This window comes from Podarcis cretensis (genome assembly GCF_951804945.1).
Source record: "Podarcis cretensis genome assembly, chromosome: 2".
NCBI lineage: Eukaryota > Metazoa > Chordata > Lepidosauria > Squamata > Lacertidae > Podarcis > Podarcis cretensis.
Genome location: NC_137171.1, coordinates 82,536,771 through 83,349,715, shown reverse-complemented (window position 1 = coordinate 83,349,715; position 812,945 = coordinate 82,536,771). Strand labels below are relative to the sequence as shown.

General features: G+C 41.8%; 3 protein-coding genes and 2 long non-coding RNA genes across 9 annotated transcripts; 4 read left to right on the top strand and 1 right to left on the bottom strand.

Annotated features, from left to right (window-relative positions):
* The first annotated feature begins 27,135 nt into the window (after nucleotides 1–27,135).
* On the top strand, nucleotides 27,136–48,422 carry WNT5A (Wnt family member 5A). Of its 3 annotated transcripts, none has more exons than XM_079965238.1 (5): nucleotides 27,136–27,162; nucleotides 33,957–34,084; nucleotides 35,235–35,500; nucleotides 39,820–40,112; nucleotides 44,988–48,422. In XM_079965238.1, the coding sequence occupies exons 2-5, from the start codon at nucleotides 33,963–33,965 to the stop codon at nucleotides 45,444–45,446; spliced, it is 1,140 nt and encodes a 379-aa protein (XP_079821364.1). In that variant the 5' UTR covers nucleotides 27,136–27,162; nucleotides 33,957–33,962; the 3' UTR covers nucleotides 45,447–48,422. The 3 variants fall into 3 exon arrangements, 2 of the variants coding, with proteins under 2 accessions (XP_079821364.1, XP_079821363.1); XM_079965237.1 differs by lacking the exon at nucleotides 27,136–27,162 and adding an exon at nucleotides 28,338–28,555; XR_013835778.1 differs by lacking the exon at nucleotides 27,136–27,162 and having other exon boundaries at nucleotides 44,988–47,942; nucleotides 47,976–48,422.
* Nucleotides 48,423–176,497: 128,075 nt separating this feature from the next.
* LOC307209738 lies at nucleotides 176,498–215,161 on the top strand. The gene is made up of 4 exons (XR_013835736.1): nucleotides 176,498–176,525; nucleotides 184,509–184,581; nucleotides 212,088–212,135; nucleotides 215,116–215,161. It is a non-coding gene; the product is annotated as an uncharacterized lncRNA (long non-coding RNA).
* A 17,832-nt stretch (nucleotides 215,162–232,993) lies between these two features.
* CACNA2D3 (calcium voltage-gated channel auxiliary subunit alpha2delta 3) lies at nucleotides 232,994–727,623 on the bottom strand. 2 transcript variants are annotated; one of them, XM_079964982.1, is made up of 38 exons: nucleotides 727,326–727,623; nucleotides 726,582–726,663; nucleotides 613,208–613,324; nucleotides 565,101–565,160; nucleotides 522,281–522,443; nucleotides 509,216–509,347; nucleotides 504,282–504,342; nucleotides 504,036–504,186; nucleotides 496,768–496,842; nucleotides 485,985–486,074; nucleotides 482,948–483,061; nucleotides 417,785–417,863; nucleotides 411,012–411,145; nucleotides 386,140–386,157; nucleotides 374,204–374,275; nucleotides 372,970–373,050; nucleotides 367,817–367,891; nucleotides 351,761–351,844; nucleotides 344,980–345,051; nucleotides 344,630–344,691; nucleotides 341,050–341,117; nucleotides 339,411–339,456; nucleotides 339,168–339,265; nucleotides 338,092–338,185; nucleotides 335,543–335,638; nucleotides 333,748–333,869; nucleotides 333,073–333,153; nucleotides 293,831–293,892; nucleotides 292,023–292,067; nucleotides 290,570–290,632; nucleotides 287,268–287,338; nucleotides 274,215–274,290; nucleotides 272,445–272,497; nucleotides 270,743–270,798; nucleotides 266,640–266,751; nucleotides 234,854–234,966; nucleotides 234,012–234,094; nucleotides 232,994–233,437 (listed from the first exon to the last, which is right to left on the bottom strand). In XM_079964982.1, exons 1-38 carry the CDS (start codon nucleotides 727,433–727,435, stop codon nucleotides 233,345–233,347), a joined length of 3,264 nt encoding a protein of 1,087 aa, XP_079821108.1. In that variant the 5' UTR covers nucleotides 727,436–727,623; the 3' UTR covers nucleotides 232,994–233,344. The 2 variants fall into 2 exon arrangements, with proteins under 2 accessions (XP_079821108.1, XP_079821109.1); XM_079964983.1 differs by lacking the exon at nucleotides 386,140–386,157.
* LOC307209728 lies at nucleotides 246,490–250,909 on the top strand. The gene is made up of 2 exons (XR_013835727.1): nucleotides 246,490–246,620; nucleotides 249,785–250,909. It is a non-coding gene; the product is annotated as an uncharacterized lncRNA (long non-coding RNA).
* Nucleotides 315,052–330,423, top strand: LRTM1 (leucine rich repeats and transmembrane domains 1). Of its 2 annotated transcripts, none has more exons than XM_079965080.1 (3): nucleotides 315,052–315,701; nucleotides 317,753–318,349; nucleotides 323,445–330,423. In XM_079965080.1, exons 1-3 carry the CDS (start codon nucleotides 315,695–315,697, stop codon nucleotides 323,879–323,881), a joined length of 1,041 nt encoding a protein of 346 aa, XP_079821206.1. In that variant the 5' UTR covers nucleotides 315,052–315,694; the 3' UTR covers nucleotides 323,882–330,423. The 2 variants fall into 2 exon arrangements, with proteins under 2 accessions (XP_079821206.1, XP_079821205.1); XM_079965079.1 differs by lacking the exon at nucleotides 315,052–315,701 and adding an exon at nucleotides 316,728–316,991.
* Nucleotides 727,624–812,945: the final 85,322 nt, after the last annotated feature.

Here is an 812,945-nt window from a genome sequence, read left to right as displayed (position 1 = left end):
TTTGCCCTCCTCTGTTTCTTTACTGTTACTCAAGCCATTTTGATAATGCAACCAATATTAAGCTCTGGGCCAGGTTGGAAATGAAATCAATTTTTACTACTACTATCTGTTGGCGTATGAAAATATGGTGTGTGTCTCTGACAATGCATGGGGCATCTAACAGTGCGATCCTATACATATCTAGTCAGAAGTAAGTCCCATAGAGCTCAGTGGGACTTACTCCCAGGTAACTGTGTAGGACTGCAGCCTAAAATGATTAGCAATTATTTGTATACAGTGGTTGATGTATGTCTGGAAGATAAAAGCTTGACGCAAGAACCTATACTTGTATACGAGCGTCTGTGAAGATGCATCAAACTTTTATCATCCAGATGCACAACAGTATTTAATATAAAAGCTGGGACTCTTGATTTTTTTTCTAATTCAAAAGAATGTCGTGATTATTAAATATATGCATCGGGTCTCCTTTACGGGAAGGGACCCTTCCTTATTGTTTTCTGAACAGGGAAACAATACGTACCATGGTTTATAATGTATTTTAGATGTTAAACAAAGAAGTATCGATGAATGAGTAGATAATTGAAAATTATCTCTGTCATCCAGCAAATTATAATAAATGTGAACATGTTAAAAACACATGCCAGGGGAATAGACAGGTGGGGGAGAGAGCCCTGGAGCTATTATGTGTAGTGACGGACTATTATTGATGTTGAACTATCTGCTGTTTCCCCAAAGTAAGGGTCTTCCCTTAGTGAGCATTTTCGTTCCATCTGGCATCCGTGCTCATAACAAGAGCTCAGTCCTGTGACTAGCATATCTTTTTGTCAGTGAGAGGGGCACTTACAGGCTTGTAAGTGGATATTGACTTATCTGCACTTCTTAGAAGCAAACAACATGTGCAATCCACCAGACACCTTCTGTTATGAAACCTCCATTCGTTTTAATAAGATGTGAGCTGGGCTTTGTTGAAATGAATGGATGTCGTGGAGCAGAAACGCTAGGTGGATTGGCCCTCCCCCATAAAATTAAACATGTGTGGCCTTAATTCTTGGTACTTTCTTTCTTTCTTTCTTTCTTTCTTTCTTTCTTTCTTTGCTGCTGTGGAAAAAAACAGTTTTTGAACAGGATATCCATAAAATCTTGCACTTAATTTAGAAATATGTCATTATTTTTGAATGGTTGGTGCAATTAATCTTGATCATCCAGTATGAGCCATACATATGAACCCCCTGGAAATTATTATTTGCCTAGAAAAGAGTAATTTATTAGTTGGTTGCACCATCGTTCTCGATGAAATTGAAGAGCCAGTGAATGCAAGCAGAATTTCTGGTCAATGTTAATTCAATTCAATACATGGAATAATAAATCTGTATAAAATATGTATAGCATAGATTATCCATATTCATTTATATTTCAAAAGTTTGTCCTTTGACTTTCAATGGGGTTTTGAACCTTGGGTTTGTTTGTTTGTTCATTTTAAAATGGAAAGCTCCTGGGAGTTTCTTTAGCACATATGACAAATGTTGCACTTGTGAACTTGGACAACAAAACGTGTTACTTTTGACAAAGTTGTTGTCCTAGTAAGGGATGGCTGTCTGGGCACAGTCCACTGGGATGTTCTTTTGCACAATCTCCATTGAACTGAAAGGAGGAAAACTAGGATATGAGCTGTTGCAGAGCCTCCCATTCTTTCCAATGGGGCTTGTGCAAGAGAGCTTTGCGGAAGATTGTGCCTTCTGTGTCTCTTACAGTCAGGTCTTTACCTTAATTCTGCAACTGAATACTTGAAGTAGGAAATAAACTAGGGAAACATAGGGTCCTTAAAAACAAAACTGTATAGTTAGATATTTATATGTATGTGCCAATTTTGTCACAGATATTATTTTGGGGGCATTTTTGTTTTATTTTTGCTCCTTTCATGTTGGTAAGAGCATTGAACCTAACTTTTATCAAAGCCTAAGACTTAGCCTCTACAGAAGAAATTTTTTGTCTAACATTGCTTTTCCCCATTTCACATGATATATACTATGATGTTTGGCGGGGGAATCTTTTCATACACTAAAATAGAATCTCGGGGTTTACAATAAACACTGTGATGTTGGGCAAACATTTTATTCGAGCAATGTTTGGTAGATTTCTTCCCCCTTGAAATGTAAAAAAGTCAAACAAGCCTTTTGGTTAACATTTAAGATGAGTATTATTTTACTGTGGGATCAAACTTGTACTGCACATTCTTTCATTTAAATGTACAGAATGAATTTTGTATTTAAATGAATTTTGTGTATCCAGTATGCACGTAAATGCACATTGACTTTCATTTGAAAGTGGGTTTCAATTTCCTTTTTAAACAGTGTTTATGAGAAGATTTCAGATGTGTCACAACCTATACCTGCATTTTCCTTTGGTGTAGAGTGATTGTTTGAATGTGATGTTCTGCAACAATGGGTCAGCATTCCCTATTTACCTTTGACCCTCATTTGATAGTGCTTCTTGTAATAATTTTCTCCAAGTGAGTGGCATGTTCTGGATTGTGATCTTGACATGTGATTAAGGACATTGATATGAAACTAAGGAATCCTTAGAAATTACCAGTGGGCATGTTTTAGAACAGTCATTGTAATTTTAATGTCTCGTAGAAGTGTAAAGTACCAAGGTATTTAGAATTCATAACATTGTTATCATGTGTATGAGAAGTGCTTGGTGTTGATCAGCTCGTTTATATTCATCAAATAAATCTGGTTTCTTTCTGAACAATGTGTTGTATCCTTCAATTTAAGAACTGAGTATGATGCAGCAATAGGGACCTGTGAGTGAAGTCTGATTTTGTGCATGGAAATGCTATTGTGGAGCATCCAGTCCTACAAGGAGACAAAGCAAACATCTGTGTCCAATAATGGATCTGCATGCCTGGCATAGATCACAAGCATGACTGCAATGAACCTCAAATAGAAGGTGAGGTTCTTCAGTTTTGGAATACAGCACTGTAGCTATATTCCCATCCACACTGTACTTTTAAAGCACTATCACACCACTTTAAATAGTCATGGTTGTCCCACCCCACCCCCAAATCCTAGGAACTATGCTCTGCTCAGGGTGTTGAGAATTGTTACAAAATCCCCATTGCACTTACATTGCTACAAGTCCCAACACGGTTTAACAATCAATTGCTCTTCATGGGGAACTCTGGGAATTATATCTCTCTGAGGAGAGAGACTTTCTCTTTTAGTAACAGTCAATAATTTATATGGTTTTGCAGCTCTTTTTAAATTGGATTGTAAAGAGCTTTCTGCATGGTTATCATACAGAGGGCCTTTTCGGTAGTCGTGCCCACCCTGTGGAAAGCTGTCCTGTCGGATGTCAAGGAAATAAACAACTATCTGACTTTTAGAAGATATCTGAAGTCAGCCCTGTATAGGGAAGTTTTTAATGTTTGATGTTTGATGTTACCGTGCTTAATTTGTTGGAAGCCGCCAAGAGTGACTGGAGCAACCCAGTCAGATGGGCAGAATAATAATAATAATAATAATAATAATAATAATAATAATAATAATTCCCAAAATCTGGCTTCTGGTGTGGAATCAGTTCCTCCCACAAATTATTGAGACGTTCTCTCTCTCTCTCTCTCTCTCTCTCTCTGTGTGTGTGTGTGTGTGTGTAATGCTTGTTACCCTTATATTATAAAGAAAGTCCAGCTAATGCATGGCTAACTTTTGCTAATGGTGTAGAAACCACTTTAGCTCTTCTCTAGCTGTTGGAGAATGGGGCATCCTACCTCCTATTTATGCACTGCCTCTTACTTACCTGAACCCTTAGAACCTCCATGTTTAGAAACGGTCTACTCTGAATAGCAGGTGATTGAGGGGGATGAATGAAGACCGCTGGCTCCATGTCCTTCTTGTGTACTTCCCAGAAGCATCTGGATAGCCACTTCTGGAAACAGGATGCTGGGTTAAATGGACTCTTGGTCTGATGCAGCAAAGCTGCTCTTATGTGAAATCGCTTTCACTTGTTCTCCCACAATTCCTGGCAAAGAAAGAAGAATTTACAAGTCTTCCAAGAGGCAAATTGTGTAATGAGAATCAGCATATGTAGAAAATATATTGGTAGACTGCCATAGAATGCTCCTTTGGGCTGAAAAAAAGGCTAACGCAAAATAAATAAACAAACACATGAAGTACAGAACAAAAAGGGAGTACATTTCATGGGTGGATAAATGGTTGGATAAATTAGTACCTCAGAGACACTGAGACAAGTGATAGAAATTAGTTCAATAGTAAGACAGCTTTCTGGTTTCAGGAACTGCAGCATTTTTAGTGCGAAATTGCAGCCATCCAACCATTTGTTAAGAAATGTGTTTATATGCTATCCATGAAGGTGATCTAAGGTCAATGTCTGTGATGTGTCAGTTTGGAACCTAGAAGCACTCGCTCCTCTGTCAGCTGTATCAAAGGGTCTTGTGAGAGAAATCTAACAACTTTGGATAAACACAATGCTGGGCAAAGAAGCCGTATGTCCAGCTGTTTAAAAAACTGCTCCAGGTCCCCACCCCAAAGAACTAAGTGCGCTCCAGATGTTCTGGCAGCTAACGGCCACAGCAGGTCTTCAGCCTCATGACACAATGATGAACAATCATCCAACTCCAGATGGTGCCTCAGCCAATTAGGGGAAACAAGTATATGGAGATCATGAGGCTAGAGGCCTTTGGAATGCCCCAGGTTCACTCTGGATGGCCCCAAATTGTGCCTCTTGTAAATGTTTATAAACTTGTACAACAGCCTCTTGGACCAGGGCTCATGAAGTAGGTGATAGATCTGGACCTCATGGGAGAGAAAGTGGTTCCACCCACCACTGCCTCTGCCATCACTGCTGCCTCCTCCTCTTCCCTCTCCCCTTTCATCCCCTGTTTAGTCAGGGATGGGGTACCCAGTGCTCTCCAGGTGTTGTTTGACTCCATGTCCCATCAGCCACAGCCAGCATGACCCAGTGTTCAAGGATGATGGAAATGGAAGTCCAGCAATAGCTCTCTCTGTGTGGTCTGTCATTGGTGGTGGTGGGGACCTCAAATTCCTATAGGCCACATATTTTTAATAAGAAAAATAAAATGACTGTGTTGTGTAGGAGAAATGATTGTCTACTACTGATTATCCATTAAGAGCAATGAGATCTGGTTTCACATCTCTTCTTAGCCTGGAAACTCATTGGGTGGCAGCAACACATTTTGCTGCATGTGACAAAGCAGCAAATGGCACCGTCCTCACCTGCAGTTCAAGGTTTAGCGTACCCAAGGCCTGTCAAGCTATTTTGGTATCTGAAGCCCCACCATTGCCTTACCTCTCAGGCCATAAAAAATGCAACAGTAATAAAATAACCAACCATTTGCTACCCTGCCATGTGGCTCAGCAGAAATGGCTTCAGGCAGGCTCCCCACTCTGCCCAGTGTTAGGGCTGGTTCCTGTAAGGAGTTTTCAGATCTGAGAGTGGGAGGCTGGGAATCTGAGGGTGAATGTTGGAAAATGGAAGGGCTGGATCAGCCTATATTAAGCCTCACTCCAAAGTATGGGAGGGACATTTTATTTCATATTTATTTCATAAAACATATGTACTACTTGATTGTAAATAGCTTCAAATCATCAGACTTGTGTTATTTGTCCTCACTCTTCTGAACTGAAGATTGCAAACAACAAAGGGATCAAGTCTATCATCATCATCATCATCATCATCAATGATTCACTTCCCATGAGGCGTTCCAAAGTGACACACAAATACAATGAAAACATGTAAGAAACAGCTGCATATATGAAAACAGTTAAAGCAATTGGAGTTCTTGTGGCAGCAATTAGTTTTACTAAATAAAATAATTCATACCCATTTGTTCCACTGTTCACTTCTGGTCCAAGTGCCATATTGTTTCCATATCTCCTGCCCCACTAATTCCAGGTCAAAAGTCAGCGAGCTGAGCCTCAGCATCAGTTCAAAATCAGGGTGTCACTAGCCAATTATGCCATGGAAATACAAAGAAGACAGCGTGATTGTTAAATCGCAGGCCTTTCCAGATGACTGGCTCCTGGAGGATCTGTTTAAATTCTGACAGTGTTTCCCATGTCAGAATTATTCTCAGTCAAGTTAAACAACCAATTCCTCTATATCTGAAAGGTGAAGGCTGTAAATCTCCCCGGCGAACGTTGCCAAGGCAGAGAAGGAAAGACTTGCGTAACTACCACTTGTACTTCCTCAGAGAACACGAGCTCAAGTCTAAAGCAAGGAAGCTGCTCAATAAAACACTGTTGAGCTTTGAGGAGGGGGAGAGTGGAAATACAGGGGAAAGCCCTGCCCAGCTCATGTGATAAGAAACATGTTCCTGGTTAGAAAAACACAACGTGACGAATAGGCCTCCATTGGAGGCTCCATCGCAGGGCCAGTGAATTAAAGAAGGATGACTGCTCTTCCTTTAAAGACTGGGAAAGGTCAGAGTAATTTGTACCAATGTGACACGAGATCCTCCGCTGTCTTTTTACTGTCTGCTTTATGGAACTAATTATGAATACACTATAGATTGGCATTGGCGTAAAACGCGTGGGTGTTACAAATTCATAACGGGTGTGCGTATTCGCAACCTTATGTGGAAGTGGTATTGCTTATTAACATTAATATTATACCACCCGATACAGTCATTAATTTAGAGTTAGCTGCTGAACTCTGTTCCTTCATAAGCAGCAGTCTGTCATGTTTATAACTAACAGCTGTAAAATTTGATGCTCCTCCTCTTTTTTTATTATTATTATTTGACCTTTAAAAATAAGAGCGGAATGTACCAGGATATTTATGAGAAAATGTTGGCCCGCATCTTGCCTCAGTCCAAGCACTTCAGTAGAGGCAGAGAACCTTTCTCAGTCTGAAGGTTGCCTTCCCTCAGGGGTCTACGTGCCAGTGGTGGCCGTAAGCAACTATTCTCTTAGCGCAATAAGCTACATTCAAACCATGCACAATTCACAGCTTTCTGCACACACATCCAGGCAGATAAGAAGTGGTCAGTAAGGGGTGTGACATGGGAAGAATCCTAGACCATGCAGAGGGGTCCAGAGGGCCATATTTACCTTCCAGATCTGTAGTTCCCCATCCTGGCCTAACAAGCCTAACAAGCACACTATGCCTGAAGCACACTATGCCTGTTAGTTACTAGCAAAGGGAGGCAAACTACTTGCAAATAATTTACTATTTGCATGGCCCTGGTGATATCTGTTCTCTTCTCCACAATGTGATGTCAGCAAGGAGCCTTCTATCCAATCCCTGGTACAGTGTTGCTCTTTTTGAAAGTTTATTTTGCAAAAACAGCTTGAGATTCAAGCTTGGGAAACACTGATGTAGCACAAGTTTTTCATTCTCAGCTTCCTGAGTAACTTAGCCAGCTGTGGCTGTAATAGCTTATAGTACTGTCCATTCTCTCTCTCTCTCTCTCTCTCTCTCTCTCTCTCTCTCTCGGACTACAACTTCCATCATTCCTAGCTAGCAGGACCTGTGGTCAGGGAGGATAGGAACTGTTGTCCAAAAACAGTTAGAGACCCTGGGGAAACACTGTATACCCCACTCAGATCCTTGCCATATTCAGAATTTCCAAATGTCTGATGTAGTTGATCACAATGAACATACTTTGTTGGATTTTATATCTACAAAGAGTGAGCAAAGCTTATTCATGGCAAACATTCAGAAGATGAAAACAGTTCAGTCTATTGAAATGGGCACTGGCTGTCCTGAGTGCAGCCTTCTTTTAGGACTAATCAGTGAATATTATAATGCTTAGAAGATTAATTCATGCTCATCCTATCTTTTTTTTAAAAAAAACAAAAAGCTTGTCTGTCTATTCTGTCCTGCCGTAGAAACAGGGCATAGAACTAGCTTCATGCCTACTGCAACACAAACATTTTTATAGTATTATCCAAGGCACTATTTTTTATTATTAATAAAGTAAAAGCTTGCCAGGGTGGGGGAATAACGTGAATACAAAGTAATAAAAAAGGTCATTTTATTTCCTTATACATCTTTCCCCGTGTTTCATAATGAGATATGACTTCCCTAGCACAGTGTGTGCTTGTGATGGAAGCCTTCTTTTGCAACCTGATGCCCTGATCTTCTGCTGTCAAGCTCTCTGCATTGCTTTTTAGTGAAGTTTTCCCTCAAAGCATAGCTTGTTAATAAACCATTGGTAGGTGCTGCCACAAAATATTGCAGTGTGGAATGATCACCCTTCAGGATCTCAATCGCTTGGTTCCATAATCCGTCCTCCCAGTTTTCTGCCATCCTCGCCTTCTTATTGGTTCCTGCAACTATTTGGCTTTTATGGAATGATATAGTTTCCATATAATAAGCAATGATCAAAACAACGTCAGTAAGACACCCTAAGGTGCAACTGGAACCTTCACAATAATCAATAATCAGTTCAGTTTCATCAATCAACACTACGAAAAGAGAGCCAAGCTGATATAATACTGATTTCACTTCAAAATTCTAAAATATCAGTAGCAAGATTCTGTTGATGGTTTTCTTTCCAAAAATTGCCAAATAAAAGCAACTTTAAAATAAAACCCTTATGCTAGAAATCCTTTCCCTGTCTTCTCTAAGCTACAGCGTTAAGGCATTTCCAGTGCTCAATAAGTAATCTCAACAACCAATAACTTCAATGCCCATAAATTTAATAGCAGCAGCAGTAGGAACAGCAATAATCGCTGTTATTTGCACAGCACTTTCTCGGGGACTAAAGCATCTATGGGGACCTAACAACAACCCTGCGAAGCAGACAGATATTATTACTCTGTTCAGGTAGGTAGCCATGTTGGTCTAACACAGAGGAAATAAATAAATAATAATAATTGTCCAGTTGCAGATACTATCTGAAGAAGTGTGCATGCACACAAAAGCTTATACCCAGAACAAACTTATTTGGTCTCTAAGGTGCTACTGGACAATTATTTTATTTTATTTATTGTTTATTATTACTCTGTGTTGCAGATGCATATCAAGGGATGCTGAACGATTCTTATTATATAATGTGTCTATGGCAGAGGTGAGATATAAAACAGGGTTCTGAGGTCACTCTTAGTCTCAAGCCAACACTAATTCTAATTAAGGCCATTAATGAAAGTGATGTGGTCCAAAAGGTAGACAAATATGCACATTTTTACTCAATTTACAAATATGGAGCACAATCCAGCCTTCAAGTCCAAAGGGGTGAAAGCCTCTATTTTGGCATGTTGCTTACGTATTGGCATTGGAGAGTCTGGCAGGAAAAGTGGAAAGAGGCAGCCAAACCACATGGGGTCTATCTGGTGCAGGACTGGATCACAAGATCAACAGATCTGCTTGTGCAGCTCCCTCATCCTCTTTCCAGAATCCTGCACCCCACCAGCAGGCATTTAGGTGGCTCCTATGGAGCTGTATGGAGATAGCACAGCATACATATTTGAACCCCACTGGACCTGTGTGCACATGATGATGCTCTCCATGTACAGAATAGCAGGGGCTAGTTCTGGTGAAATGATCTAGCCACTTTTGTGGCATGTGCTTTAGGGACTGTTTGAGGAAGACATGTGTTTCAAGGGCCAAATTGCAACACCAGGGGGTGGGGTCTTACATTCAACCCATGCTTCCTATCCAGCCTTTGGACAAGCAGCTGTAAAGTAGAGCTGTACTCTGCTGTTTGCCCATGTCCCAGTTTAACTGCGCTGCCATTTGTGGTGATGAAACCAGTGGGCAGGTGGGTGGGATGTTCCGATGACCACTTTGCCATGCTTCAAAAATGAGCTGACAAGGTTAAGCCCGCAGAAACCAAATACAAGTCTGACATACAGCCTTGTGAATTGATCTTGAGGTTGGTTTTAGGGAGCACCTAGATACAAACAAGAAATTGTGTTGTCTAATTTGAGTATATTTATAGCGACCACCATAGCAGTAATCCAGGAATCTTTGAGAAATCCACTTATGCAATGATGTTAAGCTAGTGTTTGCTATTGCACTAAAATTTCTCATACATACACATTCAGATCACTTCACTTTCTCCCCCCCCCCCCCGATGCAAGCACATTCTGCTCCCACTGTCGGGAATAGCAGGCAAGGGCGCTCAGCACCTCCCAAGGCTGGTCTCTAAGTACCATGCCCGTTTGATGTTCTGGACAAAGGGATTATGTTCTATTTGTTAAGGTGTCTAAGATGATTGAAGCACATCACAGAATTCAAAGAAGATTATTCTGAATGAGCCATTCTTCAAAGGATTCCATTTTCTAATCAGTTGGTTCTGAGGATTACATCCCCCACCCCACCCTCTTGCTTCTTACTTCTTCTAAATGCTCCCTGTGACACACATGACCTCGCCTGTTTGTTAAACTACAAATTCCTAAAGAGGAATTATGTAGAAACTGGCTGTTCTGAAAAAGCATCAACCCCAACCCCCCAACCCCCCAATAGCAACTTGTCAGATTGAAGATTGCATCCCAGTTCTGGTTAAGTAAGAGCACAATTCATTTCCAAGCCCAAGACACTGAAAATAGAGACAGGGAGAATAAGATAAATAACTGCTTATTCGATTTGGGTAAAACAGATGAAACCAATCAAGCATGATGCCTTGATGCAATGATAAAAGCCTTGTGCTTTTATGCAGCTCAGCCATGTGTAGAGTTAGGAAGTTTTTCAAGAAGGAGAGAAAAAAGAAGTCAGATCTATGTTTTGGTAACTTTCGTCCTATCTGCATAGCCCCAACTTTTGGAAGCAGCTTACATGACCCACATGTTGCAAGGGAGTCAGTGGTCGGAGAGATAGTTTTGATGTTATGAATACTTTTATTTGCAACACAGGAATTGAGATGCAAAGGGGACACTTGCCTTTTCCCCCAGTGCAGATTCTTAGTACAATTTTGCAATTACACTACAAAGGCGAGTTTAACAGTTATGATTAAATACAGGAGATCGAGCCTAAATGAGTACCACATTGGTAGGAAGAGGCTTTGACCAATATTTCGAGCAATCTGATTTCACTTTGGGCTTAGATTCCAGCCTAAAGAGAGAGAGGGAGAAATGCAACACAACACTGCAGATTGTATATCATTTTTTTAGTAGTGGTGCAATGGGAGAAAATGATAAATTATTGGCTGCTTTCATAAGCAACTCAAGCGGTCTCATCTTTTAGTGGATTTTATTCTCGTCTTTTTCTTTTCAAAGATGTATTGCCCCCAAAGGCAAATATGTGATCATTTACAGATTTGGTCATGTTCTGCTCTGTCTTCTACCACATTTGGCTGTGAAGTATTTGGCTCCTCGCATTCACAGTACAGGCACTCGCTTATTAGGGATGCAATCCGAAATCACTTCTGAAAGAGTACAGATGGGCATATGGAATTTGGGTTGGGCATACTCCAAGAGTAAGCGCTGTGTGGAGTGTAGTTTACTGTCATGGTGATAGCAATTCTCATACCCACCACCCACCAGGTGCCTCATTCATTCCTATAGAGAGAGTAAATCAAGCACACACAAAGAAATAGGCACATGAAGCTGTTCTCTCAGCTGAAGTAAATGAGGCAGCAGTACCCAAACACACACACATGTGATATGCAAATACCTCTGAGTGGTCTCAAGACTAGAGTGTGCATGCTGCTTATAGAGAATATCCTCCCTTTAAAAAAAAATTGAGTTATAAAGTTGGTGTGGTGTAGTGGTTAAGAGCGATAGACTCGTAATCTGGGGAACCTGGTTCGATTCCCTGCTCCTCCACATGCAGCTGCTGGGTGACCTTGGGCCAGTCACACTTCTCTGAAGTCTCTCAGCCCCACTCACCTCACAGAGTGTTTGTTGTGGGGGAGGAAGGGAAAAGCCGCTTTGAGACTCCTTCGGGTAGTGATAAAGCGGGATATCAAATCCAAACTACTACTACTACTACTACTACTACTCTTCTTCTTCTTCTTCTTCTTCTTCTTCTTCTTCTTCTTCTTCTTCTGGAACAACTTTAGGAGATGGTCTATCTAATCTTTGTGTTCATGTCCCCAGACAATCAGCCTCCCAGAGTTGGGAGTCATCTCACACTACAAGACCCTTCCCTCCATCAATAGCCATTCTGTCAGCCTACAGCAAAGAGAGAGAAAGGATGCAGAGGAATGAACATCTCTGCTGAGAAGCCAGCTCCATCAGCTGTCACCTGCTCCAGTGAAAGCAGGAATAGAAGGAAAATGGAGCACCTCACTCAGCAGGTTATGGCTGCTCCTCTCACTGAACTGTTTTCCATTCTTGGTGTTTGTTAAAAGAACTTTGTGACTAAGCATCTGTGTGTGAGTTTGCTTTTTTTCTTCTTCCTCCCTCCTAATCCCCTTTTCCTTTTGCATCATGTCTTTGATCCAGCACCGGGCCACAGGCCAAGAAATGGCTGCCTTTGGAACCACCGTGTGAGGAGGTACTGGCAATTGACTCATGCCTCCGTGAGTATGTGCAGGAAGCTTCTCCAGCAAAAACCAGCGTCAGGCTGGAGGGCGGCACAGCTTCTCTTTCAGTGTACAGGAAAAAAGCAGAAACGCTGAGAGGGAGGTGTGGGCTTGTGTGAGAGAGGGAAGGAAGTGCAGGGAGGCAGAGGTGGCTGCAGGAAAAAGCCCCACAGCATTTGATGCTGACTACTAGAACACAGACATGCAAGGAAGGAGCGGCTTCCTCTACCTCAACGCTGCAGATGACCAAAACACTGATAGGTGAAGATGGCAACCTCATTTCCTAAAAGCCAAAGGGAGGGTGGTATTGAGGGAAGGAGCACTAGTACTGTGTGTGGTAATTCTGTACAGGGACAAGCCTCGGAGAAGGAAAGGAAGGAACTTAAGCACAGGAATCTAGGCAAAGCCTCTAGAGGTGTCCTATGATGAACCAGGCTCCAACGTTCTGAGAACAAAGGGCTCACCAAGGCTTACTCTAAGCAAGAGTGGCCTGGCATTCTGAGGAACCTCAAGCAAGGCGGGTTAGAGGCATGGCCACCCTGCTGTGCCGTGTACCACAGAGATTTGGTCCAGGCTCTATTTGCATATGTGGATGTCTTTACAATCTGCCCACCATGTCAGGGCCCCACAGCCTGCATTTTCTCCTGAGCTATAACGCTGATATTAAAGTCCTGGAGATTCTGGTTTTGATGTTTGCAGTTCCGCTGGGAAATAAATCCTATTATGCCTTCTTCCAAAGTCTTCTAGTGACCTGAGTTTTCTGGATTTTCTCTCATGTCTCTCTATATAATAGGATTGTTCATTTACATTATGTTACACAGTTTTAATAAGTAGGTTTCTTTTTTTTTCTTTATGTCCGTTTCTGTGATGACTTCCAGTTCTTGGCTATAATATAATCATCTCGCAGCAGCAATCATATATTTTACCAAATCCATATGAGCCAGAGACACTGATTCTTTTAACAAACTCAAGTGACAGATAAAAAGCAACTGGGCCAATCTTTATGTAATAACATGTACAATATCTTAACACCAGTTCCCAAAAATTCTGTAACTTTAGTATAGGACCACCACATATGATAAATCCATAGAGACCTGCCCACATATCCACTCATATTTCTACATAATCTTCATTCTGAGAGGTGTGAGGTAGATGACGCCCATCTAAAATCTTTGAACAGGTTGATTGCTTTGGCTCTTGCATATTAAATGCTTCTCTGTTCATCCGCAAACAAATCTGGGTATGTTCTTGGCAAAGTTAAGCTTTTATGTCCCATCAATTTTACACAGAGGGTCAAATTTTCTCATTGAAATCTGTGAAACTTACACTCGCTTAACTTTGGCTGGACCATGTCCTTTAGTTTGGACCTGTTCCCATTTATGTTTAATGGGTTTGTGCTCAGTTCACAACCAACTCAAGCTCCACAGGTTTCATTTGGACTTAAACACATCTAAAGTTCTCTGGGCTCAGTAAAAACTTAGCTGACATAATGACTTCTAATTAATTTTCCCATATATTGCTTTTTAGTTGGGGGTGGTACTTGCATCTTTTGTTGTATTTATTTATGTTTCTTGGTTGGTTTTAAATTGTATTTGTATTTTGCATTAGTAGGGGCAATCATATCACACACTTCTGCAATCTTTTGCTGAATGGCCGTTAACATTATGGTGGGAAAATAAGATCCTCTACCCCACAATGTTTAGCAAATGCTGTCAAGGGAACATCTCCAGGAAAACTTCATCATAGAAGTAAGTGGGATGTAAGAATTGCAAAGTACAGATTTGGTGACTTTTTAAAAATAGAAAAGGACAACCATTACAGAATTTGTAAGCAACAAAGAGAGCTGTGTGAATGGCATTAAGCACCTTGAAAAAGTGAGATGGTAGATAAAACGGCAGCTTGCCATAGTTGATTTTGTAAAGAAAAAAAAAGGAAACTTCTATCGTTTATGGTGGGAATATCCTAAGGCATAAGGATTCTGGAGTATGATGGTTGAAGTTACAAATGAAAATTTCCAAACTGGAGCAATAATTACTGTATTTTTTTGCTCTATAAGACTCACTCTTTCCCTCCTAAAAAGTAAGGGGAAATGTGTGTGCATCCTATGTGGTGAATGCAGGCTGCGCAGCTATCCAAGAAGCCAGAACAGCAAGAGGGATTGCTGCTTTCACTGCGCAGCAATCTCTCTTGCTGTTCTGGCTTCTGAGATTCAGAATTTTTTTTCCCTTGTTTTCCTCCTCCAAAAATTAGGTGCATCTTGTGGTCTGGTGCGTCTTATAGAGCGAAAAATACGGTAACTCGCCAACCTGCATGTTAAATGACGCTGGTGTATGGTAGACCCACCAAATACAAGACATACCGTATTGGCCCGAATATAAGCCACATCCAAATATAAGCCACACCTTTAAAATTGATTGGGGGGGGGATACTTGAATATAAGCCACTCCATTCCTCGCAGCTCCTGGCTGCATACTGAGGGAGGGGGGAGCTGTGCTGTGTTGCCGGCGGCCTTTCCCCTTCCTCACTCTCTCCCTTCCTGACCTTGGGGGGAGAAGATGGGGGACTATGCACGGGGTGGGCGCTGCTTTGCCGAGCTCCTGGCACTGTTTGGCCCACCTTCCTGGCTGCATAGCATAAGGTCGTGAATATAAGCCGCACCTTAACTTTTCATGGTCAGAATTTGGGGGGAAAGTGACGCTTATATTCAGGCCAATACGGTAGGTGTGTTGTATACATACCTTCAGGAATGGTGGAAGGGTTAGGGCAGTGCTGCAGAGGTGCCACCTTCCTGAATGATGTGGCAGGATGGCAGGAAGGGACCTCGGCCCCTAGGAGTTGGATCCTATGCATTTTACTATCAAATTACCCATTTTGCATGTTATAATATCTGGGGGGTTTCCCCCATAATTATCTCTACTGATGTTTGAAATCTATATCTGTCCCTATGCATCTCACACAACTTTTGTTCAAAGACATATTACCAAATGGTAAACCGTCTTTTAAAAAAAATCTGCCACCTGTAGTAAAACCTTAGGTTTCATTTCAGTTTAGTTTGTAATTGGAAAATGTCCTATACCCTTACTGCTACCACTGTAGCAAATAGAGGTTATTGTGATAGGTAACTAACAATGCAATCCTAGGCAATTTTACTCAGAAGGCTACTTAAACGATTTCATGGATAAGCCAAATATGAACCCGATTATTAGCAGCTAGAATGTTTGCTGCTGCCAAACAGAAGACAGATAATAAATTATCCTCAATGATGGAGTGGCTATATAAAATGTGGAGTGTAGCCAAAATTGTTTATAAAAGAGATAATTTTTTATATGACATAGAGTCCTTTCATACAATATTGGTTGGTATACAATAAATCAATGAAGCTAGAGTTATTTTTACCATATAGATGGCATGATTTTTTAAAATTATTTTGTATGCTACTATATGTTTTGTAGGTCTTTGTATTATTACATTTATTTATTGTTATTGTATGAGGGCATCACTCACGTTTAGGAGATTTTGTTTGTATTTTATTAAATATTAATAGATTTTCATTTAATTTTTATTGTTGCTGTCAGGGGCTCAGGAGCAGAGGCACAGGGGAGAGAGGAAGAGGAGAGCGAAGGGGAACAATCCAAGGGCAGCGTAGGAGAGTATGACAGTGAGACGAGAGATTCCATGAGCTTCTCCAGCAATTCGGAAGATTCCCAGAAGGGGGCACCGATGGCCAGGGCAAGGGGGGTCCCGGGAGGGACGCACCAGAAGCTAGGGGCCAGCAGCGACTCCCAAAGCAGCAGCTGGAGATCGGGACCAGTTTCCCCACCAGAGCGTAGCGGGGGGGAAGAGTCCCATGTGTCAGGGCAGGCTTCCCCTCCAGTGGGGAGGGAAGATGAGTCAGGGCTGACCACGCCCCTATCGCTGAGTGAGGGAACGGAGGGGAAGTCAGATCCAGCTAGCCCCCCCCCCGAAGGGGGAAGCAGTGACAGGAGCAGTGTAACGGTCAGGAGGAAGGTGGCCGGGTGGGCGCGCGTGCCAAGTTCAAATGTACAGGCGCGCGGGACAGCAGGGGGCTCGGATTGGGAGCCAGGTCCTAAAGCACGCCGGAGGCAGGGGGAAGAATCCGGGGACTCTTCAGCATCAGAAGAGTCCAGAAAGGGCAACACCCCGGCGGGCAGACGGACCCAGAGGAGGAAAGAACAACGGAAGAGGTGGAGTAAGGCTAGAGTCTTAAACTGGTGTCTAGGGGGCGGAGACTCAGACGGAGCTTCGGCGGTCTAGGGTCTAAGACGTAGAGCTGCGCGCTACGGCTTTGAAATGGAAACTGAACTTTAATAAAGACTTTTGCAAATAACGACGACCTGGCGTTGGTCCTCTGTGAGCTGGGACCTTGGGGCAGCTCTGACAGTTGCTAATTAAAGTATGGGGAGACTGTGTGCCCCGATTTAGGCCTCTTGTCAAGCAAAGTTGCAATTCTAACTCCACTTACCTGGGAGTAAGCCCCATTGGATTCAATTGGACTTACTTTGGAGTAGTCATGGTTAGGATTGCAGTCTAATATTCCAGTTTACTGAGGGCCCTCTATAAACGAGTGACTTGAAACACCTGGAGGTTGTTTCCCCCTGTTGTGTTTCATGTTGCATTATTATGTTGCGGTGCAAATCAGTTGATCAGATCAAATTGAAGGAGGCTTGTCAGTCTGGTCCTGTTGGATTCAAGAAACCAAGAGTCGGAGGATTCCATTATCATACTAAAAAAGGACCCCTGGCCATTAGGTCCAGTCCTGGACGACTCTGGGGTTGTGGCGCTCATCTCGCTTTATTGGCCGAGGGAGCCGGTGTACAGTTTCCGGGTCATGCGGCCAGCATGACTAAGCTGCTTCTGGCGAACCGGAGCGGTACCTATTTATCTACTTGCGCTTTGACATGCTTTCAAACTGCTAGGTTGGCAGGAGCAGGGACCGAGCGACGAGAGCTCACCCTGTCGTGGAGATTCGAACCACCGACCTTCTGATCGGCAAGTCCTAGGCTCAGTGGTTTAACCCACAGCACATTTAACAGAGAATCTTGCTGACAACTGAACTGATCCATCAATCGCAGGCGCAGTTTGTGATGCCACAAGCCACTTGCTGCTCAACTCATATGAGGAAGCACCAGTACACAAAGTCAAGGTTTTGGTTTGCTATCAAGGATCCACATTTCTCATCCACCATGCGCATAGATTCCTCAGTCTACTTTGTGTTGCTTTGCATTCCCCGTGAACATCCTATTGGTGGGTGGGATTTCAAATCCATTTGATGTTTGGGCAATTGGACAAAGCAATTCTCAATGCCAATTCTGCAGGCTGCTTGCTGTTCCCTTTGTTCTGCCCACGTGACCCGTAATGTGAGCCTTCCCCAATTGAGTGCCCTCCAAGCTTTTTGGACTGCTTGAGGTTGATGGGAGTTGGAGTCCAACAACACCTGGAGGGCTCCACGTTGCTTACTCTGGCAGCTCTCCAGAGTTTCATGCAGATGTTTTTCCCATTTCTCCCTGGAGATTGCAGGGATTGAACCAGGGACCTTTTGAATGCAAGGGATGTGCTTTGCTCCTGAGTCAAGGCCGGTCCTATCATTAGACCAACTTGGCAACTGCCTCGGGTGCAGACTTCAGAGTGGCACATCACTGACCTTGGGGGGGGGGCAGAGTTTTATATAGTTTTTGTTATAGCTTATAAATTTCTGACAGACGGATGCCAACGGCCTTGTATGTCTGATATTTTACTTTTATATTTTGAAGAATTTTATCATGTTTGAAAGAATTAACACAATAGAATTGCTAGCAATTTTTGCAGGGGCGTGCAAGAAGTTGGCCTTGCGTAGGGAGCAAAATAACCTGGCAGAGCCCAGGCTCGAATTGCAAGGTGTCTTCCCACTCATAAAAATAAGTAACATTTAAAAACCAAAGATAGCACACACACAGGCAATATGTCTTCCTGCTGCAGGGTATTTTAATCAGCATTGCCTTTCCGCTGGTGCAAACATTCAGATTGCTTGTAGTTAAACCCAGGAAAATCAGTCCTCTGTCAGGCCAGATCTCAGTTTCCCCTCTTTAATAAAAACCAGTGGAAAACAAAAGCAGCAGAAACCTGAGCGCCTTGCAGCCTGGTTTTTTTTTACCCTTTCTCCTCCGCCCTCTTTTGCCTCCCCAGCTGTTTTAATGGCTAGGGAACAGGAGAGAGGGAAACTTTCCAAACATTGCAGGAGGAGGGCACCTTGAATTGCTTCTTTTTTTTGGGGGGGGGGTGGTTATTAGATGCATTTTCCTCTGCGTCCTCGTGCTTTCGAAAGACATCTCTCGTTCACAGCAACCATCCTTTCTTCCAGTGTTTGTTTTTAACCCTAAAAGAGGAACTCCAGAGGCCCAGAGGATGCAGCCTGCGCTTTGATTTCCTTAATACCTGCGCCTGCCTGCCTGCCTGTTGATGACCTCGCCCTCTGGAGGCGGTTCCCTTTGCCCAACGACATTGGTCAATTACACCCTGAGAAACATCCAGGCAAACAACTTGAGGGACCCTTCCTAGGTTTCTTTCAGGAGGGCTGGCGTGTTTTACTGCGCTGCCCCCTCCCCCGCTTTACAGTTTTCTGCTATTCTTTCCTAATGCCAGTGATTCGAGAAATGACCTTTAACCTGCGCAGTTTGCAGACTCCTAAAAGGGGATCATTGAAATGCCACAGTAAACCAAAGGCAATAAAATATTTACTAGGCATAAAACCCAGTTGCTCTTCCTTTAAAAGAAAGAAAGAAACAAAGAAAGGAAGACTATTCTGTCTCTCTCCTTTTTTTTTTTTGGAACCGGGCGTCTGCAGAGAGCTGTAATTTATCCATTCTTGATCATGATTTCTGCTGAATGAATCAAAGTCCAGGTTAATATGGGGCCTGATTTATTTACCATGTAACGCGTACCGAGGGGAATCTTTCCATCCAGTAATAGAAGATTCATAGAGACAGGGCGAGTCTCTGCAAATGTTTCTGCTCCCCCAGAATTACACACTGGGATTCAATATTTCTCAAACGCAAGTGTCTGCATGTGCCAGGCACACCATTCATTGCAAGGTGTGTGTGTGTGTTGTGTTGTGTTTCAGATCAAAGCTTCTGATTCTTCAGGAACCATTCACATCTGCTTATTTTTATTTATTGATTTACTTGTGGCATTTATAGCCCATCTTTTTTGGCCAAGCAGCTCAAGGTGGCATATATGGTTCTCGCCCTCCTCATTTAATCCCCACAACAACCCCTTGTGAGGTAGGTTAAAATGAGACACAGTGACTGGCCCAAGGTTACCCAGTGAGTTTCATGGCCAAGCAGGGATTTCAACCTTGGTCCTATTCTAACACTCCAGCTGCAATTGTTTGTAGAATGTTTTTCTGAATGGTGCCCACCCAGACTGGTAGGGTGAATAAAGGCAAGGAGGACAACAGTAGGTAGCAGCAGAGTCAATAAAAGACAAAGCCTACTACTGTATTTTTCTGTGTGTAAGACTAATTTTTTGCTACATTTTTAAAGGCAAAAATGGGGGGTCATCTTATACATGGAAAGAGAATGCAGAGGCGGTCAGGCGAGCGGTGATGGTGAGTGATTTGCTGTGGTGGTGAGTAGTCAGGGGGACAATTTGATTCAGCGGTGAGCGGGCAGGTGGGCGATTTGGTGCTGCGGTGAGTGGCCGGGGGGGTGATTTGCTGTGGCGTCGGGCAGGCAATTTGCCGCAGCTGCGAGTGGACGGGTGGACGGCAACCTCCCCCAAGAGAGCTCAACAACTCAAGAAATACTGATTTCTTAATTCTGGGATTGTCTTATACATGCAAAATATGGTAATGATAGTTTTGTCCCCATCCACTTCTCTAAGGCAACACTGAGACTAATGAGGAGGAGGAAGAGGAGGAGGATAGCAAGGAGGCAAGCAGCTGGGGGCTGTCTGAGGGCAGGTTGAGGCTGGTGGGACAATGCCCCATTTGCCCTGAGCAGCCACTGGTTCAGATATGGGACTGCTTCCATCTGTACCCATGGAAAACAGAAGATGACGTGAAGCCCTCAGTGGATGCCTTAATCTTGCTTTGGCTCTGTGTGTTTTACATCAGATCTATATGTATTTACATCAGGTTGGCAACACTGTCAGCACCCTTTTTTCCTCAAACTGGTGCCCTTCAGATGCCATGCTGTCTGGGGCCGATGGGAACTCAAGTCCAATATCTGGATAGGAAAAGGCTGATCTACTCTGACTGGCAGTTTTCCAGGGTCTCAGGTAGAGGCCTTTCCCATCTACCTTTTAACAGGAGGTTCCAAGGAATGAACCTGGACTCTTCTGCCTGTGAAAGAGGTGGCCTACTCATGAGCAAGTGGCAAATTTCTGCTGAGCCAAATGGCTTTAGATTAAATCAAGTTCCACATTCATTCATTTTCATGGCAGAAGTAAGTGAGCACTTTTCGCTCTCCCACTGAATTTGGTGGGACTTGGGTAGTTCATTCATGCCACTGGATCATGCACTAGTGGTTCGTGTACACATGGCCATCGCTACTTGATTTCTCATCTCTGGGTGATGGGTGGCTGGATCTGTGTGACCTGCCTCCACCTGACACTCGTCCTTGTGTTTTCTGCTGACGGGAAGGTGATACATTCTGTGTGGGGTGTTTGATCCTTGAGGACTCACACGAGGGTAATCCCTCGCCCGTGTGTGAACCAGGCCTCAGAAACACCCTCCCATAAATCCAAGGTAACTCAGTTGGTAGAGTATGAGACTTAATCTCAGGGTCTTGGGCACCAGCCCACGTTGGGCATCAAGATTCCTGCCATGCAGTGGGTTGGAGTGGGATGCATGACCCTTGTGGTTCCTTCCAACTCTACTATTCTATGATTCTATGAAGACTGAGAAGACGAGAAACTCAGAGAAGCCAACATTGACAGGGCTATGATTTAGAAGGAGGCCACTGGCGCCTCTGGCAAAGGGTCCATTCTTTCATGGGTGTAGTCAGGATTGGGGAGGGGCGGGGTTTTTTTAGGAAATCAAAGTTGTTGAGCTTTTCTTGGGAAATCACTGGTAAAAACACCATTGCTGGGTGTGTGGGTGTGTGTCAGGTTTCTGCTGGGGGGGGGGGGACAGAACCTCAGATAACTGAATACTTTCAATGCTTTTCAGTAATATTTGTGGATCTGGGGGGACTGCCCCCGTACAGTGGTGAAGCTGCGTGTTCCGCTACTGGGGGAGGGGAGCAGGCGGGGGCATGACACGCATCCCGGGGGCGTGGTATGCGTTTTGGGGATGTGACACACCACCTGTTGGGGCATGGCGCCTGGCGCGCGTGGGGGGTGCGCAGTGCGTGTCGGGGGGCCACCGCGATGGCACCCTACTGGAATAGTGGTGCTGGGGGCAGTCCACTCCCTCCGCACTCCCCTTCCTCTGCCAGTGCCCCCCTGCTCTCCCTTGGCTAGGTCCATGCGCTCTTCACTTGCGCGTTATTTTCTACTTCCCACGTACCCATTGGGCTGTATCTTCCGGGTGTCGCAGTGCGTGGGATTGACTGAACCTTGTTTGGCCGGGCTCTCGCTCTGTTTTCCTGCCCCGCCTTCGCTTCCTTCCCCGGTGCCGGCTGGCCAGCTTCCCTCTCTCGGTTGTCTCCCCACCCCACCCCCGAGATCTCGCAGATCCACCTCCAAAGTGCCGGGAGAGTTTCTAAACCACACACCCCAGCAACCACGAGGAGCCATAAAAGGCCCCGCGAGCAGGCCGCTCTGGTGGTGCGGAGATCAGAGTCAAGGCGGGGAAGGGCTTCATTGCGTCGGGAGCCTTGTCCGGAGAGGAGCAGGCTCCCGGCAGGCTGGCTGCGTCGGATCCTGCACTTGCGAGGGGGCGCAAACAGACGAGGAAGCTGTGGGGCTTCGTCGCAGACAGGCCCTTCTCCGGCAGCTTCGGTCGCCTGATCAGCATCTCCTTATGCAGCCTGTTCCTTTAAAAATCGTCTTGACTGAGTTTCCAGGAATGTATTGCAGGATCGCTAGACGGGGCAGAGGGTCTATTTTGCAGGCACATGCTGCCCGCTTCAATCCCCAGCATCTTCCAGTTGGGCTGGGTGTGGGGAACTCTGGTGGAGAGTCATATATAAATTTAATTAATAAACAACAACAACAACAACAACAACAACTCTGATCAGAAGCCTTGCTACAACTTAAGAAAAGTAGTCATATACAATAAAGAAAACACTAAAACTACACAACCAAACTGAACAATTTCCACTTAAATCACAAGTTCTAAAATAAAGATAAAAAGCCAACAGCAACACCCCTAAACAACGCCCCAGCCCCTTTTCACCTTTGTACCCCTGGCTAGTTAGTTACTCTCTGCACACATTCACACAACCCTCTCTATCCTCTATCCAGGGAAGCAAGAGGCATGATAGGACACGTTCCAGTTAGGCAAAAGCATTCAAGGAGGGTGCGAAGCAAGGCTGGCTAAGGGGCGGTGGTCTGAGGAAGAGGGTATGGCCTGGAAGAGTCCCAAGGGCCAAACAGAGAGGCTTGGAGGGTCTGATGTTTCCAATTCCTGCCTTCAACTTCTTTCTTGCAGCCAGGTCTTAGCTAACCCCACTTGTCACAGTCAGGTGTCAGTCACAGAAAACAATGTTTTGGGTGATGAACAGAGTGTGTGTTTCCCACTACAAGGGAACAGAGCCCCCCATGGCAACCTGAAGTAGAGCTTACTCTTCATGCCTCCCCACCATTAAGGCAATCTGGTCCACATTGAAGAGACAGCAGCTGATCCTCTGGAGCACATTTCCCAGAATTGTCCCATTGTATATCTTATCTCCCAGGGGCACGAATATCCTAAACATGTTTGCTTGGAAGTAAGCCCTGCTGATACGAATGGCCCCCGCAGACAGGGAAATGTGGTTTTGCAGGATTGTGCCTTTGTTCTGCATATATAGTTGCCGGAGGCTGAAAGCCAAGAGGGCCACAGGTAAGTCTCAGTAAATCAACAGTTCCATAAGGTGAATCAATATTTTTAAATCTCCTTATCGAAGGTTGGGCTGGGCAAAGTGGGGTTGAGGTCGAGAAAGTGTAGTATGCCTAAGTAAGTTTGTGGGTGGATGAGACAAAATTTAGCCACGTTCCTATCCACACTTCCCTGAGAGTTGGACTAATTGAAATCAGGGCTTGCTTCTAAGTACTGTTCATCCAGGTACTTTGCAAAATATAAACATACAAGAGCCTTGCTGGATCAGGCCAAAGGCCCATCTAGCCCAACATCCTGTTCTCACAGTGGCCAACCAGATGTCTACAGGAAGTCCACAAGCAGGGAAAGAGTACAACAGTGCTCTCCCTGCTTATGATTCTCAGTATCTCATGTTTAGAGGCATAAAATAAATCCATGGTGGCTAGTAACCATTGATAACTGTTTCCTCCATTGATTTATCACAGAGCTCAAACTCAGTGCTACCATTACTCTCTGTAAATGTGTTTACAAGATACGGGCCTCAATCTCCTTGGCTTTAGTGGAAATGAACTACAGTGGCACCTCGGGTTACATACGCTTCAGGTTACATACGCTTCAGGTTACAGACTCTGTTAACCCAGAAATAGTGCTTCAGGTTAAGCACTTTGCTTCAGGATGAGAACAGAAATCGTGCTCCGGCGGCACGGCAGCAGCAGGAGGCCCCATTAGCTAAAGTGGTGCTTCAGGTTAAGAACAGTTTCAGGTCAAGTACAGACCTCCGGAACGAATTAAGTACTTAACCTGAGGTACCACTGTATTGTGGAACAACTGAAGATGAGCAAAGGGCTTAAATAACTGAAGAATCTTGTTGGTGTCCTTGCCCACCCCACTTTTGGGGGGCAAATTGAGACAGGGGATGAGGGGATGGGATGTTTATGAAGCTTCATGATGATGTCAAGAAGCTTCAATGAAGAATTGAGCTGGAACTGGAAGCATCTGCAAAACCAGATCAAACCACCTAAGGCTGCAGTCCTCAACGCACTTTCTGGGGAACAAGCCTCCATCACTTCCAAGTATATAGAGCTGTAGTTTGACGCACCTCCTATTCCCACCCGAGTCATAACTGAGAGCAGGCTAGGGTGGGGAGAGGTTGGACTGGATCACCTCAGGCAAACAGGGAGAAGGGCTCTTGTGCGGACTGCAGAGACGGCTACCCTTCTCACCACTGTCCATTTGGTCTCCCTTTGCCAGAGATCCTCTCCCAGGGCGCGCGGGAAGGGGAGGCGAAGGCGCGCTCCAGGCCTCCTGCTCCTCTTTGCTCTTGGATGGCTGAGCCAGGGCCGGAGATGTGGGTGGGGGAGAGAGGGAGAGAGGGAGGGGAGCGGGGGGAGAGGCAGCCGCCAGCCCGAGCGACGGCTTTGGCGGAGCCCTACAAAGGCCAAGAAGGACAAAGGCTCCAGCAAGCCTTTCATTCAGATCCTGCCTGATTTAACCGACCGTGGCTTGTCAACAACCTGCCAAATTGACAACGGAAACACACACCGCTGAAGGAGGAAACCGACCTGCCAGGGCTTAGTCATCCTTCAAGGGGGCTGGGGGGGAAGTGTCATCCCACCACTACACGTGTAATCGCTGTGTGTGTTTGTATGCGTGTTCCCCGACGGCGCCGACCTGCAACCCAGTCCTAATCCGGTTTAGTAGGAAGTAAGATCGAGTAAGATTGGCTCGCAAACCATAGAGGGGGCTTAGCCTAAGAGGGCGGGGCGAGAGGTGTGCAGCTCAGGATCCTAAGGACTTCTGCTCAGAAATAAATCCCATTGGATTTCAGTGAGACTTCTACGATCATAAAGCTTCTTGGTTAACCTGCTTAGGGTTGCAACCTAGTATGCGTGCTTAGAATTGCAGCCTTTAAAAAGGTCGTCGTCGCCATCAACATATAATCTATCATCTATCGTTGTATCTGTTTATATATCGTATATTTCTGCGAGGTAGATGTGTGTAAATGATTTGTGTGAGAAATAAAGTTATTCAAAACGTCATGATTTATACAGTAATGTGTTTGGACTGTAATACTATCTTTACTGAATTTCAACCACGGATTGCATATGCTGTAATACTACTTACCTCAAGTATCGATCCTATGAATCGTTTTGCTTGGTTTGTTTTTTTAACTTGCAGATGTACCTGGCGAATACCATGTATACTCAGATGGCGAGACTAAGGCTTTGTCTAGCGAATGAAATGGGGGCTATCTCTGTCGTCTACAGGGCCCCTATCCGGCAGAGACTCAGGCACGCTTCAGCCCACTGAAATTGTCAGTGTGGTTGACGTTGCATTGGACAGCGATATAGAATTAACCACGTTGATAACAGAAGCTTTATGGTTATTATGATTTCGATGGGACATACTACTATGTAAACGTACTTAAGATAGAGGTGAATAGATTATATGATGATCCTTATGGGCTGATCACCATTAATAGGGGCTTGAAGGACTGGAAATTGCCCCCACCATATTTAAGTAGGAAATTCTTCGGGGGGGGGGGGGGCTTTTCTGCAGGCAAAGAGAGTTTCTGGTGCCATTTCTTTAAATTGCCCCTTTGAAGGACATGTTCAAGATCGCTTCCTGTAGGTTACTCTTCGCCCCCTCACACTTTTTTTATTTTATAATAGTTACCTTGTACGGGTTTAGATGCCTTTCAGCAGAGATCAGATAAATAGCATTTGCTGACAGCAGCAACAGGAGCGGGGCAGCGCCCCCAGGTTTTGATCCTGGGTTGCCCAGGGGCCTCTGCTTCGCCACTGAGGTCACAGGATGCAGTAAATTGGTATAGATGGGCCTTTGGTCTGATCTGTGTTAACTGCTAGCAGCGCTCCTGTTCCGCTCACGGCAAAGTAGGGCTTTATACCAACCTTTCAAGACATGGACGTGGGTGACGTAGGGGTTCCGATTTGCACCACTATCCTTCCAAGGCAGTCACGTGAAACTTCTTCCCCTGCCCCTCGGATTTGGTGCAGGTCAAAGTTTTGTGAGTACTGTCTACCATTCGGCACTACCTTGTTCTTGAAGCCACCTTGGTCATCATAGCCGTTCCTTGGGGAGGAGAGAGCACTTCGCTCATGGCCAGAGGACCACTCTCCTTTTATTATTCCTTGATTTAGACGCGTCAAAGAAGCGATTCAGTTAAACTAGTTGCAAACTCATACAGGGAAATGCGGCAGGGAAAGACGGGACTCCACAGCGCCATCTGGTGTCACAGTGTTATATCGCATATACAACGCATATAAAACGATTTTTCTTTACCAAAGTGGCTGAGGACTTTCAGAGCTTCGTTGCCCAGTTGGCTAAACTTTAGAGCTGAGCCGACCAATTAAAACAAAACAAAAAACCCTCATAGCAAAGCCTTAGACCGGCCATACTCAGCCTGGTGCTCCGGCAAGATGTTGTTGCACTATAGTTTCCATCATCCCTACCTATTGGATCTTTTGCCGGGGGTTGGTGGCAATTGTAGAACAAAACATCTGGAGGGCTTTGGGTACAGTTGCCTTAGTCTGCAGCCACCCGCTCCTACATACCTACTTGGAAGTAAGGCCCCTTTTATTCCAATGAGACTAACTAAATATGCAGAAGTTCGCACCTGAGCTAAAGTGGGTGGTGCCCACATACGTCACCACGCAAAATAAATAAATAAATCAAAAGTTGTCTCCATGTTGTAGACTAGGATTAAGGGCGAGTCCTGGATCTGAAAACAGTAAGTGCTGGGTTCTTTATTTATTTACTACTAGTAGTAGCTATCTAATCCTTGGACCTCAAAACGTTGCAAAAACAAATCTAAAATCAAACACGGAATGATCAGAAAACTCGTAACCGCGATTAAAAAAAACGATTAAAAAATAAAAACCAGAAAATTAACAACAAGGGCAAGGGCAGGAGGGGATTTGTGCCACTGAGCCGAGTTTTCTAAATCGGCGGAGTCACTGCTGCTCGTGGGAGTGGTAACTATTCCTGTGTCAGTCTCGTGAATCTGAATTCCCAACTGATTTAGAAATAGAGAGAAAATTAACAAACGCTTTTCGGGGGTGGGGGGGGGGGCAAAGCAGCCACTCCGGATTCACTGCTGCGGATGGCGTCCGTGTCCCAATGGCGCCTTTTGCAAAAGCCTGGCGGCGGAGAAAACACGCTCGCCCGCGGCGCCGGGCACCCTCCTTTCCTCGCGCGGAGCATCCCCGCGTCCCTCCCGAGGCTGCCGCCTGAGGTGCTCCTTAGAACCTCGCTCTGGGCTGCCATAGGCCGGCGCGGGGCGCATGCGCGCCTCTCTCCAAGGGCTCCCTCTCGCCCGCTCTCTGCGCCTCCCCTCCCCTCCCGTTCTCTTCCCCCTTCGGACGCCGCCGCCGTCGCCGCCGCCGCAACTTTTCTTGCACTTCGGAGGAGCGGCGAGGGCAGAAGCGCGCCAGACGCCGGAGGGAAGGCGAACGCCGGGAGCGACTCTGCGCCGCGCGGCGGAGCATGTAGCCGCGGGGAGAAGGAAGGAAGGAAGTCGGTCGAGGGGAAGAGGCACCTTCGCGCCACCGCGGGCCATGGATTGGGGCAGCCGCCGCCGCCTCCCGCTTTGAAGCCCGGAGGAGCTCGCCTTGCGCCCCCCCCCGCCCCCCCGTCTTGTCTGGCTTGCAATGGAGGGACGCAGCCTGGGCACGGCTCGACAGCCCCGGGCGCCCCGTGGCAGCGGGTAGGCAGCAGGCGAGCGCCGGAGGGAGCCTGCAGGCGCGCTCCGGAGGCACCCAACCCGCTGCTGCAGCACCACCAGCACCACTACCTGGGCCGGTCTGAGTCCCAGAGCCGAGCGAGGAGCTGCCAGCCTGGGAGCCGGTCCCGTCCCCTCGCGACCGCGGATGGACCTTGCGAAGGAGGCGCCTCTGCTCCGTCGCTGGAGCGGCCCGGCCCGGCCCGGCGGAGATCCCTTGCCAGCCTTTCTCAGCCCCGGAGCGTACGGCGACGATTTGGGCTTCGCACCGCCTCGCTTGTGGATTACTTGGCTTCTAAGCTAGGCTCGCTTTGGCGGGTCTCTCTCTCCTCCTCGCCCGTCCGCCCCCGACCACCCCCCCATCCATCTTCGACGCTTTCTCCCTCCCGCAACAACAATGGAGGTGAGTAACACAACTTAGGAATGGGAAAGCGGGGCGGGGGCTCGAAATCCGCTGGGCTGCGGGAAGGAGGGGAGCGGGGTCCGAAGCGATGGCTGGATTTGCTCCAAATTTGCGATCGGGGGGAAATCGTCGAAAAAGAGAGAGAGAGCGCGCTTGAAAATTAGCTCCTTGGAGAGGGAGGGCGCGAGAAGGAGGCTGTGGCTTCGGATTTCTTACAAATATTTGGCTTAAGGTGAAACTGACGAGAGCAAAAGAATGAGAACATAGGCTTCCCTCTCTCTCTTCACCGCGTTCATTCAGGAGCCCCTCTTTGCGCGCGCTCCCCCGCCGGTCAGAACTCTCCAGTCTCGCAACAAACCTGTTGCTGCAAAATGCTCCGATTCTGCCCCACCCTTTCCATAACGCCCCCCCCCCCTGTCTTATTATTGCTTATTTCCTTGGAAAGCCCTTATCTGTTCTTTTCAGAACTTATTCCCAGCGCCTAAAGCTTCTCAGTCTAACCCACCCCCCGGGCCATCCGCCACCTCCAAGGCGGATCGAGGTTTATAGGACATCTCTTGCAGCTTTCTCCCGTGCGGACTTGTGTTGAAGAACCCGGGCATGGCAGACATGGAGGCCTGTACCTTTAAGAGAACTTGGCTCGTGGCCAGGGAAAAACCTGGCCGCGTTTCTTCTCCTCCTCCTCCACCTCAGTCCCTCAAATTTTGCTCTGTTTCTGCATATTGTCACTTTGCATCTGTAAAGCGTTCCGCTTGTGTTGGAAGGGGAGGACGGAAGGGGCTTTGCTTTGTCCCCCCTCCTTGCTCCCCCCTCCAAGCCTCGCTGTCCCTTTGATGCTCCACATTGAGGAGGTTGTGTGTGTTTGTTTTTAATTGTCAGTTGTATGCTAAATTAGTTACAGTCACGAGGTCACCGGGAGTTCAGTTTCACCCAGAAACTAATCTTTTTGAGGGATGGCGGGGGGGCGGAGGAGAGGAGAAGGAGAGATCCAGGGAGATCTTGAACGAAAGTCCCGGGATATCATTTAATATGGAAGAACAGGGGTGCGAGGAGAAAAGGCAACCTTTTCCCTCCCCTCTTCCACCTCCCGGAGTTTTAGTATATGAGTAGCTTTCCTTGTTTAAAAACTGCAGCCCATAAAACCTTGGAATGCTTCGCCCGCTTTTCTTAGACAGCCCCCCTTCTTTTCCAAAGCCCCCTCCCCTCCAGGGCAAGGTGGTGGGCTCGCTCTTGGCCCTGCAAAGCCGTCCAGCCGGCCCGCCTCGGCAATTGTTCCTGCGTTTTACAACCCACCCGAGCCCAGGGGGCTCGCAGTCTGCATGCCTACTTACTCAAGGTAGAGCTAGCATTAAAACAGCGGCCATAAAACCAGATGCCCTAACAGGCTTTCCAGACCTCCTGTGCTCTTTTTTTCTTTTTTAATGGGGGGGGGTGGAGAGAGAGAGACAAGCAAGTTAGGATCGCAGGCGGGCGAGCCCTTCTGGCTGCTCTTGGGGAGGGATGATTGCACCCCCGAAAAATAAAACGTTTTGAAATAGCTAATTTCCCCCACCAAAAACAATGGGCTGCTCTGTCCGGGGGCTGCCTTCGAACGCGAAGTTTAAATGGCCCGGTCCTAATGGACTCTTCGGCGGCTTGTTTCCAGTGTTCGCCGGGCACTTCAAAAAACGGTTCCGGGAGACTTGGTGGCGCTGCACACCACCGGGCCTTTCTTTTTGGCGCCCTCCGAAGGGGGTCTCCGCCTCCGAGCTCTTTCTCCGTTCTGGATCAGGCTGAACGGAATAACCCCAAGAAATGGTGAAGTATTACTTCTAACAAAAAGAGAGGGCGAAACGCGGAGAGAGGCACCATCCCTCTTTCTCTGGCCCCCTAGTGTAGCGTCCCGGGGCTTCGTTTGACGGCTTCGGCTGCCCTCTATTGGGGGCGGCGGAGAACGGCTTCCGCGTCCAACTAGGCTCTCTCGCCTTTAAAACAAAGCCGGCTCCGCCATAAACCAGTTTTTAAATATTAGATCTATAGCTGGATCTGTGCGCAGAAGATCGCTCAGATGCAGCTATACTTGCGTTAATCCTCCGAGCCTAATATTTGGACTCGGCGCGCGGAGTTTGAATGGAAACTCCTCGCGAAGAATCTCCTTGCGCCCCAGGATTCCGAAGTCAAGGCCTGCCAGTGTCACGATCACAGCCGAAGATGGGTTTGTGTGTGGCAGAGATGGGTATTCTCATTCGGATATACTGTATATATTTTCTTTAAGTCCCCATCTGTGGATGACTTTTGGAGAGTCTGCCCCTGCTATCCCGCGCGCCCACACCCCCTTGGCAATCCCCCCTAGCACTGCGCGTCCTTGGACCCCCCCCGTCGTGACTCCTCCAGCATCTTTGCGTGAGGCGTTCCCTTGCGACGGACAGGCTTGCATCTCCGGCGGCGCGCTGCCCTCGTCGGGAAGAAAGTGGTAGAGCTCCGAGGCTGGGACCGCGAAGTTGCCGTCTTGTTCGCACAGCGCTTTGAGAGAGGCGCAAGGCGCCCGACGGGCGGTGCCGACTTAGTCCATCGCTCATTCAACAGTCCCATAAGACAGGCGGAAAAACCGAGGGGATCGGGCCACACAGGGAGCCAGTGGCAAAAAGGCGGGGCGGGGACGTCGAACCTCTTATGTGCACATCGGCCGAAACACACACATTGGCTTCTCCCTATAGCTGGGGATTTATTCCCTTCTGTTATTTGCACACGCACATGAGCTTTGCATCCCCCCGACGGCTGCGGGGGCTTTCTGTTCCTCTCCAGCCTCGCCTTCTCTGCTCCCTCCCCGTCCCCAATTTGCTGGAGCGTGGCCGGCTTTATGGGGCATGAACTCTCCACATTCCTTCAAGGCGCTTCAGACTGCCGGGGAAATAAATCGGGCGCCGTCAGCGGCCCGTCACTAGACGCGCAACCCCCTCCGGCCTGTTCCCCCAAATTCCTGTAGCCTTGTGTCATGCTTTGCTGGGGAGGAAGGCCGCTCCGCGGGGCTACGTTGGCCCTTGGCTTTCTCCCGAGGTACGGTAGGAGCTCCTTGGTTGATAAGGTGATTTATATATGTAGATCTGTAGTAAGGGGAATCGGGCTGTGGGTGGACGAGGCCCTCTGGACGCAGCAAGTCCAGGCCTGCCTCGGCGCGAGACGGCAAGCGCGGGGACCCGGCGATAGGCCGGGCAGGGCCAAGTTTCCTCGCTCGGGCCCTTCCGGCGCCAGAGCCGCCTTCCTCGTGGCGCGATCGCTTGGCTCTAAGGCGCAAGGGAGTCCACCGGTGGCAACGCACCGGCCTTGGAGCCTGGGGGAGCCGCTCCGCCACCGGCGAGCCTCCGAAAAGCCCCCTCGTTTCCGCGATCCGATGTACTCTACAAGGCCCTTCTTGGAACCCAGCCCACTGAAGCGAGAGGCGCCCACCGCTCTCCGCACCGATATCCGTCGAGCCCGCGAAGCGCTCTGACCAATATTAAGCCCCCTGGAATAACGGCGTCCGACGTACTAAGGCAAGACCGGAGTTAGAGGGGAACGGCGACGCGGTCTGGACGGGTTTGTCAATCGGATTAGGTGGAATGCGCCTACTTGAAAGGCCAAACTAGCGCGTGAGCCTGGAGCGGAGACCAAGTAGCTTCTCTTTGCTCGCATTATTAGGGCGTCATCCTGTCCCTTATCGGATTCTTGTAATCGGGCCAATAAAAATCCAGCCATGGGAGCCTTATGCGCGCGTTATTTACTTGGGAGTAAACTCCACCGAAGCCGCCGGGGCTTCATTTCTCTGTTGTTATACGCTTGGACGGCTACTGCTTTTCTGGAATGAGCTGTCCCTGGCTCTACGCTTCTTTTTACACCGACTTGAATGGCACACTTCACGCGGATCGAGTCCTTTATATCTTGCGTGCAAAAGTCCCGGTTGCTGTCCAAAGTGGCGCTTGGAGCGCTGAGGGCCACAGATCTACACCCCACCCGCCGCATTTTTTGCTCTTGTGACACTCACTCTCGAGTAGCCCCGTTCAGTTCACACACACACACACACAAACTCGGATCGGTTGGCTCCAGAGGACGATTTCGAGGTGCGACATTCCAGACTCTGGAATGCCTCACGTAACATTAAACGGGCGGGGCGGGACAGGTTACCAGAGTGCGGCCGCCAGATAGAACTTCGGGCTGCAAATTCTTCTCCGTAGTCCTTTTTAAAGCAAGAACAAGGGTTTGCTCCCAGTTCATCAAAGGGAGCAATCATTCTTCTTCCCCTGTGAAAAAGAGCTGGTTTCCTTTTACTCCATTTGCCCGGATAATTGGGAAGGGAACAAGCAGCCCCCTATCGCCATTTGGCAGTACATGGAAGGGTTTCCTATACCCTTTCGCCTTCGTTCCCCCACTGTAACCAGAAATCGGCTGCGCGGAGGAGGGGGTGGGAAGAGAGGAGTCGAACTGCGGGGGGGGGGCTAACTCTCCCCAGGTCCCTGCCCGAGGCTGGAGGAGCTTCCAATATGGATGGTCCCAGGGGTCCAGGTCACTGTCCTCTTATTGCCCCCTCGCCCAGAAGAGAGAGATCTGCGCTCCTCGGCTGCTTCCAACTGCGGCGCGCTTCGGCGGACGCGTTTCCCCGCCGCGCGCCTTGTTGCCCCTCCCTCCATACGGCTCTGTCTTAACTTATCCAGATAGCCCAGTGAGGAGCGGGATGGGGGGTGGGGGGCACTGTCGGTCTCTGCGGGGTTTTGGTTCGTGTCAGAGCCCTAGGTCTTGCTGTCTGTGATCGGGGGGGAGGAGGCGGGACGGGATGAGACGGGGGATTTTATGCGCGGACGTTGGGGAGGAGCGATGGCCGGCGGCGAAAAACGTGCTTTGCAAACACCTTCCTGAGCAAGATCCGTTTTGACGATTCTCGTCTGGAAGCGGCTCCTATAATTAAAAAGGAGGAGGCGCGCGTCGTTCTAATCCGAAGCCGAGCGCCGCGGCTGGGACGTGGGTGCTGTTGTCCTCCCTCCCCGTCGACTGACCGTCGCTCTCCACTTGTTGCGCGCTCCGCGTCTGAGCAGCAAAGCGCGGAAGGGGCTGGCAACGGCCTGCTTTTTCTTTCCGGAGGTGGATGGTGTGTGTGTATGTATGTACTTGTGTGTGTCCATAAAACTGGGGGCTGGGCGCCGCTGCTACTCAGCTTTTTCCTCCTCCTTATCGAGACTGCTTTGGGATTCACTCAAAAGCCGAGCCTTCGCGGCGAGGCGGGTGAATGAACTTGGAGCAGACACTGGCTTGGCCACTGCACAAGTCCCTGGCTGAGGCGCAGAAGGACCGCCGCCTCTCCCAGACCCCCGGGGGGCTGCGCTTTGTTCCCTGTGAGATGGTCTGGTCCAGGCCATAAAAGCTTCTTGCTCTCTTCTTCCCTCCCCTGCAGAAGTCCATGGGAACCTTAGTCCAAGGTGGAGCTCTGTGGACAGAGGCAATGACTTCTAAGTACCTCTTTCTGAGTCTGGCCATCTTCTCTTCACTTATCCAAGTTGTGATAGAAGCCAGCTCTTGGTGGTAAGCTTTTTAATATTTTCATCATCTGTACAAATTAATTAATCCCCCTCCCTTTAAAAAAAAACCCATCCAATAAGGTGGAGGAGGCCTAGTTTGCTCCTGGGAAAATAAAAACTATGAACACCCTGAATCGATTTTTCCTATTCTTTTAGGAGGGATGGAGGGGAAAGGATAGGCAGTCTGCATTTATGTAGTCATTCAAATCCTGGTTTGGAATAAGTAGTACTCTAGAAACTAAATTAAATGTAAAATTGTAATCGGGAATGTCCTCCTGGCTTTCTAGACATTTCTGTGCAGAAGTGAGCCGCATATTTTTGAGTCCTGTGTGTTTAGGGTCTTGCTGGTTTCAGCTCAAAAGAATTGTGCAAATGAGGCTGTGAAACCCTAGGCACACTTACTGGGGAGTAAGCTCCATTTTTCTGAATAGAATTTGCTTCTGAGTAAATATTCACGCAGAGAGCTGAGATTAAATTTATCCCTTTGAAAACAGGCACTCATGTTGAGGTCTTTAAGACATTGGGTGAATAAGGCATTTGGTGACAGGATTCACTTGTGTGCCAATTCTTGATTGTGAATTTTTAAATAATGGCATGAGGGGAGGGAGGGCCTCGAAATCCCATTTAATTTATCTGGCCTGCATTACATACTTTATGGATCATGAGACCGAACTTTTGGATGGTAACAATTCTCTTGCTACAGAAGATTCTCTAGTGTCTGATAGTTATTTTTCTTTTTTAAAAAAGATTGACATGGCATGTTAGAGAATGAAGCGTGTTCTGGGAGCATCTTGGATTTTGTTTCCAGGTTTGAAAAAAGAAAAAAAATCCATAGGGATGGATAGTGTGAAATTTGAAGCCTAGGAGGGGAGACAGCCTAAGAGGGGGGCAACCATCATATTTAGATAGCTGCATAATTCAGTGTCTGTCTCAATAAATTCATGCATGTGGTTTACTTTAGCTTTCCAACCATTGAACGAAGCTGAAGACACAAACCCAGCACCTTTCCCACATTTTGGCCGGCGTCCCCAGCAGACCAAATGGAACAAGCAAATTTGTTTCAGGGCTGGGTTCCATGTCTGTGGAATCCACGCAGCATGTGCATTCAGCTGCTGTTCTTGAGCTTATTGCTGCAACCCTTTGTCTTTTCACAGGTCTCTGGGTATGAACCACATGAACCCCATGAACCCCGTTCAGATGCCGGAGGTGTACATCATTGGAGCCCAGCCCCTTTGCAGCCAACTGGCCGGGCTCTCCCAAGGACAAAAGAAACTCTGCCACTTGTACCAGGACCACATGCAGTACATCGGAGAGGGTGCCAAGACGGGGATCAAGGAATGCCAGTATCAGTTCCGCCACAGAAGATGGAATTGTAGCACTGTGGATAACAACTCTGTTTTTGGCAGAGTCATGCAGATAGGTAGGAAGGGCCTGGGAGTTGTGTGTGCTGGATTCACGTCATGGTGTGTGTGTGCTAGGAAAACCTGCCAGGTTCTTTATGCGCCATTGAAACCTGTCAAGAAGGAGAAAGCTAAATGGCCTTTAGCCAAGAGATCCTTCCTGTGAAGCTAGAAGCACATGGGGACCACTGGTGGTATGGAACAGGAAGAGTAGCATTGCCATTCTCACCTTGTCCTGATGCAGATTAAAATTAAGCCAGATCTAAATTTAAAGGAGGAAGCATGAAAACAAGTCGTTTCCAGCCAGAACAGGGTCATTTCTATGTCTGGGATTCCAAAGCTGTGTGACAATTGAATTGGACTCCGGATTAACCACACGCCAGCTTTTTGTCATGCCATAATTTTTATGTTTAGTCCATTTCCCCTTCACAGCCCAATTCTGTGTGTGTTTGGAAGCAAGCCCCCAAAGTGCTCAGTGTGGCTTACTCCCTAGTTAAGTGTGCTTTAAGACTGCAGCCTTTCCCCCCCCCCCAGCAAAATAATTTTTGTTTCAAGGGGATTTCAATTTAGAAATGAAAGATGTTGGCACTCACAGTCAACGTGCTTTCATTGAGGCTAAGAACATAGGTAGGTGTTGCATGTGTTTAACCATAATTATTATGGTTAATTAAAAATGCTGTCTTGGAGCAATCTCCCGATCCCTGTATGCTGAGAGTGTAGCTTCTGCTAGTTGCTTTTGACAGGGCCCTTCTGCTGTAGAGCTCACATCAGCATAAATACTGCCCCTGCTTAAATTACAAGGGTTAAAAGGCAGCATCACTCTAATGACTGATGGGTTGCTCCCCCTCCCCAACTAGAATAATGGCATTTGTAGTATACATTCAAATCTATACATCTCTCTCCATGTCCCCTCCCCAGCCTCAAACGCACAACTTGTGTATACCAGCATCTCAGAATGCAGAGATCTAAATCTAATTTTAAATCCCGCTTTTTGAAATCGGATAGGGAAGGATTGGAATGACTTTAAAATTAGATTAAAGGTAACTTCATTTATGCATTGAGTAGGCTTCTGCATTGCTTGCAGGGATGCTGTTAAGTCACATTTACCCTAGAAGTTAATTTTATGTAAAAATAAGCTTTACAAAATCTCAGATTAAACATTTTCCATGCCTCCCCCCCTCCAAAAAAAGGAACTAAGTGGAAACACTTGTTTATTGAAGACTTAAGTTTTCTCCTGCAGCTTTGCATTACAGATGCTGTAGAACTGAGAGCTTTAGAATAACTGGTCAGATTATCACTGCCCCATACCGAAAAACAAATAAAAACAGTACAGCAAAAGCCTGAAAGTACTGAAACCTTAAGCGTTTGTATACCTGGTCAGGTATGTTCCAGCCTTGAAGACTCATGTCTAAGTTGCCATGGTCTCTTTTTGCAGACTTTGCATCTACAAGTCCTGGAATGGGTCCCCATTGCTTCCAGGTCTGTTTCTTCTCCACAAGACATCTGCATGTATTTATTTTTATTTAGTAGGGTAATTGGCCACTTAGATTAACTGAAAATAGAAGTGAGTGTAATGTGTGCATTGAGCTGTTAAAGATCCTGAAAAGTGTATTCATTGAGAACAAGTATGTGCTCTCATTGCATAGTTGGGTCTAGTTTCCTCGAATAAACTATTGGATTGGTTGCTGTTTCTCTTGAATGGGGGACAAGATCTCAGCTTCGGTGCCCTGCTTCTTGCATAGACATGGCTCAGCCTTACAGGGCTATAAATCCACTTACAGTGTGCAGTTAGGACAAAAGATTGTGCCAGTTTGGGCTCTCTGCCTGGATCTGTATGTTTCTCTATGATGTCTTTGCTGATTGACCTGAAAGAATTATGAGCTGATAGTGGTTTGATGTAGCACACTAAAAATCCTGGAAGTTTATATAACATTTCAGACTGCTGTTGGACCAAATTTAAGTCAATAGCAAAACTCTAGCTAAATTCAATATATCCTGCAATATGTTCAGATTGCAAATGAGCCATCACTATGGTACCAAAATGTTGACTTGCTCTCTGTGTAACTGCTCCCAAGGGTTGATCATCTAAACCTGATTCGCAAAAGCCTTGGCGTTCACTTCAGTGTGATGTGAATCAGATCACCACAATATTGCTGGCTCAAATAAAATATGCTGTTTCCTTGCTTCTGAAAGAGCCTGGAAAATTGGTTGCATAATATTGGGAAAATGTCTCTCTGTGTTGTTATTGTTTTCCTCCCTGGAAGGAGAAAGTAATAAACTGCAACAAATTCAATTAATAACTTTTTAAAAAATGTCTATGACTAGACATTTAACTGCGCTGGCAATAGTAGTGGAATCTCGGCTTCAAGTTGAGAATGCTGTTCAAAGGAAATATAGCTTTGCGCCTTATCATATGTTTGTATAAGTTCTTGCAGCTTGATGCAAAAAACCCAAAACCAAAACCCCAAGGCAGTGTCCTCCCTTGCACAGTTGGGCAGCTTAAATCCCATTGACGGCGATGGCATTTCAACCATCAAACTGAGCCGGATTACAGCCTAAATTCCCTTTCGAGATGTGTAAGCGAATCACTTGTTTTCTCTGCAGCCCCTTTCTGTCAAAATAGTATAAAAGTAGGGAGGGCTTTTTTCTTTTTCTTCTTCTTTTTTTAAATAGACATCAGCAGTTTACATGGGAGAATGCAAGAAAGCTTTAGATAATAATAATAAAGGAATCGTGTTCGTGCCTAGCAGAGAGCGAGGAGCTTCTAAACAAACCAGCCCTCTGCTGGCAACAGGACTTCGAATACTGTCAAAGTTGATGAGACTTGCTTTAAACAGGCTCCTACCGTCTGAAGCTGAAGCCTACAGAAAACAGTTTCATGGCACAGGGCTGCTTGCTCAAACTGCTTCCCCCTCCCCTGCAAATTTCTTCCATCTGTTTTCTTTCTCTCTTCGGCGTATTTCGATCTCTACCTTTTTGCCCCTGTCCAGACTTGAAAGGGTTCTTTTCAAAACATGGTTGTGGAGAAGAACCTAGGCGTGGCATATCCCCCAAAATGATAGTGAGATGTGAGCTCTATCTGTGGAAGGGGACCAATTAGGCAGAGCTCCTATGAGCTTTGCTGTGAATGACACTAGAATAAATACTACAGGGTGCTTTCAGTGTTCTGCTATGTCTGTTAAAATCGAGTCCAGCTTATAAAATTGCGACCAAGTTATCCAAAAGCAGGAAGGTGCCCTCAAACAGAAAATGCCTCAGTTACAATGGTTGGGTGCTTTGGTGTGTGCCTTCATCAGTCTGTTCCGTTTGTTTAAAATGTTTGATTTTCCAGTGATTCCGAACTTCCTCAAATAGAAAAAATATATATCTGCGAAAGTGCCTAAATAGCTAAAGGCTCCATTGAAGAATGGGCCTTTGAAATTTGGGTCCCATTCTTTGAGCTAGTGAAGTTCTTGAAATTGTTTTTGTGTAAAACAACAACAAACCCCAGACCTCTGGTTTCTTAGAAACATCAGCAGCACACAAGGCGAGCTTTACCACAGCTTTAAACTTTTTGGAGCTGTTACTGTGAGGACAGTGTTTGTTGCGAAGTATCTGCTGGGGAGGGGGGTACCCTTTTACCTTTCGTAGAGACCCTTAGCTACTCTTTTTGAAAGACTACAGAGAGCATGGTCTGGCTAAAATTGGGAGGAACTGAAAGGTGTGGCTTGTGGGCTTCATCAAGCTCCTACGTAGTGAGATATTTATAAATGAATTCTTTTCGGGGGGAAATTGGATTCAGGTAATATACCAACTAATGAATTTCCCCTCAGGATAATCAGTAATTAGCCGACTTGAGTGGAGCTTTCCATCACAGAAAACTTTCTCTCTTATGCTGCAATCCTGTGCACATTTGCTAGGGATAAAGTCCCATTTAACCAAATAGGACAAGCTCTGAACTTCAAGCCTTTAAACTTTGGCAATGAAGAAGAAAAATCCTAAGAAGACTTCTGACATTTTTTCTTTTACTTTACCAGAGCTGATGGCCAGACCTCAGGCTTCTCCAATATGTTTCCTTCTTTGTAGATAAATGAATAGATAATTCAAGATGCCTGAATTTCTTTCTAACCAGCATAGCAGACTCTAGGATTTTTATGCCACTATCCTGATATCTAATACCACCAGCCACAGTGGGAACACTTCATTCGTGTGCTGTTGTTTCCCTTTTCAAATGAACATCTGTCACGTCGGGAGTGGGGGAAGCTCAGAATTGAATGGCAGTTGATCTTCACCTGTATTAAATAAAATAAATGTATGTGATCCTGGTGTGTAACTCCGAGCCTCCTCTTTTTCCTTGCAGGCAGCCGGGAGACAGCCTTCACGTACGCAGTCAGTGCTGCCGGTGTGGTCAATGCCATGAGCCGGGCCTGCCGGGAGGGGGAGCTCTCTTCCTGTGGCTGCAGCCGGGCTGCTAGGCCGAAAGATTTACCTCGGGACTGGCTGTGGGGTGGCTGTGGGGACAACATTGACTATGGCTACCGCTTTGCCAAAGAGTTTGTGGATGCCCGCGAGCGAGAGAGGATCTACCAGAGAGGAACTTACGAAAGCTCCAGGATCTTGATGAATCTTCATAACAACGAAGCAGGGAGGAGAGTAAGTCTCACCCCCCTCAAACCGCCACCCCCTCCCCCAAAAATAATGTTTGTTCTTGCCTTTTCTTACTGTGATGCCAAACCGTTTGCGTTCCCAAGGCCCGTTTCAAATCTGTAACAATACCTGTTCCCAAACCTCTGTGTGTGGTGGGGTTTTTTTGGGTTAAAAGCAATTTTCTTTTGAATGAGTTTGAACAATGGGTGATCTCTGGAATATGTCTTGTTTAAATAAGAGAGATCTGTTATTTCCCTTTAGATCTGGAGGGGGAAAGGTTCCATTTAAATGCAACGAATGAGAGTGGGAGAAGGAAGCCTATCAGTAACTACTAGCTAGAATGGCTGTGCTCTGCCACCACAGTTGTGCTCGAATCCTGCTTGCTGATTTCCCCACAGGCTTCCAGTTGGCCACTGTGTGAACAGGATGCTGGACTAGATGGGCCACTGGCCTGATCCAGCAGGCTCTTCTCATATTCTTATGTATAAGCTCAGTGGCAATGACAAGGGCATGGGTTGATAGCCTTCCTTCAAATGGGCTAAATACGTACCCCCTTTCCACCTCCCTTCCAAGTTGTTCTAGTAAAATAGTGCAAGTCACAGTGAATTTTATGCAGAATAGAACTTTATTAGTTTATATTTCCAACCAATCCAGTTTTCTTTGGAGCGGGTGACCGAAGCGCCGTATTTTGCCGGAGTGAAATATTCTTGCAAGGGGGCTATTTTCACTCTTCCTTGTGAGGTTGTGAAAAAAAACACACCCACCCAACAACCAGCTTCTCTGTATTATTAGAAAACATGCTCTTCTGTGGTGGAAGTCAGTTTTTATGGCTTTTTTAATCTTTAAAATCTTTTAAACGAATGAGTGTAAACTTCATTTTTATTGCCCTGGAGTGGAAGGAGCCAAAGTCATTATTTTCCTAGAAGTGACGGTGCCAGGACTCGTCGGCTGGAGACTTTACACTTGTGTTTCAAGGTGAATTAGGATGAAGGATAATTGAAAATTAATAGCATTTAAATGTGAGAAGAAGGCATCTGAAAGCAATGGAAAGGCCAATTTGCTGCTAGGCAGGAGAAAAATGGCTTTTCACAGTTGCCCCTGTCGGCTTCGAGTGGTTCCCTGCTACCACCCCCTTTGAGCTGCCTCCCTGCGATGGCATTTGGCAGAGGTTGAACTCTCCCTCCTCCATCTCCCGCCCCCCCAAAAAACTTTCTTTTAATGCTGGGTGGAAGTGGCATTCAGCATCCACCTAATGTGTCAGACCCCAGGATTTTTGGGGCTGTGTCAACACTGACTCATGTCTATTTATACAGGGTAAATTATCGAGGTCTCCTTGCCAAGGCTTTACAAAGAGGATATTGCGGTGTAGGCCTGTCCCCCACCCAGAGGTGTTTTGGGGTTTTCTCTCTTGGACGGAGCGGCTCAGCTGCATGCGGAGAGATTGGTGTAGGAGGGAGCTGCCGAATCAGGAGTGGAAAATCTGCAGTGCGGGTGGTGTGCAGGGAGAGAGAAAATCTGATGCAAGTCTAGCAGCGGCAAGCCAGTCCACTGACTGGTCAGGTGGCATTGATTTTAGTTCTGCCGTCTTGTGTGTGGCTGAGGATTGGCGGCAGAGCATCTGTTTTGTGTGCAGAAGATCTTGGGTTCAATCCTCGGCATCTCCAGCTTGGGCTGGGAATGCCTCTGTCTGAAATGTCCAGCTAGTATGGACCTTGGATGGGGGACCTGTAGCCCTCTAGACATTAATGGACTCACAGCCAGCAGAGCTCAATGGCCAAGGATAATAGGAGCTGTAGTCCAGTAACATACACTAGAAGGAGCAACAAACTGACTTGGTAGGCAGCTTCCTGTGTTCAAGGGAAGAAGACCATAGCTTAGTGACATAAACCTGGCCCAACTGTTTCCCTCTCGGAATCTCCCCTCTCTAGCTGATCTCAGCCTGATGTAGCTCTTTAGCCAGGGAAACGACCACCAGTGAATGCACAGTATCTCCCATGCTTCTGCCTAATCCCACAAGCTAGGTGGCCATATTGGGTGCTTTTCGCTATCCATTTGAACAAATTTTGAAATGGACTTCTGATTATGGTTTGAAGCAGTGCCTGCTCCCATCTGACATGACATGGTTCTTGCGTTTTTAAGATGTGCTAGGGTGTTTGCAAGTGCATGGTTGCTAACTGGATGGCTGCTTCAGTAATGGCAGTGGGATGTGTTCGTGGGAGTCACTTGGCATTTGCCCCTTGAACATGACAGCCAGCAGTTCACCTCGATAGTTTTGAGGCAAACTAATAATTTGCAATACACACAGTTTGCTTGGTTTTCAATTTGGAACAAGCCATGGTTATTCTTATAAGTGAATATGTGTTTGAAAGAATTGGCTAGATGAGGTTAACAGGGAATGTGCGAACACCCAGCGAGTTCCAGTGGCCAAACCATTTCCCCTACTTTCTTTACAGTAATTGTAGATTTCAGTGGTTCTTGGAGTGGTCCATAACAATGGTGATGCTGCTGCTGATAATGATGATTTTATAATGACAACAGTTAAAATAATGTCAGTTAAGACAACAGTGCTTTTAAAGTGAGTAATTACAAAAACAAGGAAAACTAGCTTAAACAATAGAATGCTGTCAAAGCTCCATAATTTGGTGAAACAGAAAAGGCACAGTGAATAAATATGCTTTGATTCTTCTTCTTCTAAAGGAAGGGGAAGCAGTGTGCCAACTTGACCTCAAGGGGAAAAGAATTTGACAGCCATGGGGCCACCACTGAAAAGGCAAAACTATTTGAACTAGGCCTGTGTAGTATGCCGTAATAAATGACCTGATTTTTAGAAATAAAATCTTTATACTTGATACTGGCAGAAATGAGAGCAAGAACTTTCCGGCAAGAGAAGAATGCTCTGGTGCTGCATGGGCACAGGAGCTCTTATGTGTTCATGTGGTTTTCCTGCCCATTTGTTTTAGTCTGGGGAGAAGATTTGCATATGGACCAGGCAAGAATCCCCAATGCACACTGGAGAGGATATGAGATTTCGGTTCAGGGCATTATTCTTATTGCTCTGGCATTTGGAAATTTTCTTTAGCCAGGAAGGCCTAGGAGTCAAAAGGTCTATTCTCAGATTTGGTTGGGAGTTACAGATCGCAGCATTTTTGAATGGCCAGAAACTCACTCCTATTCCAGCCACCATTGCCTGCGCATGGCTTCCTTGCGCAGTTGTCACGGCCTGCTGCTACTGCTGCCTACCCTGGGTTGCCTTAACTGTTTTCCTTCCTGGTCCTGTATTCCGGAAAGCACCAGGTGGCTGGATCTAGGCATCCTTTTGGTTTCTGAGGTGTCTCTGATCTAGTGTAGCTCTGGAGCAATGGTGGGGGAACCCTTCTCTTCAGTCCTAGGGCCACATTCCCTTCTAGGCCACCCTCTGGGGGCCATATGCTAGGAGTGGGCAGGACCAGAGGCAAAAGGAAGTGGAGCAAGGAATGTAAATTGTACCTTTGTGCAGGCTAGATCCTACACACGCCCGCCTTCCACTGTCTATCCTCCATCGTCATCAGAGTTCAAGGACACATTCCAGCCAGGCAGAAACACTGCCAAGGGGGCATGACTTGGAGAGAGGGGTGTAGCCTGAGGAGAGTCCCAAGAACAAAAGAGAAATGGTGTGTGTGTGTGTGTGTGTGTGTGTGAGAGAGAGAGAGAGAGAGAGAGAGAGAGTGTCTCATTTGGCCCCAGGCCTGAGGTTCCCTACCCCTGCTCTGGGGCATTGTGAGAATTTAAAAGGGTGTCTAGATCCAGCCATGCAGTGCTTCACACAGGGCCCAGCGGCAGAAGAGAGCTCCCAGTTCCTTGCCATACTTGGCGCCAACCCTGCCAGGCAGTATAGATGCTTTAGGCACCACATGGAAATACTCCTCATAGCATCATTAGGGGACCAGTGCCAGGTGACGAGCTGCTCGCATGCATATCAGGGGTGATGTGAGGAGTTGCCCAAGAGACCCCTGATCCATGTAATTCAATGCTATTTGACTCCTGAGACCTTTTAATTTCCCGCCAGCATAGCGTGTGGCCTGCCACTGAGCTATTGTCCCCTCTCATCTCAGTGCCTGTCCAAGGGGCCAAGACAAAAACATCTGTAGAGATGTGGAGAAAATGACCCAATTCATGTGGTGAGCCACGGTATGCCAAACAGCTTTCCATGGAGTAATTTCAGCCTCCGTGTGGTGGCCACACCATTCCCCGGGAGCGTTAGGAAGACTGCAATATAATCAAGAGTCTTATATGACAACTGGTGCTTAATTTTTTTTGTTGTTGGCAATTTATTGTCCACTTTTCATTCTTGCCCCCATGGTTGGTGAAAGGCTTTCGGGAAATGACATGCTGCAAGTTGCACAGAGGGATGCGAGCCAGACTTGTTCCTGTCTGTTATGCACGTATGTGTGCTATGTATATATAAATATAATCTCCCCTTGGGTTATTTTTATTAGAAAGGTGAATAATAAGCCTATTAAACAAAGGAGGAGGCAGACAAACAAATTGACAGGGAAACGTGCCAGAAGTTCCTCTTTGTGTGTTGGACGCCCCCCACTTGCCACGCTGTGCCAGTTGACAGTTAAGAACAGGTGGGGCTTTTTGTGAAGGGAATGAATGAAAGTAAAGCCGTTTTTAATCATCCTTCACAATAAGGGCGGTGTGGTGTGTGTTTTTTTGAAGGATCCCAACAGGGCAGTTCAGAGGTGTGTCCTGGAAGAGTGACAGCGCAGTGAATGCAGTGCTGTCAAGGGGGAATGGATTCCCTGTTGCGAAGGCCATGCCTCCTGCGTGTTTGTGGCGGAGGGATATTTTGCCCCAGACTTGCACTGACCTTCTTCCTTCTTTCCAACTCCCACCCAGACGGTGTACAGCTTGGCGGATGTGGCCTGCAAGTGCCACGGGGTGTCCGGATCGTGCAGCTTGAAGACCTGCTGGCTGCAGCTGGCTGACTTCCGCAAGGTTGGCGACGCCTTGAAGGAGAAATACGACAGCGCGGCAGCCATGAAGCTCAACCCCCGGGGCAAGCTGGTGCAAGTGAACAGCCGCTTTAACGCGCCCACCATCCACGACCTGGTGTACATAGACCCCAGCCCCGATTACTGTGTGCGCAACGAGAGCACCGGCTCCTTGGGCACCCAGGGGCGCCTCTGCAACAAGACTTCGGAAGGCATGGACGGCTGCGAACTCATGTGCTGTGGCCGGGGCTACGACCAGTTCAAGACGGTGCAGACGGAGCGCTGCCACTGCAAGTTCCACTGGTGCTGCTACGTGAAATGCAAGAAGTGCACAGAGATTGTGGACCAGTTTGTCTGCAAATAGATGGGGATGGGTGGGAAGAGCTTTTTTCCGGTCTACCAGCAGAGGGCAGTAGGGAGGGGGGAGGTTGCCCCAAGAAGGTCTCCACTCTTATTTATAGAGTCCAGCGGGTGCTTTCCTTGTTTAGAGATTTTCTAAAAAATCTTCTTCAGCAAGAAGTGATTGGAAAGCTTGCTGCATCCAGCTCAGACTGTGCCTAGTTTTTTAAATGTTTTGTTTTGTTTTGTTTTGCAATAATGGGTGGGAGAACCTGAGAGAATATTTATTTTACAGGATTTGGAATTAAGAAAAGAAAAGATAGAGTAGTTCAAAGGGAAATCCAACCCATCCCCATATAGCCTCGTGGGACATAGTAACAAGTGCAGTAGATGAGGTATTCGCCTTACATGCTTTGGATCGGAGCATGACGGCTTGGTGACATACACATCTGTGCAAGGTATTTCTTCTGAGCTTTAGCAACCCAAAAGAAGCGAGACAGTCAGATACAGCATTGATCCGTATATCTGTAACCTGTAGCGTGAGCTCTCCTCAACGTGGCAACTTGAAGGTGTGGGTGGAAGCAGAATTTCCCAAAAGCCACAGTTGTGCTGCTAGGTAATATCTAAAGACCCATTGGCGCGACATGGCGTCCCCCCATTTAGGCGTGGGAATTCTGTGCAAATGCATTGTGGGGAATGACGCTAACCAGTAGTAGCCAGTGGGGTGGGGCCTCCTGACACCAGTATTGCTCAAGTTTGCCTGGATGGCACTGGAGTAGGGTGGTAGTGAGTTCAAAGCTGTAACAACCCATATCGGGAGCGTGGCTCTGTAGCTCTGCCCGCCTGCAGCAGCCATGATGGATGCCAGTTTTAGGGCAGGTGGACGTTGCAGTTCTCTCATCAGCACTGTTCCACAATGTACCGTCTTGCAGGTCTCCATTAGAAGGAAGAGGTATTCTGAATGGGCCAAGGAAAAAGAACCAACCAACCAATTCCTTCAAACAGCTAGCAAACCAGGAGGAAGAATATCTGACTTTGACTGCACAGCGCAGATCAAAGCAGAATTTGGAACGTTGCCACGTCAAGTAAAACATGCCTATCTCACATTATGCACATTTAGAAAAGCCTTTCTGCCTTACTTTATAAGAATATTGAAGAGCTATCTGTGGGATTTCCTAAGCACTGTGTGTGCCGGTTTGACTGTGCTGAAACTGCAGCTGCATTGTTTGTGCAGTCTGCAAAGTCCTTAAAAACAACAATAATAAATTCAAAACTAATTACGTATTTCTTTTTAAAGTGTTGTGCGTAGTCAGTTCCCTTTTTAAAAAATCAGTTGACTGATAGCATTGCGGAATTTGGGGAAATGCTGAGTTGATGATACGCCGCGTGGTACTTCTTTTTCTAAAGTGCTGTTACAATTCAAAGTGCTGTGTGGCAGCAACGCCTAAGTGATCATCCTGTGTCTTTTTCATTTTAATGCACAATGCTTTAGAAATATATTGCAGCTATGCACAAACTGCTCAAACTGTACTTGAGCAATTATATATGGGAAAACTATGGTCTGCTGGTGTCTGGTATCTCAAACCTTTTTTAAAAAATACAATCATATTATCAGGACAAACTACAAACTTATGATTTCTTTTTTTAAAAAGAAAAAAAGGAAAAAACCAATAGCAGAACAGTACAAAAGGCTTTCAATTTGCCAGGTCAGGTCAGTTTCTTCGTTTAGACTGAACATGTTATCTGCCCCCATCCTGATCCACATTTAAAATAGCACACACTAACAAAGTTGGGTTTTTTAAAAACAAAAGTCAGCTTGGGTGTTTTTGTTTTTTGCAGGCTTTCACAACACATGGGTGTTGAAGGGTAAGTCAATCACAAATTAATCAACACTTTTTCAAATTCCTCCCAGAACATAGTATCTTTCTGCTCAATTCAGTGAATGCTCCTGTATACCCTCTACTGTTGGTTATGTTTGGGGACTGTACATGCTTGATGCGTGAGTTTGCAATGATTTGGAGCAGACTTCCACAACCTACTGCCCTCCAAATGTTTGGGATGGCAACTCCCATCAGCCCCAGGGCCATTGGCAGTTGAAATTCCAAGCTTTTAGACTGTTGGTGCCAACACAGAGCTCCAATGCTTAAAAGTTTGCACTGGTTACCCCTATGCAACTGAGCTGAGTTCAAGGCCATTTAACTACTTGGGCTCAAGATACCCAGAGGACCACCTCATATTGTATATCCCTGTTTGATCACTAACCTATTAGTGGTCCCCCGTGGCTCAGGTGCTGAGAATGTGTCTTCTAGGAGACATGCTTTCAAAGTTGTACGTCCAACTGTGGAGTTTCCTCCCAGCTGAGATCAGACCTGTTGACCTCCTGGTCCCTTGGTGAAGACTTTTTCGAATTGCAGCAGGTGTTTTAAGTGAGGTGTTTGTGATCTTACTGTCAGTTGCAACTGATTTTGAGATGCGTGCTGTATCCCTCTTGTACACCGCTTAGAAATGAGGGTACTAAGCGGTATATAAATGGCTAAAAACCGGAGGGCAACAGGCTGGGGGAAGCTTGCTTAGAAGCGTTCTCTTTCTGCAACTGCGTCATTGCAAATAATGGAAATGAGAGACACAAATGCATCTTAACACAAACGGCCCATGTCAATTTTTTTAAAAAGGCAGCCTTAGCTCTTGCCTTTGCCACAACCCCAGTGCTGCCTTTTCATTCCTTGAAAGACCTCTGCTCTTCCCCTAAATCATCCTGTCCAATACATATAAGCAGATTGCAATGAATTCCAGGCTTCCATATTAGCATTACCATTTTAGAAGCTTTACTTTTTCAAAATTCTGTGAGCTGTCTCATTAATGCTATCAGGATTATCAGCTTTCCAAATGATGATTGCTCTTAATTTATTGTGCAAGGGTATATTTATCTTCCCTGGTTCCTGGTGTCTGCAAACCAATGTCAACTTAAAAATAAAATGAAATAAAGCACTAGTTCACTGAATATGTCACTTTTGGTTTTTATTATACAAAAACCATAATCCTTTTTCTAAAAAAAATATGTTGAATCACTTATTCTTTATAGCGACTCCTGTCTGCGAGAGCAGACAGGAGTCTAATGATCCTAGCTATTAAAATGCTATTTAATGTAAAATATTTCACTTGTGTTCTTCAGATATTATGTAAATCTACTATGTCCTCTTCTTTGTTCTGTACATTTAATGTACATATTTTCGTCTCGTGTGATTTGTATATTTCACTGGTTTTTTAAAAAAGGCTTATGCCGTAACGGAAAATAAAAAGGCTTATGCCGTAACTATAAAAATAAAATGTTGATTATATATTGGGAGATAGCTTTAATTCTTTTGGAAAGAGGGTTTTTATTTAAACAAGGTACAAAGCTGCTTTAAAGAAATACTTTGTGGTAAGATAGGCAAATGACAAACAAACTGAAGTTTAGAAAATGTGTAAAAAGGGTGTGGGGAACTAAAACTCCCATCAGCTCTAGAAAGCGTGGCCAGTGGCCAGGGGGAATGGGAGTTGTAGTTCCACAACATATGGTGAGCCAAAGGTTACTTGGTACGATATGATACAAATGCTTTAAAGTACTAGGTAGAAGTAAGCTCCATTGAGTTCATTGGGGTCCAATCCCAGGTGCATCGATACAGCAAGTAAGAATGGAGACTTGGTAGAACCTTGAGGCTGCTGCTAAATTCCTCAAGCAGAATGAGAATCCTGAAAACTTTCAGTAGATAGTTTTTCCCTGATCTAGCTTGCACTATCTAGGTAGATGAGAAACCATATGCACAAATGAATCTTGCCTATTCAGTTCCCCTCCCTCAGCCAACAGCCAGTGGATCCTTTTTGGGAAAGTTAAAACGGGACTGATCGGCTGTTCAGAAGGCAGAGCTGGATTCATCTCCCTTTTCTCTACCCAGACAACTAGTTGTTGAAGCGTTTGTGTACACCCAGGCTCAACTGCTTTGTGCATGCTGTGCTGGACTTTACTCTTCAATTTTGATTTTGGGTTGGCTAGAAGATCTGTGGAGGTTGGACTCCACAATTCTATAAGATGCCTTTCTAGTTTTCACGAGCTCTTTCCTCCTTTGCATCCATGCTTTTATTCATGTTTGCCAAAGCTTTGGGGGGGTGAGGGTGCGTTAATAAAACAAGAACCCTAAATGATTTTAATTTCTTGCACACTGCATTAACGTTTTAGTAACTCAGGGTGATGAATTCAGAGATCTTGTATGAATCGGTCATTCAAACGGATAACTCACACAGCTGAGGACGACTTGCACAGAGGAGCATCTGAACCTGCCTTTGTTTTCTGGAAATGGGGAGTTTGTGACAAAGTTAAAGGAGCCTTAGTTGAAAAAACCATGATGATTACCAGCAGCTGGACAAAAAAGGAAATTATATAGATAGATTTCAAGTTCACCAGGAGAAACTTGGTCCACTCCACATTTGATTTCTTGAAATCTCTGCCACCTCAGCAAATCTTGATAGATTAGCTTTATTTTTTCAAAAAAAAAAGAGGCTAGCCTAACGTACTGAACCTCTCTTTGGGTGCCAAGAATGTGTTACACCACAAAAACAGAAGATCAACATGTAGCGTGCTTTAAAATAGCACTTCTGGGTAAATGCAATTTCTGTGGTCCGATTACTCACATCTGGTTCCATTTTTCTTCCCTTGTATATTGACCAGCATTCTTTATTGCGAAAGCACCGACCTCCAGTTCTCTCGGTCAGCATTTCTGGGGGGACTGGAGTGTGTTCAAATTCTTTCTAATAACAGGGAAATTAACAAATTTATATCTTGGAAGCAGCAGCAGCATAGTTGTGCTACGGACAGAACAGAGATGATTTTAGATTTCAACCAAGTTTATCCATTTTGGTTCTTTGTAGCTTTCCTACCTTGACAGTAGGTCTAAAATATTTGGAATATTTCTTTAAAACTGCAGCCTTGGAGCAACAACAACAAAATCTGTCTTGATGTCAGAGCAAGGGTTTTATATATAAAACAAACCGGCTATCAGATACACTCCCATTTAAAAAATTGTGGCATGCGAGTGAGTGCTAGAAATGGTGCAAAGTTGGGATATGGTAGAAAAGTTAGCAAATAGTTGCCTGCCCTGAACTATTTGGATGAAATGGACCGTAAATCCATTTCTTTTAATTAAAAAAAAAAAAGTCCAAATGGGAAGTTGCAATGCAGAAGAACACTGCTAGATTTTGGGGAAAGATTACTGATTACAATATGAGGTCATCATATAATATAGAGGCAAATAAAAATCACAATGCAGTGCATGCAATGTGAAGGTCTGGTAGGAAAAAGCCAAAAGCAGCAGTAGGCTTTTTCAAAGTTCTTAAACATTTTAAAAAATCACCTGTGTGCTTTCCCACAATAAAATCTTAGCTTTAATGCAGAAATATTTCCTACATTTTAAAAATTCCTCTGGGCTGTTATTATTAATAATAATATTAATAATTTCTGGATTTTTTAAAAAACTCAACCTGCAACTTGTACCCTTTCAAACACCCCCTCAATTTTTGGCCACAATTACCCTAATTTTTACAGAACATAAAATGTTTATTACTGATTCCTTCCCACCCCCACTACAGTGGTACCTTACGAACTTAATTCATTCCGGAGGTCTGTTCTTAACCTGAGGTACCACTTTAGCTAATGGGGCCTCCCACTGCCACTGTGCCGCCACCGCACGATTTCTGTTCTCATCCTGAGGTAAAGTTCTTAACCTGAGGTACTACCTCCGGGTTTGGAGAGTCTGTAACGCTAAGTGTTTGTAACCCGAGGTACCACTGTATTCGGGAACTCTTATTAGCTTTGTTTTTAATTGGACATTCGATATCTATCAGAAACTAAGATACTATTAAAATATTTTCAATTTAAATTATAAAGTGAAATAAACAACGCTTCTCCACTGTGAATTGCAGAACATTCATAAATGATATTTTCACAATAAACCCAAAGCAGTTCTAGTCATCTCTCTCAAAGGTATCCTCAAGATACCAGCCGCAGTTCTGAAATTTGTACCCAAAGTGGTGAGTGGTGGAGGTGATGTGGCCTGTGTGCATCTGCCTGCCAGATCATGTCATCATTGCTGCCTTACTATTCTAATTGCTTCCTTTGGCATGAACTTAGTATTACAGAATCAAAGAATTGCAAGTTGGAAAGAGCTCCGGGGGTCATCTAGTCCAATCCCCTTCTTACCCCCCCCCCATTGCTGAAGATATCAAAGCTGACAACAGCGAACTCCTGGAAGCATATGGTTCCAGGATCTCTAATGGGTGCCATCGCTATATGTGCTGGATTAGGCCATTAGATGCCAGGAGTTACACGTAGGCCACTCATGTTTGTTACACGTAGACAAACTCATGTTTGTAGCTTCGAGAACACTGTCCAACCATCTCGTCCTCTGTCGTCCCCTTCTCCTTGTGCCCTCAATCTTTCCCAACATCAGGGTCTTTTCCAGGGAGTCTTCTCTTCTCATGAGGTGGCCAAAGTATTCCTTCATGGATCACTGCCTTGCCGTGGCAAAAGGGCTTGAATAACTCAGAGAAGCTATGAGCTATGCCGTGCAGGGCCACCCAAGACGGACAGGTCATAGTGCAGAGTTTTGACTAAACGTGATCTACCTGGAGCAGGAACCGTCAAGCCACTCCAGTATCCCTGCCAAGAAAACTCCAGACATGATTCACACTGGTGGCACCAACAAACTGGGGGAGGGGGGTTTGCACAAAAGGCGCAAAGTATATTTCTAAGTGGTTGAGTTGTGTCCCACATGTTAAGAACTCTGAAAGAAAAAGAACACTATATATTAATGGCAGGAGTCCAACTATGGGGGGAAGCTCCTTGTTTTGGGGGCACCCCCCCCCTCTCTGGTGCAATCCATGCTGATTCTGACACTTTTAAAAAAACCATGATGCAGGTTACTTCTGGAGAGAATAACACCATTTGCTTTGTTTTTTAAATGATCAGTATTGGGTGCAGTGATAGTGTTTGGGCTGCTCTGACACATCTTCACAGCTGCCTTCTGAAGGATGTGGCAAGTGATTTGCTCAACCACAAGCCTTGTTCACCATGCCAAAATCTCCTGGGAAACTCTGCTTAATGTTGATTTCATCAGACAACCACCGTCTTAAAATAGGTATGGGAATTACCCCTAAACCGTCTTAAATCCAAGTTCTGTGGTCCAGTTAAACCAAATGCAGTATCCCCTGGGAATCATATTCGGAGGAGCAAGTCCATAATACTTGCCTGTGGTTCTCCCTCGCTGGTTTAGCATAAGTATGTGTGTTTGGGTGGGTGCATAATCCTATAGGTTGCAATCCAAAAAAGGGTGCTATGCAGGTTTAGCCAGACCTATATGCAGAAAAAAATCCACGTAGGTATGATTCAGGGGTTGACCAATGCTAAACTTTTAATAAATATAATTGCACTGATGATCTGTTTATATATCTGTGCAACATTACTGGGCCAAGTTCAGGTTGTTAGTACTAAGACACAGGCCCTATACAGCTCAGGGCCAGCTTACTTGAGAGACTGCCTTGCCTATTATATACCCAGTAGATCACTGCAGTCTGCAGAAAAGTTCCAAGTTTCAAAGATCTCAGAAGGCCACTCCATAGCAACACAGACCAGGGTTGTTGTTGTTCTTAGTGTGGCTGGCTCTGCTCTGTGGAATAGCATTCTTGTTGCGATACAATGGGCGTCCACTATCTGTACTTTTTATAAATGACTGAATACATTTTAAAAAGTGTCTTGGGTTTGCATGTGTTTTAAACTGATATTTTTATGTTTTTGATGTGCATTCCCTTGAGACAATTGCATAGAAGACTATTAATAAAAATAATAATAGCATTATATAAGCTCACAAAATTATTCAAGTCTATCTCAATGCTGTGAGTTTTAATGTGGCCACTGAAGACAAAAGTAACACCAAGTCATCTATTTAAGTCACTAAGAAACAGCTATAAATGGTTGAATAGAAAGAGATGCAAATAAACAAGATTGCTAACAAATACAGTGGTACCTCGGGTTACATACGCTTCAGGTTACATACGCTTCAGGTTACAGACTCCACTAACCAAGAAATAGTACTTCGGGTTAAGAACTTTGTTTCAGGATGAGAACAGAAATTGTGCTCCGGCGGTGCGGCAGCAGCAGGAGGCCCCATTAGCTAAAGTGGTGCTTCAGGTTAAGAATGGTTTCAGGTTAAGAACAGACCTCCAGAACGAATTAAGTACTTAACCTGAGGTACCCCTGTACCTGCATTGCCATTTCATGTGGAATAGAAAAGCATCTGTCTGATCTAATCCTTAGGAAGAGCTAGAGAAGAAGAGAAGGGGAAGACAGTCCCAGAGTTGAGGATTGTTCCCAGTGGGACATTGCCCCACCAACTTAATTCAGTTCCTACAAGCTCACCTGCCTGCCATCATCCTTAAAACCTGTCGGGGGGGGGGGAGGGGTAATCCTTGCTGTTAGCTGCCTCCTTCTGAAGTTCAGAGTTGTTTCTGTAAAACCTGGCAAGGAGGAGGATAGGGACAAAAGCAGAAATAGTTTGTTCAGCCTGTCATTGGCTCTAGCTCCCCCTACTGTCAGCTTCCCTGCTTTCCGCCCTACCAGTCCTAATCAGCACCAGCCACCATTGGTTGTTTCCGGTGCTTGGGTACGCAGTACCAGTACCACTTTTTTTGGGCTGATAAAAAGTGTGGCACTTACTGTAACAATTTCATGGTGAGTATCGGCACATATTTTTCTAGAGGAGGGGAGCACTGGTTGTTTCCCTGCGCTGAGTTGACTCCAGGCACAAATGCTTTTCTCAGATAAGGAAAGATAAAAAGCTTAGCCTCCTATAACCAAACCCGGGGGCTAACTTTAATTTAAATAAGAAGACAATAAACGATTGGCCACAGAAAGACCTACAAATATATTGGCTACTTCCTCAATTATCTTATCCAGTGCTTTTTTTCTTAAAAAAATATTGTTTTGGAGTACTCTCATTTTTGACTCAAGAAAACCACATTTTATAGTTCAAATCAGGAAAAATAAATACAGTAAATGGACAGCAGTACAAAGATTCACAAAATGTTTAGGGGTATGCGTACCCCTGCGTACCCCCCAGGAAAAAAAGCATTGATCTTATCACTTAGAGAAGTGATGGCCAAACTTGGGACTACAACTCCCATCATCCCTAGCTAAGAGGACCGGTGGCCAGGGGTGATGGGGTTTGTAGTCCCAAAACAGCTGGAGGGCCAAGTTTGGGCCCTGGACTGGATGGGATAAAATTTGCACCGCTGGCAAATGCATGAATTACGCTGCATCCTCTCTCCAGAGGCTCATTTCAATCAAGTTGTCCCTATTCATTAAGGGACACATTTCCCTGAGCAAAAACAGACTTTGCTGCACACAAACAATGTGAAGGCAGGTATGCTTCCATGCTGACATTGCGTTGCTCCTGCAACTTTTGATAGGGGAGGAGAATCATACCCCAATCCAAAGCTACTAATTCTTGCAAACAACTAAAGTTGGACCAGGTCTTAACCCCTTCCTTCACCTGATATTTTGAGACAGTTCTTTGTGTCTGGCAATGCTGAAGATCTGGCCATTTTACAATGGGTGCAGCTTTTGCAGCTCACATTGATGACTGGGGAGTGCTCTGCCTACCTTTCTCCTTTCCATTGAAAATTGCTTAAGTCTCTGTTTCCTATCTGCAGGTTTTGCTTTCGGTGCATACTGATCCCTGCAAAGATATGGCTTTCTAAACAAACAGTACTTGGAATTCCCCCTTTGCTTAAGGTGAACTGGCAGGATGGAAATAAATCCTTGAGCAAATGTGAACTGACCACTAGCAAGGCAGGAGTTCAAAGGCCCACCAGTTAACTGCCCAAGAACATTTTTTGTGTCATACATTCGTTCCACAAGTTATAAAAACACATGAAAGTTCAAGAGAGGTTTATTATTTCATAATGACTGGAAGTGGCCAAGACCCTCAATGAAATGGGAGTGTGTAGATGATTTATAGAAAATAGAAAGGAAAGGTAAACAACCACCACCACCACTGACTAGTGCAAAATCCCTTTCTTGTCCAAGAACCTCATTAGTTTGTTAGTTATTTAATTTATTCTTTATTTAAATTGTTAGGGTGATCGTCCACTAAGACTCTAGAGTAAGCCCATTGAAATGAATTGTTTTAAGAAGGCTATGGATTTTGACGGGTCTACTCGGAGAATGACTAACATTGGAGATCACCTTTTGTTACTTATTTTATTATTATTGTATTTTTACTGTCAAGCAGGTGGGGAGAGAGTCGCTTGTGGAGTTTTCTGCCTCAGGTATCAGAATTGCTATAGGAGACTTGAGTGATAAGCCCCATGATTGCAAGTTTTAAGGCAGGGAGGAATTTGCTGCTCTGCCTCAGGCAGCAAATTATTTTGGACTGCCCCTGGACAAAATAACCTGGGCTGTAGTTCTGTCAGTCTAGGTTAGACTGGTCATCTGTACCAACTTGCCATGAGAATTTTCTCACCACCCATCAGTTAGTGTAATGAAATGTGTAGTAAAAATGCCTGGCTATATTAAGGCTATATTGTGATATTACTCCTTGAGTCGCAGTTGAACTCTGGTTCAGGAATGGCATGTAGATCAGCTGCAGGTAGGAGGACACGGTGAAAATTGGGTGGCTTGCCTTGACGTAGTCAAAGTATTTTCTGCTGGTGCAGAGCCTCCATTGAATACAGCCATGTATATTTGTAAGCCTGTCAGAAAACCTTTCCAATCAAATTTCTTTGACTGAAAAGACAAAAATAATCCCTCTGCTGTGGACTTGCTCTTTTCTAAACAGGGGTGCCAACTTGAATAAAAAATGGGGGGGCAGGTAAGCTCTGCCCCACATGACGTGGCACACACACCTTTTGAATGGCAATGCCCATCATCTTTGGGGCCCCTCGCCCCCTAGGAGTTGGCTCCTATGCTTCCAAATTCTCACACACTACTCTGGTAGGTTGTTGTTGTTTAGTCGTTTAGTCGTGTCTGACTCTTCGTCACCCCATGGACCAGAGCACGCCAGGCACTCCTGTCTTCCACTGCCTCCCGCAGTTTGGTCAAACTCATGCTGGTAGCTTTGAGAACACTGTCCAACCATCTTGTCCTCTGTCGTCCCCTTCTCCTTGTGCCCTCCATCTTTTCCAACATCAGGGTCTTTTCCAGGGAGTCTTCTCTTCTCATGAGGTGGCCAAAGTATTGGAGCCTCAGCTTCAGGATCTGTCCTTCCAGTGAGCATTCAGGGCTGATTTCCTTAAGAATGGATAGGTTTGATCTTCTTGCAGTCCATGGGACTCTCAAGAGTCTCCTCCAGCACCATAATTCAAAAGCATCAATTCTTCGGCGATCAGCCTTCTTTATGGTCCAGCTCTCGCTTCCATACATCACTACTGGGAAAACCATAGCTTTAACTATTCTCTTTAACTGTACTCTGGTAGGTAAGGAACCTTAAAATGAGAACTTAACAAGCTGGCAGTGCAACCAAAATGAAACCAAAGCGAGTGGGGTTGGGGGCGGGGAGAGGCTTCTATGAACGAGATAAATGTGGACTGTGGTAGACAAATACCTTTTTCATCAACAGCTGCATCCTGGTTACTGTTTCCAAAGGCAGTACATTCAGAAGGAGCAGGACTGTTTGTCTATTTTCATGGGTATAAATCAAAAGCAAATGATAAATGGCTGGGAGTGGTTGCTTAATAGTTATCCACTGAGAAGAGCACAATTATTTGCTAGTTAGGAATTCATGAAAATCTGTCTGCACCGGCACCTGGAAGCAGGGTGAGGTTAATTTTGGCTTTGCTTTTGTGTGTGTGTAAAGGTAACACACTGGAGCTTGCCTCGCCTTCTGAAAAGTGCCTTCATCCCTAAACAAAGCTTACTGGGTTGAATGGAAATCTATGTTTAGTTTTATTCACAGTTTTTATTATTATTTGAAATTTAACAATAAAAAAAAAAAGCCACCAGGAAAACCAGTTATGCTACAAGCATGGGTAAGATGTAATTAACCCATTCACCAGAGGCCTTGGAAAAGGGAACGTGTGGTGCAACCTCAAGTTATGGACGTGATACTAGCAATGGGGGCCCTTATACGGCCGAGTTGATGTTTTATCGTGATTTGACAGGTTAATAAGTAGCCAGGTATAAAGAACAAATCCGTGGTGACGATAAATATATCAGTAATGTCTGAATGTAATATTATGAAGGGTAGCAATGATTGGATAGTCATGTATATTAACAGTAACGCTCTATAAAGCTCGAACTTTCTTAAACCAGATGTCTGTTTCAGTTTCTATTCATTTCTCATTTTTCAAGTGCTCAGTTCTCCACATTTCCACATGTTTGAGTTTATTTTTTTTTTTAAGTCCTAAAGAAAGTTCATCAGCACTTTTGTGCAAATTTCTCCTAATAATAAACATTTTTGCAAAGCAGGTAACCCAGGTGGCCACCTAGGTTGCTGGACTTGGAGAGGCTGCCGTCACTTTTGAAATGTCTATCTACCGTACTCATCGACAGCTGGAACAACCTATTCAAACAGTTCATCTATAGCAGGCATGGCCAAATTTGGTCCTCCAGCTGTTTTGGGACTACAACTCCCATCATCCCTAGCTAACAGGACCAGTGGTCAGGGATGATGGGAGTTGTAATCCCAAAACAGCTGGAGGGCCAATTTTGGCCATGCCTGATCTACAGCATGAACCGATTTACAGAGTTGTGCATGCAAATGTATCACCTGCCTACAGTTTCTGCACTGAAGTTATGAAACGGGCACAGATGCAATAAAAAGCGAAGTATTCAGATGTTAAACAAATTGAAGGCGCACTACACACACTCTTTGCCTGAGGTTCCATTTAATCTAGGCTCCGTCTTGACAATTGTATGGAACGATTGGGGAGAAATGTTGTTGTTTTTGCAGGCAGTGTTATAAGAATGATCTAGTTGCTTCATCCAGAGTTTAATATACCAAAGAAAGAAAGTTCTCATATTCTTGATGTGAGAAAATACTGAATAAAGTCTTTTCCCTCCCCCGATCACAACTTTCCCATAGGAAATCTCATCTGCTTTCAGACCACACCCATCTATTCCAGTAGCTTTTCCTCCTTGGTGAATCTACCTGGAAGGAGCTTCTTTAAAGAAGCTGGAACGTTTGTGAGCTGCTTTCTGCTTAGCTTTAGATGGTTTAAAATTGCCTTGGGCCCGGAGAAACACATTTTTGGACAGCTTTTAAAGAACAGTTTAAGCTTTGAACTTTTGTTCTACAGGCAAATACTAAATTAACATACACCAGTAATGATAGTCTTCAAGAACTGGTATATTTTGTTTTGACAAATGTATTTCCTGAGTAGGTCTATTAGTATTAATCACATGTAGTCATTTAGGATTGTAATATGATACCTGTACTTAGCTTGGGAGTAAGCCCTACTGAATACAGTTGAACTTGCTTCTGAGTAAGCATGCAAGTCATTGGCAGCGGGAGCTCACTGTGGGTGCAATGTCAGGACTGTTGGATTGGCTCTGCTGCTGCATTTGCACTGCACTGAGTTCCCACTCCCTGCCTCCCTCTGAGTAAGTGACGGTAAAGTGTAGCATTGGAAAGGTAGGTCAGCAATGCAGCCTCACCTGTCCCACCACCTGCTACTGCCTGTCTCCCTTCCCCTTCACAATATGTCCTGAGTCCCTGCCCCATGCCTTCTGAAATAATCCAGGTAAGTTTCCTAAGGGCGAATGCTATTTTTATAATAAAATCAGTGTCCAGAAAACCACAGGGAAGGAAACCAATCTCCTTTAGCTCACTCCCCAAGAAATCAATTTTAAAGGCACCTAGTATAACCCTAGTCCCCCCTGACTGATTTGTCTGTAAATGGGCAGGTTTCTTACCTAGGGGGCACTTCTCTCATGTATGCTACTTTTAAACAAATTGCACACAAAATAGTAAGAGAGATAAAGTAAATCCTTTCCTCCCCCAGGCTGCCATTGTCACTGCTGCTATCCTTGAGAGTCATTCTCTCAGAATGGGCTAGCAAGCCTGCAAATTTCATCCAGTTCTGCCAAACCAATAAAGCTGAATATATTCTAAAGGCACCTGGTAAGCAAACAAACAAACAGACAGACAGACAGACAGACAGACAGACAAACAAACTAGATCCATTTGACTGTAATCTGGTAGGCTTTGTCCACTCAGCAGCATCTTCCATGCCTGCAGATATCATCTTGTTCTGCCAAAAGAGTGGGTGGGTGTGGACTCATCAGGTTTTTTTTTGTGTTTTTTTGGGGGTAATACTGAATGAGGAAGGCATAATGCTTTGCTTTTCCCAACTGGAATGCAGAATCAGACTCAAACCAGGCAGCCTCAAAGTGCTTTGCACCTAATCAGACAGTAATGTAAGGGGAGTCATTGGGAAAGACTTTTCATTGTAGGCAAAATATGATTTTTCACTGATTTTGCATGACTGTCACCCAAGAGCAGGTGTTTCTGTTGCTTGCAGCTGAAGGGAAGATGACATGATTTCACACTTTTTTTTCCTTGTTTGAATGTCCCTACAGAGCAGGGATGGGGAACTTGTGGCCTTCCAGCTGTTGCTGGATTCTAGCTCCCACCATCCTTGAATATTGGTCATGCTGGTTGAGGCTGATGGAAGTTGGAGTTCTTCAATAACTGGGGGAACATACCGGTAGGTCCTATCCCTGCTATGGATAGAGAGGAGCTGAAAATACAAAATACACATCATTTGGGTGAGAAATCCCCAAGGCTTCCCCTTAAAGAATTCCCAGGCTTGCATCCTCACCATGTTGCCAGCTTTCAAACTGTGTGGCATCCAGATTCGCAGTTATTCCTGGATACAAGTGTAGGCTGAAGAAAATCTGATGCCCAAAGCGAGTAAGTTGCATGCCTGACCTTGGTTATTTGACCTTCCATCTGCAGTGCTCAAATGGACTTACGGAACACGTTTGTCAACTAATGATGGTTGTAATCTAATGACACCTATGATCACGTATAAACATTTCTGTGTGTGTGCCCCAGTTTCTTTTCCAATAAAAGCTCTTTGTGCCATATTGGAGGTCACCGCTGAAAATCCCTTGAGGTTTTGGAACTGTTTGTCAGATGGTATGGGGGCAGGGATAGAGAACCTGTGGCCTTCCAGATGTTGCAGGATTTCTACTCCCATCACCCCTGATCATTGGCCATGTTCAGTTGGGGGCTGATGGGAACTGGAGTCATCTGGAGGGCCACTAGTTTACTCCCTCTGATATGGGGAAACTGCAGTCAGGAAGGAGGCCTTCAACACTCCCTGTACATGTAAAAGTTCTGTACAACTTGGTCTTCTGGCCCAAGCTTAAAAAAGAGAAAAGTGTCTGTCTTTAGGGTAAGTTTATATTGCAGTATGAAAATATTTAATTAGCAAAGGAAATATTTTGAATAGCTTCATGTCTTAGTGTCAGCTCAGGCTGTAATTTACCCACATAGACACATTAATTTTGCCATTAATCATTTTTAGTGAAAGTCTGTCAGGCTTCTCAATTTGCCTCAGTTCCTGCTGTGTTTCTCGTATCTCGATATGTTTGGGGCTCTTAGGACCATGTGAGGGGGAAAAAATCAATCTGTTTTGGATTTTATTTTCATTACAAGAAGTAAGTGGTTTGTAATGCTAGAAAATTGAATTAGCAGCCCGTTTTTCACTGGAAGGTTGAAATAACACATTGGATAAGATATTAATGATGATGCTGTATCCTACTACAACTTAGAAAAGAGAGGACATACCATTAGCTACTATTTTAGCCATAATCCACATGCTTTACTATTTCCTGCGAGTTCATTTACGTGACAGAAAATCCTGATTGGGCCAGATATAACCTCTATGGGAGCATCAGGGCCCACATATATCTCTTTCCCGCACTGACCACATGAAGGTAAAAGGTAAAGATAAAGGACCCCTGGATGGTTAAGTCCAGTCATACACATGTACTGGGTAAGTGTGACCACACCTTGTGTCAGTGGTTGGAGGCAGAGTTGGTGCCCATATTCTTTCAGAGGGAAGACCCAGTATGAACTGTCTCAGGCAAACATTTGACTCATCAGTACTTATTTATTTATTTATTCTACTGGGAGTTAAAAATGGAAGCATCAGCAGTAAAGAAAGTAAAAATAATTTCACATATAAAAACCAATTAAATCCATTTCATGTGTTAAAACCAAAATAGTTTCATATAGGGAAGCAATTTCAAATTCAATACATCTACAGACTGGGATTAAAACATCCACTTAAAAGGCTTGTGGAAAAGGAAAAGCCATCCATAGGCGCCAGAAAGAGAGACAACACCTGTCTGATATGTAATGGACAGGTGTAACTTGGAAGGTTTTGAAGCATGTGCTCACCTGATCATCTGGTTCTACAGCCTGTTGCTTTAAAATTGTTAAAGCTAAGCAATATTTGGATGGTGGATGCTCCACCCCCGCTCCACTCTCACCACCACTGGAGCTTCCTCTGAGCAATTCTGAATTACCTAAAGCAAGAGAAGAATGAAAAGGAGATGGGGGGGGGGGGAGGAGGAAGGAAGGAAGGAAGGAAGGAAGGAAGGAAGGAAGGAAGGAAGGAAGAGAGAGAGAAACTTTTTTTAAAAATTGTTACATCTTCCGGTAACTGTATTTAGAGGTTAGAATGAGAGAAGTAGCTGTAAGATGATTTCTACGAGAGACGGGTGGCCTAACAACATAGGAAAGAGGAATATCACTTCTCTTCTGCCAATATTGCGCATACGTATTTATTTATTGAGAAGATGGTGGCTTCTTGCACTCTTTAGAAGAAATGATGGGAGTCAGGCTGTGATAATTGCTTCACTCCCCTTCTCTTGAATGCTGCTGTTTCTTATAGACGTCATCATCACAACCTCACTTAGAAATGTGTGCACCATCTGCATCTTCCCTCTGCTGGCCCTGGCATCCAGGGAATTTTAAAACTCAAGACCATCATCTGTGTAAGCTGTGTAGGAAAGAATCCAAAAGACGTTAAAAGATAGTTTGAGATGCTGTAAAACCATTTTAAGATCTACGTTGACATCCTCAGTTACGAGGTGTAGAACGACCATGTAGCCATTGTCTGGTTCCCAAAGGAACAGGGCTGATCATCCAAATATGCTCTCAATAATTTTTATTGGAGTGCAATGGTGGTGGTGGTGTGTGTGTGTTTGTGTGCGTTTGTGTGCATTTTTCCAAGCCAAAGATGTATAGAAATTATTGCATCCTCCTGACTTATGTCTCATGATAGGTTTCCTGTCAGATGATGCCCAGATTGCACACACAGGGCTATAGCAAAACGTCACGTGCAGCTGTTAATGCACCACTTCAAGAGACTTGATCTTTGTGTTGAACATGTTCATATGGAGACTTGGAACACAGAAGTTAAATGATTACAGTGCAGGAAATAACAGTTTAACAGAGGAAAGAGTTTCCTAGGTTGTGCATTAGATTCCTAATGCAGCATATAGTGATGGACAAACTCTGCTCAGCTAAATTTGGAAATGGGCTAGAGTTGAAATGGGCTAGAGTTTTGACATCATTGTGATTGCGACAAGGCCCAGGTGCCTTACCTTGCCCTCCAGAATACCTCAGCAGTCTCCCTTCAAGTCACCAAGCCCTCATAAATCCTGCATGTTTGCACAGACAGCTCTTTACTTGAAACTTACTAGGTGGCATAGATGGTGACCAAGAAAAGAGATCTCAGTTGCTTGGAATGCTGATATTAAATTGTGGTATTTCAGGGATTCAGGACCCTCAAACATGCAATTTCCCTGAGCACTGATGTACTTGATAGGGATTTCAGGGCTTGGAAACAACCTGTCCCTGGTGAGTGAGCATGCTCATAACATAACAGCATCACAGGTGCAAGGAGTTCTGCGACATGTACTTCCCAGAATGTTTGACATCTCTGCTGAGGCCTGAGGTGCCCTGGGAAACCACATGTTTCAGTGTTTACAGCTGACATGCGTATTTTCTTATAAACATTTTTATCCCGCCTTTCATTAAGAATCTCAAGGCAGTGTATAACAATATAAAATTCATTAAAAATACAACCCGAAGGAGAGCAATAAATATAGCAGACACTGCAGAAGCCTGGGCAATATTGAAACTAAAGAAATATAACAGCAAGCTGGTATTAATAAGCAGGACATGCACGGTCAATGGAAGATGGACCTTAGCAGGTACAGTTGGAAGAGTCTCAGTTAGCTGTATGCTAATGTTGCTTTGCATTCTGAGACAGAGAAGAACTTTGTGGGGAAATGGCGTTCCGTTTGTAATGTATCCAAGCATTACAAGATGGAGTCTAAAACAGGCAGTTATGAATTCTGAGGACATCACTATTGATAGGCATAAATTAACAGACTTTGTAGGAGGCAAAGTAGATGGAACTTGTGGAAGTGTGGATGGGCTACTAGGCTTCATTTATAACAACAACAACCAAAAACATAAACATAAACATTTTTATTATTTGTACCCTGCCCATCTGACTGGGTTGCCCCAGCCACTCTGACTGGCTTCCAGCATATACAAAGACATATTTCAATGGCAAGACCAGCCACAACACATCTTGTGCTGTAGGCTATATTCCAGTGGTGGGGAAACTCAGGCTTGGGGACCACATGTAGACCTCCTGGCCCTGGGACTCTCCCCAGGCTATACTTTCTCAGCCACCCCCTCTGTCCCCTGGTTGCACCCCTCACTAGCTCTACCTTATACCCTTCTTTGGTATTTTAGCCTGGCTTGAATGTGTCCTTCAACTCTGATAGTGACTTTTGCCTTGATAACGAAGTATATGGGGGTGGTGAGGAGATGAAACTAGCTTACAGTACAATGGTAAAATTTGCATTCATTGCTCCACCCACTTTTGCTTCTGTCCCAGCCCACCACTGGAATGTAGCCCCTATAACAGAGCTTTCCAAACATTTCAAGTTGGCGACGCACTTTTTGGACAGGCATCATTTCGCGACATAGTGATTCAGTTTCCCTAGCAAACCAGAGGTTAAACTAACCCTTTCCAGCCCCAGGAGGAGCGCAGGGAGCGTTCGTGCGACATATCTACAACTGCAGCCAACAGACTAACGTGTCATGACACACAGTTTGGAAAGCTCTGCCCTATAACATTGCCCAGAAGAGAAGGTGGCCAACTGTCTGAAGGAGGTTCCCTACTCCTGCTATATTTTGTAACGTCCAGCTAGGATTGTCAAGTCAAATGCTACTGCCTGGACAGACTTAGGCAGAGTGACTTTAAAAGCTCCCAGTTTCTCCAACTGTAAAGGGAACAGTGAAAATCCTTTTTAATGCTCCCTATTGCCCTTTCAAATATTTTGACTTCGATTTAAACCTTTTCAGATTGATATAGACTTAGAATAGTAGAGCCAAAGATCCTGGACTTTTGTGCTGTGATATGATTCCCATCTGACCACATTTTATAGGTGTTTCTATCTATCATAGCAGTTAATAGTCCTTGGGGTGCTCTGCACAGCAATCTGGTGCTTTGTCATGGAAGTTTAAACTTCCTTTACCGCGCACGTTAAAAATAATTTTTCATACTTGATGTGGTTTGGGGCATGCCAAAAGTTTGTTTCTAGCATGAAGGGAATGTAAAACCTGTATCAGTTTTATTATGAGGTGCAATAGCAGCAGATGTGTTTGTTTGAATCTGGGCCTCCCCCAATCGTGTATAGAAGGGTTATATAGAGGCCCAGGGCAGTATTTGACTACATTTGCTGCAGCAGCATAAGGGGATTCCCCCTCCTCTCTCCACTGACCCAGCGCCATTTCCAAATCTGCTCTGGAGGGTTGGGGGAATAACAGCGCTTGCTTCCTCAAAAGCAGATCCCATCCATCAGGGTGGGGATCAGTCCCATCCTGCCAATATGTGCAGAGGCATATAGTATTATGCTAAAGAGGTAAAGTGAAAGCTGCCCAGATAATATGCCTTTCTACATTAAATCAATTTTGTAATTTGCTTTGAAACCTTTGTCAAAAATGGTATAAAAGCTGGACTTAACAGAGCCCACTTCTTGTTCCATTTGGTTGTTACCCCTCTCGCTGCTGAAAATTGTCACGCTACCAGCCAGAAACCAAGATCTGACTCTGTTGTTGTCCCCTGAATTCACTTCATTGTCCCAGATTCCTGCTGTTCTCGGTCACTACTTGTTCTGGCTACTTTAAAAGTCCTTTTCAGGCCTCTTGGTTCCTGATTCTCTGCCTCTCTGCATGCTGACCTAGAGAATACTGTACTCCACTGTAGTACAGTGGTACCTCGAAGTACTTAATTTGTTCCGGAGGTCCGTTCTTAACCTGAAACTGTTCTTAACCTGAAGCACCACTTTAGCTAATGGGGCCACCTGCTGCCGCCGTGCCGCCGGAGCATGATTTCTGTTCTCATCCTGAAGCAAAGTTCTTAACCTGAAGCACTATTTCTGGATTAGCGGAGTCTGTAACCTGAAGCGTATGTAACCTGAAGCGTATGTAACCCGAGGTACCACTGTATTACTAAATAATGAAATATACAGAACTAATGGAAAATGCTGAAGAGTGGGAGCCATTTGCTAAGATACAATACCTTAATGCCATTTTGATTTAGTAGCGTTTTACATCTTTTCATCTTCAACATTTCTTTAATGCTCCATGTCACAAATGTTATTATTACCAATGGCTTTTCTTAAAATCAAAAAGAACTTGAATCCTGGGTTTCACAGTAGGTTTGCTGTGTTGGCCTAGCAAAGCATGTTTATTTTTCACAGTTATTTGTAGGTTAGATATGGAGGAGAAAAATATACAGTTTTAAAAATAGTATTTGTCCACCCCTGCTGCTCTTTAAAATACTGTCAATTTGGAGACATCTCTGTATTTCTAAGGTATGAGATCACATTATTTCTTAATGCCTTTTTTGGCTTTGTTAGGTGCTATCTCTGTGCCCTCTCCCACATCTTATTTGCTTTTCCTGAAAGGGAGCAGAGAGCTTTACTATATTTATAGCTGTTTGAATTGCAGTGAATGATCTGTATAACATTTTCAGATTTGGTATGTCTGCTGGAAAACTTTTCATAGGATATATATGTTTTGGTTTTATGCTAACCATCCACCGTTTTCAACAGGATTCTAATTTCCCCTGTATCCTTCCATTCCTATCCCTTCCTGCCTCAGAAATGAAGGGTATTACAGGTTCCATCTCCGGTTCCAAACCTTCCTTTATTATTTAAGATTTGAAGTTTTATGTTCAGTGTTTTAAGGTAGGTGCTTAGTTATTAGGTGAAAGAATCAATGATCCCTGCCAGTCCACCTGGAATTTTCTTAGATGTTTTGTCCTTCCAGGAGGTTTTCCAAAGTCCATGTCTATGTTGGGAATCGCCAAGTGCAATTATTACATCTCTCCTGTAGGCTTGTTTTCCTAAAAAGTAAAATTATTACTGAAGCAGTGATACGCAATGTATTTATTTAACTTCCTGAAACCAATTTTTGGTGACACCAGACTTCTCAAGCTTCAGTGACAGCCACAGAAGCTTCACTGATGATCACAGTATACAGAGGTTTGCACATAACATTTTCTAATGTTAACAAACCTCAAGGAAAAATCTCAAAGTTAGGTGATCATAGTTTGAGGACGTCAGCCCTAGCCAGGAAAAAGGCATATTCAGTAACTGAAAGTAGCTCATCTTGTGTGACTAAATGGAACAGCCAAATATGTCAAACCCATCACATTTTCCCATTGTCAAAAATGCAGGAAAAAGCCTTCCAATTTGTTCATTATGTCCAAAACACCCACATATTTCCTTGTCTTCATGTTTATGTCAAGTAGTTCTTCTTTCTGCTCTATGTTCAAGGAGCCAGGTGGGCTTTGACCATATTCCCCATGAAGGGGCTGGGTACCCACAAATTTCAGCACCAGGGGCATGCACTCTGCATGGCACCCATGGCCCCAGGCACGCACGGTCACAGGGCCAAGATGGCACTCCTGAGTCCTCTATTGTCCCACCAAAATATTATTGAGAGAGCGGGACATATGTGGATCATCTGGATATCTTCCAGGTGCTGTCATGGGTAGATCCTTAGACAGGCATAAGAAGATCCCATAGGGCTCCAGCCCTTGTTTCTTTTCTAATTGCCCTCCATACGTTGATTATAGTTTAATGTGATGTGCAGACCAGTCCACTGTTAGGTGTATCAGCATGCTGCTCATTTAACTGCAGTTAAACATACCCTATAGTTCAGTATGACGTACAAACACCGTCAATGAGTTTTAACAGATTTATTTTAATGACCAAATATGGAGCAAAAGTGGTCACCGAGTCAGGCCAGGGCTATGTAATAACTTACAAACAAGGAGAGCAATTTCAAAATCTGTCTGGTATTTGACTAGCAGCCAAAACTGTCCCCTCCCCTTTCCAAATACATACATTCCCATCATCTCCTCTTCATAAGAAACCCAGCAGTCAGATCTTGTTCAAACTGGAGATTATGTAAAGGCCATAGTTTGGTGAATTTAACACAAATCCAGCCCCTGCTTCAACTAGTTTCATTGTAGATCTTTTGAAAAATCTCATTTTTGCATCCTCCAAGCTTGCTGGCTGACTCGTGTATCTGCTTCATAAGGAGTTTATGGGGTGAACTCATGGTGCGAAAATAATAAAAAACAATTTATTTACAGGGACAGCATTGGGGAAAAGTAACATCCACCTCATCCACATTTCTGCAGTATGATCCTCAGAGTTGTTGCTGAGAAGCAAGCCCCACTGAGTGATTAAGGGCCCCTCTGGAAGTTATTTTTGTTGCACATTCATAATGATTTGTGCTCATGATGGTTTTAGGGTGGCCACACACAATCCCACTTTCAATACTGTTTGTACCTGCAAATGTTTTGGGGTAATCACCCGGCTTCGTTTCCAATCAGTGCATATCCTGTAACTTCCGGATGAAATCCTATATCCTTCTATGCCACAAAATGTTGCACTTTATAGTTGTCTCACTTTGTCTGCAGTATAGCCCCTCTGGACAGAAATAATATGGCAGCATTGGGGAAGAACAAACCTCAGCAGAATAAATCCACCAATAATGCAGTATTTTTGTGTCCAGAACATGTAGCAGCATACACCCACAATAAGTCTGTAGTGGCCCCAAGCAAGCAACGTTCAGCACAGACTGACAGCTTTAAAATACAGGCAGAAAGAACCTAATCCCAAAAATGGGGAAGAGAGGGCAGAAGCTGTCAGGTAGCCAAGTGCTACTGTCTAGACAAATGAGGCTAGAAAGAGAATGCAAAGCAGGGTACCTGATTAAAGGGGAGAGAGAGAGAGAGAGAGAGAGAGAGAGAGAGAGATTAAAGTACAGATTTTGCCAATTCTGAGGCACTGGAGTGGGAAGAAACTCTTCCTAAGGGGCTTGCAGTGAATCAGGAGATCCTCATTAGCATTTGGACCACAGGGATCCCTTCGGATGCTCCTTGTGAATTCTTGGGGGTTAGGAAACCTTGGCTCATGGATAAAAAGGTGCCTTTGGCTTCCAGCAAATAAGAGAAGGAAATGGTGGGAAGCCAGCTGGGCCGAGGATAGGGAAGAGGAGCTGCTGTTTCCTTTACCTATAACTCTATTGGGGATGTTACTGTTGAATGGTCTCTTTAAATTTGAAGGTTCATTACTGTTCCACAAGATGTGTATTTCTTTAAAGGCCAGAGCAAATAACGTGACCTTGTTTAACAGCTGTGAAGCAGTATAGCAGGTGCTGTTAAGCTGTGGTAATTAAGCTGTTGGGTATGGTATATAAAGAGCAGCATGTAGCTCTCTCAGTACCCTGGTGGATGGGTCATGCTTATTGATATATTGCAATTTAGTGTAAAAGGAGTTTTTGTTTTCGTTATTAAAACCTAGCAAAAGTTATTTTGCATTTCTTGAATGTGTGGTCTCCCCAGCATGCCTTCTGCAGTGCAACAGTTACATACACAATCCCTGGTTGGTAGGTCCTAGCCTTTACTAATGTTAATGGCCATTGATTACCTTCCCTGATTATTATATGAGAGAAGAGGGGAAGGTATGTACTACGTTTTGTTAGCTTGCAGTTATGGCAGGCTTGACTTCTGATGAGTGCTTTCTCTAGGGCAGGGATGAGGAAACCTCCAGAGGCTGTTAGACTCCATCTCCTATCATCTCCAACTGTTGGCCATGGGGCTGATCAGAGTTGGAGTCCAATATCTTCTGGAAGGCCACAGGTACCTTATCACTGCACTAAGAGAATTGCATTATATGTTGCTATTGGTGGAGACCTGGGTAGCCGCAGTAGCCCATGGGAGTGGCTGTCTCAGCACCTGAGTTAATTATTATAAAATTGTTCTTTTCTGAGTTGCTGGTAAATAAGTATCAGTTTCTGATTTACCAAGTAGCAATGCAATGGTAGTCGTCTTGCCGCAGGCTTCCTCTGCCCAGCTCTGTTAATTGTAATAAATCTAATCTGAAGAACCTTTTCCTCCAACCTCTAAGGCACCTTTTCAAGCAGCCTGCAGTAGCTTCGCAGTGAGAAACACCATGGGCCGATTTTTCATATAAAATGTTCCTTAATAGCTTTCATATGAATTCAATAGAAATATTTCTTGCAGACATGCGGTTTATGCAGTGCATCTTCCCATAACTTTGGGCAGTAATTCTTTTTTTTTTTTGGCGTCTGCCTGCAACTCACCCTGCAGTAGAGCCTGAGAATTCTGTTGGAGCTGAAACATGTCAGTATCTCATTTATCTGTCCGTTAAGTATGGCAACATTATGAATGATATGAAAAGAGCGTTTAGAATATGCTTTTGTAATTAAAAAACTAACGCAAAACTGTGACTCATGGTGCACTTGTTGCAACATGCAGAGCTTCAATCACTATTAAGAGGAAGGCTGTGGATTTTCCTTTCAAAAGTTGAATAAAACCTTCTCATGGTAAGGGCCCTTATACCTACATCAAAACCACAGGTAAGAACATTTTGACTCTAGAGCAGAGGCAGCAGAAGGTAGCCTGGGGTCCTACAGTGGACCACTGGCCAATTTATGGAGGACTAGGTAGCACGTGTTGGTGACATTCTTGCAAAGCGTTGAACTCAGTGGACATTGGTTTGGTCCTGGAAAGCATTGATTCAGTCCTTAGGCAACAGGGTACACTCAGGATAATTTAACAGATTAGTTATGCACCTGATACTGCAATTCTGTATCCACTTGCCTGGGAATAAATCTCATTGAACTCAAAATAGCTGACTTCCGAGTAGACCCACATAGGCTTGAAACACGAATCTGTTAAAAGTTCTTGAGTATGCACTGTGTTAACATGCAATGTGTTGAATTTAAAACACATTGGTGGACTATGGGACTTCTAGTAAAAATAAGGCAGACCACACAAGGCTGAATGAAGTCAAGCCACTTCTCTTCTAGAGTTCTTGACTGTGAAGGTGCTGGATTCCAGAAACTTAGTTATGATTTATAGCCAGAGCATCATTTAATGCATGGTTTTGTGGTATGCTGAAATGCTTGGTTAGAGAGGTGTGAGAAATTCTAATCCATGTATCTGTGGAACTGCAAGGGACACCTTCTTGGTCAAAGGCTAAAACCTGTTTGTAAAATAAATTTTCAGTGCAGTTCAAATATCCATGAAATGTAAACAAAAGCAACAGCAAAGGGAAACCACATCTATATAATCTGTGTGTGATTCATTAGTCATTCTAATAATTGAATTAGATTTGCAGAATACTGATAAATCAGTACAGTCTGCTTGCTTGATTCCTTACATCTGATTCTGCTGAAGTTCATGCTCATGCTTGTAACTGTTTACAGAAACCAGAAGAGTTGAACAGTCTTCAGGACCAGATGGCAGAGGCGGATTTAGGGGAGTGCAACTGGTTCATTTGCACTGGACACGGAGTCTTGGGGGTGCTGCAGATATGATATAGAATGGAAGGCGAGAGGCAGGGGGCCTGAATTTTGGCGTCACACAGAGCACCGCTGAAATTTGAGACCCACCCCCCAGGTCTGCCACAGCACATGTGTTAAAGAACCCGCTTAGAATTAGCATCGCTCTCTTGGCTCTCATTTGCTGTCTCTGCTGGCCAGAAATCTGAGACTCTATCTCAGGCCAGGCAGGGTACATCCACATCCAAGGCAATGTACAGTGTTTCCAGCCTTGCAGGTACCTTCTCAAAGGAAGGTTGTATCCAGATCCCCTTAGAAAGATGACTCTGGGATTGTCTCTCATACCCCACTCCCCTCCATCTCTCACTAGGCATATCTCTGCTGCTCCCACTGGACAGTTACAAACCTTATTTTGAGATACCTTGTTCTGGCTCCAAGGCAAAACATTCCAGTTCTTGGTCCCATGTCTTAGCCCCTGGGCCAATAAAATGAGATACGGCATCCTTATTAAGGGTTTGTTGTGGCCCCTGCCCACATCCTGAAAAAGTTTCTTGCATTGTGCTACACGCAGGAAACCATACTAGCACTACTTGTTATTTTGTCCCCACTTAGTTGCTTCCACCATTCTGGCAAATGATCTGTAACCTCCTTCCTATATGAATGTTACATCCCATAAAATATCATGAGTGTGCTGTGAATACTGATGCATCTGTCTTACAGAGCAACCCTATAACATGTCTGCTCAGAAGTAAGACCTGTTGAATTCAATGAATGATATTCCCAGGTATAGCCATAGTGGGAAACATGTGGCTCTCAAGAGGGTATTGGACTACAAATCCCATCAGCCCCAGTCAGTGTGGCCTAATGATCATGTATTATGGGAAGTGTAGTCCAGCACTATCTAGAGGGCCATAGGTTTCTCATCCCTAGATTACAGCTTCAGCCAGTGAAGGAAGAGCAATTGTTTCAGCAGAAAGTTATACATACTAGCTACCACGTGGCCTTAAAAGAAAATCATTTTCTTTGAACAAGGATTTTTACCTATGTCAACCAGAAGGTCAGTGGGTGGAACTGGAAACTGCTGGTTTATTTTTACTACCAGTTTATGTTTATTTTGACCAAGCCATGAAGGCTGTTGACTTTTCCCTTCTGCTCCCCACAGGGATATCATCTTTCCTCCTCCTGCTTAATGTTTTACAGTTTAATTAAGCTCATTCCATAATTTGGAAACCACAAATAGGTGGTCTTTCGTACTAAAATAAGGCGCTTGCTTAGGATCAAATAAGACATGGTCGTTGCCACCCACTAGTTCACAGCACGCAGAGGGACATATGAGAGAATTGCTACCCACACACCTGTAGACTGAGCACTGAAGAGTGACGCCTGTGTCAACAATGCCTGCCCAAGCCACAACTGAAAGCACAGTAGCAAAGGCAATCCTATTTTTGAACTGTGGGACTGAGAATGACGATTAGAAAGAGGGAAATAAGATGTCGGCCAAATCTTTTAGCAGGACCATTTTCCTATTTTTTTTGTAAAGAACATATTCCTAATTTCATCCGGATAACTGGCCAGCTTCTCCTCTCTAGGCAGACACTGTTCAGACAGCTAAAATGAGATACTTGCTGTCTATGTCAGCAGTCATATTAAGGAGACGATGTTCTAAGAAAGATGAGGCATCCTTTAAAGAGTACAAACAGGAGCAGTTTTTCCTCCCATACCTCAGACTGACTAGAAAGGGTCCTGTAGACTATCTACTTCATCCCTTCAAGGACACTTTTGATGCTGGAAGCAGGAGAAGAGAGCAAACTGGGTTTTTGTTTCTTCCCAAAATGAGCCAAGACTGAACGTCTCGTGCCTCCAGCTCTGATTTCAAGTTGGCCCACTTTATCTGCAAAATGGGCAGCAAACTCAACAGGGAAAGGATAGCTTGATCTTGGGGTGGAGACACCCAGCTGGTGCTCAGGTGGATGATTCTTCGTAGACACAGGGAGAGTCTATGGCATTGTTTTGTTTCCATTCGGGTCAAATGCCTCATGCAATCTAGTCATCTCCCCTCATGCTTCACTTGGCTCCAGTCTCCACACACCACATGGTCCATGCTAGTGAAGTGGAGCCAGAGACTCCTAGGACCAACTATGTAGTAAGTCTGTTATTAGTATGGTGAACCAGGAAATCAACAGAGTGGTCAGCAGTGTAAGTGCAAATATTGTTCTGTGTTCAACCTCCATTGTCAGAGGAAGTATGCCTTTGAACACCCAGTTGCTGGGAATCACAGGTGGAGACTGCACTGTTGTGCTTGGGTTCTGCTTGTAGGCTTCCCATAGGCATCTGGGTGGCCACTCTGAGAACACGATGCTGGACTAGGTCGGCCTTTGGCCTGATCCAGCAGGGTTCTTCTTATGCTCCTCATCCTGTAAACATTTTGGAATCCCAAAGGCTCCATGAGCCTTTAGAGGCTAAGCAACCTAAACAATTCACCATCCCCAACCGAGATCTTGAGGTGCAGAAATATGACCATCATAAATTAACAGCACATCGAAAATGATTATTTCTGTTTAAGCAACAATGAGTTCTACAAAAGGAACCTTTCTGCTGCAAGTACTCTTGTATTTATCCTAATATATTTGTTCTTGTATTTTGGCCAAAATTCTATAAATAAATATCTATCTGTCAACATTAATAGAGATGTAATATAATCCTCTCTTCCTCTTTCCACCACATAGAATTAATTTAAAAGCCAAATAAATAAGCAGGCCTAGCTGTAACACTTACTGACTACTGAGGGAAAGGATTATTTAAAAATCTTAGCAATGAGATAAGCTGAACATGCTTGGTGAAGAACAGACCACAGAAGTCCTTACTCACTTGGCTTACTGCCTGTCATTTCCTTCTTGAATCTACTTTCTTGGAAACAAGCTCCACAAGGTATGATGCAGACAAAGTTAAGCTGTTTTAGGTCCAGTTTATCTGTCTCCAGTTGAAATTAATGGCACAGGAACATGTACAAATTTGGTGGCATTGTGACCAAAACTGGGATGCTCACTCACAGATAGCCTCCCCCACTCCCTTCAAATATTCAGAATGCACCATAATTCTGAACCAGTGATAGGCAACATGGTGCCCTCTAAATGTTTTTGGAATATGGCTCCCATCATCCCAGACCACTGGGTATGGCAGCTGGGGCTGATGGGAACTGAAGTCCAACAACACCTAGGTTGCTGTTTTTTGGCCAGGTTACTTACCCTGTCCTAAACTATGTGAAGACAAGCAAGTATGTGTCATAGCTCCCATTCATCATCCTTTCATTTAGCAAAGGAGTAGACACATATCTCTTGTGACCTTCAGCAAACACTTCAGTTAGTGTGTGAGACACCCAGAGGCCCATATACGAGCACAATTCAGGCTCAAACATGTAATCAAGCTGGCAGGGGAGGTTGCATGAATCGGGCTGTTGTGTGCATGGCTCCCCACATACAGGGCCCACACCACACATTCCTTTATGAACATGTTGGAAGACACTGGCATGTTCCCACTCCTCTGAATTGCAAAAGGATTGGCCCACAGGGTAACTGACTAAACCAGATCTGCCTCAAGATTTGATTAGGTCTGGGAGGTCCTTGGTAAAAGGCTGCCAGGTGGCTCCCCTCCACCTGGCAGGTCCACCTATTGGTGATGCAATGATTTCCATTTGTGCAACAAAGCTGTGACAACCAGTGAGAGGTAGTCCTTATGAACAACAAGGGGGATTTACGGTGCTGTTGTTGTTTTTTTAGAAAAAGAGGTGCTGGAACTTCTACCCTTTTCACTTAGAATGGCAATTGCGCCCACCTGAGAAGTGCCAGAGCTGAGCTCCAGTGAGCTCCAGCTAAAAAAAAGCCTTGGCAATATATCATTTTTGCTCCCTTACTTCATACTGCAGTACACCTCCATTCGCACCATCAGCCACACTGCCTCCAGTTCTTGCACTTTCACTTGCTTGGTAGAAACATACCAAAGCATGTGATGTGGAAAAAATGGAGCTGGGATGAGACCGCAAAGCAATTTTTCACTCAAGACTCAAGCTGGGCTTCAATTTATGGAACTGACAGCCCTGATGGGCAGGGCTATAATGATAGAGCATTTGTTAGTGATCTGGTTGAACATACTGTTATCTTTCAAAACCAAAAGGGGTTTGGATCTGGCTCACATTTAATCATTTGCACCTGGTCCACAGCCCAATTAAAAACCGGCATATATCAGTTTATGATGATGTGTGTTTTAATGAGTTATGAACGACATGTTAATATTTTTTCATTCTAGTTACTGCTCTTCTTGATGTCAGTGCTAATGCAGTTTACAACTTCCTGTATATCACCCCGAGCTCCCTGGAGGAGGCGTGATGTATAAATATTTTAAATAAACAAACATGCTCCACAGTGTTGGCTTAAAACCTGCGGAGGCCCCTAGGCAGTCGAAATCTCAGGGGACCCTTTGCAAATGATCTCCTAATACCTTTTTGTAATTTTCTTTCAAGATAAAACCAATATTATTTGATCCATTGTTGTGAGGCCCCTAAAAGGCATGGGGCCCATAGGCCTATTCCACTATTTTCGCCTATTTGGTAATCCGGCACTGATGCTCCACCTCATAACACCATGGGATTTCCATTCCGTCAGTCATTCCCATTCTCCTAATGGGGGCAACAGGCATGTAGACACAAGTTTCTGTATGTACTGTCCATGAGGAACACTGACAAACATTCTCCATACAATGGTTTATTTATCACAGATCAGCATACACGAGGCAATCCCATTTTACCCTACAACAACCGTTGGAAGTAGCCTAGTAGCTTAGGTTATGGAATTCTGTGGCTCGTTCCAGCTTTATAGCTTATGTGAGGAGGAAATGAACCCAGGTTTTGTTAAGGAATGCAGTTAATGGGTTAATTCCCCATGAGTCAGCACTAGATATGACTCGTTCCCCACAATGCACCTGTGGGCATCTTGCGACTCTCTTATTTGTGTTACTGGGCAGATTTGGCAAGTTACTTTGTGTATAAAAGGTCACACGACAATTTTTGTGTGGAAAATATGCTCTGGCGCCATGATTTAGGGTTTTTGGTAGGCATGCACAGAAAAGCTACTTCACACAAATGATTTGTGTGGAAGAGCAATGAAACAGCAGTGAGGGTGTGGTTTGATGACAATCATGGTTTGTTTGCTTTTTAGAAATAGTTCGGGTGCTTTAACGTGTGCCTTCAGTACTGAGCTGGAGAAGATATTTGGGAACGTTCCAGTCCTATGATTTTGTGATTCATGTATTTGGCAAGGTGACAGTTGCTCAATGAGGCCTGGATGTTGCAGAAATGACACAGTGAGTCAGACACACAGGTTTGTTGTGTTGGGCTCTGTGAGATTGCAAAAGGACAGGAAAAGTCTATCAAGGAAGAAGGCAATCCCAGTACAAAGCATTGTCTGCAGTGGTAGTGGAAGGGTTAAATTGCTACTTTTGATACCATTTCTGCATTCACTGTGGTGATTCGCTGATGCCTCTTTCAAGATGGAGTTTGCATTCCAATTTGCTCTGCTTCAGCTGTTCTTGAGGAAGCTACTTCTGATGTTTTTGGAGAAATGCCAGCGGCTAAACGCACAGCCTTTTCTGATTCAGCTCTGGGTACTCCATGTAATATTTTGAAGGAACCCCTTGCACAACCAATTTGTGTAGTATATAAGGCAGGAAGGAGTAGTCAAGTATGACATAGTGAATTGAGAACAGAAGGCCGAGAGGTGGGGGGTGCCAAATTTTGGCCTTGGGCAGGACACCACTGAAATTTGAAAGACCAAAGTCTGCCCCTGCCTCCGGATGTTGTTGGAATACAACTCCCATCACCCCTGACCAGTAGCCATGTTGGCTGGAGCTGATGGAGTTGAAGTCCAGAAATATTTGGATAGTGCTGACATATTTCAAAACGTGAAAATCCGGACAGAAAAGCTGTTGAGCTTTTTTGGCTAGCTAAGCTCAACATATTTTCTGTCCAGATAAACAAATATACAGAAAGATAGATAGACAGGCAGACAGGCAGACAGACAGACAGACAGACAGACAGGTGATAGATAGATGATAGATAGATAGATAGATAGATAGATAGATAGATAGATAGATAGATAGATAGATAGATACAGTAGATAGATGATGATAGACATAGATGATAGATAGATAGATAGATAGATAGATGGATAGATAGATAGATAGATAGATAGATAGATAGATAGATAGATACAGTAGATAGATGATGATAGACATAGATGATAGATAGATAGATAGATAGATAGATAGATAGATATAGATGATAGAGGTTTTTGAGCTACTTTTAAGGAAAATCACCAGGAAACAACACTGCCAACATGGGTTGCCATATGTCCAGATTTTCTCAAACATTTTAGCAATTTCCGCCCGGACACCGCTCCTGACTGCTGTATTCCAGATTCCGGACATATGGCAACCTTAATTTGGAGAGCACCATCTCAGCAACTTTGGTAATAAGGCCTCACAGGAACTACTGTTGCAAAAAGTAACAGCTTTGTAGCAGTCATTAGCTACTCCTTTCTCCCCCACCCATTTCTTCACATATGATGTATCTGGTTATGGTATCTGTCAGCACTTCTTTTTAAAGTAAGCAAAACCCATCTAGAATCTCCCATACTATGAAAAATGAATTTTGATAAAAGTATGATAAATAAGGCTTCCTCTCAACTCAGTCAATGACCATGTATAAAACATTCCAAAAGACATTTTCATTTCATTTCATTTCATTTTCTTTTTTATTTATATTTTTTATTTATAAGTTTTCAGTTATATACTCATATCATTCTGCTTTATACAGTGATTCTTTTTAGACTTTCCACCCAACATTCCATGACAGTTCTTTGTACACCAGCTGTTGTCGCATATTGGAATAAGTTATGGGCCTTTTTGGGTAGCTCATTCCCAATTATGCCAAGAAGGAATGCTTCCGGTTTCTCGGGAAATGTGTATTTTGTTTTGTTTTGTTTTTACAAAAAAAATTAGCTCATTATACACCATTTCTCCAAAAGACGTTTTCATTTTCAAAACCATTTTGCAAATTAAACCCAAGTCTTGGTAGGGAAGGTAGCCAGAGATTTGCTGGGACTTGTGTCTGTCAGATCAAACTCTGCTGGAAACGGTGAGAAAGAGGGGATGTGGTATTTTGTGGCACAATGTTAAAGGCTGGATGCTGTTGCTGCAGTTTATATTCTGTAGGGCTTTAGTGTGCTGAGAAAATCTTACAATTCCATTTCTTTACGAAACTGCTCTCTCTCTCTCTCTCTCTCATCACCACCATCATCATCCCTTTCCCTTTAGAAGGGGATGTGAAGGAAACTGCTCACTTTTACATCAAAATCCCTTGCAGATGTATGTTCCAGGGAGGGAGAAAAAACAACCTAAAGTACAAAAACTCTGAACCAGAAGAGAAAATTAGTCAATGTGGTGAATTCCACTGAACATTACACAGCCATGTAGGGTCCAAACATGAAAGGGAACTCCCCATCCATGAATGAACGAAGATGTTCTTCAAGCCAGAGTCAGATTGCATTACTGACAGCCAAATGCCTTGAAACGAACCCTTGAATCAATAGCTTTCCAGTTGCCATCATGAAAGAGCAACTTATTTTGACAGGCTTTGGCAAGAGCCAGCTATCCTGCAGCTTAGGGTTGAGGCAAGTTTCATCTTTAACACTATAAGACATGATTCAAGAGATACTGAGCCATCCCGTCGAGTGTAGGAAATGTTTAGTGTTTTACTCTCCTCAGAAGTTGATTTAAATCAGCCTGCCACAAGTTGATTCATCAAGCTGGACACAGCCACAGACTTGCCTGATAGCTAACCAACCCTACCATACCACATGAAGATGGAACTTGAGTTTCTGAAGAAACTTCTCCCACAGCTGCATGACATCTGTAGTAGTGTTTATTATTTAACAGGTGTCATGGAGCTGAGTTCAGTATTTGACTGTAAGTAGATTGATAGTAGATGATTGGGAAATGATTCCACAGGTAGTCTTCAAACTGCAGATGTGTTTGTGAAGGAAAGAACCGTTGTCTTTTCAGAGTTTCTGTTCAGTGCTTAAACGATTAGGGAAAACGAAGGGAGGTCTATTATTATTATTATTATTCTTAATTATTTTATTATTATTATTCCACAAGCCTTCGGCAAAGGGTGGTTAAAGGGAGCCCTCACAAAAGGTAAGGGAGTTGGGTCCCTTCTGGTCTCTCCTGAAATTCAGGCACCATTTCTGTTTAGAGTTTTGGCAGTCTGCATCGATAGGCAGGTGTGTGCTCCCACTTAAAGACAGCCTCAAATCTATCTGCAGATGCATCCTGCTAACATGATCTGCCATGTCGCCAAGCCAGCTGTCAACAATCTAGTTATTTGTCAGTTCTGCCCTGCAGCTTGTCCTGTTCCGTTCACTTTACTTTAAAAAAAAAATTGCTTTAGCTCCCATACTTTCCTTCTTGCTCCTCATATCCTTTCTTTGGCCAGATTCATGTTCTTCCTCTGTTGGAAGCAGGATTCAGAAGTGGGATTTGGGTGTGCAAACTGCGTCAAGGGTTAGCACAGCACTGCGGAGTGTAGCTTTAACTAATTTATTTGAAGGTGCTTCCCACATAAGAGAACATCATAATCCCATAAGATATAAGGGAAATATCATATAATGTCTAGAATGAGAGAGGCCTCCAAATATTTTTTTGAAGGGGGGGGGGATGTTCCTCTGCAGAAAAGAATGTTTCAATAATGACATAAGAAAACTGGAGACATTTTGCATTGGTTCCTAAGAGCCTGATACAGGGAGTCTCTATGGGAGCCCATCCAATATTACTTATGCAGAGATGAGAATAACTACAATGTGTGTCCTCTATGCAAATTTCTCTGTTATTGGGGAGCCATTTGAATAACATATTCTGCAGTGTTTCTCATGCCATAAGGTAGGGTGAGGAATCTATCGATCTCCAGTTGTTGGACTACAACTCAGCATCACTGTTCATCAACCATGCTGGCTGAGGCTAATGGGAGTTGAGAGTCCAATAACATCAGGAGGGCCACTGGTTCCCTTGCACTGCCTTGTGGCATGAGACCCACTACAGTCGATGCCATTCCAGTGGCCCTCCAGTATCAGTGGAAGTTGCAAGCCAACAGAAAGGCAACAGGAGAAACTTCTGATGGTTTGGAGATGCAGGGATGGGCTGGTACTGCTGTTTGCTTTCTACCCATCACACAGCAGTTAAAGATGCAGGAGTCCTGGCACAAAAATAGTAAGAGCATACAAACATCAAGAGAGCTTGCTGGATAAGGACAAAGACCTGTCTAGTTCAGCACTCTATTCTCTCAGCGGCCAACCATATGTCACAGGGAGACTTGTGAGCAGCACCTGAGCACCACATCACTTTCCCTACCTGAAATTCCCAGCAACTGGCATTCAGAAGCATCCTGTCTTCCACAGGGGAGTTAGAACAGAGCCATTGTGGTGAGCAATTGATAGCCTCATCCTTCATGAATTTATCTAAGCCTCTTTTAAAGCCATCCAGGTTGGTGATGCTACCACTTGTGGGAAAGAAATCCTAACTGAACTGTGTGCTGGGTGAAAAAGTACATTCTTTCGTCTGTCCCGAATCTTCCAACCTCATTGGATGCCCCCAAATTCTAGGGTTATGAGAGAGAAAGGAAAGCTTTTCTCCCCCCACTTTTCCCATGCATAATTTTATACACTGTGTGGGATTTCCTTCCCCACCCCACTAGCCAAATCTCCATCAGCCATAACAGCTCATTTAAAGGCAGTAAAATCCCTCTAGCTTGCCAACCCTATCGAGAAAAAACTCTGCGCTGTGTTGGGGAATAAAGGGCTCTAGATCATTGCTGTTTAAAAGACTCTAATAGGGTAGCAAGTTAAAGTAAGAAGTGGGGAATCTGCAGCCGCAGTGGGGTGAGTTGCTAGATAGTATTTGGGATGTTACTTTGGCAGCTGATTCTACTGAGATATAAATGTGCACATCACTACATTATTACATTATTTTTAAACTTCTTATTCTTCTTCATCTACCCTTCACCCTAAGGTCCTAGGGCAGGTTACAACAATTTCAAATACAGTACAACATTAAAAACTGTTTGAAACAACTTGCAATCACAAAAGGAGGGTGGGTCAGGTGAAAGAGGCCAGTTAGATATGTATTTGGGATTACCAAAATAAAGGATAAATATGACAGGTTCCCATGGGGAACAGTGATGATGAACAGATTTTTGCAAATCACTTCTGCACTGAATCTTATTGCTTCTTCAAAGTAAATTGAGTAGCAAATGACTTACGCATTTCTCTAGAGGGCAAGTATATTCATTAAATGTTGAACACTTTAATTTTCATAAACTGTGCTTCGATAAATGAAACCAGTTGCAACTGCAAATAATGAGTATAAACATCTTTCTTATTTTGCCAGATACAAAAATCTTTTGCTTTGCAGAAAAATCCTAAGAAAAAGGGGAACAAACATTTAGCTTAACACGTTGAATAACTTATTACACATGCCTTTCCCACCAAAATGTTAGTACTTAATTTATTTTAGCTGTGTCCTCCTGTTTCTTTTGGTGTTTCATGCCAAGCTTCTGTCCTGGGGTAAAAAAATTCCAGTACAGTTTTTTAAAAAAGGTTTTAATTAAAAATATTAGGCAGAAAAGTATTAGTGTACCCTTGACTTATTAATAACAGATTGTTGGCCTTTGAAAAGGCAGAATTATATATTCTGAACACACACATGTTATTTTACTGAAATAATTCTCAGAGTAGCACATTGCATTTGATAAGTGTGATTATGTTGGCAGATGTTTTCTTTTTTCTTTATTAATCCACTGCTGCTTTGTAAAGTGTTTGGGGGGAGAACATCATCCAGTCTAAACCGGCTGCAGTCCTTGACTGAAACATATAGTTACCTAAGACCATAGTTACTGTTGAATTCAATAGGATGTAATTCTGAGTAGACATGGTTAGGATTGTGCTGTAAATCGCACGGAACATTGAGTTTACTTTTGAGTAGACACGGTTAGGACTGCACTTTCAATTGAATGCAAACTTACTTCTGAGTAATCTTGCATGGAATTGGAATGCACATCTATAAACAACTTAAATGGAAATTTGTGCATTCAAAACTGTTTCAGGGTCTGATCTCAAATTCTGCTTTTCACTTGAATTGGAGAGGACTTATGATAAGATGTGACAGCTCAGAACCAGACCCCAAGACGTTTCAGGTTTATAGTAGGGGACTCTATGGAGATTTAAGTGAGAGAGATTGTGGTATGGTGAGGAGATCCGCACCATGGTTCAGAGGCCTACCACTGGATTGTTCAATTTACTGAATTTGAATTTATATTGTGCCCTATACCCAGAGGTCTCAGGGTGGCTCACAGAAAATATCAACATAAAAACCACAATATATATATAATCAAAATAAAAACAACCACCAAATAACACCCCCCCCCCAAAAAAAGAGTCACATTTTAAAAGGGCATAGGATGTCAATCAGATCAACCACTTTTGCCTGGCACCTAATGAAGGTGCCAGCCAAACTTCCCTGAGAAGAGCATTCCACAGACGGGGAGCCACTGCAGAGAAGGCCCGTTCTTGTGTTGCCACCCTCTGGACCTCTTTAGGAGGAGGCACATGAAGAAGGGCCTCAGAAGATAATCCCAGGGTCTGGGCAGGTTCATATGGGAAGAGGCAGTCCTTGAGGTATTGCGGTCCTGAGCTGTTTAAGGCTTTATAGGTCAAAACCAGCTCTTTGAATTGGGCCCGGAAACTCATTGCTACATGGCAAACAAACAAATGTATTTTAAGAACAGTTTTTTAGGGATACGCGTTGTAATAGGTGGATTATAGCCAGTCCTGAGGAAAAATCCATATGGCCTGAAACACAAAGGGAAGTAGTGAAGAAAGCAACAGAGAGACCTGATGAGGACATACGGATGAGCAAACCATATAAATCTGGCCTGAAATAAAAGTACTAAGATGTGAAATGTGATGCCCAAAAGTAAAATAGAATAATAATAAATACGAGAAAAGATTAAAGACTGCAAAAAGCACTTTTGCTGTAGAAACAGAAATGAAAGAAGCCTTAGCAATATTTAAAAGGAAAACATAACAAGATCTGGCAACGGAATCTGTTTCATGGGGAAGCTATAAGATAAGAAAGATAGTACAATGTACAAGATCAAAGGAGTGCTACAGAAAATCAGCAATGGAAAGATTAAAAGCCTGTGTGCGTATTATATGGGCCACAGAGCAGCCACTGAAAGCGGGTGTGCTCACTCCTATTCTTCCATGCAGCAACATCCATCACAAGGGTGGGGAAGCTGTAGCCCACCAGATGTTGATGGTCTCCAGCTCCCATCAGTCCCACCCAGAATGACCCGCGGTCAGGGATGATAGGAGATGCAGTCCAAAACATCTGGAGGGTCACAGGTTCTCCATCCTTGATCAAGAAGTGCTGATCACGTGATGCCGAAATGCCACATTGTGAGTTTCCTCACCCATATCAGCAAGAATCAAAGAAGTCTGGTCAGGGGAGTCAGGTGGGTAGGACACACAGGAAAAAGTTGCCATATGATGCTGATGCATAACATCATAACCACTTACAGATGTAAAGAGGAGATCTTTCTCGGGTTTGCTACTTGTCCCCCACAACAGGTTTGCTACTTGTCCCCCACAACAGGCAATCTAGTTCTTCAATCTAGTTCCTTTCCCCCTAAAACAGGCATAGGCAAACTCGGCCTTCCAGATGTTTTGGGACTACAACTCCCATCATCCCTAGCTAACAGGACCAGTGGTCAGGGATGATGGGAATTGTAGCCTCAAAACATCTGGATGGCCGAGTTTGCCTATGCCTTCCCTAAAAGGTTCCCTGACAGCAGCTGAAATGTGTGTGTGGCAGCAGAGGGGGGGCATATATGGGGTGGCTACCACTGGGGAACTTCATTGGCCCCAAAGCAATGCCAGCAGGAAATTCTCTTTTGGGAACTGTAGTTTGCCAAGGCTTTTAGCTTGTTTCCAATGGCCTAAAAGACCAGGTGGACTACAGTTCCTCACAGGTCTCTGCAGTGGGAATGCCTTGTAGGAAAGGCTTTTAGGCCTACACCCAATGAAAGCCTGAGAATTAGTACTCACTCAGCCCCCTTTCCTTGTTTCTTCCACTGGCAGGTAATGTTTTGGGATAATAGAAAGGGGTGGAATGGGCCCAGCTTATTTATGAGCCTAGCTAGAATTCAAAGGGATTTTAGCTCAGATTGTTAAAAGCTCATTATTTCCAACCCGGGAACTGATTTCTGATTCCCTGCCCCCCACCTCAATTCCAAAACTTGGCAACAACATGAGAAAAAATATCCAGATGGAAGTGATTTTGTTGGGTGGGGGGAACCATGAATCAAAAGTGTGAGAAGTTAGAGTAAAAAGGAAGAAGAGGGATAGTAGAATAGGAAAAACGGAAAGTAGAAAAAAGGTGGTGGTGGTGTGGGGGAGGCAGAAGAAAAACAATTGTGTTTAGAAAAAAAAGCAAGAAGAAAAACTAGAAACGATGCATTTATAATGCTGGGGTGGGGGGAATTACAAGATATGGAATACATATGAGCAAGCCTTCGCTTCCTTAAAGCCAAGCCTGTATTTTTTCCCACATTTAGTGCAAACCTTAATACAACTGTAGCACCCTGCTTGTGGTTAACGCTTAGCTGGAATGAAATATTCAACGCAGCAATAGAGAAATTAAAATAATAATTTATTTGTCAGACAAATAAATGAGAGGCACAGTGGTATATGGTTACCAAGCTCTGGCCTGGCCTCCTGCCAATCTGGCCAGCACTTATATTTCCTTAATCCAGCCCCCTTGCTCCTCCTGTGGCTGCCTCTGTCCAATCAGCCTGGTTGAAATTCCTATTGGCTGTTTGCTAGAACCAATCACAAAAGATACACCCATTTCCTTTTGCCCTTTTATGGGAAACAAAAAGCTATATATTCTTCTATCTATAAATAACAAATAAGTAGTAGTCTCAACAAGGAACCTTAATTACCAGCTCACCTCTTGCCCTCCTTGCCCTATTGCCCTCCAAAACAAATGGTTAATCTTAAATTTTTATCTTAAACAGATGTCAAGGATCTTGAGTTCACATCATCATTGAAAGATCTCCTTCTTTTGGAGGTCTCTAAACAAAGGCCTGACAACCATATGTGTGCTCTAATGATGTTTCCTGCTTGGCAGGGGGGCTGGGCTGATGGCCCCTGTGATCTCTTTCAACTATATGAAATAAGAATCTAGCATAAGGATTTAACATTTCTTAGTTTCTAAATCCTTTGCATAATTACATTTAAGCCAATATATTTAATACATAACATAAATAACCTTTTAAAAGAATAAACCTTCTCAAAGTAAAAAAGGAAGGAACAGTTTCCAGCCTCAAAATAAGATAGGAAGAAACCTATCTTCTCCAGCCAAGCCAGTTGCCTTTTTCACTGCTCTTGACCTTTCAACCTTAGGAAAATATGGCTCAAGTTTAATGGGAGGCACATGGTTTTATTTTACTATTTACCAACTCTTAATTTAACCACTCTTACAGCTTAATTGTACTTTGCAACATGCAAGGTCAGTGTCCTCGCTCTCAGCCTGTAATTCCCTTTTTACGACTTTGAGAATTGTTTTCTGCTATAAATCAGGGGGCTCCCTTGTCCAGGAGAATAAACATTGCCAAGGTTCTTAGGCAGCTGGTCTTCTGCCTGGCATGAAACATTTGAAAATCTTTAAGCTCATCTTAATATACAGGCCCTGATCAAAAATATAAGCTTTGATAAAAATGCAGGCTTATGATTAGATGCCTCACAACAACAACAACAATAACCCCACCCATCTTTCTGGATTGCCCCAGCCACTCTGGGCAGCTTCCAGCACATATAAAAACATAATACAACATCAAACATTGGTACGGTAATTCTCATTAAGTCCGTACATTCTAAAGCAAATTGCTCAAACCAATATTGTCACTCTGTAAAAGTTAGGTTTTTCCTAAACGTACTGTACTGTCTTGCATTGACTTTTCCATCTCATTCTTCTACTTTCACCAAAGTGTATTAAGACAAGTAAAATAATGAGATGAGATGAAATTGTTCCACGGGTTATTATAATAAAAACTGTGTTGCTGAACTATTGTGCAATTTTTATCATTTTCTTCCCTTACTTTTCATTTTTATCGGGGTAGTTTATGTAAACCTGACACATTTGTGTATGCAAAGCATTTGTCTGTTGTGAACACATTTTTTTCAGTCATAGATAAGATTAATGGAAATGTTCTTTGCTGTGAAAGGTTTGTTAAATTAAAAAATAACACCACATTAATTATACACCTAACTCACATTTTCTCTTGGGATTTCTGAAAGCTAGGAAATATAGAAAGAATGTGAAAAAATAGTGTCTCTATCAAACCAATGCTTATTCTATTGGTATGAACAATAACATGTGTTATCCAATAAAATCATGTAGATTTTTTGCTGGGGCTTAGAAATCAGATCCTTTAAAATAATAATGTTTATTAATATCGTCTACATTTTGTGTAAACAACACATGATAATTAGATACCAAATGTTCACTAAGATTGCCATCTATGAGCCACTCATATGAAGGAAATATTTCTCTGGGACACTTCAGAATCCAACAGCTCATAATTAGTTGATTTCACATATATAACTATCCATTCTGCCCTCACAGACCCAGGCATTCTTGCACAGATTAAATGCACCACAAATATTTTTATTCATTTATTCAATAAACTTACTGGCCCTTCGACAACAAAAATCCCCCTTTAAAGAAAAATGATTATAAAGTATGATTATAAAGTATGAAATGTTGGCTTCGCATTAGCAGAAAATGCTTACACTCTCACAAGGCAGGGAATCCAATTTCCACCAATCCATCCACCCTTTTCAGGGAGTGCAGGCAAGTAGGAGGGGGGAGGTGGGGACAGGACGGGGCAGAAGTGCTCTAATGGTTGCTGGGAGCTCCCAAGCAGTGGTGTAGCGTGGGGGGTGCAGGGGGGGCCGGCCGCACCGGGTGCAACATCTGGGGTTAGGGCAAATCCACGGGTTAGGGGGCGCAAATCCACGGGTTAGGGGGCACAAATTACTTGCCTTGCCCCGGGTGCTGACAACCCACGCTACGCCACTGCTCCCAAGCTCTTGGGGAATCTGATGCCTCTCTGAGGCAATATGATAAATTAAAATGGAGGTTTGCAGTCTAAGACCAAGCTACTAACCATGGGGAACCCAGAGCAGGTATAAGCAATGTTGAGAACTAGATCAGTGAAGTCCTGGCAGCTGTCCTAGGATGCTGGGCTTGTGCAAGCATCTCCTCTCTGCCTCACATAAACCTTCACAGCTGTTTCTCCTATAATCCTAACCTCTGGAAAACCAAAAGATGTTGCCCACAATACATGAATTAAAACAAACTTTCTCACCAGAGTCTGCAATATAAATATTGAGACGATGAATTTCTCCTCTGCCTCATGGGGTTTATTGAACGAAATTTGCTAAAATATATTAAAATATATCACAGGGGATGTGTGGGTTGCTGGAATGGGTCAGATACCTGTTGATAGACTTGCATTAGGAGGTGAAGAACTTTGATGTGTTCAGCTTTGAGTAACATGATTATAAGGTTTCAAGTTTATGTACATTCTGCAAGTTGAATATGCTCCTAGAGCAAAGCACCAGCAATAATAGTAAAAATATTAGAATTTCACACAGAAGTCAAGGAGAGATACTTTGTGAAGAGCACTCAAACAAGGCGGAAAGGGTGAAATGGCTGCTGCGTGATACTGGTAACTTCATAACTTATAAAGTAGCACTATATGCGTTGGCAGCCAAGAAGATCAGGAGAAAAGAACTAGATAAAACAGCGGTCAATTGCAAAGGTGATTCAGACATTTAAGCTGGCACGTTCTATCTGAGAACCCCCTTCTACTCTATTGTGTGCAACAAATAATTTCTAGGAGACGTGACCGTGGTTTATTGTATTTGCAGTGCCTGATGTTTTTATGGTTTTTATGGTTATTGTTGGTTTTCTTTTTGTTTCCTTTGTGAATGACGCCATGGCCTTTGGCTAGTGCAATAAAGTTTATGACTGATGATGACTTTGTGAAGAGAGAGGCTTGCGGCTGCTTCCAGTATTACTTCTAAAAGAGCTGAGAGCACTCCTTTATGAACAGATATCTCTAGCAGAGTGTTGGTGATGGTGGTGAAACTGCTAATTGTGTAGTGTTAGTATTATTAGCCGGCATTAGCTGTTAATGCATGTTATATAATACATAAGAGAATGTACCGGTAAGTATTGTAATATTGTGTGAATTGATGATGAAGCCCCTGACAATGGTTGGCCTGTCAGGAGAGCCCTGGCTGCTGTTGGTTTAGCTGCCTGAGAAAGTCAGAGAAGCGAGGTGTGGAAGGGACTCCATTTGGGCTGTGCTGCAGGGAGCACTGAAGCTGCAAAGTGGTATATGGTGGTAATGTGCAGCATTCATGCTAAACATTTTAAGATGGTGACTGTTTTGAAATGACTGTAATTGTGATATTAGGGGAGGAAATAATACTTCCATCTGGTTCTGAGTAAAAACTGCACAAACTCTCTCCTTACTTTCTCTTCCCTTCCTTTTCTTACATACCTGTATATTGTTGCCTGGGAATCTGGAAACAATATTTTTTACAATAACAAAAACTGTTCTTAATAAAGAGAAGCCTTCTTCTTCTTTTTAAAGGAGAAGAAATGTACTAAGCCTAGAACAGCATATGGAAGCTTTTCTCAAAACAAATACACAAGAAATTAGGCATCACATTTTCTTATGTCCTAATTTAAGACCACAGCTATAAATAAATGCCATCCGGAAAGGTAAAGCACCTCCATTGCCCTTGCACACCATCACAAACAACCAGTCTCTGGCAAACCCCACACATACCTGAGAGGTAGGATATAATGTGCTTCTGTAACCACCTCCAACTGTGCCTGTTCCTTGGCAGAATTTGTCATGCAACTGGCCAGAGATGACAGGCTTAAAAAAAACGCTGTTCTATAGCAGATATAGCCTCATGCTGCAGTGGGATGGAAACATTTCTGGATTCTGGATTTTCTGCCTCTTAGTTCTTCCATATGTGTGACATTACAAAAATTAGAAGGGCTGAAAGAGTTCACTTAATTTACCAGGTATTGCTTTCTCTAACTCTAGCAGACCCTTTGAGTATCAGAGAAGTCTCTTGTGTCACACAGAGAAATTTTGAAATTATGCTGATAGTGTGCAGAAGTTATAGTGCAGAAGATTTCTTTACCTCTCTGTTGTTTAGTAATTCACAACCTCTTTCCACTATTTTAAATCAAACTGATGTTTAAAAATGTTTGTGCCTTGTATTGTTAGTAGAAGAGAAGAGGGCAAGAAGGTCAGAGAAAATAAGTTCTGGACATCACCATTTAAGAAGGATATTGACAAGCTGGAATGTGTGTAGAACAGGGTGACCAAGGTGATAAAAGGTCAAGCCTTATGAGGAACGGTTCAGGGAGTTGGGTATGTTTAGCTTGCAGAAGACTGAGAGGTGATAGGATAGCCATCTTCAAATATCTAAACATGGAAGATGGAGGAAGCTTGTTTTCCGCTGCTCCAATGCATTCAAATACAAGAAAGGAGATTCTGTCTAAGCATTAGGAAGGCCTTCCGGGTGGTTAAAGCTGTCCAACAGTGGAATGGACTATTTGGAAGGTGGTGGACTCGTCCTCATTGGAAATTTTTTTAAAAGGGTTTGATCAATTTCCCCACCAAAATGATAGCATAAGAGTAGTTGTCTATACACTAGAAGTCAATAGGGGGGATTGCATCAAAGCAAAGTATTTCTGGAGAAACTACAGAATCAATGTGGATTGTGGCTAATATGTATATTCACAGCTTCCCAAACCAGTAGTGGGAATGCACGGGATGCAGAGTAGAGATGCAGTTGGAGCATGCCTTCGCTGCTCAGCTACAAAAGCTCTTGTCTTTCACGTAGTGGTTTCTGCACACTCTTTGATATACACTCATTACATTTTGGCCTGAGAGGAATGTTTGTGCCATAATTAAATTGTAATCTCTGTAGCCTAAAGAGTATTCATGTGATAATAATTTATAGGTTTTAAATGGTAATTAAATTTTTCACTCTTTCAATCTAAAGGCAGGATTTATTGCCTGGCAAATGTTTCTTGTTGTACTCCCCACATATAGTTCATTGCACCTTTTTTGTTTTGTTTTGTTTTGAGAAGAAATCTATAAGCAAGTTTCTAATACGGATCATTTTTCTGAACAATCTTTTTGGCAACTGAAGCACATGGGAAATTCCCATGAAATTGGACTGGGGGGCTGTGCATATTTATTTAACAACTTTTGCCTAGAAAGCTTAAGAGGTTTCCTATTCCTGCTAGTCTAGTTAGCTGTGGCTGTAATGCAGAGGAGCTTGTGCTTAAAGGACTAGTGAGATCCTAAATGAGATGAGATTGATTCAAGACCCATCCTATTATTTATTTCACAGAAATATTCATATACTGCTGTATCATTTTTTAAAAATCCAACCAGTTTACAAGAATGCATATATACAATTAAAAAAATTATAAATTTAAAATAGGAGATGATCAACTAACTATCATGGAAAATTGTTCTCTCCATTGCTTGCATAAGCTTGGTGGCATAGAAGTTTTCAGCTGGTATTTTAAGGTAAAAACAGAAGGCACCTGCTAAATCTCTACTGGCAGAGCATTTCACAGGACTGGGCCGAGGACACGAAAGGCTCAGTTTCGTCTTGCTGTCAGATGAGCTTCACAAACCAATATGACTGCATGTCAACTGAAAATGTATGCTACCCATTATATCCAGTTACAATTAAAGCCACTTCAGTGTCATGTGTTAGCTCCATATTATGTCAAACCCCTACTCAGATGCCACCCCCCAAAATGTATCCACAGAGTGCAGGATGCTAATAATACTCATTTGATTTTCAGTAGTGGAGAGTCCTCAAGCGACAATTTACAATTCTAAAGAGAGTTACGGGGAAATGGCCAGGAACAGATGAGATAATCATGAATGGTGAACAGGATTCAATAGAAACAGAGGTGGTGGGACAGGGCAGGGGGAGCGAATTAAGAAAAACAAAAGCTGTGAATAGATCCATCGAGTGTTGGCACGGAAAATTATTTTTGCTCAGGTAGGAGGAAGGTTTGGAAGGCACAATGGGGAGTTGCAGTGGTGCATCATCATAAACTTTATTGCACTAGCCAAAGGCCATGGCATCATTCACAAAGGAAACAAAAAGAAAAACAACAATAACCATAAAAACCATAAAAACATCAGGCACTGCAAATACAATGAACCACAGTCATGTCTCCTAGAAATTATTTGTTGCATGCGATAGAATAGCAGGGGGTTCTCAAATAGAATGTGCCAGCTTAAATGTCCGAATCACCTAGTGGTGCATATAATGGCTAAGAGGACTAAACCTGGACCCTGAAAAGGCTTGGATGGGGGCTGGGGAAAGGATTTGTAGCTTTCCAAATGTTGCTGCACTACAGCTTCCATCATGTCTGACCACTGGCAGTGCTGGCTGGGGCTTAGACTGGAGATGGGAGTTTAACAGCACCTGGAGGGCCACACTTTTCCACTCCTGGCTTAGACGGAAAAGTTGTTCCAGCTGTAGTTCCCCCCTCCAAATTACATTTAATGGGAAAACAGTATTAACTACAAGTACATTGGCAGCTCTTTGCCAGGGATCATTTTTAATCCTTTGTTTCTACACAGTTCACATACCTGGAACTGCCAGTGTTTGCTCATTGTTAGTTGCATGCCAGATATATGTTTGTATATCTGAAAAGGGTGGTGTAATTCACCCGGTACTCATTTTAAGATGTCACAGAAGCCATGTTAAAGTCATGGGGAGAGGCTCAAAATGATCTCATGGAAGAAAACAAAGACTAGGGATGAGCTTTGAACTTGAAATTTTCCCATCCTTCAGATTGGGTTGGTTGCCAGAGAAACGACAGGTGGACAACACATGTACAGGTTAGAATGTAGTCCTGAGTGGCATGATGACAGTTGTGTGTTTAATGTATATAATCCAGGGTGCGCTTGTGCAACTGTTATAAATCCAGATGCTCCTGTTCTTTGCCATATAGAGGTACAGAGAAATTTTGCAGGAAGATGTTTTCTTTATGTGTTCTCAAAGACTAATTATACACTACACTGCCTACCTCCAATGATTAGTTACAGGTCTGAAGGTGGCTTGATAAGAATGATTAAATATCATTCATTGAGCTGTGACTAAAAGATTTCTCAAATGGGGTATGAATTGACTAGGAAGCTGTTATAAACTGGTGGAATCTCCTACCCTGAAGAGATAGGATGCATTTAGGATGCATTTCAGGTTAAGAGTGTCTGTAAGGTGACAATTATCTTACTCATTCCATTACAGATGCTAGGGTTGCTGCATTTAAATAAAAGCTTTATGGGACAACGGTGCCGCAGAACCAGAATTTGTTAACAAATCTTATTGTGCCTCCCAGGCTTTAAATAAATTTCCATTGTATTCATAGGGGATCAGTGCTCCACTTATCAGTTTGCAGTGAATTCTTGTTATCTGTACTACTCACTTTATTAACTTCATTTATCTTGCTGTCTACTTTGAAACCTGTCTTTTCAGTTGTGTTAATTCACGTGGTGAAGAAGGCAGCTGCATGCTAAGTCTCATTGTACAATAAAGAAGCTGGTGCTTGTCAATTCAAAACTCATGTGGGCCAATTCTGTGATTTAGCTAAGATGGTCCTGCTACACCAGGCCATACGTCCAGATTTTCCCAGATATTACCAGGATTTCAAAAGTGGTGCTTTGTCCTGGATCTTGGGCATTTGTAAAAAAAAAAAAAGCTCAACAACTTTTGGGTGTCCTGGTTATTAGTTGGCATCCTATCTTCTTCCAGCAGCAGCAAAAACCCTAACATTCCCTTAGTTGGAAGCCATCCACAATAAAGTTATTTTAGTACATTTAATTAATTTATTTATTTCCTATTTTTGTTCTTTAAATTTCCCCAAAGACCCCCCTACAATTTAGCACATTAAAAACAACAACAACAACAACACATGCTTCTTTCATTATTTAAAAGTATCGATGCTCAATTGAGCCACCAGGATTTCAGAAAAATGATGCATTAGCAACCCAGAACTGCAGCATGGATAAGTAATAGCACTGCCCATATTTTCATGTTGTCCAGCTTATGGGCTTAAGAAAACAACACAAGCCTAGATGAAAGTTTACGTAGAGTGTTACCACATAGCAAATGTCAAGAGGCAAACACGAGGTGGAGATATGTTAGCTTTGCTAAGACAGTAGGCAAATTTAAATACTTTAGGTATAGCTTACAATGTGATACCTAGTGGTAAAAATGGGATCACTAGCTAATGGAGCGTTAAGAGAAAACTTGAGGAAAATATTTTCCACATCCTGAATCACTTAACTTCTTTATACTCCATGACAATATGACAACGTCTATCAACTCAAATAAGCAACCTTTGGCATCACACACACTTATTCAGAACATGTGGTGGTGAGTCAAAACCAAGTAACAAAGGCGTTTATTTTCCTACAAGGTCTGAGGGATTCATAAAATGTTACTCACATATTTGTGGCATCCCTACATGTTATTCTCACAAGCTGAAGAGAGTGCCACATCTTCCATAACAGTGCAATTGAGCTGGACATCAAGATTCCTGAATTTCACCTCTTCACTTCAAGTACATAATGTGAACCCTTGAAGATTGTGATAATTCTGCTTATTCATTGCTGGACGGATAATATATACAGAGTTCAATGTGACAGATGTCAGCCCTGGTGGATTGATGTAGTAGAAGGTTGCTGATTTTTAAGAAATTTGATATGATCACCTGTCTGAATTGAGGTGTGACCTCATTTCACTCAACTGTTCATGAATATCATAATAACCCTGAGCTCATGACAATACAGTGGTACCTCGTGTTAAGAATTTAATTTGTTCCGGAGGTCCGTTCTTAACCTGAAACTGTTCTTAACCTGAGGTACCACTTTAGCTAATGGGGCCTCCTGCTGCTGCCGTGCCACCACCACTCGATTTCTGTTCTTATCCTGAAGCAAAGTTCTTAACCTGAGGTACTATTTCTGGGTTAGTGGAGTCTGTAACCTGAAGTGTCTATAACCCGAGGTACCACTGTAAATACAATTTTAGATTAGTTTTAAATCAAAGTCTCCTCTCTTGCACACACATACACACCCCACATGAATCATATTATCCTTCACCGTGTCCATAACTGAATCATGCAAAGTTTAAAAGTGGATTGCATGAAGTAAACATAAAACAGTTAAGGATGACAAGAAGAAAAGTTTTACTAGAAGCTTAAATATTTGAAATTTCTTAGCAAAGCTGCTTTCTGAAAACTTGTTTTCGCAATTGTACATGTACAAGACAACTGTAGGTTGAGAGGAATGGAGGTAAATGGGGAGGGGAGGCTGAAACGTGAGAGACTGGATGGCGTGCTAAAAAGCATTTAGATAATTTTTGAATCCAAGCCTTTCTTCAGTATTTATGCACACCTGCTGCCGGTGCCCACTTTTTCTCTTATGAAACATTCCAGCGCTTATCATTTCATCTGACTTCTGTTCCATGGAAGGGCCAGACCCTGCAGCTGCTTCACACACCAAACTGAAACAAGTAAATTATCCAAGGTTCTGTAGTAAAGGTATATCCAGGGCCTTTAATGCAGCTGAGCTCAGTGTAGATTGGTTCAATTGTTTGTGTGATAGGTGTTTTTTTTTAAAAGTTCTCTACACCGAGATTATTTCAAGGGAGGAATAATGCTGGATGTGAAACAGCCCTTTGAATGCTGTGCGTTGTGTGATAATATGCTACCCTTTTTTCTAGCATGCACCTTTGGGGGAAATAAAGGTAAAGGTAAAGGTACCCCTGCCCATACGGGCCAGTCGTGTCCGACTTTAGGGTTGTGCGCCCATCTCACTTAAGAGGCTGGGGGCCAGCGCTGTCTGGAGACACTTCCGGGTCACGTGGCCAGCGTGACGAAGCTGCTCTGGCGAGCCAGCACCAATGCAGCACACGGAAACGCCGGGGAAATATATATGTTTAAATTCCATGTTGAAATTGTATATGCAACCAATCTGCTTTATTGTACTCAAGGTATTTTACAAGCCATAGAAATGCCAGAGCAGGCAACAAAAATCATCCGGGGATCCTCTAACAATTCAAAACAGAACAGATTTCTGATTTTTACCAGACCTTCCTGACGGTCCTGCTTCTTCCCTTTGCTGGAAAGCTTCTCAAATAGTCATATGATTGGCCAGACATAGTGCTGGTCATGATGGACTTCCAAGCAGAGACTTGGCAGCCCAATTGCTCTCCATGCTGGCCTAGGCAGTCATCTTCCACACGCTGGCCAGCTCACTCGAAATCCAGGATCCCATCTCGGAACCATGGTCTTGATTTGATGGAAGAGGGGTGGAGGGTTTAAGCAGATTTAAGCATTGAGGGGGCAGGAGAGAGAGAGAAAGGGGGTGGAATGAAGTGAGCATGGGGAGCTCGAGGAGCTTCTGCACCCACAAGGGAGATGATTATTTAACCCCCTTTCATTTTTAACTACAAAGAGTCCTGTGGCACCTTGAAGAGTAACAAATTTATTATGGCATAAGCTTTGGTGGATTACAAACTGCTTCATCAAATGCACAATGAGTTGCAGGTATATTCATAGGTCACTGTGGAGAAGATTGTTAAAAAGTTAAAGGTAAAGGCAAAGGTACCCCTGCCCGTACGGGCCAGTCTTGACAGACTCTGGGGTTGTGCGCCCATCTCACTTAAGAGGCCAGGGGCCAGCGCTGTCCGGAGACACTTCCGGGTCACGTGGCCAGCGTGACATCGCTGCTCTGGCCAGAGCCAGAGCCAGAGCCAGAGCCAGAGCCACACACGGAAACGCCATTTACCTTCCCGCTGGTAAGCGGTCCCTATTTATCTACTTGCACCCGGAGGTGCTTTCGAACTGCTAGGTTGGCAGGCGCTGGGACCGAGCAGCGGGAGCGCACCCCGCCGCAGGGATTTGAACCGCCAACCTTTCGATCGGCAAGCCCTAGGCGCTGAGGCTTTAACCCACAGCGCCACCTGCGTCCCTTATTAAAAAGTTAGGTTAGATGAAATGAAATGAAATGCAGAAAGGTACAGGCAGTGATAATTATAAACTTTAACAGCGGTAATTCACAAAACAGTCCAACTGATTGCTTCCTATGCTCCATTGGAACTTGTAAAACTGCTCTAAAATTGGAACTTTTGGATTTTGGTGGGTTGCAATCCTAACTAGTTCTGTGCCATTTGATAGTCTGCTAATTGTTCATGAAAACACTTAGCTTTCGTTCTTTTGTTCATACACTTCTCCTCAGCCCAAGAATAGAAACACTCTTGGGCACAAAATGTCATGGAGGGTGGGAATGGCAGATAGAAAGCAAAACAATTTCCTCTTTCCCTTCCCCCAAGGATCCTTTCAACATTTCCCCTCCTTCCTACATTCTCCATGACTTATTGTGTGCCCCTTGTGCAAAAGTATTTCAGACCCATTATTGACTGCATCATTGTAGATGAGAAAATAGGGGTGTTGGAGATCTTCCTTCTTCCTTCAATTACTGGAATCCAATCCAACCAAAAGATGTCTTCCAAATCCAGGGATGTCCATCTCAGATCAGATGAGCAAAATCATGTATTTTAAACAAGTGCTTTTTCAGTACTCTCTCTCAGTGGCGTAGCGTGGGTTGTCAGCACCCGGGGCAAGGCAAGTAATTTGCGCCCCCTAACCCGTGGATTTTAGTAGGGGCAAAGAGCTGCGAGTGTGAGCGCGCCCCCCCATGTTGCGCCCGGTGTGGCCAGCCCCCCCTGCACCCCCACGCTACGCCACTGCGCTCTCTCTCTCTCTGTGTCAAAACAAAATAATAAAAAAATTCCTTCCAGTAGCACCTTAAAGACCAACTAAGTTAGTTCTTGGTATGAGCTTTCGTGTGCATGCACACTTCTTCAGATACACTGAAACAGAAGTCACCAGACCCTTCTATATAGTGAGAAGGTGGGGAGGGGTATTACTCAGAAGGGTGGTGGGAATGGGTGATTGGCAGATAGCTGTGATGAGCCTGTTGACGACTCTTAACGACTGCAATAGGTCTTACAGGAAAAAGCAAGGGGTGAGAAGGTGAAAAATGGCTTTGTCATGTATAATGAGATAAGAATCCAATGTCTTTGTTCAGACCAGGTCTCTCCATGGTTTTAAGTTTGGTAATAAGTTGCAATTCAGCAGCTTCTCTTTCCAGTCTATTTCTGAAATTCCTTTGTAATAGAACAGCTACTTTGAGATCTTGTATAGAATGTCCTGGGAGATTGAAGTGTTCTCCTACTGGTTTCTCTGTCTTGTGATTCCTGATGTCAGATTTATGTCCGTTTATTCTTTGGCGTAAGGTTTGGCCTGTTTGTTGGCATTTGATGGCATACACAATGTTAGACGATGAGCAATTAAATAGTCCCGAGATGGTATGTGTGATGTTGTTGGGGCCAGTAATGGTGTTGTCCGGGTGTATGTGGCAGCAAAGTGGGCATCTGGGTTTATTGCAGGCCCTGGTGCCAGTGTCCATGTTAAGTCTGGTTGTAGTATTATTGTGGGTTAGGAGTTGTTTAAGATTGGGAGGCTGTCTGTAGGCAATGAAAGGTCTTCCTCCCAGAGCTTGAGAAAGAGAACTGTCATTGTCCAGGAGAGGTTGTAGATCTCTGATGAGATTTTTTTTTTACTATGGCAGACCAACACGGCTACCTATCTGTAACTCTCTCTCTCTGTGTGTGTGTGCAAACTTACACCACAACATGATCTAACATGACTACTTTATATGTAGGGCTATGACTATGGAATTACCTTACTGCCTAAGTTGAGGAGGAGCCCCAATCCTGTCACCCTCAGGACATAGTGCAAAACACATCTTTCTCAGCAAGTTCCCTCCATTTTGAGTTATGCAATGGCTACATATGCTTGGAAGTCAACCAACTGGAGAAAAGGATCCCAACATGGTAAATGGATTTAATCAGCAGGGAACAGATGATTATTTTCCTTAAGTAATTCCAAAGTATGTAATGGTACTCAGGAAAAAAGACCTTCCACTACTTGGTTCATAGACAAGCGCTTCTAGTAGAATGAAGGGGAGGCATAAAGGTTTTCCTTTTCTCCCCCAGAGTTTTAGCTTATGGCAAATTGCCTCAGCAAGCTGATATATTCCCCATCTGCATTTCACCCAGACACGTTGCCCTTCATTAGTGTTTCATATAATTGCCCCTCTGGGTGTTTGGTAGGCGAAATGTTACTTATGCCTGTGCTTTTCAGAAGATCTGCCCACACTAAGCTGAGCCTGAGAGAAAGATGAGTAAATTAAGATGAACAGATACTACTTCAAGGAACATAGTTTGCTTATCTATATTATTTTCTTATCCCATGGGTTTATCGCCTGCTCTTTAATTTTTTTTTTAAAGATCTGCCAACAAATTTGTTTTCTTTATTAAAAACTTTGGAAACCAACAAAGTATTGCCCTAGGGTTATCGCATGTGACTATTGACTTTGAAGATTACCAGCCTGGGGCTGCAAGGCCCACTGAACTCACTGAAGCTTTCTTCTGAGTAAACATGCATAGGATAGTGCTGAAAGTAAAACTGTACCATTGTGGAACGAGAGATTTGCTCATATGTGGAATAATGCCACCCACATGCATTGGAGAGCCTCCAGTCTGTATGAATGTTACACAAGCGCATCCATTGTCGTGCCAGCAGAAGCCTTGAGGGGATGGTGCTTTACTGGGATACTTTTCCACATCTCTAAAACTCTTCTTCTTCTAGTTGGGGACTTAATATTATAAGTGGTTTGTTCAGAAATTGCAGCTTGGTAATTAGAAGCAGGGCTCCTTTTACATTGGATTTTGTTTTGGGATTCAATGGGGGAAAACAGGCTGATTTTTTGAGACCAAGGGAAGATCCACACCATACATTTAAAGCACATCCAATGCACATGACTTCCCAGGGGTATTTTGGCGGAGGCATGTGCCATAAATGTACGGTGTGGATCTGTGAACACTGCAAAACAACAACAAAAACCACACCTGCATGCATGATGAGCCCTTACCCTACAGAAAATACCTGCCTGGAAGCACTTTTTGTTTGCCTCATCAAAATACCCTTCCTGGGATTCATTACAGCAGATGTTATTGAACTGCACTTCCACCAGCCCCATCCAGCGTGGAACAATAGTCAGGGATGAGGGGAATTGTAGTTCAGCAAATCTGGAGAGCCATAGCATGAGCAGAGCAAATTTCATCTCTGAAACAACTAAATTACAGCCCAGGCAAGACAGATGGCTATCATGGCAGCACATCTCAGAATACATGGGACGTTTGGTCTCTATCCTCCCTGGCTAACCAGGGCTAAGAGCCTCCAAGGGTACAGGGACAGCCAGATTGAAGAAGGTCCATAAACTTAGTATTGCTGGCTGCAAAGGAGAGAAGCTTCTGATTATAAAACAGAATACATGTTTAATCTGATGACTGCCTCTGTGCCTTCTCAGTGGCAATGCCAGAGCCAGGTGGACAATATGCTCCTCTGCCCCAGCCAAACATCGTCAGTTTACACAGAAGCGCTTTCAGATCATCATGGGCTCCAATTTTGGCCGGGACCGTCCAGATTATTTTGTGTAATAGTTAATCCAGTCCTGAAAGTGATGTGTTTTACCAAGCCACAAAAGAAAACCAATCAGACTAGCAAGGGCAGCAGTTGTCTTAAAACTTCTCATTATACAGAAGGGGAGGCTGTGGAGCGGGTGGGAAGGAAATGTAGCTTTCTGATGAGGAACGTTGGAAAATCATATTGCATGCCAACTGCTCTACATATGACAAGTGTCAAGTTTTAAAGAAGGAAGCTTTTGAATTATACATGAAATATCAAAACGACAGGACAATTGCTTTAAGCGCTGGAGAAGTGTGCCTCGTGTTTGCGCAACAAATTGCTTCAAGTTTAAACTTTCAGACAGCTGCTCAAATGCTTTTGGATAGAGTGCCTTCATGGGAAATGTAAGTCCAGAAGGAACATTTTAAATAGAATATCCAAACTATGTCATATCTAACTTCTCAATCTTACTGAGCTTACTGCCATGAATCCAGCGTGCATTTCCAGATGGGGCCTGTAGAAATTAACAATGGCTGAGGCGACGTCTGCTCATAACGCAGCAGCTGCTAGCAGAAGGGAAGGAGCCGGCTAATATTTTAATATCTACATATCTACATCTATGTATACTGTATATCCCGGCATTTAACGCTTTCATCAGCCAGACTATACAGTGGATATTTCAAAATACACCACTCCTTTTCTCCAGGTAAATCAACAGAGCTTAAAACAAGAGAATGTTGTTATTCAAAGCACCCCTGGAGGAAGGGGGGGGGGAGAGGGGAGTGGGGTTAAGAGAGAGAGACTGGTGTTAAAACATTTATGTCTTGCTGCTGTAAAAATTACTCATCTTTAATAAAATGTCTACAGACTGTACAATTCACATTTGCACAACAGGAGTCTGGTTCTCCCTCCCTCCCCTTTACTGAAAATATACAAAAACAGGTGGCTGGGCTGCCCAAGAAATTCCATTTTAAATGTTTACTTGTTTTCAGGTGCACTTAGGAATGTCGAATGGCCTTCTAAGGACTGTACAGTATTGCAGGCTACCACAGTAGAGCTTTGTTTTCTGCAGACGAAAAACCAATACAGCTTTCTTTTTAGCACGTTTGACAGTTCAGTCCTAAGGATCTTTACTCAGAAATACGTTCCACTGAGTTCAATGGAGGTAAGGGTGTATAAGATTACAGCCATCATATTGGGTTTTTTTCCTTCATATTTGAGCTTTCAAAAAATATATGTAATGCTTGATTTGAGTTCAGTGCTTTTTAGTGACGTAAATCCTACTTCAGTGTAACATTTGTTTAAAACAATAGCCCTCAGAACTAGAAGCTATTTACCTCTCCTCCTCTTTTTTATTATTAAAAAAACCATTTCATTCTCAGCTATGTAAATGTGATTTCATATAAGCTCTATGGTCCCAGTCCAGAGTCCTCTTTTGTGAGCTACGATGGAGGTATTGCCAAATCTGTGCCATTCATTTTAGTGGAAAGAGCCCATCCACATGGCAAAGGGATTTCAGTGGCTGGGATTCCTCTCTGCATCTATCAGAACTCCCAAGCTCAGACCAGAGCAATCAGGTCTAGGAGTCTATGGTTGTAATCTGGACACACTTTCCTGGGAATAAGCACCATTAAACTCTTCTGAGAAGACACTATAGCAATGCAGTATTTAGAGAAATCCTAGAAACATTTACAAAATCTTCTTAAAACGTACAGCTGTCTATCATACATTTTTATTTAATTTTTTGCTTTTCAGCTTTAATGAAAAGCCTTGGTTTTGTTGCATGTCACTCCATAAAATAATAATTTAACATAATGCAATGAAATATTTTTCCTTCAAAAAACTTGGTGTATCTGTTTTCCAAACCTTAACAATATCAAGGTTCTCCATCTGTCCCACGGAGGTCCTTCCTGCACTCCCAATGAATTGCTCTAATTAGATTTAATGTGTGGTTATGCTGGCATTCTTTGGCAGGCTAGACTTCTGTGAGGTTTTTTTGGCTGGGATTCTGTGAGTCGCTTGAATGGTTTTGCCACCACAATTGACATCATTGCCTGTGACACTGCGATGACACGAAGTATGAGCAAAGCAAATTCCATCTCTGAAACAGTTAAATCACATAACCTTACAAGTGATAGGATCAAATGCTTGCAGTATGAGGATTTGTGGGATGAGAGGGAGCATAATGGTTGGTATGTTGAACATATGATCCCAAACACTGAAAGCTCTCTACATGTGATCTGGCTGGGGTGTGTGTGGGGGTGTAGGGAGGAATCTTGCGTGACAGAACTGGGAAGTTCTTTCTCCTGTAGGGTCTCAAAAATATACTGTATGGTGTTTTTGCTTATTTCAGTTATGCATGCATCCAGTAAATACACAGATAAGAATTTTGAAACAAGTATCTGGTTCCAATGGAATGTAATCTACTGTGCTTTCCCCCTTTGCAAAATGTATATCTAAATGAAAACTCAACATCTTTCCAAGCAATATGCGTCTCTCCTTCTGCTAATATTTTTTCCAGATATGAGCTCCAGCTTCAGATACAAATGAGGAACCACAGGGCAGTGGAGACATATGGCTTTTAGAATATGTGCCAGATCCATCTGACATCATAATGGAGATTTGAAAGTTGGGGCAATTGGCTCAAATAAATAATTGGGTAACCTAAGGAAGGTTGCTGGAAGGGCATACTTCTTTCCAAGACCAGGGCTGTGCAAAACTGGTATATACTTTTTTTTAAAGACACACCCTACCACAACCATCAATATCATGGACAGATGTATCTTTGGCTCCACAAGAAGCATAATGTTGCTGCAGTGAGCACCTGCAGGTACGTTCCTTCTCATAGATGGCAGTTGCCTTTCCCCCCTCTTTTTTTCAGTTTGCATGTGTAAAATTAATTGGGCCTGCTGAATCCCACAGCGGGAATAACCAGAGCACAGTAGACGACAAATTGCATGAAACTGTTACTCTGTCAAACATGCAGATAGCCCCATGCTCTGTAGGACGGGTAAACAATACAGTGCCCACCCAATGTGGTTGGACTGCAATTCCCATTGGGTCCATCAGGATTGATGGGAGTTACAGTCCAGCAAAATCTGATGTTGAACTCGAAGTGGCTACCACTGTTTTATGGAATTGTATCTGATCAAGATACAATGGGGACGTGAGTGGCGCTGTGGGTTAAACCACAGAGCCTAGGACTTGCCGATCAGAAGGTCGGCAGTTTGAATCCCCGTGACGGGGTGAGCTCCTGTTGCTCAGTCCCTGCTCCTGCCAACCTAGCAGTTCAAAAGCACGTCAAAGTGCAAGTAGATAAATAGGTACTGCCCCGCCGGGAAGGTAAACGGCGTTTCCGTGCGCTGCTCTGGTTCATGCTGGCCACATGACCCGGAAGCTGTGTGCCGGCTCCCCTGGCCAATAAAGCAAGATGAGTGCCGCAACCCCAGAGTCGGTCATGACTGGACCTAATGGTCAGGGGTCCCTTTACCTTTACCTTTATCTGATCAAGAAAAAATGCTGGACAGGTTCTCAACAATCCCAGGAGGATTCGTCCCATACCATCACCCCATGTGCAATCACAGCAGCATCCCATCTGCCCAGCAGGATTTCTGCCCTGTTACTTAATCACCTCCCACTAGCCACAAATAGCTACAGGACACAGAGACCAGTCATGTTACATATACAAAAAAAATTATATCATACCTTCAGGCATCTATTTACTTTGCAATGTAACTTCTGGTGTGCACATGATCCCCCTTCCTCTTGTTCAAGCTGTCCATGTGAAATGTAACCATTTTGGTTCAGAACACAGGAAGCATATGAACCATTCATCCTCCTAGCTCAGCATTGTTTACATTGATCGGCAGTGACTCTCCGGGGTTTTAGAGAGGATGCTGGCAATTGGACCTGGGACCTTTTCCAGGCAAAGCAGATGCTCTGCCACCAAGCTTTGGCCTTGCCCACATGCTTCTCTCCACACACCTGAGTCATTTAAATATAAATCAGAGAGAGGGAGGGAGGGAGAGTCTGAAAAGTTATGTATGTGCAGAGTTCTCTCCTTCCCATAGGTAACAACATGACTTCACATATAGCCAGGTCTCACATGATGCCTCCCTCTCTTGTATCCATTCTCACAATGCAAGATACATTACTGTGGTGCAGAACCGACAGACTATAGTTCAGCTCATGTTCAAAGCAGTAATTGAAATGTATGGTGTTTATTAAGCCCCCAGATGTTTGCAATCGGAGGTACAACTGTAGTGGATGAGAAGGGGTGGGGGTGGGGGAGCTATAATTTGCTGCCTACCATCTGAGCTGTAGCACATTCATTTCAATAGCTTTATTTATCTTCTTCCTCATAAAAAGCCTTCATACTGTAAATTTATTGAATGCTTAATGGCCTTAAAAATATGGGGTTCATTAGGGAATGAAATATTTATTGCAGTGTTAATTAAATAAAAGCATTGTAATCTCTCCAAATTGAACAATTATGCTCATTCAAACATTTTTTAAACAGAAAATTTTTTATGCACTAATTGAGTTGCGTAATGAAAAGCACGTGTAATAGAAACTTTAATCAAAACAAACACTGGAATTATTTGTACCTTTTTTTTTAACAATATAAAATGCCTACCTTACTTTTTTAAAAAAAGAAAAGAAAAGAAAAGTGAGAGACAACAGCCAGATTAGTTTCAAGACTCGTGACCTTTGAGTGTGGTATATTATTTCTAAGCTGATAGGCCACCCTCACATACCAGTTGGCTAACCCTTTAAACATCAAAGTTACTGCTTGGCTACCAGCCTCAGACCATGACAGCCTGGCGGAAAGCCCAAAACCTGACAGCCTGGCTCTAGGCCCTACAGCTCGAGCTGACAGGCTTTTCTGCAAAGGTCTGATGAATGGTTTCTGGCAGCTTGTGCTGCATTCTGACTGACTGTGCGAATCGTATTCAGTCACAAATATGTGCATGGAACCTCCACAGGTCTTCAGTGAGTATGGCTCTCTGCCTAATACTCGGATGAACTGCATATTCACACCCAGGTTTATTTTATATGGTTTCGTTTGATTTTTGTGTCTTGCTGCTTCACCACACTGTAGCTCCCTCCACCATAGTTCATTTTCGTTTGACAGAGGCCAGGGATTGTTCGTATGCAAAGGTACTGTGAAAGGGCTGCACTTTTGCCACCCCACCCCCACCTACCCACCCAAATATCATCCTTTGAGCTCCTGCCTGTGAATATATTCTTCACACAGAGATAGCTGTTGCTAAGCAATTATTAGACAAGGTAATTTACAGTCATGCATGCTTCAAATTATTACAGTTTTGCTCCTTGGCAGCACGGTCTGAAATTAGCTAGGTACATCCATCCATAAAATAGTTTCACTCCAAGGTCTGAATACAACGTTGATAAAATGAGACAGGATTGCAAAATATTTTGGCTGTGTTCCTGTCAGCGTTCTGAAGGCAGCATGTAGCCCAAACACTTCTCCTTTTGCAAACCTCTGTCTATTATTTGCTATTGCTTCAGCATTTAAGATGGGACTTCCGGGTTGGCGCCATCGCCGAATGGCGGACTCCCTCCGAGCTCCGGAGGGAGCCTGCTCGGCAGGGGCTGGGTCCTACCGCGCTGGCGACGCGGGGACCCTCAAAAACCATGGGCGCTGAAACCCATGGACATGGTGACTCGGCTGGCACCTTTTGCGCCCCCCCGACCCGCGAAGGAGCCTTTTTAAAGGCTGCGGAGCGGGTGACGGGGGGGTGCTTTGAGTCCTCCGCTTCCCCTGCCGAGCGAAGCCGCATGCCATTCGACGGAGAGCGCTGACTTCTTCTATTGAAAATCTGGACTTAAAAGAATAACCCGTGAGTAATCGGAACCTGGACTAAAAAGGGGGATAATTTTTTTAAAAAAATTCGGAGCGAGCGGGGGAGGCGCAAAAAGGAAGTCACCCCCCCCCTGTTGTAGAAGAGTTAAAGCAAAGGATTTGACAACTAAGATCGAGTGCAACCCTACTTTGACAAAGTTATTAACTTCGCGAGGGAAAATTATAAGACTGAGCTGGAGGAGAAAAGTGGAATTGAATTGAATTAAAAAGCAACCCCCCCCCCGGAACCCTGGGAGCGATTTGTGAGAGCGCCGGGAGAAGAGAAATAGAGGTTTTGACAGCTGTCAAAGAGCTGTCAAAGCGGAAGAATAAAATAGAGAACTTTGTTACGAGGACTTTGCCGGTTACATTTGTTACAAATTGGATACAAATTGTTTTAAACAAGGAATAACAAGTTATTTTGACTGGTGGACGTGATCTGGAAGGGAATTCAGTTATTGCAAACCACCTAGAGGAGCTGAGGGATATTACAAGTATTGTTGGCGTGGAATTTGAGCAGAACTTTCTATCTCCTGGGAAACTGCAGAAATGGAACATTATTTTGTCTACAGAGGTCTACACACTAAAGGAGACAATAGATTTATCTATTGAAGAATGAAAGGGACTTGACGTAATGTTTTGTTCCTGAATAACAAGCCTCTGCAGAGGAATTAGAAGCTTTTGGAATTAGAACATTTGTGCAGGAGAGCAGTAAAAAAAAAAAAAAAAAAAAAGGAGGAGTGAGATCAATAAGAATAACAAAAATAATAAGAACTGGACAAAGCTGGAAGTGGGAACATTTGGGACATCCAGATTTGACAGGCTTAAAGAAATAAAATTGGAGTTTTTACTCCTAGATATAAAAATCTGGATGGAAGAAATGGGCCTTTTTTGAGACAGATTCCTTCCAAGATTGGACATTCGAAATTAAAGATGATTGGTAAAGGACTATGGCTTAGAGAGATGTGGGAACTCCAGGAAGACATCAGACGTTGAGGAACATTGGGAACGCAACCGGGAAAGGGGGGAGGGAAATTTGGAATCCAAAGGGTGTAAAATTTTTTTTTTTTACCTTTTTCTATTTTAATCTGTATTGCATATTAAAGGGGGGAACTCGCGGAAGGGAACAGGTCGATTTTAGGGGATGGGAAAATATTTTTAAAATTAGGTCTATGATAATAAGTTTAAATTTGGGATAAGAACTTGTTGAATTTATTTGTTTATTTGTAAGAATTGGAATACAAGAGGGGGAGGGGAGAGGAAGTCCCGGAAAGATGTTATTGGGCAAAAGATTTTAAAATTGGATGTTTTTTTTTTCTTTTTTATTTTGTTGTAATTGGAAAACCTTAATAAATATCATTTAAAAAAAAATAAGATGGTTACGAAAGGGAGAAAGGGAAGGAATATTTTTTTAAAGATCTGTTTCCTTGACGAGAGGATATAATTGTGTTGTAAAGGGAGTGGTTGTTATTTGACATCTGAAAATTTCCAGGGATTATTAAGAGATTTGATTATGAATAATATCCACAAAAGCTGGTATTTTTCTGGTCATATAAACCGTAGTTAAAATGCATATTGTCGGTGCATTCATGAATGTGCTTCGGAAGCAAATTCCTGCTTGCATTATCTTAAAAATGAGCAATTATTTATAGGAATATTTCCAGGAATCTCACAGAATGACTAAACATATATAGATCTATTAATAAGAATAGACTTACCTGAATGCAAGTTTGGGGTGAGGGGCATATAATGTTGTTAGGCACAGCAGACATGTTTTGCTCTTGAAATGCAGTAAAAACTTGAATCAAGTTCTATAGGGTTTGATCTTTGTGGATACAGGAAAGCAGGAGGGAGTTGAATTCTTAAATGCAGACACTAGAAATTTGGAGCGCAATATTTGGCTGGCTATTTTTACTCAGTGTTTTACACACACCACACTCCTGATTTTTACTTTACACAGTTCTCCTTGTTCAGAGATTCCATGAAAATTTTTATTTCCAGCAAAAGTGACCTTGGTGGAAACTACACACGTTAAAAACATTGTTTTTTGAAAAAGGTTTTTTAAAAAATTGTTTTGAAAAATGCATTGAATATGCTATAGCTCACAGTCACCGTCTAGTGTCACAATTGTATATTGCATTTCACAACACATTCAAAATGTTTATTTGCAACTGCACAGCTGAGTCCCTTGTTTCACAACAGTAGTGCTGCTTATCTACATTCCACGACCTTTGGTGCAATCTTACTCAGTTCAGTAGATAAAATTAGGTTTAGGCTTAAGCCTAGCATCTAGTACTGAATCTTCTCAGTGACCATTTTCACACATTTATCCTCCCTTGTATACTCTTTATGTTGATCACCCAAAGAGCACAGTGTTGTTGCTATAAGATAGCTGAATCAGTCATGTGATTTGTAGCTCAGCTAACTCCCTGTCTCCTCCATTGACAAATCAGGAGTCGGGGTTTCAAAGGATAAAATTTGTGAATCTCCACCTTGTGCATTTCATCAGAAGAAAGCCTTTCCAAAAGCAACAACAGAGCTCTCAAATGTCTTCAAGTCTCAATATCGGATGAGACTGCCAGGACTCAGCCAGTAGTTAAGAGAAGGTCACAAGGAGTGTACAAAATTTTGTTTTGTTTTGCTCCGAGGGTCTTCTGGCGGTTCCCTCACTGCAAGAAGTGAGGTTACAGGGAACCAGGCAGAGGCCTTCTTGGGAGTGGCACCTGCCCTGTGGAATGCCCTTCCATCAGATGTCAAGGAAATAAACAACTGACGTTTAGAAAACATCTGAAGGCAGCCCTGTTGAGGGAAGTTTTTTATGTTTGATGTTTTATCGTATTTTTAATATTTTGTTGGAAGCCGCCCAGAGTGGCTGGGGAAACCCAGCCAGATGGGCAGGGTATTATTATTATTATTATTATTATTATTATTATTATTACTACTACTACTACTACAGGCCATGCATTTTTCAAAGATCACACATTTATTGCATTATTCATTTGGTAAGATACCAGTTGTTTTGTTACCTATTCATTTTGATGGCTGCTGTTGGCAACAGCCATAATTACCCTAAATGCCCCAGATGTTCTGTTATTCTGGGACAGTGTCACAAACAAAATGGAGTCTGCCATTCAAAAAACTGCTTCTTTTTTGTTTGCAGCTTGGAATGGCACAACGTGTCATTTGCAGGGGCGGGGAGGCAGTCACACAAGTAGTCACCCATCTCAAGCCTGCCAGTCTCCTTGAGTAAGTATACTTGGGAGTACCATAAATGTACCCTTTGAACCAATTTGTACATCTAGAAGAGGGACTGGATAATGCCATTCAGTCCAATTTTTCATTCACTCCAAATTGAAAGCACACCCCAGAGGACACCAATGGCAGTTTTTAAGACTCTTGGGTATTTGAAAGATAGGAGTACAGTGGTACCCCGGGTTACAAACACCTCGGGTTACAAACACTTCAGGTTACAGACTCCGCTAAGTTCGTAACCAGAGGTACCACTGTATAAGTATAAGTAGTATAAGTAGTATAAGTAGTATAAGTAGTATAAGTAGTATAAGTAGTATAAGTATAAGTATAAGTATAAGTATAAGTATAAGTATAAGTATAAGTATAAATATAAATATAAGTATAAGTATGCAATTTTCCTGTGGGTGTGGAAAGAAACGACTGCTAGCTCAAAGAAAAAGGAGGGGTGCTAGTCCCTTAACAATACAGTGGTACCTTGGGTTAAGTACTTAATTCATTCTAGAGGTCCGTTCTTAACATGAAACTGTTCTTAACCTGAAGCACCACTTTAGCTAATGGGACCTCCTGCTGCTGCCACGCAGCCGGAGCACAATTTCTGTTCTCATCCTGAAGCAAAGTTCGTAACCTGAAGCACTATTTCTGGGTTAGCGGAGTGTGTAAAATGAAGCGTATGTAACCTGAAGCATATGTAACCCAAGGTACCACTGTACAAAGACAGCATGAAAGTCTAAGAGTATTAGCAGGTTTTTTCCCATTACATGCTGTTCATTTTTAGCTCTTCAATTTGCAAGTTCTATGCTAATCAAACTTGACATTCATATGGTCCAAGTAAAGATAAACGCCTTGCCAACGCGCCATGACACCAACAAATAAGTAGATAACAGCTAATGCAATTGGGTAGACCCCTGAGAAGACTCTGCTGTAGCATTTTTGTGGCGTTACAAAAGATTGCTTCATCTCCACTCACTCAGAAACTGTGAAGAAGAAGAAATAGCCAAGGAAGTTTTTACTTTGAAGGATTGTTCTTATTCTTCTCATATTATCCCAACTTTCTGCACAACACAGATCTGCTTGTTTTTCTGTCGAACCTTCTATATATATTAGTCACCATTCAACCTAGTCCTCTGGGTGACGCAACACAAATAAGATAATACACTAAAATATCAAATCAAAAAAGTACTCCCCCTCTCTTTCTGTCTCCATCTGTGGGCCGTCTTCATTGTGCTCTCTCCACAAGATGTCTGGAGGGTGGCAACATGAGAACAGGCCTTTTCTGTGGTGTCTCCTCATTTGTCGAATTCTGTTTCCAGGGGGTCTCATGTAGTGGTTTCATTGTATAGCTTTAGATCCCAGGCATTATCATTGGACACTCTTGTGCACTTGTGAAACTCCCATCTGTATTCTCTAGTGATGGGGTGAAGATTGACAATGTGGGTGGAGGGATTGGATATTGATATTTCATTGGTGTGTCTCCTTGTGTGGGCTAATGGATTTGTTCCAGAGTCCTTTCCGCTTTCTTCTTCATTTTGCCTAAACTACTTTGGGGGAGTGGGAGAAGGAAAACCACCACTAAACCCTAATATCATGGCTCGATCACAGATCATCCATAGAAGCATTGTTGGTCATCCCCCAAGTTCACAAGGCTTATCTGATCAATAACAAAACTGAACCTATAACATCATTGGCCCCGTCCAATAGAGATACAGCAGGTGCCTTCTGTTTTACCTTTAAAAGCCTGTTGAAAAGTTTTCTATGCCACCAAGCCGATGCAGGCAATTAAGAAAACATATTTCTGTAATGGTTAGTTTATTATCTCTGATTTTAAATGTTTTATATGCTTTTTATTGTTTGTAGATATTGTTGTAGTAAACTGCTTTGACATGTGTTATGATGTAGCAGTATATACATTAAAAAAAGAAGTCCATGTCATTAGGCTATTACCGGCATTTCTTGGATAAGTCCTCCTACATTTGGCCTTTGGATATGTTGCATGCATGCATGAATCTTTATTTGCGTCAGGCATCGGCCATAGCAATAAAACAACAATACGATATACAAAGAATAGAAATAAAAAGTCAATTATATTTAGATATGTCAAGCTGCCCTGAGTTAAAAGTTGAGGAACCAAAGGTTGTGTGGAAGGCAAATGGCTAAAGGGGGTTCATTGAAGCAGCAGGAGGAAGGATTGACTGGCAAGGACAATGGGACAGTTTCTAGAATCTTATATTCTTGGAATATTATATTTATTACCTTGTGAACTCGTTCCATCTCTCTGTCAGAAAGCCATCCAAGCTTCCTTTGCCAATCTCAGGCAGAATACTAAACACGAGATGTGAATTTTGGCCGATTCCTTTTCAATCTTTTTCGGGTGGGTGGTGGCAAAATGAAACCACCTGAAAGATTGGTGGGGTGGGGTGGGGTGGGGAGAAAAGAAATCCCCACACAGTTATCAGGGCAGGGTGCTGCTTATCTTACTTAAATTTACAAGGTGGTCAAAGGCTTTCTACTTGTTCCTTTTAAAACTTTTCTTTTTAAGCCATCCGCTTATCAAAGTGGTGCAAGGCATCCCACCACCCAAACTTCCTGGAATGCCTTGCTAGCAACATTATGCCACATCACATCGCATTGCATTGCTCTTGAGCCAACAGGAAGGCTGTATGAAGCAATCTGCATGGCCTTCATGTAAAATTTCTACAGTTTCTAATGATATATGAAATAACTTACATAAATACTTGAATAAAGTCATGTGTGTGTTCATTTTTATGGTGACTCAAGGCTCCATCCCTGCTATTTATGCCATGTAAGGTTGTATTGGGAGTTAGATTGGCACCAGTGCATCTGAACCCATTTCCATGTACATTTATAGCATTCAGGATATGCCAATCGTGATTTACTGTCAGATCATAGTGACTACATTGCAGAATTTTCTGAAAACAGGAAATGAAGCAACTTGCCCAAGACTACAAAGCAACTCCATGGCATAGAGTATTCTGTGTTTTTCTTTTTAAGAAAACAACAATATTCAGAGCTTGATGCACAAATCCAACAGCTGTTTTTGTTCCATGAATGGATGTGCAGCACTCATGTACAATTCTCAGCAATTTTAAGTACTCCAGAGCCACAGCCATTTACAGAATATGGAATTACAGCAGTGTTTATATTTCCATGTGAAAACCATTGATATGATGACTTAGTCATTTATGTAACATTAGAGGATAGATGAAGATGGGGATCCTGGCTCTTTTCCATCTTCAAACATGCCTAATGTTTGTAACATTACACTGCTTTTTCCTCTTGCATTGATGAATTTGTGATTAATGAGGTTTTATCATAAAATACTGTACACAACTATAAATCACATGCAATTATGTGTGCAGAAACAAACTAAAAGATATTTACTTTGGAGCACAAAACGTTGATTTGGCCACTGTTGCTGGTTACACAACTGAATTTGGTAGATTTTTCAAGAAAAACAAAGTAATTAAATAATCGTAAGGAAACTTTTGTATCCAAAGTGAAAAGCCCCCAAGTTACTTATTACTCATCTCTGTAAAATATAAATCAAATAAATTCGTGCATTTTGTTGCTCTACCACTAAATATGTAAACCTTCATCCCCATGCAATTTTTTTAAGGAATCACAATAATTGGGTTCATTTTTTTAAAAAAAGTGTTCCATTTTACCAATTTCTGTGGAAATACACAGATCATAGCTATCAACTTTTCCCTTTTCTTGCGAGGAATCCTATTCGGAATAAGGGAATTTCCCTTAAAAAAAATGGGAAACGTTGACAGCTATGTCACAAATAGCAAATAAGAGCATAATTTAGCTCCAATATGTAAACAGGAATTGAATATATCCTGTTGAGGCTTGGGCGGGGGGAGGTGGCAGAGAATGAATCTTACCAGATTTCAATGACTTTGGAAAAAAAACAAAAAACAGATCCATAATATAGCAGTGCATGTAACTGATCTTAAATGTTTTGTTGTTACATACTACATGTGAATAAATGTGTGTGCAAGGGCCTAAGCTACAAATAACACTAACTGTGTTACATTATTACAATATTTATTTTTGTTCATGGATTGCTTCCTATAATGAATCTCAGTGATTTGCAATTCACTTTCAATTACATCACCCCCACCCCACTTTATTTAATCACAGGTGATGTTCCTTGGGAACACAGTGTGGCAATGGGACCTTTTATTTTCCTAAGCCTCACTGCAGTGTGGGAGGTGGTTTTTGTTGCAATTCATCCAGAATTGGCCTCCACAGTCACTTACGGACTCATTGTTAAAACCGTGTTTATGGAAGACAATCTTACTCGGTTACATCGCCATTAAATAATACAGAATGACAATATGATTGCAAGCAACTCAGTTAGGCCCTAACTTTGCTGCTTTCGCATTACAGCACTGAACGGTATCATCGCCAATTTGCAATCACACACAGGGACCTTCCTTGCTGGATCAGAGCAAAAATGTTGATCGAACTTTATTGGAAAGTAATAATAATAAATAGATATTCCTTTTCTTCTAAACAGATTAATCTCTATTTCAATCGTCTTCAAATATTTACCCCCCCCCCAATCTTATATGCACTTTTCATCCTGCACGTTAACATTTGCTGGAAGTGGGGTTACTTATGGAATAAAACCATTATCCCGCAAGTTGATTTATGAGGGGGAAGTCATGTCCTGTATAAGAAAGACACGGGAATTATAAATGACCTGTGAGAAAACTCAATGGCCACGGTCCAACTCAGAATTAAGTGAGTTTAAATCCACTGAAATAATTGGCTTAAACCAGTGTCAGGATGTAGCCTTTTTAGCTAAATACTCTAGACTCCATTCTCTATATTGCTTGGGGGTGATGTTCAAAACCATACATCAGTCAGAAATGACAGTAAACTGGAGTACGTTTGGTAAAGGATCATGTAAGGGACACACACTAGTTTTATTCAGGATTCAATGTACACATAATTAATATTGGGTGGGGAGGAGAGGAGAGCCTTTCTTGGTGGCCCTCCCTCCCTCTGCCATGTCCTGCTGCACTCCTCACATTTTGGGGGGGGGAGGTAACATGTGGGGAGCTTGCTCTACGTGTGCAGGCTCCCCAGGCAATTTGGAACCCAGAACGCAAAGGTGCAGATGGGTGAGTGAGTGTGGCCCCACTCTTCCCCTTGGGACATAGGGCATAATGCTTGAATAGGATTACTCACTTCAGATATTATGGAAAATTGATGTTCAAGGGTTGTACTCAATTAAAATAAACTATAACAGGAGGCATTAATCTCATCACCTACCTACCTACACACACACACACAAAATCAGTTGTGTAACAACAGCAATGGAACCAGATTCTTCAGTTGCCTGGCGAGGATTATGTTTACAGAAGACACATGTAAAGGTTTGTCTGTAGTTTGGCAGGCAGGCGCACAATTTGTCTGTCTATTTGTTGAGCAGGAAGAGTGAGCCAACTAGGGGCTGTTGCTAGGAAGAGTGATTAGCAGATACTTGAGTGCCTGCACATAAGGCTTGCATGCAGCATTTGAGCTTGCAGCAAACACTCCCAAGAAAAGCCCTCTCTGTATATAATAAAACAAGAGGAATGTTCAAAAAGGCAATTCCTCCTTGCTTGGGGTCAGAAGTGTTACAGCCCAGGAAGGCCTCTACCCTGTGATCTTACTGAACATGTGTTCAAGCTCTGCTGTAAGACACAGCTACAAGGCATTCAGCTTGGGGTTCATAATATTCACGCTATCTATCGAAGTCCACATGAATGGATGGTGGCAGTGGCTGAACCTTATGTAGTTCATCTCATTTAAAAGGTTGGCTGTAAAAGTAGACAAGATCGGAAGCCTGCATTCTCCCTCCCCTGGTGATTTCCTGTGTAGGGGCAACACATTTTTTTAAAAAAATTATATTTATTACTTTTAAACCTTACAAAAGAAGAAAAAGAAAAGAAAAGAAAGAAAAAGCAAAAGAAAGAAAGAAACAATACATTATAATATACACAACGCAACATTAACACATTAAACTAAACAAAACAGAACAAAAACAGTTTAAAAACATACATCATACCATTTCAATGTCTTATCCTTCATTCCCTTGTTTCCTCGACCTCCTCTCATCTTCCTTTTTGTATTCCAATTCTATTACCGTAATTGTTTCAGCAATTCCTTTCCATCTTTCTCTATTTTCTGTCTTATAATTATCTTAACTTATTTTAACCTTATTTTCCATTAATACTATAATACTTATTTATGCTTAACTCCTTATAACAGTTCTACTAAAGCCATATAATTTCATTCCAACATTTTTCAAACACTCATTAATTTTACAATATTTCTATAAATAAACTTTAAACTTTTTCCAATCTTCTTCCACCGTCTCTTCTCCCTGGTCTCGGATTCTGCCAGTTATTTCCGTCAATTCCATATAGTCCATCAACCTGGTGATCTTCTGTCCGAGGCTCTTAACTCTTTTCCAAGTCCCTTCTGTGTGTCTTCTTCATATTTATACATGCACTTTACTTTGTCTTCTGCTGATCTTGTTCTTAATTTCCTTCCTTTAATGCTGAAGAATAGATCCCGGGGAAGCTCCGACCTAGCAATGTTTTTATTCCTTCTCGACAGGTCAGCCAAATCTCCGTAGTTAAAACTAAAATCCAAAATATATTTCAGGACGTGTTTCAAAATTCCTCCAAATCTGAAGATCCCCACAACTCCAATCTCCTCCTGACCCAGGTCCAGGTCCCAAAGGTCAGTAAATCCCTGCATGAGGGGATCTATCCAACTTTCCTTCACCAGTCCAAGCAGGGCTCCAATCCTCAAAATCTGACTTTCTCTGAATTCACTCATAGAAGGCAACAACTTATAGTCACCAAATTGCCTCTGTAAGACTGGGGCTCTCTCCCTCTCCACTTGTATTACTTTAGGTTCAACAACAACTTTCTCCCTCGCGTTCTCCACAGTTTGCCATATCAAAATAGATTCCTGTGTCGATTCCTGAATAGTTTCTATATAGATATTCACTTTTTGTCCAAAATTAGTCACTTTTTGACCCAAATTGTCAATTTTAATAGTCATCACATCCATCTTCTTGTGGAGTTGATCCAATGAATCACTTATCTTACAAAATGCAGTCACTAAGGCTTCTTCTGTCGGCATTCTTAAACAATCCAAGGTCAATCCCTGGTTCTCACAATTTTTTATCTTGCAGCTGGGAATCCCCCCCAGATCAACTCCTGTAACAGCTTCAAAGGCTCCCTCTAGAGGGAAACAATTTCTATTTATATCAGTCCTTTTAGGCACAGTTCAAGCAATAAAATTAGTTTCAATTTTCAGTTACTCTTACTCCTTTTTAAACGCAGAAGAAGACAATGGAAACAATGTATTTCTCTTATTTAACTAGCTGTCAACAACAATGAACTTTCCCAAAACGTCGGTCTTGCTAGCAGCCCGTTTCCAGGTTCAGAGCAGTGGTAATTTGACTTCCTTCCCTCTCTCCTGCAGGCTTACGCGACCCAAAATTTCCCCCCTCTTCTCCTGCTTCCAAGGGGGGTTTAATGATTTTAGCCGATGGAAGTTTAATCCTTTACAGAGGACTTTCCAAGACTTTAGCTTACAAGCTCTTTGCTTCAATCTATTTACAAAAGGGGAAGGTGGACTTCCTGTTTAGAGCCTCCCCGTTTCGGTGCCAAATTAAGACGTTTAAGAACCCAATTTTCCATTCTACTCACGGGTAGTTGTTTAGAATCAAATCGTCCACAGGAAAACGTCAGCGCTCTCCGGCAACAGCAATGCAGCTTCACTCCGTGAAAAAAGCAATCAATTTGAAGCACCGCGCTGCTCACCCCACGTCGCTCTGGATCCCCGAAACCGGGTCTCCCCGCGAGTAGGGGAGGCGCAAAAGGTGCCAGCCGAATCCCACGTTCACAGGCTTCTCCCGCCTGTGATTTTAATGGGTCTCCGCCTTCGCCGTGGCGGCCAGACCCTAATTTCCACGGAGCGAGTTCCTCCCGGTCAGAGGAATTCCGCCATTGCCGGAGGTGCCAACCCGGAAATCCGTGTAGAGGCAACACATTAGCACCCCACTTTTTTTTTTCTTGTACTGTCCAACAGTGTTTCTCAAACTTAGGTCCTCTGCTGTTGATGGACCACAACTCCCATCATCCCTGACCACTGGTCCTGCTAGCTAGGGATTCTAGTGCATCAAATGGAGTTTGGGGATTTGGGGACAATGGCATCCACCTCCCTGTGAGCTTGCCCACACATAGCATTATGATATTGGCAGTTTTATCTACCAGCACTGTCTGCCAAGCTATCCAGATGAAACATGATCTCTGCAATCTTTGTGCCAGACAGGCAAGTCACCTTGCAGTCTGCAAGCTCACCATACCCCCGGAAATCTAGATCCTTAATCACAGAATCACCTACTACCAAGATCCCCTACATCTCCCCATAGGATTATTCTTGGCATGAGATGACAACTCCTCACCGTCCCCCCTCCAAGGAATGAGTCCCTTCTAAGGGATCATTCCCCACTTCCTCAGAGTGATCCACCCTTTTCCTGAGATCCTCCTTCTCCTCAACAGCAGGGGAGTTCCCACCCAGCAGCAGAATGAAGCTATCAGGTCCCTGAAGATCTCTTCAAAGAACAGTAGGAGCTTAAGCTCGCACACATAATATTTTGAAGCAAACACTTTCCATTTCACTCAGTCTCTTAAAAATATATGCATTCTACTGATCAATCATAAAAAGCTGCTTTGAGATCTGGGAAATGGAGCATAATAACACCCCAATGTAATATTAGAATATAACGTTTGGCACTCTGATTTGTGCAAAGAATAGCATGTTATTTTTGGACAGTGGGATTTTGTTTCTGTTCTTAGCCATGTTACAATTCCTCCTGGCATTCAACCTTTAGAAGCAAACATTTATCTAATCAAATCATTAACACCTTACAAACCCAATTTATAAAGGCTCTCCCCCTTTCCCCTGGCCCATCTGCTGAATAAACTTACCCAAGATTTTGGGAATTACTTAATATTTTCTCTGCAGACTTCCTCTAACTCTTATTACAGTTCCCAGCTATGTAGTTATTTCATTTTAGTGTTTTTCCATAACAGTCTACTTTGGTGGAATACTAGAATGCTTACAAGTACAGTAATTTCCTACATAGGGAAAAGAAGCAGAAATTTCAGTGTGCTTCAGATTTAATATATATCTTTGCAACAATTCTTTGTGATTAAGAAACAGGAATGCTTTTCTTGTTCAACTGTACTTTCATCCTAAAAGAACAGGGCCTCGACACACACGCCATGGATGCAGAGATTTAAACAACTTAAACTTTAAACAGGGATTTTGTTCCCACCCGCCAAGTTTCTTTTGAGTGAAATCTGACCTGAGCTCTTAAAAGAACAATGTGGACAATATCATCTCCATGCAAAAGTCTCACACTAGGCTGATATTCTGCAGAATGCTGCCTTCATTGTAATGGAGGCATAAGATTCCTCCACCCCTTTAAATGTAACCATCATTGGATGTGTATGGAAATGGTGCTTGGGGGGCATTTTTTTAAATGGAAAATTAATTGTTACATATGAGAGACAGGTCATCGTCCCACAACATCAGAATTTATGAGAGGGAAGGACCACTTGTGGTTCCCTCAGGAGAGTCTCAATGACAAAGAGAAATGAGATGTTTAAGCTTCATTGGAAATGTTTTCTTTGGTCCAATTCAACTCTTATTCAGGGCCGTCGGATTAATATATGCTAAAAATATAACACTAAGGCAGCATAGAAGACTGTTTGACACCCAAATTATGGAACTGCCTTCGGAAAGAGGTTCATCTGGACCTTCACTTCACACCCACACCCACACCCACACCCACACCCACACACACACACACAGAGAGAGAGAGAGAGAGAGAGAGAACCTCATACCCTTTGCTCTGAAATTCTAAGAAATGAAAAAATCAGGGCAGTTCTGAAAGGTTGAGTCTGCCATCTTGATTTGCCTGGTCCTTGATCTCAGGAGCCACCTTGCAAAATTTGGTCATGATATCTTGAAATCCCTGATTGCTCTCAGGTTGCGTCAAAGGTCAGCCTGAATGAATGGTACCTTCAGGCCTCCTCCCCAGAAGAAACCATGCCCACATTTGCTTGCAGAAGCCATGTGTTAAATGTTACAAAAGAAATAAGACCCAAGTTAGAGCAGTGATCCTTGTCTTCAGTCGTAATTTTGTTTTTTCAGCCTCTCTGCCGCAGGATCAGGTAACATGCCAATGCCACTGTAAGTCGTTGTTGCTGGGGCCCTCTTGTTATTTCAGCTTTTGAAAAACTGTTGTTGTTGTTATTGTTTCCCACTGTAGTTTCTTAAGCTGCTTGATCTTTAAAGCCCCACACAGCTCATGATCTAGATATTTGTTGGACTGTTTCTCCCGTATCAATTGTCCATTCACTGAGATCTTCATCTGAGTGTTTCCGCCATCTGAAGTGCTGCTCGGGGTGACAGGAGAACGAGGTTTTCCACTGAAGGTTTGGCTACAACCACATCATTGTCATTTAGGTGCTAGGCAACAACATTCTTATTTTTCCAGGGATTATTTATGTGTGTGTGTATGTGAGTTTTGTGGTTACTGTTTTGTTGTAAATAAAACTATTGTTGCTGGATATATTTTCTAATATTTATTATTATTATTATTGTTCATTGAATTTATATATCGGCCTATACCCAGACGTCTCAAGGCGGTTCACAGAACAATTATTTTAATTGTTTTAATTATTATTGTAATTGCTTTAATTATTTTAATTATTTTAATTATTTTAATTATTATTTTAAGTTTTTAATTATTATTTTAATTGCTTTAATTATTATATTTATTATATTGTATCTTTGTTTTTATTACATTTCTGTTAGCCAAACTGGAACATGATTGTATTGAAGATGCAGGCTATCTAAATAAATAAGGATAGCAGGGAATCATCAACTGGCCACACACTTCTCTTTGTTCTTCTCCTAAAAAAGAAGAAGGGAAATAATATAGAGAATCATTTGTGTCTCCATGTAGAGATCTACCAGGGAAGGAAAATGATGTAATTATATGTCATCAAAGTCTGGTCTACACATGCAGCAGAAGGGGACGTCAGAAAAAAGGGGGGCACATACAGGGGTCATGGCACCCCCACCCTCTATATGTTCAGGCAGTGAGTGAAGGGGTTCTGCATGTGTGTGTGTTATTTATTTCATAAAATAATCTCAAAGTTTTAAAAAAATCTCAAAGCAGTTTACACAAGGCTTTTTTTTCCAGCCAGAACTCACCGGAACTCAGTTCTGGCACCTCTCAGGTGGGCGCCATTGCCATAATAAGAGAACAAAGGAGGCGTTAATGGTGAGTTGTGCCACATCTTTCCCCAGAAAAATAGCACTGAGTTTACAAACAATAAAACAGTAAAATCGGGGGGGGGGGGGTGTTACAAGCCTTCTTTAAGAGATTGTTGTTGTTGTTGTTGTTGTTGTTTAGTTGTTTAGTCGTGTCCGACTCTTCATGACCCCATGGACCAGAGCACGCCAGGCACCTCTGTCCTCCACTGCCTCCCGCGGTTTGGTCAAACTCATGCTGGTAGCTTCGAGAACACTGTCCAACCATCTCGTCCTCTGTTGTCCCCTTCTCCTTGTGCCCTCCATCTTTCCCAACATCAGGGTCTTTTCCAGGGAGTCTTCTCTTCTCACGAGGTGGCCAAAATATTGGAGTCTCAGCTTCAGGATCTGTCCTTCCAGTGAGCACTCAGGGCTGATTTCCTTAAGAATGGATAGGTTTGATCTTCTTGCAGTCCATGGGACTCTCAAGAGTCTCCTCCAGCACCATAATTCAAAGAGATACAAAAGTTAAAATACAAAAAGAGATTAAAATTACCTGATGTATGCACAAGACAGCCCCTTTCATATGACAGCCAAACATACACATGCTGGCCAAGTGTCAGAGATCAGCAACCCTTCCATGGCTTCTCATTCTTGCAGGTGGTCATCTGAACTTCCGGAAGAGTGAAGAGTGAATGGGGCAGTAAGTATCAGTTCAAATTGCTGGTGTTAAAAATGCTAGGAACGTTTCATTTTTTTTGCTGTATGCTTTGGAACCCCACCCCTGTCCGAAGTGGTGTAGTCCAGTTAGGATCCCACCACCTCATTCTAAACCTAAGGCTGAAATTGCATACCTACAAGGGAGTAACTTCTAGCACAATCATGGGGACTGATTTACTTTCAGATCATTGCATGTAGGTTTGGGATGCAAGGCAAACTGGAGTACTTGCCTGCATGCTGGAACCATATTCTTGGGGATTCAGCAGCCCACTTACCTTTAAACATCTGTTCAGTTGAGCCAAAAAGCCATCCAAGCGGCTTTTAGAGTTTGTGGTTATATATGGAACACAGAATGCGCTTTCAGTTCCAGAGTGCTTTTGAGTTTTGCTTTGCTGAAACACTATCTTGTTGGTAATTATCTGTCTGGTGAAGTCTTGTTTTTCCTTTTTTGCCTTCCTTTTTTTTTTTTTTTTTTTTTGCAGCGAGAAAATGTATCCGTTTTATCTAACCAGGACTAGTCATAATAACTATCCCTTTCTTACATATAAATTTGCTATCATTCTTTCGCATGCTTGAATGTTCTCCCACCTGTCCTCAATTTAATCCACAAATGTAAAGCCATAAATCTTCATGACGTTTTGGCAGAAATCGCCCTCTTTTTTTTCCTTTAGACGACTCCTTTAGGAAACGTTGAATCCAGGTGTTTGGTTTTTGCATAAGCTGCTGCAAAATGAGAATTTCAACATGACTATGTGCAAATAAAGGTAGAAGGAATGATGTTTGAATGATCGGAAAAGCAGGACAAAGTTTGTCCTCAGGTTTTATACAGGCCATCCACACCTTAAGTTAAGTTCAGGCAGTGAAAATTATAATTACAGCACCATCTGTTAAGAGGAAAATTTAACGTTAAGTTGCTTCTTTTTGAATAATAAAAAAAGGATACTCGGTTTTGGCCATGTGTACTTTATTTATAAGAAGCACACATTGCACTTGAAAGTCTCTTATTTCGACAAAAAAGGAATGAAAAATGGGATGCAAACTTCTCAAAACAAAGAGAGTTTGGACAAAGAGAGTAAAGAGAAGGGGGGAAGATGAAACAACTTGGTATTTTTTCTCTCTCCACCAGATGGTTTCCAAACCACTTGAAAACCCTATCACACGTCTTTTGAACAAAGCGAACACAGTGTAACCCCCTGTTTCCAAGTGCCAGGAGAAGGGTGAAGGGGTCTTGCAAGCACTCAAAGCCCGTGAACACCTTCTGAATCTTACTGCTTTCAAGGCCAGCAAAAGCAACATATGTGCCACCATTTGCCAGTTTACGGCAGGGCTTTGGGAGACGTCTTATGTTCCCTCTAGTGGGGAATCTAGCCCTATTTGATTGATTGATTGATTGATTGATTGATTGATTATTGATTATTGATTGATTATTGCATTTCAATGCCACCTTTTCCTCCGAGGAATCATAGAATTGTAGCATTGTAGAGTTGGAAGGGATCCCGAGGATCATCTACTTCAACCTCCTACAATGCGGGAATCTCAACTAAAGCATCCACGGCACATGGTCATCCTACCTCTGCTTTAAAAACTCCAAGGAAGGAGAGTTCACCACCTCTCGTGAGAGTCTGTTCCACTGTCAAAAATGAATCTCCTTTCTTGCAACTTGAATCCATTGGTTTCGGTCCTATCTTCCAGAGCAGGAGAAAACAATCATGCTCCATCTTCCATGTGGCAGCCCTTGAGATATTTGAAGATGGCTATCATATCTCCTCTCAGTCTCCTCCCTCAACTGTACCTCATAAGGCTTGGTTTCCAGACCCTTGGTCACCTTGGCTGCCCTCCTCTGCACATGTTCCAGCTTGCCAGTATATTTCTTAAATTGTGACAACAGTATTCCAGGTGTGGTCTGACCAAGGCAGAATAGAGTGGTGCTATTACTTCCTTTGACCTGGATACTAGACTTCTGTTGATGTAGCCTTGAGTAGCACTAGCTTTTTTTGCTGCTGCATCACACTGTCAATTCCAGTATAGGGCAGTTTCCTACAATCCTATTCCTTTAGGGGAGAGACACTTGTGCGATTTTCTACCACAGGTGTCAAATAACGTAAGGCGACACTATGCACTATGTCTTAGGTTGGCCCTGCCTGGGTAGGGGACAACCTCCAGGCTGATACAGCCACCTGCACATAAGCAGTGATGGCATGACTCCTAAGCAGCTGCTGTGCATGAGACCCACCCAATAAATCATGAACATTGTGTTGTGGTGGCTCCCAGTAGTGCAACCACAAATGGCTAATACTGGCCTGAATACAGGAGGCTGTAATGCAGGGATGGGATGGTAAACCTTTTCTTACTTCCCTCCCACCCAAAATGCTGTTGGACTGAAACTCCCATCAGTCCCAGCCAGCATGATCCAGCCAGGGGTGGTGGGAGTTGTAGTCAGTCTTACAATGTCTGGAGGATTACAGGTTCCTCACATTGTTGCAACGTTCTTCCACCAACTCTGTGAACTGACTGAACTGCAGGTGTGGGTGTGTGCTTTTGTGTGTGGTCAGACCACACCACTGTCAAAGAACCTATCTGGAATGCTGAATTCACTGTGTGTTTGCATTTTCAGCTTTGAAGCATCAAACGTCAGGGACTGTGGTTTATTCCACAATAAATGTCCTTAGAAAAAGCTTTCTTTCTTTCTTTCTTTCTTTCTTTCTTTCTTTCTTTCTTTCTTTCAGCCAGTCTGCAGGGGACATTCTGATATTTGGCCCTCAAAATGTTCCCATAGAGCTCTGGGCTACAATTGCTTTTTTGGCATCATCAAGACAATTTAAAATCCTAATTTCCCACGAGCTGACTTATTCAAGGAGTATTTCTGGTGGCAAGGAAGCCTGCTGATTGTCCTAATCTCCTGATGATGTGAAACAAAAATTCCCCTTCTGCTCCTTGCTTACAGCATAATAGACTTCATTGTCTGTTTCTCACAACACATACAAACGAATCAACCCCCTGCTTTGCAAATAGGAGGGAAGTTTTTATTCTTCACTATTAAGTTCTTCCTTTTAAATAGGCAGGCTTCCCCAAGGTTGAAAGTGATAGGGGTTTTGTGTTGCCAAAAATAGACTCATATTCTACTATTGAAGGGGAGGAATAGCGTTACTGTTTAGCAGTAACACATTTACAGTTCACTGCAAGAGCTCAGAATGGTATAGAGATTAAAATGGCTTTTTATTGAGAAAACATTTATGCAGGCTTGGTGCTCCTTGTGATGAGCTCATACCATGTGTATACTGTAAGGGACAAAGCCCAGCTAATACAGACTCTCTCTCTCTCTCTCTCTCTCTCTCTCTCTCTCTCTCTGTGTGTGTGTGTGTGTGTGTGTGTGTGTGTGTAACACATCTAAACATAAGTCCAACTGAATGTGGAGCTTAGTTTTAGGCAGATATTTATAAGAATGCCCTGCAATCCTATGTCCAGCACCCACTAACCTGGGACTAATTTCCATTGTAGATTACTTCTGAGTAGACATATATAGGATTGCACTCTTTAGTTCACATTTCAGTAATGCTGGAAGGGAATATGGCAATGGCAGAGGTCCTCCATAATAGCAGTGGAGTCTATGGTGGAGGCAGTGTCAGATTTATGTATAAGCTAAACAAGCTATAGCTTAGGGCCGCCTCTCTTGGGGGCCCCAAAAAAATTTAAAGGAAAAAACCCTGGATGTACATTTCCAAAATATAAGATAAAAAACAAATAAAATAAAAGGCCACCCAAATGTACCTTCCAATTGTAGGCCAATTAGCCTGCTCTCAATAATTGGGAAGCTGTATGCCCGTTTCCTCAGTAGCAAACTGACAACTTTTCTAAATGAACATAATATACTATCTGAAGCCCAGGCAGCTTTTCGTGAGAACCATTCAACAACAGACCACTGCCTAATGCTGTCCTTCCTAGCTGAGAAGTATACCAGGCCTCTACAGGGTAAACTCTTCGTGGCCTTTATGGATCTGAAATCAGCATTTGACTCCTTCCCCAGATCCCAGCTATAGTCCAAATTAAGTCTGATTTTGCAGGACAAACGACTTCTCTTTCTCATAAAAGCCCTGTACAATGGAACCAAACTGCAGGTCCGATGCGGTCGACAGGGACAGCTATCGAACAGCATCGAGGGGGGTGAGACAGGGTTGTATTTTGGCCCGCACATTGTTTTGTCTATTCTTAAATGACCTAGAAGAGAACTTAATGGACCCAGATGGACACATTCCAAAAATAGGAATGAGAAGGACCCCTTTGTTGTTATATGCTGATGACGTGGCCATCATCTCACGTTCCAGACCGGGTTTGAATTATCTGTTGAGGAAATTTTCTGATTACTGTTCTGGAAATGGTTTATCCATTAATTATGAAAAATCTAAAATTTTAGTCTTCAAAAGAAGATTCTCCTGGTCTAAATGGGTGCTGGATGGCCATAACCTTGAACAGGTAAAATACTTCAGTTACCTAGGGCTCACATTCTATCATACAGGATCTTGGAAGCACCATTGGCAAACCTCCCTTCAAAAGGTAGAGATTACAAAGCTAGCCATACATAGATTCTTCTTCACAAAGGGCGGCAAATACGTTCCAGCAGCCTTAAGGGTTTTCAACGCAAAGCCCGTTTCCCAACTCCTGTATGCAGCAAATGTCTGGCATAACGGGGACCTGCCAAAGTTAGATGGCTTTCAGGCAAAATTTTTACGATCTCTGCTGCAGGTACCTAACTGCATCCCCAACTCCGTACTTCTGTTAGAAGCTGGTGAATGCCCAATTTCAGCTAGAGCGTGGTGGGCTGCCCTAAAACATTGGCTCAGGATTTCAGTGTTTAATCTAGGGAAGGGTCTGTACCAACACCTGACCAATGAGGAATTTGTCAACAAATGGCAGAAAACCATGGCTAAAAAAGCCACCTCTATTGGTCTGTCTCTCCCCCCCCCCCCAACTGTATTACCTGGGTTATAAAGGCGCCCAAAAGATTTTAAAGCAAAGATTATGGGACAATGCACACAGTGACTTGTGATCTCGATCACACGCAGTCTGTAGTCCGCTGGCAGTAGGAGTTCAATATGGGTATGTCTTTAAGTTAACATCTTACATAAAAAAGCTGACAGTACCTAACTACCGAAGGCTTTTCACCAAAGCCAGACTAAATGTCTTTCCCTTTGCAGTGTTGGATGGTAGGTTGAGAGGAGTTCCCTACTAGGACAGACTTTGCTCGTGTGCTCAAGACATCGATTCCATAAATCATATTTTGTTGCATTGTGCAAAATATGAGCAGGCCAGGGCTGAACTGATACTACCCTTGCTGGTGCCTTTCCCGGGAAAATCAGAGGCTCACTATGTCAGGTTCCTACTGGAAGACCGGACAAATGCTTAGCAGTGGCAAAGTTTTTATCGGTGGTTGCAAGAACAAATGAGCCCTATATTCTAAACAAAGTGCTTGATTAACCTGGAGGTAGGCTGTATGAATTGTGTATTGATTTTTAATGATTTGTTGGGTCTCTGGACCGTAATAAAGATTGATTGATTGATTGATTAATAAAATAAAAACTACATACAGCATCAGTGTTTTGTGTTGTGTAGACTCCTATGATGTAAGTAATGGGCCCCATCTGCTGGCCTGCTCCCCAAAATATCACTGGTTTGCTCATTTCTATATCAATTCCTATGATAAAATACATATTTTGTTATGTGCAAATGGCTTTAAATACCTATTAGGTCCATAAATTACCATATAGCATATATTCAGCACAAAAAACAGTGGCAATTTGTTGTTGACAAAGGACAGCTGGACATATAAAGGGCCCCATTACCTTCAGTAGTTTAGGGCCTCATCAAACCTTAATCCAGCCCTGGGTGGAGGCTACCCAGGCTGCCCCAGAGGAGAAGGAGGTGGTGAGGAGGCAGAACTGGAACATCATACACTTCAAACAGAAGCCAGGGCAGCTTCTGTGAATTCATGGTATCCCAATTAATTTGGGGGAATTGAGTGATCAGGCATTATGATAACCACTTCAACCACTTCAACCAATCATGGCTTCCCCCAAAGCATTATGAGAGCTCTGGTTTGTTAAGGATGCTGTAAGCTACAATTCTCAGAGTGCTTTAATAATCAATCCCTCTTCACTGGGAACTCTGGGAACTGTAGCTCTGGGAGGAGAATAGAGTAAGGTTACCAGATTTTTTTTCAATGAATCTGGGGACACATTAATTAATTAAATTGCCACGTGTTTGGGATGTTCGTGCTGCAGCTATGGCGGTGGCAGAGGGGCGGCCACCGCCTTGACCTCAACCACCACATTTCCCCTTCCTCCGAGGCTTCTATCTAATTTCTCCTGGGCAGCCCCTGAGTTGTTGATTCTTCAGTGGTGGGGGGGAAGTGGTGCGCGGTGGGTCAGGCATGGAAGGCGGAGAAGGAGGGCTGAGAGCGGAGGTGGCGGTGAGGCTCGGGCAGCGCGATGCCTCCCTTCCCATAAGAACAGCCCAAATCCCATTCCTACTTGCGTGTAAGCAGGAGGGGGCGGGGATCCCTCAGCTGGGAAGGGAGGCTTACCGTTGCCTAACAGAGAGATCCCTGCCCCCTCCTGTGAAGCCTCCCTTACCAGCTGAGAGCTCCCCGCCCCGCTCCTGCTTACACGCAAGTAGGAGTTGGGAGGCTGGTCCGATAGGCAGCATGATGCCTCCCTTCACAGCTGAGTTGCTGGGGTCAGGGAAGGTGGAGGCAGCCCGGAAGCTGCATCTTAGAGCCCCTGCACCACCATCTCATGGGGACTTCCGAGCAGCTCCTAAAGCCAGCCAGAGCCAACTGCTCCGGCCTGCTGAGACTGCCACTGCTGCGTTTCCCAGGGACATTAGATGAAATCCAGGGACATTCCGGGGATGGAATTTGTCCGGCGACTTATTCGCAAATCCGGGGACTGTTGCCGGGAAACGGGGACATCTGGTAACCCTAGAATAGAGGTGTCCTAACAACTCACAGCATCTTTAATAAACTATAGCTCCTTTAATTCTTTGGGGGAAGCCATGACTGCTTAGAATGATACCATATTCCTTTAAATGTCTGATCTCTACTAGGACTGCCATACGTGCAAAATTGCCCAGACACAGCTGGGATTCGGCTCTCAGAAATAGCGTGCAGGCAGAAATCACTTAAATGCCTATGTCAGAAGTGTACATTTTGGGGAATTTCCTTAAAAATAGCTCAGAACTTATTTTTTTCTGAGACTGCAAAAAAAAAAAAAGCTCAACTTTTGTGTTCGAAACATGGCAACCCAAATTAAGCATTCTTGATGAACATTCATCCTGATTTACTTGCAGGGTGTTTTTATGTCTTCCCGTCAATCATTTGTTCCTCCCACACTTCTGTGAATTTTCTCATTGCTTTCTTAACTGCAAAACGTCTTTTTAAAAACAAACAAACAAGTACAGTGGTATCTCGGGTTACATACGCTTCAGGTTACATACGCTTCAGGTTACAGACTCCGCTAACCCAGAAATAGTGCTTCAGGTTAAGAACTTTGCTTCAGGATAAGAACAGAAATCGTGCTCTGGCGGTGCAGTGGCAGCAGGAGGCCCCATTAGCTAAAGTGGTGCTTCAGGTTAAGAACGGACCTCAGAAACGAATTAAGTACTTAACCCGAGGTACCACTGTATATTTGTTGTGCCAAGGCGACAGAATCCTTTAATGCATGTTAACTGCACAAACCTAAATTTCTGATAGGAGCTTGAATTCATCCCACAAAGTCTGGAGGCAATATTGTGGCTCAGGCAAATCCACAAAGGAAAAAACCAGACAAATGTTTAAGCAGGAATGAGCCTGTTAAAGGATTTTTTCTTTTTAAGGAAAAATTGTATTGGGTTTATTTATAAAAATGCATAATTTAAAGCCAGTTTTGTGTGTGGGCCTCACTCATTATTTTTGAGCATTTGTGTTAGTATCCATGGGATTTGGCATATGAGAAATCTTCACTAGGAAATTTATAATCACATGCCACTCACTTTAATGACTCTGTTTCAAAAATATACATAGAATGTGCCTTTTATCTGACAAATGCTTTTAAAACTCTCATTAAGAGCAATATTTGTAAAACCTGATGTGTATAATGAATAATTATATGACTAGAGCAAGTATTTCCCAATCCAAAAGAAAATTAGTAACATAATAAACTCTATGCCTATGTAGTCCAATAAAATTGATGGAATAACTAATTCTCCTCTAAAGTGCATCTGCTACATAAGTGCCAAAGAAAGCACAATTCATGTCTGTTTTATTGGAGTCCCTGGGTCGACAGAGTCATTTATGCTGGTGTAAAATAGGAGAACATCTGCCAGCACTGTAAATAAGTGGAAAATTCTCACTCGGTAGCATTTAACCGCTGCTATTTCACACTCGCTCTTAGCCCAGTGGGAAGACCAGACACACCCACACAACAATGAAGGGGGAAAGCAGGACCGTTTGCTTCTTAAGGACCTAAAAAAAAATGATGTGCTCCCACTTTCTGACCTCATGGAGAATTCTCAAGAGAGTTTTGACTGAATTAAATACAGCCGGATCTTACGTAGCAAGTGTTGCATCATGCTTAGAGCATCAGTTCAGGATTAGGGATGGGCAAATCTGTCCATTTTGGTTTCTGTCAGTTTCTCATTTTTCTACTCTAAGTTCGGCTCTCCACATTAGTTTGCAATTATAATGATTATTATTTTTTAAAGGCCTCAACGAAAATGCACCAGTATTTTAGCGAGAATTTATCCTAATATTGATGCCTCATACACACTTGGGGGGGAGGGGAGTTGCTCTAAAATAAGCCATTTATATGCATTTTTATGGATGCTTCACCCGAGTATATTCACTTTTGTACACTTTACTTGACTGGAGAAGCTGCATGACAAAATTCGGAGAAGTGCAAATTTCAAAGGAGAGCTTTGCTGCAGCTCCCATATTGTTTGGAGAAGTGCAAATCAGATGAGATTGTCTTTAAATGTGAACTAAATCAAATTTCTACCCTATTCCTTGTTAGGACTAGGAAGGCTATAGTTCAGGAGTGGTTAACCTGTGGCCCATACAGGGATGCTTTTATTAGATTTAAAACACAGCTCCGGCACCCTTCAGCAGAAGTATTGCCACTTTTTCTGAGCAAGTTCCTGCAGTCCCCAGAAACCTATTTACTTTGCATTCAGATGCCACTCTAGCCATTGCCACACAAACTGCAGATTGTCCCATAGCAACCAAACAGGCAGCATGTTTTCAACAACTGCCCATCATATTTTGTGACGATTACACTTCCTATATTTTTATAAGATGATCAAATTATAAAGTTACTGGGGGGGGGAGGGGTGTCTTTTGGTTACATGGGCCTAACAAGGGTCAGCAGGGGGCCGGTCCACTGTCCCGCAGACTTTGTGGGGGGCCGGACTATATTTTTTGGGGGGAAATGAACGAATTCCTATGCCCCACAAATAACCCAGAGACACATTTTAAATAAAAGCACACATTCTACTCATGTAAAAACACCAGGCAGGCCCCACAAATAATCCAGAGATGCATTTTAAATAAAAGGACACATTCTACTAATGTAAAAACACGCTAATTCCTGGACCGTCCGTGGGCCGGATTTAGAAGGCGATTGGGCCAGCTCTGGCTCCCGGGCCTTAGTTTGTCTACCCATGGCCTATAACAATTCCAGTGTGCTCCAATGGTTTGCTTTTTGCTCCTTAAACTACAGGGAAATGGTTTGATCCAGGTTGTAGTGAACTGCAACCCCAAGCGTTCGCATAATTGCTTCAGCATTCCAAAATTGCCATCACCAGCCCAGCAACGAGCATATCCACCATGGTTAAAAATGCTCATGTGAGAAGGCATTTTTTTCTTAACCGCAAGGGACGAATCCCGAACTCCAACCTGTTGGAGAGTGCTGTCAAGTGAAATAATATGTTGACGTGAGTGTCTCTGAGAATATGATGCCATAGCTGCAGGAAGGCATGTACGATCCTTGATTTGTTGACAGAATAAGGCCAACACCCTTGGCTTTGAGAAATTTCATTCTCTCCGGGAGATATTTTGCTCTGTAGCATATTAATATTAGATCTCTTGGAATATATATTCCTCGGCTTAGCGTGCTTAGGTTAACTCTGGCACGCAGCAAGTTCAGCTCTGGATCTGCTCCAAGTTGCACCCTCCCCCAGAGGGCAAAGATTTTGCTGCCACCGCCCAGGCCTTGGGAGTCTCCTGGATCAGTTACAGCAAGGGACTCTACCCAGTGATTCCCTTGAAAAATATCTTTGGGTAGCTCCACTGCAGTAGACCACAGAAAGTATATTATACAAGTCCTAGGTGTACCTGAAGCTGTCCTAGGTGACAGATCCAGAATGAAAAAAGAAAGGGGTGGAAGAGCCTTAGCAGTAGGTAGGGAGTTTCGTCGTATTCCTTACATTGCACATAACATGCATTTTTTTTTTAGTAGTAATAATAGCAACAACAACTTTTGTTCTAATTGTCCTTCTTCATTCAAACATTTTAGAGTTCCACATGCCACAGCCTAAATTCACTATTGGCTCAAATACTCATTTACCAAGGAAATGGCTGGAAGGGAAGCAAACTGAGACTATAAACCATCTCTATTTTTGTTAATTAAAATTTAATCCAGGCCCCCTAATAAATGAATAGAATTCAACATCCTGGTGTAAATCTAAAATTACCTTCCTGAAATGCATTATATGGATGCAAACTAAACCAATGTGACCTATTTTCCTGTAATTTATGCAACATTTAACCAAAGATTCTGCTCCTTTCTCCCCTTGAATCAGATTGGAAAAAGAAAACTTAAATATCTGTCTGCTCACATGCAGTTTGAGAATTAGGGCCTCCATCACCACATTATGGAATGTTTTCCTAATTCAGACTGTATAAATAAATATTACAAAATGCTTTTTGGACTCTGCCTTGTCTGTTATGGAGACCAAAAGCCTTCCTGCTTCCACAGAGAGCCACTGGAGCTTGCTTTACATTCACAGCGCTTGTCAGGCTAGCAGCCAGCCAACGGACAACTTATTGAAAATCATCTCAGAATATTCTATACCCCATAATACAAGAAAATTCAATTTATGGATAGTGAAAGGGAGAACCTACCCAGTGGAAATGTGGCAACAGCAAAAACTGTAATGCAAAAACAACAACTGAGGTAAGGTAAAAGTAAAGGTACCCCTGCCCGTACGGACCAGTCGTGTCCGACTCTGGGGTTGCGCGCTCATCTCGCTCAAGAGGCCGGGAGCCGGCGCCGTCTGAAGACACTTCCGGGTCACGTGGCCAGCGTGACAAGCTGCATCTGGCGAGCCGGCACCAGCGCCGCACACGGAAACGCCGTTTACCTTCCCACTATAAAGTGGTACCTATTTATCGACTTGCACTTAGGGGTGCTTACGAACTGCTAGGTGGGCAGGAGCTGGGACCGAATGACGGGAGCTCACCCCGCCGCGGGGATTCGAACCGCTGACCTTACGATCAGCAAGTCCTAGGCACTGAGGTTTTACCCACAGCGCCACCCGCGTCCCCCAACTGAGGTAGTTTATCGCAAAATAAATAAATTTCTCCCACAGTCCTAATGATAACTTACTTACTTAAACAAATATATCCTACCACTTAATTCCCCTCACAAAGCTATTCTAGATAAGCTACACTGCCTGTTTAAAAAGCTAAGAAATACACAAATGCAAGAGAGTAGCATGCTGAGATGAAATGCTAGATTTAAAGGTTTCCCTACTGATTTGAATTACACATTCTGACAGGCCATCATTTTATTTCAAGAATTATTGTATAATGCTCAACTCCATAGATGACAATACTCAACCATTATTTCAATATGCTAAAGACAGGCATTATTATTTTGTTCCCTGGAGCTGGCAGGTTTATTTTCCCTCTCATTGAAACCAATGGGGTTGGCAGTGACCAAGAACGGAAAAAGGTATGGAGAAGTGCTGGGGAAAGTGTTCCTTTCACCTTCTCTCCTGGCCAGTATGAGGTCTGCAGAGGTTAGGAAGTGGTGATTCCTTGCCATAGGCTCTCCTCCCTCAGCCTCCTTCTGCAGGCAAACCTCTTCCCACAGAAATCCAGAATGAGATCAGCAGATGACCAGACTCTGACTTAAATGTAGCTTCTAAAACAAGGCGTCAAAGTAATGCCAATAAAGCATATGGAATATGTCTCTTGGCCACTGGATGTCACTGATGACCCCAGAAATACAATGGGGAATAAGCTCCACTCCTAAGCTCTGCACAGGTGAAGAAAACAGGAGAAGGAATTGCCAGCTTTTTTATTTTAACACGTTACTCTTCTCCTAAACTTTTTGGAAAGGCCCCAGGTGGCCCCAAGAAGGAGAATCTTTCAGTGCTATCATTAGTTCTTATCTATGCACTTATTTCTCTTGGTGTGGAACAAATGACATTTCTGCAGGTGATTAGGAAAACTCAAGAATATGAAGACAGAACAGGGCTCATCTGTTTTCGTTGCATGAATTGCTGGGGCAAGCTGTAATTAAACTGTGTTTAGTTTCATTAGGACCAGGGGGCTCTTTTAAAAAAATGCCTGTGTTACAAGCAGATTAGCATGGCTCCCTGCTCACACGCTTTCAGTAATACAGTGGTACCTTGGGTTACATACGCTTCAGGTTACACACTCCGCTAACCCAGAAATAGTGCTTCAGGTTAAGAACTTTGCTTCAGGATAAGAACAGAAATCGGGCTCCGGCGGCGCGGCGGCAGCAGGAGGCCCCATTAGCTAAAGTGGTGCTTCAGGTTAAGAACAGTTTCAGGTTAAGAATAGACCTCCGGAACGAATTAAGTACTTAACCCAAGGTACCACTGTACTGGCCTTAAAAAATAAATAAACCATCCAGCCCATTATATACTTGTATAGCATTATCATAGTATCTGGCATTTTACAGAGTAACAAAGAAGACAGGCCGCTTGTGAAATGTACAAACTAAACCTTGACACAGGAGTGGAGATGTAAGAGGAGGAAAGAGAGATGGGGGGGGGGAGGGCAAGGGTGAAAGGAGAACAATAGGCATTGTTGCAATATGCATTAGTGGTAGAACACCTGTTTCACTTGCAGAAGGCCCTTGTTTCAAACCCTGGCATGCCCACATTAAAGGAACAGGGAGCAGATAATGGGAAAGACCTTAGCTTGAATTTAGAGAGAACAAATGGATAAATGGACCCAGGCTAAGGCAACTGCTAATGTGCCTAGGCTTAGGACCAAAGCTACCCTCTCAGCCATTCCTGAAGTTGCAGGCCCAGGTGCAATGGAGCCATGGATGGTGGGGGCTGGGCATGTTATAGTTGCAATAAATACAGGACAACCAACTGGGATTTAAACAGGCCACAACTTTATTGATTACAGATGTCAGCAGGTTTTGGTGCAGGCATTGGGTTAGTATCATGAATCGACAAGCCTGGCTGCTGGTTGACTTGGCAGGGTTAGCCAAGGTTAATGTTAACCCTATGATATACATCAAATCAGGGCGATCCCCCATGATTATTATTGTGGGGATACTGTGGCCCATCAGCCCCTGTTTGGGCATCTGGACAGACACCCCCCCCAAAAAAAATCCCTTTTAGGGGATACCTTGATCCCTTTGAGCTGGGAGAGGGGCACTCTCATCCAATTAGACCCCCCCTCCAATCCAACCCAATGCCTTATCTGAAACAAAGTTGTGACAATTGCTATGAAGGAGGCAAAACTGTCAGATAGGTCCAGTTATTCTGAAGGCAAATTCCTGCCTGGCCCCTAATACAGCCATTGAGGAGGAAGTGACTGGGTGTTTTCTTGAATATCCAATCATTTTAATGAGTGTTTTGTACTGCTTGTAATATTTTTTCTTGTTTTATATTACTGTGCATTGCCCTGATTTCATAAGAGGGCAGTACTGTATATCAATAATTTTATACATAAACAAATTAAATTAATAATAAAGAAAGGCAAACAGATATCAAACTGATAGGAGACAAATGCTTAACAGCACTATCCTAACCATGTCTTCCCATAATAAATTCCTTATGAATTCAATAGGATTACTACCAGATCAGTGGGATTAAGAGAGAAGCCTTTCATTAATGATGTTAGTCATCAGAGCATGCTTGTTCTGAAGACTGGTCCTCATCTTTGTGTAACACAGTGCAGTGCAGGAAGTCCCTCATTCCCTGCAGCTTTGGGCTGGACCTCTTGAGATGGCATTATCAAAAACTTCCAGGCCTTGCTTTTGTCACCATGTGCCTAGTGGCAGGAGGCCACAGTTACAACAGCTAGAGGTTTTTGCCAACTCTCAGCACTTTATAAGACTTGATCCATAATAAGAAGCAATAATGACAGCTGTTCTGCATGGTTCCTAAATGTGTTCAAGGCAAGCATCAGGCTGAAGCTTTTAGAAATTGCTACAAGATGGAGACTTCGGTCAGCATAAATTTAGTAATTAGGAGCTCTCCTCCCTGCAATATGCTGGCACCCCATTAAAAAAGATGAGCACAAGCTTGTACAAGTTGCTGGAGGATCCCCATTAATTTCACATGGAAGCTGATCCACATAAACAAAAGATCCATGTCCTCTGCTCAGTTAAATCAGGAAGCTATTGCATGTAGAGGACTTACTGCCTCTAGAACAGGGTAGCCAATGTGGCATCTTCCAGATGTGGTTGGACTCCAACTCCCATCAGCCCCAGGCAACATAACCAATGGTCAGGGATTATGGGAGTTCTTGTCCAACAACATCTGGAGGGCCACAGGCTCCCAACCCCCTGCTCTAAAAGTTAGGTTGCTTGATTTGGGAAAATATTTCTAGGGTGCTTTAAGCCACAGCTCAGAATGGCTGATAGGGAATGGAATAGGAACAAAGAACACCATACAGGTTGCCTCCAGACTGTAAATATTTTTCAGGAGGGATTCACGCACCTACCGTAACTTTGCACAATTGAAGTGGGTTAAGTGCTCTGTCACCCTAGCACAGCAAATCCACTTAAAAAGCACACAACACAGACATTTTGCTGTTAGGAAAGTGGTGGGGAATGCATTGTATAGCATGGATGAATGATATGCATAGCTCACAAACAAATCAGAATGAATGTTCACTAAAGACTGGACATAGTCAAACCTGCTCATAAGCTTTGTGCAAGCAAATCAGGATGAATGTCTGATGAACAGGTCTGAAGGAGACCACAGTCTACATGGCTGACTTCCCAAAGAAAGTGCAGGGGGTCCTTGGAGAAAAGGCGCAGGCTATCTTTGGGATTGCTTCTTACTCTTCTTCCCACTTGAAGGGGAGTGCAGAAAACTGACTTTTGAGCATGCTTAGGGAAGAAGCTATCAATGGTCTCAGGATCTGATAGCTCTTTTCTCTGGCATTACATTCCACCTCTCCCTCTTCCCCAAGTAAGCCTCACCTGCCCATAAACATCTAGAAGAGTCTGCATGGGACGTCTATTGCGGCTGTGCGACAGCAATGAAATAGAGCGGTCTAACAAGTGATCTGGATTGGGCTAAAAAGCCCTGCACATTTTGAACATTCAAGGGTTAATGTTAATCACACTAAGTGTGCATTTAGAGAAACATAAAACAGATGTTCATATCAAAATATGATGTTTTTCCTCTTAAGAGCTAAACATGAAAAAGATGTTAAGCTGAAACATGCATGCTAATAGTTCTCTTCAAACAATTTAGTATTTTTCAGATGCGAAGATATTCTGAAATGTATGGTCTGAGCAAGAGTGGGTAGCTTTTAGAAAGGCACCGTTATCTGGAACTAATGGACCTGCTGCTTTCTATCAGTGGGGAAGGTTTTCCCTAGAGGGTTATGTCTCACCATTGAATTTTCCTTATGCATTCACTTATTAATCACTCTGAAGATTACTGCAACACACACACACACACACACACACACATCTATATCATGTGGCAAACAGACTATGTCCTTGGGGTATGTAAGTATCTACATAATATGGAAAATGCAAATGTTATTTAGAGGACAGAGCTTGCATGGGAGCAACCAAATCACATTTCAGTCACAGTTTAAGATGTTGGGTTTCATCTTTCAATGACTTGAGCAAAATGTACCTATAGAGTGCACTTATTTACCCCTTTTCCTTTCTTTTTCTCTTTTGCTGTAGCAAGTATATCTCTCAAGAGCCAATCATTCCATCCACAGTGTTTTAAAAGGCAGGTCCCAAAAGCAGGGTGCTTTCACTGAACAATACTGTATTCATCTGCTTCATGTTAATAGCAATGTCAGATTTGAAGTCAAATGAATTTTCATGTGGAGAAGCATTCAGATATGCTCTCTTCACAAGCATGAAGTCTTATCCATTAAAATATGCTAGAAGTTAGGACTGCTTTTTTAGTCTGCCCAGGTACTAACTACTGATGGGCAACTTCAAGCCCCCTGTTCATCCTTCTTATGGTTCATAAATCTAGATGTGGACCAGACAGTCTTGCAAATAGAGGACTGTCCACTGTAAAGTAGGACACATCACCACCCTTACTGAGGCTCAGGCAGGCTTAAATCTAGCTGTTTCAATATAAACTCAAAAACATGTGCTTCCTGTTTTATCCAGGAACAACCCGAGGCCTTCCCTGTTCTTCCCTCTGATTTGCCTCCACGGCACGGCAACATTTTCCTGAATTTGCAAATGGCACTTGATAGAGTTCTCTTTGCAATTGTCTGGTGGGAAACTGGAATGAGCAACTGGCTTGCTCCTTATCTTGCAAAGAGCTTATGGCAGCTGACAAGATCCGCCCAGCAGAAGGAATAATTAAAAACTTGGCAAGAGCAGCCACCGAAGCAGGCAGACAAATAAAACAGAATGGGTTTTTGCAAGCAATAAGCACGGCAAGAGCAGTGCTGAGAAGCAAATGTAAACAGAGAAGCAGATAGTGAAATTGCTGGACTGTGCAAGAGTTTTCTTTTGCTGGTTGTGTGTGTGTGTGTTTAAACTTCATGCAAGCGGCAAAATGGCAACTGGTTCTGCATGTGTGAAAAGATATTGCACAAACCTCCCATGTTTAATAACATGCACATGGCATTTTAATAGCAAAAACAATGTTGGTCTGCAATGCCCACATACATAGTATTTTTTTAAAAAAATAGTGCTGTGAGAACTTAGGAAAACTTAGCAGGCGAAATAAAGGGTAGGTTGTGCATTATGGAAAGGGCACCTAAATGCATTAGCGCAAAGGAGGAAAAGCAAAGGCAAAAATACAAGTAGATGAGGAGTAGGGGAAAGAAACCAAGATCTCACAATGAAAGACAAATTCTCATTACTCCAAAGCATTTGGGCTTGTGTGGAGCTACTTACACTTCAAAAGTAAACTAGTGTGGGAAAAGAAACAATTACAGAGCAGATGGAAGATAGGCATAACGATCTGCCTCCAATATGGGAGACAGTATGCCTTTGGATTCATGACTGTGGAGAGGGCTGTTGCTCTCAGGTCCTGGTTGTGGGCTTCCCCCAGGCATCTGGTTGGCCACTGTGAGAACAAGATGCTGGATTGGGTGGGCCATTGGTCTCATCCAGCAGGGCTCTTGTTACATGCGGTCTTGACTATGCTACCACTCAGTGGATTTGTAACTGGCTGACTGACCGAACCCAAAGGGTGCTCATCAATGGTTCCTCTTCATCCTGGAGAAGAGTGACTAGGGGGGTGCCACAGGGTTCTGTCTTGGGCCCGGTCTTATTCAACATCTTTATCAACGACTTGGATGATGGACTCAAGGGAATCCTGATCAAATTTGCAGATGACACCAAACTGGAAGGGGTGCCTACAACCCCAGAGGACAGGATCACACTTCAAAACGACCTTGACAGATTAGAGAACTGGGCCAAAACAAACAAGATGAATTTTAATAGGGAGAAATGTAAAGTATTGCACTTGGGCAAAAAAAATGAGAGGCACAAATACAAGATGGGTGACACCTGGCTTGAGAGCAGTACATGTGAAAAGGATCTAGGAGTCTTGGTTGACCACAAACTTGACATGAGCCAACAGTGTGACGCGGCAACTAAAAAAGCCAATGCAATTCTGGGCTGCATCAATAGGAGTATTGCATCTAGATCAAGGGAAGTAATAGTGCCACTGTATTCTGCTCTGGTCAGACCTCACCTGGAGTACTGTGTCCAGTTCTGGGCACCACAGTTCAAGAAGGACACTGACAAACTGGAACGTGTCCAGAGGAGGGCAACCAAAATGGTCAAAGGCCTGGAAACGATGCCTTATGAAGAACGGCTAAGGGAGCTGGGCATGTTTAGCCTGGAGAAGAGGAGGTTAAGGGGTGATATGATAGCCATGTTCAAATATATAAAAGGATGTCACATAGAGGAGGGAGAAAGGTTGTTTTCTGCTGCTCCAGAGAAGCGGACACGGAGCAATGGTTCCAAACTACAAGAAAAAAGATTCCACCTAAACATTAGGAAGAACTTCCTGACAGTAAGAGCTGTTCGACAGTGGAATTTGCTGCCAAGGAGTGTGGTGGAGTCTCCTTCTTTGGAGGTCTTTAAGCAGAGGCTTGACAACCATATGTCAGGAGTGCTCTGATGGTGTTTCCTGCTTGGCAGGGGGTTGGACTCAATGGCCCTTGTGGTCTCTTCCAACTCTATGATTCTATGATTCTATGATTCTACATTCTTAGATGCACAGGATGCACCTAATGGAAGTGGACTCGGCCCTCTAGCCCATGAGACTATGCTGCAATAAATGTACTAGTCTTTCTGGTGTCACAGAGCTCTTTGTTCATTTAACTGGACAAGACACCATTCATACAATTAGCAAATCTGTCAGTGCTTTTTAAAAGAGTTGAGGGTTCCTGTCTTCCAGGAAACAAATCCATCTAAAGTAGCTTGAAAATAACATCAAAATACATTCATAAAATCACAACAAGTAAAATTGGAATACCTTAAGTCATCATGATCCTTACCACAAGCCATCTGGTGAAAGATTTATTTGCCAAGTGCCTTCTTGGTAGTGGCGCCTGCCCTGTGGAACGCCCTCCCATCAGATGTCAAGGAAATCAACTATCTGACTTTTAGAAGACATCTGAAGGCAGCCCTCTATAGGGAAGTTTTTAATGTGTGGTGTTTTAATTTCTTGGAAGCCACCCAAAGCAGCTAATGCTAAATTTATAAATTGAATTTCTAGTAACAGATGTACTTTGATTAAATCTCAGCGGTTGTATTTTGATACATTGTAGACCAACCTGTGACAATGCAGTGAAGGGCAGGATAACAATGCCTAAATAAAGTAAGATAAAATAAATAATCTTCACTGGCTAGCTGTACCTAGATGTCTTGGGACCAGGTCACCTGAAATATCACCTACTCTCACTTCATAACCAGACCCTGAGATCTTCCTGGGATACCTTTTCCCTCATTCCTCTGCTTAATGAATGAGAGGTGTACCCAGAGAGAGGTGCATTTTGGATACCCTTTTTTATGAGCTGTCCTCCCCAGAGGGACTCTCCTGTCACCTACACTATGGTCTAAAACTTTAAGGCACCAGGCAAAGACCTTTCTGTTCCCTTAATTACAATCCTTCTTTAAGTCAACCCTTCCTGGGTTTCATATGCTGATTTTAATTTGTTTTAGCTGCTTGGTTTTCTAGCTGAGGTTTGTTGGTGGGGTTTCTGCTGTTTCAATTTCAGTTCTTTGGGTTTTGTTTTATTTTTAATGTTTCTGTTGTGAACTGTACAGTGGTACCTCGGGTTACAGACGCTTCAGGTTACAAATGCTTCAGGTTACAGACTCCGCTAACCCAGAAACAGTACCTCAGGTTAAGAACTTTGCTTCAGGATGAGAACAGAAATCGCGCAGCGGCAGCACGGCAGCAGCAGGAGGCCCCATTAGCTAAAGTGGTGCTTCAGGTTAAGAACAGTTTCAGGTTAAGAATGGACCTCCGGAACGAATTAAGTTCTTAACCCGAGGAACCACTGTAGTTTGCATTTTATTATTTATGTTAGCTGGCCAGAGAACTTGGTTGGATGGGTGGTATACAAATGTAATAAATAAAATATAACAAATTACACGTAAAAGCTTGCTTCCTCCTTTGCATTCCTCCTACCATGGAGGCTGTGGATTACTCACAAGTTAACACAACACGCTTCAAAGGAAAATACTTACTGAAAACCTAAGAGCAGAGACCAAAACACAGACAACCTGGCTTGCTCTGGTTGCTGTGTCAACCTTTTTCAAGGACAACAGAGATCTTGAGAATGTTTTGCTAATATGGAAAACCTGGTAAAAAGAAATGGGTGGTTGTGCGTGCATGTGTTTGTTTGGTGGTGGTGGTGGGGAGGAGTCTGGAATGCGATGCATCATTTAACATCTTTGCTTTTAGCATCTTCTCCATTAGAACGAGTTCACTAGGCGGTTCTGGTTTGGATTATCCTTTGTGTGCAGTGGGAACAACTTAGTGGAGGTTTCCTGAGTTCCCTAGTTCAATTCCCATGTGTTCAGAGGCATCAGATCAAGTGCTTAAAAAGTCAAGTGTTCCCATGGCAAATATCCACCACTGATCCTTTCATCTCATACAATGGCAAACAGCCCATTCTTTTGCTTCACCGTTCTCCTTGGTAAATTCGAGTTATGAGTGAGCTTCTTCACCAGTGTGACTCATAATTAGATTATTCTCCCACCCTACAAAAAAAGCTTTCTTGAGAAAATCCAGGCCCAACTCAGGATTTTCCTGAGAGTTCTCAAAAATGTTTCTCACATCAGGAATTGCTTTCCTAAAACTTAAGTTCTCAAAGTGGGGCAATGGTAGTGTGAAGAACTTGGGAGTACAGCCCCTGACCACAACCTAAACTTGTTTATTTGGGAATAAGCCCTCTTGAACTCAATGGTCCTTACTTTGGAGTGAAGATATTTGGCATCATAAAAATAACTTTTTAAAAGAAGTATTCAGCACAAATTAAAAGATTTGGGGAAACCCCTTCTTCTAAAATGCAATCAGCTAAAAACATTGCATACTTAAAATCATTTTGAAAAATTGTGCAAAATTGTTTTTCATTTAAGCAATATTGTGTAAATATTCATTTTTTAAAGTAGGTGAGAAGGGTTGTTGTTGTTTTTTTTTTAAGCAATTAACACCCTGGTCAAATGGAGTTAATGGGAAAAAGTTATAGTGCAGGTGTGGTGAGGTACAGATACAGGTGTTAGGCTCACCTGCCCAGTCAATATATTGCTGAAGACATCAAAACTGAACCTCTTTAAAAAGATGGAAAAGTAGCACTAAGGTGATTTACATTTGGGGAGATTTCACTCCTGTTCCACCCTTTCTGAGATTTTATTTTATTTTATTTTGTAATCTGTAAGAAGAACCAGAGGGAGAACAATGGTTTGCCAATGACATCATGCAGGTGCCCTGTAAAAAAAGTGAGCAGAAAAATCATGGCTATTCCAGAGGAAAGATGTAAGTCCTTTTTTCACTCGATGCATATACCGGAAATTTAGGTTTGTGCTGTGGATAAAAGCATTCTGGTGCCTTGGCAGAATCAATAAACAATTAAAAGAAACAGACCTTTTAGCAGTTAGGAAAGTGATGGGGAAATGCTCAAAGTATGGGATGGGTGGATGTTTAATAGGACAGTATGCAGCACTGCACAAGCAAGTCAGGATGAATACTGATTGTCACATAACCCCCCTACAGACAAAGCAAAACTCATGCACAGTGAAGACCAGACATAGTCTAACCTCTGCGTAATCTTTGTGCAAGGATGAATGCTCAATAAACAGGTAATCTGGAGGAGGCCTTAGTGTGAAAACATCCCAGATGGCCTTATTTCTTACAAACTCCAAAAGGGTGAGATAATCAAGTCCAGTTCTATCACCATACTTCACAAGAAGAAGCATGTCATTCAGAAATCTCCAGCTGACTCAATATGTTAAAGTGTATGGTCCAAAATAGATGTGTGTATTGATTTTCCAAAATGCGCTGCCTATAGAAGAAGCAAATAACTCTTCGCAACACCTTAACTGCTTCTTTTCACGAGCCCTAGGGTTTACGCTTTCGTCCTTTTTTGTCTCTACACTAGAGCAATTTGATGGGATTTAATACCACTGGGGGGCATTTTAACACAAAACATGACGACGTTCATATGGATTTCCAGTAACTATTCAGACATTCCAATGCTAATAAACTTCTTTTACCACAAGCGCTAATGTGCAGGTGTGCATTTTTCAACAATGAAATGTCAATTTAAAAGAGGGCTCAACCAAAGGCTGCAAAAAAGAAAGATTAGTCTTCCATGCTGTGGCCTTTTGTTTTGCTCCTCCGTATTGTCGGACAGACCTATAAAAAGAGTGGGCAGCATTTTGTTCCTATTTTTAATGCAAATAAAAGCATCAATAAAAAGGGTCTGATTTTACTCTGGTAGGAGGGGTGATGCTTACAGATCACTACGGATCAACCTATGCAGATAAGAGTTTTAAAAATAGCCCTGAACTATTTCATTTTAGTTCTTCTTCTTTGTTCCATATTTATTACTATAACAGATTGGTTATGGTTTCAAACCATCTTTATGCTGCTAAAATTCTTTGAGGTTGCTCTGGATTATCAGGCTCAATATCTTCCCAGGGAGTTGGAATAGGCTTGCTTACAGGAGCATTGCTTGATGTTTATAACATTTAAAGCCCGAAGTCTCAAATGTCTGAAAGATCTTCTTCTTTGGTGATCACTTGTAGCAGAATAAGATTGTCTTCCATGAACCTGATCTTAACAGTGAGTCCATAAGTGACTGGGGAGGCCAATTCTGGATCCACATGCGCTTCTACAGTAGGGACATAGGTTTCAGGGCGGGAATTGATCACGGTGAAGGTTTGCCAAATGTGCCTTCCTCTTAGATTGTTTCTCCCTTTTGTCCTGAGTTGGAGTGTCTTCAAAGTCCATGACACCTTTGATAAAGGCTGTTCTCCAATTGGTGTGCTTCCAGGCCTGTGTCTTCCAGTTGTCAGTACTATATACTACAATACTACATTTTTAAAGATTTGCCTTGAGAGAGTCTTTGAACCTCTTTTGTTGACCACCAGCATTGTGCTTTCCATTTTTAAGTTCGGAATAGAGTAGTTGTTTTGGAAGACAATAACCAGGCATCTGAACAACATGACCAGTCCAACGAAGTTGATGTTGAAGAATCATTGCTTTGACACAGGTGATCTTTACTTCTTCCAGTACACTGATATTAGTTTGCCTGCCTTCCCAAGTGATGTGTAAAAAATTTTGGAGACACCATCAATGGAATATTTCGAGGAGTTGGAGATGGCATTTTTAAATGGTCCATGTTTCACAAGGATACAGTAAGGTTGGTAGTACAATAGTTTTGTAAACAAGCATTTTGGTTTTCCTGAGAATGTCCTGGTCCTCAAACACTCTGCACTTCAATCAGGAGAAAGCTGCACTCACAGAGCTCAGGTGATGCTGGATTTCGGCATCAATGTCGGCTATTGTAGAAAGATAACTGCCCAGGTAGGAAAAGTGATTGACACTTTCCAATGTTACACCACTGAGTTGGATTTGTGGTGCTGCAGAGGGGTTATTTTGTACTTGTTGGTGAAGCACTTTGGTTTTTTGAATGTTGAGCGACAGGCCAAGCTTTTCGTAAGCTTCTGTGAAGGTATTTAGGATGGTTTGGAGGTCATCCTCTCAGCGTGCACACACTACATTGTAATCATCATACTGAAGCTCTATGACAGAAACTATGGTAACCTTATTCTTTGCTTTCAGCCTACTCAGATTAAAGAGCTTTCCATCTGTTCAATATATGATTTCTGCCCTGGTGGGGAGCTCTTCAGTGTTCCTCCACCCTCATGAGTATGGAGAATGGCAGCCTGGGAGAGTTCATCAGGGCATGGTGTCTACAATAGTGGATGGATATTGCTAACATTTATAAGTTCCCATGGATGGTCACAAGTAACAAACAGTTGTCTCAGTGTTAGGAACCAAATCCCAAAGAGAAGTTGTATGTTGCCCTCTTACTTTTAACTGACTGCAAACAATGTGTTTTTGACTGACTGTAATGGTAATTCTAGGGCTGCCAAACATCCAGGATTTCAGAGTTGTCAGCAATGTCTGCACTGCAGCCCATGTTGAGAACTCAACAACTATAATAAAAAAATTATATATATAACAAAAAACAACTTTCATCCCGCTCAAAAAAACTCAACAACTTTGCCTCCCCCCCCCTTAACTATTGCACTAGTGATGTGCTCTGTCTTACAGTACTCAGAATTCAGTTCAGAGGGGCTTCCTGTTAGGTTAGTGGTATAGGATTGTTTCATAGTTAAGCCATTTAACTCATGGAGGATGGAGACCAATGGCAGAAGGACATGATACAAAGGGCATGTGACTGTTGCGTAAAATGACAGCACCATGCCAAGGTCTCCACTTTCCATAGTAATGCTTAAGGCAGCATATCCCACATCTGGACATCATTACACTGTTTGTTTCCTTGCCACTTCTCCACATAATTGACTGCTGATGGCAGGGACAAAATAAAACACAATGTAATGTTGTCAGAATGCTGCACTTGACATCACAGAAGGGGAGGGTTTTCCCGACACATGGCTTCCCTTCTCAGTGGCAGCCTTGTGTTCATTCTAATGTTTAGTTTTACCCTGTCATACTGATCTCCTAAGATTGCCTATGTTCTTTGTGTGCTTTGTTCACTACTTAACATGTTGTTGTTGTTGTTGTTTTATACCCCACCCATCTGGCTGGGTTGCCCCAGTGGGTTGTTTAGGACTGCGTCCAATTCACACCTGTGGAGCTGGAAATCATGTCCTAAAACCTAAAACCTGTATGTAGGAATGGGTGTAACTTTCAGGTTTGGTTTTTCTCATTTTCCCACTTTCCCACTTTTAAGTTCCCCATGTTTCCACATCAGTTTTAAATAGGTTATTTTTAAGTCCTCAAAATTCAGCAGCATTTTAGCTGCCCAGAATGACTAGGGCACTCAGTCAGATGGGTAGGGTACAATTAAAAAATGATTCTTATAAATAGTTATAGTGTCAACTTCTAATGTATACTTTTTGTGTGCGATAGTGCCTTTTTTATTATGCATTTTTGTATGTCATTTTCATCGTGCATTTTTATGCATGTTTTGCCGTGTGTGTGTGTGTGTGTGTGTGTGTGCACATTATTTCGCTGAAGAACTGCATTGCAAAATTCAGAGAAGTGCAAATTTTGAAGGGTGGCTGTATTTCAGCATATTGTTTCAGAATATGCAGATTGGGTGGGTTCACCCTTAAGTGAATCAGATTGCTCCTCATCCTTACCCACATGTCTGTGTATGGATATTGGCGTGAAGGAAGGGTACTCAGCATGTGCTCAGAAGTACCCTATTTGAGATGTTTTGGAGCCCTTGCATGCTAACGAGATCTGAGGCTGAGCTCTAATTCAGTTTGTTTGTTTTCTTGTTTGTTTTAAGGCACTGGCCTTCATAACAATGAAACCCAGGGCACTTTGCAACTTAATTTAAAACAAAACAACAATAAAATGTACAATAAACCAATTAAAGGCAAAGGATGTCTTAACCATGACCATAACCCCCTTAAATTGTGCCAATGCCATAAACAAATCCAGGTTGTTCTTTTAGGAGGGTATGCAAGTGCTTTACACGTTTTTGGATTTTTAAAAAAGGTTTTCAATATGGTTTTTATTTTATTTTTAATTGTATTGTTTTACCACTTAGGTGTTTGCCACCCTGGGTTCCTTTGGGAGGAAGATCAAAACAGAAAATGGAGAAATAACTGGTTAGCATGATGAGAGGATGGATCATCTACTTGATGCTATGACAAATTCTCAAAGAACATGAAGTAAGTGGAAGAAAGGAATGAGAAAAGGGGGATCAGCTAAAGGCTTGATCCAGTTGTTTTGGGTCAAGGTTACAAACCTGGCATACAGCAATAAACAGAAAGCCTTAGTGTTGACCAAGAGTATAAATAGGAAGGATCTGCCTCACTTGCCACAGGACACATGTTGTTGTACATTGTAATATAATAGCTCTCATAGTGTAACGGTGGAATGCAGCCATCTACCAGCTGAACAAAGACTTCTGGCAAAAAGAAACCTATGAAGTCGATGGAATCCTACTGGTTTCAGCAAACTTTGAATTGATTCCTGCTGGGATAGCAGAACTTTGTCACACAAAGTAAAGCAGTTAGACTATTAATAATGTTTCTCTAACTTTACTTATTCTGCACCTTGCTTTCTTTGACTGCATTTTGAGGAAAAAACAATTTCATTCAACAGAAGTGTGTGGCACTGTTTATGCACGGAGCAGAGTTTGCATATTTTAGAGTGCAATCATTAGTTTAATCTCTGAGAGTCATGGGTAGTAAATATATGCACACTAAATATTTTTGAAAGGAGTTAGACTGTAGGCTCAGTATTTCAACCTCAGTCCTTAAAAATCTTATGAATTTACATTTTGAAAATATACCCAAAGGCATATAAGATCACATTAAAGTCTAATAGGCTGCCAGTCCCCCCCCCCCACAAAATATTTGAGCATAAGGGGGGTGGGGAGCCAAGCATCTGAAACAACAAAATTAGATAAAGAAAATATAGACCCCAGGCAGAGACACAGTGTGCCAAAAATATACACAAAACTTTATACCACCCCTAGCAGCTATGTTCCATTTAATATATGCTGTACATGTTAATATATATTTCATTCTGCAAGTAGAGAGCGCTTCCTGGCTGCCAATGAAGCTCTCCCTCCTCTAATATGAGGAGTATGTGAGGGGAAATTCTGATGCGTCTGTAGCTCTGCTGCATTTGTGATTTATGCTTTCAGACTTATATTTTCAGTAGCCAAAGCAAATCTGATCTCTCACTTTATCTGAGCCTTACTCAGATACAGTGTATGAAAGGACCACTAGAAATGACTCCATTCCACCCTTCCCAAACATAGGAGTGTCTTGTGGGAGCTAGAATGGGCTCCAGAATCCACTCTATGCCTGAACTTAAACAGTGGTAGTGTGCATCACTCCCAACTATTGGCCAAGTTGGCTAGGGTTGGTTGGAGTTTAACAACATCTGGAAGACACAACATTGGCTGTCTTCACACTAAGAGACTTTGCATGTTTTTCCTCTTTGTCCATTTCTAATTGCTTCAAACACAGTGTTGCCACACACATCTGAAAGCTAATTTTGTGTGGCCAAGGAATACACCCTCAAAACAGTATTGTGGAACTGTGGGTGGGCATGGGGAGGATATTTCAGAGATAGAAAAGGCTTAGAAAAGGGCAATGAAAATGATCAAAGGGTTGGAGCAATGATTTAGTTGGGGGGGGAGGAGATAAGTAAAAGCCAACAAGATAGAGGACAGTTAAATATAGAATTTACTCATATAGTGATGGTTATCAACTAGGGTTCAAAGAAGGCTGGAAAAATTTGGGCTCTTAATAGCAACTAACCCTGCTAGATATGTTCAACTTCCACTCTCAGAGGCAGTACACCCCTGAAAAGCAGTTTCTGAGAATCACAAATGGGGATAGTGCTGTCCTGCTTGCAATTTTCCATATGCATCTGATTGGCCTCTGTGAGAATAGGATGATGAATGATATGGGCCTTTCTTCTGATGTTAGAATATTCTGTTCCACCTTAAGGGACAGGCATGACTGTTGTATGTCACATGCCTGTTTACACTCCAGCACAGCTTGCTGGGAACTTCCGTTTGTGTATAGCTTTCGTTTTTAGCTGCTTGCTTTTGGACACGAAAGGGAAAAGACATGTTTTCCTTTTGTCCTGATGTATGCTGAATAAACTGCTTGTAAATATGCTCATCACAGCCTCTCCCTGCCACTTCTGTTGCTCGCGTTATTTACTCTGCTGAGTTGTGTGCTCCAGCTTCTGAAGGCTTCTGAAGCTCAGGTCGCAGCTTCATGCTGATCCAAGGACTGGAGATCGCCTGGCACACCGGCCGGTGGGCTAGGGCCAGCTGGGGGCCTGCCAATTGCTCCTGATTCCTTGGCTACATCCCAACAACAATAGGGCTCTTTTACAACCCTGTCTTTCTGGAACATAAGTGACTGGTGAGAAGAGACTGGTTCTAGAGGAACCTCCTCGCCGCCCCGCCCCTGTGTGTGGATTGCCTCCCCACCCCCATGGGTGGCTCTCCCCGCCCCTGCCACTCCGGGTGCCGGAGCAGCTAGCTATGCCCCCGCTGAAAAGACAGCACAAAGAGCAGGTGTTCTTCAGTCTTAGAAAGGCTGTGCAGGGCAAGGAACACTGGGGGCAGAGACAGGCACACAAAGCAACCAAGCTGAGGCAACCAAGCTGAGTTAATGCTAGCAGGCTTCTCTCCTGAAATCACACTGAGTTCAAGGCTCCAAGACCAGTTATAGTCTTAGGAGAGCAAAACTAACACAAGGTGTGGAAACTAGTGTGGAAACTGGAAAGATCTCCAGGTGTACCAAGGTGGAGAGTAATTAACTCAAGATGACTCTTATGAATTTTTGCACCTGGAAGGAACATACCTCCCAGGACATCCTGTTACCTCCACACACTGCTGCCTCTTTCACCCTCACCTACCACCACCACATGTCTCTTCTTCCTCTGGGAAGTGGCAGGAATCATTCTGTACACTGCACCTTCCACAACTACCTCAGTGTATTCTGAGATCTGCGACTGATGTCCTTGCTCCTCTGGCCCAGAGTTGGTGTCTGAGGTGAGGGCATGGAATCAATTTTGTACCTCCAGTGACATGGTGTGTACTTTATTGCTTTAGTGTTTTTGTGAGTCATTATGAGTGTATTACTTTAGAAAGGCAGGGTTGAAATCCTTGCAGTAAACAAGCAAACAATACAGAACAAGATGCTGGAGAAATGTTTGTTATATGAGGAACATTCGGCCCTCTGTGCTTTAACTGATGACATATAATTGTTCAGTTTTCATATTCTCTCCTCCTGCCCCCAAGTAACTGGAGTGGCTTGGATTTCAATCTGGCATGGGAGTACGTACTTTAATAATTTGGATATCTCTATGAATGAGTCAGTTGGGGCCAGAGGTAAACAAATTCCTTTGCACTGAAGAGCCAGTTGCAACATCCCATTCAAAGCCCTTTATTTGACCTTGAAAGATCAGCCAATCTAGGTGAGAAATAATTCTGTTTTCCTGCTTCTCCAGTCTTGGTTTTTCCTTGACAGAGATTTAGGAAAGGAAAGCAAACAGTTGATGGAATAATAAACCCTCTTATTAAAAATATGTAGAGAACTTTTATTTATAGTGGAACCCACTCAAATAAATATGCCGTTAACAAACTTGTGTAAAGAATTATAGTATTACATAGTGTACCTAGTGATGAAATAAAATGCCACAAGACAAGTGGTGAAACCTGATGATTGATTATCAGGCCTCTTAAGCAAATAAACCAGCACCAACTAATGATAATCCTTTTTGATGAACGCCTTATTACATTAATGCTCAATAAGGAAATAAAGCAGTTTTAAGAAATCAATTGCTTATATTCAAAGTTGGATATTCTTAGCTCTGGAAAATGGTATGGAAAAACACAGTTGCATGAGTGTATCTTTTACCTCAGTGTTTATCAATGATCACTTTGGATGGAGTACTGAACTGGGATTTAAAATACTTGGGTCCAAATCATTTCTCAGTGATTAAGATGGTCTTGGAGAAATCAATTTCTTTTAGTTAAAGAACAGAAATGTTATGAGAATGAGTACTGTAAAGATATTTACAATTTTAAAATCTACTTTAAAATAGAGTTAAATGACTGCTTAACTTCACAACACTTTTATGGTCTGTAAAGCACAGGTGATTTTCTGGAGTATATGCATAAACCCCAATTAGGTGCTCTGGGAACTGTCTGTCTTAGACTAAGACACTTAATAGGCTTTCTAATTCAGCTCAGAGCCGTCCAAGTTCATTTTGACACACACACACACACACACACACACACACACACACTTCATTATTGGGAAATTTTAAAATGGCTACAGCTATTTTTCCTTTTGACAGAAGTGGGTGAAATTTGCTGGCATAGCAGTCCCTCCAGACATCAGCAGTCAGTGTGTACCATATTGTCTCCATTGGTGCATCTGCAGCACACCAACCTCACGGCTGCATCCCTTCCCCCCTTCTGGTAAAATATGGTAGGTGCCATGTGTCCCTCCCTTCACCGCTGAAGGCCTGGAACAGTGCTGGTTAATAATATGCCAGCTTTAAATAATATGGCAAAAACAAACAAACTCAACAACCCATAAAACAAAGAAGTCTTCCACTGACCCATAAAGAATTCTATCCACCCTGTACAGGGACCTGAGTTCCCTCCCCAACCCCACATACACACTCCCACATGAAGATTGCACAGTCCTTAAGTTCTGTCCTTCTCCCATATCTAATAAATATACAGTGGTACCTCGGGTTACATACGCTTCAGGTTACAGACTCCGCTAACCCAGAAATATTACCTTGGGTTAAGAACTTTGCTTCAGGATGAGAACAGAAATTGTGCTCCAGCGGTGCGGCGGCAGCAGGAGGCCCCATTAGCTAAAGTGGTGCCTCAGGTTAAGAACAGTTTCAGGTTAAGAACGGACCTCCAGAACGAATTAAGTTCTTACCCCGAGGTACCACTGTAAATGGAGGTTCTTGGATTTAACCAGCTGGGATTGTATTGAAGTAAATATGACTGAGAAGTGTACTAAATCCTAGTACTTCAACTTAACTGGATTGCAGATTGGGCAATGTAACCTGTGGACTGCTGACCTATTTGGTGTAGCTTGAGTAAGAGAACATAGCATGCTAAGTTACATTATAGGCATTACAATCGGTTTAATTTAGCAAAAGGGGGCTAGAGAAGAGCAGCATGTCAACACCACATGCAAAGCAAGGACAATCCTATCCCAATGATTAAAGAGTGACTAAAAAGGCCACAGCTTGACTGTTTGTTTTTGTTTACCTAATTAGCCACACAGGCCAAGACACTTGGCAGCTAATGAAAGGGGGGAAAGAGGACAGCTCTTTTTCCATGATTAGTTCCATTACTTTCGGGAAGAGTGTACCAATAGGAGGGGTTATGAATACCCTTGGAGTGTGGGAAATACTGCACTGGTTTTCCAATGCTAGTGCTTCTGCCCAGTTTTCTGATGCTCCTTTCACACTGTAGCATCTCGTGTGTTGTGGAACTGTGGCTTTTTGGTTGATATACTGAGAGGCCCGAACACAACATCCTGACATCAACGTGTGGGCCTCTGAATATTGAGGAGCCCTGCCCCCCTAAAAAATGGTTGCAGGCCCATAGTGCTTCGGCCCCCAGGAGCTGGCACCCTTGGACACAACAGTGAACACTGCCTACCCTTTCTGCACATGTGTGCTTCTCTTCCTTCATTATCGTGAACTGGCTCAGGTTGATTCAGGCTGATCTGATTTAGTTCAGACCAGTCAGTGGTGCCCCAATCAGACTCAGTCCAAATTGGCCCAATTTGGTTTGGAATCTGGCTGAACTGGTTGCATAGCCCTGCTACAGACATACCAAGTTGCAATATCTTTCATATTAATCTTTATATCCTTTCTCTGTGTTTGTGTGTGTGTGTGTGTGTGCGCACGCAAAATCACCTAAGTAAGTTTTGGAGCTTTTTTTTTGGGGGGGGGGGAATTTCACCAAAAATAAATTGATGATAAACTTGCTGTAGCACCCTCTTTGCTCCACAGCTCCCCAGAGCCTCCAGATGTTTGGGGTTCAGGGAGACAGGGGGCACAATTTCCAGCCAATCACAGGCCTCTTCAGGTTGCCTCGCTGCACTTCCCACCAGGCACAAGGCTGAGTCTTCCCTGGCCAGGTGCATTTTGCAGTACACTGGGTGCAGGAAGGGTGGCCAGGGAGATCTTGACCCCTCAGGCTCCCTGCCAGGGTGAGGCTGTCCTAGGCCAGTGAGGCAGCCAGCAAGGAGGGCCCATCCATCCCAGCTTGGTGGGTGAAGCGAAGCATGGCGCTGCGGCTGGACTCCTTTTTCCCTGAAGGGCGGCGCGCACACATGGGGTCTCCTGGTTCCCCATGGCGAAGCTTCCTGGTGCCAGTCCCTCTTGAAAACCCTCACTTGAGGCAACCCTTCCAGGAGCCGTGGGGACCCTGAGCCCCACTCAAGAGCACCCTGCCCATGGCCCCGTCCGCCTCCAGCGCCCATCAAGGGGGAGGGGAGGGCTGGGTTGGAGGCATGGGCCTCCTCAAGGTGTTGCTCTGTCTGCCCCAACAGAAGTGGGGGGGGGTGTGTCTTCTGAGCCAGGCTTTAGCCAGGTGTCTCCCCCATCCCAAAAATCCCACTAACTTAGGCATTTGCTTACTTTTTACTGCTGCATCTGGGACTGGAGCTGTTGGGGAGGTTGCACTGGGTTGCCATACATGCGGGTTTCCCCGGGCATTTTACTGCTTGCTGGAAATTCCCCTCAGATGCAATTTCCGAGGGCCCAATCCCAGATATGTCTGGGGAAAATCTGGACATGTGGTAGCTCTGCACTTTACTGCCATGCTAATATCTATAAGCATGTGTTTTCTGAAGGATTGCTCCTATTCCAATATAGCATTCCAATATATGACTTTTCCAATCATCCACAAAATAGAACATAGTCATAACCATTGATTTTACACATAATAATTGTGTTCTGTATATTTTTGTGCAACTCCTCAGCAGATGACTTCCTATAGAGTTGCAATTTTGCTCACAAAGCTTTTGTTATGCACTAGGTAATAAATTATCAGCCAACATCCTGTGCTTTCTTTTTGCACAGCTTCAGAAACCATTCAACTGGACTACTTGTGGTGTAAGTTCTAAATACATTTCCTGTTCTTGGTTTGATAACTTTGAAGATCTTTCTGACATTTTTCCACAGTTTCTAGGATATTTAGCATGATATGTGTGCATGCTTAACCCCCCTTCATTCTTTAATTCTTGAATAAAACTATAACATGATTTGCCACATTCATTGAAATTGAAGAACAACCCAAGCAAATGTGATCTTACTGTGGAACAAGTTTCTTGTTCAGTAAGGCTGAAGTTCTATTCAGACTTAGCAAATGAGATCTGAGTATCCACATTCAGGCTTGTGCCTCAATGTCTCTTCCATTGCTCTTGATACTTAGCATCCTAAAGTTGCATAGCACCCATTTATTATAGCAAGGACTATAAGCCTTTCCTTCTCACCACTGGCATAGCTCTGCCAATATTGCCATGTACAGTTGTACCTCCGTTTACGTAACCCTCTGGTTATGTAAACTTTGGGATGCATGCACAGCAAACCCAGAAGTATTTTACTGGGTTTCACCGCGCGCGCATATGCAGAAGCGGTCCTCAGGTTGCGGAAACCTCGGGATCCGACTGGACCTCTGGAACAGATTCCATCCACAACTGGAGGTACCACTGTACTGGTATTTTTTAATGTTTGGAAGCGCCAATGCACCCTATTTCATATTTAGATGCATTATATTTTATTTGTACTCTTTGAGCTTTAACATTCCATATTAAGTGGTTTACTGTAGGTTGAATTAAATCATGGTTTTCTTCTACTATCCTTCCTGCCACCTAGGCATGATATTATTTTCCTCTATCACAGTTCTCCCAAGTCATGATATTTTTAGCTTAGTCCGTTTGATCCCCTTTTTCTTTGAAAATTTATTTACAAGCAATTATGAACTGCTTGATCAAAAAACAAAAACCCAGCCTCTTAGTGCTGTACATACAGATACATATACTGATCAGTGTCATATTGAACTAAAGCTTGAAAAACATCCTTAGTTAATTTGTCAGCCGCAGATAGATGATTTTTCTATATTTCAATCTTGTCCTAAACTTATTTACAGGCTGCCTTCTTCTTCATAGTCTGGGATAGGTCAGTTGGTAGAGCATAAGACTCTTAATCTCAAGGTTGTGGGTTCAAGTCCCATGTTGGGCAAAAGATTCCTGCATTGCCGTGGGTTGGACTAGATGACATTCGTGGTCACTTCCAACTCAACAAATCTCTGATTATATTATTTGATTTTTTACACTCTTGATCCATAGGCATACCTGATAATTCTTATTTGCCTTCATGAACCTTACATCCTGCTATGGCTCTAAAGTCTGACAATAAGCCACTAAGCTTTTCAAACACAAGTGAGGGTTTATGAAACACCCACAAATTATACTTCTCCTCCCTGAATATTTATATCAGATCTGAATATTCATGTTTTTGTTAGAAATTCAGCCCACAGAGCTGATACGGCTCACCTTGACTTGGAGTGACGAGTCTATTTTTTCTTTCCCATCTGCCATAACACTCAGAAAATCCAAGGTCAATCCCACAGTCAAGCAGTTTTATCTTTCTAATGGAAAATTCCCCTGATCCAACTCTTATAACAGTTTCCAAAACTTCCTCTAGGGGGAAACAGTTACAATCTGTACTTATATTGATCCAAAATAACTCCTTTTAAAGCTTAACTTAAGCAAGAAATTTAGTTTCAATTTTTAGTTACTTTCTTTCTCCCTTTAAAGTCAGAGGGGGACAGTTAGAAACGGTTAAATACAATGTATCTCTCTTTGGCAGCTAACAGTCAGAGCGCGTTTCAGATACAGCAGCCTTATTGTCCTATTTGCAGCCTGTTCCCAGGTTCTGAGCAATGGAATTTTAGCTTCCTTCCCTCTCTCTCGCAGGTATAAATAGTCCGAAACTCCCCCCCCTCTTCTCCTGCTTCCAGGGGGGGATTTACTATTTTTGGAGGTTGAAATTAATCCTTTCCAATCGGCTTTCCAAGACTCTAGCTTGCAGCCTCTTTGCTTTATTCTATTTACAAAAGTGGAAGGCGGACTTCCTGTTTATGCCTCCCCGCTACAATTCCGAATTGAGTCTTTCTTCTTTTAAAAGTTTCCAATTTGTTCTACTCACGGGTAGTGTCTTTTAGAATCCAATTGTTCACAGGAAAAAGTCAGCGCTCTCTGGCAACGGCTGCGCAGCTTCACTCCGTGGAAAAAGCAGCAGCGCTGCTCACCCCACTTTGCTCCGGAGACCCGAAAATGAGTTTCCCGCGAGTAGGGGAGGCGCAAAGGGTGCCCGCCGAATCCCACGTTCACAGGCTTCACCCTCCTGTGATTTCTGAAGGGTCTCCGCCTTCCCAGTGACGGCTAGACCCGATTTTCACGGAGTAAATTCCTCCTAGTCAGAGGAATTCCGCCATTACCGATGGCGCTAACCCAGAAGTGGCTCACCTTGACTTGAGCCCAGCAGAGTATACATCCAGTGTCCGCAACAAAAGGATGAGGCAGGTATGGCTACATTGCGAAAGCTTTATTCCTAAGCTATGCAGAGAGCATACAAATATACATCTTGTCTCTGTGAGAATCATAGAATCATGGAATCATAGAGTTGGAAGAGACCACAAGGGCCATCGAGTCCAACCCCCTGCCAAGCAGGAAGCAACACCAACAAAGAAACGACAGAACAAACAGGAAACAGGAAACCAGTAAACGTCACATCCCATCTCCCTTTCCCGTGGGAATCCAACAGTAACTGAACTGTGGAATGAAAATATAGTCTTGTGACTACCAGCTGCTGCTCAGTGAGGGAAACATAAACCAACAGTTTTGTTCCTTATAAATTTAGAGATAAGGACTTTTCGTTCTGATTCTACTGACCACACAAGCTGACATACCAGTTCAAATGGAAAAAGCAGAAGGGGGGGGGGGTAAGAAAGTGTTGATGTGGTTGGATTCCTCTCCCACCCCTGGGCCCTGAATTGCTTTCACACAGATGCAGAAACTTATTCATAGCTCTCTAGCACGGCATGTTCAGCTCTAGGTGTCTCCAAGTAGGACTAGAAAAGGCTTCTATCTGAAATCCAGGAAGCCATTGCTCAACAATACTGAGCTGGAAAGACTAATGGTCTGTATTGGTAGAAGGCAGTTTATTGTGTTCTAATGTACTTGCTGAGATTTTTCACCAGGTTAAATATTGTTATGTTCTCCAATATTGTTCATTCGTTTATATATTCCTCACTCCACTCAGTGGCGGAGCAAGCCGATCCGGTGCCTGGGGAGGTGCGTGTGCCCTGTGCCTGGGGGCGGGGCCATCTGGGGCAGGACACTCCGTGGGGCCTTGGAGGAGTCTGCCTGCCTCCTCCCACTCAGCCGCCCTGCAGCTGAGGGGGATGCGGTGTGCGGACCATTTGGGGCAGCATGGAGCCTGCAGGCACCACAGCCACTGTCTCACTCCCAGGAGAGAGGTGTGGCTTGGGCGTGCTGCAGGCCCCGCGGTGAGTGCCACCCACCATTTGGTCACCCCCCTCAGTGGTGACACCTAGGGTGCCCAGCCCCCACCACACCCCCTTTCTCTGCCAGTGACTCCACTTTAATACTGGTAATGGGTATCTGAGGAAGCTAACAGCAGTTATGTGAAAACACTGAAAGAAAAAAGAAAAAAATCAAATCAAATCTGAAGGATGTCTAACTTTGTACAAGATAGCTGATTCTAATGCACATATCAAACTCATTCTCCAAGTGTCTGTACTTAAGTAGCCGAAAGAGCACCACCTATGCTGAAGAGGAACTAATAATAATGTTGTTAGAATTACAAAAGCACTTGGGGCAGTGAGGGGAGAAAAAAACCACCAAAGGTGGTGGTGGGGAACAGAACAGTCGAGTGAACATGTTCCATGGATGTTAGGAGCCAGGGGAGAACAGAAAACTACAGGGAGAGTTGTATAGTCTAATGAGGACTCCATAGCTAAAGTGAGTCTATTAAAACAACAATAAGGGGTGAATGGAATGGTCAGGGCTTTTCCAAAGCTTGCAGAAGTAGAAAAAACATTTTGGACAGGAGTGGGAGGCAAATGACCCAGAGAGGACTGAGCATGCACAGCGGCCATAGAGTGTCGGAAGGGAGATGAAACAGGTGGAGGAGAATGACACACAGTATCCTGAAAGACAAAATGGCTGGCTGGAAGGAACCTACCTAGAAGTTTGTTTTAGCTAGAACTCGGACATGTTTATTTTGGCTTTGCTCTGAACTGTGAGTGAAGAGCCAGGGCAAGAAATTGGAGGAAGCCATGGAAGCTTGAGCCAAGTCTCAGGGAAAGTCTCAGGAGGTCTGTGAACAATCCTCCCCATAGGAGCTACTGTACAAGAGAATTTCCCTGTCCTTGAAGGTATATACAATGGCTTGATTGGTCCCCAGAATGTATCCCATCTCAGACACTGTTGTTTAGCATTCATTAATTCAAAAATGCCAAAGGTTTTATAAACCACATCTTTCCAGTCAGGTGTATACAATACATGATCTGGAATTATCATGTGTGAATCTTTCAATAAACTGTGGCTTGAGCTTCAGTTCCTGGTCTGATTTAAAATGCAATGAATCAGTTTGCCCATCTTTCTTACAAAGGTGACCTAAAATACAGTACTCCATGTTCACATATTTTAAACAGATTTGTGCTTGAGTCCTACAGCTATGAATGTGACAAAGGTATGAGTGATTGGCCTGCTGTGTTGCTCATGTTGCATCAGTAAAACTATATATAACACATCTGTATGTGTGTGTTGAGTAATCCAAGCTATTCCTCAGTACAGTGAAGCCTTTGATGCCCTAAATCCAACACCATTAATGAAGGATCTAAATCCTGGAATTGAAAAACTGGTGGTTTGACTGCTGACCTGTCAAAACCTGCATAACATAAACAGGAACGTATCAAAGATATCTTCCAATAATCTCAAACACAGAGCACTTTGCTTAGGCAGAACTCAGTGCAGCACCTTAACCTACCCAGTGCAGTTTCTGTTCATCTTCTTTGTAATGTCAAGTGTATGGTTATATTTGTTTTATAAACAGGTGATCAGACTCTGACAATGTATTGTTATGCCACGGAAGATTTGCTAAGTGGTCCTGTTTTAATGAGTGCTTAAAGAAAGCAGACTGGGTTTACTGCCATCCGGCGTCCTACCACCCCCAGCCCCGCCCCGTCCTACATTAGGACAATCATTCTGGCCAGGACAATAGTTTAACTCTGAAAACCCAGATAACTCCAAGTTCCTTTAAAAAGAAAGAAAAATATCTGCCTCGTTGGAAAAATGAAACATCAAAACCATAGAGCTGCATGGTCTTGTTCTTTCATGCCAAGTATGGTGCTGCACTGAGCTCCTGAAGGTATATATTAACTTTCCAAGCTGTGTGGCAACAGTCCAGTTTGCTGGCAAATTTACAGAATAGCTGCCATTGCAGCCCATTCACCTATTAGGCCAAAGCCGCAAATATCAAATGTCGTGCATGTATTTATAAAACACAAATGCAAACCATGGACTCTGTGACATCTGAGCCAGAAGTGTAGCTACAATAACAGTTGTGCGCAAGAAACTTCAAATGCCTGACAGCTGATTAAAAAACATTAGCTTGCCCTTCTTGATCCAGCTGTAAAATATTTCAAAAGTACTTTGTAATGTAGGGATGATGCTCCTTTGATATAAGAATCCTTGTTAAGGTTAACTTTAAACAGGCATGCTGCAGTTTTTTGGGAAGAGACAATTAAATCAGTGCTTTGCTAATCTTTGTTTGCGACTTGCCCCAAGGGACTAGGAGAAGCCTGCATCTTATTGTACATCATAAACCAAAAGAAGTGAACAGTAACATTCTTCCTTTGCTCTTTAATTCCCCTTCCTGGAAGAGATAGGGCCTTCGTACTTGTAAATGTTAAATGGGTTGCATCAAGACACTCCAAGGCTACGATCCTCATACTACCTCCTCTGGAGTCAGAGCACAGGGAACAGTAGGATAACTCTGATGAAAGCAGCACGAGTCTACATTAAAATGCAGGGATCGGAGGGAGACCCTGACATTTCTCGATCCAGAACATATGCCAGTTACTGCTTCCACTCAGCAATTCTTCAGCAAGCATGGCAATGTGCTGTAAATAATATATACAAAAACATATACAACCCAACTACTTTGCATATTCATAAATATACTGGTTTGGATTTATTGATGGCAGGAATTCTAACAGGGAACCAGCCCACACTGGCCAAAAGCAGCCTTTATTCCATATTCTTTTTAATATGAAACATTTAGAGCCAATCATACAACACAAACAAAATTATTCTCTGTAGGCTGTACTGCTATGCCCTTAATGTGTTTTGCATTTGTTTAGGTCCCAGACTCAGCTGGTATATACACAGGTAGTCTACCAAATCGGAGAGCTGTAACTATTGATATTGGCTCTTTTAATGTAATGTTTCAGCATTGCTCTTTGCAACAAAAGGTATTGTCAATTATCTTTTAGCTGGAGGAGCAGACAGGCCCATATTCGCAATTCCTGTCACTTCTGAAACATCGAAACATAGAGCTGCTTCTGTCACTTTTGAAATTTTGGGTGCTTCCAGAATGCCACTGTTTTCAGATTCAATCACATACTTCATATGCCCTTCTTTATTTGCCTCCTCCATGAGAGGTCCAGAGTGTGGCAACATGAGAACAGGCCTTTTCTGCAGTGGGAAAGTGTGGGATGACAGATGTTTGATGCAATTTCATCTAATCTCCCTGCAAATAATTCAGAATAAACAGCCAATCAATAGCCAATGTTATCTAAGCTCCCACCAACCAAATAATGAATACACAATATACAGGTTATCTGGATATGACCTTTCTCCCCAAGCTCTGGTCCTGAAGGCATAAATAGCCTTTATTCATTCTTCAAGCTATAGCTCCACTCGCTTGGACCGGATCTGCTAGTTGGGAATCATAGGAAGCTGCCTAATACCAGGTCAGACTATTTGTTCATCTGGTCCTGTTTTGTCTTCTTTGACTGGCAAAAGTTCTCTAGAATCTGAGTTCTTTCGTGTCACCTCCTATCTGAGCCTTTTAATGGATATGCCAGCGATCAAACCTGACACTTACTATGCATATGCCAAGCATATCCATTACCACTGAGCTATGGTCCTTCCCACAAGTCTCTTTTCAGTTAACCACCATGTTGGGAATAGCCTGGGTTGTCTCACCTTTCTCAGTCTCTGTCCAAGTGGTTGTCTACTTACAAAGAGTTAATGTTGTGCATTGCATTTGGCAGGATCCCAGTCCCACCTTCTCTAGGAACTGGGAAAGAAGACAGGGAGTATCGGGGGCAAAAGAATGCCACCTGGACACAAAGAAGACTGTGTGCTCTGCAGATGATTGGTTTGCGTGCTTGAGAGTATTGGAAAGGCAACTAACCTTTGCATACGACCATCAATCTGATGCCTTTAGGCGATGGTTTAATCTCCTATCTTTATTAGTTTCTGAGCAAGAGCTTCATTGAGTCAACTAACAACTGCCGTAATAACATTCTTGTCAGCTTTACTAGTTTGCCAAAATGCCAGATTATGTCATAGGCAGTGGAAAGATCAAGGGGCACTGCCTCCATCATGTGATAGACAGTTTCAAAGTTAACAGACTGAGCAGCTGATTGACTGGGCCATACCTAGGCAGGTATTCACCTTTGTCTAATGAAACTACATAGACGAAAAGCTTCATATAGTGTGACAGAATAGATTTCCGTGCCTTGGAAAGAGCACCAAGTTGGGAAACCCATCAATGGGGACAGTGGTCTGGCTTTAACAATGCAGTGCTTATCAAAAGGGTGTACACTGTTGCAAATTATTCCTTACTGAGCACCCCTGAAATGAAATGGTGAATCTATTATGGTGCTTGCAAATGTTAGGCTAGATGTTGTCATAGGCCAGAGTAGTATCTTATTTTCACCTGGAGGTCACCAGTGTGGTGCCTGCTACCTGCTCCTTTCATCATGAGGAGGCAAGGATAGTTACCTTTTCTCTGTCCCTTCAGGAGACACTCTTCCCCACTTTCTCTTTCAAATTTTCAGGGTTCCAAACTGCCGGTCTGAACCTTGAAAAGCACGTAAGGCTGAATGAGGAAGTGGGAAGGGCTGCACTCTTTCCCACTTCTTTCTACTCAATGCACACTTCATGGCTCAGATCAGAGCAGGAGGGGAAAGGAAGCAATCTGGGACACTGCAGAAAGAAAAACTGAATGGACAGGGGAGATTGGACTGCAGAAAGAAAAACTGAATGGACAGGGGAGATGTGGAGGGCGGGAGAGGTCATAGAGGTCAGGAAAGAGAGAGAAAAAATTGTGTACCAGAAAGGGAGAAGGTTTACACCCACACACCCACACACATTCATTCAATGGATCAATTCTATGGTGGTCCTTATTAGCACCAGATCTGTAATTTTTACTGTACAGTCTAACAGTGTACCAATGTACCATTAGATGGTACTTTGGGGGGGCACCATGAAAAAACCATACAAATTCAAGTGGATTTGTTTGAATTCTGATGGTTCTGACTTATAATTGGACTCCATGGAAAAGCAAAGTCTGTGTTTGTGAGAGAGAGAGGGGGGGGGTGATCAGCCTCACCTCTCCCTTCCTAGAAAGTGTCTGACCACAAAATTACCCTAAACTTCTATAGATACCAAAATGTATTCAATTCAGTTTGCATTTCAAGACAAACCCACACTTTCTGAAACAATATGAAAACTAAAACACAGCCATCTCTCTAAATTCATACTACTCTGAATTTTGCAAAGCTGTTCTGCAGCCAAACACTAGCGAACCTGTCTCCACTCATGTCAGACTAGCTCAGAAATGAGCTACAGTGGTACCTCGGGTTACGTACTTAATTCATTCCGGAGGTCCATTCTTAACCTGAAACTGTTCTTAACCTGAAGCACCACTTTAGCTAATGGGGCCTCCCGCTGCCGCCGCGTCACCGGAGCACGATTTCTGTTCTCATCCTGAAGCAAAGTTCTTAACCCGAGGTACTACTTCCGGGTTAGCGGAGTCTGTAACCTGAAGTGTATGTAACCTGAAGCGTATGTAACCCGAGGTACCACTGTATTTCAAAAAAGTCAACCCAAAGTTTGTGAAAGAAGGCCATCTTCTCCATCTTTCTTTACCAACCTCCAAAAACCTAAGCAAATGGCATCAAGAGCTGGAGCAGTGCATGGGGAGAGTTGTAGTTGTCCTTTGGACATCTACCCACTGGGGCATCAGAGAGGGAAGGAGAAGAACATACCTCCACCATTCCATCTCCCTGATTGCCACCACTGGTGCCATCAGCCTTGTGGGAAGTTGGAGAACAAAGGTTCTGGTGGGGAGGTAAGGAAGGGAAGCCAGGCATTATTCTTCAGCTCAGATTTCATTCCATGTTTGGGGGCTCATAAAACCTGCCTCTTCTTCTTTAAGGTTTGATTTGAAGCGGAGCTCATCGGATGACATCCCTTCTAATATCCTAATGTCCTCAGCCTTCTAATTACCCAATAAAACAGCTGAAAGGGATATATAAGGGACAGTCTGCAGACTCTGGCTATCACCATCGTGTTCTTCTTTGGAATTTCCTCCTGGCACCTGAAAGGCTGCTGTCAGGAGAGGGGAGGGATTTAATAGAGAGACAGAACTGAGCTCCAGGGCCACCAATCTGACCCAGCAGGGAAATTCTGACAGGGCCAGGGTAGCAGCTCAGCCCTGTCAGATGGATCATGCACGTAGCTTCCAGAATGTGAGGACAGGAATCAGCAAACAGAGAGAGAGAGAGAGAGATACGCCATCTCTTTAAAGACTAGTGAGAGCTGGCATTGAAGACCCTCCTCCGGGCCCCTTGATAATGTGCAGAGTGTCTCTCTCCACACCGGATGCTTCCCTGTGGGCATGTTGTATCCCAAATGTCTGGTGCACAGATGACATGGGGAAATCTAGTATCCAGAATGCACAGGTAAACCTAAAAGGGGTCTAGGCATGACAGATGTTCGACATCAATCAACAGTTCATTTTATTAGACTAGTTAATAAAGCTTTAGCAGAAGTCTTTGATTCAGACACTTCTGAAGCACATTGTCATGTGTGCACACGGAAGGTCACAGCTTAGTGTCCTCTTCGCAATCTGCTCTTCCATAATAAATGTGTATGTTTATGAGGTGGGCCACTGCGAGCAAAGTGTGTGTGTGTTTTAAGGTACTCTACCATTTTGCATAAAATACTGGATGTGCCAGACTCTTCCAATAAGCTTTCCTGGGCATTAAACACCACACACACAAACTAAACATCTGTTTCATATCTGAATGCCAAGCTTTTAAGAATGTTAGCCTGTAAAAAGCCCAGTTCCTTATTTTAACCAAATCACCAGGTGCTTATGAAATATCATACCCTTGTGAAACAAGAGAGAAGTGGAGATAAAAAGGCTGCTAGGACAGAAGAGAAAATTTCAACATGTCAGGAAGATGGACTATGGGTATAGCAACAATTACATCAAGTGCAGGGGAGAGAATTAGGGTAGTTAGTTTTTAAAAAACAAAAAACAGGATCAAAATATTTGGCAATGACATATATAGCAAAAAATCCCACTGAGAATACTTTAAAAAAAAATCAGACTTCAGCCAAAAAAAGAAAAAAGATCCCCAGATCACTAAAAGAGGAGAAAGAAATTCCCTCCCTTCAGAATTATAGTCTATAAAGACATGACACAAAAGGAAAATGGACTGAGAGGGAGGAGGAAATAAGCAGGTTCAGGTTCTAAATTACACGTTATTCTAATGACATGCTGGCTTCAAAAGGCCAAGACAACACAAGCTGCTGGGCCTTTCAGCTTGCACCAGCAGAGCAGCCCTATATCCTCTTTCCCCCCAGCTCTGCTACTATCATAAAAAATAGCAGATGAAGCCTATCAAAATACATGAAATATGAATGGAATTTTATGAGATTCAAAGCAGCCAGTTACACCTGTGTGGTTTTTTTAAATGCATTTGTTTTTAGATAACAATAATATACAGAGTAAGATCCAAAAAAGTCAATGTGCAGCATCTGACACACATACTGGGAATTTCTGATCTGCTCTTCCCACAATGGTTCTGTGCTCACGCTTCCCTCAAGTCACTTCAGGGTGTTGAAGAACCTGCCAGAGTAACGACCAATTCAGCTCAAGGGACTGGCGTTGGAAGCAACAAATTAGGAGAATTTGTGTGCACAAAGGAAAGCACATGAGTTCATTCATTGGATCCCAGATGACAGCATTCCGCCTAACAACATAGATTTATTAAAAGTAAATATTGCGAGACCAGTGCAATTCACATCTTTCTGAAAGTAATCTGGTAATAGACAAAATGAGCACAATCTATCTAAAACTGGGGTAGAATCCAAGAAAGCTTTCAAATCATTTCATATCACATCTGCAAGACAAATTGGGAGAAGCACGAAATACGGGAAATTAGCGATGGGCAAGCTCCCATCAGCTCGATTCAGAACTTGCTTGGTGTGTTTATGAGCTTTGTCCGTAGGCGCTCAGAAAAAGCTAATCTGTATTCTGAAAGTGGTGTCCCCACTGATGGTACCATGTGCACATAGCTCTTCCTGTTGCCTCCCTCCTACCAGCTATTCAAGCAAACGGGAATAAAGTATTTAATAAGATAGTAGATGAAAAGCAGAACTCATTATAAAAGTATGAACAAGAAGGAAACCAGTGGAGGATGGCCCAGGACAAACTGTCACAGGCCTAAGCAAGGGGAAATAGAAGCAAATTTAAAGTTTTCCCCAAAATTCACAAAAATGTCACAAAAATCTTTCCTGCCTCCCATACACTCATTCACCTAACGCTTGAATTCTGAGAGACATTTCTGTCAATCTTCCATTGATTGGCCAATCAGCACTCTTGCCTTGGTTAGCCAATCTGTTGCTATGGGTCCCTCCCATCCATCTCAGGCAGAAGAGTATGAGTAAATCCAGAGCCAACCAGATAATGTAATATTATAGATATAGACATACAAACACAACATTTTCAGGATTTTCTTTCCCCCCAGGGGTGATGGGGGGTGTTTATTTTGAATTCCCCCAAAGCCAACTAGTGATATATGTGCAGCATGGATTTCAGAGTGCTTCCCTCTTCTTTCACGTATGTGTTACTCTGGTTATTTTGCACAAACCCTGCTGAGCTGAGGTGACCCAGGTCAGCCATTCCCTTACTCTGTGTATCCTGGAAGGGGCAACAGATGGCCCAGCCTCCGAGGGCTGTGCATGCAGACATCTCCAAGGGCACACAAGAAGCTGATTGCTCTCAATTGTTCACCTGTTGTGCCGTCATGACTGGGCAAGCTATAATTTGAAAGTAATTTGGGGGTAATTGCTGTAACTACAATCCCCCCCCTTCAAGCACTAGCTTCATTTTACGTTCATAACGCCACCTCACTAATGGTGGCATTCATCATTTTCTGTCAAAACGGTATCAGGTGCTAATCTAAATCCAAGAATGTATGCTTGGTACTATTGCACACTGGGGTGAGGGGATGTCAAAAGAAAAGAAAACCAACTGTCAACTCTTATTGTTACATAAAATTAACTTCTAGTATTACTTGGGTAATTAAACTTAACCGAAGACTAGGCAAAGTCATTTGCCCCCTTTTCCACAGTCAAGATTACTATAATTAACATACTCTCCCACTCAGCCATGCCCTTGGGTTGCTGAGCCTCAGACTGTGAACTTAGACTGTGTCCCACTGCCCCAAATACATGTAAAAACAGATTGAGTTTGGTGCCTACAGGTCAGCATGGGAAACAATCTGCTCAGACAGACTCAGAGCCCCAGTTAGGATACAGACCCACTTTACACAGGGGGGATGGATTCCAAGAACGTTTGCACCACAAATTATGCACATCCAAGACTTGTTTGTCAAAAGGAAGCCCCCCAGGGCACAAGACCACTTCTGAAATTGAGGAGATGTTCAAAAACATGAATAAAATGGCACGTGGGCTGAAGGAGAAGAGAAAATACACACGCAAATGAATGTTTTGTGTTCTGCCCAAATGGTTTGGATTTCCGTCCAGATAGTCAGAGACAACATATATAAATGAGATCACCTGTAAAGATGCATGCAAGTGGAGACGGATATAATAACTCAGCTTTCCCCTTTCAGAGGAGAAATATGATCAGTGATCAGGCAAGGTTTGATCCTGATGGCTATGTATCTCCAGGATCAGAGGCAGTGTGACTTTTCATCCTCCACCATCAGGGCTGGCAGCTGTGCCAATGGCAGCAGCATCACCTGTTCCATTTGGCACAGTCACCCATGAATAGTTTCCACTGCTATCTGAACAGGGTCAGACCCTGCCTTCCCTGGATTGCATCCCAACGCCAGATGGAATGGCCACCAGCTCCACAAAAATGACCAGGGAGACCATCCCAAGCTCCACATTCATCACTGTTTTCATTATCTCCTCTTCCTCTACTTCCCAAGACCCTACATTGTGGCCCCAATACAATTTGTGGCACTAACCACTCACCCTGCCGAAGTTCACTGTGAGGAGCTGGCACAGCAGGAAGACATCCACCAGCTCCAACCCAACAATGACCTACTCTGGCCCACAGTGCATTGCTGCATTACCAAAAAAGCCAGCAAGACACCCAGTGAATCAGACACCAATAATTGTGTGGCCTGGCTAGGGCAAGTGCTAAACTCCCCTGAAAACACCCAACAAGCCCCCTGCCTTTTCAAATCTGCCAATCCACGAGTGACACCTTTTCAGAAAACGTGTGGCCCTTCTGTTGGTCCTGTCTGGCCTCTTCAATCTCGCAAAGCACCCTTCCCCCAGCCTGGAAACAAATAATAATAATAATAATAATAATAATAATAATAATAATAATAATTTATTTATACCCCGCCCATCTGGCTGGGTCCCCCCAGCCACTCTGGGCGGCTTCCAACAAAACACTCAAATACAATAACCTATTAAACATTAAAAGCTTCCCATGAAGGGCCCTTCTGACCACTCCTTGGACCAAGAACATGCTTGATGCTAATATGCCCTACCCTGGCCTATTGCCGTTTGCTGCCAAAATAGTCTTCACCGCTGAAAGTAGTACCACATTATATCACAGCACTCGTCTAGGCCCAGAAGTGGTTAAGTTGTGGTCCTCCAGATGCTGCTGGACTTCAGAACTCCAGCCAGCATGGTCAGTGGTCAGGGCTGATGGCCCTGATCTAGGTGATGGCATAAACAGATGTTCTTCAAGACAAAGGGCAAACTCCTCACAGAAGCATCAGGCTAGGGTGTTTTTTTCTCTTACAGAGTATGTGAATCACCTCATTCATAAACCTCCCTGTATGTTTATTTGGCTGTAAGCACACACTTCTATATAAACATGTCCTTTCCATGTAGAATGATGTGCCTATAATTAGGTTTTGGAAAGAGTGTGGAGGGTTCCAAAAGGAAATGCCATATGCTTCAGTGAGAGACAGCAGTATAAAGGCAAACATATTTTCTGCAATTAGTGCCTACTTGTTCTTCATGATGCCTTTGCTCCTTTTATTGTCCAAGGCAGGCTTCCAGTCGTGGACACCAAAGAGCCGCTTTGAGTGTGACCACAGACCAGGATTCTGCTTCTTCTTTCCCCCTCTTGTAGGTCATACACATCGGCATATTATTTAGAGAAGAACATCTGGGCTGGGTATAGGCTGCAAAGTCAGCCGCACGCATTATCTTTTGTTCCAGCTGGCTGAAAAGAAGGCTGATATTCCTGTCTGGAGCAGCTGAGTAATGGGAGCAAAACACGTCAATACGTGCTCAGGTTGGAGTCTGAGAACCTGATGGCACATTTTGTCTTAGTGACACATCTATGAAGACAGCCCTACAGAGACCGGCTAGTAACATGACATCTATCACACAGGGACCTAAAACAGGACCCTAAAACTGAATTTATTTAGGGGGGGAAATACCAACTCCTTAATCTAAGCAGAGCCTCCAAGCGCTGTAGGTAAAACAATATATAACAATGATCAATAACACACCGAGCAAAACCAGCAATTTAAAAAACAACAACAACCAAACAAGCACACCCAACCAAATTATATATCTGGATAGACCTGCTAAAATGAAAATGTTTCGGGCAGGCGCTTGAAACAGTATAGTTAGGGTGCCTGCTTTATATCACTAGGCAGGGAGTTCCAAAGCATAGCTGGTGCCACACTAAAAAGTCAGTGAACAGATGCAGAGCAAACATGATATGGCATTTGTAAAAGTGCAAGTTCCACAGATCAAAACGGTCACTTGGGGACATATTCTCATCCTCAGCAATTTATTATTCACCTTCTAAATGATAATCCCAAGGCAATCTATGCATAAGATCGTTAAAAACAGTTAAATACATGAAAATGTAAAAACAATTTAAGACTAAAGCTATAACAAGAAAGGCACACGTGATGAAGACCCATTTATCCCGTTGAGAAAGCTTGTGGGAATGTGGCAAGGCTTGTTCAGTGGGTCCCAAGCTGGCTGGGGCTTTATATAACAACAGCAAACCTTGAGCTTTGCCTGATCATTTAAGCAAAATCAGGTCACTGCATTAGAGTAATGATTTTAAAATAACTAAGGCTGCCATTTTCCACCCACTTACCTGGGTATAAACCCTGCTGATTGCAGTGGGACCTACTTCTGAGTTGACGTGCATTGGGTTGCACTGAATGATGACTAAGAAATGATCAGTACACCTTAGTGCATTTAATCCACTGCGCAACAATGCAAGTTAATATATATATATATATATATATATATATATATATATATATATATATATAATGTGATAAGGAACCATTAGCGCATGGGAACAAAAGACCTGCATTGCATTATATGTCTGTACATTTGATTAACCTGCCTGCAGCAGATCGAGCTCATGTGGCCCACCCAGAATCATAGTAAAACAAGTTGGAAGAGATCCAGCAGGCTGTTGAGTGCAAGATCCCTGCACTGAGGCAATGTGCCCACTAAAACATCTCAGAAAGATGTTTTGCTAACCTTGCTTGGAATGTTTCAAAGGAAGGACAACTTCCCATGGTAGCTTACATGTCCTCTGATTTGATGGCAGGGAAGGTTCTCGTCATGTTTGGATTTCAGTGACAGCAGCTGTTATTGTTGCTCCTGTCCTGGCATTCCAGCTGCCCAGCCTAAGGGTCCAGGCTTTGCTGGAGGAGATACAAGATGACCACCCCAGCTCCCATGGACAGATGGGATGCCTTATAGTGATTTAATAGTGATAGGGAAATGGGAGGATTTCATTTCTAATGAGGACTCCTTTGTCTCATTGGGGGAAGAGTTGAAGCTCAGTGGTACAGCTGGTCCCTGGCTCCTCCTCTTGCCTTTTCTGAGCACCAAATGCCAAGCACACTAAGCCACCCCCTCTGCCATTTCTTCCCCGCTACTCAGGATGTTCAGCATCAGTCAATGCTGGGCATGGGAGCCACTGCTGTCTGCCATGTGGATCCCCCTCCTCTGCTCCAACAAACCAAGAAAAGCAAGATGCATTAAAAATAATGGACAAAACAGAGAAATACTGTATAACTGTTACCAAACAAAACTTGCAGGAAATTCTCCTTCAAGGGTTTGGGTTTCATTTTCTGTAACAGAACGTTCTGTGATTAGTTTGCTAAGATATGAGAAAACAAGCCCTTGAGGTCCAGCGCCGAGCGCCTTCTGGCGGTTCCCTCATTGCGAGAAGCAAAGCTACAGGGAACCAGGCAGAGGGCCTTCTCGGTAGTGGCGCCCACCCTGTGGAACGCCCTTCCAGCAGATGTCAAAGCGATAAACAACTACCTGACATTCAGAAGACATCTTAAGGCAGCCCTGTTCAGGGAAGTTTTTAACGTGTGATTTTACTGTATTTTTGGTTTTTATGGAAGCCGCCCAGAGAAGGCCCAGCCAGATGGGCGGGATATAAATAATAAATAATAAATTATTATTATAAAGGAACTTTTGCCAGAACATGCCAGGCATTCCGAACAATAAAATACTCTTTCTTCTTGGCAACTTTGAGATACCTTTCTCCTTTCTGTCTGCCTCTCCATTGCCATGTGGACCCCCTACTCTGCTCTGCTACCCACTGCCAGCACAGGGATGGCAGTACCAAGAGCTGAATTTAAATTTATCGGCATGTGTTTTTCAGGTAAAATCTCTGATATTTTTCTTTTGATCGCACCCCTTGAAGAAAATGAAGGCCACAATGACAGACGAGGGGGCAGCTTCATGCTCAAAGAAGGACCTGGCCTCCCCATTGTCATGGGTAGGTGGACCCATGCACCTAAAAACTTGCCCAGGGACTAGCAGTTCTTTTTAGACCTCCTGTAGGTGATAAAACTTGGGACATGGGTGGCGCTGTGGGTTAAACCACAGAGCCTAGGACTTGCTGATCAGAAAGTCGGCAGTTCGAGTCCCCATGACGGGGTGAGCTCCCGTTGCTCGGTCCCTGCTCCTGCCAACCTAGCAGTTCAAAAGCACGTCAAAGTGCAAGTAGATAAATAGGTACCGCTCCGGTGGGAAGGTAAACGGCGTTTCTGTGCACTGCTCTGGTTCGCCAGAAGCAGCTTAGTCATGCTGGCCACATGACCCAGAAGCTGTACACCGGCTCCCTCGGCCAATAAAGCGAAATGAGCGCCGCAACCCCAGAGTCGGTCACGACTGGACCTAATGGTCAGGGGTCCCTTTACCATTACCTTTAAGTGATAAAACTAGCAATTGCCTGCTACTGGTCAATTCACATGACCCCCTGAGTTTGCGGCAATAGAGTTTTCATCAGCCCATGTTAGCTTTATGCTAAGATGCCACGGGCTAAGCTGTCTGGGTGAATGCTGTCTCTACGGATATGTTTTTGACACTCAACTATCCCACTGTAATCAAGCAAGCCTTACATTTTGGAATATGCCCACTTTAGGGGCGGTCCTAATTTAAGGGGACAGTCCTCTGTTCGAAAAACAACCCTGCTCCAAAAATCAACATCAAAACCGGGAATCATTTACCGTATGTCCTGTGGGGCAGATAAACAAATATTAAAACCTGGTCATTCCCAAAGAGGAAAGTGAAGAAACAGAAATGGCAATTGTGAGGAATATTGCTGCAGGAAATACAGCTACTTGAAATACTTTAAAGAAATATGTACCTGGGTTATATATCTCATCAAATCTTCTGCAGGCATTGTGGATCTTGCCTTCATGGTGCTGACTGATCATTATTGATGAAACAATGAGTTCAGACCTCTTCCAAATAAGTCTGTTTTCCATTCCTTCGTTATTTAAATTCTTTCTCCCTCCCCGCTCCCAGTCTTGTAAAAAGCCAAACCACATCTTTCTTTAATAAGAGGTAGAGTATAAAATATTTTAATGGTACCTGAGGTTTTGAAATCAGGAGAAGCAAAGAGAAGATACCTATTCTGCTTTTAAAGAAAAATAGCAAAGAGACTATGTTTAAATCCCCCCAAAGCGCCCAAGTGTCAGCAAACTGATAAAAGGCAAGGAAATGTAAAAGATCATGTCTGCTGTGGGAAAAAGAAATATAAGAACAGAACTATGAGCAAACAAAAGGTTAGTGTGGTTTTCCAAACATACTGCCATGGTGACAAACCTTTGCCATGTCAAAGCTAAAAGGGGATTTACTGTTGACATAACTACTAGCGGAATTTCATTCTTCCTCCTTGCTTTTCTTTCACACACACAGATTTATCTGAATATCAGAAAAAGCAGGACCTTTTCTCTGCTTTCCTTAATACATTTTATTTTGAATGCTATACATATTTTGTTTTTAATTCTCAGAGGCTAAATTTATTTTTTCCAATATTTACTTAGTTTACTTTTATTTGTTTTAGCCATAGGCCGTAACAAAGTTCAAAATATAAAAATGCTGCAATCAACATAAGCATAAAACAAGAATCAAACTGACAGAAATCATGAGGCTGTAACAATAAGACATCAGAAATCCAACTTCCAGTCTACAGCAAGAGTATCACAAGAGCTTCTACAGCAAAATTAGCTCATTACTACCAGAGATCCATGCAGTGATCTGATTTTTCACAACTTGACATTGAGTTTGATCCACCATGGCAAGCTGTCCAAGGAAGAAGCAGTAAAACATATAATGAGAGATCCCTTTGATTACTTTTTTTGGGAATACTACAGCAGATATTTATTTAATTTAAACATTTTAGCTGCTTTTCTGTTGTTGTTTTGTTATTTTTAAATGCTTGAGGCAATTTACAGCACAACTTTTAAGATAGGCAGCAAAATGAATAATTTTTTTAAGAATCAAAAGAGAGTTTAAAGCCATGTTCAGGCTCTAATCAGGGTTTCTTATTGGCAGAGAGGTTTCTAAGTGTCTTCAGCAGAGTGCACTTTTAAACCTTTTAAACACCCTCTTCTATCCTGACAACATCTAACATGTGATTGGCTGACATGTGTTATCTATGTGCAATTTTGTATGTTTGATACCTCAGAGGAGGAGCAGGAAGCCTGCACAGTCCAAGCCAATGAAAACACCGAAGTTACAAGCAGCAGAGGACTGAGTAGAGTTTCCATTGAAATAACTTGCAAAAGAAAACAAATGCAAGTTACAGAAGAAAAACAATGTCCAAATTAGTAATGCAATGAATATAATCATCATGAATAAGGAATAAAACAAATGAAACTTTTAAGGATAAAAAGGATAACTAAATGGATTTTTTTTGGGGGGGGGGAGGATGTAGAAACTGATAAATATGCTTCAGCTGAAGGGTTACATTTAATCATGGCATAAAAATCATCTGAAAATTCCTTAATGAGAAATTTCATTGAATAAAACTGTTTTGCATTCTCATCTCAAACTGTTTTTTAAATGTAAAAATTGTCTCACATGTCAAGCTTTGTGAACAGCAGACATTTCTTCTTTATCATCCTAGAATCTGAAGTAGCAAACCTGTCTCAATATCTGGCAGGGATATAGCTTGCAAACTCCACCTTAGACTTAATTAGTAAGCAGAGTTCGTGGCTACTGTATAACATCCAGCTTATTTTTTCTACTTTCAAAAATTATTTTCCCTCAACCAACACACCCTAAGTTCTGTAACGTTTTGCTTGATGAGATGAGAGATGGAGAACTTGCCTGATGAGATGGAGAACTTGACAGCTTGCCACATTTTTGTGAATTTTTGGTTGGTCCTAATAAAGTCCAACTGTGGACTTTGGAGTCTTCTTCTTTTTTGGAGACATCCAGATTGATTCCACTAAATTATCCAACGGGGGGGGGACCCCATAGTCAGTTTGTGATGACTCATCCAGCTTATTTTGTTTACCTACGTAGCCTGATTAGAAAAGTTTACTTGCAGTTGTTCTGCCAGGCAAATTTTAGGAAGCCAATCCTTAGATAGAAAGTAAGTGAAGTTTAATCCAATAATTAAAAAGGCTCAGAGGAACCTTCATCACAACAGGCAAGAGTCCAGTTTCAGTTCAGGCGGAGCAGTGTGTGGGTGTGGGTGTGTAGAACCCATAGTGAATCATCAACTGTACCCAAAACCCTGCTGGCTAGCTGTGACCAGGGTGGGAGGATGGAGGTGGATTTTCCTATATTTTTCCATCCTCTTCTTTCTGCTCCCCCCAGCCTGACTGCAATGGGAGGCAATTGTGTATTTCGGGGCTGATGTGGTTTTGGGGTCTGTTAGGGGACATGTCAGAGGAACGAGGGGTCCTTGGAGGTATATAGTCTTGCTTAAACAAGCCCCTGAACATCTAGTTTTAGTCCCTGCTGTGGGTGTTCTAGGGGCCTTCTGGCATTGCCATCTTGGACAGTGGGCCTCCATCTCTGCCAGTGGAGCAACATTTATGTAGGATTCCAACAGTAGGATTACAGGCCTTTAGAGAACTGGAGCAATGTCCTCTTAGAGTTCCCAATATGGATGTAAAGCAGCCTTCCTCAGCCTGGTACCCTCCAGATGCTTAGGACTACTGCTCCCATCAGCCAAGGGCCAGCATGACTAGTGGTCAAGGATGATGAGAGTCTTTTTAAATATATTTTTATTAGTTTTACAATATACCCCCAATAATAGCCAAATCATAACAATAGTAATTAATTCAGATGATGAGAGTCTTAGTCCAAGACATCTTGAGGACATCAGGGAAGGGAAGGTTGATCATAAAACTCAAATTGGCCAAGTTTCCAGATCCAATATACCATAAGTCCTATCTTTCCAAGTCATAGATTATTTGAGGACAGCATTTAGAGTCCATAATTTTGAAGACAGGTAAAATTTACATCCCTCCCCCATGTAATCCAAAATCCCAACCAATCTAGCCTGATTAATGTACCTTTAACTTTGTTGGATCAAGGCAGGGTTTCTAAATTCTTGATCTGGTAAACAAATTCTACCATAAGGTTCTGACTGCATTTGGTCGAGCTGTTCGAGTTAGGATGCTAATATATAAATCTTCAAATATCTAAAAGGCAGTCACATGGAAGATGGAGCAAGTTCGTTTTCTCCTGCTCTAAAGGCTATGACCTGAATCAATTGCTTCAAGTTACAAGAAGGAGCTTCCAACTAAACATCCAGAATAACTTTCTGATGATAGGAGTTATTTGACAGTGGAACAGACTCCCTTGGGAGGTGGTGGACTCTCCTTCCTTGGAGGTTTTTATGCAGAGGTTGGATGGCCATCTGTGATGTATGATCTAGTTGAGATTCCTGCCTTGCAAGGGGTTGGAGTACATTGACACTCGGGGTCCCTTCCAACTCTACAATTTTATGATTCTATGATTCTAAATTGCTATGCATTGCTTACACTGTCAGTTTCACCACTGCTCTTTGCAGGATTCATGTATAATTCTCTGAGCTTGCACATCTAACTTCATGCACTTTCCGCCTCTCTGAGCAGCATGCAAAAAGGAATACACCGCCAGCCACCAACAAATACATTTTTTCCCCTTATGAAAATTAAATCAGATAAAATCTGGCATAAAGAGGGTGTGAAGTACTTGTCCACACCAGTGGAACAACAATATCTGTCTCAGAAATTGAAACTGGCAGATTATCACAGCACTCCTCGCCAGAGCATTAATTAAATTGATGGTTTGAGGGTGAATTATAATTTATAAAGATTGGCGCCACTCTGCAAATATTCCACCTACAGGGGATACAGCCAGTTGCATTTTAAAAAGTCAGGCAGCTTGGTTATATCAGAAATCTGGCTGGGTAGTATTGGTTTCTCATAAGCAACTTCCTAAACTATCTCAGTCTCAGAATGAGAGTTTGGTGACCAAAGATCAAGACAAGCAAAGTCAGTGGCATAGTGGGGGTAGGGGGCCCTGGGGGGCCCTTGCCCCGGGCACATTTTTTGAGAGGGCACAACCAGGCGCCCCCACTATACTTCATTCATTGAGTGAGGCTGTGCCTGGGCTGGCCTTTGGGGCTGGGACATGGGCAGCAGCAGCTGCTGCTCCACTCAGGTCTGGCCGAGGGGCGGAAGTGTTGGAGAGGCGGCAGCGCTCCCCTCTCCCATGCTGTGATTGCCCATCAGAGAAGGAATGGGCAGTGGCGCCGCCTCTCTCTGAGGTGGTGGGTTATTTCTTCCTCTGGGTGCCCGGCATGGAGAGGGAGGAATGAGTTTCCTTGGCCACATTGCTTCACGGCAGCAGAGGAATGAACTCCATCAGGGCTGACCCCACGAGTCACCATAGGCTAGCTCTAGTCAAATTTAATAATAATAGTCTTCATTACCCGATCTAACAAACAAACCCTAAAATTAGGGGAATGCATCAACTCCAAAAGTTGGTTAGGACACCAGTTTGAAGTTTCATGAAACAGTCCACTTTGGTCTGAAGTGCTTCAGGGGCTACCCAATTTAGCTTGGGTTCTGAATACACTTTGGAAAAAATGAGACTTGGTTTCCACTTTTTATGCTTGGGAAATCAAAATATTCCTATGAATCTTTTTGCTTTTGAGAGAATTACATGAAGAAGGCATAGTAATCCCTCCAGCGTAGATAAAGTCATCCAAATTACAGGCAAACAGATTTCAGGGCTTTTGCAGTAGCCACCTTTAAATTTTCATATAGATAGATGACAGATACATAGATACATAGATAGATTTAAACTATAACTTTTTATTTCTTGGCAGAATGTAATGAAATTTGCAGGCAAGATTGCTCTTACTGAAGGCACGAATCCTGCCAATTTTCAGAAGAATAGCTGTAGCAATTTTCCCATAAAGCAGCCGTTACTGTTTCACGAAGAGTCGGACACGACTAAACAACAACAACAACAAAAAGGTATGATGATTTCATCCCTCCTAGCATTTTGCAGGCAATTGGTCTAAAACAGAAGACATAAAAAGGGGCCTTTTTATGCCAAATTTCCAACCAATTTTTGTGTGCCTTTAATGTTGATTTGGAGGCAAGAATGAAAGGGGTTTGCTTTCCTTCATATGACTTTTTTTTTTCTTTCTTTTTGGCGTGGGCACTGATTCAGTGGTATTAGGTAGGTGTCCCATGGTACTACACACAGAGCCCCAGGGAATATGTGCTGGTTTGAGAAGCAGGCTGGGCTTGGTGTTGGAAAGTTCCTTCTTGTATACTCATACATCTCCCAGCCCTGTGTAGGAACAAAGCAATGAGTTTTGAGCTCTATAGCTATAAAAGGTCTAAGTATCAGATTTAGCACTCCTGAGATTCAAAATAATATTATGCTACTGTAACATAGGCTCAGAATGAAGTAATATCTTAATATGATCTGTCATGTAGTCGTTCCGCTTTAGTCATGCAAACTACTTCTAAGTCAATCATCCCTGGCATGCTGTTAATAGTAAATTGTTCCTTTCCAATAGGGATTTCCAAATTGGCCTTAACAGGCTGATGATCATAGACACCAAATGGTAGCTATTCAAAATTAAAGAAGCTGCCAAATGTCTTAGCTGGAAGACAAATGTAATCTACCCTATTCACAATAAGGACAATTTGTAAGTTGAGACGCCTTTTTGTAATGTGCTTATGTATTATTAGATATAATTTGAAAAGGACTTTCATTAAGAAAGATACCTGCAAACATAGTTTTTCCATCTTTTAATTCACAATGTGGGTAGCAGAAGGAATTTCCAAGTTCCATGTGATGGGCCAAAACATTATTTTTAATAACACTTTGCATGAGTATCACAGTCATTTGGCAGTGTAAAATTTGTACAGTTATTATTCAGAAGTTCTACGGCAGAGCTCAGTTCCTGCCAAATGATGCCTGAGCATTCTTGAACAGAATGTAAATATTAGTTGTAATTAGGGAGATGGATTCTTCATGCCAAACACTTAGAATCAGTAAAAGTGGAATTAAGAAGGTCTATTAATTCACAGCACATTATCCTTTTGAAATTGACAAAAATAGTAAGTGTTCCAACCAGCTCGCATCTGTCAAATGCTCACGAGGCCCCCAACCCCATTGAACTTCATGATGAAAATCTTCCCCAAACAGGAACAGTAATTCACATATCAGGAAGACAAATGATAACAAACTCTTCTCAAAATGAAAAAAGAAATCTTTTTAAACCACATCTCAGCTTGCAATATTATAAGATAAAGTAACAAGACTATAGCTATCCACCAAATTTTGGAGTACGGGAATAAATAGGTTTTTGCTCAAGTCTGTGTAAATTGCTCACCACATGGTCTATTCACCCCAGATATCAAGTGTCTGGGATGTTCTTTCCTAGTGTTCTTTTCTCTGTATATCCATGTAAAAGAATATAACTGAATCATCGATACAGGGATCAAGATGTGTTTTCATGCTAAAACTCTATTCTGCAGGCAGATTGGCAGGGTGTATGTCTAACATTAGTTTTTCAATTGGTATTCTGTCCCCCCAAGTTTCTTTTTCTTTTTCTTGAAGGCTCTATTCCTGGAATATTGCATGAGCCTCTGTGACACAAATCTATGTTTAAGAGCTGCCCTTCTGCTCCAAGAAAAACAATCCCAATTTCTGCGAGGGCCATGTCCTTTAGAAGAACTCTCAGAAAGAGACTGGGGCTCCATAAAGCCAAGCTTTATTGTAACACTCGTTCTTGGAGCCTGGTTTCTTGTTCCAAATACATCTTGCTAGGCTGGATACTCAAACCTCAGTCACTACCTCTGCTACTGGATGAGGGGAAAATTGTAACACAGATTATCTTACTTAAAGGGAATTGTAACTTAAATGTTTTCTTAATTGTGGCATAAATGACAAAATGGATGCTTCAGAAAGATGCTATGAAATATAAGATATTCACAATACCCATTAAAGTTGTTTCTTTTTCTTCATTTTCCAGGCTGAGATTCTTCCCAGCAATTGCCCCCAAATCTCAAAAGTGGGATCCCAAACCTCACAATGATTCTACCATTGGCATATCCGGAAAGAGTCCTCAGATGATAGAGGTCTCTTGTGAGAGAGATTTGAGCAGACTGTTGTTGGGAAAGAATTCTTTTTTAATGTTGTGCCTTTCTCAGCAGTTGTAGTGTCCTCCACTTCCTTGGGTTTGGTTAGTAGGTCACCTTCCTTGGGTCCCACCTGAGCAAAATGACTGGTAATTCTGCTTTTTAGTTTAGCTGCTGAGGTGGAAGGAGTTGTGGAACCTTCTGGAGCAGCTTTGGGGGGGGGGGCACAGCAAGGTACAAGAAAGAAAAGAGAAGCCTGTGGGTGTGACATTGATCTCACCTGCTTTCTCTGCCTTGTAATCAAATGCCCCAGGGTACATTGTTTTCAAACTGTTTCCACCACTCTTTTGTCCATTTTGTCATCCAATTTTTCAAATGTTATTTTGGCAACAGTGTATAGAATTGGTAGTTTCAGACTGCCCCCAAGGAGAGACTATGAGACTATGTTCTAAACACATTCAGCTCAATGATTCCCCTCTCCCATGCTCCTGAAGTAGGGATGGACCAGCCAACAATTATAAGTTCTCTCAATTCTTCCTTTTCCCAATATTAAATTCAGTTTGCAATTCTTTAGCCATTTGCGATTTTTTTAAAGGAAAATCCTTGCGAAAATTATTTAGCATTTTAATTTCTCCTAATATACACATTTTTGCACGTAGTTTTGACAAATATACATTGTTGTAGGTTACTTTCACTAATATGTACATTCATATGCACACATACCGGTATATGCATGTTTATACACATTGCTTAGCTTGAGAACTGCCTCACAAAATTCATAAAAGTGTGAATTTCAAAGGATGGCTGTGTTTCCGTTCACATATTGTTTCGGAAATTGCTAATTTAGTAAGTTCATATTTAAAAGATAACTGAATCATCCCCCCCCCACTTCTTACCACCCCCATCCTGAAAGTATCTTTCCTTCCTTCCTTTTTCCTGCAATCAGTGCCTTCCTGCTTTTTCAATACCCATTCCTTCTTCATACTGTGTACTCAACTCAATGTCTTCACCTCTTAGGATCAAAGGAACTATTACCATCAAAGGATATATCATGATAAATCTCTTAGTTTTGGAGTGCAAGAACTCTTGAAGACTAGGCCGCCTAAGAGTAAGAGGGAAAAGCCTCAACCATTTAAACTGCCTAGTTCTCAATGTTGCCTATGTTAAGGACCACCATTTTGAATATAGTGGTAAGTGAGGAAAAGCTTGATAAGAACAAAATATTAAAAAGTATAAAATCACATAGTATAAAGTATAAAACCTTGCCAACAAAGGTCCGTATTGTAAAAGCCATGGTTTTCCCAGTAGTGATGTATGGAAGTGAGAGCTGGACCATAAAGAAGGCTGATTGCCAAAGAATTGATGCTTTTGAATTATGGTGCTGGAGGAGGCTCTTGAGAGTCCCATGGACTGCAAGAAGATCAAACGTATCCATTCTTAAGAAAATCAGCCCTGAGTGCTCACTGGAAGGACAGATCGTGAAGCTGAGGCGCCAATACTTTGGCCACCTCATGAGAAGAGTAGACTCCCTGGAAAAGACCCTGATGTTGGGAAAGATGGAGGGCACAAGGAGAAGGGGACGACAGAGGATGAGATGGTTAGACAGTGTTCTCGAAGCTACAAACATGAGTCTGACCAAACTGCGGGAGGCAGTGGAAGACAGAAGTGCCTGGAGTGCTCTGGTCCATGGGGTCACGAAGAGTCAGACATAACTAAACGACTAAACAACAACAACAAATAAAATCACAAGTCAGCTTAAATAAATGAGATTCACTTTTGGCTCATCCAGAATTGCCCTTGCCTCGCTGCTTCCCCCCAGGGATACCTGATCTTTACAGCTGAATCGGCACAAACATCAATCGAGTTTTCTCCAGATTGACGTTTGTGCCTATTTATCGCTAAAGAGTGGGATTTCTGAGGGAAAGTGATGCGACAAGAGCAAAACCACTCAGATTCGTCACAAAACAAGAGCAAGCCTGGGTGAGCCCTTAAACTCACCACGGATACTAAAAACATAAAAATCTTGGAGGCAAGGATAAAGAACAAAGTCTCAAAAACTAAGAGAGCTAGAACATTTCATAATAATCTCTGAATTACACTGAAGACCAGTATTTATTTAAAATAGTGGTGTACTGCACAGCTAAGTTATCAGCATATGTAATTGTATGTGCGTGTGCATAATTATGTACAGATGCAAAGATCTCATGTAAAAAACAGCCTCTATTCCCTCCAGCTGAAAAGATAACATTCCAAATATATATTCATTTGGTAATTAGTTTAACTTGGATACATAACTTATTATTGTATAGACTTGTCTGAGGCATGTGCTCTATGTTGTGTATTATGTGGATTATATTTGATGTGAATGAACAAAATGTGGACTCTGATTGTTGCACAGAGTTGTGTATATTTGAAATATAGAATCATTGAATTGTGAATATTTTGTCAAATTTTCCCATGCATTTTCATTATTTAGGACCTTTGTGAATGATTTTGTTTTATTAAATAGCTTTACAGACTAATCCACTGCAAATGTAAGTCTCCCTTGGTTCAATGGCATCTATTTTCAAATAAATATACATAGTGGTGCATTCACAGTCATTTTTGGGTTTTGTCACATTGCATAGATGTCAATAGTGTTTCTAAAATGCATTTCTTTTATATGCAGACTTTGCTATACCTTGAAGTACCATATTAATACTCTTATATTTTAATGTGGGAAATCCTTATATTTTTTCACACTGATTTTTTAAATAATGGTTTGGACATGATTTCATGACTTTTTAAATAAGTAAAACTAGACAATGACCATGTCATGAATTCACTGCTGCAAAGGACAGAATTGAATCAAAATTGTACAAATATTAGAGAAGTATGCAGCCCTGTGCTATCACTGATTTTAGAATGAGATAATGACTCCTTGAGGCAGAAGATTAGTTTAGGGATGTAAAGGGCAGATTTGTTCACCAACAGAAGAGAATAACTGGAGGCCCCCAGAAGGAACAGCAGAGGGGGCTTCTGCGCAAGCAGCAAAATATCCCAGCTGACCTTGTCAACGGCATATAAGAGTTTAGTGTTAAATGGATTGTACCCCTAATATTTCTATTAAGATCTTAACAAAGCATCTCATGTAAATCTCTGTATCACCTACCACTAAAAAGCAATGCTAATTGAATGTAGCAAATTGTTTTTGCTCTTCACTCAATCATTATTTTTGACATACTTTTTTTAAAAAAAATTCCCCATCCACCTTCTCCTCACTAATTACCAGACTGATAGGAAGCCTAGCCTAGGAACATAACAGATGTGTGATTCTCCCATTTGCTCTAAGGCAGAATAGATAGGCACAATTTATTTCTGTTATACTTTAATATGTGCAGAGGGGAGCGCTATAATTTTCCAGTAATGTAATATAAGCAGGACATGTGTAAAGAAAGTTGTGTCTGTATGTTTTCCTGGACTAGGTGTGCAGCACACAAATGGTTAATTTAAACGAACAATGCAATTTTCCTAAGCTGGGTGTTTAGTTTTCTTTATGGAAGGAAATGGAAATTGTTGATTTAGCTCCCATCTGCACGCAGCAACAATTGCCAACATTTGTTCTTTTGCATGAACACTTAAACACACACTGATGTATCAAGCAATAAAGATCTCCCACAGAAAGAAAACAAAATACAGACTCCCTGCAGCAATCGACAGTGTGTGGCTAGGCACACTCAAGGGACCAATACACTCAATCACTGTGAAGATATAGATCCCCTTCTCTCTTTCACTCCTTTTGCAAAGATGTCTGATGTCCCTCCAGGTTCCACAATCTGGATTTGATCAAATAATTATAAACCCTGAGCAGCAGATCTATCATTCATGCTCCTGAACATGCCAACATGCGCCATTTGTGGCGATGCCAACCAATGGTGAAGCTTCTCTCATTATTGTCATTGAAAATATAGTGGTTTGGTGTTTGTGCTATTTCCTGGATTTTGGTGATATAAGATTGCCCAGCAGTTTGCTTCTTTTGCCAACAACACTAAAGAATTTTATAATAAATCCCTTCTATATTTACTCAGTCCACCGCTCTGTCACTGAAATTAGCCATTTATGAACATATGTTCTGTAATACCTGTTTTCTTTTTCAGTTTGACTCTTCTTTGAATCCTAGCAGAAAATCAATCAAAATATGGTTTGCTACTCCTTTCCCTCCACTTTGAAGATTGTTTTCGTGTGTGTGTGTGTTTATGGTTTTAAATGGATATAGTACAATTTCACAATATATGACAGCAAAGCTAAATGGACCACACTTGAGATCTGGTGCATTTTGCTTAGAAATCCTGTAAAGCAATTGATATGAAATATTAACTACAACTACATTCAATGTAACCAGGGGACAGAAAAATTAATTCAAAAGAAGTAAAATATCTAAATCAGCTTGTATTGCCAAGTCTATGATTCTGCTGTTTGTTTTTTAAACTTTGTCTCAGGAAAGGCGTAATTTCTATATCAGCTGCATATAGAGCAGCATACCATAAACGATCAGATTTACTCAGAATATAAGCATTACTTTGGTGAGTGACAATCCAAATCAATGTGCATGTAGCCTTGGTGAGATACTCTGAATATGACCAACCAGCTGTTTGGTAACAAGAAGAAAACAAGGAGAAATAAAAGCATCTCCATAACCTTCCACTCTGAAAAGTTTAAGAGTGTTTACTGGGGCTACATTTGTGTAGCCCAGCTACTTAATAAGGTAGGGAAATAGCACAGATGCAAAATTCCCCACGCAAACAAAGAAATGCTTGCTGCCACAAAAGTATGGCCCCTAGCTAGATATAAGATATCGTGAACATTTTCACTGGCATCACAATATTCCAGATATACAGCCTTTTCCATTGCAACCTCACAAATATGAAATGAACTCCTGAGAAGACGGAATAGATCTCTGGAGGTAGGTAGATCCCAGTTTCAATCCCTGGCGTTTCCAGGTGGAATGCGGTGGGGAAAACCTCTGCCGTTGATCCTGGACAATCACAGTGAGTCACAGCAGACAACATAGAACTTGATGGACAAATAATCTGACATGGTATAAGAACATTTCCTGTACAGTGGTACCTCAGGTTAAGTACCTAATTCGTTCCAGAGGTCCATTCTTAACCTGAAACTGTTCTTAACCTGAAGCACCACTTTAGCTAATGGGGCCTCCTGCTGCTGCCGTGCCGCCGGAACATGATTTCTGTTCTTATCCTGAAGCAAAGTTCTTAACCTGAAGCACTATTTCTGGGTTAGCGGAGTCTGTAACCTGAAGCGTATGTAACCTGAAGCGTATGTAACCCGAGGTACCACTGTATTCATTTCTAGGGTGCATTAATGTACAACCTGACTTTCTCTTCCCCCCCTTTTTAACCCCCCCCTGCAAATTCTACCTTACCACTCTACTTGAGGAGTGGGATAGCACTACTTTTATTGTCGGGGGGGGGGGAATCTTGGTCCTGTAATAATTTTGGTGCTTTTTTTTAATTGTATGTCGGGAGTTAGCTTATGGGTGTGTGTTTTCGTTTGTTTTGTTTGTTTTGCATTGGCTTCTATGTATTTCACAAACTGTCTTGAGCTTTGAAAGAAGCAGGGTATAAATGCATACATAATACTTAATGACCATAAACCAAGGGGAGAGAGAGCGAGAGAGAAGGTCTTACATACATTGAATTATATCCGTTCCACAGCATCAAAGCAGAGGACAGACTTTCTTCCACGTAGGCAATTGGACTCATTAGTTCATATGAAAGAGTAGAACTGACATGTGTTGAACTGACCACAAGAGGTCACTCTTATTTTTTTATGGCATGTACTGGAAGTGTATTAACAATTTCAGCGGCTCTAAAGTGTTCTATTACTGTATCTATTTCAAAGCAGAATTCCATATAGATATCTACACATAAGTAACTCCAACTGATTTCAGTGAGACTTACTCCCAGGTAAGTACAGATAGGATTGCAGCCATATCATAACCCTCATCATCATTTACCTGCCCTTCACCCTAAGGTAGCAGTCTAAAGCAACTTAGAATAAATTTAGTTCTAAAAATATACACCTAAGGGGACAAAAGCCTGGGTAAAGAGGTATGTCTGCAGCCCGTGAGCTTTTGAGGGCAGTGCAACAACCAAGAGGGCCCCCTCTGCTGATCTCAGCACCTGAGAGGGTATGTAGGGGAGGAGGAGACCTCTCAGGTATTTGGGGTCTGAGTCCTTTGGGGCTTTAACACCTGCACAGTGAACCAACTAGAGATTCCGAGTCGTTTTGAAGCGCAGCCCCATGGAAAGAGGACGTTAACAGAGCATGGAATACAGTGGCCAAGTTATTTCTGTTCAAAATGGAGCTATAGCAGTAGCTGGGAAAAGGCACTCCTAGCTGCCAAAGTCATCACGGTTGTGACTCTCTTAGTTTTCTTCAAGGAATGCTCAGTATTAGGTCACAGGAAAGGCACAAGGAATGTTTGAATGTCACCAGGCACTGCTGCTGCATAGCCCCCAATTCCTTTTAATAGGCCTCTATAAAAGCACTCGATAGATTATTGCTTTCAAAGATATTGACTTGGCTGGTCTACGAATCCTTGCCAGTAAAATGGATATTTCTGATCTATTTCCATCGCTGTATTGACTTACAGTGCACTGCTGACGTATGATTTCTGCAGCGAGAGAATAATGGATTTCTCCCATTTTCCTTCCTCTTCATTCAGTTGGTTCACTCTGTCCTGCATTCCACTCTGCTTGAATTCTGCTTCAACAAGGAGAAGGTCTAAAATTAATTCGGGAATTGGAGCATACTGTTTATGATTCCTTCATCTCATTTGTATCCTCCCTGCCAGAAACAGCGGTGGATAGGATAAGATGTATTCCACACTGTTTCTCTCCCTGCTCTTTTTTTTTCTCTTTTTTTTACCTACTGGTGAAATCTTCCGTCCCCTGCAATTCCCCTGTTGATTGACACCATGCCATTGTTAAGCTTTTCCTTTCGTAACAGTGCAGGAGTGGGAAATTTTCATCAGAAGTGTAAGAAGAGAAGGAAGGTTTTACATTTTCTTCTGCCTGCAAATCCCACTTCTGCTGCTGAGCTGACTAGGGAACAGCAGAGTGATGAAAAGGAGCTGGACTGCTGAAAAGAATGAATCGTTTTGTGTAGCCCCACACCATTCTTCCCACTGCTGATCAGTGGGAGGGTATGTTGTGGGCCATGTAAGATTTGTCAGTTGACCAGAAGCAGCCTAGGGGGTGCAGATTGTACACATCTGAACAAGAGAGGCATGTTTCTCAGAGACTATGCATACTGACTGGAAAATGTGCACATTGCCTGGAGAATGTATACATACTACGTTTGAGATATGCATATTACCTAAGGCCTGCTGAGAATTATGCATAATAGCCAAAGAATGTACCAAATTAAAAATCAGATCAAGAACTACCGCCCTATATCATTACTTAATGTGGATTACAAAATATTTGCTGACATTTTAGCAAAAAGATTGAAGAGGGTGTTGGTGGAGGAGATTCATAAGGACCAGGCAGGCTTTCTCCCAGGAAGACATTTATCAGATAATGTAAGGAATATAATTGACATAATGGAACTGCTGACTGTAAATATTAATACAAAGGCAGTCTTAATTTTTGTGGACGCGGAGAAAGCCTTTGATAACATTTCTTGGAATTTCATGAAGAAGAATCTCCATGGGATGGGGGTAGGTCAAAGGTTTGAAAATGGTATAGGTGCAATATACTCTGAACAAAAGGCAAAGTTAATTGTAAATAACATGGTTACTGAGGAACTTTCTATAGAAAAAGGGACACGGCAGGGGTGCCCAATATCCCCATTACTTTTTATATCAGTCCTGGAGGTTTTGTTGAATATGATCAGGGGGGATCAGCTGGTAAAAGGAGTTCAGGTCGGAGCCAAACATTATAAATTGAAGGCATTTGCAGACGACTTAGTATTGACTTTACAAGAGCCAGACACTAGTACAAAAAGAGTTTTAGAGTTAATTCAAGTTTTTGGTTGGGTGGCAGGATTTAAGCTGAACAAACAAAAAACTAGAATTTTGGAAAAAAATTTAACAAACTCTGAAAGAGAGAGCTTTCAAAATGAAACTGGGTTAATGGTGGCAAAGAAAGTAAAATATTTGGGGATTAATATGACATCTAAAAATGTGAATTTATTTAAAGACAATTATGACAAATGTTGGACAGAGGTAAAGAAAGATCTAGAAATATGGTCGAATTTGAAGCTTTCCTTGTTAGGCCGAATTGCAGTGATCAAGATGAATGTATTGCCTAGAATGTTATTTTTGTTTCAGACATTACAAATTGTGGATAAACTAGACTGTTTCAAGAAGTGGCAGGAAGATATATCTAAATTTGTCTGGCAGGGCAAAAAGCCCAGAATAAAATTTAAGATACTTACTGATGCAAAAGAAAGAGGGGGGGTTGCCCTGCCGGACTTAAGACTGTACTATGAATCAGCAGCTTTCTGCTGGTTGAAAGATTGGCTACTTCTTGAGAATACAGACATTTTGGACTTGGAAGGATTTGACAATAGGTTTGGCTGGCATGCATATATATGGTATGACAAGGTTAAAGTTCACAAGGGTTTTAAAAACCATATTGTCAGGAAAGCATTATACAATGTTTGGATTCGATATAAGGATTTGCTGGAAAATAAAACTCCTAGGTGGTTATCACCAATGGAGGCTAAGGAGGTGAAGAAACTTAATATGGAATCTAAATGGCCAAAATATTCTGAAATTTTAGAGCAAGAAAGTGGCAAATTTAAATTACAGAGTTTTGAGAAAATAAAGTCCAAGGTACGAGACTGGCTCCATTACTATCAAATAATGGAGACTTTTAAACAAGACAGGAAAATTGGCTTCCAGGTGGAGAAATCGAAATTAGAAACAGAGCTGTTAGAACCCAATACTAAGAATTTATCAAGAATGTATAATCTGTTGCTGAGGTGGATTACAATAGATGAGACAGTTAAGTCAGCTATGATTAAATGGGCACAGGACATAGGCCATGACATTATGTTCGCTGACTGGGAACAGTTATGGACCACCGGTATTAAATTTACGGCATGTAATGCCCTAAGAGAAAATATTATGAAAATGATTTATAGGTGGTACATGACTCCAGTTAAGCTTGCGAAGATTTATCATTTGCCCAATAATAAATGTTGGAAATGTAATGAGACTGAAGGGACCTTCTTTCACCTTTGGTGGACCTGCCCAAAGATTAAGGCCTTCTGGGAAATGATTTATAATGAAATTAAGAAGGTACTTAAATGTACTTTTTATAAGAAACCAGAGGCATTTCTCTTGGGCATGGTCGGCCAATTGGTGTCAAAGAAGGATAAGATCTTTTTTATGTACGCCACTACAGCAGCAAGGATCCTTCTAGCAAAGTATTGGAAGACACAAGAACTACCCACACTGGAAGAATGGCAGACGAAAGTGATTGACTTTATGGGACTGGCGGAAATGACTGGCAGAATCCGTGACCAAGAGAAAGAGACGGTGGAGGAGGACTGGAAGAAGTTTAAAGTATACCTTAAGGACTGTTACAAAATTGAGGAGTGCTAAAATGTCATTGGGAAGGAAGATGCAGAATTGCGGCTGAAATGGTTTAGATTAGATTAGATAAATTTATTGTCATTGTCCGTATATACACAGTATACACAACAACGAAAATCAAACACCCAAGACCGGATTCACATACACATTTGCACGTATCTCCAACACTCTCATCCTATTCAGACATAATCTATTAAAACATACATAATCCAGAATATAACACAACCTATTAGAAACATAGCATAACCTAAAACCTATCTCATTCCTTACTACTCACTGCTTGCTATTTCTTACAACTGGCCCTGAGATCATTGTTTAGTGCAATCAGAGCTCTTGGATAGAAACTATTCAGAAGGCGTGTGGTTCGTGTTTTCATTGTCCTATATCTTCTGCCCGAAGGCAACAGTTCAAAGAGGTTGTGAGCAGGATGACTTAAGGAGAAATTGAGAAAAGTAATAAGCTTAAATTTAACTAAAGGGTTGCTGAAAAACTTTAAAATAAGGATGCAAAAAAGGTGAGGTATGGGGAAGTTCGAGAAAGGAGGCTTATGAAAATGAGGTTAAGAAATTACATTTGTGTGTTTGTTTGCATTTGTTGAAGTTTTTATGTTGCTATTGTTTTGTATTAAAATTGGAAAATTAATAAAAATTATTTTTTTTTTTAAAAAAAAAAGAATGTACCAAATTAAGCCAAATGTCACATTCTCCAAGTCCCAATTATGTATAATGGCTGGAGGATCTAGAAAATTCAGTTGAGATATGCACACTTCCCAGGGTAGGTTGGGGATTATGTACTGTATATTGACCAGGAAATGTTTACGATTCCCTATTCATGGAAGGTTAATGTGCACATTCTCCACGAGGCCTGGTGAATATACACAATGGCTACTTATTATGGACATTAACCATTCAACTTATATTCCTCTTAACATATACACACAGTTTTGTTCTTTCTGGGTCAACTTTTCTGTTTGTGCATGTGTGCACAGATACAACTTTGCAAACATGTGAGTTCTGTTTCAATCAGAAAAACAAAAGAGTGAGTTCTGCTTAAAGTTGATGAGTACCACAGATATTTGCAAAGAAGAGGTGGCTATGAAGGTTTTATTATCATGTGTTGCTTTTACACTCCGATGCACAGGTGTAAATCATAGCCTATGAAATGTCATTTATAAGCATGCCTGGGAATTTTCTTTTTAATCCAGATGAATATTTGCCTCTGTTTAAACCTTGCCTCTCTCACTGAAGGTACCAGATCTTATCTTGTATATGGTCCTGAATTTTCATGCACATTTAAAGCCATTTACAGTTGTTCTATTGTCCCAGGTGCAATAATTTATCTGTGTTCAGTTTCCTTTGGAATGAGTCACTGGAAGCTTATGATATTTGAGTTTATTACAAATATACAGGTTGAACAAACTGCTTAAAAACTGCAGAAGCCAAATCCACTACCCTATATCGAACCTCCAGAGACAGCCCAGAGCTCAAAGCAAACACTCTTCCACTGTATCTCATTCAAAACTGCAGTGTCTGCCGAAGTGCTTCTGTTGTTTTCCAGTCACACCTAGCCTGCTCTCTTCCTCTGTCTTGGGACAGGGAAGAAAGCAGATGAGACATCTCCTTCTCTCCTTGGACCATTTATCCCTGATCTCCCTAATAGAAGTCATCCCTGGCATCTTTGCCACTGACTATCTATTTCTTTAAAAGCACTTCTAAACCACTTAATAGTTTTAAAACTTCTAAATGCACAAACATCATCATCATCATCATTATTAACTTGTACCCCACCCATCTGATTGGGTTGCTCCAACCACTCTGGGTGTCTTGCAACAGAATGTAAAAGAACACATGCTACATGAGACATTTAAAGCCTCCTGATACCGGGCTGCCTTCAGATGTCTACAGAAGCTCATATAATTGGCTATTGCTTTGACATCTCACAGGAGGATGTTCCACCAGAAAGCCCTCAGAGGTGGACCTCAGCGTCCAGGGCTGAACAATGTGAGTGGAGGCACTCCTTCAAGTATACAGGGCTGAAACCATTTAGGCCTTTAAAGGCCAGCAGCAGTACTTTGAATTGTGCTTGGAAGCATACTGGGAGTCAGCATCTTGCCCTCAGGATTGTGAATGCCCACCAACAGCACGCAGACGTGCAACATCACACACACACCTGTACATAGTGCAGGTGACGTCACACGCACTACATGCAGGCGTGTGCATGTGACGTTGCATGTCTGCATTATGGTGGCTGGCAGTGACTCCTCTTCCTCTTCAGCCAGCAAGGCACCCTTTTCCGTGGGAAGGGGCTCGGACTTAGAGGCAGAGAGACTCTGTCTCCACATCCGAGCTCCACCCCCCAGAAAAGGATGCTTTGCTTGCTGGCTGAGGAAGATGGAGCTGAACTGCTTCTCTCCCTGCTGGCTTTTTTTCATTGACTTTGTGGGTGCCCCAATTATATTATTGCGGGTGCCCAAGCACTCACAGCTGCCTGGAGTTGGCTTCTATGCTGGAAGCCAATGTAAGTCTTTTAGGGCCAGTGTTATATGTTCCCATATAGCAGCCTCTCCCAGTCACCAGTCTGGCAGCCGCAATCTGGATTAATTGTAGTTTCCAAGTCACCTTCAAAGGCAGCGCCCTTAGTCATCTAATCTTTATAGGTAAAATTATCCACCCCTGAGCATTTTTAGGATTTTCTCATTCTCCGAAAGTTACCAAATATGCCCCTCCACTTTCCCCTTCCCACAAAAGGTGGGCAAGAGCTATTTGGCTCAGGTTTAGTTTTAAAATAGGCTATTATTAAATATTTGGAATGGAGCATCTGTAATGAAAAACAAAACCACAACATTTCAGAAACATGCTGTGGAATACAGAAGATATCCATATTGGTTGGATTTATTTTGCCTGCATCCATCTGTGCATTCTGTCCCATTTTCCTGGTGAAATATTTGATTTCTTATTTATGCTAGTATCTATGAATGCCACAAGCTCTGTTTATGTTTTCACTTATAAGAGTTAGCTTATTTTCCCAACCACTTACTGGAAGGAAAATGAGAGAAAAGTCAAGATATTTAATCCTGATGATGCAAAGGTGGCAGTGATTACTCTCACACTGTGTCTATTGGGAGAGAGAAAAGATATCTTTTGGTTGAGGTTTGGACAACTTGCAACAGTTGCCCAATATTTATAATGTCATTAGTACAGGAGCTCTCAGCAGACACAAACCCAAATCTGACAGCTGATCCTTTTCACATATAATTATTAAAAGCTCAATTTTCAAGTTACAATTGCAGCTACATTTCCTTGCCAATATTCAAAACCTGAACTGGGAATAGTTCTTGACCCCACAAGCTCTGTATTATCTTCAACAAAGTAAAATAGTCAAAAGTCAGGTGCTAGCTTAAGCCAGTATCAGTTGGCATGAATGTCAATGGTTGCATTTTTACACAATGTTAAGCCAAATTACAGCTTAGTGTGAGCTTGCAGACTTCCAGAGAGGAGACTGAAGCTCCGTTGCTCTTCCCATATCCTTTAAGCTCCATGTTGTGAGGCAGCTAAGCCAATGTTTGGCTTAGTAGGTCATCTGAACCCAGGCTCATGCTTAAGCCCTCTCCTCCTTAACAATGACAGGTAGCCAACAGGAAACCTTGGCTACAGAGCTCTCCAAAATCCAGTTCTGCTAAGCCATAATTTGGCTTACCATGTAGTGTGAACCAGATCAATGTTTCATCTTTTCATAATTTTTCATAAAATTTTCATAAAATTGAACCCTGCTGACTACTTCAGATGTTCTACATCATTTAAGGTCAAGCGGCCATCACACCGCACATACCACGTCTCCCACCACCCACAAGTTCACACACAAATGCACCTTTCCACTGGATGAAGCCACATCAGGCGTGCAGACCAGGGACTAGCACTGTTGCCTAGCACTATTTTTCTCTCCTCTGCCAGGCCTTGCTCCACTAGAGTGACTGATGAGGTTAAAATTCCTGTCAGCAGCTTTGAGTTTACCTCAGGATTGTTCCGAGTTCCCAACACTGCTGTTTCTGTGGCTATTGGTGGACAGACCTTTCCCAGCTGCGGTACCAGAAATGTCACAGGGAAACCTGGTCCATCTCTTTCCCAGTAAAAGCTGAATTGCAGAGAAGTTTATGAACTTGAAGAGTAGGAAAGCCTTTCATATTAAAGGAAAGAAAGAGACTAGAGAGCCTGTCCTCCCACTTGGTTTTTGCCTGCTCTCACAGCTCTAATAAAAACATATGGAGAAGGTAAATTAGGACAGCCGACTGCTTCTGTCAACGCTGAACAAACAGCATCTTTAAACTTTATGTGTGACTTAGAATCCAAGAATGCAGACTTTGTTTTACTTGATGGGCTTGTTAAAGAAAATACTTTGATAGCAAGGAGGGAAAGGGGGGGGGGGAGAGAAAAGAGGAGAATTATATAGAAATGAGAGCAGATTAAAGTACAAAAAGAACCCCTGACATCAGACAGAAGCCTGTTTGATTAGGTCACCCTATAGACTAGAAATAATTAAAAATAAAGAAGATAGATGGAATATGTCAGGTGCTTAAAACAACATCACGAATCCTACTCAGAGAAGCACATGTTTGTGCAAGCCGAGGAAGTGAGGTTGTGGCAGATGTGGAATATTTCTGCTGGCTGAAGGCCTCGAGTGGACAAGGAGGAGGATTTTGAATACTGTGCAAGTAAACGTGATGCAAGGTATATTAAAAAGCCAAAGCAAATTGGAGTGGAGTTAAAAAGGAAGAAGAATGCTTGAAACATTGTAGTGGTGCTGAGGACCAGGCAGATACTTCTGCTAAAAAGAATGCCTCAGTTATCCAGCGTATGCTCCTCAGTCCTGCACTCCTCTCTCCCCTTGGCCCCCATTCCCCCCCCCCAAATGTTGTGGCTCTTTGGTTAATAGCCACCCAGCTCTCCTGCCTCCTGCCCACCCAGCTTTCAAAATAATGAAGGAAGCATTTGCTTTCAGAAGAGCATTATTAAAGCCCCAGGTGAGCGTCTCCCTCTTGTTTCCCCCTGACAGGGATTCCTGCAACAGAAAGCCTCAGCAGGCTGGCAGGTGCTGTTAGGATCAAAGCTGAACCTCCCACAGAGCTTTATGGGGATTTCCACACTAATATGCTGATACACACGTTGGCCAGATAACTGACATTGCCTAAATATTTGCCCTTGACTGCTATGCTTGGCCTCGCGCTTGTAGCAACAAGGGTGGTTTGCAAGTTAGTCTCTTCAGCCTGCGTACCTCTCTCTGCTATATTATCTGATTCCCATTTGCCAAATGATGGTTGGGGGGGGGGGATTAGGAGAGCAAGCATCAGCATTTCCACAGATCTGCTTCCTGCTCATCCACAGATAATATTCTACTCAGTTAGGAGCAAACTGAGGAATCTGCCTTCTACAAAGTCAGACTGTTGGTCCATCTAGTTTAGCATGGTCTACACCAGTGTTTCCCAAACTTGGGTCTCCAGCTATTTTGGACTTCAGTTCCCATCATCCCTGACCACTGGTCTTGCTAGCTAGGGATGATGGGAGTTGTAGTCCAAAGACAGCTGGAGACCCAAGTTTGGGAAACACTGGTCTACACTGATGGGCAGAATCTAAGACAGAGAGTCTTCTGCAGCCCTGGTCTTGAAGATGCTGTGGGGTTGAACCCGAGACCTCCTGAATGCAAAGCAAATGCTCTAATAAAGTTGGCACTTTTCTCAGCCCAGCATCAGTAAATACTTACTTCAGAGGGATATGCTTCTGCAGAAAGTTTATCGTCATTGGTAGCTGGATTAATGTTGCTGAGTTTTCGTTGTTGCTTTGGGCTGGGAATCGTGGAGAGAGACATAGTGACTATAGTAATTACACACACTTCTTAAGCAGGGAACATAGGGATGGGAGTTTAGCGATGACCCCCTGGAATCCAGAATAGACAAAGAGAGGAACCCCAACCGATACTGCTTCCGCTTGCACAATGGGGCATTTCCCCTCTCTTCTGCCATGCCTCCCCAAATTGTATTGGCTTGAGAGAACCCCAAAAACAGTATGGAGAGGGGAATTCTTCTATCTAACCATGCTGCTATGCTTGTGCAGTTAGAATATTCATCTTTGTGTGACACTGAACTCCATCCATAATGTGTATATAACAAACTATGAACCTGAGAAACTTCAATACAGTGGTACCTCTGGATGCAAACGGGATCTGTTCCGGAGCCCCGTTCGCATCCTGAAGCAAACGCAACCCGCGTCTGCATCTGCACAGGTCTCGATTTGCCACTTTCACGCATGCGTGTGACGTTATTTTAAGCGTCTGCACATGCGCGAGCGGCGAAACCCAGAAGTAACACGCTCCTTTACTTCCAGGTTGCCATGGAGCGCAACCCGAAAATGCTCAACCCGAAGCTACTTCAACCCAAGGTATGACTGTATAATACAATGCCACACTCTAAAACAATAAAATCTCCAAAACAATAACATAGTAGCACATTTTGAAACATCTTAAGAGTCAGGAGTCCCTTTTGTCTTCAGCCTCCCCCTTGCCAGGGCACACCCTGACTCACAAAATAAAACAATCGCTCCACTAACACATAGACATCATATCTAAACTCTGCCTTAAGATCATTGATATAAGGCATATATCAGTGACAGCCCAACCAGTTAACTATGGACAAAGTTTTGCTGTAGGAAAATGGTTCTAATTATGTAATTAATCTACTAAATGTTACAGCCTTTCTCAAGAATCAATTCTGTTTTAGCCTTGTAAATGGAGTGACTACAAATGTCGGACTACAACTCCCATCATGTTGGATGTAGCTGAAGAGAATTGGAGTCCAATAACATCTGGCAGGGCATGGGTTTTCTCTGCTCTGTTTTAAAATATTGTGCCTATGAATATTCTGGCAAAATCATCAGAATGTTTTTTTTAAAAAAATCACCAAGATTCACTTTTAACATTTGGATTATTGTTTATTTTCTCCCCCTACCTGAAACATATGGAAAGTTTGATTATCGCTAAGGAGCTGCTGAGCCTACATTTATGGACAATTCACTGGCCATGTTAGTAGAAACTATGTACATGTCACAGAACATAAAGTTTGAATTCAGACCAAGCTCCACATAAAGTATTCCAAAATTTAACAAATGACCATTCAAGGAGAATATTGCCTAAGCATTTCCCCACAGCTCAGATTGGGTTATCTGTCATCCATTGACTTTTTCTTTTTCTGGGATGCTTTTTGTAAGCTTCAGGAAGCAATCCCTGTGGAAAATTGGAAGCATTCAATTATTTTAACCTGAATTACCTATAATAGATCTGCTACAAACATGAGAAGCTGTGTATTACAGTACAGGCTACATGTGTATTTAATTGCATTGACTGACATAGAGTGAAAGAGAATATATGGTATATATGGAATATATATGGTATTCAGGCAAACTGAAGTTTCTACCCATCTTGGCACATGGAGGTGAGCAGGAAGAGAGTAATCAACCAGCTCTAAGACTGCAGATGCACCATTACATGATTAAAAAATGCATTTGTTTTCATGGACATTAATGATTATTACACCAAAAGCCAATCTGATTTATTGGTCACCAGGATTTTTTTTTTTTGGGGGGGGGGGTGTATAATCTATAGTATGGGACGCGGGTGGTGCTGTGGGTAAAACCTCAGCACCTAGGACTTGCCGATTGCTTGGTCGGCGGTTCGAATCCCCGCGGCGGGGTGCGCTCCCGTCGTTCGGTCCCAGCGCCTGCCAACCTAGCAGTTCGAAAGCACCCCTGGGTGCAAGTAGATAAATAGGGACCGCTTACCAGCGGGAAGGTAAACGGCGTTCCGTGTGCTGCACTGGCTCGCCAGATGCAGCTTGTCACGCTGACCACGTGACCCGGCAGTGTCTGCGGACAGCGCTGGCTCCCGGCCTATAGAGTGAGATGAGCGCACAACGCTAGAGTCTGTCAAGACTGGCCCGTATGGGCAGGGGTACCTTTACCTTTACCTTTATAATCTATAGCAGTTGCCTATGACATCATAGACAAAAAATGTGAAACTTTCAGCCCTTCAGTTGTACTAGCTGAACTACAACTCCCACCATCCCTGTTCATTGGACATGCTTGCTGGAAATGATGAGGTTGTATAGTTCAGCAATACCCAGAGGGCCAAAGGCTTCAAACTCTTGGGCTATGATGTTAGGGTTGGTGCAGCTGATGGGCCATGCTGCATTGCAGAGTCTACCTCCAATACTTTCTGCATCTCCAGAAAACACTTTTGCCATCAGCCAAGGGCAAGTTGTGTTATCGGTGGACAAACTTGATATGCAGTGTGTGTGTGTGTGTGTGTTTATTTCTTACAGATGCCCACAGTTTTGAATGGATATATGCAGTGAGGTGGTGTTTACCCCTTTCTCTGAAGATGATTTATCTGCTGAAAAAATAAAATAAAAATCCAAACTATATTTTCCTTCTCTCTCCAAGAAAACAAAATGTATGTGGGCAGAAGAAATAGTTGGGGTAGAATTCCAGCTAGATTTCCCCCCTAATAAACTTCATTTGCACAAGAGGAGCGTCATTATCTTTGGCTCAGATTCAGTTACTTACTAGGAAAATTAAGTTGTGCTGTTAAATGTGATTTATTTATCACATTTCATAAGCTCAATGTGGAGGACATGGCTCCCTGTTGCCAAATTTAATCCACATAACAACCCCATGAGGTTAAGTTGAGAGTCAGTGGCTGGCCCAAAGTCACCCAGTGAACTCTATGGCTAAGTAAGTATTTGAATACCGCTGCATTTAGACTGGGGCAGGTGGTATCCCTGCACATCACACTGAGCCCAAGAAGGTGTAAAACCAAAAAGTTCCGTTTGTAGGCACTAAATTTTGGGCTTGTTCAGGGTGCCATATTACCAAAGATTACCAATGTTTGCCCCTGATTTGAACCCTGGTCTCCAGGTCCTAGTCCAATACTCTAACCTAGGGTTGCCACATGGCTGGGAAATCATGGACATGTCCTCTTTTGCCATCCAGGTTTTTTTGTTTGTTTGCTTGCTTTTTCAATTTTAAGCATATGCCTGGTTTTTTTGGGTGGGGTAAAAAATCATGTGTGCGCGCAGGCAGCTCGGTTTTGGGCATCGGCTCAAGTGACCCAGGCCCTGTCTTGGGTTCTAGAGTGGGTGGTTCAGGCTGTTTTTGGCTCTGGTGTGGACGATTTGGGCTCGGGGGTGGTAGACAGCTGGCGGAGCGAGCAAGCAATTGCCCAAAAACTTTTTTAGCCCTGGAAATATGGCAATCCTACTCTAACCACTAAAGCAGTGGCTTTCAACCAGTATGCCGTGGCACCCTGGGGTGCCTTAAATGATGGTCAGGGGTGCCGCGGGCAACACTACCCTCTGTCCCTCTTTCCTTCCTTCCCTCCTCTGATGCCCTCTCATGTCTCTGCCTCCCAAAGGCTTGCACAGCTGTTTGTTGCAAGCTCCACAGGCAAATGATGCCTCTGGGGTTGGCCAGGGGGTGTTGGTTGCCAGGAGCTGAAACGGCCTCAAAGTGAGCAAGCAAACAGTCCACCAACCCTTGCTGTTGGGAATGGACAGACAAGTCTCATGCCCCTGTGGGGTGTGTGAGGAGGCACCTCTCTTTGGGGCAGGGGGAGCAGATTAGGGACCAGGGGAGGCAGCAGTGGCTGCCCAGAGGACTCCCAAGGAGAGGGGAGGAGGCTGATGGCACACTCTACAAGGGAAGGTGTTTGAAAAAGGGTGAGGGATTTCCAGCTCTGCAGGCAAGGGGTGACATAACTGGGCTCCTGAGCCCACTGGGGTGCAGCAGAAAGAAGGTAGCCATGGACTCAAAAAGATGGAAAACCTCTGCACTAAAGCATATTAGTTCTGGACTTGGAGCTCTTATTCAGCCCCCCTCTCTCTCTCTCTCTCTCTCTCTCTCTCTCTCTCACACACACACACACACAGTCGTCGTCCCCCCCCCCCCCAATAAGGGAAGTAGCTGGAAAATTCATTGGAAAGTGTGGGACAACTACAGTGGTACCTCAGGTTAAGAACTTAATTTGTTCTGGAGGTCTGTTCTTAACCTGAAACTGTTCTTAACCTGAGGTACCACTTTAGCTAATGGGGCCTCCCGCTGCCGCCACGCAATTTCTGTTCTCATCTTGAAGCAGAGTTCTTAACCCAAGGTACTATTTCTGGGTTAGCAGAGTCTGTACCCTGAAGCGTCTGTAACCCGAGGTACCACTGTATTGCTTGATGATACATCATCTAACCTCCCTGCCAACAATTCAGAATGAATGTTCAATAAACCATGGACCTCCCCACAAATTTTGTGCAGGCAAATTAGGATGGTGCTCAATAAAGAGGTCTTCTGGAAACAACAACGAAAAGTTGGGGAAGGGGTCAAAGCTGTCAACTTTTCCCTTTTCTTGCAAGGAATCCTATTCGGAATAAGGGAATTTCCCTTAAAAAAAGGAAAACGTTGACAGCTATGGAAGGGGTGCTTAAAATGTGTGACCAACTCTTGGGCCTTCTGATGAGATTTGCATTGTCTCTCAATCTCACGTAAATGTTGCCAGGGTTAGAAGTGGTCGGTGCTCAGAACTAACCTACATAATAAATAGTGTGGGAGATCTCAGAGCTAATAAAAGTCAATATGCTTGTAGTCCCATGCTCTTTCTCCAAAGTCTGGCTAATCCATATTTGCTGTAAACCAGAGGTTAGAGGGTGGTTAAGGGCATGGCAGAGAGTGTGAGCCTATGTATGACTGCTCTAATCTGAAGTGCACAAATGCATTGGTTAATATTAAAGGCACATTCCTAGAGGTCACTAGGACCTGCACCACGTTCCCCTGATTCATTCAGCAGAGTAGGTAGCTGTGGCTGCCGCTTCTTCTTTGTTAATCTTCCTGACATAATTGTGCTTGGTTTCTTATAGCAATGATAAAAAGCATATGGTAAAGGAAATCAATTATATGGACCCCCTATAATAATGAAAAGACAGCTGGCTGCCAGATCTATAGGTTTCTCCAGAGCATCCAACTTTTTTTAAAAAAGAAACAAAATCCCCCTTGACCCTGTCAAGAAGGCCAGTGTTTCTCCTGGCAGCCTACTAGCTTTTAAAAAAAAAACCCTTGATTTTTGTTTTACTGCGGTGTAATGCAATTTTACTCATTATCACTACAGATGTGGAACCAAATCTAGCAAGATCATAGCAGTAGCTGGAGCATATGGTTCAGCTATATGAATAATAATCATAAATCCTTGTTGACAGTGGCTCATTATTATATCCTCTTCATGTCCCCTTGGAATCTCTTGTTTGGGATAGTGTTTAAGTCGTTAAAAGTTTTTTTGGGTTTTTCCCCCATGATGTTCTAAATGGATAGTGAGCTGTATGGGAATAACCACGTGTAAGGAGAAATATTTTCATTCTGATGATTACTGTGAATAGTGCATTTTTATTTATCCATATAAAACAAACTATATTTATCTATAAACTACACTTTCATGAATATATATTATACATTGCTGCGCAACATAAAAACATAATGCTGTATTAACATTTCTATTAACATATAACACTGGTCCTGAGAGATCTGCAGTGGCTCCCAGTACGTTTCCGAGCACAATTCAAAGTGTTGGTGCTGACCTTTAAAGCCCTAAACAGCCTTGGCCCAGTATACCTGAAGGAGCATCTCCACCCCCATCATTCAGCCTGGATGCTGAGGTCCAGCTCCGAGGGCCTTCTAGCGGTTCCCTCACTGTGAGAAGTGAGGTTACAGGGAACCAGGCAGAGGGCCTTCTCAGTAGTGGCACCTGCCCTGTGGAATGCCCTCCCATCAGATGTCAAGGAAATAAACAACTATCTGACTTTTAGAAGACATCTGAAGGCAGCCCTATTTAGGGAAGTTTTTAATGTTTGGTGTTTTATCATATTTTTAATATTCTATTGTGAGCTGCCCAGAGTGGCTAGGGAAACCCAGCCAGCTGGGACGGGGTATAACTATTATTATTATTATTATTATTATTATTATTATTATTATTATTTAGAAAACAACAATTCCCTTACCCTATGCCTGCCTCTCCATCTTCCTGTTCCCTCCAAGCCATCCAAATACCCCACGACCCGCTCTGACCTTGATAAAATTGTAGATGGGTTAGGGGGTAAAGGGCAGTTAATAAATTTAATAACAACAGTACTAGTAATAATATAGTATGAAGCAATTCGCATACCTTGGATGAGTCTTCACAAAACTATGTCCTCATAGAGAAGGCAGTAATGTGAATCTACCTACAGGGTAAATTAAATCAAACCATCCAACTGTAAGAAATATATTAATGTTTTATTCCAATCTTCTTACTTTTGTCCTAGAATAAATCAGCTTGCGTCAAGTAGCCAGAACAAGGTTTGCCTTAAGGTCCAATTCACAGAAACTTTAGAAAAATTAGTTACTTTCCCCAGGCACTGCATCCAATCCTCCTTTCTTTACTTTTTGAGTTGAAGAGTTCTTGTGGGCATGTGTGGTGTTCCATCACCAGCATAAACTGCAATCTAGCACACTCTGATTCAACCTGTGATTCATCTCATATGGGTTGCACTGTATTGTGGTTTTTTGATCACCAGATTACTGCTTTCCCACAAGATTTGCATAGGAAGCTTTGTGGTCATTCAAAACCACTATAATACAAGTTCAGGGGCAAAAAATGTACACCACAGATTATGAAAGTTACACCACACAAGTCGAAAAAGGATGCCAGCAAGGTTAATGAATAGAATAGAAGGCAGTTTTAAAAGGTAATTCCGCTTCTTTTTTAAAAGTAGAAGATTATCCCAAATGAGGGATATAAAAAGAGATCCAGACTCTGAGGGAGGAAATGTGACTTGACAATAAGCCAATCATAAATACAAAAGACAAAACAAATGATATGTTGCCCACTAAAATAAAAATAACAGATGCCTAATGGATCAAAGTCAAGGAAGGAATTCAATATTGTGCCATTAGGGCAAGCATTCTAGCCTACTAGACAAAATGATTCCCCCTTGCACTGGTCCATGGGCCATCCAGAGCCAATTTCGGGGTGTAGCGAGGAGAGGAAGGGAGGGGGAAAGCTTCACTGCACAAGCAGAAGCCCTTGTGCTTCTGCTTGTGCAAGAATCTGTCAAGAAACGTTCTCTTGTTTTTAGAGATTCTTGTTTTTATCTGTAAGCTGCCTTGATTTCCAGGAGGAAAAAGTGGGGTATAAATTAATCTTTAATTATAACAATTTATACATAACACTTTATCCACTGCACAGGGTAGATATAGTACATAAGGATTTCAATATTCTACCCTTTTTTTTTTTTTTGCAGAAACATTCATTTATCATGAAGGTACAGCATTTATGAGGGACGCGGGTGGCACTGTGGGTTAAACCACAGAGCCTAGGATTTGCCCATCAGAAGGTTGGCGGTTTGAATCCCCGCGACGGGGTGAGCTCCCGTTGCTCGGTCCCTGCTCCTGCCAACCTAGCAGTTCAAAAGCACGTCAAAGTGCAAGTAGATAAATAGGTACCGCTCTGGCAGGAAGGTAAACGGCGTTTCCATGTGCTGCTCTGGTTCGCCAGAAGTGGCTTAGTCCTGCTGGCCACATGACCCAGAAGCTGTCTGCAGACAACACCGTCTCCCTCGGCCTATAGAGCGAGATGAGCACGCAACCCCAGAGTCAGTCACGACTGGACCTAATGGTCAGGGGTCCCTTCAACTTGACCTTTTTACAGCATTCATAGAAAAAATTAAAAATTTATATTTTTGTATTTTAACAACCAAGGCAAACTGCTCTGAAAATATTGATTGAAAATAGGCATTCAAGTACTTATTATGCAATCATAGTTCTCTACTGAAGTCACATAACTACACTGTCCATTGAAATATTTATGGTTCATCAAGCATAGACTTGACTTTGTACTGATGGCATGACAGAAGCCCCACTTTGTTGCTATCCATTGTATGAGGGACTTTGACCTACATCCAGAAGTCATTTTTGCTAAGTATGAAATATAACACAATCATATATTTCATAGTTAGTATTCCTTTGATGTCAAAGCATACAGGCTGACAAATGTACAACTGTACATGAGAAGGAATGTTGCTTAGAATTTTGAAAAAAAATGCAATAATTTGCTTTAACTGGCTTTTTTACTCTTTCATCTTACTTGACTAAGAACCTGAATGTCTCAGTTCAAATTTGGCAGCCCCATCCTGAAAACATCCACTGACAAGTATAGCACATCTATTGCAATGTTAAGCCACCTCCTCTCTTCTCTGCTGCATTCCAGTGGTGTTCATCCCCAGTAAACTGTCCTGACTCCTGACCCATTGGCTTTTTCAATAGCTTCCTACAGAACAGCACTGAGGACAGGGTGAAAATATACCACATGCAACCATGTAAAGGCCAACCCTGTAGGTTGGTAACACAGGGCTCCCTACTCTGAAATGGGCATGGGGAGGACACCTGTATTTTGGTGTGCATCTTCCCATTTTCAGGTAAAAGGGTAAAAGTAAAAGACCCCTGGACAGTTAAGTCCAGTCAAAGGCGGCTATGGGGTTGCAGCACTCATCTTGCTTTACTGGCCGAGGGAGCCGTTTGTCCACAGACTGTTTTTCCTGGTCATGTGGCCAGCATGACTAAGCTGCTTCTGGCGAACCAGAGCAGCGCACGGAAACGCCGTTTACCTTCCTGCCAGAGCGGTACCTATTTATCTACTTGCACTAGTGTGCTTTCGAACTGCTAGGTTGGCAGGAGCTGGGACAGAGCAACGGGAGCTCACCCCGTTGCAGGGATTCAAACCACCAACCTTCTGATCGGTAAGCCCAAGTGGCTCAGTGGTTTAGACCACAGTGCCACCTTAGTCCCCTTCCCATTTTACACACACACACACACACACACACACACACACACACACACTGACCCTTATACAGATCAGAAATTTAATCAGTAGATTAAGCCACATAAATGACAGACTGAACCATGCATTGCATCTCTGCTGTATTTATGAGGCGGTTCATGGTCCATATACCGGTAGTTCTTTTAAAAAAACATTAAATACATTTTAAGCTCCACGCTGCATAGTAAAATATCTCAGGAAGTGACTGTATGTCATCATGTGCAGTACCTTCCTGGGAAATTATTATTACTATAATTATATCATTATAATAATTACCCACCATTCACCCTAAGGTCACAGAGTTACAACAATGAAAACACAATATTAAAAACTGTTTAAAACAACTAAATGATCATAGGAATAAGATGGGTCCCAAAATTTGGCAAAATATGGGGCAGAACTGTATGAGGAAAGATGGCTTGATCCCATGTGCCTATAACTAAAAAAGAGAAATCTTAACTTTGTGCCAAAAATATAATGTGAACACCAGATGCCACCACAGAAAGGTCCTGCCTTTTGTGACTTACTGATATTAAAGAAGGTACTTGGAGAAAGGCCTCTGCAGAAGATCTCCCCCCACTTTAACTTTTTTATTTTTCAGTTTCTAAAAATACATATCACAAATGTCCCCCATATGCTGCCACCCCCCAGGAAACATTCCATGTATAAACCATGTAAATAGTCAAACTTTACATTTATAAGTAGGTTTCTTCTAATCTCTACCTTAACAGACTGTCCCAAAGTGAGCCATGGGTAACTGGTGGTGAGAGGGCAACCATGCCCTTTCTGCCATATTGAATAAACATGCACCACACAGTTTCAAAATTGAATTGTTTTCCTGAGTGCTCTAAGATACTCATTACTTTCTCCAGCCACTATTCTGCTCCACCATGCCTCTAGCATTAAGTTAGTAGCTGTTTTCCAATATTGTATTATATTTCTAGCTGCAGGCATGAAAAAGATTTGTAGGTCCTTATACAATAAATTCTTATTGTCATCTATAAAGGTAAAGGTAAAGGGACCCCTGACCATTAGGTCCAGTCGTGATCGACTCTGGGGTTGCGGCACTCACCTCGCTCTATAGGCCGAGGGAGCCGGCGTACAGCTTCCGGGTCATGTGGCCAGCATGACTAAGCTGCTTCTGGCGAACCAGAGGAGCGCACGGAAACGCCATTTACCTTCCCGCCAGAGCGGTACCTATTTATCTACTTGCACTTTGACATGCTTTCAAACTGCTAGGTGGGCAGGAGCAGGGACCAAACAACAGGAACTCACCCCGTCGCGGGGATTCGAACCGCTGACCTTGTGATCAGCAAGTCCTAGGCTCTGTGGTTTAACCCACAGCGCCACCTGCATCCCTATTGTCATCTATAGACAAATTTAATAAAGCCATCCTTGGAGCAGGTTGCATCAGAAGATCGTAAGACACAGGCAGGCTGAGATGGGAAGAAGCACCTCTTAAGGGTTTGGTTCCCAAGTCATTTAGGACACCAGAGGAAAGCATCAGTGCTGGGCTTGAGGAGGCAGGCACCATCATTCTTTCAAAATAAGTGTAATATAGGCCACCCTCGCTGCGCCAGTCAGGGTTCTGCACTGGCTTCTGCAGTAACTGAACCGCCCGGGTCATTGTTAAGGGCAGCCTCACATCTGTGCATATTTGCTTCATACCAGCAAATTGCAAGGTTGCAACTTACCTTGGCGCATGTCTCTGTGCAAACACAACCAGTCGTTTCTTGTAAGAAGTAGAATAGGAGACACAGGAAATGGAATTACCTCCAAGCCAAAGTGATTCTATCAGCATGATTTCAACTCAAAGCAGCCAAAGCAAGCAAGTCCAAAAGGAAAATAGAAAAGCATATACAGTACGGGGTGGGGTGGGGGAGAGAAACTACCACTACCACCCACAGTATGCGCTCTCCCCACAGATTGCGGCCCCTGTGTTTTCAGGCTTCCTGCCTTATCCTTGGAAATGCAACTGAGGCTCCAAACAGTTTGCGGCTGTTACAGTGCCAAGATTTAACATGCCATTTTACATGACTTTGCAGCCCTCCCAATCCTGCAGTCACTTCAGCAAACAGTGTCTGCGATTAAAATCTTAAAATTTATCTATTGTAACTGGCAGGTTTCCTTCAGAAAAAAAAAGGAAGACTCATTCCACATATATCCAGAGAGTTACACTGCTATGGAACTGGTGCTTAACTTCTGATATTAATGTCCATTTTATCTAGAACAAATAGCGAAATGGATCTCAATGTGCTGTGCTTTATGAACATGTTGAATTGTAGCTCGTGTAAGTTTTGGTGAAATTTGGTGACATTAATACTTACTTTCTTACTGAAAGAAGGATTTATATCTAGATGTTAGGATAGAGAGGATAAAGAAAACAGGAAAACAGGAAGACAGAATGAGAGATAAAGGAGGTGCTGTGGGATTGGTGGAAGTCAATGTCTTGTTGTTGTTGTTTTAGTGTTTATAACATTAACTTGTAAGATATGGATTTGTTTGTTTTTTTGTTTTGTTTTGTTTTTTATCTTTTTTAGTTTTCGAATGTTGTTTTTTGTGTGTTGTGTATTGTTATCTTTTGATACCTTTCGTGTTGTTGGTGTTGTGTGGAAAATACTAATAAAGTTCTTTAAAAAATAATAATACTTTCTTTCTTTCACTGAGATTATGCGTTACGTATTTACCAAACTAGAGTACATCAATGTTAGGGAGATAATTCGGTACAACATCAGTATCTCAAATTATAGATTCTATCAGCATGTTCAATTGTTTCGTTGAGAAGGAGGAGCTCTACTTCTTAAGAACCAAAGCAAAGTATGAAGAAATACCAGTGATAATAATAAAAAAGAGGCTTTCCTGGCATCGCCCAAATAATCCAAGGATCCAGAGCTGTCTATTTCAATCCAAGAAGCCTCTTCAGGCATTGCAAACGTGATGAAGAAAATACACGGAGATAAGCCAGGATGGTCAAACTAATTGCACTCTTGCTGTCATTGCTTCCATCATGGAGGGTAACTGTAAGAAGCTGTAAGAAGCTGGGAGTCTCCTGTATCCATAGTGTTCTGAAATGTATGGACAGAGGGGCTCCCGGCATCATACAGCTGTCTTCCACAAGTTGGAAGGCTACAAAAACAGGGATGGGAAGGTGAAGATAGCATGTTCATCCCACTCCTCCATATCCTCACATGCTTCCTTCTCTACACATGATGTAACACTGAAGAGGACTAAGGTCTTCACTGATGAATTCTTTTTCATTGCTTTTCATCCCTTTCTGCTCCTATCACCCCCAGCCCAAGAACAAGCACAAAATATTACAACCCTTTGTTAGACTTAACCCTTCATCAGAACCAAGGGTTTGGGGGAGCTCTCTTAGTCTGGGCTCAGATGCATTGCATAAAAGTCCAACCCAGGTTAGGTTTTTACTACCAGGGGAGAGAAATGGTATTTCTACAGGCAAAACATGTTGCTTAGGCTGAAAATCTTGTCATAATTTCTCTCCTTGCAGCACATTATATATGCCATTTTCTCAGCTTGGGAGCTTTGAATTTTAGCCAGTACTGAACTGAAAGATGGCAAACACTCCTAATAAAACTTTTTTTAAAAAAGATTTCATTCATATTCCAAGTAACTATACAAGTCCCAAGAAAAGCCACAGAGCGCCTGACAAATCACCCCAAACTCATACCACGGTGGAAAAAAGAAACCATAGTGGTGTGCAAACTATGTGGATAGTTAACCTTAAGCCTGAATGGTCTCGCTTTTGCGGTTTGATATCCTTAACGTTATTCACAAGCAAGATTTCTCTTGCCATGTTAAGAAAAAACTTTCACAAGCTACAACACGTCTGGCTGGCTACAGTATGAAGAGCTTTCCAGTACACACATCCCCCACTCTTGCACACAGAGTACGGACTTAAATTTAGCAAAATTGTTACACAAACATTTTGATTTACTTTCCCATGTGTTTTGGTGTGCGCTTTCTGCGTGCTTGGTGGCTCAAGGAAAAGAACAGAAACATGGCAGGCACCATCCAGGAACATAAGATGATTCCTTGAGGTCTGAAGCAAAATTGGACCTGGTTCCTGAAAGGTGGCAAGTGTGGGAAATACCAGGGCCCCCAGACCAGCAAAAGGAACACCACCCTAACAGAGCAAGCAATCTACAGAATATCCCAGTAGATTACAAGAAGCCTCATAGAATTATCACTTTGCATATCCTGCCTCTTTCATGTGGAAAGAGTGGCATTGAGGAAAGAATGGCCAAAGGTCCCCCAAACCCTGGTTCTAGTCTGGAGTAAAAGAAGCAAAAATTGAAGTCACGTATCTGTAGAATGTAGAGCAGCAGACTTGGAACAATTGAAAGGATAGAGACAAATCACCTTCCCTGGCCTCTTAAGTTTGATATGCTGGATAAATATAGATGAATTGGGGGGTGGGTAAAAATGCTTACGATCAAATTTGATGGGGCAGGGGGGCAGATAAACAAGATGCCCTCAACTAGCCAGAGCAGAAAGAGCTTTTGAGTTCTCTGCCTAGCTTACTAGGCTCGGAGAGACTCTTGCATGGGTTCTGGAGGCCTTTGTGACATCTCAGACAGCCCCACAAGATCTCCTGAATCTCCCCAGAGCCCGTGAGATACCTTCTCAGAGCCTGGTAGGCAAATCTGAGAGCTTTAAAGCTCTTTCCACACCAGGAAAGCCCAGTGCAGAAAGAGCTTTTAAGCTCTCTGCTATGCGTGTGTTCAATTTGTGTGATTGTGGACTGGCTGGCTGCCAAGTATGCAAAGCTGCGATTGCGCATGTTAAGTGTGTGCAAGTTGAGAGTCGTCTGTACTTCCTTTTGTCTATCACAAATCTTCCAAGAAATAACTTCATCGGATGTCCTTGACTTCTAGTATTTTGAGATAGTGACAAAAATATCTCTCCATCCGCTTTCTCAGCACTATGTATACCCCTCTCTGTACCTTTGCCATTTCATTTTTAAGTTTAAATAAGGCTGTGATCCACTGCCCAGCTACTGTGAATGGGATATGCCTCTCTTCTGTCCAAACCTATGCTCAAGAAATAAACAACTGTATTTCTTATGCAGAAAACTGATTATGCAGAAAATGGCCTAAATATATGTACCTAACCACATTGCAATTCAGTGATTCAAATTCACCATGATGGCCGTCTAAGTACAGCAAATCTTAGCAACCAGATAATCCAGGAAATGTTTGGGGGCCCCCTCCCTAAAAAAAATGGATATGCGAAACAATGGCATTGTTATTTCCCACTCAGCACATCAGTAGCATCAAAATGCTCATTTATTATATTTGTACCCTGTTCTTCATGGAGCTCAGCTCAGAATAGATGGCTCCCAGGTGATCTCCTATTCTGGCATTGCTGAGGAACAGACCTCCTTTAGCAAAGGCATTTGAAAATGATGGTGTGTCTGAAAACCATCCATGGGCATAGGTGTCTAAGGGTCAAAAATAGCGGAAATAAAATATTTGTCTTGCATGGTGTATGGATGTCTTCTAGTGTGGCTTCAGTTCCATCATCAGGAAAGGCTCCAACACAATTACTACTATGCCATACTTACTTTATTTACCAGCGGAAAATGATCCTGTGGAACAATTTCTGCCTTCGGCTTCTTCTGGGAAATGGGTGCAGTTGTAAGCAAACTACCTTTTAAAGAATTTAAATGTGACTGGGCAAAACCTCCAATTAATGTTGTAATAATGAGTATACAGGTTGAGGAAAACATATCCTTTAAAGCAATCATGAAAATGAGTAGAAAACTGAGATTCCTTAACATTCTTAAGGTTTGCCATTTGTTTTCATAACCATTCATAGAAAGTGACCACGAAAAAAGCCTTTTTTAAAAAAGAGGCAACCTGATGCTACTATTTAAAATATAATCATAGATTAATACCAGAAAACTATCATCCACACTATTTAATCGTATGCTAAGAAATCTTTGAAAACTATATTAAGCCACTCCAACTTTATATTTATAGAAAGGGGTTAGATGTTGCCACAGAAAGCAAGATTTCCAATAAGGCCAAATCTCAAGAGGTAGTAGTAAATAATGAGCAAAAATCATGTAGTGAGTCCATTCAACAAACCCTTGCTTCCTACTGGATAGGAAGGAAGCACAGTGAATTGCAGTCCTTTACCTAAAATAAACCAATAAGCCAATGTCGTCCATAACAATTCTTTTTATGCTGTCTGGAGTACAATCTTTATTTTTATTTTTTAAAAAGATTGTCTTTCACTAGGGCCTTCTATCCCCTTCCACCCCAGCCTTGAATCTCATCCATCACCCTGCAGGCAAAGTGGGTTTTGGGGGTGGGTGGGAGCAGGGTCATTTTACTGACACCCAATTGCTAATTCAGAGTGTTGGTGAACAGGAGTACAACAGACTTTGATCTTCTTAGCCAGTATTGATCACACTGTGGGCTATTTTATGGATGGAGTCGGGAGTTGAAAACAACAATACAAGCGGAAAATAAATACGCAAATAAAAGTGGCTGGATGTGACTGACTCTTCTGGGTTAGGGATTTCTGGGCTAGGGAGGGGAGTGTTGGCATTCCAAGTTTTTAATTTTTCTCTGCTGGTTTGTGCATGGGCGTATCATTTTATTGTTACTATGCTACCACTGTTATGGGAGAGGGGTATTTTCTATATGTATGCTGTACGGAATGATAAATATTTAAGTTGTTTTTATTAAAGGATTTTCATAGTTAACGTCTTATTTTTTATTTATCTTATTTTTTATTATTTATCAAGAGCATTTGTACCCCCCTCTTCAGCCAAAAAGGCTCCCAGAGTGGCTTATATAAAATCAATCTGCAGACTTGCAATCTAAAATAAAATAAAATGGGTACCAATGTACATATTTATGGGTGTGTATGTGTTTGTGTGTTCCCCTTTATTACAGTTAAACTCTTTGTTTCAGAGTATCCACACAGAAGCCAAAGGATTGCTGCCAAGTAAGCACAGGAAGGCAGTTCCCCCAAAGTTTGATCCTCTTGAAGCATACAGAGTGATCAACACACTCCAGTCCTCTGCATTCATTAATCCATCCACCCACCCACCTTCTATGGTAAATGCATCCGTCAAACCCATCTGCTGAACTCCATATGCAGGCTCCCCATCTGATTATGCCAAAATGCATTCCTTTGGGGTGATGTGAATGGAACAGTCCTTGAGCATGGGAGAACTCTCTCTCCCCCCTCTCTCTGTGTGGGTGGGTGGGTGTATATGCCCATAGCATCCCATAATCCTAAATCTTTGCATCACTGAATCTGCTGGCAATACCTGATGCAAATATTTTAAATTTAGCACCTCATTTAGGCCTTCATGGCCTTCCATTCAGCTGCTGTACTTTTATTTGGATATATGAGCCATAAGAAGTTAGTGTTTTTTAAAATCATGTAGATAGTTTGTGATTAGATATTGCTTTTTGGGGGGGGGGAGCTGCAACTGATGCTTTGTCCCTAGTGCCTGCCATTTGCAAAAATGAAAATGAAATGGAAGTGGTACACATAAGGGACCCTCCAGCTCATAAATCAAAAGAGGAGGCTAATCTGTGCATGCGCGGCAGCTTACAGTTGAGTCCTCCCTTTCCTTGGAAAGCCAGTGTTCTGAAGATATCCAGATGTGCATCTGAGTTCACATGGATTTCTGCATAGGGATGAAGTCCCTTCACTTTGTTATCACACAGTGTGAAATATTTGTTTGGGGGGAACAAAACTGGATGTGGTGCTTGTTCATTTTAGCAAGCTGAATTACCCTGTTAGCAATAACAGTAAAACTAAATTGCGTTTTTGAGGAGCATAGATTATTTCAAGTCAAACATGTTACCGGCACTGCTGTAGTCTTTTTTTTTTTTTTTTTTGCTCTTTGTAGATTAGTTTGCTCTTTGTAGATGCTGATGATGTTTGGCTGCCAGGTACATAGAATTATGGCCATACAAGTGAGTATTCAAGAATGGAAACAAAGGAAGGTTTTGAACGCATCCTTGGCCTCTATCAATGTCTAGTATGTATAACCATTTAGCTTCCAGCAGCCTTTGCAACACATCTAAGATCCAGGGAGGAAAACAATTTCTTGTCACAGTTACTAATAAATAATAATAATAATAATAATAATAATAATAATAATAATAATTAATTATTATTATTATTATTATTTATGATTTTTACCTCGCACATCTGGCTGAGTTCCCCCAGCCACTCAAATGTTAAAAACAATACAGCATTAAATATTAAAAACTTCCCTAAACAGGCTGCCTTCAGATGTCTTTTTTTTTTTTTAAGTAATTTTTATTGGGTTTTCACATTTTAAAAACACACACAGATGAAAACAAAAACAAAACATGTATAATTTCATAACCTTACTTTCTTAACCCCACTCCCTGACTTCCCCCCACCCCCCCTTCATACATCCCAAATCCAATAATTAGCTCAGCAGGTTCTTATCTCTCTTCTTTAACATATTATTGTTTTTTTTTTTTAAATTAATTCTTATTACTTGGCCAAATTTTACTTGTCCAATTTTCTTATAAATATTAAGTTCTTTTCTAAGGTCGACCCAAATTCCCTTCCACGAATTTCCCCCTTTTTATATTGAATGTAGGTCATAATAGCCAAACACAAAAGTCATAAAAGTTTTAAAATTCTGTTCTCCCCTCCCTCCCTACCCCGGTTTCTGTCCCTTCCCAAATAGATGTCCACAAAACAGTTCTTAGCCTGGATTCCTCACATCAGAGGCCTTCAAATCTCTGTCAGTCTCTCTCTGCCGGTTTTGTTGGTAGCCCTCTTTGTTGGTCCTCAGTTCTCGAAGGAGCTCTGGCACAGTCTCATCAAATTTTCTTCCATCCAAAATACTTGGTAACAGCTGCTGCAACAAGCCAACTGATCTCCCATACTCAAAGAGGAAGCCCCAATCATATTTCTTGTTTCTTTTAAGTTCCAGTATTCCAAGTGTTCCATGGGCTTCCTCTTTCCACTTTCGCATCTTTCGCAGATTGGTAATCCCAAGATCTTCTTCTTTATGTTCTAGCAGTGTAGGCTTCAGATTGGTACTCTCCTGTAGTTTCTTAACTCCTTCTTCCCTCTCCTCCAGTTCCAAAAAAGTCTCCTCTGGTTCAGCTGCAGATTTTGTTTCAGTCAGATCCTTTATGCATTCAGCAGGGTTGCTTGTTTTAGAGTTCAAGGTTATAAGTTGTTTGTTCATAGCCATGCTTTGCTCTTGCAGTATTCCCACGAGAAGAAACATTCTTTCTATCTCTGCCTGTAATTTTCCATCTGTAGCCATTGTAATGTTTCAAAGTTTCCCCTAGGGGGATTCTAGTTACTTAATAGTCCTTTCCCAACAATCTGTTGCTTTGTTATTTGTAACTACTTTGTTCCCAAGCACTTTAATTCAAATATAGCAAATTTAGTCCAGAGAGATGTTAAACAATAAAAATTTTTAACTTTAACTGCCCGTTTGACAGCTCCTTTGACAGCTGTCAAACTCCTTGTTCCTTTTCCTCCAGCTCACACACAGGGGCACTCCCGGGTCAGGGGGGGGGGGTTAGACAAAAGCTTCTAAAGTTCGACTCTTACTCTCCAGCACAAATCTTCTTCTGTCAAATTCATGGAATTAATGTCTTTTAACTCGTACCGAAAAAAAAAAGATCTCTCCACCTTAGTTCTCCGATCCTTGCTTTAAATCTTTTGTAAATAGAGGGGGTGCGGACTTCCCTTTAGCACATCCCCCGGTCGTACCGAATTTAAAGGTAAAAATTTTAAAGTCCAAATTCCATTCTACTCACGGGTTATTTCAAGTCCAAATTTCAGGGAAAAAAGTCAGCGCTCTCCGGCCATGGCTCGCGGCTTCGCTCCACTGCAGTAGTGGTCTACTCACAGCACCACGCCACTCTCCGTACCCTCTCCGTAGCCTTTAAAAAGGCTCTTCGTGGGTCGGGGGGGCGCTTGAGGTGCCCACCGAGTCACCAAGTCCGCAGGCTTCCGCGCCTGCGGTTTCTAAGGGTCCCCGCGTCGCCGTCGCGGTGAGACCCATCTGCAGCAGAGCCGATTCCCTCCGGAGCTCGGAGGGAATCCGCCATTAGCCGATCGCGCTAACCCGGAAGTCCTGCCTTCAGATGTCTTTTAAAAAGAAGATATCTGTTTATTTCCTTCACATCTGAAGGGAGGGCGTTCCACAGTGCAGGTGCCACTACCGAGAAGGCCCTCTGTCTGGTTCCCTGTAACCTCACTTCTCCCAATGAGGGAACCGCCAGAAGGCCCTTGGAGCTGGACCTCAGTGTCCGGGCAGAATGATGGGGGTGGAGATGCTCCTTCAGGTATACTGGACCGAGGCCGTTTAGGGCTTTAAAGGTCAGCACCAACACTTTGAATTGTGCTCGGAAACGTACTGGGAGCCACTCCAGATCTCTCAGGACCGGTGTTATGTGGTCCTGGTGCAAAATAAGTAATTTTGAAGTGCTGTAGTAAGTAAGTGGTTTAAAAGTTAAGCTAGACATTGAGAAATATGGATATTCTCCCTGTATATCATTTTGGAAAGTCTGAAAATAAAAACTGCAGGCCAGAACCTTTTGCCTTTGATCTAAATTTCAAGGTGATATTTTTCTCCTGGGACCTAACTGTGAATGCAATCAAGAAAGCACCCACTGCCATCCTCCCTTGTTTTAAAAGAAGTAGCATTTGAGACTCAAACCAGCTGCTTTGAAATTAATGGCAAATATCCAGAACTGCCCGCTGCCTACAGCTCTTTCACTTTCTCTTGACTGAACTGATTTTGCCAGCTTTAGTGAGGACTCTTTATAATACATTCAATATGTGAACTTCCCTTTGGATGGGAAACAGTAGTTTTATGTTCAAATTTTTATTCTGCGCCTAATTTCTTAGGTTGTACATCATACCATCTTGGTTTTGTGTTTTTGCCAGTGGGGAAAGTTTGCCTTGATCCATGGTATCAGTCCTCTTCACGAACTGCAAGACATGAGTTAGATCACTGTAAATCCTCCTCTTTACTGGTGAGGACAACCCTAAGCTCCTCAGCCAATGCTTGTTATTTAAAAATCCTCAACCTTTGCAAATGTCATGGTTTTGTCATTTGACACATTGGTTTAGCTCCCCTTTATGAGGGACATGGTGAAGTTGGTTTTCTATATAGGGCGTTTCAATATAGCATATTGACACATTAAAACTAGTGCATTAAAACAACTTCGTGCAGCTCTCCCACTGCTTGCCGAGAGCTTCCTGAAGCCTGGAGAGCGAGAAGGGTCGGTGCGCACCGACCCCTCTCGCTCTCCAGGCTTCAGCGAAAGCCTGCATTCGCCCCATAGGACGCACACACATTTCCCCTTCGTTTTTGGAGGGGGGAAAGTGTGTCCTATAGGGCGAAAAATACGGTAATCCAATTCCACTTAAAAGCAGATGGAGACTGTCTATGCTCCTATACATAAACACACATTAAAATATCATACCTTACTGAAATAAATTTATATTTTTCTACTTTGACCTCTAAGGACACTTAATTTGAACATTAGCTTTTCAAGAAATGCCATGCTTCATACCTTCCATACCAATAATTGAGATTAGCTCCCGCCAAGTTTCTCCAGAATTTTGCTATACATGCCATCATCTTTAAATAAATTAACTAATGCTAGTTGTGGAGAAGGTGCCACCTGGCATTTTATAATAGTTCCAGTTACATGGAATAAAGCAGCCCAAAAGCATTTAACCTTGGGGCATTCCCATCATAGATACAAGTATACCCCAAGGGCACTTTTTAATTAATGTGGAATGGGCGTTTTGCTTTGATTTTAAAGAAAAATGACTATGTATGCACTAATCAACAGAGTACTGCATACATAGTCATTATGAAGAGTAATGCAGTAATCAGAATGTCCTTTTATTCTTTTTGTTTCTGATACCAACCTTTTAAAATCAAACCAGAAATAAAAACAAAGCCATCCTCAGAGTAGCCCCATTGAAATTAATGGGCACAGCTAACTTAAGTCAAGGAATTTCAGTGGTCTACTCTGAGTACAGTGGTACCTCTGGTTACAAACTGAATTCATTCTGGAGGTCCGTTCTTAACCTGAAACCATTCTTAACCTGAGGTACCACTTCAGCTAATGGGGCCTCCCGCTGCCTCCGCACTGCCAACATGTGATTTCTGTTCTCATCCTGAGGTAAAGTTCTTAACCCGAGATACTACTTTTGGGTTAGCGGAGTCTGTAACCCGAAGTGTTTGTAACCCGAGGTACCACTGTATCACATAGTTGGATACAATCCATGCAGAATAACAAAATACATTCTGCACCCAGTATCCCAGAAGGGAAAAAGTTCTTTGATCATCTTACTCTCCACTCCCATAACTGGCTGTCCTTCTCTTTGAATCACTTATTTGTTGATCCGTTAACTTGATCTTCTCATGACTTTTTAGGAAGTTGTGTCCCACATCTGCTGTCATTTCCTATCCAGAGTGGATTTTGTCTATTTCCGCTGTTTAGCCATGCTCAGAGCTGGTTCATCCATGGCCATCTAAGAGGGACATTTGACATGGACACTGTTTCTGTGTCTCTACTGCTCCTAGGGCAGGAGAGGGGAGACTGTGGCACACAGCACACCCAATGACCTCTTCCTCATTTGTTGTTCTAGGAACAAAGTCAGCCTGCTGAAGTTTCCAGAGTTTGTCTCGACAATACCGCTTCTCAACATGGAGGAATGGTGCTAATGTGGCCACAGTTCTCCTGCCTTGGCTCACTGCCGCTCTGTGGTCCAGCTGAGGGCTAGGAAGGAGAAGGTAATGGTCATCTCCCATTTTAAGAACTCTGCAGAAGCTGCTGCATCCTCTCTAGAAATCCCTGTGATTAGCTCCTAAAGCAGCTGCATTGAAAGCAACTCCCCTCAGTAAGGGAGCAAGGTAGTGTGAAATTCAGAATTAAACAGAGTTGTGATTCATTTAAAGGGAATACAGCCTCCTATTATGCGATTTGTATAGGAAAGAAATGTTTAGATTTGACCCAGCATTTAGCATCTTTAACACTTTGGCCAGAATCCAGGGGAGAATTAGGCATGCTTAAATACATTGATTTCAATGAGCTTCAGCATGCCTAACTCTTTGCTGGATTCTGGCCATTGACTTAAAAGCCTTCTTGAAATATCGTCTTTCACCCAAAATTTTTTTCATTTTGCATTTCGGGTAAATAGACCTGAACATAATACAGAACGAAATGAAAATATTTTGGATTCCCGGCAAACCAGGGCATTTTCTGGTTTCCTGATAGCCGTAATATTTTATCGTTTTGGCTGCTTTTATCCCCTGCTATAAATTTAGAGTGGATACTTATCAGTTCTATTATCTCCATCATCCCAACCACTAAAAAGTTACAAATGTAAGGGAGGAAGTATGAGAGCTTTTATGCGTTTATTTTCATTGGGGGAAACCGCTTGTTGGTATTCATATGTTTGAGAGAGGTAACACTGTGGTCTGAGAAGAAATGAGGGGTGGAGTAGCCTACACAGAAATGAAATGAATATTTAAAAAAAAATAATTCTTTTTTCAGTCATGAAATCATCATAAGGGAAATTGTCTGATGAAATGCATACAGTCTATCAGAAATAGCAAATAATAGGTGGCGAATGATAAGCTCCCCAGCAACACAGTTAAAATATTGGGCTTTCAATAAGAATGATCTTCTGGTCCAGCCTAAAATGGACATTCTTATCCTAGAGTTATCACTATCCCAGAGTAATTAATCAACTTCCTCTTCCTCTTGAAACTTGCACAGTTCAGGTAGAGAGCTTTTTCTGTATTGCTTCTGAGTTTCTTGATGATGAATATTACAAATATTTCCATTCTCATCCTCCAAAAGACTTGGTTGTGCTTGTTTTAAAAATACGTTCATCTACTTAATTGTTTTTTTGACCAGGGGATATTGCAAACTAAAAGTTGCATGAATTGATCCTCATTTTCTTAAGATTCAGAAGAGCGATAGGCATGCAAGAAAGTTTCATGAGCTTAATATTTTTAAAAAAGCTTAGCACACTTAATTAATTGTACTTTTTTTAGGTCACTTAATCATAAAAGAATCAAAGGGTTAAACAAAAAGAAATATAAGTACATAAAGCACCCAATGAGTTCCTACAGTGCTCGTGAGCAGATTATCAGGGATACACGTCCGAAGCCATCATTCTTGATGTAGAACATCACCATCACTGCTTCAAATTAGAACCAGGAAGGATGAGGGTAAATATGAAACACAATTGCTTTAGAATAAAGGGGCTACTCTGTAGTTTCTTGACCCTTCCATTTATTGCCAATATTTTATTTGCCTTGCAGTATGTTGTTTTGTTTTGTTTGGAAAGCCTGTAATTAATAACATGGTTCATTAGCTACAGGGAAGTTAATGCAGTAATTCAGTAGTAGTTCACATGACTGTGGGAGGTAACTCATTCCACATGTTCAAGCATTGTATTTCCAAAATATTATTCTAATAGTTCTAAGACGATATTTATAGGCATTCACAGGAAGGGGGTAAACCAATTTGGCCTCCTTCAAAGTAGCATGAACAGGGATGGCCCCATACACTTCCCTGCTTGAAGCAGAATAGGAACACACTACTGGGGTGGCTTCAACTGAGGCATTCTGGGGAACATGTGATGTTTCTAGCAGCAAACCTATTACAAGAGGAGGGGTAAGGCACTGCTGCTTGTTCCAGAATGTCCCCAGCCCTGAATATTTTTATACTTTCTCCTGCCTCCCTGGAAGAAATTGAGGAAATTCTTCCCCACTTTCCTGGACTTCATGTTACCTCGTGTAAGTCAGGTGGCATAGTCTATGGATGCTTAGGAGATATCCGTTTCGAATGAAGGATCTGCGAATGTTTAGAAAACGTTGGCAACAATCCAGGTGAAAGGAGGGGGCAGATAGCAACAACAAAAAAGAGATTGGTACATAGCTGTCAACCTTCCCTTTTTTTTACAGGAAATTCCCTTATTCCAGCGCCGTTTCCCGCTGCTTCGCACTGCTATCCTGGATTGTTAGATATCCCATAGGCTGTCCCAGGGACAGGTGAGGCGCTGATGCCTTATTTTCGAGGCTGCTGATCCCTTATTTTCAAATCTGAAAGTTGACAGCTATGGATTGGTAGAACAAATATAAATACATGTGAGCTGGCTGAAGATGAATCTCAAAGCGGGGGGGAGAGGCTTTTTCTTAGGATCTGTGGCTACAGCCCCTATTGTGCTATTTGTGCTGTGTTTGGATATGTTAGAGGTGTGCACTGGCAAAGTATTTGCCTGACATCAGTGTCAGCAGTACTGAGAAGCAACTTGATCTGCTTTGGATCTGCTATATGTGTTCCTGATTTGATTTATTAATGAAATGATGGAGGGTATGGTAGGATGTCCCTATTTTCATTGGATTAATTTTGGAGGGTATGGAATAGGACATCGCCAGGGCTTTTAATCAGCAGGAACTCACCAGTACTTAGTTCCAACACCTCTCAGGTAGGCACCATTGCCATTTTAAGAGAAAGAAGGATCTGTTCATGGTGAGTTCCAGTACCTCTTTTTCTAGAGAAATGTTGAAGGGTATGTTATTATTGCCAAACTTTGTACAGAATGCTATGCCTCTGCAATTTACCACAGCATGTGCAGGTCACTTGTGCACAGCACGTTATTGACGTATTGAAAAAATGCTGTGGAAGGAAGGAAGGAAGGAAGGAAGGAAGGAAGGAAGGAAGGTCCTGATGTGACTCGTGCATAGTTGGGTCAAGATACTTTTTTGTGGATCTGATGCGAGTACTAGGATTACTCTGTTTCGGGACTTTCTGCTGAGTGGGGTCCTACCAGTGGGCTACCTGCATATGGCAACTGGTACCCGCCAGAGTGAAACATGCATGCCTCCGCTGGTGGCAGCTGGTTGGAGGCAGCTCACCTGGCAGAGTCAAGTGGAGGGATGCCTCCATTGAATCCAGCCCAGCCACAATCTGGCATAAAGGTAGCTTGGATCACACTGCCCAGTCTCAAAATGTTCATAATTAAAATTGGAATTCAAAGTGAGTACAGAGAACAATGAAGAATGGAGCAGGGACATAACATAATGTCCCACATATAAACTGAGTACCATATGCCAAAAAAGTATTATTTTTTGTCCTTTCATAATTGATATCCCATACAATGCCTATTTTTACTTTACTTTGTCTTTTTATACTATTATTTTGTTTTAGAAAGATGGTGAATTTTAAATTATAACAGTCCCATTTATTTTCCCACTGACAAGGTACACATAACATTTCAATCACCCTTATGTGCCGCATGATAAGATTGTATCAGCATAATTGTTCCAGCATAGCTGTCAGGATACACACACACACAAACACACACACACACACAAGCAAGCTTCCCAGATAACAGAATTACATTAAAAGCACAGCTCTTCATTCATAAGATTCTTTATACCAAATCAAAACAAACAACAAACAAAACCCCAGCAACTTGACCCTGAAGGAAAACACAAGGAAACAAACATTTACAAAGCCAGGAACTTATCTCTTCATATCATCAATTAGGCTGCCATCCAGCAAAGCTCTTAGGCCTCAATCCTGTGCACGCTTTCCTGGATGCAAGTCCCATGAAACGCAGTGAAACTTACAAGTGAGTAAAGATGCATGGGCTTGCACACCTCTCCTCTTTACCCTTGGGCCCTTGCTACTGGTGGGAGTCCCACCCTCAGGATTTAAGATGCACCAGGTAACTAGTTTCAACTAGTTTCTAGGGGTAGGAGAATGCAAGCTGGGGACTGCAGGAGGAGAGGGTGCTTTTGCAGTCAGGTCCTCCTTATGCTTCCCATAAGCATCGCTCATCCCGGACACTGAGGTCCAGCTCCGAGGGCCTTCTGTTGGTTCCCTCACTGCAAGAAGTGAGTTACAGGGAACCAGGCAAAGGGCCTTCTCGGTAGTGGCGCCCAGCCTGTGGAACGCCCTCCCATCAGATGTCAAGGAGCTAAACAACTATCTGACTTTTAGAAGACATCTGAAGGCAGCCCTGTTTAGGGAAGCTTTTAATGTTGGATGCTTTATTGTGTTTTTAATATTGTGTTGGGAGCTGCCCAGAGTGGCTGGGGAGGCCCAGCCAGATGGGCAGGGTATAAGTAATAAATGTTGTTGTTGTTTAGTCGTTTAGTCATGTCTGACTCTTCGTGACCCCATGGACCAGAGCACGCCAGGCACTTCTGTCTTCCACTGCTTCCCACAGTTTGGTCAAACTCATGCTGGTAGCTTCAAGAACACTGTCCAACCATCTCATCCTCTGTCGTCCCCTTCTTCTTGTGCCCTCAATCTTTCCCAACATCAGGGTCTTCCAGGGAGTCTTCTCTTCTCATGAGGTGGCCAAAGTATTGGAGCCTCAGATTCACGATCTGTCCTTCCAGTGAGCACTCAGGGCTGATTTCCTTAAGAATGGATAGGTTTGATCTTCTTGCAACCATGGGACTCTCAAGAGTCTCCTCCAGCACCATAATTCAAAAGCATCAATTCTTCGGTGATCAGCCTTCTCTATGGTCCAGCTCTCACTTCCATACATCACTACTGGGAAAACCATAGCTTTAACTATACGGACCTTGTTGGCAAGGTGATGTCTCTACTTTTTAAGATGCTGTCTAGGTTTGTCATTGAAGTATTATTATTATTTATTTAAGTAATTAAAAACAATAACAACAACAACAACAACAACAATAATCTGGTTGGCTACTGTGAGAGCAGGATGCTGGGCTGGATGGGCCACTGTCCTGTTTCAGCAGGCTCTTCTTATGTTCATCCAAGGAGTTCAAGTTGGCACACATGATTCTCCTCCTCCCTGTTTTTAAACTCACAACAACCCTGTGAGGTAGGCAGAGAGACAAGGCCACCCAGTGAGCTTCATGACTGAGTGAGGATTTGAACTCTGGTCTCCCAAGTTCTAGACCAGCACTCTAACCAGTACACCACACTCACTCTCCACACTTTAGCCCCTCATGCCCTGTTCTTTGATTCATTAAACTTCTTCATGCTCTAGGAAGGAATATGTGAAAAGCAGCCATCAGTTTGCCCTGTGGGAAATCAGCTCTCACTACTCAGCTGTGATTGCCTGTTAGTATAAATCTCTAATGACAGTCCAACTCCACCCATCTTTTGATGGGAGCATCCTTAGAAACTGGAAGCTTAATGGCTTCCGTTTGCTTACAAAAGTGAACATGTATAAACGTTTTGCAAACCTTTCATGATGATTTAATCTGGACCTCCTACACAGTTTGTGGAAGGGGGAGGGGAAGCTTTTAAAAACTCATTTAAAGTCTATCCTACCTACCCACAAAGAAGATAGATAATGTAATACTAATAATAGTAATAATCCAAAAAGCCGTTAAAAAGCCTCCATATGTAGGGATGGGAAACAATGAAGTAGGGAGTGCCTGTTAAAAGTACAGTTATCCGTTTGGGTAGCTGCAAAAGTATTACAGGAGCTAAAAAAGGAATGCCTTCAGGGCTGTGATTTCATCACCCTCGTGCCTGTTGAAATCACATGTGCGTAAGTGGTACCACTTTAGACTTTTGCATTGGGGGGCTTCCTTTTTAATCTAACTTTCTTATGCAGACATAGTTCCCATCCCAATAGGACAGTCTTCTCCAACCTGGTGCCCTCTAGAAACCTTTGGACTACAACTCCCACGAGTTCTAACCATTGGCCATGCTGGCTGGGGCTGATGGGAGTTGAAGTCCAGCATCATCTAGCAGACACCATGTTAGACAACCCCCCCCTTTTTTTCCTGTTGTTGTGTTCTGCATTCCCAGGAACCAGCAAGATCAGGTTTATCAAGCACTTGATTTGCCCTTATATGTAACTGGTAGGCAGGCAGTTTGGTGGCTTGCTAATAGTGTAGGTCTCCTTTAAAATGGTTGGGTTCTCTCTCTCTCTCTCTCTCTCTCTGTGTGTGTGTGTGTGTGTGTGTGTGTATACACACTTCAGATCTAAAAATATTGATGGCTTCTTACATGTTTTTCACAGTATTACTCCACCCACCCATTACTAAAAAAAAAAAATCACCAACTCATCATTTCCCCTGCTTTCCAGAAAAAACGGTTATTGGTTAATGCCTCAGCTGCTGATAAACTCTGCCCTAACGTAATGAGACCATCTAAGCCCAGTAATGCATAGAATTCACTGAGCCTGGAAACTGAAGCACGATAAACCCGCACCATATAATTTTCTAGTCCTAAACCGTGATTGAAATAGAACTGGTCAGACAATTGTCCAATGCAGTTCGAGCAACGGTTTCAAGCTTTTTTAAAAAAATAAATAAAAAAATACAGTTTTTGGCAATTAAATTTTCCATAGATGTTGTGCTTGTTTAGTTTGTCTCTTCTGGCAAAGTAAGTTGTTATTAGTATATGCTTTAAAATGTGTTGAGAGATTAGAGAGGAGTCAGCACAAGTATAGTAACAGTGTGTGACTTTCTGCTTCTGACACAAAATAGCCTACCTTTGGCAAGCTCAAGTAGGGAAGCGGACTAAAATTACTATTATATGCTCTTCATATTAATTTGTTGAAGGCATCTTGGGGCTCGCATTTTTCTATATGCGGTACATTTGCACAGCTAATTTCTACAAAGCCCTACTGGATTTGAAAATGTGGCTCTAAACATAGAAACAAGTTCTTTCCACATCAGCAATGATTTTATTAGCTAGTTAAAACACTAGATTATTGGTTTGTTTTTTGCAGTGCTTTTTTCTGGGGGGGGGGGACGCAGGGGGAAGCATACCTTTAACCATTGAGAATCTAAGTTTGGCCTCATTGAGGGGCAGTATTTCAATATGAGTAGGAAAATGAGAGTACCCCTAAACATTTTTTTAAAGAAAAAAAAGGACTGGTTTTATGAATTTTGAGTTTTTATATACAGTATATAGTATTTTTATGTTGTGAACTGCCCTGAGAAGAGCAGGGCAGGAGCTACAGCTTTGTGCTTGTTTCATTTGTACATGAGCTTTGGTTGGTTTCTTTCTCTCCTCCCCCCCCCCCCCGTCCCAACCCTGTCATGATCTTTCTAAGGATTCTCAGGAATCTCAGGAAACCAACTACCACATTTATTTGCATCTTGCTGGTGGGACACACTGAGAGGAGAAATCCCTCCTTGGATGCCATCTTCCAAACTCTAGATGAGGAATGGCTATGTATGTTGTTTTCATCCTTTTAAATGTGCTTCAGTCTGATCTGAGCAGCTGTCCAAGTGAGATTTATTCTTCTGCTTGTCCACTGATGTTCCCATCTATGCTAATCAGTCTTTCTTTGTATATCTTGATCATTATCTCCCTTGGGCTTAATTTGAAATCTATTTTCTGGCTTTCATGGTTTTGTTCCTCCATTTACTCTCATAGATCATTTGAGTGACTTAGCAACGAGGCTAATAAATCTGATTTATTTTGTTTTCTTTTTATTATTTTCTTTTCGGTCCTAACCCAATTATCCTGAAATGGGCCCAACTCTCCTCAAATCACATGATGGTTCATGATGGTTCACTTCTCCATATAAAAATGAAATAAATTTCTACATATCGAAAATAATTTTTTTAAAATTCCTCTATATGAGAAAGCAGCATGTCACCCTGCCCTGAGGCCATGTCATCAATGATATGATATTGTGAGATGGGAGAGTAGAACGTCAGACCATTTCATAGTAAGGTTTGGATTGATGGTATCAAGTTCTGCCTATAAGGTGGGGGATAGATGATCTGCCGCTGGAGACTTAACAGAATCTAAAGGATTTCTGAATGTTCTGTGGGATTTTCCAGTTAGTACATCTGATGCTCCTGTTGGCATTTTTGGTTGAAACACGTTGGGCACATTGAATAAAAAAAGAACTTGTCTGTCTATTTGTCTGTCAGTTAGTTTTTATTATTATTTGCATTGGCATTTGCGAGATTCATTTCTCTTTTTTGTACATCATCCCTGGATGATTCCTGTCATTCAATTGTTGTTCAGTTGCAGCAAATGAACAACAGGAAGCAACCTGGCAGTCTTGAGCACCTTCCTTGAAGGAGAGGCCACCATCTCCTAAGGCAGTCAGCTTCACTGCCAAGACTGCCTCCTAATGTTTGTTTCCTGGCCGTTTCCACCCATTGATGTTTCAGAGCAGGTTTCTGTCTCACTGCAAGTAAGACAGAAATGGCTGCAGGCTTAACATGGATCTTTTGCTTAATATTATCATAAATTTCTTATTATAAAAAACAGCACATGTGAAAGAGAAACTGAAAGAGAGAACTTGAGAAGGCCACCCAGCCCCTTCCACTCCTCTGGTTGCTCCCAGATGCATTAACCCCTCAGTGGCTCTTACTCTCTCTCAGTACACTGGGTATTCATTTATTTATTCCAACCACTGGTTCTAGTCCTGTCCTCCGAGCAAAAGGGAACAGCATTATTCTTTGGCTGTGTCAACACTCATTGGTCAGAAAGCTGCCAAGTCAAAAGCTTTTTTAGCATCAATTGACCAAGAATGCTGTGATATTTACATGACAAAATTAACATGATAAAGAATTCTGAGTTGTATCCATGTTAGTATTATGTAGAGTAGACCCATTGAAAATAATGGAGAGGACTAATTTGGACATACTATTTTTTAATGGGTCTACTCTGACGATAACTTAGTGGGATACAACCCATTGTCCTAAAAATACAGAATGAAGTTCTCACAGAAGGTAAAAATCAGACCAAGATTGTGTGAACTGGATTATGAAAAATAAACTAAGCTTGTGAAACTTTCATTATATCTTGATTAAATTTAATGTCAACTTGTTTTTCAAGTTTGTTTTTATCTGTATTTTCTAACGTGTGTGTGTATGTGTATACAGCTCCTCTAAAGGGGCCTAAAACGCCTTAGTATGGTTTCATTACTGATGATGTTAAACCAACAGTAGCTCATCATCATTGACCATTAGCCATGCTGGCTGGGACTAGAGCTGTAGTCCAGCAACATCTGGAGGGGACCATGTTGTTTATTTCGGAGTTTAATCTACCTTAATAATCAGAGCGCCTTCTTGAAAACTGTAGAGAAAATTATTATTTGAAGCTGTTATCAAGCATGTCCTTGGAGTTTCATTAAACCTAGACTCTAGAGGAATGATAAGAGCAACAGACTCTCCCAGGATATTAGGAACTCTTTTGACTCTCTTTCCATTATAGAAAGAATGTTCTTCTGACTATCCAGCCCACATTTTGTAAGCAGAGAAAACCTTTGCTGATGTCTATAGGAAGATGCTCTACATTAAAAGATTTTTTTTTAAAAAAAAAAAGCAAGAGGAGGAGCCTATAAGCTTTAAGATGAAAACTGATCCAGAAGATTGAAAGTGATTTATAGTGACATCTAAGAGGCTTGTGTGAAAAATGTTGCCCGTGGTATGCTTTAAGTTATTGCACCCAAGTGCATCTGCAGTGACTGGGGTTGAGAGGTGTAATTAGAACCAGAAAGTAAGATGATTTTCTGCTTACCATTAACAAAAAATGACTAAGTGTGGAATCCTACTCTCCACCATCCATTTCCAGGACTAAATATATTCCCCCTAGAATAACAAAACTGATCTCTTCATTTCTAAGGGCAGTAAACCTTGCAGAAAAAATGCTGGACAAAAGGAAAAATATTCAGGTCACTATTTCTGAGTTCTGGTGTCAGTTATCTATAAGAAAAGTTATTCACTGTAACCAAAGAGAGAGAAAACAAAACAAAAAAGGGAGATAATTGTGCAATTCTGGCTGAATATACCTATGTACAGTCTAGCATCTACTAGAATCCAATTTAGGAATGCCCAATGGGCTCCTACTTTGAACAGTAGATCCTCTTGCTATATATACGACCAAAGCTGGGATGAAACATTTTGAGAATGTCTCCTTCAGTCCTACACAATGCCACAACTTTTCAGGAATTTTACATCCAGGATGTAAAACTATTCACAAGTGAGTGGATGATTTGGTCCTGATGGGGAATTCTCACTGAGACAACTGGCTTGCAAAATCAAAGATTTGGAAGACCCAAGAGGTAATCTAGTGCAACTTGTGCTAAGTTCAGGAATCCTGCAGATTGGTGGACTTCATTTACATTTCCAGACTGTTGCTATTGGGTGGGTTTCAATTGCTAACCAAAAAATATGCACATCACATAATTATAGTGGCTTGGTTCTCTTGCGCAGCAAACTTGCTTCAACAGAAACCTATGGCCTTTTTGCTGTAACAAACGTTATGAGAAAATGCACTGGGATAACTATTTGATACAGTCTTGTATAACTCCCCCCCCCCAACAAATCAGAACAAGCAGCTAGTGATGTATAACTTCCACACAAACTTTGTGCCAACAAACTGGGATAAATGCTCAAAAATCAGGTCATCTGGAAGCAACCTTAGTAAGGTAATCCTCATGTTCTTATGAGGATCCCAGTGAGAACTGTATCACATCACTTGCTAACTCCAACAAAAAACAAACAAACCCTGCCCTCCTAGAGAATTTTTAATCCTTGGAATAATTTACCAGATCAAGGTTTCTGTACAGTTTACTTTAGAATGCAGAACATGGAAATGTGACAGCACTGCAGGAACACAAATGATCTCATCTAATCGCAGTACTGCTACTATTTACATCCTTGTATAAATACTTCCACACTAGCATCATAGACTAGGTCCTTCCAAAGCTCAGCCAGAGTCTCTGTCTTGCAGCTTCCAATTCCTACTACTGAACTCAGCATGGGTTTGCAATCCTGTTGTCAATTTTCCTACATTGTTGAAGAAAAGTGCTTGCTGGACCTCCAGTAGTCAACGCAGTGGCCGTTTAAACAAAAGCAGCACCAGTGTCCTCCGATTATGAGAATCATGCAGATACCATGGGGCTGGAGTGTCTCCTGCTTGCTCTGATTCATCAAGGTAGGACCAGGGAGTGAGAGGAATATAACAGCACTGCAGGAAAGGAGCCATCCTATGATATACCCCAGTTGTGAGCATAGTAAAGGTAAAGGGACCTCTGACCGTTAGGTCCAGTCACAGACGATTCTGGCGTTGCGGTGCTCATCTCGCTTTACTGGCCGAGGGAGCCGGTGTACAGCTTCTGGGTCATGTGGCCAGCGTGACTAAGCCGCTTCTGGCGAACGAGAGCAGTGCACGTTTACCTTCCCGCCGGAGCGGTACCTATTTATCTACTTGCACTTTGACGTGCTTTCGAACTGCGAGGTTGGCAGGAGCATAGTAGAGGGGGACAAAGTTCCATATATTATTAGTAAACTCAGCTGCCTTCCTTCTTTTAGTTACAGCTGTTGTACCCAGGCTTCTTTACAGACAAGAACATAAGAATATGGAACCTTGTAAGGAGAGCCTGCTACATCAGGCCAGTAACCTAGGATCCTCTTTTCACGGCGGCCAACCAGATTCCCATGGGAAACCTGCAAGCAAGTAGCATGCTATTTTATTATACAAATACACGAGGCTATTTCCCCCCATTTTCAAAATCATGTTGATAGATAATACAATTAAAATGATGACTACAAAATAAAAGCTTCGCATGGGGGGGGGGGATGTTTGTGGATAAGGCCACACACTTTTGCCAGCATTTGTGGAGGAGCTTTGCTGGAGACGCCTACAGTATCAAAGATTGCTTGTGGGAGGATATTTCCATAAATCTGGCATGCCTGCCACGAGCAACTGTTACCAAAGGAGAAAAAGGAACCCACCTAATATTTCTAAGAAGTCCGCATGCTCCTTGGCCTCCCTACTGGGTTGCAAGGTCTTCTGCCACCATATAACATATCAAGCACGCGACATGAGGGTAGTAGTGGTTTCTCTCTGTGTGTGTGTTGATCTTTTTCCTTCTGGAGGCTATTAATGTTTCCTCAGGGTATCCTGTCTATACTAATCTTAAATCTGCCAGATCCTTACGAAGAAAGGGGGTGCTGTATTCGGAAAAGAGTGAATGGGACAAATTTCTAACTTCACAGCTAAGAATTATCAGCCCTTCCCCTCTCCAGCGAAATGCAGTCTTGGAAATTCATGCTTTGTTCTAATATGAAACAGAATTGCCTAAAGGCCTCAAAGGCTGAGCTGGAAGTAAGGTGCATGAACTGTAGATCATTTACATCCTTCATAAGGCTATTTAAGATCATTGTTTACTGTTAGGGAGACCATAAGTGATTAGTGCTAAATATGTTCAGCATAAGCCTTTCCTTTCAAAGACAGACAGACACAAAGATGTAATAACTGCCATATGTAAAAAAAGAATTAAATTAAGATTTTTTTTTTTAAAAAAAGATTCAATGGTGGGGGGGGGGAACCAGACGAGCAATGCTGTTTTCATTTCCCACAAATTCAACACTCTCATAAGATATTGTGACTATTCTGCTATAATAGGCTTTAACAGAGGAGTGAAGGGGGGGCGCTGTCTGCTGGCTTTTATATATGCAATCTCCATAACCCTTTGACTGAACCAAAATTATGTAGGCTGAAGATCTTTGGGTTGGAAGCAGTATATGTAGAAAAGCATTCTCAGATCTATGAGGAACACAAATCTGTTACCCATTCTTCCAAAACACGGAATTATTGTGCGTTCCTAAAATGTTTTAGTTTTAAGCCTTGAAAAGTGTCATGAACTGGCAGGACAACTGGGAGGTGGAAGAGGATTCCAGCAAGGGGTGTAGGCAGGACTGGGACACACCAAGGCAAGCAGGGGATGGGAAAAGAAGTACTCACAGGGTGACAGAGGATGGCAAGAGGATGAGGGTCAGTGCACAGGAACCAGAGCAGCAGGATCCATCACCAGAGCCACAAGCCCCCACCGTCTTCACAAAGACGACAGGCTCTGAGGCATACGGAGCAGGAGGGACCTTCTAGGAGGCTGAGGCAAGCAGAGGCCCACAGCCCAGCTCCCTAGCTGGCCAGGTGGGGCTCGCTAGCTCTTGGAGGAAGTGTGTGATTCCTCAGCTGGTGTATGCTTGGGACAGGTGAGGGTCACATGTCTCATGAAGCCCAGATGCTGCAATCAGCAGGCAAATTATAAAAGGGAGGTGCTGTTTCTGCTCAACTGCCTATGTTGATGAACTGCAGCTTAGATGCTCCAGGGTCTCTGTGGGACTTTTTGGACATATGTAGTTTGACCCTGGACTGGGGACTTGACATTCTGATTTGCTGCCAGGTAGGCCAGGGCTTCAGGACCAAATGGCGCTGAACAACAGCAGTGATTGTTCCTTAAATACAGAATATTACAGAATAGTAGAAAAGGCAGCTTAATGAAGGGATAATAGAGGAGCAACACTCTCGCCCCACAAAATACTCTTTTCCATCCTTGCTTAGCTAAGCCTAGCTGGCTCTATTCTCTTCCTTTAGTCTTCCATATATTTGCTCTGGTCTGTGTTGCATTGCACTTCTCCTGAAATCCAGTTTGTCTGGGATATTTTCTAAAATTATTTTAGAAATTGAATTTCTGTACTACCCTTCATGCAAGGATCACGGGGTGGTTTACAATATAAGAACTCAAAAATACATAACATATTAACAAACAAAAACAATACCCCCTCCCCAGTTCAAAAGGCCATAGGTGGTTTAATGAGCCAAAGGCCTCGGAGAAGAATGTTTTTGCTTGGCACCTAAATATATATAATGAAGGTGCCAGGTGAGTCTCTTTGGGAAAAGGAGGAGCTGCTGCTTAAGTATTTGCTCTTGCTCTCTCACACACATTATTGTGGGGAATGCTCTTTGCCTTTTTGGCTGGAACACAAGTGTATTGTGTTTTTAATACTTTTGATATGTTTTGAATTTTTTTATTTGCATTGTTTCTATTTGCATCTGTGTTTATTCTTTGTAATCTGCCTTTTTGGCCAACAGCGAGAGAGTATGGGAGTTGCAGTACAGCAGTGTCTGACGGGCACCATGTTGACTATCCCTCATATAGGCCATATGTGCTCAGGGCCCTTTTTGTTCAACTTGTGAATTGTGTGAGCAAATAAAATAAGAGACAGAAGAAGTTAAATGGTTGCTATCCTAAAAGTAAGTTCATATCAAACCGCAGTGCTTTTTTCTGGGGGGACGCAGGGGTACACATACCCCTAAGCATTTTGTGAATCTAAGTTTGGACTCACTGAGGGCCAGTATTTCAATGTGAGAAGGAAAATGAGAGTACCCATAAACATTTTTTTAAATAGAAAAAGCACTGTCAAACCCTATAATATACTGTATGCAGACCTATAAAATACGTTTGTTTCACTTAGATGCAGTGTGTGGTTATAGTTCTATTTCCCAATCCATCCTTGATGCTGAACCTTTTTTTGCAGTAAATAAATAAATACGTATGTTGTATTTCTGCAGTTGGCAAAGATAATCCAAAGATGTTTCTGCTAGAAACTAGAAAAAGCCAAATATAACAAGGGTGAATGGGGGTGGGGGACATGTTGTGTTACTCCCTTGAGCAAAGATAAGTTTTGTGGCATGTTAAAGCCTTAATAAATGCCGTCCATACTCCTATGTATACTTGCTTGGGAAAGCAAATCTCATTTGAAGTCAGTGGGGCTTACGTCTGAGTAAGTATGCACAGGAACAAGCTGCATAACAAAGAATCATGAGCAAAGGCACAAAGAGTTCCTTTAGGAGAGATATAAGCAAAACAACTACAAATGCTCGGTCTTCCACCTTGATCTCCAAACCAGAAGGGGGTAAAAATGCCCACGGCCTGCAGGATTTCAGTTCTGAGGGGGAAATGGTCCTTTATAGTTGCTTACACAATGAAACAGTTACTGCTTCCTTTGAATCAATCTGCCTCAGGCAGCCACCTGTTCAGGACACATTGGCAGAACTGAAAGAAGGCCATGGATTGAGAGTTCTAAGTGACACAGATGCAAAAAAAAAGAGAAAAAGAAAAGAGAGACAGAAGACAGCACAGCTGTAAACTCGAGGGCTGGCAGGAGTCTCTAAAGACTTCTTTGCAGCACAAGCAGATGCATCTAGCACACTTTATTAGATTTTGGGTCTGGCCTTAAGCCTCATTTACTTGTGCCGGATTGTAACAGCCCTAGTTTTTGCTATTCAGATATGAGGAATAACTGTGAATAAATACAAAAATCTTGCGGTTGAATGTGATTCCCTAACCATGTTTTGTTAAGCACATGTCAAGAGAAATGACTGAATCACACATATAGATTTAAGCAATGATAGTCTTGTGACATTTCTAAATAATATGGTTTCCAGCAGGGCTTAATTTAAATGAAGAACTCTGATCAGATAGCTCTACCCGTGAGAGTTTGCATCATTTATCATAAATTGCAAACAGTTTTATCTACAACACATCAGCGAAGACACAGTGTTGATGAAAATGACAAGAAAATGACAGTGTGGCATATTACATTTAATCAAAGTGGCAGGAAGGCTGATCATTCCCCCAATACCTGTATTCTAAAGCTCAATATTTTTACATTTGCTGCTGTACTGTGTCAAAATCAGACACACTGTCAAATTAAAAATGGGCAAACATTCACTAGTCTGATTTAGAATTAAGAAAAAAAGAAATCAGCATTAACTCTCTCTCTCTCTCTCTCTCTCTGTGTGTGTGTGTGTGTGTGTGTGTGTATAAAGGTTAGTCTGTTTCCCCCAATTAGTTCTGAATCAGGCTGAAAGGAGTCTTCACACATTCAGGGTTACCAGTAAGCTTATAGGTTCACTGTGTCTCCCTGTTTTCACCCGTGTAAAATGTTTTGGAGGCGTAAAATGCATTCTTTTGCACAGGGGCTTGCTTCATGGCTAGGTTAAATCAAACACCTGCTAGGAAATTGTGATTTTAATATACTTTATTTAAAAAGTACACAGTTTTAAACCGTTTTCCATGGAACAAAGCAGAAAATAATGACCATCTGTTTCTATCTACTGAAGTCCTGTTCTTGATGAATTGTGACTATTGTATGGCAAATCCATCTTTGCATGATGCACCAAAAAAAGATAAATCTCTCTCTCTCTCTTTTTTTTTTTACATAATTTGGAGAGTTTATATCATCCCACCATTTAAAATCATGAAATGCTGATGTTTTGACTATAGTTTCATGTCTTCTAAGTTGCACCTTTTCTCAGTTCACAGTTTATCCATGTATTGTTTAGCATGCCAAGTGATTGCTTCTCAGTCAGTGTCACCTTGAGAAAATGGCCAGAAGCAGAGGAAGCACAAGAAGAGCAGGCCTAGCACTCAGGCCTAAAACACCACCACATTCTCTGGCATTCTCCTGAAAAACAAACCCACAATAAGTGAAGCGGGAGAAAAGCAGAGTGTTACAATCGTTCAAGCCAATATTTACCAACACACACATTTTAATAACACATTATTAACGTTCTAAGCTAAGTGGAATGTGACCCTTACAGCTTTCCTTAACCCTTTCTTAATGCTGGAAACCATGAGTGTAGATCTGTCCACAGGCAAAGACAGGAAGCACACGGTCCCCTCTTTGCTCACCAAATGACTGATTTGGTAACAGGGAGGAAGCAATGTGAATAACCACCAAGGCATTAGGCTCTGCACACCCCAGCACACACACTCTTTTCTTTTTGGACCCCTGCCACCAAAATCATTGGATGGGGTGAGAAAAATTTGCTTGGGGAGCCAGATCAGGCCCCTAAATGGGGGCTTAGCCACCCCTGTTTAAGAAAGAAATGTGGGAAAGTCCTTCTTGTGTATACCGAGTCTGCGATAATGATGAAGCACCCTAGTAGAAAACAAAGGCAGTGGAAGATGCAGAAAAGGAACAAATACACGCTCATTCATTCTTAACACACCTTTTCAGTGTAAACTAAAACACATACCTCAGGATGAAATCCATGGCAAGACTCTGGACGTCTTCTAATCTTGTGGGATTTTAAGCGTTCACATTTTAGGGATTCATTATGTTCTCAGAAGTTAAGGATATGCCTTAAAAATCAGGATTTATCAAGCTCAAAGAAACTCCCAAACCCCTCTAGTCCAATGCCTGTCACAAAAACAGGAGCATCTACCTGCAGTACCACCTCCCCACAGGTGCCAACTCCCTGGGGCCCTGGCACCCACATATTTCAGTCCCAGGGCCATGCATGTTGCATGGCACCCACGGCCCCGGGTACCCACAGTCTTGGGGCCAAGCTGGCACTCCTATTTGGTGCAGAGGTGTGTCCTGAAATCCACAAAACAAAAACCAGATAAAGTTAAACCAATTGGAATATTAGATTTGCCACCCTTCCCAGTACCCTACCATTAAAATAGATTATCTATCAAATGAAACCTCATCACTTCTGCTACATAGAAAATATAAAATAAATTCATCAAATAAAGGTACTGTATAGTTTTATAATCTCTCTCATTTACTTTTTTTTTGCATTCTGGACTTGCTTGTCTTACCAAGAGCATCACTGAGGCAAGTGCTGACCAAGAGCACTGGCCACAGCCCCAAGCTTGCCACTGCTGCAGAGAGACTATGGCTGTGGCAAACCTGCTATTGTTGAATTCACAAGTGCTCAAGATTTGGCTTTCTTGGTGATGGAATTGCATTTGCGTGGGGGCAGGGAGGTTATATGCAATCAGTTAGCAAACCAATTTACTTTGAACACTTTACTAAAAAGTTCATATTTGCATTGCTTGTCTGAGGTCGTGCCTGCGTCAAGTAAAAGGATATACCTTATTTCTATTGGTTCCATGGTAATTGGCAAAACAGACTCGCAGTCACATTCATTACTTACTACTACCATGAAGAGATTGCTGTTTTGAATTTGCTGGATAACGAAGGACCTGTGAAAATAGAGTCAATTCAAATATCAGCCAAAGAATCACAGAGGAAACAATCCTGCATATGTATGTTTACTCAGAAGTAAGCCCTACTGTGTTAAAAAACGCTTACTACCCATTGTGTGTACAGTGGTACCTCGGGTTAAGTACTTAATTCGTTCCAGAGGTCCATTCTTAACCTGAAACTGTTCTTAACCTGAAGCACCACTTTAGCTAATGGGGCCTCCCACTGCTGCTGCGCGATTTCTGTTCTCATCCTGAGGTAAAGTTCTTAACCTGAGGTACTATTTCTGGGTTAGCGGAGTCTGTAACCTGAAGCGTATGTAACCTGAGGTGCCACTGTACACAGAATTCCAGCCTTGATTTCTAAGGTTCCAATAAAGATTAAGGCTTTCTTCACTACTGGAAGCTCAGTGGCAGAGCATCTGCTTTGCCTGCAAAAGGTCACAGGTTCAATCCCTGGCATCTCCAGGTAAATTGCCCCCTGTCTGCAACTCTGGACAGCCATTGCCAGTCAGTGTAAATAATACTGAGGTACATGGAATGTGTCACTTATGACCATTATTAACAGAAGATAGCAGAAAGTATATTTTTTTAAAAAGTCAGATCAGAGGAATCTTTATTTGCAGCAGCCACTAGCCATGGCAATAAAATAAAATAAAATGTACTGAAGATAGAGGTAAAAACTTAACTATACAAAATACATTTTGGAGGTTTACATGAATAATCAAATAACAGATCTTATTCTAATTGCCTCTGCTAAAATTGTTGCAGTTTTTGCTGTCACCTGATTATCTTGATCTGCTAGAAGAAAGGACACAGTGGCAATGGTTGAGTGACCCGACATGGGCAGTATAAAGAGTACAGCCGATGGTAATGGCGCCTGCCCTGTGGAACGCCCTCCCATCAGAAGTCAAGGAAATAAACAACTATCTGACTTTAAGAAGACATCTGAAGGCAGCCCTGTTTAGGGAAGTTTTTAATGTTTGATGTTCTATTGTGCTTTTAATTCTGTGGGGAGCCACCCAGAGTGGCTGGGGAAACACAGCCAGATGGGCAGGGTGTGTGTGTGTGTGTGTGTGTAATATTCAATCCTGCATATGTGAAAGCACATCTGTATTCTGGAATTGTTAAATTTTGCAAATATTGCAAATAGGGCGCCAATGTGTCAAAATGGAAAATAATCATATCATGGACAAAATTTCCTAATCGTGGCCAAATTATTCTGTCACTCAATATCATATAGGCACGGTCAAATTAAATTATTTGTTTTACTGAAGCAAAGTGTTAATAACTGTTGTGATAAACCAGACCCAAGGTGAGCGCCTGTCCAAATCTGAGCCCCATATACTAACACTGCTAGGGGTTTAGCTTTAAACACTTCAAGTGCTGAGGGTATGTGCTTGCCACCTTTTGTACGAAAAAAGCTGTCAAAATTTTGGCTATTTGAGATGCTTTTTCCTTTGCATATTTCTGATGTGCTCCCCATGACCCTAATGACTGAAAAATAAGGCTGAGGTATTTAAAGACTTGTTTTATCAACTGATTATCCATATACCATCTATGGGCCCTATAGTTTCTTGAAAATACCATGACTTTAGTTTTCTTGTATTTCACAGCCAGCTGTTCTCTTTGGGAGTATCCTGAGAATGCCTTCATCAATCTTTTTAGGCCCACGTTTGTTTGAGATAGAAGTACTGCATCACCTGTGTATAATAATGTAGAGATGGCTTTTGTGGCCAATTTAGGGGTGTAATACTTCGGAGATGTTAAACTCTGGATGGTATCATTTATATATAAATTAAACAGTGCGGGAGCTAGGATACAACCTTGTTTAACTCCCTTTGTGGCTGGTACGGATCCTGTGAGTTGCCCATTTGTAGAGCAATGCACTTTCAGCACAGTGTTTTTATATAGACATTTAATCAAGAACAATAATCTTTTATCTATACTTGAAGAGTTGAATTTATCGCACAGTCTTACTCGAGAGATTGAATCTAATGCACTTACATTTTAAAAATGTAAGTCAACAAAGTATTTTAAATTAATCCATAGATAACAGTATGTAGGGGGGGGAGAGAAATTAAGCATTGAAAGAACTGCTCATGCATGATGTAGAAATACCAGGAGCTTAGAAATTACATCTGATTTCAAAAGGCTCCTATAAAAGTCTATCCTTGCCCTGTCAAGAGAGGCGCATCCCAGTGTTCTCCTATCTCCCCGCAGTGGTAACTGTGGTCAACCTCTATGCTAATCTTTACATCAGTTCAGTATAACATGCTGTGACATGTATTGCCACCAAATCCAGAATAGATGTTTTCAGTTTGGTGGTCTGGCAGGGAATGTCTGAAGTTAAGTGAGGACTTGACCATGTGTAGATGTGGACAAAAGCATATTTCCACTCAGACGTCTCTACTTAAAATACATATTGTCTTACTAAGAAAATGATCTGCTTTTTCCAAAAATCACAGATGATGGGGGGGAGGGGGCAGACGTGAAAGGGAGGACGGCGTCTTTGAACCAATTCTGGGAATGAAACAACTGGGAAGTCTGCAATTAAAGTATCGTCAACAGAAAGATGAAATGCTGCTTGGTATTCTTCTAACCTACGGAACCGCCATTAAAGTTACACTTACTCCTATCTGTAGTATGAGAGCTTTGTGATGATAAACACAATGTGCATTTTACAGTATCTCTCTCACACAAAGGGTTTGAACTTTCTACAGAAACCTCCAAGCAGCTGGACCATGTAGGGAGGCTGACATCACTGCAGCGGAGCATCTGTGGCTTTGTGTGTGGGAGAGAAGAGGCCAATAAAAAGGAAAAAGGAGGAAAATTCTTTCACAGAAAATAGCAGCTACATTTTTATGTACGGTGCTATTTCAGAAAGTTATAAATATATCGGGTCTCGAGGGGAATAAAATGCAATTCTCGTTTATCCATTTCAAGAACTGAAACAACCCAAATCCTACATGTTGCACAATATTATATAGGGATTGTATGTGTAAAATTAGCTTAGGAGAAGCCTGAAAGGAGATACTCTGTAGTGTTGACACAATTGCTGTTTGCCTTGAATCGCTCATGGGATTCTTTTAAAAAGAGGGCTTGGTGTGGGGAGGGCTGCCATGTTGAGGTCTGACTACAGTACGGAATTGTGCAGACTGCCCCACGCATGGACATGCTGCCAGAGGACATTCAAAGCATGGGAGGAAATGTAACATGACAGACACTGGTGGGCTGAAACACAGTCTCACATCGTGCATGCTGAAGATGTACTGTAGTAGCTTTCGTGCTAGAAAACATTAAAGCCTTCCCTAGAGCTTCACCTACCTCACGGAGCCAGCATAAAAAAGAACCAGGCTTTAAGGTGGCAGTTAAGTGTGCATTAGATGGATTTCTGGCAATTGTAGCAAGGAACCCACTTTCAGCAAGTTCTTGGTTTTCAAAGAGAGCTCACAAATATTTGAATCGGCACCTATGTGTGCAAGTTTTAACTGCAGGCGAAAACAACACAAAAACCAGCAGGAAGACGGGGCACCTTGCTACTAAACATCTTGCCAGATCATGTATTTCCCCAGCCAGATACCCAACAGCCAAAGAATTAATGGCTTCTTCCCTATTTGGAACAATACAGCATTTAATGCAAAGACCCACATGAACGCCTCCCCCCTCCCTAATCCACCAAGAACTGATTGAGGTAACACATTCATGTACTGACTCCTCGCATTCACAGCAAGTTTCAATTCAGCTGGCAACACACTATGAAGAAGAAACCATCCCAGAGAGAGCCAAAGAAACCAGTCCAGCTTCAAGGTACATTTAGAAACAGATAATAAGCATTATCATCACAAAAACATCTCACCTCTTCCGACCTCTCGTATGTTTCACTAAAATAAATCTTCCCATACTGCTATTCAAGCTTCAAACATTATACCTCTGGAGATCAGGTAACCTTCATTGGCTCCAGCTGACCCCAGTTAGCACTCCATGGACTAGAATGGATCGGATTTCTAGAACTGGGCTGGCAGGTCATTAGCATCCGAGCTGAACCATTTTCAAGTCCTTTCAGGGCTACCCCATCCTACTATGACAAAGCTCTCTGTGTACAATAAATAGACCACACACAGACCACGTGCTGTCTGTAGAAACTGCAGATAAAACTTTTTGGATTTCCTCAAGTCGCTCTTATCACAAAGTTTTCATGTGTGCATAATTTAACAAAGTATTGGCTGCTTCCCCATTCCCAGAGCCTAATCTCGACACAAAGCTGCAATGGTGAATTTGTATAAACGCCCAGGCAGTTCCACACTGGGTCATAAGCAAAGGATTAGGTTGTCACTGTCAGATGAGGATGAAAGACGTGGCTGGAGTAGTGCTCTGTCTGTAATCTCTGATGTGCAATTCATCAGAGGAATTTATGCTGCCTTTCTGCTCGGTAGAACAGCAGGTCACATTATTCACAAATATGCAGTGGGTTTCCCATTCAGTAGATTGACTTCAAACAGTTATGATGCCTGGGAAAAAATTACTGAGATATGCCACATGGTATGCTTTCTGATGCAATTCAGGCAAGCTCTCAAATGCATGTTTTTACTATAAAGGGTGAAACCCACGGACTGGAACTGGGAGTTCTAGCTTCTGGACATGACTGGAATCCTCAATGACAACACTCATGGCAACCAAGGCTGGGTCCTTAAAAGAGTCCAGAGCCATGTGAAATGAAATAGTTTTTTCTAGTGTGGCTTTCTGCATCGCTGCACCATTGCGGTGGAATTGTAGTAGTAGCAGCTAGTTGGTTATTACCCAAATGTCTCCAAGTGACTTACAACACACACATCATTAATGCAAGCTCTGAAGCCTGCCAGATGGAATGATCCTCTCTTCTCCTCCCCTCGGCACTGCTGTGGGGGTTATTCTAACACCCCTAGTCAATTTTGGGAGTGTGGGGAGGGTGCAGGGGGAAGAGAGGGGGGAAAGCCCCATTGCTTGTGCTGACAGGACACATTAAGTGAATCTCACCCATTATGCCATAAAAACCAAAGTGAAACAACTCCTACAACAGCCATAGCGAGCTTAGCAGCACACTAATAACAAAACAACATCGCCTTTGTCTATCAAAAGTCTGGGTGGGGAGGAGCTGGCACCAAAACAAAGGCACTGAATGGGCCAGGCAGACCTTGCAGGGGAAAGCATTCCACATAACATGAGCCGCCACTAAAAAGGCCCTTGTCACTGTTAAGTTGTGGGTTGACATAGCAGACGACACAGCAATTTCTCCAAGTAGCTCTTTATTTTGTAAGCTGGAATAGAACTGACTGCAAACAGCTCAGCCGGCCTGCTTTTATAGGCAGCCGGCTGTCAACATTGTAGCAACAACAGCCCAGAGTTCCCGCCTAAAATAACTGACGTGGACCTGAGTGAAAACTATCTACAGACCTGAGTGAAAACTATATACAGTATCCCCCTGCTGGCCCAGGGTGAAACTTCACTACATAACACCCCTCCCCACCGAGATAAGGCGTTAGTTACAATCGAAATGGTTTCCTTATATACAGCACTACGCGTAATGGTTCAATTAGGCACAAAAGCATATCGGTTACATTTCCCATACTTAGACCAACAGTGATACATGTCCAACAACATAGTCCTTTAAATAAGTTGGGCGCTTGGGAACTCTGCCAGACCGCCGGGGACTGGTAGCCAAGTCCGGAGGGCCACACAGTTCTTACTGAGGCTGTGGTGCGACCCTAGGCGGCGTTGGAACCAACTCCCCTGGATCCGCTGCTGTGGGTGGAGCCTCCGCAAGTGGAGTGGTCTGAGTCTGTGGTAAGTCTGGCAGACCCTCTGAAGCAGCTTGGTTCGGCTCCACGCTGGCAGTTTGCGAGGGAGGTGTAGGTGGGGCCTCGCCATCTGTACGTGTCTCTTCTGGAGCCGCAAGCGCAGTTGGAGGCACCTCGGTAGTGTCCAAGTCCCCAACCCTGCGCCTAAGCTGGTCTATGTGCCGTCGCCACAAGCGTCCGTCTTCGAGTGCCACCTGGTACGAGCGAGGTCCAGTGACTCCCACTACTGTGGCTGGCACCCAAGGAATGTCCCCCACATAGTTCCGGGCAAAGACCTGGTTTCCTGGGACAAATGACCGTGGCGCGTTGGCACAGCTGGGGGTTCAGCCACGGCAAAGTCCGGGTGTAGCCGGTCGAGCGGTGACCTGAGGCGGCGGCCCATAAGCAGTTCAGCAGGACTCCTCCCTGTGGCCGCATGAGGGGTGATGTGTTGCACGAACAAGTATTCGGCGACCCGCTCATGCCAGTCTCCCCGGTCCAGGCGCGCCAGTGCCTCTTTTGCCGAGCGCACCATTCTTTCCGCTTGCCCGTTGCTGGATGGATGAAAGGGTGCCGTTAGGGCATGGCGGATGCCCAGTCCCAAAAGATACCGCTCAAACGTGCCTGACGTGAACTGCGGTCCGTTGTCAGAGACAAGGACATCAGGACACCTATGCGTTGCAAACAGGCCTCGCAGCACCCGGATGACAGCTTCGGTAGTGGTGGAGGGCATCAGGGCGACCTCCAGCCATTTGGAATAGGCGTCCACCACTACCATAAAGGTCCGGCCGTGAAAGGGGCCAGCCAGATCGATGTGCACCCTCGACCAGGGTGTCTTTCGCGTCTCCCAGGTGTGTCCCTTAGCTGCCGGTGGTGCAGGCCTCGACTCTTGGCACGCTTGACAGGCGGACACCCAGGCAGTGATGGCATCGTCCATATTAGGCCACCAGACGTAACACCGAGCCAACGCCTTCATTTTGACAATTCCCGGGTGGCCAACATGCAGAGCCTTCAGGACGCGCTGACGGAGTCCCTGGGGAATCACGACGCGGTCTCCCCACAGCAGACAGCCGCGATGAGCTGAGAGTTCATGTTGTCTGGTTGCGAAGGGCTGGAACTCCGATGCAAAAGGCCCTTGTGGCCACCCCCTCCACACCCAGTTGAGCACCCGGCTGATGGTGCGATCCTGGGCAGACGCGGAGGCCACAGTGGCAGCCGATACAGGCGCTGCCGGAAGATCCTCAATCAGAAGGAGCGATGAAGCTGGAGCCGGGTCTTCCACAAATGCTGGAAGAGGGCAACGGCTGAGGGCGTCGGCATGGCCCATCGATTTCCCCGGGCGATGGATGAGCCGGTAGTGGTAGGCAGCCAGGAAAACAGTCCATCGCAGCATGCGTGGCGAGAGGACCGGTGGAGTTGGACGATCACCGGCGAGGAGGCCCAGGAGTGGCTTGTGGTCAGTGATGAGGTCAAAAGTCCTGCCATAGAGGTATTCATGGAACCTCTTCACTCCAGCCACAAGTGCCAGTGCCTCCTTGTCGAGCTGGCTGTAATTCCGTTCCGTCGGAGATAGCGTCCTGGAAAAGTAGGTGAGCGGTGCTTCTCTTCCGTCTGGAAAACGGTGACTAAGGACAGCACCGATGCCAAAAGGTGAGGCGTCGCAGGCAATGACCAGCGGCCTGGATTCACTGTACTGTACCAGCACACTGTCTGATGAAAGGAGAGCCTTGACCGCTTTGAAGGCCGCCGTCTCCCGATGACCCCAGGCCCAAGGCGTCTTAGTGCTAAGGAGTCGGTGAAGAGGCTCAGCCACTGTGGCTTTGTGGGGCAGGAACATGTTATAAAAGTTCAGCAGCCCCAGGAACGCCTGCAACTCCGTCTTGTTCTTTGGGGTGGGGGCCTGCTGGATAGCGTGGATCTTGGATGTGGTCGGGTGAAGGCCGGAGGCATCGATCAGATAGCCCAGGAACTCTACCTGTGGAACGGCGATCTGGCACTTCTCCCTCTTTACCTTGAGCCCGGCCTCTTGGAACCTGGTCAGCACGGCACGGAGGCGCTCGAACAGCTGCTGGTGTGAGTCTGCAGACACCAAGACGTCATCAAAATATGGTACCACGCCCGGAAACCCTTGCAGGAGACGCTCCATAAGGCTTTGGAAGATGCCAGGAGCCACACTCACCCCAAACTGCAACCGGCGGCAACGGAATGCCCCCCGGTGGGTGACGATCGTCTGGGCTTCAGCAGTGGCATCATCGACTGGCAGTTGTTGATAGGCTTGGGCAAGGTCCAGCTTAGCGAAGACCTTACCCTCACCCAGGGAATGCAGCAGGTGTTGGACAACAGGAACCAGATAAGCGTGCTGCTGAAGTGCCTTGTTGATCGTGCACTTGTAGTCAGCGCAGATTCTCACCGACCCATCTGGCTTGACAGGCGTGACGATGGGGGTTTCCCACTTGGCATGGTCAACCGGCTCCAAAACTCCTTGGGTGATCAGTTTGTCCAGTTGTTCGTCCACCTTAGCCTTGAGAGCAAAGGGAACCCAGCGTGGCTTTAGCTTGATGGGGGCGACTTGTGGATCAAGGCTAAAGGAGATGGGCGTACCTGTATATTGCCCCAAGGTGCCATCAAAAACCTCGGCAAAGTCTTTGACCAGACCCTCAGTCTCTGCGTTAGAGATGCAGTTGATGCCGGTGACTTCCAGGCCGAGGGCATCAAACCAGTCTAGCCCTAGGAGGCTTGGCCGCTGACCTTCGACCACCACCAACCGGAGCAGGCCCGGAAAATCCTTGAAGGCGATCCGGAACCGGCCAACGCCTACCACGGGAATGTCGTTTCCCTGGTAGTCTCTCAGGTGTACGCGGTGAGAGTCGAGTTGCCTTTTGGACACTCTGGGTACCAGTCTTTTGATGGTGCTCCATGACACGATGGACAGGGCAGACCCGGTGTCGATTTCCATGTCACATGGAGCTCCTTCAATGAGCACCGTGACGTTCAGCTTGCGTCGCGTAGGCGAGTCGGTTTGGCCAATCGTGGTTCCAGACGGGCAGCGGCAGTTGGTGAGAGTGAAACAACTTTCCTTGGCAGACTGGAGTGAAGACTTGGACTTGCGAGTCGATGAAGGGGGGGTGTCAGACGGAGCCGATCGGCAGACCTTAGCGATGTGGCCCCTTCTGGAACACTTCCTACAGATGGCGTCTCTGAATCGACACTTGGCACGGGAATGGTTGCCTCCGCAGCCGGCACATTCCGGTTGGCCCTTGGACTTCTGTTGGAACTTCCTGCGCTCCCGCTTTGTCTGGTGCATGTCATCGTCTTCACTGGAGGATGCCTCATCACTGCTGGCCTCTTCATGATGCACCGGAACTGGCTCCCTAGCAAGACGCGGGCTGCTGGACTTGCGGATCTCCTGGGCGGAGCGTTCAGCAGCTTCTGAGGCCACAGCCTCCTCAATGGCTTTCTGTAGCGTGAGGTCTGGCTTGGCAAGGAGACGCCATTGCAGATGGATGTCCCGGACCCCGCAGACGATTCGATCCATCAGGGCATCGTCTAAGTCTCGGAACTCGCAGTGCATTGCAGCCTGTCGCAGGGCGGTGGTGTAGTTGTTGATTGACTCCCCCTCTGCCTGGTTCCGGTGGTAGAACGCATGGCGGGCAGCAATCTTGGACGGCTTTGGTGCGTAGTGGTTGCGGAGCTTCTCTTGGATCGTGTCCCATGGTGTTGCCTGGACTGCTTCAGGCGCAACCAATGCTCGGGCCGTCTCAAACACCTCAGGCCCTCAGAGGCTGAGGAATAGGCCCCGCTTCCGATCCTTTGATACTGCTGTCAGCTCGTTGGCTTGGAGGTAGCAGTCGAACCGAGCGAGGTAGGAATCCCATGATTCAGAGGCTGGCGCAAACGGTGGTAGAGGCACAAGTGAAGCCATGATTCCGATGCCGGTGTGAAGGGCGATGGATGGAACACAGTGCTCTAGCCAGAACAGTCAGCTCTGAATTGGTTCTGTCCAGTGATTTCGCTCAGTGATTTCGCTCTGTGATTCAGCTCAGTGATTCAGCTCAGTTCAGAGGCTGGCCGCATCTGGCTGTGCTCTGATGTCCATCGATCCCATCCTCGTCGCCAGTGTTAAGTTGTGGGTTGACATAGCAGACGACACAGCGATTTCTCCAAGTAGTTCTTTATTTTGTAAGCTGGAATAGAAATGACTGCAAACAGCTCAGCTGGGCCTGCTTTTATAGACAGCCGGCTGTCAACATTGTAGCAACAACAGCCCAGAGTTCCCGCCTAAAATAACTGACGTGGACCTGAGTGAAAACTATCTACAGACCTGAGTGAAAACTATATACAGTATCCCCCTGCTGGCCCAGGGTGAAACTTCACTACATAACAGTCACTACCCTCCGAGATTGCCTCAGAGGTGGAACTTGGAGACAGGCCTCAGAAGAAGAGCTAAGAGGCATTCCAGAAGGTACCGGGGTCCTGAGCCATAAACAGCTTTAAAGGTCAAAACCAGCACTTTGAATTGGGCTAGTAAAGTTGTAATAGAATTGGTGTTATACGATTGCTTAACTTTAACCTGTTGACCATCAGGCAGCTGCATTCTGCATTAATTGAAGCCTCTAAATCATTTTCAAAGGCAGCCCCATGTACAGTGCATCACAAGAGTCCAGTCCAGTCATTAGGTTACCAGAAGATAGATTACTGTCTATCTAGATAGTGCCTAAGCTGATGGAAGGCACTCTGAGCTATCAAGCTGCACCTGATAAAATTCTACTTTCTATGCAGCACTTAAAAGGTATATGAGCCTTCTTATGGCTTGTAAATTACACTCAGTGCATGAGTAGTGCCTTCTCACTGTGCCCTCGTAACAGCACTCCTTAGGCGACAAAACAGAGGCAAAAGGAAGAGAAACACAGGCCACAATCATTCTTCTTAATGCCCTACCTGCATAGTGGTTTTGGCTAACACCTGGAAGGTGCTCTGAGCAATCTACAGATGCCTACAAAGAAACCTACTATTAAGGGAAAGGGATTGGAGAAGCGATGGCGCCTGGTGGTCTCCCAAAGCCATAACCCTTGTTCAAGCTGGTTTAAAAAGAAAAATGCATTTTTGTGGCTGCAGCATGAACTAAATTAGACTAAAACTAGGTTGTGGGGAAACCAGTCTTTTCAAATCATTTAGAAAGGTTTATACTTATGGCCTATCCTGAAGTCTTTGATTTTTAGGGCAGGTAAAGTTATTCTCTAATCTTTTGTTTTCATTTTCAGGTGGAAGCGAAGATGAGACAGTGGCACCCAAATCCACTGACAGTAAGCTCTAATTTGAACCTAAGGCAAGCAACCTAACTATGGATTACATTGGCTCTACGCAGTCAACAAATACAGTTGCAACTTTGGTGAAGCTTGAAAAAATACAGGAGAAAAATGAAAAGCAGAAGGGATCTCATTGCAATGGCTGCAAGGGAACTTTTTTTATATATAAACACACACACACACCGAAAAACAAAACCCTGCATTAAAAAGTGCTCTGCTTTCAAAGGATTCTTTGAATCTTGGATTTTGATTTCAAGGGAGAGTGTGTTCTGAATCACCTGCTGAGCTAAGGTGACATTTATGTCACTAGCGATATGGGAGCTGCAGCTCAGGGGAAGATAAAGGTTTCTTTTTTTTAGCTCAACAACTGGTCTAAAAATCAAATGAAGGTCTAATGTTGAAATATTTATGGTGAATGTTTCATGTTTGAACAAGAGAGCTCTTTTGAAGTGAAGTGACGTAAATCAAGAATTTGAGCCGTTGCCTTTTACAACACTGTCGTCGTCAGCATCATCACCAACTGCCATTTGAGGTAAGGTAATGCCACAATAGATAGCAGCAGCATGCGAGGGAACCTTTTCTTTTGAAGCCATAAATTCAAGACCCTTCTTAATTATCTCCACTTGTTTGAGACTACTGCTGAATTTAAACCAAAGTATTTCCTGTGCAGAAAACTTCCTGAAAACAAAAAAAGGCCTCAAAGACTTCAATTTTCTTCATAAAAAGCAATGTGGAAAGAAGGGGGAGATAAATCACTCAAAAGAAAGAAAAAACAAATACTAGATTGCTAGCAGCCCATCCATTAGCACAGGGGTATGTTCAGGACCCTAATCTTCCCTCTCCCAGTGGAGAACCACTCCAAGAGGCCACTGATTTTGGTGGTAGTGGTGGCAAAAAGAAAACAAATTTAAAGTTTAGGGAAGTTTAAAGTTTTAATGTTTGATGTTTTATCGTGTTTTTAATATTCTCTTGGGAGCCGCCCAGAGTGCCTGGGGAAACCCAGCCAGATGGGCATTGTATTAACAACAACAACAACAACAACAACAACACATTGCTGGGGCATATGGAGCCCAGCACCCTGATCAGGAGGCAAAGCCTCCCCTTGATGTGCAGAGAGGTGATGAGGGAGGGCATAAAGAGAACCATACTTTTAAAGCATAAAAAAAACCTGGCCAACAACTGGTTTTGCTGAAAAGTTTATTTTGGAAATAGTTGAATAGCTGTGCATTTTGATACGCCCTTGGTCATGTGAGCCTTTTCTCTGATTGGACAATCCCCCCCCCCCCCCTTTTGGACACACATACTCACAGACCACAAATGCAGCCTTTATATTTAGAAGTGAATTTGTGCGGGTGCCTTTCACTATGGCAGGCTGAGGGAGATGGAGGGCCCTTGGACTGCAGAGAGCCAATGGAGGGGTATACCCAAAGCAGAAGCCTTGACAAAAGAGAAGCACCAGAGCCAAGGTAGGCTGCCCAGAGGGAAAGAGAGAGCCTCTGATTCTTGACATTCATGGTGCCACTGCTTCTACAGCACAAGCAAGGGAAGAAACCTTCTCTCGCGTGCCATGACAAGGTCATATTTGACGAAGACCCTTCTTGGCAGTAACAGTCACTCCTGCCACAGCTAAAGATGGCAAAGCAAGGCCTTCCCTGGTCTTGCAAAGCACCGGAATCATATCCAGGGGTCAGCAAACTTTTTCAGCAGGGGGGCGGTCTACTGTCCCTGAGACTTTGTGAGGGGCCGGACTATATTTTTTGGGGGGAAATGAACGAATTCCTATGCCCCACAAATAACCCAGAGACACATTTTAAATAAAAGCACACATTCTTCTCATGTAAAAACACAAGGCAGGCCCCACAAATAACCTAGAGATGCATTTTAAATAAAAGGACACATTCTACACATGTAAAAACAAGCTGATTTCTGGACCATCCACGGGCCAGATTTAAAGGCAAATGCGCCGGATCCGGCCCCCGGGCCTTAGTTTGCCTACCCATGATATGTACCCTTTAGGCCAGGATGACATATCACACTGGAAATACAGTACAATCAAGCAACAGCAGTCAGAAAACATTTTAGGTTTATGATTATCAATAAGCCAGGCATTATGACCAAACAGGTGTGGATGTGTGAAGGTCCTGTTTATTTTAGGGACACCTGAAGGCCTCCTGCTATGTATGCCAAGTCAGTTAAACAGATTTCTGGATTGTGACTTCAGTTGGAAAAAATGGCAGGGGCATCAAGAATCTAACTTCAATCCCGATTAAACAATTTAAACCTGCAAAATCAACAATGAAGCTACCCCCCCCCCCAGGACATGAGTTCATTTTCAGAGGATCAGGATCCAAAGAACCAGTCAGCCAATATCATGAACCCAAGGGATAAGTGTGTTTCAAAATGTGTGCGATCACACTGCAGTGGGGACAGGAAGGCCTAGTCTGCTATTAAAAAAACAAAAGCCCAATAGAGACTGTAGGCCTTGTGGGTAGCCCAAAGCAGGCTTCTAGATGGCCACAGTGGCTGAGAAACTGCAGGGCTCATTGACTTCCTTAGGTGCTATAGGTGCTGGGCACCTGTTAAAACAAAGGCCTTTTCCTACGGGGGCCAAGATAGGCAGCTAACTTTCAGGCATTCTATTTTAGCTTGCATTCTTTAGTGGTTACTATGGGATCTCATTTCATAGCTGTCACATTTTGATTTTTCCTATTGTTGGTTTAAGTTTAAAAAAACACACACACATGCGCACACACACATACACACACACATCAGGATGTTGTAAATGGAAAATGATGTACAGCCTATACTCAAATATCTGTTACTCACATAATTGTCAGTTGCATAAACCAAACCCTAATGGAGTGGAACAAACTTCAACTGTTCAACATGCAGATATCTGTTGTTCTGGTTTCCAAGTCTTGTAATGTGTTTTCCAGGCTGCTGGCTATACTTCTAACTCATATTTCTCTCATATCCATTTTTTAAGAAGAAGAGAAACCATGAATGAGTGTAACATCTATATTGCCGTCATAAATTAGGCTGCTTAGGATTTTGAACAGTAGATGAAATAGTGAATGGAACATTTTGGGACAATTTAAAATAATAATATGTATTCCAGTAGCTATGGCTCAGTGAACCTTAGATTAAGATACATGAAAAGATAAATCTTTAGGTCAGACTTTGTCTGAAGCATTTGTGCATCTAGGTCCATTCAGTCATCCCCGCCATGTGCAAGTTGTGTGAACTATGTTTGGCCCTGCTTCTGAAGTCCACCCTGCTCGCAGCACATCCAATGAAACATCTGCAATGTATGCTGTAGATGCATAGGTATTCTATTGGATTGGGCACCCTATGTGATTGGGTTTCCTGACTGTGCAGTGTGCCAACAAGCGTAAGCTATGCGTGGTGTGCCACTGAACACATGGATGTGAGAAGGCAGGCCACCAAGGTGTGGCAATCTAAGGGTGCAGCCACTGAGTGCAGTTCCATGTCATTCTTCCCTGCAGAGCCTACACATAGAGAGAGCAACTGAACACACCCCCTCCAGTGATATGGGGCCCATTGTTTCTCTTGAAAAATGATTGCTAAACTGTCTGAAGTTTTATATTATAGTGTGCAGAGAGCAGGACTGAAGCATTTCAGATTATAACAGGAATTGCTCCTATAAGATCCCACACTTTGCCTTTCCTTTTCCAGGATAATACAGGAAAGCAGATCTTCACATGCATCCCTCCAATGCAGCACCTAAAGGAGGACGACTGGAGATGGGAAAGTTGGCAGAGTAGGAGAGGTTCTTTGCCGTTGTGCAAATGCTCAGTTTCTGACCCAAAATAACTGGTGATCAGAAACATCTCCTGCTGCACTCTTCCCCTCCCCGTCAACAGCAGCAGCAGCAACAACAACAACAGACACAACAAACCGACATGGGCTGAACATTTTCCATGTGCTCTACTGACAGGGGCTCAAGGTTTGTGTGGGAAGCCCCCACCCCCAACAATATGTTCATGGTCAAAGAGTAATAAGCTTGCTTCTATACCGCCCTTCAGTTCTAAATCACACATGGACGGTGGGGAAAGAACCTTGGACTCAGGGAATTAGTTTTAATCTCCCTATATAATTTAGTGTAACAACTCCTATTCTACGCAGGAAATAAGAGTTATCATTTGTTTATTATTCATTAAATTTATATCCCTTAGTCTTTCAAACTGAATCTCCTGTTTCAACAGCAGTAATGCTTCAATAGGATTGTTGTATTGTGCATTTTAATAGTGGATGTTTATATTTTAATGTTTCTGAAACTGGTGTTTTACTTTGTAAACTGCTTAAAAGCCTATCTGGGCATTAAGCAGTATGTAAATAACAGTAGCAGCAGCAGCAGCAGCAACAACAACAACAATAGCCACCCATCTTCTCCAAAGGGTGCCTAAGGCAACTAACAACATAAAATCCAGTCAACCACATCCAATAATTAAAATGGAAGTTATAAAACCTATAGTACAAAAATATACCTAACCACTTGCAAAGGCCTGGAGGAACAAGAATGCTACCTCATTCTCCCTGATCTCCCCAGGAGGGAGTTCCAGGAATGGGGGGCCACAACTAAGAAAGCTTCCTCTTGCATTCACAATCTCCTTTACCATCCACACTGGTGTTTCTATGAGAAGGGCCTCTGTCTCTGTCATAAACTATGGGAAAGGCACTTCTTCAAGTAAGTTGGAACACTAATAAAACAGTAGAACAAAACAGTGAATAAATTTTATTTTCCACAGCCACATTAATATATTGTTTGGTGCTGTGTATGCAATAAAAACATTTCCTCTGGCTTGTGAACCACTTTTGAGTTTTTCCCAGTGCTGAAGGTATATTCTACGATTACTTAAACCTCACATTCTCTGACATGCAGCACCAAGATCACTGCAGATGGCAGAGAATGCTGCATTCTTGCTTTTCATCAATCAAACATTGCTAATCAACTGCAAAGATTTATTATTCACTAAAACAAATCCTTACCTAAATAAGGGCTGATTCACAGGAATATCTAACTTTTTAAAGTTGGCTGAAATGTATTTCTATTCCAGTTTTAATCAATTTTCTTAATACAAACAATTCCTCCCATATATTTCTAGTGACTTAGCTGAAAATATTATGACAATAAAAGTCTCCTTGTGTTTAAAATGATCCCCTCCCTATGTAAACTATAATCATTAGGTTTAACTTTTTCTGCGGTATGTTACAAATGGAAAGTCATTCCTTGGACTTTTCAGCAATGCCTTGTTATTAGTATTTTACAAGAAGAAATATAGTCAGTCCCAGATTGTGGATGGGGGAAGAAAAGGTCTAGTCATGGGTGAGCTCCCCTCTGCTAGCTTCAGAAAGCATTCAGTTTTTCCAAGCTTTTTCATAATCTCCTTGGAAAAACTTTGGGTCTTTCCAAGCCATTTCTGCGAAAGCTCGGAAAAACTAAACATGGAAAATTGTCTCCAGTACTCCCTTGACTTTCATTCAAAGAGCACCTTGTGAAGACTTGGGGGGACTGGTTGTGGGAAGGGCTCCCTGCAGCCAAGAGAAGCCATCCAGGTTTCTTCTTCACTGGGCCAGATGTTACTGAGCATGCTCTAGGTCAGCACAGCCATTTCCTGCGATTTGTAGTTTCTCAGGCTTCCCTGATTCATAACCCTGGCCCAGAGTAAGGACTGTCCTGGCTCCACCAGAGAACCACACTTGCCACTGGTCACCCTGCCCCTTTCATAAATAAAAGTTGCTTAGGGAAGGCAGGAGGAAGTGGGGGGCTGGTGTTGGTCAAGTCCAAGTACAAGCTGGGTCCAAATTCATTTGGGCTTGGATGCAATTCAATCTGGGTGCATCTAGGAACTCTGCACACAGCCCTTCCTGTCACTACACTTATGGTCCTAGAAGTTCACAAATGACAAGGTTGGAGAAGGCAGAGATGATAACGTCTCCTAGGTAAAGGTCTGCCTTTGCACAGTCTATCAAGGCACAAAATCACCAGAAAGAAACTAGCATTGCAGAGTTAAAAACAACAACCCTGTTTGATAGAAGAAACACGCCCTGCCAAAGCAAATCTTTGCAATGCACATGCAGCGGTTCCCTCGCTGTGAGAAGCCAAGTTACAGGGAACCAGGCAAGGGGCCTTCTCAGTAGTGGCAACCGCCCTGTGGAACGCGCTCCTACCAGATGTCAAAGAGAACAACAACTACCAGACTTTTAGAAGACATCTGAAGGCAGCCCTGTTTAGGGAAGCTTTTAATGTTTAATAGGTTATTGTATTTAGTGTTCTGTTGGAAGACGCCCAGAGTGGCTGGAGAAACCCAGCCAGATGGGTGGTGTATAAATAATAATTTCTTCTTCTTCGTTTTCTTATTCTTATTATTATTATACACAGATTCCTCCCCACAGAAAGGAAACTGTGGAAATGTTGACACAGTTTATACCTTCAACAGGTTCTCTCTTCCACTGTAAACATTAAATTGGCAAGCCAATCCTACTCAAAAATACTGACATAATGTTCATGCAATGGAATCTAAGATGTTGGAATGGTCTAGCGGTTGGTGATCAACTCCTCATAAGTATTTGGCTGCAATCCTAAGGATGCTTATTTACTAAGTTCTCATAAAATCAGTATGGCTTAGGGCTCATTCACCCTTACCTTTTGCCCCATGCTATCTAGGAACAGCTCGTTTTCCTGGTCCATGTCTGAGTGCTTCTCTTTCTCCCCCTGCTGGTTTCCCCAGGAAAACCTTATCTTTACTGCTGAATTGGAGCAAACAGCAATTCAGGTTTTCTGCAGGTTGCTGTTTGCTCTGATTTAACGGTAAAGATTCAAATTAAGGTGCCAAAGTTAGTCATATGCAGTAACTTCAATGGGTCTAGTCGGAGTAGGACTAACGTTGGCTCCCACTCATAGACATTGGATCCCATTTTACCTGTCATGCTTAGAGCAGGCTCATTGAAAGTGATGACACCTGTGCTGACTCTGAACATAGCTATGTCTGCAATCAACCCACATTGACTAATCTGCATGAAAAAGAATTGGCTTGAATGGAAAAGCACAGTGATCATTCATTTTCTCTTTTATTTTAGGTGGGTGGGGCATGTAGCTTTCCAGTTTAAATAACCAGCAAGAAGGTGATGTGAAAGACAGAAACCCTGTCACTCAGAATGGACAATAATGGGTGAGATGAACAGAAAGTCAGACCAGGCATGAAACAGGTTCCTAAACTGTAATAACAAATATTTGCCTTTATATCACTGTATGAGCATTTCAAACTAGACATTGCTGTTGTTATAAGTCTGGGGGTGGGTGGGTTGTAAAGGTAAGCGCCCAGGATCCCTGGAATCTCACGCCGCCCAGAGATTGGGGTGGCATGCAACACTATGTTATGCTGAGAGGTGGCTGGCTGAAAGGACTTGAAATGGTTTTTAATACAAAGAGTTATAGCTATTAAGAAAAACTTTCATTTCCCCACCCCAAAACAAATTAGAAAAGGATTTTTTTTGTAAGTTTACAAAACGCTCCTTTAAAGAATCTGTCATGTTTCAAATTCTTATTTATATATTAAGTACAAATGCATTCAAGAGTTTTTTTGGGCCTCCTTTGATCTGCAAAGCTCATTTAAGTCTCTAGCATTGATGAAACCTTTCCAAAGTAAACAGATAAAAGGAGGATCAGAGCCAACACATATAGATTTGTACAGTTTTGACAACTCATCAGGCAATCTCAGATGAAAAAGTGACAAGCAGATGTCTTCTTGACATTGAGATGTTCTGTTGCACACTTGAAATTGAAGATCATAAATATGCTTTAAGATAAGAGAGATACTGTATAGAATGCTTTCAAAGTGCCCAAATCAAACAAGTTTAAAAGATGATGGGAAACATGTTTCATTTCACCTATATTAAAGCTGTGCATTTTTATAAGGTGCAAAATATTTATTAATTCCCATCCTTGGTGAGTGTTAAAATATCCAGAGAAAACCCTTTGCTATCACACATTTCTAGCATCTTGCAGAAACTCCTTGGATATGCTATTCAGTGATTGCAACTTATACATTATGAGATCAACATTCTAAAATATTTTTTTTCCTGATGGGGAATATGAATCTCCCCCTCTGTCATAGCTTCCAAACAACTGTTCTCTGAACTAAAAATGAGTTAATAACAAAGTACAATGATGATATCCAGTTACACCCATCTGCCAGGGAAGCAGATACCGCAGCAGAATTGGACTTCCTATTCCTAGTGATAGGAGATTAATTTTTATGCTGTGAACCTTGAGATCTTTGTATGAAAGGTGGTGTGCAAATTTTATAGATAGATAAATAAATAAATAAATAAATAAAATGGGAGTGAATTTTGATTTAGATCACATTTTAACATGAACCCAGCAAATTTGCACTTTCTGAAACAATGCACAAACTGAAATGCAGCTACCCTCCAAAATTCACACTTCTCCAAATTTTGCAATACAATTCTTCAACTAAAAATAGTGTACAAAGTTGCATATTTTAGGGGAAACTGTCACAAAAGTGCATACATTAGCAAAAATAACATTAAAATGCATTGCATTAGGTGAAACGGCTTCTAATAAATGAGGTAAAATTGCATTGAAATGTATATATTAGGGAAAATGCTCACTAAAATGCTGATGATTTTTGTGAGGGCATTAAAAAAAATAGCAAAGTGATGCGGAAAAGTAGTGAACTGAACTTAAGAACAGAAAACAGACAGATTTGCCCATCCCTACCCTTTATTTTTCTTTCCCACTGACAGCCTCACTCACACACATCAAATCTGCTTTAGAAGAAGGCTGGGGGAGGAGGAGAAGGAAAAAGAGGAAGAGGAAATATACCCATATAACGTTGGGTATCACCCAAAGTTCCTACTGGAAAATAGTGGGCCAACAGAGCCATTCCAAGCACCAAAAATCACTGTCATGCCACACCAGGCTCTCAAGGTCTGGACACAGAACCAGTTCTGGCCAGGAGATGTTTTGCAGAGTTGGACTGTTACTTAGAGCTGTAAACAACTAGATGTACCCTGTCTATGCTGGTGGCCTGTATAAAAAGCAAGTTCTTAACTTATCATCTGAATATAGTCAGGGCTTAGAATAGCTTACAAAAATTATGTTTCTTACATATAACAGTGTAACGATTATTATTGGCCAGTATCACTCAGTATCACATTGCTCAGTTATAGACACTAGGCTGACAACAAGGGGAAGCAATCGTGTTGTGGCAATTTGGCTGAAGGGAGAAGGGAGGAGTGTGGTTTCCTCAATCCCCTCTCTCCCTTCCAGTGGCTCCTAGGCTATATGTGGGCTCCCACAATACTGGCAGAGATGACTGGCAGAATCCGAGACCAGGACAAAGAGACAGTGGAAGAAGATTGGAAGAAGTTTAAAGACTACCTTAACAAACATTATAAAATTAATGAAGGCTAAAAAGATATGGGTTTAAAAATTAGCGGTTTGCAGGGGTGTTGATTAAGGAAAAAGAATAGAATTATTAAAAATTATGGGAATTATGGGAATGGATTTGCTGACAAGAAAAATGAGATTAGAATACAGAAGGGGGAGGTGCGAGGAGGTCGGTGAAAGTTGGTTTTGAAAATAAGATCTGAATTTATACTTGTTTTGTTTTTGTTTTGTATGTTGGTTTTTGTATGTTTTTATTGTTGTTTGTATTTGTGTTTTTATGTGTTAATTTGAAACTTAATAAATATTATTATAATATATATATATATATATATATATATATATATATGTGGGCTCCCACAATCATGGCAATCAAACATGAGCTGGAAGATGCTGCACATCTGTAGAGCTCAAAAGTGAACACTGTGCTTCAAATTAGTTCTCCCTGTCAAGGAGAGCTATTATTCACATCATGTACTGTGTGCATTGTAAACTATGAAACACAACCCAGAATCAGAATAATAGAATTATAACAATTTATAAATTGTTTTCTCCACGTAACACATACAGAGAATGAAAACCCCAATTTCCACTTGAAGAGGGTTTCTTCCCCACCCAACCCATACGGTGTTATAGCATTATACTGTGTGATACCTGTCAAGATCCGACTTTGTATATGAAGAAAATCAAATAGAACCTAAATGGGTGCTAATTTTAACACATTTTAATGTGGTTAGCTGATCTGTTTACAAGTAAACAGTATATGCAAAGGGTATATAATTTTCCTCTCCCATAGGGAACTGAAGTGAAAGTTAACATTTTTTACAGCAATTTGGCAGAGCAACAGAAGTTAATATCCTTTAGCAGCTTATGGTATTTCTCAGCTTTAAGTGGTTTATTATTATTTTTAAAGGCATTTTAATGCTTACAAGTAATTCTATTCACAGCACTAACTGATGCTGCTTGCTTCCGGTATAGGTCTTTATTTATTTAATAGTTGCTGGGTTCTGCAGAAATTCATTCCAAATTAGGCATGAAAAACTCTTACACAAATTTTTCAGTGGTAGCTACTGCTTCCCTATGCCCTGGATAAGCATATATACCAGCTTTGCTGAAATTTCAATATAATCTGCCTTCTTTTCATGCCAAATGATGCAGAACAATGTCACCCTTCAGTAAAGTTATAATTGTACCTGATACGCTGCAGTAACTTTAGTACAAAAAGTTTATCACTGATGCAAATCAGAGGCACTGACTGTGCTCACACCTTTAAGGTGTACAATATCCCATCTTAAAGTTCTGGGCTGGGTTTCTTTCTGGGTGTTGTCTTACAATAAATGTCAGCAACCCATGGCCAAGGTATACATTATAATAGGCACATGTAACTCTACTCTTGTAACTCTACTTTTGTAACTCTATTCTTTCACTTTATGCTGTTGAATGGAAATTGTAATGACATCACAGAACGTGTTTCCCTGTTCTTGTGAACCAATGATATAACATGGGGCCAGGAAAACATGCAACATAATTATATAGGCTGTTTGTTTTAGACATTACACAGAAGAGAGAAGAGAAAGCGATGGAGAGCTTTCAGTTTTGTTCCTCTTATAACATCTTGTTTGGCCATTAGGCTTGCTAAGAGCCCATCCACACTTCCTTTTATCCAGTGATTTCAAGTGATTTTAAGTCATGGGTCTGAGAGGTGGGGTTTTTGTTTTGTCCAACCATGTCCCTGGGAAAACCAGCTGTTTACTGCTAAATTAGAACAAGCATCAATCTGCAAAAACCAGATTGATTCAACATTAAACAGCAGGTTTTCCCAGAGAAAGCGGTGGGACAAAATAAAAACCACTCAGACCCATGGCTTGAAATCATGGGACAAACAGAAGTTTAGATGGGCCCTTAGTTAATTATTTATTCCCAATATTTATTCCATTTATTCCCAAGACTCATAGAATGTATATAGAGTTTCTACACTCTCGGAGCTACAAACTGCAAACAGCTGGGGCTGAAATCTATTCATAGAACAGTTCCATGACTGTTTACTCAGAAGTAAGTCTCCCTGTGTTCAGTGGGGCTTACTTCCTAGTAAGTGTGTTTAGGATTGCAGTCATAGTCCAGGAAAACAGCTAATGGCATTTGGAAAGAAGTAGCTTGTAATTTGCTCCAAGTATAGCTGGTTTGAATTTTTGAGTGGTGAACTTGTATTTCTGTGAAATACGCATTTGCTGCTTTGCTCCTATAATCGCACCAACACAAAAAAAGTGTAAGGATGTCAAATGCCACCACACAGATTCCTCCTAAGACTGGTGCTCTATCATATTAAAGCCAAATCATTTTAAGGACCCTGCTATTTAGATATAAAAAAAGCACAGGCAAACAGAGTCCTCAGATGAACTTCACAAATTCAAATCTCAGCTCCCAAAGCAGCTGATCAACAGCAATCTCCTTCAGTACAATCTGATAGCACAGTACAATCTTTGGTCAACAGACCACAGACCTTGTGCGACTCCTGGATGCCAGGAGAAACATCTTCTTCCCTTTGCATACCAAACAGTTTACAATCAACCTCTAACCAATCCCAGATCTCAACTCTTTGATAATTCCTTCAAGCTCTTTCTTTCTCCGCCTAAATCCAGCAGGATTGTAAAACTACCAAATCACTCTTCCTCTCCACATCTTCCCCTGGTTTGATGTTACATTTATTTATTAATTGAAAGTTATATACCAGTGTTCACCAAAAATGTCATGATGCTCTTTTCCTACTCCATCATATGAATTGGGTAACTGGGACCCCCAATCCCTTTTCTGCCTCATCCTATGTAGATAACTTTAGGAAAACTATAACAAAGCTTCCACCTCAGCTCAACACCTTATACTACCTTTTCTTCCACTATCCAGTGAATATTACTTATTCATATGTTAACAAATAGCACAGGAGGCTATTGCTACATTCCATGCCAAATACATTCTTCAAATACCTGCAGGGCACTCAGAGAGAAGAAGGCAAAGAGGTGTGTTCTCTGCTCCCTCAGAAGGCAAGGCTAGATCCAATGGACTCAAATTACAGGGAGAGGGTAGATTTCAGCTGAATGTCTTGATGGTAAGAGCAGTGCAACAATGGGACTGGTTACTTTGATAGGAGGTCTGCTCTTTCTCTCTGGAGGTTTTCTAGCTGGACAACTGTCTGTTGAGGATGCTCAAGGTATGGATTTCCTGCACAAAACAGGAAGTTGGACTGGATGCTCAACTCCATTCCAGAAAATAGTTGAGGGACCCCCTGGTTCAGATTATCTTCTGCATGTGGTAAGGGGAGGCTGAAAAGATGGATGGAGGTCTGGGAGCAAGTCCAAGGACTACGCCTAACCTCACCATGAATGTATTTGGGAATAACAATATCCTAATCGTCCCCCTCTCTGTCCAAAACTACCATAAAGATGAGTTAGTGGCCCTGCTTTATTTCCATTGTGTGCAATCTTTAATATGTCATTGTTAAAATTTAACTAATGCTACAGGGACATGGGTGGCGCTGTGGGTTAAACCACAGAGCCTAGGACTTGCCAATCAGAAGGTCGGTGGTTCGAATCCCCACAACGGGGTGAGCTCCTGTTGCTTGGTCCCTGCTCCTGCCAACCTAGCAGTTCGAAAGCACATCAAAGTGCAAGTAGATAAATAGTTACCACTCCAGCGGGAAGGTAAACGGTGTTTCCCTGCGCTGCTCTGGTTCGCCAGAAGTGGCTTTGTCATGCTGGCCACATAACCTGGAAGCTGTACACCGGCTCCCTCGGCCAGTAAAGTGAGATGAGCGCCACAACCCCAGAGTCAGTCACGACTGGACCTAATGGTCAGGGGTCCCTTTACCTTTACCTTTACAGATTTCAAAAATACTACAACAAACAAGAGGATAAATCATTTGCACCCTGATAGGCAAATAAAGAGGCAGACATATAAGATGGGGTTGCAGTGGGCCACTTTTATTTAGACCTTAAATTGAAATCAGCAGAGGAGGATGACTATGGGGTGGAAACTAACTTAACTGTATAACTGTAGACATTGGGCGACTCGTCCTTGCCTAAGAAACTAGAGCACGGCATGAACAACCATGCTTAGAGTTGAACAATCAGTTCATTTTTGCTTAATTGGGACCGCCACCTTATTCTGTCGATAGTGTGTTACTTTCTTGGGCTCCATGATCACTGCAGATGGTGACAGCAGTCACGAAATTAAAAGACGCCTGCTCCTTGGGAGAAAGGCGATGGCAAACCTAGACAGCATCTTAAAAAGCAGAGACATCACCTTGCCAACAAAGGTCTGTATAGTTAAAGCCATGGTTTTCCCAGTAGTGATGTATGGAACTGAGAGCTGGACCATAAAGAAGGCTGATCGCCGAAGAATTGATGCTTTTGAATTATGGTGCTGGAGGAGACTCTTGAGAGTCCCATGGACTGCAAGAAGATCAAACGCATCCATTCTTAAGGAAATTAGCCCTGAGTGCTCACTGGAAGGACAGATCGTGAAGCTGAGGCTCCAATACTTTGGCCACCTCATGAGAAGAGAGGACTCCCTGGAAAAGACCCTGATGGAGGACACAAGGAGAAGGGGACGACAGAGGACGAGATGGTTGGACAGTGTTCTCGAAGCTACAAACATGAGTCTGACCAAACTGCGGGAGACAGTGGAAGACAGAAGTGCCTGGCGTGCTCTGGTCCATGGGGTCACGAAGAGTCGGACACGACTAAACAACAACTTTTTAAAACTGCACTTTAAATGAACAAGAATAACTTACTGAAAAATACTAAAAGCAATCCAGTTTTGTGTTCTTGTTGACAGCCCCAGATGCTTAAAAAAATATGGGCTAGCTTGTTTTCAATTGCTTTTTAAGTAGAAGATTTAAAAGATTCATAATCAGTGGGATATAGGATGACAAAAATTATCGATTGGGGCAGCCAAACCATAACCATAATGGCATTCTTATATAATCCTTATTTTCTTTCAGGCTCCTACATTCTCTTAAGGCGTCTATATTTTGGAAAATAATTTAAACATTGCACATCATGAAGTGCGAGTTATTTCTTCATATCAAGTGGAAAGAAAGAAAAGTAACCCACACCCATGTATAGGATGTCGAGGACTGGATTAATTATTTCCAGGTTTTGATCCTGGGTTTTCTTTTTCCAAGCCTAAGAAACTAGCAACTGCATTACACTTGGTTGAGATGAGGCCACTCACTATATTGCAGTTTTCTGAAGGGCGACTGGACCCATGAGAGTACAGCTGTTCACACAACATTAATTACGGTGGATGAAGCTTTGGTTGGAAAGACAACACCCATGAACATTTAGTTCAATATGTGCAAGTCTGTGCATGCTAGTAGGCCTCTTTTCAATCAGTTGGGGCTCCTAGTCATAGGGAGAAGTCCTCTTACCAACACTGGGGTGAATGCATGTAAAGAGCATACAACAACCGCAACCCCAATACATTCAAGTTCTTGTCTGATGTATATGCCTTGAGAATGAAGGTCTGCTTGCAGCTGAATGCAATTAGGAATCAGGAATCCTGATTTCTGACCAGAGAGGACTCTAACAGTGTCATGGTTAGACTCACCCTTTGGACCTTTAGGGTGAGGAGAGGAGAGGGCAGGCCTGGTACTCACAGGGTCACTGGAAGCAAGGCCAGTGCATACCCCCTGCGCCAGTTTGAGTCTTCACGCGGGCACCCCAAAACATGAAGAAGGCTAGAAAGTTCCACACCTGTATAGACTCAATGGGTTCAACTGAATGCTGGGGTAGGGCCTGTCACTACGATGCCCCTCCATCACCTTATTCACACAGTACCATTAAGTATCATTTTTTTATTTCTTTATAAAACTATTTATATAGTGTACATCTAAGCAGTGTCCAGCAAAACGAAATGGGCAAACACTTGGACGTTTTACTTACAGCAAAGCACTATACAAATTTCATTAAATAAGTAAAACTATAAAGGCAGAAAATATCATAAGAAACTGGCCCATCACATAAAATCCATCCAACTGAATACGGCTGTTGTTGCACGAGTAGGACTTGGGACAGGATCAGAAAGTGTGTCTGCAAAGGCTTTCAAGCCAGATTATTAAAACATTTAGAAAGAGGTGGTATCAGGGGGGCAATTTAAATTTACTCTTCCAGATGTGGTACCTCACTGGACCTAGGGGCACCACCTCAGAATTCATGTGCCAATATGTCAGCAACAATATTAGGCTTCACATTTCATCATTATAGATTAGGGAGAAGTGCTTAGCCCGGTTGTAGGATGCAGTTTTAATGCAGGGAATCTTTATATAAGAAATCTCCCTTTCCTATGAATTCTGAACTAAGAAAGTCATGTGAAAGCACTGTGCTGTCAGAAACAGAACATTTGAATCTGCCCAAAGTCATAATTTGTTGATTGTTAATGACAGTAATTGAATAAATTACACAGTGAACGAAAGTGTTCCCATGAGCCTCTAACACTTACTCAAAATTATTTCTTTTTGGTTTACCATTGCTTCCAGAGAAAAATAATGAGTGTCTTGAGATTAGAGTATTACTAACATAGGGAGGTTTTCTTTCCACTATGGAATACAAAATGATTTTCTATGAAAATTATCTTAGTTTATTATTTTTTAAAATACTATAATTTTCAGTAAACTCAGTTTCCAACTCACTTCATCCAAGTACTGCTGAATTATATTATTCCGTTTGACCTGAAATTATCTTTAAAAGAGTCGGCTGGATCTCTGTCTTTCATCTGGGGAGAAAACTAGCCCTGTTAAATTAAACCTTTTCTTCATTTAACTGAAGCCTTTTTGAATATTGAAATAATAACAAAAGGCTGCCATCCTAAACACACTTACAAGTGAGCAGGACTCATTCAGTTCAGTGGAATTTGTTTCAGAGTATGCATGCTTAGGGCTGCATTGCAAATGCTTTTCAGAGTTTTCAGCTCTATGAGAAGCCTGGAAGCCTATGGCCTTTGCAAGGGCATTCTGGAGACCACAGGAAGTTCTGTATCTCCCCCTCTGAAAGAAGAGAGGCCTTATGTTGGCAGTGGAGAACCAACCTCACTGGGCCCCTCCCTACCACCAAAGAAAAGTCTGTGACTTGCCATCATTTGAGGGTGAAAGAAAGTATTTACATATACTTCAGGCATAAAGATATAATGGTATAGGGGAAATACTTTCCCACAAAAAAGCAAACACAAAGCAGACATTAACCCAGAGGTTATTGGGATATATTGAACATTATTTTGTGAGGAAATCCTATGCCTATGTCTTGGACAACACAAAGATGCATGCCTTCGTATTGTTCACAAGGACCCAAATCAAGAAAACATTGGGATTGGAATATAAAAGAAAACTCTAGGAAATGACAGAGGAGTACAAAGAATGCCACTCCACTCACACATCTGTCCCGCTATCACAAACTAAGGGAAATGGTAGTTCATCTAACTTTGCTTTTCCTTCCTCATGCATCCACAGTGTGGAAAATATCACACTGATTGTTTTGAATTAAAATACAGGCTGCGACCAGTTTGGGAATGTCTAATATGTGAGCAACTGCACACACGCACATCACACCGAAGCTGAAAGTGACCTACAAATGTAACAAAAAGGGCCAGAACAGGGCAGGGGCGGAATGGGATGTTCACAGGCTTTTTCAGCGTTGTTCCAAACATGCACGATTTCACTTAAATGCACGGTACCTTGGAACATAATCCCTGTGTAAATTGGGAGTTGCCTGTATCTCCCCAATTCTCTTTTAAAGAAGGCCAGTCCACTTAACCTGTTCTCATTCCAGGGGCTGATTTAGGGCAGTGTGACCAGTTCCACTGTACTGGGTGCTGAGCCTAAGGAGTGCTGCAACTATGATGTAGTGAACTGAGGCAGAAGAGAAGGTAAGGGGGGGGGGGCGGCGGCTAAATTTTGGCCTCACACAGGGGCACCATTGAAAGACCAAAATCCGCCACTGCTCATTCCTAGGTTGGTATATTTAGGCATAAAGCTGTAATGGCACAGTGGAAATTCTTCTTAGGACTGACTTTGCTGGAAACTCAAACAATTGACGCAGATGTTATTGGGTAACATTTGTCATTCTCTTGTGAAGATATCTTACGCCTGTGGGTAGAACTTCACAAAGCCGCATGTGTCCATATAGTTCCATTTAGCAATGAGGTCTACATATCCTAGAAATATGTCTTAAGATACAAAACTTTAAAACTATGAATCTTCACTTGTTTAGTTGATTCTTGGTAGATGAAAATAAATGGTCACATAGGAGAACAAAGTGTAACTTGATGAGTAATGTGTGGTTTGACAGATGACAGCCATTAGCTTCAAACAGTGAGAGTGCATTCCAAGGACACTGGACCTTCTGAGTGTGGTCCCATTTTTGGATCCAAGTAACTTTCCCCTTAGATCAACATGAAATATTACATTCTGAAGCCACAATCCTTGAACTTGCCAGCTCTGGGTTTGTCCCCTCATGACCTCAGAAGTAGAGCAACACAACAGAAAGTCATCTGGTGACCTTCAGATTGCAATGCCACTCTCAAAAAGCTTTAAAAATGTAGTAGTTGTGCCATATGAAAATTTAGTATTCAGGCACATTTCTGATGTTCTCAACAAGAGAAATACAAAAGCCACCGACAAGTCCTTCACTAGAATTAAGATAAACGACATGTTTTAAGGCTTGCCTCATCATTATTACTCAGCACAGTAGGGCTACATGCTAGCAACAAGACAGATTTGCCAGCATCAGAAAATTAACCATTACAACTATCCATACACAGCACAATCCTTGTTTTCAAAAAATGCTTTCATGCTGAATTTATATGCCTCCCATGTCAAATGTCTGGTTTCAAAATGCAACACTCGGTGCAACTTGGATTCATTTTTAGTTGTGGACAATGCCACAAACAATGAATTATCTCTTGAGGGAGGCCCTCTTGGCCCAGTGTCTTTGATAAGCAACACACACACACACACACACACACACACACTGTAATGTTTTTATTACAGCACTGCTATTTTTATGCAGTCTTATGAACCTTATTCTTTGCTGCTTTTATTTGCAAGCAGCTCCAGGGGTCCTTAGTGTAGGGTATGAAGTATAGAATCATAGAATTGTAGAGCTGGAAGGGACCACAAGGATAATCTAGTCTAACTCTCTGCAGTGCAGGAATATTTTGCCCAGTATGGCGCTCAAACCCGCAACCCTGAGATTAAGAAGTTCTTGATCTACTGACTGAGCTATCCCTCATAAGATAGGCACTATGACAGACAAACATTTTTTGTGATAATCCTTGGACTGAAATATGCCTGATGAAAATCCTGGCCTTCAGCACCTGATATTACTACTACTACTAGGACTATTATACTGACTATTATATTATTATACTGTTCACATAGATGGTTCACATTCTATTTTTTGTGATGGCATTTTTTAATTGCAAGTTTTAAAACTCTTTTAAACTGTACTTTAAACTGTTGTAACCTGCCCCAGGACCTTAAGGTGAAGAGTGGATAAACAACAACAACAATGGGCAATCTTTCTGTCTTGCAAAGAAAATGTCTCATCTAGCATTTCACACTTCTCCCTAACCCCTACAAGCAAACATTCCACTTGATTCTGGTAAACCAACCAGTAGTTTTGAATACATAAAACTTGCAATCCATAATGTATACTGGAATCATGTGTATGCTTACTTGGAAGTCTGTCCCAGTGATTTCAAGGCATATTAATCCCAGGTAAGGGTGGGGGTGAAATTTTATGTAGTTCACATTTTAATACAAATCCACTAATTTTCACTTCCTGAGCCAATATACAAAAAAACCCTATCTTTTGAGATACACGCATCTCCAAATTTTATTATGCAGCTATCCAACCAAAAATGCAAATAAAAGTGTATTCTTGGGTAAGTGTGGAAGAAAAAGATATTACTAAAAGTAACATTCAAAATGTTGTGCAGGAAAATTGATTGCAAAAATGCATATATTAGGCAAAAGTCTATACAAAAAGTATATTGGGAGAACTTTCATGTGGATGTAGTTGCTGAGTATTGTGTTCTAAGGCATGATAAAGTAGTTTGGGATGTGTAGAAAAACTAAGCAAACATAGGATCATAGAATTGTAGAGTTGGAAGGGACTCCGAAAGTCATCTAGTCCAACCTTGTGATGTAGTTGCCTAAGTTATTTAAAAGAGTGTGTCCCTATCTTCTTATGACTGTAGCTCCTCTATAGCTGAAAATACAGCTAAAACTAACAGAAAGAAGGTTTAAAAATGGATTTTTAATTCCTTTATGCTTGGTACAATTTGAGGCTACAGAGCCAGACTCCAGAAAAGTTATCCTGCACTTAGAAAATCTTATCTCATGCACACATATAAATAATATACAGTAAATTGTACATTTTATTTAGCAACGTTTGCCCTTGGCTAGGAATACTGAAATGGATACAAATTCTTAACAGTAAACTGAGGAGGCTTTGATCAACAAACTTCATTAAGGGACCAACAGAAACTGCTCAATAAAGCTGACATTGTCAATTCAGAAGACACAAGGACTCAGCACTCTATCCAACTTTAAACTCTGCACCCTGAAATCAGAAGAAAGGTTGCCTGTGCAGCTGTTCCCCAGGTTGTGAGGCACCTGCAATGGGACTAGCCATCTGTGATAAGAGCTTCAGTACAGTTTTAGAAACAATGTGGACACCTAGTTTGTTGATAGATTGCAAAGTTAGCCACTAGGAGAGCTGCAATTTATAACTAGCTAATAAGGTAATAAATCAGATGGAGATACGGTGATTTGAATATGGGATCAGACCCAGATCATGTGATGCAACTAGTTGCTATTGTTGACTCTTTTGACCAGCAGAGTCCTGGTGGCTAAGACCACACATAAGTCTCTTCCAATAAGCTAGAGTAACTCATATTTTTATATATAGCTAACACATTTCCCGGTCTCCTTGACAGCTTTATGAACATCAAACTTTAACCGTTATCCATTCTCCCAGGATTAGACTAGACTAATTGCAGCAGTTTGTAGCACAGATTTTGGTGTGAAGTTTAGAATTTCACAACCAGTAAGAATGAAGTACTTACTTGAAACAATCATCGCAATCAATATTGCCTGTGGTCTCCTTGATTGTGCGTTCAGAAACAAAAGCTGGGTATTCGGTGTCACAAGGCTCTAGGGTTTGTTTCAATCTCTGAGCTAAAGCAAATAAAAGAGATTGATGGAATTTGGTAATAACTTCACTCAGAATTGTACAGTGTAAGATACTATATCAAACGCCTTACAGTGGATGAAAACGTTACTCTGCTTCTGCCACCCTGTGATTTATATAGGTAATGCATAAATGTTATTTTACAATTAACAAATCCACTTATGAAGAGGATGTTATTTTTCTAGGGGATGTTATTAAACTAGATATTCACGATTTGTTCTTAGCTAACCCAGGGTGCACAAACATTTCTGACACAAGCTAAGCTGTGTGCATGAACAAATGTGACTTTAGTATCTAGTATACAAAACAACAGGACTGAAGGTGCTGTAAACACTCTCTGACCAACAAACCCGTTACCTGGCTTACGCTTGTTGCTGTGCTCATTCCGACAGCATCACAGAGGCTGAGGAGAGCAGTGTGAACAGACATGGTAAGGCTGAAGGCTGCATCACAGAGGTGGTTAACCTGCAGTCCGCAGACTGCATATGTCCCCCAAGGGGTTTTTGGTGGCCCCCAAGACCCAGCAAAATTTGTCAATTTTAAATTTGTTTTCAAAGTTATTAGGTTTTTTTTTCTTTTTGCTGCTCCCCAATGGGTCCCCTAATGTGATGCAAACATTTTTGTAACCCCTCCCAAGATCTCTAAAATGTGCATTTTCAAAAATAAAAATTGCATTTTTTGCATGCTTGCTTTGATATGCAGCTCCCAGACTGCTGACCATGGATCAATATGTCCCTCTGCCCCAAAAAGGTTAGGCACCCATGCCATATAACAGTATTTTTGTACAGTTTGCCAAGAGTGTCTAACCAATAGTATTTTATTATAATTGCTGGAGCACCTACAATTAGCTCTCATCTGAAAAACTCAATTGAAGGCAAAATCTTCTAAGTTGATGAACGTATCCAAAATAAAAGTGAACTTGCAGGGGTCCCCCACATTCTTTTCATGTATACTTGACAATGGATGTGAACACACATATACTCATTTCTGCCCAGTTATCTCCATTCTTTATGGCCTATACCGGCTACCCATTAGTTGGTCTGGGAGTACCTGATGCCATATGATTCTTGCAGTTGTGAGCCCTGATTGGAGACTGGATATGTGACCAATAGGAGCCACCTAAGTCACCATCAATTTTACAGTTTAAAAGTGGATTGCAATCATAATAAAGGAATAATTCCAGGAATATTTCTCACAACCACAAAAAAAAAAAAGATTGGGCTACTTTGAGTGCTTTGTTCAGGAAAACAGACCCAGTTGATTTAATTCTCAATAGAATAGACAGAGAGGAAGTCTAGCTCAGGGATAGGGACTCGGTGCTCCCAGACTTTGTTGGGCTCCAACTCCCATCATTCACGGTGACAGGGACTGATAGGAGTTGGAGTCCAGAATCATCTGGAAGGCCGCAGGTTCCCCATCTCTGTTCTAGTTTCTGAACCTGCTCTCTTTAATGCCTGCTCACCACCTTCCATATCACTGCCAGCTCATCCACTTCTAAACTATAAACACAAGCTGCATTAAAATGATACCTTTCTAGTGATCAGGATGAGGGGGTACTTTCCAGTCTCCTGGTAATTAAAGAATATAATTACATGCTCTGCTTCCAGCTATAATGTGAATGAATACCCCGCAGGCTCAGTATCTTTATCTAGTGAGGTAATGGCAAACCTTTGCCCTTAAGGAAGGAAGGTTGCAAGGTAATAACACTGTTACAGTGGTAACACACATTTATTTCTATTTGTTTTGAGGGAGAGAGTCACGGGCCGAAAGGACATTTCATTGGGTAGCGTAACGTATGACATTGGGGGGGGGGGGCAGGGCAGGGGTTGCATAAGGACACTGCATGATTACATCAGTACTGCCCCAATCCAGCAGACCAGAGGACTACATTTGGCTGCTGTGTGCTACCCACACATTCTCCTAGCAGACTGCCAATGCTGGAAATGCTAGCAAAATGACCAAGATCACAACCCAGATGGTGGTCTGCTGCACCTTGCATTTCCCTGTAGGATTCCCCCAGGTAGGAGGAGCTGCACCAGCTGTGTCAGGGGTAGGGGGCAGATCTTTCCCCCTTTGTCTACTGTAATGCAGTGCTTTGCCCCAAAGACATGTTAGCCCCATTCAATCACGTGGGAGAAACTAAAAAAAGTACCCTCAGGGATCACTAGAATAGGAGCTAAAACTATCCCTGGTCCAGGAGATTCATAGAATTGAGGAGTTGGAAGAGAGTCTGGGTTCATCTAGTCCAATGCATGGATATCAACTAAAGCATCTATGACAGATGGCCATCTAACCTCTAATTCCTCCACTTGGGGAGGGAACTTGGGGGCAGTGCTATTTTTCTAGAAAAAGAGGTGCCGGAGCTCACCAAAAACACCTCCCTTGTTTTCTTAAGAGTAGCAATGGCGCCTGCATGAGAGGTGCCGAACTGAGTTCCTGTGAGTTCCCCCCTGAGAAAAAGCCCTGCTTGGGTGCATGATTTCACTCAATTTCTCCGTTGGGAGAAGAAATTCTCCAACAGCTTTTCAGGCGTGGGGTCACCATGAACAATTTATTTGTTTTGTTTTGTCTAAAGGTTTTTGCTTTTTTTAAGCGGCAGCAGCAGCAATAGCTTTGGCAGTCTATCTACATCCCTGGACTTAGTGTTGTTCTAGGGGGGAAATATTCAGGTAAAGTTTTGCAAAGTGGCCTTTGTTGGGCCGGGGGGCCCTGGGATGAGAAAAAGAAAAGTCTTTGCAATTTTATCAGCGGGGAAAAAGACTTCTGGGAAATTTCTGCTTTGATCTCAGTTCAGGGTCTGGGAGAAGGGACAAATAAGGAGCTCTTCCCAGATTGCTCAGCTGGGAATACCGTTTCCAGCACTGGAATGGGAAGATCAGCAATTTTCACTGGTTTCCCTCTCTCTTTGCCCCCCACAACCCTCTGGAGAAGATTTAGGGGGTGTGCAGAAGCGTTGCAAGAAGGAGGTGGAACTGCTGAAAACTGCTTCCCTCTCCCTTCTGCCGACAGAACCGGACACTGAGATCCAGCGCCGAGGGCCTTCTGGCGGTTCCCCCATTGCGAAAAGTGAGGTTACAGGGAACCAGACAGAGGGCCTTCTCGGTAGTGGCGCCCACTCTGTGGAACACCCTCCCTTCAGATGTGAAGGAAATAAGCAGCTATCCTATCTTTAAAAGACATCTGAAGGCAGCCCTGTTCAGGGAAGTTTTTAATATTTAATGCTGTACTGTTTTTAACACTTGATTGGGAGCCGCCCAGAGTGCCTGGGGAGACTCAGCCAGATGGGTGGGGTATAAATAATAAATTATTATTATTATTATTATTATTATTATTATTATTATTACTACTACTACCCCTTGAGTCTAATGAATGAAATAACTATAATAAATCAACAAGTAAGAAAGCTATAAAGCTCACCGTGGCTACAATCCTATACACAATTACCTGGGAACAGGTCCTACTGAACTCAATAGGATTTCCTTTTGAGTACCCATGCATAGGATTGTGCTATAAGATGAAAATGGTTTGCAATCTAGAGAATCACATTGGACCAAAGGAGGAAATAAGTTTGGCTCTACAATATTCTCTTTTGCCTTTGCTGAAAAATGAAAGTGTTATTCCAAATGGTTAAACAGTTTGCTTTATGCCCTGTAATCTCACTGCAGTTTTAAAGCAAGGCTGCCATAAGATAATGTAATGGGCTTTGGCTGCAGTCTTCAAACCACTTACCCTTAAGTAGTCTCCATCATCTTACTATGCTTGACCCACAGGTTTCAGGACTGTAGCCAATGCCTGTCATCAGAAGCCCGCATGTGCAATGGAAAATGTCCCTGTGCATGGCAGGCTTCCCTTCTCATAGCAGAAAACTGGAAGGGCCTGCACACATGGAGTTCCATGGATCTTTTGGAATGCTGCCTTGTGTTTATAAAAGCAAAGAACATATTTGTTAATGTCGCCATGAATACAAAGTGTGCTTACCCTTTGTTGTTAGATCTGAATGCCACCAATTGCATAGATTAAATTCCACCAGAAACCTAAACCACAAAAGATCAAATATATCAAATGATTACATCTGGCATGTTCATACCATTAGCTGTCAGTAACAGGATTCCTTTCATTCTATTCAAAATAAAGATAAATGTAGCTTAAGATGAACTCTTTTCTAACTGTTGTTAATTTTAACCCAGTTGACTTGATCCTGCCACTCCAAATTCTGCTAAAATTGGTATTCCATTGTATAATCAAGAGATTCCATAGGTAAAACTTCTCATAGTTTCTAGTGTTTGGCAGTCTTCAGCTATCTTAATTTTCAGATAAGCTGCAGAGTTATTTTTCAGTACGGTCTATTTTGATTCTCTAATTAAAAATAATATGTAGATTGAACTTTCATTGCTACTGTATTAAAATTCCATTGCTATGGTACAAACCTTCATTAGTAAGGTAAAGGGACCATTAGGTCCAGTCGTGGCCGACTCTGGGGTTGTGGCGCTCATCTCGCTTTATTGGCCGAGGGAGCCGGCGTACAGCTTCTGGATCATGTGGCCAGCATGACTAAGCTGCTTCTGGCGAACCAGAGCAGCACACGGAAATGCTGTTTATCCTCCCGCCGGAGCGGTACCTATTTATCTACTTGCACTTTGATGTGCTTTCAAACTGCTAGGTTGGCAGGAGCAGGGACCAAGCAACGGGAGCTCACCCTGTCACGGGGATTCGAACCGCCAACCTTCTGATCGGCAAGTCCTAGGCTCTGTGGTTTAACCCACAGCACCACCCGCGTCCCTTTAAAAACCTTCATTGCTATGGTATAAAAGAAGAAATGATGACATTATTCCAATTCTAGCCTTCATTCTATGCTATGGTATGACACTGGCATCCTAGATGTTACTGGACTTCAACTCCCATCAGCCCCAACCAATTTGATCTATGGTCAGGGATGATGGAAGTTGTAGTCCAGCATCCATCCTTGCTATAAAAAACAATATGTTTTTGATCATAACTATGTAGGGTGCAGATTGCTTTGTTCAACTTGATCTTAGTGATCACCAAGTTTTGATTTTGAATTTTACAAAGAGTTTCATTGGCAATTAGCAAACACACCCACACATTTTTTTCATTGCTCCTTTCAAGAAATTCAGCTTTAAAACTGCATGCTGGGAGTCTGCAAAACCAGGTCAATCATATATTCCTTGGTCTGCAGATGAGATTATAATAAAAATGTTAAAAGTGTTTTGTACAATCTTAGTGTGGTTGAACTGCTTAGGAGCACTGCCTACTCAAGCGTTCGTCCATTTTCATTTTAAATATTATTAGATAATGACAATAATTTATTATAATGCAAGAAACACAGAGCTTGCATAAGCTTCACGTGTGACAGCCTATGTGTTTGAATCCCTTATGAAACTGAAGAACAGAAGATCCTCTGAAAAAGGATACTTGGTTGGGAACAGCCCACCCAAGCAGCACTGGAAACAGCCAAATATTCATATTAGATTTAACTGCAACCACAATAATAAATTTAGTTTGCATGTTGGAAATGACTACATCACAAAAACAGGTCTTAAGCATGTTCTGAAATTACGCACAGGAGATTTGAAAATCGATGCAAATTGCTGTATACATGAAAAAACATGCAAGATGGAAAGGTACAAATAATCTTCAAATCTTAGTAAGTGTTACTTACAAGACAAGTTCAGTCACAATCCACTTTATTGCAGCAAAGAAAGCTTTATAAGGCTGGAGAGAAGCAATTTGTTTAATCAAAAGACTAGAATATATAATATTTAAGTGCACCAAGTGATGGATTTATGTAATATTTCAAGAACATATAGTCTTTTGGTGGTAAATACCACCCCTTCAAGATTTTGTGGTTCAGTTAGTTTTGTAATACATTTTTTAACAAATGATGATCAATATAATCAGTGGCCCAGAAGGGAAATGAATAAAAGGGTTGTTGTTGTTTTCTAATCGTTCAGTGGCTACTATTTCCCAGGCTTGAGCTCAGGAGCAGATTCTGGGAAGTGCAAAGATCTGCAGGAAGGATGAGGAATCTACTAGTGGATACATTTTGTCAGAGGAAAAGACACCACCAGACATCTCCCAGTGATGACGTCTACCTGAAATGATTAACTCTGAAACCTAATGTACAGCAGTAAGTGAAATGAAAAAGTAGAAAACAAAACCTTGTATATTTCTTTACCTTACTTTTTCCATTCTAAAAAGAACATGATGGATCATAAAACAATGAAGCTAAGGATTTCTAATGAAGGTTAGGCAGAGGTAAAAAACAAATTTTTTTCCATTGCGACTTTTTTTCCTTTTTATTTTGCTTCTGAAGAAAAATCACCCAAAACTGAAGAAAATACTTAAGTCTATTTCTCAGTTCTTTCAAAACATTCAATCATAAGCCAAAAAATATTCCATTTCATTGTATATAATAAACGGTGAAGGTTTGGTTTGCTTCCATCACTTTGTGTTTTCAAATTTAAGAAATGGTAGGTACAAAACTAAGCTTCCTTTTCTACAGAGCTTCATAATTTTACAGAATTCTACTCATATTCTGTTTACAATTTCAGCAACCATCACACTGAAGACTAATAAATAGGCAAGGATTCTATTGCAAGTGAATTAAAAATATTCATGCTATATAACTGCCATTTTGCGGTGAGATCTAGTTGTGGCGGTCGGCTTTCACGATGAAAATATGCTTGTGCAATGGGGCTACCAGTTTTTCTCCCCCCCCTCCAGTCTTCCCTGAACCCAAACAATCTGCTCCCCTTCCATTCATTAACCATACTCACAAATCTTGCAGAAAATCCTGAGGCTCAAAACACACTAGGCCTCTCTCTTTATAATTTTAATAAAGGTGCATCTGGAGGAAGAACCCTTTTTGTAGGTCTACAAGTTAGATGCTTAGAAAATGAATCTATTGTTCATTAATGGCTGACGTGTTGTTGGTTTTAATGTTAAGCTGTGGGCTATTGAAATTCCCCTCATAATTAAAAATATAGCAAATGTTTATAGGCAATTCACAAACTCCAGAAAGCAGGTGTTCATAACAGACAAAGACAGCGACAAAGCTTTAGTGCTAGTCAGGGAGAAAATGCTACTGTAGAGTGTTCTGAAATGGTAAATGTGGATCACACTGGGTGGTATGCAACACTAGTCCTACTCAGAGTAGTCCCATTGAAGTTAAACTTAGGTTCATTATTTTCACTGGGTCTACTCTGAGGAGGGCTAAGATGAATACAACCCATTTGCCTTGATTTATTCCAAACCATTTTTCTCGTGATATGGAATAGCGCTGAAAGGCAATCTGAGAAGACTTCTGAGGTTTCTGAGAAGACTTGTAACATAAAGATGACACACATATACTGCATTTCCTCTCTCTCTCTCTCTCTCTCTCTCTCTCTCTCTGCAACAATGCAGGGATGTTCATGTTAACTGTACTTACATCCAGTAGGCTATGGGCGCTGTCGCTACTTTCTTTGGTTGTTTTGCACATGGCTTGGTAGTCATAAAGAGTAATTCTAGAGAGAAGAATAGAAAAAAAAGGTTTGAGTAGAAGAAAGAAAACACATCTGGGGAAAACCGGGTGAAATACAACAGGACTTGCCCACAAGGCAAGTAGAACAAATAAACATTTAAAAGGGAGTAATGGGGTTAGAAAGGATCATTAATACATATTCCAGATAAAGAAGAATAAAAGGCAAAGGGGAAGAAAATAGTGTAAAGTCTGTAAGTATTCAATAAAGCTGTGAGACTTTTTTAAAATAGGTATAATTAGAAACACTACAGACACAGAAAACAAAATGGGGGGGGGAGACAAAGAAGGCAAGGAAATGGGTAGAATGCACTCCATGTGATGCTAAGACAGCTAACCATTGGTCCAAAATTAAGGGCCAAAGCTCATTAAGATTCAGTTAGTTTCAAAGGGAAAGAGAAATGTGTGCTTAAATCTCTACCATTATAAATCAATGGGACTCAAAAGTGTTTAACTTTGAGTTTGTCACAGTCCTGTGGTTGAATTTTGGCTTTAGAAATCATTTCCAAAGCAAGGAGGCTGAAATATTCTTGCACTTCCATTTTTTGTGGCCTCCTAAGGTGTAGGTGGTTGAGTTTCAGCCAGAGGAGTTTTCATTACTTCAACCTAAAGTATATAGACAGTTCTACCAAATAAGCCATATTTACACTTATAAATGAGCCTTGATCAGCACAAGGTGGACTGGCACATGACTTCTGCAAAATACAGAGGAAGGTAGCAACCGAGTGATGAAGGAAAGTTTTCAACTATTTGTCCATTTCGTCTATTCATTTTACATTTCATAAAAGCGGTTCAAGCACAGACCTCGTCTGCGGTAGTTTTATGATGCTGTTTTATGGTGAAGTAAGAAGAGTGGTGGTTTGGAACATGGGAGAGTCAGATTTAAATGTCCATAAAGATTATACATTGAGGTGCTACATTTAAAAAATGGTTTGAAATGTGACTTTCTTCATACTTAAACATATTTTTTTAAAAAAAATAGGACCCACAATATGACAATATTTGCAGAACTATCTTCATGAAGCTCAATGCTGACTACATTCAGCTACAAGACCTACAGTTTTAGAATTGCCATTCTAACACAAGTAGTTTCTCTTCTTCCCCACAATATGTTGCAGAGGCTGAATATGTCACAGTGGACAATTTGCCACAGGTCTCTGTGACCTAGAGGGGAAAGAAAGAAAGCCATTCCGAGTTGGATTAGCCCTTTGGCTAAGAACAGATGTATGAATGGAAATATGACACAATTTTCTTATAGAATGAACAAGTTTGTTTGGGGTGTGTGTGTGGAGCTGGATATCATACAAATGGTTCTGCTGTGCCTCTGAAACAAGTGAAAGAAACACAAAGTATGCCTTTTTTTAGCCAAAGATGCTCAATGTACATTATAGAAGAGGCAGAAATGTACAATGGGTGAAGTGCTCCTTAGCCAACACTACCTGCAGAAATTGTGTTTAGAAAGGGGTATGTTAATACCTAAAACTGTAGAGTTGGAAGGGACCACAAGGGTCATCTAGTCCAACCCCCTGCAACGCAGGAATCTTTTGCCCAACATGGGGCTCGAACCCACAATCCTAAGGTTAAGAATATCATGTTCTACCATCTGAACTACCTGCTACCTGTAACATTACATAACATTGGTAGGGATAGGTAGTACAGTAAAGGAAAGGCACTCAGTACAGTTAAAGCAGTAGCTCCCAGTAGGTGGTCTATTGGCTAAGGAAAAACAGTGTTATGACCTTGGCTCTCTTCCCCTCTCCATTTCTCATTGCCAAAACTGGAACAGGATACCATACGGGACTTAAAAGTAACATAATTCATGGGTTACAGTTGAAGGCCCGGTGTCCAAATAATCATTATAGAAGAGGCTGTACTGAACATTTGTCCACATTAGAGCGGCAAATTGCAATAACATATTTAGAAACCTTTTCCCATGGTATACAATACTGCTGTCTGACTTTCCTGTTTCTTATCCAATTGTTGTCTCTGGCACAATGCCCCTTGGCCTTTTCCAATCTCTCCATGCAATGCATCACAATATGAAGATATACGTGGCTTTACTGTTATTCTATATGACTAACACATTAATATTATAGGGATATCTTTGTACAAGAAGGTGATGGATCTCGTATCAGTGCAAGTGGCCTTCTAGTTGTTGTTTTCTCTCTGGGCCAAAGGCAGATAAGAGAGTACGGGAATGTTTATTTTTGCTATCCTCTCAAAATCTTCTAATATGTTCATATACCTGAAGAAATGTCTCCACCCCCATCGGACACTAAGGCCATCCTCTGAGGGTCTTCTGCTAGTTCCCTCACTGCAAGAAGTTACGTTACAGGGAACCAGGCAGAGGGCCTTCTTGGTAGTGGCACCCTCCCTGTGGAATGCCCTCCCTTCAGATGCCAAGGAGATAACTCTTGCCCAGGAGGACTCTCCTGTTGCCCAGGAGGACTCTCCTGAGTGTCTGGGGGCCCTGCTCTTGCCGCTCACCACCTGGCCCAGGGTGGGGCCTGAAGCCTCACAGGGACTGCTGCGCTCTGCTGCCCAGGAGGACTCTCCTGAGTGTCTGGGGGCCCTGCTCTTGCCGCTCACCACCTGGCCCAGGGTGGGGCCTGAAGCCTCACAAGGACTGCTGCGCTCTGCTGCCCAGGAGGACTCTCCTGAGTGTCTGGGGGCCCTGCTCTTGCCGCTCACCACCTGGCCCAGGGTGGGGCCTGAAGCCTCACAAGGACTGCTGCGCTCTGCTGCCCAGGAGGACTCTCCTGAGTGTCTGGGGGCCCTGCTCTTGCCGCTCACCACCTGGCCCAGGGTGGGGCCTGAAGCCTCACAAGGACTGCTGCGCTCTGCTGCCCAGGAGGACTCTCCTGAGTGTCTGGGGGCCCTGCTCTTGCCGCTCACCACCTGGCCCAGGGTGGGGCCTGAAGCCTCACAAGGACTGCTGTGCTCTGCTGCCCAGGAGGACTCTCCTGTGTGAGTGTCTGAGGGCCCTGCTCTTGCCGCTCACCACCTGGCCCAGGGTGGGGCCTGAAGCCTCACAGGAACTGCTGCGCTCTGCTGCCCAGGAGGACTCTCCTGTGTGAGTGTCTGGGGGCCCTGCTCCTTCCTGCCACTTACCACCTGGCCCAGGGCAGGGCCTGACGGGCCTCACTAGGACAGTTGCTGTTACTGCTGGAGGGGTGCAGAGTGCTTTTAAAATGTTTTTAAAAATATTCTTTTGAAATTTTTGTAAGCGGGGGGTGGGGGTAGGATGGATGTTTATTGGGCCTGGGAATTTGTTTGATTTTATGTTTTTGTAATTTTTACTGTTTTTAGTTTGTATTGTTTTATTGGTTGTTTTTTTTAGGTGTTATTTTGTTCTTAAGGGGAGGGGTCAGGGCTGCTGGGGAGTGGGTCCCAGCCAACAAAATGGCTGGGGCATGTTCCACAGGGGGGGGGTGCACTTGGACAACCGATCTCCATGCCGACACGACCTTACAAGGGGCCGCTCGGGAGTTCGTGGAAAGCATGGCCTCCATGGGGCTGTCCCTGAATAAGTCTGGCCCAACCCATAGCCTTGGACCTGGTGTTTACCTCTATGGATGTTGGTAATCTGACACTAAGTAAAAGTGAAACGAAAGAAGTGTCATGGTCAGATCACTTCCTGGTGCAACTGGACTTCTCTGCAACCCATCCCCTCTGCAGGGAGGTGGGAACAATTCGGATGGTCCGCCCCCACCACTTAATGGATCCAAATGGTTTCCAGAGAGTGGTAGGGGATGCTTTATCCCATGTTGATGGCCTTTCAGCCGATTCCCTGGTGGCTGGCTGGAATGCGGAGTTAACCAGGGCTATTGACTGTTTGGCTCCGAAGCGCCCTCTCCGATTGCATGGAGCCCGGACAGCCCCGTGGTTTTCCACGGATCTGAGGGCAATGAAACAATCGTTGAGACAGCTAGGGCACCGGTGGTGGATAACTCATTCCAAATCTGACCGGACACAGGTTAGAGCTCAACGTCGAGCCTACCAAGTGGCGATAGCGACGGCGAAGAAGACTTTCTTCGCTGCCTCTATTGCATCTGCAGAAAACAGCAGCAGGAGACTTTTTCAGGTGGTTCACAATTTAGCGGAACCACCTGCGACATCGGGGCCCAGTACAGGCCACATGATCTCCTGCCATGATTTTGCAAAGTTTTTTGCAGATAAAATCGCTCAGATTCGGGAAGAAGTAGACTCCACCGTGGGAGCAGGGCCAGGGCGGGAGAGTGCTAGAGTCCTGTCTAGTCAAGTTGCGTGGGATCAATTCCAACCTGTTACCTCCGAGGATGTGGACAGGCTGCTTGGACGAGTGAAGCCAACCACCTGTCTCCTGGATCCTTGCCCATCCTGGCTTATAAAAGCTAGCCGGGAAGGACTGGGCGATGGGCTTCGTGGGGTGGTGAATGCTTCCCTCCGTGACGGAGCCTTCCTAGACCCGCTGAAAGAGGCGGTTATTAAACCGCTTCTTAAAAAACCATCTTTAGATGCGGCCACGATGGCCAATTATCGCCCAGTCTCAAATCTTCTATTCTTGGGCAAGGTGATTGAGCGAGTGGTTGCTGAACAACTCCAGGCACGCCTGGAAGAAACGGACCATTTGGATCCCTTCCAGTCGGGATTCAGGCCTCATCATGGGACTGAAACTGCCTTGGTCGCACTGGTTGATGATCTCCGGCGGGCTAGGGACAAAGGTGAGAGCTGTTTCCTAGTTCTGCTGGATCTCTCAGTGGCGTTTGATACCATCAACCATAACATCCTTCTGGACCGGGCTGGTAGCTGGGGGCACTGTCATACAGTGGTTCCGCTCCTTTCTCCTGGGCCGTGTTCAGAAAGTGGTGGTGGGGGATGAGTGTTCAGACCCTGGGCTCTCACTTGTGGGGTGCCTCAGGGTTCTGTCCTCTCCCCCATGCTTTTCAACATTTACATGCAGCCACTGGGAGAGATCATCAGGAGGTTTGGGCTGGGTGTTCATCAGTATGCGGATGATACCCAGCTCTACCTCTCTTTAAAATCAGAACCAGTGAAGGTGGTGAAGGTCCTGTGTGAGTGTCTGGAGGCGGTTGGGGGATGGATGGCGGCTAACAGATTGAGGTTGAATCCTGACAAGACAGAAGTACTGTTTTGGGGGGAGAGGAGGCGGGCAGGTGTGGAGGATTCCCTGGTCCTGAATGGGGTAACTGTGCCCCTGAAGGACCAGGTGCGCAGCCTGGGAGTCATTTTGGACTCACAGCTGTCCATGGAGGCACAGGTCAAATCTGTATCCAGGGCAGCTGCTTACCAGCTCCATCTGGTACGTAGGCTGAGACCCTATCTGCCTGCGGACTGTCTCGCCAGAGTGGTGCATGCTCTGGTTATTTCCTGCTTGGACTACTGCAATGCGCTCTATGTGGAGCTACCTTTGAAGGTGACCCGGAAACTACAACTAATCCAGAATGCGGCAGCTAGACTGGTGACTGGGAGCGGCCGCCGAGACCATATAACACCGGTCTTGTAAGACCTACATTGGCTCCCAGTACGTTTCTGAGCACAATTCAAAGTGCTGGTGCTGACCTTTAAAGCCCTAAACGGCCTCGGTCCAGTATATCTGAAGGAGCGTCTCCACCCCCATCGTTCTGCCCGGACACTGAGGTCCAGCTCCGAGGGCCTTCTGGCGGTTCCCTCACTGCGAGAGGCCAAGTTACAGGGAACCAGGCAGAGTGCCTTCTCGGTAGCGGCGCCCGCCCTGTGGAACGCCCTCCCATCAGATGTCAAAGCGATAAACAACTACCTGACATTCAGAAGACATCTGAAGGCAGCCCTGTTCAGGGAAGTTTTTAATATGTGACATTTTAGTGTATTTTTCATCTTTTTTGGAAGCTGCCCAGAGTGGCTGGAGAAACCCAGCCAGATGGGCGGGGTACAAATAATAAATTATTATTATTATTATTATTATTATTATTATTATTATTATTAAGAATTACACAACTTTTAGAAGACATCTGTAGGCAGCCCTGTATTGGGAGGTTTTTAATGCTTGGTGTTTTTATTATATTTTTAGATATGTCATAAACTGCCCAGAGTGGCTGGGGAAACCCTGCCAGAAGAGCAGGGTATAAACAATAAAATTATTATTATTATCATCATCATCATCATCATCATATTACAGAGGAGTTCAAAAAAGCTGGTGGTGGGGAGATTCCATCACAGAGGAGCCACTACTTCCTAAGTCCTGCTGGCTCACTGCAGCCAGGGAGAAAGAGGAGTGCATGCACGAGAGTGGCCTTTTCCATTCCCAGTTCCCATTCATACCAATGGAATGGGAAACAGCCATAACAGCTCCAGAGCTGGCAGAAGATGCCAGGGTAAGAAGGGGACTTTGGATCCATTCCAAAGTGTCTCCTGATCCATTCCTGACACACCCCATTTGTGGACAAATTGTTTGTGGAGCACTCACCATGGAAGATCAATGGCTCCAGAGCTCTCCACCACCATACCAGGGAAGCCTCTGCCTGCCGATCTCCCTCTTCACCCACAGAATAGGGTGCCCACAGCATCCTGCAGCCCCTCAGTCACCCTCCCAGAGAGCACAGGATTGTTTATTACTTTTCCAGTGCAGTCCTGTACATATCTATTCCAGAGGGAGTATCCACTAGTTCATTGTCAGCTAAGTGGCTACAGACTGCAGCCTTAATTGTATATTTTATTATTGTTTGTTTAAAATTACATAGCAAATGACCCTGAGTAAATATTATGAAGGGGGTGGGGACATAAATATATTATATAAATAAGCAGTCATCATTCTTGGTGAAATTAAACTCTGCTATAATTGGGGAAATGTGCTTCTTTTCACCCCTTTCTTTAAAAACTAATACACCTGAAATCCATTTCATAAGACCCCAAAAAGATCCTACTAGATCAGGCCAATGGCCCATCTTGTCCAGCATCCTATTCTCACATTGGCCAAATAGATGCCTGTGGGAAGCCCACAAGTACTTGTAAACTAAATGTTGCAACACAGGCTTCACTAGCCTGGTGCCCTCCAGATTTTGGTGGCATGGCTGTGCTGGTTGGGGCTGATGGGAGCTGAAGTCCAAAATTTATGGAGGGCACCAAGTTGGGGAAGGCTGCTGCAGAAGAATAACTTCCAGATTATTACCCCTTCTTGTAATGATCGTGTATCTTTTGAGTATCTACATTTTACAGATAGCCGTTTCCTCTTTTGCTGATTATAGCTAAAGAACACACTAACTATCTGCTTTCCCTCTGAACTAAATTTAAATCCATAAAACTGGCCCAGCCCAAGCCTTGGGCTGTGCACCACTGCACTTAGCTTCTGTGCTTTATTTTAGCAACTGATAATAATATGTCTGAGTGTTTCTGACATCACTGTGCTAACTGCCTGCAACCTTGTCATTATCAATGACCATGGGATAGTTTCTCTGTGTATCAGGCAAAAAGTCAGGTAAAACACATTCATGAGAAACTTGTTCCTGGAAGTAATGCCATAGAACTTTTTTTAGCGATTTAACATGCATCCTTTTAGAGCAAACACCTTGAGACAAAACCTACTCTTTTATAGACAATTTCCTGATATAGTAAAAATCAAGGTTTGAACCCTGCAATGGATTACAAGAAGAAAAGAAAAGCTGTCTGAAGTCAATTTAACTTCAAAGGATTACCAGCAGCTCAGGTTATGCCAGCAAATTATAACAATGTTCGCCCTGGGATGCTCTGTAGGCATCTCACATTTCAATGCGAAGTGTTCAGTTACATTCTCAAAGAGATATTCATGTGACTTACATGAATGGAAGGTCTTTACTTTGAGGAAAGTATGATATTTACCCTTGGACAGTTATTCCAAATATTCAATACATTTGAAAAACTCAAACTGGCAGTACAAAAATAGATTTATCAATATAACATTATGGTCCAATTCTAGAGAACTACTGTCCATTGATTTTTAGGTTAGCATCATGTCTGGAAGTATATTGTGCCACATCTTTCTCAGAAGAACGTAAAATGCCCCAATAAAAAAATGACAGATCAAAGCAACTGCATGGAAAGGGAATTCTGTTCCTAGAAACAGGAAGAACATTTGGTTTCCACACCATATAAACCTGCTCAAATGCACGTGATTCAGTTTTAAGGATAGCAAGCCTATGTAGTCACTTCATGCCTTTAAAGATTCATTCCAATTTGCTCACAATACATGAAACACGGTGGTTGTGTTTTGGAAGAATATATGCACTGTGTACATTTCACAAGAGGGAGAAACATTTGCTGTTCTTTTCCACCAGAGACTAGTTAGCATCTTGGCTTTATTGAAATGGAAAGAACTAACATTTGACAATATGTATACTTTACACTGTCCAGTTGAAACTCCTCCAATGTTTTATAAATGTTCACATTTACACCTGCCGTGGATTTTAGTAGTAATGGGTGAAATCACAGGCTTGGGTCCATAAGTCTGACAGAATTCTACTAAAGAAATGCTCCTGCCCAGGGAAGAGGGGATAGTCCATTTTCATCTGTTCCTCATACCCTCCCTTCTCAAAATCCTGAAAAATGAGAGTTGGAAGTACCTGTAGAAAAGTGTGGGGCATGGCACAAAGGAGGGAAACTACCACCCTCCTTCCAGCAGGATCCTCCACTAGATCTCAGCCCCTTCCATTCATGTAAGAGACACTCATGAGGATTATCACCAAATGCTGCAGATGTGCATTAAGTGCATTAAGTGATGGATAGGTGTCATTGTGACCCATGAGTTTTCCCCTTCCAGATCTCAGGTGTTTGGGATTATGCATATGTTAAAATAGGTGTGTGTGTGTGTGGGGGGTTAATCCCTTCCAGCTCTTCATTTTTATTAGTCAGTTAAAAAATGTTGAATGTAGAGTAGATGTAGTCATATCCATTTTCCACAGTAACTGGGGAAATAGTTCAATTGGAAGCTTCCTGCAAAACATGATTGCAATGGTAAAAAAAAAACAATCAACAACAACAAACAAACCAAAACAGACCCTCTATTGATGTCTTCTAACTATCCATTTTGTAATGTATTAAGGCTTAGTCATCTGCCTATATGGAAACCCAGACAACAGATAGCACTATAAACTGAATGCAAATTCCAGCAGCAATACTGGTGCAGTAAATAAAAAAAAAGGAGAAAAAAAGAAAAATGCTCGTAAAAAGAACATTTTGCATAAGCAACATGATTTGAGACTGGTCTTGTAATATGACAATTCTGTAACATTTTGATACAAACTAAGTTTATCTGAACACACCACTGCAACACCTTAAGCACCAGGGTGCCCATTAGTTATTATATTGTTAAGCTCTCTGAAAGGGGAGCTTTCAAAATGCATCCATCCCAGGTGAAAATATTCCTTAATCCAAAATGTGTAGGAGATGGTTGTGGCTACTCAGTGTCACGCCGTATACATGCTCAGAGGCACTCTCAACTTTCTAGACTTTGCAACTTCCAGCCTTAGGTGCCGTTCATTGCAACCAAGCCTGAAAAGAAGGGAAATCAGAGCCAAACCACAAGTTCAAACTAAACCACAAACCTCCTGCGCCATTTTGGCTGCTTCTACTTGACTAGGTTGCCCTGTGTCCACAATAATAGCCCCTGTTAATTGGAAGCCATGTGAGCCAAGCCGGTGATGTTGTTTATTCTCTTCATTACTATGGGGCCTTTCTTTTTGGGGAGGGGTGAGCAGCACAGGTGTGGGAAATAACCACACTGTGTACTTGACATCTCTCACATGGTTCCTGTTTAGAGCAGTTACTGCTGCAGCATGTGGAACCGCCAGCCAGGTTGTTGCAGCCATTTAGATGAATAGGCCCTAAGTGACTATTCATAGCTTTGACAAAGGAAGGGGGGACTGCAGAAAAGTCTATGTTGCAGCTGGGCTATTTTAAAGACCTCTGCTGTTTGCCTGCTTTCTCCCAGTCTACAGCAAAAATTATCTGCTTTGCAGAGAGGGAAGAGGCAGGTGGGTTACTTAGGAAAATTACCCTATTTGGGATTTATCTCCTTTTTAATTGCCAGCTCCTGTTGTTTAAATAACCACCTCATTTTCTTTGTGTGCTGTCTTCAGGATGGAACTTGGTTGTTCTCAGTGTATTAACTTTTCAATCAATGAGCCGTCTCAAATTAGATACCAAGGCTATAAAAGGGGCTACACCCACTTTAGCTTTAGTCAGTCTTTCCCTAACTCAGTATAATGCTCTACATCATATTACATGACAAAAATATAAGCCATGTGTGCATGAAGGTCTGTTTGTTTGCTTTTTAAAAACGCTAACACATTAGTTATACATTAAAGGTAAAGGGTAAAGGGACCCCTGACCATTAGGTCCAGTTGTGGCCGACTCTGTGGTTGCAGCACTCATCTTGCTTTACTGGCCGAGGGAGCCGGCGTACAGCTTCCGGGTCATGTGGCCAGCATGACTAAGCTGCTTTAAAAGGTAAAGGTAAAGGTACCCCTGCCCGTACGGGCCAGTCTTGACAGACTCTGGGGTTGTGCGCCCATCTCACTTAAGAGGCCAGGGGCCAGCGCTGTCCGGAGACACTTCCGGGTCACGTGGCCAGCGTGACATCGCTGCTCTGGCGAGCCAGAGCCGCACACGGAAACGCCGTTTACCTTCCCGCTGGTAAGCGGTCCCTATTTATCTACTTGCACCCGGAGGTGCTTTCGAACTGCTAGGTTGGCAGGCGCTGGGACCGAGCAGCGGGAGCGCACCCCGCCGCAGGGATTCGAACCGCCGACCTTTCGATCGGCAAGCCCTAGGCGCTGAGGCTTTAACCCACAGCGCCACCAGCCGGCGTACAGCTTCCGGGTCATGTGGCCAGCATGACTAAGCTGCTTTACTTGCAATAAAATATGGTTGTGGGATGGGATTAGCTTTTCAATATAACTTGGAACTGGATTTCTTAATTTCTGCAGGTATTTTATTTGTTAACTTTTAAAAACATTTCTGTTTCACCTGAACAACAAAGTCTATCTTGGTTTAGCAATGATTTGACAGTTGTTAGATATTACAGTTCAGGAATATCTGTGTGTAATACAAAGGCAAATTTCCCCTGAGTACACCTCTAAGGAAGTAACTACTTACATCAGAAAGTTAGCTGATGTAAATAAATTGTCCAGCCTCACTGAAGAAACTTTTTTTAGAGAGCTTCCATGCCTCTCCCAACCACTGATCACTGATCAAAAACCCAATTCTTCCAGAGAATATGTATATGGATTTTTCTATGAATGGCCCACAGAGCAGGAATACAACTAAAGATGGAGGAGAAATTTATTCCGTTTGCATTTAAAGGAGCATCTACGTAATTCAAACAGTATGTGAACCAAAACAGGTATTTTTCAAAATTTACACTTTACCATTTGTGATATATTCTGTCAACAGAATAATATGTACAAAAAGGCAACAATTACAATATGAGCTGTAGATATTGGTTAAAACATAGAATTGTCTGCATGGGAAAAATTATGGGGGCGAACCATGAATTTCTCTGCCTGCTATCTTATTAAGGAAAACCTACAAAAGATGATGTACCAGTGCTCCTTGACACCCAGCAAACGAGTGAAAATGTACAAAAGGGGGTTTAATTTATGCTGGAAGGTGGAGGGAACCCTGATTCATATGTGGTGGGCGTGTAAGTGCGCTAGAGTGTATTGGGAAATGATTCACGTGGAATTTAAAACGATTGTAAAACTCACATTTCCCAAAAGACCAGAGGGAATAATAGGTGATGACATTCCAAAAAAGGCACTCAATATATTTTTATACACAACCGCTGCAGCTAGAATAGTATTTGCGAAAAAACTGAAAGAAGAAGAGCTTTGGCAGAACAAACTGATAGAATGCATATAATTAGTAACCATAACCGCGAAACTAAGGAATAAGGATGAGTGAAAGAGAAGAGAAGAGTGGAGGTGTTTTGGAGATTAACTTAAGGGTACAATATACAATTTAACCTACAAGTAGGAGTTAACATATAAGCAGCAGATAACATCAAAAAAGAAGACTTGAGAAGATAATGGGTGAAATATCAGGATATGCAGCAAATGAAGATTTCCATAGAATGCCATTGAGAGATGAACTGAGAAAAGAGTTCAGTGATTGATATTGTATGGTGTGTGTATAAAAACTGTCAAAATTTCATAAATAAAAGCTAAAAAATAAAAACAAATAATGTGTACAAAAAATTCATATACTATTGGAAAGTGTGCTTAATTCATATATTAGCAAAGGTATACTAATACAGAGTGTAATAAGTTCCATCAGCAGAAGTATTTGCAAGGGTGGGGAAAGCCCGGAAAAGTGCACTGGCGGCGGGGGGGGGTTCCCATCCATTAAGCCAAAATGGAATGATTGTCTTAGTGTGAATTCCTTCTACTACATTAGTGGAAAGATCCAGTCTGGATTTCTCAAAAAACAAGTCATGCCAGATGAACCTCATTGTTTTTTTTTACAAACTGAGTGGATCAGGGGAATGCTGTGGGCATAGTGTAAGACTTTTGACAGAGTCCTCCATGATATTCTTGTGGAGAAGATGGTAAAATATGGGCTAAATGAGGTAACTGTTAAGCGGATTTATAGCTGGTTGACTGACTGAATCCAAAGAGTGTTCACTAATGGTAACTCCTCCTCATGGAAAAAAGTGACAAGTGTGGTGCTTCAGGGTTCTGTGATTGCAACAGCCACAGTTAATGAAAACTCTTCCGGGGGTGTGGGTGGGTTGGTGGAAGAAATACCAACCCAGAGCACTGTGATGCCCACAGGGGAAAGAACCAGGCCCAATGTGATTGTATTTTCACATAAGCCGCCTCAGACAGAAAATCAGGATAGAAATAAAGGAAGCCATTACACAGAAACAAGCAAAATAATTTTTGAACTTGTCTTCCTATGTATTATCATTTTTGTTTGATGACTGCAAAAAGTAGTGGAGAGTTGATTTCTTACCTTTTAAAAGAACCCATTATGAGCAATTTGTTCATCACTGCACCCTCAACCTCACCAAAGAAGTTTCCAGTCTGCAAGAGAAAACATAACCGTGTCCGGAGATTTAAATAAATGCCAATCTGTGCTGGCTGCAATGTACCATGGCAGCTCCTATGAAACCACTGGCGGAGTTTTGACAGCTACGTAATGAAGTTTTAAGGGGTACTTCTCTTTCATAAAAATTGAAAAAGGATTTAACTGTCAGGACACGTTACAGGGATTACAAAATAATCCCTTGAGCAGATGTGAGAGTTTACAGAATAGACTGGGGTTCATTGCATAACATCTGATGTTGGAAATAAAATAAAAAATACACTCAAACACTAAAGCTTGTAAAGAAAATACTCTAATCTGAGCATAAACCCATGTGATTAAAAAGCTGCTCCATAAAGATATAAACAGGGTTTGAAAGGATTTCCTAAACAAATCATAAAAAAGTATTTTTTTTTTGTAATTCCTATATGACCTGCTTAAACTGTTTGAAACTACATTTTATCAGTCATATAAATGTTTATATTCTGTTTCTGTATGAATAGCTTCATACTGGGGAGTGCTGCATTATGGTCCTGTTCAGTAAATTAAAGAGGCCTGGGATAATGAAGATAAATCTTGGACAAGAAAATAACCGTTTGGGTTATAGGTTTTCTGGGCAATCCCAAAGAGACCCGTTATCTCCCAGGCAGGCCTCTTTCCTGACATACAGTTTCGAAAGCCCCATACATATGTACTGAAGTGTCATTTTGTAGCACAGAAACAACTTGTTCGTTAAAAACCCTCGAGTACATTGCTTCATACAACCGCCCCACCCCCCACGAAATTCCTGCATGCATTCTATCTACTCCTTAAAGGAGTAATCCCAAAATTTCTGTGGGAAGAAAAGGGATGGTGTGGATTCCATGGGTTTTGTTTTAATGAAACCCTGATACCATGGCAAATGATAGACATGGCCTCAAATATGCACCTGGGAGTTTGTTGGCAAAGAAATTACAGGCTAAGCCAAAAACGGAAGCATTCCTCTGCTTAAAGAACAAGCATTGCCTTCTCTACCCGAAAGTATTTGGGTGTGTAAATCTTGCTAGGAGCAAGGAGTTCATTTGTACTTTATTGCTTTAATACATCAGGTTCACTGGGGCCCTGCGAGCAATGAATATCAAGAGGCTAAGGGTGTCAGGCGTCAAACAGGCCCCAACAACTACACTTTCCTCAGATTCACAAAAATGACAACAACCTATATCATTTCACAAAAAGAAGGAAATCTGATTCTACAACTATGCATCAGTTGCAGTTCAGCTTTAAAGGTTAGCTTTCATCGCATAATAATAAGCTTTGAATAATTTGAAACAATAGTAGAATGATGCAACCAAGCATGTTTAATTTCTGTTGGTTTATATGGGGGGGGGGGTATTTAAGCATGTATTGAGACCATGCAGGTTTAGCTGGATAATGTTTCTAGAATTTTCTGCTTTACTGAACTTAGTATGGAATTTTCAATGGAAAGGTCAAATTAAGAGTTTTCTAGAAAACACAATGCGAGTGCTTCTCTAGTTACCGATAAATGAGGAGTTTTCACAATACCCATAGTATGAAAAATGGAAGAATCCTTGTTTATCTTAAAAGTTACTGTAATTTCAAATATTTTGTGTACCCAATATCCTTTGCCTCTGAGTTGCTAGGACCATTTCCAATGTCCTTACAGACCTCAAAAAACTATGCTTGCATTTCTAGGATATCCAGGAGGGGAAATACACATCAAGACAGTGTAACTGTGGCCATTCAACAATATGCTGTCCTCCTGGGTCCTGCACAACTCTAAGGAGATACCTGCCCAATCCTCCTCTGTTCTTTCACATACATTCTCTCTGGTTTGAGTAGTTAACTCAATCTGTTTTAACTTTGCTATGCCAGGGAGTGTATCATAAAGGGGAAATAGGTAGGGTTGCCATATGTCCTCTTTTTCCAGGACCTGTCCTCATTTCTATGGGTATGTAAAATGAGAGTTGTCATAGAGATCCATAGTGAAAAGTAGAAATTGGCAAATATGCCCTCTTTTTTGCTCTTCAAAATATGGCAACCCTAGAAATAAGTGTAGCACTGATCAAGGAAGTCACAGTTAAGGACAAGGATTTTGGGACAGACAAAAGTACAAAACAACTTGTGGAATTCAGTGACTTGAGCTGTGATGGTGCCCATGGCCAAAAAAGAGGAAACACATCACCAAGAGAAAGGATGCTGATCTGCATAAAATTGCATATGCTAATTTATGTGTATAGATGCAAATTTAGAAATGATTACTATAATGTAAACAGAAATATAATACATCCCTGCACAGTGGGGGAAACTATGACCAGGGACCTGTTGTTGGGCAATGTCAAGGCTCCAGCTCTCCCTTCTTACGGTTCTTTATCTTTAAACAGGACTTTGACCAAGCAGAAGACTGCTCTTTGTAAAGTAGGGCTCATGGTTCCCCTAGAAGGCCACTAGTCTAAGTGGCTTTAAAAGGAGATTAGACAAATTTGTGGTGGATAAGTTAAAAAATAAATATCTCCCAAATATCTCAAAAATATTCCAAAAATATGCAATCAATCATGCAATCATAGAGTTGTTATCAGTGGGTGCTTTTCAATTTAAATATTAAAATTGGATATGTTTTGCAGAATTATATATGGTCATTGTTTTCATACAATGTTTGATCCAAATTAATTTAGGTCTACGAAGTTACTTCAGCATAGCCATGTATTGCCAGAGGCTGCTATATTGGGCCACTGCTAATCCATATTTTCTGAAGTCATGCATAACAAACCACATTCTACTTGTTCCTAATTCTTCCTGTATATTCATTAAATAACTTGATTTTCTATCCAAAGCCATGGGCAAACTTTAACACTCTATATTAACAGCCATAATTGTATCGCTCATACAGAATTGCTTTATCTTCAAAATGTTAGAACAAACCTTTCTAATTTTTTTTTTGGGGGGGGGGCAGACTTTCAGAGAAACCTCCCTCTCAAGGTAAAAATTCCTCAAGAGTGACAGACATGTCTGCAGAAAGGGGTTCTATAAATTAAAAATTTTATGAGCTTTAGAGCAGACCCAACCTGCTGTGAGGCAGAAATTATTTCAGACCCCCAGAAAGATAGACTACGTGCTTTTGGGCAGGGAGGTTGCATTTATTTTTTAATCTTATGCTACTTATTTCCTCAACACAGATCAGACAGAAAACCTAATTTGTATGAAACTGATTTTAAAAAGAGATTTACACTTACCTGTGTGTAATCTTCTGAAACTAATATAAATCCATTATTATCAATGAGGTAACAGTTAATATTCTGTAACATAACACAAGTTATGATCAAATGCTTGATTTCAAGAATTAAAGAAGTTCACTGATGCGCTATATAAAGGGGAAATGCTTTATTCATATGCATTGGTAAATGTTCACTGTGGAAATTCTGTCTTTATGTTTCTCATCCAAGCACATAATCGTGATGTTTTCCATCTCTCACAAAAGGCACACTCTGTGCAGGCCTGGAGGCCAAACAGCACTGATAAAGTTCAATGTCTCTGAGACAGCACAGTGGTGCAGTTAGTTAATATTAATCTCTAATATGTCCCTTGTTTAGAGGACTTTGTGCATTACTTCACTTCCTTCAAAATGTAGTAAGCCAGCCCTGACCATCTGCTAAATGGGACCTGAGACCTTTGTCCCAAAGTCCTGTTGTGATGACATCATGGACAGTGAGAGAGGATAAATGCATTGCTATATCCAACAGCAGAACGTGTATGGGTGACATAGGCTTGAGGATTTTGCTCTGTGGTTTGTAAGAGTTTCCATTCAGGGAAGGAGATGTGCACTCATGGAAGGATTCAAAAACTTTGGGTCCAATTCATGTTGTGGAGCTCTAGATGTTAGAAGAGACCTATTTTGCCACAGTGTTTGCACATGACAGAAGGTGTGTGCATGTGTTTGTGGCAATTTGTTAGGGGTGCAAAGTCCCCCACCCTGCAGATGCTGTGAGCAGTAGGCCTCACCACTCCACAAAGCCCGACCAGCGGAAGGTGGAAGTTTGGATGACAATCTCAGATAAGGATGCAGTTAAGCACATACCTTGAAATGAACTCATTCTTCTTTTAGTCAACAGCACGGAAGGGGAATCTGTAGCCCTCAATATGCTGTTTGACTCCAAATCCCATAATCTGGCCATTTTGGTTGGGGCTGATGGGAGTTGGAGTCCAGCAACACCTGCAGGTTTTCTATCCCTATCTCTGGTCAAGAGCCTTAGCACAATATAAAAGGTATAACCCATTGCTGGGCAGCTTTGGGTAGGAAAAAAAGTTTCAAGGAAATGTTGCTTTATATAAGTAATACCAGGCCAAAACAATGGAAGACTCCACCTTTCTGTACATTTAAAATAATGGCAAAGAGAAGAACAGACCACATACTTCTTAGTAATATGTTTGCTTTTTACATAATCATCCCCCCAGCATTCAAGCATACAACCACCACTGGTATGTTCATATGTCCAGGAAAAGCTTTATCATTGGATCTTGTAGATTAGATAAATTGGCTCTTAGTCCTTGGGTGGGGTTGGTTGAAGGTTGTGTTGCGTATTCATTTGTAAATACATGCTTTAAGAAAATAAAATGTCTCCAGTTTTTACTTGTGTTCACTTTGCAACCCTGCAGGTATTAAATGTTAAGAAAATATCTGCTGCTTACCTCGTCATCACAGCTGATAGAGCATCTCCCATCCAAAGATGTACACTGTAGGAGAATATATTTATCCCATGAGAATACAGTTTTATTTTTTCTGCTATTGAACTTAACAAAGATGCTTGATTTATAAATAATATTAAGAGAGTAAAATGAAACCTGTGTGATTCCTACTTGATATCGGGGTCTAGTTCTACAACAGACTAAGAGCTGTACCAAGTACTTATTTTACTTTAATAGATTTCTAATCTACTCTTCATTGCCAGTCCCAGAGCAGGTTACAGTGAGACACAATCACGACACAAAGTCATAATATTCAACAAATTCAATTACATCAGACCCGAGCAGCAAAAAACCACATCATTAAAACCTATTAAACATACGCTTTTACCATAGATGTGATTCAACTCACATCTCCCACATGTATTAGGGAGGGAGGGTTGTTTGCAAAGAAACGCTCAGACACACTCACACAAGTTCACTTGGTCAGGAAAGGACTGGTGGTGGATGGAGAGGCAGGCTAGAGGTGGGCAAAGAGGAAGAGAGCAAGCCAATCAAAAAAGATTGTGCCTGCAAGTATGGTCAGGAGAAATGTCTGTCCAAGTATGATGAAAGCATAAGGCAATCAGGTTTGGACTATAAGGGGATAATTAAAATAAGAAAAATGTGGATTTCTTTGGTAGCAATTTTAAGCAATGGTATGGAAGAGACCTTAAAGGTGAATGAGACCTAAGCCACAGGTGGGGAACCTCAGACTCCAGGGCCAAACGCCACCCTTCAGGCATTTCTAAATGGCCTTTGGGACTCTCCCCTGCTCTGTGCCCTCCTCAAGTGCTTTTGTCTGGCTGGATCATGTCCTTGGACTGTGACCATTCATCTTGCTTGTTTGGATGGGAAACGGAGAGATACTTCTGCATGTAAGAGCCTCAAGGTTTCCATGGTTGGAATGCAGCCTAAGAGCAGCTGCTCCACCCACTTTTACGTCTGAGCACCCACACTTCAGTACCTGGTCCCAGTGGCATAGCGTGTGCTACCACTGCCCAGGACAGGCAGGCGTGCACCGGAGGGGGGAGGGTGCAGAGGGAGCCCGCTGTGGCCACACCAACACTACTGCATCAAATCAGTCTTGGTTGGACTAATCTGAAGGGTACACTCACACCACCCTGGCAGCCCTGCGTGGCTTTGCGAGGCTGCGATCAGACTGTCTGACCCAGCCTCGCAAAGTGGCACGGGGGATGCACTCACAGGAGAGAAGAGAGGTGGTGAGGCTGCCGATGCCTCTCCTTCTCTGCTGCTTACGCTTGACCTAGGAGTGGAGCTGCGGCTGGCTGGTGGCATTGGGCCACTGCACAAGGAAGCGGCCTCCCCACGGTTCCTCGCGTGCCAGAGCCCAGTGGAGGAGAGGGGCAGTGATGCTGCCGCAGCATCTCTACCACTTCCACCCCTCTTCCTCCCTCCTGGTGGGCAGTGGCAGTAGCTGCGCCTTCCCCTCCCTCTTGGCTTTCAGTTGGTCAGAAATATTGATGTGGAAGATATACCTTGCATTTTGTTCAATCGCCTTCTTAAAAGTGCCTATAGACAGGCTCTGTTTTGCATGTAGTCCTGGTATAGCAGTACCACTTTGGACTTTAATGGATGGGGTGACTAAACTGATGGGCTTTATCTAGCAGGGAGTCTTTAGATTCTCTATTTAACCATAATTCACTGGAAACCATTGTTTCATTGGGGAGAAAATGCAGCACAGGTTCTGCCAAGATCTTTACCTCTTCTTCTCTTCGTGGGATAAAGCTATCCAATACCCAACTGTAACATACCTGTCTACTAGCAGTCCAAAATTTCCTCTGGAAAAACTCAAGTTTCATCTGGATACCAACAGCTGGTGAAATAATAAAGAACAGGGGTTTGTTTTGTAGGCTTTTTATGCTTTCATTTAATAATTTACAATTCAATGCTTTTTAAAACTGGAAACAATTGTAAAAAGAAAGAAAGAAAATCTCTCAGGGTTAACACCTCAGAAGGAACGTGGACAACAAATAGAAATCAACAGGCCACTCTACAAATAAGGTAAGCCCAACATGAGGATACAAACTGACTTCTGCTTTCAATTCTAAATGCATTTATGTAGAATTAACATTTTTTTCAGTGGAACTGACTTCTATGCAAATTTACTTAGTTTTTGCAGCCACTTCTTGTGGCTGTCTCCACTGTGGGCTTACTCTCAAGTAAAAGGCTGTTATTGGTGCCATAGTTAAGGCTAAGGGGACCGTAAAGCATTGAAAGAGCTACTAGTGCATCTTGCATGACCTGCTTCCTTTCCAAGCTAAATTCCTACACTAGTCTTTCCCAGTTTGGCGAGGTCCTCTCCCCAGCAGGCTATTTATTCAGGGCCCTTTTCTGAGCCTGCTGGCCTTATGCTGTTGACCCTTGTTTTTCCAGTCTGAATAATTCATTTTAACAGATGATAAAAAACAGCAACCACGAGAATGCATCTAGTTTGGTGATAGAATTCTGACATCAAATTCTAAATTGTTTTATTACATTGGTTCTCCACAAGTTTGATTCCATGTCTTCCTCATTTTTATTTAATTTATCTCCCCCCCCCCCACGTAAGAAATTTACTTTAACTGGGCAAGATAAAGCTAGCCTTACGCGACACAGCAGAAGCCAATTGCCCTCAGTGCAACTTGCCTTCCACAAACTGGCCAGGGAAAACAAAAATACTGCAACCATTCATTTTCCGGAACAAGAGGTTTAAAGGCAGGGTCCAGGAATAGTTTCTGAGTAATACTGTGCCAACATATGGGAACTAGATAGAGACGGCTACTTTCCAATTGGCTTGAAAATGTCTCTTGTGGTGGCTGGAAAGTGTGAAGAGCCAGTAATCTGTTGGCTTCATCCATGTGGGGAACTGTTATCATGCTCCTTCAGCCACTTGGAAATGCAGAGATGAAAAAGCATGACGATGTTGGATTCCACACGTAGCTGGAACCTCTCGTTGAATGGCTCTCCTCGTGGATGAAATCCCAACACCAGGTGATATCTGCATGCTAAGGAAGAGGGAGGCAGGTTCCTAGTCCTCCAGACTTCAGCTTCAAGGACTGATAATGTGATATCTGAACTGGGTCTAAATCTCGAATGCAAGCATGTGTTGGAGGGCTGTGTAGTATCCACATCAAGGCACAAAAAACAAACAAACATCTTTTAACAACCAGCCTACACCCAGCTTATAATGGTAACATTCACAGGCCTTCCCAATGTAAGGACAAACACTATTTAATCCTGTCTGTTCTGCTGACAGAAAGCTCTTTGATCCAGCAAAGCCTTCCATGCATAGAGAGGGGAGGGGAAGGTGAATATTCTCCTTCCTCATGCAGCCCCTCCCACACCCTACCAAAAGAGCAAGATCAAAGGGGAAATGAGAAAGCAAGACCAGATCACAAGCTAAGAGTCAGGCCCAAAAAACAAGTCAAAATGCACTGGAGAGAGAATACCAAGAGAGAGAATACCACGAAAAAGACCACTGAGTCAGGAAGTGCTCTTGCTCCATTTCCTGCTCAGGCAGAGTTAATGGTCAGCCTGGGTGAAGTCAGTTCAGAAGGTTATTCCCTGAGAAGCTTTAGTGATGCTACTGTACATGGGGTGATTTAGTGATGCTACATGGGACAGTGGTCAGCTCTTCTTAACAAGATTACAGAAATCCACATTGTGAGCAGGTAACAATCTTTTCCCAGTAGTGATGTATGGAAGTGAGAGCTGGACCATCAAGAAGGCTGATCGGCGAAGAATTGATGCTTTTGAATTGTGGTGCTGGAGGAGACTCTAGAGAGTCCCACGGACTGCAAGAAGATCAAACCTATCCATTCTGAAGGAAATCAGCCCTGAGTGCTCACTGGAAGGACAGATCCTGAATCTGAGGCTCCAATACTTTGGCCACCTCATGAGAAGAGAAGACTCCCTGGAAAAGACCCTGATGTTGGGAAAGATTGAGAGCACAAGGAGAAGGGGACGACAGAGGATGAGATGGTTGGACAGTGTTCTTGAAGCTATCAGCATGAGTCTGACCAAACTGTGGGAGGCAGTGGAAGACAGGAGTGCCTGGTGTGCTCTGGTCCATGGGGTCACGAAGAGTCGGACACAACTAAACGACTAAACAACAACAACAACAACAATCTTAGAATTACTCAGGGCTTTTTTCAGCTGGAACTCACAGGAACTCAGTTCTGGCCCCTCTCAGGTGGGTGCCATTGCCATTGTAAGAGAACAAGGCAGCTGTTCATGGTGAGTTCCGGCACTTTCCCCCCCTAGAAAAATAGCACTGGAATTACTGGCCTTGGAATAAGATGGGGAAAACTTCCCTTACTAATGCACAGCAATGTAATACTTTTGAGATCGCATTTTGATGACAGGCTTCACATTAAATATGCAGAAGAGTGGTAAGTTTATAGTGGATAAATCAAAGAGACTTTATGTTTCTTATAACATCCACACTGCATGGGAAGAAATTAAAATCTGTGATGAAACAATTATACAATGGATCATCTAGAAAACATTCCATGTGCAGATTATTTTTCTACTGAATGGTACTGTGCAATGTTTGATTCCAAAGGACAATTCAAATCCTGGGACTGATTTCTGCAAAGCTTAAATTATTCTCATTTCAAAGTAATGAGGAAAAGCAAGAAATTGCTATTTTGTGTGGTGTCACTCTTAAGTGTTTTAAAGATTTTTTTTTTTTTTAAACTGGATTAAATAGGAAATAGAAGATCAGGCAGAATCAGTGGACCTGCTCCTGCTTGTCTGCATTGAGGCAGAACACCTACCATTTTAATGGAATTTTTTCTTGTTTAAAAATGGCAGGACTGGATTTATTACTATTTTCCCAGGTGTTCCTTTCTTTTTGATATCTTAAGCTTTTGGCTCATAATACAGCTGCAGCATTAACTTGCAAGGTACAGCTTAGCTATAATATTTCAGATGTGTAGCTGAGGCCATAGACTCAAACTGCATCATGATAAAATCAACAAATGTCCCATGTGATTCTTTGATGGGAGAGAACAGAAGAAAATGCTCCCACACACACTTCATGGGAGTAGTGGCTGGACCAAGAGTTTGCTTTGAAGAAACAGAACATAGCCTATCCTCTTACTCAAGCCTCTTTTATTGTTTATATGTTGTATTTTACAACCTTTTTAGGAAGACTGCATAGGGTTTTATGTGCCTTTGGAATGTCTCCCCAGAATTCATTTCCCCCAACACACTACGCTTTGAAAAGTCATTGCCATATGAAACATAATAAACGGCAATTATGAATGTTTCCTGCTTTTCAGGTCATAGTGATTTAATTGAACTGATTTTCAGAAGAATTAGCAGCACTAGTGAATGGAATACTAATTTTCTTTTGAACCTCAGTGGCAAAAACAAAGCAATGCTGCAGGATTTAGTGTGAGAAAATATATGTATATTTCTTGTGCTTCTCAAGGGCAATGAAACAAACATAGGTTTGTTTGTTTTTTAAATGTTTGGATCATCTAATGCTCTGAGAACCATTCCAGTACACACACACACACACACACACACACACACACATACACAACCCTTCTGGAGCCAGCACATTCTTCTTCTGCACATTCTACAATCCAATCCGTCAATATACCAGAGCTTCAGAGTTCAATAGCTAAACCCCAAACTGGTTAATATTTGTCAGTGTCCTACAAATCAGTTGCACTTTTAAAAGGCAGTGACTCAAACTTACAGCTCCCATGCCGTTAATTTCCTGTGCAGCCAGGTTCATGAATATAGTTGTTGCTTTTAATGGATGAGTCAGGAAACATTTCATTGATGCTGACAACATGGTAGGGGCATTAAATGGCACTGTGCTGAGCCATCTCTATTGACCAATAATAAGTGTGGGGTGGTTTCCTACCACTGTGTTTTGGGACATATGTGTTGTCATTTCCTAGCAACTAGTAGCCGACTCATTGGCCACACTGGCAGAACGCAAAAGGAAGGAGCTTATGGCAGTGCCAGCGGGTGTGCCCAGCAGCTGGCAACCTCATGCAGAGCTGGCATCCTAGGCAAACATCCCCTTTCTGCTAGAGCTCTGCTGCCCCGGGGTTCATCACTGACTATCTGGAAATAACTTACAGACTAAATGCAGATGCTTGGGAACCTAGGAAGCTGCCTTATTCTGGGTCAGACCATTGATCTGTCTAGCTCATTGACATTCACTGGCAGCAGCCCTGCAGGGTTTCTTTCCTTCTCTGATCTGAAGCCATCATGGCCTGAACCTTGGGACCTTTTGCATTTAAAGCATGTTCTCTACGACTGAGCTATGGCTCTTCCTGGTTAACTCCCTCAATTTATTTCTTTTCTTCTTCTTTTTACACCTTTGACACCAACTACCTGTTTGGACCATTTCTTACTGCATTAAAGGATGCTCTGTTGTTAGTTTCTAAGAACACAGGATGCAATCCAAACACGTCCAGCTCTCATCAGTGCTTGGATGGGAGGCCACCTAAGAGCTCTCATTGACATTGCCTCGAGGTGGGACACAAACATATTAGATAAATACAACAATAACTCTAAGAAAGGGTTGAATCCAGGAGTCTACTTTCCATTTGCAGAACAGGCTCTGATCCAGCAGAAGCTACTGTTGGAGAATGGCTAGGGGACGGGAGAGGCAATTTTTGGCCAATCTCTCCCTTCCTCTCCCTCTTCCACCCAAATTGGATTGGATTTCAATGTCTAGAATTAATAGTACATAAATAATATAAATACTAGGGCTCCAATGAAATCTGCCACCCTATTCTTGGTTAGGTGGGGTAGGGTGGGGGCACTTGCCATAGTGGTCAGAAGTAGCTCATCAGCAGCAATCTCTCCCCAGTGGCTACAACCTGCTATTCTCCCCACCACAGCTAGAATACCCCTAGAATGATGTGGCATTTTGAGGGAAGCTGAATGGATTACTGCAGGGAATTAACTGAAGAGTTCTAAGTACATTTTAACAGTTTAGACTTAATATAAAGTGGGGGGTGGGGGTGGAGAGAGGAAATTGTCACAGTTTGGCTCATTTCCTTTCCAGTCCTTTCCAAACCATCCAACCCACTGTGAAGCAGAGGGAAAACCTCCCCCAACTCTTATTTCATTTTGGCGATATGCACAGCGGAGTTCACAAGGAGGTTTGTCTTGGGTTTTGTCAGTATGCCTGTCCTTTCGGCAAAGGAAGAGGAGACATGAGCTGGAAACTTATTCATTAAAGCCTCTAGATCTTGCCCTCCTGGTGCAAAAGCATCACCCAGGGTGGCTTACAACATTCAAAACAGCAATTTCATGAAACATGATAATATAATAAAACAATCAGCCAAGGAGGTGAAACTAGCTGTCAAGACCAAGCATAAATGCAGTATTTGCCACATACTACAAAAGCCTGCGGGACGCAGGTGGCGCTGTGGGTTAAAGCCTCAGCGCCTAGGGCTTGCTGATCGAAAGGTCGGCGGTTCGAATCCCTGCGGCGGGGTGCGCTCCCGCTGCTCGGTCCCAGCGCCTGCCAACCTAGCAGTTCGAAAGCACCTCCGGGTGCAAGTAGATAAATAGGGACCGCTTACCAGCGGGAAGGTAAACGGCGTTTCCGTGTGCGGCTCTGGCTCTGGCTCTGGCTCTGGCCAGAGCAGCGATGTCACGCTGGCCACGTGACCCGGAAGTGTCTCCGGACAGCGCTGGCCCCTGGCCTCTTAAGTGAGATGGGCGCACAACCCCAGAGTCTGTCAAGACTGGCCCGTACGGGCAGGGGTACCTTTACCTTTACCTTTACCTTACAAAAGCCTGCTGGAATAAAATGGTCTAATAAATGATGAATAACAGTGACCTGGGAATGATCGGAGTTCTAGTCCATTATCTTTTGGGCACCCAAGTATGGAGAAGGTTGCATTACATGAACACAGGGAAGATGGGAAGCAGGACCTACAACCTTTCATGCATCTATATCTCTAAAAGATATATTGTATATATTCATACCAGTAGATATATTAATATGTTCTAAATCAATATTTTATTTTTAAAAGTTTCACCTATCTGCATAAAGATGCTTTAGAATCACTCACTCACTCACTCATTCAGAGACTTATTTGCTGGGCTACCAAAATTGTTAGCTACTTCAACATGATATAAAAAGCAAGTTTCGGTATGTCCTGATTCCTAGAAAAAAATCTGACAATGTACTTATCTTCCTAAAAATGGTACCTATGAAATTCAGTCCAAAATAATTGAGGTAATTTACCACTCTAAAAGCTGAACTATGATACAAGCATAGTCCGAGTAAACTTGGTTGTTGAGAAAGTCACCACCCTCTAAAGTGAAAAAAGTTAATGTGCAGATCTGTCTGAAAAAGAGCCACAAATCAATGCTAGATATATTTGTATGGGCAGCATACAACAAGAACAACAACCTCATAAAAAGCACTACTCAACACATGTTGAGAAAAAGTTTCTTCAAGGACTAATGTTACATGTTCTGTATAAAAATATGGGCAGTTCGGTGCTGGCAAATGCCAGCTGTCCCATGACAAAAGCACAGATTTTGGAGGTACTGGGGAAACAAATGTGCATTTATTACACATATACCAGCAATTACGTACAAAGATCCCACATAGTTTGTATGAAAATGCATGTTCCTGTATTTTTATAATAAGGATGCTGGCATTTATAGAGATTAGCTGTTAAGAGTAAATTCCTTTAAAGCAGCTTACTCGTTTGTTGTCATTATCTACTGCTAGTCATTCATTCATTTAATATTTGTTTTTAAAAATGCAGCAGTTTCTAATCTGTGCAGAAGATAGCACCACACTAAATTGTTCAGTGATACTCAATGTTCAATATAAACATAAAGTACTTACTGGGTTGGCTAAGAGCCATCTATCCTGAAGTACCCTGATCTTTAGTTCTAAGCCATGTTGAAACAAGAAGTCATTAATTCAATCGCAGCAAGATTTTAATGTAAACTGCAATGCTGAGATTTCCCTTTTTCTAATCTACCTTCATCCTGTAGCCTCTCAAAGCAGGGCAGGGTTGTGCATATCTTTCTTTTTAAAGGACAGAGCAGTTGTGTTTATACAGCTTCTCAGAAAGATAATTGTAGGTGTGCCTGGTAAGATTCTATTGAAATCAATTTTCAATGGTGCACTTATAATAACTACATACTGGGAGGATCATTGTAAAAACCTGCAGTTTAAAAATATATATATGAGATATATATCAGAATAGATGAATAAAAGAATAAGTTAAGACAATTTGGAGTATGCAGGGAAGGACAAAAATAAATGTAAGGAACTGCAGAAAGAGGGAGAAGGGGGTTGAAACTGAAAATTGTAAAACTTGGCAAAATAATTGTAATGTATATGTATAAATGAAAATCACACACACACACTACATACTGATAGCCTCTTGGTTTAAAATAATTTATCATTTCATTGGTACATGGTAAAATGGGGAAGCAGAAGACATGATCCCCAGAACTGATCCACTGATCCTCTAATCTACTGAAATCTATAAGCTGCGACATGATTTACACCCTATGCCCTTTTAAAACGTGTTGGGGAGTTATTGGGTTGTTGTTTTTATTTTGATTATGTATTCTGTGGTTTTATATTCTGATTTTATTCTGTGAATGACCCTGAGACCTGCAGGCATAGGGTGGTATATAAATAATAATAATAAATAATAATAATAATAATAATGTGCAGTGAAAATATGGAACACATTAGCCAGGCTGAAATAGGTCACAACTAATACACCATACTCTTTGTAACTTGCCAAAATTGCAAACAACCAACTTAAGTCCATAATGGTGGAGAAGCAATGTTTTCCCTATACCCTTTTGGTGTGATGCTAGAGCAGGCATAGGCAAACTCGGCCCTCCAGATTTTTTGGGACTATAACTCCCATCATCCCTAGCTAACAGAACCAGTGGTCAGGGATGATGGGAATTGTAGTCTCAAAACATCTGGAGGGCCGAGTTTGCCTATGCCTGGGCTAGAGCATGAAAGAAGCCTAGGAACTGACATACAGTAGATTACATTCTATGATTCATCAGTTGTTACACTGAGAAACCCATCACATTTACAAAAAGAAAAACACACACCAATAAACAAATTTTAGAAAGGGGCAAGATTAGATGTAGACACACAAAGCATTTTTTTAAAAAAACAAACAAACACCAAGACTCCTTGTGCTCCGCTCCCCCTTTCTTACCACCCAGGATGGCCCTGCCTTCTGCCTGCCCCTCAGAGTCAGCACATCACACAGGGCTGGGTTTCCTCCTCCTCACCCACTCACCAGCAGCCACTGCAAGCTGCCCAAGGGAGGAGGCCAGCAGCGGAGACCATAGAGATGTCTTGGAGAGGCGACAGGATGCTTCCTCACAGCTGCTACCACTGCTCAGGACAAGCGGTAGCAGTACTGGCAGGGGGAATAGGGACACTCTAGGGTCAAATCAGACGGCTTTCATAATTCCAGCACTGTTCCTGGAAAATCGGGATACTTGAAACATATGGTAAACACTGTAAATAATTATTCAATGGGGTGGCGTGAGCAGACACCTCTCTTTGGGGCAGCTCAGAGACCAGCGGAGGTGGCAGCTGCTGCCTGGAGGATTCCCAAGGAGAAGGAAGAGAAGGCTGAGGGAACACATCACAAGGGAGGGTGTTTGAAAAGGGGTGAGGGGCCGCCAACTCTGCAGGCAAGACATAACGGTCCTGAGGCTTGAAGCATGTTTCCCCAAAGGGAAGCCTCAGAAAGAATGTAGTTGGAGCTGTGGACTCAAAAAGGCTGAAAACCTCTGCCCTAGGGAGAGCATTCTTCCTAAAATATCTAGATTTTTCACTACTCACATCTTAGCATCCCTTGGTTCAGTTATTAGAAATAACATGTTCCAGAATTGCTCAACTTCTCTGTCACCATGTGTGCAATACAGACAACTGCACTTATTAGGGACATTAAGGTAAAGGTAAAGGTATCCCTGCCCGTACGGGCCAGTCTTGACAGACTCTGGGGTTGTGCGCCCATCTCACTTAAGAGGCCAGGGGCCAGCGCTGTCCAGAGACACTTCCGGGTCACGTGGCCAGCGTGACATCGCTGCTCTGGCCAGAGCCAGAGCCGCACACGGAAACGCCGTTTACCTTCCCGCTTGTAAGCGGTCCCTATTTATCTACTTGCACCCGGAGGTGCTTTCGAACTGCTAGGTTGGCAGGCGCTGGGACCGAACGACGGGAGCGCACCCCGCCGCAGGGATTCGAACCACCGACCTTTCGATCGGCAAGCCCTAGGCACTGAGGCTTTTACCCACAGCGCCACCTGCGTCCCTATTAGGGACATTAGAGTAGCCTTTATGTTCGTGTCCATTGACACTCCCTTTTGAATATACTTTTTGATGCAGCACCCATTCATTCTTTTCCCAAATGTGACTGAATTCAACTGTGCTTCCCTGATAGCAGAAGAGGCTGAGAGTGCCTGATGATTTTACCTGCCAAATTACTAAAATATATCTAGGCATTTCTACTGGTGAAACACTATACACCGTCCCTGGGCTTAAACGAAAGCAGATTCCACAGCATTCTTGCTGTTTTCGTAAACGTGTGCTTTGCAATAGATTTTCTTTATAAAACAAACCCCATAGTGGCCTGCTTTGGAAGTGTTCGACAGCAAAATCAGTATAATTCATCCTCAATTGAGTGTTCCAAGGATTTATTATTTCTGACAACAGCACAATTGTGGTACATGTGGTGAAGAATGAGAAGTTCACCCATATACCTTGCTTTCCTCTCCGCCTTCATATATTTATATACATATATATATAAGTTTTCTGTGGGTGGAAAAGAATTTTTAAAACATGGTGGGCACAGGCTAAAAAAATCTGCTTGTAGTTAAGAAATATGCCAAAAGCTCTCTAGGATGTTGTGGCAGATATAAAACTCACTGCGCTGTCTGCTACATCAGTTGAAACAGAAGGTTAAAAAAAAAAATTGCTGGAGGAAGAGGAATGGAGACACAGGAACAGCAGCCTGCTGTATATTGCCTTGTAAAACATACCTGTCATTGAAATGAAGAACAGCAGCAGCAAGCAGAGGTATCCCATGTCGTTCATGCTTGATAGCATCATATGGAAAGTGTTTGCCCCCTCTGTGCACCATTTGGGAAATGTCATAGAGAGCAGTAACACGGATATTCCTGTTTCTGCCTGGCTATTATACTCACATACACTACGTGGCTACGACAGCTACTGATCACTAAAGAGGACCACTAGGTAGCATTCACCATTAAAGGGTATAGAGAGCATAGGGAGTGTGTGACATTGAACAAGTGGGACTCTCTCCCTCTGGTTTCCTACCCACCTTCAACTGTCAGTCAACATTCTGCGGCCATGGGAATGCTCAGACCACAATGGGTTACTTTGCTTCTCCTTGCCCCTCAGGTTCTTACCCAACCTTTCTGTACTTCTGCAAATGTTGGGGTCTCCTCAAGCTTGCTGATACTTGCCTCCTATGTAGAGGGTCTCAATTTGGCAATGTAAGTAAGCCAGACTTGGAGAGTTTAGTTCAGTGTTAGCGCGCGCGCACACACACACACACAATGAAATGTTTGGGCTTTGGTACATCTTTCAAGCACTTATTTCAAAGGAATGTCATCTCATGGGGAAACTGCGACATCCATCTAAGCAGATCTCAAATAGTCTATTCAATAAAAATCTGTAGGGAAAGATGTCTTGATGCTCTCCACTATATGGCCATTTCCCACTCATGTGCTTGTTTATATTTTTATGTAGGCCTACTACTGATCAACGTATGTGAAATTCTTTTTGTGTATGCAAGAATAAAACAAATCACAGAAGCCAGTATTTTGAATCTGAAGGTTTTTTGTTTTTTTAAAAAAGGCTAAAAAAAACCCTATTATAAAGGCTTTGCATCCTTTCCCCCTTTTTTTTAGATTGATACTTTGCTTAAAAAAGATTGGGCACCCAACCCTCTCAAAACAACTCCATAGCCACTCTAAGATAGAATGTATACATTATTTCATTATCATTGTATGAGATTGACAAATGTAATGCCATAATTTAGAACAACCGCATAGCTACCAACTTGCAAAAAAGAAAAGCACCAAGACCAAGACAACATTGGAATCTTCTTTGATGTAGCCATGGATAATGTGGGCTATCCATCATAAGTGAAAATGAAATTGAGTAAAATGTATAGCCTTTGAGAAGAAATGATCTAAAATATCTAAATAAAACAACATGTAAACCCTGCGCTTAATCTCAGACATGCTTTTCTAATTCTTCCTTTTTCTTGATCCCTTTTGTTTCTATTACTTTTATTTAAAGTGTCATCTGCTTCTATTTACTGCAACAATATGAAGTCACTAATTAACTTTAATCATGCTTATCTGCCCGACATTTTCTCTGTATCTGCAAAAGGATGCACAGCACACACAACTCTGTATGTAAGCGGAGAGTTGATTGAAAAATTGAAACCTGTTTTTGCTGCCATCGCTAAATAGGCAGATACATGAAATTTGATTTAAAGTCTCTGGCTACTACTTTATTTAACTTGCAATTAAATGTAAGCTAACCCAGTCTCTCATTTCCCTGGGGTAGTACCAGACTCACAAGGCCCCCTTTCCCGCAAACCAAAATGCTGGTGCGTAGGGGAGCCTAGCTAGTGTAGGAAAGGATTCTTGTATCTGGGCCAGATCACCGAAAAGCATGCCCTATGTATTTATATCCCACCTTCAAATGCTTATGGCTCTCCTTGCGCCACAAAGAGACCCAAATTTTGGGACTATCATACCAAGTTGCTCTTAATGAGTCATGGTTTTTAAAAACAAGTGAATGGATTCAAGCTGATTCTCCCAATGGAATTCGAAGTATAACCTCAAGCTAAGTAGCAGCAGAGCCAGTAAATAAACTTTGTTGCATCCAGTATAGAATAGAATATATAAGACTTCTTTGCATAATATTGGAAAGATCTCATCATCAAACCCCCAATTTGCTTCCCAGGATCTAATGGCTTAAATTTTAAAGGGATTGGGGGGTGGGGTGGGGAGAACCAAATTATTTTACCTACCGGTAGCAGTCGAAGAAACCCGATCCAAGTCCATTGAAGCCCAAAGACTAAAATTATTCAAAGTTTTGGACTGAGTCCAGCAGTAATATAATATGATCTCCTATTAACCCACTGGAAGCAGTTGGTATGTCTCTCACTAATCACCAAGCCACTTAACAAGGAGGAAGCAGAAACCCTGTATTTTAAACTCTCTCTGACATATAGTTCAACATTCTCTTTGAATAAGGGATCTTGGAACATTAATACAAAGTTCATTTAGAAAGCTCTGAGAAATAGAAGCTTTAGAGATCTTTGTTTCATGACACAATACATGCAAATACATATTACGGATGTCCTTGTTTTATGTCCGGAAAAGCCACTTAAGCAGCAGACGGTTGGGATTGAAGAGTCAGTTTGGGAAAGTGTTTAACCCATTTGGGGACTGATTTCATAGCTCCAAATCATCCCCAAACTTCTTTCCCCCAAAATTCAAATGTGCATTTTGGAATCGACAAGGGGAATTGCTTGGAAGGGTGTGTTTAGTATGGAGAAATGATTGTGCAGAAAAGATTAAGCACTACTCCAAACATCTTGTCACTAAGTGGCTTTTTCAGGGTGGGTGGGGACAGTGTTATCCAGTGCTTTATTTGAAAAAAAGGAGGTGCCAGTACGCACCCCTCCCCCTACCCGCTTTGCCTATCTCCTCCTCCACCACTGCTTCCTGCCCCCACCCCCTGAGACATTTTGGCACGACCCACCAAAGCGGGTTTACCACGAAGTGGTGCGGCTAGAGCAGCCTGTGCAGCAAGGAAAGGAGGGAAAGAAGTGTTGGCTGTTCTAACCCTGCCACGTTGTGATCGAGCAAAGCAGACCTCCTCTACCACAAAGTGGCATGGCTAGAGCAGCCCGGCTAAACAAAGGAAGAAGGGGAAAATGTCAGCTGCTCTAGCCACACCACTTTCTGGTAGGCCCACTTTGTCATGTTGCACCAAAATGGCTCCAGGGAAGCCACGGGGGAGTAGGCGAAAAGAAACTCCTGGTGTTATCAAGGTTTGGCTACACATGTTTACTCTTAGCTCCTACTTTCTAAACACAATGCATCTCCAGGAAAGCATTTGTTAGGCAAGTGTTCACATAACGAGCTGATGATTTCCATCATTTCCTATAGAAAAATAAAAAAAAATGTCCAGTAGCACAATTTTTAATTTTTATTTATTTAAAAAACATATATATTTCGACTGCGTCAGACCAACATGGCTACCTACCTGAATCTAATTCCTATAGGAACACTTCTAATCCATCCTTTCCCCCCTCTATGCTTTCTGCCTGAAACTACTGCAGCCAATCAGCAAAAGCCGAACAAAAATTGATTTGTCTGATCTCTCCTGTTCCCTGATTTCTCCAATCTCTTTCACTCCCTCCATGGTTTCTGCCTTAAATGTTTGCCGCCCACCAAACAAGTAAGGAAAGGAGCAAACATTGGCTATTCAGATATGCGATTCAACCACTGGTGTAGCGAGGTTTGGGTATAACTTTGTGTTTGGCTGAGATTTCAGATGATGAGTGTTCTGATAGCAGGACCTGCATGCACTTTTCCCGGACTTCAGAAGCTTCAGATAGTGTCTTCTGTATTAATTTTTGAACATTTGCTGAAACCTTTTTATGCGGTTAGGCTTAAGGGGGGGGGGAGGGAATCTATTTCTGTAATAGTCAGTGAGCTGTGATTTAAGGGGGGGGGTTGTGTGTGGTTTTTATTGTATATATAATTGTTGTAAACCGTTCTGATACTATTTATGAAATTGTGGTATATAAGTATTTTTAAAAACAAATAAATCAAACAGTGCAAAGGCAGCAGCTTGTGGTTGCTGACCAGTTTGAATCTTGAAGATCGTATTACAACAGTCCTCAAAGGGACGCACTGGCTGCCAAGGTGCTACTAAGCCAAATAAGTAATCACTTATAATGTCCTACACAACTTAGGACCTAGATATTGGAAGGAACATATTCTAACACACTAGCCTGATAGTGCACTAAGATCAGGTCTGCCGGGTTTTTCTACATCCTAGGGACAACCATTATGGTCTATGCACCTGTTACTTCTAGATATGCTTAGTGCTTTTTTTCTGGGGGGATGCAGACCCCTAAATATTTTGTGAATCTAACGGGAGAAGAAACTAATTTTTAAAAACTTTTTAGTTTCTTCTCTAGCATGATGAATCATCAGTTCTGTTGCTACCCCCAATGGCGGCCTCATTTCCTGTCACTGTGTTTTCTGAGTCTCATTTCTTTTTCATTTTTCTTTGTTTGTATGCTCGTTCCTTTTTTCTATTTTTTTGTATATTTGATGTGTGTATGTATATGCAATATCAAAATAAAATTAAAAAAGAGAGTACCCCTAAACATTTTTAAAGAAAAAACAAACACTGTGCTTACTGTAATTTGCTTTTTGTGGGGGTCACCCTTGAATTTGGTCCGGAAGCAGCAGCAATTGCAAAATGCTGCTTCATAACTGCTCTCTGGAGCAACTTATCAGCAACATATGATACCTTTGTTTAAAGCATTGTGATGACTGCCAATCTGATCCTATTTTAAGTATTATTGTCGTGAAATGTTTTACTGGTGACTGGATTTTCAAATAGTTGTACAAACATCAAAATTTGTGTAAAAGGTTGCAAAGAGCAGCCACAGAGATGATATGCTCCATCTCTGTAGCTAATCAATGGGGTGCCTTCAATAGAGAGGTAAAACTGAAACAGAGTTTTAAGCCTATTGCCAATTTTACCTGCGCTGTGAAGTGGCTTCTCCCTACTTGCTGCAGATACAAGGCTAGTACTTGTCAGTTTCACTGCTGCTCTCTGCAGCCTGTCCACACAACTTCTCTGAATTTATGACATTCTATTCAACCCACAAAGGCTGCAAAGAATGACTCTGAAACTGACAGGCTCAATTCAGAATAATTCCCCATAGACGTAAAACTGACAAGGGGTTTCATATATATTGTCAATTACTTTTCTACTATTAAGGAACCGCTCAGTTCCACTGCTGCTCTTTGTGGCCCTTGAATTGGGACTACTTAATATGGAATTAACTCCTAACTTTCCAGAACTGGCAGCTGGTTGGTGAGGGGGGGGGGATGCACACCTGCACTGAACTTGTTTGGAAATGTTGAAGATATCGGAGACAGCACTCCTCTGGATATCTGACACCCAAGGTTGGACCAACAGAAAACTCTCAACAACATATAAGGGACAATTCTGTACATGCCTAGTTTAAGCAGTTAAATAACAGTTGCCAGACTACATTAGAATACCAAAAGGAAGCTTGCTATTTTTTAAGTGACCAGCTTAAAAGAGTAGTTTTCAAGATTATTCTTTTTTGTGCTCACAAGTTTACATTAGAGTTTTATCACAAAGGATAGGTAGGGTGGGGGAGGGAGGGGAAAAAAAGGAAAATTAAAGAGCACAGGAACATCTGTGTACCCATTTTTATTGCCAATACCCTCAACAGGAAGACAGAAATAGCCACATAGGAATAAAAGGTAACTTGACAGCTCTAATCATATGTTGCCAGAAGATGGACCAAGTAGGAAGGTTTGACTAAAGAGGAAAAAACAACAACAACAACCAAAGGGTAATAATTTCTTCTACCACAACTCAAGAGTGCATCAAACAAGGCCTGTATTATTGTTGGAAAGGAACCTCACACAGTGCTGTAACTTTTCACTGACCCTGCTCTGTGAACATCTTTTCAATTTGTTAGTGCTAAAAATAACACAATTGTAGTTGCAAAGGATTACCCAAACTAAGAGAGGCAGTTGAGAGGCGTTCTTTAAAGCTTCCATTCTGTAGCACAGAGAGCTGCAGGATCTTGGGAAAAACACCTGGCTTGGAAGACTCGTCTTCAAGACAATGGTTATAAAAACAATTTGCCATCAAATAGATATGCAAGCCAAAGGAAATGTTTACTAAGCCTATAGAGAATTGTGAGCCGAGAAAAACCATAAAAGCCACAGCAGGAAGCAATAATATCTATATTACTGTTCTGTATCATACATCCCGTTCAAGACTCATGGGTGGAGCCTGGTGACAGTCATCATAATGAGAAGAGATGGGCTATGTCAAGAGTGGAGGGAATTTTATTTGTAGAAATTAATACAATGAAGCAGCACATCAGAACTTTTAGGTTGCCACAGATACTAGCAGCAAAATATTTTGACCCAACATTCACGTCTAGGTTAAATGCAGAAAATGTGGGTTGAAGAGTTTTGTTGAGTTTTGTTGTTCACCAGCTCACACTTCAGATCACATTAATCACACTTCCGTCAAAAATAGGGCAAAGCAAATGCAGGTAATGGCTATTATTGTCTACTTCATTATGTGCCAGCCTTCTAGAGATCCATTCAGCCTACAACTTCAATACAAGATGTCATCTTGTATGAGACATCTTGTATTGAAGTTGTAGGTTTTGGAATAAACCCCCTCCTGAGATCTGCAATCTCACTTCTTTATTGGCCTTCCAGGGGTGTGCAAAACACTTACCCCCCCCCCCATTTGGCCTTTGGTTTAGCTGGCTAGAGTTACTTGGTTCTACTAGCTTTTCTGTTTTTGTTGGCTGTTGGGATAATTCATTTGTGGTATACCAGCTTGAGTGTGGAAGCATCATCCTAATCCACACAGAATATTCAAATAGACTCATCTATTCATGGTCTTGCGTTTACATCTGACTTTTTTCGATCATGGGACTAAGGTGGCCTGATGCCATGAGCCCCACAGCACTGTGGGATTGAGTTTGGGTTGGCAGACCCTGATGAAGAAGCAGAAAGAAACAGAGGGGGAGCTTAGCTGAACTGGAAGAACCTGGGTTGGAGGAGGGGGGGGGTTCCTCTATTTCTATCCCAACTTCAATTGCTTTAGAAGGGGAAGCAGAGATGCCAGCTCTCCCCTCCAAACTTTCTGCAGAGAGGGACATCTCAGCGGAGGCTGGGGAGTGCTCTGATCAGCCAAGGAGGTGAGCTGAATAGGCAGCAGCAGTAACTGAACTCCTGAGCAGGAGAGGATACCCTTTTGGCCTAGAACCAGGCACTGCCTTCACAGATGGCAGCAGAGCTGCCCTGATGGATTGTGCACGTGCAATCCCACCAGGTGAGGTAGTCTCGCAAGGGTGCATGCCACTCATCTTTAAAACCTTGACAGGAGAGGTGTGGAAACACCCATCACTTGTGTCCCGTTCTGAACTTTTTGCCCTGCCCTTGAACTCCTGAACCATAACTCCTGAGAATTCTGTCTGTTGTCAAGCATGTACCATTGCTTGCTCGATTACTTCCAAATAAGAGCCTCTGTCTGTGTACTTTGCGCAGGAGTCAAGAAGAAGAAGAGGAGGAGTTTGGATTTGATATCCAGCTTTATCATTACCCTAAGGAGTCTCAAAGCTGCTAACAATATCCTTTCCCTTCCTCCTCCACAACAAACACTCTGTGAGGTGAGTGAGGCTGAGAGACTTCAGAGATGTGTGACTAGCCCAAGGTCACCCAGCAGCTGCATGTGGAGGAGTGGGGAAGCGAATCCAGTTCACCAGATTATGAATCCACTGCTCTTAATCACTACACCACACTGGCTCAAGACACATACATGTCACTGTCTATCCAAGGACTACCTAGACTCAAGCCTACTGAAGTTCAAAAGTGGTGGCCCCATGTCCCTTCAGACCACACCCTGTGACAATAAGGCATGCCCCAGTTAACACTTCCCTATTATATACCTCGAAGCTACAAACATGAGTCTGACCAAACTGCGGGAGGCAGTGGAAGACAGGAGTGCCTGGCGTGCTCTGGTCCATGGGGTCACGAAGAGTCGGACACGACTAAACGACTAAACAACAACATTATATACCTGCATCTGAAGAAGACAAGTAAGGTTCCAATAGGACAGTAGGAATCCACACAGTACAATGCCAGCGATGTATTGACCTTCAAGTGCATACCCATTTTAGGAAACAGGGAGTTTGAAGCCCAGCTTGAGTGCTGCACAATCTACATTCACAGGATTCCAGTAGAGTCATTTGCCCTTCAGTGTCCGCAACATATCACTCATCAAGAGCATTATGAGCTAAACTCTAGCAGATGCTACAATAGCAGAACAAACATTTGGATGAGAAATCATATTGAGTGAATGCAATGTCCCAGCCCATGTTCAGCTTGGCCCACTTTCCCTTAGCGTCATCAGATCTGGTACCAGATGCAGCACCTCAGAGAAAAGAGGAGGGACAACAGAAAAGGTGCCAGGAAATTTTTCTGATGGAAGTGCATGCAGTATTGGTGACTAGCCTTTCTATCAGCTCTGAAATACAGTGGTGCCCCGCAAGACGAACGCCTCGCAAGACGGAAAACCCGCTAGACGAAAGGGTTTTCCGTTTTGGAGGCGCTTCGCAAAACGAATTTCCCTATGGGCTTGCTTCGCAAGATGAAAATGTCTTACGAGTTCCTGCGGGGTTTTTTCCCCTTCCCCCCCCCTTTTCCTAAGCCCTAAGCTGTTTATCAGCTGATCCGCTGATAAGCCGCTTATCAGCTGATCCGCTAAAAGCCGCTAAACCGCTAATAGCGCTAATCCGCTAAGCTGTCAATGGGCTTGCTTCGCAAGACGAAAAAACCGCTATACGAAGAGCCTCACGGAACGGATTAATTTCGTCTTGCGAGGCACCACTGTACTAAAATATAAACTATATCTTAATTAGCTACCAAAAGTTTCTAATTGTGTTTTGCGATAATCCAGACTAGAACAGTTATAGATTCATAGAATTGTAGAGTTGGAAGCGATCCTGAGGGTCATCTAGTCCAACCCCCTGCAGTGCAAGAATCTCAACACACAGTCCCCCATCCAACTTGAAACCATACCAGACCCTGCTTAGCTCTGCAAATGTAGTAGCAGTTTTATTGCTGCTCCATTCCGCAGACAACAGAATAAATGGGAGACCTGCAAAGGGTGTGTTTGATAGATTCCCTGCTGAGACCACTCAGTCCATTTCAGTAGAGTAAAGCAGTTTCCCAACTTTTTTTTTTTTTACTGTGGCCCTCTTCTGATCTTCTCTCCTTCCGGTGCCCCCCATGGGCGTAGCCAAGGGGGGCAGACAGCTACCACCCATAAGTAAAATCAATACAAATCAAATCAATACATATTTGAGGTTCTGCCCCCCTAACAAAAGCCTGCCCCCTAACAAAAATCATGACTATGCCCATGCTCCCCCCATCCTACCATTAGAAAAGCTATTTAAATGTTTTGTTTGTAAACAGAAGATGTTTTATTTATAATTATTATAATTTATACAAAATACAATGGCATAAAATGATAGGAACAGAATGAAATATTGTTGAAGCACAAAAACAGAATCATGGAGCTGGAAGGGACCCCAAGAGTCACCTCCCTGCAATGTAGGAAACTCTGCTAAAACATGCATGACAGATGGCCATCCAACGTCTGATTATAAACCTCCAAGGAGAGTCCAGAGCCTCCCGAGGGAGATCCATCTTCCATGTGTTATAAAAAGTAAACCACACTTATTTGACCCCAGTTATTTGACACAGAGGGAGAAACCTACAGATACAGCCCAAAAGCTGCACAGGGAGTTTTATATATATGGGAGAATTTTAAAAAGCCATTGTTCCTCACTTAACCTGGTGCAAAAAGATCTTGTTATCCGGAGCAGGCCTGGTTGCCTAGATAAAACACTATAGCTCCACACACCCTTACCTGGGAGTAAGGCCCACTGAACTCAGTGCGGCTTTCTTCTGAGTAGACAGTTATTTACTAGATGCAAGTCAGCAGCACCAGACGATCCTGCTTGGCTAGGCACTGGGGTAGATTTCATCCTGCACCTTGCAGAGTTGCGCCAACACTGCCAATGGGCCCTGCTCCACTCAGCAACATCTGAAGGCCCTGATGGATTGCACCCTGCACCTTGCAAAGTCAGGCCCAGGCTGCCACTGGACCCAGCAATGGCGGCAGCAACAAGCAGCTCCGGCTTGCTCAGCCCTACCCATTGCTACCCCACCACTGAACTTACCTAACCTAGGGGCTCTAGATTGCGGGCTCTACTGGTCAAAATGGGAGCCTCAACGATCACCCTCTCCCACCAGAAACACACCAGGACTGCTCCATGGAAATGCAAAAATGACTGCTAGGCCCTGGTGGGCCGCCCCCTTACCCACTTCTGATTCGCCAAGCAGATAGCCAGCCAATCAGGATTTTTTAAAAAAATGGATTTCCCCCTTTCACTTCTCATTTCCCTGGAATAGAGTATGGCGGGCTGTGAATTTTACATCTGGTGAATTAGGGAAGACTAATGGACCTGGGAGGCCCAGGTAAATCTCCTATAAAACACACCCGTTATGTAAATATCAGTTTCATTTTAGCACTCTGCTGAATCTTCTGTGAAAATGGCAGCCAGATTTCACTGGAAACGTGAAGTTGTGGGACTGTAGAAGGAAGTATTATATTAAGAATTAAGAGAAATGACTGGATCCATTGGGCCACAATTCTTCCCAGCCCACACCTTGAGAGCCCTCTGGGCACCCAACCCCACCCCATTCACCAGTGGAGAAACTGTTTCTAGCATTTTTGTATTAGGGGCTGGTCCTGTTCTTTATGTGACCCAAGCACTTATTCAGAGGTTTGGTAGGGAATTAGGAGGAAGAAGTTGGGTGTTTTCCTCCTGTTCCCTCAATGGCAACCTAACCGCATAAGTGAAAGTGATGATGAGTTATGTCAGGCATGTTCAGCAGCAGTGGCACAAGTCACTGTACCCACAACTGCAGCATAAAGCTAATCCATATATCAGTTAAGGCTGTTCATTCTTGTTTGGGGAAAAAGAGAGGACTCATATTTTGAATGTCTGAAGTTCTTGGGCATTTTTTTTTTTCAAAAAGAGAAACACAAAAAATTGGTTTTCCCCTTTACAATAAAATCCTGTCAGCACGGCTAATCCCTAGGGAAATCTAAAGTATAAGCCCCAGAACAGTAAACAAGTGCACGGTCAAAACCATGTAATCAAGATGAAGGCCTCCTCGTACTGAGATTACACACCCCATTGCCTCCAATCACAGCCAAGGACGGCGGGAACGCAAGTTCAGAGTCATCTGATTTTGAACGGATTGACAAAGCATGGCTAACAATCCAACAGAAATCAAGAACTACATGGGATTTAAAAAGTCAGCTTTATTTTTGTGCCTTGGATTTGAGGTAGATTAAATAATTGAAAAGGCTAGGCTATTAGGTCATGATTTCTGTGTTGCAGCTGTCTAGCCCAAGTTGACAGACACTCTGCAAGGCCTGTTGATTTAATAAGAGAGGCATAGGAAATCTCTGTGGGTAGCAAACGAGCAGTCAATGAATCTGAAAAGAAACATGATTGAATGGGGTGGGGGAACTAACCAGCATTTATAAAGCTGTGATTAGCTGGAGGTCCTATGGCAGCTACAGTTGTGTTTTCTGAATAAGTGCAATAATGCATATGCAGCAGTGAAGCAACTTTGCTACAGAGAGTTATTGCTTCATATAAAACTTGAACTGAGACCTGCAAGCTCGACAAGTGAACAACCATGAAAGGTAAGATATACTTTTATGCAGATGTATTGTGAAGGGATATTACTTTTGCAAATAAACTATGCTTTAAAATCCAGACAAATCAATAAACCACAATTTTTTTGTGTGGACTCAAGGAAATTGTTGCATGCTAAGCATGCTGATTCAAAATGCATCTCCTTATCTTCCTTATATGAATGCAACATTCAGAAACCGTAATCAGACATTTGAAGGGTCAGTTCAAATATTTGTAGGGGGACTTCAAACACTATTCTTGGCAATGAAGTTTGAGAAATTATGTACAAGATAAACTGTAATCTCAGAAAGTGAATGGCTTCATATGAAGGCTGACATGCTTGGTTATGAAATCAAAGGCTCTTAAATATCTGTATCTTTTAGGAAATTTAAGTTCTACATTCAGTGACTTTTCCTGAATATTTCAATACTATTTGACTTGAAGCTACACCTTGTGCATGTTTGCCAAGTGGAAAGTCCCTCTGATTTCATTGGGATTTACCCCAAAATAAATGTACACAAGACTCAAGCCCTTAAGACTCCTGCTTAGAAATAAGAGATACTACTGATCTGCCTCAGGGACCATTCATAAAAGGAGACGGAAAGCTTTTATCAATCTGGACATATGGCTCTTAGCTATCATTGCCTGGTATATGATTGCTTTTACTGTGTGCATACATACAAAGAATGCTGTCTGAGAAATATTTATAAAAAATAGTACTCATTATATTGTTTGTGCCATTGCAAGGAACTGTGTGAACTTCATTCACTGTTTCAAAGAAGGGAGACATTTAAGATACCAGAGAATGCTTATGGATTATAGACGCGAACAAGTGAACCCTAATATGAAATATTGGTAATAGAATTAATAGAACTATATATAATAATAGCAATAGAGATGTTTAAGAACATTTGTTCAAATAAGAGTTACTAGTTATCGTATGGTGTACAGTACAAAAAAGGAACAGACTCACTGAAATTGATGAAACTTAGTCGGGTCTATTCACTTGCATGGATCTGTTGAGAATAGGATACAACCCTCTGGTTTTATTTTTTTGATGTTTGATCCAGAAAAGCATCCCAGACACTTGCTCAACACACCAGACTCAGTTCACTCAAATGTGCATATTGTCTAGATCTCTAATGCATGTTGGCTATCTCATTCATTTCAATGTGCAAGCTGGTGAGCCACTGGAAAGGAATTCATAGAACTTAACAAGGAAGCTCTAGAAGGCTGGAAAGTTTCTAAACAGTTAAGAATGCTGTAGATCGGGGTGACTACAGATCACATGACAAAATGTAAGGAGATGAGAAAGACTTGCTGAAGTAAACGAAGCCACTCATAGTCTTAAAGTTAACCACTGGTTTAAGTGTTTTTCATAACCATGGTCTTAGTGTCTCCCAGGTAGCAGCCAATGTGAGGCTCATCAGTGAATAAGTAACATGGATGAAAAATTCCTTAAGCAGCAGTTGGACCTGCTGTTTTATTATGAGGCTTGACCAAACCATTAATACTGATAAAAATTACGCTCCACTGAAAATAGTCTGTTGAATGTTTTCTAGCTCCCTCCATGCTGTCAGTGGAATTCATTTACTATGCTGGGTATAAAATTCATAGGGCATATTTGCATTTCTGACAAAGTTTTAGGATTCTCCCCAACAAAGCTTTGCGTTAACCCTTTGAATTTAATGGATCTAAACGCTGTACTGTTTTTAACACCTGAGTGGGAGCTGCCCAGAGTGGCTGGGGAAATTCAGCCAGATGGACGGGGTATAAATAATAAATTATTATTATTATTATTATCATCCGTGGTCATTAATTTCAATTGGTCTACTTTGAGTAGGACTAGCATTGGCAACAACCCATGGAAACTTGGTTCATTTAGATACTGTATATTTGAGAAAATTGCTGATATGCATGACATGAGGGTTTTATGACTATAACTACAGTTCATCCTGCTATTCAAATATGCAAACTTACTCTGTACATATCTTCAATATACTAACTGCCATCACAAGATGCAGAATGTAACACTGATACTTCTTTTCTTATTGCATAGGTCCATTGCTTTTGATTTCAAGTGTCATCTTGCTAACAGATGTGCTGAGTGGCTGTCCTCCAAAATGTCTGTGTAATCGCTTTTTAAAGACAGTGGACTGCAGGAATCGAGGGCTTGTTGAAGTTCCTTCACACTTACCTGCTGAAACTCAAATATTGCTGTTGTCAAATAATCGCATTCAGAAAATCAGTCAAAGTGCTTTTGTTGACACTCTGGCCCTCAAAATCCTGGATTTATCTAATAACTCTATCACGGGTCTGTTGCCTGGCACATTCAAAGAACTGCAACATCTACAGATACTAAACCTAACGAAGAACTTCATTGAATATGTAGACAACAAAACTTTTAGTTCACTTTCACGCCTAAAAGAGCTGGATTTATCCTCCAACAATATATTAAGTATGCCTGGAACTCTGGGAAAAAATACAGGGAACATAACTTTATTGTCTATGAAACATAATAAACTTCAGAAAGTAGACAGACTTCTGTTGGAATCGCTCCCAAACCTGAAAGTTGTTCTGTTTAAGGGTAACTTCTGGCAATGCAATTGTCAAGTCTTTGGCCTTAAGTTGTGGCTGGAAAGTTTTTTATATAGAGGTAAGTAATTTTTCTCTGTTACATATATACTGTACATCCAGCAAATGTCATTAAGACATATCTCACCTTCGCTATTTATTGAAGTTTTAATTCAAGGGAGCATCTAATAACATGGAAAGTGGATTTGGTGGGGGGAGTCGCTGAGTATGGATGACTTCCTGATGTAGAATTTACTGTATAGCCTATACACTTCCTGCACTTGATACTGTGTAACAAGGTTTAAATATAGCAATAAGTGATGATGGTTAGGGTTGCCGATATCATACATTACAACATTCTTAACTATACAGCAGTTTCTATGACTTCTGCTTATTGAGAGGGTTCATATTACATTTAGTAGTACATACATGGCTTTAACAAATTGTTGACAAGGCAGCTACTTGCACACTATAAGAGCATGTTGGGAAGTCTGGACCATTCACTTATGTTATATATACTGAAGCCACAATGTAAGAGCCTTGCTGGATCAGGCGAAAGATCTGTTGACCCTGATTTTTTGTTGGTAATGGTGACCTGCTAGATGCTTTCTTGATGTTTCTGAACAGTTGTTTGTCCCTCCAGCAGCTAGTATTGGGACCTTTTCTGTAAACTATACCTTTCCTGTAAACATGGAGCCAGGGGCCATCATGGCAGCAATTTATTTATTTATTTGTCATTTCATATCAGTGTCTTTAGGTGACCCTAAGTTTTAGAATCTTGAGAGAGAGCTTTGTATCTACATTAATCAACAACTAACATCAATTCATTGGTTTTTATCCCAATCTGTACTGAATTAAATGAATTCATGGATGATAAGGCTATCAATGGATACTAGTCATTAAGGCTATGCTGTGCCCCATTGGTCATAGACAGTAATGCTTCTGAATGCCAGTTGCTGGAAACCACAGTTCTTGCGCTCATGCTATGCTTGCAGGTTTCTCAGAGGCATCTGGTTGGCCACTGTGAGAACAGGATGCTGAACTAGATGGGCCTTGCCCTGATCCAGCAGGCTCTTATGTTCTTGAAATGTTATAAATGTGTGTCTTTATTGTTGATGTTTTTATTGTTGAATCACTTCAGGATGTTTTATGTGAAGGAATTCATATAGCTGCAATTCAATACACATGTTTCAACTCAATCAATTCAACCACTTCTAACACAAATAAGAGCATACCCGTTACAAAGGAAACAAGTGGAGACACTGCTGTCATCTTTCCAAAATTCAGCATGGTTTCAAACTAGTAGTAGTAAGAGCAGATATATTGATCATGGAGCAATACATCATGCAGTTCTGTACTCAAAATATTTATTCAGAAGTAAACTTCCTAGTTAGCAGGCTGAGGAATGAAACTAGAGGAGTCCAGCCTTCTTACCTTATGTGATGGACACCTTAGCTACTGACTACATGAGATCACGATTAAGCTAAAATGTAGAAGAGAGAATTGGGGGGTTGAGCTTGTGGGTTTCTTTACACCTCCTGCTTTTCCTGGAGGAACCCAGCCTGATGGGTGGGGTATAAATAATAAAAATATTATTATTATTTCAGAATTTGAGTACTGGATAAAATATACTCCCAAGGTGGTCATCACTTTCCAAGAGCCTTGAACGGTTAAAATATCACTAAGTAATTTCTTTCCATCCTAGGATATATTGCTGGAGTCATGCTCCATACAGACATCTTCTTATAAGCAAAAGAACATAATGAATGAATATAACTTAACTGTTAAGTTTGAAGAATAACTTCATAAATTTATCTCAGGGAAAGAAGCTTTCCAAGACAAATTAAGAACCCTTTTTGCTTTTCCCATCTTTGCACCGTTCTAATCTGCACACATTTGTAACATGAATAGAAATCAAGTTACTATCAATGCTATCTGGGAAAAGCACATGTTGTATATTCCACCAGCAATTTTTCATTTCACTAGCAGTTTTCTTGTAAGACTTGCATAAAGCAAACTGATATATCCTGTGTTAATGATGCCCAATCCTCTCCCAGATCCACTAAATAATCTGCCCTACCTTTATATCCCCCAAATGGATGGATGGGCACATACACACACACACACACAAACAAAAATAAGAAGAATGAAATGTCCACCTTAAAAAAACCCACACACACAAGTAAAACAGCATAACAATCTGAATACAGTGGTGCCCCGCAAGACGAACGCCTCGCAAGACGGAAAACCCGCTAGACGAAAGGGTTTTCCGTTTTGGAGGCGCTTCGCAAAATGAATTTCCCTATGGGCTTGCTTTGCAAGATGAAAATGTCTTGTGAGTTCCTGCAGGTTTCCCCCCTTCCCCCCCCTTTTCCTAAGGCGCTAAGCCGCTTTTCAGCTGATCTGCTGATAAGCCGCTTAACAGCTGATCGCTAAAAGCCGCTAAACCGCTAATAGCGCTAATCCGCTAAGCTGTCAATGGGCTTGCTTCGCAAGACGAAAAAACCGCTATACGAAGAGCCTCACGGAACGGATTAATTTCGTCTTGTGAGGCACCACTGTATTACCCATGCTAAAGGTACACTAGAACAAAAAGTTTTAGCCTGGTGTGCAAATGTCCAGTTGTGCAGTTAGATAATTGCTGAGGATGGATGCAATGGAGGACAGTGGGGATGGGGGGGAGTTAGATAATAATATGTAGTCTTCACTTACTACAAAATGTGGTAAGCGGTGTTTCAAAGGAGGAACCTTTCTGCTTGTGGGAGAAGCTATATTTTTGTCCCAGGAAATACAATTTAATCACATGGCATCTTTCTGGCAACATTAACACCCATTGTCAGAATACAAAACAGCCATACTGCCCACCTGTCAAATTTGCCCCATGAGGCAGAACCTGATAAGGATCTCACCCATGGAGTGAAAAAGTGTTAGGATATAGTTCCTTTCGACCTTAAAAGGTTCCCTTGACTATTGTATGCCACATGCCTGTTTACTTCCAGCACTTGCTGGGAACTTCCGTTTGTATATAGCTTTTGTGTTACTGCTGTTTTGCTGGAGACGAAGGGAAGCAGACATGTTTTCCTCTGTTCCTAAACTATGCTGAATAAAATGCTGTACATTATGCTTACACATTTCTCTGTCTGCCTCTTTGGCTGTGAGAAGATTTACGCATTCTGCTAATAGAGCGTGCACAGGTCTCTAAGCGTATCTGAGGCTCGTGTTGCTAATTGATGCTGTTCCAAGGGAGACTGGCTGCCAGCTGGTGGCTGGAGCCAGCTGGGGGCCTGCCTGATGCCTGCCTGATGCCCCCATCTTCCCGGCAGTATCCCAACAAAAAGATCCTCCCCACCACTGTTGTGCATGTTCTACTCAGATGCACATTACAGTGAGTCCAATTGGGCTTATTTCCAGGCTACTGTGCATGGAATTACAGCCTTATATGATTCTTCTATTGTTTTTTCCAAGCCATTCATCAGCAGTTGTGGTGGACAATCCCATTGTAATTATTTGCTGGACAACGGAATAATCTTCTTACAAGATTATGACTGAATTTTGAGTCTCCATTATTCTTTCCTACCTAATCCCATCAACATGCAGTAAATTGCAGCCCAATCGTATCCATTTTAATGCACAAGTAATTTCCACTAAGTTCAACTCCTACATAATGCGTTTAGGGCTGCAGTTGTACAGAACAATCCTAAGCAATCAAAATTAAATCCCATTCAGCTCTATGGTGTTTACTCTCTGGTAAGAGTCTTGGGGTGCAATCCTATGCACAGTGAGTTCCACTGAACTTAGTGTGCCTTCTTCCTGAAAAAAAAACATGCATAGGAGTGAGCTCTGAGAATATTTATATTACACTGAAGGGCATCATAGCATTTTTTAAAACAAAAATCACATAAAATCTTACAGTCATGGCAGCATGAATTCTACATACAAAATACTGCAGATCTGACTAAATTCCAAGTCTGAGAGAATGGGAGCGAACATTGTTTGAATATGCAAGGAGGGCCTTTTATATACAAGTTAAAGAAGGCAGACAGAAAGCAGATTTGTTGAAAAATGGCTTGCATTCAATAACTCTTGGGATAGCAAAAAGCAACAGACATATTACATCAATTTTACTACTATATAACTTTTATATCTGTAACTTCTGTGTCCATACTTTTTGCTCACTTCATTTTATAACCTATATGTATACTTATAAACAGAAACAATAAAATGGAAAAAAATAGGAGATTCTTCCCACCCACCCCTTTGCATGCTCAGACTGAAATTCACTCCTCAAGTGATTGAAGACATGTGTGATAACATTTTTGTCCCTGGAAAAAGAAACCAGAACCCTAGAAACCAATGTAAAGTCAATCCAAAACTAATTTCTCTGCGATCTTATACATACAGTTGTTTAAATATAAAGTGCAGTCAAAGAAAGTGTAGTATTTCCTACCCGTTAACTATCTCCTACCCTCAGTCCATCTCTGTTTCTTCTCTCCTCTTTAGCCATTGTGTATTCTGGGCCCCTACATCCTGGTCCTATCTCCTGGCTCGTCTTGCTACTGAAACTTCCCTCAGCCTCTTTGCTTCCTGAGCTCTTTGTCTCTGCTCTCAGTTTCCACCAAAAGCACATAGACCCTCTTGGTCCCAGACCTTTCACTTCCTTCACAACAACTGTTGTTTTGTGGCATGCCATCACTCAGATCAGGCCAACTCTCTGACACTGAATGGAAAACACCTGATCATTCTCACATTAAAATAGGACCTAATTTGCTTTTGTCTCTGCTCAGCATCTATTTAACCATGGTTTCCAAAACACTATATGGTGGCTATTTTAAACTTCCTCCATGTTGGCTTTAATCACGGTAATGTTGGGCTTCAAGCCAATGGTGTATTCCCCCCCATTTGCAACCTTATTATGACCATTTGTTTTCCTTGGTTGGACTGTTTTCCAATAGCATCTATGAATGAAAGGAAAGCTTAAGTTTCACAAATGACTAACAAAACTACACACTAATATGAGGTTTTTCCATTGTTGTAATTTAACTGTAAACCAACTAGCATAGAAGATGGTTGTCATTTCTATACAGGAGAAAAATCGGTTTCTTCATTACTTTAGTTAGTGGGTGTTTGGTTGGTTCTTCTGAGTGAGCAAGAGCTTGATAAATGCTGCTTCTTTTCAGGAGGAATTAGTGACAGTATCATCTGCTCAGCGCCTGATCATCGGAAGGGAAAAGACCTCCTGAGAATTCCTTATGAATTGTATGGAATCTGCCCTCCTACAGCTTCCGATGTCCACCAGGCCAATGCTCTTCACTATACTTCTGAGCACAAAAGTTCTCCAAAGCTTGCCCATCACAATGAACACGGAGGAGACAGCAGCCGGTCACACTGTGAACCGAAACCAAAGCCACGGCCCGTTAGCTTGCGTCATGCAATTGCCACTGTAGTAATAACTGGAGTGGTCTGTGGGATTGTATGTCTCATGATGTTGGCTGCCGCTGTGTATGGCTGTGCTTATGCTGCAATCACTGCAAAGTACCACCGTGAAAAGAACCCCTCTGGCAAGGAGAAGAGGAGTCTTGAGGAAAAAGAGTCATTTGAGAGGTCATTGGCTTGAGTTACTGATTGCTATGGGCTTTCAGAAACATATACTACTCCCCTTGCCCAACAAGCTGAGTAGAGTCAGAATATGGCTGATTTATTAGTTACTCTTACATTTTGATTTTCCACATTCAAAACTGTTTGCATATAACTACAGAGGTGCCAACAAGATTTTTCTGGCCACTGGTATACCATATGTAGATTGGGCAATCGGCTGCACTTGCCAAAGACACACATTTGCATAACAAAGTATATTCAAATGTCATGTGCAGATTTGTACCCTCTTTTTCAGGTGGAGGTGGAGTGCCAAAAATAAAGCCAGTAATAAGTTGTCCAACAGATGGAATGTCAACCAGTGAAGCTTTCCCCCTAATTGTAGTTCTATACTCCACATTCTACCTGCCACATACCTGTTAAAGGTACAATAGCCCTACAGTCCTCCAATGCCAGGGAGACTTTCAAATTTCAGCAGCACCATGTGCCAAGCCAAAATTTGGTACTCCCCCACCTCTCATCTTCCTTTCTGCTCAATTCAATATGTCATAGGTCTGATGCCCTGGGGTGCCCCCTAGTCTAGATGCCCAGTGCAGCAGAACCAGTCGTGCTGCCCCAAATCCACCTCTGCCAATGGCAATACTAAACTACACAAAGAACTCAAGTTTCACGAGTTGCAAACAAGGTGTGTTACTGTAGGTCATGGGTAGCCAAACTAAGGCCCAGGGCTGGGGCTGGCCCAATCGCCTTCTAAATCCAGCCTGAAGACGGTCCAGGAATCAGCGTGTTTTTACATGAATAGAATGTGTGTTTCTATTTAAAATGCATATCTGGGTTATTTGTGGGGCATAGGAATCGTTCATTCTCCCCCCAATAAAAATATAGTCCAACCCCCCCCCCCCCCAAGTCTGAGGGACAGTGGTCTGGCCCCTGCTGAAAAAGTTTGCTGACCCCTGCTGTAGGTCTCTCGTGTGCTGATCTTAGGGCTCCAATACTATGTTAAGTGGAGGGAGTAAAACAAAAGGAAGGAGAACCATGTACACTGCAAAAACCCGTTTAAGTTTTTATACCAGCAGCACCACTCCTCCCTGGAGGAGGCCCTAAAGGGTGGTGTAGGAAAGCAGAGTTCGGCGTGAGGCTGTTATCTCTCTCAAGGCTGGTCTTACCAGCATAAGCACTGAGTTGCATCTCACCTCACTTGGTTGCAGTCTTGGAGTTGCCAAATTGGCTAGATGTCTGTACAATAGCAATGAAGGCGCAGCCTACTGCATCCCAGCTCTGGAGTACCTGTGACTCATTTTGTGTGTCCCCTGTCTCAGTATTCCCACTCTGAGCATCAGTATGCTCTTTTTTGACTTGATACATTTAAAATCATCTGCACATTACATTATATAGAAATATTTAATGTGTTCCGATCAAAAGGTTGCGGTTCGAATCCCCGCGTTGAGGTGAGCTCCCATTGTTCGGTCCCTGCTCCTGCCAATTAGCAGTTTGAAAGCACTTCAAAGTGCAAGTAGATATATAGGTACCGCTCCGGCGGGAAGCTAAATGGCATTTCTGTGCACTGCTCTGGTTCGCCACAAGCAGCTTAGGCATGCTGGCCACATGACCCAGAAGCTGTACACTGGCTCCCTCGGCCAGTAAAGCGAGATGAGCGCCGCAACCCCAGACTCGGTCACAACTGGACCTAACTGTCGGGGTCCCTTTACCTTTAAGCTTATGTGTAGCATTTTAGTCCACAAACAACTAGTTGCAGCAACATGCTTACTAACACTGCAGATGCCGGCAGACATTTCAGACGTGGAAAAATATAGATCTAATCATTTAAATTAACAAATGCAAAGCTAGCATTTTGCAACTTGGGGCATTTTATGCCTAATGTAGTTAGATAAAAGGCACCATTTGCTATATATTCTGTGAGAACCACAAATTATTTTCCACAAATGCTTGCAAGTAATTTTCAAATGCATTGCAGGTTATTTTTAGATACTCATTGGGTACCAAATAGCAGGAATCCCTACTGGAATGCCCTTAATTTGCAAAGCACTGGTGTGAACATCTGCTCCTAAATACTGAAATTATCTGCATGGGCTCATTTAATTTTATGTCTCAAATAAAAATATCAAAAGCAGTTTTCTAGAATCTGAAACTTAGAATGGAAATACATTTTATTTTATATCCAATTTAGAAACATTTTATGATTGTTATTCCTTTAACATCTTCCCAAGAGAAGTTGCCTATGCCATTTTTGTTCCAGAAGCTATATATTATGAACAGACTTCTTGTTCATTTGTAATTTTTAACTGTGATAAGATAAAGATTATGTTCTCATGCCATTTATATACCAGAGATCACCAACTTTTTTATACTAGTGGGCACATTTTGAGGGCACTGGGAATGCCAGTTACAAAATAGCTGCCAAGGGCATAGCATAAAATGGCTGCCATGAGGAGTGTGGTATAACACAATATTAAAGAGACATCCACCATTCCCCAGGGAGAAAACAGAGATTCAGGAGCAAACCAGATGTGATACTGATTGTGAATGCAATTGATGTGCACATATTTGCTATGCAAATAGCAGTCATGGGGAAGCCTGATCAGCCTTGTTTAACTCTCTTTCAGACACAACCGAAGTCCTGACCAAAAATCACCTCTTGGAAGATATATTTTTTCCAAGTGAAGTCTCCAATTTGATTTTCCCTTGAAATCCAAAAAGCAGTCTCACTGAGGAGATTTCTGTCAGGATTGTGTGAAGGAAAGAGTTGAACCCCTCCACAACTGCTATTTACATAACAAAAAAGTAGCACATTAATTGTGATAATCATGTCTATGTTTCAGCTAGGTTGGCCATTCAGACAACCCAGACAAACAGAGACTAGGATATTACCCCTAAGCTCTATCTTTAAGGACTGGGGATGTGGGGAGTGGGGAGGAAAAAGAATAGCTATAGTTCTTGACAGACACCTCTAGCTTCCAACCAGTGAATAGCTTTACCAGGGCTCTTTTTTAAAAACTTTCAATCTCAGTGCTTCTGGAAGGGATGTAGAAAGAACTCAGCTTTTCAGCTGGTGCCAACCGAGCAGAAAACACACGTCTCAAACAGTTTATCATCCAGCATACTTCCTAATTCTTGCATCTATCCTATGTAGAAGGTTATTTATTTTCAGGTACCTCTATGAAGTATGCTATTTTCATTCAAATTGCTCCAGAAAACATGGGAGAGCTGCACCATGCCCAGCTCCACATTCACCCTCTGAACAGTGAGGGCTCTGGCTCCCTCAAAAAATACACTGGGGGGTGGGTCACAGTGCCTTGGGTCCTAGGAGTCTGTGCACAAGCCCTGTTGCACTAATCTGTGTGAAATTTTGGCAGACTTCACCCCCTCATTTGCAAAGAAAATAAGCTATAGGTATACCCTAAAATGGAAAAGTAAAGGTGACTACACAAAATATTCTTTAACCTATTTGTCTGAAATATTGCAAGAGTCACCTGCGCACAAGCAGCTAATACACCTGCAAATTTCATCATTTTCAAAAAAGTTATGGTTATTTTACTATGCGGTCAATGGGGCTCCATTGAATTTTCTGATCTATGGCTCACTTCTTCTGCTTCTACAGAAAGTTCCAACACTGGAGTGGAATGGGCAACATGTTTCTGACACTTTCCCCATTTCCCATTACAGATTACAATGTTTAATATAACGATTATAATGTTGAGTGGGTTGCATTCTGAAGTAACAAGTAAATATATTTCTTGATTGAAAAAGGTAGCATAGACTCCATTTTGTTTGTGATGCACTGCATTTCCCCTTACACTTCCCTTGAAGCCATAGCATTCAAAGAAAATCTCTAATAGAGTCGATATTGTTGCAAAGGATTATTCATGCTTGTAAATAAAATTGTTTTCCATGTTTCTGTTGGAAACATCAAAATAGATTTTAGACTGGAAGAAATAGATTATCTAAACTAGTGTCACAGTTGATAATAAATCAATAATGCAAGAAGGCCTTCAAGAAAAAAGAGATTTGAGAGTAAAGAATATGGTGTGTTTTTTTTTTTTTTTAAAAAAAGCTCTAGTCCGGCTTCTCAGTTTTAGGATCCTGTTTTCAGTATTTCTTGGAGAATGAGGTGGGCACATATAGAATCCTGAGGCTACTAAGCAGGTTACAGTGCTTTAAAACTGTATGTTGGGCATCCCTAGAATATTTTCCTTTGTGTTAAGAGGACACCAGCAACAGTGAACGAAAAGACACCTGTTAAATGCAGCTGATACTTCTTTGTGGTACAAACCTCACTGCTATATTTAAATCTCAAATAGCCATAGAAAGAGGATACGCCCTCAGAAAGATAATGAGCATGATAGCAAAAGATAGACGGCATCTGACTTTCTCTTCTTCATATTTTCTCTATTGAAATGAAAAACCAGCAACAGCATATAAAACCAGGAGTAGTCAGACTTCAGAACTAGGTGTTAAAGACATGCTATTAGAACAGCATGGCTCTGAACAGGGTGGCTCTGAACGCATTCTAAGCATATATCTTCAGTAGAAAGTGATTTCATAGACCTTTCCCACAAAAGTCCAGCCCTGATTAGCTTTCTTCATTTGCTGTTTTGTTGTTGCTATTGTTAAACAGCTAAGCTCCTTTGGGAGGAAGGGTGGGGTATAAATTTAATAAATAAAACATCTGGGAGTCTACTAGCACATCCTGATCTACCTTCTGATCACCCCTAATCCATATACGACTTGGGAAAGAATCAACATTGGTGTTCTCAAATTCTTTTGGAATGCCAGTAAAAATGTTGATAGTGGCAATCTGATTTATTCACCTTCATTTTGTTTGTTTTGCTAAAGTTTTCTACAAACTCTCTCACAAAAGGTTCCTAAGTAAACTTAACCACTTGGTTGTGAGCCTGAGTTTTAGCTTCTGTGCAGCCAATGAGTTAGAAAGATTTCAGAGAACTCAGAGGACAGTTCCAAGTACCGGTAACTAATATTGTGGTGAAGAGCACCTGTTCTTCTCACTAGCCAGTTTATCTAATAATAAACTATTTTCTGCTGTAACCTTTCCCATTATGAAAGGAAAGTGTTTGATGACATTCAGACCACATGGTCAGCATCCTATCTCCAGTGAAAGATAACCAGAGCATCTGCTAATGTGCAATTAATGCTCAGTGGCATCTCCTGCTCTTCAAAATGCTTCTCATTCAAAAAGTCTAATGTTACTTTAGCACATCCTGAAACATTAAACATGTATTATATGCAGGTGTTCCTTCATTGGTTGAAAGTTGAATAATCTTATTAGAAGCACATTAGAGTTTTTCTGACTTACAAAGACATTCATTGCTGCATTTCCCTGTGGGCAGGGCTCTCTAAAACAACAAAATTTTGTAAAAATGCATTGAAGCAAAAATAAAAGTTATCCTTTCAGTGTGTACTGGAAGTGTATCAGGACTGCATTGATCCTCAAGCTGTGTGGTTGGGCTAGGGATGTCAGAGAATTCCAGCAAAAATGGAAAGTGGAACAGAAATTACCAACATTAACAGACTCATCCCATTCCCGGAATAAAATTCAGTCTAGGGAATACGATCAGTATTCACTGTTGTGATTGTTTTCAACCCACAAAGGATACATAATGATATGTAATTGATTGTTCTCCCCACCACTCTGCAATCTGCCCTCTGTTTCCTTTGCACTGAAATGAATTGTGTGGAACAATTCAATGGTAACATATGATAACATAATAATAAGCTGACCTGAGTCCCTGTCAGGGAAAAAGATGAGATATTACTTAATAATGGTTAATTATGTAATTAATTTCAAAAACATTTGCTCTAGTAGACAGTGAGACAAATAACAGCAGAACTGTGACAGATCATAAACAGTGCTGATTGAAACAATTATGTGGGAGTGGACATTCCTAGTTTGGGCATACTTAATATGTGATAAGAGCATGCAATAAAGTTATTTAACAACAAGTGTGCCTTGATAAATTAAGCCACATGTTGGGTGTATTCACCACTGTATGCCGAGAGTGGGAAAGTTCCATGCAGCCAAAATCCCCACCTCAGTGCCATGAGGGGTCAAGAATAAGGATGTACCAGGAGTCCTTAACACACCTGACAGCTGCAAGGAATCTCTAAACCAGCATTGCTTCCCCAGAAAGCAAGCTCCCAACTACAGAAGTTGTAAACATTTGAACATGTAAGGGGGACTCTAGCAAAGGCAAGTACCCCTAATCAAATGTTTATGAGCAGAACTTAGGCAAAGGCAGCCTTGCTGGCATGGAGGAGTGTGTAAAGCTTATTGGCCTTGGGATGCTCTGCCAACATTCATATCAAATGCCCAAATGACTTACAGCAGCTGGGTTTCACATGCCATTTCTTAACATTTTGGATCTCATTATCATCGATGGTACCTTGTACTCAAATATTATTCACCAGTAAAGCTAGGGGAAAGTTCTGTTCATTTTGTATTTTAATGCAAACTAATTCACACTTCCTTGAACAGCTATCTTTAAAATTCACACTACTCTGAATTTTGCAATGCAGTTCTTCACCCCCCCCCCCAAAAAAAGCATTCATGTATGAAAACAAAACACAAATGCATTACAGCGGTACCTCGGGTTAAGAACTTAATTCATTCCGGAGGTCCGTTCTTAAACAGAAACTGATCTTAACCTGAGGTACCACTTTAGCTAATAGGGCCTCCTGCTGCTCCCGTGCCGCCGGAGCACGATTTCTGTTCTCATCCTGAAGCAAAGTTCTTAACCTGAGATACTATTTCTGGGTTAGCAGAGTCTGTAACCTGAAGCGAATGTAACCTGAAGCGTATGTAACCCGAGGTACCACTGTATGTTAGGAGAAACGGCTTGCAAAAATGTTTATATCAGGCAAAACTGCTTGAAAAAAGCTGTACATTATGATTAGAATGTTCACTAATCTTTTTTATGATTTTAAAGTGTTGTGGGAATGCAGTGAACTGAACGTAAGAATCAACAGCAACAAAACAGCAGGGAAAGGCACACAGGGAAGAGCGTGGCTATATTGGATATAAATAAAATGCAGCATTACTGATCTGGCACTATTCATTACAAAATGAAAACATTGCTACAATTTATATCGTAGTTTTATGTGAACAAAGTTCTAATTTGGTTATTCAACTATTGGCTCCGCCCCCAGTAACATTTCAGCCTCAGGCCCTCTTTCTATGCACACACCAGCTCATATACGAAGTCTGTACTTTTTGTGTACCCAAAACGCCTACTTTGCCTTGAACAGCAACCAGGAAATCCAGTATTCTGGAAGTTGGGTGGGAGGGTGGATTGTTGTACCTGACTGACGCAGGCCAACTTAAAGACGCGCACCCACACCAGGATAATATGCCAGCCCAGTCCCACTCTTGAAAGGTCAAGTTCTCTTTCTTTAAGCAGCCCAGATAATTCATCTCAACCTGTATATGGGAAAGGATTCTTTCATATTTGCATGGATTCCACTACACAGTGACTGATAATTTATAATGTGGAGGGGAGAACAACCTAAGAAGCAAAGAATAAAAGACTGCTGTCAGGGAGTGAAAGGTTTGTGAATAGCAAAGATGTATTTCAGAATGGTTGGACTCAAAATACTGCTATTCACACCACAATTTAAAGATACTTTTTCACTAATCACATTTGTATCATTACATAAGGAGTATCCCAGATCCAGCCAGCTTGGTGCTCTTCAGATATGGCTGGACTCGCCTCCTTCCACCAACTTCGGCTGCTGGCTCAGCTGCGCAGCTACCTGTGCAATGATAGCCTAACGTCTGTTTTCTGTGCTCTGGTAATCTCTAGGTTAGATTACTGCAACATACAGGGCTGCCTCTGAAGACAATTTGGAAACTTCAGCTGGTGCAGAATTCAGCAGCCAAGCTGTTCGCCGGGTCAAGATGGTTTGAGCATATTAAACCCAACCTGGCCTGCCTGCACTGGCTGCCAATCAGTTTCTGAGCCAAATTCAAACCTTAAATATGCAAATACTGTAATACCTCAAGAACTGCCTCGCCCCGTATGAACCAACCCAGACTCTGCAACAGTAATAGTAATAGTAGTAGTTATACTAATAATATATTTATATGCCACCCATCTGGCTGGGTTGCCCCAATCACTCTGGGCGGCTTTCAACAAATTACAACACAGTAAGGCATCAAACATTAAAAACTTCCTTGTACAGGGCTGCCTTCAGACGTCTTCTAAAAGTCAGATAGTGGTTTATTTCCTTGACATCTGATGGGAAGGTGTTTCACAGGGTGGGTGTGACTACTATCATCATCTGAGGCCCTTCTTTGTGTGCCCCCTCCATGGGAGGTAAGAGGATGGCAACATGAGAATGGATCTTTTCCGCAGTAGCTCTCCGCTGTGCAGTGTTCTCCTCAGAGATGCTCACCTGGTGACTTCATGACATATCTTTAGGCACCAGGCAAAAACATTTCTCTTCTCCCAGGCCTTTGGCTAACTAAACCATCTATGGCCTTATAAACTGTGTGTTGGGGGGAAGCATTGTTTTGTTTGTTATTATGTGCTTTTGTTTTTCGAAACTGTAAAACACCCTTTGATCCTTGGATGAAGGGTGGTCGATAAATTAAGGGAATAAAACAAACAAACATTAGAAATAAGCTCCCATCAACTCTGACTCTTGGCCATGCTGGCTGGGGCTCATGGCAACAACATCAGGAAGTTAGCACATTGGGTATGAAATAGCTTGTAGAAAACACTAGTGAACTCCAGTGCTGCTTCAGAAGTACTGTTGTCCATTGATGTTCCTGTTAAGCCAGTTGTATATATTGTTATTCTCAATATATACATTTGCAGCTAACTCCATACACAAGTATGACTAATAAGGGTCCACCTATGTTAATTAAAATTTATAATAAGAAAGGTTTGTGATTTCAGATTTGCCATACTGAAATTTCGGTAAATACTGCCTTGTTAATGCAAATTAAACCCCTTCCAACTTATAATGAAGGATTTTCGTGTCTTCAGGGCATTCAGAATCAAGCATTTTAAAGTGAGGAGGCCTGTGATGGTCCAGACATTAGGTCATTAAGTTGCACTTCATTGAACTTACTTCCAAAACAGTCTTTAAGTGAGAATTTTTATAGGAAGTCTAAGTAGCATAAGAAAGCAAAGCCTGTTTACAATATTGATATAGAAAAGGAGCAATAATTTTTACCTGCTACCACTGGAGATTTTCTGTCATCTAGAAGCTGAATGGCAGTACTTGCTGTTACCACATTGCTTTTGTTTGCTGTTTCTACAATAAAAAAAGAAGCAGTTATTCAAATTAAGATTCTAACTATGTATTTTTAAACAACTGGTGGTATGTTTTCACAGTAGCAGATTAAAATAAGCTTTGCATGTCATCTGAACTGGAGATTGCAGTCAAGCTCTATCCTGCTAAACCATAATCTGTAACCAAGAACAAACCTTGGTTAAGGAGGGGAGAGATTAACCATGACCCCACATTCAAATGACATGCTCAACCACACATTTGTTTAGTTGCTAGGTCGTGCTGAGCTCAAAGGACTGGGGAGGGGCTCAAAGGACTGTGGCTGCCTCCCTGGAAGCCAGTACGTTTGTGTGTTCATGCTAAACAACAGTTCTTTGTGTGCACAGTACAATTAGAAACTGTGAAATTACAGCATAATATTAAATTAAATCCTGCAAATCTTAACTGCCTGTAGTTTTAAGTAAGCAGAAATACTGGGTACCAATCTGGATTGATGGGTGCAATTCCTTCCTTCTTTTTATTTACTTTAAGATTTTATACCACACATTTCACATGTTCCTCCAAGTGGTTTTGAGTGTATGAATTAGCTATGAATCGAAGCACAATTAAATGACAAACCTGTGCTGAAAGGGATTGAGTAGACAAAGCTTCCTGGTATCTGTTCTGCAGCTCTTCTGTACCAAAGCGGGAAATGATCAGCATTGAAAATATTCTCCTTGTCTCCAGCTGTCAAGAAGTCTCTTGAAACAGAAGAAAACATAATATGTTTGCTTGTTTTGATTTTTACATCTTAAGCTCCTTAAAAAACAAAAGTTATCTTTCTTTCCTTCCTTCTTTCTTTAGTTCTCCTGAAAGTAACTCTAGAATAATGTAAGATACCCTCTCGATAGCAGAGTCACTGGTGTCAGGATGGCAGCCCCACATGTGCCTGGTTACAACTGCACTTACAATGCCTTCCCAGGTAGAATGCACCTAAAATAAACATGCTGCAGTGAATAAGCATGGCTGCTGCTAAGACACAGGAGCTGGAAAACCGGTCTCCTCCTCAGCTTGTAGGTAGCCCCAGTAACTAAGCAATGAACATCTTCCAGGAAGTGTAACAGAAAAGCACATTAGGCCTTACTTTATTGATGTTTCAATATTTGGTTTCAGTATTTGTATTTTTGTTATTTCAGTTTTGATTGTGTAGGTTGCTTTGAGACCCTTTGGTGTAAGAAGCGACAAATAAATACAGTACCAAATAATAATAGTAAAGTAGCATGCATGTTGAGAAAAACAAAACAAAAAAAAGGAGTGAATGAAACAATGATGAGCCATTGCTTTTTAGGGCTTTTTTGGGGGGCGCGTGATTTTATTTTACGAAACATTTTGTCCGAAGAAATGGATGTGCGCAGAAGGGCTTTGGGCTTGTGTTTTTTCAAAAAGCAGTCCTCCAAGCAAAAAGGAAATAGAGTTGCTTTCAAAAACATGAGACTTCAATGTGTAATGGGGGTGGTGAGGTTTCTTCTTCTTAGGTATGCTTTAAAGTAAGTCTTGAGATTCTGGGCATTCTCACTTAAAATGTTATTTTGTAGCTAGCAATGCATGATGAATTGGGTGCAAATGGGGAACCATTTTTCTTGGGAGATTTAAAGTGTGTGGGGGGGATCAAGGGGACAGATATCCATTGCCTTTTAGGGCTATATGAGCTGTATTAAACCTGCTAAAATCAGATCTGCATTCTTTGTGTGATGAGACAGGATGAAATCGTTTGAAAACTGAATGAACAATCTGTTATGTACAAGCTTTCCAAATTTATTTTCTTTTTAAATATTTATACACCATCTTCCAAATGAAATCCCAAGAAGGCTAAAAGACTATGCAATAGACAAAACACATTGCAATAAATGAAAATGAAATCATATATTCAGTAACTGGTACATTTCTCAAAGCTGGGCCTTTTACCTCCATGCCCCTGCCCAAAGAAACCCAGCTGAGGTGAGCAAGTGCACATTCAAGATTTGCCAAAAACTCAACGAGGTTGACACCCACCTTATTTCCAGGGAGACATGGCTCCAGAAATTGGGCATTGGAACAGAGAAGGCCTTCTTCCCTGGTTGCTACCTGATGCATTTCTGCAGACTGTAGTGCAACCAAGAGGACCTCATTCTGAAATCACACTGGCCAGTCTGGTCTAAAGAGGTGAAGGTATCTCCTCATATAGCCAGGCTCCAAGTTGTTCAGGGCTTCCTAAATCAACAACTGAAGCTCACACTTTGCCCAGAAGAGTGTTAAGTGTCCTTTGTTTTGACACATGGAATCTGAACTAGAATGCAGAGAACTAGTGGGAAAGGGAAAGAAGGGACTATATAAAATTATGTGCATGGTTCTTTACTTCCGGTACTGCTTTCTTACACTGCCATATACTACTTACTGATTAGTTAGCTGTTCCGGTCCCACAAACAAATTGACACGAGAAAGACCCGTCCGAGTTCCAAGGAAGGCAACTTCTACTCCCTTGTCTGAATTTCTGAAGGAGAGCAACACACAAGGAAGAATTACATTTCCAGACAGTAAATGGTATGCAGATATTCTGAGGTCACAAGAAGTGCAAGCACAAACCAGGACTGCAATTTTAATCAGTTTTAATAAATACAATAATCAACTTAAGCTTTAACTGAAATTAAAATATTTCCCCAATTAATCAGTGGGAGTTGGACTGAAAGGATAAACTGTTAAGCAGTCAACACAGATGCACAATCTCCCTAACCTATAGTTGTGTGCAAATGGCCGCTTGAAATTATCCAAATTATCCTATACATCTGAAGGCAGCTCTGTATAAGGAAGCTTTTTAAAGTTGAATGTTTTGCTATGTTTTTATATATGCTGGAACCTGCCCAGAGTGGCTGGAGCAACCAAGTCAGATGGGTGGGGTACAAAATAACAACAACAACAACACCACCCCCTACTTTTTGATTGGTGGGAGCACCATTTCTCTCAATTTTTCAAGGTGGGGAATAAGAAATTACCTAGCAGGTTTTTTCAGGGGGTGGTTGTGGGGCTCACCATTACCAGTGGCTGTAGCACAGCCTCTTCTGTTTTCACCTAAATTTCTAATATATATATGGCACTGGACGTGATGGCAGAAGCAACTATGTTGACATTGTGGCCACCATTTTGCATTCTGGACCCAGAATTGTTCTGAGCTCTAGTGGCAGAGAAAAATTTAATTTAATTTAATTTAATGGTGGAGAATATTCTTGGGAAATTATGTGAGGTGAACTTTTTGTAGTGGGTAATGGGGGGGGGGGATCTCAGAAATTTCCCCAGCTCTAATCTGATGCTCTATGCACAAGGCTGCAACCCTGTGCATTCTTAGGAGTAAGGACTAGCAAAGTCATGCCAGGATATTGTTTTTCATTGTTCCACTTACCCTTCAAAAAGAAAAAAGAAAAAAAATGACACTCCACCATTCTTCATGTGCTTTTAGACAATGCCCAATTTGTCCCTTAAGTGAATCTTCTATATTCCCTTCCTAGTTTTCTTTTTCAAAATTGGTTTTTAATGGTCTCAAATGTGGCTTTAATGCAGTGATTTTATGCAAAACACTCTGAGAGCAAGTCAGCAGGGGCACTGCATGTCAATCTTGGTTTTTTAAAATTATTATTAAATTAAATGCTGTCTATGCAATTTCATTTTGCCGCTCCAGAACAAATGACGCCGTGAGGGTTGTCAGGTGGCTGCCTAGAGATTCCCCCCACGGCCCTTTAATGGGCTGCTGACTTGGAAGACAAGAGAGTCCTCATTTCTCTCATCCATTATGCTGCAGGCTCTGTCGTCAGCCTCCCTCCTCAGCTGATGTACAGCTCACTTGCTCATTACAGTGGGTAGTGGATGATTGCAGGGGAATGACAGGACTGAGGATAGCTACACAGCTGCCCAATCTTTTGTTTTAGTAATGGGTTTAATGGAAAAGAGAAATAGCTGGGTTTCAGCTTAGCAACTCTACATGCCAACTCTACATGCAACTCTACAAGCGAAGTCGCATCACAGCCCCAGTTTTAGAAAACGCCAGCGGTTGGTAGCAGCACCTGAGAAGAGAGAGTAGTGGCACTCTCAGGATGCCAGCACAGCAAAGCCTGTACCAGGAGGACAGTCTAGATTAGGGGAAGCCAGCGTGGCCATTGGCTTTGGGTTGATAGCTCCTGGATTTCAACAGTACCTGGATCATGTTGGAATTCTGCCTCGGTCAGAGGAATGTGCCTACCTTTTCAGGCACCGGCTGAATTCCTTTGACCTCCCCCTGCGACTCCCGGCAGGTAAACATGCGAGGTCTGTATCGGTGATTTTTCCCAGACTGTGAGAAAAACACACCACTGCTTCTCCCTCTCCCTGCTCCCCAGGGAGGGGAATCAGACTTAGACAGAAACGTATTTACATGTCTTTATTTCTGTCTTTAGCAGCCATACAGATAAACATGTCTGCACTCTTCACAAACAACAGAGAGAATCATTAAACTCCACCCATGTACATCCTGTACAGGTCATATGACACACACTGAGCTCACATCCGGTGCTCAATACGGAGAATGGACTGCCCCTTTATTGCCATGGTAACAGTCACAAACATCCTGTCTGGCTTTCCAGCCACCAGCAGCTGGTTTAGCTGCTGCTTCTTTCTTCTGCATTGCTTCTTTATAGTAACAGATCACACCACATTGGAAATCTATGATTTAGGTCATTATTATGGAAGTAGTATTTTAATAATATATAACACCCATTACTCTAGTACAGAAGAGGTTCTAAAGAATGTAGACACGAATCAAATCTTTCCACTGTTACAAATGGAAGAGTCTATAAGGGCAGGTGAATTATTTCTGTGCATCATATATTTAAAACAATGAATGAATTGGTGAAAAATAAATGTATGTAACTGAGTGAAGACATTATTAAAAGAATCATAAGCAATGCTTTGTTCACTTACTCTGATTTGTTCAGTGCAAGGCTGGTCCAATAAGCTTCTATTGGTGCGCTGACCACTGCATCAAACAGGACTTCCTGTATTAATTCTTTATCACCTATAAAGTTTTAAAAGCATTAATAAGGAGCATGTGTGCAGCCTTCTTACGACAGTAAACTTGGAGTCAGTAGATATTGGCAGGAATGCTACATGTCTGTTGTTAGAGACTGTATACTTCACTGCGGACTCTGGCCCCAGAAGAAATTGTAGGTACGTATGTGGTGGAAATCTCACCTATTTGAGATGAGACGGGGAGGAGGAAAATCTCACATACCATGGCTAGCATCTTTCTCTTGAACATGAAAATCTAAATTTCCTGGATTCCTTGCACTAATCCTTATACGAGTTCCATATGTCCATGCTATATTTCATCCAGGTACTATCATGCTTGGTAGCATCATTCCACAATACTGGTTGCGATCCACCAGCACCCATATTCTGTCCCAGTACCAACTTATAGAAGACACTATTAAATGAACACATGGAACATTTGCTTTCTGTGGCCAGCAATGGAAAATTCCCAGTTTCATGTGTAAGGTTGTGCTGCAGACAGTACTGTCTCACATCCCAACCACAGCTCAGTTAAGTTTTTGTTACCAAAGCACATACAGGTATGATCATCAAACAGTCTGAACGTCAAAATCCATCTTGCTTTTCTCAGTAATACATGCCAATGTATTTCTAGTGACGCAAGCAAAGGTTTCACCCAGCAGTTTGTTGTATAACATCCAGTACAAATGGAACTTTCTTAAGTAAGGATACTTAATGTTTATGTAGTGTTCAAAGAGCTTCCAAATCTTTATTGTGTTATAATCCATTCAGTGGTAGGTCAGTATTATAACCCCAATATCACAGATGGGGGAACTGAGGCTGAGAAAAAAAAGCTTGCCTAGACCAGCTACTGATTTGATGGTTCAAGCAAGCTCAGGCCCCCACCAATGATGTACGCTGCCCATTTCCTGTGTATTGCATTAAAAATGAAGCTGTAAAAGGCAAATACAGTTTGGAGGAATACTTATCAAAATTAATCAACAACTCACAAGGAAGCAATGGCTCTTTCCCCATGAGGTAGTTTTGAATAGCCTTCAGCTGAGTCATTTGGCGGTGCTCAGGATGCAAGTCTGTGTTGCAATATGACCTGAGAACATAGCATGGTTAAAAATAATTTCAACAAATATTTGTAAGTGTGATCTCCCATTGTCATTCTGCAGAAGGAGTCAGACACACCACACATGAACAAAAAGAGCAACACAAATCAACTGCATGCTTTATTGAAGACTTACCATTCATCTGCCAAAGAGACATCAGGCTGTTCTAAATCATTCAATCCTGAAATCGGAAAATGTGACAAGGGTCATTTTCTGAAAGCTATCAGAATCAGTTCAGTGTCTGTATACAGTTCAAGACAGTCATTCTTCCTTCTTTGGGGTAGGGAGTGGACTGCTAGGTTATATACCATAACTAATCTAAATTAAGTGTATTTCTATCAGTACTGAAATATGCAAGAACCAAGGGAATGCATTTGATTAAACCTTGGGAACTGAATATCATTATATATACAGGACCACATAGGTTAGACAGCTGGAAGACACCTGTACAAACTTCAAGCTGGTCTTCAAGCATGTTAAGACAACAGGCACTTTTACCCTAGTTGTCCCACAAGCATGATATCCTAAGGATTGTAATCAGTGGGTTGTATCCAATGCTGAGTGAGTGGAATTCCATGCATGTGGCAGGACTTCCTTTTCCTCTCCTCTCCTAGTACACCACCCAAATATACTTTTGTGAGTGTGCAGGGAACTGGAGGGGATGGGAAAGGAAAAGGAAGTTCCATCGCATGCACGGAAGCCGGTTGCACCAGTGAAGTTGCAGTGTTGGGAAATAGCCCAGTGTGTTCTCTATTCCTTTAGTGATCTTGTGGTACTGTTACATAATGCTCTTTTGTTATTGCTGTCTGTATTTTAAAAAAGCTTTTTTAAAAACAAAACTCATGAAGACGCACAAAAGGCAAGTAGCTGAGGATAGGAATGAAAAAGGACACTGAGATTATGAGTCTCAAGCTCTACTAAGATGACAAAATGGAATTTTTAATACAAACTAAAATGAAGATGACCAATGTAGGTTTGGGTAATTGTTTATACTGGAACATAGGAAGCTGCCTTATAGAAGACCCCATGCTGTCCACTCTGGCAGGCAGTTTCAGACAGAGGTCCTTCACATTACCTGCATCCAGATCCTCTTAAATGGAGATGCCAGGGACTGAACCAAGGCAATTCTGCATGCAAAATGTGTGGTTTAGGCTGGAACTACTTATCAAGAGTAACTACAGGGGAATGAAAACTCTATCTCAACCTCAGCTACCATTGTCTGAACAGCAGGACCCAGGTTCTCTCGTATGTTTTGGCTCGTAAAACATTCAAGAGTCCCACAACTGTGGTTAGCAGGCATACGGGTATAATTCAAATAGTAAAAGTAGGGGATCTGCTACTCTGATGATGACGCTTTGACCATGAAAAACACAAATTGGCACGGATAGGGTGGGGGTTGCCCTGCTGGGCAAGCAAGGTGGCTGCATAGCTCTGTGGTCCGATCCACCTAATAGGCCTAATCAATTAAAACCACAAATCTAGCACAAAGATGCCCACAAAGTGAGGGATAAAATGATGCAGCCATGTTGCTGCTTTCTATGTTACAATGAATCTTTGTTGTGGCACTGTCCCCATAAATCTCCCACATATATCTTTCATCCAATTAGATATGTGTGCATGCACACACACACGCACACACACATCCAAAACATGCACAAGGTCACTGGGCAATAAAGCAGAAAAACTGCTTGAGAGACCTCCATGCCTTAAGCCCTATTATCATGCAACAGTTGAACAAATGCCTAGGAAATCTGATTTGCTGTGCAAATGCTACCTTCTTCTATAGTCACGTTTCCTCTGAAGAAATATTTGCCATGTCCTCTAGAGAGAGCCACACCTAAACTGTGCAGATAAACAAAAAGCAGGCCATGAAATCTGTCCCACACACAAAGTTAGGAAAGTGCAAGAGAAAATATATACCATTCTCCCAGCATTTTTAGTCCGTCCTCTAGAAACAATTCAGTGTTGTTTCCAAAACCTTGGTGGTTGCATTTATTGCTCAACCAGCCACTTCAGTGCCATTTCATTTTTACTGTGCCAGGAGCAATGGACTGTATCTATTTGTGTGTTTAGGGGTGCAGTAACCCGTGCATTCTCTGGCAAGCTCAAATGCAAGCCCCACCAAGGTCAGAGTGGTTCTTCCAGCTGCTTCATTTTCCAGCCAAGATCTGAACATGCCCATGGGCTCACTAGAAGGAGGCTCAAAAATGAAAGTCATCTGTGTGCATGGGGGGGAAGGGGACGGACTGCCCTTACTTATAGTTTGGGCGCCAGTAGAGCTGCTGAGTGCAAGGAAATACAAGAATGTGTTAATGGGGGTCATAATGACCCACTTGGCATAATTCTTTGTTGCATATTTTGGCATGTTCATATTTTATGTGATGGAAATAATACCGCATTGGGCTTATCTTCTCCATATAACACGGTCACACACGGAGGACTACTACTATATAATGTATAGCATGGATGAAGGGCTGGAAGACATTTCCTCTGTTTTCTAAAGCATTCATGAAACTGCAGTACAGGTGACTTGGAGGCCTGGCAAGAGATCAATAGGATAAAGCCCACATGGTTCCCACTCGGAGATGCAATCTATTCTCTGTGGTCAGGTATCTAATTTGTTTGAGAATCTACAAGCCTTTGGAGAGGAAATTCCAAAGACCTTTTTTTGGTACAACAGAAATGCATGCTATAAAAGTACGTTTCCTTTTCTGCCCTTTAAACCATCTGCACTACTATCTCTTATCAATATAAGACCCACAATAGAAAGGCAAGGATCTGGAAAACAATGTTCTACAAAATAGCTTTTGCACTGCACTTCTGTTTTGCTTATACTGCTCTCTCATAGGTAGATGGGCATCCAGATCCACAGCAGAGTTAAGACAAGGGGCCAACCTGAGGCACGGATGCCACAAATGCCAAGAGCCAAGACCAGAATCCGCTAATCTTCAGGCTTCTGTGCCAGTTACTGGTGCAGTGAGCTACCAGAACTATGGTTTACAACAGCTTTTGCCAAATTATTATTATTATTTCCATACCATCCTTCATCAGAGGGTCACAGGGTGGTTTACAGTATAAAAGCACAAAATATACAGCGCAATACATATTAACAAACAAAAACAATCCTCCCCCATCTAAAAGGCCATAGGTGGTTTGATTAGCCAAAGGCCTGGGAGAAGAAGAATGCTTTTGTCTAGCACCTAAAAATATATAACAAAGGCATCAGATGAACCTCCCTGGGGAGAAACTTCCACAGGCAAGGAACCATCACAGAAAAGGCCTGCTCTCATGTTGTTGCCCTGTGGACCTCTCGTGGAGGAGGCACATGAAGGGCCTCTGATGATGATCACAGGGTCCAGGTCAGTTCATATGGGGAGAGGCCACTCTTGAGGTATTGCACTTTCCATATGTTTTTACTCCAACTCCCATCAGCCCAAGACTGAATGGGATGATGGGAGTTGTAGTAGTAATAATAATAATAATAATAATAATAATAATAATTTATTATTTATACCCCACCCATCTGGCTGGGCCTCCCCAGCCACTCTGGGCGGCTTCCATACAAACCAAAAATACAGTAAAATATCACACGTTAAAAACTTCCCTGAACAGGGCTGCCTTAAGATGTCTTCTGAATGTCAGGTAGTTGTTTATCGCTTTGACATCTGCTGGAAGGGTGTTCCACAGGGCGGGCGCCACTACTGAGAAGGCCCTCTGCCTGGTTCCCTGTAGCTTTGCTTCTCGCAATGAGGGAACCGCCAGAAGGCCCTCGGCGCTGGACCTCAGTGTCCAGGCAGAATGATGGGGGTGGAGACGCTCCTTCAGTTATGCTGGATCGAGGCCATTTAGGGCTTTAAAGGTCAACACCAACACTTTGAATTGTGCTCGGAAATGTACTGGGAGCCAATGTAGGTCTTTCAAGACCGGTGTTATATGGTCTCGGCGGCCGCCCCCAGTCACCAGTCTAGCTGCCGCATTCTGGATTAGTTGTAGTTTCCGAGTCACCTTCAAAGGTAGCCCCACGTAGAGTGCATTGCAGTAGTCCAAGCGGGAGATAACCAGAGCATGCACCTCTCTGGCGAGACAGTCCGCAGGCAGATAGGGTCTCAGCCTACGTACCAGATGGAGCTGGTAAACAGCTGCCCTGGACACAGATTTGACCTGTGCCTCCATGGACAGCTGTGAGTCCAAAATGACTCCCAGGCTGCGCACCTGGTCCTTCAGGGGCACAGTTACCCCATTCAGGACCATGGAATCCTCCACACCTGCCCGCCTCCTGTCCCCCAAAAACAGTACTTCTGTCTTGTAGTCCAAAACATCTGGGCAGCAATGCATTTTCAGGCTCCGGACTACCTACCCTGATTGGCTATTGGATCTTCCTGGACAGGAAGGACTCCAGAAGGCTTCTGATTTGGGATGAGACTTTGCCTGAGCTACAACAGGCTTCTTGGCTCTGGTATATTTTGGAGTGTATCTCTCTCAGCTCCCTTGCCACTTGGCTCTCCTTTGTCTGATGCCTATGGCTCAGAGCTGATATGCAGGCAGTAGGGGCTTATTGCACAATTGGGCAGGAAGAAGAAGAACTGGGGGTCCATTGGTGCCACAGCCAGGACTGAGGTCTTGCCTGCTTACTTGAGGCAGCCCAGAGCCTTTTACAGGTGTTACTGGCATGAAGGCCTGTCCCTGGAGCCACACAAATTCTATCAACCTCTCATGCAATGAGCTTCTGGAGTGGGGAGTCTTTCGTATTCATAGAAACAATAGAGAACTTTTATCTTCCTGGGTTCTCCATGAGGGGCTCAGAGAGTGTTTGGGAATTTGGGGAAGAGCTAAACACACAGCTCTGGAGTCCTGCTGTACCCTTGTTGTCTCTTCAGTCTAGTTAACACCAGGTCAGGAGAGGCTGCATACACACAATATCATACTTTGAATGGCTTGTGGCTCAACAAGCCTCCTCTGTGCACACAGAGATGCATTTGTTAGTGTAATCCTTTAAATGGTACTATTCCTTTCCCAGAGCTCTGTGCAAGCAGAGCTGCCTTCTTCTCTGGTGTGGTAGGGGCAGTTCAGTAGAGACAGGAACACACACATGCTGCTCTCCCCAAGCACTGAAGAGAGCAGAGGACTTCCTGAATGGCAGGTCCGGATCACAGCCAAAGAATTTACCTTTCACAAACTACCCATCCCTGAATGAAACCTAAAAAGGCACGTTCGGAAACCTTTTCCCTCGCTCTTTGCAGCATTGTCCAGGAGTATTTTATTGTCAGCCCTCCTGATGAGCTTTTAATGAGCTCGCAAGGCTTGCAACTGCAATGAGCCTGATGAAATGTTCCATTTATTATGGCCAGCCCTACCTGAAAGGAGTCCCCTTGATGTCTGTATAATAGTAGTCATTTGTCATCACCAACACCCGCTTCTAGATTTAGAAAAGGAAAGAGAAACAACAACATGCCTGTTAGGAAAGGTTTGCAGGGTTAAATGCAAAAGCAAACTTAAAATCTGTGACAAGATTAATAACAGCAATGTGCACACATACATGCAAATGTTTATATCTGACCCACAATTAATAAACACTGTGGGCATCATGTCTCAGGGAAAGTTTTCCACTCCAAACATACACTTTAAACCAATGGTTTGTGGGTGTTTTTTAAAAAAGCAATTATTTGTTTTACTACTAGCTGAAAAAGTATTTTCTATACGATACCCCTTTGTCCACGGTTTTCTTCACTTCCATAGAGAATTTTCCTGTTTTCTGATTCACCATTGCATTTCGAAGCTGAAAGTAAAATACAGTCATATAGTTAGACAAGGAATGAGAAAAAAAATTATCTTCTTTGTAGTTCGCGTATTTGGGCAAAATGAAGATATTTCGCATAGCTGCTGAAGCCATGTGCACACAGTAACCTTCCATCTTCGTGTAATTTAACTACCAAGGATGAGAAGTTTTCAACTCATGTTAATGGATTATAGATTAGAACCTGATAGGATAGATAAAAATGCATATTTGGATCCATAGGGTTCTGCTTAGACAGCTTCAGGCAAAGTCCTCTCAGCAAAAACATTTTCCGGAAGTCTTCTTGGTCATGGGTTAAGTGTGCAGACACAATTAATATGAGGTTTGTTTGTTTTTCATGCAGTAGCCATGTGTGGTGAGCATCGAAATTAAAATTTTTCTCTTCCTGCCATGCCATCATTCTGACAAAAAGAAAATCACTTTTCTGAAGCTGCTACTTTCAATGGACGCTTCTGCTTACAAGGAGAGAAGGATTAGTATGGAAACAAGACACAACCTACTTTTTTAAAAAATACACATTTTAAAATATAATGGCTGCCAGGAACCAGAGTCAGGAGCAGGTCAGCAATAAAACACCCAGTGTCAGTGAAGTTAACTCTTTATTGAAAAGAACCCAAACAGCACAGGCCTAATGATCACAGCAACTCTTCCCAGTAGGTCTTGCCCCAATGAGCCAGTTGTGAGGACTGATGGTTCCCGTCTTCCCACTACTCTCTAAGCCTCCTCCCCCAGTTCTTCCTCCAGCAGCCTAAGGCTCTCTCAGTGTTCCACCCTCTTCATTTCTCTGCATGCTCTGGGAGATCAGAGCTACTCACAGCAGGAGGGAGATCAGAGCTACTCACAGCAGGAGGGGGAGACTCCCTGGCCTCTTCAGCAGCCTGCCTCTACTTCACCTCTTGACCCCCCCCCTCTGCTTCTGCTGCTGATTCTGGGCTGCTTTCTGCCACAGCCCCTTCCTGCTCACTAAATCCTGTTACCTCTTCAGTTTCTGACATGTCCTCCTCCCAGTCAGTTCCACCTTCTCCCTCCCTTCTACTAAACTACATGGGCATGTTCAATGTTGGGGTTTCTGGGTTGGATAGAACATGCAAGAAATTCTGAGAAACCCTAAAAGAGTTCCATTCAAATTTGCAAAAAAATATGCATGTGGCGATGGGTACCCTCTATATCTCCAACTGGGATCCTTCTACACAGTGATATTACTTGTTTCTCACCAGACTAGATGACCTTTCAGAACCAAGGTCTGCAAAGAAACACTCCACACAGTGAGAAAGAGTCATAAGACCAGAATTGCTTCCAATTTTTTAACCAATATGCAGATTTGGGGTGAAGGTTTCTGCTCAGGAGAAATATCTGAAGAGTTTCAGAGAAAGCTAAAGGAATTTATATAAAACTGGTGGGACTTCTAAATGGGTTCCACACATTCTTAATTTAAATTTCTTTCTAGAGATTACAGGATGTAGTCCAAAGTTGGAAGCGCCCTGTAAGCATGATCCAGTGCCTGACAATGAAGTAATATTTGTGGGATGGTCATGTGAGCACCAGAGTTTTGCATCTGAATTATGGACTGGGAGTTCAACTCACAATTTTAGTGCCAGGACATTTATTTGCCCAAGCATTTTAATGTTTTTACTTTATAGTCAATTTAAACTGGTTTTATACAGTGTTTCTTCCCTCCTCCCCCTAGCTTTCTATATTTACATTGCTATAAATGATGTCATTTTCTTGGTTTTGGTATATTGTCATTTTGGTATGTTCTGTTTCCCATGCGTCAACCTCCCTGGTATTTATATAGATGAAGAATGTGCTCAATGCATGTCAGACTCAGAAGGAAGTTCCACTAAGTTCAGTGGGGCTTAAACCTGAGAAAATGGATGCAGGATGGCAGCCTGGATAATATTTTCAAGAAATAAAAAAATAATTTCTGCTTTTCTTTTTTCATTTTACCTTGAACTAGCCTAACAGAGCACACACAATATAGCATTTGAATGTGTAAATAATGCATACAGCCCTGGAGAAAGAACATTTCAGAATACCTTAAGACACTGCTGCATTCCAGGATTTGAAACCAGTGAGCTTATTCTGCTACGACTGCACCTATTTATTCTTCTCCAATTCACTTGCATGCATCATGGATGATTGATTGGACAATAGGGACAGGCTTTTTTCATTGTCGATTTGCTATCAATGTCCTCCTGAAGGAGGACTGTGCTGTTGGTGTGAGAGTGTGTGTGTGGAATTGTTGCCAAAGCTTGTCAGGGAAAGAGCTGTTTTTGTTTTTGTGAAGAATTTGAGCATGGCTGACAAACTGAAAACTGCAATGTTTGCAGCTCTTTAAATTTAATTCTGGGCCATCTAGATCGGAGCTAACAATCTTACTCTTCAGTCAGCGAGTGTAAAAGAATAATTTTGCACTGGAGGCATATATAAAATAAAACATATATTTTACTGTAGGTTTTTTTTGTACACACACACACACACACATATATATATAAACACAATGCGTAATAGGCAATTCTGGAAATATTTTGCCTTTTTAACTTTTGTGGTTTTGGACTAGGAGAGCTGGTCTTAATTAACAATCTACTTTCTAACGTTTAAAGAACTGTTCCATTTATCTTTAACATGTTTCTCATTTTTCTCCATTTCAGAGCCTGTAGTCTTCCAGCGCCCACTCCCCACACAACCCTCGGGCAAGTCACAGACTTTACAAAAAGGGCCCCCGAAACCCTCATAGCTTTTAAGATCAAGTATGCATGTGGGAATTAGATTTTTTATTTTTATTTTTTTACCCTCTGAATGGAGTTCTTGGCTTTGTAGCTCAGTTTTTCATCTATTCTGTAGAATTTTGTTCTGCTACCTCTGGGGTTGAAACTGGTGACCAGTGATATGGATGCAGAACATCTTTCATCCAAAAGCAGGCCAGATACTTCTAAGTAACACAATGTGCACTCCCAAATATAAAGCTTCGTTTTCACTACAGAAGACATTTTAAACACAAAATAAAACTGTACCTCCTTTAATCTAATTAAAACTGCGTGTTTTCTAGTCTTGTTAATGGACACAATGCCACAAAGCAATCTATAGAAAACGGGTAAAGAGGCAGGCAGACATATTGACAAATGTATCACAATATAAGCTTGCATCCTCTACACCAGGCCTGCCAACTGGCAATGCACTCCCTGACTTGTACACAACCAGGTATTGCAGCTTCAGGTTTTGGGTGGCCCTGAGCAAGGTGTTGTTAATGCCCCCCCTCCGGGCAAAATAAGGTCCCTCCGGAACTCACCGCCACTCCTCCCCACCCCAGTGAGGTTGGTGCTGCAACCACCAGCAGTCTCTCTGTTCTCTGAGTGTGGAAGCCAAATAGGCTTTTTCGTTTGTGGCAGTAGCACCATAATAGGCTGGAAGCCACACAGCTGTTCAGCTCTGATGGGTACTTGGCAGGTTCTACATATCTCTATCAACACTAAGGAAGCCTTTTTGGGTTGGACTGTTTGTTGGCTGCAGTATTGCCATGGCATTGCAGCATTTGAACCAACAGAGGGCCAGAGCAGGGGCATCGACTTGCCCCCCCCCCATTGAGGGTGCACGGTCATATGATGTGATGCGTCACGTGATGCCACCTGGAGTGCGCCAGGCAGGGGCAGGACGCACCGAGAGCGATCTCTGTTTGCTCATCCCAGCCACAGTCCAGGAGCCAGGCAGAGGTTGGGATGAGTGAATCAAAGATTGTCCACGCTCCTCCCAGCCGTGCAGAGTTTGGGACGAGTATGGGTGATCTTTGCTTCATTCATCCCAGTTGCAGCCCGGCTCCTGGGCTGCTTGGTGGAGGCTGGGGTGCACAGAGGACACCCAGTGGTGGCTCCCTCAATATTGGGGGGCACTGCCCCCTGCCCAAAAAATATTGGTGGAGCTGAAGCCCCTCTGCCCTTTATACCTGGCGCCGCTGGGCCAGAGTGGTGGCTGAAGTCACAGTAATGCTGAGATGAGGATGTGGTTCCAAACAAAACGCCGACCCCAGCAGATGTCTAAGTAATTGGAAGCTGACACTGGATATGTTTGTGTCCAGAGTCAACCCAAGATATTGCGTTGGTGCACTTTTGCTGCCACTGCTATAGCAGCAACGGTTGGATGCCATTTTGAATCAAGATAGTGGATTGAAACATCCAGAGTTGCATCAAATAGCTTCTATGCCTCTGAGATGTACTGAGTCAGCAACCACACTCTCAAATATTCTATTGACTGGCAGGGAATAAGAAAAATAAATCTCCCCACCCCAGCTCCAGCTCCAACCACGGAGACAACAGGATCTGAGGTGTACTAACTGCTTCCTACTACCCTTGGTCCCTTTCTTGATGAGAGCAGCATTATAACAGCAGGCCCCTCCCTCGGCCACTGCAAACTAGTCTAAGGACAACATGCATATCGCGGTTTCAATTTGAAGGGGGGGGGGTCAGTCTTTTCCCTTCTTCTAGAAAGCTTGATAGTGCAGATGCTCTCCAGTGAGTGCTAATGAACAGATTAAACAGAAGTTTCTGAGTCTCTGGTGAGATGTTCAATGGACTTCAGCAATTGCAGAATCTGGGTATTTTGATTTGAATTGCACAAGTGGGGAATTTCACTTGCAAATCTCATTTTGAAATGAATTAAGCCCAAGTTCAGGTTGAAAATGCAGAAAAGAATGTAGGAAACATCACAAAATCTAGTGGAAATGTTTAGGAGCAGAAATCACAAGAGCTGAAGGGAAGAGGTGAAAAGTCCCTGAAAAGATGAGCTGATTTAATCAGCAAAATAAAGAAAGACTGGCACTGCTAAACCCATGAAATGTTTCATTATTTATAAACTGAGTAGGGGTGGGCTGACAGAATCAGACATATATTTTGCAAGGGAGAAGAAAAACATAAACTTGAGTTGGAGAAAAAGGATAAGAAATGCCTACATCTGAATGCTGATAATGCTCCAGAGGCAGACATACGTGATGAATCCCAGATTTCAGAAAGACGTGACACTGTAAATATGGGAACCTTCCGTTGATATATTCAAAACCTCTCCAAAATGAGTGGGTTTTGGAAGGATATAGGGGATGCTAATGTACTGCTGATATTTGAGAAGAGTGCTAGGAAATATCTATGAAAATGCAGACATGCAAGCATGACTTTAGTCGGCGCAGACATTATGGGAAAAGCTCAATAACAGGAACCGAAAGGAGAACACCTGGAAAGTTATGATTTAATTAAGGACAGTCAGCATGGATTTGCACAAAACAAATCATGCCTAACAAATCAGATTTATGGTGGAAGTAACAGAAAGACCAGGCAAAGGTTAAGCCATGGACATAAGGAAAACTTTTGATACAGTACAGCTCAAGGAATTGACATGTAAATAAAGAATGACACAGAAGGGAGATACAAACTGACTGGACAACAGAGAGACGAACAAGGGAGGAGCATGATCTTGGAACAGAAAGAACTTAACTGAAAAGATTAGCACATACCTAAAAGAAGGTGTTAGATGGACAGCACTAACATGATCCTGCAGTTCTGGATTCTGGGGTTTGGACAGAGACCAAAAATGTGGTTCTTTTTAAAATATTGGTTGGTTTCTGGCATTTTAAACTGCTTCATAAGCAACAGGGAAACTTCTTCAGAGATATAGAGGAAATCCTGGCAAAATTTGGCACAGGATTTGTTCTTGTTGTGTAATCTAACATCTAAATGTTATTTACTCGGCAGGATCCAGAGGTGACTCCTGGCTTTCAAAAGTTTAAAATTCTGCCCCTATGGAGATGGTGGGGTTTGGCACCTCCTCCTCATTCATCTTACCAAGCTCTATGGCTGGTAGAGCTTGTAACAGGACTAGTGTCCCTCTGCCAATCCTTATAGCTGTATGTATCATCCATCCTGTGATTATTTATCACCTTTATTTCCCATCTTACCACTAAGCACATTCGGGTTATTTATTTATTTATTGCAATATTTATACCCTGGTTTTTCACCTTTCAGGCTTCGCAAGGTGGCCAAGTGTGTTTGTTTCGTTTGAACTATACAGCTATGAGAAGCATTAGGCTGAGAGAGTAGGCCTGAGCATGGGATTGAATATGAGTCTCCCTAGAATTATATATTATGCCAATCCTCTCCACATGACATACAGATTCTGGCTTCCTGAAACCTTGCTGCCCCTTCCGACTGTGGCTGGTATATCAGCTGGGTTTCCACTAGTGGGGCACAATAGTTGAATCCCACCCAGGCTCCATATAACACTGGGATCTCTTCTATTCTCTCTCCCCCCCCCCCCCGGTCACTGAGCAGCAGACTAAATGAACCAAATGAACCAAAGCAGTATAGGGATTTATACACACAGCCTCTTATTAAGTGCTTTCCTGGACCACCACCCAATATGGCCTGATCTTGGTACCTGCCATGGTAACCAACGGAATGCAAGATGTTGTGCAGGGCAAATGGCAATATATCCTTGGTACATCTATACATGGGGATACGTATGTACAAAGCAGAAGGAGAGTGAGAAAGTCAAAACGAGAAGAAAAAATATAAAACTTGAATGGAGAAGGGGAAGAACATGGACCATTATCTTTCGCTTCTCTTTTCTTCTTGCTGCTTAATACTTGAAAGTGGTATATTAGTGAATGCAATTACCTTTCTGACAAGCTCTGACAGAACAAATCACTCACCACATCATCCCCGTCTTCCCACTCCACCTCGGAAAGGTCGACGCTGCTATAGTTGGGCTTCCTTCGCTTTTTCACTTCTTCATACTAGAGTTTAAAAAAGATATGTGTTGTTTTTTTAAAAAAAGACATTGGTCAAAATGATTTGCCATTTCTTTACAACCTCATGCAATGGGTGGTTTCAGCAATGTCTTTGGTTAACCCTGAGGTAAGCACACACAGCTTTACACAAACAAATGTTTTGTTTTAACACAACTCTTTGGGGCTCCAGAATGGATTTCCTTTCATCAGAACGTGCCCTTTTCACAGATTGTAAGCACAGCAATTGTCAGTGTACCCTTGACACCGAGGAATCGGGGACAAATAAACTTGGACACCTAATAAAAGAAAATTGCTTTGTATGAACACCACAGATACATTAGACTACCAGCTACTACACCATATGGAAAGTATGCAAGTCGTACTCTCAAAGTTTATAAAATACATCCTGAAATAATTCTTGCAGCCATGCAGGAAGTGATATTTCCTAAAGTGTTATCAACAAAACGTTTATATATTTCTCTTTAAACAAGATAAGGCCCTATTCCTAGGAAGTTTGGTGTTAATATCTGCTGATACTGTAGTTTATCAACCCTTTCACGGGGGCAGATGGGTGGGAGAACACAAGAGGCACACTAATAGAGACATGCTATTTGTTTTTATCACTAATATGGTAACACTGTAAATCTCACATTTTAAAATAAGCACCACATGATGACAAATGTGTTCCTGTAATGTGGGAAAATCCTGCCCCCTGCTGCACATCACAACTGAGAGACCCTGAAAAAACACCTTGTTATGGGTTAAAGCTAATACCTACAATGAAATGTTGTGAGCTCACCCAAGAAAATAAATCAATGCATTCTGTTATGAGTACATCTCAAGTGCACACAGTTAGTTATTCTGTATTACTCGGTGTTAAAACTAAGGCTGTACAAAATCCACAGAAAGACATCCATCTGAAAAACTCTTTTCTGGCACCAAGCTATGAATTCTGCCAAAAATCTAACTGCCTATACAAATTCTGCCAGCATTACTCTGAGGAATTGTTTGCTTCAGGAAAATGTGTTAAATTCTTTTAAGCACACACGCTTTGTTCACAGCTGCATTGCACAATGGATTCTATAACCTCAGTGTGGCAATCTATAAACATTTTTACCTTTTTTCACACAGACGTGAGAGAGGGCTAAATTTCTGAGGATTGTAGGATCTTCTGAACATTTTTATTTTGGCCGGCATGTTTCAGAACATTTCCACATTTAGGGCAAAATACAGCCTCCCCACTCCACACCAGCAGGGTTCTGCAGAGTGGCGGAAATATTTACTACAGCTACAGCTCCACTGCAATGGAAGAGGGGGAAGACCATTCAGACCTGCTCCTTCACAAGCTCCAGGCTAGCATAGTGATTGGGTTTGAATCAGGCTTCAGGCCATCACCCAACAGCAGTGAAACTTGCTTAAGAGACAGCAAACTGCCACCTCCTTCACTCTCAGAACAGCACATTTTGGGGCCTTTTCTCTGGGCTCTGCAGACATTGGTATAACCAGTACTCTTGCCTACCCTCATATATGGCAGCAGGCCTGCTCAGACAGCAGAGCTGCGTAGGGGGAGACTTCCACTCAATCCAACCTCTTCCACAGCCTGGCATAAGGAAAACTTGGATTGTCCTCTGAATCTCACTCTAATCCTCTTGAGGTATTACATACCCTCCAACATTCCTCAGAAGAAAATAGGGACATTTCTTTCTCCCTCCCGCAACTGACCCTCCTCAACCCCCCCCCCATTTTTGTCATCTCCCCCCTCCCCCGAGCATTTCCTCCACCACTACACACCCTCCACTGTCCTGAGATTTTGTTTTATTCTTTGGTAGATTTACAAAAATAAAAACATACAAATAAATAAATTTTAGAAAGGAGCAAGATTAAATGCAGACGCACAAAGCATTTTTTAAAATAAAAAAATCAAGACTCCTTGTGATCCGCTCCCCCTTTCTTCCTCTGTCTGCCCCTCAGAGCTGGCATGGGACGTAGGGCTGGGCCTCAGTGGTGGCACCCTTCCCTCCTCCTTGCCCACTTTCTAGCAGCCACTATGAGCTGCCCAAGGGAGGAGGCTGACAGCATTGGCATGCTTATAGCAGTACCAGCCTAATGGAACACGTATGAAACCCATAACAAACATGGGAAAGCACTGAAACTCCTTGTTTTTGGAAGGCTTTTGGGTAACTGTTACAGGTTTAATCTGGCACGTTGCCGATACGTTAATATTGCTTTTCTTATTGTTAACATGCTTTTATAATTAATTCTATCTCAGTTTTTCTCTTTCTTTTATCTTGCATTGTTGCTCTGATGATTTACTCAAGTTGTTATAAGTAATGCAGGGTGTAAATCAAGTTAATATAAATAAAACAGATTGGCTTGAATCCAGATAGTTGATGTCCAGGCACTGGGGAACAACCGTGGGAGAGGGCTATTATTGCCTGCATGTCCTGATCGTTGACTTCCCAAAGTCATCTGCCTTGCCACAGAGAGAGACATAGGATCTTGGACGTGATAGGCCTGTGGTTTGATTTCAGCAGTGCTCTACTTCTGCTTCAAACTTCACTCACAGAATAATCCCATTGCGGGGAAAGGAGAGGGGATTTTCACCATTTCCCCCCTCTTTTTGGAAAGCTTCCCCAGAGAGTTGGGAACCCTTCCTGAAGAAAGCGGGCTACAGTGGGAAGGTACCCCCCATCTTCCTGCAGCAGGAACCTCTGCTGGATCTTGTTCCCCTGCATCGATGGAAGAAGCAGAAGTTAAAAAGGGCACGCAACACTGCCAGGTGTTGCCAGTGGGATAAGGAATTTGTTTAGTTCAAATATCCAAATGACTCAAGCATGTAATAGGGAGATGGGGAGGGGGAGGGGGAGAGTAACATTTTAAAAGCAACATGCAAATCCAGTTTGCTAATATCCTTGGCTCTAGACAACATACTTTCTTAGCGAGTGAGCACTTAACAAGGTAAGGCAGAAATATCACGTGACAAGTCTAGCCTAGGGAACCCCACCCAGTGTTGGGTTTCATTATTAGAATGGAAGTTAGGCTTCAGCCTTTGGAGTTTACAAAACTACCTCTCTGCTCCATTTATCAGAGTTAAATTCCCAGAGGAAGAATTAAGTTGGCATACGTACAACTCTCCCCCTGGGGATGTATCTGGGAGCAGCACGGGCTCTCAGTTTAAATCTCCACTGGCAGGCTTTTAAGCTTTTTTTATTTAATTTGCTTAAAAAAAAACCCTGGTTTCCTGCAATCCTAGTATCATGTGAGCTGCATTTATTTTGTAGCTGAGCATGATCCTTTACTGAGCCCTGCTGGGCCCTGAATTTGTAAAGCATTTGAAATGTGTTCACTCATAAAAGGGTCCTTGTAAAAGCAAACTCCCAAGATTAAGATTAAACAAAAGTGTGACTTTCTTTGCTTTCTTATAAGAGAATAAGAGCTAACCTTTTCTCTCCCTTTCCAAAGAAAGAGCTGCAGACCAAAGCTATAATTTAAGATTTTAATCCAGAAATTCTTAGATTATGGTTGGCAATGAAGACCAGTTATTTTGGATTGGATGTCCATGCCAGCTGGCAGTAGCAATCTGCCATGCAGTAAAATTTCCAACCCATAATGCAATGAAAAAAAACCAACCCTTAACTATGTCACATAAAAGGAGGGGCAGTGGGTGGGGGAATAAACCTCAGCTTTCACACAGGGGGAAAAAGGGAAGCAAATAAAGATGTACAGCCCTGAAAGAATCCCCTAGCAATGTAACGTATGAGAAAATTTTGATTTCTCATCCGCCCTCCCCCCGTACATGCTTATGTTACAAATAACACAGAACACATCTAAAGCTCTGGTTCTCAAAGTGAAAAAGTCTTCTAAAAAGATATAAACAGCTGTTGGTACCACAGAATTATAGAATTGTAGAGTTGGAAGGGAACCTGAGAGTAATCTAGTCCAACCACCTGCAAAGGAGGAGTGCATGAATATATGAATGTATGAAAAGAAGCTGACTAATCCCTCCTCAGGCAAGTCTTTGTCCTAATACATCAAACCTACCTAATCATAACAATGCAAGTATTGTAAGGAATCCACCAATGCAACTGATAATGGGAGCTACTGGACAGTGGCGTAGCATGGGGGGTGCAGGGGGGGGCCGGTCGCACCAGGCGCAACATCTGGGGGTTAGGGTTAGGGGGCGCAAATCCACGGTTAGGGGGTGCAAATCCATGGGTTAGGGGGCGCAAATTACTTGCCTTGCCCCGGGTGCTGACAACCCACGCTACGCCACTGCTATTGGAACTTCACCCACCTCTCCCGTAGATATTTTCAGCTTTGGATAACTTTGAAGCAGAAGGTAGATCAGAATGCCCTGGCTAGACAGAAGATAGATCAGCTTCCACTAGATCTCAGACTGATTTACAGCATATCAACAAGGATTCTGACTGTCAGCAACAACACTGATAATAACAATAACGACACCCTTCTAAATTAGGCTGCTGAGATAAAGTTTGTTGGGGTAGGATTTGTGTGTGACAGGACTATGAGAATACGCTCAGAGGCACTCTGTTACTTAATTCTAAGAATATGTTGACACCCCCATTACTGTTCTGACTCCCATTGGTGGATCTTGGGGTTCTAGTAAAAAAACTAACTAAAAGCAGAGCAGATCCCACAAGCCTGGAGTCTAAAGGCCCTCAAAGCCCCATTCTTTCTGAGAACCTTTGCTATAGACAGATTATACAGCTGAGGTATCTGTATTTTTACCTTGGCTGTCCTCTCATGCTACTTCTGAGGAGATAAAGTCAGTCCTCAGTACAGCTGGAACTTGCTGCTTTTCAAAAGTCCCCCCCCCCAAACGTGGTAAATACTACTTTCACAACGTGAAAAGGCAGCTGTATGGAATAGCTTGAAGCACTTGGATCTTGTGGTAAAATGCCTTGTGGTATTTTTGTCATATGAAATAGAGAATCTGCCCTCTGCTTTGTATTTCTGGAGAGCCAAATGGATCAAGCATGACTAAAAGGGGCTTCCTTACTACAAGGCTTTAAGAAGTATTGATCAAAATAAGGGGTAGACAACATGGTGCCATCCAGCTACCATTGGACTCCAATGCCCAACAGCCTCGGCCAGCATAACCAGGGATGATAGGAGCTAAATAAAATTTGGAGGGTACCACACTGGCTACCCCTGGTCTAAATTAATGACAGAGAAAATAGTGCACAGATCTTTATGTACCTATAAAGACTGGGTAAACAATACCTTCAGATCAGATCAACCACATACAAGCAGATTAGTAGTGTGACATGTACTTGATTCTTTCCACGGCAAACCCTCTTAATTTAGGATTTAATTTGCATTCTTAAGACCTTATCATTCAGGATTATGTAAAACTGACAGCTGCTTATAATTATATCTTCTTAGAGTGGAAATAATTTAAACCATCTGCCATCATTTCAACATTACCAGACTTAAAACTCGGTGAGCTTGTTTCTACCTAACGTCAAAGTTGAAAGTAAAGAAGCAAAGTAAACTGCAAGTATCTTACTACCAAATTTCTTGCATTTCATTTGTATGTGCAACTGGTTTTTCCAGCAAGGCATTCAAACTGTTAATTATCTTTTTAATATATGTAATTTAGGATTGCTAATTAGATAGCAATTTAATGCCCTCACAGGGATTCAGATGCTCTTTCTTTTTTAACATGTAAACTCTGACAGGAATAATTGTTGACATTCAAGTAATTGAACTCTTCAGTTATTTAAATGAACACAAGGCATTTACACTGTTCAAATCATTTAAATATTCCACTGTCAGCTACAGCTGTAGAGTTTTATGGAGTCTCTGAAAAAGCAAGGGTAAGTGTAGGTTATCTTAGTTTTCAGGCAGGACTCCCCAGAGAGAAATGAGATTTGCTGCTTATGAAAGGCTAACACCGTTTAAGTGGGGCATTAATGTTTCCTCTGAGAATTGGATTTCTCTGTTTTTCTATATTAGGAGAAACAAATTTTCCCAGAATTTACAGCTATGAAAGTCTTAATACTGGTTTAGCAATCTTTAAATACACCGGGTCTTTTTTGCTACATACAATGCATTGTGGCTGTTAACATTTACCGGTAACTTAAACTCAGCAACTTGCTTTGGGTACAAAACTGCCATCGTATTTAGGGGAAAGTTTTTATCTTTCGTTCATATATATATATATATATATATATATATATACACACACACACAACTTCCTTTATCAAGGCCAATGATGAAAACAATTGTATAAGGGCAGTTATGATTTTGTGAATATTTTTCATGTTAACTTCCTTTTGAAAGAAGAACAAATAGGATTTTGTAGAATATAGGATTACTACAAAAATGAAACCAACACTGTCATCAAATCTGAACTAATATTGGGAATTTGTGTTCTTATTATGTACATGAGTTGTAGTTTGCCTGTAAGTAAAGGAAAGTTTCATTTGCACTGAGCTATCCTACGTGACTAGAAATAAGTGTGAGATCATGTGGCTTGCAAAGAAACAGCTGAGTTAAACTGTCCATGCTTGTGGTCGTAAGAATAAGCAATTGAAGAGGAGTGGGACTAGAAGCAAACTGCATGATTATTTTCATGCAGGGCAAATGCAGAGAGCTCAGTGCAAATGGTACCTGACCTGGCTAAACTGTTAATATGGAGATCTTCCTTGATGGAAAATACATATTGTTAAAAGAGATAATATACTGGTGTTAATGGCCTGTATGCAGTGCTAGTGTGGAGTAAGTGGGCCTAATGCTTGAAAAAGTAAGAAACTAGCTATGGCGATGAGCTGATATCCTTTCATCAATTATATGCTTCTGGGTTAGAGTGCTCCTAGTAGCAGATTTGCTCATTGAAATCACAGGGTTTTGGCATGCAGGTGTGAAGGTTGGTGGGCATCATGAAATGTTTTGATAAATTGATGAAAGAGGGTACTGACCAGGAGTCAGTGTTCTTAGCATATGTGGGCACCAATGTCAATGGGAAAAAGAGTATACCCCAGATTCTGGAGCCAAGTGGCAGCAGGGGGCTATTTTCCTCTTATAGAAGCTCTTAACAACGCATGGAAAACCTGGTGTGTGGTTTGAATCTCTATTTCAATTTTTAAAAATACCATTTTTTGGGAGGGGGGGAATCAAACCCTGTGGTAGATTCTCAATGTCTTTATCTCGCTTATGTTTTGATAATATAATGCTAACATTACATTCCTAAATTAAATTGTGTCTGATCCATGATGTTTCTCAATCCAGCACTGGTGCCTATAAACAAAACAAAGTACAACAGCTGATGAGATTCTTTTCAGAAAATGAAAGTTCAACAGCCTGCTGTAAAATAATAACAAATAACATTTATTATTATTATTATTTATTATTTATACCCCACCCATCTGGCTGGGTTTCCCCAGCCACCTTGGGTGGCTTTAAGCATATCTAAAAACATAATAAAAACACCAAGCGTTAAAAACCTCCCAATACATGGCTGCCTTCAGATGTCTTCTAAAATTATCTCTTTGACATCTGAAGGGAGGGTGTCACTACTGAGAAGGCCCTCTGCCTGGTTCCCTGTTACTTTGCTTCTCGCAGTGAGGGAACCAGCAGAAGACCCTTGGAGGAGGACCTCTGTGTCCAGGCTGAGTGATGGGGGTGGAGACACTCCATCAGGTATGCTGGGCCAAAGTCATTTAGGGCTTTGAAGATCAGCACCAACACTTTGAATTGTGCTCAGAAACATACTGGCAGTCAGTGAAGATCTTTTAGGGCCAGTGTTATATGGTCCCGATGGCCACTCCCAGTCACCAGTCTAGCTGCTGCATTCAAGATTAGTTGTAGTTTCTGAGTCACTTTCAAAGGCAGCCCCATTGCAGTAGTCCAAGCAGGAGATAACCAGGGCATGCACCACTTGGGTGAGACAGTCTGCAGGCAGGTAGGGTCTCAGCCTGCATATCAGATGGAGCTGATAAACAGCTGCCCTGGACACAGAACTGACAGCTGTGAGTCCAAAATGACTCCCAGGCCGTGCACCTGGTCTTTCAGGGGAACAGTTATCCTGTTCAGGACCAAGGAGTCTCCCCCTCACTTTGCATCCCCCCGGCAAACTAAATTATTAAGCTGAAATGTGTTACTTTATTATCCCCAAGACCTTTGATACATTTAAGTAGGCAGGGAGAACACACACCACTTTGCTCTTGGACAATCATAGTACTGGAGTCATGGATTGGAGTTAACATTTATATACGACTTGATTTTAGTAAAGCTTCAAGCAGTTTACAGAAATAGTTCAAAATCCTAAAAGCTCAACAATAATCACATTTACTCGGAAGCAAGTTCAAATGATTTCCAAAGAATGACTGGTGAATTTTCCTTGCTACACTCTTGTGGAACAACTTTCTTACAAATATACTCTTGGAGCAGTTTTCGCCTGCACAAACTTATGTAAAATGGCTTCCCTCTCTTCCGCTGCACAACCAAAATTGGGTCTGGAGGGGTCAGGAGAACCCTCAGAGCAGTGTGTAGGGGAAAGAAAGGGCTGATGATTGTACCTGGCAAGCTGAAATGCTTGCACAGATGGAGTGTCTGTAATAGCACAATATTGAGATCTATCCTATACAACAAGATTACATTTAACGCATTCCAAGGAAGGTTCATATTTTATTGTCTCTCAAATTGTGTTTATGTCAAACCTTGGAGTATGCTCATATTTACTATTCTGTTCCATTTGGAACCATTTTACTAGCCACACTAGGAGGGCAACAGGTCCCTCAACCCGAAAGTAGCGGATCAACTGCTTTTTCAAGACCAACGTCTTAATGCGGTATCAACATGAAATTGGCTACGACTCAGAACTGGAAGCATTTACACATGCTATTAAACTTTATTAGAGCGAATAGTCCCATAGAAATAAGTTTAAAGCTGTATAACTCCAATAAGCAAACTGAGAAACTTACACCTCAACTGAAACCAGATTTTACTGAAAAGGCGCACTGATTTCAATAGTTATGAGAGCCAAAATTCCATATTCAGAGGCGGTAAACTTTTAATTGCCCCTGATTTATACTAGCACACTATTTGGATCAGAATGCATCTGAATTAAGTCCCATTTGTTTCAGCTGGATTTATTTCTCAGTCCATTGAAAAATTTTGACAGTATGAGGAGAAATATCCTGAACATAGTTGGCATTTTAATTTAAAACACTTCCAATGTTATTTATACAGTATGGGCTTAATTTTGTCCCACTTGCAATGTCCATGCTGATACATGGTGGCTGAAACATCTATAACCAAGGGAGAAAGATCGTGTACACAAACTTGGCTATAGAGCTGGCATCATTGCATCTACCACAACAAGGCACTTTACATGGAACAAATGTTAAAGAATGGTTAGAAGGTTCCTATGGATGAGAACAAGGCAGCTCATTTCTTGATGAGGAGTTTTGGATGGTCCAAGCACAGAACACCACTGCTGGTCCACAGGACAGCTTGCCAGGTAGCTTGTGAAAACCACTGAAAATCTGAGTGTATATGTGCTCACACTGAAAGCCCAAATAGTGTAGGCTTTTAAGGGGGCAGTTCTAACAGGAGCAAGGGTGTGCAGTGGCAGATTCATTGCTGTTGGCTCCTGCTGGCTAAGGCAGAAGGTGAGGGAAGAGATGCTGTACCTATTTTGCTGTGCCAGCTTCAGGCTGCTGCAGCTCAGGGGTCCAAAATTAGACTCCTCTCCAGGAACTGTGTTTGCTTTGATCCATTGCCAGCCCAGCTCTGACCTCTCCCTCAAATCACTCTGAGGACCTACTGCTGGTTACTGCTGCTTGAAATACCACCTTTGGCAAGGGCCTCTGCAGTGGTGCAGCCCACTGCTGTTGAGGCCTGTCAGGAGAACACCTCCTAACCATAGCGAGCAGCACAAACTGGGATTATTCTGCCCAAATTCTAAATTGATTGGGTCTCTCAGAGCAGTTACTCCCTTATAAGCCTTCATTCAGCCCAATTTCTTTTTCATCACTTGGGGGAGAGGAACTAGGGGATGGCAATGCTCTTCAAAGTTTTAGGAAGAGTCTCGACAATTTTAGAGGTGTCAATTAAATTACTGAGTGACTTTCACTCACTAAAAAGAAAAACTAAGTTACTGACTGAAGTGGCTGGACTCAGCAGCCCAGCTGACATTCAGCATGTGAGAATGTCTCTGTGAATGATACTATATCATGATGTAGGGTAACAAAACACAGTCTGTCTGTGTGTGTGTGTGTGTGTGTGTGTGTGTGTGTATGTGTATGCACACACCTAAGAATGTATTTTCTTTTTTACAAATAATATATATATGTGTGTGTGTATTAAGATCAGAATTTTATGTTTTTAAGACACACAATGAGAACAAATGGAATTAATTTGAGGATGTTTCCTGTGCTCTGTATTACACAGTATTACTATATATTCTAATCTGTAATACAAGAGGAGTCATTAGTATTGTGTTTTGAATTGTGGCTGGTGTTTTTCCTTTTTTGTCTCTCTGACGCCTACTAGCTTTCCCGTTGTGGAATATATATATATATATATATATATATATATATATATATATAAAACTCTGTGCGTTTTAAGTATATGCATTTTTTCAAGGCTGCTTCTTTGGACCGTGGAAACATTTCCTGTTAATATTTCCATGCTGCAGCCAAACAGAGCTTTCAAATGTAGCAGAAAGTGAAACATATAGAGTTTCTGTTTCCTTGTTGCCATATATGATTTTATGCCAGTGGGGCTTTGTTTCTGCATTTTAATAATACTGTGTTTTGCAGTAAAGAGAAACACATTCAATACAAGTCTTAACTTTCACTTTTTACATAAACACAACATATTCAAAACATGCATATACGTGTGTGTGTGTGTGTGTGTGTGTGTGTGTTTTGAATAATGGCTCTGCCTGCTCAGATTCCAGTGAAGGCTATGTCAATGGTTGATTATACATGGCAGTGCTATGCTGCCATCTAATGTCTGATCTTACATAGTTCATCACCAGCACAAGTATCTATAAGGAAAGCTGCTCAGATGATTTGAGCTGCACTCACCTTTGTTTATCCATAGGGTTTGGAAGATTCTGTGGCTAATTTAAACTTACTGCACTCCTCTGAAGGTCAACACTAGCTTTCTTCTTGAAGACTTGATCAAGAGAATGTCAACTTAATTGACAATGATCACAATTCAAAGTGTTATTGATGTCAGGAATGCTGAACCCTCCAGATTGATGTTAGGCTCCAACTCCTATCAGCCCCAAGTGGCACAAGTGATGGGAGTTGTAGTCCAACAACCTGTGCAAGGTCACAGGTCCCCCCTTTCTAATTTGTGTAAACCTGGCAGGGAACAGAATCTCAACAAGATGATTCAGTTATAAAGTTCAAGTCAGCAAATATATCAATCAAAATATGGCTGAAATGAAGAATTGTTAGAGAGCTTTAACTTGACTTTTTGTATAATACACTTACTACACATGTTAGCCAGTTTTTCTAGTTCCCTCCAAAGGGGAATGTATTTCACAATACCTCCTCCTATTGCATGGCTAACACATCATTTTTAAAAATCTTCATAGTCCCAGTATGATCTGAGAGCAAATTTCCTTCATACACATAGTGACTTCTGGCCCATTCACATTTACAATTTTCCCACCGTAACAAACCATTCCAGTAATCACTGCACCACTAAAGATAAATAAATCATTAAATGGGAATTTTATATCATTATTTACTACTGGTTATTAGTTTATCATTTGAGTTCATTGCAATTAAGTTGCTCTTCATCCCACAAGCACCTCTGACCTGCACAGCATACACAAGCTAATCAGGATATATGTTCATATCCTTCAAATAAATGAGAAAATGGAGATAGCTTTTAAGTTCCTTCTATTGCTGTGCTGATATGAAACCATGCTGAAGGATCCAGATTAAAATAAAAATAAAAATCAGGACCCTAAAAACCCACGGAATGCATATAATGTAGTGAGCTCCCTGGCCTCACAGTTTTATTTATCTGTGCACTTACCATTGGAATGATTGTGTATGGTAATGAGCCAGAGATGTGCAGTGATGTGAGGAAGGGAAACATCCACTTTTTCCCATTTAAAAAACTGCTGTCATGAACAAAAACAAGGAAGGAAGATTACATCATTTGCCAATCTGTCTTGTATCATTTATTGTTGCTGGAATTCATTCCACATTTCCCTCCTAAACAAGGAATGCATGAGATCTAGTAATTAAAGAGAGGCAGAAGACAAGGTAAGTAACACAGAGCCATGTAGGAAGATATCTGCCTTGCAGGACCTACTTTGTACTAGAATCCTGAGATCCACCAACTGGATTAAAGGATTCTGAAAGCCCAGGAACTTGTTTTGAATACTATCTGAACAGATCTCACAGTCTTTACACAGTCCTTTAGCTAGGAATATCAACGCATATCCTCCTGGATCCCTGTTCTACAATTAGTATGTACATTTTGTGTGGTCATAGATTCCTTGCAGAAACAGGATACCCATTCATTTAAATGGAACAGAAAGGTATGTACCGCTGAGCAAAATAAGGGGGGTGCTGCACATAAAGGAGTTTATGTGTTTACTAATGGTCCACACAAGGCTTTAGTTCAAATGCTCTTTTTGAATGAGATACGTATCACTGCAGCATATACATGTTTACACAAATGAATCCTTCTGTGTCCTTTTGAATCATTATAAAAACAGGCCATGAAAGAAAATGGGATCTAGTAAACACATAGGATGAAATCCAATGTCTCATGAGTGGACTTCCCTGAATACCACAGGGCTGCCCTTCCTCCCTCTCTCTCTCTCTCTCTCTCTCTCTCTCTCTCTCTCCCCTCTCCCTCTCCCTCTCCCTCTCCCTCTCCCTCTCATGGAGCTCCCAATAGCCCCCAAAATCTGCTCCAAAGGGTCTCCCATAACAGAGCATACAAGGGCCTGCAGGGGGAGCAGAAGGGGAAATCCAGTTGTATGAGTGGAAATCTGTGGGGTTTTTTTGTTCTGTTTTTGGGTGGATGGGCACAATAGGCTCACAGCCATCTATGTAATGCTCATTGAGGGAGGTGAAAGACTTTAGGACCACTCTAAACAGCTCGTGTGACTTTGTTCAGTACATCAAATAATGTCAGTAAAATAGGATGTGGGAGTTCTAGGAAACTGGGGAGGACAAGAGGTTTCTAAAAGAATCCATGAATATTATAAATGGTCTCTTTTGACATTTTGTTCCTACGTATGCAGAAATTAAATAGCATCTAACAATGTTATTAGCAAAGCTTTCTGAGGACTTTTGATTTACTTCCTTTCTTGATCTAGTCCAACCAGAAAACAACATTCTTCTTATAATTCTCTTAAAGTGCAAAACTGGTTTCAAAGAGTGTGTATTTTCCTATAATACATTACAAAGCATCACATATATCTACAAAGGAATATATAGAGTTGAACAAAAGCTGAATACTCACAGAAAACTATATTTAAGTGAAACAACATTTGCTGAGTTTGTGTGTGTTCCACCTAGCAATAATAAACTAGAATTAAACTCTCCAGGAGTTTTTCTTTTAAATTTCACTGCTGAGAACAAGGCATGGTGAGATATTTGTCCATATTTTCTATAACTTGTTAATGTAGAAAAGGTGGGGAAGGATACTATACAGGTTGTAAGAAATCCTGTTTACCCAAATGACATTTTAAAGAGTTATTCACAAACTCTTTTTTAAAAGCTGTACTAATGACAAAACTAAGTGTACTGATTATATCTTGGCCACATATTAGTGGTACATGGTAACTTTTTTTTGTTTTGTTTCTGAGGGGTGGGGGGACACACCAGACAATATGTATGCACACAAACAGGTTTGTCTCTTGTACCCTCCCCCCACCCGGAACCAGGGTTACATATACGACTGAACATAACATTTACACTCTGCATACAATTCTGAACAAGGGTGCCCAGCTGAAAAGGACAGTTACTCAGCAGCTAATCTAAGAACTGAAGAGCATCCACTGCTGTTGCTCTGCTAGCACCACACTTCTCTTCCTTGCAGCCCCTTCCATGCATAAGGGGAAATCTCATTATGTGAGTGGAACTTCACACATGGGGCGCTGGATTCAACCCACCACTTCCAGATTAGCTTTGTACAATATCCATTGCAGCCACTGTGTTGGATCTGGGAGATTCTGGGTTTCTTATTCCCTTTTACAGATTCCCTGACAGCAACGAACCCACTGCCTCCTGGAATTTGTTCCCCATTTTTAAAATGAAAACCCACACTGATCTACCTCATGGGTTGGTATTTGGGGGGGCGGGGGAGGGATGGGAGAGAGAATTAAATAGAAAATGCATAAGACTGTTTCAGCCATTCTTCTCTTGAACGATTGTAATCACACCAGGAGAGAACAAGGTTATGCTTGCTGGTTCTGACCCCCCCCCCCGCCATCTACATGTTGGGGGAGGGGAGTCTGAAGCAAAGCCCCACCCCATTAGAAGACTGAATGATAAACTAAGGAAGGCTCCATTCAAGCAATTAGCAAATGAGTGTTTTGAAATCTAAAAGCAAATTGCAGGTGCTGGGAGTGACTACAGCCCCGGCACAGGAGGCAGACACAAGAGGCAGACTGTGTCCTGTTGCAGTTCTGATTTGGGATCACAACACCTGCTATTTGCAATTAAAACAAAAGGGAGTTTCCCTCACATTGCAATCAGCCGGTGCAGGGGGCCTGATCTAGACGGAGACCACAGCAGGGACACCCCACACCAGGATCCTGCTCCCGATTTGCTCTGCTCATGCCTGCAGTTCACTTTGAGAAGCAATTCACATAATTGCTAATAGCATGACTAACATCACATCTGCTGCTACCCCCAGCTTTACACTGCTGCTCCCATCCCAAAATACTAAGCAGTTTTTATAGGTAGGATAATTTGTCTAAATTTAGAATGAATCAGTTTATACCCAAAAAGTAATTCCACTGCCTTTTTGCACTGTTCTATTTTTTTTAAAAAAAAAACTTCTTGGGGGTGGAAGGAGGAACAGCCAGGAAAACGTTGGTGTTCTGACAATTTCATTTCATCTTCTCATCAAAACCACTCAAATGTAAATATTAACCAAGTGTAATGCCTAATCCAAACGTTAGAGGGATAAATGTTTGTGAAAGCTCCAATTATGACTCCATCAATCCTTATGTACAATAATCCTGATTTTTTAAATATGCAAATACCCCTCTGAGATATATTGCTGCTTTCTGCTTATATATTGTTGAATTCTGATAATTACATTAAGTGCCTACCTGAGAAATGGCATCCATATTATATTATATTATAGTGAATTCACTAATGCCACTCCTTTAGTTAGATTCAATGGTGATGAAACTCTTAAAGTGTTCCTATAAAACCAAAAAAATGAAGCTACAGCCTATGCTATCATTCAATAAACTTTTATATAACAGGCACATCAAACTTCTTTCTGACTTTGGTTAATTAAAAGAAGGCAAAAAGGGTAATGGAAATGAATTTTCACTTTTTTAAAAAAGAGTAATTGGGGGAATAATCCTTCAAGTGAAGATAAAGAAGAGAAGGAGCTTGCATACAATATCCACACAGTTTTAGAAATTTTAGTCCACTTAAACATGACAAATAGGGGCTATTACTTAGGAACACAGAATTCCACTTTAATGTAAGTGTACATAATTGCAGCAATTTATGGCTTTGCCTTGCACTTACAGGGGTTTGGGTCTCTCACCATACAACCTGTGCATTTCTGTATCACCAAAAGGCTTATGTTATTATTTGCATTGGAGCTTCTAGAGGGAAAAATGTCTGCAGTATTTAAGTTTAAATAGTAGTCTTTTTAGTAGTCGTCCTTGTGAACCATTACACTCTGCTCTTTAATTCTGTATATCTTAAGAAGAAGAAGAAAATGTAAACATATCTATCTCGGCATGTATAAAATCAGTCAACATATTTTTTATCTTACCAGAGGCCTGAGTTCTGGATGAGTCAGAATGTATCCATTGTTCGTGACTGCGAATGCATATCCATGAATACCTAACTGTAAGGATATAGGAAAGAAAAGAACCTGAATAAATAGGGCCTACAGAGCAGGTAAACTTTTGGAACACAAACCGTCAGGAAGTCTTCTGGCACAAGACCCATCTAAAAAATGTGAACCGCACAGAAATACATTTCAGTAGTGGGTTTTCAGGAAAATTTCCTGGTGCATTGTGCACCTCAAACTTGGCAGTTATAAGCCTTTAGCAATAAAGCATTTTGCTCAAATTCAAGTGAAGTCCCTTTTCTTTAACATCTAGTAAAAAAAATCCCTATAGCTGTGGGGACTTCAGTATATTAGGGGTGGGGAGCTCTGGGCAACCTTCTTGGGGTGTCACGTAACAATGATGGGCAGGCTAGAAGCAAAAGATAAAAGGCAAATTCTACTACTACTACAGTGGAACCTCGGAAGTTGAACAGAATCCGTTCCGGAAGTCCGTTCGACTTCCAAAATGTTCGGAAACCAAGCCACAGCTTCCGATTGGCTGCAGGAAGCTCCTGCAGCCAATCAGAAGCCGTGGAAGTCGCATCGGACTTTCGGGTTCCAAACAGTGTTCGCAAACCAGAACACTCACTTCCGGGTTGGTGGTGTTCAGGAGCCAAAACGTTTTACATGCAAGGCCTTCGGGATCCAAGGTACGACTGTCCTACTACTATTTTTATTATTGAATTTGTATACTGCCCTTAATCCACAGATCTCAGGATGGTTTTTTCTAGACACATTTTCACAGCCTGCTCTATCTGCCGTCCAGGCAGCAAGAGCATTACCAGAATTCAAGGACACTCAGGGAGGATGCAAAGAGGGGCTGGTGAGGTGTGTGGCATGGGGACAAACTGAAGGGCCAGACAGAGAGGCTTGGAGAACTGAATTTGGCTCCCGGGCCTGAGGTTCCACATCCCTGCAGGAAACAACAGAGCTACAATATCCACCTCATTGCATGCATGCATCTTTTCTCACTCTCTTCTGTATTTTAGGGGAAATAAACAGATATATACACATTAACCTAACACATTTAGTGCTGCCAGTAGTGGCTGTGGGATGGCTTCCAGGGCTCCTTAGGCACAGTGGGGCTCTTGGCCCCTTCTTTTCCTCCTCTAGCCACACCTCTCTCTCTTGGTCCCATCCCTTTAAACTAAAACACATATTGATCAGTATGGCAACCCACTATTGTCAAATGTTAGTATTTCACTCGTTGCCTTTTTATTTATTTATTTATTTATTAAGCCAGCAGTATAACTTGGACTTCACCTAATCCACTACCCTATACACACTCATCTGGGAGTAAGTCCTACTGAACTCATTGGGGCTTACTCCTGAATAGACACATATGTTGGAATAGGTAAAAGTAAAATTATTATATGATGGATTTCCCTGTTACAAGTAGACACCTATCACTTATAGAATCCCATGCCAGGAAAAACTGCAAGAAGATGCTTAAGAAGGCTCTAGTTGCCCCCCAATCTCCACGACCATCCTTAGAATATATGGAAGCAAGTCTTGTTTATTTTAGTTTCTGTGGTTCCTTTGGACGAGAAAGCCCCCCAAATACAGTCTTCCCAGAAACTGGCACAGCTGTCACTGACAGAGCTTATGACTGAGCTCAATGTGAAATCTCAATTGTTGTGCTTTGCGAGAAATCCAGCTGTCTTACTAAATTAAAATGAGGGAAGGAGTTTCAAATATGCCTGCTCAGGGCTCCTCAGATTTTTAAATTAAAATATCCTGGATTTGGGCTATGATGCTTACCATTTACACCCCAGGGTTTTGGCAGGGCAAACGTTACCCCTTCTCCAGTTCTACTGGCAGCAGAACTTTGGCTTTACAGAAGGGAAGAGAAAAATGAAGCATCCCTGCTTCCTTTACTCCAAGTTAGCTGAGCAATATGATCTATCAGAAAGGAGGAACCTAAAACATAATTAGCAAGTGCAGAAGATGTGCTGCTCTTTATTTTCCATGGAAAATGGAAGTTGTTGTTTTAAACTTATTCAAGATAAGGAAAAACCTTGATTTGGTTTAAACCACTTCAGTACTGAAAGGCAATAGGAGACTCTGGTAATTGGACCTAGGCACCTTACTGTCTGTGATCAAGAGAGTAAAAAAATAATAATAGATGGACATAATACTATATGCATAAAAAAGGACTATTTCTAATTCAGAGGCTCATACAATTTCCACTTTCAAACCTCAGAGATATATTGGAAGTAATCTGAGAGCAATGTAGTGTTGTATTAGGCCTGAAAGTACATGCATAATCAAATTTAGAACTGCACTTATTTCAATAGCAATCCTACCCCTTTTGACAATGCTTCTGTTACACAGCTGACTGCCCTCATTGATTGCAATAAATGTATCTTCAAATCACTGATGTCTAGTCATTAAAATGTCCCCTAGTGAAAAAACCCCGCTGCTGATAGCTTTGGCAGATGTTCTGTACAACACAGCTTTACCGCTGGGAAGGCAGATCAAATACGGAAATAGTTTTAAACCTGCTGGGTTGGGTGTGTGTGTGTTTTGCAGTGCATAATACAACTTATTTCTAAAATTGCCCAAATCATCTCTTAATCAATTGTGACTGTTCTCAAGACATTCTCTAGCTTAAAGGTCACATTACTTTATATGAAAGGCCACTCTCTTCAGATAAGGTTCATTCTAAAGTAAGGATCAATCTTATATACCACCAGGGAAATGGTGGGATGGATCCAGCGAAGCATAAACAGGTTTCTGCTTACAAAATAGGGCTTTTCTCTCCTCTCCATCCCCTCGCTTTCCCATTTCTCCCATGGCTCTGAAAAGCTGCTCTTGAAGGTCAGGGAAATGGTGTGCTATGGGGCATGAGGGACTATAGTTGAAGAGGGAATCAGCATAATTCAAGAGCCACAGCTTTGATGGTACAAAGAGGTTGACGGCTGACCTGCCCTTGAACAGCCCTCATCGCGTGTGTGCACTTGTACTTGCACACACACACAGACACACACACACACACAGAAAATTATCAACTGAGGTCATTTCTAATACAATGTGGTGCATAATCAGGTACAGATTGCTTTGAAGGAAATGGCTAAGGACAATGAAAAGGGACTCCAGTCCAGTGCACTTGAAACTGGTACTGTACTTTTTGGCACATATATTATCAACTATATTGCACAAGGTACATTGGTAGACTTAAAATTGTGATGCAAGAATTTACTATTACTGCCAAAGCCCTGTCCTTATTTAGCTACAGTTTGAACCCAAACTAGTAATGTGCTGCCTTAGATCTTACTATTCACCTCAGCAAACCTTGAAGATACCAAATCACATATGAGAATTTCTCCTCAAGACTGCTTTGTAGCTAATTCAGAACCTTGGGCAATAATTGTAATTGCATACCCAAATTCTAACTCCAGTAAGATAGATAGCCACAAATCTTACAGAAGATAAAAAATGTGTTTGAGAAACTCAAGCTTTTTTTGGAATCTATGAAGAACTGCTTAAATCAACAATTAATATCTCTCTCTCTCTCTCTCTCTCTCTCTCTCTCTCTCTCTGTGTGTGTGTGTGTGTGTGTGTGCGCATGTGGGTGTTGCTGTATTGTCCTCTTGTATATTTGCTTATAGTTTTACAAGCAAAGGAGTGCATTAGTTGCATAGCAACCACTTGAATCTAAAATTCTCATTTGCCCAATATCTTATGTCATTCTTGAAGCTTGGCTAAGCAAGAGGAAGTCAGTGATATATTGTGCAGCCTGTAGTGTGGAATGTGGGACAGGAAAAGCCACACATAGGCTTGTGTGGGTTATATTAGGCCACAACTTTATTGGCTACAGCTCACTGAGTTTTGGTGTGGCATGGGATGGCATCTAGTTATCAGGCAGCTGTTGGTGGAAGTTGCATGACTTGCAGGCCAACCACTGTGTGCACTAATACCATGATCCTATCATACAGCCTGGAATGCAGTATGTGTGCTACCTCCCTGAGGCCTTGAAGCACCACCCAGGATCCCTTAAGGGGATCTCCCAGAGGGAAGAGAGGTGCTCATCCCTGCTCTGGATTCAACCCAATGCCTCTCCACCTGCAATAATGAGTTGTGGTGAAATATAAAATAATGAACAACAACCATCAGAACACAAATGTTGCTACGAGGAAGGTCAAAGACCCACACCAGTTGTGAATGTGTGCGAAATTCCTTCCCAGCCCTGTCAACTAACCTTCCTTCATAGCAAACTTAAGTATCTTTCCTAAGAGTTTTCCCTACAGTCTGCTGCCTGGTTTTGCTTCCTAAGCTCCACTGGCAGCACTGGTTGTTCCTGAGCAGTGGTAGCCACACAACTGGGCAGTGCCCTACAGCGGAAGCAGCACTAAAAGGATTTGGTTCTGTTTCGCTCTTACATCCACGTGGTGCAGCAAATTGATGTTTCCAGAAAGCGAGGTCTGGGGCTTGTAAGTTATTATTATGATCATGCAGGAGCTTGAGGAATATGCTTAGCAAAGTTTTGAAGGGTTTCTTAAAAACAACAACACACTTCTTTTTAAAGGATTTGGAAAATGTAGCCATTTCTGAAAAAGGGATAGTACATTACTGAGTAATATCTAAGGTATTAAGAGATCTGGGATTCCATTTTGGGGGGAATGATCTGTGAAGAAAGCTTACCTAGACTGGCTTTATTATACATAAGAAGCACACCCAATAAATAATTTGTTTGAATAATATGGGTTGGATCCCCCTCTAGAGCTACACCCATTGAAGAAATGATAGCACTGACAATATTCTGCAAATAACAGAAGGCTCAGTACCATGATTTATAGCATGAACACATCTTGGAATGGTGTGCAACACTTGGAGCAATGCCTGTCAAATGTTGTACAAGGCCTTGTGAAAGAGATTGCACAAGAACTTGCGCTACAGAACCACACAGTTGGATTTCACTTCTCTTTGCTTGCACAATGGTTGTGTGTTACATTAAGAAAAGACCCTTCCCTTGCAGAAGACGCTGCTCATTTGCCAAAAAGCATATCCAGATTCAATAGATATTTTGTAGCATATAAATGTAATTTACTTCTAATTCAATACAATGAACTGGTAATCAAAATGTTATTTACCTTGTATTTTGGAATAGTCTTTAGAAGTTCTTTCACTGGAACATCTGTGCCCACAACTCCCAAAAGAATGCCTTTCGATCTCTATTTTAAAAGATTGTTTGGAAAAAATGCAGATTAGTTGGAACAAACAATTACAGTTAGAGCACAGTAATTCAGTCAATAAGTATTTCCCATATGGATTAAAACTGCACTGAGCACTGCCGATAACTAGCTAATTCTTCCAACTATTTGACAAGGTATTATGGGTGGCTGCAGCTAATCTGGCTGAATACGCACACAAACAAAATCAATAGATGTCTTCTTTCCCCTACCCTAGAAATAAAATCAAAGGTTGTGTGCAAAGTTGCAGCTGATAAGGATGCTTTCAATTAAACATTCTGACTCAGGAAGCCCCATCCAGACAAAATATGGCATAGAAAAATGCAATTTATCTTCTGTTTCAAATAGTTTGCGAAGCCCAGGAGGCAAGAATTAAATATGAAGGGCAAGGTAAATGCAAATATAAAATGGAAATAGATTTTTAAAACCCCAGATCCCTATTATAGAAATATAGTAGAAATATTTATGGATATATACACTAGCACTAGTCTAAGAAAAGAATAATTACAGACATTTGCTCCAATCAGAAAAACCACAGTGACAGCAAAAGCACACATGTTTGTGTCTGTGTGCACAGATGTACAGTATCTTATGCACAAACATGTGCACATGTTGTTTCAGGGAATTTCTATGGTAATATTGGTTACAGGTGCACACGTGTTACCTTTTTCCTACCTGTGATCTATTCCACCTTGAACAGTAGGCTGCGGTGCGCCCAATACAATAGCATGGCAAATCTGAACAATTCAGGGAAAGATTGGGGTGCTTAGATCCTATTGAAACCAATAGCTTCCAAGCATAAATAAATAAAATTTAGCTTTACCTGGATTGCATCCTATTTGATGTCCAAAACACCCCACTATGCTAAACAGTATTTAAAACCTTGATATTTGTATTTTTAATGTGTGCTTCTTCTTAAAAAGGGACAAGGCGTTTTATTTCAAGAACCACTGAAAGTTTACTTTTCAGTTCTTTGCTGCTAAGTATGTTGTATGGCATTTATTTTAACACCAAGTACACATTTATGGGGAGAAGGTAGAGGATACCAACAGTCGAGAAATGCATAGCTTCATCAAGACGTTCACATTTGTGCTGATTTTGTAGCACATGGCTGGTGTATGGCGTGAGTACTTACAGTCTCATTTTGCTTACTAAATACTGGCATGGCAACAGTGGTCATCAAAACCAATCCCTGATCGTCTGCAAGCTACATTTAAAAAATAAGAAGAGATATTAATACAGAGCAATATGAGATGGGACCATTATCAAATCATAGCTATGAAAGCATCCAAAGAAGTTATCTTCTGATTAATGGAAATGATGTTTAAGAGCCCATTGCAACCTGCATTGCATTGCTTTTTAGTGCATCTGAGTGAGGCTCAGTCCAAATCATGTGCCTATCGGAAGGTGTGGTTGAAATCATCTTTCATTTAAAGAAAGAGAAATCTATTACTGTAATCTTTTACTCATCTGTTGGATATGTATTGAATATTTTTGTATTCAGACAAATCTCCCTTAATTTTCTTTACATTTCCACTTCTCGTGGGATCCAATTTACTGCATTGTCCACAACTTTTTGCAGGACGAACACTCTGATGGTAGTAGATGACGGTAGCCTTTGGGCTAATACCTACACTCCACTGGGCTGCTTCTTACATGGCTTTCATGCCAGCTTGGTAAGAAGTGAGTTGAGAGCTTATGGCTCTCAGCCATAGTCATTTCCACAATCTCCAATGCATTGCAGCTATGTTAAAGATCATGTACGACAATGCTGCTGACCTCCGTGAACTCCTGGCTCACAGACTGCATATAGCTCATGCAAACACAGATGACAGGCAAATTCCCTGTTAGCGAAAAAACAGTGCTATTCGGTGGCTGAGCCAGTCTTCTACCTCCTGCTTTCCCATGGCCAAATTCAGCCCCAGCATTGGGAAACAATCAAATTCTATGTTGTCACCAAACATATGGCAACCACATATTAAGATTGTGACTAGAAAAACGGGGACATATTTTCCCCCACCCCCGGTAGATTTGTGATGGACAATTTTGACTGTTTGCGAAACTGTTCCTGGAAGAATATAAAACTAAGTCTTTATATGATTCCTCATATCTCAAAGTTCATATCTCCAAGTTTTTTACCTGTAAAGCTGGTATCATGTGGTTTTGCCAGTCAGTGGGAGTTGAGGCATTAATAGTTAATATACGATAGCCTTTCATGTATTCTTATGAACAAAGTACACATATAAAGAATTGCTTTATATGGATTACTACTCAATATACTATTTATTTAGAAAGCACATTAAGTGGCAGATTAACACGGTGACAGGATATACAGAATTAAGTCACACACACACACACATGCACTAAATTGTGGTTGGGGGCAAGCATATGTTTGGAATTAAAAAAAAAAATTCTCTCTGGATCTTCCCTCCCACACAATTCCCACACATCCCTCAATCCCCTCTAGCCAGGGGATGTTGAAATGTTCCCTCCCAGCCACAGAGACATCACTTGTAGGAGCACAACAATGGGTCCAGACAGTATGGCTGAGGTTTCCAGGGTGTAATGCCAGGAAGCATGTGGGTTATGCACTCAGGTGTGTGCCCACAGTGTCCTGGAGCACAGCACTTTTGGTGGATGCAGAGTTTTGCCATCTTACAAATGTATATTGGCATGGATAGTTTACAGATACAAAGAGCTTTCAAAACACGCTGCCATTCCCCCAGGGAGAAACAATTGTTCAAGCAGTCCACTGCCACTGAGAGAACGCCACACCTCAAAGTATTTTAGAAAGTCAAGAGCAAAACACCAAACATTTAGCAGAATGCATATTTAGCTAAAGCACCTGATTGACAGGTAGGGATTGAATAGAAATTATTGGCTGACTCCAGAATTAAGCATCTATAATGGGGCTGGTGGAACTGATTTCTCCACACCTCCTCCCTGTGAAATAGGGTGAACTGTGGCATGGGGAGGGCTGAGGGTGAAGGAAGGATCCTGAAAAACTGGGCAAAAGTGTATTTCACAAGCAGAGCTCCCACTCTCTGGGGTTGCCTTTGCCTGATTGGGGGGGGGGGAATCACCCATCTGCCCATGCTGCAGCCTATCCATTCAGCAGGGTCCCCCAAACCTTGATGGACCATTTTTGAGGAGGCTGCAATGCAGAGGAGAAAGCAGGCACGTCTGCTGCCGCCAGCATTGTTATGTACGCTTAATTCTGAATCCAACTATTCACTTTTGAAATTCTTTCATAGCCATTTTATTAAATGGCTCTTTGATATAATTAGGCAAAAAACAAGGCCAAGACATGATGGAAGCTGGAGGGTGTTGTTTTCTCTTTGAAGGTGGTGAACCACCCAAGAAATGTTGTTCCTGGACAGTCAACAAATGCCTAAACAAACAAATGCTTTAATTGGTATGTTCCACTGGAATCCATAGGAATTCTGTTATCGTGAAATAATGTAATCATAAGCACGTGTAAGTTTAAATCTAAAATAAAATACTTTTAAAAGGTAATAAACCAAGTGGAAATTAGCTAGCTTCTGAAGACAAGAGTCTTAACGTAGTTAGTAAAGGAGTCCCATGGGTTCAAACAACATATTTATTAATAATTTGTATAAACAGAGAAGTAGGACAAAATGTTAAATGGTTAATGCATCAGATTGAATGTTTTTACAGCTGCCAAATATCACTATTTTTTGAACTGGAAAGCACATTGTGAAAGGAATGTCCAACATGAACGAAACTGTTCAGACATTATGCATTTGCTTTTTAAGTTATAAAATGGTTACTTTCTGTTTAAAGGTTGTTCTTGCCAGGGATGCAAAATATCATGGAAAATACAAACTCAAGAAACTGAAACTTAAGAGTGGGAAGGAAGAAGAAACCTAGTTAATATAGGAAACAGAAATGTAGTGAACTATATTGCCTTTCCGGCTGGCTTATAGTGTTGGAAGGTAGTTTGAGATTAGTGTATAGAAATGAAGCTGGCAAACATACAAAAAGAGTGAAGAAGAGCAAGAAATCAGAAGTAGCAGCCAGGACAGATAATACTGCAGAGAAGGTTATGGGAACTGTCATCCAACAACATCTGGAGGGCACCAGATTGGCGGAGGCGGGTGTCAGGGCCGGATTTAGGTTTGATGAGGACCTAAGCTACTGAAGGTAATGGGGCCCTTTATATGTCCAGCTGTCCTTTGTCAACAACAAATTGTCGCTGTTTTTTGTTGAATATATGCTATAGGGTAATTTATGGACCTAATAGGTATCTAAAGCCATTTGCACCTAACAAAATATGTATTTCCTCAAAGTAATTGTTGAACTGAAATACAATTAAGAAGTATATTAATAGTGAAATACTTTTAACTCCACTGCCCCAAGAGAGTGGGGCCCTAAGCTATAGCTTGTTTAGCTTATACATAAATCCAGCACTGGCTGGTGTAGATTATTTATGTTGCAAACAGAATCCCCCTTGCATCAGGCAGGGTGTCCCTCCACCTAGCTGTGCCAGCCTCTGCTTGGGGAGTGCTGCCTATACAGAATTCTCCATTCCACCAGCCCAATGTGTAAGTGGGCAGAAGTGTTACTGGCAGTTTTCAGGTTAGCGAAGTGATATACCTGCCTCCTTCCAGTCTTCCACCTCAGCCAGCATGAGCTGAAGGACTGCCGCTCCATTAAGACACACTGTTCTCCAGCCCCAGAGGTTGGCTGCAGCCTTAGATGCCCTTGAGTTATCTCAGACAAAGATAACTTAGGCCTTTAAGGACAGGAACTGAGACGTGCTTCTCCATGTCAACTATGAATACGATGGCTTCCAGGGAAGCAGAAAAACTTTCAGAAAATCAGTGAGGTAATATGTCCATCTTCCACAACACTTTGCTACTGATTTCAAGAGGCATTCCATTCCTATCCTTTATACCTGGTCAACAGAAGATGCTTCAAGCATCTGAAAAAAGTGGTCTCTAGTCCACAGTAAGTTATCTATTGCACCATAAATCTGTTAGTCTTTAAGATACCATAAGGTTAACGTGGTTGCCTTCCTGAAACGTTCCAGTTTAAGTCTAATTGTTATGTTAGGGAAAACATTAACATATTATGTAAGAAGTGGAAGCCACAAAGCAGAAGCAATTGAAATTTAAAAAAACAGAGCAAGTCTTCCAGACATTGCATCAAGCTTTCTGAATGTTTCTCTTTACATAAATGGGTGAGCAGAGCTGAGTCACTTTTCCTAATGGAACTTGTTAACTATGAGTTGGTGACCAAATCAGAGAATTTCTTCCCAAAGATTAATGTAATATAAAATTTAGCCATCCTTGACATTGCTATATATTCCTGGCTTATTAATTCTATTATTCCTAGGAGTTATTGTACAACATAGCTGAAGGTGTTTAATAAGCTAGTTCTAGACAGGATTATAATAAAGTAGAAGAGCAAACCAAGTGCAAAGTTTTATAAAGTAAGGGTCCAGAATTCTAGGCATGCATAAGAGAACTGTGGGAAGGTGGGATCAAGTCTTCTTCCTGAACCTCACACTTGGTACATAGATGGATATGTATGGCAACACAGAAAAGGAAGGCAGAGGTGAGACAGGAGGCTAGTGGAGAGTGCAAACTAATCCATCAAAAAAACCTCCCTTTGTTCCATGGATGTCTCTTACCCTTCCATTTACCACTGGAGGAAGGGCTGTTTCCCCCCAGCTGAGACAACAGTGGTAGCTGGTGAGGTGAAAAGCAAGAAGCCCAACAGTAGGAAGAGTGAGAACCAGTGTCAGGTGGAATCAGCTAATTCTAGTCTGATCTTCATCATCCACCCAACAGTAAGCAAGCACCAGTGCTCAAAACTCCAAAAAGTGGGAGTGCAGTTTCTGGGGAAACCCTTTTCCTGGATGGGCTGAGAAAGCAAATGGTTCCCCCAGATAAGCGATTTGAAGCAAGCAAGAAGCAGAAAGAAAGAAAGAAAGAGAGAGAGAGAGAGAGAGAGAGAGAGAGAGAAGAAAACCAAGGCAAGGGAAATCTGAATACCTTTGGCCTGGATATTACAAATTCTACACAAGATAGAATTATTATTATTATTATTATTATTATTATTATTATTATTAGTTTCTATTTCTTGGACAGAGGGCACAGTTCACAGCAGAAGCAGGGATTGACGAAAGGCAGATGGAGGGACAATCCCCAAACCTCATTCATAAAGGATTGTGTTCTTGGTTTTATTTGTAAAGAATGGTTTCGAATGCTCCCCTTCTAACACGACCAACTCTAGAAACATTTCACACTACGCTTGGAAGACATGCTCTCCACACAGGGTGACAGCCTCCTGCTTTGGCTTGCCCAAAGACTTCCAAGCACTGTGCTCAGGCAGTATGTGATGTATTGTGTGGGAAGGGAGCTCCCCAGCCCCTGGCCAACATGTCGGTGCAGCTCTCAGGGATATGGCCAGAGATCATTTACAAGATTTGTGCCTGCAAATCATGTTGTGCGAACTGGCCCAAAAGTTCTGCCTTTTACAACAAGTGTATATCACGAGGTTAGTGCACGTTGTCTTGCCTGAAATTCTAATACGAAAAGTCCCCAACCCACCGTTTGTTTCTGTCAATGTTAATACCAACTCCTCCTTTGTGTGTGTGTATATAATAGAATTTATTTTTAAGATCTGCAGCATTCCTACTCCAAATAGAAGGGTGTGTGTTTGTCCTTTGAAATGCAAGAATAATTAGATTAAACCCAGTAACGAAGTCCAGATTCTCCCACTCCCATTTGCTTTATTTTTTAAAGGTAAACACATTGCCATTTCTTTTTAAGTGCTATTGCAAAGGGGTATTTTTACATTTCATGAGACATCTACATTTCCTAATTGTAAATGATATGCACAGAATTTAAATGGAAGGAAACTTCTTAAGAGATAATGATTTTGGGAGGGAGGGGGAGGAAGTGTGGGTTTTTTGTTGAGAAATAGAACTTTGGGTTTTATATTCTGACTCTCCTTTTGAGGTTATTATAACACCAGATTTTTTTTAAAAAAAAAATTATTCAAAGGACCAGTTCAGCATTTAACATAGTAGAATAGTCAAATTCTACAGGCTCACAAGAGACCAGGCACTCCAGCATGGGGGGCTTCAGGATGCTGTGCATGTAATATAATAAGAACTGAAAAATAAAAAGCTGCTCTCCCCCCCCCCGAAAATAAATAAATCAGATTTACTTTTAGTTACAGCCTGCCTACATGTGTAGAACCCAGTCTTCATAGGCATGAATAATGTGATCCAGTATGATTCAGTTTTGCGATATACAGATCAGTGATTAGAGTCTACATGTATTGGGATCTACCTATGCTGATGTTATGCTCAACATCTGGAAATTAGGTGTGGGTCATGTGTGATCATGATGCTCCTCCAGGCACACAGGCATTAGCTTTAAAAAGAGTTTAAATGCACTGCAAAGAAAATAAGCAGCACTCCAGAAAAACAACAACCCATAAATAGCTACTGTACCATTATATTGTTCTTTTGTACTTCATTTGGTTCAATTTAACTTTTTAGATAACTTTAATAAAAATGCTAAAAAAAATTGCTGATGCATTTCCACGGCAATATCAGGGTTGCAAATTTTCCAATTTTTCCTTGTAATTCAGCACCTTGAAGTAGGAAAAAGTAAATGAAGCAGCGAATGATAAATGATGTGTCTAGCTTTTTGGAAACAGAATAGTGTCAAGATAAAAGGACAGCAAGCCTTGCCCAAATAAGTTAAGACTCAAAGAGAAAAGAAGCTGCTGGAAACTTAGAGGGAGTAAGATTATATGACAGAGGCATATTCTAAAAACATTTCGGGCAGGGGGGAACAATGTTTTCAATTTAGCAAAATTATTTTTTCAAGGCTGACTCTCTTTCATTACTATGGCTAATATATAGTCCCTCCTGTTTCATACAGGCTCAGTACTAAATACCTCGCAACAGGAATAAGATAACACAGCTTGAAGCCTGCTGTTTCAACAAAGCAAGTAAAACAATGCCCCAGTGGGCTATTACACAGGAGTAGCTTATGCTTGAGGAACAGAATAGGTTAGGAATCAGGAGGGCTAAATACACAGATTCAAAGCCCAGAGTAAACTAATTGCTTCTCTGAATTAAATATTTGGGGTTTTATTGATGGCATCATAAGCCTGGAAGGCTCATCCAAAAACCAAATTATTTGGACATCTTATTACAGCATGTCTCTTCTTACATAGTGATCTAAAACTCATATTCAATTCTTATGTTTCAGAAGTGCCACAGTAACCCCTTCAAAGGATCAGTGCCATTCCACATAGGAAGCTGTGTGAAACAGCACACCGGACATTCGCTCTGTTTACAAACTCCCCATGCAATATTTAACTCTTATGTCCTTGTGTTCATTTCAAGTAGTACAGTTAATCATATGCATTTGTAGATATGAGGTCTGTCTTGCATCTTACGCTGCACCAAATGTTAACTGTTTATATAGCCTGACCAAAGCATCACACAGAACTTCACAAAATAACAGATGGTTACAAGTTGAAAGATTGCCCCATACTGTTAAGCCTGTGTAAAATTTGTGAGCAAGTTGCTGTCCTAGCTACATCTCTTCTCTTTTTATGGTAGTCATAATTTTTAAAAGTAACACATCCACCTGTTGCTGTAGTTCTGCTGTTTTTCTCTTTAACCTTTAGATGACTCTAGAATGCTTCCAGCCATTACTATAAGAAATGCCACAGAAAGTTTGGTAACAAATACCAACAGAGAGATTGTTCTAGTGAAGATATGTTTGATAAATGTTGACAATTACTGATAAATCATGGAAATGGATTATACTGAAGGCACTTGGTTATTCTTCAGATGTTCTGTTGAATGACAGAAATAATTGAGTCGCTGGGGCATGACAAATGTTCCCTTTACCAATAAATTATAGAAATGTGAATGAAATGTGGTCATTTGGGTTTTAACCTTATATACATTTGCCTAGAAGTCCCATTAACTCAATGGTGCTTACTTCTGAGCTTTCCTGTATAAGAGGACATTGTTACTGTAGGAACTTTTGAGTTGCATCCAATGTTCCATTCAGAGAAGACTCACTGAAATTAATGGGCATTAGTTACTTATGTTCATTAATTTCATTGAGTTTACTCTTAGCAGTACTAACACTGAATGCAACATTGTTAATTTTCTTACATTTCTTGCTGGCAGCCTAAAAACGTATACTGGCAAATGTCAATTTGTCCTCAATTTCTATCAATGTCCATTGCATATAGGCATCCATATTTTAAAGAACATGCACACTGCTTTGTATCTGGTAGGAATTTATAGTAGTTAGCTTACTTAAAACCATTTTCAGAATTATTATTATTTTTGCAATAAATACTTCGAAGTTAATAGTAGCATAAGAGAGAATCTGCCACTTGTCGCCAAAGTGGTTGTTTATATCCACAAAGAATAACCACACACAATCCCTAAAAGTTGATATGAGATTTCAGGCAGATAGAAGTTTTAAAAAGTAAAGTTGGATGGCAACATTATTATTCTAGAAGCATCTGAAGATTAAAGTGAGCATGTTTATAGAGACATGACCATTTAAAATGTTTATACAGAAAACATTTGTAGATGATACACAGATTCCAACAAAAACACAGTACAAGTTTACACACCATATGGCAAAGCATACACTAGCATTGATTCAAGTCATTCACAAAGACAAGCATCAGTCCTGCACTGGTCTTCCTCAAACAAACAAATGCCAAATGGATTTGAAAACTTCTCATCATGCTTCAGTTAGTTGGGGGGAAAGTCTCAATGTTAAACATCTCCGTGTTATTCAGAATGGGGGGAACTAATTAGTACACTCAACAAAACTCCATTTCCACTCAGAATTTTATACCAAGTTCATGTTAGCTATCAAACAACTCCCTGTTGCTTGATACAGATCTGAAGATGATGTAGCTCTGTAAATATTTCTGTTTGAGGACTGCCTTATGACTTCATGAGCCAAATAAGCCATTAGATAGGCACACATACACTGTGCATCCAATTTACGCTGCATGTCCTTAGCACTGCAACTGCTTATATATCACCAATGACCATTTACAGACAAGTTGCAAGGAATGGGGCTACTGCATATGCAAGCAACCTCTTTTATTGAGCAAAAAGGGATTTCTACTAATGAGTGAAGGTAGATGCTACTAGTGCCTTGAAAAAACGTATGCAAATTAAGGTGGGAGTGCTAAAAATACCATGACTGCATCCAACATCTGCTAACCATAGAAGAGGCTGGAGCTAAGCCTAGGAATAAGCAGCAGCGATATTACATTTTAAACCAAACCTGTGGGATGAAAACTAACTATGAGATTTGCAACAATAACTGAAAGACAATTATGATGCTATTCAAGAGAATGAAGTAGAACTGAGACAATAAACTTGACTGATGAGAAAAGAATAACTATTACAATATGGAATCCCTTAACAGTTTTGTAATATCACAAGGGAGACTGGCTTCTGAAGGCTGTTCCAAGTCAACTATAGAGAAACACGGATAAATTGCAGCAAGATATCTCCAACACCTATTATGGTTTCATACTTTTCACTTTTTATATCCCTCTTTCATTTCCCTGTTTATTTCCCAGCACAGGGCCCAAGGCTGCCTGGAAATTGCACCTAGTGACTTGCAGGTCATTTTCCTAACAACGTCTGGGGGAGCGGATTGTGGTTACCCAATGTTTTAGAAATGGGACTGTGCATATGCTTAACGATGAGTTCATACTTAACAGGGCTGTTCCTGGCATTAAAAAGAGGTTCAAAGAATGAACAACAGTGATACCTAAAGGAAATGATTTTATTCCTTGGCGTTTGAGATGCTAAGAAAGCAACAATTCTGCCTTTAGAACCTAGCTTGAGAATATATGGAAGTCTTGTAGATCTGTAACAATGAACAACAGCATATACTCCAGAGCTGGGAACTCGTGGCATGATATTGGCATACTCTTAATAGGAATCATATCCGCCGTTACTTTAAACTGGTAAACATATGCCCATAACTGACATAGTGCTTCTACCTTGGTTGCCTTTGCCTTAACTCTAGTAATAGTCCTAACAGATCACTGACACTGTACACAAAAGCCCCTTTCATCTGTTCATTCCACACTGAATAAGCACACCAAAGTGACAGGCTCCGTCCCCTCAAAAGCCGTACAGATGTTCCAATTCAAGTATTCTCTCCGCACCCCCCTCCTATGGATGGTTATTCTGAACTGAATGAACAACTAAAAAGGGGGCTCGAGCATTTTGGTAGAAGAGTTTAACCAAAAATTGTATTTACTAAATAATGAAGCCACATTTTTGCTAAGTGTAAAAAGGCTATTAACCTTTACAAATGGGTTTCAGGAGTTTAAAAAGATTATGGTCAGCACAATCCTACAAAGTTGAGGCAGAAGTAAGTCCCACTGTGTTCATTAGTTCTTGTTCTCTCGTATGAGCATTTAGAATTGCAGCTGCAAGCATCTTCATAATGATTTTGCTTGCTCTGGAAACTAGAAACCAAAGGACCGTAGTTATTTTAGCACCGATAATTGGGTTGGAATAGATTTGGCATTTAAAAGTTCTCGGTCCTCAATGTATTATTTATTTATTTACTAACTACATTTTGATATGACCCCAAAGCTAAAGTTCCTTGGGTGGTCCATAAAACAGTTAAAGCCATTTACACCTCAGTGACATTTTGAGTACTCAGTGACCATTATCTTGCATCTCCTCACAGAAAACAAAATGGAGGCCTCCACGTATGTGTGACCCTGTGTTTATAATTGGACCATCTAAACTACAGCCATTGGCTTTGACCTGGAGCCAAGCTACACGTGAGGAAGAAAGATTTTTCTTTTTGTGTTTTACTACTCCAAATGATCAAAGTAACAGCTCTGAGGAAAAGAGCTTAAACCTGTCCCTGTAAGCTCCCCCCCCTCCCCAAATTATAATTGCTTGCCCCTGCAGAAGAAAATATAGTGGGTGCATGTGTATTTTTCTCTTCAAGGAGAGAAGCAGTTGGGGCAAGGAAAAGCTTAAAGATCGCCTCTCCCATGCCAAAGGTTTTCTGCCACTCCAGCTTCTTTTATCCACACCATGCTACTTTATTCTCTCTGCGTCGATAAAGCAAGTTGTGCTGCTTCATGAAACAAAAGTGAAAAACAGCAGTGGCGAGGGAGGCTTTCCTGCTCAATAATGGCAGGAAAAATCCAGCTGAGCACACAAAGAAAGGGGCACTTGGACTTTTCCATTCAAGTCTGCTGATCTAGTAATAATTACGATAAAACAAACGGGTGAGGGACAAAGCTATTTTGTTGTAATCACACAAGAATTCTGGGAGGCTAAATGCCGCACATCTAATAACACAATGACATTCTAAACTGTAGCAGTGCGTGTGTGTATATATACACATGTGTCTTTCAATTATATTTGTGAATTATACAAGAATGATGCAACAGGCATCAAGTGATATGTTGTGCTGGCCACAATTGTTGTTTGTGATATCATGAAATGCAATGGGGTAGCTCTGGATCATACCATATCAAAGCAGAAGCTGTACAACAACAAGAGCATGTTGCATGGAAACCTCCTTGGACAAACCATATGCTAGATGTACTGAGAGGCTTTTGATAAGACAATACAATAGGGACCAGTGAAAGGATATAGCCATGCCATGAAACCCATTGTTCCTCTGGTGGGGAATGTAACGGCCTAGGGATGGCTTCTTCGTAACTGCCATGTCCATTTGATGGTTGTCTATTATTTTCAAAGTGATAACAAAATGGATCCTGTATTGTGCAACTCAGCAGTCCACTCCATGTCCATTTTGTTCAAATAGCTCTCACATTGTGTCTGAGTTGTAACTCTCAGTGGGTGACTTGACTGCTTACAATGCCTGGCTTTGATTTAAGCAATGTTATGCTCTCCAGTTCATTACAGCTGTGACATTGTAAAGCATTTCACTGATCACCATTGTACCATATTCATGACACTGTGGAAACATGAAGAGTTGGTGATTTCTTTTGAATAAGTATTGATTGAAAATAGTTTACCTTTTGAGCCTGAGGAAGCTGGAAAAAAACAAGAACAAAATAGAACAAGCCATCATTATATAATTGATGTGATATATTAACGTGAGTTTAGCTGATTCATTAATTTAAAAAAATCACCAAGCTAATAAAAATAGAGGAAGTAACAGGAGAAATATTTCCAATTAATTCAATCTGCTGCATAAACATGGGACTATCGGAGGAACGAAAGGACAGCTTCTCTGCTAAATATCACTAGCACTATGCAATTTGTTAAAACACTGCAGTGCTAGAGGAAAGGGATGGTTTCCCCAAAAGATATGGTATCGCACTTGAATTGTGAAGTTCCATCTTCCTGTACACAAATATAATTCAACGTAGAGGTAACTGCATCATTTAAAAGGCCTTTCTTGGATCTTTTAGGCCCCTCTTACAGTTAAGATCCATTCCAATTAATGGACCATTCAAAATACACATTCATAATTGTGTGTGCACATATTTAAACACAAGTATGAGCTGCACTTGAGTGCCTGTGCATAAGACGCAATTCTGATTTTGTAAACAAAAGCTTCATGCTACTAAATGGCAGAATGCTACTGTTACTACTGAAACTGTCACAATTATTTGCAAGAACTGTAAAATCTGTGCCATTTGTCTTACGTACGTCCAAACCGATCAAAGTTGCTGTTGATATCTAAATAAAGGCATATTGCAGTGTAAAGCTACACACTGATTTATGTCACTGAAATCAGTGTGAGAGATGATTTAGAGATTTCGGTATGAGCGCTGAGAAAATATTTGACCCTTCTGTAGAAATCACTACGCCACTGAAATGCTAAACTTTGCCTACATTACTCCCAAAGAAGACATGCTGATTCAGTCCACATAGATGTACTCATCAGGTATACCATGAGCTACGACTCAAATGAACAATCCAAAATAGGGCTCTACAACTGTATATCATACATTATAGGGATGAGGGAGAAAATGGCTTGCATTTTAACTTGCCCTTCCCAAACCGTTATATGACTTGAAACACAGCTATCCTTCAAACTTTGCACTACTCTCGTTTTTGCAATGTAGTTCCACAGTGCACCAAAGTATACAAAAGGGTGTATTTTAAGGGAAAGTGTGCACACACACACACAAAGTATATTAATGAAAACAATGTGCAAAAGTGCATTATATTGGTGAAAACTTCCTGAAAAAAATGCATACAGAAATGCGCAATGTGCATGAAAATACATACAGGTTTTTGTGAGAACTTTTAAGTAAGCATTGCAAAGTGATGTGGAAATGGAGTGAACTGAACTTCAGACAGGAAAAGTGAGAAATCCAAAGGGACAGATTTGTCCATCCCTACACACACATTACCAGCTAGGCAAAATAACTACATTACATAGTCCCAACTCCAGGGGTGGGAGGGTAGCCACTATGTCTGGTATTTTGTCAATAAAACTGAGCATTAACCAGTAGAGTCAATTACAAGCCCCCCTCCAACAACACACCCACACACCAATCCTTTAGTATTTTCATTCAAACTCAATTAACTTCCAACCATGAAGTGCCTGTCTTGATCTGATCCCCTAAGAAAGAGTGTCAGCAGCAAGTGCTTTCATTAGAAGCATCAGATGAAGACAGAAAACAACAACAAATTTAGAAAATGCATTGCATGCAATGTAAAAACACAGATCAGTATTAGCCAAAGAGAACAGCTGATAAAATACTTCCCAGCTGGAATCTACGAGTTGCTGACCTCTTCCTTAAATATTCTACTTCCAATTTATTAGGGAGATGCTGAAAGTTTCCAACAGACAAGTGCTAACATTACAGGAAGAACCCATGTTCCAATTTGACTTCCATCCAGTCTTGCTTGCACTGACTGCCATGCCTTCAGTATCATGAATTGCTTGTTTCAATTACAGGTTTCCACACATGCTTCTTCAACAGGGATTCTTTCCCATTTTGCTCATGGGAATAAGAATGGCTTGGCTGGGATGGGTTAAAAAGAGAGAATTATCCTCGGAATTGAAATGGTTCTGGATTAGAACCTTGAGAAGTGCTGCTGTGACATCAGTGTCATGCTCTAGAATTTGGAGGACGAATCTTACCAGCACTGCAGCTGAGGCCTCTAGGCTAAAGCATATTGGGTGGTATCCAACTAAACAGCTCTGCTGGTGCAAGCAATTTTGGCTACTCAATGGCACTTCCTCTCCCTCTCCTTTCCACTTCCTCCTAAATATATTCTGGGGTTTCCCCCTAACCCTGTGGAGCAGATTTATGGTAAGGTTACCAGGCGTCCCTGTTTCCCAGGAACAGTCCCCGGATTTACAAATCACTCCCCACACAAAATCAATTGAAGTTGAAAAGTGTCCCTGGATTCATTGAAAAAAAATCTGGTAACCTTGGGGCATGAGGTAGTTGGAAGAGAGGGAAAGGAAGTGTCACTGTACATCCAAAGCTGTTTGTAGAAAACCAATGGAGCTATGTTCAGAATGCATTTTAAGTCATATGAATAAAACTAAAGGAAGAAGGAAGGGCTAGTTAGACGGGAGTGACTGACTTGATGGGGGTAGAGTTGCTTTACTTGCTTCCTGGATAGGTGAGTTGCTGTTGTTTACTGGGAGGGGAAAGGGCTGGGTTGAGGTGGTGGGGAGGTTGGTGCAGTGGTACTGAACAGCAGAAGCACTGGATTGACTCCACCAGTGCCTTTCGATAGACTGACCTCTGCACTACTTCATCTGTCCTGGTAAGTAGGAGAGGCACGATTGAAAAGCTAGCGTAGCATCTCAGTCCCTCAGCTGCTTCTGCATTTAGGATAGTCTCTTCCTAAAATCTACTGGATCCACATGGTTTCCATAATTTTTCAGGGAAGTGTTTGACTGGCTCTATCTGGTTTGGCATTGTTCTAGGCACACAGGCAACTGACTTAGTAACTCCCAGTCTCCTCTCCTCCTCCTTGCCAGAAGAGTTCAAGCATCTTCCTGGTTTACTGAGGGAAACTGAGGGCAGTGGGGCAGCATGGATAATGGCTAAAGCATAGTCAGAGAAAAACTGAACCTGACCATGCATGAGACACAGAGAGCATCTGTTACCATATTTATGGTCAAGATGTCGTTGAATCTGTGTGGTCTCATCCAGTGGAGATATTCCGCGTGGTGAAAAGATTGTGAACCCCTGTTCAATTATGGCTTTGAAATAAACTATAACAAATTTGAAAATAAAACCCTATATACATCCCCTGTCACTTTCCATAGGGATGTAGGGTGCACACCCAGTTCTTAGGTTTCATTGGTGATGTAATAAACACTCCAAAAAAGGGATGCAATTCTATATGGAAAGCTGTATGAAGCACCTTCTCACATTTAGCACCAGGCATTCCTTCTATTTGCAACCCTGCTATGCAATATTTAATATACTATATACTCTCACCCATTTCAAGCAGTACAGCTAATCATATGCATCTGTAGGCATGGGGGTCTGCATTTTATCTTATACTGTAGAAAATGTTAATTGTTTATATAGCCTGACCAAAACATCACACAGAACTTCACAGAGTAACAGATGGTTACAAGTTGAAAGATTGCCCCATACTGTTAAGCTCATGTAAAAGCTGTCAGCAAACTGATGTCCTAGGTATACCTCTGCTCTGTTAATGGCAGCCATAATTTTTTAAAAAAGTAATACTTTTGGAAACAATTTCAAATTCACTGGATTGACTTCAGATGCAAATAATCTGTAGGATTTAAGGCTCCTCTGTAAAAAAGAAAATATTTTAATTGTCTTAAACAACTTTTAAAATGACTGATATAAGAAGCTGATATAAAACATCCTTTTCACATTCAGTATTAGTGCAAGTCATCATTATCAGCGTCAGGCTTTTGACTACCACCTCAGAATTCCAGTACAAGAAGGAAGTAAGCAGCAGCTCCCAAAGGCTGGCTTTTGGAACAGTGTAGTCCCTGTAATAGCTCATTCATCAGACTTGAGAATGAGGAACCTTAGCAGTCCCCAAGTGTTGCTTGCCTTGCAACTCCAAGGAAGATTCAAATTCCCGCAGTCAGGGAGAGGGGAAGGAACCCTCAGCACCCCTTCTACACACACATGGCCTGAGGACTTCACACTCGCTTGTGCTTCTCCTGGTCCACAGAGTCAGCGATGGCCTTTAATTTATTCCTATCCCATCTTTCTTTCATCATGGATCCCCAAAGCAGTGTGCATGTGTTCTGGTATCCTCATGTCCAGGCAACTGACCAAACCAAGCTACTGACATTGCAACTGAATCTCAAAGAGATTGAGAAAGTGATCATAATAAGGGCAGAAGAAGGCTGATAAGGGAAAGGCAAGGCAAACAACGCAGATCATACACTCTCATACAAATGGACAAAATGTTTTCAAAGCACAAATCACAAGCCTGAGGAGTAGACAGCTAGAGAGTACACACGAGAGAGAGAGAGAGAGAGAGAGAGAGAGAGAGAGACTGCTCTGGCTCAAAATGAGAAACAACCTGGTCAAGAGGAAGAGAGGAGCCAGTAATGGACAAAGACTTGTGATTCCTGTATTCAGGCACAAGAGGGCAGCATAACTTATTGATGCCACGCGTTTACCACCTCTGGAGAAATGCCTATTTTTAGGGGGGTGGGGAAAATAGTTAACATATAAATATTTCTGCAAATTCTTGGAAAATCAGCAAATTCCTATGGAAAGGGACTGAAAATAACTCATAGGAATGAACAGATCAGGTTAAAGTGACATGGGTTAGAAATTTGACCATCCCTACCTCTAAACCAAATAAAATAAAGATAAAGCTAAGGCACTTTCTGTTCTTGGTAATCCTTGCTCTGTCACATGTGCCCAGCCTAACCCTGTGCCTGTTGACAAGCACATGAGCCAGGGTGGACAGCTTACGAAGAGGATATAAAATGACCCTGACTAAGCTGTAGCTTGGTTGAGTTGGGGAAATGTTTCTAAAACTTTATTCAAACAGTTACCCAAAATTTATGAAATCTCCCATTTGCACAGCATTACTGATCCCAAGACTTGGGAGTGTTCCTAAACTGTGCCCTGCTTTAAGGGGGAAACACATTGTCCAATGTCCGCGTAGGTTCTCATTCCTCAAAACATGCTAATTTCAACACAAAATTCAAAACTCATTAAACTTTGGCTCAGCTCTTGTATTTTGACAACATGAATTCACCTATTATGATATGCAACGATTCTTAAGGAAATTCTAGCTGTTTGGTGAACTTTAGCAAGAGTATAGGAAGAGTTTTAGCTCCCGTGGAGCCAAAAGAAAGATTGGTTAAGTTTGGTATGTTGCAGAACACCTCTCTCAATTAATCCTTTTGATCCACAAAGATTAATAAATATATCGGGCAGGGTTCGACTAGGGTGCTGCATGCATGGAACGAGGTCCACTTGTGCAATGGGATTTTCACCCCACTCCTCCAACTTTGTGCCCCCACACTTTCCTCCCCACTGTGTGCAGGCAGAAGAGAGGAGGGGAAGTTTTATTGTGTGAGCAGACTCCATCCAACAGACGCATAGCCCACTAAATACTAAAGTACTTTTCTTTTCTTTTCTTTTTCTTTTCTTTTTTTTTTTGCACAATGTAGCTAAATTATTTTCTTTGTATAGTTGGAAAAAGGAAAAAGTTGGCTTGTATATCTCTGTTGTAGTGACCCCTTTTTTGTAATCTTTTCTATATATATATATATATATATATATATATATATATTTCTTTTTTATATGTCTGTTTTGTGTATAACTTTAATAAAAATGTATTCGGGGGAAAAAAAAAATACTAAAGTACTATGTTGCATTCCACCCAACACTTTGGGTCATTTTGGCCCCTTTCAGAAAGTGGTGTATATATTATATTGAACTGGCCTGACTTTTGGTGCTCCTACCTCTCATCTAAAAGGCTTCTTTAAACCATCACATTCCTAATAATTACAAGAAAGTATAATAAGAGTACTAAAACATGACTATTTGTTGACTGTTTGCCTTCAAATTTAGTCCTAAAATGCTGTCATAGTAAATATAAAATTGAAAAAAAGTCTACTAACTGCAGCACAGATCAAGAAATATCCAGTTCAACAATGGATGCTTTCACATCTTTTTTAAAAAGGCTGATTAGCCATTATTAACGAAGGGTTAGTTAACTACTAAGGGTCTGACTTGCTGGACACTTAGTGTGACAACCAACTAAGTCTTAACCAGAGGAGATCAATGCGCTTAATTCTATTTATCTGAATGGGTGTGCTCTGCATATGACTAACACTAGGTATCACCACCTAGCTCAAGATCTAAGGAACCATTGTGTGATAAATCTTCATTCTGTTGCTAGATTGTTTAGAAGTTAGTTGTATGAAGCATAAGCAACTCACATTAGACCTGGTTAGGATTTTCTTTGAAATTACTTGTGCTGCTTTGACTGACACTTTCCCTCCTGAGAGGCCACAGGAAACAAACAATTTTCATAACAGTAGAAGCAAGAGTTCTTGGCTGACCCTTTACAGCAGAGCATACAAATGACTTATCTCTGCAAAACCCGGTGGGTACTATTGACTCCAGTGGTTTCTTCAGGCTCTGCCAAGACAAGTGTTGAGCAAAAGAAAAGGCTCCTCAAGCTTTCTAATCCTCAAAAGCAGAGCGTAACAGTTCTTTTTCTTGCATCTAATGGAAATGGTTTTCCCCCCTTCCTCATACCTTTGCCCAAGTCTTAGAGTATTATATGTCATCTGTTTGTCTTTTCAATGCCAGCATTTTTAATTCAGCTTTTTAATTCAGCAATTTTAATTCAGGTTCACATTAGTATCTTACTTAAATAAAGTGCAAATAATCATGATTCATTTTCAATCCCTTTCTATGTCTTGCACATGTTTATCATTTTTATTATATATGTTTTGCTAATGTTTAAAAGGCAGACTTAAAGGCCAGTCAAAAACAATGTCCACTTGGAGTTCCCACTGAGTTCAATGAGACTTACTAGGAAGGATGCTTAGGACTGTGGTCCAAGTAAATTACAAGACAAATATTTAAGGAAGAAAAGACAAAGCTGGCTGTTTTGAGCACTGGGGAATATCAAAACAGCTCAGATGAGAAATCACCAAAGCTCACTTTTCGTTATTGGAGGATATTCAATAATTACAACACAGGAAGGGCCTCAATCTGGCTCTGGCCCTGCACTTTAGTGGCTAATTTATTCATGGTTCCTCTTTTCTATTGCATTTGTGGCATTAAACTATGCTATGAAATTGCATTACAAACAATTAGCATGATAATAAACAGCTTTCCAACACACCTAGCACACCTAGCTTTCCCTTTTTACTGTCATTTGTTGAAATCTGAGAAAAAATATTTTTTACGTTTACAGAATGTTTTTAAATTATCTACCACTCTATACCTATAGGAAGTAGGGTGTGTGCATGTGTGATATGCCCACTGATATGTGGATTTCACATAGCCCTGTTCTATGCATGTATGCTTGGAAGCAAACCCTATTATGTACAAAGAGGCTCGCTTTCTTGTAAGTCTGCACAGAATGATCGCCATAAGCAGGCAAGTTGCCCATTCATTTAGTGGAGGGGGAGCTGTAGACACTGACCCCTCTGAACACACTGAGCTATTAACTCAACTAAAACAAACCATGGAACTCTAGTGCTGAGCAGAACTCTCATGCCTCAAACAAATGATTAGAAGGTCATCCAAACAAGGACCACTGAGATTCTTTCTGAAAAGAAAGAAATCAAATAACGAAAAGGTGCCAGGCCGAAAACTGTGCTGCTATATGTATCATGCCATTTGACTAAAGAGAGAATGTTATCCCAAAGTCCCTAGTTTGGTTATGACGTACTGTTAGATGATGTGCTATGGAACACCTAATAAGACATGTAGATAAAGAGGCCTCATTCTCCAATGAGATCTGTGAAAGGTAACCGGACACCATTTTTCAACTTTTTGGTTGTAATGATTTTGGAACTGAAACTATGATACTAGCAGCCTTTGATCCTCCAGGGTTTGTCTAATCCCATGTTGAAACCATCCAAGTTGGTGGTCATCACTAAATGGCAGCATTTTCCCTGCTTTATAGTTCCCTCCCACTTCACCTATTAGTCCTGCACATCCTCATACCCTACGGGTTGAGAGGGATACCTTCCAAGGCCTAGGCCAAGTTTCCTACATCTGAAATTCAATAAAGTTGTGGCTTAATTTGAACCCATAAGCTGGTGTCATTCTCCTTCTTGGGGGCTCCAGGGACAGGGGTTCGGCGTGTGTGCTCACAATTTCCCTTAGTTTAGCTGTGAAGCACAGTTCAGTTTGTCTTGAATCTTCCACCTCTGAGCTTCCTTGAATGACCTCCAGTTCCAGTGGTATAAGATAATCTTTTGCAGGAGGTATCCCATTTTACAACACTGCTTTCTATGCCCTGAAAAACAGAATCTCGGTTTCACTTGGATTGCAAACTTATGTTTGATCTTGTTGTGCACAAGTTTTTAAAACTTTCTTTTAAGACCTATGTCTCATTTGAACTGATGGGTTTTTATTATTGGCTTATCTTTTATTTGCTTTTTCATCACTGCATAAATGTAATTATAGTTGTTTCATATAGTTAATGGGTTGTCTCCAATGATTCTTGAGGAAAAGTTTGGAACGGGAGACTGAAGAGGGGAGGAACTGGTGAAAGCAGCCTCCCCCAAACTCCTCTCCTATTCAGGAATCGTTGAATATTCATATGTATGTAAGATTTTATTAGCACTGTGAAACATATGCCTTGTTGAATGGAGCCAGGCAATGCCAAACCACTTCTGCAATTGGGAATGGGGGAGACATTCCATTTTGTTGGCATTTAAGAGTGAACTTTGTAGCTTGCACTTTCCAAAACATGATGTGAACTGAAGCATGGCCATGCAGCAGAATTTGCATTTCATAGGGTTTTGTAGGTTTAGATTGCTACTGTCCCAGTCTACTACTTCTGCTTTTGGCAGAGCAAAGAAGAGGCTGTGCCTTATCAAGCCATACTAGGCTGACTTTGTTATTAGCCCTCCTCCACAACTTGACAGCAAAGGGGGAGTCATTTCCTGCCTGTCTACCTACTGGGTAGATAGGACAGAAAATGGCCACAATAACAAGAGTGGGGAAACTCAGGCCCAAAGCCAGCAGTGGCCCGCCAGGCATCTCTACCCCCAACTCTCTCTGGCCCTTGGAACTGTTTTCAGGCCACATCCCTCACTGGACCAAACTTTTTTTTGTCTGGCTGGACTGTGTCTTGCAACTCTGATAATGCCTCTTGCTTGTAAGGAATGAACTGCACTGAAGTGAAATATCATTGGGTGGAAGACTGTTTCTAAACTGTTTTAACTGCTTCTTGAATGTTTTTAACTGTAACTGATTTTAGATGTTTTAAATTGTAATCATTTTTGGGGGAGGGGAGAACGTCATACTCTGTGTAGAATATTTTTGTTTTGCTTTTGTTTCATCTGTCTGCTGAGCTCCTGGGGGAGGAAGCGTGGGATGTAAATTAAGTAAATAAATAGTAAGATTTAAAGTAATTCCTCCGCTCACTGTGGTCTCTGGTTCTTGTCCGTCACTGGCATGTGACCTTCAGAAGATGCCCCAGAACGTCTATAGTAATAAATAAAACTAATTAAGAATTCTGAAATGGGGAAATGGCTCCTGAATTTGGAAACAATGCAGGCCACCAGTGCATTTTCACAAGATTTTGCAGCGAGTATGGTAGACCACCTTCAGTGAGCATGCATTTGGAAGAAGATTTTGTATTTTCCACAAGTGGAAATGTATCCCTTGAATGGGTGGCTGAAGGAATGTTACTATTCCTCTCAAACTCACATGAAAGCAGAAAATTAAATTTTTATATTTATAAATCTGTAAGAAAAGGTTAAGATACCCAAAATGGGAGCTACTCCCCTCCCCTAGCTTAATATAATTGATTTAAACTCATATGGTGGAAGTATTTCACATCCCATATGAATATCCAAGAATAAATGAATGGGAAAGAATAAGAAAAAAGAAGACATGCATATATGCATATACATATATATACACACGCACATTGCAGATGGCATGTATTGCTAATTGATGTCACTTTCCAGTCATTTTGGTTAAATTCACCATTATATCCCACCTTCAATAAGCTTCCGGTACAAATTACAGGGCATAGCTGTGGCTTTACAAAGATGCTTGCAAAGCAGAAAGCATAATTTTAATTATTGCCAAGCCTAATCATTTTTAAATGAGGTATTTATGAAAATTGATGGGAAGGTGAAACACAACAGCAGGACTATCATTTCTCACACAGGAGTACTCTGGCACGAAAGGGAAAGGGGCATCGACGGATCACATAAGTGTATGGAGCACACACACACATTTATTTATTTTCTAGTTTTTGACAAATTAGAAAAAGGAATGACAGGTATAACAACTCGTGTAAAAAGGCAGGAAAATAAATGGCCCTGTATATAAATGCTTCAGCATATGTAACTCTGGGTGTGTATGGCCCTTTAATTATAGAATTATAGAAGGTGGTGGAACAAGTTCATGTCTTGAGTGTTTATGTTAAGAGGGCTTCTGAGTGTCTTCTTTGCAGTTATTGGCCAATCAGGGGAGATTAGGCCTAGTTGGGAAGGGATTAATCTTAAACCCTGAACAGCTTGGCTTAGGTAAATTAGAATATTTATAAATTATGAGAAAATTCATAAAATATTTCATAAAATATTCATCCTAATTTCTGCGTTGTTAAGTGGATACATTCTATCAGGCGATGGTATGCTTTTGTTAATTGTCTCAAAGTTTTTGCTTTTGCATGTAACTCTTTTTCCGTCACTGCTTTGGGAAACGGGAGGCTGTGGTTTTCACTTAAAACATGGACAAGAAGTTCCTCTGGAAAGTAACAGCAGGAAACATACCTTGGTGCTGATATTGAAAGAGGAGTAATAACTGGGACTGTGGGAAATTTTAATAATGGAGCTTTTTTGTCATTCTCATTGTATACAGTGGTACCTCAGGTTACATACACTTCAGGGTACAGACGCTTCAGGTTACAGACTCCGCTAACCCAGAAATAGCACCTTGGGTTAAGAACTTTGCTTCAGGATGAGAACAGAAATCGTGCAGCGGCGGCACAGCGGCAGCGGGAGGCCCCATTAGCTAAAGTGGTGCTTCAGGTTAAGAACAGTTTCAGGTTAAGGACGGACCTCTGGAACGAATTAAGTATGTAACCCGAGGTACCACTGTACTCCTTCTGTTAGGCCGTCTGTCAAACTGTTATATTGATGGATAATATAAATGTATTAATTTGGTTTATTCACCTTAGAGTATGCTTCCATGGTAGATCTTCTACAGTGAATCCTGAAGAAAGTAAGAGAAGATTACAACACTGGAGGAAGAGGGAGGTGGGGGGAGCGCACCGCCCCGGCACCACAATCCCAGTGGGGTGCCATCGCGGCTGCCCCCCTGCACTGGCGCCATGTCCCCGCAGGCAGTGCGCCACGCCCCCAGGACGTGTGCCATGCCCCTGTGATGCGCGCCACACCCCTGCGGGTAGCTTGCCACAACCCTGGGATGCACACCAGCCAAGCCCCCACCTGCTCTCCACCCCCAGTGCCAGAGCATGAAGCTCTGCCACGGGATTACACACATTCCCCCCACACCACCCTCATGTTCCAAAAATTGTTTGCCTCCCCCCACCTGCAGCTAGAATCTCAGAATGGATAGTCAAGGGACAGACCTCTAGCCCTATTTGGGTGTTATTTATCTCCAGAGTGGACTATTTGTAGTGATGGTGAGGGGTGGGGGAATAAATAAATATCAATTGTTGCTTTTTAAAAATAACTTTTAAGATTTTATGAGCATATATTCTCTGGTAAAGATAGCAACACACAGCATGTACCCAGTGTAACCTTCCCCAGCCTGGTCCCCTCCAGATCTAGTATTTTATGGTTTATGGAATATTGTGCAAACAAATGCTTTACATAGTAATGCACCATGGGAGTATTGTGACAATAATTGAAAGGGAAGAGATTTGCACATGGCACCCCAGAACAGCAACATTTCACTCCATTAATACAAACCTAGTAAAGTATCATCCAGTTCAATCCTATGCATATTCACTTAGATGTAAGTCCCATTGTTTCTATTTGAGACTACGTCTAGGTAAGTTTGCACAGGATTGCAGTCTGGCACAACTAAAACAAAAGGATGCATCTGATAAAGGAGAATGTAACCTACCAAAGCTCATGACACAATCCTTTCATTAACTTTTATGATGCCACAGACAGGATCCGTGTTTGAGTTTACTTTAAAAGACTATGGCTATTCTTCTGGAATGTTGCATCTGCCTCAATCATAGTTTTTTTATCTGTATTTTCCAATACTTTTCCAATTCGTTTGTGAAAAGTTCATTTACGTCTAGTGTCGCCCACAGGAACTGATGACAGTACAATCAGTTTCTTGTTCAATAGCTTTACTCTGAGCAATGGACGGTGCACACCATCTGTTAATAAGTCTGAAGTTAACACACTTCACTACTAGTTTTTAAAGCTGTAGCTCATGAATTAACTGCTCTGGGCCATTTCAGGGAGCTGCTATGTAAAATGCGTATAGTTTTGCAAAGGGATACATACTTTGCTTTTTTTCCATACTACAAGCAACTCTGTAAAAGATATGTAGAAACTGTAGGCTGACTGGAAACTACAGAAATCAGCCCAAGGGAATAATTGGAATGTTGCCACCTTCCTCCAGTAGTGCATTTTCAAAAATGAGAATTTTGCAAAAAGTTTATTATTATTCTTATTTAAAAAAACACATTAGTGTGTTTATTCCTCGTTTGATCTAATACATGAGAAATGCAGAAATAAATTCTTCCTTCATTTAATAATTTGTTGCCTTTTGATTTTCAGGTTTGGGTCCTGACAGGCGCAACTAAATTTCCAGTGAAAACAGGTCTGAAAAATCTAAAAGCATTCTTTGTCCTCTCAGAGAAAGGGGTTGTACAACAATGGCAAGTTGAAAAATTCCTTGCCCTGCTATATCTCCAGAACACAGGTGTGGAAGACATGTGTAGAGAAGAGTTCCCATTGGGATATCCTGGTAAATCAAAACTGAACACCAAGCCTGCTGCCTGTAATTTATACAGATAATATTCCATAGCAGAAGACTGTGAGTTAAAGAGACAAACCTCTGAGCACTATGAAGAACATCCTCAAAGATGCAGCACAAGATTCTCTTATAAGCAGTTATCCTGTAAATTCTAAAGTCACTAGGGTGCAATCCACACTCGAGGTTCTTTCGTTTACGAGGTACTGCTGTACTGGTATGTTTTACTAATGAAAATGCAGATCAGGGGTTACACTGTAAAGAATACATGTTTGCACAACATGGTAATAGCGACTATGCCTTCCTAGGATCATACTACCCTGCTGGCTCCCTGTGACTGCTTTGCTCCTTCCTGGTCTTTTCAGCAGAGCAGCTAAGCCAGTGATGGCCAAACGTGGCCCTCCAGCTGATTTGGGACTACAATTCCCATCATCACTAACCACTGGTCCTGTTAGCTAGGGATGATGGGAGTTGTAGTCCAAAAACAGCTGGAGGGCCAAGTTTGGCCATCACTGAGCTAAGCCCAGGATTGGTTTACTGCGTGATCCAAACCCAGGCTTGTTATAAAGCTCTTTCCTCCTTAGCGATGAGCTGTAGTCAAGAACAAACCATGGCTACAGCTTGTGATTAAAGGGGACAGAGAATGATATAGAGCCAGGGTTCAGGTGCCACACTAAGTCAAACCTTGGCTTAGCTGCCATGCTGCACTGAGCTAAAAGGACCAGGATGAACAAAGCGGCTATGGTCACCTCCCTGGATGCCTGAATGCTCACACTAGACCATGGTTTGGTTTAGTATTATATGTGAATGCAACCCCTTTATCTCCCTTGGGATGTGAAATAAAAAAGTGGATGATTCTTAAGTCGCATATAGTGTATTATATTTCTTTGTGACACCACACTGCACCACACCTTTGTGATTTCTGATCACAGAGAATGACTGCACACACAGGGTGCATTGAAAAGAAGTCTTGCAAAAGGAGGAGGGAGATGGAGAACAATCACAGTACTTCTCCCTCACCTCTGTGAAAAGTGAAAGTTTGGGGGAAAGGGCTTTCAAATGAAATGCATCTGTGCAGGTGCTTATTGAGACTTCGCACCACCACCCAAAAATATGATAATCAGTCATGGAGGCTCAAACTTCCTTCCCATAGATTCATTCCCAAACACCGAAGGTTAAATGCTAAAGAAAGGGGCTGGGGATGTAGTTCTGGAGGATGGAAGGCACTCCCACCAATAACAGTTCTAATATAACATGTTTGTTGCACATAAAATAAATCTGAAAAATCCCAGAATAAAGTAGCAGAAGTAGTGGGGTAACTGCAAGTTGGTGAATGAGTCATGATTCATGAGAAAGCAAGAAGCAAACTACCACCAAAATTCCCCACACTCCTAATGTGGACTGGGTCTAGGTTAGAGGGCAATTAGAATGTACAGTAGGTTGACTACATGGACTAATCCAGCAATTTCTCATTTTTGGCACTGTTTTATGGATTTGATGTCATTAGACCCTTCAACACCTCCAGCAACAGTAGAACACATTCACTTAGCCATTTGAAAGGTCTGGATTTCTTTAGCTCTTTTTTAATCAAAGATGGAGTTTGAAATGTCAGCTCATGCCAGGGCTTAGATATAATGAAACTAAGCCACACTGGAGCTGCCAAAATACATTTTAAAAGAATGTGCTAATCACACAAGAACAACTTCAACATCCCTCCCTTTCGTAGCGTGGGAAGAAGGGGGAAACGTGACTGCAGGGATTTGTAAGTTGATGACCAGAGCAGACCAGGTCTCAAAAGTTTTGAAGAAAGAACCACAGATACAGTAGGTAAAAGAAGAAGGGGGGGGTGAACCTGGGGTAGGTGATGAGGAAATTGAAGAAATGATTGAAAGTGAAAGAGCACACTGCCAAGGGTTGTATAGATAAGAAATACTTTCCTCTCTCATTAAAATTTGAGAACTTGGGTTTATGTTTGGCCTGTTCACTGCATTGATGTCTTGATACATGTGCAAAAGACAAGTAATTGCCGATGAATTCTCCAATCCAATTATGATTTTGTTATAAAAATCCTGCTCAATGAACTACGTAAGAGAAAATGACAAGCAATGCCAATTGGAGGACTGTTTCTGAAGTTGGCTAACACGTTAGCCTTACTAGATACCAGTAATAGATTAAAATGCAAGACCTGAATTATCTTTGTGCACCATTGCTGAAAATCCATGCTATACTCTATGAAAGGGCAGGCAAGAACCAACAGAAAAATCTCTACGTGCTTCAGATACAGTTTTCTAGATAAAACTTAGCTCTTTTGTTGGTTTCCTCACCACCACAGGAGGGAAAATGGCTTATTTTCTTAACCCACATGATTGCCTTTTAGTTTCTGATGTTGCATGCAAGTCAAATAACAAATTAGAAGTGAATCTAATATGGGAGATGGAGCTAAAGTTCAGCAAAAATGTCCTTAAACAAAAAGTGGGATGCTGCAGGAAAACTGAAACAATGGCAGCCTTCGACACTTCTGAAGTTACTGTACATGAACAAAAATAATTAGAGTAGTCATTTGTTTCAATTGAAATAAAGTACTTTAATATTTATAGTCTGTGCCAGAATTATAATGACTCTGGGGCTAGAAGTGAAGTGTCACAGCATGTTCCACATGTTTTTAACACTGTTTCTAAAAGCTCTAGAGGCTATTAAATTTAATGAACCCATCTGCTACGAAATAGAGGTCCAACATAATCAGTTTTCTCAGTGCCATATAATGCAGATGGCATTCCACAATCCACGTGCCCTGATAGTTTTGTTTTTTATGGTCTTCTTTAGGTGTGTGGGTATTTTTATTTTACTTTGTTTTGATGGTCTGAACATCTTTTATTGTCTGTGCTATTTTATTTTACAAATACAGTGTACATGATGCCTGCAATGCAAAGTTTAACTAATTAAAATAAATACTGCCATTTAATAACACCCTTTCCCCTCCGTAGCAGTTTTGACAACCAGCAATTAGCTCAATGATATAATACTCTGCAGCTAATATAATCATTGAAAATTGCCCTAAGAACTTCCAGGTCTAGCACTAAGACAAAAGCAAACATGTAATTTATCAAATACAAAGGAGTTTGTTTCAAGAATCAAAGATTCTAGGTAAAAGACTAGATGTGCATAATGCAGTTTATTCATGATATTGTAAAAGGTCTTAGAAATCAGGTGTCAGTGTGGAAATGGAACCATTAAATGGCCATCTTTACAATAGCTTGTCCATCTCCTCATGTGCTCTCTTTTCAAGTGCTTTTATTTTATAAGAAGTGCTTTTGTTGAGCCGAGCAACTCGACAGCTTCCTTAACCATTTGGAAGTCATCACAGCCCCTAGACTTTCACTGAAGCAGCATGTACATGCTTGTTCTTATTAACATCCAGCTGCTGAGGACAGGTCATCTTGGCTGTGCATCTACTGATTAAAAAAACATACCACTGCTCACTGCACTTTGAGCTCAAGTTCAGTCAAGATTGGAAGGGTTCATTATGTTTCTGCCAATTGCTACTTTAGTTTTCGTGTGTGTGTGTCATGTAATGCAATGGGTGCCATGAGCAGTTCTTTAGTTCACCTTTAACAAAATAGTCAGTAATGAAGCAAATATGGTACACTTGTTGAGAAAGCCGGATGTTTGGCTGCAACAGCTAGAACTCTGGAGCTAGGTCAGTCCTGAAAAATGTACATGGATATTTTTGGAAGTTTTTACAAAGGCTTATTCTGAACTTCAGAAGTGTGCCTTTCCCCATATTTGACTAGTTTGTCAGCAGCTACACTAGATGCTTCAGAGTCACCAGTTGGTACAGAATGCACGAATAAGAACTCTGATAGAAATCAGACTATCAGGGCATATTATACATATTCTGTTTCTGGGCCCAATTTGAAGTGCTAGTTTTGGTTTTAAATGCTTTGGACCAGATTGTCTGAATGCCCAGCTGCACGAGCCTGCCTAAACTCTAAAATCAGCTTCAATTCAGCAGCAGGACCATAAAAATATGCATTGCCAATAGAAAAAAAAATGAGTAGGGAGCACGCCTAAGTTTCTTATTAAATAATGTTTAAGCACCAGGTAAAACTTTTCTTTTTACCCATGCATTTGCCCTTAATTTAAAGGGTTTCAGGTATCTGTGGCAAGATATATAAGACCTGTCATTTATCTGTATAGCTGTATTTATTGGGCTTTTATTGGTTTTGTTTGCTATAATTTGTTTTTATACTATGTTTGTACGTCGCTTTGGGTCACTTTTGTGAAGAAAGTGAAACATTCCACCTCTACAGTTCTATGGTTCTATAATTAAAAAAACATTAAATAAAAGTAGCACTCATAAAAATCTGGAGAAATGGTTTCTACAATGATGGACATGTCATGACAGAGTTTTCATTTTTAGCAAGTAAGGTATCCACAGAGGTTACGTATATGGAGAACTATCCAGTGTTTGAGAGTCAACTAGTCTTTTGTCATTCTACCTACAGCAAAAAATGTAAGGGGGAAATAGTAGAAGTTCAAGTAAGAAATCTATGTCTGAAAAGAAAAGTACAAAAGACTGATAGCAGATGCTACCACGAAGTATGATGTTTAAAGCTATTTTGATTTTGTGAGATACTTGTAGAACAGGCACAAAATAAATTTCATTATTCCCTGCATAAATAACTGCCTCACAAATACACTTCCTCCTCTCACCTTCTTATAAATGTTTTTTACTGTAATTTGCATTCACAGTAATTGCTAATATTTACTTGCCGTAGTCTTGTAAGAGCATTTCAAACTAACTGTGAAATATTGCAATGGGCTTTCAGAGCAGCAATCCATAATGCGCACTAGAAATAAGAGACCCTGGGCTCCTTTTACTGTGCTGAAAATGCTAATTATATTCACTTATGATAATAGCTCAATTAACAAAATGCCGTCTTTGGGAATATCATCTGGAGGAAAGAGAGTGCAAAATTACTTTGATTTCTTCCTAAAACCTGTTAAGACATGGCTCTTTTATATATAATGCTGAGGAAAGGTGATATGACATAAGCTCATAAAATCTCTGCCTAAGTCTAAAAGGAGGAACACCTGTCCTACTAGATGCGGTTCATCCATGGGGGCAAGCTGTGAGCCACTCTTACCAACACCATGATCTGAACTGAGCCAGAAACTGTTCTTCTCCTTGGTATAAAGCGGATCTATGGATGAAGTAGCAGGGGTGGCAAGACATCAGTGGCAATGAAGTGGCAGAAAATTCCCAACGAGCTTCACCAAATATGGGTGAATATGGACTAGAGCTCATTTGAAGGTCTACCCAGGAGTAGCCAACACACTGCCTCCCACTGTTGCTGTTCTCCAACCCCCATCAGTCTCAGTCATCATGGCAGGTGGCTAGAGATGATGGAAGCTATATTTCAACAACATCTGGAGCATTCGGTACCTCTACTGCAAGTCATGATCCCAGAATATAGTGTGCTGAAAACCCCACACTGGGCTACCCTCTAACATATTTCAAAGCGCTACCTACATTTATCAAGTGTGCATTCATTGAACCCGACAAGGAGACTTAGGACACAGGTGTACCTTACATTTAAAGAAGAGCTAACACACATTTAAAGCCCAGAGCTTCCTCCCCCCCAAAAAACCCCAACATTATATGAATTGTAGTTTCTTAAGGATAGTGAGGGATAAGCTAAAGTTCCCAGGATTCTGTTGTGGAAGCCATGTGCTTTGAATGTATATCATGGATGTTTCCAAAAAGCACAAAAATGGCAAGAGTTGTATATGCTATTCCTTGGCTACTTCTGGGCTCTTCTGCTGTAGTGGTGAATCATTTCCCCTAAAGCTGAGTGAACAATTGTGCAAGGAGAACTTTCAACCAGATTTGTAAAGGGAGAGCTAGAGCAAAAGGGGAAGAAGGGTGGTTTGATGGGGATAAGGAAAAGACATAGAAGCTGCCCATTCCCTCAAAACAGCCCACACATGTTGAGGAGTGAAAAGGCAAGACGGGTTTGTACTGAGTTCAATGGCTAGTTCTCCACCTATGGGTGAATGGATTGTGTTCTTACCATAAAAATCCCTAATGCTAATCATTCCCAGTGCTGAACTTTTCTTCTTTTTATTCCCCCCCCCCCCCCCCACTGCCTACTTTTTGGTGTGTTCCACAGAGACTCCAATATCTCTTTCCAGGGTACAGTCAATTTAAACCTCATCAATGTTTATGTGTACTTGGGATTTTATGTGTGTGGCACTTTGCAATTACTTACAATGGATCTTATCAGCCATTCTGTTGCCCAGTCACCCAGTTTAAAGGGATCCTTACGGAGCGGTTCAAAATCTGATTGGGATTTTATTATCCAGAACAATTTGTGTCATCTGCAAACTAGGGAACCTCCTTGTTCACTCTGACTCCAGGTCATCCCCGCCCCCAGCTGGAAATTGCAACTTTAGGTTTCCTGAGTCTTCCCTTTGCTGAAATTAATCTTAGCCTTCAGGCTTGCAAACAGCTTTTGTAAATAATGGAAATATAGCTAATTCCACAATAATCCACTTGAAAACACATTGAAGCTGTATTACAGTGATAATATGTTGATGTCAAGGTAGAGCAATTTGGAGTCTTGGTCACAATCCAGTGATCTTGAATTTGTAGATTTTTTAAAAAATATATATGAATACAAATATGCAGGAAATAAAGTGTAGCCTGGATTCAACCAGCCAGGTGCCCACACAGAAGCCAGCTCAAGGGCTCTCTCTAGCAATGGAACTTCCCTTCCTCCTCCTTCTGTGTCCCACCCCCAAATATGCCTTGAGGTTTGGGAGAACCCCCAGAATAGTGTGGAGGGGACAAGAGGAGGACCATGCCATCTGGCAAGCAGAAATGCTTGTGCTGACAGAATGATTAGAAGAGAATGACATTGAACTCCTCCCAGTAAATGGAGTTTGCCAATGAAAGCAGTTTAATTGCACTGCAGTGCAATGTTTATCCAACAAATGTAGGGCTGCCTCTGAAGATGGTTTGGAAACTTCAGCTGGTGCAGAATTTGGTGCCCAGGTTGCTCACTGGGGCAAGACGGTTTGAGCATATTACACCAATCCTGGCCTGACTGCACTGGCTGCCAATTAGCTTCTAGGCCCAATTCAAAGAGCTGGTTTTGACCTAGAAAGCCTTGAACAGCTCAGGACCACAATGCCTCAAGGACCACCTCTCCCTATATAAACCGATCTGGACTCTTCGTTCATCATCTGAGGCCCTTCTTTGTGTGCCTCCTCCGTGAGAAGTCCAGAGGGTGGCAACACCAGAACACGCCTTTTCTGTAGTGGCTCCCCGCCTGTAGAATGCTCTCCCCAGGGAGGTTCTTCCGGTGCCTTCATTATACACCAGGCAAAAACATTCCACTTCAACCAGGCCTTAATATTCTATGGGCTTTTAAATGTGTTTGTGGGAGGGGGCATTATTATTTTATTTTTAACTATTTATTTTGTGCTTTTATCCTGTATTTTTATTTTGTGAACCACCCTGAGATCTTTGGATGAAGGGCTGTATATTAAATACATACACATACAGGCATATAGAATTAACAAACGGGAAAGCAAGCATGACAAAAACTGATTCTAACATAGGAAGCTGTCTTTTAACAAGTCCGATCAGCAGTCCACCAACCTCAGCATTGTCTACAATGACTGGGAGAATTTGCAGTCCTACCTGCAAGGACTAAACCTGGCTAGGGCTTTCAGCATATAGCATACAGCTGAGCCTCTACCACTGAGGTACAGCCCTATCAGCAGTTTTGTGGGCAGTTACTAAGTGCTTCAGTTATAATGTTCCAGTTAGCCTTCAACTGACAGATACTGCATCCATATGATAAGACAGAAGAATCCAGGACAGTTGATGCGCACAGCAATTTCACACAACTAACCATTTGGCTCCCAGACACAAAATAACACTCTCAGGGCCTTAACTCAAGTGAGAGGTGCAATCAAAAGAACATTATCAGCTCTTTTCCTGCCCACACGAAGGCAAGCACTTATAGATGACCACACCAAATGTTGCTGTGAAAGACAGATGATAAGCGAGGTCATCATAATTCCAATGTTACTTGAAGAAATCAGGTTTAAAGGTAGCTCAAGAGAGTATGAAAAATGGTATTGCAATTGGAGATGCTCAGATGTGACTAACATTACAAAAGAGGGAGACTTGCACAAAGACAAGACTGTATATATCACAAAGCTACTGTCCTATATTGTGTAAGACCAGTTTGCATAAGTTGCACAAACAGCCCCTAATAGTATAGTTGATATAGTTGATTGATATGTTGGACTCACAGAAGGTAATGCTTCTATCATCAAAAATTCTCTTTATACCCAGGGAATGCAGCCAGTAAATATCAGTTGAATCTATACAGAAGCCAAAATGATAACCAGCTTAGAGTTCCCCACCAACCCACAACACCCTACCCACTTCTCTTTGCTTGCTGCCAAGCTGGGAAGGGCAGTGGCAGAAAGTGAAAAGTGTGGAGGGCAGTATTTTCCCTCCCTCCCTCCCTCCCTCCTTCCCACACGTGGTGTCACCACAGGGGGCTGCCTTGACAGGGCCTTCTTGGTGATGGCTCCCTGTTTGTGGAATGCTCTTCCTGGAGCGATGTGCTTGTCTCCCTCATTATTAACATTCAGGAGGAATATGAAAAGATCCCTTTTCACCCAGGGATTTGTTGGCTGAAAGATACTGTTTCCAGCAACCATTAACCATTATTAACCGTGAGAATACCTGAATGGTTTTAATGTATTAGATGTTCTAGGTGTGGAGAGGTTATCCTGTGAGAAGGAGGAAGGGCTTTCAGGAAGTCTTTTGAGGATAGAGCAGAAGTAAAACAGGGATTCTTCCTTTGCTTGGATTATGATCCACAGCAGAGAAAGTGGAAGGTAGTGGACTTATGCTTTAAGGTGACTCATTAAGAAATTCTGAAATTTGTCTCCAAGCCAAGGTAAAGAAAAACTTGACTGGCAACACTAAGAAGAAGCTGCTTTTATAGTAGTTGAACTATTTGTCCACCTAGCCCAGTCTCATCTGCTTCAATGGGCAGAAGCCTGCTGGAGTTTCAGGTAGAGATCTTTCACGTTACCTGCTGCCTGTCGCGTTTAGCTTGAGGTGCCAGGTAGTCTATGCATACAAAAACCAAAATACAATTGTACTCCTGCACAATGCAAGTAGGTGGAATTTATTAATGCTTCTCCCTACTCTTGAGGAACTGTAAGATTCTCCTTTCTGCATCACCCACTTTAAAACTCTCTTATTAAGACAGAGGAAAGAAAATGGGCCTGTAGGGAAAGATTCCTTCTTATCAGGTCCTCACCATATGCCAGACAGATGATCACGTGAGACTCAATAATAGACTTTACATAATGGGCCTAATTATCCTGTTATAATGTCTGAACAAATATCAACTAAAGATTTCTGCCAGGAAACTGCAATTAGCAATAGGGAACCAGAGCTATCAATTATTATCCCTTTAATATCCAAAAAGACAACACAAAAACCAGAGCCCACAAAAAAGAGGACTAGAGAATATGAGATCAAGATTGGAAATCCACAATTTAACACTGATTCAAACCAAGAAGCATATTAAAATCTATCCATTGTCATAGATTTGTTAGAATAACACAGTTTAAAGTTGTACAGTTCCTTTAGCACAGCAATGAACGTGGATTGGTTTCCAGATAGAGGTAATATTAGTTCTCATATAAATTTGCACAAAGCTAATGAATCTCAAATTTATTTATATGTTTAACATTTTCAAAAAGTGAGATTGAGCTCACCTGGTGAGATTTCTGAGATTTGTCTAGTTCTGGTGGAGGTTAAAAAACAGAAAAGAACTATAGAAAATCTGTACAGGCAATTAGAACAAATGTTAGATTCTACTCACACTAAGCTACAAGTGTGTGTGATAGCTATGTTTATATAAAGAGATCCCACATATGTTATCCCTGTTAAGAAATGTATTGTTTCTAAAATAATTGCAAGTAAGTTCTACAAACAATCAAAATGATCTACTACTTACCATAAAAAACACGTGAAAACGAAACAAACACAAAATAAAAGGTTATATTGTCATTGGAAAACAATACCAGTTCTAATATTTTCTACCAATCATGCTTATAGGCATACACTAAAAGGAGAAAGGGTATTTACTCAACTTCAACATGAAAGGCATCTCCCTTTTAAAAATGTAATAGTACATTCTTAAACATATTGTTCACATACTAAAAACTCCCAAGGCATTTCTGCAAGGTTTCCTGTTGGAATCCTGAGCATACCAGCTTCTATGTACACATATCTTCAGAATATGATTTCCAAACTCACCTTGAAGTTGTTTCCTCCTTTTTTGGGTTGGGATTTAACTGGAGATGCCCCCTCTCCATTCCACCCACCCCAACCTCAAATTAGGAGTGCACAATTTTGGATTAGATCTATCACATATCCACCAGATTCACCTTAACATCTGCCACATTCATGAAAATGGTATGCAGAATTAGTTTATTGCGTGTAGGGTAAAATATGTAGATTAGGAGCCATTCACATACCTGGTATCCTTGTTAGTAATTAACAAGTTACCCACCTCTGCTTTATAGCATTGGAACTATAACCTTGTGACTTGACCTACTGGTATTGACTAGGGGTATGTGTCAGCAAAGTGTGCACCCCAAATAACAAGAGGAATTGGAGTGATTCGGGTCCTGATCTCACATTCCTCAGGCCAGATTGCATCATTAACAATGTCTCTCAAGGTGGATCAAGGAACCCATAACTTCCAAGTTGCTCTGTGGTCTCATTCCCCCCAAAAAACATTAAATGTGCAACCTATTTGTTTGAGCTTTATCTAGGGGCACTTCCCTTGTGTCCAGTTTTCAATCTGATTGTCCACAAATAAAATTGGGGAGGGAACATGATTTCTATTTTCTATCACGCTAAAGTCCTCCTTTGCAGAACCACTAGATTTTTGAAAATTGGTAGGCTTCATCCCCTCCAAAAGCATGACCAAGCATGCAATTTGCATTCAAATCTATCAGGAAATCAAAACATTGCAGGTCTTTTCTTTGTTAAAAAAAATAATTTTTAAAGGTTCCTTGCACAAAACCCCCTGGATGGGTCTGCATGAAATTTGACATGGGAGGGCTCATTTGCCTGCAAATTCTATCTACTTATGTGAAAATAAAAAATGTTATAGCTATTTTGAACTCCTGAATTTTGGATGTAACAGATCAGATTCAGACCCAAAACAACTAATCAATAGAATGACCAGAGCAGGTCCAAAGCAGACTGGGCTGCTTCCAAATGCTACAAATACAGATATAAAGCAAGTCTTGTGGTTGTTGCACATACAAATTTAATAAATTAAATTTTTAAAATCCCTAGTATTGACTGCAGTTGTATGAGTTTTATATGCATTAGCTGATTTATACTTATGCCATACATTTGTACTTTATGTGCTTGACAAGCAAAATGGCAGCTTTGTTTACTGGGCTTTAATACACGAAGCCTTACATTCTCTACAAATGAAAGACTTCCCAGTAACTGCTGCAGGTGAAATTAGTCAATTCAATGTAATGTAATGTAAATTGAACTCCATCTTAGCAGCTCATGCACAATCCAGTGTCAAGGAAGCAAAAGCTCAGGACATTCTATGTAGTGTCAAATGCAATATGAGAACAATACCAAATTCCTTTGGGTGTTCTGCAAGTAAACACGATGTATTAAACGTTGCCTCTTGAAGACTTACAGTGCTGTCAACATAGGCTTCAGTCCATACCACGTCGTGCTCTTGATCGATCACTTTGGGTCGACTAAGCACATGGAGATATTCCATAACGTTTTCCTGAACATCGGCTAGAGTAGATATCTGAGTGAAAAACCCTGCGGAAGTTGAAAAAACACAGAGAGAGAGAGAAACATGAGGCCATGCAGACAGAGGGGAGCGTAGAATATGCATAATAATTACACTCATCTTGTCTTCTGTTTGCGCAGAAAGGAATAGGGGAAAGGGGGGGAGGGGGGACTTGAAGAAAAAAAATTTCTGAAGAAGCCTTGTCACACATTAATTTGTGAAAGCACAAGTCTGTGAAATGATATGTCAGTCCTGAAAGGTTCCATTCCTCAGAGTGTTATACACCATTGCACAGCCTGTCCTAATTTGTTTGGTTCCAAGTCAATTTTTCAGCTTCAGGATAAAGTAAAAGTGGAAGAAGCTTGTTCTTAAAGGTAAATGCTTTTTAAAAATACTAGGGATCTATTAACTTTTTAGAGCCTTCCCCTACCCCCACCCCATTCTAAGTACCCAGCATCAAAAATGTAAGGCTGGTATTGTAAAAAATGTCTGGTTGTATCCAATTCTTGCTCTTCACCAGAATACAGAATTCCAAGCACCATAATTTCTTCTTCTGCCCATTGCAGTGGCCAGATGCTACATACAGTGCAGTCCATAGTTATCCGCTGAGCCAACTAAATAACTCTTATGTACTGAGAGTACTATGTGGACTGCATCACTAGGCTTAGGAAGTGATCCTAACTCAAAGTTTATTGTATGTTAGGAGTAATCCTAAATCCCAATCTATAATGGGAGTTGGAACTTGTATCCCTTCTCTGGCAGAGGGACTCGATCATGATGAAAATCCCTGCTGTGACAACTGCAGATGTGAGCTATTGTGAAGCCAGCACAGCAGTGGTAGTTAGAGTAAGGTCCCAAATGGGGTTTTCCAGGGTCAAGGCAGAGCCTACAAGTCTATTTGCTGGAGAAGAGCCTGATCTCAGCCTCTCTGCTGTGCCAGCCAGAAGTTGGCAAGGGTTTGAAAGTGTTGGGTAGCTCCACTGCTCTGAGTAGCCCAGTCCTCTGTTAGGAGTGCTCATGCTGATATTTTAAAGACTTTTTTTGGTTTATGTGCATTTGTTGATATCTGGCACTGTGTGTGTGTGTGTGTTTGTAAATTTCATGTTCTGAGATTTTGTTAATTTTGAGCATCACATCAGTCTCTGCACAGAAAAGGACAGCTGTGAAAAAGGACACCACACAGTACTTGCAGACATTATTACAGCAAGGAAGCTTAAGGGCTAACCACACATATTGCAAGCAAGGCACAGACTTGTAAAAAAAAAAAATAGCCCAATGGTTGTTTTTCTTAGGTGAAGTAGCTTCAGGAGCAGGATCTGGAGTAGAGAACTAATACAGAGGCAAGGGTACTTCAAACGCTGAATGAGGTCATCCACTGGTTTGAGCAAAATTTATTTGTTTTGTTTATTAAACCATTTACATACCCCCACATACCCCCTTTCATTTTAAAAGCACCAAAGCAGGGAAATGTGTGGATGGCACCCAACTCCACTACTTATTTCCATCAGCCACAGGTGGAGCAGTGGGAGTGCAAAGTCAGTGCCAGGATGCAGCAAAGGTCGGGAGGAGAGCCAGCAAACTGAAGCTCAATCCATACAAGGCAGAGGCAATGCAAGTGGGTGGTTCACCTGCCAGGTAAGTGGTGTTCAACCTGTTCCAGAGGGGGTTTCACTCCTGCTAAAGAGAACTTCAGGCCCCGAGGCTAAACACAGCCCTCTAGGCCTCTTTTTCTGCCCCATGGGCCTCTTCCCCAGGTCACAGCCCCTCCCCAGCCACATTCCCCTCTCCCCAGGACACACCACTCACCAGCCTTGCTTCACACCCTCCTTGAGTGTTTTTGCCTGGCTGGAATGTGTCCTTGAACTCTGATAATGATTTTTGCTTGCCTGGATGGAAGATAGAGAGGGGTGTGTGAGAGTGTAAGTAGAAACTAGTCTGGTGCTCAAAGGTCAAATAAACACCTGTTGTTATGCCCACTTTTGCCTCTAGCCCTGCTACCCACCATAGGCATGTGGTCCTTAGGAGTTTTCTCCAGCCCTGGACTACATATTCAGGTTGATAGCCTGGGGGTGCACATTGATCCATCTTTGTCATTGGGGAGACAAACTGCCTGGATTGCCATTGGGTCCGCTTGAGCTGGTATGCCTGTTACAGCCTTACCTGGGAAGGAATAGCCTAGTTTCAGTCACCTATGTACTAGTAATCCCCTACTTGGTTTATTGTACTGTGCTGTAAGTGGGGAAACTGATAGAGGTCCAGAAACCTTTATCAGTTCAAAATACAACTGTGAGATTGATAACTGGGGAGGGGGAAATATGAGTAAATCACTTCATCATCTTCACTGGCATGCAGTCCATTTCCAAACCCAGCTTGAAGTGTAAGGATCATTTCTTCACATCTGTATCTATCTGGACCTTAAGATCCTCAGAGGTCCTTAGCCGAGTTTCCCACCTGGTGGGTTTAGCAGATTGCTACAAGTGAAAGGGTCTTTTCAGTGGTGACATGCCAGGTGTTGAATGCGCTCCCTAGAGCTCACATGGCACCTTTTCCATGCTAGACAAAGACTGTCTGATTTTTTATGCTGTATTACTTTTTCTTGTTATTTGGGTTTTTTTCTACCATTAATTAAATTTAACTTTTGTAATCTCTTTTAGGTTGCCTGGACATCTAGAGCTGCCAATAAATACAGTAAATAAATAAGTAAGATGGACAGTAAACTGGCAAGTGACAGTTTGGAGCAGAAAAGCAGTGAGAAAAAGAACTAAGTGCTCCCATAACCACTTTTCCCTAGAAAAAAGTCAGTGCCTGCTTTGTTACACTTATGCAGGTAGCATGCCATTTCATCTTCATTGAAATGTGTGAGCCATTCTCTGCAGAACATCACAATTTAGGATACTACAGCAGTGGGTCTAAATAGCCAATCTTTTAGTGATATAATAGCTTAATAATAACTCCACAGCTTCAACTGCCTCTTGTCACCATTTTGTCCCCACACAGGCTGATGTATTGATGAATTTTCTCAACCTCTTTCATCAGTGTTATGTAAAGTGTGAGGCACATGGTGTACAATTAATATTTAAATAAACTAACATTAAAGGGAAGGGACTGTCAAATTACTATAGTGAGGTAGACTATTTTCTTAAAGACTCGCCTAATACTGGCTCTTTTGTTTGTGGCTAACTAAAACATTGAAGTACGCCTTTGTTTTCACAGCTGGCAAGCTTTCAGTTGTAATTGACTGTTGAGGGAGAGGCATGGCCGAATCCCTTAAAATTTGGCAAGCCAAACCTTTGGAAAATGTTACTTGTGCATCAGAAGATCTTGGTAACAATTTGCCCCTTCTCCTACAGACTGCTGGGGAGATAGTTGAAAACTTTCATACACTATTCTGTCGCGGTTTTGGGGTCTTGACTGTTTTAATGTATTTAAAATGGGCTGCCGCTCTGCCTCATTAAGCCCACGCTCCCTCAAGGTATGGCCTACTTATGTAAGGGAGAAACATGCTGCGGTAGGAGCGGGAGCTGGTGGTGGTCTCCTTCAGTGTGTGAAATTCCACCGTGATCCAGTTCCAGAGAAAGGATTTCACTATCCACAATCAAGTCGGCTGGAAATCTTTCAAACACCCTCCATCTCTGCTGTGTGCTTCCAAGGAGAAAATCACCACGAGGAAAATTGATTCTAGGGGCAATGACCTCTATGACAGCTACACGGTTTGGCTTACCCATCCATGCAAGAATTAGACTGCAGTGCAGTCCTTCTGAGACTCTGCAGAGAGGCACTGCCAGGTCTCAGTCCTCTCTTGCTGATATTATCTTTCATTCTCCCACCCCACAAAAAAAAGAACCCAGCAGTGCTTCAGCTAATAAGGACACCCTCCTACTATTCCATAAGTGAAAGAATCTTTTGCTAGTGACGCTGCTGCAGCATCTATAGGGATAGGATTCAATTAACATGACATGGAGTAGCAGATAAATTCATGTTGCTCTTGACACTCTAAGCAAAGGTTTATGGAGATGTTAATGAAACCGACAATAAAAGGTTCTGCTGACTTACACTAATTCCTTTTTTCTTTTTAGCTTTGGAATAAATTTCCGAGATTTATGCAGGTACAGAAAGAGGATTATTGGAAGATTTTGTTGAAAGATTTCTACCTTGCCTTTTGACCTCATTATGGCTCTCTACCATAAAATAACTACAAAAGACAATGACAACGTAACAATCAAGATCAATAAAACAATTAAAGGCATCAAGAGAATCTGGTGAAATCTAATCTAACAGTAGAGCAGAAATCAAACACTAGTTTTGTTGAGACCAAATGTGTTGCATCATTAGAATCAGTGGAGTATCTGCTGTCAAATTGCCCTAAACCTTACTGGTTTAACCAGTGAAGCAAAGGAAATGTAGACAATCTAAATGAATAGTGGTTTGTTTCTGCTTTAGTTCCACTCACATGGCTCCTCTATCTAGTTGTTACCAGAGTGGTGTGAGATTGGAAGAAGTCAAAAAGCAGCACCGTGTACACCTTTCTGCTAATATATCAAATGCCCAAAATGCATCCCAGAATATTCTAAGGCATGGGTAGTTTATGTGATGTGCCCCATAAGTTGTTGGCATCCAGCTCCTCTCAGCATGGCCAACAGCATCTTCAGGAAACCTCTTTGGCTGTCCCTGCTCTAGGGCATTGTCTCATAAGACATTGTATTGGAAACCTTAGACAGGACTACTTCACTCCATCTCAAGATTAAATACTGAAACATTTGCTTAGCAACCTTCTAACATATTTCCAAGTGCTTCCTACAGTCATTAAGTGTTTACACACTAAACTGGCAGGGAGACTTATCTGGGGGCTTTTAGCATGGATAAGGTCAAAAAGGAAGTGATAAAGAAACCATTAGGATAACAAGAGCGTTCTTTCAAAGACCACAAAAATATGGTGTAGAGCCATATATGCTATTTGTTCTTGGCAACCAACAAAATTCTTTATTTTTCCATTTATTGGAGATTGGGCTAGTACATGCCAAATTAGAAGAGAGGAAGGAAGCCACCTCCTCATGGCCCTACTTTCAGAATGGCTGCGGTTAGATCTTTATGAAGCATGGGTAATGTACTGTCTGAAAAGCTAACATACTTTGTTGTTGACGAAACTGTCTTTTAAAAACTTGCTTCAAAGGATTCTTATCCTAGCGCAATATTAGCTGATTAAGACAAGTCTTTAAATTGAGTAATTTCCTTCAGATGGGCACAGACAGCGGTTACAACAATAATCCATGACTAAATGGATGTACTTCAAGTGAATCATTAGAATGCCATGTGCTGCGCACACACGCAAGAGTGGGAAAACTTCAGTACATGAAGCGATGACAGAAAGAATCGTAGCTTCACCAGAGCTTTCTATCACTGCGCTGTGATTAGGCCACGGCCAACCTGACATGTCTGCTTCAGTGCCTGCACATAGCATAAAATGAAGCTCTATTCCTGAGTAATACAGAAAGTAGCTCATTCCTCTAACACCCTCAGGGGCAAAATCCACGAGTGGGAAAAGGGCACTGTGGTCCAACTATCTGTGCCCCAAACCCTGTCTACAAACTGAACAGAAGAAAGCTCACATCCTGTTACAGGGTGTTTGGCGTTTTCTCATGGTAATAGAACACAATACAGGAGATGTCATTCATCTTTGCCGTAAGACATTCATTGCTACATTATTTTATTCTACCCTACAGAACTGCTAGATTTCATTTATTTCCAATTTCCCCAGTGTTCAAGGTAGATTAACATAAACATTTATTAAAACAGCACCAGTTTAAAACAAACAAAATACAAATTATGTTCTGAGGACTAAGAGAAACAGATCAGGCACACACCTTTTAAATAGCCATCCTAAAAGATGTATCAAAAGGGGAAAGATTTTGCCAGCCTTCCAAAAACTGCAAGAATATTTTGTTAGGGTATGATATCCCACAGAGCTGGAACCTCAACAGAAAAGGTCCCATTTCTCCCTGACAATCTTGCTTCATAAAAGGAAGCATTAGCCAGATATACTGGGCAGATTCAAACAATTCTTTGCATGTTTATTTAGTCCCACTGACTGTGCTCACACATACATATGCACAGGATTGTAATCTTAATGAGGGTCTCCTGCAGGGAGAGGTGCTCTTAAACCTCAGTACCCAAGCCATGCTTAACTTTGAGAAAAATCCAGCACCCTGAATTATTCCTAGGGGCCAGTTCTCTGTATCGCAGAGTAGATTGATAAAGTTTCTGCTTTCTCACTACAACTAGAAAGAGCTTCTGCCATCTGTACTAGTCTTACACAGAATGCATTACAGTAGGTATGAAGGGTGGTGACCAAATGAATTTGTTTCCTCTAAAAGCACTTCTAGTTCACTTTACAAGGTTACAAGTTAATTCTGCAGAAATAGTCTGAAAGTACCACCTTCTTGCACCCACCTGTGGGGTAGTGAAATACAGGTTTGTGCATAGATTGTGAGACCATAGAGTTAACTGAACCATACTGGGATGTGCTCCTTTAGCATGCCATAATTGGGATCACAGTTCAGTCTTCCTTCAAACAAAGCGTTAAAATGAGAACAGAGAGGATTTTACAGGGAGAAAGAACAGCCACCACGGAAGGAGGAAATAAACATATTTTGCAAGGAAAATTAACAAACCTTTGTTGGCACAAGCCATCCACTTGAGGTTATCAGCAAAGGCAGCTTCTCTTCCTATCAAGTAGGTGAATATGCGAACCTGAAAATACAATGCTAAATTAATGTCTCTCTGCTACAGAAGTGTATTTAAAGGAAACACCTTAACCAAACTGATAAATGAGTATTAAACTGGTTATACAACACAGCAACATTAAATACAATCTAATATCCTAATCATATTCTACCGGAAATGCTCCACTGGTTTCAAGGGAACTTTATTTTGAGGATCAAACTACATGTCACAATGCATAAAGGGTGACTTTGCCTCTAGTTTTTCTTCAATTATACCTCCCCTTCCTGTGAACAAAGAAGAAAATTGTGGTCCCTGCAGAGCTAAGAGGACTGGAAAGAAAAGTTCCCATTGATGTCAATGAGTGAGTTTAGGGTATCAGCCAAATAAGATATTTATGCTCCAATCAGGCATTGTTTAACCAAATTATATCTCTGTTTATTTTTGTAATAACACACACACACTATTCGGCATTTTCCACAAACTAAGAGTAAGTGCAAATGAGATCTTTACACTACTGAGGTATAGCCTGAAGTCACATGATAGAGAAGTCTGTTCTATGGTTCAAAATATAGTAGACTGTTCTGGTCTAAAGCTTACATTTAATTACTACACAAATTATTACTACAGATGTGAAACATGAGATGACCTACTGGCAATGCCTCTGCCTCTCTTACACGTGATCTTATATATATTAATATGAATCTTCCCACAGTATAGAAGCATGGATACATTCTTTCAAAGAAATTTCCTCACCCACACTACCTTGGAAAGAAAAACCTCAGAACAATCCAACACAGTCTTTGTTCATGAGGTGGACAATTAATTTAAAATATCTTGGAACTCCATACCAGACACAGTTATATGAGAAAACCTGACACAGTTAAGGCTGCGAAGGTCACATCACATTTAAGAAAGGCATACTCTCCATATTGCTAGAGACAGCCCTATTTTAGTTGCTGTTGTTAGGTGTCCCTGGTAAATCACTGTCCCTGTTTCTGCACTTTGTGAAGACTTCATGCACTAAACTCCAGTCAAAAAGGCCTTGTCGCAGGCCTTACACTGGGTCAGGGTGGCCACTTACACAGCACCAAAAAAAAGAACAGGACATGAATCATTTAAAAGAGAGAGAGAGAGAGAGAGATCTTAAAAGAGGGCACAGATTTACAAAAATTATATAAACTAATTTATGTATAAAGGTGCAAAATTAGAAATAATTACTATAATTTTAATAGAAGTACATTTCACCACAGTGCAAAATACTGTGACCAGATGACCTGTGGATTGCTCACTCTGCTGTCCCCCTTCCTATCATTAAACTGGACTTAAACTGGACAGCCCTTCAGATAGAGGACCAGTTCATATGACTGTCCTATGACAGCCCTTCCAATAGAGATTTATCCACTGTGAAGTAGGACACATGGCCACCTTGCTCTTGGTGACCTGAAGAATGACTTCTGGAAAACATTTTAATGCCTGAACAGGTTCGTGTGCGCGAAAGTGTCCTTTGAAGAATGCTTGTCCCAAGTCATTTACAGCTTTGACATACTTTGAAATGTATGAGAAACAGGCTGGGAACTACAAGCCAATGTATTCTGTTCTAGCATTAGTCTTTCTTCTACCATGGAACCCAAGCCAGCATACACGTGGTTCCATTTAGGCATTGGCCAGATCCAGATCTCCTCACCTTCCACAAGTTATTGTGGCCTCATATACTTTCAGAACACACCTTAGGTTCGCTCAGTAATCAGCTGCTGTAATTAGCATTGACAGAAACTTCAAAGTCAGCCTCTTTATCTAACACACTGCAGTAAGACATATGGGATGTTACCAGTGCTTGGATAACTGAGGCCAGGCCATCTCTTTACAGGAGAAGGATTCAGCATCAATGAAAAACTAAAATGAAACTGTAAAGAAGGATATGAATTCATTCACTGTACTCACACACCACCAGTCAATATAGGTTCAGATCATTCATCCTCCTCTACCAAGTTTATTGTTATCAAACTTGACAACATCCCTACTTCCTCCCCAAACCAGTTTTTGAAATCCAGTTTGAAATGAGAAGGATTGCTTTCATTTATTTATTTTGCATGCCCAGCTCTCAGTACAGTGCCTTTATTTATCCCTCTCTCCACTTTTCCCTGGCCAAAGGTCAAGGTGTTTGGCTATGGAACTCAAGTGTCCAAATGGAACTTTAATAAGAGAAATGGCAAGAAGAACTTCATTTTACACATTCAGCATAAGCCAATAATGTTTGGGCATACCACCAGACACCACCCTCCCCCCCAAAAAAGGAAAGGAAAGGAAAGGAAAAAGCATGGTACATAAATTGTTGTCAGTGTTTATCTCTGGGAAGACTGAGCTAAAATACACTCGAAGCAGAGAATGAATCCATCAGATAGATTTATGTCTGATGGTTTCCTTTAATCTACACATAATCAAAAAGCAACAATGTTCTTAATAAAAGGAGAACAGAAAGAAGGATAGACAAGTGTGGCAACAGGCCAGAGCAGCATACTTAATTAGATGCAAGTAATCAACTTTCAACAACTGTGTATTGAAGACTGCTACAAGAAAAGGACAGGATTTTATCAGTTCTGTGTGGAGGATGCTAAATCTTATCTTCCCATCTCCAACCACCACTGCAGAATGTAGACAAATACAAGTCCTAATATTTAGTACCTGAGAAAATTTAATACTTTGTATTATTCACTGCTACTGAACTGCAAGGTACATCATGAATTTGTGAAGCTCATCTTGCATATTGTTTGTGATGCAGCTAGTGACAAGAGTCACAATTCTCCAGTCTTCATGCTGCACCATATTATATATATATATTTTTAAAATATACATTATTTGGAGGCAGTACACTCTCCTTCTGTATAATCACAAAATTTACAGCGTTCACATTGCTGCACCTATTTAAAGTATAAAGCAGCAGCAAGGCCCCACTCTTTTGTAATCCTGGTTTGTTTTTTGCTCTTTGGGTACCTTGCCCTTTCTATATTTGAGTATGCATTTTTGCCAGACTTCTTCCTATAGAGGCACATGCCAATAGGGCTTTTAACTGTGTTTCATAGTTATCCCCTCTCTCCAGATGTGTTACCTCAAGAAGGGATATTTCAACAACAACAACAATGGGTTACTTCCAACAAAATATAAAAACACAGCAAAACATAAGACATTAAGGAAAGGCTTTCAAGGCCACTAGCCAAACTGACCTGAAGGAGGGGAAATGTTTCCAACTCCAATGTTTGCATAAATATGCATTCATATTTCATTTTGTTTTATCAGAATAGTTACTGCACTGAAAATTCACCTTTAACTGTGAATAGATTATGATGAGGGTGGTGCTGTGGTCTAAACCACAGAGTCTAGGGCTTGCCGATCAGAAGGTCGGCAGTTTGAATCCCCGTGACGGGGTGAGCTCCTGTTGCTCGGTCCCAGCTCCTGCCCACCTAGCAGTTCGAAAGTACGTCAAAGTGCAAGTAGATAAATAGGTACCGCTCTGGCGGGAAGTTAAACGGCGTTTCCGTGCACTGCTCTGGTTCGCCAAAAGCGACTTAGTCATGCTGGCCACATGACCCAGAAGCTGTACGCCGGCTCCCTTGGCCAATAAGGCAAGATGAGCACCGCAACCCCAGAGTCGTTCACGACTGGACCTAAGGTCAGGGGTCCCTTTACCTTTACCTAGATTATGATTATTTAAATGTTTATCGGACTGCAACGGAAAATAAAAACAACACTCTTTTGCAGTGTGATCACCACATTTTATGGGAAATGCCTGCTGTACTGATTTTCAGTGAGCATACCACTACATGGAAATAGTAGGTAGATTATGTGGGAAATATGCACAAGTGTCACAGTATCCCTAATACAAAGTTAATGAGCAATCAGTCACACATGTTCTCCATTGATTTTTTGTTGAGCCAAAGAAGCAGAGTTGTACTCTTAACCTGATTGTATAAAATTGCCATCTACCCAGGCTGCTCCCCATGTGTTGCACATGACCCCGCATTACACAGATATGGAACTCAGGTGCTTGGGAGAGCAGCCAAAAATGAAATATTTTAATTTTCAGCCTTAAGCCTATGAGGCCTAAACGACCTACTATGCCTCGTAGAGATTATCCTCTGTGGGAGAGGAAGTATGCTTCGGCAGAAACATTAGTTTTCAGTTGTGAGCACTGCTTTATGTAACTTTGAAATATTGGACCACAAGCATATATTGCCTAAAAAGAAAAAGAAAATAACAATAATCCTGGCTTTGTTACAGCTCTGCATTTGCTATGTTTGCAACTTTGATATGGATGCCCTACAACCCCTACTGGCTTGTAGTGCTTTGGTGTTTTGAGAAGTACAAATAATTAACAGTTGTCTTACTTTTTCCACTTAGCATTTTCTCTTGGCCAAGTCATTTTTATTACTGCAGCTTGCCTTGAGTTAGACGACAGATTTATTTACACAGCCTTCTGTCCAAATCCCATCTATGTGGTTTTCTCCCCAGTTAACTTGCTACTCTTACAGGTCTGAAGGGTTCAAAGATTATAAATCACATTTATAAATGAGGTGTCTGGCTCCTACCTTTGGGAATATTTTGTGAGAAGGGAGAACAGCATCTTAGAAAGACAAATTATTCATTATTTAAATTTAATCCCACTCTTCATCCAATGAGCTTGGGTTGGTGCACAAGTTGTCATGACCCCAGACCATGACTCTTCAGAGTCCTCTTACAACTGCAGTTCTACAGAAGAGATGCATCCATGCCCTAGTATGTCCTGTGTCTATCAACAGGCACCAAAGCTCCCCTGCCCTCCCCAGAGCACTGCTCAAAGACATCTCTGCTGTAAGACTCTGATGGCTGGCCATAGGCTTCCTGGAGAATCATGAGAGATTCTCACAGCTGAGAACCCATTACCTGCTTCTGCAGTCAATGGCTAAAGAAGAAATGGCCTTTAAATGGCCAGGAAGCAGCACTCAGGGGATGAGTCTTTCAGTCAATGACTTCCTAGGCCCTCTATAAAACTCATCCAGTTGCTGAGACAACTTGGATGTTTGTTCAGCTGCAGGAGCACTATCCATGGTCCTGAACCCACACCTTGATCTTCTGAAGTGCTGACTGTTGCCTTTAATTGTTGTGCCTTGCCCTGTTGACCTTCCCTTGCTTAGGACATCATCACTCCCCTGTGGTAAATATTTTGCAGATAATGACTGCCCCTGCACACACATTTGATTTTCATACAAACACTGTGATAGGTTGAAAAATAGTGTTTGAGGATTTGAACTCATGTCTCCCCAGACTAATTCAAGTGTTCTAATAATTCTTTTTTAAAAAAGCAGTCCAGTAAAATGTTCTTGTGTGAGTGATCTTTCAGATTAGAATATGACTATTGGTGCTTACAGAGCATATCCCTCTCAAGCTCACATTCAGAATGAGGGTAGTGCTTAATGCCCTCTTTCTGAACTGGCTGCATGAGAAATTATTGTCCTTTATTGTTGGGATCACTGTCCAATGAACAGCAAAAGGACAGCAGAGTGGGGTTGCACTGTAGCAGTAGTCAAGAGGGACTGACAATACTATTTATAATTTATTCAGTATTTATTTATGTGAAATATTTGTAAACTGACTTTCAGGGTACAATCTCCCAATGCAGCTTCCAGAAGTATAACAATATATAAAACATAATTAATTTAAAATGAGGGAGAAAAACCACAATAATTAGTGAAGAGGTACCATGAAGGAGAGGAGATTGAGAAACATTTTGCACATGAATATATGCAAGTGCTTAATAATATCCACCACCACCACCCCCCGTCTGGCAAAAAAACAGCAGGTCTGTTTGGACAAGGGTGAGCAATGCTGGCAAGCTGCTTTTGGCTTTGTGAGCAACAAGTTGTGGACATCCACTCTAGAAAGCATGTGATTTTCCTTTGTCAAGTGTCCTTCTCTATGTGTTGCTTTTAAAAAATGGAACGAAGCCTTTTGCCTTGCTGCTTCAGATGCAGCAATCCAGCAGTGGGCATTGGCTTGGAGGTAGCACAATCCTAAGCATATTTACTCAGAAGAAAGCCCCCCCCCCAATTCTCACTCCCTAAAAAGCATGCCTAGGATTGCAGCCTCAGTTAAAAGATACATCCTCCTGCAGCTGACAGTGGAAGGCTCATTATTCCCTGCTGAATGTTTCTGGAGGCCTGAAGTCTCTGTGTGATGCGCAACAGCTGGCCAAATAATGATCTTAACTACTTAAATTTACTAGAGGGAAAGGAGGGGACTTTGGCTTATAGCCGCCAGGGAAACAGAGACCTTTGCCTACAGCTGCAAGCCATCTCCATGGACAGTACTGTCTGAATAGATTTCCTTACTCACTTTTCTCCCAAGAAATGACAGCTGTCTTTATTGCAAATAAAAAACAAGAGAGCCATGTTAGACTTTATTTAGTCAATAGCTAAAAAGACAACCAAGCAGAAGGAGTTCTTTACAAACTCCTTTTAGAGATCCTCAAAGCACTTAAAAACAATTCACAAGTCTATAGAGTAGCCCTGAGTACCATGAAAGGGCTCAGCAGACTTTTGATGCACTTGTGCCTTTGAGCACATATTTTGCTGTGTACTTAAGAACATGAGAGCCAGCGTGGTCTAGCAAGCACTGAAAGGAATTGTTAGATCTCCTGCATCTATCTCTGTATCTGTGGGCAAAGATACACCAAAGATAGATACAGCCTATATCGTATAGGTAATTGGCAGATCCTTGGTCCTGTCTCAGTATCCACTCAGATTGGTGTGTCAAAGGAATGGAACTACAGTTACATACGCTTCAGGTTACACACTCCGCTAACCCAGAAATAGTGCTTCAGGTTAAGAACTTTGCTTCAGGATAAGAACAGAAATCGTGCTCCGGCGGCGCGGCAGCAACAGGAGGCCCCATTAGCTAAAGTGGTGCTTCAGGTTAAGAACAGTTTCAGGTTAAGAACGGACCTCCGGAACGAATTAAGTACTTAACCTGAGGTACCACTGTATGGGTGGAATGGTGCAAATCAAAGGCAATTCAGTTGTCAGTGGCTCCAAATGAGTTTCAAAGGACAAAATATCAAGAGCTGCATACTTGAAGGGGGGGGGGGAATCTTCTCTGTGGGTCGGGGACATTTTAGCTTTCAACCTGGTGGGTGTTTGACTGTCATCTAAAATAAGTGAATGACTACCAACTGGTCTTATATAGGAGCTCTGCAGCTGGGAACAAAATCACAGTGCACCCAGAACTTGCCCATCCTCTGGGATGGTTTCTATTAAGAAGGATTAGTTTGCACCCACCCACCCACCCCACGAATCCATCTAATATACTGGCCCACCCTTCCCACACACCCTGTCTTTCAAACGCATAACCATTTGGCACATGCTTAAACAAAAGGAATTGGCTGCAGTCCATCTCTTTGTCATAGTCTTTACTGTCTGCCCAGTTGTTGGTGGCGAATAGCTGTTGGGGTGCTGTCTGTAAGCGAGCACAGGCCTGCCACCCAAGGCCTGTCAGAGGGAAGTGTCAGTGTCTAGGTTGGGATTTAAATAACTGGGGATACGTCTGTGCAATTTTAACTTGTCACTTAGAGCTCCCAGTTCAAAATAATTTGTACGTATCAGCAATGATCTACAGCCTCTAGTCCTGGCCAAGCCCAGCTAAAGAAGGCACATGTCTGATAGCTAAGTCTTTATTGACAAAGGAAGCACTTACAGCAACTTCCATGGTGCTGCAGATGCACATGTCCCTCAGATCTGTGCCCTACAGAGCAGTTGCACCAATGGTGAGACCTTTCCCCCTCTTCCAGCTTACATACCCTCCCCTGACGGGCTGCACGCCCATAAGCCGATTCTTCTCCTGTGCTGAAGTTGCCATGGCTCTTCTCACTTTAAGCCCCTCCTGGTTATAGAAGACAGCAGGGCAGGCAAAGGTGGGTAGTCTACTGACTCATCTCACACCAGAATAGCCTCTTCTTCTACCAAATCCTGCACACTTTCTCGGATGGCCTGACTCTTCCTCCTCCACCTGCCCTGGCTAGTCCCCTCTCCTGGGTCACTCCCCTGGTCCCCTGCCTCCACCCTACACACTTTGGAGCCCTGACAGTCCCTGACACCCATCCTAGATAAAGGGGTTGAATTCAACACAAAGGTAAGGATATCATTCCATCAGCACAAGCATTTCTGCTTTCCTGGCACAGCCATTTCCTTAAGACTTAAAAATTATCTGATAGTCAGTACCCACCCACCGCACTCAAAAAAAACCTTTTCTTTCCCCTCAACAATGGTTTCATAACACCTAGAGGAAGAATAAACAAAATAATCAGTGGAGACACATGCCTAGAAGTTTAGTACAACAGGTAAAGGTAGAAGACAGATCCAGTAGGGAATAATAGAACCAACAAGAATTCCAGGCTGGTCTCACCCAAAATAAACATGTTTTAGAAAACAGTGAACTTACAGTAATAGATGAAGCTACCTTATGGTGACCCAGTTTGCACATAACACTAAGCCAAACTATGACTTAGCATGAATAAGTAAAAATGTGAGCTCCTAGAGCAGAGATCACAGCCAGTTTGGTTCTTTTCTGAGCTCAGTCATAGTTTGACTTAGCCTGGTGCCCAAACTGGGGCTAATGGTTTACCTATCTCCAGACAAACTGCAAGTTCCTGGTATCACACAGCAGTAGAAGAATCAGGAAGGAGCAAAGCATGCTTGCTAGTTTGTGCTAAGCCACAGTTGGTTTAGTTTTACATGAAAACAAGCCTAATGGGTTACACCACTGGCCTAATCATCTTCTGTCTGCTTGGATCAGTAGAGGTCTCCAAGTAAATCAGGCAGAGACCTTACAAAACCTTCCACCTGGGATCCTTCAATCATATATGCCAGGATTTGAATCAGAAAGCTCCTGCATGCTTAACATAGTTCTACTGAGAGCTATAGTCACTCCACACATTCTCTCAAGTGCAGGCTTGATTTCCCTTGGCCAGCCAGACAAGAACAGCTTTCTGGGATTGAATTTCAGGGAACTTGCAACCTAAGTCAGAAAAATGGTGCTTGACAAGCAAACTTCACTTTTCAAGCCAATCCTTCTGACCAGACTGCTTGATTTCTTAAGCAAAACTAGTACAAATACTAAACTTTGCAATGTAGTGAATGTAGCCTGGAAGGAACTGCCTTATTTTTTCATATATGGTTACCCAGCATTGAGTATACATTTGTTGGCCTCCAGGATTCCCAAAATAGTTTTTCAGTACCCACAACACCAATGTGGAAAAGCATTATCATGCATATTCAACTTGAGCACCCTCAAGAGATGAGGAAGCAAGAAAAAGAATAAGGTGCTGAAGAATGTTTATATGACTTTAATCATGGGTGTTTATAGGCCACTCTTTACCATGCAGTCCCAGGGTGTGGTTACATAAAGCTTAACACATGTAGCATCTTCCAGTCCCTGTGCCAAAAAGTATGCCTTGACCTGATGTCAAAATATGTACAATGCTGAGGCCAGATGCACCTCAGAGATGGTATTCCATAGCCTGGGGACCACACCACTGCCCTACAAACTTCACATGGCAATGGAATCACTAGCAGGACCTCTCCTGAAGATTTCAACATCTGAGCACATCTGTATTGGAGGATGTACCCCTTCAGCTTTTGAAGCCCAGGTCATTTAGTACTTTGTATGTCAACATAAGCACCTCAAACTTGGCTTGGGAACCCACTAGCAACCAGTGTAGATCTTTAAGAAATGGTATTATATGCGACTAGCCAGTAGTACCATCCAACACCCTGTCTGCTGCATTCTGCACCAGTTGCATCTTCCATACCAGTTGATTTTCAGAATGTGTCATTTCTGTCCAGGTTTAATTAGACTGTAACTAATTACAATCTCTGTAACTACAGAGTGTAGCTAATGCCACAGTGCCATAATACACTTCCTCCTTTCCCCTCCCCTATAACAGTTAGATTTCATCACATTCCAAGTGTCCACACTGCCTTCCTACTTGCAGCGGGCGGGGAAGAAATGAGTTGTCAGCCACAGGTTTGAGTCTAATGTGTATTTCAGCCAAATGGTTTGCTTCCAAGGGTTTGCATTGATATACAAAGTGGTTTATTGAAAAGGGTATTTCAGCAGCATGTGATGTGGAAGTGGGGGGAATATATCTTAAGTTCAAGCTTGGCATGACAAAACTAATCGTGTTTTAACACACAGGTGACCAAACAATTTAGACACAAAAGAACTTTGTCATTAACCCAAATGAAGCATGTAGAAGTTACAGGAGCGACAGTAGTGCAGGTGAACTAAGCAGCCAAAGGTACAATGGTCTTGTTTTATGTCTGTCAAGCAAGATAGAGCTCAGTCAGCCTGATTTTTCCCCCCAAGCCAAAGTTATAAACTCCCCTATTTACTCCAGATACTCCAGATAGCTGCAGGATGTTGCAGGGAATCAGGGAGAGACATTCACAATATATTGCACTCTCCACACAGCAGACAGAGATTAGTGGGATGACATAATGGATAAAGTGCTGACCTTTTACCCCTGGGATTCTGTCCAGGCTGCAATCCTATCAGATAATGAGTTTGGCAATTGCTGCGATTTTCTTTGGACACTAATCCCCATCATAGAATCTCTATAATTCATAATATAATTTAATACACCTGGCAGCCTTACTCCAGTTCATTCTTTTGTTTTGTAATAGCCCAATGTGAAGTCAAAGGTGATAAACACTCTGATAACAAGCTCTTATCTCTCATAACAACTGGTTTGGAGGGGATTATTGCAGCTATAAACCATTTTGTAAAAATTGTCAACCAAGACAGCGAGGTAACAAAATAAGGTGACATTTGAAAGGTTTGCCACTAATTGTCTACCTACCTGCCAGAGATCCGATAGCATCAGAAATGCTGGAGAGAAAATCTCAGATTAAAGATACAGATTCTGAAGCCAAAAGCAGAACACAAAGTTTCCTAAAATTCTAAAATGAGTGATGGGGTTTCAGCCTTGAGGTTAATAGCTTCCCTGCCTTCCTTCCTGAATTTAGCAATATTTGTAACTGAGTAATGTATTCGGCCTGAAATATATTACTTACATTAACTGTTAAGTAACTATCAGGGCAAGGACCACAGCTCAGTGGTACAGTGCATGCTTTGCATACAAAAAATTCCAAGCTCAGTCACTGGCATGTTCAGGTGCAGCTGGGAAAGACTCCCGTCTGAAACTCTGGAAAGCTGCTGCTAGTGAGGACAATACTGTAGTGAAGACAATACTGTGCTAGATGGTTTGCCCAGCAAAATACAGCTGTTGGCGTGCTGTGTTCCTCTTGCATTTTCTAAGGATCTCAGGACAACTGCATACATAGTTCTATCCTACAGTTTGTAGGTCCCCTATGAGATTTTGTCTCAGCCCTCCTTGGTTTCCCTACTCTTTCGGATGCCCATGTTTTCCTTGGATGCCTGTTTTCACTGCCCACAGTCCACTTTGGAGACCTCTGGATGCCCTCTTTATTGTGCATTCATGATGATTTGCACTCATGATTGTATCAGGATGGTTGTAATACACAATCCCACTTTCAATACTGTTTGCACATGCAAAAGTTTTGGGGTGGACATACTGCTTGGCTTCCAATTGGTGCATGTCCTGTAGCATCCTGCTGACTTACTGGAACTTTTCATACTACAAATGTCCTGGGGGGAGGGGAGTTTGCTCTTGATCCTGCTTTTACTGTACCATCACACATGAGTGACTCCAGCAATGTTGGGAAAGCATCACTGAACGACTAATAAATTCAAATTATGTGCGGACAGCCCAGTATAAACCCACCACTAATTCACTATTACTGCATCAATGACATGTTGCACAATACACCTGCAGAAATCACCAGTTTGAAGGGGCCTTTGTTCCATTTCTTTTAGTCAGTACCTTCTGCTAAAGCGCCATGAGTTTCTTCAGTGCACTTTCTTGCCTTGTTTCTCCATCTCTGTTGCAAACATTCTGACTATCCCGCCCCCCACTTCCCGGACAGCTTGAATTGTTCACAAATTGAACTATTCACAGCAGCTCATGCAATCAGTGCCAGTGGCTTCATCACACAAGCAGAATACAAAATAAATATTGAAAATCTGTGTTAATTAGACAGCTGCGAAGTATTTCAGGCTTCAAAATGCAGGAGTGATGAAATTAAGTCAACTCCCTTTATCTTGATGTTTCAGCAGACTACGAGGCAATTGCTTCTTAGGCTATCAGCATACCGTACTCAAAACTAAAATCAGTACATTGTCTTTATCTTTGATTAAAAATTAAAATTTAACTCCCCTTTATCATATTTTGTAGCTTCACAGAATCCATGCGCTCCTAGAGTCAAATCAAGATGGACTGAATATTTAATACACTATTCTAATTAGCTACAAACTGTTACCTGATTTCTATCTGTAACTGAATGTGAAAAGCCTCTGGAGGCCTAACGTTAACCTTCATCCACTCCAGTTATATTACAGGCACTAATTAGACTCTTTAAATGGCAAAGAAATAGAATTTTCATAACTAGCTTATTAAAAGTCTAAGGTACCCTTGGGACAGGGCAAATTGCTTCTACCATGATCCGCTTATCCTTGTACGACACCATACAGAAGACTCATGTTGTCTGACTTACACAGCTCATATTTCTCTCAAATTAATGAGCAGTCAAATTATTCCCACTGCCCCCTTGGCACAAGGAAAAAATTGAAAATCCATGGCTACCAAGTGACGTGTACAACCCAGATGCTAAATAAAAAACTGCTTAAGGGGACACAGCTGCTGGGGTGCCTGTTTGCATTAAACTAAGGAAGGCCATGAATATGGAACAAATTCCTAAAGACAGCAAAAAACTGCTTGACACTGTGGTTAAACCTTTCATTAGACAGGTCATTGAAGGCTACAGCTTCATTTTCAGTCTGAAGAGATCGAAGCTTTCGCATTCAGAAGAATTCTGTTGAAGAAAGCGACCGCAATTTGTCACTTGCCTAATTCTTCCTGGAAGCTATTGGATTAATTTGTACCAATGCAAACTTGTTGAAATCATAATGGATGTTTCAAATTCAGAAGAAATTCAGTTTGCAAAATTTCACATATTGCTTTCAAGGCCAATTTGGTTGTGAAAGAAAAGCAGGGGTGGGGTGGGGAAACAACTGTTCTGAACATAAAAATAATTTATTAAAAAATTTTAATTAATTGTGGAACATGGAGTTGGGAAGGCATTAAACAATTCCTTTAAACTTAAAAGAAAGAAAATAACTTAGGGCATTTTGCACAGAAGATTGTCCTACATAATTGCTAGCACTGGAATAATCACCCTCCAAGAAGATCTCTTGTGGCTCAGAAACTCTGTGAATCATTAGGGTGTGGATTATGCTCAGTTTGAATAATGGAGGCGTATCTAAGAAACACAGAGCTGGGAATAAGGTTCATCTAGGGAAAGAGAAACACAGCACTGTGTGTTTGGAGTTTAGGTTGCACAATGGGACTCTGCCTTCCTTTCCTCTCCCAATGTGCCCCCCGAAATCTGCTCAGAATGGTTCCCTAATTCTTTGCAGCAGATTTTGAGGTGCACAGGGGAGGGCCTACAGTGGAGAAGAGGCAGAAGTTCCACTGCACAAACATAAGTTTGTTGTACAAGTGGAATGGGCAGCATTGTACAAAAATGTCTCCATCAAATGGGATGAGGTATGACATGAAGAAAAGTACCTAGAGATACTTGTTAGCAGCCTGCTAAATGCTGCAAATGTTTTTCAGGGTAGAAACTGAATACACAGACAGCTAACAGGGGAGCTGTTATTATTTTTTCTATGCAAAATTTGAACATGTGTGTGTGTGTCCCTCCACACTGATAAAACTACATTTGCCTCGCAGTTGTTGGGCTTTACAGAATGTTGTTGTTGTTAATATCCTGCCTTTCCCCCTGACAGTAACCCAAGGCAGCTTATAGCTATAATACTAACAGCTAAAAACAGGGGGGAGACAATCATTTAAAAACAATTTATCATTAATATGATAAACAACTGTAAACCATTAGGCGGTCTCCATTCTTCCATTGTCCATGCCCTTCTCTGTCTAATTCAGTATCTTTTGTTATACCAGACACCATTTCTAAATGTACATCAAAGCAACCCTTGACCCAATGTATTCTTAACAATCAGCCAGAAGAAGCAAACCATAATTCATTTTCCTCCAACTCACATTTCTTTGAAAGCATTTTAATGTAAAAGTAGAAACGGCTGAAACCTGCTGGTTTACTTTTAAAGTGTGTTCCAATTCAATTTACCCCTCTGTGAATTCCAGGAGTCAAAGATCCTCTAGTGGGTACTTAAACTTCTTCCTTGCATCAAAGAGCTCTAACCATTTTTTCCACTAGCTGCAACATCTTGCAACTGATGGTGCTTTAGAGGCTTTCCCTACCTTAAGAAGCTGGGTGGTTTTGTTTTGTTTTGTTTGTTTGTTTAATGAGGCTAATGAGAAAAAGAGAAGGGAGGATCACGGGAAGGGAATGCAGAAGGCTTGGTGTCGACTATGAGATGTCCATTTCATCACAGCCATTCTTGCCCAGCTAAATTACTTCTTATGGTGGGAGTGGAATAGAGACTGATATGTGCAGGTGTGAAATAAAATCTAGTGAATGTTTCGTTCTGTTCTCTTCAGCAACTAGTTTTAGAGGGTCACTCTGAGGAGTGATTGGCAGGTAGCAAACCAGGCCATCAGTCCCTGAAATGGGCTGCTGACAACAAGTCCTAGATCCTATCTGCCACTCCTTCTCTACTCTCTCTTTGGGAAGGCAACTGATGACACTTTTCCAGACCCAAATTTGCTCATCCCTTTCACCTGCCTTGGATTAGCAGTATGATTACAATTGCAATGTTCGAGAAATCAATTAATCTGCAAATGATGTAAATTAAACTTCATGTGATGCCTTTTAAACTGGGGGAGGGATATTGTTTCTGTTTGTTATTACAGTATGCATTTTCGTGTTTTTATATTGTACACCGCCCTGTGATCTTTGGATGAAGGGCAATACAGAAATTTAATAAATAATAAAATAGTAATACTAATACCATTAAAGAAACGACAATAGAATCTCCCAGTTCTTAAACCTAATCTCTCAGTCCTTAACAAAGAAACTCATTTGGCAAATTATTCTTTGGGTTTAGAATTGTTACTACCTTTTTGCTTTAGTGGGGTTTAATAAAATATATTTGAAATTCTGTGTTTTTAACTGTAAAAACAACCTGTTTGCTATCCCTTTCATTTACATTCTCTTCTGTCCAAACCATTAAAGAGAGAGAGAGAAATGTCATTAATGCATTATACACAGGGGAAAACAGATGAGTATTATGTAAACATGGTTTTACCCTAAAACACATAGCCTAAACAGAGGAATTCCATCTCTCTTCGTAATAAGTGAAGAAAAATGAGCAGTGGAGAAAATACAAAACAAAATGAAGACATGAGGACTTCCGCATTTGATAACAATTAGGGGGATTTCCATATGTAGCAGCCGCAACCTGATTCGAGCCGATTCATCCAGGAAGTCCAAGGTTCAGATCCCAGGATTTTCAGTTAATGCAGGAACCTGTGACCTTCCAGATGTTCTTGGGCTCCAACGTCCATCAGCTCTAGCCATTTTGGCCAATGGTCAGGGATGCTGGGAGACCAACATCTGGAGAACCACAATTTCCCAACCCCTGAGTTAAACGATCTCAAGTTGAAAGTTTTTGGAAATCTTCTGGAGAGGTGTTGCTGGTCAGAATATGTAATACTAGATGGGTCAATTGTCTGACTCAGCATGTCAGCTTCATATGCCCCATAGCATTTAGTCGTATTTTAGTTACACAACAAACCCAGGTTGTCCTTGCCCCAGGGTTTCCAAACACTGCAAGAAAAAGAAGGAACTCTAGCTCGGACTTTATATAACTTACTTTCCTCTTCCAATAAATTTATCAGGGAAGGGCCACAATCTTTTTGGTGACTATATTTTTATTGAAAAGAAAAGTAATCATGGATGGAGCATGATAAGAACGCATCACAATAGTATGTTGTCTACACAGAAATAAATTTGGTGGGTTCACCAAATTTTACCGGCAATCCTATGCACAACTTGTCTGGGAGTAAGCTTCAATGAGTAAACGAGAGTAGCCATGCACAGAAAGAGGAGGAGAGGGGAGATGAGAGCAGGTGAACCCAAGGCCCATCCTTGTAACCCTAAACCATGGTATGGCTTCCAGTGCAGTTGCAGCCTATAAGGAAATCTCGTCAGAATGGCATGCATCAGGAAAAGACGAATTCAGAACAATGACAAATGGATACCAATCACCTAGATTTAAAGCAGGAAGAGTCATTTTCTATGTTTAATTCCGCCAACCCTCTTGCACAGCTGGGCTTAGAGGCTCAGCTTTTGTTGTTTCTGCAGGGTTTTTTTTTTAAAAAAAAAACTTCACAACTTTCTCAAACTCTTTTTCAGGGGTGAAATTTCTGTCTGGGTGGATTTTTAAAAAATTTGCCAAAATGTCTCTGGCTATACTTGCTGGATGAGACATAGACATAACTGGAGGTTGAAGACTGGCTTCCCTCTTCTCTTCTCCTGCCCCCCCCCCCAGCAATATATCACCGTTTCTACAGCCTACATATAGCAGGGGTATTTAAAATGAGAGTCATCATAGAGTCCTCTTTTTTGCTCTTCAGAATATTGCAACCCTATGTGAACAGATACAGAAATAATCAACATGCCTTATTAGGAGGGAGACTTAAGAAGTTATTAGCGCTACACGTGTCCTGCTCACTTCCTCAGTGTGTGCTGAAGACTTGAGTTAGCTTGATCACAGTTGTAGCAGCCTGATGTCTAAATATCAGGGCAAGCAATGTCAGGGAAAAAATAAGCTTCAAGTCCCAAGTTTTTGGGGTTGTTGTTTTTTAAAGAAAAGAAATAAAGCATTTTGCCCAAAGAGCTATGGTTTAGAAGAGGCCTTATTTCTTTGAAATGTTCTTGACACACTATATCACTGTACACATTTTCTTTGTGGCAAAGGTTTGAAGAAAATAATTGAGTCTATTCAAAGAACATCTTTCCTGACTTTTTACTGCCTGCATGACTACCCTAGTTACAAAGTTTAAAATAATGGCAATGAATCAGAGCTCTAGGGCATTTTAATAGGTAGCAATGTTCTTAACATCTTAACACTCCTGATCTATCCAGAGTTTTATCGCAAATGACTAGTGCTCATTTCTACCTTCAGGGCAAAGAGAGAGAGATAAAAGTAAGGAACAGATGGATTCACAACTAGAATGACAAAGGGATATGTAGTGTTCAAAATGCTTTCTGAAAACCACAGCTCCCTTCATGAGGTTCAATAATGTATGTGGTATAGTTTCGATAAAAAGGATATAATTCAGTTTATAAAACTCATAATTGAAAACTGACCAATGAAGAGACAAGCCTACAATGTATAATGTAGGATTTATTATTAACAGTAGCAGTAATACGTTATCTTGCTCTTATTAGCCATCCTATAGCAAATTTTAATCTGCTTCACAAACCTTTAACTTGTTTTTCCAATATGATGTGATAATATCCCCACAGTTGGAGAGGGACTTGGGCCTTGGAAAGCCACATGATCATTCTTCATGACTGAACAGGAATTTCAACTCAAGTTTCCCTCAGCCAAAGTTCAACATGTCTATCCCCTTCTTCATCTATTTAGGAATAGGTGTCGCTTCCAGAAGGGTTTGATCTCTAGCATTTGATCACCAGCTCCCATGGGTCATTTTAATGTGACGTTCATGATATTGCCTTCCATCAAAATGCTGCCCTTTCATGACACCCAAAACCAGACGTCTGTGGCAGCTGTCTAACTGTGCCTAAGGGTAGAACCAGTCCTGCTCAGCACAAGTACAGGTGTAGTTATCCACAGGGGGCAGTTCCTGAGGAAGAAGCATGCCCACATATTGGGGCTGCAATGAACATAGATACCTGCAGTCCCAGCCTGTCAGAGCCTTCAGGAAGTGTCCCATCCTTACCTCCCACAACCTCATTCTGACCCCTGAGAGCTAGGCTTGGAAGAAGAGCAAGGCAAAGTGTGCTAGCCAAGTATCCAAGGTAAGGAAGCTTGTACAACACCTGGCCACATTTATGCTTGGCTCAGAGGTATTCCCTTTGTGGCTTTTCCAAGTGCACAAATGCCAAACTCATCCCAAATAATAAATTTCTATTTGGAGAACGAAAAAGGAGGTGGCGGGGAGAGCTTCCCACTTTAAACTGCAGCTGCTCTGATTCTTTAGGCAATAACAGGAAACTGTAATTACACTACAAAGCAATTTTATGAATGACAATAGAGGAAAAATGCACCCCGGGGCCTGAATTATTATATAATAATTTATGTTGAAATGCTGTCAGCCAGCAACAGCTCTAAAAAGTAAATTATTAGAACATACTTCCATCTTTGCCTGTCATTCCTTAACCATTTAATGCGAAGCTGACAGTTAATGGAGTAGAGGGCAAATTTTTTATCTCTTCTAAAGCTTGACTCTGGCAAAATTTTGGTCACCAATTCATACTCAATATATTCGTATAACATATTGGTGTCTGGGGAGGGAGGATTCAAATCTGGATAGTATTCATTTACAGAATACCTCTTCTCCACCTCTCTTGGCTTTTTGAGCTCCTGGTGTTGCAGGGACAGCCAAGGTGAAGCCCTCCAGATTTTGTTTAACTCCAGTTCCCAGCATTTCTGAATACTGGTTATGCTTGCCATGGTTTGGGAGATGTAAACCAGCAACATCTGGAGGGCCACACACTATTCCTGTGTTAAAGGAAGAGCTGTAGCTCAGTGGTAGAACATCTGCTTTGATGCAAAAGGTCCGAAATTCAATCCCTGACATTTCCAGATGGGGCTAGGAATGTTTCCGATCTGAAACCTTAAGAGTCACTGACCGTCAGTGCAGTCCATACTGAGCTATATGGACCAACAGTCTGACTTGGTATAAGGCAGCTTCCTTTGTTTGTTTTTTGTTTTGTTTGTTTATGGCATTTATATACCAATTTTTATGCAAAAGAATTTCAAAAATGATCAATAAAAGGAAAAGACTACAGTTTATTAATATAAAGTTAAATTGCTGCTTCTCATCTCCTCTCAGGACAAAATGGTCCTTCAGAAACCCCTCACCAGCTTGTTTCTGGCTTGCTTCTCAGGGCAGGGATTGGAAGCCACTGTGTTTATAAGCCTCTGAAGAATTGAAAACTCATGCTTTTACAGGATTCCCAATTGCACAGAAGTGACCAGAGGAGGAATGACCGCTGGGAGTAACACAAAAAGAAGAAATGCCATAGTGCACCGATAGCAGCAAAACCGTACACCTTCATGTGCCCCAGATGCAGAAAAACATGCCTCCAGTATCAATCTATACAGCAGGCACTGGAACTCTCCAACAGTCTGACTTCACCTCTGAAGGCACACCCTTCCATTGTCTCCCTAGAGTCTAGGGCAGCCTTTCTCAACCAGTGGGTCCCCAGATGTTGTTGAACTACAACTCCCATCACCCCTAGCTAGCAAGGCCAGAGCTCAGGGATGATGGGAGTTGGAGTCCAACAACAGGTTGAGAACCGCTGGTCCAGGGAGCCTAGACAGATGGATGCCAACAACTAACACTGAGGGATAACAGAATGCCACTTACTATTGCCATTCCATCAGGTTTCTGATATTCCCCCTTTCTGTAAGCTACAAGGAGTAGAAACCAATATTTATCAGCAGCAGAAAAGAAAATACATTTTAAAGAATTAGCTGAATTGAATTTTTTGGCTAAAAATAAAGGACCGAAAGATCTGAGAAAGCCTGTTTTAGTTTAGTTTTCTCACCAAGAACTCAAAGGATAGATAAAATACAGAATTTCCTCAGATTTGGGTGTTTAAGTTGTGGGAAAGGATCATAATGCATCTTTCCCTGAAATATTTAATTGATTAGTTGCCTGTTCAAATAATGGTCCCCACTTTCCTTTTTTTTTTTGGCATACTTTGGCTAAGTTTGGGCGTAGAGCACTACTAAAACTCTACATTTCATGCTCTTCATTCAACACATGTCTATTATAAATATCCAGAATTCCATTTTGGCAGCATTCCAATCCGTTCCAATCAAAGAGATTTTGTTCAGTTTCATTCATTGGATTTCATGGCCTTTTTTGTTTTGTTTTGTTTCTCCTTTGCAAACTATAACATCCCCAACAAACTCCTGCTAATGCAAACCTTCAAGCTATCTATCTCACAACAGAGATGCTCCCATTTCATTAATATACACATGTACACCCCCCCAAAAAAAAACCTGGCTCCTCTTTATCTATTTAGATGTACCATTAAATTTATAACAGGTTAGACCCTCCAGATATTTCTTATTCAAGTAAGTTACAAATCAGGGGAATGGAATGGAGCTATGCAGACATGACTCTTGGAAATAGATATATGGTGGATTTATTTAACCCTCATTTATCAGAGCCAAGAAATGCAAAGCTCCAGGGGACCTAGACAGTTGCATGACTCTTGGCACTTTAACAAGGAAGAAACAGAATCATAATAATTCCCTTTCCTAGCAATGACTTCAGCCTTTTTAGAAACTATGTGCAGCAAAGCAGATTTCAGGAATATTCTGTATATGCCCCAAAATGAAAAAGATCCAACCCCAACCCCCTATTTTAATTCAATTGGTTTAAACAATAGGTTACAAAAATGCTTGTTAATATGGGCACATTGTGAGATGAACATAAATATAAAAAAATTACTTCTATAATCTGCACTGGTGGAAAGCTCGTTCATGCAACAGGCAGGTGTAGCTTTTTGCCACAGTGAATTGTTTCCCCAGACACCCCAATCACAGGGATTTAGGGGAGAAAAGTAAATAGAGTTGTTCTTCAAATGGGGCACCATTCTCCTCCGGGTTTGGGTGGTGATTGTAAGTTGGAAGAGGGGTTGATGGTGGTGCAGAGGGAATAGAAGTTCTGTTGCACTCATGGAAGTTGTTCAGCACACACAAGGGTTTAGTTGGAAACAGCCCACTGCTTTTTGGCTTGATCATGCTCAGATTCTCTAACTGAATTTACCTGTCACACATCTATTGAGAAAGGTTAGTTTCTTAAGAATACTTGGAAAGTTTTTGAAATGTATTTTTGCTTATTACAACTACCACTACATTACTCTTAGTTTTGGAAGCTATTTTATAATTATTCTGGAGAAGGATGGTTAAAAGCGACTTTAAATACATTTAAAAAAAAGCTTTAGACAATTATTTGTTAAGGGCAAGGAACAAATCTGTCATTAATGACATCAGTCCTTCAATCTGCACAGCAACCCAGTATTTCCCACTCCAACTCATCTAGCAGCTGTGATCATAGGTTATCAAAAGGATAAGACAACTGCCATCCTCATGGATGGCATCAACACACAAACCCAATTGGAAACCATACTGGCACTTAATTTACAGCTATTAACAAATGTTCTCTGCAAAGACCTGACTTTTTGCAATTGGGGCAACAGAGCATAAAATCACAATCTGTTCTCTTTGATTCCAGCATACTACAAATAAGTATTAGAGGGGAAAGTGAATTCCTGTTCTCTTTTGCTTCTGGGCATTCTTAAACCTTCAGATAGTTCTTCCCTTTGGGACAAGAGGCAGATGCAAAAGTGTAGACTGACTCCAAGGAAATGCTTTCATAGACTGGACTGGAAAGCAGAAGAGCCCCTCATCCTATGAACATTAAAAGAATATTAGAAGAAAAAGCAATGCTAAACATGGCGTGCTTGAAAGGCAGCTGTCAGCATGGATAAAAACTGATGATTTTTTTAAAAAATCACCATCAAAAAGTCAAGTTTAATTAAATCATTTTTTATTCTTTATTTTTTAATTATACTGTCTTGTTTAAAAAATTCAATACAGCACAAGCAAATATAATACACTTAACATTTCTTAAAACTGAACCTTGAGAACTTCTTAAACAAGATTGAGCTTTTTATGTAAAAATAGATAAAAATATCTCCCCTCTGAGGCTAATGACTATATAACTGACATAAAATCAAGATACTGACTCTTCCCCTCCTCTTGCATACTTCACTACAGAGGATACTTTCTGGTCTCTTAACCCACAGTTCTTCCATAATATCAAAACCAAGAAACTGTGATTTAATCCAGGTTTGCAATCCTGATTTGTATGGAGCACTTAAGCCACAGCTTTTTGCTTTGGAAACTACTGGAAAGGGGCAGGATTGAGGCATCATAGTTCCAGACTACTGATTTCATGATATTTGAGATATCATAGTTCCAGAACCAAATGATTTCACACTAAACCACCGGTTAGTGTAAAGAGGAGAAACCACAGCAAGCCTCTGATTCCTTTCCCTCCTCCCTCCATCACAACCAAAAGAAAGAGGGTGGAAGCTTTAGACATAAATTTTGATTGGCTGCTGTTTATCATGTGGTCCAGTCCCTAAACTGTGGTAAATATTAATTATGGTTCTTTAAGCAAGCCAACTTCTTGGCCCATAGTTTGACACTGGCATCTTTCAAACAAAGCACAATAATGATTAATCACTGTTTGTTAGATTTGGACAGCATGAATCTAATCCAGAAACAAAAACTTGAACCTTTTTCCCCACAGACACACCAAAGAAAGAATGGGAGGGAGAGCATGTTCGCTGCAGCTCATTGTCAACATACTGAACTATGGTTTAGCCTGCATGTCAGACAAATAAATAAGACAGGAAAATGGAGCCTAGGTATAGGTATGTAAGCACACATACAAGCACATACAGGGAGAATAAAGCATATTCTATAAATATGAGAAACAATAACCTAGGAACTTAAAGAGAATGAATCCATGACAGAATATAAAATAATTGACCCCCTAAGCTCTCCAGCTATATCTCTTCATATCCTAAAGTATATCTCTCTCTCAGAGATAATCTACTGTTCGCCAGAGATAGAACAGTGGTCGCAACTGCCACTTACTAAATCACTACTTTCTCTGCAACTGCCAAATAGCAGCTGTTCTTTTCAATCCAATAAGAAGTCCTTTTAGGATCCATTTCTGGGCCTTGCAAGCCCACAACCAGTCCTGTCATCCATAGGCTCAGCATTTTATTCAGTTCTGAGTTTTTTTATTTATTAAGGAAGAAAAGTGAAAGGAGGGTTGCAGTCAAGAAGTAAGCATGCACAGTTTCCCTGTCAGCAATCCTTGCCCAGCACTGCCTACTTTAAAACTTTGTTTTAATCTTTACCTGAATTTAAAGGTAGTTTGGGGACTTAACGTGAAAGCTGCTGATATAGGAACTCACTAAGAAAAACATGTGTGCCCAAGGAACCCTTTTCTGATCAGTAGCTCCGGCACCAAATCCCCAAGGCTGGTCTTTCAAACTCTTCCAGTTAGTTCAACAAGCAGTTTACTGGTTCAGTGAGCCGAGCTGCTGATCGAGGTACACACTGACAGACACCTGTATATATAAAATGGTGCATTGTATTTTAATGGATTGTTGTTTACCACTCTGGGAATCTCAAGGCTGACAGATGGGATATAAAGCTCACAAAAAAATAAATAAATGGTGGTGGTGATGTTCCACGTTGGTAATAATATTCAATATTATCCCAGATATAATAGGGCAGCAGATTTATTGGCTTATTTTAACGGAAACATTGGGAGTTGCCTCATGTGTAGTCAGAACATTGGTTCAGGCAGCTCAGTATTGTCAACACTGATTGGCAGTGGCTGTAGAAGAGGACTAAACCTTGGACTTTATGCATACGAAGCAAATGCTCGCCTCTGAGCTACGGCCCTTCCCATAACTGTGGGGTGGGGCTCCCATACATTGGGACATCTGAGAAAAACAGGAGCAGTAGTATGTATTGAGGCCGCCCTTCAATATATACTGAGTTACACTAACACTTCATGTACAGCTTCTTGAATTTCATTTCCAGAAGAAGAAGAAAGAGGGCATGTTGAGAGATGGTTCTGGTGAGCTCTGGACAACCTATTCTCAAGCATTAGATCACAGATGAGGAATCTGAGGTCCTCCAGACACAAACTCCCATCAGCTTAAGCTAGCATGGCCAATAGTTAGGGATGATGGGATCTTCAGAACCAGTGGAGTGCCATAGGTTCCCTATTCCCGTAACAGACTAAGATGCAGTTTAAACATCTTTCAGAAGTGACACAAGTTTTTGTCACAGAATCATTTCATATAATCATTGTTATTACAGTCATACCTCGGGTTAAATATGCTTCAAGTTGAGCATTTTCAGGTTATGCTCCATGGCGACCCGGAAGTAACAGAACACGTTACTTCCGGGTTTTGCCGCTCGCGCATGCACACACTCAAAATGACGTCATGCACGGAAGCGGTGAATTGCGACCCGCAGATGCGGGTTGCGTTCACTTCAGGATGTGAACGGGGCTCCAGAATGGATCCCATTCGCATCCAGAGGTACCACTGTATGTGAAACCTTTGGAGGCCTGGTATCACTTTGTAGCCGTCTTACATTTTTGCTTAATGTCTCTGTTATTCTTGCTACAATTCCATTATCTGCTTTCTCTCATTTATTTACAAATACATTCTGATATTAGGCTTTGATATGGAAGAGCCTCTCAAAATCTGCCTTCTCTTCTTTATAGCAGAATGTGCACATATCAAACATGTGCAGAGCAGGAATGTGGTAAACAGCATGGACGAGCCAAGTGAAGCATATGTTGGTCCTGAAATGAGGCACTAACGGGAGGTGGGGGGGAGAACTGTGGGATTCTTTCACAGTGAGATGAGTCCCCAACTGTCTTATGAAAAAGCTGATATCATGAGTGTAGCAACAACAGGAAGGCCTTTCCTTCAAGCCTATCACTGAGCCTCTGGTTCACATTATCCCTCTGGCCCGCCCGGCTGAAACATATTGTATCAGAACTCCCCAAGAAGCTGCTGCTTCCTATTATCCTGATTGTGCCCAGCCTGCTTTCTTCAGTAGGGTGAGCATCAATTGAAAAGACAAGAATCCGCCTGAGTAAAAGGAGAAATGGGGTGTTGCTGTTCAGCACTAGCAACCGCTTGGCAATGTTCTATTGTGCTATGCCTGCACCATAAATACATATGTACCCAAAAGCACGCACATTGTAATGTAAGAGGCTGCCTAATACAAAGTGAGATTGGTCCATCAAGCTCAGGATTGTCTACTGTGCCTGGAAGCAGCTCTCGCAAGTTTCAGGCACAGTCCTGTTGCCTGTGATCCCAGTGATAGGGATCACCCACAGACACTGTGCTTTGAAAAGATCCCTGCCCATAGGGGCTCACAATCTAGAAACTGAACACAAGAGAGACAACAGAAGAAGGGGAAGGAAATGAAGGCAGGGCTAAGCAGGGGGACACAATATGCTATTATTTCAGCTGCACGTGTGCAGGCTTGGTTACAGCAGAATCTGGGAGAAGGGAGATGTGCCAAAAGCTTCATGGAGCAGGTGGGTTTTGAGGAAGAAAAGGAGGGGTAGAATCACAGAGGCATTCTGCGAGGAAGCTCCAGTTGTAATGGGAAGCAAGGGAGAATCGTTAGGGAACCTGGGCGTTTCTGCATACAAAACATCTATCAGTGAGTCAGTACTGAAGATCCTGGAATAGAGGTTTTGATATTCAGTCAGCCACTTGAAGGGCTGATAATTCTCTTTATCCTGGCTGATAAGGAATAATTTTGCTGTGCTTTATTTATTTGCAATTTTTGGCGCTAATTTTAATTATCTGTTTTTAATTGCTATTAACTATTTTTATTGATATTTTAAGATATTCCTTGTAAATATTAAAGGTTTTCCTACAAAAGCACTATATTAATGCTGTTTTTAGGCTGGGGTGACTTTTCAATTAACTTTGGGCTCTTGAAACAACTGTGTTTCCCTGCTCTATTTCCATCCCTTCCACCACCATTAATTGCTAAAATGTTGTTGGGGGATACACTGTATGAACGTGGAGGTGGGAAAGTTCTGGGAGTGCATGTGGCACTAACCCACATGCTGCCCTCCGTCTGTTCTGTCTTCTAGAGATAGTGAACAGGAGTCAGCTGAGCAGCATCCTCACTATATGAGCAGGTTGAGCTCGTAGCATCAAGTTAATTCTTGCTGCTCTGCTCATTTGCTCACCACTACTATCTAACCTAACGCAGGTGGCGCTGTGGGTTAAAGCCTCAGCGCCTAGGGCTTGCCGATCGAAAGGTTGGCGGTTCGAATCCCTGCGGCGGGGTGCGCTCCCGCTGCTCGGTCCCAGCGCCTGCCAACCTAGCAGTTCGAAAGCACCTCCGGGTGCAAGTAGATAAATAGGGACCGCTTACCAGCGGGAAGGTAAACGGCGTTTCCGTGTGCGGCTCTGGCTCTGGCTCTGGCCAGAGCAGCGATGTCACGCTGGCCACGTGACCCGGAAGTGTCTCCGGACAGCGCTGGCCCCTGGCCTCTTAAGTGAGATGGGCGCACAACCCCAGAGTCTGTTAAGACTGGCCCGTACGGGCAGGGGTACCTTTACCTTTACCTTTACTATCTAACCTCCCATTTCATGTCAGATAGTGATGGTGAGGATTACCAAGATGAGCACTCTTCCCCTTGGCAGTCACCTTTTTTGTGCCTCTGGAACTAGATGTCCCTGTTCTGGCCCCCACAGTACCAGAATTGTTTATTGCAAGAGTTGTCTAGGTATATTCCCTTGGCACCTGAGGAAACGTCTATACCAAAACTGCTTTGTGAGATCCTAAAGGGGGAGAATGGCGGCGGGTGTGTGTGTGTGTGTGTGTGTGTGTGTGTGTGCGCGCGCAGAGCATCATCACTTAAATTCCATCCTGACCTTGCCCTATATGGGGTGGCAAAAAGATGAATCTTCAATAGCTTCCAACATACATAAGTATTCAACAAAACACCATTCCTTCCCACTCTGCCCCCTGTAGCAGTAGTTTTGGTATCCACTGACTTGGGAGGTCTGGCTTTGCTGAAAGTAGTTAGCATCTGAGAGAAGGAACTGGTCACACACACCACCCCCTCTCTTCTTTGGAATGCATGGAAAATAAGTAAAATCTGTGCAGCTTGGGATGCTGAATGAGGAACAGGATGAGCAAAGCAAGACAAGGGTCACCTACAAAAAAAAGAGAGGAGAAAAGCACTACAAGCGTTCTTCTGCAAGTCCCCAACTGATTTATATTAGAAGTAGTATTTAGGGCAATAACCCAGAGGCTGTTCTTGTGTCGACACACAGGGTCCTTAAGTAGTACACTGTGATGGTTATTATTCTGTTAAAGATGGTCTTGGCAAAACTCCGCACTTACTTGTTCCTCCCCTCTCTTCCTTGCTTTGTGTTAATCATTCCAATATGCATCTTTTTAATTAATAAAAGATTAAATGTAAGCTCCTTGGTGCAGGGACCTTTTTAGAATACACATTCTGTTTACCAATGTTTTTCTCTATCACAGTGGTTCCCAATTAGCTAATGACCGAGGACCTCCTTGTTTTTCAAAAGCCAAGCCACGGACCCCCTACTTTTGAAAATTTTGATTATGGTAGTTACCTCTGGAAAGCAATTTTCTGAACATAATGTGGGGTAGCCACTAATGTGCAAAGGATTTTAGATATACTAAAAAACAGACTAGGGCTGAGCAGTATCTGGTTTTCAACATTGTGATATACCAGCAGCTAAACATAACGGTATTCTGATATATTACGATGTCATGAAATTGGAGATCAGGCATGGGGATGAGGGAAGGAGCAGTCAAGGAGATCAGGTGGGTAGGGTGTGTGCAGATCACCCATGGGTACAAGGCAAGGAGAAGTCACAGAGATTGGATGGGGGAGGGGAGAGGAAGTGGAGCCACCTCCACCGCATGGTTTGAGTGGAAGAGGATGGAGATGGGGGGGGGGGATGTTCATCAAGCCACTGTCAGCGGGGCAGCCAGCCAGCGAAAATGCACATCTGCTGTGGCTACTGCTGCTTTCCTGCTGACTGAGAAAAGCTGCTCCGCCTCAGTGCCAGGGAAAGGTAGTGCCACTGTGCCTTGAAATGAGGGCGACCAGCTGCCCTGTTTTGCCTTGGCATGAGGGAAGGCTGTAGCATTATCAGCTGGCATGGTCTTCCTCAGTGTAAGGGAAGGCAGTTCAGAACAGCAGCCTTATTGGCTGAGATCATCGTGAAATATCAGCAGTGTGATTTCAAAACTGATTTTGGCCAATATATTTAAAAATCGCACAGTGCTAAAACAGACCATAAAATGTGTGATACTACCATGCAAAAATAACAAAAAAAAAATAGTTTGGGGAGGCAAGGGATGGGGCCGCAGACCCCCTGGGTGCATTCCACAGGACCCCCCCCAGGGGTCCCCAGACCCCTAATTGGGAACCACTGCTCTATCATATTCAGTGACAGTGATTACCAAAGCATGAACGCATCAGCTTGGATCCTGCAAACAGAGGTCTGTTCACTGGGATATTCCTGGTAGCTGGTGGAAAGAGGGGGGGGGGATTTTCCTCTGATTCCACCTTTCCTCTGCAAGCCCCTGAAAAATGGCTAAAGAGCATTGGGAGAACAAAAATCTCTCCTAAATTACAGCCCCTTCCATAAATGGAAGGTGGAAGAGCAAGTCTGGATCCAAGCCAATAAATCACCAGAATGATCATCATTTTGACTCATAGAGACAGTGCAGTCAAAACCCATCCGGGCAGTTGTGCTCATATTTGTAACCATTCAGTTCATGTCCTAATAGTGGGAGAGGGGGGAGAATCCAACATGCTTCACATTACTATGCTAAGCAGACCAAAAACATTATTTAGGGAATTATTCTGGTAATCAAACCTGCTTAAGTGACCTGAAACATCAAACCTGCTTAAGTGACTGTTGGCTTTCTGTGGGGTGAGGGAAGGAGGCAGAGACAGATCCAGGTTCCCCACAGCAGAGACTCATCAGACATAATGTTTTCTACTTCACCCAGAATCTTGTCAGTATTTCCATTCTGCTTTTCCAGATATCCTCAAATGAATCATTAAAATTCCTTGCTTAATGAATGTGTACCTATTCCAGGATCATCCCCCCCAAAATAACCTCCCAGTAATGCCCATTTGTAATAAATGCAAAAGAGTAGCCTTACTATCGTGCCCAGTATCTCATAGAATCATAGAATCATAGAGTTGGAAGAGACCACAAGGGCCACCGAGTCCAACCCCCTGCCAAGCAGGAAACACCATCAGAGCACTCCTGACATATGGTTGTCAAGCCTCTGCTTAAAGACCTCCAAAGAAGGAGACTCCACCACACTCCTTGGCAGCAAATTCCACTGTCGAACAGCTCTTACTGTCAGGAAGTTCTTCCTAATGTTTAGGTGGAATCTTTTTTCTTGTACTTTGGAACCATTGCTCCGTGTCCGCTTCTCTGGAGCAGCAGAAAACAACCTTTCTCCCTCCTCTATGTGACATCCTTTTATATATTTGAACATGGCTATCATATCACCCCTTAACCTCCTCTTCTCCAGGCTAAACATGCCCAGCTCCCTTAGCTGTTCCTCATAAGGCATCGTTTCCAGGCCTTTGACCATTTTGGTTGCCCTCCTCTGGACACGTTCCAGTTTGTCAGTGTCCTTCTTGAACTGTGGTGCCCAGAACTGGACACAGTACTCCAGGTGAGGTCTGATCAGTGCAGAATACAGTGGCACTATTACTTCCCTTGATCTAGATGCTATACTCCTATTGATGCAGCCCAGAACTGCATTGGCTTTTTTAGCTGCCGCGTCACACTGTTGGCTTATGTCAAGTTTGTGGTCAACGAAGACTCCTAGATCCTTTTCACATGTACTGCTCTCAAGCCAGGTGTCACCCATCTTGTATTTGTGCCTCTCATTTTTTTTTGCCCAAGTGCAATACTTTACATTTCTCCCTGTTAAAATTCATCTTGTTTGTTTTGGCCCAGTTCTCTAATCTGTCAAGGTCGTTTTGAAGTGTGATCCTATCCTCTGGGGTGTTAGCCACCCCTCCCAGTTTGGTGTCATCTGCAAATTTGATCAGGATGCCCTTGAGTCCATCATCCAAGTCGTTGATAAAGATGTTGAATAAGACCGGGCCCAAGACAGAACCCTGTGGCACCCCACTAGTCACTCTTCTCCAGGATGAAGAGGAACCATTGATGAGCACCCTTTGTTGGTTTCTGCTCTCTTCACTGTGCAGCGAAAGGCTTGTCACAAGACAATGTTTACTTTCCACAGTCTGTACTGTTGGAGTTTTCCCACGGGAAAGGGGAGACTGGATGTGACGTACACTGGTTTCCTGTTTTTCACTGTTCTCACAGTGTGATTCTCTCTGTGCTTCAGAGGAGAGAGGATGCCTTTTTCTGCTCCGGCAGAGTAAAGATGTTTTTCTGTAATCTACCAGCTTTGAAATGTAAATAAAGCAATATAGAGCATGTTGGCACGTATTCCTCATCATTCCGCTGTGCACGGACACTGCTACAAATCAACATTTTGGTTATGGCCCAGAAGACGCAGTCATCTGATGCCAGCAAAAGGATCAGAATGCAGAAGGACGGATCGGACGGTATCTGCGCGTCAAGATGATTGATGAGGTATGTGCTACTGCTCCGGGCAGCCTGCCAGCATCTAATTAATGGCTTTATGGCTGGACTTTGAACTTTTATGTCCGTTTGCCGGGAACAGGCAGCGGCTATGGCTATGCTGGGGAAATCGAAAGTAACTTTTAAAAGTGCTTTTGGGCTGAAGCAGCTGCTGATAACAGTGACGCAGCATGATTTTAGGGCAGCAGAGAGAAAGCTGTTTTGAACTTGCCTTTGGAATGAGGCTTGAAGCAGCAGAGACGCAGCTTGTATAAAGCAGCTTGTTTAAAGCAGCAGAGATGACACAGAAGGCTAATGCCAGAGTCATGATGGCCCTTCAGGATGCTTGTGGGATTCCCAAGCTCAATAAGAAAAATTATGTGGACTGGGTTATCTATGCAGAGGCTATTCTGCGGAAAGAGGGTCTGTTTGAAGTTATTACAGACACCCCCCCAGCTCCAGTTACAGATGCATGGAAAGCTAAAGATTCCAAAGCAAGGGGAACTCTTACATTGATAGTATCCCCAGAAGAGCTCTGTCTATTGCGTGATAAGACCTCAGCCAGAGAAATTTGGGACGCTTTGAGAGAGGCACACTTGAGGACAGAAGCTGGATCTACTATGTTTTATTTTAACAAGCTGCATAATATGGCTCTTGCTGAAGGTGGAGATGTGCGTACACATCTGATGGAGATGCAGAATCTGAGACATGAGCTGCAACAGAGAGGACTCAACTTTCCAGAGGCTGTGTATTCCTTCATGATACTACAATCTTTGGGTTCAGGTTGGGAGTCTGTTGCGACTCAGATTGCTGTACAGCCTACCGCTCAGCTGACAGTGGATTATGTCACTGCCGTGATTCAGAATGAAGCAGATCGCCGGGGTGCTGGCTGCATGGGTAAGGGGGAGTCTTTACAGACGTCATCCCAGAGTGCAGTGGAACCACCAGATGGCGCTAAAGCTTTGAAGGCAGTGAAATGCTACTCCTGTGGACGTCTAGGCCATATGAAGAGGGAATGCAAATATCCCAGGGCCAAGACAGAGCAGCGCAGCGGAAGCTCATCGCGTGGAAAAGGCCAGAGCAAAGGCAAAGGTCCGGTGTCCAGGACAACGCAGCACAAGGCAATGGTCTCACGCTTCACTCCAAAAGTTGCAGAGGTCCAGAAGACGTCTAGATCTTTCTTCGTTGTTGATTCAGCGGCAACCCACCACATGTGCAACGATAAGCGACTGTTCGTGTCTTTTACACCGCAGGAAGGTGCGATTCACCAGGCGGATGACCACACAATTCCCAGTAAAGGCTACGGAACTGTTGTTCTTCACAGTTTGGACTTATCGATACAGAATGTACTTTATGTGCCAGATGCCAAACATAATTTGCTCAGCGTTGGACAGCTGAATGAGCGGAACATTGACGTTTCCTTTAAGAACAAAAGGTGCATCATCACAAAGAAAAATGATTATGTATTGTATGCTGAATATGTTGATCGTTTATATGTTTTGTATTATGATGATGTTGTGCAGGATGACACTTGTTGCATTGCAGGTTCTAACAAAAGTTTGCATGCAGAATGTATTCATGATTTTCATCGAAAATTTGGTCATTTGGGTTTTGAGGCAGTATCTAAAATGCCTGCCTTGGTTGAAGGTATGACTATTAAACCCTGCAGGTACCACATGAAGTGCAAGGCATGCGCAGCAAACAAGGTGAAAATGGCTGCGAAAGGTAAGGTGTCTAGTAGGCAAGCTACAGAACCATACCAAATTATTCATGCTGATTTGGTTGGACCCCTAGCGCCCTCTTTGGGTGGAAATAGGTACTTCATGGTTCTCATTGATGCATTTTCCAGGTATATTTATGTGTACAATCTCAAGCAGAAATCAGAGGCTTTTCCTAGGTTCAAGGAATTCTGTGCTTGGTTGGAAAATGTGCATGGTAAGAAGGTAAAGACTCTTTTCAGTGATCGCGGGGGAGAATTCACTTCTCAGCAGTTTGAAACTTTTCTGACTGAGAAAGGAATTCAACACGATTTGTCTAGTCCTCGCTCGCCATGGCAGAATGGGCTTGCAGAACGAGCAAATCAAACATTGCTTCAAGGGTTAAAAACCTTGCTGCATGATGCAAATCTTCCAGAGAGTTATTGGGCCGAAGCTCTCTCATGTTTCACTTACAGTTATAATCGCAGGTTATCTTCAGCGATTGGTTGTACTCCCTATGAGAAGATGTTTGGCAAAAAGCCATACGTCAAACACATGAAAATTTTTGGTTCTGACATGTGGGTTCACTCACCACAAAACTCCAAGTTAGACAAGCGTGGTTTGCATGGTATCTTTCTAGGTTATGAGAAAGGTTCTTACAGAATAAGGATGACTGACTCTAAGACAATTAAGCTCACAAGAAGTGTTGAGTACAATGCCAAGTGGGGGGAGAATGTGGGAATTTTCCAATGTTACCCTGATGACAGTGATGAGACTGAGGATAGTCAAAAGCAACCACAGCAACCCACACCCACTGATGAAAGTTCTGATTCTGAGACTGAAACTGAATCAGGTGATTCAGAGGATTTCAAGAGTGCGAAAGCCTCTATGCGACCCTCTGAAAGCTCTGATCAAGAACTGGAGGAACCATTGTTCACAATAGGTCACTTTTCTTCTAAGAAGGAAGAAGAGAGTGTTGAAGACTTAAGGCTAATTCGCAGATCACAAAGAGCCACAAAAGGCAGACCTCCAAAGAGATTTGCTGATGAGTTTGCCAAGATAGCAGTAACAGCTGTTAAAAGCTCCAAGAAGGTATTTGAACCTTCAAGTTTCCAAGAAATCCAGGATTTGGATTCAAAAGAAGCTGAGCCATGGTTAAATGCCATGAAGGCTGAGCTTGATTCCTTGGAAAGGAACAAAACATGGGAACTAGTTCCAGTAGTTCCAGGAATGAAACTGCTTGGAAGCAAATGGGTCTTCAAAGCGAAGACTGATCAAAATGGCAAGATAGTCAGACACAAAGCCAGATTGGTAGCCAGAGGTTTTGCACAGGTACCAGGTGAAGACTATCACGAGACCTACTCACCCACAGTGAGGTATGAGAGCATTAGGCTTATGCTCAAGCTAGCTGCAGAGGAGAATCTACACATTAGTCACCATGATGTGAATACAGCTTTTCTGTACGGATCTCTAAATGAATCACTTTACATGCTTCCACCTGATGGCGTACAGGTAAAACAGGGATTTGTTTGTGCTCTGAAAAAATCCCTTTATGGTCTCAAACAAAGTGCACGGTGTTGGCACACAAAACTCACTGAAGTATTGTTTTCTCTAGGTCAGCCAGTTACAAATCCACTGAGTGGTAGCATAGTCAAGACCACATTTTACCAGCTTCTTTACAAGAATATCATGGGACACCTTGTCAAATGCCTTGCTGAAATCAAGGTAGGCTACATCCACTGTGTTCCCTTCATCTACCAGGCTTGTAATTCTGTCAAAAAACGAGATCAGGTTAGTCTGACATGACTTATTTTTCAGAAATCCATGTTGACTATTGGTGATCACAGCATTCCTTTCTAGGTGCTCACAGACTGTTTGCTTAATGATCTGCTCCAGAATCTTCCCTGGTATTGATGTCAGACTGACTGGGCGGTAATTATTTGGGTCCTCTCTTTCCCCCTTTTTGAAAATAGGAACAACATTTGCCCTCCTCCAGTCTGCCGGGACTTCACCTGTTCTCCAGGAATTCTCAAAGATGACTGCCAGTGGTTCTGAGATCACATCTGCCAGTTCTTCTAATACTCTTGGATGCAGTTCATCTGGCCCTGGAGACTTGAATACATCTAAACTAGCCAAGTATTCTTGTACTATCTCCTTAGTTATTCTGGGCTGTGTTTCCTCTGCTGAATCATTTGCTCCAAATTCTTCAGGTCGGGCATTGTTTTCTTTATCGGAGAAGACTGAGGCAAAGAAGGCATTGAGGAGTTCAGCCCTTTCTGTGTCCCCTGTTTGCATTTCACCATCTTCTCCTCTGAGTGACCCCACTGTTTCTTTGTTCTTCCTTTTGCTACGAACATACCCATAGAAGCCTTTTTTGTTGCTTTTAACCTCTCTAGCAAGCCTGAGTTCATTCTGTGCTTTAGCTTTTCTGACTTTGTCACCAGCACCATCCGTTAAGAGTTTGGGTGTAATCTTTGACACCTCCGTTTCCATGGAGGCTCAGATTGCAGCTATAATAAAGGCGGCATTTTTCCATCTCCGCCAAGCTAGGCAGTTGGCTCCTTACCTCTCTCGCCCTGACCTAGCCACTGTAATCCACGTGACGGTCACCTCCAGACTGGATTATTGTAACTCGCTCTACGTGGGGCTGTCCTTGAGACTGACCCAGAAACTCCAGCGGGTGCAGAATGCTGCAGCGAGACTCCTTACAGGGTCTTCGCTGCGAGATCACATTCATCCGGTGCTATACCAGCTGCACTGGCTCCTGGTGGAGTACAGGATCAGTTTTAAGGTGCTGGTTTTAACCTTTAAAGCCCTATACGGCCTAGGACCCTCGTACCTACGGGACCGCCTCTCCTGGTATGCCCCACAGAGAAACTTACGGTCTTCAAATAAAAACATCTTGAAGGTCCCAGGCCACAGAGAAGTTAGGCTGGCCTCAACTAGAGCCAGGGCTTTTTCGGCTGTGGCTCCGATCTGGTGGAACGCTCTGTCACAAGAGACTAGGGCTCTGCGGGACTTGACATCTTTCCGCAGGGCCTGCAAGACAGAGCTGTTCCGCCAGGCCTTTGGCCAGGGCACAGCCTGACTCCCTCCTTCAGCAATCTTCGCGGAGCTCTGGCCCAATGGTGGCCAGTGGCTTGAATTTAATTAATTTTATAATGAATGATTTTAGAGTGTTGTTTGTGCTGTACTTTTGTACTGTTTTATTGTTGTTAGCCGCCCTGAGCCCGGCTTCGGCTGGGGAGGGCGGGATATAAATAAAATTTATTATTATTATTATTATTATTATTATTATTATTACACGTGCTGGCTATTTGTTTGAATTCCTCGTTGGTGGTTCCCCCCTTTTCCATTTTTTGTACACATCCTTTTTTAATCTTAACTCATTTAAAAGTTCTTTAGATAGCCACCCTGGCTTCTTTAGGCACCTTCCATGTTTCCGTCTCATTGGTATTGCCTGAAGTTGTGCTTTTACTTTCTCCCTCGTAACAAACTCCCAGCCATCATGAACTCCCTTTCCTTTTAGTATTACTGTCCATGGGATCTCACCCAGCACTTCCCTAAGTTTTATGAAGTCGGCTTTCTTAAAGTCAAGAAATTGAGTCCTAGTATGCTTGGCTGCTTCTTTCCGCTGTATAGTAAACTTCAGAAGAGCATGATCACTCGCGCCTAATGATCCTTCCACTTCTACCCCACTAACCAGGTCATCAACATTGGTTAGGACCAGATCTAAAATGGCTGTTCCTCTTGTTGCTTCTTCCACTTTCTCATCTTTGAAAGTAACCAGTGCTTGACTAAATAGGAGTATATTAGCAGAAGCTGCAGAGCACTAACAGAGTATTCCACAGTATTCCTTATCAGTTACTTCCAGCTTCCTAAATATAAATATATATTCCTCTTACCAACAGTCCCTATTTTAGACCTCTATCTTAAATAGGCTGGTACGATCTGCAAAGTGTCCCACTTCGTTTACTTCCCGTTTCCCCCAGGTTTTCAATATGTTAAAAGAGCACATGCCCAATGCACATCCACGCCATCTATACATTCACTTCAGTGTTGACTTTTTCTACTGTGGAAATCTGTCGATTACAGCCTTATCTACAGCGAACCAGAGAAAATCCATTAAAACACTCCTGACTACAAGCTGTGTCAGCTAATCACTCCTCAACTGTTCTGAATGCTCAGTAATGGCGGCTAATTAGCAATGGCCTAACCCTTTATTTTCCACACTACTGTTCTTCAAAGAGGCATGTGCTGAATTCTACACACACACACACACACACACACACAAATCAGGCATGAATGTGAACTTGGGGTTGTGTATCCAAATTCCATATGGTTGGTGAGAACAGGTCTTAAATGTGACAATGCATTTTCTCTCCTGATCTATAATCCTGGAATAGAATCCAGCATTCTGCAATGAACATTAGTGCTGAACCATAATTTGGGAGGGAGGGAGGATGTTTTGCAAAACTTTCCACACTGTATGAAAAGCAACTGTGCACAAATTCTAAAACATACAGGAAACCTCCACAAGTACAGGAGGCTTCCTGCTACAGACCCTTGCCCTCCAACCCATTAAGGGCTATAAAAAGGACGAAGGTGAGGTGCAGGGTTTGCAGCCTTGTGCTTTTCGTCTTTTAAGTTGTTTACATCTGAGGTGTTGTTTTGCAGAGTTGGCCTTGCCATGAGCTAGGCAGAGACAGCTGATTCAGGGTGTCATGAAAGGGCAATAAATTGTTAGTGATTCAATTTATTATTGGCCCTTAAGGGGATTTTCTGCCTTTGGGCCAAAATGACTTGCTATGTACCTTGACTTGGGATGGGGAAGTGGAGGGGGGGGGGACTACACTATTAGCTGCTCTGCTTCAAAGAACAAAATATCTCTCGGTTGCCCTGTTGGTTTTGTACTGAGAATACACACACACACACACACACGCACACACACACAGTATTAAGAAATTCACAGGCAAATCCTGGCAATCTGCTTAAATTTTCCAAAGTTTATGCCAACTTTGGAGGAGGATCTTAGAAGCCTAAGAGACTGCACCATACAAACTTGAGGCAGATGACACCTGGCTTGTGTAGATTTATTGAAGTTGAAATTCTCCACAGCAGCATGTGATCATGGGAAAAGAATGCAAACTTTTTTCCTTGACTTAACATTAATTTTTATAATTACATTTCCTAGGGAAGAAATCTTCTGATTTCAATAATGGGAGGAAAACAAATATAACTAATGTATTTTCCCTAATAGATAACATTTGTGTTCTTGAAGGAACATCTTTGGCTCCAACAGTACTTAGATTTCAGTCTCTGGGGAGTCATTAACTATCTAAAGGCCAAAGGAAAGAGGCAAGGTTAATGTATAACTCAACATATTAATTTGTTCTGTATGTCACTTGGGTTATACAGAGTGTTATTTATTCTTCTAGCATGCAAAATGAAGCTATTAGGATCCAGATGTGTTAAACACACACACACACACACACACCTTTATCTCTAGGATTACTTAATAAAAATACATATAAACAATTTGCACAGGATTAAAAATGTATATACTCAGATAAAAAGAAAGCCACCCTGAATTTTTAAAAAAAGTTCAGAGGCATGGCCCCTCAATTTCTGCACAGGAACCACAGGACAAACAAGACCACCATTGCAGTTCCAGACCTGAAACAAGTGAAAAACTACAGACAAAAAGCAAAAGGCAAATACACCGTGTAATACCAGAAAGACTTAATGTTAAAAAAACTTGTTCTCAGTGCATTTCCTCTAAACATGTTTACTGAGAAGTGGTTCCCATAGAGCTCAGTGGAGCTTTTTTCATGGAAAATGGGTCCAATATTATAAGTTATGTGTAACTTTCCCCAAGTATGTGGGGGGGGGGTTGTGTGTGTGTGTGTGTGTTTTGTTGTTGTTTAGTCGTTTAGTCGTGTCCGACTCTTCGTGACCCCATGGACCAGAGAACGCCAGGCACTCCTGTCCTCCACTGCCCCCCGCAGCTTGGTCAGACTCATGCTGGTAACCTCGAAAACACTATCCAACCATCTCGTCCTCTGTCGCCCCCTTCTCCTTGTGCCCTCCATCTTTCCCAACATCAGGGTCTTCTCCAGGGAGTCTTCTCTTCTCAGTTGGGCTGAAGTAGAGGATAGGTGAGGTTGGGAGGGACAGAGGTTGCTTAAACTTCTAATTTCTGGCCATTTTTATCCTCAAAATTGTCCCAAGATATTTTACAGGACAGATGGAGGTATTTGTTTTGTCCTGCAGAATAAGAAACTATTTAGGGAGGAGATGATTGCAAGGAGAGATGTGTTGTGCAAACCCTTCTCCTGATCATTCCTCTCCTTAAACTCACTGTCTACAAGGCTAATTTAGCTTAAGGTGTGGGGGGGCAGGATGATTACACTCAGGGGTGGTAATATCAGTGCTTTTCCCCCTAAAAAAACGTTTAGGGGTACTCTCATTTTGATTCAAGAAAATCACCATTTTATAGTTCAAATCGGGGGAAATAAAATACAGTAAATGAACAAAAACACAAAGATTCACAAAAGGTTTAGGGGTATGAGAACCCCTGCAAACCCCCCCCCCCAGGGGGGGAGCACTGGGTAATATCTAGTTTGGCCAAGAGTATATTTATGATTGAATTCTATTTCTCCAGTCCACAAGCTCCATTCATTTAATAGCATTTATTATTTCTTCAAAACTTAGCTGCCTCAGGGAACAGTAAGTTTCTTTCAAACAACGATATGAAATGTTTGTTAGAACCCTGAGACTTAAAAATAAAAAAAATATATATTTACAATCTTCTCATTCAGCTTCCATCAGCACCAGCCATCACAGCCAATAGTCAGTGGTGATGTTATGGTACAAAACATCTGGGGAACACCAGATTAACAAGGCTGTCAAAAATCAAATAATAGGTGCATCATATGATTCTTCATTGTCTGCAACACTCAAATTTTATCACGTTGCTCACATTACCCTGAAATTCACACTCAGCTCATAACTGACATTTCAAGCCGATATTCTGCTTATGCATCTGCTCTGGAGTCAAAAAGCCTGCTGGGCAAGTCAGATAGCCACTATTGGTATATGCAGACAACCTGGTTACACTGACCGCTTATGAATGGTCTTTCCCCATTGTCCACTCTTAGTCTTATTTTTACTGCAAGGGGAGGGGAGGGGGAGATGGGAGGGAAAAGGTTCCCATTCTGAATTTGCCCACCATCTCAATTTCTGTTTCCAACTGGGAAATCATACTGTCATTTACCAGCATTAGTCTCTAGTTTTGGATGGCGGGAGAGAAGGATGGGTGGAGAGAGGAGGTCCTAGAGCAGTTTCCTGTGGGACAGCCTCCTGCTGACTGGTATGTGATTGCTGCCATCACTAATGCCAAGAGAATGGCTCATTCCCCCTCCTTTAATTGCAGGGCAAATTCTGAAAATATATTTTGAGTGTAGTGGCATGTGGCCAGCAGGGGGCTAGATGCCCCTGACTTCATGCCCAGTGAAGCAAAGGAACTATACTATCCAAGGTGCAGCTACTTGGATTAAATGCATGACATTAATAGAAGGAGGCTTGGAGACATGTGAATTCATAACAAGTAGAAAGGAGTTACATGGGTAGTAGCATTCATGAATCTGAGGGCATAACAGAAAGGAATAATGCCTTGTTCTCAATTAGACCATCAGTTTATTTAGACCGGGACGCGGGTGGCACTGTGGGTTTTTTTAAAAAAAAATATTATTTATACCCCGCCCATCTGGCTGGGTTTCCCCAGCCACTCTGGGCGGCTTCCAACTGAATATTAAAAACAGTACAGCATCAAACATTAAAAACTAAAGAGGGCTGTCTTTTAAAAGTAAAATAGTTGTTTATTGCCTTGACATCTGCTGGGAGGGTGTTCCACAGGGCAGGCGCCACTACCGAGAAGGCCCTCTGTCTGGTTCCCTGTAACCTTACTTCTCGCAATGAGGGAACCGCCAGAAGGCCCTTGGCACTGGATCTCAGTGTCCGGGCTGAACGATGGGGGTGGAGACGCTCCTTCAGGTATACAGGACCGAGGCTGTTTAGGGCTTTAAAGTTCAACACCAACACTTTGAATTGTGCTCAGAAACGTACTGGGAGCCAATGCAGATCTCTCAGAACCAGTGTTATGTGGTCCCAGCGGCCACTCCCAGTCACCAGTCTAGCTGCCGCATTCTGGATTAATTGCAGTTTCTGGGTCACCTTCAAAGGTAGCCCCACGTAGAGCGTGTTGCAGTAGTCCAAGCGGGAGATAACTAGAGCATGCACCACCAGTGGCGTAGCGTGGGTTGTCAGCACCCGGGGCAAGGCAAGTAATTTGCGCCCCCTAACCCGTGGATTTTAGCAGGGGGTAGAGAGCTGCGAGTGCGAGCACGCCCCCACCCAGATGTTGCGCCCGGTGCGGCCGGCCCCCCCTGCACCCCCCACGCTACGCCACTGTGCACCACTCTGGTAAGACAGTCCGCGGGCAGGTAGGGTCTTAGCCTGCGTACCAGGTGGAGCTGGTAGACAGCTGCCCTGGACACAGATTTGACCTGTGCCTCCATGGACAGCTGTGAGTCCAAAATGACTCCCAGGCTGCGCACCTGGTCCTTCAGGGGCACAGTTACCCCATTCAGGACCAGGGAATCCCCCACACCCACCCGCCCCCTATCCCCCCAAAACAGTACTTCTGTCTTGTCAGGATTCAACCACAGAGCCTCGAACTTGCCGATCAGAAGGTCAGCGATTCGAATCCCCGCGACAGGGTGAGCTCCAGTTGCTCGGTCCCTGCTCCTGCCAATCTAGCAGTCCGAAAGCATGTCAAAATGCAAGTAGATAAATAGGTACCGCTCCAGCAGGAAGGTAAACGGCATTTCCATGCACTGCTTTGGTTCGCCAGAAGCGGCTTAGTCATGCTGGCCACATGACCTGGAAGCTGTACGCCGGCTCCCTCGGCCAATAAAGAGAAATGAGCACCACAACCCCAGAGTCGGTCACGACTGGACCTAATGGTCAGGGGCCCCTTTACCTTTACCTTTATTTAGACCAATATCATCTACTTAGACTGCCACCAGCTATTTATGCTTCCAGGCAGCTACTTCTTGAGATGCTTTTATACCTGGAGATGGCAGGGGCTAAACACCAGAGACCTTCTATATATTCTATATATTCTTCTAACATTTACTCTACCACTGAGATATGATTTATGTGACCAGGTTTTAACAATCTGAGAAGAGAGATATGTGGGATGTAACAGGAGGAAATGGAACAACCCCCTTTCACTGCAGCCCCCAGGGGGTTGGCTCAGGAGTGGAGAACCTGCAGATGTTCTCGGACTCCAACTCCCATCAGTCCCAGGCAACATGACCAATGGTCAGGGATCATGGAGATTGGAGTCCAAGAGTATCTGTAAGGCCACAGGTTCCCCACCCCTGGTTTGAAAGGTCTTCCTGGGCCTCTGGAGAAGCTTTTTGGAAAGGGGGTACAGCAGGCTGCAGAGAGAAGGGCAAGATGGGATTGCATGAGCTGGATTCTGCTTGAGCAAAGTTGGATTCAGTGCCATTTCATTAAATAATATATGGTAGCTGCAAGCTGTTTCAAAAGTCAGCCAAAATGAACCTAACACTGCTACTACTACAGTAGTACCTCCACTTACATAACCCTCTGGTTACGTAAACTTCTGGATACATATGCAGCAAACCCAGAAGTACTTTACTGGGTTTTGCCAGCGCACATGCGCAGAAGCGGTCCTCCAGTTGCGAAAACCTCGGGATCTGGCCGGACCTCCAGAACGGATCCCATCCACAACCAGAGGTATCACTGTACTACTACTACTAATAATGATAATTTTATTATTTGTACCCAGTGCTTTTTTCTGGAAAAAAATGTTTAGGGGTACTCTCATTTTCCTACTCATATTGAAATATTGTCCCTCAATGAGGCCAAACTTGTTTAGGGGTATGCGTACCCCTGCGTACCCCCCAGGGGAAAAAAGCACTGTTTGTACCTCACCCATCTGACTGGGTTGCCCCACCCACTCTGGGTGGCTTCTAGCATATACAAAAACAGACTAAGTATATGTTATTCTTCCTGCATAGCAAATACACACACACACACACACACACACACACACACACACACACACACCTAACCATGATGACACCAAGTGCAAGAAACAAAACACTATTCACAATGGCATATTATTATTATTATTATTATTATTATTATTATTATTATCCTAGAACTAACTTTGCTAGTTTCACTCCAGCAAATTCCCTTCATTGTGCCCCACTGTGAGAGCTTCTGCTGAGACTGTGATGCTACTTGGATTTGATTCAAACCTCTTGGGCAGCCCAAAACAGATGTCACACAGAACTCTTTGCTGCTAATGGCTTGCTCTCCGCTGACACAAATGAAATCCCTGTGGAATTCACTTAACGCTGCACACATTGGATCGTGGTTTTGATTGTTACTTTTCTGCCATGTTGTTTTACTTAATGTAGCTAGTCATCTGGGGGAACAACTCCTGTAGGGAATAATAATTTGCTTCTAGAAGTAGTAACTCCAAAGTTTTGTTTTCAGATAAACATGTTTTAGTCCATTACAGCAGTCATTCCCTTGATTGAACATTGTGAGAGAATAAGGTGAGTGGTGTGAAAAATACATTAAATAAATTATGTATGGCTTCTGTGCATCCCCGAGGATCTACCCATGGAGAAAGCTCCTCACTGTAGCTCTCCTTGAGCCATTGGTCATGTACAGTGAATGCTGCCTAATACAGGAGAGTGCATTCGCACATAAAGCAAAGCTGTTCCGCTTAGTTTAAGGCTGGGCAAAATGTTCCCCTGTGTCATTTCCCCATTTGCTATGAAATGGGAATCCACTTCAGTAATTTGAGGAACATGGGTATCAGCAGAAAATGGATGGATTTTGATCCCATAAGTCTCTGCATAAGTGCTTGATGTATCATTTCACTTGGTTTGAAATGAACTCTGTAGATACTTTAGCCCTTCACATCACCATTGCTTCTTCCCTTCTCTGTCTCTGGGACAAGCTCAGTGAGATAATTGGGGAAATATATTTTAAAGAATGGCTAGTTTCTTAAGAAACTGGAAAATATTGTTTAATATTTTCAAGTAAATAAAGTTTTTAAAAGAGCTTTCTCTCAAGTAATTTGATTCATATTTAACGCCCATGCAATGCCTGTCAGGACCAGCATGAAATACAGGTGTTTGTTCTTTATGGGTAATTTCACACATTCTGGTTAACATAAGCAAATCTGTGTTTATTTAGCTGCTGGGGTGTGAAAACTGTAAACAGCACACAACAGATGATTTGAGGGGCATAGGCAAATGTTACTGGAGCTATTCAAATTCTGTTGGATTGGCAGATGTGTTTTAGATTTCCTATAATTTCCCATTCTGATGAACGGGGGTGATGGGGACATTGGCCTCCATACACAAAAAAGGTGGTTCCACTAACAGACATTTCTTCACACTCAAAAAAATGCACCTTGGAATGGAACACATGTGGAATTCCAAAACAGTAACAGCAAGTCCAGCAGAACGTTGATGAGCTCTGCTAAATTCTATTCCACCCCAATTAATTACACCCCAATCCCACAAAAGCATGGAAAAAAGAAAGGGTGATTATCATCTCTTTCATCACTGACCCCCTCCTAATTTGGGCCAAGCTTCCAGCCTTTTCAGAGTTTGGTCTAGCTCCAGTTCAGATCTATTTAACTAAGCTGGAAAATTCCATCTATGTGCTAAATTTTACCCTTTGGCATTATACCTTTTGGTATAATGACCATTATGCCACCGACTGTGTTATTAAGAGCTATCCAGAAGTCAAACAAGATCAAGCTTTCAATATAAACTCCCATTCTTCCTTGCCAGAAGTACTGCATTTTAGGTGGATTTGTGAAATCAGTTCACCCTGTTTTCATTTCATGAAAAGCGGTTAAGCAGGATTCCACCACTGCAGGTGCATAATTTGTGGCAAGACAGCTTATGTCTGGAGCACAAATCAACTGCAATTAAAGTTTAAATACTTTGTGCTGAAGCACAGACCGCATTTGCTCATTGTCTGGTGCTAATGCAAACATGCATACATTTAGGGATATGACTTCACATATAACAGTTAAGCCTTTTCACTCAGCACTTTTTAGCCACCCTCATAATATTTACGGATCACTCTTTTTAGATCTCTTGGTTGGATGCTGTAGCTCAGCTGCCAGCCAAAAGGACCACATCTTGGCAGTATTCATAATGTTTCAACTACTGAGCTGACATTTAGTTTTTTGAGGAGGGAAATAGGTGTTTGTAAGCCCATTTACTGGTACGTAAAAAGCCTTTTCACATTTTCCAAGGTCTGAAATGGCTGGGAGCTATTTGATACATGAGGAGAAGTTAACAGTTATTATGTCTTTCCTAGATGACTTGACTGACTGAAAGTAAAAAATGTTTCCTCCTGGAAGATGGGAGGCATTTCCTATCCACTATTTGCAGTCATTCTGCTTGTTGATTTTGAGTTCCAAAATGCACACAACTATGATGGGACTTGTTAAATGCAAATTCTAAATCACTGTATACTTACTCACCAAGTGAGTAAGAAATTGTCTTCTAATATACAAGCCCTAGTTCTGGCATATATTCGTATTAGTACCTTTCACATGGTAGGGACCAGGACTGTATAAGACTATGGTGTGCATTGTATACCAAGCAGTTCTTATTCACCCAATACGCATTATCTGTCCTTCACTCAAAAGCAATGCAAGAAATAATGCATATCAAGTGAACGCCATACTCTCCTCTCAATCCCTCCACATCCATCCTTAGTCTCTCACTCTAGATGCCAGAAAAGAGACTAAGACAAGGAGAGAGGGATGCAAGCAGAGGCAGGGAGGGAGGGAAAGAGAAAGAGAGAAAGAGATGTCCCTGCTTCATCCCCTGAAGTTACCCACTACTACGTAAGTTTGGTATAACAGAAGAAGCAGGATGTGGGAGAGAGTTGGTTGAGAGATGAAGAGTGCCTCTTTCTCCCCCTTGATTTTCTCGCAAATGCTTGAAAATACTCCTCCGTTTCTAGTTTCTGTGGACTCAGTCACCATTTCAAGGCCAGGGCCATCAAGCCAATATAAATAACACACATCTTGTCTGTCAGGCAGCGGTGGACCAGAATGAGACAAATGCACCACATGGACTGGAAACTTTCCCAAGCACTGCGGATAAGCCATCAGGAGAAAGCTAAGAAAACACAGGGCCTTGTCTGCTCCATAGAGCTCAAGCATCTGCTCCGAGTGGAGCCCTGCCTGCTTCAAGAGCAGATGAGGACACAGGGGACGGTCCAGGAAACAGGCCATGGCCACTACTTCAATGGGTCCATGGATCAAAGGAAGCCTTACTCACTAACCCACACCATGATTATTGGGGGGGAGGGGGGGACTGTCCCAGCATTTCCAAGAACAAGCAAGACAGGCCATCTGAGGAGCAAACTTATTTATATATTTATGACACATATATCCTGCTTCCCAGCCGCCGCCACCACCCTGGAAACAGTTTACAATAAAATACACACAAATTATTATTATTATTCCAATGAAAGGATTAAGGTTGTTGTGTTGTTGGGCCTTTGAGAGTCCAGGCTGTTGATTTTGTGCTCCCTGCTGCTTTTTAAGGCCTGCGGTTGATTGATTATTTGTGCTGCTTGGTTCTCTGTCATTTTTAGGCTTTCGTGTTTTTATTGTGGTTAGATTTTTTTTTGGGTTACCTTGCTTTTTATGGAAAGGCAGCATGTAAATGTTAATTAAAAAAAATAAAAATAAACCCTAAGACAGTCAAGTTATAAGAAAGCTCCCTAAAAAGAAAGGACTTACTCAGCTTCCTGAACACAGGGAGATAGGTAGATGGGTCAGCCAGCAATATGTTTTGAAGTGGGGACCCTAAAACAGACAAAGGTCCTCCGCCTCATTGCAACACCTTCAGTAGATGAAGGCATCTGTAGCAGGTATTATGTTACAGATCTGAAGCTTCAAGTCTGAATATATGGGGAGACATGTGCATTATGTTTTTCCTAGCCTCCTTCAAAATAGTTATGTTGTGATATGTTGTGATACCACCCAACTGCCATGGCTGTGGTGCAAAAACTGATCTCTGAACCTGAAAGGCAGAATTTTACATGGAGCCTACATATTACCTGTATCCTCATAAACTGGAAGACACTCTCCTAACTCGAGCTATCATTCCAATGTTTCAATGGTCATGGAATGTATTATGTTATGTTTTGAATTTCCTTCTCCCCTTAAAACTGGGTGTCGGGCTTATGTTGGTATTTGAACTTGAATCATAGGGTTATTAAATTTATATACTGTACTGCCTTTCATCTAAAGATCACAGGGTAGTTTACAATATGAAAACACAGACATAGATTGGCTACTTATCCAAAGGCCCAGGAGAAGAAGAATGTTTTCCCTTGGTGCCTAAAGATATATAGCGAAGACACATGTGAGCCTCCCTGCGAAGAGCCTTCCATAAGTGGGGAGCCATCGCATAGAAAGCCCATTCTTGTGTTGCTGCCCTCTGGGCCTCTCTCAGAAGAGGAACACAATGAAGGACCTCTGCTAACGATCGCAGGGTCCAGGTCAGTTCATATGGGGAGAAGCTGTCCTTGGTATTGTCATCCTGAGCAGCTTAAGGCTTTATAAGCCAAAGTCAGCATTTTAAATTGGGCCCCGAAACTAACTGGCAGCCAGTGCAATCAGGCCAAGATTGGTATTATATGCTGTCTTTCCCCAGGGAGCAACCTGGCCCCTGAATTCTGCACCAGCTGAAGTCTCTGAAGTGTATCCAGAGGCAGCCCCACGTATAATGCTTTGCAGTAATCTAACGTAGAGGTTGCCAGGGCATAGATGACAGAAGTTAGGCTATCCCTGTCCAGATAGGGGTGCAGCTGGACCACCAGCCAAAGCTGATGGAAGGCACACCCTGAAGCCACCTGAGTCTCAAACAATAGCAATGCTTCCAGAAATAATCCGAAGCTGCATATTTAGTGTGTAATCATTCAGTTCAACATTCACTCAATAGCTCAATTTTTTACAGACAGGGAAACAAACTAAAGTACAAATGAAATCCAAACAGGCAAACTAAACCAAATGTCTCCCATTGATCAGCCAATAATGGCATGATTGATTGGAAATGTGGCTGTTTTCACCTTGCTCATATGAACTTCTAGCTGGTTCACAGTAACACATGGTGGCATGGCTTCAGTTTCTTTTTATTACTGTTGCCAAACCATACTTTTGTCATACATTTAATTCATTCAAGAATGTATGACTAATAAAAAAAAGTTGTAATGCATCCAGATTGACAATAATGGAGGATTAAAATACTTGAGAGCAAGTAAACCATTAATGCTAAAAGTATTTTCTCTCTGCCACAACAGCTGGTCTGCAGCACTGTCTTTCTTTTCACATTATACTTTCCCATCACTATTAACAAATCTTTTCAGAGTCACTGACAGCCCCACCTTATTCACATCTACTCAGAAGCAATGCTTTTTCTGGTGGTACTCACAGCTAAGAAGTACCATCACCTCTTTTTTTGCTGCTCAAGATCTGAGTATCAGAACCTCACTTTTTTATCCAAGAGCGAGCCTTACTGAACTCAAATAAATTACTGACTCCCAAATAAGCATGCATAGTGGGGATGTGCAGAAGAGCCATAGCAATCTGAAATCTAGAACCAAGGCAGGGCTCCTTGACACAGATCTGGGCTCCTTCTGTTTTCATTTCTGTATTTTCCTACTATCTGAGGGCCAGCCCATGCAAGATGGCAAGCATGGGACTGCTACTGAAAATGGCTTCTTGTGTCACATTTTTTAGTTTAAGGATTTGTAACTCCATCAAAAACAAGCAAAATTATGGATTGAAACATTCCTCTCCTTCATGCACACATAGTGCATTTTTGTATCATGAGCCTAGTTACTCTATAGTGACAGATATAAAATCTTGTACCTGTATGACCACTGTTTAATTAACCAGAACAAGAGGAGCTGCAGCTCAAACATAACTTCGGATGGCCTTAAATACAACCCTAAATAGTAAGATGCTCACTGTGGTTAATCAGGACCAGAGTACACACCCATGGTCTGCAGTGGACTTGTATGTGGCAAACATCCAGCTCACATTAATTGTCACATATTCTGACATCAAATCAAACACACTGCTTTTGAGTGGAGACAGTTCAGACATTCAGCAAAGAACACTCAGTAATTAAGTAACAAGAGGTTGTGAACATACGTTTGAAAAAACGTAAGTGCCTTAGCAGGGAAGGGCTCTAGACCAGTGATAGAGCACAAATCACATTCAGAAGGTCCTGCGTTCAATCCTTCACATCTTCCAGTACATCCTAGAAAAGACTCCTGCCGGAAATTGTGGAGGACCACTCCCAGTCAATGTAGACAATACTGACCCATACATATGGCTCCAAGCGAAGTTTCGTGATATAGTGCTATGTTAACCAGTGTGGCAATAGCATATTCAACTGCACTCCATTAATCAACATTATTTTACAAGTTCTAGAGTGAACACCTAGCACTGAAATCCATTGATTCCTTCCTACATCCATTTTAGAGTACATTTTTTTTCTAGCACTGAGGCTGAACTAAGTATCAGGTAAGAAAACTTAGCGAGAGGTAACTTGTCCATGAGTATCAGACTGTACCTAATGCCTACGTAAAGTTTAATTAACCAGCACTTAATGTTAAGTAAATTGTCAACAAAGCAACATGTGAGCAGCAATTACTGTAATAATACAATAAGATTCCCATAAACAGAAGTGTGCCGTGACAATACTTAGCAGTGAATTTGCATATTCATACTCAGCTGAACTGGAACTGCTGGGGCATTCCTCTCCCCCCCCCCCCCACCCCAACTGACATGAAATGCAAGGATACATTCTTAGCATTTCCATGAGTTTGTTTTGTTTCTGCAAGGGGGTGGCATTAGACAGCTTTCTGTTTCTGCCAGCTAAGGAAGCTTTTGACGCAGTAGCACACAGTCCGGGGGGAGGGGCGGGTTACCTGACAGCATGGCTAATAAATGTGATTATGATAAAAGCCCCTAAACGGCTTCATTCTTCACTGTCACTCACAGCCCAACCTACTATCGCTCACTCCTGCTCCACAATATGACCTTTGTCATGCTTGAGAAAACAGCTCCCCACTGCTGTTTGACTCTTACTGAGTGACCAGATGGGGCAGTTTTGCTTCATTATTTGTGCCTGCGAAGTGGAAACGCCAACAGAAAGATTCATTACTGTCAAGACCGTCACTGCAAAGCTCCCCTGATTTATTAGGGCATAATTGCTGTACTGGATGTAATGAGACATAAATGTTCTGCAAGGCCTATGAACTCAAGAAGGAAATACAGTGCCATCAAGAGGCTACAGCATGCCTAATTTATTAAAAGGTTGCAACAGTGCGGTGGGGCATGGGGATAGACTAGCAGTACCAACTAATGCATTTGTGTTTCCTTAACTTTCCAGATTGCAACGGTAAAAATTATTGAACATTAGTATCTTGGTAGAAAAGTGATGCAATTAACCTTGTTAAAAAAGAATCATTGATCTGTTGATATTCCCTAGATGGGATGTTCAATAAAAAGTTACAATTGTTTGTACATATGTATAAAAGACATGTGGGTGGTGCTGTGGGTTAAACCACAGAGCCTAGGACTTGCTGATCACAAGGTCGGTAGTTCGAATCCCCACAACGGGGTGAGCTCCCGTTGCTCGGTCCCTGCTCCTGCCAACCTAGCAGATTGAAAGCATGTCAAAGTGCAAGTAGATAAATAGGTACCATTCCAGGGGGAAGGTAAACGGCGTTTCTGTGCGCTGCTCTGGTTCACCGGAAGTGGCTTAGTCATGCTGGCCACATGACTCGGAAGCTGTACACCAGCTCCCTCAGCCAATAAAGCGAGATGAGCACCACAACTCCAGAGTCATCCATGACTGGAACTAATGGTCAGGGGTCCCTTTACCTTTAGTTTTATGTGTGAGTATGGAAAGATTTATACAAACTTCTGTTTCTCTGACTCTGCAGATCTTAGCAACTAAAGATGAATCCACGTCTGCTGTTCTGAAAATGAAAGTCATACAGAGTCTATGCAGAGTTCAGTGTGCACTGAAACAAAACCATGCAGGATTAATGTTCCACTGCAAGGATCCTCAATAGGGATGGTGAGTGATAAAGTTGATCCTACATGGCTTTCACAGGCTTTAGTCATTTAGTACCACATGCATACCAGATTGTGTGAATGTTGATTTCACATGAACCTTGCCATTGTTTCAGTGCCAGGCAAAAAAAGACACTTTTGTTTTCCCAGGAATTTTGACAACACCAATGATACAACCATATTGTAAAATCTGTTTCTAATATGTTTATGTGATTTTATTATTGTATTTTTTACTTGACTGCAAATCATTTTGGGACTTTTCTTTTAGTGGGAAACTATCCATAAATTCAACTGAACCCTAACCCTAACATGAACATTTCAGAATGGACTATCTACCTATGCGCTAGCATGGACACAAATTTTTAAAACATTTGCACCAGTGTGAAAGACCATTCCCTATTGATTTTTGCACATGGAACTGGCATTCACATAACCTCTTCTGCAAATGACACTGTCTATAAAAGTCATCTGCTAAGCTGTGGCTGCCATACACAGAAAATCCCTGAGACAGCATAGTAGCATAGTAACTTAGGCACATATTCAAAGAATCACACAAAAGCTTCAGTAGCAAACCATTCACCGACCCATACTCTTAGTATGCTGGAATAGATGGTGTATATTGACTGAGATTGGGCCTTTCTAGTATTTCAGTTTAACTGGTTTGTAATTTGGCTGCTACTACAGTAATTGTAGAGCAAAACACGACAGAGAACAGTAGAGGTTTTTAGGAGCCTCATCCTCTTCCATCTCTTTTGCCATGTCTCTTGTTTGTGTCAAAGTAGAAAATAACAGTCATTATATTTGTGTGTTATAGGAGTAAGCAATGCCACTAGAATGTCAGTTCAATCTGTTTTCTGTCATTCTGTCTGCAAAATGAAACTCATTTCATGAAAGACCATCATACCAAGGGTCCTTCAACTGTGGCAGTGCTTCCTTGATAGAAGCTGAACACCTTGCAGGTATGTGATGAAGAAATAGGTGATCAGTAAGGTTGTGCTTGGAACTAACTTATGTATTTCTAATTGAAGGCACCAACTACATCTGACCAAACAAAATGAGATTATAGGAGGTTCATAACTGGTTCTCCAACCATTGTTATTCTTATTATTTTTAAAGTTAAAGGCAGATGCAGAGATGAGCACAAGCTGGATTGGGGCCACAACACCATGGCAAATGATTAACTGTTTTGCCTCATATCATTTCTCTAATCTAAATTGTTCCCTATCACAGCTGCTGTTTTTCTTTAGGCAATATTTGACTATGTAATCCTTACTTGTAATTTGGATTAAGACAACCCCACGTGCAGGAGCTTACCACATGTTTGTCTGAACTCCTTGATTGTCTTCATTTTGATTTCTTTTCAAACCAGCCAAGTGTTTTCTGTCAGTCCAAATCCAGACTAAGTTTTTTGAATTGTTCATCAGAAACCCAAAATTTCAGCTTATATTGAATCTTAAGGTAAAAACCTAGTGTTAGTGAATAGAACAGTAGAATCAAGCAGCCATGTTTATTCCTGATTACCTGATCATTTCAATTGCACAGTGCTCTAAAGCATATAGCATGACACTGTTACTATGCTATGCAAAATGCACTACAGTCATACTTCGGGTTACAGGCGCTGCAGGTTGCGTTTTTTTGGGTTGCGGACCGCCGAAACCCAGAAGTACCGGAACGGGTTACTTTCGGGTTTTGGCAGTCGCGCATGCGCAGAAGCGCTAAATCACGCTTTGCGCATGCACAGAAGCCCCAAATCGCAACCCACGCATGCGCAGACGCGCTGCTGCAGGTTGCGAACGTGCAACCTGAGCGTCCACTGTAATAATAAAAGAACAGAAAACCAATTAGACACATAAAAAATGTAGCACCCTAAAATACAGCATCATTAAAGTATCTTAAATATTAGCATTCTTCAAATGTTTAATCTTTATAGTATCAGAGCAATCCTCATTTTATTTTATAGAGGCCACCTCGCCTTCTTATCCAATGTTCCTGGGGGAAAGAGACCAAATAAACATCCTTCTCTTTGTAGTCTTGCACCTAAACACAGGAGAGCAAAAACTGGGAGACTGGGAGCTTTCCGTGTTTACTCACAATTAACTCCTATAAACTGGAAGCTGAGTCGCCACTGAGCTCCATTGGACTTACTTCTGTGTAATGGTGCCCACGACTGGGCAGCATGATACTTGCCTTCTAACAACTGCACATTGTTACAACTGAAATCCAATCATCTTAATATAGTGGTAAGAATAATTAAGCAAAATAGTAATTAAGTAAAAGAGTAAGGCCATATGCCTCTTGCAGTTCTGTAACCTCAGCTTTGACTTTAATAATGCTCCATTCCTCAGTGAACTGGAACAGTTTATATCAGCCCAACTCCTCCTGGAATTTATGGGTTTTGTAGAGACTGAAGTGCTGTTAGCACCTGATTAAATAGTAAGATGGGAATAAGAGCCAGTTTCTTTTGCCACTCAACAACCCATTAATAAGTCACTGTGGAGCACCAAAAAAGTAGCTCAAAAACATTTGTGTTTTGTTGAATCACTTTATTTTGGTAAATCTAGCTTGATACCTTGGTGGAAAAACTTAGTTCATTAGGAGTGTTTTATACATTGCTCAGTTTACCTTATGGTTCCCTCATGCCTCTTAAAACATGTCTGTATTTAAAATGCTTTGAAATGAACTAGAGAAGCCAGGTGTTTTCTCATTAAATTATGGATAAAAGGACACTGGCTCCATTTTACTTATCTTTGGATTTTTATTTAGTTTACTGTTAAAACCATCATAAGCAACAAGCCCTTCGTGCATGTGATCTTAAATGAATAGATGCAGTGGACATCTAAGCTGATACAAGCTTTATAAACTCTAATGTCAGGAACTGACACAAATATTTGAAGGTTCAAATGCATGACCATGAATTGTGGCTGGCTTTGGTAGCCAGTCAAAATATATGCTTGCCACTGTCCCTTTATTACTTCAGGGAAGGGATGGAAAGAACCATTTTCTAGGCTCAGGAGAAATGCTTGCCATTTGGTTAAGTTTCAGTGGTCTTGGAAGATCACTTAACGATTTCTCTGTCTGTTGTACCAGTTGTTGTGTTCTATGCTAGATGCTGTATGGTTTTTAATTATATTTCTTGCTTATTTTAATTCATATATTGTATTGTGATACAATACAATAACATATAAGAAACAAAAAGCAATAAAAATATACTTTAAAATTAATATGATTATTTAATGCAGACATGCCACCTGAATGAAGTTCACAGACCACTGCTGGTCCACAGACCATGATTTTGGAACCCCTGGGCTAGACAGTGTTTTATTGTCCTCTCTTTCTGCTGCCTCCTACCTCCCTGTAACCTCAAGCTTCCTTTTTTCTGGCTCCTAGGGAATCAAAAGGTTAGTCAGAACTAACTACTTTCTATGGCATTTGTTTAACAATGAATAGACCCATTTGTTTTATTTTCCACCCTTTTTTATTATGAAATCTTTGCATCAACCCTAGATCAGTAGCTCTCTGGTGCTAAAGTAGACAACAAAGCTAAACAACGAATCAACAGAGTGATACTGCAGCAGAACAATTCAAGATGGATGTTGACAAGCTGTAAACAATTTAAAGGAGAGCAACAATATGTTCCATGAAGGAAACCATATGAGGGGAAAATATTTATCAGGTGGGTATATTTTGACAATTTTAAAATATTCAAAAGAATTTCAGAAAGAAAATAATCTTATTCACAGAACATAATGCAATTTTTTTTAAAAGGTGAGTTAAAATAAAATAAACTATAAAGGTTATTTACATTAAATAGCCTGGAGCTGGGGGTAGGAACACCTCATAACATATGCAATAAATTGTTCATGTTAACTGCAAAATCAATTATTTTGGAATTTTTTTTAAGCTGGACAGAAAGGTCACCTTAAATTCAGACTGTGGACTCCAAGCATTATATCCACGATAAGCTGGAAATGGCAATGACATAACCTATGAAATAAACTGCTTTTTGTATTGACGCAGAACAAATGCCATAAATGACAGTAACGAGAGTAAACAGCAGCCTGTGAACATCACAGTTCATATAAAGGTGAATTCACCTGTTATGTCCTCACAGTACTCAGTGCTGGCTAACTGTGTAGCATGATAAGGGGAAATGGTATGTCTATTTATTTTTAAAAAAATTATGCCCCAGGTTTCAATTCACAATACAATAATATGAATACAACAATGGAATAGCACTGAAACAAACAATGCACAACCACAAAAAAGCCAAAGAAAACAACAGCAGAAGCATTCAAAGCAAGGAAACTGGGTCCAATAAAACAAGCAGCAATAATACAACAGAGGGTTGTACCAAGTGAAGTCACGAGACTAGTGGAACAACTTCCACTTGTGCAACAGAACTTCCCTTGCCTCACCCTTCCCGCATCTCCTCCAGTTTGCTCTTGGGTCCCGTCCACCCCCCCAAGTATTTGGAGTAGTTTTGAGGGGAAGGGCACAGGAGGAGGAGAGAGAAGCAAAGCTCCACTGTTCCAAGTGGAGGTCATTCTACTCATGCTATAAATTTGTTTAAATTCAATTCAAAATCGCTGCACATAAAACAAGGTTTTTAACTTTGCATCTGAAGGTAGTCAAGGTGGGTGCAAGGCAAACCTTTCCAGGGAGAGAGTTTTAAAGTTGAGACACTGAACCTTGATGATGGAAGGGGCATTTGGGAAAGGGCCTCAGGGGAAAATCTTACTTAATGAATGAGCAGGTTCATCGGGGAGTTGGCAGTCTTTCAGATGTTATCCGTGTTGACTAAAGTTTCACACTTCCTAATGCTCTAGTCTAGTGGAAACGGCAGTTATCACGTGAAGAGAGTTTATGTGAAAGACTTCCCACAAGAATAAGATTCAAGGTTGCCTATAACTGTTGCCAGTTAGAGATGGAAGATTTGTCATATATATACAGTGGACCCTTTGGATACGAATTTAATTCGTTCTGGGGGTCTGTGCGCACCCCCCAAAAAAGTACCTGAAAGTTACGTAACCAGAGCGGTACGTTACTGGAGACATAGAGAGAGAGAGAGAAAGAGAGTTAGTTAGTACAGCAGTATAGTCCTTTAACTGTGATAATGCCTCTTGCTTGCTTGGACTTCGGCATCTCTCTTACAAAGGTAAGAGTCACCTCAGACTTTGCATCTGGCCCTGCACACCACTGTTATGTGGCCCTTGGAATGCTGCCTACAAGAAAACATAGCACTCAGAATGGGAAGAAAAAGTTTCCAGACCCTATTCCAAAGTATTTAAGAGAGGTGGCTCTTTTTTACTTTATTAAAATATTGTTTTTAAAAATCCAATGCCTAGCTGTTGGGTTCAAGGCACAGGAGAAAAACAATAAACCCATCCACACACTTTGAACTTCAGAACTGTACATTAATTGAGCACATGCAGAGTCACGTACTGGTGGAGCAACAGAATCAGAAACAGGAGGGCAGTAGGGGTTTGTTTTCACCAGTATAAGCAGTGCAGCTGTTTTAAAATGTGTTACAGTGGTGCCTCGCAAGACGAAAAGAATCCGTTCCGCGAGTCTCTTCGTCTAGCGGTTTTTTCGTCTTGCGAAGCAAGCCCATTGACGGCTTAGCGGATTAGCGCTATTAGCGGTTTAGCGGCTTTTAGCGGCTTAGCGGATAAGCGGCTTAGCGGCTTAGAAAAAGGGGGAAGGAAAAAAAAACCACAGGAACTCGCAATACATTTTCGTCTTGCGAAGCAAGCCCATAGGAAATTCGTTTTGCGAAGCACCTCCAAAACGGAAAACTCTTTCGTCTAGCGAGTTTTCCGTCTTGCGAGGCATTCGTCTTGCGGGGCACCACTGTATATGAGTTCTGAATGGAACCTCAGCCGGTAATCTGGCCGCTGCAGTTGTTTCTGGGTCATCTTAAAGGGCAACTCCAAGTAGAGTGCATTGCAACAATCCACTCTGGAAATTACTACACTATGAAGAACCATGGCCAAGTTATCTCTGTCCAAAAGGGGCTGCAGCTGGTGAACAGCTGGAACTGGGCATTTCTAGTCATCGAGGCCACTTGAACTTCAGGCAACAATGTACTGCCAAGCTATCAACCTGCTCCTTCCAGGGAAGTCTAGGACAAGCTGTCTTCCCCCTCCCAGACTTAAGAATTTAGAACATATAACACCACTGCCTTTTAAGGATACCGCTTCAGTTTATTGACCCACATCCAGCCTGTCACCATCTCCAAACACTGGTCTAGCACCTCAGCTGCCTCTCCCAATTCAGATGGAACAGAGAGGCAGAACTGAGTGTTAACTGCATATTAATGACACCTCACTCCAAATCTCCTGATGACAGCTCTCAGAGGCTTCATATAGATGAAGCATGGGGGACAAGATGGAAGCCTGCAGGAAACCACAGGACAGCTCCCCTGGTGCTGAACAGTAGCTTTCTAGAAATAGCTCTGGAGATAGGAGCAGAACAAGTAGTACCATGTCTCCAAACACCAGCTCCAGAAGCATACCTTGGTCAATGGTATCAAATGCTGAGGAGTAGACTGGAGGAAAAGGCTCACAATGACTCAGTTCATCTCCATCCTGCTATGGAGTAAGTTGTTCAACAGGACCTCTCTATAGAGCTTCAACTGCCGGTCACCCTTGCTATCTTGGGTGCTATGTCTGCTGCTCACTGCCTTATCTTTTTGATGCTATAACTGCTACAGGGTCTTGCTACTCTGCTACTGTGCCTTAGGGGTACCAATTACAGATAAATCAGAATAGTCACTCAAGGCTTCTACGGCATGTGAAGCTGTTGTGCTGTCATGGATGCTTCATCACTATAGTGGCATCAGGAGCAGTGTGTCCCGTAAGTAACTTTGCCACGTCTGTGGGCCGCAAGCAAGCATCTTGGCAGAACTAGAAATAAGACTGCTTGTGCAGCCATGGCTCAGCCCTTTCATGTGCATAAGTTTTGTATGCAATCTAAATTAAAACACATGATCATATTCTCTTCTCTTCCTCAGACACAGATATGAATTTTCATGTGAAGTGAACATAAAAATAGGGGTGTGAACTTGATCAAAGCAAAATCATTCAAATCTCCGGGAAATGTTTATAGTAATCCACTTGTTTCTGTCACAGATGTTTCAGCTGGTACAATTTAGCTTGCGTGCACATTTACTTAAAGAAATGATTAACTGCTTCTCTTTTTGCAGATAGTTCTCACAGAAGAATGAAAAAAAAAAAAAAGACTTCATCACTTTCTTTTTGTTCCACAGTATGCTTTTCTTATGAAATGAAATTAGCAAGCATATTTAAAAATATATCTGGTTCCACACAATAGTCAGTTTTAAGGTAATTAAACACAGGCATTTGCTTTCCCCCCAAAAAGAGAGGGGGAAAAGAACATTTCTTTTTCAGTTAAGGTGGGCATAAAAGATAACACAGAGCTTTTCCTGGGCAAGGAAGATTAACACGTAATCCATCACTTGATTGGTTGCTTTGCTGCACACATTTTTGTTTAAAGCCAACATTTAAAAAAAGAGTTGACTACAGTTCCCGGATGCCATTTAATGTTCATGATCATGTTCCTGGAAACAGTATTACTTGGATCCACAGCCAAACCCTGAATATTCCTTCCACCAAACCTCCATCAGACCATGTTCCTGCCCCTGGTGTCCAGCACCTTACAGAAAGTTGCACAAATCAGAATGCATTCAAAGACTGGTGAAGGCAACTTCTGAGAACTCAGAAGGACAGTAAGTTATGCCTCATGACTATCCAAAGTTCTTTCCCACTATTATATAAAAGCAGCGATCTCTGCGACAGATCATATGGTTCCCATTTCTCAATGTGGGGTTGTTTTTTCAGCTGGTCCTTGGACTGGATAATTCCATAGTCCTTGCTGGGCATACCAAATCTTCTCTGCTGTATCAGTGCAAGACTGTACTTCTGATTCAAACAAAATATACTCACATGGAAAAGACAACTTGTTTTCATTGATGAAGAACTGGTTTAATGTCTGGAGAGCTTCTCTTATGCCTGTTCTCCCCCTATGTGTCCCCCCATGGGGCCCTGCTGAAATTTGAGAGCCCAAAATCCACCACTGGCAAGGGAAACAGATGCTAAATCTTTGGGTTGCTTTCTGCTGATCCAAAGGGTAAGACTAGAGCCAGTGGGTGGAAATTGCAAGAAAGAAATTTGGGACAAAGCTTTAGGAGAAATTTCCAAAGAGCTCCCTGACCTTGTTATAGACAGCCTTGGGAGGTGGGGGAGGGAGGCATTCTCCTTCACTGAATATATTTAAGCAGATACTGGACAGTCATATGTCAGGGGTACCATGGCTGCACAATAGACTCTCTGTGTGTGCTTGTGACTAGATGGCCTCTAAGTAACCTTCTAATGCTAATGATTTTTCATTCTAGAAATAAAATGTAGGCAGGTAACTAACAAAAAAGCAAGATAAAAATGTATAAAATACCATATTTTTTGCACCACAACACTCACTTTTTTCCTCCTAGAAAGTAAGGGGAAATGTCTGTGCGTGTTATGGAGGGAATGCCTACGGGTGGCATGCCTACGGATTTTCCTCCTCTAAAAACTACGTGCGTGTTATGGTCGGGTGCGTGTTATAGAGCGAAAAATACGGTAACTAATCTTCAGCAGAAGAGCTATTTAAAAGAAAAAAATAATAAAAATTAGAATGGTCTTTTGTTAGTTCAGTTGTGGAGTCAGCCTATTTTATGAAATCATAACACAGAACAACTTCACATTTCTACTATTATTGAGGTACTCATGATGGCTTCTAATTTTTTAGCAGCATGTCAAACAACAGATGGTGAATTATACAATGAAAAATTACAGTGCAGTGAGATATGTTCTCCATTAATGAGTCCCAAGTGATTCATGATTCTGAGGTGTATTTTCAAGATATGAATCCCCAAGGAAGAAACACCACGAAACAAAGACACTGCGGAGCATCCAGCCATAAATTCAACTCATCTTCCATGTTATAAACCAGGAAAGATTCTTTGATTGCTCTTAAGGGAAACCTCAGCTATTTAGATTAAAGCTTAACGGAAGTCAGTGCTCCAACGTTTTCCCATAAAAACAGAATGTATTTACTCTGATGCATAAGTCACCTCAACTTTTTATACAACCAATTAAAGTAAGAGCTGTAGAGATGGTTATGTCATAGTGCTAAAAATAACTCCAGTATTTAAAACCTTTGCACAGAACTGTATATGCTGTAGGACTTGCTTTCTGGTGGGCATGGGAAACAATCAATTAAGTCTACTAATGTTGATAACTAATTTAATCAACGCCCATCCTTCTCATAGCTAATAGTCAAATAGTGTTAATATCAGTCCCAAATATTAGGGGTCATAACAAAGATTACTCAGAATGCTGATCTTCCATTTGTACTTGTTAATGTCTGATGATTCCCCGTTGCCCACCAGGCTTCTTCTCCCCCTCCTCCTCCTCCTCCTCCTCCTCCTCCTCCTCCTCCTCCTTCTCTAATGCTGAACTCAGATGGCTCCATGCTGACCACACTGAAGCCACCCAGATTATTATTTTTTCAAAAATACCCAAGGGATACCTATAGTATACCCATGTACATAACATGAAAATTATTCTCTAAAAGGGCCCCCAAATCAGGAAAAAATCCAGAACATTATTGTGTATGTACAGCCTCACGCAACAGGCTGGGAAGGCTTTTAGCAGCTTCCCACAGCGGAAGAAGTGTAGAGTGTGCTTAAGATGCCTAGTGCATTCAGAGTAGGTATGATGGAAATTCCCACCAAAGATCTTTGCCACACTTTGAGAAGCAGCAGAAGTATCAGGATCATAGCCACCATTTTCCTACTTGAGATCATTTAATTAGAGATGCAAGAAAGGAAACTGGAAGTTCTACATGCCAAATATGCACTTTACCCATGGATATAATTTCCCCCTCACATCCCCAATTTGGAAAACTATATTCCATTTCACTACAAAATTGTAACAGCAAGAAAGCCCTCAAAGGGTAGATAATCATCCTGTTTCAGGTTACAATGCCCTAGAAGGTGTCTGAATCCTTCCTTTTGCTCATGAGACATCTCATGATTCAACACACAGTACACACTGACCTTTGAAATATTCTGACTCTTTCTTAAGAAAAGAAAATCAATTTAATAACACCAGGACAACAGCGATTTGCCGTTTCTAATGTTCCGTGCGTGTAGCATCAGCATATTGCTAAGCTACACAGGGTTGGTTAAAATTCTAGGGAATGCTTTAATCTCCTTGTAGATGGCAGTCTAGAGGAAACAGATAAATGGTCACTGCGGTTATGTCGTGGTCCAGCTATCCATTTTGCCAAATGGATGTTAATGTTCTAAACCATTATTTTACCCTTGTGGAAAGTGAGGGGGAGAACCATATGCTACCCTTTTTACTTTTTAGAAGCTCTCTACAGGTACTCTTGTACACTGCAGGGTTACAGTTTGTTCACTGAAATGTGGCGTTTTATAGTTGCCTCAGCTTGGACTTGTATGGTGCTTTACTCATGAGTCTTTATTTTATAAAACTAAACATCTTGGTTTCTACTTGTGCAGGTTATCCATGAAACTTAAAACCATGAAAGGTCAGACTTCTGAGTTGCAGTGAGACCCTAAATAAATTTAAAAAACAAAAACAAAACAAAACCTGCTCCATGCTGCAGAAGTTACACTTAACACACAGGAGGCCAGGATTAGCCTCCTGACTGCCTTCACATGAGTCATACCTAGGTACACAATCAACTTCCTAGGCGTCGATGACTGGTTCCCTGATTGGTGCCAGAGTTATAGTTTAGGAAGCAGCAGTGGCAACTGTATAAATAGACTGTATAGTTTGAGCCATAAAGTGATTGTGACATGTGCATCATGTACTCCAGCAGAGACTAGCCAATAAGGCTGCTTCCCTTCACATCTTTTATAAAGGTTTTAATGACAAAATGAATAGCTGCCAACAGCATCAGTGTCAAGTGAAGAAATGTGTCAGTTTTGATTATCTACACTGTCCATCATATGTATTGAAGATGCTACTGCTGCCATACCATGCAAATAAGGTGTATTTATACCATTAACATCACACAATATTAGGGGAAGAAATCCCAAAGACACAAGGCAAATAATATTTTCATATTTCATCTACTACATCTACTTTGAACTAAGTTATCATGAGGTATACAATTATTAGGGGCAACAGGGTACAATTCAGGATACCTTTGCATGTGAATTGTACTGTTTTAATGGTTTTGTGTGGGATAAAATTTGGGGTACCTTTGCATATGTGTTGTTTTTTTTTACTCTGTTCATAATGGTTCTTGGACGTAGCTAAGGGGGATGGGAAGGTCAGCTGCCCCCCTTAAATCAATAAAAATCAATAAAAAATACTTAACTGTCAGGGAACTGACATCAGAGCGAAAAGCGGAGGCAGGGCTCCAGAGCGATGCCGGAGAGGGAACCAGTCGGGGGGAAGGAATTCAGCGTGACACCAATAGAGAGGAGATGGAGGAATCGGTGTCAGGGCTCCAAGACCCTTCAACCGAAACCAGCGGAGAGAGCGCTGGCACGCCCTTGCCATCCCCTTACTTGCGCAGACGTGTTCCGCGCAGGGAACATAGGCGGAGACTTGGGGTCAAGCAGCTTTTATGCTGGAAGAGATTCAAGAAACGCCCACTGGCAGATTCTGCAAGTGACTAACAGGTCACGGAGGGCGAGCTCTAACCCTAAACATGTTTGAGCAAACCATCTAATTGAAGTGGAGGCAGTTTACGCACGAGTAACCACACTATACCATTACATTAACTAACTGAGGTTTTGTTTCCACCCATGTAATGGTTAATGTGTGATATAATTCAGTGTACCGTTGTATAAGAATATTTACCATTTTTAATGGCTTGAATGAGATATGAATAATTCAGGGCACCTTTGTATGCAAACCTTGGGCCTGCTTATTTTGTATCTAAGATTGTGTATCAAAGACTGCTTTCTTTCAGACATCTTCCTGCTTCCAGGTGGAAAGGGCAAAAGGGGAGCAAAACATAAAGCCCAAAATGCATGCACAAAGCCCAGAGAAGATCAGATCACCAGTGCTGAACCCTTTTTTGAGATTAGAAATCTCACCTGGATTCACTATGGGCAGTGGCGTAACGTGGGGGGTGCAGGGGGGGCCGGCCGCACCGGGCGCAACATCTGGGGGTTAGGGGGCGCAAATCCACAGGTTACGGGGCGCAAATTACTTGCCTTGCCCCGGGTGCTGACAACCCACGCTATGCCACTGACTATGGGCCACAAACACATACTGTGTGCACATGGCAGGGAGCCTCAGCAAGATGACCCTAACACAATTACATGTATGCTGGTCCTAATTTTCACAGGCTTCAGGGCACTAAAGTGTGCTCTTCCACAGCTACTGCCAGAAAGTCCAACTAGATTCCAGGACAGCACTTCAGCCAGCTCACATTCTGCAGTCCTAAGCCATCATCTTCCAACAGGAATGACCTTAGATTTCTAATTTCTAGTCAGTTCTACAAGCCCAGCCAACTTTCAACTGCGAAATTCAAAACATGTACTGTTGTTTCTGACTCAAACTATGCATTTAAGATATTGCCTTGTCCATCTCATACCTCATACCAACACAGCAATACTTCTGAATAGAAATGTTCAAAAACATAAGCAGACCTTGGGTGGAAGTCCTTTTCTCCACAGGATTTGGAAGTGTATCTCATTTAAGTTCAGTGTGCTGGAACTTGTGTACAAAGCCCTTGGGACCAGGATACCTATGAGATGGTCTCATTCCTATTTAACCAAACAAGCCCTGTACTTGGCAGGAGAGAGCCTCATGCAGATACCGTCTCAGCAAGAGGTCCATCTGTATGATGCAGGAATTGGGCCTTTAGCCTTATCAAGCCTTCAGAACTCCATCCCTTTACATATCAGACAGGCAGCATGTCTCTTTGCCTTTTGTTGTTTAGTCGTTTAGTCATGTCCGACTCTTTGTGACCCCATGGACCAGAGCACGCCAGGCAAACCTATCTTCCATGGCCTCCCGCAGCTTGCCTTTTACCACCTATTGAATACCTTCCTTTACAAATAAGCCTTTTAAGTTATTTTTATCCTAGTCTGCATCTGATTTGAAGCTGGTTTTATATATGAAATTGCTTTATGTATGTTTTTGTTGTTGAATCATTTCAAGATGTGTTATAGGAAGCAATTCATAAATGGAATTATTATTTTCTCAAAAAAATGTTTTTAAAAGGCAACTACTGACAAAGCACATCCTGCCTGATCATGCAGTATAAACACAATTACTAACCATTATAATTCTTTTCACAGCAGCTCATTTTGCATTTTTTATTTCGTGAATGGCAAGGGTGATTTTCTATAAAATCATCAGAAGAAATTAATTCCCGAGTCAATCCCAGACAGTTAGCAGATACTCACACCTTAATTTCAACTTTACTAGGTCTAGCTGTCTTTCCCAAAAATCAGAGATACACGGCTAGAGTATAATTTCACTGTTGTTTAAAGCTGTGAAATTATACTCTAGCTGTGTCACAATTTCTATGCCATTTTACCCCAAAGTCTAGTAAAGTAAATGGGAATACTCTAAAGCAGACAGATTACTAAATACACCCCAATTCAGTATTTTATGCTGTCACTGAGCTGCCCCACAAATGGTAAAACAATTCATTTTTTTTAAAAAAAGTAAAATAGTCATGCAAACCCAGCAGCAGATTTATAAGTATGTTCAGCATGGGCAAAATTAGAGGTCCCTGAGGTTGAAGTGCTCCCAAGTTATTAGCATGGAATAATAAGTGAGCCTTTGAAATGCAACTACAGACGGTGAGTTGCCATTGTTGAATTCTAGCATTACAAATTTTTGCATTGTTTCCACTCTTCATTTCTCCTACTCCCCAATTAAAGTCAGTGGAGGCTGGTCCAAAAACGCAACCAGGACCTAGCTCTACCAAACGAAATGTCAAGCACATTTCTTTAAAGTTCTCCCCAAATCTCAAAGCCACACTCTTTCCTGTCTCATGCATCCTTCCATAAATATGCAGTATGTTTCTCAACACCACTTTTTTTAAAGCAACAGCTAGGAGAAGATGCATTTACACAGGAAATGATCCATTCTAAGTTTGGTTGGGTTTTTAAAATGCAGCAAACACACATATAATAAGATAAGAAGAGCCCTGCTAGATCAGGCCAAAGGCCCATATAGTCCAGCATTCTGTTCTCACAATGGCCAACCAAATGCTCTTGAGAAGCCTGCAAGCACAAAAGCATACTCCTGGTCAATTTTAATCCAGATCGAAGCTTACCTGATATTGTTTGCTCTGCTTTTCAGTTGACAAGTATCTGCCTTAGAGCACAACTCTGTTGGTCAAGGTCCCACTAGTAGAGAATATTTGTATTTGAGAGCATCAGGGCTATAAATGTACACCTTCTTAAATCAAAGAAATTTGCACGAAATATGCCACAATTTTGGCATGTTTTTTTTGTCATCACCAGATACATTGTTTCACAGATACAAGATATAATGGACTTACCTTCCTATCTGGCCAATTATACTTTTCAAAAATGGCATCATAAGTGTCCACAGCACCATCCGTAATCAGCATTATGGCTTGACTGCAAATACTCCCTTGTCCTGTATGATTGAACTGGGAAACAAGCAAACAAATATTCATTGAGTTCTGGCATACTTAGCTAGGCAAATGAGTATTTGCTGTAAGAAAACCATGCTCATAATTCCAGTGTGCATATGCTTTACTGAAAAGCATCCAGTGCTATAGCCATCACTTTCCTGCTTGTTCCCTCAAAAAAAAGCAAGCTGCAGATGAAACCCCTATGGAATTTAGTACTACATCAGGGCTATAAATGTACACCTTCTTAAATCAAAGAAATTTGCAGGAAATATGCCACAATTTTGGCATGTTTTTTTAATGTTAAGGTGAATGGGATTGACAATCACAATGGCGAGGGGAAAATACAACTCCCATTTTACTCATGACTCTTTTTTCAATTTAGGGTATTTATCTTCTTGGACTCCTACCCGCTACTTCCCCTGGGCTCACACCTACACCCAATCCCAAACACAAATTAAATCTATAGATTTTTCAAAGCAGATAAGACTCCCTCATCTTCTCAGGCACCCTGTAACTTTTCTGTCCCATCCTGAACCCACCAATTGTTTAGCCACCAATGAAGTACAGAAACCAAGGTTCCACCATAATGTTTCCTTTGCACAAAGTAATTATGTTATCTGTAATTCTGCATGCTCATATTAGAAACTGGGGCATGAATTAATCTAGCAGTCAAATCTTTTTCCAGTTAAACCAACCTCCCTTTGTAAGGAAGGCAGTTTTAATAGGAGTTCTTGTAGTGCCCAGATCAACCCATCTAGAAAGAGATTATATCAATGACTGTGCAGCAAATGTAGCAACACAGTAATTGGGTAATGGCATAGCTGACAGTAAGTAACAGGAGGTTGTGTTTGTTTCTTTAACAACCAAGCAGAAGACTCCTCCCTCAGTGCTGTTACTGAGCCTTGGATTCCACCTACTTGGATTCCCTACTATGATGGGAAACAAGTCTGCCTTCCTGAAAATGGGGTGATTGGAAGAGAGGGTGGGGAAAATCGCACCTGCATTTTCTTTCACTTCTGGGATTACCTCTGGGGTTATAACTTGGCAACCACTAAGTAATGGTCAAATGTGACATTCAATGGCAACTTGCCAAGATAAAACCAGCCAAATCAGGGCCCATGACTTCTAAAAGTAGAAAACCCTTTTTGAAAAGGGACATTTCCCATGTCTAAAGGCACCTGTTGTTCTTCCTGAACTAAATCAAGGACCGTATGTAAAAAAAGAAATGGTGTATTAAAATACCTTGGAGGTGGGCTGTCTTCATCTCTTTATTTTAAAACATTGCTTTATTCTGTCTGAATCTATCATATTCCACAGAATAAGCTACCGTATTCTCTTTTTAAAGCAGGTGATTAAATGTAAATGCTTTGATGAGTAATATCTCCTCATATGTGTCTAGAACTTTTTTTTTTAGTTTTTATTGAATAGAAGGAGTGATGAAAGTCTTTTCCATAATAATAACAATGACAAGAGCCTTATAATGAACTACAATTAACTCAGTGATTCATCAGTTACCAGTGAAAATTTTGATGCATCCTGACATTTGTAGCTCTTGGTTGTGATTAACAGTCTTTGAAATGTCACAGAATTTTATTTAATTGGTTAAGACTTTTTTAAAAAAAAGATAATCACGGCAAAGATCACATTTATCCCCAAAAGAGATAATTGCAGTTGTCACATGATATAGCAGACATTCTGCTGAAACAAGCATTTCTGTAGTCCTGCAGAAACCTATGGGAGTTGAATTTATCAAATGTTGGGGAGAGTTTGGACATAGTTACGATCACATCTTTCAAAATCATTTGTACCAACAACTATTAGCTCTTTAGCAAGCTAAGTTATACTAAAATACAAGAAATTATAAGTGAAAATTAGTCAAGCTTAAATGCTATAGCCTATGAACCAGTCTGAAAAGCAAGACTCAGTAGACTAAGAAGAACACATTTAAGCATGAGAATGTGCCAACCTGTAATTCTGAAGAATAAATTTACATACCACATACTGCTGGATAAAAAGAAAATTACCTAAATTATCCCTGTAAAAATATAGCACAGTGTCTTTTGATACTAATCTGTATTCTGTAAGAATGCAGGAGGAAACCATTATTTAATTTTTTTTTCATAGAAAGTTACATACATACATACATACATACATACATGTATGTGTGTGTCAGGGAACTGCCATCAGTGCAGGAGGGAGAGAGCAAAAGCCAAATGGATTATAGAGAGCCTCCAGGGATCGTGGGAAGTAGCTCCTCTTCAACAGAAGAGAGTAAATGCAGCTCCAGTGGAGAGGAGGTGCAGGAGTCGGAAGTGGCGAGGCAGTCCCAGGACTCCTTGCCTGGGAGAAGCGGGGAGGCAAGGGGTCCTCTGCTGTCCACGCCCTCTTTGCGCAGAAAGCATTCGTGCAGAGAGGGGAGGCGCAGACTGGGCGTCAAGAAGCTGCTTTGCTGGGGAAAGTTTAAGAACCGCCCACTCACGGATTCTGCCAGCGATTGAGTCAGCCACGGGAGAGTGGCGCTCCGGACAGATAAAGTTTATTTTGGCAGCAAAGCCAAGTCTTCACAGCCAAGTAGGGAGATATTTGCTTGCTTGCTCCCGAGCGACCACGTGGAAACATAACAGTGTGTTTCCAGAGTTTAAACCATGCTCAAGGTAGCTTACAACATGAAAAAATACAAAACTACAATATAACAAAAGTAGTTGTAAAGAATAAGTACAGGTAAAACATAAAAAATGCACAAAACTTAACAGTTTCCACATAAATCACAAGATCTGTAATAAAGATACAAAAAACCCAACAACCCAACAGCCACAGCTTCCCACAACAAAAAATACCCCCCAAACAATACCCCAGCCTAAGCAGGTGACAACTGAAACAAAATACAAAACTTATAAAGGCCAGTAACAACAAAACTTAACAAAAAGCAGTAACTTACATCACTGAGCATGTTGAAAGCTTCAATTAAAGCTATATCCAACATTCCGATTCCTTTTGCAAAAAGTTTGTCAAGGTGCTCCCTGAAGTGCTGGGGAGGTGAGAAGAAAATAAATGGTGTTTCAATCAACATATTTGTGAAGATTTTTGCATTACACCTACCCTTGAAATCTTAAAGGCAAAATCAAGGAATGTGGCTTCTGGAACAGCATCAGGTGCTTTTTACGAATTCTGGAGGGGAAAAGCTCAAATAAAGCAGGTCTTTGCCCCTCTGGTTTCAAGAAGAACGCTTTAAACTTTTAAAGAAAAGTGTGCCTGTCAGATATATTTATTGTGACAATTTATAAAGAAAAAGTACCGAAGAATATACAACAACAATAAAAACCAAGTGAACAAGTTCACAAAAATCATAAGATATATGATTCAAAGTTAAGTCCAAAGCGTACGATATAGGTTATCTGCGGACAGAACAATGGCTTCTTAACTAGGTTATAAGATTCAATGATATTTACATTAACTGTTAATCAATAAGTATTGTCTAAAGAATGCAGTGTTGTCTCCACAGAGAATGGAATTCAGTGGACTCATGTACAGGAAGACATGGCGGCTGTCTGGTCACAATATCAAACTTCTATTGTCAACCGTGGAAAGGGGAAAACTAGGAGGAAGGGAGAACAAGGAAGGAAGGGAATACAGTGGTGCCTCGCAAGACGAAATTAATTCGTTCCGCGAGTTGCTTCGTCTTGCGATTTTTTCGTCTTGCGGAGCGCAGATTCCCCGGGTATTAACGGCTTTAAGAAAAAGGAAGCAAACCCGCAAAACGTTTTCGTCTTGCGAAGCAAGCCCATAGGGAAATTCGTCTTGCGAAGCACCTCGAAAAACGGAAAACCCTTTCGTCTAGCGAGTTTTTCGTCTTGCGAGGCATTCGTCTTGCGGGGCACTACTGTACTGCTTAAGACGGCTAGTCCAAACAAAGTAGAAAGACAAAGCTTCCTCATAGCTCCAGAAGGCAGGGCCCAGGTGTGGCCTCACAAGAGACTAGCGGCATCTGAAACACAAAATGGAGGTTGCTGCTGCCTGCACTGTCCTAGGCAAACAAGACACAATGCTCGAAGTCAGCAGATTGCATACATACAACCATCACCAACAGGTGGCATAGACAAGAGGTACTATGAATACAGCACAGGCTCTGTTTTAACACAATCCGTTTGTTAGTCTTTAAGGTGCCACAATGCTCTGTTGCTTCAGATGCAACATACAAATACAGCCATGCCTATGGAACTCAAGATACTTGCAGTAGGATGAATTTTATTTCATATTCGTTTTGCCTGCTGTATCTTTTTATTTTCTTTTAAATGACTGAAAATGCTCAGTATGCAACAGCCCTTTCTAAAAATTACACACACAAAAATATATATGAAAATGTAGCCTTTAGATTTAATAAAGAAAAGAGTGGCACACTGTTAAATAGGGTTCCATAAAAGGAAATTGTATGCACTAATTCCTTGTATGAGTTATTTTTCTAAACCTTCTCTATGAAGCATTTTTTCCTGCTCTTTAGTGAAATAATGCATTCACATGGTTTAGTAGATGAAAAAATATTATGAAACTTTCATAAGTTAAGAAGGAAAAAAATCCCTGCTTAAGGCAATTTTGAAGCATATGTTACTGCTGCAAAACTAGGCAGGTTTTCCAATGCAATTAGTGTAGCTTAATGTTCATGGTGACCCAGTAAATATGGTTCACACAGCTCAATATTTCAAAACACCTAACGGCAAAATCTTGTTGATCTAAATAAGCAGTTAAGGCATAATGAATCTTGTAGCCAAGATTGTGGAATGTGTTTCACAGCATTTTGCTATTAAAATTTAAGCAAACATTGAGAAATATGTCCATTCCAACATGTTTCATTTTAAATGCTAGTGACATTTTATCTTCTTAACTTAGAAAGCATACCATGAATATAAAATCTAGGGACTAGAACAGGGATGGAGGTGCGGGGGGGGGGGGAGATCTTCAGATTTATAAAGCTATCTTGAGAGTCGGCTTCTGGTGATGATGTTACATTGCAAACCTCTGATGTTACATTGCAAACCTCTGAACTATGTTTCAAAGCTGAGAAAAGGCCAAGAGATTCCATGTTCCCTTAAAGCATCTTGTCCCTTCTGAAGGCAAATTTCACTATCCTATTGCAACTACACACATCATTATGGGCACAGCTATTAACTGTAAAGCTAACTCAAGGCCAGCCAATGTGATGCACTCTAGGTGATGTTGGACTCCCATCAACCCAAAGGTAATGGTCAGGAATGATGGGAGTTGTAGTTCAGTACCATTTGGAGGGCAGCTATCCCTGGGATTAAAAATAAAATCTGCATAACCAAGGTTTGGACAGATTAACCTTCTAGTTCTTTGTTGGTTGGCATCTGTCTGTCATGAGACAAGGGAGGAGCACACCATTGCAGTCAAACTGTTGGAAGGTTGCAGCTCCTGCTGTAGCTGTAGAGACTGATGAGGAAGAGACATGTTTTGTTGCAGGTGGGGAAGGTATCCACTTGTGTTGCTGCAGATGCACCATGGTGTTTCTTCTCTCTGCACTCCTCTCAGCAGTCATTCATCCTCTGGTCACTGCTATGGATACACTACTTGAGTAGCTTTTCAAACTGTTTCTCAAAATTCAAACTCACAAAGCAGTGACCCAACCCTAGAAACTGTCAATGAAAACTCAAGGGAATGGCAAAGGCATCCTAGCGTGGACCCTTTGAGTCCTGTGCACCATGGCATCTGCCTTGGCATTACCACACCATTCAATCTCCAGCAGCGTTACAATTCTGGAAAGGCAGCAGGAACACTGGTGGCTTGGTGCATGAGATATAACACCATTTGTAGCTTCAAGTAGTCCCTGTGCCTTGTATGAGTGGAGGGAAGGAATGTGATGCAACATTTCGGAACTGAAAACATAAGCAGACTTAAACTTTTGAATATTTCCAATGGGGAACAATAAACTTCCCTAATTAAAGATGGGAACAGTCTAACTCTCACCCACCTTAACCTTGCACTTCTGAAACTGAAACCATGAATTAGACTGTACCAAAACGCACCTATGGGACAAATTAAAAAAGTGTTCCTTTAACATTAATAGGAAACGAGATGGGAAAACTTTTTAGCCTCTTCAGCATGAATGTTTCCCCAGTAGTACTTCTTTGGATTTAAATTTTTAAGCTTGCAATAAGCCTTTCCCCTTTATATTTATATGCTAACATGATGTTAATTAGACAGTGGCATGCATTAGAATAATCAACCAATTAATTTTCAAAAAAAACACTGTGGGAAAACTTTGATTACAATCTGAAACAAACAGTGTACGATCAAAGAAAACCCACTACAAAAGTTGGCAAATAAATATTCACCAATGTAAACAGAATTTCACTGTGTGTACTCAGGAAATAAGCAAATTTATTTATTTATCTATTCCCCATCTACTATCCAAAGACCTTGGGATGGCTGACAGGATATCTTAAACACAACAAAACGGACAAGAGTTCTTCTTCTTCTTTTTTGGCAATGACTCATAGCCGAGTAAGATTGTCTTCCATAAACACAGTTTTAACAATGAGTGCGTAAGTGACTGTGGAGGCCAATTCTGGACCCACACATCCTTCAACAGTGGGGACATTGCTTCCCGGGTGGGAGTTGATCATGGTGTGGATTTGCCAAGCGTGCCTTCCTTTTAGCACATTTCTCCCTTGCGTTCTGAGTTTGAGTACCTTCAAAGTCCATGACACCTTTTGTAAAGGCTGTTCTCCAACTGGAGTGCTCACAGGCCAGTGTTTCCCAGTTGTCGGTGTTTATACTACATTTTTTAAAGTTTGCCTTGAGACAGTCTTTAAACCTCTTTTGTTGACCACCAGCATTACGCACTTTGCTGCTGAGATTGCTCAAGGAAATGAACACCAGGATTTCTGGGGCTATATCCAAAGTTGCAGCTCTGAAGGCACAACAGACTTCTATGTTTGCCATAGAACTTCCTTTTTCCCCCTGTACCCTCCACCCCACCCCATCCCTGCCCCTCAAAATCAGCATCAGATTGGGGAACCCTCGGAGCATATTTTGGCAACCTGCATGCGAGGAGAGGAAAACAGAAGTTCCACAGCATGAGTGGAACTCTGTTTGCACAGCATTGGATACAACACCTGTACTTTGATGCAACTTTGTAGTTTCCCAGGGTTTCTGGATCACAATTCTCAAGAACCTGGCACACATGTTTCTGATGCTGCCTGCTAAAGACCCCAGCAGCAGTACCTATCATTGCCACAGAAAGCTAATTTCAACAGAAAGGGAACATATTTTATTAAGTAGGAGTAGGGAGAGTTGGTGTTGAGTCGTTTCAAATATGAGGCTCAAATTTTGAGTAATTTCAGTTTGGCCTATAATTAACTCTTGACTTCCAAACTGGGGAATTTCTTTTTCAAAATTCTCCAATTCTACACGTCAATTGTATTGCTAGCAGATACCTATTCATAACTGGGTTCCTGTTCTCAACTTGGCTCCAATAATTTGGAAGCCTGAAAACCCAGCCATATATATGTTTACTCCAAAGTAAGAGTATAAATCTCTTCTTTAGTTAGGTCGATGCAATAAGATTCCAGTTTGCTCCAATCAGTTAAAGGAAAGTCTGGTAGGTGGCTGCAGGAAAAACTGGAGAAATTACCTCCGCTTCCTATTCATGGAAGACTTCTGTGAGTAAAGAGACACAACTGGATATGACCCTGTGCTGATGAAATAAAATTCAACAGAAGGTTCACATTGCTGCAGAGAGAGGAAGGAACAACTTTTGTTATACTCTGAAATTTGATTGTATATTGCTATCCACCTTGGATGCTACCAAAAGATGGGATACATTCTTTTTAATAAAAAAATAAGGTAAAACAAACCTATGAGGACTGGGCACAACAAATGAGGAAAATGCTTTTATAGTGCCATAAATTGACTGGGCAATAGGAACATAAATGAGATAGCTGAACGTTCTGTGTCATTATACCAGTTCAGCCAACCAGCATTATAGATCTCATTGCCACAGCTATAGTTGCAATATATATAGGGGTTGATTCCTAATTTCATTTATTATGTATCTATCACTGAGATGCTCTGTCAACTTAATTTCATCTGGAAGTATTTAGAATAATGTGTGTGAGAGAGAGCTTAATGTATAAAGCAAGAATGCAAATTGCGATACTGTTGCCGTAAATGTGGAGTTGCATTAAATCAGATAGTCATATAATTCCTAAGAGGTAGGAAATTGTAATATGGAGTTTCTCAGACATGAAAACCTCTTGGCCCAACTAAACACGTATTAAACCAGGCAATTGCACATGTTTGTAATTTTGCAGGAAAAGTACAGACAATGATAAAATACTGTCTGCACTATTTCCCACTTTGAAAAGGAAAAAAAAAGGAATGTTTTACAAATTGATACACTGAAAGGCAAGACCAGCTTAATAACAAAACTATAATATAAACCAGACTGGTACTATGTAAGAGCAGAAATGTATGTTTTTACTGTTTAGCTTAAGGAGATGCAAATCCAGATTCCCGCATTATACTTAGGATGATTGCAAATTTCACCATACACTGAACTTTAGTTTTGAGTGAATATGGCAAGGTCGACCCACATGACCACTTTAGAGGTAGATGATTAACCACAGAATTGCTTTTCCCATAAATGTTTACATATCAAGGTAAGAGTTCTTATGGATATGCCCCCACATTGCAAGACCACAAACTACTAGATCCTAAGATCATGTCAGCTGGGATCCAAGGGGTGGTTGCGTACAGCTGCACTGCAGTGCTTCTGAGCCCCAGCTCTTCTTCTGTCCAAGTTATTCCTGAAACTTGGAGGAGCTGGGGGATGAAGGGGGCAGAGATAAAACTCTCACACACACATACACATTTGAATCCCATGTTTGTTAAGTTTTACAGCCATGGCAATTTGCCATATCACCAAAGAGGGGCACTTTGACATGACCACATGGAAATTGATAGGAATATCCACTTGTGGCAACTGTTCTACATTAAAATGGAAATTTGAATCTGCCGTCCTTCTAGAGGGTAGTTCACATGGTTCCACAGTGTGTAGTTTCAGGCTTGTGTGAGCCCCAACCTCACACTGCACATGGAGTATCACTAGGTGGCCTATCCCCATAGAAAGGCATAATCCATTGTGTGCCCCCTACACACACACTGTGTGCTTCTTGGTTTGCACATATGGGACACAGAAGTATATGTGTACACCCAGTGCTTTTTTTTCTAGAAAAATAGGTTCTGGTACTCACAATGAAGTTGTTACAGTAAGCACCACACTTTTTAACAAAACAAAAAGGGTGCTGGTACTGAGTACCCTTGAGTTCCTCCTCTCCCCCCTCCCCCCAAAAAGCACTGTGTGCATCCCACTTTGCAAAGGATGTTCTATACACAATAAAAAGTAAGACATCACAAGCCTCCTCCAGCAACATATTGGGAAATTCAATGAACCAGCCCAAGCACATTTATGGGAACCCTTTCAAATGGGACTGAGAAGCCAGCATAATAGAAATGCAAAACAAATTGACTGCATCAAATTATGGTACCTAATTTCAACTGGAAACTCAGTTGGTACCACATAGTTGCATATATTGCACACACCAGAAAGCATACACTATTCAAAACCAGTGTTTTATAACAGAAACAGAACATCTTAATAAAACATTTTGGAACTAGGTGGCCTGCTTCCTCCCCATAAATTTATTCTAGTGCATGCTGTTCATGTAAACATATCAAATACTTTAACATCACCCTGTCATATCTGACACTAACCTTGCCACTTAACTCAATTCATTAAAACACTTCATTTGATTCAGATGTTTCTGAAAACTCTCTTTGTCTATAAACTGACAAATGAACAGTCTCAACTAAAGTAGATACAATTTAAACTTTTTGTAAAAAAAAAAAAAAGCAACAACATGAATACTTACTGGAACAACTTTTTATTACAAAATGCCTGTAATTAAGATGGGTGGGATGTATACAGAGTAGGAACTTATTTGTTGCATTGATCTGTGCAAGGAGCATAGAGAGAAATGTTGCATTGCAGGGCCAAATGAGATGTGATGTGGGAGACCCTAGACTGGATATCCTAACATTTCCCCTCCCCCGCCCCTGCCTTTGGTTAAATACAGCTGTTGGCAGGCTATGGGTTATGGGTGGAAAACACTATTGAACCAGAACTATTATGCTGGAATTAATAAGGTGTGTGGATGTATCTAAGATTTTCCCAATTCTCTCAGAAGGTACTTTTAATTATGGGTGAGAAAAGCTGCCAGTCCTGTACATGTCTATTCTTCATGTGTGGTTAATACGAGCAGAGGAAGGGGAAAGTTTAAGTCAGAATAACTGAGTTAATCCCTCCTCTTCCAGTGCAATGGTCCCAAGGTAAATCTTCCCTCCACTCATGATTGCTAATCCCCCACCCACCCATTATCTAGAGAGTTTGCTCTCTTGAGGTTTGGCAATCCACTCTCAGCAGTAGGTAATTTTTTCCCAAGCAGCATGTTGATGCAGAATTTTACCCTCACCCTTATGAGTGGACAGTAAAATGAAGAGGATACCAATTAGATGCTACAACATACGGTAAATAGAATCACAACTTTCATCTGGCCACTGAAAAATAGCTCAGATAAAAATGTATTGGAGTCTTGAAAATGGGACTAGCACCCCTTTCTCATGGGAGCCAGGCATAGGGGTTTTTGCTTATGCTCATTGGGCGGCATCCAGTGCTCCTGTGGACTGTCTGCAGCCCCACAGTTGGGACTCCCTCTGGAGCAGAGTTAAGGGAGCTGCAGCGGAGAGGAGGAGAAGGGGAAGGCCTACTGCATAACTGGAAGCCCACTGGTACAACACAGAATGTTCTAGATTGATGAACTAATAACATACAATTAAAGACTACCTCTTGGCTGAGCTCTCCTTTAACTCAAACCCAGATAACAGGCTTTCTAGAACCTTTCAAAAATGACATAAACATGTTCAAGGAGCAACACAGTCAGATGGGTGGGATACAAGCAATTAATAATATTAATAATAATAATAATAATTGACAGTCTAACTTTCAAGAGGCGAATTCTAATCTGGTTATAGCCAATATATTTCATTGGAACATTAAGGTGAAGGATGGGTAAATTATATTATTATTATTATTATTATTATTATTAATAATAATAATAATACAGAGATATGTTGCACTATATTTTAATAAACTTGGATTATGAATTGCTAAAGACGTTTTGGAACTTCTGCTTTGTAGGTGTTATACCATGCTAAAATTTAACAGTCATCACCACAGCTCCTTTAGTCTTTCAAAACTATGTTAGGGCCCTGTTTGTAGTATAGTATTATATGGTATGGTATAGTATAGTATTGTACAGTATAGTATAGCATAGTGTCTTTACCCTTTGGCAAACGTCTTTGTATGGTTTCAGAACACAATATATTTCACCCCTCTTTTCATCCCAAAGAAGGCGGTAAAACCAGAAGATATTTTCCATCACAGGACACATGTTTTTACAAGAGGATGCTTCTGCAATTAATCTTCAGACTATTCAATAGTATAATTACTGTGGCACCAAGTACTAATTAACAAGTACATAATGGAATAAAATGGCATTAAGCAAGCTGTCAGTTTACCATTGCTTAACACCAGTTGGCAAAAGCAGCACATTCAATCTGTCAAAAATAATTCAGATCAACATGCAAACTGTAAAGCTAAGAATATGGTCTACATTTTTTTCTGTGGTATCTAAGAGAATGATTTTTTTTAAAAAAATCAGCCAAATCTTAAACATGTATATATATATCTCTATAACATCTGTAAAAGCAAAAAGAAGGAGACTGTCGCATACGGTAAAACAACAACACCAGAAACAATACAGAATGAAGCATTAAGAAAGATCCAAAATCATAGCATTCTTAAAACTATACATGGACCTAAAGCGCTGGGTTGTTTAAGAACAATTGTAAAATAAAGCCACAATATATCTAGATACATTTGTCATTACTACCCCCCTTACTCATATTAATGGCATAAATTACAGCACATTGCTTTCCATGGAAATTTGCCTAACTCTATACAGTTTGGGTAATGTGAGAGACCTCTGCCAGTCATAGCAGGCAATACTGGACTACATGGGCAAACGGTCTGAGAAGGCAGCTCCCTGTGTTTCTTAGAGTATCAGCAGAGCCTTCCCAGGCAGTTCAGCTGAGGTAGCTATTTGACACTACCAGCCCATACTGGAACCAACAGAGACCAACAACACCTTGCAAGATCAAACTTGTTGTTGAAGGAGTAAGAACTTCACCTTGGGTTCAGTTCATACTGTAACGTTGCCACATGGGTGGCCATTTCAAACAGAAATGTGTGGTGGAGGGCCATTTGTGTGAAGCGACTTGGCTCCCCACATGCTTTGGGAGATTTCAACCACTTCACCACAAATCTCCACAATGCTTTCCAAAGACCATCTAGGGAAATGAAGCTAATGGCTCTTCTAGACTGCAGAAAAAAAGAATGAATTAATCAGAGATCTTTGTTTTGAGAGCCAAGAGTAGAGTCTGCAGCCCACTCTTGTTTAACCCTTTATTGGTCACATCTATTTGAGGTTCTTGTTGTCAATGGCCCTTTCTGCTTGGAGTGCCTACTTACTTTTATGTAAGCTCAAGTTTAGCTTCTCTCTTTTTCCCTTTGTGCCCAAAGAAAGGAATCCGTGAGCTTGAACATTTGTATCAGATTCCAACAACAGATGTCAGTTCCACCCAACTTTAATGCACCACACAGTCACCTAGTTTGCTGAAAGCCTCAAAACCATTCCTAGTCTCATTAGCTTCAGTTACGAAGACATCGGCTAAAATGTTCCACGGCTGCCAAGTATTCCAGACCACTTCATGTGTATCTGATTGCCTGCACCACCCTTTACTTTGCTTACATTCTGATACTGAAAGCAATTATCTTCTGGCAGACTGGGTAAGTTCCTGGTAATATTGTTACAGCAATGAGCACAGTGAGGAGCTGTTTCTGGAAACACACAGTGAACAGATTAAGAAGAAAGCCTAAAAATTGGTGGATTTTATACCAAGTACGTAGACTAAAACTGGTCCAATAATAGACGGGAATTTTATGAAAGAACCAACAATACTTATTATATTGCTATGGTTGTCTGATACAGATTCTATTTTAAGCAAGAAGTACACCCTGTATCATGGGACTTTTTTGTGTGGTCCTTGTATGGCACTAACAGAGCAACATTTCCAGCCACTTTATAAAATGTTTTATTTCCCCACATAAAAAGCCAGGAACCCATTGGCACTGGGTTGCCTAACTTCATCTGGAGAGATGAGCCAGCTTCCCTTGGCTTCTATCAGATTGGCTCCATGGCAGGAGGAGGAGGAGCCGGCTACTGAAGCCATGCTCGACTCTGCACTCAGCCCCCTCAACACTGAAGAATTCCAGGGTTTCAGATGCTCCCCTGCCTTTGAAAGGAGAAATACGGAGCCCCTGAAGCTCATTCCTTGACCTGAAAGAGGCACACTTCAGTGATATCTCCACTGATCATATGCAGCCTCATCATACACCTGTCGTTTAAACGAGCAGAAGAACCATACGTTGCATCCAATCAAACAATGGGATTTCATCCATTAGGAAATCATGGTATTCATCTCATGCATGGCCTTTGCTGTTTCATACCATTTCCATTATTTCTTACCTCTTTGTTGGCTCTGTCTGCTTGAACTAATGTTCCATTCAAGCAAGGTTCTACGTAGTGCAGTTCTTCATTGTACTACAGACAGCGGGTGGGAGGAAAAGGTTGGACATTTAATACAAGCCTTTGAAAGATCTAAGTTAATGAAAGCAAACAATGGAGAAGATTTATCTGGACACAAAACCATCATAAAAAGCAATGGTTTCCTTTCAAACACGTAAGCTTTGTCTTTGTTTTCAAAAAGGATGGATCAGAAACTACCCCATCATGTATATTTGAATGTGCCATTCATGTCAGGTCCTGGCTGAAATGTGGATGATACTAGTTCTCTGCATCATGTGAGCAAACTCTTAACAAATATTTAAATCAGGGCACTGCCCATTGGTTTCTATTGTAGCTTTGCTTTTGTGAGTAGAGTTTATATTCACAGAAAAGGGTGGTCCTGCCTCCCCCTTTGCTCTACAGCCTGCTGTCCCCTCTTGAAAATCTGCACCTGTGAGCTGGTTAACCCTTAGGAATGGTGTGGGATGCAGTGCAGGGAATATCAGGTGGAGAAGTTGGCAGAGTAGTTTAGTGGTATTTCATGCATTGTGACTTGCTGTTATTTTTATTGATTAGAATTTAGTAATTCTTCATTGTAACTGATAAGTGTAACCTGTTTAATTATTATTTGCTGATATTGTTGAATATTGCTTTATTTGATATAAGTTGTTTATTTCAAAGTTATTGTGACTTTTTGTATTGGATCAGATTGTTATTACTAATGTCTGCCTTTTTAATACTTTTTAAAAAAATAATTCAATATTTTCTTGGTGTACAAATGCATGTCTATGTGAGGACCTGATTCTTGTCTCTTTTTTCAGGTTGTAAAGTCTTTACTACAGATCAGTTACATTTCTTACATTTGAACCAGACAGAGGGCCTTCTCGGTAGTGGTGCCCGCCCTGTGGAATGCCCTCCCTTCAGATGTGACGGAAATAAGCAGCTCGATTGGGAGCTGCCAGAGTGGCTGGGAAAACTCAGCCAGATGGGCGGGGTATAAATAATAAATTATTATTATTATTATTATTATTATTATTATTATTATTATTATTATTTTGTTATGAGACATTAATGGTGAGTACAGTATAAAGTCAGGGAAGAAGATTGAGTGAATGTTAGAAGCCACCCAGAGTGGCTGCACCCAGAGTGGCTGCAGCAACCCAGCCAGTTGGGCGGGGTATAAATTTAAATAACAACAACAACAATTAATTTCTGCATTTTGTGAATGGAGGAGCAACGTAGGATCCAAGCGGGGGAGTTGGTGTATAAAAATTATCAATTAATCCTAAAAAAATTATGTATCTCTCCACTTAATTTACATGGTAGCTGTGAGGACCTGATTCTTTTCCCATTCTGCACAGACACGGAGAGACAACAGAATCACAACCAGTAGGTGAAACCATCAGACATTTAGCCTAATTATCACATGGGAACGAAGACAGCGTTGCAAGAATTCATCTACAGGGGGGAGCAAGGTTAGTGAATTGCCTGAGAGCATCCTTGGTTTGTTGTGCTGTGCCTTCTCCTCAATTAAGCTAAGCACTGGTTGCAATCTGCTCCATCTTGGACATCTGCCTCCATCACTCATATGGACAGTTCAATGCTCTCTGATAATCCTTAATTAATTACCCTGGCACGCAGGCAAGGGTGTTTAATCTGGACCATGTCAACCATTACTGAATACTAATCTCCTATTAATAAAACAATCTGAATTCAGATGCTCATCCCTTTGGTGCAATCGTGTTTGGCAGCCACTTTTTGGATAACCCCATTTACTGAAATTGGGGATATTCTAATTTGTTTTAAAAATACCCATAGGTATTTTTAAGTTTTAAAGATATCCTGTTTGCAAAATATATTTCTTATATATCTTATGGTAGATTGGTTTGTGGACATCATAGGATTCTGGAAGATTCTGAACCCAGTTAACATCCACACATCATTGTTCTCTATGTCTCTTTCATAAAAAGGACCTCTATTCTATATTGAAACACCTTGTGAAGAGCATCATCTCTTTTAAATAAAAAATACAGATCAAAGAGGAGTTCACTCAACTGAACTTGGGGAGATTGTTCTTTTCAGGGGCCACCCAGAAAATAAAACTTTCCAAACTGCTCTTCAAACTCATCAAAGTTCAAAAAGCAGTTTGGGGATTTATATATTTTAAGGGGGAATTAGAATGCACACAGCAGCTGCATTTGCCCTTCCTACATCAATTCCCCAAACTGCTTTTTGACTTTATGGGAGTGTAAATAGCAGTCTGTGGATTCTGTGGAGGTAGCTAGTGTGTGAAAAATAAACTTTACGAAACAAAGCAAATGAATTCCAAAGAATATTGGCAAAGAGTCCTTTGAACCACAGCTTAAGCCAGTTTCATATTCTACCCTTTAATGACTGCATTATTTTTCACTCCAGTCTTTACCATTCATCCCTTATTTTTTAAAATAAAATAATATTGCTGCAATTGTTAGCCTCTTTCACCTATAGTACATTTTTTTAAACCCTGCAAGGATATGGTCTGCAGTGCACAAAAAAAGTATATCCCACTATTCAGCATACAAGCTTCCAATGGGGCTAAATAAGGGACCACCAAATTTAAAGTTCAATAAAGAGCTTTGCTGTGTGACTAACATCCAGAATTCATGGCTGATGGAATTCCTGTGCCGTACAGTATTAGTCTGACCAGCCCACATTCTTTTCGCCTTAGTAACAGGATATTTCACTACAAACATCTTTATGACACAGCATATTTCATTTATTTATTTTGCAACCGATTTCTGTAAATCACAGCATCTCATGGTTTTTTGGCCCTTTCCCTCTCATTTCTCTCATGCTTCACATCCAAGATCTCTGGCTTCTGCTCCTCTGCTGTCACCTCTGTGTTTCACCACACTCTGCTCCTGATCTGATAACTCCTCCATTCCCCAGCATCTGTCTCCCTTTTCTCATGCAGTGGTCAAGCCACAATAAGAGTTAAAATTGTGCACATTGTGATAAAAACACAAGGCTTGGTATATACAAAGAATATATATTATTCAGACAATTCCCTTGTTCAAAGATAACAATGTCTCCACATAGCACCTCCAGTTTAAAAGATTTCCGGCTGGAAACATGTCTGCCCAAGTCTCAGGCAATTGGCGTAGATAGCATGGGACAAGATATGGGACAATTACCACATTTTTCGCTCTATAACACGCACCCGACCATAACACGCACGTAGTTTTTAGAGGAGGAAAATCCGTAGACATGCCACCCGTAGGCATTCCCTCCATAACACGCACTGACATTTCCCCTTACTTTTTAGGAGGAAAAAAGTGAGTGTTATGGTGCAAAAAATATGGTAACTCAATTTATTGGAAGTTTATATGTAGTCCGTTTTCAACGTTACACAGGAAGCAGTCTTTAACACTGGTGCATTTAGCTTAGTATTGTCTACATCAGCCTTCCACAACTTGGTGTCCTCCTCAAGATGTTGTTGGACTAAAATGCTTGTTGGTCTTGCTGGCTGGGGCTGATGGGAATTCTAGTCCAAAACATCTGGCATCAGGTTGGGAAAGACTGGTCTTCACTGATAGCTGTTTTCCAGAGTTTCAGGCAGAAGTCTTATTACTCAGTCCTAGCTGAAGATACCAAGGATTACACCTGAGACCTTCTGCTTGTTAGCCATAACCTTTATCAATGAACTACAGCACCTTCCCAGTAGTTAATTTCCTATGACTATCCTTCTGCTCTGAAACAGGAAGGCAATTTGCAATCATCTCCTCCTTTCTGGGCACCTTCCACATAGTTTTTCTAGTTAGTACAGGACAATCCTGCATATATTAAAATGAGCAACTGTGTTGGATCTCTAAGGTCAACCATATTGTCCTTCCTCCTCAAAATGATAAGACAATAATGCTGTTTTGAGGAAGTAATATTTTTCTCCTGCCTTAAAAGTTGCTATGATACTGCTGAAAATCTTTAATTGAATTAAAATTTCCATCCTAGCCAGGGTGTTGTTAATTTAATGCCAAACTCATATTTCTATAAAAGCATTGTCCCCAGGTTTCAGCCCCAGACAGAATTAGCACTATGCTTTTTATGATAATATTGTTAATTTAACGCTTGACTTAGTATTTTACTTCAAAGCAGACTAGGAGAAAATGTCTATTTTTCTTACTACAGACATCTCTGTTCATGCACTGATGATCTGACCTTATACCTTAACTTACGCTACACAAAATCAAGTGCATTGTTTAACAGTTCTTTTTGTAATTCAATCATCTAGTCCATCAATTTTAGATAGATTTTGCAATAACTTACCCATGAAAGCGACAATGATTTTTTGGGTACATTATCTTTTTATGTTTATACTCTGGAAAGGTCTGCATTGGACATTTGTGTGCCATTTATTCATGGGTATATTTAGAAACATAAATTATTAGAGGATGAAATGAAGCCAATACATATCAGGAAAATAACCCATTTATCTGTATCACTGAACTATTTTTCAGTATTCAATTACAATAATTTTAAGAGTTGATTAAATTTTTAATTATGATCATGTGTACTCGCATTGTTGATAATGAGAACTATAGACATAATTCTATGCATGGATGATTGAAAAGATAACCTAAACTATTGCTATGCAAGACAGAGAGATTTGGAGGGGGAAAAAGTTTCCCAAATTTATTATATAATGTGCTTGAAGACAGAAGGGATTTCAGAAAGTGAAAGCAGGCTGAGCATTTCTGAAAATCACACCTAAGGGGGCTCCATTGTACAAGGGGGATTTCAAGTGACAAAGAAGTAGCAGAGTGTCATTAAGGATCCAATGCCGAGGGCCTTCTGGCGGTTCCCTCATTGCGAGAAGTGAGATTACAGGGAACCAGACAGAGGGCCTTCTCGGTAGTGGCGCCCGCCCTGTGGAATGCCCTCCCTTCATATGTGAAGGAAATAAGCAGCTATTCTATCTTTAAAATACATCTGAATGCAGCCCTGCTTAGGAAAGTTTTTAATATTTAATGCTGTATTGTTTTTAACACTCGATTGGGAGCCGCCAAGAGTGGCTGGGGAAACTCAGCCAGATGGGCGGGGTATAAATAATAAATTATTATTATTATATTACTTTTCTGAGGGGGCCTGTATCTCAATGTTTCGCATACAGAAGAAACCAGATATAAACCCTAGGTTCTCAATGCAGGGCTAGGAAAGACTCCTGTCCAAAACCCTGGAAAGTCACTGTTGGTTAAGGTAGACAAGACTAAGTTTTTTATGTATTTTATTTATTTAATATATTTGTTGGTTGCTTTTCTTACCATATAACTCAAAAGCAGCTTACATTAAGGGCCTGTTCACAAGCAGCTGATTTTGGGTGTTATGAAAAAAGGGGCAGCAATTTGTTATTCAATTTATTCTTGCTGTATTTTTTTATAAGCGGGGAAAGTTTGCATAGGGTTTTCTGCCTCAGTTGCCAAAATAAGTTTGTCGGCCTTGGGAACAAAGGCTGTGGTTGGGGAGGGTGCCATTTTTCTACTCTGATGCAGAAAATTGCTTTGGGCCGGCCTTGAGCTTACCCATCCACGCCCTCCCAACAACCACAGCTGGGAAACACAGGAGAACACCCATTTCCTGGTTATATTTTCTGCCTTTCTTGAATAAGCAACAACTGGAGCAATGTTCTCTCACAGTATGTTTTAAAGCTTCTCTCGGACAACAGAATAATCTATTGCATCAAAGCAGGTAGCAAGAGGATGGGAGAAAAATAAGGTTTATTGCATCACATTACTTGAAAATAGGGGTGTAAATGACAGAGTAGGGCAGGGACTCCATTTCCCATCTGCCCCAGCCAGCCCAACCAATGTTGAGGAATGATGGAAGTTGTAATCCAAAGCAAATGGCCAAAGCTTCCTCACAGGAGTAGGAACTCAGAGCAAAAATCATGCAGTTTCAACCAACTGACTTTTGCTCTCTAAATCAGTGTTTCCCAACCTTGTGCCTCCAGCGGTTTTTGGACTACAATTCCCATCATCCCTTGCCACTGGTCTTGCTAGTCATGGGATGATGGGAGTTGTAGTTCAAAAACAGCTGGAGGCACAAGGTTGGGAAACACTGCCTAAATACAACAACCCAATAGTAAATATTGATGGTGGTAGGGTTTCTAGATAAGGAAAGTATTTTCTTAAAATACACTAATTTGTATTTTTTTAAAAAACATGCAGAATATAACTACTTATTAACCTCATGATTAACCACTAAATGCACCTATTTAAATATTTTGATAATTAGGTTGACACATTTAGTCCCTGAAACTTATTTACTGCAGTTTTTGTTGGGCAATAAACCGTTGCTGATAGAGAAGGCAATTAGGCTTTCCTATTATTTGAGCTTCTAGTGATATTAATGTAGTGAGCAATTACAGATTAATAATAAATAAAAATACAGATTAATAAGATTATTAATAATAACAAACCTTTCCTGATAGAGAATGCAATTACACTTTGCTATTATGTAAGCTTCTGGTAATAATAATGTAGTGAGTAATTGCCGATTAATAAGATAGATACTATTTCCTAACATTGTTATCTCTTAAATATACAGTATGTTTGGAGTCTAGGTGCCTTTACACCGTTTGATAATAATGTGCGTAGCTGAACACAAGTTTGACACACATGAAACACCAATGGGTATCCACATTCATTTCAATGGATAGCACAGTTCTTAATACTCTTGCATTTATGCTTCCCAAAACTAAAATAGAAAACTAAACTTCTGCAACCTGCAGATAGGTTGGAACGGCAGAGCATGTTGCTGTGAAGACAGAATCAAAGAATTGTAGAGTTGGAAAGGACTCTGAAGGCCATATCATCCAACCCCCTGCAATGCAGGGATCTCAACTAAAGTATCCATGACAAATGGCCATCCAACCTCTGCTTTAAAACTTTTACAACCTCACAAGGGAGTCCAATAGACTGTCAAATGGTTCTTACTAAAGCAGAATTCTGTGGGTCCTAACTACAGTGGTACAGCGCAGATCTAACTTTGCCATATCTGTGAAAAGTGTGTGTAAACAAATGAGTTTTCCAGGCAGACTTGGGCTCTGGCATGTCTCTATATCTAGAGATTTGGTATTATCCATGATCTTACACACTGTCTTCATCTCTTGTCCTCTGAATCCCTGTGTAGACTCCATATCAAGGGGGAGGGGAAATAGGGGGGGAATAATTAAGCAGAAAGTTAGACATACTCACAGCAATTATGTTAAAAAAATCATCATCTCCCAGAGTATCCAAAATGGATGACACAGTCTGCTTTGCAATTGTCAGGCGGAGTCCTTTCATGCTGCCACTGACATCCACTAAAATGACTACATCTTTGGGAGAAGTGGCTGCCTGGATATACCTAGATAAGCAAGGGAAGGAGGGCAGTATAAATTGAACTTTCAAGATTGTAGCTCCTGACCCCCCTGAAAGTTTTAGTGGTCAGCTGTGACCTACCATTTTCGATTTCTGCAATCAAATGCAATGACTCCATTTTCGTCTGGCTCCCATTTAATTCCTGGAGAGAGAAGAAACAGGGTAGAATAGCAAAAACAAATTTTTATGTTTCAAAGTTTGAAAGAGAAGTCTGGTATTCTTATTCACTGTCCAGACTGGCTAAATGCTTTTTCTTTGTTGGGGTGGGGAATGATAATTGAAATAGCTACATTACAGAATTCCTCACAACTGACTTTAGAACAAAGGCCATTCCCACAACACAGTTAGTGTCTTTCGCAGGTTGATTAAGATACTCACTACACTAGAAGACGGGAACTGGCAGGGCCATGTTGTGCCAACGTTCCTCCTCTAAACTAACTTGCCAACAGTGATTACTGTCATCACTCCTAATGGTATTACTCACAGGCTGGGTGTCCAGACATTTTGGTACAGATCCTATGATCATACTGAGGTAATGTCTCTGATTAGTGGATCAAAGAAAAGTATGTTAAAGGACATTACCATTGTCATTTTTATTCACTGTTACTGTTACTACTTGGTATTCAAATCATGATGGAGGAAAAGAATTAACCACACTCTAATAATGACATTAGGGCTGCAACTAATGGGATGAATTCGTGAGTGTTTTTATCATTGATCACAGAGTAATTAGAACCATATTTGATCCTTCCTAGTGACATGTGGATATCAACTAGAGAATAATCAAACACATTTCCTGCTTGACTGAACTGTGGTGCCTTCCGGTGTCAAAATGTAAAAGAAATGGAAATAACACTGCAAGGAAGTGAAATCTGCCAGGTTAAGGAGTCAGTCCCAAAAAACTGAATTAAAGAGCAATGTTAGAAAGCTTTAATCTGGGTTGGCTCTGTCATGCAGCACACTGAAGCAACCCAGCTCAGGGAGTGCTATTAAAACAGGTACATTTTTATTGCTTGTAGGCAGTTCAAGTAGGCTGGATTTTATGTATGGTGAGATATTGAAACTGAATTTTGATTGATCTAACAATGAGGTTCTACCTCAAATTCAAGATGACTGCCAATATGGCTGTTGCTGTTTTTAAAGTGTGAAGCCAAATGAATTTCCTGATAACCCACAGGACGAAGAAGGACCTGCCTTACCAGGAGAGGGGTGAAGACTCCGAAGGGACTGGAGGATGGTAAGAGAGTTCCAAGACAGGTACTGGGGGAGCTGTGGTCTTGATATTTATGGCTTAGTATGTTTGCTGACTGTTCCTTTCCCCATTAATTACCTCCATGTTTTTGAGACCAGACTCTGGGCACCTGAGTAAAAGTTCCACAGCAACTGTTCCCCAACAGGAATCAACAGCTGAAAATGACCCCTGGAAATTATTACATATATGAAATTAAACATGGTCTGAAATCTGCATGACTACATTGGGAGAATGTGTGTGTGTGTGTGTGTGTGTGAGAGAGAGAGAGAGAGAGAGAGAGAGAGAGAGAGAGAGAGAGATAATGTCCCTGGAACAGAAGAAAACAAGATGTATGTACTGCTTGGTGCTGCAAGTTGTGTTGGCCTCATTTGGGATCTATTTCGGGTAGCAAAATGTTCTGGGCCAACATTGCCTTTAATATGTGACTTTTTAAACTGAAACTATTTATGATGAATATTGTTTTGATTGTTGGGCTAGCTAAGAGCCAAACTACACATACAGAAAAGCATGAGATACAGTTGTCTTCAGGCTACAAACAAATATCTGAATGTCTCCCAGTGTCAGAAACTTTCTTCCTTGAAAGTACCAGCATGGCAGGAAGAAATGCCTAGTCTTCCTGCTGACAAGAATTTTTCTAAATGCTGGGAATTTTTGATGGGGCATTCAAACATGTGACCTCACAATTTATGCCCAAGTTATATAGTTCCAGGAGGCCTGAACGTGTATTTAAACTCCAAGCAATAATTAGGGATTAAACTCTGAGGATGTAATTTGAATACACTGTAATCCTACCCTGGAATTCAATTCAAACTTCAGACAAATAATAAGGGAATTAGATTCCACTTCTGAAATACTGATTATTAATGCTATTCCATTCAGACATCATGCTTAGAACCTAAACCAGGTGTGAAGAGGCAGCGGTGATGGTGTTGTTCCCCTCAGCATTCAGAAATAAAGTAGAAACACTGAATGGAAGGCATAGGCCTGATGAGGAATCAGAAAGATGAAAGCTGAGTGGACCAGAAGCAGAGCGAAAGGAACCATAAGGACACATTTACCTTGTAGCGTGAGCACCTTATAGGCCTAGAGATAAGAGTGTGGTGCCCTCTAAAGCAGCATTCAAATAAGATGAGAGGCGAGCTCTCACATATAGAATAGTAGGGGAACAAAGTCCCAATAGTGAGCCTATAACAGGATATTGGTGGAACAGTAGGGGCAGAAAGTAGGACAAAGGACAAGCCCAGGGAAAGAGTCCAGTGAGCTCTTGTAACAATGGTCCCATCCAGTATAAACTAAACACAGGGTATGTTGATGCTCTGAGGAGACTTTGGGCATGGAAGGTGGTGGATAAATCTAGAGTAAATATAACACAGAGGTGTGTGTTTTCATTATTGTAATAGTTATTATTATTTCTTATTGGTAGAAGGCAATGCTAACTTAGACTTCTTCATTTTGCTGTCTATATAATTTTCATAAATAAAGAAATAAAGAAATAAAGAAATAAAATAACAGAGGTGAGCAGTCATTTTTCCATTGAGGATACATTCCCTGGAGGGCCATCTGTGAGAGCCACACATGCCAGCAGCGGGAGGCATGAAGACAGCTGTAGGAAGCACCACTTCTTTTCCTCCCTCCCAACCACTCAGCTGCAACAGGCAGCTCTTACCAGATGTTTGAACTGATCATCTGCAGAGGGCTTATGAAATTAGTCCAAGGGTCACATGAAATTACAACAGGAGTTGTATGTATCTCTAGGGCTGCTGGTTGTCCAACCCCAATCTAAACCATGGTTTGAATTTCCAAATATGCACATGAGCCGTGTTCTTGCTTTCATTTTCCAGCTGTTCAGCACTCTCCCATCTTCACATGCAGCAGCCTCAGGAGGCTGAGCAACAACTGTAATTATGGTTTACCAATTAAGACACATGATTAATCATAGTTTGCTGAAACCATTGGTTCTGATTCTGGTTTGTCAGACGATCATAGTTTGTTAAATCAAATATAAAACTAAACATTGTTAAGCTTCCTTAACAATGGTTTAGTGTAATGTCTGGACTGGATAAGGTTCATGGCTCAGTGGTACCTTGCACACAAATGGTGTCAAGTTCAATCATGGTATCTCCTGCCTAAAACCCTGGAAAGACACTACCAGTTAGAGCAGACAATATTGAGCTAGATGTAGTACTGAGCTAGAAGGACAAAGGATCTGACTCAGCATAAAGTGGCTTTCTGTGTTCCACCCTGAACCATTAACAATGAGAGAGTTCTCATTCATTAGCAATCTTATACTAGACATGATCCAGCCAAAATGTTTTTAAATCACAATAATTTTAAGCAACCACTTAACACTTGAACTGCATAGTTTTTTTTAAAAAAAAATGCTTAATTTTGGTTGGATCGTGTCCAATATAAATAATTTCATTTTAGAATGCCAAAGTGTTCTAAATAGCTTATTTGTCCCTATGGGAACCTTCTGCAGTAAGCCCCTAGTAATCAAAATTTTCAGATGAGAAACTGAGGCTAAGGAATAATATTTGCCCATGGTCAGCAAGTGAATTCAGAACTGAGGAGAAATTTAGAGCTGTGTTTCCTATGTACTTTCCGAGATATTAAAAAAAAAAGTAACTCCAGCACATAAATCCTTAGAATGAAAGCCACAGAACTTATGTTACTGTGATCTGGATTTCCAGAGATTTAATTGCAAATTATTGAAAGAAGGACACACAGAATTATCAACTCAAAGCCATTCTATTATCACAAGATAGGGTGGTTTATTGTGAGACTGTTGCTGTTCAAGCAAAGAAGTTTTTCACAACACCCACACATTAGCATCACAATGTCATCCAGTATTATTTTCCTTGTTTAATCTGGATTTATCCTTTCTGCAGAAAATACAGTATTTTTTTTAATGTTTCCAACAACGCTTTTGCAATTTTAAGTCCAAGTTTGACAGCACTCATTGTCTATAATTGCACTGCATATTTCTGTTTGATATAAATGGCTGCAAAATAAAACACATTACTAATGCTTCATCCTTTTGAACAAACACCAATCAAAACAGCTAGCAAAATAAATATTTTGCAGCAGAGGAGAAATGGTGTGATCATATTAACTGTATGTAAGAAAACCAGGAAACAGTTAAAGTGCTCTAAAATTATCTGTTTAACATCATTATTTTTACTTATGTGCTTTTATTGCCACAGCTGCGGTGTCAGCACTACCGCAGCCTCAAGTCATGCTTTCTAAATTCCCAAGCAAAATTAAAACTTCCTTTCTATTAAAAATTCAAATGTTGCTGCAGTAGGAGAGATATCCTAAGGGTTTCAGCTGTTTCCTTCCTCCAAGAAAAAGAAGAAGACTATTTGCTGCTTCAGAAGGTCTTGGAGTATATGCCTGAGCTAATGGTGCCTACACTCAGAACAAATTCAACTTGGAATGAATTGCTCTGATCCTAAGTCCAGGAAGCAGTTCACAAGAAGGAATATGCCAGCAATACCTTGGCATATGTGCTTCTGCTTCTCAGTACAAGCAGAGGATGGAAGGAGAGCAGAAGAGTGAGTCAAGAAAGGGTCAGTTCACTGGAACACAGTAAGCCAAGAATGTGCATCGTCCTTTTCAAAGAGCAATAATTTACTCCAGCCAAGTACTGTCCATGGAGTACCATAGCTACTTCACTAACAAAAGCAAAATAAAAATAAAAAAATGAACAGAGAAGGCTCTTACCAGGGTGGAGGGAATCACCCTCCCCAAAATGTCTTCTTACCTGGGTATTGCCTAAAAAAGCCCTTTGCGCTTCCAAAATATTGCCATATAAGGGAAGGGTCACGGTCAAAGTTGTCAACAAACACTTTGTTTAATGATTCAGACCAAAAGACTCCGTTCACAATAGCAGGATCTGAAAAAGAAGGAGGAGAAGGTGTGAGAGAACTTTGGTTGGGTAATTAGCATCCAATAACATCCTCCCCAGCGGCTGCAAGTTGTGTGTTGGCATCTGCCTGCCTTGAAAGAAAATGGAAGAGCACACCTTCAGGGGTAAAGTCAAGCTGTTGGAGAGTTACAGCACCTGCTATGGCTGTAGAGATGGAGATGGGAGAAACATGTTTTATTGCAGGTGGGGCAGATCAAGGTGCCCAATATTGCTGCTAGAGGAAGACTACAGCATTTCTTTTCTCTGTGCTTCTCCCTGTGGTCATTCCTCCTCTGGTCACTGCTGTGGATACATGACCTGACTGTCTCCAGGTACTGCGATCATCTGCAAGGGATTTCCATATGGCAGGGTTAATGTTGTCTTTGTAACGCAGAGTTGGTCTGCCAACAGCCCTAGTGCCTGCACCCAGCTTCCTGTAAAGCACATCCTTGGGAATCCTGCCATCTTCCTTCTGTGGACATGACCGTGGGGTTGGCAGGGGGAGGGAAACTGACGAAGATTCTTATAGCAATTCAGCCAGAGGTTTTAAAAGTCATTTTAAAAAATAACTATCGGGAGGGGAGGACACTTTAAAATTCCTCAGTGTCAATGCAGAGAAACACATGCCCAAGCGTTCAGTACAGTAGTTCCAATGACGTGTAAAATAATGGTTGATCTCAATCGACTTAGTTTAATGGGGTAGTTTTAATGGAGTGGAAAAGAGGTGAATTGTTTTCTGCACTAACATTCATCAAGGAAAACACTAGGAGAGGAGGGAGCAGTGAAATTGTCTGAGCTACATATCTTTGAACTAAGCTTTCATCTAAATATTTATATTTACAAGCACATGCTGTTCATTAAAACAGAGCAGGCTTTGTTTAAAAGACGTGTCTCCCTTGAGCGGCACGCTTTTCTAAATATGGGAGGGCATGAAAAATTAAAACCAACAATACCAGAGATATCCTGGACAGGAACCATTGTTCTAGCTGAAATCAAACCTGGCTAAGAGGTCAGGGATCATCAGTTTGGAAAGACAAAAACTACCAATTTTTACTAATTGAAGCACAACAGCCAAATTTTCATTCTTCTGCACTACAGATGTACCCAGGTCTGGGAACTGAGGAGTTGAAAAAGTCGCTCTGAGAGAGCAGGCACATAGTTTTGGGACTCTCCTAGATCCATTCTCTCTCACCGGGGGCTCAGGTAAGCTCTGTGGTGAGAAGCACCTGTAGTTCTGTTTGCCAACTACAGCCATAGTTTAGTCCAGGTTTCGTGAACCTGGGTCCTCCAGATGTTTTGAGACTACAATTCCCATCATCCCTGACCACTGGTCCTGCTAGCTAGGGATCATGGGAGTTGTAGGCCAAAAACATCTGGAGGACCAAGGTTGAGGAAGCCTGGTTTAGTCACTGTGATTCATGAACTGGTTACCTCACAACTGGACTACTGTAATGCACTCCATGTGGGGCTTCCCTTGGGACTGATTTGGAAACTGCAGCTGGTACAGAAGGCTGAAGCCAGGTTGTTTCAATACTAAAATAAATAGGGTAATGAAATATTTTCCCTGTTACTTTAATCACACTTACCACAGCAAACTAAATGTTAATCACTAAAAGCACCAAACTTTACATTTAGGAAGTTGAAGCCAAATTGAGGCCATTAAGAGTTTGTGGTGGTTCCCAGGAGGAATACCCTCTACCCATGCTGGGAAAGCATAAGATGTTTGGATGTGAGGGGATCATCCTTGTGTTTTCTTCTCTCCTAGCAGCACCATGGCCACACAAAAGTGTTTTGGAGGGAAACAGCTGCCACATTTCTCACCTCTGGAAGCTGAGACCAAAGGTCTTTGACTTTGTCTTTCACACCTACACTAACTGAAAGGGGTGGATGGTTCACACTGCTCTGCTCTCTTGCAAAAGGGAAAAAGCCAACAATTTTGGCTTTTCCATTCCACTTCCCTACACAAGGGAAACAGCCCACCATTTATCTAACAATGGAGCAGGTAGGAAGATTTCTCTTTCACGCTACTGTAGTTTTAAATGTTGCTGCTGGAGTGGGGAAATGTTTGTTGTGGATGCTGCTGCTGACACTAGATGTAAACTTGACCTCTATGTAGAACAGGGGTTTTTGGGTGGTGGCTTCTCACCTGAAAAAGAAAGTCACTTCTATCTGCTTGGGCCTTTTAGGATAGCTGCAAAGATGCTTCTTTTTAAACAAGCTTATAATGGATAAGGGAAGTGAGGAAGCTACATTTGCTTTGATTTGCTTTTGATTCTTGTGCTACTCGTAGGCTATAATTGCTTACTTTTAAAATTTCATCATTGCATTTTTGTAAACTACTTGCATTATTATTTTGCTGTCACCTACCCTAAGAATCAAAATAACTGAAAACAAGCTATATGTGTGTTTTTTTAATAAATGAAATGGAAACTATTGGCTGGTTTCCTGTGAACATTTCAAAATGTAAGTGGAAAAAAGATTACCTAGGGGAGGATAATTTACCCTAGGCTATCCAATAAATCATTTTCCAAGCCAGAGAATGAACACAGATCCAAGTCCATAGAACATGACCAAGTCAAGTTCTATATTCTCTGGATTACATTGACCCTTAAAATGACCATATTATACCTACTCAACCTGTAGAATATGGAGATCAAGCCTCCTGGGTATGTAAAAGATGATGTTGAAAAAGACTATTAAAATCCTAACCATTTGTCATCTTTAGAATTTCACAGCAGCTCTTATAACAATATGCAGAAGACTTCACTATTCATTCTATATTCCACTTCCATGAATTCCTTAAATTGTCACTGCTTTATCTGAAACATTTTCTCAATCTTACGGGTACTCTGTATCCTCTACTACTTAGATGTGAAATGTGTAAATTATTTTGGGAGCAGCAATAATGCAAAGCAGGGCGGAGATCATCCTCCTTCTTTCATGGAATAAAATCAGAAGCCAGCAAATTTAAAGCAAATCAGAAGCCAGCAAAATGAAGCAAATATATTTCGCTTCTCTGTCAGTCCTTTAAAGGCCTCTCTTGATTAGCCTTTTTCAGAGAAGTTTCCTGGCAACAACCTTTGCAATAAAAAACCCCCGGAAGCTTTCTCCTTTCACCCTTTTGATAAGACATATGTGGCAATGTACAATTTGTTTTAGTGCCATTTCTGCAGTTGCTATCAGGTTCTTTATTGATATTTAATATAAACAGTGCCTGTGGACAAACAGGTACACTGACAGGAATCTGAAATATAATTGTCCAAATGCATGTAGCAATTAAGTTGTTGTCATAGATATTATTGACCCTAAAAGGTAGAGCTGAGACAAAGACTGCATTCAGCCAGAACAAATGCAATGCCATGGAATGTACAAAGGGAAAAGAAAGCTCACTGATAACACTTCTTGGCTCTTATATTTCTTCAGCTGTTTAATGTTCTATGGCCGTTTAAATGTGTTTGTTTTAACTATTTATTTTGTGCTTTTACCTTGCATTTTTATCTTGTGAACCACCCTGAAATATTTGGATGAAGGATAATTTAAATAATAATAATAATAATAATAATAATAATAATCTTCTAATGGTGGGCAAAGCCCCGTTTCCACAAGCATTATGCATTCCAAAAGATAGGTCTGTCAAAATAAAGCATATTTCTAAATAGGTAAAGGTAAAGGGACCCCTGACCATTAGGTCCAGTCGTGACCGACTCTGGGGTTGAAGTGCTCATCTCGCTTTATTGTCTGAGGGAGCCTTAAATTCCAGATAGTCTAACTCAAGCTTTACAGTATCACACACCTGCTATCCACAAAGAGATATACAATGAACAGTTTACAAGCAGATCAATTTTAACAGGGGCTGGAGAGTAGTAGTCTCCCCTTCCCACAAACCCATACCTGGCCAGCTCTTACCAGTCAAGGCCAAAACAGGGAGATTTTTGGAGAAAACTTGGAGAAAAGGGAGACTGATCTGTCATCTCCAGGATACACGGCGTTTCCATGCGCTCTGGCTTTCTTCACGGTGTTCCATTGCGCCAGAAACGGTTTAGTCATGCTGGCCACATGACTTGAAAAGCTGTCTGCGGACAAACGCTGGCTCCCTCGGCCTGAGAGTAAGATGAGCACCGCAACCCCATAGTCACCTTTGACTGGACTTAACTGTCCAGTGGTTCTTTACCTCTACCTTTTACATGACTATCTGCAGTGTGTGTGTGTGTGTGTGTGTTCAAAATAGCATTTAAATTTCTGTGGAAACTAGGGTTTATTGCTAGGCTATGGAAATAAGAAAGTTTAGGAGTTCACGTGCTTTTTGTTCTAATTGCAGCATGAAATGGAACAGAATTAATTATTGCCCAGACACAAATTTGTAATGTTCATGAGTCTGGATAAATTGGCAGACTATGTTGTCCAGACATACTTCATCAAGATGATTTTGATGTATGCGGCAAACTGTGACAGCGCTGCATACAGCCAGGTTTTAAGGCATCAGAATGTGCTGAAGCTATGCACAGCTGCACATACGCTCACAGGAATCAGTAGCATAAGTTTTAGAAATGTCTCCAGTTCACTATGAATTGCCTGAACATCTGGAGTTTTACATGGACAGCCCCTGAATGACCTGGGAAAGCACTTAATCAAGATCGGCTTTATTCGTGGCTGGCATCTGTGTCTCCACACCCCCATCTCTTTTGTTTCAGCAGTAGGTAGCACTAGTTGCTACCATGCACTCCGAGAACACCGTAAGAATAATGCTAGACAGTTGTATTCTTCACATTCAGAGTAGCCCTGTTTTGCCTTAATACAACTGTGCTTTTGAAAGCTTATAATCACTGGTTCCATCATTGTGCCCGCCCCCACTCCCAAAAAAACTAGGGTGCTCCTCGCTATTTAAAGGGTGCCTAAATTATTACAGAATGTTGGAGCTGGAAGGGACAGCTGGAAGTTATGTAGTCCAATTTCCTGTTCAGTGCAGGATGCAATTACATCCATAAGAACATGAGAAGATCCTGTTGGATCAGGTCAGTGGTCCATCCTGCTCTCTCGGTGTCCAACCAGATGTCAATGGTAAGCCTGCAAGCAGGACCTAAGCAGCTCAGTCAGTAGCTCAGAGGATGATGTCATGGGTTCAAGCCCCACACTGGGCAAAAGATTCCTGCCCTGACCCTCATGGTCCCATGCAACTCTAAAACTATGATTCTGAGCATCTGCATATATGCTTCTAGTGAAGGAAAACTCACCATCTCCCAAGGCAGTCTTTCCTACTGTCAAACAGTTCTTGTTAGGCAGTTTCTCCTAATGCTTAGCCAAAGTCTGTTTCCCTGTTATTTCTCGTCCTTCCTCTGGAGGCACAGAGGACAAACCTTCCTATTCTGCATGCCAACCCCTCAAATATTTTGAAGACAGTGATCATGTCTCCCCTCAATCTTGTATCCGCCAGACTAATCAGACATCATATGTGAAAATCACCCATGACCTCCTAGCCTCATCATGATACCACTTTCTGTGGAGATGAAACTCTAAAGATTTGCTCCTGAGACCTGATTCCCAGACTGATTTGCCCATATTGTGTGGCTAAAATTACAGTATGGAGACAGTTTATGTGTTTACTCCTGAGACAAACACGGATATGCCAAGAATCTGGGAATAGTTAAGCATGCTCATGTCTGTCTCATTTGTAGACAGGCTAATAAATCCTCCCCATGTTGCAAATGTTGACAGAGGAGTGATTTGTGGGAGTGCTTCTCTGATGCAATTGTTAGCATGGGAAGTAGCCTCGAATGGTGATAAGGAGTTATTTTCAGCCTAATTTTTGTTTCCCATCCAAAAACTATACCAACGTTTTGAATTCATCTGGGTACAGATTTCATTTCGCATTAAATTGCTTATGAGTTTCACAGCATATATCAGGGATGGAGCCAGAGTCCTGAGCAAAATTAGACTAGCTGGGCAGAGTGGGTTTGGGATCTGGCCTGCCTAAAAAGCTAGAGGGCTCTGAAAGAACAGCCCGCTTCTGTTGTTGCGCTCCAGGCAAGGGTATATTAAATGATCACCTTCCCCAAATGGTTTAAGATCTTCAGTGTGTGTGTGTGTGTGTGTGTGTGTGTGTGTGTGTGTGTTAGTCAGACATACCAAAGTCCCCTTAACCTAGCCTCTATATTCCCCACTCCCTCTCTCCCCCTGGCTCAAGCAACTTGCAACAGCCTTCAAGCAGTGGAGCCCAGCCAAGGAGCTCTGCAGAACCCATTAATAAATCAGTTTAGTTTCACCATGCCAGGTATGGAACCTTACATCATATCTAACAAATCTTGTGTTAAAATTTATCCAGGTCTTGCCTGGATCCAGTATTGTAGAAACAAAGTCTAATTAACCTTGAAAAAATTATGTTACTCAGATTCTTCTTTCGAAAGATACCTTCATCAAGTGAGTTTATTCATTAACATAATGTTTCAGATTCTGTGCTTCTAGTGCTGCTTCCACATTGGGCATTTCATGTAGAATAGCCTGTTTTCAGCCACAGGGTACTATAGGACAACATACACCCTCCTCTCTTCCAGCTTCTGCTGGTGGAAAGAGCACCACTGGTGGAATGGCTCTGCCATAGCGGAGTCCCCAAGCTGCCTGTGATGGCTGAGATGCAATGCTGGCAGTAGCCAGCAGAAATCCCAGAAGCAGGGTGTTTTGCACCAAGGGAAGGCTTGAAGGTTTCGCATCCATAGGATCAAAATCCCATGGGTACCAATCTTTGGGATTCTCTGCTGCACCAATCTGGAAATGGCTGCAGCAACTTTTCTCCCATCCCTCACAAAAGCCCCTGGACAAAGCATGTGTGCCAAACTCAAGGCACCAGACTACACAAAGGTACTTTTCAATGCCCCCCAAAAGATGACAGAGATCATAGAGTCATAGAACTAAGCTCCAAGGCCGCTCCAAGACCAATGTTGTCTTGTTCTCTTGGATTTGGTCTTTAAGGAAATACAGCACCCATGGCTCAGGGACTTAACACATTCCATTCAGGATCCAATGATTTCTAACATAAGGGGTTCACATGAAACTCTTCATGCATTAAAACCATGCTCAGGAATTATGAGAGTTGTAGTCCAGCAATATCTGGAGGGCCACAGGTTAGCTACTCTTACAGTAAACATTTATGCTGTGCTCCACAGCCTTCCTGGCTGCCAATGCGTCCTGATTCGAAAAAGGTCCATGGAAGGAGTTGCTTCATGCTATCTTCAACTAGGCTTTAATTGGTGCTTTTGTAATCACCTACCCAGGTGGACTCTTTTGCATTGTTTTAACACAAGCCCTCTTACAAAACACCACATTCCTTTGGTAAATAAGGGCACTGTGGTCAGAAATAATGAGCTTCCAGCTTTTGATTTGGGGGAAGTATATAAAAATAGAATTCTAAAATTCTGGAAAACTGAAATTAAGCTTGCAACCCAATGTATCATGGCTAGTTTTATAGAACTCACAAAACTGATTTTAGTTATTTCTGAATAAATATCAGTGTTGTGCTGTATGAACTGCTTAATTTATTTCTAGAAATACTGCACATTGCATAGATTGGGTTGTTTTTGTTTTTATAATGTATTTTGTGTTTCTATATTGTGATTTTATGTTGCAACCACCCTGAGGGTATAGAATGGTATAGAAACTTACTTACTTACTTAATTAATTAATTAATTAATTAATAATAGAAGAGCACAGGATACTACAAATCCAGAGAAATTAAGTTCAGTGCCTAATTAGAACTCATTTTGAATTGTGTCCAAGTAAAAATAAAAAGAACAAAAAAGATTGGATAATCTAAAAAAGAAAAGAGAGGAAGACACAGAGCAAGAATTTGTAAATTCTCAAACCTAGTTCTTAAATGTTGTACACTTCAGCTAAGTATTAACGCTAAGCAAGTAAAGGGCATCTTTTTCCCCCCCAATACAGTTCCAAAGTGTGATCTGTTTTATATAGAAAGGAGAAATGAATAATTACCATATTCTAAGATAACAGAGTGAAGAAATCCCACCATGGAATAAGTGCTTAAGAAAAAGTGTGCATGTATCTTTTGTAGATCTTTAAACCTTCCTTCTATACTATAAATAAATGTTGTAATATTTACATTTGCCTCACAACCATCTGAATGTAAGCCTGGCATTGCCAATCCCAAAGGACTTCGGAAAGTACTGATTATGACGTCATTTGCCATTAAGTGCAAAGGTTTAGACTAGCTCCCAAATGCATATTTTCATGGCAGCTATTCCATCTGTTTTTGGTTGAAAGGGCAAAATAGTATTCTGTGTCCCCCTACCAAGGATTGCACTCTCATTTATTTATTTATTGCATTTTTATTGTGGCCTTTGCTGTAAACATTCCGGGGGTGGATTGATCACAAACTGGACAAGGGGTAGATTTTAAAAAACAAAACAGAAGCAAAAAACAGAAACAAATGAAACATCCTGCTGATGAGAACTCTTCAGATGTATGGTGTAAATATATTTATTTCATTTAGCCCATCCCCGGAGCTCAGCCACTTTGTCCCTGGTGTGGGGACTGTGGCTGAAAAATCCACAGCAGTGAACTGTGAACAAGCAGGCTATCAATTTAAACAATGGAGCAGTTTTGCAGGAACGCAGGCTTGGAGGGAAGCTATTATAAATAATGGTGCCTCAAAGAAAATAGGTCTGTGGAATACAAATAAAAATCTATTCCTGCTTGCGAAAAGATTAGATCACTTGTTGAAAGAAAGCTGGTGCTGGAAAACATCAATACATGGTGCACTCAATTTACATTATAGGCCATTTCTACAAAGTGCTGCTGGTATCTCCCCACCAGTATCTCCCCAACATGTAACTAATGCCTAGAATCAGGGCTACTGCACATCCCACTCACCTCTTTTACCAAACAAGATAAGCTGGGATGGGGCAGAGTTGCAGAGAGACACCTTTTGGTTGTCTATTGCATTTTCCCAACCCCTTTGTTTCATCCCCTTTGTTTATATGCTTTTTGTCAATGAACTGAACATACTGTACCAAACAGATCATATGAAATACCCACAATGAGATTTGAAATAGCCACATTATCTTTTCGTTTTACTTGCTAGGGTCAACGTTTGATTCCAAAATTACAATATGGGGGCACAGACGTGAGTTTATTTAGAAATATATCACTCTTAGGCACAACCACCTTGAGTCTTAGCTTCCAATTTCGTTGCAGAATATTTTTGGCTCAAGAAACCTATTTCTGTGCACCTGGAGGCTTCCTAAACTTTTCTTTCATGGATTTTGTGGCTCCCCATTCCTCCCCTCTGTTTATGCTTGCGACATCATCAGGTCTGCCTCACGAACCCCTTGAGAGTATAATACTATTATAAAAATCTTGCATAAATGAAATTACTTAGCTGGGGGGTGGTCCCTTGCCTAAGATACAAGGTACAATCGCTATTCCAAGTTGCACACAATCTAACAGCAAACTTAATTTACTGTTTCATAGATGAAGAGAAGTACAAGGTTGCATGCCGCTATATCCATTTTCAAAAATCTGGTGTCCAGCATACAGGTATTTTCAGCTCCATGGTGCATAAAAGCTTATCAGCCATGAAAGCTAACAAATTAAACACAGCGGTGACAGGTGAAATTTTATTTCAGGTCTTCACTACTAGGCAGGAAGATAGATGTGTATATATATATATATATATATATATATATATATACAATCAATATGCATCATTCAAGGGATGAAAAATTTCTAGTTATAATATCTTAGAAAATAGGTAATCTTAGCTTGACAGTCACTTGGAAAGAGCTGCTAGGGAAGTATGACTGAATGATATTCATAGCTCCTTTTAAGTGGCAAATTGAAAAAACCCTACTTCATCAAAAGTGGCTGTGGTTCATCACATTGCAATATATTTTTGAGAAGGCTCTATACACTCAGAAGAACTTCTTCTCCAAGGCAATCAGAGCATTGATTACAGTTTGCATTTATCAACTTTCAGCAAATCAACTCATAGTATGCAGGGGAGCCAGAGAAAGCCATGAGATGGGGTTACGCCCCCCCCCCCCCACGTGGCCTTCTCTCCCTCTCACTGGGCCATAAAGATTAAGAGACCTTTTAAGTTCACTTTCAAAAATCAAAGTTTGGAGTCTACCATCACCGTAATTGCTGAGCTGGGAGAAGCAAATGACAAAATCAAACTACAAATGCATGTCCCACAGAGATCTGAACTGGGGGTGGGGGGAATCCAGTCTTTGTAAAGTTTCTTTTTTAAAAAAGCCAGTTAGTTAACAACACATAACATAAAAAAATAATATGATACACCCCATGTGTTTCACTATACTTAGTTATTTTCTACATTTTCTGGGTGGTTTTTGTTCTACTGCCCAAAGGAAAGGAAAGTGTGAGAAATATACTTGTTATGTACGTGACCCCTGTTGCTATCTTAGCTGTTAAAAAAACAAAAAACCCAAGAAACAAAATTGCCATCCTGAATAGGAAATCAGTAGCAGGTAAAAAAGTCATTTACCCAAACTAAATTATCCGTGGGCAAGATACCTGCAGCTGCATTCCTTTTAACTCCTGTCCGATGTATGATGCTGAAATCCCCAGAGACCAGTCCCCACTCCTATGTTTACACTTTGCACTTGAAGCCAAACTACCATTCCCCTCAATGGAAGCTGTCCTTCTCACATTAGTAGCAGATTCAGGGGGGAAATCTGGACTGGGACTGCAGTGGGTGTAGGATTAGAAAATATCTACCCCCACACCAGTGTTCTGATTCTGTTCAGCCCCACCATACCATTAAATAGTCATCTGTACAATGGCCCATCTAGTCCAGCATCCTGTTCTCACAGTGGCCAACCAGAGGCCCATGGAAAGCCCATTAGCAGAACCTGGGTGCAACAGTTATCTCCTGTATGATTCCCAGTACAGTGGTACCTCTGGATGCAAACGGGATCCGTTCCGGAGCCCCGTTTGCATCCTGAAGCGAACGCACCCCGCGTCTGCATGGGTTGCGATTCGCCACTTCCGCGCATGACGTCATTTTGAGCATCTGCGCATGCACGAGCGTCGGAATCCAGAAGTAACAGGCTGCATTACATCCAGGTCGCCGCAGAGAGCAACACAAAAATATTCAACCTGAAGCTACTTCAACCTGAGGTATGACTGTAACTGATATTCAGAGGCCTTTGACAGTGAAGGTAGAACATATCCATAATGGCTGGTAGGTGTAGGTAGCCTTATCCTCTGTAAATTTGACTAATCCTCTTTTAAAGGAACAGGCAGGTGCTTGAGACAGGCCTCAGCTGAAGAAGGGAGGGAGGAGGGGGTTATGACAACCCTTTGCTGCTTCTGCTGCATGCCCTGCAGCATGGATTGTTCCAAAGTTGTTGTGGGGGAGAGGAGCCCAGTGCAGAGGTATCATAGCGATAATGGTGATAATAATGAGCATGACTAAGTTAGGGCCATTAACCTCTATGGGTTTACTCAGAGCAAAATCTAATTGAATGCCACACTAAATATCGGCAACTGTGAAGGACAACAAATTCAGCTCTGTGACAACCAGCTGCTTAGCCCATCCAAAGTGTACATTGAAAAGTGAAAGACCTGTGTTGATATTAAGCAAACTGCACAACTGCTTCTGAGGAAACATCTAGCCATGATATCGCTAGATTGCCAATGACATCGCTTTGGGCCTGCACAGTCATTTTGTTTGGGAGGAGAACTGCCTCTCACATTCCTCCCCATTCCACTCAGCAACGAGAGCAAGTGTCAAGTGAACATGAATTAACTGAGTATAACTCAGACTCTCCCAAAGCACCTGATCTGTCCTCAGAATACAGAGCAACGTTAACCAGGTGTCTAGAAATACTGTGTTCCACTAAAGGCAGTATAACTCAGCTCCTCCATTACTTTATCTCCACAGGGAAAGGGACACACATACAGCCAAAGCTCATACTGGGTCAAGCACTCTCCCCAGAATGTAATAGGCCCTCAGGATTGCTCTGAGGATTGCTGGGATGATAAATGAAGTAAGAATTGTTAATGTGCTATAGAAACCAAACGTTAATATTTTCCCTTAAACTTTTGTTCCAACACTGGTTTTGTTTCCAGATTAGCAGACAGATGGATTACAGAGTGGGGAAACAAAAGATCCCGACTTTTTCTTTTCTTTTGGAGAGCTGCATTCCTGTATCTGACAGAACGGTACCAGCAAAACTGGTCCATTTAAAATGTCACATAGATACATAACTTGTCACTTTATACGGTGTGAATGAGTATCATTCGCTGCAATATAATGATTGGAAATTAGTCAAGTTTTCTCAATGTCTTTCTTCACATGATTGAATTTCCCATCCTACATTTTGTGCGATCCATATGTTTTGATATAAAAACTTGATAGCACAGCTTCAAATTTTCAGCAACATATTGTTTGCTTTATATTTGTAAGTTGAGCTGAAGTAAAACATATCCCCCACTGACAGGAATGCCTGAAAATATTCATGGACTTTACCATCTCTCAAGGAAAAAAACTCAATAATTCTGGTAACACGGATAAAATCTTTCCCTGCATTTTCTAGAAACTTACTGCAGTACAAAGGGATTGGGGGGCAGCTTCAGAAATAAAAATGCACCAAAAGTATACAACAATATCTAGCTTTGGTGATAGGGCAGCACTCAGAAGTCACCACTTAAAACAGAATTTGATTATTTCCCCCTTATTTGGAACAGGATTGAGAAATGGACTTTCTCATGAATTGCTTTATATTTATTAGCTGTATTTTGATTTTCTACAAAGGTGTTGCACTTTAATATATTGGTTCCCAGAAGCTTCTTTTAGCGTTGCTTAAACTCTCACAATGACTAGCTTTATCAAACTACTTTCTTGTGTGAAGCAGCAGTTTTAATGTCATACAATGGAGTACTTCCACTTACCCTTGTTGTACATGTTGGTTGGCACTTGGACATCACTCAGGGTAACATTCACAGGCAAGTTATTAAAATGGTCATTTGGTTCTAGGATGAATTCCTTCCCCAGTTCTAAGAAGTTCCCATCTTCATCCCGCTCATTAATGAGGACAGCATTGAAATATTCATACTGAAAAAAGAAATCCAGTAATGACATTACCAAAACAGCACTCTTAAATACTTAAAACATGTTTATGCACTGCTTCAGTATTCATTATGTCCTACGATTTACAATATTTGGATGAGAATGTAAGAAGAACACTTGTGGATTAGACCAGCTAGCTGAGCACTCCATTTCCTAACAGAGCCCAATCAGGTTCCTCTTGGGAAGCCCACTAGCAGCACACAAAGACAATAAACCTCTTGCATCGTTGGCCCCCAAAAGTATAATGCTTATGATCGGAGGGGTGGGGGGGTGTTTGCATATAAACCTCATGACTTGCAGCCACCAACTCCTTTCTGTGCTATAGCTTTTACCCAATGGCTACGGCACAATCATATTTATTACATCACTTGTTGAACATATAACCCATAGCCAAGCAAAGTGTTTCACAATTACATCAGAACAAACGATTGCTGCAGGCCAACAACAACCAGGTATAGACTGACTCTGTGAGCTCAATATTTAATGTTCAATCCACAACTGCACATAAAGATGGCACCTAGTTGAATGTGGGTGCCAAAGGAACAACACACAACCTGCTCAGCATCAGTACAACAAACACATCCATCTTTACATTTAAACCTAACTTGTATTGAATAACAATTTTTGAAGTCTAAGCTTTCGTTCTTTTAATGATTGGCCCTGCAATTATTTTTAGCCAAATGAGTTGCATTTGTGGTGTAATTACTTTCCTCTTTACTACAGGCGTATATACCCTGATATGGCATTTGAAGGAGAAAGATTTGCAGATTTCTGGATAGGCTTTAGCCTTTCTTCAGACATTAAATAAAAGATAAGCAAAAGCAATTTAGATAAAAAAATATTGATTATTTTTGTGTGTGACCTAGGTCAAACAAGAATTCTATACAGAGCAAACTAACCTCTCGGTTATCTTTCACTCATAGGGAATTTTTTAAAAGTGAAAGTAAAATAATGAAGAAAATATAACGTTAGAAGACATGTTAACTGTTTTTGTTACTATACTATTGTTTCAATTTTGTATTATTATTTGATAATCTTTCACAATAGAAAAATTAGCCAACTATAACTGATTCAACTATAATGCTGTTTAGTACTATTAGCATAAATTACTCTGGTTTCTCTTCAGATCGTAGAAATCTTTCACCTTTACTAATGAGGAGCATAATAATAATAATAATAATAATAATAATAATAATAATAATATATTTATACCCCGCCCATCTGGGGGTTTTCACCTTTCACCTGGCACAGTAACCAGGTGGGAAGACCCTCACACCAAAATGCAATACGGGTAGTAGTTGTAGATTGTGATAGCATCTACAATACCCACGAAATACACAATTATTATTCTTTTTTTAAAAAACCACACATTCTACACAGGATTGTATAGTGTTGACTCCAGGAGAGGCCTATTCCCAAGAAGCCACTGTAGAGGTAGCATGGCAGTATGTAGTGCCAAGGAAGCGAGACACACAGTCTCCAAGGAGCAGGTAGCAGACACCACTGCCGCTGAAGGCTGGATCTGCTGCCCCTGTGGATCCTGCCACCCTTCCTCATGGGTGGGCCGGCCCTGATTGAGGGTGTCTCTTGCCTAAAGGCCCTCCAAAACCAGGAGCCAATACTATTCTTGTATCATTCTACTGTTTCAACCATTTCGTGATGTTGTGTAGTTGTTGTTGTTGTTGTTTTCACACTTTTTAAAAACTGTATTTTATTTTTTGGTGTAACCTACCCCAGGAAAACTTGAACATTTGTCACTGCAAATGTGTGATATAAACTGAATGAATGGATGCTAAATGAATGAATATTAAGCAAAGTATTTCACTTAATAAATAAAATGAAGCCACTTTCCTGCTTTTCAAATCCAATACTTCGTGTCCTGTAGATGTATAATAATGAATAGCATTTTTTTTATCTCTAGCTCTCTGTAGCAACCACTGAAATATATGTACACCGTGATCTTTCTCATTCTTAATATCCTCCCCTAACTAATCATACACGGCCCCTGTAACATTTCCTCTTCTTACACACTTGAATTATCTCTCATTTGCCAAGCTGAGTAGCACTGTCACTTCATGTGGCCAGAATACTATATTGTTTTAAGATTGGGGAATTATGACAGGAGAGAGTTTAATGGAGCCAGACATGCTGCTGGAGCCTCCCTTAATCACTTGTGGCAAAGTTTCCAGGTAATTTTGTGGGTGGAGCAGGGGGGCTAGGGAGATTTCTTGTAATTAAACTAGATAAGCTGGATTTTCCTTTATTCTAAAAGGGTGCATGACTTTCCCTCCCCCAGCTGAGGATGATGTAACCTCGGTGTCTGTCAATGGAAACAACAAAAATATTTCTAACCCACCCTTCATTATGACCGATCTCAGAACAAGTTACAGATTAAAATCCATCCAAATTCAACAATCACAATGGGGGGGGGGGATCCACTTAATAACAAGACCAGATAAAATGAATATATTACAACAAAATCCTTAAAATACAGATCTTTAAAGCACAGAGTGGGCTATAACCTAAAGCTAATGTCCTGCAAATGCCCAAAGAAACAAATAGGTTTTCACTTGGTGCATAAATAAGAAAATAATACGTGTATCACTAATGAGAGGGTGTTTCACAACTGAGGTGCTACCACCCAGAAGGCCTTTTCCCATGTCATCATACAGCCAATAGGGGGACAATTAAGAAGGGCTTCCTCTGAAGCTCTTGGCGCATGGGCAGCCCAGTACAGGCAGAGGTGGTCCTTCAGGTATAAGGTCCCAGGTTGTTCAGGCTCATTACTATCACCTTGAAAATGGCCTTAAAGCATACTGACACCTAATGTTAAGTCTTTCAGAAATGGTATTATATCATTCTGGCCAACTGAACCACTTAACACACTAGCAGTCACTTTATGCACTAATTTGCAGACAGTGTGGAACGAAGAGATTAACCAAAACAAGTTTCTGCCTTCCCTCAAAAAGCCTCATTATCTGCATTTGGAGGAAGTCCATGATGCCTACACCATTTGCTGAGAGGGGAGAGGCTGAGGTGCCAATCCACCTACTCACTCTCCTTTTCTCTGTTCCTCCCCCCGCAACACACCTGAAGGTGGGTACAGAGGGCAGCCCAGTATGAAAGAGAAGACCCAGCCACCCTGCACCCTATATTTGGGAATTGCCTCTCTCTGGAGACTTGATGTGAGGCAGTAGATCTGGGGTGTTTAAGCCATGTTTCCACCTATGTTCAGTCGGTATACTTGTAATATACACATCTAACACATAATACATATTAACACACATTACAAAATGTCAATATGCTTCTTGTGACCTTCATCCAAAGGGAACAGTCCTGCATAAGCACTGTGTCCCTGGAGCTTCTCAATGCCTAGAGACATCTGGCATAACAGAACTTGCACCTGAGTGCAGAACTTTGGGTGAAGCACTACTTCTAAAGGAGCAGAGATACCTGCTCAGTTCTATCATTTTACTCATGCACATTTATTTGCTTTTCCTTTGCTATATAACAGCACTTTGCATCCAAACCATATTTTGATGTTTACAGGAGGGAAGTCTGCACAATATTACTTGCATTCAACTTGGCATTGATCCATTAGCAATCTTTTCCCAAGTACCACTTTTCTATTTATTGTGTAATCATTTTTATTATCATCTTATCTTTCAAGATAACATCTCTCTCTCTCTCTCTCTCTCTCTCTCTCTCTCTCTCTCTCTCTTTCCCTCCCCACCCCGCCAACAGCCTTCTTTTGGAGATAGTGACTACTGATACAATAGGTGAAATGTCACACTGGAAAATTTTATTACTTGGTTGACTTTCCTCTCCCTCCTCCTTTGACTCCCCATTCCTGCTGCAAAGTCATGCTTTATATGCACACATGTTCTCTTTATTGCCCATTTCCTGGGTGCCTAACACCTTGTTTCACATACTTTCCCCCCCTTGCTCTCTCACACAGAGGAAAAGAGCAGTGCAAGTAAGTTGGAAGGGAAACATCATAGCTAAAGGAGAAGAAAAGTTAACGTATCCAATCTCCTATCTCCTTGGCTAGAGTGTATGCTAATAACAGAACTTTTGAGGTGGTTCAGGATGGGGGTGAGTTTGCCCCCCATTATTATTATTTTTCCTCACCAGGGTGTAATTAGTATCCTCAGCCAGAAACAGATTGTGTTCACTAATGCTTACACGATAATGCTGGGAAAATCCCTAGTGGAGAGATTAAGGAAAGCTTTTTTTTTTTTAGACAGAAGTCATGTTGTACAGCATTTTCTCTTGTGAACATCTGCAATTGATTTCGAGAAGGAAAGTGTGTGTGACAACTGAAAGGTGGTAGAAGGAAAATTAAAAATAAAAATTGGGTTTTTAAAAAATGGAAAGTGAATCTATCTGGCTCTCTGGCACCACATTTGAGATAATGCCCCAGGGAAAGGTGCTAAAAGCCATATTTGCTGACAACACAGATACTCGGAGCAGCTAAGCTCTAAGAGAAAATGACTTCAATTCAATCTTGTCAATAGAGGCCAGCCTGTAATACAACCTTAACAAGGTGATTCCAGAGACAGCACAGTACGTTGTGTCTAAAACATATTAGCCTAATAAACAACAAAATGATTGTTTACATTGGGACAAGCCCAAGACAGACGGTGACATGATCACAAAGTGAGATCAATTTAACAGACCTAGAGAGACTAACAATAAGAAAATCTTGGAATGTAACCTAATAGCAAAAGTACTTAATAATTAGCATTTATATGGTGCATTTCAAAGGTTCAAAGCAATCCACATATATTACAGTAATGAATCAACAATTCAGCGTCACAGCTATTATTATTTCCTTATTGTGCATGAGAGAGGGAGAGGGAGTGGCTTATAAAAGGTACTTAGTGAGTTCATAGCTGAAATACAGAGGCTGGCATGGTTGGACACCTGCCATGACCCAAGCCTGAGAAGAGGACCCACTACAGACCAACGCAGACCCCATGGACCTCTTGCCATTGGCCCCTACTCACCCACTCTGTCTTCCTGGCATGCAGGAAGAGCAACAGCAAGCAATGGATTGAGCAGCTGCCCCTTCGTGCTCACTCATCTGACCTGTGAATAGTGGTGGTGACTGGGACCAGATGCAGAAGGAGAGCATGGTTGATCATCGTGCTCAATGGCTGACCGAGGGAGGGATCTATTGAATTCCCAACCAGATCTCCTAAAAAAAACTCCAGACTGACCACTGGTGAGATTAGTGTTGAACCAGTGACATGATGGCTTGCACTTCTTATTGCTACACTGGAGCAGCCTTTAATAAAAAGTAGAAGTCATCTAGCCAAAAAATTAGTGTTGATATTCTATTGCACTTGTGCAAACAACCAAAATCTTCTTGTACATGAGTACTACTTACATAGTTCACACAACATTTCCCTTGTGTGGTGACAGTCAGATGAGGGAGGTAATTCTTCTGAAGTGGGGCACCTCTTATCATAATGCTGCTATACAAATGTATGGTACGAACACACTTGGAATAGCATGTACAGTTCTAGTCACTTCGCTTCATAAAGGATACTGTAGTGCTGGAAAATGTTCAGAAAAGGGCTACCAAAATGATCAAGGGGTGGTGCAACTCCTCTTTAAGGTTAGAATAGGATGCACTGGATTATTGCAATGCACTCTATGTGGGGCTTCCCTTGTGCTTGACCTGGAAACTAGAGTTAGTGCAGAACACTGCAGCATGGCTATTGACAGGAATGAGACCCTGCCAGCATATAACACTTCTACTCAGAGATCTGCACTGGTTGCTGATTCATTACCGGGCCTAGTTCCAGGTATTCCTTTTAGTATATAAAGCCCCTAATGGTTTGGGACTAGTTTACTCATAGAATCACCTTACCCCATAGATGTCAACTTGACCACTTGGACCTGTGGACAGCGTTCGAAACTCAAATTCTTCTAGGCATGTTTTGCGACAGGGAATTTCCTTAATGTGGGCAATTTTTTATCTCTGGGAGCAGTACTGCACCTAAGGTTTCAGATTAAACTGCCACTGCTGGAACAAAAGGAGGACCTTTTTCTGCCTCCCCACTTCCAGCCACTCTCTGAGGACTGGAGAAGGGACCCTCATAAGAATATTAAGGGGAAGTATGGCTTTGTTTTTTGCAGTCTTCAGATGAGGACTAGACTGTGTGGAAACTGAAGAGAAGATTTTAGCTGCAGTTCATTCATTTTCAGCTTTGTAAGGTAAAGATACCCCTGACAGTTAGGTCCAGTCGCAAACGACTCTGGGGTTGCGTGCTCATCTCACTCTATAGGCCAAGGGAGCTGGCGTTTGTCCGCAGGCAGCCTCTGGGTCATGTGGCCAGCATGACAAAGCCACTTCTGGCAAAACCAGAGCAGTGCACAGAAATGCCGTTTACCTTCCCACCAGATTGGTACCTATTTATCTACTTGCACTTTCGGTGCTTTTGAACTGCTAGGTGGTCAGGAACTGGGACTGAACAACAGGAGCTCACCCTGTCGCGGGGATTTGAACTGCCCTAGGCTCTGTGGTTTAGACCACAGCACCACCCGCGTCCCTTTTTCAGCTTTGTATTCTTGTTATAAAAAAGCAGCCTAGACATTCATTTGCAGCGCCCATAACCTAGGTTTAAGGTGCCATTATCTCCTAGCTTTCATATCTCAGTTTCTAATACTGCCTGCAGAAATTGCACTGCTACAGGTGCCACATAATACTCATTCCACCCTGTGGTGGCACCTCCATTTTGGAACTCCCTAACTGTTAGCTGTACTCTTTTTGACACCTGCTTAAAACTATATTTTTATGCAAGCCTATCGAGACACACTGATGTCAGCATATACTAGATTCCACAAGCTCATGCATCAAACCACATCGGGTCTCCACACTGACTTATTCCGAAGTAGATGAATTTTCCTCTGTGATGTGCAGCCTTGAATTGCAGTTCCTGCTGTCCTTCTAGAAAATCCTCCAGCTTTGTTTGATATTAGACAACATAATTAAGCAACGCTTAAAATCATCTAATGCAGCAACTGGTGAATCTTAAGTCTTACCATTCCAAACCAGTTTCTTCAAACTGTATACAAACAGCTGAGAAAGGTGGGTGAAAGGGTAAAAAATTACTGAATGTATTTGTAAGTAAAGTGAAAGAGATTCTGAACTGAACATGTACAAATCCTCTGCAGATTATTTATTGCTCTCCCATGTAATGTAGCAATCAGGTCAGCTAAACCTGCAGTCAGAATAACAAGGCCACAATGATGACTTAATTTTTTAAAGTTTTTTTAAAAGCACATCTGTCTAGAGCCAAAGAGTTTTGAAAAAGTAAAACAAATGCATCTGTCTTAGCCATAAAATCTCATTTTGACACAGAATTACTTAAAGAAAGGGAAGAAAAGAGGTAGTAAGGCTGTCATGCTATACAAACTTACTTGGGAGCAAATTTGGTGGAATTTTGAACAGATATGCATAGGATTTGTTTCCATTCTTATACAGGACTGTACTGTACTGTAGTCTTGCTGTTAAATGATATCCAGTAAAAATCTGTAACCAACTCACTAAAAACTTGTAAAGATTCATATGGATGCTGCCCAAAGGGCAAAATAACAATCTAGAATTTCATCTCAAAAAGTTTATTATTATTGTCAGGGTAACATCAGAACTTATTAATAGTATAGTGTGCAGAAGTGCTGATTTACTCTTAAAAACTTTCTTACTGAGATTCAGCATCTGCCTACAATAAATTGGATAGAGAGAGAGAGAGAGAGAGAGAGAGAGAGAAATCAGCTCCAGTGCATTTGTACATTCTCTCTATATAATAAAAATGCAATAATGTCACCATGCAGCCCCTATTGGAGGATTTGTAGTGCCACATCCACAGTCATGGAGTGGAGTAGGGAAACAAACCCTCCACCAGCAACACAAAGAGAACAAGTTTTAAAGAAGACTGCTGCCACTGCCAATGACCTGTCCTCAAAAAAACCTATTTAGAGTCTCACACTCAATAAGCAAAATGGTCCCCCACTCAGGGGGAGCTGAATTTCACCTAAATATGGGTGAATTTCACCTAAATCCTAAAATTATTGCTGAAAGTTGTCTTTGATCTACTATTAAAAAAATACGGATGAGCAGCAACAGCTTCAATAGCAATTAATAGCTCAGAAATATAATATTATGTACAATATTTTATTATACTTTATTTTATAAAGAGATCTCCCAGAGTAATATTTTCACAGTAACCCTTTGGCTATTTAGTTAAACTCCTTGTTATGTATACTGTGAACAATTTCTAGTTGCTACATTAATCTGAAATACCTGTGAAACAATTTACTGGTATGATTACTGAGCCATAGACATGTCATTCAAATCTGAATACATTCAGAATTATGATTAGATTGTCAAAGTTTAAAATAGTATTAAATCAGCCAACTTCCGATTAACAGTATTCATTGTCTAGCATCAATTTGTATGACATTGTCATCTACAGTGGTACCTCAGGTTAAGTACTTAATTCGTTCTGGAGGTCCGTACTTAACCTGAAACTGTTCTTAACCTGAAGCACCACTTTAGCCAATGGGGCCTGCTGCTGCTGCTGCTGCTGCTGCACCGCCAGAGCACGATTTCTGTTCTCATCCTGAAGCAAAGTTCTTAACCTGAGGTACTATTTCTGGGTTAGCGGAGTCTGTAACCTGAAGCGTATGTAACCTGAAGTGTATGTAACCCGAGGTACCACTGTATTTAAATCGAAACTAGATCATGCTTCTGGCTATGAAGTTCTGTTCTGAAAACAGTGCAGTTGATGAATTGTATTTGCTTTATTTACTGCCTACGATGAAAACTGGTTTGATTCCATTAAGTGTTTCAAACTCCAAGAAAACAATCCAGAAACAGAGATACTTGAAGTATATCTAAAACGTTATGTTTTGGAGGAAATATATTTGCGTATTATCATTATTATCATTTATCATACTGAGTACAAGACTGGAAATGAACGTCTCACAAATGGAAGTCACAATTCAGAGCATATATTATTACTCATTTTAAAAATAAATAAAAGTGTAACACTACATACTTTTTGGTTTATGACTGGATTTTTATTTCACCACCATCCAAACAGCTTAGGACAGGTCACAACAATATAAAGACTAAAAGGTTTGCTCTCTCCCCCACACCCTTTCCTTCTCTCTCTAAATGTGTGTACGTGCGTGAGTACAGTATCAATGCAGAGCTATAAAACCTAATAAAAACCATTTTTATTTACTTCATGAAATTTATTTACCGCTTGATTGTGAATATAAAGACCACAAAGCAACATACAAAAAGAAGATAATAAAATCATTAGTAAAAGCAACTATTTAAAACACAGGGGTGGGGGAAATCAACTTTAAACTAAAAACAGATCCAAACACACATCAGCTTTCTCTATATCTGGGTTGGCTTGCCTAAGCAAAATTGTTTTTAGGAGATGCCTTAGAAAGCATAGTGAAGGTACCTGTGTGATGTCAAGAGGCATAAAGTTCAAAAGTGTAGGTGCTGCCACCCTAATAGACCATGGATCAAAGAGGTTCAACGGGCATATGTTGGGTAAGGTATTCTGGCAGGTAAATGGGTACGAAGCTCTTAAGGGCAGAAGTATTAAATGCATGTTTCTGGAAACGTTAAAATAGCATATTTTTAAAAAGAATTGGGGGGAAAGACTTAGAAATCCCAATTCTACTATATATCTGGCAATTAATTTCGATAAATGCTTTTATCAATCTAATAGCTTCAAATTTTGAGGGGAAATCTGCTTAAAACATATCATCAATGGTATTTAAATTGAATGTGATTTACAATCTGAGTAACCATTGCTGCTGGCATTGTAAGAAAGTCAGTGCAGGGTTTTTTTTAATTATTATTATTATTATTATTATTATTATTATTATTATTATTATTATTTTAAAAACACACAAAAAATGGTGAAAAGATAAAAATGATACTTGAAAATTGTTCTATTCTATATCGAACTGATTAAAGGATATAGAAGGCCCAAAGATCCATTGTATGTGTTATTAAACTATTCCTATATGGCTATAGAAGAAATTGGCATGGAAGTGGTACTGATTATTTTGACAGCTCCCAAAACAGTCATTGATTCTTATTGAAAGAAGCATCCCCCTCCACCTTTATCAAAGAAGTTTTACAGAATACTATCTGGAAGGGCATATTTTGCAAAACAAGCTTGCACAAAAGAACAAAAATCATATTTCTTTAGAATAACAATTTTCAAGGTGGTGTTAGTACTGTGCACTCTTTTCTTTGACATAACAAGGACAGACATAAACCCTCTCCAAGTCAGCCAGGTGTGCATCCCAAACAACTACAATTTCCTCTCCTCTCCAGGAATCTTCACATTGTTGGAGGTTGTGCCCCTTTGTACGTTAAAGGGTCCTTTTAAACGAGTTAATTGGGATTGGATGGGAAAGCATTTCCTCTGACCTAAATCAATCTTCCATCCCAGGACGTTTCAGTCTTTGAAAGGGATGGACCTTCTAATGATAGCTGAAAGGATGCTGGAGGGAGATACTGGGTTGAAATATGCATACAATTAGACACACATCCCACAATTTCACCCTCCACTCTCCCATGTAGCATGGGGAATGGGGTTTATCCCCTTTCAATGTGTTGTATCAAAGGATCCGGGGATAGTCATGCCAGACCCAAATTTGAGCACTACGTCTACTGTATTTATTGCTTTATGATTCCCCCCACTTCCTCTAAGGAGTGATGGACAGGGTATAAGTAATAAATTATTATATTAAATTATTATATGTATAGCCATCTTCTCCTGCAAGCTGACCTCTGTGGAGATTCCAACCAATGTTGTGGAATGGTTGATGTCAGGTTTTGTAGCTTAAAGAACACGGAATTTGTTGCAGCCTTCATACACACACATTTCCTTTCTTTCTAAGACACCCAACCCACGACACAAATACAAATATACAAATGTTTCTCCTCCTTTTCCTTTCTGTATTTCCCATCTGTGCTTTCATTTGGGGCCATGATGTACAAAAATGGCATGGTTGTTTTGTACTGCTCTGAGTTGGTACACTGCTTTGAACAGTCCAATTTTCAACTCACTACCAAGAACTACTTATCCATAGTTTGGCAGTTCTGGGTTATCAGACTGTAGTCAGCACAAGAAGATGGAATGCCAGGTTCACCCCTCCCAACCACCCAAAATAGAGTGGGGTGTGTGTGTGTGTGTGTGTGTGTGTGTGTGTGTGTGTCCACTTAAAGGGTATGTAGATAGGGCTTGGTGGCAGAAACACTAGCAAGAAGCACAGCATGACAAAATCACTGTCCTGGCATTGGTTCTTGGGGATTCTGCAGCACAGGCTACTCACTTTTCTTTGTCATTTGGCAGCCCTGCCAAGTGAATAAGACTTCCCTGGTAATCAGCAGTGGGACTGGTTGTAACCCCTGGCAAAGCAGCAGCATGCAAAGAATGTTTTGTTCATCATTTCCTTGGAAACATAAGAAACTGGGCCAGCAATTCAGTCTTCTTTACCTAAACAGCCGCTTGGTGAGAACCCAATTACCTCTCCCGCCACTCCATTTGACTAAGCATGCAGAGCCCAGCTGCTAAATCAGGCTGGGGAGGCATGCATTCAACCCTCCTATGCACATATAATATTCCTCTTAAACTGGGAATATGCATATAGAAGCCTGCTTCCACCTATATATTGCCCCTGCTGGACTGGGGCACTGGAGTATAAGATTTATCTGACAGGAGGAAGTCAAAATAATGAACGGTCTACAAGGCTGACCCAATGGCTATTAATTCAGGATTTCCAGACCTAAGCTGCTTCATTGATGAGTTGCTATATGTAAATTCCAAGGGTAAAGTTGCAGTGAGTACCTTTATCTGCCAAGATAAAGACTGAACGAGGTCCTCCTACCTAAATATAGTGCCATAATAACACTTCATTAAGTAACAATATATCATTTCTTATTGTGGCTACAATAATATATGGAGTGACCAGACCACACAGACATCACAGCATAAATGCATACAGCATGTCGCGAAAAACCCAACACACAGTATGTATCTTTACCACTTACCGATTTGTACTTTAAACCAACACAGAGATTTAAACCAGACTTTCCTTTTTAAGATTTAGTGACAAAAAATGCAAGGCTTGGTTCTCTTCACACTGGCAATACAACCTCAAATGTCTTCTAGCAATGTGGAAGTAATAATGTGAATCTTAGCTTAGCCAATGTCCAAGAGTATGAACTGGGAGTATAGGCAGAGTTTTCCTCTGTTCAGGGATGGTACTGAAAATTCTTAGGAAATTTCTGTGTATCTGAAGTATCTGTGTATCTGTGTATCTGTGTATCTGTGTATCTGAAGAAGTGTGCATGCACACGAAAGCTCATACCAAGAACTAACTTAGTTGGTCTTTAAGGTGCTACTGGAAGGAAATTTTTTTTATTTTGTTTTGACTATGGCAGACCAACACGGCTACCTATCTGTAACTGATTCTTAGGAAAGTGAGAGTAGAGAAAAGGCATCAATCAAATCAACATCAGGGTTTGTTTTAAAGGAATTTTTACAGTACAATACTGTTGCTTTTGTGGGAGAAAAAACATGAGAAGCTATTGCTCTATGTGTTTACTTACACATGGCAACCACATTTGAATTTTTGAGTCAGTGGCTGCGCTTGGACATAATGTGGGTCAATCTAGACAATACTAAACTAGAAGGACCCATGGGGTCTGCGTGGGTATAAGGCAGCTTCAGAAGTTCATAAGCCTGGATGAGTTTCCTATTTACTTATGGATGATAGCTCAGTCAGTAGAGCATGAGACTCTTAATCTCAGGGTCATGGGTTCAAGCCCCACATTGGACAAAAGATTCCTGCATTGCAGGGGATTGGAAGAGATGACCATCGTGGTCCCTTCCAACTCTACAATTCTATGATATATTTAGACTACTTTTCTGGGCAAATACCAACCCAACTAAAGGTTGCCTCACGTGTTGTGAAGCAGCACATTATTGGTTACACAGGTGGGGTATGTAGAGGCAAGTGTAATATGAACTAGATGTACACATCTACATCATTTCAGGTAGATTCTTGCAATATTGGGGAGGGGGGATTAAAAATACTAGCTGAATTTCCAGGAATTAGGGCTGTGACAATACCTACTGCATGCTTGAAGAACTTCAAGAAGGTTTTCAAGGGTTCAAATGGCACACTAAAGGGGCCTAAGGGAATAGATTAGCGAGCATAGAGGTGAGAGTCCCTTCATCTTCAGAGAAGGGATGCTGGAAGAATACTTTGGTGTCATTTGTTTGCCAGTGGCGGTCATGGGGTGAAGTACAGGGAACCCATGATCCCTCCTGACCCACCCCCACCCCCCAAAAAATCCCCAAACACTGCAGTGTCATTTCCCTGAATGGAGAAAAAGGCCTCTCGCATCTTCACTGGAACCCTCTACAGACTGCCACCCTTTCCTCTTCCCAAGTCCAGCTATTTTGTCCCTGCAAAGGGTAACTTGGGAGGATCCAGGTGTGAGAGAGCAGAATCAAGGTGAGGGACTGCTTGAGTTGGGCTGCGAGGAAATTGAGGAAAAGAATGTGTGGATTTTCAATGGTATATTTTTGGTGTGTGTGTATACTGCATACACAGAGACAAAATATACCATCAAAACACGTATATTTTTGCAACTTAGGTGCAGATTGGTGGCAATAAAAATCAGTGGGGGTAAACAAGGAAGTGCTGTACTCTCAATTCTGTCCTATCTGCCACTTCTATCTCCCTTGGCCAGATGGGGGAGGGAATCAAGTGGAGAATGGAAAAGATTTCTGTATCCAAATGTGCAGTCCAAATGTAGTTAATGTTGTTAAAGTGGGGAGGGAGAGCAGCATGCCTTGGAAAATGGCTTCCAGATCTACCTTGCTCTAGTGGGTCATAATCATTCCCAGGATATTCCAAAGAAACGAAAAGAAAACTTTGATTACATGTATTTTGATGAAAGATAGAAACATGTGAACTAAACCTCCCACACCCAAAAGCTTTTCCATCAGTCTTTATTGAGTGCCATGGGTATCTCAGAGAGCCCCCAGCGCAAAGCTACGTTGTTTCTTAGCCAAATCTCATCATCCATTACACAAGGTTCAGTTTCTCCGTCATAAGACAAGTCTATATACGAAAAGTAGAATGTATTTTTATTCGTTCTTGCCAATCAGTACCATTTTCATAAACAATAAAAAGATTAGCTCACTACCTCTCCTCTTGCTTTCCAGATTATATGAAAGATTTTTTGGATCGCGCTTGCTGTGTTTAATTCAGAAGGTACCATAAGTTTGCTATTCCATCATTGGCCTTAAGCTTAGGTTGGCTTTCTCGTTATAGCTCGTCATAACAAAACCCATCTGGAGGATTCTTCCTCCTCTCTGACCTGTACCTGCTTTCCATTTCTTTCCCGTCTAATTTTCTTTCTTTATATAGACTATGGAGTGAAAATCCAAAGCAAGCTGCATACCGAAATCCTACTGATTCTTAACAGCACACACTACACACAGGTCAGGAGAATCTTTCAAAGATATCATTCCTAGAAACACAAGAAAGCTGCAACACACTTACCAGAGAGTAAGGCACATTGAACTCAGCTGGGCTTCCTTTTGAGTAGACATGCATAGGATTGCACTGCTCACTGCCTTACACTGAGTCGACTCATTTGTCCATCTAGTTTAATATTTGTCAACACTAAAGAGCAGCACCTGAAAATAACAGGGGTTTAACCCGAGACCTTTCATAAACAAAGGATGTTATCTATCCCTGAACCACAGCCCTTCCCCATAGTGTTCGCAGATGAACCTCTAAAAATAAAATGAACCCTGGAAATCCTTAAAATTTGCACAGAGAGTTTTTCTTAGGTGGCAGTGATTTCTCCCAACACTGTCCCAACCCCAGTCCTAGGTGAGCTCACCAATGGATTGATCTGTAAATCAAGTCTTTGTTACTTCATTCACTTGCTGAAAGTTTTGGGAGCAAAACATTGTTGACGTGCATCTATATATTGTATATGCAGAACAGCAACCAATACAACTAATACAATCTCTATTTGCTGTTGTTTTCAGTCTGCAAACAATATGAAATTGATGACTCCCTCCAGATTTGCATTGCTTTTCCTTTGCATTAAAATGAAAAAAATATAATTACTTTATAAAATTCCACCACAGCGGACAGCAAGACGAAAGATGTAGTTTTTGTTAGAAACCAAATTGCATTGGAACAGAAAGAGTGCTGCATGCAGCGAACATGGACTGGAATGGAAACCGATGTTTTATTACATCCTTACTCCCAATAAAATAGGCATCTGTTTGACACTATTACTCATCTCTTTAAAAAACTGTGTCTTTCCTTCTGCTTTCAGTTCTGCCTCTTCTTGATTACATCTTCACTCTCCTGTGTGTCTTGTTAAAAAAGACATTTTCAACCATTCTTCTTAATGTAAGTGTTCTGAATTTTGATATTTATGTCTCCTAATGGAAGCCACAACTTTTTTTTCCCACCCTCCCCTTTTCCTTTCTTTAAAGGCACACAGAAAATCAACTTGGGGATTTAGAGAGTGGCAGTAGCTTATGTGAAGCTTGCAAAGCTTGTAGTTTAATAGCAGTGCCTTGAGCACCAAGTCTGCAGGGACATTAAAGTAAAATTAATTCTCATTTTATCTTGCTCTTTCAGTTTTTGCTGTTGGCCAGCAAATGCCAGAGTGAGTAGTGTGTTCACTACTGAGGAATCTTTCACATCAGTTTGTAACATGGGGATTAGTAAATCTCTCAGAGACAGAGATGCTTACAACATTACTTTGCTTTTAATGCTTTTTTATTTTATTTCCCGTCAATAGGGGACTTGTAGGAATTGAATGCCTATTTCGGAAGGGGTGTACATTTGAGGGGGGTTATGGTGGTTTGCTCTAAGGCTTAGGTTGGAGGAAGCAGACTTACTGCGCAGAGTTTGGAAGAGTCTGGTGTTACTATAGCCATATTTTGCAAGAAATGTTTTCTGTGGATCTCTGCTTCATGAAGTACACTTCTTACACTTCCCATGTAATGTGGGGAATGGGGGTCTTGCACATCTCCCCTGCAGTCACCCAAATGGGAGGTGTGCATGTTGCACTTGTTATACAGGAGGCACAAGGCTCTTGCACTCATGCTATTGTTATTTGTTTATAATGCCCAAAGGCACTCAAGGTCTCAAGTCTATGAGATTTATTGATGTCAACCTTCTGGAAGCATTTTCACAGGCCCCACTTACTTCATTGTAGTGTTTCAAGAGTAAGAAAAGTCTTGGCCAAAATTACTAATAATAAAAGTGCAAAAGAAAACTAGGCTTACTGGTCTGTCCATTCATGCCTGTACCGTACTAAAAAGTTCTTAATAAACTGAGGGGTTTGGGTTTGTTGTTGTTTTTTTGCACGATTAGATAGTTAGTTGTTAGCATAACTAGATCCCCTTCTGCTTAAACCAAAATAAATGCCTTAAATGAGCAAGACTCTTAGAGGGGTTCATATCTATAGGCTTTAATGTTCCCAATGGGTCAGGAGATGGGAAAAAATGAGCTCATAGAAACTAATGATGCCATCATGGAACTCACCCATTTCATGGGTGGCAGCGGTGAAAAAGGCAAATTCCATGCTAGGGATCATAGACACATCAAAGAAGCATTTCAGTTTAAAGCGATGTAAATTTAAACAGGGAAAACAGGTATAGAAAAATGGGACTCCACATCGCCATCTGGTGGCAAAATGTTATATTGCATATATAATGCAAATAAATCACTTTTTCTTTACCAGTCTAGCTAAATCCTTGGAAAGGAATTGAAAATAAAACTGCCAATTTGTATAATGCAATTATACAAATCTATGGTGCAACTACATTTGGAATACTGCGTGCAGTTTTGGTTGTCTTACCTCAAAAGGGGTACTTTGAACTTGAAAAACATTCAGAAAATATCAACCAAAGTGCTCAAGGGGGTGGAGTGACTCCCCTATGGGGAAAGGTTACAGCATTTGGGGCTATTGCGCTTAGAGAAAAAGTGAGTGAAAGGTGACATGATAGAAAAAATTAAAATTGTGCATTGCATTGTACCACTAGAACTTGTGGACAGCCGATGAAGCAGAACAATGGAAGATTCGGGACAGAGAAGAGAAAAAACTTCTTCATGCCATGTATGAACTATGGCACTTGCTCCCACAAGAGGCAGTGATGGCCGCCAACTTGGATGGCTTTAAAAGAGGATTTGACAATTTCATGGAGGAGAACTCCGTCAGTGTCTACTAGCCTGATGTAGCTTATGCTCTTTTGAATACCACTTGCTGGACTGGAAACCTCAGGATGAGAGAGTGTTCCCGGGGTCAGAATCCTGCTTGTAGGTTTCCCACATGCATCTTGTTGATCACTCTAAAAACAGTATGCTGAGCTAGATGGGCCATTGGCCTGATCCAGAAGGTTCTTCTTCTGTTATTTTTGTCCTATAATGGAAACATAAGATTCTTCTTCATCAGACATGGAAATGTCCCATGGTATTGCAGGATGAGAACTATCATTGTCATGCCTTTCTCTGATAAAGAGGTCCTTTCACTGTTGGTGCTGAGACCTCATAGCACCATCAGAATCTGAGGGTTTACCACCTGTTCCATCTGCTTGTTCCACAATCCTCCTGTTGGTGCTGTGGCCTCAGATGTAGAGTGATTTGTTAAACTTCACTCGTGTCCTCTTTCAACTTCATCCCAGCTCCTCACAATGGAACAAAAGCATGAGCTGCTTGTACATTGACCTTTCACCCTTTCAGACATTTCTGCTATATAACCTGCTGCAGACCTCACACAGTTTTGTATAGTGGACAGGAACTGCATTCAGACAATGGTCTGTTCCTTTCCACAAACAGACTTAAAATGAGCAACTCAGGCCCATGGCTATGTTGACATACACCTTACACTTGGCCTTCATTTTCTGTGGTTACTGTTTCTTATAGTCTCTGCCAAGTTGGTGCTTTGGGTTCTATCATGAAACACAAAAGTCTCTTGCCCATCAGTACCAAAACTCTGATGCAGCCATGGACATCAGATGTTTCTGAATAACTGAACCAACTGGCCTCAGCTTAATTTTTCTACTTTAGGCCCATGTCTTTCCATGTCATAGTTTTGCTCAACTATTTTCCTGGAAGTGTAAATTACCAGCAAAGCACATGAGCAAAGCAGCAAAGAATAATTAGGTCTGACTATGACACATGGCAAACAATTATGGACTCACATACACAGACTCATTGTCAAACTTGCTCCAGGCTTGGAAATGTCTTCACATTTTTCCACAGTTTATAGAGGAATTTGGTATGTATAAAGTATATAATTAGTATTATTAAATGTGATTAATTCATACTGTGGGAAAATGTAGAAAGAACTGAAAGATAGTTTGGCAAATTCCCTCCCCTCTCCCATTGAAAATGCAATCAAGCATGTGCATATTTGTCTCCCTGAAAATCCAAACAAAGCCAGAACACAATTATGGAATCTGGCTTTTTTCTCCCCTAGCTGAAGTAATGTATGCCCCATTTTTCATTGTCAGAATCTGTACTGAAAGTCCTTTATTTGAGTCATATCATTTCACAACACAGTTATTGGGGTCAGCTGGCTCACCCTGATATCACTCCCTATGCTCTTGCGTGTCTTTCTTCCCGTTCCTCTCTCAGGTTTTTATTTGACTGCTGGTGGCAGTTCAGCGACAGACACTGCAGTCACCATTTCTAAAAAAGAAAACCTCTCATTCTCTCTCTCTCTCCCATTTCTTTCTCTCAGCAGAAGCTGTGGGAAACACAGCAACCTGGGTCTACTTCTCATTGTTCTAGGAAACCCCATTTTGTATCCCATTGCATTGGTTTAAACGCCACATTTCTGTGTTGAAGATTAGATCACTGCAGTGTGTTTTTTGTTGGGCTTCTCTTGCATTTGGTCTGGAAGCCTTCTGTTAGTGCAGAATGCCACAGCGCAGTTGCTGAGAAGGAATGAGTCCCTCTCAGCAAGTGTCATCTCTGCTCAGAGACCTGCACTAGCAGCTGCTTTGTTACCAGACCCAATTCAAGGCGTTACAATTAGGATATAAAGCCCTTAACAGCTAAGGATCAGCTTACTCAAAGGATCACTTTATCCCATATACGCCCATTCAACCACTTCAATCTGCAGAACTGGCACTTTTACAATGGCTGCATAATGTTCATTCCTCAGTTGTAAGGAATTGATCTTATAGTGTGGTAGCTCCTAAACTCTGGAACTCCCTGCCAATTGACATTAGGTAGGTGGTCTTTGTTGTATCACAGAAGGAGGAAGAGGAGGAGGAGGAGGAGGAGGAGGAGGAGGAGGAGGAGGAGGAGGAGACGACTCTTTCGGTGCTTGCTAAAAGCTTTTTTGTTCAGGCAAGCTAATTCAGACATGCAAAGCTGATCTGTAATTATAATGTGCATTTTAAACTGTTGAATTTTATATTTCTATTTTTAATGTAGTTTTAACCTGGACATCTATTAACTATTTGAATGTATATGTTATACATTTTTAAGCTGCTTGGAGGTTTTATTTACTAGTAAGTAGTGTACAAATTCTGTTAAATAAATTTAACAGAGCAATGGGAGATGCAGCGAGTTAAGGGATGTGGTCATGTCAGCTTGTCAATCAGGTGGATTTCACTCACTGTGCTTGAAATGTTCTATGAGGATTGGGGTCCTTTGTTTTAATCCTGCACCTTTGTGCAGATGCTGGGGCCTAAACCTGCCGAGTCCCTCTTTTACAGTATGGAGCTATTAAGTGGCTATTATTCACTTTTGCTATGGTGCCCAAGCCTGCATCAAGAATTAATTGCCCTTACATAAAAATTCAAAGCTCCAAAAGTAATTAGGGAGATGCTGCAACTGTTAAGAGTTCTATATTATAGTATTCCATAGATGCAGAAGAGCTTTTAGGCCTCTTCAACCACCTGTGCCTTGACCAGCTACATTTTGTTACACAATCTGTGTTGCATTGGAAGCAAACCACCACCTTTAAATTCCAGCCATCTATGGTCCTTGGAAGGAATGGGGTAGGCAGTCCCAAGAAAACTAAAAACTGTCTCTGTTTCCAATGTGCTGTGGTTAATCTGAATATAAGAAACTTCAGTGTCTTCAAAATATGGTGGTCAGGTTGTTGACTGAAGCCTGGTATGTTACCACCCCCTACCTGCTAAAACAACTGCAATGGGTCCCTATCTGTTTCTAGGTTCAGGTTCAGAGCCTCAATTTGGGTCTCTATAACTATAAATAGTTTACAACCAGTGCATCTGACTTCATTTTCCCATATGAGTCTGCCTGTGCATTAAGATCATCTGTATTCCCACCTGTGGTTCCTTGAGCTCAAGGAAAAGCAGGATATAAGTATTTTAAACAGAAGTAAATACTGTAAATACCCTAAATCTGGAATTCATTTTACAAGTTCTTAGGTATAGGGGTTGGTATACATGTTGCTGTTTAAGCACACAGTCAAAGCTAGCGATATATGCAGTCATTATGCCACTATGCTCTTATTTCATTTAAACATCCGTAAGAGAATTGCAGATGGCTTAAGGGTTGCAGTCTTTTACTGTGAGACAGAATAAGTGATTTTTGTGTCTGTTGCACTCAATGTATTGCATATGCTTTCCTTTAGACAATAAAAGAAATTTTCAGCAAATTGATTTTATTTGATTATTTGACATTCCTCCATAATGTTCCCATTTTAAACTTGAGGAAAACATTCTGAATTAATAAGATTTTGAGGAACAAGATCTAGCTTAATTAAGAGTGGAAATATGTAATGTCTGCCAGATATTTATTTCACTGTTGTGGTGCAGCAGAGATGATATATACAAAATTAAGATGTACCATTTGCTGATGACCACAAAAAGCTCTTACTGAGTGAGCGGAAGGCCATTACCAAACAGATTACTGAGTCACATACTTTCAGCCATTGTAATAAGGTTTTACTACATTACACATGTGGGAAAAGGTAAACAAACAGTTAGGTTAGGGGAGAGCATGACCTACATACTTTAAAATGTCCCATTTATTGTTCAATTTTAAGAAGATGACACACTTAAAAGTTCCATTTTCCTGTCTTCTGTGTCATGAGTCTGATGCCTTATTTCCATACCCAATTATCAGACTCTCTTTCTCTTCTTGTACATTTGATCTGTTGTAGCGTGTGTTTCGAAATTACAGATGCAATCCAATGCACAGTAACCTGCCTTCTACGGCAGCACAAAGTGCATCACTGCTGTGTATTTGCAGGACACACATACAAGGAAAAGCAAGGAGAGAGGACAAATCTATACGAGGGAAAAGGATAATCAAAGAATGGGAGAGGGTATACTAGTGGCCAAGTACGTTGGTGGCCCAGCAAGTAAATCACAACATCCTAAATGTGGGTGGATCCCAGATTTTTCCCATAAATTTTTGTATCTATCTTCTGAAAGGAATTAATTTCATAAAAGACAAAACATTTGCCATTTTTGGCCCCACAGTTTGACTCCCCAGGGGGTTCTTGAGCTTCAAAGCCTGCTAGGTCAAAAACAATGGTAATAAATTTAAATTTTCCTGAAATAATCCCAAAGCGTTTAAGAATGGGGTATCAGAGTTTTAACTGTTGTGCTACAGAACAGTAAATAGACGCACAACTAAAAAGTGTCATTTGCTTGTATCCTAAAAGAAGAATTATCACAGTGCAATTCTACACATGTCTACTCCAAAGTAAACACCACTGGATTGAATGGGACATATCCCGGGGAAGAGCACATGGGATTGCACTCCCAAGTGAATTAGTGAGTCACATATTTTGAGTAATTTCTATTAACTTTTACTATAACGTGTAGGAAGAAATAAATAAATGGCTTCATTGGGGCAGACAGAAATCTACATAATTTCAAGTCATACAATTGTTACTTAGTGTCAGACAATTTGAACCTTTATTGGATCATCGATCCATTTTCTGTCTGATGGAGCTAAGCTCCACCTAGGAAGGAGCTTCACAAATGTAGTTCAAAGGGCCTCAGATTATACATTTTATAATCTGGGTTTTCAAGGAAAGGGGCCTTCCACCTGTTTGTTCTACCCATGCCTTTGGGCCAAACTAGACCTACGAAACAGAAGCTGACGGATTCGGATATGACGTTTAGGTGTGTGTTTAAAATTTTAGAGTATACAAAGGGAGGAGAGCTTTAAGATGTTTCCCCCAATCCGTTTCTGATATCACAATACAACCAGCAGTGAGAAAAAGCAGCAGAGTCCAGAGATGGGAAGTGGGGAAGGAAAAGTTTCTCTCCCCTACCCTGTACATTCCTTTTACTGGATTTATTCTGCTGCTCCGATACTTTTATGCCAGCGTTCAGAACTAAAAAGCCCTTTCAAGGGGCACACACATCATTAAAAAAAGAAAAGAAATATAGAACATTGGAGGGAAAACAGCAACAGGAGTACTGTAGACCACATAAGGCATATAAAAGGTGTTAACCTCCAACCCACTTTCCAGACAAGCTGATAAGTGCTAGTTTAACAAACACAGAGACGTCTGGTTTGGATCTTAGTTGGTATGAGACAGCCATGTTGTGGGTGGACCTCCAGATGTTGATGGACTGCAGCTTCCATCAGCCCTGACTATTAGCTGTGCTGGCCAGGGCTGATGAGAGTTGGAATCCAACAACAACATCTGGAGGGCAACCAAGTTCCCCATTCCTATGTGAGAACAATCTTACAGGGGTCCATTCTAAAACTACCATCAGCAGAGATGCTTGTGGTATGAACCCCACCACCACCACCAATTTTCTGCAGCTGGACTATGATTTGGTTAGGTTTCTGAAATGCACATGACTTTAGATTTAGAGGAGTGTTCAGAGCAACAGAACTACAATTCTCAGCATCTCTAACAAACTACAAGTCCCATTCTTCTTTGGGGAAAGCTTCAAAAGCAGGTTGCGACCTATGAGTAGTGTTTTTATACCAGGTTGTCATACTGGCAGAATTCTGAGAGAACATCCCTGTTTAGATAGATACAAAGAAGAGTACAGCTATAACTGCACATGACTTGAAGGGCATTCATGTGAAAGGGATGCCAGCATCCTGCAATTTCAAGGACAAATACAAGGCACAATACCGTACAGATACAACACAGCATAAAGTATATGTGAAAATGCTATAAACTATGGGGGGGGGGATTGGTTGTGGAAGGAAAGAAATTATATCAACAATAGTGCAATGTAAAAGCAAAAATGCTCCAGACACCCATATTCTCTTACATGGCTTCTTTAAAGACTTATTTTTTAAAACAAACATAAAAATTCATTCTATTGTACTGGTATAAAACAACAGTGGCATCTAGTGGCTAGTGGTGTTATAAAATGCCTTTTAACTGTTTTCACTAGTAATTCATTACATTCCTCTAGATTGAACTTGGATGCCTTGCAACTCCCATACTAATGAAAATATGGAGGAAAAGTTATGTTTTGAGGATATTACGCTACATATTATTCCCTGCTGGCCCGAGTTTTAAACGATTCAATAAGTTAATAGATGGTGGTGAGGGAGTTAAATCTCTAAGCTTATTTAGAAAGGAAGCATTCACAGAGCTTGAGAACCCCTTCAACACAATAACTTCAACAGTTATTATGTTAATATAAAACAGTGTCTTATAAACCAACAATTTTGGTTTTCTGTTGACTTAATATGATGCATACTTGTTTCAAAAGCATATTAAGGAAGAAAGATACATCTGCAGAATGTGCTCAAATTACTTCTATTAATGGGAACTGTTAGGAAAGTTCAAACACACACACACACACACACACACACTTTAGAAGAGTGTAAGAGCAGTGATTTCTTGCATCCAGTTTAATATTAATGTGCTGTGCTAAACTAAATGGCCATGCTCCAAATCCACACAAGAAGTTAACATCCGGGACGTTCAAGCATTCCTCACTTGCAGAAGAAAAGCTCAAGTCCCTCCAAATACTAGTTGCTGGAAATCACCAATGGAGCAGGGAGTGTTCTTGCACCCGGGTCCTCTTTGCAGGCTTCCCATTGGCCAAATTGAGAAGATGATGCTGGACTAGATGGGCCTTTGTCCTGATCTAGCAAAACTTTTCTCATGTTCTTAATACCGCCCAAAAGAGATTGCATGTTGTTTCCTGGCTACTGCCCATCAATTAATAAGAAAATACACTGCATTCAAATATTATCAAAGGGTAGAGAAAATTTTGCTTAAATTCTTATGGGTAGGGATTCCAAGTAACTGTTCTTTTTTGAACTTAGCTTACTTTCAAGCTAAATCCCATCCTCAGAAAGGAACCTTATGTCTTCTGGTTTTCTTGTGGAGCCTTAGGAGTGTCTCCCTCCTGCTTTCCTGCAGGTAAAACATTTCCCTTCACCCAAAGGTTTTTTGCACCTCATACCAAATGGAAGTATCACATACAAATTATGTATGCATTAATCATGCATATGCCACTATGTGTCCCAGACCCTGTTCTGTTTTAGAAATGCTTCTGAAGTTTCCAGCTAAACTAGAGGACAGAGGGGAACTTCAGCACCTCTTCCTAGCCTGAGTATGTAGTCCTTCCAACTTTCTCAGACCAGAGGATAAGCCACCAATAACATCCCCACCCCCTCCATTTCATAAAAGCCAGTGCCTGCAGAATCAGACAAGGTTCACTTAAAGGAGCACAGCCAAGGCTTTAGAGCCAACTACAATACAACTTTGCCAGTCTACTGGAGACTTCAGTTGGCTTCAGCTCGCTGCTGGGACATCTTCCATATCTCAGTCAGCAGGCCAACTGGGAGCTGTCTGTGGTCCTGACTTGCCTAAAGCTCTACTTTGCTTTGGTCTGACTCTATCTGCCTGAGGCTGAATCTAGACACATCAAAGAAGCGTTTCAGCTTCAGCGAAAACAGGTAGAGAAAAACAGGACTCCACAGTGTCACCTGGTGGCACAATGTTATATTGCATATACAATGCATATAAATCACTTTTTCTTTACCAATCCAGCTGAGTCCTGGGTGGTGGTTTCCATTTCCCGCAGTGAACTACAAGACATCTTGGCATAACCAGGCACACAGTTTTGTAAAGAACATCTTTTCTTTTTTCAAAAATGGTGTCATGTCTGTGTAGCACCTAGCACACAGATGGCACTTAACAGATATTAAATGGCAGCAGCAATTAAATGCTACCCATAGCTACTGAATACTATGGTTGGACTTTGTGTTTACAATTCACTTTTTCCATTATGAGGCTGCTCTTTCTTAATGATGGTAATAATATTTCAACTATAGTCATTACATTAAAGATCTATCATCTCTGGTGACATGTTAATTGGCATTAGTATTTATGACTATATAATGACACTGATAGTCAGTGAACAGTGAAAGCACTGTTATTAATATCAGCAGTTAAGATGAATGTGAAAATGAAAAATGTGAATTATTAGTTGTCATTTGCAAATTTAATTACTGCTAAGGAATGCTGATTTTGACTGAGATACAGAAACCTATGGTTGCAATACTTATATTTTAGCAAATACAACAAAAGCACTGCTTAACATTTAAGAAAAATGACAGCTCAGAAAGTATAAATGTCAACAGTGTGGTCTCACAGGTGGCTGTACAGATTTTCAAAGCATATTTCAGGAGCTTCAGAAACAAAAATAAAGTTATGGTCATAGATACTTCCCTATCAGTAAAGTAGATCCAATTTTCAAAACAAACACAGTGATAACTGAAAATTCCACAAAGAATACAAAGGAATCCAGTTATAACAAGCTGAGATGGAAATACAGACACACTTCCATTCTGTCACCCCTACCCCAACTTCCCAATCCCAAGGAGCCTTCCCAATCTAAGAGTCAAAGGCTTGTAGTATATGGGAATGGAGACAAATTCACATAGCATAATTGCATGCGTAACATTCTAATGATAAAACAGAAAAAAGAAACCAATACAGCAAACATTCAGTGATCTAAATTTAATCATTATCCAAACTAGGTAGTGAATTCCTGGCTACTATAGTGTTGAAGCAATGATTCTTCAACATCAACTTCGTTGGACTGGTCATGCTGTGCGGATGCCTGATGATCATCTTCCAAAGCAACTACTTTATTCTGAACTTAAAAATGGAAAGCGTAATTGTCAGAGCTGCCTCTAGGTCCCAGCTCACAGAGGACCAACGCTAGGCTGTCTTTATGTACAAAAATCTTTATTGAGGTTCAGTTTCCATTTCAAAGCCGCAGCGCGCAGCTCTACGTCTTAAACCCTAGACCGGCGAAGTACCGTCTGAGTCTCCTCCCCTATGACACCAGTTTAAGATCCTAGCCCTGCTCCACCTTTTACGCTGCTCTCTCCTCCTCTGGGTCCTCCTGCCCGCTGGGGCATTGCCCTTTCTGGACTCTTCCGACGCTGAGTCGCTTAGCTCCTCCCCCTCCCTCCGGCGGGCTTTAGGACCCGGTTCCCAATCCTCATTCTCTGCTGTCCCGCGCTCCTGTACATTTGAACTTGCCTCTCGCGCCAACCCAGTGACCTTCCTCCTGACCATTACACTACTTCTGTCACTGCTTCCCTCTTCCGGGATGCTGGCTGGATCTGACCTCCCCTCCGTTGTCTGACTCTCCGATGGAGGTGTGGTCAGCCCTGCCTTATCTTCTCTCCCTGGTGGGGAATGCACTGGCCCCGATCCTTGGGACTCTTCCCCCCCACTCTGCTCTGGTGGGGAAGCTGGTCCTGATTTCCAACTACTGCTCTGGGAGTCCCTGCTGCCCCCTTGCTCCTGGGGCGTTCCCCTTGGGAACCCCCTACCCCTGGCCACTGGCGCCCCCTTCTGTGAATCTTCCGATTTGCTGGAGAGGCTCATGGAATCCCTCGGTCCACTGTCCTCTTCTCCTATGCTCCCCTCGGATTCTTCCCCTTCGCTCTCGATCTCCTCTCTTCCCTGTGCCTCTGCTCCTGAACCCCTGACATCCATCCCCCCCTCGAAGCCCCCCCTTCCCCCCTCCCCCTTTTCTGGCGTGGGTTCTGGGTGCTCCAATGTTGTGGGGGTGAGTGCAGGATACAGTTCTTCCCCCGTGGTGTGCCTCCAGCCGGGTAGATCCGGCCATTCCTCAACGGGCTCGTCGACGTCGATCTCCTCCGCTTCCATCTCTCTGCCGGTGTGTTCGAACCCCGGATCCTCCCCCAACACGTCCATGAGCCCCTCTCCCCCTGTCGCCTGGGGTGACTCTGCGTGCGCGGGCCCGCTCGGCAGTTCTCTGCGCCACCCCACCACAGGTTGATCCTCCCACCAATAAGAGCCGCTTGTGCCAAACCCTGAGAGGGACCCCTCTGGGGAGCTAGTCTCCGGCGCTGTGTCCTCCTCTGAAGAGAAGCCCCGAAACGTGCTGGCTGAAAGTGTGGGTGTGAAAAGATATTCGGCAAAATAATCCTCCGGCATGGGCCTGTGTGGGAAGAGTGTGTGGAACTCGTCTTTGAGGTAGTGCTCCTCCACCGCATAGTACGGTACCCAGCTGTTGGCGCTGGCCGGGGTACCTTCCCTGGCGAGGAGATATTCAACCCCCTCTTCCCCCCATCTTGAGTCCAAAATATCCGTGACCTCGTTTAGCGGCCCCGCCCTCGGCGCCCCCCCTGTCGTGGGTGCGTCTCTAAGCGGGCTAGGAGCTGTCCCTGGCGCCTGAAACCTGTGAGGTGCCTTGTAGGGCGTGAGCACCGATCTATGAAAGACCGGGTGCATTCTGGATCCCTCCGGTAGTGTTAACCAGAAGGCCACTGGGTTGATCTGTGCCTCGACTTGGTAAGGGCCTAGCTGCTTGTGTCCGAGCTTCTTCTTAGCTAAGGATCTGGCCGGCACTGCCTGAGCTGCTAACCAGACCCAGTCCCCTACCCGTATGTCCTCCCCAACTCTCCTGTGTCTGTCTGCCTGCATCTTGTACACGTGTTTAGCTAGCTCCAACTGCCTTCGGAACTGTTCATGGACCTCCTGTAACTCCTCTGCCAATGCCTCTGCTCCCTGCGGCTCCCCTTCCCCCTCTTTCTCTAAGCCCGGGAAGGTCCTGGGATGTCGCCCATTGTTGGCGAAAAACGGTGTCACCCCCGTGGACACGTGTTTCGTGTTGTTGTAGGCAAACTCGGCCAGCGGTAGGTAGTCCACCCAGGTCGAGGGCTGCTGGTTCGCGTAGCATCTCAGGTACTGCTGCATGATGGCGTTGACCCTCTCCGTTTGTCCGTTGGTCTGCGGGTGTCTTGCCGACTCTAGGTTGACCTTGACGTTCAGGATCCCCATCAGCTTCTGCCAGAAACTCGAGATGAACTGGCGCCCCCGGTCGGACAGGATAGACCGTGGCAGGCCGTGCACCTTGAACACGTGGTCTATGAACAGCTTGGCTGTCTGTTCCGCTGTGGCCACCTTCGCGCAAGGAATAAAGTGCGCCATCTTGGTGAACATGTCGACTACCACAAGTACTGCTGTTTTGCCCCTCGAGCTGGGCAGATCAGTGACAAAATCCAAGGCCACCCTCTCCCACGGTTCGGACGGGGTCTGTAGCGGTTCCAACAGTCCCGCCGGCGGTCTGTGTACTGGCTTGGCCCTTTGGCATGTGTCGCACCTCGTGACGTAATCCGCGACTTCTCCCCACATCTTGGGCCACCAAAAGTCTCTGGCTACTAATTCCACCGTCTTGTCCTTGCCGAAATGTCCGGCGCTGGGTGCGTCGTGTAGCTGTTGCAGTACTCTCGCGCGGAGTTCATCTCCCGGCACATAGATGGCCCCTTTGCGGAGGAGCAGTCCGTCGCGTATCTGGAACTCGTCGTCCTTCGCTGTGCCACTGCGCACCTCCTCCATCTTGGATCGTGCAAAGGAATCCGTTCGAAGCTCGCGCCGTATTGCTTCCAGGTCCACGGTGGCCGAAGCGCACGCCCACGCCTTAGGTGCGAAAATGTGTTTGGCCGCTACCGGTGCTGCTTCCTCCAGATACTGCGGCTTCCTGGATAGCGCATCAGCCATGATGTTGTTGTCTCCGGGGATATATTTTATCCTGAAGTCGAAATCCGCAAAGAACTCCGCCCAGCGGATGTGTCTCTGGTTCAGGAACCGCGCCGTGCACCAGTATTCCAGGTTCTTATGGTCCGTGCGAACTTGCACTGTGTGTTTGGCTCCGATGAAGTGCCGCCACGCCTTGAAGGCTGCATGAATGGCCAGCAACTCTCTGTCCCAGATGGTGTAGTTCTGCTCAGACTTGCTGAGTTTCCTGGAGTAGAAAGCGCACGGCCTCCAATCCCCTTGCGGGTCTTGCTGCAACAGGACTGCCCCCACGGCTCTGTCGGAGGCATCCGTCTCAACCCTCATGGGTCTGCTGGGGTTCACATGTAGCAGTTGTTCTTCGGAAGCGAAGAGACGCTTGAGTTTCTGAAAGGACTGCTCCGCCTGCTCCATCCAGATGAACTTCTTCTTCTTGGAGCTGAGGGTGTCCGTGATGGCCGCCGTCTGCATAGCGAAACCTTTGATAAACTTGCGATAAAAGTTGGCAAAGCCGACAAACTTCTGGACCTCCTTCTGATTGCGCGGGCTTTTCCAGTCCAGTACCGAGCGTACCTTGGCGCTGTCCATGGCGATTCCCTTGTCGGACAGCTTGTAGCCCAGGAAATCCACCTCCGTCATGTCGAACTGGCACTTCTCCAGTTTGGCGTAAAGTCTGTGCTCCCATAGTCTTTGCAGGACTTCCTTGACATCTCTCTCGTGAGCCTCCTGCGATTCCAAGAAGATCAGAATGTCGTCCAGGAAGCAGACGCACTTCTTGTAGAGGAGCCCCGCTAACACGTGATGCATGAAGGCTTGGAAGCAGTGGGAGCCATTTTGTAAACCAAACGGCATAACCCTATATTCATAGGTGCCCAAGGGCGTAAACATGGCCGTCTTCCACTCGTCGCCCTCCCGCATGCGTATAAGATTGTACGCCCCACGTAGATCCAACTTGGTGAAGATGCGTCCCTTCCTCACCGTCGCGAGCAAGTCGTCGATCTTGGGAAAGCCGTGGGCTTGGTTTTCGAGTTCAAGATTCTGAAATCAACTACCAACCTCTTTTGGGGCATGTCTTTTTTCTTCACGAAGAACACAGGACTGCCCCCCACTGCTTTGGATTCTCGGATGAATCCCCGCTTCAAGTTGTGATCTATGAACTCCCTGAGCTCTTGCAGTTCGTCTTCAGACATGGAATACAGTTTTCCCGTTGGCAGCGTCGCCCCCGGCAGGAGGTCAATCTTGCAGTCGTAGGGTCTGTGGGGAGGCAGCTTGTCCGCTTCCTTCTCACAGAAGACCTCCAAAAACGCCTTGTACTTGTCGGGTACCGCTTGCAGCATGCCCAGTTGTAGCTGTGGGTCATCTTCTTGCCCCTCGTCTTCCTGGTTAGTCATGATGCAAAGTTCTGCGCAGTAGGAGGAGCAGAATGTCAATTTACGCTGGTACCATGCCAATGCCGGGCTGTGCCTGTCCAACCAGCTCATGCCCAATACTATGGGCGTGTCTGACAGGTGGGTGACATTGAAGCTGATGACTTCGCGGTGATTTCCAATTCGCATCACCATTGGCGGCGTTTGCTGTACCACCTGTCCCCCCAGCAATTCTCTTCCATCGACTGTCACTACTTTTAGGGGCATCGTGGCAGGCAGGAGCGCTATGCTATGTTGCTTGATGAAATCCACTCCTATAAAGTCTGCATTGCTACCAGAGTCAATGGTAATAGGGACTTCCATGGTGAGCCCATTGGGAAGCTGGAGTGCTGCGGTGAGCTGCACCATTGGTTTGGGCGGGAGGGGGTCTGTGGGCTGTAAGATTCCTGGGGACTGCTTCACTGACTCGTCTGGCTGGGCCCCAGTGGCTCTGCTTCCAGCCAGACTTCGTCGTTTCCCTGCTGTGGTTCTCTCTGCTGAACTGCTTCTGTTACTGTTGCTGAGGCTGCAGTGTGCTTGTGGAGCCTCTGGGGGCATTCTTTTGCCATGTGCTGAGCACTGTCGCAGATGTAACACTTCCTGTTCCCTCTAGGAGGCTTCACTTTGGCTGCTCCCGGTGTTAGGGCTCTGGTTGCTGACTGAGTCTTGGCACCACCTATCTCCATCGGCTCCTCTCCCCCTCCCAGTGGAGGCGTGGATTGAGCGCGCGCTGAGTCCCTGGGAAATAAAGGAGGTGCTCTCGCTGGTGTGCGTCCCCAACGCCCTTCGTCTTTGCTCCAGGGACGTTCTTCCAGACGCACCCCAATCGTCAGCGCTCTCTGGACAACTTCTTGAGTGCTCTGGGGTCTCTCCCCCCTTGCGATTTCGTCTTTCACAGCACCGTTCAGCCCCTCCCAGAACAGGTCCCTGACAGCCGCTGAATCTTTTTCCCATCCCAGCGCGTTTACCAATGCAAAAAAGCGGGAGTGATATTGCCTCACAGTGGCTCTGCCTTGTTTCAATCCATGTATCTCTTTTCTGGCGACATCTACATCTATCGCTGATAAAAAACAAGCATCCATTGCCTTAATGAAGGCATTCGCGTTTTGGAGGGCTGGATCATTATCTCTCCACAGATTGCGCAACCACGCTTTAGCTTCTCCATGGAGATGCGTTAGTATGAAGCCTACTTTCTCCTGCTCATCTCTAAAGTCCTTGTCCAGTAACTTTAGCGCAAAAACCACGTCTGCTCTGAAGTTAGGATAGTGCTGCAGACTCCCATCGAAATGAGACACCAGGCTGCCTCCTCTCTTTCCCAGCCCAATCCCCTCTGGTCTGGCTCCCGGTAGCCCCTGTTTAGTCAACATTTCCAACCTGGCTTGGAGATCCTTGCAGACAGCAGCTGCTTCCTCTTCTCTCCTCCTGGACACTAGTATTTCTGCGTTAAGTTGTGTCACTGCGTTTTGCAGGGCTGCCATTTGTTCTTCGGTAGTCATCTTGTGCTGCTTTCGTGAGCTCGCAAAGTACCAATCTTCGCCCCTCGCCGCGTCCACTCACGTCGCGAGGTTTTTAAGGAGACGGTACTTACTGTCAGAGCTGCCTCTAGGTCCCAGCTCACAGAGGACCAACGCTAGGCTGTCTTTATGTACAAAAGTCTTTTTTGAGGTTCAGTTTCCATTTCAAAGCCGCAGCGCACAGCTCTACGTCTTAAACCCTAGACCGGCGAAGTACCGTCTGAGTCTCCTCCCCTATGACACCAGTTTAAGATCCTAGCCCTGCTCCACCTTTTACGCTGCTCTCTCCTCCTCTGGGTCCTCCTGCCCGCTGGGGCATTGCCCTTTCTGGACTCTTCCGACGCTGAGTCGCTTAGCTCCTCCCCCTCCCTCCGGCGGGCTTTAGGACCCGGTTCCCAATCCTCATTCTCTGCTGTCCCGCGCTCCTGTACATTTGAACTTGCCTCTCGCGCCAACCCAGTGACCTTCCTCCTGACCGTTACACTACTTCTGTCACTGCTTCCCTCTTCCGGGATGCTGGCCGGATCTGACCTCCCCTCCGTTGTCTGACTCTCCGATGGAGGTGTGGTCAGCCCTGCCTTATCTTCTCTCCCTGGTGGGGAATGCACTGGCCCCGATCCTTGGGACTCTTCCCCCCCACTCTGCTCTGGTGGGGAAGCTGGTCCTGATTTCCAACTACTGCTCTGGGAGTCCCTGCTGCCCCCTTGCTCCTGGGGCGTTCCCCTTGGGAACCCCCTACCCCTGGCCACTGGCGCCCCCTTCTGTGAATCTTCCGATTCGCTGGAGAGGCTCATGGAATCCCTCGGTCCACTGTCCTCTTCTCCTATGCTCCCCTCGGATTCTTCCCCTTCACTCTCCATCTCCTCTCTTCCCTGTGCCTCTGCTCCTGAACCCCTGACAGTAATGCTGGTGGTCAACAAAAGACGTTTAAAGACTGTCTCAAGGCAAATCTAAAAAATGTAGTATAAACACTGACAGCTGGGAAACACTGGTCTGCGAGCACTCCGGTTGGAGAACAGCCTTTACTAAAGGTGTCATGGACTTTGAAGACACTCGAACTCAGGATGCAAGGGAGAAACATGCTAGGAGAAAGGCACACTTGGCAAATCCACACCGTGATCAACTCCCGCCCAGAAACCAATGTCCCCACTGTGGGAAGACGTGTGGATCCAGAATTGGCCTCCCCAGTCACTTACGGACTCATTGTTAAAACCGTGCTTATGGAAGACAATCTTACTTGGCTACAAGTGATCGCCAAAGAAGAAGAAGAAGAAGAAGACTGAGTTGGCTATTCAGGAACTTACCTGGAGCTTAATTTCAGGGACAGCTTTTCACATGCACAAAAACACACGTACGCTAGGCCTATTTCTGCCACAGAAATTATTAGGATGAATTATTAGGATGCTCTTGCTTATATGGGAGTTCTTTTTGTGCCCGGGAATTCCTGTAGAGCTTTGGATTTGAGTGTCTGTGTCTCATCTACAATATTTACTTAACCATTTTACCAGTAAGACAGGCTAGATCCTCAGGCCACCTGGGTAAATGGGATTGGGCTTTATCTGTCAGTTCTCTTTTACACAATTAAAGCACAATCTACTCAGAAGTACATCTCAATGAGTTCAGTAGGACTTTCTCCCAGGAGCTCTAGTTAAGTAGATATAGGACTGCAGCCTAACAGCACAACCATGTGAAAGTCTATGTAGACGTAAATCCTATTGATTTAAATAAAGCTTATTCCCAGGTTAGCAGGTTTAGGACTGCAGTTTTCTTTGGTATTCCTTTCCCCTCTCTTTGAATAATTATGTTAAGAGGGCAGCGCCATTTAAGACAGAACTACACATTTTTGAAATAATCAAATCATTAATTTATGTTTTATGTAAATGCCAGAAGTCTTCAAGTGCTCATTTATCAAATTGCCCAAATGTATTCAAAATTATCAATTTGCCATTGTTGTTTTTTAAACTAATTGAATTAAACAGGTTTTGTTCCAAGAGTTCATGAATTGAGTGCACAATTGAATGGTAACTTCATTTTTTTCCTGAACAAAAAAAGCACTGCTAATGAACACACTGCAATTAAGGGGGAAGGCAATGTTTTCTCTTAAATGCCAACTTAGTCACAGCTCTAATGATCTGAAACAGGGGCAGGCAACCTAAGGCCCAGGGGCCGGATGCAGCCCAATCGCCTTCTCAATCCGGCCCGCAGATGGTCCAGGAATCAGCGTGTTTTTACATGAGTAGAATGTGTCCTTTTATTTAAAATGCATCTCTGGGTTATTTGTAGGGCCAGCCTGGTGTTTTTACATGAGTAGAATGTGTGCTTTTATTTAAAATGCATCTCTGGGTTATTTGTGGGGCATAAGAATTCGTTCATATTTTTTTCAAAATATAGCCCAACCCACCACATGGTCTGAGGGACAGTGGACCGGCCCATGGCTGAAAAGGTTGCTGACCCCTGATCTAAAAGCACAGGGCACAATTTGCTGGCTCACTTCATTTCAACAAAGTATTAAGTCTGAGCTAGGTTGCCCTATTACAAAAAACAAAACAAAAATAAAAAGCTAGAGCTAAATGGTTAATTAACTGTGTGGATACAGCATAGCATGAACCCGACAACTGACTCCATAAAATGTGTCCTGCTCTGGTTAAAATTATAGAGCTAACCATAAACTAGTAGAACAATAGTAAGCTGTTGCAAAACCAACAGAACCCCTAAATGCATTTGAAAGTTAAAGTACTAATACATTTGACTACATGATAATGGAAAACAGAGCTCACCATTATGCATCAAATGATAATCAGTTACAGAAATCTGTTAATGCTTGCCCTTCAAAGAAACCCATCAGGAAACTCTATCGAAATATATGTGCAGATCATGAAAGGAAATAACAAAAGGGTTAGCTGAGATCCCTTTTTTTTAATAAAGACACTTTGACAGATTTCCTGACCTCATTTTTATGAATATGAGTATCAAAATAGTCAAAAGCTATGGATATATCTATATGGAGGGTGTTATATTCAATCTGGGCTTGAAATGTATATGCTGCAGCCAATAGCAAAGGTTGTGTCCACGATATTCATTATCAGATTTGTGCGTAAATGCCATGATATCATCACTTAGGAGCGTATAAGTCATTTCACATAATATAGTTTTATGCTACCCTGCTGGAGTTCATTTGCAGATAGGCTATACTGTAATAAAAAGAGAATTCATAATTATGCCTAAAGACTCTGAGATGCACAGAAAAGGATGCAATTCCATACAAAAGCCAAGTGTCACGTTCAGAAACATCCATTTGTGCCACACCATAGCAGGAATTATTGCAGAAATGTAGTCTTCCAGATCCCAAACAAAATAACTGGGAAATACACCCATTGATTGAAGTAGAATTTAATTGCTGAATGAAGATGCCACTTTAATTCCCAGTCCTATGCTCCCCTGCTGTTGTTTAAATAGCAGAAGTTAAAGCTTGGGAACACGATTGGGTTGCCAGTGGAACAGTTTGCATTTTTTTCCGTACAAGGTAAGAAAACCCTGCATATAGGCACATACATCTCACAAAGCATATGGATCTGTTATGAATGAATTCAAATCTACTGTGGTTTTGATAGTGGCTCCCAGTTCCTACTAAAATGTCAATCCCATTGGTGCTGTTTTAGGCTCTGGGCTTAATGGTTTAACAGAGGCACACAAACCACTCATTAGATGGAAATGTGTATTGCTTCAGAATGTGGTAAATTACCCATGCTGTATCTGGGAGCCTTCCTACTCATTCTGCTGAGCAGAGCCCTAGACTTGGCAAGCCCTGACAGCACTAACAGCTGTTCCAAGCTTTTCCCCAGCAAGTTATGACATGAGTTTTCATCTCTTCGTTCTCCAGAGCTTTCCCATTATAGGCAAAAGGTAGGTCTCAAAGACCAGTAGTTCTCTCATACTAGGGACCTACCAATCTCTCAATTTTTCATTTTTTTTAATCACAACCAGTTTGTGATTTATTTATTTTTTTAAAAAGGCATCACAAAAAATCAGGCATAATTTAGTGCAAATATTTTCCTAACATGCACATTTTTCCAAAGCATTATTCTCTAATATAAAGCACTGTGTTATTTTCACAAATGTAGACATTTTATGCACATTTTAACATGCGCATTTTGTTCACATTATCTGATGGGAGAACTGTCTTCCAGAATTCGGAGAAGTGCAGACTTCAAAGGATGGTTGTGTTTTAGTTTGCATATTGTCTTTGAAACTGTGAATTAGGTAGGTTTGCATTTAAATGTTGACTGAATCAAAATTATCCTCTATGCTGACCTTAAGCAGGCCCTCCTAAGTTGCCAGCTACAACACCAAGTATGCCTTGAACCAGCCCCCTCACCTATTTTAATCCCTCTGGCAGTAAGGTTCCCCTACAAAGTATGTTACAGTGCTCTGAACACCATCATCTGTGATCTGCTCGCATTTACTCACTTTCATATAATGCAATGCTCCGAGACAGAAAATTCGATTAAAGCAAATAATTGCACACTGACCTCTATTTTTCCTCCTCATATACATTCCTTAAATCTCTCTCAGCCCTATTATATTTTGAAAATGATTGTTAGTCCTGTTCATGCATCTAAATAGGGTAGAGCGACTCCATTGTGGGGGGAGCATGATTACAGTGGAGGCTCCCCTTCCCCAATTTCCACTTATTAATTGACTCCTCTAGGCAAAATTGGCCATCATAATGTTTGCCACCTGTTGACTCTCTACCTTGTTGCTTAGGTGCATGAATAGAGCTTTTGTGTTGTGAACAAATTGTTCTAACATCAAAACATGAAAAGCCCCCAATTACTTTCCGCTCCCAAACCCGCATTTATTTTGTTCAGTCTCACTGTAAATTCTAAGCCTGCAATCCTAACTCCTCTCACCTGGGGATTAAGACCCATTGAATTCAGTAGGACTTACTTCTGGTTAGGCTTGCTGTGTAACATTTTAAAATTATCGCCCAAACCTAGCTAAATAATTCTCTGACTACATCTTAGTATATAAACACATTAACCAACATGTGTTCAAATGCCTTTGGTTTTAAATTTATTTAACAGGCAGCTAAGACAGTTTGTGGAATGGGTAGGTAGAAATTATGGATATTTTGTTTTGTTAAAATAGTGTTCTGAACATATTTTAGTAAGCCTCAACACACAAGAAATCAAGTGTAGTGCATACCAGTCAAGATGCAATGACAGTTATTGCCTCTTGATCATAGGGAAAAAACAGTTAGACATCTCATGCAATGATAGGTATCCTGAGGATCATCTAGTCCAACCCCCCACAATGCAGGAATATGCAGTTGTCCCTTACAGGGATCGAACTTGCAACCTTGCCATTGTTAGTACTATGCTTTAACCAACTGAGCTATCTAACATTTGTAGTATTCACAAAGTGCTCAGCAAACAGATTTCAGAACCTCTCCGTATACCGTATTTTTCACTCTATAAGACGCATTTTTCCCCCTCCAAAAATTAAGGGGAAATGTGTGTGCGTCTTATGGAGCAAATGCAGGCTCCATGGCTTCAGCGAAAGCAACGCTGAAGCCAGGAGAGCAAGCGGGATCAGTGCACACCGATCCCTCTTGCTCTCCTGGCTTTGCTTCGCTGGAGAGGCACTGTGCAGGGAGAGCTGTGCAACGCCCCTTCCGCAAAGCGGAAGGAGAAATGGAAGGGGCTCCATTTCTCCTGCCGCTTCACTGAAGGAGCGCTGCGCAGAGAGGGAGAGATTTCCCCCCCCTTATTCTCCCCCTCTAAAACTAGGTGCGTCTTGTGGTCCGGTGCATCCTATAGAGCGAAAAATATGGTAATTAGATCTTGCTTTGGCATTACAGGATGGCAGAACTGGAAGCACTAATGCAATTTCTGAATCAGTTAAAAAGGTGTCTTTTAAGAAACATCGTATCTGGAACGCTGTCTGTTTATGCTGTCAAAGCAACCTGCTGGCTAGCTGTCTGCAATTGCTATTAAGGCAAAGGACACAGAATTCACAGGGCTGTGGTCAAATAACTGATGAAGCTTTGGGGGTTTCTGAAAGAAAGCAGGCTGTACTTCAATGATCTTTATGGAGATATATCTTTCCTAAGTTAGCTTCTGGTTCCTAACAATGCAAACCTGAATGCTAGTCTTACAGTAATAGGTAGACAACCTCCTTGCAGGAGCACATCATGGATGCTCTCCACTTTGTTTAATACAGTCAAACCTCAGAACTCGAACAGCTCCGTTGCCAAACGTTTCAGTTTCCGAACGCCAAAACCCAGAAGTGTTTTGGTTTTCAAACATTCCTTGGAACTCAAACATCCAATGCAGATTCCACTTGAGTGCAAGAAGCTCTTGCAACCAATCGGAAGCCGCGCCTAAGAGCAAATTTCCAGTGTTCACTGACAGACATGCAGCAATCTGCTTGCTTTCCTCTTCCCTTTTGTATCATGTCTATTAGATGGGGATCCTGTGGGCAGCAGTTGTCTTGTTTTTAAATATATGTACGCAACTTAGAAAATGTTAGGCATCTTATAAGTGTTAAATGATAATGATGATTCTAGTTCACAAAGAAAAGCAAGAAAATCATACTTTCACGGTGAGGTAAGGAAAATCATATTTTGGATTGTATGTTGACAGAGCTTTCTCCCCAGTGCCCCCCCTCAAAAAAAGTGGGGGAACTACCTCACCACAGAAGTATGTAAGTCAGCATCACTTTACAGTAGGCAATAATTGAAGATTCCTCTTCTCTTTGGCCTTTGACAGGTGAACTATAATTTGTATTATCCCCCTATATGTCAATATGTATGTACTGTATTGCGTGGTATTATGTGGTGGGGTTCTTTTATTTCTATTGCTGTACAATACCTGTATTAACTGGTGGATAGCAAATGCAATAAAGAAATAACATAACATAACATAACATAACATAACATAACATAACATAACATAACATAACATAACATAACATATAACATAACATAAAACATAACATAAAACATAACATAACATAGCATAGCATAGCATAGCATAGCATAGCATAGCATAGCATAGCATAGCATAACATAACAACAAATCTCTGGAATTTACTTGAGCACTTGAGTTTAAGATAATTCACGTGATAGGTAGGATTATCCACTGGTAGATTTAATTTTTAAAAGCCACAAATGATCTCTCTTGAGCTACACCCACAGAGGGCCATCCATGCTGTTTGGCAGGCTGCAGATCTTCTCGTTGAAATTGATGCATTCTACCCTTTCACTACTACACATCTACTCAGATGTTAAGGCACTAGCCTAGCTTCCTAGAAAAATACCTGAAATTGACAGAAAAGCAACAATGATACAGACATTAGAAGCATGAATGTTTGGAAAGTTCAGCTGCTACCGGGATATTACTATTAGTGCCCATGACCCTTAGACCTTGTAGAAATTCTGTCAAGGCCAAATGCAGCCAGGGAAAGCTTTAAATCCAGATATGCTTGAGGTTATGCTCTCCCATTCATCAGGCACATGGTATTTGATTTTAGTGAGATAGACAGTCCTATCCCCTGTTCTGATTTATTTCTTTAAAATAACAGGCAGCTTTATTTATGCCCCTCGCTATAGATTCCTGTGATTAATTCAAATAGGTCCGGTGTCAAGGACCATAATAATGCTGCACTCACATTTTATAGCATAGAAATTATATGAAGCAAGGGACGCGGGTGGCGCTGTGGTGTAAACCACTGAGCCTTGGGCTTGCCGACTGTAAGGTCGCGGTTTGAATCCCCACGACAGTGTGAGCTCCCATTGCTCGGTCTCAGCTCCTGCCAACCTAGCAGTTCGATCAAAGTGCAAGCGGATAAATAGGTACCGCTCTGGTGGGAAGGTAAATGGCGTTTCCATGCGCTGCTCTGGTTTCATCAGAAGCAGCTTAGTCATGCTGGCCACATGACCCAGAAGCTGTACGCCGGCTCCCTCAGCCAATAAAGCAAGATGAGTGCCACAACCCCAGAGTCATTTGCGATGGGACTTAACTGTCAGGGGTCCTTTACCTTTACCTAAATGAAGCAAAAACAATATGGGAAATAAATGTACAAGATGGGACAGAGAGGGATGGCTGGGGACATGGTGAACAAGCTGCTTGCAGTTTTCTGAATTTGGTATTTCACAATAGACAAAAAGTAGTAATATTACATGATTTCCTCTTTATCAGTGCATATTTAGTTATATTCATGGGCTATCAATGAAAGTGGTGTAACATCTGCAGAGGGTCCTGAAAGAGGATCATGAGGCCATTTTTATGAGGATGAAAACCGTGCAAGTGAGCACCATAAAACACACACTTCACTTCCTGGATCTCAGGCTATAGTGTAAGTCAGAGGAACACTCAGACATGTATCTGAATGAACATCTGGGTGAAGATAGGGCTTACCAGCACTGTATTATTTGGAAGAACCTTCTGTGAATGGAGACACACAACTGAATACAACAACTCTCTCACTTTTTTGTGCCGCTAGAGTTCAATTAGACCCTGCAGTGCAGGCAGCTTGTCAAAGCAGCCATGCAACTGCTTTTCGCTGAGTTGCTTTTTGCCAAGGAAGATGGCAAAAACCTTTTGGTTCCACTTTGATACGTTTAAGTTTCTCTCTCTTTTTGTATTTGGCTGCCTTTCTAAATTGTCTTGCTTTTACTGATCCCGACGCTTTTAACTGTGCTTTAAGGATTTCATGTGAAACCACTGAGAGGACCCATGAAACAGTTCCCAGAGTGTTATAATACTAAATCAAGCTCATCCAAATACGACTAATACAGTCTTTCCTGCTTACTAGAAAGCACAAATGGTTCTTACAAATTTCCCCATTCCAAAGAAAAATTGCTGAAAGAACAATGTCCTCTTCGCCTCGCTTTCACTCTCAACCTGGTCATCGTTTTATACTGAGCAGGTGGTATTATGAGATTTCCTTTTGTTAAATAAAGAACAACCATCTCCCTTCAAGGGTTGCAGAGAGGTCACTGAAACCAAGATTAACAATTGATTAGTTGTAATGGACCATGGCAACAATAAACAACAAAAGGCCCTGTCAGAGATTAGGCTCTGCGGCTCATGCTGCCAACACAAATGGCTTTTAACCTGAAAGTGCTAAGATCATCAACATTTCCCCAAACCTAAGGATTTAAGGAATGAGGATGAACTGTGGTGATAAGGCATCTTTAATAATGGGTTCTATAAATGTGCAGCTGGTTTATTCAGGCAATAGATCTGGCTTCTTGTGGATATAGGGAAAAGGAAATATGATAGGTTTGCAAAATCAGAGATCCTATTCATTTAGAAACATAAGAAAAGTCCTGGATGAGACCACAGGCTGATCTAGTCTAGCATACTGTTCTCACAGAGGACAACTAGATGTCTATGGGAAGCCTGCAAACATGGCATAAGCACAATAGCCTTTTCCTGTGTGGTTTTAGAAGAGTTTTCAAATATTCCATTGATTAATATTGTTTCTAATTGTACAGAAATACCAAAGTTTCCATAGCTCCTTAAAACCAGCTCTCTGGTTTTTTTACCTTTGGGGTTCAGTTTTAATACTGCGCAACATGTAATGTAGATTGACAGTACATTAGACCTTTACTGAAAAGCGAAGTAATGGATTTTTTTTTTCCAGCTTCAGTTTTCAAGTGCTCAGTACTATATAAGCTAATCAACATGATAAGTGCTGGTCTTGGATATGGATACACATCCCCATTTCATCAAAATATGAATCCAGACAGTTCAAGAAAGCTGAGATGTTTGCTGTGTTTCCAATGGGAATGGGGCCTTTACACTGGAAGGTAATTGGAATGAGCCAATGGACTGTTATTTCTACCTTAATTTTCATGTGAAGTCCTCATGGGCTACTTGCTACGCATTAGTCCAAAATGTATTGTATGCAAGTAGATGAAAGAGCATTTGGATTATTGTCTTGCCCTGCCTTTTAGACCCAGTTTAAGTAGTGGCTATCTAAACATGAAGTTCAACACTTTTTCAAAGAGCAACATCACGTCTCTAATTCCATCTCTGTAGGTTAAATTTCCTAAAAAGCAATTTCTTGCCAGTAGATTTTATTTATAGTTTTCTTGTCTGCCCTTCACCATAAGGTCCCAAGGCAATATAATGCGCATTATAATAAGAGATAAAAGAATTGCAATTGTAAAAACAAATAAAACCATTTCTACCTGAACAGAAAAGTATAATTCCAGCAAAGAAGTGAGTCCCCCAAAAACAAGATACCGTAACTGTACACTGCAACTACACCTCATGCTTCTGGTTCCAGAGTTTGAAGTCTTGCCCAAAATTGGAAATTTTGATTACATTGCTGAAAAATTCAGCCATATCTTGTCATAATCAATGAAAGTATGGGCCTACAAAATAACTAAGTCATCTTCATTGCATAAAGGCACTAGGCCTTTTATGATACTGTATTTTCAGATGACCATTAGTTGTATCCAAGGGTTCTACACCATGAGCAAAAGAAGGTCCATCTTCCACGCATAGAAAAAAGGTCCATCTGTGAGCAGATCTCTTCTACCATGAATGGTGACTCTTTCCACAACAGAATGTTTGGATTCAACATACTAACCTCAAAAAGATATATTTTTTCCTACCTGTAAATCAGCATCAAATTCATGTTTCAAATGAGCATCTTCTGCAGCTTCAACAAGACGCTAAAAAAAGAAAGAAAACAAAGTATTACTTTCTAGAAATTTCAGGTATATTTTCATGTTGATTAGCTGATAGACAATCTTGCACCTAGTTGTGAATATTTAGTAAACTTGGTGGTGGTAGCACCACTAAACTTATTGGGTTCTGGGGAGCCTTCTGTTCCGTCCTGCCCCCAGTTTGGGGGAATACAATTGACTTGCATAGGGGAAGGCACAGATCAACTAAAAAACCAAACACCTTTTTTAGTCCCTCTCCCAAATCACTGGGATTGGAGTAACCTGGGTAAATAATTGACTGAACAAAAATAGAAATGTATGTGAAAGATAAAGATTCCTCAACCCCTCCCTTCCAAGCTCTGGGTGTTTTTCAAGTCAGCTTGGTTTTGTTTCTCTGAATTGTGTGCGTGTGGAGGGAAATGGCCATATATTTATTCGGTCTGCTAAAGCCACATAGACACTTAGAAGCTTAGGGAATCCCTAATCTACCACAAGGTGCCTTATTAACAAGCACAATCCAACTCAGAAATTGAGTTTTCCCCAAATCATCCCAATTCACTTCATCATATGAGGTACAAACAAAGTTGATATACATCCATAGTATTTACTACTTAAAGGAGCCGCAAACAAAGCTCACAGCCGGGTCACCTCATGGAGAAAATCGGCTGAGGATCAGACAGAAGGATTTCAGAGCATTTACTCATTTACGGCAAAAATGTTTCCTATTATACATGAGTTGTTGGAGGCTGCTTGACAGCAGAACCAGGCATCAAAAGTTACTTGCTCTCTTCTTCACAGTGGGTGGGGATCTAGACTTCTGTAGATGTAGAGAGATCATGCCTGGGAGGCAACTTCTCCTGATTTCCCGTCTCTCCCTGCAACCCCCTGCACCACCTCCCATATTGTTCTGGAGGGTCCCATCCCCCCGCATCCTCCAGAACAGTATGGGAGGGTGCATGGGAGGTTGCAGGGCGAATCAGCAGAAGTCATCTCCTACAATCGCCGGAGGGAGCATTCCCTGAATGGAACTCTACTTAGGGGACGATCTCACCCACAGAAGCGAAGTCTGGATTGATCCTCAATGATGTAACACCATGCATGGCACGATACATGTCCATCCACCCACCAGCCAATGACGAGCAGGTAGGCAAATGAATCGTGTGCTAAGCTACAGAAACCGGAAAGAAAGAGCCAAAGTCTGATAGAAGTTGAGATCTCGTGTAAAATTGAGTTCTGCCTCGGTTTTTGACAAAATGCTGTGTAAAAAAACAACAACCTTCACATCAGTAGACAACCTGACGAACTTGAAATATTATACTGTCCTACAGAGTGTTGTTTACATGTAGTACACATACTGATCAGCGCTTGCTGCATTTATTATTGGCCAAAACAGAAAAACAGGAATTTGGGAAGAGCAGGGATTCAGGCTAGAAGCTAAGTCAACAGCTGTAATCTGGATTCAGAGATCAATATATTTTTATTGTGTTCATTTTTTTCTTATAAAATTAGTTATTAATAATATTTAAATCCTATAATTATTTTTCCTTCACTAAAGAAAGATAAATCGTGAAAAGTATGTATTAATTACAACTGATAAGCACTGGGAGGACAAATATGAAATGGAAGATATAAAATTCTCCACTGAATAATCCTTTAATAAAAATGTAACATTCATTTGAATGCCTTAAAATATTTCAAAATCAAGTCTCTGGCTTACCCACTTCATGTGCATTTGAAGTACCTGCCCTAGCAGGTTATGTTGGCTGCCCCTAAACCATTGGTATTCCATTAAAAATAGTGAGATCAGTCATGGTATAACTCAGTGATATAGTTCATATCAGTTTGGGTAAAACACAACATTTTGTATGAAATAATAAAACAGCTTTCTGTATATAGTACTGTTAAATTGCACAAAATTACAGTGGTGCCCCGCAAGACGAACGCCTCGCAAGACGGAAAACCCGCTAGACGAAAGGGTTTTCCGTTTTGGAGGCACTTCGCAAAACGAATTTCCCTATGGGCTTGCTTCGCAAGACGAAAATGTCTTGCGAGTTCCTGCGGGTTTTTTCCCCTTCCCTCCCCCCCCCTTTTCCTAAGCCGCTAAGCCGCTTATCAGATGATCCGCTGATAAGCTGCTTAACAGCTGATCGCTAAAAGCCGCTAAACCGCTAATAGCGCTAATCCGCTAAGCTGTCAATGGGCTTGCTTCGCAAGACGAAAAAACCGCTATACGAAGAGCCTCACGGAACGGATTAATTTCGTCTTGCGAGGCACCACTGTAAGCAGAAATATTCAAAAGGCACACAGCTTAACCTATAATATTTCAAACTGAACGGCTAATTAAATGCCCCCCCCCAAATAAACAGCATTTTACACTCATTTCAGAAAACAGCATTCATATGACAATTTTGAGCAGCAGCACGTCCATAAAATCCAGTCACCAGGGTGTAATAGCAGAATAAAGCCAAGATGAAGCCGTTGTTTCTGGTTGTTAAGAACTAGTTATTTTATATTAACATATAAATTTTCAAAGCAACATCAGTTACACAGAAGTTAAACTTCTGTTTCAGCGTATCTGAAGAAGTGTGCATGCACACGAAAGCTCATACCAAGAACTAACTTAGTTGGTCTTTAAGGTGCTACTGGAAGGAATTTTTTTTGTTTTATCAGTTACACACACATTCATAGAAAAAATGCTTTCTCAGGAAGGGTGCATAAGATCATACATTGTACACTATGCACTATCTTTGTTCTTTTTGTTAATTAACTTATTATATTATTATCAGTCTAGGAGAGTTATACTGTATAGTAATATCATTATGCATATCAGAAATAATGGCCACTTCTACCCAAAACTACATTTATAATATAACTATTTCCCCCTTCCACCCAGCCTACACACAATAGCTTGGGGAGTCAAAGAACAAACTATTTTTAAATCACTGTAGCGATTTGCTGCACTGACGTCACTGCAGAAAGATTACAACAGTACTCTGGAGACTATTCAATAGTAGATTATCAAAATAAAATAAAATAAAAACATTACCAAGATCCACTTCCTGTATTACCTCATTGGTGGGTTCATTTCAAAAGTGGGGAATAGACTTCAGTCCTAGCAAACTTTGCATGTTTGCAGGTGCCTTTCTAAAAGGTTGCTTTTTGTCAAGAAGGGCTTAGATTTATTAGTGTGGAGGGCTTTAGGTAATATTCTGGCATAGATGGGTAAATATGCTGAAAGTTCATCTTAATCCCATCAGAGTTCTTCACTGTTTTCCCATCATTTATATGTAAGGGCTGGAAAGGTAACAGAACAAAAGATTCCATTGACATCATTGCAATTTATCAAATTTAAAGAGAAGGGCAGACCAATTTCCTCCATTCCATTTTCTAAGTCTTCTGTGGATTAGCTGTGTCCAGAGTTCCACTCCACCAGTCTTCCAATTTCTCAGATCATTTCTGTAAGGTCCATGCACATTTTACCTTTGCTACATCAGTTTGTTTCATATGTTTACATGGCTCTACTACCCTCCCCACACAAAAAATAAGGTAATCTACATTTAGGAGTGATCATGTGGCAACATAATTGTAGATTGGATGGCTAAGGCTACAGTTAGCAGGCCTCAGTCAGTCAAGTCCCACTGCTGGGCTAAGGGAGAATAGGGTGGTGGCCTTCCAAATTCTATGCTATACTCCTTGGTTTGAACACCTGTCCACCCTTTTCCAAAGAGGGGAAAGGTAACTTTTTTTAAATTCCTAAGAGCAAAGGTATGCATCAACCTTTCGCCCATAAGGCTATTTTTAAGACAAAAACCAGGCAATGCAATTTCAGTCATGGAAGAGGAAGCGGTGCCAATAAGCAAACTGGGTCTTCAACTATGTCAACAAATGTCAGCTTTGTTCATGGACAAATCCATGGAGGATTAGGCTACTGAGGGTACCAAGTCACAATGGCTGTATGCTCTCTTCAGTATCAATGGCGACATGCCTTTGAATACCAGTCACTGGAAGTGGAGAAGAACAGTGCCAAACTCCCCATTTTAGCCAAGTCATGGCCATCCTCTGGCCTTCCGAAAACAGTAGCTAAAAAGGCCACAGTGAAAGATAAGGCCAGGCCTCCTCAGCTCCCTGAACATGAACAGCACATTCATATATTGTTATACATATAAAATTTAACAACTAAATTCAGGAATGCATTATTAACAAAATGAGGCATTTATCCTTTCTTGCTTTGTTTTTACAGATGTTTTATGTGGATTTGGAACCTTTTAAAATTTTGTCTGTGCTAAACATATGTAGTGCTTCTTACATTATCAGAGGGGTGTGTGTCATGAATACATCATGCAAACCTTTGTTTAAATGCAGTCGATTTGAAAAAGAAAAAAGTGGCTTTGGTGTAATTTTTTTTGAAAAGTAAATTAAGAGCAAAACACATGTGCACCTACTTGGTCTAATAACTCCTCACACCAAATTGTCAAATTGCTTTTTTTTTTTTTTTTAATCTGTGGAGTTCAAAGAGCATGGCTGGCTTTCATGAAAAGGAAAGTAGGGAGAAAAAGAATGGGATTCATGCATGGAATATGTTCACTTGCCATTTGGCGAGGGGGGTGGTCAGTCTTAGCTGCTGGCTGGGGAAGCAGGACTTGACAGACTGGGACAACTAGAGTCACATCCATAGCCCTGTCACTTGCACCAGCCAGGGTGGAAGTGGTGGAGCAGGGAAAATATGCCCCTTTGCTATTGCCAGCTCTAAGGCTAGTGCAGCATATAGGTCTGAACAGACCCACAGTGATCATGTGACAACAGCAGGGCCACCTCAAGATCCAGTGGCCAAGATCCTGGGCCTGGTCAGCACAGCCTTGAAATGCCTTGTTTCAGAGTTTTCCACTGGCTACTGCCAGCAGGGATGGCAGCAGTGGTAGCTTCTACCTACTGTTTTTGCAGACACACTGACGTACTCTGTGCTGGTGAGGCTTTCCAGCTGACAGTGGAATGCCTCCACCAGTGGAGGCAGGTGGAGCTTGGCAGGGCTGACCAGAGGTACACCTCCGTTCCATCAAGTCCCCTCCAGCATGGTGGATAAGGGGTCAGATTACTCTTCTCAGCTACAACCCTATGCACTGTTACCTGGAAGTACATCCAACAAGGACATAAGATCAGAGTCAGGCCCCAGTTTATCCAGCATTCTGTTCTCACGGTGGACAACCAGATGCCTAGAGGAACCTCACAAACAAGACCTGAGTACAACAGCACTCAAGTAAACATGCATAATACTGGGCTGCATATGCAGATCCTGATAACTGTAACTTCTTTCTGCATCACGTTGTAAAGCCACATGTCACTCAACTAGAAACTAAAAGTAGGGCATGGAAATTAATCTAATTAAAATAAATGTCATTGCAATAAAGCATTACTTAGATGCTAAGAGTGAGAAATCCACTTAATTATACAGATTACACACTATTGTCTCAGTTAGATTGGGAGGCTCTGACTTCCAGCATATTCAACAACATACTGAACAACTCAAACATCTTTCTGTGTTGCTATCATGATGATAAGGATTATGCCCACTTTTATCACTAAGGCCTTGACTTCAGCCTCCCAAAATGCTTAAATAAGGAAGTGATTACAATACACAGACTTGTTCATTGTCTCCTGCTTAATTTTCTTTTTTGAGTAGGTTTTGTGTAATATTCTTAACAACGCAGCAGAAATAAATACAGCAAGTAACATCGTAGATATAATTTGAAAGACACTAGGGGGCAATAATTGCTGTTCAAACATCCTAACTATTCAAAAGCTCATACTCCAATATCATGAGCACATTGTACTTGAACTGAGATTTTGGCACAGAGCTTGACCAGTTTGTCTTCTACTTACAGAACATACCTGAACTTTTGAGAGGATGGAAAGTAGCATATCCCTGGCAATGACACAGCAACACCCACACACTGTGATGTTGTGTGGTGGTTTTTGATGCTGCAAGCCTGGCTGTGCCTGTATATTTGTAAAAAGAGGGCATCTTCATGCATCTGATGAAGCAGACTTCTACTCCCAAAGGTTTACACTGTAATAAATATGTTGACCTTTAAGGTGTCCGAAGACTCTTTGTCAATTTTGATATACGCATACTGTACTTGAATTATGGGAGGAAAGGTAGGAGGCCCTTTAAGAAATCCACAGACCCCAATCTCACCCCCTGCTTGGCTCCCTGCTTGTGAAATCCTTTCTCCATGGAGACTCACCTGGTGGCTTCGCTAGATATCTTCAGGTGCCAAACAAAAACATTCTTCTCCCAGGCCTTTGCCTAATTAAACAATCTCTGGGTATTATTATTATTATTATTATTATTATTATTATTATTAAACTGGGGGTATTGCTTTTGTCTGTTACTATGTTACATATTTTGTAGCAGTAGTAGTAGTAGTAATGATGATGATGATGTTGCATAAGTCTGATGTGGGTTGTTATAATTTAACTTTAAAAATGCAGCTAAATTCAGTGGAGGCAAAAGGAGAAGAAATGGACAGAATGAGGCATTTACTTATTTTTTAAAATTTCCTTATGTAGAACAAGAGACATTTCCCCCACAAAGCTCTCAGCCACATATTACGACTGAGCTACCCATGTTTTGTTTTGTTTTGTTTTGTTAGTTTCAAAAGTACAGACTTCTTTCCTTGTAATATTATTGGTTTCTGAGGGCCCTCCTGTGGCTAAAACCGAACATCTGCATATTTCCAGGGACTTGCAAGAAGGAAGTACATCTCACTGGATAAAGTGCTTAGTGGTTTTTATTGCAAAATGATGACTTAAAACCCAAAGGGGGTTGAACTTTATGAAGAAGTGTCTGTCACATATTCTGCATGTCTACTGAACTCCTAAATTTTCGATTTTAATTGCTTTTATAATCCTAAATATATTCATCATATAATGCCAACTACTTAATATATTTCTGACCAAAAATCACAACCCGGAATAAAACAATCTGAACTGATGCCCTGCTATGAGAGAAGGAATATTTTCATCATTCTGATCTATCAACCCACCCATATGTGATATGGTATATACTTGAAGTTCCTACACCTACAAACTTCCCCCATTTATTTCAGTGGAGGGAACAGTTCTGTGCAGGCGCAGGTCTAAGCAGGAACAGAATTCCAGTGCAAAATCAAAACCACCTATTCTCTTTAGCAGATCTGCTCCCTTCACTGAATTGGCTCTTATCATTAGAAGTGGATCATGCCATTTTATGGTCTAGTCACTAGATGGCACTGGGCTTAGTTGTAGCTGGGGGGGGGGAGAGTCTTCCCACTTGTTAAAAAGAGACAGTACAGTTAGCTTGCTGAATCATGTGTCCTCAAAGCATTCTATGACAAGGGGAATGCTTGTCTATTACTTTGTGTGATGAGCATGCATTATCCTAATCTTATTGTTGCTTCCTAAAGGAAGAAAGGGAAGACCTTATCCTTGTCTCCAGATGGAAGAACCTCACTGTTGGTGCAGCTGCTGAAGGGAGCATCTCTTTGATGCGCTAGTTAAAAATACTTACACCCCACCGTTTGCCAAATAGCATCAAGGCATCTTGCATAAAGTCAAACAAGATGCAATATTAAAATAAGACACAGTGCAATCCTATACATGAAAGATTTGAGTTCACTAAGACTCCTACCTATCATGGGTTGCAGCCATGGTATTTAAAACATAAACATGAATACAATGTCAATTCCTCATAAATTCATCTTCCATTGTAACAGAGCAATGGGCCCCAGAAGCAGCTGATCAACCCAATGAAGGTCTATGATTGGACTGGGAGATGACTAGTTACTTTTCTCACCTATATCCCCAGGGAGGGCAGTTTTGAATGTTACACAAAAGCAGTGGTGAGGGGAGACCCCAATACTCATGCTTCTTTTATGTATTTCCTCCCTGTGAAAAACTCACACTCTGAAAAGGAACTCTAATATCTTCTCCACGTTATGTTGTTTTCAGGTTAAGCAAGTGAATGCCTGAAAGTGCTAAATTTCTTGTGTCTGGTAGGCTTTCTACGTTGGCACAGATTATTGTATGCAACCATGCGGGGCTCAAGCCATTATTCATTGCTCTGTATTGCCTGTGGCTTCTCCACTGAAACCAATGAGCTTTTTCTACACTAGGATGACCAGAAGTATTTGCATCATGCTTTTAAATTGCAAAATTTGCATTCACTCAACCACTGGCTATTAGAATGTGCAGGTCTTTTAGCCAGTTTAAAATCCGTCTGAAGACTTATTTATTTGACTTAGCGTTTAATTGGACTCTTTGCTGCTACTTTAGCAGCCACATGCCCTTTGCAGATTAGGGATTTGCCAATACCACAACAGTGAAGTAAAAGTAACACAGGAAATGAAAAGTAACTCATGAAATAGTTACTGTACTTTAGCTCTGCAAAATTGTGATTATTCTTCTGTTGACATTGGGAGTACAAACGCAAGAGGAAAGGGAACTTTGACTATCATATTTCATTACATTTCTATTCCACCTATGGAGCTCAGAGTGGCATACAAAGGATTCTCACACAATCTCCTATCCATTTATGCTCTAGCACTGATGTCCTGCACTGAGCAAGGGGGTTTGACTAGATGGTCTGCAACAGGTGTCGGGAACTTTTGACCTTCCAAATGTTGCTGTATTTCCACTCCTATTATCCCTTGTCATTGGGCATGCCTGCTGGGGCTGATGAGAGTTGCAGTTCAGCAACATCTGGATGGTGAAGGGTTCCCTGCACCTGATGTACATGGTCAGTCCAGCTCTATAATTCTATGGGCACTGACCCACTCAGACCTGTTTAGCTTCAGCATAGTTGCTAAGCTGTTCTCCCAGGCCAGGCCTAGATGACAGCAACTCACCTCATTTGAAACATAATGGGTTATACTGAAGTAAGTTCTACTCCAAGTAAGGTAAAGGTAAAGGGACCCCTGACCATTAGGTCCAGTTGTGACCGACTCTGGGGTTGTGCCGCTCATCTCGCTTTACTGGCCGAGGGAGCCGGCGTACAGCTTCTGGGTCATGTGGCCAGCATGACTAAGCCGCTTCTGGCAAAAAAGAGCAGCACACGGAAGCGCCGTTTACCTTCCTGCCAGAGCGGTACCTATTTATCTACTTGCACTTTGACATGCTTTCGAACTGCTAGGTTGACAGGAGCAGGGACCGAACAATGGGAGCTCACCCCGTCGCGGGGATTTGAACCACCAACCTTCTGATTGGTAAGTCCTAGGCTCTGTTTTAACCCACAGCGCCACCTGCGTCCCTTCTACTCCAAGTAGATCCACTGAAATTAATATACTTAAGTTAGTTGTGCCCATCAGTTTCAATGAGTCCACTGAGGAAGATTAGCAATTGATATAACCCAATGTTATATCTATTCATTTCGTTACTGGAAGATTTTCACTGTCACCACCCAGAAAGTCCATAGAAATATACAAACTTAATTAGCAACATAATTCTAACAGTAGGGGCAACACAAACCAAATTCCCTTCCATTTGGAAATCAAAAGCCTATTGAAAAATTAAAGTCTAAATAGCTCATCTAAATCATGGCTAGGCAAACTAAGACCCAGGAGCCGGATACGGCCCAATCACCTTCTAAATCCGGCCTGCAGACGGTTCGGGAATAAGCATGTTTTTACATGAGTAGAATGTGTCCTTTTATTTAAAATGCATATCTGGCTTATTTGTGGGGCCTGCCTGGTGTTTTTACATGAGTAGAATGTGTGCTTTTATTTAAAATGCATCTCTGGGTTATTTGTGGGACATAGGAATTCATTCATTCCCCCCCCCCCCAAAAAAAATATAGTCCAGCCCCCTCCCCAGGTCTGAGGGAAAGTGGACCGGCCCCCTGCTGAAAAAGTTTGCTGAACCCTGATCTAAATAGACCAAGCTCTTCAGTGCTACTGAATCTCACGAATGCAGCGCAGCAACCAACAGATAACACTCCATCCATTGTTGGAGTGGCATCTTAAATTCATCACTAAACCTCAGCCATAGAACTTGTACATTTTGGAGTAGTTTGCCCCTCAGGTACGCTATACAGAGCTTTAAACTTAAACCTGACTTGTATAAGCCATTTGGAGAGCCTTTTAGGAAATAAATGCAGGAAATAAATAAAGCCAGCACTTTGAAATCAGCCTGAGAGAAAGCAGGCTCCTGTGGCATTGGTGTCATATACTATGGCTCCTTCCAGTGGAAACAGTTCAAACTTTTAGCTTACAGGCATCAGCTGGTGTAAGAAATTCTGTGAAGTACATGTAACTCAACAAAATGTATTTATCACGTGTCAATGTATTTATCACATTAGTTGATACCCTCTTTTCACAGCATATTACTCCAGTAATCAATCCTCTCTGTCTTCCTTAGGGATGAGGAACCCATGCCATGTAAGTTGTTGTTGGACTCCAGTTCCCATCAGCCCCAGCCAGTATGGGCAATGGACAGTGATGATGGAAGCTGTAATCCAATAACATCTGTAAGGTCACAGGTTCTCTGTTCCTGTTCCACATGAACCTATCCACCCACTGCATTCATAATCTGAGCACTTTTACAATGCCTATTTCCATCTACAAGTTTGAGTGGCTGAGACACCAGACAGGGTCTTTTTAGTAGTGGTGCCCAAGTTATGGAAATCCTTTCCCTGGGGTGGGGGGGGGCATGGGTTAAATTGTTGTTTATTTATTAAAATCATTTTATGAACTGCTTCTCAGCCAAGTGTCCTGAAGCGGTTTACAGAATAAAATTCCAATACTGAAATGTTAAAAATATAATCAAGTAAGTATTAAAATATACAGAACATCCAAATAATATTGACGATGAGCAATGTCAGGCATACACACTATCTAAAATGGGCAAATAGCTTAATCAGAGAAAGCCTGGAAGAAACAGATCTGATTTTAACACAGGCACCCTACTGTGGGAGTGTTCTAAAGAGTGGGTGCCACTACAGAGAAGGCCTGTCTCTGTTATTAGCATTCAGACATCATTTGTAACCCTTTTTGTTCCACCATGCCTTTAGTTTGATTTAGTTTTGTCATCCTCTGTTGATTTGGCTTTTTGCGACTCTGATTCATACTTTGACCCTGTTTTTTTTATTTTGTTTTGTTTGTTTTGCATTTTGTTCTTGATTGAGGTTGTGAGCAGTCCTTCCTGAACCAAAAGGCAGGATATAAATGTTTCAACTTCAGAAGTAAAATATATCCTGCCTTTTCACAATGCAGCCCATGTGATATGTATGGAGTTTCCAGGTGATCTCCCATCCAGACACTGAACAGACTCAGACCTGCTTAGCTTCAACACAGTTGTTGCATCATATGCCTTTAGACATGAGGCCATTATCACAAAGTTTATTATAGAGTTCACCTGAAAGTTATCAACTAGACATATTTCCCCATTTTGAACATGAAAACAAAAATGACATAATTCAGTTCTTCAAAGGACAGACCTTGGACAAAGCTCAAAGTAAGAGAGACTGTGAAAATATTCCTTTTCCTGTTTCCAATCGTGGTATGGACTGAATAATTTTCTGAAGGCAGGAAGAAAAGAAAAGAAAAAACCTCTGATCTGTATGTGGCATGGGCCATGTTGAAATCCCTCACACACAGAAACTTCCAATACATGTCCAATTGCATTGAAATGCCCTTACTCTGTATGACTCCTATTTCCACGTACTAAAGCAATTGATGGCTCTATGTAGTGCTAGCATACAGGGTAAACAGAATCATAAAGGAAGGGACAGAAGAAAGGAAAGGGTCCATGAACCAGGCCTGTCGGTCTAGACCAGTGTTTCCCAACCTTAATTCTCCAGCTGTTTTTGGACTACAACTCCCATCATCCCTAGCTAGCAAGACCAGTGGTCAGGGATGATGGGAATTGTAGTCTGCAAACAGCTGGAGACCCAGGGTTGGGAAACACTGGTCTAGACTCTGAGAGCATTCCTCTGCCTTTAAGACCTTTGCAGAAGGGACTATTCAGCAGCATCCCTTACCATCCCTGCATCATTATGACCTAGTAGCAATCCTAAGGTGGCAAGGAGGAGCAAGAGGCAGGGAAAGCAAGCAAAGCTAATGTTCACATATTGATTTGAATGCAGTGGCCAGTTATTTGACTGTAAGCTTCTGGCTTCTATTGATATGTCATTAGTGGAGCTCCAGTTTATCAAAATACAAGATAATAATAACTGCATTGTCCTACATAATTTTGGAGAAAATACATTTTGGCTGCAATCCTATACATCTGAGTTTCAATTTATATGCCAACATGGCAACACAAATAATCTGAATTTTCCAATAGAGTATACACTGCCTGTTTAGTCCAAAGTACCATGGGAATATTTTACTCTTGTAAGTGGGGAAATGCAAGATCCAGTAGGCTCAATTGCTATCTGCTTATTTGTTTTTTTAAAGAACAGCAATTTATTCAGAACTGGCATAAGCAGGGGAGATCTGGGTTCAAATCCACAGTCAGTCAATAAAGCTCAGTATGAGCAGCCCCAGGCTAGTCACTAAGCCTCAGGTAATCCTGCCTTCCATGATCATAGCCACTGTTACCAGCATGTGAAAAGCATGATCATTTGAATTCACTCATTTCACTCATCTAACTTCATTTGTAAGCAATAGATAACAGAAAGATGGATCTGGGCTGAATAAGCCATTCTGCACGCAAAAGGTCTCAGGTTCAATCCTGGACATCTTCAAGTAGGGCTGGGAGAGACTCCTGTCTGAAAACCTGGTGAGCTGCTGTCAGTCAGTGTAGACAATACTGAACTAGACAGACTAATGGTATAACTCAGTAGAAAGCTGCTCCCCACATAGATATAGTGATAGACATATACAAAATCTTTGATTGGTAGAATGTTTTTAAATATGAGCTTGCATATTTCACGTCTGAGAAATTAGGGTTCAAGGAGGATTAGCAACTTGCTGATAGAACTGCAAATGGATCATTGGGTTCATCTGTTCTAGTTCCCTGGATGGGTAATTCTTCCTGCAAATCAAGCCAAAGGCAATGCACCCGTTGAGAGTAGAGGAAAAACTGATTATTATTTTTTCAGTACAGAGGTAGAAATTCTAATGACTCTAACCATGATTTTGATCCTCTAAAAAGCAAAAAAATGAAGCCATCCATTTGAATATCTTAATTCTGGCTAACTCATTTATATTCAGGTTAGAGGTTTTAACAACTCATTTCACTCACAGCAAACCAAAATGAAATTGAACGAGCTTATTTGATAAGCTTTGCTTAAAGTGAATTCTTTGAAATTCAAATATATTTTGCTCTAGTGCCGATATAAATATTTGCACATGTGTTAGGGGCTATTAAAATTACTTTTTAAATGGACTCGGCCACAACTAACAGAGACATAATTGGGTTCCCATCAATGATCAAAAGAAGCCAGTTAACCCTGGGATAAATAATTAGCTCCTGTTTAATTAAGATAATTTTCCATTTTAAGACCGAGGGATTAAAATTCAACCCACACAAAATTCCATTTCTTTTAATGAACTTCAAAAGGCACAATCATGTTTTTACCTATGGGAACTATGAAGGAAGATAAAAGAGGTGAGGCATGGCAGCTGCGCCATCTACCCATCTGGCACCAGAGCCTTCCTGGTTTTTGTAGAATGGGACGGCTCAGGGAAAGCTGGCATGTGAACTGTTTACTGATCCTTTGGGCAGCTTTCAACCCTACAATGTTGTTTCCAGTGAAAAGGAAAATAGGCAGCAAGCAGATTTCAGGGGAGGGGCTTGTGTTACTGATAAAACTAGGCTCATTTTGAGAATGTCACCTACACAGTGACCAAATATGACGCATGTTGTTTAAATAGCTCAGCAGACACACTTTATACATCATATCCTACATGGTTCTTTTTCTGGAGCTAAATTGCATGCTTTCCTCCCCAGAATATATTTCAGTTCCTGTAAATGTGGGTTTGTCTGAGCCAGTTCTTTTTACCTGTCATGTAGGATATTAGGGATGCCTAACCCTAACAACTTCTTCTCTACTTTATTTCCCCAACTCCACTACTTCTGTCCTACAGTGACATACAGAAATAAAGAACAGATTCTTCTTGACCCACAGACTGCTTCCCAGGGCTTGAACAAGTATATGACTTGCGGCCCATTTCTGTTATTACACTTCAGCTCAGTGTTTGTATTTATCTCTGTCTTTATCAAGCTGTTTTTGTGCTTGCAGTTTTGTATACCGCTATTAGATCATAACCTAATTTCACATGATTCCTAATATCAAGGAGCAGGTTTTTCACCCATGGTTGGATACAAGTGGATGCCATTTTGAATCAAGAAAGCAGACTGAACCTTTGGAAACTTCACTGACTTTAACCACCGATTTCAAAACCTTGCTGATTTCTTAGATTCCTGAGCAACCTCTGGAACTAGTTCCTAATACAATTCAAGCTTAAGACTTTCTGGAGAGTGGCAAGGCATGTACGTATTGGCTTTGGGGGCTTCTAGTAGATATAGACCTATATTTGTAATGCCTAATAAAGGTTTGGCAAAGTAGAAGTAAGTAATGCCCAAACAGAGGATTCATCCAGAGGATTCTGGAGAAACACGTGAGAACCGGGAAAACATACAAACATGATCACCACCAAGTAAGTAAACATGCTGTTCCTTTCAGATGTTGTACTGAAGCATGAAACATGGGTGCTTTGCATTTGATGTAGACATTATGGGATCCAAAACCAAAGTACCACTGTCCATTACATAGGACTGTTAATGTCCGTCTCAACTGTACAGCAAAGGTGACAGGAAAAAGCAGGGAGTAAGGAGGACCTTCTAGTTTAGCTGGTAAGCAGAAGCCAGAAGTAATCCTGTTCAGTGCCATCCTGGCTGGAGTGAGGACAAACAGAGACAGGTTAGGCACCACACATTAGGCACTTGATGTGTCAAGTGCATGACACATCCAAGTCACCAGGGCTTATTCTCCACTTAAATATATTTGAACTCTGCCTAAATTCTCTGGAAGCCTTTGCCAAGCAATTATACTTACTGGTCCCTATGGGAGATCATTATCAGTACAGTTGAAGCAACAGTTCAGGATCAATCCACTTTAATAGGCCACAGCAGACCTCTCATCAGAGGTGTTTCTCCAACATCCCCTTGACCCCCAAACATACATGATTTATTATATTTTTACAATCTAAAATGAAAGTTGTTTGTACTATTCCCTGAAGAAAATTATTGCAATTGGAGGAGTAACAATGTACAACCTCTCAAGCCCCCTATATAAATGCATGGGTTGTTGTTGGTTGTTGTTGTTGTTTTTTTAAAAAAAATCACCTTTTCCTGTTGATCAGAATCAAAAAGAAATACACAGATGTAATTCTAATGTAACAAAATAGTTCAGTACCCTTACAAATGAGTTTCTCTGTTTCTTGCTCTGCTGTTCTGCAAGCCCCATGAAATCAAGTGAAACCCCCTTATTTTTCCCATTTCAGTAATTGCCGCCTTAAGGAACTGAACTATTTTTGCGCAGGAAAAATAACCCCAACAAGATGATACCCTGCAGGCCCTGCTTCAGCCCAATCTGTTTTCAAACCGCTTAGATATTAAGTCCTTAATAGGAAGTCAAACTGTTGTGTTTCCAGAGGAACATATTGGCACCCAGGGGCTGCTAATGTGCCATGGGCAACATCTTGTATGCAGCTGGGGCTATTGTGTTACAGTATTATTTTATTTCACTTGTTCCAGATGAAGATACAAACAGAACTGAAAGTCTTCAGGGCTGTCATGGCATGTGAATCGAGGGTTTGCTGCAACCTCTGGCCTAAACATTTTGATCAAAATGTGGTATGACCCCGTCATTTGGGTTATGCTGTGGTGCCTGCAGGCAAACATTCAAGCTTTTTAATTCCCCTAACCCAGTAAAACATATTAACATGAAGCATCAGAAAAAATCTATCCAAGTTGCCCTGCCATGCAGGCAACTCCACTAATGATTCCAGCATCTTTCCTCCCATTTGAACACCTGGTTAAGTTCAAAACATTACTCAGTGTGTTCCTATAAACTTGATAAAGTCACTGCTACAACCTATATGGTTTTGAGTGTAATTTGGCGAGTTTGCAGACTTCCCTGATCGGCACCTCCCAGACCGATGTGTCAAACTGTGGTTCTACTTTGGAATCTGCCTTCAACCCAGATCCCTTTACAAAGTGTTCTGATGAGAATCTCTGATCTCTATGTGTTTCCCTGCTAAAACAAAACCCTACTAGATGACTGGGGCAGCTAGTTCACACAACTCCTGCTAGGCATGTTGGAAAACTTACTGCAGTTCCCCCTGGGAGTGACAGGATGTAGTGCCATGCCTTCATTCTCAGGGAGAGTATATGGCAAAAAAACAAAACAAAAACAAAACATGGCTGCCACACCATGTTTTTACCACTATATAATGTCCTGTTAGGAAGACTGCACAGCAAGGAATGTGGCTTCCCTATGTTTTTTTGCCACATAATTTCTATGGGAGTGACAACACATTATGATGTTCCATCACTCGAAGAAGGATTTGTGTTTTAACAGGCGTAATGGGAGCAATGCGTTCTAGCCACTCCAGCCAACTAGAACGTTTCAAGCTGCGGGGTGGGGGTGGGAATTGGCACCTGAGTGTCTCCTGTTGGGATAACAGCTCCTGCTCTAGTGCTAGATGCTGCCCCGAAGGACCCTATATATACCTATGTTGGCACAAGCAATGAGCCTGGAAGGGGATGGCTATGCTCCAGGTTAGAAGACTGGCCCTTTAAGGCTTTCCACTCCTCACAGATGGGGGAATTTGGAACTAGAAGAATAAAACCTTTTCTTGTTCCAGGTGTCTTTGGAGCCAGTTGCTCACTCGGAACTCTCCAAGGTGCTGCAGTGACAGGGCCGACTGGCCCCATTATGCCCAATGGGCTTGCTGTCAAAGTCAGGACTGGATAGCAATGACCAGCAACACTAATGTTTATAATGGCCCTAGGAAAAAGAAAATGGTTGTTAGGCTATGGTCCCTTTTTGTTTCTCCTAAGAACGTGAGCCACACAGCCTGCACATTCTCTCCATCCCGTCATGTGTGTGCTGCTCTGCACACGAAAGCTTCTTGCTATTGAGCTTTTCCCTTTCTGTGTAAGTCATCCACCTGGGTGAGCAGAGAGCAATTCAGAAGGGACACAAGATGCTAATGGATGCAGAAGGAACCAATGGGAGAGGACCCTAAGTTTCTTGTGCAATTGGCATCTGTATATAAAGTCCATTTGCCCAAACTGCGGGGGGCAGTGGAAGACAAGAGTGCCTGGCATGCTCTGGTCCATGGGGTCACGAAGAGTCGGACACAACTAAATGACTAAACAATGACGATGACGACAATATAAAGTCTAAGTCATATGCACAAGGTCAGTGCTTGTCCAAAATATAGTTTCCAGCTAAAAATATGCAACTTTGGGAAATACAATCTCTCTCTTTCCCTCCCTCCCTCACCTTAAGACTAAATTTAAATGTGGATGTCCTTGATCTGAAGGAGTATGCTTTGTCTTAATTCTCATCTTACAAGAAAAGGTTGTCTCATACAACAGAACACGAGTGCACTACTGCAGTGTACTTAAGAGTCTATCACCATAAATGTTTTCCTACTCTGTAGAAAAGGAGAGGACTTCTGAATTCTTCTATGAATGAAAGCAACTAACACAGATGAAGTAAGCTCAACGGTAAATATGCACTTGGATTAGACTTAGTAACAACTGAAACAACACGGGCACCATCCAGCCAAATACAAGCACCTTTAAGTTCAATTGATTTTACTGGAAAAATTAAGTGCCTGCCCAAATCTTTCCCATTTGAAATCAATTAGGCTTAAAGTGATTAACTCTGTTTTTTGACTGCAGGAGCAATCTCCCTTATTAAAACAACAGTAGCAGCAAGCACCCTTATTTGACAACTAACTTTATAATAGCTTGTTACTATAAGTTTCCTAACATTGATTGACTGTACATTTCCACCTGGACTATGGGAATTGTATTACTTGCTTTCTTTAATGGATATTGACCACTTCCTTCAGTGCAAGGATGCCACTGCATTATATTTAGTGAAGAAAAGAGTAGTGTAAAAAGTATTAAAGAACTTATATTTTTGTGGCACGTTAAATATTTAAGTTGAAGAGAGAGAGCAAAGGAAAGAGCTATAGCTCAGTGGCAGAGCATCTGCTTTGCATGCAGAAACTCCTGGGTTCAAGTCTCAGCATCTCCAGATGAGCCGGTGGAGACTCCTACCTGAAACTCTTCAGAGCTGCAGCCAATCAGTGTAGATAATACTGCCCTAAATGGCCCAATGGGTCTGCTTCCTATGTTCCTATATTGTAGCAGCTTCCTATGTTCCTATATTGCAGAAGGGCGGGAGGAAACGAAAGAAGCAAAATATCTGTAATGCTGTATATACCTACTGAGTCACACTGAGCTCAGTGGGGCTTACTCCCAGGTAGGGAGTTCCCAAATTAGATCCTCTAGCTGTTTTTGGACTACAACTCCCATCATCCCCAGCTAGCAGGACCAGTGGTCAGAGATGATGGGAACTGTAGTCCAAAAACAACTAGAGACCTAGGTTTGTGTATAACATCACAGCCTTAGTTACACTATGTTGCATTTGTAGGCAACAGGTCTTGTATTCATAAACAGAACTTAAAAAAAAAAAAAACAGGCAAATGCAAACTACTCTGATCACTTCAATAATATATACTGTAAGGATAGAAAATATCCAAAAGGCCAGGCCAATTTATACAACCTTTTCTCCTGTGCCAGCATTGCACACAGCTTTCGCACATTTCAGTTGATAAAATGAATAAAGCGTTTGATGAGTGCAATCCTATGGTCCCGGGGAGCTTCATTGCCAATGGTGCTCTGGTGGGGCGGGAAGTGGGATGGCTTAGAAATGCCTCAGCTGTTCAGGCACCTGAGAAACAAGAGGATCCACGGCTCTCTCATTCCCCAATACTCCTCCAGAGCTGGAATAGTCAATTGCATCCCACCGGAAGCAATGGGATGCCTCTATAAAAAAATGCCTTTATATCCACCTTCAGCCTTAGCTGGTAAGAGCTATCAGGGCACAGGAAATGTTGGTAGCTCTGCCATGGTTCACAACCCACTAAAAAAATAAGGGTATATACCTCTAACAACCATAAGAAACAAAGAAATGTAAAACTGCTTTATGCATAAACAATTCATCTCATATTTTAAAATGGACCCAGAATCGTTATAGGGACCTGTCAGACAGCAGAGAGTTTAGTGTTGCAGTGCTAGTCACTAAGGTTGAGAAATGCTGCAGTTTTCTGTGTCCTCACATTCTGAACCTCCATTATTATTTATCTCTGCCCTTAATGGCATGCAGTCACTGAATATTTGTGAAGGCCATTGTTGTCAGATAAATGTTAATAGGACATACAGAATTAGGTGGGCTTTTAAGGTTGTTTTTTTAAAAAAAAAATGTATTTTTTTGAACAGAATAATCATTTTGCATTAAGTAACCTTTGCCTGACATTTCAAAGCGATGTTTCAATTGCTACTTGCAAACTTTAACTATGGAAAATAAGCTGCCTAATGGTATATAAAACTTGTGGCTGATCTTTTCTCTCTCTCTTTTCCCCTCCCAAACAATGTCAATTTAAAAAGTTTCATTTGCAGGATATTCTGTCCCTAGCAATATTCTATGGTGATAAAAAACAGGCTTGATCCAATTAAAATACTGTTTGCTTTTGTATTCATATGGGGATCTATAAGGCAGGCTTCAGCCTAAAGTTGCTGATCTGGAGGCTTATAGAAGAAAGTATGTTTATATCAGAATGTGTTTAAGAGGGCGTATGGCTATGCTGATGAAATTTGTAGTCGGATACTCCTAGAGGCACCAGGCCAGGGAAGACTATGATAAATTGAAACTCCTAGCTGAAAAAGAGCTGATATTCCTAACATTTCCACCCAAGCTTGCCTTTAAATTATAATGTAGGACGAAAAAGCTGCACAGCATTGTTCCACATTTCAGAACACAGAAGAACATCATTATGTTATTTTGAATGCTTTCTCTATCACACATCTGCTTATAAATATTTTGAGAGCTCCTGTCTAGTCACCACTGTAAAAGCAGAAAGAGGCTTACAGAAGGAAATGTAAGCAGCAGAATCCAGATGATCAAAACCTCATTTTTATATGAATTTGTGTGTCCTATAACGACTTTTCAGTTTCTTCCAAACTGGATTTTTTGAAGTCCTAAATAATTGAAATAAATTCAGTTACACTACATTTCTTAACTTTAGGGGTTTGACATATAAGTTTTCAGTGAAACACATTTTATTCCCATTGTAAGAACATTAGAAGAGTCCTGCTGGATCAGACAAAGGTCCATGCAGTTCAGCATCCTGTTCTCTCCGTGGCCATTCAGATGCTTATGAAAAACCCACAAGCGGGAAATAAGCTCAATGGCACTCTTCCCATTCATGTTCCCCAGACACCTGGCTGCATTTGGCCAATGAGGACACCTCAATAGTACATTTCTGCCTTGTTCCAAGAAAAAGAATTCCTGCTGAAAAATGAAAGCTTTTTCTGGAACCCATTGGGCATTAACAACTACAGTTAGCCTGGGGGGGCACCTCTTCTCCTTTGTTCTCTTGCATTCAGTGCCTCCCTACTCCCCCCCCTTTTTTATATACCAAATCAGGCAATGGTTCCATACAGCTCAGAATTATCCACACTGGCAGGCAACAATCCCTTTCCCCCTTCAGCATACTTAACCTCATCACACCACATAGTTAAAACTGGGGAACAGTCATCTAAACCCCTCCATGCTTCGTACAGTTTTGCTTTGTTTTGCATTTTGCATCTGTCTCAAGAGACAATGGAGTTGCGCCTCCAGGGGTGAAGTCAAACTGCTGCATTTGCAGCTCTCAAGTGACGACCACCACTTTGGCTGCAGGAATTGCTGGAAGGTGACATATAAGGTACCATCCAACCATATTGGGGACTCCACTCTGGATTTGTGTAGGGTTTACTCCTTAGTCTCCTCCTCCTCCCAATATACCCTGCAAGGCATCAGCAGTTTAGGATATTTTCTTCTCCTAGATGAGAGACTTTCCCAGGATGACAAGTCCCACCTGCCCCTCATATTCCTCTACAGCAAATGCAGAAACCACTTTCTTGACTGTTAGACCTACTCTTGTCTTGTCTGCTTAATCTGCCAGAGCCTGTCTTTACATGAAGAGAAAGTCCATAACTGTCAGGGACGAACCAGAGGTCTCAAGTTCCCCCGAGGGAGGGAGAAGCCTGGGAGCAGAAGATGTGGATGAGGTGCCCAAGGGGGAGGGAAGCAATGAGGAGAGAGAGATTGGAATAAGCCCAGGAAGGGCTGGGGAGATGGAAAGTTCACGGGGAATGCAGGGGTTAAGTTCAGGCTCAGAGTCGGGGTGGGGGCGGGAGGTTTATGACCGCCCTTGAGAGGCGTGTGATAAAGAGGAGGGCTGAATGATGGGGCAGGAAACTTCACCATTTTATGAGCTGTTGGAGAGGCAAACGGCAGGCCTCAGCAGAGATCTGAACTGAGTGACTCTGATGGATGAACGGTGTGCTAATGACCCATTGTAAATATTGTAAATAAAGACTATAAAAACTTCAAAAGGCTCCCATGGCATTTGTGGTGAGGAGAGATGCCCACAGCTCTGACAATGACTCACTGAGGGTTTGAGACCTATCGGCTACCCTTACCTGGTTTAGCTGGCCAGTCGAACCTGTTCATGGGGTGTGGTCATTATCGCATGCTGGAAGCCACTGGTGAGAGCTGAGTGCAGTGTGGAGACCAAAGGTAGACACCAGGAGGAACACAATGTGTCCCCCACCAGTGGTACTACCCCTCACCTAACACTCAATACACTCTCTTATTTCATTTGCTCCAACCCAAGTGTTCAATCTGGATGTACAGAAGCCCTCAAGTGTTCTTGATCCACTTTTCAATTAAAGTGCAACCCTAACTAAGGTTTGGGATGGAGACAGTGCACTGGCCATCTCAGGCCAACTAGAGCAGGAGGTGGGGGGGTGGGGCTGACTTACCCCATATGTATATTATCTTTTTATTTATTTCCCCACATTAATTCCAAAGGGGAATCATGCCCCTGGCCATGCCAGGTGCCAGACTGATGTAGATGGTGGGGGCCTGATCCTAGAGCATCTTGGATGAACACTAAGGACCAGTGAATCCAAAACTCACTTCCTCTTGCCCCTGCTACACCCCAAAGCCCCATATTTCAGGGCCCAATGCCAGTCACCAGAATCAAAACCACAGCGAGAAGTACAGATCTATTGATGCAGAGCTATCTGTGAATGTACTAGGGGTTTCCATGTCAGACTTGCCAATCTGCTGGCAAGGCTCTTTTCCAGCCCCGCTACTCCTTCCTAACCTCCTTCAGCCAGGCAATTCAAGGGTTAGGATTGGTCAGTCACTCTCCCCAAAGCATTTGAACACCAATTGTATTTTAACATGACATCTTTTGAATAATCCTGGCAAAATAAAAAATTAAAGTGTTATTCACAAGGGGAGGAAGAGCTGATATCAAACACTATTTGAGCATTTGAGTGAACATTACAGTTGCATCTAAAGCAAGCTAAATATGGCTATTTATAAGAAATACATAAGAGAAAAAGCTGTACTGAATGAATTCAAATTATGTAATGACTAAAGGGTATTACCATCTGTGGTTGAAGACGAAATCACAAAGAATTTCTAAATATCTGGGGCATCCTTTTGTTCACATTAAAAAAGATTTAACTTGACAAGGCAGGTTTCACAATCATGAAAGGGGGATTAACATCCCTCTTGAAAAATAGATCACATACACATCATATGTTGTTTGGGTTTTAACCAAAATTAAGGGATTCAGCAAACAGTATAACAATTTTGAATCTGCCCTGTGAACAATATGTTTTAGTTATTAGGTGTATGAAATACCCTTCTCTAATATATGGTTTAGGTGTATGAATCACCCTTCTGAGCAGTTGCCATTAAAACATCATGTGCCAGTAAATTATTAAAAGTGGATGTTATTGTGATGCAGGCATCATGGGACCCAGCAGGCTGAGCACTAACTTGGTAGGAGCATCACAGGATCCGGCCTACTGGCCTATTGAAGCATCATGAAATCAGGGATCAAGCTCAGTGAAGGCATCTAAAAGGAGAAAAAATATTCCTCTCTTCAACCGGGAAAGATTTCCAACCAAGAAAGCTGGAATCAAGTCTCAGTCATGCTATGAGGAAGATGTCAGTACAGTAAATGGGCCCCCACTATACAGTTGCCTAGGTGACGCTTGAAAGCAAGGAGTTCTCTGGGGCACACTCAGCACGTGCTGAGATGTAAAAATCATAGCAATTTTTGACAACCATTGCTTTTTAAAAGAAAGATCTCTTAAATATATGTCAAATGAATGCCAGATGTGTTTGACATCCAACGTGCCAACAAGTTAGGTCACAGATTCTTTGTACGGGGCAAGAGCCAATGTTATACCAGTGGGTAATGCTATGCCAATGCTATGACCTCCACACCCACCCACAGCCCCCTGTAATCTTGGATCTGCTTTGTAGGGTCCCCAACTCACCAGAGCAGATTTTAAGGGGCGCAGAATACTACAGGGTGGAGCAGAGCGCAGAGAAAGGGGGAGTATGCAAGCAAAATATGTTGTGCAATTTGGACAATACAAATGAGTATCACCTAGTATATTTTCAATCTTTTTAATCATGCTGCAATCCTTAATATTATTTTAGTTCTGTGGGATATTTTATTACTCTTTTTCCTGCTCTTAATTGATATGTTTTTATCTTAACTGGTGTGCTTTATTTGCTGCATCTTATTGTAACTTGACTTTAACTTCAGCGTTTTACTCTGAAACAACCCAGAGAGCTATTATTGGGTGGCCTTAATACATTAGTAAATAACAGCCTCTTTTTCTTAGCTGTAGACTGTTCCTAAGACACGGCGCACATGATACTGCAAATTCTTAAATCTCTCTTGGAAGAATTAGAAGCTAAAATAAATAAATGCAAACTGAAATCTGACAGCTGAGCCTGCATCTTTTACCTTCTGTTGGTTTAAATAGGAGACAAAACCTCGTGCTGAACAAATCAGGGCACAGTCTCATCGCCTGCTGGAATCGCACAGAGTGAAAAATTAAATCTGAACCATTCTGTGCTGTTCACAAAACACAAAAGCAATATTTGAGGACAAGGATTCCCTCAAAGCACATTCTCTACACAGCTGCGAAACTGCTCAAGGATGCCTGAAATTTAAGGGCTGTCCATACAGAGCGAATATTAGATATTTCCCCTTGGCAGTATGTGGCCGAAGTCGTAAAACGGGAAACGATCAAAATCTCTGCCTGAGGCAACCACACATCTTACAATTGCCAGCAGCAGGTTGTGGGGCACAGCTGCCACTTAACGACCCATGCAGGCCGTCAGCAGGGAAACGCAGCATACGAGCAAGAAATTTTAAAAAGTGGGCCTGAACAGTTGACAGGAAATCCTACCAGTCAGAAATTGTAATATACTTTTCATAAATGAGTAGAACAAAGGCATAATTTCTTCCAAGATGACCTGCTTGCAAGCACTCTAGAACTCTAGATTCCTAAGCCTCTGAGGAGCAGAGTGTCCTTAACTCTGAAAGTTCTTCTCATTACACTTCCCCAGCTGCCTACTTCTTTTCAGGCTTCCTGCTACGTCTCCTTAGACTCAGCCAGTCTTCTTGACAGATCTGAGCAATTCACCTCATACACATCAACAGATTTGGACTGAGTGACTGAAAGTGCTCCTTATAGACTCAACAACATTAGCATCATGTGGTTAATGAGTTTACAATGAGTCATTTGGTTTGAGGAGGCAGTTTCCATCCCCACAGTTAATCTCTCGGGAAGTCTACTATAGATGGCAAAAGATGCCTGGAGGCACATTAATATACAAATGAGATTTTGAGTTGGTCCTTATTGGCCCAGAAAGCCACTGGAACCAGTTGGTATGTGGAGTGCAAAGAATTGGAATTGAGGGCAAAGTTTATATTTATCAGTAGCCAGGAAGAAGCGTTGCCCCGAAGGAGTTTCTTAATTCCAAAACGCATTGGGCATAATAAAACATTTTCACACTTTGAGAACCTGTTATCCTTTGGAGTGGAGGAAATTTCCTACTTGTGTTGGACCTTGGAAAAGTGGGGTGCTTTTAAAAAGGCCTGAAAGCAGACAACAGTTTGTGGAGCGAGTTCTCCAAAAAGGTGGTCACTGCATACTGATCAAGTGATTTTTCTCTAGTCAAAAAAGTGTTTCTTTTAAAAAGATTTCCACATGGTGACAAAAACTTAGCATAATTTCAGTGTCTGCCTCCAGGCTATTCAGCAGTAAAGAAACTGGCCCCAAGAAAGCCATGCTTTTCATGGGAAATGCTATTCCACCCCTCAGCAATAAGAAACTTGAGACCAGGGAAACAGTTTTTCCAGTGCAATTCCTTCTACTTAATAAAACTAATATCCCGCTCTTCTTTAATTTCAAGAAGCCAAAAGCAGCTAAAAACAGTTAACCCTGCAGAATTTAACAATGCCATATTTCATGATAGGATTGCTTGAATCTCTTCATGATGATTTAGGGCAGTTCTCCTTCAAATACCCACAGGAAAGCATTGACAAAGCATCCGGAGATTTGAATACTTCTCACAGGCAATAATGAGAGACAATAATGAGAAGAATGTGATAATATGGAGAAACACTTAGGGGTCATCCACACTTCCACTTGTCTTGGCACTTTCCATCGGGGGAAACCCACTGTATATCACTGAAGCAGAACAAATGCCAATAGTTTTTTTTTGTAAAACTGATGCTTGCTCCGATTCAGCAGGTAAACAGCAGGCTTCCCGGGGGGGGGGGTAGGACAAGCCCCAAAAAATCCACCTGTGCATAGAGAGCATGAGACAAGTGTAAAATCTCTCGGATCCATGCTTTCCAAGCACAGGACAAGTGGAAGTGTGGACTACCTTAGCAGGTAGTCCATCTTGGCTCCACTGCTGTGCCCACAACACCAGGCTGCCACTGCCTTGCCCCTCCATCTCTCCCTCTCAGTAAGTGGCAGGAACACATGGAATTAGGAAAGTGGCAGGAACACATGGAATTAGGAAAGTGGTAGGAGAGCAACACAGCTGGCCGCTCCTGGCTACATGTGTGCAGAGAACAATGGATCGTGACTGCATTAAGCAACATCTCGATTGAGAGACAAGAAAACGTTATTTACAGATATAAAATTCAATTTCTGTAATTCAATATTTGAGAAAACTGTTAACACTTAGCAGGTGTAATCCCTATAAATTCAAACTTACATAAACCTTACTGTGCCTTTGTACATAATCTAATTGTTGCTGAATGATATCCGCTTCATGTAAATGCAACACATTTTCAGTTTAATAGGTTACGGACCTACTGTTAATTGTATTTCCTGCAGGCTCAAATAACACTACAGGACAAATCTGATTTGTGTTGCTTGTTTTGTTACAATGGTGATATACCACCTCAGACTGCCAAGTTATGATTTACCAAGTGCTGCCAAGGCATAACCTTGATGCTAATAAATACTAATTAAAGAATAAAATACCAGATCAGCACTGTCTTTGTACTGACCTGAGCACTAATTTGTATCTTAAGTTTTTGGTGTTCTTGATACAAATGAAAAGGAAACAGTGGTTCTTAGAATTTTTAGCATAATTATTTTACCTGAACAACTAGAAAGATAACAAAATATGGTAAGATATCAGGAAATGGGGGCTTAAATTGTGCACAAACACACAGAAAGTTTGTTCCATGTTTCCCTCATTGTTCACTTGGACTTCTCTTGTAGGATTCCTACCTATTGTGCATTTTCTCTTCTAAAATAACATAATTAAAATGATGTGTATCACTTAATTCCTTCAGCACACCAAACCAGAAGCTTTATTAGAAGACTTATACAGATATCCAAGTTATTCTATTATATTAGAATACACTCTCTATTTTAAGCTTCTATTCATTTCTCTCTCTTTTTATTTTATTTTTTTTAAAAAACTGGAAATAATTAACTACCACAAAGGGGAGGGTGGATATTTTCAAGGAAGCAGAGCTGTGTGAGAAGCTGACAGGTCTTTTCAAAATAAGGGGAGACATTAAACAAATACATAAGGCATTTTCAAACACAACCTTTAAATGCAGCGTGAGACTGATGGATTAACAGAACCATTTTGCATTTTGAAAAAAACAACGCAGTCTCTCTCTCTCTCTCTCTCTCTCTCTCTCTCTCTCTCCCTGCTGCATTAAGCAGGGCCCCAAATCATTGTAACGAACCAGTAACAAAGAGTGTTCATTCATCACAACCAACAGCCAAAGAAGAGTACTGTCCAGTTCTGTCCTAACTACCATGTAAAGTATTAGCTACAATAATAGATAAAGATATTACATGTATTTTTGTCTGATGGGACCAAAAGCCCCTTGGAAAGTAATGTAGATAAAGTTACATGGGCTAGAAACCCCACCCCCTGCTGGTGGTGCTCCTCAAGTACCACTGCATGGAATTTCCGTACCTATTACTGCATAGGGGGTCTTGCTATTACACTCCAGCAAAACTCCAGCTCTAGTTGGGCTACATTCAGGCACTGCAAATTACGGCATTGTGGCCATGCTGGGGGGGGGGCGTTGTTTGCAACCCTCAGAGCTTCAGCTACTCTGGACAGCGCTATTTCCAGGGTTTTATCTTACTCTCGCAATGGCAACATACCGTAGTTTTCGCTCTATAGGACACACTTTTTCCCCTCCAAAAATGAAGGGGAAATGTGTGTGCTTCCTATGGAGCAAATGCAGGCTTTCGCTGAAGCCTGGAGAGCGAGAGGGGTCGGAGCGCTCCGAAGGCTTGCGGATAGCAGCCTGCAGCCTGAAGCCCAGGGAGCGCAGCAGGAGTTCCCGCTGTGCTCGGAAGGCTTGCGGATAGCTGCCTGTTCTGGGGGCTAGGGTCGGGGTAAACTCGGGCTTCTCCCGTCCCCAGCCCCGCAAGCTCCGGGAACGGCGGCAAGGTTGCGCGCAATCTTGCCACCACTCCTGGACCTGTTTTGGGGGCTGGGGTCGGGGGAAGCTCGGGCTTCCCCCACCCCAGCCCCGCGGCTAAAAACGAAGCCAAAACAGCGAGCGGGATCCATCCCGCTCGCTGTCTTGGCTTCTGCCAAAACCGTGCGCAACCTCTCCCGGCTGGAAAGGTTGCGCGTGGCTAAAGAGAAAGCCAAGACAGCCAGCGGGATGGATCCTGCTCACTGTCTTAGCTTCTTTGCTCTTTGGGGTTGGGGGCGAATAATTTTTTTTCTTTATTTCCCCCCCCCAAAAAAAAACTAGGTGCACCCTATGGTTCGGTGCGCCCTATGGAGCGAAAAATACAGTAATTTAATTCGGACCTCATGCACTTCAAACCATTGGGCAGGAGAGGGTAGAAAATCCCATCTTCTCCTTTAAAGGTATCGCTGAATGAATGAAACCTTCCAGGCGACTCATTGCAATTCAATCCAAGTCAGCAGTGACCAGATGCTACCATTATCTGCAGGCTGTTTGATGGCCTGTATAAAATAAGCTGGTCATCTTGATGCACTTCTTAAGGGACAAATGACCACATGATCCATGTCATGTTCAGTATTGCCCGCATATGTTCAGAGTTTCAGCCAAAGCAGCTGGAGCTAACTGGATGTTGGTAGAGGAAAAAAGTCACAAGCATACAATGCTGTCACTGGGCATTTTTCAATCAAAGGTGAACAGTGAAAATATGCTGCTGCTTTCTGGATCACAGGTAATTTGCTAATGGCACACCGAGACAGGGACTGGGGATTGTATTGTGTTTTTAACATTCAGTCGGGAGCCGCCTAGAGTGGCTGGGGAAACCCAGCCAGATGGGTGGGATATAAATAAATTATTGTTGTTGTTGTTATTATTATTATTATTATTATTATTATTATTATTATTGGAAAATAGCACCTCCTCTGGGATCTGCAGCATAAAGCACCTGCTTCATATTGTTCCATGGGGAATCTAGCAAGTACATTTAAAAGTAACTATCTTATGGCTTGCTAAATAGCAGTTTGTGATGCTGTTGATTACTGCAAAGACAGGCATGTGTTCTTTCCAAATTTAAATGCATATATATATATATATATATATATACACACACATACACACACACACACACACACACACACACACGTATATGATTACATGTACATTGTTCAAGTACAAGTTCCAGTAAGGAAGCATGAATTTTAAAATATTTAAAACCATACCTGTCTTCAATAGTGTCATAATCAAAAATATAACACACATTGATTTGGCAAAAGTGTGTGTGTGCGTGTGTGTGTGTGCGCACGCCCGCGCGCACACGTGTGTGACTGTACAATGATACACACTAACTCTCCTGCCCTTTCCATACATTGCATATATTATTAGATGCAATAAAATAAAAAATTCTGGTAACTGCCAGAAACCAAGAGAGCATGGGAGCTTGACGATAGAGTAAACCTTCTGTGAAAAAGGGATGAAGCTCTTTATTAGGTCTTAATTCTACATCCTCAACTGATCTCGAGACAATATATAGTTTCTTTTATTGAAAGAGATATAAACAGGATTTGGTTACTATTTAGGAAATTTGATGGAAGACTCTATGATCCAGCTCAGACAATAAGGGATAGTTTAGATCACTGGTAACAAGCTGTGGCAAGCCTTGGGCTTCTGTGTTTCCCCCTCCTCTCTGCTCTTCTTTTGTACATGAGAGACAGAGAGGGAAGGCTTCCACTTCCACCTTTGATTAAACCAGAGTTTACTGTACAGTGGTACCTTCGTTCTCAAACACCTTGGTACTCAAACAACTTGGAACCCAAACACTGCTGAAGTCTGTCTGTTTTTGCTATTTATTCTGCGTATTTATTTTTGTGGCTCTTTTTGTTTTTGTGACTGTGTAGAACCCAGTTCAGATACTGATTGATTAATTGTGTAACTGCAGTACATTGTTTATTGCTTTCATTTTATGGATCAATGGTCTTGCTAGAAAGTAAAATTCATGTTAAATTGCTGTTTTAGGGATTGCTTTTAAAAGTCTGGAATGAATTAATCCATTTTGCATTACTTTCTATGGGAAAGCGCGCCTTGGTTTTGGAACGCTTTGGTTTTGGAATGGACCTCCGGAACGGATTAAGTTTGAGAGCCAAGGTACCACTGTACTTTGGGGGAAATTGTGAGTTGTTGTAACTAGTTAGTTAGCAAAGCAAGATAGCAAATCACAATTTGATTCCAGTTTGTTCTAGACTTAGAATAACCTACAGTTTTTCACATTTATATATCACTGGTAACTTGGGTTAAGTGAAAAAATGGAAGTGGAAGCCTGCACTGCACTGCTTAAGCTATTTTGCTGCCTGCAGGTGTGTAAGATGACACTGTCCCATCACCAGTACTGAAGTAAGGCTCAAAGGTGAGCCTGGTCAACTTCCGTACATAGTTTCAAGGGAGCCACTTGTCCTTTGCCTCAGGCAGCAAAATGTCTTCAGTCAGGCTTGCAGTAATGTATGAAGAGCAAAGCTGCACCTATGAGGCCTTGATCCTGATTTCAATTGTCACACATCTGGCAAAGAGTATTGCAGGGCGGGAACACCCTTAAGGATTCTGCACATCTTTAGTTTTAAAGTGCCCTAACAGGGGAACATCTGGAAAGGAGAGTCTAGGTTAGAGAGAAATTTTCTTTTACATTTTGTACAGCTGTACCTCCCCTAGCTGCTAATCGGTTGAGCTAATTAATTTCAGTGTTATTTTCAAAGCTTCCATTTCAGGAAATTGGTTATTTTTTGACTGCCAGGAGTTTCAGTTAGCATTTTCACTAGGGGATTGCACTACAGTTACTTTGACTGATGGCACTCTTGGCAGCATCCACCAAAATTGGTCTACTGAGCCACTTTAGCTGGCTAAACACAATGCTGGCCTGCAGATGAGCTGCCAAATTCTATCTCCATGCCTACAGAGAGCCTGCGGTGAAAGATCAGTGGGCTTCAAGTGCTATACTGCCATGCACACATAGGAAGAGGAATATTACACTACGAAAGAGGAATATTTCTAAAATCAAAAACATTTCTTCACAGCAGGCAAAAGTGAAAAAGATACTCAGCTCTGATTGCATGCAGAAATAGAAGTTAAATGCAATAAAACTGTATGCATACCAGTATCAAATCTGATCTTCCTGGAGCCACATGCATTGCAGAAATTTATGTAGCTGCTTATGTTTATTGAAAATATATGTATACATGTCTCCACTAGTTGTATGTATGTAACTCACACACACCCAATCTGTATGAGCTTGGTGTTCTGATTGTGGGTTGATGTTAGTTAGATGTATTTAGGAGACAAAAACTAATTAAAACAAATGCTGTTTTAAACTCCTCCAGATTTTTTTAAGCTGCTGTGTGAAAATAGTGCAAGGACATTGCCGGGGGGGGGGGTTATGACACTCACCATCCTTTTTAAACTCTCTTGGACACTACTATAAAGGAAATGTTGCAGGCTGCACATGGCAATTAAAACAAAATCCTACTTGCCTGCAGGAACGTATTTCTTCCATAACAGGAACTTAATATTTTAAAGAACTGAGGACTTAACAAGGCAATATAATGTAGTCAGTATAGTAAAGATTTAGAATTCCATATGGCGTGTTTCACATTTAAACGTAGGATATGTTTTTCTGGAGGAAAATATGCTTTTATTGGCAACGTTAAAGGATGTATATAACATGAACAGATAACGTGCTGGAACTGAAAAGAATTTGCTTTTGCTTTTTCTTTTTTTTTTAAGAAAAGATGCCTCTTACATGGAGTTTTGGAGCTCACTTTGGTTATTATTGCTGTCAGTGCTGTGTGCCCCTAAACAAAAAATCCAAGTTGTGGAGTGAGAGGGGGAACAACTATTTGCAGGGCTCTCAGAAATCATTCAAGCAACATCATACAGTAACACTGCAAGACCAACTGTGTAATCTGCAGGCTTGTGTGTAGCTTGTTGCAATGGGCCAAAAGGGCAAAACTAGAATCCCGCAGTCTAGTGCTCTGCACACCATGACTGGATTCCAAAGCCCACCAGATAAGTGCTACAAGTCTAGGCACACCCCTTCCATCTCACCATCCAGATAAGGTCACATAAAATGCTATTCATTTTATTTAAAATACTTTTAAGCAATATTCTAAAATTATTTGAATAATATTAGGCCATCTTTCTAGGCAAATCAGCACACGATCAAAAACAACGATCGACAAAAAGATCAGTAATGCAAAATTGTAAAACTTAGAACTACAGCTCAGCAATTATATAAACAGGGGTGGATAAAGTGTATTTCAACCAGGCCATCACCCAGCTCATAAGCATCATGGAAGGAAAAATGGGAAAATAGCTCCTCGGAGCCTTCTGAAAAAGCTTGCAATGTTGAGATTGGATGTAGGTACGCTGGAAGGGAATCCCATAAGAAGAACCTGCTGGATTGGGCCAAAGGTCTATTTGGTCCAGCATTGTGCTCTCACAGTGGCCAGCCAGATGCCTGCAGGAAGTCCTCAAGAAGCTGTGGGACCACCACAGCTAAGGACATCTCCCTTGTGGCTAGCCACCTTAGCTACCTACACAAAATGTAGTCATTCCATTTGAAGGCACTGCTCTTTCCTCTTAGAGCAATCTTACTGTGTTGGGGAAGGTCACTGGAGAGGTGGGCAAATTGGCAAATTTAAGAAGATGGGAACAGATACGTCCCTCCCCACCCTCCACTTTTCAGTCCTGGTACGCTTTTCCCCTTTTTCCAGGGATGTATCAAGAATGTAGGTTCCAGCAGATGCAAAAAAGGACCCAGCAGATGCAGCATGCTTCCTTTCTGCCCTTTGCACCACAGGAGCTCCAACAAAAATGGTTCTTTCTATACTGGCTGTGAGGAAGCTTCCAATGCAGATTTTCCTCTCTGAAGTCTTCAGAGGTCAGAATCAGAACCAGAACTGTAGAGTTGGAAAGTGCCCTGAGGGTCATCTAGTCCAAACCCCTGCAATGCAGGGATCTTCTGCCCAACATGGGGCTTGAACCCACGGCCCTGAGATCAAGAGTCTCATGCTCTACCAAGATGCTCCCTGCACAAAAACGCAGAAGGATGCAAGTTTGAGTCATACTGCCTTTTTCTTTTACCAGATGCTGCCATTTCAAGTTACAGAAACAAAAAGAGACATTGTATCAGACCAGGATACAGAACTCAGCAATTTATGTTCAATTCAGAATCAATATGCAAAATTAGTTTCTTTTTAAACTTAAAAATACAGATTCTTTTACCACAATCTTAGTCCAAAGAAACAGAAGTTTAACCAATGAATGGGGTGGCAACTTAGGCATCATTGTCTTAAGTAGGAAATGCATCAATGATGGTACTGCTTTGCACATTTCACGGGCTAATGCCTGTGTATGGGTACAATGTAAATAAAATGTTATTTAATTAAAATATTAAATTTAAACAAAAATACAGTGCATCTCACCATGATGCAGAAGACTATGAGCTAGTGAGTATTTAATTTGCTGTCAAAGGGCCCTTGTTCTCCATTCTTAGGATTCCTTATCTTTAATGAGCCCTGTGTTGGGTGAAAGATTCCTGCACTGTAGGGATAGACTGGATGACCCTCATGGCCCCTTCTAACTCTTCAATTCTATGATTTTATTGTTCTATTAAACCAACCTTGATCTGGCCAGGAAAGGACTCTTCTCTGTTAAGTAGGACACAGGGCCACCTTACCAACCAAACTGGTTATTTCCATCAGATACTTGGAGGGGCAGAGGAGAAAAAGCATTAATTGAAGCACTTAGGGTATAAGATCCTGTTGGTATTATTACATCCCACATAACTGGGCATTATCCTCTAATTGAATGCCTGTTAACCTGACACAAAACATAAACAAGACAAATGGAAGAGTAGCATTAAAACCTACAACATTTCTTCTAAGTGCCATCTCTTGTTTGCTTTTATGGCAGCAAACCTTCTCTCCACTCCAAGCTTCTACTATAAAACAAACACACTCCACAAAGGCACAATACAATAGTTCTTTTTTTCCATTTCATTTTGCAAGTGCAGTTCATCACCCAACCTTATGCACTCTTGCTGCTTGTCTGGGCAACAACATTGCTCCATAATGTAGTCTTTGTGCTTCAATGATTGCTGTAATCTAACCTACATAATAAAACGGAGAACCATTTTCTACACAACAATTTATAGAACAGCTTTGGAACTGTTTACTTCTTTCACCCAGCCTTAGCTTTTGATTGGGATTTACTGAGTTTGCCTGTCCCTGGGAATGTATTTATAGACCTGCCGTGAATGATCACTGAAAACACACGGCACGGCACTCACTTAAGCGAGGAACCATGAGCTAACCTTAAATCATCTGTCTCGGTGTCAGCATTAGAGAAGGTGCAACTTTATCTACTCTTATTTTTGATATTCTTTTTTTCTGTTTTGGCAAAAGCTGCAAATAATTAAATAAATAAGCCTGCTCATGTGAACAATAAAATGGTCTAAGAAAATGAGTGTTCTTTGGCTGTGCACTCTCTGGAGGGGGGGGGGCAATTTGTTTTTAAAAGATGCACAGGATGAGTTATTTAAAATCACCTGTTGCATTATTGCTTGCAATGGGTTGCTATTTCAAATATACTAATTCATTTAACAAGTTCACAGGTTAAAGATCATGTTTGTAACATTACAGGATGCATTTCCAAATATATTTCATTTCTCCTTTGATGAACAGCATATAATGATGATGATATGATGATGATGATGATGATGATGATGATGATGATGATGATGATATGATGATGATGATATGATGATGACGCCGACGACGATGACGATGATGATGATGACTGGGCTGCCCCAGCCACTCTGGGTGGCTTCCAAATGGTACTGTCTACACAGAAGTAAGTCCCACTGCCTTCTATGGAGCACAGGATTGCTGCCTTAATAAAGTAAGGTGCATAGGATTGCTGCCTTCATAAAGTTCATTGTTACAAAGGAACCAGTAGAAATATATTAAAATGCTCTTGTGCTGTCAGCATGGTGCATCTTTCAAGTTCTGCCCCTTTCACCCAAATCCCCTGTGCTCATGATTTCACTTTCTAATTTTCTTAAGATACATTCAAGAAGGAGCCATGTTTGTGAAATCTGGCCTTTCCAACTTTTTATGTAAAAGAACAAAAAAGGAAAGAAATATTTGACTTTCAAGGTCAAGAATGGTAGCTAAGACATAGTAAGCAAATCTATATGTTATTATGAGATTGAGGGCTCGACTGGATGACCTCCTGGAACCTTCTGCATCCACACTAGCGCAAACCTTGGCATGAGATTCTGGGATGGAAATTCACCCAATTGTCAAGCAGAAGGATGGCATAATAGCCAGCGCTACTCCAGTGCTCTCCACATTGACAAAGGCAACATGTTGATCAGCCCTTACTATAAGCTGACATGCTTAAGGTTTGTTACACATAAGATCATTTCAGTTAGGTAAAGTAGGACAAAAGGCAAATGTGTGGAATTTTTCTTCCTGTTAGTCCTTCATGCTGAGGTCCTGTTTCTGCTTTAATGGATACTATGCAGAGAAAGCTGTTAAACCTTATTCATTATTCTTTTCTTGTGCTTAATAACCCTTAATAGACCTTAATTAACTCACACCAAGTAATCCATATGCAAGCCTACTCCAACATCAGCCAATGACATATCATTACCATACAAAAAGCAACTTCTCTAGGGAGGGGTGGCAGATGCAAACCTCTGATAACAAAGAGAATAATCTCTCTTATCTGCATGTTGCCGAGATATTCTAATAAGCTCCATTGATACAACAAAACACGCAGCTGAGGCACACAGCTTCAATGGAAACTCTATGGGACCATAAATATATAAAACTGTAGGAACGCATGGATACTAAAGGTGGACAGGACAAAGTACATTATTAATATAATAACGTACTTGGGCACCTAAACTAGAGTAAATGTATCTGTGTTTTTTGCAAGTTGGTTTAATACTGCAGCAAAACAGGCTCCTAAAACACATGAAGCCATAGAGAGTCTTGTGAGGTGTAGGGAACATTTGGCCTTCAAGGAGTTGCTGAATTACCAGAAACATGGCTAATAATGGCCAGAGTTGATGTGAGTTGCAGTTCAACAACATCCAGAGGGCCACAGGTTTACCACACCTGTCTTGAAGACTAATAAACATATACATGTTGTGGTAATCTATCTGCATGTAGACGAAGAACAAAAAGGTCAAACAATGCAAGAGTTGCCCGATGAAGAGCACAAATGAATAAAGAAACCAAACAAATAAGAGCTCCAGCCAATGGAACATACGAAGCTGCCAGGGTTTCAGGCAGAAATCTCTCCTAGTCCTATATGCAAATGCTGTGAGTTGATCCCAGGACCTTCTTAACATCTTAAGGTCCCTAGACCTCCTTAGGCCCCTAAATCTTTCTTCCTACCTAGTACCACAGGTTCTAAGGTGTTGACAAGGAGCTAGCACATTTTGATTACTACCCTTTTCAGCACATTATTTTCCCCCTGTCTTTCAGTATCATTAGTAGTTCTTTTCATTCCATTTTAATTTTCTGTTGTCTCCTTGTTGTTTCCATTTGCATTTGTTTTAGTAGATTGCAATGCAATCTACTAAAGGTATCACCCCAACTATCTAAGGTATCTCCCTTAGATAGTTATTGGTCTGGGGCCTTGCGTTTGAGTCTTTCTTAATTAACCTGAGTTGTTTTATTTTATTTATTCTGCACTCAGTCTTATTATTATTGCTATGTGTGAGAGCCAAGAGATTTTTGTTTCATTTCTCATCAGTCTCAGCCTACTGCTATCATCATCATCATCATCATCATCATCATCATCATCATATATTATTACAGTCTGTGTGGGTCTGGTATGTGCCACAACACACAGATATACATATCATGTCAAATCCCTGAGCTACATGAAATGATTATGAAAGTTTGCATTCTCTACTTGTTTGATTAAGTCTTCATAATCTTTTCCTGCTGCAAAGGCATATTTTCCCCTAAATAGCTACTATCCATATAATGAAAACACCTAAAATGTGAAAAATCTACTTCCATGCTCTGAAAATGCTTGCATGGAAAAATAGCACAAAATCTTGTGTGGATGCTCCCCACAACACAGAAAATCTCCTCCATATTTCTTATTTCTGTGGAGTAAAAAACCTACTATGAGTCTGATCATTATGAACTACCAGGGCAAAGAAATGACTTAAGATTTCAGTCCAGCCCCAGTCATACTTTACTGTTGCTGCAACAGCAGATTGGTGTGTACATTGTTATTCCAATCCAACATTCACTAACATGGGTGTAAGTCTCACTGAACTCAGTTGGGCTTTCTTCTGACTGTCTTCTGAGTAGACATACTTAAGATTGTACAGCACTGTAAAATACTATAAACTGCAGATGTCTGGGTTGCACTGCTGCAGGTAAACAAATCAGAATAGTATATGCAAGAGCAGGGCACCCTGTGTTGAAGGGGCAGCAAGGTTGTGCTGCTGACTGCCTCCAATATCAAGTAGTTCCCTAGCCCTGCCCAGCAGCATCCATACCCTGAGCTTGGATGTCTGTAGTAGGGAACCCTATGGATATAGCATCTGTGAAATTAGGCTAACACAGGACTGCATGGAAGCCTACACACAGAGGCTTCCGTACTGCAGATGTATACACTTTATGACATTGAGGGCAGAGCCAGTGGTACAACCGTGTCTCCCTTTAAAATGAGGAGCCTCATTCATGTCCTTAACAAATAAAGTGGGCTAATGAATCTGGTTATTCTCAACACATTCCATGAAAAGCAAAAAGAGATGCTAGAAGGAAAAGATTTTTACTTAGTTCATGAAATTTATACACCAACTGATTGTAAAAAACCTCAAAGCGGCTTACAAAAAGATAAAACCATAAAATCATGAGATATTTACAATATGTTAAAACATACAAGAAGTTAAAATACTAAAACAGATCAAAATTCACAGCCGCTTTTTTTAAGCATCTGGGTAGGCTTGACTAAACAAAGATGTATTTAAAAAGGTAAAGGTACCCCTGCCCGTACGGGCCAGTCGTGTCCGACTCTAGGGTTGTGTGCCCATCTCACATAAGAGGCCGGGGGCCAGCGCTGTCCGGAGACACTTCCGGGTCACGTGGCCAGCGTGACGAAGCTGCTCTGGCGAGCCAGCACCAGCGCAGGACACGGAAATGCCGTTTACCTTCCTGCTATAAAGTGGTACCTATTTATCTACTTGCACTTAGGGGTGCTTTCGAACTGCTAGGTGGGCAGGAGCTGGGACCGAAAGACAGGAGCTCACCCCGCCGCAGGGATTCGAACCACCGACCATACGATCGGCAAGTCCTAGGCACTGAGGTTTTACCCACAGCGCCACCCGCGTCCCTTAATGATGTATTTACCAGGTGCCAAAAAGAATACAATGAAGGCACCCGCTTGGTATCAATAGGCAGGGAGTTCCACCACTACGACAGTTGCATTCACTCAGCAAGCAAGCAAACAATAACCCACAACTACAAGCAGCACAAACAGATATTAAACAGGTCAAGCAAATGCAAAACACACACACTTGCTGGCTGGGAGAACAGACCAGGCAAGGACAAGAGTGGCACAAAGCCAACCCCTCCCTGTTTTTCTGTGGGCTTGATCTCCTTTTTCCTTTATACCTTCTTGTGCCAAGCTCAGCTCTGAGGGACAATTCACAATATCATGTAGAGGCAATACTCTGAAGAAGGCCGAATTACTTGCACTTTTAACTTCTGACATAGCGCCCTGCCTTCTGTGTAGAGATGTATCAGACTGTGTTGCTAATGGAAACGTATGTCTCAATAAGAATGAAATCCATGTGCTCACATGTGGATGTCACCATAAATGGGGCCAACCCAGTGCTATTTTTCTAGGAAAAGAAGTGCCAGAACTCAGCATGGAATGCCTCCCTTGTTCTCTTATAATGCCAATGGTGCCCATCTGAGAGGAGCCAGAACTGAGTTCCAGTGAGTTCCATCTGAAAAAAAGCCCTGGGCCCATCTATACCTGCTTTGCTTAGAAAAAGGCACTGAGATTAATGAGTGAAATCCATGCTCTGGCAATCCCACTTCTGTGGAATGTCCAAATCAGCCTGAAGGGGGTTCTCAGTTCATTAGGATCACACAAATGTATCTTTATGATTGGCCAAAGCATGAACAAAAGTAATAATACAAGGAACCAGCAAAACATGTCGCTGAAATACTGAATAAAAATATCGTTGAAACCCTTTCATTTGTTGCTGGTAATTAATACAATTATAGCCATCTTATTTTATTATGTCTTTATTCTGTCAGTTGAGACTATTTATAGTGAAACTTGGTTGATTCACCATAATTTCATTCCTCCCACAGCCCATTTCAGCCCTGTGCTCAGAAAACTGTATAAATTTATTTTGTATTTTAATATCACAGCGTCTGAAGGCTAAAAAAGGTCTAGAAGTTATAAATTAAATGAAGTTGTGTGGTACTGAATAATCACTGCTGGTGGGGAGGCCAAGTCACATGATCCTCAGGATTCTGGGAGCTATTTGGAAGTCTTCAAGGCAATAGCTGTAGCCAGTTTTTGCACACTCTAGCACACACCTTCATTTCTGGGCATTGGTAATGGTGTGAAGAAGGGAGGGAGGGAGGGAGGGAGAAAAGGAACAGGCCTTTGTTAAGTAATTCTAATACTGTATGTTACATTTTTTATTGTGAAAGGTACAGAGAAAACCACATTTATATATAAAATTAAATGTCAGTTGGAAATACATTTTTTCTATGTGCTGTGTATTTTATTATACACTTTTTTTATACTGTTGAAAAGGATTTCCTGTCACTTCAAGGCTAGAGTGGGAAACAATATCCTTGAGATAAAAAACAAATTCCATAATCATTCAAGTTCGCGTGCTCTCTCTCTCTCTCTCTCTCTCTCTCTCTCTCATCTCTCGCTTTCTGTCTGTGAAAGGGGGTGATTATTTTAAAGCAGTTAGTAAACATAATACATTAAGCCTTATAAAAAAGAAATCATACAACCATACATTTTTAAAAAAATAATTAATTACTATGGGCAGTATATTTGTTTGTATATAAAAACGGGCAAATTTAAATTATGCAGCACAATGACGTTGCTGAGAGAGGCAGAAGGGTAAGAGATTGTATTGTGCTGTTAAAACACAAAGCAATTACACATAAATAAGAATTCAAAAAAGGTCAAGGCTTTGGCCCCTGAGTGAAAACATTTTATACAGCCTTTCACAAAGCTTCTAGGTAGGGAATTGATTGATTTGATTGATTTACTAAATTTCTAGGCCACTTTTCATTGACAGCAAACTGGCTTACAAACAATAAATAACAATAACATAATGGAACACCACAGATACAACATCAATCATATAGAATTACAATGTGTAAAACACCATTAACAGAACAACTAAAACAAAATAAGCAAAACAGCATATTAATAATAATAATAATAATAATAATAATAATAATAATAATAATTGCAACAAAAGTCATATTATAGGATTCACAAAGTACTATAGCATTCATAGTCTGTTGAACAATATTAGCAACGGTAACAAAATAGCACCCAAAAAATGCACTAAGCACTGTTGAATTCATACACACACTCTCCCCATCCCCAGGAAGAGAAGTTAGCCAACAGCAGAATCATAGCTGGAAGGGATCCCAAACCTAGTCCAAACCTCTGCAATGCAGGAAACTTTTTGCTCAACATGGGGCACAAATCCATGACCCTGAGATTAAGAGTTTCATGGTCTAATGACCATCCCAACCATTCCAAGGCAAGGAAGAGGGGGAATTTAAGAGAATTAAGTGGGTAGACTCTGAGAAGAGAGGTTAGCCAAGAGCAGAATCATAGAACTGTAGAGTTAGAAGGGATCCTGAGAGCCATCTTGTCCAACCCTCTGCAATGCAGGCATTAGGGCGATGTATTGATAATTGTCCAAAACCAGTATGAAAGTCACATCATGATAACTGGTTTCATAATAACAACCTGGAAATATATAGCTAATCACAATGTGGACCGGTGCTTCGCTCAAGATTTCTGCAGCCTCTGGCTTTGCCGGCTTGGCTTCCCCCTGCCTCCTGCAGGCAGCAGCAAACCACTAGAGCAGGCAGCTGACGAAAGCAGCCAGTCTGCCCAGGAACTTTCCACAGAGTGCAGACGCCCTACCTGGGGACTTTCTTCTATAATATAGATGGCATGAGCTTCTTTTTTTAGAGCCTCTTATTTTAAGTGTAGGCTAGGGACGCAGGTGGCGCTGTGGGTTAAAGCCTCAGTGCCTAGGACTTGCCGATCGAAAGGTCGGCGGTTCGAATCCCTGCAGCGGGGTGCGCTCCCGCTGCTCGGTCCCAGCGCCTGCCAACCTAGCAGTTCGAAAGCACCTCCGGGTGCAAGTAGATAAATAGGGACCGCTTACCAGCGGGAAGGTAAACGGTGTTTCCGTGTGCGGCTCTGGCTTGCCAGAGCAGCGATGTCACGCTGGCCACGTGACCCGGAAGTGTCTCCGGACAGCGCTGGCCCCCGGCCTCTTAAGTGAGATGGGCGCACAACCCCAGAGTCTGTCAAGACTGGCCCGTACGGGCAGGGGTACCTTTACCTTTACCTTTAGGTGCCAGGCTGGTAGATTATTTAACCCTCCTTCATCACTTCTCCCTCTCCCTCTCCTCCCCCCCCCTCGCTCTGCCTATGTCTCCCTTGCATCATGAGGTCTCCAATGTCTAGGGACGTTGTATGTATTAAAAAAAAACAAAAAAAAACAGAATTCAACCTAGGACGTAGATTATATTAGCATTGGGTTGAATCCAGGCTTCAACTTCCACACTGTTCAAAAGGAAACCCACCCCACCCCACCAGGGAGATGATACCACCGATGGCAGCAGAGTCTGAATCCAACCCATTGTATTTGCAGCAAGGAAAAAACCTACACAACACATGTATGAACCTGATTTAATATGCATCAGACCACTGGTTCATCTAGTTCAGTTCCTGGGAACTTTTGCATGCAAAGCAGAGACAAAGCTGGTGTTCCACCTCTGAGCCACGGGCCCTTCACTAGCACACCCATTTCACTACTTGCACGACAGTAATACACTCATACCTCAGAAGTCGAACGGAATCCATTCCAGAAATCCGTTCGACTTCCAAAATGTTCAGAAACCAAGGTGCGGCTTCCGATTGGCTGCAGGAAGCTCCTGCAGCCAATTGGCAGCCACGGAACCTGCGTTGGACATTAGGGTTCCAAAGAACATTCGCAAACTGAAACAATCACTTCTGGGTTTGCAGCATCTGGGAGCCAAAACGATCAAGTTGTAAGGCGTTCGACTTCCAAGGTACAACTGTACTGGCATTATACTGACCAACCTAAACAATATCATACTAATAATGACTGCAAGCAATTTGCAAGCCTGCTGTAAAAGCACCTGTGGGCAGAAAAATATTTGTCTGCTGTCGGCGGTGTTTATGAAATGCAAATTCCAATATTCGGCTCCTTGCAAAAATGTGTCTCTACATGTGGAATTTCATGAGAAAAAGCTTTAATGTCCCTGTTTTCTCTTGATAAACCCTGCTGGTTTACTGACGCGTGAATGTGCTGAAATTGAATTACTGTACAACAGCAATTACTTTTCACAGTACACCTATAATGGAAATCAATTCTGCAGCGAACACCAGATAGCCAGAAAAAGGGGCAAGAAGAAAGTAAAAACTATTAAAGGGGGGTGAATCTCCCTTTCTCCCCATTTTCCTGTAAGGCTAAGGCATCAAGGGTTCAAAAAAAAAAAAAAAAAGAGAAGAATATATACTCTACTGCACTTCAGAAAGTAGGGATTTTTAGTGTTATCAATGTAAATCAAACAGCCATCTTTAAAAGCACTCTACATAAGTAAAATGAAAACTGTCACTTAAAAACATTTCATGCCACAGAAAAGGTTAAGCAAGTGTTTTTAGCAATAAGGCTGGTACTGCATTTGGCACATGACCTTTACAAAGCCTGGTCAATTTCTTGGGTGTTTTCTTCTTCTTCTTCTATGGGCCTTCTTCAAACAAATATAATGAAACCAACATGACTCTTTCTCTTCTTTCCCGGTTACATTATTGTGGCAGCAAGAATGTTCTCTTCATTTGTAAAAATATACACTCTGTAATTGACTAGATAAAGTGTGCCTGAACAAACAAAACAGTGTTTGATTTCAGGTTCCTCCAACACATGCTTAATTATTCAAACAATAATTAAGGTGTTTGCTTGTAAAGAGGCTGGCAAATCCATTCATTTATATACCACCATTCCTCCTGAAGGAACCCAAGCCAGTGTGCAACATAAAAAAAATACAAAATGATGCATCCAAGCCAAATTTGAAGCATGCTGATGCAACACAGGCTGAATTACTTTAGCCTTCTACTATGGATGTCTTGGACTACAACTCCCATCATCCCCAGCCAGCATGGCCAATTGTCAGAGATATTGGGAAGTGTAGTCCAAAACCAGGTTGGAGAAGACTGGATTAGATAGTCATAGAAAGAACATGGAAGAGAACATTTACATTCACTTGAATTTCCAGCACCAAAGAATAAGAATTAAAGCACAGCTGAAGGTAGTGTTTAAGAATATGCAATTGCTTAGTTTTCAGAAATCAAGATATAATCTTGCCTATGAAGAATTGACAACTGACAGAATCCAACATTTGTTTAATAAAACAAGAAGTGTATCCTGGGAAGCCAAAGAGCAAAATGCTCAATAAGGGAGTTTGGGGATATCTTTGTGTGGTGGCTTTTGGCCAGTAATTCTCTTCAGAAATAATTGAGAGAATATTCAGAATTAAATTCATGAAATTAGGGAAGAATAAAGTAAAGCACATATGAAAGTCTGACCTTCAGTTGGGCACATTTAGCAGTTCAAATATATTAGCCAATTGATTTGCCCAAATATTTCTTTCACAGCCTGTCTATAAGTTTTGTTGGTGTTATTACATAAATATTAATGACAATTGTATTTTGTCATTAAAATATCATATTAATCAGCTATTTGGACTGCCCAATCTAGAGGATGTATAAATTGCACTTAGAATATGCCAGCTGAGGAACATTAGAATATGCCATGATACATAGTTCATAGTTGTGCATATGCCAGTCATATTTATTTGGTATTAACATGCATTTCAAATACCATTATTAAAACACTATGGAAATATTATTAAAATATTATGGAAACATTTTTTTGTCACTGGGAGTATTCAAAAATCACCAACACTACTAATTACAATTTCCTCCAAATGTTTCAGGTATGCTTTAAAAAAAAAAGGCTTTGAAATAATCCTCTTCTACTCTTATACAATAACTCTCTCAATGAAAAACATGCTGTGTTAGCACAGATGATTTTCAGCTAATTCAATTAGTTGCTAGGAGACCATGTCAATGATATCATTTGAAAATAAAAACAGTATTAATATTTAGATCTCAGAGCATCTTGCATTGTACCATGCTTGTGGCAATGGAGAGTGTCAGTGAAGAGCATATCGTTCAGTGAGGAAGGTGCCCTATTATTATTATTATTATATTATTATTATTATTATTATTATTATTATTATTATTATTATTATTTATTTGTATACTGCCCTTCAGCCAAAGATCAGAGGGCAGTTCACAACATAAAAATACAAAATGAAAACACAAAGTACATAATAAAACAAAAACAAACCAATAACCCCCCTCCCACAAACACATTCAAAAGGCCATAAAATGTTAATCAGTTAAAGCAGATTAACTTGATTAATTAATTAATTAATTAGAGGCCCTAAACCTTGGGGTCTCAAATTTCAGCAGTGCTTTGCGCACCACCAAAATCTGAAAGCTTTTGCCTCTTGCGCTCCATTCTAAATCATAGTTGTGGCATCCCCTGCGGTGCCCCCGAGGCTCCATGCCCAGTGTAACCAAACCAGTTACACTCCCCTAAATGCTGTCTTTATTTTAATTAAAACAGGTTTGTTCAAAAGTTACAATCCAGCTTTGTCCACTGCCATAATATCACAGAATGATCACTCCAATCTTCAATCCCTCATCACTGTCAGGCAGTTCTTGAGCTTTGTAGTCCTGAGCTGTTAACGGCTTTAAAAGGTCTAAAACAGCACTTTAAATTAGACCTAAAACTAATTGGCAGCCAGTGCGGTCAGGCCAGGATCAGTCTAATGTGCACAAACCGTCTTGCCCCAATGAGCAATCTGGCCACCAAATTCTGCACCAACTGAAGTTTCCAAGCCATCTTCAGAGGCAGCCCCATGTATAACACATTGCAGTAATCTAATCTAGAGGTTACCAGAGCATGGACGACAGGCACTAGCCTATCCCTATCCAGATAGGGGCAAAGCTGGGCCACCAGCCAAAGCTGATGGAAGACGCTCCATGCCACTGAGGCCACCTGAGCTTCAAGCAACAGCAAATGATCTAAAAGTACCCCAAGCTACATACAGTGGTACCTCAGGTTAAGTACTTAATTTGTTCCGGAGGTCCGTTCTTAACCTGAAACTGTTCTTAACCTGAAGCACCACTTTAGCTAACGGGGACTCCTGCTGCTGCACGATTTCTGTTCTTATCCTGAAGCAAAGTTCTTAACCTGAGGTACTATTTCTGGGTTAGCGGAGTCTGTAACCTGTATGTAACCTGAAACGTATGTAACCCGAGGTACCACTGTACTCGTTCCTTCAGAAGGAATGTAACCCCACCAAGAGCAGGCAACTTCCCACCCATCCAGTCTAGGGAACCACCCACTAACAGTGTATCAGTCTTATCAAGACTGAGCTTCATTTTGTTGGCTCTAATCTGAGGCAACAAAACATTCCAGCACTTCCTGAGGAGCCCCGCACTGAAGGCTCCACTTCATGCAGAGCAGCTAGGAGTTGCCACTCTTTAGAGTTCTGTAAGCTGTCTCTTCCTTCTCAAATCCTCTCCTTGATTGATTTCTAATCAGAGAAACCAGTAGAGGGGACTACCTATCCATGATGCACACAAAAGCATGAAAAGATGAGGAAGCCAACAAAGAGATTTAAAGTTGGACCGGGAGTTGAAATCTAGCCACAACTGGAGCATGACTAATTCCCCAGCACTGATCTACAAAATCAGGGCAGTGTGGTAGCTACTGCTCGAAAGTGTTATCTGACCTGGAGTTTCCAACTTTTTATACTGTTAATAAAGTACTTAGATTTCCACTGGCCAATCAAAAAGCAGATAAGCACTACTGTCTGATAGAGGGTACTTAACTAACTTGTCCAACACAAGGGGAGATGAGAAATGGTGACCTTAGCTGGACTATAGGATCAGGCTGCTTCATCCAAACCAGGGGTAGGCAACCTAAGGCCTGGGAGCCGGATGCGGCCAATCGCCTTCTAAATCCGGCCCGCGGACGGTCTGGAAATCAGCGTGTTTTTAAATGAGTAGAATGTGTCCTTTTATTTAAAATGCATCTCTGGGTTATTTGTGGGGCCTGCCTGGTGTTTTTACGAGAGTAGAATGTGTGCTTTTATTTAAAATGCATCTCTGGGTTATTTGTGGGGCATAGGAAGTCGTTCATATATATTTTTCAAAATATAGTCCGGCCCACCACATGGTCTGAGGGACGGTGGGCCAGCCCACGGCTGAAAAAGGTTGCTGACCCCTGATCTAAACACTGCAAAGGGTCACCAGAGAATGGCTTCTAAAAGCAGAGTGGTTTTTACAATTCCAGCACAGCAGGATTCAGAAAGAAGTAGATCTTCTGCTCCAATTTTCTGCCAGCTTAAAATAACTGGTCCTTTGAATCTCTGCATGACAGAAATTATGTGTGCCTAAATCCACCCCAAGCTGCAATTGATCAAAATACCCCTAATCTTCTTCTTGCTCTAGAATTTTCTCTTACATAATTTAGACTGCCATTCTTACTCCTCTGCACAATCCATTCTGGTTTTACTAGTTGCAGGGAGGGGAAATGAGCTATGCAGGGCATAAAATCTCCATGTCCACTCAAATGAATATGTTCCTCAGCCATCCCACTGGCTTCAGAGGTCTCAGCACATTTAGCATATCTTCACACATATCACCATTTTTAAAAAGGAAACCAAAAGACTCAACAAGCTGAATCCTGCATCCAATACACTTTCTGCACTCTTGCTAATTTGCGGAAAACCCACAGTCCTGCTTACTGAACCAGGAAATCTTTTGTTTGCTTTCCATTCCTTTTTAAATGTGTTCTTCATATAATATGGATTTTTTTTACTTTTACTTTTTTTTAAAGTCCTTGCAGATTGAACTGAAAAGTCCACAGTAACTAATCCTCAGGAAAGTCCTCTTAGAAAGACAAAATAGCTATAGTAAAAAGCCATGTACCAATTATTGGCAACATGGCTTTCAAAATAATTCATGTGCTTCTGCAGTACAGGTAGATTCTGAGATCTAATTCCCGGTCTCCGACTCTGAATTGTTTTCTTTTGTAAGAAATATTGACTATGGAGTACAGCGTGTATGTGTCACAAGTATGCACCAATCACAGAGTGTAGGAATCAGGAAAGTGTGGAAGGAATTCTGGGACTGTGTCCATTTTTACTCCTCTGGTGTACACAGTTTGCTAAAAACATGTATATGTCCTTTGACATAAAACACTCCCCCGAAGGAATTTGAAATGCGCAGAAGAAAGAGAAAACGTAGTATCAAATGATTAAGGTTTCTGTTTTGTTTGTATCAAAATGGATATTTAGTACTCTTTCAGGTCTTCTCTTATAGAAGGCCACATATAGCGTAGTTCTCCCAAGGTCTTTCTGTCGGTCCATTTCCACAGCATCATACTGAGATGCCAGGAGTACAAGCTCATTACCCAAAACATAAAAGATAATTTTATCTGCTACCTACCCGTACAGCTTCAGACTTTTTGTGAAACATCTCCTCCATATTTTTTGCCAGCTTCTTCACAAGCTGAAGACCATCAATTTCTTCTACAGTAACATCCTTCTCATATTCTTTATATTTCTGCAGGAGAGAAAGAAGTTGCTCAGTGGAACAGCAGAACTAATCTAATGCAATTAGATACATGGTATAACTTCTCAAGCTTTGTGGGGAAATACTTATTTTGGTGTGTAACCTACAATCAAAGAATTGTATAGCTGGAAAGGATACCAAGAGTAATGAGTCCAAGTCCCTGCAATGCAGGAATGTTTTGCCCAACAGAGGCTCAAACACACAACTCTGAGATTAAGAGTCTCATGCTCTACCGACTGAGCTATGAGTCAGACCTGGAGATGCTTCACACACACACACAAATTATTGTAGGAAAAGAAATGAGTTGCTAGGTGGTTCCCAAAGATAACAAAAGCAGGCTATTTCACCAAAGCTTTTACATTCAGAGTTACCTATGTGCTGTGAATTGCCCTACCTATGGGTCCATTGGCCATGCTTAAGCCTTGATTCAGGGCTAATCCAAAGGTTATGCCCCATAATGCTCTGCTGTACAGCATCACCACCAAAGAGTCCATAATGTACAGTAGCAATTGGTGATGCATGGTTGTCAAATGTAAAGTGCATCCATGCAGCCCTGATCCCACCCACCACCACTCTGCCCCAACCCAGACCCATCCAGGTAAGCTGCTGCAATGTGTGGCACTGCCCCACAACACCAGCTGCTACTGGCTGACCCCTTCCAAGCCTCTCTCATGGGGGTGGGAGGGGGAACATGGAGAAAATGCCACATCACTTTTGTTTCCCTCTTATTCACAGTTTTAAGTGTTGTAACTTGATTGACATTGGTACAAATTGCAATACTATGTGTTCTAAAGATACTTGGATTTTCACTTTCCTTCCAGGCTCTTTGAGACATTTTACCCCTTTTTAATGCATCAAAACATGCAGTAGTAAAAAGAAAGCATTCTAACGCGCCTTTTAAGTAGGTTCTGCTGGCAAACCTGCCTATATGAACCGTAATAACCAAATTAACAGCATAAGCCAATGCATATTTACTCAGAAGCAAATGCTATTATGTTCAGTGTGTCTGTTTTTTACTCACAGGAAACTGTATACAGGATTGCACAGGTTATTTTACAAGGAGAAAAAAGAACTATATTGGATTACTTTAATGAGGGTGCTTTTCCTTCCACCTGCCCATTTTCTTTACAAACAGAACATGCCAGGGTTTGCACAATTTCTCCCTCAATTTGTGAGCAATTTGTCATCATCAACAAGTAAGAAAGTATGCTTTTTTCTCATCCCTTTGATCATATTGTCTAAGATCAATAGCTACTTCCTTCCCATTTTGATTAGAGAAAATCAGAAGATGACAGTGAACAGAAGAAACAGGCAGATTACAAGTCAAAACCATCAATATTCAGTTATTGAAATCAAAGTTAAATTTGCTTTTCTTATTTTATCCCTACCCAAGTCCTCAAGGATTTATATACTCTCTGGAATTGAAGGTTTCACTTTTCACAGGATTCCAAGACCTGTGTGTGTGTTTAAAGAAAACACTCAGTGAGAGAGATGGGAGTGCTGAATATATGAAACAGCTGAATAACTGCAGACATTTCAGGCAAACTGGTTGCATTAAAGGTTTAATGTTTCCCTCAAGGATCATGGTTGGGTTTTCTTAAAATCAATATCTAAAACAACTGCCTTAAAAAAAACAACTTTACTCATTATACTGACAGGTTAAGAAGCAGAGAAGCAATTCCCCATCATGTTTATTTCTGATAAGAACATATTTGATTCTGATAAAGGATCTCTCCTTAGCAACTGACCTTAGTCTTCCTTAAAGTTTGCTAACACTCTGTACCTTGAGAAACTGTTTTCAGATCTAAGACCGATATGCCCATATCAGGAAGCAAAAGCAGAAATGAATGCACTCAGCTTATATATGTTACGCAGTACTGGCAAGACGTGCAACCAAAAGTTGGTTTGAGCTTGGTGCTGATAATGCCAAGGTTGCAGGTTCAAGCCCCAGAAGGAAGCATATTCTTGTATAGCAGGGAGTTGAACTAGATGATCCTTGGGATCCCTTCCTATCCTAAAATGTAGGGACTGTATCCTCACCACCTTAGCAGGAGGCCTCCTTTTCAGAGTTTTTTCAAGCCCGCCAGGCCCTTCTCCAAAATACTCTATCCTAGAAGCTGCTGGGACTCAAACTCCCATCAGCCTTTGCCATCATGGTCAGTACCCAGTGATGATGGGAGTTGTAGTCCTACAACATCACATTGGGGACCTCTGGTCTATTCCATTTTTCCTTCTTAATTCTCCTGACTTGCTTAGTCCTCACTGAACTGATTGGGGTTTTTAGGGAGGATGACCCTTAGGTTTAAAAATCTTTTTCATGTTTCTTAGTGGTCTGTTTCCACAAAACAGGCATAGGTATTCACCAGCTGAGATCACTATTAGAGGAAATGATACAGCATGCTCAGTGCATTACTGTCATCCAGGGGTTCGTTGCCTTAAATATTTGCATTAAAACAATAAATAGTATTTAACGTTTGCATAGCACGCACAAGTGCTTAAAGAGATTCAGAGACATTATCCATTCTTAAAACAACACTGTAAGATGTCAGTATTACCCTCCATATAGCAGATGGTGGTATCAAGCTAAGAGAAAGTAGCTTGCATAAGGCCATCTGGAGTATTCATGAAAGAGGCAAGGTTAATCAAAGTTATTGATTCATAGCACTAGAATCAAGATTCCTGTTTCATAGAGCAGTCCCTTAGCCACCACGCTTATAGATTATTACAGATACTAATCTCCTCTTTTTGACTATGCTAACACATGAATGTATGTGCCAGACTCCATAAATTGCTCTTTAAATCCTAGAGAGCTGGGTGCACATGAAAAACATGCATGCATGTGCTCCTTAGGATCCCAGCCATTGCTTGATAAAGTGAATGTGAGATGTCTACGGCCAACTTTAGGCTCCAATCTGTTTTCATCTACAGGTAGTTGAAGATGCTACATTGGGTCGGGAAAACCCTACCTGTGGGGCACAGTTCTGGAGTTATGTAACTTCACAGCAATATTCAAATCAGTCAGAGCAATTATACAGGCAGACCTTTCTCCTGGTGCCTGAAGACAGACCAATGGTCCAGCAGAGAGATGGACAAGGCAGGCAATTCAGTGAGGAATCAAAGTAGAGATTTGCTGAGTGAGTTCCTCAGCCAGTACCTGAGCAAAACATAGCTCAAAATGAAGAGCAAAGAAAGCCAGCAGCTTATTTAGGTTTAGATGTAGCCCTATGGCACCTGATCCCTACTTAGTTAAAAGCTGCTGTATCACTCTCTACTGAAGTGATATGGCAGTACAACAGATATGAAACCAGCTGTTTCCTCTTGCTCCTATCATAGTGCAATGACCAGGGTTCAAATTCCTCACTCAGCCATGAAACTCATTGGGTCACTGTTCCTTAGCTTAACCTACCTCACAGGATTATTGTGAGGATAAAATGGGGAGAGGGGAAACCATGTATGTCACCTTGAGCTCGTTGGAGAAAAGGTGAGATATGCTATGCTATATTATACTATATCATATATCATATGAAATAATAACATTACATCACATTATGTAAAACTTGGTTCCCACTGCCTTACACTGTCGAAAGTTCACATGTCTTGAACCTTCTTGAATTCTGTGGTCGATTAGACCCCTGGCTTGGATTAAATAGGACAAAACTTTTAAACTGATTTAGGTGAGGGATTATGCTATAAGAGGTCATATCTTTGCATTATTCATTGTGTGTTTTAATTATATATGTGTACCTTTGTGAGTTAATTATATATGTGTGCCCAGAGATTCTTTTCCATTGACCACATTAAACAAAACTAAACCAAAATCATTCTAACAGTACACATGCATTAAAACTACTAAAGAAAAGAAAACAGACTCAAAGTCAGCAGTAAATAACTGTTTTGAAGTGGAGGAGAAAGTAATGAAAGCTGACAAGCACAGGTTAGATAAGAATCTTGTCACATTCACAAAGTGAATATGCAAATCTCCATAAGACTTCAGATTTTATACAGTACAATAAATATTCAAAACACCAATTCCTTTTGTTAGCCGAATCAGCATTTGGCAAGGCATGGTCCCAAGAACATTTATCATTTCTGAAAGAAAACACACACACACAACCCCCACATTAATTCTGCAGCATCTATTTTGCCAGATCATTTCACACAAGCACAAGGAAAAGAGAAACACTGCTTCACTGTCAGAACTTTTAATGTTGTTCATGCACTTGGGTCAATTTTTTAGTGTGTGTTCACTGAGTATATGGTAATAAGGTGCCAAAAGCAACTCACAGGAACTTGAAGTGGAAGGTTTGTGCAATATAAAAAAAATGCATCTTCTCTACAAGCTATATGATCAAGAGTGCTGCCTAGCCTAATGAAATTTTATATTTTTTATTTTTAATTCCTATTTTATATTTTTAATTCACAGTAGGGAACAAATTCAAAGCCAATGGGATTAGATATCAAAGCAATATTTTCTTGATGACTGATAGTGTAAGTCACAAGATACTAGTCCTCCTGCCCTCTAGGGGTCTCACACACCAGAAGAACCCACTATGCCCAAAAGATAACCACTGACACTCCTACAGCAAGCAGAACACAGAAAGGGAAAGCTTTCTAGTCTCCTACAACTATAGTCATAGAATCCTAGAGCTAGAAGTGCAGAAATGTCCCATAAGAGGATCAAACCTGCAACCTTGGTGTTATCAGCACCACGCTCTAACCAACTAAGTCCTAATCTGGTATTATCCCTGAACAGTGAATCACAGCAAAAGCAGGTGGTTAGGGACCATTCCTGTGTGTGCTAGCCTCCCATAGTCAACTACCAGCCTTCCTATATTGATCTGGAAGCTCTGATGGGGTTACTTAGCATGTTTGGGTGAACGAATGGGAAGGAAATGTTGATAAGGCACAACTGCTGGGGCAGCATTCCTGCTTGCACTGATAACCCCTCCCTTATCAAATGAAGTTGGTACGGCAGCTGAAATACCACATCAAAGTTCTCTCTTTAGCAGAGTTATGGGGGGGGGGGGACGACAATGTTGGCAACATGCTAATCTAATTTGAGCTTTCTCTACCTAGATTGTTTCCTGCTTGGCAGGGGGTTGGACTCGATGGCCCTTGTGGTCTCTTCCAACTCTATGATTCTATGATTCTAGATATATGGTTCTTGCCCATTGCTTAATTGTAAATATACAAGGCATAAACTATCCTCAATTTCATGCTTGATTATATTTGATTTGGGGTATGTGGAACTGGATTTATACCCTTTATTTGTTTGCTTATTATACCGCCTTCAAGAATAAGCAGCTTTCCCTGCCAGCACACAACAGCTTCATAAAACAAAAATCAAAAAATCAAATGAAAAAATAAATAAATTATGACAACAAATAAAACCACCACAAAATCAATCCAAAAAGGCCTGTACTGTATTTTATAAGCCTGTAGTTTTTGGTATTACTGAAGGCTAGATGTTGGAGGTTATGGCAAGTAAATGAGTTATTTCCTTTAGTATGGGTGATATCCAACATCACATTAGTGGGCTTCCACTCACACAGTTGGTTTCCCTTCTTCTTCTCCACGCTGCAGCACTCCAAAATCTACTTTGGAGCCTCAACCCCCAGCACAAGAGCTTCGGGGGGAGGGGGGAGGAAGAGGAAGTCTTATTGCATGAGTGGAAGTCTATTCTGATAGTGAGAAAACACAGGTGGATGTTACCCATTAGCTAGCAATACTGATGCATGAAGAAACATTGGTGCAGCTGCATCAAGTAAAGCTATTCTAGTATCTAGAGGTGATGAGAAATTATGGGAACCCCCTGAATTTAGAGCTTGCTAAATTGGAAGTAGCTGTCAAGTTTTAACTGGATCATATTTAATTCATCCCCAAGCCAGAGTTATCTCTAAACCAGGAACATGTTATAGGATTGCACACTCACATGGACCCATCCTTCCTTTGCTTTGATTTTCTCTCTGATTTCCCAGAGAGGAATTCAGCAAGGTGCTATGGCAATCATTCTGTCAATGGAAACATTTCAGATTTCCAGGAGAAATCCCGTTCTCATCGCCCTGCAGTGCACTGTTCAAGGGGTTGTCCCAATGCCCCATCGCTGTGCATAAGCCAATATTGGGGACAAGTTTGGTAAAGGGAAAGGGAAAGGACCTCTGGATAGGTTAAGTCCAGTCAAAGGCGACTAGGGGGTGCAGTCCTCATCTCTCTTTTCAGGCCAAGGGAGCCGGTGTTTATCCACAGACAGCTTTCTGGGTGATGTGGCCAGCAGAGGACCATGACGAGTACCAGAGCACACAGAAACGCCATTTACCTTCCCACCGCAGCAGTACCTACTTATCTACTTGCACTGGCATGCTTTCGAACTGCTAGGTTGGCAGAAGCTGAGACAGAGCTACAGGAGCTCACCCCATCAAGCCGCTGACCTTCCGATCGGCAAGCCCAAAAGGCTCTGTGATTTAGACTACAGTGCCACCCACTGGGACAAGTTTACATGGGGGGAGGAAGGGGGGAAATCCCCACTGCGCTAGCAGAAGTCCCTGTGCAGGCTTCCAGTAGCGAGGCTCATTAGTTGAATCAGGCCCACATTCACACAACCATATTGGCAAATTATACTTTGCATTTGCCCTCCAAATTGAAAGTCAAAGCCACAATTTGGCTGTTGTTTCTGATTCTGATTTGGAGGGCAAGAACAAATGACAAGAACCAGGAAGTCACAGAGGAAACTGAAGCACATAAGGAGAGAAAGAAGGGATGCAGAGAGAGTATCTGAGTCATGGTTTGGTGTTAAATGTGAACCAGCACGTTACCTCGGTTCAGCTTAATCTGCCACCAACGTATTGTCAGCAACCCATTTTGGCAAGGAAAAGTTGGCAGCAACTACTACAAAACTTAATTGGATTCTCTGAAGGTTGTTTAATTCTATATTTGGGATGTCCTGACAATCAAAAGTAATCGATAAATGAGTCTGCAAAGTCATAATAAGCTTAAAACTAATACAATCTGCAGCTGTTAATGTGGTTTTCTAGGTCCAGAGCCAAAAGCTTTTGTCGACAGGCTTGGAACTCTGCCGTAATGAATTCTTTAGAGTCCAAAATTGAGCAATGAAAAAGAATGCATAGATGGGTTGCTAATGTGCCTCTGATATCCAAACAAATTGTTGTCTTTTCACTTTTCTTACATTTATACGTGCCTACAGTTACCAGTACCTAACCATGCATGGCCTAAGATCATCTCCTAGTCACAGTCTGGTCTGAGGATACAGCTAATTCAAAAACACTGAGCAGCTCTACAGGCTTCCTGTGATGTGTGTCCTTTTTGTGTGTGTGAAGGCGAGGCAAGGGGAGCTTGCTCTGTGTATCGACATCACACACTATGCTTGGATACCGCAAGTGGCAATAACACAACCTGGGACTGCTAATAAGTGGCTATGTGGTTGGGGGACAGACTCCTGGATTGGAGAGGGAGCTGTCAGAGCTGGGAAGGAGGTGAAGTAAGTAGGAAAACTCCAGTGGTGCAAAGAAAAAGAAAGATTTCATACTGGAACATTTCTAATCGCCCTGTGCAACCCTTTCACATCTCCAAATCACCAGAGGTGTAAGTGTTACATAGATTTTAATAGATTTGGGGCGGGGGGCAGGGATGCCAACAAAATTTATTCTCTAGCAGTTTGGACTGGATGCTTAAGAAACCAAAAATGAGAAGGAAGGAGCGTGCGAGCAATGCATCACTGAGGACAAAGTTTCATGTTCCCCCCTTCTCTTCAATCCGCAAACTCCAGGCACTTTTTTGGACCAAGGCTTTTCTTGTTGAGCAAGGTGAATCAGGTGAAACAACAAGGAGTGCGTTTGGACACAAGAGGGCCCCTTGCAGATGGAGGCCCTTGTGCAGTGGTTCCATCCCAGCCCTATTAATTAGACAGGGCCACATGTACCACCTACATTCACTGTGACCCTGGGGTGAAGCTCTGATGAAGCCCCAAGCAAGCAGGCGTTCCTATGCTCACTTTCAATCTCAGAATATGTGGTTCCAGAGTACGGTAAGTTTGCCAAGAATGACAGCTAGGATAGAACATTAGCCACTTTAATTAGATACACAAATTCTGTGTTTTTGTAGTAGAGGTATTTTATATGATAATTTTCAACAGCATGCAAAAAGAAAAAAGAAAAGAGAGAAAACCCTCAAAGATAATTAGTTTTATTATGCTTCCCACTACTGCTTCACAGTGCTATAGTTGATGGCATTCTGATGCCTAACATGTTTCCCCATTCCTCAGAATAGATTCTTTTCCTTAAACTTTTTCTATATTGCTTTTCCTGTGCATTTTAAAAAAAAAGTTTCCTAAAGGCATTAGGCATTTAAAAACCTTGTAAGAAATAATACGGGAAAGTTCCCCACAAGATCCCCACAAGTCAGAGCGACTTATCTCTCTGCATGGCAGCCATGCATGTGAGCACCATTACTGGGTTACTTCTAGGATCCTCACACTAAACATGTGACATATGAAGGGCAGGTTCCATTCTCAACAACTGGGCCCTACACACAGCAGTTGTGTTAAACTATAACTCCCTGTATAGGAACTTGTGTCTGCCCACCATGCTTTGCACCAGAAGCGGATTGCAAAGGGGTGGGACGGCGTCACTACGCTAGTTTCCTGGAAGGTTGGTTGCTGTTGCTTACCAGGAACTAGGAGGAGGCAGAACCAATCTGGTGCCCCTGCCTGTGCATTTGCACCACAACAACCTCCCCATCAACTTCCCTCTTCCTCTTATGGTAAACAACAGGGACGCACCTGCCAGGAAGCTAGGATAGCATCTCAGCTCCACCACTCCAGCTGCTTCTGCTTTGCATATGTGATGGCCTGGCTCGGAACCAGAGGAGTCTCAGTCCACACCAGATCCTTTGCCTCAGGCGGCATCGGGGCCTGATTCTGAAGAGCCCCAGCATGCACAGGTACCCCTGCAACAAGCACCAGCTGGGCCGAGTCAGGGGCCTGAGCCTGTCCTAGCTCCAGATGCAGGGATTACCTCGTTGCCTTCAGCTGGGCAATCACTTACAGCTGTTCCACTACTAGTTGGGTCAGAGAGGCTGAGGCAGCCTCTGGGTCTAGTAACCCACCGACATCTCCCGAGCTGCAGAGACTAAGGTCTGAGAGAAGGAGAGACCTGAGTACTTGCAGGAGGAGTGCTCACCTACGAGCGAGGCAGGGAGGTGAGTCACTGGGGGATCAGGACCAGCCGTTACCCCGACAAAGATAAAAGGCTGTCAGACCCCACCCCAGGTTGTGGGAGCACTGTTGCTGTTTGCTAGAACCTGCCTGAGACCCTGCGCCTGACCCTGCCTGGTTTCCTGCCTAGGTCCTGTCGGACTGACTCCTCATGGAACCCTTGGATTCAGGACCGGACCTGGACCACGTTGCTCGGGTTGCCCCCGGGCACAGCACAGTATACCCACTCCAAAGTGGTGTTAACACTGAGACAGTCACAGCAACTGATTGCCATATGAAGTGAGAAGGGGGTCAACAATGTGAATTTGGGGTATGTATCTCCATATGGTATGGGAGAGGAAGAAAGTGAGTTCAACTGGTACCCATACTGAGAGCTCATCCCCCCCCCACACCCTCCTCAATTGTTTCAGCAGCAAAGTTTTGCACAGAACTGGCAGGTGGGATGATTTAGAGTCACAGGTGGTTCTTTCTATTTAATTCCTGATCATCCCACACAATTTCCACACCCATGTGGCCCTCTTTTGCTGGGGCTATTTCCCAGCGGCATAAGGATGCAAGTAAACACAACATGGGACTGCTTGTTCAGGGAATAGGCAAGGGGGTTTAAACAAAAACCCTGCTGTTTTTTAAGCCATTGGTAGAGATCCTCCTCCTTGTCCCCTGCTCTCCATGTTTTAGGTCTCCAAAATGTCCACATACCCCACTGAGAACTCACTTTGATGATTGCCATGTGGCTTTGCCTTATGAGACTGATATTTATATTTATATTTATATTTATTATTAAAAAGCTGGTGTGTTATGGGGCATAGTATTTTGGCATGGGGATGAGGGGGGTTTAATCCTTGGGGCTTACCACAAACCAAATTAAAACCACCCCCACCATGCCTGTCATTCATAATACAGTGGTACCTCAGGTTACATACACTTCAGGTTACATACGCTTCAGGTTACAGACTCCACTCACCCAGAAATAGTACCTCAGTTTAAGAACTTTGCTTCAGGATGAGAACTAAAATTGTGCTCCGGCGGTGCAACAGCAGTGGGAGGCCCCATTAGCTAAAGTGGTGCTTCAGGTTAAGAACAGTTTCAGGTTAAGAACGGACCTCCGGAACGAATTAAGTACTTAACCCAAGGTACCACTGTAGGGTGAAAGATCTACCCATACCCTGGTCTGGATCCAGTTGAGAGCTTCTCACAACAGCTATTTGTTTGCTTTTTAAACAGATGTATAAGGCCAAACATCACTATAGGACATAACATCCCTGCATGAAGTCTCCATGCTCACTCATTCCCTAACCCATTAAGTCAATATCACTTCCTACATGAAAATGTTCCTTTGCTCACAGATTCCACCATGTCAGCATAAAGACCGTTTCCTAAAATGTCACTCCTTTCAGAGCAGGTAGCTTTGTGGAGATGACTCCTACTCTGGAATGAAGATAACTGTCCTGCTATCAGCAATGTTCTGAGAAAAAACAAAAGAGCTGTAATCACTGAGGTTGTCAGCATCTCACTATATTGAAATCAATTAGAGAAAATGTGAGGACAAAGAAGATAAGGAGTGAATCAGCAGCAGTTACTAGGGAACTCTGAACAGGTTTCTTCCAGTATCCAGACAGAAATGCAAAGCACATCAATAAACTATTGCCTTTCTATATTAGACAAATCAGTCAACCATGTGCCTTAAAACAGTGGACAACATGAGATCATTCACAGGAAATGAGACAGTACTGAAATACTCATTGTCAGCTGTTCAGTGCCACCACTCTTTGGGCAATGGTTTAGAGGTAGTGTGATGGCAACCCAGGAACTAGACGCATTTCCCAGTCTCAAAGGGACTAATTAGTTTTTAACACTTGTAATGCAGTGGGGATGGCACAACTTCACCTTCATCTATCCTTAGGGGTGCATACTGTTACAGAAGTTGCCAACCCCACTCCCTGCAAAGTGGTTAAAAAACAATTAAACATTGATAGAATTAAAACCAGAGAGAGAGAAAGAGATTCTGTTAAAATCATACAAATAATTGCAATAAAAACAACATGGCACCAACCCTTTCATTAAAAGTAAAGGTAAAGGGACCCCTGACCATGAGGTCCAGTCGCGAACGACTCTGGGGTTGAGGCGCTCATCTCGCTTTACTGGCCGAGGGAGCCGTCGTACAGCTTCTGGGTCATGTGGCCAGCAAGACTAAGCTGCTTCTGGCAAACTAGAGCAGCCCACAGAAATGCCGTTTACCTTCCTGCCAGAGCGGTGCCTATTTATCTACTTGCACTTCGATGTGCTTTTGAACTGCTAGGTTGGCAGGAGCAGGGACCGAGCAACAGGAGCTCACCCTTTTGTTAAAAACCATCAGTTCCCAAAAGCCTGTAGGAACAAAAAAAGTCTTCACCTGCTGGCAGTGGTGCTTCTATCTTATTGTGTCCTATTCTGCTGCTGCCTACCTTTAGCAACATTGCTAAAGGGAGGGTGATACAGACAGTTGAATAAAGGGGGGGGCATCTCCTTGCCCACGTTGTGCTTTGACTCTAACACTTGAGAGTAGGGAAGACAGGTAAAGGGAAAAAGAAGGAGGGATAATGTTGGCCATCTTAAGGCAGACTAGAGGGGGCCCCAGCAAGCATTTGAGATCCTCCCCACCAGATTACTCAGACTGAGAAGCCACCAAATATTTGCATTTTTCCACAGTGCTCTGGAGTGTCTGCCATAGAGCTTATTGCATAGATCAGTATATCACTGGGTTTCTCTTTCTCTCTCTCTCTCTCTCTCTCTCTCTGGGAGAAATGCTGCTATTCAAAAGTATTTCAGAAGCAAAAGGAAGAGATGGCTTAGCCATAAACTAAACCGAAAGTTTAGCTTCAGCAGAAGCAGGGGGCACTGACCCGCATATATTTCCCTCAGCTCAAAACTCATCATGGCTGTGAAGTTTAATAGGGTCTACGCTTGCTTATCTCTTTGAATAACGTCCTCCTAAAACTTCCCTTTCTGGATAACGCGGGCCATTTACTTCCACTCTCACATTGGCTTTATTTCACTCCTGGCACTACTCTGCTTCTTGTCAAGGACAGAGCATTGACCTCTTGCCTGCATTTTGTCACATTCTCGAACACTTCTGCCACCATTGGATCCACATCCATTGGACAAGGCGGGTGCGTGTGTCAAATGCGGCCCCTGGAGTTATTAGCAGGAAGCATGAGTGGGGAGGAAGAGAGAATTTTTATGTTTTCATCAGTTTCATTCCTTTTAGTCTGCTCTATGGGAGCTAAACGGCTTGTCCAAACTAGACATTACATGGCAAGCTGGTATAATAGTACCCCAACTTTTTGTTTAATGGAGCGCAGGTTAGGAGATTGCAGCTTAGGTTAAAGGAACAGCGTAGAGGGGCTAGTTAACTCTTCCCCCTCTGGATTTCCTTAACTTAAAATTGCAGCCTAGTTGCTTTTTCCAACCTGGGGAAAAGCAACTGGGGAACAGTGAGTTTGAACATAAAATGGCCAGAAGGGAAAGGGTAAAGCAGCCTCCATAATGCTTCTGGTTCAAGAGAGCTGTTTGCTATTTTTATTAAATCAGGAGGTTTTTATGCCGTATAGCATCTATTTTGAAATATATTTTAAAAAATTAAAAATTGTCCAGTAGCACCTTAGAGACTAACTAAATTTGTTTTTGGTATAAGCTTTCGTGTGCATTCACACTTCTCCAGGTGCACACAAAAGCTTATACCAAGAACACACTTCATTGGTATCCAAGGTGCTACTGGACTATTTTTTTATTTTTATATATATTTCAACTGCATCAGACCAACACGGCTACCTACCTGAATCTAGAATCTATTTTGTCACTATGTATGCCGAAGACTTAAATTTTAATTACATTTTAATTTAATAGGACTTTTTAACACACACACCCTTTTTCAAACCCGATCAGTGTAAGCCTATTATGTATCCATTTATATTTCACTGTGGAACAACACAGAACTCAGTCAGGCCTAATGAAATGGGTCCATATAATTATCTTGATCCAGAGAAGAGAGTTCCATTCTTGAAAATCTAAGAAAACCTACCAAGGACTCCCACAGGGGGAAAAAGTGGAACAAAAATGGGCTTTCTTGGGGGTGGCTATATTGTACTTCCATGCTGTTGGGGGCATTATGCCTCTGGACATCAGTTGATGGGAATCATAGGGGAGCAGTGTGCTGTTGTGCTCATGCTTCCAGGCTTCTCATAGGTAACTGGCCGCCCTCTGTGAGAACAGGATGCTAGACTAGCTGGGCCACCAACCTGATCCAGCAGAGGATTTTCTTATGTTCATATTTTATATCCACATATCAAATTATATCAGTCATCCTTCCATTGTTCAAAATGGAAATGCTGGGGTGCATATAATATTCAGATCCAGAATCCATGCACTCCAGGCCCTGTTTCGTGTTCCCATCTATGCGCAGCAGTCGCCTTTGACAACAATATATGGCACTTGCAAATAATGAACTAAGAATGCCACTTATAGAGTCATTTCCATAACTGTGACACTAGAAAACACTAGCTGCTTCTCAATTCAGTTTGCGTGCACACAAACACACACACACACACACACACACACACAAACATGAGCACAGATGCAGAGGCTTTCCTTTTCCTTTTATCACACACTTTTAGTTAAAAATGAAGGAGATGAAGCTTGAAACCTAATTAAGGAAATGGCTGGTACACAAAGAAAACAGCCAGAGCTCATTATTCATGTTGTAGCTCTTTGCAGTTTTCTAGAAAAATGTTGATGAATAATCTACAGCTTACAATGCCTCTAACAAATATCATGTACCTACCATATCATATCAAATGCTATTATAATCAATCAAAACAAGCAACAAATGAACACATCTTCCCCTCCCGGCCTGCACCACCGCAGGGAGGAACTAGCACAACAAATGTAATTTCACCATAACTTAAAAAATAATAATACTTAAATACATTTGGTTGTTATTATTTAGAAAACTGTGATAGTTTGAGCCAGTTGTATATTATCTTGCTAACTGTATTGCCCTCTCTCCTACCCACCGCCACCCCTCTCTCAGTTAAGGACTGCAACTGAAAATCACCATACCACAAATCAATATGGCACAAATCACATAGCCACATCAAATCTGTACCCTCTACAGAAATCAGCAAAAAAAAGGGGGGGGGACACACCTCATCACACTCTTTGACCAGAAGTCTATTGTTTTCTACATTCATCTGAAGTTATATCACCATATCTGATAGGGGGCTTTTACATAGATGCTTTTCAGTGACATATGCAAATCAGGGCAGGAGAGTACATACTTTTAATTTAAGCAAATAAGGAAGACACAAAATCCAACTATATGATAACTCACATTTTCCACTGGGAAAAGCTGTATTCTGCAACTTGGTCCATTTAGCTCAGCATTGTCTACACCAATGGTTCTCATTTTTTTTCTCTGGGCCACACTTTCAGAATAAAAATATAGAATAAAAATGTAGATGGTAAACAGGTTTACCATATCCATTTAGTCCATCACCCATCTCCTACTACCCTCCTGAGAAAAAACCCACCCTGCCCTCCCACCATATATAAGGGTCTGGTGACTTCTGTCTCAGAGTATCTGAAGAAGTGTACATGCACACGAAGCTTATTACCAGAACAAACTTAGTTGGTCTCTAAGGTGCTACTGGACATTATATATATATATATATATGTATATGTATATGTATATGTATATGTATATGTATATGTATATGTATATGTATATGTATAGAATAAAAATGTGTTGTTCATGCCACCCTGAATTTTGTATTGATAAGAAATGCATGGGAAAACCAAAAGAAACAACTCCTAACAGTGCTTGATTTATAACACAGAACATAACTACTTTACAATATAACGGGGCATCCAGAAAGCATAAAACAATGCAGCTATATAAGAACATGAATCATTCCCAAAATTTAATTATAACCGAGCCTCTTACATATGTGCTCCTTCAGTATGTATACAAACTCAATGAGAGGTGTGTGCTTGCTTTATAAATGAGGTAATGTCATTTTCATTAGGTCTAATTTGAGACAAACGAACCCTCATCTCCTCATCAACATAAAGAAGTTTCTTTTTTTCTGGAGACAACAATATTTCATGGAGAACTGTAGAATAGCCAATGCTATATGATTTCTGGTTGTATGCGGGGGAAAATTATTTTGATACTATACTATAATACTGAAATGTTAAAATGTTTCTTTGCTTGTCCTTGAATCTTCCCGCCACGCTTGCCATTCTCTCTTGCCACACTAAAGTGAAATATCACACCCTTTGAGAATGCAGGCCAGTGGAGGAAACAGGAAACATTCCTTCTATGTATTTCCCTAAATTAACAAATCTCCTCTGTGCAAAACCTAGGCCCAAAAGAAAATGCAACTATTCACAATCCCTTTACACATCTGTGTTTTCCTTATTGTCATTGTATAAGCTATACAATCAGTAATTCCTTCCTGAAGTTTACTTCTCACTGAAGAACTGAAGGAGACCCCTGTGCTTGGTATTGAGTGCAGCACTGCATTTTCTACTTGGGGAGAGGAAAGACTCTTAAAACATCGTGCTGCAGATGTACCGTTTTTCCTTTTGCACTTTTAAAGTCTCTTACTTTGAAGTCTTTTGAGGATATCTTGTATCTTTCAGTATTAGCTTTCTGCATCCAGGAACCTCAAGAACAAAGAAATGACAGGGTAATAGATGGCCTGGGTTTAACTAAGTAAGTGATGGTACAGATGAGGCCTGATAAGCTTAACATTTCATCTCCATGCTGCCACCGTGGGTTGCGAGAAGATTAGAACTGTCTTACTGTGAGGAGGGCAAGCTCCACAAATTCACTCATACATGGCAGTTCTATAATGAGGTGATACTTCATTCCTTAAACTACTGAACTAGAACTGCACAAACAGATGTGTGCCTCTGGCAGTTCTTGTCTATGCTGCGCAAGCTCTGCAGTTTTCCACATACTGCAAACAGAATGTCCACTTGCTGCAATTATTATTCAGCACTGGCAGATGCCAAATAATTGCATCCGGTGTGTTTTTGTAGATTTCCAAAAATTCTATTCAAAATGTCTTTTTGAGGCCAAACGTGCTGCCTGACTGTGCAAGCCTACTATAGATGCCTAGTTTTGTTTTCTTTTTTAAAAAAACTTTATTCTGGTGCAGAGTACGTATTTTCAGAATGCAATCTTAAACACACTTACTAGGGAGTAAGCCCCATTGGTAACAAATAGAACTTACCTCTGGGCAAACCTGCCTAGGACTTGAAAAGGTTTGCCGTGGGTGGATTTTACCATATGCTCTACTCTACGTCTGCACCTGATGTTTGGTAAAATTCTCATCATATGGCAGAATATATCTTTAAAAATTTGCCCAGTTCTCCAGCACAGTACCTATCTGTCTTCCAATTGTACACCTAATTTTCAGCCACAGTTTTGTTGAAAGTAAATTCCACAGAAGGTAACTAGACTAATTTCCAAGACAATATTCTTAGGATTGCACTCTTATAGGCCAATCCTATCTATGTTTATTTTTTAAGTCTATGATATGAGGGCCAAACTACCGTATATATGGCCTGCCAAGCTTGAGTGCAACCTTTTTGTTTCACACGTTGTCAAAATGGGGGGGGGGCTCCAATCCAGACTGGGACCCTGGCTGTGGGGCAGAATCAGCTCACTGGATGGTGGGGAGCCACTATGCTAGCTTTCCAACAGGGGAGTCATTGTTGCTTATTGGGAGGGAGAAGCGAGATGCTAACACACTTTAAGGGGGTGGCCTTTAACCTTACTGTTGCCATCCAAATCTGGATCAAGGGCACTGTATATGCCATTTGCATTAGTAGGGAAAGCTTGCATTCATTCCAATGAGAGTCTCTCCCCTTTGCCCCCCACATTGAAATTGTCAATGCAGGGACCTCAGTTTGAATTAGGAGCACAGCAGGAGCTAAGGATTAAACCCCACATTTCTTGCTTAGGGTTCCAATCTAGATCAGAAACTATGCTGAGAATTTCTGAAGCAAAAATATTGCACTAAAGGGCAAACTACACCATTAATGCCCCATATAGTTTGGCCCTGAATTCCACTTTAGCAGAGAAGGAAGTATGCTTACTCTGAAGTATACAAGGATTATAGTCTTTGTCCAATTATTTGTTCCTAGAACAGTGCCTCTTTTGAAGGGATTTAAAACAGTCCTACATATACAACCTGTTCTGTAGTCAGATAATAGGAAAGAAATTCCACCACAGAGAAAGAGTAGTGCAAATATTAGGATAATGACATCTCAGAAGGTGCTCTAAATAATAGGTCCCATGTTATTCTAAAAATGTATTTGTTTATATGGCAGTACTTTATTTCTGTGTTATGTACCAAAGTAAAAATGCAGAAATAAACCAACAAAAGCTACCCCAAATATAAATATGACTTAACAGTTAATGTCCCTGGGTAATATTATGATTGCATGGAGGGCCAAGATGGTATTACTGTTTTTAGTATCTACAAGGTAATTCTCTAATTATGAATTAAACAAAGGAGCAAAATCTATCCGTATTTGGCTTACAAATTAATAAACTGCATCCATTAGCTAAGTTTGCCACTTAGTCAATTTTTAATAGCCCCAGCTGATTTCTAGTCTTAGTGGTAGACAATAGGGAGGATCTAATTTGCATTTAAATGAATTAATCTATGCAAAAGAGCAGTGGCCTTTTAAAAAGAGATGGCCTCCTTCCAACTAGGTGGCCAGTGAAACTGAACTCGTTCATTTGGAAAATCTACATTTTTTAATGTATTAATTAAAAATAAAAGCTATAGCTTTCACTGGGTTTTGGTTTCTCTCATAGCACATTTAATAACAGTTTGAGAAAGAAGATGTGAATGAGTCCAGAGACTGAATATCAGAAGACGCTCAAGCTTTTGAAGTTTATTTTGCAAGCTGAACTCCCTCAATGGAATTTTGGGTCCTTCATTTAAAATGTACTCATAGTGCCTGTCTGCATCTGACTGCAGGTAGAATGTATTCGTAGAACACTGTGTCTGAATATATTGTTTCCCCTTGTTAATTAAAGAGGAATCCATCCTAACACAGTGAAAACAACATAAATAGCTCTTCCCTATTGGTGCAAACTATATCTAATCCAAAACCTGTGTGAGCTAGTTCTAGATATTTTTCTTTTGCAAATATATATATATATATATATATATATATATATATATATATATATATATATTAAATGTATGCATGGATATTCCACGCACTCTTTAAAACACTTATTTGAATGGAACATATTTATGTAAACATCGCTGCAAAAACTGGGATTCGTCATTCAAGTAAAAGCTGGAGGACTCTGATTCCGAATTGTGCAAATCCATGGGAAGTGGATGAGCCACTGCCCAGTGGTAGAGCACATTGCTCTCCATGCAAAGGGCCCAAGGTCCCTCCCATCTTCAGGCAGAACTGGAATCCCCTATTTGAATCCCCCAAGAGCCAGCCTGTGTAGGCAATGGAACATTAAAACATACTAATAGCCCTGTTGGAACAGTGGACCACAAGCAGGATGTGAGGGCAATAACCTTCTTCTGTTGTTCATCCCGAGCAGCAGGTACCAAAAAATGCCCTGCCCTGGAAGTGACTGGTCTGATAGAATAGCCTCAGAGGCAAAAGAATGTAGAAATTATGACCAGATTCCATGAACACATTCTCTTCTTCACTGTCACGGAGTAAATTCTCCTACATTCACCAATATATGGTTTGTGACCACAGTTGCAATCTTGAACAAAGCGACTAGTATTTGCTCCTTAAAGATTATCACATTTTATGCCAAAAGCTCTTGTGGACCATGTACTATTTCATCATGCATCTGATGAAATGAACTTTAGTCCACTAAACTTTATGCCATAGTAATTTGGTTAGTTAGTCTTTAAGGCGCTAATATGCTCTGTTGTTTATGTTGACTAGCACAGCTATTTATCTAGAGTGGTGCTTTTTTACTCCACCTTCTTGCTTTTACATTACTATTTACCTTCCAAAATTGATTTCTGCTTATACCCATAAGGCCAGATTCTTCAACAAAAATCACCACTGAATTCATTCATATTCCTAAAATGATACTCTACTGCTTTTGTTAAGGATGAACACAATGGTTGAACAATCAGTTACTTATCCCGCCTAATTCAAGACCGCATCTAATAAAGTGAATTATGGGATGTCCATTGTCTCCGGGGGATTTCTTTCCGTGTATGTTTTTATTTAAGTCAGGTAATCAGAATTTGAATGATCCAACTGAAATAATAAGGTGAATTGGTTAGATGTTTCCTACACTGAGGGTTGGAATTTTTACTCCAGGTAAAAGCAGACAGCATTAAGACAATATTTGACAGGGTCCAGTATTCCTATTAATCGGCCCTGTAAATCTGTTACAATATTTATTATTTTAGATTTCCCAACACACACTTCACATGGGTATGATTTCCTCCATGTGAGAAGCTGGAGATGGAAGACATTAATCAAACAAGCATATCTTTGAATTCCCTCAGCTTAACATGTTATAAAACAAGCAGAACAAAAGGTCTGTCCATGTGGAAACTATTTTCAGACTGTAAGGGAAAGAAGGCTGAAACACTGGATGAAATGCCTAAAATAAAACCTCTATGATCACAAATCATATGGTACACTGGCAACAAAGCAGAGCAGATTATGTTAATTAAGATGCAGACGGATCGATAGGAACATCTTCTGAATCAAGGAGACTCAGCAAATACATGGTATGGCATAATCCATAAAGACAATCTGATCTATTGCAGTAAATTGTAGCCTAGTCTACCTCAAAGAAATTGTTCCCTTGCCCCATTTCATTTACCAAAGAATTCAAAACTTTTGAGATGAAATTATTACAAATTGTCATCTAGATACACATTTATTGTCAGAAATACAGCAAAAAAAAAAAAAAAAAACCAACACTTGCAAAAACAAAACCAGGGACTAATCTAAAAGAGACATTTACTATCATAGTCAAGGACACATACTTAGTACAATTAAGCGAAGATAAACGTGTATATAAATGACATAAATACTGTCCTAGACCTCATGCTTTTGAGAGGAGCATCCTTACTACACCAACCAAACCCCATTAGAGACCTCAGAAGATGGTCCTGTTTTCTGTTCAGACAGGAAAGATAACCTAGAAAGGGAAGACAGGTTAGACCTACGTAGACAAGGCCAGCTTGCACAAGAGATGGGCTCAAGCAACCACTTCAGGCAGTGGGAGCCTGCAGGGTGGCACCCTGTGGGCAAACCATTCCTGCCACCATACTGTAGTAGCTTCTTCTGTCAAGATCTCATGAGAGTTCCACAAGATATCACTGGAAGCTGCCACACCAAAGTCCTGGTAAGTGAGGTTTCAAGGATGGGGGGTGGTATGATCCCATTTCATCTCAGGTAGTGAAACAGGACCCAGAGCTGGCCCTTTTCAGCGGTGTACACTTGACAACAGAATCTTCTTCCAAAGAAAACTGTATTTAAAAGTTACAAAACCTACCAATGAACTTGAGAAAAAGAAAAGGTACTGTTATTTCTGTTTTACACCCATACTTAATGCGGATGGTGTGTAAGCTGCTTTGTATCATAGAGAAAAATGGGAGTCAATGTGATTGAACTCTAAATAAGTAAAAGAAATGAGGAATAAATAAAATGCAATAAAAGAATAAAGACAAAAAGTGGCAGATACAATCCTTTGCTGCTTTGAAAATACACTTTAAATCTTTGTATTTATAGAAATGCACTATCAAGGCTTCATACACATCCAATTAAAACTGATGGTACACTTTACACCATCATTACATTACAAAGCTTTCAAGGCAATTAATACTATTCATTTCCTACTGATTGACAACAGAAAGGCTCAATTAGGGTTCAAATTGAAAATAATCTTAAATGCATTCAGTGTTCTCTGACAGTTGTCATTCAAAATACCTTTGTAATATGAAATAGTTCAGCACACAACAAACAGGTAAACTCTCGGAGGATGCTGGCCTTAAGAAAAAGTAAGTGAGAATTATGGGGTTCTGTTGATAAGCTGCCCTGTAAACTGAGGCTGTCAAGTATGAGGAAACAATATAAAGATCATTTCTGTAATGAAGGGGTGGGTTTAAAATTTATTAAAAAAATAGATAACCAACCAGATTGACAAAATGCATAAAGCACTGTCCTTGAATCAAGGAAGAGAAATGCACGAGTAGAATACTGTGTATATGTGTATATGTGAAGAACAATGTAGTGGAGTCAAATATGTAGGTGCTGCAGGTTGTGGTCATGGTGTTCAGGAATGGTGACTGTGCCACAAAACATTTCTGACTCCAACAGCAGACATTCTAAATAGTTTGTAAGGTACTGTGGGCAGACCAAATTCAAGCATCACCTTCTTCCACACATTTACATTGAAGACTTTTTGTTGAGCCTAAAGCTTCAGTTTAAGCTTTCTTTCAGAGGAATGTGGAGCGCAGGATGTTACAGGAGAGAGGGTGGAAACCAAGCCTTATGAGGAACGGTTGAGGAAATTGGGTATGTTTAGATTGGTAAAGAGGAGACTGCAAGGAGATATGATAGCCATCTTCGAATATCTAAAGGGCTCTCACATAGAGTATGGATTTTTCTCCTGCTCTGTAGGATAGACAGTGGAACAGCTCCTACAAAAGGTGGTGGACTCGCCTCCCTTGGAGGTTTCTAAGCAGAGATTGGGTGGCCATGTCTCATGTATGAGATAGCTGGGATTTGTGCGTTGCAGGGAGTTGAACTATATGACCCTCAGGATCCCTTCCAACTCTACAATTCTATGATTCTATGAAACATCATTTTTTAAATATAGACATTTATACTCCAATTTTCCCTGTTCCAGTTTTCCTTACTCAAAGTGGCTTACAAATTATAAAAGCAAGCATGAAAATAACAATATGCCATCATTCAATTACAACTTCATGACCGAAGCAGCACCAAACAGAAAGAACACCAAGAGCCAAATCAAGTAACTGGGTTTTTTTTAAAGCAGGCAGCAACAGAATTAAAAGGGTATTTAAAGACAAATGTCTTCAATTGCTAATGGAGCACAAATAGCAAAGAATATGACCTAAATTATTGGAGAAATGTGTTCCAGATATAGTCCACCACCACAGAAAAAGCCCTTTTCTTTTCCAATAACTCTTTTTATTAATGTAAAGTATCTACCATCTACCAATGGCTTCATGGTTTGAAAGAAAGCCTGGGAAGGGGGGCCATTTAACCTTTTCCTTGTTCATGTGCATTCAGGCAGACACTTGACGGCAGTATGAGAGAATATGAGTTCAGTTGGTTTTTGTAGTACTTCTAAAAACTGCAAACCATGTTTAACCAGATAATGTAGTGGTACTGAAACAAAGAATTTGTGTACCATAGATGCTGACGGTTCTCAAAAAGGCTATCGAAAAGGCATGAACTCAGTTGGACTTGACTTCTGAGTAGACATGCATAGGACTTCACTGCACATTTCTTACTAAAGCTACCTCTTTAGATCAGATTTTTAAAAGCCCAGCAAACCTCAGATGCATTTAAACATGCAATTTACAGTACAGATGCACTGATGAATTTTGAGTTTTACCTAAACGATATTTGCCATAGCATTCACTCCTCTGTTTTGAGCAAGTGTATTTAAACGATCCTTTAAATTAAAATTTTCTGAATTTCATTTATTTTCCTTCCATTCACTGCCAACACACCTGAGTCTTGGATGTCACACTAAGATAGCATTTTATTTAATGACAGCATTTTATTCAAATAGCTCCCATGCTTGAATTGGTCTTTAAAACAATTTTCATTACATTTAGAAAACCTAGAGGGAAAGAATGTGTTTAGACTACATTGATTTTTAATTAGCATTTTACAAACTAGATTTATGGTATATGTTTGCATTCTGTCCTTATCAAATCTTATTGAAAGAAAACACATGAACTGATGGGTTATTATGACTGCTGGGAGATTATGGGTAACTCTGCCAAAATGTCCAGGCAAACAGCAATCCTGCTGTTACAACCATCATTCAAAAAGGTGAGACTTCTATTCAATATGAGGATTTCCCCTCTATGTGCTCCACATAGCTCCCAAAGTGGCACATATTTTTCTCCATACCAAAATTTTCAAATGAATATCTAGCATAGGGATAGGAAACTCATCTCCCTTCGGATGTTTACAGACTACAACCCCCACCATCCCTGACCATTGACTATGCTGACTGGGAGTAATGGGAGCTGGAGTCCAACAGCATCTTGAGGTTCCCCCATCTCTTGACTAACCCATTGAGGGACCCAGTGCATAGTCAAAATCGTAGAGTCAAACCATGTTCATTCAAAGGCATCCTTGACGTACTCAACAAAGCTGCACAGAATGCGGATCAGCAAATACAGTAATCAATCCCTAACTTTGATGACTTCTTACATCGCAGGGCATAGAATATATTCATTCCAGTTCACATTTTCACACATGATGTGTGTTATTAACTGCTACTCTCAGCCATGGTATTAGGAAAGTGTTCAATCAATACTTTGCAAATACTCATTCAGCTGGGCAGAAGGGTCTTTTAAGGGAAAAGCGGAAGTGTTTCCAGCCACAAGTTAAATTAATCTTTCAAGTGGTGTTTTTAAATTTCATTTTAGCTCGTTTCGTACAGAATGGTAATGCAGAAATATCTGTTGATCAACTTCCACCACACTCAAAAGAACATTTTCTTGGAGGTAAATCCCATGGAAATCAATGTGCTGGGTGAGTAAACATATTTAGGAACCTGGGGACTAATCTAGCAGGATGGTAGAACAAAGAAAAAGACAGAGTTTACACACACAAACACACAAAATATCTTAATAACTTTGAAGGCTTCTCTGCATACCACTGCTGAAGGAGGTGCATTTTGGGGTGATGAGAGAAAGACTTCTCTGTAAGCATTCTTGACCCCAACATTGTTTATTATTTATATTTTTTATTAAACTTGTATACCGCCCTATACCGTAAATCTCAAGGCAGTTCACAACATAAAATAATAATTTAAAACGACACAAAATACATAATAAAAACAAAAACAACCCAATAACTCCCCCCTTCCACAACACATTTAAAAGGGCATTAGAGGTCAATCAGCCAAAAGCCTCATTATCATTTTTCTGCCAAGTAAAATCTGCCCAGGCAGTTTCAGTGTATTCAGTTTATTGCTGGTAAGTTACTCTGCTCTGTGATCTTAAATTGGATTTAACAAAAAAAAATTATTGTGCCTTAAGCAATGTTTTGTATTCTGAATTTCGTGCCCCTCCCAGGAAGAGATGAGGGGCCAAGCTATATTTTAAAAACAAATAAAGTAATAATTTTAAAAATACATTATAGTTAAGGTTCCAATGTGCAGGTGCAACAGTAATTTGTCTCTAAAAAGCTGGTATATACTAATACAGACACACACACACACACACACACACACACACACACACACACAAATCTGTGTTTGTTTGTTACTTGCATTTCACAAAAACAACTCTTCACCAAGGCACAGTTTTGCTGAAATCACAGTTTTAACTATTGAAATCAATAATTAATACCCACAAGCTGATACTCAGTAGCACATTCCTTACACTTTAACTATAAAGCCACACAAATTGTCCTTCCCGATTGTCAGTTTGGGTATAAAAACCCATGAATAATGTTTTGTGCTTTCAGTGATCCATTTTGTGCTTTTTAGTTTTAAGCTGCATGGGTTGAATCCAGGCTTATTCTTCTGAGAATGGAAGGGGCTGAGATCCAAGAGAGGGTCCAGCTGAAGAAAGGCATAGTCATTTTTCATCAACTTCCCTTTTCTCCATTCCACCTCCCACACTTTTCCAGAGTAACCCCTAACCCTCCAGAGCAGATTATGGGGAAGTACAGGTGGTCATAAGTGAAAAATCACAAAATCCACCTTTTCTCCAGCAGGATTGTGCTATGAGTGAAGTTCCACTCATGAAAACTCTCCTACACATAACACACACACACACACACACACACACACACACACACACAAAGCATTTCCACACACATGGGATTGGACCCAGACTTTCTTCTACCTTTAAGTCCAGTTCTAATATTATTATATTTTTTTATTTTCTCACCTTCAAAATATTTACTTTCTACCGCCAATGGGGAATTTCTTTTTGAATAGGGGAAGAGTATTGATTGTCTGGGTTCATCTAACTAAAAAGTATTCTGAGGCCTAAGAGAGAAAAAATCAAAAGTTGATAGTCAACGCAAGACAAAAGAGAGAGGGGGAACCCCTAACATAGCAAAGGGGGTCTTGCGCTCCAAAAATACATAACAGCAACAAATTACTCTCTCAAAAGAAGAATGCAGGTCTTACATGAAGTGGAACAATTAATTTCACGCTTGTCATCCCAGCCTCAATAATGTGTTGATTTGAATCAGATATTTGTGGTGCGTTACTCCATGCAGTGGAGAGGCTTGGTGCCTCCTGAGCCCTCATACTGCCGTGATGGCTACCATTGTAAAACAATCCATCAATAAGAGTAATTACAGTATTGATCAAAGCGGTTGGCTGTTTCGTATCAGAATCAATTTGGAGGAGTTGCTAGAAACAGAAATGTCTAATGGACTATTCCATCACTAGTCACCGCAGCAAGTGAAACAGCTAATATTCTGGAAAGCTCTTAATAATTACTCATTGACTGTAGATTTCTGCTCCAGCAGTTAACTATATACCCTGCTTACTGTCGCTTGAAAGTCAGTGGTTGAAGGAAGGTCCCAATGCAAATGTATTAAGTGCCAAGATGTGCCAAAAAGAAAGAGAAAGAGAGAGAAGTGAAAACACCTTAATTTTTTAGTGTTCTGTTAATCAGGGAACTAATTACATTTCTGCTGGGTGTTACATTGTTGCTGAATGAGGAAATGCATTCTAGATGTAGACAGCTCATTTTACAGTGACTGCTCTCCCACCGTTTTCAACAGGAGCAGCAAAATGCTTTGTGGTTTTATTGTAGACAATAGAAAGAGTCATGTAACTAATGTGAAATTGTTGTGTACTGCATTTCAGATTTCCAGAAGGTAAATAGATGCCCGGTGCCTTCCAAATACCTTAAGTTAAGGTTCAGGTACCATGCAGATAATAAAGTTTGGACCAAAAGAGGAGGCATGTAACATTCCTCCACTATGTCTATTTTGTTGAAAGCAAGCTCAGGAGAATATGATTAGGAGTGAAAGAGCAACCAGAGAAGGGGTCTTTAACCCTTTTGCCACTAGCTATTTTCCCACCCTCCTTTTTTTTTATTCTTTTCCTTGAAAAAAACTTGAGAATTGGTATCTTTCACCCCAAAGGAGTACAGAAACCGGGAGGTTTTTTAAAATAATAAAATAATAAAAAATAAATAGAGGTTTTCAACATCTCTTAAAATCAACTTCTTGATAAGCACCTTCTACATACATACCCACAAACACAAACAACTACCAAGGCTGTTTTTCATTTTTCTTTCCAAAATCACTTTAGGGATTTTACATGCATTTGCTTGTGGCAAGTGATGTTCATTTGCGGCAGTCCACAACTAGCAGGAGACACATTATTCATAAGCAACACAACTAACCCAACAGGTGTCTTGTCCTTGTGAAGCACGTTACACAATCCTTATTGGAACAACTATTATTATTATAACCAGGGAAAGTTACATTTATGTATAACCCCATGAACTACCACTTGTGAAACAATGACAACTTTCAAACTTCTGGTGCTAATATTATGTTGGATTTGACCCAATATCTAGATATCTAGTTTTAGCCTTGGACCTACAGACTGCAATAGCACATACCCAAATATTACAAAACAAGGGGCATCATCCTGCACATTTAAATACCATTCCGTGGAAATAGGTTAAACATATGTTGGAATCCTTTACTGAAATTAATGACACTTAACTGTTACTCAAAAGGCACTTAGCTTTGGCTGCATCATATATTAAATATATTTAATTACCCATACAGGCAGTCAGAGATAGTCTAGTAAACATCTGTTTTAATTAACAACTTGTGCACCAACAACTAGTATACAAATAATTAATATTTCCTTTTGAAATTGTTCAACTTGTATTAATTATGCATACTTTGTTTTAGTGTCCATGCATCATTAGCATAACTTAATGGGATACTACTGAACCATTAAATATTTTCTTCTTACAAAAGATCTCCCACAAGTCCGTACCATGACTGACCAGCTCTAACTTGATGAATAGAGAACTTTAACTCAGCAACAACAGCATCCCAATAAAACAAATACAAAACAACATGTTTTTTTGGTTGGTATCTGTCTGTCTTGAAAGACAATGGAGTGTGCCTCCAGGGGTGAAGTCAAACCATTGCATTAGCAGCACAGAAGTGACCTCCCTGAGGCACAAGCATTGGCAGTGTCTATGGAGGTCCTGAGCTGCCCAGACAAGACCCCCCTTTCAGCCTCACTGATGTGGTCCAAAGGAAAGAGCAATGCATCTGGCAGCAAACTGACGGAGTTGCCAGAAGGAGGCGTACAAGGTACCGTCCAACCATCTTAGGGACTGCACTCCAGATTTGTGTAGGGCTTTACTCATTAGCCTTTTCTAAACCCTGCAAAACAGTGGAGGTTTAGGATCAGAGTATTCCTTCTCCTAGATACAATACCTTCCCAGTTTGATGAGCCCAATCTGCCCCTCACTTTCCTCTATAGCACATGCAGAAACCACCTTCTTAACCGTTGGACCCACAATAGTGCCCATGAGGTCTTCTGCTGACACCCACAAAGCTTCTGAACACTCCACGCGCACGCGTGCGGGCGCACACACACACTGCACTGCTACCTTGGTCATGAGGTGGGGACTGTTTACCTTTATTTCCCTTGAAAACTACTTAGAACTGAAGGAGGAACTTAGGAGAGTGGTGCTCTCTCCTATTTCCTCTTTTAGCTCTATTTTTTCCCAAGACTACAACTACTGTATTTTTCCGTGTATAAGATGCCCCCATGTATAAGACATCCCCTATTCTGGGAGGCTCAAAATTAAGAAAATGAGGGGAGATTGCCCCCATGTATAAGACTAACCCCCCTTTTTAACATTATTTTTAGTAAAAAGAAACCTAGTCTTATACACGAAAAAGTAAAGTAATTCTCCTGAATCTGACTTTTACCTAGATTCCTCAGAAAAGTGAAGTATCTGCACTCACCTTCTTTCTGCCTGTCTCTTTGTGGAGAGTTTTCTCTAAGGGAGAATTGACTGGCGTGGGGGTGCCTATGTCACTCACTCAAAGAGCCAAATGCCCCCATGGGCCTAAAAAGGTTGGCAACTCCTGCCATGGCAAGCTAATTTTCAAACCAAGAGGAGTTCCAAAGTATTTTGTGATATGACATGGGATGCAGGCATTCTAAGTAATAATAAAAAAGTATATGAGCACATGAAAGTCCCTTGTGTGAGCCTAAGCAGCTGATTTTGTCTTTAACCAATTCTCAAACTTAGGGTGGCTGAACTTTAGTGACTCAGAAGCAAAGTATGTGATAACCAAAATCAATCACTCTCCTGTGTATGGTGAAGGCAGAAGCAAATGAAAACCTTATCTCCCTGCACACCGAGAATGATCATGCCATCTCCAACATTACCAACCATCCACACAGGTACATAATGGTAGAAAATCCAGTGGACGTATTTTGTCTAGTTGATATCATGGACAAGAGTAAGCTATAACATCCTGCAAGCTAGTTCCAACTCCACAAAGGACTTCAGAGACACACCGAGAGATGTCCTCAGAGGCTACCCTCAGCTGCGGGAATTCCCTCCCCTCGAGATTCACCACAGCCTGAGTCAGAACCTTTTCTTCCCTCACCACAGATAGAACGATATTTTTTTTAAGTTAGTTGGCATTTGGTAGCCAAGTATAGTGTTGTGACATTTTAATATTTTCTATGTTTGGTTTTAACTGGTATATATTAACTGTTAGCAAACCAGACCTGCAAAGCTGCATTGTATGATTTGTGTGATTCACATGCCTGTCTGTGAGGAGCATGAGAAGGGAAGACAGGCTTATCTTTCTTCCAGCATGAGACTATAAAATTGTACTTTCACTTTTACACTGTGGGTTCTTCTGCTCTCGGAGCTGAGAGAGGGCGCACCATGATTGCTTGTCTGTATATTCTGTGAATAAATTAGTAGTTTAGAACTACAGTGTCTCTAACTTCTTGCTGTGTTAAGCCAGAAGGATAGTGTGCTTACACCAGCTGGTGTAGGTCGCTGGGAGCGCCCTGGGGAAGAAGGGGGTGTCTTTTCCAGAGCTACACTCACCAGAGTACATCCAGAGGAATGGGGGCTGCAGGCACCCCAGGGCGTTTTCTCCGACTATGCCCTTAAGCACAGGACAGGCAGCAAAAGCCTAAGAAATAATATAAAAATAACACTAGCATTTCATACAGCAGGACGGTGGGCGTTGCAGATGATTCATTCCAGCTGGGATCAAAAAGGTGTAAGACTAAGGTAGGAGAAACCTACAGGTACTTCAACTGCCAGTCCTTCGGGAGACCTGATTGCACCGTTCTGCAGAGAAAATTACTATACTGCAATCCAGACACAAACTATCAGCACTTAGAGGGTGGGTAAGCAGCGACAAAAGGTTAAAGACTCAGCGCAGCATGATATCATACTGTCAGACCTTTGTAAGAACGTATTCTCTTCTCTTGCTGCTCATGTCTTCCCATCAGAACAAATCAGACAAAAGCATCCTTCCAGATAGTTGGGTTAGAAAAAGATTAACCTTTTCTAAATGCTTAAGACATACAGAGTGAAGACATACAATTGATAATATGCACAGCAATCGAGGGGGTTTTCCCCTCCCCGGAAAGCAGCAACATTTAAAGAGTAACAAAAGTGGTTCTTTGGAGGATGTTTTCAAAGCTTTCACTTCCCCACAGAAAGGGGAACACATTTTCCCTTTTTAAAAAATATTGCACTGCAACAGCCAAACTAGACATAATCTTAATTATGTGGATGCAATTAGCATGGACACATTTTGTGATGTGAGCCTGAGAACATGCCACATCCTATCTATAGAATGAAGAGAGGATGCAAAACTCTTTCTCTTCCTACAACCCTACCCATAAAAAATGCTTCTCCAAAGGTGGTATTTGCCTCTCAAAGATGACATTTGGCACCTATAGAAGATTCTCTTGAAGTGCAAATAAACAATGATCTCAGGCTAAGGCAGGGAGTGTGGGAAGGAGAGAAACTTCCCCTCCCCACCTCTATGATCCCAAGGCTGCTCAGACAGCTACTTACATAATAAAAATGTGCACATTAAATTGCATTCTAGTTAGACTCTAAGGCTAGTTGGGGTAACCAAAGGATACTAGGCAGTTGACTCATATTACACTGAGCCTCTTGGGCTTGCCAATCAGGAGGTCAGCAGCAGTGGCGTAGCGTGGGTTGTCAGCACCCAGGGCAAGGCAAGTAATTTGCGCCCCCTAACCCATGGATTTGCGCCCCCTAACCCTAACCCCCAGATGTTGCGCCCGGTGCAGCCGGCCCCCCCTGCACCCCCACGCTACGCCACTGGTCAGCAGTTCAAATCCCTACGGCGGGGTGAGCTTCCATTGATCGGTCCCAGCTCCTGCCAACTTAGCAGTTCGAAAGCACTCCCAAAAGTGCAAGTAGATAAATAGGTACCGCTCCGGTGGGAAGGTAAACGGCATTTCCATGTGCTGCTCCGGTTTTGGTGTTCCGTTGCGCCAGAAGTGGCTTAGTCATGCTGGCCACTAAAACTGTCCCTCGGCCTGTAAAGCGAGACGAGTGCCGCAACTCCAGAGTCGTTTACGACTGAACTTAACTGCCAGGGGTCCTTTACCTTTACCTTTTAACACTAATTTTGCATGTAGCATTGGTTACCCATTTGTTGCCAGCATTGATTTAAAGTCCTGAACAGTTTGGGACCAGGTTATTCGAAGGTCTATGGTACCCTGTGGTTAATCCTGCCAATATCTACTCAGAACTAATTCTGCTGAGTTCAGTGTGCCGTGCTCCCAGGGAAGTGGCATTAGAATTTCAGCCTAAGAATCCCCATTCTTTAGCCCATGACTAAGGTACCAAGGACATGGGCTTTTCAGGAGTGGCCCACACACAGGGAACACAGCTTGGCTTCTCTCTTGTGGCATTTAAGTAGACCCCAAAATCTTTGTTATTTTGCCAAGACTTTTACTGACATTAGTGTAGGATCATTACATATCATTTTATATGATGCTGGTTTTTTTAAACACATATTATTTACTCCACTGTTGTCGTGCTTTTAACATTACCATTACAAGCCTCCTTGTGATCACTTGCCCGAAAAGGAAGAGTAGAAACAAACAAGCAAATAAACTAAGGTGATTTGAGGGATAACACCCCCCACCCTGCCTCAAAAAACCATCTGCCCTCTCACTCACTCTTCTTCCCATTGGCTGTCCATCATGTTAGCTCAGTTGCTATGGGAAACAAAAACTACTGTGTTAGTGCTATGCATGCTAGAGAAGCCCTACAATCCAGGAGGGCACCTCTTGAGGAACATGGTTTAGTCTTCATCTGTCACCAATTTATGTGCATATCATTGCATGCATGCCAATCTAAGACTTGAAATCTTGTCCACACCTAATTGGAGTAAGTATCAATGAACTCAGAGAGAAGTACTGGCAAGTAAACATGCACAGGACAGGACTGTCAGGGAAAAATTAATAACTTTTGTACAAAAAAAAAGGTCATTCAGTTTATTTTCCTTACAGCTTCCAGGCTACTCTATAACTTGTTTTGCCCACCAAATCAATCCTAAATTTGTCACACACAAAAAGAGAATAAATTGACTCTAGTCTTTTAAGGCCACAAGTAAAGCTGAGCGATAACTGGTTTTCAGTATCACGATATATCACCAGCTAAACATCGCTCGCTCACTCTCTCCCTCCATATATATATATAAAATATCAACTATGCAGAGACAATCAGGACAATGTCCTGGCAACTACTACTACTTAAGGGTCTAAAACTGATAAGTGATGATGTTATCAATCACCTCATGGTCACTTTCAGCAGCAGGCAAGCCTAAATGCATCCAAATGAGACTTTTGGTTTGGGGCTTGGCTACGAAATGGTGGTATTCAGGTATTCAGTGATAAGTCATAGTGAATACAAATAATCTGGGACTGCTGGACTGCCAGCCGGCCTACTATGTGGCAGAGAAGGTTGCAGTAGTCGAGGGAAGAGATAACCAGAGCATAACTGGACAGAGTGGACCAGGCAGTGGATTTGTGTAATGATAGCAAGGGGAAGCAATATGACTTGGCAACTGATTGTATGTGAGGAGCAAATAAAAGTAAAATGACATAGATGAAGACACTATCAGCAAGCAGAATAGTGATAGCATCGTTGGAAATCGGAATGAGCTGAGCAGAGGAAAGCTTTGGAAGAAAGAAATGTCCTGAACATCCAAATGGATGCATGCAGAGATGACCTGGATGAAAAGGGGAGATTAGGAGTAAAAGACATGCAGCTGAGTGTCATCAGCATATATGCAATCCTGAAAGCCATGAGACATACCAAGGAGAGGACAGAGACAAAGCAGAGACCCAGAAGAAAACAAGAAGCAGAAAGTTAAGCTTCCATCCTCATCACCCTACAAGAAAATAAACATGGTAAAAGAAGAGGGAAATCACAGAGAGCTTGAGGGGAGTTGCTCACAACATTAACTCTTAGCCTTTCAGAATAATACTCATTATACAATCTCATGGCTAAAACTAATGTACTGTGAATTATCTACTACTTCATTATAATTTAAATGACTTTTTCTCCTATTTTGCAATTCATCATTTAGTAACTTTACCATGGGATGTAATGAAATATTTTATCTATCTATCTATCTATCTATCTATCTATCTATCTCTATCTATCACCCTTATTTTAATACACAGATATTTTACGGATCCTGGTCAATAGTCTCTTGATGCCCATGAGGGTAAATCCACTGAACGAGCAAGCTTTCAGTCAACTCTGTAAGCAGTGAATATGTATTCAGCAACTAAAATTCATTCCATGCTGCACTACAAATGGGGCTAAATATTATTCAAATCCATCATCATGGCTTGGATTCAGAGAAGAATCAGTGGAAGGGGGTGGGTGGAAAATGAATTTCCTACCAGCCTTCTGAGCACCCTCACCTCTTGCAAGGCTCAGGGACCCTCCTGGATGTGTCAGGTGTGGCACAAGGATTGGGTGAAGAGGGAGATTACAAAAAATCAGGCAGATAAACACAAACATTTTAAAGCAAAATGATATTTTTGTAACGAACAGGTGCACAAGTTAGAAATTAATTGATTGAAAAATTTGATATCCTCCAAAAGAAGTGCAAATCTGAAGGAACACCTGAGAACTGTAAACAACACATGGGAAACAAATGTGCATTCATTACACAGCAAGCTGATCCCCAAAGCAATTTCAGATAATCAACACAGAAAAAGCCTCTTCAATTATAAGCTTGACCTGTCAATCACAACTGAGTTCTCCTTCCATGCTCTCACCCAGTTAAGATGTTTGCTCTCCTTATCCCTGTTATCCCACCACTGTATTATGATGTTATGGCAAGTTTACTTTCAATTTCAGTAGACACTTGTGAGAACATTTTTTTAAAAAGTCTGGGTTGCTTAGGTGCCAAAAAGTGCCTTAGAAGTCCCTGCTTCAACTTATAGACTTTCCCTTAGATAATCCCAAAATACCACGAAGGCATTCCACTTTACCTCAGAATCTAGGATTCATCCAAATCTAGTGCACACCTCTAGTTAATGTTTTCTTTATTTTGCTATCATACAGTAGCAATGAGAATGATTCGTGTTCTCATGCAGCTGCCTTGTTTTGCACTTTCTGGATGTCCCATGATGATAAGTAATTGTGTTCTGTATTATAAATCAAGCACTGCTAGGGGTTGTTTCTTTTTGTTTTCCGAAGGATTTCTTGTCAATACAAAATTCAGGGTGGTGTGAACACATTTTTATTCTGAAAGTGTGGCCCAGAGGGGGGTAAATTGAGAACCACTGAACAAAATGAACCAATGGTCAGACTTGGTATAAGACAGCTTCTATGTTGTTGTGTAGAAAGCTCTCATGGGGAGCCTCGCTCACACTGATCTCTCACACTGATGTAACGGAGCCATGACATGCACCTGACCACCTGATAGCTGAGTTGTTGTTGTTTACCAGGAAGCAGGGGAGTGTGGAGATCAGCACAGGGCAAACACAACAGTGGAGCTAATCTAGCACTCTTGCCAATACATTTGCATTTCTCTGACCTCCCTGCCACTGCCTCCTGCTCTCCTTCACAAAAAGTAGCAGCACCTCAGCTGTCAGGAAGTCAGGTGAGGACTGCTGTCCCATCACAATGTCCATTACTGAGTGCTGGATGAGCTGAGTTGTACCAGGGAGACATCTTGTCTAGTGACCCATGCCTGTCTCCTTTGGCATCGCAACAGAATGTGTCACAACTTTCCCTCCATACTGGTATTGACAGCTCACCTGACATGTCATCTTCTTTGCAATGCTGAATCTCAAGTACGAGTCCTCATCTTTATTCTTTGTCCCTGAAATAAACATCTTATAAAATCTTTTATGCTTACCACAAGCACTTCTGGTTATCCAGAAAGTGTCAGTAATCAAGAAATGACCCAATTTGATGTGGAACATGACTAACTAAAGATGTTGCATGCATGTTAAGCTGGCCAGAAGAACAAACTTTTGAACTGTGACACAAGACTCTTAGCAGCAAATTTGACTTCATAGATTCACCGTTTTATACAGTGGCCCACTGTGCATTTTACTAAAGCTTGCTGTTAAATGGCCAAAATCAGCCAAGCATTGGCCCAGCTCATTGAATTAAGTTGTATGGTTGAGCTAATTACAGTTTATACATGAAAAGTAATTTAACAGTTAGCAATTGCTGGATACATACGTTTGTAGGAATGAGAAAATAATAATAATAAAAAGACATGACAGTAAATATGAGGAGTACATAAATCGCACCAAAGATTCCTAAATTATTCTGAGCTTTAATACATAATCTGCAGGTCTTGAGATGTTCTTACACAGAGTTTTAAATCCTATTAAAATGGATTATGAGAAACACAGCATATAGAATACAAAAGATAATTTATAAATTATTCTAGTTGGACAACTACTGTGATAAAATATTAGGAAACAACAATTGAGTTTGGCTATTATTTGCAATATTGGCATTTATTTTACAGCCGCTGTTCTGTCCAAAGCCTCCTACAATTCTGAGTACAGTTGATAAAAGATCATCTCTCAGCAAAAGAATTTCTAATGAAATCACACTAATATTGGCTTAGTGCTACAAAGCTTTTAGGATTAGCAATCAGTGCAATCAGTACAATAGGAGAACTCTTCATATCTGGTTTGTACTTTATTCCGCTCCAAATTAAGCACTAAGAATCGTGTTGCAGTTACTTAAAGCTGACCCATCTAAACTAAATAACCAGAATGTCTCATTAGAATTTTTCACTAAAAAGATTGCCAAGATCTGTTTCCTTTTCCTTTTCTTATTATTGTGTGCTTTACTTTGAGAGCAACAACACTAAACGATCTTGTGTTGTGGCTGGCTTTTGGTGGTGACCTTAACCACAAGTCATTTTAGTCACCAGCCCAGCAAATCCTTTTATGGTGATAGCTCTGCTGGTCCATAATCCCTCTGAAGATGTTGGCTTTTAACACTTAAGACAGCCATCTGATGTAATCACTCAATGATGAATTGGTTGCAAGAGACACTGAAATTACCAGAATCCAGCAAGAAAGAGAGAGCTTTTCGAACCAAGTGTAGGATCTAGCTAGTTAGGCACTTTAGGTTACAAGCCTATGCCCATTTACCAAGGAAAAGTCCCATCAATGTCAGTGGGATGCACTTCTGAATAGACATGTCTAGGAGTGCACTTTTAAAAGTCCATTGATGCCAATGGGAATATCAAACACATCCCTAACTGCTCTTAACTTTGGCTGGACATGCTTATAAGAAGTACAAAATGTTTGGAAGAAAAACCAGGTTCTCAGATAGTCTGAGCTGCCAAGATCAGAGTAATATATCAGCTTTAAAGAGATTCTAGTATTTGCTTCTATAGACTGAAACCTCTACCAAAATGCATTTAGCCATTTGTTCTCTGTGACTCTGCTGCTTTTTAAAATTAACATGTCAACTTACTGACCTAGCTTGCACAAAATGTTAAGAATGCTTAATAAACTATTGTTAAAGCTAAGACATGTGGCAAAGATCACTTAAACATTGGTTTGTTAAGTCACAGGATAGTTAAAAGCACCAGCAAGACCAATCAAGCCTTGAAAATGATTTGATTAATTTTTTTTGCCACTCTTTAATCACCACTTTTGAGTGGTGACAGATCCTTAACCATAGTTGAGGAGTAAGTTCAGTTTCACACATATTGCTAAGCTATGTTTAACCTTAAGTGGGGTTTATAAACCAGCTACTAACCTTAGTTAATGAGTGACCTTTAACCATATTTAATATACCGAAGTTAAGCTGTTAGGCTGAGTATACACGTAATCAAACCCAAGGTTTTGTAGCTTAATAAACCATGGTTTAGTGTTACGTGTGACTCCAAACCACGGTTTGTCACAGCAGAAATGAGCTGTAGCATCTTGGTGTCATATACTCACCCCCTCCTATGGGGAGGCCACCAGGCAACTGGAGGCTTTTGCTTCAGATTAACATCAGTTTAGTGTGTTGTCTGAATCAGAGTTACTCTGCTGTTTGAAACATGCTAATTTCGTAAACTACAGTTTGAAGTTTCCTTCTTGATGCAAATGAACACATGAGATGGATGGCTTCAATATATATTACATTGTTCTTCTACCCATCCTCTTAATAACTCTTGGGAGTATACATTATTCTCCCTACCTATTTTAATCTCACAGCAACCCTGTGTGGTGGGTCAGTCTGAGGCAGTGTGACTAACATCAGTTAATTCAGCTTTGTGGCTGAGTGAGGATCTGAACCCAGGATTTCCTCAGTCAGTCCTAGCCTGACACTCTTAATCGCTACAACGCTAGCTATGGTTTGCAATGCTTTAGTAGTTTGAGATTGTCATCCCATAAGGCTTAGATTATAATAATGATATATTGTTGTATGTGCACTCTTGGGGAAGAACTCAGTGAAGAGGGAAACACTTGTTGCCTAGAGGAAAAAGAGAGAGCATATGAAAGGCACAAAAAGCTACTCTGAGATGTAAATTGTAGCATTGCTCCTTCTTCACAGCAGTAGTCAGCAGGTAACTGTTGTGCAATAGCCAATGGAATTACCACTAAAAGATGCCCACCTGTGTAAAGGACGGCTTTGTACAGAAACTAGTATGTGTTTGAAGAAATTATACAGTGTGCATTGCAGATTTATGGTTACGGGAGGGACCAACCAAAAATGTAAACATAGGAGAAAAATAATAATAACCTATTTGATAGAGGAAATCTACTCCTGATAGTTCTGCTATTATGGCATTATGTTTCCCACTCCCTACTGGTTGGGAGAACAACAACAATTTACTGCTTTTCTCATGCTAAAAAACCCCAGGCTTTTAGAGATGAAGGTAATCCTTAATTTAGCAGATGATGGGCAAAATCAGAGAAGCATGTCACCCTGGCTTTCTTAGATCAAGCAAGGGTCATTCCAGTGCAATCTAAGGCATGTTGACTCAGTAGTAAGTCCCACCATCTTGAATGGTGCTTACTCCCAAAGAAGCGTGTTTAGGATTGTGGCCTCCAGCCAGGCAAATAAATAAACACATCTGTAATTATGGCCACGGGAAGAGGACAGGAAATAGGCTGTTATCTTCCCCAGACAGACTCTTATCAACACATCCATTAAGGCTCAGAACTGCTATCAAGGATAAAATTACTGGAAAGGAATGCCAAATGCATTATTGATGTACTGAGGAGTAAAGAGAAGGGAAGGATAAAACAACTCCTGTCGCTGTGTTTCAGAGTTAATGTTATGTGAATCATAGGGTAACACATCCAGTGCTGCCTCTTCCAGCTCAACTCACTCCACATCATGTGGTTTTGCTTTGATTAGGATTAAAACCATAGAAAGTGAATTGTTTCAGCACCCAAGGTATTCCAATTGGGAAGGTTTTCAGCTGCTTCCCAGTGAAAGTTCATCATCCCATCTCAAGGAGAGGCATATAATGGTAATACATACTCAGTAATGATTAATATATGTTGAGGGCGATAAAAGGCTGGCAATCAACCACCACCAAAAGAATAAATACTTTTATAACATTTGCATGGATGAAATATACTTTCCCGCTACTTGATGTTTCATTTAGATTTTATTGAGTCAGTGAGAGTTGTGTGATTGTGGAATAATATTATATTTCTGTAAAGTGTGTTAATTCATTTGAAACATCCCCATCTGTCTCTGTCTCTATCTCTGTCACACACACACATACACACACACACACACACACACACACACACACACACAGCCCCTTCTCTATTGCAGCTCTGCCTTTGCCTCCTGAAAAGCCCATGCAGAAGGTCATAGCAGTGTCTACCAAAGCAAAAGCCTAAAAGCAAAGAAAGGTGGAACGATCCACCACCTGAATATCCCATCCCATTCCTTGCGGGTCTTTCATCTTCAAGTCTTCTTTCTTTTTACCATTGTAAATGATGGCAGAGCAAGAGAGGAACCAAGACCTATGGGCAAACTAGGTCAGGGCAGAAACAGTGGCTAACTTCTTGGGCTATAAACTGCTGCACCATAAGCACTGCTCTAGCGTTGTTCTATCATTACTTAGTTCCCAAGTCTTCACATTTCAATGAAAGTGGAATCTCCTTGCAGCCTCCCTATGAATGGCTCCCCTTGTCAAGGGAACAGATGGAGGAAGATATGAAGGATACACACCCCAAAGGACATGCTCTCACTGCTCTTGCTAGGTAGAATAGGTTGAGAAGCACCATTGATTTTTATTTACTCACAGCAGCACACCACCATGTGAACTCTACTAATGTTGGCCATATGGAAACCAGATCTGCGAAGCCATGCTTTGGAGAATTTGTTGGATTGTCTTTGCTCCAAAACCTTGGAGCTTAGACACATGGCAGGGCAGGAAAGATCCTTAGTTTACAATGCATTTAGTATTTTTCCAGAGTTCCAATAGATGCATTTTATTCCAAAGTTTTAATACAAAGCAAGCAGAAAATCAACAGTATGAAGATGCTAGAAAATAAACCAGATATTTGGGTTTCTTTCTTTGTGCCATTCTACAGAAAATACATTTTAAGTATTTTTCAGCTTCCTTCCTTGGATGTGTCATAGACTTTCTTCCTTAATGGGGTCCCTAGACTCTAGTAATACTATCCTAATGTGAATATGTATGGGCAAATGGCTGCCCATTTTCCCTCAGCTCTGAAGGAGAGAAAAAAAGCAAGAAAGTAAGTTGCTCAGCAGTAATTTAACAAGTGAATATGGGGTCACACTTTGAGTTACAGGGTGGGGGATTACATCGGAACAAAGGGCTTATAAAATATGTCAGATTCTTTTAATCTCATGGTAATTCAACATCTTCGTTCCATATTTTTGGAGGATAAGATAGGCACTTTAAATTAAAAAGACTGATAGATGTGACCTTAATCATTTTATATTTTTTTTAAAAAATCTGTGCAATAGTCTATTTTAGAACATCAATTGAAATAATGGCCACTGAAGTTCACTGGAGTGGTTAGCTCAGAAGAAAATGTACAGGCTGAAGACAAGCAGCTAGCACCCCATGGGAGGAAGGGCAGCATAGAAATTAAACCACGGGTCCTTTTGTGAAACTCACAGACATCCCCAAAAGGTACACCTTTCACATGTGAGAAGTAATTTTCTTTTGAAAGATTACCTGGGTGATTCAATTCTATAACCTGAAAATCAGCAAGAATGGAACATTCCCATACCTGGGTGGGAACTGGACCTATACAGGCCTGAAACCTTCCAGAAAGGTGGCCCAGCTCCAGCTAGCAGGCAGTAAAACGTTTATAATGGTCCCACTACTGAACAGAAAAGTGGCTAGAATCATAGAGTTGAAAGGGACCACGAGAGTCATCCAGTCCAATCCCCTGCAATGCAGGAATCTTTTGCCCAACATGGCTCTCGAACCCACGACTCTGAGATGTAACTCAGATGTTTGATTCAAATATAACAGAACGAAATGCTCATGTCATTCAGTTTAGCTTTCACTTGAAAAATATTTATTTTGTTTTAATTTCATTTCTGGCAGCTCCATTTATTCCATTTTCCACTCATTAGTGTCTCATTTGTTACCTTTCCATTCCTCCCCCCCCCCACCCAATTTCTACATGGGTTAAAATAGATACTGCCATCATCTAATCATTATAACATTGTTGTTTTCCATCCAAATGGTATGAAACATTCAGATGTTGTACAACTTATGTACAGCCTAAGACTTGCCAATTTTCAAACATATTGGACAAAGGCTCCTCTTTTTATTAGATCTTTAATTGTATAACGCGAGGGGTATCCTCTAAGCTTCCCATTGCTCTAGGCTTCAAATTGAAAGTGACAAGACATAGGAGCTATCCAGAGTTCTCCAAGATCACCATCCCTACAAAATATTCTCTGAGTATATCAGTTTGCTAATCAATGCAATGGAATGCCTTAGAGATAGGACAGATTCTGGGTTTCATGCCTTGTCAGCTCAGAACTTTCCAAGAGCCCTCCAGTCCTCCGTACAATCAGCTCTAGGAATTTTTCAATAAATATCAGCTTACTAAGCAACACAATGCCTCTTGTCAGTTTCAGGGAAACATGCTAGGAAAGGCCAATGAAAACAAAATGGACAAGAGAAGAAATAGAACAAAAGGATTTTCATACATTTCTCCCACGTTTTAAAAATTCATTTGTCTCTCATAGCAACAAATTAGAAATTAATGGAGGGCATTGTTTCATTTTTCATTCTTTTTAGAAATGAAGGCACACCACAAGTTTCTACTCACTTTGACTTCAACCAGAACTGAGTCTCCTGAAAACTATTCTCTAGTAAAGTGTCACTAAACAAAACAAAAACAAAACTGTGCCACATCCTCTGCATACACACTCACTTTTGTTTTTAAAAATCATGCTAATAAAAGCAAAGTTCACACCAAATGAACCTAAGCCATTTGAGGTTAAGTACAGGACTGATTTCTCTATGGAGGCACAACCCATTTTTTAAATGACAAGCAAAGTGAATTCATTCTTGAATACAGGTAGGTAGCTGTGCTGGTCTGCCGTGGTCAAAACGAAATAAAAAAATTCCTTCCAGTAGCACCTTAGAGACCAACTACAAATACCAGATTATATGGGAGCTCCTGGGTTCCAGTTTAATGCAGTCACTGTGACTCCCAAATTGTATTATATAGCAATTGTATAGCAATGTCCACATTTTCTTGAAGACCTTGAGCATCCCAAAAGTTTCTGTAATCTTGATTGCTCCTTTAGGATTTGAACTCTAGGCATGGGATAGAACTGACATTTACTACACAATTTGTTTACCTTCATTACACTTCAAGAGGCTCAAACTATTTGATATCTGAGAGGAGAAGCCAGGTACAACGAACCTCGTGAAGCTGGATTTCAACTAATCACAAACATATCAAAATTTAAGCAAGCGTTTCTGTTTTTGTTTGAACTGTGCCATGTTTGCTAACCAGTTTTCCACACATGCTGGGGAGAGGAAATTAGCACTGTATCTCATAAATAATGTAAAAGAACTAATTTACAATAATTGGTATGTGGCATTTATCAACAGTAAATAATGTGGAAAACATGCACATAGACAAGCTATTTCATCCAGTAGCTAACCATCAGGAATCAGTCTGTCTCCAGCATTTCATACATCAAGACAGTCCTTGTGTGCATACCAATGAAGGATGCTACCTAAGCAACGGACAGAAACAACATCTTTTAATGTGGAAAATTGTTTTAAAAGTGTAACATAAATTAAGACTTTATAGGGCATAAATATTCATAGCTTCTGGCCCACCTCAGAAAACATTCTGACAACAGTTAGATTTTCCACTTTCAATGTACCACTGACAGACTAATTTAAATAAAGTTAAATTAACATCTTAAAAGCCCTGTCGTTGTGAGCATTTTTCAGGAAACCCACCTACCATTATATCAAATCAGCAGAACAATGTTGACAGCAAAATTCCTAAATAAATGTTGACAACAAAATTCCTAGATCTATCTAGATATAGATAAATGCTCTATATCGTCTCTCATCAGTAGGTATATCAAAATGATGACTGTACTGCCATAATGGGTGGAAAGCTGCTTTTGGTTATGGAGAGGGGAGTTCAGCACATTCCAACTAAAAGAGAAATATGGGGCGGGGGGAGAACTCTACAGAATATGTGAATGTTATTATGCTATATCTGGGCTATAGCCAACATCAGTAATAACCCATTGGAATTAATGTAGACCCACTGAAATTAATGGACATGACTAACAGGTTTAGTTATTTCAATGGGTCTATTCTAAGTAGAACTTATTTGGCTACAACCCACTATCATATATTGTACATAATAGCCTAATAATTTGAGGGATATTAGATTTTTCTTGACCATAAAATAATTATCTTAGCCAAAACCTAAGGCTCCTTTGACATTGCAGCTTGCAGCAAACACTGCCAGAGGGAAGCTACGTAATTAAGATTTCAAGGGGGGGGGGGATTTCAAACTCTTTCCTTGGTTGTATGCTGCATACTGGGATAGGAGTCCCTTTGCATAATTTTGTCTCTATGATGGACACTTTTAACTACTAATTGAACCATTAGAGAACCTGTTGCTTCTCAGATGGAGAAATCTTCTGAGGATCAAGTGAGAAACAAGACATGGTGAGGCAGTCACATCTATTTTAACAATAAATCTGCCCTGTCCACATAAAAACTGGGGTCAGGGGTTTACTGTTCACATCAAAAGGAGGAGGAACGTGGGGAGCGAAACACATCTCATTTGGCTCACTTATTCATTCATTGATTCATTTTACACAAAAAATTATATCTTACTTTTCTAGTGCTTATGTACCAATCAGGACAGTAAAATACAATTAACTAGAAAAATGCAATAATGTTTTTAAAATATTCTAAAATCTAGGCACAATATAATTTAATAAAAATGGAGGGGCAAGTTTTAGATTTTTTAAAAAAAGAAAAAAGAAAAAATATGGGTTGAAATTACTGTTTCTGCAGATTTAATGTGAATGGTGTTATCATTAGATAATAGTTACTTTAAACACAGGATATACCATGTATAGACAAAATGAATGAGAAACTTCATAGAAAGTTATATAGAATTTTCACCCGTATGCGGCATCCTTTTATTATGTATCAGCGCCATCATTTTAGGTTAAGTCTAGAAAATTATTGCATGTTTATATTATATAATTTTATGTCAGATAAATTTTGATGTATTATGTCAGATATGTCTATATATTTATTTAGGATTGGATAGATGTTTTCATGTTATAATGCAATCTTTAAAAAGAAAAAGTCCCAAAGAGCCACTAGCCCAAACACATTTTTAGTAGCCCATTTACCAACACATGCCAGGACTAGCCATTTGTGGCACTCTTTTTACAAGGAGAACCAGCTCACTTCTAATATACAAAAGCTTCTCTGCCTATTTGCATGGAGCGATATGTACTTGCCTCGAGCATAAGAATGTAAGTGTTAAGTTGTGGGTGAACATATCAGACGACACAGCGATTCTTCAAACAGTTCTTGCTTATTCACAGGCCAGAACAGAACTGAACTGAAGGGTTCAGCCAGCCTGCTTATATAGAGCTCCACTACCACGCAACTGTAACAGCTTTCTGTAACTATCCAATCACTGAACGTCACTTTCAATCCCTTATCTGCATATGTGGACCTGAGTGAAAACTATCTACAGTATCCCCCTGCTGGCCCAGGGTGAGAACTTTAGTACATAACAGTAAGATGAGCCTGCTGGATCTAGTCCAGCATTGTGTTTTCGCACTGGCCAACCAGATGCCTGTAGGATGCCTGTGACCCTACCCGCCTGCAATTCCAAGCAACTAATACTCAACCAGTGAACAGGTGCTTCAAAGCCTTTCACAGAGGAAAACAACTTAATTCCCAATTTTAAAAAGACTTAAAATTTAGGCAAACCAATACTAATCCAAAGGTAATTAATTCACTAACATCTAGTAAGATTTGCACTGCAAGCAAAAGCAAAGGTTTAGACTTGGGAAGTCTTATAAAAATGGCTAGCTGAATACCGTGAACCATGTTAGTAAATGAATATCACAGGAATGTTGTATCTGCAACTGGCATTTTACAGAAAGATGCAAATTATTAACATGTTTACATTAGGAAATGATTGGGTGCAAAATTGCCAAGGCAAAGTGAAAGCAGGTTGTAAACCATCAACACATGATTTATACCAACTATATAAGATCTAAGCTATGCTTTATAGAAATTCTTCTAACCATTCTTTTCAAGTGGGGAAAGGCTTTTATCAAATATACTATGAATGTGATGCCACTGGAAGCAAGATTACTCTTTTATGTATATTTTATTTTGCACAATTACCTAAGGGCTATGCTTGTATTCTGTTTAGCACAACTCTATATATTCACCTCCCAGGCACAAAAATACTTCTTGATTAAGAATAGCCTTCCTTCCCAGCAGCAGTTAGATGGATTCATTTCTTAATCAATCTATATTCTCTGCTTGCATGTTCCTTTTGTTGAGCCTTTCACCTGAACAGAAGCATCAATTTCAATCTCACTGTGGAGTCAGCAGTCTGCAGTCCAAAAGTCTGTAGGTAATATGCAAAGCATTGTGGGGTTTGTAGTTCAATGAGCACTGTTTGGCTTCAGGGATGCGCAAATATTTACTCCGCTCAGTATTTAATTGCTGTAAATAGCAAAGTACAAAGAACAATTAAAAAGAAGCTGTCAAAAAAGAGAGTTTCCAAACAGGTTTCAGATTGTTTGTTGCTTTTTGCAATCTGCTTTAGTAATTCAAATTTGCTTGTACATACAGGCAAAGTGAACAAATATCTAAGTGAAACTTAAACACAATATGGCAACTGGACTTTTCAAGTCTGCTTACAATCCTGATTTATCAGTATTTGTTCTGGGGGGGGGGGTTTAAAAAAAAGGATTGACACAGTATTGGTAAATGAGGATATTGCTATTGAAATATAAACTCAGAAACTACAAAGTTAAAATGAATTAGGCTGCCTTTCCTCTAAGTTCTTAATGACCACAACACTACAAGCATACATTCCAACTATCTCAATTTACAAGCAGTAGTCCCTGTTTCTGGTATCTATCCCTATGCAATCTAAGGTCTGAATGACCAGGTCACTTGCACAAGGAACCTTCCTATCCCTTTGTCTCACCAAAATCCCCTGTGTCTTCAGTAAGACTCTCATGAGTCTACTCTCTTACTCTCATGAGTCTACCCAGAAAAGATTAGCTGTGTTCAAGGTGCTGCAGGCCAACAACCTTAGCGGCAGCATGGCTATAATTTAGATGGACAGATCCATCAGACTAGCAGGACCAGAGGCTTAAATACTGGAAATCCATGAGGGCTCCAGCATCATTACTGGCCAGTGCTAGAACCTGAGACCATCAGATGCAGCCTTGTATCTGAGATGCCTGAATCAGGACCTACTTTCATAAGAGCATAAGAAGGTCTCTGTTGTATCAGACCAAGGGCCCATCTGGCCCAGCATCCACTTACCTACAGTGGCTAACCAGATGACAGTGGGAAGTCCACAAGAAGGACATGGGGGCTATCAGTGCTTTGTTTGGTTAAAAAAAGAACTAATATTCATATATTGATAAAAGTGCCAGTGAATAAAGTCACATAAAAAGCCCTTGGGGCAACAGCCCTCTCCCACTGTGCCTGGGATTTCCAATGCCTGGTATACAAAGGCATAATGTTTGATCCTGACTTGTATGAATCTGTCTCATCCCTTGTTAAAGTCACATAAACTGGTGTCCATCACTGCAAGCAAATTTCATAGTTTAACCATGCACTGTTAAAACTCCGGAGCCATCCATCTCTGTACCAAGGACCTTACACATTCTGCTGGCAGCACAGGACAGGCAGCAAACCTGGATGCAACTGTCCAGGAGGAAGAAGAGTGAGAGGCTCGTGCCAAAAGTCTTTAATGTCTTCTACTCCTCAAGTGAAGGGTGAAGTCTGGAAGAGGTGATCTGAACCAGGAGGAACAAATGGCTTAAGTGCAGCCCTAGGTCTTGTTAGAAAAGCCTTTACCACCCCAAGTGCCCTCCAAGTGTTTCAGACTACAACTCACCTGGAGCTTCAACTATGGTGCTGTGACTATCTGGTTGCCTTGCTTCCTTGCCCCATGGACATCTTGTCAAGATCAGCACAAGGCACAGTGAGACAGGAGGAACCTCTCAGTGCTAGGTGGAGGCAGCCTACAATTTGTGTCAATTCCCCCTTCACACAATAGCTGCATACAACACAGCCCATCTTGTTCAGGATTATATCCTGCCTTTCTATGATAACATCAAACTCAAGGCAGCTTACAAACAAAAATGTGTAACACAGCAGAACTCATGTATGTATGTATGTATGTATGTATGTATGTATATGTTGTTGTTGTCCTTTCCACATCTAACATGCAGCTCTGATCACTACTTGTATCCAAGTAATAAATTACATTATGTAGCTCTTTAAATTTGCAAAGTGTTTCTCTCCCCACCCACCCCACCCCGTCTCACTACTCTTGCAACATGAAGAATGCCACGATCATTGCTTCTGCTCTGTTCTTTTTGCAATGGTACCCACAAGTATGGAGTACCCATATCCTGTGCACCCATAGCACAGCCACTATTATTCCTATTTAAGAGACAGAGAACTGAGGCCAAGAAATCCAAAGCAACATACAAAGTTTATACTCAAAGGAGGTGGTAAAACTGTTTCTGGGCTGGGCAACTTCAGTGTCTAAATGTGAAAGCCACATAACTGAATGTTCTGTTCCACATGGTAAGCTCTACAAATGCAAAATTAGCATCGCATTGAAATGAACTGAAGGGGTTCTAGCAACGAGGTTAAAAATAAGACTGGATGGATAATTAGACAAATAAATTGGATATGAATTTGCTGAATTAATTTTCAACAGGGATACAAAAAAGGGAGATGTGAGGAAGTCAAGAAAATAAGTGAATCAAAGATGAGAAGTAAAAAGAGGGATTTTTGTGTTTTTTCTTCTTTTTTCTTAAAATGTGTTTTTTCTTTTCTTTTTTGAAACTATTTTTTCTTTTTTCTTATGTATTTTATAATTTTGTATTTTTGTGTATTTGTTTTTCTTTTTCATGCCTGTTGTCTTTTCTAAAACTTAATAAAAATATTTATTAAAAAAAAAACAAATGCAAAATTAGCACACCAGGAAGAATAGTTCTATCCTAGTGCTTGTTTAGTTTATGAAGCCTACACACAAACACACACAAATGGGGAAACCTTCAATCATATGTCCACCTCTTCAGTCTGAATTGGAATTTCACTCCCTTCTATGCTTCTGTGTGAACAGGCAAATTTGTCTGCTACAGGTGATCCATGAACTATTGACGTTTCTCCTGTAAATAATACGAGGTCATCTTTATACAGTTGTACCTTGGGTTGCATACGCTTCAGGTTACATACGCTTCAGGTTACAGACTCCGCTAACCCAGAAATAATACCTCGGGTTAAGAACTTTGCTTCAGGATGAGAACAGAAATCGTGCAGCGGCAGTGCAGTGGCAGCAGGAGGCTCCATTAGCTAAAGTGGTGCTTCAGGATAAGAACAGTTTCAGGTTAAGAACAGACCTCCAGAACAAATTAAGTTCTTAACCTGAGGTACTACTGTACTAATTGATGGGTTCTGGATAAAGTGCATTTTCAGAAATATATGGTTTTCACAAAATTCTGACCTAGAAATACTATTTCAAGAGAAAATTTATAAGGAAAAAATGTGTTCCATTTCCCAGCCAATCATTTGTATTCACTTTTTAGACACGTATTTTTCAGAACACATAATTCCCTATTCTTTGTAGACTATTTTAGAAACATCAGTGGGCTTTTGGATTTTTTGGAATATGAACACATAGTCTTGTAAGCATAAACAGCAGCTAAACACTTTCGGCACATTATGCATTGGTAGAGCACAAATAACAACAGTATTATCAGCCTGCAGATTGATTCACTTAACCTATAAAAAGATTACTTTGGCTTATCAAGACATTTAGGAAGTTAACTTGGAATCCATTGCACTTTGTCAACCATAATAAGGTTTTATTCTCACATGAGAAATTGCGGTTATCAGCTTGACACAGTCAGATAAATCCTAATTCCTTTAATCTGCAGAGGAAAGGCGGGGGGGGGGCACAAGATTTCCAAGACCATCAAAACATATCAACTGGCTGATGTCAAGTGCTAAGTGAACATCTCCAAAGGAACCATACACTATAAGTTTACTGATATTTTTGGATTAGTGTCACCCTGTCAATAAGCCTGGAAGTAGTTAAAGCTGTAAGCCAATAGCGAGGAATAATCAGCTTTGTGCAGTATAGGGCTATCCTTTCTAGCTCCCAACTACTTGCTATAACACCTCTGGCCCAGACTGAGCAGAGACTGGCTAACACACCGGGTTCAGGAGAGGAGCAGAAGGTCAAGACTTGATAGAACAGGAGCCCACAAGATGGGCCAGAATTTGTTGAACCCTAATCAGAACAAGCCACAAAATGTATACTGGGTGAGCCAAAATTGATGCAATAGTGTTTATTCTCCCACTAGAAGTTTTTGTTTTAAAATGGTTTTATATTAAGATTACAAATCGATACCTAATACAGTCATAAGTATACTATTGACACTATAAATATAATACAATCCTGTGGTCAATAATTATTTCATCCCTGCAAACACAGGAGCTGGTGAACCTGAAGTTGCGGGTTTGAAAGGGAGGTGGGGGAGCTGTCCAGGCAGGAAAGAAGGGTAAGCGCTAAGCGATTGGACATAATTGCAGAAACAGCAGGGGAACTGCCCACAAGGTACCTAAGGCTATCTGGTGTTGAGCAGGATAGGTGTGGCAACAGCACTAGCCTGGCACTAACTGACAGCAGAGCTTACAGAATGTTTCCTATTTGGCTTTTTCCCGCCAAGAGAGAGGAGGGGAAAATAGAAATAGGAACAGATGCTGTGGTCTAGTCTCATTCAGAGCAGCTGTAATTATATAATTTTAGCAATTAATTCTGGCTGGCATTTTGCACAGCTTTGAATGCTCTATAGATCATTATTCAGAAAGCGGCCTCTTATCATTGGTTTCTTCTGTGCAGCCTAGAACTCTGGTGAGCGTTGCTTACAAGAAAGGGAAATAGTAGTTTTATTCACTTAATTTTACATGCATACCTATAGTCAGACACGACTAAATGACTAAATGACCTACAGTATGATCCACATTCATGGTGCTTTGTGGATAAGAAAAGCAAAAAATCAAGGTCCAAGAAGGATTGTAAATCTAAATGCCATCAGTACGGATGAAAACAGAGAGAGAATACTTGGTCATTCTGAAAACAGGATGCTGCAATAGATCAGTATTTGGCCTGATCCAGCAGGGCTCCTTTTCTCTTCTTATAAGCAAATGCAAACACAAATAAGAGGTTAATATAGCCAAATGCAATTGTACCAGCTAGACCTTAATTACAGTTGAGGATGTGGGTTTTTGGGCTACACCGACAGCCAAGAAAGTGACCTTATGACTTATGACAAAGAATTGGAAATTTAAGCTTGTTAGATTTGCTTTACTCTTCACTAAAACCCTATGGTCTCTTACATTAAAGAATTAAAGAACAGGATGCCTCTGACCACATCCTAGGACAAAGAATTTGTGTTTAGTACCAGCATCAGAATGCTTTAACAGAAATACCCATTACTGGTTCATTTTGGCCAACTGAATTAGGTAGAAAAGTTGCTTTGGTGTTGCTACTGTTAAACATTTGTTTGCAGTTTTGGATTTGAATGTTTCAAAAATGAAAAGTAAACTTCGGGGAGGGGGAGTGATGTTCTCACAGGTCATGAGACCAGCTCATTCCTCCACAGCCTGCTGTTGTTTAGTCGTTTAGTTGTGTCTGATTCTTCATGACCCCATGGACCTGAGCACACCAGGCACTCCTGTCTTCCACTGCCTCCCGCAGTTTGGTCAAACTCATGTTCGTAGCTTTGAGAACACTGTCCAGCCATCTCGTCCTCTGTTGTCCCTTTTTCCTTGTGCCCTCAATCTTTCCCAGCATCAGGGTCTTTTCCAGCGAGTCTTCTCTTATCATGAGGTGGCCAAAGTATTGGAGCCTCAGCTTCAGGATCTGTCCTTCCAGTGAGCACTCAGGGCTGATTTCCTTCAGAATGGATAGGTTTGATCTTCTTGCAGTCCATAGGACTCTCAAGAGTCTCTTCCAGCACCACAATTCAAAAGCATCGATTCTTCAGCGATCAGCCTTCTTTATGGTCCAGCTCTCATTTCCATACACCACTACTGGGAAAACCATAGCTTTAACTATACGGACCTTTGTCAGCAAGGTGGTGTCTCTGCTTTTTAAGATGCTGTCTAGGTGTGTCATTGCTTTTCTCCCAAGAAGCAGGCATCTTTTAATTTCGTGACTGCTGTCACCATCTGCAGTGATCATGGAACCCAAGAAAGTAAAATCTCTCACAGCCTGCTACTCAAGATCAAATCTTCTTTCAGTATCTCCCTTATTTATATACTGAAAAACTGCTGCATCTATCCCACCTCTACCAATCACAGGATACTTCCCTATGTAATAGTGACATAGACCCTAAACCCCTTTGTTCTCTATATGGATCTCTAGAAATTTCTCCTAATTCTCCCTTAAAGCCAACAACCACTTCTATCTCCTGCTTTGCAGCAAGTGCCAGAACCTCAGTGCGGCAAAGGCAAGGCGGGGTGTGTGTGTGAGGGGAATGGGAAAAGAAACTGAATAAGCTTTGAAGGACCCTCAACACATGCTCAGAAAGGACAAGTATTCTGACGGAAATTAGATTTTCCCCAAATCCTTGCAATTCAATTTCAAAAGAAGCCGGTTACAAATCTGGGGTAGCGGTTGCCTACATGACAGCAAATAAGGTCACAATTGCTTGGCATCCCGTTGTCATTCTGTTTAGTGGCACAGTGACTCATCTCTTGAGTGGCCAGATAAATGGAAAGATGAAGTGACACATAAAAGTAGGCCACGATAAACATGCTGGGGAAATCTGTTTGTTTGCACAACACTCATCTGCCACTGGCAGCTTGGGAGGTGTGTGAACAGCAGCAGTGGGTATTTACACTGCACTCATTATCTCAAGTGAGTGGCCTTTTTCTATTTTTACGAAACTCCCTGGTTAACATCTGAAGAGTTAAAAGCCCTATTGAGATTATTAGACTTGGTGTTTAATAACTTAGGTAGAGTCTAGGGGGAGTTCACACAGTACCCCTGTGCCAAACACCCTCACTTCTGGCCTTATGAGTTTATGAGCATGTACTCTTCCTGGTTTAAACTAAAAGGAGCTTGTGATTAGGTCCAAATTTGGGAAACCATAGTTTGACCCTTCCTTGTTTCAGCACACCACGGTTCAATCTTAATCGAACCAGCATTTCCCCAGTTTGGACCTAATGATAAATTCAATTTCGATTCAAACCATGAAAAGGATGCTTCTGATATCTTCCTAGCAGGTGTGACAGAATGAGAGAGAGCAGGTGTGCTTGTGAAAGCCCAAGGCTTTCTTCCGCATGTTCACTGAGTGCTAACTACAGTTTTCCGTCATGACCAAAACAAATATAAAGCCATCCTCACCCCCCCCCGTCCCTGTAAATAGATTTACCCATACTTCTCAAAAGATTCTAACAAGCTTGCTTTTCCCAGATGTGTGCACCTTTTCCTGTTGCTATAACAACTTGATTCTCCCTTTATATCGAATAACCCACTCCTGATCTGTAGCAATATGCCATCTATGTAAACTTGCACCAGCAGCTCCTTAGGCTCTAGGAAGTTCAACATTTCCTTCACCTTTTAATAGACCTGTTACAGAACACTGAGAAAAGCATAAAGGATTTCTAACTGTAATTGTTTTAATCTTTAGCTCTCAGCAAAATGCCTACTTATTAGTAGTGGTATTCCTTTATATAAGTATTTCTATACCACCATATAATAAAGTATCAGGGGGGGTATAACATTACGAGTACTACTAGTTTTAATTATATGCCAATACTAGTACCAGTACTACTATCATTATTCCAATTATATGCCAATGTAGACATTCTGCCATCTTTTGAAAATGCACCTGTTTGCCTTGCACCTTGATTTCCCTACCCAAGTCTTCTGCTTTAATGGCTGTGCTCATTTAATCAGATTGTTTTGTTGGGTGTTAAAATTATAGATGCTAACATTTAATGTTCTACTGTATACTTTAATTGTGGGTGTTTATATTTTAATCCTTGTGTAACTGGTTTTTTACTTTGTAAACTGCTTTAAAGTGTATTTTGGCATTAAGTGGTATATACATTCATTTTTATTTTTAAATATTTATCCATTTTTACCTATGGAGTATTAGGGAACATCCTTATCCTATTCAATGAAAAAATGAGAATAAGGTAGAGAACATACATTTACTGTAGACTGTAGTGAAGATTTTGACACATACCCAAGTTTAGGAACAGCATTCGTCAGAATAGCAATTGATTTGCTGGGGGGGCAGGGGCAAGACCAGAGAACCGTTGTTGTCCTCATTCTCTGCTTTGTGGAACTTCCAAAAGCATCTGACCTGACACAGCTGGAAACTTGACAAGCTTGACCCTTGGTACAATCCAACAAAAAACTTATCATGTTCTCACACTTCATTAGTCTTTAAGGTGCCACAAGACTCTTGACTAAATGACCAAGTTCCACTGACAGAGCTAACTTCAATATTCTGGGGGGTGGGGGGTGGGATGCTGCTCTTCAGAAGCAGGGAGTCTTTAATAGAAATATACAGAGCACGTGTTCTTAGGTAACGCAGTACAACACTTTCTGGTGAAATAGTTCCTCATACTTATAGTCCAAATTAAAAGGGTCACCAAGAGGTCTTCTAGACCCTCTTTATCCAGTTGCCCAGGAAAATGCGGAGTTTTGTCAATCCATATAGCAGGAAAATGTGCTTTCTGGGAACCAGTTGCATGTGACATGATGCGCCAGACTCTGCCCGCTTTCCCTCTGCTCGATTTGTGGGGTGTATACAACATGCGGATTTTGATCTACGAAAATCTACACTGCTTGTGGTCTCTACAAAGCTTGATGCCTTGGTCCTTATCTTGATATTTCAATCCCTGTAGCATGAATAGTGGGTAGTTTTAGCTCCTGTATCTGCTGGCCTTTTAAAGTCCTGTTGTTTGTATTGTATTGTGCTGTGCTGAACTCTCTGCATTTCAGGTTTTCTGCTGAGTTGGATTTTTAAAACTTATTGTGGATTTCCATTAAAACATTGTTTTAGAGTTATGTTTTTAACTGATTCTGTATGATGCCAAGACAACAATAAGTACGACAAATATTAATTACTTAATTAATCCTGGGATCCAGGGCTTTTTCTCAGCAAGAACTGGCTGGAGCTCAGTTCTGGCACCTCTCAGGTGGGCACCATTGCTATTATAAGAGAACGAGGGAGGTGTTCATGATGAGTACCAGAATCTCTTTTTCTAGAAAAATAGCACTGCAGGAATCACAATGTTGCAGTGAAGTGTTTTTGAGGGGAGTAGGTTTAGGTGGGAGGATAAGCAGCAGCAAAGGAGGAGAGATCAGAGAATTAAACATAAAGGGAAGGTGATTATTTTTAAAGTGAGGGAAGCCAACCTTCCATTAATGTGGCAGCTTCCTTCAGTATGACTCTCCCCCCCCCCCACCTCAGAAACTGGTATTCATTTTAATCTGCATTAATACGTTCAAATCCTCCACAGGAATTTTTCATCCATAATCGCTACCCAAATAAAATGTTTTGCAGAACATATTCAGCTCAGTTATTATGTTAAGATATGTAAATATACCTACAAATAATAATAATTTAAAATATGATTGCAGCAATTCCATGGATCTATTGAAATTATGCTACTGCATCTATTTACATGGCACTACTGCATCATTTTAAAAAGTCAACGTGAAGGAGAATTCTTATAACATCTGTTTTTACTGGGGGCGTTATACCTTCACACCTGCTCTTTTGGAATATATATGCCTGGAATATTTTACTAGAAGATGAAGTGGCCGCTTTTAACAACACTACTAAAGAAAATACAAAATCTGAGGCTTACATAAAGGAGGACATGCAAGAAAAACCCTCACCTTAGAAACAAACAACATCAAGCGTCCAATGTAAATAATTTATTTCCTTCAAAATCAAATGCATGCTTCTTAATCTTGATCCACACTGGCAGCTGAACTGGCATAAACTTTATGCCTAAAACTGGAATGGACAAGAAAAATACAGAAAGGCTAAGCAAAAGGCCACAGGAAGGTCACAAGATGCAAAAAGAAAAAGAAACTGAAATGCAGAAAAGGCAAGCTAAGTACAGTGGTACCTTGGGTTACAAACGCTTCAGGTTACAGACTCCGCTAACCCGGAAGTAGTACCTCGGGTTAAGAACTTTACTTCAGGATGAGAACAGAAATCGCGTAGCGGCAGCGCAGGAGGCCCCATTAGCTAAAGTGGTACCTCAGGTTAAGAACAGTTTCATATTAAGAACAGACCTCTGAAACGAATTAAGTTCTTAACCAGAGGTACCACTTTATCTCTGTGACCGCAGTGATGGAGGAGGGCACCATGAGGCCAAGGGTCACTCTGTACTTACCTTATTACTCACTATGTTTATATGCTGCCTTTTTGCCTTTGCACTCAAGGTGATTTAACATTTAAAATGGCAACTTACAAATAATAAAGATACCAAACAAAAGGGGGGGGGGAGATTGGAAGGCAAGAAAAGAACAAGCTTTTTCAGGCACTGACTCTTTCATAATACAGTGGTACCTCGGGTTACATATGCTTCAGGTTACAGACTCCGCTAACCCAGAAATAGTGCTTCAGGTTAAGAACTTAGTTGCAGGATAAGAACAGAAATTGGGCTCCAGCGGCGCGGCAGCAGCAGGAGGCCCCATTAGCTAAAGTGGTGCTTCAGGTTAAGAACAGTTTCAGGTTAAGAACAGACCTCCAGAACAAATTAAGTACTTAACCCGAGGTACCACTGTATAAGGAACATAGGAAACTGCCTTACACTGAGTGAGGCCACTGGTCCACCCAGTTCAGTACTGTCTACTCTGACAGGCAGCAGATCTCCAGGGTTTCAGGCAGGAAACTCTCCCAGCCCTACCTGGAAATGCCGGAGACAGAAGCTGGGACCTTCTGCATGCACAGCAGGGGCTCTGCTACAAGGCTGTGGCCCTTTCCATTGTTTTACAACAATGTATAACAATGATATAAGGTACATGGAATGGACATGGATGGGAGCAGCTGGTCCCAGCCAAGCAGATAAAAAGAGGGGCTGGGCTGTTTCCTTCAGGTCCACCATTTGGAATAGTCATAAAACGTGTCAAGTTGGAAGAGGTCCCAAAGGTCATCCGGTCCAATCCCTTGCAATGCTGGAATCACAGAACAGAACGCTGGACTAAATGGGCCATTGGCTTGATCCAGCAGTCTCATATCATGTTCTTATGCCTTCTTGCTTAGAAAGAAGGAAGAGCAGTAAGGAAACGAAAATTATTCTTGATTATTATTATTAACTTTTGTTTCCTTTCTTTTATTTCCTCAAGTCCTGCATACCCATCACTTTATATTATGAGCCCTTTGGGAACACCATTTTGGATGTAAAACATGAATTTGGATGAAATGGCCATAAGTTGCCCTGAGTCCTTGGGACAGGGTGATATGCTAAGATAATAGGTAGTGTGGGTGGGGACAAGAAATACGCCTTGTCTCTCACTGTTCACAAATAAATAAAAGAATCCAACAAAGCTAGAATCGTTTGCAGCTAGCCATTCTTTGGAAGGAAGGAGAGGTTACCAAGTTTTCAGGCTAGCACAGGAGAAGCCAGCATGGTCCTCTCTGGATGTTGTGGACTACAATTTTCATAACAGCCAGCTGGCAAGGTCAGGGATCACAGGTGATGAGAGCTGTAGCATAGCAACATCAGCAGCATCCTGGCCTAGTGTTACTTTTGGCTACTGTTACTTCTTATATCTGATTGTCCTTTTGCCAAATGGTGGACATTTTGCTATAAGGAGAGACCTGATCCCATAATATGTTATTCTACTGGTCAATGGATGGGGTCAGCTTGCTCTGCTTCTTTCTCCTTTTATAATCCTGGCACTCCTATCTGGGGAGAGGGGTGGGTTCATATACTCCTGGCGAATATCATTTCTCTGACTGACCCACGCCACCTTTTCTCCAATTCCAAACTGCTGATGATTTTTCAAGCATGATCACTATACACAGGCAGGTATTAATTATCACCTTCGCTAAACCATGAACAAAATCACCCTGCATATTTGTCTCTCTGGCCTGCTGGAAACAATCGGCTAGATAAATGCTTGGAAGCATTCACCATAATATATAGTTTTCTTTCCAGGTGCCTGCCTTTGATATTTTAGGACACAGATGTATTCAGCACGGAAGGGGGGTCGAAACTGAAACACTGCATTCCACCATCCAGCAACCCAAACCCTACCTTGAGATAATTTATTGAGACGGCAACAACATTGTCAGACGCCTATAAGTCATAGGAAGTTTCTACTATCTGCTAAAACCTGAAGACCCAATTATCTGGCAGTATGTTATCGAAGGCTAAGCTCATCCCAGCTGCAGTAAATAATAATTTCCCTCACTCCAGCAGTGTGTGTGGAAGCAACGTACAAAGTCTTTCAGGCTCTTCAGTGTACACAGATAAACAAAACAACCAAAAATGTCTGACACATTCACAAACAAAGTAATATTCATATTTATATTCATCCCAGAGTAAATTAGGTAGTTTGAATGCAGCAGCTTGCTTAATGCGAGTAAATTTGAACAAACAGATTGATGAGGGGAAAACATAGGAGAAAAAGATGGGGGGAGAAGCACCGGTTATGTTTTTATACATTTGCGTTGAAGTGGAGGCTGTATAAGGCACACTCTGCAATGTGCCAAGCATTCTACCCTCCATCAGCAGAGATGCATTACATTGTGATGACTAGTTACTTAGTGCCCTCCCTTATGACTGCATGGTGAAAGCTGTTTAACACAATAAAGCCTCACAAAGAATGTTGTAGAATGTCAAAGAGTTCTTCCTTTATACCTTATAACAACCTTGAAGGGTAGGTCAGGATTCCCACCCCTCCGATGCAAAGCTGAGGCAGACAGAATAGTGGCTTGCCTTAAAAATGCACTGTGGGAAGATTTGAGGCAGAGACATCGTGGCTCAAAGCTCTCTCGCCCTCTCTTAGCATAGTGCTGTTGTGCTGACAATTTGGGCCAATGGGTTTTCAGCTGTCAGAGAGGGGAGGGGCAAAAAGAAATCCTCCACAAAAACTGGGGAGAGGGGAAAATGCCAGTGAGAGCCAGTATGGTATAGACTGCTGAACTAGGACCAAGTAGGCCCAGGTTCAAATCTCGACTCAGCAATGAAGTCCACTGGATGACATTGGGCCAATCTCTCAGTCCAACCTACCATATGGAAGTGGTTGTGCCTTGAGCTCCATGGAGGAAAGGTGGGATATAAAGATTATAAATTATAAATTTGTGTGTGTGTGTGTGTGTGTGTGTGTATGCTCTTCTATTCACTTTAAAAACAAAATTCTTTCCAGAATGCTAAACAGGCTCCCCAGCTGGTGATATCGTTTTATAGGTTCAGAGTTTACTTTAGGAAATGAGAACTGAAGCTCCTCTGGGCATTCAGTTAGCCTAGTTTCTAACACCTGAAGATGAGCCCTTAAGCAGGCTGGACCTTATCTTTTTATGAAAAGCATTATCTGGGATCTAGGGCCTTGTTAGTCACTGTTGTGGAACAATATCCTGCTTAACTTTATTGGGAAATAACATTGTGGGAAGGGGGAAAAGATGGGAACACAAATCTCACAAGCCAATAAAGGAGAATCTATTTAAAGGCACTTTGTTTAAAGTTGGAGCTATGGAAGAAACTGATACCCTTTCTAAAATGGGAAATAATAGGGCATAGAAAGATTCACAATTCCTGACTCTTCAAGGGTTTTAATTCCAGAGAATTCTCTCTGCATTGCATTAACATTTTATCTATCTTTTCAGAGAGCAAGGGCCCTTTTTATTTTTAACTTTCATAATAAGCACCTTAGACAGCACCCTGCAGGTGCTCTGATATTATGAATAGAATCCCAACAAAAGTGCTTATCTTTGCATGTGTCTGTAGAACTGTGTAGGCACAAACTAGGACCTGCACCGGGTGTCCTCATTGAGAAATGGCTATTGACCGTTTCGGAAACAATGAGTAGGCAGTGGGGAAGTCCCAAAATGGACAGTCACTTATGATATTATAGGAAATACTGTAAATAGATATAGGCATCATTCAAGATATATCATTCAAGAAAAGCTCAAAACACTTGAATGTAGAAGGCATTAGTTAAGAAGACATATCCCCTAAAATTCAATGTACTTAGGCTCAAATTGGACGATACTGAATATGCGGTCCCTCTGTGCTAATTTAAAATAACAGCCAGAGGGAACCAAATATAAGATAAATACCATAGCATGCCTGTGCATGTTGAAGGCTATATGCTCCCATGCAGTGGGGTACAGCTAATGGCATGTTGAGGAACAAATAACAGCTTCACGGGGTATTTGGGGCAGGAAAAGGGTGCACTGAAAATGACTCTCTCTCACACGCACAGGCCTCTGTAACAGAAGATGCTTGAAGTGCCCTTTCAAGTAAGATGAGTAGAGGGGACCCTCTTGGTAGCTCTTCTGCCCTCAGAAGTGTGGGGCAGCTCCTAGATTGTGGAATCTTGTAGCATCAGCTCTACACAAGTGCCAATATGCTACAGATACTTTTTTTCCTATTCAGCTAAAAAACTTGCACAATAAATAACCGAGTAAGGTGTTTTTAAAACATATATTCCCAATGCTGATTAACTGGATGGACAAAGTGGACTGGACAATCTTCCAAGGCAACAGTATGAATTATGACATATTTTGAGATGGTAACGAGGAATGATAAAGTAGTGAGAGAAATGAAACTCCCTTAGTTCTGAAACTATCAAAATTCTATTGGTTTTTCTAGCAGAGTGTTTCCATTCCCAAGTTAAATCTTAAGTACAGATCAGCTCTCTCGTTCTGAAATATACTTCATGGAGAGATGAATGGCTCTGAATTATGAAAGGAAGCTGTGTAGTTTTTGATATGATTAAAAATGTAACTCTGAACTTAATCTACCAAATACCATTATAAAAGACAGATACTAAGATGGAAAGAATGGTTTTCAACGTTCCCCATTTCAGGGGTGCTTACTACTGTATACTTTAAAACTAATTTTAAAATAATAGATTTTCAAATGATATGAGAATATAAATGTGGTTTAGTGGTTACAGTTGGATTTGGAAAATGGAAAATGGGGATTCTAGTTTGGTATCTGCCATGCAGGGAAGCTGTGTCAAATTAGTATTTCTCTACCTTGCTTCCCTGAAAAATGATCAATAACAACCTTACAGGGTGAACAAAACACATTTTGAATATTATGGGGCTATTTAAAATTATTTTATAAGTGAACCAGAGTAGCTGTAATTTAGAATGTTTTCTTACAAAAGTGGCATATTTTGAATTTTTTTATAACTCCATTTTATAACATTGTTCTCTGACACCTATTAAGACCTCTTGTTTATATCAAAAAGACTATCATTTTCTCATAAAAGGGTGGGTACTATTGGTGATATCCTACTTTATTCTTGTATACTTAAAATTCTCAAGTTTATATGGGTCATACTCCCAGGTATGTATAGAATTGCAGCCTTATTATATATGACAGTTAGTCAAATGCAAGCAGCTCTTTAATTGTTTTTCAGACCTTGACCAAAAAGACCCAAACACCTGCTGAATGATACCTTTAGATCATAAATCATCAATCATTTAGAATCCTCATAAAATAAAAAATACTGCTGTAAAATAGTCTAATGTTAAGCATTGGTGAAAGGCTGCAGATCTGACGAGTTTTAGCCAAGAGTATAAGGAAAGTAAGCACAGTTAGTTTTTAAAAGTCAAGTCCTCACATGTAAGTAATATCTAACCCAAACTTTCATAAAAGGCCATAGCCACATCTTCAGTGTAATGACCCTGTGAATTTACCTACCGCATTTTCAATTAATCTTCAGAACAGAACATTAGGATAATTTTCTTTTGTATTCATGGCCTTTCAAGGTGAACAGCTAATAACTGGCAATAAGTTACTTGCTTAAGATTAATGGTATCCTGTGTAGAGCATTGTAATTTGTCCTGTCATCCTTAGTAGGATATATGGATGACTGAACATGATGAAAGAAGACTGCCAATGGTCTTCAGGGCCACTGGACACACTCCAAACAGAGCAGCGACTTTTTCAACCATGGGCATGCCCTTTGAAATAAAGTGACAATTTACCATTTAAAAAACATTCCATACCAAATGCATTTATGCACAGAATTAACATTTGTTTCTATATAGGACAGCAGCTCTTTAGTGAAGCCTTCTCAAATCAGATGCCCTCCAGCTATCTTGGATTATACCTCCCATCAGCCCCAGCCAGCAAGACCCGGCGGCTGCTGCTGCAGCAGCTGCTGAGAGTTGTACTCTAAAACATCTGGCAGGCACAAGATCAGGCAAAGCTCATCTAGTAGATGGCAAACATCAGGCTGACAGTTCACAGAGACCTGAAGTTCCTATAGCAGAGTTTGCCGGATTCTGAGCTTTCTTTCTTTCTTTCTTTCTTTCTTTCTTTCTTTCTTTCTTTCTTTCTTTCTCTTTCTTTCTTTCTTTCTTTCTTTCTTTCTTTTCTTGTTTAAGAAGTCTCTAGCCCTCCTAGAAAGAAAGTTATGAAGCAATATGTGCAGGTATCTTCTAAGCAATTTCTGTGAAATGAGAGTGATGTGGCCACCTTGTGTATTTTCCCTAGTACTGAGGAATGCTCCCAGTTATTAGACAACAACAGCACGTGTGTGTGTGTGTGAGAGAGAGAGAGAGAGAGAGAGAGAGAGAGAGAGAGAGAGATCCTCCTAATCAGGACCAGCAGGAATATATTTCAAATCAGAAGCCTCAAGTTGATTGATGAAGTACACCACTTAGGACTTGTATCACTCACACATCTATGCAGCTTGGGTCCATGCTGCAAACTTGCAAACTTGTACAGCAAGGTGCTAGGGAATCATGGAGTAAAGTCCAGCTGGTGTGGACCAGTGGACCTGAGCAACATTAGTTCCCTACTCATGAAAAATCCCATAACTGTGAAGGGTCTCTGCATTCAAAGCCAATGGGATTTCAAACTATTGACAGAGACTGAGTTAATGGCATCCAACTTCCATAAGAGTGTGCCCTGGGTCTGTCATAGCATTCAGCACATATTTTCAAAGTTGTGCATGTCAAGACAGCAAGCTGTGGAGTAGGCCACACAGCATTAAGGTGTAAATGTAGGTTTCTAAATTGTCAACTCATATTTTTCCAAATACAGCTGATCTGGGGATTCAAATGCTCTCCTCTCCTGTTTCCCTGGTGTCACAGATGCCACTGCTACTTTTCATTTTAAGTGGAATTATGATGCTGGCTGCCATAGGGCAATATCCAAACAATTAGTTACATTAGTGTAAGGACTTTGTTGTATGCAATTGAACTTCTATATCTCCTTTCTTTGCACATGTCCCATGAGTCCCTAAATATGTTCTGGGGTTCCCCTCAACACTCTGGAGAAGATTTGGGGATAGTGGGGAGGGAGGGAGGGAGAGGAAGTTTCACTGGACAGCCAGAAGTCCTTGCACTAGTGGAACTACTTCTCTGGATACTGCCCATAGAATGGTTTAAATAGACAGAAGCACACATGTTTTAATAAGGGCTTGGTGGGGGAAATGAGCTCAAGGGTACAAGAGTTTGAGACCAGGCACAGGGACACCCAATGAAGTCACCTCCTTTTTCAACACAAGTCAGAAGACAGTCTTCCATCAGCTTCGTGTTTCACTAGTCTAAACTGAACTGATTATCATTCTTGCACATCAGATCTCTTTACAATAAAACAAATCAACCCAGTTTTTTTACATTGATTTTAAATTGATTAACGTCTGTGAATGGCAGCTCCTAATTCTACAAGGTGACATTATTCAGCAGAGCTGGGCCAATATTCAAACAAGTACTTTAGGCACACCCAGAATATGCTTAGTTAGTATATTTGTTAAGGCTGCCTTTTGGGGTGTGTGAAATAAAACCATCCCAAATCAGCTTACAATAAATGAAACACTATGAAGTTATCATAAAAATGTTGGATGAATAACTGCATAAATCTGACTAAGAAATAAACTAAGACCAAATAAACAAATATTGTTACTATAATGTGTATTAGAAGTAGAATACAGCCCCCTCATGGTGAGCCTGCAGTATTTGGTATTCCTGAGACATGAAAGCTTGGGGTATGGTTTTTTTACACACAAAATAAATCATGGGCACAACTATTGGCTAAAGCCAAGTTTTTGATGGACATGACTACCTCATCCAATTATAAAGTGTAGAGAAAGTTCTAGTTTTTACAACAAATGAGGGAGCAGAGTTGGATCTTCCCATTGGCCCCACCTTATTCCCCTTACTTTCTCCTGGCCAAGTCCTTATACTATAAATGAGGCTGGGGTGAGAAAATGTGTGAAGGTAAGACAGGGGTGCATTCAGCTCCTTTCACCTGTATGCCAGTTTTCCTATTAAAATAAGACCTCCACCTAGTGCTTTTTTTCCCCCAGCAGGGACTCAAGGGTACACAGTACCAGCACCTCTTTTTGTTGTCATCATTAAAAAAATTGTGGCACTTACTGTAACAACTTCATAGTACCGGCAGCTCTCTGTTTTTGGTTTAAAAGTGTGACGTTTACTGTAACAAGTTCATCATAAGTACCGGCACCTTTTTTCTCTCTAGAAAAACCACCTCAACTTTAGATGTGAATGGGACAGAAGTGTGAACAAATAAATATAACTGCCCCATCACTTCTAGTTTTACACTAAGTAGATCTCCACAGAGAGAAACTGGTCAGAGAGGCTATCCACATGCTTACGTTTAAAAAAGTAAGTATTCATTCATGCATTTTCTCTACCCGGTTAAGGAAAAGTCGGTTGATTCACTCCCACTGCACAGGGCTTCTTGCAATGATCACCTTTTGAGAAAGATGTGACACTCATTCCTGTGACATGCTTGAACTGTGTTTCATTGAAGGCCCCAGTCACCATAAAAATGGCAGGCATCGTAATCAGGCTGTCTCAGTGCACTGAGCACGTGCTGACCTTCTGAGAATACAAAAATCTACATGGCAACTGCACAAAAAAAGAACTATATACCTAGTAGTTATCTCAGTTCCTGAAACTGCTTTGCACACATTATCTTAGAAAGCCTTCTGTCAGGTAGGCCAGTTTTATTACAACCATTTTATGGATGGGGGCTTGGCATAAAAGAGGGCAAGTTGCTTAAAGTCACCCAGTTGGTTCAAGGTTTCCAAGAGATTCCATATGCTCTTCACCACCATACCATGCTGCACTGTCACTGCGTGGTTACTATGGTCTACGCACCAGTCTACAGAGTCCTCTGGCAGATGTGCTGTATCTAGAAAGCTTTCCCCTCCTCCCACAATGTACTTTTAAAGCAAATAAAATCCGGGCTTTCTTCTTTTGTAGATGCTTCAATGCAAACTAACTAAATAAAAAAAATATATTGTGTAAAAATACAATACCAAAAAAAATATGCTTTTCCATAGAGTGAAAGAAGTTATTTGCTTTCAGGAGGAACAAAAGCTGGCTGAGCATACCGTTACTGCATATAAAAACATAAAGGAGAAAGCAAAATTTCTATGTACGGCGACTCACTGAGGAAGCATAATATTTGTGTTAATGTTGCTAAGTGATAAGATGCAAGACATTTGAACACCATCATTTTTAGTCAACAGTCGACTTGCATAAAATGTGTCTTATCCACATCCCCACACCCTGCTGAGCACAGCATATGAATTCTATTATATTTGATAAATTATTTTACATGAAGAAAAGAAGGGAGAAAAAGTAAAAGGTGAAATCATGCACATTCCTACAATACATACATGTATCCCAGCGTTTTCAGTTCTCTAGTTCCAGATCCATTTAGTATCTATGGTGTGTTTCCTGCAGTATCTACATAATTAACATGACTCTAACCATTACAATGCTTTTTTAGGTCTTTGCAGATCATTAATTTGCTTTCCTCTCATATTGCTTTAATGGTTTGCATTGTTTATTACATTTTTTAAAAAAAATCTCCCTTGTAACTGCTGCGAGATCCCTTCTTTAAAACTGAACTGAACTAAATGAGGAGACAAACCAGAAATTTCAGTAATGATGCAAACAGCTTCATGCCCACAGCAGTGTAGACTCACTCATAGGCTATTTTTATTTACTATAGGTGACCAGACCTGCTATGGATCTGGAGTGAAATTTCATCAACATTCATTTGGCTTGTATCTTCCAACAGCTTAGCTGTCATCACCACTAAAGGTGTGCACTCTCCTTCATTTGAAGTTTTTAAGCAGAGGTTCTCGAAGCTACCAGCATGAGTTTGACCAAACTGCGGGAGGCAGTGGAAGACAGGAGTACCTGGTGTGCTCTGGTCCATGGGGTCACGAAGAATCGGACACGACTAAATGACTAAACAACAACAAGCAGAGGCTGGATAGTTATTTGTCATGGATGCTTTAGCTGAAAATCCTGAAATGCAGGGTGTTGGTCTAGAACTAGATGACCCTTGGGATCATTTCCAATTCTACAGTTCTTTAATTCTATTATCTGTATCACTCATAGTTATACTGCTTTATTGTGTTCAATGACATCCTTTGATTTTTACAATATTAAACTACACTCAAGTTTCCAACACTTTAGTTAAGTACTAAAAGTGCACATCCTTAGATACTATTTTGAGCTGAGGGCAAGGTGGAGATGAAGTGTGTCATGAAGGTCCCACAGGATACCTGAATACCTGAGTTTGGCTTTGCACACAGTGGCAGCACACCATTCAAGTGCATGGATGAGAAAAGAGCACTTATGTCTTGTAGTTGTTATCCAGGTCACAGAGCAAAGAAATCACACAGGTGAGCCTGGTTTTCCAACTACAGGCCACCCAACAGTGCTGGTCCAGATGACAGGAATTTGCTGGCTGATAATAAAACAGAAACCTGCAAGTTTTTCATTAGTGCGGCCCAGAACATTTGGAAATTCTGACAGCTCAAAGATTATAATGGACTTTTGATGTTAAGAGTTTTGTATACCATTGGAAATGCAACAGGCAACTACAGTGGTACCTCGGGTTAAGAACTTAATTCGTTCTGGAGGTCCGTTCTTAACCTGAAACCGTTCTTAACCTGAGGTACCACTTTAGCTAATGGGGCCTCCAGCTGCCACCGTGCCACCAGAGCACGATTTCTGTTCTCATCCTGAAGCAAAGTTCTTAACCCGAGGTACTATTTCTGGGTTAGCGGAGTCTGTAACCTGAAGCGTCTGTAACCTGAAGCGTCTGTAACCTGAAGCGTCTGTAACCCGAGGTACCACTGTAATAGCTATTAGTTCTCTTCCTTTTCTCTTGATACCTGGTATCTTCTCTATGATTCAGGGCTGGGGAACCTGTGACCCTCCAGATTCTGCTGAACTCCCAGCTGGCCTAGCCAACATGGCCAGTGATCAGGGATGATGGGAGTTCTTGTCCCACAACATCTGGAAGACCACAGGTTCTCTATCCTGACTACAGACATTTCAAAGGCTGGAAACAGGACACAAAATAAAGACTTATTCCCAATTCAGCCATGGTGTCAGGCCCCCATATGTAGGATACGAATGGCTATAGCCATTCACTGGGAAGGCTGGATAGGGCAAAGGCTGCAAAGATTACTAGTCTCCAATATTTTGTAATGAACAGATTAAAGCTCTACAGTCTATTGTTACTGTATCTTAGAATTGTAGAATTGTAGAGCTGGAAGCATTCCCCAGGGCTATCTAGTCCGATCTCCTGAAATGCAGGAATCACAGCAAAAGGATCCCTGACAGATGGCATCTGTTTTAAAACCTCCCATGAAGGAGAGTCCACCACCTTCTTTGGTAGTCCATTCCACTGTTGAACATCTCTTGCTGTCAGAAGGTTATCCCTAATGTTTAATCATGAGTCTGCTTCACACAGGAAGGCCATATGCTCAGAAATCTACAACTGGCTGCAGGAGCTATTGGTTCTGTCATGGGCTACTATTTAGGGAAGGGCAGTAGTTCAGTGGTAGAGCATCTACTTTGCATACAGAAATTCCCAGGTTCACTACACATCATCTCCAGGTAGGGCTGGGAGTGCCCCCTTTCTGAAACCCTGGAGAACCATTGCCAGTCAATAAACTAGTGGGCCAACATGGTATAAGACAGTCTCCTATCAACCAGCAAATCTCAGGAGTTCCTCTTACAGTACCAAAGAGGGGCAAAGCCTGACTTCCTGCTGCTCTCCCATGCATCTCTGAAGGATGGGAAAGACAACAGCAACACAGAGAGAGGGCTTGAAAGGGGTTTGCTGCCAGAACAATCAGCTGAAACAGCCAGCCAGAGGTTTCAGCCACACAACCTGGAACATCCCTTCAGGACTCTTGTCTGGCCTCAGATTTGTGAAATCCAAAGCTCAAACAGACCTCTTAGCAAATCACAGTTTGTGGGCAATGCAAGAAGTGAAGCATTAAAGGAAATCCCTCTTCGCATTTTCCTTTGCACAGAAACTCTTCCCAGTTTGATGATTAAGTTTATCTCCAAAACCCAGCATGGCTACACAGTGCTGTGTCAAACGATAACATAATGCAGATTTAACTGAGAAAAGAACAGAACATATTAGTAAGTAAAGGCCACACAGTGAGAGAGAATGAGAAGTAATGACTTTGGGTGGAAGGGCAGGGAGAGTCTTCAAAGTGCTTCACAGTTTCAGCCCATTGTGTGACCTTCAGGTATTTGGCACTTTGACAAAGATGAAAGCAACAGATGGGTCCATGTGCCAGGAAAATGAATTAAGAGCTGAGTGAAACAGGCACAAAGAGTGACATGTGCCACTGCCTGGGAAGCTTGAAGTTCCATTTGGGTCAAATATATATATATAGTACCTTGTATTTTGCTTGATACCTTTGTGCTTTCTGCAGAAACTATCCATCCAAACACCACCCCCACCCCAACAAGCTTGCAACATAAATGTTGACAGTCTGGCAAGACAACACAGAGAGTAGTATCGACTGATATTGACCCATTTACTTATCAACATACTTCCATCTTCCCAGTGAATTGACACAAATGTCCATAGGCATGGTGCACATCTCAGCAGCAGAATAACAACAACTGCTCTCTAGAGAAGTGGACTGAGTGTGCTTGCATTGTGAAGAGAAGCAGGCTACACTCTGATGGGCAGGGCCAGCCCTAATGTTAGGCACAGTGAAGCAGTTGCCTAAGGAGTATGGTGTGTATGCAGCCCAGGACAGAATGCCTCATGGGCATGGTGCGATGTAGCATCATTCTCAGGGGCATTCTGAGGGATGTTGTAGGAAGACGCAGCATTGGATTTGGGAGCAACATTGTGGAACTTCCTTCCAGAACCAGCCCTGCCAATATGCAGAAAGGTGAAGCAACCCACCCACAAGGGAGGCCACATGAAGGCAAGAACTAGTGTCGGAAGTGAGTAACAGTACTTTAAAACGTTAGTGGAAGAAGATATGGAGGACAAATAAGCCCCTTCTTGGCATACTTCAGTTACTTTACAATTTCTGTGTATGCCTAGTTCTCTCATTATTTGGAATTGTGGGGTTTTTAATGTGGACTTTATCACCGAACTTAAATTTTTTACCATGTTCACAGTTGTATTTGTGAGCCGGCATCTTGGGGTGGGAAATACATTTTTTTATTTAAAAGGAGTATAAACGTGGAAACAAACAAAATTATTTTGGCCAGTGATGAGGACTAGAGCCGAACAGGTAGATTTTGAGGAACTGTCTAGAATAGACGGGTATTGCATTGAGTCCTGAGTAAATACAGAAAGCCTGCACGTTTAAACAAACAAACACGTCTCTTTGTGTTATTAACTTCTTTGTGCTGTGCTGCCCTTCCTCCACAATGCACATCCTTTAGAAAATCATAGGAAAGTATACAAGAGGGAAATGCAATGCATCTGGCATAGAATAGCTCATGCCTGGGTAGTTTGGATTAATCCATTATGTAACCAAAACAGGCATGTCTGCCATTTGAGGGCAGGCGACAGAGTTCACAAAGAGCTTCTCCTAACCAAGTTCCACTGAGAGCACAACTTTTGTGTAATTGTCATGCTTCTCAACACAATTTGAGCAGGAGAAGTTCCCAACAGATTATGTCCTACATCTGAAACAGGGGTATTCTATAAATGGCAAGCCCTCTGACGGCAGCACTCCAGAAGTATATGAAGCCCAGACTTCAGCACAATTCTATTCTCTTTAACATCCGAGGTGTGCTACTTGTCCTATCATGACTTTCCCCATGCAGATTAATTTAACCAGGGTGAATAACTTTGGTATTTAAAAGCCAGACAGTGTGATGCTGCACTGTTGTCTCCAAGTACAAACCTCTCAAGGAACAATAAGGCACCACTCCAAAAATCTTCGCACATGTCAAGAAAGGCACAAGCTTGCTTCTTTTGAGTGTTTTACTTATGCTGCCATCCTGTGACCAAACTCGGAAAATGCAGAACAAAAAGCCCTCAGCACTGACACAATGCACCTAAAGATAATAAACTCTCACTTGAAGGTGCCTGGAAATGCTAACATTCTGTCCTTGGTGAAATGCAAGTCTCATAGTGGTGGCTACAAAAGAGTCTAGTAGTTCTGCACTTTAAGCACATCCACTGATATTTTTAAACAACATTTAACATTTGTGAATATAGCAGAGAAGTGCTGTTCCAACTTCAGAAAGTTTTTCACAGAGTAAAAGACAGTTTTTTCCCAACCAGGTGCCCTAGAGATGTTTTGTACTACAACTCCCATCATCCCTGGCTACAGGCCATGTTGCCTGAGGCTGATGGGAGATGTAGTCCAACAACATCTAGTTTGCCATATGCTAGCCCCCTCTCCCAGCTTAATCCCTGACTACTCATGCTGAACTGAAACAACGCCCAAATCTTTATAGCTGATTTTGTTCACATTCATCTCTTATTCTATCTCCCCTCCTGTTCGCTCCCATTCTCTATGGCTGAAATGTAGATAATTATTATTGATTATATTTTTAGTCACCTTTTTTAAAAAAAGAGAGAGAGAGAGAGAACTCAACGCCACTTGAGAATACTAACAATAAATATAAAACAACAATAAAGCAACTTTAATACAACTAAAGCACCAAATCCAGCTCAACCCCGCCCCACTAAACTGGTTCATGTGGGGGAAAGGTGATCCTTGAGGTATTGGGGTCATGAGACACAAAAGGCTTTATAGGTCAAAAACAGCAGTTCAAATTGGGTCCAGAGGCTAATTAACATCCAATGCAATCATGCTAGAATTGGTATTAAGTGTTCAGACCACTTTACTCCAGCAAGCAACCCAGCCACTGAATTCTGCACCAGCTGCAGTTTCCAAACTGTCTTCGAAGGCAGCCCCATTTATAACACATTGCCGTAATCTAGAGGACACCAGAGCACCAGCTACAAAAGGTAGGCTATCCCTGTCCGGATAAGGGCATAGCTGGGCTGAAATTGATGGAAAGTACTTCACCCTGCCTATGGGACGCAGGTGGCGCTGTGGGTTAAAGCCTCAGCGCCTAAGGCTTGCCGATAGAAAGGTCGGCGGTTCGAATCCCTGCGGCGGGGTGCGCTCCCGTCGTTCGGTCCCAGCGCCTGCCAACCTAGCAGTTTGAAAGCACCTCCGGGTGCAAGTAGATAAATAGGGACCGCTTACCAGCGGGAAGGTAAACGGCGTTTCCGTGTGCGGCTCTGGCTCGCCAGAGCAGCAATGTCACGCTGGCCACGTGACCCGGAAGTGTCTCCGGACAGCGCTGGCCCCTGGCCTCTTAAGTGAGATGGGCGCACAACCCCAGAGTCTGTCAAGACTGGCCCGTATGGGCAGGGGTACCTTTACCTTTACCTTTACTTCACCCTGCCAAAGCCACCAGAACCTCTAGCAACAGTAGTGGAACCAGATGTACCTCGAAGCTAGGCAAGTGCATTGGGGCAGAGGTCTAACTTGCTTGCTAGCTCTGAGACAGCATAAATAGATTGGCCATAGCTTAATGACAGAGCATCTATTTCACATGCATAAGGTCCCAGGTTCAATCTCATTTGAAGACATACTTCCAGCACCAATCAGCCAACTGACATAGGAATTGTGCCTTCAAAGATGCTCTCTGCAACTGTTTATCAGCTAATTGCCAGCTACAGGGAGCCTCTTTGAAGTCTCTGCAGTGGAGAATAGGCTCCTAAAAATGGAGCATTTCCCCACCTGCCGAGAAAGTGTTTTACTAAGTTTGCAGTCTTTTGCATTTTGTCTTATTTTATTCGCTATGCTTTAAAAAACCACAACTGAAGTAAATAAATAAAGGAAAAGGAGCCAGTACTTGCTGAGGGATGCCTACTTTAGTAGCACCCCAGTCACTGTAGGCATCAGGGCTAGGCATCATTAGGCGCCTCCACAGACCATAACCTTGCATGCAGGGGCACTGATGACCCTCAGAGCCTCTTTAATAATAATAACAATAATAATAATACAGTTGTACCTCTGCTTACATATCCCTCTGGATACGTAAACTTCAGGTTGTGAACGCGGCAAACCCGGAAGTGTATACTTTGGGGTTTCGCCACGCACGCAAGCACAGAAGCGCTCTGCGTGCAGCCCGTGTGCGCAGAAGCGCTCAATTGTGCCACACATGTGTGCAGAAGGGCGCCTCCAGTTACAAAGTTTTCAGGATGTGGCCGGGCCTCCAGAATGTATCCCATTCGTAACCAGAGGTACCACTGTAATAAGAATAAGAATAAGAATAAGAATAAGAATAAGAATAAGAATAATTTATTTCTACCCCGCCCATCTGGCTGGGTTCCCCCAGCCACTCTGGGCAGCTTCCAACAGAACATTAAAAACAGGGGGGAAACTTAAAACATTCACACATCAGGCCCAGATGGAATAGGCAATGGAGTTAGCAGCAAGTAGGAGAGGGAGGTGGGCCTTCTCTCACGGTGGGGACCCCAAGAGCTGCCCCAAAATTGGAGTAAGCACTAAACCCCACAGCACAATGTGGAGTTCCACCTTTAAAGTAATGAACAGAGCATAGTGAGGCTGGGTTCCTGTGGTCCAGCTGCACAAACCAATGAGCAATTATCCACATGAGTAGCCTCCAAGAAACAGGAGTGAATGTTTTCCACATTCTGGCTCTAGAGCTTGGCATGGCATGCAATCCTCCATTCCAATATTGTGTCAAACCGGGTGGGATAAAACCGTTATCAATATAAACAGATTTGCCTGTGGAAGAAATGAAAGCTAAAGGAGCCAGGCAGGGAAGCATGAACAGAAAAACAGATGATAGCAAGATAAATTGGTCGAGAGCTTTGCATACGCAGAAATGTATTTCCCTCCCTCCCACCTCCACCCAAAAGACCATTGATTTGACCATGCACTGGAAACAGGTCAGATGAAGAGTGGAAGCACCGTTAGTCATCTTCTACAGATGGCTGTTAAGATGAGACTATAGATACCGATACTTATTTGACTGTGCCTGAGAGATATCAAAGGAAGTTCAAGCTGCTAACAGACTTTCTTTTTACATAATTGATCTGTAGAATACGTTATAAAACATTTTGCATGAACTACTCTGAAATGAACTCAGCTCCTTTGAACATTACACTCATCTGAGTTTTGGTTATCTGTAAAGAAAAAAGAAAAAAAAGACTTAGCCTGACAAGGGCTCTGAAATTAGGCTGGCCTCATTTTGCTATCATACTCCACTATCCCCACACACCCCACATTACAAATGTTCCCTTTCATGAGGAGCTACTGCCATCTTAAGGTTGCCACCTTTCTCCAGCCAGAGAGGCTCTGTGCTTTCAACAAATACAGGTGTTCAGGAGATGCACATGTTCTTGGCATTGAGGTGTCAGTAAAAAGTTAGATTGCAGAATTTCTTCCCATCCTGTAGGCCCCTTTCAGAACTGACAATCCTGCTCACCTGAAACCATTCCCAAAGCAGAGTCCTTCCTTTAACAAGTGGTGCCATGACATGTCACAGTGCACAAAACCTCATACCAGCTCATGAGCCTTAAGGAGAGGCAGTGCCCCTATCTAGCATCCAGAGGCAACAGTGACAGCTTGCTGCAATTGCATCAAAGTCCCTAAAATCTATGCATGTATGCATGTTGCATAGAGGCACTGCTAACTGATGAAGGGTGGTTTAAAAATGCAGATACATCCTACAAGAAGACAAGAGCCCTGCAGCCATGGCGTGCACACACATGCACACACACACATATTTCTGGGCACCTCTTTGAACTCTATATATGAAGGGACTCTCTCTGCTATCACTGAAGAAGATGACGGTGATGGTGAAGAAACCTACAATTCACGGCATGCACTGAGCAGACTGAATGGAGACCCCAGAGACTACACAAGAATCTAAGCACCCATGGCCTGTTTAACGTAAACTGAAACCTTCCCTCTGAGAGGGAAGTAAACTCCTTTATAGTGAACAGGTTGCAATCTAAGCATAAATCTAATAAGCAGTGATGTAGGTTCATGACTTCATTTTCCATCAGTGGAGACTAGAAGCATGACATGTCAGCAAGTACAGTAATCTGGTGGATCAGAACAGCCACTGCTCCACCTTGTTTGTTTCTAGCTCCTTTTAAAAAATGAATATATAGATATGAATATATAATATATTGATATAACCACATGCAAATTATGATAATATGATATAACTCATCAGTGAAAATAAAGTCATGAGAATGGATTCACATACATTTTTTCTCTCAAAAAATAAAACTGGTTTGTTAGTTTTTTCATGGTCATGTTGGGGTCAGATCAACATGGAAACAGGTTATGGGAAAGATCCAAAACTTAGACTTAATAACTAGCCTCGTTTAGGAGCTATCATGCACCCCTAAGATATGTAGCTCATGAGTACAGCAACAAGGGTGGAATCTATACACATATTAAAAACACTGTGAAAATGCTTTTTTTAAAAAAAAGGTTTTGAAAAATACATTGAATTTGGCATAGCTCACTGTTGCCATCTAGTGTCACATTTATTTATTGCACTTTACAACACATTTAAAATGTTTTATTTGCAGCTGTATAGCTGAGTCCAAGGTGTCCGTGGGGAACAATGGCCTTATTTATTTTATTCTGTTACATTTCTGTCCCACCGCCACGCATCATGGGATCCAAGGCAATTTATACTGTGGCTCCAAGGCAGACTCCCACCCAGGCACAGGCCAGCCTCAGACCTGTTTAGCTTCAGCGAGGTATTAGTCCTGTATGCTTTCACAGGAGAAAAACACTTGGGGCTGATCATTCCAGCAGAGGTGAAATTGTTGCAGAGATATATATTCTACCTAAGCAATTTTGTCCATTAAACCCATATTGTCAAAGAAGGGTATCTATTAATAGACTGGCAATGAGCATGCTGTGTACACATGCATTGGATAATCAGAGCATGAAACAACCAAAACAAACAAACATACTCTAATAAATCAAATGGGTTGAAAATAAAGCAAATTAGTTTGGGGAAAGAACAGATGTTCTTGCTCCGCTCCCTGCTATGTCCAGTGAATATAACAGAGGATGTGCCCACATATTACTACAAATGCCAAACATTAATGGAATCTGCGGCACAGTTTGTTCAACTTGCCATTCATTTCTCTTTTGAGCAGCAGTAAAATGCAAAAGATTGATAACATCAATTTGTTGTTGTTGATTTGTTTGAATATAAAATGAACCAGAAATCTGCAGCCCAAGAACTGGAAGGTTAGTTAAATGTGAAATCCAGTCCCATTATTCTCCTACTTTGGGTTCCTCATTGTCTCTTAGTGTTATCACATCACAATGCTGCAGTGACAGCAGACTACTGGAAGGGTGTCCCCCTGTTGTAGTCTAGACTTCAGAGCTAGCCCACCAGTGCTACTCTGGCACCCTGACCACAAGCCCTTTCACACATTCAGTGAATGGATGGATGGAGGAATCAATTGCTGACTTCTGTGCATTCAGCTGAAGGCACATCCCTCTTCACCTGTTCAGTGTACACATGGAAGGTGGGCCTCGGATTCTGCCCACTATCCCCACTCCCAACTTCCACATGCTCAGGTAAAGCCTGTGTACGTACAAGTTGTATGAATATAGGCTGCCCGTGTGTGATCAGAACCTTAAGGGGTCACTGATTGCACATAGACTCTGTTCAGATCTTTGTGGTTGAGAGTGGGAAAACCACATGCAATCTGATTCCTCCCTCCATGAGTTCAATGTATGAATGGTTTTCATGTGTGAAGGACCTATGGTTTCCCATGACTCCAAACCTTCCTTGCCTGCAGCCTTCATGGATTAGCTCATGGGTAGGCAAACTAAGGCCCGGGGGCTGGATCCGGCCCAATCGCCTTCTAAATCTGGCCCGCAGATGGTCCGGGAATCAGTTTGTTTTTACATGAGTAGAATGTGTCCTTTTATTTAAAATGCATCTCTGGGTTATTTGTGGGGCCTGCCTGGTGTTTTTACATTAGTAGAATGTGTGCTTTTATTTAAAATGCATCTCTGGGTTATTTGTGGGACATAGGAATTCGTTCTTTCCCCCCCCCCCCCAAAAAAAAAATATAGTCCGGCCCCACACAAAGTCTGAGGGACAGTGGACCGGCCTTCTGCTGAAAAAGTTTGCTGACCCCTGGTTTAGCTCTCCCCTTTTGATGTTTCCATCTTGCTTCTGCCTTTCTTCCATGGCTCCACCATGTTTGCCCCTCAGGTTCTACTGCCTATGGCCATGCCCAGCTCCCTAGCGTGCATTCTGCTCAGCTCCCTAAGATGCTTCACTTCCTTGCAACAATGCCACACAGTCTCTCCATAAGACAATGCTGGGAAGTTTTTTCAAAGCTGATGAATAATTTCTTGCCCCAGTCCATCCATCCTCTGTCTCAAGTCTCGTTCTCCACCTTCCATTTCCTCCAGAAGGTTCCTTCTTCTCAGCCCTAGCCTAACCTGTCTCTTAATGTCTCTAAATTCTAGTGCATCTTTTCAGCCGTAGTCTTCCCATTCTTCAGTATCCCAGTCTTTATATTCCTCAAAGAAATGGGGCTACACACTGTTCAATTCCATGAGCAACTGAGAATCCCATGACACCACATAGGCCTAGCCAAGTACTGTTAGTGGCTTTGAGCCCATAAGTGCAATAGAATGAGATGTACATATACACCATCAATGCCTTTAAATATTAATAAAACTAGGTAAGACAGTTCTGCATACATGGTAAATACTATACGTGGGGTCCAATATCTTTATAAAATATAAGGAGAACAGTACGTCATATTTATAAATGAGACCAAACCGAGAAGCAATGAAAACTTTACAGTTGACAGAGTAAGGATTTGAAATGAACTCATTAAAATGAACAGCTGCACAGATTGCAACAAAATTAATGGTATCTGACCACAGCAGGGGACAGGTGATCCTCACTGCTGTATTTATTTTTAACACTAGCTTAGCCTAAAGAAAACTAGGAAGTGTGTCAGGGGAATTGTGCCAGCTTTCCATTTTTTTGAAGCATGCAAGAAAGAAAAATCAAGAACATTTATTTTATCCTATTCACAAATGAAACAATGAGCAGTATTAAGCACAATCCACAGAAAAGCAGATTGGGCAAAGATCCTAAGCATAAGTGTACTTAAATAGTGAAATATCCAAGAAGAAGTCAGTGTCACCTTTGGGGATGATTATTAGACACAGGGTATCATGTATAGGTCAGATGTTTGGACAGCAAATTGAAACATACTTACTGGAAAGTAAATCCTACTGAACTCAATGGGACTTGTGTCCAAGTAAATGTGCTTTGACCAGATGAAATTGAGGGGCTGTTACAAATTTATTCTATACAGTAGACAAAAAATAGCTGAACGCTATGCAGCTACAGAGGTTACAAGCTCTGTTTTGTAGAGTTGCAAAGCTGAGCAGAGAGGCACAATTTGCCATGCTTGTAAATTAATTACATGAAACTAAAACAGGCAACCTACCTATAATGCTATAGCTCACCATAATACAGTTCCAGTGTGGCATTCAAAGCCCACACCTGCATTTGCCAATCTCTGTATTATTGAGCACCAGAAATTCAATTAACAGCATTAAGAACAGAATGCAGGAAGTCAAAGAGCAAGCATTTGTGTATCCAAGCTAAATGAACACAGAGAAAATAAAATGTTGTGACATCAGTAGAGGTCTGTTTGGAAAATTGCCTAGAATGCCTAGATCTGTGATGCTTGAGAAGGCAAAGTCACAGATGCTACCCCTGCTTTAGGTTTCACTGAGAAGAGGCTAGCCCTGGCAGAAGCTAGAGACAAAATAGTGGAAGTAGTACAAGTTTACATTTCAGTGATTCCTAGAGGCTGCAATGCGCTGGTTGGTAGCTAGATTCTTAGCAAATCAATAATAAAGTTTTCCTCCTTGTAAAATTCCAACAGACCTGTCTTATCTAAACATCTCAATGCTAGCAATGACATTGTATCACATGGTTCTGTCTTCCAAAGGAATGTCCTTGTGGTGCCTTCTGAAAATTTAGCAGAAGCTCAAAGACAAGAGCTTTTCCATGTAGGTAACACAGCGCTATAGTAAATCAATGGAAAGTTAGGAATTGACTTCAGTGGGATTTTTGTTACAACTTTAACAGCTTCATTAAACCCCACTCATTTTAATGGAAAAAGATAAGCAGGTGCTTAACTCTCTCCCACTGTACCCAGTGTGGCTGGACCATGCTCACAAGGAGCTTGCACCCTTGTCTTCTACTCTTTTCTCTATAAAACAAGCAGCTTACAAAAGAAAGCTCTCAACTGAGTAGCATGAGTGGAGAAGGTCATTATGTAGCCATTAGAGCTAATGAGATGATAGCAAATTCAACAATAAAAAATAATAATGATAACACAGTGCAGAGGCCAAGGATTTAATCATGGTTTTCCAAACAAAATGAGTATTGCAGAGTCTTCATAAGTCGGGCAAAAAGTAGCTTGATTAGGTAAGCCAACAGTAAATGCATTAACTATAATATAATACTAAAAATGCCTCCGGATGTTTTCTCTTACATAAAAGGAAACATGTATTTATTAATTATAGCAAAACTAATAGGTCTCCAATTCCTATGCTTCAGGCCCTGCTACCACATAAAATCATCATATGGAAAATTATCAAGTCAGAAAATCTATTATTTTTAACATATTGCCCGTTAACCCTTCAACATTTTGCAAAGATCTTTGATAACTGTGCAAACACACCATTCCCCAAATACACCGACACACTGCCATTTTGTGCCGGCACCCATTGCACTTTTATCAGGATACAAGTACAATCACCTCAGTTTAAAACAAGAAAAGCACTGTCAACAACTGATGTTTCAGTAAAGAAGGTACCCCCCCCCCACCAAAAAAAAGTCTTTAGACTTTATTCCTTTGTAATGAGATGACTGAAGGAAAAAACTTACCCAGCTTGCGTGGAACTGCTGTTCTGATTTTTCCATTTAGGTCATGAAATAATAAAACAAAGAAATGAGTCTCTGAATCTGGCTTCTTGCCGATGAAAAGGTAAAATTGTGCATATCTCATGCATTTGAAGAACAGTTAAAAGAAATAAATATAACAGCTTTCCTTCAATGAATGGAAGAAAGTTTATGGAATGGGGCTTTCCCACCTCCCTCTTCTCTATACTCTAGAGTAGGGGTAGCCAACCTTTTTACAACTACCGCCCACTAATGCATCTTTCTTGATGGTAAAATTTTCTTACCGCCCATCAGTGCTTGATGGAAGAAGGATTCAGCTTGTGCCGTAGAACCTCCTACTGCCCACCTAGAATCCTGAAACGCCCACTAGTGGGCAGTAGAATCATAGAATCATAGAATCATAGAGTTGGAAGAGACCACAAGGGCCATCGAGTCCAACCCCCTGCCAAGCAGGAAACACCATCAGAGCACTCCTGAAATATGGTTGTCAAGCCTCTGCTTAAAAACCTCCAAAGAAGGAGACTCTACCACACTCCTTGGCAGCAAATTCCACTGTCGAACAGCTCTTACTGTCAGGAAGTTCTTCCTAAAGTTTAGGTGGAATCTTCTTTCTTGTAGTTTGGATCCATTGCTCCATGTCCGCTTCTCTGGAGCAGCAGAAAACAACCTTTCTCCCTCCTCTATGTGACATCCTTTTATATATTTGAACATGGCTATCATATCACCCCTTAACCTCCTCTTCTCCAGGCTAAACATGCCCAGCTCCCTTAACCGTTCCTCATAAGGCATCATTTCCAGGCCTTTGACCATTTTGGTTGCCCTCCTCTGGACACGTTCCAGTTTGTCAGTGTCCTTCTTGAACTGTGGTGCCCAGAACTGGACACAGTACTCCAGGTGAGGTCTGACCAGAGCAGAATACAGTGGCACTATTACATATTTTTTGCACCATAACACTCACTTTTTTCCTCCTAAAAAGTAAGGGGAAATGTCTGTGCGTGTTATGGAGGGAATGCCTACGGGTGGCATGCCTACGGATTTTCCTCCTCTAAAAACTATGTGCGTGTTATGGTCGGGTGCGTGTTATAGAGCGAAAAATACGGTACTTCCCTTGATCTAGATGCTATACTCCTATTGATGCAGCCCAGAATTGCATTGGCTTTTTTAGCTGCCGCGTCACACTGTTGGCTCATGTCAAGTTTGTGGTCAACCAAGACTCCTAGATCCTTTTCACATGTACTGCTCTCAAGCCAGGTGTCACCCATCTTGTATTTGTGCCTCTCATTTTTTTTGCCCAAGTGCAATACTTTACATTTCTCCCTGTTAAAATTCATCTTGTTTGTTTTGGCCCAGTTCTCTAATCTGTCAAGGTCGTTTTGAAGTGTGATCCTGTCCTCTGGGGTGTTAGCCACCCCTCCCAGTTTGGTGTCATCTGCAAATTTGATCAGGATGCCCTTGAGTCCATCATCCAAGTCGTTGATAAAGATGTTGAATAAGACGGGGCCCAAGACAGAACCCTGTGGCACCCCACTAGTCACTCTTCTCCAGGATGAAGAGGAACCATTGATGAGCACCCTTTGGGTTCGGTCAGTCAGCCAGTTACAAATCCACTGAGTGGTAGCATAGTCAAGACCGCATTTTACCAGCTTCTTTACAAGAATATCATGGGGCACCTTGTCAAATGCCTTGCTGAAATCAAGGTAGGCTACATCCACTGTGTTCCCTTCATCTACCAGGCTTGTAATTTTGTCAAAAAATGAGATCAGGTTAGTCTGACATGACTTATTTTTCAGAAATCCATGCTGACTATTGGTGATCACAGTATTCCTTTCTAGGTGCTCACAGACTGTTTGCTTAATGATCTGCTCCAGAATCTTCCCTGGTATTGATGTCAGACTGACTGGGCGGTAATTATTTGGGTCCTCGCTTTTCCCCTTTTTGAAAATAGGGACAACATTTGCCCTCCTCCAGTCTGCCGGACTTCGCCTGTTCTCCAGGAATTCTCAAAGATGACTGCCAGTGGTTCTGAGATCACATCTGCCAGTTCTTTTAATACTCTTGGATGCAGTTCATCTGGTCCTGGAGGCTTGAATACATCTAAACTAGCCAAGTATTCTTGTACTATCTCCTTAGTTATTCTGGGCTGTGTTTCCTCTGCTGAATCATTTGCTCCAAATTCTTCAGGTCGGGCATTGTTTTCTTTATCGGAGAAGACTGAGGCAAAGAAGGCATTGAGGAGTTCAGCCCTTTCTGTGTCCCCTGTTTGCATTTCACCATCTTCTCCTCTGAGTGACCCCACTGTTTCTTTGTTCTTCCTTTTGCTATGAACATACCCATAAAAGCCTTTTTTGTTGCTTTTAACCTCTCTAGCAAGCCTGAGTTCATTCTGTGCTTTAGCTTTTCTGACTTTGTGTCTACACGTGCTGGCTATTTGTTTGAATTCCTCTTTGGTGGTTCCTCCCCTTTTCCATTTTTTGTACACATCCTTTTTAATCTTAACTCAGTTAAAAGTTCTTTAGATAGCCACCCTGGCTTCTTTAGGCACCTTCCATGTTTCCGTCTCATTGGTATTGCCTGAAGTTGTGCTTTTACTAGCTCCCTCTTAACAAACTCCCAGCCATCATTAGCTCCCTTTCCTTTTAGTATTACTGTCCATGGGATCTCACCCAGCACTTCCCGAAGTTTTATGAAGTCGGCTTTCTTAAAGTCAAGAAATTGAGTCCTAGTATGCTTGGCTGCTCCTTTCCGCTGTATAGTAAACTTCAGAAGAGCATGATCACTCGCGCCTAATGATCCTTCCACTTCTACCCCACTAACCAGGTCGTCAACATTGGTTAGGACCAGATCTAAAATGGCTGTTCCTCTTGTTGCTTCTCCCACTTTCTGGACAACGAAGTTGTCTGCAAGGCCAGTGAGGAATCTGTTTGACCTTATGCTCTTGGCTGAGTTTGACATCCAGCAAATATCCGGGTAATTGAAGTCCCCCATTACTACTATCTCCCTTCCTTTTGCATGCTTGGCCATCTGTTCCAGGAAGGCATCATCTATGTCCTCCGTTTGGCTTGGGGATCTATAGTAAACTCCCACAATGAGGTCCCTGTTATTCTTCTCTCCCTTAATTTTGACCCAAATGCTCTCGCTTTGGCTTTGAGGTTCTAAATCTTGGATCTCTTCACAGGTATACACATCCCTGACATATAACGCCACTCCTCCTCCTTTCTTGTCTGGTCTGTTTCTCTGAAATAGATTGTATCCCTCCATTATTACATTCCAGTCATGGGACTTATCCCACCAGGTTTCAGTGATTCCTATTATGTCATATTTAATTTGCTGTACCAAGAGCTCAAGCTCATCTTGTTTATTTCCCATGCTTTGCGCATTAGTGTACAGACATTGAAGTCCATTAATCATTCCCCCGTGTCTCTTATTTAAGGATTTTTTCCTCCCACCACTAGGTCTGCGTGCTGTTTGCTCCATTTGGTCTATGACATTTGGATGATCATCTTCATCAATTGATAGACTCCTACCTTCAGGAGCACTGTCTCCCTCCCCCACATTAGTCAGTTTAAAGCCCTCCTGATGAGGTTTCTGAGATTTTTGGCAAAAACTTTCCTCCCAACCGTTGTGAGGTGCAGCCCATCACTTGCCAGAAGTCCATCTTCAAGAAACTGCAGTCCGTGATCTAAGAATCCAAACCGTTCCTGTTTACACCATTTGCGAAGCCAGCTGTTCACTTCCACTATTTTTCCCTCTCTCCCTGGGCCACGTCGTTCAACTGGGAGGACAGATGAGATGACAATTTGTGCATTTAATTGCTTCAGTTTCCTGCCCAGAGCCTCATAGTCTCTTTTGATCTTCTGGAGGCTATTGCTTGCAGTGTCATTGGTTCCCACATGAACCAAGAGGAAGGGGTATTTGTCAGTGGGTTTTATGATTCCTTGCAGTTGTTCAGTTACATCTTGGATCTTAGCCCCGGGGAGACAGCACACTTCCCGAGACATCTTGTCAGGCCCACAGATCACTGCTTCTGTTCCCCTCAGTAGGGAATCCCCTATCACCACTACACACCTCCTCTTAGGTTTGGTCGGGGTTCTTCCGCGAGCTGTCCGTTCCAAGGTCGCCTGCACATTCCCTGAGGATTGACTTTGCTGCTCATCTTCATATACCTGATCGACTGTAATGAGGGAGAGATCCACAAATGGAGTATGCTCTTCGTCTTCCATGCTAGGGGAGAGGACCTCAAAGCGATTGTGTATTTCTAAACAATCAGAGTGAACCCTGGGCCTCCTACTTCTTTGAGTCACATTTCTCCATATATCTGGCTCCTGTGTTGGTGAACTAGCCTCCTTCTCAGGGGAGTCCCCTGTCTCCTCTTTGGTGGAGACGGTGTGCTCTGTTGCTTCCAAAAAGAGCTCCAGCTCTCTAATTCTTTGGAGCGTAGCTACACATTTCTCCAGTTGCTGGACTTTGTCTTTTAAGAGGGCAACCAACATGCAATTGCTGCAGGTAAAGCTGCCTGCAACCTTTGGCAAGATGGCAAACATTGCGCAGGAACCGCAGGCGACTGCAGCTGTTCCCTCACTCTCCATCTTGAGAACGTGTCGTTGGGGGTGGCTACAGCGGTCCTCTATCATAAGAAGCGTGCAGACAGGACAAATAACTCCCCCCCCCAAAAAAACCCTAGGTCTCCCCTAACAAACGTTTGAGACTAGCTCCCCTAAATCTAAAAGATGGATTAAACTGCGCGCGCCGCTAGGCGCACACCGCTGCCCTGCAAGCTCTGATAAGCTCCTCCCACAGCTAATCACCTACCTCAACAGAAACCCTGCCCCCTCTGACCTTTGCACAGGGAGAGCAACTAATCAGTAGGGACCAGGTTGACAACCCTCTCTAGACCAAAGAGTACCTCTGCACTCCCCTCCCAAAATACAACACAATGTTAATAAAGAGCATGGGTGACTAACCTTTAATAGGCCAAAGGCCTGTTTTTTTGGTGTGTGTTTTTTATAGTACTCATCAGTCCAGCACCTCTTTTTGCTGCCCAAGGCACTGGCACTCACATATGTGATTTAAAAAGAGCGCTGCATAGATTGCTCAGTAAAGAATGAACATAAGGAACTCAGTTCAAATATGTTGACAGTATCAAGGTTACTTCATGCAAGCAAGCAAAATTATAAACTACACCGAAAAAGTAAATGGATTTATAAATGCTAGGTATTTGTATCATTGACAAAATTGACACATTTTATAAGAACAAGAGGAGGAAAACAGTAGCAAGTTATTTTTGAAACGAACTGGGAGCCATTTATTGAGGGGGCTTTCACACTATTTTGAATTACATCATTTGAAATATGAGAATATAATGGCATTTTAAATGTCCATATTTTATAAGAATTATATCTGCTCACCTAGGGGTTGGGTTTTAGATAGGGAGGGAGGGAGGAGAGATGTGCATAGATAAGTAATACTTCACAGTTACCCAGCTAGGGCAGTATGGAACTTAGAGATGGGCATGAAGTCACTAGGCTTTTTATTTAAATTTGCAAACAGAAGTATCAAGTCTTGTTATACAATCAAACAATACAATATTCTTATGGATTTGATACACTATGCATTGTTTGTTTGTTTTTTCTCTTTTTATATCATTGTTGTGTTTGGAACATATCAAATCATCATCATCAAAAAAATTAAACCAAGGACTTGATCAGTTAAAAACACACATGCAATTCAAAACAGAGAAGCCCAGACAGTGAAACATAAGCCGTTTAAAAGGCCTAGGCAAATAGAAAGGTGGGGCAAAAACTCCATCATGTGGGGCAAAAACTCCATCATGATGCCACAATAATAAGAATAAGAATAATTCCATAACTCGGACACCACTATCAAAAAGGCTCTCCCCCTAGTGATGGTTTTCCACCTCACTTCATAGAACAGGCATATCCTGAGCACAGCCTTACAGGGTGACCTTAAGGTTTGGGTAGGGAGCTGTGGGAGAAGATGACCCACTGATCCTGGGGTCATGGGTGGAATATGAGGGTGGCGGGTGGAGGTGGAGCTTTCAGAAATCCACCACAACTTACCATTGCAGCCAGTGTGCACCAGTCAAAGAGATTTTATAATTACTCTCAGCTACAAGACTGGATCATTTCTCTTGCTTAAGAAATGCTCTGTTGTCCAAGGCATCATTCATCTTTCTGAAGTTGTGCTGCCCCATTGAAAAAAACAGTTTCATCACTTCCTACATCTTATCTCTATAAAGCAAAACCCGATAGGTTGCAGATCCATTTCATTCACAATGCAAACAATTATCAGGGTGCTGAATGCATGCCGTCTCTAAGCTTATAGTGTTCTCCACAAAAGCACTGCTTCTGTGTCTTTTAATATATTCCAGACAATTTTCATTTCAATGTAAAATAACTAGCTGCCAATTCAGCAGCATCTACCTCCCTCAGTCTGGACTAAATATTCCACCTTATGGTTGGCATCAGCAGACATAGTATTCCCCTCAGGCCAGTGTCGTGGGATTAATTTTGACTTCTGCAGCCTGCAGTTCTTTTATATAACATCTAAATAGCAAAATGCAGCACGTAAAAATTCTTTGCAACATTCAATCTCCAGAAATGATTTAGTTCCAGCTATATTTGATTGTTCCCCAGGAAAACCAAAGAATGAAAAGCAGCACCAATGGGGGGATTGGCTTAATGCACTAATATTAAGGGCTGAGGAGAATTCAGGATTGTGGCACTTATTTTGGGGGGGTTACTAGAATCCCAAGATCTACCAACCAGAGCAAAGTGCAAAAGACATGCACTTAGAATGAAGGCACAGCATGCATCTGCACAGATTCTGGGCTAGGGTTGCTAGGTCAGGAGCATCTCAGCCTGAGATTTCAGGGCCCAAACTCTAGACCTAGGGGCTCAGAAACAGAAGTTAATTAGGTGTGGAGGAGGGCAGACACCCACCATAGTGTCTATGGTATACTTTACAACCAGCTCCTCCTGGCCTTCTTAATAATTTATTATTGTTATTAAAGGTCACTTCACTCACCTGGAGATTCAAACTCTCCATCTGCCACCTGGAGGGGGGGCAGGGAAGCCTGGGGGTCTGGTAACCCTACTATGGGCCTAGGAATTTGTTTTTAGGACATCCCATCAAAGAATACACCTGCTTAGCTTTCTCCAGCAGCCCATTTTGTTGTTGCTCTTGTTAAATAGCTAGAATTCGGGAACCACTGCTGATCTGGTGCAAATCTCCAGCAAACTACCAGTAGACCCCAATCTACCTTCTGCTGATGCCTGCTTTATAAAGTCAGAGATTACCGTAGTGGTAATTGGCAAGGTAAGGTGGGGCAGAGAGAAGTAGGCAGCTGTTGCTACTGCTGAGAGTCTGAGCAAGTGTGGGTCTCTTAATGGAGGTCACTGCTCAGCAAAAGAGGAGACATATTGGGATCCTTATGCATGGTGGGTGAACAGCCAGAAGTGCAGTCTGGATGCTCCTTCCCCTTGGGCATTTATGAGGGAGTGGTTATGGACTGGCCTCCACTCCACCACTGATCTCTGACCTTTAAAAGAATCCATGTATTAAATTGTCTTCAGCACAGGAAGGAGGAGGGAAATAGGAAAATGTCACCACCTGATATTGTGGAATGGTGCATGAAGGCTGTGCATATTCTGCACCGCTCGGGGGAGTGTAGAATTTGTCACCAGGAAAAGCTTGTTTCTGCAGACTGTGAACATTAAGAAAATTGTATCATTTCAACAGTTTGGTTTGTCCTATTCAGCTCATTGAAGTGGGCAGGGGGATCTGAATGCATGGTGAATTTATCACACTAGAGAGCTATGGAACGGAATGGAAGCAAACATTAATCAAAAGCCTCTGGCTCGTGGTTTAAGTAGGCCTGAATGTCTCTTGTCTGTCCGGGCCAGTGGAATTTCGGAAGCAGAAGATGCTGACAAGGCCTAAAGCTAGGACAGCACAGTACACCAGCATTACGAAGATACGAGCTTTGTTTTACCATGTGGCCTTCACTAGTACAGAGTTATGTGGGCAGGACCTCTGAGTCTAAAATAAGTGACGTGCTTCCACTCTGAGTGATTGAGTTCATAACTACAATACATTGTCAATGGTAAAGACTTGGGATTATTAAAACCAGTCTTTTAACAATGAAAAGTAAAACCACAATTAAAAAAAAAATCAAAGTAGTATTTTTCAAGCTGTTAAGAGTTAAAAACATAAATGTGGGCAGATTGATTTACAACAGCAAAAGTCTTACGTTCACACAAGGCCAGCTTGTGGAAACCCTTCTTTCCATGGCAAAAAGTCCCTTTTATCAATTGCATTATTGACCTCTGTAGGATTAATGGTGCGAGTAAGTGATCATTAGTGCATATCAGAGAGCCCATTTTGGCAGACAGCACTTTTTAATTCCAGTCTTCCATGGTGTGCTGAAATGTGTTGCTTGGTTGAACAATGTAGGGGCTGCATTAAATCTACAGCTGCTGTTGTATAATAATGTAGGAGCAGAGCCCAAGAACCTATCATTCAATTTTTGGCTGTCTAGGAAGATTACAACTATTTCCTTCAGATCCAGATCTTACTGTCAAGGTGCATGCATTCTGTCATCTTTGTAATGGTTTATGAGACTGTATTTGTTCTTTTAGACAGGAATGGTGCAGAATGTTGTGGCCAGAGATTCAGCGAAAACAACATTTACAACCTTAACTCTCGCTCATAACACCCTAAACAGGTCAGAAGCAGCTTAAAGTGACCTTATTGTTTTTTATGTCATGCAGCCAAAAAGGTCATCAGGAAGAATGCTTGGCTTGTTATGATTTAAATGAAGCCAGAATAAGGTTAAATTTTATCACTTGCCTGTACAGGCCACTTTCCTATTGCGATGCTAAACAAATAAGGGATATTGTTCAAAGGGTCCTTGCCATGTGCTTCACCAAGGCTATGTACACACCATATGTTTAAAGCACATCAAAAGCACACTTTATCCCTCAAAGAACCCTTGGAAATGTAGTTTGTTGAGGATGCTGGGAATTGTAGCTTTTAATTTTCTGCAGCCCATAAACTTAGGAGGAGCACTTTTCCTTTGCAGTATACCTATCCTCTGCTTTATTGAAGTCAACTGATTCCACAGTCTGATCTATGATGAACTTCTTGTGAAGACAGTCTAGTGTTGGAACCTGTTCTTATGCTTCCATGGGAGTTCTTTGCATAGTTCATGACTTTTAATTTTATCAAATTTTGAGGATGAATTCAAAAATTGCTAGGCTGGTCAGGCTAAAAAATCTATTAGCTATGCAATGAACAGTCTTCTTCCCTGAGTGGCTTACATTCAAGGAAAAGCAGCAGACTAGGACGATGTTAAGATTTGGGGGCACACAAGCCCATGGACACAAATTTGCAATTGCTAATTTATATGTACAGATGCAAATTTAGACTTCAAATGTCACAGAAGGCAAGCAAACTAATTTCCAATCTATATCAGCCCAGGTAAGTTCTTTAATTAATTTGCACCCCACCCATACCAGTTCCTTTGCAATTCACTTATACTCAATTAATTTCCCAACAGATTCTACTCCAAATCAACTCAATTCCCCTTCAATTACCCACATTCATTACCCCACAAATAATATCTAGATGCAGTTACATTAAATTAATTTAATATTCTACCCGTTAGAATATTCCCACTCTCCAATTCACTGTTTATTAAAGTCATTTATATCCCACCTTTTAGAATAGAACTCTAACCAAGGCAGCTTACAAGTAACATTCAAAGCACAGCTAAAAGACCCTCCTCCAGGTTGTCCTCTGGTGAGGAATCCCCCAGCTGAGACATGACATTGATTGGAGGTTAGGTGATCACCACCACCCCCCTGTGCCATCTGCTACTGCCACCAAGGAAGTGGAAATGGGCTTTTCCAGTCCAGGGACAGGTCAGACCACTCCCAGGAGCCCTGCTAGCAGTTTGGAAAGATCTCAATATCCCCCATCCCACCTTCATTACCTATCCAGAAACACTGGAGGACTCAGAAAAAGATCCAAGGCCTATGCTTCACAGACCCACCCCTAACATCGCCCTGCAGTGAATCAGCAAATATTTGTTTCCAACAACTAGGAACCAATAAATCAATGCTGCCTTCAAACACAGAGGTTCCACTTCTAGCTATTCAAACAAATGAATGTATCCAGTATCTATTTTAATGATGAGCATACAGTAGTGATCCTGGAAACTGAGAGAGGAAAGAAGCAGGAAGTATTTATGAAGAAATGCAAACCTTAAAGCAGTGAATGCTTTAAGGTCACAACAATTCTCTGTTGTGACGAGCTGGAGGCAGAAGGTTGGAACTGAAGCCTTGAGCTAGTGAGCAGGGCTAGTCCCACATGAGGCCAGGAAGACATGTGGAGGACCAGGTTCGCTTAGGTCTGTTGTGCACAGGTGGGGAGTCAATTTACAAAACATGCCACAGCAGCCTACTCCCTAGTATCAGCAGCTAAAGCCAGTCTCTGCATCTCATCTTTTACTGAAGTTAGAATTATGAATGTGAAGAGCAGGGCTTTTATGGTTATAGTCTCTAAAACAGGTTAACATGAGGCATCTAATCATAAGCTTGCATTTTTATTAAAGCTTATATGTTTAATCAGGGCTTGTATTTTAAGAATGAGCTTAAAGATGTTCTGTTTCATGCCAGGCAGAAGACCAGTTGCCTAAAAACCTTGGCAAGATGTTTTTCTCCTAGACAAGGGGCCCCCCTGATTTATAGCAGAAAACAATTCTCAAAGTCGTAAAAAGGGAATTACAGGCTGAGAGCCAAGGTTACACTGACCCTACAAATTAAGGGTGGATAAATAGTAAAATGAGCCATATCTTCTTCCTAAGGTTAAAAAGGTCAAGAGCAGTGAAAAAGCAACTGGTCTGGCTGGCAGAAACAGAACATTTTTGGGAAGTCTTTTCTAAAGCTCTTTCTTTCTTAAACTAAGATCCTTTTAAGATTTCTTTTCCTTTTAAAAGGTTATTTATGTATTAAATATATTAGCTTAAATATAATTATGCAAAGGATTTAAGAAATGCTAGATTCTTATTTCATATAGTTGGAAGAGATCACAGGGGCCATCAGACAGGAGACGCCATCGAGCACTCCTGATATATGGTTGTCAGGCCTTTTGTTTAGAAACCTTCAAATGAAGGAGATCTCTCAATGTTGATGTGAACTCAAAATCCTTGATGTATGCTTAAGATAAAAATTCAAGATTAATCATCTGTTTTGGAAGGCAATAGGGCAAGGAGGGCAAGAGGTGAGCTGGTAATTAAGATTCCTTGTTGAGACACATGTAAGATATATTATTACTTATTTGTCATTTATAGATAGAAGAATATATAGCTTTTTGATTTCCATAAAAGGGCGAGAGGAAATGGGTGTATCTTTTGCGATTGGTTCTAGCAAACAGCCAATAGGAATTTCAACCAGGCTGATTGGACAGAGGCAGCCACAGGAGGAGCAAGGGGGCTGGATTAAGGAAATATAAGTGCTGGCCAGAATGGCAAGAGGCCAGGCCAGAGCTTGGTAACCATATACCACTGTGCCTCATATTTATTTGTCTGACAAATAAATTATTATTTTAATTTCTCTATTGCTGCGTTGAATATTTCATTCCAGCTAAGCGTTAACCACAAGCAGGGTGCTACAAACATAGGCAGCATTGCCACACGCAGTCCTGTTACTCTTTTTTTATTGACAAACTAAAGCTTTTTTTTTTTTAATTGAGGAAGGCGTCTTAAAATAGTACCAGGGATGTCATGAGAATCAGAAGTTGGGTGCTTGCATAGGCAAAAAAAACCCAACAACCTTTTCGAATTCTTGGGAGGGCCTTCTCCTTAGCAAAAATTGTTAAGCACACAACATCCATTTCCCCCTGGGGATTCTGGGATATGCACTCCTAGTCCTTGGTGAAAAGAGACACTCCTACAGAGCTATGGGGATACAACCTCCTCTGCCAACCACAAGGCAGGTTTTTTCATTCATGGGGAAGGGAGAAGTGGTAGTAGATGCTACAAGGAATTTTGAAATAATCACGAAACTCTAAGCATTTCTAGGCCAATTAAGAGAGTATCATCATGTTAGGAGCGTCCTACTCTTGTGTAGGACCCTGACAGAGACACATGCTCGACTGGCATGTTCTCTCCCTCCTGGTCGGTCGTTCAGGAGCTTCAAAAGTTTTCTCCAACCTGAACATCACAGCGACTGATGCCTTGGAGACATCAGCACACTTAGGGATCCGCAGAGTCTTCACAGTTTGCGTAACAGAACCAATAGCACAGCATTTTGGCTAATCTATGTTTATTTACATATAATACACTCGGAGCATTCTGACTTAGCTCCTTCCTCTTTCTCATCAGAGAGCAAAGAAAGAACAAAGGTCAATAGTCCCACTTCACGGAACACAGTAATACCAAAACATCCTGTCTCCGTCACTTCTCACACTGTGGAATGAAAACATACACTCCCATGACTGCAGACACAGGGAATGAATCTCCAACACATCAATCCTGAAATAATAGTGATAGGTAATTGAATTGCACTTTATTTAAAAATCGCTGGTTCTAACCTGCTGCTGGTTTTAAAGTATTTATTTGACTGTTGATTTGGGTATGTGCTTTGGGTATGTACAGAAATGACTTTTTAAAAACCTCTGTAAACAATGAATAAGTAACATATTCACTTTGTGCATTGTACACAGTTTTGAGTTTTCCAGAACCAGCATCCCTTAGCACAGCGACTGCGAAATTTACTCTAACCAGGTAATGTTACACAGGAGAGATGTCCTGCTGAACTAAAAACAGACTACTCAATTCCTAAGCATTTACAGTAATTCCTTAGAGCCCACTCATGTGATCTATTAAGCAGGCAAAATTCCCACCGCTCTCAAAGTAGGACAGGGGGCCCTTTAAATAGGTTTCTTCTCATGTTTCCCTGAAATATAGTCAGGAATTACTGTACAATACAACAGCAATTTCTCAGCACACAGCTCAATACTGAGGAACCGGAAGTCAAAAGTAAAACCAATTGAAACAGGCAGAGGAAATTTCAGTTAGAACAAATGCAAGAAAGAAAAGCTGGGAAATTATCAGGGCAGAGTGTGTAATGGAAGGGATCATATGACAGCTTGTGGGGGGAGGGAGAATTCAGTGTATAAAACTCCTCAAAAGGCAGATGCTTCCAGCAAAAAGATGACCTCTTCACAGAAACAAGCAATTTTTGAAAATGGTTCACAGACAAGAAGGTCTCTTCACTGAAAAAGCATTTTTACATTCACCAAGGCCATAACCATTCTTTGAGCCCACCATCCAACTTATCACTGACAAAGCTTAACTATACCTGTTTTGGAGTCTCTATATACAGTGGTACCTCAGGTTACGAACTTAATTCATTCCAGAGGTCTGTTCTTAACCCGAAACTGTTCTTAACCTGAGGTACCACTTTAGCTAATGGGGCCTCCTGCTGCCACCATGCGCCAGCGCGCAATTTCCGTTCTCATCCTGGGGCAAAGTTCTCAACCCGAGATACTACTTCCGGGTTAGCAGAGTTTGTAACCCGAAGTGTTTTTAACCCGAAACGTTTGTAACCCAAGGTACCACTGTATTTCATCAATAGTTTAGTTTAGTGCCACATCGTACTCTTGGTAGTTTCACCACCCTTGGAAATTCTATGTGGTAGCCCCTAAACTGTGGGATTCATTTCCCACAGAGGTCAGTTTGGCACCTTCAATTTACAGTTTTAGTCATATGCTGAAGACACACATTTTTATCTTAGCCTTTGACATATATACATATTAAGACATCTGCCAGCTGTACTGTTCACCTTTTAACAGCTTGCTGGTTGGCTTGCCATAAATGCCAATGGCAGAAAGGGAGGAAAGATGGGGGGGGGGGGAGACGAAGATGGGGGTGGGGAATTGCATTCGCTCCCATGGCTATATCATAAATGTCTTTCAGCTATCTGTGGTAGATACCGAGCAGTTGAATTCCCTGGACAGTCCCATTACAGGCTGCAGGTGAGACTTCCTTATTTCACTGCTTCTACAGAGAAAATTAGAGAGAGATTTCCTGCACAAATGCAAATTACATTTGTAGGAGAGGGCTAAGAAGAGGCTGTTATTCTAGTAATTCTGTCTGTCCACTCAGCATTTGAAAACACAACTCACCACCTGCAGCTTGACACTGTATAATCCAAAAAAAAGTGTAGATAAATTTGGTAGATAAATTTAGGTAGATAAAATACAAAGTAGTCCTTCGATGAGTGGGTGGAGTCTTGTTACACCCATGCTATTCATGCTTGAACTAGGTCAATATAATCTAGTAGTATAGGGAGGAGAAAATAGATTAAGAGTAAGAATATTCAAACTTCAGCTTTTACAGGTTTGAAGGAAAAAGGCTTTTATTTCACGGCAGCTGTGCCAAATCTCTGCCCGTCACACTGTTTGTACATGATGCTATCATGTTACATTAATACACTTTTTTTCTTTACTGATAATGGAAACTGGTAGGAGACTAAAATGTGAAATGAAGTGTTTTGCCTTACAGACATGGGCTATCTGCATCCAGCAGATTTATTGCCTCCTGTATATATTTTGCTTTTTGCAGTATTTCGGCCTACATTTTAACAAAGCCCAATACAAGAGGTGTTACAGATGACATGGCAACAAAGAGTTTTACGCACCCAAGTTGTATTTCAAAGCTCTCATCTTGCAGCGCACAGGTTACAGAATCATCAGAGGCAGAGAGGAGCTAGAGCATCAGCCAATGTCATCTCTACAAAACTACTGGACAACAACAAAAAACATGCATTTTATAAAAGAGCGGAGGTAAATTCCTGGGCTCTATATTGTCAGGGGAGTGGTCAAATTCATTGATAGCTCAATCCCTGCTGGGTAAAGGGTCTCAGATGGCACAGAGGAAGGCCGGTGTTGGAGTCTCTGGCCCTTACCACCAAGATGGGCACTCCAGTCACAAGAATAGCAGTATATAAGCTTTCAAATATTTGGGGGTTCTGTTGTTGGTTTCTCAGAAATGATTTCCCACATGCAACTGTAATATCTAGATAGGCTTTCTACATAATTGAGATTGTGTGGAAAGATGAGTCTAGTATGTTGGATACTCCATCACCATGTGGGCAATGCACTTCACATGAGCCCTGTTCAGGCATTCTAAATCACTCCCGCAATGAGGGAGAATGAGAATGAACATACTAGCTCAGCCCCGACCACCCTACAAGAGTGTTAGAAATTCAGATGTATAAGCTAATCGTCAAATGGCACCCTTAAACCTAGGTTACGGTCGCCACAATGGAATGATAAACACTGCACCGCAATTATTGCCGCTCACCATTTCTGGAAGGAATAACATCTAAAGTTGGGAGCCTGCTCTAGCAGTGTAGGCAGCCAGGAAAACCAGGGTTCTAGAATGCACAGGGAGCCTACAGGAGTCGAGTGGGCTTGCTTCTGCAGCCATTACCCCTCCAACTTGATACAGGTAATTGTAGTGGAGAAAGCATGATATTACTCTTCTTCATTCATTGCATGAGGGATTTTGACACAGTGTGAGAGACCAAACTGGAATAGAGGAAGACCCCACCTGGGAGGAAGGGAGGGAATGGTTATGTTGCTTTTTGTATTATACTGAATTGCCACAGATGGAGGTGGGTGAAAGAGGTGTTTGTAAATTGTGCTTAATGTGAATACTATTTTTTGTTTTCCTCTCTCTCTCTCTCTCTCTCTCTTTTAAATTCAGTCACATTTACACATATCTCTCTGTCTGTTATAAAATCCCTCACCCCTTTTCGGGGGGGGGAGCTCCATGCAGAGGAAGTAATTTAATTGCAAGTGAAATGCACAGAATTGAATTAATTGTGTCTCCTTATTGATGAGGTAAACACTGCCTTTGTTACTTTTTTATTAGTTACAGAGGAAAGCACCCTTCCCCTTCCCAAATATATATATATTTAAACTACTCTAATTGTTCAAGTGGGGAAGAAATGATTTGAATGAATGCAGTTCCCAGATCAAATATCTAGATCATTATTTACAACGGTTTCATTCTAGTGATCATTACTGGTAGTATGGGGGGGGGTGACAAAATGGAGTACAGCACTTTGATGGCAAGGAGGATGCTCAACTGCCAGAATTAACAAGTCAACACAACATTTTAGTCAAGTATATGCAGAGATATAAAATTAAAACAAAGTCGCTGCGAAGCTGGATAAAAGAGAGAGTTGCAAAAGAAATAAACTGGTCTCAGTTTTCTTTGTGTCTGTGCAACTTCAGAATGCAGGAACTAGTGATTTAAATATTATCTAAGTTTAATAATTTACCTAAATGTATACATTCTAAGAGTGTGATCCTATTTCCACTTGAAGGTTGGGAAAAGGGTCCTATGATGAACAGCAGAGGGGCCCCCATGCTGATGTTGTGCTGAAGGCGGGTGTCTTCCAGTAGAGTGGGGAAAATTCAGGGATGCGGGGAGTGCTGGAGCATGGAAGGGCAAGCATGGAAGCACCAGATCCAAAGTCCCCTTGTTCCTCCAACACCCCTGAAAAGGGGGAACTGCACTATGCCAGCCATTGGTCTAGCATTGTAAATTCAGGGGGGGGGGGGAATCAGAAGCGCACTTCCTCACTTCCTGCCCAGACTGCAGTATAAAGTCAGGGCACAGAGTGTGATGGAATGCTAAGATATAGACTGGGAAGACCTAGGTTCACATACCCACTCAGCTCAACTGCTTGTTAATTGACCTTGAGCTAGTAAGATTCTCTCAACCAGGGTTGTTGTGAGAACAAGTGGCAGGACCTTGTAAATACATATTTTCAAGGTAACAGTCCTTACATCCCACCCCTCTAGGTGATAATGAATAAGGTAAAGGGGACTATGGGGTGCAGCGGTCATCTCACTTCAGGCTGAGGGAGCCAGTGTTTGTCCACAGACAGCTTTTCAGGTCATGTGGCCAGTAGTTTAGACTACAGTGCCACCCACACCCCTAGTGAATAAAGTAAGCAAAGTTGATAAGATCTCGCCTAAAGCAAAATTTAGAGGAGAATTTGGATGTTTCTTCTCAGATGAACAAATCATTTGGAAGTCGGGAGCTTAGTGAAAATTCTGATAATTTTTTTCAAGAGTAGAGAATACACATATCCTGAATCCACAGAACAACATCTGCAGACTCAAATGAGGCGCAAATTTGCATAGCCAAGCTAATTTCCTCTGGACAGAAAATGGAATCTTCTTATTTCCTTCGCCTGTGGCATTTCAGTAGAACATTTTTAAATCCAGCCGTCAAAGGGAAGTGATTTTTAAAAGATGCTTCAAAGCCTTCGAAAAAGACTCAGTCAGGGTTTGCTTGTAGTACATCCAGTGGCGTTACTGGTTGCATTTTCCAATTTAGATCATAATCAACATATCTGAATCCAACATCAGGAAATTCTGATAAACATTAATAAGGTAATAACATATTTAGACATTCTAAAAGAGAACCGATAAGGGGATGCACAAGCCACTGCCTCAGAATACCTTTAAGTAAGTCAAACTTTCATAGATCCATCAAGGGGAACTCTTATGTGAGGTTTATCATAGGCAAAAGAGCTTACCAGTTCTGTTTGTAAGCTTTGCAGCCCAAATGAAACTGACTATAAACGCTTTCCAGTGATGGGGGTATCCTCTGTCTAAGGAGATATATATATAGACTAGCATGCTTACCCCTGAGCTCAACGCAAAGTGGTTCAAAATGCTTTAAGCCACCATGTCGGACAGATCAATGCAAACTAAACTTTGAGAATCATAGGGGCCCAAACTAGCTCATCAGATTAGTAACACCATTATGTGCTGGGATGAAGTGTTTGGGAGCTTTGGAGCTGCCTGACATCCTGTACTTCCTTGAGGTCAAGGGCATGGCAGGGGGGAAAGCAAAACTACGGCTGCATTGCCAGAGGAGGAAAAGTGGGGGGGGGGTGATATGCAGCTGTTTTAGTTGCACGCGTTTAGGCTGAGTTACAGCAGGGCATGGGGGAAGTAGTACACAGGGAAACAACATAAATCTTGTTAAGTAAATAAATGAAATGAAAAATCCTACAGCTATTGAGAAACCTCCCCCACCTCCATTCAGCACTGTGTGCAGGGGGCAGAATGTGGAGTGCATTTGGACTATTTTTCAAGGATATGAATTTTCCCCACGAGTTTCAGGGAGTGTTTATTAAATTCATGACCAGAGAGGTGGAGCAGTGTTGCCTACCTGGCTTCCTAACACAGAGATCACTGCTGGTAACGAAGAGCAAGAGGAATAAGGTGGTAGTGAGGTCAGTGCAGGAGAAGCGCTGGATTGGCTCTGCTGCTGCGTCTGCACCATGCTGGCCTCCTGACTCCTCTCCCTCTCTGTTATTGGCAACAAGCTCCATGTTGGGAAACCGGTTATGCAACTGCATCCCAGCACCACTAGGCCAGCCACCAATTCTGGCTTATCATTGAAGACCACAGCATTTCCCCCCTTCCCCCCCTTCTTTCTCTGCCATTTCCTGTGACAGTGCAGCAAAGCTCCTCACCATGACTGGTGCCTGCAAACTACCATTATTCTGCTCCAGAATACCCCTGGGATGTTGTTATATCCAAAAAAAAAGGAGTTTCCTTGCAGGGACATTCTGGGGGAAAGAGTGGCACAGTCAGCAGTTGCTGACTGCCATGGTACCTTTACAGGCAGTAGGTAAAATGGTTGGGGAGTTATAAAAAAAAGAGAAACTGTCAACACTGCCAACAGTAAGCATACCTCCAGATACACAAAATACTTTTGGGGGGAGGGAAATCATTTCCCCTCCATCTCATCCCAGCCAAAGCTGTGAAGATCAAGTCAAAAGTTCAAAGCCATAACTAAAGTACCCCAAATATGTCATTAAATAAAAATAAAATACCCTAACAGCCAACACACAGTCATTCAGTCTAGCAGCTTCTGCATGCAAAGATTGATACACATTGCCCACTGAAAGGCAAGCAGAGATGGGAGTCAGCTGAACACCCCACAAAATGGTATTCCACAACTGTGATGCCATCACAGTGGAAGTTCTACTTCTCTCCTTCATGCCCACCTCTCTGGTGGCCAAGTGAAAAAGAGGCCAGGGCTCCCACATCTTTAATAGTTGTATAGAACAAGGAAATTCAGCAGGACTCTGATGTCCACTGCAGGACTGGAAGTTTTCATATGGGAGGAGACAGCTGTGAATATATCTTGTTCACAGGCTGCTTAGGGCTTTAAAGGTCAAGACCAACCCTCTAAATTGAGCCTGGAAACAAATTAGCAACCAACGGTGATGACATAATAGCAGGGTTGCATGATCCAACCTGCAAGCCGCAATTAACCTTGTAACCAGTCAGTATCCGCACTTGAACTGAAACGGTTTTAATTATTTTATTTTTAATGTAAAGGTTTTAACTGTTTCGGTATACAAAATTGTTTTATGTTATGTTTTATTGTGGATATCTTGTGTTCTTTTTTTTTCTTTTTGCTGTGAAATCATTTAAAGGTGTCTCATAGAAAGCATTTCTTTAAAGAAATAAATGAAATAAAATAAAATAATTTAAATATTCAAAGATGGCCCCACAGAGAACACATAAAATACCCTGTGATTAGGGTATGAATAGATAGCAGAGACATCACCTTGCCAACAAAGGCCCGTATAGTTAAAGCTATGGTTTTCCTAGTAGTGATGTATGGAAGTGAGAGCTGGACCATAAAGAAGGCTGATCGCCGAAGAATTGATGGTTTTGAATTATGGTGCTGGAGGAGACTCTTGAGAGTCTCATGGACTGCAAGAAGATCAAACCTATCCATTCTTAAGGAAATCAGCCCTGAGTGCTCACTGGAAGGACAGATCCTGAAGCTGAGGCTCCAATACTTTGGCCACCTCATGAGAAGAGAAGACTCCCTGGAAAAGACCCTGATGTTGGGAAAGATGGAGGGCACAAGGAGAAAGGGATGACAGAGGACGAGATGGTTGGACAGTGTTCTCGAAGCTACAAACATGAGCCTGACCAAACTGCGGGAGGCAGTGAAAGACAGAAGTGCCTGGCGTGCTCTGGTCCATGGGGTCACAAAGAGTTGGATACGACTAAACAACTAAACAACAACAACAACATCCTTGTGATTGAAATTTGTTTTGAGGGGGGAAATATATTGGCTTTTAAATTGTTGTAACATGCCCCGGTGAAGGATGGGGGATAAATAAAATTGCTAATTATAATCTAGGAAAGGGTGTGACTAGCCAGAGCTGGTAAAAGGTACCAGCACTAACCAGGACGTCCTGTTCCCTAAAGTGGAATTCAACTCCATCAGGCTGTCTACCTAATCCCAGAGCACCAAATGCTTATAAACTAAGTCATGTGGTTTGCCAGCACCAACTGCATTAAGCTTCAGTCTGGACACTGAGGATGAAAACAAGCAAGGCCAAGAACTGAAGGGAAAAACAGGAACAAGGAAAATAGTGCAGAGAAGCAGATGCCAGAAAAGAAATGGATGCCAAACAGCAGCAACATTAGCAAAACTATACAAGATTTGGCACGTTGTAACTTGAACTAGTTTGCAAAAGCAGTGCTGTCATCTGAATTCTGTCTTTTCAAGGTTGCTAGTTTGATAAGGAAGCAATCAGCACTCCACAGACTTTTGAGCCTTTTCCCTGGTACACAGACAGGAGAATGGGTGTACCACTGACAAGTGTTATCCTGAGTGGTGCTATCCTGCCCAATGAAAAAAGGAATACAACACATATTCCCACTTGTTCTTTCTCTCTCCACTAGGGTTAGGGAGATCTGAGCAGTGATTATATCACTCAAATTTTTCTAGGTTTGCCCCCAGGTAAGATTCCGGACAAAATGCTCACGTTCACAATCATTAAGCTTGACACATGTCTCCAAGAATTACCATTATTTTGTACCTGGGCCACTGCATCAAACTTTGATAGCCCATGAATGATGGTCATTCACAACAACAACCTCATCATGTGTAATGATAATGCCATTTACAGCTTTGGGGATCTGCATACACCTTGTGCCCCCCAACACATTGTCCCAGTACTAATTTTCACACAGTTCCCATGCACATATGCTTCCTCCTTTTGAGGTGATGAGAAAGGGTGTTTTGGTTTTTTTTAATTTAAAAAATGTATGCTGAATATATACATTCCAAAAACTCTGCTGTGATGTGAAACATTTTATAGGATACAACCACCTTCCACCTTCTATTAGTAAGGACTCTTCGGGGAATAGATGGATATGGGTAAAATCAGCTTTTAAAAATTAACATAAAAGAAAAGAGGAGCTTGACAGTGAAGAAATGGAGATGGAACAATGGCACAGATAAGAAACACTGAAACATTTGTCCAAATTAAATTACAAGAATCATATGCTGAAAACACGGAGCCTGAAATATACAACAAATTGAAGCCCTTGCGCATGACTTAACACTTGCATCTCCTGTTTACTGAAATGAGCAGTATTATGCTAACGTAACCAAAGTAAACTTTTAGTCGTATAAAGATTGCATCTATACAGGCAAAATGATACATTATATTTTATCCCATATTCCCTAGGAACAACGATGGTTCTAGCTCAACAAACTGGGAAAGATTAATGTCAAGATTAGGAAGTTTCAAGATACTAGAAGTTCACATATCTGTGTAAAGTGAATGCTGTTCACATTTCTGTGCCTACCTGCCTGAGGTGAAACCATTTAAAACATGTAAAACCCAATTTTGGCAACTTAAGCTTGTCAACCAAGGTTTTTTTTTTTCAGATGTGATATGCATACAGAATTAACATCCATCAGCGCCACAGGCTCCATGTCCTGACCTATTCATTATAATGTCTGAACATGGACCCCACTTATACATGCGGATGCTCTATTTTAAGGAACATCTGAAGGTCAAAGGTAGAGCTGCCCACCTAGAGCATTAATTCTATACTCATCTTTACCTATTTATTTATTTATTTATTTATTTATTTATTTATTTCCAGCCTTTCCTAAAAGTTCAAGGCTGCTCACAAGAAAATAAAAATACAATTAAAACCATTTAAAGATTATCTTAATAAATATTATAAAATTAATGAAGGCTAGAATTGACATGGGTTTAAAAATTATGTGGTTTTCAGGGGTGTTTATTATGGAAAAAGAACAGAATTATTAAAAACTATGGGAAATAAGGGAATGGATTTGCTGGTTAGATAATGAAATTAGAATACAGAAGGGGGAGGTATGAGGAGGTCGGGGAAATTAGGTTTAAGAAAATAAGGATGGAAATTATACTTGTTTCTTTTTGTTTTTTGTTTGTGTATGTTTTTATTGTTAAACTTTAATAAATATCATTTTAAATAAAAGGTGTTTTTTTCAGATGTGATATGCATACAGAATTAACATCCATCAGCGCCACAGGCTCCATGTCCTGTCCTATTCATTATAATGTCTGAACATGGACCCCACTTATACATGCGGATGCTCTATTTTAAGGAACATCTGAAGGTCAAAGGTAGAGCTGCCCACCTAGAGCATTAATTCTATACTCATCTTTACCTATTTATTTATTTGTTTATTTATTTCCTGCCTTTCCTAAAAGTTCAAGGCTGCTCACAAGAAAATAAAAATACAATTAAAACCAATTTTTAAAAAATAAATCAGCAAGCACTAGATAAAAACAAAAAGGAAGAGCAAGAACAGCAAAGATAAACATTAAAAGAATCCAAAGGAATTAATAAGAGAAAGAAACAGATTTTTTTTAAAAAAAAACCAACCCAACATCATTCAAATCATCATACAGGGAGACAGTACAAGTAAAATCCAGAACAAGATATAGCACCACTGGAGAGGCAATCGAGGAAGGCCAGTAGGATTCAGTAAAGCTACCACAGGCCCAAAGCCCTCCTAAAAAGGATGCAGTTGGGTCACTAACACATTGCTACAAAAGAGGAAATGAAGTGCCTTCAGAAAGTAGGGCAATATGCCTTTTTCTATGTAGGAGCATATTTAAATATAATTTATACGTAGATGAAACATTAAGAATAATTTATATGTTGATGCAAATGTAGAAAGAAATGCTGTAAACTGAAGGGTAATACAACTAAACATAGCAGGTAAGATTGTGACCTAGTGACGTGTGCCCGCCTCTGTCCAGTGGAGGAGCGACATGCTCCAGCACCCGGAGCGGGGAACAGGCAGGAGCATGGCTGGCATGCATCATGGGGGGTGTGACATGCGTCACAGGGCACACATTGTGCATCACAGGGTGCACAGCAAGTGGCGCGTGTCTGCTGCAATGGTAGCCCCCCCCCCGGGATGGGCCACTCCCTTTCTCCTCACCTTCTCTGTCTACTGTCCATATGCTGACTGCCAATGGGCAACTTCAAAGCCTCTCCTGCTTTCCTTTCTTGGGAACCTTTGCCTTTAAACTTGATTTGTACACCTTCAAATAGAGGAGTCCTTCTAACAGAAAACTGTTTGCTGCAAGCCAGTAAGACCACAGTAACAGGAAGTCCTTCCCAGTGTGATAGAAGGTCATCTATTTGGGGACTATTTTGGAACACACAAGAGGGCCTCCCCTGACAATCCTAGGGTATGAGCAGGGGCACATTGGATAAGTCAGTCCTTCTTACGTATAATGTCTGAAAAGGGCTAAGATACCCAGAGAAACTCAGGACAGAAAATGAATAAAAAACAAATTTACATGTATTTCTTATTATTACATTTATAGCCAAGGATCTCAAGGTGCTTCTCCCCATCTTTTATCCTCACAACAACCCTGTGAGGTAGGTTAGGCTAAGAGGCGATGATCAGCCGAAGGTCACCCAGCAACTTGCATGGCTGAGTAGGAATTTGAACCCTCATCACCCATATCCAGTGCTCTAACCACTATACCACTTGGATTCGAAAAACCGTTTGTGTTCCTCGGTTTAAAAAAGATAATTATTAAAATATATAATGTACTTGAGGCTTTTTCCCCCCTCAGGAAAACAGCTTACATGCAGGCATTACATACTAGCATTTCATTACACACTTTACATACTAATGATGCAGGTTTACTACCTGAGTAAGAGATGGCTTGTGTGTAAGCAATGTTAAGATATAAAATGAGGAAGCTACCATTTCCTGCTCTCAAATTTTGTGGTATTGAAACAGCTTGCTTTGGGAGATGTTTGGGGTTTGTTTACGGGTTCTGATGATCTTTGGACTGTAATTTTTAATTATGTCAATGTGGCCAGATCCCTTGAACATGAAAGGTTTTTTCTTTTTCTGTCTCTTCCCCCCCCCCCGACCCCCAAAAAGGATGTGAGACAACAAAACCAGCTATAGATGAATTATAGAAGAAAATTAGCTCTTGAAATAAAAAAAAGCTAATGTATTCTCTTTGGATCGTCCACTTAAAATTTCTATATTAAGAGACTTTTTATTGAAAACGTAATATGAATGTGTTATAAATGAATTGAAGGCATCTCATATTTCCATCACATATCAAATCACATATCAAAGGCAGAGCACTTCACATTTAATCATAAAAGTAATGGGATCATCCCATGCATGCAAAATGCAGTGAAAGTAGCAGGGTGAGACAACACTGAGGTGAGTAAGCACCAAATGGCTTGAAATGACATTTATTTTTTCTTTCAGTTAAAAAGAAATCTAAACAATATTACATTTACACTGAAGCAAACACAGATTACATGGTTCAGGATCACACATCTCAAGAAACAAGCTGAAATCCATGAAAACAATAATAAGAAATTAGGAGGTAGAGCGGAATACAATTAGTCTCTGTCAACTGGTGGCTAATGCAGACCATAGAGAAGCTTCCAGATCTTGTATGACTTTTTCCAAAAGCTCTGAAGACTTTCGAAAGGAATCAAGAAAGCTTCCAAACAAAAGGAATCAGTATTTGGGTTTAAATGTGGGGAAACCAGATGAAAATTCCTATTCAGACCTGCAGCTTACTGAGTGGCCTTTCTTTAAGGCTCACCACAAAGCGATCATGCCCTACCATGAGACAGAGTGAGGTTGTATCAGGGAGGAGGTGCTGAGTGCCAAGGAGATGTTGGAGGACAGATCTGTATGTACCACATAGCCTGCCTGGTGCCCTGCTCTCAGGTATGGTGGGGGATGCTTTCCTGTCACCAGTACTGAAGTTTCAACCGCTAGTCCCTTCCAGGTTTATACATGGAATGGGAAAGGGCTCCATCTTGTCCTTTGCTATGGGCAGCGCAACCTTTTGGGCCAGCCCTGATCACACCTAATGGCCAGGGGAAGACTAATCCCCTTGTGATACTTCAGAGGTTCTCTAAAAGGCCCTGGTCCAGGGAGGTCACTAGAACAATCGCCTAGCTCAGTGGTGGCAAACCTATGGCATGTGTGCCAGAGGGAGCACTCAGAGCCCTCTCTGTGGGAACATGCAGCGTCGCCCCTTCCAACTCCCCACAATCCTATGATTCGATGGTTAGCCCACCGGGCTGCACGTCTAAGCCCTGCTCATGCAGGAGGAAGCAAAATGCCGCCGGGCTTACTGACAGTTCTGCACCAAGGCGCTTTAAGACAGCGGAATGGAATGTTCACATTTTAACTGCAGCCTGTGGGCAGCAAACTGGCATGCGCGCTGCCCCTACAAACTCTGTGCTGGGGCGCCTCCCTTCCAGGCTGTGACTGACGGCAGCGGAGCGCTGAACCACTATGCGTCTCTGGGCTTCACTCCGGGATTTCCTTTCACCTACTTGGCCAGACCAAGAAGCAAACTTTCCAGCTGAACTCCCTCCCATCGCCATGGGTAAGTGCAAGATCCTCCCTGCTAGGGGATACACAGCAGAGGGCAAAGGAGACTGTTTTGTTTTTTTCATAGGATTGTGGGGAGTTGAAAGGTAACCCGAGGGTCATCTAAGTCCAACCCCTCTGCGATGCAGGGATCACAACTACAGCATCCATGGCAGATGGGCATTCAGCTTCCGCTTTGAAATCACCCAAAGAAGAGTTTCTGGACGGGAAATTATCAAAACGGCCATGTTGTCTGGGAGTAATTCCCTTTTTCATGATTTCCCAAACAAGGATAATGCAAACGTCTACCATTCAATACCTAAGTTGTTTGTATGATTGAAAGCTCTGTTATTGTGTTTTTCTTTTAGGACAAAATATGTTAATGGGTTTTGGGTTGCAGTTTGGGCACTTGATCTCTAAAAGGTTCACCACCACTAGCTTAGCTAGTCCATTTGGTCCAGACTTCTCTACTGTCGCTATCTACAGATTTAGAGAGACAAGAAGGGCTCTCATTTTATTTCCATGGTTGTGTAATTCAAAGCCAGAACCTGGAGTGAGATCTCATAAGGAATAGCCAGAGGCAATGGCCTCCTGACAGCAGCACTGTTGCCACTTATTGGAGTGGTGTTGGGACAGGGCTGCAGCCACCCTCAGTTTGCCGCCACCCTGACAAATTCTGCCCCAGTACATGGCAGTGATGCCACAGTCAGGGAGCTCATGATGCATTGCCACCCCATCCTACCAACCAGTCCTACCACTAACCTAGAATCACCCCGACCAGAACATGTTCTATAAACTTAAAAAAGCAATGCATATATTTATTTATGGAAAACAGCAATCAAAACATGGAGTCATTTGGTAAATAGGTAAAAGGTAAAGGTAAAGGTACCCCTGCCCGTACGGGCCAATCTTGACAGACTCTGGGGTTGTGCGCCCATCTCACTTAAGAGGCCAGGGGCCAGCGCTGTCCGGAGACACTTCCGGGTCACGTGGCCAGCGTGACGAAGCTGCTCTGGCCAGAGCCAGAGCCAGAGCCGCACACGGAAACGCCATTTACCTTCCCGCTGGTAAGCGGTCCCTATTTATCTACTTGCACCCGGAGGTGCTTTCGAACTGCTAGGTTGGCAGGCGCTGGGACCGAGCAGCGGGAGCGCACCCCGCCGCAGGGATTCGAACCGCCGACCTTTCGATCGGCAAGCCCTAGGCGCTGAGGCTTTAACCCACAGCGCCACCTGCGTCCCCATTTGGTAAATAAAGGAATACAAATAAAGGTGTTGATCTCCTCACCAAATATACTTGGCTCTCCACTAACAGAAGGCTAACTCCCAGCCTTTTACCTATGCCTCCACTCTTTCTAAACTCACTCAATCTTCAGTCTTTCTCCATAGCCACTCTTCCTAAATGTCAACCTGTCACTCCATCTGACACTATCCACCATTCCAGTGCACTCTGTCACTAATTCTTCCACTTGTTGTTCTGTTACACACCTTCTAAAGCTATTGCTACATTTTGTGTTGTTCTATAAATTAATTATGCATTGTGCGAAGAGGTACTTTCGCCCTCTAACACCTGTAATGTGACTACTGTATGAAAAGCATGCATTTTCATTAGTCTGGGGCATGGCTTTTGCGTACATGATATGGCCACCTCACTAAAGCTGAGCAGGTAAGGGTCTGGTTAGTCCCCATGTACCTCATCCTGAGCTCAAGTGTTACCAGCTAAAGGGCAGGTATGAAATTGAATAAACAAACACATAATGCAGGCAGAATAAATGCTCATAGCAAATCTTTCAATCTTTCAATTATATTGACTCCAGTAAGAATCAGTAAATGAGCACCCATACTATGATTCTGAAGTTGGGAGAAAGTTGAAAAGCAGCTTTGTGATATAAGGTTCGTTGGTCTGGAAAATTCTACTTTTCACTGGGCAGAACCCAAGCCTTAAAAAGACTATTTAGAACCTGGCCCAAGCTACTTAAGTACATGGCATAATTAAAAGGAGTTAGCAAGCAAATGGAGAAAACAAGCAATTTCAAAGGCCGAGACTATGATTGAAGGCATTTTGCATCCTTGCATATATTTTTGTATATTTAGTTAATGATTTTAATGTTAACTGAACAGTAATCCTACAGTGATTTTTGCTGAGCCCAAAATACTAAACTATTTATACTTGGGATTTACGGCTTGGTATTAGCATGATTAACACTATTTATTCTTGTATATTTAAAATGACAATAGTATTTTCTTTTAACATTATTAACTTGCATCTTCATGATTGCTGCACTGGAGGCTTGAAGTCATGGACTAAAACTGTCATAAAAATATAGCTGCAGCTCAACAAGACTGTCATTCATGCCTTTCCTTAATTTGTAGGAACTCTCATAATCTTACTGACCCATCCCCCAGTAATGACAGTATTAACTGCAGTAGCTTGGCGGGGAATACTTAAGAAAGAAAAACTAAGCATGCCAAGAACAGGAGAAAGAAGAGCAATTAATGTCAAGATGACTGGGGCACGTTTTTTCTAGATCAATATAAATGAAAAATTGAGGAATTTAAGAAACAATTATGTATTTTAAAACTAAAGATAGATGTTCTGCGTGAATCAGATGTGTTAGCTGAATGTTAATTTATCTGAAGCCTCCAGTTTTTATAAGTCTGCATAGTCTCACCTCTCAACCCTTGGTTTCCAAAAAAAGAAGACAAGTTTAGAACACAAAACCTTGAAGGGAGGAATGCAACAAGAATGCAAAACACACCCTTTTAAAAAATCAAACCATCCTCTTATATATAAATGCTGGTGCCACCCTGCATACCTAGACTGTATACCATTGCTGTCCTAAGCGAAACATCTGCATGGACAATGAAGCAAAAAATGAAAGCACTGCTAATATTATAAAAAACTGAGCTTGAACATGAGGCTGAAGCCCTATGCAGAGTTAAGTATGCTTAAATCTATCTATTTTTCTTGGTCTCAGTTAGGTATACCTACTTCTGCATCGTACCGGGCAAGAGAAAATCTCAGCACTGAACTCACGGTGCAGTCTTGCATGACTTATTTTATTAGTCTGTCTAACACACATCTCTAAAATGTACAAAACTAATGGAGGTGAGACCTGAATTCATTTAAAAAACCACTTTTCACACCAGATCCACAGGGCCTCTTGTTTCGTAGGAGGATATTTTGTTGCAGATCAGCCTCCTGCACATTCTTAAGTAAGCATGCCATGGAAGCTTCTGTTCCCAACCAGCTAGTCAGGTTCCAATCCTGAGATGAGGCGGCACTACCAGTGTTCATCCTACCACCAAACACAGCACACACCCTCAAACAATGCCACCTGCCTCACTGGCTGCTCCACTTTCTTTGGAAGAGCAAATTCAAGAGAGCTGTTTTTAAAAACATCTATTTAAAACATAGGTTTGCCTTATTTCCCTGATATGGCATTCTGGTTTTCTCAGGGTTGGGAGAGAATGGGACTCAGAAGTGAACCACTCTATGGTAATCCTTTCACCTGCCGTCTCTGGATTTTTGTCCCGCATTTCTTTCATTTTTTGCCATTTAGGTGTTAATATTCCTTCTAAGCAACCAAGTACTTTTATCCCTCTTGGCAGATGTAATTTTCAATTCCCCTGACATTTCCTCTTCAACTACTCCTCAAGTACCCCGCGTAGTATGAACTGCCCGTGAAGAATTCCTTACTTTTACAAGCATTTCTCACATGCTCAAACGCACACGCAGTCACACTTTGTCACATTCTCACTAATATGCCATCCTTCTTTTGCTACAGCTTTGCTACTCCCTTACCACCCCCTTGACGTGTGACACTCTTTATGTACAGTTCCTCAATAGGCTCTGTTCTGGATCCAGTCTTTGTACAAACTCCCATGGTCTCTATGCCCAGTAGAATGGGGTAGGGGTGAAGGCTACAGATCTGAGATCAAGAGGGATTGACACTGCCATATTGTAGAGACCGTAAGAGAAAGAAGTTAAAATAGTAGGTAGCAGACTCACTGGGAAGATTCATCTCAAGCATTTCTAGACAAGGTGAGCCATACCACTTTGAGGCACCTACCTTGCCTCATTTGTGAAATGCACCAAACCTGTATCAGCTAACCAGTGGCCTCTATCTGCACAGCCGCCATGTTTTTATGGGGTGGTGGCGGGGGGGGGAGGGGAATCCACCTCAACAACATACCAAACTTCAAGAGCGTGTATAGCTAGAAATGCTGTTATTCAAATATTATGACGGTTGCTTTGATCCACTTCAGCTGCAGAATTCAATGGGAAAAAAGAGTATTCTTTCTTATTTTTAACCTTGAATACACTTGGCACAATTCTTCTCTCAACAATTCTCCATGATGAGAAATAACACAGAAAGCAGACATAATCATTACTGTGAATGCACAGTTCTCATCTGCATTTCTTTTTAAAGAAAGAGGATGCGAACCTAGCATGATGATAGATGTGGTCCATGCATCCCCAGTGACAGCCCACTCGCCCTAGAAGAGTCCTATACATGTGAATTCATTTGTGCTTATAATGCCCTGGACGTATCAGATAACCAAGAGCAAATGCATTGTCAGCAATGTAAGCCAACGCCTGCACCAGACAGATACCTGCAGTGCAGACCTAGGTTTAAGCGAACACCATACTTAAGGAAGACCTGAAAAGACCACAGAAAAGCATATATCTCTTTCGTGTGCAATCAGAAATGAAAAGTCCCTGATGCAAATTATTAATGAACGGTGCTGTTAAAGTATAAGCTCCATAGTATGAAAAGGAGCAGAATATATTGTTCTTTAAATAGTGAGTCATTTTATTAAAGGTATTGCCTATGCTTATACTACAGATAATAAAAATTAATTAAAAAAAATAAGGAGGAGTTTCTAATTCAAGCCCAAGAAATTCCATTAGGACATGAATGTGTGTAAACCTCTACAATTGACATCTCAGGAAATAGGCTGCATAATTAAAGAAATTTTGGGTGTTCTCATTCCATTTACATTGTTCTTTAAGTTAAAGGCAGAAATTTGTATCTCTGTGAACAATTGATATAGATACACTATAGCTTACTATATCTAACAAGAGCAACTATTGTTAACAGATAACTTTAACAACGATAAAACTTTAGAATGCAAACAGATTTCAAGATTCAGCAGGTCCCATTGTAGAAGAAAACATGGTCTCACGCCTTTAAACCCTGCCTTTAATCTGGGATGTAAAAATGCCACCTTTTATAGTGAAGTATTGTACTAGGCTTTTATTGTCATTCAAATAATCTGCAACCACAAAAAGTACAGGAACTTCACCAGCGTAAGCACAACTGCAATGAATGGGTGTATTCGGTGAATTATGTGTGATATTTGGCAAATATGGTTGTTTACAGTATGCCAGCCTAGAAAATGAAAAGGAACACTTTTCCAAGGTGCAGATAAAATCATGATCATTCAAACCCCTCCTCTAAACTTCATTGCAAATGGGCAAGTTGGATATATTTGGAGCTAAATCCAAGTTTACCACCATGCCCCCCACCCCAGTGTTTGCTAATGAAGTGAAGAATATGCCTCCCGCTACAGAAGCATACAGACAATTTCCTTTACAGTGCAAAATTTACATGACAACCAGCATAGGAACTGGGAAGATCAGCCATATCAAAGAAACAGTGTTGTGGTTTCCCCCCCTCCCATTTACTATACTGCAGGAAGAACAGCTCTGTTTCCCTTAAAGGTAAATGAAAGACACTCAAACCAACTATTCATCCTGTATGGGGAAATATCCTTATTTGTCTGGAAGCAGACTCTCTTGAATTATTACTGAAAAGAATGAGATTATGAATACGTTAAGATTTCATCGAAAGGCACAGAGGAACAAAAATTAAATGACCCTTGCATTGGCTGGGAGGGTAACAACACCATATTTAGGCCACACAGAGAACACAATGCAGAGTGCAGAACAGAACAGCCCTGTCCAAAACAAATGCATCATCATCACAGGCTTCACTGGAATGAACTGGGCTTGCGGCACCAATCCAGAGTCCTGCATCTTTGTAATTCAGTTTAGGCTTTGATTTTAAGTACAGTGAAGCAGAAGTCAAATCTAGTGACCCAATGGGACTTCTTTCCAAACAGGTATGTCAAGGTTTGAAGAGTTACGTCTTGCATTGTAACATCGGTCCAAAAGGCAGGTGCAGGTTTCCTATGCATGCTGCTCCAGGCTACTAAATAAGGTGCCCATAGCAGGTGTACACTCTACATTGCTTCTACTCTAGTGCATTTGGTGGCTACAGTACTGCAGAGTAATGGCTCATGTCACTATCCACTGTAACAGATTCCTTTGCTTTGCCTTAGGAAATATTCTGTTATCCTTCCATCCAAAATTAAATGCAAATTATCCAGTGAAACCAAGTATGAAACAGGATACCTGGGATTAAAAGCAAACTAAATTTTGATCCCGCAGAGCCCCTTTCTGTCTTTTTGCAAATGGAACACAAAAACAAAAACACCATTCACGCTACTACTTGTACACTTATGCGGCACTTTGATTAATACTTTGTTACCATGAGAATCTTACTGCATGTCCACGGGTGTCACCTTACTAATTTTTGTCTTCCAGTGGCACTTGAGTGTGACTTATGTTAGAATTTCACTGTTTCTACTCTCATCATTAGTATCTTTTTACTCATAGAGACACAACAATGGGCAGTTGGGAGGTGAGATGAAAGCCAGTAGCATTTGGGTTAACTCACTACTATCTCAACATCCAAATGGATTATTCTTCACAGCCAGACACTAGGAAGGGGTTTCACATCTGGGATGGTGCAATGATGTCATCTTGCTAACTGTCTGGATTACTACTGTTCCAGTGGACTAAATATTATTGTTTATGCCTTGAACTGTCCCCCCTCCCCCCACAACTTTGACACATCTGAAAATGAAAACACCAGGTATGTCTGTCTCTCAACAATGTTAAAAATATAAGCTATTGCAAAGACAAATATTTGAAACAAAATCCTGCTGCTCCAGTTCTACAGAGAAATGCATAGCTTACAATACAGACGCCAAGTCAAAATTTAAAATACACTAAGAATCCTAATAATAATTAATAATAATGCCACCCAAATGCTAGGACAGCTTAAAGACATTAGCAGTAGTACAGCTCGAAGTGCCCATCCTATCAGCATTGGTATTTCCTGTTTCATTTAGTTATGGTATTTCAAACCAAAACACAATATATTTATTTTTTTAAAAAACAACAACCCGCCAGATGGGAATTAAATACACAATTATCAAGATGCAGACAGAGGAACACAGTACTGCCAGTGCAATTGAGAGATGATGAAGGGAATGTAAAATGAGCATTGTGGTAGCTTCCGATTATTTACACTGCAGTATAGCAACCAATAGGAAGGTATCCCACTACTTTAGATAATATTCTTTATTACGGAACAATCTACCATAAGCAGATGAGGAGTTATTACCAAGAATACCATTTCAGAACTCTTATGTCCTTATTTTTCTATGCAACTTTTGGAAAATGGCAAGAGACCACATTTTAAACAAGGATTCTGAGCCAAAGGGGTTTCCAAAATTAAGGGCTGTATATCTTGGATAATAACTCTTTTTTTTGAGTACATTTTAAGAAGATTAGGAAGCCTGTATATGCTGTTTTTAGACATTTACCCATACCATCCTTTTTTTAAAAAAAACAAAAAACTGGAAGGGGTGTTTTTACACGGTACCCACAGAAAAATTCTGTCAGTGAAGGAAGCATTATTTAATAAATGCTGAGTATTCCACTTTGGTGTATAAAAAAGCTTAAATAATTTGGAAATATTTCAAAAGACCTCAGGCCCAGAACTGTGTTCTGCCATAACTGTTATACTTTTTAAAAATCTCCGTTTTCAAATACTAAGTAACATTGAGAGGAAGAGTATTTTCTGCTCAGTTGTTATGTTTCTTTAACAGCCATTAGGTTTACTGCACTAACGGTAATTAGTGAAGCATAAAAGTTTCTTTGCCTTACCAACACAACACAGGAGCAAGGGCACTCTTATCAATAGCAAACTGTTTCAATTCACTGATTTGAATGGCACTAACCCTTACCATGCAAAATACACAGCACATTCTTTGTTCGGAGCAAAATCTTATTTATTTGGGGTTTTTTTAAAAAAAAAAATCTATTTAAAGTTTAACTTGGTCCATTGAATCATTTCAATCCAAGCTCTAAAAATTGCATGTGGATAGCTGACTTTCACTTCGAAAGCTCATGTCTTCAAATCATGCGGAACTGCAACCCCGGAGCCCTTTTTCAACTTACCACCGGCCTGGATTTCTCATTTATTTTTAATTCATCAACAGCTATATTTAAACACAGGTTATCTGAAAGCAGGATTTTAATATAAGGTTGCATGTTTAAATGAGACCAGATGCAAGCTCTAATAATCTATAAAAGGTCTAATAATCTATTCTCCATTCTCATTACTCTCCAGAATTATGGAGACTTAGCCCAATTTCTCAAGTTTTTGCACTACTTCACAAGCTTATTACCCAGCTGTGCAGCTGAGCAGGAAGATAACCACATTCATTCTCCTTATCTGTAATGATGTAATACATCCCAGCACTGGCCTGAGATGATTGGAGGAATAATAGGATTGTAAAAACTGCAGAGATGACAAACAATAGTCAAGCCTTTGGGTCCCCCACCCCCCACTCATTGCAACGAAGTACAGCCAGAGAGAGCAAAATAAAATTTGCCCGGTTTTTGTACCTCTTGAATGAACTGTGTGTTTGTGTGCATGTGTGTTTACATAGAAAAACTGCTGCCAACATCATAATCCCCACCTAGGAAGCAAAACAAAAGCCAGGCACACTTCTAAATCTAAATAACTCCACCACAGAGAGACAAAGTCATCTGGGTGGGCTCCGTTTAAGAAAGGGAGAGTAATCTAAAAATAACCAGTGCACGGTGAAGTCTATAGTCTCTGCAGTGTGTAAAAAGACAGCAGGCAGTTAAAAGTGTGGAGGGAGGGGAGGAGCAGAGAATCTCCTCTGACTGAAAGATGTCGTTCCTGTTTCTTCAGGGTACCAAACCGGATTCCATTTTCAGCACTAAATCCATCACTCCTGTGCGTACACCTGAAGCCATCCTTACCTTCTGCAGAAGTTGGGAACCTGAGTATTTCGCTGCGATGGATCTGATCTCCCCACCAAATGCAGAGGCCCAGAGTTTCACACTGCAAAGAGAGAAAGAATTAAAATGCGGAACGGAGGGCAAATGTAGTAACGCATGACAGTGAACAACAATAACAACAACAACAACAACACCACTCCACTCACAATCTGAGCTAGCTGCAACTCACATATATACCTGCAGCTCAGGACTACAGTGCGCACCTCTGAGGAAGCAGACTGTGGTCCACAGAAGCTCACAGCCACAAGACGTTAGCTTAGTCTTCCAGGTGCCACAAAACTATTTGTTATTTCAAAGCAGGAAGGGTGCGCTTTCTCAGTTTGAACCCCCCTCCCCGTTGAGCTATTCCACAGGCAAGGCGAGGGGAGTGGGGAGGCCTCTTTCGTCAAACTTGCCGGAGATGAAACTTTATCAAAACAAAACCTCGCTCTGCAGCAGCAGCGGCGGCGGCGGCGTTTGTCAAGAGCTCCGTATTTGTGTTCATTGGCTTGTCCCTGAGCTCCTCGGCTGAAGCGGGACTGCGGGCGAGGAGCGAGTCGAGCGTGTCCGGCCAGTTGCCGGCCCAAAGTTCCCCCGCGGAGGGAAATTTGGGAAATAATAAGAAATAAAGCTCCGTTTCCCGCAACCCCAAATCAAAACGGGGAGAGACAAGGAGCCATAAATGCCAACCCATTTCGGCCACCCCGCTCTCCCTGCGACACTTACACGGCCAAGGGGATCTGCTGCTCCGAGCCGGCCAAGGCCACCAGGCTGAGGCAAACACCTGCCCAGAAGAGGGCGAGGAGCCCCGCGGGAGCCCTCCCGAGCCCGGGCATGGTGTCGCTCTTCGGCTTGCCTTCCCAGCGACGCTGCTCTCGGCTTGCGCGGCGGCGGCGGCGGCGGAGAGGGAAAAGCGAGCGGGCGGGCGAGCGCGGAGCCGGGGCGCGGAGTCACGGCGCCATCCTCTTCTCCTCAGCTCCGCGAGCGGGGCGGCTGGCTGGCTGGCTTCGCTCCAGTTCCTGAGGCGGGTGAGGAGAAATGGGGTGGCCTCGGCAACCCGCCCCACCGGCTTGCCACGCTGCTGGGCAACCACAACTCGGCTCCGCAGTCGGCGGCGCGCCGGAGTTACTTCCGCGAGTGACCTCGTGGCTGCTCCCGCCGGCGCCTTGAAGTGCAGAGCCCGGCAGGTTTGGGCGGGAAGGAGGGAGCTCGCTGTCGTCGAGGGTCAGGTGGGGAGGAGCTCGGCGGCCGAAGCGCGGCTCACTTTGCCCAGGGAAACGCAAAGAGGTCCCTCCCTCCGTCCCCTTTTGGGCGACGTGTGTACGCGCGCCTCCCTCTCCCTCTCGCCCGCCTCCCTCTCTCTCTCTCTCTCTGCGTTCATTCAGCGCTGCGCAGCTCCAGCGCAGCCTTCGTCCCAAATCAAGTCCGCGCTGCTAATATACCCTGGTGGAGAGCGGCGCGGCGTCGGCCGCCTTTTAAGGAGATGGTGCGCGCCGTCAGGCAGGCATCGCAGGGGGAGGGAGGAGCAGCAGGAGGAGGAAGAAGAAGAAGAAGAGCGAGCCAGGGCCGAAAGTGTCTCCAAGGCGGCAGAAGCGGAGCAAGTCCGCAGGAAAAAGTGCAGGACGGGAGGCAGGACGATCCGCGTTGGGATCAGCGGCAGCAGGGAGCCGGAGGGAAAGGCGCCGCCGCCAGAACCGCAGCCCCGCCGCCGGCGCCGGAGGAAGAGACCTGGTCAGTTTCAGGCAGCGCGCTCCTGCGTGACAAGCCCCGGTTAACGCGGCCCCGGCGATGAAGGGCTGAGGGGAGCGCTTCACCTCTTCCACCCGCGGCACTTCCAAGTCGCAGCGCGGGAGGGAGGAGGCGGAGGAGCGGGAGGAGGGAGGGCGGCGGCGGCGGCGGCGAGGAAGGCGCGCAAGGTCGCTCCCTGCCGCTCTGCCCTCCTGCATCGCGCTGACGAGGAGCCAACCTGCGGGCGCCCCCTCGGCCCTTCAGGTCAGCAGCCCGCGCGGGCGGAAGGGCCTTCTGAGCTCCCCGCGAAGCGGGTCGCCGCGCGGGTCGCCGGCAAGCATGATGTGCTCGGCGGAGGCTCCCTCGGCTGCGGCGAGGCAAGATCCGAGAGATCTGGACGGGAACCCGGGTGGGTGAAGCGCGGGGAGGGGGGGAAGATCCGATGAACGGGAGGAAATGCAGCACAAGGAAATCAATGCGAGCCTAAGTGACTGCTGGAGCCGGGGAATAAATTATTAATCTGGCCTTGTGGAGGAATCCCCTTGGTAAGGGGTGAGGGGCAGGATCGCGAGCTAGTGGTACAACTGAAGCCAAGATGTGTGTGTGTGTGTGTGAGAGAGAGAGAGAGAGAGGCGCTAAGGAAGCAAAAGATGCTATTTTCAGCTACTTAGGGGAGGGGGGGTAAGCTGGTCTCCTTAACCTTTCCACCTCCCCCACCTCCACCTGGTAACTCTTACCTTCAGTGCATCAGAAGTAAAGAATAAACAGTTGCCCACCTGATTGTAAAATAAGCATCCTAAGAATTAAAGGTGAGCTGAGTCATCCTAGTATTGTATTACAGGAGGGGGGGAGAGAGAATGTACAGGAGCGCTCTCTCTCTCTCTCTGTAAGGTGACAGTGACTATGCACTCCTGTTTCAGGATGCAGTATCCAAGGCACCCACATGCCTAACTTTCTTAATACTGTAACTTTTGAACTCTGTTCAGAATCCCACCTTCTCCACCAGGGATTTTAGGAGTACCAAGCCCCTGTGACAAGTCTTGGTTCTCTCACACACACTCCCCCCACTTTTTAGAAAACCTTAAAAGAAAAGAAACTGCTTATAAGAAAGCTGAGCACTCTGCAAAGAGAGGCACTAGTGAGACCTCGGCCGCCCACCTCCTTAATTTCCCAGAGTCATCTATACATATAAATTAGCATATGCAAATTTGTGCTATTATGAGACTGTGGCCTGAATCCTTTTAACTACCTATGAGCCCTCCTGCTTTCCAGCATGCTGGTCACTCTGCTTACAATGCGATACACTGCCTGCTACGGTCTTTCTAAATAAGAGATTTTGCCTCGAGAGAAACGAAAGGTTTCTGCCAACCTTACCTTTATCAATCAAGCTGGGCCTATAGGATTCGACAGTATGTACTGATTGTTTCATCTCATGGAAACAAGTCCCCTGTTTTCATTTTTATGCTTGAACTTGGGTAAAGCAGCAGCAGCAGCTACTGCAGCAGCAGCAACCTAATGTTTATTTGTGGAGCAGGATCATCAACATTCCTGTATGTATAAATCCATGCTGCTTTTCCTTGAGCCATGTCATCAGGTGTGGTGTCCACTATCAGCTGGCAAACTGTAAAAAAATAATAATGTGTGACTGGATAGCCATATAGCCAAAATGCGCTTCCATTTAAACAGCCAGGTGTTCATAAATACACACACCTGGGCATCGAGGGGAAGGACTGTAACTCAGCCTTGCATCACAGAGGGTTCCAGACTTCATCCCTGACACCTCCTGGTGGGGTAAGAGAGTCTCTAATCTGAAACCACAGAGGGCCACTGCCAGTCAGTGCAGACTGTGGGAATGTTAAGGAAGGTAGGGGATGATATATTGTTTTTATATTACCCCTCCTCACTCACGCTAGTGAGTAAACAGCAGAGTACATTCCCTTTGCAACTTATTGGAAGCAAGTTGATAATTCATTAGAATCCTTTAATTAAGCAATCCAGTCTGGATTGTCCAGTCTGGATTGTTCCTGGTAAGTTTCCCCTTTCTTTCCCTCTTAAAATAATAACAACACAAAACAGTCTTCTTTAAAAGTAAGAATAAAGCTTTGCTCACATTCAGTTCACAGCAGTAATCTGAAGGCAGGCTTTATTTTGTGGTTACCGTGAAAAGAAGTCCAAGCTGTCTCAGATTTTCTGCTTGTGGCCTCCATCCTATGTGAAGGTTGAGCCATGCACTGGCTAAGAGCCAGGAGAGCAAGAGTCCAAGAGTAAGAGAGTAAGAGTTCAAGAGAGAGATGGTTGTTTAGCCAGCCCTTTTATCTGGTCAACTAGTTTCACACCCATCTACCTGGTCACACACACGGGGAGGAAGCTCCAGAGCAGGTATGACAGGAAGTCCTCCCTGTCTGGAACCACATTCCCCTATGTGTCCATTCTACGCAAGAGGAAAATGAGGTACTTGACTGCTCTGGTAATAATACATCCCACACAGACAGTACTGAACTAGGTGGAGCAGTGGTCTGGCCCAGTAAAAGGCAGATTCTTATGTTTCTGTGTGATATATTGTATCTATCTAGTACAGCCAGAGTGAAGTACTCCAACAATTCTTTATGTGCATGTACCTTAGAAGCAATGCACACTGGCCTGTTGTTCCCACAATTTATAGAATCGTAGAATAGTAGAGTTGGAATAGACCATGAGGGTCATCTAGTCCAACCCCCTGCAAGGCAGGAATCTTTTCCCAACGTGGGGCTTGAACCCATGACTCTGACATCAAGAGTCTCATGCTTCACCAACTGAGCTATCCAGGTGTATGTTCAACACTTGCTTATTTTGCTCTGTCTAGTGGCAGTTTGCAGGAGCCTGGGTTACATAGCTACATAGCTTCTGTCCCAGTGTCTCATATGCCTACATATGAGTACTGGCACAGTGATTAGGTGGGGTGAGGTTAACATGTCATGCGGCACCCCCTGGGTGCCCTACTTTCCCCACTGCCTCGGCTGCAGACATCAATGCTAATTTGAGGTGAGTTCTCACCAAAATCACGCGAGAGATCTCGTGCAATTTTGGCGCGATCTTGCCTGAAATCAGCACCAATGCCAGAGGTACAGGCGGCAGCAGCAGAGCAGCACTTCCTGTTTCACCTCATGGCGAAATAAGGTACACCACCCCTTGACCTGCAGTGAAGCAGTCATGCAAGTCATGCTTTGTTATGAGCACAACTTGTGTACCCACCCAACCTAAGGTTGTTCATGGCAGGACACCATACCTCCAACAACTGTTCACTGAGGTCGTCCGAAACCATCAGCATCTGGCAGCATGTCCAAAAGTCATGTGAATTACCCCCATTGCTGCATTGCATTGTAAGGTAAAGGATCCCTGGATGATGAAGTCCAGTCAAATTCAACTATAGAGTGTGGCGCTCATCTCTGCTTTCAGGCCAAGGGAGCTGGTGTTTGTCCACAGACAGCTTTTTTGGTTCATGTGGCCAGCATGACTAAACCGCTTCTGGTGCATGGAGCACCATTGTAGTACAGCTTCATAGCAAGATGGTTCCTCTAGCCATGGATCATTGCACCCAACATTATGCCTGCAATACTATTAGTAACATCAAAACTGAAACATTATATCACAGTGTTTCTAAAGCTTGAATGTTTGGTGGCCAGGTAAAGACATATTGAAGGTTTTTGAGAGGATTTACATATTGATGTATCAACAGAGTGAGAAGAAACATTGGACAACTTGCATGATTAAGTTCTACAACCATGGAGATAACATTTTTAATATATAATAATCATGTGTTAGATCTAGACTAAGGCAAAATTGTTTTATAATCTGTAAGAAGCCAGTGTGGTGTAGTGGTTAAGAGTGGTGGACTCGTAATCTGGTGAACCGGGTTCGCGTCCCCGCTACTCCACATGCAGCTGCTGGGTGACCTTGGGCTAGTTACACTTCTCTGAAGTCTCTCAGCCTCACCCACATCACAGAGTGTTTGTTGTGGGGGAGGAAGGGAAAAGGAGATTGTTAGCTGCTTTGAGACTCCTTAGGGTAGTGATAATGCAGGATATCAAATCCGAACTCTTCTTCTTCTTTTAACTGTTAATGAAATTATGCCAAATTGAAAGCCCATTAAATATAGAAGAGGATCGGAAGGTTCCTTCACTCAGATAGGCAGAGCATCCTCCAATGGAAGGGGTCTTCCTTTGATAGAAGGACTATTTTCATTGGAGGAAGGGAATCTTTAGATCCAACCCAATGTGTTTAAACTACAGGAAGGTTGATCTAGAATCTGGATCAGCCTGGTGTCCTCCATGTGGTTTGGGCTACAACCTCCATAAGCTGGGGCACCAGGTTGGCAAAGTTAGGAAAACTGCCTACACAGGAATAGTTACGCACTGGATCAAATTGTTCAGAAAGGTGGTGCAATGTTGTCTCTTGGATTTGCCATGAAAGGTTAGATGAGTATTGGTTTCTGGTGCTCTTTAGGAAAAGTATGTACTGCTTCATTTTAGTGCAATGGATCAATCATTAAAATGTCTCTAATCAAAAGCAGGGGAGAAACTAGCGGACTTGAAGAAGGGTGTGGGTGGTCTATTATGGGAAACTACAGCAAAGTCACCTTGCTGCTCAATGAATAAGCATTAGCTAGACAATTGTGCAGGGGTCAGGAAGTGTTACATGACCCACTCTGGCCTATTGTTATGAAAAGATTTCCTTGCTGGTCTGGCTAGTCTTTTCCTGCAGTTCTTTGGCCACAGGAACTCTTGTCTATATTGCACAGCTGCTGAGCTCCAGGTTTCCATCCACCACCACCCCAAGACAGAAGACCTGTCTTCCAGGTCTATCTGCAGATGCCAAGCATTGAACCTGGGGCCTTTTGCATACAAAACATGTGCTGAGCTACACCCTGTCCCCAGCTTCTGGTCCCTTTGAGGATTTGAATCCTGACTTACAGTTCTGATTTTATGTGAATGACATACTTTGTATCCCATCCTCAGTCTGGTACTGCTGTTCAATATTTTAATAAGGGATTTGAGTGAGAGTATAGTTCTACATCTTTAAGATCATAAAATATTTGAAATCCTTTAAATGCTTAGGAGAACAGAAAGAAATGCCACTAACATTCAAGAGTGGGAAATCTAGGAAAGAATTCAAACACACACATACAAAGTGGGAGATAATTGGCTAGGGAAAAATCACTGCTGCGAAGGAGATCTGATTTATAGTGGAACACAAACTGAACACAAGCCAGCAATGTGATGCTGTAGCAACAAGGAAAATGTTATTTTGCATATCATTAGAAGAAGCAACATATCAAAAGCATGGGAGTTAACAGCACTATTAAACTCAACAGGATTCCTCTGTTATAGTGGTGCAGAGTTGTTGTTTTTATGGAATGGATCTGCATTAATGCAGAATTGCAGAACAATTAAAGGTAGCATACAAAGCAAATGCAGCCATGTTGGTAAGCTATAGAATACATAAGTTATGCAATGTAACACACAAGGAAAGACCAGGGATCCTCCACCTTCATCCCCTACCATCATCTGTCTTCCAATTCCCATATATTCAAGTCATAAAGCAATAATGGATGCAAACCATGGGTGGGAGAGAGACATGGCACCAATGTGGCCTAAGCCTATAAAATCACAGTGCCCTTCATCATATAGAGTGTGGATGTGAAATATGCTTCTGCAAACTTAAAGGATTTGAGGAATTTGTTTAGCATGCATTGGAAGCTGCCTTGTGCCAAGTCAGATCACTGGTCCATCTAGCTCAGCTTTGTCTATATTGACTGATTGCAGTTCTCTAGGGTTTCTCCAAGCCTCACCTGAAGATGCCAGAGATTAAACTTTCTGCATGCAAAGCAGATGTTTTACCACTGAGCTATGGCCCATGGTTTACAGGGAATCTTCACCCATTCATTTTTAACAACAGAGTCTGTTTGTATTGTAAGGCTGAAATTCTAAGCACCCTTAACTGAGAGCAAGCCCATTGAATGCAATGGCGTATTATTATTTTTTAAAAGAAACTTGAGTAGGATTGTGCCGTAGATGTCCTCAAACACACTACTTTTAGGGTTGGATTCCTCCTGCTGTCATATTTTTGTTTCCCACTCTGGTTCAGATCATGCTTCACATTTGCGCAGACGTGTTTTTCCTGAAGCTGTGCCTTAAATTTCATACTCTGCATATCTCTTTTTTACATTACTTTCCTCGCCTTTCATTTTAGAATGAAATATATTCATATATTATAGGCATAAAAATAATCCCACAGAGTTTGAAGTATGGTGGATTTGCTTAAAAGAGTTGGGCTTACCAAATTAACATATAAGAGGTCAAAATAGCATCGCTCTCAGGGAGGGAAATGGCCCCTCCCTCCTTGCCAACCTTAATGAGAAGGCTGGTACGCTTGCACCTCCTGGCTGGCAGGAGCAGCAAAGCAATATGCTCCAATGAAGATACTTAGCTGAGATCATATGAAACGAGGAGTTTGCCTCCATCAATACCCTGGTGAAAATAAGGCCACATTTGTGGGTGGATACATGAACAGTCCTGTCTGAAACTTGTCAAGGAGCAGGTTTCATGCAGTGCTAATATGTCTCCCCACATTCTTAGAGTCACAGGAATGAAAATAGCAACTGACCTCCCTCTGATATTGCTATGATCAGAAGGTCGTGGTTCAAATCCCCACGACGGGGTGAGCTCGGTCCCTGCTCCTGCCAACCTAGCAGTTCAAAAGCACGTCAAAGTGCAAGTAGATAAATAGGTACCGCTCCGGTGGGAAGGTAAACGGAATTTCCGTGCACTGCTCTGGTTTGCCAGAAGCGGCTTTGTCATGCTGGCCACATGACCCAGAAGCTGTCTGCGGGCAAACACCAGCTCCCTCGGCCAATAAAGCAAGATGAGTGCTGCAACCCCAGAGTCATCCGCAACTGGACTTAACGGTCAGGGGTCCCTTTACCTTTTACCCTAGGAGGGTGCATCAAACGACTTGGGGGGTTTCTTTTTCGAATTCCAGTCACTCAATTTGAGGGCTGAACCGCACATGACTTTAGTCATGATTTAAATAAACAAGCTTAGCCTGGCCACTTTTGCTTGGGAGAAAAAGCTATTGGAGCCCAGACTGTGGAATATGCTTCCGAACCAAATATTAGCACAAATCTATTTTTCTGCTTTAAAAAATCACCCTCTGCCTGGCTGCTGTTTGCCCCCAGAGGTGCTACTTGATTTTCAAGGGCAGAAGGAGGACGGGGGAGCAAGTGAGCCAGATTTTCAATACATTTGGAGTTGGTCTTTATGGCTGCTTTTTCTACAAGCAGGTTAAAGTGGCCAAGTTAAATTAATTTATTTTAAACATGTAGTTTGCTCTTAGAGGAGAGTTTGATCTGTATCTTTTCAGCAATTGCCTCCAATACTTAAGCCTGTGCCTTTTTTGTTGGTCATGCATCAGCTACTTTGGAAACTTCCAAATATCCTTTCTCTGTTCATTTGCTGTTGCTTTTAAAATCACAGCAACTAATTCTAGTCCAAGGATTCAAGCCTCAGCATTTCTGTAACAGAGTCCTGGGTCCTAGGCTAGTTCTCTTAAGATGTATAGAGCAAAGTTAGACAAAGTTAGGCAGGCAACAGAAGCAGATCCATGGGTTAATAGCTCTTTTGCTAGGTACAAGATTGTGAAAACTCCAAAACCCACAATGGGGCAATACCTTTATTGGCACCGACCAAAATGTCACAAGGAAGCAAGGCATTTTAAAATTTCCAAGAAAATCAGAGAAAGTTGAACAACAAGGAAGTGTGTTAGGCACAGAGACAGTCTCTCAACAGCCACAGAGCAATTCTCTGTATGACAGGTATGCAAAGCAGACAGATATTTTGCACCATCAATCAAGCCTAAACTTGAGAACCTTTATTTTTACCTGCAAGTAGCTTATTTGGTTCAGCCCTCCCCAAAGCAATCCCTGAGTTTCCTTTTGCAGTTTCTCTTTTCTATAACTGCTCAACCTAGGGAGCATGTGCTCCTGAGAGCTAGCCTTAGCCAAAGCCATCTGCATTTGCTGTACCAAACAGTGAGAGAGAGGGTTTATACCTAGGTAGTAGAAGCACCCCAGCAGAAAAGAGGGGGTGCAGAATAACTGGAAATATGAACATTATTGGTAGGCAAAGTGTAATCTTCTGTGCCTAATGATTAGCTGCAGAAGGGGTTTCTAGCACCTCATGATTCGTGTCCAAGGAACGCTTGCATCAACATCCTACAATGGAGGCTATGACAGGTACCATTTTCATACCTTAAGAAACCACTTTGCTTGTGTGCATTTATCTATATTTTTGGCTAGGGGTGGTATTTCATTGGTTTTTGGTGATGTTTTTCTGTTTCGTGTTATTCTGAATGAGCTCCTAGCTGCATGAAAAGTGACAGTGCAACCAACAAAGACTGCAATCGTCTTCTACCCATTTACCTGGCAGTAAGCCCAATTTATCTGAGTTGAACTTGCTTCCAAGTAGACATGGATCCAATTGTGCTGTTAGTGTATATTTCTTGAATGAAGTGACCACACAAAAAGCCACAACTTCAGAACCTAGCATATAAAATAGTGAGCTACATCTCTGACATACACACTCAAAATTGTCAAATCCCTGCTTTAATATCTGACTGGCAACTCAACAGCTTACCTGAAATTACACACCTCACAAAGAGCTGCCTGGCAGATAGCAAGCAAAGACTTGGAGACTGTTACTATAATTTGGTGTTCTTGGAATAGCGCAATCAACCTGGGGAGCAGAAAAGAAAAGGCATAAACAGGTGCTAGAATGATGAACGGTTATCCATTGATCATAGGCTATTTAGTCCATAGCTCCACGCATTTAAAAGGCAACAGGACACCCTAATGGAATGGGAAAACCCTAATTATCAGGTTTTTGCACCCTGGATACACTATAGGTTTTCCACCCAATGTTTTTTTTCTAGAGGCTTTTAGTGGCAAGTGTGCCGGTTTCACCTTACCTGCACTGTACTGGTTGGCAGGTACAGATATTACACCTTGAATTCCTGGGAATTTATGTTATTTCCACATTTTCAAACATGTATTCCAAACACTGGAAGAACGACATGAAAGGATGGCTGTGTGACATGCTTGGCTTCGAAAGGTGCAATTACTGCACCTGAAGAAGGAAATTAGGAAGGAGATTTTGGCTGGGCATATGGAGCAGGGGAAACAGCAAGTGAAAATGAAATAACTGGCATGAATGTTTATTGTGCTTCATTTTCAGGCAGCTACATACGGCAAGCTCTACTCAGATGTGTGTGATGTATAGCATCAACAAAAATAACCAACTTTCTGATATCTGCTTTTCACCCCATATCCATGGTTTTGATCTACCCATGTGTCTTAATAGCAGAGGAGGGCAATATTCCAAAACCTCATGCAAGTGTTAAACCAGAACTCTTAAGGCTGTAACTTTTTTTTTGTTGGAAATTGAAGACATAGTCCACAACTCTGCTTAATTGGAGAGCAAGGTGTGGAATGGCCATAAGTAAGCCTCAGACTTAGCATTCCTATCTCAGCTTCTTCTGCACCCAGCATTTCCCTGCTATACTGGTTGAGCTTCACCCTTGGTGACCCAATTCCTTGGCAACTCCCTCATGCCTCATATTAGACCATCTAGCAGTCCAATCATGCCCAAGCTCATTAACCTCCTCCCCTTTGGCTCACATTTAAGGATCTATTCACTCAATCAATTTAGCATGTCCGGAGAGGGCTGATAGGATCCAGACTGATTCATCTGTGGTCATGGTGAAATGATTGTGAAATTGCAACACAATGGGTTCAAATAACAGCTGGGCACTCCAGCTTCCCCATAGCTATTGAAATGTTGATGTTGGTGTTCTCAACTGATCTGTGGAGTTGAGGTGAAACACGAAGAAATGGTAATGGTCTGAAAGACCACCTCGTTATCTACAGACCCTCTTAGGTGTTAAGGTCAGCAGAGAGAACCCTCTTGGTGGTTCCACCACCCTCAGAGACTCAAGGAAGTGGTGGCAGCTGGCACCTTCACTGTACAGTTTTTGATGAATGCTGAAGACGGACTTATTTACCCTGGCCTTTGACACCTATGTATATTTTAAAAACTCACCCATCTCTTGTGGTTGCAATTTCTTTTAAACTGTTTTTAATGTATTTTACATTGTTGTAGTCCATCGTGGGATGTTCGGGTAAAGGCTGGCCTCTTCTTCTTACTATTATTATTATTACTACTACTACTATTACTACGGCTGCCGCTAATGCTACTCCTACTACTATTATCAACCCATTCAACCAAGTCTGACACATAAATATAATCTTCACTTTGGCTCTCACATTTACCTTCTAGTTGAAGAACATTCCATATTCAGATAACCGCAAGATCTCCTAGTTTGATTCTCCTAGTTTCTCTGGGGAGAATCCTGAGGGAAAATAATGTCTAAATCAGATCTGAAAAGATGGGCTTTTATTCTGGCAGATCCACCTCTACACTCACTATTTATTTATTTTTAAAATTTCTAAGTGGTATAAGAAAAAAACTGATGCAACCACAGACAAAAATATAGAAATTTTACATTAATACAAAGTTACTAATAGATATACAGTGGTACCTCGGTTTTTGAACATAATCCATTCCTGAAGACTGTTCGACTTCCGAAATGTTTGAAAACCGAAGCATTTACTTCCGGCAGCATTTAATTATGGAAAACTCAAAATGGAAGCCGCGTGGCATGTTTGACTTCTCAAAAGTTAGAAAACCAAAGCAATTACCTCTGGGTTTTCGGCGTTCAAAAACCAAAATGTTCAACTTCTGAGACATTCAAAAACCGAGGTACCACTGTAAATCCATTCATTTTCCTTCTGAGACACACTTCCTCTCAGCTTCTGGGTTCCTACCAAGGGTCCAAACAAACTCTCAACTCACTCACAAAAGTCTCACAATGAGAAGATTTCCTGGAAACAGTAGACATCATCCTAGTCTCTCACTCTAGACCTGCTTTTTATGGACAGGCCCAAGGTGGCCATCACTTCCTCAGGCTGCCCACAGTTGTGTCCCATTCAGCTGCATTCTCCACACCCAGTTCCAGCTTCAGCAGGTTTGCTGAGTTTCCCAAAGGGTCCAGAGGATGGGGAAAGGGACTCGCAACTCTTTCTTCACCCACTGTCCTCTCCTCCTCTCCAGCTGCTTATAGGATTAAAACTCTGTTAAATTCCATGCGAGTTCCTTAGTTAACTAATTCACAAAGTCAGGATCAAATCTGAGGTCAAGAAACATTTTTCATAAGTTACACTACCCAATAATCTGCATGATTCCAACTCATACGTAATAATGCTATTGATAAAGCTTAGAAATATTTCAAAGTAATCTAGTTTTTTAAAAGGTTTTTATTCCTACTGATCTGCCATTAATTTCTTTGCAAGTCGTAAAAAAAAAAAAAAATGAGCTAGAAATTTAGTTCAACAGATACAGGTTGCAGTTTAAATCATTTCTTGAACAAGGCCATAAAACAAAATTTAAGAATAGGGGAAAGATAAACACAGTGAAAGCAATATATCAGGTACTATCTTGTCATCTGTGTTTTGCTTTACTAACTCAAAATCTTACCTCACAGTTTGCCCCTGCCCCAAGGAAATGATAGTTCATTCAGCTTCTGAGGTAGCTGCATCAAATGTCTTGAGATGGCCGCATTCAGCTTCAGCAAACCCACCATGGGTTAAAATGCAAATGATCAAAGCACGTTATCACACCCTAGCCAATCAGAGCTCACATTCCATTGGTAAGCTAGAATGCTTTAAGTTAATGATGTTTTTAGCTACCCAAATCCAATTTACCAGGCCAGTTTTGCTCTGGACCCTTAGCCCTGTTTCATATAGCTTTAATTTATTTTCAATTTTCAGTGACAGAGGGGGTGATGAAGAGGAAGACCCATTTTTTGCTCCTTCAGAGTGTCCAGCTGAAAAATGAATTCTCAGTCTGCAAATTATCTTTTTATATACTGCAGGCAGGGTTACATCGCACACGTAATGTTGTCGCTGCTCTAGAAATGCTAGATACCCGAGAGCTTGTGAGAAAATTGAGAAACTGTAATTGAGAAATATGGCATATAAAAGAATGGCCTCCTGGAAAAATGAGTGGGGGGGGGGAGAGACCAGGAAAAGGTTTCTTCCCCTCTTTTGGCCTGCAATGATTAAAAGTAAAACAGCAATCAGAACATTGTAATGGTTTAATCTAATACATGTCCATTACAATAACTTCTACACTGGTTGTATAAATAACAGAAATTTGGATCTTAGAATTTTCCATCTGAAAAGGAGGAGTTTGAAGGAAGATTTTGGGTCAACCAATCATGCTCAGATTCGGCCTCTCTGAAACAAAATGTGCCCTTCCTCACACACCCGTGGGTGCCCTACAGCTTATCCCCTTATAGTGCTGTTGAAAATTAACAGTCCTTCTGGGGACTTGCTCCCAAGTATGTATGTTTAGGATTTCAGCCTTAATCCTCATTCTCCACTGGAACCAAGCTTTAAGTGGATTAAATTGCATTTGCCACATTCATCCCTTTATATCTTACACTTCCTTCTTGCCTCAGGGGATTTCCCCATAGTGTGTTTTAGATTATAGCATGGGCAGTGCCAGAGAGGGCGCAAGGGGGCAAGTGTCCCCAGGCAAGGAACTCATCCCCTCACTTCTGAACTCATGCCATTAGCATTTTTTTCTTTCAGTGAACAACTAGCCCACCTAGTAGCCCCCCAGCACCACCACCCACACAAATTTGTATAGCCTCTTTGAAAGCATATTTTTGCCTAGAAAACTCCGTAACATGCCAAGTTTACTAATGGTGACAACAGCAACAACACGGAGAACAAGGCTGAAGGAGCCCAATTTCTTTAAAAAATCAAACCTAAGTGATGAAGCGGGGGAAACCAACTCCAGTAAAGGAGGAGTCACATCAACTGTTACTTCTCACAGGGCAGCTGGTGTCAGATGGCTCTGTTGCCATGGAGGGGACAAACCAACTGGAGCAGAGACCTTTGCTTGCCTCCCTTGGTCAAGCCTTCCTTCTGACCTTTTTAATCCATCTTCACTTTTTCCTGCTGAAAGTTTTCCTCTCTCTTATTCCATTTGCTTCTCTACCCTTCCCTTCCCTTTTCAGTGATGGGAATGTAGTTGCAAAAAGCCCTCTAGAAAGTCAGTTGTAATAGTGTAGTCTCCATACATTATTAGGCTACTTCTTGCATTGTAATCTTGTGTGGCTCATAAATCATTTGAAAACATGATGGGCAAATTTATATCCCCCCCTTTATTTTTTAAAAAACTGACCTTGAAACAAAGGAACTGAGCCAACATACCTTTTTAATCCTGATCCTCTCAGGTATTCTGGGATAGCTCCACCTCCTTCGCCCCTAATCAACAGACGACTGTTTGTAGGGTGTAAACTGCAAAATAGTCAAAATTTGTTCACTCAGAGAAGGAGCCTCAGCAAGTTTTATAATGAAGGCAGAGCTTATGGTTTTAAATATGTATAACAAATAAAAGGAGGATTAATAACATCTGCAGCTGTATTTGTGTTTATGTCAAAGGGTTGTTGAAGCATAGATACATTTCCACTGCAAGGACTATTAATCTATCATTGTGACACTAATGTTGTAAGAAATTTCAGTCAGACAGCTATGCATATTACTATTTAATGGATCATTCCATTTTAAGCAAGCAAGCCACATATTCAAGATGTAATGTAGGTGTCTAGAGTTACAAAGTATAAACCTCTACATATATGTATCTTAGGTTACAGAGTACATGCATACAGTATATGATCTATAGTATTGCTTTTAATCACCCTGGAGGAAGTAGATACACTTACAGAAGAGGCTTAAATAATTGAATGAAACCAGCATTTCCTTTAACACTTACCTTAGAAAAATTATTTTCTAGTGCTTCCATCTTTTATCTGCCCACTATAAATTAACCGTATGAACTATAAGTTACTCTGGTGTGATTTACAATACGAAATGTATTAGGTGCTATATACAATATTCAGTGAGTTATGGGTTATTAATTAGCATGGTCAGCTGTTTGCAAGAAGCTTCAGAAAAAATTGCAGTGCTTGTCTGGTTTTTTTTAATTCTTCCATAATAATATGTGTGTAGAACCAGTTTTCCTGTAAGAGGGGATTCAACAGAAAAAGAGAATCTTTGAGGACAAACTGCTTTGACTTAAAAAAAAAAAAAAGCAGCATACAAATATTTTCATAAATAAGTAAAATAGTACCGGAGAGGGGGAAGAAAACAGTTGGAGGAAAGGCATCAATTTGCCAATGGACAAGTTCAGCAGATATTATGAGGGTGAAGTAGGAAGCAGGCACTTAGACAATGCTAGACTCAAAGTAACACTACCAGACTGGATGACCCTCAGTGTCCCTTCCAACTCTTCAGTTCTATGATTCTAGGATTGTAATGCTCCCAGATTTTGTGCCACCAAAACTCAAGCTCCATCTACCAGCCTTTCTTTCCTTTAGATTCTGACTGAGCAAAGCCCCAGCCTCTGTCTTCCAAGCACTTGCTCTTGACTCCCAAAGCTCCTTTATGTAAAGAGCCATCTAACAACTAGAATGGGCTGAACCATGCAAAACTTAAGGCGGGGTGACAACCTTTTTGACCCAGGGCTGTATTCACTCTTCACCAACCTTGCAGGGTTTGCATGCCAGTACAGTGGTACCTCGGGTTAAGAACTTAATTTGTTCCAGAGGTCTGCTCTTAACCTAAAACTGTTCTTAACCTGAAGCACCACTTTTGCTAATGGGGCCTCCTGCTGCTGCCGTGCCGCCGGAGCACGATTTCTGTTCTCATCCTGAAGCAAAGTTCTTAACCCGAGGTGCTATTTCTGGGTTAGCCGAGTCTGTAACCTGAAGTGTCTGTAACCTGAAGCGTATGTAACCTGAGGTACCACTGTAGTGCAATCCATGAACTCTGTCTCATGTACCATGGACAGCTCCCAGGCATTAGACATATTCTAAGAAGGCCAAACTCTGAAGTGAACATTACTGATAACCAGAGCCCTGATCCTCAAGTAAAGTGGTAAGGGATTTAGACAGACAGCACTCTGGCCTGTAGCTATGCACTGAAGCACAGTGCTACCTCGGGTTAAGTACTTAATTCATTCCGGAGGTCCGTTCTTAACCTGAAACTGTTCTTAACCTGAAGCACCACTTTAGCTAATGGGGCCTCCTGCTGCCGCCACGCCGCCAGAGCACGATTTCTGTTCTCATCCTGAAGCAAAGTTCTGAACCCGAGGTACTATTTCTGGGTTAGTGGAGTATGTAACCTGAAGCGTATGTAACCCGAGGTATCACTGTATCAATGACTGCCCTCAAATTGTGCCCATAGCCTCCAGCTCCGTTTGGGAGAGAATAGTGTTGGATGATTATGGAATAGATTGGTCATCCAAAAGATCTGGCCTGCCAGTTCTAGGTTCAGGATCCGGCAATGCATCCTCCTAAGAGGAATAGTCTAAGGAGTCTTTCTTCCCTCAGAACTAAGATGCCTATTATTATTATTATTATTGACATTATTAACAAGATAGAATACCACAGATAAAACAATGAAAACCAGAAAATTTAAAATAATAAACAATGCAATAGTATACGAATAAGGACAAGTCACCCAACAAAAAGATGAGCCCCACCATATGGCCCAGCTTAATTTCCAAAGGCCTGAGGTCTTAGCCCAGTGCCTTAAAACTGGTAAGGATTTAGTCAAGCATGCTTCCAGGATGGGGTGAGCATTCCACAGACAGGGGACCACCACTGAAAACTCAGGTTCTTGTGTGGCCACCCTCCAAACCTCCCTTAGGTGGGGCACATGGAGAAGGGCCTCTGATGAATACCACAGGGTCTGGAAAAGGTATGATGTATGCTTTTAAATTGTTTTTGTTTTGTTTTGTTTTGTTTATTGTGTTTAGTTTAATGTGTTAAGGTTGTGTTTTGTATTGTTTATATATTGTATTGTATTGTTTTTTCTCTTTCTTGTTTTCTTTCTCCTGTCTTTTTTCTTTTCTTTCTTTTTTGTAAGCTTTAAAAGTAATAAATATTATTTTTTAAAAAATGAATACCACAGGGTCTGGGCTGGTTCATCATGCTTGCCACTACTTCTGGAGTTGCTCCCACATTGTTCCAGGAGTACATAAAGCTTCTGTCAACATGATTCAGCTGCACAGCATGTTGATATAAAACAGACAGGTGACCCCTGTGCATTGCTGACACATTTTGCTCCCACCCAGTTGAAACATTTACAAACACAGGGGAGTTTCCCATACATCAGACAAGCCATTTGCTTAGTATGGTCTTCTCCTTCAGGTTTGGAGTAAAGCAGAATTGCTTTTAAGTTGTGTGCCTGCAAGTCAGAGGTTGGAGCCCAGAATAAAGACCACAGGAGCAGGTGGCAATTAGTTTGGGAACACATTAGTCTGCTTTTTCCTGAGAAGGATATGTTCCCTCTGTCTCTCTTTTCCATCCCATGCACCATTGCACTCTTTGCTTATCAGCTAAATAAAAACAGCATGGGAATGAATACTGAGCGATTGTCAAGATGCTTCTGGTAGCTAATAGCTATAGCCAACGTAATGCATTGTGTCCCTAAGATGCACATGTCTTCCCTGTGGCCCTGGATGCTGTCGGCTAACGCAATAGTGCTGTGTCAGGAGAAAGCAGCATTCCACACCAGCAAACACGACTAATTCTGAAAGCAAGAAATGCAGCTTTCAGGAGGTTTTAAAAACCAGGGAGCTGCAATGGTTGGAGATTTCTCAGTGTCCAAGATGAACAATGTTGCCTTTTGCCAAAAGAACTGGTCTGGTGTGATCATTTAATATAAAACTGGGAGGGGGGGATATGCTGAGAAAGGATATGGGGGACTAAAGCAAAACAATGCCATGATCAAGGTCATTTAGGTCATTAAAGGGAACATTTAGCACACACTGACATACTACATAATCACTTACAATGCTATCACCCATGAGACCAAGATAGGAGCTGGAAAACCCTCGCTCCTCTTGAATATGAATTGCCACCAGGGACCGGTAATAATCTTAAGGCTTGCATCATTTCACAGCTGAGTTGTTTGAAGACAGGAAGGCTGGCCATCCCTGGGAGCAGCTGGAACATTTAGCGTCCTCTCTCATTCCTCCGTAGTCTACACTCCCAAAAATTCTCCCCCATTTATGACTCTTCCTTTCAAACATGCTGTCGTTATTTTAATCCCCAGTAAAAAATAAAAGGGCTCCTTTTTCATCTTGCTCCTTTCTTTTAATTGCCTATAGAAAGCCTCTTTAAAGTTGTTTTAAATGCACTGATGCTGAACAGAAGCTAGCTAGGATGGCACTACTATAGTTGGGGGGGGATGGGGGGAGCTAGGGGATGACTTTGCTATCCCCAAGTAACCCCTTTCACTCTCTCTTCCCGCCCCCACCCTGTCACCACTTGGCTCGCAAGCATTACTTCAGCACTTTCGTGTGCTGCTTGGCATTATCAACTAACAGAAGGAACAAAGACACTCGTCTGTATTTCTATGGCACAAAAAAGCCAGGAGTAATGAAAGCCCATTTCTGTGCCTTTACTTCTTTTAATAGGCCACGGAGATACTGCTATCATTTATCCTGAAAGACTGGATGAACTGCTACAGACACATAGATCAACACACACAAAAGCAAATAAAACCACTTTAAAAATTAGGCTAAACGCATATTTTAGTTGTAGTATTTTCCCCCTTTGGTTCCATGGTGTTTTCGGGCTTGAAGATATCTGTTCTGCGCAAGAACTGTGTCACAGTTATCAAAAGTGCTGCACAGCACTTCCATCTATTGTTACACAGAGGTACCTGTATCATTGTAAGTTTACAAAAGCATAAAGTGGTAGAGATGCAGAAAATTACATGTATTTTAGAGATGAAGGTATAGTGGGCACTCTGAAAGATATTGAATATTATCCAGTGTGATTGTCAATCGATATAACATGATACACACAGATACACACAGACACACTTTTTGTTCTGAAACTATTCATTACCATAGGGGTTTAAATTTGTTCTGGATGAAATATATTTTTATCTCCTCGGATACCTCCCTCTTGTACAATACACAAAATCTTTGTTCCATTAAAATTGTTATCAAAACTACCATTGGCATGATCAGGATGGCACCCATCTGTTACCTACAAATGCACAACATGTCATCAGACTGTTCCATTAGTCAGCCCCTATTTTGCCGAATCAGCACTTCCAGTGACTGGGGGAAAAACATACTGCTAGCACAGAGAATATAAAGGCTCAACAGAAAAGGCTGAAGAAGATATTCCTCCAAGAAATATTAAAATATTTGTAATTACAAGAAATATTTTTAACATTTTGGATGGAGAGCGGAAAATGCAGAGCACATGGAGAAAAATAAACTTAGGTTAATAATTTAACAGACTCCTCTAAACCCAAAACTAACAATTTCACTTGCTTTTATTTGCCTCGTAAATCCTCTACAATAAGAACTCAGTACTTTAGTAAAATCCTCCTGTGCAGTTATTTATATGCTACTTATATATAAATGATCTAGACTTTTTTTTTTTAATATGCAGTTTTCCAACTGAAAAATGAGCCCATCATTGAACAGCATTGCACAGTGGAAGCGATCTCCTCTGTTCCAAAGCAACACTCACAGAAAGTCACCTAATATATCAATCACATATTAACAATACGACCACCCTTTTATCAGGCCTTTTCCAACACATTAAGGGAAAGCGCTCTTGGAATCTATCATCCCAATATGACTGATGAGTCTTAGTAAGGTGTAATGCAGGAGATTGCTGCAGAGTTGGTGTATTATAAAAAAATATAGTGGCCGTAATTAGCATATGTTGTATAGCATGGGTAGGCAAACTGAGGCCCAGGGGCCGAATCTGGCCCAATCGCCTTCTAAATCTGGCCCACGGATGGTCCAGGAATCAGCATGTTTTTATATGAGTAGAATGTGTCCTTTTATTTAAAATGCATCTCTGGGTTATTTGTGTGGCCTGCCTGGTGTTTTTACATGAGTAGAATGTGTGCTTTTATTTAAAATGCATCTCTGGGTTATTTGTGGGGCACAGGGATTCTTTCATATTTTTTTCCAAAATATACTCCGGCTCCCTACAAGGTCTGAGGGACAGTGGACCAGCCCCCTGCTGAAAAAGTTTGCTGACCCCTGTTCTATAGTTTGGGTGCTGCATATTCATCAATTGATTGGGTACTTTTTCTCCATTTCAGCTTAAGCACTATGAAAACTGGCTTTCAGGTTATAAACTCAGCCTAAAACGTCACATCACCAAGTCCCAAGTCTAAATCCTATTTGAGGAAATGAATTTCTCCACTGACAACACAAACCAACCCAAGGATTTTCCATTTTTATGAAAGCTTGACAACCTTTTTTTAAAAAAAAAAAAAGTTCAGCATATTCAAACTGAAAGTTTATATTAAGTAAAAGCAAATCCCATAAGACATACCCACATGTGAGAAAAATACTTTGCAGATGGGTCCCACCACTGGTTTGCAAAATGTGGGTGCCAGGCATTTGATGTGATCCCCACCCATAATGCAAAGTTTGAATGGAGATACTGTTTTCAGTTCATCTGGCAACACCTTGTTGTACACAGCTATATCAGAATGAAAGCATCTGCCCAATATCAGCCCACAGTCATGACCTTCAAATCACTGCTAACTTAAACAAATTGGCCAGACCATTTCAACTAAGGTGGATATACACATTTTGACTTTACAAACAATTTTCACAGCTGTGTGTGGCCATGCTAGGAAAGTCTAATAGATCATAATATGAGATAGTGTCTGGGCTCTAATCATTTTGATTGTCTTAAAGGTAAAGGTAAAGGGACCCCTGACCGTTAGGTCCAGTCGTGACCGGCTCTGGGGTTGCGGCGCTCATCTCGCTTTATTGGCCGAGGGAGCCGGCGTACAGCTTCCGGCTCATGTGGCCAGCATGACAAAGCTGCTTCTGGTGAACCAGAGCAGCGCACGGAAACACCGTTTACCTTCCCACAGGAGTGGTACCTATTTATCTACTTGCACTTTGACATGCTTTCGAACTGCTAGGTTGGCAGGAGCCGTGACTGAGCAACGGGAGCTCATCCCGTCGCGGGGATTCGAACTGCCAACCTTCTGATCGGCAAGTCCTAGGCTCTGTGGTTTAACCCACAGCGCCACCCCTACCCCGTAAAAGAGGAACCCTAGAGAAGCCACATATTTCTGAATGGAAAGAAAACAAACTCACCTAATTTTATGATTTTTCTCATTTTGTAAACCAGTCAGATGACTTTTGTGGGTGACCAATGTAGAAATGTTATAAGCCAACGAAGAAAACACCAGAGAAATAGAATAATTCTGAGGGGAACAAAAAACTTTCCCTCTGGAAGATGCAACCAGACTAGAATGAAATCTAAATTCCCTAATTTCTCAAGCTGTGCGCTTTAGCTGGAGGAGCAATTTTTTCCTTCATTGATTTAGCCTCCTTTTATGCTTTCCAGGGAACTTATTTGGACTGTTCAATAAAGGAGGAAATTCATAGAGATTTGGAGGGAAATATCAGAGGACAAGCAAATCAGAAATATAGACAAGAACTTGATTGTTTCTCTTAAACTAAAACAGAACAATGAGTTGTATCCAATGAAGTCATATTAAGAGTTAGACCAACTGAAATCAGTGGGCATGCATAGCTTAAGCCCATTGATTTCATTGGGTGTACTCTTGAGTATAACTGCACTGACTTCAACCCAGTAACAGAATGTGGCTTCTGATGAATCCTGTAACCTCACAGCAGGGGGATCTTGATTGTAGGATGACACCCTAAAGCTGCTAAAACAGCTCTGGGCAATTTCCATTAAGTATATCAGTGGCTACATGATGGCTATGTACTACTTCTGGTACTTCTGAATACCAATAGTTGAAATATCAATGAGGAAGAGTGTTGTTGCACCCAATATCTGCAGATGGGCTTCCCATAGGCATCTGTTTGACCACTGTGAGAACAGGATGCTGGAGCAGATGGTTCTTAGGTCTGATCTAGTAGGACTTGTCTTACGTTCTTACAGATTCCCATTGTCCATATTAGCTTGTTAAAGTAGAAGAAAAGTACATATAAGGAACTATGTATAATCTGTGCGGATTGAACATAATAAACCTAAATGAACAGGCAGACAGATAGGTAGGTAGAATCGGTATCAGCAGGTGGCTTCTTTAGAGCATATTTGGCATGCTTTTTCTTCAATGGAGCCTTAAGCTTGTTTTAAAAAGTGTGCTGACTGGTTTTAATTAAATTGTAAAGTGGCAAAAAGTAATGATTATATGCCTGTGGGTGGTGAATCTAATGTGTCTCTCTGAGGAGTAGTCTGATAAACCTCCAGTCTAAGGAGGAAATAAAAAAAAGCCTGATTACTTAAAACTGGTAGCCAACAGATTATAATGTGAGTTTCCGCTGTCAAGTCACTTTGCAATGGAATGCTTGCTAAAGGGCAAGCCCAGTTCAACAGCCTCAAGAACTGAAACAGAACAACCAAATGCCCAAGCTAGCCTGTGGGGAGGTAAGCCAAAGACTTCTTTTAATAGAGAAGAGATTCCCAATAAAATGCAGCCCTATACTGCAGTACTGTAAGCTGCAATTGAATTGAATGGACTTACTCCTTCTGGAAGGGAATTCAGTTATTGAAAACCACCTAGAGGAGCCGAGGGATATTACAAGTATTGTTGGCGTGGAATTTGACCAGAACTTCCTGGGAAACTGCAGAAATGGAACACTATTTTGTCTACAGAGGTCTACACACTAAAGGAGACAATAGATTTATCTATTGAAGAATGAAAGGGACTTGACGTAATGTTTTGTTCCTGAATAACAAGCCTCTGCAGAGGAATTAGAAGCTTTTGGAATTAGAACATTTGTGCAGGAGAGCAGGGGAAAAAAAAAAAAGGAGGAGTGAGATTAACAAGAACAACAAAAATAATAAGAACTGGACAAAGCTGGAAGTGGGAACATTTGGGACATCCAGATTTGACAGGCTTAAAGAAATAAAATTGGAGTTTTTACTCCTAGATATAAAAATCTGGATGGAAGAAATGGGCCTTTTTTGAGATAGACTCCTTCCAAGATTGGACATTCGAAATTAAAGATGACTGGGAAAGGACTATGGCTTAGAGAGATGTGAGGAACATTGGGAACGCAACCGGGAAAGGGGGGAGGGAAATTTGGAATCCAAAGGGTGTAAAATTATTTTTTTTTCTTCTATTTTAATCTGTATTGCATATTAAAGGGGGGAACTCGCGGAAGGGAACAGGTCGATTTTAGGCGATGGGAAAATATTTTTAAAATTGGGTCAATGATAATAAGTTTAAATTTGGGATAAGAATTTGTTGAATTTTCTTGTTTATTTGTAAGAATTGGAATACAGGAGGGGGAGGGGTGGGGAAGTCCCGAAAAGATGTTATTGGGAAAAAGATTTTAAAATTGGATGTTTTGTTTTTTTTTTTTTTTTTGTTGTAATTGGAAAATCTTAATAAATATCATTTTTTAAAAAAAATGAATGGACTTACTCCTGAGCAGTGTTGTAGCGGAGCAGGAATAGGAAGAGCACAGTTCTGGTACATCGGCCATCACTCATGAGCCAGCATAGGAAGGGATCTCCAAAGCTTGGGCAACACTATGGAGAAAGTCTTGCCTCTGGGTACGATCCATATGACGTCGGGGACATCTAAACCAAGGTCTCCTGATGAACTTAGCACATTTGAAAATTCATATGGCAGGCAGATGTCCACTTCCAGTTGTTTTATGTGAGTTGCATTGTGAATTTCACTTAGCAATGCACAGAATACCAGTTTGAATGTTTAAGCACTGGGACAATGTGTTGAGAGGAGCATATCAGATGCAGCATATCCTACATCTGAACCAGTTGTGACTGTGCAGGCACCTAACATATGAAATATCACTATGATCACATATGAGAGCCAGTGTGGTGTAGTGATTAAGAGCAGTGGACTCGTAATCTGCTGCTGGGTGCAGCTGCTGGGTGACCTTGGGCTAGTCACACTTCTCTGAAGTCTCTCAGCCTCACTCACCTCACAGAGTGTTTGTTGTGGGGGAGGAAGGGAAAGGAGATTGTTAGCCGCTTTGAGACTCCTTAGGGTAGTGATAAAGCGGGATATCAAATCCAAACTCCTCCTCCTCCTCCTCCTCCTCCTCCTCCTCTTCTTCTTCCCCACAAATGGCGTAGAAAAGCATGCAATTGCTGTATAAGTTCCTGTGGAGCTCAGGGGTGTCAACTTGAATAAAATATTGTGGGGCCCAGGTAAGCCCTGCCCCGCGGTGCACACACACCATGTGAATGGCAATGGTCATCAACTTTGGGGGGCTCCAGTCCCCTCAAATATTTTATTTGGGGATCAAAGTCCCTTTTGGCCCCTAGGGGTTGGCTCCTATGGTGCTCAATCAGCTGCATCCACAAACGTATATGAAATATTTAATGCCTCTCTGTCTGAAAATTGTCACCATGTATTAATCCAATAATGGTGTAAATTTAGTACTTATTAAAAATTTAGTACTTATTAAAAAGTTTTCAATTATTATATGACTCACTGTTTGCTGCGCCATACTCAAATAAAAACATTAGTTAAGTGTACAGTGGTACCTTGGTTTACAACCATAATCTGTTCCAGAGGTCCGTTTGTAAACCAAAACAGGTTGTAACCCAAGGCGCGCTTTGACCAATGGGGCCTCCAAAAAGATTGTTTGTAATCCAAGAAGAAGAAGAAGAAGAAGAAGAAGAAGAAGAAGAAGAAGAAGAAGAAGAAGATAGGAATCCAAAAAAAGGTTGCAAACCGGGACACGCACTTCCAGGTTTGACGTGGTTGTAATCCAAAACGTATGCAAACCAAGACGTATGCAAACCAAGGTACCACTGTATGCATTCTCTCTCTCTCTTTTTTTTTTTTATAATAATTTTTATTAATTTTCCACACAAATAATAAAGAACAATATAAAACAGTATAACTTCAAGCTCATCGGTTCATGCCCTTTTTTCTTTGACTTCCCCATACCTCCCCAACCCTGCATCCTTATTTAATAATTCTTTAGCAACCCTTAGGTCCATTGTCTTAATTCCCTTTCATCAAAAATTTCTTAAGTTTTTTATTTACTGCTGCAATTCTTTACTTCTTACCCCCTGACATCTTAACATTCCTCAATTTTACAATTATTTTTAAGATATATTTTGAATTTCTTCCAGTCCTCTTCCATTGTCTCTTTCCCCTGGTCCCGGATTCTGCCCGTCATCTCGGCCAGTCCCATAAAGTCGATCACCTTTGTTTGCCATTCTTCCAGAGTAGGTAGTTCTTGCGTCTTCCAATACTTTGCCAGTAGAATTCTTGCTGCTGTAGTGGCATACATAAAGAAAATCCTATCCTTCCTTGGCACCATTTGGCCCACCATGCCCAAGAGGAAAGCCTCTGGTTTCTTAGGAAAAGTCCACTTAAGGACCTTCTTGATTTCATTATAGATCATTTCCCAGAAAGCTTTAACCTTTGGGCAGGTCCACCAAAGGTGGTAGAAAGTGCCTTCAGTCTCATTACATTTCCAACACTTATTATTAGGCAAATGATATATTTTTGCAAGCTTGACTGGGGTCATGTACCATCGGTAGATCATTTTCATAATATTTTCTTTTAAAGCATTACATGCAGTGAATTTAATACCGGTGGTCCATAACTGTTCCCAGTCAGCAAACATAATATCATGACCGATATCTTGTGCCCATTTAATCATAGCTGATTTCACCATTTCATCCTGTGTATTCCATTTTAACAGCAAGTTATACATTTTTGATAAGTTCTTAGTATTGGGTTCCAACAATTCTGTTTCTAGTTTTGACTTCTCTTTCTGAAATCCTATTTTCCTGTCCTGTTTAAACGTCTCATTTATTTGATGGTAATGCAACCAGTCTCGAACCTTAGGCTTTAGTTTCTCATAACTCTGAAGTTTCACCCTTTCTCCATCGTATTCTAAAATCTCATAATATTTTGGCCATTTAGAATCCATATTAAGTTTTTTTACTTCCCTAGCTTCCATTGGTGACACCCACCTAGGGGTTTTACTTTCCAACAAATCTTTGTATCTAATCCAAACGTTATACAATGCTTTCCTTACAATATGGTTTTTAAAGCTTTTATACACCTTTACCTTGTCGTACCATAAGTATGCATGCCAACCAAAACTATTATCGTACCCTTCCAGATCCAAAATGTCAGTGTTCTCAAGAAGTAGCCAGTGTTTCAACCAGCAGAAAGCTGCTGATTCATAATAAAGTCTTAAGTCCGGCAGGGCAAACCCCCCTCTATCCTTTGCATCAGTTAAAATCTTAAATTTAATTCTGGGCTTTTTGCCCTGCCAGACAAATTTTGATATGTCTTTCTGCCACTTCTTGAAACAATCCATCTTGTCCACAATCTGCAACGTCTGGAATAAGAACAGCATTCTAGGCAATACATTCATCTTAATAGTAGCAATTCGGCCTAACAAGGAAAGTTTCAACCTTGACCATATTTCCAGATCCTTTTTAACTTCTGACCAACATTTTTCATAATTATCCTTAAATAAGTTCACATTCTTGGATGTTAAGTTTACCCCCAGGTATTTTACCCTTTTTGTTATTTCCAAGCCTGTTTCATTCTGAAAACTCTCTCTTTCTTCCATTGTTAAATTTTTTTCCAACACTTTCGTTTTTTGTCTATTCAATTTAAAACCTGCTACTCGACCAAATATATCAATTAGTTCTAATACTCTTTTAGTACTAGTGTCTGGCTGTTGCAAAGTTAATACCAAATCGTCTGCAAATGCTCTTAATTTGTAATGTCTAACTCCGACCTGAACTCCTTTAACCAACTGGTCCTTTCTGATCATGTTTAACAAAACCTCCAGGACTGATATAAAAAGCAAAGGGGATATTGGGCAACCCTGTCGTGTACCTTTTTCTATAGGTATTTCTTCTGTTACCACGTTATTTACAATTAATTTGGCCTTTTGTTGAGAATATATTGCACCTATACCGTTTTCAAAACCTTGGCCTACCCCCATCCCTTGGAGATTCTTTTTCATAAAGGTCCAACAAATGTTGTCAAAGGCTTTCTCCGCGTCCACAAAAATCAAAACTGCTTTCCTGTTAATATCAACGTCCAGCAGCTCCAAAATGTCTATAATGTTTCTCACATTGTCTGACATATGTCTACCTGGGAGAAAGCCTGTTTGGTCCTTATGAATCTCTTCTGCTAACACTCTTTTCAATCTTTTTGCCAAAATGTCTGCAAAGATTTTGTAATCCACATTGAGTAAAGATATAGGGCGGTAGTTTTTAACCTGGTTCTTCTCAGTCTCTGTTTTCGGTATAAGTGAGATGAAAGCCTCTTTCCACGATTCAGGTGCCTTTTTCCCCTTCAAAATTTCATTGCAAACTTCCTTCAATGGTTGTATCAGCCATTCTTTCAGCATTTTGTAGTATTTGGCCGTCAGGCCATCTGGTCCTGGTGATTTTCCCAATTTCATGTTTTGAATGGCACCCTCTATCTCTTGTTCTGTTATTTCCTCATTTAAGATCCTTTTACTTTGTTCTGAAATTTTTGGTAGACCGTATTTTCTGATGAATTCTTCTATTTCTTGTTCGTTGATTGGCCCTTGTGCATACAATTTCTTAAAAAAACTTTGAAAACAATTGTTGATCTCATTGGGTTTGTGGATAATTTTTCCATCCATTTCTAGACTTGTTACAGTATTCATTTTCTGCCTTTTTTTCAATTGCCATGACAGAAGTTTCCCACATTTATCCGCTGATTCAAAAGTTCTTTGTCTCATTTGCTTTATCTTCCATTCTATTTGTTGGTTCATAAGCTCCATGTACTGCATCTGATAAAACTTTATTTCTCTCAAAATCTCATGGGACTTTGGTTTAGACCTCAACTTCTTCTCTCCTTCTTTTATTTTTTCTAAAAATTTTTCCTTCTTCTCATTTTGTTGCTTCCTCTTTATAGAATTTTGTTGAATTAGGAAACCTCGCATCACGGCTTTGCTTGCGTCCCAAATTATTCTTTTTTCCACATCTGTTTTCCTATTGATCTCAAAGTAATCTTTTAATGTTTTAAGGGCCTTCTTGTGGATCTCTTCATCCTTAAATAGGGTGTCATTCATTCTCCATCTAAAGGATCCAGTTGTTGTTAGTTTCATCTCCATCTTCACCGCGTTATGGTCGGAGCACGTTTTTGGACATATTTCTACTTTTTTTGTTCTTGGCGCCAGACTGCTAGAAATCCAAATTTGGTCTATTCTTGTCCATGTCATTTTTGCTTCAGAGAAGAAAGTTCCCTCCCTCTCTAGAGGATTCTTTGTTCTCCAAATATCAATCAAGTCCATTGTTTCAGTCATTTCGAAAAAGATCTTTGGTAGTCTCCCTTCTTTTGAAATCACTTGTCTCTGTGCTTTGTCCATATTTGTTGAGACAACTCCATTCATATCTCCCATCATTAGGATTTTATAATCTAAAAAGTCAACTAATGTCTCATGCAACTTCCTGAAGAATTCGGCCTTCCCTTCATTTGGGGCATAAACTCCCACAATTAGTATCTTTTCTCCTTGGATTTGTATTTCAATTGCCAGGTATCTTCCTTGTTCATCTTTAAATATCAATTTTGGAACCAACTTTTCCTTTGCATAGATCACCACACCTCTTTTCTTTACTTTGTCTGATGAGATAAATTCTTGACCAAGTCTCTTATTTATCAGTAGTTTCCTGTGTATCCTGGCAATATGGGTTTCTTGCAAACATATTATATCTAATTGTTCTTTCTTCAAAATGTGAAAAACCTGTCGTCTTTTCCGAGGAAGGTTCAAACCGTTACAGTTCCAACTAAGGAGTTGCAGAGACATTTTGTATTTAAATATTTAAGTAGCTGTTCCTCCAACTGCTCCAAGCTTCTGCTCTTCCTCCGATGGTGGTGGTAAAAGTCCAAATGACAAATTTGCTATATCAGGCGGTTCCCTCTCCTCCACGGTTCCTTTCTGCAAATCCTCCAGGTATCTCTCCAGAAATTGTTCTTTGTCCTGAATTGTTTTTATTTTAATCTTCCTTCCTTTAAAGTTAAAGGACAATCCTTGTGGAAACTCCCATCTGAATGGTATGGTGTTTTTCTTCAGCAGATCTGCTAGGCTTTTATAATATGTTCTCACCTCTAAAATGTATTTGGGGATGTCCTTAAAAATCTGTATCTGACAATTTTGGATCACCAATGCCTTCTGATAATGCAGATTCAGTATTTTATCTCTTTCTTCTTTTGATCTCAGTGTAATTAAACAATCCCTTGGTTTTTTATCCTGCTTTCTACCCAATCGAAAAGCTGATGTTATCTCAAATTCATCCTCTTCCTCCCATTCCTCCTGCCAAAAAGTTATAATGTTCTCTGTAAGAAATTTCACAAGGTTGTCCCCTTCCCCTTCAGGCACCAATCTAAGTTTTAAGTTCTTCTCTTTACGTTGAAGTTCCAGTAAGGAGAGGGCTGCATCATGCTCATTCACTTTTTTAATAATAGGCCCAAACTTTTCCCTTGTCTCTTCAGCCGTTGTTTTTGCACTTTCTGCAATCTTTCGTGTTTCTGAATTTTCCTGAATTAATCTATTTATAGAATCTGTGTTAGATTTAACACTAGCTGTATTCACATCCAATCTTGTTGTCAGCTCAGTTAGTTTTTTAGAGTTCTCTGTCGATAGCTTTGTCAGTTTGTAATCCAAGAAGAAGAAGAAGAAGAAGAAGAAGAAGAAGAAGAAGAAGATAGGAATCCAAAAAAAGGTTGCAAACCGGGACACGCACTTCCAGGTTTGACGTGGTTGTAATCCAAAACGTATGCAAACCAAGACGTATGCAAACCAAGGTACCACTGTATGCATTCTCTCTCTCTCTCTCTCTCTCTCTATATATATACAATATCATATGCTTCTATAATTAACATTTTAGAAAAATTACAAGTGAAGATCAACACCAAAGCAGTTTTGATATTTGTGGACGCGGAGAAAGCCTTTGACAATATTTCTTGGAGTTTCATGAAGAAAAATTTACAGGGAATGGGGGTAGGCCAAGGTTTTGAAAACAGTATAGGTGCAATTTATTCAGAACAAAAAGCTAAATTAATTGTGAACAATGTAGTCACAGAAGAGTTTAAGATTGAGAAAGGAACACGACAGGGGTGCCCAATCTTTCCATTGCTTTTTATATCGGTCCTGGAGGTTTTGCTAAATATGATTAGAAAGGACCAATTGGTTAAAGGCATACAAGTCGGAGCTAAACAGTACAAATTGAAAGCATTTGCTGATGATTTGGTATTGACATTACAGGAGCCAGAATCTAGTACTAAAAGAGTATTGGAATTGATTCAAGAATTTGGTCAGGTAGCAGGTTTTAAGTTGAATAAGTTGAAAACTAAGGTTTTAGAGAAAAATCTAACAGCGATTGAGAGAGAGAGGTTTCAGAAGGAGACAGGATTAACATTGGTTAAGAAAGTGAAATACCTAGGGGTTAATATGACTGCTAAGAATGTGAACTTATTTAAAGATAATTATGAAAAATGTTGGACGGAAGTGAAAAAGGATTTAGAAATATGGACAAATTTGAAGTTATCATTGCTAGGCCGAATTGCTGCGATAAAAATGAATGTATTGCCAAGGATGTTGTTTTTGTTTCAAACATTGCAAATATTGGACAAAATGGAATGTTTCAAGAAGTGGCAGAAAGATATTTCTAGATTTGTCTGGCAGGGCAAGAAGCCCCGAATAAAATTTAAAATACTAACTGATGCTAAAGAAAGAGGTGGATTTGCCCTGCCATACTTTAAGCTTTATTATGAGTCAGCCGCATTTTGTTGGCTGAAGGAATGGCTACTTCTTGAAAACACTGATGTATTGGATTTGGAAGGGTTTAATGATGTATTTGGTTGGCATGCATATTTGTGGTATGAAAAGGCCAAAGCACACAAAGCGTTTAAAAACCATATTGTCAGAAAAGCACTGTTTAATGTCTGGATAAGATATAAGGATTTGCTTGAAAACAAAACTCCAAGGTGGTTGTCACCAATGGAAGCAAAGGCTCTGAAAAAGCTCAATATGGAGGCCAATTGGCCGAAATATTGGGAAATATTGGAACAAGAAGGAGACAGATTAAAGCTGCAGAGTTCTGAAAAACTAAAAAACAAAGTACGAGATTGGCTTCATTATTATCAAATAATGGAGGCTTATAATTTGGATAAGAAAACTGATTTTCAGGTGGAGAAATCAAAATTGGAAACAGAATTGTTAGATCCTAAAACTAAGAACTTGTCAAGAATGTATAACTTGCTGTTGAAATGGAATACTCAAGATGAAATGGTGAAATCTGCTATGATAAAATGGGCACAAGATGTTGGACATAACATTATGATAGCTGACTGGGAACAGTTATGGACCACAGCTATCAAGTTCACGGCATGTAATGCCTTAAGAGAGAATATAATGAAAATGATATACACCAGTCAAGCTTACAAAAATCTATCATTTGCCCGATAATAAATGTTGGAAATGTAAAGAGACTGAAGGTACATTCTTTCACCTTTGGTGGACGTGCCCAAGGATTAAGACCTTCTGGGAGATTATCTATAATGAAATGAAAAAGGTATTTAAATATACCTTTCTAAAAAAACCAGAGGCCTTTCTCCTGGGCATGGTCAGCCAATTGGTGCCAAAGAAGGATAGAACTTTTTTTATGTATGCAACAACAGCAGCAAGAATACTTATTGCAAAGTATTGGAAGACACAAGATTTACCCACCCGGGAAGAATGGCAGATGAAAGTGATGGACTATATGGAACTGGCGGAAATGACTGGCAGAACCTGAGACCAAGGTGAAGAGTTGGTGGAAGAAGATTGGAAAAAATTTAAAGTTTATTTACAGAAATATTGCAAAATTAAGGAAAGTTAGAAGGATGTTGGAATGAAGTAATGTGGTTTTAGCAGAAATGATATAAAGGATTAGGTAAAAATTGATATTTTAATTGGAGAAAGACGAGAATGTAAAATTACAGTATATTAAAATAAATTATTAGGATAAAAACAAAGCTAGAAAGGATTTGCTGAAATATCTAATTGAACTAGAATACAAAAAAGGGAGGTGTGAGGAGGTCAAGGAAATAAGCAAAGGAAAGAAAGCTATGTAAAAGTTTGCCACCACAGCAAAAAAAAGTAAAATGTATGCCACCACAGCAGCAAGAATTCTACTGGCAAAGTATTGGAAGATGCAAGAACTACCTACTCTGGAAGAATGGCAAACAAAGGTGATGGACTTTATGGGACTGGCTGAGATGACGGGCAGAATCCGCGACCAGGGGAAAGAGACAGTGGAAGAGGACTGGAAGAAATTTAAAATATATCTCAAAAACTATTGCAAAATTGAGGAATGTTAAGATGTCAGGGGGTAAGAGGTAAAGAACTGCAGCAGTAACTAAAAAACTAAAGGAAACTTTATGAAAGGGAATTAAGACAATTGACTTAAGGGTTGCTAAAGAATCACTAAACAAGGATGCAGGGATGGGGAGGTATGGGGAAGTCAAAAGAAAGAAGGGTATGAAATGTTGATTTTGAAGCTATATTGGTCTAATTGTTTTGTGTGCTTTGATTTTCTTGTTTTTCTTCTGTTTGTCTTGTATTGTTTTTATTATCTGTCTGAAAAACGAATAAAAATTATTTTTTAAAAAAAAGAAAGCTATGTAAAAGTTTGAGCTGTTTTTTTTCCTTTTTTTTCTTTTTTCGAATTGTTTGTATTTTTGTATTGTATTTTTTGTATTTTTTATTTTCCTTTTTTTGTTTTTTTCTAATTTTCTCTTTGTAATCTTTAAAATTTGAATAAATATTATTATTATTTTTTAAAAATATAATATGCTTCTATATCTGAATATGATCCATATGAACTGGTCCAAAAATGTTGGAAATTTGGTGCTTTTCTGAAAAAGTGTATGGTTAGTGGGGAATGGCGCCATACTAAATATTGCATGTTCTTTCTATTGTTGTCCTCATAATGAGCAGCTCAGAGTAACAGCCTGAAGAAGGTGACAGCCAGAGACTCGCTCATATAATTAATAATGAAGCGGTACTTAATAAACATAACAGAACATTCAAAATTCAACAAGATGTAGTTCTGAATGCAACACATACATTCACCACGTACACCTCCCACACACAGAAATGAAAGAGCGTGAACAACAACTGCTGAGAGGGAAGGGCTTTCTTCTGGATGCTTGTTTCTTATCGGTTAAAAATTAGCAGTTTTCCCATACATTTCTCCCTGTATAGTATGCTTTTGCCAATGAATTTCAGTGGGTAGGTGCAGATTCATGTTATAGTAATAAGACAATGGCACCATACACCACAAACAGCACCTCTGTTTTTTTAGGTCACAATTGTGAAAGCAGAGACTCCCTTTCTAAATACAATAACGCATTGAAAAGGTGGAATTAACAATCTAGCCATGCAATCCGTGATCATAACATAATAAGGGATATTAACTGGGTTTCTAATACACATTAAATGATTTTGAATATATAACTTTACAGTTATTTCATGAAAAATAGGGGTAAGAAACTTTTGGCCCTTCAGATGTCAAACTCCAACTGTCAACATTCCTGACCCTTAGCCATCCTGGCGGAGGCCAATGCAACTTGCAGTTCAACAACAAAAGCCATCTCTGATGTAGCAGTTTAGGGCAACCATTCCATCCCTCTTGCTGATTCCTGCTAGTCTAAACATGGCCATTCTGGCTACAGATTAATAGTGTCAGCATTAAAAATGTAAGAAGGTACCCATTTCCATTCCATTGAGACGCAGTTTGGTTTCCACCAAATACTATGCTATTCATCTTGCTGTCCACTATTTAACATAATCTGTGTAGTTATTTATGTAATGTACGTAAGTTATGCATTTAATACAGATGCAATTATATCCATACTGTTCATTTCAATGTAAAGGAAATATCAGAACAATGGGGGGAAAGTAATTAATTGCATATGCAGGCTTTAAAGAAAATAGTAATCATATTTTTCTGGATTAATACCAATTATATTTGCTGGGTTGGTTTCCATTCTGCTTCCGTTTCCAGTGGAATTCTCTGGCATGCCAGTTAATGCTGCTGGAAGAGTTCAAAGGTCAGCATTTTAAGAAAAGTATTTATTCATATGCCAATAGATGCACATCTTCCGGGGGGGGGGGAGAGAAAGAAAGGGGGGAGCAAAAGGTAAATACAGAAAACAAAGGGGGGAAATTGTGTGTTTATATCAAGTGACAATGTATACATTCAATAAATCATACATGTTAACTTTCTTTACATTCAAAATTCCAGAAAGTTTTTCTTCCCAGTGCCCTTCATTTTACCACTTTCCACAATTATATAAAACTTAAATTATTGAGTTTAGTTACACAAGAGGATATTAATCCACATTAATTGTACAATGTTTTTGTCCCTGAGCTTAATTAGGTTCAAAGGCCTCAAGAGGGCACAGAAACTCATCAGAAAAAAATGGAGATGCAGGAAACAGTAAATCTATGCTATACATGAAATGGGGTTATTTTTTACCTCAGTCAATACCATTTTTATGCAACTAGCAGCGGATTACTGGTGGATATAATGGTCCTGTCTACTTTTAGTTACCACTTCTAAGCTGCTGAAAACCACACATTTAACCTTGTCAGTGTCTCAGTTTTGAAATTAGGATCATCTAAGGAATTAGCCTTATTTTTTCTCCCATGATGGTTACAAAGTACCCTACCTTTGATGCTTGAAATCCACCACTGAGATAATTAACTAGACATAATTACAATGCGCGTTGCAAATTATAGCTTTGCCCTGTGTGGAAAGGACGTGTTTTATTTATGCTTGCTCCCTTGTGGCCTTGTGACTGATCAAGCATGAAATTTAATATTAAAGGTAAGTGGCTAACATGAACCCTCATTTTCTGACCGCTAGTGAGCTTACTGCTTACTTACCCAGGAGTAAGTGCATTCAATAGGACTTGCTTCTGAGCAGACGTACCTAGGATTGCATTATCAAGCCTTCTAAATTACTATGTCTGTGCTGAATTAATTCTTTCTCATAGCAGAACAAAATATTTACACAGAAATAATCCAGTTTGTAACTCTCAACATGAAATCATGGCTGTAAACTCTGGGTCAAATAATGCATAATGCTAAACAATATGCTTTTTAATTGTTTGTGCTGACCACTTATATTTTGAAGGAACAGCAGCCATGCAGGGCTCTGATTCAGATCATGTGCTCAATGCAGATCAAGGCATCACAGCAGTTTCCTGCTAAAAAAAAACCTTTTTGGCTATTTACCCACAAAAGTGCCATTGGCCACTTTAAGGCGAAAACAGCAGCCCAGGGAGTGATCATCAGCAGAAACTCAGCACAGGTTTCTGATCCAGACTGAGAGAGTGATCTACATCAGACCTCCACTTTTCCTTCAAATTAAAAAGTGTCAAGCTACACTTAAAACAAAAGTGTGCCTAACATAACATGCATTCATGGCCCACTCCACAATTCATCTGTTGCCATTTATGTATTCTTTTTTATTTTATTCATTGACCACTGTGCCATTGCCAGGCAAGTCCAAGCACCCTTGGATGAATCCAATTTTCTCCATCCATTACAGCTGAGTTTCAGGCCAGGTTTTGTCACGGAAGCTATAATGGTCATCCTGAACTTTGCCAGGACAATGATAAGGGGAATGTATCTGATTGTTTCGCCTGGACATTCAATACCCTCAACCATGGTATCCTTCTGAAGAGGCTGTACTGAGTGCTGGGAGTTTGACTTCCCAGTGGTTTTGCTGGCCAATTCCAGAAGGTAGTGTTGAGACATTTTTGCTTGCCTCCTTGTTATTTATGGTTTAGGTGATCATTGATAGCCTTGTCCTCCATAAATTTGTCTAATCCTCTTTTAAAGTATACCTGAAGGAGCATCTCCACATCCATCGTCCAGCCCAGACACTGAGGTGCAGCTCTGAGGGCCTTCTGGCAGTTTCCTCACTGCAATATGTGAAGCTACAGGGAACAAAACAGAATGCCTTCTGGGTAGTGGTGCCCGCCCTGTGGAATGCTCTTCCATCAGATGTCAAATGGATAAACAACTATTTTACTTTTAGAAGACATCTGAAGGCAGCCCTGTTCAGGGAAGTTTTTAATGATTGATATTTTATTGCGTTTTTAATATTTTTTTGGGAGCCGCCCAGAGTGGCTGGGGTAACCCTGTCAGATGGACAGCATATAAATAATAAAATTATTATTATTATCCAAGAGATTGGTCTCCCTCTCCCTGCACCCTGTCCTCCCTCATCTGTACCCTCTTCCCCTCACATGCTCAGGGGGTGGGATGTACTTCATTCTTGGCTTGTATTAAACCAAAGTTCAGTTATCTGAACCTGCCAAATCAGCTGAGCACAGCAAATGTTAGTTAGCTAATGCTGGTAATAAGCCATGATCGGAGCCCGGTTAGTTAACTGAGATTAAACCAGAGTTCAGATCTAATGGGAAACTCTGGTTTAATGTTAGGAATAAAGCATCAACGCCAACACACAAAGAGGAGGAGATGTGCAGGGGAGAGACAAAAGAGGAGTGAGAGAGCCTAACATTCATTCCTAGCTAGCTTCATAAACCATGATTTATGAAGACAAGAAAAATTACCCAAACCAAGCCACTGTCATATACACCCATTGAAACAAAGCAAAAAACCCCCAATGACCTACTTGACTCCAGTTTCAGATTCATAAAGTCTCTTGTCGATATAAGAAGGTTAAAATGTGCTGATCTGGACTAGGAATAAAATGAGCTTATCGCATTGGTTGCCAATAAGAAAAGCCTGCTTTCCATGACAAGACTGGAGAACGGCAGTGGAGAAATTTAGCAAGCAGCATCAGAAGTCAACAACAGACTACATAAAGGAGGTGTTTAAAATCCATAGAATGAATGCACGTGTGCTTTTACACATTACACAATTACATATTGCTTCTTTTGTGCAGGCACAAAATTTAATCCTGATTAAGACCAATTTCCTTTCTAAAAGGCACAATATATATTTAAAAACTGCCTCTCTTTCCTTTGTGAAGATTCCAGTAAGGTTTTGCCGACTCTCTTCTTTAGTCCACCAGCTTTCTTTGGGGGAGCCCAGCATTTCATTATCGTGGCATGAGGTGTTGCTAATGGCACATTATAGCACTGCAATTAAGAACTACATTCTGAGCGACAAATTAAGGGGTATTTTCATTCTCCCGTGCCCCATTTAAACAAAAAACATACACACAACTCTTTCTGACCCCTGTTGTCAAGCACAAATAATGAAATACTATCATAAAAAGCAGGGATTTTTTTCCCCATGCTAGCATTTGTGCTTACAAAACAGATTGCAAATATTTTTGAAAGATTACTTACCTGCTCTTGAATGCCCCGTGGGTGGGTACATTTCTACTGCAGCCATTTTTTCTCCTGTTAAGCCACTATTGCTTTGCATTTGCTAATTACACATAAGCGTAAAAGTGTACATACACCAGGTAGGCTTTATTCCTCAAAGTGTAAGTTTCGACTTCTATCAAACGGACAGGGAAGCATTTTGCATCAGTCAAATGAAAAATGTCAGTGAAAAATGTTTTAAATAGCTAATAAAGTGCATAACAGTGAGATTGATGAAGCAGGCCTCTCTGGTTTTAAGAGTCCAAGTCTATAAAGTTTGTTTGGATTTTTTGGCATGCCGAATCGCCTTGTGTACACAAACAGGTGCTTCCACATCTACAGTTCTGCAAAGGAGGCCCACTGTGTGACATGGAAAAGGTCAGATCACTTCACCAAGAGCCAGTTCTGCTGGATTCCTCAGTGTGTAGGTTCACTGATGTCTATGAGCAAATAGGAGAGCTAATCCCTTGGGAATGAATGGGAAGCTGCATGCAGCTGTGAATGCAGATCTTCACTATCCAATGTGGACATTGCTTGCTGGCTTGCTCCTTTTTCTGTGGGCACTTTCATCTTTTCTATTTTAAAAATGGAACTAACAAACACACCATTACACATCTCACCGAACAGCAAAAGCATAAACTAAAACACGAACATAATCCTGTAAAACAAGAATAAAACAAGAATAACTTGACATCCTTGCAGCCATTATGTATCAGCACAGTGTATCATTGCTAGAATGCAGGTGTGGGGAATCTGTGGCTGTTCAGATGCTGTTGGACTCCAACCCACATCAGCCTTAGCTAGTATGGCCAATGATGAGGGATAACAGGAGAAGTAGTGCAGCAACATCTGGAAGACCACAGGTTCCCCATCACTGTGATTGTGGGATCACAGACTGGAGATAAGCCTTTGCCTGCTCTTTGACAGTAGAAAGCAACAGACAGAGGCTTATCTCCAATCTTAGCTCTATGGTCACAAACTTTCAGATCTAGGGGGCATAGCTGTCAAGTGTCCCTTATTTGAAGGGACAGTCCCTTATTCCAGCGCCATGTCCCACTGCTGTCCCTTATTGATGGATGTCCCTTAAATGTCCCTTAAATGATGTCCCTTAAATTTCAAAGGAAGCAGCTCCTCTCCCTCCCTTCCTGCCGGCCACGGAGGAGGGAGGCTCCAACTGTGTTGCTTGGCAGTGTTGCTCACCCAATAAGAAGTCTAAGAACGCCTGGGGGCTGGAACTTGCATGCCTTGTGTGTGGCTAGTTAATGCAAGCTGAGGGGGGTTTTGAATGCTGGATGCCATTTTGCTGCACGTGCTGCTGCAAATTTTGCAGTGCAAAGTCAGGCCGGGGAGCCATCTTAAGTTGAGGCTGCATAGGCCTTGTGGTGCATGTGATTCAGAGTCTATTCATTTTTTTTTATAAAAATTTTTATTAAAGTTTATCATACCAACACAATACAATAATACAAACAAACCAGAAAAACAGAAAAAATAAAGGAAAAATAAAGAAAAAACACATGTATAATTTCCGTGCCTTATTTTCTTATAACTTACTTCCCCGACTTCCCCATACCTCCCCTCTCTGTATTCCAATTTCTATTTTATTGCTTCAGCAAATCCTTATCCTTAATTTTAATTTAATTATTAACCTTTCTTTTCTTTTTATCTATTACCGCTGAAAACCCCATAATTTCTAAATCAATGTCATTCTAACATTCATTAATTTTGCAATGTTTCTTAAGATAGTCCTTAAATTTGTTCCAATCTTCTTCCGCTGTCTCTCTCCCCTGGTCTCGGATTCTGCCGGTCATTTCTGCCAGTCCCATATAGTCTATCAACTTCATCTGCCATTCTTCCAAGGTGGGTAGATCTTGTGTCTTCCAGTACTTTGCGATGAGTATTCTTGCTGCTGTTGTAGCATACATAAAGAAAGTTCTATCCTTCTTTGACACCAATTGGCCGACAATACCCAAGAGAAAGGCCTCTGGTTTCTTCAGAAAGGTATATTTAAATACCTTTTTCAGTTCATTATATATCATTTCCCAGAAAGCCTTAATCTTTGGGCACGTCCACCAAAGGTGAAAGAATGTACCCTCAGCTTCTTTACATTTCCAACATTTATTATCAGGCAAATGATAAATTTTTGCAAGCTTGACTGGGGTCATGTACCACCTATAAATCATTTTCATAATATTTTCTCTTAGGGCATTACATGCCGTAAATTTCATTCCGGTGGTCCACAACTTTTCCCATTCAGCAAACATAATATTATGACCAATGTCTTGTGCCCATTTAATCATAGCTGATTTCACCGTTTCATCCTGCGTATTCCATTTCAGCAGCAAGTTATACATTTTTGACAAGTTTTTTGTATTGGATTCTAACAATTCTGTTTCCAATTTTGATTTTTCCACCTGGAAGCCAATTTTCCTGTCTATCTTATAAACTTCCATTATTTGATAATAGTGAAGCCAGTCTCGCACCTTATCTTTTAATTTCTCAAAACTCTGCAATTTCAATTTGTCCCCTTCTTGTTCCAAAATTTCCCAATATTTCGGCCATTTGGACTCCATATTAAGCTTTTTCAGAGCCTTCGCCTCTATTGGCGACAACCACCTTGGAGTTTTATTTTCCAACAAATCTTTGTATCTAATCCAAACATTATACAATGCTTTCCTGACAATATGATTTTTAAAAGCTTTATGAGCTTTAACCTTGTCATACCACAGATATGCATGCCACCCAAAAAAATTGTTAAAACCTTCCAGGTCCAAAATGTCTGTGTTCTCAAGAAGCAGCCAGTCTTTCAACCAGCAGAACGCTGCTGATTCATAATAAAGTTTGAGGTCTGGCAGGGCAAATCCCCCCCTTTCCTTTGCATCAGTTAAAATCTTAAATTTTATTCCGGGCTTCTTGCCCTGCCAGACAAATCTAGAAATATCTTTCTGCCACTTCCTGAAACAATCCATTTTGTCCACAATTTGCAATGTTTGAAACAAAAACAATATTCTCGGCAATACATTCATCTTTATAACTGCAATTCAACCCAACAAGGAAAGCTTCAAATTTGACCAAATTACTAAGTCTTTTTTCACTTCCGACCAACATTTTTCATAATTATCTTTAAATAAATTCACATTTTTAGCTGTCATGTTGATCCCCAAATATTTCACTTTCTTAACCACAATCAAACCTGTTTCATTCTGGAACCTCTCTCTTTCAATCAGTGTCAAGTTTTTTTCTAAGACCTTAGTTTTTGACTTATTCAATTTAAATCCTGCCACTTGACCAAACTCTTAAATTATTTCTAAGACCCTTTTAGTACTAGATTCCGGCTCTTGTAATGTAAGTACCAGATCATCTGCAAATGCTCTCAATTTGTACTGTTTAGCTCCGACCTGTACCCCTTTAACCAGCTGGTCCCTTCTAATCATGTTCAGCAAGACCTTCAGGACCAATATAAAAAGTAATGGAGAGATTGGGCACCCCTGACGTGTCCCTTTTTCAATCTTAAATTCTTCTGTAACCACATTATTTACAATTAGCTTTGCTTTTTGTTCAGAATATATTGCACCTATACCGTTTTCAAACCCTTGGCCTACCCCCATCCCCCGGAGATTCTTCCTCATGAAACTCCAAGAAATATTGTCAAAGGCTTTCTCCGCATCCACAAATATCAGAACTGCTTTAGTGTTTATATTCACTTCTAACATTTCCAAAATGTCAATTATATTCCTTACGTTATCTGACATATGTCTTCTTGGGAGAAAGCCAGCTTGGTCCCTATGAATCTCCTCCATCAAAACTTTTTTCAATCTCTTAGCCAAAATGTCAGCAAAGATTTTGTAATCCACATTTAGTAAAGAAATAGGCCGGTAGTTCTTAAGTTGAGTCTTTTCAGTCTCTGTCTTCGGTATAAGTGTAATAAAAGCTTCTTTCCATGATTCTGGTGCCCTTTTCCCCTCCAAAATTTCATTGCAGACTTCCTTCAAAGGTTGTAATAACCACTCTTTCAATGATTTATAATATCTGGAAGTCAGTCCATCCGGTCCCGGAGATTTGCCTAGTTGCATGTTTCGAAAGGCGCCTTCTATTTCTTGTTCAGTTATTTTCTGATTCAATACTATTTTACTCTCATTAGAAATTTTTTGTAATCCATTTATTTCAAGAAATTCGTCCATGTCCGTTTCTTTCTGCGGCCGATTCAGAGTCTATTCAGTTGAACCTCTGGTTACAAACTGGTTGGACAGTGTTCTTGAAGCTACCAGCATGAGTTTGACCAGACTGCAGGAGGACAGGAAGACTGGAGTGCTGGAACAGGTGAGGCCGCAGGTCCCTTATTTTGGCTGCTGGTCCCTTATTTTCAAATCTGTAAGTTGACAGCTATGCTAGGGGGATCTCAGAGGAGGGCCTCAAAAGTATTTAATATACAGACAGATTGATACGTAGGCAAGAGATCCTTCAAATACCATAGTCCTAGCTCCTTGAATTGTGTGCAGAAATGAGCCAGGAACCTGGCCCCATTTTACAGCCTAGCACCAACCGCATCCCTCAGTCTACAACACTGAGCCTTTTGGGCTTGCCGATCAGAAGGTTAGTGGTTCAAATCCGTGCGACAGGGTGAGCTCCCGTTGCTCTGTCGCAGCATACCAGTGCAAGTAAATAAATAGGTACAGCTGTGGTGGGAAGGTAAACAGCGTTTCCGTGCGCTCTGGCATCCATCATGGTGTTCCATTGCACCAGAAGCGGTTTAGTCATGCTGGTCACATGACCTGGAAAGCTGTCGGTGGATAAATGTTGGCTCCCTTGGCCTGAAAGTGAGATGAGCGCCACACCCCATTGTGACCTTTGACTGGACTTAAACTGTCCAGGGGTCATTTACCCACCTTTATCTTACCTTACAGCCTAGCAAGTGTAATTTCAACTGACTGCCATTTCTAGACAGCCATGCAACTGGAAAAGAGGTCCAGGCAGGGCACTTAGATGACAGGTTTTCTTTTACCCAGACTTATGCCTTGACACTACTCATTTTATACATTTATTCCTGCCCAGATGGAAGGAAATATATCCAAATAATGCCATTAATGATGTTTCTTGCAGCAATGAAAAGCTGAAAGCTTGTTACTATGGTTCTGTTCCCTAGTGGGAATTGAGGAACACTGTTTAAAAAGAAGTGACTAAAAATAATCCGGATTGATGGAAGAAGGAACAACTCCAGATTCCTCTCGTTCTGGCCTGTCATGTTGCAGAGACAGGAGGGAACTGGCCACAATGGCTGAACTCTACTTCCAGTGACAGAAGCAGTGTGCTTCTGAATACCACCTGCTGTGAATTTTATGGGGAGATAGTGCTATTATTGCAAGCTTCCCATAAGCAGCTAGTTGGTCACAGTGAGAAAAGAATGGGAGACTTGGGTCATAATGCCCACCAGCTGGAAAGATGCAATATCCTGTCATCTGTACTATATGCCCAACACATGCAATTAACATTTGAATCAATTAACCCTGTTGACTCCAATGGGGCAAAGATCTTATTCCCTTATATACTTAGCTAAACTTGTATTCTTGGAACTTAACTGTTTGGGCTTGTAGTCAACAAAACACATCTGTATCCACTGTAGTATTTCCATTACCTGCAATAAAAGAGATCACAAGCAATAGAAGAGCTCACAACTATCATTTAAGAGCGGCCCTCTTAATCAGTACAAGAATGATCATACCCAGATTTACACACATGCATGCAGAGAAATGGATGTTGAGAGTTTGGAGTGTCAGTCTGCATGATGCATGGGTCAGTCTCTTCCAGTCTTTAGGTTCCTTTATCTGTGGGGCTAGATAGAAAGTATGAAAGCAAGTTTACCAAACCCACCCCTTTGTCTAGGCAATGGTTGTGGCTGACTCATTAAGCACCATGATTAGCATAACCAAAGAAGCTGCTCTGTGCCATAAGCATTAATGGGTGCGCCTCCACTACTACCTAGCTGCTGGGTAGAAGAACAATAGCAAGGGAGAGTATGGAGAGGGGTACCAAGCTGAAATCAGGCTGGAAGCTGGATGCAGATACATGCTTGCCCTTTGCTGGATCCAAACCTGTGTTTAATAGAAACAAAATCTGTTGGGGTGTTAATGCCGTAAGCCCCTCCATCTTATACTCACTTTGTATATATGTGTAAATAAAACTATATAGTCTAAAGATACCACAGTCTCCATTGGCCTTCATTCCAAGGAAACTGAATCCTAGGTAAGCCCCTGGAACCTTTAGAACAGGGGTAGGCAACCTAAGGCCCATGGGCCGGATGTGGCCCAATCGCCTTCTCAATCCGGCCCATGGACGTTCAAGGAATTAGCATGTTTTTACATGAGTAGAATGTGTGCTTTTATTTCAAATGCATCTCTGGGTTATTTGTGGGGCATAGGAATTTGTTATTACTATTTTATTTCAAAATATAGTCCAGCCCACCACATGGTCTGAGGGACGGTGGACCAGCCCATGACTGAAAAAGATTGCTGACCCCTGCTCTAGAATCTCTCACCACTCAGAGATTGGTGTGGCTTGTAACAATAGAATAACTCGTGATGGTTAATTATTGGGTGTTAGGTTTTCAATTGTTTTGCCACAAGTTATGCACTTACAGACAGTTTTTACCCTGCACCAACTGGCAAAGCCATTTCTGTATTCATGCTGACAGCTGCCAAAAAACTCTGAAATAGTATAAAATAAAAAAGAGGCGATTTGACAGTGTAAGCCTATAAATACTTACCGAAAAGTAGGTTCTATTGAGTGCAATGGGACTTACTCCCAGGTATGTGTGAATAGAATTACAACCTCATTCTGAACATAATAATGCCACAGCACAAATACATACCAAAAAAAGCCCAGCACTTTTCTCATTTATGTTTCACCAAATCTGCTTTCAAAAATGAACTGTTTAAAATTGTTACTTATGTAACCTTTGGACTTGAACAGTATGGGAATGAATGCAAGAAATACATTGAGAAGCATTTACCTTATATTAACACAGGGGTAGCTAACACCATGCTCTCCCGATGTTGTTGGACTGTAACTGTCAACAGCTCTAGCCAGCTTGGACAATGGTCAGGGCTGATGACAGTTGCAGTCCAGCAGCACCTGAAGTGCAGGCACTATGTTGGCTACCTCTTCGGCTCACATTTTATCAGTAAAACCTTGGACTGGATCCCAAAAAGCTTCTCCTGAGTGTCAGAAGAAGAGATGGGAGAGAAATGGATGAAGGCACCTTCCATGAGTGGGATCCCTGCTCATGGAAAGTTCCTCCAGCTGATTTTGAGGGGTTTCCCTCTCCCCCCCCCCACTACCACATGCTGGCATCTCTCCCTCTCCCTCTCACACTCTTTTTCTGCGGATTAATTAGCGCAGAAGCAGTGTTCTATACTCCTTTCTCCTTTCGATAATTCTTAGAAGAGGTCTTAAGTACTGGAGGACCATATATAAGCCAGCAAGAGCAGAGGTGAACAAGGTTTTTTAGAAGCATAAAAGCAAATGGGAAAGTCCAGCTATTGTAAAACACCTCAGATTGTATATTTAATCTAGCTTTTCACACACTTCGAGTTATAAGTATAAAAAATGATGCACTACAATGTGCTGTGCAGTAATGGTCTAGAGGAGAACAATGTAGGCAAATAATAATGCAGTGTTTTCCATCTTTACAGTTGAGTGTATTTTCAAAGAGCAGGATAATACAAATGGCAGACTCGACCAATGTACATCATCATTATTTATGCTTACTACAGAGGGCTGTGTGATGAGTGCTCTGACAAATCTAATGAATAGGCCAGAGGGACTTGGGGAATTTCTGTTATGTGTGATAATGACAGAGCCAAAATGCATCTCATTTCGCACATGGCTTCGAGAAAAAAACATGACTACACTGCTTTGCCTCCCCCCCCCCAAAAAAAAGTACTAGAAATGCTAAATAGAACTTAGGTGTACAACCAAAAAGAATGAAGCGCCTCCAGGGAAAATAAATTGAAAGAAGGGGGAAGCAGTTGATCAGCCCTGCCACTCCAAATAAGACTTATTACCATAATCCTTTAATTAAAACTGAAATGATGGTATGAAATGCATACACCAATATAGACATGAGATCCAGTTTGAACAGTAGTCATCATGTATCTGCAGCCTAAAACAGTCCATTGCAGATACACACACACACACACACACACAAACACCCCTACTCACATTGTTGGACATGAAAGAAAATAGATCACCTCTCAGAGGAGTTGAGGAGATTAAAGGAGGGACTTCAAAAGAAACATTAGTGCTTTCCCTTACGCTAAAGACAGCCAGTACCTGGCTCAAGTAAGATATAATAAAGGTAGTTTGTCTTATTAGTGTAATGCAGTTCAACTATGAATACTAGCTGAGAAGAGGACTTTTGGATATGCTCTGAAAGACTAATCGTGAGGCAGTTGTGTGGGTCGGCACAGTATTCTTCAGGGTGTGTTTTCTTTGATATCACCAGAGATTTGGGGGATGAAACAAAACAAACACTGCTTGTGTAAGATGTCTCTACAAACAGCACAGGGGTTGAGGGAGCATAACCTTGGGTATGAACTTTGTGAGGAGGATAGAAAAGAGGTTAAGAGGCCGTTGTGAGAGAATCAGACAAACTTTAAGATCATACAGCCCACTCTTCCTAAGGTGCTTTGTGAATTTTACCAAAGAGGAAGCAGGATAATACTTCCCCTCTTCATTAAGATTGTACAGCTACACATGCTTATGGGGCCTATAGGAATGTAGGAATATAAGAAAAGCCCTGCTGGGTGAGGCCAATGGCCCATCTAGTCCAGCAGATTTTCATTTAACATTGGGAGGAACTTCCTGGTGGTGGGAGCTGTTGGATGGTGGGGCAGGCTCCCTCAGACGGTGGTCAGCTCTCCTTGGTTGGTTTTTAATCAGAGGTGGGGTGATCATTTTACAAGGATTCTTGAGCTGCAATTCCTGCATTGCAGGGCTAACTGACCATTGGAGTCGCTTCCAACTCAACATTTCTATGATTCTAAGGTACCAAGCAAGCCTCTCTGGTGAGGGCTGCTCCATAGCTTAAGTGCCACCATTACAGAGGCCCCCTGATTGATAGTTACCTGCTTGACGTCACTTGATGGGGCAACCAGAGCTTAAGGCTCAGGACCCATCCATCTGCCAAAGGAATGAGAAGTACAAACAGCTATTCAACCATGAACATCAGCAAGGAAAGAGCAGCGTTGCCCCCACTGCTTTTAGTTTGCCTGTTTTCAGTTTGTCATTTTGCTCTACCCTTCCTTCTCTTTTTAGTTTATAAGCCTAATAGCAGAGCCTTCCTCTGTTTATTTTTATTGATGTGATCAGCCTTGGGAGACAATAATTGTCTGCACATCTGAAACAATATGTGGAACTAAGTGAGAGAGTCGGGAAATCAAAACTTCCAACGCTATGCTACTGCTGCAGTGCTTTGCAGAAAGCAGTAGTATTGATAACTATGAGTATCTACCATTGTTTTGGGTGCCAATTGTGGTCAACTATACATTTAAGCTACCCCATAGTTTATCTGTCACTGCAGTATTCCAGATTCTGAGTGATCTGGACATGCCTGGAGTTGATGGATGTCTCTATTGTTCTGGACGTGCCTGGAGCCAAGCCTGAAGTTCACTGAAAACCATTTGGATGCCTTTCAAATTAATAATGAAGGTGTCTTTGCTTATCACCTTTGCTTTCCAGAAGTATTTACAATAGAGGAAGAGGCAGCAATTGCCATCTGAAGTGGCATATGCCATACCCAAGTTAAGACAATAAGCAATTGTTGGATAAAAGTGTCATATAACCAACATGCTTATGCCTAATTAATGCATGAAGGGGATAATGCCATAGAGTATGCTGTCCTGTCAGGCTTAGCTAGGTCACTCCCCCTTACCTTGGGAGGAAGGGAAGCCTATTGTTCCCCTTCAGTCTACCTGAGATACTCAATGTGTGAGGTCTTAGCTGGTTGCTCCAAGCTCAGACCACATGGCTCTGACAAGGTTTTCTTGAGATCCAATACCAATAATTTACAGACTTTCACTGCTGTAACCAAGCCAAGTTGTACTGACTGTGTTTTCTGACTGGTGTATGGAAAAGCACATGAACCTAACTTTGGAAGAGTTTGTAAGTAAACCAATTTTTAACTTACCAAACTTGTGGCCCTTTCTATGTTAGGGGAAGAAGGGAACTTTGGGAGGAAGTTACAAGGGCCTATTTTAAAGGTCTTAACAGCCTATATATCCATGCTTTACTTTGCTGCATATTTTGTTATTTTAAATCTCTCCTGGAGTTCTCTCACCAAAGAGTACTTGCACCAAACCTGGATCTTGGCATCCAAGGAATTCTCCTTTTTATATACCTATTCTTTTGCCACCAACAATTAAACCCATTGAAATCAGTGGAACTTCAGCATGCAGAAATGGGCATATTCCAGCAGGCCATTATTTGTACCCTATAGATGGAGGTTAGATGGAGAAAGTATGACTGGCCCATGAAAGAATTCCATCTACAGACATTATAAAGAGTACAAATTTAGGGAAGTGCCAATATCTGTCATAATCTTCTACTGAACAAGAGGTGGAATAATACATTATGTGAATAAACAAAGCCTATGGCCATCGAAAACCTGCCATTCTACCACTTGTTTAAAAGGTATAAAGCTGATCGTTGGAGAACATAAGCCACCCCTCTGTACTGTGCAGCTTCCATTTTGATGTGACTCAAAGAACTCTCACTCACCCCCATTTTGTTGGATCCTGCAAACACTCTTTTGCTCATTCCCACTGAAACCAATGAGGCACCATAGGGCACACATTTTCTAAAAAAACAATTTGCCATTTTATTTCTAATGCATACTGTGAATGTGTCACTAACAAATAACTGCAAGTAATAACAGAGAGGTGAAGGCATATTTAGGGTCCAGCCTCAAGTCACTTCTCCTGGTCATGCCGTTTTATAGCTTTTCCTGCAGTGGTTTGGTTGTATTTTTTCTCAGCGGAGCATTTTAATGTTTGGATTTCAGAACCTGACTTCTGCATGCGTCTGCATCGCAGGGGGCTATGAGACTAATTTAACTAATGTTTGCTTGGCGACTTGAGAGCCTTAAAAGAAGGTGTTATTGAAATGTTAAGCCTCATTATAATTTAGTGTTATGAACTCAGAAACCTCTATCCATGTGGTTGCCATTAACACAAGTATTACTATTATTTTAAGGAGTCGGGATATTATAGATGTTAATTTAACCACATTCATGATTTGAACCCTTTTTGCAGCATACTCATTTGTGTATTTTATTCCAAACACCTGTGCTATACATTGAATGGCAGCCAGAAGATTATTTTATGATGCAACCAAAATAAATATCACTGGAGAATGTTGACTAACAGTGGGCCTTGTTATGCACAGGATTTTTCCAATTTTTCCTAAAGCAAGAGGAAAAGACTCTCACAGATGGTTAGAATCTCCCTGCAGCATTTTAATTTGGTGTTTGCCACTGTTTGTTCTGCAAAAGGCCTTCAGGAATTCCCTCATTCATTTTCATCACAGTCTCGAGGACCACCTGAAAGTGCTGCGTGGACCACAGTTTCACAGTTTCTGCTTTAGCGTTTCCAATGGCCTTTCAGAGCAGAGGAGAATCAAAATTTTAACAATGTATATGAGAAGGGAATTTAGAGCATTTTTCCTCCTGTACATAAACACAGGCTTTCAAGGGAAGCTTCTTTAAAAGGAGACATTTGACCTTGGCAAATCACTGTGCTGTGGTGCTGTTAAATCTCACAGGAGAAAAATGCCTATTTTCCTTACTGTTAATTTCTCAATATAGCAGATACATCTAAATTTAGACTTTTGAACTTTCTCTGAAAAAAGGTAACTGAAGCTATGCCAGCACCTGGAGCCAATCCCTGCCTCTTCATCTTTTCTCTCCCAAGTCTCCTGATTTAGTAGAATACTGATGCGACTGATTTAAACTGACCTTGCTCCATTTCATGAGGAAAAGCTGAGTTTTGCCATTGGTGTTCACTGCTTGGTGACAGTCAACATTTGAGAAGTAAAGAATGGCCATGTGTACTAGTGGGAATGTTAGCAATTAATATTTTTCAGCAGCAAATCTCCTCCATATCTTCAAATTATTAGCTAAATGTTGCAAGTTCAGTTATGTGTATGTGTATTACACTGCCTTCATATATTTTATGAAAAGTGTGGGTTAGAAAATAATAATAATAATAATAATAATAATAATAATAATAATAATATAATGCTGGTTGGTGTTGCAAAGGCTGACAAGTCTTGTTTCCAATCACTGTCACCACTATCCTCATAAACTGTTGTTGAGCCAAAAGTTGGAGCCATTGAGTTGGAGCCAAAAGTTCCATTCTACCCGTGGAAGGAACTTCTGTTCACAGAAGCCTTCAAAGTAGAGACCTTTATTCCAGTCAGTATAGCTTCACCACCTGGGAAAACAGGAATATGCTGCCTTCTTCCGTGTTGCCACTGTGCTCTACCTGCCACACCACTTCCGCCACAAGGCCTTGTTGCTTGGCTTCTCTGCCTTGGGTGTGGGGAAGATGAGCAGCAATGCTGCACACTGGAAGGCCCCTCATCTCACTGAACTTAGTGAGGGGGGCCATTCCACAATACCTTGGCATTCATCTTCTCTACAGCCGGGGCAAAGAAAGAAGAGCAGCAATGTCGCGCACCAAAGCATCCCCCTCTTGCAGAAACTCAGTGAGAGTGGAGCATTCCAGTGGTGGCAGAAGTGATGGGGCCAGACCCTCCAAGTGTCCCTATTTTCCAGGGACATCCCTTATTTAGAGAAGCCGTCACAGCTTCTTATTTGATCCCGGAATATCCTTAGGATGTCCCTTTCTTCATTGGAGAAATATTTGAGGGTATGGAGTTATCCGACCCCTGAGCCGTCTGAAGGCAATCCTGTATAGGGAAGTTTTTTAAATGTTTAATGTTTTATTATGTTTTTATATATGTTGGAAGCTGCCCAGAGTTGCCGGGGCAACCCAGTAATATGTGCGGGGCATAAATCGTAAAATTATCATTATGGAATGGGATGTCCCTGTTTTCATTGGATAAATGTTGGAGGGTGTGTAGGGCTGGGGATCTATTGGGACATTGCCTCTTGTGCTTTTGCTGCCTGAGGCAGATGGTTCACCCCAATTTATGGGTGAGCAGACTCTGGCCTCTAACTTTCCTTAAAAGCAACACAACCATAAGGAAAAATGAGTTCGGTACTGGAGGTGTTACTGATGGGAGCAGAGGATTAAGAGGAACATATTTTATTTTATTTTTGTTTTCTAGGCTCACAGATTCTGGGCTCACAGATTTCTGGGCTCACTAACACATCCATAGGGCAAGCATTGCTGCTGCTGTTCCCTTTCAGTATGTTACATAGTGACCTCTAAAGATGTTTTCCTCACAAAGACATCGTAAGTGTCCAATATTCTCTATCACCCAGGGAAAATAATCCAGCAAATTTGAACATCTCACCACTTGGGAGGCAGAAAGGAAAACCCCAGGCAGGAAAGACTCAGACATTTTGCTTACACTACATGGTTCCAATATTCAAACTGCCTGTATTATAAACAGAATAAAATCAGTCTATAAACATCCATAGAACATAATTAATAAAGCTCAAAATGTTGATTCTTTTGCTCTTTATATTGTATTTTAGTTTGAATTCTATGGAATTCAAGTAATAATACAATAAGCCACAATAGATAATAAATAATAAATACAATATATAATACAATATATAATAAAATACACTTAAAATTCATGCAGCATCTAGCCCAGAACATTACAATAGCTACAACGGATAGAAGCATCATTAAGTGATTTTCAAAGGCCCTCAGCAAATTTCAAGTGCTCCTTAGGGGGGAAGGGTTTGGGAACGACTGTTTTAAACAGTTTTGAAGTTATTTTGCTTCATTCATTATGCTTATTTGAGGGGGGAGGGGAATCCACTTGAACATCAAGAATATTTAAAAAATAAGAAAACTCAAGAATAAAACTAAAAATAAAATAAATGAAATAAGTTATACAGAAACAAAAGGGAAAGGAACTTTTGACTGGACAGTGGATTTGCAGCAACATTAAAAATATCTGTTTTGTGAGCCATTGGGTAGGGGGGAAAGGGAAACCAGCTGCAATTCCCGAACTGTTTTCAAAGGCCGCCTCATGTAGACTGCATGGCAGTATTCTAACCTGGAGGTTACCAGACGATAGGCAACTAAAGCCAGGCTACCCCCTTCAAATAGGATTGCAGCTGGCCTGCTAAGGAAGGAATCCTATAAGACCTTTGAAGCACCTAATTGGCCTGGCTGTCATGACGTAGATGGCTCTATCTGTGGACACACCCAAGAGTACTGTGGTCCATCCTAGGCATCTCTAGATTTGAACAAAATTTCAGAAGCAAATTTTGTACAGATGCAATGACATATAAAGCTACTTGCATGTTTCTTTTGGAAACGACTGTCTGCTCCACACAACTTAATACAGCATATCAAAATTTAAGCTATTTTAGGGAGTTTCTCATAACCTCCTGCTATGCGATTCTGTTAGAGATGCAAGACGTAAGTATGCTTTTAGCACCATCATTGCACAGCATTTAGATGAGTGTTGATAGTGCTTTGGTGCTGATTAAGGCTCTTTTGCTTTCAATGGACCATAGTCCATTATATGCACTTGAATATGAAATCCTTGCTTTATTTCACGGCATGATAACTCCCCCCTTTTATATATTCTTCTTCGGGTGACAGCAGCAGCAGCAACAACAACACACAGTTAATTTAGAACTAAGCAGAAGCTAACTTGATGTCAAATTTATCTAATTGTCACAGTGGAAATGTTAACAGGTCAGCTTTTATAAGAGGTCACCTGGAGACAAATTAGTTAGAAGACCGGGGGGAATTCAGATATTGATTAGGAAGCAAATCTATTGGCATATATGTATTAGGCTCCTTATTTGTCAACTGGGCTTTACCAGTAATGAATTGGCATAAATTGGCAAGAATTTCAGTAACCTGTTTGACAAAACATAAAGTGTCCATGTTGAATCTCGCCTCTTCCATGTGAGCTTGCTAGTTGGCCTTCCTGACAAGCATTGTGTCTTGAAAATCCTGAACGTAAGGTATGCGATGAACCTCTTAAATAAATAAATGTGTGAGTATCTGGCCACTAGTGGTCATGTTGTTGTTGTTGTTGTTGTTTAGTCGTTTAGTCGTGTCCGACTCTTCGTGACTCCATGGACCAGAGCACGCCAGGCACTCCTGTCTTCCACTGCCTCCCGCAGTTTGGTCAAACTCATGCTGGTAGCTTCGAGAACACTATCCAACCATCTCGTCCTCTGTCGTCCCCTTCTCCTTGTGCCCTCCATCTTTCCCAACATCAGGGTCTTTTCCAGGGAGTCTTCTCTTCTCATGAGGTGGCCAAAGTATTGGAGTCTCAGCTTCAGGATCTGTCCTTCCAGTGGGCACTCAGGGCTGATTTCCTTAAGAATGGAGAGGTTTGATCTTCTTGCAGTCCATGGGACTTTCAAGAGTCTCCTACTGCACCATAATTCAAAAGCATCAATTCTTCGGCAATCAGCCTTCTTTATGGTCCAGCTCTCACTTCCATACATCACTACTGGGAAAATCATAGCTTTAACTATACGGACCTTTGTTGGCAAGGTGATGTATCTGCTTTTTAAGATGCTATCTAGGTTTGTCATTGCTTTTCTCCCAAGAAGCAGGCGTCTTTTAATTTCGTGACTGCAGTCACCATCTGCAGTGATCATGGTTATAAGTGTTTTCTAATGTTGTTGGACAAAAAGTCATGGTGACCCCTTGTGGGCATCCTGATCCTCTTCTTCTTTAAGCTGATCACCTGATTGGACTTATAATCATTCTTATTGTTTCTTCTGCTTAATTACCTCTGCATTCTTCAGTTCATGTCCCAGATAATGTTTAGCTGACCCTATTAGACACAAACACAATTGATAACAGAGAGAGGTTACCTAAAGCAGTCCCACTGACTTGTATTTTAATCGCTTCTCTAATCATAGCAACTCAGCATTCATCACAAAGCAGCACATTATAACACTTTTTGTTTTTGTTTGTTTGTAATGGATAAATCAGGGTAAAGGTTCTTAAAATAAAATAAAATTGCACAAGTTTTACGGGAGGAGGGGACATTTCACCCCAACCCACAACTAAGCACTCATTACATCTAGTCAACCCTCCATGTCTGACATGTACCAGCCAGGATGGGTTCAGAGACAGCTTGCCATAGACTATACAGCTGCAAGCACCTTTCCCACATTTAAGTTGTCAGATAACAGGCCTGGAGAAGATGCTTGCCTGAGATACTAGGAGAGAGTTGCTGTCAATCAGAGCAGAAAATACTAGATGGGCCAGTGGTCCGACTCAGTAGAAGGCAGCTTTATATGACCATAAATAATAAACTGTCAATCTTCCTAAACTGCATATCACCAAGAAATTTTTTTTAAAAAAAGGCTGTCAAGCCGATACTCATTTTTAACTTCATTTATATTGGACATATTCATTTATTCCTCAGATAATTCACAGAAAACTGCCTTGTAACTATAGCAACTGAGACTGCAGAGATACAAAAATGTCAATACATCAGTGGGATATTCATTTATTCATGTATTATTTCTTAATCAAATATTAAAATAAGATACTGCAAAGCAAGCACCTGCCTTATCTAGTGGTTAATGAAGCAAGATACATGACTATCAGTGCAATTATATACATGCCAACTCAGATGTAAGCTCCACTGAGTTCAATGGGGCATGCTCCCAGCTAAATGTGTGTAGACTGCAACCTGAATCTTTAGAAAAGAACATGCCATTCTGATTGGGGTGGGGGGAGTCAGTAATAGCTAATTCAATAATTCCCAGGAAATATAATATGAAAACAAAGACAAATGTGGACATCACTAATTACTTTGAGGCAAGAAATGTAGAATGTATGGCTAATTTCTACTGAGCAGATAATTGAGCACAGTAAACAGTGGCAATTGTGTGCATTCAGATTAGACATTAGTCCCGATTATTCACCCTATGCAGAGTGACTATGCAGGGTCCAAAGATCCCTGATTATGCTGTCAATCTATGCAAGTTCCCTGACATCACTTGGAGTCTTACATATTGATTAGGCAAATGCTGTCTTTTTGCACCCTTCCTCCCTGTGAATGTTTGCAGTATTTGTGGAGATTCTCCACTCATTACATACGAACGTATATGCAAGCAAGTTCAGCAAAACAGTGAAAAATGTAGGGCATGAAATAGATGTCTGCATTTCCTTGCTTTGAGTGGCTTAAGTATTTTTTGTTTTCCTAGTCATTCATGTGTGCTCACTCGTGTTTAAAAAATTGAACAGTCTGTTGCTGAGATACAGCTACAATCAATGGTGGCATTCACTTTGGGGGCTTGTTCATTTTGCTCTTGCATTTGGTTGCAATTTCTTCAGCAAATACAAGGTTGCAAAAATTAAGTTTGTATGTCTGTGTAATTGTTCATCAATGCATACTTTTAACCATGATCTTTGTTTCCCTTTGGGGATTTTTTTTTTTGGGGGGGGGAGGGATTCAATGTAGCTCTATGGCAATTGTTTGGTCAACACAATCATATCTGCCTGCCAGGCAGAATGATCCCTGCTCTCCTACCCCTGTGTGGTTCTGGGGGTTCTCCTAGCCCCCCACAAGACAATTGGGGGTGCATGGGGGAACCCTTGTTGCGCTAACGAAAGTCCTTGCGCAGGTTTCTGTTAGCAGAACTGGGTTGTTGAATCTGCCCTGTTATTTTTATTCTCTGCAGCACACCCCCTTTGCTTAAACTTCCTTGCTGTGCTCAGATACTACTTGCAAGGTGAAAGCAGAAAGTGCATTACTGCTAATATGAGCTATCTTTCTATCATTCAAATGTTGTTATTTTGTACTGCTATTTCCTATAATGTTTCTTCTTAATGGATGGAGAAATAGGGAGTCTGTCAGAGCATCTAATTGTTTTTAACTTTTGCTCTTATTCTGTTCCTTTCCAGGGATGTGTAAAAGCGTCTTTCTTTGAGAGAAATTGGTCTCACGGCAGTTCTTACACACTGAGAGGCATTATTGTATATGGAAGTATAGATCAAAGATCTGGAGTGGGCTGCCTCACATCCCACAGATATGGGTGATTTTGCTGGGAAACCAGTAACTAAAGTGTGCTAACTTTCAGGGTTAGATTCATCAAGACTTACAATGCAATCCTAGGCATGTATACTCACAATGTATATAGCATTGAAATGTTCAACGTATTTTTCATAAATGGACATGTTTTAATGATTGATCATTTGATGACTTTAAAATGTTAGAATGTTTATATAATCAACTTCAGTTATTTGTTGGATTGTCTTGTGTTTTGAAATAATTTAGTATTTGTTATTCTAATGATTTATTGATTTGCATTTTTCTATTGTGAGCCACTTTGAGCATATTTGTCTGGCAATGTGGCGTATAAATTGTTGTTGTTGTTGTTTGCCATTGAGGTTTGTGGGACTTACTCTCAGACAAGTGTTACAGAGTTGCAGGCTTAAATCATAATGAGAAATATGCTGAGCTTTTTCCCCTTCATTTTCTAACTGGGAAATGTGAGCTTGGCAGGCATGAAATACAACATATACAGTTAAAAGAATTGGGGTTGTTGTTTTTTTTCTCAAGTCACTCTCAGTTCTACAGTGCTGGAAAATGGGCCTCAGTCAAAGAGCACCACTATGTGGACATCAGCCAGTTTACTTCTAAAATAAATACAGAAATCAACAAAACATACTTCCACATTGTAACTTGTCACTGTATTGACTTCCGGTCGGCGCCAGCGCTTAATGGCGGTCCGAGCCTCGAGCTCCGAGGCAGGACTGCTCCGTTAGTTCGGGTCTCACCGCTACGGCAAGCGGGAGACCCCTAAAATCACAGGCGCGGAGCCTGTGAACAAAGGAGATTCGGTGGGCACCCTTTGCGCCCCCCGGTACTGTGAGGGAGCCTTTTTAAAGGCTTCTGAGCGGCATCGGGGTAAGCGCGGTGCTGAGAGTCGTCACCCAGCTAGCGGAGTGAAGCCGCGTCGCCATGAGCGGAGAGCGCCGATTCCTTCCTGCAATTGGAATTTGACTACAACACCCGTGAGTAAGATTGAAAAAGTAACGGGACATTAAAAAGGAAAAAAAATTTGGCTGAAAACGGGAAAGGCAAAAATTAAGGAAGTCTGCCTCCCCGGAACTGCAGAAGAGATAAAGCAACGAAAATCAAGCTGCACTTAAAGGGAATCTTTTTAATTTTTTTAAGCTGTCAAACTGACATCGGACTTAAAACCTCCCCCCAGATTGGCAGGAGAAGGGGGGAAGGGATTGGAACGTTGTTAACCTGCTGGAAAATTAATGGAAAATTAAGACCTTCCATTGCCAAATCCCCCGGGGTCGGGCTGCCCAAACAAGACACCGGGACGTGGACTGTCAAACTTTGAGAAGTGGGGACTTGTTTGTAACAAAGTTACCGGACCTTAGACGTACTTTGTTGCATTTTGGCCACATAGAAAATAGAGACATTACAATTTGGATATTGGAAACTTCTGGCTACTGTTATACTTCCTTACCTCTTTGTTTTCTTCTATCTTTGCCATTTGGATACAATTGAATGCTCCCTCTAGAGGGTTCTATGTGAAACTGTTGCACTTGGAAAAGTAACAGTGGGATTTTCCACTTGGGAATCAACTCTGTGAAAACGACCTTGAGGATATGAGTGCCCCTACAGAAGAGATAGTAACAAGGCAGAAAGCAAAACAATCTCACAAGAAAAGGGCCTCTATATCAGGAACTGCAGCTGTGCAGGAAAAAACACCAGCTTCTATGGATCCTATGACTCAGGCACTACTTAAAATAAATCAATCCCTGGAAGCATTGACAAAGCTATCGACAGAGAATTCTAAAAAATTAACAGAGTTGACAACAAGGTTGGATGTGAATACAGCTAGTGTTACATCGAACACAGATTCTATAAATAGATTAATTCAGGAAAGTTCAGAAACACGAAAGATTGCAGAAAGTGCAAAAATAACGGCTGAAGAGACAAGGGAAAAATTTGGGCCTATTATTAAAAAAGTGAATGAGCATGATGCAGCCCTCTCCTTATTGGAACTTCAACGTAAAGAGAAGAATTTAAAATTTAGATTGGTGCCTGAAGGGGAAGGGGACAACCTTGTGAAATTTCTTACAGAGAACATCATAACTTTTTGGCAGGAGGAATGGGAGGAAGATGAGGAACTTGAGATAATATCAGCCTTTCGACTGGGTAGAAGGCAGGATAAAAAACCAAGGGACTGTCTAATTACACTGAGATCAAAAGAAGAAAGAGATAGAATATTGAATTTGCATTATCAAAAGGCATTGGTGATCCAAAATTGTCAGATACAGATTTTCAAGGACATTCCTAAATACATTTTAGAGTTGAGAACATATTACAAAAGCTTAGTAGACCTGCTGAAGAAAAACACTATACCATTCAGATGGGAGTTTCCACAAGGATTGTCCTTTAACTTCAAAGGAAGGAAGATTAAAATAAAAACAATTCAGGACAAAGAACAATTTCTGGAGAAGTACCTGGAGGATCTGCAGAAAGGAACCGTGGAGGAGAGGGAACCACCTGATATAGCAAATTTGTCATTTGGACTTTCACTACCACCATCGGAGGAAGAGCAGAAGCTTGGAGCAGTTGGAGGAACAGCTACCTAAATACAAAATGTCTCTGCAACTCCTTAGTTGGAACTGTAACGGTCTGAACCTTCCTCGGAAAAGACGACAGGTTTTTCACATTTTGAAGAAAGAACAATTAGATATAATATGTTTGCAAGAAACCCATATTGCCAGGATACATAGGAAATTACTGATAAATAAGAGACTTGGTCAAGAATTTATCTCATCAGACAAAGTAAAGAAAAGAGGTGTGGTGATCTATGCAAAGGAAAAGTTGGCTCCAAAATTGATATTTAAAGATGAACAAGGAAGATACCTGGCAATTGAAATACAAATTCAAGGAGAAAAGATATTAATTGTGGGAGTTTATGCCCCAAATGAAGGGAAGGCCGAATTCTTTAGGAAGTTGCATGAGACATTAGTCGACTTTTTAGATTATAAAATCCTAATGATGGGAGACATGAATGGAGTTGTCTCAACAAACATGGATAAAGCACAGAGACAAGTGATTTCAGAAGAAGGGAGACTACCAAAGATTTTTTTCGAAATGACTGAAACAATGGACTTGATTGATATTTGGAGAATAAAGAATCCTCTAGAGAGAGAGGGAACCTTCTTCTCTGAAGCAAAAATGACATGGACAAGAATAGACCAAATCTGGATTTCTAGTAGTCTGGCGCCAAGAACAAAAAAAGTAGAAATATGTCCAAAAACGTGCTCCGACCATAATGCGGTGAAGATGGAGATGAAACTAACAACAACTGGATCCTTTAGATGGAGAATGAATGACACCCTATTTAAGGATGAAGAGATCCACAAGAAGGCCCTTAAAACATTAAAAGATTACTTTGAGATCAACAGGAAAACAGATGTGGAAAAAAGAATAATTTGGGACGCAAGTAAAGCCGTGATGCGAGGTTTCCTAATTCAACAAAATTCTATTAAGAGGAAGCAACAAAATGAGAAGAAGGAAAAAATTTTAGAAAAAATAAAAGAAGGAGAGAAGAAGTTGAGGTCTAAACCTAAATCCCATGAGATTTTGAGAGAAATAAAGTTCTATCAGATGCAGTACATGGAGCTTATGAACCAACAAATAGAATGGAAGATAAGGCAAATGAGACAAAGAACTTTTGAATCAGCGGATAAATGTGGGAAACTTCTGTCATGGCAATTGAAAAAAAGGCAGAAAATGAACACTGTAACAAGTTTAGAAATGGATGGAAAAATTATCCATAAACCCAATGAGATCAACAATTGTTTTCAAAGCTTTTTTTAAGAAATTGTACGCACAAGGGCCAATCAACGAGCAAGAAATAGAAGAATTCATCAGAAAATACGGTTTACCAAAAATCTCAGAACAAAGTAAAAGGATCTTAAATGAGGAAATAACAGAACAAGAAATAGAGGGTGCCATTCAAAATATGAAATTGGGAAAATCACCAGGACCAGATGGCCTGACGGCCAAATACTACAAAATGTTGAAAGAATGGCTGACACAACCACTGAAGGAAGTTTGCAATGAAATTTTGAAGGGGAAAAAGGCACCTGAATCGTGGAAAGAGGCTTTCATCTCACTTATACCGAAAACAGAGACTGAGAAGAACCAGGTTAAAAACTACCGCCCTATATCTTTACTCAATGTGGATTACAAAATTTTTGCAGACATTTTGGCAAAAAGATTGAAAAGAGTTTTAGCAGAAGAGATTCATAAGGACCAAACAGGCTTTCTCCCAGGTAGACATATGTCAGACAATGTGAGAAACATTATAGATATTTTGGAGCTGCTGGATGTTGACATTAATAGGAAAGCAGTTTTGATTTTTGTGGATGCGGAGAAAGCCTTTGACAACATTTGTTGGACTTTTATGAAAAAGAATCTCCAAGGGATGGGGGTAGGCCAAGGTTTTGAAAACGGTATAGGTGCAATATATTCTCAACAAAAGGCCAAATTAATTGTAAATAATGTGGTAACAGAAGAAATACCTATAGAAAAAGGTACACGACAGGGTTGCCCAATATCCCCTTTGCTTTTTATATCAGTCCTGGAGGTATTGTTAAACATGATTAGAAAGGACCAGTTGGTTAAAGGAGTTCAGGTCGGAGTTAGACATTATAAATTAAGAGCATTTGCAGATGATCTAGTATTGACTTTGCAACAGCCAGATACTAGTACTAAAAGAGTATTAGAATTAATTGATATATTTGGTCGAGTAGCAGGTTTTAAATTGAATAGACAAAAAACGAAAGTGTTGGAAAAAAATTTAACAATGGAAGAAAGAGAGAGTTTTCAGAATGAAACAGGCTTGGAGATAACAAAAAGGGTAAAATACCTGGGGGTAAACTTAACATCCAAGAATGTGAACTTATTTAAGGACAATTATGAAAAATGTTGGTCAGAAGTTAAAAAAGATCTGGAAATATGGTCAAGGCTGAAACTTTCCTTGCTAGGCCGAATCGCTACTATTAAGATGAATGTATTGCCTAGAATGTTGTTTTTATTCCAGACGTTGCAGATTGTGGACAAGATGGAATGCTTCAAGAAGTGGCAGAAAGATATATCAAAATTTGTCTGGCAGGGCAAAAAGCCCAGAATTAAATTTAAGATTTTAACTGACGCAAAGGATAGAGGGGGGTTTGCCCTGCCGGACTTAAGACTTTATTATGAATCAGCAGCTTTCTGCTGGTTGAAACACTGGCTACTTCTTGAGAATACTGACATTTTGGATCTGGAAGGGTACGATAATAGTTTTGGTTGGCATGCATACTTATGGTACGACAAGGTAAAGGTGTATAAAAGCTTTAAAAACCATATTGTAAGGAAAGCATTGTATAACGTTTGGATTAGATACAAAGATTTGTTGGAAAGTAAAACCCCTAGGTGGGTGTCACCAATGGAAGCTAGGGAAGTAAAAAAGCTTAATATGGATTCTAAATGGCCAAAATATCATGAGATTTTAGAATACGATGGTGAAAGGGTGAAACTTCAGAGTTATGAGAAACTAAAGCCTAAGGTCCGAGATTGGTTGCACTACCATCAAATAAATGAGACGTTTAAACAGGACAGGAAAATAGGATTTCAGAAAGAGAAGTCAAAATTAGAAACAGAATTGTTGGAACCCAATACTAAGAACTTATCAAAAATGTATAACTTGCTGCTAAAATGGAATACACAGGATGAAACGGTGAAATCAGCTATGATTAAATGGGCACAAGATATCGGTCATGATATTATGTTTGCTGACTGGGAACAGTTATGGACCACCGGTATTAAATTTACTGCATGTAATGCATTAAGAGAAAATATTATGAAAATGATCTACCGGTGGTACATGACCCCAGTCAAGCTTGCAAAAATTTATCATTTGCCTAATAATAAGTGTTGGAAATGTAATGAGACTGAAGGCACTTTCTACCACCTTTGGTGGACCTGCCCAAAGGTTAAAGCTTTCTGGGAAATGATCTATAATGAAATTAAGAAGGTCCTTAAGTGGACTTTTCCTAAGAAACCAGAGGCTTTCCTCTTGGGCATGGTGGGCCAAGCGGTGTCAAGGAAGGATAGGACTTTCTTTATGTATGCCACTACAGCAGCAAGAATTCTACTGGCAAAGTATTGGAAGACGCAAGAACTACCTACTCTGGAAGAATGGCAAACAAAGGTGATTGACTTTATGGGACTGGCCGAGATGACGGGCAGAATCCGGGACCAGGGGAAAGAGACAATGGAAGAGGACTGGAAGAACTTCAAAATATATCTTAAAAATAATTGCAAAATTGAGGAATGTTAGGATGTCAGGGGGTAAGAAGTAAAGAATTGCAGCAGTAAACAAAAAAAACTTAAGAAACTTTTACGAAAGGGAACTAAGACAATGGACTTAAGGGTTGCTAAAGAATTATTAAACAAGGATGCAGGGATGGGGAGGTATGGGGAAGTCAAAGAAAGAAGGGTAAGAACCGATGAGTATGATGTGATACTGTTTTATATTGTTCTTTATTATATGTGTGGAAATTAATAAAAATTATTATTAAAAAAAAAAAAAAAAAGTAACTTGTCACTGTATTGTCCCCAAGGAGTCATTGTTTCCCCACAAGGAGACCAGCACACAATGCCACTACCGAGCGTCAGGAGGAGGTGGGGTTGCGGGCTCTCATCCCCTCCCACACTCCCGCGGGGCTGGCGTCAGCCTCACGGGAAGCTGGGATTCCCTCTCGCATCCCGTGCGCCAGCCAATCGGCTGGCGGCATGGGCGGGCCTTCCAGAGGCCACTTAAGGTCGGGGCAGCCCTTGGCTCGCCCCTTTTCTTCCCTGCAGCTCACGCGGTTTCCCACCCACCCACCCTTTAGGTTTGCCATCGACCTTGCTATGGGCTTCGGCTGGTCGCCGCATGGGGCCGGGTAGGATTTTTTTCCATTTGGCTAATTGGTTGGTTGTGGAGCCACTTGGTTTTTTCGCCTACCTCGTAGCAATTCGTCACAACTTCCTCGGTTTGGGCGGTAGGCATTGGCCGGGGTATTGTGATGCAAATTAGATCGGGGGGGAGGAGCGCCATCACCTCCCCCATTGCTTGAAGGGTAGTTCGTTAAAGGACTCCGAGGGGCGACGCCTCGTCCGAAACCTACGGAGGCTAGGGCCTAAAGCGCGCCCCCGAGCGGTAACCCCTCGGGGAGCGCCTAGGGATATGCATCTCGGGTAGCTCCCCCTGTTGGTGTTTAACCCTTCCTGGTTAGACCGGATAGTCGGTTAGGGGCCAATGCCTAAAGCCAATACCTCTCTTACCTGTAATCAATAAAGTTGTGGCCATTTTCGCCCATTAACCTAAATACATGTGTCTGGTGTCTTTATTCATTCTACCTGTGGGGTGGAGGGAATAGCCACGCAAAAGGTATTCGCTGTAGTAAATATTCTTCACACAACAGTTTATTAGCTTGAGGAACAGAATAGCTTCACATACATGGAAGTTTAAAATGGATTCAATGTATGTGCATGTTTTTCATGTCATCCACACAGTGTTGTGTTCGTTCAAGTGGCAGCTCACAATTTCCTCCTGTTTTCGCAATCCTCAGATAATGCAGAAAGGTGGGGGGGTATCCAACATAGAATTGGATGTTATCCAGCTGTGGATGTACTGAAGCACACTGTGTGGTGAAGTTTCCTTGTGTGCATGGCGAGGTTTGGCTGAGTGCCATCCATTACAACCCCTACTTCAGTTGGCAAGGCACTCCTCAGTGGGCTGCTGGAAGGGCTAGGCACTGCACATACTTTTTTATTTTTTAACCCACTGTTTTTTGCAAGTCTTTTACAGGTCTTCATAATCCTTGACCATTGGCCATGCTAACTGGGAATGATGGGTGTTAGAATCCACAACACCTGAAGGTTCCGACTCATGAGCTGTGCCTTATTGACAGAGAGAACATGATGCAGAGATTATATGTTTCCTGGTTATTTATGTTCTGCACAACCCGTTAAAAACTATGCAGAGTATAAAGTTAATGCATACACTGATTATAAGATTTCCCAATATTAAAAATTCAAAGACTCATCAAAACAAGCCTTGCTGATATACTGAAATGATCACTTAGCACATCTGAAGCCTACTTTAATATTTTAATTACTCCCTAGGGAAAATGAAGATGTGGTGAAATATAACTTTATTACACTGATGTTTTGACTAGGGAATGTTTGATAATCTGAGGACCATTAATTTTAGTATAGTAATTAGCAAAATGCACTTCATTATGATGTGTGTGTGTTTATTGGGAAGACTTGTATACTGGCAAGGATCCCTAGGGGACCGCATTGTATCTCAGCACAAGAAAACACATTGTGCCCTGTGAAAGGACCAGTTTTTTTGTTCACAAGCTAATGACAGCAATCCAGTTAGATGGAAGACAGCAAAGGGTACACTGGGGAGTGGGACACCCATTGTGTTACCCATTGATATCCAGGCACAATTAAAACACTAGGAGTACTAACCATTAAAGCCTGAACAGTGAACCCACCTGGGCTTCAGAGACTCTGGTCTTTAGCCTGCCACTAAGGTAAATCAGGTTGGTCTGTACCAAGCCTTTTCAGTGGTGGCCCCACACTTATGAAACTTCCTCCCCACCTTCTCCCACCTCTTGTGGCCTTTATTCTGCCAAGCTTCTTCTTGATTTTATTGTGTTGTTTAGTCGTTTAGTCGTGTCCGACTCTTCGTGTCTCCATGGACCAGAGCACGCCAGGCACTCCTGTCTTCCACTGCCTCCCGCAGTTTGGTCAAACTCATGCTGGTAGCTTTGAGAACACTATCCAACCATCTCGTCCTCTGTCATCCCCTTCTCCTTGTGCCCTCCATCTTTCCCAACATCAGGGTCTTTTCCAGGGAGTCTTCTCTTCTCATGAGGTGGCCAAAGTATTGGAGCCTCAGCTTCAGGATCTGTCCTTCCAGTGAGCACTCAGGGCTGATTTCCTTCAGAATGGAAAGGTTTGATCTTCTTGCAGTCCATGGGACTCTCAAGAGTCTCCTTCAGCACCATAACTCAAAAGCATCAATTCTTCGGCAATCAGCCTTCTTGATGGTCCAGCTCTCACTTCCATACATCACTACTGGGAAAACCATAGCTTTAACTATACGGACCTTTGTCGGCAAAGTGATGTCTCTGCTTTTTAAGATGCTGTCTTTATACATATACATATAATCTCATAAGGATTTGCCCTAAATAATTTATTGAAATAAATAATCTAGCCTGTTGAACTCCGGCTCCCATCAGCCACAGGCAGCATCGTTATGGGCCTCTCACTTCCATCAGGATATGACATTGTTTGGCAGCTCCAGAGGGAGGAGGAGGAGGGAGGAGGAAGAGCAATGGAGAATGGAAGGCTGGCACCCAGGGTTGGAGTTCCTCCCTTTATGACTCTAGATGTGGAGCTCAAAGCCTCATCAGGGAGGAGACTTTGACCACAAGAAGGTGGCAGTGGAGCTGGAGACAGAAAGGCAGGACACAATCCCGATGCCAAGAACTAGGAACCTCCTTAGGAGGTGGGACCAGACACCCCTGCCATGACAGAGCACATGTGTGAAGACCTGTAGGGTGAGAAAGAATTGCGAGTGAGCTCACCCTGCCTTATCTTTAAAAGCTTGGCAGGAGAAGCATGTCAACCATCAGGACATCTCCATAGCTTCTGTTCAGTTATGAACATCTTGCCTTGCTCATGTGGATCAAACATGCAAGTGGGACTTCCAACAAAACACTGCCATGTGGAGTGCTGCTGTTCAGGATTTCAGCCGCTATATTCAGCTTCCCCTTTTCCACCAGTTTCCCATCTCCCATAACAGTCACCATTTCCATGGCCACTGAGCATACCCAGTCTTTACTGGGTGACTTGTTTGTTTTTCTCCCCTTAGGGTCTCCACTCCTAAAGTGTTTTTTTTGGGGGGGGGGGTTGTCGCTGGGTGAGTAAAACTTTCCCCAAACCTGGTGATACTTCCGTCTTCTGTATGATTGGTGCTGCTTTGGCTTCATAAGCATCGGCACTTGAAATATACTCGGAGTCCTCTAGTGATTTCATGCTCTTTATTGCAGCTTGTAAAACAGTGATTGAATTGCCCCCCAAACCCCAGGCTTTTATATACAGTGGTACCTCGGGTTAAGTACTTAATTCATGCCGGAGGTCCGTACTTAACCTGAAACTGTTCTTAACCTGAAGCACCACTTTAGCTAATGGGGCCTCCTGCTGCTGCCATGCTGCCGGAGCATGTTTCTGTTCTCATCCTGAAGCAAGTTCTTAACCTGAAGCACTATTTCTGGGTTAGCGGAGTGTGTAACCTGAAGCGTATGTAACCTGAAGCGTATGTAACCCGAGGTACCACTGTACATTATTTACACAATGAGTCCTGTCTGACTGGCTGATTCTGCTTCCCTCCTGGAGCCTGATTGGTCTTTACCTGCAAGCCAATCAGTTGTTGCATTCTAGGATCCGACTTACCTATTGTTCTAGAATCCAAGCTTAGTACATAACAGCACTCAACACCTGACTGCTGGAGACGGAAGGAATGATTGAGTTCCGCTTGTTGTGCAGTTGCTGGAAACCACAGAAGGGGAGAGTGCTTTTGTGGTTTCCCACAGGCGACTGGCAACTGTGAGAAAAGGATGCTGGACTAGGTTGGCCACTGTCCTGATCCAGCAGGGTCTTCCCACGTTTCCTACTTACACACTGATATCTGCTTTATTTCCTTGTCTCGGGATCACAACTTAAGCAATCAGAAGGCTACTGGTTTGAGATTTGCAACTTGTGCCTTTCGCACAACTGAATACTTTTCTTCATGATTTGGCTAATTATTCATCCTCTAAAGCAGCAAAAAAAAAAAAATCCTGCTTCTTTCAAATTTGCATCAAGTCACATTAGGCTGTATCACAGATGTCTAATTTAACATAACCTGAATATTTTAATTTGGCAATTTTGAAATCAATTATCTCTTACACACAAAAACACACAAAGGTAAATGATTATTGCAAATACGTAATATAAAAGCTATGTGGGGGGGAGTAAAAAAAAGTGTCTTCTTGTATTATAGGGTAACAGGAGAAAGTTAATAATCCAAATGAGGAAAATGCCTTTTATGCAATTGAAATTAATTATACATTCATCAAAATATATTACTTGTGTAATAGATCCTAATTTTCTAACTGATTTTGATGCTGTTTGCTAGGGATTTCACTGCTTAGCCTTTATTTTGAATTACAATAAACAGATATATAGCTATATAATAAAGTACACGATAATTAATGGGATATATATTAAAAGGGGAGAAAGGATATGATCTATCCAAAATTAAGCACCTTCATTTCAACAAGAAACACACTGTAAAGCCTATAATCCCTCCCATTGAAATCAGATGAATGAAGGTACTTCAAAAGAATATAAGACGGTGCCTCATATTGAGTCAGACCACTGGTCGATCTAGCTCAGTATTGTCTAAGTTGACTGGCAGTGGCTCTGCAGGTAGAAATCTTGTCCTTAAGCCAACATCCATGATGTAAGACAGAGAGAAGTTAACAGCAACACCAACAAACTCAAAACCAGCTTGAATTCAGATTAAACCTCTGAATCACCACAACAATTTATAGAGGGAATCTAAATTTACAGCATGTTGTACGCTAAAAGAGAATTATATGAAAATGATGTACTGGTGGTATCGAGTATTGCATCTAGATCAAGGGAAGTAATAGTGCCACTGTATTCTGCTCTGGTCAGACCTCACCTGGAGTAGTGTCCAGTTCTGGGCACCACAGTTCAAGAAGGACACTGACAAACTGGAACGTGTCCAGCGGAGGGCAACCAAAATGGTCAAAGGCCTGGAAACGATGCCTTATGAGGAACAGCTAAGGGAGCTGGGCATGTTTAGCCTGGAGAAGAGGAGGTTAAGGGGTGATATGATAGCCATGTTCAAATATATAAAAGGATGTCACATAGAGGAGGGAGAAAGGTTGCTTTCTGCTGCTCCAGAGAAGCGGACATGGAGCAATGGTTCCAAACTACAAGAAAAAAGATTCCACCTAAACATTAGGAAGAACTTCCTGACAGTAAGAGCTGTTTGACAGTGGAATTTGCTGCCAAGGAGTGTGGTGGAGTCTCCTTCTTTGGAGGTTTTTAAGCAGAGGCTTGACAACCATATGTCAGGAGTGCTCTGATGGTGTTTCCTGCTTGGCAGGGGGTTGGACTCGATGGCCCTTGTGGTCTCTTCCAACTCTATGATTCTATGATTCTATGATTTGACTCCTAGCTAGCAAACAAAATGTATGGAACAAGTACAAATACCTGCTGGAAATGTAAAGAAAAAGAAGGTACCTTTTATCATATGTGGTGGTCATGTAAAGTAATAAAAGCTTTCTGGGAAATGACATATAATGAACTGGGAAAAAATGTTTAAAATAACTTTTGTTAAAAAAACCAGAAGCCTTCTTATTGGGAATTATAGGTACAGACATCCCAAAGGAACAGAAAGGACTCTTTATGTATGTGACAACAGCAGCACAGATGCTACTAGCCCAGAGATGGAAAGAAGAAAGAATCCCTACCAGAGAGGAATGTTAATCCAAGCTGTTAGACTATGCCGAAATGGCAAAACTGTCCAGAAAGCTCAGGGACCAAGAAGACAAAAGCTTCAAGAAAGAATGGGAAAAAATTATAATTTACTTAGGAGACCATTCCAAGCAGATGAAAACATTAGCAGAATTCTAACTTGTAATGTAACAAATACTATGGACAATATGGATATAAAATATAGATTATGATATACTGTAATATGCAGTTGAAAATGTTGACATTAGGACCCATGGAGGGGTTGTGGGGAAGTTTTGCGATTCAGAGAAATCTCTTTATATGGATATGTATTTGAGCTTGTTATAAATTTATATCTTTAAATTAAAAAATCACACACACACACATTTTATAGAGGGAATCTTATCCAGCCCTGCTTGAAGAAGCTGATGATTCAGCCTAGAACCTGCCAGTGTGGTGTAGTGGTTAAGAGCGGTAGTCTCGTAATCTGGTGAACTGGGTTCGCGTCTCCGCTCCTCCACATGCAGCTGCTGGGTGACCTTGGGCTAGTCACACTTCTCTGAAGTCTCTCAGCCCACTCACCTCACAGAGTGTTTGTTGTGGGGGAGGAAGGGAAAAGGAGAATGTTAGCCGCTTTGAGACTCCTTCGGGTAGTGATAAAGCAGGATATCAAATCCAAACTCCTCTTCTTCTTCTGCATCCAGAGAAAATGCTCTGCTACTGAGCTACAGACCTTCACATTTACCTGGATCCAGTGTCGGTGCCAGGTTATTTTACAGTTGAGCCAAGGCTGTTTTATGCCCTGGGCAAAGCTAGCTGCTTGCACGCCACCCCAAAATTTCTAACTTCAATTTTCAAAAACATGACAATGATAATGATGATGATGATGAATTCAATTTATATACTGGCCTAATGATTGCACTGGACCTGCCTGGATCATACCTGTAGCATCTTAGTTGTAAAAAATGGGTAAAGCCATAGCTCAGTGGTAAAGCATCTGTTTTGTTTCATTTTGATTTGATTTATTAGGCTTGTGTATTGCTTTATACAAAAAAAGGAGTCTTAAAGCTATTTACAATGTTTGTTATTATTGTTATTGTCACTAATTATCCCCGTAATCCCTAAGGATATGCTTTACTCTGTGTTATGACTGACTCTGTGTTATGTCTTCAAACGTGACATGAAGGCTGACAATATCAACCGCACCATGTGGGAATCCCTTGCAGACGACCGCAGTGCCTGGAGACAGGCAGGTCATACATCCATAGCAGTGACCAGAGGAGAAATGACCACTGGGAGGAGCACAGAGAAAAGAAACACTTTTTGTGCATCTGCAACAAAACTTGGGTCCCCTGTATTGGTCTCTACAGCCACAGCAGGAGCTATAACCTTCCAACAATTGGACTTCAATCCCAAAGGCGTGCTCCTCCATTGTCTCCTGAGACGGATGGATGACAAGCATCCCTGTGAAAACAGCACTAAACTTTCCTTCTGGAAAACCCACTCCAGTTTAAGCTCTTTCCATTAGTTGTGTGTGCATGCCCAGTATACAGATCAGACGACTCTTTCTCCAGAGCAGGCATCCTCAAACTCAGACCTCCAGATGTTTTTGGCCTACAACTCCCATGATCCCTAGCTAGCAGGACCAGTGGTCAGGGATGGTGGGAATTGTAGTCTCAAAACATCTGGAAGGCCGAGTTTGAGGAAACCTGCTCTAGAGCCAAAAAGCCATACAAATATTTAAGTCCTTGAATCAGAAATTTTATTAGGGGTCCTGTTTTGAGGCCATATAGTCTAATGACCAAGTTTATTGCAACCCTTCCTGGGAAGAACTGAACAGCATGGTGGAGGGTGTTGCCTATTAGTATTCAATGAGACTAACTGCTGCAGCTGTAGAAGTTGTAGCCATCATTAAAACTATTTTGAACAAGTGTTCTGGTCCAGTTGAGTTTGAAGGGGAATTTAATAAGAGCTTCAAAAGAGATGACATAGTAAATTTATGCTGGCAAGAGATATTTCACAATTGTGAAAAGGAAGCAGGGAGAAAAGTACACGGTAGGAACACACGAGGCTGCCTTATACGAAATCAGACCATTAGTCCATTTAGCTGAGAGTATCACCAGTTGCTGGAACCTGTAGTAAAAGAGAGAGTTGCTGCACTCAGATCCTGTTTGTGGTGTTCCCATGGGCATCTGGTTGGCCATGTAAACTAGATGGGCCATTGGCCTGATCCAGCACACTCTTATGTTTTAGTATTGTCAACACGGATCTCCGAGCTTTCAAGCGAGTCTTTCCCAGCCCAGCCTGGAGACACTAGACACCCTCTGCATGGAAAGCGTGTGTTCTAGGGCTGAGCTGTGGCCCTTCTCCTATAGCAGGGTTGCAGAACCTTCATCATCCTGATAGACACATTCCCTCCTGAGCAACCTTCTAGGAGCACATGCCAGTGGCAGGACCACATGCAAAAGTGGGTGGAGCAATAGATGTATATTTCACCACTGTATTGTAAGCTAGTTTCTACACATACTCACATTCTTGTCTCTATCCTGCATCCAGGGACTAATGGGGCATTATTGGAGTTGAAGGACACATTTCCGCCAGCAGAAAGGAGGGTGTGAATCAGGACCAGTGAGACGTGGGGAGAAGGGTAGTGTTGGGGGGAGAAGGTGGGGTGAGAGTCCCAAGGGCCATATTTTCTATGAAAGTACAGTTTCTACACTATCATGGACTGGTTGGATGCAGAGGAATGGTGAGAGGAAGCAGCTGTGAGAACCCCCATGGAAAGAGGACTCAGAGCCTGGGGACTGGTGGTGGGACAACGATGAGTGGGAAGAGGGAGGAGACTGGGAACAGCAGGTGGAAGCTGAAGAGATAACAGGGCTTAGTGAGCTGGGAGAGTGCCAGGCGGAAGTCCAGAATCAGAGGCAGAAGCAGAAGCAGAAGCAGAAGCAGATCGAGTGGCAGGAGCAAAGCCAAGAGGCAGAGATGAGGCAGGCTGGTGAGGAGTCACAGGTGTCTACCACTCCTAATGTGACAAATCCCCCCCCCCTCTGTCTCCCAGAACCAGAAGAGGGCTGAAACAGGAAGACAACAACAGACTGCATGCAGGCTTGGGAAAAGCCTGGGGAGGGGGGTGGCTTAGACAGCTGTGGGGAAGTGGGGACATGCAGTCTCCGCAACTGATTCATGGGTTGAGACCTAACGGGGATGAGCTGCTGTACTCATTTGGCCTGACACTCAGCCAAGTCTGTGAAGATCCTGTTTTTGCTAATAAAGAGTTAACTCCATCTTTGAACTGTGGGAGATTTACTGCTAGCTCTCTGTGACATACACGTTTAAATAATAAATAATAGATGTAGAGAGGCTTGGAGAACCTCACTTAGCGCTCTGGCCTGAAGTTCAACACTCTTGCCCTTAAGGGTGAGGCAGACACAAATAATCTGCACCTAATATTTGCCTGTTCTGTGGGTGAGGGAAAGTTTCTGTGATTAATGGCTTTCCCCCCTATATATAATATGGCTCAACCAAGCCATAGGATTGCCAGCTGAACACTGTTCAAATGGTTTTGTTGTTGTTGGCAGGGCACTGAGAGTCTGAGGTATATACTCAGCTAGATGTTACTGAAAACAGTGGGCCACAATTTAGGCAAACTTCTAAATGCTTTTACGTTTGCCTGATTTACATTTTGAGGTGGGGAAGCAGGTGGAGGACACGTTCAACTCTAATGTTGAAACCAATGAGCCTTAAAAATAGGGGAAAAAATTACAAAATGGGTTACAAAAAAAAAACCCCACAGAAAGAAAAACTGCAACGCATAAGAAAGTAGCTTACTGACAGCACCTTGCATCATAAGAACATAAGGGCTGTTTCACACAGCTTCCTATTGTGGTTCGAGGACCCGACCCCGCGAAGTGAAATGAAGACACAAGGACACGTGATATAAGGTTAATGGGCTAGAAAAGGCCACAACTTTATTGATTACAGCAATGAAAAGGTATTGGCTTAGGCATTGGATCGAAACAAGTGGGTTTATTCACCAGTAGGTGGAGCCTGTTGATGCTGATCCAACTATAGGCTCACCTCCTGCTGTCACCGAGGGTCGTGCCATGGCCTCCCGCCAAGCAGGCATCGGACAGAATACACAACCGCCAGATTCCTTTAACGGAATACCCCTAAACATTGAAGGCATAGGCGATGGCCACACCTAGCACTTCGACACACCACAACACATTATTCCAATGCCTAACCGCCACCCGAGCCGAAAGGCTCGCCGCCAATACCTTCAAAGCTGTAACCAATCCCAGATGCTTTTGCTGACACTAGCTAACCAAATGTCGTTCCCCAGATCCGATAGGTGGACACCGTCATTCCGGTATAAAGCTTGGTCACCGATCCGGATACGGTCATGATAAATGACTCGGCCATACAGAAAGTGCACCCAACGGGCTATTGCACGATTTAAGAGTTTACTGGATTTTTCAATGGCCATACAGTTCTGTACACTGCGTCACACAATTCTCTTCAGGAAGGAGGACCAGAACACCGTTGTTCTGGGACACAAGGCAGCCACCTCATCCAAATCTCTCTTTATGTGCCACGACAAGTCCACACTTCTTCTGCTAACAAGGTCATTTCCCCCTAATTGAAGGATAAGGATGTCAGGAGGGCCAAACGCGGCAACTCTCCCTCACAGCAATGGCATAAGCAATGCCTCGTCTCGAAAACCAGGAAACTCGCACTCCAGATGGCTGCCAGGAGGGCCAAACGCGGCAACTCTCACTCTCAGCAATGGCATAAGCAATGCCTCGTCTCGAAAACCAGGAAACTCACACTCCAGATGGCTGCCAGGAGGGCCAAACGTGACAACTCTCCCTCTCAGCAATGGCATAAGCAATGCCTCATCTCGAAAACCAGGAAACTCACACTCCAGGTGGGTGTCAGGAGGGCCAAACGTGGCAACTCTCCCTCTCAGCAATGGCTCGCAACGGGACGATGAGGAATGAGGCCAGGGAGAGGCTGGCACTGCAGCAAAAGGCTGCTGAACACACCCCCTCCGTGGCACCTGGTTGCCTGGTTGGATGGCCACGGGGGGGGGGCGTGAGCGCCAGCCAGGTGAGCTGGAGGCAGGGGGCAAATGCCCCCTGCTGGGCGGTGCTCGGGCTCCCGCCCACAACCACTCCCCTCTCTTTCAGGGAGGAGAGTCTTTTCCAGTAGCAGCCAGGAACTCAAAAGCAAGACATGATGGTGAGGGCCATCTTGCTGTAGCTCTTAGCATCCTATATCCAGTCAGTGACATACTGCCTCTCAACACAGGAGTGGCATTTCACTAGCATTTCTGAAAGCTAAAAGAATAGACCTGTCCTAGGGACTCTCAAAGGAAGCCATCAATGTGTGGCAAGTGTGTGTAGCTCTAGACAGGAAAAGTGCAAGTCCTCCCTTGTGCACATGCAAAGGCCCTTCCCATTCTCTTTGGAAGGGCTCCGTGGAATCTAAGCATACTTTGGCAGGGGAATATTCCCCACTCTTACATTGAGCTTGAGGTTATCATCCACTGAAAGGGCTGGCTACACCCACCAATAATTGCAATTTGATCCTTCTGGTTCTACTCATTGTAGTTTATTTTCTTTTTTAAAAAAATCAAATATATAGTTACTGTGCAAGAGCTTGGCAACTAGTTAACTGCATTATCAAACCCAGTAGGCTATTTATTTGGGTGAGCCTGGGTTAATCTGGAATTATTTGCAATTACCTGGAATGCAGTGCTGTGCAATATTCATCCCTTTAGATGTATCCCGTTAGAGGTGGGGGGGGGGACCCTATTAGAGCTGATAAAGGCAGATTCAGATGTCTGGTGCTTTGAATGACATTCTAATGATGCTCAGGGATTCATCAATGTGTCTTTTTTTTTAACCACCCCAGATTGTAGGGGTATATAAACAGACACACAGGAGAATTACTGCAAGTCCCGTTTGTAACAAAAATATTTCCAAAGATAAAATTCATAAGCAGCGGAACTTGAAAACAGAGTATATTATTTCAGTGCTGAAAAATTCTAAAATTATAATGAGATGGTTCATGAACATCCTCATTATGCTAATCCAGATTCCTTCAGGAACATCCAAGATAAAAGCCAAAACTGACAGAACCTATTTGTGGATAAGCAACAGTCCCTGCACTCACATTGCTGAAGTGCATGTTAGTTCTACAGAAATGCTTTGTTCCTAATCTCTTGAGCTGTACTTCATTAGACATGTAAAGCTCACGCTAGTATAATTTGACTAGGTTGAAAAGGCAAAAGGAAAGTTTAGATGCTGAGTGTTGCAGCCTAGCTGCAGATGAATATGGCCAGATAACTGACACAGTTATCTGAGATGATCAGCTGATATCTTCTTTTAACTTGCTTTAGTTGAAGAAAACCTTCACGAACAGAAATTATATCTTAGAGCTACAAAAAAACAAACCAAAAAACCAAAAATAAAGCTAGAGATGGGGCAAGAAACCTTTGACCCTCGGATTAATTTTATGTGGGTAGAAAAGAGGAAGAAATGTGGGGAAAGCGAGAGAAGGGGGTGGCAGAAAAGGAGAGAGTAAAAGGTGACGGAAGAGAGAGAGTGGAACTCCCATCAGCCTCAGAAAGAATTACCAAAGGGATGATGGGAGTTGTTGTTCAGCAAAAGCTGGATAGCTACATGTTCCCTCTCTTGGTTCTAAAGAATAGACTAGCTAATATTCTATTATAGCCCTACTCAGTCCCCATGACCCTTGGCAAGTTTAAAGGCAACTTTCTGAAGTCTGCTTCTGCTGATGTAGGCTCCTTGGGTGGTGTACAACCCTGATTTTTGAGGGTTCTACAGTTTGCAGAAACCTCCATGAGTACAGTAGGCTTCAATACATAGAGGGCAATGGAGTTGAGGAGGTAGAGCATGTCCTCACACCCACCTCGCACGTTGAATTTCCCATTTATAACAACACCTGCGTATGGTTATGTACACTGCTTTGTGCTGGTGGAATGGATTTTTTTATTTACCTCAGAACTGTCTGATCTGACTGAACTCTCTAAAATTTCAGACTAGTGTCTCTCCCCATGCTACCTGGAGCTGCCAAGGATTGAACCTGTGACCCATCTGCATGGATTATATCAGAAATATTATAGATTCAATGCAACATCTATGTGTATATCTCACCTTTCACCAAGGACCTCAAGGTAGCATTCATAGGTCACTATTTTCACCCCACAACAATCCTGTGAAGTATGTTTGGCCAAGAAATTGTGACTGGCCCAAGGTCACCTTGTGAATTTGTGGCTTGGTAGGGATTTGAGCCTTGACCTCCCTCATTCTGGTCCACCACTCTAACTACTACAGCACACAGGCAGATAAGACAATGCAGCTTCAATATTTGTATATAAAATTAGCAGGCCCTCACTGATGAGGGTGAGGCCACCTCAAGACATTTTGCTGCCTGGGGTGAAGGGCAAGATGGAGCCTTTCCCCAAGGCACAAACAGAAGTGCGTTTGACTGGTAGTTGAATCTTGCCCCAATATTGGGGAAAGGACTGTATCTTCCACTGCACCTGAGGGCAGAAGACTAGTGTCCTCCTCATACCTCAGCAACTGCCTCATCATAGGATCGTCCCTGGATGAGGGTACACATTGTTAAGGTACAAAAGACAGAGACACATTTGGTACAGACACACTTAATGTGCCCTGATGACTATTATCCACCATGTCATGCAGCAAGCACCTTTTATTTTAGCTTGAGAGTCCCACCCCCACCCCCCACCATCACCACTCTGTTTCTCTTCTTGGCTGCAAGAGAACACGTAGCATTGTCTTGTCTGATGTTTGGCACACAGGCAATGTGTAGCTCCTTGCCAGAGCCATCAATATTGAGCAATGCCAGTGCAGTGTTCATCATTCTTTCATGGTTATTCAGATCACTTTGTGTCTGAACACTGAGACACGGTGTGCTGGCCTTGTCAGTCATTGCTAGCATCTGCATTTTGGCTAGTGATGCTCGGGAGATTTCAGATTTCCTTGGCAGCATCTCCGCGTGCTGCTCCATCTCTACACCTGCATCTTTGTGTGCATCTGTATCAACAAAGGCAGCTTGTGGTGGATTCACCTATGATTGTACAGGTCCCCAGTGCTCTTTGGAACACATCTGCCTTTGGGTATACATGGTGCTCTAAAATGCTGTGCTTAAAACAAACAAACAGCATGTGATGTTACAGTTCAGCCTTAGGAAATCATGGCTCCACAGGCTAGGAAGCCAGTTTTAAAATTCCACAATCTGAGCAATATATTTATATGTGTCAACAAAATAGTTGTGCATCTGTGCCACACTGACCTGCCCACTGTGTTGCTTCTCCCTTTCAGTAAGCAGCACTGGAGGTGACAGACTAAGGGAAGGTAAGCCATGGTGCTACAGGAGGCTTTTGCACTCTACAATCACCTGCACACTTGCTAAACAAATATTTAAAAAAACAGATCTCCCTCACCCTGCTGCATGTGCAAATTGGGGTACACATGCAGTCCTCCAAGTGTCCCTATTTTTCAGGGATGTTCCTGATTTAGAGAAGCCGTCCCGGTTTCTGATTTGAACCTGGAATGTCCCAGCTTCATTGGGGAAATGTTGAAGGGCATTGAGTCATCCGCACCCCCAAGCCATCTGAAGGCAATCCTATATAGGGAAGATTTTTTAATGTTTAATGTTTTGTTATGTTTTTATATATGTTGGAAGCCACCTAGAGTAGCTGGGGCAACCCAGTAATATGTGTGGGGTGTAAATAGTAAAATTATCATTATGGAATGGGACGTCACTATTTTCATTGGAGAAATGTTGGAGGGCACATGGCTTTAGAAGCAAAAGCGATCCACTATGATGTGTAGTTTGAGCCTGAGGTAAAAGGGCCTAACTGCTTGTAAAAGCCTGCTGGTATCTGTAAGCTTCTTTTTGTTATTTCTACCCAACTTTTCTGTTTAAAGGAAGCCTCAGAAACCTTACTAACATTAAAGTACACAATAAAAATAGTTAAATGGGCAAAGTGATCTGAACACCCCCAATGAAAACAGCAGCCATATTAACAGAGGACTCTAGAAAGATTAGCTGCCTCTTTAGCCTTGTGCAGCCATTTTGCTGATCCCAAGCGAGCTTCAGGACCCCAAGCAAGAAGCCTCTGCCCCCTGCCCAAGGCTTGAGCATCTTTCTTCCATTCCCCTCACCCTTGTCAGGAACCTTTGATAGATCTAAAGAGAAGAGACAAGGACAGTGCCCGTGCTCAATGACACACAGCCCAATTAAATTATCTTTTCCATCTGTCTTACAGCCAAAATATGCCGTTTAATCTTTCCTGTCTCCAAATCGTAGCGAACACTAAGCAGTGCATTAGAGGCACTGGGCTGTTCTCTTAAACAACAAAACAAAGGTACTGGACTTTGCCCTTTTGTATCAGTAAGCCCGTTGCATTTTGATGAGGGCCTCTCAAAAGGAGGTGTAGCAAAGCAGCAAATTAGGTTTTTAACGAAAAGCCCAGCCGTATATTACCAGCCAAAGACGGCAACATTTGAGGCCACGTTTCAGGAGCATAAATTGAACTGCCCTTGGGGACGAAATATCATTAATGCTACTGAACCTCCTTTTGTGCATAGATGCCATTTCACACCCCATGAACTTTTAAACATTATTCATCTAAATCAAAGAACCAAATACAAAACCTGGCAGCTGGGACGTTGTAGGGATTTTGGAAGCTCACTGGGAAAATGCAGGGCACTGATAGCACTGGATACATTGAAATGCTTCGTAGAGGTGGGGGATTTCCTCCTCTTCATTGTATGCCCCCAAAGCCATTAATATAATAAGGGGAATTATAATTTTGCCTAACTCTTTTTAATGCAAGGCAACATTATGTGGAAACAGATTATACAATGAACTGCGGCTGTAGTGAGTCTTGGCATCAGGCATGTCTCAGAATCAAATTAAGGACATTTCATCTGCTGCCACCTAGGTGCTGCCAGGCTGTGGTATGTTTTCTTTATAGCAGAATCCCCTCCAATGAAATGGTGCAGTGCATTTTCCAGCTTTCTTTGATTCCTTTCCCCTCCCCACACACTTTAAAAAGTCACAATTAGCATTTGAGATTAAAGGTGGGGGGAGCTATTCTCATGATGTGTCTTTGAGAAAACAGAAACAAAAATGCTACTTGCACTTGCTACAATGGGCTTTGCTTCTTTTAGCATCCCTGTATATAAATTGGTTTAATGCTCAGTTTCTCTGGACTGGAAAATGAGAATGAAATGTGGAGCAAACCCACAGATGAAGATAAAAATGTGGGTTGCAGCTGATGAAAGTGACTCTTTTTTATGAGAGTGCATGCCTTCCACAGTGTCACTCTCTACATGTCTACTCAGGAGTAAGTTCAATGTGGTTTTTGCCCCAGATCAGTAGGTACCAGATTACCGGAGGTGGATAAATTCAGTTTGTTAGAGTGTGGTGCTGACAACAGCAAGCTTGCAGGTTTGATCCAGCTGCATATTCCTGCACTGCAGGGTGTTAGACTTAATCATCAGGGTGCCTTCCAATTTTATGATTTGTTGAGGCCTCCCATGCATTCCTACACACACTTACCTGGAATCAAACCCCATTGAACTAAATTGAACTTACTTCTGAGTATACATTCACAGGATTTTATTTTAAGCCCCTTTGTTATTAGTGACTTGTACGACTACTTCTCTCCAATTAAAACCAAAGCTCTATACTAATCAGATTATTAATGGATATATTTGAAATAGAACAACTTGGCACCAGTTGTTTTAAAAATGGTTAAAAAAAATATGTAATTTTGACAACATGACAAAATTATTGCTTAACAATCTAAAATAATAGATTTGGGGCTGAAGCTTAGGGAAAACACTGTTGCATATGAGAACAAAATTGCCTAGGGAGGTTAATAGAGGTTTGATTGTTGTCATGTCCCAGCCCCATAATCAGTTATGTCAATGGCAACTGGTGATGAGCTTGAGATTTGAAATCTGTGAAAAGAATGAACCAAGCTTTTTTAATGCCCCCTCCCCAACTCTTTTCTTTTTGTGTCACATCTATAAAGCCGCTCTGAGCCCGGCCTTGGCTGGGGAGGGCAGGGTATAAATAAAAAATTATTATTATTATTATCTTTTAGACTGCAAGCCTGGTTGGTTGGCATCCCTCAGTCTCCAGAGACAATGGAGTGTGCCTTTGGGGGTGAAGTCAAACTGCTGCATTAGCAGTACCAAAGTGACCGCCCTGAGGCACAAGCTTGGGCAGTGCGTATGTAGGTCCTCAGCTGCCCAGACGACATGACTCTCCCCTTGGCCTCGCTGATATGGTCCAAAGGTCTGAATACAGAGAAAGTTGGGGGGGGGGTAATTTTCTGTTCTGCCTTGTTAGAAAATTCTCTTGGAAACCTTGTCAATAAGTACAACTCAGTCATCCTGTCTGAGCTTCTGTAGATCACCTGTAACTCTACTTCGACTAAAGAGGATTTGGGGATTTGGACAGAATGAAGGCATATGTGAAGAAAACACTCTTGTCTATGAATCAAAGAAGTGACAAACCTGCAGGTCAGGTACTGTCTAGCTTTTTTCTTGTTTTGACACATGCATAGTTGGAGAGCAACACTCCATTCTCTTTTAACTTTTCATATTTTTCTTCAAATCCTCAGACATGCCTGGAATCATTTTCTCACTTAGCCTTCTTTCTTTTGTAAACTTGATCTCCTTAGGGCTTTATAAAGTTTTGACAATGAACCAATGGATATTTTCACGCTCTTTGAAATTTTATTACATAAGGTAGTTATCCATTTTCTTCAGCCTTCTTTTCCTGTACAAAACATCTGAAAATCGTAATAGGGCGACAATAAAGCAAAATCACCCCAAATATAGAAACTGACTTGCGATCCCTCCCAGTTCTTTCAGAGACGATGGACTCTGGATTACAGCCCCCTGAAAATACATAGACTCCCCAGTGTCTTATGCAGAAGGCAGAATCCTGTGAGCACATGGGGATTTGCCTGCTACAAAAGAGGAAAGGGGGACATGGCCAGCTTCGGATCTACAGAGTCCCCTTGCAAAGTGTCTTCTCACTATGGTCTTCTACAAGCTTGCCTGCTGCCACCAGCAGAAGCAGGTCTTGTCTTTTAACACCTCCATAGGACTGCCTCTGAAGACAATTTGGAAACTTCAGCTGGCGCAGAATTCAGTGGCCAGGTTGCTAACCGGAGCAAGACAGTTTGAGCATACTACACAGACACTGATCTGACTGTACTGGCTACCAATTAGTTTCTGGGCCCAGTGCTGGTTTTGACCTATAAAAGTCTTTTGGCTCAGGACCGCAATACCTCAAGGACCATCTCTCTCCATAAGAACCTACCCACACCCTGATATTGTCTTCTGAGCCCCTTCTACGTGTGCCTCCTCCACGAGAGGTCCGGAGGGTGACAAAATGAGAACAGGCCTTTTCTGCAGTGGCTGCTCATTTGTAGAATGCTCTCCTCAGGAAGATTCAACTGGCACCTTCATTATATACCTTCAGGTACTTATTATGGGAGCCTTTTGGTGGAAGCTGGTTCAGCTGCACCATATGGCCCATGGTAAATCTGGCAGTGGAAAATTTATGTGGTGCCCCCCTTCCCTTGATGCCCAAAACATGTGCTTATTTTGCTTAATGGTTAATCCAGCCCTCGTCATGAAGCTCACTGGGCAACCTTGAACCAGTTGCTGTCTCTCAGCCTACTTCACAGGGTTGTTGTGATGATAAAATAAGAAGGGGAGAGCCATGTATGCTGCCTTGAGCACCTTGGAAGAAAAGGTGGGATATAAATGGAATAAATAAACAAGAAAGCAATTCAGCACTTGGCCCTGTCAAGGTCCCACAGCTGCCTAAGGGTGCCAGGTGCGAAACAAGCCCAGAGAAGCATTACCACGCAAGACTACAAAGTACATTGCTTTTTTAAAAATTGTCATTTCCTCATATTCCATCCTAGTATGTCATAGAACTGGGTTGCATTTACCGGACAGATCTCATGTTCACTAGAAACACAAAGATAGCATAACTTTAGGATGAAGATCATGGAAAAACTCATAATGTTATTGTGAAACGCAGAATATGTGTTTCCCAGCTGTAAGACAATCACTACAAGTGCCTGCATGTATTACAACTGCAGAACTGAATTGAAAACTATAACTAATATTAATTTATTATTAAGAATAATTCCCTTATGCTGAAGGGTATGTTACAGGATGCCAGGAGATAATTAGACGCCAGTGATAAACTTGTTACACAAAACTAAGTTCCATGGAAACCAAAGGGACTTAATTCCAAGTGGTTTGTGTTTTCATATTTTTTTGGAACGTGTTATTCATTGTTGGCAGGCTCTGAAGGAATAAAATGTATTGGAAAAGCCAACATTATCTTACCATAGAGCAGAGTAAACGGGATGAGATTATCTACAAAAGGAATGCCAGCAGCCTGGAAAATGCAGACAGTGAAAATAAAATCAAAAATAAAATAAAATTAAGAAGCTAATAAAAAAAAGTCACACACACATATACACCCAACTACACACTAATTATAACTGACAAAAGTTACTAGCAATGCAATTAGTACCATTTCTACTCAGAAGTAAGTGCTACTGAATTCAGTAGGGTTTACTCTCAGTAAGTGGGGTTAGGATAGCAGCCTTAGCTAAATATGACATGATGATACTAGGACCACTCATAAGTACATGCATCGTTCTCAGAGCTTCTCAGGACTTGTTTCCAAATCTTGTGAACAAAGATTCTTCCACGTTCTTTATATGAAGTCCTATATTTGAGTTGGTTTATGATTTAAACATTTCCATACTGCCCTACGTACATGCCCTGGACCTTTCCAGCTCACTCAAATTGGCAATGATAAGCAAGGGTCAAGAGCACATGTTGCCACAGAAAGCACCGTGTGCACATCTTCAGATCTCAAAAAGCTGAAGGTGATCCCATAAAACCAAGCCAGATAGTGCACCAGGCAACTTATTCAGACTTTCTTCTAGATGTGCCTTGCAAACCTGTCAAAGCAGGCTTCCAAGGGTTCCACCACAGTACCATTCACCAGAGTAGATGTTCTTAAGCCCTGCGCCACTTGGAGAAGCCAGACAGCGCCTCAAGGATGCAGTGGAGACATGAAAGAATGCTCTCTCCACCACTTCCACTGCCATGCAGTCGGTGATCTAGGGAGGTTCACCTGAATCCCTTTGCACACTCAGAGAATGTGTAGGGGGATAGTATTGCATATGTACAACCAGAGCTCTCCTCCCCTGCCAGTACTTTTGGATCCACTTCTGTTACGCAAATCGACTGGAATGACAGAGTGTGTGTGGCCATCCCAAAATAGTCGAAAGCACCAGTTGCCCTGGATGCATATTAAAAGTCCCATCTGGTGGCCCCCGCAAGTGCCAGGGTGCATGGGAAGGTTCTTGCCTAGCTCTCTCCCAAGCATTCTGGTTTCTTTTGTGCAGGAATTTCTTCATGTGGTAGAAGTTTTTCATACAGGCCCCCACCAACAGCCTGAAATGGTACAGTTTTACAACATGGCATGCTCCTGTTCAACGTCCCAAGCAGTCACCAGCACCCTCTCCCAGGATACTCCATTCCACCTCCCTCTTACCTGGGACACCATTTTCCCTCAACAGTCAGGCAGGATTCCATGGCCACTTGGGTCACATCCATACTTGGGTCACTATACATTTAGCATACATTTACCGCGCATGGTGTTCCCCAACAGAATCCTGGGAAATGTAGTTTACCCCTCACTGAGCTGTATAATTCCGAGTACCCTTAGTAAACTACAATACCCAAGATTCCTTGGAGGAAGCAATGTGCTTTAAAGGTATGGTGTTGATGTAACCCCAGTCTTCATTGTGTTGTTTTAGGGTCCTCTTCCCACTTGAAGCTTTTAAAAATACTTTTCTCAATGCACACACATTTCTAAACATATTTTATCCTAAAATATAATGATGATGATGATGATGATTGTTTTATCATTTATACATGACCCACCTGGCTGGGTTTCTATGCATTTCTATGTATTTTGTACTTTTTCCCCCATCTAAGAACCATATTACAAAATTTGCAGATGGGTGAAATCCGAAAGATAATAATGTTCTGATTGGGTATTAGTCCAAGAGGTGTTAATTGGGTTGGTTTGCATAAACATGTTTCTCCTTCCCTCATTATGCTTGGATGGTGCTGTTTTGGCTACCTGTGGATCCACACTCAAGAACTTTGGCACTTCAGAAGCAGAGGGGATGCTCCTACGGTTATGTCTTCCCAGACTGCTGATACTGCCACCCTCTGTTTAACATTACAGCCTTGTCCCCCATCTGCAATTAACACACAGGTTCATAGCCTAGCATGCGTAATGCCCCACACTGTTACAGCTCTCAAACACCCAGGGATGCTCTGCTGAGACCTTCCTCCCACTTGCAGAAGATGTAAGGCTGCTTCAGAACCTGCATGCACCAATTAGCACCAGCGTTTTGCTTTCATTAAAGAGTTGTTTGATTCCTTCAACATCTTGTACAGCCATGGATAAATCATTAAAATCTGAAAATGCAGCTATTCCTTGACATGTGTTAAAAAAAACCATATGTTTCCAAGTCTGTCAAATCTTGGTTGAGTTTAAATGTATAAACGAACAACAAAGCTAATCTCTAATACTTCCTTCACTCCCGTGAATGGTTCCTGCATATGGCTTAAAATAAATACATTTCTGATTTCTGTCTCCTCTTAAATCATGTCAGTGGACTTGGGAGAGCACATTTTATTCCTAATAAGTCTCTTTCATGGACCAACTCTAGGTATTTGGATTACCATAAATATGGACAGACTTCTGCATTCTGTCATCTCTCCATCCCAGAGTTCAATCTCATGAATTAGAGTGCTTGGTTGCTTCAGTTGTTGTTTCCTTACGTCATCTCAGGCAAAGGATCGTTGAGATCAAAAGGTGATATGAAACCTTCATACTCTTGCCAGATTTGCACCAAGGACAGTTCAGGTTTAGGGTGTGGGACAGTTGTAACTGAGTACAGGGTTAGGCTGTGTCTGCACCATACATTTAAAGTATACCCTTCCTAAGAATCCTGGGAACTTCAGCTTATGCCTCTCACAGCTATGATTCCCAGCACCCTTAACAAACTATACTTCAAAAGATTATTGGGCAGGCAAGAGGTATGCTTTAAATTTATAGTGTGTATGCAGCCAGGTTGAGCTCAACAGGTGCTCATCAGTAGTGATGACCCTGTGGGATAGCAGGAAACAGGATGAGCAAAGAGTCCGAGCAACCATGGATCACTATGTGATTGACTCACAGTTGTATTCATTCTTTGCCATCCTAACATGGCTGGCAAAGCTGGGACTCAAGGTCACTCAGCAAGTAATTTTTGGGTGTATCTCGTTACAGACTGATATATAGGGAAAGCTCATACCTGCACAAAAGGAAAATCAGCCTTGACCCTTGGAAGAATTTTGAGGGTGAATTATCATGTTAAAAGTAATGACAGCTGGTGCCCACTAGACCAAGTGGGGCTATTGAGAAGTCATGGGGGTGCGGCCACCAAGAGGTCATGGGTACATGACCAAATTCTGGTTCTCTCCACATTCTCCCTCCCCTTGCAAAGATATTGCGGGCACTTAAGTATTGCTGTTTTACAAATAGCACCTAGCTAAGCTAACAAATGTCTTACTTTGGATTAGAAGAGGTCGTTGCTGTCACAGTTGCTTATCTGTTGGGAGAAAACTTGTGCAGCCTCCATCTGTTCTGGTTCTCTCCCTATCCTCCTCCTTTGCATAGAACAGTGGACACTTAAACATTCAGAGCAATGTGAGGTAGCATAAGCAAAGTCTCAGCAGCAGTTTGTGCACAGAGGACGGCAACCAAGATGATCAAGGGTCTGGAAACCAAGCCTTATGAAGGAGTTGGGTATATTTAATTTGGAAAAGAAGAAACTGAGGGGAGATATGAAAGGCATTTTCAAACATCTAAAGGGCTATCAAGTGGAAGACGAAGCAAGCTTGTTTTCTCCTGCTCAGGAGGGTAGGACCCAACCAATGACTTCAAGTTACAAGAAAGGAGATTCCAACTAAACATCAGGAATAACTTTCTGACAGTAAGAGCTGTTTGACAGTGAAACAGACTCATCTGGGAGGTGGTGGACTCTC

Excerpts from the sequence above, each read along its gene's own strand:
- WNT5A (XM_079965237.1), top strand. Across the intron at positions 34,085-35,234 it reads ATAGAAGCCAGCTCTTGGTG|GTCTCTGGGTATGAACCACA; the intron begins GTAAGCTTTTTA and ends GTCTTTTCACAG. Across the intron at positions 40,113-44,987 it reads ACAACGAAGCAGGGAGGAGA|ACGGTGTACAGCTTGGCGGA; the intron begins GTAAGTCTCACC and ends ACTCCCACCCAG.
- LRTM1 (XM_079965079.1), top strand. Across the intron at positions 318,350-323,444 it reads GGAAAGTTTTTTATATAGAG|GAGGAATTAGTGACAGTATC; the intron begins GTAAGTAATTTT and ends GCTTCTTTTCAG.
- CACNA2D3 (XM_079964982.1), bottom strand. The coding sequence starts at position 727,435 with ATGCCCGGGCTCGGGAGGGCTCCCGCGGGGCTCCTCGCCCTCTTCTGG. Across the intron at positions 613,325-726,581 it reads GTTCCCAACTTCTGCAGAAG|AAATATAAAGAATATGAGAA; the intron begins GTAAGGATGGCT and ends TCTCTCCTGCAG. Across the intron at positions 339,457-341,049 it reads AAACGTGACTATAGAAGAAG|GATTGAATGATTTAGAACAG; the intron begins GTAGCATTTGCA and ends TTCCGATTTCAG.